Source organism: Macaca nemestrina, chromosome 17 (assembly GCF_043159975.1).
Source record: "Macaca nemestrina isolate mMacNem1 chromosome 17, mMacNem.hap1, whole genome shotgun sequence".
Lineage (NCBI taxonomy): Eukaryota > Metazoa > Chordata > Mammalia > Primates > Cercopithecidae > Macaca > Macaca nemestrina.
The window spans coordinates 56,838,741-57,883,676 of NC_092141.1; the positions used below are offsets into that span (position 1 = coordinate 56,838,741).

General features: G+C 40.4%; 1 protein-coding gene, 4 long non-coding RNA genes and 2 pseudogenes across 7 annotated transcripts; 5 read left to right on the forward strand and 2 right to left on the reverse strand.

The window, feature by feature from the left end:
- The first annotated feature begins 52,270 nt into the window (after positions 1-52,270).
- Positions 52,271-102,655, forward strand: LOC105476747 (uncharacterized). The gene is made up of 3 exons (XR_984192.2): positions 52,271-52,381; positions 82,569-82,828; positions 102,532-102,655. It is a non-coding gene; the product is annotated as an uncharacterized lncRNA (long non-coding RNA).
- A 66,333-nt stretch (positions 102,656-168,988) lies between these two features.
- Positions 168,989-713,770, forward strand: LOC105472409 (carbonic anhydrase 10). Its single transcript, XM_071082941.1, has 9 exons — positions 168,989-169,708; positions 257,810-257,884; positions 414,263-414,405; positions 601,693-601,878; positions 692,628-692,723; positions 697,110-697,182; positions 708,125-708,279; positions 710,481-710,655; positions 712,513-713,770. Exons 1-9 carry the CDS (start codon positions 169,648-169,650, stop codon positions 712,533-712,535), a joined length of 987 nt encoding a protein of 328 aa, XP_070939042.1. The 5' UTR covers positions 168,989-169,647; the 3' UTR covers positions 712,536-713,770.
- LOC139359613 (uncharacterized) lies at positions 414,413-475,885 on the forward strand. Its single transcript, XR_011615755.1, has 2 exons — positions 414,413-418,259; positions 418,438-475,885. It is a non-coding gene; the product is annotated as an uncharacterized lncRNA (long non-coding RNA).
- LOC105472408 (uncharacterized) lies at positions 632,432-682,730 on the reverse strand. Its single transcript, XR_981563.3, has 4 exons — positions 682,606-682,730; positions 681,945-681,995; positions 672,250-672,324; positions 632,432-632,800 (listed from the first exon to the last, which is right to left on the reverse strand). It is a non-coding gene; the product is annotated as an uncharacterized lncRNA (long non-coding RNA).
- Positions 713,771-836,467: 122,697 nt separating the features above from the next.
- On the forward strand, positions 836,468-837,213 carry LOC105472406 (large ribosomal subunit protein uL30 pseudogene; annotated as a pseudogene).
- Positions 837,214-901,610: 64,397 nt separating this feature from the next.
- Positions 901,611-913,090, reverse strand: LOC105472405 (uncharacterized). Of its 3 annotated transcripts, none has more exons than XR_011615756.1 (4): positions 912,898-913,090; positions 912,621-912,804; positions 912,370-912,493; positions 901,611-901,947 (listed from the first exon to the last, which is right to left on the reverse strand). It is a non-coding gene; the product is annotated as an uncharacterized lncRNA (long non-coding RNA). The 3 variants fall into 3 exon arrangements; XR_011615757.1 differs by having other exon boundaries at positions 901,616-901,947; positions 912,738-912,804; XR_981560.2 differs by having other exon boundaries at positions 901,620-901,947; positions 912,621-913,090.
- A 99,845-nt stretch (positions 913,091-1,012,935) lies between these two features.
- LOC105472404 (peflin pseudogene) lies at positions 1,012,936-1,014,558 on the forward strand (annotated as a pseudogene).
- Positions 1,014,559-1,044,936: the final 30,378 nt, after the last annotated feature.

Consider the following 1,044,936-nt stretch of genomic DNA (forward strand, 5'->3'; position numbering starts at 1 on the left):
ATAAGTAAGGAGGAGCCAAATGGTAATCACCAAGACAATGGGGAAAATGTCTCCAGAGCATGTCAGAGACCTTTGCAGCAGCCCTTCCCATCACATGCCTGGAGGTTCGGCAAGAAGAAATGGTTTGGTGGGCTGGACCCAAGGTCTCTGGGCTTTGTGCAGCCTAGAGATTTGATGCCCTGGTCCCAGCCACTCTAGCCAGGTCTGAAAGGGGCCAACATACAGCTTGGGCCATTGCTTCAGAGGGTGCAAGCCCCAAGCCTTGGCAGCTTCCATGTGGTGTTGAGCCTGCAGGTGCACAGAAGTCAAGAACTGAAGTTTAGGTACTTCCACCTAGATTTCAGAGGATGGAAACACGTGGATGCCCAGGCAGATGTTTGCTACAGGGGTGGGGCCCGCATGGAGAATCTCTGATAGGGCAGTGCAGAAGGGAAATGTGTGGTTGGAGCCCTACTGGGGCACTGCCTAGTGGAGCTATGAGAAGAGGGCCATCATCCTCCAGAGCCCAGAATGGTAGATCCACTGACAGCTTGTACTGTGTGCCTGAATAAGCTGCAGATACTCAATGCCAGCCCATAAAAGCAGTCAGTATGGGGGCTATACCTTGCAAAGCCACAGGGGTGGAACTGCCCAAGGCTGTGAAAGCCCACCTCTTGCATCAGTGTGACCTGGGTGTGAGACCTGGAGTCAAAGGAGATCATTTTGGAGCTTTAATATTTGACTGCTCTGCTGGATTTCGGACTTGCATGGCCAATTGTTTTGGCCAATTTTTCCCATTTGGAATGGCTGTATTTACCCAATGCCTATATTCCCATTGTATATAGGAAGCAACTAACCAGCTTTTAATTTTACAGGCCAATAGGTGGAAGAGACTTGCCTTATCTCTGATGAGACTTTGGACTGTGGACTTTTGAGTTAATGATTAAATGAGTTAAGACTTTTGGGGACTGTTGGGAAGGTATGATTGGTTTTGAAATGTGAGGACATGAGATTTGGGAGGGTTCGGGGCAGAATGATACTGTTTGGCTGTATCCCCACCCAAATCTCATCTTGAATTCCCACATGCCATGAAAGGGACCCAGTGGGAAGTAATTGAATCATGGGGGCAAGTCTTTCCCATGCTGTTCTCATCATAATGAATAAGTCCACAAGATCTGATGGTTTTAAAAACAGGAGTCTCTCTGCACAATCTCTCTTCTATTGTCTGCCACTACGTGAGATGTGCCTTTCACCTTCAGCCATGATTGTGAGCCCTCCCCAGCCACATGGAACTGTGAGTCCACTAAATCTCTTTCTGTTATAAATTGACCAGTCTCAGGTATGTCTTTATCAGCAGCATGAAAACAGACTAATACAGCTCTGATCTTGGTTATTTCCTTTCTTCTGCTGGGTTTGGGTTTGGTTTGTTCTTGTTTCTCTAGTTCCTTGAGGTGTGACCTTAGATTGTCTGTTTGTGCTCTTTCAGACTTTTTGACGTAGGTGTTTAGGGCTCTGAACTTTCCTCTTAGCACTGCCTTTGCTGTGTCACAGAGGTTTTGGTAAGTTATGTCACTATTGTCATTCAGTTCAAATAATTTTTTAATTTCCATCTTGATTTTATCCTTGACCCAATGATCATTCAGGAACAGGTAATTTAATTTCCATGTATTTGCATGGTTTTGAAGGTTCCTTTTGGAGTGGATTTCCAGTTTTATTCCATTGTGGTCTGAGAGAGTGCTTGATATAATTTGGAGTTTCATAAATGTATTAAGGCTCATTTTGTGGCCTCTCATATGGTCTATCTTGGAAAAAGTTCCATGAGCTGTTGAATAGAATGTATGTTCTGCAGCTGTTGGATGGAATGTTCTGTATATATCTAAGTCCATTTGTTCTAGGATATAGTTTAAATCCATTGCTTCTTTGTTGACTTTCCGTCTTGATGACCTGTCTAGTGCTGTCAGTGCAGTACTGAAGTCCCCCACTATTATCGTGTTGCTGTCTATGTCATTTCTTTGGTGTATTAGTAATTGTTTTATAAATTTGAAAGTTCCAGTGTTAGGTGCATATTTGTTTAGAATTGTGATATTTTCCTTTTGGACAAGGCCTTTTATCATTATATAATGCCTCTCTTTGTCTTTTTTAATTGCTGTTGCTTTAAAGTTTGTTTGCTCTGATATAAGAATAGCTACTCCTGGTCTCATTTGGTGTCCATTTGCATGAGGATGAAAAGGCATACTACTGACACAATGGACTTTGCAAACTCAGGGGGAAAGGGTAGCAAGGGGGTGAGGGAGAAAATACTACGAATAGGGTGAAGTGTATACTGCCCAGGTGATGGGTGCACCAAAATCTCACAAATAACCACTAAAGAACTTATTGATGTAACCAAACAGCACCTGTTCCCCAATAACATGTGGAAATAAAAACAAAAATCGAACGCAGAGATTTAAGAGAAGAAAATCTAGCTATGGAAAATAGACAATTTCTTAAGGTCAAACAAAATTTCAAACTCTTGAAATCTAACATCATGAAACATTTCAAACACAGGATTTCAGGAATTTTTAAATCTACAGAAAAATCAGGTATTTATTTTGATTAATAAATGCTGAAAACTAGATAATACAGCCACACTTCACAGTAACTATACAACAATGAATTTCAAATGGCAACACATTTGCCATAGAGCTCTGGTATGCACTTAATGTTTACTGAAAGAGCTCGTTGTAATTAATGTCACTGCACTGAATGTCAAAGGAATTAATAATGATTAGCCTCTGATTATAAAAAGCTGCCTATCATGGTTATTATGTTAACATTCAAAAACAACTTGCTTTATTAAAGCATTTGTTTTTGAATTGTCAACAGCAATCTGTAAATTAATGAGTTGCATTTTTCATGATCAAGGATCTCATATAGGTCGTTGGTTTTCTCACTGGAGCTGTGTTCCGTAACTATGCTTTTAGGCAGATGATCAATCTGAAAGGGGAAGAAAACTGAAACTCCCTAAATTAGATCTTGATATTACCCATTACCCTGTATGGGATTGTGTCTATAGTTATCTAAATAACTAAAATATTTTTACTATTTGAAATGTATAGTGTTATAAGTTACAGTCTAATCTGGAACTAAGAACATAAAATTTTTTTTTTAAAAACTGGCAAATTGGCCTGCATTAAATACTATAAGATTTGTCCAAATCTACAAAACAGATATTTGTGAAAATTAAAGTTGCTGAAGTGCTGAGTGTCATCTTTCTCTTCATCAACGTATAACTTTTAAGACGGTTGAAATTCATAAGCAAAATGCCTTACAAAATAATTGAATTTTTGAAGGATTAAAATTATTATTTATATATAAATCTGGACACCTGAATGACAATATGAAAGCTGGTTTCCAGAGGGCAATGGCATATTTAAGTCAAAAGTACCATCGATAAGAGTGAATGATGATCAAACCCCAGAGAACAAAAATGTGGGGGGTTTCAGAAAGATAATTGCACTTAGACAACGTGTGAAAAGGAGAAAAACATTGTTTTCCAATATTTATGCTGTCAGCTGCCCACCGAAGATAGTTTACTTCTTTCTTTCAATGCAAGATGATGTATTTAAAATGCACATCAGATTGTGCCTATACAACAGACTGAACCCTTCAGTCTTCAAGAAGTTCTTAAGAGAGAAATAATGGAGAGGAGCTTTGAGGCTTCAGTGCCATATGATTTGAGATCAGGAAAGCAGGCAAAAGTTCTCAAGGCTCATTTGAACTGGCCATGAGAACTTTTAATATAATAAATAATAATACTATGTACTTACCATGAAAACCAATACTCTTTATTATTTCTTCCTTTCTCCTCTTGCCTAAAAATAAATTCTTCTTTCTATCCCAGGAGACTCTTGCTGCTTTGACTTCTACTCACATATCACCCAGGAAACTGCTGTTTTAACATCAGTAGGAATCTTTTAAAAATGATAGGAAAGCTAGCCATCAAGATCTATATTTGGTAGGAAAATAAATCATAACAAATTTCCAGCCATTATTCAGCATGCCTTGCTCTTCCAGGCTGCCATTCCTTTGCTGTGATAATTTGCTGATTCCTAGAATGTGTGAAATTCCGGAATAAAAACCTAATTTCTGGTTTCCCCATTCTTCTCTTCCTTAAGACTCAATTTCAAATGTTTCCTGCCCTGATAAATATTTCTAATCTCTACCTCAGGGATTCCTCAGCATACAAATGTATTCAAGACTTACTATATTATATTAGAACTGTTCATTTATGCTTCTGTATGCCTTCACTTGACACAGGGTTGGAGGCTCTGATCAATTTTCATCTCAATATCCCAGACACATATGGCTTTAGCCCCTTTTCACTGCATGAAATAATTTCTCAAATTTAGAATAGTTTAGTAATAATTCAGCTAATCTAAGGAAGAGCCTGCCCTCAAATGCCTGATTATAGATTTTTAAATTTGCTTTAATTATCATTGTCGAGTATATAATAAACAAAGTAGTGGCTCTTAAACTTATTTGTGTCAAAAGCACTTTACATTCTTAAAACTATTTGAAGTCCCCAGAAGTTTTTGTTTATGTGGTTTGTGTCTATTGCCATGTAACATATTAGAAATTAAAACTGAGAAGTTGTTAAAACTCAATAAAAACAATACACATTTCATCGTACATTAGAATGATGGTGCCATCACACACCATGTAGCCTCTGGAAAACTCTACTGTATACTCCTGAGACAATTAAAGTGAAGAGAACAAATATCATCTTTAAATTATTATGGAAATAATTTGGCTTCATCTACCTTTATAAAGAATTTGGGGGTCTCACAGGGTCCCCAGACCACACCTTTGAAAGCCACTAGAGTAGGCTAATAACGCTGATAAATAATAAATTTTCTATCACTTTATAGTTTCAAAGTGATTTTACACGTATTATCTTGTGTGATGCTTTTAACGACTCAGAAAAGAAGGATAGCAAACTGGGAAATCAAGGCTTGGGTTAAGCCACTTGCTAAAGACATACAATAAGTATCAGAACCAAATTTTAAATAAAGGTTTCTAAGTTAAAATCCTCTATCTTTTATATAACATTAAAAGTTGCCTTTCACTGGAGTCTTGGAGAGGTGCTTAGGGGATTAATAACTAGCTTTTGTTATTTTTTAAATTTATTTTCAGTTTCACTTATTTTTTTATTTGGGTTGTAACTCAATATTGCCATTATTCTGTTACTCAAACTGTTTCAGCTTTGGACATTAGGAGATCGTTTAGAATAGTTTTATGTTTTTTTATATGCATCTATATATCTATTTTACATATATATATACACACACATATTATATATATATATAAAACCTAGTAAATTATATTTCACATCTATGTGTATATATTTAGTATATCATTTTTAACTTTTGAGCAATACATGATGCTCCAGGCTCATTCTGTATTTTCCATGCCTTAGCACTAGTATCAGCCATTTCTTTAAGAAGCTCTAGTTTCTTTGATGGAAAAATTGTGTTTGGAAACTAAGATCCCGGTACTAGGTATGCATGTTTCTATTTAAGTGTCACTGCTTCTAGGCCCTCGCAGCAGACAGATCTACAAAATATATGTATATATGCTAATCTATGTTTACACATATATCTATCTATAATTATTTATCTACAAACACAAGTTCATATGAACATATCTGACTATAATCCAGTAACGAAGGGATTATTCTAGCCTTCTCCTCTTTCTTATTTGTAAATCCTTTGACAGTGAAAGTCAAGGTGTTTTTAATCATTATATCCTTCCAATTTATAAATGTCTTCTAAACATTAACTTTAGAATTTGGGATGCATTTTCTCATAGAAAGAAACAATTGTATGCATACTGCCCTATTTATACATGGGAGTTAGGTTCCCAGTCTAGCCTACAGAAACCTGCTAAGCCCTGGTGCAAGATTTAGAATTCAATTCCAAATTCCACAGTCGAATTTACAGTACTCTCAAATCTCAGTGGGTTCTATTACCATTATTGCTAAAATTACTACCACATCTCACATTTTAATAAAACTGCTAAATTTACAAAGTGCTTGCACATAAATTATCTCACTCCATCCTCATAAAAACCACAAGAGATGGTGGTGATTATTTATAATTTCCGTCACTTTAGAAATTAGAAACTTGAGAATCATCTTCAAAAATTAATCGATTACAGAAAACATTTTATTTATGTTTAATGCATATCTAATTAAGTTAGCCAAAATTTGCTGGGTATCATTTGTGTGCAAAATTAAGACAAATAATGCAGTAATACTTTGGAGTAGTACTACTCAAAATATACTTAGCAGCAGCATCACCTGAACGCTTATGCAAAAATTATATGGCACTCCTGGCATATTGAATCAGAATGGTTGAGATTGGCAGTCAAAAGTTTGTGTTTTAACAAATCTTTCAGGAGATTTTTAAGTTCACTGAAGCTTGAGACATAGATAAACCCACTTAGAAACATAAATCAGGCTTCATAATGATGGGACTTGAGCGGGACTTTATCAGGGTCAGGAAAAGGATTTTCCTATATTCTAGTAGATACTCAGGTCATTCTTGCCATGTTTTTCATTTTATTTTCAAGACAAGTCACAAGTAAGCTAATTGTTCTCTTTCTAGGCAGGGTCTGGTAGGAAGATTGTTGGAAACATTCTTGGTGGGCTGGTAAATGTGTGACTTGTATTTGCAAGACTGGTCAATAGTGTGCTTAACATTTCTCAGAAAAAAAGTATTTGGTTCTTATTGTTATGCATATTCACCCTGAGGAATGAACAGTAGGTGTGAAAAAGAATATTTTTGGATGTGGAGTTCAGGACAAGGAAGGTTTTGGTGGCCATTGAAGCTCATCCTATGAAACATCTAAATCCCCTCATTAGTATTCACTGTACCTGGTAAGCAGTACTTCTGAGCACAGACTTTAAATCAAAAGCTTTGCTCAAAATTCTCATCTCTTTGCAAATCACAATGAATATCAATGATGAAAAAAAATTACAGCATAGAAGATTGCAAATGGGCCTCAGAAATCATCTGGTCCAGCTCTGTCACTTTGCAAATGAGAAACCTGCGGTGTAGAGAGATTCATTGGCTTGCCCATGGTCACACAAGGAGTCAGTGGCAGAGCTGGGACTGGATTCTTCGTTTCCTGCCTCTTTAGATACTTGTGGATATTTAAATCAGACCCCAAAAACAGGGTTTTCCTCAAGTGCCTTTTCCACTTAATCACTCACAGGATAGCAATATTCTTACAGGAAAGGGGCTCTCTTACATGTCCCCACGTCATTCTGGGGTTTCATGGATACATGCAGGAGAATGCCAACAACAGAAAAGTGAGAGACTCCACTGAATTAACAGGTGTGGAACAAACTGAAAGAGCAAAGAAAGGTGGTGTTTGTAAATATCTTGAATAATTTTGCTGTGAGTCAACTCATTTTAGGTGAGCATACATATAGGCAGGGGTGATTTAAGTTTTTATAGTCAAGCATCTATTTGAGAGTGAAATGACAATTACAGAATTTTTTAAAGGAATGTACCAAAAAGGAAGCTGGCACCAAAGGGAAGAGGACCTCATGGAGAAAGTGATGGACACAGAAAGTAATTCCCCAGAAAGGATTTAAAGGAAGAGAGAAATATGGTAACTCTCTGCAAAGTAGGCTTGATCCTTGACACTCCTTTCAGGAAATCAAGAACTCATTGATGGGGGCTACAAGTTGAAGAAAAGACATGTAAGCAGCCTTTTCTCATGATATGAGTCACCAAATCCTGAAAGCCCGTAATCAAACATGATCAAAGCACAAACACCCAAAAGAACAGCTGAGTATGTCCAGAGGAGACCTAAATCTTCAGGAAAACATTAATGCACAAACTTCAAATTCTGCATGTAGGTTTTGAGAAGGAAGTTGCCCAGATACCTTTTTTCTTTTGTTCTTTGTCTATTTATGTGTGTACATATACATACACATACACATATATACTGTTTCTCTCTATATATACATATATACACACACACATACATACACACATATATATTCCATATACTTCATATTCAATGAATGTTGTAGGTAGTATTTTGTATTAATTAAAGATATCAATATAGGTTTATGTCAAGAGTACTTATACTATATTGAAGCTTTTTTGGAGTTCTATAAAAACTTTATATGCTACTCACAATAGACCAAGAAAATAACAACCTGGTAGAATTTATGAAAATATCTATGGAAAGAATGTGCTACAAAAATAAACAATTATTCTTGGTGTATTATCACTGCATTTTTCTTAACCTTGCAGCATTTTCATTTTCTTTAGAATTGACTGTATGCCTATTACTCTCTTAGGTGCTGTATTAAGGGAAAAATAGGCCACAAAGGAGCACACAGAGTTGAGTTCTGCAGTCATGAGAAAGCTTTGAGTCCTTAATTGTTATATGCTAGCTTAGGAGAAAAATCTAACATGAAATAAGGGGGAAAAAAAAACACAATAAAGTGCTGAACTAAGAACAGTGAACAAAGGGATTAGCATTATTAGAAATAGACAAAGCTTCACAGAAGAAGTGGAATTGAAGTTGTGTCTTAAAGAATAAATAGAATTTGGATCAATGAATAAAAGAGTTTGTGTATTTTAGGCTAGGAAAAGATCCCTGATCACTAAGGCAAGAAATAGCTTGACCTATATGTATGGAAGGTAGTGGGGGATGGTGAGGAGATTATGAGAGGAATGCCCTGGGGAACACTGCAAAACAATGGGGGAACACATTGGAGCGCAACTGAGGATCAAACCTTCTGGGTGGTTTTGGTACCAGAATATGCCAGGCCATGAGATTTTTGAGTGTTTGCACTTGATGCTGAGAAAAATAGGAAGTCACTTAAGCAGGGAAGAGCCATAAAGGAGACATTGTTTAAAAAAAATAATTTCAGAATAATGATAAAGGAAAACTGAGAAGGAAGGTAATATAATGAGAGCTGTTTGAAGTAATGCAGGCTGTAGTTTATAAATGTCTAGTCTAAGGTATTAATATAGTCATGCATCACTTATCAATGGGGTACGTTCTGAGAACTATATTATTAGGTGATTTTGGCATTGTGCGAACGTAGTAGAGCGTACTTACACAAATCTAGCTGGTAGAGCCCTACTACACACCTAAGCTACGTGACATAGCCCATTGCTCCTTAGCTACAAACTTGTACAACATATTTTTTTTTTTTTGTATTTAACCTAATAGGCAATTGTAACACAATGGTAAGAAGTTGTGTATCTAAAGATATCTAAACATAGAAAAGGCACGGTTAAAACACTTTATTATAATCTTATGGGACCACCGTCGTCTATGTGGTCTGTCATTCACTAAAATGTTACATGGCATATGGCTATACTGAAAATGTGTAAGTGATATTTTAAAAGAAGAATAGGTTGTAACTGTCAAATTTATATAATGATGTGTAAATGTTTGTCTAAAATATTTCTTTTAAGCTTGAGATATTCAAGAAAAAATAATGAATGACTATTGGATATTGTTAAAGTTAGCTAACTACAGTTTGGGGAGGAAGACAATGATGTAGATTTAAGACTTAATAAGCAGCTTGAGTGGGAATATGTAGAGAAAATAGTATTTATCAAATTCTATTTTATTTGTTCCCTCTAGTGTTCATGCGAAGGCTATGAAGGCTACATTTATGAGTCTCCCTCAAAGTTAAGTTGGGATCATGCAGCTAAGTTCTGGCCATCAGAATGTGGTTGGAAAGCATATATGCCATTTCCACATTTAGGTCACATCTGGATCCCTGAGCCAGTTTGGAAGAGAACAAGTTGCCACACGTTGGGTATAGCATGAGTAGAAATACAACTTTTTTTACCACTAATTTTTCAGGCTTATTTTTTGTGAAGTAGAACTTGTCCTGTCCTGACTCATATAGATGCACCATCTTGGCAGACATAGACAGTGTTGGAATGTAGATAACCAGATTTATACTTTGAAATTGAGAATTGGAATTTGTCTACCTGGTTGGAATAGTTTAAAAAGCAGCAGTGGGTAAGCTTTCAGAGGGAGTGAATGAACAGAAATAAAAGCATAAAACATGGGGCATGGACGGAAATTCACAGTTACTATGAAAAAGAAGCAGTCAAAGAAGATGACAAAACAAAAAATTTCAGAGAGGAAGTGGTTTAAAGAAGCAATGGCTAATCAACAGCATCTAGTGCTTTAAAACTATTGAGGATAGTGAAGATTACGAAAGGACATTGGGTTTTTCAAAGAATGTGTTCTCAGTGATATTAAAGACCGTAGTTTCAGTTGGGGGGGTGGGTCTCAAGTCACACTCATGGGAATTGGTAAGGGAAAGAAAAAAGAAGTTTGTTTAAACAAGGTAGGGAAACCTGAAAGTTTTGTGTATAGAAAAGAGAAGGGGAAGGACGTTTTTATGATGGGCACAGCATGCACTGTGTTTATATCTGCATCTCACCCTCTAAGCAAGACTGACCTACTCATGTAGGATGCTCCTTTTGCCTCATATGTATGAGATGGTTTCTGAGGTAATCCCCCTATCATTGCTTCATTTTCTTTTGCTTGATTCCATCTCCCCTGGCATTTCAGATCTGGCTTATTAACCTTGATTTTTATTTCATCTGATTTTCAAAGATTTATTCAACCCAGTATTTGAACTTCTGCTTAAACGATGTGAAACACTCAGGAAACAGCCTGAATCATAGTACACACAGATCAAATATTAGCAGTAATAATAATTACTGTTATTATTCTTTTAAACTCAGTCTTAACTTGTCTTTTTAGTTCTCGTAAACCATCATTATCTTGGGAGGAATTTCTTTTCTGCCCTAGGAATAAGCATGATTATGCAACAGAAGTCTGAGAGACTGAGAAGCTATTATTCCAACATAAAGTAGAGGGTGTATCCTGAGAGCTAAGTGTGAACATGCATTGGGTCTCTGTTGTATCCACAATAACTAGCTTGTGAAATGTTATTAAAAATGACTTGAAAAAAATGAATGCAGGCATAAGTGAAAAAAATGAATGAATTAAGTCAAGTTGGCATTATGGTGTCATTGCTGAGAAGTTTGGTTCAAGAGTCAGGCACACCTAAGGTTAATCTCAGTTCTCATTTATTTTAAGTAAATGTTAATATTACCTTAATGCATATCTCCTACAAAAAGTTTATATTATGAGGTTGATTAGTGTACATAAAATGTTTGATTTGATATACAGTACAACATAAGCACTCAATAAATGTTAGCTATCATCATTACCATTAAATAGTAGGATGACATCCAATTCTGGAAGTTTATTAAATTCTAGCTCAGTGTTCACTGAACTACAAAAAATCAATATGTCTACCCTAATCCCTCAAAAAATATCTAACTGCCCAGTTGGAATGATATGTATTTGTTACAATGGCTATATAGAAAGCAGCTTACATTTTAAAGAATTCTGTGAGACAAACATAAGCCAAGATGCTCTTTTAAAAATTATATGCATTTAAGGTATAAGGTATGATATTTTGTTATACATATACGTAGTGAAATGATTACTTCAGGCAAGCAGATTAACATATTCATCAACTCACAAAGTTAACTATTATGAGTGTGTATGTGTGTGTTGTGGGGGTGAGGGGGTAAGGGCACCTAAAATCTACCCTCTTGGCAAATTTTCAATTTACAATAAAATATTATTAACTATAGCCTTCATGTTGTACCTTAGATCACTAGACAAATTCATTCTACATAACTGCTGGTTTGTACCACTTGACCTGGCTATATCCATTTCCTCATGTTCTTTTGTAACTACCTTTCTACTCTCTGTTCTATATATTTTACTTTTTCAGACTCCATGCAGTATTTTTCTATGTCTGGCTCATTTCACTTGGCATAATGTCCTCTAGGTTCATCCATGTTGTCACAAATGACACAATTCACCTCCTTTTTAAGGCCGAATAATATTCTATCACTAACACACCCACACACATGCCCCACAATTTCCTTATGTTTTCATCTATTGATCATTTAAGTTGTTTTTATATCTTAGTTATTGTGAATATGCAGCAATGAACATGGGAGAACAGATACCTCTACAAGATTTTAATTTTATTTCCCTTGAGTATATACTCAGCAGACAGAGCTCTGGGTCATATAGTACTTCCATTTTTAGTTTGTTTGGCTTTTTTTTTTTTTTTTTTTTGAGAAACCTCCACACTGTTTTCCATAGTGGTTCTACTGATTTATATTATCACCAACAGAGTACAGAAGTTCCCTTTATTCCACCCCTTACCAATACTTGTGATCTCTTGTTTCTTGATAATAGCCACCCTAACAGGTGTGAGGTGATATCTGATTGCAATTTTAATTTGCATTTTCCTGATGATTAGTGATGTTGAACACCTCTTCATATAACTGTTGGCAATTTACCTGCCTTCTTTGGGAAAATGTGTATTCAGGTCCTTTACCTATATTTAGTCAGATTATTATTTTTCTTACTGAGTTGTGTGAGTTCCTTATGCATTATGGGTATTAACCCCCTATCAGATATATGGTTTGCAAATATTTTCTCCAAATCTGTTGGCTGCCTTTTCATGTTGTTGCTGCTGCTTTACTCACCTTGATTCTTCCCAATTTAGATTGACCGACATGGTACCTTCTAACTTCCGCTGTCTTCCTGTTATATTTATTTAGCACACACTACATGAAAATGACTTTGTTGCCTTTTAGTCATTATGTTCTCTCATCTACCCAGGAACAGGTTGGCAGCTTTGTTTTTCATCTTCCAATTTTATCAGTGTGGGAAGATATCTTATGCTTGATGCAGCTAAACAAATCCATTCATTTTAATCCCAGATTTTGCCGCATCTAAGATGTCTTTGAGGGACTTGCTATAATCGTGTCTTTGTTCTTATCATTCTTGTGAAAATCACATTTCCAGGACTCTGGCCAGCTCTTCAACCTTGTCATAGTCCCTACACTGAATTCTGTCTCTCCTCTCTGCTTTGTTTTAGATAAGATTCCTATTCCACATATCTGAGGAGAGACTGAAAGCCTAGCTTGTAGGTGGGGGTTTCCAATAGAACAGAAACCTGGATACTCATTTGGTATTTTACTGAATTTTATTGTTCAAGTTCAGGTGAATGTTAATGACTCCCTTGCACATGTATTAAGGATTGCCTCTTATAAATCATTGACATTAAATTTTGTTTGCATAATTTTAATGACTTATAAAATTATATTCATCTTGGACTTAATACAATTCTCACTCTTACTCTATACATTTATTTCTAAATAGTCCTGATATGATTTAATAAACACTGATATATATATATACACATTAAAATAGTATTTCCATATTTTACGTAATTTAATTTTTATATTACTCTTTAAATGTTAATTTTATTTAAATTTTACTTAAGAATAAATCCCCCCGGTAAAATTTTTATACAATGCTTTTGTTTAGTTTGTTTTGGGAGAATTTTGCTCTTGTCACCCATGCTGGAGTGCAGTGGCACCATCTTGGCTCACTGCAACCTCCACCTCCCACCTCAGCCTACAAAGTAGCTGGGATTACAGGTGTTCAAGCTATTCTCCCACCTCAGCCTGCAAAGTAGCTGGGATTACAGGCATCAGTCACCACACGTGGCTAATTTTTGTATTTTTAGTAGAGATGGGGTTTTCACTATGTTGGCCAGGCTGGTCTCAAACTCTTGACCTCAGATGATCCACCCACCTCGGCCTCCCAAAGTGTTGGGATTACAGGCATGAGCCACTGTGCCCCACCTGCAATGCTTTTAATAGAACAATAGAAGCAAAGTAGTTAAATTGTCAAATCTCAAACTGTTGCAGTCAAAACAAGATATTTACTGATGTTATGGGTAAATAATATGACTATCATGCTTATACTCAATGGAAAATGTTCAATTTCAGTTTAGATTCAAATTGGAAAGCAACTTTTCCCACCAAAATTACTCTGTACCACAGCAGTACAAATAGCACCAGTTTGGGACACCATATGCATTCCATTTGGAAAACAGAGATAGCAAACTGTCCATACAGAGAAAGAAGCCTTTCCAGGTTAACACACAACTGGCAGTAGCATTCAGTTCCTTACAAATAACTTCATAAGGGCTGTGCTTAAAATTAACTTTATGTAAATTCAGAAGTAAAAACTGAGGACAAAATCTCAATTATTTTATGAATAAACATTGATTGAACATTTATTAAGCACCAGGAACTGTGTTCAGAGCTTTGTATTTATTATTCCATTTAATATTCACAACAGCCCTAAGGGGTAGTAATCTGAAGATGCAGGTAAAATATGAAGAAATTGATGCATAATTGTTTTAAAATTGGAAAAAGTCACACAACCAGTCATGTCAGAGCTGGGATTTCAGCCCAGGTCTGCCCGATTTAGAGCCACTGACTGACTCTTCACCAATATGGACTTCCTGTGTTACACAGAACAGTCTTAGATAGCATAAAAATAGAATGGGATACAGAAAAGAAAATGTAGTAGAACAGGAAAGAAGACTTCACATAACAGCAAAAAAGAAGCTACATATGATGGATTAAGGTCAGCCCCAAATTCTTTGCTTCTCCTCCCTTAAGAGGTAGAGTCATTTTTTCCTTCTCTTCAGTCAGGGATGACATATAACTTGCTCTGACTGCAAGAATGTGGCAAAAGTAACAATCTGGGATTTCTGGGCCCCAGTCTTGAGCAGATTAGGAGCTTCCTCTTGCACTCTCTGGAAAGCCACATGCTATGCTTTAAAAGTTAAGGGTTATACCAGTGGTTCCAGTTGGTGGTAAATTTCCCCCAGGGAACATTTGGAAATATCTGAAGATATTTTTGATTGTCACAACTTGGGAATGAGACAACCACATATCTAGTAGGTATAGCCAAGGATGCTGCTAAACATCCTACAATGCACAAGATAGCCCTCTGTTGTCCTATCCTGTAAAGAATTAATCTAGTCTAAAATGTCAATAGTTCAGAAGTTGAGAAACCCTAAATGATGAGAAATGAAATATGGAGAGATGAAGGTCATATAAAGGACCATTAAGAAACCAGACATGTACATTGAAGACTTATTAGACCTTCTGGCCTACATCAGTTGTCAGCTTAATGAAACTGAATGAGTGAACGACCTCAACTGGCACAACTTGGAGCAGGAAAATCACCCAACATAACCCTATCCAAATTCCTATGCTATGACATTGTGAAAAGTAACAAATTTAAGCAATTAAGTTAGGAGCTAGTTTGTTGCACTGCAATATATACTTGAAACACTATACTTTTAGCCATATTTGGAAGAACTAATTCATTCATCAAAAAGGATTTACATTGAAATTCAATTGTACAGTATCTCCAAATTGTAGCTTATTAATATGCCTAAATTACTAGCATCATTAGAGTACATAGTACTCCCCTGGATTTGGGCTCATTTCTTCCCATCAAAATGTTTGTTTTCTTATAAGGTCCCAAACAAACCATGATATGCTTTGGCTGTGTCCCCACCCAAATCTCAACTGGAATTGTATCTCCCAGAATTCTCACAGGTTATGGGATGGACCTGGGGGAGGCAATTGAATCATGGGGACCAGTCTTTCCTGTGCTATTCTCATGATAGTGAACAAGTCTCACGAGATCTGATAGGTTTATCAAGGGTTTCTGCTGTTGCTTCTTCATTTTCCCTGGCTGAAAATGAACATGCCACCATGTAAGACATGCCTTTTGCCTCCCGCCATGATTCTGAGGCCTCTCCAGTCATATGGAACTGTAAATCAAATTAAACCTCTTTTTCTTCCCAGTCTCAGGTATGTCTTTATCAGCAGCATGAAAAAATGGACTAATACAGTAAATTGGTACCAGTAGAGTGGTACATTGATGAAAAGATACCCAAAAATGTGGAGTGACTTTGGAACCAGGTAACAGGTCAGAGGTTGGAAGAGTTTAGAGGGCTCAGAAGAAGACAGGAAAATGTGGGAAAGCTTGGAACTTTCTAGAGATTTGTTGAATGGCTTTGACAAAAATGCTGATAGTAATATGATCAATAAGATCTCAGTTGAGGTGGTCTCAGATGGAGATGAGGAACTTGAGAACTGGAACAAAGGTGACTATTGTTATGTTTAAGCAAAAAGAATGGTCGCATTTTGCCCCTGCCCTAGAGATTTGTGGAACTTTGAACATGAGAGAGAAGATTTAGGGTATCTGGCAGAAGAAATTTCTAAGAAACAAAGCATTCAAAAGGTGACTTGGGTGCTGTTAAAGGCATACGATTTTAAAAGGAAAACAGAGCATAAAAACTCAGAAAGTATGCAGCCTAATGATGTAGGAGAAAAGAAAGACCCATTTTTTTGAGAAGAAACTCAAGCCAGCTGCAGAAATTTGCATAAACAGCAAGGAGCCTAATGTTAATACCCAAGACTATGAGGAAAATGTCTCCAGACCATGGCAGAGACCTTCATGTCAGCCCCCTCCCATCACAGGCCTGGAGGCCCAGGAGGAAAAAGTGGTTTTGTGGGCCTGGCCCAGGGTCCTCGTGCTGTGTGCAACCTAGGGACTTGGTGCCCTGTATCCCAGCCACTCCAGCTGTGGATGAAAGGGGCCAATGTAGAGCTTGGACTGTGGCTTCAGAGGGTGGGAGCCCCAAGCATTGGCAGCTTCCACATGGCATTGAGACTGTGGGTGCACAGAAGTCAAGAATTGAGGTTTGGGAACCTCCACCTGGATTTCAGAAGATGTATGGAAAAGCCTGGATGCCCAGAAAATGTTTGCTGTAGGGGTGGGGCCCTCATGGAGAACCTCTGCTAGGACAGTGCATGTCTGGTTTCTCAATGGTCCTTTATAACCTTTTTCTCTCCACATTTAATTATCTCATTCAAGCCAGGCTTTCTCAACTTCTGAACTATTGACATTTTAAGCTAGATTAATTATTTACAGGACAGGACAACAGAAGGGCTATCTTGTGCATTGTAGGATGTTTAGCAGCATCCTTGGCCTGTATCCACTAGATATGTGGTTGTCTCATCCCGAAATTGTGACAATCAAAAATATCTTTAGATATTGCCAGATGTTCCCTGAGGGAAATTTACCACCAACTGGGGACCACTCTTGAAGAGATCAGAATTATAGACAACAGCCAATATCATGGTCTTAGAAATGCTTGTTCCTGTGTTGATATTTTGGGATATGCCACATGGCCAGCACAAATGTAGTGGAAAATTAAGATGAACTGTGAATTTTTCAGGCACAGGTACAGCAATTTGTAGAGTGGGGAAGCTTTCGAAAGTTGTCCTCTTGTAAATTGATCTAAAATAAACAAATTAGCACAAAAACCTTAATGTGAGCATATTAGGATGATGTTGCATTGGTAAAACAGCAGGTTTCTGGCATGCTTTAACTAATTATGATTATTTTGGTAATAATGAAACAATTCTATTTAAGGCTGAATCACATATTCTCAATCAACTTATGTAAATTCAATTGTGCTAGCTTGATCTATAATAAAAAAGGAGGAATAAACAAAGACAACACATGATCTGACCTGATAATCCATTCACTAGTTTGCAGCCAAAAGCAACCTTGACGTGGGAGAGGCAGAGCCATTCTCTTAAGCCCAGGTTCCTTATGTTTCTGATAGCATAGCCTTCTCTTCTCCCAGCGTGTGCTTATGATAGTATATTTTTAGAACAACTTCACCCATAAATGCAAGAAACTATTTTTTATACTTTTATACTACTTTTTAACTGAAAAAAGAAATTATCCCAAGGCAGGTGGGAAGTGCTATATTAAACCTCTTTGAAACTAACTTCCCACAACATGAAGTTTTGCAACAGGATATTCAAGGGCAATTTTAGCTACCTTTCATTATTTTCACTTTAAAATCACTTTATATTTTGACTCTTAAGGTTGCAACCCCACCATGTAGTATATTTGCCACTACTATTGGGGTTATCTTTTTTAACTTTTAAGTTCAGGGGCGCATGCGCAGGTTTGTTATGTAGGTAAACTTGTATCATGGGGGTTTGTTGTGCACAGATTATTTCATAACCCAGGTATTAAACCTAGTACCCATTAGTTATTTTTCCTGATACTCTCCCTCCTCCCACCCTCTACCCTCTGGAAGGCTCCAGTGTGTGTTGTTCCCCTCTATATGTCCAGTGTTCTCATCATTTGGCTCCCACTTATAAGTGAGAACATGTGGTATTTGGGTTTTCTTCCTACTTTAGTTTGCTAATGATAATGGCCTTGATAGTAATTTGTTGATTTAAGCAGTGAACCAGCATTTTTAAATATCTCCTATATGATCATTCAGGGGAATACAGACTTGAAGAAATCTTTTATGTGAAATACCACATTGAATGTCAGTGTAATTGATTTGGAGCTTAAGAAGGAGGATTCAAACCCATGCCCTGGGAAGACTAATAAGTAAAGGCTGAAAAGCATTGTTGCTACACATTTTTATGCCACATTAGGCTAAAACTTCCCAAGACATGGACCACACTGCTATTCTTGTTTGACCATCAGTCATCTCCATTTCTTTCTTCTCTTTGTCTTTCTTTCCTTAAATATCCATAAAGTTCTCAATTATAAATGGGAAATATTTCAAATACATATGTAAGAATGGGAGTAATGTAAAAGACACACATATATTCACCACATAATCTAATATTTTATCATCGTATTACACTTACTTCAATAATATATTTAAAAGGTAACAATGGAAATAATTGGAAGCTCTCTCCTTTAATCTCACCCCCAACCCTTTTCCTGCAGAGTTAAATATCATCTCAAAATTGGTGAGGACTATTGACGCACATAATTTTAAATTAGCACTACATATGTATAAATCCCTAAACTGTATTTTGTGAGCTGTTTTTTACTGAAAAAAAAAATGCAAACATGGTATGACACTGTTCAATACTCTTATTTCATTTTTTGACCATTCAACGTTGTTTTGATGTTTATCCCTCATATATGTTTATCAATTCATTTTAACATTTACATGGAATTTCACTGAATACAAACAGTGTAATTTATATAGTATCCTTCTATTACAATTTCTGGGTTTTGTTAAATATTACATATTACAGTCAACTCTGGTGAACATCTTTGTACATGCTTTGAGTATATGGGAAAAGATTTATCCGGAGTTCACACTTGTGTCATAGGTATCCACAGCTTTCACTTGATGTAATGTGTATCTTCCCATATGGTTGCAACCAATTTACCATTCCTCCAACAGTAAGTGACAGTTTATCTTTTATCACATCCTCCCCTTCAGTTGATCTTAATATATTTTTAATGTGGGCCTATCTGATGAGTGTGAAGCATTGCCTCGTTGTTTAATTTGCATTCTCCTGATTGCTAGTGCTATTGAGCATCTTTTCACAAACTAGTTGGCAATTCAGTTCAGGTTCTCTCCTCTGAATTGCCTGTTCATTTTTTAAGTTCTTTTATCGTATTGATTTGGTGAGGATTCTTTATATAGCCTGAGTAAAAATTGTATTAGTCATTGTTCTTGCAAGCAGTGGAATATACTGTAGCCAGTTTAAGCAGAAATGTTGTCTATTAAAAGCATACTGGACAGATAATATAATAGAATCTCCAGAAGGGGTAAAGAGTCAGAATCAAGGCCCTGTGGTTCTCCCAAATCACACTGCAGGATTGTCCCGGCAAAACCTCACTGATGCACAGCTGGAGCCAAACACTTCATGTACCACTAACAAACCTGGAGCCTGAAGTGGACACACCTCTTGCAGTCCCCCAAAACCAAGGGCTTTGTTCCAGTTCAGAGTCTTTTCTGCATGCATCAATCACTGAAACCTAGGCCTCTGCCCATGCCCTACCTGGTTTCTGCCTTGAAGAAGCAGAAATCACACAATGGGGAATTCCCTAAATATCAGGAAAAGTGTGCAAAACATGACGGGCATGGTTAATGTCTACCTCACTGTATTAGTCAGAGTGCTCTAGAGGGACAGGACTAATAGAATATATGTATATATACAAAAAGAAGTTTACTAAGGAGAATCGACTCACACAATCACAAGGTGAAGTCCTACAATAGGCCATCTTCGAGCCAAGGAATGAGGAAGCCAGTCTGAGTCCCAAAACCTCAAAAGTAGAGAAGCCAACAGTGCAGCGTTCAGTCTGTGACTGAAGGCCCAGGAGGCCCTGGAAAAACCACTGGCGTAAGTCTAAGAGTCCAAAAGCTGAAGAACTTGGAGTCTGATGTTCAAGAGCAGGAAGCATCCAGCACAGGAGAAAGAAGGCGGCCGGAAGACTCAGCAAGTCGGCTCCTTCCAACTTCTTCTGCCTGCTTTATCCTATCCATGCTGGTGGCTAATTAGATGGTGCCCACTCAGATTGAGTGTGGGTCTGCCTCTCCCGGTCCACTGACTCAAATGTTCATTTCCTTTGGCAACACCCTCCCAGACACACCTGGAAATAATACTTCGCATCCTTCAATCTGATCAAGTTGACATTCAGTATTAACCATCACATTCACTAATCATGTGTTGCCTATAAGTGATGTAAATATGTATTTCTTGGCAGTGATTCATCTTTTAATTCATGATGTCTTTTGGTATATAAAATTTCTGCATTCTGATTCTGTTGGATTTTTAAATCTTTTCCTTTGTGTCTTACTTTTTGTGTGAGTTATGAAATCTTTCTCCATTCTCAAGACATAATAAAATTCTCCTATAATTTTTTCAAAAAGTTAGAAGTTTTGCTGTTTCTATTTGTGTTTTTACTCTATCTGAAGTTGACTTTCATGTCTTATGAGAGAAAGACATTGAGCCTATTTTCCCACATATTTACCCAATTATCCAGCACCATTTATCAGGCAGTCCCTGATATTCTCATTCATTTATGCTGCTATATGTCTCATATACCAACATCTCCTATCTATGTAGGCCTCTGCTTAGACTTTCTATTCTGTCCCATTAGTCTGCTTGTCTATTTTTGTACAAGTACCATGTGGTTTTAATTACTAGAGCTTTATAATATCTCACAGAGTACCACTGTCTCGTTATTTTTCTTGTTTTGGCTCTTCTCATTTCATCCACATGAATGTTTTTAGTTTGACAACCCATAATGTAATTTTGATTGCAATTGTACTGAATGCATTAATTTATAACATTTTATTTCATAAATACCTTACTGTTATTAAATTTTCTAATTGATTTTTCCTTGTGCATCAGAACATCTTTGATTTTGGCATGTTAATTTTGTGTCAGGTAAATTTGCTGTATCCTTTTTATTAATTCTGTTTGTCATTAGATCCTTTCAGATATTTCTATATATACAATTATATCTCTTCAAATAAAGTCCGTTTTATGTTTTATTTTCACTCTTATACTATTTGTTTATATTGTCTTACTGGGTTGGATATTATTATCTTACTGGGTTGACCACGACCTTAAGGGTGGCACAGAATAGAAGCTGCAAAAGTGGGTATCCTTTTCTTGTCCTTTCAAGCCAATACTTCTAACATTTCATAATGAAGCACAATGCTTAGTGGAGGTTATTCATAGTAACTCTTTATCAGATTATGTAAACTCCTTTCCGTTGTCAAGAATGAGTATTTAAATTTATCCAAAGCTGTTTTTTCCTCCATTTTTAGTATGATCATATATTTCTATATCTTTTTTCTGTTATTGTGGCAAATTATATTAATAGATTCTTGCATTCCTTGTGTAAATACTAATTGGTCATGGTATGTTTATATTTGTGTATATACTTCTGTGCATATGTAAATGTAACGAGGTAACCCACATTCTATAGAATCGGAAAGGTAAAATTTGGGATCCTTCTTTAAGAAAAGATTCCAAAATTCCAAATCCAAATATGGTAATATGACTTAGAAGGAATCCTGAGACTCTGTCCTTCTAACTGAAGGACCCTGAGGCTTAAATGCCACTATTTTCATGGTAAATTCGCCTCTGCAGGTGTATGAACAACAAAATTCTGATTGTTAAATATTTAAGACATTATTTATTTTATAACATGAAATTGCAAATTTATTTTACTCACATTTTCCTCTGGTTTTAGTATCAAGGTTATACTACCATGGTAAAATAAGTCGGACAGTTTTTAATTATTTTTGTTTGTTTCTAGAGCTACTTGAGTAAAATAGAAGTTACCTATGCCATGAAATTTTCAGTTTGGAGCTGGTGCTTTCATTAATTCAATTTTCACAATAGGCCTAGACTTCAACAAGGTGCAGAGGAGGAACAGGAGAAGGAGGTGAGAGTATTAGGAAGCCCATCTTGTTCTCCACTCTGCTTTAAGAAGTAATAAAAACAAAGTATTTTCCTTTTCTTTGGTAATCTTTTGTCTATTTTAAATTGATTCAGGCCTCAGAGAGAACAGGCATAGCATTTATCATCATCTTCACTCCTTAAAACCCTCATACTTAAGTTTCTATTAGCATGATCCACACTTCGCATTCTGAACTATGGGAGCCACTCAAACAACCCACACTGAATACAGGAGTTTCCAAACTTCCATGAGTGGCCAGCCACCCAAAAATTTACTCAGCACCTACAGAGTGTACAGAAGCACTCACGGCAGCTATTGATTCATAGACACTGCCCTGGCCTTGGGAAACAAAGTCAAACCTGAGACTTGCCTCTGCCCCTGGTTTTAGAATATCATCATGATACTTATGACTCAACACCACCCTACAGTCATTGAGTAATAAATTATTCCCCATAGAACAACCAGATAAACATATAATTCCAAAATCAACACCAAAATTATTCCATAAAATACTTTGATAGGATTATGTCTAGATTGTTTTCTTTACTGCTCTGTTTTCTTATTCAAAGCAATATCTGGAGCATGAATCTTTGTTTCTGGACTGTTTGCACACTGCAGTTCTTTGCACATTGCAATTCTTTACAAAGACTTTCTTTACCTAGGTCCTAATCAGCCAACCTTCTGAATAGACAGCAACGGATGACAGTATCTGCCTCTTAAGAGTTTGAAGTCGGCCGGGCGCGGTGGCTCAAGCCTGTAATCCCAGTACTTTGGGAGGCCGAGGCGGGTGGATCACGAAGTCAGGAGATCGAGACCATCCTGGCTAACATGGTGAAACCCCGTCTCTACTAAAAATACAAAAAACTAGCCGGGCGTGGTGGCGGGCGCCTGTAGTCCCAGCTACTCGGAGGCTGAGGCAGGAGAATGGCGTAAACCCGGGAGGCGGAGCTTGCAGTGAGCCGAGATCGCGCCACTGCACTACAGCCTGGGTGACACAGCGAGACTCCGTCTCAAAAAAAAAAAAAAAAAAAAAAGAGTTTGAAGTCAACCAGGAAAACGGTGATTGAGTGGACAATGCAAGGCACTGGAGTTGCAAGGTCACACAGACTTAGGGACAGAGTCAGGCTCATGACAAGCCATTGCCTATGCAAGTCACAATTATGAGAGGAAGTAATTAAAATTTCATTGAAGGGCAGAGGTTGCAGTGAGCCGACATGGTGCCACTGCACTCCAGCCTGGGCAACAGAGTGAGACTCCGTCTCAAAACAAAACAAAAAAACAAAACAAAACCAAAAAAGGCTCACTGAGGAAACAGTTCTGAAACAAAGTCATGACATGCTCAGGAAGAGGCAAATACATATTTTTAATTCCAAAAAAGAACAAGAAAGTAAGATTGCCAGAAGACTTTTCAGTCCTATGAAATAAAAGTCTTTATTCTGCATTTGTTTCTATGGAATTTTCCTGTCTTCTTAAAATATAATGTTTATATTTGGCATTGAGTGAATTTCTTATTTTTACTACCAAATCATCCCTAAATAAGGATTAGTAATATTCATCTGAAATATAAGTAGTGAGCATTATGCTGATATAAATTAATTTGATCAGTTTATTATAAAATTAAAATTTTCATCTGTTGCCTTTCTTATAATAACTTTGGTACCCACCACGCCCAAAGATGTACAGTAGTTTTACCAGGTTGATTCCAGAATTGAACAAACAAGGAATAGAATGAAAAATATTCACTCATACCGTGACATTTATTGAGTGCTCATTATGTTCTGGGCATGGGAAATATAGCTAAAATATGCATGATCCCTGACATCATGGTTTGTATCATATTGAAAGAGGTAAGATGTATTTTAAACAACTATATGGAAATTATAGAGCAAGTGCTATGAAGGTAAGTTATATGGTGATATGAGAGAGGAGAAGAGGGATAGTGGATCCATATTTGGGGAGGATAAGGATTCTTTCAGAAAGTAGCACATTAGCTGAGACTGAGGTTAGAGGTTAGAGGTTGGCCAGATAAGATATCACAGGTGAGCGACACACTCCAGGGACAGGAAATATACTGTGCAAAAACCTTCATTTGGAAGAGAGGAAGCCAGTCTGTGTGAGAGGAGAGAGACTATAGGCACAATGGAGAAAGAAGAAAAAGTCAGATAATTTAGAATCTTTCAGATCTCATTAAAGGAATCAAAGCGTACTCTGTTAAAGGAAACGGTAAGTCACAAATCCAGTGGCCCACATCTTTAGGCTGGATTTTTTTTATGAGGTTTGATCTCTCGCAAGTTTTTAATGAACAATTTTAAATATCCATAAAGCAGGAAAATGTTGATCCTTTGTCTATGTTCTTCTCACTCCCCACACTCAGGAAGTAAAATAAACGTCATCTGTAAATAAAAATTATCTAAGATACATTATCAGCCTCTAAAGCATATCTACTCCATGCAAGCCTGCCCCTGTGTGTAAAACATCTAATTCTTCCAAGCATTTATTTCTCCACTATATGCCAGATTACCTTACCACCATTGCAGCTAGAGCATGTGATACAAACAACATTGTTAAAAGTGTATGGCACTGAACAAAATGTTAAATTAAAAATCATTAGATAATACATTAACATAACAAACATTAATCTTATAATCATCCAAATAAATATATAATGGAAACAGTAATGGTATTGAGCATTTCTAACTGGTGTGGGTGACTTTATGTGGACTGCTTTGCTTGTAATGTTCCAAAGTGTTCAAGAATAAACTGTGCTGAGTTGCAGGCTACAGAGGCTGGTGGTAGGAATAAGAACATTTAATTCAGCCTAGGAAAGACAGTTTGATGGATTTCAAAACAAAAGCTAAGGCTGCAGAAGGAAGAAATGAAGCTGACATTCAGTGACCAAGTACAGACCAAAGCAAATTTGGTGAAATATCTTTCTTCTCTGATTGACACACTTCAGTGCTGCCATTGCCACATGGGACAGGACCAGGGACAAAAGACAGTGTTCTCTAATGAACCAGTGTCCGAGCAACAGAGTCAAGTACTTGAATAGAACTGACTTGAGAAAGTGTAGGGCTGAATAAACCTAAGAGACATCCTCTATAACAAAACTTCTTCTCAGCTTTTGGCATGTGAGAAATGTAAGGTGGGAGAAGATTGATATAATTTTCAACTATAAAAAGTAGAAGAACTGGAAGAGATGACCAAAATATGTGCTCAAGTATCTCATTTTATAGGTAGGGAAGTTTGCTCTCTAGTTTATTATCTCTCCACCTTTATCCCAAATCCCAATGCCTATTCCCACCTTTCTAATATCATTCATGACACATATCACTTTCCTTTATAAATGTATTTACAGAATAGAAATATTTATATATCTCTTATGCAAATTTCGTTGTACACAGAGCTAGTTTGGGGTAAAATTATGAAGTCATTTTGGGTGGAGGGGGGGGCCTTTAGGAAAACACTCACAATAAGTAGGAGATGATATTCTCATGTGAGAGTTTCTACTAATTGATCTCGCATGACATCATAGATATTGGAACAATATGTCCCAACTCTATGTTACGTATTGAATGTGCCTTTACCTATCTCCCAGGCAGAATGGTTTCTGGCGAGTCCTTACTTTTAACTGGCTCAAGTTTACTCAAATATGAAATAAGAGGTTGAGAATAGATCACTGGTTTGCAGGTATTTGTCATGTTGATATTGGATGTGTTAGTACAGTCATCCATTTCTTTTAAACAAAGAAGAGGTTAGAGAACTCTGCCCTAGTTTACCCCCTTAATTCCTCATGCAGTATGGGGAACAATTCAGAAATCCTAGGGGTCCATGTAATATAACCTTAAATCCTGGAGGAGATGATTCCCATGGGCCTGTTCAGCTGTCACACTTTATGGTTTGTGATTAATGGTCAGTCTGTAAGGGAAAACCAATACTGAGATCCAAGTTGGAAAGAAAGTGAACATTGTGGGGCACCCACTGTGTGTTCAGATACTATGTTAGTGCTTATATGGATTATCAAATGTAATACTCAGAACCACCCTGTGGAGGAGGTACTGTGCTCCCATTTTACCTACAAAATAATTGCAACTCAGAGGGGTCAGTCATCAGGAATTACGTGACTCTTAGTGCCATGGGATTTAGAAGCAGCTGAACTAGGATTTGAACCTAGTTCTTGTTAGCTCCAAAAGCTTCTGCTCTTTCTACTATTACGAGTTTCAGTCATGAGTTAAGAGTTTAGGCTTGGTATGAGACATGTCTTGTTTGTTTTAGCTACCCAGAGGTGTTAGCTGCTGTTCCGGTGGGGCAGTAAGATTGAGTAGGCCCTCTGATTTCTCTCAATTTGAAATAAGTCTGAAGTGCTGTACTGAGCTCCTGAGTGATCTTAGCTCCTTATGCATATTTGATTCCACTAAATCCCCATTTCCGAATCAGCGGTTTTTCCTATGCTCACAAAGGACACAGAGATATAACACACGTGCTGCCACAATGTTCTTTTTTTGAAGAAGAAATTAAGGCATATTTCTTGAGCACCAACCTCATGTCAGATCTTGGGCTTACATGTATGTTCCTGCATTTTACCTTTAACAATGCTTCAATGTAGAAATTAATATGTAGTTTATGGACAAAATAAATAGGAATTTAGCTAAGACGACACAGCTAAGAACAGGTGAAGCTAGGATTTTAAATCTAGGCCTCCTGGCTCTAAGCCTAATCCTTTTTTCATTTTTCCATACCGCCTCCCTAATGGTTCCCTGTCTGAACTAAATCACAATTCAGCTGCTCTTTCATCCTGCCCTTTTAAAGGTTTGTATGCTTAACCGGATTTCAAAATAGTTGCAATAGTTGTCTGGGTTTTCAAAGAAATGTGTATTTCATTCTGACATCTTTACTCCCTCATTACTTTTAAATGCTGTTAAATTAACTGCCAGTTTACTTTGAAATTCTCATATCATGAGATAATGATCACTGGCACAGGGTTCAAACCCAATGACAAAGCAGAAAGATTAATGCATGAATGTTAATTATCCAGCATGGAGGGTTCCGAGTCCTCTGTCATGTCACTGGAAAAGATGGCTTTATTTTAATAGACAAACCTCTTTCAGGTGAGCTCCATATTACTCACTGGCAAATCATTACTGGGTGATATACAGATGACACAAACCTTGGCAACTGGGATGATTGCCCAGGCCGACTCCCCAGATTCCTGATAATTGGGACAGACTGTGGCTAAAATTGAATATGGCTGAGAAAGTCTTTCTAAATAAGAACCAAGAGCATGAAGCTTTCTGATCTCACATGTGTTCCTCATTCACTCACCACTCATTTATAGTTTCCATCTTTAACCAAATATTTGTGTGCTATCTCCTAAGCATTGTGCTAAACACTGGAGATGCAAAGATGCACAAGCTCTCTGCTCTCAGGAAGCACACCCTCTAGATGAGAGAACAAACATATATCTGACCATAATTCCGTGTAACATGAATATCCTTAGTAAATTCAAAGGCATTAAAGGTCTCCTGATGATGCAATAGTTCAGGCAACTTGAGAAATAGAAGGGGTGGATAAGACTCCAGAGGTGAAACTGAACTGAAGTGTGAAGGAAGAGAATTATTTAGCCTTGCAGAAAAGAAGGTAAAGGATTGTAAAGCAGAGGAAACAGCCTATGCAGGAAAGAGCTCAGAAAAACATAACATGATCTGGAAATCATAATGATAATAACGTCAGATAACTAGCACATTGGTTTTGAGACAAAAATAATAGAAAACAAATCTGAGGTAAGTTGATACTAGATCATGAGGGTGCTTGAGTGCCCTGCTAAGGCCGTACATTTATTATACGGATGTTAGGAAGCTAGCTTTCTTACTGATCAGCTGTCCTTGTTATCACCAGTGGGAGGTAGGCAAAGGTCGTAAGGACTCTGGACAGCTGTTTTCAGCTCACACCAATCACACTGTGCGTGAGCCAGCATCATACATTAGAAAAAAAGACACGATGTTCTCTCCATTTCAATTTTCATTTGCACTAAAATGGATGGCCTTTTTGCACACTATCAATAATGCCTGTGCTGGAAGAGCTTTTAATAGGACAAGCATTCATCATTTTAAGGTTACTCTTTCCCCAAAAGCATGAGAGCAATCTGTTGGTAAAATAGAAAAACCTTGTACACGAGGCTGCCCTGCTGCCTTATTTTTCCAGGTGGTGTCCACTGATAGGAAAACTGGCAGCAACTGGGAACAAAAGTAATAAGAATTTGCTGAGGATCCCTCCCTTTGATCCACAAAACAAAAAGAGCTGGGACAAGAGCAGATGACCCGGGCTCTAACTCTAGCTTTCTTACTAAATAATTGTGTCACTTCAGGCAAATGATTTTCACTCTCCAACCTTAAATCTCCTGATCTTTAAAGGAGGATTAGACTATAGATTATCAATTTTCTCCCATAATAGCAAAATCCTATGCTATCTTGATATTAGATTAGATAATATAAGAACAAAAATAGGTTTTTAAAAAAGCATGAGTTGTTCAAAATTTCTAGTATGTTATCCATAACATCACACAGTTCTCATAATTGATTCCAACATACTAGCTGTATTAGTCTGTTTTCATACTGCTATAAAGAACTGCCTGAGACTGGGTAATGTATAAAGATAAGAGATTTAATTGACTCACAGTTCAGTATGGCTGGGGAGGCCTCAGGAAACTTACACCCACGGCGGAAAGGGAAGCAAGGCATCTTCTTTCAAGGTGGCAGGAAGGAGAAGAGCCCCTTATAAAACCATCAGATCTTGTGAGAACTCACTCACTATCACGAGAAAAGCCTGGGGGAAACAACCCTCATGATTCAATTACCTCCACCTGGTCTCTCCCTTGACATATGGCCATTACAATTCACGATGAAATCTGGGTGAGGACACAACACCTAACTATATCACCAGCTGTGTTCTGATAGTCTTATCACTCATATAGAAAACACCCTTTCGACTCTAACATACCCACCACTGGTACCATAATCAATTAGAAATCACTCATTTTAATTTAGTAGAAGAATTGCAGATGAGCTGTGAGTCCAAACCAAAAGACCATATATATCTGATGCTCACTTATTCTTTATTAATAAAGTTTTAAACTCCTATTGCCAGTTAGTACACTGGGTGGTGACTGTGGCGTAGAAAGGTTGCTCTCAGCAGGATCACATAATAGTACCCTCGTGCAATAATGGCATTTGGATTTAAATGCAATCAATTTTCACTGCATCTGCATTTAGAGATGTCCTGTTCTATGCTAGACCCTGTGGGAAGTCTTGACAGCCACTGGAAATTAACAGAAGACAAGATCTCTCACTCTAGAGGGGCTAGAGTCTAGTTCTAGAGGACAAACACACAAGAGAAAGAGAAAAAATCCAAAGCATTCTATAAGGGTGCCCAATAGTTCAAAATAATAAAAATCATCAAGTGACAAAGTTGTCCAGGAGCACTTCAACTGAAAGTTATCTCCTTTTTTGAAACATTCCATAGCAACAATTGCTCCTTTTCAATAGCATATCTCATTTCTACCACTGCATCACAGTGATTGGTATCTTCTCCTTATTTTAAGCACTCTGAAAACAGGAATTGGACATCCACAACCACGGTGAACTGACTTGAGTACTGAAGGATACTGAAGTAAGAATCACAGAATACTGGTAGTGAATGGTGAGGGGCACAGAAACGAGGAACTCATTTGGGGGCATGTTGAGAGACAAGTGTATGTAGGAAAGGAAAGGCTTTCAGGTAATCGGCCAAGCTTGAGGAGTTTCCTTTCGATCCAGCAGAGCTAGTAAAAGTTATTGAGGAAAGGAGAGATATGTGATAAAAATCTGTGCTTTAGGAAGATTCATCTGACAATCTTGTACATGATGACTGAACAAAGAGAGCAGACGCAGGAAAATCAACCAGGAGGCTATTACCACAGCCCAGAGTTAGAAATATTGGCTTTGATATGTACCTTTTAATCTTTAATTTATTAAGACGGAGTATGGGCAGAACCTTATTTTATCTTGTCCTGGCTACTTCTCTAGCCTCATCTTCTATTATTCTTTTTGCTTTCTCCACTCCAGCCTTGCTATATCTTTAACAGATCAAGCACAACTCTCAAAACAAGACCTTTGCTCATCACTTCTGCCTAGAAGTGGAAAGCTATAGAGGAAAGCTGTTCTCCTCTAAGGAATTCTCTTCTCCCAGATCACTAACTGGCTACCCCCAATTCACACAGGCATCCTATCAAATACCACTTTTTGAGAGAGTCTCCCTGACCACTTTACCTCTCCATGGCATTCTCTATCTCTCTAAATTGTTTTGTTGTGGTGGGTTTTTTATATATATAGTCTTTGTTGTCTACCCAGGTAGAATGAAAGCTGTATGATAAAAGACATCAGAGACCTTTTTCTTCTTAGCTGCACTCCTGGGAATAGTGTCTGGCATATAGCTGGTGCTAAAAAATACTTGCTGAATGGATGAACAAATGAATGGGCAAATCTAAGAAGTGACATGAGCTAAAAAGCACAGTTTCTCTTTTTCCAGGTTAAAATAGACACTTCCACCTACTTACTTCTATTGAAATGAAACCACCTTTTTAAAATTTTATTCTTATGATCACATTAATGCTAAACTGTCATCTTGCCATGCAGTGTAGAAGTCAAACACTGGACTTCAAGTCACATGTCTTGGTTGTAGATGTGGCTCTCTGCATGTTACATGTTGTGGCTCTCAGCTATTACTTTCCCCATCATCTCCTTCCTTAACTACTGAGCTATCATCATAATTATTGTCTCTGCATTCCCCTTGCCTCCACCAAACCAGTCTCCAAAACAGCCGCCAAACTAGTGTTTTAAAAGTCAGTCCCTGGGTCAGGTGTGATAGCTCATGCATATAATCCCAGCACTTTGGGAGGCTGAGGTGGATCTCTTGAGGCCAGGAGTTTGAGACCAGCCTGAGCAACATAGTGAGACCCTGTCTCTAAAAAATAATTAAATTAAAAATTAGCCAGGTGTGGTGGCACAGACCTGAGGTCCCAGCTACTTGGGAGACTGAGGCTGACAAATATCTTGAGCTCAGAGATCAACGTTCATAGTAAGCTATAATGGCACCACTGTAGTTCAGAATGAGTGACAGAATGAGACCCTATCTCTAAAATACTAGATAAATAGTAAGATTAAAAATAAATAAAAGTCAGTTTCCCCTCCACCTAAAACCTGTTGACCTAAGGGTTGAGTTCACAATGCTTCATATATCCACAAGTCTCTGTATGCTTTGGTTACTGATTATTTCTTCAACTTAATTGCATGTCACTCATGTCTTAGCTGCTAAGCCACAAAGGTTTTCTTCAGTACCTTGATGCTATAGGGCTTTTTTCCTATGAAGTTTCTTATATTTGTTGGTCCTACTGCCTGGAATGCTTCCCCCATTTCTATCGCCCTTCCTTGTTTTCTCAATTTGGATTTATAAATTTCTGCTCGCTGGCTTAGTCTCATCTTGAATATTTCCTTAGGAAAACTGCCCCAGGTCCTTTAGCTCAACTACACACCACATGCTTTTCTTAAGAACATCATACTTTTTTTCTTAACATCAATTATTTTAAATTAATTTTATCCTATAAAAATAATAAGAGCAGATGGTTATTTCTAAATAATAGTCTTACGTTTCTCTATTATCTATTAGCTTTCTAGTATGAGAAATGAAGAATTCACTCTTTTCCATTGCCATTTCCTCTGCAACTCTTTCATCATCTTGATACAGTTATATTATACTTTTCTGTTACAGAATATGCAGCGTTTATATTCCTATGGCTAGAGTAAAACATTTCAAGCTGAGCATTGTTGGGTACCATGACTAGATTTTCCTTCTTTTTTATTTTTAAAATAATGGTCCCTTGTGGTTTTTACACTTTAAGATTCTTTGTACTTCTTGTAAATTTTTCCATCACTTTCAATAACCTTTCACTATAATTTTGATGAACTCAATCCAGACAGAGGCACTATCAGCTGAGTTTTATTTTTCTTGGAGACATCCCTCAGGTAGACGTTCATTCTTCCATCTGGGCTGGTTGCTCTCCAGGACTGCTGCAGAGCTGTTATCCTAGGTTTTCCTTCTGTTGCTATTCTTGAGTTTATTTTGTCTACCTCCTAGGTTTCATTCCCTGCCTCCTGGATTGATTTTTTTGTTGTTGATCTTTTAGGATTTATTTTATTCATGGAGCACTTTTTCCAGTACATTCCTCAAGTTTAAAAAACAATGACAGAGAAGACAGTGATGAGAGCCCTCAGCTCTTGAGTCAAGTTCTCTAGACTGGAGTGATCACCCTCTATGCCTGGTTCACAGTTTTCATCTTGAATTCTCTCTGCACTGTCATCCTGAGATGCCTGTTGCAACTCTCCTATATCCAATATCTTTTTTGTTATTGTTTACATCCTATGTGGAAGTCACACTCCAGTAGTTTCCAGGGAAAAGAGTATTGCAAGATTATTTACTAAAATGTTGGAATATGTCATTATTCTACCTATAAATTTAGCTGCTATTTTTATTATTATTTTGGCTAAGTAAAATTTTAAGTGTGAAATCATCATTTTGTTTTGTTATGTAACAATTCTTGTACCTCCACATTCTGAAAGCTTGTAGAACTTTTTCTCTGTGCTCACTATTCTAAAATTTTACAGTGCTTTCCCTTCGTGTCGGTACATTTTCCTACATTGTTCTGGGCACTCACTGATCCCTTTCATTCTGGAAATTCCATACTGGAGACTTATTAGAGTTACTATAGTGATCAACTCCATCCCATTTTCTCAGTTATTTCTTCTGAAATGCCTATTATTCAGATAACCTGGAATTTATTTTATATATATCTTTTTGTCCTTCAAATTTCCTCCCATTTTGTTTTTATTTTGCTCTACTTTCTGAGAGACATCTCCAACTTTATCTTCCAACTCTTTCAATTAGATTTTTAATATTTTAAAGCTTCTTTATTGCTCTTGAATCTTTCTATCCATCTATCTATACATGTATATGTGTCATGTTATTCTTTTTTTACACAGTTTATTTCTCTGAAGATATTATGTATTATTTAAGTTTAATATGTATTTTAAGTTTCTTATTCTCTGAATAGTTTCTAGTTTCTCTAATTTATGCCTACCCCAACCCCCCACCCTCCACCATCTCTCTTTTCTTAATTAGGTCTCTTCTGTGTTAGAGGCTTTCCTCAGTTGTTTCAGATATCAGTAGATTGTGATTTGTCTAAATATAATTCAGAGTGGGCAAATAAAAACTTGATTGGCATCTCTGAGGATGTGGCTGGGGCTTTTCCAGTTTGAGTTTCCTTAAGGATAATGTGATAGGCTTTTGGCGGTGAGCCCTCGATGTCGGCGAGCAGGGTGGAGTGTTGCATTGGTGACCTCCAATGCCTTATGCCTCTCAGCATTCATGAATGTTTACACTGACTGTGGGCTGGGCTTCTGCTTCATTTAATCAATGAAATATGGTGGCAGTAATACTGTGCCAGTCCTGGTCCTCCCTTTTGAACTCCTGCCTCTTGAAACATCACTTGGAAGTTAGTCTCCATGATGTAAGGCAGCCCAGGCAGTCATGTAGAGAGAGCCAAAGGGAGAAGAACTGAGGCCTTTAACTAACAGCCCCAGCTGCAGCTTCACATGATTCCATCCATCCAGTACCCGAGTCCATGCCAAGAGGGGCTAAAGAACTCTTCTGTCCACATACAGAATTATGATAAATAATAAGTTGTTACGTTAAGCCCCTGAGTTTTTCAGTGGTTTATTAGACAGCACTAGATCCTTGAGTCAATATCATTTAGGCTGTTTTTTTTTTTTTTTTCTTTAGACTTGTCAGGTTTCTCAGAGAGAAGCATTTCAAACCCCTACCTGGAACTCAAAGTATGGCAGTCTGCATTCTGAGAACTAACTGGAAAAAAGTTTTGGAGGACCTCAGCTTTCAGTATGTGTATAGTCATGTAACTTCCCTGCTTTTCAGATGAGATACATGGTCTCAAATGTGCCAGTCAATCCTGGTGAGGATAAATCTTGCCAGAAAATAAATATCCATTTTTCTGCCAGAGAGGAAGATGTATAGTCACTCAGCATCATGAAATGGGGGAGAAGATCTAGATTTCTAACTAGTGCTCAAAAATATATCACCCAATAAAACATAGTTTGGCTTTCTTCCTTACCTTTTCCCCCTACTTCTAGTAATTCCTGGTATTTCCAGAACCCAAGTCTTTTAGGGGCTTTGCAATATTAATTGGGTTGTTTCCCAGCTGTACTGCTGGCTCAGAATTTGGCTTCTTTGGTATATTTGGCCCATTTTAACTTGTTTGTCTGCTTTCCAGGTTCAAAAATGCCATCAGTGTGTTGTGTCTTCTCTCTTGTTTTTGCTGTACTTTTAAAAAGTCTCAAGGGTGGATAAAAATCTTTCCAGTAGTGACTGCGTGCGGTGGCTCCCACTTGTAATCCCAGCACTTTGGGAGGCCGAGGCAGGTGGATCACCTGAGGTCAAGGGTTCAAGACCAGCCTGGCCAATGTGGTGAAACCCCATCTCTATTAAAAATGCAAAAACTAGTGGGGTGTGGTGGCAGGCACCTGTAATCCCAGCTACTCGGGAGGCTGAGGTAGGAGAATTTTTTGAACCAGGAGACAGAGGTTGCAGTGAGCCAAGATTACGCCACTGCACTCCTGCCTGGGTGACAAGAACAAGACTCTGTCTCAAAAATAAAAAAAAAAAAAATCTTTCCAGTAGTTTTAATGGTGGCTTTTGGAAGATTAGAAATGAGAAATTAGATGTATTTGTTCAATTTGCTATTCTAACAAGAAATTCTTACCTTTAATGGTAACACCTTGCATAGCTAGTACAATATCCTGTGCTAAAGAATATTAGGAGTTTGACATGGTACAATCCACAGAATTTATATAGCCCCAGAATTGCATGTTATCATTTGTATGTATGTATGCGTACGTGCATGTGTGTGTGTAGTTCTGTGTAATTTTATTATGTATGTAGATTCATGTAACTCTTACCACAATCAACACAAAAAATTGTTCCATCATCACAAGAATTCCTCCCTGTGCTACTCCTTTATAGCTATGCCTACCAACCCTTTACCTGTAATCCTTGGCAATAACTAATCTGTTCCCCAATTTTATATTTCCTTACTTTAAAAATGATATATACTTTGGAGGTCAAGGTGGGAGGATTTCTTGAGCCCAGGAGTTCAAGATTAACTTGGGCAACATAATGAGACCCTGTCTCTACAAAAAATAAATTTAAATTAGCCAGGAATGGTGGTGCATGCCTGTAGTCCCAGCCACTTGGGGGTCTGAGGTGGGCGGATCACTTGAAGCTAGGAGATAGACTGAGACCGCAGTGAGCTATGGTTGTGCTACTGCACTCCAGCCTGGGCAACAGAGCGAGACCCTGTCTCCAAAAAGAGAAAGAGAGAGAGAGATACAGAGAGAGACATTGGCTTTTCCTTTTATTTCTTATACTTACTCTTTAACTTTTTGTTTAATCTTTTATTATACTTTAAGTTCTGGAATACATGCGCAGAACGTGCAGGTTTGTTACAAAGGTATACACGTGCCATGGTGGTTTGCTGCACCCATCAACCTGTCATCTACATTAGGTATTTCTCCTAATGCTATCCCTCCCCTAGCCCCGCCCCCAACAGGCCCTGGTGTGTGATATCCCCCTCCCTGTGTTCATGTGTTCTCATTGTTCAACTCCCACTTATAAGTGAGAACATGTGGTGTTTGGTTTTCTATTCTTGTGTTAGTTGCTGAGAATGACGGTTTCCAGCTTCATCCATATCCCTGCAAAGGATATGAACTCATCCTTTTTTATGTCTGCATAGTATTCCGTGGTGTATGTGGGCCACATTTTCTTTATCCAGTCTATCATTGATGGGCACTTGAGTTGGTTCCAAGTCTTTGCTATTGTGAATAGTGCTGCAATAAACATATATGTGCGTGTGTTTTTATAGTAGAATTATTTATAATCCTTTGGGTATATACCCAGTAATGAGATTGCTGGGTCAAATGGTATTTCTGGTTCTAGATCCTTAAGGAATCACCACACTGTCTTCCACAATGGTTGAACTAATTTACACTCCCAACAACATTGTAAAAGTATTCCTATTTCTCCACATCTTCTCCAGCATCTGTTGTTTCCTGACTTTTTAATGATCACCATTCCAACTGGTATGAGGTGGGTCTCATCGTGGTTTTGATTTACATTTCTCTGATGACCACTTATATATATTCATGGGACACAAGTGCAATTTTGTCATACTGATATATTGCATTGTGGTGAAGTCAGGTCCTTCATAGAATCTATCAACTGATTATTTTTTTTAAGTCTTGAATCCTCACTAAGCCATAGGCTTTGTGAGGGAGAGACCATATCCATCTTGTGTCCCTGGCGCTATTATATTCCTAGCACCAAACATACCAGCTGACGCACAGAAGGAAATAAAAATGGTTGGCTAAGTGACTGAATAAAGCTCTGGTCCATGATTCTCTTCATTGATTGGGATTATTTTGGCTCCAAGTATCAGGAAAAAAAAATAAAACTTAAAAACATTTAAACAACACAGGAATGTTTTATCTTTCACATCAGGGAGTCTGGAGGACAGCGGTTCTAGCAGCATGCCAACATTATTATCAAGTACAGAGACTCTGGACTACTCCCCTTCATGGTCCCAGGACAGGCGCCAGAATTCTAAGCACTATGTGCAGAGGCTGCAATATCCAACAATAGATACTTCTTCCTATTTATTTCTAAGGAGTATGTCAACCTTTTCCATAAGCTCTTCAGCACACTTCATCTTGCAAGTTGTTGACCAGAATTAAGTTTCCTGCTCATATCTAAACCAGTCACTAGCTGGGGGAACAGGACCATTGTTATCAGCTTACACAAATATAGTTCAGTTGTTTCTGAGACACTGGCTAACCTGCTCTGGAAAACAAGAAAGATAGTTACCTAAACAAATTGGGTTCCTACTAGTAAAGAAAAAGAAATAAATTACTATCAGGAGAGTATCAACTATAAAATGGAGGCAATCTTGCAATAGGATAGGAAAAAAAATCATTTCCACTTCTGACTTTTGTGATTATTAACTAAAAGTTTTTGTAGAAGCTGGGCGCTGTGGCTCACACCTGTAATCCTAGCACTTTGGGAGGCCAAGGTAGGTGGATCACGAGGTCAAAAGATGGAGACCAGCCTGGCCAGCATGGTGAAACACCATCTCTACTAAAAATACAAAAATTAGCTGGGCGTGGTGGCTGTATCCCCAGCTACTCAGGAAGCTGAGGCAGGAGAATCGCTTGAACCCAGGAGGCGGAGGTTGCAGTCAGCCGAGACAGTGCCACTGCACTATAGCCTGGGCGACAGAGCGAGACTCCGTCTCAAAAAAAAAGAGAAAGTTTTGGTAGAGTTAACTCCTACAAACCTGGGATCTGCATTTGTTCTGAAAATTAAATCAGTCTTTATAAAAACTGCTTACATTTATAATACAGAAAAATAAAGTGAGTACTTTCTTTCCTTTTTTTTTTTTCTTTTTGAGATAGACTTTCCCTCTGTTGCCCAGGTTGGAGTGCAGTGGATCTTGGCTCACTGCAACCTCTACATTCTGGGTTCAAGCAGTTCTCCTGCCTCAGCCTCCCTGAGTAGCTGGGACTACAGGCGCCAGCCACCAGGCCAGGCTAATGTTTTTTGTTTTTTGTTTTTGTTTTTTTTGTATTTTTACAAAATACAAAAGAGATGAGGTTTCACCACATTGGCCAGGCTAGTCTCGAACTCTTGACCTCATGTCATCCCGCCTACCTCAGCCTCCCAAAGTGCTGGGACTATAGGCCTGAGTCACCACGCCTGGCCAAAAGTGAATACTTTCAATTTCATTAAGGATATATTTTCCTTCCACTTTTCCCTTAACCTTTCAATACAAGTTCTCATTGCCCTTTCATTGATCATCATTTACTCTTCTCCTAAAACGGTGTTACTATAGTCAAAAGAACTAACGAGATATTCATGAAATGAGGGATAGTGAATGGATGAAATACTGCTAATAGAAGCTCAACAGAGACATACGAACCAGCGCCAGCAATCCCAGAGGCTTCTGAGACTGCAGATAGTTTTGCATTTCTACTTCTTAGAACTAATTTTCCCAATTTTGAAAAGAACAATCATTAGAGGAGTCTGTTCTTCCCAGAATGTTCTTTCAGGACCCTTCATTTCAGTCCGGTCGCATTAATGTGGTGCTTAAATTTATTGCTCTGGAGTCTAATGTGCATTACTCCTGTCAGCATTAAATTTAATTTACTACGATGGGGCAAAGGGGTTGCTGAAACCAGATTTTAATTCCCAAGCCATTAAAAAGTGTTGTCCTTGACAAGCAAGATCTTTATTTTATACCGGTACAATGTGTGTGCCCATATAGAGCTATAGCTCTGTAGAATGTGCCTCTTTGGATGGGCTTTTTCTTTTTCTTTTTTAAAATGAGGCTTAGTCTCTTTATTCTGCATATATGAATGTTCCAGAAAGGCTAGGCTATTGAAGCATTTTGTTCTATGATTTTTTTCAGATGATGAAATAGGAAATCTAACCCCAGCAAGACTACAGAAATCTGCTGTATTCCTGCTGAGGTCTTCTCACCAGTGGATTATAGCCAAAGACACAATGTTGACATTTTTTGTAAGGGCAGATACTGAAGACAGCAGGGATTTCTTTGTTGCCAAAATGAAAATAGATTTTTTTTAATCTTTAAAAATTTTTAAGATCATTTTGTTGTTAAAGTAATACATGCTTGTAAAGAATTCAATCGGTATGAAATGTTACATATTTTCAGCATTTTGTCATCTCTCCTTTGAAATCTTTCCTATCTTTCCTCTTGTCTCTTACCTCCCCTCTGTATGTTTATGTGTGTACATGTCAGTTACATGTTTGCATATGTACATTGTACGTATATACTAACATTTGCTGCATATTTACTAACCTAACCCATTTCCATGCATAGCACATAGTGAGTATTCAGTAAATGTCTGGAGAATGATGGAATTGCCTAATGTATATATGTTATTCTTTCTCGTTTACTAATTCTACCAATCAGATGGACAATGCTATATGTAAAAACGAACAAATGAAAACAACCACTAATGGAAAAGAAGCTGTGTTAGCTCACCTGAGAGGCAGTTTGTAGGTAGGATGGACTTCAGGGTTGATTTATTGGGAACTCCGTGATGTTTTCAAGGCCCTAGGTTTGTCACGTATCTCCTCCATTCTGTGATGTCTAGCAGAGGCTTTTTGTTTGTTTGTTTTTGTTTTGAGATGGACTCTCGGAGTCTCGCTCTGTCGCCCAGGCTGGAGTGCAGTGGCGCCATCTCGGCTCACTGCAAGCTCTGCCTCCCGGGTTCAGGCCATTCTCCTGCCTCAGCCTCCTGAGTTAGCTGGAGTTACAGGCGCCCGCTACCACGCCCAGCTAAGTTTGTATTTTTTCAGTAGAGACGGGGTTTCACCGTGTTAGCCAGCACAATCTCGATCTCCTGACCCCGTGATCCGCCCGTCTCGGCCTCCCGAAGTGCTGGGATTACAGGCGTGAGCCACTGCGCCTGGCCTAGCAGAGGCGCTATTCTAAGGGGATTCCCCTACATCAGTAGCAATTAGAGCTCCATGTTTCCTCATTTACAACGAGTATTCTTTGGCTCGCTCAAGACGGCAGAAGAACTTGCTCAGAAATCTGCATTATGCCTCCTCCTGCCATCTTGTTAGCCCAAATTAGTTTACATAACTATTCCTCAATCAGTCACTGGCAAGAAGGTGAGAGTTTCATTGGATCCATCAGGTCAATCTTTAGCTTATTCTGAGAAACAGAACTGTGGGTCTGAGGGGTAAATACTTGAGAAAAAGTTAGTTTCTAATAAGAAGGGAGAATCCTGGGTCTATCACTGACAAAATCCATTACGGTAGTATAAGTACTTAAGGTCCTGATTTCACTCATTGACCTCAAGATGTATTGAGCAAAATACTTTTCCATTTAATTTTCAGTTACTTACTGTTTCTTTCTCTTTTTATGTGTCTTTGGTTTTAAATGTTTGTTTTATGATCTGTGTTTCTTTTTTGCTGTATTCTGCTTTTCCCCCCTTTTGGTAATTCCAACATTGTAAATTAAAATTAAAGACTTTCCAGTGGCCCACCTTTTAATACCTTATAACTTCAAAATAACAAACCTAAATTTGATTTATGAATTTAATGACTTCAACATCTACTGATATTTTGCCCTAAAAATAAAAACATTATTATACTTCCAATGTCGTCTTCTTATAGTCTCTGTCTTTGATATTGATTAGTTGTAGTAATATGACATTGTCAAATTTTGTATCATTTGCATTATATTCTATAAACCATTTAATATAGATTTGAATTCTAATTTATGTATTTACATGCATTCAGCGATCTCAACTACTTCTTTTATAGTTTAGTTTCGAAATTTCTGAGTTTTCATTTTGTTTCTTCTTTGACTCTCCTGCTCCTCCTCTTCTATCTCTTCCACATCTTTCTCTTTCTCCCACTTCTAATTGGCTAGATATCAATAAAATATTTATCCAATCCATTTAAGTGCACTTTTTCTCTAAGTTCTGAAGTTACAGACATTACTTTTCTATACATCTTTTAAGAACAGTAACTTAGCTGGGTAGGAAACTTATGTATTCGCTTTCTTCTCATAATTCTGAAAATATGGTTCTAATGTACTCTGCTGTTGCAGTATTGTTGAGGAGAATTGGGAAATCAATGTTTTTTTTCTCTTTTCATGTATTTCTGTTCTGCCTAGATAACAATATTGTTAATTTTTATATGATGAAATTATAGTAATTTCATCAGGGTGATGTTACATGATACTTCTTTTTTTAAAAAAAAATTATACTTTAAGTTCTAGGATGCATGTGCAGAACACGCAGGTTTGTTACATAGGTATACACGTGCCATGGTGGTTTCCTGCACCCATCAACTCGTCATCTACATTAGGTATTTCTCCTAACGCTATCCCTCCCTTAGCCCCACCACCCCCTGGCAGGCCCTGGTGTGTGATGTTCCCCTCCCTGTGTCCATGTGTTCTCATTGTTCAGCTCCCACTTATGAGTGAGAACATGTGGTGGTTGGTTTTCTGTTCCTGTGTTAGTTTGCTGAGAATGATGGTTTCCCTGCCAAGGACATGATACTTCTTTAGCAATGGTAGATACATTCTTTAGCTGTTTTTCCCTTGTACTCATGCAGTGTTCTTTCAATCTAGGTATTTATGGCTTTTTTCATTTTAGGAAAATTTCCTTGTATTATATTTCTATTTTTTCTGTTCCACATGAAATGTATGTGTTGTGTTGTTTCCTCTATTTAATAAGAGGATGCCAATTATGCATATATGTATTCTTTGTAGCCTCCAAATACTTCTGCTTCTCTCTAATTGCTGTTATCCTTACCCTGTGATTTGAATAATTTTAACAATCCAGTTCACCATGCCCCTGTGTTCTATTAATATCTACTCAAGTTCCTTCTGCATTATTGTGTGGTTGTCATATATGTACATTTCTGTCTTTTCTGACATTTGTCATCTCACTTTTATTCTCTTTCCGTAGCTATATTAACTTTTCTGTGATTGCTTATAATTTTTGAAATGCTTATATTCCTTTAATTGTTTGAAAGCATAAGAGAGTGGTTATCTAAAATATTCTTTTGTAGCCAGGCATAGTGGCTCACCCCTACAATCCTAGCACTTTGGGAGGCCAAGGCAGGAGACTGGTTGAAGCCAAGAGTTCAAGCCCAGCCTGGTCAACATCTTCTCTACAAAATTAATAAATAAATAAGTACAATTAGCTGGGTGTGGTAGCATGCACCTCTAGTCTTAGCTACCTGGGAGACAGGCAGGAGCATTGCTTGAGCCTATAAATTTGAAGTTGCAGTGAGCTATGATAATACCACCACACTTAAGCCTGGGCTGAGTGAGGCCCCATCTCTTAAAATAATAAAATAAAATATCATTTTATTAATTAAATAATTATTTTTAAATGTACTTTTTTCATTTCTCTTTTACGTTTTAGTTCTCATCTTTATGACATTATTTAGCTTTTGTTTGTGTGTTTGTTTTCTCCCATCCAAGAACAATCCCAAGCTGGGATTTTCTGTTTTCTGAATGAGAGTAGTTTATTCATGACCTGCCAGTGTTTCTCAAGAGTAGGGGACACTAAGGTGTATCAGGACAGGTAGCCCCTCATTTCTGATTTCTTGTCTTAAAATACTACCCTACCCAAACAAATGCTATCTGTGGCGTGAGCACACTCCCTCTCAGTGTTCAGAGTTCCTTCTTTTGGGGTTATAGTGTCAATCAGGAAAAGGATATTTTAATCATCGTATTAGTCAGGGAGGAGATGAATCAGTGAATTTCTGTAGCTCATGAGAATTGGGGGTTTTTTTTCCCTTGAGATGGAGTCTCACTTTGTCGCCCTCGTTGGTGTTCTGTGGCGCCATCTCGGCTCACTGCAAGCTCCGCCTCCTGGGTTCACGCCATTCTGCCTCAGCCTCCCCAGTAGCAGGGACTACAGGCATCTGCCACCACACCTGGTTAATTTTTATTTTTATTTTTGTATTTTTAGTAGAGACGGGGTTTCACCACGTTAGCCAGGATGGTCTCAATCTCCTGACCTCGTGATCCGTCTGCCTCGGCCTCCCAAAGTGCTGGGATTACAGGCGTGAGCCACCACGCCTGGCCGCTCATGAGAATTCTTAATGGTACAATGCCTATTTACTTCTGCTCAGTTACCACCATTCAGGAGCTGCCAATAGTATAGCCATCTCTCATCTTTTGTACAACAAATCCACCTCTGATAAAACAAAGGTGCCATCCTACAAAACCCCTCCTAAAACCCTGCCTCTCCAGCAGTCTGAAATGTAGTTTTGGCCTCCCAAAAGGTATTCCCCACTTATGATGATGATCTGAGGTTCATATTACGACTATGAGGAACCAGGCTGCCTCAGTAGATTGTGGTTTCACATATGTCCCGTGGACAAGTTGTCTCACTCTGCTGTGCCTCACAGACGTTATGTCACCTGTAAAATGTGTTCACTAGTAGTATAAGCCTTACTGGGCTGGACAAGGATTAAATACACTAATATGCATAAAACACTTAGAACAGTGTCTGGCACACTCTTGAAAATTCATGGGCTGCTCGCACCCTACATTATTTCAAGAAGATACTTACCCATTTGACCTCCCAGGAAAGTTTTACTTTCAGAGCTGTATGCATCTTGTTTGAAATCTGGAGAGGTCTGAATACACTTTTGCCATCCTCCTTACTGAAGAGAAAAGTCACTGTATTGCAGGCAGTTTTCATAGCTTAGGACCTCTGGTTTTAGCTGCTTCCTGTTATCACTGCTAATAAACTTTTATTCCTTAATATATTTTCTATCATGTATTTAGTATGCTTTCATGAAGACCAGTAGATAAATGTCTTTTCTATCCTTGAAGAAAATTCTATTTTATTCTTATTCTAGAAATATGTGTATTTCTTTTTAAAAAGGAAGTCAAAATGTACTGCAGTAAATCAAAACAGATTACTAGAAATACCACCAATCAGAATTAGCTCCCATCAATAGTTTAGTGAACATCTGTTCAAGCATTTATGTGTACATACATGTGCGTGCACACACACACACGCACACACACCTACTGATCTGAAGACCCTTCTGTGTCTCCTTTCTTCCTTCCATAATATGTTACAAAGTTCTATGTAAAGAAATGCACAATTTTAAGTTGATTCATATTATTCCATTAGATAAAAATAATATCTTGATAGACATTCATTTGCTTCCAGACTTTATGAGACTTTTTTTCTATAACGAATAATGTTTTAATGAGCATACTTATCCAGTGATCTTTTTCATGGTACAGTTCAAATTGTGGAATGAGACAGCAGGTCTATGCCTCTCTCCATTTAGCCTGTTCTTTGAAATCACACCTTTTGTCCAAGACACTGATAATTCTCGCTGTCTCTCTCCCTAAGAGAGAAGTCATATGCTTTAAAAAAAAAAAAATGCTATCCAGTCAAGGCAAAGATGGACTGTGACTTAAACCTGGAAGGAAATATGTTTTCTCCTTTTCCCCCCTTTTTTTTCAGAGGAATTCTGAAATATTAAACGGATGGATGTAGGGTGCTAAGAGAACAATTATACTCTCTGTTCCCTAAACTGGTATCACCACCAGAGGAAGTTCTAAATATGAAATCGACTTGTTTGGCTAAAGCCTTACTTTGTTCTGTAAAATCCAAGCTTGAGGACTGTCAAGAATAGTGAGTCTGATCACTTGTCAAAAGCCCAGAGAAAAGACAGGACTATTGAAATCAGCTAGAAGAGAGAGAAAGGAAACTCTCAGAGGTCTGTCTGGTACAGAAATCAAAACTAAAAAAAAAAAAAGTTTAAATGTCTATGCTTTCTTTTGTATTTATATAATATTCTATTTCTAGACAGTTTGGAAAATTAATGTGCTAGCCTGCAGTGTCTGTATTAATGACTCTTAACTACATAGCAGTGAATCATCTTACATGCTCTATCACATAAATTCTTCACAAAACTCCATCTATACATTGCATATTCTTTTAGGCACAAATTCAGTAATATTTTTCCTCTTTTCTTTCATTTTTCTCATGCAGAAATATTCACTTTTCCTGGTAGATATTTATCAAACAGACTGTACCATGTTGCAGAGAAAGATTACTCTGCTACCATTTCTCTGCATGTTCAACTGATAGCCCTGAAAGAGTAACTGTGAGTATAAAATGCTTAGAGACATCCTGTATCTACCAAAAAAAAAAATTAATTACCCATATGTGATGGTCTGCACCCATAGTCCCAGCCACTCAGGTTAGGAAGGCTGAAGTGACAGGATTGTATGAGCCTAGGAGTTCAAGGCTGCGGAGAGCTGTGATTGCACCACTGCACTCCAACGTGAGCAATAGATCGAGACTCTGTGTCTAAAATATAATAATGATAATAATAATGTTCAGGAAAAGTGCTAAGACAAATATGGTAGTGGACATATCAACTAATATCATGATTCTTTCCTGTTGATGGACATTATTGTACTCTTTGAAGTATTTTGGCTGATTCCAGTGACACTCTAAGATTCTCTTTTTTTCCAAATCTTTATCAAGAAAAATAGATGTTAAATTATCAAACTAAAGTAAGGCAGATTCATTCAGATTCAACTTGTAATCAGATTTGCTATAACACTTGTTGTGAAAACATGAATTTGTTCCAATGCAATTGATGTATTAGGAAATAATTTAAGCAAACTGAAAATGTTATATTTGCTTATGCATGATTTTATACGGGACAAATATTAAGTGAAGGCAGAAAACTCCACTCAGTTGAACCTAGCCAAGGAAAAATACACAAAACACATACACACAGATCTCAAATATCTACACCTGCTTCAGTTCATCTTGTGTTATGAGCCATATCCGTCCACATCTGGTCTTACAACTTTCTGTCTTATTTCAGATAATACTTCTTCCACCACTTCACAATAACTCACGAGCTGCAGCTCTTCTAATGTCCATTTCTATGGGCAAACTTCAGATCTTCTTTAAGGAAAGTACCCTAATTATTGTAGCATTTATGTGTTTCTTAACAATTTTACATATGAACAATGATGCTACGACTTTTATTAGTTTCCTAGCTTTTGTTTTCTTGTATCACCTGTGAAGTTTTTGGCTGTTGTGCCTCGATTCCATTTTTTCCGCAAGGCCTATGGTGTTTACTATGTTATTTTGTGTATCGTGGTCATTTAAGAAATGCCTGTGTCTTATGACAGCAGAACTAACTATATGTAGTCTCACTATGACTATCATTGGTGATATTGCTTACGGTGGTGTCTGCAAGATTTCTTCACTGTAAAATTACTAATTTTCCCTTTCCATACTCTAGTCATAAGAAGAGAGTTGCCATCCTGGCTAACACGGTGAAACCCCATCTCTACCAAAAATACAAAAAGTTAGCCAGGCGTGGTGGCGGGTGCCTGTAGTCCCAGCTACTTGGGAGGCTGAGGCAGGAGAATGGCGTGAACCTGGGAGACGGAGCTTGCAGTGAGCCAAGATCACCCCACTGCACTCCAGCCAGGGCGACAGAGTGAGACTCCATCTCAAAAAAAAAAAAAAAAAAAAAAGAAGAAGAAGAAGAGAGTCACCAGTCTAGCCCACCTTTAAAGGTAGGAAAATTACCATTCCCTATATAAAAAAAAAAAAGACTATAAATTATCTGTCAGAATATATTAAAACCATCACAGGTATTAATATTTTGGGGCGTGTATTGGGCTGTTCCTTGCATTGCTAAAAACACCTTAGACTGGGTAATTTACAAGAGGTTTAATTGGCTCATAGTTCCACAGTTTGTACAGGAGGCATAGCACCAGCATCTGCTTCTGGGGAGGCCTTAGGAAGTTTTTGCTTAAGAAGGCAAAGCAGGAGTTTGCATGTCACATGGCAAATGCAGGAGCAAGACAGAGAGTGGGAGGGAGTGCCACACTTTACAACAACCAGATCTTGTGAGAACTCACTATCTAAGTGAAAATTCACTATCTAAACTCAGTAAGGACAGCACCAATCCATGAGGGATCCTCCCACATGACCCAAACTCCTCCCTCCAACATTAGGGATTACAGTGCAACATCAGATTTTGTGGGGACATAAACTCAAACTATATCAGGGAGATATTTTGAGGCTATGCAAATATCTCTTTTTTCCTTAAAGCTTTGCACACTCATTTTAGCATGCATCAATAGATCTAACATGCAGCAATTCTTACTGTAGTTCTAATGGTGATTTCTATTGCTCTCATTCCTTATACATTTATTAATTGGAATTATTCTGTACAGAAGATTTGTCACTTCTTTCCCAGTAGTTTATTCATTGAATCATTTATTTATAAAAGTAAGGACTCATGGATATATATTTACAATGTAACAGGAAAGACACATCGCCTCCGTGATTTTCTTCCCCCAAATCCAAAATCATGAGATAACATGAAAGAAACTCAAACTGAGGGACATTCAGTAAAATATCTGACCATTACTCCACAAGTGCCAAGATCATGAAAGGCAAGGAGAGGCCAAGAGACAACACAAATGTAAGACTAAACAGACATGAAAACAAAATGCAATGTGGTATCCTCAGTTGAATCCTGAGACAGAAAAGAACATAAGCATAACAACTAGGAAGATCCAAATAAAGTTTGTACTTTAATTAACAGCATTGTATCAATGTTAATTTCTTAGTTGTCATAAATGCATCATTATTATCTAAGATAGTAACATGAGGGAAACTGGGTAAATGGTATGTGAGAATTCTATGTACTATCTTTTCCACTTTTCTGTAAATGTAAAATTATTTTGAAGTAAAAGGATTTGAAGAAACATAGGAATGGGCCGGGTACGGTGGCTCACGCCTGTAATCTCAACACTTTGAGAGGCCATCGTGGGCAGATCACGAGGTCAGGAAATGGAGACCATCCTGGCAAACATGGTGAAACCCCGTTTCTACTAAAAATACAAAAATTAGCTGGGCGTGGTGGATCATGCCTGCAATACCAGCTACTCACGAGGCTGAGGCACGAGAATCGCTTGAACCAAGGAGTCGGAGGTTGCAGTGCGCTGAGATCACGCCACTGTACTCCAGCCTGGCAACAGAGTGAGACTCTGCCTCAAAAAAAAAGAAAAAGAAAAAGAAATATAGGAATTTAAAATGGGAATGACAATTTTCCCTTCACAGAGTTTTTTGAAAGGCAAATAAGTTAACATGTAAAGCTCTTAGAAAATTGCCTTTGCCATGGTAAGCACTATGTAATGATTTATTATTATTATTTTGTTGCATACCTAATACAGGTAAAGAGCTTTATATACATCATTTTCTTTATTCTTTGAAGTAATCCTTGAGGTTTTTCTTTTCTCCTATTCTAGAACTAGAAGCTTAGAGAACTGAAGACACTGAAGGTTCCGAAGGTTGATGGCTAGTAAGAGGAGAAGCTAGGTTTTAAATGTGATCCTCTCTGAATCTAAAGAAAGCCTTCTTTCTCCACACACATGCTGTCTTCCTGGAGAATGTGTGAGGCTGTTATGTATTATGGATCAGTTTGTAAAACTTTTCACACTGCTCTAAATAGTTTTGGGAGTCTGATGGAGAAGGAATTTTTAAGCAGTGAGTAAAATTCATATAGTATTGCTTTATGTGTAGGGGATAACGGCAGATTGAGTGATTGCATATATTTGTACTTCCATAACATTCTTAGATGTGATCTCCTTAGTTGTCTTTGTATTTAATGGTAAAATAAATGCAAAAGCATTTTATATAAGACACTCAACTGAACAGAACTTGGGAACCAGTTTTTTTGTGCGTTTGTTTTTGTTTTTGTTTGAGACAGGGTCTTGCTCTGTCACCCAGGAAAGAGTGCAGTGGCGTGATCTTGGCTCACTGCAACCTCTGACTCCTGAGTTCAAGCAATTCTTGTGCCTCAGCCTCCCAAGTAGCTGGAATTACAGGCGTGCACCAACACACCTGGCTAATTTTTGTATTTTTAGTAGAGAAGGGGTTTTTCCATGTTGGTCTGACTGGTCTCGAACTCCTGAGCTCAAGTGTTCCATCTGCCTCAGCCTCCTAAAGTGCCGGGGTTACAGGTATGAGCCACTACATCTGACTGGGAACCAGTTCTTAACAAAAGCATAGCTAAATGACCTCTAGTAATGTCTCAGATCTACAGTGAATTCATTTGATCATCATTATCCTTATCCCCAATGACCTTGTAAAGCATTAAGGAAAAACCAGGAGATTTTTATTACAGTAATCACTGCATTCTAGAATTCACACTTTAATGTTTCTGAAATCATGATGCTTGTTACAGTCAATATGCATATTTCAGAGTTTCCTTTTTCCCTAAGATTATCTGTTATTTTTCAAAATAACGGCAAGAATGAATATCAATGACACCACCAAGTTTGAGGAAAAGATAGTTTGTATTATCATAATTCTTCTTTCTATCATCATCCTTCATTTCTATCAAAGCTGAATATAAACGATAACTTCACCATCCTATCCTTCTCACATTTTGAAACTCCTAAAGTCCCCATAGCAATCTTCTTTTTCTCCTTCATCCACCAAGTGGTCAGGGTAAAAGCTTCGTCTGTAACTAAAATAGGTGATAGACTTTGATGTCACAGTTTCAGTGTCAGGAGAATGGCTCTCCATCCCAAGACCTAACTCTCCCACCTACAGGCTGCTACCTGGAGTTGCATATTTAGAGATTTGAAGTAGCCTGCTGTGGTTCAAGAGCACAAGCCTGAGTAGGGGGAACTGAGCTTTAAATGCCCGTTGCTCCTCTTACCAGCCATATAGCATCAAGCAAGTTATTTAACTACTTGGAATCTCAATATCCTCATCCACGAAATGAAGATATTTATAAACATCTCTTATAGTTGTTACTAGGACTAAATAAGATAACAAATATGGAATGATTGGTGCAGTGCCTGATATATTGTGAGCACTATGCAATTGTTAATGCCATTTAATTTAGTTGGATGCCATTGAAATGAGCATGTGTATACATACAAAAACATATTTTAAATATGTTGGAAGTTAGCTTTGGAAACAAATTTTGTAACAAAGCTCAAAATTATTTGAACTCTACAACTAAAGTGGAACAAACCAAAACAGTTCAAATTATGAATATTGATCCTTGGTGACTTTTAGTATACCTGAATCAATATGTGTCTTTATTATTCAATTGCATGAATTATTCAGAATATATTGACAGAACAAACTTGAAATACAGATGTCCAATGAACAATTTCTTGAGGATTTCAAAAAAACTGCTTTAATTGGAGGAAAATCCTTTCTCTTAGAATTAAAATCCCAACACAGAGAGGACTACTGACAAGGAGGGAACTTTATTATTTGAAATAAACAATAATGGTATTTACTGTTGCTGTTGGATTTAATAGTAAAAATAGTATAGTTACATTTATTCAGAGCCAGGCACTGTTCTAAGTTATTTGGAATAGTAATTCATTTAATTAATCATATTAACTCTAAGTGACAGATATTACCCCCATTTTAAAGTTGAAAAAAATGAGGAATAGACAGGTCAATAACTTGCCTAAGTTAGAAAGTAGGGTAGAAACAGTCAAAACCTGGCAGTCCAATTCCAGGGTCCACATCTCAACTATTAGGCTATAAGGAGAAATTGTTAGGTCCTAAATATGTGTAAGAAATGTCCCTTGATAGTTCTGTCCATGATATAGTATATTATATTGTAATATTAAAACAGTAGAACTAAAAGATCATGTCTCAGCAACATGTGTTTCTGAGTGCAAAATTGGAAAAGATTAAGAGACTGAAATTTTCTCCTTAAGACCACAAGAAGAGAGATCAAGAAGGATTTAATGTCACTAACAGAGAATTAAATTTTATGATGGGGTGGGTAATATGTAAAAGAGATCTATTGACTCAGTGGTCACTATAGTCATAAATGAATGTCTGAATCCCCACTGATTCACTTTTCCTAGCGGCTGATAGAAATGCACAAACACATACACACACATCCTGGTTAGAGATGGCTAGTCTCTTCTCTTGGTCAATTTTGCAGATTCCTGAATTGCCATTAATTGTGGCTTAATCAGTGGTTGCCTTCTCTACTGATAGCTGACAAGTGGTGAAACCAAATTTTGAACCCATTTGTGTCTGTCTTCAAAGATATTTTTAGGAGCCATTATGTTTTGTGAGTTAATTGATTCCCAATCCTAGATCCTCTGAGTAACCGACCCTTTCTAGAAGCTTTAAGTAGACAAAGAAGCAGCTTATGCATTTTATTAAATAAGATAATAAATGCAATAGATATCTTTAATAAGATTAATAAGGATGTTTTTTAATAAGATAAATAAAATGCAATAGAAGTCATGTATTTTATCTCTTTCCTCTGACTTTTAGTTCCTTTTCTGTAAATTGGAATAATAATATCTATTTCTCAAGTTTATTATCAGGATTAAATATGAAAATCTTTATAAAGCACTTAGTATCTGACACGTTGTAGACAGTATATTAAAATATGTAGTATTAGTACTGTTTTGTTCCCACTACCATTAGACAGTATTGACATGTATTTGTTTGAAACATGACTTCTTTTCAACTAGCTGGTCACTGCTTTATTTCATAAATAATAGTAACCTGGAACTACCAAATTAAACATTTCTTAAACTTAATCCCCAGGAATTACTCTTGACTTCTCAAAAGAAGCCTTATCTTGACTATTGTATTTACACTGATTTAAAAAAAAAAAAAAAAAAAAAAAGAGCTCTAAACATCCACTGAGACTGTGGCAGAATGCATACTGTCTTGAACATCATTGGAGTTTGTTTGATAGTATTTGGAAGTCATGGTGTAGTTGTGGTACAAATATGAAAGGTGGGAAAACTATAATGTATCCTACAGGAGTGAATTAGAAATGGCGACATTAGGCCTGGCGCGGTGGTGGCTCATGCCTGTAATTTCAGCACTTTGGGAGGCCAAAGTGGGCAGATCACCTGAGGTCAGGAGTTCAAGACCAGCCTGGCCAACATGGTGAAACCCTGTCTCTACTAAAAATAATTTTTAAAAAAATATTAGCCAGGTGTGGTGGCACACACCTATAAGCTACTCAAAAAATGAGGCACGAGAATTGCTTGAACCCAGGAGGCAGAGGTTGCAGTGAGACAACATTGCACTATTGCACTATATCCTGGGCAACAGAGTGAGACTCTGTGTTAAAAAATAAAAAAGAAAGAAAGAAAAGAAAAGAAAAGAAAAGAAATGGCAATGTTGGTGTTTGCCCATGATTTTAAATATACAGAGATAGAGAAATACGTGTGTGTAAGTTGCTTATTTATGTATTCTTTACCTCTATCCACTGACAGGGCCTGGAAAAAATGATAATTCAACAGCAGTGAGTACTCTTAATTCAAGATTGTGGTGTCTTCTCTAAATGGAACAAGAACACCTTGAACAATAGATGATTCCAGCACTGGCGTAGAGTAAGTACATGATAAACACAGAATATTGTGTTGTACCAGAAACTCAGGGAAGTGTTTAAGAAGTAATGGGAACATGTCAAAAGGACATGAAGGTCAGATAGAAGGTTCTCCAGCTGGCCTAAGAGAGGATGATGTGAGAATGAATAATGATAGTAATGGATTATATCCAGTTTAATAAAATATGAAATTATAAGTCCATAAATAGTTAATAAGTTGAAAGTCTGATGAAGAACAAGATATGTACATAATTTCAAAGTGTTTCCCTTAAACTACTTAGTAATTATAAATTGGAAAAGAGTAAGTTTACATTGGAGCAGCCCAGAAGGTACTACCTTAACTAACTGATCTAATTTAACATTAACAGTAATAGGACAAACAAAACTTGAACACTACTTTAAAGGGTGCAATGAAAGGAACAAGCCTGCCAAAAATGTGTGAAGTAAATCTAACCATTTGAAACACTGGACAAACCCAAATTAAGGGATATTCTACAAAATAATCTACCTGTAATCTTCAAAAGTGTCGGGATTACAATAATTAAGGAAAGAGTAAGAAAAACTGTTCCAGACTGGAGACTAAAGAGACATGACAATTGAATGCAGTGCCTCATTCTGAACAGGATTCCTCTACCATATAGAGCATAGTGGAGATACTTGCCAAATGTGAATGAGGTCTGAGGGTTGGATATAATATAATAATACAATAATGTAATTTTCTGATTCTGATGGTTGGGTTGAGACCCTGTAGGAGAATGACCTTGTTTGCACAAAATGCCTCCCAAAGTATTTAAGAAAAATGGGACATCAAGTTGGCAGCCTATTCTATATTCATTCAGAGGGAATAAAATTCTTTGTACTGTACTTCCAGGTTTTCTGTATATTTATAATTATTACAATACTTAAAAAAACAAAAAGAGAGTTTTTAAGTCAATAACATGCTTTTTCAAATAAATAAATTAAAGGAATGGCTGTCTGTGATTGTTAATTTCAGGTATCAACCCGATTAGGTCATGATACTCATATATTCAGTCAAACATTATCCTAGATATGTCTGTGAAGGCATGTTTTAGATAAGATTGGCATTAAGTCAGTAAAGTTTAAGTTAGGCAGATTACCCTATACTGTGGTTGGGCTTTGTCCAATCTGTTAAGGGCTTTAATAGAGAAAAGACTGACCTACCCAGATGAGGCGGGGAGAATTCTGCCAGTAGACCGCCATCAAACTCAAACTGCAACTCTCTCTCTCTCCCTCCTCCATTCTCTCTTTCTCTCTCTCTCTCTATACTCTCTGTACATATATATATATTATATATACACATATGTAATATATATAGAGAGAATATATATGAAAATATATTATTCATATATATAAAAATTACATATGTTATATATAAATTATGTGTATATGTGTGTGTATATCTGTATACACACTACCTTCACAAAGTGATCTAATTTATCACTAATAGTAATAGAACAAACAAATCAACATATTTTGTTGATTCTGTTTCCCTAATGAACCTCAGTAATACATCTGACTTATATACTGCAGTTCTTTTCTGAAATCATATTATTACACGAGAATTCACACTTCATATTGAATGAACTTTAAAATATGCAAGACAAGATAGAAAGTTGAAATTTTAATATGAATTAGCTCATTGATTAAATATTGACTCCAGTTTTTGTAAAATGTTCTAAGATCCAAACCACACTCATTGATGTTTTTAAGATCCAGTTTTTAGGATGCCAGTTTGTCTCCTCTGCTCTGTGGCTATCATACTGAAAGCTTTCCAAGCCTTGGGTGCACCATAGCTGGAGAGTTGGGGAAAAAAGCCTTTGGCCAGGGTTCAGGCATGACACAACTGCTTCACTCTGAGCAGTTCTGTTTTATATGTGTTCCGTATTCGTTTTCTACATAAGATTTCCTTTGACAGAAGAGGTTCAATGCTGAATTTTTAAGAGGTTAGAAAATTACAGCTCTAAAGAACCAGAATTAAACTATTTTAAAATGGCAAAACATCATCACAGAGATGCTCTAAATCATTCTCTCGCTCAGCATCCACCCTCGCAAGTACCACTTTTCATTCTGTGACCATGAAACGTGAGAGTCCCACAGCAGGGCCATCTCCTATCACATAAAGAGAACTTTGTCAAAGCTTTCAGAACCTCTTCTCCTGGGAAGGCTAGAGTCTTGTTGTTTGTATGTGCTGAGATCAAATGAAAATCCAAAATCGTGAATAGTGACTGGGAATCTCAATTGTGCAATGGTGTCTAGGTGATCTCTCTTTTTCTCTTGATTCCTTCTCCATAATTCCAGTCATGTACCTCACCAGTTACTACTTAGATCCTTTCCATATTCTTAACTTGTTGGAGGGGCAGTAAACACGATTTTAAACTATCAGGGTCTAAGAAGTCTTCTCAGTTATAGAGGAGGCTTCGGGACATGGATCTAGGGAACGTGAGTACGGCAGTATGGCGGTCTCAGGGTCCTAAAGGAGGTCAGTACTGAGACATTACATCAAGAGGACAGTCCAAAGATCAAGGCAGCCTCACAAATTTGGGAGTCAAGTATCCTGATTAGTGTGTCTTATGAGTGATTTGCCACTTGTGTCAGGATACTGGAAAACATGCTAAGAACATGGAATGCAGAATATAGCAGTCAGATGGGAGTTAAGGTGGGCATTAGAATGCCAATCAAGTATTTGGAGGTTTTGTTGGGAACCGCGACTCTGGAAAACTGGAAATCAACTCTAGAAAATATGACAGTCTATGGACATGGAGAGGTAAAGATCCAGTCTACAGGACTAACCTGACCCAGGAGGTGGGGAACATGACTGGGTGGGAGCCATGTGTGTATTCATGACTTATTCAACTATGCGGTCTGGTCAGGTTGTCAGTAATAGATTCTGGTAAATCATGAGGGAATGGAAAAGCATATGGAATTCAACAGGTAATGATTTTGCCATCAAATCTCTAGAAAGATCAAGGAGTTGAAAATGTGACTCTATTCAAGTCCTTACCAAACAGCTCAGTCTGAGCCATCAAGGCTGACAATCTTAATTGACCTTCCAACTCAGTGGAGAAAAAGGGTAGAAAACGAAACAGGAGCTAAGTGAGTAGCCTCTGACAACTACTTTTTCCTATAGCATTAGATGTGCAACTAGCTATTAATACTTTTTAGAGCAAGTCTCATTTCTCCAGAGGGATGGGAAACTCTTCAGCAGGGATAGACCATTGTCTTTTTCATTATTAGTGCCTATCACTGCAACCCACAACTAGGAGCCTTCCACTTAATCTTTACTCCCTTCCAAGCAGCAGCATGATCCTGTTATTGTTCTAGTTAAAGATATTTAATGGCTCTCAATCAGTGCACATCTCAGCTTCTCATCCTGGCCTCAGCTCTCCCCTCCCCTTGCATCCTACACTTGAGCCATGCAGACTACTTATAGTTTCCCACGTTCAACAGGCCAGCAATAATTTTTACTTCACAAGCTCAGATACACAAGAAATATCCTTCTTCTTTGCACTCTTTACATTAAAATAAATCTAACTTTGCACCCATGTTGCCAGCTTGAAGGCAAATTCACTCAGTCATTGTGGGCTCTCGTTCCACCCAACTCCTCCTCCTACAGTTCTTTAAAATGTTATGTTAAGCAGAGCATTCAGAGAGACTCCTCTGATGTCCTCCATACTGGTCACTGCTAGTCTCTGTTGATGTGCCCATTGTCCAAGCCAAGGAGTTTGCAGACCTCCAACTTCCCTGTAGGTTGATTGATTGCTTGATTTATTAGAATTAGAAAAAATTGTTGTGGGGGGTGGGGTACAAAAAATAAATAAGACATACATGAATTCTTCAATAAGTTATGCTTCTTTACTCTCAGTATTCTATTAGGGCAATACTCTCCTTTCTTTCTGGTAATTTTTTTCTCTCCTTCAGAGACCAGCTCAAATATCTCCTTTTCAGTGAAACCGTCCTCGTTTTTTCTCCCTACTTGAATGCATAGCTCCCTCTTCTGGTCCCTCAGCACTTGATACCAACCTTTACTGTAGCACTTACCCAGCTGTCCTGTGTTTTTATTGATCACATCTCTATTTTGCCCTACACACTGTTCATTTCCCAAAGGTAGAAATTATGTATTGTTTTTATATCCTAGGTCTCTACTAGAATCCATGGAAAGTGATGAATGTCCAGTAATGAATAAATGGAGTTAAAATAAATTTCTCTATACTTATTGATTTTATTTATTTATTTATTTATTTATTTTTTGAGATGGAGTCTTGCTCTGTTGCCCAGGCTGGAGTGCAGTGGCACGATCTCTGCTCACTGCAACCTCTGCCTCCTGGGTTCAAGCGATTCTCCTGCCTCAGCCTCCTGAGTAGCTGAGACTACAGGCATGCACCACCACACCCAGCTAATTTTTGTATTTTTAGTAGAGATGGGATTTCACCATGTTAGTCAGGATGGTCTCAATCTCCTGACTTCGTGATCCACCTGCCTCAGCCTCCCACAGTGCTGGGATTATGGTGTGAGCCACCACACCCGGCCTGATTTTATTTCATTTGATCATAAGTGTGTGTGTGTGTGTGTGTGTGTGTGTGTGTGTGTCTGTGTGTTTGGGGCAACCACATACAATATACAATCTAAAGAAATAGTTTTGATTTGTTTTATTTCCAATCTAGGTTAGAGTAGAACCACTATGTAAGAGATAGCCATGAAATACCCTGAAGGACCAGCTCCAACCCAGAGGCAAGCAGCTTCTTCCAAAAGGGCAGAGCAACTTTCATATAGAAGACACAATTCCTTTCTCATGAAGAACATTTTAATTAATGCTTCCTACCAGGCAACCATCTTCAGTCGGATTGCTCAAAAGGAGACCCTGAGATAAGGATTTGTATGCAAGCAATTTATTAAATAAGTTTGAGGAAAAACTAGTAAGTGAGTAAGGAAAGCAAAAAAGCAAAAGGAAGCAAGAGTGCAATTTCAGGCAAAGCTTCCAGAGCTAAAACTCCACCTGATCTAACAGAGAGACCCTGGAAGTACAGAAGTATAAATTATACCTCAGCACTATCGCAACCTAAGCAAAGAGCTGGGCTTTTAAACCTCCTCACCCATAGATATTTAGCTAAGGATCATCCCTACAAATGAGTGGGGTGAGGTATAAATACCCAGGCACTGCCCACTTTTTATACTTGAGGGGCAAAGTGGTTCCAGTAGCCTGAGGGTGGCCTCCGAGGTGGAGCCACTGCTATAGATCATTGACGGCAGAAGCCACTGAAGCCAAGAGAGGCGCCTGAAACAGTAGGAAAGATCTGTTTGGGGATAAACATTGAGTGTTCAATCAAGGAGTCCCACTGCCTTTGAGCCACAGTGCTGGACCTCTTTACACAGGCTCTGAGAGAGAGTTTACAGAGCCATTTATCCCATATCAGCAATCATCCTCTGCCCACAACAGATTTGTGTCAGTGTCATACAAACATAATCATCAAATATCTTAAAGTGGTTATTATTCTTAGACATCAGGTTTTGTATAAAGTCAGGATACATGGCACATTGCTTAAGACATATTTGATAGTGGAGAGACAGAGATAAAAATCCAAGAGAAAAAAAAAATCCTCAACATTGTGTTTCTATTTTGCTCATACTTTAAATGAGGAATAATAACATCGTTTTGAACTATCATAAGGATTAAAGATATGTAATAATGACCTAGGAAAAATATTTGGTAAAACATATGTACTTATTACATGATGGCCCACTGATGGTCTGGTTTTGTTTTGTTTGGTTTGGTTTGGTTTCTGCTTCATTTGCTACAGAAGCAGCATTTAGTGCAGTGATTGTCAGTCTTTTATTAAACAAATGAGTAAATGAACAAATGAATTAAATGATTAACACTACAGACATTCGCCTATCTTCCAAATACTTAATAAGCACAGATCAATGTACTAGAGAGGATTCAGAATTACATTAAACAGCCCACACTTTGAGGGGCTTATAGTCTAATAAGATGAAATGTTTGGTATTTAGTACAATCGCATGATCAAGGAAGAAGTGTCAAATGTGTTAAGAAATTATTATAGAACCAATGAAAGACATGAGAAGACCAGGATAGAGGCTGGAGATGAGAGATGGCGCAATGGAAAATAAAGGACATTTTAACTGGACATGAGGAAGAAGTTGCATAGCCTTCAATATTCAACAATATTTGAGCTGTTGTTCTGTGACAGCAGTACAAAAATAGACATAACTCCTGTTCTTATGGAGCTTTCATCTCAAACAGAGGGCTAGTGACAAAGACGGGATGAACAGATAAGCTATTAACAAATACATACTAATCAAGTGGCGATAACTGCTATGGAGAAAAATAAAACAGAGAAAGGAATGGAAGAGAAGGCAGCATTTCTGATACACGAACAGGCCAAGGAGAGAGCAAGTCTTGAGGATATCTAGGAGAAAAGCATTTAAACAAGAGGGAGCAATAACACTGAAGACCTGGGAAGAGGAGCAGGTTGTTAGATTTGAGGATTAACAAAGAGGCTAGGGTGGCTGGAATTGAATGGTAGAAGATGTGGTCAGAAGGATGTTGGGGAGATCATGAGGTTGAAGAAATGGAGAAAATGCATTTTTGGTAAAAAAAAAAAAAAAAAAAAAAAAAAAAAAGGTCACAAAGCACCAAAGCACCGCCGCCTGCATTAAATCTAGGACATGAGCAGGAATATCAAGCCAATCTGTCATGTTATACTGCCACCAGCAAGGGCAGTAGGCCCACTTCACGCCATTTAAAATCTCTTGTAGGAGTAAGGGGTTGTATAGGAGAGTCTGACTTCTCTTCACTAACTTCACTCACTGACAGGCTGTTCTTTCCTAAATCTTTCCTGTCATCTGCATCTTCATGAAGACTAGCATATCTGGGCTTGTGACCCAAGTAGGTGGGTATCTTAGATAAGATGGTGACATTTCATTGGCAGTACTGCCTTTATCTTCACCACTTAATGCTGTGTAAGATCTGCATTTTCAGAGAAAAAGAGTTGGTAGGGAACATATTGGCCCATGTTATTTTTGGTGGTTCCATTATTCATCATCCCTTAGCTTGCTTCTGCTGACGTGTGTGGCAGCTAAATGGTAGTTTTGAGGGGGTCTTTGTGATGCTTAGGAATGACTTAAAAGCAATGAGGGGACTATGAACTCGGCTATTAGGCTAGACTTATTGCCAGCATATGGTATCCAAAGGTACCCAAGTCCCTTTATGGTAGCTGGAAGAATTTTGTGTCAGGACACACTGGATTTTATTGGCACAAATGAATTATGCTAACTGTTTCTGAGTTATGGAGATGGACTGGCTGGCCCCACAATTACTTCCTATATATCTCACTTTGGGAGATGTGAATACTTGTACCCAATAATCACTTTCAAGGGAATATGTTCTCCTGTTCATGAAAAGGACCATCTGATAGGATGATAAAGACCTTATAATCTCCCCTGTCATGCCCAACTTGATTTCTCAGGTCTAACTTTGTTTTCAAATCAGAGAGCAAGACATCAAATAAGAAAGTTAGAGTAAGAAAAAGGCTCTAGATACCTAGCCCTAGAAATCAGTAAAAGGAAAACAGCCATTAGCACTAACATGTTACATTAGTATAGGGCTTTGTCATTTACAATGTGTGTGTGTGTGTGTGTGTGTGTGTGTGTGTGTGTGTGTCTGTGTCTTTAACATTAGCTTTATTCCTCTGATTATCACAGTCACTCATCGGGATACATGTTGGCCAGAAAGCACTACCATTTTAAAGATAAAAAGCAAACAAATATATAAACCATCAAACGAAAAGAAAATCTGAGGTCTAGTGGTTCCATGAGTATTTCACCAAAGGTGAAAACTGGCAAAACCAAGTTCTGTCACTTTAATACTGACCATGAAATGTGCTAGAGAGATTGTCTAGTAATGGCCTGCTCTGCTTGTCTGTAAACATATTGAGACACAGAGATGCACCATCTAGTTCCCTTCAGGGAAAAATTTGTTTGCCTGCTGTGGGGGGTCCAATCAACAGACAGCTTCCTCCTGTGAGCACCTCAATGCTCGGCCTTACCTGCAGAAAGCCATCCTGCCAAGATGATATTCTTGCTGGGTCAACCCAGCATATCATGACTGAGTGAAGCAAAAGCATAAATGTCAACTCTAGAACTCCCCATTAGGTTTGTTTTTGTCAAGCCTGCATTACAATTTGACTTTTCCCTCTACCAAACCCCACCTTTTCTTTCACAGGTGTTAATCCATAATAATAAGCATTTGCACCCAAAATTCTAGTGGCTGTTTCCTTTGAACCCAACCTATAGTGGTCATTACGATGAGTAACCCCCTAAAATGGTGGTAAGATGGGATTTTGGAGGCAAATTGCTCACACCTGGCAGATAATGAGCCCCCGACCCTCCCCATTGCTGGTAGCAGGTAAAGCACAGACAACCTCCAGCGCAAAGTGATGGTCCAATTTTTAAGATTTTCACCAGCGCTAAATTGAAATGGTGCCTTGGTGGAAGAATATAATTAGCTGTCATTTAAAAGACATTAAGAAATTAGGAGCTCTAAAAATAACAGTATTGAATACTATTGTGAAACTATTGTGAAGCATGATTGATGTGCTCCAGAAATATAATGAACTGATTATGGCCAATAACAAGCAATTGAAAGTCAGGGGCAAATGCCAGTGGGTCTCTTTGTTTTCATGCAATTAAGCTCTAATCTTCAGTGGGAGTATTGATAAATCTAAGTTAAGACTTGATAAAGCCAGTGTCTGAATTTCAAAGAAAGTTAAACACAATTAAATCAGATCTGTTAAGCCAAGGTCAGGACCTAGATCAGAAAAACCTAAATGAAAATATCTGGGTGGAGGCCTCCAAAAATTGTAACTGCCTAGACTCTTCTGAGCCTTCTGTGTTTGCAGAAGTGCTTCAGCTTTCCCCAATAAGAGTGGGTACTACATCCCTCCAAGTGGGAAGAAAATGCCAGGCATCTCTCTCACAAGAGAACAGATGCATTCCTCAGGACTTTTCCTCTACCTGTAGGCCTGTACCTAAAGGTTAAATCATAGCATAACCAAACTGGAAACATGCTGGGTCTAATATGGCAAGAAACAGACTATATGCCTAAGGAGCTGCACAACCTGGCTTGCAAGTGCTTATGGAACAAGATCCTCAGGATACTTAAACAAAGGTGCTAAGAACATGCAATTTGATAAGAGAGACTTCATTCATTTTGAAGCATTCTCCTGATATAAAGAATCTGACAGTGGGCAAGGATCCCAAGAAATAGTGCAACATGCAGAAACATTTTAAAAATTCTTGGACACAGGATATGTGTGGACATTGAGACTCTGAGACCTAAAACATCATCATGGCCACAAAATTAAAGTGAAGACAGATAGGACTCAAGTAATAAATGGAGTCCTAGACAATATCAAGGTTATAGTGGTCATTTCACCAGTTCATGTATGTAAAACTGAAATTAGTATCATTGAAAATTAGCATACTCCCCACAGTGGAATCATGGTCTGTGGGAAAAAAACTATCATGTGGAGGTCTAGTGGAAACCTTGAAACATGCCCATCCCAAGGCAAAATAGTGAACTCAAAGCAATATAGCATCCGGGCAAGCAGAGAATGGCAAAGATTGGTGCCACCATTAAAGATCTGAACAAGGCAGAGGCAGAGGTAGTTGTCTCCATCATGTCTCCATTTGATTCTCTAGTGTGGACGCTGCAGAAACCAGATGCAATCTCAATGATGATTACAGACTACTGCAAGCGCAATCGAATAGTATCTCCAATAACCATGACAATGCCAGCTGTGGTATCTTTATTACAGAAAACAGAGTTTTCTTGTTTGTTGGTTGCTGGACACATGAGCTCAAAATATCCAGGTAGTAGGTATAGGTTATAATTAAATGGGACTCTTTTTAACAAGCATGTTCACATATCCTATGAAAGAGGCAGAGAAGATTTTATGATTTCACCCATTTGTAAACTAAGACAAGATGTTAAAATTAAGTCTTCTAATTACACATTCAAACTTTTCCCCTCAGTTCCTGAAGCACACAAATTAAACACAATAGGTAGTATACCTGCCTACAAAGACACACAAACACAAAAAAAACCAATAAATATTCTTAATATCATGCTAAATACCCACATTTTTATGCAAATCATAGCAGTATTTTAGATGAAATTTTATTTTTTGACAATATTTAATAATTTTGCTTAAAATAATATGGTTAGACTAATATTTGGTAATGAGATGCATTTTGAAGTTTTTCATTTTGAAGATGTTGAAGTTTTTCATTTAATTAGTCCTTCAGGCTATAGTAATAAGTTATTTGCAAACTTGCAAGTAAATCATTTCTGCCATCAATTAATGGAGAATAAATAAATACAATCCTTTTTTCTGTATTTACACTTTATATTTTTTCATTAAACATGAAAGTATCAGTTGCTTAGATTTTTTATGCTAAAAAATGTTAACATTAGATTCTACAGTTTATACTACTTTGAATTTAAAATTTCTCCTATTAAAGAGGTAGAGAGAATATAGTCTAAAAATAGACCCAAGACAAAAGGGGCATTTAGTATACCCCATCTTTTATTAACAATGACATTTCAAATTACTGGAGGAAAAGATAGATTATTTGGCATATGGTGTCAAGGCAAATACCCACTTAGAAAAACATAAAGCTGGATAATGCTCCTTAGAGAATAACAAGATAAACCAAAAATTTAAATGTGAAATGTGTCTATTTTTATAATCGAAAGTTTTACTTTACGTGTTTAGAAAATATTAACTTCATTCTGTGACAAATATTGTCCTAAGTGCTGATACTGACATAATGAACAAAAGAAATTTGAGTTTACCAATTTAACATCTAGTAGGAAAGGGAGCAATTAAAAATAACTACACAGGTATTTACCAACTGCAGAAAAAAGACACAAGAAAATAAATAGCAAACATTGTATCAGAACTAAATGAAATAGAAACCAAAATAAAAATAAAAATAATCAACAAAACAAGAAGTTGGTTGTTTGAAAAGATAAACAAAATTGAAAAACACTAGCTAAAATAACAAGACCCAAGTTAACAAAATCAAAAATAAAAATGGAGACATTGTAACTTACACCACAGAAATACAAAATATCATCAGAGACTCTCATGAATAACTACACACTAACAAACGAGAAACCTAGAGGAGGCCAGGTGCGGTGGCTCAAGCCTGTAATCCCAGCACTTTGGGAGGCCGAGACGGGTGGATCACGAGGTCAGGAGATCGAGACCATCCTGGTTAACATGGTGAAACCCCGTCTCTACTAAAAAATACAAAAAACTAGCCAGGTGAGGTGGCGGGCACCTGTAGTCCCAGCTACAGGGGAGGCTGAGGCAGGAGAATGGCATGAACCCGGGAGGCAGAGCTTGCTGTGAGCTGAGTCCGGCCACTGCACTCCAGCCTGGGCGACAGAGCGAGACTCCGTCTCAAAAAAAAAAAAAAATAAAAAAATAAAAAAGAGAAACCTAGAGGAAACAGATAAGTTCCTGGAGACATGCAGCCTCTCATGATTGAAGCAGGAAGAAATGGAAAACCTGAACAGAACAATAATGAGTAGCAAGACTGAATCAGTAATAAAAAATCTCACAACACACACACACGCACACAAACACACACACACAAAAGCCCATGACCAGATGGATTCACAGCTAAATTCTACAAAACATACAAAAAAGAATTGGCACCAATCCTCCTTAAACACTTTCAGAAAATGGAGGAGATAATCCTTCCTAACTTTTCTTTAAAGCCAGTATCAGCCTAACACCAAATTATCACCCTAATACCAGGCAAGGACAAAACAAGAAAAGAAAACTACAGACAAATATCCCTGATGAACAGATATACAAAAATCCTCAAAAAAATTAGCAAACCAAATCCAACGTACATAAAAAGATAATATAACAAAATTAAGTGGGTTTTATCCCAAGGATGCAAGGATGGTTCAACCTATATAAATCAATAAATGTGATTCACCATTTAAACAGAATTAAAAATAAAAACCATATGATCATCTCAACAGAGGCAGAAACCACATGATGATCTCAATAGATACAGAAAAAGTATTTGATAAAATTCAGCATCCTTTCATGAAACCCTCAACAAAGTATGTATAGAAGCAACACACCTCAAAACAATAAAAGTCATATACGATAAACCCCCAGCCAATATCATACTGAACAGGGGAAACCTGAAAGCATTCCCTCCAAGATCTGGAACAACAGAAAGATGTCTACTCTCCCCACTCATTCAACATAGTCCTGGAAGTCCTAGTAACAGCAATCAGGCAAGAGAAAAAAAAAAAAATGTTATCCAAACTGGAAGACAAGTCAAATCATCCCTCATTGCTGATTATATGATCTAATACCTAGAACACCCTAAAGAATTATCCAAAAATCTCCTGGATTTGATAAATAAATTCAGTAAAGTTTCAGGATACAATATTAATGTACAAAAGTTAGTAGCATTGTTATACACCAATAACCATCAAGCTGAGAACTAAATCAAGAAGTCAATCCCATTTACGATAGCTACAAAAAATACCTAGGAATAAACTTAACCAAAGAGGTGAACAATCTCTACATGAAAAAACAAACAAACAAACAAACAAAACCACTGGTGAAAGAAATTATAGGAAACACAAACAAATGGAAAAACAACCTATGCTCGTGGATTGGAATAATTAATGTTATTAAAATGACCATACCTCCCAAAGGAATCTACAGATTCAGTGCAATTTCCATCAAAATGCCTATGACCTTTTTTCACAGAATTAGAAATTACTATGCAAATATTCATATGGAACCAATAAAAGAGCCTAAATAGCTAAAGCAATCCTATGAAAAAGAGTAAATCTGAAGGCATCGCATTACCTGAATTCTAATTATACTTCAAAGCTACAGTAACCAAAATATCGTGGTACTGGTATAAAAATAGACACACAGATGCATGGAACAGAATAGAGAACCCAGAAATAAAGGCACATATTTATTGACTACATGGATCTGATCTTTGATAAAGTCAACAAAAACATACACTGAGGAAAGACCTATTCCATAAATGGTGCCAGGAAAATTGGATTGTCATATGCAGAAAAATGAAACTGAATTCCTATCTCTCACCTTACACAAAAGTAACTCAAGATAGATTAAAGATTTAAATGTAAAACCTGAAATTATAAAAACATTAGAAGAAAACCTATACAAACTGGTATGATTAGGCTTTGTAACCACACCCAAATCTCATCTTAGATTGAAATCCCCATAATCCCATAATCCCTACATGTGTCAAGGGAGAGACCGGGTAGAGGTAATTGAATCATGGGGGTGGTTTCCCCCATGATGTTCTCATGATAGTGAGTGAGTTCTCAGGATATGTGATGGTTTTATAAGGGATTTTTCTTCCTTTGCTCAGCACTTCTTCCTACCACCCTGTGAAGAGGTGCCTTGCTTCCCTTTCACCTTCTGCCATAATTGTAAATTTCCTGAGGCCTCCTCACCCATGCTGAACTGTGAATCAATTAAACCTCTTCCCTTTATAAATTACTCAATGTCAGGCAGTTCTTTGTAGCAGTATGCAAACAGAGTAATACACAAAGTATTATAGATATTGACCTAGGCAAATGATTCATGACTAAGACTTCAAAAGCAAATGTAATAAAAAATAGACAAATGGGACTTAATTAAACTAAAAAGATTGTGCACAGCAAAAGAAATAATCAACAGAGTGAATAGACAAAGTACAGAATGAGAGAAAATATTTGCAAACTATGCATCCTTCAAAGGACTAATATCCAGAACCTGCAAGAAACTCAAGCAACTCAACAACAACAACAATAAAGAAACAACCCTATTTAAAAGTAGCCAAAGGGCAGAAACAGATATTTCTTAAAACAATACATACAAATGGCCAACAAGCATATAAAAAATGCTCAACGTCACTAATTCAGAGAAATGAAAATTAAAATGGCAATGTGCTATCACCATTTTAATTACACCAGTTAGAGTGTCTATTTTAAAAAGTCAAAAAATAAGAGTTGTTGGTGAAGATATGGAGAAAAGGGAATGCTCTTAGGCTGTGGATGGGAATTTAAATTGGTACAACATCTATGACAAACAGAATGGAGGTTTCTCAAAGAACTAAACATGGAATTAACATTCAACCCAGCAATCTCACTACTGGGTATCTACACAAAGGAAAAGAAATAATTAAGAAATCATTATATCAAAAAGATAGTTGCATTTGTGTGTTTATCACAGCACTATTCACAATAGCAAAACTATGGAATCTTACTCCATTAATGGATGACTGGATACATGTCACAAAACGTGAATGAATAGATATACCAGGGTATGTATACCTAACATATACTTAAAAAACACTTCTAGATATTGACTTAGGCAAAGAATTAGAAGAAAACCTAAAAAAGCTCTTTTAGATACTGACTTTTTTTTTTTTACAATGGTGTGTATATACCTACAAAATGTCATTATCTAGAAGAGTTCTTTTAGGTATGTATGTATACACATACATCATATATTATTTATATTTATATATTATGAAAATGTATATTATGACATATATGCATATATTATATATCATATGCATCATATATAATATGTATTATTATATATAATTATATATAAATATATTATTGTATATACACATCTATATCTTATATGGGTATATAATATATAACATACACATAAATATATACATATTTATATATTACATATACATATTATATATACATTGTTTAGTATATATTGTATATACATTATAATTATATATACACATATATACACATATAAAACCTACACATGTAATATTTATGTGCATATATAATGTATATTTAACGTATACACATAAATATATATCTTTATGTCTATATATTTTATATATATTTTATGTACTTGCTTACTATATAAAATACATATTATAGGTATATATGTATTTTATGTTATGTAATATTCCATGGTATATATATTTTTTAGACATATATATCATATGATATGATATAGAGCACATCTTCTTACCATCCTGTGAAGAGGCTGCCCTGCTTCCCTTTCACCTTCTGACATAATTGTAAGTTTCCTGAGGCCTCCCCACCCATGCTGAACTGTGAATCAATTGAACCTCATATATCATATGATATTGTATATCATATCATATGATATATATGTCTAAAATGTATATACACCATGGAATACTATTCATCCATAGAAAAAAATAAAATCATGTATTTTGCAGCAACATAGATGGAACTGGAGGCCATTATCTTAAGTGAAACTATTCAGAAACAGTCAAATACCACTGGTTTTCACTTATAACTGGGAGTTAAATAATGTGTACACATGGAGATAGACAGTGGAATAACAGACATTGGAGACTTGGAAGGGTAAGAGAGTGTGGGGTGGTGAGGAATGAGAAATTACTTAATGGGTACAATGTACACTATTCAGGTGTTGGTTACATTAAAAGCTCAGACTTCACCGCTACACAATATAGCCATGCAACAAAACTGCACTTATAGCCACTAAATTTTTACAAATAAAATAAATTAATTAATAAAACAATAATTAAAATTAGCAACTTTGGCTGGGCAAAAGACACAGTTCAGAGAATGAGAAGACAAGCCACAGAATAAAAGAAAATATTTGTAAATCCTATTTCTTACAAATAACTTGTATTCTAAATAAAGGACTCTCAAAACTGAAATATAAAAAATAAAAAAGCCCAAGTTTAAAAACAGGCAAATTTTCTCAATAGAAACTTTACCCAAATATATATACAGGTAGCAAACAATATATGAAAAGATTCTCAAATAATATAGGACAAAATGCTCAATATTGTTAGTCATTAGAGAAAATTAAGTTAAAACACCAATGACATACCACTGACACCACTTACAATGACTAAAAGAGAAAATAGCAATACCTAGGCAAGCGTACTGGAACTCTCATGCATTACTGGTAGAAATGTAAATTGGTACAGCCTTCTGAAAAAAACATTTGGCAGTTTCTTATAAAGTTAAATACACTCACTAGGTGATCCAGCTAATAAACATGTGAGTATTTGTCCAAAAGAAATGAAAACTTATATTCACACAAAACGTGCACACAAAGGTTTATATTATAGCAGCTCTATTACCAATAGCAAAGCTTGGAAACAATATCCATGTCCTTCCACTGGTAAATGCATGACCAAATTATGATACAAAGGAGTAGTACTTATTCACTGAAAAATCAAATTTTGTTGATTTATAAAACAACATGAGTGAATCTCAAATGCATTTTGATAAGTAAAAGAAGCTAAACCAAAAATGCTACATATTGTATGATTCCATTTATGTGTCAAATCAGTAAGAAAAAGATAAACATAACATTTATTTTATTTTTTTTTTTTCCTTAGAAAGAAACGTTTACTGGGGACTTAGGAATAGAAGCCATGTCTGTGTCCTGGGCAGCAGCAAGACAAGATGGTGGATCTTCACACCATCACCCCCCCAGACCAGAGATATAGACTGTATGGGAGGGACACAGGTGCTTCAGAGGGAATGGGTATGAATTTGCTCTAAGGGCACGATTTATGTTAAGTATGTGCTCTTACACAAGGAATAATAGATAATCTGGAAATCTTAGAGGTATTCCCAGAGCTGGGGTTCATCCAAAGCCAATCTGTTGGATTAGCATCCAAGATGGAGTCCCTTTGGCTTCCACACTCCACCTCCACCCACACTCCAATTTGGTTCTTTCAATCTCACATGCCCTCCTCTTCTGTGATGGTCCCTGAGCCTTTAAGAGGGGTGCCTGATATGGTAGAGGTTAAGCAGCAGTGCACTGGCAATGGAAAACCTATCAGGCCAGTGAAGTTCCAAATGCAGTAGATTTACAGGCTGTTGAATCATCTCTAGTCTTCAAAATATCACGACTTTGGTTTTCACAGAAGTAAGACAATGAGAGTCACATAACATGAACAATTTGAATAGCAGAAAAATAATATACACAACGATTACAATCAAAAGAAAATTTGTATGCCAGAACAACAACAAAGAACCCATTCCATTAAGGAACCAACTGAAATTATCATGAAGAAAATTAAAACCTGGTTCTTTTTTAAAGACTACCTGTAGCCAAGAAATAACTCAGGGTTAGCCCAAATTGTGGGCAAATAATCAAAACTCAAAACAATGGGCAGAGCTAGATTCTAAATTTTTCTCCCTTCAGGTTCCCCATTTCTACCAAGAATAGATCACAGTAGGACCAATTTATTTGCAAATTAAATTTTAGTCTCATTATAATTTGCCTGATTTTTGCATCAAGTATAGCAAGAATAGTAGTCAGCCATATAGGCTCCTTTTAAGGGGGCTTTATTAGAACTTTTAGAAGGAATTCGAGATTTGACTTTTTAAATGTCTTGAGGCCAGAAGCCAAGCCAAGTATCCACCATTAGACTGTACTTATAACACCCGTACAAATTCCTCTCTTCTCAACGTCCCCAAATATCTTGAAGATCCAGGGCCTGTTAGAAAGTGATAATCTTTACTTACCACACATGTTAGGAATCTTGAAGGGAACCATTGAGACGATGTACAAGGCCAGTCTTTCCAAGGGGCTTTTTATCAGCTCTGTAAAGTCAACCTCAAGTTCTCCACACAATCTGGCCATATCTGAAAATGTGTCATTTCAGTCAAAGCCTTGGTAAAAAAACCAATGTCTCCAATTGCACCCTGTAACAAAGGAAAACATATTCTGACTGAGCTTGTGCGAATAACTATATTGATATAAAATAAGAAGACTCACAAATAGTTTCCAAATTTTGGAACTTAGGTAAAGAGAAAGGTAAATTTTCCTCACAAAAATATACTTAACTTAATTTTTGTAAGATATAAATAGCTCAAAATAAAAAGTTTTTTCTTGACTCATCTTCAATCAGAATAGCAATCAGCCAGACAGAATGTAGTTTGTTCACCTTGGAACTGCCATTTACAAGCCACTCAACTCTTTGTCAGTCAGGTGAGAGCTATTTATTGGGCACTACAGAATCCGACAGCTCTTCACAGTTCCAGAATCAGTCTTAGGGAAAAAAGAGGCTTCCTGCCCATAAGTATCACCTCCTTGCATTCCCCAGGTAGCCAAATCCATTATAAACTATTTCCATTTTATCGTGGGACTCTTTTGGGCACCCCATTCCATTAGGGTAGCTTCAGTTAACATCACATAGCAAGGCAGTAAATACCTCTGAAGTAGAAATTCTCTTGTCCAAAGTCTCAGTATTTGTCACTGTGAGGTGCTCACAGGCTTTTGCCATAAACCCCTGTAAATGCTCCATAAAGGTCTACCAAGTGGAGAATTCGTCCTTACCAGCACTCCATCTCCCACTCTACACTATGTGGGCCAGGCAATCTTACTAGTTCCCATTTAGCATGGCCACTAAACATTGTAATATTGCTCAAAGGGTGGATTTACATGTCTTCTGTTTTATAGTACTGTTATAGGAGTTATTAATAAATTATTTTAGGCAGATAGGAAAAGGGGTTTTTGTAATTTTTTTCTTCCTTTAAAGCAGTTCTAGAAACATTTCTCATCTAGCAGAAAAGCCCTGACTCTTAGAGCCCCGCCAGCACGCTTTAATATGCAAATGCTGGCCATTAGAATCTGGGTCCACCCAAACATGGCGATTCCCCTCATCTTCTTCTTGTCCCCACATGTGCCTGGCAACATGGCCACCACCATGTATCCCTACATGTGTAGAGCATCATGGCGTCCTGCACTTGCATATTCAAAGGTTAGGGTTGTAGCAGGACAAGCCACAGACAAAACCCCTCAGACACTGAGTTAAAGAAGGAAGGGCTTTATTCGGCTGGGAGCTTCCGCAAGACTCACATCTCCAACAACCGAGCTCCCCAAGTGAGCAATTCCTGTCTCTTTTAAGGGGTTACAACTCTAAGAGGGTCCACATGAGGGTCATGATCAATTGAGCAAGGAGGGGTAAACCACTGGGAGCTGCATGCACAGGTAATCAGAACAGAACAGAACAGGGCAGGGATTTTCACAATGCTTTTCCACACAGTGTCTGGAATCTATAGATAACATAACAGGTTAGGTCAGGGGTTGATCTTTAACCAGGCCCAGGGCACAGCACTGGGCTGTCTGCCTGTGGATTTCATTTCTGCCTTTTAGTTTTGACTTCTTTCTTTGGAGGCAGAAATTGGGCATAAGACAATATGAGGGATGGTCTCCTCCCTTAGGGTGGGAGGGCCAGTTTTTCTGTGGGCTACTTGAATGACATACCTGGTCAAACCAATCCCCTGGGCCCTATGCAAATCAGACACCACCTCCTCCAGTCTTCTCATATAACTGGCTGTTTTCCACCACACTGGGGGTTCCCTCTTTCGGCTTGGAGTCCCCCTCCCTCCTCCTCGGTACAGGGGGAGTCTCTTCCTTCTTTCTTGCCTGTTAAATTTGCCACTCCTTAAAACCACTCCACATGTGTCTTGTGTCATTTTATTCACACCAACACGAGACCAAGGACTCTGGTGTTCCTCCAGTCATCAGAGCCAAATCAGTAGTAGGTAGGAGAAATACCCCCAGGTGAGATACAATATTCGTTTTCATAAAACATTTAGGTAAAGACGTACAAACTATGTTACATAAAGCGTCATAACAATTGTTAAAAAGAAAACTAGGTAAAGGGCATACATGTATGAGGGAATGTCAGTGCCCATAAATATATGAAAAATTGGTCAACCATATTAACTATCAGAAAATACAAACCAAAACAGAAAAAGGTTGTAATTTGTGTTTATCAGATTGGAAAGGTATTTTAAAAGACTTAAAATATCCAATGTTGATTACAAAACAGTGTGGAGAAATGGACAGTCTGTGCTGCTAATGAGAGTGTACCACTTTTCTGGTGGGCAGCGTAGCAATATGCAGCAACATCTTAAACTGCAAACCTATAGACCTAAAAATGACACTGCCCCAGGGAAAAAAAAAAAAAGTATATTAAGGAGATGATCACATAGGTTTGCAAAAATATAAACACATAGGTAATCAATGCAGTATTATCCATAATGGTGAAAATTCAACAGAAAACATAAATATGCACCAACTGGACACTGTTTAAAGATTTTATTGTATTAAATACATAGCAACAATGGACTATCAGTCATTTGCAGCACTAATATTTCCTAGTTCTGAATTCCAGTAACCTGATTTACATTTGACATTCAATTTTGAAAGCATTTCAGGACCGATGAGGTACCCATCACTGCACTAAGTGCTCAGGTTACCAAGATGAATAAGGCACAAACCAAAACTTCCAAGATCTCATGATTTAATAGAGCCAGACTTGTAAATTAACAACTTAAAAAGCCATAAGTGCGTATGATAAAGCAATTTATAAGTTTCTAAGGGAATACAAAGGAGGAACACTTAATTCAGACTCTAATTAAAAGTCATACTTGCCAGAGAGTTGATACATTTCCTATTTTCCACTAATAATTTGCTCAACATAACACAGTAGCAAGTTTATGTGCCAGCATTTGAGCATGTGTCTGCCTGAGGGTAGATCCTTCAGAGTTTTCTGTTACTTCTCCTATGGTTGAGATCAGGGCTATCCACAGAGAAGCTTAAATTCTTGGGGCTATAATAAAGAGTGAGGTCTTTGACCAGCACAATGTACTGGCACAGAGCCTTTGAAGCGTACATTGAATATAGATTCTCAATGGATGCTTGTTGGTTTGGTGAATTTCTAAAATCTTTCAAAAGAGGTTTGCTGTAAGATATGCCAAAGCGAAATGTCAAGCCTTTCTCCAGTATTGGCAAAAATAAACTTCCCTTGATGGGTATATATCAGATATAGCTATAGAACAATAAAAATTGAAGGTGAAAAGTTTTAAGCCTAATTACCTCTTTGTTATTATAAATATTGGGCCACACAGGTAACTAGTTTGCTCTCTGGAAAATCGGAACCCCCAAAGACTGTCCGGAGAAAGTTTTGGTATGAATCATACTAATTTATCACTGGCTGCCATACCTAATAAGAACTTTAAATTTGTATCTCACTCTCTCTAGAAAAAAATAAAAAATAAAAAAATGAAAGTAAAAAATTAATAATGAAACTACTTATAGTAGTAAGTTTAAGGATAAATCACTAACTAGACTTTTAGGAAGGAGAGAAGGGAAGAAGCAATTAATGTATTTTTTCTTCTGTAGAACAATGCATAGGTAATAGCCTATTGTGTGCATGAATTGCAGCCTAGCTGCAAAAATGCTGTATAATTTTAACATTCAACTGGCTTTTCTTAATCAATCTCATTGATGGTCTTTCCAAGGATAAAGAATGGAAGCTTGACTTCTTTAACTTAAAGAAAATATAAGGTCTCATTCTGAGTTTCTCCGTTTCTTTGTTATGATGCTCTAATGCCACCAGTATAATTGATTCTCTCTTTCTCCTCAAGTCGAAGGCTCATTTTGATTCTAGCATGATAGCATCTGCTTCTCTGAAGCTGTGATAAATGAGGTATATGTACTTCTCTAACTCTTCACTTTTATGTCCAAAAGATGTGCTGCAAGAAGAGAATTGCTGGTTGTCAGAATTAGAGGCGCATCTTTCTACACTGGTGAAATATTTCCTGACCATTTCTGGCACAAATAGAGAACAAGCAAAACAGTCATCATAAAACCCTGAGGGAGTAGGCAAAAATCCCTTGCAGGCTTGCCTAGAAAAATCTATATCAGAATCTAAGAAATGCATCAATTGCAATGGTATAGAGATAAGCATTTTTAAGCAATTTTGTTCAAGTGCCTGTTAGCCACCCCAACTTTCAAAGAATCTTTGAAACTTTGAATTCTCACTATAGCTAAAAAATGTATTAGGCACATTGCATATATTATTATTAATTGTTACAATATCCTAGAAAATCACTCCATTAATTTCCTTTCCAAATGAGAACAATGGACTCCCACAGTTTAATTAGCAGTTAGTTCCAAGATCACCAAGCTTGTAGGTATTTAAACTGAGATTTGAACCGAGGTACATCTGTCTTCAAAGTCCAAGCTCAACCAAACTATCTAATGGACAAAAATGTGGGTGAACCCAAAATATATTCTTTAACACTTGGCTGGGTCTTGAAAACAAAACTATTGTGAACCTCTCTATTCCACTGCCTCTCACACCAATGAAAAAATGCTGTTTTCCTCCTCTCATCAAGAAAAAAGGCTGGGCATCCAGTTGCTCATGCCTGTAATCCCACCTCTTTGGGAGGCAAAGGCAGGTGGACTGCTTGAGCTCAGGAGTTCAAGACAAGCCTGGGCAACATGGCGAAACACTATCTCTACAAAAAATAAAAAATTAGTGGCACTTGCCTATAGCCCCAGCTACTTGGGGGGCTGAAGTGGGAGGATGGCTTGAGCTCAGGAGGCAGAGATTGCAGTGAGTCGAGATTGCGCCATTGCACTCCAGCCTGGGTGACTGAAGCGAAACCCTGCCTCAAAAAAAAAAAAAAAAGAAAAGAAAAAAGAAAGAAAGACCATAAATAATTATTTTTAGTATTTTTGCTGAACTCTAATGGGATATAAATCATGTAAATACTGTGACACTTAATTTGACCTGGTTTTAAAAGATTTTTTAATAGACTTGGCATGTTGTTAAGGTTATTTTTACCTATTTGCTAATATAATTTAGATTCATTGCTAGCAAGAAAATGATAAGATGACCAGTGGTAAAAATGCATGCTTCCTTATTATTCAAGATAGTGGCTTTCACATCTAACTCTCCGCTAAGACAATACTTTATACCTCTAATACTTTGCGTAGATGTTGCATGTTATCAAAAATTAGTTTTCTTTATCTTTCTGTCTCTCCTTGAGTTTGTCAATTTTTTTTAACTTTATCTCATTATGGGCCTACTAAGTACCAAGAAACTTTCATATTTTCTCATTTCGTCTCCAATAAGAAAGAACTGTTATGTCTATTTCTACTGCACGTTTAAGATCACATAGACAATATGAGAAGAGCCTAAGATTTAACTCCAAATGTTTCTGACTTAAAAGCCAATGAATTTTCAATAGTACGATGATGAATCTCTATTATCCTTTCTTGGTCTCATTCCCTTTATTTCTCTGTATAACCCCGTTTAATTGAATATTATTATATTGTTCCTCTGGTCAAAGAAATAACTGTACCTGTATTTCTTCCATTTCTATTTCTTTTCACCTCTGTATTCTATATATTCTACCTGCACTAAACAATCCTCAGGACCAACTCTCCATGTCTAGAGGTATAGTATTCATTCATTCATTTATTCATCAATTCAATCGATCGATCATTATTCCCTTCATTAACAATTCAACAAATATTTGTGAACCATCTATTATGCACCAGGCCCCTTGATGAAAATCACAAATATAAAGAATAAGGTAACATATCCCTTCTATAAAATACCTCATGGTCAACCAAGCTAAACATGCTGTGATGAAAAATGTAACCAGCTCTAAATATACAAAGCTAAGGAAACATAAAGGCAGGGAATTCCATCTTATAGATAAAGGGAAGTTTATCTATATTTTTTCCAAAAGTGAAAACCATAATTGTATATATTATTTGAATTCTGAAGTTTTAAAAATCTAACTTATGCATATTTTCTTATGAGAGTACATATTACTTAAAATATTATTTTAATACCTATGTAATAATTAATGTGTAAGCTTATGGTTTATTTTTAAAATTCTATTATTGTTGATTGTATTGTTTCCTTTTTTATTAAACTAATAATGTTGCAATAATTTATCCACACTTTTTATTATACTTGTAAGATAGATACCTAGAAGTGGTATTGAAAAAATTCAGGTACCTTCAATACATTTTGCTAAAGTGCTTTTCAGAAGCATTTCAAGCACACATGCCCAATAGAAGTCTACAGAGTGGCCACCTCACAGCACTCACCCTAGTATTAATACAAAAATTTTAAAAATTCTATTTAATACATTAAAAAGAATACTTTATTGTTACATGTACTTGCATTAATTTAATTATTAGCAAAGTTAAAAACATTCCCATATAGCTATTGGTTATTTAAATTTCTTTAGCTTACTTTTTGTTCAATGAATCATTAATGTTTCTCACACTGATTTATCCAAAATATCTTAATGAAATGTTAATTTTTATTAGGATTATTGTATTATTTGGCATTGTATATTACATATTATAGAGTATTTTTCATTAAATCAAATATTCGCACAATACTGGTTAAAAGACTACTGGCTCCAGGTGATAGACTGAGCACACAATGTTTTTCTCCCTCTCTTGTGACTTCCCATTAAAATGATGATACAGAAGTAAGAGGGAAAATAAAATCAGAACAAAAAGAACACAAAGGGAGCATTAGCATAGCAGAGACTTCAGCAGATTTTTGGATATCGAAAAGAGATGGAGGCATATTGATAATTGAAACAAAATGGAGGAAACCAAAGCCGAGAAAAGCAAGAGAGAAGTTAAGCAGAAGACGAATCTCATCTTTCTAGGAGACCTTCAGGAAGGATCCTGAGGAAGAGGTGAATGATGGAAGTGAAGGGGAAGGCTAAGTCTGTTCATGGAAGACCCCTGATAGCCGCCCCTAGTCCCTGCTCCATGCCTGTCTACAGTAAAAGACAGTCTGATGCTGATGTACAGGCAAACAAACAAAAACCGAAATAAACTACTTAAAGAAATTCAGTGCGTTAATGGACAGACCTAGAGATGCCTAGCTCTGGGTGGAGGAGTGAGCCTCGAGAAGGGGTCTTATAAGCCAGAGTAAAGTGCACATCACTGGTTGGGGATGTAGGGTCAACACCAAAACAGCCAGACCCCACCTACTTGCCCTAAAGTCAGCCCCAATAGACTGAGCAAGCACAGGGTGGGGGTTTTTTTTTTTTTTTTGACTTTCAAAAGTTTTTATTTTTATGTAGTGCAACCTATTAATAATCTTTGTGTTGGAGTTGCTTCCATTGGCTTTTATTGTTAAAAAATTCATCCTATCCATGTACTCAATTTAAATATTGCTTATCTTTTCAAAGATATTTTCAGTTTTAAACATTTTAAACCCTTTAATTCCTTGAAAACATATTTTCTAAAATGTCCTACAATCTAACCTAATATTTCAAACAACAACCTTCTGAACATTATTTTTGGTGTTTTAAATGCTTATGTAAGTTTTTATATAAACTATTGATTTTTTCAGTTATTTATTATTTTCCATTGAGTTGTCTCTTGGTTAATGTGTCAATTTCACTCTGGTTGAACTTTAAAATAACTCAATATTTGAAAAGGCAGATTCCCCCATATTTTACTTTTTTCAAAATTATCCTATATATTCCATAGATTAATATCATTTCACTAAAGTCTCCAAACTTCTAACATTTTAATTGATACAGTCAAAACTATCAGTAAATTTAAAAATAGATATTTAGTCTTTCTACTCAGGAAGATGATATATTTCTTCATTAATTTGTATATTTTTATTCTTCTCATAAAATGTTGCCATTTTCTTCACATGACAACAACATATTCTTCATGGTTATCTCTAGGTTTTTTTTTTTGTTTGTTTGTTTTGTTTTTTTTTTTTTTTTGAGATGGAGTCTCGCTTTGTCGCCCAGGCTGGAGTGCAGTGGCCGGATCTCAGCTCACTGCAAGCTCCGTCTCCCAGGTTTACGTCATTCTCCTGCCTCAGCCTCCCGAGTAGCTGGGACTACAGGCGCCCGCCACCTCGCCCGGCTAGTTTTTTTGTATTTTTTAGTAGAGACAGGTTTAGCCAGGATGGTCTCGATCTCCTGACCTCGTGATCCGCCCGTCTCGGCCTCCCAAAGTGCTGGGATTACAGGCTTGAGCCACCACGCCCGGCCATCTCTAGGTATTTTTGTTTCTGTTGTTACTATCAAGTGTTATTTCTCTTCAATAATTATTTGTCTCTGTTATTAAATTTGCATTTTTATCAAAATTTAATACACATATAGACAACAAATCATCAAATAGCTCTACAAGGCTTTTACAACAACCAAGAGAAGTCCGTTACCATCACCAACCCGTCTACAGTCCCTGATTTCCAGGAGCAAAACCACCTTCAATACTTTGAGCTGATCCTTTCGGTATTTACTCCCACATTTCTAAATAATCTGCTTATATTACTATTCATTGACTTCCATTTTTAAGGATTATCTATTGATTTTTCTCCTGTAGAAAGTACAAACTAAGCTTTACTTTGCAGTCTCCCCACTCATCCTTCCAATATCTTATTTTTTATTTAATCAATATTTACATTATTTTTATGTAAATATTATTGACAGCAGAGGAGAAGTTTAACTTTCCTGATCAACTTTTTATTTTCCCTGACATTGTAATTATCTTGTTTTTATGTATTTGTTTGGGTGGAATTTTGGGAGGGGAAGGAGGCAGGGCATAGCTTTCTATGTACTACTCTCTAATTCATCTTCATATTCTTTCCCAGTGGTGCAAAATCCTCTCAAGACATTAAAAAATACTAAGTGTTCTATCACATTCATCTTGTAGGAGGAGTTTTCCATGGAGATGTGTACACTTTAGGCCTACTTTAAGTGGGGTCTCCCTCAATTCAGTTATTCCCTTGAGCTTTCTCTAACGTTGGCAATCTTTCTCTTGTGTTGGATCCATGTTTTACAAGATTCCATTTCTTCCTCTTTCATGCTTCGCTACTGTATTTTGGCAGAGCATGTCTTTCAGTAGCTCCCTTAAAAACAGTGCATCTCTCGGAGTATGTACATTTAAGCAGAGGGAGGCAATTTTTTGTGTGTGTATACCTTGCATGTCTACAAATGTCTTTATTCTGCTCTCACATTTCGTTGATAATGTAACTGAGTATAGAATTTTCAGATGAAAATTATTTTCACTCAAAAGTGTAAAGGCACCTCCACAATAGCTTCCAGTTTCCAGTGTCTTTGTTGAGAAACACTTTGCCATTCAGACTCTTGGTCCTTTACATGTACCTGCTTTATTCCCTCTGGAAGGTTTTAGGATGTCCTTTTTCTCTAATGTGATCTGAAATTTCTCAGCATGGGTGATGTGGGTTGACTTTCATCCATTTTGCTGGGCACTCAGTGGGCCCTCCAAATCAAGAAACCTGAGTCCCTCATGAACCTTTTCATTCTGGAATTACTTCATATTATGTCCCTTTATACATTTTCTCTTTCGGCTTTTTCTGAAACTCTTCTCTGCCATTGTACTTCTTAGACAATTCCTTCAACATTCTCTTTTTTCTCTTCTATTTTTCATCTCTCTGACATTTGTCAATACTTCTGTTAAATTCTGCTTTACTGAAATTGTAGTTTTCATTTCCTAAACCTCTATTTTGTCCTTTAAATATCTTATTTTTTCTCCTGTTTTGACTTTTTAAAAAAATATCTCTTGGAATTGTCTGTTTTCTCAAGGTTTCATTAATGTCTATTGTGTTGGCCTTGATCTTTCATGTTTTCTCATAATTCAGAAAGAACCAAAAAATTGATTAGAAACACTGTGTAAAGTAGCAGAACCTGTTGTACAGTAGAATGATCTCACTGAACCATATACTTTGGATGCCTCCCACCTCATCCCCTCCCCGCGCCCCATGCCCCCACCCTCCCCCGCCACACGCACACAAATACAGTGTTATAGTATTTAGTCATTTTTCCTGGACTGGTCACATTCACCAGAAAAGGTGTTTAAGATCTCCTGGCTAAAGGGCACAAATGGATTCTAAGCCTTCCAAGAGCCACCAAAAAAAGAAGGCTGAGGATCTCAATAGTCAGTGAATAAACATATATTTATTTCCTTCTTTTAGTACTAGCACTCTTAACTGAACCTGGAGGCTCCTACTGTTACCTTCCCCCTAGTATCCTCCAATTTTCTGCTACCACCATAGGAAAAGGCAGTCATTCACGTGGGTGAAGTTGGGGACAGAATCTAGGAGTCTACATAGGCTTTTTTTTTTTGAGATGGAGTCTCACTGTGTCGCTCAGGCTGGAGTGCAGTGGCACAATCTCGGCTTACTGCAACCTCCACCTCCTAGGTTCAAGTGATTCTCCTGCCTCAGCCTCCCGAGTAGCTAGGATTACAGGCATGCGCCACCACGTCCAGCTAATTTTTGTATTTTTTAGTAGAGATGGGGCTTCACCATGTTGACCAGGCTGGTCTCGAACTCCTGACCTCAAGTGAGGGTGGCCGCCTCGGCCTCCCAAAGTGCTGGGATTACAGGTGTGAGCCACCATGCCCTGCCAGGCTATCAATCACTCACTCTCTTTTAAGCTCCATAATCACCCACTACTTGACCATCCTCATGTACCTACTGCCACTCGTTCCTGAGCCTTCAATAAGCCCACAGTATATATTAGCTTGCTTATGTTTTCCCCACTGGCAGCTTAGGATCACATTTCTCAGGTTTGGTAATAAGTGAGGTACCAGTCTCTCATCTGCTTATCTATTTCCAAAATATTTCCCATGGTCTTTTACCTTGTGAGCATGTATTAGGCCATTCTTTTACTCCTATAAAGAAATACCTGAGAGTGTGTAATTGATAAAGAAAAAGGGTTTAATTGGCTCACAGTTCCTCGGGCTGTACAGGAAACATGATGCTGGCATCAGCTCACCTTCTGGGGAGGCCTTGGGAAACTGACAATCATGGCGAAGACAAAGGGGGAGCAGATACCTCACATGGCTGGAGAGAGAGAGAGTGCTGGGGGTGGTAACAGGCACTTTTAAAAAACAGATCTGATGAGAACTCCCTCACTATCATGAGACCAGCACTAAGAGGATTGTACTAAACCATTCATGAGCAACACTTCCGTGACCCAATCACCTCCCACCAGGTCCTACTGTTGACATTGGGGATTACAAGTCAACATGAGATTTGGGTGGGGACACAGATCCAAACCATATCAGGGCATATGCCATTAGCTGGTATTCTCATTACATTTTTTAAACTCCAGTTTCATGAGAGGCCATTACTAAAATGTATAGTTATTTGTCCTCTGTAATAAAAAATGTTTATTGATTCTACACATTAATTTGTTAAATTAATGTATAGAATCTACAGACTTATTCTCATTTTCTATATATGTAGTACCTGAACTCTTTCACTAATGATGAGTTTATCAACTAGTTTTTTTCATATTTCTAGACTTAGAATTGTCAAAAAAAATTGACATGTATTTACTTCATATGTTTATATTTATATATACAATGTATATGTGTAAATATACAAGAAATATATAAATATCATTTATAAAATACATATTTATGTATTATATATAGAATACTTCATGTATTATTGCATTTACAAGAAATTCCAGCAAAAGGTTGTATAACAATGATTTTAGTTGTTATCATTTTTTCATTGCAGTTTCTAATGTTTTACATTAAGCACTTGCTTTTCCATTAATTGTGGTAACACTGTATTTTTTTATTACCTTAATATAATTCATTGCATCTTAGGAAAGTATCAATGCTATATATTTATAGAAGAGATAAGCAACTTTCATATGTTACATTAAATACATATGCATTTTTAAATGATTTACAACTTATATATATATATTTGTTCAGGACATTATTTTCAGAGCTAACCCACTAAAATAAAAAATCTTCCATCTAAGATTTATAAGAAATATTTATTGAATTTCATTTTACTAAATGCACAACAATTCATTAACCATTCATTTCCCAACACTATTGCAATCCTACTATATGGCAGGCAGTTTGTTAAGCACCGGACAAGACAAACAAAGTTCTTGTACCCATGACATCAATATCCCAATCACCTTGAAATAAAGGTGTTCAGATATCCAAATTTGGTAGTCAGGAAAGATCTCTCAGAGTATGTACATTTAAGCAGAGGTTTAGGGCTTAAGTAATATGGTGAATGGTGGTGCCATTTAATACAATGGGGAATACTGGAAAGGTAAAGTTTTGGGGGCTGTGAGGGAAGAATTCCAGTGTTTTATTTGGGTATATTAAGTATGAGATATCTATTAGGCAACCTGGTGGAAATGGCAAGTAGTCAGTCTGATATAGGAACCAGGAGCTCCGAGGAGATGCCAGAACTATGGATACAATTTTATAATTTTTCAGGATCAATTATATTTAAAAGTATGAGCCTGGATGGTATCATCAAGAGAGTCAGTGTCATGAGACTGGAGGAGAGGAATTAGGACAGCACCCTGAGAAGCTTCAAGAAGCTAAAGGGTAGGAAAGCAACCTGCCAAAGAGTCGGAAAAGAAGCATCCCGTGAAACAGGAGGAAAAACAAGAGTGAAAAATAATGAACGCAACACAAGCAGCATTTTCAGAGGAAGGAGTGATCAGCTCGGTCAGAGGCTTCTGAGATAACTGGTAAGAAGGGCCAGAAAATTGAGCATCAGTTTGGCAAGGATATTATTGACCTTGAAAAGTACGATTTCAAAAGGGTGGCAGGCACACAATCAACCCCTGGTATGTATGTGTATGTGTTTGTCTAGCAAACATTAAGTTGCTGCTTAGGTTCTCACACAGACTAAGTGGAAAGTTGGATATCACCAGGTTTGGAATTTTCCCAGACAATTCCCGTGCAACAAAAGAGAAAAAGATATAGAGAGAAAGAGAGGCGACTGTAGGAGTATGTAATGATGCACTGTGAAATATATCATGAGTAAGGAAAGAAGAAAATGGTTGATATTGAGAAAATAACAGGGTCCATGGAAGAAACAGCTTCATGATATTTAAGAATGATCCTATTAGTAGTAATGAAATATATAGCTGAAAGGATACAATTTGTGATGAGAGAATTAGATGCCTGAGGTCAAGAGCTCAGAGGCGGTTCAGAAATAGTGATGAAAATTCAAGTATGTAGTCATTGATGAAGACAGATGAGATGGGGTGAAGGAAAATATTGAGAGACAGACTGTAAAAGACCTGAGAGGACAAGGTTGATGCATCATCCTGATGGTTGATGAAATACTAATATTTTACTGTTAATCATTTGTTTCCCCACTAGTTGTTGGTAACATACTTTTAAAAATTATCTTGTTCTATACTGTGATGAAGGAAGGTCACAGAGGCAGGAATTTTAAAAAGCAAAAAGTAAAAACAGTGAGTCAGATGCCCATTAACAACACATGAAGGCAAGTAATTGGCAACCCCTTTACAGCAACCAGAAAAGATAGCAGACTGTAGAAACTGACATTAATACACACTTGGGTGAGTTACGAAGTCGACAAAATATACATTTTAGAAGCAGCAATGGACATCAAAGAAGACATCTACTCCCAAGTTACAGGGTACTCCTTGAGTGTGTGAAGTAAAGGTTAGAAAGAAGAGAGAAAGAAAATCAGTTTGATATTGCTCACATGTGGAGTTTGTGGTGAAAATTGATGAGAGGAAATGGGAAAGGTATCCGAGATAATAGACAACATTTTATACCAGGGTAATTAACTTAAAATATGTCCTATGAGTAATGAAGAGTCATGGAAGATATCCAAGTTTGTATAATTATTTTCCTTACAGCTATAAAGCCGTTTTAACGGAAGAGTCAAACACAAAAAGACCACGCAAAGCAGCATCCTGAGTTGTCAAATGAGACAATTCAGACACTGACTTATGAGATGGTTGCTTAACATTCATTCATTCTTCACAAACCTCTTGAATGCTTGCTTCATGAAAAAAATGGTGTTGGGTACTGACACATATGAACAAATCACAAATGGGCTTGTCACAGGATTTTAACATCAAGTACAATAAAATTGAGGTGAAACATGTTTTAATTGGTTGGCATCTAACAAGAATAATTGAAAATGTGTATATATTTTATTGTATGTGAACTCAACATGATATATATGCTAGATATATATGACCCCTATATATTCAGTATGATTTAACAGTCATCTATTCCACCTATCTCAATTTAAGGACAAGGAACTGAGACCCAGAGAAGTTAACATGAATTCTCAGAAATCACCCAGGTGTTCTTACGCCCATAACTGTGAGGCCCATCACGTTTCCATTCAGGTTTGCACAGCTGTAAAGGAAATCACTTCACAGAAACTTTCCTCAAACTTGGGTGAATACCCTGGGCAACAGAAGCCTAGGGAATCAGGCAGATGGAGAACATATTAAGAATGTATTGACTTGTTAGAGCACAGAAGTTCACAGGTGAATTGTCAAGTAGTAATTGTCTGGAATCTGGAGCACTGAACGTAGGTCCATGGTCCCTTGGAGAGAACTCAGCAGCCTTTCCACTCATTAGACAATGATTCTACATTCTGTGGGGGTTTTCTCTTAGCTATTTGCGATGTAGAAAAATTATTCAACACAGAGATGCCTTCAAAGACAGACTGTTGGGAAGCACTTGCGATGTGGAAAAACTGAAAACCATTCTTAATTTCTTGTTCGCTGAAGGTGTTCTGCATGCCATGTTAATCAGCAAAAGCACTCATTTGCCTTCTTCCATCTAAATCACTATTTCTTCTACGTCTATTAGAATTTTGAAGGCGTGCTTAAAGACAGAAAAAATACAAAATCTCAAAATTTAAAAAGAATTTATTGTCAACAGTCCCTTTTTTTTATATTACAAAACTAAAGAGGGTACATGGTATAACAGAAAGAAAGGACTTTGGCATCAGCCATACCAATATTTAAATTTAGGTCTCTTACCAAAAGTTCGGAACAAGTAGTTGAACTTTTAAAGTAAATAGAAAGTTTTACTTTCCTCTTACGTAAAATAGGGAAGAATACCTCTGTCTTGGGCTTATTCTATCAACTAAAAATAATATTAATATATATTCAATGAGATGGTAGAAGCAATAATAATTAGAGAACATTGAACTTCCGTACTCTACCTGAGTGAAAAAGAAACCACAGTGTATAAGTAGAAATATCACAGGAAGTGTGCAGTGACTTTTACATGGAAAATAATCAGCATTAACAGTAACAGTCATATTGACATCTTGCACCTCCTAAAAGGGCACACTAAGAAGGACACAATACCACTTTTGTGATATTCTTACCAAAAATCTACATCCTGAATATAATCGTAACGAAATACTAGACAAACTTCAAACGAGGACAGTCTACCAAATAACTGGCCAAATCCTCTTTACAAGTGTCAAGGATAAGAAAGATAAAGAAAGGCTACAGACAAAATATAAAGAAAGGCTAGCGACCCATCTCAGACTAACGGAGACATAAGGAGACATGACAACTAAATACAGCATATGATCCTGTATTGATCCCGGCCAGAGAAAGGACCTTAGTGGCACAATTGCTAAAAGAGTAATAAGATATGTAGATGAGAATAGTAGTACTGCATCAATGTTAATTTCCTGATTCTCATAATTGTACTGTGGTTATGTAAAATGTTAGCCTTTGGGAAGTCTTGGTGTGGTTATGTAAAATGTTAGCCTTTGGGATGTCTTGGTGAGGAGTACAAGGGAATGTCTTGCTTGGACTATTTTTGGGATGTATAATGGAAATCAAAAATTGTTTCAAAATAAAAAGTTAAAATATAAAAGCACTTTAAAACTTGAGTGTTAAAAAAAGTAAAACACTGGGAAAAAATAAAATCATATTTCTTAAGAGTATTCTAAAATTCAGGCAAGCCTTTCAAATCAGTGCTGTTTTGCCCCTGGGCTCCAATTAAAAATCATTGTGGAGAATTTTAACAAGTTTTAAATTAAATAATTAGATGGTTAGAAAATAAGTAGTCCAGGGCTTTCCAACTCAAAATAATATTTACTGAGTATCTACTGCATGCAAATAATAGAGCTACATAATATGGGTGATACAAAATGAAGAAGATACAGTTTCTTTTTTCAGTCAGCTTTCAGTCCAGTGAACCAGGAGGACTTAAAATGACATGATAAAATATGCAACTATAAATTAAATTGTGAGCAAATAATCACAGACAAACAAGAAAAAAGAAATGTCATTATTCGGTGACACTGACAAATGCATCATTCTGATTTACTGGATTGGTTCAAAAGAAGGGGAAATTCCCTGTGGCAGATTGTAGCTCCATCTACCTGGCAACTTCGGCCCACAGCCTTGGGTCACGGGAGTGTTGTGAAAAGCAGCACAGTATAGCACCACAAGAGTTGGAAGAGCAGAAACAATTGAAGTGTAGATTCAGATGCCTAAGTTCAGATCATGACTCTGTCATTTATCAGCTGTGTGCCTTTGGACATGTTACTTGACCTCTCCTTGCCCCAATTCTTCATTTCAAAAATGAAGATCGTTAACATATAGAATGGTTAAATCAACCCAATGAATTCCTATATGCAAAAGACTGGCATATAATAAATGCTGTGTAAATATTATTATTCTGCATTCCTTTCTCTTACCCAGCCCCCCCGAACCCACACACATAATCTTTCCAGAAGTTCTTTTGCTATTCCTCAATAAACATTCCCTTAATCAGTCTCCTTTCCTCTATTTCCACTGCTAACTTTTTCAAGTCGGTGCCATCTCTTGCTTGCAGGGCTATAATTGTGTCCCTAACCGGTCTCTCTGCCTCCACTTTTGCCACCTTCCAATCCATCCTCCACACAACAACAAGAGCATCTTCCTAACATAAAACAGATGCCACACCTCCACTTAAACAACCAGCACCTTCCTATCGCACTTAGAATAAATTCTAATTTTCTTATCATGGCCTGAAGGTCCTCTGTGGTCTGGAGAGTGCCTCCTCTCTGAACTGATAATGCCTTCTTCCTCGTTCACTATACTCCAGCACAGAGGCCCCTCCCTGTTATCTGCACACTCATTCCACATCACATCCACCCTCAGCCTGTGCTCTGCTTCCACGTCTTCAGATACCTGTCTCCTTATTACCATTTGTTACACATACTATTGGTTATTTCAGCATCAATATACTCCATTTCCTTCTTCTGTTAGAATTCAATTTTGTTCAGGTTTGTATCCCTCCTTCACATGATCCATAGGATGACTCTAGTACAATCTTAATTTATGCCTATTACTTAAGTATAAATAACAGCATTCCCTTTCACTTTCAAAAGTGTCCTGATTGGTACCAAAAAATATGGTCCCTCTCTCCATGGGCAAGTCCTAATTAGCAAGCGGAAGATCAGCAAACCATGGCCTGAGAGTCGAACTGAATGTGTGTTTTTATAAATACAATTTTATTGGACACAGACACACTCATTCATGAGCATATCGTCTATGGCTACTTTTGCATTACAACAACAAAATTAAGCGATTACAACAGAAGCCTTATGGGCCACAACCCTGAAAACATTTACTCTCTTGCTCTTTACAGAAAAAGTGTGCTGCTCCCTGTTCTAAGCCAATCAAGGTTATTCATTCCCCTGTCCCGCCAGTGATTGGTGCAGGAAGGGGTAGAAAACCCAATCCTGGCCAAGAAAATGTGAAAGGACATCCCCCGGGGAAGAACGTGTGAAAAAGTTCTTAGCCAGTGAAAGAGACACAGGAGGAGAGCTGGTATTTTTTTTCATCCAGATGATCTGGATATATGGATTTACTGTCTGGAATGCTACAGTCATCTTCAGCCAACCTGAGGATGAAACCAACAAGCAGATATCAGAGCCAAGAGATTTTCAGGAAAGTGGAACTGGATCCCTGAAGTATTAAGCCTGGAAGCTATCATATCTATGTTTATCTTCTCATAGGAGAAGAAAATCTGATTATTGTTTAAGCTACTTGAATGTTAGCGGTTAAAGCTAAAATCATTTCACCTGATGAAAGGTCATCAACCCATGCTGGGATTTTAGTAGTGGGCTAGTCAACAAGGGAAGCAAAGTAGAAATGGGCTTAATTGGGGTAGGAAATTGATCAAGCTGTAGGACAGAGTCTTGAAGGCATTGACCAAAAATCTAATGAGAGTGCGGAGAGAGTTTTATGTATTTGGACAATATCAACATCCAAGAGAGTCTTATGTAGTGTTTAAAGAAGGGTTAACGGGGACTTAGACAGCTATCTACTGACCCAGGTGGTTACAGTTTCTCATTATTTAATGCAGTCTGTCTTTCTAGAGTGGGACAGACTATGACAGCAGTTGGGAGTCCAGAGGATAGAAACCTCTCTCCTGGCCCAGGAGGAGAGGATCTAAAAGAGCTCAGCAAGTAGCCAGTGCTCCAGTTAAACAGGCTGAGGTTTTGAACAGTGGTCCAGAACAAATATATGGACTAAATATGAATTATAATGGCTGCTCAGGGGTGATAAGCTCATGTATTCTTCATTGCCAAGAATGAAGGCAAGGGCCTTGCTAGATCTCAGCTGTAAATCTGCATATTTTTTTTCTGAGGACCCCAAGTTTTAAATGTTGGCAATTCATTTGGATGTTCAAACAGTATTATGCTAATTAACCATGTGAGAGGCAAGAAAAATCTTTTTGGGTCTGAACAAAATAAACACGGTAGTGGTTAGGCTACAGCTGAATGAAATGTGGAAGCCCAACTAACTCTGCAGTTAGCCAAACTCTGAACCTGGGGAAGCAAGACAACACCTGGACTCTACTCACCTGTAAACAGAGATGAGGCTCCAGACACTCTCTTTATCCTGGTCAGGACTCATTCAGGAATGGGTCAGCCCTGAACCTGTAGCTCAAGTCTCAGTAAATCCACCTGCTGCAGGCAAAGGAAACTGAGTCTGGTTCAAAGAGAGGGTTTGTGTATTGGGAGAATAAGAGAGAAAGCTAAAGACTAAAGACAATGTAGATCCAATTGGTTGCAGAGGACCATTATTCAAGGAATGAGGCTCATAAGGAGAAAGAGATCTCTTTGCCATATTTGGAAGTTCGATGAATGTGCCAGGACCTGGTTTACCTCATAGAAATGTTTGCACACAAATGAGTAAATACACCTGTCTTATTAGCAGGCAGCCTGAGACCAAAATGAGCTGGAAAAAAAATTTACATTGCAAATGTTATAACAGTTCAAATTTTCATTTTTTAACGTAGCTGCGTTGAGCTAGCCCTAGAGCTATGAGGATCAACATTAGGAATGTTTAGAAACTGCGTCTGCAAAAATGAGAGTTGCAAGTTGATACTCATCTTCCTAAATACCTACATTTATTCTCAAAGCTGTCAAGGAATTATTCAGGAACCACTGTCTCTCCCTACTTGCCCTCCATCTGCCTCACATCAGCTTGTTTCTCTAAGAAGAAACAGTGACAATGTTTGAACAGAAAACTGTCTTTGAAACTTGGCCACCTATCTACTAAAGCATAAGAAGAGGAAATGTGTATTCAACCTGTTGTATGTACAGACAAGAGCCCGAAAATGCACAGCATCGGCACAATCGCCTAGCAGAGCCAGTCTCCACTCGGCCTTGGGAGGTAACATAATCTGCTAATGAGAGACCATGGAAAACACTCTGACTAACACTCTGACTACAAACCACTTAGGCCTTTGCTGATTGATTTCAAACCCACAGAAAAAGACCTAGAGCACTGATTCATTTGTAAGAATAATTATGCTATGAAAGCCGAACCTGCCGTACAAGAAATTAAAGGTCTAGCACCAGGTACATTCATATCTCAGGATTTTAAACTACAGCTGGATGCTTTAACTTAGTTGTACAAGTTCTCTCAGTCTAATTTGTTTCCAGAAAATAGTAATTTTTATTTATCAACATCATCATCAGCTACCAAATCATAATAGCAGTTAATAAATATGCAGCATTCACAACATGCTAGACATTTTGCTAAATATTTTATATAATGTATCTCAATGAATACAACAACCTTATAGGGGAGATACTATTTTTATTCCCCACTTAACAGATGGGAAGAAAAATAAGGCTCAGAATTACTAAGCACTTGAACAAGTTCCCATGGCTAATCATTGATAATGCCGGGATTTAAACCTTTTTTTTCTCTGAGGCCAGAAACTGCACTCTTAGCCAATATACTGTAAATAACGTGCCTCTTCCACTTGAAGACTATGATGCAATTTCCTAAGAGGCATATTTAGATAATAGTGTTACTTAGGCCTGCAATGATGGCTCACGCCTGTAATCCCAGCACTTTGGGAGGCTGAAACAGGTGGATCACTTGAGCCCAGGAGTTCACAACCAGCCTGGGCAACATAATGAGACCTCCATCTCTACAAAAAAATACCAAAAAATTAGCCAGGTGTAATGGAGAGCGCCTATAGTCCCAGCTACTTGGGAGGCTGAGCTGCAAGGATTGCTTGAGCCCAGGAAGTCAAGGCTGCAGTGAGCCGAGATCACGGCACTGCCCTCCACTCTTGGTGACCTTGTCTAAAAAAAAAAAAAAAAGATAGTAGATAATAGGGTTATTCCAATGTTTAATTTATTATTTGTAACATTCTATCTATCCTGTTATTTAAATTAATTGAGTTATGCAAAAATATAGGCAGTTTATGAGAATTGCATGTCAGGATCCTGCCTTTGTCACCTGTTTATATATTGAGACAACCTCTACCTCATCTAGCCCATCAATTACTCTGTTCTCTTTCCTGTCTCTGCATCCCAATTTCTGTTGTTGTTGTTTTTTAAATCACCATTGGCTTTTGACACAGTTTTAGACTTCCCTCTCCAACTCAGTGCTAAAGTTTACATTTTGACATGCCTAAAGGTTTTGTCCCTTTTTGTCAAATGACACTTGTACCCTCCTTCTCCCAATTGTAGCCCCCAAATGACTCAAACTACCTGGACCTACCCTACCCAGCCTTCCCCCTAGGAAACAGGAAACTGACTATGACCAGTTATGGAATTTCAACTGATTTTACTATAATTTCATACCTTTTTTTCCTGCTTCAGTGACTGGCAATAATATATGGAGATCCCACACAGCAAATGTCAAAACCTAGAAGACTCTGCCAGCATTTCAGGTCATTTTCAGTCTACAGTTAGGGCAGGCAAAACAGGGAGCCAATTACAATAAGCCAATTATAGGCCCCTGACCAAGGACTGAGTCTGACTCAGGTTTATGACAGTGTGAAGTAAGAGGTTTAATGAGAAGTAAGAAAAACAGTTTGCTTTCTATTTTCTGGCTTTCCCTGACTGGAGACCTATTGCCTGATTCCACGTGCTCAGCCATTGTAAGGCAGGGCCTGTAATGGGCTGGTTGCCATTCCCCAGGGAAGCACAATTGAGCTGGGTCTGGCATCTGTTTGCAGCTAATAAGGTCAGATTGTGAATGCCCAATCCCAAATAGAATAACAATATATGGTCACTCAGAGTGACAGAATTAAATTCCCGTAAGTCACACCAATAAATACTACTAATAAAGCATCAGCACCCTCTGGTCTAATAATATATCTGATTCCTTAAAGATAGCGAAAAGTAATACACAGCAATGAATGTTTTGGTTCATATTCCTAGTTATTTACCATACCCAGGGCCCTTGGAGGCTCTGTCCAAAGCTGTATACAGAAATTGGAGCCCCTGCCTGATAAAGTTAATATGTCTATTTGCTTCATTAAAGTAATCTAATTTTGCTTTTTAAAAAAATCCTGATTAACAACATTTCTAATTGATCTTCCCTGCTGTGTTAGTCCCTACTGGCATTTTTTCTTTATATAAATATATGCACAAAGCAGTCTGTGTTCACAATACTGTAGCTCTTGGTTCAATTAAGCATTCTCTTGTATGTTTCTGTTCTTGACATATGCTGATACCTCTTCCTGAGACTCCTCCTTCTTTTCTGGCCCTATCAGACTCTTACTCCTACTTCAGTAACCAGTGTGAATGTCACTCATTTGGGAATTCTTCCCCAGATCCTCATGTAAACCTTATCATTTCATGTAGTGAAGACTTCTAGGCATAACCACAGTGATACTGAAAATGACTATTCTGTTTTTTACTTTATGGACAAATCTATCCAAAGTCACATGAGACTATAGTTTTCTTTGACTTTCATCAGTCTTTGATTTCATACATAGAAACCAAAGAACTTAGTATGTGCTGTTTATTACCGACTAGTAATGTTTATTACTGTTTCTTCAAAATCTGTACTCTAATAACTGCCAAAACTAGAAGTGATCCATCAATAGAAGATGGCATTTTTAATACTCTACAAAGACACAGTTTAAACTCTCTTCCCTATTTCAAAGTTTATATTTGTGTTAAAGTGAATTGAGCCCTGTATCTTCTCACCATACTGAACTAAAAGATTAAATATTCTTCTATGTATTGAGCTAATATCCACAGGACAAATATTTCTGGTGTAATACCCATTGCTATTGATATACGGGCACACCATTTTACTTTAAAAAGTAAAGCATTGCCTTTGCAGAATCTCTCTAATATTTAATGAGTCTGTATTGATTAGTAGAATCCTATGCTTGGTATCACCAAGGAGAATGCTGATACTAGACAGGGAGGTCCTCTTAGGCAAGTTTCAATGTGAAGGGAAACTTCACATTCACATCACAGCCTGTCTGAGATGATCAGACAACTTCACATTAGGTTGAAAGATAGAAATTCAAAGTCCAAATGTATGTTGACAATAAGATCTTAACTTCTTGGTACATGAAATGCTCACATTGCCAGTCTGGCCAGAAGTCAGAATTTGGGGGGTGCCTCACTTAAGCTCTGGGAAAGCCCAAGTAACTGGACTGTTTTGATATTCCAGATTTCATTTTTGGACAAGGTTATATTCATATCAATAATATTAATATCTCTTAACTAAATTTTTTTAAGATTATGACCTCTGTCTCACTATCTATTGCTGCATAACAAACTCTACTAAGACTTCAAGACACAGCGTTCCCTATGTAAATCAGCCAAAACCCAACTCAGTGTAAACAGAAAAACAAAACTTAAGCTTAACCAATCAGAAACTGCCAACCAGTCTCTAACTAGGGACTTTGCCCTGGAATGATCCAAATAAAGCTACTGCTCCACTTTAACCATGCAAATATTTTCTTTGCCTTGTTTCTGAGTTCACCCTATAAAAGCTTCCCTTTATGCTCTTTGGCAGAGCCCCCAAATTCTCTTTAGTCTGCCTAATTCATAATATGTTACCTACTCAAATATACTCCTTAAAAGTTTAATGTATCTCAGTTTATCTTTTAACAGCACCATGACTTCTATTGCATTTTATCAGCCAAAGGAAATGAAAAGTTTAGTTTATATTCAAGGACTCCTACATTGAAGAGGAGTTGTAAAGTTATACTGCAAAAGTCATGGATGCATGGATGCTTCAACAATAGTATTTTTGAAGTTGATCACAACCTCTACCTCTTTTTTGACACTTATTTTTCTTTTGATATAATATCATTGTTTAAGCTATGGTCGAGTTTCTGCCAGCCTGTTGTATTAAGAGGCATTCTGGCCCTTATTATTATTACATACTTTGAGGATACCTTGTATGTACAGTCATTCATTGCTCAGGCATATATTTTTATGGCTGACTCATTGTCATGAATTCTTTGCTCCACTCAGGATTTTTGTGGTCACAGTTAATGAATGGTACAGAGTGCAGCAGAGCAAGGGAACTTTTTCCAAAAAGTTGGAAAGAGAATTGAATAAAAGTGAATTAATAGCTCATATTCAATACCTTAGCATTGTATATATGTAACTACTGAAATGACAGGTCATAGGGGTGACTGCCGTTTCCTGCTAAATTCCTTGCTAAAACTATTCTAGCCTTGGTCTATTATTTGTTTCTTTGGAATATTTTGTAGGGGATTTTGAATGACAACATGCAGTGACTTCAACCACAGTTTCAAGACAGATGCAAAACAGAATCCATGAAACTATAGTTCAGCCAAGTGCTGAAGCATATCTGAAAATTATTTCTCATGAAAATCCTGGTTTGATGGTAGGTCCCTCTGTGCACTGACTCATGGCTTCTCATTCAGGGAAGTACATATTTTACTTTTCGTGCCTCTTTCTATTTTTCTGTTTTTCAAGTTAGTGAGTCTTTCATTAGTCAGCAGTTTAGGATATGTTTCACCTAGAATCTCAATAAACCATTATAAATTTGAAAAATCTGTAATCTAGTGCTTGTCAACAATCTGGGACATTTAAAATTCAGGTTACAAGAATCCACACTACAATACCACTGGTGTGTAGTTTGGGAATAAACACTTCTTGTTGCATTAGCCTACACTGAATATCAGTACAAAGTACTGAAGAGAGAAAACTCCATGGAAAACACTTCAGAATCAAAGTACAACAATGTAGGATTTTTGGTAACTGGGCAATAGTAGGAATCAAGCCACATGTCCAAAGCTTTTTTGTGAATAGGTAATTGGGAGTCAGTATATATAAGCACAAAATCTTTGGTTCAAATAGATCAAGGTTAAGCTGACCTTGTTGGGAGGATTATAAGAATAATACACAAGTGGAAGAAAGGAGGTACAGCTCATCAAATGTTTTATCTGATTAGCTGGTTCTAATAATAGTGCAACAGAGAGCACCAGGCTGGAGGAAGTGAAGAGAGGGAATCTAAAGGCATTTCTTTTGAAAACTACAGTTTTTCTTCAGGAAAGAAAAGCACTATATATTATATCCCTATGGTGGATATATATAAATATATTGAGTACTAGGCTGTAGATTCAAGGGAGCTGCTGATGAATTTACCCTAGCCAGATGGTTCAAGCGAAAAGAGATGCTGTGCTAGCTTCAAAGATACTGGAAAACTCCAAGACCCAAGTCATGGACAGACTGTAGGGTCACTGAAGAAGTAGAGTCAGGTGTTTTGGCCATAAATGATTCAACTCAGAAGAAATGAAGGCAGTGCCCTCCATCTACATTCACACTCTGCATCACCATATTTGCATAGCACTTTAAATGACATTTTCTGCAGCGTTTTCACAACTTGCAGTTTATTTTATCCACACACCTTCCCTTGGAGACAGTTCAGAGCAAGTTTCATAAAATTCACAGTATTTTTAAAGAGAAGACATGAAAACAATAAGAGGTAAAATGATTTGCCCAATGTCACCTAAATAATCAGGGACAAATTCAGAAATAGGACAACCATAGGTCTCTGCTTCTCAAAGTCACTATTCCTTTAGGATACCAGTACATATGACAAGCAGATTTAGTAACAGCCCCCAAGGTGAATTCCAAAGTCTTCTTACATGCAGCTGCTCCTAAATTATCACTGTCCATCCTCTCCTTCTCTGCATTTGATCTGTGGTGAGCCTCCAGCCACTTCCCTTCTCCCCATCCCTCCCTGAGAACAGTTAGTTAACTGACTTGGGGAGATGGGAGACGAACTTTCCTTTAGCATCTGCTTATTCTGTTTTATTAACTCAGTCTAATTCTAAAATTAGATTAGATGGATAATTGAAAAGCAAAGAGGAACAATCAATATTAGATGTGGTCATTTGCTATAATTCCTGGTTATGCAGAGCCTGCATTCATCAGTGGGTGTTGGTCACAGGCAAAGACAGCCCGGTGGGGTAAACACAAGCCTTGGAATCAGCTGGGCCCCATTTCAATCTGGAAAACACTCACTTGTTTATTCCCTGATCATAGACAATTTAACCTCTCTGATCCTCAATTTTTTCAACTACAAAATAGATATAATAAGTCTCATTTCACAAGACTTGAGGGAATATTAAATAATATATAATACCTCCAAAAAATCTGTTAATCTTTTCTTTCTTCATAAAAAAGTCACTTGCCAAACAATATACAGGATTATACACACAGCTTAGTCATTTCAGGCTGTTAAAACAAAGTACCATAAACTTTGTGGCTTATAAGCAACATAAATTTATTTCTCACAGTTAGGGAGTCTGGAAGTCTGAGATCAGGGTGCCATCATGGTCAGGTGCTGGTGAGGGCCCTTTCCAAGGTTGTATACTACCATTTTCTTATTGTACCCTCACATGGCAGAAAAGATAGAGCGAGCTCTCTGGGATACCTTTTATAAGAGCATTAATTCCATTTATGACAGTTCCACCTCATGACCTAAATACCTCTCAAAAGGCCCAGCTTTTAAATACTATCACATTAGAGGTTAGAAATTCAAAATATGGATTTTGAAAAGACACAAATATTTGGTCCATAAGACAGAGTTGTATCATTTTTATTTATTTAAATATATTCATAAACGTAATGGCTAAATGTTTCCCAACTAGAATCTAGAATATGGATAATTTGTTTTGTTAAACAAAATACTGTGTAATTTGAACATTGCATGTCAATATTAATGAAGTTATGATAGGATTAAGTGGAACAGACATTTCTTTTTCAGTTTATATACTAATTTAATTTCTATGATGGTTTGATGTGTCAGCTTAGCTAGACTATAGTCCTTGGTTATTTAATAAAATGCTAATCTCATGAAGGTATTTTGTAGATGTGATAAAAGTCCACAATCAGTTCACTTTAAGTAAAGGAAAGGATTATCTTAGTTAACCTAGGTGTACTTGATTCAATCAGTTGTAAGACCTTAAAAGCAGATCTAAGACTAACCAAAGAAAGAAGAAATTCTGCCTCTGGACTGCAACTTTAGCTTGTGCCTGAGAATTCCAGCCTGTGCTTCTTGATGGCCTGTCATATGGAGTTTGGATTTTCTTAGGCAGATATACATATGTTTATATGTATATCTGGGTAGATATATGTGTATGTATAGTAGAATATGTATCTTACTAGTCACACGTCTTTGGTTGAGCCTGATATACCTCCTTTTTTCCATAACAAAGTATATGCTTTTATTAATTTTGTGTAAAAACTGTGTGTGTGTGTGTGTGTATATATATGCATACATGCATATGTCTGTGTGTATATATATGTGACTGTGTGTGTGTCGTTCAACTATATGACTCTGCTCTTCTGTAGGTCTAAAAAGATCCTCATGAAAAATATACCAGATTTTCCTGTACTTCTATGTGCTAGAGGGTCTCAGCCTGCTTTATCTAACAAATACTGTGAAATGGAAACACTTAATGAGTCTAGTGATTAACCAGGTCCTGGACCGCAGTCCCCTCACAGCATAACAAACTGGGAATCTGTAAGAATTGTATGTCTTTCTAACAATACTAGAAACTCCCACCAGCTTTGTGGAAGTGTGCAGCTTGTCTTTGTTCAATTCTCCCCACCTTGCATATTGTCAGATCTGTTTCATCCCCATTCATACCAAGCCTTCAACAGGGCTTAGAGGCAGCATTTAGGAGAAATTAAGAATTGAAGAATCCAAATAACCATTCCTTTGTCAACGCAAAGATTCAGAAAAACAAACTCCCAACTAATACGTTGTGATTCAATTCATTCTCAGACAGACATAATCAATACCACCAGATTTGAGGATATCATCTTTCTTGCATCCCCCCCATCTTACAGACTCCCCGCCCCACCCCCCGCCCCGGAATTATCTCCAGCCTAATACTGCAATGAAGCTGCAAGTCTGCTTTGAATTGAACCAAAATATTCCTCCTGCTCAGACAAAGCCAGGAAACTTTGCTTTGTACACTTTTCAGCTGATGTGCAGCTTCCTATTGTGTGAGTAAGCCGGCCACCATCCATCTTCCTTTGGAAGGTTGTGACGCTGCTCCACAGCTCCTAATGAACTGGCAAGGTCAATTAAGCACTGCATAGAATATCCGTAGCCAACTAACCCACTGAAGTACAGATAGAACACATTAATACTGTGTCTTTTATAAATGGAGATTACCAGGAAAAGGGGCTTTTGTGTTAATTTCTAGCCCGGAGGGAAGTGGTTACCCAAATTCACCAGACCAACGTCTTTTTTTCCCTTAGGGACTTCTTGGCCAACTAGATCCAGCTAACATTTACAGAATGTCTAATATACGCCGGGTGCTAAACTAGGCAGTTTCATATGTGTAATGTCATTCAGTTATCACAGTAATGACTGGACATAAGGATCACTGTGATGAAAATATTGGCACTCATAAACTTGACAAATCATGCAGCTAAAACAATGGCAAGGCTGGAAGCCACATACAGATTTCTTAACACCAAGTCTGATGTTCTTTTCACAGTTATAGCTTTCATAGAGAGAGCACTTGCATTTATGAGATGGCTAACTTCATGGGATAGATACTTTTTAAGGTAGCTTCCCTAAAATGTCTTCTGTGGAAGCCATTCCTCTTCTTTCTTCTGAGTGCTTACTTTCTCCCACCTCCACTTGAAATCTTTCCATGAATTCTAGAAACAGAGGAGGGGGAAAGTAAGCCTCACCATAGTTGGCTGAAATTGAGACAAAGTAACTTTGGAGGCTGTTAATGGCTAGGTCCTACCACAATTGTTCAATCTCCCAGAAGAAAGATGAGACAAAAGCGGGAAAAAGCATAGTAGCAGCAAGAGAAATGATCATGTTTGATTCTTCTAGGAGCTCTGACCCCTCTCTTCAGTCTGTTGCTGGTGTCAGCCAACTTTTGAATACTTCCCCCAAATACCACTGAATCATCGTCTTTTATTTAAAGTAGACAGGCAGTTTTTGTTCCTTGGAATCAAAAGAGCTCTGATACAATAGAGAAGTCACACAACACAAGTTTGTCATTGGAAGCTAACAGGGAATTGTGCTTGGGTTTATATCAACATCCTTCTTGAAGCACTACTTTGGGGTGATAAGGTGAACTGTACTTATAAGGCAAAGGGAGTATGGGTGGAATTGAGATCAATTTAGGTATTAGCTAAAGCCACTGGTGAAACTGTCAAGGGCTAGGTAGAGAAGAATTGAAGAATTTATACCTTCAGGGAATGCCACATTTATAATATAAGAGGAACAAGATGTGCAAAGAAAAAGAAAGAAGAGTCAGGGTTAAAGAATTAGAAAAAGAGACAGGATAGTGCTGAGTCACAGAAATTAATGAGAACATTTCCAGAGGGAAACGAATGTTCAATAGCACCTAACGCAGACAACATGGTGAAGTGCCTCAGTTGACAGGAGGGGACTTAGTTATGACCCATGAGCAAACTTTTTCATAAAAGACCTACGAAGACAAGTCAGATTGCAGTGAGTTACAAAATAAGTACATGTGTGATAGGGAAGTTTGTGTACTAAGAGTACATTACTGCTTTTTAGAACTTTAGTCATAAATGAAATGAAAAGGGGGCAGTAGCTTGAGGGTGTAGCAAACTGAAACTATTTATTTAGCACATGGGAAATGTGAATGTCCTATTAGTCAAGGAGAAAGCACACTTATTTCCCTACAATATCAGTCTACAAACCCATGGCAGAAACTGATAACTGTCCCACAATACCCATTCTCTCCTTCTTCCTTTAAATAATAAGTTCCTTCCACAGCTGGATATTACATATCCCAGCCACCCTTACACAGCATCCCGTATACTAATTCTCATCAATGGAGTAGAAATCACGTGGGCTGCTTTCACACTCCTCTTACATAAAAATCCCCTGCCCTTTCCCCATAAGCTGGAAATCATATTTGCTGGTGAACCAACTCAACCAGAATTCTAAGGAGTGGTAGAGAAACAAGAGAGAAGGAATTTGGGCTTCTCACGGAGTGAAGCTAACCACTCATTCCCCTTCTAACATCCCTTAGACCTCTGGGTTGTTATAAAAGAGACAGAGAAAAAAAATAGTAATAAAACCCCATTGTGCTTGAGTAAACTATATGCCGGGGTCTATATTTCAGAAGTTTAGCCCATGACTCAACATATACTATAGCAATGATAAAAGGTAATTATCCTAGAGAATTTTAATGAGATGCAATTATCCTAGGTTATTTTAATAAGAGTCTGTCTTAGTGACCACTGAAAATGACTGCCTACATGGAAACAGTTAGGAAGATGTGTTTAGCAGGTTTAGATCAAGCACTAAAAAAAAAAAAAGTGGCTACTTCTAGATATGAAATAAATCAGATTTGGGACATCCTCCTTCAGATAAAGACAGCTATTAACTTCAGACAAAGAAATGGAAGATTAATAAAAAAAACTACAGAAGTGCTTTATAAATGCGCAATTGGAAGAATCTTTGCTAAGAATGGCAACAGATTCCGTTTTGATGCTGTTTACTGACAGTTTGGTCTTGCAAATGACAGAACTAAACTCCAGGAAGTTCAGGTAAAAGGAGATGTTTTTGGTTCATACACACATAGAAAAGTCAAGGATAAGAAGGCAGCCAAGAAAAAGGGAAGGAGAATCGCTTGAACCCAGGAGGCAGAGGTTACAGTGAGCCAAGATCTTGCCACTGCACTCCAGCCTGGGCAACAGAGAGAGAGTCCGTCTCAAAAAAAAAAAAAAAAGGAGGGGAGCTGAATCACCTCTCTCTCTCTCTCTCTCTCTCTGTGTGTCACTCACTCACTCATTTTCATTGTAGGCCAGTTTCTGTATTTTACAGCAGACTTCTCCACAAGTTGGAGAACTTGAACATGGACAAATTCTTAACCTCTCATAGCTCAACTTCACCTCCCAAGAGTGGCTGGGACTTGCTCTATGCTCCCAAATTCAAAAAGAGCCCACAGATTAGCCTAGCTTGGCTGAGGTCCCCAACTTTGGGTCCACTAATTTATGGCAGAGAACAGGATATCTAAGAAAGTGGTTACCCACATTTAATTATTTATTCAACAAGTTACATTTGAAACAGAGAACATCACTTGTTCCAGAAGACTGACTAGAGCATTTTGGAAAGTTTGATGTTTAGTCTGCTTCTTGGAACTCATATTATCAAGAAACATTCTTTTTATCTTCTCATAGATAAAGTTTAGGCTCCTTAAAGGAAGCATGCTTGGCTGGGGATGACTAATAGGACAATTCTATGCCCTCCTCATCTTTTCTTTGTTTTCTTGAACAAGGACATAAAATAAATTTGTGAAAATCAGGCCTTATTTAATTCAAGTGTTTGATCATAGGTTATGAGTGTGAACTTTCTATTAGGAAATAATCAAATCCCAGCCTAATGAATACAGGACATAGATGAGTTGAAATCTCTGGAAACAATGGCCAAAGGAATCACGAGGTGGCAGAGAGAAAGGCAATTGCAGGTGATTCTGAGAGGTAAAAGCCTCACCAAACACGAGACTTAGTAGGGTCCTGAAAACAGAAGGATATTATCAACCACAAAGCTCACGACTAGAGCTTTGTGCAAGATTGTGCACCAGAGCCTGAATCAGGTTATTTTATGCCATGATAAGGAGAGGATTCCCCTTCATAACCCCAGGATGAGATCAGGGTCTGGGGCCATCTGTCTCCTTCTTATTTGGTACAGTAGAAGAATTCAAATGGATCTCCCATTGCCATAAAACAACCTAGGTCTGAAGCTAAATCAAGACTTCAGATCCCAGTTTCCCCCATCTCCTCTACCCCAGAGGGAGTGGATATTCTGCCAAACACTTGCCTGCAGAGTTAAATAAGATAAGAAGCTGGAATCTTTTTGAATGCAGACCGTAAAACATAATTGGAGAATCTCCACAGACAGTATAAAATATTGTATCCTGTCTCACACAGATGGGATTATTTAGCCTTCACACAACCTTCAAATAATGCGTTGTGCTCCTTTTAATCAATCCATAATTCAAAGAGGACATCTTGTAGCCTCCAGAGGTTTTTCACTATGACAATAGATGTGGGCAGGCTATGGCGAGATATGTTTTATTATGAAAGTCGAAGTCGGCTTGGGCTATAATTTTATAAATCTCATTAGTGATTATAGTTTCTTATTTCCAGGTATGATAAAATACCAGTTTTACTTTGTAAATGTATCTCAGCCAGAAGGAGGGATCCCAGGGCCTCTCTACCAGGCACCAGGAACAAAGGGTGTGGGAGACTGTGCCAGTGCTGATAATGCTGTCCTTTGCTTACAAGCAGCGCACAATGAAAGGTCAGAGAGCAGAGGAGTCTCTCTCTGAGTCCCCCAGGAAGAGAAAGGCAACGAGTTTTGTGAATGCCAAAATAAATGACCTTCCTCTGCTTCTCATGCTATGAGGCCTGTGTAAGGCCCAGTGACATATAAATTAGGAATACAAATTTCTTGCAGTCACCAACTGCACATGTGCTTGCAGAGGCTGAACTGCAGACTCTTAGAGAGCTTAAGCTGCAGCTGGAGAAACCCCTAGTGGAAGATGGTAAATCTTCCACCATCAATCAGTCAACTAAGCATTTGTGCCATGTGGCCATGGATCTTAGTGTGATAAGAGGTAAGAGGCAATTAATACTCATTTGGAAACAATTTTCAAGCATCTATTTCAGGCAAGGCTACAGGCTAGATGTTGAGGAGACAGCGGTGAAAAGATACCTTTTGCGTGCTCAGATGAGAGGAAAAGTCAGCTGTGATGGGGTGGATAAGAAAAGTCTGCATAGAAGGTAAGATCTTTGATTTTGTTCTCAAGTATGAGATAAGATTCCCCAGATGGACAAGGACAGAAAAATCAGTGGGAATAGCCAATATGCCGGTATAATAAAAGAACAGGAAATATGAAGTTGAATTGGTAGAAAGGGAGATTGAAGACTTACACAGGGATCAAATCCTAGAAAGCTATGCTAAGGACTTTAGAGTTTTCTGTTTTGTTTTGTTTTGTTTCTCCTGTAGGCAACGAAGAGACATGGAGGCATTTTAAGCAAGAAAATGATAAGAACATGTCAGAGGCATTTAAACCAGAGCAACTCCATCTTGAATAGGAGCTCGGTAAAATAAGGCTGAGACCTGCTGGGCTGCATTTCCAGGAGGTTTGACATTCTTAGTCACAGGATGAGAGAGGCGATCAATACAAGATACAAGTCACAAAGACCTTGCTGATAAAAGAGGATGTAATAAATAAACCGACCAAAACCCACCAAAAGCAAGATGGTGCTGAAAGTGACCTCTGGTCGTCCTCGCTGCTCATTATACACTAATTATAATGCATGAGCATGCTAAAAGACACTCCCACCAGTGCCATGACAGTTTACAAATACCATGGCAACATCAGGAAGTTACCCTATATGGTCTAAAAAGGGGAGGAAACCTCAGTTCCAGGAATTGCCCACCCTTTTCCAGGAAAACTCATGAACAATCCACCCCTTGTTTAGCATATAATCAAGAAATAACGATACATATACTCAGTGGAGCAGCGAATGCCACTGCTCTTCCTATGGAGTAGCCATTCTCTTATTCCTTCACTTTCTTAAAAAACTTGCTTTCACTTTATGGGTTTGCTTCAAGTTCCTTCTTGTATGAGATCCAAGAACCCTCTCTTGGGGTCTAGATTGGGACCCCTTTCTGGTAACAAAACATATTTGTGCTTTTGCAGTATCATCCAGTGACAGCACAGTGGAGGATAATAAGTCTGAACAAATGGGAGAGTACTTCTGGCACACAGTAGACTCAGTAAATATTTGCTAAATGAGTGAATGACACAGACCAGACACGATCAAACATGTACATTTTTTTAAAAGATGGCTCTCCTTTATCTTGCCTTTTCCATGTAAAAGGCATGTAACTGATTACTAACGTCAGACTATGCATAAATGAGCCAGAATTCACAAAGTTTTAGCAAAGAACTTTTGCTACATCAGTCTATGGCAAGCAAGAAAACAATATTGAGAGTGTGAGTGAAGCAGTCGATCACGGTGGTAATGAGTTTCATCAATGACTGGAGATGGAATTTTATTAAGTTGCATGTCAATAGCAGGAACAATTTAACTTAGAATGCCAATGGTTTCACTACCTTTTTAAAATGATGTGCTGAAATAATTTAAGTACATTTCAGCAGTAATACTACAGGTTAAGAGTCAGGAGAAAGCAAAAGTGCTGCATATTTATCCTCCTCCATATTTTATTGTGAAAACTACGGCATGAGAGATCTTGAAAGAAGATTCCATCTTCATCCCTTGTCGTTCTAATTTTTGTGTTTGTTTAGAATTTTGGTTGCATTGTTTAATTGCTATAACCATAAGAGATATAGTCTTATCCCTTAAGCATCACCATTCTGACCTATTTGTCTGTATGAGATAAAATACCAGCTGCTTATATACTTTTCATGGATGTAAGTAAGAAAGCAAGATTACATTCTTTTTGAACTTGGAAAACAACTGTCCCAAGGTTTTGAGCAGGCCGATTAACCCACACAGTTGTTTTGCTGTTTATGGCTACATCTTTTATTCTGATAATCAGGCAAAATTTCATAATCCAGCATTTTCCTCTAACCTGCTGCTTTAGAGGGCTGCACGGGCTATCATGCCACCAAATTAAGAAGAGGCATAGGAAAAATATATCAGCTCTTCAACTCCAGAATCCCAACCCTATGATAATACAGAGTCTGGATTCAGTAAACATTCTCCTTACCAGGACAAATATTAAACCCTGAAATTAAACATGTCTCTCTGGGCCTCTGTTGCCTTGTTTACAGAGACCACTCAGTTAATCTCCAAGGGTCTTTTTACTTGTAACATTTTCAGGTTTATAAGAGAAGATACAACTTCAAATGCAACACAGATAATTAAGGGTCAAAACCTTAAATGGTTAATGGAAATAAAAAAGACTCAAAACCCAGTGCTATTAGCTTTTAAATACCAAGTATCTCACATTCTCTTAAATCACTGGTAAGATCACAAGACTTCAGCATAAAACTCTTTAAAATATCCTAGATCATAACCGATCCACCCCACACAAACACTTGAAATACACTGCCTTTTAAAATGTGAGTTGTTAAATCTTCTTCGGCATTTTGTTTATTTTTAGTACAGTAAATTTACCATGGCTACATGTTCTCTATAAGACCTGCTAGGGCTTTCTCCTCTCAAGCACATTGTACAGTATATCTTTTGTTCCGGACACTACCCATTGTGCATGTCATAGTATCTTTTCAATAAAATATGTGAACTTGTGCAGAGGGAGTCGTGGGGGGCAAGAAATTGGAAACTCAAGTCACACACTGTGTAAGCCACAGGGAATCAGGCCTTATGTGTTTTAAATGAAATCCTTTCATCTTTGGAGACGCCTCTGCGGCTCTCTACTTAACTGAACAGGTCTGTTTCCAGGACGTTTTACTCATCATCAGACCTCCTCATACTGCAGGGTGACAATGTCGTAAGCACAGAGCCAGAAACTTCTCATTGTTTCTAATATAATTGGTTGCTTTCACTCATTTCCTCATTCTTCTTTATTTTATTTTATTTTTCTTAATTTCACAGACACCCAGCAGAACTAATGTAAGTGCCCTCACTGCAATCTCTTTTCCAAAAAGAGAAAGGGGGTAGCAGGTGGGGGTCATACATTTGTTCTGCTTGAGTGTTCCTGTTTTTCTCAGCAGAACAATTAGACTTTTTTTTTTTTTTTTCCTGGTGTCTCTCACCAGACCATTTTAGCTTTCCTAAAATAAAAGTGAGGATTTTAAACCCCACTCATCTCTCAGCTCCTGTCTCACTCTCACTCATATGCTAAGGTTTGTAAGGGTCACACGTCTGGATTCCTCAGCACTTTCTTTCCTTTCTTTCTTCTCTAGCTCCTTGTTTCTCATTTGATTCACCAACAGGACGTTACCTCTAGTCTCAACTGTTTCTCTAGACCCCACCTAATGGAAACCTAATCGCATTGTCTTTCTTCTCTCCATACTTCCTCAGATTCCTGGTTCTGAGGGCTGGAGGATCTGGAAGTGGGTTTCTGTGTACCTGTTCTGTTCTGGCGACATGGACAAAATATATCTTCTGCTTCGTACTCACCTTCCATGTAGTTTGTTCAGAAGAAAGTAGAGACAGCTGGGAAGTGATCCACATGCCAGATGATATCTAAAAAAAAACTAGTAGGATTTTGAGAAACAATTCCAAAAGAAGAGCTTTTAGCTCAGATCCTCAATACATGAAAACCTGAATACCTAGATATCTGAATACCTGAATACTTGATACCCAGTTATCTGAATATCCAGATTCTGAAGAGTGGCAAAATACGCCACCCCCAAATATGCCACTTTGGCATAAAGATTATTTTGAGCTGAAAGTAACTGAGAAGAAGTGGACACAAGAAAAGCTCTCTGCCCTCCCCTTATTTGCCCAAAAGCAGGACCTAAATTTACAAAGGAACCCCACTCCTCTCTACTTGTGAAGGACAAACTTTTAGGACCTTTTCAGCACCAGCAGAGCAAGCTGTACTGACTAGCCTTTATCACCATTTATTTGCTTTCCCACAATTTGCTGTCCCTAGGAACTCTAAGACCTTTTTCTTTGTCTTGTCAGCTCTCTAAAAATTTGCTCTTGTTTGTGGAAGAAGCTATATTAGCTGAAGTTATAAGCTACCTCTTTTGAGATTTACTCATTTCCTAGGTATCTCTCTTGTATATAGGAGATATAAATGTTAACGAACTCCTGTTTGTTTTCTCTTTTCTCAATTTGTCTTTTTTTTTTTTTGAAACAGAGTCTTACTTAGTGGCCCAGGCAAGAGTGCAGTGGTGCAATTATAGAACCCTCCACCTCCTGGGTTTAAGCGATTCTCCTGCCTCAGTCTCCTGAGTAGTTGGAACTACAGGCACATGCCACCATGCCCGGCTAATTTTTATATTTTTAGTAGAGACAGGGTTTCCTCATGTTGGCCAGGCTAGTCTCGAACTCCTGACCTCAGGCGATTTGCCCGCCTCGGCTTCCCAAAGTGCTGGGCTTACAGCTGTGAGCCACCACGCCCGGCCTTCAATCCGTCTTTTATTACAGGGATCCCAGGTAAAAACTCAGAAGGGTAGAGGGAAATTTTTTCTCCCCTACAACTCTTCCAAGAATATCTGATAAAGTTCCCTGCTACTAGGTTTACGCCTTTCCAAACCTTCACCACGATCTGCCAGAGTCATCTCTCTGAATGTGAAATCTGATGCATCACAGGGCTATTCATATCTTCCATAAGCCCCTAAGCCTCCAGGATAAGGTCTTGGTCTTTAGCAGGGCACACAAAGCCCTCCAAGACCTCGCCCTTCTGACTCCTACAGCCCTATCACTTTCCTCTCAGCTCCTTCTCCCACCTCAACATGAATCCTATGTTCTATTCACATTCAGTAAACTGCAGATCACTGGACTGCATCCTGCTCAAACATCTCCCTCTGCTCAAACTGTCATTCTTGTCTTCATCCACACACAGAATACCTCTTGAGTTTTTAAAACTAAGCTCATACTATAAATCCTGTTCCTCACAATTATCTTCAGGGAAAATTGAAAACCGTATATCTAGAGTCACAAATTTATTTTACACACACATTTCTCAGTACATGAGCAACACTTCTGAGATATTTTTTTTTAAAGTTGTCTTTTCCCAGCAAGACTGTAAGTCCTTTAAGGGCAAGGGCAGGCCTGTCTTATTCATTACTGACTCCCCAAGGTCTAGCACAGTGCCTGGTACATAATAGATGCTCAGTAGCTCAGTAAATGTTAAATGGATGAATGGTGGTAGTACATTGTTGCTCAGGCTGGAGTGGTGCAGTGGTGCAATCTCGGCTCACTGCAACCTTCACCTCCTGGGTTCAAGTGACTCTCATGCCTCAGTCTCCCAAGTAGCTGGAATTATAGGCATGTGCCACCACATTCAGCTAAACACACACACACACACACACACACACACAGACAAACACACATATATGTACTTGTAGTAGTGATGGGGTTTCACCATGTTGGTCAGGCTGGTCTCGAACTCCTGGCCTCAAGTGATGAGCCCGCCTCAGCCTCTCAAAGTGCTGGGATTACAGGCATGAGCCAATTCACATGACCATTTTCTTAAAATTAGTATGGGTTACAATGGTTATTCATTCTCTTTAGAAATCTACCTCTGAGCACCTGAACTAAAACTTAAACTGGAATCAGTTTATACATTTTCCTCCACTGATTCTGACCTGTACTTTTCACCCAAATCAGGAAAGGAATCTTCTGCTAATTTTGATCATTTTATCCTAAGGACCACAGGACCCCAGGGGGAACACTAGGTCAACTGTGACATTTAGTATGGTATTTTTTTAATTATGCAAATATCCATCTGTTCAGATACCATTTGGGGGCTCGTTTAATGTGTATAATTTAGGATAAAGGGGATAAAACTAGAAAAAGTGCATCTCGCTTTGGCTCCATAGAAATCTGAGTGCTACCTGATTCATTTGAAGCTATGAAGGGGCTGTGTTTTAATAGCGCATCTTTTCTCTTTGGTCAGAATTCTAAATCTTTTTAATTGCAGTTTAAACACCTGTAGCCAAATTTTAAATGTCTTTCTCATTTAAATTCCAAACATTAAAATTCCAAACATCTTGATTATGTAAATGGTAAAAGGAAAGGACAGAGTTTTCTTTAAGATTTTTTTCCCCCACTCCCTCCCACTGCTCCCAATTGTGGTTCTTCTTTAAGCCCCCAGCAAGGTGGCTAGGTTTCCTGGATTACCCCGAAGTTCATTTTTGGAATAGAACAGGAAGGCTAAATCCCAGCAATGTGTTTTTAAGACACAAAAAACAGTAAAAAATAGCCACCATTTGTTCAGCACCTATTATTTGCCAGCCACCACAAGGGCCCTTGAAGCAAATCTGTTATATATATTCAATCTTCATAACAGCCTACAATTTAGTATTATCAAACCCATTTCTCAAGTTAGGAAACTGAGGCTAAGGTACAGAAGCAACCTGTCCCAGGTTAGATATCAAGTGACAAGGCTAGGGTTTAGAATAGAAGAGCCTGAGTCTGCGTGATCTCTTTACCACACCACTTCCTTCCAAATGCCTGTTTCTGCCAGGACACATGGGTAGAAAATTTTTAAATAATTAAAATTGACAAAGGAGGTTGATAAAATGGACAGAGACACAGAGGAGTATGCTTTAAAAAGTAGACAATATACAAAATGAATAGCCATTGTAATCCATACTAATTTTAAGGAAATGGTCATGTGAATTGGCTCATGCCTATAATCCCAGCACTTTGAGAGGCTGAGGTGGGCTGGTCACTTGAGGCCAGGAGTTCGAGACCAGCCTGACCAACATGGTGAAACCCCATCACTACACAAGTACGTGTGTGTGTGTGTGTGTGTAGCTGGATGTGGTGGCACATGCCTATAATCCCAGCTACTTGGGAGACTGAGGCATGAGAGTCACTTGAACCCAGGAGGTGAAGGTTGCAGTGAGCCAAGATTGCACCACCGCACCACTCCAGCTTGAGCAACAAGAATGAGATGAGACAAAAAAAACAAAAGGCCTGGCATACATGCCAGGTTGAGGTGAGGAGGGGACACTATCACAAAGATTCATCTACTGAAGGTCTTAAGGAGCTTGCCTTTCAGTTTGAGACCCACTTCTGTATTTCCACCTTACTCTGGCTTCCTGTGAGACCTACTTCAGCTCTGCTCCACCTGATTCCTACATGGAATGGTCTTCATCGTAGTTTCATAACATGATTCTGCTCTTGGATATTTCTGATCTTTTTTCTAGTACCTCATTTATGTACCCTAGATTCAAATGTTTGAATCTATTCCTCCATTCCTTGCCAATCTGCCTCTAAGAACTGGCAATGTCTATACCTGAGTATTCTTTATTCTCATCTGTAGCCTTTATTTTTTTAACCTCGTTATTACATTTGTGCATCAATGGTCCAAATACTTTGCCTTGCCAGCTTGAAGTATCATGGTGTGCAGGAAAGAATCTGCAACAGACCAATTTTAGGAGTCATGTCAGGATATGTAAGCTCTTTGGGTGTCATTTTTTTCATCTATGAATTGTGAAGAGTAAAAAGCTACCGTCCAGATGTACTTAAGATTAATGGAAATAATCCATGTGAGAATGCCGTGACACAAAGCAAGCACTCTGTGAATCTTATTCGCTCAGCACATATTGATGCTCTGTCTTTCTGAATGCTTGGAATATACTGATGAACATAACAAAGTTGAGTCAGATAGCAAACAACAGACAAATTAACAAAGTTTACACTATGTGATAAGTGATTTGTGCCATGTTTAAAAAAAGCAGAAAAAAGTATAAACAGGAGAATCAAGAGTGCAAGAGGGGGTGATGGGAGAGGTGTAGGTCAGAGTATTAAAGAGGAGGATGAGTGAGAGGGTTAGAAAGTTAGCCAACTGATATCTGGAAAAAGAGAGTTATGGGCAGAAGAAATAGCCATTGCCAGTGGGAAATTCAGGGAACAATAAAGAGGACTGTGATCTTGGAGTGAGTGATGGAGGAAGAGACTGGTTGGAGATGAGATCAGGGAGGTTAGAGGGATGGGATATGTAGACCTGAGGACATTGTAAGGGCTCAGATCTTTACTTTGAGTGAGATGTTAGTTGACTTATCTTTCCTTTGGAGCCTGGTATGACAGTTGACTTTTCAGAACTTTTCTTTGTTTTCATGCATACTCTGCGTCTTGATTTTAGCACTAACTACTCAAGGGAAGAAGCATGTCCTCTTCATCTTTATAGTGCTAATGCCTAACATGGTGCCTAGAACATAGGCCATACTCAATGAACATCTCTTAAACTGATAATATTGTTTTAGATGCTTATCCTGGGAATTTTTTAAAGAGAACATAATGCTTTTACCTGGTTAAAATGTACATGACACTTGAAGGCCACTAGAAAATAAAATCTTATAATAGGCCTTTTCTAGTTTCTCTCAAGTCCCAGCCAGAGATGGATGTGTGCCCTAGCAGCATATTACTTACCCTATATCAGACCATTTAATAAAAAGATACAAGCTTGGAACTCAGATGACCTAGGTTTGACAACCAGAAATACCACTTACTAGTTATATGATCTTAAATAAATTATGTAATTCTTCAAAACCTTTTATGTCAGACTAAATGCCATCCAAATCATGGGATCCAATGAGAATCTAAAAATATAATGTGGAGGAAAACATTTTGGTAAACTGCATTGCAATATATGAATGTTAAATGTTCTTATTATAATTTAAGCATTAGCTAATATTTGACATGAAAATATAAAATTGTCCCTAAAAATTACAAACATACTATTTGGCAGAACCAGAAATTATGTTGTGTTGCTCTGGATGCTCAGTGAGGAAGGACCTCTTTCACCAAAGGAATAAATACTTCTGTTGCTCTAATAATTTGCCATACTGTTAAATTTTTTCTCACTCTCCTATGACAACTTTGCTTATGTTAGGATGTTCTTAAAATAGAATTTTCCCAATTAAGAATCCATTAAAGTCTGTTAAAGATACAGAAGGTATTGTGCCTGATCATAACTTCAAACCATTCAAAAACTTGGCTATGAGGTGCTAAATAAACTCAGCTCTCCATCTGTATGCTCTTCATTGATTGCACACCTCTCTGGGCACCTACCAGATCCAGGGGTGGAGGCTCCATGATTCCAAAAGGGTTTGCTGAGTTCATCCCAACTAGCCTGTTGGGAACAAGTTGGGAGCTTCCCAGTGCCATTAGCAAGGCAGTCACCCAACTGATCCAGAGGAGTCCCACCTCCCAACTTCAGCCAAATTCTTTTCAAAACTGACTCTGTTTGTAGATATACAGGCTTTAAGCACTTCCCACAGAAGATTATATAAAACTACAAAGAAAATAGAGAACTGCATTCATTTCCCACGACTGGGTGGGATAACATATTCAGTTTTAATTGACTCTGGAGAATCCAAGTCAATTAGATGAAGGGTATAATAGGAACAAGAAGCTGTATTATTTCACTAGCTTGATTATTTTATAAAAATAGAAAGAAATAAATGTAAAATTTGAATAGTCCCACAGCATTGAGATGTGCCATCTATACCAGGCTGTTTTGAGCCACTTGGGGTACATCTCTTTATTTTAAAACTAGCTGAAAAGTGGATTTGAATATTCAATAGTCTGAGTCGTGCACTCTTCTCTAAAACATTAGTTCCGCTCTGGCCAAATGAGCAAGCCACTTCTGGTGGGTGGGTTAAGTACATACGTAAGAGTAGAGCCAGATATCAACATATTTTTTGAAATGGTGAATTTAAAACTAGGAATTCTGAGAGAAAAAAATAATTAAGGATTATTTGACATTAATTACCTACTATGTTCTACACACTGAGCTATGTTCTTTGCATGGAGGGATACATGCATTTCCTGAAGTGATTCTCAATCAAACAGTAGAAATATACAGAAAATCAGGGCAAAACAATTTACTTGCTATGGATTTTTTTTTCTGAGGGGGAACTGAAGAGGAAGTGGTTGATTTTGCACACAAAGAAAGGTGAATTTATGGAAGTTTTCACTAAGTCAGTGAGGTAGGTCTTGCAAGATTAAAAGGATCTCAACAAAGAGAGGTGAAAGAGACAGCTATTCTAGGCAAGAACACCACCATGTAGCTCTGAAAGTACATGGAACATATGGGCTTGAGAATAGCTCTGTGTCTAGATCATAAAGAACATATTGGGAGAGAAAGGTAAGAGAAAGTAAAGACTGGGGAAATGGAAAGAAATAAGGCTGGACATGTTGAGTAAGTTTAGATTGTAAAGAGAATTGTTCTGCTATCGATTTTGAACTTTGTATTATAGGACTTCAAGAGCTACTAAAGATTTAAAAGAAAAGATATGACATATCTAGGTTGGAAACACACACACAAAAAAATGTATTAGGTTAAATATCATTAAAGAAAGAAACAGATCTCTGGAAGTACTAAGTTGTTTAAATTCTGTGTCAAACTGGTAATATTTTACCCAGACCTTGCATTAATCACAGATTTTTTTTATAATCATCCTTTTAGTCAACAAATATTAAGAAAAATTCCTGTACCATGCTAGATTTCTGGGACATAATGTTGACTATGACAAATGTAGTTCTCGTCCTCATGGAGTTTACAATCTACTGGGGAGATAAACATTAAATATATAAAAGAGATAATGCAGGTAATTACTGATCTTTCTACAATAACATGCTGAATAGCCTCAGGAACTCACTGGTACTGAGTTACAAAGATTTCAGATTTAGTTCATCATTATCCTTCTCACCAAATATGTGTGGGAGTTATTTTTTGTTAAGTAACAGACTACATTTTTTTTAACTATGGTATTTGCCAGTGAATTTGAGGTTTAGCGGCCTCAACACAACCCACTGTAGTATCTGCATGATTTTTTGCTATTGCAAACATTTATAAATTACTGGGAATCATTATATTTTGCAAGAGAAAGAAATAGTCAAGCTTTTCTCAGTTGGAATCTTTGAAATGTATGGGTTCACTGGTAAAAAGGACAGATGGCTGAGCTAATGTTAGTAATTGCCAAGAAAAAAGTCCACTGTTGACCTAAAAATGCAATGAAATCTATTCCTTTATAACTTTCCACTGACTGTTTAGCTTAAGTCCTAATTATTACAAAATTGAGAAAGGATTTCTTAACATTAGAAGATTTCCCTAAGAACATAAGAATATTAGGCCACATCTCTATATGTGCCTGTTAACCCATTTACTTCACAGCTTATTTAACCAATTTTCTTTGGTTTGTGATGCATCCAAGAATTTAATTAATCACATGTCATACTACAGGAATGAAGGTGAAAGTTAGTAGTGAAAGTTAGCGAAAAAGTAACCCAACAATTTAATATAAAAATATTTTTATGAGAGTATCTTTTTATCTAAAAACTTAAATTCTCATTAAGTTGTTTTAAAATGTATAACCAATACCCTTTTGCTTTTTGATCATAACAGTGCACTACTTTCCTAAGGCTGATATAGCAAAGTATCACAAAGTGGGTGTTTTAAAAAACAATGTGTAGCCTTACAGTTCTAGTTGCTAGAAATCTGAGATCAAGGTGTCTAGAAGGTTGGTTCCTTCTAAGGACTGTGAAAAAGACTCTGTTCCATGCCTCTCATTTACTATATAGTGGTTTGTTGACAATCTGGAGTGTTCCTGGCTTATAAATGCATCACTAGATCTCTGCCTTCATCTTCCCATAGCATTCCTCTGTATGCTATGTCTGTTGTCTATCTCCAAATTTCCCCTTCTAATAAGGACACCAGTCATATTGTGTCAGGGCCAATCCAAATTACTTATTTTAAATTGGTTACCTCTGTACAGAACCTGCCTCCAAATAAGGTAATAAGGTCGTATCCTGAGGTACAGGAGGTTAAGACTTCAGCATATAAATTTTGGAGAGACCCAATCGAACCCGCAACCAGTATTTTCTGAGCTGAAAAATAAACTTTCTTTTCAGAAAAAAAAAAAGAAAACCTTCAGCATCTTTGCTATAAGCATCAAATTGCTTTATTTCCTTTTTCATACTCAAGGGGTGTGTGTGTGTGTGTGTGTGTGTGTGTGTGTGTGTGTGTGTGTGTAGCTCATTTTTATTTTTCATGCAGCCTGTACTTGGGAATTTTTTAATTGTGAAAATTAATGTTGGAATACGAGGTGTATAGCAGACAATTTTGGTGGTGGCTGCCTAGCTCAAAACAAATACTCCTTCTCTGAGATGGACTCATAGCTGACAGGATTATGCTCTGGAAGCTTTGCCTTTTCTGTGTGACCCTACCCCACTGACCATCTAATCCAAGGATAGATGCCGGACCTGGAAAGACCCCACGGGATTTTGAAATTTGGAGTAACAACATTTGGAAACTGGGAACAATTAAAGCTGATGTGTTGTTACTCGCCCCGCCAAAAGGTCCAAAACTTCTCCTGAGGAGGTGTCTATGCTGTCCTTATTCCTTTCCCTAGTGAGGTTCAGTTACTCATTTCTTCCCTCATTTCTGTAAGATACCACATTGTGACTACAATAAAATATTTTTTAGTGTGCTTATGCTTCTCAGGGTTATTTTTGTTGCATGTGACCAAGAGAATCTTAACAAATACAAGTGGCTCTGCAGTAATCTATGTCCCATTTGTGCACTTCTGGTTCTTTAACCCATATAATTTTTTCTGGTTCATGATTGCAGATGATACTCCTGGCTCCTGTCAATCCATGTCATTAGTCATAATGGGAACTCAGGGCAATAGTAAGAGTTTTTGGGCAGAAATCCATCCCTACTCCTAGAAAAGCAATAAAAAGCGTGCATTTTATCCATGTTGGGTCTATAATATAATCTTTGTATATACCTAATTGTAAAAACATGTTGAACTACCAAGTTTATTTTTTGATTTCAAAATAATAGAGAATAATCTGAAATAAGTCAAAGTCAGGAGCCCTTGTTGAGGAAAAATTGCAATTATAGATCCGTGGAAGTTAATATTTACAGTCCATGATTGTCATTCAGCAACTTCCATCAGAGTTTCTGCTTTTACCTTCCACAGAGGCAAGAGCAATTGCTGTTGCCTCTAAAAGAGAATGTATTAAATATGGGCACTGGCACACAGCAACCTAAGCCCTTCTGTCCCACTCATTCTTACACAAGAGCCCCTTGATGACCAAACATTGCACCCAAGACCTCTTTAGGGTTTTGTTATCATTTGCATAAATAAAGGCCAAAATTATAACTTTTTTTTTTTTTTTTTTTTGAGACAAGGTCTTGCTCTGTTGCCCAGGCTGGAGTGTAGTGACACAATCTCTGTTCACTGCAACCTCCATCTCCTGGGTTCAAGTGATCCTCCCACCTCAGCCTCCCTAGTAGCTGGGACTACAGGTGCACACCACTATGCCCAGCTAATTTTTGTGTTTTTAGTAGAGATGGGGTTTCACCATGTTGGCCAGGATGGTCTCAAACTCCTGTCCTCAGGTGATCCGCCTGCCTCAGCCTCCCAAAGTGCTGGGATTGCAGGCGTGAGGCACCACTCCCAGCCTTTTTTTTTTTTTTTTTTTATGTTAAGTTTCCTTAAAGGAGCTTCTAATTAGTTTATCTACTGCCACTTAAGACATTTGCAAGCCTATCTGTAAAACTCTTTGTATAGTGGAATGAGTAACAGCAGAGAAAGTTAAGGGTTCCTCAACTTTGTACAAGAAATATGCATCAACATCAGACAGAAGGGCAGATTTCCATCAATGACTTTGCATTATTTGATGACTCCCTGCTCCATCAAATCTCCTAGGAAGGAAAGAGTTGTAGCACTGAAACTCCACAATAAGTCTCTGAGAACTTAGCTGTGGCTTTACACAGAGAGTTGCAAAGCGTTGTAGCTCAAAAGAAATGCAGGTTATATGGCAATACTAATGCTCTGCACAGATTTGCTTCAACCATGATATCTACATTAATCTTTTCTTTTACCTGCAGATCTCTAGAGAATTCTTAGCTCAAGACAATTTGGTATAGGCAACTATGGAAGCTCATCAGTGAGTGAAGGAAAACAGGTTGGGTTGGAATAAAATCTAGGTGGATGAATTAACTAAATAGAAGACAAGCACTTGATGGCACTAACCCACAGTACAATCACGATATTCAGAAGGATGCGGTAAGGTTGAGTTTATTCTAATCCTGTGCTCTCCTGCTACAGGAAATAGCAAATCCAGGCAGTGGAAGCATTCTGGTTACAAATGAAACATCCACATGGAACAGGAGCGCAGTCAGCATCAAAGGCTGTAAGTAACAGTGTCTATCTCTAAAACAGATGGGTGTTAAGGACTTAGTGAGATGTCAGTGTCTCAGCAAAGTGTCCTGGGCTTCACTAGAGGAACCAGCATCTGAATCAAGACACCAATGTAGTAGTTCAGAACCAAAGCTCCACAAACCAATGATTTTTCCTTTGTTTTGTTTTAGTCTTTGTTTCTTAAAGTGGTGATATGGTTTTGTTGTGTCCCCACCCAAATCTCACCTTGAATTATAATAATCCCCATATGTCGTGGGAGGGGCCCAGTGGGAGGTAATTGAATAATGAGGACCAGGTCTTTCCCATGCTGTTCTCGTGATAGTGAATAAGTCTCATGAGATCTGATGGTCTTATAAAGAGGCATTCCCCTGCACACACTCTTTTGCCTGTCACCATGTAAGACATCCCTTTACTCTTCCTTTGTCTTCTGCCATGATTATGAGGCTTCCCCATCCATGTGGAACTGTGATTCCATTAAACCTCTTTCCTTTATAATTTACCCGGTCTCGGGCATGACTGTATTAGCAGCATGAGAACAAACTAATGCAAGTGGCAAAACCATACAGGTGGAGTTCCCAAGCAAGTTGGCTAGTATACTGCACTACACAAAGAAGAGTTCCAGGCCCCATCAGCTGGAGTGACTGGTTCTGGTACTCTGCCCCCTACCTTGCTCAGGTCTGACTAAGAACCTAGGCAAGGTATATATACCTTTAGTTGAAATGCCTTCAACATCTGAGCTGACTCATGTCAAGGGAGGCAGGAACTAACATTGTGAGCATCTAATATTTACCTACCTAGACTCATTTTTATCAGCCTATTTTCTTTACACTGACACCAGCACAGTACACATTTTTCCAAGTATTTCTGAGTTTATGTAATCCTCACCATCACTTATATAAAAGTTGGGTTTTATGTTACTTGATAAAAGCTACTATTGTTTCAGTACCTACTGTATTCCAGGTACTGCACTAGGTATTTCAAATACAGTACTAATTTTCAAAACAGTGCAAAATAGGTATCCTTATCCTCAGAAGAGGTAGATAATTTTCTCAAGGTTATAACACAGGGCTGAGATATAAACCCAGATACATCTGACTCCCAAGCGTGTGTATCTTGCATGTATCTTGCACTACATTTCCCTGAGAAATGTTTAAATTCATTTTGATGTAAGTTTTCTGTGTGAAGTTTTTAATATAACCAGTTAAACATAAGCTCTTTCCTTCAACTTAAGTTTGATTTCAATGTATGTTCCATCCTTTAAAAATACTTTTCATATTGAAAAGCAGTTTTACCAGAATAAACACTGATCAGAAATGAGATGTGAGATCTCATGCCAGTGAGTCATGTGACCTTGGGAAGTCTTTCACTTATCTAGGAAAATGTTCTTACTTAAAAAAAAAAAAATGTGGGGGAGTAAAGACTAGTAGTGGGGGAAGGATTAAACTTGAAAAATTAAACTCTGAGAGTCTCTTCTAGCTCTCCCAACTTAAGGGTCTCTCCAATCCTTTAAAATCCATTCTCTTTATATATTTTAAACACTGCCTTTTGCAAGGGAGTCATAAGCAAAAAGACAATTTTAAATTTACTTTAAAGAAAAAATTATCAACTGTCTGCATATCTTCACTTTTGTGCAACTTATGAGCATGGCAATTATGATATTTGAAGTTGACAACTCAAAGCTATTTGAAGCCTTGTTGACCAATGAAAATGTATAAATATAGATAGCAAATAAATCAAGTTCTTGTCTTCAACTAAAAATGCATTTTCAACATAATTCAATTTAAGGAACCAGTATTTTAGTTCAACCATGAAAATATCATTAGATGGTGTATGTGGAAAGAAAAAAAAAAAAGGAGACTAGATATAATCATGTCCTTCACAAAAGAGTTGGCAATTGCAATGTTAGTACTGTAAATAAAAGTGTTTTCAGACCTTAAAATAAAAGTCTGTGGAATGCTTCAGGTACACAGCTGTAACAAAATCACCTATCTGACTGCCTTTGTGGCCTAAGCTAAGGACTATATGAAAGAGAGAAAGGAAGGAAGGAAGGAAGGAAGGAAGGAAGGAAGGAAGGAAGGAAGGAAGGAAGGAAGGAAGGAAGACCTAGAAGGAAGCACATAATAGACTGCTTTGACTAGGTAATTTTTCACTTAATATTAAGTGCAGATGGTTAGAATAGTTCGTCGTGATTTTGCAGTGTGGTCTCAGGTTTATTGCTACAATTAATTTCTACATTTCTGTGAAGGACATTATACATTCCATTCCCATCATTTTAAATAATAAATTAACTTTAGTGCATTTTTGCACTCGCTTGAATGGAAAAGATGAAGACCAATTGATAGGCTCTGAGTTTTTAGAACGCCTTTCAACAAGATTAAAAGCATAAGGCATCCCAAGTCGGCTCTTCTAAAAACAGAAAGTAGCCATCTGCTAGGGCTGCAGAGCTATTCTACCCTAGAGTGCTGAGTAGTCCAGCAGAACAGACAAAGCACAAGGTATACTCCTTGACCAGACTGATCCTTAGACAGATTTGTGGCTTTGTGTGCTTTCAATCAACATATTGTTTGAGGTGCCCTCTATTTCTGTGTGACATAACTAATGAAAAGAAAAAAGCTACTTGTAATCATACCAGAACTAGAAAATGAAAATAACCCCAGTGAACTTGCTAGCAATCCTAAAGAATTCCTGGGTTTCCCTACGGTTATTCGAGCTAGCAGGGGGGACTAGGGAGGGAAATTGCGTTGCTCTTTATAAATGAAATGCTATGTTGGGACTTGGGTAGAAAGGGGAATGAAATTATTTTAATTTTGTTTGTTCATTTCATTTTTTGCTTTCTTCCAGTACTTCTTTCCTGTTTGTAAATCTTCACTCATCTTTAATCCTTTCTTGCTTGCCTCTCTACAATGTATGATACTGAAAATTGTGCTGGAAAGCCAATTCTCAAGGAAGTCTCTTCTCTTAATTTACTCTCCAATTTCTAATGGGTGCGTTTTTCTGAGGTCAAAGCATAAAGCTTGGGTGAATTTTTATTCCGTTAAAGACAGAACTCCATCATCTTTATTTAAAAATGTGTTGATATCTGATGGAAAGACCAGACACCTGAAGAGACATGCTGACTCTTAATTAGTTTTAATGATTAACCCATGTCCACTGAAAGCAGCTTTGAGAACACAATACTACACTTTATTGTTCATCAATGGATTGAAAACAGATATTTCAAGAAGATATCTGTGGCAAACACTGTTAGCTGGCAAAGCCAACAGCCATCCTCCAGCCAGCCCCTTGTTCCTTGCCTACCTTCATCTATAGGCAGAGAAGGCTAAACACTTGTCCAGTCTCCCATACAGCTCACAATGGCCATGTGAATTTCAGGCAATGAGAGGGGAGCAGAAGTCTGATGGGGGCTTCTGGAAACGCATGTGCTTTCCTAATAAAAAGAACAAGTAAATTGGCATTTCTTCCTTTATCTCCTTTCTTTCTACTTTGGATGCAGATGTAATGTCTGTAACTGTTGCAGCCACCTTTGAGGCAACAAGTATAAAGACAAAAGCCGAGAAGCAAAAGATAATGGAGTAAAACTAGAAGCAGATCCCGAGACCCTGATAGCACAATGAGCCAGCTGAACCAACAACTTACCTCCATATTTCTAGTCAATGAAAAAACAAACAAACAAACAAACAAAAAAAAAAAACCACCTCTATTTGTTTAAGCCACTGTTTTTCTGGTTTTGTTTCTTGCCATTGAAATCCTTCCAAATGATAGGGCAGTTGTGTTTTCAACATCTAATAAGCTACTTTTTTGTGGTGATCATAAAATCTGGCATTTGTTTAGCATTTCCCAACTTATAAAGTTGGGTTTTGCCATATATTATCTCATTTAATCTGTACAATAGGATGGTAAAGCAGGAATTACAAACATAGCTTTAAAGATGAGCCCATTTAAGCACAGAGGGTTTAAAGTAACTTGCTCAAACTGACAGAAAGAGAATATGGCACAATTTAGGACTTGAACCCTTAGCCTCTGACTCCAGTTCCCAGCTGATCATAATTTTCTCATATTGGAAACCAAACCAAACTCTCGTCTTTGCATATTTATTATGTTCTTCATAATCCCTGAAGTACTTCTGTGAATCAGTCTTTAAAAGATAACAGACAGGAATTAGATAGAAATTATTGAACTCATAGCCTGGAATGAACAAAAGCGCTTTGATAAAGCCTGAAGTTTTAAAGAGGAATAGTAGGAAATATTCAATTCTAAGGATTTCACAGGCTACTAAAAAAGACAAACATATAAACAAGTTATTCTAAATATGATATAGAGTGGGGGTAACGGAAGGATGTTTATTGCAGTACAGGAATCCTAATGCTTCCTTTAGGGGAGCGGAGATGAGGAATGCGTGAAGGTGGAAGCCATGGAAACAAAAACAGGTCATGCCATTAAACAGTTGTGTATGGCTGTGATATATTTGGAGTGGGGTGATTTATAGGGCTTCAAAGCCGAACATGTCTAGATCATCAAAATTCTTATAGGTAGTAGGGTTTTTCTGTTTACGTGGGTGATTAAGATCAATAAAAATATTTCAAACATGGTCATATTATATATAGAATTATATTTTTGAATATATCTTTGGCATCAGGCAATAAACTGGAAGTAGACAAGACTGGAGACAGGGGGCGAGTAGGATGCTGGGGCAAGCTTCCCAGCAAGATATAATGAGACCACAAACTCCAGTAATGTCTGTGGGTTGCATAGAAGGAAACAGATTGGAGACATATTCAGATATTATAATCTATGGGCTATAGTAGACAACTGGACACAGTTGGAGGGGTGGTTGGTATGTGAGAGGGAAAATATAGGATTTTACGCAGGTTTCTGGCTTGGGCTACTAAGGAGGTGGTGGTGCCATTTATAATAGAAAATACTGGAGAAGTATAGAGAGGTAGAGAGGCATAAAAAGGAAAATAAATTCCACATTGCATATGTTGAGTCCGGTAGCCTTTTAGAACCTCCAGATAGGGATGTTCACCAAATAATCGGAAATGAAAGATGTAATTCAACAAATATTTCTGGACTGGAGAAATCAATTTCTGAAGTTATGGAAGTAAATAAAATCTCACTGGGAGCATGTGTAGTCAGAGAAGAAGAAAATAGAGCTTTGTAGGAACACAGACATTTAGTGAGGAAAAGCATGGGATCCAGTAAAGGGAATGAAGTAAGAGAAACCAGAAAGGGAGGAGAAAAGCAAGCAAACAGAGAGAAGTTCTTTCCAGAAAGCTTCCAAATAGGTCTCAAGAAGTTAGTGAGTGGACAATAATAATCTTAGTAATAATATATGACATTATTGAGCACTTACATGCAATATTGCTTTTAATCTCTGTACTGTCAATTATCATGAAGAGGTTAAGTAATATAGGGGCTGAAAATTTACAATTGGATTGTGCCACAAGTGGATCTGAAGAGGTTACATAATTATGACGATGTTAAGTAATATAGGGGCTGAAAATTTACAACTGGATTTTGCCACAAACCAATCTGACCCTCAAAAAAAAAATGGCATTTCCATCAAATGGGGAGTGTAGAAGTCACATTGCAACAGGCAGAGAAGTGAGTGGGAGGTGAGGAAGTAGAAGGCAGTAAGAGGAGTCTATCCTTTTTAAAAAGCTTTACTGAAAATAGAAAAAGAACAATAAAAATTTCAGCTATGGGTAAAGGGTGAAAAGAGGTAACTACAAGAACAAAAGAGAGGGTAGAAGTGATGGAGCAGGGCCCCTGAGAAGGTGAAACAGGATGAAATCATAGGCTGGGCAGAGGAAGAATTAGCCATAATAGAAAGAAGCACACTTCTTCCTCTGAGAACAGTGGGAAAGTAATATGTGCGACTGCAGTATTTGATGACAAATACAAACATATAAATATCAAACTGGAACTGGCATACATCCAGCAGTTAACTTACAACTGCTCCAGTCATTTTTGACCAATGGCCTGTCTTGATTAGACGCTCATCTTCTGTGCCCAGTCTGTGGGAAGTCAGCTTGTGCGGATTAGTTGCTTTCATATTTCAAGCTGATTTGATAACTGAAGAGAACTCTAACATTCTCTATTGGCCCGTGAGCAAAGCTCAGACTTTAAGAAGAAACATCTTAAATTAGTTGCCCCTGGAAGCAAGACCAGAGATTCAAATTTTAGTGCAAGTAGTTTATTTGGGAGAGGAGCAAGTATGGCAGGGAAGTAAGGAACTGAGACAGAGAACAGAAGAAAGTTAATGCAGGGACCACCATAAGCAGATTCCTGTTGTGGGCAATTGAGGTCCCATTTCCTTGAAGAACTCCAAGAGATCGTGCCAAACGCACCTCAGAATTGACCCTCTTCCAGTGGAGGGACAGGAATCTGGAATATTTATCTGCCAATAACTGTTAGTCATTAATGAGAGCTGCCGTGGGCTTGTAAACTCTCTGACACTTCCAGCCTGCCCTGCGTGTGCACTAAAGCATGTTCCCATAGCCAAAGAAAGCTCTAGGCGGAGAGGCAATGATGTTAACAGTGAGAAAGCTTAGGAAACAGGGACCAGACACCAACAGTGTCTACTCAAGCTCCTCCTCATGAATGGCACTTCTTTGGATAGCAGTGGAGTTTGAGGGAAGGACAGATACAGTCCCCTCCAGTGTTTAGCCATAAGGGAATACATTCTGAGGAGAGTACTACCAGAAAAAGTTCCTATTCTTTAGTTATGGAATTTTGATTAGAAATTAAAAATAAGCAGCTTTGAAATCATAATAGACACATAAAAATGTACCAGACTTGTAGTTACAAAAATGTAGGTTCACGTTCCTGGTGCCTGCCACTTACTGTGTAAACTTGGGACAGTTGCTTGGTCTCTGGAACCTTCAGTTTCCTCATCCATAAACAAGGATTATACTTCCTCTGCTATGTAGAAAATCAAGTTATTGTGAAAATCCAATGACATCATGCACATAGGACTTCTCCAGCCATGAGATTAAGGGGAAGAAGCATTCCAATTAGACTTATGGAAACTACGAAACAGCAAGACTGTGTGTAGAAGTAGAGGACAACCGTGAATTCCAGTAAAAGTAGTTTGGACTTGTTTCTATAGGCAACATGGAGCCATAGAAGTTTCAAGTGGGAGAGCAGGTCTGTAGGCATATATTTTTGAAAGATCACTTTGACAACAATGTGGAGAAGAGTATATATTGCTTTTCAGCAAGAGAGACAGAAACTGGAGAGAGGAAGACCAGTTAAGATGTTATATTAAAAATCCCGTCTCTGAAATTTATCTAGCAGTCTCCTTTTGGGTGAGAAGGTGAGGGTTGAGGAACAGGCAGAAAAACTGAGGAAGGAAGTGATATCCAAGAAATAGCCCAAAGGTTGATTAAGTTATTATTTGATTACTTCCCCAACTCAGTGATCAGGGCTCAATCTACACACAGTAATGAGGACTGAAAATTCAGTTTACAGCTTGAGAAGACATATGTGCAGGGGGACAAAATTACAAGCAGCCTTTGGGGTAAAATGAAGCCTGCACATACGCTTATAAATACACAAGACATCCAAATGGTCTTCCTGATTCAGCTCAAATTAAATACAGTTACTTTTGAAAGGTTAGTGAGCTTGGCTTTTGCTGAAGTGTTCCTTCTCCACACTTTGTTTTAATATTGCACTGACAAATTGCCTTCACTTTGAGGATTTATTTCCCTTCAGATACAGCTCACCAAATAGAAGCTGTACAGTCATAACACTTCAAGGGGGTGATTAGTGGTAACGGGTAAAGGGCGGGGGATGGGAGGGTGGGAAGAGGACTATGTGCAGTGCTATTTCGGGAAGAGGAAGCTCCCCCAGAGCCAGCTGAAAACATCTGGCACCCAGGTTTTCAAGGTGTCATTAGCCCTAGGGCTAGTCAGCACTCTGGTATGCCACAGAGTGAAATTCTGCACTTGTGACAAAGACCAGGTAATCACACAGCCCAGCGGTCCTCTCTCAGAGCTTGCCCAAGAGCAACAATTCAGTCAGAGCCTAGAAAGGGGAAGCTGCCTTCTAATTCAGATCTGGGCTTCCAAGGATCTTGTCTTGACAGCCGCCAGGCTCTTGTCACTGAGAAATGAACAAAGCTGTTTCAGTGCAGAGCAGGCAGCCCTCTGGGTAGCCAGACTCCTAGGAAAAAATAGTCTGCCCTGTTTTGGTCCCTGCTCATGAACTCCCCTGGCAGCAATGCCTCCAAGGTATTTCTGTACTCGCAGCTGCCACTGGTTTTTCCAATTCATTGAGGAGGAAGCCTGTAAGAAATCAGATGTAAAAGCACAGAGAAAGGGCTGGTTTAGCAAGCCCTTAGCAAGGTGGTGGCATGTCCAAGCCTTTAATAAATCTAAGGTTTTCTTTTTTTTCTTTTCCAAAGTTGTTTTTCTAATCTCATCAACTTGATGAAATGCTGACATTACAATTTGGCTTACTATTCTGCCAGACATCTAACCATGTTTAACGGCCTCACTGGGTTTTCATGGATATACAAATAACTTAATCTATTTATTGTATAAAGTTTTATGACTTTGGAAATATGCAAACACCTATGGTACCATCGCCACAATCAAAGCAAAAGACATACTCAAGGCCTTCCAAAGTGTCCCATTGTTTTTATTTTGCTGTTCTTGTTTTATTTTTTATTTTTTTACTTTTTGTGCTAAGTACATTTAACATGAGATCTACCCTCTTAACAAATCTTAATATATGTAATACCGTATTAACTGTAAGCACTAAATTGTATAATTAGATCTCTAGAACTTATTCATTTAGCATAACTGAAGCTGTATACCCATTAAACAACAACTTTCCATTTCCCCCACCCCCATCCCCTGGAAACACTCTTATATTCTCTGCTTCTATGAGCTGTGACTATTATATTCAATCCACAAGTTCCATACCCATGGATTCAACCGACAATAAATCAAAAGTATTTGGAAAAAAATACACATAGATGTTTGGAAAAAAACAGAAAAACAATACAATATTAATAATATAAATTTAAAAGTACACTATAACAACTACATTGTATTAGGTATTATAAATAATCTGGAGGTGATTTAAAGTATACAGAGGATATATGCAAGTTATGTGTAAATACTATGCTATTTCATATAAAGAAGTTGAGCATCCACAGATTTTGATACACTGTGGGGTCCTGGAACCAATCCCCTAAGCAACAATTGTATAGATAACTCAAATAAGTGGAATCATGCAGTGTCTCTCCTTCTGTAACTGGCCTATTTACTTAATATAATGTGCTCCAGGTTCACCCATGTTGTAGCAAATGGCAGGATTTCCTTCTTATTTAAGGTTGAATAATATTCCATCGTATGCATATACCACATTTTCTTTATCCATTCATCTGCCCGTGTTCATTTGCATTATTTCCATACATTAGCTATCGTGAATAATTGATGCTGCAATGAGCATAGGAGTGCAGTTATCTCTTTGAGATCCCAGTTTTAATTCTTTTGGATATATACCCAGAAATGGGATTGCTGGATCATATGGTAGTTTTATGTTTAATTATTTTAGAAACTTCTATACTGTTTACCATAGTGGCTACACCATTTTGCATTTCCACTAATATTGTACAAGGGTTCCAATTTTTCTATATCTTTACCACCACTTGTTACCTTTTGTTTTTGTTTCCCTAGTCAACAATAGCTGTCCTTACACATGTGGGTGATATCTCCTTGTAGTTTAGATTTGCATTTCACTAATGATTAGTGATATTGAGTGCCTTTTCATACCCGTTGGCTATTTGCATGACCTCTTTGGAGAAATGTTTGTTCAAGTCCTCTGCCGATTTTTTAACTGGGTTATTATTGTTATTATTTGCTATCAAGTTGTAGGAGTTCCTTATATATTTTGGACATTAACCCCTTATCAGATACATGGTTTTTAAATATTGTCTCCCATTCTGTAAGCTGCCTTTTCATTCCATTGATTTGCAGATTTTTTTTTTTTTTTTGTCATATGTAGTACCACTTGTCTATTTTTGCTTTTGTTGCTTGTGCTTTGGATGTCATCATATCATCAAAACATCATTTCTGAGATCAATATCAAAAAGTGTTTTCTCTATGTATTCTAGCACATTTATAGTTTCAGGTCTTACATTTAAGTTTTTAAACCATTTTGAGTTGATTTTTTGTAAAGCATGTAGATATTTAGTTTTCCCAGTACCATTTATTAAAGACACTCTCCTTTCTCCATAGTGTATTTTTGACACCTTGTCAAAGATCAGTTGAACATATATGTATAGATTTATTTCTAGGTTCTCTATTCTGTTTCATTGGTTTATATGTCTGTCTTCGTTTTAACGGTAGTATTGTAATATATTTTGAAATCAGGAAGCATGATGCCTCTAACTTTGTTATTCTTTCTCGAAATCATCTGACTATTTGGGGACTTTGTGATACCATATAAATTTTAGGATTTTTTTTTTCCTATTTCTGTAGAAAAATGCCATAGGATTTTGAAAAGCATGGCACTGAATCGGTATATAGCTTTGGGCAGTGTGGACATTTTAACAATGTTAAGTCTTATATCTCCTTTAATTTTTTAATTTTTTTATTTGTTTGTTTTCAGTGCACAAGTCTTTTACCTCCTTGGCTAAATATATTTCAAAGTATTTTATTCTTTTTTATGCTATTGTAAATGGGATTGTTTTCTTAATTTCCTTTTTGGATGGTTCATTGTTGGTATATGGAAATATACTATGTGTTGATGTTGTATCCTAACAGTTTACTGAGTTTATTTATTAGTTCTAGTTATTTTTCTGTAAAATATTTCAGGTTTTTTTTTTTTTCCTATAGGATCACATCATCTGCAAACTAAGATCATTTTACTTCTTCCTTTCTATTCTGGATGCAAAAATTCTCAACAAAACACTAGCAAACTCATTTCAACAGGACACTGAAAAGATCATACGCCATGATCAAGTGGAATTTATCCCTGGGGTACAAGAATAGTTTACCATATGCAAATCAATAAATGTGATAATTTAGGAATAATCTCTAATGCTGATACGGAAGTTAAGAAGAAATTATTTAGGCAGATAATGAGGGTAAGGAAGTCCTTGGTAAGGTTTTCCTTTTAATGAAAAGCAGCCCCCATATCATTTTGTTTTCTATCAAAGTGCAGTCTGTAAAATCAAGCTGCAGACCTACACAAGCAAGCAGGAAGCTTGCACAGGTGAATGCCAACGGCTGTGACAATGGGAAAGGGGTTCCCTGGGGACTAGGCATGCTCAAAATGGCGGCACCATCTTCCCCTTTCCTTGTCAACCAGTGCACAGTAAGGAGCAAGCAACATGGCTGTCAGCCAAGTAGAGACCCCACCTGCATAATAAGATTAGGGTGGAGCGGCCAGCTTCCTCACCAGCTATGTAAATACTACACCTGCTCCAAACAATCTTTGGGCCTTACGTAAATCAGACACTGCCTCATCAAACCTGTCTATAAAACCCTGTGCTCTCGGCATGGGCCAGAAGTCCCACTCAGGGACCCCTCTCTCTCTCTCTCAAGAGAGATATTCTCCTTTCTGTTTCTTTTGCCTATTAAACCTCTGTTCTTAAAGTCACTCCTTGTGTGTGCCTGTGTCCTTGATTTCCTTGGCATGAGGCAACGAACCTCGAGTACTACCCCAGACAACTATTCTGCCTCAATACACTATATTAACATAATTAAGGATGAAAATCACATAATCAGTTCAATGGATGTCAATAAAGCTAGACAAAATTCAACACTTTCAAGATAAATATGCTTAATAAACTACAGAAGAAATGTACCTCAATATAATAAATAAGCCCACAGTTAATACCATACTTAGTTGAAAAATTAAAATATTTTCCTCTGAAATCAGGAACAAGAAGACAAGGATGTCCATTCTTGTCATTTCTATTTTAACACAGTACTAGAAGTTCAAGACAGAATAATCAGCCAAGGAAAATGTTAGTTTTTGTGAGGGTGGTGGTGACTCCTTCTTAGTCAGTAGAAGGTAGGGTAAATTCAATCCATTACCATAAATACAAAAACCACTAATAGGCAATCATGAGCTCCCAGAGGCCAGAGGTGGAACAAAGATTTCTTCACATTTCTCATCAAATAATCTATCAGTTCACAGAACAAGATTTCTTGTCTCTTTCTTCCTCCTTTCTATCCCTTCCTCTTTTTCTACTCCTCTACTCTCCTGCAATGGTTAGAGCTCCATCTTGGAGAAAGAGAAACAGATCTTCTTTCAAACTTAACACTCTGGATGGTGACGGTCAGTCCTTTTAAAGAGGTAATCTTATTCAACACAAACAAACTCTTCTCTACACTCTGTTGACTTATTTTCATAGCATCACTTCAATGTATTGTTATACAAACAGTGTCTCTACTTCACCATTTTTTTTTCTTACTGAACACCTCTAGTCATAAAAGGAATAAAAGTAGGCAGAAGAGTATAAATGGAAAAAACAATGTACTACTACAATCTTGTTTCTGCTGCTGATAGTTGTCATTACTGATGTTAATACTTTATCATTATTATATATTAGATAGGAGCTCTCTGCACAGACCCAAAAATCCAGTAATTGAAAATTTTCAGTGTTCTTATGTAATAAATGTTCAAGTATCCAAAGATTTTCTAGTGAGTAACTCAAAAACTCTTTTGTTATTGCAAAAGAAAGGGCAAGGTATAAAAAGTATATCTTAGTTCAAAAGCCACCATCTGAAAAAGAGTGGCAACAACAACAAGATAAGGAGAATTGGTTTACAACGCATTAAATCCAGGTATTAGAGGAGATGAAAAAGCAAATTAGGAGCCAAATCATTGGGAAGCTGATTCCAAAGTTGGGTTAGAACTGGAAGCAATACACACTCAAAGCTGAGCCAAAAAGCAAATGATATGGAGCTCCTTCTAGCACCCCTGCCTGGAGTCAGGATTGGTTCTGGAGCCCAGACATCCTGGGCTGCAGGCTGGGATTAAAGAGAGATAGCTGGCCCAGTCAGAGGCTGCAGGAAGTGAGAGCTGATGTTCCTATCATCTGTTAGTTAGAATTTGTTATTCACATTTGATTTCAAGAAGATGGGAGCATCTTTATCTTTCAAAAACAAGAATAAACTCTTTTAAATTCTGAATATTGCAATGGTAGTGGTGGTTTTTTAACATGTTTGGATGTACATTATTGTTACTTTACTCTGAATTAAACTTTTAAACCTGCTTGTCAAGCCCCAGCTGGATCCCAGAGAGACAAAAATATGTATTATCAAACTAGAAAAGAAGTACTTGTGCAAATATATATTCTCTGTTTTCAAATAATAACATCTGTATACAATTAAATCTAACATAATAGCAGAGAGTTTTCAATTATATTGTCTGGACCTGCTATATTTTTCTTGTTTATCAGAGAACAGTAAATCATTATTGAATTATTTATCTCTGCTCAGTTTACAGTAAAGTTTCAGCCATAAGGCTAGTGAACGTTTCTTCTCTCTCCTTCCTGCCTCACGTACAAGTTTAGAGAAAACAAAGCTGGTGGGTGTATTAGTTCATTCTCACACTGCTATGAAGAAATAGCCAATACTCAAGACTGGGTAATTTATAAGGGAAAGAGGTTTAATTGCCTCACACTTCCACATTGCTGAGGAGGCCTCAGGAAACTTACAATCATAGCAGAAGGCAAAGGAGAAGCAGGCACCTTCTTCACAAGGCAGCAGAATGGAGTGAGTGTAAGCAGGGCAATGCCAGACACTTATAAAACTATCAGATCTCACGAGAGCTCACTCACTATCATGACAACAGCAGTGGGGAAACCACCCCCATGATCCACTTGCCTCCACCTGGTCCCACCCTTGACATATGGGGAATATGGGGATTATAATTCGAGGTGAGATTTGGGTAGGGACACAGAACTAAACCATATAAGTGGCATGTTTGCACTATTGCTTCTCTCCGTTGTTCCCTTATATACTCTTCTCCACAGAGCCAGAGTTATCCTTAAAAACAATTGTTCTCAACTGTGGGTGATTTTGCCTTTAAAAAGACATTCGGCAATGCCAGGGAACATTTTGGATTGTCATAATGGGGGATTGTGGTGGTGCTGGCATCTGAGACGTAGAAGCCATGGATGCTGCTGAACATCCTACAATGCACAGAAATCCCTTCACAACAAAGAATTATATGATCCAAAATGTCAATAGTACTGAAGTTGAGAAACCCTGCTTTAAAACTTTAGTTAGATCGTGCCACTCTTCTGCTAAAATCACTTCAATGGCTTTCCATAAGACTCAGGATGAAATTCAATTCCTTTTTGAAAGTACATGATTATAAATACATAAGTAAAAACATACATAAACAAATTACAAGATGTTTGCCATCTTCCATTATCTTGTTAAAAAAATTAAGCTCAACCAAAAGGGTCTCTGGGATAAGTGTCATATGATTTAGACAGAGCATAAAGGTCACTGGGTGTAATAGACATGTTTGAGATGGAGGAAGGACATTTCATGTAGCAACTAATATAATCAAAGGAGCAAAAGTGAAAAAATTGAAGATTCATGAAAAAGTGCACAGGCTAGCCAAAATAGAGGTATCAGGTATAGGAAGGAGTCATAAGGGAAAGGAACCAAAATTCAAATGCTGCATTTATTGTAGAGAGTCTTGAATGTCAGAATTTGTGTTTTAGTGATATGAAGCCATTAAAGATTTTCAGGTTGGGTAACAACAAATTGAAATCTGTGTTTTAGGTAGACTTTTAGGGTATTACAGTACAATACGAATTACAGAAGAGTGAATGAAAACAGGAGATAAGAAACTATAAGAACCGTTTGAGTGTGATGTAATTTGTACCTAAACAAAGGTTGTGCAGGTAGTGAGAGCAAACAGGACAACAGCAAAATATTTATAATGTGTCAGGGTTTTAAAATGCATCCAGCAACAATTGGTAAATGCCATGGCCAGAAAAATATTTTGGCACTGAAAATATAAAGAATAATATTAAATTTTCCACCCCAAAAGCTACTCATATAGGACACATCATTCATGTATTTATTATTAAATACTCAGTGACTGTCTATATGTATCAGACAATGCTCTAGAGGCTTGTAATTTATCAAACAACAAAAAAGACAAATGTTTCCCTCATAAAATGTATGTTCTTGTGGAAAAGATAGACAATAAACACATATGTAATGAAATAATAAGAGAACACAAATGTTTAATTTTATCATTTTAGCAAGTACTTAGTGAGACCCTAGCCTAACTCAGTATTTTTGGAGGTGAAAACAAAAGCATATTTAAAACTTAAGCTCAAAGTCTCACAGTCTTGCTGGCAAGACAAGACTAATGCACACGTCACAGAAAACTACATTAGACAGCATAAGATAGCACCATACAGTTTACAAAGCTTATGTCCCTTAACATATTTGACCATCACAACAATTATTTCAGGCAAAAATTATGATGTCTCTATTATAAAAGAGGAAACAGAACCTTAGTGATTTATTTACTAATCAAAGGTTCCAGAACTAAAAACTGTCATAAGCAGTACTTGCAGTCAACTTTTACCATCTAGCCTTTGCCTTTTTCATATAACAAGAGAGACTTATAGTTGTTGCCAGTTGTGAATTCCCAAGGCCAGGTGCATGCGCTGATGAGTATTTCTTTGCTAATACAGTTATTATTTTAACTAGTAATTCAAGTGTGGTCTAATGATGCAGGTACATACTACATGCAGTATATAATTTATGGAGTCCGGTTCCCACAGTGTCAGATTATAAAGAGATGATCAATTACTGAGGCTTCTTGGGTAACTTGAGTTGAGTGGGAGGCAGGAGAGTAACCAGCACATGGAGGAGTTGAGACTTACTCATTGCCTCATTTATCATCCCACCATCAGCATCCGTTGGAGGAGCTACCAATTAGGACAAGCTTCCAGAAAGTTATTTTAAAATCACAACTTCCGTTTCAGAAGTGTCATGAATTGGCAGCAAAGTTAAAGTTGTGTGGAATTGCATATGTTGTATAATAAACAGCCTAAAATTTGGAATCAGAGGATCTTTATTCAAGCCAGATTAAATACTTTAGAGAGTGTAACTTCAGGAATCAAGTAACATTTGGTTATTGGCCTCAGAATCTTTGTAAAGTGAGGATTATGACCATTAAATACCATTAATACCATGTAAACAGCACTCAATAAAGGTGCAAAATGTACTGTTAACTTGGGTTACTTTTGAGAGGTTTTTTTTTTTTTTTCCTTACACTCTCTGTTTTATATGGGAAAAATGTAAATAGATTTTAAAGTGACTTTTCCAGGTTCTTTTGAGCATAAAATAAGACAAATTTTATAAATTTTAAAGATGTGTATGTGTGAATTGTCATCATCATTGTTATTCTTTGAGAACCATCTCCAAAACATTTTGCCCCATGAAACAATGATAAGACCTGTGAGAATCTGTCTTTCCAAATTTAATGCACTTGTCCAGCACCCAAGAAAGATATCACATGGGGCCTAAGAGTGCAGACTTTAAAGAGAACAGAAATTTTAATTCTGGTTCTGCCCCTTTCCAAGGATTTAAACTAGGGTCAGTTTCTTGAAATGTTATTAAAATTATTTTGAGGTGTTTTTATAATTACCTTTATAAGTATCAAATTCTCATCCTTCGTCTCTCTATCGTCTGATTTACTCATCAATCTTCCTCTTTCAATACACTAATTCTCTCTTCAGCTGTGTTTAGTCTATTCTTTGGTCTGTTTCCTGAGGTGTTTGTGTATATGTTTGTTTATAAATTTTATTATTCATTATTTTTATTTAGTTCTTTTTAAAAATATACCTGTTTTCATAGTTTTCTATTATTTCTCAAAAATTCTATACCTTATTTTATCTGTCTGAACATTTACATGTAGTTAATTTAACACCCATATCAGAGTGTTCTATTTTCTGAAACTCATTGTGCATGATTTCTGTAATTTGCTCAGTTGCCTATTTGTCATGTCATTGTATTTCCTTGTGTGCTTTGTAATTTTTGCCTGTAGAATGATTTTTATTGGTCCTAAGAAAATAATTCTGAGGAAGTTGCAACTGTTTCTATGTTGTGGAGGGTCTCCTAGGGGTACTTTTATGATCAGCCTTGTAAGGGCCTAATAGGACTCAGTTTCAGACCAATTTTTACACTAGTGTCTGGCTAAGGGCTTTTGCATATAAAGATAGTGTATGAATTTAAGCTTCATAGGCATATGCGGCTCAATATTTTTTATTCCATTTCCCACATTGACTCTCTGAATTCATGCCTTTGGGGAGATGACTGACTTCTCTGAAGCACACTGGAGGTGATAAATTTATCTAAAAAGACTTCCCTTCCTATCTCCCAGAGTTAACAAGGGACCATAGTTCCTATTTCAACGAGAGGTCTAAGGCTTTGAAGCCAGGCTCTGTGAAGGTGTTTATTCCCTAACCCTAAGGCATATATCCCATGTAATTGCCCCATCAACCATGCCATTTCATAAACCTCAGGGATTACTTTTTCCATTCTAGTGCAATAGTTGTAAAATACCTTTTAAAACATTTACTTTGGTGCTATATTTATATTATGGTAATGATTATTGTAATCTCACCACTTTCACCAAGCATTTATATGTGTTTGAAATATGCAGCAGGAGACCTATATAATTCATTTGTACATCTTGACTGGAAGATCCCCCTTTACTGTTTTGGAGGTGGTATTTTTATTTTCTTCATTATTATTCTAGATTCAATATAATTCTCATTCTTAAGACATCATAAAAATTTGTAAACATAGGATTATCTAAAATGCTACAATTTGAAAGGATAAAGTTCTAGTGCTATAATGAAAAGACAAAAATAAAACTGTTGAAGCTGTGAGGGGCGGCAATCTCAACGGACTTCTCCTTGTGATGCTACAAACCAGAACTGCCACCCTTGTTGAAAAGGGAGAGAAAGAATGTAAATGAGAACAGATGCTCTCCTGGGAGACACTGGATTCCTAAATACTGGTAGTGTTCAAAGAGAACAAGAACTTCAGCCTTCATAGTAACAGAAAACACAGCTGTATTAACTTTTATTCGCTTTTCTTAAGGGACCAAACAAATCATTCAGCAATTATTTTCAAACAGTTTATCATATAGTTTTAAGATATATATTGAGAAAAGAACAAAAATCAGGGTTTATGTAAGACATTGTCATTTTATAGCCTATATTCTATAGTAGGTTTTTCAGCTTGAGTTATTTGCCCTTAAGGATGGAAAACCAATAAACTTTCTTTTCATGTGAGAACAACTGGAATACATTTGGAGACAGCTAGCCAGATCCGACACTATTCCTGCAGCCAAAATTCAGCCCTCAACACACATGTTTCTGACTTCTACTTCTGCCAAAATAATAGACTGCATAACCAGGAAATGTCCCCACTAAAACACTTAGGAAGTCTACAATAATATGTTGAACAGATTTGAAACTCATAGCTAAAATTCTGAGATGGGAAATTCTTGGGGACAAGACATAAAAAGAACACTGAAAACTACAAATGTAAATAGGTGAGCAGAAGTTGCAACTTCCCTAGGAGATACTGTCAGCCTGTATGATCTGTATTCGTATTGTTATATTCATTATCACAGGAGTTGAAACCTCAGGCCAGTGGGAAATACGGATATGGAACTGAAACCTGCATCAAGCTGAGCAACCTTGACAGTGGGATTAGTCAAGTATTTCAAAGATACTTTGTCTGCTTTTGCTTGTTCTTTGCATAGGAAGACAAGCCTGCCTTAAAAATTCATAATTATCAATTATGTTACATATGGATTTGGTGTCAAATTTATATCATCTGCATAGAGAATGAACTTCTAAACAGAGAAGAGAATATTAAAATTGATCCCAATTTGTAATACCTGAAAATTCTAGGCAGGAGAAAATTCCAAACCACCTTAGAGAAACATGCTTTTAAGCCAACCAGGATTTTCACAGGGAAAGCCAGTCTAAGGAAACTATCACATCCAAAATCATAAAAGAAGTGAAAAATAGCCAACCATGAGTAAGAGATCGCATGCAGGCATGCGTGTGTGCACACACACACACAAACACACACACACACTGAATTAGGCTACCAAGAAAATCAGATTGTAGAATAATCTGAAATTATGAAAAATTGTATTTAAAATGAGTACGAATAAGAAGTAAGAATTAGAGTAAGCAAGCAATCTGTGAAAAAAGAACATGTATTTGAGAAAGAAACACATAACACTTCTGTAATTTTAAATTTTTTTATCGTTTAAATTTAAGGATAACTAATGGGTTAAAGGGCAGATTGCACACAATGTAAGACAGCTGAAAAATACATAGAAGAAAATTATCCATTATGAAACAAAGGAATTAAAGTAAAAAAAAAATATGAAAGGGAGGTTAACAGGGGAAAGGGAAGGTTCACAATATACCTCAATATATCTGGTAGGATTTCTAGAAAAAGAAAACAGAGTATAGAGAAAATATAATGTTTGAAAAAATAATAGCTGAGAATTTAGTACAACTGATAAAAGACAACAATCCTCAGATTTTCTAAACTCGGAGTCTTACGAATAATTTGAAAAGTTAATGACTAGACATGCAGTAAAATGCAGCACACCAAAGATGATTAGAAGGTCTAGAAGGCCACTAGTGGAAGGAAGATTACAACAAGAGTAGCCAGAAGACAGTGTTATTTCTACATGTTAGCAATGGAAAATCCAAAAAAGAAATTAATGAAGCAATTCCATTTACAATAGCATTAAAAAGAATAAAATACTCAAGAATAACTTTCTTTAAGCGTAAAACTTGCACATTGAAAACTATAAAACATCCTTGAAATAAAGAGCAAAATAAATGAAAACACATCTGTGTTTATGGATTGTTAAGATTGCAACACTCTCCCAATTGATCTATAGATTCAGTGCAATCTCTACCAAAATCTCAGCTCACTCTTCTGCTGAAATTGACAAGCTGATCCTAAAATTCATATATAATTGCGGCATTATTCATTGGGGAAATGCACATCAATACCACAGTGAGATATTACTTCTTATCTTCTAGGATAGTTATAATTTAAAAATGGAAGATAACCAGTATTAGTGAGGATTTGAAGAAATTATAACCCTCGCATATTACTGGAGGGAATGTAAAACGGGGTAGCCACTTTGGAAAACTGTTTAGAAGTTGTTCAAAGCTTTAGGCATAGATTTACCATATCATATAGCAATTCTTCTGCTAGGTACATACCCCAAAGAATTGAAGACATGTGTCCACACAAATATGTGTACACAAATGCTTATTCATTATTCATTCCAGCCAAAAAGTGGAATTAAAATATTCATCCACTATGAATGGATAAACAAAATGTGATATATCCATACAATGAAACATTATTTATCCTTATGAACGAATGAAGTACTGGTTCATGCTGCAACATGGACAAAACCTGAAATCATTCTGCTAAGTAAAAGAAGCCAGAAAAAAAGGTCACACATATTCTATGATATCATTTATATGAAATGTCCACAATAAAGAAATCCATAAAGATGGAAAATGAGTTAGTGTTTTCCAGGTGCTGGTGGAAGGGAGGACTGAGGAGTGACTGCTAGTGAACATGGGGTTTATTTTAGAGATGATGAAAATGTTCTGAAATTAGACAGCAATGAATTTAATGTGTAATGATTGCACAAGTTGGTGAATACACTAAAAACCACTGAGTTGCACACTTTGAAAGGGTAAATTTTATGGCAGATAAATTATATCTCAACATCTCAATTTTAAAAAAAAGAAAAAGAAAAAGAAAGGTAGGAGCCCATGAAGGCAAGCCACACTGTGCAAACACATCAAGTCTCTGCTCACACAACCTTTATGAATATCCCATTGTCCAAAGCAAGTCCACATGGTCTAGACCAGAATGAACTGACAAGAAAGAACATTTCACCAATGAAAATGTTGAGGAGTGAACATGTACTGAGCAATCATCCAATGGAACATAACTCATAATAATTTATAACTTTGACTGTATAAAATCATGAAGGAATTAAAATACTAGACAAAATCAACATATAAAGTAAATGACTTAAAGCATTTTAATATTATTGTATTGATTAAATGGACTATACAAATATTACAACCCAAATGTCCATCAGTGACAGACTGGATTAAGAAAATGTGGCACATATACACCATGGAATACTATGCAGCCATAAAAAAGGATGAGTTCGTGTACTTTGTAGGGACATGGATGCAGCTGGAAACCATCATTCTCAGCAAACTATTGCAAGAACAGAAAACCAAACACCGCATGTTCTCACTCATAGGTGGGAACTGAACAATGAGATCGCTTGGACACAGGAATGGGAACATCACACACCGGGGCCTATTGTGGGAAGTGGGGAAGGGGGAGGGATAGCGTTAAGAGATATACCCAATGTAAATGATGAGTTAATGGGTGCAGCACATCAACATGGCACATGTATACATATGTAACAAACCTGCACGTTGTGAACATGTACCCTAGAACTTAAAGTATAATTAAAAACAAAAAAAACTTTTAGACTTAAGAAGCATATTTTATATTTGAGTAACACAAAAATCAAACATTTTATACACATATGTATACACGTATGTATTATATATACACATATTCATATTTTCTAAAACAATTGAAAAATAAAAAGGGAATAAAAACTACTTAATTAATTCAAGAAGGTAGAAAAGGAAGGAGAAAAAGAGGTAAAGAGAAGCCTGGTGAATAGAAAGCACAAACTAAGATGGTAGCAATAATCCCAAATACATAATTAGTCATAATGAATGTAAAGTGCTCCAAAACCGTCAGGTAGAAGACAAATTTTGAGATTACAATTTTAAAACAATAAATGCATTTATATGTCATACACAAATGAGAAGACAGAAGGTTTTTTTTTTTTTCATTTTTTTGCAAATACAAATACTCCCTTTCCCCTCTTAAAGTCTTAAAGGCTCTAATGAAAACATATTTAATTAGTATTTCAAAATCATATGAGCACTTCACTTCAAATTAAGGACATTTAAACTCTGTACAGGATTTTTCTACATTCACCGTCATATCTGCCCCCATTGTTGGTGGCAAAGAGTAAAGGTCAACTTCTCCAAGTGGAAAAACAGGCAGACCGACAAATTTGCAAGTGATCTCCTGAATGCACATTGGGGGAGGCTGGAACATGAAGCATATTGAATCTCCATGTGATGAAGGAACTGAGATATAGTCTGTGACAAGGAGCATATCAGGGGACTCTTTCTCCCCGACTCACTATTTTGAATTGTACAGAAGCTTAGTCAAATATGGAAGCTATTAAGGTGAGGGCTAGAAAAGCAGCAAGAAAACTGTCTGAGGTCAGTTGCTGCAAACCACAATTCCTATATTAGGTTCTGGACACAAAGACTACAGTTCAGCAACCTATTTGATTTGAAAGAAGCAAATAGACAAATAACCTACTGACCTTTAAGATAATTGTATTAAGAAATAAGGAAACAAAACATAAGCTTATCTAACTGCTATATGATTGATTAACCCAGGGGTCCCCAAACCCCAGGCCACTGACCAGCACCATGGTACCATGGCCTGTTAGGAGCTGTGCCACACAGCAGGAGGTGAGTAGCCTAAGCGAGCATTATCACCTGGGCTCTGCCTTCTGTCAGATCACTACTGAAGTATTAGATTCCCATAGGAGTACAACCCTATTGTGAATACGCATGCAAGGGATCGAGATTGCACGCTCCTTATAAGAACCTAACTAATGCCTGATGATCTGAGGTGGAACAGTTTCATCCTGAAATCATCCCTGTCCCCATCTATGGAAAAATTGTTTCATGAAACTGGTCCCTGGTGCCAACAAGGTTGGGGGCCACTAGATTCACCCTTAAGAAAATTCCCATGTCCCTGAGCTCACACTGTGTTACATAGACTGCTAAAGAGGTACAACCACCTATACGCAGAAAATGGCCTTCTTAAATCTAGCCACAGAGAGCAGTGTAAAAAGAACAATCCGTTAGAGAACACCTGGGCCACCAGATTGACTAATCAAGACTTTCTGCCTTTATCAGAGATGAAAATTCCTACTTTCTGACCTGCAGGATATGACAACTGCCATGGATATATAACCACTGTATACTATTCACCAATATCTACCTCTTCAAAGAGGAGTCTTATACCATCTGTACACCACAGTGTATTGGTTAAGTTAGATGTAGATAAATTTATAATTTAGGCATATATTAAAAAATGAGGAGGAGCAACATCCCAAAATGACCAAGAAAGCTATACATCAGTTAAGGAGGAATCCCGGACTTGAACTTTTTCCCTTTGAGTGAGTTTTATCTATGAAAATGTAGGTATGTAGGTATATTTTGAATAGCAAGGAATATACTTTCTTGAACATCTGTTGTTTTCAGCTCAACATCCATTTACCCTCCTTCTGGGGACAAGACCATGAATTTCCTTTGAGAAACTCACTCACTTTCTTTCTCAGCCTGGTGGATTTGGTTGGATTAACCCCATACCTGCTCAATGGGCCCTAACTAGCTAAAACCAATAAATGAATCCTAACTCCCTCGGAACAATGAGATGAACTCCATTATGAGAGAGGGGGAGAATAATGAACTCTTTTTTTTGGTTTGGTTTTTAATTCTTTGTCGGCAACAGAGTATGTACCTATCTCTATGAAATTACTTGGTAGTGATCATTTTGTTTATTTGGTAGCTCTATGATTTAAATAGATTATTTTGATCAATTTCCTTCTTTTTTCTTTTTGACACAGAATTTCACTCTTGTTGCCCAAGCTGGAGTGCAATGGTGCGATCTTGGCTGCAACCTCTGCCTCCCGGGTTCAAGTAATTCTCCTGCCTCAGCCTCCCCAGTAGCTGGGAGGGGATTACAGGCATGTAACACCACGCCCAGCTAAATTTTGTATTTTTTAGTAAAAACGGGGTTTTACCATGTTAGCCAGGCTGGTCTCGAACTCTTGCTCTCAGGTGATCTGCCTGTCTCAGCCTCCCAAAATGCTGGGATTACAGTCATGAGCCACCGCACCCAGCCTGACCAATTTCTATACAAACACTGACATTAAGCTCAATGTATGACACTATCTGCAACATTGAAATCACCAGTGGATAATCAAAGGAAGCCTATTTGTAAAATATATGTTGGGTAGAGGAACAAAATCAGGACATTGGTTAAAAAGAAAACAAAATAAAACCTTGGTTAAGAGGGCAGACTGGTCTGAATAAGTTCTCTTCTGGTTCTGAAAACTACTGAGGGTGTTGAATTAATGTCTTTCAAATAAGGATTTGTATTAGCTTTCTATTCTGCCATAACAAATAACCATAAATGTAATGGCTTAAGACAACACAAATTTATCTTTCAGTTGTGTAGGTCAATCTGACTTTTGGTCTCAGCAGGTTAAAAGCAAGGTGTTGGAAGTGTTGTGTTTCTTCTGGAAGCTCTAGGAAAGATTCCAAGTCCTTATTCATTCAAGTGGTTGGCAAAGTTCATTTCCTTGTGCTTATAAAACTGAGGTCTCCATTTCTTTACTGACTCTCAACTGAGAGTCATTCCCAGCTTTTAGAGACTGCCTGCATTCCTTGGTCATGGCCCCCTTCCTCCATTATTAAAGTCAACAATGACAAGTAGAGTCCCTCTCATACTTGGAGTGTCTCCTCTTTCTTCTTCATCTTCTCTCTCTGACTAACCCTTCTGCTTTTCTCTTCCACTTTTTTTTTTTTTGGAAATGGAAGATTGGGCCCACCTTGATCATTAGGATAATCTCATTTCAAAGTCTTTCCCCTTAATCACAACTGTAAAGTCCCTTTTACCATGTAAGGTAACTTATTCACAGATTCCAGAGACAAGGGTGTGGACATCTTTGGCAGGCCATTATTCTACCTCCCACCACATTGTTACTATAATTTTAGCAGGATTTCAAGGAAATGTGTTTCAGAAATGGAAAACACAGTGGTGAATGTTTATAAGAAGCAATTCAGTCCAGCTATCTTAAAATCAACTAAGCATGTTGTTTGTAACATTTGCACAAAGTGAAAATGGCCCTCACTACCCAGATTGACTGACAAGTAAAACACACTACTTATCTTTCAATGACAGCTATGGTCCACAGTGTGACACACACAGAAGAGACATCCTAGGTCCTTCCTTCCCTATAAATCAAGGGTAATAGTTTGGGAATAATGAATTACTTTCACATTGGGCCACTGAAGTACATGATCATAGATTATTCTCCTCTGCCTAACATATTATCATTTCTCCATCTCCAAATTCTGTTTAGCTAGACATGGCAGGTCCAATGTAGCCTGTTAAGATAAATGTAGAAACTATCATCCTCACATTAAGGTTTGTCTTAATTTTATTGTGTCTGTATCAAAGCAAGATGCATTATTCCTTGATTTATTAAAATTCAAATCCATCTACACAGAGAATAAGAAAAGAGAAAAGCAATAGGGACCAGAGGTGGAGGACTCTAGTCTCTACTCAGTTACAGTAGTGTCCTTGGCCATGCCGCTTCCCTCTATAGATTTTCTCAGTTGCAAAATGTACACATATATTCTTAGGCCATTTGAGTTCTGGAAGTCTACATGATTAACCATGTCAGAAACTGAATCCAAAAAGTTCTTTGAAATCTCATTTTCACTGAGAATCCCAATTTATTTAGGACCCTATGGGATAACGCTATTTTAATATTTAAAAACATATTAGGCACAAGTATACATATGTAACAAACCTGCACATTATGCACATGTACCCTAGAACTTAAAGTATAATAATAATAAATACATAAATAAATAAATTGTAAAATTTCAAAAAAAACCATATATTAATTTATGCTGTTAGCTATTAGCAATTGCACATTACTTTTTTCAACTCATCTTTGGAAAGGTTATTTTTCTCATGTCTTGAAGAATAGAAAATGCATATTGGCAGTAAAGTGTGGTTGTCAAATATACAGGATCTATCTACCTCAGACTATCTGGGCTCAATACCCTGACTCCTACTTAGTAGCTATATGATTGTCAAAAGATAACTTAATCTCCTTGTGTATCTGTTTCCTCATCTGTAACATAAGAATAATAATAGTTATTATGAAAGTATATGAGAGGAGTTAATGAGTTAATACTAAATTCTTATTGCTCAGCCTGACAGACAGCAAACATCTAATAAATGTGAGCTATTATTACAAAACTCAAAGGTTCTTTTTTAAAAATAATAATAATAATAACTGAAGGGCCTCCCTTAAAATAGTCACAAGGCCCATTCTCAAATTTGAATCAATTGTCAAATGCCTGGAATCCTCCAGCCTATGGCAATATTCAGCTGAAATTAAAGCAGAAAAGAATCCAGGAATGCACATACAATGAGGCTCTCCTTGTACCAGTGGTGATAAAACTTAATTGAGCCAAAGTTGTTTTTTTCTGTATGCTTTTAAAGCATGTATATAATTTTAAGCAACGCTTGGATCCATCAGAACAAAATATCTCATCCAAAATTAAGGCCTGTGATTCTACACTTAAAAAAAAAAAAAAAAAGAGGGGCTGGGGGAGATGGGTGTGAGAGTCACAGTTAAGCAGGCTCTGAAATGTGCCAGGAATCCTTTGACATTAGTGCTAGTGATATTCAGGCTAGAGCCAATGCTTGCAATGTAAACTCTGGAGCATAACTGCAGCTTCTGCGAAGGTATCATTTTTCCTTCTCTCCAAACGTTAGAACTTAATCCTCATTTGTAAGTCTATAACACCAGCAAACTGACAGTGTGCCTCCTGTCACCCTTTTCTTCAAAGGTGAGTCTCAGGGGCTAGGTCTTCTTTGCAGAAACAGGATAGGAACAGATGTGACAATCAGTTCTATTTGTCGTTTCTTCTGGGTCTTCCCAAAGTAAAGAAAGGTCTCTAAGAAGAAAAACTTGGCAGAGATGATGATGATATTGGTAAGAAGAAGAAACACCTTTGAGTTAAGTGTCAGCACTTTATCTAACTAGTACCTCAACAAATAACAAATTCATGAGATGGGAGTATTTGGGTCATATTCTGTGGAAGAGAACCAAGGCACATCCAGGATTAGTAACTGGCGCAAGGTCACTACATTATTTAAACCTCTGTTTGAATTCAGAGACCCTCACATTGACCACTGTACTTTATTGTCCCCATAAAAACTGCAAGGAGGGTCCCCCTCCACCCCTTCTCACCTCACCCTGGCACAGTGTCTTTCCCTTGTCTCATTTTTCCTTGGCATCCAGGCTCACATTCAGTATATTTGTTTACTTACGAAGGGCTTTGCTCCAGTGATTAAGGACCTAACGCGGATAATTACTCTGTGATTTGCAAGCAGTGCAGTGGCTGGTATTTCAGGAAGTAGCATTGCCGTATAAATATTACCTGTGTGCTGTGTCAGCTTATTGCCCACCTTGAGAGCAATCTCCCTGTTAGTTTTATGGCACATTAAGTCCCCTTTTGGAATGAATTGGTTTTGTGTGAGCCGGAATGGTTACATCAGAATAAAAGAGTAAACAGCGGGGATGACTGGAAAGCTATAAAAGAGACGCATTAGAGGAAGGGAAAGATGGTGGGAGGGGGGAGGCATTTAAAGGAGACGTTTAAAATGATAAACTAATAGAAATGGAGTGAGAGTCCAAGATGGTTATACTTACTGCAGACAGTCTGACTGTTATAGCAAAGGGGCGAGTCAGAGGATGAAAAACAGGCCGGGCGCAGTGGCTCACGCCTGTAATCCCAGCACTCTGGGAGGCCGAGGCAGGTGGATCACGAGGTCAGGAGATCGAGACCATCCTGGCTAACACGGTGAAACCCCCGTCTCTACTAAAAATACAAAAAAATTAGCCGGTAGCGGGAGCCTGTAGTCCCAGCTACTCGGCAGGCTTGAGGCGGGAGAAGGGAGTGAACCTGGGAGGCGGAGCTTGCAGTGAGCCGAGATCGCTCGAGATTCAGTCTTAAAAAAAAAAACAAAAAAACCGCTCTACAGGAAGGAAATTACCTGGGAGGGAGTGGGGAGAAGACAAATACTAATAGGTATTATATGTCTACCTCTGTCTCTTCTTGGACATTTAAGTCAGCTGCGGACATGCACTTACTTTTAGGGACCAAGGTGACACCACGCGCAGTCTTCCATCTTGCCTCCGCCTCCAGGCCCTTTGCCGTTGCCAGGAGAAAGGGACAAAGAGGGACTTCAGCACCATATGCCAAGCACTTGTTACACGAACCAAGGTGCTGATAGGTGTTTCCTCTGCTAACATTATAACCATTGAAGCCAGAGAGAATTTTGCATATTGTGGTATGCCTGATACTGGCAGGAAGCGCTCAATAAACATTTGTTTGTTCAAAATAAATAAACGAATAAATAAGACGATGTACTGAGCAGCAAAGTCCATCTCTAGAAGTGCCAATGAAACTGGATTTCTTGGTATGAATTTCAGTACAAACCTGGAGCCTCTCAAATGCTGTTTTATTTACTAATTACAGAAGATTAGGGGCCTGGAATTTGGTCAAAGTCCCTAACTTTAAAAAATTTATTAATTTTGACATTGCTTTGTGTAGGAATTTATAATAGTACAAAAAATACAATAGTTCCTCTATGTACTCCTATGGCGGGGGAGCAGTCTCTATGATGTATAATTAAACAAAACCAAATCAAGGTGAAGAAAAATATTTGGAAAAAGGAATGCAAGGAAATATGTGTTTGCTTTGCTTATTTCAAAGAGTCATAGAAAAATTTTAAAAATTAAAATGGTAACCTGTGGGAGGAAGAAAGAAAGAGGATACAGAGGACTGAGATTACAAGTTAGAAATGTCTAAATATATCTTGTTTTATACCTTTGATCTTGGGATAAAATATATATTTAACATAATTAGAAAATAAAAATATAAAAGCAGTTTCTAAAACTAGAAATCGTAATGAGGCCGGGCGCGGTGGCTCAAGCCTGTAATCCCAGCACTTTGGGAGGCCGAGACGGGCGGATCACGAGGTCAGGAGATCGAGACCATCCTGGCTAACCCGGTGAAACCCCGTCTCTACTAAAAAAAACACAAAAAACTAGCCAGGCGAGGTGGCGGGCGCCTGTAGTCCCAGCTACTCGGGAGGCTGAGGCAGGAGAATGGCGTGAACCCGGGAGGCGGAGCTTGCAGTGAGCTGAGATCCGGCCACTGCACTCCAGCCTGGGTGACAGAGCGAGACTTCATCTCAAAAAAAAAAAAAGAAATCATAATGAAATCAAGGAACCTGTGTATTGAGTTGGTGGCATCGCTATACATAGGATAATTATTTCACGTGCTTTCAAAACATGTTTATTATACTGAATATCTCTAGTAAAATACATGCTAAGAACAGCAGACTATTACATATTTGGAAAACAGATATATCTTTACATTTGTGGCAGTCTTGATAGTTATTGTGAGACTGTCATGAATTTTAGAATTTCAAAAATTAATGCTTATGTTGCTGACATTGGGAACAAAGATTTTTGATGAAAGAATGAAGTATAGCTCTAAGCTTAAACTAATTTAAAAGTTAGTAGCCCAAGCAACTTATTTTGAAGTACCATAAACTTATGTGTTTTATCTTCAAACATAAACATGCACTTATGTGTGTTTACAGACACACATGTACATACATACACACACATGCATACATGTATGCATATATTTCCCCTTCTGATTCTGTGTACTGTAAAGACCTAGAAATTATGGCCAACCTAGGAGCATTGAACACCCCATCATACAGAATATGGTCTCAAATATCAGGACTGTTTGAGAGTTATTGACAGGAATTGTACCAGGTGACCTTGTAGCATTTCATCAGACCAGAAAGCAAGGAAGTTATCAAAACCATGTTGCTTTTTTACTTACTAACCTATTCTGGAGCAAGTAAAAATGATTTTTATTAGTCATTGTTTTTTATTTATACTAGTTTCTTCTTCCATTTGGTGTAGTGCACACATACGCACATTTCATGAATTTATGGTGGATAAATATAAACATGACTACATTTGAAGGAAGGGAAAAGGAAAACCACCAAAAACCCATTTAGACAATTAGAACCTACTCTTTACATCTGTCATATAAGCTGCTGAGAACTACTCTCTTTAAATCATTGTTATATGCTATTAATTAACTTGAAGTCTTGACTATTCTTTGGCTTTTCCTTTTAGCTTTTGTTTCAAATACATATTTCAATTTGCTATTGTTTTGCTCACATTCTATGCTTTGCTTTTCAATACAAGTTAAGCACAAGTATTTTTATGTTTTTACTAAAATCAATAAAAGGTTTATGTTGCCTTTAATAGAATAAATACAGAAGAAAATGGATGAAATTGGCTGCTAGAGTATTTCAATTATGCAATTTATAAGGTGTATTAAAATCTCCCACAATTTTAATTTTTTCTATTTTCAAAAGTTATATTTTAAAAATATATGTGACATTTTATTAATTGGTGCACAAATGTTTACAATTGTTATCTTTTATTGCAGACTATGCTGTTAGTAGCATAAAATAAGCAGCTTTTGGCCAGGCGTGATGGCTCACACCTATAATCCTAGCATTCTGGGAGGCCGAGGCGGGTGGATCACGAGGTGAGGAGATCCAGACATCCTGGCTAACACAGTGAAACGCTGTCTACTGAAAATACAAAAAAAAAAATTAAATTACCAGGCATGGAGGTGGGCGCCTGTAGTCCCAGGGAGGCTGAGGTAGGAGAATGGCATGAACCTGGGAGGGAGAGCTTGCAGTGAGCCGAGATCGTGCCACTGCACTCCAGCCTGAGCAACAGAGTGAGACTCCGTCTCAAGAAAGAAAGAAAAAAAAAAAAAAGCAGCTTTTTTTTCCACTTAATGTTTCTTGCCTTGAATTATAATTTCACCTATGCCTTCATTGTCCTGGTACATTTGTCAGATTGTACATTGCATTCAGTCCAGTCAGCAAATTTGATGATGTAATTTCAGAGATAGTTTTCCTCTGTCTATAGAATCTCTGTGGGGATAAATGTCTCTAAACTATAAAAAGTATCCTTTTCAGCTTAGGTACAATAAAAGGGAAGACCCAGGCTACATACTCTATTGCCTCTTAAAAAGCAGATAATTAAGTGTGGTCTGTAGACTACCTGCATCAGAATCACCTGGGATGTTTGTTAAAAAGATAAGCTGCAAGACCCCACCTAAGACACGTGGAGTCCGAGTCTTTGGGGAATAAAGTCCTGGCGTCTGAAGTTTCAGCAAGCTCCTCAGGTGGTTCCTATGATCATTGCAGCTTGAGAACAACTGAAACTGAAAAAAAATAATGACAAAGCATCACTAAAATAAATTCACTTTTTATGTATTTGGATGATTTTACATGGAAAGCTTCCAAATTAACTTTTTCTCTGTGCAGGTAGAGTTAAGTATTTATTAAGATAAATGGACAATATTTATGGAAAGATTATTTCCTATTCCCTCTCTCTTACTAACTCATAATAGCAGAAGAAAAAGAGGTAGCATAGTATTCAATTTGCCCTCTTTCCTGCCCTAGATTTTTCTCTCATTTTGCCCAAATGTTTTCCATTTTCTACCTTTACCCTATCTTTCGCTATTACTGCCTTCCTATTTATATTTCATGATCCTCACCTATAGGATCTTTTGTATAAACAAACCAAGGCTTTTTTTAAAATTTTTTTATTTTTTGCAAAAGGAAACAAAATAACCCCACACATTTGAAATGATAACAATGTGTTAACATGCTCTGATTACATAATCAAGGTTTCCTGTTTTCGTTTTATTCCTATGCAACAGAATTTCAATTTACCAGACCAAATATCTCAGTACTTTTGCTGTCAATCAATGAAGCTGTAATATGTAATTCAATCATTGTTATGCCCAGACCGTTTATTCCCCGAAGAAGACCATCAGAGTCCAGAGTCAAAGCTAAGCAGCAAGGATCTTTATTACAGGTTCGAACCTGGAACTCTCCCTCGCTCGTGAAACGAGACGGGCAGGAGAGCTCCCCCACTCAGCTCCGAATAATGTTATATAGTCTAAGAAAAGTGGGCATAGAGTTATTATACAAATCAGATATATGATTGGCTAGTGTTTGAACAAGGCGATTTGGCTAACTATGATTGGTTCCTGCCATTTCTGATATTTTGGTTCAAACTTTGAGGCGGGAGAGCAGGTTTATGGCAGCAAGAGTTTATCTTACTTAAACACGTCTTGTGACCTTGCCTCAGAACTTACAAAATCTCTGGTATGTGCAAAACAAAATCTCTGGTACGTGCAGAAAACCAGGTACTCACAGAACTTACGAAATCTCTGGTATGTGCAAAGATTAGAGAGCAGAACAAGGGTGTAGCGGGTGGGGGGCGGGTACACATCTATCTTTGTGTCCTTTCATCATCATGCATTTCTTTCCCCACTGAACAAACATTTACTGACTTTTTAGATTAATCTTTTGGCTGAAGTAACTGGAAACATTGTCAAGCACATAGCAGTGTATAATAACTAGATTAAGTCCCTTCCCTTTGCCCAGGCATTAGTGAGACAAATTTTTGTTTATTCACTTTGTTTTATTAGGTCAGGTCATCAAAATGGGACTCTTTGTAAGCTTTAAATGACATTTCAATTTGTTGAGTACATTCCTAATTGAATTCTATACACTTTCCCCTTGGGAAATATTTGCCTTACAGGCCCCTATGAAGCAAAGCCTGCTGCAATGTCACTAATGAGTTCAAAATATCTATTAGCAAACAAAGGTTTTGTTTGATCCTTAGAGACACAGTACAAATGAAATAAATGGACCTTTAGAGAAAATCTAATTTAATTCTTTCATTTTTACATATAAGGAAACTGGAGTACCTAGAGATGGAAAATTTCTTACTCAAGGCAAAATTATAAGTGACAAAGCTCAGAAAACTATCTGAGTTCTAGTCCAGTGCCACAGTGGCTATGCCTGGCTATCAGTGGGATATGCCAGGATATTATTTTTCACATTACAATAAAACTTTTCCTTGAAACTACTGATTCTCTGCCAGTTTGCAAAACCATTATGTCTTTGTTCCACAATAAAATCTTTAGCTCCTCTTTTTCCTCCATCCCCGTGTGTTGATAGTTCAACACATCCTGTAGACACTACCCTGGAAATAAATTCCAAATCCAACCACTTTCTCTCATCTATGACCCCAACATCTCTTCCCTAGTCTGCAGCTGTAGCTTTTCTCAGATGATCTCTCTGCTTCCACTTTCCATGTCCTCCTCTTTGTTGTTACCTGTGTCAATTCTCTACACTGGAGATAAAGCCAGCAATTTTCTCAAAACAATAAAGCCTTTGAACCAAACACTTAAATGACTTCTACAGTCCGGTAGGAATAGAATCCAACATGTTACCATAGCCTACAAGGTTTGACAGCGTTTGATTCCAGCCTACCTCTCTGACCTCGCCTCCAACTACCCTTCCTCTTGTTCACAAATCTCTTATGGTTTTTCATACCAAGTTCATTATCTTCTGGGTCTTTGTGCTTGCTATTAGCTCTGTCAGAAATGCTCTTTGGACTCTGCTACTTTGTCCCTTGCTTTGATCAGGTCCCAACTTGAGTGTTACCTCCTTAGCAAAATCTGTTCTTATCACTTGATCTCAAAGAGCTACCTGCTCTCCACCACCCCACCACTTTCTATTACCTTATTCTACTTTAATCTTCTCATTTAGCTATCTGATATATAATTATATAATGATAAGTTTACTATTCCTCAACTACAATATAAGTTTTACAAGAACAAAAAAAGTGTCTATTGTGTTCATCTCCAATGTTTTACTATCTGTAGCAGTGTCTGTCACGTAGTAAAGACCTTAATTAATATTTATTGAATAAATAAGCATCACTTTCTAGAAAAAGCAAAAGCATGTATATACACACTCACCCATACACCCATATACAAACACACCCCATCTGTTCTGGTTAGACCACATGAGAAATACTGCATTTAATTCTACATCCTCTTTAATAGGTTGAATAAATGAGGCTCTTTATCTTTCAAAAATGAATAAAAAATTATTTGAAAACCAAAAAAATCACCACCCGAAAAAGCAGTAAATGGAGCATGGGTAGAGCCTGAATAGATGAACATTTTGGAGTAAAAGTTGCAGGCCGAGCACGGTGGCTCACGCATGCAATGCCAGCACTTTGGGAGACCGAGGCGGGCAGATCACCTGATGTCAGGAGTTCAAGACCAGCCAGGCCAACATGGTGAAACCCTGTGTCTACTAAAAATACAAAAATTAGCCAGGCATGGTGGCAGGCACCTGTAATCCCAGCTACTCAAGAGGCTGAGGCAGGAGAATTGCCTGAACCTGGGAGGCGGAGGTTGCAGTGAGCCGAGATCATGCCATTCAACTCCAGCCTGGGGGACAAGCGCGAGACTTCGTCTCAAAAAAAAAAAAAAAAGAAAAGAAAAGAAAAGAAACGGCTTTAATAGCCATAAATAACTAAAAATAGAATGGACATCAATATGAAATCAAGAGTCTGCAATTATTGAAGATGTCCAAGGTATAACCCGGACAACCATTAATGAGCACAGCTGTAGAAAGTAGTTTAACACAAAAATAGACAGCTGCAGGAGGTGGTCTTATTTGTCTGTTCCAATCCCAAGGTGCTCTGATACAAAGATTTTACTCGCATTAACATTATTTAGAGCATTTATGAAATAGTTTCTTAGAAACTGCTTTCAAAGTCTGTGGTTCATTCTTTAGAATATACTTATTACTGACAAATTCAAGATTGCTGAAGAAAGTGAGTGATAAGGCTTGTTGAAAATACCTTTTTATACTTAAAAAAATCGCTGTGACTGTTACATGGCTACCTCATTTTGCCATGACTTTTAAAATTCATTTTTCAAATAGGAATTCCCATATTATTTTGAGAAATGATAAAATTGGAAACATCCTTTTCTGAGGTTCCTCCTTTGAAGAACGAAATTGTTTCAACTTGCAAATTTTGATTTGCGTGAATAAAAAAGAAACATGCTGAAATCATCAAATTAAATTACAATCTCATCTCTTGCATAACATTCATAAGTTTCCTAATATATGCAAAGCGATTAAATGAAATATCTCATTTTAACGCTTTCATAACAGTAAACATCATTAGTGTCTCTATTTTGGTGATATGTAATTGAAGATAAGACACATTGAATTACTTGGCTCATAGCTAATTGAGTGCAGACCAGGTCTCAAAATTTGATTCTAGGTTAGTGGTCATATTATTCACCTCACCTTGATCACTTTGGTCTAGAATGAAGACCTTAACCAATGCTGCAAAATTCCAGACCCCACCAAAGGTACATGGAAAAAATAATTCTGGGAAGTCTACTTTTTATTTTTTCTCAAACTATGCTGTATAGGAAGTTTTCTATTCAACCTCCTCGTTGGAATGTTCTGGCTGTAAAGCACAATAAAAATGTCAAAAATTATTCTTTCCTGTAATGTGGGCCTTTTCTTGCCAGCGTGTAGAAAGCAATGATGGGTTTTCAATACACTTGATAAATTGTCACACTCTTGTTATTTTGTTTTCCAAAATCTATTTACATTCCATGGCTTTATATTAAGCTTGGGTTACTAACTCGCACATTTATTCTAAACTTAATTGAATTTTTATTACTCATGATAAAATTGGTGTTTTGCATTTTGCACAATATTTCTCTGCTGTGGACTTTCATAAGGTACAATTATGCAGGAATCAGAGCCTGGAGCAATTAATTATTAATGAATGGAATAAAGATATTAATGTTTATTTGTAACAAATGAGAGGCTACATTTGCTTCCCTCAATTGTCACAGCAGACCCTGGATTTTGATAGCCCTTTCCTTGCCTTAATTAGTCAATTCCAGTCCCAGGATTATAATAGCTAGATTGTCTAATATTAAGATACTATCTGAAATAGGTCTTTTATATGTATATGTGTGTATATAGATAGACATGCATATGAACATATATACACATATAAATATGAATTCACACACATATGTACAAACATACACATATACACTCATATACACATAGGCACACACATATAAAGTGTTTCCCACTGATATTTCTCGTCAGATCAACCACTGAGTAACTCTGTAAGGTAAGGAGACTCAGTATTACTCTCTTTGTTCCAAAGATGAGGAAAACAAGACTTGGAGATTTTAAGTGACTTACCCAGTATCACACAGCCAATAAGTGGTGAAGCCAAGACTCAAGTTCTTATCTCACTGATTCCAAAGTCCATAAACACTAAATGCTCAGGAGCTGACAATAATGACCCCCATTAGGGTTTGGGGAGTTTATTCTGTACTAGGCACTTTGCATGTAATATCTCATTCATTCTGCTAAACAGCCATAGGTTAGATACTAATTCACCTGTTACAAAGTCAAAAAACAAAACAACAACAACAAAGACTGGGGCTGGAAAAAGTTAAGTAACTTTCCCAGATAACTTCTAAATTGCAGAGCCATGACATCAACCCATGTCTTTTGATCCCTTTTACAGTTCTTGGAAACTCATCTTTCCGGTGTTTTTCCTCTCTGATAAGAACAAGAAGAAAGACTTGTTAAGTGAATGCCGAATAAATATTTGCTTAACACAGAAATGTCTGCTTGAATAATAATCTATTAGATTATGTCTAATCTAATAATCTATGAATCTAATAATCTATTAGACATAATAATGTAATAATATAATTATGCCATACTGGTGAGTGGGGAAGGGATATAGAATATGAGAACCATAACTTGGTATACATTAAACATCTGGTAAATAATGTCTTTTTAAATTCCTGGTTGGTATGTTTCATAAACCACATATTACATTTTCCAATTACAATTTCATATAGAATTAGATGAATTAATTATTATCTATGATGTGTTACATGCTTTTTATTTATATTCCATTTCATTGTTTCAATCTATATAAAACATGTTTTTTTCTGCTTTTGCAAAAGAAATTGTGACTTAAGCACTTCAGTGTCTTTTAAAATCTCATAGGTGGAGAATGGCAGACTTCAGATTCAAATGTCAGCCTTCTGATTCAGGGTGCAGTGCCTCTTTATCCACTGTATTCTCCACAGTGCCTGAGGCTGGCACATCTTTAAGTTCAAGGCAACCCATTTCTTTCATCAAAATTTTCCCAAATGTATGGTTGATATTGGGCATTCCTCTTCTGGATTCCTATAATGGTTTCTGAAACTGCAGGTTGGCAGCATTGCTTCTCTCATTCAGATGACCTCAGGGTCACGTTTCTGAGCCAGAAAACATTTTATTATTATTATTATTATTTTATCATTAACATTATCTTCTGGTAGGTTCTAGGGACATGGAAATGAGGCAACAACCTTGGTGTGATCAGCTATTTGGAGGCTAGTCCCCACTGTGATTGTAAGGAGGGCTCAGCCATTGACTGTGATGGCAGCAAGCCAAAGCTGTGGGATGACAAATTTGAAGGTAGAAAACAGACTGTGGGGTAGGCTGCTTAGTTTCATAGGGTACCAAGAGCTTAGCTCAAAAGCAGATTTTTTGGAAAGCCAAATACATACGAAATTGTGGGTTAGATATCAGAACTGCTATTGAATGAGGGAGAAGTGCACTGGTTCAACATCAAGCACAGTGAAAAGCTTCTGAGGAGCAGCACTTCATCCTGAAAACCCTGCAGTATAACAACCCATGTAGCTCTACAACATTAGAGGCTAATTTTTCTTTCACTCAAGTCCTGTCATTGCTGGAATTAATGGGTGTGACCGTTATTAGCCTATAATCTTTTTTTTTTTTTTTTTTTTTTTTGAGATGGAGTTTCGTTCTTGTTGCCCAGGCTGGAGTGCAGTGGCACGATCTCAGGTCACTGCAACCCCCGCCTCGCAGGTTCAAGCGATTCTCCTGCCTCAGGCCCCAGAAATAGCTGGGATTACAGTTGCACACCACCACGCCCAGCTATCTATTTTTTTTTTTTTTTTGTATTTTTAGTAGAGATGGGGTTTCACCATGTTGGCCAGGGTGATCTCGAACCCAGGTGATCTGCCCGCCTCGGTCTCCCAAAGTGCTGGGGTTACCTGTGTGAGCCACCACACTCAGCCTAACCTATAATCTTTTCACTCCCAATCCCTCCATATTCTGTGATGCTATTGCTGAGTCTCAACCAAACACATTTCTTTTGTCGACTTGCTCTCTATTAGGTTTTTGCCAACAGGGAGTGCTAGAGGGAGCCTAGAAAACAAACGGTGCAAAGAAAGGACTTGATTCATTCAGTTTTGCATACCGGTTTTGCAATTGTCTCCCCAGCAATAGCTCTTCACTTCAGCAAGCAGCAGTTGCTTCCACTTTCCAGTTTCTTCCAGCAGTCTCTGAACCAGCCTCCACTGGGTTTCATTGTCAGCTGAGATGGAGGCTGTACTCAGAGGTCTAAGTTACAGCTCCTCCTCTGAGTTCTAAGGTGCCAGTCCAATGGAATGCACCATCTCTTGGGAGGTACAGTTCCTGGATTGTCAGGGACCCCTCCTCTAGGCTTCTAGGTTCTGATCATTCTAACCTCTTTATGTTGTCTGCCTGGTCATAATGGTGATAGCTGTTTCCTAGAGTTATTCTCTGTGTGTTAACTTGGTGTTTCTTGGTGGCTTTTTAGTCCTCCAATGCCTGTTCAACCAATTCTCTACTTTAAATTCTCTCTGAAAAATAACTTGCTGTTTCTGTTCCTGGAAGGACTCTGCTTGGTTTTTTGGATCTGCATTATCTAGTTTGGGTTTCCACCAGAGTAGACCAAAATGTCTTCCCCTCAGTGTCAATGGTTAGACTGAGGTTCTTAAGTTCCCTTACCCCTAGGTATCTTTATTTTAAATTTGGCCATTGCTTCCCTACATGGATAAAGCATCTCCAGCCTGACTCAAGGTTGCACCCTGCTGGTTGAAAATAGATAGCTGGTAGACAGGAGGTGAAAAGAGGCTATCCTGATACAGCTCAGCTGCCAAACTGGATAAAATCAGTCCCTGAACCAATAGAGAGTCTACTCTTTATACCAATGACCCTTATTCAAACTTTTTATCATTTGATTTTGTGACACTTTCATGCCTTATACCTCATTTGTAAATTTATTTTTTATTTGTATTTTACTTTTTTAGAGACAGAGTCTTGCTCTGTCACCCAGGCTGGAGTGCAGTGACACAATTAGCTCGCTGCAATCTCGAACTCCTGGGCTCAAGCAGTCCCCCCACCTCAGCTTCCTGAGTAGCTGGGAATACAGGTACATGGCACTTGGCTAATTTTTTTTATTTTTGTGGAAATGGGGTCTCACTATGTTGCCCAGGCTGGTCTTGAACACCTGGTCTCAAGTGATCCTCCTCCCTCAGCCTCTTGAAACTCTGGGATTACAGGCATCAGCCACTATGCCCAGCCCCTCTACACTTCCTTAAGAGCCATTGTAATTAAAGTATATTAAAATCAATTTTTCTTTGAAAATATTATGAAACTTCTAATGGTAAATGAGAATTTTAGAGTAGCACCCACTTTCTACTTGATAGGAAGCCCTATTATTTATCTTTGGTTATTGAGAACTATCCAACAAGCTAACTCAAGTAGTTATTGATTGAGCTGAATCCAATAACTCAAACATTATTATGGCAACATCTCCAAAATTACTACCATCTTCATCTGAAATGTACTTATACAAGAGGAGAAAAATAGAGCTTATTCTGCTCATTTTATTTCCAACAAAAATTGACTGAAGCGAAAAGGGCAACTTGCCAGTCTGTATCCCATTTCATGGGAAGGAAAATGAGAAACAGCCACCAGAAATTGCTATTTTATCATAAGAAAGGTTGGGTGAACACAGATGAAAAGAATATAAGTTTTTACTTTAATAGTTGATCATTTAAACTATATTTAAGATTTCATTCACATTCATTTAAAAATCTATTTTCCTAAAGAAATAATAATTTATGAAACATGAAAATGGAATATCATCTTATATGTGATATTTATGTTCTTCCACATCCCAAGAGGAAATTCTCAGTATAAGGTATTATTAACTCATACAAGTCTTAAAAGATTCATTAAGAGAAAGCATTTGAACTAATGAGATAAGAACCATTACTTAGTCATATGTTTATGTGACATTTACAGCAACCTTGACATTTTTCAATACCTGACAATGGCATGTTTATATTTTTGTAGGAAAAACTCTACTTTTGCAAGCTTCTTTGATCTCAATTGTTGTTAACTCCGTCATAAAATTATGGCTACTCATAATATCTCCTGTCCTGCTGGGCAGCAGGCTTTTTTTGCTTTCATTAGTTTTCTTCTCTGTCTAGTAGCAATCAGAGAACACATTCAGAAATTTGAGGGTTTTCTGCTGCGGTAACTCAACTCTGACTTTATTACATTCACACAATAGAATCAATGAGAAAAAAAAATCTGTTGTTTTGAAGCAGGATACAATTCAGGAAATCTCATTTGCAGGAGAAGAAAATTAACTAGATCTCTATAGCAGGGTCTCATCTTCTGTACTGATTTGGAAATGGAATTCCTTTCAGAGCCCTCCAGTTGCAGTATTCCTCCCTTGCTGAACTTCCTCAATGCTCTGAATAAGTGGCATGTTATTTCACACAAGGATTTGATGTCTAATACTGTTAAGGTGTGTGTTCATGGTGGTTGGGTGGGACCAGGAGGATCTCTTTCCCCAAAAGTAGACTGCAGTGCTGGCGAGTGCATACCCGGGACTGAACCTGTGGTCAAAGAATGGCCCTTTTTTTTTTTTTTGAGACGGAGTCTCGCTCTGTCGCCCAGGCTGGAGTGCAGTGGCGCGATCTCGGCTCACTGCAAGCTCCGCCTCCTGGGTTTACGCCATTCTCCTGCCTCAGCCTCCTGAGTAGCTGGGACTACAGGCGCCCACAACCGCGCCCGGCTAATTTTTTGTATTTTTAGTAGAGACGGGGTTTCACCGTGGTCTCGATCTCCTGACCTTGTGATCCGCCCGCCTCGGCCTCCCAAAGTGCTGGGATTACAGGCGTGAGCCACCGCGCCCGGCAAGAATGGCCCTTTAAGGAGATGTGTGTAAAAGTATGGTCTTAAGGCACTTGATCTTGAGACATCTCAAACAAACATGAAAGATGCTACATGTGTCCCCTGACCATGAAGACAGTGGCCAGGAGTGGAAAGAGAAGGGGCAAGGGACATGGGCTTCAGGGAAGGAAGACTCTTGTCGGAGACCTCTGACTTTTCATAGTGGATCTGTCTGCCACACCCATTATTTGTTAATTTTCCTAATAAATAAATGAGACCCATAACTCTATAATCTAGCATGTAGACATTGCTGAGTAGAGAACTACAAAGAGTCTTCCAAGTGCAAAATGAAGCTTAATACTTGTAATTTTAATGCTAATCATTGGAAAGGCAATGTAAAAAATAATCTCAGCAAATAGTTTTGAAATCTAACGTGTTAGTTGCTAACTCTAAAATTATGCAAGCTGCGGTGAAAGCAGACTGTTGTGTGAATTAAAGCCTTTCTTTACACCTAAGAACCATTATGAAACTAAAATATTCTATACTGATCTATAACTGCTACCTGATAGTAGGGCAGTTGACTCACAGAGAAGAGCGAAGGGTTCCCATTGGTATAAAACTTCACTGGAAAGTGCTGAATGTAAAATAAACACACACCACCCAATCACACCCACACACATACACACACACACAAATGGTCAGGTAGAGTTGAAAGTGCATTGGACAGAAAGAACCAATCCAAGAAAAACATCTCCCACTAAAATGCATGGTTTTGACTAATACATTTGCCATCTATGTTTCAGCTGTTGCACTGTGTTACTTGGTCACAAAAGAAATAATGATGGGAATGGAAGGTTTATAAAAACTAATAATTAACTAGGAAGGCTGAAATTCTGACTCTGCCCCTGCTTTTGCCTCTGTTTGAACTCGGACACATCACTTGACCTAATCTTAAGCCTCCATCTTTCCACATAAAAAAATAAGGGAGTTGGACTACATTAGGACTGAAAGTATATTAATGTGCACCTACAATGTATTAGGAAACATTTATCATCAAATTCATTACAAAAAATGGAAGAAAAAGTAGATTTATTTGAATAAACAAATAAACAAACCTATTCAATTCTTCAGCAATCTTTTACAGAATGCCTGCTATGTACTCATTGCAAATTAGTCTTCCATTTTTAAGATCTTGAGTTAAGAAGGCTGGATATTTGAGAGAAATTAACTTAAATAAAAGAAGAAAAGTGTAGCATGGGTTTTACTACCTTTCAAAATGATGCCTAAAGCCTTAGCCCACGTGCCACAATCTTAATGTGAACTATTTCATCAAACTCATTATCCATTTGCCAAAATTCAAATAGCAAATAATGTATAGCATTTTAATTCTTTGATGTTGGACACAAATTACAGTATGGGTGAGAAGAAAGTCTATTTTTAAAATATAATGAGCACTGGTGGTAATTAAACTATTATCTATTCTGATGTCAAAGAGAGGTAAATAATCTATTTTCCTAATGGTGTATGTCATTTCGGCATCCTCACATTCTTTGTACAGAGAAATGAACTGCATCCACTCAAATACCTTAACATCTCCTCTTGATAGACTCATTTATAGAGAACAAGGTCTCATACCAATTCCTCAAATAACTCACATGAACTCACTATTGAAAAATGTAAGGTACATTACCGTATAGATTGAAAAGCGGCAGCTTTTTTTTTTCAATTACTTTATGAGAAGCTCCACTGATCTACACTTGGCATTCTTCATGTGACCCATATCAATCTGCTTGCGATAGGTAGAATAATGACCTCCTCAAGATGTTAACATCCTAATCCCTGGAGCATGGGAATGTGTTACTTTACATGGCAAAAAACATTTGACAGATGTTATTAAATTAAGGATCTTGAGATAGGGAGACTATCTTGAAATATCCAGTTGGGTCCAATGTAGTAATATAATCCTTATAAGGAAAAGAGAGACTCTGGGGAGAAGATGTGAGGATGAAAGCAGAAAGTATAGGAATATCATTTCTGGAAGACAGCCGTGAGCCAAGGAATATAAACAGTATCTAGAAGACAGAAAAGGCAGGGAAAAGATTCTCCCCTAAAGCCACCACAAAGAATCTGCCCTGCAGATTTGTTTCAGATTTTGACCTTCAGAAGTCAAAGATACATTTTTGTTGTATCTTCTGGTTGGCGAATGCATCCGTGTGCTAAGAGGGTGGCACATCCTAACTCCATGGGAGAAACTCCTGGGCTCAGGGCCCTTCCGGACCTTGTCCTATCTACCTCTTCATTGGTATCTTTTATGATAAACCAGTAAATTTCAGTATAAATAAATAGTATAATAAATAAATATATTTTTGTTATTTTAAGTTACTAAGTATGTACTAATTTATTACAGCAGAAATAAGAAGTTAATACACAGCTCGACAGCCCCAGTCTTCACACTGGATAGCAGATTACTAGTCCCCCTTTTGAAGTTCTTTCCTCCCTATTAACTTTTTTATTTAAATATAATGGTCATACACTTTCTTCAGTGTTTTTATTTCCACCTGACCTTAGTCTACACTGAATATCTTTTAATTTTTTTTTTATTTTTAGTGCTTATGGATATGTAATGGGTCTATATATTGAAAGAGTATATGAGGTATTTTGACAAAGGCATGCAATGTGTAAAACTCACATCAGAGTAAATGGGGCATAGGGTATCCATTACCTCAAGCATTTATCATTTACAAACATTCCAATTATAATTTTTAAGTTATTTTTAAAAGTACGATAAATTATTGTTGACTGTAATCGCTCTGCTATGCTATCAAATATTAGATCTTATTTATTCTAATTATATTTTTGTGCCCATTAACCATCCCCACTTCCCTCACACCTCCACTACCCTTCCCAGCCTCTAGCAAATATCATTGTACTCTCTATCTTCATAAGTTCAATTGTCTTCAATTTTAGCTCCCACAAATTAGTGAGAATATGTAATATTTGTCTTTCTGTGCCTGGCTTATTTCATTTAAAAAAAAACCTATGGTTTTATCTATGTTATGTCAAATGACAAGATATCATATGTTTTATGGCTGAATAGTACTTACTGTATATATGTACCACACCTTCTTTATCCATTCTTATCTTAACGACCCCTTAGGTTGCTTCCAAATCTTCAGTATGGTAAATAGTGTTGCTATAAATATGGGAGTGCAGATACCTCTTCTATATACTGATTTCCTTTCTTTTGGGTATATTACCTTAAGAGTAGGATTGCTGGATCATAGTTAGTTCACTGCAAAAGTAATTGCAGTTTTGCCATTACTTTCAATGGCAATTACTTGCATAACTAAAAAAAATTGTTAATTTTTTGAGGAACCTCCAAACTGTTCTCCATAGTTATTACACCAATTTACATTCCAAACAACAGGATATGAAGTTCTCTTTTCTTCATATCCCCTCCAGTACTCATTATTGCCTGTCTTTTGGATAAAAGCCATTTAACTGGGATGAGATGACATCTCACTGTATTTTTGATTTGCATTTCTCTGATGAGCAATAATATGGAACATCTTTTCATATAGCCATTTGCCATTGGTATGTCTTCTTTAAAGAAATACCTATTCAGATCTTATGCCCATTTTAAAATCAGATTATTAAATTTTTTTCCATTGAGTTGTTTGAACTCCTTATATATTTTGGTTATTAATTCCTTGTCAGATAGATAGTTTGGAACCCCTACTAACTCTTGGGGAGTCCCTTCGTGGTTGACTCATCTGGTCATAATCCCTGTTATCACCAGTGTCTTTACCATCCCCCACCTCCGTTCTGCCACAGGTCTGCCCTTTGTGTCGCTGTCCCTTCTACTCCGTGATTTGAGGTACCACCAAGGTTGGTTTCTTCTTCTCCTACCATCTCCACATTGGTTTCAGAACTGTGGCAATTCCCCTCATCATTTTAGTCCATGTGTTTGCAGGAAATTTTTCCAAAATAAATTACAATGTTTGTAAATAGTTACCTGAAGAGCTGGTAGAAAGGAATAACATTGAGGCTAACTTGTCACTGGTCACCAGATGTGATTACTCTCAGATCAGAGTTACACTGCCAATTTTATTAGGTCACTTCAGTGTACCTTTCTGTCTTATAAAGCCTTCCTCCCTGCCTAGCTCACAGCCCACAACCCAATGACAGTAGTCAGCTTTCCCAGCACCATTTCACATCCGCGAGTGTACATAGACACTTCAACCTATCATCCTTGCTTAATGAACAAAGCATTTGTTGCTCAGCCACAGTTTAAGGCTCATCTTTCGAGTCTTTATTTCTATCCCAAGAGCTGCTTCTCTCCAAGTCTGGCAAACCTGGGTATTTTCCACTGCCTCCAAAGGAAATCTGCCCAGTTAATAACAAGGAATTTTACCCTGTGGTACCAACAGGACAATTACTTTATAATATAATAATCCAATACCTATAAAGCAGATAAAGATATAGCTACAACAGCAGAGCTATTGGTTTTACACCAGAGCTTACAAATCGCAGAGAAATACAACTCTTTTAATATTTCTCAAAGTTTAAGTAATTAAACATTTTGTATGGAAAACAACAGTTCAGTCATGTTGAGTTTCTCTAAGCCTAGTCCAGCCACACTTTTTAAAATATCTATTTATCATTACAGTTTCTGCCTTACATTTTCAAAAAACTAATTCATTCATTTAGCTGGATTATTATCAGGTATAACTGACCTAAAACAAACTGCATGTGTTTAAAATGTATACTTTGATAATTTCTGACATATGTGTACACCCATAAGCCATCAACATAATTAAGATAATTAATATAGCCATTAACCCAAAAAGTTTCTTATGCTGTTTGCAGTCTCTCCCTCCCATTCCTCCCCATTTTCTGGCCTGCCTCCCCAGGCAACCACTATTCTGCTTTCTGTCAGTAAAGATTAGCCTACATTTTCTAAAATCTCGTATAAATGGAATCATACTATATGCACTCTATTTTATCTAAATTGTTTCTCAGTGTAGTAATTGTGAGATTAACCCATATTGTTCCATGTTACAATAGTTCATTACTTTTGTATTGCTGCATAATTATTTCACAATTCAATTGTCTATTGATTTGTTGATGGGCATATGGGTTGTTTTTAGTTATATCTATTACAAGTGAAGAACTACGAACATTTGAGTAAAAGTATTGTATAAACATTAGCTTTTCTTTCTCTAGGATAAATATCTATGAGCAAAATGGCGAGGTCATATGCTTTATATATATTAATATTTAATTTTTAAGAAACTGCCAGGCCAGGTGCAGTGGCTCATGCCTGTAATCCCAGCACTTTGGGAGGCCAAGGCAGGAGGCTCACAAGGTCAGGAGATCGAGACCATCCTGACTAACATAGTGAAACCCCGTCTCTACTGAAAATACAAAAAAAAATTAGCCGGGCACAGTAGCAGGCACCTGTCGTCCCAGCTACTTGGGAGGCTGAGGCAAGAGAATGGCGTGAACCCGGGAGGTGGAGCTCGCAATGAGCCAAGATGCGCTACTGCACTCCAGCCTGGGTGACAGAGTGAGACTCTGTCAAAAAAAAAAAGAGAAACTCCCAAACATTTCTCTAAAGTCGTTGCATAATTTTACCTTTTCACCAGCAATGTACGAGAGTTCCAGTTGCTCCATGTTCTCACCAACACTTGGTATTGTTTTTTATTTTGTTTCGTTTTGTTTTTAGTTTTAGCCAAACTAATAAATGTATACTGCTATCTCATTGGAGTTTTAATTTTTATTTTCCTAATGACTAATAATGTTGAGCATTTTTCTATATTCTTAATTTCCATTACTATATCTTTATAGTAAAGTATTCAAATCATTTGCCCATTTTGAAATTTTTGTTTTAATAAATTGAGTTTTCAGAATTATTTACCTATTTTGCTTACAAGTCATTTGTGCCATATATAATTTTCCAATATTTTTTCTCAGACTGTGACTTTTAAAAATTATTTAAAATTGTCTTTTGAAGAAGATTAGTTCTTAATTCCAACAAAGTTTAATTAGTCATGATGTTGGTGTCATATATAGAAAATCTTCGTCTAACCCAAACTTACAAAGATTTTCTTTCTTTCTTTTTTTTTTTTTTTTAGCAGTTTTAAAGGCTTAGGTTTTACATTTAGGTTTATTTTGAGTTAATCTTTTTTTTATATAGTGTAAGGTATGGACTGTAGTTCATCTTTATTTTTTCTCAAAAATAGACACCCAAATATTGAAAATGCAATTTGTTAAAAAGACTATTCTTCCTCCAAGGAAATGAGTGTGCACCTTTGTTGAAAATCAACTTAATCAATATATGTCAGTCTATTTTTAGACTCTCTCTGTTGTATTGATTTGTTTATATTGATGCCAGTACTACATTGTCTTGATTACTATAGCTTTACAAGCCTTGAAGTCACATAATTTAAATATTCCAGCTTTGTTTTTCTTTTTCCAAAGTGTTTGGCTATTTTAGTTCCTTAGTATTTTTATATGGATTTTAGAAACAGCTTGACAATTTCTATTTTAAAATTTGCTGGGATTTTTATTGGGATTATGTTGACTCTATAGACCAGTTTGGGGAAAATTGGTATTTTAACAATATTGAGCTTTCTCATTCGTGAACATGGTATATCTTTCCATTTATTTTGGTAATTTTATCTTTTTGGTAGAAGTTAGGGGTAGCTTCATCACTAACTTCTCTTTCCCTCTGGCATCTAAGCAATTAAAAATAGAAACATTTTCTAAATGGGTATGCAACTGTCCTTAAATAGAGCTTGATGTGTTTCAAAATGGCATTTTCCAACTATTCACCCCAAATTCAAAACTAGAAAATCACTTGTAAGGATGGTTGGGTCTACAAAGAAGGCTCTAAATATGCTTTCCTAGCTGCATACATGATTGTGACTGGCCCCAGAAAGCTAAGTACTGCAAAAAAGCAGAGATCTTACTGGCTCTGCTCTTTAAAAGTGGCACAGAAAATAAATATGCATAGGTACACACACTAAAATTGTGAGCTCAGTGTGCCTGAGGGCAGCTTTACCAAGAGAACAGAGAAGTGGGAAAAGTGATAGTTTTCCTTTGTCTTCTAGTACAGTGTGCTTGGCCTCTGATAAATGCACCCTAATGAAAGTCAAACACTTACAAAGTTTACCATCAGATGAGTCATCCCTTCTTCTATGGTGTTGGTACAGGAAGAACCCAAAGGAATTTAATATTATCCTCTCTTGGAAAATGGAAATATAATTCCTTGCTTTCTACAGGACAATTGATATCTCTCACACTTGGGTGGGCTTGGCCAAGACTCTCTTAAATGTGTAAGATACTTGCACTTAATTTGTAGTGCAGAAATGTAGAGGAGTAAGCAAGGAACAAAAGATAAAGGCGGATATAATGTGGAGAGATTCTTTGTAGTTATTTAGATAAACATATAAGCACATTAAAATACGAAAAGGGCTAAGAATATTTTCTAGCTTCATGGACATTTTTTTCCACATGTCTTTGGTTTGTTTTGTGGACTAAAAAAACAACAAAAAGGGGAGGCAGAATTTACTTAAATTTAAAGGCTTCTACTTAATGCATTTTTTTACTGAGTTATTTTCTGTATTAAGATGGTGAATTTCTCAGAAAAACATATAGCAACCTACTCTAGAAATGTGGTAGCCTAGAAATGACTCAAGAATGTATGGCTCTTTCTTCTAGCAATTGCTAGTATGGAATCAATATGTTGGGGACTATTGTGTTCATTGCTGTATTCCAAGTGCCAAAACCAGAACTGACATCTAGCAGGGGCCAAAATTCTGTCATTAGAAATGCTTTTGATTACTTCTGATTCCCAGTTATCTTTTCCTTCTCCCAACTAATGTAGTCGGGTTCTAAATTGCATTGTCTACTATTAAATTTTCATACCACCTTTGATTACCGTCTAGCTGTCATGTGTGTACTTCTGCTCTCTTTAAGTGCAAAATGACCTCCCCAAGATGATATTTTTCATTTTACAGAGCATATAAATATGTGTGACATGATTTCTGGTTTAGACTTTCCAGCTATGGTCTCTACACTACTGATTAGTAGTTGTGGAACCTTGGGTAAAGAACTACCCAGGTATTGTTTTATTGTCAGTAAAATGGAAGTAATAATGACATTTATGTCACGGTCACATTATGATGATTAAATGAGATAATTTATGTAAGGGATTAATAATGCTTCACACATAATCTTCACACATAACAATCAATACACATAATACTTCATACATAACAATCAATACATTCAAATTTGTTTTTTAACTAACAAATATTCTCATATGAGTTGTCTTTTTAAAAACTGAAAGCACTTAGTGGCTTCAAAATGGAATTTTCTTTGGGAATGCTGTAGGTGAGTATGCAGACTGAAAGGGTGGAAATAAAGTATTGTTTTACTAGCATTGGCTCTTAAAGCAGAATATAGAGGGATATATGGTCTGCAGATTTTTTGAAAGCGAGCATAATGTATTTTCAATTACAAAGCCCAAGCATCTTGCCACAGTGTTTGACACATATAAGACACTTAATAGTTGCAGAATTCATTAGTAAATGAGTGGGTGGTGACGTAAAAATTCAGGCACCCTGCTTCTGCTTCCAGAGAGAGCTCTTCTGCCAGCGTTGTTTCCCCACCCAAGCACAGACGGTAGGTCGCTGTCCACGGTTCTGAACTCTCTCCAGGATGGAATCTGCTCACTTTTGTCAGACTACTTTTTTTTCTCCCGCTCTCCAAAAAAAAAAAAAAAAAAGAAAAAAAAAGAAAGAAAGAAAGAAACAAACAAAGAAAGAAAAAATAATAATAATAATTAATAATAGTTCTTCATTCTTCATGCAGTCTACTTTCAAGGCACGGAGACAAACGCCCCCATATGTTTCCCAAATGGGCTAATTCTCACTGTCCGGAATTCTTTTAATGTTCTGAAGTTTCATTCTTTTCCCTGCTGAGCCTGGAAGCTCTCTACATACGAATGCTGGATTTGTTTCATCTGGGCCTAGATTTTTAATGTGTTGACCACCTAGAGTCCTTGGCCTTTGTTTCACAGAACAGATCTCACGGCCATATCTCCTTTAAGAGTAGGCAAGTCGGCCGGCGGTTCCTTTTTCGAATCCCTAGAGTCGGTGGGACTGCGTAGCTCTGGCTCCTGCAGCCGCCCAGCCCAGACAGCTCAGAAAGCTGCTGATCTGCTGTGTGCTCTCTCTTGTTCCTCCGTCTTCTCCCCGCCACTCAGCAAAAAGACCCATCAGACTCCTGGGCAGTTGGAATCCCTTCAAGAATCCCGGGAGCACTGTAATGTAACTCCTTTAGCTCCCACTCCGCACCCTCGGATGCCGCACAGCCTGGGGGCTGGGATCAACACGGGAAGATTCACTAGATTGACTCTGTGCGGATGAACGGCACCCTTTCCTTCCCCTCCTCCATCTCCACTTATCTACCCTTTGTGCAGTTCTTCGACGGAGGTTTATACTGAAATAGCTTCTAAACATCAAAAATTAAAAGTGGATAAAAAATCCCCGCGGGGTATGTGTGTGTTTATGTTTGTTATGTGTGTGTTCATCCGCGTTTGTGCAAAATCTCCTAACGTCACAGTTCCCAATCGGGACAAGCGCGCCGAGAAATCCTGGATCTTCCCAGGGATTCCCTCTACGCTCCCTCCTCTTCGTCAGTCAGTAACCCCAAAGAGGTAGGTTTGAGCTTTCGCAAACCACCACTGCAGCGATGGAAGCAAACAAATCTGTTGAGATTTTGTCTTTCCCCTTTCGTTCCCAGCCCTCTTAGGCAAACAGTCCTGAGCACAGGGTTTTCTTCAATTCTCCTGCATCCACACTGAAACCGGGTGCAAGTCTTTCCTAGGCTATAGACAGCCCGCCTCCCCACGATACCTTCTGCGGACCGGCTGCCCCTGGCCTCGGCCTGGGTGGGCGGGTGGTGCTCGCGCCGCCCCTACCTTCCCCTGGGGCCCTGGAGCGCCGCGCGCTGGGTGTGTGTGTGTGCGCGCGCGCGGGTTTGGTGGGGAAATCTCCTTCAGTGGAAGCTGCTGAGTGTCGTTGGCGGAAAGTATCCTGGAGCCCAGCAAAAGCCTCCAAAGCACTAGAGCTTCCCTAAAGAAAAGCAGAATAAAAGAAAGACAAGAAGGGAACCCCGTTCCTCTAAAGCTCGGGTTTCCAATAGTCCCGAATCCTCCTGGAGTTGGGCGAAGGCGCAGTTGGCAGCAGCTGCTGCTGACACCCGGACTTGGAAAGGCGGTGTTCCCCCCTTTCGCGAGGAGGGAGGCAGGGACTTGCAGGCAAGAGTTGCACCTGGTCTAGGAACCTGCAGAGAAAAGAACTCTGGGGTAAGTAGTGTTCTGGCACTGGACCGGAAAGGGGGAAGGGGTGGGGGGCATGAGAGGGACGAAATGGAGAGGGCAGGCAATAAATTATGCAAAAAAAAAAAAAATCTCCAATATTTCGCAGCGGAGGGAGAGCACAGCACAGCACTCCCAGGATGAGTCCTGCCTGGGTCTCCCGCGCCGAACCCGCAGCACGAAGTTCTTTTTAAGAAGCGAAACTCGAAAATCCTGGAGGGTAACAGAGGCAGCCAGGGCGGTGCGGAGTGCGGAGGCGGCTGCCAGGGACTGGGGCCGAGGCGGCGGCCAAGGTGGCCTGAAGCTGTAACACCCAGCCTCTTCCTCCTCCTCATGGCCGAGCTCAGCCGCACCTCCCCGCCCGGGCCTCCTGCATCCGCCCCCGGATGCCGGGCTGCGGAGGTGACGCTGGGACTCCCGGCGGCGGCGGGGACGCTCACCTGGCCGAGCCTCCTTCTCCTCCTCCTCCTCCCGCCCCCACCTGCCCTCCTCCTCTCTGAGTCGGGAAGCATCGGGATCCGTAGGCGAGGAAATAACGACCCCTGCAGTTGCATTGCGGAAAATCTCGGCAGCGGCGCTAGTTGCGGGCGATGGAAGCCAGGCAACTGGGGGTTCTGGGGAGTCTAGGAAAATAGCAAAGAAGCAGGAAGCGCGCGCGCGACCTGGAGAGTCCGTGGGCCCCCACCTCGCCCCAGTCCCCGGGGCCCAGCCCTTCCCCTTGGCGCCCTGGACGCACGGCCGGAACCCGGCTGAGAGGCGGCAGGCTGCGCGCGGACTTGGGGAGCAGGGAGGGTCGGCGGAAGCTGCCGGCGGCTGGCGGTTTCGGGCAATAATCCCTGCCTCTCTTTCTCTGTGTGTCTGCTGTGTCTGCTCCTTCCCCGCCCCCCGGAAGCAGGAGAAGAACGGCCCCGGAGCGCAGCAGCCACCCTCCGACCATGCCCCGGTGAGGGGGGCGGACTTCGAGGGCAACTTGCCGCGGACTGCCTGGGCTTAGCCAGCGAGCTACGCGCTCCCGGGAGCCCGGAATTGCACGGCGCGGCCCGGCGGGGGGCTATCGTCTATGTCTTCTTGGGGCGCCAGGCGAATCGGGGTCTTGTTTTTGCTGGAAGAGCCCAGTGTTGGTGGCTTCAGGTGGCTGCCGCCGCCGCCGCCGCCGCTAGTGCGGTTTCCGCTGCTGGTGCGAAGAGAAGAGACACGCGAGCGGGGAGACCTCCGAGGCAGCGAGGCATCGGACATGTGTCAGCACATCTGGGGCGCACATCCGTCGAGCCCGAGGGGAGATTTGCCGGAACAATTCAAACTGCGATATTGATCTTGGGGGTGACTGTCCCTGGCCGGCTGTCGGGTGGGAGTGCGAGTGTGCACTCGCTCGGAAGTGTGTGCGCGTGTGTATGTGTGTGTGCCGTGTCGGGCTCCCCCCTGCCCCCCCTGTTTTCCCGTCGAGTGATGCACTTGGAATGAGAATCAGAGGATGGAAATAGTCTGGGAGGTGCTTTTTCTTCTTCAAGCCAATTTCATCGTCTGCATATCAGGTACGGGACGCGCCGAAGTCACTGGCTGATTTGGGTTATGTTGTGATGTTTGGGGTGTATGGGGTTTTATTGTATGTAGCCGCGGGGCGGAGAGGGGGGTGGCGAGACCCTTTCAGTTCTGCGGGTTTGCCGCCTTCAGAATCAAAATCCTTCTCAGTCCAAGGGTGTCTGAATGTGTGTGTGTGGGGGGGGGGGGGGGGGGGCGGGACGGGGAGGGTGGTTAGGATCTGTGTGCAGTCCTGGAAGGGTGAAGGAAAAAGTGGTGGGGGATGAGAAAGAAGAGCCAGATGGGTGTTGATTTTCAACTGCTTTCCTGGCTGAGAACTCTGGCGCCGAAATCCGAGCCTTGGCAACCACCACCCCCATCCCCTGGCTTTCAAAGTTCCCAAACTCGGTGGTTCCTGGCTGGCAAAATGGACGCGGGGCCCTGCCCGGGTATCTAAACACTTTCAAGAGACTGCGGGAGGATGCAGGACTGGAGAGTACCAGCAGGGATCAGATATGTCCTCCATGCCTTCCCCAAACACATCAGGACTGATTGCGATGTTTTGAAACCTGCTGGCACACCCTCCTCTACCCCTCAATTTTCTTTTTAAAGCACTACAGTGTCACAAATACCACTTTACATCATGGTGTTTCTTAATTCCCAGTAGCAAGGATGTGCTGGCTCAGACCTCTCAGTCTACTTGGGCCTGTCTGTGCTTTTAAGAGCAAACGGGATTTCAGGGTGTTGAGGTGAAGGAGGTAGGGCTTGTGGACACCTGTGCCTGAGTGTGTTAGTACGGGTTCTGGTTTTTGAGCAGTGTCTTTGTTGGTGCAGGGAATTGGGGATGGGAGGAAGCTGGGAGGGAAAGGGGAAAGCCCCTGGACCAGCAGTATTCCCCAGTTCCGTGGCTCCTCCCATTGAAGGCACCCACCCCATTTCCCTTCACACCTGCCACTTGAGCACCCAAGGAAAAGCCCATTTGTAGTGCTGCCTTCTGCCTGCATTCCTTCTGCAGAACTGGGGACTCGGCCAACTTCCCATGAAGTCATCAGAAGAGGAGAGCAGGATATTGCCCCTTTGAGCAGCCACATTTAAGCAGCATTGGGGTGGAGAGACATGTTTCCTGCCTCTTCCTTCAACCCTGTCAATCCCCTCCCCTTAAACCAGACCTGATTCTTGATAGGAGAAAACAACCCTAGTTCTGCCCTCACCCTGGACTCTGTTCCAAATCCCAGTCTCGCTTCCAATTTTCTCCTCATAGGGAAGGAATGGGACTCTGTTATCCGAAACCATTCTATGTGGGACTTGGTTATCCTATTAAGAAATTTGTCTCTGTGATACATCAGTGAGATGTGTTGTGTACCTGGCAGACAAGAAAATGTGCCCTGGGGTCACCCCAACTCCTCTAGTGGGACTTCTATTATTCCATTCTGCATCTAGGAGTAAAAATTCTCAAGTGACTTGTAAAGGTTTGTATCAGTCATATGTCCAGATATGAACTGGGTGGCATCTCACAAGGCCATATTTTACATCTTTCTCTTCTACATGTCTATTTCAAACTCTCTCTCGTTCCGGAATATTTGACTAGTTATAAAATAGCCTTTCCTTACTTTTCCCCAGTATCATTAATAATTTTCAAATCAGACAAGCCATCTGAGTACCTTTAAGATTTATAAAGGGTTAACATTGATTAAGGCTCTGGATTTCCTCCAGCATCCTCTTTGTCCCCAGCCCTTACCCTGAGTTTGGCCAGGCAATCACCGAGGGGAACAGGCTGAGAAAGGGTCTGATCTTAGCCTCCAAAAAAAGCATTAGTGGGATACCTGTCACAGCTATATTTGATTTGGTGTATCAGCAACTAAATTATTCAAATGGAAGCATTAGGAGGGGGGTTATTTCCAACCCAGGAGGAGTGCTATGGAGTACATGGCCTTTCACATGTATTTACTAAATAATCATTATTGCTATGTAATGAGAGGATAAAAGTGTAAGCAAAATTGCTAGCTATTAGCTAAACACAGAAAACTAGGTTAGCGTTCCAAATGCCTAGTTAGGATCTGCATTAATTTGCACTTTATGAAGACATTTAGGCAGGGATGCAACATCATATACTCTTTATTTTACACATCCATAAACAACTTTAAAAGGCCATTTCTTCTCCATGGTCAGGATGGCCTCATCCTCCTGTAAGCAGAGCCACTCATTTAATAATGCCCATGTATGTGAGAATTATTATTAGTAATATGATTATGACTCACAATTGCTACAGTTTGGGAGACTCAGACTCCATTCTTTTTCCACCTGGCAGCCTTAGAATGTATAGGAAATGCAATGCACTAAGGTTGAATAATTGTGGCTTTGAGAGAGTTTAGTGGATCTTTCTTTTCTGTCTCCATGATTTGCAGCTTTAATTTACTCATGACTGAGCTCTACTGAAAGGAACATAACCCTGTGATCATAGAATCTGCTAAATCTTAAATTAAAAAAATTTAAAACAAAGCACCTCTTTAGCATCTTGGAATGAATTTTCCTGACCACTAAATGGGTGCTAATCCTTACAGAGTTACCAGACATTGATACTTAAAGCACTGATAGAGTTGGCTCCATTACTGAGAAACACCAGGCTGGAAAAGGCTAGTAGAAGTCTGCAGTCTAAACACTTTACAGAAGGAAAATGTTGGTAGTAGATTTGTCGTATGGAATATATATTGACTGAATTTCATTTGGTGGCATTTGCTTTCAGGAACACACTGGTGCTTTGTAGCTTAGTGTTTTGTTAACAAAAGGTTTCAATACTTCCTCTAACCCACCCTCAAATTTCTCCATGGGCCTATTTGGATATATTGTTTAAAGTACAGACACCTGGGCTTGGCATGTTTGATGGTTCTGCACTAATAATTTGGTTTTGATGAAACTATTGGAAAATGGGACTGTTTGGCCAGGCTTAGCTAGATGCTGGGTCAGTAGCACATATGTCTTTTATTTGCGAGATCACATCAGCTTTGGCTACTTAATGCAACACAGCTAGGCTAAAGGGCATGATTTGGGAGTTCTTCTGGCTTTCCATTAAACTCAGATCTCACTTTGCTGAAAATGTAAGGCATCCAGGGTCTATGAAGAGATCAGAGAGTTAAAGAGAGAGAACCAGAATGATTTTTCTGTGTACTGCAAGAGCACCATTCCCCTCCTACCAAAGCAGCTCAGATCAGCAAGAATGTATGCTTAGCAGCATGAGGAGAGAATTTCCTGGTCAGACAAGAGCTGCCTAATTTAGTTTATACAACGCATCCTACTTCCTCCTTATGTAACTTTACTTCTTTGTCAGTTTATTCATAATAATAACATCAACAACCATTTGAATTATGTGGCATTTTCACACATTTTACATATATTGCACATATTTAATTCATCTATTCTTAGAATTTGTGGGACAATCTTATAGATATAGCAACCAAAGCCCACAGAGCTTCAGCCTAGAGGTTTCACATCCAGGTCTACCTGAGTCAAAATTCAGTATATCATTTACGTTTTGGTTCAAGATTCCTTTCAAATATTTTTATTTAATTTTTTTTATATTGATGTCTCTGAAAGAATAAATTGGGTTAAATGAATGTAAGTCTTAGAGAATTTGGTAGTAAAAGTTTAAGATGATTACAGTTTAGAGCTAGAATTAAGGTAGCATTTGAGTTGTACATTACCCTGTCAATCAAACAGATGAGGCTATTACCCAAATGCCTCTAGCATCTTAGGATCAGCAATCTCTACAAGAAAGGAATATTTCCTACATTGTTTTCCTAATCTTAACATTAAAATGGCATAACTTCAGTTTTCTTATGTGTAGAAAAGAGATAATAGTACACATACCACATGTTTGTTCTATCAACTAAATGAGATATTGTGTCCAATGATTTTCACACAGCACAGTTTCTATCACATAGTAAGCAGGCAATAATGTCATTATTTCCTACAAATCTGATATTGTATAGGCTTAGTTCATGGTGGAGTAGAGCTTTTACCTTTTTCCATATCAACTTGTTTAAAAGCAAAAAGAAAACCATCATCAGCAAGCACATCTATAACATTGAGCACAAATCTTATTTTCCAGGAAGCTTTGGCTAAACAATTATGAAAAGTCTCTTAATTTTCCTTCCCATACAAATGAGACTGGTGGCATTAAGCTTTGGTGCATAGTCATGAGCGTAACCCACTTTATCCCTGTAAGTCCGATATGGAGTTGAGGCTTGGAAAGTTTACTAAACTACCTGGAAACCACGTAGTACTTATTACCCAGGGGATTCACAGAATTTTTCTTTCCATTGCATATTATAATGCAGTATAGACCCAACTTTAAAGTGCCTCAAAAATGGCAAACTACATATGCTTTCAATATGGCTCGAAATAGAATGTCCCCCAATAAAAAGTCCCACCCTTACAATGACTACTTATCTGATGATCTCCTTAGCAATGTGGCTTCTTTAAATCCAGTTTCCCATGTGATGTCATATAGCCCAGTTACTGACAGATAACCACCATCATAGATAAAACTCTCCAGATAGTGAGTCAAGAAAGTCTTTTGGAGTTGTATAAAATCTCAAGGGCAAAAATAAATGTCAATGTGGACTGCCAGTCCCTTGGCTGGGGAGAGGGGTTTGAGTACCAGTCCAAGTCAGTAACTAACATCTCAATTTATCACCGTAATTAAGCATTATATACTTGGGCCTAAGGGTTAGGTCAAAAAGAGATCCAAGTATCATAAATGTGTATGATAGCAAGTCATTATAGAAAGAATATGGAAATCAGAAGACTTTTCCTTCAATACAACTCCACCTTCATTACCTTTATAACTTTGGGCAGTTTTCTTGACCTCTCAGAATCTCAGTCCTCATCCATAAAATCAAAATTATATTTGCTTTGCCTATTTCAAAGCATTGCTGAGGGAAACTTCAGAGAGTTATTCTTGAATAAACATGTTTTGCATTATGCAAGTGTAAAGCATCTGTTTTACACTATATATGCTTTACACTATATATGATCCATACTTAAGATACAGTTATAGAAGCAAAGTTGAGATACATACACACAGTTTATAATGATATAATGTAATATGAGTAATGTTTATTTGTTAAGATATTATTATAAATGCAATGTTGTAATGCTAAAATGCATTGTGATATAAACGAATAATGTCTAATTGTTTAATAATTGGCATAAATTATATAGAAGGGAGAAGTCTAGACATGAAAGAAAAGGAGATTGATTTTGGAGATTTTGATGAAAGAGACAGAGGGGACCTCATCATCAAAAAGGAGGAATAGAAACGAGGATGTACGCTAAAGAATGTCCCAGCTGAAATGAAAGATTCACTTTGGGAGATACTGGAAAGTTGGGATGAGCCCACTTAGGGAGCTATTGAATTGAGAGAATATGAAGTATCCTAGTATGGTTATTCACTTTGTGACTTTTGTTTTTTTATTACGGATCTTTGCATCAATTCAATGGATTCTTGGTTAAAATTCATTTGAAATTCTGACATTTCTTTGGATTTTAAATTTCTGTTGCATGTCTACAACTAACACTGTACTTTACAGAGTTTGTAGCCTGTTTAAGATTGTAGACAGTTGAGTTGGAGTTCTTCTGTAGGGGGTGAACTGGAGGGGACTGGAGGTAGGGTCTCAGCTTGCTCATCTGTAAAACAGATACTTACCTCTCAAGGTTGTTGTTCCTACAAGGTAATTATAAGGATAATAAAACACCATTTGTGAAATGGCTAATGTGGTATCTGGAATACAGTAGCCATTAGCCAATACATATCATATGAGAGCAAGCCTGGGTTTTAGAGCAGATAGGCAGACATGTGAATTCTAACTTTGGGATTCACTCTCTGTGTGGTCTTGGATAAGTAATTTAAGTTCTGTGTGCCTTAAGTCCTCATCTGTAAAATGTGAGATATAGAAAATGTACAAAAGAATCTGCCATACTGCCTGATGTGTTATTAATCATTCAGTAAATTGAAGTTGCTCCCATAAAATTATCATCATCATCATCATTGACATCAATAATAATACTTGTTGACACTTTGGATCAGTTTTTCTAAATGCCAATTAATTATTTAATCATTTATTCTATGTTCAACAAAAATGTATCGACAGCAAACTGTATGCCAGGCACTGGAATCACAGAAATGAACAATACTTGGTCCTTAGTATTTAACAAGAGAGTACATGCTGTAAAATAGAAGTGTGTATAAAGTATAATAGAAATATAAAGGAAGAGCAATTAACTCTGTTGTGGGTAGATACAAGTGGGGAAGGGAAAAGATTTATAGAAAACATATGAGCTAGACCTAGAAGAATACATGAGATTTCAACAGAACATGGAGAAAGAAGACATATCATGTGGCAAGAATAGTATGTTCATAGACAAGAAGGCATTTAAAAAACAAAATATCAAAGTATGGTGGATTGGGCATATGGAGTGGATGGGTTGGAATAAATGACTGGATATAGGGGTTACAAAAATAACCTTAGGCCAGTGCGAAGGAGATTGTAAGCCACGATAAGAAGCTTAGACCTTACCTTTTACTTATGAGGAGCTAGCTAATGGGGAGCTAAGGAAAATGACATAATTGGGTTTGTGTGCAACTTAATATTTTTACTTTGATTGTAATAAGATATTACTTAGAAACTCAACTCCTTGTCTTCTTTTCCTGTCAACATTTATTCTTGATCACAAAACCCATTAAAAAAATCCTGGCCTGATAGATCAATTAGGCCATTATGGGACATTCTAAGTGATAGACTTTTTTAAAAATTCATTTTTATAAATCTCTTGTGGCTCTCATTTATCCTGATCTTTGAGATTTGGTATTTTCAGGTTAAGCAAATACAAATGTCTTCAATTTTGTACTTGAAGAATAATAACAATGTCTTTAGCATTAGATGAAGGCTAAGATAAATGAATCATCTGTACATGCATTGGTGTCATGAAGATTAATTGTGGGCTAAGCAATAGATACACTATTTGACATAAAACAGATGCTTGAAGCACTACAAAGCATTGTGTAGCAGTTTTATCTTATTACATTCTGTTCAACTCTTACTTCCAATAGAGTACATATTCACTTAACAGAATATACCCCTGGTTAACTAAATGATATATCCAATTTACCCACTCTATGGTTCAGTTAGTATAGAATGAGTGTAGAGACCTAAATTGAAATGGTTTTCTTTGTCCCCTTAATCATTCAACATTTATTGAGGGCACACTGTACATCAGGTACTCAGAATCCAACCAGAATAAGTAAGACAGTGACCTTTTCCTCCAAAAATTCTTCATCTAGTAAGAGACTGGTTTTTTAAATATTGGTAGTCACAGCAGAATGTGATAGGCATTGTAATAAAAAGAGGTATAGAAAGTGTTTGAGGAGAAGAGAGCAGGGACATCTGACTCATCCTGAAAGTAGGAGGGGTAGAGAAGGAGAGTAAGTAGTGTTAGTAGAGGATGCTTAGGGTGAGTCTCCAAGGATGTTAAAGAGTTGTTGTGGAAGATTTTGGCTAATTAACCAAGAGGGATGTGATGAGAGATGGATGAACATATGAAACAGCATTTGCAAAGGAAGGGAGATTAGATAGGACATAGGACACGATTAATTCAGGGGACGGTCAAAAAGTCAACATGGCCACAACTAACGAGTGTAGTGTGATGGAAGAGGTTGAGACGGAAGAGTATATAAGGTATGTAATTTCAATAACAGTAATCCCTTGCATATAATATTGTCAGTAAGAATCACCTAGTGCCCCTCTATGCAAGGAAGGCATCTTTTAAAGGCCCAAGGAAGTATGCAGTTTGCATCCTTCATTAGGAAGAGACCAGTCAGTATTAAAGCTTTGGCTCTTGTCCCGCTATGCTCCACTTGGCCCAGATCATTTTCAGTGTTGTCCATGGTTCCAGATGGCTTCCCAGAAGCTTTGGAGTAATCCAGATATAGATTACAGAGTTTATATCATCTCTTTACTTAGTTTATTGCCATATATTTACACCCTGGGAAAAAAAAGCCAGGACCCTACTGACTGATTGTGAATTTTACAGTATGTCTATTATCATCTTACTCATTGATTAGTGAAGGTTTTCTGTAACTTTTTTGCAGTTTTTATTTCATGTAACCTTAAACAGAACTTTAAAGGATTTCCAGCAGTGAGGGGTTGGGGTGGGAAGGTTTGGGTGATGAGAAATGATCTAGGATCACTTTTATAACAAAGCCACAATTGCTGTTTATTAGCAAGATTGGGCTGGTAACGGGATAGCCAGTGTGGGGTTTGATTACATTTGCATTAGGGGGCCATCAGCATGGCAGTGGAGAGATTATCAATGGTTATGAAGGAGACAGCATACAAATGCCTTTGCCTGCTGATCTGGGAGAGGTGGTACTTTCGTCACAGTAAATGAAGAATTAATCTTTAACTTTGTCCAATACTTCATGCCTGGTGGCTGAAGGGGCTGTCAGTAGGAAATGAGGCCTGTGACTTTCAGGTGAGTTTTCCAGAGCCAAGTCTTGCTGGCTTTGCAACACATTTGGCAGCAATGCCAGAGTTGGAATAAACACATTTACTGAAGGATGTGAGTCAACATATTCTCTTTCTGCTCCCCTCTCTCTCACTACACACACAGCTACCTTTTACCCTCAAGGAAAACAATTCTGATAGCTGCAATTATTGAGGGAGCATAGGCCTGTCCTCCAACACAAGGTTAGAATAATAATAAATACCTCAGAGGATTCTTGAAATAAACAGTAAAGTAATATATATGGAAGATTTTTTTCCCCGTGTTTAATATATTTGTTAATTTATTCCACAAATGCTAACGAATGCCTCCTATGAGGTGGGCACTGGGCCAGGCATAAGATACAATGTAGCAAACAAAACAGCAATGGTCTTTGCCCTATAGAATGTGTATATAGTGAGACACAAATGTGTGTGTGTGTGTTTCCCATTACCCAACCCAGTGCCTGGCATTTAGAAAATGCTCAATAATGAATGACTGAATTAATACATAAATGAATAACAAGGAGCGATTGAGAGTGGCTTTTCCACATTCAGGAGAGACTGGGGGACAAGATCTGAGGCCATGAGGGAGGGGAGATGAAGATGACACCTCTTTCAGCTGTTGTCTTGCTTCTACTGCATGTAGGTTTTTGAGTGTGCAGAGTCACAGAGAATGGGAACCTTCCCAATGAGCAATATGTTTGATAGTTTTCTAGTCCCTGCTCTGACTCATATTTCCATTTGACAAATCATCCTTATTTGGGGCACCTTATAGTTGTTTAAAATGTATTTTGGCTCTTTCTGTATTTATGACACCATACCAAAGGTTTAAACTAGGACAATTAAAGATCGGTGAATACACTGTCATTCTTTTCTCCATGTCATCTCTGTTCCTTCTTGAGGAGATTGCTTAGAACATGTATGGTATTTCTTACCAAGTTCCTACTTGGGAGGAAACAACACTTTAGAAAGCTCACTGTTCCCTAGTTAGTGTTGAACTAGAGTGCTTGAGGGAGAAGAGCCTACCCCACTTTTTAGTCTTGATGCAGAGCAATACAGGAAATTACTGTGGTCTCTATGGTGTTTTCAGTCTTGTGTCAGAAAACATTACTTCCCCTCTGGCCTTCTGTAACAGAATTGTGGTGTAGTTGACTAGTTCTTACCAGAGAAGAGCTGACAGCCAAGGAATTGAAAGAACGGAGTGGATTTGCTGTCCTTGGCCGTGAATTCACCCTGTAATCACCTGGTTAATCTTTACAACTGTGAGATTGGTCAATTGGATAATGTTGTTGTTTGCTTGTAATCTTAATTACAGAAAAAAATAAAAAGGGGTTATAGAAAAAAAAGGGGCCCTATTGTTAATTTCTCAGTGGATGTTTGGGGATTTTAAAGTGAGACATTGGTGAGTATCAGGTTTCTATTGTATGACCTGGGTGTGAATAGAAATATGTACTTGATGTCTAAGTCTTATAATGCACCATAATGATACTGGCTCTAAGTTACAGTGATTCAAAACCCTGTAGAGTGGAATACAAAGTAGTGAAGTCATTATGTTTTATTTCTGTAACAAGTTTCATTCCTGTTTTTCCACTATGGTGTAGATCTTTGTGGCCTTTTAGTTTTAGTTTTGTTTTAGCACCAAGTTTTATTGGCTGAATGAAAGCCATGTGCTATTTTAACTGTATAAGTTAGTGAAGGCTTTTTTTTTTTTTTTTTTTTTTTAAATCTGCTTTCAGAACTGCTGAAATTAGAGCTTGACTAAGCCAGGTAAAGGCATATAATGTGCCACATCCAAAGTAAGACAAGTTGAACAACTTAATGAATGAGAGTTGTGTTTATGCCTTGGTTGTTTAGGCCAATCATGTATTGTTTTTTTTTTTTTTTTTTGAGACGGAGTCTCGCTCTGTCGCCCAGGCTGGAGTGCAGTGGCCGGATCTCAGCTCACTGCAAGCTCCGCCTCCCGGGTTCACGCCGTTCTCCTGCCTCAGCCTCCCGAGTAGCTGGGACTACAGGCGCCCAGCACGTTGCCTGGCTAGTTTTTTGTATTTTTTTTTAGTAGAGACGGGGTTTCAACCTGTTAGCCAGGATGGTCTCGATCTCCTGACCTCGTGATCCACCCATCTCGGCCTCACAAAATGCTGGGACTACAGGCTTGAGCCACCGCGCCCAATCATGTATTCAATTGAGATGTTCTTTCTTGACCAGTGCTCCTCGCAAGACAGGGACTGTATATGCAAAGTGTTTTAGTGTCACAGACATGAGTGAAGCCAGGAATCAATGAGTGTATTTTATGCCAAATATGATACAATATTAGAAAAAAAAATTTAGGAAAAAAATTATTCCCCATAGACCAAATTTTTGTTTACTAAATTTTGAAACAGTAACTTTTCCAATTTGTACTTTAAAAAGAAACTTTGTATCTTAAATATTTTCCCATTTTGCTTCCTAGTTGTGTCAGTTCAGGATATCCTGAACCCTGACACATATACTCTGCAATCTCAGTGACATAACACAATGGAGGCTTACTTCTTATTTGCATTAATTGTCCAATAGATGTCAATGTATGTGTGTGGGCATGTAGGTACTTGGTGAGAGGAAAGAGATACAAGAAAAAAAATTATGTCATTAGTAGTGACTTGGAGTCTCAAGGTTGATGGGGGCTCTGCTACCTCCTGTGGTTTCCAAAGTTTTCCTGGGCATCGATATCACCAGATGGGGAAAAAAATGTGTAGAGGAAGACCACGGGAGGGGTTTTTGTGGGCCAAGAAGGAAAGCTGTGGGCATCCTTTCTGGTCAGTCACATTACCACATCTTATTTTTATTTTTGTTTTTTTACCATGGGGTTTCACCATGTTGGTCAGACTGGTCTCAAACTCCCAACCTCAAGTGATCCTCCTGCCTCCGCCTCCCAAAGTGCTGGGATTACAGGCATGAGCCAAAGTGCCCAACCAGCCACATCTTATTTATTTATTTTATTATACTTTAATTTCTAAGGTACATGTGCACAACATGCAGGTTTGTTACATTTGTATACATGTACCATGTTGATGTGCTGCACCCATTAACATCTTATTTTAAAGCACTTGGAGAGTTGTAGGCTAGCCTTGTAGCCAGGAGCAAAGGGAAAATGGTTTGTGAACAATTAGCTAGTATCTGCTACTTTAATATGCATTTTTTTCTTATATTTCCAGAGTAGTTTATTCATCTAAAATCGCATTATGTATATTTAACTTTTCCCTTGTTTTTAAGCATATATGTTGTTTCTAGTTTATGACATTTTTTGGCATTTGTTTTTATCCAAGTAGATATTTATTGAATTATTTTTTAAAAATAATCTCAATATTGTGATTATTGGGTCAAAGAGTATGAAGTTCCTTATCATTTTACTGTATTATATCCAAAAGTAAAGTATAACCTGTTTATGAGGCTCTAGTAATGTGCTTGAATTCCTTGAGAGAGTAAGCAAGTATATAGAATAGTGACTAATCTTTCAAAGATCCTTTCAGCAATGGTTTACCTCAAAATCTATTAAACAAACCTAAATAGCTATGGGATTCAAGATGTTATTTTGCATAACAAGTTAGATCAGAGACAGGAAACCGTGGTTAAGAATAAACAAATACCTTTTCTAGGTCTAGAATTTTAAACCTTCTTAAGTATTGTTCCTGGAGGACATTTTTATACATTATAGGAAAGCTAGAATTAGGTGATTTGCTAAAGAGATGACTAGGATGGAAGTTAGGACATGTTGTGTTTAGCATTAGTTTTGCCACTGCTACTTCTGTAGCATAGAGGAATTAATTCTACTATTCTGAGGCCAGTTTTCTCCTTTTAAACAAGTTAAGCATATTGGAGTAAGTAGTTTCTAGGTCCCTTTCCAACTTGGGAACTTTAGTATGTTAACAGACTTTTACAGAAAGTTGTTCAAATTTGCTATTCATGCTAAACTTACCCAGTCTTTGAAATGTTGAGGCAACAAGATGAAAATATGGGAAAATCTTTCACGACTTGAGTGAACAGAAAAGTGGCAAATGACTTTCTAGATGGGCAATCATAAGATAAGACATTATGAGAAAAATAACCCAAATAATATTTGTTGAAGATTACCTTGTCACCCTCTAGTGCAACACTGGGAAAGGGTCTAGGGGTCATCATTGACTGCTACAGATTTATTGAAGAGCATTCATTGAAAACATTATACATTGTTTTACTATGTAACCTCAACTCTGCTGTTTCTTATTGTGTGACTTTAGGAAGTTATTTAACATCTCTAACTAAGTGTCAGTATCCTCATTTGTAAACTGGACGTAATAACACCTATCTTTGGAGTTAAGCGGGCTTGAAATAAAAAAATGCGGAGCCTGGTGTTTGGCATGTAGAATGCACTTGATAAATGGTGGCTTTTGCTTTCGTTATGGCTGAAGCTAAAATAATAAAAGACACATGGAGCAAAATTAGGAAGGAATTTGGCAATATCATGTAAAACATGGCGATTAAATGAGCCAATGCATGTGAAAATGTTTAGCACAATGTCTGCACATAGCACATAATCAGTTAAGGCTGGTTGCATCTGATTCACTAGGGGAAACTAGAATGTTTGGGGAATATTTTAAAGGTAATAAAAAGGGAGATAATGATGTCTTTTCATAGCATCATCTTCAGAGACAGTTTACTGGGTCTGGCCCATATGTTCCTTTAATAATTTTTTAAAAATTAAGAAATTAATGCTACCTATTTTTAGTTTACAACTGCACTTTAAATTTATCAAAACCTCTCATGTAGACATGTGGTCTCATGTAATCCAATAAATATTCGGCCTTGACAGTAGTGGCATAAATAGAATCCTGGCTCAGGAATTTGCTGCTTATTTTTTCCCACTTAATACATTAGTAAATTCTAGGTCATTTGCCAGAGCAGTAAAGAAGTGAGGTATTATTATGGTCTAATCCATTTATGATAAAAGAGATACTATTTACCCTGCAATTTTTGAAACTGTCACTCATTTTTACTGAAATTTGGCTTCTCTATTTCCTTTTCATTGCTCAGTTTTACCTGCTTCCCCAAGCACTAATTTGTGTTTATGATAACCTTACCCATGTTTTTTTCAACCTATTTGCAACATGAAAACATAGCTTTGATTTGTGTTTCATATTCACTTGACAGAAGGATTTTTTTAAATGATAATTAAATGCTGAGCTATTCCTGGGATTGCGGTATGGTTCCTTTTCAAATATATCTGATCTGAGCATTTCAGCAAAAGGCATGAAAGGAAAACCAACAAGAAATAGGACAGATGATAAATACTGTATTGATGTTAAGTAAAGACAAGCAAACTGTGACCTGAGTATGTCTGTCTCTAGGGAGCCTGCTTTAGAGCTTTTCCCAGTGTTTGTTTTTTTTGTGGGATTTTTTTCCTCCAATCTCGTTGGTAGAGGCTGGATTACAACTGAGAATGCAGAGATTAATGGCCTGCTGTGACTAATCCACTAAACCTCTACTCCTGTTTCTCTTAAATTGATTGTACTTAGAGAAGCTGAGTATAGACCCACCCCAGCTAGCCTGATTTTAGGTCCCAGGGATTTAATGAGATCCAGTTGCTTTAGGTACATGGAACCTTCATGGAACATCATCACTTTTTGCATTTGGGCATTATTTCATTAGTTGCTGATTAGTTCCCAATGTATTATTTTTATAACCTCTCTTTTTTTATTTTTTTATTTTATTTTTTATTTTTTTTAACCTCTCTTTTTTTAAAAAGAACATTTTTCACATGATTATATTTTAAAATTTTAACACTAATATAATCCAATTTAAAATAATTTGGAAAAAAGAGAAAAAAACAGATCACTTATAATCACATAACCATAATACAACTATTATTAATATTCTGGTTTGTTTCTTTCTAAGCTTTTATGTATATAAGCATTTTTTACTTATTTAAACTTTTAATTATAATTATTATTTTTTAATTATTATACTTTAAGTTCTAGGGTACATGTGCACAATGTGCAGGTTTGTTACATATGTATACATGTGCCATGTTGGTGTGCTGCACCCATTAACTCGTCATTTACATTAGGTATATGTCCTAATGCTATCCTTCCCTGCTTCCCCCACCCCACAATAGGCCCCGGTGTGTGATATTCCCCTTCTTGTGTCCAAGTGATCTCATTGTTCAATTCCCATCTATGAGTGAGAACATGTGGTGTTTGCTTTTCTGTTCTTGCGATAGTTTGCTGAGAATGATGGTTTCCAGCTGCATCCATGTCCCTACAAAGGACATGAACTCATCCTAACTTATTTAAAATTTTATCACACTATTGTGTTTGGCCAAAAATTCATGTTAGATAAATATATGGTTTGTGTTCATCAAAGCAATATCCTCCTAAAATGTAACCCAAATAATGTGAAAATAATTATATACATAGATGGATAGATTTGCCATTGATGGAAATTAAGATTTAATGCTAAATCAGTGCACTGGGTTTGTATGAAACTTGAACAAAATTTAAATTTACAAATATTTTATTATTAATCTGGTGATCTTAAAAAGTAATTCATAGGAAGATAAAAAGATGACAAATGTAATTATAGTATTGGGGATTTTTGAGGAGAGGGAACACTGGAGAAACAATTTAGAAATGATGTTAAAAGTGTTTTATTTAACTGTTAAAATGCAGAAATATGTTTAAATCCACTGAGATGCCATATAGCTTGAGTTGAGAATGATTAAGAGGTGCATTTAAACCCACACTCTGCCTCTTACAAGCTGGTTGGCTTTGGGTAAGTTAACTTCTTATGTATCTCAGTTTTCTAATCTGCAAAATGGAGATAAAAGTAACCCCATCAGTGATTTCTTATAAGCATTATTAAATGACATATGAAAGTAAAACATTTAGTACAGTATTATCAGGCAGATAATAATGGCTTAATAAATGTGATTTGGTATTAGCATCAAATTCATAACATGTGAGATGCAGCCAACCATAGTCTCTTTGTAAAGGAGGAAGACTATTTGAGTTGGCTGCTTTGTAGGGGATATGAGCTCAGAAACCTTCAGTACCTGTCACTGACTCTTAAAAATAAAAAGTTCACACTGTTGAAAGTGATGTTTTAAAGTCTTCCATGATGTGCCATAGACTGACCTTTCCAACTTTGCTCCAACTTGCCAACTCAGGATTCTATGCAGCACCTTGCAGATACTTCCCTGTGCTTTTGCTCATGCTGTGGTTTTTACCTTGTTTTGACCCACCTGAATCCTACGTGGATTACTCATAGGTTCTCACATGTTCAACCAGAGGCTCCTTTGTGAATACTGTTATGAGCAGTCCAGCCAGCAGCAGTATCTCCCCACAATGCCCCATCGGCTCTTCCTGTCCCCGGTGCTGCCCATCCACTGGCTGCCTTTCTATTTTCATCAGGAAAATTCACCATGGCCAGGATTCATCTAGGGTATCCCCGCCCTACTCCTAATGCAACATCCTCATTGGTTGGGTTTTACTCTCCAATCCGTAATAATAGGTTTTTCCACATTCTCACCAGTAGTCTCTGCTGGTTTAGGTTTTTTTTTCTCTTCCCTAACCGACCTAGTCCCTTCTAGATATAACACAACTCAGACCAGAGCTCAGCAAACAACAGCCTGTGGACTAAATCCAGCCCACAACCTGTTTGTTTACAACTTAGAAAACTAAGTTGTATTGGGACACAGTCATGCTCATTCATCGATGTATTGTCTGGGACTTGTTTTACATCACAACAGCAGTGTTGAGTAATTGCAACAGAGACCATACTGCCTGCAAAGCCTAAAACATTTATTATCTGGCTTTAAAAAAAAAAAAAAATAGTGAGAAACGATTGAATCAAATTCTTCCAACAGTTAGGAGGATAAACTGGGTGCCTGGATAATAATTTTTTCTTCATGCTTCCAACAGGTAGGAGGATAAACTGGGTGCCTGGATAATAATTTTTTCTTCATGCTTCCAACAGGTAGGAGGATAAACTGGGTGCCTGGATAATAATTTTTTCTTCAATAAAGGATTGATTGAATTTTACATGTAATAGTCAATTTTTAAAAGCTTTGAAGCTTCAGGAACCTCTGAACTATCTTGACTTTTGTGGATACCTTGGCCATTTTACTACCCTAAAAATGCTTCAAGCACCTTCTACTCTCAGAAACCAAAAACAAGAAACCTCAGTTTGTGCTGGTTTGCATTTATAAAGCTCCCTTTGCTCTCAGAGGAGCTTAGAGTAGCTCTGGACCCACCCAGGCAAACATTATGGGGAAAAGCCACCCTCCCCTAAGGCATGGTTTGCGCTGGGATGCCAGTTTGGCAGGGAAGGAGCAAGCTTTCTGAGTACTTTGCTTCTGCCAGCTCTTTGAAAAAATAACCCTTCTCTTTGGGGAACGAAGGTCAGACCATATTCAGAAATAAGAACATCACCTGGAGATCAAGCAATTTTAGGAATGACAACCTGAGAAATCAAACCTTTCCCCCTGATGATTGAGACAGGCCAGACTCATAACCCAGGCCATGATCAGCTTTTGCACTTGGATAGAGCATTTTCTCTCAAATAACAAACTCAATGAGCTTTACCGGGCTCTGAAAGATGACTGTTGTCCTCTCTGCACAGATGGCAAAATTGAAGTCAAGAAGCAGCGGCTTAGGCTGGCCACAGAGGGAGTGGGTTCTGGCAAAGACCCGGCAGGGCTCACAGGAGCTGGACTCCCAGCCCTCTTAGACATGGTATTTGTACTAAGTCCCTAAAGCAGATTTCATAACGCTGCCTAACAAAGCCTCTTTGGAACTCTAGAGCAGGGGCTGACAAACAGTGGCCCACTGATCAAATCCAGCCTACTGCCTGTCTTTGTAAGGCCCAGGGTCTAAGAATGGTTGTTAGATTTTCAGATAGTTGGGGGAAAAAATCAAAAGAGGAAATAATATATTTCATGACACATGAAAATTATATGAAAACAAATTTTGGTTCATGAATTGTGTTTGACTGAAACACAACCACACCCATTCATTTATGAACTGTCTAGTATCTATTTTCAATGGCTACCTTTACACCACAGTGGCAGAGTTGAGTAGCTGCAACAGAGCCTAAGGTCGGCAAAGCTCAAATTACTTTCTATCTGGCCCTTCCCAGAAAAATGTTCGCTAACCCTTGCTCTAGAATACACATAATACATTAATTAAAATAAACTTTTATTGAAGTGCAATAAGCATAAAATGCACTCACTTTAAGTATATGGTTTGATGAGTTTAGGGTAAAAAATGTAGTCCTATAAGCACCACCGCAACTAAGATGTGGAACATTTCCATCACTCCCCAAATTTCTGTATGTTTCTTTGTAGTCAGTCCCTCTCCAATTCTTGTGCGGGCAAACACAGATCTGATCTCTGTTAGTGGTAACAACCTTTAAACAATTATTTAGAAAGGGTTTCAGATCACTAGAGACCGTGTTGAGGGAAGGTGGTAGTGGTGGGGGATATTTGAAAACATGAAGTTGATTTTATTATTTCATTTGATAATTCCTTAATTCACTCCAAACACCCACTCCAAACAGCCACTTAACTGTTCATAATATTAGAACCTAACAGGCACTGTGCAAAGTGCTCTCCATTTATTATCTCATTTTATCTCTAACCCTATGAGGGAGTTCTTCTCTATCTCTGATTCTATTGAGAGGAGACAGGCACCCAGGTAACACTGGGGAGCACACAGCTGTTAAGATGTAAGCTAAGATTTGAATGTGGACCTGTCTGAATCCAGAGTCTGAGCTCAGCCACCATACCACATACTTATTCAGTCTTCACTATGAGTCTGTTTGGGAGCATAATATCAACATTTTTAGAAGAAGGAAGCTCAGAGAGGTTAAGCAACTAGCTCAAGTCACCCAGCTACTAATTGCTACAGTTAGGATTTGAACCGAGTTCTCCAAACTGCAAGCAGAAGACACTGAAGAGAGAGGAATGGAAATGCATTATTTTGAGGGGAAAAAAAAATCACCTTCTCTTACGGTTGGATAAAGTAAGAGCCATATGTGAGCAAGTTCTAGATAATGCAGAGGCGAGTGAGGCAGTAGGCAAAAAGCAGTTTTAAGCCAGATATAACTTTGCTTTCTAAACTAATGGCTATCCAAGACTATTTAATTTAATATAAACAATTAATGACTGTAAAGTGCTTTGAAAATCACTGAGGGGTGCATCCATGCTGACCAGAATCAGTAATCAAAATGTCTCTTGTTATTCCTTCACAAACAGAATTCTATCTGAATTGGTCTGTTATATTGAGAAGAGATGAAAATCAAAGTCTCAGAACAGACCTCCATAGGATATTCTCTTTCTCCCCTCCCCCTACACCAGGTGTTATAAAGAACAGCGCAGTTTACCAACTCCTAGTTTGAATGATTGCATTCCATTTCTTCAGGGTCTTTTTACGAAGTACTTGGCACCTAAATGATGCCCCAAATGATTGTCTGCTGTTCCAATGTTCTAGGAGCACTCCGTCAGCCGTCCTGAAGGCCCTTCTTACAATCTAGCACAGGAGGCGATGTCCATTGGGTTCCTTAGTTATAAATAATAAAACTTTCAGGATTACTATAAGCAGAAAAAAATTTTATTAAAGCACTTGAGGTGCTCACAAGGTCTGAGGGTAGGCCAAAAAATAGGAAGTGGAAACTGTACTTACAAGGATATATTATGGCATTGCTCTGAAAAGGGTTCCTGCCCTTTTCAGAAATAGCCAGATCTCATCGCTGGTGTGGACTGAGCTCTATACACCATTGGTATCCAGAAGCTGGACACTGCTGCTACTAACCTCACCAGAAGATGGATTTGTTATCAAATCTGCTTCCTCATGCTGTTCACTTTAGAACCATAATCTCAGGCATCTGAATGACTAAGTTCAGTCACACGCCTCCTGTTCAAGGTAAAGTATAGGATTCTACCTGGGTGGGACTGGATACAAAAGACAGGAAATAACTGCAAACATAGTGAGTTGGCTGAAGAATAGCCTCCCAGAGATGTTCGTGTCCTAATTCTAATGCCAGGAACCTGTGAATATGGTTATTTTACATGGTAAAAGGGATTTAGCATTCATGATTAAGGATCTTGAGATTGGGAGATTATCCTAGATTATCTGGGTGGGCCAAATGTGATCACAAAGGTCATTATAAAAGAGGGGCAGAATGATCAGAGTCAAAAAAAGAAGATGTGAGAACAGAAGCTGAGGTTGGATTGATGCACTTGGAAGATGAAGGAAGGGAGTTACCAGAAATGCAAAAGGCCCCCAGTAGCTGGAAAAGACAAGGAAATTAATTCTTCCCTGGAGCCTCAAGAAAGAACACATGCCTGCTGACACCTTGATTTTAGCCCCTTAAGATTCATTTCAGATTTCTGAGCTCCAGAACTGTAAGATAATACATTTGTGTTGTTCTAAGCTACTAAATATGTAGTAATTTGTTACAGCAGCAATAGGAAACTGATGCACATAGGATAGGCATTGAGAGTGTGATGACAGTCCAGGGAGCATGACAAATGTCCACCACAGCTGCTGTGAAGGAAAGCTAGAAAAATTATTAATATTTCTCACATCCAGTGCTCTCCACTTTTTGAGAGCATTCTAATAGAGTCCTAAAGCTAAGTTGGGTGAATAAGCTAAGTAAAATTGCTTGTGACCGTTCAGATTGTTCGCCCACTTTATTCACCCCATGATTTATTCAATAAATGTTCCATTTATTAAATAAATATTTACTGGAGTTGAGTGCCAAGCACTGTGAAAGATATTATGGCTTCAAAAGAGAATAAGAGAGTAAGACTCAAAGCTAACAGTCAAGAAATTCACAGATACCAGACTTATATTGAGCTGATTTTCAGTTGTCTCTTCATATCAAATCCTACCCCAAATTTATATTGTTTGTTTTGAACAATAGGAGTTAGGATGTTGAGATGATTCACAATTTATGCATAAAAGCATTATACTGAAATGAATATTTTCACTTGAATATCTAACAGTAGTCAATATTTATCTAACAGTAGTCAATATTTATTGAGTGCTTCCTGTGTGTTACAGGTAACAGTAATATTTTATATTATTTATTTCATTTAATTGTTACATCAACCCTGGGAGAAATGGATAGTTGTTCTCCCCATTTTGCAGATGAGGAAGCTGAGGTTAGGAAATATGACCAAATTCATATTGCTAGGTAAGAGAGCTGGGATTTGAACTTCCAGTTATTTGACTTTTGGGTCCATACAGTTTTGCCACCCTTCCTCCCTGTGTGCCAAGCTCTGGCCCAGGGACTCACATGTGTGTGTGAAAAAAAAAAAATCCCCACATAAGTAAACCTCAAAATTTAATAGGTATTATAAAATGAGCTATACAAATACAGAAGAAGAATTTATATAGATTTCCAAGTTGACTAATTTTTATAGGGAAAAATTCCTCATTTGAATATTAATTACCAGGTCATTTGGTAAAAGTTCACATTATTTTACAACTGAGGTATTTTCCAAAACAACTCTATGTTGCCTTCACTAATCTAGGTGCAAAATTTATTCTGTTAGATTATTTCCATTTCAAAATCACATCTCACAAGGAATATACATGAAATCTACTCTCCCTATCACCTCCTTCCCTCCATCCATAACAGTGTGAATACTTCGGCCAATGATTTTGTTTATGTTAATACCTTTTGTAGCCTCTTGCGGGAAATTATTAGGCTCAGAAAGGGACAGATGGAACTCTCCAGGACCCTATTTCTAGCTGGATGTCTCCCTTCTGCAAAGCTCATCAAGCATCCACACAAAAAAGCTGAAGCTGGCTGGACTGTGAGCAAGACACACAGATAGCACCCTTCACTCCTAGTCTGAGTAGTTAGGGTGCATAGGATTCCATGACCGTGAAGCTAGGGGCCATGTCTTACACAAATAGCACCCAAGTGTTTTGCTCCTTAAATTCTGGGAACTGCTGTTGGCTGAATTACCTCTCAGCAGTCCTGTTGACAGATGGTGTAACTTGCTCATTAAATCAGGATCCTCCCCATTCTGAGGGCCCCAGGCATGTTAGGAGACAGACCTGGTGGTGTTTTCTAATGTTAATGGTCTGCAGCTCCAGAGCGAAGATAAATATTCTACTTTATTGTGCAACCACTAACTTAAGCCTTACTGGGTCTGCTCCCTTCATTTTGACAGGGCACATTTAGAAAAGTGAAATGAAGTGCTTTTAGGCATCCAGTTACTCCATCCGTCACTTTCTCTTATATTCTGCCAGCCTCGTCTTTTTCTCTGAGACTTGCCTCCACACAGTGCTTTACATCAGTGACATACAATATCCTGAACTAAAAAGAGACCTTACTAGTCCAGAGTTCAGGACTTAACTTTGGTTTTAAGGCAGTATTGTGCAAGGCTTATTTATTTGGAGAGCTTGTTGGAAGAAACAACAACAGCCTATGGAAAGAGGGGGCCTGATATAAAGTCAGTATGGCTCCAGCACAGATAATAAGCATGATTATTAAACAGCCATGTTTAACAAGTTGCATGTGTATGCTAAGAGCAATGGGAAGCCAGGAGAGGGCCTTAGGGTGGGGGTTTCACATGATCATAGTTATGCTTTAAGAAGATCTCTCCAGCTACAGAGTGGAGAATTGAGCAGGAATGAGAAGCAGAGAGGGGAGACAAGTATCAGCTGAAGAATGACAAGATTCATAAATTTGGGAAAACGGCTTTATTTCTCATAAAGCATTGCAGCCTGCAGGGTGCCCATTTCCACAGGCTAGGAAGCATAGCCTCTTGCCAGAAGCTAGAAACAGACACTTCAAGGGAGAGGCAAAGGGAATAGGAGCATGTGCTGAACAGGGTGGCCGAATATACATATTTAATAAGCTATAGGAGCAGTCATGAATATTCATGAAAGGAGAAACGTGGTCCTGTGCAATTGAGCTTTATGCTTATTCATGGGTCCCATGTAACAAAAAAATGGTAGCATTAGCATGATCCAAGGGTGGAGTTTTAAGCTCTCTGATGTCAAAAGGTGAAGCAGAGGACACAAAAGCCTTTACTGCACATTCTCTGTAGGCTGGCCAGAACCACTGCATGGTCAGTGGTCTTGTCTCAGGCAAAAAAAGGAGAAGCAGCATCAGGTGGTTGGTTAGTATCAAAAGTGGAGTCTTTCCAAAGAGCTAGTTATGCTCATCCCTTATGGAGGAAAGCCTAACACGGTTAGCAAGGGAGGGGTATACTGAGGCACATCTGACCTCTCATCCTGTCATTGCTGAGAACTCAATTTTCAAGGTTACTCTGGGGTCCCCTTGGCAAATAGAGGGTCCGTTCGGTTGGGGGTGCTTAGGATTCCATTTTTATTTCTCACAGGCGACCTCACGAGGGCAGTCAGGAGGCTCTGGTGGCAGTCTGGGTTGGAGATGCAGGTAACCCGTTGAAGGTGATGGCACACGTGGAGAGCAATGGCCAGCATCAGGAGCTGTTCAGGATGTGGATTAACAGAGCCTGATGAACTGTGTATGGTGGGGGTGAGGGAGAATGGTGAGTCAGAAAGAAACCAGGGTTCTGGCTCATGCATGGTGTGGATAGCAGTGACATCCACAGTGCGAGGGCACAGTGGAAGAGGCAGCTGTCATGCGTAACCTGCACCCTGCTTTGAGTCACACAGAGAATTGCAAAATACTGTGAAGGGAAAAGGCAGATATGCAGTTGTAGGAGGGGAGAGAAAAAGAAATAATAACCCAAGAAAGAGAAGACAATTCTTTCTCCCATAGAGTATACCAAGGCATAAGAACAAACAAACTTACTACTGTTATTATTGTTAACTAATATTGGCAGTGCCGCTATCACTAGCTGCTGGTATTGATTGTTTAGTTCATGTTTAAACTTTACAATAGCCTTCAATTCTTACAAAAATCATGTGGATAGGCATTATTTATCATGCCTACAGAGGTGAACAGATATTAAATAATATAATATCTGTGATATTAAATAATATAAAGACAGGCTGGGCGCGGTGGCTCACGCCTGTAATCCCAGCACTTTGGGAGGCCGAGACGGGTGGATCACGAGGTCAGGAGATCGAGACCATCCTGGCTAGCACAGTGAAACCCCGTCTCTACTAAAAAATACAAAAAAATTAGCCGGGCGAGGTGGCGGGCGCCTGTAGTCCCAGCTACTCGGGAGGCTGAGGCAGGAGAATGGTGTGAACCTGGGAGGCGGAGCTTGCAGTGAGCTGAGATCTGGCCACTGTACTCCAGCCTGGGCGACAGAGCGAGACTCCGTCTCAAAAAAAAAAAAAAAAAAAATATAAAGACAGAAAGCTGTGGGTAGATGAGCTAAGATTTGAACCCAAGTTTGACACTAGAAAGTACACTCATAACTCTTAAAGAAAACCATCACTTCCCAAGGGACAAATAAATAGGTACAAGGTTACAATAGGTTAAGAATAAAGTACTGAGGAACAAAGATGGGAGGTTATTTTAGGATTATTTCTTGGAGAAGTTGAGGTTTAGGATTATTTTCTGGAGAACTTGAAACATTTTGTTTTGAATGGGTCTATATATGTCAAACCTTTGGATGTGAGCACATTAGTTCGAAGTAGGGAAGAAATGAGATTAATAACGTATGGAGTGAAGATGGCACTGGGGAAACAGCTCTTTGAAACATTCTGCTTTACAACCTTTTATTATGCTACCTTGCCAGTGGTTGAAAGCTGAAACGCTTAGCTTGGCGCACATCACCAGCATGATATGCTAAGACACCTTTATAAATCTCACTTCCTGCCTCCCCTTGCATGCACCCTGTACAGTCATAAAGCATCTTCCCTCCTTCGTTCTTTCTTCATTCTTTAATCTGCTATTCATTTAGTGATCATTAATTGAGCATTAGCTAATATGTGCCAGGAACTTTACTAAGGCCTGGGGATATAAGGATAAATATCCTCAAGAAAATGATGAGTGGCTATAATATCCAGAGTCGTAATTCATTGCATAATATTTTAAAATATGCTATTACAAACATTGTATCTATTAAAACAGAGGCCAGAAGAGGGTACGGCTTTGTCTAAGGGAGGTAAACTTTGAGCTAGAGTTAAGAACAAGTAAAAATTTGTCAAATTCATAGAGCAGTCGGAAAAATGGAAAATAGTGTTCTCTGTAAATGTCGATTTGAGACTTGAGCAGTTTCTGATATGCAACTGTTTTTTTTTTTCTTGTTACCACTTTTTGCTTCGCTTTCCCCAAATCCTGAAGCCTCTTCTTCCAGTCTCCCATTTTCTGTTTCCTTCCACCTCTTCCCTGACTTTCCAGATTAACCTCAGAATTGCGGATCTCTGACAGTTTCTCTCCTGCTTTGCTAAATGTCTATTTAAAAAATAGACATTTAAAAGCCTTCTGTGTGTCTCCTGCTATGTTGTGGCTCTCCTGCTGTGTGAATTGAAGCTCCCTGCCCAGAGGATGGATGCCCCACTGCTGGGTGCACTGGAGGCTCCAAGGCTTACCTTAGAGGTTTGCACCGTGGGCTGTGATAAATGACAGCTTGGCTTTTGCTCCCCAGGGTCAGTCACCTGTTCCATGCCTGCTTTCACCAAAGGGCATGGTACCAGACTGCTTGCTCACCAAGAAGGTGAGGCCCGGGCAAGGCAGTGAAGCAGCTCCATGCAACATGGATTAGGTCCAGCCCGACTCCCAGCTTTTCCTTACCTTCGGAGTCATAAAATCCTTATCTGCATTCTCAGCCTGCCCATGGTCCTCTGGGCTGCTCCTGAGAAGAGGTAGCACTGATTTAAGCCCTATAATTCCACCCCATATATTAGGCTCTGCTCCAAGGTACTCTTGCTGCTGTCTCACTGTGGTCCTGTGCATCAGCTGAGCCACGAAGTGTCACCTGTGTCTGGACCAAATCCCCAGTTTGTACCCCAGTCCTGATGAGGGCCCTCTCTTCCGTACCTGGTACATGCATTTCTGTTGTGTTAACCTATACAAGGACCTTGGAATCTCTAGGCTTAGGGCCCCAAATCCTCCCTAAATTTGATTCTAGAACTGCCTAGAGGCTAACTTCACTAAAACCAAGTGTGCTCAGATGACCAGAGCCTGAGGAAAGATGCCGAATTCTGCATGTTCACTGTGCCTTCATTCCCTGTTGCTGTGCTCCACATATAAGTCAGAAACCCAGAAGTCAGATATTGGTCTTCATTCTAATTATTCAGAATAATATAGCAGTTAACAGGTACAACACACCTGCTTTCTCCTTTACTGTGCTTAGCACTTTAGAAGAATTGACTCACATAGCTCACAACAGTTCCAGGAGTGGCACTCTGTGGCACGGGGATTCCAGTTTAGGCAGTCCTCTTTCAGAGTCCATTTTCTTAGCCCCCCATGTGCTTTACTGTCTGCCTCATCTGGACCATATCCTGCTGTTGTCATGCTCAGTGCCTCTCCAGTCAAACCATCTCTCTTGCAGCGTCTTCCTCTGAGTCCGCCTCTCCATAGCTTCCACAGCTCTTGGGGGCAAGTTGTTGTAATTTTTTTTAATTTAAAAATAAAAATAGTATATATTTATCATATGTAATATTATGTTTTGATTTATGTATACATTGTGGGATAGGTCAATCAAGCTAATTATGCATATGTATTACCTCACATTCTTATTTTTAAAAACACTTAGAATCTACTCTTTCAGCAATTTTCAAGTATACAATACATTGTTATTCACTATAGTCACCATGGTGTACAATAGATCTCTTGAACTTATTCCTGCTGTTTAATTGAAATTTATATCCTTTGGTGGTGTGCGCCTGTTGTCACAGCTACTCAGAAGGCTGAGGTGGAAGGATCACTTGAGCCCAAGAGTCTGAGGCTTTAGTGAAGTATGGTAGTACCACTGAACTCCAGACCGGGCAACAGAGCAGGACTCCATCTCAAAAAAAAAGAAAAAAAAGAAAGAAAGAAAGAAGGAAAAAAGAAATGTATATCCTTTGACCACCATCTCCCCAATCCCCACCATCCAGTCTCTAGTAACCACCATTCTACTCTCTGCTTCTATGAGGTCAACTTGATTGTGTTCCACATATAAGTGAGATAATGTGATATTTGTCTTTTCTGACTTATTTCAATTAATGTAATGTCCTCTAGGTTTATACATGGTGTTGCAAATGACAGAGTTTCCTTCTATTTTAAGGCTGGATGGTATTCTATTTGTGTGTATACTACATTTCTTTATTCATTCATCCATTGATGAACATTTAGATGGATTCCATATTTTAGCTACTGTGAACAGTGCTGCAGTAAACATGAGAATGCAGATATCTCTTCAACCTCTGATTCCATATACTCTGGATATATACCCAGAAGTGGGATTTCTGGGTCATATGGTAGTACTATTTTTAATTTTTTGAGGAACCACCATACTTTTTTCTTAATGGCTTTTCTAATTTGCATTCTCACCAACAGTGCACAAGGGATCCCTTTTCTCCATACCCTCACCAACACTTGTTATCTTTCATCTTTTTGATAAGAGCCATTCTAACAGGGATAAGGTGATATCTCATTGTGGTTTAAATTTTTATTTCATTTCACTGATGATTAGTGATGTTGAGCATTTTTTCATATACCTGTTGGCTCTTTATATGCTTTCTTTTGAAAAATATCTATTCAGGTCCTTTGGCTATTTTTAAAGCGAGTTGTTTTATTGCTATTGAGTTTCTTGTATATTTTGGATATTAACCCCTTATCAAATGTATGGTTTGCATATATTTTCTCCCATTCCATTGGTGTTCTCTTTATTCTGTTGATTGTTTCCTTTTCTGTGCAGAATTGTCAACAAATCTTGTTCCAGTCTGGCCCATTCCCTGTGTCCAGGCTGATGTTAAGTAATTGAAACATATGCAGTTGAGTCTTGAGATGATGTTAGAGAGGACTCAAGGACACCGAAAAGACCATGTACAGCAAACTGTAAATTAGGCATTTAATGAGTACTTACTTTGTACTCATTTATTACTATTTGGTACCATTTATGTTCTCAGCTGTCTTTGGTACTATAAAAGGATCACATGAAAGAAAGTCTCATTGGTTAAACTCTTAGACTCTAGAACCAGGCTGCCAAGATTCAAATACCTGATTCAACACATAGTATATCCGTGTGATCTTAAGCAAGTTGTTTATCCTCTCTGTGCTCAGTTTTCTCATCTGCATTATGAGGATAGCAATGGCATCTACCTCATAATGTTCTTGTGAAGATTAAATGGATTAATTCATGTAAAGCATTCTTCATTCAATAAGTTAAAAAAAATTTGCAGTGGTGAAGAAGACAATTATGAGAAAGGAGAGTATGGCAATATGTTCCCTGCTACAAGAAACTTTTTGCCTAATAAGGGAGATGATGGATCACATAAAACAATATAAGACCATATATAATTAAATGCTAGTTTGGTTGATGAATATCAGAAGTTAATAAGGTTTCTAATAACTGTTGGGGACAGTTGAGGAAGGCAACATGGACTATGGCTTTCAGGATGAGTAGCCTACAAAGAGGTAGAGGAGAAAGTGGTGGCTTAGTCTTCCTGACATGAAGGCCACTTCTTTCAATAAAACACTGTTAGTCCTTGTTACAGTGTTTGTTATACATTATTTCAGTTACCATTCAAATAAACAAGAACTCAAGAGACTGGGTCTAACTGAAATAGTGAGGATTTGCTGTAGTCATGGGTAGGGTATGATTCATCCTTGGGAGGTAGAGCATGAATTGGAAGGTGATTCAAGAGATAGTATCCAGATATTTAGCTGTCATGGAAGCCAGGCAGTCAAATCAGGATTTCCCTCAGCAGCTGAGTTGGAAGGCAGAATGAAGGCATGCCCAAAAGACTAAAATCTGTAGTTAAATGCTAGAAGAAGAAGTCTGGGAAGGAAAGTTAGAAAACAGGGTTTAGAAGTGAAGGGCTGCAAGATATGACAGTCTCCATTTGATCAATTAAGGCAAATTAATTCTACTTAACATATCAGATAAATTAACTCACATGAAGGCATCAGATCTTGCATCAGTGGTGTCATATGAGAACAGGCCATAAAGCAAATGGTTCTCAGTGGTAGAGATAGGATTAGAAACCATTCCTATCTGGAGGTTCTGATGTGAGAATTACCTCCTGAAAAGATGCCACAGTGGGCAACCATGAAGGCCATTGTCAGATTCAGCAGGGGGAAAATCAGTGATCTGGGATTATAAGGGAGAACTTTTGTGAAGCTGAGTGGTAAGTATATCTTTCTTTCAAGATATATTTATCAAGTTCCTACTGTGTTTGAGGTACTGTTTTTTTTGAAATGGTCTTGGAGACAGAGGTGACTCATCCATGCATTTTTCAGTTGAGAAGCTAACAGGCTAAAAGATAAGATACATCCTATTGACGAATAACTAATGAAAGGTAGAAAGCAATGCCTGATGCAAGGGACGCAGAGATAAACAGCCTTAGGAGAGCAGAGAAGGGAATGATTGCCTGCAGCAGAGCCCAGTGGCTCATAGCCCCAGAACTGGTGTTGAAACCACCCAGCCCAGATCCAGATTTCTGCTCTATGACTTAATAGCCATTATGTCCCTGGGTAGACTTACATACCTCTTTGACTGTGTACTCATTTGAAAAATGTAGATCAAAGCAATACCTATCTTACAAAGTTATTTTAAGGATGTATTTTGAGGATGTATTGAGATAGTATGTTCAAAGTATATGTCAGTTCATCAATGGTAGTTGTTATTAATTCCAAAGAACAATTTTAATGGTCAGCTGAAACACAGGTTCACAGGATATCTGTTGTCAAGGATCTAGCCTTTTAAGTACTGTCTGAATTATTGTGAGCATGTGTTCACATCTTACTTCAGCTGAAAACTGAAATAAGAAAGGACAAAGAAGCATTAAAAAGGAGTTCACTCCAGTGAAATGAAAAGGGGGGAACCATTGCCAGCTGAGCTCCTTTCACCTTGTGGGATTTACCTACTGAATGTATGTTCATAACCCTCAGAGAGCTAGAGGACACCAGCCTCTTCTGCCCAACTGATACCTCCCTAAAATAACACAGAGATGCTTAACTGGAGTGGATTCTGTTGGTGAAAGTGTACATTGTTACTTTATTGGAGGGCAAGTCTGCAGTGTCTATTTAAATTTAAATGGAGGAAAGGAAGTGAATACTTCTGAAGCCACAATCATACCTCTTAGTGTATACCCTGGAGAAATATGCATGCATGTGTGCTAGGAAGCATATACAGCATAATACATCAGAAACAGCCCAGAAGCCCACCCGTCAGAAATGGGGTAGGTGAAGTGTAGTAGTGGATCCATGTAATACGATACTATGCCACAGTGAAAAAGAATATGCTAGAACTCGATGTCCCCACATGGTAAGGTCTCCAAGACATATGTCAAAAACAAACTTGCTGGACAATATATAGAGCATGGTATTTATGTAAAATCCATATATATGTTTGTGATTACATACTAAAAACTCTAGAAGGATACATACCAAATTGATAACAGTAATCAGTTCATGACTGGGGTAAGGTTATGATAAGGGAGGAGAATAGGTAAGAGGAACCTGAGTCTTTTAAGTACTGTCTGAATTATTGTGAGCATGTGTTCACATCTTATTATATAATTGCAAATAAATATACAAATATATAAGTAAAGTAAAGAGGCCAGTGCCCTCCTCCATTTGCTACATTCTCTCCTCACTCCTAGTCAGCTTTCAAAAAGGTTGACATCAAAACATTCTTTAGCAACATGTAATATAGAAAAGGCATTGCTTAGTTTATTTTTATGTATTAATCCTTTATAAAGCTACCTAAAGTATGCTGCCATTTTTTGAAATTTTGCAAACAGTTGCAAAATTAAATTTGATTCCTAAGTTTCATGGGTAATGATTTAATGTTCTCCCATGCATTGCTGGAATTCACATATGCCCCAAATAAAAATGAGCCACATAGAAATATAAATAACATTTATGTGAGATGGACAGTCCTGCTTAGCTTGTTTTTCAAAGTGGGCATGAAAATGCCCATTTAAAATTTATGTTTAGACAGGAAAATTACCATTATCTCAATAGTATAAGAAAAAAATAATAATCCTGGAGATTGATGCTTTCAAGGGCACAACAGTAAATGCATGACTTTTCCAACCATGCAGATAGGTTAACCAAACATTCAGATGAAGACCGAAGCTGTCAGCCAGACATTTGCTTATTTTCAAACATCTAAATGACTGATGGATTTTTTTTTTAAAATTCATGTGTTGGCTCTTGGAAAGGGCAAATAGACACTGCATTACATCAAAATTAAAATAATAGCAATAAAGGCATATGCTTGATCTGTTTTCAAAAATGCATTCCTATTCTTTCATATGTGAGCCTCACAGCCACCCTTGCTAGTTATTTAAAGCAGAAATTATTAGCACCATTTTATAATGTTAATTTATAACATTGAGTTTCAGAGAGCCTTTAGCAGGTTTGTCCAGGACAGGATGAGCAATATCATAGCCATGTTTTCCACATAACACTTACCACTAGTATGTATTACATTGTATATGTGATTATCTTTTTTTAATCTGGTCTAACTCCCTTACTGGAAAACCTTAGGAGGGCAGAGGCTTTGCTTATTCCCTTTATCACCTAGAATAATACCTAGCACTTAGGTAGAAAGTGTTCCATAAATAGCTGTTGAAAGAATGAATGAATGAGTGAATGGATAGGACTTGAGCCTGAGCTAGCACCCAATCCAGCATTCTTTCCACCACATCAGTCACTCTCAAACAATAACATCAGTCACCTTCAATCAGTCACCCCCAAACATCAGTCACCCCCAAACAATGGAAGCACTCTATGAAGAATGGAAACTGAAAAGATGGAAACGAATCTACAATAAGGAAAATCAAGGAGAAACTGATCACAGACTCTTCTGGGAAAGGCAGGAAATACATTAAAGAAGAAAAAAAATATTTAAGGATAACTGTTATGGGAAAAACACCTTCATCCCCAAACTGGGAAGGTGTCAAGAGACCGAAGAACGATTTGGACAAGTGCAGCTTGGCAAGCAGATGAGTTAAATTTACATATAGGGCACTCCTGGATGGTAGGCAGCAAGGCACTTCCAGAGATCCGCCCCACTTCCCATCTCTAAGCTGCTTTTAAGCTAATTCTCTGGCTCTTAGGTCTATTGCGCATGTGTGATGGGACTGTTTTTCTTGATAGGTTCTTAGATACTCTAGGATGTTTGGGTTCTCAGGGATACCTGCTCTTTGGCTGGTCACCGTGACCTCAGCTCACCCACCAGCTGGCTGTCAAGATGCAGGCAGTGGGTATACACCCTTAAGTAACCTGATGGGGGATCCTTCACACTACAGTAACATTGGAAGAGTCAGTCACTAAGTGCTTATCATTGAGACACTGGCAAGGAGGTACCATGATGGCGGAAGCACTCAGACAGCAGGGGAGACTGACACCAACACTGACTCGGGGCTTCCAGAAGAATGTGACACCTCAGCTAAGACCTCACAAACACCGAGTTGAAATTTTCCTAGCAAAAGCGATGAGGGAGGCAGAGGGAGCTGTGTGTGCAAAAGCTGTGAGGAGAGACAGACAGTGATGTGTATGTGGAAACCATAAGTAATTCATTATAGCGTCAGAGGGCATGGTAGGTACAGGAGAAGATAAGACCAAAGATGTAAGCAGATCCAGATCATGAAGGGCCTTGACTGCCACGTAGAAAGATATAGACCTTATCCTGAGAGCTGTGGAAACTGCTGAAGTAACAGTGTTGTGGGCACAGAGGAGAGCAAGCCTCACTCAGTGAGAAAGGTTCCTAAGTCATACTTAACAAGTTCTAGAAGGATGAGTTGGAATTTGCTAGGTGAACAGGGTGGGAGAGGCATTGAGGATGAAACAGCATAGGCAAAGGCTTAGAGGCATGAAGGTGGAGGACAAGGGGCCTGCCAGGTTGGCATAGTTTGGGTACTATGGGAATAATGAGGAGTCATGAAAAAAAAAGCAGGAAATTCGGACAAGCCAAATTATGAATATCTTATATATCATGCTACAGAATTATATTTTTATTCCATAGGCACAGGAAGATATGGCTCTCTAGTATCATCCAAACCTTCTTACATGACTTATGTCACCTCTTATGTCAGGCTTTAAGCAACTGCATGCTGTATACCATGTTGAGGTCCTTGGTAATATAACAGAATCCTGGGGAAAGGAGACCTGGTTCTGAATCCCAGATCCATCACTTACTGAAATCTGAGGTCATCACTCTTAAATTCTCTGACCTTCAGTTTCTCTGTCCATAGAATGGAACCAAAAATAACTTTTGCATTGCCTGCTTCATAGAATTGTGAGGAACCACTCAAAAAGTGTGCAAGAAATTATCCATGCTGGACCCAATTGTGTAGATGGGAAATGGGATGAAGGAGAGAGGATAAATGCAGGACTAGAGAGGGTAAACTAGTGTGTTGGAGTGGCAGGAAGTACAGGATGGAGCACCATAGTGAAAATAAAGAATAAATGAGTGTGGTTAAGGTTGTGTACTATCTTGAACAAGTTACTAGAGAGTTCAAGTGGGACAAATCCAAAAGGAAGCATCTGTGGAACATATCATTGATTTGTTAGCCAACAGGTGTGAATGAATGAGGTGCTTTATAATGTCTCTTAATGATTGTTCTTGACCAAATGCTTTTTAAAAACAGGGTCCCAAGGCTCTGCTCCTGTTGGATGCCCATATCTATCTTAATATGGGTTTCTAATCCTGATGCCTTTTAAAGTTTATTCAGATGTTAAAACAATGGTGATAAAAGAAGGAGCTCCTCATTCATTTATTTATTCAATAAATATGCACTGAGTCTGTCTGGAGAAAACACTGCAGGATATTAGGCCACACAGGTGGTTCCTGCAACTCAGAGAGCTTACATTCTAGTAGATAATCTTGAAAAACTTCTGGAAATATTATTTTCTTAATGAGTTATATCAAGCTTCGGTCAATGGCTTTGGGTCCCTTGGACTGCTTTCCTTCCATGTATTTATAAGCCTTGTATTCATTCACACTTGCTTAGAAACTCATATCTCTACCAGATCTCTTTCAGTCATTTGCCATAGCTGATTTGTTTCAACAAAACAATGATTCCTACCTAGGAGGTCCTTAGGTCCCCAAAGAACTAGAAAGCTGGTAATGGAGATCTGGATTATTTTTCAACTTTTAAATGAAAACAAGACACACACACACACACACACACACACACCCCGCATACATATATATACACACATATATATATACATGCACATATATATACACATATATATACACATATATATATGTAATCCTGTTATTACTATACCAAACTTTTTTACTTATTGCAGTTTTATAAAGCTAGATGAAACATGGTATAACTACCATTTCTTTCATGTCACTCTTTTAAGTTAATATTTCATTATAATTATTTTTGAGAACTCAGTATTTCAAAATACCTAATGAAATTGCAGCATTCTTGATGAAGCTGGGCAGGCTGAATTGTGGGTCAAGTATCTCCGCCTTTGATCACAACTGTGTTGGTTCCCTCTGGCAGTCACAGGTGATCTCCCACTGATCAGAGGATATGACTGGCAAATTTAGATATCTTGGTGTATTAAATGGTGGACAGAATTTATGCATAAATTCATTCATAAATGATGTATTTCAAAACACAAGCCCTAGTTGCAGGTGGGGAGAAAAAGAGTCTTTGATGGTATAAAGCCTGGTAATTATTGATCTGAAAGGACCCTGTTTGCGAAACAAAACCCAACATACAGCAGAAATGGAAAAAGTTGATGTTAAATTTGGGACTTTCCAATTACAGTTTATCTTGAATAAAAGCCATAGCATTTGAACCCAAGAGGCATATTTAAGCTGTTTAAGAATGCTTACGTAGGATCTGCCCTCCATTCCACTTGTACTAATTCCGGGGCCTCTGATTTTTTAAAATAAGATGGGTAGCAATATTATGGAAGGCTGTATCAGAAGACAATACCCTTGTTCTTTCTAGTGATACAAGAATTATCAGTAAGTTGGAGCAGGGCAGGGATAAGCATGAGATAAGCAAAGAGCTTGCCTTGGGTGCAAATTTAAGAGGGTGCCACCAAGAAACTCCTAAATCAACATATGTAATATTTTAATAAAATATTTTTAAAAAATCAAACTTCATGCAAAAAAAATCCATGATGAATGAAATATCCAAATTTTTAATGAAAACATAATCAGCATTACTGATTTTCTCTTTTGTCTTAGGCTTTAAAATGGCTCATGATGGTACTGCTGAATTTTATTATTTAAAATTTTGATATTTCGTTCACAATGAATTTATCTGCATTAACTTCTATTTTTAAAAATGTATTGCATTAGAATATAATTTATCTATCTCAATCACCACTGAGCTTTTTAATGCACCTTAAATTTTGCCTTACCTTCCTAACTTCCATCAACTAGCCCCCAGCATCTGTGGGTTCTTAATACAAATTTGACTTTGCAGTTCATTTGTCTGGCTTTAGAACTTTTTCTTACTCTTCTCCCTCTCCAAGCTGTGTTAATGGCTGTTTGGGTAATTCCGATTGAGGTGTGCATAAAAGGCTATTTGCTATACAATGAAAGGCAGTAAGAAGTGTATTCGTGGATGAGATGTTAGTTTGCTGCTGTTGGTGCTAGGATAATAAATACTACATTCTGAGAGACGCGCCAGAGGTTAGGGACGAGTGAGTAGGTCAAGGCTCCTAATGATCAGCTTCTTGCCTACAGGTTTCTGGAGGCCATTGGATGAGAAGGCAGCACAGGTGTGCAGCAGGGGCAGGATTGTTGTCTGGGAGATGAGCTTGCTTTTGTAACACAGTTTTCACTGTGTTCTGAGCTGTGATTGACCCAGTGCCTTCTAGCAGTGATTAGAAGTTAATATTTTGCCCTGGTGTGTGTGTGTGTGTGTGTGTGTGTGTGTGTGTGTGTGTGTGTGTGTGTTTAGAGATAGCTAGAGATTCCCTCATTGTTTTCCAGTTTATGTGATTTCCAGAGGATGTCCACTGAGGGGCTGCAATTCTTTTTTTTGAAATGAAGATCTCTTTCTAATGAAAATTATGGAATGGGTTCACAGCTTCACATACCTAAGCATTGTAGAATGATTTATGGAAGAACTATTCAGCACCTCTGTTCTGCAGTACATACTAAGCATTAGGCTTTAGTTTGCATGCTAAGCAGAAGTCTCTTTTTTTTCTTTTTGAAGCAATATCCCTTCCACCCTAGGCCTTCTCCCTATTTTAATGCTAATGAGACAGTTTTGCCAATAATAGGAGAATCAAGGAGTTCGGAATGTTACCCTCGTCTTCTCATTTTGTCAAATCAACTAACCAGAGATGAGGCAGAGAAGGTGAATCCTTTAAGAATGCTTGGAAGGAACTCTTAGTGTATTTGCCATAACATTGGCAAGAGAGGAGGTGATTCAACCTTTTGAGGCTATCTGCTATATGGAAAACTCTGACAGCATTTGAGTAGATTAGACACCAAACCACAAATGGCAAAGACATAGAAACCAGTCAGATTATTGGAGGCAGAGGAAGTGATGGGTGAAGATTTCAACAGAACAGTGGAAGGTATCCAGGTTAATATGTAGTCATCATTTGAGCCGTCCTACCATAGACAAGTTCTCAGAAGGTAATGATACAGGATTTTTCCTCCTTAGTTCAGCTAAAATCCAGGTTCTTGTCTCACAACAAGGAAAACTTAGACATGCAGACACATTGCAGGGTGAGGAAGGTGGATTTATCAGGTGAAAAGAAAGCTCTCAGCAAAGAAAGAGTGGGTCCTGCCAACAGGATCCCACCTCACAGATTGAATACCAGGCTACCACAGATGAGCTCAAGAGGCCAGCCTCCTCCCCTTGCATGAGGCATGAGTTCCTGGTGGCTCCGCCCCATTGCCCCAGTGCACATGGGCCACCAGTCCCTTGCAGGCATGCCCAAGCAAGACCCTGTGCAGGTTCCCCTATCTGCACAAAGACATATGGCATAAACACTTGTGGGGCAGGTCAGAGATTCTCCAGGGACCCTTCCTTATCTGCCTCCTGCATCTATCATTCCCCCCACCAAAGAAGTACATCTAACTGCTCTAAGGATAAGGATAAGGATAAGGATAAGGATAAGGATAAGGATAAGGATAAGGATAAGGATAAAGACCAATATTAACTGCTTCCTGCTGACAGGGGGCGCTGTTTTGGGGAATCGGCAATCAGATCTCCCTCACAGGCCTATCTAAGGGTCCCTGGTAAAAGGGTTGATCGTTGAAGGCTCCGGTGGCAGGACTATTTGGAGTATTTGGAGTTTGATGGCCTGAAGGTCAGAAGAGACAAACTGGGTTATTGGAAAACATGTATCAAAATGAAACAAAAAGAAATGGGTAAGGGCTGCTCAAAAATCCCAAGGCTGCTGGCACATACAGGTAACTGGTGACTATAGTTATGCTTGCTAAGATTTGGGTGCATGGGGCTTGACTTTGGTTAGCTCCCTTGGTCTTATTTTCTCAAAAACGATACCTCTGGGTGATGGGCACCCTATTCACTCCTATTACCTGCCAGGATTTGCAAGGTAACTGCCCAGAACTAGAATATTGATCCAGATTTTTACATTACCCATCTCTTTTGTTTCTTCTGAGCTGCAGCTGGAGATCACTGGTTGGTTCACAGGAATAAGCAGAGTTAGTTTATAATATGGGGAAAAAATCTTAAAACAACTAATGAGTCTAGAATTTAATGACAAATGTCTAAGTTTTGGAACATAATTTCTGTCTCTCCAGTCCTCATTCTTGTTAAAAACAAATCATGATTGGACTGAGTTGTTTGAAAAATAGACTTTAGTCTTATACTTGGCCTGATTATTTGCATAAAGTACAGCACAAATAATTATTTTTATATAGGCCTTTCAGATTGGCTTTGATGGAACTCTGTTCCACAAGGAATCTGAGATAGGACTTTTTTTTCTTTTTTCTTTTTTTTTTTTTTTTTTTTGAAGATCAGCCTGGCCATAGTTTTGTACCCTCAAATACCTGAGTTGTATGAACTCCTCTCTTCTTGAGGTCCCAAGAACATGGGGTTCCTGGACCTGTTAGAAAGTGACATTCTTTATTTACCACAAGTCAGGAATCCTGTACAGGCTCCTGACCATACAAGGTATGAGGCCAGTCTTCCCAAGGGACTTTTACTGGCTGTGCAAGTTGAGCTTGATTCCTTAATGGGACGCATATCCTTCCAGTCAAAGCTTTGATAAAATAACCAGTTTCTCCACTTGCATTCTGTTGCAAAAGAAAATGGATTCTTATTGCATTGACACAAATAACTATATTGCCATAAGTCACAGATACTCAGGACTAGTTCCCAAATTCTGGAGAAACCAGGCAAAGAGAAACAATTTTGCTTCAAATTTTGTTCACAAAATTATACTTTAATCAATTATTAAAGGCCATAAATAGCTCAAAATAAGTTTCCTTGACTCTGAAAAACAAAACAAGGATCAGCATTGTTCTAAGCAAAAATTTAAGAAGGCTACTTCAGTTTTCTATTAGTTCAGTTCATTCTGTTAACTCTTGTTCTGTTTGATATTCATTAACATTTCAGCTCTTCATGAACCCTGTGCATTTTTGTTTATTCCAATGTCACAATCTCCAAAATTACCAGAAACCTGCATTTGAGAGCACCTGTCAAGTTCTATAGCTGATTATAAACCATCTTTTGAACAGGATCAAAACAAGACAACAATTGTCTGTGAATAAAAAAAAAAAATTCCAGGTAGTTACAGTCAAAAACACCATTAACAAATAAATTTGGTTATCTCTGTGGTTTACAATAACTTAACATAATATCAACCTTAATCAAGATTGATAGCATTTACCTAGACATTAGAATTTTAGAAATCTCACACAATTTTGGGACATATATTAATATTATTCCCAAAATTATAACCTGAAGAAGATTAAACATCATTTTAGCAATCCCATGTACCTTAACATGTCAAATAATCCTGTTTAACTCTCTTTTGGATGCTCCAGGGGCCATCTGTAGCATCCAAAATCTGGGGTCAGAAAAGACAACCTGAAGCTGAAATTTGATTCAGGGAAGCCTGTTAAATATGTTAAAAGTTTAAAACACTTGATGTTATGAAATAGAATTTCAGATTACCATAAGTTATTTATTTTGCCAAAATGATGACTTAGGAATTTTAAAACAAGGCAAAAAATCGTTACTCATTAAAAGGGAAGACTTAGTTTTCCAAAAAATTTTCCTCTTGTTTTTTCTTTCTTTTCCTTGGCAGTCTATCCACAAGGTAAATGAAAATCGCTCATTATCCTTTACTAGTACATGAAAATCTTGTACAAGGGAGAGAAAGCCAAATTTCACCCTTATGTTAATAGTAATTTTACTCTTACTATTAATGTCAATCCCAATTTTCTAATGAAATCTTATAGACAATTCTATCTAATCTTAACCAGTTTGACCACCAGGTGAGATCCTTATAATCCTTCCATAACCCTCTACAAATTTTGCTAAAGAGCAGATTAGTGCCTTAAGAAAACCTTGTTGTGCTTTTACTTCAAAGTTCCATATACAGAAAAACCATATAATATCCTTTTGAATAAAAACCATATAATATCCTTTTGAATTTAGTCGATGTTCAAACACAGAATTTCTTTTGCAAGATTCTTAGAAACCTTCCACAATATGTTTAAGCCTTTAGCTTTATCTTATCTAATTCAAAACAATTATTTAGCCCTAGGCAAAAATTTACATTTCCATGCCTTCTTATAATCTTTTACTAAAAACACATTTTACTGTTCTTACACACCTTGCATGTAAATCCATTTTCAGTGGTCTCAATTACATGTTATAGTGGTAACTCTTAGCAATTTTTAACTGTAATGTAAAATCTGGTAAGTTGTTTTAATTATGTACTAGGTACCGATACACACTTTGACTCCTTCCAGCATAGTTAAGGGAGTGGCTAATTCCATATGTCCCCAGGCCTGACCATTTGTGAAGCAGAGAAGTTGAACAGTTCTCAACAGCTAAAGAAGCAGTTTATAACCTTAAAATATTTAGCAAACCTAGTATTTGACCCATATAATTTAGACCACCTATTTACATTTTAACAACATTTGCATTTTACCAATAATCTTTAGAACTCTTTTTATTTCTCAAAGACTAAAGTCATATTAACTAAAAGGCATTATGGCTTTTATCTTTCCTTCAAAAATATTTGATCTAAGTGCTTATTTTTCTTTAAGCCAATTAATTAGAGCTCTTTTTTATAGACGTCACACACAACACATATATAACTACACAGACAGAAGAAGATCCAGTAGCTATAAAATTTTTCATTTGCCAATCTCAATTCTCAGGGTGGAGAAAAAAGAAAAAAAAAAATCCCAATCTCAACAATCCCAATTGGATTATTCGCCTCAGAATGGAGCCCTTTAAGAGCATGCTGTTTCCAGGGCCCAATAAACAGGTATATCTGAAAGACAAAAACAGATTTTGAGAGGGATTTATCTGCTTCTAATTCCTGGGCTTCCATGAGGAAAACAGAGGCTCCTCCCAAAATGGAATCCGTGGTGCCTTTTCTGTCTTTCCCAGGGAGTCCCAGGCCATCAGAAATTATCTTGCGGCCTCCCATGCATGCGTTAAGAGTGGCAAGGCAAAATGGAGAAAAATAATTCAGTCAACTGAGGAAAAACCTTTTTTCAGCAAAACAAGATTCAAGAAGAGAAAAACATAAGGGCCTTTTAAATACACCTATAACTTGGTTATACACTTCTAATTAAGCTGAGCTCTCTTTAAGAAAATCCTTTTAAATCCCTTATTAGCTCACTTTAGCCATGCCAAGCAGCCGATATATCTAGCTTTTGAACTTTATCAAAAGTAACCTCACCAGTGAAACCAACAAGCCTCAATTAAGACACACAAAGCATACCAGATTGGCTATAGCTTAAGACCAACCTCATAAATCCTTTTTCATTAATCAGAACTTTACAGATAATAGAAACAGTTATTCTTAGCATTCCTTTTACTGGTTTGCACAGGGAGAGGGAAGCCAAAAGTCCGACTGGTAATAAAAAACTTTTACCCTTTTGCCAGCATGTCAGGCTTCTGGGTTCCTTTCCCCTGAGCTCAACCCCAAGCCAACTAGACTGAAGGTGAATGGCTACTCATCTAGAAAGGGTAACAGGCACCCCTAGTTCCTTTCTCTTTTTAGCGAATACCCAGGGCATATGAGTGAGAGAAGGAAAAAGCACCCTTTTTCCTTCTTCCATCTTTTTATTTCTGAATCCCAGTGGCCATGACAGGGTGCTGCCCATGGGTGTCAATGTGGCTTTCACCCATGTTAATAGGGAGGCCTGGGGGAGGGATTATCTGCTTTTACCCATGAACACCATGTCCTGCCTGCTGTCAGTAGCCTTCAAGTTCCAAAGCCTGGAATGGAGTTTGGGACAAAAATGTGTCTCATGGGGTTGCATGGATTCCTTATAAGCTGAATGTTAAGGCAAAGCTATGGAACTGAGTCCCCCTCCGAAAAGGGAGAGAAAAGAGTGTCTTGTGAATTGGGGTCCTGGCCTAGTTAAAAACACCTTCTAAAAGGAAAAATCTCTCACAAAAGTTAATTCCTGATAGGGTGAAAAAAGAAGAAAATAATAATAGCTTAAGTGCGGGGCTGGAAAGATGCCTGGGGGAATAACCTCTTATTCTTATGTAAATGGGTTTCTCCAACAGGGAGAGAAACTGTTTTGTTTGTTTGTTTGTTTGGTTGGTTTTGAGATAGAGTCTCGCTCTGTTGCCAGGCTGGGGTGCAGTGGCGCAATCTCAGCTCACTGCAACCTCCCCCTCCCGGGTTCAAGTGATTCTCCTGCCTCAGCCTCCCAAGCAGCTGGGAGTACAGGTGTGCACCATGACACCCAGCTAATTTTTGTATTTTTAGTAGAGACGGGGTTTCACCATTTTGGCCAGGATGGTCTTGATCTCTTGACCTTGTGATCCACCTGCCTTAGCCTCCCAAAGTGCTGGGATTACAGGCGTGAGCCACTGTGCCTGGCTGAGAGAAACTTTTAATTGATGTTGGACTGAGCTGGATCCCTTGGCCAGGAGAGGGGAAGACTCCTGGTGCATGGCAGGGAATGCTGGCCAACTGACCATGCAGGGCCCTTGGGCCATGTGCCCAGCCCCAACCGAGAGGAGCGGGGGGCAGAGAGCTGCTGCTCACCCATCTGTCCTGTGCATTCACCTGTGGCCATTGGGGTGGGGGTGGAACACCCCCAATACTGTAAAAGAAAAGATAGCTGCCATTACACTCCTGACAAAAAGAAGGAAATTGACATAGAAAAAACTGGGCTGGACTGAGGCCAACATTCCTGACCCCCAAGAGTGATAAGGTGAGTCTCAGCTTTCTCTACCTTTAGAAGAAGTCAGAGGACAAGAAGGCTACAAAACAAAAGGGAAAGAGATGTTCAGGTCCTCATTTTACTCACCCTTCCTCAGGTCCCCGTATGGGTCATCAATATGATGCAGGATTTTTTGCTCCTTAGCTTGGTTAAGATCTAGGTTCTTGTCTCAAGACCAGGAAAAATTAGGCACACAGACACATTGAAGGATGAAGAAAGTGGATGTATTAGGTGAAAAGAAATCTCTCAGCAAAGAATGAAGGGGTCCTGCCAACAAGCTACCACCTCACAGACTGAATACCAGGCCACCACACAGGAGCTGAAGAGTTCAGGCTCCTTCCCTGCATAAGGGGTGAATTCCTGGTGGCTCCTTCCTATTCCTTCAGTGCATGTGGGCATGCCCAGGAAAGACCCTCCGTAGGTTCCCTTATCTGCACAAAAACATCTGGTGTAAACACTTGTGGGGTGGGTCAGAAATTCTCTAGGGACCCTTCCTTATCTGCCTCCTGCATATATCAGTGGCAGAGCATAGCATTAGGGGACCCCAGTGGATGAAGAATGGCTGGGATGCAATGACTTAGTTTTTAGAATCACTGACATCAGTCAACACTAGTAACTCTTTCCAGAGAAACACAGGTAGTCTGAAGCCAGGACCTGATAGGTAGAAGGAGAATTTTAGAATTAATTACAATATTATAATTAGGTCCTATTAGTGGAAGGAGTGGGGTAAGATACCCACAAGGCCAGAGAGAAGACTACCAGATTGATAAACTCCAACTTGTTATATCTCCATTTGTAGGACCAGTGTTGGTCCCAGAGAAGGAGGCAGGTTGCCTCTATAGCTGACATGTTAAGTAATTAAAAGAATTACTAATTCTACCCTCTTACTTAGCAGTGACAGGGTATGCCAGCTTATATTTATAAGGTATTTACTATGGATAGTTCAAAAAACTTCACATGTATTAGCACATTTGGCCCTAATGACAACTCTATGAGTTTAATACTAGTATCCTTCCCATTTACAACTGGGCAAACTGAGGCTCAGTGGATGGATAAGCAATTAGCTCCAGATCACAGCAGTGGGATTGGGATTGGAACCCAGGTAGTTTAGTCCAGGAGTCACATTCTTTACCGCTATGCTTATGGAGTTTATCCAAGCAGATCATCAAGCTCCAAAATAAGAACTCTAGTGGTCCAAAAGGAACAGAAATCTGAGGGTGTAGTTAAATTTGAATTTGGTGCCATATCTGGAAATAAGCCTCTTCCCCAAACATCTAGGAAACAAGGGTGGCTGCAGTGAATTGGTGAATATGATAAAGAAGCTTCATTCAGGAGACTCACTTGTAAGTGTTTTAGCTTAATCTTTCCAGAAAGTTTTAGAATTCAGGCATGCCTGTTCATTCGTGCTGACTCTGGGGAAATTGAATTCAAGTTGAATGTTCTGTCAACTTGTGGGCCTTTTGATGCTGTTCAGGACCCCATCCCATCCTCCTGTTTTTGCTACAGGAGCATGCCTTCTTCTCAAGACTTCACCATTCCCGGTGTCCTGATTTCCATCTGAGTCTTTGGGTCTAACCTACACATTATAACTGAAGTTGTTAGAAAACAAGGTTCAGTGACTGATTAACAAACATTGTTAGCCTGGGATGCTAGTTAATTAATTTTTATTTTAAATGAAAACACCTTAAATTACTCACTTGAAATGTAAATACATATTTAACTTTAGCGTTTTTTATCTTCCTTCAGTAGGAGGAAGTAGTATGGCCATTTTCTTGTGTTTTGGTTAACAAATTTACGTCATGTGGATTTTATTTTCCCCTGAATTTTCTATAATATTAACTATCTGAATTTAGCAACTAATTACTTAACTGCATGGCAGTATCTTTTCCATTGTTGTCTTGTACTGTCATTGAACTCATTAATTGCTATTTAACTTTTCATAGGCTTGTCTTGTTTTCCCAAGCAGATGATTAACTCCCTAGGATGGGAATTTTACCACATTGATTTTCTCCATGGTGCCCAGGGCAATGCCTTATGCATATGGGCATCAGTATACATGTTTTTAGAACTCAGAACACTGACCTTTTTATTATGAACCTGGCCATAAGGAAAAAGTGGAAAGGAAGTGAAAGAGAGAGAGAAAGAAGTATAATCTGTTTATTGATCTGTATTTCTCAAAAAGGTGGGTTTTCCAAACTTCTACTAATTTTACCCCCACTTTACATTCCTACCTTACAGAGGCTGTGGCCCTCTGTTCATCTTGAGCATCTAATCTGGACAAACTTGTAAACTCTCTTAGGAATTCAAGGTTTATATTCTAAGCCAATCTCTGATCCTACAATCTCTTTACAACCTCTAATTGATTCTAACCATGAGAAAACACTGCGAGTTCTGAAAACAAACCAGTTGTTCTACCAGAGTTGTTAGTCTGGCCATTAAATATTTTAGGCAGAGGAAGGAGGTTTGAAATCTGTGCTTGAGCTTTTTACTGAAGCCATCTTCCAAGAATAAAGTGAGGAAAAGAAATGGCTTCTTCCCTTCTGCACAGCTGTTACAGAATAGCTAGAACACCTAGAAAGTATCCGTCTGCATTCAGAATGTTGGAGAGACATTCCAAACTTATCCATGAGAAAAGGCAGAAGGGCCTCTGGGTGGTTCTGTTGGCATGAGAGCCAACCATATATATGGGGAGAAGTTTATTTGTTCTTACTGTTTATAATAATAATGGCTCATAGTTATTAGATCCTGAATACATGCTAGATGCTGGTCTAGGCACTTTGGATATTTAAACTTACTCAATCTTCACATCAATCCTAAGTGGTAGATAGTGTTCGTTTCCTCTTGATGATGATATTGAGAAACTTTCTGAAAGTACGAAAGCTAAGAAGTGATAGAGCCAGTATTTAATATCATGGAGTTTGGCTATAGAGCAAGAGTCAGCAAACATTTTCTGTAAAGGGCCAAACAGTAACTAATTTTTGGCATTGTGGCCAACATGGTCTTTTTCTCACCTATTCAACTCTACTGTCTAAAAGAAGCATAGGCAATATGTAAATGAATGGGCATGGCTGTGTTGTAATGAAACTTTACTAACAGAAACAGGCAGAAGAGAGATTTGGTCCTTAGTTTATGGGCTTCTAATCTAGGGCTCAGCTATATTCCTTTCCAAAATTAAAGTCTGTTTTTGCCATTACAGTGGATGTATTAATACATGTGAGAGCTAACTTTTTGTATTGCCCATACCAAATTGTGAGTTTTGTTTTTTTTACTTTTTCTTCTTTTCTCAAATACCTCATGATCCTAATAGAACTAAAATGAAAACTGGTGAATTAGGGTAGTAAATCCACTTGTTTTACACACATGAATCTCCTGAAATTCAACAACTAGTCTTTAGATATTCATTTCCTTGACTTCACGAGGGTGATGATGATGCAGAAAATCCCCATTTCCTTTTTATATGTTATCTGTTGGCCGCTCCCAATTAAGACTCTTGAACCACTTGCCAGGTTTGTTTTCTGAATTCAATTTAGTCTCTACCAGTAGAGAGAGTATTAGATAAAAGTACAAGAAAAGAGCTGGTTCCTCAACCTGTTTAGGCACCTTTTTATTTGTCCCCAGTCACCTGAACAGATGTGAAATCTCTGGAAGGGGCTGATTAATGCAGAAGGAGATGGAGGTAGAGCCAGGAGCACTGAACATAAAGTTGATGGTAGAATAATTACTACTAATAATTGACCTTTATAAATCACCTTGTGATTTACAAAAAGCTTTCCTCCATTCCTACTGATGACCAACCCAGCTCTTTCTTTCTATCCCTGAGTGTCTGGGATTTGTCCTAATGGTGTTTCAGAGTGTAAGGCTGTTGATACAATCTAATCTGAGCAGGTACTGGGACCTGTGTACATTACTTATTCATGCATTTGCTGATGGAGATGGAAACCCAAGCATGACATCAGTAGATTCACAAGGCAATCCTTCACATCTTCTATCTCTTTAAATCTGGGTTCTTGCTTGTCAAGGAGAAGAAAAAGTACATTATTTAAAAGTGCACCTGTCACTTACGTGCTTGGAAACATGTCACAGTGAATGGTGAAACATTATTAATTCCTTTTGCCTTCGAAGAATAATTCATGCACTTACAAGTGTAATCTGCATCACAATGAAATATTTGGACGTAAGTGTAGGTGTAATTAGCACCAGAAAATCTCTGAAACAAGAGAAGCAAGAAAATTTACAGTTAAGTGAGCTTCATACATTATCAGTGTGCCAAGGAATTTAGGGGCGTGCTACAACCTTGTGTAGTCTTAGCAATTCTGAGGGCCGGTGAAGGGGAGGAATGTGACAACTGTCTCCAAAGATTCTGGACATGTGGATGAGAAAAAAGCTATTCATGCTGGCTGTGCGTAGTCTATGCAATTTAGATTCTTTAATTTAGTTCAACTATTTGTTGAGTCCCTGTCATGTCAAAAGCTTGTATTTGGACATAGAATGATACAAATATAATAATAGTGTAGTGGGTGCTTCTGGTGCCTTGCCCAGATCTCCCTTACATGGTTGCTGTGAGTATAGGTTGCTGTCAGCTCACAACTGCCCTATTCTTCATGGAATTGTCCTTGGCCATGGGAGCTGCTTAGACATGGAGGATATGTCCTTCTCTGCCCACACAGGAAGGCAGCCTCTATCCAGTAACCAACGGACATGGAGGGTTTGAATCGGGGGAGGATAGAAATGGCTGGACCCATCCCAAGAGGGAACCAACCTTGTGGTGCTATTTATGCTTCAGACCTCCCTGTGGGATCAGGCTGAAGCTAGAGTTCAGCTTAACTCCTCCCCCGACTCTATCTTACTTCCCTAACTCCTTTCTTTCTGAGACCTCTCCTTCAGGTAAATCGCAGACACCCAAATCTCCATCTCAAATATTACCTCTAGAGAGCCCAACCTAAGATACAGTGCTATTATTCATCACATCAATTGCTAGGGGCAAGCATTGGCTAAGAAATTTACATAAATGTCATTGGATACTTACAATAACTATTTTCCTATTGGAATTGAGGCTCAGAGAGGTTAAGTGCCCAAAACCCTACAGTTAGTAAAGTTGGCCTTCCAGGATAGGTCTGTCAGACTCCAGAGGACTCATTTTATCCTGCTGTCTGAGTTAAGTGAGGCACATGATCATACCTGCTCCCTACCCACAGGAGCTTACAGTTTAACAGGCAGAGAAAGCAAATGAAAAGCTATTATCAGAGAATGCAAGAAAGGTTATGGGGATCCAGGGGAGGGAGAGCTAGCACTCAGTTGAAAAACATGACTGTAGAGATTTTATCACATGCTTATACAGAGACCATGCTGATCTCTCAATTTTTTCAGTTGGACTCATGCCGGTGTCTAGTCTGGGGTATTTTATGCTTTGTGTTTGCAGAATAGTCATGTGGATGAGATTAGGAGGGTATGAGCATTCACAGTTATATTATATAAGCTCCTCATACACCTGTTGCAGATAAAACTTCTGTGATCATGATACCAGAGGAGGCATGGGATGTGATGCCTCTAGGTTCCAGAGACAATAGGAAGAGGGTCTCAAATTCTTTAATTTAAGTCAGAAAGGAAAATGATTCTTCTTTGATATTGCCTGCTCTGAGATTAACTGCCCGAAAGTCATGAAACACACTGTCAATGCTCCTGTTCCTATCTTTTGGACCACTGATCTAGGATAGTAATAGTGAAGATGGAGAGAATAATGGAATGTGAGACATATTTTTGAACTAGACCTGATAGAGTTTAAAGACTTGCTCAAGGGATTGAATGTGACTTGCATTAAACTCCCTCTCTATTATTTTCCAGTCCCTAGAAACTAATAGCCACTATTTTGTCTATAGTCCTCAGACAGAACACAATGTAATCTGCATTAATCTGCAATAGTTTATTCCCCAACCAGGAAATGAGCTGCGAAAAGATTACAACCTTCTACGATGTTGCACACACAGTGTCTTGTTCTGGAAGATACTCACACTGAATAGAACTCTTGCTTTGGAAAAGTTAGTGCAGAATCACACTCAAACATTTCTTCTCTCTGCACTGTTGCTTTGGTTTTCCCCTGGAAATATGTGGTTTATTTTGTTTTTTTCTCTCTTTGGAAAAGAAGATACACATATATAAATCCATATAGCCCTAGCATCCTTAGAAGGACTTGAATGTTTTCTCAGAAAATCTCTTAGAGCAAAATTTTAGATATCAGAAAATAGTACTTATCTGTGGGATTTGGTCTTTGTAGGGAAGGTATATAATCTTCTTAATTATCATTTACAACATGAGTGTAATGCCCCTATGATTCCCTTCCTAGTATTGGTTTTGTTGGTGGTGTTGTAATAAACTTACAGATTAATTTGGGGAGAATTGACAGCTTTATTATGTTGAGTCCTCCAATCTGTGAACATAGTAGGAATGTCTCCATTTATTGAGGTCTCCTTTGATTTCTTTCATCAGCAATTTGTAATTGAATATATAGATCCTGTGTTTTTCACATTTTTAAAAAAAGTTTGTACTTAAGTATTTTATTTTTCCATAACTTGTTGGGGTACAGGTGGTATTTGGTTACATGAGTAAGTTCTTTAGTGGTGATTTGTGAGATGATTTTGGTGAACCCATCACCGAACAGTATACACTGCACCATATTTGTTATCTTTTCTCCCTTCCTCCCCTCCCACTCTTCCCCTCAAGTCCCTAAAACTCATCACATCAATTTTTTTTTTTTTTTTGAGATGGAGTCTCCCTCTGTCGCCCAGGCTGGAGTGCAGTGGCTCAATCTTTGCTTACTGCAACCTCTGCCTCCCAGGTTCAAGTGATTCTCCTGCCTCAGCATCCTGAGTAACTGGGATTACAGGCACATGCCAACATGCCTGGCTAATTTTTTTGGTATTTTTTAGTAGAGACGGGGTTTCAGCATGTTGGTCAGGCTGGTCTCGAACACCTGACCTCGTGATTCACTTGCCCCGGCCTTCCAAAGTGCTGGGGTTACAGGTGTGAGCCACCATGCCTGGCCCATTGCATCGTTCTTATTTCTTTGCATCCTCACAGCTTATCTCCTACATATCAGTGAGGACATACAATGTTTGGTTTTCAATTCCTGAGTTACTTTGCTTAGAGTAATAGTCTCCAATCTCATCCAGGTCATTGCAAATGCTATTAATTCATTCCTTTTATGGTTGAGTAGTATTCCATCATACACACACATATATATAGATATAGTATATATATACACACACACACATATGTGTGTGTTCTTTACATGCATACACATATATGTGTGTGTATATATATACCTAATATTGATTTTTAAGAAGCAAATACAATTATTCATTTGAAAGTGCCTGATAGAATTAGTGCCTGGCTTATTCTTTTAATAGAATAAATGTCTGGCTAATTAAATGCAAGGATGTTTTATTTTTAAAAACAAATTCTGTTCTTGAAACTTGGTAAATTTTCACTAGGCCAGATTATTGCTAAGTCAATCAATTTTACGTTGTTGTATGTGGCATTTTCTGCTTTTTCTCATGGTAGAAAAGAAGTTCTTCCAGCATTGCCTTGCTCTTTCTTAAATGCTCTTAATGTTTGTTGCAAGGATGGAGGATTATACTGTGCTCACCTTGCCTGAGCAAATGTCTTCTTTGAACTGTGACTAGGGACTGGGTAATCCACCAAAACGATGGAAGCAAAAGTTTGCTGATCACATTGCAGATTTGCTTTGAGAAGGGAAGTAGTACGGCTTTTAAATAATGTTTCTCCTTAGGGACTCAGAGCCAACTGTTCTCCCTTGGACTTGAAGGGCCTCATCATTTCATTTTTCCCCCCAAATTATAAGAATCTGCAATAAGTCTCTAGAATCTGGTGTTGGACTTTTTTCTCTCCTATGTTCTAGATAATAAAAATGTTACAGGTTTTTCAAACTGTTCATGTTGAGACAATAGTTGTAGCTACAAGTATGAGGAGCGTTGTAAGGAATAGATTCTATGTTTTCTAGAAAATTGTCATGGGAAAAAAGAAAAAAATAACCTTTTAAAAGAGCTTTAAGAGGACTTATCTTTCTGAAAATTCCTCCCTGTCATTTATATGTGCTCGAGGTTAGTATGACTTGAGTCCTAATATATTGGAATTCAAAGGAACCCTGGAGATTGCATACCCTCCTCATTCACTTTATGGCAAGAGTAAAAGGGAATCAGAACTAAATCTCAAATTAGGACTAGATCGCAGGGCACCTGGCTTCTAACATGGGGTGCAGTCCCTACCACACCAGCTTGAGAGATTAAAAAGGAGCCTTGTGCCTGTCTAGCCCCAACCTTCTCCTTTCACAGATGAGAGGGTAGGCCCATGTGAACTCGGATCTTCTGGCTCCTGGTCATGGTTCTTCTTAAATTACCAAATATATGGAATCGAAAGATCTTTCAGGAAGCAGAATATTCAAAAACAGAGCAGATAATATGGGGTTTTATACACAGAAGTCTCTCCACCGTACTCATAATTGACCTTGAAAAAGTGTGTTCGAGTTGAAAAGGCCAATAGTTTCTAAAAATAGCTGTACTTTTTGTAGGACATGGTCAAAAACAGGCATGTACTCCAGCATGTGGCCAGTAGAGGGCAATCCAGTTAATACAATCTGAACTGTGGGCTTTCAATTAATGCATGGAAGTGAATAAATAAAACAAAGAACCAAGTTAGTCTAAATGTTTTAAAACAAACCCGTTAATCAATATCTGCTAAATGCAGGAAACCAATTTTTCTTTATCTACTGTAGTCATTCACCAAGGAGTATTACAGAGTTATAGCATAGCCTGTTACAGTTCCTTAATTAAGCCCTAGAAATCCAGGCAGCTTGCTCTTCCATCATTGTCAGGGCTCTTGATGGCCGTCAGGTAGAAGATAGGCATGGCACTTGGCATGTGTTTTTGTAGCACTTATAGCAGTATCTTCATATTAACAACAACGAAAAGCTATACTCTTCCAGAGTGAAAGGACCTCTTATCAAATGTGATGGGGAGTAGCTCTTAACTCATTCCTCACACCTCCCCTTTCCTCCCTATTCAATTTTCAAGGACTCAGCAATAAACACATCGATGGTGGAGGATTCCACCTCCCTGGCTCACTCCACCTGCAGCATAAATCAGTTCTGCTCTTGATTAGAGCTATGGGCGGGTTGCAGCATTTGGAAACAGAATGAATGGTCAGGAAGACTCTCACAATCTTGAGACACAGGCAAAATTAGTGTGGCACGTGAAGGCAAGGGGAAATTCCCTAGTAATCCATTCATTTGTGCATTTAGAAAACATTCCTTAAACCCTTGATGCGGGCCAGCCCCTGTAGCAAAAGCTAAGAAATAAATACAAGGAAGATCTTTGGCTTTACTTAGGAGTCAATCTGGGTATTTTCTTGGGCAGGAAATGTATTAAGAATACTCCAGAATTTTCGACTTTTATTGAAAATCGACCATTACGTGCAGTTATAACAGCTGGCATTTACTGAACATTTACTATGTACTAGGCCTCTGCTAAAAACTTTTCATGCAATATTTCATTGAATCCTCATAACATACTTCTTTTACGCTGTTTATAATCTCCTGATACACAAAGGTGTTAGGTAGCCCAAGGTCACAGACCTGGAGATTAGTCACTATGTCTTATATACACACACACATAAAATGCTCATCCACAGTAAGGGAGGGCTCAATAAATGCTTTAACATGCTAATAATAATAAGGTATCATTTCGTGAGACTTGCTTTGTGTCACACATTATGCTAAGTAATTTCCATCTTACTTAATCGCCATGAACACTTCTGTGGCAGGTACTGTTGTTATTGTCATTTTGTAAGTGAAGTAGGTAAGAACTTTGCTCAAAGTAATATGGTAGTGAGTGCAAGAATAAGGATTTGAGGCCAGGTGCGGTGACTCACGCCTGTAATCCCAGCACTTTGGGAGGCCGAGGCAGGCAGATCATGAGGTCAGGAGATTGATTCCATCCTGGCTAACATGGTGAAACCCCATCTCTACTAAAAATACAAAAAATTAGCCAGGCGTGGTGGCGAGCGCCTGTAGTCCCATCTACTCGGGAGGCTGAGGCAGGAGAATGGCGTGAACCCGGGAGGCGGAGCTTGCAGTGAGCCGAGATTGTGCCACTGCACTCCAGCCTGGGCGACAGAGCCAAGATTCCATTTCACCAAAAAAAAAAAAAAAAAAAAAAAAGAATAAGGATTTGAACCTGGGTCTGATTTCAGAGCTGGAGAGTTTAATAGGAAGCCAGTGGGTTTTTAACCTTTAATGCGTGTAGAAATCATCTGGGAGCTTGAATACAGGTTCCTTGAGCCCGGGCCAGTGATTTGACCCTAATCATCTTACAAATCACCTGAGAAGCTTTTTAAACTACCCATGTGGCCCCACCCCAGCCTAACTGAACCAGAATCCCTGGAAGTTGGGGGTCTAGACTTCAGGTGAGTCTAACGTGCAGCTAGGTTAGTGATCTTTCAACAGTCTGGGTGGCTCTCAGGAACCCCTTATTTTTTTTTATAAGTACTCCAGCAAGAAAAGTTGCCTAAGCGCCACTGTTAATTAATCTAAGCTTTATCTAACCTACTGGGAGAAGAGAAAAATGTTGTCATCTGTGCAGCAAATGATGAATCGACGGAAAGCCGTAGCAGGGCCAAGACCAGCGAGAGGCACCCAGGGCCCACAATGCAAGGAGTCAATGCTTAGGACTTGGGAGAGAGTGAGCACCTCCTTAAGTCAGTACCCTCAATGCTTCACTTGCTGTGCCACAGAGTCCAGCACCTGGGAAACATGCCGGTAAGGCACAAAGAGAGGAGGAGAAGGAGGTAAGGTTGGAGATTTCAAAGAGGGTTGGATCTAGGGGTGGGAGAATGGATATTTTGACAAAGTTCTCCCAGTAGTTACTGTTGTTTGTGCCCTTGTTTGAGAAAGAAAGATAAGAACAAGGCAGGGAGGGCCAGACACAGTGGCTCAAACCTATAATGTCAGCATTTTGGGAAGCTGAGGCAGGCGGGTTGCTTGAGCTCAGGAATTCAAGACCAGCCTGGGCAACATGACAAAACCCAGTCTCTAAAAAAAAAAAAATTGCAAGAATTAGCCGGGCCTGGTGACGCACGCCTGTAGTCCCAGCTAGCTACTCGGGAGGCTGAGGTAGGAGGGTTGGCTTGAACCCGGGAGGCCGAGGTTGTGGTGAGCAGAGATTGTGCCACTGCACCCCAGCCTAGGTGACGGAGCCGGAACCAGACACTGTCTTAGAGAAAAAAAAAGAAAAGGCAGGAGGTGTGATGAGGGACCCCACCCTCCTTTGTAAAGGGAGCCAAAGCAGGAATGAGCAGGTGCTGATTGCCTAACGGATGTTCTAATATCATCTTAAGTCCATTAGACTTGTGAAGCAGGTGTTCTTTTATTATTATCCTCATTTTATGGATCGCAAATGGAATCTTGGTTAAGCATGGTCATTGGCCTAAGGCCACAGAACTTTAGGTTCTGCAGAGCTAGGGTTTGAACCTAGATCAGTCTGGCTCCAAAGCCCAAGCTTGCTTCACTACATCAGGCTGCCCATGTGGAAACATCTAAGGTGTGAGGCAGCACCCACGCAAGTGTGAAATCATGTCATCCAACTAACCACCCCAAGTGCTGGGGGGACTGCCTTGTACAGTAAGGAGAAACTTGGGTTATGAACTTGAAACAAACGAGAGCCTTGGAAGAAGAAATGCAATGAACTGCATCCTTCATTTTGTGTATATGAATCACCAACAGTAGTTCCCAGCTTTGTGACTAAAGACAAACGTCAATGCCGAAATCACCCTAGTTCATCCTAGCTGCAACATCAAATAGTCATGGCCACCTAATCCAGTAGGGAAGCCAGCAAAGGTTGAGTTTCCCTAATTTAAGGGTCAGCAATCTCGGGCACAGGCAGAGACTACTGAGTTGCTCTGATTAGGCGGGAGCTTACCCAGACTCACTCTTGAGCAAGATTGACCAGCTCCCCGTGGGGGAGCAAGAATGAGATTCAGGTGACAACCAGTGGTATAAAAACTGAATGTGTGAACAAGCGCAAACCTGCCTCTCTGGCCTTAGAAGTCACTGTGGATTGTGCCGTGGATGACTGGAAGCGTGATTGGCAGGGATTTGATGCTGGGGCAAATGATAGAGCTCATGGTCATTGAAAAGCCTTAATTATCTAACCATAGGAGGTGGTGTGCTGGTGCCCAAAGAAGGAAAACAATAACGCTATCCTCCTGTGCTAAATAGTGGGGAAGTCTTACAGCTGTATACAAAAATTACCAGGGAAGATGGTTTTACAAAACACAGGTGCTGGGTATAACCCTCAGACTCTGATTCAAAAGATCTAGTGACGTTCTCAGCAGTTTCAAAATCTCTAGGTTATTCTGATGATTACCTTAGGCTGAGACAGTTCTAAAAGTGTAAACCCAAAAACAACAAAAAGGAGAAGTGCATGCACGTAGCAGGTTAAAAAAAATCTAATAAATGAAAGCCCTTGAGGATGTCTATTCATGTCAAGAGTAAGTGACTTCCATAGAGGATGAAGGATAAATAAGAATATACCTGGGATGACATGAATTTTGGACCTTGTGCAAGGTTTACTCATTAAGAATGATGTCTCTTTCTTAGATCTGTAATGAAGTTGAGGACAATTTTATTTACAAACATTCTTGAGAAGAATACTGGTAAAAGATAAACGGAGGCACAATAAAATTGTATAGAGTTTATCTGAGCAAACAGTGACTCGTGAATCAGTCAGCAAGTGGTTCAGGTTTCCACTGAAGAAGTCCGAGGGGAAGGCTTTTATGGTGAACACAGAAGCAAGGCAAGGAAGATATCTGATTGGTTTTGGTTATATAGTTGCCTCATTTTGTCTATACTACTGGAAAGTTTCTAGTTGCATAACTCTGTTGGCAGCTTTTGATTGGTTCAGTTTAAGTTTCATTTTTCTTAATGTTGGCATTTATAAGAAATAGCTCCAGCTAAGTTCCACTTATGATTGCAAATCAAACAAGTTTAAGGTCACTTTCAAGACCTAACTATCTCTGTCTGCTCTAGAATTTTTCATGCCTGGTCTCCATTTTATTTTGTTTTAACAACACTGCATTTGCTTGAGATAATCGCTCAGCAAAATTGTTTACTAAGGAGGTGAGAAAAGATAGAGACCTCAAGGACATGTTTAAGTAAACAAAGATGTTCCACAGACAGCCTTCTAAGGAGGCCGGCCGGAATTCTCTGGAGGAATCTCTGTTTTCCTGAGAATCTTGGTGTTTAGGTTGGCAAGTTACGAGCTGAGAGAGTGTTATATTGGGAGTTAGAATACACGGGAAAGTAATTTGAAATTCCACAAGAGGAGGGGACAGGATTCAGGAAAGGTGTCAGGGTAGCTAAGGAGGGATTTTGGAGAGCAAAATTGTCTGTGGATTTTAAATTTTAGGGGAAAAAATATGCCCTCCAAAATATCCTTTATAATGACTCAATCGCTCTTCAGTATGGATGACCAAGGAAAAAGTGAACAGAAGAGAAAGAGAAATGGAAGAAAGGAAAGAAAAAAGGGAGGGAGAAAGAAATGTATTAATTTAGGTGTTCATTATTTACCTTTGAATATTTCTATTTAAACCCTATGCTATATATAAGTTGATTTCATCCATACCCTAGGAACAGCTAACATTTGAAGTGCCCTTGAGAAGAATACACACCCCAGAGGGTAGCACTGAAGAGACACTAATTAGTAGTGAACAGTTCAAAAGCAGCCCAACAAGTGATCAACTCTCCATACCTAAATATCTACCTAGAGAATTTGTTGGTTAACATAAGAATATTATAATTTTTTATTGGTGAAATGGATGGTCTTCAAGACATGTGGATTGGTCAAAAGCATCATACAGGAACCACTGCCCTTGAATAAGCCCAATACAGCAACCCCAAAAGCTGTATGCTCCTTTCTAGTGGTAGCCCTCACTTAGGGATCTGTCTTATGTCCTGCCACTTAATAGATAATTTGCTTGGTTGATTTTAACTGGAATACTGGCTGAATTCTGCTGCTGACATGATGTCACATTTGCCTCAAGTACTCTTTTTATACGAGGGTCCTTTTGAAGGTGTCTTAAAGAACAGAGATTGTGCTTCACCATCTCACATGAGGAAAAAAAATTGCGTACATGCTCATGAATAAAAGGGTGTATGTGTTGCAGAAATCAGTCAGATACATGTTTTCATTGCAACAGCTCACCTAGTGGCTGGGTTGGGAGGAGGGGACTTAGCTCTCACTTGTGTCTCATTACTGGAGGCCATCAACACGTACCAAAAAATCCTGCCAGCTGGGAATGGTGGCATCAGCTTACATTATTCTCAGGGTCGTCGAGACTAGAATTCTTGGGGGAATATGTTAAAGTCTGAATTTTGCAACTACATTGACTTAGAACCAGAAGAGAGTAAGCCTCATTTGGGCAAAGGATTAGCTAATATCTGGACTGTAAGTCAGAGTAGCAAAAAATATTTAGAAGGCATCATAGACAATGAAGATATCATTATTTCCTCCAAAGTGCCTATCAAAGCTATAATACAGTACAAGAAAGACCTTGCTAAGCATGTAATAAAACTGAGAGAGATCAAAGTAGGGCAAGATCAATGGTGGGTGACATTGATGGATATCAGGAAAGGCTTGATGAGGGTGATATATTTGAGATGTTCCTTGGAGGAGGAGTGGGAGTCTCAGCATACCAGCATAAGAGACAGGGTATGGGGAGAAGGCTGCCAATGGCACCATTTTAAGTGTCAGAAATAGTGTGGGAGAATTGAGACAGGATGAGATGTAGTTCCATAATTTTAAAGCATTTTTATGCTGTTGAGGATATCATATTTCCTCTCCCCATTTCTGTTCAGAACTTGTTTACCTCTTTCTTGCCCTCTTTCATGTAGAGTTTTGCTTTTGTTTTTGTTTTCACTTGTAGTTTGTGGGGTCCCACTAAGTGTCGGCTTGTCTGTTTTTCTTGAGAGTCCTGTTGCCCTTGAGAATGGGTTATGTTTTTTTCTCAAACATAGAAGAAAATTGAGGCAGACAGAAACCCCTATACCTTTTCACTGCCCAACTAAACGATCTGTATCTCTATCCTGTCTCTTTCAGTCCTGTTTCTATGAAGATGATAGATCTGTGCCTATCAGAAATCAATCCTAATGCTTTGGTCTGGATCCCGGTCATTTTCACTTTCTCAAGGTCTTTGCTTCTGCAATGATATCTTCCTTTATTCCTGAATCATCATGTTATCCCCCTCAACTAGTCCATTTCCATTATTATACAAATACACTCTTGGACCTCCTATTAAAAAATTGATCTCTTGTTTCCTTCCAACTCCCACTGTCTTCACTCTCTTCACACAAAATCTTGAGCTTATTATCTACAGTCATTATTTTTACGTCCTTTCTGACATTCTCAACCCATCTGATCAGACTTTCCTCCCCACCACTCCACTAGGGCCACTATTATCAAGGTCACCAGTAATCTGTGTATTGCCAAATCTGGTGGGTTCTTCCTTGTTCTTATCTACCATGACCTTACAGTAACATCACATATAGTCAGGCCTTGCCTCCTTGAAACACTTCTTTGAGCTCATAAGACTCCATATCTTCAGTCTTCCTCTTTTCATTCTTCCTCTGCCTGAACTGGCCACTTCTCAAATTCCTTTGCTGGTCTTTCCTCCTCTGATCAATCTGTTAGTATGACATTCCCTATGGATATGCCTTAAGAGCCATCTGCTGAATGTGCCAGGTCTTTTGCTCTTGCCCAACAGCTCATTGATTCTTCAGGACTCTTATTTCCAACAGTCAGCTTGGCACCAACACATGGATGACTGGCAGCCATCTGAAACTTACCATGATCAAATGAAATTCTGGTGTTCTCTTCTCAAACATCACCCATACGACAACTTTCCCCAACCAAGTAAGTGACCCCAACAGCCAACTGATTGCTGAAGCCAAAAACAAACAGAAAAAGTAGCTACCCAGTAATTCTATCTGAAGCCTTATAGAGTCTATCTCTAAATCCCAAAATCTCAATGATCACTAAGGCTGCATATCACACTTAGAATAAAATCTATACTCCTGACCCTAACATGTAGGTCAGCAGGATCTAACCCCTTTCTACCTTTTCAATGTCAGTGTGTTCTATCCCAACCCCCATTCATTATGCTCCAGGCAGTTTACTGGCCTTCCCGGTCTGTGAGCATATTAAGCTCTTCCCTGCTTCAAATCTAGTACAATCTATTTTCCTGCCTGTGATGCTTTTTTTCTTATTATCTATACACGACTTCTTCCTGCTAGTAATTCAGGTCTGAGCTTAAATGACATCATCCTGACCACCCAATCCATAGGAGCCACCCTGCCACCCTCACCTCTTGCTGTTATTTTCAGCATAGCACCACCATATGAAATTCTTCTTGTTTATTCATGTATTTTTAGAGCATATCCGACCCCAGCAGAATACAAATTCCGTGAGAGGAAGCACTTTGTCTCAGTACCTAAAGCAATGACCACCAGGTGTGAATGCTCACACACTATTTGTTGAAGGAATGAATGAAACCTTGTAAAGATGTGTCTTAGAGCCTTAGCTCCCTGGAGGATTTCTTTAATATAGCAGTGGGCCTTTGTACAGCTAAAGAAGCTCGGGTGCATTGTTGGATGCATGCTAGGTATACCTTCTCTATGAGCTGGCCCGGTAGAGGAACAGGTGGGTATTACAAGCCCCTCCCAACATCACTAGCCTCCAAACTAGTGTAGCTGCAAAGATATGTGTATACAAAAACATATCTCCATGAATGGACGATGAAGTAGTATTGACTTTAACTTTTGCCCTTCCTAAAAAGACTTAGAGGACTTAGGTCAGTACGTGTCTATAGTGTGACACTGTTGTCAAAGAACTGATTTGACATTGGGCTGGGTCGCTAGTGTTGGGTCAGAATTATGGTGGTGTTGGTTCGTCTACATTTTAAGCTGCAAAGACCCTTGCTACTCAAAATATGGTCCTCAGACTAGCAGCATTGGCATCACCAGGCAAGTTGTCAGAAATACAGAATCTCGGGCCCCAGCCCAGGCCGTCTGCGTCATATCTGCAATTTTTTAAAAATGTAGATGTTTCATGCACACACTGAGGTTTGATAAACACTGTGCTTAGACTATTTTCCCATAAACCTACATATTGTTCTGAGCACTATAATGTATGAAGGATAAAGATCTGAAAGAGAGTGATTGGGATGATGAGAATACCTGTAACCAGGACACAAGTGAAAGTAGCTCCTTCCAAATACGACGGTCAAATATGTAACAGCAGTTCTGGGCACCAGCCCATCAGAACAGGCCAGCTTCAGCACAGGCGTAAGGTCCTGGTGTACCTCCTACACCCTGCCACCCCCTTAGTTGATATAGAAATATTGGGGGGCCTTCCCTGGAAGAGTGGCCAGGTGATGGAGGAAAGATACACAAGAGGCCTATGGCAGTGGATACTTATTGCAGGCAAGTTTTATAAAAATGTCTATTTTAATAAATGGTATGGTGACAGGGTGAATATCTGTTAAACTCATCCTCATTCTGTCCTACCTTTGTTTCTTGTGCATACCACTATTACTGGGCTTACCATGTTGTATCGTTAGTTAATTTGATGTCTGTCTCCTCTCTTAAACTGTATCTCCTTGATGACTTGATCCAGGTTTTATTCCTGACTTTGATGAGTGCTTAATTTGTGTTTGCTGAAATGAATAAATGAGTAAGTATGTGAATGAATGAATAAATGAACAAATGGATATGTAAGGCAGTGATATGAAAGAAAGGTCAGACTTATTCTGTGTCATCCCAGAGTGCAAAACCAGTGTATTGGATAGAAATATCAACAATGCAGATTTGGGTTCAATTTTAAAAAAGAAACTTCTGAAAATTAGAAGTGTGAGAGAAATTGGTTGAGCTTTGCTGGGAGAAGTAAAATTGAACCAGAATTATTCAAACAGTCTAATAAACCATTTGATGTACAAAATATATAAACAAGACTGTTTATAGATAAATTCCAACAGCCATAAATGTATGAAAAATTTGTTCAGCCTCACTGGGATTCAGGGGAAATTAAAATTGCAGTAGCATGCCATTACAAACCCATCTATTGACACACATTTAAAAATGTGATTATACAAACTGTGGCCAAAAGATGTGGTGTTTTAAATTGTTATAACCACTTCAGAAAGATCTAATTTATTCCAAGATAGGCATACTCTACAATTGAGTAATTCTGCTTCTCAGCATCCATTCTAGATTTTTTTTAATGGGATATCCTAGTTCATAAACAATGAGACCTACACAAAGATATTCATTGCAGCATAATTTAAAATAGCGAAAAATGGCAGAAGTGAGGTGGATCCAGCTATTTATTTGTAAGAGAATGGACAAATCCATGACCATTTATACATTGCAGTTAAAATGAATGGATTGTATCTGCATTATGATAAATGAAAAAAGCAAGTTACAAAGGATAACAGGGCTAGATGCATTTTCTATAACTTTAATGATACCCCATACTATATTATATGAAGACTGTGAATAGAAAACAAAAAGCATATATACAAATGGCTTTCACTAACCTCAGAAATGAGGTGCCTCAAGGGAGAGGAGAGAAAGAGAAAGCATACAGAGTAGAACTTCAACCCTATCTGTATTTTTTTTTTCAAGAAAGAAATCTTAGCACATGTAGCAAAATATCAATGGCTCTTCCAGAAGGATCTTGGAGACATTGGTATCTATTCTGTTATTGCCTGAGCTTCTTGGAATCTGATATGTAGTAATTCTTAAAAACTGAGGGATACCAATTGTCATGGTTGTTGATAGGAATGGGGGATAAAAGATTGTTCACTCTGTCCTCAGAGCCAGTTCTCATCTCTCTCTTCTGTAATCAGATGTACCAGAGTGTCCAGGACATTTTTCTCTAAAGATGGGGAAAAGAAGGTAGACCAGTGGTTCAAGTTCGTTGGTCATTATCCAGCCAAGCCTTTTAAGACACTCTTACAGGCTTCTTGTTGAGATTCCTTCTTCCTGACAGTAGACGGTGTGTTTTCATTAGTGAGAACACCCACTAAGTTCCAGAAAGGAAATGTGGGTCAGAGAAAAAGTGACAGATGGAGAGCAATGAGATGCTCAAGCTGTAGTGGACACTCAGGTCTGCTGCATTTTTGATGTCAGCCCATTTACCCCTACATTGGCAGCCGGGTGAACCCTGCTACCCATGCTTTCTAGCTCACAGTGCTTTCCCCAGTGCATTATCCCAAGAGATATTCACAATATCTGGGAGGTAAATAGGGCTAGCCTGGTTTTTAGAGGTGAGTGGGCAAAGGTTCAACAAATTTAAACCAAGATTTCACAGGTAATAAAAGGACATCTAGACTCAAGCTAAAGTTTTCTGACACTGAATATTGCTCTCCTTTTATACCACCTTTCAATTTCTGTGCTAAGCACCTTGTTCATTTACTACGTCATGTTATATCCTTACCTGCATCCAACACGGTTTTGAGGTATTGAACAGCATACATAAAACATTTTCATGAGAATGGAAGTGGGGCTGGAGTTTGGGGAGTGAGGAGCAGAGAGAATGAAAGTAAATATACCAAAACCTAGGCTAAAATGATTAATTTAGTATTGAATTCGTGTGTGCTTCCTGACACAGGTGAGACATGACAGGATATATGGTTTTATTATCTGATAAAGGGAATATTGCCAGAGTGTCAGGAGAGACAAATGTTTTCCTTGGACCTTAATTATGAATATAAAATGGATAGATCATATAAATTCTTATTTGGGAAACTGGTATAATTACAAGTATATTTCCATTTTCCATGCTCTTCTCACTGACAGAGTGCTGTTTGGTTGATTATTTGCTTTTTAAATTGAGATTAACATACAAATGCACAAATCTTAATTGTACAGATTAATTTTACACATGTATATGCCACATAACTATCACACCAGTCAAAATATGGAACATTTTTATCACTCCAGAGGTTCACCCCCACCCCTTCCCAGTCAATTACCAACACCCTTTACCCCCACCCAACAGAGGAAAAAAATATTCTGACCTTTATAACTATGAACTTGTTTTACATGTTTTTAAACTTCATATAAATAACATCATGCAGAATGTACTCTTTGGGTCTGACTTCTTTCACTCTACAATCTGAGACTCACCTATGTTGTTCAAGGTAGGAATTGTTCATTCTTTCAATGTGTAGTATGTATGCCATTGTATGAATGTACAAAAATGTATTTCTCCATTCTTGTGTCAGTAGACATGTAGGTTGTTCAGTCTTTGGCTACGATAAATAAAGCTGATGTAAACATTCTTGTACATGTGTTTTAAGTAGACGTGCACTAATTTTTTTGCATATATACCTACGAGTGAAATTGTTGTCATAGAGTAGACGAAATTTGTAGTTTTTATTAACTTTAGAAGGTAAGGACAAACACATTTCCAAAGTGGCTGTGCTAATTTATATTATCACCAGCAGTATATGAGAATGCCAGTTTCACCACATTCCTGCCAATACTTGCTATTATCCATTGTGTTAATTTTAGCCATTCTGGTGGTGGTAGTGTTATTTCATTGGGGTTTAAATTTGAGTAATGTTGAGCAAGTTTTTATATGCTTACTGGCCATTTGGATATTCTCCTTTATCAAGGGTCTATCAAGTCGCTTGTCCATAAATGAACAAAAGACTTCGTCTTTTCCCTATTAATTTTTAAAGTATTTCTGGATACTGTATGAGTATATTTTGGATACAATATATTCTAAATTCAATAATTTTGCCTGGATGTATGTATCTTCTCCCAACTCATGAGTTACATTTTCACTCTTTTAATGATACCTTTAGGTGAACAGAAGTTCTTAATTTTAAAGAAGTCCAATTAATTGTTTCCCCTAGTGTCCTGCTAGTGAAGCCTTTGCTTACCCCAGTTTCCTGACGATACATTCCTATGTATTCTTCTGGAAACTTTATTGTTCACTGTGACATAATTTTAAGGACATAATTTTTTTTTGCTTTATACATTTAAGTTTTTAAAATTATACTTTAAGTTCTGGGTTACATGTGTAGAACATGCAGTTTTGTTACATAGGTATACATGTGCCATGGTGGTTTGCTGCACGCATCAACTCGTCCCCTACATTAGGTATTTCTCCTAATGTTATCCCTCCCCTAGTTCCCCACCCCCTACGGGCTCCAGTGTATGATGTTCCCCTCCCTGTGTCCATGTGTTGTCATTGTTCAGCTCCCACTTATGAGTAAAAACATGCAGTGTTTGGTTTTCTGATCTTGTGATAGTTTGCTGAGAATGATGTTTCCAGCTTCATCCATGTCCCTGCAAAGGACATGAATTTATCTTAAGGACATAATCTTTAGAGTTGAATCTTTCAGGCCCCAACTTTCCAACTTACCAGATGAATGACGCTGATCAAGTAACTTTGAACTTCAGTGTCCTCGTGTAAATAAGGTAAAACCTACCTAATAAATTTCTAGTGAGAATGAAACAAGATATACGTGTAAAACATCTAGCACAGAGGAGACTCTCAGAAAATTTAATTATTACCCTCTTTTCCATTCTACCGCATGAAAGCTAGCAATGCTTAGGAACACTTGCACTCAAAATATTAATAAATTAAACATTTATTTATACTAGCACAATGAAAACACAAAAGTAAGGTTCTCTTAGTTGAAGAGACAATGACAAGAGAGGAGTGAAATGACAACACAAAAGTTAAGTAATGATTAAAAACCCCACAGGGAAGTAAAGGATAAATTGCTAAATAGGTGAACATTGTCATAAACATTTAGAGAGGAAGAGTTGTTTCAATTCACAGCAACACAGGAGATATTCCATGGGTTGGTGATGGTTTTGGTCAGGATGTAAATAGCATTTGTACAGAGAGGGAACAACCTCAGATGAGGTCTGTGGATGTGAGCACTGCATTTATAGGGGACACTTTTCTAGTTGGCTGGAGCGAAAGATTTGCTTAGATGAAGATGGGGAGATAATTCTATTAGTTAGTTAATTCATTAAGTCAACAAGTTAATATATTAAGCAGCTAGTATGTGCCCATCTCTATGTTGCTTGGTTTTTCCAACTATGTGCCCTCATTTACTTCCTTGATACATGTATGTGTACGTATGTATCTACATATACGTATATGAACAGTAAGTCCTCACTTAACATTACCGGTAGATTCTTGGAAACTGACTTTAAGTGAAAAAACAAAACCATTTTTTTATCAACATTATAAAAATGACATTGAATGAAATGACATTATTGAAAGGCCTACTATACATTGTTTTACTTAAAGCTCCAGTTTCCAAGAACCTATTAACAACATTAAGTGAGGACTTACATAGACAAATTATTTTACCTTTTATTTTTTACAGAGAATAAATAGAAATCAAAGGCCATATTATCTTACCGAAGCTAAGGAAAAAGCAGCTTAAGAAGATGAGCTCCATGGTGCTCAATGCTCAGAGAGCAAGTACAGTAAGGACTGGGTGAAGGACATTGGGTCTACAACATTAGAAAACCCTATCAAGGATACATTTATTTTGTCTTAGGAATGAAGATCAGGTTGCAGGAAGTTAAAAAGAGAGCTGGTAGGAAAGGAATGGAGGTGGGAAGGATGGAGGACTGGTTGCTCTGCTGCCTTTATACCTGTGGGTTAGGTCAGTTTACATCTTAGGCCATGGATTTCCCAGCCTATAGGTTAGGAAGAATAGCCTTTGTCACAGAGAAGGTACACTCTGCAAGCATGTCCGCATACCAAGAAGGGTGTTACTCCAGGGTCCAAGGGGACTCATTACCAAACAGCCATCTTCCATTTTCTGTGAATAGGTGGCCTTTGGACAAAATTCTTCTGTGAGCCTCAGTTTCCTGATTTGTAAGAAAAGTTTTTGGTTTTATCTTAAAAAGTTTTTTCCTCCTCTTAGGATTGATGAATGGCTTGAATTAAATAGTGTATATAAAGTAGCAAATACTAGTGCCAGAAAAAGTAAATGCTATAATAGTCCCCTTCCCTTCTAAGAAAAAAATTCCGTGGACAAGAAGGAAGGAATGTGGTACAGGGAATAAGACAGAGATAGACCCTGAGAAAAATACAAGCAGAGACACTCATAGAAATGCACACAAAGAGCGAGAAACAGACAAAGAAGAGAGTCAGAAGGAGACAGGGACAGATACAGAGACAGATAGGCAGAGAAAGAGAGACAGAGAAAGACAAGGTGTTTTAACTTGTCCCTCCCACAGAAACATGTATCAATATGTAAAAGTCTGCGTAGTGATTTGGAAGCCCAGGTGTGTGAAGAGCATAGGCAGCATATACCTTTCAAAGGTAACATTTATCCCATTTTACACATGACTTATAAAACCTCACTGGCTATGCAGAAAGCAGGTCTTTCCAGGGCACATTTATTTCATTGTGCAGTCCTCTTATGAAGTCCTCTTAGGAAAACCTGCATCGTGGAGCTGGTTCCCTAAAGTGTTTGCAATTTCTTGCTAAATTGAATTCTGGCGCATACAGCAAGGTTCCCCCCCACAGCAGTGTTCATTGTCTTGTACAACTGCAAATCAAAGTTGAGTCCAAAGTGTCACCAAGTTCCCTGAGCTTAGAGCTTGAAGTAACACTCCAGGCTGTCCTCATCATTAATCACCCTTAGGGTGGTTTCTCTGATTTAACATGTATCTTTTATGCATGAGCAAAATGAATAACTGAGAATGGGGGGACATTATTTAGCCAGCAGCACAGTGGCCAGTGTGCGGGAGTGAGAAATTATGCTCAGAAACGGTCAATGTCCTGTGGGTTTTCTTGCTCCCATCTATAGCACTGAAAATGAAATATTAATGTTGGGAAAACTAATTATTGTTACCACTGAGAAGATTTTGTTAGGGTCCTCAGTGAAATCGGGGTCACTGGTTCTGGGAAGCTCGGCACACACTGGGAGGTTTTACCTTTTTAAAAAATTTTATACCATTTTTATCCTAATCATAAAAAATACACATTACAACAAGAAGTTGGAAAATATTGGTGAGAAAATTAACTTCACTTCATCATCATAAGACTTGAAAATAACCTCACTTAACATTTGGTTGTATTTTCTTCCAGATATCTTTTTCCTTCTCAAAATTATGATCATATTTTATATACTTTTTTGTATCCTGATTTTTTTTCAGATAGTATTTTTTGGTGAGGATTTTTCTGTCTTTACATAATTTTCAAAAAACATTATTTAATATTTCTTAGTGTGAGTGTTCCATGATATATTTAGCTAATGCTGTATTGTTCAAAATCCTGTTATTTGTAAGTTTATTAATAAGAGTGTGTAGTCAGCAGTTATTTACATAAATCTTTATCTTCCTTGGCTCATGGCAACTCCGCTGGGGGATCCACTTATCTTTCCTTTAAAGAAGCCCAGATCATCAGATAATCTACATAGATCTGTAACCCAGTTTTACACCATGTTCCAGTTCATCTCACACAGGGGTGTGGGCAGAATTTATTTTAATTTCTCTGAATGTTCTGTGAGAGTTAGGCTGCTGGTCTACCTAGAATGCACAAAAAACCCTTAGGTTTAGGACAAAGAGGAATCTGCATTAACTTAAAGATGCTTTATTTACAGAAAAAAAATAGTTATATTCTATTCACCTATTTTAAAATTTTCATTTTACATTTAACTTTTAAATCTATCCAGGATGTATGTTGTGACAAATAAAACAATTTTTGTTACAGTTAGCCACTTTTCTTAGTAATTGTTAAACAGCCCACTTCTTTGCCGTAGATTTTGATATTTACACTGTTATATCTTATATAAAAATATGCTAGGGAATATTTCAGCATCATCAATGATATTTCATTGACCTGTCAATTACTTATCAATACCTCATCATATTAGTTATTACAACCTTATAAAGTTTTGAAATCTCCACAAGTAAGTCCCTAGAATTTTCTTTTTTAAAAATCTTGTTTGTTCTTCCATGTAATTTTGGAAACGGTTTAAGTTACTGAAGAATCCCTTAATGTTACTGAATTAGGGTTTCATTAAAACTACACCTATCTAAGAATTGATGCCTATTTGGCCTATCACTTTTGAACTATAAGGATTCTCACTGATCTCTATCTTACTGATTTATCTATCTTACTCTTCCCTTCTGAGGTGGTTTTTTTCTAGCTAATTTTTAAAAACACATGTTTAAGGTTATCTAATAACTTGTTTGTTTACAACTATACCTGTTTTTCCTCACCTATTTTAAATCATGGCTTCTTTTAAGCATACTGGAAAAACTACTGAGAATATGTGAAATACTAATAACCCATCATTCTAAAATAATAAATATTAACATTTTGCCGTATTTGCTTCTGATATTTTAAAATAAATAAAATTTGTAGTAATCTGTGTAACCTTTCCCAATTCTATTCCCCATTCTTTCCCTTCCTCTCAAGGTAGAGAACCAATTTTTCAAAGTTAGTATGTATCCATGGTTTTAACTTTACCACATGTGCATGCATGCATGAAATTTATAGTTTTATTTTGAGAGTTTTAAAATATGCATATTATAAATGTCATATAAAATATATATACATTTCATATTATCAGTGTTCAAGTAAACCTTATTTAATTGTTCTATTGCTTACTATCTACTGCTATTAATCTCTTACAGTGCCTAATTTGTAAATCATACTTTATCATAAGTATGTATGTATAGAGGGGGAAAAACCAGTGTAAATAGTCACAAACTATCTGAGACTTCAGGCATCCACTGAAGTTCTTGGAACACAATCCCCTGCAGAGAAGGCAAGAATACTGTAACACTAAAGACAGTTGTTGTGAATTTAATGAGTCAATACATATATAAAATGTTTAGAACAGTGCCTTCCCATAAAAACTATTTAAATGTTAGCTATTATCATTTCTTCTCTTGGCTAACTTTTGGCTGCTAAGAACACCTTGGAATCCAACTGAAGTCCAAGACCTAATGCCAGCCCACCCTTGGTCTCTGTGGTGACACTTTCACACATTGTACACTCACCAAGACCGGCATCTTTTCATTGAACACCATAGTACGTGGACATATAGTGACACAAAAACTCAGTTAAGGTCAATACTGGTGTATTTCTTGCACAGTTCTGTAATCTTCCTATCCTATATTTTTGACCTTGAAAATTAGAGCACAACATTTGCATCGGCAGCATGCGGAACATTTTCTGTGTCTGGTTTTGCCTGCCTTTTGAAATTCATGATTACATGATCCTGCGTGTTCCAAAGGAAGTGAAATTGTAGCACTGTAGAGCATTAGCCTAATGATGGAATTGCTTACTTTCTAAACAAAACATAATCCGAGAAACCTGGCTACCATGATAAAAGTATTTTATTGACAGATTTATATATGATCTATAGTGTATTTTTCACTTTTGTGCTTGGTGATTTTTTTCTTTTCTGAAAGTTAAGGATGCTGTGGCTCTTACTAATGGCATCTGCCTCACCCGTGATTTTAAAAAGCTTAAGGGTTTTCTTCTTTTCATTTCTTGCTTTTGTAACTATATGCTGGCATGCAATATTTATAACAAAAATACGGTGTTCTTGGCATTCCCAGAAATTTGAGAAGACTATTGTTTGAGAGGAAAAAATGTCTATTTTGAAGTACATTTGCCTTTGTTCATTGAAAGATTAACTTTTAGAGTGGGATCTCAGGGAAAGCAGGTTCCTATTGGTTCTCTCTTTTCATTCGTAATAATCTTTTTGATGTATAAAGTGAGTAGACCTTGAGGGTGCATGGTAGAGTGCTGGAGGTGGATAATGGAAGAACAAAAGGTGCTTACTGTAACTTGTGACCCAGGAACGTGCCAAACTGTTCTTCCACTCAATTTTCCTAGACAGGGTGCCCATCCTCCTCTAGGGTCACTTTTCTATATGCCAACAAGACAGAATCTCATTGTTACACGTTTCTTTGGTAGAATGACTGCATGTGATATTAAAAAACTTTGGAGTTTACTGACTACTTAACTAATTATCCTAAATAACCGAATTCAGATGTTCTGTTTAGCTGACAACTAATTCTTCCTTTTACAACTTTTTTAATTCAAGGGTACATGGGCGGGTTTGTTACATAGGTAAACTTGTGTCATGGGGGCTTGTAGTACAGATTATTTCATCACCCAGGTGTTACGCCTAGAGCCCGTTTGTTGTTTTTCCTGATCCTTTCCCTTTCCCCCACCCTCCATCCTCCAATAGACCCCAGTGTGTGTTGTTCCCCTCTATGTGTTCCTGTGCTCTCATCATTTAGCTCCCCCTTGTGAAAACATGGTATTTGGTGTTCTGGTCCTGTGTTAGTTTACTAAGGATAATGGCCTTCAGCTCCTTTTAAAATCCTTTTGTATGTAGTTGATAGAGCAGCAATTTGGTCACCAGAAGCCCTCATAGTGTTGGCTCCTACCATTAACTCTTCTGAGTTTTTATTCCTCTAGGACTCTGTTTCCCCATCTGATAAATAAGGGGGGCATAAAACACTGTCTTAAATCTCCCTTTCACATGTATAATTCTATGTTGTATTTTCATTTTTCTACTCATACTGGCTCATAATTAGGAGAAAATAAATAATTTCTGTATAAGATAATTATAACTTATTATATTCAATATTTTGTAATATAACTCATTCCAGCAGCTATTCTCACTGTATAGAACAGAGTTGAAGACAGCATAGGGAATCATGTTGAATATTTGCTGTTGAAGAAAAGTTATTCAGGGAAGAGGGAACCATTCTCCATACCTTCTACCACTCAGCCTTTAATTCCTCTAATAAGCTTATTTTCTTGACATTTACCTCTTTTTATCTAGCATTTAAATACAAGGAAAGGGGCCAGGTGCGGTGGCTCACATCTGTTATCCCAGCACTTTGGGAGGCCAAGGCCAGGAGGATCACCTGAGGTGAGGAGTTTGAGACCAGTCTGGCCAACATGGCAAAACTCTGTCTCTACTAAAAATATGAAAAATTAGCCGGGTGTGGTGGCATATGCCTGTAATCCCAGCTACTCAGAAGTCTGAGGCATGAGAATCACTTGAATCCAGGAGGCAGAAGTTGCAGTGAGATGAGATCACGCCACTGCCCTCAAGCCTGGGCAACAAAGCGAGACTTTGTCTCAAAAATAAATAATTAATTAATTAAATACAAGGAAAGGTATCTGGGTCATTCAGGTTTCTAGTAATTGTGTCTTCTGTAGCCAGTTGAGTTGTTTGTATTGACTTATTGGCTGGCAAATGGTGAGTAAGAAAGCAAGTGAAAGAGATAGGTTGCAGGAGGACTGAGAGAAGGTGCACATTCTTGATTTCATTTAGACAGCAAACATACAAGACAAAATATGTGTCAATATGTGGGTGATCTGGTAGAAACCTAAGTTCCCTACAGGCAGAGTCTTCAAAATGGCTAAAGCTGTATGTGGCAAAGACTGCTAAGTGTAGAGATGTTACATAATTTATCATCTAAACTGGGACATCTTTGAGACCCCACTTTATAATAATATTGGGACAACAAATGCAAATAGAATATTCTAGGCAAATTAGAAGTTATAACCACTCTGGCTGCATGTTCTCCAAAACATATTTACTCCTCTTCTTGGTCCATCTTAAGAGGGTGGAAAACTTTCAAATTCTCTTCAGTATCATTGTGGTGTGTGAGGGATTCTACAAGACTTCCCTCAGTTCTATCCAATCCGACACCACTGTGTAGTCCACAGCTGTACTACATTTCCCTAGCCTCCTTTTACATTTAGTTGTATTGAAGAGGCTAAGTTCTAGTCAATGAAATGTGGGCATAAGTAGTGAATATTATTTCTAGGTTTAAGCCAGGAAAACAACTTTTGAGAAATCCTCCCTGCTTTTTTCCATTCTGGCTTGACCTATACAGCATAGTGGCCTTTGAAGTCTCGTATTGCAGATAGCAGAGCCACAGGATAGAAGAAACCTGGGTCCTGACTTGGAGAGCAAATCAGGAAAACCAGTTTGGAAATTTATATATATGAGAAATAAACTTGTACTACGTCATTGAAATTCTAGAGTTTGCCTATTATTTCAGGTAAACTAGCATTGTCAACACTATCATTATCTTCATTTGTATATTACATACAGTTTAACCTAGAATATATTAAAGACATCCGTTTATTTCTCATTGCACTGTAAACCACTCCAAAATAAAGACCTAGAATGAATATTCAAACATAATGAGTATGTTCTAAATACTAATATTTTCTGGATTTGATTGAATTGAATCATATTGAATTGGACTGAAATGAAATGAATTGTATACAATATGGTAAGAAACTTCAGAGATAATAAAGCTTTCTTTTATCTGGAGAAGCCATGGAAGGTTTCTAGAAGGTAGTGTTTGAGCAGACACTTGAAATGTTGGTTTGCTTTGGATATACAGTAAAGAATATGATACTCCAGGCCGGGCGCGGTGGCTCACGCCTGTAATCCCAGCACTTTGGAAGGCCGAGGCGGGCGGATCACAATGTCAGGAGATCGAGACCACGGTGAAACCCCGTCTCTACTAAAAATACAAAAAATTAGCCGGGCGCGGTTGTGGGCGCCTGTAGTCCCAGCTACTCGGGAGGCTGAGTAGGAGAATGGCGTGAACCCGGGAGGCGGAGCTTGCAGTGAGCCGAGATCGCGCCTCTGCACTCCAGCCTGGGCGACAGAGCGAGACTCCGTCTCAAAAAAAAAAAAAAAATATGATACTCCAGTAAAAGTAAATAGTGTGAGCACATGGCAAACATCACCAAGAGCAGATAGTTCAGTCTGACTAGGATGTAGGGTCAGTCAGTGAGAAACAAATGTCTAAATTTACTTCAGCCCAAATACATTTACAGGGCACCTATTCTGATAGGAGGACAATCTCATGAAGAGGTGATTTAAGAAAAATATATATGTGATAAATAAATGTATAAAATAAATGCCATGAAAGCACAGAGAAAAGATGCCCAAAGGAGATAGGATGAGTTTTGGAAAACAGGTAAGTTAACCACACCATACAGTTTGTTGAAAGTTTCATTGGAACACTTGCACATTATTGTGTAACCAATAGGGATTCATTGAAGGGCTTTGTGGAGTGCCTCGAAAGATGATCAATGAGTTTGGACACGGCTTTGTAAATAGTTGGTAAATGAGCTTCGTAGGAAGACTCTGTGCATGTCTTTCACTGCCCCTCAAAAGTGAAAGATGACATGGACACGGTGTTGCTGTAAACAGGAAACGTAATCATGCAGGAGGTGTGAAGACCACAACGGGGAGTATGGATGGACACAGGAGTCCAGTTACTAGGGCCTTTGTCTAGGATCTGTGTCTAGGTGGTAGAAATGTGAAGGAAAGAATGGATTAGAGTTATAGCAGAAGTAGAGTCAATGTTTTCACTCCATGGGTATTGAAGGCAAGTGTGTATCAGCTAGGATTAGTTTCAGCTATGAGTGATGGATAAGTCTAAATAAGATGGGGAGATTTATTTACATCTTATAAATGTAGATCATGCAGGGATCCCAGCTCTTTCTATCTTGATGTTGAAAATAAGGCATTTGCATGATGGTTCATGATGGCTATTTGAAGTCTAGTTATCATGTCCACATCCTAGCTTGCTGAAATAGGTGAGGAGAGGCATAGCATTTTCTTTTAGCCCTTTCTGGAACTCATACATTTCCTAACATCTCATTGACCAGAACTTAGTCACATGTCCACACCTAGCTACAAAGGAGATAGGGCTACATAGTCTTTATTCTGTGATGTCTTACCAGACATCATGCAGGAAACATGTGGTCTTTGCTGGGACAAAGCCCAGGGAATGCCCGATGCCCGGTAGGAAAGAAGGCAAAATGACCTATTAAGTCAATTTGCCATGGTGGGACATAAAGCCACATGCAAACCATAGAAAAAGGCCAGAGCAGATATATGTATATCATAGCTCTATGTATTTTTGTCCTCCATTCTGATTCTGATCCGCACAGCATTTGCTGAGCATGCACAATATGACAGGTACTGTCACATACTTATAAGTGGTAGAGCCAGAGAATTATGACCTTATCTGGGCTTTCCACACAAGAAAACTTTGGCTTTCCAAACCAGAGTTTTCCTTTTTAAGGAAGAAGGAGAAATAAATATTGGGGGATTTAGTAGCACTATCTTTGCCACAGGCGCAGAAGACAGTTGTGATCATGAGGTCCTGGAAAATAGCAATATTCTAATTAGTAGGCTGCTGAAAAGCTTGCATGGAACTGGAATAAAAAATCCAGGTGGGGAATATAAATTTGAGAATCATCCTCATTGAAGTAGTAGCTGAGATAGGGATGGTCCTCAAATATCCTCAGATACAACTCTCCAGACAATTGAAGTTCCAAATTTTAGTTTGGTCTTGGTTATTTATATAATGAAAATCTAGTTTGGCTTGTGTGGAAAGCCCAGATATGGTCATAATTCACTGGCTCTACCACTTATAAGTATGTGACAGCACCTGTCGTATAGTGCATGCTCAGCAAATGCTGTGTGGATCAGAATCGAAATGAAGGACAAAAATATGTTGAGCTATGATATATCTAAAAAATCTGCCCTGGCCTTTTTCTATGGTTTGCATGTGGCTTTATGTCCCACCATGGCAAACTGACTTAATAGGTCATTTCACCTACTTTTCTACTGGACATTGGGCTGTCTCTGGGCTTTGTCCCAGCAAAGACCAATGTTTCCTGCATGAGTTCCCTGAATCAGTTGTTTTCCTGCTGCAAGTCTTATGTTCTGTTCCCCAAGTTTCTTCAGTGACTGTACTTTTACTCACAAATGGCGTGAATGTCCTCAGAGGCTCCTGAAGTCTTTTTTCCGTCAGGCAGGGCTATCTTTTTTCTTCCACAAGTTGGCTCATACTTTACAGGAGTTTTCCTGGTAACTAAAATTAGACTACCATTCAATCTAGCAATCACAGTATTGGGTATCTACTCTAAAAAAGAAATCATTACATCAAAAAGATAACTGCATTCATATGTTTATAGCAGTACTGTTCACGATAGCAAAGACATGGAATCAACCTAAGTCTCTATCAATGGGTAAGTGGATAAAGAAAATGGGGTATATCCATACCATGGAATACTATTCAGCCATAAAAAAGAATGAAATCATGTCTTTTGCGGCAACATGGATGGAACTCAAAACCATTAGCTTAAGTGAAATCCGAAACAGAAAGTCAAATATCACATATAAGTGAGAGCTATAAGCTATAATATGTGTACACATGGAGATAGTGGAATAATGGACCTTGGAGACTTAGAAGGGTGGGAGAGTGAGGGGGATGAGGGATGGGAAATTCCTTAAGGAGTACAGTGTACCCTTTATGGTGAGGGTTACACTAAAAGCCTGGACTCCACCACTAAGCGATATATCTGTATTTAAACAACAACAAAAAAACTGCATTTGTACTTTTTAAATTTATACAAATATTTTTTAAAAAGAGAAATAATTTGCCCAAAGTGACACAATTAGTAGTAAATTGGTGATTTAACTACAGGGTGCCATGTATTTTCCATCATTTCACACTGCCTTCCAAAACAACCATTCTGCTTGATTCCTTTCTTTTCATTGCATTTAGCCTTGCTGAATTAAAGCTTAAGAGAGATACAAGGAGATTTTAGTCTCATTCAGAGATTTTAGCTGTGATAGAAAATTTTATGTGACATGAGATTAATCCCATAATTGACTAACCCATTGATTTTAGGAATTACCAATAGTTTCTTTCCAACTGTAGTTTAAAAATGGATTTATTACATCAGTATGCTCCTAGCATTCTGAATACAGCACATACACATTTTCCTTATGGCTGTGATTTATGGGAGGCTGCATGAACCTGGGCATGGACTTGGACTCTTTTGATCTGAAGTTTCATCCATCTGTTTAAAAACATAAATACACTCTACTACCAAAAGGAGCTACAATATTTACAGAGAATAAGTCTGTACCTGATTCCAAACAGATAAATAATAGTAAAAATATGGAACAGATTTCTATGAAATGTCCATCTCATGAGCTCATGACAGAACAGATTCATCCATTAGATAGAGTAGTGATGCTGCTTAAGTTGCCTATTTGTCAGAAGTCAAAATTATATTTAAATGGTTAATGTTATTTTATTATGTATTTGTCCTGAAAGCACCCCCAGAATTTTCCTTTCAGAAATAATAATCTATACTTTTGTGGCAATGCAGATTGTTATAACATTTTTTACAAAGTAACTTGACATATATACTTCTGTCCCTTGACTCTGATTTTGGCTCACTGTGCTAAAGAAAGGTCTAAAAGAGGATAAGCAAGGGAAGCTTTGTACCTGAAAAGGTTAAGTGCTGTATTCAAACAAGTAGATAACCAATAGGGAAGGAATAATTGGTAAATTATGGCGTATCTACTAAAAGAACTATTATCTGCACATTAAAAATAAGAATGAAAAAACAAGATGTAATGTTTGGTGAAAGAAGCAAAAAAAATTATAGCTATCCTCTTAAAATTACAGAGATTAGAGGTAATCTTTTTGTCCCTTTTCTTTTGTGTTCCACTATTATTGTTTGAGTTATACTCTTCTTTGAATTCTAAGGACCTTTTATCATTAAACTTATTCCAAGGAAATAATAGAGGGTAGTCATCAGAGTGAATATTTCTGTAAAACTTGTCAATAACATTTATAAATGGAGGTTCACATGTCATTCTCCCTTTCCTAGATTTATTAAGCAAATATTTGTTAAACACTGTGCGAGCATACCCCTATGATATGTGTTGCATTATGGAAGACAAAGCACAACATTTTTACCCTTGAGACAGTTTTAATTTAGTCAGGGAGAGAGGAGTAATAGCAAAATATACAATAAAAATATACAAAGAAAGTGTTGCAGCCATGAGGAGACTAAAGAGACATGGCAAGTAAATGTAACATGGGATACTGCACGAGGTCCTAGGGCAAAAGGACATCAGGTGAAAAATGTAAGAAATCTGAATAAAGCGTGGACTTTAGTTAATAATAATGTGTCAGTATTAGTTCACTAATTGTGACAAACATACCATATTCAGCATAGAATGTTAACAATCAGGGAACCTGGGTATGAAGTATATAATGAGAACTCTGTATTATCTTTGTAATTGTTCTATAGATACAAATTTCTATAAAATAAAGAGTGTGTGTATATATATATATAGAGAGAGAGAGAGAGAGAGGAGAGAGAAAGACAAAAAGATAGAGTGGGAGAGACAGAAACGGCACTGGGCTATTTTCTCTTCTTCTTAACTTTAGTGGCCTCTTCCTCTTAGTCTCATTTTGCACTTGTATCCTCTATTCAGCCTTAAAATATTGAATATCCTGGAGTCCATTCAGTGTCCCTTCTGGTTCCTTTCTTCACAGTTCTCACAGTCTTGGTGACCTCTCTTAGATTCACGGATTTAAATATTATGTATATGTCGAAGAGCTGTAAACATAATCTCATCTTGACTTCTCAGAACTCATTTTATATCCAATGGCCTATTTGATGTCTGTCTCCCCATAAATGCTTACTAGCTATCTCTAACAGAACTGTTTACTTTATGCTCCCAAACTACTCCTCCCTTAGTCTCCCTGGTCATCTCAGTAACTGTCAAGTCACTCAGACTAAAAAAGGGAGTTTTCCTTGGTGTATGGTCTTCAACTTCCCTCATCCAGTTCATTACCAAGTCCTATCCATGCTTCACCTAAATCTTATGATGTTCTATTTTCACCAGCACTGCCCTCATTGAAGCCACCACCATCTTTCTCCTGGGCTGCTATCTACATTGTCTGGTTTCATTTTTAGCCTCTCTCTCCCCCGTATCTACTATTGTCACACCTGTTGGCCACTTTTAGTTTTCTTAAAGAAGCCAAACTTATTTCTGCCAACTTTCAGTCTCTGAATCTACCTGAAATACTACCACTGTTGATCTTCACGAAGCCAGATTGTTTTCGTTATTTAAATCTCTGATTAAGTGTCATAATTTCAGAGACCATCACTGTCACACAATCTAATATGTTCTTCCAGTCACTTTACTACCTCACCCTCTATATTACAGAGTACTTTTCTCTGATTTTTCTTATATATTTGAATTCAGTTCTTTTCTCTGTCTCCCTCCCGGGGAATGTATTAGATTTATGCAAAAGTAATTGTGGTTTTGCCATTACTTAACAGCAAAAACCACAATTACTTTTGCACCCACCTAATAACTTCATGGAAAACAGGAACTTTGTACCCTCAATGCTTAGAACACTTACTGACAATCATAGGTACTCACTAAATGTTTCTTGAATTAATAAGATTGATAAGTGAGGAATAGACACTAAAGTCCTGAAATTCAGGGAAGTGAGGGATTACAGTAGAGTTGGAATGATCAGTACACCTTTCTTGAAAGGAGTGGGAATTGGAGAGGCTTTGAAAATTAAGTAAGACCAGGTCAAGAAAAAGTAGACAAAGAGGGAATTTCAGGGGGGAAAAGTGCAGAGTGAAGGTGTGAAGAGAGTAATAAACATGGTATACTTGGGGACAGCAGGAAGAATGACTCTTGTAAATATTATGAGAAATGATATTAAATGTGTGGTAAACCCATATTGCAGAAATTCTAGAATACTAGGCTCAGAATTAGCCATAATAGGGACCTTCCTCTTATTGATTTTAAACTGTATTTACTTTTGAGCTTCTCTCTCTCTCTCTCTCTCTCTCTCTTTTTTGAGGGGGGGTAGGGGTGTGGAAATGGAGTCTCGCTCTGTTGCCCAGGCTGGAGCGCAGTGGTGTGATCTCGGCTCACTGCAAGCTCTGCCTCCTGGGTTCAAGCCATTCTCCTGCCTCAGCCTCCCGAGTAGCTGGGACTACAGGCGCCCGCCACCACACACCTGGCTAATGTTTTTGTATTTTTAGTAGAGATGGAGTTTCATCGTGTTAGCCAGGATGGTCTCAATCACCTGACCTCATGATCCGCCTGCCTAGGCCTCCCAAAATGCTGGGATTAGAGGTGTGAGCCACCGCACCCAGCCTTGAGTTTCTTAACAATAGTATCATGCTAAGCTTTTTAGGTGAAAGTAATACAGGCTACCCACCATCAATATTTTTTCTTATCTCCCAACACAAGTGTAATTTTGTCAGCTTGCTTAGGTCTGGTCCAACCTGCAAGGTGATTCTAGGTCATACCCATCTTCTCTGCTTGGAAGTAGTTACTTTGTCACCCATTAGCCAGTTCAATTCTTGATGATCTGAGTGTCCTAAAGTTTTTATGGTAAGTGGGGGTGTCACATAGGGTGGAGAGATAGAAATGAGTTTCATCCTGTCTGGAGAATTCAGGAAAAGCAAAGAATGACAGAGATGTAAATAGTTCCAGGTATGACACATTTTCCCCTTTGCTTTTAAATGAAACACATTGTGCTAAATAAAAGTGGGTTTGCTGAGAGGCTTTGATTTCCCTAGGCAGGGTGTCAGCTCCTGGTGCTCTTCCATCTGTCAAGCACGTGTGGGCCTGTCAACCAAGTTGAAACCACTTTTGTCCACATTCCCACTGACCACAAATACAGGCGTCACACCCACAAGTCTTTGGATATAGACTAAAACCTCCCAAGGATTGTGTGAGCTGGACTGCAGGTTGGTATAATATACAACTTCACTACCACATTTATCAGGCATTCACCCAATATTTTTCTGGCACTTTTATGTACTAAGCTTTTGCATAAATAATGGATTTTTTTTTTTTTTTTTTTTTTTGACAGAGTCTTGCTCTGTCACCCAGGCTGGAGTGCAGTGGCGCGAACTCTGCTCACTGCAACCTCCATCTCGCGGGTTGAAGCAATTCTCCTGCCTCAGCCTGCCATGTAACTGGGATTACAGGCATGGGCTACCACACCCTGCTAATTTTTGTTTTTGTTTTTGTTTTTGTTTTTGAGATGGAGTCTCGCTCTGTCGCCCAAGCTGGAGTGCAGTGGCATAATCTCAGCTCACTGCAAGCCCTGCCTCCCGCATTCACGCCATTCTCCTGCCTCAGCCTTCTGCGTAGCTGGGAATACAGGTGCCTGCCACCACGCCTGGCTAATTTTTTATATCTTTAGTAGAGACGGGGTTTCACCGTGTTAGTCAGGATGGTCTCGATCCCCTGACCTCGTGATCCGCCTGCCTCAGCTTCCCAAAGTGCTGGAATTACAGGCGTGAGCCACCGCGCCTTGCCAAATAATGGAATTTTAAAATAAAATATATTCTCTGACCTCAGGAAGGTTACGGGTAGGTGGAAAAGAATGATATGGAAACCGATAGTGTGGGGCACTATCTAAATGTTAGAATGTAGGACCACACATAATACAGAGAGTGCACAGAAGAAAAATACCTTCCCGGTGTTGTAAAAGTCAAGCACTTGAGGAAGGGCATTATCCCCGTTGGTCCAGTAAGTGCCATGCAGCTCAATGGGGCTGACATTTTTGGTTCTTCTGATGATCCACACACTTCTCAATGTTCCTGCTTCCCACTTAAAACACAGAGTTGGCCATTCAAGGAAAGACAGTGATGTCATGGATATGCATCCAATGTTAGAAGTACTTTTTTACCTTCCAACTTATGGTGTTTCCTGGTCAATAGACTTGGTACCTTCCTCCTTGAATTTTCCAGTGGAGAAATGCAGTTTCTGAGGGAAACAACTGTTCAGGGCTTCTACAATTACATTCAAATGAGGTAACTACAGCAGTGTATATACTCTGCCTCTCCTCTATATCTGGCTCCATCTTTGCTAGTTGTAGACCACTTGGCACAGGTATAGCTTGGAAGCTCATTTTTTGCAATGTGTGTGCTTATGGTTTGGTATGTTTTGACTGATGGTGAAGTTTTATTAAGCAATTTCCCTTCCCTGACTGCATCCCTTTGTGAGGGCTCCTCTGTTCCCTGTTGCACCGTTTCCTTCCCCACCTCAACTGTGCTGTCTCAGATGTTGCTTTTAAGTCTTGTTTCCCACCAGGTCAAGAGACCACTGTAATTTCCAAATGGAGGTATTTCACAGTTATGTTATCTCTGAACCTAAGTTAGTTAAATTAGTTGACTTGGAGCAGTAAGCTCTGTTAATGATAGGGATTTACTTACAGTCCAGATCGCGTCATCTTTGGAAAGTTTTAGTCTGGATCGAAAGACTTGTTGGTGTGATGCCTGTATTTGTGGTCAGTGGGAATAGGAACATAATTTTTTCAGTTGGTTGGCAGGCCCATACTTACTTGAGAGAGTTTATGGACTTGTGGGAAGAATAAAAGGGGATTAAGATATTGTTCAGGTCTTTATTGACTGGTTTCAAAAACCCAACATGGGATCGGGCACGGTGGCTCATGCCTGTAATCCCAGCACTTTGGGAGGCCGAGGTAGGCGGATCACAAGGTCAGGAGATCAAGACCATCCTGGCTAACACAGTGAAACTCTGTCTCTACTAAAAATACAAAAAATTAGCTGGGCATGGTGGCGGGCACCTGTAGTCCCAGCTACTTGGGAGGCTGAGGCAGGAGAATGGCATGAACCAGGAGGCTGAGCTTGCAGTGAGCCGAGATTGCACCACTGCACTCCAGCCTGGGCGACAGAGCAAGACTCTGTCTCAAAAAAAAAAAAAAAAAAAACCCAACATGGGTTGTGGGTCTTGTTTATATAAGGCTCCACCAACTTTGGTGGTTTAGCCCAATGGAAATCAGGTGGAGAGAGGGAAATACTCAATTTTATGTAGATGCTGGTGACCAGTTTCAGATCTGGAAAAGATTTAGTATGACACATAGCTTCTACAGTACATATTGATTAGATACCAGGTACATGTAATCAGAAACCCATATATTTCAACATTCTGACTTTTTTGTAAAGTAGCTCACTTCTTAACATTTAAGTAAGAGAGAACTGGATAACAAAAATCTTTTAGATCCAAGACAGGACTGAGCAAACTATGGCCTACAGATCAAATCCAGCTCTCTGTTTTTGTAAATAAAATTGTACTGGCACACAGCTACACCCCTGCATATTGTATACGGCTGCTTTTGTGCTACAATGGCAAATTGAGTAGTTGGCACAGAAGTTGGCTCTGTGCAAGAAGGGATCACCAGAAGCCTCTGTTCCATCCAGAAACTTGCAAAACACTTTGCTGTTTCTTCATCCCCAGTGATGGCTTCTTCAGCTATCCCATTCATTCTGAAGTAGAATTATGTAAGATAATTCTGCTTATTTGTATAAGAAGCCATTGGAGCAATGAACGTTGTCTCTCAAAATCCTGAGATTCAGAGTTTCCTTTTGAAACTCATCAGTTCTCAAACTGCCACAGTGAAAAATAAACCAAGAACAAAATTGAAATAGATTTTTCCTTGCTATGTATATCTTTCCTCTGGCAGTGATGACAATTTTTATTTTCAACACAATTTTTTTAATTAGACACCTGGATTTTTCCCAGGGGCTGGTTGCACATTAAAAATTCTGATCCATACCTAGGCAAAGAGGAGGAGAGAATGCTGTAAAAGCTCAGGCGGCTCTCTGTTCACCTGTTTGCTCTGAGGAATTCTCAATTAGCTCTTCACTCACTTCAAATCACATGTAAACAACAACAAGATGACTACCAAGGATCTGGTGGGAGGCGTTAAAATAGGAATCCTATATTTCTCTAGGAGCTCCGTCTATAATAAACTCCTTGTAGTACTGTGGCAGAACTTTAAATGAGTTACCTTTTTAAATGTGCCATCCTGCCTTTCTAAATTGCCCAACAGTATGAGGCTAGACTGAGCGTCCAAGGGCATTTGAAAACATGACATAAAACACCTTTATTTTCTTCAACTCTAATCTGCAGCCATTATATTTTGTAATTGACAGACATCAAATGGGCTCTTCTGGCTGATTGATTTTTGGAGGGTGAATTTGGTTCTTCACGAGGCACATCACAGACAGCTAACAGGAGCTCTGCAGTTCTACTGTTATAATAGGCTTTATTCAGATGGTCTGATTGTCTTATTACCTGCTAAAATCTTACATAGTTCTACTTCTGAACGGATGGGTTAGCTGAAGAAGCAATGACTGGAGATGAAGAAAGAGCAAAGTGTTTTGCAACTTTCTGGATGGAACAGAAGCTTTGGGTGATAATCTTGTCAGTTCCAATACTTTTACTTACACAGGGGCTTCTTTCTTCTTCCTTCTAGATAGATGTTTCTTAAATTGATATTTCAGTTTGACTGATAGGTTGTCCTTATAGGGGAGTGTAGAAGATGTGCACATGTAAGAAAGAGATAAAAAGAGGGACTAGGAATGCATCTAAATATCTGAGAACCTAGTCATCTTACTCAGGTTTTATTAGAGTTAGCTTTCCCTTTTTTGCCATCTTGACAACGCGCATCTATGCTTTCTCTTTTTTCCTTACTGCTTTATCCCTTGTAGAAATGAAAGTTTCTTAATGATATGGTCAAATGGCAGGAAAGAGTAGAAAAAATATTTGAACATATTATGCGGTGGCAAATGTATTCGGTAAGACACTGCAATTCAGATATATGGGGAAAGATGTATCTTTTGTCTACTTAGACAAAGCACTATCCTCTGATTAGTGTTCAACATGTTTCATTTTATCCTCTTTTAGCACACGTAAGTAGTATAAATAGCACCTTTACGTCAGTGACTGTCAATAGGAATGTCACTGTTTCTGGGGGAATATTTTGGAAATAGGTGAGGGCACTTAAGATTGTTATAATGAAAGAGTGGCAATTAGCACCAACTAAAGGGGGACAGAGATGTGATGCTCTGCAACATATTAGATAGATAGAAACAGTAATAAATTATCCCATGTCCCAACAGACATTCAAGTGAGTGGAAAAACTTTTATTTATTTGACCCTCCAGTGAAACTCCATTTTGCTTATGCACACAAAGCATGTCTTACAAAGTTTTATTATACCTGGTTCTTTAGCAATGCAAAGATGTAAATCAAGAGAAGGTGGTACTTAATTGTGTTCTCATCTTTGCCAAGAGTTCACTATTTTGGAAAATCATGTACCATTGAGAGTAATGCCACTTGTGGATTCTGGAATCTCTAATAGAATACAAAGTTATTTGTGTCTGTGTCAATCAAACATCCAACTTCTTCATTTTCTCTTCTAGTGCACCATGCCTGAGTATTTACATATTGAAATATGTAATATTTTGTTTTACATTATGTTCCTTGTATTCCCCCTTGTATTATAGTCAAAGCACTCTATTGATTATATTGATTATTTTTCTTTTTGAAATTATGTATGTAAATTAGCACTCAACAAATTTTTTTAGTAAAGAGCCATGGAGGAAACATTTTAGGCTTTGTGGGCCAAATGGTCTCTGTCATAACTATTCCACTCTGCCATTGTAGTGAGAAAGCAACTCTAGAGAATATGTAAATAAATATGTGTGGCTATTTGGCAATAAAACATTATGGACACTGAAATTTGAATGTAATATAATTTTAACTTTTCAAAATTTTTTTTCAACTCATTTTTTTTCTTTATTTTTTATTATACTTTAAGTTCTAGGGTACATGTGCATAACGTGCAGGCTTGTTACATATGTATACTTGTGCCATGTTGGTGTGCTGCACCCATCAACTCGTCAGCACCCATCAACTCGTCATTTACATCAGGTATAACTCCCAATGCAATCCTTCCCCACTCCCCGCTCCCCGTGATAGGCCCCGGTGTGTGATGTTCCCCTTCCTGAGTCCAAGTGATCTCATTGTTCAGTTCCCACCTATGAGTGAGAACATGCAGTGTTTGGTTTTCTGTTCTTGCGATAGTTTGCTGAGAATGATGGTTTCCAGCTGCATCCATGTCCCTACAAAGGACACAAACTCATCCTTTTTGATGGCTGCATAGTATTCCATGGTGTATATGTGCCACATTTTCTTAATCCAGTCTGTCACTAATGGACATTTGGGTTGATTCCAAGTCTTTGCTATTGTGAATAGTGCCGCAATAAACATACGTGTGCATGTGTCTTTATAGCAGCATGATTTATAATCCTTTGGGTATATACCCAGTAATGGGATAGCTGGGTCATATGGTACTTCTAGTTCTAGATCCTTGAGGAATCGCCATATTGTTTTCCATAATGGTTGAACTAGTTTACAATCCCACCAACAGTGTAAAAGTGTTCCTATTTCTCCACATCCTCTCCAGCACCTGTTGTTTCCTGACTTTTGAATGATCGCCATTCTAACTGGTGTGAGATGGTATCTCATTGTGGTTTTGATTTGCATTTCTCTGATGGCCAGTGATGATGAGATTTTTTCATGTGTCTGTTGGCTGTATGAATGTCTTCTTTTGAGAAATGTCTGTTCATATCCTTTGCCCACTTTTTGATGGGGTTGTTTGCTTTTTTCTTGTAAATTTGTTTGAGTTCTTTGTAGGTTCTGGATATTAGCCCTTTGTCTGATGAGTAGATTGCAAAAATTTTCTCCCATTCTGTAGGTTGCCTGTTCACTCTGATGGTAGTTTCTTTTGCTGTGCAGAAGCTCTTTAGTTTAATGAGATCCCATTTGTCAATTTTGGCTTTTGTTGCCGTTGCTTTTGGTGTTTTAGACATGAATTTCTTGCCCATGCCTATGTCCTGAATGGTACTACTTAGGTTTTCTTCTAGGGTTTTTATGGTATTAGATCTAACATTTAAGTCTCTAATCCATCTTGAATTAATTTTCGTTTAAGGAGTGAGGAAAGGATCCAGTTTCAGCTTTCTACTTATGGCTAGCCAATTTTCCCAGCACCATTTATTAAATAAGGAATCCTTTCCCCATTTCTTGTTTCTCTCAGGTTTGTCAAAGATCAGATGGCTGTAGATGTGTGGTATTATTTCTGAGGACTCTGTTCTGTTCCATTGGTCTATATCTCTGTTTTGGTACCAGTACCATGCTGCTTTGGTTACTGTAGCCTTGTAGTATAGTTTGAAGTCAGGTAGCGTGATGCCTCCAGCTTTGTTCTTTTGACTTAGGATTGTCTTGGAGATGCGGGCTCTTTTTTGGTTCCATATGAACTTTAAAGCAGTTTTTTCCAATTCTGTGAAGAAACTCATTGGTAGCTTGATGGGGATGGCATTGAATCTATAAATAACCTTGGGTAGTATGGCCATTTTCATGATATTGATCCTTCCTATCCATGAGCATGGTATGTTCTTCCATTTGTTTATGTCCTCTTTTATTTCACTGAGCAGTGATTTGTAGTTCTCCTTGAAGAGGTCCTTTACATCCCTTGTAAGTTGGATTCCTAGGTATTTTATTCTCTTTGAAGCAATTGTGAATGGAAGTTCATTCCTGATTTGGCTCTCTTGTTTGTCTGTTACTGGTGTATAAGAATGCTTGTGATTTTTGCACATTAATTTTGTATCCTGAGACTTTGCCGAAGTTGCTTATCAGCTTAAGGAGATTTTGGGCTGAGATGATGGGGTTTTCTAAATATACAATCATGTCATCTGCAAAGAGGGACAATTTGACTTCTTCTTTTCCTAACTGAATACACTTTATTTCTTTCTCTTGCTCAACTTATTTTTTTTCAACCATTTAAAAATGTAAATTCATTTTTAGTTCTTGGGCAGTACAGAAATCAGGCAGTGGGTCATATTTGGCTAGTAGGCACTAGTTTTCCAATCTCTGTTCTAGTGAACCATACTCAAGCATTTTCACATTGAAATACATATTATTATAAATTTCTTGTATTTTTATTTATAGTATAGTTAAAACACTACATTAAATTTTTAAAGTGATGTGTAAATACTGTAAAATTTTTTTTTTGTAAAACAATTAGATAAAAAGCTTAATGTAAAACAAAAATTGAGGGCTAAGTGGATATTTATTTGGGGTAATGAAACACATGCAAGAGAATGCAGCTTCCCCAATGACTGTCTCGTAGAATAAAGAGAGAAGCCTGGATTTATGGTTTAAGTTGTTTGATGACAGTCAGCAATCCTGATTGGATAAAACTTGGTGTGAGTTTTTATAGAACTCTGAAGTTTTTGCCTGTGATAAGGAAAACCAGTCCTGGCTTATCTCTGATGCAAAGCTGTTATGTGATGTTTATCGTTCAAACTTTCAAGATCTTAGAAATGTGCATTTTTCCCAGGCTTGAGACATTTTACATGTCTAGCAGAGCTAGGCTGAAGTTTAGTGAATTATCAGGGTTGGGGTTTGGTTTTGTTGTTGTTGTTTTTTAGTAGGTTGTACTTTCTGTGAATTTTATTTAATTATACTCAAGGTAAGAATTACAAAGTGGTTGTTTCATAAGAGGGCCATTAGATATCTGATCTCACAGGTTTCTAAGCCTTTTGGATTCTCCCCTGGCTCCTATGATGACTGTCTAATGAACGGGGAGAAGGAGCGTGAGTCAGGCAATACCAAGACCCAGAGGAAGAATCAGAGCCCTTTCTGAACTCTAGAGAAATGTTCTTTGTCTACCCACTTGGGGAATTTTGCAGCCATAACCAAACCTTGATTTGGCTTCTTGACTTGGTCAGGTCTAAAGACCTCCTGGCTGACTTCAAATCTCCTTGTCTTTCCCTGGTGCTACAAATTCCCAGAGTCTCAATTGAATCTTCTGCCTGACTCCCTGGTTGGACAGAACATTTCTGGCTTCTGCTTTGAGGTCACTTCCTCCTTTGCCTGCTGTCCCAGAGCAGATGCACTGGCTTCCAACTCAGTTGACCTCGGGATCTTCCTCAAGGGTTATGGAAATGTCTGAACTCTATCCACACCACAGGGGCAATAAGAATACCAGGAAATCCAGTGTTCTTTGGTGTGTCCATGCCCGAGATTTGTGCTGGGCAAATTTAAAGGCATTATTTTTTCCAGAATCTTAAATAAGCTCTTTGTCTCTCTTCTATTTGTTTTTAAAGTCCCCTAAGCCCACTGTCAGTTCCAGAAGGAGTGGGCTTCAGTTTCACTTATCCTATGTCAGAAAATCTTCAACCACAAAGATACAAGCCTCAGGGCTCTTAATATCCTAGAAAGAAAAAGTATCTTCCCTGTACTATGAGAAGAGACTTGAAGCTAAACAGTACAAACTTATCTGGAAGCTAGAGAAATCTAGTAAATCTTCTCTCTATACAAAGCTTTGCATTCAAACCCATTGTCTTAGACCCATTCTTTCTAACTCAGAATGATGAGTCTTTCCCCTAGAACTTTGAAGAGGAAGGTAGGGGGGAAAAAAACCCCCACCAGAATTAAAGAAGGAAAGAAAAAAGTGAAGGTTTAACATTAACTCTATAGTAGCCAAATTACAAATATGATTGATTCACTTATTTTCTTCCAATGTGGCTAGGAATTGAAATATGAATGTAGTTTAATAAAGGGATAAGCAAATTTATGTAGCATGTATACTTTGGGGTTTGCATGCATGTGTAATGGCATTGTCCCAATTCACTTGTCAACTGTCATGAATTCAAGGGTTTCCCTGAGGTCATGTCAGCATGACCTTACAGATCTCAACAATATTTTCTAATATCTTGAGCCCTCTGCACTTAAGCCCTGTGATGTCAAAAACCTTCACCACAGTTATTTATATTCTTGTTTTCATTTTCCTGGGACCTAAGGAAAGCTGGCTGGGTATACCTTTCAGCCTTCTACACTGGCTCCTTCAGCAAACTTCAATCTCTCCCAAAACAAGGGTTCCAAGGACATACATGGATGGGATATGCCTCCTCTCCTCAATTTCAGCAGGGTGTGTGTGTGTGTGTGTGTGTGTGTGTGTGTGTGTGTGTGTGGAAGATGATGAGGACAGGTAGCAGGGGACTTAAATACATAATTACTATCTCTTTAACATCAATTAAAATATTTGAGTACTTTAAATAAAAATTTGGTTTTATTTACCCATCAATGATCTATTTGGGAAAAAAAAAAGGAAGGGAGAAGGAAGGTTCTGTTGTAGTATGACTTTGGGGTAGAAGAGGATTATTTTATGGTATCCACCCTTGTTGCTTGGACAGCTGGGACACAGTGCTTCTCTACTATCATCTTAGTCTCTCTTCTTTGCTTTTCCTTTAGCTCAACAGAATTCACCAAAAATCCATGAAGGCTGGTGGGCATACAAGGAGGTGGTCCAGGGAAGCTTTGTTCCAGGTAAGTACACATTAATTCTTATTTTTTTTAATTGAAAACAATTAGAATGAAAGCTAGCATTATTTCCAGGATTTTACATTGCAAAAGGTGAGGCAGTCTAATTTATGTGTGCAATGAATACTCCATCAAGACAAAGTTTGTTAAGTAACAGGCAATTAGAGTACTTTTTTTTTCCATCTGAGCCTGCAGTCTCAATGTCCTTCAATCGATAGGATACCCTCAGGGGCAGGGGGATAGATGATTAAGGGCCGAAGCTCTGTCTGCTGACATTTGGTTAAGTGAGGAAGAGCCACTTCTTAACATTAATGAAACAGGAACTATGAAAAGACTGACCATGGCAATGGAGCTTGCTGGAACACATGCTGTCACTTTAGCAGCATCCATGGCCAGGACTTAGCACATCGGGCCAAGTATCAGCTAAAAATACCAGGCAAAGTGGATCCTGTCAGCATGGGGGCAGAGGACAGAAAACTGAAGACAGATTAAAGCAAGGATTATATTATGACTTTAGTTCAGAAGCAAGGTGGAGGGTCCCTGTGTCTCCTCCCACTACTCTTACCCTCATTATGGTCCTCTTGCTTTTGCTGCTTTAGTAAAGAGAAAAAGCAAGCAAAAGGCAAAGATAGAAGGGAAGGCAGGTGAAATATTTCAAAGTATTTTTAACTGCTCAGATGTAAGAATAAGAAATAAAGCACTCAACAGGAGCCAATGTGCAATCCCTACTCAGGCACTGAAAACAGAGGGCTGGAGATGTCAGTTGAGGTCTCTGTAGTTGGTGGCAAATAGAAAGACCAGTGTCCCAGGTCACTTCATTCATTCTTGGCTCCTATGTCTTCTTTTCCTGTCCTTCTGTAGAGTCTATTACACCAGCTGTGCAGAGCTAAGCAAGTCACAAAACCCCTCTGGGCATCATTTTTCTCATTTATATGATGGGGCAATTATTCGTACTTGTGAGGCTTTGCAGTAGGAGGAAAGCAGGCATGGTAAGGGAGAGTGGGTGACCCAGGAAAAAGCCAAATGGCTGCCAAATAGCTTCAGAAATGAACATTATTAACTTGATAAATTTACTATGGCACATCTATTCTATGGCCCAGTGAACATAGAAACTGAACTTGATTAACTCATCTAGAAGTGACCAGGTTTCTTATGATAATGTTAGAACAATTTCATTGGCACAAGCTATGTTCATGTGAAATAATATCGACAAATGGCATTCAATTCTTACAACTGAGGACACTCCTTTTAAAGAAATAGAATGTTTATGTACTTTTTGCCTAGGAAGTCTGTCATATTCAAGATATCTCAGAAGTTACATTTATAATTATATTCTTGTACCTTGTGAGTATGGAATTAGAGAAATAAAGGGTATTCTCTCCAGGTAATAAGAAGTCTTGCTAAATTAGTACTATGCCTGAAGAGAACATCCTCTGTAGTGATTGACATGTCCATGGGTAGAACTGGGTGGTCACCGCAAAATGTTGTGTGTCTGCCTCTTATTTTTTGATGTTTTCTTCTCTGTTGTCACATTCTTTCTTTAATGTGTTCATGGCCCTATTTTGAGTTGGTTGTTGCTTCTAAGACAACCACAGGAAATAATTTTTATTGTCCCCTTATGTGTTGATATAAAGGAACTTAACTTTTCCTTACTCTCAAATTTAATTGAGATACTATGTGTAAACCTTACTACATGGGAAGCAGTGAGGTGTGCAAGTGTGATTATGGCCTCTGAAGTCAGACTGGACGGGACTTGAGTCTGCGTTCTGTGGTTTCTTGTTGGTAGAACTGTCAGCAAGTTACCTACCCATTCTCAGCCCCCTGGGTTCTTCATCTGTAAAATAGAGATAAGAAATCGGTTTTGTGAAGTTTGCTGAGGATTAAATTACAAAACAGAGGTAAAGTGCATATGGTAATGTCTGGTGCATGTTGAGTCAGTGTATGTCCATTGTTGGTATCTGCTTGAGAAGAGGGAGACAATTACAAACTGGAAAGTATAATAATGTGTGTAAGGGTTTCTCAAGATGCCTGAAACATGGGGGATGCTTGAATTTATAAGGTAAAGGGTTTCTACACAGTGGACAACTAAAAGATGACTTCCTCATCCTCTGAACGTAACAGTTCTAAAGCCTTTTGTCTTTCTGGTAGAGGAGATTGGTATCTGATGATTCCATGTTCTAAACTTTTGGGAACTCCAACTCTGTTGAAAAGGATAAGAGTCATGAGAATTTGTGAATTAAGTAACTGAACCTGGGCTCTAACATCTGACTCCAGATGACCTACTTTATCTGAGTGGGTGGTTGTGGCAAACAATGGACCCCTTACCTCTTATTACTTGACTATGAAGTTAAGAGTGTTCTTCAATTTGTTACTGAGATTTTTTTCAGGTTATGGATGTGTGAAATAGGAGAGAACTTGATATGACTGAGCTAGTTTTATCATCCCATAAGTTCCTCACTAAAGTGTCTAGAAAGAATAGTCAGTTGGTATAACAGTTGTGAATCTGTGACTTCAACAAAGCTGTGGTAGATAAAAATATATGAGCTCTATAACAATGGTGGGTACAAGGTTAATTCAGCACACAAATGCCCTACTTTGGTCAGTTCAATAGCATTTATGGAGTACCTATCTTGTGCTGAGCACCAAGTTTGGGCGGTTAATAAACAGGTAACTGACACATGATTCTTACTCAAAGGTGAGCCTACAGTCTAAAGGGGAAGATAAGCCATAAATCCATGACTCAGGATAACAAGGGCTCCAGTAGGGTTTGTAAATGTAAAGGAGGCAACACAATATTGGGATTCTGCCTGCCTAAGTGTTTAACAGATGTTGTTTACCTGCTCAAACCTACGCCTTCCTCTGACCTCACCCACAACTAGAATCTGTCTTGCAGGCAGAGCCCTGACTATGCTTGCACATTCACCCTCCATACCATCATACTCTCAGGGAAGGAGCCCCTTATCAGCTGCAGAGGGTTACTCTTGGCTGAGATTTACACCAGCAATGGTAATTCTGGTCTTTTCTTATTGGTTTAGACATTGTGATGGCTAATTTGATGTGTCCATTTGGCTAGGTATGGTACCCAGATATTTGACCAAACATGCCTGGATGTTGTTGGGAAGATGCTTTTTAAGACCAGATTAACATTTGCATCAGTAGACTTTGAGTAAAGCAAATTATCTGTATAATATGTGTGGGCCTCATCCAATGAGTTGAAGGCCTTAAGAGAAAAAGACCAAGGTCCCTGAAGAAAAAGGGAAATCTACCTCCAGAAGCCTTAGGCCAGGAGCAGCAATATCAACATTTCCCTAGGCCTCCTGCCTATTGGCTTGCCCTGTACGCATCATCCTTGCCAGCCATCATGTGAGTCAATTCCTTAAAGTAAATATATCTCTCACTGTCACCCCATTCTGTTGATTCTCTTTCTCAGGAGAACCCAGAGTAATACACTAATATAGACATGCACATGTGATACACAGTTCTATTCACGCCATGTAAGGAGAAGCCTTCTGAATAAACTTGGGTACAAAAGACACACTAAGATGGCAAAATGAAGAGTTGAGAAAATTCCATATCTTCTATGGCTCACTTAAGGGTTGAATTCACCATGGAACTGCCTCACCACTTATTGTGTTAAGTGATGTAACAAACTTCTTACTGCTCGAGCCACTTTGAGTCAGACTTTCTGTTACTTACAGCCTAAAGCAGTCTTCTAGGGCCAGGCATCTCACTACAAGGCTAAAGGAAGAAAAGAAGTTAGAAGTCCTGACAAGGTTCAGGAATACTCAAATTGGAGAAGGGTGGGAATGTGAGGAATATTTGACAGTACAGGCAAAGAGGGATTGTATTAGTTCATTTTCATACTGCTTTAAAGAACTGCCTGAGATGGGGTAACTTATAAAGGAAAGAGGTTTAATTGACTCACAGTTAAGCATGACTGGGATGCCTCAGGAAACTTACAATTATGGCAGAAGGCAAAGGGGAAGCAGGATACCTTCTTTACAAGGCTGCAGGATGGAAAAGTGTTGAGCAAAGGCGGAAGAGCACCTTACAAAACCATCAGACCTTGTGAGAACTCACTATCATGAGAACAGCATGGGGGAAACCACCCCAAGATCCAATTACCTTCACCTGGTCTCTCCTTTGAAATGTGGGGATTATGGGAATTATAATTCAAAATGAGATTTGGGTGGGGACACAAAGCCTAACTATACCATACCACTTTGGGTCCCTCCCAATCCTCATGTCTCTGACATTTCAAAACCAATCTTGCCTTCCCAACTGTCCTGCAAAGTCTTAACTCATTTCAGCATTAACTCAAAAGTCCATAGTCCAAAGTCTCACCTGAGACAAAGCCAGCCTCTTCTGCCTTTGAGCCTGTAAAATCAGAAGCAAGTTAGTTACTTCCTGGATACAATTGGCATTGTATGGTACAGGCATTGGGTAAATATAGCGATTCCAAATGGGAGAAATTGGCCAAAACAAATGGGCTATACAGACCTCATGCAAGTCCAAAATCCAGTAGGGCAGTCAAATCTTAAAGGTCCATAATGATCTCCTTTGACTCTGTGTATCACATCCAAGTCATGCTGATGCAAGAGGTGGGTAGCTCTGCCCCTGTGGCTTTGCAAGGTACAGTCTGCCTGCCAGCTGCTTTCACAGGCTGGTATTGAGGGTCCACAGCTTTTCCAGGTGCATGGTGCAAGCTGTTGGTGGATCTACCATTCTGGGGTCAGGAGGATCTTGGTCCTCTTCTCACAGCTCCACTAGGCAGTGCCCCAGTGGGGACTCTGTGTTGGAGTTTGCACCCTGCATTTCCCTTCCACACTGCCCTAGCAGAGGTTCTCCATGAGGGCTCCCCACTGCAGCAAACTTCTGCCCAGACATTCAAGTATTTTCCTACATCGTCCAAAATCTGGGCAGAGGTTCCCAAACTTCAATTCTTGGCTTCTGTGCACCCACAGGCCCAACACAACATGTAAGCCACCTAAGCCACCAAGGCCTGGGGCTTGCACCCTTTGAAGCAACAGCATGAGCTATATGTTGGCCCCTTTTGGTCACAGCTGGAATGCAGGGCACCAAGTCCAGAGACTGCACAAAGCAGCAAGGCCTTGGGCCCAGCTGAGGAAACTTTTTTTTCTCCTAGACCTCTGGGCATGTGATGGGAGGGCTGCTGTAAAGACCTTTGACATGCCCTGGAGACATTTTCCCCGTTGTCTTGGCTATTAAAATTTGGCTCCTTATGCAAATTTCTGCAGCCAGCTTGAATTTCTCCTCAGAAAATAGGTTTTTCTTTTCTATCACATCATCAGGCTGCAAACTTTCCAAACTTTTATACTCTGCTTCCCTTTTAAACATAAGTTCCAATTCAAAACCATCTCTTTGTGAATGCATAAAATTGATTGCTTTTAAGAGTAGCCAAGTCACATCTTGAATGGTTTGCTGCTTAGAAATTTCTTCTGCCAGATACCCTTAATCATCTCTCTTAAGTTCAAACTTCCAAAGATCTCTGGGGTGGAGCAAAATGCCACCAGTCTCTTTGCGAAAGCATAGCAAGAGTCACCTTTATACGGGTTTCCAACAAGTTTTTTTTTTATCTTCTGTGTTCATCTGTTCTCATGCTGCTAATAAGGACATACCCAAGACTGGGTAATTTATACAGGAAAGAGGTTTAATTGACTCACAGTTCCAAGTGGCTGGGGAGGTCTCACAATCATGCTGGAAGGTGAAGGAGAAGCAAAGTCTTGTCTTACATGGCAGCAGGCAAAAGAGCTTGTACAGGGGAACTCCCATTTATAAAACCATCAGATCTCATGAGATTCATTCACTACCACAAGAACAGCATGGGGGAACCACATCCATGATTCAATTATCTCCACTGGCCCTGCCCTTGGCATGTGGAGATTATTACATTTCAAGGTGAGATTTGGGTGGGGACCCAGTCAAACTATATCACCATCTGAGATCTGAGCCAAATCATATCACCATCACTGAAATCTGAGCCTAACTGTATCACCACCTTAGCCTGCTGTATTTTATTGTCCATATCACTATCAGCATTTTGATCAAAGCCATTCAACAAGCCTCTAGGAAGTTCCCACATCTTCCTGTCTTCTTCAAAGCCCTCCAAACCATTCCAACCTCTGCCTGTTACCCAGTTCCAAAGTCAATTCCACATTTTTGGGTATCTTTATAGCAGCACCCCACTCTCTGTGATACCAATTTACTGTATTAGTCTGTTTTCATACTGCTATAAAGAACTGCCTGAGACTGGTTAATTTATAAAGATTAGAGGTTTAATTGACTCACAGTTCAGCATGGCTGGGGAGGCCTCATGAAACTTACAATCATGTTGGAAGAGGAAGCAAGGCACCTTCTTCACAAGGTGGCAGGAAGGAGAAGAGCTGAGCAAAGGAACCACCACATATGGTGAAACCTCATTCAGTGTCAAGAGAACAGCATGGGAGTAACTGCCCACACAATTCAATTATGTCCCACCAGGTCCCTCCTACAACATATGGGGATTATGGGAACTACAATTCAAGATGAGATTTGGGTGGGGGCACAGCCAAACCATATCAATGGGCAAAGGCCTGAAAGCTTGGAAGAGAATGTTCACTAGTGCAGGAAGAGCTCTGGTAATTAAGAGCAGCAGGGGCCTAATTATGGAGGGCCATACCAATTGGGAGTTTGGATTTTACCCGAAAGGAACTAGAAGTTTGGATTTTACCCTAAAGAATCAAAGGAGAGGTTGAACTCTTACAGAATTCAAAGTCAGAGAAGAGGGCCATATGAGCTAAGATAGGAGCAGGGGAGGGGTCTGGGGAGGGTGCAGCTTCTAGGGTTAGGGACCTTGTCTCTTTCCACACCCTATCCCTCCAGGATATACCTCAGGGCTTCCATGCACCAGGGACTCAATGTTTGCCAAACAAACTTGGGTCAGAACAGACAGCAATCTTTGTTCCTTAAAGAAAAAGACAAAGGCTTGACTCTGGAGACAGTCAAGGGCTGTTCCTCAACCCTTAAATTGAGTTATAAAATAATAATAACAAATACATCAGTACAATCTGCAGTACATGCTATAAAGGGAAAATACTCAAGGTTTTGAAAAGCCTAGTAGAAATAGTCTGGAAATCAAGGAGAGCCTCCTTGTGTAATCTAGGAGAAGCTTAGCTAAGGAAGGGCATTGCTAGTGCAGAGTGGTCTTAGACCAGCTGTTTAAGGCAGAAGCATGAGCCTCAAGCATGGGCATGACATATATGAGAAATGGAACAAAGCTCACTGTGGCCAGAGTGCAAAGTGGTTGGAGATTGGGGTGGTCAGGAGCCAGCTCATAGAGGGTCTTGTGGGCCACATAAAGTATTTGAATGGAGATCCTGGAAATAAAGGACAATACATAGTTATAAGCAATTTATTCTTCCTCTGAGATCTGGGAAGCAGGGATTTCTGAGGAATTAGATCATAACTTATTCGGCAGCTTAAAATCGTAATACAGAATTCCTCTGAATGATTAATAGAGAAACTCATTGCTGCCATTTCTGATCAGCATTGGACCCAGCAGGCTACTTTGGCTCAAGACAGCATCATCTGTTGCATTCTATAAATTGGGTACAAATGATTTACCCAGGTCAATAACCCTCCCAACATGCTATTTCCCATCTCTTTTTGGGTAGTTTTAAAATGTAAAGATTATTGGACAATGAAGGTAATTATACCCAACCATCTACAGGTTACCACTGATGTCTGTTTATCAAAATGTCCATTTTCTTTTTTGTTTGTTTGTTTTGTTTAAAAAAGTCTCATGCTTAACAGAGGTAAGGAGTATAAGCTCTTCTTTCTCCACAATACTCCCAGGAAAGAAATCTGGCTGGATGGTGAGGGTTACTTGCTGATCCAGGATGGCCAGCCTGGGGCTGTGTATGCTCTTCATTCCTTAATTCATGGAGTAAGTGGTACCTGCACTGATTTTTTGGTTGCTACATAAGAATTAGCACTTATTCAGTAGCTTATAATTACATACATTTATTGTCTCAGTTTCCTTGGGTCAGAAATCTGGACATGGCTTAAATGGATCCTCTACTGAGTCCCATAATGCTGAAAAAGGTGTCATTCTGGCTGCATTCTCATCTGAAGTCAAGCTCATGGAGGTCCTTGGCAGAATTCAGTTCCATGCAGTTGTAGGGCTGAGACCCTTGTCTCCTACAGCCTGCCACTGCTGCATAAGCAGTTCACAACACAGTTGTTTGCATCTTCAAGGTTGGCAGAAAAGTGACTCATTTACTTTGAATCTCCGCATCCTGAGAAGGCCTGGACTCTCTTTTAAAGGTCAAGCCTACTCAGTACAACATGCCTTTTTATTAACTCAAAGTCAACTGATTAAGAACGTTATTCACATCTGCAAAATCCCTTTATCTATGCCAGAAACGACAATCTAATCAAGGAAGTGAAATCCCATTATACTCACAAATCCCACTCATACTAGAGGGTGTGTACACTAGGAGGTAGGAATCTTGGAGGCTGTCTTATTCCATTTGTGTTGCCATAAACAAATACCTGAGGCTGGCTAATTCATAAATAATTTTGAGATAAAGAGATTCATTTGGTTCACAATTTTACAGGTTGGCGTACAAGAAGCATGGCACCAGCATCTGCATCTGATGAGGGCCTCAGGCTGTTTCTACTCATAGTGCAAGTGGAAGGGGGGCAGCATCTGCAAAGAGCACATGGTGAGAGAGGAAGCAAGAGATACAGAGAAACTGCCAGGTTCTTTTTAACAACAAGCTCTTACAGGAACCAATAGAGCAAGAACTTACTGATTACTGTAAAGATGGTACCAAGCCATTCATGAGGGATCTGCCTCTATGACCCAAACACCTTTCATTAGACCCCACCTGCAACATTGCGAATCAAATTTCAACATGAGGTTTGAAGGGTCAAATATTCAAACCGTAGCATTCCACCCTTGGCTCTCCATGCCTCACATCCTTCCCACATTGCAAAATACAATCATTCTACCCCAATAGTCCCCAAAGTCTTAACTTGTTCTAGCATCTACTCAGAAGTCCCAAATCCGAAATCTCATCTGAGACTCAAGGCAAGTTCCTTCCACCTATGAGCCTGTGAAATCAAAAGCAATGCCTCTACTTCCAATATGTAATGGTCGTACAGGCATTAGGTAAGCATTCCCATTCACAAAGACAAAAATTGGCCAAAAGAAAGGGGTAGCAGTCTTCATGAAAGTCTAAAACCCAGCAGGGCAGACATTAAATCTTAAAGCTCCAAAATAATCTTCTTTGACTCCATGTCCTGCATCCTGGGCACACTGATATGAGAAGTGGGCTCCCAAGCCTTTGGAAAGCCCTGCCCCCACAGTTTTATTGGGTGCAGCCCACATGGCTGCTCTTACAGTCTGGAATCTAGTACCTGCAACATTTCCATGCTAGTGTGGCTCATTGCCAGTGGCTACATAATTCTGGGGTCTGAAGGGTGGTGCCCCTTTTCCCACAGCTCCCCTGGGTACTGCCCTAGTAGAGGCTCTCTATAGGAGTTCCTCCCCTGCAGAAGGCTTCTACCTGGGCACCCAGGCTTTCCAATACATCCTCTGAAATCTAGAGGCTTGGCAGCTTCCACCACTCTTGCATTCTAGGAGCCTACAGACTTAGCACCAAGTGGATGCTGCTGAGGTTTATGGCTTGCACCTTCTGGAGCAGCAGCTGGAATAGTATGTGGGGCTATTTGTGTCTCACCTGGAGCTGAAGCAACCTGAATGTTGAGAAAGCATACCAAAGTGGCTTCGGGGTAACTTGGGCCTGTTCCCTGAAACCATTTTGTCTCCTAGGCCTGCAGGCCTATGATGGGAGGGGGCTACAAAGATTTCTGAAAAACCTTTATTCAATTTTCTTGATTCTTCACACCTGACTCCCTTTTAGCCATGCTAATCTCTTTAACAAGTGGTTACCCCTCAGCACCATTGGATTTTTCTCCTGAAAACACTCTTTCCTTTCCTGTTACATTGCTAGACTGTAAATTTTTCATGTTTTTATATTCTGCTTTCCTTTTAATTATAAATTCCACCTTTAGGTAATTCCTTTGCTGCCATATCTTACTGTAAGCTGTTAAAAGTAGCCACATATTAGCCAGGGATGGTGGCAGGTGCCTGTAATCCTAGCTACTTGGGAGGCTGGGGCATAAGAATCACTTGAACCTGGGAGGTGAATGTTGCTGTGAGCCAAGGTTGTGCCACTGCACTCCAGCCTGAGCAACAAAAAAGAGTCCATCTCAAAAAAACAAAACAAAAAAAGCTATACCATTTCTTGAAAGCTTTGCTTTGCAGCATATAGTGAATTTCTCCCTCCGAGGGAGAAAGCCTCAGAAATTCACTATGTGACCACCCCTTCCAAGAGACCCACATTCAGTCTCCCTTTGATAAGCCAGTAAGCTTATCCTTCAATACATCCGCATTAAATGATAGTTAAAGTCATTGCATTAGTTTCCTATAGCTCCTTGTACTAGTTTTCACACTGCTATAATGATACTACTGCTATAATGATACAAGACTGGGCAATTTATAAACAAAGGTGGTTTAATGGACTCAGTTCCACATGCCTGGGGGAGCCTCAAGAAACTCACAATCATGGCAGAAGGTGAAAGGGAAGCAAAGACCCAAGGCAGGAGAGAGAAGAAGCCAGCAAGGGAGGAACCATCGAACACTTATAAAACCATCAGATCTCATGAGAACTCACTATCATGAGAACAACATGTGGGGAAACTGCCCCCATGATCCAATCACCTCCCTCTACGTCTCTCAACACCTGGGAATTACAATTTAAGATGAGATTTGGGTGGAGACACAAAGGCTAACCATATCGCTCTTATAACAATTTACCCTAAAGTTAGTAGCTAGAAACAACAGAATTATTATCTTACCATTTTAAAGTTGGACACACTAAAATCAAGGTGTCAGTAGGGCAGCCTGCCTTATGGAGGCTCTGAGGAGAAATCAATCCCTTGCCTTTTCCACCTTCTAGAAGCCACCTGCATTACTTAGTTCAGGGTCCCTTCCTTGCATGGCTCCAGCCCATGCTTCTGTTATCACACATCTTTCTCTATCTCTGACCCTTCTGCCTCCCACTTTTCAGAATGTGATTGCATTTGGCCCACCTGGATAATCTAGGATGCTCTCCCCATCACACGATCCTTGACATAATCATATCTGCAAAGTATATTTTGCCATATAAAGTAACACATTCACAGGTTTGGAGGACTAGAATATGGACATTTAGGGAAGACTCTTATTCTTTTTTTCATACTCACATTGTCTCCAAAGCTAATGGAAGCACAATAACCTATCACATGAACATTCGATTTTGTAGTTGTCAATGCTTCCTCACTCATGTTACTTCATTCAGCCCTTACAAAATTTGCACTCATACTCCCCTTTTTCCAGATGAGAAAACAAGTTGAGTAAAGTTATTGTCTAAATTTCCAATGCAGATCAACATGGAAGCAGGTTTGTAAATAAGCACATTTCGAATCCAGTGCTCTTTCCACTACAAATATGTATAAATATGAGTAACAAATGATACCTCTTCTTGGATAGACAATAGTACTGTTCTGCTTATATTCTAGAAAAAAATGAACTAGAGGCAAAAATAAAATAAAAGGCTATATATCAGATTAATCCACTGAAAACTCAACACAAATCTATCTTCTCTCTAGACATGATTTAGCATTTGGATATTATTTATTACATTTTAGAAAGCCTTTCCAGGTGTCATCTTTCAAAATAAATTTTTTATTTTGGAATGACTTTAGATTTACAGAAAAGTTATACAGGGAGCTTCCATATACTCTTTATCCAAGGTCCCTAATTTAAATGTCTTACATTAGCATATACATTTGTCAAAACTAAGAAACCAACCTGGATACATTACTGTTAAACTAAACTACAGATTTTTTAAAATATCCAAGTTTTTCCACTAAGGTCCTGTTGCTGTTGCATAATCCAATTTAGGATACCACATTACATTTAGCCTTCATGTCTCTTTAGTCTCCTCTGGGCTGTGAACGTTTCTTAATCTTTTGATTTTTTATGGCTGGCAGTTTTGAGAAATACTGGTGAGCTACTTTGTATAAAATTCCTGAATTTCCGTGTGTTTGATGCTTTGATTAATCTGGGATTGTGAGTTTTGGGGAAAAGTTTCCTGGAGATAGAGTTCCATTTGCATTACATCCTATCAGAGGGTACGTGATATCAACATGTGTTTGTCTCATTTGTGACAACTTATAAAAAAAAAAAAAAAGACACGTATTTCTGTCACCAATCAGTAAATGTGGAAGATTCAACAAGGCTAGAGATTGATCTTTAGTTGTAGAACAAATGAATGATGGAGTTGGACCTAGAACCAGATCACCTGTATTAACAGGTAGTACTTCTCAAATTGGACTGTACTCCAAAGCCCCTCCTGATGTTTTACTTTAGGACATCAATTGTTTTGCTACAAAAGTGTATATAAACCTTTGTGTTTGAGAGTAGAATTTTGTTTCAAGTTATCTTAAGAATAAAACTTGCATTTTAACAAGCCCTGTGGCATACTGAATAACTCTTTCCATTGAAGGTAGTCATATTTCAGCCATTGAATTTTCTTGGGCAGGAAGTGTGTGGGTGAGCACACCAGTATTTTGTCCCCCAGACTTCGTTTTTGTTGTCAACTGTCTTCCTCCTTTGGATAATAGATGCAGCAACGGGTTTTGGAAAATGCTCAGTGGATTGTGTCTTCCACTGACCGAACATGAGATCTTAGGTGAGTCACTTAGTATATCAGGACCTTGTTTTCCTCATATAGAATCGGGGTATTGAGCTGTGTGGTTTTCAAATAACCATTCCAGCTCTGATATTTTTTGTGAGCTTGCTAAGATTGATTTGGAAGTTATAGTTAGCAGCCTTAAGGAATAGAATATTGATTTCATTCACAGGATAATTTTATTATGTTCTCAATATCAGTGTTTGTAAGTGGAGGCAGTGATGCACATCTCTCTCTAGATTTCTGATTTTTCATCTTCAGGAGGAAGCAAGCAGAATTTAATGGATATATTCTCTCAGTATGAGAGGGTGATGTTACACTGACTCACCCTCAATTAGAAATACTTTTTTTCCCCAGAAATTGGGATGCATAGTGTGTAAAATTTACTCAGAGCCTGATGTGCCAGACACTCTACCAGACACTAGGGATACAAATAAGAATAAATGATAACTCCTGATCTTAGGAGCTCACAGTTGAGTTTAGAGACAGACATGCAAATTAAGAGTTACAGTTTAGCCTAATAAAGCATGTGAGACATGAGTGGTGGGATCCACACATGTGGATTGGCTGCAGAAAACAGAAAACAACTAACCCCACCTGTGGGGTCAGAAAAGGCTTTGCAGATGAAGGCTTCTCTTGACATAGGACTTAAAAGATGAATAGTCATCTGCCAGGTATGCAAGATAGAAAAGATCATTGCTGGTGGCTTAAACATAGTGAAATCTGAACTACTACGAAATAACAGATTGAAAACTTTATGTAAGCAGTAAGCAGTCCTATTTATCATTTCATCTGTGAAAGTCCCTATTATTACCACACATCAGAGCTGCATGGTGGAAAGCCCACTGGACCCAGAAGGTCATGCTTTGGATCCCACTCCATTGTGTTCCAACCATTTGATAAACAGTAATGTTTGAAAATCACCTAATGTCTCAGAGCCTCAGTTTACCCATTTGTAAAATACAGTAAGACCTGTGTCTCAAACATTTTTGTAAAAATAAAATTTTATATTAGAGCTAGTCCTGCATCATAGACTATGAAAGTATACAAAGACATTACTATTTTTATTATTATAATTTTGCTTTAGGCTATTTAAAGTTGCATAAAAGCAACCTGATCAGTTGTGCCACTACTGAGTTCCTAACACATCCTTCTGATCCAGGGAGGCACGTGTAAGGCTTTTCAGTATGTGCCAATGACAGTGTATTGTACTTACAGACACCACCTCGTGTAAGTATATATAAACCTGCATATATATTTCAGCACTGAGAGGGTTTGGGTCATGTTGCAACCATCCAATATGAAGTACTCCTGTTGGGTAGGCTTTTGTACCAATCCTTCTCAGAGGTTCATGGCTTTCCTGGTCACACCAGGAAATTTCTGGCCAATCAACACAAGTGGTTCCAGCTAATCAACCTCTTGAGAAGCACTTTGGAAATTCAGGACCTACACAGTCAGAAGTGCACGAAGGAAGGAACATAGGGAGTCTTCCATGCTGGGTGCAGGCAGTAACAGCATGCACTGTCTGGAGAGACATTTAATAATAATAATGAAACCCACCGAAAGTTTGACCTGCTTTTTATTATCCCCAGGTGCTGGAAATTGTAAAAATGCCAATGATAAAACACTGTACTTCGAAAAACCTTTTGTTGGTCTAAGTTTTAAACAATTGCTGTAGTTACTGATTTTTTTTTTTTTTTGAGACGGGGTCTTGCTCTGTCACCCAGGCTGGAGCACAGTGGCACGATCTCGGCTCACCGCAAGCTCTGCCTTCTGGGTTCACGCCATTCTCTTGCCTCAGCTTCCCAAGTAGCTGGGGCTACAGGCGCCCACCACTATGCCCGGCTAATTTTTTGTATTTTTAATAGAGACGGAGTTTCACCGTGTTAACCAGGATGGTCTCGATCTCCTAACCTCGTGATCTGCCCGCCTCGGCCTCCCAAAGTGCTGGGATTACAGGCATGAGCCACCGTGCCCGGCCAGTTACTGTTGAATTTTAGCAATACAATTTACCCTTGAGCAATGTGGGGATTAGGGATGCTGACTCCCATGCCGCCAAAAATCCATGTATAACTTTGATTCCCCCAAAACTCAACTACTAAGAGCCTATGGTTGACCAGAAGCCTTACTGATAACAAATAGTTCATCAACACATATTTTATACATTATATGTATTATATACTATAGTCTTACAATAAAGAAAGCTAGAGAAAATAAAATGTTATTAAGAAAGTCATAAGGAAAAGAAAATACATTTACTATTCGTTATGTGGAAGTGGATCATCATAAAGATCTTCATCCTTGTCTTCATGTTGAGTAGGCTGAGGGGGAGGGAAAAGAGGAAGGGTTGGTTATGCTGTTTCAGTGGTGGCAGAGGTGGAGGAGGTAGATAGATGGGGAAGCAGGAGAGGCAGGCACCCTCGGTGTAACTTATTGAAAATAATCTGTGTATTATTGTAATCTATGTATTTCACACCCCGTGTTGTTCAAGGGTCAATTGAACGTTTTTGTTACCGTTTCTTTACTAAGCGCTGTATTTTACATAGAATTTGATTGGGGAAACTCATTATTCAGTTAGCCTCCAACACAGAGGCATTCAGCTACATGACTTTTGTTCCAAGAGAACATTCCAAAGGGTTCCAGATTGGTGGAGCCACTGTAGGACAAGTCGTGTCTCCAATCCCTGTTGTACTACATACTCCTGAATTTCAGCAGTTCATATAAAATGAACAATAGCCCTGTGATTGTAAACACAAAGAACAGAACTGGAATTACATCAACTATGTCATTTTGTGTGACTATTTGGAGCTTTTATTTCTACTTAAAATCAGGTACAGCTTTATTGAAGAGCAGCTTGGTTATCTGTTGATACTTTGTAAGGGTAAGTAGTACTCATTGTGTTGTTGTATGATAATGGGATTGTTTACAGAATACACAGCAGGATACTTTCACCTCAGGTTATTCCTTTTTGTCAGGTAGAAGAAAATCAAAGACAGCAAGACTATAACCCCCAACCAGGAATTCTACTTCTTATAACTGCAAAAGCATGACAGTGATATGCCTGTGGATACTTACAAAATGTAGTTTCTATAACAGTCTTAAAAAAGACAAACTATATAGCAAAAGCTTTTATGCAGCAAGTATCCAACATGGGATGCTCTTACTTTGAAAATTTCACAACACAAGCAAGCCAGCTCCTCTTTCCCAGCCCAGTTTCAGTTGAAGGACCCGTTTTGATGATCATGGCTGAGGTTAGGGGGCTTCTTTCTCCCCACCAACCCACTTCATGACTTCTTATGAATAGACTCCATGGTGACTGATGATTTTTGCATTCCAACTCCAAATTGCCCTGCAAGCTGCCTTCTTCCCTCACTGAACGGAATTGGGTCGTCAGTTCCTGCCAAGTGCCCTTGCCTCCTTTCCAATCACCAACCACCAATCACTCTCATTTTGGACACCTCCTATTCCTTTCTGGAGGAGTGCACATTTCTAGGTTTGAGGGCTCCTTTGCAGCCGGCTGTGCCTGCTCTTCCTCATGTCACCTCCTAAAAGGTAGATTTCCAGAGCCTCTTCATCTGCCATCTCCTCTTCTCACAGCTTCCATCAGTGGTCACCTGCTTTATGTGAACTACTACAAAATCTCCCACCCTAGTTCCAGTCACTTCCCAGTTACCTCCTCATATTCCAAGAATTTGGTCAGCTTTACCTCCCCATGTGAGCACCTGAACTTCACAGGGTGTAGCTAATATCAATTATAAATGCTATTATGCTTTATTTGAGGCTATCTGCCTTATTCTTGGAGATATGGTGGCTTCCCCCTGAAGGATCTTTCTGACACTATATCAGTTGCCCAGAATTATGTCTCATTTTAAAGAGTTTTATATTCAGACCATGCCATTCTTGCATTTATTTTTACTAGGAAAATATTACCTTTTTATGGGTAATCAGGAGATAACAACCTTTCATCTCATCAGTCTGAAACTGTATCAGTAATATATTATTATAAAACTTTTTATAATATATCACACAATAATATATCAGTTTCACAATGCATTTACACTCTTGATTTTTAATCATGCATTTGGTGTTATGACAACTACTTTTTCTTGAAGACATTATTGGAGCCTCCAACATGTTGTTCTAATGATAGCTTTCTAACCTTGTTTCTCAGATATCACACTAAATTTGTTTTACTGCCTAGATTATTTCTATTCTTTTTCATATATTGTGATATACATTTAAATTCACTTTATAGTTTTGGAAACTCTATATTTCAGTTTTGCTTTGCTTTGATTTTCACAGGAAGGGTATATGAGTGATGAATTTTCTGGGTCCTCAGGTGTCCAATAAAAGGTTTTTCTTCACCCTCACACTTTATTGACAGTTCATCTGGTAATAAAATTCTAGTGTCAAAATTACCTTCCTTCCTTAAGATATTCCTAGGTGTTACTCTATTGCCAGCTTGAAGAGTCCCAGATAAGCCTGATGCTTTTGTAGATAAATGTTCCCTACCAGACCAGGCCTTACTGGCTTTTATGATATCATCTTTATTCTTGAAGTTCAAAAATGTCACTGCGATATATCTAAGTGTGTATGTTTGTTAATTATTTGTGCAAGGCAGAGATTTTTTTTCCTGTTTTGTTTCCTGATCTATAAATGCTAAGAACAATGCCTGGCAAAAAGTAAGAGCTCACTAAATCTTACCGACTAAATGAATATTCAAGTCACTTCTTAGAAAAATTTTCTTCTATTATTTCTTTGATTATCTTCTCCCATCTGTTACCCTTACTCTCTCATTCTGGGTAGGTTTTGTGACACATGGGTTTTTATGCCTTTTTTTTCTTTCCATTTATAATTTCCATATCATTTCTTTGCACTCAATTTCTATCTGCCTTTTAATATTAATTTTTAGATTTCCTTTCTTTATCTTCCATATTTCTTCTTTGGCTTTCAACAATGTCCATTCTTTTGTACAGGACTTCTATTACCATCTTCAATTTTGACAATTATATCTTAATTTCCAAAAACTTTTTATTTTTCTATTTGTTTATGAGTATTTTCTTATTTTATAGACATATTAGTTTGCTAAATTCTTGCAAGTATATTGATTGAACTTTTTAAAAGTTTTCTTTCATTTTTTATGTTACCTCTCTTTGTTAATCTTGGTGGTTCTTTCTCATGCTGTTGATTTCCGTCAGATGTCTGGTTATGTTTATCTGTTTGTTCCTGCTTTAAACAAAGAGCTCAGTTGGTATTGGAAGCTGGTATGATTTCCTCTGCAGTTATACCTGTGCCTATGATAGACCCCTACTTTTAATGAGAAAAAAGGAGACAATGCTGGTTGCACTATCTTCCTTCAAGATACAGGAGCAGAGGATAAAGAGACAAGTTGTGAAATCTATTTCTAAAGTAAGGAAAACATTAGGAAGTGATATGTATGGTTGCATTTTAGTCCTCTAAAGAATTGTCCTTATTTTTTCATTTCTGTGTCAGCTGTATGATTCTGAAGTTACCTTGGTTTGGTCTGCTTCTCTCTGGCCCCAGGCACACAGTAGGAAGCCACCACACACACACATCACTCATACTCACTCTCTCTCTCTGTCTCTCACACACACACATACTCACACACGCTGTATTGCTTTACTGGAAGGCCCTTTACATGGTTTCAATATGGGAGCAAATGCCATATCCAGTCTTAGCATTAATATGCAAACGAGGAGAAAGAAAAGCAGCCAAGGCTTTCATAGGTTGTACTCTAGTTATTGCCCTATGTAAGCTGCTTCTGCTCCCAGTACTTTTGTCAGCAGGTTTAACCTTTATCTAAGGAGCCAGTGAGAAGTTAGGAAGAAAAGCTATTATACTGCAAGGAGTTTATTCTCAGTCCTAGTTATTTATTTATTTATTATTTTATTAAATCTGATCCTATCCACTTGATATCTTCTGAAAACTCCTCAAAATTCCTGGTCCTACAAGTACCACTTGTTCATGTTTATTGAAGTTGTTATGTATTCATTTCTTTTCTAATATCTTTTCTGTAATTACATGTGGGGAGCATGCATGGAGGAGAGAGTAAATATGTGTGCCTTGAATGATAATGAGCCAAAACTTAGTGAGTCCTCTTTTCATACCAAACTGGTTTATCCTTCTTAACTCCATTGTTTCAATGCCTTGCCAGATCTGAGAAGCAAGTCAATGGCTACTAGTCAGGGTTGGTGAATGCCTGTCTTTAAAAAAAAAAAAAAAAAGAAAAGAAAAAGCCTTTAAGTTCAGGGGTACAAATGCAGGTTTGTTTGTTACACAGGTAAACTTGTGTCATGGGGGGTTGTTGTTCAGATTATTTCATCATCCATGTATTAAGCCTAGTACCCATTAGTTATTTTTTCTGATCCTCTCCCTTCTCCCACCCTCCACTCTCTGAAAGGCCCTGGTATGTATCGTTACCCTCTATGTGTCCCTGTGTTTTCATCATTTAGCTCCCACTTATAAGTGAGAATATGAAGTATGTGATTTTCTGATCCTGTGTTAGTTTGCTAAGGATAATGGCCAGTAGCTCCCTTTATGTCCTTGCAAAGTACATGATCTTGTTCTTTTTTATGGCTGCATAATATTCCATGGTGTATATGTACCACATTTTCTTCATCCAGTCTATCACTGATGGGCATTTAGGTTGATTCCATGTCTTTGCTATCATGAATAGTTCTACAGTGAACATATGTATGCATGTGTCTTTATAGTAGAATGATTTATATCCTTTTGGATATATGCTCAGTAATGGGGCTACTGAGTTAAATGGTATTTCTCTCTTTAGATCTTTGTGGAATTGCCACACTGTCTTCCATAATGGTAGAACTAATTTACACTCCCACCAACAGTGTATAGGCGCTCCACAACCTCATCAGCATCTGTTATATTTTGACTTTTTCATAATAGCCATTTTGATTGGTGTGAGATGGTATCACTGTGGTTTTGATTTGCATTTCTTTAATGATCAATGATGTTGAGCTATTTTTTATAGGCTTGTTGGCCATAGGTATGTCTTCTGTCGAAAATGTGTGTTCATGTCCTTTGCCCACTTCTTGATGGAGTTGTTTTTTTCTTGTGAATTTGTTTAAGTTATCTATAGATGCTGGATATTAGACCTTTGTCAGATGTATAGTTTGCAAAATTTTTCTCCCATTCTGTAGGTTGTCTGGTTACTCTGTTGATAGTTTATTTTGCTCTGCAGAAGTTTTGAATCTCCGCATCCTGAGAAGGCCTGGACTCTCTTTTAAAGGTCAAGCCTACTCAGTACAACATGCCTTTTTATTAACTCAAAGTCAACTGATTAAGAACGTTATTCACATCTGCAAAATCCCTTCATCTTTGCCAGAAACGACAATCTAATCAAGGAAGTGAAATCCCATTATACTCACAAATCCCACTCATACTAGAGGGTGTGTACACTAGGAGGTAGGAATCTTGGAGGCTGTCTTATTCCATTTGTGTTGCCATAAACAAATACCTGAGGCTGGCTAATTCATAAATAATTTTGAGATAAAGAGATCATTTGGTTCACAATTTTACAGGTTGGCGTACAAGAAGAATGGCACCAGCATCTGCATCTGATGAGGGCCTCAGGCTGTTTCTACTCATAGTGCAAGTGGAAGGGGGGCAGCATCTGCAAAGAGCAGAAGTTCTTTAATTAGAACCCATTTGTCAATTTTTGCTTTTGATACAATTGCTTTTGGTGTCTTCATCATGAAATCTTTGCCCATGTCGGTCCTGAATGGTATTGCCTAGGTTGTCTTCCAGGGTTTGTGTGCCTTGTTTCTTTCCTTCTTTTCTTCTCTCTCTTCATCCTTCCCTCATTTCTTCCTTTCCTTTCCCTCTCTGCCTCCCTCCCTCCCTCCCTCCCTCCCTCCCTCCCTTCCTTCCTTCCCTTTTTTTTTCTTTTCTTTCTTGTCAAAACATACATTTCAACCCAGGTACTATACAGGGTTTGGGTGTATAGCAGTGAACAAAACAAATATGGTCTTGTCCTCTCAGCTTATAATTTAGGAGATGAGGCAAATATCAACCAAACAAGCCTATAATAAATACATATTTTCAAAGTATGCACATTCTATGAAGGAAATAAGAGTTGGGGGGCCTTGCTGGGAAGATGCCATTTGAAGGGAGCCCTGAAGGTTAAGTAGAATTTGTTCGGTGAACCAGCAAGGTTAGTAAGTTGCAACAAGGTGGAGCACAAACCTCAGAAGTCCTTGAAGTGATAGAGAGCTTGGCATGTTGGTAGATGATAGAGAAAGCCAAGGAAGGAAATGAAGGACATGAAAAGATAATGAGAAGCTAGGAAGAAGAGGCCTTGTAGGCCATGTGAGAATATTGAAGCTTAAGTCTTTATTCAGTAGTGAGCGATTAAAGAGTGTTAACCAGTGTAGTGGCATGCATGATATACATTATTGACCAATCTGTTTAGCCGTTGTGAGGAGAATCGACTAGAAGAGGGCAAGCGTGGAGCTGGAGAAACTGATTAGATGTCAATTACAGAAGTGCTGTGGAAATGTTTTGGAGATAATGTCTCCAGAACATACTGATGTATTGAATGCCGGGGGGGTGGGGGAAGCAATGAAGGATGAATCTTAAGTTTGGATTTTCAACACCTCCATGAATGATGGTGCTGTTGTCTGAATTCAGGTTTGGGGTGGGGAGAGTCAAATAGTCACGTGTCACTTACCACTGGGGATATGTTCTGAGAAATATGCTAGACTATTTCATTGTCATGTGAACACACCATAGAGTGTACTTACACAAACCTATGCAACATTGCCTACTGTACACCTAGGCTATGTGGTATAGCCTGTTGCTCCTAAGTTACAAACCTACACATTAAATCGCTGTCCTGAATACTGTATGCAATTGTGGCATAATGGTGAGTATTTGTGTATCTAAACATGTAAACATAGAAAAGGTCCAGTAAAAAATATGGTATTCCAGTATAATCTTATAGGATTATGGTTGTATATGCAGTCCACCATCGACTGAAACGTCCATATGTAGTACATAACTGTATTCTGTTTTAGTCATGTTAATTTTGATGCACTTGTGAAACTTTCAAAAGAAGGCATCTTGTTGGCAAGAGAAGTCTGAGGGGACATACACATTTGTCTCCTGCCAACATACAAAAGATATTTATATCCACTGAGTGAATGAAATTGACTAAAGAGAAAATATAGCTTTCAAACAAAAGATTAAGAATGAAGAAAATACAACACTTTAGGAGATGGGCAGAGATGCCAAAAGTTTCACCCACTATGGCAACTCACATTAATATAGGACTGTGTGAACATAGCGAGGTTTTGTTTGTTTTAACAAACACTTGTAAAACACTTACTTTGTGCCAGGCATGATTCCAAGCACTTTGCAAATTTTAACTTATTTCTCATAACTTTCACATAAAGGAATTATTATGTTTGTTGGCCGTATTTTACGAGAGGAGGCATGTGCAGGTTTAGTAACTTACTCAAGGTCACATAGCTAGTAAGTAGCAGAATCAGGACTCAAACCCAGGCAGTCCAGCTGCAGAATTCACATTGAGTACTCTGCCACGATACTATTCTGAGCATCCCGTGGTCACACCTGGATTCAGTGAGATTCTCGCAATCATAGGTGAATATGTGAGATGGGAATGAAAGTACATCTGCTCCTGTTAGCCTTCTGGATCTTGATTCTTCCTAACTCCCGCCACTTAAAGTCAATATTGCTCAAACTCATAGCTTTTAACTACAAAATAATTCGTATATATGTCATTTTATTGTATGCCTTCTGCTACCATTGTGGTTTCAGGCTTTCAGAATATTGTGATAAACTCCTACCTTGTTTTTATTTTCTCCAATTATTTTTTAGGCATTACAACAAAATTAATCGAAGCACAACAGCATCCTATTATATCCTTGATCAAAACCTTCAGTGACCTCCCATTTCTTGTAGGGTAATGTCTACACTTCTCTCCTGGTAGCCAAAGCCATCTGCAATTTGGCCTCAACTTCTAAGCTCATCAGTCACAATTCCCCCAGCATGTAGCTACTGCTGTCAACCTGGACTAATTAACTCTTCCCTGGGTATGTCCTCAGCATTCTCAGCTCAGCAGCTTTGTCATGCCTCTCAGCATATTCAGATTATTTTCCTACTCTACCCCACCCTGAGGGCTCCTATACCTGCCTGTTGGAATCTGACTCGTTCCACACAAGCCAGCTTTAGAGTCCCTCGTTTCATGACTCCTTGGTTTTTCAGCTGGAAGTGATCAAATTCTATTCTGAATTCTTAAACTTTCTTTGTACTCTTTACAATAGACATCACATTATAGGAATTTGTGTACAGATTGTCAAGTCCTAGAGGGCGAGTAATTTGTATCTTTCCACCCGCTATACTGCCTGCACGGTGCCTGGCTAACAGTAGGTGCTTAAAGTATTTATGTACTTGATAAACAGATGCAAGAAATCGCTCTCAGCTGCTTCTTTCTATCTGATTAGTACCTGCAGAGCACTGCCCCCTTTGTCTTGCTTTCCAGTGGAATGCTTCTGCTTCCCAGAGGCATTTGTATCTTGGAGTGATTTATTACGTCTTTTCCTGAAATATATACTAAAACCAAGAATGTTAAGTGACTGACTCCAAAGTTAAGCCTTTTGCAGACAGGGTGAACTCTAAACAAGACTTTTTTTTCCCCTAGTTGGGCTCTCAGCAAACTGCCTTTCTGATGCTTCAGCAAAATAAATAAAACCAAAAACAAAGGTTTGGTTTTTGTGTGCGTGTGTGTGTGTGTGTGTGTGGGTGTGTGTGTGGGTGTGTGTGTGGGTGTGGGAGATTGGAGGGAGCCATTGGTGTATAGATTAGAAGCAAGTCTTGAAAATTCATTTGTTTTCATCTAAATAAGACCAAATGAAACTTTTTCAGGCTTTTATTTTACTAATATTTTTTCACCATAAAACATATTTTCTAACTGGAATTTTTTAAGTTGGAAAGAGTTATTTTGCAATACTTATGGCTAGATATTCTGGGTTTTCATATCAGGAAAATAAACATATATTAAGTTTTAATTTTGTAGTTTTAGTAATAAAAGCAAGATATTAAATCACATATATAGTATGATTAAATTTTTTATATTCTCTCATAACTGTATAAGAAAAACTCTGGAAGGAAAGCTGCAAAAAATAAGTATTTATCTCTGGATGATAGTTACTGTCTTTTTTGTACATTTCTACATTTTCTATCTTTAAAAATAATTTGCATGAATTTTATGTGAAAATTTTGTTAAAATTTTATGTTAAAATTTTGTTAAAGTCTTTCATTTAAAAAGACTTATGAAAAAGGGAGATGTTGAGAGTTTATAGTCTAAAATTTAAGACTTGCAAAAACCTTGTAGTCTTTTAAAAATCTATTTTATTGAGATATGATTTACTTACAGTAAAATTCTTTAATTTCAAATTTACAATTTTATGAGTTTTCAGAAGTGTATACAGTACTGTAAAAGCAGGATATGTAATATTTTTATAATCCCAAAATGTTCCCTTGTGCCCCACTGTAGTAGATGAACTCCTCTGACCCCTTCATCCCTGGAAACCAATATAATTTTACATTTCCTAGAGGTTCATATTAACAGAAACATATGCATATAATCTTTTGCAGCATTTCTTTCCCTTAGCATGGTGCTTTTAAGGTTCATCCATGTTATATTGTTGACTGTATTCGCGGTTCATTCCTTTATATTGCTGAATAGTGATTTATTCTATACATACATCACAATCACATATTGATGAACAATTTGAGCTGTTTCTAGATTTTGTCTATCTGGAATAAAACTGGTATCAGCATTCATCTGAAAAGTCCATGTATGAACATATGTTTTCATTTCTCTTGATTAAATACCTAGGAGAGGAATTGCTGCATCTATGGAAATGGCTGTGTGGTCTTTTATTTTTAGTTTGTTAAAGTGGTGAATTAATGATTTGTTTGTGAATGTTGAGCCAACCTTGTATTTCTGGGATAAACTGCACTTGACTATGATATATTATTCTTTCATATATTGTTGTATTCCATTTGCTAATACTTTGTTAAGGATTTTTGCACTTGTGTTCAAGAGGTAAATTGGTCTAAAAGTTTTTTTTCTATATAATGTGTTTGTCTGGTTTTAGTATCAAGGGGATTCTGTGTCTGGTCTCATGAAATGAACTGTGAAGTGTTCCATCATCTTCTATTTTCCAGAAGATTAAATATTTGGTAGAAGGCATCAGTGAAACCATCTAGGCCTAGATAATTTCTATAAAGATTTATAACTACTACTTCAATTTCTTGAATTGTTATATGACTATCCAGATTATTTCTTCTACAATAAGCTGTAGTAGAAAGTATTTTCAAGGAATTTGTCCTTTTCATATAAGTCGTTAAATTTATTAGCATAACATTACTCATTATATCCCTTTAGTATACTTTTAGTGTCTGTAGAATCTTAGTGATAAATTCCTTCCTTCCCTTTGTACTATTGATAATTTGTACCTTTTATATATTATTTTCTTATTTAAAAAATTTTTTTAACTAGAAGCTTACCAATTTTATTAATTTCTCAAAAGAACAGTTCTTGGTTGGTGTCACCGATTTTCTTTTTTCTTTGTTTTCCATTTCATTGATTTCTCCTCCAAGCTTTATTATATCTTTTTCTTTATTTTGGGTTCAGTTTTCTCTGTTCTAGTTTTTAAGCTGAAAGCTAAAAACCTTGCATGCATTATTTTTTCATATAAGAATTTAGTGCTACAAATTTCCCTGTAGGTACTACATTAGCAACATCCCACAAATCTTAGTATGTATGATTTAATTTTTATTCAATTCAAACTATTTTCTTCTTTCTCTGTAATTTTTGACTCATGCGTTATTTAAAATACACTAGTTAAGTTCCAAATATCTTAAAATTTTCCTAGGTATATTCCTATTACTGATACCTAGTTCATTTCTGTTGTGATTGTCACACGTCTTAACTTTTTAAGGCTTGTTTTATGTCTCAGAGTATGATCGAATTGGAAAACATGCCATGTGCACTTGAAATGAATACATATAGTGCTGTTATTTGGTGGAGTTTTAAAATAAATGTCATTTAGGTTCCATTGGTTGAAAGTGTTTTTCAAGTCTTCCATACATTAACTGATTTTTTCATTGTTAGGTAAATTATTTAATAAGGTGTGCTGAAATCTCCAACTATCCTTGTGGATTTCCGTATTTCTTCTTTCAGTTCTAGCAATTTCTTTTTATGTATTTTGAAGCTCTCTTATTAGTATATGGAAACCTTACAACAGTACACTTCCATTGCCCTCCTCTTGGCTTTGTGGTATGAATGTCATATATTTTATTCCTACTCGTGTTATAAACTGTATTACAATTGTTATTTTCACTTTAAATCAAAAGTTATCTTTTGAAGAAATTAAAAATGAGAAAAATCTTATTTATCCAAATATTTAACTTTTATTATGTTTATTCCCTTGTGTAGATCCAAATTTCCATCTATAAAACTATCATTTTCTATATGATTTTAGTACCTCCTTAAATAGTTGTTTGAAATATTGCAGAGCTCTCACCAATGAATTTTTTAATATTTTTTTTCCTGAAATGGGCTTTATTTAACCTTTATTTATAACATGTGTTTTTACTAGATAACAAAATCTAAGTAGGTTGGTTGGTTAGTTGGTTTTCTGTATTTGATATTGCATCAGTTAGTTTTGTTTTGCATAGTTTTAAGTAAGTTTGCTAGCATTCTTTGTATCTCTGTATATAATATACTTTTTAGTTTGCCCACTTCTAAGATTTTTTCTTTGTTCTGGTTTTCATTTATTTAGTTATGATGCATCTTATTATGGTTTTATTTATGTTCAATTGTTTATGGTTCATTGAGCTTCTTGAATTTGTAGGTCTTCATAAAATTTGGAAAGATTTGGCCATGATTTCTTCACAGTTGTCACCGTCACCCACTTTCCAACCTCGATTCCTTCTGGGATTCTAGTTATACATATCTTAGATTGCTTGATAATGTTTCACAGGTTGAGATTCTGTTCAATTTTCTTCTTTATTTATCTTTGCACTTAAAGTTTAATAGTTTCTATTGCTGTTTCTTCTAGTTCAAAATCTTTTCTTCTGTAGCATGTAATCTGCTACTAATCTCATGAAGTGTATTTTTTTCATTTCATATATTTAAATTTTTTATGTCTAGAAGCTCCCTTTGTATATTTTGTAAAGCTTCCATTTCTCTAAAGAAATTCCCAGGCTGGGGGCAGTGACTCACATCTGTAATTGCAGCACTTTGGGAGGCTGAGGGAGGTGGAAGGCTTGAGCTCAGGAGTTCGAGACCAGCTTGGGAAACATGACAAAACCCCATCTCTCCAAAAAATGCAAAAATTAGTCAGGTATGGTGACATGCACCCATAGTCCCAGGTATTTGAGAAGCTGAGGTGGGAAGATTGCTTGAAGCCTAGGAGGTTGAAGCTACTGCAGTGAGCAATGAGCATGCCACTGTACCCCAGCATGGGCAACAGAGGTAGGCTCTGTCTTAAATAAAAATAAAAAATAAATTCCCAGAAACATACAACCTATCAAGACTAACCATGAAGAAACAGAAAATCTGAACAGACCAATAGTGAGAAAAGAGATGAAACCAGTAATCAAAAACCTCTTATCAAAGACAAACCCAGGAGCAGATGGATCATGGGGGAATTCTACCAAACATTTAAAGACGAATTAATACCGGTCCTTGTCAAACACTTTGATAAAGTTGAAGAGGACAGAATTCTTCCAAACCAATTTTACAAGGAGAACATGACTTTCATATCAAAGCCAGATAAGAGCACTAGGAGAACAGAACATTACAGGCCAATATCCCTGCTGAACATAGATGCAAAAATCCTCAACAAAATACTAGCAAATTGAATTCAACAGCACATTAATAGAATCATACACCCTGATCAAGTAGGGTTTATCACTGGAAAGCAAGGATGGTTGAACATACAGAAGTCAGTAAACATGATGTACCACATAACAAAATGGATTATGAAAAACATATGATTATCTCAACAGATGGGGGAAAAGCATTCGACAAAATCAACATCTTTTCATAGTAGAAATTCTCTACAAATTAGGTATAAAAGAAATGTACCTCAACACAATAAAGGCCACATATGACAAGCCCACTGCTAACATTATACACAACAGTGAAAAGCTGAAAGCTCTTTCTCTAAGATCAGAAACAAGATAGGAGTGCCCACTGTCACAACTTTTATTCAACATAGTACTGGAAGTTCTAGCCAGAGCAATTAGGAAAAAGAAATAAAAGAGTCAGATCAGAAAGGAAGAAGTTAAATGGTCTCTCTCTGCAGATGACATGATCTTATTTATAGAAATGTTAAAACTCCACCAAAAAAACCTGTTAGAACCAATAAATTTAGTAAAGTTGCAGTATATAAAATCAACATGCAAAAAATTTTGTTTCTGTACATTAGCAACAAAATATGCAAAAAAGAGATTAAGAAAACAAACAAATTTACAATAGCACCAAAAAGCATAAAATACTTAGGAATAAATTTAAGGAGATAAATGATCTATACAGTGCAAACTATGAGATACTGATAAAAGAAGACATAAATAAATAGAATGATATTCTTTGTTAATGAATTGGAAGGATTAACATTGTTAAAATGTTTATGCTATGAAAAGTTATCTACAGATTCAACACAATTCCAGTGGATTTTTTTTCACAGAAACAGAAAAAACATCCTAGATTTCACATGCAACCACAAACAGCTCTGAATATCCAATGCAATCTTGAGTTACAATAACAAAACTGGAAGCATCACACTTTCTGATTTCAAACTATATTGCAAAGCTCTGGTAATCAAAACAGTATAGTACTAGAATAAAAACAGACAAACAGACCAATAGAACAGACTAAGAGGTCAGAAATAAACCTGTTTGCATCACTCAACTCATCTTTGATAAGGATGTCAAGAATACACAACAGGAAAAAGATAGTTTCTTTAATAAATGGTGTTGGGAAAAATAGATATTCACATGCAAAATAATGAAATTAGACCCTGTTTTACATCATACACATACAAAAACCTTGAAATGGATTAAGACTTAAATGTAACATTTGAAACTAATACTCCTAGAAGTAAACGTAGAGGGAAAGCTCCTTGATATTGGTCTTGCCAATGACTTTTTTGATATGACACCAAAAGCACAGGCAACACAAACAAAAATAAAGAAGTTGGACTACATAAAACTAAAAAGTGGCTAGGCGCAGTGGCTCACGCCTATAATCCCAGCACTTTGGGAGGCCGAGGTGGGCAGATCATGAGGTCAGGAGATCGAGACCGTCCTGGCTAACGTGGTGAAAACCCGTCTCTACTAAAAATACAAAAAATTATCCGGGCATGGTGGCAGGCGCCTGTAGTCCCAGCTACTTGGGAGGCTGAGGCAGGAGAACAGTGTGAACCCGGGAGGCGGAGCTTGCAATGAGCCAAGATTGTGCCACTGCACTCCAGCCTGGGCAACAGAGCGAGACTCCATCTCAAAAAAAGAAAAAAAAAAAAAAAAAAAAGCTTCTGAACAACAAAGAAAAACATCAAGATGAAAAGGCAAACTATAGAATGGGAGAAAATATTTGCAAATTATACATCTGATAAACAGTTAATATCTAAAATATATAAGAAACTTATACAATTCAATAGCAACCAAACCAAACAAACAAACAAACCCTAATTTAAAACTGTGCAAATTATCTAGATAATTTTTTTTTTAAAGACATACAGTTGACTAACAGGTACATGAAAAGGCATTTAACATCATTAATCATAAAATAAATGCAAATTAAAACCACAACAAGACATCACTTCATACCTTTTAGGATGGCTATTATGAAAAAGACAAGAGATAACAAATGTTGGTGAAGATGAAAGAAAAGTGAACCCTTATACACTGTTGATAGAAATGTAAATTGGTACAGCCAGTATGGAAACAGTATGGAGATTCCTCAAAAAACTTTAACATTGAACTACTACATGATCCTGCTGTCTCATTTCTGGGTATATACCCAAAGGAAATGACATCAGTATCTCTAAGATGCCTGCAGTGTCATGTTCATTGGAGCACTATTCATTATAGCCAAGAGATGGAAACAAGCTAAGTGTCCATCGATGGATGAATGGATAAAGAAAATGTGATTTTCTCATACACACACACACACAGGAATATTATTCAGATGTAAAAAAGAAAATCCTGTCACTTGCCATGACATGAATGAACCTGGAGGACATTACATAAGATGAAATGAGCCAGGCATAGAAAGACAAGTACTATATGATCTCACTTATATGTGAAATAAAAAAAAAATTGGAACTCATAGAAGCAGAGGGTAATATGGTGATTGTCAGAGCCTGGAGAAGGGGAAAGAGCAGAATACAGCGAAAATGGGGAGATGTTCTTCAAAGAGTACAGACTTTCATTATAAGATGAGTAAGTACTGAGTATCTAATCTACAGCGTGGTGACTGTATTTAATATCATATTATATACTTTAATTCACAAAAGGAGTAGATCTTAAGTGTTCTCACCACACATTCACACAAAGGGTAATTACATGAGATAATGCATGTAATTTGATTGTGGTAATTATTTCACAATGTACACATGTATCAAATCATCATGCTGTGTGCCTTAAATGTATACAATTTTTATTTGTCAATTATACCTTAATAAAGCTGGGGAGTAAAAAGCTTCCATTTATCTTCTCATCATGCTCATACTTTTGTCTACTTCCTGAACATGTGGAAAATCATGATAATAGCCATCTCAATGTTTCTCTTTGCTAATTGCATCATTTGTGTTATTTCTGCTTTTGTTTCCATTGACTGATTTTTCTCCTGGGCATAGGTTATCTTTTCTTGCTTCTTTGTATGACTTGCCATTTTGAATTGATGGTAGATATTGCGAATTTTACTTTTTGGGTTGCTGGATTTTGTCATATTCCTTTTCTAGTGTTGGATTTTCTTCCAGTATGCAGTTAAGTTACTTGGAATCTCTTGTAGCCTTGGAAGCTTTGCTTCATTAGGGTAGTTCCAGAAATCATTCTAAGGCTAATTTAGCCCCTCTACCAAGACCATGCCCTTTAATGGGTTCTACCTGATGCTATGTGTATTATTTACCTGTGTATTTCCTCTTTACCTGTTGGGAATACAAACTCTTCCCAGCCCTTTATTACCTTCAGAAATTGTTGTGATTACATCTTTTCAGTTTTCTCCCCAGGCTTTGGGTAGTCTTCTCTCAAGCATGCTAACATTCATCCTCAGCCAAAGACTCAAAAAGACCCATCTGCCCCATCTGCACATTTCTGGCAGTCCATCTTGGTATAGTTCCTTCCTCTTCAGTAACATGCACCATGATTTCTAGCTGCCTTGGTCTCTCCAAACTCTGAACTCTGTTCCCTCCACTCGGTGAGGCTACTGGATTTGGTTTGGGTTCTCCCTCTCTGTGCTTTGACCTGGAAACATATTTTTCAGATGATGCTCTGGGCCATTTATAAGGACCATCTTGTTTGTTTCTCTTCTTTCAGGGATCATTGTCCTGCAGAGCCAGCTGTCTAATGTCTGAAAACCACTTTTTATGTATCTATACTAATTATCTAATTGTTTAAGGCATGAGGGTAATCTCATTCCTGTCATTCCATGGTGGTCTGAAATGAAAGTTTCTTTAATCATTCTCTATTTGAAGACCTACATTCAACATCTCTAGAATGCAGAGAAACCTTTCAAGGAAAAACAGGAAGCAAATTACTATCATAGAAAAGGATATGAGGGCCCCCAGTACCTGTAATAAAAATGATACCACTAGTGGAAAACAAACATGAGCACTCATAAGTAGAACAGATACCTGATATCAGAGTTCCATGTTTACCGATGAAGATGAAAGCTCATGTCTTTCTTCCAGGGGAGATGGTGGTTTTTCTGTTATTGATTTTGAAGGTGACTTGAGAATGACTCCAAAAACAAAAGAGGAAGAAAAAAAGGGATCTTAATTCTATAAAGAATCTTTGTTACTTCCTAGCTATATCATCTCCAACTAATAGCCATTTGACCTCTCCTTACACACATTGTGTGTCTAGTCAGTGTCAGCTTCTGAGAGGACCTGTTCTAACGCAGGATTGCTTGATCCTTTGGAATCTTCTCTGTACCATTTAATCAAATATCTCTTCCTCCTGTTTATCTGCCATGTCCTCCTGAATAACATAGAATGTATTGTGTTCAACATGAATAATTGACGACCATTATGAGGTCTCTCTTAAATCGTCTTTTATCTGAATTACAATCCTCTGTCATCTTATAGAGAACATGACTTTCAGACCCTCTTACTGTGCTACCCATTATTCTTTGGACAAACTCTGATGTGTTACTTTTACACTTAGCAGATGATTACAAGAAATGAATACTCTAACTTAAATATAGAGTGAATGAGTCAATTACTTCCCATGACAAGGAAATTAGATTTCTATTAATGCAGCTTAAGGTGGTATTAACTTTTTTCAAATGTGTAGAGATTTAATTTCTAGGTCTGTCTGGAACTGAATGTAATTTAAAACATATTTATTTTCTACCCAATTGATATATGGGTAGTAGAGATGATCACAGGGAGCCCATTGGTTCATCCATCTGTCTGGGCTTTGGATAGAGATTCGTGCTGGTTTCAGATCACTTTAAAAAAAATCAATGTAACTTTCATTCCCTGAATTAAAGCCAGGGCCTACTGTTTAAGATGATCACTTCTCCCCTGAAATTTTCTGTCAGCTTCCAGCTGACAAAAGGTGCTGTGTGGAATGGAAGTATGTTTTTAATCGCTGTCAACAGTGAGAATAGGAACTTAATCCAATATTTAGAGGAAAAAGTTACTCATCCTGGATTTCAGTGCTATAATAATAATACTCATAGAGAAATTTGTCTAGTATGTATTTACTTTCTTGGAATCATATCAAGAATAAGAAAATAAAGACACTCTCAGATTCCTAAGAACCAAATTGTCAGGATGGGGGAGAATTAATCTACATTTCCCTTATCACAGGAATTTCAGAAGAGTAAATAATTATAAAATACATGAGTTGGGAAAATTTTAGAAATGATTTAATTCCATTCTCTCACTTTACAGGTAAAGAAAGAGGCGAAGACAAATAAAATTATTTCCACGTGGCCACATAGTTGGTTTGTGACGGAAAAGGCCTTCTGACCCCCAGTCAAAATTTCTATGACACTATTGAAATATTTCTTGAAATATACCATGTTATTAAATTAATTCAAAACAGGACTCAGAGAAACACCAAGTCTTACTTGCAATCATATTTTGATGCTAAGGCAAAAAGGAAAGGATAAGCAAAAAATTGGCAAGAGAAATGTTTGAAGAGTGTAGAGCAGGGAGGAAGTCAAGAGTCCTACAATTTATTGTCTCTTAGATACATAGAGTTGTTCCAGTTTTGCACAATGCCTGCAAAATATATTGTCTTACTTGCTTCTCATCACAATTGTATGAGGCAAGCAGATGGGACAGATCTGATTTCTCTCCTTTATAAATCCGTTTTTTATACGTGTATCTCTTCTTGCCTCAGCAGTACAGATGCCATTTACTAGATCAGTTAATGGATGCCAAGTCTCTATTTGCATCTTGTTTTAATGTTTAATTCAGTTCAATCTTGTGTATTCTAATTCCTAAAAGCAACATGGTATCAGAATACTGAAGTATTATAAGAATCATATTCAATTGTGTACTGACACAAGCTGCTCAATTTGGGCAACAAATCGGTACCCTCTCCAAGCTTCTGTGCACTCATTCTTGAAATGGGAATAATAACACTATTTTAAAGTTTATGTGATGATGAAATTACTTGTGATAAGTGTGCCTAGTAGGTACCTGGTTACTTTCCTCTTCTTTGTAAGCCATCCCCACTCCCACATCCTCTCTCTAAACTTCAGTTCTCTGTATCCCACTCAGTTGTTAGTTTATGTGAATAACTTCTTGATTACTTTTCTTTTGCTTGTCCTGAATTATTTAGAAATGCATTTTAAGCATGGCACCTATTTCCTCCATCCTTTCAATACTGCTTATTGAGTGCCTTCTGTATATCAGGCACTTGGATACAATAGAACAATTAGATAGAATACAGACCAACAGAGAGGGAGTCGTTTTTCACCTTGAGGCACTGAGGAGGTAAATAAAAGAAGCATGGGTTGTGGAAAAAAAATGCTATAAAGAGTGTTGGGCCAGAGGATAGTAGTAGGTGGGCAAGATAACGAGGGTCTGGTATGGAGCAAGAATCAAGCTTTAAGGTATGAGAGAATTATTTCCTCATTTTAGGAAAAGTTAAGGGAATTCTTCACTGAAGGAGCAGGATGACCAAAGGCACAGAGGAGTCATGGTGTGTATTGGAAAAATACAGACTCTGCATGGTTAAGACAATCTTCATAAAAATGTCTAAGGAGGTAGGTGAGGCTGGGCTAGTGTTGTCTGGCGATCACAGAGAGCTTGGAATGTCCTTGGGGAGAGGGTGAGAGTAAAGCTTTCAGATTTTTATTCTTCTTGAGGTTTTTAGGAGGAGGGTACTTTGTTCATTATGGGGAGAAAAATTGCGCTTTGACTTAATTTCTGCTTATCCCCTTTTACCTTCTTACATGCAAGTGTTTATTTCTTTATGAAATGTACACAATGCATTCCACCCAGTATAAAGCAGAGGTCTAAATTGCCTCTGCTGGTTCTAAATCTAGGTGTTACTCACTGATCTTTATCTTGCTTGATCACTGGAGTATTCTATATTGTTGACGGCAACTCCTTCTTAAAATTATTCTCTCTTAGCTACTTGGATGATGTCTCATGATTCTTCTTTTCTACTTCTCAATGCTGACTTTTTAAGCATTGGTGTGAACTCTCTTCTCCCTACATAGTATTGCAGGGTGATATTTCACTTCCATCTATTCAACTGCCAACCCGGGGATTTCGAATTTGGGTAGCCAAGATCTTTCTTTTGAGTTCCAGACATTTCCATTTCGATATCCCACTGATTTCCAAAATTGACATCATCATCTTTTCTTCAAAATCTTTTCCCAATTCTTGGGTTACCACATCACTTGTCTTAATCATTCTCTGCTCCTTCACTTATAATGTAGACTTTAGCATGCCACTCTTCTGCCACTCTCTGCTCATTGCCCTCCCTGAGTCAGGCAGGGACTAGAGTCCTTCATTTTCTGGCCTTGCCCGCCTCAGTAGCTCCACCTGCACCTCATACTCTAGTTCATTAATGACTGAATGTATCATGCTCTGATACATCACTGGCTATGATAACAACACTAATAACAATTGCCCATATTTATTAAGGACTAATTGTGTTTCAGGCACTAGGCCAAAACACTATACATTCATTATCTTATGTAATTCACACATCAACCCTAGGTGGTCAGTTCTTTTATTATCCCTACATTTGGAAGAAGATACTGAGGTTTACAGGTTAAATAACTGACCCAGGCTTGCAGCTAGTAAGTGGCAGAGCCAGAATTCCTACTGTGAAACATAATGCCATGTTGCTTCTCTTATGCCTTACACAATCTGTTCCCCCTACCTGGAATTTCCTCCCCTTACCTGCCTATTTTTCCTGTTCGATGACTATTTATTCTTCAAGATACTCCAGGTGGCCCCTCCTTCAAGAAACCAGGTAATTATCTGGGGTCCCAATGTTTCCTATGCTCCCAGGAGTCTTACATACTGTATCATCTATTATCTCATTTCTTCCACTAGACAGCAAGCCTCTAGAAGGTAAGGGCCATGTCACATTTATCTTTATATACCCAGAGTCTAGCACAGCACCCAGGATACCATTGTCACTTTATATGTTATTTTAAAATAAACAAGATTTTGAGTGAAACCCAAATTCTTTTACTTGCTGTCTGACCTCACTTTCAAAATTGGATCAGTTCTATTCATTGATCCAATTTGGCCTCATTCTATTCATGTATAAAATGAGAAAGTTACATTAAAACAGTGGACACCCCCACATGTGGTCCTTGGCCCAGCAGCATCGACATCCTCTGGGAACTTGTTGGAAATGCAAATTCTCAGGCTCTACCCCTACAGAATCAGAAAATCTGGGAGTGGGGCCCACCAATCTGTGTTTAGCTCTCCAGGTGATTCTGATGCGTGGAATATTTGAGAACCACTAGACAAGGCGTTGGCCAACTACAGCCTGAGAGTCCATGAACCAAATCCTACCCAAGGCCTGTTTTTCTATGGAAAAGTTTTGCCAACTTCTGCATTAAATGCTAGTGAAGCAGGATATTTCCCTGACCCCTTCGTGGGACTCACAACACGGGTGCCTCATTTACTTAGCCCGCTGCCCTCAACTCCTCGCAGGAGAGAGTTCATGAGCGAACAAGGCAGGAACTGGAGTGTATCAGTGTTGGAACTGACAGGCTGCATCTGCACCAGCAGGGGTGAACTCCATGTGGGCCCCGCGGCAGCATCCAGGCGGGGGTGCCTGCGACCCCTGAAGCCCCAGAGGATGTGTTACAGTGCCCTTTTAGCACTGCCCTCTGTGGATGGCTTAAATGTTAACAGCTCAGTGAATCTTTTGTCTTTTTGTGTGAGGCAGCTGCCCTCCGCCAGCGAGGGCAAAGGGCCAGTGCGACAGCTTTTTGTATCCACACTCATGGTTCTCGAGCTCTTGTACAGCATCCAAGAAAGTGAAGTCACACAAACAAATTGAAGAATGGTAAATGCAGGAGATTTGATTGCCGATGAAAGTGGCTCTCATTGGGAAGGGGAGCTGAAAAGGGGACGGATGAGAGGGTAGGTAATCTTCCCTTGAAGTCTAGCCATCTCTGGCCAGATTATTCTCTGAAGTTACTCTATCAAGCCATCCCTCTGAAGTCAAGCCGCTTCTCTCTGACATGCAGCTGCTCCTCCTCTCTGCTGGCTGAATCTGGGGTCTTTATAGGCACAGGATGAGGCGTGGTGGGGCCATGGGTACTTTATGAAAAGGAAATATTCAAGTGGAAAAGCAGGGATAGAATTTCTTACTTTGGGCTGCTGTTTCAGGCTTTTCAGCTTGAAGGTAGAGCTTCACCAGAGACCCACCCTTTTCTGGCTAGAGTTTCTCTGCCTCCTGTCCCTATGGGTAGTATCACCAAGGAGCCTTCCAGGTATATAGTTCTTTTGTTATGAGCCCAGTGTGATATCTCTGTTTCTACCTTGTAATAAAAGTTAATTCTACTCCCCTAACCTTAGTTTTCTTGTCATGAAAAATGAGATTGAAATAAGGTTATCATCACCCATCCCAGCTCTCCTGTCCTCTACCTAATTGAGCTGTGCACTGCATTGTTTATTTTTATTTCACCATCACTTATATTTATTCCTGTAGTCTCTCAGAGCTTTCAAACACTAACTCATTTAGCCATTGTAGCACTGTTATTAGCCATATTTTATAGGTAAGGAGTTGAGACTTGGAGAGGTAAAATCATTCTCCCAAGGGGTCATGCACTGGTGAAATGGTTGAGCTGGACTGGATTGGACTCAGACAGCTTGGCTGCAGATCCCCACTAATCTCCCCATAAAATAGAGGGGACTGGTATGTAACCATCCCCCAGCTCTATCAGATCTAAAAAGCCTGCCAATTTGTGTTACATTTCCCTCTTCTAAGAAATAAAGATGCGACCGGGCGCGATAGCTCACGCTTGTAATCCCAGCACTTTGGAAGGCCGAGGCGGGCGGATCATGAGGTCAGGAGATCAAGACCATCCTGGCGAACATGGTGAAACCCCGTCTCTACTAAAAATACAAAAAAAAAAAAAAAAATTAGCCTGGTGTGGTGGCGGGCGCCTGTAGTCCCAGCTACTCGGGAAGCTGAGGCAGGAGAATGGCGTGAACCCGGGAGGCGGAGGTTGCAGTGAGCCGAGATCACGCCACTGCACTCCAGCCTGAGCGACAGAGTGAGACTCCGTCTCAAAAAAAAAAAAAAAAAAAAAAAAAGATGCAGTCACAGTTAAAGGCAACTATGTACATCTTAACTGATTCTCTTCTTTGCTTTTCTACCTAGATCAAACCACTGTCCAAGACTCTATATTTGCATTCTCATGCAAGCTTTAAAAAACTTTCTGTACATATTTAATATATACAACTTCATGAGTTTAGAGATAAACACACACTCATGAAACCATCACCACAATCTATGCCATAAACCTATCACCTCCATAAGTTTCTTTCTGCTCTCTTTATCGTTATTTCTAGTATTTTGTGTGTGATAAGAACATTTTACATAAGAGCTACACTCTTGACAAATATTTAAGTATACAATACAATACTGTTAACTATAGGCACTATCCTGTACAGTAGATCTCTAGGACTTGTGTATTCCAAGTGTGGATAAAGTGAAATTTGTGCCTTTTGACTAATACCTCCTCACTTATCCCTTCCCGAATTATTATCAACCACCATTTCACTCTGCTTCTATGAGTTTGACTAGTTTAGATTTCACATATACCTGATATCACACAGTATTTGCATTTTTGTATCTGGCTTATTTCACTTAGCGTAATGTCCTCTAGCATCATTCATGTTGTGGCAAATGGCAGGATTTTCTTCTTTTTAAAAGCTGAATAATCTCATAGGAGTGCAAACCCTATTGTATATAATTGATCAAGAAGAGATAGTTTCACTCTCATGTTCATTGCAGCATTATTTACAATAGCCATGCAAGCCTTTTAATGTATATATTAAACAGTTTGTGGTACCATTTCCATGCTGTTAATCTTTATTGGTATGGTATCTTACAGTACATATCTTTCTGTAGCTTGTTGTTTTCTTTTTCCACTTAATATGTTTGTTGAGACTCATTTATTTTGATAGATCCATTGAGTTTTAGTTCATTTAACTGCTGCATAGTACCCTATTAAATGGATTTACTACAATTTATTTTTCCATTCTGCAGTTCATGAAAACTTAAGTTATTTCTAATTTTTCATTATGGTAAACAATATTCAATGAACATTCTTTTGTATTCTTGGATACACACGTGGGTTTATATCAGGAATTTGATTTCTGGATTATAGGTATGTGCATCTTCAATTTTATTAGACACTTCTGCAGTGTTCTCCAAATTAGTTCTATCTATACATGGAGTATTAATCTACATCTTTATCGGTACTTGGCATTGTCAGTCTTTTGTATTTTTTCGGTGTGAAGGGGAAAAATGAAATCTTCTAATTGTTTTCTCTGGGTTCAAATTGGTATGAGCCACAGCATCCAATTGTACTACTCCATATCTTTGTCCTTGCTGTTTCATTTTGTATGAAACATTCTTCTGATTCTCCACTTAACAACATCTATTTTTCCTTCGTGATCCAATGCAAAAATTTTTCTGAAACCTGTAGTGGCCCACCTTCCTCCAAATCCATGGTTGGAGTTGGAGTCATTGCCAACCACTTAATAAGCCAAATATCTTAGTTCTCTTCACTAATGCTTCGATGTATACCTCAGTTAGGGTTCTCCTTTGTGTTTCAAGACATTTAGATCCTAATTAGGATAATGTTTATGTCAGTTGTCCTTGCAGAATTATTGATACTGCCCCCTTTCATTCTCAAATGTCACCCTGTTTGGATAATGAATCAATATTGACCCTTATGCTAACTCTATTATGGGCTTTATTGGAGTACATTGACATCCCATGTTGGCCCATTTTTCTCTCTGGCAAATCTGAGATCTCTTAGACTACTGATATTTTCAAAGTGCCTGACTTCCAATATTTGCTCAATAAATGTTTGCTTCTAGCCAGCCACTCCTTTGTCATCCAGAAGGAAGGGTTCCAGTCATACTTTATTATCTTTTCATGGGGCCTGACTTGGCCCAAACCCAACTTTTCCTTGCCAGAGAGAAGTGTAAAGAACCCTTTCTGTGCAGAGGCATAGCCCATTTTCTTATGAGCAACCAGCCAAAAGGAAGGTACCATGAAGACAGTAACTAAAGGAAAAGAAAAAGGCTGCTTTGTAATTTTACTTCAAGCTTTATTTAAGAGTTGAGTTTCATGAGATAGATTAAGTCAGCGTGTTTCTGGCATGCAAAAAGAGGTACAAAGCCTTATGGATTACAATTATTCAGAAAGCTATCAAGCAGACCAATGCATAAAAGGAATTGCTCTTCAAGGAAGGTTCTTTGCAAAATGAAAATAATAATAATAATAAAGTGATATTGATATCCTTTGATTGCCTTGGAAATACTAGTTAATCGGCTCCTATAAGGTACTGTGGTTCATCCCACTATATTAGGTTTAATAGAAAATCACATAACCAGCTATATTTTTAACCATGTCTAGGATTTAAACCATTCACTGGGCTGTAGCAATAGTGGGTAAGCACAGAATTATACATTTTAGTTTGTGCATTGATATGACCTCTCTGTTGGGTTGAGAGGGCAGAAAAGCCAGTGCTTTTAACTTACTTGATGTTTATTTGTGTGTATTAGAGATGTTTACTGTGTTCGTGGCAGCTCTTGTATTTTTTCAGAGTGCTTTCAATTTCAAATTTCTGTCCCTCTGTCAAAATTCTGTATTGCCCTAAATATGTGGTCATGGTAACTATATCTCAAAAATTTCAGGGAAGCCAGACATTCTCAATTTCTAATTTTTATCAACTATATGTTTTCTCCATCATTTGATTTAAAGATTGAGTAAGTTATTGCAAAAGGGAAATTCGGGGGAATGGGAGAAGATATTAACATTAATTAAACACATGGCATCAGCAAAGAACTGTGTAAAAAACTCTTTACTTATTATTGTCTTTAATCCTTGAGATGTTAGAAACCCTTGATATTTAAAAAAAATATTTTGAGAAACTCTACTAGAAAATGATAGAGCTTTATATGAATCCTTTACATGAACAGTCACAGAATCCCATGTTATTCCTATTACACAGTGGTGAATTGGTGAACACTACCTATATTCTAAAAGTGTCAAAATTTACAAGATTGGGTACAGTTAAGTAAATGTGTTTGTGCTTTACCTGTCGGAGAGTTGGAGTCACAGCCAGGCACAGTAGCTCACACCTGTAATCCCAGCACTTTGGGAGTCCGAGGTGGGTGGATCCCTTGAGGTCAGGAGTTTAAGACCAGCCTGGCTAACAAGGCAAAATCCCATCTCTACTAAAAATACAAAAATTCACCAGGCATGGTGGTGCGTGCCTGTAGTCCCAGCAACTTGGGAGGCTGAGGCATGAGAATCACTTGAACCCCGGAGGCGGAGGTTGCAGTGAGCTGAGATCATGCCACTGCTCTCCAGCCTGGGCGAGAGTGAGACTCCATCTAAAAAAAAACAAAAACAAAAACAAAAAAAAAGTTGAAGTCATTGCCAACCACTTAATAAGCCAAATATCTTATTTCTCTTGACTTATGCCTTGATATATACCTCTATTAGGGTTCTCCAGAGAGACAGAATCAATAAAATATGTATGGATAAATGAGAAGAAATTTATTAAAAGCATTGGCTCATGTGATTATCAAAGCTTAGAAGTCCCATGACATCCTCAAGCTGGAGACCCTGGGATGCCAGTAGTGTGGCTCAGTCCAAGTCCAAAGGCCTCAGAACTAAGGAAGCTTGTGACAATTCCCATTCCATGACCAAAGACCTGAGAGCCTCAGGTGGGGAAAGGGGTTGCTGGTATAAATTCTGGAGCTCAAAGGCTGGGAGCCTGAAGGTTTTGTCCAAGAACAAGAGAGGAAGAGTGTATCCCGGTTTGAGCAAATAGATTGACACATTCACCTTTTCTGGACTCGGAAGGATGAATGGTGCCTTCTCATATCGAAGGCAGATCTTCCCCACCTATTCTACTCAGACCCACATGCTAATCTCCTCGGAAAACCCCCTCACAGACACCTAAAAATAATACTTTACCAAGTTTCTAGGTATTCCTTATTCCAGTCAAGTTGAAACCTAAAATTAACCATCACAGTACCCAAAGCCTGCATATTTAGAGCAGAGATGGAAATGGAATCCCATTTGTACCTCCTGTGCTTCCATTTACGTGGGATTCTTCAATTCCCACAGGACTAAAGCAAGTTTCCTTTGCCAGCCTGAACATCCCTGTCCCACCTCCTCCTCTCCATGGGTGCTGCTTCTGGGTACACACTCTTTCTTCCTTTCATCCATTGATGTTATCCCACTGTTTTGCAACTCATCGTTAAGCGAGAAAGGTCAACAGGCCCTACGGCATGATCTTTAAAAGGCTGATAATGTCAAGATAAATGCATTCTCTTAAATCTGTTTTTAAAGGCCAGAACCATTCATGCATTTCTAGGAGAGGATAATGACATCAAAATTATTACCAGGAGCCAGTCCCTGTGATCATCAGGGGCAGCCAGGATTTACTGCTCAGCTGGACAGAAGCCTTTGCTACTACAAGCCTGTGTTTCATCCCTGGTGGACTCAATTTTAGGGTATGAAGAGCAAAGTCATTCTCTCTGCACTCTGCAGCAAAGCAGTATGTGCTCTACACAAATGAACAGATGCCCTCACTTGACGTAAAAAGTCTTATAAAAGTCTTTCTCTCTTAAAGTATAAATACATAGTGTGTGAGATGTATACATATGTATTATAATACAATAAATTATAGAGTAGATCCACTTTTTAGTTCAGTTACATAGCTTTTTTCATACTTGGATTTGAAATGAAACATATGGCTAAGGAGTTATAAGTTTCTTAGAATATTTGTGATCAAGGTTCTTAATTTCTTAATTTCTTTACTTTTCTTGAGAGAGTCAAGCTCAAGGTGACTGTGAAAGTCACTGAATGACTGAATCAGGTACCACTATTGGCCAAACATCCTGGCAGGCACTTTATGTCTTGCTGATCTCCCACAACAGTGATGGGGATGGCAATCTTTGGTATTTTACAGATGAGAAACAGCAGAAGCCTTGAGAGGTTGAGCAACCTTCCTAAGCCTGTTGTAGGGTGGTGGGGGGCCGGGGGCGGGTGTGTTTTAACTCCAAGACCTGTGCTGTATTAATACACCCCTGTTTCAATCTCAACAGGATTATTCAAGGTTCAGAAACATGGTGCTCTATCTAAATCAGTGTGTTTGCTCTAGAATCAGGAAGAGCACTCAGAAGTTGTGGGAATAAGATTGGGCTTGTTGACCAAAGCATGTTTTGATACCATCTCTTGAAAACTTAAACGTGAGATGATAACTGCTCGTCTCCTATGATGGTCTACCTAAATTAGGCAAGAGGGGGTCCAGGAGATCTAGGTGGGTTCCTTCTTGGGTTTAGAGAAGTTATGAGAAGGCAAGATCTAAGAGGAACTTCAGCAATGAATAAACATAAATGGGCTCAAGTAAGTTATAGAATTAACTTATAATTTAAAACTGAAGATGTTCAATGTTTACTAGTGAAAAACCTTAGACATTGACATATTTGGGCTATGATAGCACCCTCAAAGGAATTATCTAGTCATTTTAAATAATATTACTGAACAGGGTTGAGGGACAGGAATAATGTTGGAAACGAAATGTAATGCCAGAAAAACACGTTCTCCAGGCCACAAGCTGGGAAGAGTTTTAGTGTAAGCTATGTGGGAAAAGGGAAAAATTGAAATGTAAGAGTTAGTGTTAGCTTCTTCATGGCTCTAAAAGTCCTATCATCACAGCAGAAGCTTTGTGGGCACTCTAAGAGTCAATAATTTTGTGGGTTTGCATTAGAGAAGTGGACAGTACGTCTAAATCAAGGTGATGACCCCACTGCTCTTGACCAACACTGGCCCTTTGCAATACCCTGGCTCATAGCTAAGTGTGGCTCCCTACTTATTTTGTCCACACCCAGGTATTATTTTTAGTTGCTTTTCCAGAGCAACGGCCTCCAATATTTGCATGTGATGCAACTGGCTGGTAGAATCTTCTCTTGGGAGGGCTCCACTGCCAAAATCTCAAATGGTTGTCTAGGAACTTCAGTCATACCTCACTTCATGCCAGCCAGATCTGTACCTTTAAAAAGTTTTCAGGAAATCATTATTTTACAATTCCAATTTCACTGAAATGCCACAAAGCATGAAATATTTTGAAGTTTTTTAATAAGGAAAACTAGAATAGTTTTGTGAAAGACAGCTATACGTATAGATCCTTGATGCTTTTTCTGTTGATTGTATTTGCATAGAATAGGTTTGTTTAAAAATGAGAACCCACTTGTAGTCAGTTTCACTATTGGGAAATACTGATTTCATATCTATATCTCCTTGCTAAAAAATTGAGAAGTGTAAGAATTTGGCCAAATGTAACTCTGCAGCCTCTGCATTTTGTTAATAACATCATAGTACCTCATGGGGTTTTTAACACCATCATTAAGAGGAGCTCATTTGGTTCTCACCTTTATTATCTCATTTATCTTACTATCCCTGGGAGGTATGGACTCAGATATTGCTGCTTGTATTTACAGAGAGGAAACTCTGAGAGGTCAGCCAATATAAAGTGATGGTCAGCAAGATGGCTTTAGAGAGAACTCACCTCAGCCAAAAGCAGTCCAGCCTCCCAGTGTTGAAAGTAGGATCCCAGAAGCTCCTGACACAAGGGTTCGAGGGAAGAGAGATTCTGTCAAATGACTGTCTCTGTCTCCTACTTGTTTCTCTCTACCACTTATTAGATACACTGTGTCACTGTGGACAAATTACTCAACTCTGACTCACAGTTTTCTTATCTGAAAAATGCAAAGCGTTGTATCTACCTCACTTCTGGAAAGAGATTCTTTCCTAAGAAAAATTAGCTCTGATTCTGAGTAGGGGTGAGGGGAAAAAAGTGAATGAGGGTCTGCAAAAGGGAATGAAGTCTCCTGAACATAGCTTCTGTAAGAAGAGTGGCATAGTCACTGCTTCAGCCTCAGGGCTCCCTTCCTTCCTACACTACATAGATTTTTAAAATATAACTTCTCCTATGTGCATGTCGTCTTTCCCCAATTTTAGATCCTAGACTCTCAGAGTACCCAGCTGGGGCAGACTTCAGATAATTATAGTTCAAACCCCTCTTATTATAGATGAGAAAACCGAGAACCAATGAGGGGATTCCAAGAAGAAAGCCAGTCTGTTGCATTTCCTTTCCTCTAGAAGAGGGGTCTCCAACACCCCCACCCTCTACCCCCATACCAGTCCGAGGCCTGTTAGGAACTGGGCCACACAGCAGGAGGGTGAGCAGCAACAGATGAGGGAAGCTTCATCTGCATTTACAGCCACTCCCCCATGACTCACATTTCCACCTCAGCTCCGGCTCCAGTTGATCAGCAGCTGCATTCGATTCTCATAGGAGGGCAAACCCACATGTGAGGGATCTAGGTTGTGTGCTTCTTATGAGAATCTAATGCCTGATGATCTGTCACTGTCTCCCATCGCCCCTGGATGGGACCACCTAGTTCCAGGAAAACAAACTCAGGACTCCCATTGATTCTACATTATGGTGAGGTTGTATAATTATTTAAATATTTCAATGTAATAACAGAAATCAAACACACAATAAATGTGATGTGCTTGAATCATCCTGAAACCTTTGCCCCAACCTCCAACCCAGGTCCATGGAAAGAATGTCTTCCACAAAACTGGTTCCTCATTCCAGAAAGGTTGATGATATGGTTTGGCTGTGTCCCCACCCACATCTCATATTGAATTGTAGTTCCCATAATCCCCATATGTTGTGGGAAGGAGCCCATGAGAGGTAATTGAATCATGGAGGTGGTTACTCCCATGCTGCTGTTCTCGTAATAGTGAGCTCTCTCAAGATCTGAGGGTTTTATAAAAGGCTTTTCCTCCTCTTGTTTGACGCTTCTCCTTGTTGCCACCATGTGAAGAAGGATCTGTTTGCTTCCCCTTCCACCATGATTGTTAGTTTTCTGAGGCCTCCCCAGCCATGCTGAACTATGACTCAATGAAACCTCTTTCCTTTATAAATTACCTAGTCCTGGGTATGTCTTTATTAGCAGCAGGTGAACAGACCAATGTAGTCGGGGACTGCTGCTCTAGGAGGTTTTCTCTCATCACCTGCCTCTGTTTTTGAAAACTCTAGGTCTCTGGGAGGATTAAGCTAGAAAAAAGGACATAGTAGGTGCTGTTGAGTAGAGAACTATGGGACTAGTATGAGAGAGGAAAGTGAGATTCCTCAAATCTAGAAAGACAGTGGTGGTTCAGAGGAGACTTTGAGGCTTATGTAATTTTACTCTAGTGCACATTTATTCCACAACTCACTTTGATGAAGAATCTTCAGCTGCATGGGGCCCCTAACCCAAGTCACTCTGTTCCACCTCAGTGGAAGACCCTTTAGCTTTCTTAGACAATTTCCTCTGTCTTCACTGGGACAAGTTAACTTATGAATGGGAGCCCATATTTGCTAGAATCTTAACCTCAGCCAGATTAGAGGAAAACTGTTATTCTTCCCTCAATTTAAAAGGTATTTTCCTTCTGTGTGTACATGCATGTGTACACACACACACACACACGTATGTAATATACACATTATATATACATATATACTATGTGTGTGTATATATATATATATATTTCTATGTGTGTATATTTCTTTGTACATAAAAAAGCGTAAAAGTACATCCTGGCCAAGTTTATTTCCTCAGCCTTTCCCGTATGGGTTCCATCTCTTCCCTGTCACCATCAATTCTGTCTTTATCTACAGCTTGAAAAGCAAACATCAAGTCCATTTGTATCAACAAAGTTGCCTATCACATGCTGAAAAGGCTGGTGTTTTATGCATGTTTTACTTCTCTACAATCAAAAATATCTTAAGTTAAATGAAGACAGGGAAGGCATTCATGAATAGAAATGGCAGTGTCCTGATTTTATCATTTTCTATCTAGGTGCCTTACCCATTTGGTTTAAGTGGCAGTTAGATTTTTTTTTTAAATTATCCTCTTCTAAAAATGCCGTGAATTTGAAGCAAAAAAATCCATCTAGTCCTATGTAAATGAGCCTTGGGAAAATTGCTTTCTATTATCGATATTTTCCAGCAAGAGCCACAGTGAGGAATGTGTCTCTTCTGAAGTATGTGCTGTTTCTCCTTGGAACCTTGCTTAGTAATCATCCTGAAACTCTGAGCTATATAAACTGGTATGAAGTCCTTCTTCAAACTCTACGACAATGAGGAAGCTTTATTCTCTCCTTGACATTACTGGTATGAGGGAAAATGGAGTAGAACCCAGGTGGACCCAGGTGGAGGCATGTCCTATGTCACAGAGACCCTGTTTAGGGCACTGGCGCCCTGATTAGAACTCAGCAAGTTCAGTCAGATAGAGGCTCAGAAGCATGACCACTTTACAGTAGAAAACATGTTTTAAAAGCAGCAAATATTGGACTCCCCTTTTTACCTTGACCTTAATATACAGTATGTGTGTATATTTAAGACATTTTTTTCCATGGACCGGGGTTGGGAGGGAAGGTTTTGGGATGATTTAAGCATACATACTTACTGTATATTAAGGTGAAGGTAAAAGGGGAAGTCTAGCATTCTGTCATAGCTGACTTTTTGGGAGACTGTATATATACATATACTGTATATAGGATATCCTCTTTCTTCCTGGTAATGATGATCATTCTTACTTTATGACCGTCATCACAGTCGTCAATATCTTAAACACAATAATCATTCTCACTATCACCATTATCATAGCTCTGACTTATTAAGCAGTTACCATGAATGAGACACTATTCTAAGCACTTTGCATCTTTGTTATTTACAGTCACTACCAGCTGTAGTATATAATTATTTATGATTATCATTTTAAGAAATCTGAAGCTTAGAGACAAAAAGTTATCTGCTTATAGAGGGAGGCCTGGGCATCATCTGTGAATGAGGAAGTAGCCTGTGAGGGCCCCAAAGTGCTTCTGGATATCTTCCAAGACACAGTATACCACGCTGTTACTTCCTTTACCTGGCTCCCTTCCTCTGCTTCCCTTTGGCTTGGGATTTCTGGCAGTAGCTTTACCCCCTCCCACCCCCCACTGACTCCAGCTTGTGATTTGGCAGCCTCTCAAGCATGCATGGGTTTATAGTGAGGTCACATTGCCCTAGTACTCTCACTTAGGGCAACTGGTGACTAGGACTGCAGATCTTAATGTTACTTAATAGGCTCAACATTATTATCTTCTTACATAACTTAAATTTGGCTCACATTTCACATATGTGACTACGTCTAAGTAAAAATAAGTATATTATGTGTTCAGTCTATGGCTAGGATTATGACAGTATAAGAAGTATCACCTCAAAAGGGGATGTTCTCCTTCTGGCTATGGAGGATTAGCTTAGATCAGATTGATCCTTTCACAGAGAACTAGATAATGTGCATAAAATGATTTAAAAATATCCCAGAAGGGATTTTAGAGTAACTGAGGTTACCAAGCCCTAAGCAGCCAAGAGCCCAGATAGAAGGGAAGTGCAGAATAAGGTAGGAGCCATGTTTGCTGAGATAATGGTTGAGAATTTTCTAAAACTGATAAACACACTAACCCACAGAGACAATAAACTTGACAAACCCCAACAAGAATAAAATAAAATAAAACTACATATAGGTAAAACATAGTAAAACTGTTTAAAAAAAAGTAAAAATTTTAAATAGAGACAGAAGAAAAAAGAGACATAACTTTTAAAGAAAAAGAAATAAAATGCAGACTTCATTCAACACAAATTATATCGTTGCCCACTTTTTAATGGGGTCGTTTTTTGCTTGTTCAATTGTTTAAGTTCCGTTTACATTCGGGTTAGTATAGTAAGCCTTTGTTGCATGCATACTTTGCAAATTTTTTTTTTTTGCCATTCTGTAAGCTGTCTGTTTACTTTGTTGATAGTTTCTTTTGCTGTGCAGAAACTCATTAGTTGAATCACATCCCATCTGTAAATGTTGGAGGTTTTTATGTTGCAATTGTTCTTGAGGACTTAGTCAAAATTCTTTGCTAAGGCCATGTCCATTAGGGTATTTCCTAGGTTTTTTTCTAGGATTTTTATAGTGTTAGGTCTCACATTTAAGTCTTTAATCCATCTTGAGTTAATTTTTGTTTACAGTAAAGATACAGGTTTAGTTTCATTCTGCATATGCACAGCCAGTTATCCCGGCACCATTTATTGAATAGAAAGTCCTTTCCCCATTGCTTATTTTTGTTGACTTTGTCAAAGATCAGTTGGTTGGTTGTGGGGAAATGGCTTTATTTCTGGGCTCTCTATTTTGTTCCATTGGTGTGTGAGCCTGTTTTTGTACTAGTGCCATTGCTGTTTTGGTTACTGTAGCCTTGTTATATAGTTTGAAGTTGGGTAATGTGATGAAGTCTAACTTTTATTTTTTGCTTAGGATTGTTTAGCCATTTTAGCCATTTGGGCTCTTTTCAAGTTCCATATGAATTTTAGGATTGATATTTCCAATTCTGTGAAAAAAGACATTGGCAGTTTGCTAGGAATAATATCAAATCTGTAGATTGCTTTGGGCAGTATACTCATTTTAATGATATTGATTCTTCCAGTTTGTGAGCATGGAATGTTTCTCCATTTGTTTGTGTCATCTGTGATTTCTTTCAGCAGTGTTTGGTAGTTCTCCTTGCAGAAAATTTTCACCCCCTTGGCTAGATGTATTCCAAGCTATTTTTTTTTTGTTACTATTAATAGGATTGTGTTCTTGCTTTGGCTCTCAGCTTCAATATTATTGCTGTTTAGAAATGGTACTGATTTTTGTACACTTATTTTGTATCTTGAAACTTTATTGAAGTTGTTTATCAGTTTTAGGAGACTTTTAGTGGAGTCTTTAGGGTTGTCTAGATATAAAATCATGTCATAAGCAAAGAAAGATAATTTGACTTTTTTTCCTATTTGGATGCATTTTATTTCTTTCTCTTGCCTGATTAGTCTGGCTAGGAGTTCCAGTACTCAGTTGAATAGGAGTGGTTAGAATGACATCCTTGTCTTGTTCTAGTTATTAAGGGGAATTGTTCTAGCTTTCACCCATTCGATATGATGTTGGCTATGGGTTTGTCACAGATGGTGCCAATAATTTTGAGATATGTTCCTTCAATGCCTATTTTGTTGAGGGTTTTTATCATGAAGGGATTTTACTGAAATCTTTCTGTGTCTATCAAGATGATCATGTGATTTATATTTTGATTCTGTTCATGTCATGAATCACATTTACTGATTTGTGGATGTTGAACCAACCTTGCGTCCCAGGAATAACACCTGCTTGATTGTGGTGAATTAACACTTTGATGTGATGCTGGATTCAGCTTGCTAGTATTTTGTTGAGGATTTTCATATCTATGTTTGTCAGCGAGAGTAGTTTTCTTTTTTTCATCGTCTTTGCTGGGCTTTAATGTTGAGCTGATGCTCACTTCATCTAATGAATTAGGGAGGAGTCTCTCCTCCTTGATTTTCACTTGATCTTAGCCAAAAGGCCGAGAAGCAGTCTCCTCCTTGATTTTCTAGAATAGTTTCAGTAAGAATTGGTACCAACTCTTCTTCGTATGTCTGGTAGAATTTGGCTGTGAATCCATTTGGTTCTGGGCCTTTTTTGGTTGGTAGTCTTTTAATGACTGATTCAATTGTGGCACATGTTATTGTTCTGTTCAGGGTTTCAGTTTCTTCCTGATTCAATCTTTGAAGGTTGTGCATTCCTGGGAATTTATCCATTTTCTCTAGATTTTCTGTTTGTGTGCATAGAGGTGTTCATATTAATCTCTGAGTAACTTTTGTGTTTCTATGGGATTGGTTGTAATGTCACCTTTGTTGTTTCTGATAGTGCTTATTTGGATCTTCTCCCTTTTTTCCTTTGTTAATCTAGCTAGTGGTCTATTGATTTTTTTTATCCTAACAAAAAAAAAACTTTGGTTTTCTTAATCATTTGTATAGATTTTTATTTTATTCAGTTCTGAAAAGAAGACATACAACATTACTAATTATCAGAGAAATGCAAATCAAAGTTACAATGAGATATCATCTCAAGTCAGTCAGAATGGCTATTAAAAATAGAAAAATAACAGATATTGGTAAGGCTGCAGAGATAAGGGAATGCTTATACACTGTTGGTGGGAATATAAATTAGTTCAGCTACTGTGGAAAGCAGTTTGAAGATTTCTCAAAGGACTAAAGATAGAACTACTATTCAACCCAGCAATTCCATTGCTGGGTATATCTCCAAATCATTCTCCAAAATAAATCATTCTCCCAAAAAGAAACATGTACTCATATGTTCATTGGAGTGGTATTCACAATGACAAAGACATGGAATCAACCTCAATCCCCATGACTGGTGTAGAATTTCAAAATTTCTGTGATTTGCTTTAATTCTTAAAAAAATGTCATTCCATTTATTCTGCCTTCCATAACTTTTATTCAACTTTTATTTTAGATTCAGGGGGTACATGAGTAGGTTTGTTACATGGAATCAACCTTGATACCCATCAATGGTAGATTGGATAAATAAAATGTGGTACATACAAACCATGTAAAACTACATGGCAATAAAAAAAAGAACAAAATCATGTCTTCTGCAGCAACAGTGAGTGATGCTGCAAGCCATTATACTAAGCAAACTAACACAAAAGCAGAAACCCAAATACTACATGTATGCATACATGGTGGCTAAACATTAGGTACACATGGACATAAAGATGGCAACAATAGAACTAGGGACTACTAGAGGGGGTAAAGAAGGATGAGGCAAGGGTTGAGAAACTATTTATTGGGTACTATGTTTACTACCTGGGTGATGGAATCAATCATGCCCCAAACTTCAGCATCATGCGATGTACCCATGTAACAAACATACTCATGTACCCCCTGAATCTAAAATAGAAGTTGAATAAAAGTTATGGAAGGAAAAAAAAAATGGAATGACATTTTTTAAGAATTAAAGCAAATCACAGAAATTTTGAAATTCTATACCAAGTAAAATTATCCTTTCAGTGTAAAGACAAAATAAAGACACTTTTAGACAAAAGCTGACAAATTTGTAGAAAACAAAATACAAGTGAATTCTTTAGGCAGAAGAAAAATGATCTTAGATTGAAGCAAGGAAATTCAGAAGGTAATGAGGAAAAAGTAGACATATAAATTAATATTGACCGTATAAGGTGATATTAAAATATAATGCTACTAATATTGTTTTGAGTTTAAAATTTATACAGAATTAAAATACCAACCCCCCAAAACAATGACATAAAATATGGAAAGGGCATCATTGGATTTGAAGCTTCTAAGAAACTTGCATTGTTCAGGAAGTGCCAAAAATATCTGAAAATATGTCATCCAAATTGTTTAATATGAGGTAATGTAGATTTAAGGCAAAAAATATTACTAGCGGTAAACAGGACATTTTATAATGATAAAAGGGTCAATCCACTAAAAAGATGTAGCAGTTCAAAATTTGTACTCACCTTAAATCAGACTTAATTTCAATAAAGCAAAAATTGACAAAACTAAGTGAAGAATAGAGAAATCTATAATTATAGTAGGAGACTGTAACAATTCTCAACAACTGATATAACAAACTTTTTAAAAAAAATCCAGAAAACACAAAGCAGATTGTGTGTGTGTATATATATATATATATATATGTATGTATATTCTCTTCACAGTGATATTACACTGTAAGTAAATAACAGGAATATAACTAGAAAATTCCCAAATGTTATTCCCAAATGCTGGAAAATTAGGCAACGTATTTCTAAATAACCCATGGATCAAAGAAGCAATTACATTGGAAATTACAAAATATTTCTTGCATATGCCTACTTTGATCTGGGGCTTCTGGGATGCTGGTAATGCTCTATTTTTTAGTGTAGGACCTAGATTTTCGGTGGCAAACACATAGATGTATTCACTTTGTAGAAATGAATCGGATTATATGCTCATCTGTGCACTTTTCTGCATGTGTTGTATACATCAATTTAAACATAGTAAAAAAATTATAAAGGGTATGCTTGGATTGTTTCATGTAAGAAAATATCCAAATACCTTCTATCTGCTGAAAACTGCTTGTGGGATTGACAAATTAAAACCAAACCAAAATAACCCTTCTCTCCCAGTATTCAGAGAGGGTGAATCAGTCAAAAATAACGTTTTTGCTATAAGAGACAATGCAGAGAAATATTAACATATTTACAATGTACAAATTAACATAAGTGGCTACCCTAAATTTCATTAAAATATATAATTTCACAACTAACATTTTGTTCATTAAAGAGAATAATGGCAATAAGAATCTTGACCCTAATTTTGAACCACTGAAATGTCTGAATCTTGGTGTTTGTGAAAAGAACCTAGACTTCTGTGTGTCTGTTTTGTGCTGCTATAAAGGAACACCTGGAATTTTGTAATTTATAAAGAAAAGAAGTTTATTTGTCTCGTAGTTCTGCTGGGTGTACAGGAAACACGGCATCAGAAACTTCTTGTGGTGACAGCCTCCGGAAGCTTCCAATCATGGTGGAAGGAAAGTGGGAGCAAACATGTCACATGGTAAGAGAGGGAGCAAGAGATAGAGGAAGGAGTGTCAGTCTCTTTTAAACAACCAGATATGTGAACTCACAGAGTGAGAACTCACTCATTATCATGGGGACAGCACCAAGCCATTCATGAGGGATCTACCTCCATGACCGAAACACCTTACACTAGGTCCACCTCCAACACTGGAGGTCACATTTGAACATGAGATTTGGAGATGGCAAAACATCCATATTATTTCTTCCCTGGTCCAAATTTCATGTTCATCTCACATTCCAAAATACAGTCATCCCTTCCCAATAGTCCTCCAAAATCTTAACTCATTCCAGCATCACTCAAAAGTCTAAAGTATCTTCTGAGGCTAAAGGCAAGTTTCTTTTGACTATGAGATTGTCAAATCAAAAAAAGTTATTTATTTCCTGTACAACAATGGTGGTACAGGCATTGAGTAAACATTTCTATTTTCAAAGGGAGAAATTGGCCAAAAGAGAGGAGTAACAAGCCCCACGCAAGTCTGAAACACAGCAGAGCAGACATTAAATCTTAAATCTCCACCATAATTTCCTTTGACTCTGTTTCTTGCATCCTGGGAACATGGGTACGAGGGTTGGCCTCCTAAGGCATTGGATTGGCCTGTCCCTATGGCTTTGCAGGGTACAGCCCACATGGCTGCTCTCACAGGTTGGAGTCTGTTACCTGTGGCTTTTTCAGACTGAGGATATAAGCTGTCAGTGACTCTACCATTATTTGATCTGGAGGGCAGCATGACCCTTCCTATAGCTCCACTAGTCAGTGTGCTGGTGGGGACTTTGTATGGGGTCTCCAATCCCACACTTCCCCTCTGTACTGCCCTAGCAGAGGCTCTCTCTGAGGGCTCATCCTCTGAAGCAGGCTTCTGTCTGCTTTCCCATACGTCCTCTGAAATCTGAGTGGAAGCTGCCAAGCCTCCTTCACTCTTGGGCTCTGAGGGCCTGAAGACTTTGCACTGTGTGGAAGCTGAAAAGGCTTACAGCTTGTGCTATTTGAAGCAGGGGACTGGAGTTGTACCTGGGATTCTTTGAGCTGCAGCCAGGAAGTGGGGAGCAATGTCCTGAGGCTGTATAGGGAAGCAACGCCCCAGGTCTGACTCATGAAACCATTCTTCCTTTCCGGGCCTCTGGGCCTGTGGTGGGAGGCCTGCCTCAGAAACTTGTGAAATGCCTTTGAGGACTTTATCCTGTTGTCTTGGCTATGAGTGCTTGGCTACCATTCAGTCATGTGAATCTCTCTAGCAAGTGGTTTCTCCACAGCCTGCTTGGACTATTCTGAAAATGATCTTTCCTTCTCTACTATGTGGCCAGGCTGTAAATTTTCCAGAGTTTTGCACTCTGCATTCCTTTTCATTATAAATTCAAACTTTAAGTCATTCCTTTGCATGCGCATCTAATTAACTGTAGGCTGTTAGAAGCAGCCATGCCACATCTTGAATACTACTGTTAGACATTTTCTTCCACCACATACCCTAAGTCATCCCTCTTAAGTTCAAACTTCCACGGATCCCTAGGACATGGACACAGTACAGCTAAGTTCTTTGCTAGCTTGTAACATGGGTAAAGTTTACTCCAGATCCCAATAACTTCCTCATTTTCATTATGAGATTTCATTAGCCTGGACTTTGCTGCCAATGTTTCTATCAGCATTTTGGTCACAACTACTTAACAAGTCTCTAAGAATTTCCAAACTTTCCTTCATCTTCCCACCTTCCTCTGAGACCTCCAAACTCTTCCAACATTTGTCAGTTACCAAGTTCCAAATCTGCTTTCACATTTTCAAGTATCTTTATAGCAGTGTTCCATGCTACAGTACCAATCTTCTGTGGTAGCCTGGTTTGCATAGCTATAAAGGAATATTTGAAATTGGGTAATTTATAAAGAAAAGAGGTTTATTTTGCTCACAGTTCTGCAGAATGTACAGAAAGCATCTCACCAGCATCTGCTTCTAGTCAGAGCCTCAAGAATCTCCCAAGCATGTTGGAAGACAAAGGGGAAGCAGGTCAAATGGTGAGAAAGGGAGCAACAGAGCAAGAAAGAAAGTGCCAGGCTATTTTATTTTAATTAATTAAATTATTTATTTATTTTGAGATGGAGCCTCATTCTGTTACCTAGGCTGGAGGACACTGGCATAGTGTCGGCTCACTGCAACCTCAACCTGCTGGTTTCAAGCAATTCTCTCACCTCAGCCTCTTGAGTAGCTGGGATTGCAGGCATGTGCCACCATGCCTGAATAATTTTTGTATTTTTAGTGGAGACAGTGTTTCACTATGTTGGTCAGGCTAGTCTTGAACCTCTAAGCTAAAGTGATCTATCCACCTCAGTCTCCCAAAGTTCTGAGATTACAAGTTTGAGCCACCACATCTGGCCCCAGGCTCTTTTAAACAGTCAGGTGTCTCACAGAACTCAGAGTGAGAATTCACTTGTTGCCTTGAGGACAGCACCAAGACATTTATGAGGATCCACCCCCATGACCCAAACACCTTCCTCTAGACCCCAACATTGGAGGCCACATTTCAACATGAGATTTGGAGTAGGTGAAACATCCAAAGCAAAGCAAATTAGCTTTTTGCAATCAATGCAATGAATACATTTACTGAGTGGTCATTGAAATTCCCAGCAATCAGGAATGCACTGGAAATAGAGTTAATGAAATGGTGGGAATGGTCCTTCCTTAAAAAGATATCTCTCTCCTGTAGTTGTAAGGCTTTTCTTTGTTTCTTCTAATTTCTTAGGACAAATTGTGCAATTAAGAACAGAAAGATTGCCTGTATTATGGGAAAGGCTGGCTACAAAGCACTCTGGATGCTTTGCATAGAGATGCTCTGAGCTGCTTTGAATCCTGATGTCTGAAAGCCCCAGCCTGTTAAAGCTCTCAGTTCAAGCTATGAACTGAGATACTCCAATGCCTCTCCCGAAGGATTCTCTTTCTCCATCCATCCCAACCCTTCTCCAGTGTCTACTCCAAGGTGAGCAGAAGTAGACAAGGTGAACGGAATGTCTACCTCCACTCACCTGGAACTCTGATGTCTACTTCCACTCAACTGGAAACTACCTTCTCTGAGGAGTTTCCATTCTAAAAATGATCCTCCCCACATCCAACGTGGTTGACCTGAAAGAATATCTGATTTGTTTAAATAAAAAGCAGCATTCACAATTAGATCCTATGCCAACAACTTGTAGCCTAGGACTGGTCCACAGAAATTATTAACAGTGGATGTTCTTAGGTAAGGTTTCAGATCTTAGGCTTCAGAAATTATATGCAAATTTTTCATATATGTGCTCGTTTCTTGAAGAAACGGTGAAATGGAGACTTTAAGCTTCCTTCAGACTCTCAAGGAAGTCTCTGACACGAAGAATTTTATGTACCACAGGCTTAGAAGAAATAACTTGAGACCTGTGGCTTATAAATCCTTACTTCTCATCAGTCACTTGCACCTCTGGCAATTACCTTCCTCCTTAAGCCTTAGTTTTCAATTTGGATAACTTTCTCTCCAGTTCATTCAAGATCTAGCTATTAAGTTTATTAGGATTTGTTCATTTCTTCAGTGTTCTCCGCATCATGCTCCTTGTTGACAACTCACAGTTTATGAACTGTATCAGTCATTGAAAATATACTATTTGGGACAAATTCCCTGTTTGCCTTTAAGGAGCTAAAAGGCAAATGAAGAGGAAACTAACAACATCCGTGCAACTTACATCAAGTCATCAGCTTCATGACCCAACCTGAGCAGGATGTCAGTTCCAAGGACAAATGGCAGCAACAAAAAATAATCAAGTATTGTCTCAGAGGTTTTGTTCTTAGAAAAAGTGTCGTTATACATTTATATACTTCTTCATTCCAGTTTGTTGTTTGTTTTTTGTGTTCTGTGTTTTCTTGGTCACTAGAAGGGATCACTACACTGAAATTAGTACATCACCTTTTATTCTTGGTACATATATGTGTTGTGTTCATAATTATTGCACATACTATATGTGTCCTTTGCAACCTACCTTTTAAATTATATTTTGAAATATATTCATGTTCATATATGTAGGTATAGTTTATTTATTTGATCTTGAGGATTACATTGTATAAATGTACCACAATTATTCATCCATTTTCTTCTCTGACATGTTTGCCCAATTAATTGCAAGATTTTGCTGATGTGAATAAATATCTTTGTTTTTCAAATATGCATTTCTATGAATTACAAGTGAAAATGAGCATCTAGTTACTTGCTTGGGTATCTTCTGTGAGTTTTTAGTTTATATTATTTGCCTATTTTTTATCAATGTGTCAGAGTTCTGGATACTAACATTATATCACTTACGTGCCCAGCAAATATCTTCTGTCAGTCTCAGGCATTTAACTTTGTTTATACAATTTAAATGACAATTTAAAATGTTAATATGACACATTTATCTACTTAACTAACTTTTCCTTGATAGTTGATAGGTTTTGTACCTTATTTCATTAATCCTTCCCTATGCTAAGATTATAGAAATGTTATATTTCTCTCTAAATTTTATAATTTTTCTTTTCACATTTTGGTATTTTATCTGTATGAAATTCTTGAATTGTATTAATATGAAGTAGGGATCCAATTATTTCCCACAGCCAGTTGAATCACTAAAATTTGTTAAATAGTCTATCCTTAAGTCTGTATTGATTTTAATGCCACATTCTTCATATTCCAACTTCCCACATAATGCATGTGATTCTGGGCTTTCCCTTCTGCCATCGGTCTAGTTGTCTACAACTTTTACTTGTATAGGTCCTAATATCATCTGGCATAATTAGTCATCATTCCTTATATTTCTAGACTTGTGTTGGTGCTTTCCTTTTTCATATGAATTTATAATTTTTCATTCATAAATTAATATGAATTTATAATGTTTCATTATAAGGTTGAGTTATTTTTAAATGGTACCTGATATTATCTTTTAATATGGAAGTTTAATTCCAATTTTCATCCTGATTACTGGTATATTTGGTCAAACTTCTGCCACTTTCTATCATATTTTTGTCATGATTTATCTTTGCTTCCTCTAGTTTCCTAGAGTTCTATTTATATTCACTTAATAAATAGTTAAACTTGTACTATGCTTACATAAATGAACAGAATTGAAATTTGATCAGTGTAGCACAGTAAGCGCCACATGAATGTGGAAACTGTGGCTATGAAGGGTCAACTATACTATGTTATTTTATGCAAAGGACTTGAGCAACTACAGATTTTGGTATCAGAGTAGGGTTCTGAAACCAGTCCCCTGTGGATACTGTGGGATGACTGTAATCTAATTCTGAATATGTAAGTAACTCAGACATCACAAAAACAAAACAAGAAGTCAGTTAAATACTATCATCGAAGACATAAGGGAAGACTAACAAGGCACAAGTATATACTTAAACAAGTTATTTCTTGGAAGTTAATCTAATTCTTTCCATGTTCCATATCTCTTCATCTGTCTTTTAAATCTTTCTATACATTTCTCTCTATATGCTGAATTCTATGTGGCTTCTTCACTTCTGTTTTTCAATTCTCTAATGCCCTCTTTAGCTAATCATAGCGGTTGTTTAATACACCCACTGCATTTTAATTTTATTCTTATAATTTTCATTTTTATCTGTCTATTCTGGTTTCTTTTTAAATCTGATTTTTCTTTTTCCCATAGGGGGTCTTGTTCTTTCATTATGATTGTGATTTCTATCTCTTCTGTTACATTTTTATTATAGATATGTTGTCTTTTTCAAGAGTATATATTATTTTTGATTCTTACAGCATACATTATCAGTTTAATTTTAGCTTCTGACTATTCCTGTGTTGATTTGTTTACTCCTGTTGTTTCTAATTTTGGTTAGGAATCTTTTATTCAATGGATATCCCTTTTTCTGTGGAAGTTCCTAGTGAGGATGGTTGTAAAAGTGTTTCTATAGAACAATTTTGTTCTTGCTTTTCCAGGTTCCCAGAGAATGATTGTTTTGTCAATTTAAGAGTTTCTTATACTCATTGTAGGATTTAAGTTAAAATTTCTTATATGACATTGATGTCTATATATACACCTTGGCCAGCAAGTAAGCTACATTGGTATTTTCTTTTTTTTTTTTTTTTTTTTTTTTGAGACGGAGTCTCGCTCTGTTACCCAGGCTGGACTGCAGTGGCCGGATCTCAGCTCACTGCAACCTCTGCCTCCCGGGTTCACGCCATTCTCCTGCCTCAGCCTCCTGAGTAGCTGGGACTACAGGCGCTCGCCACCTCGCCCGGCTAGATTTTTGTATTTTTTAGTAGAGACGGGGTTTCACCGTGTTAGCCAGGATGGTCTCGATCTCCTGACCTCGTGATCCACCCGTCTCGACCTCCCAAAGTGCTGGGATTACAGGCTTGAGCCACCGCGCCCGGCCGGTATTTTCATTTTTAGATAAATAGGAATAGTTTTCCTAACTCCCTATCTACAGCAGAGGAAGCCCTCTCAGGGTCAAGCCTGAGCCAAAACAAACAAACAAACAAACAAACCAAAACAAAACAAAACAAAAAAACACAATGCTAACAGCCACCTAACTTTAAAATAGGACTTTTTTTATAATTAACACATTTCCATTTCGTTTTTTATGTTCAAACTTACCATTCTCCAGTTTTCTACTCTTACAAAGAGAATTATTTGATATTGAAAAATTGTAGACAATTAATTAGAAAATGTTAAATTTGGTATCACAAAATTACACATGTAGGTGGGACACAATCATTTTCTGTGTGTATGATTCCATTCTTTACATTAAAAATTGTTGATCATACTGAACATAGTTTAACTTTGAACCATTTACATTTCCTGGAGTACTTCCTCATGTATAAAGTAAGCATATTGGAATAAAAGATATCTAAAGGTCCTTTCACCTCTAAAATTCTATAAACTTTGATCTTTGCATATAATAGATATTTCATAACCAGGTGACTTAGACTCGGCTTCTGTCAGTTTGGATAGTAGGAGATAGTGTGTTATCCCAAGTCCTGATATATGCATGTATGTGATTCTCTGTTTTCTCACAGATCCATACTCAAATTTTGATTTTTCTACCTATCTTCTGTGTGGCCATTGTTAAGTGACTCAGTGTCTCCAAATTTTAGTTTCTTACCTGAAAATAAGGTTAATAATGCTGAATTAAGGTTGTTGTAAGAATTAGGGATTTCGAAAGAATCGGCAAAGGTTAACATCTTTTTTCCCTCAGTTTCTTCGTCTGTAATATCAAGATAATAACCATCACAAAATCATTATAAAGATTATGAGATATTGTAATAAATTGCTTAGTATTAATATTAAATCTAATAAATGGCAAGCTACCATAACCAACTCAGTTCATGGCATATTGGGGCTCCCAGGTGGAAGGTCTCCTTGGCCAATCCCTCCCTCATTCATCCCGGATCTGTGAACCCTGTTTGGCTTCACAGACTATTCTGCCACTTTTTCTGTGGATTGCATTAAAACACAACTGTGTTCACCACCATACCCTTGAGACTAGTTACCTGGGAAAAACAATTCTCATTTCTGAGTTTCTACTTATTTCTTCTATGATGCTGAAGTCATTTCTCCATTAGCATGTATTCTGGTCTCTGTCTTCTTTATGACTCTCTCTTCCCCGCCAGTTGATAGACCCTTGTTTGTATCACGATCTCCTGTAGTTCTTCCTGGTCACTTAACATACGTGCAGTCCTTGTGTTGCATGTGTATTTCATATACATTTTTATTATAAATTGGGAAATAGCTCTCCCGTGTTACAGAGCACTGATATATAGTAAAGAAAAAAATCCAAATGTTCTTTTGGCAAAGTGGATTTTTTTTCTCATTTGCTTTAATAAAGCATCTCATGTTTTATATATTGGTTAATAGAACAAAATTATTTGGCTATAACTTCTTCTTATGATGGACTATTCCACTTTATTATGATTATTTATAAAAGATTAATACCCAAACCATTGAGAGTGTAATTTTAAAAATTGCCCTAATTATTTGCACCAGAGCATACTGTCATGATCATGACCCTGAGGACAAACTTCATTTACCTCATCGAAGCAGAAACTCAAGTTCTTGTTTACAAGTCTGATCATAGGTCTGTGAAGCCCATGATTGCTAACTTTGTGGAAAATGTTCATCATCATCTTCATAATCATAAATGATTATGATAAATGATCATTAATTGTAACATAAATGATAGGCTCCATATATGGTATTAGGAGCATATGTACATACATTTTAGTATTCTTAACAAACATTCTCCAGAGCCACAATTACAATTCCCAGTTTTTAGGCATAGAAAGTAAGGCTCAGAAGGGCTAAGTAACTTCCCCATGTTGGTCATTAGCTGACTCAGGACAGGATCCCGTCTCTGTGCCCCCTCTCCCCCTGCCAACTGCTTGTGTGTTTGTAGCATTCCACTTTGCACGCTTCTTCTCACCATTTTCTACAGTTAATTTGCTGAAACTTGACTTCATTCCCTGATCATTGAATTTAAACCTTAATGATATATCTACTGATAGAATGGGTTTAAGTTTTTGATTTGATTACGTCAGCTTTTCTGAGTCTAATTGAAATAGCACTGACATTTAGAAAATGCATTTAGAATGCATTAAATGCATTCTAAAAATGCATTTAGAAAAATGCATTTTTCTAAAATAAAAATATATTAATAAGTCCACATTGAATAAAACATAAAAATATCCCAGGCATTCTTTAAGTTATTTAGTGGTGATTTCTGGGATTTTTGTGCACCCATCACACAAGTAGTGTAACTGTACCCAATGTGCAGTCTTTTATCCCTCACCATCCCCCAGCTTTTCCCCCAGCGCCCAAAGTCCAATGTATCTTCTATGCCTTTGTGTCCTCATAGTTAAGCTCCCACATATGAGTGAGAACATATGACGTTTGGTTTTCCTTTCCTAGGTTACTTCACTTAGATTGATAATCTCCACTTCCATCCAGGTTGCTTTGAATGCCATTATTTAATTCTTGTTTTATGGTTGAATAGTATTCCATGGTATATGTGTATATACATACACATACACACACAGAGCACATTTTCTTTATCCACTCATTGATTGATGGGCATTTGGGTTAGTTCCATATTTTCGCAATTGCAAATTGTGCTGCTATAAACATGCGTGCGCAAATATCTTTTTTGTGTAATAACTTCTTTTCCTCTAGGTAGATACCGAGAAGTGGGATTGCTGGATTAAATGGTAGATCTACTTTTAGTTCTTTAAGGAATCGCCACACTGTTTTCCATAGTGGTTGTACAAGTTTACATTCCCACCAACGGTGTAAAAATATTTCCTTTTCATGGCATCCATGCCTACATCTATTATTTTTTAATTTTTTTATTATGGCCATTCTTGCAGGAGTGGGGAGGTATTGCATTGTGGTTTTGATTTGTATTTCCCTCATAATTAGTGATGTGGAGCATTTTTCTATATGCTTGTTGCCCATTTGTGTATCTTATTTTGAGAATAGTCTATTCATGTCCTTAGCCCACTTTTTGATAGGATTGCTTTTTTTTTTTTTTTTTTTTTCCTTGCTGATTTGAGTTCTTTGTGGATTTTGGATACTAGCCCTTTGTTGGATATATAGATTGTGAAGATTTTCTCCCACTCTGTGGGTTGTCTGTTAACTCGGCTGATTTATTTCTTTTGCTGTGCTCTCACTTTTTAGTTTAATTAAGTCCCATCTATTTATCTTTATTTTTGTTGAATTTGCTCATTCTGATTTAAAATGTGAGTTTTGAATCATAATTTTTTATCACTCTAAAATTAAACATCTCAGAATTATAAATTTAAAAGAGAAATTATCCAACAAATTATAATTGACCTTTGCTTTAGAGGTACTCTGAAAGCCTGGTAATTTTATGTAGCCTTGCTACAAAGCCAGTGTTGAGGGATTGATTCTTGTTAAAAGGAAGGAAGGCTTTTTAATGATTGCCATTCTAACTGGTGTGAGATGGTATCTCATTGTGGTTTTGATTTGCATTTCTCTGATGGCCAGTGATGATGAGCATTTTTTCATGTGTCTGTTGGCTGTATGAATGTCTTCTTTTGAGAACTGTCTGTTCATATCCTTTACCCAGTTTTCGATGGGGTTGTTTTTTTCTTGTAAATTTGTTTGAGTTCTTTGTAGGTTCTGGATATTAGCCCTTTGTCAGGTGAGTAGATTGCAAAAATTTTCTCCCATTCTGTAGGTTGCCTGTTCACTCTGATGGTAGTTTCTTTTGCTGTGCAGAAGCTCTTTAGTTTAATGAGATCCCATTTGTCAATTTTGGCTTTTGCTGCCATTGCTTTTGGTGTTTTAGACATGAAGTCCTTGCCCATGCCTATGTCCTGAATGGTATTACCTAGGTTTTCTTCTAGGGTTTTTTATGGTATTAGGTCTAACATTTAAGTCTCTAATTCATCTTGAATTAATTTTCGTATAAGGAGTAAGGAAAGGATCCAGTTTCAGCTTTCTACTTATGGCTAGCCAATTTTCCCAGCACCATTTTCGTGCCCTTAGGACATCTGCTCTCCAGGTGACATATCAGCACCATAGTTCAGCAATCTTCATACTGGCCTGGTGAACAAAATGATTAATTAAAAGGCAAACAAGTGAAAAATCCAAACATGATCATTTCCTTTATGTTATAATCTATTCATCAAATATTTATAAATTGTTTTGCTTTGTATAGAACAAAAATTAGACAAATCCTGGTCTTAGAGAGTTTACAGTCCTATAGAAAAGAAAGTCTATGTCCATAGATCACTGTCTTATGGCATAGAAAACAACAAGTGGCATAAAAGAGACATGTTAAAAAAATTCAAAATTAAAAGAAATTATTTCCAGTTGTCACTATAAAGAAAAGCCTTACAATAGAGGGAGACTGACTCTTGAAGGAGTGAGATTTAGACTTGTAGTGTCTTTAAGGGCTATGTTCATATTTGTAGAGATGAGATAGACTAAGATAAATGGCAAAAAGACTCACTTGTAACTATTAGAGAAATATCTGTTGAGTACTCTGTGCCAGGCACTGTAGTAGGCACCAAAGTCAAAACGATAAGAAGCACTTCCTATTCTCTAAGAGTTCATGGTCTAGTGTTTAGGTGAGGAACTGAGGGAAAGGTGAGATGTTAAACAAAGGAAGGCAGAAAAATGCCAAGCCTTCAAGAGCAGCATCTGCTCATCTGTTCGCTAAGAGGGAAAGGTATTCAAAAGCAGGATCAAAAAAGAAGCTCAGATAGGAAGCCCAATACATTCTTGTTTCAATTCCATTTTTGTTTTTTACTTGAGCAAGTTAAAGAACTTTATGTATTTAAGCTCTACATGACACTTGAGACAGGTTATCTTTCAAAATTTCCTTAAGTAAAAGAAAGATACTGGAGGATCTGTAACTTACAATATGTAAGTTGTCAAGATGATGTTGCCCTTCTTCTGATTCAAACACATAGCAGTAATAGAAAAAAATAAAAAATTGAAATGAGAAAGCCTCTAGAGTACTCCATTAAATTATTAACACACTTAACCAATGTGTAAATTATTTAGTTTCTCTATGCTGGTCCCTCCAAAAGGCAATCATACATTAAATACCTTATGCACCCTGTTCCCTAGCAATTGTTCTCTAATACCTTATCTTCTCAATAAAAATAGTTCTTATGTTTTTATCTAGTCATGTATTCTGAACCATCTCATATAAAATTTACTTTGTTCCCTCTATGATTTTTATTCCATTTGGAATATAGTCAATTCTTAATCATTGATTTTATCAACTTTCTTTGTAATAGTTTTCCTCAAATGGTTTAGAAATTTGTTTGCAAAAGAATCCCCTGGAAAGAAGCAATAATGAATAGAAAACAAACAAGAGATGATCAATACAAGTAAAACTGGCCCTTTGAAAATTAAAACTGATTGTATTAAAGAATAAATAAGCAAGACTGATTAAGAAAAAAGAGAGACTGAATAAGTAATGAAAAAAATAATGCAACTGTAGATGCAGTGGAATGATAAACCTATGGTACTATTTTGATCAGTTATTTTATTACAGCAAATATTTAAAATGTTAAGAGATGGACAATTTTCTTAACAAATTATTAAACTTGCTTGAAAAATTAGTTTGAAACCAAAATGAACCAGTAGCTATTATAAAATGTCTTCCTTAGAAAACTATAGATATAAATGGATATATGAGTAAATGATAGTATATATATAGTCCAAACTGTTTCAAAGAATAGAAAAATAAAGAATGCTACCAATTCATTTTATAAGGCCAATATAGTCTTAACATCAAGAGGAGATAAAAACAGAAGAGGAAAAAAAAAGTATAAGCTCGTGTGTGATCATATATACAAAATTGTAAATAAAACACCAGCAAATTAAATCCAACAGAGTATTAAAAATACATTGAACTATTTTAAAAAAGCCTTTTTCTTCCAGGAATATGACAGTCAGCCACTATCATAAAAATTCACAAAAATCTCTCAGTGTAATTCTGTACATTGATTAAAGAAAATAATCACACAATGACTTCAATAGAAGTAGGAAAAAATATTTCTGAATGTTAGCATTATTCATAATAAAAATTCTTATCGACCTAAGGTTCAAATACACTTAATCTATTGAAGAGTATCCACCAACATTCTCTAGCAAACACCTTACTTATGGATGAAATGTAATAAATCTTTCCATTAAAGACAGGTATTTAGTAAGATATAAGATATTCAGGGCTACTGCTAGCACTTAGATTTGTTACTGGAAAGAAAAGAGAAGAAAATAAACTATAGGTTGATTGGAAAAAAAGAAAAAAAATTGTCACTATTTGAATATGATATGATTATATAGATATTTGAAAATGAATTTCCAGCAAAACTGTTAGAAGAGTGTTTAAAAGGTTTATTGCACATCGGATTAATATAAAAACTTGAGAGTGTTTTTATACATCAGCCATAACAAAATAGAGAATATAATAGGAAAAGAATTGCCATTGATAATAATGACTACAAGCAACCTGTAACTATGTACATAATATGTGTGAAAAGCCTTTAACAGCAATCAAAAAACTGTAACATGCAATTGAAGGATCTAAAAGATTGGATGAAAGAGAAAGAATCACATGTGCATGACTGGCAAAAGTTAATATAATGAAGACATTAATCTCAGATTAACCAATTTAGTAATATTCTAATTAAAATTCCAAGAGGGTCCAAGAATCACAATGATACTTTTTAGAGGATGTATTTATAAAGAAATATATTCTTGAACTTGAATGAGCTAGATTTTTCCATTTCAGCAATGAAAAATCTCAACCAATCTTGTGTGAAAAAGCAAATTGCAGTATAAATACTATATGATTACATTTATGTAAAACTTTTAAAAACTCAAATGCTATGTGTTATGCGGAGATGCAGATAGGTGATAAAAATATACGAATAACAATCAGAAAGGATATAAAACAGCTTTGGGACCTTGATTACCTCTAGGGAAAGAGGGAAAAAAATGCTTAAAAGTGACGAAAATTTATCTTCCACTACATTTGCATTTTTCTCACAAAGAGAGATTTGTTGAAAGAATGGTAAGTGTTAACATTTGCTAAATCTGAGTAGAAGCACATGGCATTAGCATTTTAATATTATATTCCAAATTTTATGAAATTTTTATTGTGATATTTTATAATTTTAGCCCCAAATTTAGCCCCAATTTTATTGTGATATTTTATAATTTTCTGCCCCATTTTCTTTTTCAGTATAGCTAGTTGGGAACAAAGGGACAGAATAGAGTAATTTGCCCATCATGAGTTCATCCTTTCTTCTGTAGGAACTGCTAGTGTAATGCTGGAGCAGTCAATAGAAATAATATCAGGTGCTACTTCCTTGTACAGACACAGAGACCAAAATCTCTGATCTCTGTTGATCAGCGATTTTATAGTATGTGCCTTCAGCATCATCTTCTCTTTGGCCATCTCATTGCCTTACCGATTACATGGGATAAAAGTTGCAACAGGGCATCACCCCTAAAACCAAACGAAGCTCTGTGTGGGATGGAAATTTTTATACATAAAGGCAGTCTTTTTTCATCTTCTTTTTGCTTTGAACCTTTAAATCAGCTCACCCTCACCTTTCTTACCTCTTCAAGTATCACTCTTCTCCTTCCATGTCCAGATGTTGAAAGTAAATCTGATTTATGGCCCACCATTCTCCAGACCCTGGTTGTTTATCATATGACCAATTAGTATGAGTCAGTAGAGCCAAGAGATCAATACATTTTAGAGAAAGTTCTCTGAAACAGAATTTGTGAGGATATAAAAGGATTCTTTTGAAAAGTTTATCGTTACATCAACATAGCAGACAAAACCCCAATGGCTCCCCACTACTGCTACCCTGGACCATGGAAGTCTGGTAAAGAATTGTCAGTCCATGAAATGGTTTTGATAGCTATTCTCCAAACCAGTTAAAGGGAGCTCTTCCAGGCAGCATGCAACACTCATGGTGTCTCCTATTGACAAAGTACCCTAAAGAGTCATAATGTGTGATGAGTATAATACCACTGAGGCATAGACTGGAAACACACAGTGTGATCTGGCCAATCTCTTTGGCCAGGGAGTAGCCCAGGTGGACTGCCCACCTTCTTCATCTCAATAAGCTTTGGAAGTTGTCTATTATTCATTGTTTAGAGATCAATAATTAATGGACATTAAATGTTTCTTTTAAGATTCCAGTAACTTCACAATAATGTCACAACAGTAATGTGGAAGCATAATGAGGTGTTGTGTTTATTTCGGAAGCAGAATTTATTTTTATGGATTACTAAACGATTTTATTAATGTATTTGTAGAATAATTAAGGTCCTAAAGGGTTCACTGAATTATTATTTTGTACTTTACTACGTTTTATGGGATAAATGATGTGCTATAGAGGTATTCACAACTTGAGATTTATGGAGATCCATGATCTTGGTTATATACTTCAGAATAACTTGCTGATATACCATTGAAGTTCAAAAGCACTTTAGTACTTGAGGGTCTTATTTCTTAAGTCTTCGTTTTACTTTATTTTAGACAAGTTTATGACTTGAGGGGAAAAAAGAGTCTCATTCTTGACCTAGCTTTGGATGTCTGAGAACAATTAGCGAATTTCTTCAGAGGCTAAAAATAATTGGGGATTTTAATAATTTTATACTAAAAATAGAGAGTTTTGCATTAGAGGATGTGATTGGTCTGTCATCTTATAAAACAAGACCTAGTCTTGTTTTATCATTTAGCGTTTATCACTATCTCATTCGTATTTTTGAGGCATTCTCTGAACTTCTCCATGCCTTACTTTCTCTAAAAGATTGAAAAAGTACATATTAATTATTAAAACACTTCGAGCATTTTGTAGAAATGATGTGAAAATAAGGTAAGATAGTGTCATGTGTACTAATCATGCAAAAGACATAAATTCCAGATCTCCAATGTTACATCATTTTATTCTCTGGTTAATGTCTAAGGCATAGAATGGCTGTACTAAGAATCTCTACTGTGAACTTCTAAGAAAACACATACATGTGTCTTTTCTACAGTGTTGGTTATAAATTACAGTTTTGGTGGAATGAGCAAGATGTTACACTTATTTTAGAAATATGCAGCTGACTTTCTTATTGACTGGGTAATTTTGTTGTTCTGATTCCTAAACAGGTTGGGTACTTCTCTCTATGTCTTTTGGTTTGGGTTCCAGTTAAGAAATTATGAAGTGAGAAATTTGTTTCATTAACTCTTCATATGCATGTGTGTATATAAAATGCATTGATTGCAAGTGACTGCTAAAGGGTAACATAGGGAAATCGTTACTTATCATGGGGATTTATTCTGGTGCTGAAAAACAAGATATTAAATTATACTATAAGAAGCAGCATAATTCAATGAATTTTTATGATCTGTAAAGCTGGGCAAATTGCATTGCAAATGATAGATGGATTTTCAGCATCAACATCTACAAATAAATCATCATAAGTAGATATTTTGATGTATTAATGTAACTAGGAAGCAGCCCTTTGGGATGTGCATGTTATTTTTGGTGGTCGTCCTCATAGAGACAGATACTTATTAGGTGTTGTGTTAAGTTTTTGTTGTTGTTGTTGTTTTTAGATTTTTACTGTAAGTATCTATTCTGGATATTTTTAGGAAATGTTTTAATCCCTTAGAAATAAGCTTTTTTGCACATGGAAGTGGGAATAGATACTAATATGATTAGCTCAGTATCAAAACATAGTAAAAGCTGATGAAAGTCAACAGGACAGTTGGGAAGTCTCTTTCTCTGTCTTTTCCTTAAAGAAAGCCATTGCAGCTAAATGTATCCATTTCCCTTTTGTGTGAACTTTTGTTTTCTACCTGAGTTGCAAGCTCCTTTCAAATCTCTCTATCTGAAGCTTCTTCTACTCCAATATCATTGGATAAATAACAAAATAATGAACATTCCTGTTTGTCTTTCCTTGATCTATTCAAAATTGTAGCCTAAAAATTATTAAAAAGGAAAACAAAGGTTTCATCTACTCATTCTTTTAACGAATACTAACTGACCACCTACAGTAATCAGGGACCATGCTGGAGCCCGGGGAAACAGTAAGCACAGCCCCTGCCTTCAAAGAATTTATAGTAAAATAAAAGAAATACATATGCAATCTAGCTCTTACAATGTACTGTGGTATTTGCTTGATAGGGAGATGGTAAGGTATTATGGGAACCCACAGGACAGGCATCTTTATAAACTGGAGGGCATCCTTGGGGAGCAATGATGGTGTCACAGCGAAAAAGGGGTGAGGGAAGACTTCCAGGAGGAGCTGATGGTCAAGTTTGACTTGAAAAATATAAATAACAGTCAGGTTATCTGTGGCAATGGGGAGCAGCATGTATAGTGGTCCACAGGTTAATGGGACTATATTCAGGGATCAATAAGGAGATCGCTCTGTTGACAGGTCCGTCGTATAACCTGAGGAACAAAGTGGAAGCAGCTTGATATCTAGAAAGAACAAGAGACTTGGAGACAGCAAACCTCATTCCTGTACAAACCTTTCTCTCCTTATTTCTGAGGGTAGGATAATCCTACATAGAGAAGGAAGGGTTGTATAATGGAAAGAGGTCAAGGTTATAGCCAGTCATAGAGCTCAAATTCCAACTTTAGAACTTGCTACTTGTGTGGGATCTTGACTAAACTTCTCAGTCACAAATTTTTCATATGTTAAAAGACAACAATAACATCTAAATACACGGTAATAAGCACACTGACTTCTTGCGATGCTTGCATGAGGTAATGTGGAAATGTCTATGGAGTGCCTGAATGTTCATCAGAGGGGTTTAATGGATATGTTTCCTTTACCTTTTTGAAACTTTTCTAATTACTGAAATGCAGAACTTGATTCTTTCTCCCTACATGAATTTTAAGAATAAAATAAAATTATGCATTGAAAATAATCCATAAATAAGTGTAGATATAGTGCGTGCTCATTATTTATTTTAGTGTGGGCATACATTTAAAGAACCCCCTGAAGTCTCACCATTTGTTTAGATACTGGGCTCTCTTTGACTCCATAACTGTCCATCTTCCCTCCTCTACATTCTTTGTTCAAATGACCCCAATGTAGTCCCAGAGGCACCTGGACTTTTTATGGCCCTGTATGAATTTGTAGGCTTGGCTTACATGCCTCTGGCCTCCCCTCTCTCATTGATAGAGATCACTGCTTATCTTTCTCACACACCTTACCTCTGCAGTGGGCCAACCAAGAAGCATTTCCAGGAGATTAATGTGTTTTTTTTTTCATTTATAACTTTTCTTTTTTTATTATTATACTTTAAGTTCTAGGGTACATGTGCACAATGTGCAGGTTTGTTACATATGTATATATGTGCCATTAATTGAAGTTTCATGGGAGTCTTGGAAGCACTTGTTTGCTTTAATATCTGTGGGTTCTTTACTCTCTTCCTAACATATTTTTGGTAAAACCAGGATAAATCTCAGAGTGGCTATCAGGTTATCTGTCTTACGTGCTTCTTGCCCCTCCTTATTTTTGACCTAGAAAGGAGGCTAGTAGCCTTGAACCTCAGGGTAACTGTTGCCTTCAGGGTCAGCCAAATGAAAGCTGCCCCGAGCTCTCCAGCACAGTGACTTGGCTGTAACACTATTGTGTGTATTTTTCATGAAGATAAATGCTGTCTCCCAAACACATTTTATCATAGAAAGATGTGAATGGTAGTAACTTAAAATCTGCTTCAGGCAGGATAGTTTTGAGAAGATACATATATAACCCTAATAAAGTTGGGCTGCCTTATGGTCTATTTCTATACAGTGTAGTACCCTAAAGAAAACACAAATCCACTTTCAAAAAGTTATAATAATCTTTACTAGGATGTCTTCTAAAAATGGTAAGAGATTACACGGCATGACAGGGAGCAATATCCCCTATAAAAAACAAACACATACTTCCCTATAGTTACTTATCCTTTAATTGCTTACAGAAAGGTGTGACAGCAAAGGCAGAGAATATCTACTATCTCATTTATTCTTATTCACTTCACTGAAAAACACCAAACACAGTTTTCTTCTACTTCTTTCATTCACTCCTCTATCTTCCAAGATCTGTTCGCTGTCTAGGTTGAGCTCTGCCTTTTTAGACTAAATCAGTATAGGCTTTCTGGCTCTTTTAGTTCTGCATCACAAGGTTGAAAAAACAGCATGGATAGTCTATGGTTTGGCAAACTTTTTCTATAAAAGGCCAGGTAGTGAAGATTTTTGGGTTTGCAAGCCACACAGGCCTCTGTTGCATATTCTTCTTTGCTTTTTACAATCCTTTGAAAATGTAAAAACATTCTTACCTCATAGGCCACACAGAAACAGGCCTCAGGCTGGATTTGACCCATGGACCTTAGTGAACTAATCCCTGGTATATGCAATAAAGGCACCAGGTCTTCTTAGACTAAGCCCTCAGGAGTGAGACAAGTAACAATAAACAGAGTGCTCAGTACATGTCAGGCATGGTATCAGCAGCTTACTTATCGTAGCTTGGTTAGTTCTCAGAAAAACAGTTTGAGATAAGTACTGTACTGTTTCATTATTAATAAGCTGAGGCTTAGAACATCATACCCACCCCCACCCCCCAGCCAGTTGATCATCTGTAGTTGAGATTTTAATCCTCATTACCATTTAACTTGATACAACATGAAGAGATAACTTAACCTCTCTTAATATTTGAACCTCAGTTCCCTAATCTATAAAAAAGGGATACTATTATTATCCTCATAGGCTTATTTTTGAGAATTAAATAAACTGATATGCATAGGCAATGTCTGACACATGCTTATACGTCCCATACTTATCAGCTCTATCATCATTATTTCAGTGAATTAGATTATTGGTCCTTGTTCTACCACTTGCCAGCCATATGACCTTCAAGCAAGCCATTTTTATACTCTGTGCTTATTTCCTCTTAAGGAAAGTGGGTGTTAACAGCATTTCAAGATTACTCTGAAGATCCATTGAAGAGAGCTAGCAAAAGTCACAGAAACATACAAAAGTAAAATATAATAATTACCATTAATTCACGACTATGTGCCTAGCTTCATCTTGAGGTCTCCAGATCCATTATCAATGTGCTTCTCACAGCAACCTTATAAGGCAAACGTTTTGACAGGTGTGGCCACTAGCTGTGAAAGCACTTGAAATAAACAAGGTGTTAAACTCATGTGTGGAGTTATTGCTTTCACTACACCTGCATGAAACCAGGACATTCAGCAACCATAGGTCTTGCTCTCAACCTTCATCTTCATCACAGACTTCTTCACATCACTGGCCCAGGGCTTGAGGACTTCCTTGAAATGTTGCTCACATCATGAAGTCCAAGATATAATTCCCAATGGTGATTCTTACCTTCACAACAGCATCACCTGTTAATTTAGCTTATGATTATTTAAAATGCAAATTGCCTATTTTGTGAACTATCTGTGAACAGAAAGAAAAAGCCCTTAGCACAATTCTATGTCATGCTTCACTTTCACCATAGAGCCAGAGGAACTAATTATTGATTAAGAAACAGTTTCAGAGTTTGATCAGAGAAGCAGACCTGATAGGAGCCATAAATAGTAAAGAATTATAACAAGGATTGGATGTTATGCAATTGTGGGTGCTGGATAAACAGTCTACATGAAGCTACTGCTTCTGTGTCTTAGTGCTAGAGCCTGAAGCCCACATGTAAAGCAGTAGAGAAGAAAAATGGGATGTGAAGTCGAGGAAACAGGGACAAAATGGACAGGCTGGGACCTATGAGGACAGATGAAACATACATTAGTCTCTCCCCATACCCAGCTTTCAACTTCGATGATGGAATGATCTGCAAGAAGAGCTGGCACCCTTCTTCAGAGATATGAACACACAGAGGATATCCAGCAGGAACCGAAGGTGCTGCAGACCCAGTCACTGCCTCACACTAACAACTCAGGCTGGCAGAAAAGTGACAAGGCTTGTGCACTTCAGCAGTGCCTCATACTCAGCACCAACCTTGCCCACATAAAAAGAACATGGCTGACACCTTACTTCTGCCTTCCAGTCCCACACAAAATATCTCTTGTGGCCCACACTAACTCAGAACTGCAGCAAAAGAACTTTTCAAAAACAAAATTCCAACTTAGCTACATTGCCACAACACATATCCTCCATTTTCAATACATGTGTGATGCTCTAGAACTGTTTTCCCTAACTCTTAGCCCAGAGATTTTCCCACAATCCTCTGCTTCTCTGAACTTCCTACTCCATAAACTAGAAGAATGCCTTCCTCATGGAGTGATTGCACAAGACAATGTTTATAAAGTACTCCAAACAGTACTGGCTTGGCATTCTAAAAAGTACTATCTTCTTTTTCTTGATGTCTACTTAGAGATCAAGAAAACATCTTTAATAAGAAATGTAAATCTTTTGGAGGGAAAAAGTATGTATTGTGTTACTCAAGACAAGTATCATTAATTCAGAGCCACCCATGATTTTAGATTATTCACTCCATTAATTCCCATTACAAGTCAGTAACAGAGAGTCAGTTCCAATTTCACCAGACCAATTTGGAACTTGCTCTAGCTCCAGTTTATGTGAAGTGGAAGAAATGCACTATTCTATATGGAAGAGAGAGAGAAGAGGTGGAGAGACTCATTTGATTACTCTCAGCTGATGGCCTACCTGACACCCCTGGATTATTACTGAGAATTATTCTGTGATCAAAATAAGGTGATTAAAACCAGAGTCCTAGCATTAAAGTGAAATTAAACTACACAGTGTGATTTTGATATTAGACTCTTTCCCTGTGGTGTGTTGCATAATAGAAACCAATTGAAAATAATAGGTATTAGGACAAATAAATATCAATAAGCTGATATACTGCCAAAAATTGGCCGGGGAGCCCACAGTGAAAGGGGGTACTGCCAGAGTTTAGAGCATTATCTTTTAATTAATAAAAGGAAAATGAGAAGAGAAATCCACTCAAGGAAGAAAGGATGGTGCTCTAATTTTATAAGGTTGGTGTTTTATGGGATAAGAAATTCCCAGGGACAGGCATTAAAAGAAAGTAAAGTTAAATTTATTCTTGGCTGACTACACTCAATGAAGAACTACAGGAGAGCAAATACTTCTATCCCATTTTTTCTGGATGGCCATTCTCTTGTCTCTAGTTATCTATAGCACCTGCAGTCTGAATGTGTAATTGAGCACAAAATTATTATACTGCTTTCATTGTTCCTTCATTTTCTCCCATGAGGAGTCATTTTTATTGTTGCCCAGTATGTAGCAGTCTAGGGTGGATGAACAAAGGACGTGGCTCTGTAAAGAACATAGGCTTTGACCTGGGTCCCCACCTAGTGGAACAACTTAGCATCCCAATACTTCCTCTGTCTGTCTGCACTGGGCTGGGTCCAGGGAGACCTATCTTTTACCTTGGCGGATGCTACAGTTAATATGCTGCTCTCCAGTTTGCCACTTGGTAGCCATAATATCCACCTGTTTCTGTCTCTGTGGTTCCCACTAGGAAAGTGACCTGAGGGTTGTCACGGGAGGCTGACATTGTTACAACAGCTTATGCTGAGTTTCTTCCATTACTCTGAGTGCTTCTTTCCCTGGGACTCTGGTGTGGTGTGTACGCAGTGGTGGCAGTTTTCTTTGATGATCCCTGAAAGTATTGCCCTGTTCTTTTAATTTTTTAGACCAAGTTATTTTAAATATGATTTCTCCCAGTTTGAGTCAGATAATATTTGTCTCAACATTGTGTTACATCTAAAATTCTTTCCCCCTCACACACACACAAAAATCAACATGTTTCATGAAAGAATCATGGACAGTTTAACTCTCTTCTACCACCAGATGAGTTTTCCATCCCCTGGAGAGTGTGAGAAGAACTTTGCTGAGCATGATTGCAAATTTCAAAGTACTTTTTTCCCTCTTTGTCTCAAGGTATCCATAGGTTCCTCATACAGTCAAAACTCTTGGAAACCATTTAGCTACCCTGATAGAAGTAGATTTTCATAAATAATTGATTTATCCATGGACCAAACTAAGAACATGCCATCTACTAATTTTTTATACTTTTATGTCACCTGGCATGATGCAAAATGGAATTATATTTATTCCACACATACTTGTTGAGGACTTACTCTGTGCCAGGCTAGGGCTAGGTATGCGTGGATAAACAAAACAGTGCTAGGTGTGGATGGATGAACAAATCATTACAAAGCTTATGAACAAGTGCAGAAAAATACAGCAAACAAATAATCTACAATGGTAAATTAGGGTAAGTACTATTAAGGAAAAGAACCAGATTCTATGAGAAAGATGATAGCAGGGATCAATCTGGGTTGAATATCTAGAAAGATCTCTTGAGGAGGTTGAACATAAGCCAAAACTTAAAGGGTCAGCAGGGACCAACCAGACAGAGGGATTGAAAGTCATGAAGCTTAAGGTACAATCTAGTCTCTGTCACCTGGAATCTCTGAACCCCTAGCCTACACCTGTTGGCTGTGAGAAAGTTAGATATTTTCAGAAATTCATAAACATCTTTGGATCAAGGGGAAATAGTTGTGCATATTACAGAAGTTCTCTTGGTGACATTTTTACCACCTGTGATTGTTTTGTGTTTGGCTGGCCTGGGGTCCTCAGCTGTGATTTACAAGGTAAGTTTTTGTTCTCATTTGGAGTAACCTGCTATGGTTGGGTGTAGCCGTCTGTTAGCCCTTTACAAGGTGGGTGTCAAAAAGGCCAAGTGGGCGTGATTTTTGGTCTACTGAATAAGCATTTTTATGAAGAAGATGGAGTCATGAAGAAATTCTTACCAAGTAGAGAAAAGTACATGCTGTAAGCTACAGACAATTTGAAGAAGAGGGCATTTTTAGGAAATTAAGAAAAGTTTTATGTATCCTGGAATATGAGATAGGAAATTAGGCTGGAGAAATATAAGAGGACCACACTGGGAAGAGTTAAACCATGGGCCATGTCAAGGAGATTGAACTGTTTTTGTGAATAAGTCAGACCTGATGTAAATTTTTGAACCAGTGCTGCTTAAAAATAATAATAATTTAAGGAAGGAAGATACTAGTGGCAAAGAGGTTATTGTAATTGTCCAGGCAAGCGATATGGAGGATCTAGTTCACTGATGGCGAGAAGAGATATGAGCTATTTCTGAAGGAGAAAACACCATTTAATATGAAAAGGTGAAAGAGGAGAGGGATATGATTGTGAAGTGTGGAGGACAGGGTGGATGATGACACCATGAATAGGGAATGTGGGAGAGTCAGTATTTGAATGAGCTGCTTCCTCATTGGTACTCTTCCTCTGACATGAATAACTACTTACATATTTGCTTCTCTTGGTTTACTGGGAGCCCCTCAAGGACAAAAATGTTTTATTTATTACTGAACCCACAGTACAGGTGACAAGGCACATCTGAGGAGTTCAGTAAGTAGTAACTACTATTATCATTAAACTTTCAATAGTTGTGTTTGAGTGAATGCATGGATAGCATGCTTTTGACAGTATAATAGTGAGTTCTGAAGACTCCAGAGAGGATGATGGGAAGTTGATTGAGAGAAATTCTCTTTAGATGAATTTATTTCAAGGAGGAGAAAAGTGACAGCTCCCCAGGGAAGAAGAAATGTAATATGTGAGGGGACACAAAAGCTGACCCAGTTTGGTTCCACTGCTAAAAGTCAGCCACTGGAAAGGTTTGAAAGCAAGAATAACACAGGAAATTAGTTCTGAAAATCCAACCATCTCAGTTGAGTCATCCTTAGGCCCGGATAGTCAGAGAACCTTTGCACAAAGAACACATAACTTTCTCAGATATTACATAAATTTTGGAATTAACCTTGGCTATACTTTTCTAAGTTTGCATCCTCTTTTTGTTAGACCCAATTCCCCTTATTTAGGGAATGTCACCAAATGTAAGGATTTAATATAACTTTCATGAAAATGTTAAAGTGGCCTGATGAGGTTTTTAAAATTTTCTCAATGGTTGAATGATATCTCCCTTAATGACCGAATTTCAATTATTTAGTTAAATCATTATTTGCATATCTTTTTTTATAAAAACAATGCTAACGCACATAAACAAAATTCTTAGTTGAAAATTCAGCATTTGTGTTTCAAGCATCTTATTCCTTATTTTTTAAACTTATTTGTAGTAAGTGAAGCACAACATAAAAGCAATTAACAATTTTAATTAAAGAATGACGTTTTTCTAATAATCCAAATGCTGGGTGTTGGGTTTAATTTCTCTTGGTTGTTTTATTTGTACCAAATATTTTATAACTTGAGATGTGAGCAATAAATCATATTACATGGTTTTACTCCTCTATGATAACTTTGTTTATCAACCATAATCTTGATATTTTATCAGTTTTATTCTCTTTCTTCTTATATGGCTATGCCTATTTGTTGATTTCTGGGTACCATCACATTCAATTCCATTCAAGCATCTTTTGTAGTAAACTATAGGAAAGAAAAAAAGACCTATAGAAAAGGAAAATTTGTAAGTGGTAAAAGTCTAGAAGAAAACAAAGTCTGAGAGGTGATTCTTTAACACTGTTTTTAGAAAAGTGTTTCTGGTCCATCTTATTAAAACCATTCCCCTTGACAGACAAAACTCTACCATGAATATGGATATAATGAGGTAGGTGCTTTTAGGATCTAATATCATAAAATATTTAAGTCATTCAATTCTTTTTGCTGGAAGTCCATACTTAAGTAGCTTTTGATTAAAATGTATATTTCCCTATAATTTTTAATAAATTTTAGGGCAAGCTGACAAGAATATTTACTATAAATCAATAAATTGATCTATATTTATATAGCTTATTCTAAATTTAGTCTGTATAGATCAGATACTCAAGTCCAGATCTCTGTAGCATTGATGAGAAGTTTCTGGACTTCCAAAATTAGAAACCAGATACTGAACTACAGTAAATTCACCAAGGTAGCCTTCCAACTTAGCTCTCCTAAAGACAAACCAATTTCATTTCCTACTGTCTCTCAGGACTTCTGCAAACCTTCAGTCAGATGTGTCCTGCCCAAAGCTCCTTATATTAGAGTTGAAAAAAATTAAAGCCTAGAAAAGAAATGTGACTTGACTAAGGTCACATGCAAATTTGGTCTCTTGCCCGATCTATGTTCCTTCCATTGTACCATATAGGGTCTTAATACATCATTATCCTTGGAAGTCTAAGGAAACAATATTATCCAAGTCATAGCGGGAAACAAAACTCTTGGATTATGTATCAACCTAATCCTTACTCTTGTACCTCAGTGGGCAATGGGGCTACATGCAATTGAATACACTGTGTGCTTTTTTCTTTCTGATGGAGTCGGAACCTAGACAATGTCTATTCACTCTTTAAGATTCACCATTTGTTGCCTCCAGTTTCAAAGTTTTTCTCATTTCACCAAGTAGGGTTAGTCGTTCTCTCTTCATCCATGTGCATCTCTGTTACATGCCATATAATATATGCCACATGATATTAAATATGTACCTATTTTATTGCCTATTAAGATGTGAACTACTCTAAAAGAGTAACTACTGGTTCCTTATCTCTGCATGCCAGCCCCCGTCACAGCATCTGACACTTAGTAATTTCTCGATAAAAGAAGAGAGGGAACAAAGGAAGGAGGGAGGTATAAGAGAGAGAAGAAACTTGAATGCATCTTCCCCTGGGAGAGACGAGAAGAGGAGGTGTATAAATTTAGGCAAAACCACATATACGGCTCAAAATAATACTTATTTTTAAGGCTGATTTGGAAGACCTTGAGTTATTTTCTCTTCCTATCACCTTAAGGATAATACAATGATAAATTATTAGAATTTTTCTTCACATTCCATGTGAATTTAAATAACAGTGCCCTTAGAACACCTGAGGCACTGGGGAGAATTTCTGTTCATGATTACACAGATGCTAATAAATAACTGTATCAGTTCTCCAAAGTGACCTCATGTCAGACCTGAAGGATAGTTGGTTCCAGTGGCAACTGAGATGCTGCATCAGTTGAAAAGATGGGAAAGAATCAAAGTGTATGCTTGAGAAGAGATCCTTACAACATTCAGTGTCAGAGACAACAGTAGATGTTAATCCAGCAGAGCTAATTCTGTAGTGGGGAGTGAAATATTATTTAATCAGCAGTGCTTCATACATAATTCAATTAACTGCCTTCACTCATCAGTATTAACGAGAACAGGAGCTTGGATTAATGTGCAAGAGCCTCATAAAAAAGCTCCCAGCCTACCTAAGTGCTGCCAAAACTTAATAAAATCCTGCCAATCAAATCCTGGTATCTGGACCCAATGCATCAGTGCACCGATGTTACAAATTATCCCAAGCACTTCTTATTGTTTCCTAATTCTTTAATTATGCTGATACCTGCACTAAAATGTTTAATTAGTGTATGGGGGAAAACGAGTAAGATTGCCTGCCACTTCCTTGACTATCAGTATTTAGCATCAAGTAAACAAAATCGAATTTTATTGCAAATAATGTTTAAAGGCAAGTTCAGCTTTTTTATTCTGTAAATCTTGATAATTGAAAAGGAAACAGCAAGTTGGGTTATAACAATCTAAAAGGCTGAGAAGATATTGAGGATGCCAGAAGATTGAGTGCTCATCTATCCATTATCTTTCAGTGCAGGCTCTGGACTTTGGGAACCTTAGTTTTGTCCTGGTTGTTTTTGTTTGTCTGGTGTCAGGTATTGGAGATGCGTATGTGATACTAACAATCAGGCGATCAGGGCCCCTTGAAAGAATAAAGAGATCTTCATTACTCTGGATTTTTGAGGATGAATGGATATTAGCCTGCATATTCTGGTCAAGTTACTATTTTGGAGAACTGGTAAGTAACTATGCCTAATGTGCTTTAAGACTATGCCTGAAATCAGAGAATGGAAGGCAATCAGTCCAGTCTTTACAGCCTTTATTTACTTTGCAAGTTTTGTGTACTTCCTGTGTATCAGGAACTGGGCTAAGCTATAGGCATATAGAGAAAATATATAGTTCTAGATCTCAGAAAAGCAAAGACTTACTGGAGGAGACATACGAATGTGCAGAGAAACATAATAAGGTCAAGAGTGATGATAACAATGATGGTGATGATGAGGATGACAGAGACAACTATTGTTTTAACTCTTTGTCAGTCACAGTATAAATTTTATTTTACTTAAGCCTCATAACCCTTTAAGAGGGGTATTGTAACTCCTTTTTTTATAGTAAAGCAAAAATGAAACTTACAGACACAACAGGACAGTGGTTGCCTCCAAGGAGGGAGGAAGAGAATAGAATTGGAAGGTTCACAGCTATATCAGAAACATTTAAAGATCTTTAAAAACCAGAACCAAACTAATATAACAAATGTCAACATTCATGAAAAATTGAGTGGTAGAGTAAATCACGGATGTTTTGCTTCTCTGTATGTTTGAAATGTTTTATAATTAAAAAAAAACAAAGGAACAGTGCCCAATTTGCAGTTAAGTGAATAAGGTCTGTGATGGAGGGCCCCAGAGTAAGATGACAGGGCAGAGCTGGAGTGGGCAGAGGAGGGGGTGGTTATGGAAAGTTTTCCAAAGACTTTAGGCATGCCTAGCATCAACAAAAGGCATTTATTTATTTATTTTGAAATGGAGTTTCGCTCTTGTTGCCCAGGCTGGAATGCAATGGCGTGATCTCGGCTCACTGCAACCTCAGCCTTCCAGGTTCAAGCGATTCTCCTGCCTCAGCCTCCCAGGTAGCTGGGATTACTGGCATGTGCCACCATGCCTGGCTAATTTTGTATTTTTAGTAGAGACAGGGATTTTCCTTGTTGGTCAGGCTGGTCTCAAACTTCCGACCTCAGGTGATCAGTCCACCCCAGCCTCCCAAAGTGCTGGGATTGCAGGTGTGAGCCACTACGCCTGGCTTAACAAAAGGCATTTACTAAGCACCCGTTTATTCCTGGCATTGTAGTAAATGCCCAAGAAGGGAAATCGAGCTAACCTAGACCCTGTCCTAGGATGTTGATGATGCAGTTGTAAGTAAATACAGGGGTCGTTGCTTACAAAGATTATTCAGCAACAAATACATCTGAAATACATCTAAAGGACAAATACATTTTGGAGGGAGTTGACATGGACATGTTTGCAGTTGGCCATTAGAAAAGTTTTAATAGAGGGATAATATCAAGTTGAGGCCTCAAAATTCCTGTGATTCAGTAGGAAATGTATTGAAGGAAAATGCTAATGGATTATCATTTGTCAGATGCTGGACTCTGCACTGTATTTTCCATCATTTTTCTCATTACTGTCGGAAACCCTAGGTGATAAGTTAAAATGCCAAATTACAGATGGAACCTGCGATTCATAGTGGTTATCTAGTTCACGTTGACGCAGTTAAAAACATAAGGTTCAGAGAGCCTGAGTAACTTGCCAGAGGGCATACAGCTCTTAAGTGGTGAAGGTATATGCACACCATGGTCGTCTTTATACCTCTCCAAAAAGGGCAGATTCTTCTCCCTGTTTCTGGCATCTGCTTTATTTGAGGCAAAGACTGGGGCCATCTATGATACAAGTGTTTTTTCTGACCTGGCAACACCTCCTAGGAAAAAACAACTAGATGTTGGCAGCCAAAGTGTGCATCCACCTAAGGGCACAAAGAGCTTCCCTACCCATACCTCTCAAGAACATCCCAGCCACTTTATTGCAGTGAAGTGAGAAATAGAGTGCGGAAAGTTCCAACAGAAGAAGAATTGGACCCTTTCTAAAAAGCAGGCATGTTAACTGAGAAAATGTAAATGAAATTAGATTGATTAGAATAAAAAGCAAGAGAATCTGAAAAGAGGATCACTAATTGATGTGCAATAAAACTTATCACCTAGATATCAAGAAAGTGGTTGTTTGGATTTAGAATTATCTCAGCTTTGTACTTTCTCCCCTCCTACTTCCTTTATGGGCATTTCACTGGTTAGCACAACTTCTACTTGTAAAACTCAGATCTGTTAGGTTATCAGTTAGATTAATTTTTTTTAAATTAGGAAAACATTTTAGCAAAAATTCTGTTTGGATATTATACAATTTCATAAATATTTTCTTAATATTAATGTGAAATGATAGACACAGAGCTAGCACCTGGCAGGTGTTTTGACCATGACTGTCACACAATAATATGTCCACTAGCACCTATAAAACAGAGATCTTGAGTACTGGAAATTCTGGGGCAATTGGACCTGGAAGGGCAGTCATAGCAGGAAAACACAAATGAAGCCGTCCCTCCCTCCCTTCTTTACAAACACATTTACTGTATTAAATAGTTGTTGTAGAGAAAAGATGTATAAGATATATATCTTTGAAGAGCTAGATGTATCTTAAGTAGAAGAGACAGATATATAAACAAACAATGGTTGGTTAAGACACTGGATTCTGGAAGCAGGCTACTTGGTTTCAAATCCCAACTCCACTAATTACTAGCTGGGTGATATTGAGCAAGTTACATAATCAATTAGTGCCTGTTTTCTCTTCTGTAAAACGTGGATGATAGATCTTGTAAAGCATTAGCACGTAGTAACCAGCACGTAATAATTGCTTTTTGGAGGAATGATGGATATGAGGAGAGAATTGCAGCAGAAAACAGGTTAAGGAACTGGTAAAGAGCTTCTAGAAAGTGATTGAGCTGGATATAGGTAGTCTTGCTACTCAAAGTGTGGTCTGTGAACCCAGCAGCAACAGTATCATTTGAGTGCTTGTTAGAAACAGATTCTGTTCCTGTGTTAGTTTGCTAGGGATAATGGCCTCCAGCTCCATCCATGTCCCTGCAAAGGACATGATCTCATTCTTTTTTACAGCTGCATAGTATTCCATCGTGTATATGTACCACATTTTTCTTTATCCAGTCTTTCACTGATGGACATTTAGGTTGATTTCATGTCTTTGCTATCGTGAATAGTGCTGCAGTGAACATACTCATGCATGTGTCTTTATGATAGAATGATCTCTATTCCTTTGAGGCCATTATCTTTGGCAAACTAACACAAGAACAGAAAACCGAATACCGCATATTCTCTTATAAGTGGAAGCTAAATGGTGAGAACACATGGACACTTAGAGAGGAACAACACATACCGGGGCCTTTCAGGGGGTGGACCATGGGAGAAGGGAGAGGACCAGGAAAAATAACTAACGGATACTAGGCTTAATACATGGGTGATGAAATAATCTGTACAACAAACCCCCATGACGCAAGTTTACCTATGTAACAAACCTGTACTTGTACCCCTGAACTTAAAAGTTAAAAAAAACAAAAAAACAAACAAAAAAAAAAAACAGAGATTCTGATATAGTAGCTCCAGGATAAGGACTAAGATTCTGCATTTATTACATTTTCTGGGTGAAGCCAATGCAGCTGATCTGTGAACCATATTTTGAAGAGCAAGGATCTAGAACACACTGTCCAATATGATAGGTACTAGCCACTTGTAATTGTCAAGCACTTGAAACAACTATGAATTGAGATGTGCTATAAGTGTGAAGTACACACAGGATTTCAAAGAAAGATATCCAAAAAAAGGTGAAATAGCTCATTAGTATTTTTATATTGGTTATATTGTTGAAACTATAATACATTGGATACAGTAAGTTAATAAAATATTAAATTAATTTCACATTTTTTCATTGTACATACTAGAAAATTTAAAGTTATATATGCATCTCCTATTGTATCTCTATTGAACAGTGCTGCCCTAGGACATTTTTACCAACAGATTTCCCTATAATATTGCATCTCTAAGTATTGTACTTAGAAGCTGACACTAGTAGAAAGGTAAAAATAAAGAATGTTTATTCTTGGGTAAGAGTAAAGAACCCGATACTTTAAAAATGATTTTTATTTTATTTCTTATTACAACAATGTTGCATATTTACTGTATGATAGTTTTTAAAGGTAGAAACAGAACGGAAAATAATTAAATTATCCACAAAAACCACCACACTGAAACAACTACTGTTTAAATTCTGTTTTATAGGTACTCAACATCTAATAATATACTTTTAAATGTACTTTTTAACCTCCTTTTATGAGAATCTTTCTTCATAGGCATTCTGGAAACCATCCTCTCTTGGTTTTTCTCCTGTCTTACTGACTGCTATGTTTCATTTTCTTACCTTATTTCTCTTCATCTTCCCCACCAACTATACTTGCATATTTAATAAGTTTCTCAAAGTTTGTGTCTAAAACCCAGCTCGATTTCTGTCTCTTAACCAGACTTTTTCTTTTCTTTTTTAACTTAGTGGTTGCACTGGGGTTTGCAAAATACATTTACAACGAATCCAAGTTCACTTTCAAATACAACCATACAACTTCACAGGTAGTGCAAGTTTCTTAAAGTATTCCCAATTCTTCCCTCATTTCCCTTATGACATTACTATTATTCATTTCACCCATCCATAAATTATTGTCACAAGATACATTATTATTTTGAACAAACTTATCTATTAGAGTACTGAAGAATAAGAAGCAGAAAAGATTTTACTTTACTTTTGTTTATTCTTTCTATAACATTCTTCTTTTCTTATATAGAACTTAGTTTCTGACCTATATTATTTACCTTCTTCTGATGAATTATTTTAACATTTCTTACATGGCAGGTCTGCTGATGACAAATTCCCTCAAATTTTGTTTTTCTTTTGAATTTCAATTTTCATGTATTTGTACTGTACCCCTCTCTTAATTGCCTTTGGTGAATAGTTGATCTATTTTGAGTTGTTATTTATTGTTGTTACTTTTTTCCATAGAACAAAATATCAGATTTAGTAGTCAGATCTGCAGTTTTTCTGTCTTTCGTTTATTTTCTGCTTTTATCTGGCACACAGAATATTCTGAATAAATATTTGTTGAATGGATTATTAAGTAAATATTTCCTCATCCTTTTCTTATCTTTTCTACATTTTTTTTTATTTCCATAAGTTATTGGGGAACAGCTGGTGTTTGCTGATATCAGTAAGTTCTTTAGTGGTGATTTGTGAGATTTTGGTGCACCCATCACCCGAGCAGTATACAGTGCACCCTATTTGTAGTCTTTTATCCCTTGTCCCTCTCCTACCCTTTCCCCCAAGTCCTCGAAGTCCACTGTGTCATTCTTATGCCTTTGCATCCTCATAGCTTAGCTCCCACTGATGAGTGAGAATATATGATGTCTGGTTTTCCATTCCTGAGTTACTTCACTTAGAATAATAGTCTCCAGTCTCATCCAGGTTGCTATGAATACCATTAATTCATTCCTTTTCATGGCTAAGTAGTATTCCATCATATACATATGTGTATCACAGTTTCTTTGTCTACTTGTTGATTGATGGGCATTTGGGTTGGTTCCACATTTCTCCAATTGCTAATTGTGCTGCTATAAACATGCATGTGCAAGTATCTTTTTCGTATAATGACTTCTTTTCCTCTGGGTAGATATCCCATAGTGAAATTGCTGGAGCAAATGGTAGTTGTATTTTTAGTTCTTTAAGGAATCTCCACAGTTTTCCATAGTGGTTGTAGTAGTTGACATTCCCACCAGCAGTATAGAAGTGTTCCCTGTTTAGCATATCCATGCTGACATCTTCTGGTTTTTGATTTTTTGATTACAGCCATTCTTGCAGGAGTAAGGTGGTATTGCATTGTGGTTCTGATTTGCATTTCCCTGATCATTAGTCATGTTAAGCATTTTTTCGTATGTTCATTGGTCATTTGTCTATCTTCTTTTGAGAATTGTCTGTTCATGTCCTTAGCGTACTTTGTGATGGGATTGTTTGTTTATTTCTTGCTAATTTGTTGAAGTTCGTTGTAGATTCTGGAGATTGTTCCTTTGTCAAATGTATAGATTGTGAAAAATTTCTCCCACTCTGTAGGTTGTCTGTTTGCTCTGCTAACTGTTCCCTTTGCCATTCAAAAGCTCTTTAGTTTACTTAAGTCTCAGCTATTTATCATTGTTTTTTTCTTTTCTTGCATTTGCTTTTGGGTTCTTGGACATGAAAGACCTAAGCCAACATCTACAAGGGGTTTTCTGATGTTATCTTCTAGAATTTTCACAGTTTCAGGTCTCAGATTTAAGTCCTTCATCCATCCTGAGTTGATTTTTGTATAAGGTGAGAGATGAGGATCCAGTTTCATTCTCTTACATGGGGCTTGCCAAATATCTCAGCACCATTTGTTGAATAGGGTGTCCTTTCTCCACTTTATTTTTGTTTGCTTTGCCAAAGATCAGTTGGCTTTAAGTATTTGGGTTTATTTCTGCATTCTCTATTCTGTTCCATTGGTCTATGTGCTTATTTTTATATCAGTACCACATTGTTCTGGTGACTATGGCCTTATAGTATAGTTTGAAATCAGGTAATGTGATGCCTGCCTCCATATTTGTTCTTTTTGCCTAGTCTTGCTTTGGCTATGTGGGCTCTTTTTTGCTTCCGTATGAGTTTGGGAATTGTTTTTTCTAGTTCTGTAAAGAATGATGGTGGTACTTTGATGTTAATTGCGTTGAATTTGTGGATTGCTTTTGGCAGTATGGTCATTTTCACAATATTCTACCCATCCATGAGCATGGGATATATTTTCATTTGTTTGAATCGTCTGTGATTTCTTTCAGCAGTGTTTTTGTAGTTTTCCTTGTAGAGGTCATTCACCTCCTTGGTTAGGTATATTCCTAAGTATTTTTGGTTTTATATAGCTATTGTAAAAGGGGTTGAGTTCTTGATTTGATTCTCAGCTTGATAGCTATTGGTGTATAGGACAGCTACTGATTTGTGTACATTAATTTTGTATCTGGAAATGTGCTGAATTCGTCAGGTCTAGGAGCTTTTTGGAGGAGTCTTTAGGGTTTTCTAGGTATACAATCATATCATCAGTAAACAGTGACAGTTTGACTTCCTCTTTACCAATTTGGATACCCTTTATTTTTTTCTCTTGTCTGATTGCTGTGGCTAGGACTTTCAGTGCTATGTTGAAGAGGAGTGGTGAGAGTGGGCATCCTTGTCCTGTTCCAGTTCTCCGAGGGAATCCTTTCAACTTTTCGCCATTCAGTATTATGTTGGCTGTGGGTTTGTCATAGATTACTTTTATTACATTAAGGTATGTCCTCTGTATGCCGATTTTGCTGAGAGTTTTAATCATAATGTAATACTGGATTTTGTCAAATGCTTTCTCTGCATCTATTAAGATAATCATGTGATCTTTGTTTTTAATTATATACATGTGGTGTATCACATTTATTGGCTTGCATTTGTTAAACCATCCCTGCATCCCTGGTATGAAACCCACTTGATCATGGTGGATTATCTTTTTGATATGTTGTTGGATTCAGTTATCTAGTATTTTGTTAAGGGTTTTCGCATATATGTTCATCAAGGATATCAGTCCATAGTTTTCTTTTTGGGTTATGTCCTTTCCTGGTTTGGGTATTAGGGTGATGCTGGCTTCATAGCAAGAATTAGGGGGAGTTCCTTCTTTCTCTATCTTATACAATAACATCCAAAGGATTGGTACCAATTCTCCTTTGAATGTCTTAGAATTCTTAGAATTCTGCTGTGTATCTGTGTAGTCCTGGACTTTTTGTTGGTAATTTTTAAATTACCACTTCAATCTCACTGCTTGTTATTGGTCTGTTCAGGGTATCTAATTCTTCCTGATTTAAGCAGGAAGGGTTATATTTTTCCAGGAACTTATTCATCTCATCTAGGTTTTCTAGTTTATGTGCATAAAGGTGTTTGTAGTAGCCTTGAATTATCTTTTGTATTTTAGTCATGTCAGTTGTAATATCTACTGTTTTGTTTCTTAGTGAGGTTATTTGGATTTTCTCTCTCCTTTTCTTGGCTAATCTTGCTAATGGTCTGTCAATTTTATTTATTTTTTCAAAGAACCAGCTTTTTGTTTCATTTATCTTTTGAATTTTTTTCTGTCTGTTTCTATGTTATTTAGTTCTGCTGTGATCTTGGTTATTTCCTTTTTTCTGCTGGGTTTGGGTTTGATTTGTTCTTGTTTCTCTAGTTTTTTGAGATGTGACCTTAGAATGTCAGTTTGAGCTCTCACAGTCTTTTCAATGTAGGCGTTTAGGGCTATGGACTTTCCTCTTAGCACCGCCTTTGCTGTATCACAGAAGTTTCGGTAGGTTGTGTCATTATTGTTGTTCAGTTCAAAGAATGTTTTAATTTCCATCTTGCTTTAGTTTTTGACCCAAAAGGAGCGGGTTACTTAATTTCTGTGTATTTGCATGGTTTCTTCTTATTTACATTTGTTTTGTATCTCTTTTTCTATCATACTATTCTGTGAGATTGTATAGAGAATTATAGATGGGTAGATGTATATTTCTTGGTGAAAGGGTAGAGCGCTTTCATTACTTTAGTAGTCTAATAGAATCAGAATTCATTAAAAGTTGAAAAATACCAGATTAAGAATAATTTGGGGAGAATAATCAAAATACAATAGCCATGATAGTTATACTATTCAAAGTCAACTCTTGCATAGAGACTTCATGTTGGAAATATTTGCCAAAAAGAACAGAAATCAAGGTGCTCTTACCAAAATAGTTGAAAAGGTCTTCCACCTTTTAATTTGGCAAACTTCACCTGCCACCCAAGCAGTGACACTACTGTCCTTGATTTGTTGGCATAGGATTTTAAAAATTTTATCTCCAATCATGAAAGTGTGAGGGACTAACAAAGTCATTGACTTTCATTATTGTTGTCCAGGAACTAGACCACCTTGTTGCTGGTTGTTTGCTGAAACTTTATTTAATTACAGTGTTCTTTTTATGCTTGATATACAGCCAGAGACAGTGTCTTATTTTGTTTTGCTTTCGTATCTGACTTTAAATCAATAAGAAGTATACAAATGAAAGGTGAAATGCATATGCAGTCATCTGGAAAAAAAAACACTTTTTTTTTTTTTTTGTAAACTGGGGTTCACAAAACTAAGGCCTGCCATACATTCTCAGAGTTATTTAAGTAGAGTATATTATTGCATTCAAGAGACAGAGAAGAGGTACTCTAGCTACAGATAATTTATTGAGATTTCCATGGTACTTTTGATATTGCATATCATACTGGAATAAATCAGCCAGACAAATCAGAAAGCCTTATGTGAGAGAGATTGTGTACAATAATCCCCAATTTGTTTTTAGGAAAGAAAGAAAAGTTATTCATGATGACAGAAAGCACTCTCTGTTATGAATGCCCTAGATAGGAATATAGCTTGAAAAGTGTTCAGGTTTGCTGATGCGCACAAAGCTGACAGGGAACATTAAATGGTGAGTAATCTGGACAGAGTTAGTTTCATGATGGATAAATGGCACACTCTATTAAGGGTGACCAAATATAAAACACAAAAGAGTTCGAAATGAAGGAAATAGAAAAAAATACATCATTTCCTATAACAAAATTGAAAGCAGACTCAAAGATGTGAAAATAGATTAGGCTTGAGATAAAAAGCAATATTAGTGTAGAGGAAAACTCAAGAAAAATAATCTAAAATGTAACTGAATATCTTAAGCTGAAATCATCTTTATAAAGTTGGCACCTAATCTAATTTTAGGAGTGATGGTATTTCAAAATTTCTCTTCCTATAGGTCATTGGTCCCTCATCAAACAGTTATTTGACACTTACTATGAACCAGACCCCAGGGGCAAAGATTAATATTACAAAGTACCTGCCCTCAATGAGCTCCTAGTCTTGTAGAAAAGAGACATGAGCAAATATATTTAAAATATCTAAAGTTGATGGTGTAATTTATTGGGAAAAGGTTGCGGTATTTGTCAGTCTTGAGTGAAGAGTAGGGCAGAGTAGGGCTTTAACCATCAGGGAAAAGGAGGGAGAACATTTCAAATAGAGAAAGAGACATAAAGGAGTCTGGACCACCAGATGTAGTTTGGAATGGCCTTTGCTGTTGCAAATTACTTCAACCAAAGTTTGAACTTGTGAAACTGGGATGTTCTTGACTTAATGCTATGTTTTTGAAGGCTGGAATGAGTCAGGGCATTGCATTTCCGTCCCTGGACACCTTTAACTTGTGAACACGAAAGGCTCCATCGTGTATGACAGAATATAGCTGCATGTCTGGATAGACCCTGATTGCACAATTTAAGTCAACCAAAAAGCTGAACACAATGTGGTTGTTGACAGTAGTGATGAGAATCTTCCTAACTTCACTGCCTTTGTTGCCACCACAGCTAAATCCCCAGGGGGAAGTTTGCACACAGCAGACACGCTGGCAAATGTTAAATACCAGGAAAAACACTCTTTGAAAGCACAGTGCCTGTATTATTTATGCATAATTTCTCCTTGATGTTTACCTAGTCCCTATAGTTCTACATGTTTGAAGAGGGAGGAAAGGTTCCAAATAATTTGTATAGTCTGACAGTATATTATAAGTTAAAATTTCATGATTAAGAATGTAGTTCCACATCTGGTATTTGTTCAATCTATAAGCCTGAATGGCAATTTTCCAAGTGTGCCTTAAGTTCTTGATACCCTCATGTATTATGTTGGGCTTACCTGTAGAAAATGTTAGGGGAAAAAAGATAATAAATAAATTCAGCTGGTTCTTATCATTTAAGTGAGTTATTTTGTCTTATGCAGTATCTTCCCAGTGTTCAGACCAATTTCAGTACTGTCAAAATCTGCTATTTTGATTATCATTTGTTGTACATCCCAGTAACGGGGGAGAAAAGAAATTAAATGGCTGTCCTAGAGCGGGCAGAAGCAAGTATCAAGTTTTATTACTAATCACATAGGTAGTCTTGTAGAAATGAAAATATAATGTATTTACAGTGAAATGCATATGCTGTAATTGTAAAATTCAGGGAATTTTGACAAGTGTAAACATTTGTTTAATACACCTCCACCAAGATATAACACTTTCATGACCCCAAGGAATTTCCTCGGGTCCTTTCTCAATCAACCACCCTCTCAAGTGAGAATCAATGCTCTGATTCCTTTCACCATAGGTCAGTTTTGCCTATCCGAGAACTTAGTATAATATAGTCCTTTAATATGTATTATTTTTCTGTTTGACATTTCTGCTTAACATAATGTTTTTGAGATTCACCCATGTTGCATGTGTCAATCGATCTTTGCTTTTTACTTCCAGACAGCATTTCACTGTATAACTCTATTACAGTTTATCTATTTTCCTTTTGATTTTTGAGGACCATTTGGGGTGTTTCAGTTTGGGGTTATGATCAATAAAGATGCTACGAATATTTGTGTGCAAGTCTTTATGTCAACATAGATTTTAATATTTATTGGGTAAATATTTAATAGTGAAAAGGCTGAATCCTATGGTAAGTATATTTGTAACCTTTTAAAAAACTATTAGAACTTCCAAAATGGCTGTACCATTTTATTCTTGCAACAGCAGTGCATGAGTATTGGAGTTGTTTCACCTTCTCATGAGCATTTGGTGTCACCAGTGTTTTCATTTTATCTGTTCCATTGGGTGTGTAGTGATAATCAATTGTGTTTTTAATGTGCATTTTCCCTGATGGCTAATGATGTTGAATAATTTTTCATGTGCATGTTGTCCAGTTGTAAATAACAGTTTGTGAAGTAACTGGTCAATGGAACAGAAAAGAAAGTCCAGAAATGAGGCTGCACACCTACAACCATCTGATCTTCAACAAAGCTGACAAAAACAAGCAATGGGGAAAGGACTCCCTATTCAATAAACGGTGCTGGGAAAACTGGCTAGCCGTGTGCAGAAGATTGAAGTTGGGCCCCTTCCTTATACCATATACAAAAATCAACTCAAGGTAGATTAAAGACTTAAATTTAAAATCTAAAACTATGAAAACCCTGGAAGACAACCTAGGCAATACCATCCTAGACATAGGAAAAGGCAAAGATTTTGTGACAAAGACACCGAAATCAATTGCAACAAAAGCAAAATTGACAAATGGGATCTAATTAAACTTAAGAGCTTCTGCACAGCAAAAGAAACTCTCAGTAAATGGACAACCTACAGAATGGAGGAAAATATTTGCAAACTATGCATCTGGCAAAGGTTTAATACCCAATATATATAAGGAACTTAAATGTATAAAAGAAAAGCAACCCCATTAAAAAGTGGGCAAAAGACATGAAGGGACACTTTTCAAAAGAAGACACACATACAATCAACAATTATATGAATAAAAGATCAACATTACTGATCACTAGAGAAATGCAAATGAAAACCACAGTGAAATACCATCTCACACCAGTCAGAATGGCTATTATTAAAAAGTCAAAAAATAACAGATGCTGGCCAGGGTAGAGAAAAGGAAACACTTACACACTGTTGGTGGGGATGTAAATTAATTCAACCATTGTGGAAAGCAGTATGATGATTCCTCAAAGAGCTAAAAGCAGAATTAGAATTCAACTCAGCAATCCCATTACTGGGTATATACCCAGAAAAATATAGATCATTCTAACATAAAGACATGTGCATGTGAACTTTCATTGCAGCACTATTCACAATAGCAAAGAAGCAAAGACTTGGAATCAATTTAAATGCCCATCAATGCTAGAGTAATTAATGCAGAGAAGGTCCTAAACGAAATGAAAGAGATGAAAACCATGACACGAGAAATACGTGACAAATGCACAAGCTTCAGTAACCGACTCGATCAACTGGAAGAAAGAGTATCAGCGATTGAGGATCAAATGAATGAAATGAAGCGAGAAGAGAAACCAAAAGAAAAAAGAAGAAAAAGAAATGAACAAAGCCTGCAAGAAGTATGGGATTATGTAAAAAGACCAAATCTACGTCTGATTGGGGTGCCTGAAAGTGAGGGGGAAAATGGAACCAAGTTGGAAAACACTCTTCAGGATATCATCCAGGAGAACTTCCCCAACCTAGTAGGGCAGGCCAACATTCAAATCCAGGAAATACAGAGAACACCACAAAGATACTCCTCGAGAAGAGCAACTCCAAGACACATAATTGCCAGATTCACCAAAGTTGAAATGAAGGAAAAAATCTTAAGGGCAGCCAGAGAGAAAGGTCGGGTTACCCACAAAGGGAAGCCCATCAGACTAACAGCAGATCTCTCGGCAGAAACTCTACAAGCCAGAAGAGAGTGGGGGCCAATATTCAACATTCTTAAAGAAAAGAATTTTAAACCCAGAATTTCATATCCAGCCAAACTAAGTTTCATAAGTGAAGGAGAAATAAAATCCTTTACAGATAAGCAAAGGCTTAGAGATTTTGTCACCACTAGGCCTGCCTTACAAGAGATCCTGAAGGAAGCACTAAACATGGAAAGGAACAACCGGTACCAGCCATTGCAAAAACATGCCAAAATGTAAAGACCATCGAGGCTAGGAAGAAACTGCATCAACTAACGAGCAAAATAACCAGTTAATATCATAATGGCAGGATCAAGTTCACACATAACAATCTTAACCTTAAATGTAAATGGACTAAATGCTCCAATTAAAAGACACAGACTGGCAAACTGGATAAAGAGTCAAGACCCATCAGTCTGCTGTATTCAGGAGACCCATCTCACACGCAGAGACATACATAGGCTCAAAATAAAGGGATGGAGGAAGATTTACCAAGCAAATGTAGAACAAAAAAAAGCGGGGGTTGCAATACTAGTCTCTGATAAAACAGACTTTAAACCATCAAAGATCAAAAGAGACAAAGAAGGCCATTACATAATGGTAAAGGGATCAATTCAACAGGAAGAGCTAACTATCCTAAATATATATGCACCCAATACAGGAGCACCCAGATTCATAAAGCAAGTCCTTAGAGACTTACAAAGAGACTTAGACTCCCATACAATAATAATGGGAGACTTCAACACTCCACTGTCAACATTAGACAGATCAACGAGACAGAAAGTTAACAAGGATATCCAGGAATTGAACTCATCTCTGCAGCAAACAGACCTAATAGACATCTACAGAACTCTCCACCCCAAATCAACAGAATATACATTCTTCTCAGCACCACATCATACTTACTCCAAAATTGACCACGTAATTGGAAGTAAAGCACTCCTCAGCAAATGTACAAGAACAGAAATTATAACAAACTGTCTCTCAGACCACAGTGCAATCAAACTAGAACTCAGGACTAAGAAACTCAATCAAAACTGCTCAACTACATGGAAACTGAACAACTTGCTCCTGAATGACTACTGGGTACATAACGAAATGAAGGCAGAAATAAAGATGTTCTTTGAAACCAATGAGAACAAAGATACAACATACCAGAATCTCTGGGACACATTTAAAGCAGTGTGTAGAGGGAAATTTATAGCACTAAATGCCCACAAGAGAAAGCAGGAAAGATCTAAAATTGACACTCTAACATCACAATTAAAAGAGTTAGAGAAGCAAGAGCAAACACATTCGAAAGCTAGCAGAAGGCAAGAAATAACTAAGATCAGAGCAGAACTGAAGGAGATAGAGACACAAAAAACTCTCCAAAAAATCAATGAATCTAGGAGTTGGTTTTTTGAAAAGATCAACAAAATTGACAGACCACTAGCCAGACTAATAAAGAAGAAAAGAGAGAAGAATCAAATCTACGCAATTAAAAATGATAAAGGGGATATCACCACCGACCCCACAGAAATACAAACTACCATCAGAGAATACTATAAACACCTCTACGCAAATAAACTGGAAAATCTAGAAGAAATGGATAATTTCCTGGACACTTACACTCTTCCAAGACTAAACCAGGAAGAAGTTGAATCCCTGAATAGACCAATAGTAGGCTCTGAAATTGAGGCAATAATTAATAGCCTACCAACCAAAAAAAGTCCAGGACCAGATGGATTCACAGCTGAATTCTACCAGAGGTACAAGGAGGAGTTGGTACCATTCCTTCTGAAACTATTCCAATCAATAGAAAAAGAGGGAATCCTCCCTAACTCATTTTATGAGGCCAACATCATTCTGATACCAAAGCCTGGCAGAGACACAACAAAAAAAGAGAATTTTAGACCAATATCCCTGATGAACATCGATGCAAAAATCCTCAATAAAATACTGGCAAACCGGGTTCAGCAACACATCAAAAAGCTTATCCACCATGATCAAGTGGGCTTCATCCCTGGGATGCAAGGCTGGTTCAACATTCGCAAATCAATAAACATAATCCAGCATATAAACAGAACCAAAGACAAGAACCACATGATTATCTCAATAGATGCAGAAAAGGCTTTTGACAAAATTCAACAGCCCTTCATGCTAAAAACGCTCAATAAATTCGGTATTGATGGAACGTACCTCAAAATAATAAGAGCTATTTATGACAAACCCACAGCCAATATCATACTGAATGGGCAAAAACTGGAAGCATTCCCTTTGAAAACTGGCACAAGACAGGGATGCCCTCTCTCACCACTCCTATTCAACATAGTGTTGGAAGTTCTGGCTAGGGCAATTAGGCAAGAGAAAGAAATCAAGGGTATTCAGTTAGGAAAAGAAGAAGTCAAATTGTCCCTGTTTGCAGATGACATGATTGTATATTTAGAAAACCCCATTGTCTCAGCCCAAAATCTCCTTAAGCTGATAAGCAATTTCAGCAAAGTCTCAGGATACAAAATTAATGTGCAAAAATCACAAGCATTCTTATACACCAGTAACAGACAAACAGAGAGCCAAATCAGGAATGAACTTCCATTCACAATTGCTTCAAAGAGAATCAAATACCTAGGAATCCAACTTACAAGGGATGTAAAGGACCTCTTCAAGGAGAACTACAAACCACTGCTCAGTGAAATCAAAGAGGACACAAACAAATGGAAGAACATACCATGCTCATGGATAGGAAGAATCAATATCGTGAAAATGGCCATACTGCCCAAGGTTATTTATAGATTCAATGCCATCCCCATCAAGCTACCAACGAGTTTCTTCACAGAATTGGAAAAAACTGCTTTAAAGTTCATATGGAACCAAAAAAGAGCCCGCATCTCCAAGACAATCCTAAGTCAAAAGAACAAAGCTGGAGGCATCACGCTACCTGACTTCAAACTATACTACAAAGCTACAGTAACCAAAACAGCATGGTACTGGTACCAAAACAGAGATATAGACCAATGGAACAGAACAGAGTCCTCAGAAATAATACCACACATCTACAGCCATCTGATCTTTGACAAACCTGAGAGAAACAAGAAATGGGGAAAGGATTCCCTATTTAATAAATGGTGCTGGGAAAATTGGCTAGCTGTAAGTAGAAAGCTGAAACTGGATCCTTTCCTTACTCCTTATACAAAAATTAATTCAAGATGGATTAGAGACTTAAATGTTAGACCTAATACCATAAAAATCCTAGAGGAAAACCTAGGTAGTACCATTCAGGACATAGGCATGGGCAAAGACTTCATGTCTAAAACACCAAAAGTAACAGCAGCAAAAGCCAAAATTGACAAATGGGATCTCATTAAACTAAAGAGCTTCTGCACAGCAAAAGAAACTACCATCAGAGTGAACAGGCAACCTACAGAATGGGAGAAAATTTTTGCAATCTACTCATCTGACAAAGGGCTAATATCCAGAACCTACAAAGAACTCAAACAAATTTACAAGAAAAAAACAAACAACCCCATCAAAAAGTGGGCAAAGGATATGAACAGACATTTCTCAAAAGAAGACATTCATACAGCCAACAGACACATGAAAAAATGCTCATCATCACTGGCCATCAGAGAAATGCAAATCAAAACCACAATGAGATACCATCTCACACCAGTTAGAATGGCGATCATTAAAAAGTCAGGAAACAACAGGTGCTGGAGAGGATGTGGAGAAATAGGAACACTTTTACACTGTTGGTGGGATTGTAAACTAGTTCAACCATTATGGAAAACAGTATGGCGATTCCTCAAGGATCTAGAACTAGATGTACCATATGACCCAGCCATCCCATTACTGGGTATATACCCAAAGGATTATAAATCATGCTGCTATAAAGACACATGCACACGTATGTTTATTGCGGCACTATTCACAATAGCAAAGACTTGGAATCAACCCAAATGTCCATCAGTGACAGATTGGATTAAGAAAATGTGGCACATATACACCATGGAATACTATGCAGCCATCAGAAAGGATGAGTTTGTGTCCTTTGTAGGGACATGGATGCAGCTGGAAACCATCATTCTTAGCAAACTATCACAAGAACAGAAAACCAAACACCGCATGTTCTCACTCATAGGTGGGAACTGAACAATGAGATCACTCGGACTCAGGAAGGGGAACATCACACACCGGGGCCTATCATGGGGAGGGGGGAGGGGGGAGGGGGGAGGGGGGAGGGGGGAGGGGGGAGGGGGAGGGATTCCATTGGGAGTTATACCTGATGTAAATGACGAGTTGATGGGTGCAGCACACCAACAAGGCACAAGTATACATATGTAACAAACCTGCACATTATGCACATGTACCCTACAACTTAAAGTATAATAATAATAATTAAAAAAAAAATAAATAAAAAAAAAATAAATAAATGCCCATCAATGACAGATTGGATAAAGAAAATGTGGCACACATATACCATGGGATACTATGCAGCCATAAAAAACAGGACCATGTCTTTTGCAGGATCACAGATGGAGCTGGGTACTTATCTCTGGGTACTAATCCCTAACAAACAATAGCAGTAACAGAAAATGTAGCTCCTGCATTTCATGGAATCCATGAAAACAAATAAGGCCTGCCGTCCATTCTCAGTTATTTAAGTAGAATATATTATTGCATTCAGGAGACAGAGAAGGCGTATTTTACATATAGATGATTTATTGAGATGTCCATGAGATTTCTGTTTTCATTCCTATGAAATGCAGGAATAGAAAACCAAATACCACATGTTCTAACTTATAAATGGGAGCTAAATGATGAGAAGTCATGAACACAAAACAACAGGCACTGGGGTCTACTTGATGCAGGGAGAGAACCTAGAGGAGCAGAAAAGGTAACTATTGGGTACTGGGTTTAATACCTGGGTGATGAAATAATCTGTACAACAAACCCCAATGACACAAATTTACCTATGTAATAAACATTCACATGTACCCCCAAATCTAAAACAAAAGTTTAAAAAAAAATAAGATGTTTATTTTGTATTACTAAGATATTTGTTCTGGGTACAGGTTATTTGTCAGATATATGTTTTGCAAATATTTTTTTCAATCTGTTATAGGCCTATTTCTCAATAAGGCTGTGTCATAAGTGGGGGAGCAAATACCCCTTGTGGGGTCTTTAAGGTTCATTCCAGTATGGTCATGGAAATTATACCTGGAGAGGCATAAGAAATTAAAAGATTTATTATACCCATAGGTCCTAGAGAAGGAGACACCACATGCTCAGAGAGCCATGCAAAGTCACCCAAAAGCTAAACGCTTATGGCAGGCAGGGACGAAACAGAATAAGGACCTCTAGGCAAGTGGCTTTACTGAGGGTCATGGGTGAAGTAGCTGTGGCATGCAGGAAGCCTTCTTGTGGGTAATCTGAATGTAACTGAGTTACTATGGAGGGGAAAGAAGGAGTAAAATGATGAAGTCATCATGAGACTTACTGCTTGAAAATACACATGTTAGGGATGAGTACCCAGAGACGGGCCATGACTAGGTAAAATTTCAAAACAAGTGGGGTGGGTGCTGGCATTCAGGCAGCCATGGAGACAACAAATAGCTTTACATTGCAAAGGCCTTTTAATGAGGAGAAGATTTTTCATTTTGATGAAATATAATTTATTCATTTTTCAATTAATGGTTAATGCCTATTGTGTTCTGCCTCAGATATTATTGCCTACTTTAAGACCAAAAGGCTCTTTTTGTACATTTTTGTGTAATTTTTATAGTTTTAGTTATCCTGGTTCATTGAAAACGATATGATATGAAGTAGAGGTTAAAGTTTGCTTATTTTTTCCTATATGAATATCTAGTTGCAGCAGCACCATTTGTTGAAAAGAGTTTATTTGCTCCGTCGTATTGCTTTGGTACTTTTGCGAGCACACGCGCGCACACACACACACACAGACACACACACAGAGACGCAAATCAATTGAGTATGTAAGCATGGATCTATTTCTGGGCTCTTAATTATGTTCCATTGATCTATTTGCTTATATTAGTGTCAATACCTCACTATTTTGATTATTGAAGCTTTACAGTAAGTTTTTAAGTTATCCAACTTTCTTCTTTAGATTGTTCTGGCTATTTTAGATTATTTGAACTATTATATAAACTTTAGAGTCCATTTGTTTCTGTTAAAAATACAAGGCTGCTGAGACTTTTATAAGAATTGCATTGAATTTTTAGATCTATTTAAAGATAAAAGACTTTTTATTAATACTGAGCCTTCCAAACCCTAAGCATGGTATATCATTCCATTTATTTAGACTTTCTTCAATTTCTGTCAGCAATATTTTAATTGTATCAGCATTCTTACACAGCACCCATTAAATTTAACCCTAAATGTTTTATGATTTGAATGATATTTTGAATGATTTTTTGTTTTTATTTTTCAAATGTTTATTGCTGGTATATAGAATACCAATGTTTTTCTAGATTGGATTGTATTCTGCAATATTAGTGAATTCACTTTAGTTTCACAGGAATTTTTCTTCTGTAGATTTCTTAGAACTGTACATGTTCACAATCACGGTGTCTACAAACAATGATGGCTTTACCTCTTTACAATCTCTATGCCATTTATTTTTATTACTTTATTGATCTGTCTGGGGCCTCTAGTAAAATTTTAAATGAAATGCTGTTAATATACATCTGTGTCTTTTTCTAGATCTTAGAAGTGTTGAATATTTTATAATGTATGACATTAGCTATAAGTTTTTAGCAGATACATTTTATTAGTTTGAAGACTTCCCCCCATTTCTAGTTTGCTAAGAATTTTTCCATGATTGGCTGTTTAATTTTTTAAAAATAGATTTTTTGAGCCAATCTAAATGATTATATGCTTTTTCTCTTTAATATTTTAATGGAGTAAATTCTATTAATTTTGTATATTTCGCCAACCTTGAATTCCTGTACTAAATTCATTTAGTCATTATATAGAACCTTTTTAAAAAAATGTGTTACTGGGTTTTGTTTACTAATATTTTATTAATAATTTTTGTGTCTGGGTTCATGAGAGGTATTGGTGAGGATTTTGAGGGATTTTTTCCCTTTTGTCTGGATTTGGTATAAAAGATATGCTATTTTCATAAAATAAAATGTAAAGTTTTCCATCTCCTCTATTGTCTGAAAAAGTGTATGTGAAATGGATATTGTACAGTTCTTAAATATTTGATAGTATCACCAGTGAAGCCATTTGTGCCTAAGAAATATTTAATAAAAATTAAGTTTCTAAAATGTATACAGGGTTGGTCACACTTTCCATTTCTTGTTCTATTAGTTTTGCTAAGTTTTGTTTCATGGAATCTGCCCATTTAATCTATATTGTAAAACTAATTAGCATAAATTATATATAATCTTTATTGTCTTTAGAATGTCTGTAGAAAAGTCCCTTCTTTTGCTTCTGATACTGCTGATTCTTGTTTTTCCTTTTTATCTTGATCAGTTTTATTAATTTTAAACCTTTTCTTCAAATTTTGATCTTGTTGATTTCCTTTATTCTTTTTTTCCACTCTCATTTTTAACATTCCCTTTCATTTACTTTCAGTTTAATTTGTTCTTTATTTTATCTTCTTAAGATGAAATCTTAAACCATTGCTTTTATAGCTTTTATTTTCCTTTCTAATGTAGACATGTAACACTATAAATTTCCCCCAGAAGAACTGCTTTAACTGCATTCTACAAATTTTAATATATAGTGTTTGTATTTTCCTTATGTTCAATAATTTTTTTAAATTTCCACTGGGTTTCCTTGTCTGACACATAAGTATTTTAAAACTGTGTTGTTTAATTTCTAAATATGTGTTTATTTTCTTAAAATAATGATTAACTTTTAATGTGTGACAGTGTGGCCAGAGAACACAATCTGTATGATTATTGATAGTCTGAAATAAACTGGTAGACTATCTATCTTGAAAAGAATATGTATCCTGCAGTTCTTATGTGTAATGTTTTAATTAGGTCAAGATGATTTATAGTGTTATTCAAAACTTCTATATCTTACAGACTTTTGTTCATTTCTTCCAACAATTACTGAAAGACTGGTGTTATTGTTTTTAACTACGATTGTGAATGCATCTAATTCTCCCGTTAGTTCCAAAACTTTGAGAGTTTGAGAGATTTTCTATGAAATGAATGCATTTAAGATTTATGTCTTCTTGATGAGTTGTCACTTTCAACATTATAAAATATGTGTCATTATCCATGATAATACATTACTTGGTGAAGTCTAATTTGTAAGATATTTATATAACTATATTGGCTTCTACATGATTAACATCTCCATAATGTTCCATAATGTTTTCTCCATCCCTTTTCTTTTGACCTGTGTCTTTGTGTTTAAAGAATATTCCTTATAAACTGCATATAGTTGACTCTAGCTTTTTTTTTTTTTTTTTTTTTTTTTTTTTTTTTTTTTTTTTTTTTGGAGACAGAGTCTTGCTCTGTCACCCAGGCTGGAGTGCAGTGGCACAATCTCAGCTCACTGCAAGTTCCGCCTCCTGGGTTCTAACGATCTAGCGATTTTACTGCCTCAGCCTCCTCAGTAGCTGGGACTATGGGCATGGCCCACCAAACCCAGCTAATTTTTGTATTTTTATATTTATTTATTCATTTGTTTTTGAGACAGTCTCGCAATGTCGCCCAGGCTAGAGTGCAGTGAGGTGATCTCGCCTCATTGCAACCTCTGCCTCTGGGTTCAGACAATTCTCCTGCCTCAGTCTCTCAATTAGCTGGAATTACAGGCATGTGCCACCATGCCTAGCTAAGATTTTGAGAGACGGGGTTTTGCCATGTTGGCCAGGCTGGTCTTGAACTCCTGGCCTCAGGTGATCCACCTGCCTTTGTCTCCCAGAGTGCTGAGATTATAGGCGTGAGTCATTTAGCCCAGCCAGACTCTTGTTTTTAAGCATAATCTGACAAGTCTTTGCCTTTTAAGTGGGCCATTTAGTCTGTTGACACTTAATATAATTATTTACAGTTAGATTAAGCACACTATGATTATATTTTCTACTTTTCTATATTTTCTCTTTGTTATTTCATTTTTGCTTTCTATTTGTGCTGTTTGCTCTGTTACTTCAGCTTCTCCTTTTCTACCTCCTTTTAGGTGAACTGAATAATCCTTAGTGTTCTATTTCCTCTCCTATATTGACATTTTTGCCATGCCTTTTTGGGTTACTATTTATTACTCTAGAGATTATAATGTGCATGTTTAACTTATTGCAGTCTATCTTCAAAATATTAACTCTCCAAGAAACACAAGTTCTATTTACCTACACATTTTACCATTTCTTGTGCAATTTATTCTTTCAACTAGATATGTGTTCCATTATCCTTTAACATAAAAATCTTATGATATGACATTTCTTGCCTTTCAAATTCTCCTCACTTTAGTTTTTTACTGAAATGTCTTTATTTTACCTTTATATTTGAAAGCTATTTTGTTGGGTATAGAAGTCTGGACTGTGAACAGGAGTTTTTTTCAGCCCTATAATGTGTCCCCTTTTCTTCTTACTTGCCTTGTTTCTGATAAGAGGTCAGCAACAATTCTTATCATTTTTCTCTTGTATGTAATGTGCCTTTTCTGACAGCTTTTAAAATTTTATTTTCAGTAAAATAGTAAAATAAGTTTTCAGCAGCTGGACCATTAATTCTTCAAATAATATTTTTGCCAAATTTCTCTCTCTCTTCTCCTTCTAGCACTTCAATTACACATTAGACTATTTGGACTATTTGACATTGTCTCACAGGTCGTTGAAGCTCTTTTCTTTCTTTTTTTCTTCCTTTCTTTTTTTTTTTTTTTTTTTTACAGTTTTTTTTGTTTTGTTTTAGTTTGCATGACTCCTTTTATCCTTGTCTGCGAGTTTACTAGTACTAATTTGGCATTGTCCATCTACTGATAAAGCTATATAATTTCTTTTCTTTTTTTTTTTTTAATGAGATGAAGTCTCACTCTGTTACCAGGCTGGAGTGCAGTGATATGATCTCCGCTCACTGCAACCTCCACCTCACGGGTTCAAGTGTTTCTCCTGCCTCAGCCTCCCAAGTAGCTGGGATTACAGGCTCCCACTACCATGCCCAGTTAATTTTTGTATTTTTAGTAGAGACGGGGTTTCACTGTATTGGCTAGGATGGTCTCAATCTCCTGACCTCATGATCCACTTGCCTCCACCTCCCAAAGTGCTGGGATTACAGGTGTGAACCACCGCACCCAGCCTACAATTTCTTTAAAAATTTCTGTTGTAGTTTTCAGTTGTAGAATTTCTATTCTTTTTTGGAGCTTTTCTTTAATGAGATTCTCTATATAATCTCATCAAGGTAATAAGTATATGCTTACTTTCTCTTTTTGAAGAAAAAAATGGAACATATTTATGATAGCTAATTTTGCAATCTTTATCTGTAATTATCTGCTAATTACAGCATGAGTCTTACCCACATCTATTGACATTATACTTCCCAATTATGTGTCATATTTTCCTGCTTCACGTTCTAGTAATTATTTTATTTTCTGATGTACATTATGGTCACTTCATATTTAGAGCCTAAATATTACTGTCTTTCTTTAAAAAGCAATGTCTCTTTTTAACAGAGGATAGTTAATTTTCTGGAGAATCAGATTTATGCTGTGGAGACTTGGATTTGGCTTTGTTAGAATGGGTCTAAAGACGACTTTAAGGCTCGTGTATCCTTATTTATTTGCAGTTTTTATGAAATTTCAGCTGAATGCTTGAGGCATTAGGAAAGTCTCTCCACTCTGAATGTCAGAAGTATGGTATTTCCCCATATTATGCAGGCTTCAGAAACTCTGTTCAGCTCACAGTTCCCCAGAAGTTATTCTCTGCTAGACCTCAACAAAGTCTAGCCTTGCTTATGTACTCTGTAATAGTCACTACAGTCTAGGAGACTCGTAAGCAGATTTCTGGAGCTCCTTATCTGCAGAGCATCCTCCTGTCCTCTTCCCTGCTGGAAGGTTCCTGCCCCTCACAATCCCTGTAGTCCAATGTGTTTCCTTCATCCAGTTGAGAACGCTCCTCTTTGCATGGGCTCCACTCCATATGTCAAGATTTGAAATGTGCCTCCTGGCAACAATTCAGGATCAAAAAAAAAAAAAATGTGGATCTCACTCGGTGTGTTTTTCTTTCACAGATCACAGCCTTGTCTTCTCTCTTATCCATGTCTGAAAATAGTAACTTCTAGTCATATAGTTGTTTACGGCAGGACATTTGGTCTGGTATTCATTACTCTGTTATATCAGGAACTGAAAATGGTGATGCTAATTAGCATTTAATACTAAATTAGATTGAGACCCTATAGAATGCTGCCTCATCAATTGGCTAGTACTCTGCAGACCCATTTTCCAACATTTTGTAATCAATTTGACCACATCAGCCTGAAGTGATATGAGTAAAATTCTGTCCTTGTGACTCTCAATAGCCTTGCTTGCATTTTTCCTCATTTTTATTTAGGTAGCATTTGGATGGTCTCTTGATAAGCTGGCCTTCATGTTTTGACATGTTCTTTTAGTACTGTTTACTAAGGTTTTGGTTTTTTTCTTTATCATTTCTCGCCTTTACTTACTAATTTAATCTTTTCCATTGTCTTCAGAGGTGGAAAGATTAGCACACTATGCTAGATATTTCACTTTTTGTTTTAAGATATGGTTTTCAGAAATGTGTGATATTTTCAAACAGCCTCTTTTCGATCACCCAGTACATTGTGCTATTACAGTATATTAGATTTATATGTTCCTGAATCCACTTCCTTTAATGGATGAACCTCTTCTAAGACCAGGAGTCTTACAAATCTCTATATCAATGGTTTTATCCACCTCTATATCAATTCTTATTAATCTCTGTATCTATAACATTAATGAAGTTCACAACTGTTGTTTTCAAATAACTTAGATGTTCAGAAAAGTGCATTATACAAAACTTAGTTTAGAATACCATCGATAATCTTGAGTATTAACTTCAGATATGGAATCGAAAAGACTGAGGACTTTATTCGTTCTCAATATTAGTGAAGATACAAATATTAGAATTATTTCTAATATTGGAAATATTAGAATTAGAATATTAGTGAAGATATGAAGTAAAATGGCAAATTATGACCATCGCATGGTTTTTCAGCTGGTCTCCAAAAAATTTTCAGTGTTCAGTCTGAACCTTTCCATGACCAGAAAAAAGAAAGGAGAACTGAGTAATCTCACATTTCTTCTGTAATCTTGTTCTTTTTTTGATTCCCCAAATGGCATGCTTCCCTTATATAACTCACATATCACATTTTCTATAATTTCTGGTTCTATTTTGTTATGTAATTACATATGCCCATATCTTTTTCTTCCTCCAAGGCTGCAAGATATTTGAAATTAAAAAATTGTGCTTATTTTTTAATCCCCCTCTAGTGTGATCAAATGACTACTCTGACAAATCAGTAGAAACTAAATAAATGTTGGTTGGTAGAATACAGGTATAATTATTATAAATTGAAAGGAAATCTTAATGAAATTTTCAATTTTAATTTTTATAATTTCTAAGAAAAATATTTAAAATTATTTTAACTATGTTATACTAGCTTAGGCTAATAAAATAGATGTCTAGTATCTTTAGTCTATGTGTAAACAAGTAAGAATAGCTTTTCATTAACACAGGACACTATGAAACAAGAGTTCTTTTTAAAATGGTAGAAATGTAAAGCTCAAAAATGCATTAGTATTTTTAAATATTTCCAATATCTTGTTAAAATTCTGGTTGGCCTACTAATAAAAATCAGTAAATAAGATTAACTTTCACTCCTACATTAATGTTATCTGAAATAGCACAAGTCCTGATTAAGCAAGTAATAATTTTCTATAGTGGTTGCTCTCTAGCTAGATCATCCCCCAAAAATGTTAACTAAGCTTTATCCTTCAACAAGAAAAGCCTAGACTTTCTGAAGATTTCCTTTATAATACAGGATCCATATCTCATACACAGATGTATTTTTGATTTATCATGCCCGAGGACAGGCTTAAACAAAATCTCACTAAGTATTTTCTGCTTCTTAGGAGAGAAATTGTTGGGTAGAAGTTTCATATGATTTTTCTGCTCTTAATCCTATGAAAATAGTAAGCATAATGTTGCCTTTTACAGATAAGAAACTGTAAGCTCTGAGTTGCCTGTAAAAATGAATGTGTTGTATTCTAGGTTCATTTCTAGGCAGTCCTCATGGAAATGTAGAGTGGTTTGAGAAAGTCTCAAACCCCTCTGGTTTGAGACTTTCCAAAAATGTTGGTCTGAGATTAATGAACATTTTAGGTCTTTAGTTTATGGAAATATTCCAATCAAGTCAAAAGTCCGATCTGGAATTTATTTTATGGTATATTTTGAAATCCGTATTTAGATCATACCCACTAATGAATGAACACCAGTTACATATAGTACCTACCCAAATATGGAATGATCACGGCAATATTTCCCATGCAAGTCCATTTTGTAATCAAGTAAATTTTCATCACTGTTTGCCCACTTTCTCTACTGCTTCTCTTTCTAGTCTCAAAACCACTTATTATTGCTGATTCTTCTTGGTTTCCTCTGTGTAGGTATTTTACCTTACAATATAAATGTTACTTTATTTTTAAAAGGAAATAGTAAGAAAGCAAACGAAACTTCTCTGTGATTTGTGATAAACAGAATAAACAAAATGCTGAATATTTTCAGGATAAAAGAATAAAGAATCTTTGAAGAATATGCTTTAGTAACTTAGAAAGACTGATGGATTAGATCACAAAAGGATTAATGTATATCATGCTTATCTCATGCGAGCTAATGGTTCAAATAATTCTGAATGAGCCAGATAGGCATTTCAGCATTGGATTAGCAACACATCTATGCTCTGCTATAAAAAAGTATGCAGGGTGATAACAGAATCGCTTTTCCTCTCTGAAAGCTGTATAGGATAAAATTTAAAATAAGCTGCAGTAGTAGCTTTTAATTCCGATTTTTAGACTTTCTGTTCTCTTTTTATTTCTCATGTGTAAGAAGAACAAAAAATAATAAAACTAAAATATTCCTTTTACTTCGTGGAGGACATTTTTTTTTCTTTCCTGAAGGAAATGCCTTTTTGGATAATTCCTTCTGTTTTTCATATATATTTTTAATCCACAGTCTCATACAATTCAATTGAAGAATAAGACTTTCTAGATGTCATAAAAGGATATTTGAGAAGATTGTGCTTTAATAGGATTTAAATGAAGTAAAGACTTAGCTTGGGTAGCTCAGAATTGGACAAGCTTTTGCCCAGCCTTGCATTGTATCTTTTTAATTAAAGAGCCTATGAAAATTCTATTTGGAGTAAAAATTTACATTGGCCTGAGTTGTGTGTTCCATCTCTCCCCTTTCCACTCCTTGAGCTAGCTGTTCTGTGAGCTTATATTACTCTACAAACAGCCCACTCAGTAGCTCCATATGCCTTGGTGGTTTCACTGCAGTTAGAGCATCCAATTCCCACTGTCAGACAGCTGTGAAAAGAAGCAAAGAGCATTTAAGGGGCAGAGAGGGTGGTTTCTCAGAGCAGAATTTTTATTTTTATTTTTCCATTTCTTTGTTAATACTGTTTCCCTCTGCCTGGAGTGGACTTTTCTGCTTATTTCCTACTCATAAGATCCCCACAAAAATTTCTTATGGTTTATTTCTTTTATAAAATTTTTGATCTAAACTCCATTGCTTAACACAGTCCCTTGCACACAGAGGGTACTCAATAAATATCCACCTGCGTGGAAATATGAATATGTAGCTGAGTTGAAATAAGAACTGGGCTGTTTCTTATGGTTCTAATCTATTCTTTTATTCAACATAGCAGATTAGGGAAGACGTTCTAGAAGGGACAGTGTTCTCCTCTAAGACTGTCAGTTGGTTTGCTAGAAATAAAGTGAAAAAAGGCATCACATTTGAAGAACTATTAAGGGAAAATAGCAAAGCTATGAGTGTGGTGTAGTAGTGATAGAAAGGATATAGTCATCTAGACTCAGACGCACTGTGAAATTACAGCTCTGTCCACTTACCAAGTATGTGAACCTGGGCAAGTGTTTAACCTAGATGAGTGTGTTTTCTCATCTGTAAAAGAGGAGCCATTATTTTACCTGGACTGTGGTGGCATATGTAAAGCATCTAGCAAAGTGTCTGTCACAGAGAAGATGGTAAATAATTTGTAATAACCATATCATTGTTGTTAATTAGTTCATTGTGGTGGGAGTGTTGAGTGGAGAACTAGGCAGGAGGTGAAGCTCAAAAAGCATGCTTGTTTAGGTTTTGAAGACATTTTACATGATATTTGGAACAGATTGCTGCCCTTTATCCAAATATATGTGGGCTTTTGTTTTCTTTCTTATCAAAGCTGGGCGGAGAGAAAAAAAAAATCCATGCTTCGATGATTCTTTAAGACCTGAGCAATGCCTATTAGATGAAGGCAGCTTAGAAAAAAGATATTCAATGTAGTTCAAGTTAAAAACAAAAGAAAACTAATATTTAATAGGGTTAAAAATGAGATTGTATTCACCTTATAGGTTTGTTTTCAAGGTAAATATTTAAACTGAGTAAATCATTTTTTCCTAAAACTACTTGGTGAGTATTATCATGCCCTTCATTGCCACACAAATACAAATTTGAATTTAAAATCTTAGATTACAATGTAGAAGCTAATCGAAGCAGTTCACCATTTTTATTTTTTATTTATGTACAGTAAAATTCACTCTTTTGTGGTGTATAGTTCTGAGTCACGTAACCACTACCAGAATCAGGATACAGAACAGTTCACTCACCCTTCCCTCAAGATCCCCTAGTATTACCCTTCTGTGGTCAATATTAATCCCCATTTCCTAACTTTTGGCCACTACCTGTCTGTCTCTATAGTGTCTGTTTCTTTAGAAAGTCATATAAATGGAAATGTAAAATAGGCAACCTTTGAATCGGTTTTTGGTTTTGAATCTGTTTTGTTTTTGCTCAGTGCAATGTATTTGAGATTCATTCATGGTGTTACATGTATCAGCGGTTCATTCCTTTTTATTACTGAGTAGTCTTTCATCTATAACACGGAATACTTCTCAGCAACCAAACCACAGTTTTTTTATCCACTCACCAGTTGAAGGACATTTAGGGTATTTCTAGTTTGGGGTGATAATGAAGAATGCTGCTATAAATATCTGCTGCTATAAATATCTGCATACAGGTTTTGATTGAATATAGTGTTCATTTCTCTAGGGTACTGCTGTGCTGTGGCCTAGGTGGGTTATAAAAGATGTATGTTTAACTTTATAACAAATTATCAAACTGTTTACTAGAGTTGCTGTACTATCTTATGTTTCCTCCAGCAATGTTAGAGTTTCTCTTGCTCCATATCCTCACCACACTTGGAATGTCTCTGACTTTCCTCTCTGTTCTCAGCTGGAGACAACGCTATGCTTGTAAATGGATCATGTGGTTAGATTACTTATACCTCAATAATCTCCCTTTTCAATATAGGGTAACACACAGGAATGATAGCATTAAGCTGGAAAATATTGGGAAGTCATTTTTCGTATTCTACCTCCCTATTTTTTTTTTTATAATTTCAACTTTTATTTTAGATTCAGGGGTACATGTACAGGTTCATTATATGGGTATACTTTGTGATGCTGAGGTTCAGAATATAAATGATTCTGTCACCAAGGTAGGACCTGACAGTTTTTCAACTCTTTGTCCCCTTTTCTCACTTTCCCCTGTTGTAGTCCCCCATGTCTATTGTTCCCATCTTTATGTCCGTAAATACCCAAGGTTTAGACCCCACTTATAAGTGAGAATATGCAGTATTTCGATTGCTGTTTCTGAATTAATTTGCTTACGATAATAGCCTCCAGCTGCATCTATGTTACTGCAGAGGACATGATTTCACTCATTTTTAAAGCTGCATAGTATTCCATAGTGTAGATGTACCACATTTTCTTTATCCAGTCCACCATTGAGGAACGCTTAGGTTGATTTCATGTCTTTGCTATTGTGAATAGTGCTAAGATGAACATACAAGTACATGTGTCTTTTTGGTAGAATTATTTATATTCATATATATATGTGTGTGTCTGTGTGTGTGTGTGTGTGTGTGTGTGTGTGTATATATATATATATATATATATATCCATATCCAGTAATGGAATTCTTGACTGAATTGTAGTTCTAAGATTCTTCAAGAAATTTCCAAACTGCTTTCCACAGTGGCTAAACTAATTTACATTTCTACCAACAGTATATAAGTATTCTCTTTTCTCTGCAGCCTCACCAGTATCTGTTGTTTTTTGACTTTTTCATAATAGCCATTCTGACATATCAGATGGTATCTCTGTGGTTTTCGTTTGAATTTCTCTAATGATTAGTGATGCTGAGAATTTTTTCATATGTCTGTTGTCTTCTTTGAGAAGTGGCTGTTCATGTCTTTTGCCTGCTTTTTAATAGGGTTGGTTTTTGACTTGTTAAGTTGTTTAAGTTTCTTTTTTTTCTTTTTTTTTTAATTTATTTATTATTATTATACTTTAAGTTGTAGGGTACATGTGCATAACATGCAGGTTTGTTACATATGTATACTTGTGCCATGTTGGTGTGCTGCACCCATCAACTCGTCATTTACATCAGGTATAACTCCCAATGCAATCCCTCCCCCCTCCCCCCTCCCCATGATAGGCCCCGGTGTGTGATGTTCCCCTTCCTGAGTCCAAGTGATCTCATTGTTCAGTTCCCACCTATGAGTGAGAACATGCAGTGTTTGGTTTTCTGTTCTTGTGATAGTTTGCTAAGAATGATGGTTTCCAGCTGCATCCATGTCCCTACAAAGGACACAAACTCATCCTTTTTGATGGCTGCATAGTATTCCATGGTGTATATGTGCCACATTTTCTTAATCCAGTCTGTCACTGATGGACATTTGGGTTGATTCCAAGTCTTTGCTATTGTGAATAGTGCTGCAATAAACATACGTGTGCATGTGTCTTTATAGCAGCATAATTTATAATCCTTTGGGTATATACCCAGTAATGGGATGGCTGGGTCATATGGTACATCTAGTTCTAGATCCTTGAGGAATCGCCATACTGTTTTCCATAATGGTTGAACTAGTTTACAATCCCACCAACAGTGTAAAAGTGTTCCTATTTCTCCACATCCTCTCCAGCACCTGTTGTTTCCTGACTTTTTAATGATCGCCATTCTAACTGGTGTGAGATGGTATCTCATTGTGGTTTTGATTTGCGTTTCTCTGATGGCCAGTGATGATGAGCATTTTTTCATGTGTCTGTTGGCTGTATGAATGTCTTCTTTTGAGAAATGTCTGTTCATATCCTTTGCCCACTTTTTGATGGGGTTGTTTGTTTTTTTCTTGTAAATTTGTTTGAGTTCTTTGTAGGTTCTGGATATTAGCCCTTTGTCAGATGAGTAGATTGCAAAAATTTTCTCCCATTCTGTAGGTTGCCTGTTCACTCTGATGGTAGTTTCTTTTGCTGTGCAGAAGCTCTTTAGTTTAATGAGATCCCATTTGTCAATTTTGGCTTTTGCTGCCGTTGCTTTTGGTGTTTTAGACATGAAGTCTTTGCCCATGCCTATGTCCTGAATGGTACTACCTAGGTTTTCCTCTAGGATTTTTATGGTATTAGGTCTAACATTTAAGTCTCTAATCCATCTTGAATTAATTTTCGTATAAGGAGTAAGGAAAGGATCCAGTTTCAGCTTTCTACTTATGGCTAGCCAATTTTCCCAGCACCATTTATTAAATAGGGAATCCTTTCCCCATTTCTTGTTTCTCTCAGGTTTGTCAAAGATCAGATGGCTGTAGATGTGTGGTATTATTTCTGAGGACTCTGTTCTGTTCCATTGGTCTATATCTCTGTTTTGGTACCAGTACCATGCTGTTTTAGTTACTGTAGCCTTGTAGTACAGTTTGAAGTCAGGTAGCGTGATGCCTCCAGCTTTGTTCTTTTGACTTAGGATTGTCTTGGAGATGCGGGCTCTTTTTTGGTTCCATATGAACTTTAAAGCAGTTTTTTCCAATTCTGTGAAGAAACTCATTGGTAGCTTGATGGGGATGGCATTGAATCTATAAATTACCTTGGGCAGTATGGCCATTTTCACGATATTGATTCTTCCTATCCATGAGCATGGTATGTTCTTCCATTTGTTTGTGTCCTCTTTGATTTCACTGAGCAGTGGTTTGTAGTTCTCCTTGAAGAGGTCCTTTACATCCCTTGTAAGTTGGATTCCTAGGTATTTGATTCTCTTTGAAGCAATTGTGAATGGAAGTTCATTCCTGATTTGGCTCTCTGTTTGTCTGTTACTGGTGTATAAGAATGCTTGTGATTTTTGCACATTAATTTTGTATCCTGAGACTTTGCTGAAGTTGCTTATCAGCTTAAGGAGATTTTGGGCTGAGACAATGGGGTTTTCTAAATATACAATCATGTCATCTGCAAACAGGGACAATTTGACTTCTTCTTTTCCTAACTGAATACCCTTGATTTCTTTCTCTTGCCTAATTGCCCTAGCCAGAACTTCCAACACTATGTTGAATAGGAGTGGTGAGAGAGGGCATCCCTGTCTTGTGCCAGTTTTCAAAGGGAATGCTTCCAGTTTTTGCCCATTCAGTATGATATTGGCTGTGGGTTTGTCATAAATAGCTCTTATTATTTTGAGGTACATTCCATCAATACCGAATTTATTAAGAGTTTTTAGCATGAAGGGCTGTTGAATTTTGTCAAAAGCCTTTTCTGCATCTATTGAGATAATCATGTGGTTCTTGTCTTTGGTTCTGTTTATATGCTGGATTATGTTTATTGATTTGCGAATGTTGAACCAGCCTTGCATCCCAGGGATGAAGCCCACTTGATCATGGTGGATAAGCTTTTTGATGTGTTGCTGAATCCGGTTTGCCAGTATTTTATTGAGGATTTTTGCATCGATGTTCATCAGGGATATTGGTCTAAAATTCTCTTTTTTTGTTGTGTCTCTGCCAGGCTTTGGTATGAGGATGATGTTGGCCTCATAAAATGAGTTAGGGAGGATTCCCTCTTTTTCTATTGATTGGAATAGTTTCAGAAGGAATGGTACCAACTCCTCCTTGTACCTCTGGTAGAATTCAGCTGTGAATCCATCTGGTCCTGGACTTTTTTTGGTTGGTAGGCTATTAATTATTGCCTCAATTTCAGAGCCTGCTATTGGTCTATTCAGGGATTCAACTTCTTCCTGGTTTAGTCTTGGAAGAGTGTAAGTGTCCAGGAAATTATCCATTTCTTCTAGATTTTCCAGTTTATTTGCGTAGAGGTGTTTATAGTATTCTCTGATGGTAGTTTGTATTTCTGTGGGGTCGGTGGTGATATCCCCTTTATCATTTTTAATTGCGTCGATTTGATTCTTCTCTCTTTTCTTCTTTATTAGTCTTGCTAGTGGTCTGTCAATTTTGTTGATCTTTTCAAAAAACCAACTCCTGGATTCATTGATTTTTTGGAGGGTTTTTTGTGTCTCTATCTCCTTCAGTTCTGCTCTGATCTTAGTTATTTCTTGCCTTCTGCTAGCTTTCGAATGTGTTTGCTCTTGCTTCTCTAGTTCTTTTAATTGCGATGTTAGAGTGTCAATTTTAGATCTTTCCTGCTTTCTCTTGTGGGCATTTAGTGCTATAAATTTCCCTCTACACACTGCTTTAAATGTGTCCCAGAGATTCTGGTATGTTGTATTTTTGTTCTCATTGGTTTCAAAGAACATCTTTATTTCTGCCTTCATTTCGTTATGTACCCAGTAGTCATTCAGGAGCAGGTTGTTCAGTTTCCATGTAGTTGAGCGGTTTTGATTGAGTTTCTTAGTCCTGAGTTCTAGTTTGATTGCACTGTGGTCTGAGAGACAGTTTGTTATAATTTCTGTTCTTGTACATTTGCTGAGGAGTGCTTTACTTCCAATTACGTGGTCAATTTTGGAGTAAGTACAATGTGGTGCTGAGAAGAATGTATATTCTGTTGATTTGGGGTGGAGAGTTCTATAGATGTCTATTAGGTCTGCTTGTTGCAGAGATGAGTTCAATTCCTGGATATCCTTGTTAACTTTCTGTCTCGTCGATCTGTCTAATGTTGACAGTGGAGTGTTGAAGTCTCCCATTATTATTGTATGGGAGTCTAAGTCTCTTTGTAAGTCTCTAAGGACTTGCTTTATGAATCTGGGTGCTCCTGTATTGGGTGCATATATATTTAGGATAGTTAGCTCTTCCTGTTGAATTGATCCCTTTACCATTATGTAATGGCCTTCTTTGTCTCTTTTGATCTTTGATGGTTTAAGTCTGTTTTATCAGAGACTAGTATTGCAACCCCCGCTTTTTTTTGTTCTACATTTGCTTGGTAAATCTTCCTCCATCCCTTTATTTTGAGCCTATGTATGTCTCTGCGTGTGAGATGGGTCTCCTGAATACAGCAGACTGATGGGTCTTGACTCTTTATCCAGTTTGCCAGTCTGTGTCTTTTAATTGGAGCATTTAGTCCATTTACATTTAAGGTTAAGATTGTTATGTGTGAACTTGATCCTGCCATTATGATATTAACTGGTTATTTTGCTCGTTAGTTGATGCAGTTTCTTCCTAGCCTAAATGGTCTTTACATTTTGGCATGTTTTTGCAATGGCTGGTACCGGTTGTTCCTTTCCATGTTTAGTGCTTCCTTCAGGGTCTCTTGTAAGGCAGGCCTAGTGATGACAAAATCTCTAAGCATTTGCTTATCTGTAAAGAATTTTATTTCTCCTTCACTTATGAAACTTAGTTTGGCTGGATATGAAATTCTGGGTTGAAAATTCTTTTCTTTAAGAACGTTGAATATTGGCCCCCACTCTCTTCTGGCTTGTAGAGTTTCTGCCGAGAGATCTGCTGTTAGTCTGATGGGCTTCCCTTTGTGGGTAACCCGACCTTTCTCTCTGGCTGCCCTTAAGATTTTTTCCTTCATTTCAACTTTGGTGAATCTGGCAATTATGTGTCTTGGAGTTGCTCTTCTCGAGGAGTATCTTTGTGGTGTTCTCTGTATTTCCTGGATTTGAATGTTGGCCTGCCCTACTAGGTTGGGGAAGTTCTCCTGCATGATATCCTGAAGAGTGTTTTCCAACTTGGTTCCATTTTCCCCGTCACTTTCAGGCACCCCAATCAGACGTAGATTTGGTCTTTTTACATAATCCCATACTTCTTGCTGGCTTTGTTCATTTCTTTTTCTTCTTTTTTCTTTTGGTTTCTCTTCTCGCTTCATTTCATTCATTTGATCCTCAGTCGCTGATACTCTTTCTTCCAGTTGATCGATTCGGTTACTGAAGCTTGTGCATTTGTCACGTATTTCCCGTGTCATGGTTTTCATCTCTTTCATTTCGTTTAGGACCTTCTCTGCATTAATTACTCTAGCCATCAATTCTTCCACTTTTTTTTCAAGATTTTTAGTTTCTTTGCGCTGGGTACGTAATTCCTCCTTTAGCTCTGAGAAATTTGATGGACTGAAGCCTTCTTCTCTCATCTCGTCAAAGTCATTCTCCGTCCAGCTTTGATCCGTTGCTGGCGATGAGCTGCGCTCCTTTGCCGGGGGAGATGCGCTCTTATTTTTTGAATTTCCAGCTTTTCTGCCCTGCTTTTTCCCCATCTTTGTGGTTTTATCTGCCTCTGGTCTTCGATGATGGTGATGTACTGATGGGGTTTTGGTGTAGGTGTCCTTCCTGTTTGATAGTTTTCCTTCTAACAGTCAGGACCCTCAGCTGTAGGTCTGTGTCTCTATCCAGAGATTGCTTGAGGTCCACTCCAGACCCTGTTTGCCTGGGTATCAGCAGCAGAGGCTGCAGAAGATAGAATATTTCTGAACAGCGAGTGTACCTGTCTGATTCTTGCTTTGGAAGCTTCCTCTCAGGGGTGTACTCCACCCTGTGAGGTGTGGGGTGTCAGACTGCTCCTAGTGGGGGATGTCTCCCAGTTAGGCTACTCAGGGGTCAGGGACCCACTTGAGCAGGGAGTCTGTCCCTTCTCAGATCTCAGCCTCCGTGTTGGGAGATCCACTGCTCTCTTCAAAGCTGTCAGACAGAGTCGTTTGGGTCTGCAGAGATTTCTGCTGCGTTTGTTATTGTTTACTGTGCCCTGTCCCCAGAGGTGGAGTCTACAGAGACAGGCAGGTTTCCTTGAGCTGCTGTGAGCTCCACCCAGTTCGAGCTTCCCAGCGGCTTTGTTTACCTACTTAAGCCTCAGCAATGGCGGGCGCCCCTCCCCCAGCCTCGCTGCTGCCTTGCCGGTAGATCACAGACTGCTGTGCTAGCAATGAGGGAGGCTCCGTGGGTGTGGGACCCTCCCGGCCAGGTGTGGGATATGATCTCCTGGTGTGCCTGTTTGCTTAAAGCGCAGTATTGGGGTGGGAGTTATCCGATTTTCCAGGTGTTGTGTGTCTCAGTTCCCCTGGCTAGGAAAAGGGATTCCCTTCCCCCTTGCGCTTCCCAGGTGAGGCAATGCCTCGCCCTGCTTCAGCTCTGGCTGGTCGGGCTGCAGCAGCCGACCAGCACGGATCGTCCGGCACTCCCCAGTGAGATGAACCCAGTACCTCAGTTGAAAATGCAGAAATCACCGGTCTTCTGTGTCGCTCGCGCTGGGAGTTGGAGACTGGAGCTGCTCCTATTCGGCCATCTTGCTCCGCCCCCCCTTAAGTTTCTTATAGGTTCTAGATATTATACTTTGTCAGATATGTAATTTCTGAATGTTTTCTCCCATTCTGAAGGTTTAGTCTGTTGATAGTTTATTTTGCTGTGTAGAAGCTCTTTAATTTAATTAGGTCCTGCTTGCCAATTTTTGTTTTTGTTGCAGTTGCTTTTGAGGACTTATTCATAAATTCTGTCCCAAGGCCAATGTCCAGAATGGTATTTCCTAGGTTTTCTTCTGGGATTCTTACAGTTGGAGGTCTTACCTTTAAATCTTTAATTCATTCTGAATTAATGTTTGTATGTGGTGAAATGTAGGGGTCTGGCTTCATTCTTCTGCATACAGCTAACCAGCTATCCCAACACTATTTATTGAATAGGGAGTCCTTTCCCATTGCTTATTTTTCTTGACTCTGTTGAAGATGAGATAATCATAGGTGTGTGGCTTATATCTGGGTTCTCTATTGTTCTATTCATCAATATGTCAGTTTTTATACCAGTACCATGCATTTTGGTTACTGTAGACTTGTAGTATAGTTTGAAGTCAGGTAATGTGATACCTCTGGCTGCTTCTTTTTGCATAGAATTGCTTTGGCTAGTCAGGCTCTTTTTGAGTTTCATATAAATTTTAGAATTGTTTTTCCAGTTCTATGAAAAATGACATTGGTAGTATAATCGGAATAAAATTGAATCCATAGATTGCACTGGGCAGTATGGCCATTTTAACAATATTGATCCTTCCAATTCATGAATATGGAATGTTCTTTCATCTGTGTCATCTATGATTTCATTGAGCAGTGTTTTGAAGTTCTCCTTGTAAAGATCTCTCACCTTCTTGGTTAGATAAATTTTGGGGTATTTTTTCTATGGCTATTGCGAATTAGATTACATTCTTGATTTGGCTCTCAGCTTGAATGTTATTGGTCTATAGAAATGGTACTGATTTTTGTATGTTGACTTTATATCATGAAACTTTACTGAAGTTTTTTGTCAGTTCCAGGAAGCTTTTGACAGAGTCTTCAGGGTTTTGTAGGTATAGAATCATATCAGCAGTGAAGACAAAGAATTTTACTTCCTCTCTTCCTATTTGGATGCTTTTTTTTCTTTCTCTTGCCTGATTGTTCTGGCTAGGACTTCTAGTACTATGTTGAATAGGAGTGGTGATAGTGGGCGTCCTTGTTTTATCCAAGTTCTAAGGAACAGTTGCAAATGCTTTCAGCTTTTGCCTGTTTGCTATTATGTTGGCTGTGGGTTTGTAATAGATGGCTCTAATTATTTTGGAGTATGTTCCTTTGATGCTTAGTCTCTTGAGGGTTTTTATTATGAAGAGATGTTGGATTTTATAAAAGGCTTTTTCTGCATCTGTTGAGATAATTGTATGATTTTTTTGTTTTAATTATGTTTATGTGGTGAATTACATGTATTGATTTGTGTATGTTGAACCAACCTTGCATCCCAGAAATGAAGCCTACTTGATCATGGTGAATTAACTTTTTGGTGTGCTGCTGGATTCGATTTGCTAGTATTTTGTGAAGGATTTTTGTGTCTATGGCCTGCAGTTTTTTAAAAATTGTCTTTACCAAGTTTTAGTATCAGGCTGATGCTGGTTTCATAGAATGAGTCAGGAAAGAGTCCTTCCTCCTTGATTTGTTGAAATAGTTTCAGTAAAATTGATAGTAGCTTTTCTTTGGTAGAATTTAGCTGTGAATCTATCTGGTTTATGGCTTTTTTATGTGACTGATTCAATTTCCGAACTCACTGTTGGTTTGTTCAGGGTTTCAATTTCTTCCTGATTCAATCTTGGGAAGTCGTACATTTCCAGGAATTTATCCATTTCCTCTAGGTTTTCTAGCTGGCATGCAAAGAGGTGTTCATTATACTGTCTGAGGATCTTTTTTATTTCTATGGGATTGGTTATAATGTCACTTTTGTTGTTTCTGATTGTGCTTATTTGGACCTCTGTTTATTTTTTAATCTAAACAGTGGTCTATTGATATTGTTTATCCTTTCAAACAATGAACCTTTTGTTGATCTTTTGTATGGATTTGGGGGTCTTGATATCTTTCAGTTCTGGTCTGATTTTAGTTATTTCTTTTCTGTTGCTAGCTTTGGGATCAGTTTGTTCTTGTTTTTCAGGTTCCTCTAGGTACAATGATGGATCACTAATTTGAGATCTAAATTTTTGAGGTAGGGATTTAGTGCTTTAAACTTTCCTTTTAGCACTATTTTTGCTGCATCCCAGAGACTTTGATATATGGAATCTCTATTTTCATTTATTTCAAAGATTTTTTTTTAATTTCTGCATTAAATTTGTTTTTTACCCAAAAGACATTCAGGAGCAAGTTGTTACATTTCCATGTGATTGTGCTGTTTGGGGCAGGGGATTTTCTTGGTGTGGATTTCTAGTTTTATTCCATTGTGATCTGAGAGTACGGTTGGTGTAATTTCAAATTTTTTTTGAAATTATTGAGACTTGCTTTATGGCCAAGCATGTGGTCAGTCTTGGTGTAGGTTCCATGTGCAGTTGAGAAGAATGTATATTCTGTCATTTCTGTGTGGAGTGTTTTATACATGTCTATTAGGTCTAACTGGTCAAAATGTCTAATTTAAGGTCAGAATTTCTTTTAGTTTTCTGCCTTGATGATCCATCTAATGCTGTCATTGGGGTACTGAAGTCCCCCATAATTACTGTGTGGCTGTGTAAGTTTTTTCTATAGTTCTAGAAGTTGTTTTATTTATCTGTGTGCTCCAATGTTAGATGCATTTATATTTAGGATAGTAAAGGCTTCTTGTTGAATTAAACCCTTTTTCATTATTTGATGCCCCTCTTTGTCCTTTCTTTAATGTTGGTGGTTTAAAGTCTATTTTACCTGATTTAAGAATACTGACCACTGCTCTTTTTTGTTTTCTATTTGTGTTAAAGAACCTTCTCCAGCCCTTTACTTTGAACCTATGAGTGTGATTATGTTTGAGATGGGTCTCTTGAAGACAGCAGATGGATGGGTCTTGTTTTTTATCCAACTAGCAACTCTATGCCTTTAAAGTGGGGCATTTAGACCATTTACATTGAAGGTTAGTATTGATATGCAAGATTTTTATCCTATTGTGAAGTTGTTAGCTGGTTGCTTTATCGTGTCTATTTTTTGGTTGCTTTGTAGGGCCTATGGGATATGCACTTAGGTGTATTTTTATGGTAGCAGGTATCATTAATTTGTCTCCATGTTTATAATTCCCTTAAGGGTCTCTTGTAAGGGCTGTTCTAATAGTAACAAATTCCTTCAGCACTTGATTATCTTTAAAATATTTTATCTCCTTCACTTAGAAAGCTTAATTTCACAGGCTGTGAATTCTTGGTTGGAATTTCTTTTCTTTAAAAATGCTAAAAATAGGCCCCAGCCACTCCTGACTTGTCAGGTTTGTGCTGAGAAGTCCTCTGTTAGCCTTAGGTGGTTCTCTTTGTACATGATCTGATCTTTTTCTCTAGCTTCCTCTAAGATTTTTTCTTAGTGCTGATCTTGGACAGTCTGGTGGGTAATTAATTGCTTTGGTGATGTTCATTTTGCATAGGATACTGCAGGTGTTCTCCGGATTTCTTATATCTAGATGTCTACTTCTCTAGCAAGATTAGGGAAGTTTTCTTGAATTGGCCCCTCAAAGATGTTTCCCACATTGCTTATGTTTTCTCCTTCTCTCTCAGGAATGCCAATAATTTGTTGGTTTGTTCACTTTACATTATCTCATATTTCTCAAAGACTTTTTTCATTTTTCTAATTTTTTTTCTTAATTTTTGTCTGACTGGGTTAGTTCAAAAGACTAGTCTTCAAGCTTTGAAATTATTTCTTCTTTCTAGTCCAGTCTATTGTTGAAGCTTTCAATTATATTTTGAAATTCCTTAAGTGAGTTTTTCAATTCTAGAAGCTCTGATTGATTTTTAAGGTGTTTGTCTCTTTCTTCATTCCATTGATTTATATAGAAGTTTATTTGTGTTGACTTTTAACCTTGTCTTAGATCTTATTGAGCTTCCTCTCAATACATGCTTTGGATTCTTTGTCATTTCTGAATTTCCGTTCTGGCTGGAGACCATTGCTGGAGAACTGCTGTGACCCTTTGGTGGCATCACTACATTCAGATTTTTCATGATGCCAGAATTTTTGCACCATTTTATTCTCATCCAGAGATGATAGGACTTCTAATTTTTATAATTATTTAACTATGCATAGGATTTTTCCTTTTTTTCTTTATTTCCCTATAATATCATTAGTGGGTTTTTTCTTTCCCTTTCTCTTTCCCCTCCCTCCCTATGGGGTGTAACCATAGAGAATGTTGAGTATGGCTTCTGTTTTGCTTCTATAGCCATATGCACTTCCTTTTGGTAAATTTTTATATTGAGTTGTGTGGTTTGACTTACAAGCCAGTAGATGGTACTTATGGGTAAGAGCTGACTGTGGCCAACATGCCTGGGTATATATTTTATTCTTGCTTACCAATAGAAGCTCTCTGTTACCTCTAGCAATGGGCTCATCTATGGAGCCCACAGTGGTCTGAGCTGTCTGCTCAGTCCTGAGGAGTTTGGGAGCCAGATGGGTGAGGTCACACTGGACAGGCCCATGTACAGGTCCCCCAGTGTCAGCCACATGCATCAGCACCAAGGGAGAAACCAGTGAAGGGCCACCAAGCCCCCAAAGGTGTGACTAGGCAAGGGCCTGGGAAACTTTTTTGCTCCAAGTTCTCTGCACAAGCGGCGAGGTCAGCCTAAACTCCTGATCCAGGAAAGTGTTCCAGATGCCTGGTCATCTGCCTGGTCATAGAGTGTGGAGGGCTCCACTGCACCACAATTTCTGCATAGAGGGCAGTTTAGGCTTATAATCCAGGCAAATGTGTGTTCTGACTGCCTGGAGATTTGCCTTGGCATGGGGCAGAGAGGCCCTGCTTCACCACAGTCTCTGCACAGGAGGAGTTGGGTGGTTCAGTCTGCTGATCCAGGTGACTTGGTGCTTTGACTGCCTGGAGATCTGCTTGGGCATGAAGTGGAGAGGGCATGGATGCACCATGATTTCTGTGCAGGAAGGGTGAGGCAGCTTAGGCTGTCAATCTGGGTGAGCTGGTGCTTTGAATGCCTGGAGATCTGCTTGAGTGCGAAGCAGAGAGGGCATCCCTGCACCAGAATCTATGCACAGGAAGGGATGATTGCCTCAGACTGCTGATCCAGGTGACCACTACCTCCCCATTTCTTGTGAGTTTTGGTAGTTTTTAATCTTTCAATAAATTGATTCATTTAATCTGAGTTGTCAAATGTTGGGGAATAGAGTTGTCTATAATTTTTTCTTAATATCATTTTAATGTCTGTGTGGTCTGTAGTGTTATATTTTCTTTCATTTCTAATAGTAATTTTCTACTTCTCTCTTTGGTCAGTTTTAGAGGTTTATCAAATTTTATTGACCTTTTCAACAAACCACCTTTTGATTTCATTGGCTCTATCTGTTATTTTCTATTTTAAATTTCATTTTTTTTTCTTTTGTCTTTAACATTTCTCTTTCTCTGCTTGGTTTTGGCTTAATTTGTTTTTTATTTCCTAATTTTTAATATGGAAGCCTAGGTTATTGATTTGAATTTTTCACTTATAATTCAGTATTTAGGGCTGTAACTTTTCAGTAATGTATGACTTTTTTCTCTAAAGCTTTAAATGCATTACAGAAATTTTAATGAGAAGTATATCAGTCAGTTTCCACAAAAGAAGCTGTGTGTGTGTGTGCGTGTGTGTATGTGTATGTGTGTGTGTGTGTAGGTAGGTAGAGAGAGAGTAGGGGCAAGAAATTGGCTTATGCAATTATGGGTTCTGGCTAGGCAAGTTCAAAATTCATAGGGCAAGCCATTAGAAGCTGGAACTCCTGGTAAGTTGGAGCTGAAGTTGCAATCTATAGTTAGAATGTCTACTTTTGCTCCAGGGAAGCCTCAGTTCTGCTCTTAAGGCCTTTCAACTAATAATCTTGCTTAAAGCAAAATAATTATACAGTAATCATGTCTACAAAATACCTCATAGCAATACCTAGACTCATGTTTGATTAAATAAGGACTACCACTTAGCCAAGTTGAAAATACAGAACTGACCATCACTTGTGGTATTTTCATTTTCACTTAGTTCAGAATATATTCTAATGTTTCTTTTGACTTCCTCTTTCATATTTGGATTATTTGAAAGTGAGTTATGTTCCAATATTTAGAGGTTTTTAAATATCTGTTTTTGATTTCTAGTTTAACTTCACTATGATCAGAAGGTCTTTATTTCACTTTTTCTGAAGGATATTTTTGGCTAATATAGAATTTAGAATTAATGGTTTACTGTCAACACTTTAAATAGATTATAATACTGCCTTCTGGCTTCTGTGATTTTCAATAAAATACGTTGTCATTTGAGTTACTTTTTTCTATATGTAAAGTGTTCATTTTACTTGTTGCTTTCAATATTTTTTCTTTATCTTTGGATTTTAGTGGTTTAGGTATGAGAGTGCATGACATTTTTTTTTTTTTGAGGGGGGAGTGGTTTCTCAGCCTCCTAAATCTGTAAATATATGGCTTTCCACAGATTTAAGAAGTTTCTAGCTATATTTTTTTCTGCACCAATCTCTTACCTGTCTCCCTCTGGGATTCTAGTAACACAAATGTAAGACATGTCCCACAGGTCCCTGAGGCTCTGCTCATATTTTTTTATTTGTGTTTTCTCTCTTATTTATAAAGGATTATTTCTGTTGATCTACTTTTCAAATTCAGTGACTCTTTTTTTTTCTGGCATCTCCATTCTGCTATTGCATTCATCCAGTATATTTTTTAGTTATTTTTATTTTTAAAATATTTACTTCTTGTTTATATTTTCTATTTTTTTTACAACATTTCTTTCCATCAATTTAAAAAGAATATTTTTCTTTTCATGGAGGATGGTTACAATAACTACTTTAAAATCTTTGTCCAATAATTTCAACATATGGGTCACCTTGGGGATTGATGTGAGTTGACTGACTTTTGAGATGCTCTTTTCTATTTTTAGCAATTTGGGATTGTCTTATGGTCTTTTGAGTATTATATATTAGACTCTGGTCCTGTTAAAATCCTCTAGAGAAGATTTTTCTTTTCTTTTCTTTTCTTCTTTTTTTTTTTTTTTTTTTGTCTTAGCAGGTAATCAATCTCCCATGGTTCTTGTCATAAGTCTAACCTCAACCTACTTTATGTAGACTTTGGTTTCTATGTTAGTTTAGTTTTCAGATCCTTTGTAGAGCTAGTTTGTCTGCTCCCACACACATATCAACCACCCAGGGGTCAACCTGAGCTTCGTTCTATATCATGGTTTAATTATTAAAGCGGTTGTTATGCTGCCTTGGTTAATTTCAACACATGTGCCAATTAGTGGTGAGCCTGAGACTTCACACACAAAATTAGGTGTACTTTTTCTCTACCACTTTCTCCTCCATGGTTTCTCTTCACTCGCTAGTCCCCAGGGGCTTATTTCTCTGGTCTTCTGTCATAAAAGGCAGGGTTTTAGGTTCCCTGTGCTATTTCACACTTCCCATGATGACTTGCTTTCCTTGAGGGCAAAACAACCAGAGACTGGAAAGAGAAAATTAATGAGGATTCATACACATACACACACACACACACACACACACAGAGAGAGAATTACAAGAACCCAGTTTTCCAGTTTCTCTGCTCATAAAAAAAAAGAATGTCTTTCAGAGTTTGAGGTGTATGCATAGCTGCTGCTTTCACTATGCTAAGGCTTTGTGACTGGGGCCTTTCTAGGATAGAGACGGGTGCATATGTTTCCCTTGAAGCATTTCCTGTCTGTGCTTGATGTGCAGTTCTGGGACTTGGGCTGTCCTGGGGTCCAAGCTGGAGGATTAAGAAGAAAACTGAAAATACCTTTAAACTTACTACCATATTGATACTACTTTCCATTTTCATTTTGTTCTGCAATTCACCTGTTATTATTTACTTTTCTGAATTTTCAGATAGACTCCTTACATTTATTTATTTGTAATCAATGGGAAATGGAGGGTGATATACGCTTATTCACAGCCAGAACTGGAACCAAACCAAATTATTATTTTTTCTTCTATTGGTATTCTCATGTTTTCTTCTTGTTTTGTTTTTGCTTATCTGTTTGTTTTGTTTGCATTGTGTTTACATCATGAATATATTAGCCTAATATGTTTGAGTTTTAAAATAATTTTTCTTAGCCTGCCTTGCTAAGGTATATTTCTCTTTTCCTGTAAATTATCTAGAGAAAAGAGCCCAGATATTACTTGGGGAAAAGCCATTCACAACTGTTTCAAAAATATAATGAACTATAATATTGAGGGAAAAATAATACACTTTTATATTCCCTGTCTAGTGTTTTTCTTCTTGCCTTTAAGTTTTCCTCCCTGGGCACAATTTTGAGCTATTTATTTACTTTAATAAAAGCAAACATTTCACCATGTGCTATCTAGGAAAGGTAATGAATCCAGCAGCAAATGGCCTGCTTTGAACATAATTTCTAAATGAGATTCATGTGAAATACCCTCACTTACCCACTCAAACATACACAATTTGGTTGCTTGCCCAGGGAATTGAACCTAAGATCTCTTGGTAGAGCCAAAGAAATGAATGCCAATTACCAAAAAAAAAAAATAAAACTCTCAGTTATTTTCAGTAGAATCATACTTACATGGAATTTGACGCAATTATACTACCACTATCTGTTGACTACTCTAATTCCTAATACTACACATATTTTTCTTTTCAGCTACACACGTCATTTAATGAACTTCACATTGAACACTTACTATATGGTAGTACTGTGCCACAGATTGAAGGCACGACAAAGATGAATTAGATGAGTCCCTGCCTTCTGAGAGTAAAGGACACAGAGGCATGCACAATTTACGAGACTATTTGTCAGACTGTGTGGAGTGCTGTATTTTACAGAGGCAGAAACAGCCTTCTCTGGGAATGCACACAAGGGAGGGATGATTCACCCCTCTCGGAGGGAGTGAGGAAGGTTTCCTAGAAAGACAATGCTTAAAATTAGCTTTAAGGTTGCATTACACAGTGGATAAGTACAGAATACAGGGAATGTCATTCAAAGCAGGAGTATCAGCAAAGGCTTGGAGGCTTGCAAATGCATCGCACTCTAGGAGAGCAGAAAAATAGTTCAATATAGCTGGTGTTTGGCACACTCCATTTTGTTTTTATTCTCTTGAACTAAGTTGTATTATTTTTCTTACTTCGTGGTTTGGGCAGTGATGGAATTGAGCAAACTATGAAAACCAGGACTTGGACTCTAAGTACATGTGCTATTGCAAGTGCTCCTTGGAGGCAGTAACAGATTGTTATAACTTGGCCTTCACTTGCATGCACCCTCTATGTGGAATGTGCTTCCTATGTGACTCTCCAAAACTCCTCAATCTCCTGCCTTCATCAGTGAACCATATCATCACTCTCTCTTTACAAAAAAAAGTTTTCGTATATTCAGGGAGTAGCAAGTAACTTATTAAGAGTCGACATCATCTTATTCATCCCAGTGTTCTACCACCATGTCTATGAAATTAGATGGTCTCATAATAAACAGAAGGAAAAAAGTGATAAATGTAAATGTTTCAGTAGAACCAGTGGGAACAAGGTCTGCCTTGAACACCTTGGAATAACATTTCTTGCTTTACTTTCAATTTGTATAAAATCGTTAAGAAATAAATCCAAGTTCTACTTAAATGAACTCACAAAATACTTGAGCTCATCTATTACCCTCTATTCTGTAGAATACAGGCATATTTTAAAACTGAGGAAAAACAATCATATTTTTTGTAAAAGTGCTTACTATTTCAAGAGAAAATAAAAGCAATCTGGGCCAGTGCTGAGTACAGAAAACTGGGATTTAAAGAGGTAAGACTACAGGTGACATTTGGACTTAATTCTACCATTCTGTACAATAGCATGAACAACATCTCCTACCTCTATTCTTGAGACTTGGAAGAGCTTGGCAGAGGCTAAAGGGCCCCCGTAGCATGTGTAGCTCCCTTAAAAATGCTGACTGATTTCCGTCTGCTTTGGGTGTGGGTTAAAAAAAAAGCCTCTGCTTTTTTGTAGGTCTAAAGAATAAAAAGTTGTTTGCTGAACCAGAAGGAACAGGAAACCTCTCACCACTGCCAAATGTATCGTTTTGATTTCCCCATGATTTCTTTTCTACCCTAAAGGCTTCAATGGTGTTTAAGGATGGGTAAGATTCATAGTTAATGGATCAATCCAGATCCACTTCCTGTTTTTGCTAATACAAGCAGTGCTGCAACGTGCACTGTTGTATGTTTCTCTTACTCTACATTAAAAATCAAATGAGAAGCTAAAATGTCTATCCATTGAAGAGAATTATTTGTATGTATTCACACAATAAAATACTACACAGAACATTCAATAAGTGAACTACATCTACAAAAATCACAAATGTATTGCTGAGTGAAAATCAATATATGTACAGCTGATCTATATATAGAATGATGTCATATGTGTCCAACAACATATGAGACAATCAAATATGACTGCTGGGATACATACATGTGCAGTGAATATTTAAACTCATGCCAATTAACCATAAATGCTTAATCAGGAGAGTGATTAATTCTGAGTAGGAAGAATTAGAATAAAGTCTCCTTAGAATCAAGGAGATTTTTATAGAGAACCAAGTATTGTTTTATATCTTTAAAAATAATCTGAATCAAATGGCAAAATATTGAGATTTGATAAAGATGGAAAATGAGTATACAGGTGTTTTTAATATCATTATACTTTTCTATAAAATGTTTCTTCTAAAAATTATTAGGTGGGAACTGTCTATACTATATCTGCAACATTTTTGGAAATCTGAAATTAGTCCAAATAAATTTGTTATTTTAAGTTCTGGGATACGTGTGCAGAATTTGCAGGTTTGTTACATAGGTATACATGTGTCATGGTGGTTTGCTGCACCTGTCAACCCGTCATCTAGGTTTTAAGCCCTGCATGCATTAGGTATTTGTCCTAATGCTCTCCCTCCCCTTTGCCCCCACCCCCTGATAGGCCCCAGTGTGTGATGTTCCCCTCCCTGTGTCCATGTGTTCTCATTGTTCAACTCCCACTTATAAGTGAGAACAAAAGTTGTCAGAGCTGTCATCGGTTTACAAATGACTTTGTCTTTAGGTCTAATCAAAAGAACCAGAACTTAGAGCAGAAGACTTTGAGACCAGAGAAAAAGCTTGGGTGGAGGAGTGATTCATTTTGGCTGGAAGGTTTCTCACAAACAGGAGCCTCTGATCTGAGCCTTGATTCTTAGGGAGAATATTGATTGATGAAGGAAAGAGGGGGAAAAAAGCATACCCAAGAGAGTGGACAGCCAGTGGCATGTTTGAGGAGTGGCAAGTTGTCACTGTGGCCAAAATCTGAGTTACCTGGAGAAGTGGAGCAGAAAATGAGGTTGGACTGGAAGCTGAATTTCCAAAAAGCACGTGGCTTGCTATGCTGAGGAATGCGGACTTTGCAATGTGGAAATAACAAAGGTTTCTATGAGTGGTGACAAAATGCAACCTGTTTAGCAGTGTGAAGGATGGTAGAGATGAGTTGAGGCCATCAGGAAAGCCACTCAGAGGTAATGAGGCTCTGAGATCAAAGAGGTGACCACTTTGAGATCCAGAAGGATGAAGGAGCAGTAGGAAACCAGTTTCTCTCTTCTTTTTTGCCTCTTGCTTTCCTCTTTCTCTTTTTCACTCTTTATTCCTTTCAGTACTTCTTCCAAAGTTTTCAGTTCCTTTATGAAGGCCATCAAATACTCCACCCAAGAGCTGGGCTATTTTTAAAAATGAGGTGCAGTGTATTCTGTGGGAAGGTCACCAGTAATAGAGCCTCAAACTTCCTATCTCTTTTGTGAATCTTGACAGCCTGAAAAGAAGCATACATTATCTGTTACACAGACTCCCTGGAAGGAACTGATGTTCTTTCCTCTGGAGCTGTAATGGGGTCTCTACAGAAAGAAGCCTCATCCCTCGACATGCAACCTCTTTTCATTTCCTTACAGAGGAGCTGCTTTGTGCCTGCAAAGGGCACCAGGGCTTCCAATTTAATAATTCTGAATATCACCATTGCACAGTATTGTACTCATTTGCAGTCTCTCCTGTGCATCTTTGATGACCTTTCTTGGCTTCAGAGAAAGCGGAATAAAAGCAATCTGATCAGGACTTTATTCCAGCTGGTCACTCTCTGATTAAATCAGTGAAATCAGTGCCAGATTTTACAAGCATCAGAACGCTGGGTTGGGAGTGAGGATATCTGGGTTTTTTACTTGCTCTAGGACCTAATGCCTTAGCTTTTTTATTTATAAACCAGAGAGCATTATTTAGAAATCCTCTAAGCCCATTCAAATCCTAAGCTTACGTGACTCTGTGACTCCCTAGAGTCTACAGATGAACTGTCATCATTTGTTCATATTTTATGACCATCTGCTGAGTGCAAAGAAGTGGATGCCTCAAGTGCTTGGAAATGCTTAGAGAGAGCTGGTTGGCTTGTGCTAAATTTACATTTCAAGGGAGGCATAAAAATGGAAGTAAATGAACTTTTTTAATGTTTAGTTTAATTTTGCTCAAAACAATAAAAATTTAGGAAAGGGAGCATTGGAATTTGAAACTGAAATTGTAATAGCATACAAGCTGTGTCAAACTGGCTTGTAACACTTTAGTTTAAAAAGTCACTTATCTTTGAACCTCAGTTTTCCTTTCTGTCAAATGAGAATAATGTTTGTTTCTCAGACTTTGCAGAAAACAAATGATAATGGATTTGAAAATATTTTATGGTGGAAGCTCTAATCACAACCGAGTAATATTTATCACTATTAAAATTGGTTTTATTTATTGGTTTAACTTTGTTGGAGCACCGAGCAATTGCCAGGTACAGTGTCTGGCACTGAAGTTTTATTATTCAGTATTGAAGCCTTGCTCTTCCTTTTTATTTTTGATATTTGTACTTTTATATGTCTAAGAGCAACAAGTTAAAAAGTTGTAATGTAAGAAAAGATGCCATCACAATAACCAAAATGATAAAATATTTAGGAATAAAATTAATATGCAAGATATATATGAATTAAAATGCTACTGGTATATTATATCAAATATATTGTACAATATAAATATATACAGTGTTCCTTTTGTGAATTAAAAAATGTTCGGCCGGGCGTGGTGGCTCAAGCCTGTAATCCCAGCACTTTGGGAGGCCGAGACAGGTGGATCACGAGGTCAGAAGATCGAGACCATCCTGGCTAACACGGTGAAACCCCATCTCTGATAAAATAATACAAAAAATTAGCCAGGCGTAGTGGCAGGCGCCTCTGGTCCCACCTACTCTAGAGGCTGAGGCAGGAGAATGGTGTAAACCCAGGAGGCGGAGCTTGTAGTGAGCTGAGATCCGGCCACTGCACTCCAGCCTGGGCGAAAGAGCGAGACTCCGTCTCAAAAAAAAAAAAAAAAAAAAAATGTTCAATGCTATTGAGAAACACCAAAAGAGACTCGAATAAAAAGTGGCTAGTTCTTGAGAAGACTCAGATGTCAATTATCCCTGATCTATAAATGTAATGCAATTCCCAATAACACTTCCAACAGGAAAACCAGACATTCTGATAACAAAGTTCAAATAAAAAACACAACAACAATATCTGGGGACTATTCATATCAGATATTAAACAGGTATTCAAACAATGTGGTAGTGGAGATGGAAAAGACAGAGTGTAATGGAATACAATTTAAAATCCGGAAATAAACCCAAATGCATGTGGGAATTGAATATATAATAAAGATGGTATTTAAAATGAGTTAGGAAAAAAGTTTTTCAATAAATGTTTGGATCAACCAGATAGCCATCTGTGAAAAATAAAGTTAGATCCCTACTCACAGCTTATACCAAGATAAATTCCTGATGGAGCAAATATTTAAATGTGAAAACAAACTGGTACTAGAACAGACTGTATCAGTCTGAGTCCAATCAGGAGGCAAACCACACAGTGATTTAAACAAGGAAAGTTTGTATAAGACTTTGAATCTAGGCTGCATGCAGTGACTCACACCTATAATTCTAATACTTTAGGAGACTGAGACAGGAGTATCTCTTGAGGCCAGGAGTTCAAGACCAGCCTAGTCATTTTTTAATTCTCCTATTTTGAATGACCTCCACAAAGCAAGTTACTGTAGATATGTCGCATAAATCTTTGAATGGGTTTTTCACATTGGATGAGTCACTGCTGCTACTTCCCCTCCACAAATGCGTGTGAGTCTCAGCTTTGGGAAGAAGGAAATAAAGGCAGTGTGTGCTTTGGAAAGCACCAGAGCAGAGCCATGTGCCTTGTGCTCTGAGTCTCTCATATGTCACTATTGCTGACAGGTAACTCTGGATAAGTCACTTTCCCTTTCTATTTATCATTAAAAAACAAAAGAGCTGGACCAGGTGTCTCTTAGTATCTTCTTAAGACCTAACTTTTTAAAAAAATTTTTACCATTTGTTACGGTTAAATTGTATTCCCCCAAATTTATTGATCTTCTTTTAGTTTTAATTTTTTTTTTTTTTTTTTTTTTTTGAGACAGGGTCCCTCTCTGTCACCCAGGCTGGAATGCAGTGGCATGATCCTGGCTTATTGCACCCTTGAACTCTTGAACTCCTGGGCTCAAGTGATTTTCCCACCTTAGCCTCTCAAATAGCTGAGCATGAGCTAGTGTGCAGTTACATCCCCTTCCCCAAATGTACAAGTTGAAGTCCTAACCCCCGGTACCTCAGAATGTAACCTTACTTGGAAAAAGGGTTGTTGCAAATATAATTATTCAAGTTAAATTAGAACTCTCTCCAGAACTGTGAGACAGTAAAGTTCTGTTGTTTCACCACCCAGTATGTGATACTTGTTACAGCAGCTTTGGCAAACTAATACAACATCGGAGAGTCACATCACTGGTGGCAGAGGGAAATACAAATGCCATTCAAGTGAAAGAAAATTACATCTTATTTTGCACTTACCTGTTCATGCAAGCTGTTCTGTTCTGGTTCTAATAGAAAGTAGAGTTCCATTTTAATAATTTTGGCAGTTAATTTTCTCTTCTTCCCAAAGACTGTTTGAACATCACAGTGTTTTGATTTATAGCTCAAGAAACTCAAAACCACATGAGAAAACTCTTACTCATGCCACTATATATAGCCAGAGATGAGCACAGCATTAAAAAATGTAGCCACATGCACATAGAAGTTATTGTGTGTACAGAATGTTTCCTCCTGGATGCAGGATTCAGCAGTTTCTCCCCACTTAGGTTCTCCCTCCCAAGGCAACCTCAGCAGGTTCCACGAGGTTGTCTTGAAGATCAGATTTTGTTCAGTATGGTAGCAACTCTTAGAGTACAGCTGCAGTTATTGATTAGTGCAAAGGAAGGAAACTCAGGCATGTGAAAAATAATCTGGTGTATCCAATAGTAAAGTAATGGGCATGTTTAATAGTCATAGAGCAACTCATAAAGAACCCATCACCCAAATTTTCACATGGAAGACAAAAAGGTATTTGTATATGTTTCTCATTTTTTAAAAAAATCATTTTCTTTTGAGTTAGCTCTTTGCTGTAAGGGATGTTGTTACCAAAGACAATTAAGTCTGATTTGGGCAACTAAGCCCTAGGAGTTATAAGTTAATTAAGTAATGGAGCATCATATGCAAATTAAGTAACTAAGCTGGGGAGCAGGATTTTGATTGATTTTTCCTGTTGCAAGTAGGGACAAAGTGAGTGAGCCAAGGCTTTGCTTCCTTGGGCAGTTTTTATGGTCCTTATTGAAAGAAAAGAAGAAATGTCCTTAAAACAGAAACCAAGAGGGAGAAAGAAAATCTGTTAAAGACAACTTGTAAAGGTGAACTAATAAGGTCCTTCTCATGATTGGCTCAATATCTGTTGGAGTTTTCATTATAAGAATCTTGGAGGAGGAAAGTGAGAACTTTCAGGAGAGTTTGCTGCTACATTACATTTCATGTGCTTTGAAAATAATCAGGGATATGTATCATGTAGGAATTAAGCTAAGTTAGTCTGACACTTAGAAAAGCCGGCAAAGAATGATACATATTTGTCCCTTAAGTTGTTGATCTCCAAAATGGAATGTGCAAGACAATCCATTGGGACCTAGGAGGAAAGTATTATTCATCTATGTATTTGGCAGGTACCTCAATGCCTACTAAGTGCTGTGCACTATCCTAGGAGCTAAGCACATAGCAGAAAACAACAGGTGAAAACTCTCTGCGCTCAGCTATTTTACATTCAAATGAGAGGAATCAGACTAGCAATATAAATATATGCTATGTTTATTGGTGATAAGTGCTGTATCATTCAGGGTCTTGGGAAGAAAAAGGTGGCATGCTCAAAGTAAATGAGGAGAGTGCATGAAAAGCTATTTATAGAAAGCTAGGCAGAGTTTAAGAGAAACTAACAAGGAATGGTGAAGTCATCTAGGGGCTTCTAATAATAGAGAACTATCTCCTCCAGGGGAAGGAGTGGTGGCACAAATGAAGAGGAAGCAGTGATTAGTGTTAGGAGAAGGACACCCAATAGGAGGTGTGACCTTGGAAGAGGAAAACAGCCATTTCCCATCCATAGCCCTGCAAGGGTGGTTGCTGATGGAATAAATGTCCAGGCATCTCTCCTCTCACCCTCCAGCTCCCTGCGAGTGCTTCCTATTGGCCAAACCCAAAGAGAAGCCATAATTCAGGGGAGCCCAGTTGAATGTAATCCATGCAAATCAGCCTCCTAGGGCACAGAAAAAGGACAAAGAAGGGGAAAGCAGTGTCTGCAAGGTAAACAGAGAAACCCAGCACAAGTGTTCTAGAGTAACAGGAGAAGGAGGGTCAGAGGTAACACAGGAGGTCAGAGAAGGCCTTCTGAGATTGACTTTTGAGCAGTCCTGAAGTAGTTGAGAATATGAACCAAGTGACTAGTGGACAGAGAGGCATCCAGTGCAGGGATGGTGAGACAGGGCATGTTTGGCAAGGCTAATGATCAGTAAGAAAGTCAGTGTGACTACAACTTAATGAGAAGTCGCTGGCTGATATTCAGTGTCTTGGAGGGTACCCAATACTAATTGTTCCTAATTGTACTAATAGTGTAACAGCATCCGTATGTAATTTATGAATAAATATTCATATGGTGGCATTGCACGCTACATTTTTTTCCCTGATAGGGATATACTATCCAACATTTTTTGCAACTACTGCCTTAGACTGAGTTGCTTTAAAACATTGCAGTTAAGTGATCTTGTATAATGGCAGGCTGCACAGGGGCCACAAAGCTCTATAGTCCAACATCCATCTTCACAGATGAAGATTAGCCCAGGGTTCCTCTATGGAACATCACCCTCAAGTCTAACCTTCTGTAGTTCCTGCTCAATGTTTGCTTCCATACATCATACTCCCCTCCTACTTTATAAGACGCTGAGGGCCAACTGTCTTAATAAGGAGTTCTATGTTGGCTTACATGCTAAATGAACATTCTTTGGCTGTGGAATCTTGGCCACAGTAAGAGACTTACCTCCTTGCCTGTGCCTTAGAACCTCACCCACACAGCTCTAAGTGGAAATTTTGACAAAGGAATCAAAGTGTAGAAATTTCCAGCATATGTGCAGATATTCAAACACTGTCATTTTCTGACAGGTACTTATGGCTTGATTGAAGGCAGAGGCACAGAGTTAAAATTAATTCATGAATGAGTTTGAAAATAGAAGTGTAAATGAGACCATAATTAAAGTTTTTACTAATTCTTCTTCCCAGCTGTAGACTTTTCTGTGAGTTAGTTTTAGTTATATTTAGTTAAAAAGTTAAATTTTAGATGCAGTAGCATGTGTGCCTTTGAATTACACATATTATATAAATGTTTTGGGTTTCAAACTGTGACAAAGACATAAATTGCATCTTAATTGTTTGATAGTTATTGCAATCCCAACTAAATATTGGGCAGAAGAAAAATCCTGCTTCCCCAATTACGTATGTTAAAGATATTCTAAGTTATTTAAATAGGGATAACAAAATATTCTCATAGAGATCATAGTATCCTGTTTTTTTTTTTACTTCTTAACAATTTCATTTATTTTTCTTTAATTATGAAACAAATGCTTACTATTAAAAAATCACTGCTGTTATCACTCAGTATATTATGGACATCTTTCAGGACAGTAATATTGATCTATCATGTTCTTTTTAATAGACACAGATTAATCACACATTGTTAGCATGTAAATATACCTTCCAAAATATATGATATCAGCAATTTAGCAAAAATCTGTGTAACTCTGTTACAAGTAATAAGTTAATGTCAATTAGGGCCCAGTGAAGAAAATAGAAACCATGCAATTATCTCAACTGTGAAAATTTAATATAAAATAATTGTTTAATTGGATATTAGAGGGCTGGAAAGGCACACACAGAAAAGACCCTGGTGCACCACAAAAATCATAATAAAAGGAACCAACTACCACTTCAGGGAGGGCAGAATAAGGAGAAGGAACTGGGATAAGAATTTAGAAGCGGAGCATTGGAGACCACAGAACTGGAGACCCAGAGCAAGGCTTTCCCCACCTCCTGTTGAGGACTCTGGAGCTTGGAGGAGGCCCTTGCAGAACTGGAACCCAGTCCTCTGGGAGCGTTGCGGCTGATCGGTGTTGGTGTCTCCAAGGAGTTATGATGAGTCTGGCTCTAGGAATATGGGAGGGTAAATCTGAAGAGTGGAACCAAGTGCCAGGGCAATGACCCATCACTGGAATGATGCCAACAGGAACAGGAGGCAAACAGGAAGAGCTCCAGCCTTCCGGTGTCCCTCTAGATTTCCTATGGGCAGAGCCTGCAGGAATGAGCTGACAAAGCAGAAATATGGCTTATTGAGCCCCAGCCCCAGCAACACAGGTGGAGTGTAGAAAAGTGGATTGAAAATGGAGAGAACCTGACAGGGCTCGTAGTCTTGTTGCTAAGTCCCAGCAGTAAAATAAATTCCACTGTGTCTAAACTTGAGCTCAGTTTCCTTGGCCTCCCTTAATTGAAGTCCTAAAGGATAATTAACCTTGACAACAACTAGCAGGTTGAAGATGGATCTCTTTGCTGTATGCCAAAGTCCCCAAGAATGAATCTAGATAAAAAGTAGTTGGGGTTAGTAGTTGGGGTTAGTTCTTTTTCCTTGAATTTCTTGAGCCTTGCTAACATCTCTAGGATAGACATGTTTCATATTCTCCTAAGAGGGGAACGTCACAACTGGATATAAGTTGCTGCATGTTATTCTATGGGGATTTGCAGGCAGAAGTGTTTGAAAATGCTCAGAGAGGCTGATAAATAACCTCACAGCCAGCTCCTGCATCATCTCAGGATTGTCAAGGTGTGCTAAGTGCACCGTGGCCCCTGCGCATGATGCTACAAGAGGGGCTTGAAAGAAGGAGCAGAAAGTTTTAGTCAGAAAGAGGTAATGACTTAATCGATGCTACAAAGTGCTGCATTGTTAAAACTTTGCATGTGTAGTTTTACCCTAGCTCCAACAAGACCCCTGTCTCACATTAAGAATTCAGATTATAGTGTTATATTAAAGTGAAGTTAAACATCTGTCTGTTTGCTGGGAGAATAATTTCGCTGAGTATAATGTGCCTTTACAATTGAGTAGAAATATTTGCACAGCACTAATATAGTCTGCAAAGAGACCGGCAAGGTCACGTCTACACTGACAAGAACATATGCTCTGTTTACAAACCCCAGGTATGTGAACCTTTGTCAGATTTTATGAGGCTCTCCCATTCACTGTAGCCATTTGGGCTGCTCCTACCAGTCTTTTACAGCACACAAATAAAGGTGACTCAGAAAGTCTAAACAAGGTCTTTGGCCTTTTTTTTTTTTTTTTTTTTGCACATGAAGATGCATTCTAAAATCAAGATGTCGCATTGTAAAACGTGCCCGAGGGCCTCTAAAGAACAAGGTGGATTCTACATACAGAAATACTTGAATAATTACATTATAAAGACCAAGTAAAAAAATTCTGTCATTTCTGAGACAATAGAAGCATTCATCATATTTTTGGTTTTACTGTTTTTCTCTCTGCTTATCAATATTTTATTTTTCAATTTAGATACTCAAATTGTGCTCACTGACAGAAATGTGCAAATATATGAGAGCCAGAGCAAGTAAACAAGCATAAGAGAAAGGTCCATCTGTGTGGTGTAGTAGCATTCACTCAGAATTTGTATTCAGGGTACCTCAAAAATTCACTTCTCATTCATTCATCAAACAATGTTTATTTCATTATCATACTATAAGCTACAAGGAATATTAAGATGCAAAAACATGGTTTCTGCTATTGTTATAAGACATATTACAAATGGTGTAAGAGAGACATTGGATACAACAGAATTTTAGAGGAAGAAGAAAGTACCACTTAATGTAAGGAGCATTGAGGAAAATCCTCAAAGGAAGCAATACTTGAGTCCAGCCTTGGAAAATGAGTAGGATTTGAATGAGTAGGCATGCCAGGTGAGGGACATGGTGTGATGGAGAAAAGAAAGCACTAAGACACACTGGAAATGTCAGACTCTCATCCACTCAGAGGCCAAGATGAGGAGCCACAGAAGACAAGCCCCATGGGGTGGATTGCTGCCAGACAGCACAGGGCACTGAAAGCCAGACTAAAGGAGGCTCAATGCACCAGGGGCAATGAGGAGCCATTGACTGTTCTTAATCCCCAGGGATACTACAAGCATCTGATCAGTAGGTTGAAGTAGTTAAACTAAATCAAGTTCATTAACATATGTCTTACCTCACACATTTAGTTTTTTGTGGTGAAAACACTTAAAATCTGTTCTTAGCAATTTCCAAGTAGATAATACATTGTTTTTTAACTATAATTACCGTGTTAATACAATAGATTTCTGGAACTTATTCCATCTAACTGAAATTTTATATCCTTTTTTTTTTTTTTTTTTTTTTTTTTTTTTTTGAGACGCAGTCTCGCTTTGTCGCCCAGGCTGGAGTGCAGTGGCCGGATCTCAGCTCACTGCAAGCTCCGCCTCCCGGGTTTACGCCATTCTCCTGCCTCAGCCTCCCGAGTAGCTGGGACTACAGGCGCCCGCCGCCTCGCCCGGCTAGTTTTTTGTATTTTTAGTAGAGATGGGGTTTCACCATATTAGCCAGGATGGTCTCGATCTCCTGACCTCGTGATCCGCCCGTCTCGGCCTCCCAAAGTGCTGGGATTACAGGCTTGAGCCACCGCGCCCGGCCGAAATTTTATATCCTTTAACCAACATCTCCCCAGTTGCTCCTCTTGTCCTAGCACCTAGTAACTACCATTCTGTTCTCTGATTCTGTGAGTTCAACTATTTTAGAATCCACATGTGAGTGAGATAATGCAGTATTTGTTTTCTGTGCCTGGCTTGCTTTAGTTAATATGCCTCACCCCCTCGGTTCATCCATGTTGTGACAAATGACAAGATTTCCTGTGATCTTTTTAGGATGGTTTGGTCATAGCCCTCATCTGGCCTGAATTTCTTATCTAGCACAAATTTCAATCATCATCCCCACCTTTCCTAAGTGTGTTTTTTCTTATATCTGAACGTAAGTACCAATCAGCAGTTCAGGCTGTGTGACTGTGAGAGGTGTAATCTTGTATGGGGAGAAGGAGAGAGAGACTGAAAGGGAGTGAGAAATGGAAATAGACTACCTGATAAGGGAATCAAGGGGGAGGAGGCTTAAAAGGCAGGTGAAAATATATGGAAGACCAATTTAGCCCACCTCAACATTTTGCAGAAGGCTAGCTCTACTAAGTGGTTTTATTCTGATACTTTGATGACAGTCCCAAGAAATGAGGTTGCTAATCCCCCTGTTAAGTGGTAGAACTGACTGATGTGGGAAAAGAAAGAGCAAACTCAGCTGACATGGGCTTACCTGGCACCTTCAGAAGGCCCACATAATGCAAGAGCCTCAGCCCCACCGAGTCTTCTGTCCCTACCCCAGAATGAGTCTGTATTGATTTAATCTGAATTTAGCATTAGATGACAAAATTGAATGTGTGCCATCGTTTTCAGTTTTTCTTCAATGAGGCAGGAAAGCCTGTGGTGTCCCAGCAGGGATATTTACCCCACCTTTGATGGAGCCCCCAGTCTCCAGGAAAGCTAATACTCTGAGCTCCAGCACCTCAGACCCCCTGACACATAAAATGCAGTCTCTAAAACATCAATCGGTAGCTGAGCCCTCCTGTTATTTGTTTCCTCCTCTGCAATTTTTCTTGAGATTGGAATGGATTCATCAGCCAATTAGGAAGAAAACCAGCCAATTAACTAAATTCCTGTTAGCGTCTCCTGTCCAAGGGCAGGGATGAAAAGGAGGAATTCTTGCTCGGTATAGAGAGGTCTCCCAGGTCTACTTTTTGACAATTGCTAAGTGTGACTGCCCTTTCTCTCCTTTCCTACAAGGGGAGGGCATACCACCTGCATTTTATTCCCGGGTCTACCCGGATCATCCCAGTTGACCCAGAAATTCAGAAAGAGGGTTCAGGGAAGTGGAGTCTCTTTATCATTTCCTTGCTAATGAAAACAGATGTGATAAGAAAGTTAATTGGTTTAACAGAATATAGTTCTCCGTAGTGTTAAAATTTGACCCAAATAAGCAGTCTTATTTTTCAAATGTTTTAATTGTGAAAGTACTACCTGCTCATTGTAAATAGCTTGGAATATACATATATGTTAATATTTTCCTGTAATTTCACTATCCAGAGATAACGTCTATCCGCATTTTGGTTATCTTTTTGTCCCTCCAGTGCACATTGTTTTATATATTTGAGACTATATATAAAAATTTGCTGTATTGTTAAAATTTATGTTAATGATGGCACCAATATTCTTTATGTAAGTATACCTAATTTGCTAAACCGTTCCCCTATTACTGTTGCACGTTTAGATTGTTTTCAGGGTTTCATTGTGCTAAATTATGTTCTGGTTAATGTGTTTGTGCATAAATCATTTTTGGTTTTTAAATGCAGCTTGTTGTTTCTAACGTGATGATGAGTTGCAGACTCCCTTCCCGTAAGGCGGGGGTAGCCTGCAGAGGTAGGCCATTGAGAAGCAGGGTCAGGTTGCTGGCAGTGCCTGTTGGGGGCCACATACTGGTTAAAACTTCATGGCCCCATATCTGATAAACAGATTCTTAATTCCAGAAACAGGACAGTCCTGGTATATTCACTGATTAGGACCTTAGGGCTGACTGGTGATCATTAAAATAGCACAGGATGATGAATAAACCATTATGACAGTTCATTTTATAATGTGGGAATTGGGAAATCCCCTTTCTATAACAGAACTATTCATGTCGGCCATCTAAGACATTCTTTTTCTTTCTTGGGATTAGAACACTCGGTAACCTTTATCCAAAGGTTGTTTGGTGGACAAAGAATTAGAACAAAAGGTGGACAAAATTGAGAGCAATGGTAGGTCCCAGTGAAATTTTACTAACCCCACCAAGAGATACTGTTCTGTACCTCTCTCAAGGGGCAGGGCAGGAGGCAAAATTTGAATGTTTGTTTCTCTGTTCCATATTTCGTTATCGACCCTTTAGTCGATATATTTTTCCTTTTAGGCCTGTCATTGTTAAGGTCATGTTGCTGACCTTGTAAAGCCAAGAAAAACCTGCTTTCTTCCAATAAATGTTAATTTCATCTGCTGGTTTCTCCTATTATCATGACCTATGGACAACTGCATGGGAAGCACCTGGGCTGCTTGTTAAATAATGCAAATCTCCGGATCCCACCATAGACTTATTTAATCAGTCTCTGGTTTGAGTCCCAGATTGCGCTTGCAACAAGCACTCCATTCAATTGTTGTGTATCCTAAAAATCACAAATTAAAACAATATAGGATCACATAGTAGTTAAGGTGTATAGGCTCTGGAGCCGGACTGCCTTGCTTTAAATACTTTCTAGCTGTAATATTTTGGAAATTTGCTTCAAATCTCCTTGTGTCTCCGTTTTCTCAACTCTAAAATGAGGGTGGTAACTATACCTACATTCCAGGAGTGTTGTTAGGATTAAAAGAGTTAATACATATGTCAAACACTTAGAATGGGGCCTAGAATGGGTTTAGTATTTAATAAACATTAACCATTTAACCACAGCACTAGACCAACTCTCTGTTTATGGCATCCTGCAAAGACCTTTGACCCTTTAACCATTATTCCTTGTTTCCCTTTCTTTGTCAACATTAGTCTATTCCCTTATTTCCTCACCGAACTAGTATTAGCCAATGCCTCTTATGCTCATAGTCTTGCTAAGCCCTGAAATTAGTGCTTTATCACTACACTAAGCCTTCATTAGTATATATTTACAGTTATCAGTAATGCATCACCTCTGATTGCTTCTAGATTTGGATTTTGCTTCCTGCTCTTTAGAACAAAAAGAAATTTTAAAAGTTGCCTCCTTCTGAGAAAAGAAGGTGTACAATCTCATTTGGTGACTTGGACTTTATACAAGGGGCTTTTGTTGAACTGCCAAATGAAATCATGCACTACTGTATAAGGTAGTAGTGAAACCTTTATGTTTTGAGAACGTGCTTTATAAACCATAAAGTAATACAAAAATTAGAGCTCCCCTGATTCAGCCAGATTTCTCAATGCAAAAATAAATAATAAATAAATAAACAAATAGAAAAGGGCAGTAAGGGTAGTCTTATGATGAATCTGGAGCTAACGCTTAGGCTGCTTACAGAGGAAGCTTCTTAGAATGTGTTCACTGCTGATCTAATTTCTGAGCAGTCCTTGTGACTGTCTTAGGCATCATGGCCTTTAAAACTCAAATGTTCTTTTCATGTCTTGTCACCATGAACTGGTGTTTCCTCAGGGCAGTTTGAGTTCTCAGTGAAAACCAGGGCAGCACTTCCAGCTATACTGAGAAAACTTCGTACTTTCACTGTTTCACACTTAACACACAAAAATGTTGAACTTTAATGTCTGGAGCCATTGATTTGAGAGAGTTTTCTATGCTTGATTAGTTTCTTAAAAAAAGCTTAGCTTAGATCAGCAGGAATTTCTTTTGCTGGATTATTGGGGATCTCCTAGGGAGGCTTCAGGTTGGAGTAGGGTTTGTTAAGCACCTTGGGAAGCAACAGTAAAGGAAAAAGCCAATATTTATGCCATATATTTAAGTAAGTATGACAACATAAATACGTTCCTTGTGTTTTAGTACATTAACTTGAGCTGTGGTCCTGTCTAGGCAGCAAAATTGTACTGAAATACAGAGACCCAACTGACCAAGAGAGTGCTGCTCATTTGTATGCATATTGCAATGTAAATATGAATAATTAGAAACCAAAAATGTATAACAACTGACAAAGCACATCTACATTCATTCCTCATTGAATCTTTGTACAGTAGTCTATGGAAATGAGAAGCATCTTTAAAAATGAAACCTAAGGACAGGTGTACATTCTTTTATGTTCTAAAGTCATATTGACCAGTGTCAAGGTCTCTTGAGGTGGTACCATTTTACTACTTCTTCTTCCAACTTGATTATTGGACACAGTCTTAAACCTGTTTTTCATGATTGGTACAAGGATGGATCAAATGTTTGCCATAGGGCTATACTTCTGAAAGCTCGGAGCATACCATGCTCATGAACATAGAAATGAGTAAAATGCTTCTCTGTTTATAGTCTAACTCATAAACTTCTTCTATTCCCTTTCCCACTGACCACTGCAAATCTCCTTACTAATCTGCTTTCTTCCTTTAGTTTTGTATCTTGAATCACTCTTTCTTTTCCTGTTCAATTTGGTATCCCAACTTTGGACTTCTGCCTTACCAAGAATGTGGTCAAATCCCCACTGTATCTGGTATTCATACTTTACAACATGGATAAACAACACCGTGTTTCTGGAATCAAGCCTTATCTATCACTTCATCTGGGGAGGGTTACAGGATAATAAATAGTCATCCTGAGTAAATGCCTAGCACTGGGCCTATCACAAGTACATGCCCAGTAAAATGACTGCCCTCCCCATTCCCATCATTTGCCTCATCTTCCACTAGTATATATCAGGTTTTTACTAACTTTTATCTCTCTTTTTGTTCTTATTTAAACACCATTGCCTGTGGATCTACCAATACTGGACACTTGTCTTTGGAATGATGAGAGATGGAAGTCTCTGTTTTCAAGAAATGTTTATCCTAGTTGAGGAGGCAGGCATGTACAAACTTATAACATAGTGAGTATTAGAGAAATGCCCAAAGATCACAAGGGCATATGACTCCACTGGAAAGAGTCTAGAACAGAGGGAATGGAAGATGGGAAAACCTGCTTAGAGGAGTCATTGACCTGCACCTTGAAGAATGAGAATATACTCTATGCATAGGAAAGTAAGGAAGGATGCTCCAGGCAATGCAGCCACTGCAGGCAACGGCTTGTTAGTGGAACTGCCAGGAGCCCTGAAAGGCTGGGCATGCGTTTGGGTACAGGGTGGTGAGGAGTGCCAGAAAGTCACTGAATCTGTTTTTCTGCTAGTGTTATTTTGAATACAAGAGATTTTCTTTAAAAACCCTTTAGAGATATTTACTTTTGGTCAGTCACCTTTTATAGGCCCAGGCCCTGTAATTAGGTCTTGTGCCATATCAGAATTCCTGATCTTGAAGAACTTGCATATACTTAGGAAATGCATTTTTAAAACAGTGAACAACATAACCATGCATAATTAAGTAGGAATCCTCTAGCACCTAACCAGCTTCTCTAGAAATCCAGAGTGATGATTTCAATAGTAAAGGATGATGTAATGCAGGGATTGGGATTTAAATTAGGGATGCTAAGAGGTATAGAATTTGACTAGGGGCTGTAGAAAGTAGAAAGAATAATTAAAGCAAATGCACAAAAGTAAGCATGAGCATATTGTGTTGTTGCGGGTATTGAAGTAGAATAATTCTCCACTCATTCTACAAATTGTATTGTAAGATCATAGTATGACAAGGACGGGAGGGAAAAATGGTATGCAAAGCAGACACTTGGTCCTGCCCTCTCTCATGCATCTATCCATTCATCCATCCACCCATTCAATAAGTAGTTGTTGCATATCTACATTGTGTCAAGTATTGAAATGGAAACTGGCAACATCACAGTGGCATCAAATCAGAACTCCAGGGCTCTAAGGGAACACAAGTCTAGAGTAATCTCATCCTTATATTGCTGTGCACTAAATTCTGTTGTGGACCATGGACCTAGCCCAGTTGTTAGTCTTGGTTCTTCCTTGTCTGCCAAGCTCTCACGTCATTTGCAAAAGGCCTGCAAGATTTCCTTCCTGGCTAATAGGAAGCGTGATTATACAAAAGTCTAACAGGAAAGTTAAGAGGACAAGTGAAATGTGTTGGTCAAGACACTATATCATAGAAGCAAAATCTAGCCCCTCAATAAAAAATACGTCACACATTTATTGGACAATGAATCCCAGTGCAAAATCATTAAAACACCAACAGATCATATATGTGGTTTCGTGCCATCTTTGGTGACCAATTGTGTTGTGTTTGGGCTCCAAGACTTGGTGGCAGCATGAAGGTTATTTCTCCTGATGTCTCATGAAGATAAATAAGCCCTGTTATTTGTGTAAATAATAAAGAAAATACCCTACATCCACATAAACCTCAAGACAGACGAACAGTTGGAGGTTTCTGTAGAATTAAACAAATGTGAAGACAATAAGAAATTGCAAAAACTGAGGTATCCACTGTTGCAATGGGCTCTAAGGCTAAGTTCAACTGACCTCCATATACAGTTATTAATAGGTGATAGTGTTTGCAATTCTACTGTACCCTTCATTATTCACCTACTTTTGACATATGTGTAAGGGTATAATTTTGCATGTACATACAGAGTGAGTGAGTGTTAAAGGGATAGAGGGACAGTGAGATGTTTATATACTAAAATAGATAAAGGATAGTGTATTCCAAGATATCCAGATGTTTTGCAGGATTTTAGAAGTGCTTCACCAGATGTTTGAATTTGTAGGAAAACATCACCTGATACTGTTTTGGTGAACTTTCAGAATGTACAAAGGCTGAAGAAGATCACCTATTTTCAGTGGTCGTATTATTTTATCTGGCATTTAATTCTCATGTCCCTGCTGGTTTCGACATTACTGGTATTTGCTTCTGAAAGTCAAGAAGATTCAGCTTTTGTAGAAACATCAAGGAGGTCATGTGATTATCCAGAGGCATCAGCCTGGTCGTTTTCTTCAGAGTTGAGTAGGTGGAAATAATTAATGGGCTGGTTTATTGTCATACATTGAGACATTCCTCTCTTTGTGGTTTTAATTCCCAGCTTCAATCAACTAATTTCAGGTTTTATCTGAAGCACCCATAATTACCGGGGGCAAGAAAAATTGCCAGCCAAATGTAACCTGATAATGCTTAATACAACTGTTAGACTAAATCTTAAACCTGATACAGGCACACAAGAGCTTAATGCCTACATAAACCAGACTGTCTTTTATGCCTTCCCCTGGGTTCTCACAAGAACAAGTCACCTGATTCAGGAGCCTTAATTCTCAGAAAGCAAAATATTGAGGAGGAAACAATGATGGCAGCTTAATTCATCTTAATTCTGTGCTGGGTCTGAGGAATGAATGAGAACAGAATGAGAATAGGAATTTTAGACCTGGATTCAAATCACCAGCTCAGCTGTGCACTGGCTGAATATCCTTGGATAAATTACTCAACTTGTTGAGCCTCAGTTTCCTATCTATAAAATGGGAAAACTAGTACCCATCTTTGGGGACTGCAATTATGTAGAATTTGATGTAAATCTACCTTCTTTCTGGTTTCCCACCAACGGCATACTCCATGACTTGGTGAGTAAATAGAATTGGCTATGATGGCCATTGCTAATTTTGTTGTTTTGAGTTTTCACTATCACTTTGGTGGACAAAGATATTCAGCAAAGTGTGTCCTCTTATGACCCTGATTTTACAAAGGAGGAGACTGAGGCTCAAGAGAAAACATGTTTGGCTTAAGTCAGGGCACCAGGTTAGGAAGGAAGTATAGCACAGGAGTTATAAGAACAAGGAATCTAGAGCCAGAATAACCTGAGTTTTGAATTTTGACTTCACCACTTACCAGGGTGTTTTTTGTTTATCTTGAACAATTAGTTTGACATCTCTATGTCTCAGATTCCTATAAGACTGGTGAGAATCAGGGCAATAGTAAGGTCTACCTCCAAGGTGATTAAAAGAGTAAATTTTCCCTTGAGGGCTTTTTGAGGAAAGGGGCAGGCACTGTCCTCTATCAAGTATGACTGAAGTACATAACTACCTGAAGACATGAGGAGGAGCCAGATAACCTCTGACAGTCTTGTTCCCCCAAGAATGCTCCAACAGCATAAGGGTTCCTAGGATCACTAGTCCTAACTCCAGATTTCCCTGGAGCTTGGGTGTTTATGGTCCCATAGTGGTGGCAGGGGAAGAGCAGCGTCTTTTTGATCAGGAAGTTTTGTCGTATAAATTACCATAAATGTTACTACACTCAAAACAGCATGCACTTACACAAGAATACACAAATAGATGAAACAATCTAGAAAGACCAGAAGCAAATCCAGTACGTATGGAAACAATCTGTGATCAAAGGGGCATTCAGTTTGATGGTGAAAGATGGTTTGTTTAATAAATAATGCTGGCACTATTTACTTTTTACCTGGGAAAAATGTTAGACTTCTGTCTCATAGCATATACAGATATTAATCACTGGTATATATTTTAATCAAATTGTAAAAAGTGTAACAATAAAAATATTTTATAAAAATTTAAGGAAAACATATATATAACCTGTAGTTGTAAAGGCCATCTTAAATGAGAGCAAAAACTCAGAAACCTTATAAAGAAAATTATGAACAAATCCAAGCATACAAAATGATAAAATCCTTATATAGCAAAATACCAAAAAAACAAGGTTTAAAAGCTAGATAAGAGGCTAGGAGAAAATATTTATACCATATCACAAAAGGTCAGTATCTCCATAATTCACATGACAGCTAAAGTTGAAATGAAAAACATAACCCGGAGAAAAATATGTGAAGAATATGATCAGAAGATAAATGCAAATAATCAATGAGCATATAAGATATGCTAGAAATATTTCTAGTAACTAGAAAATGCAAATTCAATCAGTGAGATACCATTTTTTCCTATAGATTGCTAAAAATTAATAATAAATAACGTCCAATACTATGGAGATTGAGGGGAAATGGACACATCACACATTGCTGATAGGAGAGTAAATATTCATCACCTTCACTACCAGTATCTCTGAGACTAATTTGACAGCATCTATTAAAATAAAGCATGTGCATACCTTGACTGAACAATACTACCTTTAGGAATCTTTCCTACTGAAATGGAAGCACTAGTATGAAAAAGAATATCTCTGAGGCCATTTATTGTGGCATTGATTTTCATGGTAAGGTAAGATGGAAATAACTTTAATGTCTTTCATCTAGGGAATGATTGAGAAAAGTGAAGTGCATTCAAACTATAGAAGTTCTGTAGCTTTACACAAGAAAGAGTAGCTCTATTAGTATGGACATGGAGGGACATCCATGGCATAATGTTACTTTTTATAAAAATATTTCTTTTTTAGAAAAGAACCTCTCAAAAAAAATATATATATATATATATTTGTATGTGTGTTTGTAGGAGCATACTAAAAGATATTGAATGATGCCTAATACACTTTCATACTGGTTTCCTCAGGGCCTCACTGGAAGGAGGAAGAGATGATTACCTCTTGCTTTATATACCTGTATATCATTTGACATGTTACCATGTGTGCATTACTTTGTTTTTTTTGTTTGTTTGTTTTTGTTTTTTGTTTGTTTTAAAGAAATAAACTGATCTCAAATTCTAGTTCCCTAACCTACTTGGCCAGGTGACCTTAGAAAGCCATCTGACGTCTTTGAGTATTATTTTCCTCACCTGTAAAATAACAATATTGAGGAGGATTGAGCAAGATAAGATGTGTCAAGTTCCTAGCACAGAGCTTGTTAAACGGGGTGATCAGCAAAAGAGAAACCCTCCTCTTCCTTTCTCTTTACCTTCAGTGATGTGTTTTCTGGGATCAAGCCAGTGACCACTTGGAACCAAGCACAAACAGGAAGAAGGATGAAGCTGCTGCTGCACAAATAAATAATCTGACAACTTCCAAAAGCTACATTAAAATCATTTTTATTTGGAGTTAAAAACCCTCTTGGATGATCCACATCGCTGCTCACTGCCTCCATTTATCCAGACACTGAGATCTATGGATCTAAGAAATAAATGCACATGGCTGATTGAAAGTATGGAATTAAGCAACTAATCCTCTGACCTAGACTCCCATCAGAGCGCCCTGTTCTGAAACCAGGCTGGGTTGGGTGGGCATCTGAAAGTTGCCTCCCTGTACCCTTCTGCCTGGATCCTTCACCCTCATCTGTCTCTGCCCTGAGAATGCCACAGTGTTGGAATCACGGTGTGGTTCATGCTGTTCCCCCTCCTCACTCAACCCCTTCTCCAATGTTTTAAATCCTTATTATAGAGCCAACATTATGCTAGACCATTTATAAATACATTCTCACAATCTTCCCAACAACTCTGTGAAGTAGCTGTCATCCCCGTTTTTACAGATAGAGAATGAAGCCACCTAATAATTTAGCCACCTTCTTTTGGTTCTGTGGTAAGGACATGGTACTACTGATCTTTCCCCCATAGAATAATAGCTGTATGGGAGAAATATTGGAGAAGTCAGAAGATGCAGTGGCTTAAATTTTCCCTGTATAATAGTTTGTATTCTGGTGATAATCCATCTTAGTTGTTAGGACTAGTATATCTCTGTTTGAGGAAATGCTTCAATGTTTTAACTAGCTACAAGATTAAAAACACAACCAAAGCAATAGGATTAAAACAATGCACTCTCTACTAGTAAGGCTTGCCTTAGCACTTGAGAAAACAGCCAGATCAGCTTGCTTCTTGCTCTGAATTAATTTAAGCCTTAATATACACATACCTTTATTATAACGCTTATCATATTTTGTTAGAACTATTTGTTAGCTCGCCTATCTTCCCACCATACTGAGTGTCCTGAAGAGTGGGAACATTTTGATTTATCTTTCTATCCCTGGTTTATTAGATACAGTCCATTAATTTTTTAGATGAATGCACAAATTAATGATTATGGGTTAAATAGAATATATGCAATTCCTTAGAGGTTCCCAAGTGACAGCCCTAGTTCTCAATGGGAGAAATTACCTTTAACAATGGGCAGCCCTAGTTAAGGACCCTCCATGTGCTATGAGTCGGAGGCCCTGCAATGGAGGAAGAATTCATCAGCAAAGGGGTTAACTTTAAGGCCAATTCCATCTATGAAATAAATCTGAAATCAGAAAGGGACCAAAAGCCTGCAGCAGTGGATATTTTAAACTTGCTCATTAATAATGGCTCAAAGTGGAGATTTATTACTGTTGAGAAGAGAGGAAGAGACAGTAAATCAGGATTGGTGAGGAAAAGAGCAAGGGAAAGATATGAGTTCTTATTTAAAATGTATTCATATGCTTTATAACCCCAAAGTAGAGATTGCTATATCGAAGTGGAAGGCTTTATTTGTAGGACTGAATTCACTATAGATATGTTTTATGCCAGTGTTCATTTTCCCAACTTTCATTTGCTTTTCCTTGACTGAAAAGTAGGGGACTTAGTTTATAGCTTGAAAACGAGAAAAGATTGCTTTAGCTGAGTGTCTTCATGAAAATATTCCTTGCTTCAAAGAATGGTTTGTAAAGCACTAGTTGGATCCTAGGAAAACACTATTTTATTGGCACATATTTTGAAGAGAATAATTTTTAAAACATTCAATTAGTTCTGCCTTTGAGATACAATTTAAACACACCCAAAGCAATAGGATTAAATTCATGTAAAAACCTATGTCCCCAGCTGTTGCTTGGGAACAAATTCTTTTCCCATTCAAACTACTCCAAGGATAGTCAAGCTTGCTGTTGGCTGTGTTCCACCTGAGGCAGATACCTGCCTTTAATTCAAAAATCAGACCATGGTACTTCCCTGCTAAACTCTCAGTGGCTTTCTATTAATTTGGAGTAAAATGCAAACCCCTTAGTGTGGCCTGCAGAGCCCTGAACCATCTGTTCCTGGTCTACCCAGCCAGCACCATCTCATTTCGCTCTTCTCCTCATCTGGTTCATCAGGCTTAAGTCAACTGACTTCCTCTCAGTTCCTGAACACATCCAGCTCTTCTCTGCCAAGACTGCTCTCTTTTGCTCTGCCTTGGACATCCTTTCTCCTGCCTCTGTATAAAAGCAACTTTTCCAGTCCTTCCAGAGTCTACCAGCTGACCTTTCTAGAGAGACCTCCCTTGACCATGCTACCTAGGTTTTCTCTCCCATACATGCTTTAAGCTATGATCCATTACCATCTTGTCTCCCACAACATGCTTACCAAAAACTTTACACAGATAGACATATAGAAACTTGTTTGTCTCCCATATTTCCCACTAGCCTGCAAGATTCATGAGAATAGGAACCATATCTCTCATTCATAATTGACTTCCCAGAACTGATGGCAGTGCCTGACACATAGTAGGTCCTCAGTAAAGATTTGTTGGAACAACTTTCAGTGCCAATCCTAATGCCTGGCACATCAGAGGCTGTCAGTAAATGCTTTTGAATTGAATTTATCTTGTTGCCATAGGACTTAGCAAATTCACATAAGCTGTATAAATTAATTCCAAGTGCCTAACATCCTGCCCACAACAGCAAATTCTGCTGGCTCAGGACAAATGAATAAGGAAGATGCTTAAAAGCTCAATCTAACTTTGTAACACCTTCTCTAGGACAAAGATGTCATCAAGGCCAATTTTAACTCCCTTATCGGACTTGATTCCTCTGGTTCCTTGCTCTTCTGACCTATTTGTTTTTGGTGAAAACTTTGTTGTTTTAATCTGGACATTGCCAAGGTGTGTTATTAAACAGCTGGAGCTTTTTTATTTCATGGGTCTGAACAAGCAGCTGAGAAGTTTTGCTTTGGGTTTGCCAAGACGCATGATTTAAGCAGTTGAAATCACAGAGTCACTGAGCATCTTTCATAACTCACTGGACCCAGAGCCAAGAGAACGTTTGGGATTTGTAATTTATGATAAGAATGGCAGTAGTGCCATTGGGAAATATTTTGGCAAGATAACACATCGCTGTGATGCAGCAGTTAAGTTCCATGGTTTAGGCTGTGTGAAAATTAATTTGCAAAAATATTCAGGTCTGTTTTGTGTTCTAGTTTATATGTAAATTAGAAGATTGTACAACAAGGATGCCAGGGATGATGGAATTCAAACATCATCAGACTGGTTGTCCATTAATTAGAGTGATTCTTTATTTTGCTTTATTTACATTTTCTGTCAACAATAAGTTGTATTGATCAAGTAAACAAAAGACACAGCATTAGCTAATAAGCCATGATAATGGACACTTTAAAAATAAAAGTTTAAAAATCTGATTTGGGAGGATAGCCATGGAAACTAAGAGAAAGAATTCAACAATATTTCTCTTAGCTTGGAAATAGAAGCAGTGCCTGCCACAGCATTATATAAGCCACTTTTACTCCTAAAGGTCACTTTTATTCCTAAAGGTGACAACATTATATAAGCCACTTTTACTCCTGAAGGATAACACTATGAAGGGTAGTTAAGTATCAGAACCTTGGGTATAAGTGAGAGTTCTGTGCACACCCACAGGGCGAGTTTCTCACTCTAAATACTGAAGCCTTCATTCATACACCCATTCTTGCTCTGCATGTAAAGTGAGCCATCTGACTCCTATGCCCCAATAGGCACGGGCACTTCATGCCCTCCTGTTTTCACAGCCTTCATTCTAAACCATTTCCCGAGAATCTAGATTACGCCACATTTGCAGACCTAGTCTGGTCCATTTGGCGCTTGAGTTCCCTGGACTAGCTTCAATACCTTAATTACTGTCCCAACACTTAACACTGCTTCTAACAGCAAAGACTTCTCATTTTTATCTGCACTAAAACCTTACTCGGTGCAGCTGACCCCAGAAACTATCCCTGGAGCAGCTCTTTGTGTGCAATCATCCCCATCAGGTCTCCTCAGAGGCCTGCAGATGGGACCCAAACACATGCCTGAATTGAAGTATTTTCACACCCAGGCCATTCTGTGTATATTACCCCATGGTTGTATGGCTACTTTAAAATCCTAAGTGTATTCAGAATAGTTGACTTTCAAAGCAGTTTGACTCCAACCTTTGCACTTGAAATTTATTTTAACTGGAAAATTGGCACTAACGTTACTCTTGATTTACCAAAAGAGAAATGATGGCAAAAGTCTTACAGGGGTCTTGGCAACAATTAACTGAAATTTCCTGCAATGATCTGCTCATGTATAGAGCCTGCTGGAAAATAAGGGGTTTAGAGCAGCAGAGGCTCAGTAGCACTGGAAATCTTGAGTTCTGTTCTTTACTCTCTCCTTCCTCGCCTTTACCTGGCTGTGTGACCTAGAGTGGAGGACTTTACTCCTTACCTGTATGGCCTTAAATCCATGTAATGAATTTAAGTCAGACAAACTCTAAGGTGGCTTCTGTTTCTGAAAAGCTATTAATTCATAGCTGATTTAAAATCAGCAATCCAGGGGTAAATAAACTTAGATACCCGTTCAGGACTGGATCCAATGAGAGACACAGCTGGGCAGGGGAGAGTGTTTCTCCGTTGTTCCTCGATTGGCTGAGCAGGTGATTAGCATCAGAGACACAGGCTTTGATCGTGAAGTGGGGATATAAAACCCTGAAACTGTTTGTCATAAAGAATTCCATGCCCAATAAAAGGGAAGGCAGATGTTCGTATAAAGTTTTTGCTGTTTGTGTTTTTGTGGGGGTACTTTTTGGGCATGACGTTTATTAGTGAAGTACAGCAGCAGCTGCCCACCCATGTTGCCACATAATAGCAGTCTTACAATCCATTTATGGGCTTGGAATTATTTTTGTTAATGCTTTTCATGGGAGTAGATGAAATGGAATGTGCACCAGCTGTAACTACTTTAATTATGCAGCTGCCTTCTAGGGAGAGCCCCGCAAGCATCATAGATGTCTTCATTGTCAAAGAGGTTATTGTCTCACAGAGTTTTAAAGGTAAAGAGGTGCTGTATTACTTTTCTATTAGTGCTATAACAAATTATCACAACTGCACAGCATAAAACAGCAGACATTTATCTTCTGTTTCTGGAGGTCAAAAGTATATGTATATGTATGTATATATAGGCATATATATATTCTCAAGGGGTTAAACATCATGGTATCAGCAGGCCTGTATTCTTTACAGCAGGAGGCTCTAGGTGGAGAATCCATTGTCTTGCCTTTTTCAGCTTCTAGAGGCCACCTGCATTCCTTGGTTCATGTCCCCTTCCTGTATCTTCAAAGTCAGCAGAGTATTATCTTCTCTCCTGGCAGGTCTCTGTTTCCATCCATATATCTTTACTCTATATCTCTGACCCTCCTACCTTTCTCTTATAAGGACTTTTGTGATTACATTGGGCCCACCCAGATAATCATAGATAATCTCTCCATCCCAAGACCCTTAATTACATCTGCAAAATACCCTTTACCATCTAAGCTAGTATATTCACAGGTTCTGAGTATTAAGATGTAAACATCATTGGTGGGGAGCTGTTATTCGGCCTACCACAGGAAACATGAAGAATGAGTCAGGTCCAAGGGACACATGACTTACCAAGGGCCACTCAGTTCACTTGTGGACGTGCCATGACTGTATCCCTGGCATGCTCACATTTGCCACTTGTGTGTGGGTTACTGAGAAAGACTGCTAGGAAGATGCCCTAATGAAGGTTTTATTTTCATAATTTGAGATGATTGAGGGATAAATAAACACAAGATCAAGTCAGTGTTTTTTTTAAAAGAGTAGTTTAGAAAAGACAAGTTTATATTTATAATATAAGTGCATTCATAATGCAAGAACTTTCTTAAATATTGTAGTCTTTCTAGTATATGGTACCTTCTAAAGGTGGAATAACTTGTAATGATAACATATTTTAAGCAATGATAAGAAATGACAGTGCTGAGGAAGCACATGCACATGTGTCAATATTTCTCCTCTTCCTCCTCCTTCTCTTTCTCCCTCTGTAACTCAGGCCATTGCTACCATTTTGAAAGTCATTAATGACTGAAAAGCCAATTCAAACTCCTTAAACTAAAGGAAATGGTCTACCAGAGGCTTGTGGGCATGGATGAAACCAAATTAGATATTTGTCATATTTTAAAATGAGACCCATCTTATTTTGATGTTGAAGTGTTTGTCTAGGCCAAGGAACTTATTTTTAGTTCTCCTCCCATGTCTGTTACAGTTGCCTATAACAAATAAGAGAGTCACAGAATCTGAGTATCTTTGGCAAGTGTCTGCCAAACTCCTCTTTTGCCTTAGTTTTCTCCATCTATGCTATAGGCAAGAATGATGGCTACTGTAAGTTAAAGGCTTTATTCAATTTGAGTTTAATTAAACTTGAGTTTCTGAGAGGACAGATTCATTTAAGAAAGCTAATGTGATTGTTAGGCTCATCTTCTCCAGCAGTCACTCCCTGCCTCCCCTCTACCATGGCAGGGTTGGCTTCCCCTCATCCAGAGTCTCGTAACATACTCAACCTTACACTAGTGAACCTCCCCAGTGTGTTCGTTATTCTTGTGCTTACCTGCCTTCCTCGAGATTCAGCCTAACCCAGGGTGTGATGCAAAATAGGAATTCACTGCGTGTACTATGGGTGAATGAATGAATGGTCATATAATCTCAGGGGAATTTGAAGGACACATGGATCCAGAGACTCAATGGAAGTACTGAGAGGGGCAGGGAAAGGCTGAAAGTATAGTTTTGATCTTCACTGATATAAAATTAGTAGGCTGGCTTCCCACCCTTGCCCTGAAAACTTTCTTAAATAGAAATAGAACTGGAAACTGCTACAGAAATTTATTCTAATAGATGTTTTAATGTGACACTGAAAATGAGTGGATGGTTTCCTTTGGGTATTTGTGCTTAGCTCTCGATGTCATTTTTCTAGCTATCAAATGAACACCAATTTTTTATCTACGGGTACATTAGGTTGATGACACAGTGTTGAACTAAACAAAGATGAAGTCAAGTTGCTAAGCTCTTGTCTGACACTGATTAGAGAGCTCATATAAGAAGTCACTCCCTCAGTTTAGTCTTGACAGTCCAAAGAAAAACTGTGTATACTGAATGACGCTTTCCTTGAAAAACTTCTAAATAGGATAAGGTTGATTTTCACATCATTCTTGCCAGATAGGAAAAGCAGAGCATCAACTCAAGGGAATTGCTGAATATTTGTACTACCTCAGGCATATCGCAAAGATGATATGACCTGAACAACGATGTTAGCATTAAAGTGGTAATGATGGCTGCACTCAACACAGAAACTACAGGATGAGTAGGCCTCAAACAAGAAAATCTGATGACAAGAGATCATGAAGGTAGGACTTAGAGAAGTGGACCAAGATTCAGGCCAGGAAAATACCGTAGCAACCCCCAAGTATCTCCATGGGTGGGAAGATTTGGTGGTTCTTTTCCATTTTACCACTTTTGTACATAGCTCTGTTTGTTTATGTTGTTTCCCCAACCTGCTACTCAGCCTAATTCTACAATTTCTTTTTGTTTCTAGTTCCTTCTTTCTGGGGATTGGTGAACTCAGCTTGGAATCTTTGCTCTGTGGGGAAACGGCAGTCGCCAGTCAACATAGAGACCAGTCACATGATCTTCGACCCCTTTCTGACACCCCTTCGCATCAACACGGGGGGCAGGAAGGTAAGCCACCATATTGCTTCCCATGGTTAACCTGAAGATGGGGCCATCTTGATTCTGAAGGCTGAGCCTCAAGGCTTCAGTCTCTGTGATGAGTTTGTCCTCCCACCTAGGAATACCACAGACTTCAGACCTGCCGCCATTAGAAAAATGTCTACATTGTGCTTTTTCACCCTAGTCACACTTTTGTGCTTCTAATTACCCTGTACCTCCTGGAGGTTGCCTGAAGTCTTATCAGACAACCTTGGTACCCCCATAAAGGACAGAAAGATAGTGGCCACCCCTGCCTATCATGCTGGGAAAATCTTTCCTCTAAGAAACTGCTTTACTAGGCCTTCTTTTAACCTCAGTGAAGTGGGAAAACCAATTAACAAAAATAAAATCAGACGTTTATCATCTTGGGAGGAAAAAAACAAAAATCACCTTAGATGATTTATATAAAAATCAATAATCTTCCTAGGGGCATCTTGCTTGCTAAGAATCCTAGCTCCTGCACAGAAATGCTGAGCTGGGCTTTGTGATTCTCACACCTGAATCCCTCCCTCGCTCTCCTCCCCCCATAACGAGCTCCTCCTTAATTTGTGGAAGAGCACAGTTAGTTGCCCATTGGGTCTTCTCATCACTGGAATCTTAGCATTTCTCTTGCTGGTTCATGTCTACTTGGCTCTCTTTTACTGTTGAGTACGTGTTAAGGGTAGAAAAGAAATGCAGATGCAGAAAGTTGTGTTCAAAGGTAATTTAGCTGTTAAGAGAAATGGAAAATAATTTGTGTGCAAAAAATTGAGGTTAAAATTATTGACAGCTTTTGTTAATACCAGCAGCTGATACTTTAGGGTTTGGACTCATTGGGCTCTGTTCTGTCTTCCTTTGCACAGTCTGTTCAGTATAAATTCCATGAAGTTTGTACGTTAATTTTTCCCCTTCTGATATATTGAAATATATTTTCTTGTACCATGTAACTGTCACAGACACACACACCCCTAATGACTCATCCAAAAGCTGTAAGTGACTTTGACTCAGGTCACAAGTCAGGTTTTAAAAGACATTGCATGTGGCCCACACCATTTAGTTATGCAGTATTTGTGTACTGTTTTAAATATGAATTGAGAAGCACTTTTGTGGAAAGGTCATATATAGGTCATTTGGTTTATTGCTCCTATTCCATATAAAACTATGTTATCCTAATTATTGTTCCATTTACAGTTTTATTTTTATAAATCCTGCAAGGAACTTGTCATGGCTTCTAAGTATATTTCTCTTTTAAAAGGTGAATTATTTATTTAAAGTCATGAACACGTGTGAGTTCACTGGTCAGTATTTAAGAAGGGAACATTGCAGTTATGAATAAATATTCAGTCATCCTTCCTTTCTTGGAGAGGGTGATGTAGGAGATAATTGCATTCTAGGCAATAGAAAAAGCAGGGAGGAAAAAGCCTGAGACTCAGAATGGGGTTTGGTGCCTGAGTTCCAGAATTCACCTGAAAGGTAGCCAGCAAGGCTGAACACAGATAGCGAAGAGGGGCTTGCAAGATGGTAGGCTGGAGAGGACAGTAGAAGGCAGGTCCCGAGGCAGTGTTCAGGAGCTGAATCCTTTGCCTGAGAGTTATGGCAAGCATTTGAAGGGTTTTTAGATAAAGTATAGATTGGAATTGAGATGGAAAATGTGTCAAACTAACACAAACAATGGATATATAATTTTTACTTTCCATCAGAATGTCTTAAAGGAAAAATGTTGATGTGAAAGAAACAAAAAAAAAAAAGTCAACACAGCTTCTCCCTAAAATGTATTGGGAAAGAAGAGATTGGGAGATAGTCTAGTGGTAAAAATCACTCACATGTTATGATTTGGGGTTTTTTTTAAACAGATGATTTTGTATCTTTCCAATTCAGTAAAGTATACCTGATCCAAACCAATTTTCAAATGCATTGGAGTTTGGAATCTTAGCAACATTTACTTTTCACGATGTAAATATTTATATCTGGCACAATTTTTGTTGTCAGTGGTTTGAAGAGCTGAGAACTGTCTGACGGTTCCTTTTGCATTTGTGAAAGGTAGAAAATAAAATATAGTTGGTCGTGATAAACTAATTGGTAATGAAATGCCTTAATTTGATAGAAAATAAGTAAATCATGTTTGCATCACGTTTTTGAAGGTGATGTTTAATGAGTTGGAAACTTGTTTTGAAAGTGAGAATTCAAATCGCTGTTCTGAATTTTGTTTTCCCTTAAAGAAATACCCAACTTAATCGATCTGAAAATCACCCTGTAAGACTGGGAAGTTTTGTAGAATTTGGGCAAGATGTCACATTTCAAAGTCTGAGCCCAGCTGGGTGTCAGTAGGTGAAATGCAGCCCAGTAACTATGTGTTTTGTGTTGCATTTTTATCCACAAGCATTATTCTTTCTGGTGTTCAAGTGTATCTTATGCACAAAACTGTGATGCAGCTCTCTGGAAGCCCCTGACTTGTGTTACTATGTTTATTTTAATGTATTTGACCTGACATTGGGCTCAAATGAAGGAAAAAGGGCTTTTCTTACCATAGTTTAAGGCTAAAATTCAACCTCAGTACAAGAATAACAAGGAATAATACTTATTCCTTATTCTGCAGTAACTTTCTCATTCTATACACTGTGTCTTGAATGTAATAGAAAATATTCATTTTTACTTAAAAATGAGACTTATTTCACCTTTTAGCCTCATGTGACAGGTTGCAGTCAAAATGTAGTTCAAACTGTGTTTCATGCAAAAAGTTATTTAAAATATTGTATATAATTACCTTCAGTCTATGTACATAAGACTAATGTATATGAAGCATACATGAATTTTTTTGTTTCGACTTGGGTTCCATCCCCAATAAATCTCATTATATATATATGAAAATAGCCAAAATTAATAAAATTTGAAACACTTATGATCCCAAACACTTTGCATAATGGATATTAAATTTGTAATTGTATTTTTACAAATGGCACGCCCTTAAGGCTGGGTTGTATGTAAATATAAGACACCTACCTTGGAACCAATCCCCAGCCTTTAACGCCATTAAATTTAATGCCCAATTGCTACATTGTTTGGAGCTAATTAATCCATTGTAGTTAAAGCTACTAAATTAACTCAAGAATCAAAAAGGAGGATGGGGAGGTAATTCTTTGTAGTTTCAGGTTGTTTAAAGTCTCCGTATATGAAGAAGTTTGATTATGATATAAATGATGTTTTACACTGTGTTAAGCCTCACTGACTGTTTTAAAGATCGAGACCCTTGTTAGCCACTGAACTTGTAAAATTTCACAAAAGTTTCACCTTTCATGTCTTTTTGCTCAGACCAAAGTGAGTGTAAGCAGTGTGTTTGTGTTTTAATTTTAGTGTACTAGTCACATAAGTGAGAATCTTGGTAATTTGAAAATGAAATACAGGATGGGAAGGTTACCACAGAGTAAAATACGGATAACTTCAGTGAATTATTTTGGAATATAGATATTTGCTTTGAGCATTTGATATAGGTGGGAATTGAAAGGTTGTGAGTTTAGCTTTCAGGAAGGAAATATGGCACATAGAAACCTATCTGCTGATCTAAAATACCTAAAAGGAGAAAAAACATATTAAAACTGAGACTAAAATCCACTTGCCGATTCTACCATTTTAACCAAAAATTAGTCCTGCCAACTTTTCTCATCTGTTAACTCATTTAATAGAATAGACACCTCAGTAGTTAATGACATGACAGTTCCTTAAATATAAAAGGTAGGATCTATCATATGTTAAGTATAAAAGGTAAGATCTAAACATACTTATCATATGTTAAATATAAAAGGTAGGATCATATGTTAAGTATAAAAGGTAGGATCTGAGTATAAAAGGTAGTTAATGACGGGCAAGGTGGCGGGCGCCTGTAGTCCCAGCTACTCGGGAGGCTGAGGCCGGAGAATGGCGTGAACCCGGGAGGCGGAGCTTGCAGTGAGCTGAGATCCGGCCACTGCACTCCAGCCTGGGCTACAGAGCGAGACTCCGTCTCAAAAAAAAAAAAAAAAAAAAAAGGTAGTTAATGACATGACAATTCCTTATATGTTAAGTATAGAAGGTAGGATCTAAAAAGGAGACTGGGATGAAGGATAGTACTGTTTTATTTTTTCTTTTCTAAAGTTTCTAGATTTGCTTAAACAGACTTGCATTAATTTGGTAATCTGAAAAATACTTATGTTCTAACCTCTCTTTCCATTTCATTTCAAAATATATTTGGAGTTGTTAAATGTGGTAGATAGAATAATGTCTCCTCCCAAAAATGTCCACATCTTAATCCACAGGACTTCTAAGTGTGTCACTTTACATAGCAGAAGGTATCCTGAAGATATGATTAAATAGAGGATTTTAAAACTGGAAGGTTACCCTGGACTATCCAGGTAAACCCCTTGTAATCACAGAGTCCTTAAAAGGAAAAGACAGAGGCAAGAGAGTCCGAATCAGAGAACAGAGACGTGAGGATGGAAGCAAAGGTCGGAGTGACGCAGGGCCACAAGCCAAGGAGGCCTCTAGAAACTGCAAAGCGCAAAGAAACAGATTCTACCTTAGAACTTCCAGAAGGAATACAGCCCTACTGACACCTTAATTTTAGCCCAGCAAAACTGATTTCAGATTTCTAACTCCCCAAATATAAGATAATAAATTTGAGTTAACTTGAGACACTAATTATGGGGTAATTTTTTGCAGTGCCAAAAAAAAAAAAAACTAAAATAATAGATGTGAACATAAAAATTGTACTGGTTTACTAACCACAAATCAACAAATTATTTTTAAAACTTTTTGGCGTTTTTGTAAAATTATAGTCAGAAACAGCCTTTTTCCTATACAACGGGGAAACGATTAAAATGAATCTAATCACAGATTCACAGCAGCTTAGATTTGTGACAGCACCTTTGGAAGCCAACTCCTGACACTTCCAGTCCAGTGCTGGAGTCTAAGTTCCTCTCCACCCTCAGTATCATCTAGTTGTTTCTAGAAGTTCTAAACTACCGGTAGTTCTTCATTTGGGTCCTGTGTTTGGTCTCTGCTGCAGAATATTTGACAGCCATTTTTTTCTTTTACTGTTTTAAAGTGGATGGTTCAGTGACATTGAGTACATTCAGGCTATTGTGCAGTCATCACAACTATGCATTTTTGTCACTTTTTTGTCATCCCAACTTGAAACTCTGTATCCAGTAAACAAGAACTCCCCATTTTCCATCCCCCTAGCCCCTGGTAACCTCTGTCCTATGTTCTGTTTCTATGAATTTGCCAGCTCTAAGTACCTCATAGACGTAGAATTACATAATATTTATCTTTTTAATGTCTGGCTTATTTCACTGGGCATAATGTTTTCAAGGTCCATCCATGTTGGTGCAGGTATCGAATTTAATTCAATTTTAAGGCTCAATAATACTCCATTGTATGTATATACCACACTGTGTTTGTCTGTTCTTTCTGTCGATAGACATTTGGGTTGCATCCAGCTTTTGATTTTTGTGAATAATGCTGCAATGAAAATTGGTATACAATGAACTGTTTGAGTCCCCTGCTTCCAGTTTTTCTGGGTGTATAGCAAGGAGTGGACTTACTGGGGCATATCTATGTTTAACTTTTTGAGGATTGTCACACTTTTTTCCACAGTAGCTATACGATTTTACATTCCCATCAGCAATACACAAGTATTCCAATCTTTCCATATCCTCACAGAAACTTGGTGGGGTTTTTTTTGTTGTTGTTATTTATTTTGAAATAGCCATCCTAATGGTTGTGAAGCGATCTCTCATTGTGATTTTGATTTACATTTCCCTAATGAATTGACAGACTTTCACGGACATCCAGTACAAGTTTTTGGAATACAACCTGTTCCTGATACAGAGTATAGAAGATCTTGAAACCTCTAGGGAGGAGATAGGTGGTAGAAATAATGTGACCTTAGCCTAATGACACAGTCAGGAATATAAGAAGTCAAAAGAAGCAGGGTGCAGTGGCTTGCACCTGCAATCCCAGCTACTCAGGAGGCTAAAGCGAGAGGATTACTTGAAGCCAGGAGTTCAAGACCAGGCTGAGCAACATAATAAGACCCCGTCTTTAAAAAGAGAGAGAAAGAGAGAGAAGCAAAAAAGAGAAGAAACTGACCATCAGCAGACTGTGGACCTACATAGGTTATCTCAAAGAAGCAACCTTTCTCCCATATGTTCAGGTTTCTTGTTTGAAATTTTGCCCAGTAGAGGCTAAAACTACTGTTGTCACCAACTTCCTTTTGATTTCTAGATACCTGGGGCTTATATCAGGGAGAGTCTCAGCAGGAGACATGGAACATGGTGAGTCATAAGGATCCCTCATAGAGGGATCATTTGTAACCACCCCAGGTCTGGAAGGGGTGAGGAGAGGGAGTGAGGACCAGAACCTGGAGACCAAATGAACCAACCATGGAGAGGAACACCTGACCTTCAGTGAGGGAAGCAACCAGCTCAGGGCAACCCCTAAGAATGGAGCTGGGGAACAAGGCCCTGACTGTACTCCTTTCCTCCCCTCTTATGGAAAGAAGGCAGAAGCCAAAGGAGCTTACTGAATCAGTCCATGCAAGCCAGCCTCCAAGCCCCTAAGCAAGGTAAAGATGGATCCAAATGGACAATCGGAAGACATCCAACTCAAAGCTATAGGTGTATCTACATTGAAGTTTCCATATTTCCCATGAAATAAATATAAGCTAATAAAACTCATACTTGCTTATAAATCAGGTATAAATGCTTCAGCCTGGCATTCACAGCCCTTGTAATACAGCACCAATTCTCCTTTCCAGAGACATTTACATTATACTTTGTACACACCTTTTATTCCCAGCGAGAGTGTAAACTTTAAAAAACAAACAACCTGAATGCATCTCACCTTTTCCTGGGATCTGTGCTTTGGCCACAATATACCCTTCACCCCACTTGCCTAAGAAGCCTCAACCCCTGCTTTTAACCTCTGTGGCTCCAATACTATCTCTTTCATTAAATTCCTCTTGATCTCTTTAGCTAACTGTGAAATCTCTCTTTATTTGGCTTCTTAAGCACCTTACTTATATTTATTTTAGGATCTGAACCTTGCCTGTAATATTAATATTGCTTTCCTTGTAAGGAATAGTAAGACAAATATACTATAGATATTAGCCCTTAGATTAAGAGCTCCTTATGATAAATATGCTTTTGTATTTTCATTTTGTATCCTTGGGGTCATCCATGACAGTGCTGGCTGATTTGAATTGAACGAAGAGTACCCTTGCTTACCAAAAAATGTGTTTAGGTGGAATTCACCAAAAGTTGCTATGATACAAGTTGGAGGAATGTGAGAAGGCCCATGATGAAAAATAACTTTGCTATCCAAAGAATCTGTTACTAAAACTAATTTTCAGTTATGTTTTTATGACCATTAAAATAAGTTGAAATAATAAGAAATGTGAATTGGCTCGGTATTTAAAATCTTATCACTTCTCTATTTTAAAATTTTCCTGTGAACGTGATTGCAAAATTTAGTTGACTTTATTTAATCATTGCTATTCACAGCATGTCCACATTGCTATGTTCTGAAACCTTTTATGTTTGAGGCTTCAATGTTCCTTCAAAAAATTCATGATATATTTGGGAGAAAATATAGATACCCAGAAGTTAAATGGCAGTAACTGATTTAAATAACTATTTGAGATAATAATGGAATCAATGTTAAGAAATGATTAATTAGCAAATCAATCATCTTGGCATTAATGTTTTAATGAGAGTAAGAAGTTGGGTTGGTCACACAAGACTTTATGGAAGTGGTAGGATATGAGCTAGCATGAAAAGGGAGGTAGAAGGAAATGTAACTTACAGGAGGATCTTAAATGTCAGATGATCTTACTCCATATGCAGAAGGTGGAAAGAAAGGAAAAAGGTAGATTGATTTTGTCATCTAAATGTGTTGCCATGGTGCTGATTTTTATTGGATAACTGATGTTAAATTTTCCTGGATAAGTACCTTACCCATTTAGAACTCACTAGCTGTCTTTAAGCACCAAAGGTCTTTTTACACTGAAACTCTGATATGAAAATGGTATATATAATTGTATGTATATTTGTGGGATAGAGCAGATCTTTAAGAGCTGCTGAAGAAGTGGATGCAATTCTTACTCATCTGTATTTTGTGGTTAGACAAATTCCTTTATTGGCATATCAATTATATCCTTTCCAGGAGAAAGTGATGGGGGTCTGTTTATTTAAATTTAATTCTAACCAAAGGCTTAGCGATGTGGAAAGGACAGTAACTCTAGGAAAAAAGTAGGTATCTTATCTTAGAAACAATGGTAGCAGGGTAAAAAAAAAAAAAAAAAAAAAAAAAAAAAAAAATCTAGGCTAGGCTTTGTCCGACACGGATATGAAAACTTCAAAAGGCAGATTTTTAAAATATCATGATTAAAATTGATGTGATCTCATTGCCTCATGGACGATGGCTCTAGTGGATTGGGAAGCTCTTAAAAATAAGATCATGGTAATATAATTACAAATGATAGTACCAAAAAAGGAACTGGTAGGGGCTAAAGATATCGATGTGGCTGCACGGGGAATTTTATGAGAAATAATATTGTTAAATGGCATGTAAGAGATGTAGGAGAAAGGGCTTACAGCCAAGGAAGACCAGAAGATAAATCATTTGTAAATGGTTTCACAGAGAATAAAGCCCAGGACAAGTTGAAGTTTCCAGAAAATGAGGAGAACTTTAAAAAGTTGTGGTTAGGGGAAAGTAGGATAAGTAAGACAATGTATACCTCCATTTGGGAGAGAATACATGGCCATGGATGACCAGATGTGAGAACTGAGTTTGAATTTTAGATTGCCACTGTCTAGTCAGCACTATCATAGATAAATGTGAGAAGGTACTGGCTGGTTCAAAATGAACCAAGCTTATCTCTGATTACTAAACAAAGGGTTTATTTGGCTTACTTCTCTAAGCTTCAGTTTCCTCATTTGTAAAAGGAACATTCATCATTCTACCTCCCTCTCAGGGTGGTGGTGGAGAGAATTTTATGAAAAAATGCACTTATTAGGCAGGTTATAATGCAAGTTATCAAGCCAGTGACTGGCAGAGAAGAACATGTTGTTAGCTACCATCACAGGTATTTTTGTTGTCAGCAAGAAAACATAACTCCCAGTTGAATTTGTCAAACTAATGTTTGCATTAGAATTCATAGCATATGTAGCAAGAAGTGAAGTGATTTCAACTCTTTGGAAGACAGAAGAATTCAGAGCCACCTCGCTAGTACCCCAAACCCAAAAGGCATAAAGATAAAACTTTCCTCCCAAATATATATTTACATAAAATGTCACAGATTCAGGCTGGGCAACATATTCTATAAGAACATTACATATGAAAAAGTAAAGGAAGTTAATGGATAATCTGCTCAGTTGAGCAAATAGCACAGGGACAATACCAAGAGATGAATTCAGCCTAATTACACAGTACAGGAGGTTCTACATCCATGAAAACTGAGACCATTGTCATGCAATACCCTTCACCGAGAAGACAGTATCTGGAATGTTAGCATCAGTTCCCCTAGTGCCGACAGTAAGATTAACTAATAGAAAAGACATTGACACAGTAAAGTACAGAAGAAGAGGAAGAAAGTAATGAAAAATGAAAACATTTTATATTTAGTTTTCTCTTTCTATGCAACTATTGGAAAAGAAAATATTTTAAGAAGTCATTACAGCTGACTTTTAAATGTACCTTTTCTGTGCAGGCTCAGACATAGAACTAGTTCTGCTGTTTGGAAGTAGCTTTGGCCAGACTTCAATTCAGAATAGGAATTCAAGCTATGTGAAAATTGAATGACCTTCTGTTTCATTGAGACCCGTGGCACAAAAAGAGTTCTGATGGGCACTGAGGGGTACTTGAAATTGTAGAACACAATGAAGCATCAGATAAGAGCTTTTGACTTGACCTGTGAGTCCCCTTCCAACTTTGATGTACTTTGATTCTGTATGAGCAGTGGTTCGATGGGATGTGTGGAATATATTTGCTTGCAGCCACCCTGGAATGAGGATTTAACTAGGATGTAAATCCTCCTAAAGGAAAGCACCCTATAAAGCACTAGCATTGGAAGAAACTTGCATTGCTTCTCAACCACTATCAAAATTATTCCTGAAAGTTTTGGATACAGGCTCTCTCCTTTGGTATATTGTACTCTGAGTAGCTGGAATGAAGGATTCAGAGCAAAATGAATGTTATAAAAGAGGACTTTGATTACAGATTTTAAAAATGAGACCAAGGTAATTGTGTTTGTACTCAGAGCAGAGCTTTTTGCAGAGAGTGAAAGATTTCAGTGCGTAGCAGTGAAAAGTGATGAAAGATAAGCAAAATGTGAAAGACTAAGATGCTGTATTTTAAGTTGGGAAATGGATTCAGTGCAGAGTCATTCTGTTGTGGATATCAGGTTCTCATGCACCATTGCTGAGCTTAGATCTTGGCTGAGGATTGCCGCTCACTGTCTTGGCGGTTCCTTGTAATGTTTACCTCTTGACATCATCCAGAAAATCAATGCAGAGTCATTAAGCAAATCTCCCAAGGAAACACCTGCTTGTTGGCTTTAGTATTTCATAAGTCTCTCTAATTCTCTCTCATTCTTTACTCCTCTGGTGAGTATTAGAAAGGACTTTGCTCTTCTTTCCTGCATCATGTTCCTTTATTTCTCTATACTTCTTCTCAAATTTTTTTCCATTTTTCATCTCTTTTACTCTCTTAGCCTTTTCTTTTCTCTCCAGTCTTTATCTCCAACCTCCTCTCTCCCTTTCATCATTTCCCTGTCTCTTTCCCTGTCCTTTCATTTCCTCCCTCTTTTCTCCTGGTTCTGTGTACATATGACAAAGGAACCTGTGCCTTCTCTTTTCTGTATGAGTGAAATTGGTTCTCCATTTTCATAGAACACTTTAAACACAGAGAGATTGACAGTTGTACAGTTTTAGTGACAGTACTTAAATGAGAGAAAATTCAAGTTATCCCAGAACTGAGTATAATTTTTATTAAAAATTATGGAAGGACCAACTTCAGATGTTTAATTAATTTATAGGCAGATGAACTCCTAAAAGAGAGAATGTTCTTCAGGAATCTCATGAGTTCAATATCCATCACTTCATACCACTTTAGTTTTCTGGTTACAAAATCCCACAGATAAAACTAACAGGCATTTGGCTGGGAGCGGTGGCTCACGCCTGTAATCCCAGCACTTTAGGAGGCCAAGGCAGGCAGATCATGAGGTCAGGAGTTCACGACCAGCCTGGCCAATATGGTGAAACCCCGTCTCTACTAAAAAAAAAAAAAAATTAGCCAGGGATGGTGGTGCACACCTGTAGTCCCAGCTACTTAGGAAGCTGAGGCAGGAGAATCGCTTGAACCAGGGAGGCGGAGGTTGCAGTGAGCAGAGATCATGCCACTGCATTCCAGCCTGGGTGACAAAGTGAGACTCCATCTCAAAAACAAACAAACAAACAAAACAACTAACAGGCATTTTACAAAACAACCAGCCTCTTAAACATAGGCAACAAAATGTGTTATTCACATAATACTGCTTAGAGCCCAGCTCTCTTACCATCCATCTAAACATGGAAGAGAAAAGAAAAAAAATGACCTAATTTTTACAGACTTCTTTCCAGCTAACTTCACCTGTGTAGCAGCCTGAGACAAATGGTTTTTCGTTAGTTAAAAAGATGAGACTTGTAGATCTCCTGGACAGTGGCAGAAACAGCCACACACACCCAAGATAAGCTTTTGATGTTGATCTTAAAAAGCTGGTATCAGTTGTATGTTCTCTCCAAGAAGGCTCTAAAATTGGTTGATCTACTCCTTGTAAGCCTGACCATTTGAATAAACTCACAAAGTTGTTCTATGTAAACCTCAGACACTTTGAATCCTATTAAAGGAATATTATTGCCTATAAACTGGGTATCTTTGGTTGCAAAATAAAAATAAATAATAATGTATCCACTACCTCAGAAAAGAAATATAGTAGATTCTGTTTGAAAGGCTTAAGAAAATGCTCATTTTCTTCTAAGCTTTGTTTCTGAAACAACTAAATTAAAACTGAAAAACTGGAATAAATAATGCAATTTGAGTGGTCTATGCAGCGTAAACAGTTGAACATCTGAGCAGCTCTCAGACTTAATTTTTCTGATGAAGATTTAATATCATATGGATACGACTTTATTAATGTTGCATGAAAGATTAAGAATAGCTAAAATGATCAATCTCTTTCCAGTATCTCATATTTTTAATGTTTTAAAAAGTTAGATGTTTTAGTTCCTTACTCTGTAGTATGCTAGGGCAAAGATCCAAACTGCAAATAATGTTAAAATAAGCCATTCAGCCTAATATCTGTTTTTCTCATAGAGCAAACCCAGTGTCTATTCATTAAGGCAAGAGTTTTATTTTGTTAATGTTTTCTTTGCCAACCTAATGTTCTGAACAGATTAGTGTTCTGTTTCTAGTCAGATCTTCATCAGATGTGACACTTGATATGATGTTAGTCCATCCTGGCCCTTAGCTCTGAAACATGCATGCTCTAACCCACATGAAACATTTACATACAATATAAGATGAAGGTACATGATTTCATTTTTACCAATAGGTGAAAATGTATATACCCACACAGTTTGGTATGTTACATCTAATAGAAACCTATCAAACTAGCAGCATCTCACCTGCCTAAAAATATTTTCTGCCACCTTCATATCAAGAATATTTTTCACATCTCATCTAAGGAGCAGAGATTTTTCTCAATTTGCATTTTCCTCTGAAATATTCAGAAACTTTTTTTTTTTAAGTTAAGGAAAAGCCACTCTTGCTTCCCTTTAAGCCAAGTAGCTATTTTCACTATTCTCAATATAAGCAAAATGCATTACTTGCACTATGATGAAGAAAATGAATACACATTATGCTTAGTACATTGCTGTTTAATGCATCGTTGCTAGGTAGGTTTGAATACAGAAATCAATTCAGAGTTTGTTGACTCTCACGTCATTTATTCTGAGCTTGTCAAATTCAAATAGAATAAGATTTTCACAAAATTATCTGTTCAAAATAAGGGTTGTGTCACCCTTCCAGAGTCTGATGCTCTCTAAGCATAGGTTTAGAGCTTGAGATGGGGATTCTTAAGCAAATAATTTTCTGAAGAAGATTCTCAGGTGAAAGCTGCAAGGGAATGGGGGAAGTAGGCCTGGGGAGAAGTTCAGCAAAGATAATAGTTTAACTGGAATCCAACCATAGCCTGATCCCATGGTAATATAGTTTGGACATTGTACCCTCCAAATCTCATGATGAATTGTTATCCCCAATATTGAAAGTAGGGCCTGGCAGGAGGTAATTGGACCATGGGGGTGGATTTCTCATGAATAGTTGAGCACTATCCTCTTGGTGCTGTCCTTGTGAGTGAGTTCATATTAGATCTGGTTGTTTAAAAATGTGTGGCATCTTCCTTGCTGGCTCTTGTTTCTGCTTTTGCCATGTAACTTGCCTGCTGACACTTTTTCTGCCATGAGTAAAAACTCCCTGAGGCTTCCCAGAAGCTAAGCAGATGCCAGTGCCATGCTTGTACAGCCTACAGAACTCTAAGCCACTTATACCTCTTTTCATTATAAATTACCCAGCCTTGGCTATTTCTGTGTAACAATGCAAGAACAGCTTAACATACACGGGGACCTCCTAAGCATGAATAACACCAAAGTGCTGTGATCCTGCCATGCACTCCTAGGGCCTAGGGAGGCAGCCTTCGGTACCTTCTAAAAGGCACATCTCTTCCCTGGTACTCCCAGGCAAGGTGTCTCCTGTACAGTGGTGTCCTTAAGGAGTTGGCTTATCCTGCCTTTCAGAGCCCATCGTGTGTATCTATTCCCACCTCCACATTGGGTGCTATCAATGTGGTGACTTGAAATCTACCATGGTAGGGGTGTTAACACCACAGAAATCTGCAAATGCTACATAGAAGCCCCCCCTTTTTTTTTCTGGAGAGCTGGATGATAGAGATTTATCAGCACATCACTGTTCTTCTAGGTCAGGGGCAATTCCCAGAAGAAAGGTGAATTGATTGCAGCCAAAATTAATAGAAGCTGGGGGACATGTCCAGTGGCCTCAAAAAGTGAACCCAGGTAGATCACCAACTATTGCAGCCAGTGTTGGAAAGAAAGCCTCAGATTCATTACAAATACTCATATTCGAAAGGACTCCAGTGGCCATGGTTTGGCCTCCTGAAGAATGATTCCAACAGAACTGCCTGTGCCCTGTATTTCAGGTCCCCCAGGCCCAGTTGCCACTATCTCCTTCACAAAGGTGAGGGGCAGGGGAAGAGCACAGGCCTGATTACATGGAGCTATGACTTTTCTTAGTTTCATCTTAATTCCTCTTTTAATACATCTTTGTGTTAGTCTGTTTTCACACTGCTGATAAAGACATACCCAAGGCTGGGTAATTTGGTAATTTATAAGGGAAAAGAGGTTCAATGGACTCACAGTTCCACATGGCTGGGGAGGCCTCACAATCATGGTGGAAGGTCAAAGGCGTGTCTCTCATGGCAGCAGACAAGAGAATTTGTGCAGGAAAACTCCCCTTTATATCAGATCTTATGAAACTTACTCTCACAAGAATACCAAGGGAAGACCCACCCCTGTGATTCAATTACCTTCCACCAGGTCCATCCCACAACACATGGGAATTGTGGGAGCTACAATTGCAGGTGAGATTTGGGTGGGGACACAGCCAAACCATATCAATATTCTTTCTTTGCTTGCGTCCTCCAAGACCATAGTTCTTCTAGTGGCAGCTTTGCAATGATAAGGTTGGCATTTAGGTATGGCTTTTGCCCAGTGCCTTGGCAGTCACAATGTTCTCATCTTCTTTACCAGTTTAAGCTTCTACCCATCCAGAGCCTGGGAAGTCCTGGGCTATTTCACAACCCAGGTGCCAATCAGCTTCTGGCCAATGACACTGTGTTTCCAGCACCATAGCATTACAACACTGTAAATGCATGCTGGAAATATGTTCAAAATCTAAACAGAGGAAATAGAGGGGAGCTTTTAGGCTTCTTCAAGCATGTGATCTTTATTCTACACATTGCCTTTTAATGATTCACAGTTTCTGAATATAAAAGTTAAGGTTGTTTTTTGTTTTTTTTTTTTTTTTTTAACCAAAATCTTAATAGCAGTGAGGAAATAGGCCTATGCCAAGCAGTTTTGAGTTCATGCTGTTCAATCAATTCAACGTATTACTAGCATTTTCCTCAAGAGTGTAATATATGACAACTGCCAAGCTTTCCTTTTGCGATTACAAAAAGGACAGATACTGGAGTGAGCCATATTTCTGCACTGCAGGGATATAAAAAATGAACTGCTAAAAACGGCCCGGGAGGAATGAATAGCAATAAGACATCAATGTCATCTGTATACTGATTTGTGATGAATTTTCAAAAGGCTTAATGGTATGATGCTATGATATATAGGGGCCTCCTGAAAGTTAATAACTGTAAGTTATCCACTTGGAGGAATGTAATGGGGGAAAGCGAGTGGTCACAGATAATATATAAATAAGTAACTTTATTAATATAGTCAAACTGTTCTGTGTTGTTGGCCTCTGTGATTAGAAATATAAAATTAAAAGAATCATGGAGACATGGGAAAGCTGAATGTTACACAGACTCCCAGGATTACACACTTGGTGAGAACTTTAATTTGACTTTTAATACATTGGAATCAATCTGTTAAAGGGAAGAATGTAAGAGTTTGTCAATCACCTTTCAGAGGTGAAGTAGTAACAGAGACTTTGAAGGGAGGCATTCAAGTGGGAGCAACAAAATCTGTTTTGATGAACAAATTGTCCTTGCCAATTACCATGAGATCTGGTATTTCCTACATGGATGGTGTAACACGGTGTAATATCCATATAGGATGGTTGAAATGTCAACAGATATGAGGCATAAGATCTGCATAAAGATGACCCCTTTCAATCTATAGTCTGGGTTCCTTTTGGCCCACTAATTTTTATGGCTGTGTCAGATAGCATCTGGTTAGCAAGGTATGTAATATACAGAAAGCAGTCAATAAATGTTTATTGAATGAAATAATAAATAGATGAATTCTAAAATGCCTCAGATCCTGGAATTACCAAATAGATGAAAAAGGGGAAAGGAACTAAGTATATTGAATACTTACTACTGCCATTTATACATACATATTTTATCTCATTTAATTCCCCAAATGACCTGAGATGGCCAGTTTTACAAACCAGAAAACTGAAATGTGCAGTTGTTAAATAATTTACCCAGAGTTACAGAGATGACAAGAAACAGAGCTGAGTTTTAATCTTAGATTGTCTGACTCCAAAACTGGTTTCCTTTCCAGAACGTTGCACTGAAACTGAAGACAGGGGAGAAATAGATTCCATCCATATCAGGGGCTTAGGAAGAAGGCAGCATGGGTCAGAAGAGTCCTGACCTTCAGCCAATTTCCTTCTCTTTGCCATGTTTTGAGAGCATAAGGGAAGGTGGGTGCTCTGATATCACCATATTTCAGCCTATTAATTGCATCTCTGCAGCCTGTTTGTTTTGGCTCTAGCACTATACATATTTTATCCTTAGGAGTGGTGTTACATGTCTGCTTTGTTTTCTGATCATTGCTCTCTTCCCTGGCAAGGTGGCGAATCACATACTGAATGTCGTTTCTGAATGGGTAATTTTTTTACACCCTTCATCAAAAAAATGGCACATAAAATACCCAAGATAGTTATCATCACTGCAGCAGTTCTGGCAGCTAGAGAGTCAGGGGAAAACACACAGTTTTAATTTCTAGGTCACGATATGTATGTTTTCTCTCTGTAAAAAATGGCAGTGGTGCTCTCTCTGTCTCCTCTGCAGTCTGTCTTCTTGGCTCTGTCTCTTACTTTGAAATGAGGACAGACCTTAGTATTTTTGCAGCTGGGATGTTCACCCCGAAAGCATGATTGTACTTTGGAAACCATAATAGGCACATTTCCAAGTTCTTCAGGGCTCAGAGTGGATCAGGAATAACTTGTAAAGTCGTGAGCCTCAAAGGACTAGCCAGTGTAAATGGCCTGTCTCTGTTTCTCCTAGGCAGTCATCCTTTAAGTCATTTCATATGATGTGCATAATTTAACAGGGGCAAAGCTGACACATCCCTGCCATTCATTTCTCAGGCTGCCCTCAGTTCTCTGTGGATAATAATAATGATAATAGATGGAAATTTAAGATTTGTGCGTCTCCTAGTTCAGGGTTAAGATGGAAAGGAATTCAAGGGTGACCCTCAGTTCCCAAGTCACACCAGGAAGAGGACAATCAAAGGTTTTGATTGCCATAGTATTTGGCTCAGCATCCCCACCAAACACTATTACTGCCAGCTTACCCCAGCCTCCCAGGGTCATCCCTTCTGCACAGTCCTGGGAGACATATGTTTCTTTGGAGGCTGGTGCTTAGGGATGTGTGGTCATTCGGACTTCTCTAACCCAACAGCATTCTACTCCACTCTTGCAAGCACTGTTGAAACATGACACAGCTACTCCCATCATGAGAGTGGTATTTCTCCAAAGAAATAAAGAAATTGTTCCCAAGCCTGAAAGGTCTGACCTTGAAGGGACTTTAGTCTTTCGAGTTTCCCAGAAGATGGCATGGCTTTCCCAAATTTCACAAAAATCTCAAACAGTTTAAAACAGGATCCCTGAAGACTTGCTAGGATGCCATTTGAGTGAACTACACCAGGTGAGACTCAGAGACTGAGTCACCAACACAAGGATGTCTCTGCTAGGCATATATGTCTTTAGACTCACCCTGCCTTCAATCCTTCAACTGCCAAAAATTGGTGCATTTCCTCCCCCCTGCTTTTCTAGAGATTCTCACTACCAGTTCCAAAGTTTCCTTTGCTATTTCCTGAGAGTGTCCTGAAAGCTTTATGTAAATGTGTCTTAGAGGCTAGAATCAATACCATTGTGATTCTAGAGAGATATGCAAATTCAGCTCCTACTTAACTCCCTGTGCACAGGAAAGAAATTCCTCCCACTATCCTGCCATTCAGGAGGAAGCCTTAGTTAATGGATGCCCTCCACTCTGCCCCTTAGCTTCCACCTCTTCCCCAGCTATAAAGAGCAGGTAAAGCCATTGGGTTGAGCTTTTCCTCCTGTAACTGAAGGATAGATTCTTAGCACAGACAAGTGAACTGCCTAAAGAAGGCTATGAGGTTTTTTGAATGCTATTAATGTGAATGCAGCATTATTAGACTGTACTTTGAGTTTTAGATGGATATTTTATCCTTTTGTTACCAAGGCTTTTCAAAAGATAAAATATACATTATACTGCATGGAGTATATGAAAGTTCAGTAAAATATGATAATGTTGCTTCACACGCTGTTCTCTTGGGTATGATATCAGGAAAATGTTTTCCTCTGACAGCCTCTTATAATGGATGAAAATATTCCCTTTCATTGCACACACAGTGCAAGGTTTGAGGCATATTATTGGAGTCAGGTAATCTGCCTCTGAAATACTGGTATTTGAAAAGCAAATTTAAGGCTTAGGACGTTTCAGCTTTATGATCATTGACACTGATGTTAGTAAACTCTTTCACTGGCTACGAAGAAGAGAAATGGCAGGCAAGTTTTTTCTTTTTTTTCTTTTTCATTGCCATTTGCTTTGTAGTGACTGCACCATATGGAGCACAGTAAATAAACTATGAAGGTGGCAGGATGCATGAAAACAAGGAGTACACCTGGACTCCAGGGGTCCCTAGCAAGTTACTTTACTTGTAGTAAAGTACGAGTACTTTACTGACTTGTAGACTGTAGCTAATATTTAAACACGGTGGTGAGGACTACAGTTTACTGGAATGCCCCCATTATTGTACCTAGCACACAGTGTTTCCACAATTTAATTTTAATTTTACAGTGAAATAGCTGACCCTGGAAATCATGTCAATAGAGGCTACTCATGTAATATCCTTGTGATTTGAAGTCGATGTTATTTATTCCGTCAAGTTTACTATACTACTTAGTCCACAAAAGAGGTAATGATGCTACATATAACATGGTGAAATAGATGCTAGATTTGTGGGCTTTATAGAATGTGGTATCTGTACTTGTTAGTCTTCATGAAGTGCAGTAATTTACATAAATTACTCATGTAATCACTCATGTAATTATAATTTGTCATATATTTAACCATGTCTAATGGTCTGTTTGCTTATCTCTGAGGCTACAAATTATTTGGCACATAGTAGGTGCCCAATTAATATGCACCAAAATTGTTGGTCAGTGCTTGATAAATGCTTATTATGTTTATTTGGACTAAGATGACCAAACTAGGTTAAGAATATCCAGAAATTTGAATGATTTCATTATCACTTCTATGATGTTCCTCAGAAAATGACAAGTAGATATTTCAGAATTCTACAGATTCCGAAGAGGTGTCTCCATCATGTCAGATGATTAGTGCCTAACTATAGACCAACCAGACTTCCATTTTGGTTTTCAAACTCCTTTTGTAGCTCATTACTATTCTGTCTCATTCTTTTACACTTCTCAATTGTCCTTTTTGTATCATTCCAACCAGAAGTCTCAACTCAGCCTTTCTTTCCTGCTTGGCAGATCAAATATACGCAGGGCCCATTGCAATACAGAACCATCCATATAACATGTCAACTAATGGATCTGGTAATGCTATGTAGAACGAACCATTTTCTCTAACTCTTCATTTGCTCATTCAATTTGGATATGCAAATAATATCCAAGATCATTCTCTCACTTAGTCTGCACAACCTCATGAAGTCGTCAAGGCAGGGTGTTAGTTATTGCTGCAATAATGCTCTCTAACCACCATAAAAATCTCAGTGGTATAAAATGTCAGCATGTATTTCTTGCTCATGAGTCTTCAGGTCTGCTGGGGAAGGTCTGATTCAAGCTTCAAGTCAAGATCAGATGTATACTATGGCCCAGGGTGAAGAGGCAGCTACCTACAGCTTGCCCTCTTGACTGAGATTAAAAGCTCCTGGAGGGGCAAGTGGAACCACACAATGCCACATAATGCCTTAGGTTCAGACTTGGTCCACAGCCATCTCCACTTTTATTCGACTGGCCAAGGTGCATGATCACCTGTGTATCCCACCCACATTCTTTTCACTGCAGAGACTGGCTTTTACTTGAAAATGTAACATAGAACAGTTCAGAGTTGACAAAAGTGATAAATTGAATGTGTCCCAAATGTGTCCCCTCCCTGCAATGACAACCACCTTTAAGATTCATTTTGCTTTACAAAACTTAATTTTATGAGCAGTTTGGGGGAATTGCTATTGGTATTTTGTAAAGGACATTGTGTCATTGGGTCTTCCAGAAGGAAGCCCCAGATGAGAAATTTCTTTAACCCTAAGTGCTAGAAAAACCTCGCTTCCTTTGAACAATCGATGTGTGTGTGTGTTTTGTTTTGTTTTCCTCTCTATAAGAACGGTGTAACGATGCTGTCCATTTCCCTTTGAGTGTCGAGGCCTTCAGAGCCAAATTTTCACTTGTAATAAAGTTAGAGGAACTTTATAAGCTGGTGAATTACTCTGGATCCTGCCATTCTATCTGCATTTGTCTTTAATCTGCTTTGATTTTTGTGTTGTTTTTGTTGTTACATGTAATGTTAGACACAGTATGTTTTTCTTATCCTGTAAGCCATAACAAGTCTTTTGTGAAATGAGGCAGGGTAGAAGGAAGAACAAAACAATTAAATGAAGCTGTGCACCATCAGGAACGGCTGATTCAAAAGAGGGATATCAGCTGGTGTGTTTCCCTGCTCTTTCGTTGTTATCAATTACCGTTGGTAGAAGGATATTTTGTTTATAATCAAAATTAAACTAAATCTTTGGAGATTAAGTTTTCTGAAAGAGCTTAAGGGCAGGATCAAGGGGGATTGAGCACATTGTCTCTAATGCTGCCCTCTCACCATGCCCCTCTCTAAGCCTCTCCTCCCCCCACCTTCCAGGATGAACCCACAAAAGGACATGAGCCTCCCCTTCTGTTATTAATTCCTATCACCCTGCTTCTCATGGTGCATCTGGTTTAAACAGCTTCAGTCACCAGGATATGAAAAGAAAAGATGATGATAAGAAGAGGAGCAGATAGATTAAGCAAGCAGTGCAGGGCAACATTTTATTACATGTCCATAATTTTTAAATTGAAGCGAAAAATATTTCCAATTACAGAGTGGAAGAACTTGCAGTAGTTTAAAAGAGCCAGTGCAGGAAAAATGGTGAAGGGGCTATGGGATGGCGGGCAGGCTGTTGAATAAAGGGGTCTTTCTCGACATTCTTGTTACTTTCTGCAGTTAACATCGATGAGATGCGAACATTGAACAAGAGTGAATACTGCAAATCTCAGAGGTACTAAATGATCTAAGAGAATAGGATGCTTTTTCTGGGAAAGTAAATTATAAAAAGCTGAGCCTCCAGTTGACTATTAAATAAAAAGCTATCAAAAGAACATCTGCAGAAGATTCCCTGAAATGGGGTCTTTGTCCTCTGAGTAGATGATTGGAAATTGACAGGTTCCATTTCATCTCAACACTGTAATTTTGCTCTTATGAAGGGTTGCTTTTTATTTCTAATACTTGCCATGTTTCTTTAGTGTCTTCCCATGTCTCAAAATAGCTCAATAAAAAGAGCAGAGGACGCTGAGCTTCCCCCTTTCAAATTTACAGCGTTTGCCTCTGAATTTCACCTGACTTGCGTGGCTTTCAATTCCTTGAAATCATGGTAGCAAGCTGGATTCTTGGTCTTCAGATAAATAGTGACTAATTCTGCAAGCCTGACCTCCAGTTCCAAAGAACTCTGAGCTCCCCTTCAGTGTAATTCTACAGAACCAGGGATGACATCCAGTCTTCTTTGGTATTGCTTTAGCTGGAAAAAAAATGAGTTTTTATCTTTAACAGAGGCCAGGAAAGAGATATCTCAGTACACCTTTCACCTTCTGTCTCACCTGTGACGAGGAAGTGCCTGCGCATTTATAGTGACTATGGGAAAGACAGCACGGCTGCTTTGAAATATCATGTGCGCTGGAGCATGCGTTCACTGGAGGTACAGTCGTCCCTGAAATGTAAGCAGCTGTATCCCTGGCTTTTGCAGAAAACCAGATGAAGTAAAAAAAATCAGTTATGAAAGGCAAGGACATTTTATTCAGTGAGAGTGGCCTATTTTACTAATGTCTTTGTGTCGATATCAGATTAGCATAATCAGAGTTTGATTCTCTCTGCGTTTGGACAGATGTTACAGTCCATGGCTTTCCTAGTGATTTGGTAAAGTAGGGTACTAAATACATCACTGGAATATAAGTGGTGACGCTGTGGGTTTTAATCCAGTGAATGCGACAGGAGTCATTTGGAAGATATAGCATCATTCCTTATCTGAACTGGCTTTTTATTTAGTAACTGGATTTGTGTTTCCCCAGTAGTCAGGAATGAATGTGGTCAGTATACTTAGCTATTCCTATTGGCTGCCTCCCATTTTATTTTGGTGTAGAGCTAGCTAATAGCAAAAGTGTCTCAAGTGGAAGTCCAGAACAAGAAGATATGGAGTTGAATGCTGTCAGAGGAAAACCCGGCTTCTTAACAAAATCAAATCCAGCAGGCAGCAACTGCCAACATGATAAATATTCTAGTCTTTAATATCAGTGTACATACTGGGCAGAAGAAAAGGAGAAATTATTCACACACTCAAAATTTGTTAAAATTATGTCATTTGACTTCAAGGGAGAGAGGCCTAAGGAAATACAAAGTTCAGACGGAAAACTCGGGCTGAGCCTGACTCTGGGCTCTCCAGGGACCTTCTGATGTGTCAACGTGACCAAAGTAATGACACCGCCATGCATGAGCTCTCCCAGGTTCACCATTTGTGGGAATGAGTTCTTTCAATTAATCTGTGTGCCTTAGCAACTGCAAGTTTCATCTGGTACCAGGTGCATGCAGAAGCAAGGGCAGAATTTCAAATGGAACTGAATTTCTAATTGTAAGTTGGAATTGCCTGGATGGTAGTGTTTGTGGGGCAGAGAACACAGTGCCTTTGAGATCATACAGTACTGAATCTGATCCCAGCCCTTCTACTTTATTCATTAATTTACTCACTATTTATTGAACACCTGCTATGTGCCAGGCACTGTTTTAGGCTCTGGGAAGATAACTGAAAATCAGACAGATGAGGTTTAAGCACTGGTAAAACTTACATTTTCATGAAGGTTTTACACGTCAGGTTCCCCAGGAAACAGCCTCTGACGTGGACATTCTGCACAGGAAGTTCATTGAAAAGGGCTCTCAGGTTTAAGTCCTGCGGGAAAAAGGAAGTAAGAAGGACTGGACCATGAGACAGGCTCAATAAAGGCTGCAGCTGACCCCGTGGAAAGCTCTAAAGCTGGGATGACCCTTCAAAATGGTCCCCCATTGTGCCGAGGGAACCCTCATCTTTAGACAGGTGTATAGGTCAGTCATTGACTGTGGACTTACCGGGAATGAGGTGCAATCTTGGACAGGGGCTCTTATCAGCTAAAGACAATCCTGGGAAAGAGATGGCCACTGAGGACTCCCAGCAGTTGGGGGAATAAGTCCTTCAGCCTTGAAGAGGGATCTGGTCAGGAACAGATATTAAACCAATAAAGTACATAAATATATATACACACACATATACGTATATATGTAAAATATTTTTAATGTGGTAAGTTAATAAAATAAATAAAACAGAATGAAAAAAGGCCGGGGTTGCTATTTTAGATGGGGCAGCCAGGAAGGCCCCACTGAAGGAAGAGGTGACATTTGAGCCAACCTAAGTGGAGTAAGCAAGTGAACACCAGGAAGTTGATTATTGAGCCAAAGAGAACAGCTGCTCAAAGACCATCAGGTGGTACGGATTTGGCACATTCAATAAACAGGAAGAAGGTTACTATGAACAGAGGACAGTGAGCAGAAGGTGAATTCAGGTTACAGAAAAACGGCCAAAAATCTGATTGTCAAGAGCCACATAGGCTATGGAAAGGAGTTTGGTTCTAATGCTGATGTTATAGGAAACCACTGGAAAGCTTTCAATAGAGATTGGAAAGACTTGGTGTAGGTTATTAAAAGATTGCTCCAAGTGCTGTGTGTGAAGTTGACTGTACAAGGTAAGGATGGAAACAAAACACTAGGAAGCCACTGTGTCATCTGGAAGAGACGTAAGACATAGTAGATGCAAGGTGCAGATAAGTGATATAGTGCAATATCTGTCTCAAAGGTAGGGCAAGCAGGACATGCAGATGGATTGGACATTGGTTGTGAGAGAAAGAGAGCAGTCATTGAGTGAATGGCCCTTTGATATATTGAGATAGAGAAGACGGAGGGAGGAGTGGGTTTTGTCAGGGATGAGAGATCAGGAATTCTAATCTAGAGTTACTGAGTTTGAGGTGCCTTTTAAACATGCAAATAGAAATGTCAAATAGGCAAAACACATGTCTGGAAACTATGAGAGAGAGTGGAGCTGAAGATATAAATTTGTTGGTCCATGGCATATAACAAATATTTAAAGCCAGGGGCCTAGGTTAGACTCTCTAGGAGTGAGTGTAGTTAGAAAACAGGGCTAAGAATTGAGTCCTATGGTATCCCGACGTTTAGAGATTGGCAGGCAAGGGAGGCACCAGCAATGGAGACTGAGACGGCACATCCAGTGAGAAAGGGAAATCCAGAGAGTGTGGTGCCATAAAAGCCAAATGAACAAAGTTTTTCCTGTAGAGAGCAATTAGCTGATCATTTGATTTAGCAAGACAGAAGTCATTGATGGGAGCAGTTTCAGTGGAATAGTTGGGGGGAAAAGCTGCTTGGAAAGTTGATAAATGAATATAGAATGAGATAGTGAAGGCAGTATAAAAACCATTAAAAATTTTTTGACATAAAAGGGTGCACAAAATGGGGGTAGGCTAGCTAGAGAGAAATAGGGATCAAAATAAGTATAGATATTCATCCAGGAAATATTAGGATATACTTGTGCTGATGGGAATAATCCAATTCACTGATGATGCTAAGGAAAGACAGATTCTCTGTAGGTGTCAAGTCCTCCTCCACGCAAGAGAATGTGGGATCCTATCCAAGAAAAGAGGTGCAGGCCATCAGTATGTGAAGGGACAGCTCACCCCCATAACTGGAGGGACAGAGGAGGGTTTCTGTGTGAGTGCAGCTGGGGAAGTAGGTTTGGTTGTGGGAAGATAAAGTAGCTCTGCTTTATGTTCTCAAGTGAGAATCAAGGTCATCAACTGAGAGTGAGGAGCGGTAATTGGAAATTTGGGTAATGGGGAAGGCAGATAATAAAATAGCTAGCCCTGAATGTGGGAGTGTGAGTTGATTAGGGCAATGTGGGAGAATGGTGAAACACACTTGAGATTTATGGTTACAGATGAAATGATAACTGTATGTCTTTATCTAGATTCATTAAATAGCTTGGGGATAAGAACAGAGAAGACAGAGAGCTAGGTCCAACCAGCTATAAGGAATGACATGTGAGTTTGATGAAAGAGAGCAGCAAAGGGTTGTTAAAAAAAAAAAAAAAAAAAAAAAAAAAAAAAAAAAAGGACTGATAGGGATGATGGGCCATGAACTCTAAGCAGGTAAGGAGGAGAGCCAGAAAATGATAGAAATACCACTTACTAGCATGTGGCACTTCTATGCCTTGTGCCAAGAGGAGAAAAGAAGTGTGCCCAACTTAACCAACAGTCAAGAGCTTACTCTGTGTCATACACTTTTAGATCACTTCTCAACTTATCTTTACAACAGGCCCAGAAGGTCAGGGGGAATTAACTCCACCTGAGACTCAGCGCAAACCATTTACCCAAAGCCTCCTGTCTCCAAGCCTAAGCCCCATTTTCCACCTCAACGGCTGTCTTAGTACCACAGGGAAGCGTCAACTGCAATTTATGGAGCACTGATGGATAAACTTTTTGATTTCCAATCTTAGGGCAAATATTCAACCGCTTATTTTGTCATCATGAAGAGAATATAGAGAATTTACTTACATCTTTGATGGTTGAAATTCTTGTATGCCTTACAATTATCTATCATGCTGAACATGAGAGCAAACCAAGCAGCCACCTTAGGAGGTTGGGAACATGTAAATAGTATTTTTTAATGTTTCTAGATCTCTGTGAAAATGTAACAAGTGAACCGAGATTTAGAGGATTAAATAATTCATCTAAGCATACTGAACTAAAAAGTGGCAGAGCAACTGACCTTAAACCAGCTCTGAACAAGCTGGAGAGGTCCAAATTCCACAGGGTTTGTATTACATGCACTGCCTCCGATGGGCATGAGAAGCAGAAGCAGCCTAGGATAGAGGCTCCTTCACCGAGCCTGCAAATAATACAGGTAAAGGGGGCTTAGGGATAGATTAGAGGAAGCATTGGCCCTCTTGGGTATGAACTTAATACATAAGCAAACTGAGCTAGAACTTGCTCCTTGGGCATATAAAATTTCCAAATGCACATTTTTATTGTGAGGTGTTTTTTTTTTTTTTGTCCTTTTTATGACTTAAAAGCTTGTCATGTGACTTTTTTTCTGTACTCTGGTGAAAAATGCCTAGAAAATATAAAAGGAGCTCTGGGCCTTCTTCATGGATAAAGGGTGGGTGAAGTTGGGGGACTTTATCTCGCTGCAGTGGCTAATTGAGTATTCAGCACCAAAGCTGTGAGCATGGCCATTAAAAGGCAAGGAGCTGGGCCAGAGGAAAAGAAAAATGGTGGGAGAAGGCTAAGGGGTTTGGATGGATGAGCCAGTTTAGAAATTAGAAAGATCTCTGATATTCCTATAAGCAGGTAGCCTCATTCCTCCACATTGGTCAAAGGAGAGAACAAAGGCGACAGCACTGTACTGGTCAACATGACCTTGTAAGCATATAAAAAGAGGGTTTTTTTGTTTTGTTTTTAAAGAGCCATATACTATATACATCAAGGGTTATCTCAGATTGTCTGGGACTTTCTCAGTTTTAACACTGAGATTCTTGCATCCCAGAAAGCCCCTCCATCCTAAGCAAACAGGGTCGGTTGGTCGCCCTGTGACGCATACCAGATAAACAGAGACTACTTATTTCAAATATGCTTGCTTCTAGTCCCACACACATACACACCAGACCACACATTTTCCACATACATGTCAGGTCATAGATTTTTCCATTTTTGTATAGAAGATATGGCAACCCTGCTACATCCGGGGAACCCAGAAAATTTTATCCCATTTCTAATTATCCAAGAAAGAATTAAGACCTTGATAACAGAAAATAGCTTACTACCTTATTCTCTTTCCTTTGTGTTCTAAGAATTCTCTGCCTGCCAGAATATTTTGGAGCTCTCTTCTCTTGTTCTTGAAAGTGTAGTTTTTGACATAATGTAGATGGGGTACAAGTGTTGGCTAATTAAGTTTTGACACATCACCATATTCTGTGAGGTGGCTACAGCATCCTTCATGTAGGAGGGGAAAAAATTAGAAAGAGTATAATCAGGTTTGCATTACTTCTAACATAGGCACCCTGATGCCATCTGTTACCCTCAGCAGAGGATGCTTCAGGTTGGGAGTTAATGCTTTACTATGAACACTGTGGATATGATTGCAGTTTTCTGTCCATTAGTGTGTGCCTGGCTCATTGGGCAAAGAGGAACAGTCCAACATTACACTCCATATATAAACTGAGAACAGGAAGATTAGCATCTACTATATGCAGGGCTGTAAAGGAGGAAAAGGAAGCAGCAGTGTCATAAGAAATAGCCTATCAGATTATTACAATAAAGGATATAAGCAATATTAAGTAAGCCACTTCCAATCAGCACCTGCAAACTCTCCTTTGAATAGCCAAGCCTTGGAGGAAATACAAAACTTCTCATGTTCTAGTAGAGGGCTGCAAAGACTCACCCTTGAATCAAAAGGATAGATCACATGCTTCTTACACCACTAACTATCCTTTGCCATATTTATCACTTCTGATTTAATGTAGGTCTATATAATCATTTGGTCAATCTTAAATTTCCCACTAGATGATAATCCTCAAGGATAAATATGTTGTGTCTATATTAACTGTGCATCCTCAGAATTCAACGCAAAGCATGGCAACAAGAAGGCAGTTTTTATTTGTTGAATAAATGAGTTAATGAATGATGAGCGACGTGTCCCTTTTCTGAGAGCCCACGACACTTCATTATGTCTCCTTCACATTACTGATTCTATTGTGTTGTACTTCTAGATTTAATTAACTGCTTCCCCCACTATAAGCTACCTGAAGACAAGCATCACTGAATGCCCAGCACTTTCATAGTTCTCTGCATGCGATCAATGAGTGTTGCATGAATGGCAGAGTAAAAGGTGGGATACAACTGATATTCCTTTGATTTTGCTGAGAGTTGTAGTAAACTGAATTTACAGCAGACATTACACAGAACCTTCACCCATAAATATCTTAGATAGCTGATACATTGATAGGCTTGTCTTTCCTGCCAAGAGGAATCAGGGCTCACAGATAAGCTATTGTCATGGAAGAAAGCACTGAGTTAAGAGTTAAGATTGTGTTCTGTGTTCAGGTTTTTACTAGCTCATTGTGTGGCCTTGGCAGGTAACTATGCTCACTGTCCCTCATTTTCTGTAACATGGGCATTGACAATGCCTAGTGTCCTAGTCTCCCAGGGCTCTTGTAAGGCACAAATGGGAAAAAAAAAAAAGAAGATAAAAATAAATTTACTGAGAAAAGCATACATCATCATGACACCTGAGGTGACATTTCTTTACGTTTCATCAAAGACACCTTTCCCTTTCTGAGCAATCTGTAACCATGTTTCTCTTTTAGTGAATTCTGTAGTGGTGCCTCCAAGAGAGAATGGTAGGAAATACATTTTTACCTGATGAATAGCAAAATCTAACCTAGGTTTCCTCGAGGCCCCAAAAGATCCTTTGAGAAAAAACATTGCCTAGTCATCTCCAGAAAAGAAATTGCACATCGTCTGTTTATTTTAAATACATTTTCTTGTATTTTCCCATTGTAACAAGGGTTTATAAGAGAAAAATATGGGGGAAAAAAAGAAGGGAAAAACTACACATAGTTTTACCTTTGAGAACCAACAACTATTAATATTATACTGTATTTCTGTCCAGGTTTTTCGGTAAGTTGTTTTTCCCTTATAAAAGATAACATTTTATGTCTTGCTTTTTCCATTTCTCCACTTTATTTTAAACTCTTGGTAACATTATCTTGTACTAACTTTATAACTTAGCTTTGTAAGATTGTTCTGAGGACAAAATGAGAGGGTGAATCTGTTCCTAATGATACCTAATGAGGAATCAATAAATGTTAGCTGCTGCTATCATCAATAACAACATTGTCATCATTATTAAAATTACCATGGTGTACCTAACGTTTTCTTTTGAGACAGAGTCTCACTCTGTCACCCAGACTAGAGTGCAGTGGCACAATCTCAGCTCACTGCAACCTCCGCCTCCTGGGTTCAAGCAACTCTCATGCCTCAGCCTCCTGAGTAGGTAGGACTACAGACATGCACCACCATGCCCAGCTAACTTTTGTATTTTTAGTAGAAACAGGGTTTCAGCATGTTGGCCAGGCTGGTCTCGAACTCCTGATTTCAGATGATCTGTCCACCTCAGCCTCCCAAAGTGCTGGGACCTGATGTTTTCTTGTGTTAGACATGTAGTGTTTCTGAAGTTCAGATATTAGAAATAAAACCTGCTACACTGCTAACTCCTTTTTAAATGAAATGTTTAAGGAATTATTTCACTGTTGCTTTGCCATAATCAAACCCTCTCAAAATGCAAGGAACATAAAAAATTGTAAAATTACATAACATTAATAATGTTTCCGCCTTTAGCCTTCCTACACTGGACTCATAAGTAATGTACATGAGTGATATAGCTAGGATATTAGGAACGCCCGTGAGAACTTATCAAGTTCCTGGCGCTCATATTCATAGCTCTGTTTGCCAGCATGTGTAGCTTAGAGCATTTAACCTTTCAGTAGACTGTTGCCTTCTTGTCATCATCACTAAATAGAAGCAATACTCCATAGAAGCTGACTCTAACCTGGACACTTTTGCACATACAGAACTATATCTAGATGATTTCTGCCTCCTGGGTCCTGTCCTACAGGACTAGAATGGGCCCATAGGAGAGGATTTGAAGGCCTGGACTAAAGAAGAAAGGGTATTTATAGAGGCAGCACACCAGTGATTAAGCACTGGGGCTCTGAGTTCAAATCCCATTCTGTTATTTTTTAGCTGTGTGATCTTGAGTAAGTCACTTACCCTTTCAGAGATTCATTTGTTGACATATGTAATGGGGATAAAAATAATAGTACTTCCCTCACTGGGAAGGATTGTGGAGACTTGTAGCTATATGTGAAGTGCTCAGTGCAGTGCCCGCTGAAGAGATGCACCCAAGAAGTGTTAGTGCCTATTGTTGTCATCGTCAGTATCGTTTATTTTCCTCCTCCTTCCCTGTCTCTTCCACATCCTCCTTCTCAAAGTGACCTGAAGTAGGGTTTTCTGAGACAGAACATCAATTATAATCAAGAGGAAGAGCTAAAATTATAGCCTGGAAAGTGGTACCAAGTGAAATTTTAAGGGTAAAATAAGATGAATAAATAAGAACAGGAGTAAAAAAATATCTGCCATAGAAGATAAAGAGGAGGTTAGATTAGGGAAAGAAGTTTAGACCAAGTTTATGAAAAGTGTGGAAAGTTTACATCAAAGATGGTTTCATCTGGCTCTTCTTTGGCCTCTGCCCAAATGATCCACTATTCACTGGGGACTGTTCATTTTTGACTTAAAAATAGATGAGAGAGAGAGAGCTCAGTCTTAGAATTGGCAAAATGCAAAGTATTACACCTAACATAAGTAGACAGTGATATCATTGCATGATTCATATAAGTGAGGGATAATTTTATCTTACATTTATATTCTTTTTTACTTTCATGCATGATCCAGCCAGGTGTATCATATGCAGAATATCACAGTATAATATAGAATATATATGAGCTATCAAGTGGAGACATCTGACATGATGGGCTGAGACAGCAATATGAAACGCTAAAGGAAAACTCACCAATAGTGTCTCCTTTTTTTTTTTTTAATTTTTAGATAAGGAACATAAACTGTAGTTTGGGTTTCTCTCTGTACGTTAGACCCATAAAGCCCATATCTTTTTCAACCATATAGCAAGCCAATTTGATTTTAACTAGAGTTACTTAGAAAAAAAAACATTAAAAAAATCCCTTCATTCCATTAAGTACAGACTTTTAAAATATTTATTAAGGCAGGGCACAATGGCTCACACCTGTAATCCCAGCACTTTGGGAAGGCGAGGTGGGCGGATCACTTGAGGTCAGGGATTCAAGACCAGTCCAGTAAACATGGCGAAACTCTGTCTGTATTAAGCAAACATTAGCTGGGCATGGTGGCCTGCACTTGTGGTCCCAGTTGCTCAGGAGGCTGAGGCAGGAGAATCACTTGAACCTGGGAGACAGAGGTTGCAGTGAGCCAAGATTTCGCACCACTGCACTCCAACTTGAGTGATAGAGTGAGACCTTGTTCAAACAAACAAACAAAGAAGCAGAAGAACCCTTATTAAGCAGGTTCAAAATCAGTTAAGATTCAAATAGATGGATAAAGTCCCCATCATAGTGAGAAGAAGGAAATCACGTTTTGCTAAGAACACAGTCTAGGCTTGATTTCATGAGAATGATTTGCCATGTGAGAATGTCAATACTTCCTCCTATATACCTCCAGGAATCCATCCACTTCTCTGTGTACTCCCAACTCCATCCTAATCCAGATCATCCTCCCTTTCCAGGGCAACTTAATAATCTTCTCATTGATATGGTCCCCCTTTATGTTCCAATTCATATTCCATTCTCTTTATCCAGAGGTTTTGAAATTAGAATCTCATCACCTCCTACATTAGCACTGTTTAAAGCCTTTCAGAAGTTTTTCAAGTGTTCATCTGATCTCAGAAGCTAAGCAAGGTCAGCCCTGGTTAGTACTTGGATGGGAGAACTTTTCCAAGTGTTTACGATAAAGACAAAATTCCTCATCATAACCTCAGAATAAACTCATTGAACCTTTTACTATTCCTTTGTAGTAGTTATGACCATTATAATTTTACTTTCACTTGTGTAATGATTTAAATTCTACCTGCCTTCTCCACTGTACCACAAGCTCCACTGGGGCAGAAACCACATAATTTTACCCAGCACACTACTTAGCAAATAGCAACTGTGAAAATGAAAATGTATTCAATAAATGAATGCTATTTTGCCCTCACTTGCCATTGAATCTGGGCAAGGGACACCAGAAGTAAATGCTTAGGAAGCTGGGTTCCGAATTTTTGAACTCTGAATTTTTCCTCTATTGCCAAACTACATGGCCACGCATTTGATGCTTTCTGTGACTTTTTCTGCTAGTGTGGAAGAATGGAGAGGACATGGCCTTGATTTAAATCTCAACTTTGTACTTAATAACTCAGACTTAAAGAAATTTCTGAACCTCTCACTCTTAGTCCATTTGGGGTCCTGGACCCAGGGACTTGGGAACAACAGCCACTGATTTCTCACAGTGCTAGAGGCTGGAAGTCTGAGATGAGGGTACCAGCATGGTCAGGTTCAGGTGAGGGCCCCCTTTTGGGTTGCAGACTCCCAATTCCTTGTATCCTTATGTGGCAGAAAGAGGGCAAGAGAGCTCTCTGGGATCTCTTTTATAGGGGCATTAATCCCATTTATAAAGGGATTTATCCTCATGGCCTAATTGCTCCCAAAGGCTCCACCACCTAATACTGCCACATCGAGGGCTAGAATTTCAACATGTGAATTCCGGGGTAACACAAACATTCGGTCCATTGTACACACTAAGCCACAATTTTGTCACCTGTATGAAGCAAGGAGGCTATGAAGATTAAATAAAATAATGCTAGTGAAGCACTTAACAAAATGCCTAGCAAATAATAAGCACCCACGAAAGGTGAAAGGGTAGCAATTATTTTTGTTATACTATTATAATAATTACTATCACTAATACTTCTGTTATTTTTAATATTACTCTGTCCAGAACTTTGTGATCTGGTTACAAAAGGTCTTATGACTACTAAAAGTATAAGCTCTTAGAGGATGACTTAAAGTATTTTTCACCATAATAAAGGTGACAGTGCTATAAATGGTTCCAATCGTTTCAAGGATGTGGTAAATGTCTGGGGGGTGGGCACGGGTTGGGATTCCAAATTTGTGAAATGTTTCTACTTACTTAGATTTGGAAATACTCATGACATCAGTTTTATCCCCTCTTATGGTATAAACAAACAAGGCTATTCTTAGTAACTAAAGGTGATGGGGGCAGGGGCAGGGGGTGATCGTATTTCCTTATTAGGGTGATAATTGCTCACAATTTATTCAACATTATTATTAAATTAGTATTGAAAAGCTAATTTCGTGCTTCATGAAGTGGCAAATTCAATTCATATGCTAGGAAGGCAAAAGAACCAATATGACATTGACCTGGATAATTATGTCCCACCCTAAAACAAGGCAAGGTAAACCTTTCACATGACTTTGGAATGAATGACCTTTTCCTTACCATCTTCCTACTAAGTAAGGACAGGACATCATAATGGAAGTCCCTTTGTTAGAATTTATTGGCCTGATCTTTTTCTAAGTAACAAATTGTTGCATTTTGTTTGTCCTGCTCAGGAACAGATTTGTCACTTGCTAACATGAAATGAATGAATTCCCCATATTATGTATGAATGAGGTCGAAACAGTCTCTGCATCCCCAAAGTGTCATCATACTCTTTATCCAGTCTTGGCTTTGGTTTACAAAGAGCTTCAATCTTTGAGGGAGGAGTCTGTGAAAGCAAGCCTTGCTTCATCTCAACCTCCCTCACCAAGCAATCATTTCTTCAATCTTCACTTTGTACAAGTGGGTAGCAATGTTTTTTTTAAGGAGGCTGCTATGTTTTCTGTCTGAAGAACTAAACTCAGACTCACTGATGTTTTCTCGAAAAAAGGAGTTTTTCTTCCTTGGGACTAATCTGATAAGGGAGTGGTTAGTTTAAGAAGTAGCCTTACAAATTTATCATGGTGTTTATTGTGGATAGAGTTGTTGAGGTTACTTGCCTCAGTGTTTTATATGAAGCCTAAGGAAAAATTTTAGTTAGACCAGAGTACCTAGAAAAATGGTATCACTGGAGACTATGGCCACTGTTTTGCGAGGTTATTATGGTTTCTGGGATCGTTATACTGGATATGTTTTCCTTCTTGCTTTGAACACTGGAATGCTCAGTACTGGATTTATGACTCAACCCTATTAAATCCCTGAATTTCTGTGAACTCATGTACCCCCAGTGTCCTCTTATTATCCTAACCTTATCTTGCTTTTACCATCATCAATTTGTCTATTTTTGTTAATTGTAAAAGTAATGTTACAAGTTCAAGATGAAATACCATAGTATCAAGTTAAGTCCCAAGGATCGCTATCTAGGGAAGTTCATTGTTGACAATTCAGCATTGTATATCCTTTTAGACATTTCCCTAAACATAGTCAAATACCTAACATATGTACATATATACATACCTACATGTGTATGCGTAAACAGGTGCGTGTGTGTGCACATGCTTTTCTTAGCAATATATGGACATTCTTCCACGGCAGTACATAAAGTTCTACTACATTTTTTTTTAAATTGCTTAGTATTCCATGGTATGGCAGGTCTTTATTTTGTCTAGCCATTCTGTTGTCAAAATTGAAATCAACTTTTCTCTCTAAAAATAATCATACACTGAGTATCTTGCAGTATACATTCCTAGAAGTAGTCTATATAGAAGCATCTATATTTTAAAATTTCTAAGGGGTACTCCTAAATATCTATATTTTAAAATTTCTAAGGGGTACTCCTAAATTACCTTACATGAGACTGAACCAATGTAAACACTAACCAATAAGCTCTAAGAATGCTTGTCACTTGAGGTCAGGAGTTTGAGAACAGCCTGGGCAACATGGCAAAACCCCATCCCCACTAAAAATACAAAAATTTGCTAGGTGTGGTGGTACTCACCTGTAATCCCAGCTACTTGGGAGACTGAGGCACAAGAATTGCCTGAACCCAGGAGGCAGAGGTTGCAGTGAGCTGAGATCATGCCACTGCACACCAGCCTGGGCGACAGAGTGAGAATTTGTGTCAAAAAAAAAAAAAAAAAAGGAATGTTTCTTTCTATACACTCTACTAAAATTTTAAAAATGTTTTCCAATCTTTTTGACAAAAAATGCATCTTGTTTTAATTTCCATTTCTCTCATCACCAACGTGAACATTTGTTGCTATGTTTGTTAAACATTTCTATTTCTTCCTGGATCAGTTTCTAGTTTACATCATTTACCCATTTCTCTACTGACCTGTTAATTTTTTCTCCTTAATTTGTAGATTCTCTTTGTATGTTATTGGTGCTAAGCATTTATTAAATAGACTGTAACAGTTTTTTCTCTTTCATATTTTATTCAGTTTGTGACTATTGCTACAAAAAATGTTTAATTTTTTGCTTTCCAAACTGCTGTTCTTTATGACATTTATGTCTCAACTTTATATCCTATTCTTAATTCTTCTCATCTCTAAGGAGTCTGGATGGTCACTTTTGACATTCTCTTTACCTAAAATGTTATGTACGTGAGTGCTTAAAAATGTCCAAGAATTTTGATTTTCCTATTTTTTTTTTTACTTTTCTATTATAACTTTGCTTTTATATCCAACTTTATTGCAGAGAATGTGACTTGTAGGATATGAATCTTTGCATATTTACTGAGATTATCTTTGTGGTCAACTGTAGGATCAATTTTTGTAAGTATTTTATAGGCATATAAAAGGAATGTACAATCTCAGTATGTCTGGAACAAAATTCAATGTTTCCTATTCCTTAATTCCTTTCTTTCTTCCTTCCTTCTTCCCTCCCTTCATTTCCCCTTTTTCTCTCTCATTCTTTCTGGATTGTTAATTATGTTATTGAAATTCTCCATATCCTTAATTTGGTATCTACAAAACTTTTCACTCTCGCCATATATATTTTATTAAAATTATTCTTTTATTCTTTTTTCTTTTATGTATTCTCAGTATTATTCATGACTATTATAACATTGTAAGAACATATACTTTTATCAATGTGAATTACGCTCTGTTTTGTGTATAATGTTTTCTGTCTTGAGTTCTACTCTGATTATAACTCTTAGGTCGTTGTTGTACTGTCACTGGCTTAATAAATCTTTGTCCTTTTTTTTTAATTTTCAACTTCCTTGTGTGGTTTTGTCATAGGTATTCCTCCTTAAGCAAATATAGTGGTGGTGTTTTGTGTGTTCATTTGTTTGTTGTTTTTCTCACCCTAGACTGAGAGTTCTTTAAATTAAAAAATTCAGACTAGTGCCCCAGCCCTGCCACACCACTGCCACTGCCAGTGCAAGCACATGCAGGAACACTGACACCCCACTCCCACTGGTACCTCTCTTTAGCCAGCACGTGTGCCCCATGATGCTGCTGTAGTTGCTAGCATGTGTGAGTGAGCACAGGTCCCATGGCCAGTGCCCCAACAAAACACTTTGGCTGGCAACCCCCCCCCCTCATTGAGTATTGTGGCTAGGGAACACCTCAACCCCTCTTGTACAGCAGATTTCTAACCTCAAGGGACTAGAGAACAGAGCTGGGGGCTGGGTACCAGGCCCCCAGAGTTAGAGCATACAGCCCAGGAGTACTGAGCTGAGCCTTTGCCCCCTAAATATTCCAGAAATGAAGCCAGTTGACTGAATCCACTTTATATCACAATCAAACACCCACAGGCCTCAAAGGGGGGGAAAAAAGCAATAAAACCCATCCAAAGGGCAGTAACATCAAATATAAAAAGGAACATCATCCCATACACATAAGAAAAAACCAGCATAGGAACTCTGGCAACTCAAAAAGCCAAGATGTCTTCTTATCTCCAAACAACTGCACTGGTTCTCCAGCAACAATTTTTAACCAGGCTGAAATGGCTGAAATGACAGACATAAAATTCAGAATATGGATAGGAATAAAGATCATTGAGATACAGGAGAAAGTTGAGACCCAATCCAAGGAATCTAAGGAATATAATAAAATGATACAGGAGCTGAAAGACAAAATGAACATTTTAGGAAATAATCAAATTGATCTGATAGAGCTGAAAAACGACTTCAAGAATTTTATAATACAATTGCAAGTATTAACAGCAGAATTGACCAAGCTGAGGAAAGAATTGCAGAGCTTGAACACTGCTTTTCCAGAATAACTTAGACAAAAATAAAGAAAAAAACAAAACCACCAAGAAATATAGGATTATGTAAAGAAATAAAATCTACTACTCACTGGGATCCCTGAAAGAGAGAGAAAGCAAGGAATTTGGAAAATATACTTGAAGATATGGTTCATGAAAATTTCTGCTACCTTGTTAGGCCAACATTCAAATTTGAGAAATACAGAGAACCTCTGTGAGATACTATATAAGATGACCATCCCCCAAGACAAATAGTCATCTGATTCTCCAAGGTTGAAATGAAAGAAACAAATGTTAAAGTCAGCTAGAGAGAAGGGGCAGGTCACCTACAAAGAGAACCCCATCAGGCTAACAGTGGACCTGTCAGCAAAAACCCTAGCCCTGAAGAGATTGGGGGCCTGTATTCAGCATTCTTAAAGATAAGAAATTCTAACCAAGAATTTAATGTCCTGCCAAACTAAGCTTCATAAACAAAGGAAACATTAGAATCTTTTTGGACAAGTAAATGCTAAGGGAATTTATTACTTCCAGACGTGCCTTATAAGAGGTCCTTAAGGGAGTGCTAAATATGGAAAGGAAAGACTATTATGGGCCACCACAGAAACACACAAATGTATAGACCATTGACACTATAAAACAACTATACCGTCAAGTCTGCATAACAACTAGCTGCATAACAACTAGTGACACAAAGCCAGGATCAAATCTACACATATCAAAATTGAATGTAAATAGGCTAAATGTCCCAATTAGCCGAGTGGCAAGTTGGATAAAGAAGTAAAACCCAACTATATACTATCTTCAAGAGACCCATCTCACATGCAGTGACACCCATAGGCTCAAAATAAAGGGATGTAGAAAAATCTACCAAGTAAATGGAAAACAAAGCAGGAGTTGCTATTAATTTCAGACAAAGTAGACGTAAACCAACAACAATCAAAAAAAGACAAACAAGGGCATTATATCATGGCTAAGGTTATTCAATTCAACAAGAAGACTTCACCTGAATACATATGCACCCAACACAGAAGCACCCAGATTCGTAAAACAAGTTCTTAGAGAGCCACAAAGAGACTTAGATAACCATACAATAATAGTAGGAGACTTCAACACTCCACTGATAGTATTAGACAGAACACTGAGGCAGAAAACTAACAAATACGTTTGGGAACTGAGCTAGACACTTGACCTAATGGGCATAATAGAGACCTACAGAACACTCCACCCAAACACAACAGCATAGACATTCTTCTTATCTACACATGACACTCTAAAATCAACCACACAATTGACCATAAAAATTCTCATCAAATTAAAAAAATATATATTACCAACCACACTCTCATACTCCAGTGCAGTCAAATAAGAATTAATGCTAAGAAGATTACATAAAACCATACAATTTCATGGAAATTAAACAACCTGCCCCTGAATGAATGACTTTTGTTAAACAACAAAATCAAGGTAAAAAAAATTCTTTGAAAATTTTCTTTGAACTAATGAGAGCAAAGATACACCATACCAAAATCTCTGGAACACAGCTAAAGCAGTTCCAACTTAAGAAAAAAGTTCATAGTGCTAAATGCCCACATCAAAACATTAGAAAGGTCTCAAATTAACAACCTAACGTCTTAACTAGAGGAAGAAGAAAAATAAGAGCCAGCCAACCCTAAAGCTAAAGACAAGGAATAACCAAAATCAGAGCTAAACTAAATGAAATTAAGATGAGAAAACCATACAAAAGATAAATCCAGGAGGTTTTTTTAAAAGAACAAATAAGATTGACTGCTAGCTAGACTAATAAAGAAAAAAAAAAAAGAAAGAAGATCTAAATAAACACAACCAGAAATGGCAAAAGGGATGTTACTACCACTGACCCCACAGAAATATTAAAAAAAAAAAAACCTCAGAGACTGCTATGAATATCTCTATGCACACATACTAGAAAACCTAGAAGAAATTGATATGTTTCTGGAAATGTACAACCTCCTAAGATTGAACCAGAAAGAAACTGAATACCTAAACAGACCAAGAATGACTTCTGAAATTGAATCAATAATAAAAAGCCTACCAACCAGACAAAGCCCAGGACCAGATGAATTCACAGCCAAATTCTACCAGATGTGTTAAAGAGCTGGCACCATTCCTATTGAAACTTTTCCAAAAAGTTGAGGAGAAGGGACTCGTCTCTAACTCATTCTACGAGGCAAGCATCATTCTGACCAAAAAAACAGGCAGAGACACAACAAAAAAGGAAAACCTCAGGTCACTCTCCTTGAAGAAAATAGATGCAAAAATCCTCAACAAAATACTGGCAAACCAAACCCAGCAACACATCAAAAAACTAATTCATCATGATAAAGTAGGATTTATGCCTGGGATGCAAGTTTGGTTCAACATAGGCAAATTAATAAATGTTATTTATCACATAAGCAGAACTAAAAAACTACATGATCATCTCAATAGATTCAGAAAAGGCTTTCAACAAAATTCAACATCATTTAAAAAAAAAAAACAACAAACTAAGCATTGAGAAAACATATCTTTAAACAATAGGAGCCATCTATGACAAACCCACAGCCAACATCATACTGAAAATGCAAAAGCTGGAAGAGTTACCCTTGAGAAGCAGAACAAGACAAGGATGTCCAATCTCACCACTCCTATTCACCATAGTACTGGAAGTCCCAGCTAGAGCAATCAGGCATGAGGAAGAAATAAAAGACACCCAAATAGGAAGAGTGTAAGTCAAACTATCTCTGTTTGCAGACAATATGATTCTATACCTAGAAAACCCCATAGACTTTGCCCAAAAGTTCCTAGGTCTGATAAACAACTTCAGCAAAGTTTCATGATACAAGATCAATGTACAAAAATCAATAGCATTTCTATACATCAAAAACATCCAAGCTGAGAGTCAAATCTAGAACATGATCTTATTCACAATAGCTGCAAAAAAGAACAAAATACCTAGGAATACAGCTAACCAGGGAGGTAAAAGATCTATACAGTGAGAATTACAAAACACTTCTCAAGGAAATCAGAGATGACAAAAACAAATGGAAACACATTATATGCTCATGTATAGATGAATCCATCTTGTTAAAATGGCCATACTGCCCAGAGCAATTTATAGATTCAATGCTACTTCTATCAAATTACCAACGACATTCTTCCCAGAATTAGAAAAACTATTTTAAAATTAATATGTAACCAATAAAGAGCCTGAATATCCAAAGAAATCATAACCAAAAAGAACAAAGCTGGAGGCATTGCATTACCTGACTTCAAATTATACTACAAGGCTACAGTAACCAAAACAGCATGGTGCTAGTTCAAAAACAGGCACACAGAACAATGGAACAGAATAGACAGCTCAAAATAAAGCTGCATACCTACAACCATCTGATCTCCTACAAAGTTGAGAAAAACAATGAAGAAAAGGACTCCCTATTCAATGAATGGTATTGGAATAACTGGCTAGCCATATGCAGAAGATTGAAACTGGGCCCCTCGCTTATACCATATACAAAAATCAAATCAACTCAAGATGGATTAAAGTATTAAATGTAAAACCTAAAACCACAAAATTCCTAGAAGATAACCTAGGAAATACGATTCTGACATAGGCTCTGGCAAAGATTTCATGATGAAAGCACTAAAAGTAATGGCAACAGCAACAAAATTGACAAGTCAGACATAATTAAACTAAAGGGCTTCTAAAGAGCGAAAGAAACTATCAACAGGGTAAACAGAGAACCTACAGAATAGGAGAAAATATTTGCAAACTATGCGTCTGACAAAGGTCTAATTCCCAGCATCTACAAGCAACTTAACCAAGTTTACAAAAAAAAATATTAAAAACTGGGCAAAGGACATGGACAGACACTTTTCAAATGAAGACATACACATGGCCAACAAGCATATGAAAAAATGCTCAACATCACTAATCATTAGAGAAATGCAAATCAAAATGAGATACCATATCATATCAGTCAGAATGGCTATTATTAAAAAGTCAAAAAGTAACATGCTGGGGAGGTTACAGAGAAAAGGGAATGCTTATACATTGCTGGTGGGAGTGTAAATTAGTTTAGCCACTGTGGAAACAGTTTGACAGTTTCTCAAAGAACTTAAAACGGAACTACCATTTGACCCAGCAATCCCATTATTGGGTATATACTCAAAGATATATAAACCGTGCTACCATAAAGACACATGCATGCATATTTTCATTACAGCACTGTTCACAATAGCAAAGACATGGAATCAACCTAAATGTCCATCAACATTAGACTGGAGAAAGAAAATGTGGTACTTATACACCTTAGTTCGCAGCCATAAAAGGAATGAGATCGTGTCCTTTGCGGTAACATGGATAGAGCTGGAACTCATTATCCTCAGTAAACTAATGCAGGCATAGAAAACGAAATACCACATGTTTTCACTGATGAGTGACAGCTAAACATTGAGTACATGTGGACACAAAGAAGGGAACAACAGACACTGGGGCCTCCTTGAGGGTAGAGGTTAGAGGGAGGCAGGAAGGTGAGGACTGGAAAACTACCTACCAGGTACTGTGTTTATTACCTAGGTGATTACACAATTTGTACAGCAAACCCCCATGACATTTACCTATATACCAAACCTGCACATGTACCCCTGAACCCAATATAAAAGTTTAGAATAAGTTAATAAAAATATGTGCATATTACTGTATGCAAATAATACCTTGATGAAGCTGATTTTAAAAAAAAAAAAAGAGCATGGAACATTGCATATTTCTAGAATAGTTTAGAAAAATTCAACTGATAGTCATTCACTATATTGTCTCATATATTCTTATTTTATGTTTTTTATTCTTTATTTTCTTGTTTTTTATTTACAGTTTACCTCATAGTAGCTTAAAATTTTCACCTTACATTTTTGTTCTGCTGGTGAACATCCTTAAACTTGTCACAATGAGAAATTGTTTTCATGTCCAAATAAAAATACAGCAGTGTCTACAACAACTTCACTTAAACGAAATACAGGTTGTATCATTGATATTTTAGAACTTCCCTTTATTTCTTCCTTACTACCTCTTTGATATTATTAAAAATTATCTTGAATTTTGGTTCCAGATTGTTAATTTTTTACTTTGTGCCTCTTCTGTTTTATGACTAACTACTTAACAATTCCATTAAATTTCACTGCCATATTTTCAACCATTACTTAGTATTAGCTATAAGTTTTACTGATATCCTTGCACATTTTATTGGTATGTTATGTATTTCTGTTTTTCAACTTTATCTTGCTGAAGTACAACCTGAAGTTTTTTGTTGTTGCTTTGTTTTCAGAAAAGGTTATGTGGGTGGTAAGCTTTCTATGTTCTTAAATGTCTAAAAATGCCATTCCTCTCTACCCCATACTTTAATGATAGGACTTGAGCTTGAAAACGTACTTCTTTAGCTTTTTACAGGCACTGGTCCATTGTTTTCCTGTTTTCTGTATTGTAAATGAGAAGTTTGATGCTAGCAATTAATGTAGTGGTCTTCAGAAACCCATGTTTCTGAACTTGACTTTTAATTCCATTTCTACCACTTACTAACTGTAGAACTGCATAACCTCAGGGATCCTCTTTCTCCATATCCACATACAAATAGATAAGAGTGTGGTATAGGGTGCTAGTGTGGTGAAGATTAAAGTAAAATACTTAGCTCAAATAAATAATGGGCTCAGTGATGAGAATAATAATTCATTTATACCAACCTTACATTTTTTTATGGGAGCTTGTAAGATTTTTCTTTATCCTTAGGGATTCCAATTTTTTACAGTTTTGCCATAAGGGACTCAGTTGGCCTTTCCTTCTCTGAAAACTCAAGTCCCTTTCCAGCTTCGAGTCAGTCTTTCTATTATTTATTTGATTGCATCATACCCTCCATCTATATCTCTTTCTTTCCTTGTGATTTCTCACTACAGAGTTATTGGGTCTATTGAGTCTGTTCTCCATGTGTATTAGTTTCCTATTGCTGCTGTAACAAAGTACCACAAACCTGGTGACTAAAAACAACACAAATTCATTATTTTAATTTTTTAAAGGTCAGAATCTGAAATGGATTTCATTGGGCTAAAATCAAGATATCAACAGGGTGACATTCCTTTGGAGGAATAAAATTTCTTATTTGCATTTATGAATCAGGATCTAAGAAAATAGAATTGGTTCCTGAAACATAATCCTCCTTATATGAAAAAATTATTGTGTCTCCAACAATGGGTGTAAATTCTTAAGACAGAAGCCCTGGCTCCTCTCAGGGGTTGGGGCATTGGGGAAGTCTTTTCTTTAGTAGGTATGAGAATTTATCCTTTAGTAGCCCATTATGGTAATCAAAGTTCCTTGGGAGTTCAGTGCTCAATTTTTTTCGATGCTAGTGCCCACACTGGGACCCTCTCACAGATGATTCACCAGTTTATTCAGGGAGCTATTCTTTCAGCTTTGCTTGGGGGACAAACGCGGTGTCAGCCTTTTGAATGGGCCAGCTCTTTCAGGTCTCTCTATTCAGTCACCCCTCACCTTTCTCTGCCTCCTGATCTTGGAATCCCCCAGAATTTTGCTGGGAAAATCCCTTCTTTCTTCCATTTTGTGTTATGAAGTATTTAGCTTTTTGATATTCTCAGACAATATGTTACTATCTGCCTTACACGTTTCAGAAATTCCTCAATATTCTCATCTGCCAAATGCAACCTCCCTATACTTTTCTAATGATGTTAAAATTTTGTCCTCTTTGTGAATATCTTGTGTCATCTAATGGAACATGAGGTTGGAAACATGCATAGTCAAATATCTTGAATTCTAAATTCTTTTTTCTATTGCTTATTCTATTGCCATATATGTGTTTCTGTACATTATAACAAATATTTCTCAAAAATGTATACTTGAATATAAATTATATAGACAGTAGATAAGTAGATAAAAAATTTTGATCTATTGACCTCACAAACACAGGATCTCTGATTTTGTCTGAATAACAGTGTTATTTACTGGGTCGATTGCTTGTTTGGCAAGCATATCTATGCCTGGGCTATGTTACTCACTGGAGTTACTTTTTTAAAATAAGCCTTTTAATTCTTCATGGTGTCTATTGTTTGTATGATTCAATTTTGTACTTTAGTTTCATTCTGAACATTTAGCGTACATTATAGATTATCAATTTATCTCATTCAGTAGTTGGTTAGAGAAGTCTGAAGATCAGAGAATTCATTTCCATGGACCTTAGCTTTTCCTATTTCTAAATTCTTTACCAGAAACTGGACTCTCTTTGGTAGTTTGACTACTTTCTATCCCTACAAACACTGAACACTGTATTTAAGTCAAAGACACAAAATCCCTCTTCTATAGTCCAAATGCTGATTTTACAGTCATCACTCAAAATACCCCAGTAGAAATGCTTCCCTCCCCACATCCCCTGCCATGGTTGCTGTGTTTCTGCATCTGGACAGAGAGCCCTTTACTATAACCCTGGCTTCGGGCTTAGAGCGTGGATTTTCCCAACATCTGTACAGACAATTTCCACCCATGTAGAACCAACGTGGTTTTATGTTACTCTCAATCATTCGTGGTGACTTTATTTTCATTTTTTCATGAGGATATCACATATTTGTTTATGTATTTTGATTATAGTCTTTTTATCTGTAAGTTAGTCTATAACTTGATGTTATGCAACTTACAAAAACAATAACAATAGTGATGATGACAAGAATAATAATAAACATCATTTACTGAGTATGAAGTAGGTACCAAGTGCTTTTATAAACTATCAATTTTAAGTGTTTTTAACTGGAAGTAATGAAAAATAAAGCCATAGTGTCTAATACAAGTAGTTTATTTTTGTCACATAATGAGAAGTTTGAGGATTTGCAGCTGCTAGTGTTGGTCCAGTTGTTCAATGTTATTCATATGAAGCCTCTAGTACTCACATGGTCTTTTCCCCATTGTGCTAAAATGACTGCATCAACTCCAGCCATCATGTCCACAAGCAGGAAGAAAGAAGTATAAAAGGGAGGAACCTGTATCAGAAAAGTAAAAGTATCATTGAGACTGTAGCTGATCCCATCTATGTCTGATTGGCCAGAATAGTAACGCACCAACTGCCTTAGCTGGAACTGGCTAGGGAAAATAAATGTGGAATGGAGGTTGGGCCAACTAACCCATATTGGCAATATATTTGCCATAACAAGATTATCTCATTTTATATATTTCTGCCATTGTTATTCCTCTAAGGATATCGAAAGCCAGAGAATTTCTGTGATTCATGCAAAATCACACCATTGGCAAGAGAAATGGCTGGATTTGAACCTATCTCTACCTTTCTCTGAATTCTCTTTATTTCCTTTTATTACACTGTCTCCCAGGATTGTTTACAACACAACAGTATATATAATTAAAGCAGAATTGAAGGAATAAATGAATTAATGGCTTCCTAGCATTGTTGTTTATGCAGATGGCTCTATATAAGAGATCATTGTGTTAAAGGCCTTACTGAGTCAGCTTTGAGAGACAGGTGGAAAAAGGCCGGGAACAACTAGCCTGGATTCAAATCCCAGTTCCACCACTGACTCATATAGGACCATGAATCCAGCACTCATGTCTCTGCATCTTGAGTTCTCATCTTTCTCTTTGTAACTGTTCTCTTCAAGTCCAGTTATGTATTACAACCAAATTAATCATCAAGCAGTGTTTTATTCCCCTGCTCAAAAACCATAGTAGTTCTATGGTGAATGCCATGAACTAGCTACTCAAAAGGGACTCATAGTTACCTTTTCCCTGAGCTTTCTTTGCCAAAGACTTGGAAAATAGAAAATACTCAATTTATCAGCCTCCCATATGGGTCTGGATGACATGATACATTCCTAGCCAGTGAGATGTAGGTGACAGTCTTGGGAGGGGATTGGCCAGTATGTCCCTTGACTCTTAAACCGTCTTCCTGCTTATAGTGCAGACATGGGGCTGGAAGGGGAGCAGTCATATTCCCATCATGAGAGTGAAAGCCACCTGTGCAGAATGACAGGGCAGGGCAAAAGGAAAGAGCCTGAGTCTTCCATGGCCTCCTGAGCCACCATACCAACCCTCACCTGCTTGCCTCCTAACTTCTTGTTCCATGGAATAAACCAACTGCTTTTCATGTAAACCACTGTCTGTTATATTTTTCCATCAATTGCAACTGACTGCATTCTTACCTGACAACACTTTCCAAGTAAAATGAAGCCCTTTACACCAATCTTGAAGATGCTCTAGAGTCTGGCCTCAACCTTCTTCCCAGACTTTTCTTCCACTTCTTCCATTCACAAACTCTATTACTCATCCAAACCAAATCGCTAACTGTTACCACCTCTGTTTCAAGGCCAGGCTGAAGTCTGACCTCCGCATTCAACAGGTCTTCCTCATGTTGCCTGACTGGTGCTATTTCTCATTCCTTAGAACTTTAGTCTTCTTTAATACTTAGTACTTTCTCTCTTGAATTACATTTATTTGGCTATCTATCTCATCTCTGCCTTTGTGCATTACTAAAAGTCTTATTTTCACTACCAACAACCCCTCCCCAATCACACACACCACTTCCATCCCCACATGGCACCTTGCCCCGGTGAATCCATAGTGTCTCCATGGTAATAAATGGGTAGTAGTAGATGTGATTGTTTTGGGCTATTTCCTCTTGTTTTAAATACCACTGATAATCATTGGAACCTCTTATTTGTCTCTACTGCCTTTTGCATCTTTTTCAATCAAAATTATTTTCTTAGATCTGGAATTCCATCTTTCCTGAGCTATTGTTGACCTACTTACAAAAACCTGTAGAGGAGGAGAAATGGCCTTGTTTGCAGTGTTTGGTTCATAAGACTCTTTCCGGGCTGTCTGCTGTGCACTGAGCAGAAACAAGTTTTTAATTCTCTCCTTGACAGGCAGGCAGACTGGTCTGTTCTCCTGGCATAACTGTCAACTAGCTCCAAATTCAGTAACCTCTGGATAAGTAGAATAAAAGCAGCTTTGCATACAGGGACCAAATTTGAATTCAGTCCTCTACAGAGCCTAGCACAGTACACTATATGTACTAGTGACCCAATAAATGTTTTTATGGGTTTGAAACTATGGTTTGAGTCCAAATTTTCAAACAGGCTTACTTTGCTTTAATATTCTGTTCACTCATTTTTTATTTATGTGTATTATTCATACCCTGACTACTTCTCAAAGAGATGTGTGGTAACTAAAAGCTACAGGTACACCATAACTATTAAATCATTCAAGCGAGGTTAAAAAGGCCAAAAGCAAACAACAAAATAGCCTAGTAGTAGGGAGACCTAGGGTAGGGTCTTAAAGTTCAGCTCCTTTGTTCCTTCCAACAAAATTATGGATTTGGTATTTTTTACAAATGAGGAAGCCAAGGATCAGAAATACTGAGCAATGGCAACAGGTCTTATACTCGTGAATTTAAGAACCTACAACTCAAATCCAATATCTGCAGATGCTATGGTCTGAAGTCTTCACTCAGTTTCATGTTGTGATTGAATAAGATTCTAAATACCCAACCTACTCTATCCCCATGAATGAACCAAAACACAGACAAGAGAGAGATTATTAAGTAAAAATGCATTACAACAACCAGAAGTTAACTGGAGTGTTCTATTCTGTGAAGTTCCCTGCAAAACACTAAGCCACTGGCGCATTAGTGGAATATCAGGAGAGAAGTGCCCCTAAAATTCATCCAGTGTTGCTACCCCCTTTTCTTCAAATGAAGAAAACTAAGTGAATTGAGCTGCCTAAGATAATCAATGTAAAGGGTTCATAGGTGCCAACCTACTTCCCCGGGACCGCTTGGAAACTGGGAGATACCAACTCTCTTTCTGTCTAGAGATTGAGGTCAGAAAGTCTCAAAGCATGATGTCTCCAGTGGGTGTTCAGCTAATGAAAAAGTTTTCACAAAGCTTTCTTTGGCAAAATCATATTTGGTCATATGTTTTGTTACCTTTGATAGAAACCTTCTTTTCATACAAGCAGGTGAAACTTCCATTTGAAATTTGTAGTTAAATGGTAAGTGATCCCACTATTGATCTGGCAAAGATAGAAATGCTCCTATGGGTGGGGAAGTTCAATTATAATGTAGGCAACCCAGCAGCTAGTGTCTAAAGATGGCTCCCAATTACCCACACTTCCCAGTAGTCATGTCCTCGTGTACTCAAGTATTTGTGCACTGGATTCTTTTTTATTTTATTTTATTTTATTTTATTTTATTTTATTTTGAGACAGGGCCTCACTGTCATCTAGGCTGGAGCACAGTGGCGCAATCATGGTTCACTTCAGCTTCAAACTCCCAGGTTTAGATGATCCTCCCACCTCAGCCTCCTGGGTAGCTGGGACTACGGGTGTGCACCACAACACCTAGCTAATTTTTTTGTATTTTTTGTAGAGACAGGATTTCACCACATTGCCCAGGCTAGTGTTGGGCTCCTAGCCTCAAGCAATCTGCCTTCTCCAGCCACCATACCTGCCCACCTGCTTGATTCTTGACTACCCCTGTATAATCAATAGAATGTGGTAGAGGTGACACTGCATGACTTCCACATCCAGGTCATAAAAAGCCTTGCAATCTCCTCCTGGGTCTCTTGAAATGCCCACTTGTGGGACTCTACCTCACAGAATTCAGCCACCATGCCCAAGAAGCCAAAGTCTAGGGAGGCCATGTGTTGTTATTCTGATTGGCACTCCCAGCTGAGCTCCTGGCCAACTTCTAAGAGCAACTGTCAGCCTTCCAAGTGAGCCATCTTAGACAGCCATGCCAGAGAACCTTCAAATAATGTATCTCCAGACTACAATCATATTAAAGACCCCCAAGTGAGAGACACCCAGCTGATCCCAGTCAATCCATGGAACCATGAGTTATAATAATAAATAACTATTTTAAGGCACTGAATTTTGAAGATGATTTGTTATGTAGCAATAGGTAATGGCAACAGAAGAACACACTAAAAAGGTTATTTTTCTCTCCAGTTTCCACAAAACTCAGTGGCAAAACATTATCAATATCTACCAAGATCTAGAAGATGGTCAACCTGGAATTTATTTAAACTCCTCTCCCATCCTACCAGAGATTATGTCATTTCCAACTAAGTTATTTGTTTCATTCCTAAGCAAGAGACACAAGGGATAGAAGGATCTTGAAAGAGGAATGCAATTTAAAAATATCTATTGAGATAGGTATTATGACATTTGAAGGAAGAAAAGACAATTTAGGATGCTTTAAGAGCTTTCCAATGTTTACCTTCAAATTATTTCATGCTCAGCTATAGAAAGTAATCCTTATTCTACTATTTAGTTACGATTTAGTTTGGAGCAGTCTACAATGGCATGGTGTACCGTTTAAAGATTTTAATGTAAATGTTCAGTAAAAGATGGTATTTGCAGGTAGCTTATTTTATCTGCCAAACTCTGAACCAAGCTAATTTTCTTCTATTTATGTATCTTTTCTTTTTTCTATTTCCTTTTCCTTCCTTCGTTACTTCCTCTCTCCTTTCCTTTCCTTTCTTCTCCCTTTTTTTTTTTTTTCAAATCAATACCACCTTCTGATTATCTCTTATTGGAGACAAAGAAATCTAGAAGATGTCATATTTCAGGGACTTCCCAAGTTTCAACTATCATGTGAAGTGATCACACACAGTTTTGTTTCTGTTTTTGTTTTTTCTTGAGACGGAGTCTCGCTCTGTCTCCAAGACTGGAGTGCAGTGGCGCGATCTCGGCTCACTGCAGCCTCTGCCTCCTGGGTTCAAGCAATTCTTTGCCTCAGCCTTCTGAGTAGCTGGGATTACAGGTGCCTGCCACCATGCCCAGCTAATTTTTTTTCTTTTCTTTTCTCTTTTTTTTTTTTTTTTTTTTTTTGCATTTTTAGTAGAGAAGGGGTTTCACCATCTCGGTCAGGCTGGTCTTGAACTGCTGACCTCGTGATCCACCTGCCTTAGCCTCCCAAAGTGCTGGGATTACAAGCATGAGCCACCACGCCCAGCCAACACACACTTTTATTTTATTTAATCTTCACAATAGGCCAGCCAACGGGTGATGTTGTTCCCATTGTGCAGATGCGGAAACTGAGGCTGAGATGAATAACTTACCAAGATTCACTGAACCAAAAGTAATTGACAGAGCAAGGATCCCAAATATGTTATTTGTTAGTCCAAAGACTTTGCTGTTCCCATCATATAACTCTGTACCTGAAGTCTACATTTAGTTCTGGGTTGCTGAAAAGTATACAGAATGGCTGCCCAGAGTTTCTAGTCATCGCAGAGTCCCCGCCTGCCTTCAGGTTTGATTGCTAACAAGCTCTCAAGAACTGCTGCTCTCCTCCATTCTGTGTTTCTGCCTTGTAGGCCTGCCTGCCTCAGCCTACAGGCTGCTTTCTGGGTGTCTATTCTCTAAGGGCAGTTCTATTGGAGGAGGTGAGTATTTAAGAAGACCCTAACTTGAAGACAAATAAACCTATACAAAGACTTGTGTGTGGTTTTTTTTCATGTTTTTTTCTTTCCAGCTTTTCAAGAATAGGATTGTATTAGTCAGAGTTCTCTACTGAAACAGACTTATGGGATATACATATGAGGAGGTTTATTATAGGAATTGGTTTACATGATTAGGGACGCCAGGAATTTTCATGATCTGCTATCTACAAGCTGGAGAACCTGGAAAGCCAGTGGTGTGATTTGATCCCAAGTCCAAAGGCATGAGAATGGAGCAGGGTGCACACAGGGAGCTAATGGCATAAGTCCAGGTTCTAGTTTGAAGGCCCAAGAACAAAAAGTCCCAGGGCAGGAAAAGATGAATATCCAAGCTCGAACAGACAGCAAATTCATTCTTCCTTTGCCTTTTTGTTCTATTTGAGCTTTCAACAGATTGGATAATTCTGGCCCATTCCGTGAGGACTATTTTCTTTATAGTTCTACTGATTCAAATGCTAATCTCTTCCAGAAACACCTACACAGACACACCCAAAAATAATGTTTTACCCGTTATCTGGGCATCTGTTAGTGCAGTCATGTTGACACATAAAATTAACCATCACAATGGTGACCACAATAAACCATATACATGGATTTAGGGATGGGTTTCCTTAATGTAGGTATTCTCATTTAGTATTCTCATATTCTCCTGGGAGCTTATTGCCAGTGCACATTCTAGTACACTACTGCAAAGATCTGATTCCAGGGCATCTTAGATGAAACCCAGGAATTAGGTTTTTTAAAAGCAGTCAAGTTATTCTAACAGAATGACTCTAAGATTTTGTAGAACACTGTTTAAAGATAAGATCAATTGCACTTTTCAGTTACATTGTGAGAGGGAATTGTTACTCCAGGAAGTTTTTATAGTTGGAAGGTACAGTTTTTATAGCCACTCTGTCTCATCTATATCTAAGACCACACTGCCACATTCACCCACAATGCTCAAAATACCTCTAAAAACAGCTCTAAGGGATGGTCTTTAGAAAACAATGCAAGTGGCTATGGGCGGATTCTCCCCTTCACTTACTGGATGGGCATTAGCTGTTAGACAACTTAAGCCCATTTTTTGTCCTCCTGAATAGTCTGTTTTGTGTGCTCCTATGCTAATCTCTCTGTACTCTCTGACCATGACTAAGGCCTTTCCTCTAAGGCACTTGTTTATAGTAACTTCCAAATGCCTTAGTTAGAAACCTCATCTTTCCCACCTACTTATTGGCTAACTCTGTAGTACATACATCCTGGGGCCCAGTGGCCTAAATTATATTTGCTGTTACTTCAAATCTTAAGAAGGCAAATCTACCCTAATTCTTTCATTTGGTCAAAGGTGTTTAGCATGCAACTGTTACAGTGCAAGCACTGGATAGATGCTGGGGGTTGGACTAAAGGAAAAATGAAGAGATAAGGAAGGCATTGGCCCCTCTCTGAAAGATCTCCCAGTTGAATGGAGAAGATCTGGGTTGTCATGATTCTCCACCAATACATTCATGTGCTAAGATGATAAAATTTCTAATGAGAAAAGGGATAACTGAAAGGGACCCAGAAAAAAAGGTTGTTAACTGTTCATATGGAAGGTTTCAGAGTGAGAACTGAGCTGCTCTTAGGAGAATGGGTAAGATTTTCACAGAGAAATATGTGTCATAAAGGAAAAGAGGAGTAGATGGGGCTGAAGGGGAGAGAAAGAGCAAATAATGGGAGTTGTGAACATGTTTGTTTGAGGAAGATCCAGGAGTTCCTCTTAGTAGAAAGGGGAGATACTGAGGGAAGTGATGAAAGCTAAGAGTGAAAACTTCACTGAGGACCAGTTTGTCTAAGAACATGAATGCTGTATCCAGTGTTTGAACCTTTGTCCTCTTAGTCATGAGGAGCTAGCAGGGGGATTTAGTCATTCAACAAGTCTTTATGGGTTGCATCCCACCCAGGTATAGCAGTGAAAAAAAATCGACAAAACTCTGTGCTTTCTTAGAGCTTGCATTCTTGTATAAAGAGAAAGACAAAAAACTTAAGTAAAAATATTTGTATGTCCTATGGTGCTAGGGGTTGAATTGTCTCCCCCAATAATATATGTTGAACCCCTAATCCCTGATACTTGTGAATGTGATTTCATTTGGAAATAGTCTGCAGATGTAGTGAAACTAAGATGAGATCATACTGGATTAGGGTGGGCATTAAATTCGGTGATTGGTATCCTCATAGAGAAAGGTCATGTGAAGATACAGGAACACAGACAAATAAGGAAGAAAGCCGTGTGATAATGGAGAAAGTGATTGGAATGATGTGTCTACAAACAAAGGAACTCCTAGGATTGCTGGTGACTACCATCAGGTAGGACAGAGGCACGGCACAGATTCTCCCTCAGAACCTCCAGAAAGAAACAGCTGTGCCAGCACCTTCATTTCAGAGTTTGTGGAGCAATACTTTTCTGTTGTGCTAAGCCTCCCGGTTTGTGCTAATTTGTTACAGCAACACTAGGGCACTAATCATTTTGTACTAAGTGCTATGAAGAAGAAAATGCTGAAAAGGTTAGGAAATACAGAGAAGGTAGGAGAAGCTGTGTGCTATTTTAAATACCATAGTCATTGGAAAGCCTCAATGAGAATAGAACATAGAGACCTGGACGAGTTAAATTTGCAAGCCATTGGATGTTTGCAGGGGAGAGTGGCCCAAGAAGGGAGAACGGCAGATGCAAAGATCCCAAGACACCTGTTCTAGAGAAAGCTTGGAGGCTGGAGAGGGAGAGTGGAGTAGAGGGCAATGAGGTGAGAGGGAGCGCAAGGATTTTGCTTTCAATTTGAGCACACAGAGGAACTTACGTAGGGCTGCGAGCAAAGTGGCCATATGTTTTAGAGTTTTACAGCATCACTCTGTGTTGAAAATTACTGAAGTTTCTCAAAGACTGAGTCCAGGTGTCCAGTGAAAAGACCATTGCAACAATCCAGGGAAAGGGTGGCTGTGTCTTGACCCAAGGAGGCAACAGAAGAGCTAGTGAGAAGTATTCGGAATCCAAATATAATTTGAAGGTAGAGTCAACAAATTTTGCTGATAGGTTAAATGTAGAATGCGAAGAAAAAAGAAGGGTCAAGGATGACTACAAGGTTTTCTCTTGAGCAATTGAAGGGATTGAAGTTATCCTTTATCATTTTGTAGAAGAATATAAGAAAAGCAGATTTGGGAGAGAATATCATGAGATGAGCCAGTTTTGAGTACGCCTAGTTTGACATATTTGTCAAACATCCAAGTGGAGACCTTAAATAGGAGGTAGAGTGTGTAAACCTAGATTCCTGGACAGGGTTAGGCTAAAAGAAAAATTTTGAGGTGTATTTGACATAGACGATATTTAAAGCCATGGCTAATGAAATCATGCTAGACAAAAGGCTTAAGGACTGAGCCCTGGAGCACCTAACATTAAGATGGGGAGGAGTTGAGGTGGAATCAGAAAGGGAAACGAAGATGGAGCTGCCAGGGAGGGAGCCAGAAAACTAGAAGAGTGTAGTATCCTGGAAGACAAAAGAAGAAAGGGTTCTAAGGCAGAAGGAGCTGTTCATGGGTCAAGTATGGTAAAGACTGAAAATGACCACGGAGTCAACAATATGGAGGCCATTCATGAGTGGCCTTAAAGAGCAGTAGAAGTGAGTGGGAAGGGGGATCATTAGCATATATTCATGAGAAAATGGGAGGAAAGGATTTACAAATGAATATGGATAACTCTTAAGGACTTTTAATGTAAAAAGCTCAGAGAAATGGAGTAATAATAGCACAAGTGGGAAGAGTGATCAGGAGGGGATGTTTTTTTAAGTTGGGAAGAATAGCAGAGCATTGAGTATACACTGAGAAGAATGATCCAACAGAAAAGGAAAAATTAGAGGAGAGAAAGAATTATTATTGTATTATTTTTAAGTTGATGTGCATGTGTTTGTGTATGTGTGTGTATGTCCAAGTTTGTTAACCCTCTCAAAATGAAATCAAACCAAAGTTTACTCCAAAGTGCTAAGGAGTAAATGTGACTGACAGTAGTTGTTTAGTTTCACTCCCATTACTGCCCCCCTTCCCAAAAGGAGATGACTCACCACTAATAGTTTAGTGTGAATTCTTCTAGACCTGCACTGTGCACATAAAATCGATCCTACGAACAAAATTTTCCACCAGTACCTTACCCAAGATGTACCCAGCCAGGATTATATCTGTTGGGAGCACAACTTTTTTCAAGAGAGAAGTGTCAAACTATTACTCTATTCTGAGAAAGGAGAACAAACAGCAACTTCTGAGATTTTAAAAAGAAAACCTTCCTTGACCTCTTTGTAGGCTCCCTAGAGAGGGAAGGAGGATGGCAAGGTTAGGTCTCTAAGCTGACAAATTCCAGTCTTGACTCAGGCTCTGGCTGGCAGGGACCATTGAAATTGTTTGTGTAGGAACAAGAGAGCTGACCACAGAGAGCCACACTCGCAGCTGAACTCAGCCCAAAAACCATAGGGAGCATCACTGTACGAGTACCAAGTACTTGACATCCCAAATCAGGAGGCATCACCACAGTCAAGTGTTACCATCATAGACTTGACTATGCCAAGTCGATGTAGTCAGGTGACACCTGGAGAAAGCCAGCCCCATTTAGTTCCATCTTTTGAGTCTGGAAGATGGATTGCCATCCTCCCCCAACACCCATACACACACACACAATTTACAATTGGCATTCATGAGGTGCTGAGGTTTTGGGGCAATTCTGGGGATAGGCAATCTCAAGTGGGAGATCCTGGATTTTCTTGTACTAAGGCTTATGGGAATTCAAATGATCAGCTGGGAAAAATGAAAAAGAATATGATGATATAGCACGATAATATGAAACAGTTTTTCATCAGTTACTTATATTTTGTATATATAAATAGATAGCTATCATATAAAATATTTTTATAAACACATATATACGTAGTGAATACTGTACATGTTATATCATTTTGCAAGTTTTCTTTCTTTTTAGCCAACAATGTAACATATGCATCTATTTTAAAGTCAGGCTGTGTAACTCTGTTCTTTTTTTTTTCTTGGTTTTTTTTTTTTTTTTTTTTTTTTTGCCACTGCAAAGTTTTCCACAGTATTCAATCATGTCTATTGATGAACCATTAGCAATCTTTCACTTTTTTACTATTACAAATAGTATTGCATCTAACATTTTGCACATGTGTCTTTATGCATGTGAGCCAGCATGCCAATAGGATATGTATCTAGAAGTGAAATTGCCAAACCAAAAACTCACAAACTTGTAGTTTGGATGAGTTCTGCCCACTTGTCTTCTCCAAAGCTGTCTTCCTCACATTAACAGTGAAAGATGCTCCGTTCCTACCCACCTCCCACACAGCTTTGCCAAACCTGGATATTACCAGTCTTTGTAATTTTTGACAATTTAATATGGAAAAATGCCATCTCATTATTGATTGAATTTGCATCTCTTTGTTAGTGAGGTTCATCACCTTTTCATATGTTTGCCCTTTGTATGTAAATTGCCTATTCATATCCCTGTTCTTTTTTTCTATCAGATAGGCTGTGTTTTTCATATTGATCTTTGGTTTTTATACATTATGAATATTAACCATTCTTATGTTTTAGGTGTTGCAAATTTTTTTCTTTTTTATCATTTGTCTTTTTGAGTGTGTTTATAGTGACTTTTGCTGGTGTACAAAAGCTTCCATTTTTAAAATATACGCCAATCCTTGTGAATTCTGGGTTTCATCCTTTTCTTGGTAAAGCCTCCTTTAGTGTAAGATTATAAAAATATTATGCTATTAATAATTATGGTTTTTTATATTTGTGTCTATAATCCATCTCAAAATTTTTAGTTCATTGTATGATAAAAAGATAAAGCTTTTTCTAATTACCCAACATATTAAATAGTCTAATCACCACTAATTTGAAATACAACTAAATTTCTACATGTGTATATAGAAATATGTTCTGTGCTCCCTCTTTCAGTTTCTTTCTTCATCTATCCATGCACCATGAACATTATCTGTTTTTCATGCTTCCACATAGGTCTTTCATTACTTATTTTTTATTACTGAAACTTACTGGATATGCCAATAAACAAGGTTTCCTATAGGAGATTGGCAGGGAGTCAACAGTTAAGTTGGGAACACCAGATGCACCACAGTAAGGAAGGCTTGCATTCTAAAATATGGTGTATGTATTAAAAATGTGAGGTGCGGTTAGCCCAACAGATCAGGAAATAATTGCCACTGAAAAGACATTTTGTGGCAGGCCACAATGTCTCACACCTATACTCCCAGCACTTTGGAAGGCTGAGGCAGGAGGATCACTTGAGCCCAGGAGTTCGAGACAAGCCTGGGCAACGTGGCGAGACGCCATCTCTACAAAAATTACAAAAATCAGCTGGGTGCATTGGCACATGCCATCCCAGATGCTTGTTAGGCTGAGGAGAAAGGGTCGCTTGAGCCCTGGAAATGGAGGTTGCAGTGAGGCAAGATCATGCCACTGCACTCCACCTGGGTGACAGAGCAAGACCCTGCCTCAAAAAAAAAAAGAAAAAAAAATTTTTGTTGCTGACAGTTTCTAAGAGGAAGGGTCATGCCAGTCTACTCAGTACCACGCAGGGACATACCAGGGTTGGTCAGGAGGAATAAAGGGAGGAGGGAACTATGGAGAAGAGCCTTTCTTATGGTTTCTGCTGGAAGAAGCAAGGCAAGGAAAGCAGGGTTGGGATTGGCTAATTTGGTAATTTCAGCAGGTTCTGGGGTGACTAGAGCAGGTGGTTAGTGGCCTGGAGTATGAGAGCCCTATAAAGGAGATAGTTGAGGTGTGGATTCTGGATTGGCCAGTTTGCATATGAAAGGCATGCTTAGAGGCAAATTGTTCATTATGTCTAGGAATTGGCTAACACCAGGAGGGGCACTTCCTCCTGAGTCACCAAGGCCCCAGATATCAAAGCATACAGAAAATAGAAGACATGATTAATACACCTTTACTCAAGGAGTGCCATTGGTCAGTGAAATTTACTCATGGACACATGTCACTTCCTTTTCTTTTTAAAAGAATTCTCCTCTCTTATATGGATAAGAATAATTTAATAGGGGACTTGTTTGCATTTCATTCCTGCTCCTCATGCTCACAGTTTCTCCAGGATTCTGTTGGGAGCAATAACTTCTCTGCAGTGAGCTTTTCATTGGTCAACTTTGGGACGCTCTGTTCTCTGGTCTTCACTTCCAGCCAAGCCTATCTTACTTGTTCTTTATCATTCAGAAGTTTCTCAAAGTTTCTATTTATTCCTGTTTTCTAGAGTTTTCATTGATTTAGTTCTTTATTTTAGACCTTTTTGTTCATCTTAATACTATTGAGAAGTTTGGAGTTGTTAGATAAGTGTGCTCAGCTCCACCATCTTGAGTGGCGATCCCATGGTAGACTTAATGAAGTAGAATAGAGAGAGGGTAGAATCACTGGGTTAGATAGATAATCTTGGGAGTAGTAAGGAAGATGAGTAGAAGAAGAAAATAATTAAAATAGGACATTTTAAAGGCTTATGCAGCTATTTGTAGTATTTTTCTCCTCAGTAATTCCAATTCTGGTGGTTTATCTTAAAGAAATAGAACTACACATAAAAAAATTCACTGTAACACCATGTTCAGTGGAAAATAATTAGAAGCCGTCTGAAATATCTGAGAGTAGATAAATGGCTACATAAGTGTGATAACCAACTGATAAGATACTAGTCAGTGGTTTAAGTTCCATTTTGAATAAACTGAATCATGGGGAAATTCTCATGTTATAATGGAAAATAAAAAGGAAAGTTACAAAGCAATATAGTATATGTTTTTATTTAAAAATGAAACCAATAATCTAAAATACCAAAAGTGGTTATTTTGAGATTTGGGAATTATAGAATTTTATTGTTATATTCATTATCTATCTATCTATCTATCTCTCTCTCTCTCTCTCTCTCTTTATACACACACACACACACACACACATATATATACACACACACATATATATAAAAATGTGAAAAAGTTGAACTGATGAGTTCCTTGGAAGAGCACCCTGTTTGTCAGTGAATGAATAGTTATAAGTTTGAAAAACATTTCTTTGGCTCATATTATGTATTAAAATCCTGGAAAATGTAGAAAATTCCTCAACACATGCAATCATCTAATTGAGTAATTAGAATGAATACCTGGATCACAGAAGATAATGGATCAAAGATTCTTATAGGTGGAAGTCCAACTCACACATTTTGCAGGTATGAACCCTGGTGCCTACAGAGTTGAGTTCTGATCTGCCAGTTAGATCAGAGCCAGGGATACATTTCAATCTTGAACAATAATGTGAAAAATATCCTATGACAGATTGTGATTCTGCCAGGTAGGTAGTATAAACTGTTCACATCCCTAAATAGCTGGGATAACTGCAGGAGTTTTCCTGAGTCTTGTCAAGTTTTGCAGGGTCGTACTTCTTACCCTTCTACAACTAATGCAGGGGCTTCTGAACTTGTCTACTCATCAGAATTATATGGAGAACTTTTAAAAATATGTTAAGTCTTAGGCCTCAGTGTGGTTAAATCTTAGAAACAGAATTCCCAACTTTCAGGAAGTAATTCAGATGCACTGTCAGCTTTGAGAATCATTGTGTTTTTCTTTTTTTTTTTTTTTTTTTTTGAGACGGAGTCATGCTCTGTCACCCAGGTTGGAGTGCAGTGGTGTAATCTTAGCTCACTGCAACCTCTCCTTTCCGGTTCAAGCAATTCTCCTGCCTCAGTCTCCCAAGTAGCTGGGACTACAGGCGCATGCCACCAAGCACGGCTAATTTTTTGTATTTTTAGTAGAATTGGGGTTTCACCATGTTAGCCAGGATGGTCTCAATGCCCTGACCTTGTGATCCGCCCGCCTCAGCCTCCCAGAGTGCTGGGATTACAGGTGTGAGTCACTGCGCCTGTCCGAGAATCATTGTGTTTCTATATCTCTTTACCTCTCTTTACATTCTTAGGAAATGGACAAGCAGACAAAAAATGTGGAAAAGTTGCTGGTTAATGAAAGACCTTCTATACACTGACCTATAGAAGACAGGTTTTAAAATGTCTTAGTAATACTGATTGTCATTTAGAAGAGGATGTTTGCACCAACACAGTGATGCTACCTCCTTGAACCTTAGATGGTGTGCCAGCACACCTGTTGGTCAGGTGGTCAATTAAATGGGTACTTACTTTACTTCGTATCTTTGAATTTGATTTATTGCCAAGGTACATTGAAGAAGCTAAAGTAGTTCTGCTAATTCTTTACAGAGAGTAAAAGTTGTGAGTTTATCAAAGGGAGAATCATCATGATGCAGGATGATCAGAGAAGGGTAAATAGTTATAATAGTAACAATCATTCACTCCGAACTTCTTTTGAACCAAGAATTGTGTTAAATGCATTACCCACATTTGTCACATAAATGCTCACAATAAGTCTATCACACAGGAATTTGATTTAGTCAAAATAAGCTAGCAAGCAATCTGAAAATACCAGTGGATTTAAACAAAGGTTTATTTCTCACGTGTACCTCATGTCCATTTGAGGTTTGGCAGGGGACTCTCTTCCATGTCATTTCTACTCAGCAACATTGGCTGATGACATCTCCACCATCTGGACTGTAGGTGGTTGCTAAAGCTTGGGGGAGGGAAAATGGAGCAGTGTGCAACAGCTCCTACACATGTCCACCGTGAAGTGACCCACCCCACTTTCACTCTGGCCAAGCCAATTCACATAGTCACATGCAACCTAAAAGGAGCAAGAAATGAAACTTTCTCAAGTGAGGAGAATTGCAGAACTAGAAATATTAGTGAGCTGCATGCACTAATATCTGCCATAGTGTCATTATCCCTGATTTTAAAATCAAGAAACTACCTAATTATAGAATGGCAAAAAAATTTAAGACACCTCCTGATATCAAGTACTGACAAAGATACAGAACAACTGGAGCTCTCAGGTGTAGCTGGGGGGGATACAAAATGGTACAGATGCCCTGAAAAATAGCTTGGCAGCTTCATTTAAAGTGAAACATATACTTACCATATGGACCAGGATCTTATTTATGAGTTTTTACCTTAGAGCACTGAGTCCTCACTGAAGTCAATTTTGCCCCCCAACATTTGGTAATGTGAGGAGACATTTTGGTTTTCACAACTGGCTCAGAGGTTCTTATGGGTACCTAATGGGTAGATCCAAGGATGCTGCCAAACATCCTGCAATGCACAGGACATTCCCCACAACAAAGGGTTATTCCACTTTAAATTCAAGGTGGAGACATTTTGCACTGAAGAAATAAAAACTGCCAGGTACCCTGACTCATGCCTGTAATCCCAGTACTCTGAGAGGCCAAGGCAGGAGGATCACTTGAGCTTAAGAGTTTGAGACCAGCCTGGGCAACACAGAGAGACCTCATCTCTACAAAAAAAAAAAAAAAAAGATGAAAAAAGTAGCTGGGTGCGGTGGCATGCACCTGTAGTCCCAGCTACTCAAGAGGCTGAGGTGGGAGGATTGCTTGAGCCTGAGAGGTCCAGGCTGCAGTGAGCTGAGATCATGCCACTGTACTCCAGCCTGGGCGACAGGGTGAGACCTTGTTCCAAAAAAAAAAAAAAAAAAGAGAAGAAATAAAATTTTATCTTCACATAAAACCTATACATGAATGTTTATAGCTGCATTATCCATATCACTGAAAGCTGGAAACAACTCTCATGTCTTTCCATAGTTAAATAGATAAACCATGGTCCCCCATACAATAGAATACTACTCAGCAATAAAAAGAAATGAACTATTGATAAATGCAATATGAATCTCAAAGACATTGTGCTAAGTCAAGGAAACTGACTCCAAAAAGTTTCATGTTATTCCATTTATAGAACATTCTGGAAAAAAGAAATAGGAATAGATAACAATCAGTGGTTTCTGGGAGTAAGAAGTGTCAGAGAGTGGTGAAGGGGAGTTGAGTTAAAAGGAACTGCTTGAGGGAAAGGTTGGGGATGTTGGAATTGTTCTGTATTCTGATTTTGGCAGTGGCTACACGAATCCACATGTACTAAAACTCATTGAACTATATACCCCACCCCCCAAAAAAAATAAACTTTAGTAATATAAATAAATTTTTGAGTTGAAAAAATTAAAAATAAGTAAAAACACAAAAGAACAGGGCTGAGAGACTTGTCTGTGTCCCAGAGATTGGGGTGCAGAATAAAGAATAGAACCCAGATTAGAATGACTGCAGAGACAGCCTTCTTCCCCATTGCATAAAGCTGCCTCCACACGAAGAAGGACTGTGAGCTGTAAACAGAGCTTAAATGACTTTTAAGTTCAAAAGTATTTGTTGTTCCATTGTGTTGACTCTTGAAAGTGTTAAGTGTATTATGGTGACTTGGTAACCTTGTAATAATACCATGGTTCTCCATCAGTCTAAGAACACAGATCTAGATCCAGGTCAAAACTACATTTCTAGGCTGGGCACAGTGGCTCATACCCTTAATCCTAGCACTTTGGAAGGCCAGGATGGGAGGACTGCTGGAGCCCAGGAGTTCAAGACTAACTTGGGCAATATAAGGAGTAGAAGCAGCTCTCCTGGTTCCTGGCAAATAAAGGGAGACCCTATCTCTAAAAAACATTTAGAAGTTAGCTGGAAGTGGTGGCTTACAACTGTAGTCCCAGCTACTTGGGAGGCTGAGGTGGGAGTATGGCTTGAGCCCAGGAGGTCAAGCCTGCAGGGAACCATGATCACACCACTCCAACCTGGGCAACAAAGAAAGACCCTAAGAAAAAAAGAAAAGAAAAGAAAAGAAAAACAGAAGAAAACAACTACCTTCCTTACTCACTACCCCTCACCCTACCCTATACAGGATGCCCAAGTGTAAGCATGGAGACATATCAACTGGAGGAAAGACCCAGTTTAAGTTGCAATAGCCTTGGGTAAAACCAACACTCTATAGGAGCAATAGAAGCAGATACTGAATTTGGTGTTAGAGTTATTTCAACTCAAATCTACACTTCATTTTTCCAGACCTTCATTTTGTAATAATCTTGCAATGGTTAATTCCAATAGTGAGCCATTGCTTGAGGTATCAGAAACAAAACCAGGAAGAGCTGAGTATCAATGTTTTCAGTACATTTTACATGTGGAACAAGGTTAATGTAATAGACCACGTTAATAATGAGGTCACCTGGTGCTCTCTCATATGGCTTTCCCGGTGCATGTGGTCAGAGGCTTTTCTAATCAGCTCTGCCCACCTCCTGACATTTTAATCACTCAAACAATTACTATTGCCTGGGAAACAAATTTGAAAATGAATAAAAGAGCAGATAAAGGGGAGCTGAGTTTTCAATTTTTGTGTTTTTTTTTTAATAGTTACTCCAAGAGTAGATGCTCAGATGAGAACTTGTTTAATGGAATTAATAAGATGGTGTTAGGGGTTAGACACAACCTCCACTAAGAATGGACATAAATGAACCCAAACCTGATTCTTAAATCTCAAGGAAAATACACCACATAGTCCTGGCCATGAAAGCCACAGTCTTGTAATATTGTTTGGTATCCTTCAAGTATTTCTATGTACAAAAATGGACTTAGAGCATTGGTCTAGATTCTTCAGGAAACAAATATAAACATTTCCCCTACACTCTACACAGAAAGTTCATAAAACAAACCATGCTGATTACAAGCCATAGTTAACTGGGTCTTTTTCTTTCATCGAGAAAGGAGGGTTGGCAAGTCTGGGAAGAAAAGGAACTCAAATTTATTAAGAACACACAACAGTAGCCAGGCACAATAATAAGTGTTGCAAGTGCAGTGCACTATCCTATGTGCCTGTGTAATCCTCCCAAACACTGCTTATCAATCAGGGTTTAGTTGCAGAACACAAACACGTTTTTGGTCGTTTTAGGCAGTGAACTGTGTATTTACATCATTGAGAGAGCTGAAGAAAAACACTAGGCTGGACACTCAGCAGTGACTCCCAGAACAGCACTGTGGAAACCAGGAGAGTTGCTTCTACTGTCACAGTCAAAAGGAGTGGAACCAAAGGCCCACCCCATCCAGCACAATTGACTCTCGGCACCCCCACGGCCATCATGGACACTAGAATTGTGCTGCAGTGAAGCCCAGCATCTCCACAGCCATGCTTGCCAATAAAGCCAAAAAGCAAAAAAAATGGCCTCTCTCTTGTATCTGCATTTCAAACAAGTACATCGCATTGGTGGAACCTAATTCTCTTATGAATGCTAACTCCAAGGGAGTGTGGGAAATGTAGTTTTTAGCCTCCCAGGTTCTGTAATACTGAGATCAGGATGATAGAACGATTGCTGAGTGCCAACTACCTAATACACTGCACCCTGTGAAGGAGTTTATGTTTTTCCAATTCTTTATAAGAAAAATATTGAGGCTCAGAGAAGTGAAATAAGTTTAACAAGATGGTACAAACTGAAAAGTAGCAGTGCCAGCATTTGAACCTAGTTGTCTATCCTCATTGTCATCATCTATTGGGTACTTACTCTGTTCTGTACATTGCTCTAAGTACCTTCAAATATTATTTTATTTAATCTTTACTGTAACTCTGTTACATAAGTATTATGGTCCCCACTTTGCAGGTGAGGAAAAAAAAAAAAAACAACGCAGAGACTTAAATAACTTTCTTCAAATCCCAGTTAGTAAAGATTAGAGCCAGCACACTTAGAAACTAAACTCCAGCACTTCTTTTCCTACAGCACATTGAACTCTTGACAGTGGGTGTTTGATCAGCACCATTGTTGATATATATCTCTGAACACTCTTTGAGACACCAACATTCCATGCACATGGAGTAAGATGGTAATCCTCTGAAAATCACTTAGGTGCTTTTGGCTAACTGGTGTGGAAAGTTTGAGGGCTCTTTAGAGCTAAATACTTGGTGCAGTGCTGGCAAGAATCTAACAATAAGCTCCCTGAAAATAAGAGTCCTAATTTGTAGCCTTTACCAGTCTCTGCGATATAAATACTCCAACCATGGCCAATTTCAAGCTACCAGTATGGTATCAACCAGTTTGCAAAATTCCTGAAAATTTAACAATTGGCTCTTGCAAGCTAGTATGAGCCAGCTCCAGACGGCTCTGTAAATGGTTTCTATTTGCTCAGGGTCTAGGATACCCTTACAAGGAAACTTCAATCCTTTCTACATTTGGAGTTTTGACATGTATTAAGATGTCTAAACACCAGAAATCTCTTGACAGAAGGCAGACAGCAGAGAGAGACAAAGAGGTCTCTGAAGGGGGAAGAACACCGTAGGTTTGTCATAAATCTGGTGGGGTGGGCTTGATAATTTCTGAAGAAACAATGGTTTGGGGTGCTACTCTTGAACTTGCTTGGTCTCTGACCCCTGTGTTAACTATGAGCCCTAGAAAGGAGAGACAAACTTTTAGTGATTCAAGACACTTTGCTGGGGGAAGCCTTTATCACAGGTAGGTGAGTAATAAAGCTGAAAAAACACCATGACTAAGGTTCCAAGTCATTCTGTGGAATAACTCCTATTCTTTGTGCTATCAAAAGAAGGGAAAGGTATTTCCATTCTAACCAGAGACTTACAGGAGCACCAGCACTGCAGAAATTCTCCATAGAAAAGACCAAGTGTAGCTACTGCCTTTCTGCTGTCTTTAATGTGCTGTTTCTTACCTGGATATGCTTTTCCCATTTCTTTACCAATAAAAAAATCCTATTCCTCAGTCAAAATTTAAATGCCATCTTGTATAGGACACTGGGACCCTTTCCCAAAATCTCTACAGTTGGGGTTAGTAATTCTTTCCTTTGTTTATATTATCTTTTAAGGTACATATTTCATTCTTGTTGGTATTAGCATTAATTGCCTACACATGAGTCTCTGAGGGTACATGATGAACTCTCAAGGTAATGGTGGTAGCTCATTTGTGTCTGTGGTTCTGTTCTCTGGTACATAGAAAAGGGCTGTCACATACGCATGCTGAGTAAGTAATGCTGACGTTGCTTATATAGCAGGCAGAGAAGCAACTGGTATTAGAGTGCACTCAAAAAAAAAAAAAGGTTAAAGAAGAAGGAAGGGCTGGCATGGTGGCTCACGCCTGTAATCCCAGCACTTTGGGAGACTGAGGCAAGTGGATCACCTGAGGTCAGGAGTTCAAGGCCAGCCTGACAAACATAACAAAACCCCATCTCAACTAAAAATACAAAAATTAGCCAGGTGTGTCTGGGCACGATGGCTCATGCCTGTAACCCCAACATTTTGGGAGGCTGAGGCAGGTGGATCACCTGAGGTCAGGAGATCATGACCAGTTTGGCCAACATGGTGAAACCCCATCTCTACTAAAACAAAACAAAACAAAAATTAGCCAGGTGTGGTGGTGGGCACCTGTAATCCCAGCTATTCTGGAGGCTGAGGCAGGAGAATCGCTTGAACCCGGGAGGCGCAGGTTGCAGTGAGCTGAGATCATGCCATTGCACTCCAGCCTGGGCAACAAGAGCAAAACTCCAACTCAAATAAATAAATAAGCCGGGCATGGTTGGGCACACCAGTAGTCCCAGCTGCTCAGGAGGCTGAGACAGGAGAATTTCTTGAAGCCAGGAGGCGGAGGTTGCAGTGAGCCAAGATTGTGCCACTCCACTCCACCCTGGGTGACAAAGCAAGACTCTGTCTCAAAAAAAAAAAAAAAAAAAAAAAGAGGTAAGGAAGAAAGTAAAGAAGGAAGGAGGGGTGGAAAAAGAAAAGAAATCTCTACCATTCAATGTTTTGTCTAAAGGGTGAGGGTACATTTTTCCCCATTATCTGATATTAAAAACATGTTTTTAGAGAAAAGCAAAGAATCTCTTTAGAATATCTTGGAGCTAGCTGCCTGAGTCATGGCATAAGAATAATCCCCCCACCCCCTCTATTTCTTATTTGTGATTCATCCTTTCTAGGGATACACATGTTCCCCACAAGAAGTGTTTACCAGTGAAGTTATCCTTGGCAAAGCCATTGATCAGAGGGCAATTCAGTCCATGTGCCAATGCTTCCTTGATGGCGGTTGCTTCCACGAAGAAAGCACCTTATTCACTTTGTTTTCTCTAGCATGTCAATAAGTGCTCATATATAATAAATGTGTGCTCACAACATATATAATATATATGGATGTATGTGGTGTTTTGTATTCCACGCCTGAAAGAACAGCTGATTTATTTCATAGCTTTTATGAACTGTTTTATTATTCTCAACAACATCACATCCATTCTCTTTGCATGCATATTTTATAGCACCTTGATGGACTTACTTGATTTGATCCAGTGTTTTGATGACAGCACAGCCATAGGAGGTTCACATTACCTTACACAAATCATTTGCTCAAGTCACTTTAGAGTGTGATCCTGCCCTCAGGTGATTTGTGGACTGCCAGCTCTTTCATGATGGGCAAAATAGCATAGCATGCCCTATAAAGCTATAGCTCAAGAAAAGCTCTTGGTGATTCTTGGATCAGCAGGGCAATCTCCTAGGAGGGTCTGTTAACTGTATAAGTACAGTCAGTCATTGACAGAATTCTGTCACTGGCTTTGACTCAATGTGATTCTTCTGGCTGCCAACGTCCTTATAGGGAGAGGCTAAGACAGAGCATCATAACTGTATGTCAGATTCTTGAATCCTAAAAGATCATGCAGTGATAGATTGGTCTTGGTAAATACTAATTAAAGAGTGGTTTAGGCAGGAAGGTCTGAGGATTGGCTGCAATGACTTGGACAAGCACTAAAACTTGAGAAGCCCTGCTTTAAGAAGCTCATGATCTTGCCAGGGATGTTAACAAGGGCTCTAATAGACATCTTTATACAGTGCTTTAGGAGCACAAAGAATGTAGTAAGAAACTCCATTTTGGGTAGTTGAGGCCAGTCTTCCCAAAAATTGACATTCAGACGTTTTCTCATCCTTAGATTTTTTTTCCTACTCTGGCAGACAAACTGCTTTTTTATATCATTATTTTTTGTAGAGACAGGGGGTTTGCTCTATTGCCCAGGCTAGTCTCAAGCTCCTGACCTCAAGTGATCCTCTCCCCTCAGCCTCCCAAAGTTCTGGGATCACAAGCATGAGCCAATATACCCAGTCTAATCGGCTTTCACTCCGAGTCTCATGATGAGTCAAAATGGCTCTGTCCAGGGTTCTGAAACTTGCCTCATAAATGTCCTTCATGTAAAATCAGTTCAAGGATCTGACAGGGAGTCTCCTGTTAAGTTTACTGCTGTGTTTTATATTGTTTCCTGGTGATCCCATATTAAACATACCTGGGAGGCCACAGGAGTAAACTTTCACGTCAGAAAACTGAGTCTAGAAGAGGCCTAGCAACTCAGCCCCCAGCACAAAGCGAGTTGATGTCAGGACCAAGAAGACCAGCTCTTAGGCTTTCTGACCTTAAAGAAGCTACTCTTTCCATGACATTGGGGTCTTTTCCTGGTCCATTTGAAATGGTTTGTGATTGGATCTGTGGCCATAAGTTAGTGTTCAAGGCTGAAATTTTCATAACATCAACAGAGATGAACTTCTTAATCTTATTAATATTTTCTTCTTGTCTGTGTAGCCTTAATTTGTGGCAGTAGTCCTTTTTCTATTGGAGTTTGACTTTTCCCCTTGATAATTTATATATAAAAACTATTATGAGCGTCAAAATCTTTATATACCAGTATATTTTGAATGGCATTAGAGGTGTATAAATCTTTTTTAAAGTAATATGTTTCCATCAAAAGTAATTAGCATAACTTAAATTAGACATTATCTTGACTTTCCATTTTTTAATACTTGTGTGTGCATGTAACCTTTTATAACATCCTTTGTAAAAAACAAAAAAAAAACTTTTGGCTTCAGGGCTAACTTGGAATTTCTTTCTTAAAAGATTTGAGAATGATCGTGAGTGTTCTATATCAACACTCTTGGGCAAGAATCGAGGAGAGCTGGTGACCGTAAACACTGAGTGGTGTCCAACTGAGCTGCCCAAAAGTGTTATTTGTAAAGGAAGGTCATAAGGCCAAGCAGGAGATGTCAGAATATCAGGTGGTTAGTCTGAGCAGTGCTGGACTAGGAAGAGAAAAAACAGGAATCAAATCTTTCAGCTAGAGATGCAGCTAAATCAAGGCCACAACTCTGTGGAATTTATTAAAAGGGAGGCCAGAAGATCAGGAGACATATCAACAAAAGTCAGGCAGAGATTGGGCAGGGTTCATAGTGTAAAATAAGGTCAGTTCAGGGATAAATCTTGTAATTTTAACCACTGAGTGCCTTTTACTAGGAACTTGACACCCTCATACTGGGTAAGGCAGGAGACAGCATGCTTAAAGCAGTAAGCACCTTCTGAGCAATAGGTCAGTTTCTCTCAGAAGCCATACCACAAGCATGCATTTATAACCCATGGCAGTAAAAATAATTTGAGCATTATGAGAAGGAGTGGAATAGATTCTGGTGCTTTGTGTAAAAACCTTTAAATTCCCATTTCATTAAAAATTCTTCTCTGCAGCTAGTAGCAGAGATTACCATGGTTCACCATCTGTGCGGATTAATGTTTGCTTAAAAAGAGAGAGGGAGAGTGAGCAGCAGATAAGATGAATGATTTCCAGATACAAGAGAAAGCCAAAGTAGAATATCTTTGTGTGTCTCTGTGTGTGTGTGTGTGTGTGTGTGTGTGTATGTGTCTTACACCTGCTTTATTTGAATTCTGTGATAGAATTGTTTAAAGAAAACCCAGGTTTATTTATTTTTAAAGACTGAATAATGTAGAAACAGTCGATCATCATCAAACTGTTTAGATTTACATTTTATACAGAATTCGTTTTGAGAGGATTTTAGAATCTGTTAGAAATAATTTGGCATGTTTGGAAATTTCTTTTTACATTTCCCATTCTGGGAAGATTTTTCTTGATACTTACAGATTGAGTTCATGAGGCAGAACCCCAGATTCTATCCTGAGGGGACCAGATTACCAATTCCCTCTAGGTCTGAATCTAATCAATTACAGACATGCATCTCATCCGTAGACTGAATTAGCTTCAGTAGATCACTGAAGTTGCCTTCCAGGAACTGGAATTGCTAGTGAACTATGAAAACAATAGAGGTAGTTTTTTGCTTGGGGTCGGTTGGTTGGTTTGTCTGTTTGTTTTAGCACTGGCTGTGTGACAAGTGCAGTCTGTGCTTTACCTGCAACGTCTCTTTAATTCTCACAACCACCTAGAGAATAAACACGGTGAGTATCTCTTCTCATTATAGAGGAGACTGAGACTTAGAGAATTTAAAGAACTTGCTGCACTTCAAAGCTAATACATGTTAAAACAGATATTTGAATTCAGATCTGTCTTCCTCGAAAGACCATGCTCTTAACCATTACACTCTACAGTCTCATTCAGTAGTTAGGTTATTTCCAATTCTATTTAGGCAGTTTTAGACCCCATCTTAATATTGAGAATCTCGTTTCCTTGAAAATAATGCTTTTTCCTTTCAATATGCCACGAGTCACCATTACCAGAGCAGAAAGCATCTTACTTACTGCAATTACACTTGCTAATCAATTCTGCATCACTGCCCAGTGTTATAAATGTGTAGTTACCTATATTCTATTGACATGTGGCCTCATTTCTTACTGAAAAGGGCAGTAGTCTTAATTTAGAGACACTTTTTTAAAATAGCACAGGGGAGCCAAGGAAATATGTCAATCTCATTGCCAATCAAACAGAAATAAACCATTGTGGTCATTCCTCATACCTGGGATCCATCAGCTCAGTGTGATCCAGGTACTTCTGAGTCTTAACTTCTGAATTAAGGGGACTATTCTGAGAAACTGTTCTTTTTTACCATTATTTTCAAATTTCCCTTTAAATTTTATATTGATAATTATCTAACTTGCATTAAAATATTCAGTATTATTTTATAGGGTTTAAAAACCACTATATGGAGCTACATTTCTGCTAAGCTTTACAAAATGAAACATCATAAACCATGTGACTATGTTAGAAGAAATCAGGATTGATTCAGTGGTTGACTAGCCAACCACCCTAAAAGCGGTATAATGGAAGGTGAGGAAGCCCTGTCACTTCCAAAGATGAAGCCAGGAATTATAAAGTCGAGCAGGTATCTTGAGTGTTAGTTCAATGAAGGTCAGCAATGATGTCCAGGGTGCAGAAGGAGCAAGGGCAATTAAGAGGCAGAGGTCTTAGCATCAGCTAGTTGCTTATGCTCTAGATACAGAGAAAGCTGTCATGGCTGAGGAGTCACTGGAAGCATGGTCCGCTTTTGGGGAAACACTGATAAGAGTGAGATGAGAAGAACACAGGAAAGAAAGGAGTAAAACCTAGCTGCCAAGAAAAATAGCCATGAAGTGGCAATGAGGTTTAGGGGGAGTGCAGAGGGCATGGTTACTTAAAGAAGCTGTTATGTGAACTCCAGTCCACCTTTAAGCAAGACATGGAGACAATATACTATTTTTAGAGTCTTCTTCCTACTCGAGGGATGGAATAGTTCCTAATCTAGCGCCTCCCTGGGGCATTGTTGGCTCAGACATAGGGAGTGGTAGTCCTTAACCAGAATAAGTCAGATTAAGATTAATGACAGTTGAAATGGTCTTAGTGACACAGTCAGGAACTAGCAGGACATGACAGAGACTTTTAACATTGCCTTTGTTTATTTGGCAATAGCCATTTATTTCCTCATTTGATGTCTCTTCAGAGTAAGTCACCAGGGCACAGTTAACAGGGAGATAAGGGAAGCCAATAGCTCATTCACTGCATCATTTTTATATCTGCCCCGTTCAGCCTTCTTTGAATGGTACAAAGGGGTGCATGGTCTCATCTTATAGAATCAACGTAGTTTCCTCTGTGAATATTTGTCTAGCTTAGTGCTTCTAGTGAGCAAATGCATCTTGCTTATTTTTCACATTCACCAGGATATGATATAGATGCAGACTAACATCATAGATGAGGAAAGCATGAACCATGGCATCTCTCAGGCATGGATTTAAAGCTTAGCTCTAGCACTGATGAGCTGTGGGGCTATAGGCAAGCTATTTCAGCACCCATGTCCTCATTTCTGAAATTAGAATAACTTGTATCTCACAGGGGTACAGCAAGGGTTGAATGAGACAACACATATTATATTATCTGGTTTTGATGGCATATTGGCTCCCTCCCCTCCTCCCTGAGGCCTTGGACACTGCCCTGTGGCCTGGCAGCCTAAGGAACATGTCCAGCCCACTCTGGAGGATCATTGCACTATAAACGTCTTTTCAAATTTTTCACTAGCCAAGAGGAGTCTTAGACATTTGGTCAGCAGGAGGAACCCCCTATTTAGTAGATTCATTCATTAATTCAACAGATTTTTATTGAATACCTACCATGATCCAAACACAGATTTAAAAACTAGACATACAGCTGTGAATGACTAGATAAAAAACACTTGCCTTCATGGAGCTTACATTCTAGCTGGGGAAGAGACAAGCAAATAAACCAATAGGCGAATTATATAGTGTGTCAGAGGTTGGTGAGTGCCATAGAGAAAAATAAAGCAGGAAAGAGAGATGAGGAGTGTCAGGGTGCAGCAGACACAACGCAATGTGATATGTACCAGCCACACTTCAGAAGGTAATGAAGAGACCCTGAAGAATTATTTTGAATTAAAGGACCTCAGAGGGAAGGTCCATTCTGCCTGTTCCCATCCCCACTGTCCCTAAGACACTAGGTTCCTCAGGAAGATGCTGCCCCTTCTTAGTCCTGGTATTCTTGGCACCCAAGCACAACATCTGACACATACAAGGCACTCAATAATTGTTTGTTGAACCAAACTGCACTCCTCAAACTTTGTTCAGGAGCCAATGTGCCCTTTGACACCTGAAATATCAGTTTGCATTAACAGCTCCACCTGCATGCCTCAGTTTGACAGGCAGTGAGCTGTGGGCCTGCATGTTGTTTATTGATTTGACTAATAATAAGTAATGGAGTGACCACTCAAGTGACATTAATGTGGAAGGAAATGAACACCATAATTGAAATGCTGTCCTGCATCGAGGCACCTCTGTTACTGAGAGAAGAATTTGATTTTCTTACACAGTGTTTTCTGTTTCACTTCCTCAGCTCTCAGAACTGTAAAATCCCATTGAAAAGGTGTGAAAGGCAAAAGCAGGGTTTTAAGTAGAAATTCAAAGTCTGTTTCACAGTAGTAAGAAATGGTGATAGTGGGATGAACTCAATGAAAATAGGACAAAGCAGAGAAGGAAATAGAACAAGAGATGTGAGGGCTTCAAATGCCAGAAGTAAATCTATCCAGAAAAATAAAGATAATTGGCCAACTCTCCTTCCACAAAGTTAAAACAATGGCCTTGTCTTGACTTTTATTATTCACTCTGTTATTCATTTAGCAAATATTTATGGACCACTTACCATGTTTTGGGTTACTCTACTAAGCAACTTATGGTGCATAATCGTTATCCCTATGTAATAAAAGAATTGGCTTTCCTTTTTCCCTGGTTCCTGGGAGGTAACCACTAAACTTTTGGAATTTCCCAAGTGATAGAAATGTCTCTGTTATCCATGGTGGACCCCTTGGAACATACACCTGATAGTTTTTGCTAATGAGGTGACTCATGGTGGGCTCCCACATAGATTATGCTAATAAGGTGAGTCAAGGTGGGAGCTGGCTGCATTAGAAAGACCAACTGTGTGATTAGAAGGCTGGGGTTTTGAGCTGCCTGATATTAACCCAACCCTGGAGAAAGGAAAGGGACTGGTTATTGATGGCCAATGAATCATGGCCAATGATTCAGTCAATCAGTGGACATAATGAAGCCTCAATAAAAGCTCTGGACACCAAAGCTTGAGTGAGCTTTCCTGGTTGGCAGTCCTATAAGTATTGTCATATATTGATGTGCCAAGAGGGTAAGACATCCTTGAGGATGGTGGGAGCTTCACATTTAGAATCCTCCCAGACTTCTTTCTATACCTCTCTTCTTTTGGTTAGTCCCTGTTTGTATTCTCATCACAAGTATAGCATGTTCCTGAGTTCCGGGAGGTGTTCTATTGAATTACCAAACCTGAGGGTGTCCATGGGGATCAGTGAATTTGTATCCAGTTCATCAAAAGTGACGGTGGCCCAAAAGACCTCCAAACTTGTGACTGGCATCTTAAGTGAGAGGAGTGTGTAGAAAACTATGCCCTTAACTGTGAAGCTTGAACTAACTCCAGCTAGTTCTTCAAGTATCTCAGAGTCTAGCTAGCAAAATCAAAGAAAAAAAATCACATTCACCAAGCAACGGGAAGGCTATTTGCACACAAATACATCCTAGTATGTCATGAAAGGGCAAGGTCCGTGCCATCTAACTCACGGGGATAATCAAAGGTGGCCTTCTAGACAAAGTAAAACTTGAGCTGGATTTAAGCATAACTAGTAATTAGCAAAGCAAGGCAGGGATTAGGTAATGGAGACAGAAAGAGCAGCATATGGAATAACTTCCAGATTCATCCTTGTGCCATCTGAATCGATGATGATAACAACAACCGTAGTAGTGGCTACATTTCCTTGGAATATTTTTATGTGAAATGTGCTTACTGTTTGTTGACTTATACAATACCCCAAAACCTCATCAAGAAGTTATTGTTGTTCGTATTTTCCAGTGAAGTATATGAGATTTAGAGGGTGTATACAATTTACCCAAAGTCATCCAACTAGTGAGTTGCCACACCTTTGCTTCACGCTTCAGTTTATGTTATGGAGTGAATATTTGTGCCTCCCCTCCACATTCATGTATTGGAACCTTAATGTCTAGAGTATTGATATTTGGATATGGGGCTTTTGGTGGGTAATTAGGGTTAGATGAGGTTGTGAGAGTAGGACCCTCATGATGGGATTAGTGCCCTTTTAAGAAGACACATCAGATAGCTTGCTCTCTCCTCTCCCTAACTCCCCCCTCCCCCCCCACAAACACACAGAGAAAAAGGCCATATGAACAGATGAAAAGGGCCCTCACCAGAACCCAACCACAATGGCACCCTAATCTTGAACTTCCAGACTCCATAACTGTACAGAAATAAATTTCTGTTGTTTAAACCACTCAGTCTGTGGTATTTTGTTATGGCAATCCAAGCAAAGATAGTTGCTGAACCCAGAACTCTTATATATGATTATTGCACTGTATTTCATTTGGGAAAAGCAACTTAGCCTCTGGAAAATATGATTACTGTAAGGCACCCTATCTCCTCTAGAGTATAATGCACACCTTGAGGTGGGAGAAGGTGCTAAGTTTGAAGCCCCAAAAAAGACTCCAGTTAAAGGCTGGTTCTGTCTCAAATCCTCTCTTATCTAAATGAATAGAGCTGTAAATTTCTGTGGTAACATATTCTTGTTACTGGCTGCTAAAGAATCCTAAGAATCTCAGTGCAGAAGGGACTCCCCCATCTGATTCTAAGTTCAAGCAGTCCTCCAACTTAAGCTTCACTAATACTAGTTGGAGCAAATTAACTACCTTCCTAGGTAGCTGATGCCTTCATCATACAGATGAGATCATTAGAAAATTTCTTCAAGGGGTCGAAATTTACCACTGTGTGTTTTCCACTAATTGGTCCTGACGTTATCTGTGAGAGAATTAAGGCAAAAATTAATGGCATTAGCAAGAGGGTGGGTGTTGTATCTGGTTCTATCTGTAAGAGAATTAAGGCAGAAATTAATGGCAGTAGCAAGCGGGTGGCTGTTGTATATGGTGGACCATACGAGAAGTCTTACAGTTCTGTTTTGAACCCTTTCTAGCCTTACAGAATCCATTATAGTTCATTTTAAGAAAATCATGGGTCTGGAGTGCTTTTCAGATATAGCCTTTGGTGATTCATCTTTCACTATAAGCCTTTGAAGTGTCTAGTCATATACATAAGTAATCTTTTATTCAACTCTTATTTTCTGTGTATGCATTCATTGTTCACATTAGACTTATTTTATGTAAATCAAGTCCCTCCATATGAGGGAAACAAAGCAAAGCCAGATTAATTGGCTAATTTTCAAAGACTCATTGAAGCTTTTTTTCCCATGAAATTTTTATTATGCTCTCTCTTTGCTATGCTGAGTCTCCTTTGAAACAACAAAATGTAAAGTTGGTATACAGAAAGTCGACCCAAATCATCTCATTTAAACACACACACACACACACACACACACATACACACACACACACACACACACCTGCAATTGTGACCTAGTTCTCATTTTATCAAACTCAGCAGGTTTAAAATATAATAGGGGGGAAAGAGTTTTTCACAGGTAAAGCTTTTCCTAATGCCTTTCTAATCCTATACTTTGTGTATGTACACCTTTTTTTTTTATCTCTCTCTCATCTTTATTTTTCCACTTTTGCCATTTTAACTCATGCATTTAGAAAATTTCCGCAACGAGGCTGGTTCTGCAATGTTGGAGAAACTGCAAACTGAATTAGATTTCTGTTAGAGGGAGGAACTGCTGCTGCCAGAATAAAAAAGCGAGGCCAGCAACACTTTGCTAGGAGCAAACACTAAGCAGACACTACTAAGGGTATCAGATCTCTCCCGTGTCCTCTGGCTTCGCAGTCTCCTTTAGCACCCCCTACTGGCAGAACCTAACAAGGATCAGCTGGCAAAGCAGAAATGCAGTTTCCTAGTCCTTAGTCCCAGCACCTCAAAGCAAAGTACGGAAAGTTAGATGTGAAGCTGAGGGACAGTGGCTTCATAAATGGCATGGAAGGTATTTTATGTTAAGATTTCAGAGGGTACACTTTCTGCCCTTGGCTTAATAGGAGGTCAGCACAATACAGCCCACAAGTTGTGGGGAGTAGGATTAAGTCAAATACTTAGTGTAATATATTTGTCCCATTCTCACTCTATTTTTGTTTGCTTCCCCAAATCTTAGTCTATCATTATGGCTGCTGGAGGGGCGTCTATTCTGAATACCCCTAAAGGTATTTTAGTGGGAGAGAGAAATCAATAACTGCTATGTTGTGCTTATATATACATATAGCAAAGCAACTATTGATACATGGCCATATCATCTCTCTATATATAAAAATATGATATATATTACTGGCATATATAAATAGATCATTAAAAGTCTATAGCCTGTTTCTGTTATATAGGTAAAAGCCTAGGAGGAGGAGAAAACCTAACTTAGGGAAAAAGCATCCATCCTCCAAGACTCTCTAGGAAAAGTGAATGTGGACAGGGTCCAACCATGCCCCACCAGTGGGTTCTTTCCTTCAGTTATTCTTGCATATCTGCAGCATGGAATGTCAGGCCTGCCTCCTCCATATTCAGAAACATCACATATTTGGCCACTATCCTAACCATTGTTTGCAGTCAGACTTCCAGCCATTCAGTTTCCTGGGTTTCTTGGAGAAAGAAAACAAGAGAATGCTGAAAATAAAGCCTTAAGACTGCTGAGGCAAAGAGAATTGCAAATCTGGTTGTGCTTGAGTCTCTACATAATTGGGTGGTTCTAAATAGGAAGGGCTAATTTCATGGGGTCAGCACTGGATCCTGTAAAAGCATATGCCATTGAAAAATTAATGCTTGCAGTCTGTCTTTGAACAAAACATCTTTATACATTATGTATATATTATATGCAGTATATGACTATATATAATTATTGTAGGTTTATGGGAGATAAAATCTTGTCATTTCTTTTTTATTTACTCTCATCTTCATCCAAACTACTTCTGCCCACAGTGTACTTCATGAAAACTATCAGAGTAGTCTCCTAAAATCTTCATGCCATCTCTAATCCATTCTCCATGCTGCTGCCAGAAGGTGACCCTGATTGCGTCACTCCCCCACTGAAGATACAATGATCAGTGGTACTGTAATATTATAGTGGAGCTGAAAAATTCCTGTTGCCTAATGACATTGTAGCCGTGGTAACGTTCTAACACAAAGCATTACTCATGTGTTTGTGATGATGCTGGTGTAAACAACCTACTGCACTGCCAGTTGTGTGAAAGTATAGCATATACAATTATGTACAGTACATAATATGTGATAATAAAAACATGTTAATGATTTATTTACTAAACTAAAAAAATAAAAATAAAAAAATAAAAATTAATGCTTGATGAGTGCTAAGTCCAAAGTGTCTCAAGAGACTAGGGGAGAAAGGGTTTCCGGGAATGAAATTTGGAAAGAACATAAGGATGAAATGGGATATGTCTGTAAGGAAGGAAGAAACACGTGAAGAAATTCAGTTCTAATAAATTAGGAGTAAGTAAATCTTGCTCTGTCTTTGCACACTTCCTTTTCTGCATCCCTGTAGCCTGACACAGCCCTGTCCAAACAGCCCCTCACCTCTCACCATTGTACCCTATCCTTATCCAATCTCACCACTCTGACCTTTAAATAAGAAATATAACGTTTATTCTTATGTGTATCATGGCAATCTTCAGCCACACAAACCCTCAGAATTCTTAATATAAGCAACTGATCCAACAATGATGATCCTGTTTACCAAAAGTTATGTTAACATCTATGTAGCTCTTTATACTTTACAGTGCCCTTTTGCATCACATCTTTTAGTCTTCACAAAAAACCTGTGAAACAAATAATATTATCCTCATTCTTCATTTTTCATATGAGAAAACAGAGGCTCGGAGTTCATGTAACGTGCCCAAAATCACATCATCAATAGCAGGTAGATCCAGGACCTGGACTCAGCTCTCCTGATGTCAATATTGACAGTCCTTCAGTGGCCTGTGTGAAACATGGCACAAAGAACCATGTACCACATAGCCTTACTGTGTGACTGGGTATCCCAAGGTGATTTCAAAACCCAGTCACAAGTATATTCTTGGCAGCTCTCCTGAACCAAGTAATTCCAGTGTGAGGGAAGAGGGTAACAAACGTGGCCAGTGCAGAGACATTAACATACTAGTTTGGGACGCTGACAATTGTTTACCTGCTGTCACTCACTCACAGACATGGCCAGGCAGCAGTGTCAATCTTGCTGTGGGCTGGAACCCCTTGGTGAAGGAGGCGCAATCTCGGCTCACTGCAAGCTCTGCCTCCCGGGTTCGCGCCATTCTTCTGCCTCAGCCTCCCGAGTAACTGGGACTACAGGCTTTGAGTACTCTTAAGAAAGTGATTACAACACTTTCTTGTATGAATTTGGTCATGAAATTTCACTCTGCCACAGGTTGAAGAACTCTGCCCTGACATAGAAGAGAAAAAGATATCAATCCAATAATTAACTAGCATTTAATGTTAATTATTAACATGTTAATTATTAATAATTTATTATATAATTAACATTGGGCACTTACTAGATGCTTTGTATATCTCATTTAATTCCCACCACATCCTATATATGGAGGTACCCTTGTTGTTCCCATTTTGCAGATGGGAACACCGAGACTTTGATAGGCTAAGTGACCTGCTCCCATAGGGATTAAGAGGCAGCTCTAGGATTCAAGCTTAGTCCCTCTGACTCTAGCACCTTTCCTCTTAATCACTGCGTCATATGACCTAGACGTTAACGTTGTCCTTAACTACCCTTCACTAGCCACTGAAATTATTTCCGTATGATGTTTCTCTCAGTAGGTTTGCACAAATGTGCTAGCCATAACAATTTACAATGTTCCAGCAGAGGCAAGGACCAAGACACATAGGAGCCAAGTGTTTTAATAACTTCCTGTGCTAGCAGTTACAAAAATGTAATTGTTTCTGCAGGTTCAAAGAGTTAAAATGTGGCAAGGTAGAAGGAGCTATTAAAGCCAGCTTTCAGAACTACGGCTTTGCCCTTGTAAACAACTTTTATATACCCCTTTTGGAGTGTGTATAATGAAATGACTAACATTTTCAGCTGTAACTGGAGCTATTACCCAGCAGCTGACTGTTTTGTTGCTTGAAATCTGTTCAGGAAAACACTGAAAATTGGTGGAAAGGGTACACTATGGGGACTCCTTGTCTCTGCACGGGAACATTTTCCTCGTCGTCCCAGTGAAAATGGCCTGCAGGTGAATTGCACCCATGCCTTCTCAGTATAAAATGAGGCTCTCATCTGCCTGTTTTGCTTCTGCTTTTAATACCGATGTCCCTTCACTCTTGCTCACTAAAGTGGAACATATGGTTTTCTTTATTTTTAAACTTCTCCAAAGAAAACTACAAGTGGAAGATTCCAGGTGCCCACCTAGAATTCTGAAACTTACATGATTTACATTTTTGGTGGAAGTTCCAAGAGAGATATATAATGAGTCACTTCTCTCCTCTTCTGTTTCTCAATTTGCATAATAATATAGTTACATGTCACAGTTATAAATATTAAGAAAAAGTTAATAGGAAGTTAACTGAGCCTGTTTTCCTCTGAATTTCAGAGTGGGCCTCTGAAGACCGAACAACTGAGGCTAAGGAGAAACCCCTGAACTTCTCATCCAATTTCAACCCTGACTGTGCTAAAAATGAGTGTTTTCTAAGGACAGATGCTATCACAGAATCAGAGAGGTTGTTGTTTTACTTGCTCCTGCAGACTAGACAGGAATCATAAAATTATGAAAGCAGAATATTGTGCTTGTGTCATCCACTGTCTCTTATGTCATTCAGATCATAAAGATAGACTCTGTTCTATTTTCAACACTTTCCTATGAGAATGGCTGTGGGAATAGAACATTAGGACTGTTGCTCTTCCCCCAAATCCAATAATAGTTTTTTGCTAACAGTTTGTTGCAATAGTAATTTGATGCATGAAGCCATGCGTGTCTCGGTCATATCGTGACAGATAAATTGGGCCAGCTTCATTATCTGAACCAGATTATTGTATAGTGCTGCATGGTGTGGTTATTAGGATTCCTAAGAGTGACCTTGAGGAGCTATGCTAATGACAGTTCTTTTCATCTCTGGCTTTTCCTGGTAAAATACAGAGTCATGCTCTTTGCTGCCAAAATCAGTAGCATGTGGTGGAAGGCGTACACTGCAGGTGGGAGTAAAGCAGCATTTGAATCTGATAGCCTTTTCTTTAGTCTTCGCTCTGCCATGATATGCAGATTATGTCATTTCTCAGAACCTCGGTGTCCTCATCTGTAAAATGGAATAATAATACATATTTAGGAGGGTTTTGGCAAAGACATCACAATTGTAAAATGCCTGGAGATGTTAGACACTTCGTAAATGACATGTAATATTATGGAGTACATGGTTTGGTAAATAAAAAACAATAGTTTCCATTTGTTTGGAGGATAATAATGTTTTGAATCCTTGATTTATGTAATTGTGGTATCACTTTCCTCCTCAAAACAAATGAATTGCTCTGCACTGCATGTAAGATCAACCTCCCTGTCTCTGTCTCCTGTAACATATGTACACACAAACACCTGCAAAATCCATAATTCAGCCACCATTCACTCTGGACTATTATCCTGAGCCATGGACTTTATGTTCTGTCAGTCATTTAGAATGCCAATTACTTCTTTCTCTGCATGTAGAACCATTTCGTCAGCCTGTTGAGCCCCATCTGACCTCCCCCTCTTTGGAGCCTTTCATAAGTCCCCTGATTCAACTTGGGGCTCCTCAGACCTCCAGGTAACCTTTCATCATACCTCCATCCTAGGACTCTGCACAAGCAGCTTGTAGTAAAGGGATCTTGAAGCTGTCTTTCTGCCCCATGAGAATGTGAGAATCGACTGGGAATGGGAATTGTGGCATATTCAGCTTTGTATTCCTCTTAGTTGTGGACCAAATAAATCAGTAAAGGCTGGTTTGTGCAGACGTTTGGTGTTTATGCTACTCCTATCACTGCTGTGAATTTTCTACTTGTTTATCTATGATTTGCGTGCCTTGTCATTATTTTTATGCTCCTTGGCGGCCACTTGCTTTACAACTATCTGCCCTTTTATATTAAGTGTTTCTAGACTCCTTGTGGTCTCATGTAAAGCATTTGGGGACCAGGAGAGCTGTTGTTGTTGATGTTGTTTTACTGAAATGTCTCCCTCACCAGTTTACATGTGGTTGACCCCTTAAATAACCAGAATTAACCTCGGGAAACAAACTATGAGTTTGCAATGCAGAGTTTCTGCCAGAGCTATTGCACGGAAGGAAAGAAAGATCTAATACATTAGGTTTGGATATGCTTTAGACATTTTAATCAAGCATGTCAGGCCTTCTGCAAATAGAAAGCACTGGCAGCAAAGAGCCAGGATCGTCCAGGGAACAGGTCGGGAATGCTAGAAACAAACATTAGAAAGTTCACTATCCTAGTACCCTCTTCAGCTTAACCCTTGCACATTTGCCCTGGGCACAGGTGCAGGCCTGCTCAGAGCTGAACGAACCTTACTGTTTGCTCCTTCAGCCCCCCGTTGATAGATAAGATAATTGAGTCCAAAGGTGAATCAGCCAGTCCAGGTCCTGTTGGCAATTAGGGAGGAAAGCAAAGACCATGACAAAAGTCTTCAGGCTCCAAGTCCCCCGCTCTTTCCTCCTCTATACCTTGCGGCTACTTTCTGTACACTGATTACTCGTGTAGTTCAAATTTTGACATTTTAAGGATTCATTTAAGGAATTAATTGCTACTTTCATCATTACCGCTTTTTACTTTGAGGCAGCACCAGATTTCAACATTATTAAACTCTGCAGCTCCATGAATGTTGAAGAAACCAGCCAGTACCTAATTGCCTTCATGCATTACCTACCAGCAGAAAGCTGGCCTGGATGAACATCTGTGTGTAGCTTTTCATTTTCTTTATGGTCCAGGCACTGTGCTCCTCAAGAAACTGGTTCTGTCTTTGTTTCTTTGCATTTCTTTCCTTTCTTGCTGGAGTTGGGGTGGAAGGGGATCTCAAATGCTTTTTGAGTTGTTTGCACCTAGGTCAACTATACTATATTTTGCATTTAGCATCATTGAAGTTGAGATGGGTCTTATAGTCAATGGTGTGTGATAGTTTAATTTTCAACTTTATTTCTTAAAAGGATGGTGCATATTACAATCTTGCTATTGTGAATTTTAAAGGTCTATTATAGTTCACATTTTACAAAGTGCTTTTCTGTATAGTCATAAGAACTAACATATATCAAATGCTTATTGTGGACCAGGCACTGTGGGCTTGGTGGGAGACAGTAACTATTTTACCTCTTCCTCATAATTCTTCAAGCTGGCGTTATCCTCCATTTTATAGGTAAGAAAACCAAAGTAAAGTAATTTTGCCAGTGTAACAAAGCAATAAGACACAGAGTTATAGCCACACCCAGGGTGATTTTAATCCAAAACTGGTGCTCTTTCCACCTCTCTTCCTATCAGGTTTTGCACTCAGCCTCCCCCAGAACCAAATGGGTGGTAAGAGGGACATCAGAACACTGACTCTGGAGTTACCTGGAGCCAGTTACTCAATCTCCCTGTGCCTCCATTTTCTCCTCTGTGAAATGGGGGTAAAAAGAGCATAAGGTACTTGTGAGGTTTAAGTGAGTTGAGCTGGATAAAGCACTGGCACCCTAACTCAACACACACCAAATGCTAAGGAAAGATGAGTGATCACATTATTCCCTGGTTTGCTTCATACCCTGTGGGCACCACAGTAAGCTTTGAATATGCTCCAGTTCCTTCTGTTAGGTCATAAGCCATGTGGCCAGAAGCCTTTAGAGTGCCTTGTACCATACACCCTCTTCTAGGAGAGAGAAAGGGGAACCACAGACTTGATGCCTCTGCCTTCCAGGGACCCTCCACAGTCCTGGGATGATGACTTGAGCAGAACTCACCTTCCTTAGATGCTGCTGTCATTAGGAAGTGACTCCTCAGCCATCTCATCTCTTCATGCATGTTTCCCAGGCTAAAGGGGAGCTGCCCACAAAACTAGTCCCTGAAAACTACTCATGCCACTAGTAATAAAGCCAAGAGGTTGAGTGCATCCTGTTCATTTACAAATTGCACGGACATGCATTTCACTCTCCTCTGGAGAAGCATTTCCCGGCGACAACTCTACCTTTGCTTCCCAATGCCTGGTCCTAATCCTAGGTCTCCTGCATGACCAGAGACTGTCTGACCTCACTGAACATTAACAATGTCCAGCAGGGCTGAAGCTGTTGCCACCCCTGACCTGTGAACCCATTTACTTGGCCCCAGTTTCTCACCAGGGACCACTCGTTGGTCAGAGTAACCTCCTGAGGAGGGTGGAGAAAGAAAACTGCTGAGCAAGCCAACTGGCTGAACATTCACTGAGAATCTTGGCAAGGAGAAGGTGCCTCTCATCCATGGCCAAGTGTAGGACCAGAAGGTAAACATCTGAAGTGTATCTGAGAGCAGGTGCAGAGACTGAGTCATAAAGTATGCCTGTATAAGAGATCACCAAGGCCAGATGTATTCATTTGTTTTCACACTGCTATAAAGAACTTCCCTGAGACTGGATAATTTATAAAGGAAAGAGGTTTAATTGACTCACAGTTCCACATGGCTGGGGAGGCCTCAGGAAACTTACAATCATGGCAGAAGGGGAAGCAGACGCCTTCTTCACAAGGCAGCAGGAGAGCAAGCATTCTCTTGAATGAAGGAGGAACTGTCAAACACTTATAAAACCATCAGATCTCATGAGAACTCACTCACTATCACAAAAACAGCATGGGGGAAACCGCCCCATGATCCATTCACCTGCCTCCCTCGACACGTGGAAATTATAATTTGAGATGAGATTTGGGTGGGGACACAGAGCCAAACCATATCACCAGGGCATCCTACAGTGGACAAAAATAGCTAATGAGTCTGGAGAACTGAGGAACCAAGAATAGAAAGAAGCACAGATTGGAGTAAATGCACCAAGAGGTGACTTGGGCTAAATCCAACATCATGGGCAAGTGCCTCTGTTGGGGTTTGGGGCACTTCCTATATGGGCAGGCCATATATACTTAAAGGAATCACTGGGACAGACATTCTAAGTACCCAGAACTCCCTGCCCATGGAGCAAGACCCCTGACCAGTGCAGGGACAGCAAACAAGCTCCAGGCCGTGCCCCACAGACTAGCCCTTGTCCAGCCTTATGCAGAACAGCCTGAGGAGCAGGGACACCAGGTGGCAACGCTAAGGCTTTCAGCATTAGATCGCTGTAGTATTTCGTCACCCCACTCCCAATTAGCAGTTTCCGTGGGGTTTATTATGCAGTTAAATATCATCATTGGGACTTTAAAAATATTCTCTCTTTTATTAAACAACAAATATATTAGCATTCAGTTTAATGTCTCTCAGTAGACTCAAGCTCTATTTAGCTATCCACTTGTCCCCTTTCAATTTTTCCAAGGACATAGGATAAAGCCCCCCTATTTCTAAATAAAGTGCATCTTCATTTAAATGAAACAGCTTAGACAAATTAGGGTTTCTAAATTAAACATTTGTAAAGCCATTGTTCTCTTAAGAGTTAAGAGAATGGGACAGATCTGAATTATGTAAGTAGCATGATGGAGGAGTAGTAAATTTAAAAAGTAGTGTTAATCTGAACTTGATTAATTGTTTATTTTGTGGCAAGCATTGTGCTGAGACACTCAGGTGCCAAATCTCACTTAACCTTGACAACAACACTATAAGATGAGTGGAGTTCTTTTTCTCATTTCACCATGTGGTAGAAATGATATTGGTTAAGTTTAATAGGTTCCCCCAAACAATACAGGTCTTAAGAGGCAGATTTAGAGTTTACATCTAGATCCTTCTGATTCCACAGCCCAAGTGTTTAACTCAGCATAGGGCATTTAGATTCAGACCTGGGTTTAAATTTCAGCTGTGTGACTTTGGGAAAATTACTTTACCTCTCTGAGTCTGTAATCTGAAGATTCATCATCCCTACCTTAACTGCCATGATGACTGAACTTAACATATAAGCAAGTGCCTAGTAGTACTATAATAGCACTATATGTGACACATATTTACTACTTAAGAATTATTACCCAAATTCCTAAGTATTTCAGAAAATTAATGGAGGCTTTTTTTTTTGCCTGCAGTTTCTCACCTCCACTTACCATTATAGTGTGGAGAACACAGACAAACCTGATCTCCTCTCCTCTGACTTGGTGCAGCTGAAATCTGTTTGAATGGAGCTGGGCTGCGATCATGGTTGAGTGTCCATCCACCCTGATACTGTCTTGCAAACATGGACAAATGAATGTTGCAAGTGACAAACCCAGTGCTGCCCTGATTCTAACACTGGCCCTGAAAGGTTTAAAGGCCGCATGATGCTGGCTGGGTCCTGGGTAGAAAGTGTTGCCTTTATATTTCTTCTACTTAATTGTATGACCCAAAGGAGAAGAGCAGCAGATTTTGTAAAGCCATTTCAAATAGAAGTCTTTATTATGTGTGGACTTCTGGCTAACAGCCAGATAAAGAGCTTTTCCTTAATTTCTTTCAAAATACGAGGATTTAAGATGGAACTGAAAGTGGGGAAAGAAAGTTTAGCAAAATCTGAACTTTGGTGAAATCTAAACCTCTTAATTAAAAGAAGTTAAGTGTTTGGCTCAAATTTCCCAATGTTTGAAACAGGAAAAAGTAATTCATGAGGAAACATGGCTAAAGGGACTAGGGATTTTATTTGACAAAAGCTGGTTCGGATTAGTTCAACAAATATTTACCAAGAACCCAGTATTTGCCCATCACTAGACAAAGGGTGATATGTGGATAAGTGGATACACCCCTTGACTTCCAGAAGCTTCCAGTCTGTTCAGGAAAAGACCCTAAAATAAGTTGCTTCAATATAGAATTTTTAAAAATAGTAAAATTATATCATAAATTTAAAACAACCATAAAATATTTCTCATTCATTTGCCACATGCCTTCCAAATGCTTTACATGTATTAATTAATTTTATCCTCAAAACAACCCATGAGGTACATATTTCTTTTATTCCCACTTACAGGTGAGGAAACTGAGGCAAGATGGCACAGCTTGAGAATGGCAGAGCTGAGGTTTGAATGCAGGCTTGGCTGGCTCTGTTTGTGCCTTCTTTCTGCTGTGTACCCATGTCCTCATCCAGGAGCAGGACCACAGTGTTGAACAACTTCAGGGGCCACTGTTTGCATCATAGGTTACAGGCTGTAGAGTTGGGCACTATCTAGCCTATGAAGCTTGTCCAGCCTAGAAGACAGTAAGACGGGCATTAATGTACTCATTTCATAGGGTTAGGTGATACCTCCAAAGTCACACAGCTAATAAGTGACAGTGCTGAGGCTTGGAACTGGATCTGCTGCCCCCATGCATCTTGGTCTTTCTAGACTCCATGCTGCCTCCCCTTTGCTCCTCAGAAGCTACTATGTGAGCATAGGGAGAATTTAGTATGGCAGCGTGGTCTGCAGGAATGGTCGGGGCAGGCACTGGGAAGAAGGGGCAGCTTGCCCTTTAAACTGTGACTTCCCAAAGGGTCTCCATAACCTGCCCTCTCAGAGGCTGCAGCTCTCCCTGCACTCACATGAATCCGCACAAAGAAGCTGCTTCATTCCTGTCATCACTGCAAAGATTCTATCGGAAGAAACCAGACAAAAAGTCAGCTGAATTCAAGTTTGCCAACTTCACTCACTTGCTCAACACATGCACCGAGAACTTACTAAGTGCTGGGCGCTGTTCTAAGAGCTGAGGATACAGTGGGGTGCAAGGCCCTTGCTTTCATGAGGCTTCTATTTCACTGCAATATCTGCTGCCTATGTGTCCTTCCAAATGTAACTCAACCTCTTGCCCATCGGTTCTCCCATCCATGAAATGGAGACAGTAGTACCTGCCTCATAAAGTTGTGGGGAGGCTGAAGTGAGAGAATGAATGTAATGTGCTTAGCAGAGACCTCACCTATTACGGAGACCTCACCTATTGCAAGTGGTCAAGAAATCTCAGTCTGTTCTCCACCCACTTGCCACCCTACCAAATGCATGCAGACAGACCTGCCTTTGCTGCTGGCATTCCTCTAGGTGGTGAGTGTGCTTGTTTGATGCTGCATAAGTTCTGTGGATTATTCCAAGACCATTTGACTAGCATGGGTTAAAGCAATAAACTGGATCTCTGTGTTCCTCTACTTTATATACATTATGATTCTGTATATGAAACCATAAAACTCAGGACAGATTTATACATATGCCATGCTGCATATTTTCATAGAAATGCTTTTCCAGGCACCTGTAATACACTGATATATGTGAGCAGTTTCCTAAAGTTTATTTTTCATAGATCTCTCTTAAACTGCATGTAAAGTGACGTTTTATGGTTTAACTTTTGTCTTCGTGACACAGCCCCAATTTGCATCTCTGCCATAGCATTCAGGACTTCCCTGCTTACAGCATGTGTATTTCCCTGTCCTTGAAGCATTTCTTCGGGAAGCTGTTTCTAAAGACCCCAGTTTGGCATCTTTCCTGAAGAAGCCAATCCTTCTGTGACTGTCTTGTGGAAATGGACTTGAATTATTCACATCCCATATCCAACTTGCTTATGGGATATTAATGCAAAGAAACAGAGTGGTCTCATCCTTGGTGTGGTCAGAGCCCTTGGCATGACAGCAGCTACGAAATCTCATTGCCTGTTTCCCAAGTGGTTTTATTTGCCTGGGGTTGACTCAGCCTTTCTGACCTGTACTTTCTTCCATCAAGTTCTGAAACAAAATAGAAAAGAAAGAAATGCACATCCACCAAGTTCCTTCTATGAGGCAGACTCTTTATGGAGCACTTTGCAGATCTGTAATCTCACTAAAGACCTGCACATTTGGTAGTATTGACCTTATTAAAAGAAATAGTTGCAGAAAGATTAAATACATTGACCAAGGTCATATGGCTAATGAATGGTGAAGCCAGGTTTCAAGTTCAGATCTACTGACCACAGATCTTTCTGTTGCATCAAGCCCTCCAGCATCCAGGACACTCAAAGGGGTTCTAGGTGGGCAGAGTGTAACCTCGTCATCTCCGTTTTAATTACAAGAAGCCATTTATTTGAACAGTCATTCAACAAACATTTTATTAAGTGTATCGTATGTGCTAGACACTGTGGTAGGTGATGCATGTGAGCTAGCCACAACTGCATATATTTAAAGGGACTCCAAAAAACTTAGTTTTATATGTGTGTGGATAGATAGATAGATAGATAGATAGATAGATAGATAGATATTGAGAAAGACAGTCAGTCAGTCTCATTCTGTCACCCAGGTTGGAATGCAGTGGTAGAAACACAGTTCACTGCAGCCTCAGCCTCCTGGGCTCAAGAAATCCCCCTGCCTCAGTCCCCTGAGTAGCTGAGACTACAGGCATGCACCACCATATCTAGCTATTTTTATTATTATTTTAGAAACAGGTTCTCACCATTTTGCCCCAGCTGGTCAAGAACTCCTAGACTCAAGTGATTCTCCTGCCTTGACCTCCCAAAGTACTAGGATTGCAGGCATGAGCCACCATGCCCTGCCCACAGCAATTTTTTTAGTTCCAAAAGGATTTCTCACGACTGCCTCCTGCCACTATAAATGTTTTGTAAGGAAATACTGACTCACATAGTGACTATTTTCTTCCTGTGACTCCAGTTGTCCCAGGCTCATATTGGGCACACTCAGAGGAGGTGCTTCCTGAACATTTTGGAATGAATCAATGAATAGATGCATTCACGACAGCCCTAAAGAATATATGGCACATGTTTGTTTGCTTATGGACATTCTCCACAGGTCAGTGCTGTGTCCACTGCCTGCCACAGCACCTGGAACAGATTGGAGGCTTGCTGAATCAGTATGAGTCAACAGATAGTTAATATCAGACCAATTTAGGCACAATTAGAAACAATCATCAGATGCATCAGAAATGTCACCAGAGTCAAGATGAGTGTGAGGGGAGTGAGGCACAAGCCTCAGGTGCAGAATTTAAGGGGACACCAAAAAACTTAGTCATCAAGATAAATAGTATTTTAATGCAATATTTTAAATATTCAGGACAGGATCTGAAAGGACTGAGACCAGGATAAGTCAACAGAGGCATCAACAGATGCATCAAGAGATGCATCAACAGAATGAAGAGCTGGATCCTGCCTCTGTTTAAAATTTTTATTTTTTCTTCCTTTCTTGCATTAACTTTGGTTTTTTAAAAACATTGCATGAAAATATTATTTATCTCAATCACTGAGATTTTGGCACCTCTTAAATTTTGTGCCCAAGGTGAATGCCTCAATTGCCTTAACCTAGCCCTGGCTCTGTAAAGCCAATTAGAAGTAACTGAAATTCCATGATGTCAGATTCTATGAAAGGTACTTTGTGTACATAAAGTTGCAGAAGGTCCCCAAAAGGTCTTGTCTGAAAAGTGCTGTTCTGATCTCTGTTTTACAGATAGGGTGGCTCACACTCAAGGAGACAAGTCTCAGGACACATACCTGAGGTGTCACAGATGAATCACAGATGCACTTGAGAGATTGAGCTTCTCAGTCCCCAAGGAGTGCTGGCTAGTAGCTTTGGTTACAGAGACCCCTGGATGGCTGCCTCCAACCAGATGAAGCCTAGTGCATTTACCCCCGCATGCTGCATACATAATATATCCCACTGATTCCAGCCATTGTAAGAAGTAGGATGATTTTAAGTACCATGTTCCTGCTGCCAAGATGACAGCAATTGTAAGGTGCTCACATTTGTAAGATATATCCCAACTTAAGAGATTTTATCATGCAAAAAAGTGCATTTTGGAATTAGGTGAAATGCGTTATCATCATATCCCAAGTGACCATGATATTGAAAAAAGTTGGGGAGACTGTACTCAAGGGTACACTGCAATAACAGACATAAAAGGACTTTGGCATTCTCTAAATATCCAGAAGTCCATTCACCACCCCCAGGCTGTCAAAAGCTGATGTGATTCCTGCAATGAGACAAACTTTAACAGAAAAGCAGAGGATGCTTAAAAAGGAGACTATTTCATTTGCCTTCTGGAGCAATTTCCCTGAGAGAGGAAAGATTGCAGTATTAGTTGTCTGATTATATTATTCTTGGGTGGGTTCAGAATTTTAGCTACTTACAAAATTATTTGGAGCCACAGATTAAGGAGAGAGGGCTGATGCAGTGCAGCTGATGTGAGACTCAGACTCTCTTTTAGTTACCAGCCTCTATTTAAAGTAAATCTATGTTGAGCTCCAGAGATTCCCTAGCTGTCATCCAGGGCGTCATAGGATGGTTTTGGGTTTATTATATAACACTAAACTATCCATATTATTCCACGTTGTACTGATCTGCCTACCCCACCAGGCAATTATATCAGCACACCTAATTAATTTCATTCCAAAATATTACATTAAAATTTATTTAGACTTATTCACAGTGCTACTTTGATCCATGTCAGCCACTGGCTTCCTGACCATTTTAGGGCATGATCACAAAACAGCTGAGTCTGCCTCCCATTGTGTACTTTTCTAAAACATATCTACCCAGCACAGACCCAAATCAGCCCACAGTGGTAGAGCAAGCTCGACAGCATTAGACTTGCATGATTTGCTTAAAAGCCTTGAAATTCTGCCTCGTGTCATTTTTATCAAAATTCCAAATCAGATGTAGTAAAGAGTAAAACATCCTTTTTGCTGGTGTTCAAAAGACTATGGAGAGATTAATATGGAGGGGCATGGCCTGAGGCCAGACTGCCCAGTTTTAAACTCACCTGTGCCTCTTACTATGCCTCAGTGTCTTTATTTGTGAAATGAGGATAATAACAGTACCTACCTGTTAAGGTTGTTATGAGGATTTCCAGGGCTAATATCTGTAAAGCTCTTAGATCATTGTGCAACAATGGGCACATAAGATTGGCTGGCATTTCTGACCATAGGCAGCCCCAGCTCAGGGTTTCCACACTCAGTCATCAGAGCTTGTCTATTCATCCAAGGGGTGTGAGCCTACAGTTCTGAGGCTGCTGTATAAGTGGATTTGCTTCTCCTCTCCTGCTCTGACCTTTCCTTCTTCAACATTGGATGGATGCAGTTATCACCTGAAAAGTGGTTCCTGATTCATAATGATGGGTCTTTAACATATTGTGCCCAGTGCATGGCAGGCACTTGATAAATTTGGGTGAAATCGGGCAAAAGACCAATGCCGCCTCTGTAGACCTGTGGTATGTCCGTAAGTGGTTCCATTTTCTCTGCTCCATGCTGAGGTATCCTCTCCCTTCCTCACTGGAAAAACTGTCGAAGCAGCAAACTGCCCTCACTGGGCTCTTGAGGGATCAGGGAGACCAGAGACCAGCTATTCACGTAGATACATGAATTCCCTTGAATGTCCTCTAAAGCTTACTGGATAGAATGCCAGTGTTGGCATTCATGCCCATGAGCATTTTTCAAGGGATATGAGAAACTTCAGATCATTTTTGAAACATCTAAGGTAATAAAACGAATAAATCACATTCACAGAAGGCAGTCGCCCTTTATTTAGAATCTTCACATATCAGAGATGATGGGCCTATATGACAGAGCGTTCTGTGCAAGAAAGAAACCCACTTTTTATCCTGTCAGGAAAAGAGGTGGACAAGGAGTAGAAATAAAGTTATGAAAAGTTATCAGAGCCTTGGGAGATGAAGGATCTGTTCAATGCTGAGTGCATTTTGAGTATACTTTTGAGTTGGGGAAATTGGATCTGAGGGAACAAAGGGGACTGTATTAGTTGTTTATTACTGCATAAAAATTATGCCAGTGCTCCGTGGTTTAAAACAATATTTAGTATAACACAGTTTCTGTTCATCAGGAATTTAGAATTTGCTTCACTGGGGTGCTAGCTCAGGGTTCCTCAAAAGTAAGGTCTACTTTCAAGACGGCTCACTCACATGGCCATGGCAGGAGGCTCAGTTCCTCACCACGGGGTCTCTCTGCAGGCTGCTTGAGTAACTTCAAGATTTGACAGCCAACTTCCACTGGAGTGAGAGATCCGAGAGAGAGTGAGGACGGAGGAAGCCTCAGTGCCTTTGTATCACAGTCTTTGAAGTTATCTCCTGTGCTGATGTTCTAGGGCAGCCATAGCAAAGCACCACAAACTGGTGGCTTAAAACAATAAAAAAAATTATTCCCTCTCACATCTGGAGGTGAAACATTCAAAATCAAGATGTCAGCAGAGCTGTGCTCCCCCTGAAGGTTCTACGGGAGGAATCCTTCCTTGCATCCTCCTCCTTCCTGGTGGCCACTATCAACCCTTGGCATTCCTTGGCTTGTAGATGCATCATTCCAATATCTGCCTCTGTCTTCACATGGCTGTCTTCTGTCAGTGTTTCTATTTGCCTAAGAGCACCAGTCATTGAATTAGGGCCAGTCATAATGACCTCATCTTAACTAATTATATCTGCAAAGACCCTATTTCCTAATAAGGTCATATTCCGAGGTTCTGGATGGACATCAAACTTGTGGGGTGGGTGGGGGTGTTTCTATACAGTCCACTCTACCTACCATCATTTCTGTTTTGTTTTATTAATTACCACTGAGTTATACGTCCAGGCCACACTCAAGAAGAGGGGAATTAAGCTCTGCCTCTTGAAGAGAGAAGTATCAAAAATTTTGTGGACATATTTTGGAACTACCTCAAGCACAGTGTCACACTTCCATTCCAGATACCTGTTATGCTGGGACTTTCTGGTCTCCTGAGGTTGTGTGGCTCCGTGAAAAGAGAGAAGAATATTTGCAGACATTCCATGTTATTTAATGACAATGGATACCTAGAAAAGGCTATTTTAAGTGAGTTATCTTAAAATGAAAACCAAAATTCATTATAAAGATGAGTGAAAATATTTTGACTTGGACTTTACATTGAGAATGTATTTAAAAATTAGTATCTTTTACTTAAATTTGAAAAATATTTCAGGTAATGTAACTATTCACTAATTCTTGAAGGATAAATTGTCATGTTTTGTTTCAACTTTTGGTGCAATTTTTCTGATAAAAATTACATGATTTCACAACATATTCTTTACTTAAAGTTTGACTTTCTCAACATTATAAAAAGGGTTATTTTGCAAATTTCAGGTATTTTAGCAATATTCCCCAGTTCTATTGGGATTCATGGCATTCTTTTCTAAAAGGTTAAACTATCATTATCCTTAAAAATTCCTCTTCTTCAAATAAGCTCTAGTAATGTTTCTGTCACATCATCGTATCAATAATTCTGCATGTGATTCCAGCAGCTCTTCAATATCACTTTTTTAAACTTCATGAATCTCCCATTTCTGGCAGAAATTTAAAAATTTACCTTATGATCAATTTACAGAGCATTTTTATAAGACTATTTTATAAGAGTTGGTGAGAGATCGGTTATGATGTTGACTAAGATTCCAGTGTTAAGTCGAGACTGATTTTGAATGGGGACTGACTTTATAAGTGGTCAATTCAGTGACGACTATTTTCATACTATTGTGAATTTACTTTTCTGTAGAAGTTTGCAACAGTGGAGACTCCTATCATGAAAACCAGGCGATAAGAACTCCCTGAATTTTTCTCTTCTTTCTACAGCTACGCTTCTATCCTCCTAAAGATATCATTAAAATCTTTCTATCTTCTTTAATGCAATACCATAAAAAGTAATAATATTAGAATTACTTTGAAGGGAAGTATATTGCTGTAGGGGAAGGTTGGCATACATAATTAGACACTATTACTAGTATCTAATTGTATCATGAACTTCTTTACGAAAGATGAGCACACATCATTTCAGATAACCAAGAGAAGATCTGGTACCCTGATTTCAAGGGAGACTTCACGTGGGGGAAAAAAATCGACCCCAACTGGATTATTCCATTTCATTTTAACCTGACCTGTAGCAGAGGTCTACAATTTGTTCTTCAAAAGTCCCATGAAGTCTTAAACCAGTGTGCAAGGCAAAAACCAGTGTAACAAAAATAAATGACAGGATGTCTTTTCTTACAAATGTCATGGTTTATTCAAAGGCTGTGTAGTTACGGAGTCGTCAATTTAGTAAGTTTTTTGAGCCAAACATTAGAGGCCCAGTCATGAGAAGCTGTCTGCCTTTCTTTAGAGAATGGCCCCTTCCCACAGCAACCCACTCCAGTCCCACTTTACCCACTTGGAATGTGCTAGATGCCTGAAGTTCCTTGCTGTCTTCAAGAACAGATTGCCTCCACTGATGGAGATGTTTCCACGGTTTGTTTCTTCTGCAGCTGTTTTTCTTTAACCTTCACTTTAGCTTGTTTCTGGGTGAATTTTGGCCATTACCTCAGTATCTCTATCAATCCCAGCTTCAACACATTCACAATGGATTTTTAGCAATGGAGATGGTCAGTGTACTTATCATTTGCAAGTAATTTAATAAGCCTGCATATATGCATTCTGCTTGTTCAACTTTCGGAAATAACCCATTCGTAGCTCCCATTCTGCACATTTTTCTGCAACAGAAATGAATTTTTGGTTGTCTCTCAGAAGTTCATTTATAAAAACTTAAAGCCAGCTGAAGATATGGGGTCAGGTTGTGTGGTTCCATACCATATACTGTTAACTTTCTCAGACTAAATGTTTGTATTTTCATTGATATGACTCTTACTAAAAGCAAAAAAAAAAAAAAAAAGGTTTAATATGAATGAAAAATAAATGATCAGTTATACATATTTCTCTGTGTAAGTGTATATGTGAAAGAGTTTCATGCCAACGATGCCTTATTTTTTACAAGGATATGTTTCCAACAAGTAAACCTAGTGACCGTGACTTTTTAAAACTGCACATGATGTAACATATAATGACTGCTCACTCTAAAACTGCACACATTCTGATAGTGAACACAGAGTTATCTGACATGGCGCAGTGCTCAATCTCAGTAGTGTTTAATGGATAAACAGGAGATGTTTTCACATTTATGCAGCTGTTGCTCACAGGCAACCAGTTCTTTAGATGTTCAGATTTTCTCTATAATTGTCACGCGGTCCATAAGCAGACTTCCTTGTCCCAGAATCAGTGTATCTTCTTGAGCCTGGTCCTATTCTAATAGCATCCTTTGTGATTGTTTTTGTTTTTTCTGGTTTTTTTTTTTTTAAAGTATTATATGTAGAGAGTAACTGTAGCAGATGCTGTTGGCTATACACTTAAAATCTGACCTTCTCTTCTTCATTGATGGAGTAGTGATTTTGTTCAGGTAGGCCCTCTCAGAAAACATGACTGTATCCCCCCTTGGGGGACAAATTCCAAATAGTCTAAGACTATCACAGGAATCCCATACTGCTTATAAGTGACTAGGTTTAGAGCTATGCACACAGACCTTGTTCAGACCAGTGAAATGAGAAAGTGTCAGTGCATTTATGGGAAATATTTATTTGGTCTTAAAAAGAGGCAGAAGGAGAAGACAGCCCCTTCTCTTCCTCTTGTCATTGGCATGCCTGGATATGATGCCTGGAACTGCTGATGAAGCAAAACTTGGAAAGGAAGACAGGGTCACAGTGAAGTGGGGTCAGTGTCCTAACATACCCTCCCTGGAGCTTTCCTGACCTGTGGGCACCTTGCTCTGGGAAATAATAAATCTTAAATTTAAGCTGGTTAAGTCCAGGTTTTCTGCTCCTTTTGCCAAAGCGATTTGAAAAAGTAGCCAAAATAATAAATCAACCCATACTGTAGGCTTTGCTTGGAGGGAGCTTCTGCCCATGTTTACTTGGTGATTTTGAAGACTAGCCAAGGTTTCTCTGAAGTGCAATGAACTGTAGTCCAGTTTCTCATGAAACCTTGTGCTTACATCCTGCTATTTATCCTATTCATTGGAGTTTATTTGTAGGTTTGTCTTCCCACACTCACACTGGGAATTCCCCTTTGGAAGAGCCAGATGTGCACCAGAAACACTACCATAAGCACCAGTCAGTAAAATGTCACTAGCAAAGAAGATGCACTCTTTTTGCACACTGGTTTACTGGGGAAGACGCTGCCAGAGTTAGAGACAATACTAGTGTCATAGCTGTGTGTGGAGGCCATGAAACCAGGAAAGGGGACTATGAAAATTAACTATCAGTATGTGTCTACACACAGTCACATAAGATGGCAACTATGAATGACATGCAGACTGAAGATGGCAACTATGAATGACATGTGGACTGAAGGCTTAAGGTTGGTGTGGGAAGGTGAAGTCTGGATATGCTGCTATAGGAAAGGGAATGGAAGGAACCAAAAGAACTAGTCTGTCTTATGGGCAAACAAAAGGGACTTGGCATATCAGAAACTGGTTCTCTCCAGGAAAGCAGGATCCTGACTACCTGGTTGAAAAAACTGAAGGTCATTACCATCTCTCTCTACTCCTATCACTTAGCCTTTGAGAATATTACTTCAGCTCTACTTCTGAGCAACCACATGGGTCTCATGAAAGGGACTCAGCTCTGGTTTGCTTTCTGTTTCTTAAATGATAAACTATGAGTTTATTCTCCCTGAGGTCTGCCTCTGTTGCTGCTTTGGTTTCAGTGCTGGTCTGTAGTCATAGCCACAGCCACACTTCTTTTTGGCTGTGGTTTTGATATTGTATTTTCATACTCAAAACTTCTTGGCCTTCTATCTCATAGTCAGTTTCCTATAAATGATAGCTTCTCCGTTTGTACTTTCCTCTGTACTTATATGATCCGTGGTAATCTCAGACCCAATATATTCAAAACTGCAATCATCATCCTTCCCATCCTCAAGCTAAGACCTACTCTCCAAAGTCAAAAACACAGGAAAGAGTCTTAATTTTTCCCTCCCTTTATCTGTTACCTACCAACTCTGTGTTATTATAGATATAAGAAACTATATTACGTGTGTGTGTGTGTCTGTGTATTAAAGGTTGGGATTGGGTTCAGAGTTCAAGTACGTCACAAAAAATCTATTGTCAGGACAGAAATGCCCTAATAATGCAATCAGAAGAACTGCATTCTGCCTTTTTGTCCACATCAGACATCTAATGAATGTGTGTCAATTATCCAGTTTGCCCAGAAAGGCAACAAACTCAGTAAAAACAGCATGAGCTCTGTGATAAAGCCTGAGTGTGAAACCCTATCTTGATCCTTGCTAGTGGTGTGCTCTCAAACTAAAGAAATAGTCAGCACTTAGTGGGGTCTGTATTAAATATTCTACCTGCCTCACCAGTGAGGTGGACACTATCATTAGCCACTTTCCCAGGTGAAAATCCTGAGGCTTGACATGATTTGTCCAAGGTTACACAGTTCAGTTGTGGACCCAATATTCAAATCTAGTTCTGCCTGACTCCAAAACGGGTATACTTAACCACTATACTCTATTTACTTTATGTACTTGATCCTGTGTTTTATCTGTAAAGGGAGTCGGGTATTTACTTTCTAGAGTAAGCATAAGGAATAAATGATACAATAGAAGGAAGAAACCTGCAACAGTGTCTGACACCGAGTAACACTTTATCTAAATGTTAGAGACCCATTGCTCATTGACTAGCTATGCCTTGCTGATTCCTGGAATTGATTTTCCTGTGGATTCCTTTGCCAGAGCTATATTTGCCTCTCTTCCAAAGTTTTCTAATTTTATATTTCAGTCTTCTTCCCATGTAGGACTTTGGTTTATTTTAGTTAGTTGATTATAGGCCAATCTCTTTCTACCAAGCTACAAGCCCCTCCAGGGTCCCCTGTCATTACTTTGTATGTCTAGTTATCAGCTCACACCTGGAGCAGAATGAGTACTTACCTAATATCTGAGGAATAAGTCAATGAATTTTTCACATCATTTCTGTTTTTAACTGCCTCTTTTACAAGGTGGTGCCTTTTTCTTTTTTTTTTTTTTTTTTTGTCTGAGACAGAGTCTTGCTCTGTCACCCAGACTGGAGTGCAGTGGCACGTTCTCGGCTCACTGCAAGCTCCGCCTCCCAGGTTCATGCCATTCTCCTGACTCAGCCTACCCAGCAGCTGGGACTACAGGTGCCCGCCACCACACCTGGCTAATTTTTTTGTATTTTTAGTAGAAACGGGGTTTCACCGTATTAGCCAGGATGATCTCGATCTCCTGACCTTGTGATCCACCCGCCTGGGCCTCCGAAAGTACTGGGATTACAGGCGTGAGCCTCCGCGCCCGGCCAAGGTGGTGCCTTTTTAATCACAACATTCTGCACATGGTAGGGAAGCACTGGATATGTTCAAAGCCTGTTGCTTCTTTTGCTTAACAATGAACATGTAATTAACTAAGGATGAAAACCATGATTTTAGGCATTTGTGTCTCTTCCAACAAACATTTTGTAGTGCCTGCCTTGTGCTAGGTACTGTGTTAGACATCAAGACTACAAATGAAAATAAAACAAATCAATCTCTGACTTTGGTGGTAAGCACACGATTTTGTAGGAAAGAAAATAAAAAATGAAAACAAAATAGCTTTATTATTCATAGAGGTCTATAAAGGGCACAATGATGGTAGATGAGTAGGAGTGATTCAATCTTTGATGGGAGAAGTGGAGATGAGAAGGGCAGGAGCAGGGTCATGGAAGGTGCTGGAGAACTAATCTGCAGGCTCCCTTGAGCATAACTGTGTGTTTTCCAACCATCTTCTTTGTGTTTGAGAAGTACAGGGTATGTATGTAGAGATATTTGCTATGTAAAGGGGAAGGGCTCTTGCTTTACTATGCAATGTCTCACTGAATTTCTATGGAAGTTTTGATAATGCATGAAGTAGTTCCACAAAATAATTGTCAGTCTTCAAAGAAACCAAGAAACAAGGCTCTTTTCCTCTGAGTGTTGACTGCAATTGGCGCCTCATGGCAATTAAGCAGTCCCATCCCCTATAATTGAGTTAGTGCACAAGCCACTTCATACATTTATTTCTCAGGATTGCTGAAGCTACAGCAGTCCTAAGAGCCACATTTTCATGGAAGTGGGGGGTTGGAGGCAAATAGGTGTTGATTTAGATGCTACTGGTTCCATCAGGATCTTTTCTACAATATAAATATTTAATATGCCAGGACATTAAGATATCAAGGGTATATATACAAAAGGCATAGGTTAATACTGAGACTCGGGCAAGATGGTTTAGTAGAAATGCCCTAAGTTCAGAACGCAGAGCCAGGAATCTTGATTTCAGTCTGTCATTTGCTTCTTCTGTTGACTTAGAGGTAAATCAACTGTCTCCCTGGGGCTTAGATTTTTAAAATCTGTTAATGTATATTTGTAAAATGAATGAATTAGTGGAAGAATGTAAGATGAGGATCATAATACCTGCACCACCTACTTCGTAAGAGTTTTAAACAAGGTAATTAATTATATGTTGGAAAGATAAAATGCTTCAAGACACGTGCCCTCCAATTTTTAAATCAGTGGTAATAAATATCACTGTCAGGATTTCAGAGTCTGAGAATGTACAAATGCTTTCATCATCCAAATTTGCCCTTGACCAGGAGAAAAGAAATGTTAACTTGAAGAGCAGATGTTATATTGCATTTTTATTAGATAATTAACTGATTTGAAACTCTAAATATCTAGCCTCCCATGGACCTGACTCAAAAATAAAATTTAAAAGTTAAAAATAATGGAAAGTTTTCAATAGCACTGAAATAATGACAAATAACTATAATAATCCCTCATATAGGTGTACCTAACATATATAAAATATTTTACATTTTCACATTTGATCATGCACAAACAGAAGGCACTCTGATGAAGCAGTGGTTCCAGCTAATGCTTTCAGGGAAACATTGCATAGTGGGAAAGACAAATGCTTTGGAATAAAGGAGGCCTGGGTTCCAATCTTGACTTGTACCACCAATGTCACTTCAGATAATTATTTCATAACTCTAAGCCACAATTTCCAGACATCAGTGAAATTGATCTAGCCTTTCATACCCAACATTGTAATGTGGTCATGAGAATCAAATGAAATTTTATATACTTATATCAATCTATCCATTTAATCTGTCAAAGGGTAGACCCTCAGAAACGTCAGCCCTCATGTCATCGCCACTGTAATTGGTAGAAGAAGGTCCTACTTTTCTAACAGGTGCCAGGATAATGCTAAAAGATGAGGTTCATATTTTCTGGACACTGGACTTGCAAAGGAAAGCTGTGCAAAGGCCTGCTAACTCTGTTTTGCCTTCCGGACCTCTTCCTTGGAGAATCTTCCTGAAGGCTTGGAGCTTACATAGGACTAACCTCAGTCTTTTTCACTGACCTTCCCAAGTTGTGTGTGTGTGTGTGTGTGTGGTCTGAACTCAAACCAATGTATATGTACTGCTTCTTATGGCATTATAAATGCTCATACAATATTTCATTCCCAAGTCCTTCCTTCTCCCCAGCCTCACACCCCCTTTCCCTCCTTCATTACTCCTTTATGCCCAGCCAAGTAAAACCTTCCAGTGGAAGGAACTAAGTATATACACTAAGAATGAAAATGCATAGCAAGCTCCTTTCATTCTCTTATACTCAAGTATGTTCATCTTTGGGGAGTATTTGCTGTACCCACACCCTCCCTGTCAAACCCCACTCCATCAATTGCCTCCCTCCTTTGTGCCATCACAGTTGTCTAACATTCAGCATGTTATATACAATTATTTTTTTACAAGTCTCTTTTCCTCATACACTGAGAGATCCTTAACAAATGTGTCCAAAGCACTTGGCCTGGGCACTTCACAAATATTAAGTATTGGCAAATGAATGAACCTGTGTCTTTTTCTTCTCTCAGAGCCTTTACTACCTGGTGGGGAAGGGTGGGGGCTCCCCACAGGCGAGTGGGGGGAAGACCTGGGTTACCCAAGTGCACCGTGCATGTGCTGTGGTACCTCTGCCCTTAGACAGCTTGGACATGGCTGCCTCCATCCTGTGAGCTCTGACTGCAAAGGAGGAACCTGACTTCTTTACCAGACTGATTTTGCCTATATGTTGGGTCCTGCTACCTTTTTCAAAGTGCTTTTACATAGAGCATCTCACCAAATTTACAAAGGATTCATGGGGTTTGGGGAAGAAAGATCACAAAGGGAGTAATGACAGTTTTCCTTAGCAGTGTGTTTACCTAAAATGGCAGTGAGAAATGGAGAACCAACCTTTAGCTCATAGACAGGATGCCTTGCTTTTTGGCCAAGTCAACAAAGGCTGTTGCAGTCCTATCTGTGTTTGCTTCTCACAGTCCCTTCCCAGTGCATGAATGAAAAGTGTGTATGGAAGCATAAACCTGCGCTGAGAGGTATACTGATGATGGCTGAGAGTATAAATCTGTTACATGCTATTTCATTTTTTTTTCTGCTCCTCCTTCTCTTTTCTCTCCTTGCCCTTGGGTCTTAATCACCATCATCATCAACACCATCATCATGCCTTTATTCACGTTCTTCCTTCCATTCCTCTTCTATGTGGCTAAGTCTTAACATTCTAACTCAAATGTCACCTTCTCTGACCTTCCTTGCAACCCTTCTCTGCTGCAGTACCATTCTGTCTATTACACTCTTATGGCACTGAGCACTAGCCCTGCCTATTAGGTTGTTTAAGTAGCTGACTTCCCACTTAAATCAGAGGCAGGTGTTATATGTTATTTTTTTATAAAACACATAAAGTACTTAGAGCATTGCCTGGAGGCAGTAAAACTCAATAACTATTAGGAATTACTGTTGTTGGTATTAACCCCCCCTCCCATTGCTCCATTTCTTGGCACCAAGGAGGTATAATGTGAATGTTTATTTTGTTGAATCCAAAGATAACAACACCTTTCTTAGAAACCTAATTTCATTTTGCCTTCTGCTAGTTTGCTTTCAGTGCCTATACTGAACTCACCATGTAGCAGAGGAGGAAAGCCTGATTGCTGAATGGGAGTGGCAAGCCATAGATAGCTAGGATATTTAAGAAGTACAGCTGTGTTGTCAGCAGGCCACAGTTCCACCTCTGAAGTGCCACAAAGTAAATCTTGACTCATAAAATATATGGGTCAAGGGAAAGTGGTCTCTCTTCTCAACCGTATACTCCAAGGCATAGCCTCCACTAAAATGCCAACCTTGCTGCCTGCTGCTGAAAGCATCTGCCCCATCTTGTGTACCCAGCATGTATCACTCTCTGTGGTTAACTCTTAACTCTTCCAGTGGGAGGGGCTTAGACTACCTGCAAATGGGGGCTGACCTCAGTCTAGGAATAAATACCTTCCTGAGAAGCTGATGTTCAGCTGCAAGATGTTTACCTACAACAACCTTGAGCAGCCAGGGCACAAGGTCGGATTGCTTTTGCTGCTTTTTTGAGAATTATCTTATATTCTTCCTATATAAAGTGAGAGTAGCAGGGATGGGTTGGTCCCATTCCCAGAGCACAACCTCACACTATGTCTGGCCAACTCAGCTCCTGGGAACCGCTCTCTGTCAGAGACCGAATAGAATTGTCGTACTGATCCTCTGCCCATAAATTTGCCCAATAAAGTCTGCTTTTGCATGACACTGGGATGGTTGCCATTACTTCTAGTCCCCACTAATGAGTATCTTTAATTCCCTTGACAACCATATGAAGTAAGTTTAATTGGCACCTTTTAGCAGTTGAGGAATCTGGAGCTCAACTAATTTCAGCAACGTGCTCAAGGACTCGCAGTAAGTGGGGAAGTATGGGTTCAAAGTCACGTTTGTGTGACACCAAAGCCTTATTACTTTGTCACCTGCCTCATGTGGAAGCTTCTGCTCCTCATGGAGAAGGGGGACCCTGTGCTACATGATCCTCAGAGCTCCTTGCCAGCCCAGATGCATGGAGTCAGCTGGCGTCTCTGAACCTGCAGTTAAAGAGAAAGTGCAATGTTAGTGCCTCGATTTTATTATGATCATTTGGACAGCAAGCAACTTCCCTTTCTTCTAAGTAATTGCCATTGTACAGATGATGTCTTTCAGGCGCAGGAACAGAGAATCTGAGGAAGGAGGTAGGTCCATGAAAAGTATTCATTCTCTTCCTGTTTTCCCAGGAAATCCCAGGAAGTGCTACATGCAGTTACTTTATGAATTGAAGTCTGGGAAAAATCTCTAAACCCTTCTCATGCATGCATCATATGTTGCTTTTCAAAGGGAAAGAATATGCATTAAAAAGATATGTTCAGTCTTAAACCTGCCTTTGAGCATCCAAGATCAATTTGAAGGCTGATTAAGTTGTGCTCTATAGATTTCTATAGACAAGTTCATCAAGGCATCCATTCCTCTTCCCCTAATGATGCTGAACCCCAAGTTCTTCTCTGAAGTGCTTTAATTTTCACTTGGCCATTGCAAAAAGACAGTGACTTAATGAACTGCAAATAGGAAAAGAAAGTTACATAAATCATCTTCGCATCCTTTTCCGTGGTCGTACCATGACTATTCTTTCCTCATTACAGTGCCTCCAGTGGCTTCTCCGTACTTGGCAGTGGAAATTAAATTATAAACCACATTTTCAGCAATGTGATACACCAATAAAAACATAAAATCATCAGGATAAATAACAAAGATGAATTTATGTCAACATAGTACAATATTATTTTACCCTGTGTTACCATAATTTTCTCCCAGTTGATTCGTTAGATCTTTTAGAAGATGGTTGCCTGCTATTTTATATATATATATATATATATATATATATATATTTCAGAACTACTGTCTATCAATGAAAATTTTACAAAACTGACTTCCAGGAAAAGACTACTACACAGTACCCTTTTCTTATTCTCTGACAGACAGTCCTGCCTTTCAAAATGATAAGATAATGAGTTTGTGGTTTGAACACAGCTCTGTGTTTTAAACGTAGCATTGAAAATTAAAGTGAAGTATTAATTAAAGATTAATCAAAAGTGCTAGACCCCTAGTAAGTTCAGTGCTTTTTGCTTAATTCTGAATGGCCCACTTTGAAAGAGTATTTCAGCTGAGCTAGAATTTTAATCAGCTGGCTAGAAGTTGGGAGAATAAGAGAAAGAAAGAGAAATAATCCTGAGGGTAAATGTTTAAAAATGCATCAAAGGCTGTTGGAAAATAAGCTCTTAATCTGTGTCGTGTTGGAGGGAAAGAATGTTGACAAGAGGACAGGATGCATTGGTTTCTTCTGGCCTCCAGGGTGGTGGCCTTCCTGAGATCCATCAGTGAGAATGGCCAGCCGGCTTCCCTTTCAGAACAAGCTACCCTTACTAATGCTCAAGGGAGAAGCCTGGATACCTGGAGGACTTCATAGTCATTCTCCCAGCAGAGGCACTAAGGGAAGAGCAGAGGAGTCTACGCCTGTGTTTGGCTCCAGACGGTCTCTTTAAATTCAGCACCCCTCTCAGCTGGAAGGGCCTCTCCATCCATTCCAGAAACTCCTGTGTGGCTGGTGTTGCCCTGCCCCTAGCTCTCACAGAATTTTGGATCTCAGAACTGAAAAGGTCCTCAGAAGCATCCACCCTTACTTCCCTGCCTCCATCTGAAGCATGAATCACCTCTATAGGTGATGTGCTGCTTGATTACCCCTAGTGACAGGAAACCCACCTCTCCCCAGGGTCACTCATTTCACTGTTGCCTAGCTTATACCCCATGTCCTTTCTTCTGTTGTTCAAAATTTCTCTCCAGTAATATGATCCTTATCTTCAATCTCTGGAGACTAAACATATATGTGAAATTGCTGCTTCACAAGCCAGTGCTGCTGACACTTAAAGAAAATCACCTTAAAGCTCCTGGTTTTTCTCCAGGAAAATCCTCAATGGTCATCAGGCAACCTGCTACTGACATTCCTGTTCAGTTTCCAGGTACTGAGGTTGAATGCAAAGAGCCCAGGTAGACTGGATGAGTGATTCTGCTCAACGCTTACCAGATTCTTCCTTCAGATCCATCATGAGCATCTTTAAGCCTTTGAGTCATCACCTGTATAAAGGTGTTGTATGAGATTAAATAAGCTGATGCACATAACATTGTTCTGCAACACACCTGTAAGCGCATATCTGTGGAAACCCTCACCTTACACGTGGAAGCAACTACCTCTTTTCAAAAATTACTGGGTTATATACATGTGTTGTCAATCACCCTCCCTAGAAGGACTATGTGTCAGAACACTCCACACTACTCCTCCTCCTCCTCCTAAAATAGTTATTGCTTATCATGTTCAGGAATTGAGTGTTACTATAGCATTCAGTCTTCACAACAACCCATGAGGCAGTGCTATTGCTATCCCCACATTACAGATGAAGAAAGAGAAGTGAGGAAACCCTTGCCCAGGTTGCACTGGGGGTGTGGGAGAGCCAGATTCAAACCCTGGTGTCTGACCATGGGTCCAACTGAAGGCCCTGAAGCACCTAGAAGTTGGCCTGGGGAAAAAAGGAATGGGAATCTTCTAGGAAAGCTCTGTCTTCTAGGAGCAGAGTCCCATTGCCAGATCTTGTCAAAGAGGGAGCAAGCTTGGAGTGGGACTTTGGTAGGAATCAGTTGCCTACCCAGCAACCCCTCCCCTCCCTTCTTTCTTAATAGTAGAATCTGAATGTCTTAGCCCCTGTCTAAGCTTACCATGGCTATCACATTCTTCCTTGTCAGATCCTTTTGCAACTAGTGGTGACCTTATAACCCTGTCCAGTCCGTGAAAAATAAGGTGGAAGGAAGGTCTTTTTCTGCTGCTGCTGCTGCTTTTCCTTTTCTCCTTGGAACAATACATTTTGATGATATCTTCCTCTTTTTTGTTTTCCTTTCCCTCTTGGAAAAATAAATGGAGAAGATGTGCTACTTGGAGCCATTGACAGTCTTCTTGGTCATTGACAGTGACCATTAGACAACCAACCTTAAGATAAAAAGTAAACTCACAAAACATGGGAAGATAGAGGCTGAATCCTTACTGATACTTTGAGCCACCACAGCAACCCTGAAATAACCTATTCCTGCCCCATACTTCTTGTCACTTGACAAGAATCTGAATTGCAAACAACAGCATCCACCGTGGTCAGGAATCTGAATTGCAAACAGCATCCACTGTGACTAGTTCAAATTTTAAAAACAGTAATTTTAAAAAGATGTTAGGGGACTTGCAGACTCTCCAGGAGGGCCAGAGAGAGCCAGGCTTTGAAACTACAGAGACAAGAACAATGTCCAACCACGCCTTGGGAACTGTTTTAATGAAAGCATCACCATCATAGCTATTGCTCTCAGCTCCAGTTCTGCACATGCTGGAATGCTAGAAGTTCTGCTTGGCTTCTTGGAAGAAGTAGCAGCCTCTACCATGATGAATCTCGGCATAGTGAGTGCCCACATGTGGCCACCCCCTCACATTGCTCACTCATGAATTCAAGTCTTACATGGGTATATTCGATTGGTATAGGTTGGTGAAAAGTAACTGCAGTTTTTGTCATTACTTTCAATGGCGAAAATACAACACAAGTTCAAGCCTGTAGTCTAGATGCGAAGAGGTCTGGAAATACCAGTTTTCTAGTCTCCTATTTTTGAGCAGGGAGGACTTGTAATGTTAGATTTTAACTAAAATATGGGCAAGATGTGGAACAGCCACAAATGGCAAATATCTACTAGAGTGACACAAACACATCATCATTCCTTAAGCCAGTGTCAGTCAAGTATTCTGTTTCATGGCTCTCTCCCCTCTGTCAGGTGTGAAGTAAGCAGAGAGGCTGCATGATGGCCTCTTTGCTGAAGCAGAAATGTCAGCTTTGTATCCCTGGAACACTTGGGCCCTGACCCTGTAAGCTCAGGGTTGTGACAGAGCCATTTAATGAGTTGAATTCCTAAAGTCATTCAAGAGTTGCAACTTTTTGGCATCAACTGATCATAAACCCTTCATGAATAAAAACAACAGAAACTACAAAACACGGAAACAGAATTGTAAGGCTGGAATGGATCTCAGAATTTTTTTCTTTTAAGAACAATACTTTTCCTAAATCAGGTACATCTGAGAGAGAGAGAGAGAGAAGAAAAAGACATCCCTGGTCTACTGTGCAAGAATCTCATCCATTCCTACATTCAGAGAGTTTTCTGGGATCCCAGCACACTCTTCATGTTCAGTCACCTATGTGTAAATACTTTCAATACTTTTTTCTTTTCCTTTTTTTTTTTTTTTTTTTTTTTTTTTTTGGAGACTGAGGCTTGCTCTGTTGCTCTGTTGCTAAGCTGGAGTGCAGTGGCGCAATCTCAGCTCACTGCAACCTCCGCCTCCCGGGTTCAAGCGATTCACCTGCATTAACCTCCCCAGTAGCTAGGATCACAGGCATGTGCCAACACAGCTGGCTAATTTTTGCATTTTTAGTAGAGATGGGGTTTCACCATATTGGCCAGAATGGTCTCGATGTCTTGACCTCGTGATCTGCCTGCCTCAGCCTCCCAAAATGCTAGGATTACAGGTGTAAGCCACTGCACCTCTTGAGCTCTTTATGTCTATATTGACTCCTTTCTTTCTGTGGGTTGGGCCACTTCTAAATGTCATAGCAAAGTTTCAAATACCTTATGTTCTAGGAAAGAACAAGGTCTTATAAATCAACCTAACCTGGACTCCAATCCTGTCTGAATGAGTCCTTGATTGAGCAGGCCACTTGCCTCTCTGAACTAGAGTTTCCTTGTTTGAAAAATTGGGATGATAATTATAAGCACCTCACTGGACTGGTATGAGAGTTAAAATGCTGCTATGCTAAAGAAGGCATCTAGCACGATGCCTGGCATATACTAGGTACCTAAATAAATGCTACTTTCCCTTCTCTTTCCCTTTGTGGTCTTTCCGCTTAGGGGGGTGCATTGATTGTCAATTGTATTCTTCCCTTACCACTCTTTTTCCTAAGTATTAGCATGAAGCTTTTCAATGTAGCTCCTCATGGCTGCCTTCATTTGCATAGCACTGTCTTTGCAAGATGTCACAGGGGTAATCTTTTGAACCCCCATGGAACATAGCCTCAGCACCTCACTGCTCTGTTTCTGTAACAGCTTGGACAATCCAGACGTATAATGAGTCTTTATAGCCACCAAAGCTACAGACTTGGTAAAGATTTCAAACACTTTAAAAATTAAAGGAGGAAACTGCAGGGAAGCTGCAATGGGCTGCTTAGAGGATTCCAAACACATTCATGGGGGCAGTCTTTGAGCTGTTACCCTTAGGCAAGGATTGGCAAACCTTTTTCTCTAAACAACCAAGCAGTACTTATTTTAGGCATGCTCTTTTTTTCTTTTTTTTTTTTTTTTTTTTTTTTGCTTTTCTTTGTTTTTTTGTTTTATCCCTTAAAAATATGACAACCATTCACAGCGTGCAGGGCCATACAAACACAGGCTCTGAGCTGGAACTGACCTTGGGGGGTGGTTTACTGACTTAAGTAACAACCAGACATCTTAATAAAATCAAGGAATGAAACCCTTCACCTATGAAATAATGAAAATAGCTAACATTTAGTGGGCACTTGCTATGAGCCATGCACTACTTTAACATAACTCTTCATAGCAACTAGGTATTTTCATTATTCACATATTACAAATAAGAAAAGAGAGACAAAAAGATTAAGCAACTCAACATAAATGTTAACCAGTAAATCTTTGAAAGATTTATTCTGTGAACAAAATGCGTTTAGCTATGACACCACCCTATTGGAAAGTTTGAGCATGAAAATTGTTTTGTTTTCCATGTTTGTTGTTCTTGAAGCTTTGATTCCTCCTGGAGTGTCTTGAGTTAGTTTTCATATTTGTTTCGATGGTGGAATTTACTGGGAGGTAGTCTAAATATGTGGGGAAGTAAAAGTTTGGGATGCCTTATTTTGGCTATAACAAGTCCTAGGAATTCATTCATTCAGTAAATTTTTTTTAGTATCCACCCAATGCCAAGCCCCACATAAAACCTTAAGAGGAGGGACAATAATACATTAAGGTCTCTGACCCCATGAAACTCACGGTCAGAGGAGGAAGATCAACATGTATGCAGAGAAATGAAATGCAATGTAACGAATGCTTGCAAAAGCATTTGTTACATGCGCAGGAGCAGGTACAATGGGCAAGGGAATAGCCAGACGAGCTGGGACATGTGGGAGACTTCAGAGAGAAGAAGGCTGGATGCAGAGGGATGTTCTGAGTTGGAAGAGGCCAAGGCTGTCTATATCTCCAGGAAAACCACTGTCTGCAGTGCCCAGCCATAGGCCACCCCCTTAGACCTCCTAACTCCCTAGTCACAAGAGGCTGCGTTAGTTTGTACAACACCAGACACAGTCACAGATGAATTCTACAATCTCAGTGAGTTTGTACAGTAGAAATTTATTTCTTACTTGCTCTAAGTCCAAACAGTGGCGATGGGAAGAGGGGTGTAGAGGAAGTTCATGTCTTCAGAGATGGAGGCTGAAGAAGTGGCTGCCATCTTCCATGCGAGGTTTCCAAGTTTGTCCTGGGTATTGACATCCTGCCAGCATATGAGAGAAGAGAACAAAAAGGGGAGAGTTTTATGGGTCAGGCTTGAAGGTGGTCCACATTATTTCTGACTACATTCTGTTAGCCAGAACTCACATGGCCACACCTAAGCTTAAGGAAAGCTGGGAAATGCAGTTCATTTTGTGCACAGGAGGAAACAGAACCAGGCTCGGTAAAGAGCTAGCCAGCCTGTGCCACAGAGCCTACTCAACCACCAAGTACTCACAGAGCCCATAGGATGTGTTAACTCTATGTCTAAAGATGGGACTAGTAACGATTTCCTGTCAGCAAGAGATTAATTACCTGTAGCTGTTTTATTTAGTGCAATCATGAAAGAAATATATAGATATTATGTATGCTGTTAGCTGGTAAAAGGTATAAGAGTTTGCCAAAATATGTCCCTAAAGCTCTATTTCTCTGAGATTTTCTTTCCGCAAAGGGTTCCTCAAGTAAGAAAACTTGTAATGTCTATATATTATATTCCATCAATTCTAAGACCAACATTTTTCACATTTTAACGTCTTTAGTGATACATTTTATGATAGACTTCTTACACTTTAATTTGTGTGTGTGTGTATGTGTGTGTGTGTCTTAGTGGTGCATAGTATGCACGAAAGCAAATGAAATGCTCTGAGAAGTCCTGCAGATTGAAAATAAAAGGGGGTGGTAGTGAGATAGTCTTTTAACTTTGTGTCTTCCAAAGGTATTAGAAAGTAATTTTTATGTCACTAGTATCTATTAGATTGAATGTTCCATGGTATGCACTTTGCCAAAACTGGGAAAAACGGTGAGAGCTTTGAGTTCAGTGCCAGGTGGAGTAGCTGTCTGCTAGGTCCAGGCTTGCTAGGAAGGCCTCATAAAGAAAGTAAAACCTTGAGCAGATGAATCATGAGGGTCCCAGTAGGAAATAATAGCACTTATTAGGAGAACTTGAGGAGAGTTTGGTAGAGGGAATGTTTGCAAAGCTGTGTGCAGAGTATAGAGAAACCACAGGAAGAATGCAGTGCCCAGCACTGGCTGTCACTGCCTTTAGCTATTTGAATGAGAGGGCCAGGTAGAGAGGGCTGCCTTGAGGGCAGCAGTGACCTCCGTTGAGGGACATAGCCACACAGATGAGATCCTGAGTAGGGAGAGGACAATAGAATAAATACCCTGGCTTCTTGTTCCTTCCTCACTCCAGTCTCCTGCCAGGGCCCCTCATTGGCCAAACCCAACCAGAAGCCAGAGAATAAAGGAGCCGCTGCTGACCCTAAATCAGGGGCCTCCCTAAAGGCCGGCCTCCCAGAGCAGAAACAGGTAGGAAAGAGTGGAGGCAGGAGCTAGGGGTAACTCTGAATATCCACACAAGCAGGGCTCTGAAGGATGCATGGAAAATAGACTAAGCATGATTAAATTCGCCCAGGGAAAAATGTGATCACCTTCCAACTGCCTCATTGCTTCATAGCTTATGAAGTCCTTTCATATCATCTTTCATTTGCTGTCACAACAGCCCGTGAGGTACACTGAGCAGGAGTAATTATCCATATTTTACACATGAAGAAGTTGCCTTCCTCACGTTGGAGCTGGAAAGGTCACGTTGGAACCTGAAGGCAGAATTTCCCGGAACCAACCTGGTGCAATTTCCACCATGTCAATGATGCACTTTGCTGACAGTGTCCCAGAAGGGTCATCTCCATGAAAGGACATTATCATTAGTCACCTGCTGCTTTACTTTCCAGTAGATAGTACACTTCAGTTCTTCCATGTGTATATAGCACTTTATACTTTCCATCCACAGTATAAAAAGGTCATGGAAAATCCACAAAAACCTGAGGCCTTGCAGCAGCTGAGAGGCCATTCCTACTGGGCAGGCCCCATTCCCCTGTACCCCCTTCAGCAAGTACTTATTACCATGCTATTTTGCACAATGCAAAGATGAAATTACACACAATGGATTAAGAGAGATTATAAGTGCCTAGAGTAAAAGAACAATAAAGTATGTTGAGAAATTGAGAAATTAAGTGCTATGGGCATTCTAGGAATGATAGAGAAGTCCTATCTTGGAGTATCAGGGAAGGTAACTGGTTCAGTCTGTCAGAGCCACGGTCTATACTGCCTGTTGTGCAACGTTCAAATCATTTTGTTACATTTCCTTTATCATGGAAGAGGTAGCTTTTATCTGAGCCTTAGAAAAGGCAAGAGTTAGGATGAGCAAAAATGGGAGAGGGGCATAGGCTGTTTGTATGTAATGAGTATGCAATTGAAAACAAAAATAAACATGCAAAAGTGAAATATGTGAAGTCCAGTTGATGTACATGTTGTGTAACAGGTTTGGTGTCCTGGTTCAAAAGATGGAATTCTGAAGTCAGACTAACTGGGTTAAGTCCATGCTCTGATGCTCACTAGCTGTGTGACCTTGGGCAAGTTACTTAACCTCTCTGTGCCTGCTTTTTCATCTATAATAGGCAGCACATATAAAACAGACAAGGTTTACACCCCATAGGGTTCTTAGAAGGATTACATAAGTTAATTCATGCGCAGTGCTGAGAAGACGGCCTGGTACAGAGTATATTCTACATTAATAATTTTAATAATGTTACAAAGATGGTCCCAGAAGAGTTAAAAGAGGAGGAAAAAAGCATCAAAGCTTAATTTAACTTCAGCTTTTGACACAATCTTCGATAACATACCTTCAGCAGTTTTATGCATTCCTTAATCCTGTTCTTTTCTTACACGTGTGGACACAGTCAACAGGCAAATGCAGCGAGGCTCTGATTGAACTGAGAAAGCATTGCTTTTGACATGCCTAATGATTTCCATTTTTGTTCCTATTAGATTAGATTAGCAGACGTATGCTTCCTCTTGCTAGATTCAGCTCTTTCGTTTTTCTGTTTTCCACTCATGATCACAAAATAATAAAGAAAATGCAACAAAATGATCCGAAAGTTAAACAGCAGGCAGTACAGACAGTGGTACTGACAGACCAAACCAGCGGCTAGCCAGCACCGCTGCCAAGGCCATGCCTGCAAATGGCCATTGGTTAGTAAAGTGAGGAAGTCAGAATGTGTGAAGCAACAGTGAGAGATATCACACAGTGGTATATGATCAGTCCACCATAGTTTAAGAATATAGATAAAACACACAAACATGCACATATTTCAAGAGACCGATATCCCCAAAGTCTAGGAGCAGTTGCCCAAAGGTCTGGAGGGAAGAAATGCCCAAAGAATAAAAGATTCAACATATAAGTATGATTAGAGTGCAGGGCAGGAGTCAGGGTGTTATTAAGGATGGGATCAGTGCTGGTCTGAGCCATATTGAAGTCTGAGGCAAAAGGAAGAATAGTAAGACTGATCTTGCCTTTATTTAAAATGTTAAAGTTTTATTCATCCTAGTGTTTTTAGCATTAAAATTTCTGAGTTTTTAAAGTACACTACAAGTTATTTTAAGCACATTGCAAGTTATTTATTTTAAGTATATTACAATGTTATTTATTTTGATTATTGAATGTTGGTGCCTTCTTAAATTGTGCAGGGAGACGGGTGCCTCTCTTCCCCGCACCAACCAATCCCTGGCCCTGCTAGAGTGTACCTGAAGGGATGTATTAAATGAGATGTCTTCAAACTCATCTGGCACAAGCTTAAATCCTGGCTCAGATCTGATCCCAGCCACATCCTGAATATGTTACCATGGGTAATTTATCACCTCTTTAAACGTTTGGTCTATTTCTCAGTGAAAGAGCCATAAAACCTAACTCATATGTTCATTCATCTACCAATATTTATTGAGCACCCATTATGTTATTGAGGCATAGGGACTCTAAGTTAACAAAACAAAACATCCCTATTCTTAGGATGTTTTCATTTCAGTTTGAGAGAGCAATAATCAGTAAAAATAATATGAAATGTCATGTAGCCTAGTTATGGTAAATGCTTAGAAGAAAAATAAACCAGGGTGGAGTGACAGTGAAGGCAGCAGAGAGGGGTAAGAAAGAAGGACAAGCTTAGAGAAAGGTTATAAAAAGGAATAGTGGGACAGTTATGTCTAACATGTGTGTCACAATGCCTAACACAGCTTAATGACTTAATAAATGATTTATGTTGCCCTAGCTAGAAAAAAGGTAAATTTGGGATGACAAGTGGGGACCCACAGACATGGCTATGCTGCCACCTATGAAGTTGAAACTCCAGAACTCTGGGCAGTTCTAACAATTCTACCACTAAGAGCATTAAGTGCACAGACACAGTGTTCAAGTCTTAAGAGTTGTCCTCATCCACTGGTTCAGCTCTGGGAGCATGAAGGTCTCTGGCTCTGAGACCTGGAAAATGGAGTAATCAGAAAAGTTCCACCCTGTTCTCCCTCCATAGTGAGCACACCTAGGCTTCATCCAATTACAGAGAGAACAGAGGAGAACCCAGATATGCAGAAGAGAGTAAAAATGACGGGCAGAACTGGAAAGCAGCCCCTTGCCAATTGGTATCCAAAGTGAACATGATTCCTTTCCAAAGCAGCATCCAACCATGAGTAGAGAACACCGGCAAGGCCGTCGCCCTTGGCTGGAACCAGAGGGGCTGCTCCTTACTCTGAACTGCAGCGACTTGAGTGCGTACACCCACCATGGCTTCCTGGAGTCGGCTGATCTGTCCTGGCCCAGTCATGTGGCCCTTTGCCAAGGTTCTGATGTGAATGCCTGGGCATTTCACTAACTCCTTTCTTGGCTGTTGGCTTCCAGCACAGCAACATGTAAAGAAAGGAAAGATCCCTCTTCTTCATCTGGACTTTCAATGTCTGTTAAAAATCAAAGAAAACACAAAAAGGGAAAACAAAAGTAAAAAAAAATAAATAAATAAAGTGCTGCCCAGGTTAGAAAAGGCAGGGCTTGTGGAAATGTTTAAACTCTCTCTGTTGATAAAACCTCTAGTGGATTATTAAGCAGCAAAAGTGGGTGGGGGGAGGGCAGTTGAATAAGGCTATGTCTCCTCCTTAGGCCATTGTAGAAGAATTCTGGCTGTCATTCCATCTAGAAACACCAAAAATTTCACAAATGACTCATGGTCTTTCATTCCTTTAAGTTTTCTCACATGGTATTTGGACCCCCCATCAAATACCTTCTTCCCTCCTTTTCTGCCTGCCTAACACCTTCCAATTCTTCAAAACTTAGAACAGATTTCCAAGAAGGACTCATGACCAAGTCCAGTTAGATGCCCCCTTTTTTGTGTATCTAGTGCACCACGCTACGCATTATTTCTACTTACATTTATTGAGTACCTACTATGTGACACTGTTAACAGTTTCTAGAAATACTTCACTGAACCAAACCAGCTTTCATTCTAATGGAGTGCAGGACAGTAAACACCTAAATAATTTATATATGTCCAGAAAAGTTAAGCAGGAGAGTAGTAATAATGGGAGAATGCAGGTAGTAATAATGAGCGAGTGTGGTCAAAGATGGTTTTTCTGTTTTTGTTTTTTCGTTTGTTTGTTTGAGACAAAGTCTTGCTGTGTCACCCAGGCTGGAGTGCAGTGGTGGATCCCGGCTCACTGCAGCCCCTCCCTCTCAGTTCAAGCTATTCTCGTGTCTCAGCTTCCTGAGTAGCTGGGATTACAGGTGCATGCCACCATGCCCGGCTCATTTTTGTATTCTTAGTAGAGACAGAGTTTTCCGTGTTGACCAGGCTGGTTGTGGTGACTTCAGGTGTTCCACCTGCCTTAGCCTCCCAAACTGCTGGGATTACAGGCATGAGCCACCACACCTGGCCAAGGATGGGGTTTTTAATATGAGATATGAGCAGAGGCCTAAAGAAAATGAGTGATGATCTACGTGTATATCTGCAGAAAGGAGAGTCTAGGCCAGGATTGGTGTCAAAGTCTCTGTAAAAACTCTCAGGTGAGCATGTGCTGGAAGTCATCAGGGCCAAGCAGGGAGGCTGATGTGTGTGAGCTGGGCTGGAAAGGGGTGACCACAGATGAGAGCAGAGAGTGTCCAGAACCAGATTATCCAGAACCTTGTGAGGAGTTCAGATTTTACACTGAGTGAAATGAGAAGCCACTGAGGAGCTCTGAGCAGAGGAGTGACATGTTCTGACTTAGGTTTTTACAAGTTCTTCCTGACCCCTGGATATAGATTAGACTGGATGGGAGGGAAGGTAAAAGCAGGAAAATCAATTAGGATGCCATTCAAATTAGTTTGTGGAGAGATGGTAATCATTTGGACCAAGGGAGCAGCTGTAGGGAGACAGCAATGATCAGATTCATGATGTATTTGAGAGTAAAGCTGGCATGATTTGCAGATAGATGGACTGCAAGATACAAGGGAAACTGAGGAGTCAGTGACGATTCCAAGGTTTAGTGGATGTTCTTTCAATATTGACTTTCTCTCTTTCCACCTGTCCATGGCACTTGACCTACTTCAAAGTGGTTAGGGATTCACCTGTCTCTATTTCCTTTTTAACTGTGGGCTCCCATGAAGGGAAGGAGGTTTTTCATTTGGTTTCGTCTACCCAGCATCTAGCACCTGAATATCCAGCACTTAGCACCTAGTATCTGGCATGCATTATGTGCACAATAAATATTGGGAAGAAGGGAGGGAAGGAAGGGAGGAAGGAAGGGAGGGAGGGAGGAATTAAGGAAGAGAGGAATTAAGGAAGGGAGGGAGGGAGGGAGGATGGATCTTTGAAGAAATCAATCAGCTACAGCTCTTCTACTAAGGAGTTCTACCTGGGGTAACAATCCTCGAGATTTCTACTGGATTTGCTATCCAAACTAAATCACTGCTCAGTTATTCTACCGAAAAGAAACACTTCTGCACCCAGTTTGTGGTCAGTAAGAATAATAACTGATGTACAAGTTAGATGCAATGTATTATCTGACATAACCCTCACACTAATTCTGGGAAGTGGTCTCAATGAGTAGGTGCTAGTATGCCCATTTTACAAATGAGAAAATTGAAGCTCCAGAATCTTGAGCCAATTGCCAAAGGTCACAGCCAATAGGTAAGAGAACCGGGAGTCAAATTTAGGTCTTCTGACTCTAAGCTCCTTGCTTTTCTGCCCTATTACAGTAGATTGGTGTTAAGTAGTCTTCAGGTATAGGTGGAAATTTTCAAATATGATTCAGACTACAGGAAATGAGTTTATGTGTCAGAGATTTCATCTAGACATGAGAAAGAACTTTCTCAATAAAAAGACTGTCTGATATTCAGAAAGAATGTAACAGGTTCAAACTATGAGCTCAACTTTGCACAAGAAAATCAGAGCGGGGGAGGGGAGTCCCCAGGTTTATAAAACAAAATCATTGCCTTCAAAAGATTATAACCCATGAGTCATCCAACAAACACTGACTGAATGCCCACCGTGTGTCAGCTGGGGAGGTTCACATACATGCACAAGATAAGAACACTTTGGAGTGGGAAACTGTGTAGGTGCAAACAACATTCTAATAACTCACAGTTGAATGGAGTATTACCGGGGGCGGGGAGGGTCTCAGGTTCATGTTCTGGAGTCAGACTTCTTGGGTTCAACTTGCAAGCTGTGGAACTTGGGACAAGTCATTTAACCTCTCTGTGCCTCATCTACATTACAGGAACAATGGCAGTAACAGCCTCATCAGGTTCTTATAATGATCAAGTGAGAAAATGTATACGGGAACTCAGCACAGAGTAAATCCTCAAACACGGACAGACAGAGAGGGGGATAAACAAAGAGCAACAGGCAGACAGAGACAGAGAAACCAAGAAACAGAGGGAGAGAAAGACAGAGATGGGGAGCATACATTTCCCAGTAGGGAGCAGGATTTGAGTAGAGCTCTGGAGGCTGAGTCTGGAGGCAACAGGAAGAGAGGGGAGGGTTATTCACTGGACCGGAAGGCCTTCCACGTTCCAGGCTCTGGCCCAGCTGGGAAGAGAACCCCACCTGCACTACTTCATATTAGAAGAAATATGAGCGCAGGCTTTGGGGCCTTGGGAAACTGCTGGAAAGTTACTTTATTTTTAGGCTGCAAATCTGCTAAGTGACTTCAGAAGGTGACCACATTTCAGTTCCATTAGCTCATCAGCAGTTTCTTAATGAGATTAATTAGCCCCAAACAGCTCCCATCCCTGCAGGGTTCTGCAGAGAGCTTGGTTGTGTGTGAGCCAGCAAGCCTGTGACCTCTGTCAGTGGCGAAGAGGCCTGTTTCCTGGGCATCAACTTCACCCAAACTTAATGCTTCAGACATCTCATAGTAAGGGTTTGTGGTGCCATGGATCTCCGGAGCCACCAAGGTGAGGATCAGCTCTATGGCTATGAAGGAGGCTGCCCCAGGTGCAGATTAAATCAAGTGGCCAATACCAACTCTTGACCAGAAAGAAGGCATCCACAGGAGATCTAACTCAGGAAGTTTAAAGTGTATATGGTGGTTTCCTGAGTACCCACACTTGCTGACACCAGAACACAAAATAAATACATATTTAAATTCACATTTAGTGATTCCAAGCAAGAGACCTAAACTAACAGTGATTTTCTAAGATGCTGTTTTTCTCAGTTATAAAACTGGGCAGATAGCCATGGCTGCTTATAACTTGTTTTTTTAGCATCCTTTTTATGGACCTCAGGATGACACATCATAGCCTCTTTCCTGCCCCATGAGTAAATTGTACAAAGGAGGCTTTTGATGTAGGAGCCTTGTGTTGGGCAGCTAAAACAGTAACTATGATAACAGCTGCCTTTATAGTCTTACTACATGCCAGGGACTTTACTACATGCTTTATCCACATCATCTTATTTAACCTCTCGACACCCTGTGAGGTAAGGGCTATTCTTATTCTTGTTTTACACATGGAGAAGCCAAGAATCTGCAGGAGGGAAATGAAAGAGCCCAAGATCCCATGGTTTGTCAGTGGCAGAGACACCACTGAAACCCAGGTCCTTCTGAAGCCAAAGCTGGTGAATTTAATGTTGCACATCTACCCTGAAAGAAAAGGGACACATTAGGTGCGACTTCTGCACTCAGAGAACCATCATCTCAAAAGTGATCCCTCCTTCAGGAGTCAGTGAAGTAGTGTGGAGAACACAGGGCTCTAGGAACCAAGGACCAGAGTTCTAGTTTCAGGTCATACTTCCTGGGAGACACAAAGCAAATCCCGTTGCCTCCCTGGATGCTTGTTTCTTCAACAACTAAAAGAAGGGTTGGTTTAGAAAAATGTGCTAAATGCCCTTGCAACGCTGGCATTACATCATTCTACAATGTACTGCGGTAATAGAAGCAAATAAGATATAATCAAATAAAAAGAGATGCTACTTTTGGCAGCTGTCAGTTTTGTATTTCTAAGAAAATTAACTCTTTTTTAGTGCAGAGACTTCAAAAAGAAAGATTCACCCAGCTAACTTATTTCCTTTCTTATTTAAATGAGTTTGCAATTACTCAGTGAGGTAGGATAAAGATTAGGATTCTGTTCTGACAGTTGAATGAAGTGAGGCTCAGAGAGGTTAAGTGGCTTACTTAGGATCACACAGCAATTCAACATCAGAGACAAACAAGAATTGACTTGTATCACTTGAAAGACCATTCTGGCAGTAGCCTTGTCACAGTTACACTTGGCAAACACATACATTGCACAAAGGCAGTCAGATGATGATACTAATGTCAGTAAAAATGATGGAGAAAGCAATGTTGGGCTGTATAGACTGCTGGACATGGAATCAAGCTAGGTTACAATCCCCGCTCTGCCACTTACTAATTACACCATGGTGGGCAAATTCTTTGACTAAACTTGTCTTTATATGGCAGTTTCCTTCTCATATTTTCTTAACCCCTCTGTGACTCAGTTTCCTCATCTGTAGACTGGGCGTGAGCATATCTTCTGCACTGCTACATACCGGTATGAAGGGATGTACCACTAGAAAGATATGGGACAAACCAGCTTTGGTCTTCTGCCCCATGCATGCCTTCCAGATCTGAGGATGTTGGTCTACCTCATCAAAGGAAACCCATCAATACAGTTAACTAATTCAAGCAAGTGACAAACGGGGCTACAGGTTCTGGCTTTAAATTCAGTTGGCCCAACATCCATAGGTGGCAGGCATGCTGTGTGTTCCCTTGTGCCCAGCTTCAGGCATCCCATTGAGCCTGAGGAGGGTAGCATCCTCCCAGGCTTTTTATCTGCATAAAGAGCCTGCAGTGCATCCCTCCCCACCATCGCTTACAGGAGAAAAGTAAGGCCTAGGGCAGAGGTTGCAAACTTTTTCTTAAAGAGACAGACAATAAATGCTTTAGACTTGCAGATCATTGGATCTCTGTCTCAACTACTCAACTCTGCTATGAAAGCAGGCACAGACAATATGTAAACCAATGGGTGTGGCTGCATTCCAGTGAAACTTTATTTACAAAAACATGTGGATTGTAGTTTGTTGACCTCTGGCTTAGGGAAAAGCAGCCCCACTTGGTGATCCATAAAAAACCCTCCCTTCATCTGTTGTGCATTTCCATACCAGTTCTCCCATTTATTCCTCCCAGCCATCCTGTGTGGATAAGATTCTTTCTAAGAGCAAGTTTGGAAGCCAAGCTCAGAATAATTAAAGGGTTTGGCAAGGTTAATTAGAGCCAGTCAGGATAGGCTAACGGCTTTAACAAACATCTCCAATATCTCAGTAGATCAACACAAGAAAGGCTTATTCCTTGCTTACACCATAGCCCAATGAGGGAAGACAGGACTTTGGTGGAAGGGAGGACTCTGCTCCATGCAGTCATTCAGGGACCAAGCTCCTTCCACCAAAGCAGCAACTCAATATTTTTGTGCCATGGTCCTCTTTGACAGTCTGGTATGTCTATGGACCTTTCTCTGAATAATGTTTGTAATTCAATAAAATCTACAACAAATTTGTAATGTGGTAATATGTGTGCTTCTGTATCGATGTATTATGAAACAAGATCTTGCAGCTACTCTGATAACTACTATAATTACAAAGTAGTGATGAGTAAAAATATTATTTTGAGATAGTTGATGTAATAAGTATAAGTGATACGAAAATATCTCTGATTTCTATTAGAAAATTAGTCATGCATACCAATAACACTACAATAGTTGGTGCTTACATTCATAATGAAAAAACTGCTTTCAGTTAGAGGTTAGTGACAATAAAGAGGCCATTTTTCATGGAAAGCAGTTTGGAGGTTCTTCAAAAACTAAAACTAGAGCTACCATATGATCCAGCAATACCCAAAAGAAAGGAAGTCAGTATATTGAAGAGCTATCTGGACTCACATATTTATTGCAGCACTGTTCACAATAGCTAAGATTTGCAGCAACCTAAGTGTCCATCAACAGAAGACTGGATAAAGAAAATGTGGTACACACACATAGCGGAGTACTATTCAGCCATGAAAAATAATGCGATCCTGTCAGTTGCACCAACATGGATGGGATGGAAGATCATTATGTGAAGTGAAATATGCGAGGCACAGACAAACATTGCATGTCCTCTCTTATTTGTGTGATCTAAAAGTCAAAACAATTAAACTCAGAGAGAGAGTAAAAGGATGACTACCAGAAGCTGGAAAGGGTAGAGAGTAAAAGGATGACTACCAGAGGCTGGGGCGAGGTAGAGATGGTTAATGGGTACAAAAAAATTAGAAAGAATGAACAAGACCTACTATTTGATAGCACAACAGGGTAACTTTAGTCAATAACAATTTAATTGTATACATTAAAATAACTAAAAGAGTGTAGTTGGGTTGTTTGTAACACGAAGCATACATGTTTGAGGAGATGGATATGCCATTCTCCATGATGTGTTTATTTCACACTGCGTGCCTTGTATCAAAACATTTCATGTGCCCCAAAAATATATATACCTACCGTGTACCTGCAAAACTTAAACAAGTTTTTCAAGAGGCCATTGTCCCCCCCTCTCAAATTCCAGCATCCACTGACTTCTTGGGGATCTAGGGACTGTTATGCCCAGACCGTTTATTCCCCGAAGAAGACCACCAGAGTCCAGAGTCAAAGCTAAGCAGCAAGGATCTTTATTACAGGTTCGAACCTGGAACTCTCACTCGCTCGCGAAACGAGACGGGCAGGAGAGCTCCCCCACTGAGCTCCGAGCAGTGTTATATAGTCTAAGAAAAGTGGGCATAGAGTTATTATACAAATCAGATATATGATTGGCTAGTGTTTGAACAAGGCGATTTGGCTAACTATGATTGGTTCCCGCCATTTCTGATATTTCGGTTCAACCTTTGAGGCGGGAGAGCAGGTTTATGGCAGCAAGAGTCTATCTTACTTAAACACGTCTTGTGACCTTGCCTCAGAACTTACAAAATCTCTGGTACGTGCAGAAAAACAGATACTCACAGAACTTACAAAATCTCTGGTATGTGCAAAACAAAATCTCTGGTACGTGCAGAAAAACAGGTACTCACAGAACTTATGAAATCTCTGGTATGTGCAAAGATTAGAGAGCAGAACAAAGGGTGTAGCGGGGAGGGGGCGGGTACACATCTATCTTTGTGTCCTTTCAGGACCTAAGTTTAAGAACTCCTGATTCATTACCTCAGTCAGATTTCAGAATCCTCCCCTGGATTCTCTGCCACTGGCAGATGGTAAAAAGGAGCACAGATGGAAGGTCTCATGGATGGCTTAGGGGCCTGATCATTTCACCAGCAGCTCACTGCCAGGCACTAAGTGACAGGACTCTACCAACCTATGGTAAGAGGCAGGGAGGAGCTCACTGTGTGAATTTTATCTGTACCAGGAAGTAGAGGAGAACTATATGGCAGTGAGCCCCAGAAGCCTTTCTCACACTGGTGCAAGCAGGACTTGAACACTGACTTTCAGGCAACCGAGCAATGCCGTCTTCAGTAATCCAAGCTGCCTCAATAATTGGACACGCAACCCAAACCATCTCACTTCCTTTAGTCCAGGGTTTCTCCACATCAGCACTTTTGATATTTGTGCAGGATAATTCTTTGTTGTGGAAGGCTTTCCTTTGTATCATAGAGTATTCAGCATCATCCCTGGCCTCTGCTCACTAGATGCCAGTAGCGCCCACCTGGGGTGACAGCCAAAAATGTCCCCAGATACTTTCAAATGTCCCCAGGCAGGAGGCGTGGGGCGGAGTTGCTTCTAGTGGAGCACTGCTGTTTCAGTCTCTTTACCTAATTGTTGGTGTTTAGTACTGTCTCTGGAATGTTCAACACAACTCAGAAAGAAAAGCCAATAAGACACCAGAAGTTTCACTACACCTTTCCCTGAACTCCCACCCCTGAACCTTTGGCCGGATGTTTTAGAGAGACAAGAGAATCTGGGCCAGCTACACAGTGATGTGAAATTTGCTCAGTACAGGTAACTTAGCATTTCATTGGCAACAAGTGGAATTTAACAGGGGTTGGAGTGGTTGCCCAGCTCTGTTTAGCCAAAACAGCTAGGAAACCGAACAAAAAAGGTTGTTAAATTTGTTATGGACAGAGGGCTGTAAGATGTTTCTGCTATTACTGCAAGTCAGCTGCATATTGACTCAGAAACAGAAGAACTGGTTTTGCCAGACACACGACCTTGATCAAATTACTTAGTCTTGATTATGCTAAAGGTTCCACAGAACAGGAGCACAGCGAAACCCAGTTTTACAAAATACTAATAGAAGGCAGTTTCTCTTTCAGGTTATATGTTTTAGCAAACATATTTAAACAAAATTAAGCAGGTTTCCTTACTGCGGGACTTATCAGAGCCTTTAATTTGCCTTGCCCTTTTTTCTAAGTAGGGGACATAGTATTTCCCACTCATACATTTCTTCATAGAGTATCTTGAGGGACTAATATTTTCCCAAAACACATTTTATATAAAATGCCTCTGGAGTCTCTAGGCCTCAATTTCTTCACACTCACACTGGTGTAGTAACATCTGTCTTAGCAACCTTCCAGAGCTATTGGGAGAAGAGATAAGAAGACAATCGAGAAAGTGCTTTGTAAACTCTGAAGAGTTATAAAAGTTTAAGAGGTCATTATTAATGCATATTTATTAATAATTTACTACTAATAAAATTTTGCCTGCCATTTCTTCAATGTTGAGTTAATGAATGTGACAGTTGAAGTAACTGAGGCCCCGAGAGGTTAAGGTCTTGCCCAAGGTCATGTAGCTAGAAATGAAGTCACAGACCAGATTAATTAAAATGACAAATACCGAAGCACTCTGAGCTCTGGAAAAGCACTTTCTGCAATGTCAGTGGCTTCTGTCATTGGTGTGGTTATGATTTTGACTGTAGTAGGAAACGAGGCAGTAGAAAATCAAACAGTGGCATAAGCTACCCGAGAGCTTGGAAACACTGAGGAAAGAGTGCTAGATTTAGGGTCAGAGCTAGGTTTCAGCCCTCTGCATTTGACTTGACTTTTTGAACCTTTATTCCCCTATCTACAAAGTAGGAATTTTTTTTTTATAATACCTGCTTCCCAAGAGTGGTTGGAAAAGCTGGCATATTCTATGGGACATCGGGATTCTAGTGTGGGAGTGGAGCCATTCGGAGGCGAAAGCTTTCACTCTCACTGTACAATTGCACACAGCTTTATGGAGAACCCACTAAAGCTGCAACTCTCTTTGATGGGCAGGTCCCTTCACAGAAAGCAAGAGAAGCAGGTGGAATGATCCTAGACCTTCAGGTGAAACATGCAAACAACCATGCAAAATAACATTGAACTTAGGGTCACCCGAGAGTGAGTTACTGGAGTTCTGAACGGGGCCTGATCATCTGAAAGCGCTCCATGGGGGAGGAGGGGCATGTGCTGACCACCTCTTATTTCACATGTAAGCACAGGCGTGGCCCCTTACAGCACCCTGGGAGAATGGGGCAGGCCAGTGCCTGATGGAAGCCAATGGATTTATGCCAAGACTGCAGCAATTTGAAAACCTGCACTGTAGGTGTGCAGTACTGAAGCTCCACGTTCTGATATAATGGCACAATTATGTCTCAGCATTGATGCAGTGCTTTATGCTTTTGAAGTGTTTTACAACCATTAATTACCTGGACTATTAATGTGCCAGATACCATCACTGGAGGAAGCTGCTTCCTTCAGAGCACAGTGCTCTTGTTCCTCTCCCGGTGGCATAATTTTTAATCTGTTATCTATGACCCTCTTTTCTATTCACCCTGAGCTTTTTCTATTCACTCTGTGCTTTTTCTATTATCCAATTTAGTCCAAGTGAAATTTTAATGCCAATTGAAATTTTTAAAGTAAATAAATTACCTGGGCATGTTTATTTCTAAACAGACCCTGACATAAAAGGAAGGCTTGCCTATTGTGACTGTTCCCTTAGTTGAAAATAGGGAGCTCTTTGGGAGATGGTTAAGCAGGTCCCCTCATCCTGATGGCTCTCATCAGTACTCCAAGAGTGCTGTCAGAAATCCTCCCCTGAGCTATTCCTTGCTTTTTCTTGTACTCAAGCCATAGACAAGCAATCGGCCTGAGAGCAGGTGGGACTCAGGACAGCATTACAAAAGGATATCTTAGTGCCCAAAGATAGGACTCCTTAGACAAAGAAAATCTGATGCTTATACTTTTTATACCAGAGGTCAGGAAAAGAGTTTAGATAATTAATTTCCTTCTCCATCATTTATCTTATCACCTAAACAGTTCTTGAATCCATCCACAGATTTCCAGCTTTGCTCTCAATGCCTCGTGCAAGGCCTCAGCATCCGTGGATTAGTGTAGCCAGTGGGGCGCTAGTAAATGTTTAGCAATCAATTGGAGAAAGCAGAGCAGAAGCCTTGGTTTGCAGTGTTTTCCAATTTCACTGGTGTAAATATTTTCACTATGGCAAATTTCGTGGCAACATGATGACACTAAACTTGGGATTGGAAAGAGATGCACAGTAGGACACCATTTTATGCTATCTCTACCATATAGATACAACCAATGCTAATGTACTCCAGAAAAAACATAAAAGTATGAAAAGAATTAGGAAGTGATGAGTTTTGAGAATGTATTACCGTTGTTTTTAATATCTTTAAATGTATTCAGTTATAAGTTTATATAACTTAATTTGTAGTAGTGCTATGTTTAATACTTGGCTTGCAAAATTCCTAAAAATTTGGCAATCAGCTGACATGAGCTGGTACAGGTGGGCTCCCACATATTAGTGACTACAGCAACCTTTTCGCAGTGCCATTGCCTTCCAGACAAAGACAGGAACACATCTGCAGTTGAACAGGTTGAGTGTATTGCTGTGCGTAATGTGAGATATCATGAGGCATATCAGCAAGAGGTACTGGGAGGGACTTACAGGATTCAGATTTAGATACTTTGGAGGACAGTTCAAGGAAGCAGGGCTTCACTCTGGACTGTGTACTGTCAGGAAATAGGGCTAGTTATAAGATTGTGTATCCTAGTAAATCTTATCTACACAGAGGAGGAATGCAGCAGGGCTAAAACTGTAATTAGTAAACCATTACTAATAAATCATAATAAATAATGCTACTATAAAGACACATGCACAAATATGTTTATTGCGGCACTATGCACAATAGCAAAGACTTGGAACCAACCCAAATGTCCATCAATGATAGACTGGATTAAGAAAATGTGGCACATATACACCAGTAATACTATGCAGCCATAAAAAAGGATGAGTTCATGTCCTTTGCAGGGACATGGATGAAGCTGGAAACCATCATTCTCAGCAAACTATCGCAAGGAAAGAAAACTAAACACCACATGTTCTCACTCATAGGTGGGAATTGAACAATGAGATCACTTGGACACAGGGTGGGGAACATCACACACTGGGAACTGTCGGGAGGTGGGGGCTGGGGAAGGGATAGCATTAGGAGAAATACCTAATGTAGATGATGAGTTGATGGGTACAGCAAACCAACATGGCACATGTATACCTATGTATCAAATCTGCATGTTGTGCACATGTACCCTAGAACTTAAAATGTAATAAAAATCAGCCACTCATATTAGCCAAGAAAGGGGAATATTTGGTCATTTTTATAGTTGGACGATGTTCATGCTTTTTGTTTGCATTCAGTTTTTTTTTTTTTTTTTTTTGAGAGATGGAGTCTCTCTCTGTCATACAGGCTGGAGTGCGGTGGAATAACTTTGGCTCACTGCAAGCTCCGCCTCCTGGGTTCAAGCAATTCTCCCACCTCAGCTTCCCAAGCAGCTGGGATTACAGGCATCCGCCACCATGTCTAGCTAATTTTTGTATTTTTAGTAGAGACGGGGTTTCGCCACGTTGGCCAGGCTGGTCTCAAACTCCTGACCTCAGGTAATCCACCCGCCTTGGCCTCCCAAAGTGCCCAAAGTGCTGGGATTACAGGCGTAAGCCACTGTGACCAACCTGTGTTTTTTGACTTGACCCATTGGAATTGCAGTGGCCTTGTCTGGTGTGGTTGGAGAAAATGTTTATGTTGATCAAGCAAGCATCAAGTCCTGGCTGATAGTCCCAGCCCAGCTCCTGGAGGGTCAGGGGCCACTTTTTCTCAACAGGGATACTCACCCCCAATCTTGTGTCACCCAAATGTGGCTTTCCATACTGCTGAATTTTTTTAAATGCTGATTTGATCACGTCATATCTCCAATTACAAACTCTCCAATTGATCTCCTTTATCCTTCAAAGCTTCTGGGGCTGCTTCTTGAGCTTCATGTAAGCAAGTCCTGCCTGACACTTCCCAGCTCCTCTGCATACCACGTTTCACCACCATTGTCTGCCTGTGCCGTTCTCATGCCTTGCAATGCCCTTCCTCCCTTCCCTCAGCCCTCTCGCTCTTGCCCTGATTCCGTGGAGAACCAGTTCATCATTTAAGGCCTATCTCACTGCCACCTCCTGCAGGAAGCCTTCCCTGACATCCACCCCGCCCCATTCCTGTCCAGGCTAGAAACCCTTCTTAGTGCTCCAAAAAAATAATTAACTCAATAAATATTGAGCGAATGTTTTCTTTTTCAAGCTTGGTTTGAGCATTTAAGAATTCAGGTAGAAATAAGACAGACATGGTTCCTGCTCTCTTGGATTTTATATTCTAATGAAAAGAGATAAACAATCATATTTGTTTAAAAATGACAAACTGAGAAATGTAACCAATGTTGATCAATATTTTGTATAGATTTAAGATTGGGGTCTATGGGAAATGACTGGATGACTACTATAGACCAGGCCTTTCTGCAGAGGTGACAATTTGAGGCTGGAAGCTAAATGATAGCATTCTGTCCCATGTTTTGGTCTCATGATCTGATTATGGGCCCATTTCCCTTCCAAGACTCAGGGAGGCTGGACGATGGCTTATATATCACTTCATTCCTAGCCCCCAAACAAATATAGATGTTTAATGAATATCTGAGGAATCAAAGGCCGCTCTTTGTCATTCCTTATTGCGGTCGCTGCATTATATTTGACATAATTTACTTGACTCAATTGTGATTCACTGAAGGAAAATCACCCCCAGCCTCAACCCAGCACATCCTCCCCTTCTGCACCCCAACACCATGATCATGGGGTCATTCTCACCTGCCTGCCTTTCTGAGCTGCTGTTAATATCTTCCCCAGTATGTCCACATATCCAAATCTTACCCACTATACAGCCCGGTGAGGTCCTCCATTGTTCAGGAAAGCTTTGCCAGCTACTGAGGAGTTTGTCAGTCCTGCAGCATCTGTCATCTGTATCACATGATGGTCCTTGATACCAGGATGTTGCAGAGAAGCCACTGGATGTGCTACAAAGAGCATGTTAGTAAAGCCCAAGAGATATTAATTTAAATCCTGGCTCTAGCACTGTCTTTCTGTGGGACATTAGACAAGTCATTTAACCTTTCTGAACCTGCTTTTTGCATCTCTTCAGTGGACAAGCTTCCTTGAGATAAAGAGCTATACTTTTCTTAGGTATAATAATTTTGGTATAATTTACATACAGCCATAATGTTGGTATCTTACTTATCTTTGTAATTCCAGTATTGAACACACTGCCTGACACATAACAGGTGTTTAGAAATGTTTGTGGAATAAATGAATGGGAATGATCATACCTACCTTCATCAGGGAGGTGTTTATGAGAAAACTGATTTCAAGGGTCTAATAAGCAATAGGTCAAAATAAACTGTTTACATTCTTACATTAGCCTCTATTTTTTCCCTATCACTTTTGTTCCTTTTATTTGCATCGTTGTATTTTGTTTTTGTTTTTGTTTTGTTTTTTTTAGCCCGCATAGTGCTATGAGAAGTTCTAGATGCCAACTCAGGGCTTAATAAACTTCAATTTACTGATTTAAAACTATAATGTTATTAGTAATATGAGAAACTCAATAGCTTTGAAAAACAGAATACATTCAGAAAGGAAGCCTTAAAGATATTGAAAATGAATTTTGTTTGTCTTCAAAGATGTCATTTTTGAAATTATAAATATAGTGCATATTCTTTAAGGAAAATTTGGGAAATATAGAAAACCAGAAAAAGAACAATATACTATAGTTTTCCTACCTAAACATAATCACTGTTGACATTTAGTATATTTTATTTTTATACATGTGTAATTTTGCTTAGTCGAGACATGCTATATGGACAATTTTGCTTGCTTTTTCTACTTACCATATTATAAGCACTTTCCAAGCTATTGTTGGATTTTAATAGCTGCATTATATTCCCTCTAGCAGATGCATTATGGTTCACTTAAGCCTTTCCTGTCATTGGTCATTTATTTGCTTTCTATTAGTTTCTATTGTAAATAATAGCAGTAAGCTGTTCTATGGAACAAGAGTCTTCCACTAAAACAAAACAACATCAAAAGTTCAAGAAACAGAGATGCAGATGTACATCTAAAATTGTCTGTAGAACTTTTGGATGGGTAAAAAAGAAAAAGGAAAAAAGGCTATACGTACTGCTAAAAGAAAAATAAAATTCCTTAGATCTAATCTCCATTGGTATAGGTTGAAAAGTCAGAGAAAGAGGATTTCAGAAGTTAATTAAGAAATAACAAGCAAGTTGAGTAAATTGCCTAATCTAAACCCATTAGATAAACATTTATTGCAATACAAAATCTTGATGACTATAATTAACACATTTACAAACTCTCTAAGAAAATTAAAAACCTTTCTTCAATTGACTGAAAACCAGCAGCTTTTTCAAGCAGAGCTTATGGCTGGGCTGACGTGTTCCCTGGGCTGTGAGACTGGTCAGCAAATTCCCTAAGCCTAACATTCTTAAACCTGGTCTTACCTCTCAGAACTGTAGTGAGAACTATGGGATATGACAGTGGAAACTTTATTTTTCATTCATTACATCTATTGACATATAAGTTGCATTCAGAAATGCACACAGATCTTAAGAGAATATCCTGGCAAATTTTTATCCACGTCGATACCCCTATGTTACCTCTACCAGATCCAGACACAGAACATTCCCAGCACCCTGCAAGGTTCCACTAGTGTTCCCCATCAGCCATAGCCACTGGCACTATTAAGACTTCAATCACTATTTTGCCTGTTCTTGGATTTCATGTAAATGAAATCATGCAGTCAGGACTCTTTTTTTGTCTGAAATCTTTTGCACATCATTGTGTCTGTTAAGATTTACCCATGTTTGTTTTGTGAAGTGGTAGTTCATTCTTTTTCACTGCTATATAATGTTCCATGTTGTCACCATACCACAATGTATACACCCATTCTACCACTGAGGAATGTTTTTGTTATTTCTATTTTGGGCTATTATTTAAAAAGGTGGCATGAGCAGTTTTATGTCTTTTGGTGGACAACAGATATAAGCATTTAAGTGTTCTACGAATTAATGGTGAGAAAACAGATCCAAGAGCTAGAGGACCTGAGTTCTTGTTGGAGTTCTGCCATTTCCTTGTTGTGTGATTTTAGACAAATCATTTCATGTCACTGGTTCTAAATTTCCTTAACAATAAAATGAATAAGGGCTTTTCACTCTGAGAATGCATGGCCTTCTGACTAAATACCTGTGTAACCTGAAAGAAAGTCCTTTCATTTCTGTGGGCCTCAGTTTCATTATCTATAAAATAAAGCAACTGAAGTAAATGCTCTCCAGGGTCTCCTCCAGCTGCAAATTCCATGTTTCAAAAGAGTTCACCATGGTGTGCCTCCTAGAGACAATCATTGCTTTCTACAGGGAAACACCCAAGTGTCCCAGATGTGGCATTTCTTTCCAAGAGCCACTAGCCAGCAAAAGAGCTTGGAAGCAGAAGGCATAGGTTTGCATCTCAACTAATACCTTAGACATGCACTTTAATCTGCCTTGGTTTTCTCATCTGTAAAATGGAGATAATGAAATTTGACTTTCCTCCCCTCAAGCCTGTTACATGATCCCCTGCTCCTTAGCTTCCTTCAACAAGACCACAGTCCCTCTCAAGGGGACTTTTACTATCTTGTTAAACCAGGTACTAGCCAGCACCACATAACATAATGCCTGTTATCTTATAGGTGCTCAGCAACAATTTCCCCAGTGAAGGAAAGTGCTTTGAATACTATACATTATTATCATACGTTATATTCCTTGTGCTGATGGAATTCAATCTCAAGGTAGATTCATGTACTCACATGAAATTATGCATTGCCTATTTTGTACATTAAATTATGCTTCTTGTTGTGGAGATTCAAAACATGAAGCATGGTCTTGATCCTTGAAGAGATGCATCATTCAATTCAACAAACATTTATTTCCTGAACACCTGTTACTGTACCAGGCATAGTGCCAAGTGCTAGAAATAGAAGGAAAAACAACATATAATTCTTTTTTCTTTCTCATTTTTATTTGCTTATTGAATTTACCATTAATTTACTTGTTCAGTGAGATGTTTTCCCCCATGCAATCCACCAAATGAGTTGATAGCCTGATAGACATGTAAACAGATTATTAACGATTGCATATAATTGTTTGTTTAATGAAAGTGTAAATTGAACTCCATGGAAGCAAAAGCAGAAACACTGAGAAAGTCTCGCAAAATGGGTCACATTTAATTAGGCCTTAAAGAATGAGTTGAATTCAGCCACATAGAACTAGCCTTCTAACTGACCTTCCTGCTTCCCTCTTTTGCCTTCCTCTAAAATAGTCCCTACAAAACTGTTCAGAATTTTTTAAACGAGGATTGAAGTATGTCACACTGCTATGTGAAACCCCTTAGTGATCTCCCAATGCTCCCGGAAGAAAACTCAAGCTCCTCACCATACCACAAAGCTCTGAATGTTCTGGACCCTGACTCTCGCTCTGCTCTCACCCTTGCTCATTAAGTGCAGCGGCCTCCTTTCTGCTCCTGGGCTAAGCTCTTTCCTTCCTCCGAGCCTTAGCCTTTGCTATGCCCTCTGCCAGAGGGCGCTTCTACACATTGCTTGTACAGCTGGTTTGTTCTCATCCTTCAGATTTAACTTCACCACTCTCTTCCTCATTTGCTCAGTCATAAAGGTCCTCAATCCAGACTCCATCGAAAACTCCCTGGGGAATGAATTGTCTAGAAAAGGCAAATCTATAGAAAGCAGATCAGTGGTTGCCCAGGGATGGGTGTGGGGAGTTACTGTAAATGGGGAGGAGGAAGCTTTTTGGGTGATGGAAATGTTCTAAAACTGAACTATGGAGATGGTTGCACAATTCTGTAATTTACTAAAAACTATCAAATTGTACCCTTACAGTGGGTGAATTTTATGGTATGTAAATTATTCTTCAATAAGGCTGTTTTTAAATTTTTCTTGGGGAGCTTTAAAGAATACTAGAACTTGGACCTCATTCCCAGAAATTCTGATTTAATTGATCTGAGAATGGGGCCCAGGTACCCATAGTTTGGAAGTTCTCCAAAGGATTCTGATGTATAGCCACAACTGAGAACCACTGCCTTATCTTATCACCCTGGTTATTGCCTTCACAGCACTGTAATTGTCTTAGTTACTCAATGGTTTACTCAGTATTTGTCCTTCTCAGGAATTATAATGAAATATCCCTTAAGGGAGAGACTTTTACTCAATCACCTTTGAATCCCCAGTTGCTAGCACATAGTAGCTGCATAATATGTTTATGAAGTAAATGAATAGAATAGTGGAAGATGGAGGGAAAGCACTCACTAAGGCACAGAAACGTGAAAGAACGTGGCATGTTAACATGGCGTGCTTGCCAAACAACTGCCCAGAGTGGCAAACGTAGCTGGAACTAAGATGTTTCTGTGAAAATCATGCAGACAGTGCTGAAACGGACCACTGAGACCAGGAGTCCCAGCAAGGCAGTCACGTAACCCTGCAAAGCAATGTGGAAAGACTTCAGACACAGCAAATGCAGGTCCTCCGCAGAGGAGCCCAGCAATATGGAATGGAAAGTTCAGGAAAAGTACTGTCTCTCCCTTCCCTAGTTCTCCACCCTCAAAGGGGGAAAATTAGCAATTGAGGAACTTAAGACCTTCTGGCAAAAAGAGGGTTAAAGAAAGTGCTATAAACCTATGCAACCCCTTATGGTTGATTTTGCGTTCACTAAGATAATAAAACAAAGACAAGTTACTAAACAATAAAATATAAATAGCATCACGTACATATTTAATTAGTAAAAATGAGCTAGAAAGTTTTCAGGCCCCCTCCCCCGTTCTCAGTGAGATGTGTGTAACTTTATTTCTCCTGGAAAAGTACATTCATTTGTTCTCTTTGGTGCTCTATTCAAGCTGCAAGAGTGAAAATGGAAACTAAGGCAGAGTCTTGGTGAAGACTGGGATTCTATATTAATAGAGACATTTCAATAAGGGGAAACCAAAATGTCTGACCTGAAGTCAAAAGCTGACCATGAATGCGATACAGGGAGCAGTTTCAAAAGAGAAGACCCAATAAATAAAAGGAGAGTCTAGGCTGGGAGGATCTTGTGGGGAGAGCAAGGTAAGCAAGATGGGGTGGACCTTGCTCAGAGTTCAGTAAGCGAGCAGCTTTCTGTGAAGAGGATGAATGAATGATTGGCTAATTTTGTGTGGCAGATGTTATCAATGACTTTCCATTCTTGTTCTCTTTTTCTCCAGATTCATTTATAGAAATTTGTATTTTTTAATAGGCTTGACACTGGAGGAGATAAGTTTAGAAAGCACAAAGATTGTTTAAAAATCATCATAGATAGGACTAATTTAACATTTAAATATGTGCCAGGCACCATTCTAAAAATTGCATAATAACTAATTTAGTATTCACAATGACTCTATGAGCTGGACACTAATTAATATGAAGAAACTGGGGGATAGAGAGGTTTAGTAACTTAGTCAAGATCACACAGCCAGTCAGTATCCAAGTCATACCATGAACCAAACAGCTCAGCTCCTGAGTTTATGCACTTAACTACAACACAATTCATACAAAATACAATGTGGAAGAAAGTCTCTTTGATTATCATTGCTTTGTCTGCTTTTTCTTCTCTGACAAAAGGAAAGATGCTCGATTCCTTGCAGTTCAGTAACTTACAGGTTCACTGCAGTGAAAGTGAAAAACATTGAAAAGTAAATTTAATTAGTTCGCTGGTAATTATTGTCTGACTAAATTATACTTTAAAATTTAATATTCCAGTCACCACTTAATTAGCAAACTGAGTTGTAGAGGATAGCCTTATGCTCCTAAACTGACTAAAGCTGCAACTTAAAAATCAGCATTGTACACATTTCTCCTTTTCCTAAAATGTAGTATTTCTTTGCTTATTCCTTCACACCACCCAAAAAAGGTAGAAATAAACCAACAGTTTTCCATGATTTCAAAAGAGGCAGAAAGTTTTTTGGTTACTATATTAGATTGTAAGGCCAGGAGAGAGACTGAGAAACCGGGATTTGGAGAGAAGAGGCAGTAAGGAGAAAATGTAGTCTCCAGCTGAGGCCTGGAATGTAGGAACACAGGAGCGGGAGATGCTGTGGGAGAGCTGTCCGGTTCCTGCTGCCATGTGGGACAGCGAAGACTGGGAAAAGGAGGCCCCATTGCAGGAGGATAAAAGGCAGGGCCACTTCTACAGTAATCGCTAGGCAGAAAGCCCCATCCTTATCAGCTTCTCAGGGCACAAACCCCAAACCTATCTTCCTGAACAGCCTTCCTGCAAGATTATCCTAGTTGCCCACAAATCAGAGAGTTGAAAATATCCATTTTCTGGGAGGTGTCAAGTGATGTCAGGGAAAATAAGGAAAAAACTAGTTTGCACTGTGTTAGCATAATCCCCCCATTTAAACCAGGAGTAGCATGTTAATTCTGTAGCCAGAAGGGTGTCTTGTCATCACTGGCAGAGTCCTGAGATTTTGGAATATGAGTCTTGCTGTCTGCTACTCTGCACTTAATGTCAACAAGATGGCTGTTTTATCACTATTGGGAAAGGAATGGGGCACTTAAATACAGGGCAGATTCAGCAGAGCCTGGAAGCAGATAGAGCTTGACTCTTTGGAAGTAGGTACAGGTTGCAGAGCTGTTGGCTGTTAGATATCATGTCTTAATGAGCATGGCATGGACATGGCAAGGCCCTTCTTCACCACAGCTGTCAGTGTCATCTGCACACGAACTGCAGGTGGGGACACTCTGGGGATACCCCTAGCCATCTGCCCCTCAGGCTGAATCCAGACTCAGCAACCACCCTCTCACTTCAGGATGAATTCCCAGATGTCCTTTTTCTCAAATGTAGGGAGTGCTTCTGGGTTGTTTGTTGTTTTTTGTTTGTTTGTTTTTGTTTTCTGTTTGTTTTTTTCAGACTTCAGGCACACATGATCCAAGCAGAGCCTGCAGATTACATTAGACTTGGTCTGAAGGCACTAGCCTGAGGGGAAAGCGTTTTCTCAAGTGAAAAGTGTCTTACTTCTACAGATTCCAGGTACTGATTCTGCTAGGCATTTGTGAAGATCACATGAGTCAAATAGATAAAGCCCGTTTGGACAGTGCATGGCAAAGTGAGCTCTATGTTAGAGATCACTTGTGATCATTCTTCTGACTCGGCAAATGAGAAAATGGAAGTTCAGGGAGATTCAATAAATTGCCCCACTATCATGTGATAAAAAACAGAACAGGATGGAAACCAGGTATGCCTGAATCCAAATCATTCCCTGCTAGGATACTGTCTCCCTGAGAGGAAATTAATGAGACGTAGTGTAACAGGCAGAACTCAACTCTTCCACAAGCCCTAGCTAAATCCATAGATAGGCATGATCAGTAATAGTTGGCTTTTCACCTGACATTCTAAAGCAGCCTCAGAATCCTTCACAAGGTATGCCAAGCAGTCACTTTCCACCATTTGGAATCCAGATGAAGAATGATGCTATTTGCCATCTCTGAGTCGTAATACCCAACTGTAAGCATCTAGACCACACCCTGCACCTCCTTCCCAGGAAGCTTCATCAGTTGTGGTCTATCGGTAATTGTTCTCTGAGCAGCGTCTTCAGTAAGGCTGATATTGAAACTTCAAAAAGAAAATCTCACATGTGTTTAATACAAGAACCGCTATGGGATTGACACACCATGATCAAAGACTTCCTGGTGTCACTGGGTTAGATCCCTATCATAAAACGTGGGTTGTCTGGCACTAGAATTCCTTCTTCTTACTGCACTATAATTTTCATGAAGTTCTGCTCTAAACCTGGAATCATTCAGAGCAAAATGCCAGCCGAAGAGAACTGTAGTGATGTAGACGCAGCATCTACCACACTGCTTACTCTTCTCTTTCTAGATTTTGTTTCGAGAAAGGTATCTGATCACACTTTTTTTTTCATTGTCTGTCCCCACAGAACAGTTCTGCAGCTCATATAAAGTTCACATATATGGAAGACAGAACTGAAGAGCCTATTTTTTTTAATTTTTTCCTCTAGTGTGAAAATTAGAAAGCACACACTCATGCTGTTAAGAAAGTACATGACAGCCTGCCAACAATGAAGCTATTATCTTATCTTTCCTAGATGAGACTTGTAAATTACAAGAGGGAGAAACTAATTCTCCCTAGTCCCCAAGGGAGACTGGAGATTTACTGATGACCACAAGGTGGATGAGTGAACCTTTCATGCATCCTATTGTCTATTAGTCAACAGCTCTGACTACTCTTCACCCAAACAACAGCAAACATGTGTGTGGTTTTACACTCTCTTCTCCATGGAAGCTGCTACGGGGACCAGATGTCTCTTGCCATGACAAAGCACTCTCCTTGTTTATCCTAGTCACATCCCATTATAGGAGAGAGAGAAGATTCTTGAAGGGTGTGGGAGGCAGAAGTGACCTCCAGTCCCTAAGGGAAAGGCAGGTCCATTCCACACTCAGAGATCCACGCCTACAAAAACACAAGAGATTCTCAGGCAGACCAGACACTCCTACAATAGAACTGTAAAGGGAATGACAGAGTGGCAGGTAGGACCAGAGAGGGCAAGTACTTCTTCTGGGCATACCTGCTGAATTTGATGAAGGCTGGGAGTCAAAGATGGGTACTCCCAAAATCCATTAATCTAGGAAAGATATCTGAGCCTAGAAATGGAATCCGAAGACAGAAAGATCTACTTAGTTGAATAGATTTAACTTCAGATGCTGTTTCTTCAACACGTGCCGTAATTCATTGATTCTAATATGCATTTTCCGTATTTTAACATCTTCAAAATTAAGATATGTCTTATAATTGATGATCTGTCATAGTTCACGTGGTAATGTTTTTTCTTGGTGTATATTAAATAATGATGTCTCTTACAATCTATAGCATCATAGATTTTACAAAGTATGGTTGACTTAGCCAAGCTTATAAGGTACTGTGCTGAGTAACTTTAAAGGAGTTGTCTCATTTGGTTCTTTTTTTGTAGAAGGTTTATTGAGACACCATAAAATTCTTCCATTTCAGGTGTATAATTTAATGGTTCTTTTGTACATCCACAGAGTTGTGCAACTACCACCATGATCAATTTTCAAACATTTTTATCACTCTGTTAAGAAATGCAGTATAAGGCCGGGCGCGGTGGCTCACGCCTGTAATCCCAGCACTTTGGGAGGCCGAGGCGGGCGGATCACAAGGTCAGGAGATCGAGACCACGGTGAAACCCCGTCTCTACTAAAAATACAAAAAATTAGCCGGGCGCGGCTGTGGGCGCCTGTGGTCCCAGCTACTCGGGAGGCTGAGGCAGGAGAATGGCGTGAACCCGGGAGGCGGAGCTTGCAGTGAGCCGAGATCGCGCCACTGCACTCCAGCCTGGGCTGGGCGACAGAGCGAGACTCCGTCTCAAAAAAAAAATAAATAAAAAAATAAAAAAAAAAAAGAAATGCAGTATAAGTCACCCTCATTTCCCTCTGACCCATCCAGACTTAGACAACCACTAATCTACTTTCTAGCTCTATAGATTGCCTATTCTAGACATTTTCTATAAATGGAATCATAGCATATATAGCCCTTTGTGTCTGTTTTCCTTCATTTAACATAATGTTTTAAAGGTTCATTCATGTTGTAGCATATACCGGTACTTCATTCCTTTTTGTGTCTGAATAATATTTCATTATATGGGTCTACTACATTCTATTCATCTACTAGTCAGTTGATGAACATCCAGGTTGTTTTCCCCTTTGGCTGTTATGACTAATGATGTTATGAACATTTCTGTGGACATATATTTTTATTTCTCTTGGGCATATACCTAGGAGTGGAAGTGTTGTATCAAAAGGTAACTCTGTTTAACTTTTTGAAGAACTTCCAAACTGTTTTCTAAAGTGGCTGCACCAACATACATTCCTCCAAGCAGTCTATGAGACTTCCAGTTTCGCCGCATCCTCATCGACACTTGTAACTATCTGACTTTTTTATTTTAACCACCCTAGTGGGAATGAAATGGCATCTCACTGTGGGTTTAACTTGCTTTACCCTGATCATTATTGGTGTGACCATTCTTTTTATGTGCCTTTGAGACATTTGTATATCTTCTTTGGATAGTGTACTTAGTTTTTGCAACAAACTTTTATTGAGCCTTTACCCTATTCTAGTCATGTAAGAGACTTATTGCTGACTAATTATTTACTGTCTTCTATTTTCATACTCTTTGCCACATAATTTGGTAGCACTTTCTCCTTTTGACTCTGAACTTAGCCACATGACTTGCTGTGGCCAATGAAATGTTAGGATATTGTACCCAAGGGAGTCTGTTGGGGGATGAGATTCATGGTGGAGAGCCAAGCTGCCCCATCATCCCAACTAAGACCATACTAGATCAGCCAATAGCCAGCAAATCCCCAGATAGATGAGCAAACAAAGCAAGTTTAGCAGAGCTGCCTAGATGACTTGCAGATAACCACAGAAACATGAGCAAATCCAGCTAAAATCATCAAAACCTCAAAGACTTATAAACTAAATAAATTGTTATCTGCCACTGAGGGTTTATGGTTATTTATTTTTCAGCATTGTTAAGGAACTAAATAACTGATATAAGACAGTGTCTTAAATACTGAGGATAAAAAGATGAAAGAAGTGATTCATGCCTTCCAAGAACCATATTGAATTGGGGAAAGCAGAAAAGTACCAGCAAGTGGTACTTTACTGTGCTGCAAAAGACATTTGGACACTCCTTTGACCAAGTAGCTATGACTGCCCATTTTTCAGAAGAAAGCTTTCAGAGTTTGTGGAACAAAGCTTCCTAGCTACTCCCCACTATTTCCCCACCTTGTGCATTTGACTGGCTCCCTTGATGTTCACTGCAATGTATCCTGTACCCACATCATGTTCTTCCTGGAGCCATTAAAAATGTTTGGTGATGCGCAGAGTTGGCATAAAATTTTAATTATGGATCTTGGTTGCCCAAATTAGTGTACTAGCATAACTTTAATTAAAAGTTACTGCTTTATATTCCTCTCAAGTCCTGCCCTGATAAAATGTTTTATTATCCTTCCAAGTCTGTGTCTTAAGCCTTCTCTGGCTTCTCTTGCCTTTTCCTTGAGGCATTTTGGGTTGGCCATACTTGTGCTTCTCACTAGTGACAATGCAACTTTAAGCCAATTAAAAAAAATTCTCAAGCTGCATTAGCTTTTATGATCATGTTTTCTATGTTGACATTTTATCAATCATTTTCACTATGCCTGGCACAGCTAGATGTGCCAAAAAGTAGTAACTTAAGCTGTGTATCTCAAGTGAAATTATTTTTGTATTTTTTTTAAGTTCTAAACCATCGCCTCCAAAACAATAGCCTCTCATTAGGGATATTGTAAACCAGAAGTTTTAGCCATTTTAAGGATATAGATAAATGCCATTGGGCATGTATGAAAGCTACGAAATTTCTTGCCTAAAACAGACACAGATGCACCTACACAACAGTATTCATACATTTTTCAGGGTCTTCCTAAAGCCTTGAGGTGCCCACCTAAACAATGTAGAAGGAACCTGAGCTTCCATAAGAAAGGAGGATTAATATTTTTGATCAATAAATGTGCTTACCCAGCCAAATGTCCATGTGTTGTATTATGAATATAGAAAAATAGGAAGGAAGCTGTGGCCATGATTAAGGGACAGGGCATGTGCATTGTGAGAAGGAGCAAAATAAAAGAGGTGAGTGCATTTATTTCTAGTCTTATAGTCCCATTTCTGTCAGGGCTTTGCTTAAGGCAAGTCACTTCCTCTCCTAGGGCCATTGTGTCCTCTTCAATAAAAATTGCAGGGAGGGGTGGATATTTGAACTGTGATCAGTAGCCCCTACATGCTAGTCTGTGGATGTGTGGCAGATTAGCTACATCCAAATGATTTGGAAATCTTGCCAAATATAGATTTCTTTCTCTCTCTCTCTCTCTCTCTCTTTTTTTTTTTTTTTTTTTTTTTTTTTTTTTTTTTTTTTGAGATGGAGTCTTGCTCTGTCGCCCAGGCAGGAGTGCAGTGGCGCAATCTCCACTCACTGCAACCTCCACTTCCTAGGTTGAGGCAATTCTCCTGCCTCAGCCTGAGTAGCTGGGATTATAGGTATATGCCACCATGCCCGGCTAATTTTTGTATTTTTGGTAGAGATGGGGTTTCACCATGTTGGTCAGGCTGGTCTCAAACTCCTGACCTCATGATCTGCACACCTCAGGTTCCCAAAGTGCTGGGATTACAGGTGTGAGCCACTGTGCCTGGCCTCTTTCTTTCTTTTTAAGGGAGTGGAGGGGTTTACCTGTTAATAATTCTGATTCAGTATGCCAGGGGTGGTGGGGCCTGGGAGTCTGTGATTTCTAAATACCCCCCAGATGGTCAGTAGGCATAGTCAAGTTTAAGAATGACTGGATTAAATGATCTTCAGGTCAGGTCACCTCATGAGTCAGTGAGGTTGTGTGTGTGGGTGTGGGTGTGGGTGTGGGTGAGTGCGCACACACGTGCATGCTATGATTTAGAACAGGATAGGGTTTGAAGCCTGACCATGGGAAGTCCACAGAAACAGCAGCACACTGCACTGTGTGGACAACTGGATATCCTTTTTCATGCTGCTTTAACTAAGCCCTCAGTGCCTATTCCATGTCCAAGTTGGCTGTGTCATCCACCAACAGCTGGGGCTACCCATGACAAGGCTGCCTGCCTGTCTGATGCTGGAGATGCACTCTGGAGCTGTGCAGAGACTCTCTTGGTCCATCTTCCTTCTGATGGGCAGCTGTTCTGGCAGAAACAGCTGGCAGATGGTCTGTGGCTAGAAACCTAAATGTGTATGAGATACTTCTGGGAGTAAAAAGGAGGCCTTTAAAGATGAGAATAATGCCTGAATAATTGTTAGGGAGGTCACTATCCCTCATCTTTAAAGACACCTATTGTATAGTTTATAGAAGAAAGTGCCAAGGTCTCTAATAGTTGTGGGAGCTGGCTTTGCTGTGACCTCTCCAGGCCTTGTGGATGGCTTGTGTGAAAGTAGAGGGCTCCTTGCACGGATGCAAGCAGGCTTAGCAATGGACAAGACTTCAGGGAGTTGGAGAGGAAGAGGATGAAATGACAGATGTTACATTAAAGTTAGGAGAATGGCTGCCCTCATTTGAAGAGTTCCAGGCACCCTAACTGTAGATAGAGAAAAAGCCCAGAGCAATACAATTTTATGACTATTGTTGTGAACTTACATTAACCCAAAGCTAGAGTGCTCCAGGATTCATGAACTTTACTCAAATTACCTAAAAAATACTAAGACTAAGGAGTAATAGGTCTACTAATCTGTTTTGTTGATTCAATCTCCTCCCTATCTCCCCCACCCCACAGAATATAGATTTCTCTGCACAGTGCCCTATAATAGCCTCAGGACAGTGCAGATGGGACACTTGAACTTGCAATCCCTGGGGGTGAGGGGAGCACACTGGCCCTCTTTGAAGTCTTTGCACACTGCAGTAGAAATGGCACTGGGTCTGTGATAGGGCAGGCGATCTCGGTCAGGCTTTCTCATTAACTTCCATGAGATCCCAGACAAGGCACTTTCCCTTTTCTGGGCCTCAGTGGTCGCCTCTAAAAAAAGAACAGGATTGGAACACAGACTCTGTACGATGCTTTCCATCGATAACATCTAACTCCATGTTAGGGGTCCTTGGGTGGCCTTAGGAAAGAAGGTCAAGGGCCAGGTCATCAGAGAGATGTCAGCAAAAACACTGGATGAAAAATCAGCACCCCAGGTTCCAGTCTCCCTGCTGCTATTTACTAGAAACCTCTGTCTCATTCCAGTCTGCAAGTCCCATTCTATAAAATAAAGCTCCTGATCAATAGCTCTGCTTTCTGTGACTTTTTTATGCCATGATTTTCTTGTGCTTTGAATTCTCTCTCACTTCAATTTACCCACAAAATCTATTTTTGGAAAGCAGGGAGATCTGACACATTTGGAAGCATTCATATGTGGACACTCACACCTATTCCTTCCTACAACTGCCCAGGACACTGATGCCCTGTGAGGATGAGGGCCATGCAGAAGTCACCTTGTGCCTCCCTGGGGTCAGCCCTGAGCTCTGTCAGCACTGGACAGATCTGAGAAAGACTATTTTTAGTAAGGGCACTTGGGTCCTTTACCTCCTGGAGGGAGTGATGCCAAGAAACACAGACCTGCACCAAAGGCACCTTTGTTATGTTAATATAAAACAAAACCTCAGTCACCCACAATTCTTGTAGCCACTGTATTCTGAGTCATTAAATCTTCTGGTTGACCATGTGGCAAATACTTTTTCCTTTTCTCTGGCTAAAAAGCCCTTCCAGAAATGTGTTTCCTTTTCTCTGGCTAAAAAGTCCTTCCAAAATGTGTAACGCCATTGCTCTTCTTTGGTAATTGGAACACATTGGTGAGAACAGAATTGTGTTTAGATGGCTACTGCATTCCTGGGGCCTCGCTGCCATCATTTCGAATGTTCATCCTCACTGTTTTATCTTATGGTGTAGATGGCACCAGAGACAGCTTTGTGTATGGATCAAGCCCAGGAAAGTCCTCAGGAAGTGCATTTTTAGAAATGAGAAAGAAAATATGCATTTACTAAGCAGGGGCTGTATGTCAGACTCTGGGCCGGGTACTCTACGTGCATTTTATCCTCCCACCCACACAACAAAGCCTCACATTGGCCTTTTTCAGTAAATGAAACTGAGCCATAGAGAAGTTAAGACTTATGGAAAATCTGGAACTGAACCTAGACTCTTTCCTGATGCCATCCTGCATGCTTTGTGGTCTCTCTCCCAAAGCAGAACTAGCAAAAACAGTTCTGATTAACTGAGAGTCCCAGATAATTCCCTCTAATCAACTAAGATTTTACAATAAACCCTATTTAAAGTGAGAATTTCGCATGTTTTGAAAAACCTCAAGTATCTTGCCTTATAGACATCGGAATGCCTTTGGTTAAGCTGCAATTGCTACATTTCCTGGGTTGTACTCTCTACTTTTTAATTTCTCAACTTTTTCACTCCACTGTAGATTTATTGTATTTACCTTTGAAACTCTGACAATCTCTATTCCAGTGCTCTGCACAGAGGCCCCAAATAAATGTTTGTTGAAAGAATAAGGAAATGATGATGTTGCATGTTATATGTAGTGTATATATAGATATATAACACATGATACTTATATGGTTTTATATCTTTGGTGTCATTTAGTAAATATCATATGATTCAATTTTAAATAAAAATAGAACCCTAGTTGACTAGGAGGGGAAGTCTTACAGCCCAATATGGAGAAATTAAAATTAATACAATATAGTGGGATGACACCTGCCATCCCAGGAGTAAAAGGACATAGTCTCCACATCCACCTCAACCACAGTTAGCTATATGACCTTGAACCAAGCATGTAGCCTGTCTGACCTCAGTTTTCTACTGGTAGAATGAAGAAGGGGCACTTCCAGCAGCTTTCTTTCCAGTTCTTACACCCCTGTCTATACATGGGGGAGTGCAGGCAGCATAACGCCCTGTTGACAGGCTCATTTTTGTTGTTAACAATGGAACCAGAAACAAACTAAAAACACACCTTTCCCTCTTGTGATATTCAAGAAATTCAAGGTGACTGGTGTAATTAACTTCTCTCCATGGGCCTTTCGAGACCCAACAAAAACCCTGGCAGGAAAGCAGTTGTTTTAATTTGCAAATATCTGTCCTGCCTAGTTCAATTCAGCTTTTTCCCAAACAACTACCTGGCATCTGTTGACTTTGCAAAGGTGGGTCCCACAGTCACCATTTGCTGTTTGACGTGTTGTGTACAAAGAGAAAAGGACTCTGAAAAGCAAATCCCCATCAGACTGCATGGGATGTCCAGAATCTGCGCATGCTCAGGCATTGGAAGGCAGATGGAGGCACAGCAGGTAGATAAATGATAACCCCACACTGAATGCACAATTGACAAAGAAAGGTCAGAAATGAGATGGTAAGGAAAGAAAGCACAAGGAACACCAAACATCTGTCTGAAAGACACAAGGGAAAAGAAATTGTCTCTCCTCTACAGATACCATGTGGGTCTGTGTACTAATTTACCAATCAACAGCTGTTCAGCGATTCCACTGTCCATTGTGCTGGAGACAAGTTTATTACCAAGCTACAGCAAATATCTCTACACTCAACCTCTAACCAAATAAACCTTTTGTTTTAACCTTCCATCTGAGCCAACAGTTTCCACACAGGACAAAACCTGGTTTCTGTGGGGTATCCAGCCTCTCGGGTGATAATGTAATAAGTTTTTAGCAAATTAAAGATTGTCAGGGATTATCATTCCAGTCTTGATTCAGTTTGCTGCAGTCTGTGTTCTTTCTTCCTTTTCAACCATGTGGCTAACTGATAGGGGCAAGCAAATAACCCTAATCCCACTCCCATCACATGAAACCGCAACCACATGGTTTCCATAACATCTTACTTTTTGTTTCCTTGATTTTTTCCCCCAAATGGCCATTGATACAAAGGAAGTTGTCAGGACATTCAGGCAATGCAAGAAGTTCATACCCCAGCATTCTCCCAATTCCCCTCCACCCCAAGTTTATGTTAAACCGTAAAGCAAAATTTTCCATTTCTTGAGTTCACATGCAAGGTATGCTGGGTCCTCTGCATTGGCCATAGAGAGAGAAGAAAGATGGAACAGCACAGACAGGGATAATGTGACTGGAGTAATCAACTTTTCTCCATGGACCTCACCACAACCATCAAAATTATTGGAAGAAAAGCAGTTCCTTAAGGGTCTGCAATTTCTTCTTTGCTCTTCCATTAACTATGGCCATCCTTGGGCAAGTAGCTTACACCCTTGAACCTCTGCTTCCTCTCCAGTGAAATGGAGGCAATAATATATACCATATAGTCTTTTTGAGAATACAGATTTATGCAGATTTGAGATAATGTTAAGATGACAAAGAGATGTATAAACAAACAATTTTGCTCTATTGCTATATAGTTGTCATAAGAGTTAAACAAGACATTGATCATCTCTAAAGTTTACTCACACATGATTTATGACTCCTCACTGTGTAATGCAGACCAGCCTCTCCACTGGTTGTGTTGATCATGGTGCTTATTTTCCTTCCTTTTCTTTTTCAGATGTATGAAAGCATAATTAATAGCTACCAGTTCATTTATTTTTAAAAAAAATTAACAGCATGCTAGGATGATTGTTTTGCACAAATCTAGCAACTAAGGCTAGGCTTCTACATGAAGCTTAACTCATTAATTCTGTCTTTGCCTTCTATCTAAGTGAATTGCCTTTTCATAATGTAGTTATTCAGACAAACATATGCTGCCACCAATCTTCTATTGCTCAAGTACTTTGAAGCTGTTAAATGATTTGATTACACTTAGCTATGATCACATACCTCCTATTTGCAAGTGAGTTTATTAGGTCTTGTTTCAACACTTGCTAAACCTCTGTCTTGTGCAAAACATTGAGCTGGAGATGGAAAAGCAAAAGGGATTTTGAAACTAAACAGAATTGGTCTCTATATCTAGCTCCACCATTTGCTGTCTTCATTGCTTGGAGGAAGTTGCTTCACCTCTGTATGTCTGTTTTCTCTTTGGTAAAACTGAGAAAGTAATATCCTTCTCTTCCATGAGAATTACCTGTGATAGCTCTAAAGCATCTGGCATAATACCTGAACTCAGATTAGATACAGTATAGCATCTCTTTATTTATTTCTCTCTCACTTGTTCTTCTCTTTCCTTCCCAGCCCCATCCATCATGCATGTTTCTCTGTGCAAAGATTATATAAGTGTCTATTGTCAAGAGCTTAACATTTAATAGAACAGAAATACACATAAAGAATTTTAAGGCCGGGCGCGGTGGCTCAAGCCTGTAATCCCAGCACTTTGGGAGGCCGAGGCGGGCGGATCACAAGGTCAGGAGATCGAGACCACAGTGAAACCCCGTCTCTACTAAAAATACAAAAAATTAGCCGGGCGCGGTGGCGGGCGCCTGTAGTCCCAGCTACTCAGGAGGCTGAGGCAGGAGAATGGCGGGAACCCGGGAGGCGGAGCTTGCAGTGAGCCGAGATCGCGCCACTGCACTCCAGCCTGGGCAACAGCGTGAGACTCCGTCTCAAAAAAAAAAAAAAAAAAAAAAAAAAAAAAAAAAAAAGAATTTTAATACAAATCAGAATTACATAGGTTCTAAAATAAAGGTTCAAGCAAAGTTCCATGGAATCACAGTGGAAGTGGATTAATCCCAAAAATTTGAATAGATTTACAGGGTCTTCAAAAGCTATTAAAAGAAAGAATTCTGTTAATAGTAAGTGGGAAAGATAGAACATTCACTTAGATAGTTAACTCAAAACAGCTGATTCTACCACAGCACCATGAGAAATTCATTTGGGTCTGGTCATCCGAGTTGGTGGCACCACAGTGAACATGATTCCTCAGACGTGGGGATTCATCTCCTTATGGACCACAATGAGTTTCCTTAGGGTCTTCATCATTGACAGTTTCCCTAAAGTGGACCAGAAAGAATGGGATTGATTCAGGCAACCCAAAAAAAAAATACGTTCATATTATCCTGTTATAATCAGTTACCAAGTCTAGCACTTGCAAGGGGAGGAGAATTCACAGGGCATTTTATTTAACAAACAGTTGAACACCCACTGTGCACCAGGCACTCTGCATTCCAATCAAAATGAATATACAGATGGAATATTAATTTTAACTTTGTAAATGAAGATAGAAATATGAGAATTTCTTGTAATATTATCATTTGATTGCATGAATGGGTTTTGAATAGAAATTTAAAATGAGGAACTCTTCTATTAGGCAATAGTAAACTGGTACAATAGACAAGTCGTGAAATTTGGAATGCCTAGACCTTAGTCTAGCTCTTCTATTTACTAGGAGGTATGTGATAAGAATACCATTACCATTACCATGCACAGAGAACAAACTATATCATGGGTACTTACATAAACTCACTTATCTTTCCAAAAGTGCTTTGAGGTATGTATCTTGGTTCCCATTTTACAAATGCAGAAACTAAGGCTAAACGAAGTCAAGTAACTTGTCCAAAGTCACATGGCATGTAGTTGGTGAAGCCTGGAATTAAACCTCAGTCTGTCTCACTTCAAAGTGCATCCTCTTAAGCATCATACTGTGCTGCTTCCATGCCAGTTGGCTCCTGAATAAGTTTCCACGCCCCCAAAGCAGAGATAATATATATGAAAGTGGTGATGTACTGCAAAACACTATACAGATGTTGGTCATTACTTTAAAGTGGCATTTAGTGCATTGTTAACAAATGTTAATATGAATGAGATGCACAGATGGTAGAACCTTTAAAATTGATCCACCTACTCATCTTACCTTGTCATAGTAACAGAAGGAATTTGTGACTAAGTTTATCTGGACACACATTTAAGGCAACCAATATTTTTTTTATTCCATTGTTTTTCCCAATATAAAGATGAGTAGACAGAATCTCTGCCCTCAAGGTACTCACAGCTGCTTGCATTTGCAGGCAAATAAATTGCAGTTTGTTTTTGGTGAATTCATGAAAAGAAGTGTGTTCAAGGTAGACAAATAGCAGAGAGGAAAGAATGCTCACTAGAACTGGGAAGGTGACAGGTCAAGAGGGTGAATCATTATGGATTTGCCAAATACAAGAGGTATAATCCCAACCACATATCCATTAAGCCAGAGATTTATTAACTGCAACTCAGAGGACAGTTGCTACAACAGGCATGTCATCCTGTTTCACACAGGAGCCAGGTTCTAGCAGCAGGCACATTAGATCTGCTGAGTTCCCTTCTCTTCACATCATTGAGGCAAGTTACCATGGGCCCAGCTGAACAAGGGAAATCAGAGGCTGGGGCTCCAGCAAAGCAGCACGTTAAACAAGGGCTCCTGGCTCTGGAAACTCTAGTTTTTGCAGATTTAGAAAGCTGCTACTCAGAGTGAGTCCTGGCTCTCCACTTGGTTAGTCTAAGCATCTGATGCATGATGGCTCCTCCCATTTCCAGCAACCAAGGAGGCCACTAAGTTAGATGCTGACCCAGCTTCACCCAGCAGGGCAAGGCTGGAGCTGGCTGCTGCTGGCACAACGTGTGGACTCCCAGGAGGGCCCTTAGGGTAATGGAGATGTAAGATAATATGACTCATACAGAGAAGAGGTCTAGGGGCATCACTGATCTTCATCCCTTAGTCATCTCCACAATATCTCCTAAGGCTAAGAACCAGAGTCATTTCCTGGGTTTCACAAGCCCCTTACGAGGGTAAAAGGTGAGGTGGACCTACTATCCTAGGCATGGAAAATGGAAAATGGGTCTCTAAGTGTGAGTGTCCTGAGCACCTGTGTATGAGAACTTGGCATGTGAAACAGGCTTAGGGAGCCATTACAAGATGAGGTCAGAGAAGGCTTCCCCAAGGAAGGAAGAATATGTTAGTCAGGTGGAGTGGAGGCAAGAGTGGGCAGAGAAACACGTTTCAAAACTGAGGGAGTACCATGAGCACACACTCAGAGGCAGCAGGTGGTGAGCTCAGGAAGCTGTAAACTATGCAGCATGTGCTGGAGTATTGCAGCAAAGGAGGTGGCCTTGGAGAAGAAGGTACTTGCCAGGATTTGTTGATGGAACATAGAAGAAACTCATGATGAAATACTAAACTTGCTTCTATATGTTGCAGGCTGTAATCTGTTAGTATACAATAAATTACAAATAAATATAGCATCAAAGCATTACCATCATGTAAATGTCTCTTATTAGAAAACTGTAATTGGACTGGGCCCGGTGGCTCACACCTGTAATCCCAGCAGTTTGGGAGGCCAAGGTGGGTGGATCTCGTGAGGTCAGGAGTTCGAGACCAGACTGATCAACATGGTGAAACCCCCTCTCTACTAAAAATACAAAAATTAGCCGGGTGTGGTGGTACACACCTGTAGTTCCAGCTACTCAGAAGGCTGAGGCAGGAGAATTGCTTGAACCCAGGAGGCAGAGGTTGCAGTGAGACATGCCAAGATCATGCCACTGCACTCCAGCCTGGGTGACTGAGCAAGACTCTATCTCAAAACAAAGAAAGAAAGAAAACTGTAATTGAAAATTAAATTGTATGACAAACACTATACATGCCATTGAATGTTAGAGGAAAGGAAGAAAGAGTGGATTTATTTAGTTATTCTGTAGTTGTACATTCTATCTAGAGGTATTGAGGTAGGTTTTTTAATCCCAGTCTTTCGGGGAGGAAACTGAGGCTCTTGGGGGGCAGAAGTATAAATTACTTTGCCTAGAATCACAGACAATTAGCAATAGAACCAGGACTTTAATCTGTGTCGATTCACTTCCAAAGCTGCTGCTCTTGCCTTCTAAGAACCATTGAAGCGTTCAAGAAAATCATCCTAAAGGAGGAGATATGGGGCTCTATGGAAATGCTGTATAGCAGGTTGCTTTGTTTGTTTTTTAAAAATTATTTTTACTGATACATAATAATTGTACATATTTATGGGGTATGTGTGATATTTTGATACATGCATCCAATGTGTAATGATCAAATTAGGGTAATTAGGCTATCCATCCCCTCAAACATTTAGTTGGAGGTCATCAGGTTAAGCAAAATAAGCTAGGCACACAAAGACAAATATGGTAGATATTTACAGAACATTTCACCCAATGGCTGCAGAATACACATTTGTTTCTTCAGTACTTGGACCATCGTCAATGGTAGACCATATGTTAGGACACAAAACAAGTCTGAAAACATTCAAAAAACTTGAAATACTATTGAGCATTTTCTCTGATCATAATAGAATAAAACTAGAGATCAATAACAAGAGGAATTTCAGAAACTAAACAAATACATGGAAATTAAACAATCTGCTTCTGAATGACCAGAGGATCAATAAAGAAATTCAGAAGGAAATTGAAAAAAATATTGGAACAAATGATCATGGAAACACAACATACCAAAAAGCAACAAAAGCAGTACTAACAGGGAAGTTTATGGCTCCAAGTACCTGCATCAAAAAAGAAGAAAAATTTCAAATAAGCAACCCAACCATGTATCTTAAAGAACTAGAAAAGCAAAAGCAAACCAACCCTAAAATTAGTGGAAAAAGTCTTTTCTTCTCTCCTTTTCTTTTCTCTCTTTCTGTTCAGTTCTTTTTTTTTTTCTTCTCCTTCATTCTTCTCCTTGCCTGCCTCAGTATAGGGAATAGAAAAAGGCTGGATTGGAGTTAGGTGGTCCTTACTGAGAATTCCAACTCCAACATTAATCAGCAAAAATGGGAAAGCAACTTGACCTTGCTGGGGTTTGGTTTCTTTATGTGTATAATGTAGACAGTGGTAGCTAGTTTGTGTGTTTGTTGTGAAGACTAAATGTGAATATCTGAGTTTTTATCTAGCCATTAATACTATTTAATTAATCCATTAATCAGAGTACCCAGTGTATGTGAAACACTGTTCTACATTTTGAGAATAGAGCAATGAGCAAAAGCAACATGAGCTTTCATACTTCTCTAATGGGCCATTCAATAAGTATTCATTTTCAATGTAGTTCCTGCTTTGGGGGCATTGTCCTGCTTATCATTGTCTCTGAAATATGGGAAGGAAGGAAAGAAAAAAAAATCATTTCTCTTCAGCCAGTAAAACAACTCCAGGGAAAAGAGATGATTATTTAGACAACACTTGGGTGATTGTTGATAAAAAGTCTACATTCCATATTATGTCACTCAGGATTCATGGTTGCAAGCAACAGAAATTAACTCTGGCTGTCTTATGCAAAATGGAGATTTTTCTGGAAGGAGATTGGTGGGAAATTAGAAGAGCCGACTTGGAGCAAGGGAGGCCAAGCACCAGAGACAACCACATGCTGGTCAGGAGGCTGTCAGTGACACTGCCACGTCACTGCTGCCGTCACTACTCTACCACTGCTGGGTCAAGCTGATGTCCGCCAAGCCATCGTTTGCTATCACATACTCAAGATGCAACATCCTGCCTCCCTGCTGAACCAGAAATATTGGAAGGATCTAAGCCCCAAGTTTCCAGAGTAGAGGACAGGCATTGAGAACTGCTTTCCTGCCAAGACCATACACACTGGAGGAGAGACAGAGTCCCTCTTGGTCAAGGGAGTTGGATGCTGTACAATCAGAAAATGGACACACATCTATCATATTTTTCTTTCTGTTTTCCTGGCTCCATGGAGAATGAAGAGATGAAAGAAGCAAGCTTGGCCTTTTCTTATCAGAAAGGAATGAAGCAGTGCTGGATATCATCTGCCATTGTTAAAAGGAAGATTCTAGTCCAGTTGGCCTTGATTTCATTTTGATGGAGAAAATGTTTTCTCCATGAAGATCCCTAGTATCAAACCTGTTCTGCAAAGAGACTGCACTGATGAGCTGGTTTGTCATCTGTGATTACAGCATCCAGGTGCTTGTGTGATGGATGGGAAGCCTAGATTTTCAGGCAGCTGTTATAATGCTGCTTAGCATATAAACAGAGAAAAATATTTTCATTTTTCCCATATGTCAAAAGAGTGGTGATTCCCAAAGATGAGAACAAGTTAGTAGTACATTCTTTGGAGTAATCAGATAACCATGGGGCAAAGGTCTTTTCAAATTAAGTCTCTGAGTATTTAATAAATGTCTGCTTTTCCACATTAGGTTGGGTACTGAGAGAAAGAAAATATTCAGCAAACAGTCTGGTTGGGGAAAGAGACTAACGTACATGGAATGAATTAGAACATCGGAAGACAGTGCACAAACTCAGGCTTAAGAGTCAGATAAGTCAAATCCCAGTCCTGCCACTTACTGGCTGTTAAGATTTGGAGCAAATCTTCTGAGCCCTGTTTCCTCATCTACAAAATAGGAATAATAACAATACCTCTCTCATTGTTATCTAATACCTACCTCATTATATAAGATATAAAATGGTATACATACATTGTTAAGGATTATGCCTAGCACATAGTAAGAATTCAAAAACTGTTACATGTCATGATCTAAGAGCAAAGTCTATATGGCATAGGGATAAAGGTGTGACTTAAAGGGGAAAAGAAAAGGAAGGTGTCACATGCAGACAGAGAAATAGACACAAAGACATCCTTATTAGCCATTCATTGAGTCCTATTGTGTTTCTGGTTCTATGGATGACAAATGAATTGGTCCACTTTCAAGGAATTCAAAGTCCAGTGGATGAAATGAACAAGTAGATTTTCATTATTAATGCAAGTGAGTTCAGATAATAAGAGGCCATTTGATCTAGAGCCTTCATTGAAGACTTCCCCTCTGGACTCATGGCCAAATAGCATCTCTCCTTATTTAACCTGCTGGAAAAAACAAAGCACCTTGCTTCTAGGGCCTGTGTCCAAACTCATGACAATCCCACATCTCCATCTTCAAATGCCTCCCATTTATGGAGAAAGTGCCATGAATAGCAGCCAACATTTTACAACACCCACTAAATGTCAAGAACTGTGCTGGATTTATCTCAGATATTATAAGAATATTCACAATAGTCCTCTCAGGAATTACTTTTATTCCCATTTTACAGATGAGAAAGATAAGGCTCAGAGATGATAAATCACTCGTCAAAGCATGTCTTTACCATTTGAGTCCCTTCTTGATCTCATCTTTACCAAGCTGATCAGATTCATCTTTTGTCACACCTTCCCTCCCAGTTCTTCCTCCCCAAGCTGTACACTCCAACCATCCTGAACTACTCATGATAGACACACATTTAGATGAGTGTCAACAAACTGTGGCCCACTGGCCAAATCCGGCTCTCTGCCTGATTTTGTAAACAGTTTTATTAGCCCACTGCCATGCCCATTTACTTACATGTTGTCATGCTACCACAGCAGAGTTGAAGCCATATGATCCACAAATCCTAAGATCTTTGCTTCTTTGCTCCTCACAGAAAACGTTTGCTGACACTTGCTTTAGAATTCGAAACCGCCAGGCTCTTGCTCACACTGGTCTTTCTGCCAGGTGTGCCATTTCTTTCATCAGGACATAACAAGATTTGACTTTTGACTCAATACCCTCTGAGAAGATGTCCCTAATTTTTCGAGGAGTTAGTCACTTTCTCTCTTGAGTTGCCACTGCTCTGTGTGTACTTCTACTCTTGCATTTGTCATATTTTATTGCAGTTGTTCATTTAGGTGTCCATGTGACCTTGTATCCTTATACCTCATCATGCCACTCAATTCCTTGAATATATTGGGTTCTCACTTAATATGTATGAAAAGAAAATGAAGTCCTTGCTGATTTCCCTGCTTCTTAGCATATTGTAGTCAAATAATGAGGGGATCTCAGAAACGGTGTGGTGGCCAGAAAGAGCCACTGGGAGCTGGAAGCCAAGACTCAGAAAATGTGGCATCTCATCTTTAGTTCTCTCATCTTATCTCCCAAGTAGCACTGAGCAAGTCCCTCCACCTTGCTGAGCCTGCATGCCTTCATCTGCACTATGAAAGGATTAAACTAGATTATCTCAAATGTCCCTCCCTGCCCGAAAAATTCTACAAGACTCTGATATCTATGACTGAAGTTTAGCACTCTAAAATACAGTCAGGAAGACATCTAAGTCACAAACTCTCTTTTGTTGTCAAAGGAGGTTTCGCTACAAAGAAGCCCAAGAATGTTCTAGAAGTCCAGGTTGAGTGTCTATGATTACACTCTAGAATCTATTTAAAGTTTTTTTTCTATAAAAAAGTATTAATTGCCAAATTATGATGTTCCTTCCTGTTTTCATGTGTGTTGGATTAGAACACTTCTCACTCAGCATCCACAGGGAGAGATACAGCCTCTGGATACTACATATGGCAAAGCCAAGCCAGAAAGGGGTGGCTGATGTCACTGTGGTGCCCACCATCATCCAACCACAGGCAGCACTTCCCAGCCCCAGTCGGTTCCAGCCTTCTCCTGAGGCACACTCCCTAACTTGTCTATGACAAGAGGCACACAAATTACTTTCCAAGGTACAGATTTTCAGGTTCCTCACCCAAATCCATGAATCTGAATTACCTAGGTGGGGCCAAGGAAGCTGTGTGTTTCACGAACAGCCTCAGTGGTTCAACAGGCAAGCTTGGGAATCCCGACATAGAAGTCCGACTCCAAACGTGAAGTTCTACTGGATCCTAAGCCACAGAGGTTCAGCGTCACTGTTTGGTTGAAATGGCAATCCATTTGTCACCCAAACAAAGGGTAATTCCGGGAAAGCATTTGCTGGAGGGGATGCATTTTTCAAGACCTGCTGCAGCACCTTCAGATTAGGCTCATTTGCACACCTGCATATTTTCCCCCAATTTTCCAGCATAACCCTCTGTGAATCATTGCAGTTTTGCTAATTGAATCTGAGAGCACCTGTTTCTTAATATTAATGCATCACATGGACACAGAATTTGTAATGAATCATTCTAGGGGGAAGAATGATGAAATTCAAAACAGAAAAGTAAAGTGTTCACTGTTCATCTGCAACCTGATAACTTGTGGCCAGAATTCCATCTGGGAAGATGTAGGGCAGAGCAGGGCTAGCAGACAGGGAGCCTCGAGACACCAAGCCCCTCCACAGGGCTCTCACTCAGGGCACTTACCTTTCTCCCATTTTTGGAAAGGGAAAACAGTACCTATAACCTGCCAACTCCCAAACACCTGTTCCGTTGCACCCTGGAAGTCCCCCTCCCTGGCTCTGAGGTCTTCAGTATTATTATAGCTTTCTGTTTCTTCTCAGTCCCCAGGCTCTGCACTTCCTGCCACAAACTCTCTCTTGATCTTGCTGTAGATAAAATGGTGCTAATCCAGCTGGCTGATGGAGGTCAGGGCCTTCCAGGAGGTGGAAGCCTGAGATCCTGGGTCCAACTTTGACCCAAGAACATGAGGCTCCAGTGTTTCCATTTCCTCAGCAGTTTCCGCTAAGCAATTTATTTCTCCAGGAAACACTTACCCCTCTCCTCCTCCCTGAGCAGCCTGAGCTACAGGCCCCATTTCTGGGATCCCCTCCATTTGTTGTACCTTCTAGCATGCTCTCCTCTGATTGTCCCGGGAACAGAAACTGCCCTCCTCGCCTCTGAGTCCCATGCCTCGCACAAGGCCTGGGAAAATGTAGGCACTTTACCACTTTGAGTTGAACAAATGATTGACACTGAATTGTTTCCTCTGTGTAAAGGTGTTAGATGTGATTTTACAGCCATCAGGACTATTACCATGTGGTCAAGGTGTGTTTTCTGCAATCCCGACTAAGTTGATGGAACAAAACCTACTAGCAAAGTGTGAAATCCCGTAAGACCTCATCATCTGGATCACCTGTTCGGTAGCCTTATACTTAGAAAGCTATCTGAAGGGTACTCATACAGCGATCCATGCCCCTGAACAAACTTACAGGCAAGGCCAGCTGGCCAAGCTTGACTTCCACAGAGCACTGAGTCTGAAGGGCTGTGAGCCGTGCCTCTGTGCTCCTCCAGTCCATCAGTTGAGTCTGGGGAGAGCTTTTTATGTGCCCAATAGTGGCTTTGTCCCATGAAACAGGACCTTCAGAGTTAGTGGGTCCCAAAAAGACTAACCCAAGGTAAACAAACACCCAGAAGAAGGCAGCATAAACTGAAGGCCCTATTATTTAGAATGAGCATGCACTTTCTGAAGACTATGTCCTTTACCCAAGACAGCTCTCTTTACTATCATTTGTCAACAAAAGGTGCTTGGACTCAGAGAGCAAAAGGGAATAAACATTCCTGAAGGATCTTTTCTATCTCAACTGAGGGGAGCACTGTGAGCCAATCCTGCCTCATAACAGATGAGGCTCCATCAATAACCACATTATATATACATAATATATTATATATAATATATAAGTATATATAAGTATATTATCTATAAAGTATATATAAATATATAATATAATGTATATATTATATACATTATATAATATATGATATATAATTATATATAATACATTATATGTAATATATAATATATAATACATTATATAATATTATATATAATTATATATAATGTATATTACATATAATGTATTATATAATATATATATGGACAGTGACAGACAGTGTCTTGCTCTGTTGCCCAGGCTAGAGTGCAGTGGCACAATTATAACTCACTACAGCTTCAACTTCCCAGGCTCAAGCAATCCTCCCACCTCCTCCTCCAGAGTAGCAGGGACCACAGTTGCATACCACCACGCCTGGCTACATATTTTTGTTTTTTCTAAAGACAAGATCTTGCCATGTTGCCCAAGCTGGTCTTGAGCTCCCAGGCTCAAGCAGTCCACCCAAAGTGCCGGGATTATAGGCATGAGCCCCCATGCCTGGCCTATAAATATTAATATCTGCAATTTGGCCATTGTTTCATCTTGTGCCCAGACTGGGAGCTATTCTATAATATTTAAGATGAGTTTGCACATATCTGATCATTCCCTTTGTAGTTGTCCCTCAGTATACACAGGGTATTGGTTCCAGGACTTCTAAGTCTACCCAAATCCTCTCATACTCAAGCCCTGTAGTGGGCTCAGCAGAACTCTTGTACAAAAAAATCGGCCCTGCATATACGTGGGTTTTATATCCCTCAAATACTGTATTTTTGATCCACATTTGGTTAAAGAAAATCTGTATATAAGTGAAATATGTTATTTTTATTAGTCAAGCTCTAAACTGTCCTGAAATCTTTCCTGATCTCTTAGCTGGTCCATCTCAAAGCCGACTCAACATCACCACTTGGATCTTTCACAGGAACTCCAAACTCAAATGTCCAGAATCAAACCAATGGTCTTATTCCCAAACCAAGGCCTCCTTCCATCTTTCCTATCCAGTAAATGCTACTACTGTTCACACAATTGTAAGCCAGAAACCTACAAATCATATTTGATTTCTCTCTCTTTTTGCCTCTCGTGTTGTTCAGTCTATAAACTGTTTCCTACATTAATTCTCTGGCAGTGGATTCAGCCCTGCCCCATTCCCCTGGGGTTTTATTTTCATCAGGGTTCATGGCCACCTAACTACCAACTGCCTCTGGCTTCCTCTGGCTGTGAGAGTCTGCTCTGCCCAATCACAGGCAGGCCTAGAGAGCCAGGAACAGTTCTTGGCCACTGACTGCAGTTGGTGTATGAAAAACCTGACTCCCATGCCCCACTATACAGATGAGATTCTCCAGGACTGAACTGTCCAATACATGTAGGCACTAGCCACATGGACTACTGAGGTCTTGAAATGGGGCTAGTGCTAACAACTGACATTTTAACTTTACTTAATGTGGACTAATTTAAATTGAAAAATTAATAGTTCAGTTACTGGAAAGCTTTCAAATGTGTTAATATGATCTAAGTTAATGAATATTTTTTTCAACTACAAGTTTTATGAAATTTAAACATAGATCAAGTACTTATAAGAAAATCTGGTACTCAAGTTGAGATGTGCTGGATTTTGAAGACTTCATATTAAAAATGCACGTAAAATATTAATAATTTTTATTTTGACTACCTGTTGAAATGATCATCTTTGGGATAGATTGAGCTTAAAATCTATATTCTTAAAACTGATTTTACCTGTTTTCTTTTTCTTTTGCTAATGTGGCTGCTATAAAATTGTATTTTTTATATTTATTATTATTATTTTTTAGATGGCGTCTTGCTTTGTTGTTGACGCTGGGGTGCAGTGGTGCATTCTCGACCCACTGCAACCTCCACCTCCCAGGTTCAAGTGATTCTCCTGCCTCAGCCTCCCATACTATAAAATTTTAAACGATGTATATGACCCCACATTGTTTCCACTGGTCAGAGCTGCTCTAAGGCCTGTGTCCCAGTGAGATCAAGCTCCAGTTGCCCTCACTACAGTAACTTGATTATTCATGCTTTATTGACCTCCTCCTTTTCCCTTTCTCACTATCACCTTCTGCTATTGCTGTTTCCTGAAATCACTTCCCAGATAAATTATGATATTTGGGTCTCAACCCAGACTAAGACACCTAAACCATCTCCATTGCAGCAAGGTGAGTTTCTGTCTCTATGTCACATTTGGATTATGGTAATGGCTTCCTAGGTAGGTTCCTAGCTTCTGCTCTTGCCCTAATTCATTCTTTTTTTTTTTTTTTTTTTTTTTTTGAGACCAAATCTTACCCTGTCACCCAGGCTGGAGTGCAATGGTGCAATCTTGGCTCACTGCAACCTTCACCTCCCAGGTTCAAGCGATTCTCCTGCCTCAGCCTCCCGAGTAGCTGGGACTACACGTGCACACCACCATGCCCAACTAATTTTTGTATTTTTAGTAGAGATGGGCTTTTGCCATGTTGTTCAGGCTGGTATCAAACTTCTGACCTCAGGTGATCTGCCTGCCTTGGCACTAATCCATTCTTTATACGACAGCTAGGGTGACCTTTGCGAAAGCCAAATCTCAGCATATCTCACCCTTGCTTTAAGGCCTTCAATGGCTTCCCATTTCTAAGATCTTCTCTAGATCTTAGAAAACACCTAGAGTATCCTAAATCTGACCCACAAGATCCTGCACAATTGGCCTACCTTACCAGCTGCATCTTGCTGTATGTCCCATTCCCCTTCTGTTTCTGTTTCAGCCACACCTGCCTCCCTTCAGGTTCCCAAGTACCATGTGGGGAGATCATCCCTCATTCTTTCCCACATACATACTGTGCTTGCCCTCTTCCTGCTAATCCCTCAGAGTCCTGTTTAAATGTCACTTGCTCAGAGAAAACAACCTTCAACTTCCAGACAAGACTGTGTCATGCTCCCTGTTAGACATTCTCCCAGCATCCTGCGCTTCTTTGCTTTGTCTTTATTGCCATGTAATTGTGCATTTAATTGTTAAATGCCTTTCTCCACCACTAAAATACATACTTGATGAGGACTCTTTATTTAAAACCTGTGCCCTGACACATAGTAGATACCCAATAAATATGTGTGGAATAAATAAAAGAACAGCTTTGCTATTTACAATAGATTCTTATTTGTGTTGGAGATGGCTAGTAAATAACATTCCCTACCCACCGCCTTGTACCCTGCATGGTTTAATTAAGTAAGAGAAAGACCCAGGAGTCAGGTGAAGGCCAAAATGTTAGCTTTATGGATGATGAAAACTATGTTGGGGATCCAGCTAACTGATGCTGCAAAGTGAATTTGAGAGCATTGCCTACACCATCACCCCAAATTAAACTTACCCTAAACCGTCAGGCTGACCTCAGAGAGGACAAGTCTTTACCATTGAAGTCCCAGCACAGCCAAGAGAGTAAACCAGACTGTGCCCGCTCTGTGAGCAGGCCTTTCAGAGCAGAGAGCGTGGCACTGAGCTTCACAGGCCCAGTCCTTTCACTCAAGTCACCAGTCAGAGAGGCGAACCCCTCCCCCTTTAGAGGAGTGAGAGGGGGGCAGAGAGTCCAGAAGTGTCTCCCTGGGAAGAGTCCCTTCTCATGAGTCAGGAGGCATGAGGAACAATGGTCCCCCAAGGCCTGGGAACCTGCTTACTCATCTGTAAGAGGAGGGGAATAAACAGCACTGTTAGGAGGGTCGGGTGAATTGGGGCACATGTAAGTGCCCCCACATGGTACATAACTATAGGGTGTATGTATTAAAAACCTCTGCATGCACCTTGGCTGGCTGGCATCCTGCTTTCTTTCCTCATCTTTCTTTTAATAAAAATAAAAATTACTTATGGTCTGAAAAAACTGGTTTCTGGCCCATGGCCTTGAGCCTAGATGATGACCTTGAATGGGCCGGGCGCGGTAGCTCATGCCTGTAATCCCAGTATTTTGGGAGGCCAAGGCAGGCGGACTCCCTGATCTCAGGAGTTTGAGACCAGCCTAGGCAACATGGTGAAACCCCGTCTCTACTAAAAATACAAAAAAAAAAAAAAAAAATTAGCTGGTGATGTGCGCCTGTAGTCCCAGCTACTTGGGAGGCTGAGGCAGGAGAATTGCTTGAACCTGGGAGGTGGGGGTTGCAGTGAGCTGAGATTACGCCACTGCATTCCAGCCTGAGCAACAGAGCAAGACTCCATCTCAAAAAAAAAAAAAAAAAAAAAAAGATGACCTTAAATGAAGCAAGGTTTCCACTCACCCCTCCCACCAATCTAGCATTATATTGCCACCCCACTCACAGAATATAATAGCCAAACAGATTGTTTTGCAGGCTTGCGGGCAGGGGGAGAAGCTAATTAAAAATGTGCTAAAGTCCTTTGAAAATTCATAAGTAAGAGCTAAGGTTCTAGTTTGGTGCTTACATTCTGACAGCCTGACAGCTTCATGGGTTGAACTCTTTTGAAAAAGTAACTTTAAAACTTGCATAAATTGCACCTTTTGTATTTTAAGTCACACAGGCATGACAACATGATTATTCATGACTTTGGAGAATGTTCTTGACAACAAGAGGACATTAATATCCCCAGCCCTATACCAAATTAATAAGAAGCCCTGAGAATCAAAGAGAACAAAGAAGCAGAGGCCCTTCTCCATAGGAAGAGAGAAGAGTCTGTGCTTTGAAATGTGCTGGGACCTGGGGTGCCACTTATAAAAAGACAGGTGTGTGTTTCTGGCTAGTAGCTGATAAATATGCTCAGGCAGATACTGCTGAAGAGACAGGTCTGTCTACCAGCAACCAAGCCAACTTTGACTTGCTTTGTGTTGTAAGTAGCAATTGGACTTCTGAGGGTTCTGAAAGCAGGAAGGAAAAAGTATCCAAGATGCCAGAAACATTCAGGTGGAAAGCACAAAACAATCAAATGGAGGCACAACCTTAAAATGATAGCTTCGATGAAGATGACAGTTCATCGAAGTTGTATTATGCATCCAGCACTGTGCTGAAGCACATGACATGGGACCCTGAGGAAGGCATTATCATCTTTATTTCACAGAGGGGCAAACTGAGGCCTGGGCTGGTTAAACAGTTTTCCCATGGTCACACTGACTATAAGGAGCAGAACCAAGATTTGGACCTGAGCAATCTGGTTCCAAAGGCCCAGTGAGATCCTTTCCATGATGATAATCCTGCAGAAATCTAGCAACTTCTCCACCAGGCTCTGAGGGTGTCTTCCTACTGAATGTCTACTTCATCCTTCTCTCTGCTTCTCAGACAGGAGATGACCAGCCCGCAACGCCTCAGTTTACATCGCCTGTCTCTAAGAGACCACCCCAGATGTCATCTCCCTAGTCCTAGTCCCAAATTAGAAAGACAATTATCTGAGCAGCTCAGCTTCAGTAAAGGATCCATACTTGAGTCAATCTTCTATGACCAGGGATGGGAATGTACCACCCCAACCTGACTTCCAGAATGTTCTCCACACTGAGCAACCTTTGATTATGAAAGTTTTTGCATTCTCCTCTGTCCTTTATATCATAGAATCTCTCCTCTCTACTAGGTTACTCAACAGATACTTACCATGTAGAATACAATATGTTAGTCAGGTAGGAAATAGGAAAGTGACTAAGATGCTGACTCTGTCTTCAAGGAGCTTATGGCCTGGTGGTAGGGATCACTTGCTGTGTGCACATAAAGCAATGCATGCCGTGTGTGAGTGTTGTGTGCATGAATTACAGAGATGCTAAGTGCTCTAAGAGTTCAGAGAAGGGGGACGTCAAAAGGTCTCTCCTGGGGTGCTCCCCAGAGGCTTCTGTTGGTGGTAGAGAGGTAGAGAAAGCACGGGTTTTACAGTAAATGTCTGTTAAAATTCCGTTTCATTTTGTGACTTCAACAAGGTACTTGAACTTGAGTCTCAATTTCCACATTTGTAAATTAAGTCTAATACCATGTATCTCACATGACAGTTATGACAATTAAGTTACATAACTGTGTTAACCGGCCTAGTTTAAAAAAAAAAAAAAATGCTTCTCTCTTTTCCCTCTCCTTGTCTTCTCTGTTCCCATGGCAATTGTAGGCCTTACCTCATTTTGACCTGGTGGCCTGTCTCTGTATCTGTCTTTCCATCTTTGCCATTTGGAAAATCCTCCAGGATTTAGTCAATATTTTAGTTCTCTTCGTGGCCTTAATTACTGAAACATGAAATGTTAGAGAGAGATATATATCAAAAACAGCCAAGTTTAGGAAATCTTATTTTATATCACTTTTTTTGCTCCGTATCATTCAACAGTTTCATTCATTGTAAAATAATAAGCAAGTACTTATACTGATTTGCATTTATTTGCATATATCTTTATAATTGTTACCTGTGTGGGCATCATAGTATTAGCAGTAATGATAATACTAGTAATTATTAATAGTGACTAACTACGAGTACCTAATGTTTGTTAAGTAATTATTATGTGTTATGTACTTTTTAAACTATCTTTACATGTATTACCTTATTTAATCTTCACAACAAAACAGTAGCCACTGTTGTTCTCCCCATGTACAAATGAGGAAAGTGAGGCACAAAGAGGTTCACTTGTGTATGAGAATGAAATAGAGGAAAGTAAGTAGGAAGAGACAAAGGACTCAGCAGCAACGCAGAGCACTCCACCAGGCATCACAGGGATGGTAATTGAACGCTGATTCTGCACAGCATGTGGCCACAGATGAGGCACATACACTCTGTGAGAGGCTTCGTCCTCACTTGTGAGATGGGATGCCTGCTCCTACTTCAGAGATTCCTATCTGGGAACCATAGGAGAATGGATGTGTGAACACTCTCTGTAAATGGTAAAGAGCCATATTGACGTTAGCCAGCTTGGCATTGGTCAAGCCTCACCTCGCTGGTCTCCTCCCCTCCTGCCCTACTCCATCACTCAGAACCTAGGAAACCGTTGGTCCAAGTACAAGTTCAATCAGTGCTTGCTAAGTCAACAGGAAAGAGTCAGGGCTGGCTAACATTCACTTTCTCAAATTTAGGATGAAGTGGCAAGGCTGAGACATAGTGGGACTGCCACCCATGCCAAAAGGGGGAAAGGCAGAACTTGAGATTTCCAAGTGTATGACTACTGAGTTTCATGGAAAATTGGAGTCTCCAGATCCACCGCAGCCATTACAGAGAGTAGGCAATGCTGGGCGTGGCGTGGGAAAACTCCATTTTCTTACTTCTGGGAGGTGATATAATAGGGAGAAGTCCTTGCGGTGGGCAAGCCTGGCTTGGTGACCTAATTTTGTCACCTCCTAGCTCTGTGATTTTGGACAGGTCAATCATGCTTTCTGAGCCTCACTTTTCACCTCTATAAAACAAGTGTAATATTAGTGATATAGTTTGGATATTTGTCCCAGTCCAAATCTCATGCTGAAATATATCCCCAGTATTGGAGATGGAGCCTAGTGGGAGGTGTTTGGCTCATGGGGGTGGATCCCTCATGAATGGCCTGGTGATGAGTGAGCTCTTACTCTCCGTTCATAGGAGATCTGATCTTTTTTCTTTTTGTTAAGACGGGGTCTCACTCTGTCACCAGGCTGGAGAGCAGTGGTATGATCTCGGCTCACTGCAACCTCTGCCTCCTGGATTCAAGCAATTCTCCTGCCTCAGCCTTCTGAGTAACTGGGACTACAGGCATGTGCCACCATGCCTGGCTAATTTTTGTATTTTTAGTAGAGACGGGGTTTCACCATGTTGGCCGGGATGGTCTCAATCTCTTGCCTTGTGATCTGCCTGCCTCAGCCTCCCAAAGTGCTGTGAACACAGGTGTGAGCCGCTGTGCCTGGCTGAGATCTGGTCTTTTTAAAAGTGCGTGGCTCCTCCCCCACCACCCGCTCTGTCTTGCTCCCACTTGGCCATATGAGATGCCTGCTCCCTCTTTGCCCTCCGCCATGAGTAAAGGATCCCTGAGGCCTCCCTAAAAGCCAAGTTGATGACGGTGCCATACTTCCTCTGCAGGCTGCAGAACCATGGGCCAACTCCACCTCTTTTTTTTTTTTATTAATTACCCAGCCTCAGGTATTTGTGTATAGCAACGCAAGAACAGCCTAATACAATCAGTACCAGAGCTCGTAGGGTTACTGTGATGATTCAGTGAGATACTGTGCTCAGCACAGGGTCTTGCACATAGGAAACAGTTGAGCAAATTTGCACAGTACAGTGTAGCAAATATGAGTACTAATGGTGGTATTTTGTGCCCCTCCAAGCCTAGGGTTTGCGGGGAGGGTTTATGTCTCCTTAGTTTTCATTGTTTAGGGGTTCTTTGTTTCTCCATAGCATATGGAGAAAACACAGGATATTATAGCCATACTTGGTAACTTGCTGCTCACCACAGATAACTATGATTTAGAGCATAAAGTAGAAGTCATGCCTGGAAAGCTTTTTACTTCTGCGGGGAGTGGGGAGTGTGTCAGGAATGCGTTTTACAATGTGGAGCTACTGTGCATTCTTATGAATTAAAAACAGACAGGCACTCCCAAACAGCTCTAGGAAAAAAAAAAAAAATACTACAGAGGCTATTTTTAAAATGTTTAACCTCAGTCCTATAAAAGAGCAACAGAGATATAGAATCTTAGATTCAGGAGGAAGCCTCCTAGATCTCCTGTCTAGCCTTTCTACAGATCCTCCAGCAACTGGCCTAAAAAAGACTCATAGTAGCAACTTTATGGCCTCAGAGTAACAGAGGATACACCCATTTCTTAAGCACAAATGGACCCCCATATTTACATACTGCCCCACATTGCTATTTGATCATTGCCTGTGGCTGAATTGCGGCTGTCCTCCCATCATCAACCACGTTGGCTTCTCTTATATCCCCTCTTTACCTGGTCTGGGGCTGAACAATCAATTCATGTTGATCAACTGTTTTAGGATGCACTGGTGAGTGCCCAGGAAGTAGTGTTTAACTCACTAGCTATATTGAATATGCTTTTTCTCTGGTTCAGTTCAAACAGAAGGATGACCGAATATATACCTTTGATGTACTGCGCTGGTCTCATAGGATTTATGTGAGCCTGAATCCACCCCTTTTTACATATGGCTGATGTCTACCCATTCTGCTAGACTGATGTCAGGTTTTATTTCCTTCCCAGAAATGTTTCTGAGTACCCTTTAACCCACTCCCCATCACCCCCAAATACACACACACAGTGTGAGTCATTAACTTCCTCTACATATTTCACTAGCACCCTTTGCAAACCTCTGTCTTAGCACTTGCCATTTTGTATAGAATTGTGTATTTACTACTCAGTCCCCACCAGAGAGATGACTCTCTTTTTTATCTTTCTATTATATTTCTAGTTCTAGCACACTGCCTGGCACCTTGTGATTGCTTAAGAAATGCTGGATGAGTGACCCAATGTGCCCAGTGGTAGCAAAAACTGCACCTTCAGCTCTCCCACCCACTAGCTTGCCATGGATCCTGGGGTGTCATCTCAAGGGAATCTGTCCATCCATTTTAAAAACTATGAGCAGGCTAAATATTAGTCATCCAAACGCTGTTTTCTCATTGAGTTGCCTTAACAAATGGCAAGAACAGATGGCATTCAAGACATGTTGTCATTATAAAAGTATAAAAATGTTATTTGTTTTTAAATTAAAAAAAAAATACCTGCACATCACTGCAGACAATTTCAAGAGCAGCCCTGGAAAAACCGGTGTAGTGAAGAAATACTGTGCTTTTTTCTTCTCAGTCTTGCTGTGTCATCAGTTTTCATCATTGACCCTTTCCTTTCTGAAAATGAGATGAACTCTCAAAATTGAGTTCTGAGACAAGTTTGATTTTCCTTTGTCCTAACTGGAAAGAGAGCTTTAACAGAGATCACATACCCACTATGTGCCGAGTACTAGCTTACATGACTTGCAGCATAGACTCACAGGCTTTGCGCCACATTGTTTAATAAGCATTAGCAAAATTTTACCATAAAGTTAAAGCAGCAACGATGGAGAGAAGGTAACTATCATCACTGTGGACTTGATGTAGTGCCAGGAACTGAAATTTAAAGTCAGGGACCCTGGCCTCATAAATGTCTCTCCCCATGTAAGCAGATGACATCCTCATTGCAGGAAAAGTACCAGCCAGCAACTCTTGCTGGCTTGCCTTATTGAAAGTTGAGCACTAAGATCAATAGAGCAATATTTTATGAAATTCAATTTATCAGAAGATTTGACGTCTTAAAGATGATGGAATGTCTTATTTATTGGCAATCGTGGAAACTTCAGGAATGTTTGGCATACTGAATGCTAAAGCCCAAAGTTGATTTGAAATTTCCTGTCCTTGAAAGAAGACAGTGATGGAGAGTCACTTTTGAAAGCTGAATCTCAATCCCAAACCTTTGCAGCTATTGTACAAGTAGGCCAAGATCCCAAGCCGAAATGAAAGTGGTATGTGCCATGAGTTTTAAGAACTGCTGCTACCAGAAGTAAAAAATAAACAAGAAAAAAAAACCCAAAACAGAACATCTTTACGTGGATCCAGGCTACAAAAAATGTTAGCCTTTATCCCTACCCTGACTTTTTCCCAAATGAAGTTGTGGCAAATAATCAGATTACAACTAAGAGTCACTAAATGCAATGTAGTATCCCAGCTTGGATTCTAGAACAGAAACCAGACACAAGTGAAAAAACTGGTAAAATCTAAATAAAGTCTGTAGCTTAGTTCAGGGGTCCCCAACCCCCAGGCCATGGACCGCTCCCCATTGCTCACATTACTGCCTGAGCTCCACCTCCTGCCAGATCAGTGGCAGCATTAGATTCTCTTAAGAGTGTGAACCCTATTATGAACTGTGCATGTCAGTTAAGTTGTGTCCACCTTATGACAATCTAATGACTGATGATCTGTCACTGTCTCCCACAACCCCTGGATGAGACCATCTACTTGCAAAAAACAAGCTCGGGGCTCCCAGTGATTTTACATTATGGTGAGTTGTGTAATTATTTCATTATATGTTACAATGTAATAATAATAGAAATAAAGTGCACAATAAATGTAATGTGCTTGGATCAGCCCTAAGCCGTCCCCCAACCCCTAGGTCCCCGGAAAAATAGTCTTCCACGAAACCAGACCCTGATGCCAGAAAGGTTGGGGACCACTGGTTTAGTTGATAGTGGTGAAACAATGTTCATTTATTAGTTGTAACAAATGTGCAATGATTACATAAGATGTCAACATTAGGGGAAGCTGGGTGAGGGATATATGGAAATCTGTGTACTATCTTTGCAACTTTTCTGCAGACCTACTGAAATTATTGCAAAATAATACAAGTTTAAGAGGTTCAAATCCAGAGGAGGATGAAGGAGGATCCTTCACTGAGGATGAAGTACTAAAAAGAATGTGAGATATGGAATTCACCCAAGGATGAATGAATTATGAGTATGAAACTCCCCTCTTCTTCTGTTAGTAGCTAACTATATGATTAAGCTAAACTCCCTGAGCCTCAGTTTTCTCACCTCTAAATACAGGCATAATTAAACCCTCCTCATGCAATTATTATAAAGATCAAATTAGACAACATTTAAAATGAACTTGCAGTTAGTAAATGTTCAGTGCACAGTAGTTGGATTTAGTCAAAGGCCAAGACAAGGTAGAAAAGTCAAAAGTTAGAGATTTTTTTTTAAATCACAACTAATCTCTGCCAAGGCACCTCCCAAAACTTCTGGACAATGAGTTTTATTTCAAGGATGGAGCAAGCTAATGGGCTTTGCCAGTCATTGCCTATCAAGGACCTCTGGCAGAATGTTGAACTTAGCACAGTGCACTTCTCACCTTAAGTAAACACTTCCTAATTAACACATTATAATTTTGAGCCCCCTGAATCATGGAAAATTTTTCTTTTCACAAGTTATTTTCACGAGTTACTTGAGTTAACAGCAACCTTACTTTCCTGGCTAAAGTCCATTTTAGATAAGAATTGCTTCAAGGGAAAGAATACTGATTCTGTTTATAACTTATTTGTTCTTATCTTTGGTGTTGGAGAAATAAAAATAAGCAAAAATAAGCAAACTGACATATTCATTTATCTCCCCCACTTCCCTGCAAATAGATAGATCGCCCAGCAAATTAAATGTCAGTTAAGGAAACCACAGCTCAGAGAAGTTAAGCAACCTGCCCAACACCATGAAGCTAAGAGCAAAGGAGCCAGAACTTGAACCTGACCCCAAGAGCTATCCTTTCTCCTGCTATGTTGCCTGTCCACTCCACTGGAACCAAGTTGAAAAATGCTAGTGAAACCAGTATTTCCCACCTGGTTCTCCCGGCCAGATCAGAGCCTCCGGGCGTGCTTAGATAGCATGCTGGAGATTCATCAGCTCCCACATGGAGACTTGTGGAATTCGTTTTCATCCACTTCCAACTTTAAAACCAAATAAGTACCTTATTGTGGGGTGCAGATTATAGCATCAAGCAATTCCAGCAAGCCTGAACATGGAGTTCTTGCTCTTAGAAGGTCTATCTTGGGCTGGAGCCTTTTAAAGAGACACCATTGGCTAGGGCTGCACTTGGCTTCACCACCATCAAGTGCCTGGTTTTTCCTCATACCTCATAGGCAACCTGAATTAGGATGAGTTTCCAGCACCATTGCTTACTTTCGAGCGTTCCTGAACCCTTTTGCTGCCCAGCATTCCTGTTTTTGAATTGCATCTGTTTGTTTCACCTTCAGGACCACCTACTTTCTCAGGCTAGATTTCACACTTGGCACTGCTTACCTCGTAGTGATCTCAGCTTCTCTTTTCAGCTGTAATTTACTCTTGGCTCTCAGACTACTTACCCCTGACTTTTCCAGATATTCGTCTGTCTGGCTGGCTGGAGCCATCTCAGCCTGATACCCTTCTAGTTCTGGACTCTCCCCTGGTACCCTTCTAGTTCTTGACATTTCTGCTGGATTGTCTACAACCAACACCCCCTACACACATGCACGCGTGTGCGCGTGCACTCTCACACACACACACACACACACACACACACGGAGCTGCCTGCCTTGCAAGTTCTCATTAGCATTAAATGCCAAGTTTCAGGAATAACCAGCCTTCTTGGTTACAAGTAAAACGGAGATCGCTGCATTAATGCAGTAATGGAAATATAATGGAGGAATTTATTGTCCCTGAAAGACAATATCTGCCACACAAACCCCATGGGATATCTCCAGACAGTAAGTAAAGCTCCACGGCTCTAATTCCTCTGGCCCATAATTATCTTGGGAAGACCGTGACCCTGCAGTTCTCTCTATTAAGAGTATATTTCCTTACAAAATGAACTGTGCTGTATTGAATCGCATCATTTTGATCACTAGAAATTGACATATTGGGCTCATTAGCCAGGAAGTTGGATAGTTAATTTATGAGGTTTCTCAGAGCCTGTCCCAGACCACTCATTGAGGGAGCTCAACAGCCCACGATGAGATAGAAGAAAGTTACTCCAGCAGAGTGGATTTATTTTTCTCTCATTACAGAGATAATGAACAGAAAACTTCCCTGGTACAGATATCGCTTTCCATCCCTTCTCCCCCCAACCCCAGAATGACTTTGCCTTATTGCAACCAGATACCATTTGATGGGCGAACAGTCTTATTCTGCTCATTAGCACCATTTTTCATTTAAAATCTTCAACTGCTGAGATAAAAAGATGATCTAAGTCTTTGCCTTTATCTTTAATATTTAAAACTGTTCACACAACCTTTTAAAAATCAAATATTGATGCTGCTACCTGTTGTTCTTCAAAGTGGAGCAATTATATTGCAGGCCCTTCACAGTAAGTCTGCCTTTATTAGAAATGAGAATGGGGATGTTAAGGAGACATTTATTTCCCTGTCTGTGGCCTCTGCCCCCATCCCCATAGGGTGGAGAGCTAGGAAGAGCATTTGGCTCTTAATCAAGAAATGTGCTGAGGCAGCCACTTGAAAGCACCTAGTGGGCAGGCTGGCAACAAATACAGAGATGCTAGGAGCATCCTCAGGGTCGATTCTGCAGAATGGTACTGGACCCTTGGAGTCATGTACCCTCCTAGGCTCTCAGCCATTTTGCCACAGGAGGCCAGTTTGCTACAACCTCTGCAGCCTGGATTCTTGGGGAACCGCAGTTCTGGGCAATGGGATGGTTCCACACTGCCCTCTAGTGACTAGGCTCAGAAGCTACATGTATCACACAGTCCTTTGCATTCAGCAATTCACGGAGGACCTGCCCTGCCCTGTGTCGAGGACTGGGGATGTGGAGGTGAAGGAGACACACAGCCTGTTCTCCAAGCATTTCTCATAGTGGAACATGGGAGCAGATAATTACAAAGCAACGTTTATGTGTTATTACACTTAAGGATGTCATAGGAACTCAGGGAAGCATCATCACCAAGCCTGTGGGGTTTCAAAGGACTTTGAGGAGGTGGTCTTGACAAATGAGAAGGGGCTTTGCAAGCCTAGGAGAAGGAGATGCAGCTCAGGGCCTGATTGTGAAGGGCCTGTTGTGCCACTACAAGATTGTGGGCATGAGCGGTCAGGAGACAAAAGAATTTCATAGAGATACTGTGTATTGTCCATTTAAGATGCACATTTTTTTTTCATGTTTCAGCATCTCTTTAGGAGGCCTCCCACAAACAACTGCATATTTTATTTGTAGATTTTTTTTTTTTACTTTCATGGTGGTTCATAAAATCAGGATATATTTCACAACCTATGGCATATTTCAGGAAATATGGTAAAATAAGGGCTAAAATTGGGCCATGTCTAGGGGACAGAGAGGAGGGGTCAGAATAAGAAGAGGGAGCGAATAAGATACATTAGCAGAGACAGAGAGAATGGGCAGATTACAGAGGGTTTTTGGGACGTGAAATTTATTTAAATTGTTGAATGAGTGTATGTCAGATGAAGAAGGAGAAGAAGAAAAGGCTCGTCTGCTAAGTGTGTGTACGTGTGTATATAAACAACTGGAAGGAACTCATGAAAATAGGTTTTACCATGAGCATTCAAGTTCATTGACAGCAAAAGAGGTAGGGGGATTGCATAGCAGAAATGCACCATGAAATCACCTCATTGAGTGGAAATCTGAGAGGCTTTTCAGTGGACTAGAATGGTGAAAGTGGGACAGAAAGGGTGTTAAAATGGATCAGATTATTTCATTTGGACCCTCTGGGTTTATGATTGTCTTCTGTTTATAGAAAACAGGAGCACAGAATTGCATTTAATTGTCTCTAATTCATCTGGTGAACATGCTTTCCTGATATTAGCTGGATCAATTGTACAAATAACTTCAGAACCACTCAATACTTTTGTCATGGATGAGACTGAAGGGTTCCATTTGCTTTCCCGTGCTGGATAACCAGAGAGCCGATTTTAGGGTCATTAGATGGCAATAAAGACTCCCCACCCCCACAGCACATACTCCACTGACTTCCCTCAGTAGGCATTTCACTATATTAAAGACACAAATTGGCTGATATAACTGTTGCTTTGAAGCCATGAAATGGAATATCAGTTGCATAAACTGAGCCACATATTTCTGAGATATTGATTATTGCAGTATAAATCTTCTCACCCCTAGGGTAAAATCCTAGCTGGTGCTGTCAGCTACTTGATAATCATGCCATTGGGCTTTTCTGGGTTGTTGATTTTTATATTTTATTCCTATTAGGCAAAGACCAGGCAAGAGGGAGAAGACCATTGAAAGAGGTGTGGTAGGAGTGGAGGTGGGGGTGCACATCACAGAGGAGGCACCGAGAGTGGGGGCTTGCCTCGATATAGAAATGTAGCAAATCTGGAGAATTGGTGTAGGAGGGCAGAGCATAAAAATGGGACATTATTTCCTAGGAAAAGTATCTTTTTTAAACATGATTTATTTCAATTTGTAGTGGGAAAGGGTTGGACAGATGTGCATTCAAATTCTTCCTCCTTTTCTTGCTAGCATATGGCCTAGGCAAGTTATTTAACCCCTCAGAGCCTGGTGTTCCTTCTTTGTGACTCAGATATAGTAATAGTTCCTACCACACAGATTTTGGTGGAAAGTAAATAATAGAACTATGTGAAGCCCTAGCAAAGAATCTGTCACACAGTGGCTGTTTGGCACCTACTGTCGCAGATCCTCTGTGCAGACCCTTCCCAGCAGCTGCTCCTGTTCCAATCACTCCGGGAACACTGGACTCGTCACTATTGCCATTCCCTTTGCATGCCTTATATTTGCCCATTCCCAAGCCTTCACTGATTTTATTCCCTATTCTAGGTATCTCCAGATGACTACATCCTATCCGTGCTCTAAGACCCATTTCAAATGCCCAGTCCTCTGGGAAATGCCTGTTGTACCCATGGACACAAATCATCTCTCCTCCTTAGAGCCAATAACACATGCTCTAAGACCCATTTCAAATGCCCAGTCCTCCGGGAAATGCCTGTTGTACCCATGGACAAAAATCATCTCTCCTCCTTACAGCTAATACAGCAGCTCAGCAGGCAATCAGCATGGGCTCTTTCACATGTATTATCTCTTACACTTATAGATCTGCAGCCTATTTACCCTCACTGAGCCTCAGTTTCTTCATCAAATGGTGATAATAAAAATATTCACTTCATGGGGTGGTGGCAAGTATCAAGTTGCTAATGCATGCACAGTTGCAGCCATATAGAGCTCCATAGACGGTAGTGATATTGATGGATGATTATTAGTAGTATATCTAGATTTGACCTCTAGTTAGAAAATGTAATCTCCTTGGTTGCCTGCTTCTAGAAAGGATGCGTGCAGATTCTAGAAATTTCCGTGGGCACACCTCACTTGTTAAGGGCTTCAGTAGTAGATAGCAACAGTGGTGAATCCAGTAATACGTGCATGAAGGGTAGAGACCTGTTTGGATTTTGGTTGTGGATGATGTTTATTTATCAGTTTAGGACCCAACGCCTTGCTTCCACGGCACAGAAAATGTTCATTACACTTGCAGAGCCACTGAGAAATGCAAATACGTGAAAACTGGACAGCAATGTGAAATATCAAATTCACAGTCATTAACTGACAAGACCAGGAGCTTTGATGAATAGAATAAATGATTGACCTTCAAGATGGGAGCAGAGATTATACAATCTTGGGAGGAGGAAGAAGCAGTGAAATGAAAGCCCCTGGGAATTCTTCCATCATCCCCCACCAAATATACCTGTGAACAAAAGGTTTCCCACTTTTATGTCATTTATCTTTTCAGGTTTTTTTAAATGATGTTCAGATTCAACCAAATTCTTAGGAGAGATATTAAGAGGCTTATAATTTAGATAATGGGACACATTATGTATTCCTAGTAAATAGCACTAAGCTATGCATTACTGAGTTTCAACATCAATAGATTCTAACTGCCAACCCAGGCGACTGTCACTTGGCTGCTCCCAGGGTGGTTGGCCCATAAAACTTGCAATATGAATCACACACACAAAAAGAAAGAAACCTCAACAGATAGAGGGCTATCTGTCTATTTTGGGGATAGGAAACAAATATAAGTTACTGGCATTAGATGCCTAATTTATTCATGGAGTGTTCAAGCCTCCTCAGAGCCTGGTATCCTCAGCAGCTGCCCAGCTGGCCACTCCTTAATATAGCTGTGTTTGCATGAGGGAGGGCGGCCTGTGAAGGAAGACTGACCAGGCTGCACTTCCAGTATGGCAGCCACTAGCCACATGCCGTGATTGAGTCCCTGAAATGTGGTGAGTTCGAATTGTAATGTGTTTTGAGTATAAAATACATATTACATTTCCAAGATTTATGAAAAATGAATGTAAAACACCTCATTCATAATTATTATATCGATTACATGTTGAAATAATATTTTGAATATATTGGGTTACATGAAATATACTCCTAATGTTAATCTCACTGTTTTGTTTCATTAATGTGGCTACTAGAAAATTTAAAGATTGCAGATGTAGCTTGCCTTCTGTTTCAGTTGGATAGCTGCTGTATTGTACAGGACTCTTGTAACAGCCCAGGTTATACCATCAGATGTGGTTGTCTACAGAGTATTTCATTTCATTTTAAAAATCATTCTGTTTATTTTCAAAATTCAAACAAGATGAAAGAGCACAAAATGAAAAATGAGTCTTACATCCCATCCCCTCCTTTTCCTGCATTTCTTTCTGTCCCTCCTCCAGAGGCCAGCTCCCAGTGTCCTGAATACTGCCCCAAAGACATGTAGGAGACGAGAGATGATGCTCCTCCATACTGCCACCATCTCCACCACTCCGTGCTGTCACACACCTGGCCTGTCTCACTGATTTACACTGCCTGCTGACCACTGTGGCTGTCTGAGTGCGTCCTAGAGCACAGCACTCACAGTGAGCGAGAGCCTAGACACCATGGGAAATAAATATTACATCTTGAACTTGCATACAATGAAATGAGGAATGAGCAAAGAGACTTACTATCTAATTATCCCCCAAGCATTTGCTATTTCTACTTTCTTTGAAAAACTGGCATCGAGGATGTTAACATCTGACCAGTGACGACCACACGGGGAATGTTAAGAAAATGATCTATGGACCCTGCCAGTGTCCTGTGCACCATTGTGTCCCACAGGCACCCCTTAAAAGGCATTTTCCTCTTTGGAGATAAAATAACTGGAGATCGGGAGTTATTTGCCTAAAGCCCTGTGAATCAGGGATTGAATTAAATGACATTAAACTAGAAATAAGCTTTCTAAGGCAAGTTTTAGTATGTTAATTAAAGCAGCCTAACCTTGAATTTTCGTAGTTTAGGGAAAAATGGTGGCCTGAAGATGAATCAAAGTATAACCCACTACATATATTTAGAAAGAGCTTTAGTGCTATATCTTTATAATTATCAAAGCAATTCCTTAAGGCATGAAGGGAGGATGGAGAAAGGATAAAAAAACTCACTCTATATTACTGTGCCCCTTCCCCCTGCACTGAAGAACTGTCAGACTCAGTTCAAACGAACATCAAAGGAAGCCCGGAAGAGGAAGACATCAGATTCCCAAGTCCTACCTCAGACCTACTGAGGCAGAATGGGGGCTGGAGCTTGGACCAGGTACCCAGATGATGCTCAAAGCAAAACCTTATCCATTTTCATTCAACAAATGGAAACCAAACATTTTTCAGGAATCAAGAAAGGTAAATAGACATCCAGTCATGCCTATATTATCCTTACAAAAAGTTAAATATATTAAATATAGATTATTACATATAATAAAAAATATATTAAATAGTTTATATATTACATATTTACATATAATATATTAAATATATTTGATATATTAAAGTATATTTTAAGCACATGGAGCAAAGAAGTGTACTCAACCCAATCTCAATTTGGGCTGGCACTGACAGCTAAGGTGGGTCCCCAACTCATGAAAGGAGCAGCAGCACAGGCGATTCCATTGGGGACATACTGCTAATCAATCAGCTGGTACCATCTTGGTTCCAGTAACTTTATCCAGTTGGCATAAGACTCCAGCCACTCACTAAGTAAGAAGTTAAAAAAAAAAAAATTGGATCCAGACAACCAACAATGATGGGCTTGACAAGAACTCTCCAGGCTCTCCACATGCTAGTGGGCTAAGGTTTAAAGCAGAGTTTTAACCCAGGTAAAGGAACTGGAGAACTAAACCAAAAACCCAGACTGAACTGGGGTCATTCGGACTCGGCCTGCTTGTTGACGGTTAAGAGAAGCACGGTGAAGCATAAGGAGATTGGCTTTAGATCGAACAGTCTTGCATTCACAGTCTGGCTCTTGAACCCGCAGGCCGTATGAGCTGAGCACGTGGCACCACCCTCCTACTGGAAAATGGGAAGCTCATGCTGACCTCACAGGTTTTGTGTCAGGATTTTAAATGTTCATAAGGCATCTGAGCAGACACAGAAGACAAATTATCAAATTTAAATTTTACTTATAATACGAAATTATTAAAATAACAATATTAAACTAATAAAACCATTGGTTAGCAGTGGTGGTTCAGTAAGAAAGAAATACATGGGACTCACCCCTGGAAACCCATGTACCAGGGTTGTGAGGGAAAAACTCATTCCAGGTACCACTCTCTGAAGTGTGCCTTCCTGGTCAGAGGCTGGGCAGCCTGAAGTAGGTGAAGGGCTTCAGTGCCAATGACTACGTGTGTCAAGAACATGTTCGGCCTAACGCCAGTCATGAGCCCATGGTATCCTTGGATTGGATGGAGGAAAGGGAGCATTCTCTTGACTTAGCCCATGCCTTAGTGAACCAGGCAACATCATTCACACCTGTTCTCTGTGTCTTCTGTCATTACCACCATCAGTCAAATTGAAGAGATGCTTCACTGCAATGGTGCCACCTAGCATCCCTGCAGAGTGTGCAAATAAATCATCTATTATTTGAAGAGTCAATATTATCAAAAACAGATTCAATGTTTTTAATAATAATAGGATTAATACAATAAGCAGCACATGTGATCATTTCATCTAGTTTTTCAGTGTAGATGCCAAAATCCTATTCTTTTCACAGAGGAAACACAGGCTGACTCAGATGGATGGGTAAGAGAAAGATCAGAGTAAACTTAGCATTACTAAGGGAAAAAAACACTATTTTCCCTGCAGGGTTAAGAGTAGTGGGTGAAATCTTAGAAGTACGTCAACTCCTGTACCCAATCCCACCAATGGTAACTCAAAGCAGATCACTCCATTCTGGTTTCATTTTCTTATGTACCTACGTCTAAGCCACTTTCTTCCTAACAGCCCCAGCCTATGAGCTCCAAATATTTTCCTTCTGCTTTCTTTCAAAGATGCATTGCAAAAAAAAAAAAAAAGAAAAAATGCATGCCTACTCCTAAAGCTCCACACCCTCTGCCACCGTGCTCTCATCTAGCCTCTAATCTTTTCCATTTGTAATCAATACTATGAAATCTACATAGCATAAAACATCTGGACAAACACTGAGAAGAGCCCAGTATCTAGATACACAGTGTCATGTAAATGGCAGGTCCAGATGTCAACTTGAATTGTTTCTATTTTTCTGTAGGCTGTAGTAGTTGTATATACACACACTTATTATAGTACTCTAGCATTTCTAACTTTGAGTCAGTATTCTTAGGTACCCTCAGCATAAGATAATTTAAAGGAAAAGCAAGAGAATAAGAGGAGGGGGAAGTGTGTCACACAAAGCAAGAAACAGTCAGTGGGTTGATTTCTAATCTTGGGTTTGCTGCTTGTTTGCATAATCCTGGACAGCTCACTCAACCACTCTGTGTCTCAGTTTCCTGGTTTATTGAATAAGAAGTTGGGCTTGATGATCTCTGAAGTCCTTTAGCTTTAGAATCCACACACCCCTAAGTTTGCTAATCTGTATGTCTGCTATGCTGCACTGAAGCCAATGATTTGACTCCAGTTTTTGGCACTAATTTTTTTTCTTGCATTGATGCTTCCAGAGTTCCCATGTAAGTAAGCAGCACACTGGCTTTTTGTATTCACTCTTTACAAATCAACCCTTTGATCTCTTGAGCTACTTTGCAGAAAACTAGACTAAGTGGTGTTCTTAAATCTCAGACTCACTAATTACATTGCAAAGAAGGCCTATTACACACCTCAGCAGAGTGGCCAGAGACATATAACAGGAAACTTCGGTTGCAAAGAAAGGTCACCTAATTCATGACATGGCTGTTGGACCTTCTTCACTGAGTGGCCTTCCAACATTATGGGCTCAGCCACCCAGTTGCTCAGCACTAGGAGAGGCAGGTATGACCCATCTCTCAACTCCCAGCAAGCGAGGATTGAAACTGCCCTGCCACCCTAGGTCTAGACCAGGTCTGGACAAATTAAACCCAATCTGGCATAACCATGCAGGCATCGTATTTTAATTAAGAATTGATTCCTAACCCCAGAAGAATTTTAAAAACTTACCTCATCTCCCCAACACTCTTCCTACCAACTCTGACTTCTCTTTCAAAGAGCTATAGAATGTGCAGTCAAATAGGCCTGGGCTAGAATTCTGGGACTGCCAATTTCTAACTGTGGTGCTTGAGGTAAAATCCTTTAACCCCTTTGAGCTTCTGTCTCCTCATACGTAGAATATGGATAATACCTTCCTCACCTGGGCAGCATAAGGATGAAATGAGATGATGTATAGAAAGGGCCTGAATACACGGCCCAGAGTACACCACAGTCAAGCCACTGTTGTCGATGTTGTGATCCATCACCACCCAGTGTGTTTACAGTTACGTGTTTTATAGTTATAGTAAAAGAAAATCTGTTGATTCAAGCTCATTCTTGTTGGTTAAAAAAAAAAAAAATCTGCTGAATAAGACTGTATCCCAAATCCCAAAGACAAGAATGCCAGCTCTCCTATGTTATCAGTGAACAGGGCCGAGGTGCCAATTCCATATAGAATAGTAAATAAATAAAAAGGACATTATTACATTTCTGAAATGTACATGGTCACTGAGAAATGGGAGTGCACCCTCTCTACAGTGACTTAGAAGCTGCTCTTTGAGACCCTGGGAAGAGCATGAGCTTTGGGTCATGAAGATTTGAATTCTAGTCCCCTCACTTTTTCCTTTTGTATTTTTGAGTAGAACTCTTAGCCTACCTGTACCTGGTTTTCTAATCTAAAAAGTGGTACCACACCTGACACATAGTAAATCCTCCAGATTAGTAGGTGTCCTCCACCCTTCCTTTCCTAACTAACTGGGTTAAGAATGCAAGTAGCTCCTGTACATGTCAGATGGGCCATCTCTTCCTTCTACACGACTGAAATTCTGTTTCCTCTCAGCTACTCCATGTGTGGTGTTATATTTCCATTTGAGCTGTAGATAATTATTTTTACTATATTAGAGGAGATCTGAGTCAGACTGCCTTGAGAGAGAACATATCGGAAACCTCACATAATCTTTGTGTCACATCAAGCAAGTAGCTACTTATTGAATCTTTTGGAATTTCTGAAGGTAAGATTTCCTCTAGCTTAGTTTTCTGCAATAAACATCCACCCTACAAGCACTATCTCCATTAAACCAAAAGACCTTTGACGTGTATTTTGTGAATTGGTCTTTGTAAAAAGATATACCTCCTCTTCTTTTTTATTTCAAAATATGAGTTTATACAACATCTAAGACCAAAAACAATAAGGGATTTACATCAAAATAATCTCCACGGTCCCATCTATACTCAAGGATAAACCTGCCTTGTTCTTTAACAAGAAAATTTAAATTATTTCTTTATAATTGTTCTATCATTCAGATGTGCATTTTTTCAAACTGGTTCTCCTTCCATGTGACTGACATTTGGAAAACAGTCTTTGTTTAGCTGACTTTTAAAATTATGTGATGTAGGAAATATATAGATAAAATGCATATGTGTTTGTATTATATATAATATATGTATACGTATATATAATATATACAGATATAGATAAGGTAGCTATATAATATATGCATGTATATATACACACATTCATATTTGTATAATATATATAACCCTTTATGTGTGGTATCAGAACAACTACTTGGTTAAGAGCTATTTGAACAGATGTAATAAAGAAGGCAAACAGAATTTGAAAATAAGTGTAGTGGTTAATTGATGTGTTAACTTGGCTGGGACATGGCACTCAATATTTGGTCAAACATTAATTGGGATATTTCTGTGAGAGTGTCTATGGATGAGATAAACATTTAAATCAGTGGAATTTGAGTAAAGCAGATTGCCCTGCATAAGGTTGATGGGCCTCATCCAATCAGTGGAAGGCCTCAAGAGATCAAAAAGACTGACCTCCCTGAATAAGAAGGAATTCTGCAGCAGGGGACCTTCAGAGGTAAAATGCAGCATCAGCTCTTGTCTCCAGCCTGCAGGCCCACCCTGCCAATGTCCATTATTAGATGAGACAATTTCTTAAAATCTCTTTATTTTACCTGTGTGTGTGTGTGTGTGCATGTGTTGTCTCTTTATTTTACCTATATATATGTATACACACACACTATTTTACCTATATATATATATGTATACACACACACACACTATTCTGTTTCTCTAGAGAACCCTGAGTAAACAGTAAGTAATCCTAAACATCCTGAACTCCAAAATACTGTGAGGCTCCTACACACTCAACCCACCTCTTGAAGAAAATGCCAAAATATTATGTTGTTAAATAACCATCTCTGGCTGGGTGTGGTGGTTCACGCCTGTAATCCCAGCACTTTGGGAGGCCGAGGCAGATGGATCACCTGAGGTCAGGAGTTCGAGACCAGCCTGGCCAACATGGTGAAACCCCATCTCTACTAAAAATACAAAATTTAGCCAGGCATGATGGCAGGTGCCTGTAATCCCAGCTATTCAGGAGGCTGTGGTGGGAGAGTCACTTGAACCCAGGAGGCAGAGGTTGCAGTGAGCCAAGATCACGCCACTACACTCCAGCCTGGGTGACAGAGCGAGACTCCGACTCAAAAAAAAAAAAAAAAAAGCTGCACAACTTAATAATTTCCAGTGCTTAAAAGCATAGGCTTTAGAGCCAAAGATAGCTGAGGTCAAGTTCTGGCCCCAGACTGATGGCGGTTTGCTTCTATGGAAAGTGCCATAGAAGCCAGGTAAGACAGGTATGCCCTGTGGGAGGCCTTTCCTCCACATGTGGGTTTAACCTAATATCTTCCCGCTGAGAATAAGCAAATGGTAGGGTGTCAAGTACCACATCATGTTTGGTGCTGGGTTTGGTGAGGGAGAAATTGTGATGATTAACAGAGAAAGTTCAGGTTCAGAATTTACCACCACCCCCTGTGACACCCAGTAAAGGTTCTAACCAAGATGCCATCTGTTATGAACAGGATTGTAGATGACTTTCAAAGAAGGAAAATTTTTCTTACCTTAAAAATACATTGACCGGCTGGGCGCGGTGGCTCACGCCTGTAATCCCAGCACTTTGGGAGGCCCAGGCAGGCGGATCACAAGGTCAGGAGATCGAGACCATCCTGGCTAACACAGTGAAACCCCATCTCTACTAAAAATACAAAAAATTGGCCGGGTGTGGTGGTGGGCGCCTGTAGTCCCAGCTACTCAGGAGGCTGAGGCAGGAGAATGGTGTGAACCCAGGAGGCAGAGCTTGCAGTGAGCTGAGATCGCGCCACTGCACTCCAGCTTGGGTGACAGAGTGAGACTCCATCTCAAAAAAAAAAAAAAAAAAAAGCGTTGACCAAATTTATTTCCCTCTAACATAATGGTGTCACCAGAATGAAAAAAGATGACCCTATTTATTAGAGGGTCTGCTACAGACTGCTTCAAAGCACTGTGTTTGCTATGCAAGGATATCTAATTTTGCAAAATAAATATACCAGGCTAAAATTTTTGCTTTGCAAAAGAACATATTACTTCTAGATGGTTTCAAGTCATCCAGATAATATTGATTGACATAAAACCTGGACAGGCATATCTGTGGAGGACCTATTACCTGCTTCCCTCAATATATGTAGCTCCAGTCTTAAACCAGTATGAATTCTGCAGGTGAGGAAACTGAGGGATTTCCTTAACCTTCGGGTTTCTCGAAGCCTCCTCCTGGGATGAACTTCAGCAGCCTAGTGTCCAATTATAGTCCTATCTTTTCCTGAAAAAGATCCCACTTTTTCTGGAACTGCCTAAGATCTGCAAATACAGACTGGAGAAGAAATGAAAATCCCCAACATATTTTTTATTTACTTATTTTTAATTTTAATTTTAATTTTTTTATTTATTTTTGAGATGGAGTCTCACTCTGTCACCCAGGCTGTAGTGGTGCAATCTCAGCTACTGCAACGTCCACCTCCTGGGTTCAAGCAATTCTCCTGCCTCAGCCTTCCAAGTAGCTGGGATTACAGGCACACACCACCACACCCAGCTAATTGTATTTTTAGTAGAGACGGAGTTTCACCATGTTGGCCAGGCTGGTCTCAAGCCCCTGACCTCAGGTGATCCACCTGCCTCGACCTCCCAAAATGCTAGGATTACAGGCATGAGCCAACGTGCCTGGCCCCCCAACGTATTTTTTTTTTTATCTGAAATGAGCAAGGATACTTGCGTTTGCTTACATCGAGATCATTAGTCTTGGAATCAGAAGACCTGGGTTTGCCACCTGCCACTGTGTGATTCTGGATAAGTCACTGAACCTTCACCAACCCCCACTTACTTTCTTTGCTGTTAAAATGGATATCACACACATCTCACACCTTATTTTGCAGTGAATTAAGATAAAGCAAAAAGAGCTGTGAGGCAGCCAGAGGCAACCTGGACATCCCTTGCAGCTCCAACTTCTCCATTCTGTTTTGTTTCCTGGTCTGTATAATACAACTTTTTTCAACATGCTGTGCACCAAAGTAGTTCATTGAAAACACAGTAATTAGCATTCGAGATAAAATGACACTGCTGCAATGTTAATTACTAGAGTGCAGATGTACCCTTAGATATCATACATAACGTTGTCAAGCCTTTATTTTTAAATTAAAGTGCAACAAACCATACCCTGGCTACACAGCTTTTTTTTGATTAATACAAATTAATGTTATTTCGGTGTCTAGGGAAAGAGTGGGGATAAGGGGGTGTTGCATCTCATTGTAAGAACACATAGGAAAATGATAGCAGTTATGGATTGCCCATAACTTTGTGCCCCCATTCAGGTCTCTCCATAATGGAGTGTGAGCTCCATGATGGCAGGAAGAGGGACTGGCTTTGCTCACAGTCATACTGTCCCCAGCTCCTAGCACACAGTTAGGTGCATTGAATGTTTTGTTCTGAGTAAATGGCCAACTGAATGAATGAATGAAGACAGAGCCATGTATGCAGAAGGGGTCTGGAAGTGGGATCGAAGAACTAGAAGGCACTCTGGTGTATCCCTGCTCTGGTTTGGGGTTTGCTTCATGGCCTTTAAGATGATTGTGCATTCTCCTCATGTCTAGCACCTTAAAACCCAAAATGAGAGGCCAGTGAATCCTCACAAGGCAGAAGTTAGCTCCAGTTCTTCAGGATGACATTTAACAAGCAACATTATATTCCACCAGGCTCTGGGAATTTGGGAAGACATGGGGAAGAACAACAAGAAACCTTCAGTATCACCTAGGCACCCATGCCATAATAGCCAAGAGTAAGGGAAGGAAAAGAATGAACATTTGTGACCATTGCATATATTAGTTAATTATCACAACCTCGTGAGGGCAATTTTTACCAACTTTTTATTGTTTTAAAATACATATGACATAAAATTTACCATCTTAACCATTTTTAGCGTACAATTCAGTGGTGTTAAGTACATTCATATTGTTGTACAACCATTACCACCATCTGTTTCCAGAACTCTTTTTATTTTGTGAAACTGAAACTTTATACTCATTAAATACTAACTCTCTCTTCCTCCTTCAGTCTCTGGCAATCATGATTCTACTTTCTGTTTCTATGATTTTGGCTACTTTAGATACAGCATACAAGTGGAATCCATTTACATTTAAAGTAATTACTGATAAGAAGGGACTTTGTCATTTTGCTATTTGTTTTCAATATGCCTTACAGCTTTTTTGTCTGTCATTTTCATGGAGGAAATTCTGTTATCTCTGTGGTTAAGAAAACTGAAGCTTCAAGAAATTAAGTAAACTACCCTAGGTCGCATGGCTAATAAGAGGCATACTGAGAATCTTTTGACTCCAGGGCCCCTGATTTTTCCACCCGCTGGTGCCAATGTGTTTCCCAAGTACTGGGAAAATTCAGGCAAGCATAAAATGTAGTCAGTGCCTTGATTCAATGGGCAAGAATTTTCTTGGGAACATTAGACAGACATAGATGAAAGGATTTCTAGAAGTGTTAGGAAGCCCAAGATACTTGACTAATTACACAAAGCATGCATGTCATAGGAACTTGGAGCAATGTTTTTTGTTGCCTTTTATACCACAGAATGTCACTGGATTGAATCCCATGGTTCTGTGCTTAATGTCATTTGAAGGGAATTACAGAGATCCAGCCCTGCTGTGTGGGATCTACTCCCCATAGCAGATGGATGCAGCAATACATAGTAAATGCTGTAATAATGTGCACACTGTTTGACCTGGAATTTGCATAATGAAATATCTCTGGATTAGTGAAAAGATTGATCCATAAGGATGTTTATTACAGATTTTTTTTTTTACAATAATGAAAAAGTGAAAGGACTGTAAAGATTCAACAATCAGCTATATATTTTTACAAGGAAACATGATGTAGACATTTCAAAGTGATATTGCTAAAGAATAGTTAATGACATGGAAATATCTATATGTTAGTGAGAATAACATATAAAGTCATATATACATACAAGTGAAAAGTCTTTATTATATATTCATAATGCACATATATAAAATGATCTCATTAAAATATGGGTCTATAGGTATGAGTGTGAAAATTATATGCCAAAATATTAGTGGTGATTACTATTTAATTGTGAAATTGTGGTCTATTTGCTATCCCATATCTTTCAAACCATATAATAATGCCTATGTATTATCTTAATAATTAGGAAAAATAGGTTATATTTAGAGATGGAAGTCATGTCAAACACAAATCTGTCTTGAGCTATTGCACTGCAAAGGAAGTTATGGGAAATAAAAAGAAGACAACTTCTGATTATCTCACACTAACTAAATAGACATTTATTTGAGCCTGGAGAACAGGAGTGAAGTCATTGGCATGGATCATTTGGTTGCAAGGAATAGATAACTTGAGGTTAAAAAATGTGTTGGTAAGGCATAGAATATTACAAAGTACAGTTCGGGCCTCTAGAAGGAACTAGATCAAAGAGACACAAAGACATCTGAAGCTAAGTAGTTATTCTCCCCATTCCCTCCCCTCTTCCCCAGTGTGTGGTCTCCTCTGTCAATGTTGGGACATCTGCCTCAGTCCCCTCTCTCTGATCTGACTTTCTGTGCTTAACAGTATGGTTGGGACCAGGCGACCTTGCAGTTCAGGAACTCAGTAGTCTCTGTTGATAGTTCCAGATTTCATAGGAGAAAGAAGATGACTGACTTAGTGTATATCAGCTCCCTTTTGCTGCATAACAAACCACCCCAAACTTTAGAGACTTAAATAATTTTTTTAGCTCCAAGCCTGTGGTCAGTGGGCATTTCTGATCTGGGCCAGGCTAAGCTGATCTCAGCTGGGCCAGTCAGCTAGTGGATCAGCCACAGAATAGCCAGTCTAGACAGCCTCTCCTGGAATGGTTCTCCTCACTGTGGTCCCAGCCTCCAGCGGGCTAGCCCAGGCTCATTTGCATGGTAGTTCACGGCTCCAGGAAGAAATGAAGAAACATGCGTGCCCTCAAGGTCTACTCTCAGGACTATCATATTGTGTGTAGCACATGCTGTTGGCCAAAGTAAGTGACAAGGCCAGCCCAGACTCGACGTAGAGAAATAGCATCTTATCTAGATGACAGCAGTTACAAAGTCACATTGTTGGGAGCGTAGTTATAGGGAGGGGAAGAATTCCTGTCATTTTTGTAAACTGCACGTAATCTCTAGAGGCCAAGCCTGACATGAGCTCCATGCAGTAGCTGCACCATATTGCCATTTCCATATAATGTCATTGGTCGATGTACCAGGGAAGGTGAGTCTAGGGAATCCACTATTTCAACCTGGAAGTGACACTTGTCATGACCCCTCCCAGCCCATGGCCCCCACCAGTCACATGGGCTCCATTCTACAGTAAGGTAGCAGGAAACAAAATGAGTCACTGGAGTATTTGGTGAGCATTATGGTCTCTGCCACGGTGAACAACCCAAGAGCTACTCATTCACAACACCAGTGTCAGAAAGGTGGAAGGGGGGCAGGAAAATGATAGTGCTATAGAGCATATATATGAAAACCACATCTAATGAAGGTATCAGAAGTTAAGGAAGCCCTTCAGGAATCACTAGGGCTGAAAGCTTGGCCAAAGAAGTCAGAGTAAGTAGGAAGAAAATCCAAGTAGTTCAGCCTCCTGTAACCCAGAAACACGCCTTCCAGACTCATTCAATGTCTCCCCTAAGCTCTAGATCCTACTCCCAAAGCTAAGCCAACCCAAGAGAGTAGGAAAGTAGAGTTTCAGATGGGAAAGAGTGTTCTAGAATCAATTGTTGTTGAGAAGTGCTAAGGTCACAGTCAGGAAGATGAACCTGAACATCAAGGCCCAAAAAGGAAAGAAAGAAGGAAAACGAATGCCCAGCAGTCATGTTAGCAGTTTGGAGGGGCTGGAGCAAGATGGAATCAGGAATAAGGAGTAAGTCTAGGAATCTGTGAAACTGGAAACTTGAGTGAATCCCTTTAGTTTAACACTTGAGGCCCACAAGCTATGAGGATTCTGTGCAATGTCTGGTTGCAGGGCAGGAAAAGGAACTAACCAAGACACACCATATAGGACGCTTGAGAATTCAGACCTAGGCTTTCCATCTCCCACGAGCGTCTGCTTCTGTTCACTCATTTTCTCTTCCCTGTCTCATTTGGCCTTCTAGGATCTCATCCCTTACTAACTGCCTTCTCCAATTTCTCAGCTGAGATTTAGAACTCTTGCAGTATCTTTCCATTCCAAACACTTACAGTAAGAAGGACAAGTTCATGTTTTATAAGATGCAACGCACAAAATATTAGTCACAATTGGTGAAGTCTCCTGTGAGTTCTTACCTCAAATTCCTAAGCTATCATGTGGTTTATGCCTCACAGAAATTACCATAGATCCCACATATACCCTCTGGGGCAGCTGCCACTCCCTACTCCACATGTGGATTTAGCCCATCTTCCCATCAAGAGGAAGCAAAAGGCATTGATCCAAGCACCATGCTGGGTTTGGGGAGGCATAGAAGAAGGAGGGCCTTGCTTGACCTGTTGCTAATTGCCTTGCAGGTCAGTGGGACCATGTACAACACTGGAAGACATGTATCCCTTCGCCTGGACAAGGAGCACTTGGTCAACATATCTGGAGGGCCCATGACATACAGCCACCGGCTGGAGGAGATCCGACTACACTTTGGGAGTGAGGACAGCCAAGGGTCGGAGCACCTCCTCAATGGACAGGCCTTCTCTGGGGAGGTATGTTAGTCTGTCAAAGTACTAAGTTTAAATGTCAACGTACAAGATTGGGTGCCTGTTTATATCCAAGATGGGATAACATAACAAAGAGATTTTCCCTAATCTATGAAATGAGAAGACCCATGCCTTCTTTCTCCATCTGTCTTTTGCAAATTGGCATCAAAGTCAATAACAAGCTTCTAGTATTTTCCAGGGAAGGCTACAATGAAACTAACTCTTTCTTTCTGAGACACTGGTGTGGCTCTCTTGAGACTCATACCCAATGATATTTCTAGAGCATTATTTCAACCCCAAACCCTCACCTTATATATATAATACGTCTTTACTTACACCTATCTGGGTGATCAGCCTCTCATGTGTCACATATGATAGCACAGATTCCATAACTTTTCTTTTGAATATAATGAGTCATATTTGCATAAAACTATAACATACCATAAAATAAGTGTCAGGCAACTCAATAGGTTTCCTGAGTTTCTGCAAAATGGAAATGTCACTGTGTGCCACCATCAACCCAGACAGAACTCAAGCCACAGCAGAGAGCCCAACCACAGTTTCATTTATAGGACAAAAGCTATGGTTTAAACAGTTGTCATCTGTGGTGTGACACTTCACAAGCAGGGTGTAGGTAATTTGATCTCTTTTACATTATAGTGGAGGGCGTTTATGAATTAGAGATCAGGGGTCCTTAGACCCTAAATGCCCTGTAACTAGGTTTCTGTTTAAGAGTCCTCAATAACTGATGTCAGGAAGGCTTTGAAATTACAAAAATATGTATCGCATGTGGTCTTTTCATTTTTTTAAAGATCATGTATAAATCTGGCCTTGTTTTTAGGATGTTAAGGCCAAGCACTAGGAAACAGACCCACAATCTTAATGAGTCCAGCAGCCAGATTTTAATGTGCATTCAAAATGCATCAATAAGAGCCTGCCTAGGCACTCATCTAGTTACCAGGGATACAGAGATTAAAAAAAAGAAAGGCTCCTACCACAGAGGAACTCAAAGAGTGCTATATTCAAGTCATTAAAGTATAATGTCATGCTGTAATGGGGATGTACAAAGGCCCTGGCAAACTCAAAGGAAGAAGTGACAAATTTTGCTTGAAGGGGTCAGGAGAAGCTTCACAGAGAAGGTGCCCTTTGAACTGGGCTGTAAAGAGAGGCAATGAAGAACAATTTTAAGACCATCAGCTTTGGAGTCCAGTGACCTGAGTTTTGTAGTCTCGCTTTGATACGCACTGTGTGATCTTGGGATGTTACTTGAGCCTTCTAAGGCACAGTTTAGATACCTCTAGAGGTTATTTTAAAAATTAAGTGGGATTCCAGGTGTAAGAACACTGAAAGTATTCAATGATTGATAAACAACAATGATAAAGCAGGAAATGAGGGCTAGTGTGAGCAAAAGCCCCGAGGCATGTCAGGGCAGTGTGTGCTGGAGAAGCTGCATGAAGATTTCATCTAGCATTTTATCTGTGATCTATTAATAATGACTGTATAGACAATAGGGTTGAGCTGTAGGATGGATCTCCCTCCTGGATCTGTAGGGAAAAAAATGCTAGGATTCATTAGGGATGTCTGCCAAGGGCATTGTAATGCCAGGCTCCCAAGTTGCAGATTCTGAACTAGAGTACAACAAGAAATACAGTGAAAGCAGGACAGAAACTCAGAATTTGAGCATAACTGGGTACTTCCAGTCTGAATTAGAGAATATTCAAAATTAGATGAATTCTTGCTCTTAAGTTATTTTAAGGTTTGTAATTATTTTATCCATTGGCTTACTTGCTCATTTTTTTCTTTTCCGTTATTTCTTTTTCTCCCCCATATCCTGTCATATTCCAGCACCTATCACAGCACTGCCTCAGAGTAGAAATAATTTTTAAATGAATAATTGATAAAATGTAGACGTTCAGTAGGCTAAAATCTTTACATTGTATTATTCTTTACTGACACTTGTTTCTCCAATATATGGTAAGGGTGCTTTGTAACTTATACATGAACCACAATTTTAGAGTAAATGAGTGCTTCCAAAATCCCTAAGGGAAACATATAGTAATTTGATCTCTTAGTGTATGAATTTTCCTAGACCTACCCCAGACCACAGGTATCAGGTACACCAAAGAATTTGCATTTAAAAAGTTCCCAGGAGAGTCTGATGATTAGGTTTGTGAAGCATTTCCACAATGGTACATTATTATGTGTTCCCAGTGAAGAAAGCAATGAGTGAAGAAAGCATGTAAGCAGGGTTGCAAATCACAATGAACTGGGAAGCCTTGTCAAAATACTTTCCTCTCAGTCCTTCCCAAAACCAACTGAATCAGAGTCTCAGGATATAGGGTCCAGGTTTGTACATTTGTAAAACTTTCCCCAAGAAATTTTGTTTAGCAATCACTATGCCAATTTTAGGTGAAACTCCGCCTGAATTATCCCAGTTTTCTAAACCAAGGGGACTTAATCAACAAAATCACACTGCATAAAAGGGGGGGAAGGAGCACACTTTGGTAATTGTCCCCTGGAAATGGCAAGGCTGGGTGCTGTCTAGACTGATGAGACTTGGAAAACAGCTTCCCAAGTAGGGTGGTCACACACACACATCCACTACTTCAATGTAGGCTTGAGCACTGGCCTCAGCATAGGTATAATTATACCTTGCCCTGGGTAGATGCATTCATCGAATCACATTTCTTTCCAAACCTCTCAATGTCAGGGGTCTATGGACGAACTGGTATGGGTTTAGGTGCAAGATACCAGAATTTCAGAGTCCCCAAAACAATGTTATATGCAAAGGAGTGCGATAAGCAATTGACCTTTGAGATCCCATTTAAGGATTTCAGCCAGCAACAAGAGTTTGGCATCTTCTATGTAGCCTAAGGGAAGATACCTATAGATGGAATTCAGCTACATATGTGTTCTAATGATGAAAATAATACACTGATGAAATGAGTTTCCCTCTGAAAATTGTGACTTCCTATTACTGGAATTATTTTATTTATGTATTTATTTATTATTTATTTATTTATTTTGAGAGAAAGAGTCTTACTCTGTTACACAGGCTGAAGTACAGTGGTAGCACCATCACAGTTCACTGTAACTTCTAACTCCTGGGCTAAAGCAATTCTTTTGTCTTGGCCTCCCAAAGTGCTAGGATTATAGGTGTGATCCATTGCACCCAGCCCCATTACTGGAGTTATTAAGCACTGAACAGAATTTGGTTACTCCATAAAAGTGACTCACACTCAAATGAGCAGGGGAAACTGTCAGTTTTAATGTATCTTCTGATGCTGAAATTTTATACAATTCGTAATTTTTTTTTCTTTTTTTTTTTTTTTTTGAGATGGAGTCTTGCTCTGCCACCAGGCTAAAGTGCAGTGCCATGATCTTGGTTCAGTGTAACCTCTGCCTCCTGGGTTCAAGCAATTCTCCTGCCTCAGCCTCTCTAGTAGCTGAGATTACAGGTGTGCACCACCATGCCTGGAGAATTTTTTTTTAATTATTTTTTAAGTAGAGATGGGGTTTCACTATTGGCCAGGCTGGTCTTGAACTCCTGACCTCAAGTGATCCGCCCACCTCAGCCTCCCGAAGTGCTGAGATTACAGGCGTGAGCCACCACGCCAATCCGTGATTTTCTTATAGAAATTTCCTTCAATTGTATTCTACTGAGGATTAGCCTCGGTAAAAGTCAATATATCTCACCCTGAAGGTTAACTTTTTTAAAAACGAATTTCAACTTTTATTATAGATTAAAGTGTACACGTGCAGGTTTGTTATGTGGGTAGATTGCGCGAATCTGGTTAACTTAATTTTTATTTTGTGCTACCTTCAAAGCCACCTTTGGCCTCTATTTTTGGCTATCCTTTGAGAGGACCCAAGTAGACACTTCTAGCAAGAAAGCATGTGTTTATTTTGTTGACAGTGAATAATCACATTGCCATCTGCCCTATCTATCATTGCTGATCGTGATAAGTCAATTAATGCCAGGCATTTTCCTTGGCACAGTGCAACAGTCGTTATCTGAAGAGCTGTAGATTAATTGCAGTCTTGTCTAGTGAGGTTATTGTAATTGATGGTAATCATTTGCTTTGTTTTATAAAGCTGCGTGGATGTATGACACAGTCAGCAACTGCATTTTTATGAAAATTACTCATGTCCTACACAGAGAACTCCTGGATTCCTTGTTGGGGGCTGGTGATAAATGAGCATATTCAGGGATTCAAATGTCTCAATTTCTTTAAGAAGGAAAAATTAACTTTTTAATAAGTAAGACCCTTAGCTTGCTAATCATGTCTAAATGGTTAATGTCCAGTATAAAGTAGGGTATTTATGAAAAGAAGAAAATACATTAGCCAGGCAAAAAATAATGTTTGAAAAGAATCATGGCTTGGATTCCATTGCAGTAGTGGGGCTAGACAAGAAGAATCTTCCTGATTTGGGATACATAGGACAAGGTCATTTAAAAATCCTTCCTTTAGTTCTTTTCAAGCGGGCAGAGGGGTACACTGAGAATTGTACCAGCCACTTCATGCAAGATCTACAGCCAATTCCTCCTGTTAATTTCATCCACTCTTCACACGCTCTTGTGCTTCCGCCATGTGGTAGACTCCGAGCTAGGCATGGGCCAGAGTGTAGCTTCTGCCCACAGATGTGTAAAGTCTATTGAGGGATATGTATATTGATAATACCACATAATATGGATTATATCTGAAGCTTATTCCAGAAGGGGATTATGAAATAGCTCTCTCTGGATAGCATAAGGGAAGAAGGGGTGAACAGCTGTGCAAACTGACCCACTTGCTGCTCCCTCTGAAAGCAAGGTAGAAACACCTTGACCTTGCTAGATCTCAGCCTCTGGAATCTCTGATCCTGCTCAAAACACATGTGAGAGAGGGAAGAGTCCACAGCTGTTGCTATGGTGATATAGATAGGATGTGTTTAATTAAAAGGGGAGAATTGAGGTCATATGTAAAATATGGGGCTTTCTCTTGCTTTCTCTCTCTCTCTCTCTCTCTCTCTCTCTCTCTCTCTCTCTCTCAGTGGCTCTGAATCAGAAAAGAGAAAACAATTATCTCAGAACCAACAACTGAAACTAAACAACAGAAAATGCAGGCCTTGTCCTCTTCCAGGAATCAATTATTTGCATCCTTGAGAGGCTGGTTTCACTAAAGCAACACAAATTTGTAGGAATAAGCAACTAACATCAAATTGTCCTGAAGTGTGCTAGGGTATGAAAAGTGCTGAGGAGAACATCCTTGAGCGCCAGGGCCCCATTAGGTATTGAATGGCTTGTGAGGAGTGCTCAGGCAATGTAATTAGCACTTTCCTGCTCTACCACGACCTCCTGGTAGAGATGGTCCGTTGACACAATTGGAGATTGAGAGGGAATGAGGATTGGGATGTTTAAGGACAAGTACATGGACAATACATATGGAAGCGCTACTTATATGCCACGGTAAAGCTGCTCCCTCTACTCTGAATGCCAGCCCCATCTCCCTTCCCCCATCCACCAGTCCCCCATCATAGCTTCCCAAGCCCCTTACTCTCCTCCCAGACAGGAAGGTGCTGCCTCCCATTGACTTCCAGAGGATCCTGTGTATTCATCTATTATAGGGGTTTACAAACCATACCCTGTGGGCCAAGTCCAGCCCAGGAGCTAAGAATGGTTTACATTTTTAAAGGATGCTATTAAAAAGAGAGAAACTGACTGACCATATGCAGCTTGCAGAAGCCAAAATATTTACTACCTGGCCTTTTTAGCTGACCCCAATCTATTATATTGCCCGTCACTGTGGGTCTTGTAACTGTTTAATCTCACTTCTATTGGAACCATAGTCATTCGTTGATGGGAATTTTATACTGATTATTGCTGTGTTCCCAGCATGTCATGCATTGTCTGAACGTGAGGATAGTCAATAAATATTTGCTGAATGAGGGAATAAATACCTTGGTAAACCTCTTAAGGACAAGATCTATTCATCTTTGCATGCCAGGCACCTAGCACAGGGCCTGACATACAGTCAGTGCTTAAGTGGTGTTTGTGCAGTCAACAATTCAGTCAATCATTTGTGTCCCAGGAACAAAAATCTGATAGGTTTTTGTCCCCTGAAATTCTGATGTTGCATCCATTGACTATACAGGAAATATACAGCCCCATTTAACTTGAAGATGGAGCATTTAAATGAAGGCTACCCAAAGCATTAAATTCCATTAGAAACAGTAAAAGAGGAAGAGTGGTTCAGTCTGCAGTTACTACTAAGACGTGTTCTGGAATTTCTCTGCTAAAGAAATCTGCTTTGAGAAATTCAAAATGTATTTAGAAGGCACCCACCTAGCCCTATCCTAAATGTGGTAAAGGACACAAAAGGATTGAACAATTTAAGTGCTACCCTGGAGCGATTTAAGAGCCATTGGAAGTACAGGGCATAGACTTGAATTAATTACTGTGTAGCACAATCTAGAACTCACCCAGTCGTGCCCATAGGTGGCTGCAGAATCTCACTGCCAACACTTGGCCACTGTTCATGCTTTGTGGTTTACCTTCATTCATTCATCCAGTTAACAAATATTGATTGAGTGTCTATTATGTGCTACAGTGAATAAAACAAATAAAAATGTCTACCTGTAAGGTGCTTATAGTCTAGCGGGGGGAGACAGATAATAAATAATAACATAATAAATGAGTAAATGTACATGTCAATTTAGAATATTATAAATGCTACAGAGACAGAACTAAAGCAAAACAAGAGAGATCAGAGAATGAGGAGTGGAAGGAGTGAGCTACAGGTTTAAATAGCGTGGCCAGTATAGGCCTCAATGAGAAGATGACATTTGTGAGGTTTCTAGGGAGATGTCTGGGGAAGGAAATTCCAGGCAGAGGCAATAGCAAGTACCATGGTTTTGAAGTGGGAGGGAGCTGTGAGCATGCAAGGAAGAGGAGAAGCAGCATGGGCACACGTGTGAGTGATGGGGAAGGAGGTCAGAGAGGTCAGAGCATGGCCAGAGGCTGCTGCAGACCACGCAGGTCCTCTCTACAGGCACTTTGTATGGACTTTAGTTTTTACTCTGAATAAATTCCAAAGCACAGGGACAGAAATTCTCCCATTTGATCATAAACCTCAAGGAGGTTGCTCTCAATGTTACTACCTTCTTGGGGAAACAAAGGCCCAAGACCATGCAGGCAATAAATAACCAAGATTGGACTTAACTCAGGTCTTCTGATTTGTAACACTACCTAATGTAGCCCACAGTTTATCCATAAGCCCAATACGAATGATTACTCATCTGCTCTGGGCCCTAGCTTGGTAGGGAAATTCAAAGACTGATAGGCCATAGTGCCTGCCTGTAAGGAGCCTACAGTATAGTAGAGGATCCTGTCTTTCCAATCAGACTGTTAACTCCCTACAGTCGCAGAGTATGTTGTACTTTTTAAATATCTCCCCATACACATAATGGGCACCGGGTACATATTGCTGAGTAGAGATTAAATGAGTAAATGAAGATAATTTAAGAATGTAGCTTTCAAAGTATCCAAATTATGCCCAATATATCATGAATTAAATTGTGTAGTCATAATGGCAAACCTAATAAAGTTGTCAATATTAACAGAGGTTCTAGAATTTTTTATGTTAAATTATTCACAAATACAAGGAAAGTAAATTCGGAGTACCTGGGAGAAATAATGGAACAATTGAGAGTCTGTGTACCAGAAAAATTCATTTAGATTCCTCATTTCAGCCCTGGAATTATGCCTAGGATCAGACTAAGGAGCTTTGCCAATGCTAGACGTCAAATTTCTAGATTCCAAGAGCCAGTCCCACCAGAGTGAGCAAACTGGCCTTGGAGAAGCAAAGCAAACAGAGGCAGAAGCTCAGATGGTGGTATGGCACATTACAGCGATATCAGCAAGCAGATGATGACTCTGATCTAAGGAGAGGAAGTTCTCCCTCTGGACATTTTTATAATTACTTCTGGGAAAGCACAGCCCAATCAAGTCAGCAGTTCCTGAATTGCCAGTATTAGACCACTAGTGCAGCCTGAGAGAGAGGGCATTGCATTAGAAGACAGCCTCCTGCAGTCAACTCATTATCCCATTGACTCCAGCCTAATCTGCATCATAACTCTGGCCTGGACCCCCAGGATGGCATATGACAGCCACCATCCTCCTCCACTTGACTCTGATCTCTCTGCTGATGTTTCATCGGAAGCAAGGAGGGAGGTGTTACATTACAAAAGACAATATTAAAGACACGCATTAACTGGAATTTGATCAGGGTTCTGCCTCAGACCTGTCACCATGGAGACCATGGCTATCATTTTACAAGTGTTGAATGAGACCTTCATTTATTTAGTAACCAATGACACTGCCGTTACAGGCATGAGTACCGTTCACCACACTTCCATGAACTGGCTGTGTTTTTTAACTCATTTCCAACGCCACAGGAATAAAATCAATTGGAAAAGGAGGGGTTAAATAAGAATGACCTATATTCATTGGGACTCTGATACTCTCAATGGCCGATGAAAATTTGTAGAGGTTCTGTGAAAGGTCACATCTCTCATTTCCAGACATAGACCTGGACTTGGAAAGGACAAGTCTACTCCAAGTGTCCACCTAAAGAGACAGTGTCAGAGGGAGGAACTTTTGAGGCCATCTCTTCCAGTGCACCCCCTGTAGGTACAAGGGAAAAATCAAATGTCAGAAAGGGCAAGAGACCTGCCCAAGGTCACGGAGATTTAGCGGTAGAATTAGGACCAGAACCCAAGTTTCCTGACTCTTAATTGGAGATTTTTAATTTTTTAAATAAAATTTAGAATTCTGTCAAATCCCAAGATTCAAAAAGCCTTTTTAGGTCACCTGGTTTAGTCACCTCATAGAGCAAATAGAGCCTGAGAATCAGATTTCCTGCATTTGTGAGCACAGCCCCATCACAAGGGCATTTATAGAGTCAGCCTCAAAATGGCAAAGACATTGGCAGATTATTTTACAAAACATAAGCCATGATGAGCATCCATGAGGAAATGGATCTAGAAATCACCAAATCACCCCTGAGAAAAGACCACCAATGTGAGAGCAAGCCATAATGGTGCCTGATTGAGATAAACGTGAGAATTAAAGATTGGAAAACTAAAATACACTATCTTAAAGATTCTTCCTTGGTCTCAATATGAAAAGGCAATCATACTACTGCATTAAGAACCTAAGAACAGAAGCAATGCTTTTGTGCAGTTTAAATCTCCCCTACCCATGTTCCCCAATAACCCTCCAGAACAGTTCAGTGATATTAAATATAAGTAATCTAGATAATAATATTGCTAAATTAAATCATTCGATGTCTAGCTGCTCCATGGATGTGCTGCTCTACAATTCAAAATAAAGCCATTTAAAACCCCCGGATTCATTTGCACTGACATATCGATAAACTTTTGCTGAAACAAAGCTAATCATTTCAATAGTGCCAACTTAATTGCTCGCCCAGTTGACAGATAATAAACAGACCTGAGGATTAAAATATGAACTAATTACCGTACTCACTTCCATTTACTTGATTTCATGTTCCATTAATTTTTTCGCATCATTTCTGGTGGAAGCCTTAGATTTATGGTTGCCCCAAATGAATTATGCCACTTTGTTGCCTGTGCCATGCCTGTGTTCAGAATTGGTTGGAAAGGGCAGAATTCTGGGCAGTAAATATTTAGCCAAAGCAGCCTAGGATATAGTAAGTGAAGGTAATTATCCATTCCTAAATACCAGCCAGAGTCAGTTCTATAAATCTATCCCCATCTCCGCAGTAAAAAGGGCAACAGTAGGGTTACTCTCATGATTATTCATTGGATCTGCTGGTGAGAGGCAGACTCCAAGAGCAATGGTTGGCTTGGCCTGGAAGGGGGGCTGTAGGGAAGCAGGGACAAACACACTAAGGGGAAAAACACTGGCCTGAGAGTTGGACACTTGGGCCACCGGACAGAGGGCAACATTTTGACTTAGAAGATCTGACTTCAACACTCCTCTCTACCACTTACTAGCTGCGTGATCTTGGAAAAGGCAGAATTCAGTAAACCACTTTGCCTTTTTGAGTCTTTTAAACTGGGAAATGGGGCTAATCATGCTGGTTCTATATATATATATAACTGTATAATAGATAAATATATATTACCGTAATATATATATATATCAATTGGAAAAGGACGTGTTAAATAAGAATGACCTATATTCATTGGGACTCTGATACTCTCAATGGCCGATGAAAATTTGTAGAGGTTCTGTGAAAGGTCACATCTCTCATTTCCAGACATAGACTTGGACTTGGAAAAGACAAGTCTACTCCAAGTGTCCACCTAAAGTGACAGTGTCAGAGGGAGGAACTTTTGAGGCCATCTCTTCCAGCGCACTCCCTGTATGTACAAAGGAAAAATCAAATGCCAGAAAGGGCAAGAGACCTGCCCAAGGTCACGGAGATTTAGCGGTAGAATTAGGACCAGAACCCAGGTTTCCTGACTCTTAATTGGGGATTTTTAATTTTTTAAATAAAATTTAGAATTCTGTCAAATCCCAAGATTCAAAAAGTGAGCCATATATGTATTTTATATATATATAAAATATATATAGCCATATATATAATATATACTATATAAAATAAATACATAATATATATAAAATAGGGTAATTGTGCAATGCAAAGCAAACTCTTCTGTGATAGGGCTTTTTAAGCCATAAAGTGCTGTACAAGTCAGTTATTGGCTAGCCAATGACTAAGTTCTAAGGTTCACCTTAGAACTCATCTAGTCCAAACCAAAGATAAGATACATTAGCATAATCACAGTGAACTAAAACGACTTCTACTATCAGCTGTAACTTATTGAGCATGTACTTTGTCTCAGGCATTGTGCTTAGCGCCTTATCACACCCGGTCCTCACAGTAAGCTTGTGAGCTAGCACTCATTAGTACCATTTTATATTCAAGGAATGGAAACCTCAAGAGGTTAAAGAACCTGCTTTCAGTCTCATGGTTGGTCCAGGGAAGAGAACCGGGTCTCTGACTCCAGCTATGCACTGAGTGACCTTAGACAGTCACCTTACCTCTCTGGCTCTGCCACTAAGTAGCTACTTGATCCTGGGTAAGTCCATTCTTCTAATCATAAGTGCCTGATTCTGTTACCTGAGATGATCTTCCAGTTCCTCTCAGTTCTACATCAGCCTTAAGAACTGGTGTTTCTAGCTGTAAAGTGAGACAGGAGCCTATTTCTCCAAGTAGTACAGCAGCAGTGTGAAATATGACACAGCATCATTCTGTGTTCCTGCGGAGGACCGTGGCTTCATTCACCTTCCCCTCCCAGACGGACAGCTACTGGGAAGTTACCCACAGATGTACAGTTATATTTTTTCTGTCTTCTTTATAACAAGCAAGGCATTGTATATCTGTAAATTTGTGTATAAACACATCTATTTGCCTCTGCAGAGCACAAGAAACCGTATTCCTTAATCTCAGAGGTAGCTTGGGTGAATCCATTATCTCGCTTTGGATCTATTTGCTGAGCTAGAAATTTCTGGACTCAGCCTTGAAAATGAATCCTGCAGGAGCTATTTGGCAAAATGAGCTTAGCCAGGAGGTTTTAAATCACACTCTCAGCCAGGAAAAAGGGGAAGGCCCAGGGGCCACTAGATAATCTGCATCAGAACTTAGCATCCCGGCACCGGTTTTTCAAATCAAATAATTGTGTCTGCTTTGGGAAAGACTAATTGTGTGTGGACTCAAATGGCCACCCCAGAACAGCTGCTATTTCTGTAAGGTCCTCTGTGAGGGTCAAGCATTTCCTGCCTGTTGCAGCTGCCTCTTTAGGGCTAATGTGTTCCCATGACCCAGGCTAAGGGCCATGACCTACTTGCATGAGCAGCTGTTAATTGTGAAAGTGAAAATTGGTGGAGTTATTCATTCCTGTGTTTGAATCCTGGCTCTATCAGCTGTGACCCTAGGCAATTTATTCAACCTCCTTGTGCCTCAATTTCCTTATTAATGAGACAAATATGAGTGATGTCCATTCTACAGGGCGGGTTTCCCCAGCTTTGTCGAGGTATAGTTTGCAAAAAGAAAAATTCAAGAATTTAAACTGTACACTATGATGCTTTTTCACAAATACATAATTGTGTAACCATGACCACAATGGTCTAGAACATTTCTATCCACCCAAAAAGTTTCTGTGTTCTTCTGCAGTCCTTCCCTCCTACCCTAGCCCCTGACAATCACTGATCTGCAATCACTAGAGTTTTGCCTTTCCTGAATTTCAATCCGTGGACTTATACAGTATATAGTCTTTTTTTCTTTGTTTTTTTTTTTTAAGTTATACAGTAGAATTAACTTTTTTATTTTGGCATAAAATTCTCTGAAGTTTAACAGGTATGTAGATTTGCATGGCCATCAGCACAATCAGGAGACAGAACAGTTTCACTTCATAGAGTAGTTGTATGGATTCAGGGGATCAATGTATAAAAAGTGTTCAGAATAGTTCCTTGCACAGAATGAGTGCTCAAAAATTGTTGTTTTTATTAGCAATGACATGCTTCTTCAAGATGCATCACCTGTGGTTCACATTTTTTTTAATAATTTCAACTTTTATTTTAGATTTGAGGTGGGGGTACATGGTCAGGTTTGTTGCTTGGGTATATCTTGTGATGCTGAGGTTTGGGATACGAATGATCCCATCACCCGGGTACTGAGCATAGTACCCACCAGTCAGTTCTTCAACTCTTGTTTCCCTCTCTCCCTACCCCTCCAGTAGTCCTCAGTGTCTGTTGGTGCCATCGAGTATCCAACGTTTAGCTCCCACTTATGAGTGAGAACATGCAGTATTTGATTTTCTGTTCCTACATTAATTCACTTAGGGTAATGACCTCCAGCTGCATCCATGTTACTGCAAAAGACATGATTCTGTTCCTTCTTATGGCTGTGTAATATTCCATGCTGTATATATACAGGGTCAGCATTTCTATCCTCCATCCACATCTAACAAGAATCCAGAGTAGCACCCATGCAGAAAGTAAAATTCTGAAAAATTACATGAGCAGTTGTGAGTTAGTTCCTGACACCCTTATTCTAAGAAGATGAGTCAGGGGCCCTTCTGAGTGCTGTTTTCTTATCAGTGTCAAGGCTCCCTGCTGTAGGGCTACCAGGAGAAAAAGGCTCCTCCTTCTTTCCCTTCTGCCTTCTGCCATTGGATGACACAGCATTCCTCCCCTCTGGAGGATGCAGCCTCCACCAGAGAACTGAGCCTGCTGGTGTGTTGATCTTGGACTCCCCAGCCTCCAGAACGGTGAAAAATAAATTTCTGCTCTTTTTCACTTACCCCATCTCAGATATTCTGATAAATGGACTAAAACACTCACTCAGGCCTGCAGAAGACAGTCAAGCCCCTGCTAACCGCACTGAATTGTGGAGAAAACCCATCAGCTTGAGGTCCTGCAAGAAGCGCCCTCCCATTCCTGGCCTCCAGGTGGTGCCCTTCCCCGCCCCCAGCTGGCAGTTTATTCTTGCAAAGACTCGCAAATAGAATATTCCTCATTCCTTGTGAGTTTGAAGCAAAGCCCTGAGCTGTCTAGACAGGATGATCACCTGCCCTGCCTTGCCTGAACAGTCCAGTTTGACACCAGTTAAGTCCTGGTATCACTGTAATACTACAGTACCTCCTTTCACCTTCAAAAGTGCTCCAGTTTGCACAATGAATCATATATGCTCACCCTAGGACTAGGTGACCTTTGGCAAGCCACTTAATCTCTCTAGATCTCTTTCCTTTCATCCAGAAATGAAAGGACTAGAGCAGCTCTTCCAGCACCAAGAGGCCTATGGAAGTAAAATATCCTTGCATAGGTTTGTCATCACGTATAAACCATTCATTAAGGAGTCATGGTGCTATCTTGAGAGTCAGAAACACTGATGTGTAATAAATTCTTTGTGTAACATTGGAGCCCCCCCACCACCACCACTGCCAAAGATTGAGTAGACACTTTGTAACCACCCTCATACCTCCTTTAAGGTAAAATCTTGGGAAATTAAGTCATTTGATGTAACATCAAAAATTAAAAATTAACATCAAAAATTCTGCTCACTTGGATGTGTGACCTTTTCTTGTTATGATGCTGGAAATATTGAACCTCCTGCTCCTGCCACTACCATACTAGTAGCTTGCACACACTCACACACACACACAGAGACACGCCGTCATACCTCAGTCATTTTGCACCTCCCAGGTAAAACTCCCCTGTGGTTAATAAGGTATTTTACTAGAAACTCTAGGTTCCCCTTGAACCATTTTGCTTTGTATAATTAATTACAAGTTAAATGATTTCTCTGCATTGAGCACCCCTAGGAAGCAACCCCAGGAATTATCAGCATCATCTACTTAGGTTTTGTTTCAATTCTGGTCTTTAGAGAGCCGAAACAGCACGACGATTCTGTCACCTCCAACTCCTCCATGAATCCTACTGGTGTCGGCATTTAGCCTCCTTTGCCATCAGACAAAAGGGAGAGAGTTTCTGCTCCAAAAAGCAGTTGCAGGCTTTGCTTTTAAAACCTCAGGGGCATCCAAACACTCAATCTTACAAAGCTCTAGTGCTGCTTCTGGAGTATTCATTTAGCTTGATTTACATTATTTTAATTTTCTTAGGGGTGCCTTTACTAGCTGGAGGGTGATATTTCCCCCTTAATTAAAGAACAAGTTGATTCCAAAGCACTCAAAACAAAACAAGCCCCATTCAAACCCTGTCTCGCTTGTCACTTTCTCCTGCTGTTCCCTGTCTGCTGAGTGCTTTTCAGCTTCCCAGCCTCCCTGCCTTCTCAAACTGGAAACAAGGTGGAACAACAGCGAGAGGCAAAGCGCAGCTTTCAATGGAACCAGCCAGCCCTTCGTTTCAATTCATTTAATTTCCTGGAGCAGATGGCAATTTGGGGAGGACCAGGTAGTGCTATCTCTATCTCATAGATAGAAAAACTATATCAAGTTAGTAAAATTCAACAAAAATTCATATAACTAAGCCAGGAACTGTGCTAGCTCAGGACTGCCCCCGAGAACAAATCCTGCCACTGTCCTGTGGGGGCTCTAGTTCCTGACAGCATCTTAGGTAAAGTGCTTTGGGGTGTGAGTAACAGAAACGCACTCAAATGGGATTAAGTTAAAAGGGAGATTTCCTAGAAGACTTTTGGGATATGTCGTAAAACTCAAGGGTAACTGGGCAAATGAAGGAACTGGAAGCCAAAACTGAAACAAGGTCATGAGCCGGGAACTCACTCCTCCTCCATTGCTTATCTCTGCATGATGGCCTTTATTCTCAGTTCTCCCCAGGAGCTGTCTTTTTTTATTATTATTATTCTCTGTATATAGAGGGTAGAAATGGTTCCACTTCAGCTCCCAAGTTTATGCTCCTTTGGCACAAGACCTTCTTGTACTGACTAGCTGGCTTACTCTTTATCCCAATTCCAAATTCTTCAAAGAAGAAATTCGATTTTCCCAGAGAGTATCTGATGTCCTCTCCGACCCAATCAGCTATCCATCTGGGATGAGGTCATGCAGATAAATAGGTCTTGGTTACCTGCCTATATGGTGGGGAGAACAGTTATCTGGAGAAGGCAGACACTGTCAGTTGTGCAGACACCCTAAAAGATGTCTGCCATAGTGGGGAAGATAGACATTTCTATTCAGATCAGCCTGACAAAATTCACAAGCTCAAGTGCTGTTGACACATCCGACTCAAATCAGGGGGATGGAGAAGGCTTTCTGACATAAGCAGGATCTTGAAAGAGAAGCATGAGCATAGCTGCAATGGGATAAAAGCATCCCAGACAAACAGGAGTATCACCCATTAATAGAAAGAATAACTGTAAGCAATCCATAATGTACACTCAAATAATTTAGCATCTTGTAATTGAGTGTCACAACAATCTCACTCATCACAGGGACATCAGTGGCACATCACAGCCATGTGACTCATCTTCTTGGCTGCTAACATTGTTCTCCCTCTCCTTCCTTTCTGCCAGTCAATGCAAAAATCACAGGGTGGGCTCAGATGAGTTGCTCAGGCGTTACCATTAGCTTCAAGCAAACACATTTGAATGACAGCTCTGCCACCTACTATGTGCCTTCTGATAAATTGTCTAGGCTCTTCCCAAGTGAGAAGAATGGTAATAATAATAATAAATAATAATAATAACAATAATGTTAACCTCAAAGGGCTGCTGTTGGGATAAAATGAGTTAGTATGAGATAAAGAACCTAAGCAGATCTGGTACAGAGTACTAGCACTTTGGGAGGCTGAGGCAGGTAAATCACTTGAGGCCAGGAGTTCAAGACCAGCCTCGTCAACATGGTGAAACCCTGTCTCTACTGAAAACCCAGCCCGGTATGGTGGTGGGTGTCTGTAATCACAGCTACTCAGGAGGCTGAGGCACAAGAATCGCTTGAAACCGGGCGGCAGAGGTTGTAATGAGCCAAGATCTTGCCACCACACTCCAGCCTGGGCAACAGAGTGAGACCCTGTCTCAAAAAAAAAAAAACAAATTTTTTTTTTTCCAGCCCCTTCCCTCTCTGTCTTTTCCAGTAGTAGGCTGATGAGACGTCATAGACTTTAAAAATGCAGACTTTAGGTATGTGGTCTAACATAGGGACAGAATACTTAAAACAAGGACTACCCCCACCACCAAAGAAGGAAGTTTTCTAACATAATGGTCCTTCAGATATGTCCTCATCTCTTGTCTCCCTGTCAGTTTCTAGAACTCAGAGCAAAAAGAATCATTTATATTGTTCCAGATTACTCATTGACCAGGATCCATTTCCCTTTTTTTCTTGAGACAGAGTCTTGCCCTGTCACCAGGCTGGAGTGCAGTGGCGCAATCTCTGCTCACTACAGTCTCTGCCTCTCGGGTTCAAGTGATTCCCCTGCCTCAGCCTCCGGAGTAGCTGAGACTAGGCATGCGCCACCACGCCCAGCTAATTTTTGTATTTTTAGTAGAGATGGGGTTTCACCATGTTGGCCACGATGGTCTCCATCTCTTGACCTCATGATCTACCCATCTTGGATTCCCAAAGTGCTGGGATTACAGGCATGAGCCACTGTGCCCAACCCCATTTCCCTTTGTTGATGTGGAGCCTGTTAGGTGTGCACCATCCTGTGCAGCCAATCTTCCTAGCTCCCTGTTGTCCACGCCCAGTCAGGGACCATCTTATCCGGGCAGAGGAGATTGGTCTATAACAGCTGTATTTAGTATTGGTCCCTTCCAAGGTAGTAAAACAACCCAAGCACTTTTTTTTTTTTTTTAATCCCTGTGTTGATTTATCTTTTTAAGAGTCCCAGATGTAGGACACTTTCCAAAAACCTTTTAAATATTTAAGTCCAAGATATCCCCACTGGGATAGTTTTTCCATTATTAATGTTTTGAAAAATGTCAACAGGTTAGAAACACACAGCTTTCTTGGGCAGAGGTTAAGCTTGATCAACATTGCAGGTTATATTGTTTAATTTTTGTGCTTGTTGTAATTAAAAGTTTAGTTACAGTGGACCTTTAATATGGAAGATGCTTTTTATTTTCATACTGGCATGCATTTGATTTCTTTTCTAAAGGAAAAAGAATGTTTGCTTGAGTTCAGAGCTGGGTCAGGGTTGAATTTACAAAACCACTACTTTCTTAGCTGCAGTATGACTCGCTTTATTGCAAATACACGTTAATTCCTTTAACCTCCCTTAAGTCCCTGTTGATTTTCTGACCAGATTTACAAAACATTTCTGTGAGGAAATAATACCCAAAAGATGTAGAAAAGGAATCCAACTCAGGAAAATAGATTCCTACATTACAGTCTGAGCAGTGTCTCTGCCTTCCTCATCAAGGAAACAGAAGAATGACTAATCCAAAATAATGAATAATCCAAAACTCTGTATGATGAATAATATTTATTCCTCACAGATACCTGAGTTCCTACTGTGTGAATTATTTTGCCAATCTCTAGGTTCAGTTAGGAGTAATTCATAATTCTTCCCCTCAGGGAACTTCCATTCTAGTAAGGAGATATTTATAGTCTCTCTTTGCTCATGTTGTGCTAGGAGAAGGCACTGTCTGCAATAGGAGTCCTCCACACTAAGCCACTGCCAGGGGATTATGGCACATCCAGATTGCTTGGACTTGATTCTTGGCTCTGCTCCTGGTACTATCCTTAGGAAAGTTATTTACCACTCCCTGCCTCAGTTTACTCATCTGTAAAATGAGAATTATAGTGGTACTAACTTACGCCTCGCTGATTTATTTTCTGTGCTGATTCATTGGCCATTTAGGAGAGATTCCTATTCAAGACTTATTTCCCTTTATCTGACCATGTGGATTGACTTGCCTTTTATTTTCTCTGAAAAGAAATGCGACCTCAATATCCACATCCACATCATTAGCGAACACAGAGATTTATGAGGTTTAGTAGAAACTATATGATAACATACAACTCATGCCAGCTGGTGTGAGGCATGATGCATGTGCCTCTTTAGTCACCAGCAAATGAAGAGGGAGCAGCAGAATTTGCTAATACCTGAAATTTAGGCAGTGTCTAAAGCACGGAGCAAAGCAATTGATTGTTTGTCAACCTGGCAGTGATAACTGTCAGAAAAAAAAAAAACAACCTTAAGGAGATGGATGCTAAAGAGTCACAGTTGCCTGTTGGCTTTTCAAGCAGGGCCAGTAAGCTTAAGAAAGTTTCCAAGCCCGTATGAAAAGTCCACATGCAATGGGCTTCCCTCTAACCCATGTGCCAATACTTCTAGGGGCTGGAGCACCTACTCACTCACTATGTGTCTGTTTGTGTGTGTGCGTGTTTGTGTGTATGTGTGTGTGGTGATACAGGAAAAAAAAAAAAAGATTAAGCATCTGAAAAGATGACATTGAATAAAACCTTAGAGAAATGAGGGAGATGACCATGAGGGTAAATAGGAGAATAGTTTCTCCATAAGGAGCTGCCGGCACCAAGGCCTAAGTATGGAGTGTGCTTGGTATGTTTGAGGAATAGCAAGGTGGTCAGTGGGGCCAGAGGTGGAAGGGGGGACAGACTGTGCAGATTGTGTGGGCCAGTGTTGGGACTGTGGCTTTCCCTCTGGTGGAATGGGATTCATTGGAGGGTTTTGAACAGGGGAGAGGCATAGCCTGATCATGCCAAGTTTGCTCCTACACTGGAAGCTGTTCCTTCTCTCTAGCATGCTCCTCCCCCTGGTCTTTTCATGGCCGACTTCTTATTATTTGGGACAACTGAAACTGTCCCTAACCACCCAGTCACTCACAATCACATTACTTCGTTTTGATTCTCTGCTCAAAACTGATCATTCATTGATAATTTTTTGTGCTTACTTACTTCATTATTCTCTATCTCCTTTCACTAAAGAGCAAGCTCTGCTAATTCTCCTCCTCTTTAGTGTGGTGGGCAGGACTTCGTAACTTGCTTCCAAAGAAAAGCAAATGGAAAGGGAAAATAATATCTTCACAGAGAAGGAACCTGGCAGACACCACCTGGGCCAAGTGATCAAAGCTAACTGCACCAGGGGCATCATGTGGATATTGGGTACCTCTGATGTGATGAGAAGGGCACTTTCCCTCTGTGATATGTATCCAAAAATCCATAAGCCCAGAATAATTGTAAGAGAGCATCAGACAAACATGAACTGAGAGACATTCTACAAAATATCTGATAAGTACCCATCAACAGTGTGAAGATCATGAAAAGCAAGGAAAGACTGAGGATCTATCGCAGATTGGAGGAGACTGAATAGAGATGACAACTAATTGTATGTGAGATCCTGGATTGGATCCTGCAACAGAAAAGGGACAATAGCAGAAAAAGTAGTAGAATCTGAATATAGTCTCTAATTCAGAGTGTTGTGCCAACGTTAACTTCTTAGTTTCAATAATAAAAAAATTAAGGGAAGATGGATGAAAGTTATATGCAAACTTACTGTACTATCTTAACTCTTCTTACAAATCAAAATTATTTCAAAATAAAAAGTATTTAAAGGCCCGGCACTGTGGCCCACACCTATTATCCCAGAAATTGTGAAGGCTAAGGCAGGGATCACTTGACCCCAGGAGTTCAAGACCAGCCTGGGTAACATACCAAGATCTTGTCTCTACCAAACAACAACAACAAAAAATTAACTGGGTGTGGTGACATGCACCTGTAGTCTCAGCTACTCAAGGTACTGAGGTGGGAAGATTGCTTGAGCCCAAGTGTTCAAGGCTGCAGTGAACTATGATCATGCCACTGTACTCCAGCCTAGGAGAGAGTGAGACCCTGTCATTAAAAAAAAAAAAATTTAAGTCTTTTTTTTAAAAAAAAAAAGTCCTACAAAAGTCTTTTATTTTAAAAAAAGAAAGTTCTGCAATAACAGGGGCATTGTCTTTCTTTTCTCACTGCTGTGTTCCTAATGTTTAGAATGGTAATAGGCACTCAATAAATATTTGATAAATAAATAGGATGGACATGAAGTAAAATCAGAGATGGCATCTTTAAAAAAATAAATGAAGCATTTAAAGTGGTTTATCAAGCTCAAAGTACTTTGCAAGTCACTATTTATAAATAAAAGGACATATCATTATTATCCTATTTTGATTTTTAGAATAGGAGGACTGCCTACTTCCTGAGGCATAGTTGTAAAAAGTGACAGCTTAGCCCAGGACCCATGTGAACCACTGTATGTGATCAAGGCATTTCTGAGCATCATTGACATGCAGCCATCTCTGTTCATAAAGATCTTCTGAATCAAAGGCTCTGAAACAAAAGAAACTTCATTTTAAAGTAAAAAAAAGAAATCATCTTGGTGACATCTCATTAATCTGGGTTCATTAAAAATGTGTGGGATTCCCCTCCTACCCCACAGGTGATTATTACTCTGAAAACACTCATCAGAGATGGGGGGAAGACCCTCCTGAAGAATTAAAAATGAAAGCAGGAAATTACATCCTCTCCACACCCTTCCTCCCCATCCCCCACAAATGCCAACTGCTCTGTGAAAGGTGTCCTCAGAAGGCTCTGGTAGGAGATAGTCCATTGTTGAGGTGTCTCCACTTTTGGAAATACAAACTCGCCTCCCCCAAGATGGTGTGGAGGCAACAGGGAGAGAGATGAAAGAGGTTTAGCAGATAGCTGAAGAGTGGGTGGCATTGAGACAAGGCTGCAATTGACATGCATCACACACCCATGATATCCATCTATCCACCTGCCCACAACAAACAGGGAAGCAGCTGATGAAACCGGCAGGCCACTACCTGAGAATTAGAAGACCTGAGTTCTGATCCTACCTGTGCCACCAAATGATTTCATTAAAGTTCATTTCCCCTTTCTGAGCCTCTTATTTGTCAAATGAGAGCAGTTCTCTGAAAAATCTCTGAAGTCTTTTTCTGGCTCATTCTAGATACATGTTAAATATTTTTAAGTACTCCGTTCTATGCTTGTCATAGTAGGGGAACAGAATATATATAGAATATGCTCTGTGCTTTCCAAGGGCTACTGGTATAGTTAGGGGGAAAAAATAGATATCCATTGGAGAGTTAAGTAACAACACAAGGCCTAGTTGATTAAGTATAGACAGATAATGCTACCAATTTTTTTTATACATTAAAAAAAATTTCAACTGGCAAATTTAAAATGTATTTATTTTTGGTGTATAACATGTTTTGAAATATGTGTATTTTGTGGATGGGTTAAATCAGGCTAATTAACACATACATAATCTTGCATACTTATCGTTTTCTTGTGGTGAGAATACTTAGAAATCTGATCTCTCAGCAATTTTGAAGTATACAATGCAGTATGTTGTTAACTACAGTCACTGTGTTGTACAATAGATCTCTTGAACTTATTCCTCCTGAATTTCAAAGGATTCAAAATTATATCCCATTTGTGAAATGGGATATAATTCCTTTTTTGCTGGCTCATTATGAGGAATGCATATGGTGACTATTGAGGACCATAAAACTGCTCCCACCAGAGCTGGCTCCTGGTAGGCACTCAACAGTGAAAACTGTTATCGCTAGATTAACTATTACTGTGCTCTTTATCTTCAAGTATTTACTGAGCAGCCAGTAGACTCACACCAATGTGCTGCGCCCTGGGTAAGCACAAGGATATTTAAGAGGGGAATTTCATGGAAGGAATGGAATTTTCCCTGGGTCTTCAGGGATAGGCATGGTTTAGTTTCATTCTCAAGTCAGGAAGGGAAATATTCTCTTTTACATTATATTTTCAATTGCAAACCTTCATCTCTTTAAAGAGCAGGTAATTGTTTTTCCACATTGCACAGATATCATAATGATATTCTGAGAAAACAAAATTTAAAAAAAGGAAAAAATTTACCCACAGTTCTCCACCCCAGTAAATCAAAACTGCTTTTGATTTCCAAAGTTCAGAGTAAGGGCAGTTTTATTAGGCAAAGACAGAGTGAGGAATGACGTTTCATTCAGAAGTGGTTGGGCCTCTTTTACCTCATCCAAAGCATGGAAATTCTAGCCCATCTTATACTTTTGTTGGCAACTGCCGGTGTTTATAGTGAGCCCATTCTGAACATTCAGGTTATTTAAAAGTCCATATCCCAACTAGACCCTCCGAATTACATATATGGAAAAGTTTCCTTAAGTAGAAAATAAGCAGGCAGAACCAAATAGCCTCAATACATCTCCCAACCAAGGAATGTCACTTATTTTGGCAATATTCTTTCATATTCCATCCATTACAGAATTCATGAGAATGGGTGTGTCTGTCACTCTACAAGGACAGTAATATAAACTGCACTTGCTGGAAGTTCTTTCTTTCGTTTAAAATAACTGTTTACAGAATCTCACACTTTCTAATTCTATCCAAAACCTCATTCCTCTCCAGCCCCCTCAAAATTCCAAACTCCCAGCACCCCTCATCCTCCTGATTACTATTTGTCAGGCCTGTTCATCTGCCCTGCAGCACTGTTGGGAGCCAGGACTCAGGGCAAGGGATGTCAGAGCCCTTGGTTTCTCTCGCAGGTACCCAGGGCAATGCCAGGCACCCCATGGGCACCCAGTAAACATGGGCTGACTGGCTGCAGTGGTGCCCCAGCTAATGAGTGCCAGGCTTTTAATCTGTACTCAGAAATGTGAGGACAGATAGAAAAGAGGGCAGAGGGGAAAAACAGTTTCACACTGAAGCCCAGATAGCATTGTACCAGCACATGTGTCAGACATGAAGGATTCTGATTTCGGCAAAGATAAAAGGGTCAGCAAGCACCCTCTCTGAATGACAAGTAGGCTAAAAAAGATTTCAGTCTAATTCTGCTTTTTCCACATCAAAGGAAAGGTGAACTGAGTTTCAAAAAGCTTCCCCAGAGACCATATGTATGTAATTCCTTGATATTATAGGATGTTATTTCCCTAAAGCGTGTGTCTTTCCCATAGATGATATCTGCAGGAGCACTCAGTAGATGCCCTGTCTTGTCCTGCGTGGTACCCATCACCACATCCCAGGCACCAATCCTGGGCACAAGTAGCACTTACCGGGTGTTCACATCTTAGGTTCTGAACCACGTTCCTCATACTGAATCCATCCTTTTCTTGAACCTTTTGGCTTCAACTTCATGATTCATCTTCCAATTTCATCCCTAGCCTCACCTTTTGAACTTGACATTCAGCACTAATTTTTAGCTGCAACCTTGATCCTCCCTGTCACAGTTCAAGTTCTCCCACCAACTACATGTGCTAGGCTAGCTTGAGTAAGTACATGCCCAGGTTTGACTCATCCCTCACATTCTCCTTCCCTTGGGGTCTTATTGGGCAACTGTCCCATTTGGTCCAGTCCCACATGTGGGAACCAGGCAGCATCTTGAAGGGCTCATTAATAAAGCTGAGTGTTATTAGTCTAATTACACTTTTCCAATCTTTGTCTCAACAGGAGGGAAACTAACTTGAGGAGGAGTCTAAGTTTTACAGGCAGTGGTATTGGCAGGGAGGGGGAAGGTAAACCCTAGATTTACTATAAAGAAAATCTGCACTGGGGGTCTAAATGATATAACCAAAGGAGAAAGTACCAAACTAAGAAGACAAATGGGTTTTGAACCCAGCTCTACCAGTGACCTTGTGGCTTTGGGCAAATCACTTCCTGATCCAGGCTTCATTTTCCATTCACAAAATGAAGGGATTTTGCCACATGATCTCCAAGATGCCCTCTGGGTTTCATATACTTTGATTCTTTTATTGTAAGTCTGAGATTCCATGCTCTCATTTGGAAAATAGTGATAATATGTCTAGTTGAAACGTCCTCCCAAGGCTAGTATGAGTATCAAGTAAGAAATTGTATGAAAGTCCATGGTGCACTGTTAATTTTGGTAAAGGAGCAGGGGATCGGGGACCCTGAGGCCATTGCACAACCTACTGTTTAGCGGAGTTACTTACATGAGCTATGACTGCAAAAATGCATCCCTCTTTCTCATTTCTTCAATTAAAGAAAACTTAGAAAACACACAAAATGGAACCGGATTACAGGATACCCAAATCAGTCCTGTTGAAAAGATGCTTCTTAGGGGTAAAATGTCACACACACCAACAAATTTGCAATGGACCTTAATGTTGGAGCAAGGAGTTGGGCCACTGGAATTAGGCCAGATCATTGAAGTGGCTGGGGAGGCATGAGGGAGAATAAGCATTCACACAGTGCTATTGCCTTCTAGTCAATCTGGGTGCATTAGGCAATTCAGCTGTCTCTGAAATAATGCTGTAAAAGTATAATTCATTATTATTATATGTTTTTTAACACCAACAAATTCTCCAGTTCTCCAAACACCAGCTGACTGTTCTACAATTTAATTCAATTCTGAGACTTATCTACCTAAAGTTAACATCAGATCCCAAGAGTTAAAGTGTTTCGTTTCATCAGACTCCTCCTACTTCAGAGGCCAATCATAAGTCTAGGCCTCAAACTGACTAAGCAACTACAAATCCTACAACCCCCCTTCATGTTTGATAATTTGCTAGAATGACTCACAGAACTCAAGGAAACATAATAACTCTGGTTTAGTGTAAAGGATACAACTCAGGAATAGCCACATGGGACAGGTACACAGCGTAAGGTTGCCGCAGGACTAGGGCAGGGATGAGGAATATGCAGACTATGCAGGAAGCTTCTAGGCCTTTTTTGGGTGCACCACCGTCCCAGCACCTCAATATGTTCACCAACTGGGAAGCTTATCAAATCTTGTGAAGACTTTTTTTTTTTTTTAATTATGACCCTCACCTGATGGACAGAATTTTTTTTTTTTAATTCATACATCTTAAAGTTTATTTTTAACTGGCCAGGTGCGGTGGCTCATGCCTGTAATCCCAATACTTTGGGAGGCCAAAGTGGGCAGATCACTTGAGCTCAGGAGTTTGATACCAGCCTGGCCAGCAAGTGAAACCCATCTCTATTAAAAATAGAAAAATTAGCTGGGTGTGGTGGCAGGCGCCTGTGTAATCCCAGTTACTTGGGAGGCTGAGGTAGGAGAATCACCTGAACCTAGGAAGTAGAGGTTGCAGTGACCCGAGATCACGTCACTGCACTCTAGCCTGAGTGACAGAATAAGACTCTGTCTCAAAAAAAAGTTTTTTTTTTTGTTTTTTTTTTGTTTTGGAGATGAAGTCTCACTCTGACCCCTAGGCTGCAGTGCAATGGCATGATCTCGGTTCACTGCAACCTCCGCTTCCCAGGTTCCAGTGATTCTCTGGCCTCAGCCTCCCCAGTAGCTGGGATCACAGGCTCATGGCACCATGCCCAGATAACTTTTTTGTATTTTTAGTAGAGACAGGGTTTCGCCATGTTGACCAGGCTGGTCTCAAACTCCTGATCTCAGGTGATCTGTCCACCTTGGCCTCCCAAAGTGCTGGGATTACTGGCGTGAGCCACCACGCCTGGCCTAATAAAGTTTATTTTTAACTGACAAATAATAATTTTGTATATATGAGATACAATGTGATGTTTTGATCTAGGTATACATTGTAGAAAGAGCAAATCAAGCTAATTAACATATACATCACCTCACATCATTTTTTTGTGGTGAGAATGTTAATCTATTAGCAATTTTGAAATATACATTATTGTTAACTTCGATCACCATAGAGCAGAGCATAATAGATCACTAAAACTTATTCCTCCAGTCTACCTGAAATTTTCTACCCTTTCTCCTTCCCTCTCTCCACCAACCTCTGGAAACTACCTTTCTACTCTGTTTCTGTGACATTGACTTTTTTAGATTGTACATATAGGTGAGATCGGTTGGTATTCATCATTCTGTGCCTGGCTTATTTCAGTTAGCATAATGTCCTCCAGTTCCATCCATGTTGTTGCAAGTCATACAATTTCCTTCCTTTTTAAGGCTGTATAGTATTTCATTGTGTATATATACCATATTCTCTTTATCCATTGATGGACACTTGTTGTTCAAGACTTTTTATAGAGCTTGTATCTCCAGCTTTCAGACTGATGGATGGGACTGAAGTTTCAGCCCTCTAATGAGTTGGTTCTGCTGACCAGCCTCTTCCTGAGGCTATCTAGGGTCCCCACCTTAAGTCACCTCATTAGCGTACACTCAGATATGATTAAAAGGGCTCATTATGAATAACAAAAGATACTCTTATCATTCAGGCATGTCCACTGCTTCCAGTATATAATACTGTGCTATAAAAGGAAGTGCAGAAGACTTCCTCGCTGTAGTAGGTTTCCAAAGGTGGCAGGAACCTATTGAATAGATTACTCAAGTAATAGAATAATTCATTGTAGATGTCCCGTCCTACTTAAGATTCCTGCTGTCTACATATTCCAAGCCAGAAATTCCAAGTGTTTTGGAAATTCTGTGGCAGGAACCGCAGACAAAAACCAAATAATATTTCTTATTATACCACAATTATTATTACTCTTATTATTATTATCATCCTTTCAGTGCTGGAAAACCAGGGTCCAGAGTTTTTATGCCTATTATGTTCTAGAGTTGAGAACCAAACTCCAGCCTATCTGGATCAAAGCCCACTTCACTGCCTTCTTAAAAGGCTGCAAAAGTTTTTTTTTTGTTTGTTTGTTTTTGTTTTTGTTTTTGTCTTTGTTTTTTTTTTTGGTGGCAGGGCCTGGCTCTGCCATCCAAGCTGCAGTGGTGGGATTACAGCTCACTTCAGCCATGAACTCCTGGGCTTGTGATACCCCCCGACCCCAACTTCCTGAGTAGCTGGGATTACAGGCTCATGCCACCATGCCTGGCTAATTTTTTTTTCTTTTTTGAAGACAGGATCTCACTATGCTGCCCAGGCTTGTCTTGAACTCCTGGCCTCAAGTAATCCTCCCACCTCAGCCTGTCAAAGTGCTGGGATTTCAAGCATAAGCCACCACACCCGGCCAATACTTAACCTTTTAAATCACCCCAACGTAGGACCGGGATATCATGAATGAAAGACATCCGATGGGTCTTAACTTCTCTTGAACAGAGGCAGCTCTTCTTCCTATTTGTAAACATGCCAAAAACATTTTCTGAGACCTGCTGTGTCCCAAACTCATATTAGATGCTGGGCAACAGGGGTAAATACACCATGGATCTTTCCTTTAATTCCCCAGTGATTCAACTTTCTTGTCTATTTTTCAGCAACAGGTGAATTCCAGGTGTTACCTAGGTTCAGTGGTGAGAGGTGTAGCTATTGCACAAGTTTTGTGAGGACAAGTTGAAAAGAACAAGGAGGTGCCATCTGAGAGTTTAAAATTTCATGCCTTCATGCCTCAATTTGCAGGCGATGTCATGCATCATTTATGTGGGGGTTCTGGTGGCATTTATTTTATTCAAAGCCCATTTATCCTGGACTTTTTCTAGTGCTGTGTGAGATTTTATGATTCATCAAATCCCTCTTCTCCATAATGTAGTTTTGCACGCATGCTGATGTGTGCTATGCTCAGATGAGCTCTCAGATGGGAATAAAGAACTGGAGTGAGGTCAGAGGAAAGTGTGACCATATTTGGACCTGGCCATGCTTCCCATGTGTGATGCTGTGCTGTGAATAGAGGTATAGAAGACATCCTCAGGGCAATAGTATGAGATATGGAGAAAAGAAAAAACAAAGTGTCTTTTTTCTATCCTCTCATTCAACAATCAACACTTCTGTGACCTCTGGTTGCCAAAACATATGAGGATTTCTTCCCACGGTCAACCAAGCAATCAATTCTGTAGCAGACACCAGCTGGGTGTTCTCTTATTCAATTCAATTCTGATGCTATCTACTTGAAGATAGCAACAGATCCCACAGATGGAGGGCTTAGTTCCCCCTCCCCGCCCCCAGAGGCCAATAATAAGCACAGGTTGTGATGCGTGTTCCCATGACCACCTTTTTGGATCAATTAATTTCCTAGAGTGGCTCACAGAGATCAGAGAAACACTTACCAGTTTACTACAAAGGGTATCACAAAAGATACAAATGAACAGCTGGGGGAAAAACTGTATAGGACAAGGTATGGGGAAGGGTTGAGGAGCTTCTGTGCCCTCTCCAGGCCTACTGCCTTCCAGGAACCTCTAGAACTCAGTGCTTTTGAGTGTTTATGGAGGCTTCCTTACCTAGGAACAATTGATTAAGTCATTGGTCATTGGTGATTAGCTCAACCTTTGGCCTCTCTCTTCTTCCTGGAGACTGAGGTGGAGCTGAAAGTTCCAATACTTTATTTTTATTTATTTATCTATCTATTTTTACTGTAAGCTGCTTTGGCTTTTATTTTTAATCTTTTTTTCATAAGTTATTGGGACACAGGTGGTATTTGGTTACATGAGTAAGTTCCTTCGTGGTGATTTGTGAGATTTTGGTGCACCCATCACCCGAGCAGTATACACTGTACCATATTTGTATGTCTTTTGTCCCTCGCCCCCCTCCTACTCTTCCCCTCAAGTCCCCAAAGTCTATTGTATCATTATTATGCCTTTACATCTTCAAAGCTTAGCTCCCACATATCCGTGAGAACACACAATGTTTGATTTTCCATTCCTGAGTTACTTCACTTAAAATAATAGTCTCCAATCTCATCCAAGTCGGCAAATCGTGTTAATTCATTCCTTTTTATGGCTGAGTAGTATTCTATCCTATATATATATATACCAGTTTCTTTATCCACTTGTTGATTGATGGGCATTTGGGTTGATTCCACGATTTTGCAATTGTGAACGGTGCTGCTATAAACATGTGTGCACAAGTATCTTTTTCGAATAATGACTTCTTTTCCTCTGGATTGCTGGATCAAATAGTAGTACTACTTTTAATCACATGGTTCATTTTCCTGGCAACCAGGCCCATGTTGGGCTAGCCAGGTGCCCACCAAGAGTCATCTCATTAGAACAAAAGAGGCTCCTATCACCCAGGAAATTCCAAGGGATTTAGGAGCTCTGTGTCAGAAAATGGGGGTCAAGGACCAAATGTTAAAAAATTCCAGCACCCCTGTCTACAAGGGCATTAGGAGCTCTGTCTCAGGAACTTAAGCAGAAGCCAAGCATTAGAACAAAAAAAAAAATTCTCCTAGCACTCCTACCACTCAGGAAATTACAAGGGTTTTAGGAGCTCTGTGCCGGGGACTGGGGACAGAGACCAATATGTATATTTCTTATTATTTCTCAAGTGACGGTTCCAAAGATGGCAGTAACCTATTGCACAGATTACTCAAGTAGCACTATAATTCATTTCTCTGTGTCTCATCCTGGTTAAGATCTCCCTGCCAACATATTCAAAGCTCAGAAGACTATAAACTTGATGAAGAAATGCTGGACCTACCATGACCTTGGCCAACCTTTGGCTTTCTGTTGAATGAAAAACCAATTTCCTATCATTGTTCAGTAATAGGTCTTCAGATTGAAGGGTGCATAAAGGAAAGGATTTTATACCTAATTCAACATTTATTGAGGCCAGTGATTCAGTAGGGTACACAGCACATGCTTAAACAATTCCTCTACAAAATGCTATGGAGGGAACTGTAGCTTAATGAACCCCAAGTGCATACATTGGTAAGTGGTGAGACAGTATTTGAACCATGTCACTGACATCACCTTAGGGGCAGCCCTGCTACCCACTCCAACGAGAGCCCAACCCTGGGGGGCTGGCGAGAACCAGGAGGGGACAGAGAAGTAGCCAATGGATGGACTTACTGCCATTTTTTTCTCTCTCTTTTTTTTTTTTTTCCTCTGAATAAATATCACTTTTCAAGGCCAAAAAAAAGTGGGGGGAACCATGAACATTTTAGACATCCTTTTATTTGGGGGTGTGCTTCTCCCAAAAATACTGATCCAGTTCCCTCAGATTAGTCACATCCAGGCCCAGGGCTCTTCCATCCCAACCCAATTCCCTTGAAAATGATTAAAGACTCTATAATATATCACTCAATCTCATTTGCTGGATCAAATCTAGAGAGAGAATTGCTGAGTAAGGTGACCCAGGGGACCGTCTCCAGGTGGGGAGCAAAAGAAAGAAAGTAGTAGCCATTTTCACAGTGTATTGTGTAGTATTTATTGATTTAGGAAAACAAACACAAAATTCTGAATCAAATTACTTGGAGGATGATTACCAGAGTCTGGGAAGGGTAGTAGGGGCTGGAGGGGAGGTGGGAATTTTTAATGGATTCAAAAAATGATAATTAGAAAGAATGAGGACCAGGCGCGGTGGCTCATGCCTGTAATCCCAATACTTTGGGAGGCCGAGGTGGGTGGATCACCTGAGGTCAGGAGTTCAAGACCAGCCTCGCCAACATGGTGAAACCCCGTCTCTACTAAAAATACAAAAGTTATCCAGGCGTGGTGGTACGGGCCTGTAATCCCAGCTACTTGGAGGCTGTGGCAGGAGAATCGCTTGAGCCTAGGAGGCAGATGTTGCAGTGAGCTGAGATTGAATCAGTGCACTCCAGCCTGAGTAATAGAGCGAGACTCTGTCTGAAAAAAAAAAAAAAAGGAATGAGTGAACAAGACTACCATCTGATCACACAACAGGATGACAATAGTCAATAATAAATTGTACATTTTAAAATAACTTAATTGTACATTTTAAAATAACCAAAATAGTGTAATTGGATTGTAACACAAACGGTAAATACTTGAGGGGATGGATACCTCATTCCCCATTTTGTGATTTCACATTGCATGCCTGTATCAATACATCTCATGTACCCCAAAAATATATACAAGCATTATTTACCCACAAAAATTTTTAAAAAGGAAATTTTTTTTAATTACTTGGAAACTTCTCCCCAAAAATGTTTTAATCCTCCCTTATTTTGTTCTTTTCACCACAATAAACTTAGAACGTGAGAACATGAAGCTATAAGAACTATGATTATTGAAAAGCTAGAACTCTTATAAAGTACTGATAATTTGAGAAAAGGGCTCTTGTGTTACCAGGCTCTGCTATTTCTTTCATTCTCTGAATAATGAGCACCTATTTAGCCAGAATCACAAATGTGAAGGAAGAGCCGTGATTTTTAATTCCTCCCTGCCCACTATCTCCTTAGGAAACAAACTGAAATCATCACACATAGGTGTAGATTTAAAAATTGAAGTTCTGCAGATTTCTTGTATCTGTGATTCCTTCTTCTCTCTCCATCTGAGCACATCCTTGCTTACATCTCAACTAAGCTTCTCCCATCACCATCGAAGTCCATTGTCTTAGCAAGAGCAATCATCGCCTTCTCAGTCACATCTCCCATGTTTGAAACCACAGTGTGTCTCTACCCACCCACCTGAATGTGGCCTCATCAGGTATCTGGAGAAGGTCCAACCCTGTAAAATAACCATAGTGATGAGGACCCCAGCCCACCTCCCAAAGAGCTCCAGAGGGAGGAAGGAAATTATTTTTCTAGTGCAAGTCACAATACTTGGCCCTTTTTATACATTGCCTTAAATCTCTCAAACCCCTGTGAAAAGATAGGTATTAGTGTACCCATTTTACAGGTGACAAAGGTGAAAGGATACAGAATTTGCCCAAGATTACACAAATTGAAAATGTTGGAACTGGCAGTCAAACTCAATTTTTTATGGATTGCAAAATCTATGCTTGTTCCCCTATGAGACTGTACCTCTTTAAGAAAGAGATGGATGGTCACATATAATATCACACCCTGCCTCTCAAATTGAAAAGGGGCCTGAAGTACCTTTTGTAGAGGCCTCAGGAACTGGTGTCAGTGCTTATACCAGCACAAATGCACACATATACAGACAGAGCAAGAGAAAGAGAGACTGGCCTTTCTCTCCTTAGGGGCATCATGGCCCCTTACACTGAACACTCAGTGTTCTTTGACTATAAGAAGAAGAAAGCCACTCTAGTTAATTTAAGGATTAGTTTATTTGAGAGAATACTAGGTAACTCGTAGAATCAAGGACCACAAAAGGCCAGGAACATCAGGTCAGTACCAGGGATCTCCAATTCATTCTTTCTGAGCACTGCCATCAAACTGACTTGTCTTCATTCACCTTCCATTCATATTTCACTCCACTTATAATTCAGATTCCTGGGAGACTGAGTCTGGCCAACCTGTAAAGTCATGGACACACCCAGGAGCAGGGTACTGGGATTGATATCCCCCAGGGCCATATGGAAATGCAGGAGGCACAGTTCTCCAAATGAAAGGAAGGGTGCTGTTACCAAGGGAAGAGGGATAAATAGATGCTGGGCAAGATAACAACAGATGCTTGTACCCGCATTCTACTCTTTGCTCTAATAAGTAAGCCTAGTGATTAGAGAAGCTCTTGTTTGGTCCTAGGCTTAAGTGATAACTAGGGAGTGATATTTTTCAAAAGATATAGAGCCAAAATTTGTATTTTTTTCAGGCCCTATTTTTCTCAAATGACTTACCATCACTATTGTCCTTAGGTCCTCCCATTGTCCCCACTAGACATCATTGATGGGTTCAGAAATGCATATTTCTAATAGTAACCTCACACTGCCTGTTAAACATCTATGCCCTTGCTGTGGTCATGACCCAGCCAAGAAATGGCCAATCATAGGCTCCTTTCTCCTTCTGACCATGCCTGAAGTCCAGCCATTGATCCAGTCCCTTAATCAATGGTAAGAATGATGCTCAAACCATTCAGCGTGTAAGATCATCTTGAGTAGCAGCTCCCAATCCTTCCGGATCTCTAAAGTAGGAAAACACTTTCTTGGGAAGTTACCCGATTGAACAAATGAAGTCTTCATGGTCCTGGTGAAAACCTCACCTCCAATTTACTGTTTGGCTGAGTTTTTGTGATGATCTTCTGCTCTAGACCCACAGATAGCTGAGGACACGACAGATCATCAGACAGTGGGAACACCAAGTCACAGAGTTCCTGCAGCTCTGTGTCCTGTGCAGACAAAGCCACTCACCCTCCTCCTGCCTTTATGGAAGGAAGGTGGTAGGCAATGTTACTTTGTTTTTGGCAAACCCCCACAAAGAGAAATCATTCCACATAGTCTGAGAGGGAGTATAGTAAGTGTTGTGCATAGAGACCTCATTAATGGCCAACACCTGTTTTATTTGCAACTCACCATCTTTCTAGTTAAGAAGCGTTCAGAGCCTGACCTGCAGACTATATTGGGAGATAAAACAATGAGATGCTCACTCTCAATGTGCCTGGCTTTATGGAGTAGCTTCATTCCTACAAGTGTATTCTGTAGATCAATATCAATCCCCGGTGCCTATTGACTTTACCGCACAGTTCCAGTATTGCTTTATCTTTACAGAGTAAATTTTTATTATTAGAGGCTTCTAATCCTTTAGCTTTAAATGTCTCTATTCCTGCACTTCAGCCTTTCTGCCAAAGAAAAACATTTCATGAGAAAAAGCTAAATTACTAAGTATATTCATGTGCCATTTCTCCTAATCCTAACAAAAGCCCTGTCATGTTGTGATATTTCCCTATTTTAAAGATTGGACAACTGAGGTACAAGACCTCATTCCTAATGAAAAAATACACAAGGGCTCAACCCATGTCTTCTGATGGGACTGAACCTCAAGTCGCAGTTATTGCTTCATCTTCAGTGGGTATTTGTGAAATGTGTAGAAAGGGCATGGAAGCTGCATCATGTTCAGTGGACACTGCAAGTGATCTGTCTGCCATTCATTTAACACACATTTGTTGATGACTCATTATATTCAGAAGTGAACAAGATAGTGTCTGGAGCCTGGGGCAGCTCTCACTTTAGAATAGGCTTGTTTATCAAAGACAACTTTCATCTTGCCTAAGATCACTCAACAATCTCTATGAGGCAGAAGTTCCTTGGTCCAGTCATGTAGACTTCCTGCCCAGATCCCATCCGGTAGCCACTGTCCCTCTCCCCCAGCAGCTGTGACTTTGTCTGATCACACCTCACAGCCACCACTTTTCCTGGGGGATTGCCCTCTGCTAATTGCTCAACAGGCTACACTCCCACATTCCCAAGTCACCCCCAGCAGAAGCCCACAGCCCATGACTAATAGATACATGCCAAGGGGCATCAGAGGCTGATCTTCTTGCCTCAGGTGGAACTAATTTTGTTGTGAGATTCATACTCCAGCGCCTTCCTATGGGCTCAGACTGAAGCAATCTGCAGGCAAGTCAAAAGCTTTGCTTTGATATTTGTTTCAACTCTGTCCCACTTTCCTCCTTCCCCTTTTCCGGGGACCATATCATCAGGAAAGTACTTGAATTAGACTCTCCATCACAGGCTGTGTCTAAAGGAACCCAACATAAGACATCTAGATTGACTTCATTTTGCAGCAGAAGAGTTACAAATTTTTAGTGTCTGAAAAAAATCTGTATTTCATGTTTTCATTCATTCAGATTGGGCCTTCTCCTAAAATTAAATAAAACCAGCAAGATCTGTCTTTGCAGGATTTTGTTTGTACTGAGGGTAAGGAAACAGTCATCTCTTAAAATATTCAGGACTACTAAAATACAACAGGTGCATTGCCAGTTTCCTAATAGTATATCTCGAAACCAATTTTTTTGTGAGAACGTCACACCCACTGATAGGAGTCATGAGTTTTTGCTTTTGAGTAGTGATATGAACCTAAGTGTGAGTTGCATTGAAAATTAATGTACTGCCTGCCTGATCATTTTCACAGAGCCTTTGGTGAGGTTGATGTTGAGCTTGTTGGATAATTATCTGTTTTTTAAAAATCTAAGCATCCTTTTGTACATCGTGTTTTCTGTTTGCAAGTTTCGCTTCAAGTTTACTGAACCGTTTAATTAACTTAAGTGTTTAAACTTCTAGAGGTGTTGATTGATTCTAATCAGTATTTTCTGCTATTCTAATTGAAGGCTTCCTCTCTTGGACTATTGTCAGTGAAGCAAAAAAAAAAAAAAAAAGCAAAATGTTGTTCAGTCTTTGGCATAATCTAACACAAATTTAGTTGGCCCCATGATTGCATGAACTTCAGGAGGCCAAAAGAGAGCCAATTTCTCTATGCTCTTGAAATCGCAGAGCCAGCCCCAGGAAGAGACTGTGCTGCAGGTACAGGGAGGACGTGCAACCTCTGGCTGGGACTTAGACTCCGAGCCAAACCACTTTCAGCTTTGGCAGTTTTCACTCTTCCTGGAAACTCAGTCGGGGGATGTTTTGCAGGGACCCTTACCACCCAGAGGAAATGATTTTCTCCTTTAACCACTCTTCTTTTCTCAGAAAAACAAAAAATTACCCCCAAACTCCCACCTTCTGTCGTAACACCCCAGGCAAAGGCAAATTTAGTCCCTAGAATAAGAGCTGCCCAATATCGAGTAGGTCTTTCAGCTGGTGGTGAGAAGTCAGGCTTCTAAACTCTAGGTATTCAGACAACCTGGGTGTTGTGTTTATCTGGCCTTTAGAATTGCTCTGGAGAGAGCCAGAGGGGAGTCCCTGCCAAAACAGCTCAGGGAGCTCCTCCAGCCAGCGGGCACCTGAGACATGGCCCCTCGACCGCTCCCCAACTTCAGCTTTTGAAGACCAAGTTTTCTGCTGCCTTCAAAAATATTTTCTGGCAAGCTGACTTTGGTCCCTCTTGAGACAATTCTGTTCTAGTTGACTTCTGTTCAGCACAAAATAATGTATTATGGATATTGCATTTTTCTGCTAAGAAAACGTCGGCTGCTAAACTAGATCAAACCACCCTCCAGTTCTTCAGTGCTGACTCATTTTAATTATTGAATTTTCTCCCTGGAAAGTACACTCCGTGCTGTTTGTCGAGAAACTGGCAGTTTTAACACAATTTGGAAACTTTTCATAGATTGATCACCCCGGAAAACAGGCGGCTGCTCACCAGAGAAATTCTGCAGTTCAGATTAGTTTGCTGGGTGATGACACTGAAGAAGTGAAATGTGTGGGGTTTCTCCCTACCACCCATTCCAACTCCCTGGCTCCTCACAAGACAGTGCCACTGCATGCAGCAAGGAGCTCTTGTTTTCTGTGTACTTCTGTGGGGTCCAGCTCTAGATCTGTGACATGCTCACCAGCTCACCTAAGTGAATACAATCCCTGACTCTCTCCAGATTTGTTTCTTACCTCCATCTAATTCAGTCATTCCCATCCAGCCATACCTACCTTCTCTCTCCCTTGGGAACACTCCAAGCCATTCCCTACCTTAGGACACTTGCATGTGCTATTCTGTCTAGTAAGTTCCGCTTCTAGTCTAGGTGGGTTTGCAACCCTGGCTGCATGTTAGAATAATTTTAAGCCTTATCTTGAGGTCAATTAAATTTCAACCTCTGGAGGTGGGGTCCACTATCTATTTTTAAAAACTCCCAGGTGATATGAATGCACTTCAAAGGTTGTGAGTCATCACTTTTAATCTTCATGTGGCTGGGTCCTCCCATTGTTCAGGTCTCAGCACCAAGATTTCTTCCCAGAGAAGCCTTCCTAATCATCCTATCTGAAGGAGCCTGAACTCTAACCCCTGGAGCTCTACATCACTCACTGATTTCATTATCTCTACAGTACTCATCACTCTCTAAAGTTATCTTTTCTATTTTTTATTTATCGTTTGTCTTCCCCACTGTAATTCAAGCTTCAAGAGAGGGATTTGTTCATCTTGTTGACTTCTGTATCAGGACATCTGCCCAATACGTAGCAAGTGCTCAAAATATATTTGCTAGATGAGCAAGTAAATGAATAGATGGATATATGAATGAATAGATGAATGAATGAGTTTCTGCCCTTAGAGTCTGTATTAGTCAGGGTTCTCTAAAGGGACAGAACTAATAGGATAGGTGTATATATGAAGGAGAATTTATTAAGGAGTATTGACTCACACAATCACAAGGTGAAGTCCCACAATAGGCTGTCTGCAAGCTGAGGAGCAAGGAAGCCAGTCCCAGTCCCAAAACCTCAAAAGCTGGTAAGCTTACAGAGTGCAGCTTTCAGTCTGTGGCTGAAGGCTGAAGGGCCCTGGCAAACCACTGGTATAAGTCCAAGAGTCCAAAAGCTGAAGAACTGAAGGTCCAATGTTCAAGGGCAGGAAGCATCTAGCCCGGGAGAAGGATGAGGGCCAGAAGACGCAGCAAGTCTAGTCCTTCCATGTTCTTCTGCCTGCTTTATTCTACCCATGCTGGAAGCTGATTGGTTGGTGTCCACTCAGATTGAGGGTGGGTCTGCCTCTCCTAGTCCCCTGGCTCAAATGTTAATCTCCTTTGGCAACACCCTCACAGCCATGCCCAGGAGAAGTACTTTGCATCCTTCAATGCAATCAAGTTGACACTCAACCATCACAGAGTCCAAGTTAGTATTTTTGATAGTATACTTCACTTGATAAGAGCTGCCCCTCAGCACACCTGGGGAAAAGTATACTTGCTCTACAGACGTTATTTTCTACTTTGAGTTCCTCAACATGAGGATTCAAAAAGTTTTAATAAACAACAACAAATTAATTTAACTACAACCTATCACAAGTTGCATATTGATATTGAAAATTCTGTGAAAGTCTAAGTGTTCAATGCCTCCCCTTCCATGTGTCCCTTCAGCATGGCCATCAGAGCAGCAAGTCAATGCTTAGCCATCCAGCACTTGTGCCTTCCCCACCCAGTGCCAAGGCACGGTGGAGGCATGAGAGCTCTTTTCTTTCCCTCTCTATTTGGTCTCCCACCTTTCGAAGCTCCTGAGAGAAGTATTTAAATAATATGCTGGTCTTCAATAGAATCGCTTGGAAGGACTGCTGGAGACCACTTGTAATCACTGAAGCAGCAAGGAGAGATCACGTCTTTCATGATTTTCTTCCACTTTTAGTGCCATCTTCCACTCGCTTCTACTTCCAGATCCTTCCTGGGTTGGTGTCCTACCTTAAATGTCTCCATGAGTGTCTTATCCACTCAAGTGTCTTCATCATGAATTGCCGGCAGCTCATCCTTTGACCAACACATGTCCCAACTTGGAGAAGCCTGACGAGTTCTGGGAATCACCACCACCGTGTTTCTCTTACTCAGAGCTGCCTCCAGTTTTTCTGTAAAAACCAAACCACTATTCTCTAAAACAGAAAAAAAAGGTACAACTTCAAATTTGGCCATAAGGTATTCAAGAAGGGATTCCATTTTCCTGATTAAGGACAGGAACATGAGAGAAACACACACACACACACACACACATATTCATCCCCTTTCCTTCCTGCACACCTGCTCAGCAGGCACAATGCCTGTGTTAATTCATACTTATATAATAAATTTATCCTCTTTCCTTCCCTGGAAAGTGGATGAATAATGGCAGACTCTGCCATTTCCTATCATTTTGGCTATTAATGCACGTCAGCAAGTGTGTTTTGGCTTCAGAGGACACAGAGATATTTCTGGTAACCTGTGAGAGCTAATTCACCTTCAGGAGGTGAGTAGCCAAATATTTATATCTTATCAGAGTCTGACTCATTCTCCACCATTGCAAATATGTGTCACAGTGCCTAAAGCTTAAGCTGGGTATCAGGGACATCTAAGGTCCCAGACTGACTCTGTAGTCCAGAGGATTCAGAAATTTGATTTTAGCAGAATCTCTATAAAGAGAATGCTTGGGGAGCCTGGCCCACACTAACCTTATAAGCCAGGACAGTTTCTGAGCATACAAATAAGGCTTCACCCCAAGAAGTGTACTGACCATTCATTCACATAATAAATATTTATTAAGTACCTAGCATGTTGCTTCTGTGAGAATCTAGGCACCGAGGAACAACAGGGAACGAAAAAAGAACAAAAACTCTTTTGTAATGGAACTTAGTGGGAGAGACAGACAACAGACAAATATGTAAAATATACAAGGATCAAACAGTGACAAGTGCTGTGGGTAAAATAAAGTAGGAGATGAGTTAAGGGAAAAGGCGTCCAGTGTAGGGTGGGGATTGCAGTGTTAAATGAGGCAGTCAGGGAAGGCCTCAGCTAGAATGTGACATGTGAACAAAGACCTAAAGGAGATGGAAAGGCCAGCTTGCAAGTTTCTAGGTAGAGAGGTTTCCGGCCCTCAGGCAGGAGTGTGCCTGGTGTGTGGCAGGACCACTGTAGCTTGAACCTATGTGTTAGGAGAGAGTGCATAGGATCAAAAAAGTTGGCTGATGTGGAATCCTGAAGGTTTCGGGGGACTGGATCTGGATATGGGTTTTCTTCTAAGTGTGATAGGGGCCATCAGAGGTCTTCAAGTAGGGGAGTGGCATGATCTGATTTAGCTTTTAGCAGGTCTTTTCTGGCTGTTAGCCAAGAGGAGACCATAGAGGGTAAAGGCCCCAGCAGGCAGGCCTATTAGGAGGCCACTACAGTCATCTGGGAAAGAGATACTGACAGCTTGAACCAGGGCAGTAGCAGCAAAAGGAGAGAGAAGCAACTGGGTTCTGCATGCATTTTGAAAGGAGAGCCAATGCAAGTTGCTGCTATACTTGGTATGCTGTGGAGAAAAAGAGAGGAGTCAAGGTTTAGAGCCACCTAAAGGAACAGGTTCCATGAGAGCCCATTTCTGGCAAATGGGTTTACTCAGGAATCAAATGCAGACCAGATAGACAGTTAGGTGAGCACAGAATTATAACAAAGTAATTCATCTCAGTGGCAACAGCTTTCACTTAAGAGCCCTGAGTGTAGGCCAGGCCCTGTGTTAAGCATGAGCTTACATACTCCATTTCCTCTTCCAACAGCCCAATGGTAAACATACCATTATCCCCATAAATGAGGAAATTGAGGCTCAGAGCACAGTGACTTGCACAGCACTGCACAGCTACTCAGTGCTGGAACTATGACTTCAACCAGGCCCGTCTGACACGCCCTCAACCACTGTGCTACACAGATTCCTACTCAAAATGCTTTTTAACCACATTCAAGAACAACTATGGATTGTTCTTTTTCCTCTAGGGCTTTTTCAACTATTTAGCCAACATTCTAGACTGAAAAACTACCCCTACCTTGCACAGTGGCAGAGACCCTTGGTCAAATTCTGTCTCTCTGGCCTTTTGTTTTCTCCATCTCTCCCTGTCACCTATACCCTCCGTCAACAGCTCAGCAGTGGCTTCACAGCTATTGTTACATCCATTTTGGTTCAAAAGTGTCCTCCCTCTTAGGTTTGAGAGACACCCCGGGCTACCTGATGGGGTTTAGAGAGCACCTTGCTCTTATGTGCAGTGAATTTGCAACATATAGGTGGCTTTCTTTTGAGGCGTTTTTTTCAAGTGAATTACCCCAATAAGGATGCTATTTCCTGTCCTCATCTCCAGGTGTGAGGAATTCATATTTGTCAGCCTAGGGCACTTACCATATTCTCCATATTTGTTCAGAAAAATGCTTGCTGAGGGCCCTCTATGTGCCAAGCACTGTTTTAGGGAGTGCAGTAGTGAGCAAACTAGACCCAGTTCCTTCTCCCATGAGACTGGTAGGCTGGTGGGGCAGCAAGATGTTAACTAAGGACCTCTCTGCTAGGGTTAAGGGTTAAGGTTTGTGCTCTGAAAGGAAGAAATATTGATCTATGTGTATATATAGGAGCCAGGCCTCACCTGGGAGGTGAGAGAAAGTGTCCCTGAAGAAATGGTGAGTAGGCTCCTATCTGAAGGATGAGCAGTTCTCCCAGGATAGAAGATGGGGAAAGGTACAAGTGGTCCACACGGAAGCCTTGTAATAAAAGGAAACATAGCAAGTTTAAGAAGCAAAGAAAGCAAGTCAAGGCTTAATACAAAATGAGCTGGAGAATTGGGAAGAGCTGCAAAGACCTTCCTTAAGAATGTTGATCTTTAGCCAAAGAGGAATAGAATCCACCACTACACCACTACAGGGATGAATGAAAAAGAAAGATGTGACAGATTTTCTTTTTTTTTTTTTTTTTTTTTTTTTGAGACGGAGTCACTCTGTTGCCCAGGCTGGAGTGGAAGGGTGTGATCCTGGCTCACTGCAACCTCCACCTTCACCTCCACCTCCCAGGTTCAAGCAATTCTCCTGCCTCAGCCTCCCTGATAGCTGGGATTACAGGTGCATGCCATCACATCAGGCTAATTTTTGTATTTTTAGCAGAGAATGGGGTTTTTCCATGTTGGCCAGGCTGGTCTTGATCTCTTGACCTCAGGTGATCCACCACCATAGCCTCCCCAAAGTGCTGGGATTACAGGTGTAAGCCACCACACCCGGCTGTGATAGATTTTCTTTTGAAAAGGTGATTCTGCCTGCCCTGTAGAAGATAGAAGATAGAGTAGATGGGCAAGGTGGACAGAGTAAGATAGAAGATAGAGTGGATGGGCAAGGTGGACACAGGAGACCACTGACTACATTATTGCACTGTCTGCACTCACATGATGATCTCATCTTACACTGAATTTGCCTGCACAGAGAATCTTAGCATATCTGACCATGAAGAGATCATAGAGAACATTCCTTGAGTTCAGCTACATTATTTTATGGATGAAAAATATGGCCTAGAAGCCCAAGACCACAGGGCTGCTTAAATTACAAAGTCAACTCTCAAACCAAGGTCTTTTGACTTCACGCCTTGTGCTTGTAACCATTGTTTCAGTTATGTGCATTTACATGAAGCCTGGGCTCTTTCAAAGTATTGATTGTGTCATATTTAGTATAGAATCTCCAGTGTTTGGTGGGAGTAGCAACTCAGTATGTGTTGGATGGATGAATACAGAGATGGGTGAATAAATGGCTGGAAGAATAGGCAAATAGATGGATGGATGATGACTGGATGATGGATGAATGAATGAATGATAGATGCATGCATGCATTGATGGATGGATGAATGGATGGATGGATCGATGGCTAGGTACATGGATGGGTGGATTTGAAAGGATACTTTTTTATAATCCACAAGCTTCCATAGAAACAATCGAAATAGATCATTTTTCCTTTAGTGAAAACCATACTTCATAACCTTTCTCGAGTCATGGCAACCACTCTTGGGCCACAGCATCAGTGTGACCCCACAGGACATCCTTCCTTATCCAAGTCTGTGCCTGGGAACCTCAGTCCCTGAAAGAAGGTGATAAACTTACTGCAGTTGTTTGGAATGGCAAGCAGCCCAGGACTGGTTAGGTCATGCACTGACTCCTTATTTTTCCTGGAAAGGAGCCTAGCTTGCTAACTGTCCAAATTGAATTTTAAAAACTTTAATTAGGTCACCACAAAGGTTTGTCTCCTTTAATGGCAGAAAGCCCAGTTTCCTAAGTGTTTCCTCAGGAGCCCATCCTTTGCCACCCCACGACTCTTGTACATCACACACCTCATTAAGGGAGGACCCTGAATGGAATGCTGATGAAATATTATCTTGAGTGTCAACAGTATGGAGGTGCTCAGAAAACGGCTCAGAGACTATTGCCAAAATACACCCTTGACACACATCCTCTCATTTTATTCTCAAAACAATATGGGATGGGGTGGGGTGGGGTGGGGAGAGAATGAGGCCTTATCTCAATTTTGTAAACAAAGAGAATGAGACCATAGAGTCTAAGGGGCTGGCCCACCCCAGGGCCAATACACAGACTCAGATCTGCTAGGGACACTCCCAGTCTGGAATATCATTATCTTTCCATGGAAAGATATTATCATGGAAAGATAATGATATTCCAAATGTGCTGACTTCCTTGTTGGAGTTATTTAGAATGTAATCACTATACTAATGAACAAATAAAACATGTTTGTCATCAGCCAACATTTATTGATTACCTATTATGTACAGTACATTTTACCAGAGGCTTATCTCAGGCCAACTGGACATTCCTCTTTTCCCTCAGAGCATGAAACTAGGGACCTCATTCAAGTTCCCAGTCAGCCGCTTTCTCCACAATACAACCTAGAGAAAGACACTTAGCCTCCCTGAGCTTCAGTCTCCTTCTCTGCTGAATGGGCACAGTGATTTGTATACAACCTCCCAGCAGGATACACACAGAACATGCCAAATTGAATTATTTGAGAAGAATATATTACAAAAAGACCATTCCCAAAGGCCTGGGTAAGGGAGCCACCAGAGATAATGTACTAACCCGGAGATAGAAAGAGCCTGGCTGTTACTACTCCAAGGTCTAAAGAGACAAAAGGAAGGAGAAGGTTATAGGAACTGGAAAGGGAGAGATTCTTGTAGAGTTGGCATCCCTGAGAGAACCAGGAACCTTTGGGACACAGCCAGCCTGAGACAATTTCACAGAGCAGGAACCAGGGTAGAAGGGCCCTGATCTCCCTGTCTACCTCCCTCTGGTTTCCTTCCAGGGTGGCCATGGCAGGAACCTTTGATAGCCAGAGGTATGGGAGCCAGTGAGTGCCATGCACACGCTAGGACTCCAGGCAGAGTAGAGAAAGGAGAAGAGGGAGTCTGGGGTGCAGGTGGAAGCCACCGTCACACAGCACCTGCTCTGCCTTCATGAAAGTGATCTTATAAAGGTAAAGATATTCTGTAAAAGAGAAAATGTCAACTAGTATGCAAAATTTTCTACAAGCCTGAGAGTAAGAATGACCTGTCATCAGCCGTCTATTGGCTATCTAGTGTGCCACCAAGGATGATAGTGATTGAAAAGCAGAGGCCCAGTAGTTCAAGGCAAGGTCATGTAAAGGGCTCCAGATCCAGGCAATGCTGGATCTGAATCTGGATCTACTGCCTGCTAGCTGAGTAGTCACAGCAAGTCTCTCAACCGCTCTTGGCCTCTGTGCTCTCATCTGGAATGCAGAGACCATAATATCTATCTTGCACAGTGCTGTGAGGTTCCAAGGGAACAGAATAGGAAACTCACAATGCCGGGCACATAATAGGTGCTCAAGAAATATATTGTAAAGTGAATAAAGGAATGATTTTTAGGACCCCTTCTGACTCTCACATGGTAGGGGTCAGATTCTCCAGTCTGGTTGGCTGATTCTGAGAAGCATTTGTGAAATCTGGGTAAGGTGCCAAGCTGAGGGCAAGACCCAGGGCAGGATGGGGTGGCCAGAGGTACGCATGGTGACTACAAGGTCCACAGAAGGAGGTTCTGAGTGGAGACAATGTGTCTCAGAACTCTGTCTCTAGTCATAAAACCTTTTGTAGAACAGTGGCAGCCTCTAGGTAAACGGAATGTGAATGCAAGCTAGAAACTTTGATAGAATGTCTAATTTGTCAAAATAGGATTTTTCTGGCAATACAGTACAAATGACTGTGAAATTGCTTTCTTGGCCAGTTACCAAACATGGGTGAGTAATTGAGAATTAACTATTATGAGACTTTCATTTGGGGATATAAATAATATTTAAAGGGGATTAAGAACTTGAGGGAAGGAAGCTGCCATTTGTGAGTATCATGGGATCCTACCAGCTCATATATTGAAGGTCCTAATCTTTGCAGTTTACTGAGCAGAGGTCAACAAACAAGAAACATAATAAAAATAAATAAGAGTGTTACGGGTTGAATCGAGTCCTCCAAAAAGATATATTGCAGTCCTAACCCCCAGAACCTCTGAACGTGACCTTATTTGGAATGAGGTCCAGGGTCTTTGCGGATGTACTCAATCAAGTTAAGATGAAGTCATACTGAATTAAGGTAGGCCCTGATCCAATAAATGATGTCCTATGAGAAGAGGGAAATTTGGAGACAGACAGAAGACAACCATGTGAGAACAGAGGCAGAGGCTGGAGTGATGGTGTCGCCAGCCGAGGAATGCCAAGGACTGCCAGCAACCACCAGAAGCTAGGAGACAGCATAGAACAGATCCCCCTCCCAGCCTTGAGAAGGAACCAACCCATCCAGCACCTTGATGTCAGACTTTTGAAAAAAAAAAAAATTATTCTGTTTTTTTTTAAGTTCTGGGATACGTGTGCAAGGCATAGAAGATTGTTTCATAGGTATACGTGTGCCAAGATGGTTTGCTGCACCTATCCATCCATCCATCCATCACCTAGGTATTAAGCCCTGCATGTCTTAGCTTAATCCTGATGCTCTCCCACCCTGCTCCCTCCACTCCCGCCCCCATAGGCTCCGGGGTGTGTGGTGTCCCTCCCTGTGCCCATGTGTTCTCATTGTTCAGCTCCCACTTATGACTGAGAACATGCAGTGTTTGCTTTTCTGTTCCTGTGTTAGTTTGCTAAGGATAATGGCTTCCAGCTCCATCCATGTCCCTCAGTTTGTGGTGTTCTGGTAGCCCCAGGAACTTAACGACCGCTTATGGGATGTTAGGCGATGGTAAGTGCTGTCATGAAAAGCAATCCAGAGAACAGATGAGAAGGATTAGGAGGAGAGGCTAGGCAGGCAAGGGAAGAATAGAGTAGTTAGGACGGGCTTCATGGAGAAGGTGAGCAGATGGGAGGCCGTGAGGGCGTGAGCCAAGCACAGGTGGAGAAGAATGTGGCAGCAGAGGAAGCAGGTGCCATTGAGGCCCATGGAACTGTGCCATGTTCAAGGAGCACCAAGGAGGCCAATGTGGCCAGAGTGTGAGCAAACGGAGGTGGGAGAAGGGGCCAGAGAAGACGTCAGACAAAACCCAGGGGTCTTGTCATCCATTGCCAGGATTCTGCTCTTACTCTGAGTGGGGCGGGGAGCTTTGTGAGGGTCTGTGAACAGTGCAGTGATATGATCTGAAGTATGACTTAAAACACTCCCTCTAGCTGCTGCACTGAAGACAGATGGAAGCAAGACAAGGACAGCAGGGAGACCTGTTAGGTGGCCACTGCAGCAACCCAGCTAAGACTACTTCACTGACTGGGACATTCACCAGTTTTCCAAGGACACTCTCCTGTTTCAAAGGCAGAGCTGGGATTCCAAGTCTGGTTCTCTCTGCAGCATCATGCGGCCTACCATCCAATGGCCAGGCCTCTAGCCACAGCCATGATGCAAACTTATTCTAACATCTTGAAAAGAAGGAAGGAAAGTACTTTGCATGCCTTCCCCCATCCTTTACCCTCATTTCTGATGTCTACCCCTTGGGGATGTTGCAAGAATCAAATAAAGGAACAGCTGTGGAAACATTTTTGAAAAAGCATGAAGCACTAAATGCAAGAGATTATAATTAATACTAATAGCAGTCACCTCTCTCTCTTTATCCTACAACTGTCTGCTTATAAATACCACCAAAATAATGTCTCATAAAGAGATTGATACCCACGTGGGGATGAAGCTGGTATACACATCTGCTGGGGGGAATTTTTCATTTAATAGATTTCATTGTAACAAGATCAGCAATGCCCCGTTACCATGGGCCACCTGTCGGGACATGCAAGTAGACTTGTCATGCAGAACTGGACCGTCAAAGGGTACAGCAGTCTACCAACATGCAATCAAGCAATAGATTTTTTTCTGTATTTTTAAAAATGATGACTGTTTTTTGTTATGCTCTGGAGAAATGTCTTGGCTGAAGCTAAGCAAAAAGTGGGCATGAGAGACCAGCAGACACCTGCTGGCAAACAAGCCTTTGCAGGAATTAGTAGGCCTGGGGGCTGTGTGTGTCTCTGGTTGCAAGAAAGGGAGGAGGTTAGTTCAAAGAAAACTAGAAAGCACTATGGAGGCTCCTCAAAAAATTAAAAATAAAACTACCTTACTATCTAGCAACCCCACTTCTGGGTGTGTACCCAAAGGAAATAATTTTTTTTAATTAATTTTTTTTTTGAGACGGAATTTCACTCTTGTCACCCACACTGGAGTGCAATGGCGTGATCTTGGCTCACTGCAAGCTCCACCTCCCGGTTTCAAGCGATTCTCCTGCCTCAGACTCCTGAGTAGCTGGGAGTACAAGCGCCCACCACCACACCTAGCTAATTTTTTTGTATTTTTAGTAGAGACAGGGTTTTACCATGTTGCCCAGACTGGTCTCGAACACCTGACCTCAGGTGATCCACCCACTTTGGCCTCCCAAAGTGCTGGGATTACAGGCGTGAGTCACCACGCTCAGCCCAGGAAATAAACTATTTGTATCCTGAACAGATATTTGCATTCCCGTGTTCACTGCAGCCTTATTCATAATAGCCAAAATATGGAAACAACATAATGTTCATGAACAGATGAATGGGTAGTGAAAACGGAATATTATCCAGCCTTAAAAACGAAGGAAATCCTGCCATTTGCAACATGGATGAACCTGGAAGACATTAGGCTAAGTGATATAAGCCAGGCACAGAAAAGCAAATACTATGTGATGTCTTATATATGGAATCTAAAATAGTCAAGCTCACCGAAGCAGAGAGTAAGTGGTGGTTACCAGGGGTTGGAAGGAGGGGCAAATTAGGAGATTTGGGCAAAGGGTACAGTATCAGTATGCAAAATTAATAAATTCTGGAGATTTAATGCACTGTAATGTGACAACAGTTAGTTAACAATACTGTATTGTGTATTTGAAATTTGTATGAGGGTAGATCTTAAGTGTTCCTACCAAAGAAAAAAGAGAAAAGGTAACTATGTGAGGTGATGGATATGTTAATTAACTTGACTATTTCACAGTGTCTACAAATATTAAAAAGTCATTCTGTATACCTTAAATATACACAAATGCCTTTTATCAATTATGCCTCAGTAAAACAGGAAGAAAAGCAGAAGGGAGACAAGAAAATTAAGGGCACGATGGTGTCTCTTTGTCAGATACCGGTCCTAAGTGAAAACTGAAGAAGACTTGCTTTGACCAGTGACCTTGAAAGGCTTGGAGCACACGCTGCTTCACTTCAGGGTCCAGCTGAGCCAGCCAGATGGAGGGTGAGGGAGCGGAGCATTTTCTGAGTTTCTAGGGAGAACCTAGCGACAGCAGCCAGAAAGGATGGGAAGCAGCAACAGTAGCAGCAGCAGCATCTGCTGTGTCTGGCAAGGTGATGAGGAAGCAGCAGGACCCAGCAGGGAGGCAGGAAAGCAGTATCCCACAGAGGGCAGCAGCTGCTGGGCAGAGAGGGGCCACCCCCACAGGACTTCAATTACCTAATGCCACCACAAGTCCAGAGCTAAAGAACAAAATCAGATGGCCACCTGGCCCCAATTATAAATGACCAGAGGAGACATCACGGTGGTGGTCGAAAAGGAGGGTGACATCCTGTAGGTGTGCAGGTTTGGCAAGTAGTGAAATGGGGCATTAAAATTATTCACAACTCCAGGATGAAGTAGCCTGGGGGAATCCAGGTAGCAATAATAATAGCTACATTCCTTAGATATATACAATATGCCAGGCACTGTACCGAGTGATTTCATTCATGAAATCATTTGTTTATTCATTCAGTGAATATTTATGGGGTGCCTTCTATGTGCCAGACTGTGTTCTAGTTGCTGGGGATACATCAGTGTAAAACACAAAGACCCTGACCCTCATGTGGCTTACATTCTAGCAGCTGGAGATAGCTACCAATTAATAAATAAATACAATGTCTCATCTACAAGGAGATGTTAACTGCTATGGAAAGAAGAGAAAGTAAAGCAAAGGGTCTTGAGAGTGGCAGGAGGAGGATACAGAACTAATCAGAGGAGTCAGGACAAGCCTCATGGAGGGGGGGACATGACAGCCAAGACTTGATGTGGTGAGCCATTTGGGGATCTGAGAAGAAAATGAGCAAAGGGAAGAGCTGGTACAAAGGCCCTGAGGCAGGCCCTTGTCCAGTGAATTTGAGGAATGACTAAGAAACTAAGGCAACTGGAGAGAAATGTGCTTTGGGGAGATAAGCTCAGAGATGAATGGGAAACCCAAATCAGGTAGAGCTTTATGTATGTTTAATCCTCACCATGAAACTAAAATACATGTTACTCTTCCCATTTTACTGATAGGAAGGCAAAGGTACAGAGAGTTTAATTTGCCCACATGGAGATAACACATAGGTGATGGTACTGGTACAGTCCAGCTCTAACATGATGCTTTTTTTTTTTTTCATTACATTGCATTATTATCTCTTAAGAGGCCCCTGGGATATACCTACCCATGTGCATAAATTAAAACCAAAGTCCTGTGGTTTACTGATTTCCCAAAGCCAAAACACATAGACACAGATATATGTACATATCAATCTACAGGATGTCTCTTCCCTCTATTGTTTTCTTTGCTATGCAGAAGAATATAGTTGCATCAAACTAAAATAAGTTTGATGCAACTATATGTTTGTTTTTTGCTGCCTATGCTTTCGTGGTTCTATCCAAGAAGTCCAACAGTTCATTGAAATAAATGAAAACAGAGACACAACATGCCAAAGACTAGAAAACCCTAAAGACTCTGTCAAAAAGCTGCTGGCACTGATAAAATTACTTCAGTAAAGTTTCAGGATACAAAATCAATGTACAAAAATCTAGCATTTCTATACACCAATAACATTCAAGCTGAGAGTCAAATCAAGAACACAATCCCACTTACAATAGCCCCCCATACACACACACATATCTCAATACATCTAAACAAGGAGGAGAAAGATCTCTACAAAGAGAATTACAAAAACAAACAAACAAAAAACTGTGAAAGAAATCATAGAGGACACAAACAAATGGAAAAATATTCCATGCTCATGGATTGGAAGAATCAATATTGTTAAAATGGCCATACCGCCCAAAGCAATCTACAGATTCAATGCTATTCTAGCAAGCTACCATCATTTTTCACAAAAATAGAAAAAACTATTCTAAAATTCATATGGAACCAAAAAAGAACATGATTAGCCAAAGCAATCCTAAGCAAAAAGAACAAACCTGGAGGAATCATATTACCTAACTTCAAACTATACTATAAGGCCACAGTAACCAAAACAGTATGATACTGGTACAAAAACAGACACATAGAACAATGGGACAGAATACAAAACTTAGAAATAAGCTATACACCCACAGCTATCTGATATACAACAAAGTGGGAATAAATAAGCAATGGGAAAAGGACTTCCTATTCAATAAATGGTGCTGTAATAGCCAGCTAGCCATATGCAGAAGAATGAAACTGGACCCCTACCTTTCACCTATACAAAAGTCAACTCAAGATATATTAATGATGTAAATGTAAGACCTCAAACTACAAGAATCCTAGAAGAAAACCTAGGAAACACCGTTCTGGATGTTGGCCTTGGGAAATAGTTTATGAATAAGTCCTCAAAAACAATCGCAACAAAAACAAAAATTGACAAGTGGGACCTAATTAAACTAAAGATCTTCTACACAGCAAAAGAAACTGTCAACAGAGTAAACAGACAACTCACAGAATTAGAGAAAATATTCACAAACTATGCATCCAACAAAGCTCTGATATCCAGAACCTACAAGAAATTTAAACAACCGAAGAAGCAAAATAATAAAAATCATCATCCCATTAAAAAGGGGGCAAAAGACAGGAACAGCCACTTCTCAAAAGAAAACATACAAGTGAACAACAACAAAATGTTCCATGTCACTAATCATCAGAGAAATGCAAATCAAAACCACAAAGAGAAACCATCTCATACGAGTCAGAATGGCTATTATTAAAAAGTCAAAAAATAACAGATACTGGCAAGGCTGTGGAGAAAAAGGAAACACTTATGCATTATTGGTGGGAATGTAAATTAGTTCTGCCACTTGGAAAGCAATTTGGAGCCTTTTTTATTTTTATTTTTATTTATTTATTTTTTTGAGATGGAGTTTCGCACTTGTTGCGCTGGCTGGAGTGCAATGACGCGATCTTGGCTCACCGCAACCTCTGCCTCCCAGGTTCAAGTGATTCTCCTGCCTCAGCCTCCCAAGTACCTGGTATTACAGGCATGCACCACTATGCCCAGCTAATTTTGTATTTTCAGTAGAGACAGGGTTTCTCCATGTTGGTCAGGCTGGTCTCAAACTCCCAACCTCAGGTTATCCACCCACCTCAGTCTCCCAAAGTCCTGGAATTACAGGTGTGAGCCACCGTGCCCGGCCGGGGGTGGATTTCTTAAAGAACTTAGAACAGAGCTACCATTCAACCTCACAATCCCATTATGTGGTATATATCCAAAAGAAAATAAATTGTTCTACCAAAAAGACACATGCACTCCTCTGCTCATCACAGTAGTATTTACAATAGCAAAGACAGGGATCAACTTTGGTGCCCCCCATTAACAGTCAACTGAATAAAGAAAATGTGGTACATATACACCATGACATGCTATACAGACATAAAAAAAGAATGAAATCATGATTTTTGCAGTAACATGGATGCAGCTGGAGGCCATTATCCTAAGCAAATTAATGTAGAAACAGAAAACCAAATACTGCATGTTCTCACTTATAAATAGGAGGTAAACATTGGGTACTTATGGACATAAAGATGACAAACACAAACACTGGGGAATACTAGATGGTTAGGGGGTGGATAGGGGGTCAAAAGCTGAAAAACTATTGGGTGCTATGCTCAGTACACCTTGGTGATAGGGGCAGTCATATCCCAAACTTAGCATCATGCAATATACCCAGGTAACCTGCACATATAATGCCAAGTCAAAAATGTTGAAATTATTTTTTTTAAAGAAAAATATATAATTGCCTAGAGGAGTCTAAACTGTTCTAAACCAGTCAAAACCAGCTAAAACTGGCTGCCACTGCTTTAAAACAGTTGAAGCCAGCTAAAACTAGTCAAAACAGTGGTTGAAGCCAGCTAAAACTGGTCAAAGCTGGATGAAACCAGCCAACATTGGCTGAAGCTGGCTAAAACCAGTCAAAAACCAACAGAAACTGGTCAAAACCAGCTGGAACCAGTTGGGCCCTACTGAAACTAGTCAAAACTGGCTAAAACTAGTAAAACTCTGTTATAACCAGTGGAAATTAGCAGAAGCTAGTTGAAACAAGTCAAAAGCAAATGAAACCAGCTGGGCTAGCTGAAACTGGCTGAAACCAACTAAGACCTGTTGAAACTGGCCAACACCAGCCAAGACCATTCAAAACTGGTGGAAGGAGGGGGGAGGGATTGCATTGGGAGTTATACCTGATGTAAATGACGAGTTGATGGGTGCAGCACAGCAACATGGCACAAGCATACATATGTAACAAACCTGCATGTTATGCACATGTACCCTAGAACTTAAAGTATAATAATAATAATAATTAAAAAAAATAAAAAAATAAAAAAAAACTGGTGGAAACCAGTTGAAACTGGTCATAGACATCCAAAACCAGTGATGGCTGCTCAAAACCAGTCAAAGCCAGTCGCAGCCAGTTGAAACTGGTCAATTCATAGTAACACTCCTTGGTGTTCATTTAAATTAATAAACTTATTTCCACATGAAAACCTGCACACAAATATTTATAGGAGCTTTATTCATAATTGTGAAAACTTAGAAACACCAACATGTCCTTCAATAGGCCAATAATTAATGGATTAACCATGGTGCATCTACACAATGAAATACTTTACCATGATAAACAGAAATGAGAGCTGAAACAAGACAAGGATGTTCATTTTCACTGCATTTATGCAACATAGTACTGGAGGGGTCATGAGCAATTAAGCAAGAGAAAGAAATAATGGGTATCCAAGTTGGAAAGGAATAAATCAAATTATCCTTGTTTGCAAATGAGATAATCTTAGGTTTTTTTTTAAAAAAAAAAAAACTATCATTCCCACGGTTAATGGTAAAAAATATAGCTAGCTAGCTAGCTAGATAGATAGATAGGTAGGTAGGTAGATAGAAAACAAACTGTAGCATTACTATATGTTGTTAACAGTGATCAATCTGAAAAAGGAATCAAGAAATCAATCCCATTTACAATAGCTAACAAAAAAACCCTAAGAATAAATTAACCAAAGAAGTAAAAACTGTCTTCAAGGAAGCCTATAAAACACTAAGAAAAGAAATTGAAGAGGACACAAAAAAATGTACTTGGATATCCCATGCTCATGACCTGGAAGAATTAATATTGTTAAAACATCTGTACTACCCAGGATGGTCTAGAGATTCAAGCAATCCCTATCAAAATACCAATGACATTGTTCATAGAAATAGAAAAAAATCCCAAAATTCATATGGAATCACAACACATGTCAATTAGCTAAAGCACTTTTAAATCAAGTTTTAGGAGCCATGTTTTATTTTTAAGTATCCCGTGGGTTGGGATGTTTTTTCTCAGCAACATCTGAAATTGACTCAGGCCAATATAACAAGGGTAACAAAGGTATCAAGAACACACAGTGGGGAAAGGACAGTCTCTTCAATAAATGGTGGTGGGAAAACTGAATAGTCACATGTAGAAGAATGAAATTCGACCCTTAACTCACACCATGCACCACAAAAACCAACTAAAAATGGATTAAAGACTTAAATGCAAGACCTGAAACTATGAAACTACTAGAAGAAAACATAAGGGAACATTGGTCTATCACATTAGTCTAGGCAATGATTTTTTTTATATGAACACAAAAGCACAGGCAACAAAAGCCAAAATAGACAAAGGGGACTACATCAAACTGAAAACCTTTTATGCAGCCAAGGAAATAATCAACAGAGCGTAGAGACAACCTACAGAAGGAGAGAAAGTATTAATATTTGTAAACCATATACCTGATAAGAAGTTGACATCCAAGATATATAAGGAGTTCAAGCAACTCAATAGTAGTAAAACCAACCTGATTTTAAAATGGGCAAAGGATCGGAACAGACAGTTCTCAAAATGACATGCCAATGACAAATAGGTATGTGAAAAAATGTTCAACATCACTAATGATCAAACAAATGCAAATGAAAATCACAGTGAGATATCACCTCACAACTTAGAATATCTATTACCAAAAAGATGAAACATAACAAGTGTTAGAGAATATGTGCAAAGGATGTGAAGAAAAGGGAACCCTGGAACACTGTTGATGGGAATGCAAATTAGCATAGCCGTTACAGAAACAGTATGAAGATTCCTCAAAAAAGTAAAACTACCATATGATCCAGAAATCCCAGTCCTGCTATATGCCAAAAGGATATGGAATCAGTATATTGAAATGATATCTGCATACCATGTTTGTTGCAGCATTATTTGCAATAGCTAAGATATGAAATCAACCTAAGTGTAATGGTAAAGAAAATGTGGTGGATATACACAATGGAATACTACTCAGCCTTAAAAAAAAAAAAAAAAAAAAAAAAAGGAATTCTGTCATTTGAGACAACCTAGATGAATCTGGAAGACATTATGCTAAGTGAAATAAGCCAGGCACAAATACCACAAGATCTAACTTACATGTTGTATTAGTCCATTTTCACACTGCTATGAAGAAGTACCAAAGACTGGGTAATTTATAAAGAAAAAGAGGTTTAATGGACTCACAGTTCCACATGACTGGGAAGGCCTCACAATCATGGTGGAAAGTGAAAGAGAAGCAAAGGCATGTCTTACATGGCAGCAGGCAAGAGAGCATGTGCAGGGGAACTGCCCTTTATAAAACCATCAGATCTCATGAGACTTATTCACTATCACAAGAACAGCACGGAAATACCCATCCCCACGATTCAGTTACCTCCCACCGGGTCTCTCCCACAACACATGGGGATTAGAGGAGCGATAATTTAGATGAGATTTGGGTGGGGACATAGCCAAACCATATCACACATGGAATCTTAAAAAGTTAAACTCATAGAAGAGAAAAATGTTGGTTACCTGAGGCTGGAGGAAGGTTGGGAGATTAGAGAGATGTCAGTCAAAGTATACAAAATTGTAGTTAGAATAAGTTCAATAGCCCTACTGTACAACATGATGACTATAGTTAATAGCAATCCCTATCAAAATATTGTGGTATTAAAAATTGCTAAGAGAGCAGCTGGGTGTGGTGGCTCACAGCTGTAATCCCAGCACTTTAGGAGGCCAAAGCAGGCGAATCACCTGAGGTCACAAGTTCAAGATCAGCCTGGCCAACATGGTGAAACCTCTGTCTACTAGAAATACAAAAATTAGTTGGATGTGTTGGCATGCGCCTGTAATCCCAGCTACTTGGGAGACTGAGGCAGGAGAATCACTTGAACCTGGGAGGTGGAGCTTGCAGTGAGCCATGATCACGCCACTGCATTCCAGCCTGGGTGAAAGAGTGAGACTCCATCTCAAAAAAAAAAAAAAAAAATTGCTAAGAGTAGATTGTAAGTGTTCTCTCCACAAACAAGTATACGAAGTAATGCATATGTTAATTAGCTATATTTAGTCAATCCACAATATATACGTATTTCAAAACAACACATTGCACACAATAAATATATTTAATTTTCGTTTGTCAGTTAAAAATATAAATAAATTTTTAAATGCTAAAGGAAGGAAGAAAGGGAGGGAAAAAAGAGAAAGAAAAGGCATGTTGTCTGCACCACAGGGCACATGGAGGCTGGGGACAGCTCAAATTGTAAAGGATGTCAGTCTCCATACTGGAAGTTGTCACTGGCAATCAGCAGGTCACATAAAATAGAATGTTATCCAGCACAAAGTCAATATTCTTCTTACTGTGGCATCATTTCCTTATATCTCAATAACCCCATTATTATTTCAAATTATATTTATCTCAAAGTAGAAATAAGTACATGTGGATCATTCACTTTCTCCTTTGCCAATTTATGACAAATGATATTCTATTACATATTCATGTAATCATTCATTCATTCATTCGAAATGATTGGGAGTGTTTGATGCCATGAAAAAAGAATGGCCCTTGGAATCAAATGGCCCTGGGCTGGAATCCTGACTGCTGTGCCACTCTTAGGAGCCTTACTTACCCTAAGTTATTCAGCCTTGCTAAGCCTTAGGGTTCTCATTTGTAAATGGTGATTTTTTTAAAATCCCTGCTTTGTAAAGTGCTCAGCATAGTATTTTATATAGCAGATAATAATTGCTGTTATTTTTATTACAAGCTTCCCATATTCCAAAAACTCTCCTGGGTACTAAGGATGCCAACATAAGTGAGCCAGGGTCTCTGTCCATAGGGTGCTCCCTTTCTCTGAGGGATGATATGGTTGAGAGCACCACATTGGGAGCTGAAATGCCCAGGTTTTAATCCTGGCTCTACTGCATGCTTAAATCTCTCTGTGCCTCTGTTTCCCCTTATATAAAATAGAGATAAAAATAGGACTTGCCTCATAGGGTTATTGTAAAAATTACATGAGTCAATATATACAAGTGTTAGGACAACACCTGGACTGTTGTAACAGTCAAATAAGTGCTTGGTAGGATTGTATGTGGTAGGAGAGATGGACATGTCAGTAACTAATTGTAATACACAGTGATAAGTGCTATAATAGAGAAAAGAATACAGGGACAAAGGAGGAAAGGATCAGTTCTTTTGAGGTCAAGAAGGGCCTCCTAGAGGATAGATACTTGTACTAAGTCTGGAATAAAGAGTAATTCTGCAGGCAGATGGGGAAAGGGATGCAATTCAGGCATAAAAGATGGTACTGCAAAGTCATTTAGGCATGAAATAGTCCATAATAATATAAAACAAGAATAATGATAACATTTAATAATATTAGTTCCAAACACAGACATCATCTCATTTAATCCTCACAGCAACCTAAGAAGTAGGGATGAATACTATTTCTATGTTATAGACAAGAAAGCTAAAGCTTAGGGATGTTTAGTAGTTAAACTAGCCCGTCGTGCAAACCATGATTCAGAAAAGATTACAGCAATGCCGAGGTCTCCAGATTCTTGGAATTTTATTAATCAGTGTATTAGTTATCCATTTCTGCAAAATTCATTATCCCAAAATTTAATGACTTAAAAGAAAAAATATTACTTCACACAGTTTCAGGAATCTGGGAGTGGCTTAGCTGGGGAGTTCTGGTTAGGGGTCTTCGAGAAGTTGCAGTCTGATGTCACCCAAAGATGCAGTCATCTGAAGGCTTGACTGGGGTAGAAGATTCTCTTCCAAGGTGGCTTACTCATATGGGTGGTGAATCAGTGCTGGCTGATGGCTGGAGGCCTCAGTTCCTCACCACACACATTTCTCATAGGGCTGCTTGAGTGTTCACATGACATTGCAGCCATCTCCCACCAAAGCAGGTGATCCAAGGGAGCATAAGAAGGAAGTTGTGTTTTATGATGTGGCCTTGGAAGTCGCACACTGTCATTTACTCAATATCCTGTTGGTTTCACAGTTCAACTCTATGCAACATGAGAGGGAACCACACAGGAGCATGAATATCGGGGGGCAAGAATCATTAAGGAGTATTCTTGGAGGCTTGATACCACAATCATAACTTTTTTTAGAAAACTAGAAACTTTATTGGGTTATCACAGTTTTTATTTTGTTGAGGAAGTTAAAATAAACTCCCAAATAACTTGTTATATATTATCAATAGCATTTTATAAGAGCAAGGACATTTTAATACCAAAAAAGCAAGAAGTAAATAATCTCAAAATATAAGCAAGTTGTTTCCATTTGATAGAAACACAGTGTATTTGTTCTCATTTCACTTTGGATTGACAAAAAATTGACCTGGAAACCACTGGTATAAACTATAGAGCATGGCCACTACAAGCCATAAAATCAAGCTAGTTTCTCTGGGCCTTGCTTTCTTTCACTGATAGAATTCATTCATTCATTCATTCATTCATTCAACATGTATTTATTGAGCACCTATTATGTGCCAGGCTCTATATATTAGGCATTGAGAATTTAGCAGTGAACAAAATAGACTAGGTCCCTGCTTCATGGAATTTACATTCTAGTGAGGGCTTGTAGGTGAGAAGAAAATACTACATGGTGATAAATGACTAATTGATATTGAATGACTAAGACTGATCTAAGAAGGAGACATCTTTATGGTGTCATCTAAATGACAAGACCCAATGAGCCCTGTGAAGATCAAAGGAAGTACATTTTACACAAATGAAATGGTACAAAATTTCAAACATGGGAATGAGCCTGATGGATGAAGGATGAATGATACAAAATGAGATCAGAAAGGTAAGATGCAGAAAGTCATTGAGGGCTTCAAAAGTCAGGACAATGAGCTTGGATTTTACACTGCATGGGATAGAAGTCATTGGAGGTTTTTAAGCAGGGGTGTGACATGACCTGGTTTTAATTCTACGATTACTTTGGATACAAGAAGGATAAGTGAGTAGAGAAGAGCCAAATGTAAGCAAAGACTAATTAAAATTTGCAGTGTTACAGGTAGGACTTCACGGTAGAATGATGTTGGATGTTTTCAAGTTGGAACTGAAGAATTTGCTGGTGGAGTAGCTGTAGGTAGTGAGAAAAAAACAACTAGAATCAAGCTAACGTTTGGGGCTTGAGAGATCCGTGGATGGGGAAGTGGGGGGAAGCTTCCCCATCCACTGACCAAGTGTGAGATGATCAAGTGTGAAATAAGGATAATAATGAAGTTTGTTTGGTCATATTACATTTGAGACACTATTTCTACATCCAAGTGGAGAGATTAAGTGGGCAACTGGGTATAGAAGTCTAGAGCAGTGGTTCTCAAACTTGACTGCACATTGGAATTACCTGTAGTTAAAACTAATGCCTGGATCCCACTCTTTAAAAAAATCTTAGACATTAAGATTGTAATACATAGAAAACTTTGAGACCCCCTGACTCAGATATCCTCAAGGTGATTGTAATACATAGAAAACTTTGAGACCCCCTGACTCAGAGATCTAAGCTAGGCAGTGGTCAATTGAAGGTATAACTTTGAGTATCTTCAGGGTATAGATGATTCTTAAAAGACACAGGACTGGTTGAGATTCTTTGGTGAGATAGATAGGGAAGATGAAGAAGAGAAAGCTGAGGCTCAAGTCCTAGGGCACCTGTATTAATCTGTTCTTATGCTGCTAACAAAGATGTACCTATATCTGGGTAATTTATAAAGGAAAGATGTTTAATTGACTCACAGGTTCACATAGCTGGGAAGGCCTCACAATCATGGCAGAAGGTGAATGAGGAGCAAAGTCACATCTTACATGGCAACAAGCAAGAGAGCTTGTGCAGGGGTACTCCTATTTATAAAATCATCAGATCTCATGAGACTTACTACCACAAGAACGGTATGGGGGAAACAGGCCCCCCCCCCACCATGATTCAATTATCTCCACCTGGCCCTGCCCTTGATCCATGGGGATTATTACAATTCAAGGTGAGATTTGGGTAGGGACACAGCCAAACTGTGTTAGCAACCAAACCCTGGGGCACCCCAGGTTTGGAGGTTGAGCAGAGGAGCTGGCAAGGAGCTTAAGAAGCAAAAAGCTAGCATTGAACTCAGAATGGGTGTCAGGCCATTTGTATTCCTCTTTGTGGAGTATCAGGTGCCTATAAGGCAGGAGTTAACTTGATCTTTCTCCTCCAACTTTTCTGGGGTTATTTTTCTACAACAGGGACCGGCCTCTTCAGCCTTCATCTCTGTCGATTGTTTGGCTGCCTCTCAGGCCCATTTCTATTCCCTGGTCAGTGTAATGCAAACCAATTCATTTAGCAGCTGTTCCTCCTTCTGATTGTTTGTTCCAAGACATATTATTTTACATTTGTCCGCATTAAACTGCATTTTATCATTCATTATCCCAAGTCTTTCAGTGATCTGGGCTCCTCTGCATTTGATTGCAAGGCTCAGAGATTTGTGGTGCCTGCAAAAGCCATCATTTGCAGATTTGAAATCCTTCTTTCAGGGCCATTACGTGGGTCATTAGCATCAATAACACAGAGCAGTTGTACCTGGCAGCTTTGCAGAGGTAGGAGGAGACACAAGGGGCTGGAGATGGGTTTGTTTTCTTTACCAGAAGACACAACAACACTCTAGCCCTCCCATTTCCCACTCCCAGCATCTGGGACTTCCCTTCTAGTCCTGATGATGACACTGAGAGTCTCAAGTGATTTACAGACTCCAAATCTGAGTCTTCATGTCATCTTCCCCATCATCCGTAGCCTCCAGAAATCTCAATAATAAACTGTTCACAGCAACATGCCTCTGGCTATCTCTAAGCTGGGTGTATTTTTCAGCCATCCCTAGCCTAATTGTAAGGGATATTTCTGGAGATCAAACATATATTTGTATTTTTAGCATGAGAGCCTCAGATGGCTATATCGGGTAAACCATATGTCCCTCCTAATATCCTATGATTTGCCTTTGACCCACATGTGAGACCTAAGAAGGTGTTCAAGTGGGTAATGCCTGTCTAATTTTTGCAGTCAGGAATTCAAGGCCAAAGGTGGAGCTAAGAAACAAACCCCCACCAGGCATCTAAGTATCTCTTTCTCTGCTCCTTTTAATGACATTTGATTTCATTATTTTCAGCTTACACTTTTTAATATTTTAAGGCATCATAAATTCTTTTTGGATGAGTGAGAAATAGAGAATCCATTTATTTTCTTCACAATCACTTTGAGAGCACGAACTCTGGGCCAGGTGGTAGATCCAGAAGTACAGAGGTCATGTAGGCATAATGAAGTTTCCAATCTCATAGTGAGCAAATTAATATTAAAGAGAACCATTAAGCTTTAAATGTATTTTTTAAATTCTGCTTTTCTGAAGCGCATTCCCACCGGTTTAGTCCCCAGATATGTCAGTGATGTAAGCTGTGCCTTTCAACCAGGGCATGGCACATTTTGGGTAGTTGAAATGATTTGGGAGGCTGGCATTTAGTACTTACCAGATGCTAGGTGCCCTGCTATGCTAGGAACCAGCCTCCACTCACATGACAACAGCACCCCACTGATAAACACTGGGAAAGGTGGGGGTGCACTGGTTTCCTATGGCTACCCTAACACTACCACAAACGTAGTGGCTCAAAACCACACACATTTATTATCTTATAGTTCTGGAGGTCAGAAGCACAAAGCGGGTTTCGCTGAGCTAAGATCAAGGTGTTGGTAGGGCTTCATTCCTTCTGCAGGCTGTAGGGCAGAATCTATCTTCAAAGCCAGCAATGGCCAGTTGAGACCTTCTCACGCTCATCACACTCCAACCTCTGGTCCCACATCACATCTCCTCTGCTCTCCTCCCTCCCCTGTTCATTTGGAAGGATCCTTGTGATTATGTTGAGCTCACTTGAATAATTCAGCATAATCTCCCCCATTTTCTCAAGACCCTTAACTTAATCACATCTGCAAGGTTATTTTCTCCATGTAAGACAACGTTTTCACAGGCTCTGGGGATTAGAACATGAACATCTTTAAGGACCTATTTATTCAGCCTGCCGCAGGGTGGCACCAGGCTTAGGAGTCTGAAGGTTCTCTGACAGTCTCAGCCACTAGAGAGTGATCTAGGTAACCCCCAATTATCCTTCCTAAAGTGGCTGTCCTATTAATATTCATTTATTCACATTAATCCAGTGGCGCACTGGCTGTCACATATCAGGAGTTTCAGAGAACACATGTGCACATGCCTTCAGAGGGTGGCTTGTCCCGGGGTTTCTTGCATTGAGTAGCAGCCTTTGCCAGAGAGCACTTTTCATACTTTATTTCATCTGTTAATAAATGCAAATTCCTTGTTTTCACATCATCCACGCTATGTGAAGTCACCCAAAAGTGAGAGAAGTCCAAAGCTTTACGTATTGCACAAAAAAGAAACTGGTTACACAGATAATCAACTCCATCAGGACTGGATAATATTAAGACCTCACAGGCAGCTTTACCATTTGCAAAACGTTTTCCCGTGCATTATCTCACTTGGTCCACACAATGGATCTGGAGGCAGTCAGAGCAAGTGTGATTTTTTTAAATCACCATTTTACAGATGAAAAAACTGTGACCAGGAGAGCTTTAGTAACTTGCCCAAGGTCACAGAGCTAATAAACTGCACAGCTGTAACTCAGTCCTTGGACTCCAGTTACCACGGTCATGTCCCCTCCACCACACTGACTCTCAAAGCTCTAAGGAACTGATATGCAAAGCAGATACAAATTTTAAGCCCATCTTGTCTGAGTCTTAATTGGACCTGTCATTGCTAAGGAGGCAGCATGAAGCCATGAAAAGGGTTTAGAATTAAGGGTCAGGCAAAACTACTTTCCACAGCTATATAACTTGGGGATGATGAATTACAGTCTAATGAAGTGTTTTCCAATCTAGTCTGATCATTAGAACCCCCTGACGTGATGGTTAGAAATACAGATTTTCGTGTTTCCCCAGAGAGTAGGATTCAGTAGGTCCAAGGGAGGGACAAAGACCTCTGGATTTATAATAACCATGCCTGATCGTTCTTACAAGCAGGCAAATTTGGGAAAGAATCACCCACAGGATTTTTTGTGTGAATTAAATGGAATGATGTATGTATCAAGCACCCAGCACTGTGCCTGCCACAGAGGAGCCCTTCATCAGCGTCAGGTTTCCCTTCTTTGCCCCATCTTTATCAGGGCGTGTTCCGTCTTTCCATTTCCTTACATTTGGTTATTAATGGTAAGGGGACAAGCTTCTGTTTCCAATTTATATACAAAATTCCAGAATGTTCTCATAGAATATATGGCCATGGGTAGGTGGGGTAAATGGGACGAAGCCTTGGGTGGTGGCAGTAAATGGTTGCTTAAGAAAGAATCCACTGGGTTTACTGAATTCTCTTCATTTTCTGTGTTAACTGTAATTCACCATCCCCTTTCACCTTTATCCAGGAAGCAGGAGTATCTAGCCCAACGCATTTATTTTACTTACCTGCGGATTTATAAAACCCACCTTCTGCCTTGAGCCCTGAGTATATTATACTCATATAAACAATAAACCCCATATAATCAGTCTTGTCAACCAAACCACATCCCCTGAGATAAATTCAACCTCCTCACGGTGGCAAGGGGAACTTTCATTTTGCCAGTGGGTTCAGCTTGTACCTTGGCCCAACTCTCAGAATAAACACCCACATAAATCCACCTGGCCTCCCATCTTATCAGTGTGACTGCCCAACCACGATTTTAGAAACCCGATGGCAGACTCGACCCGGAAAACGAATGGCCTCTTGATGGCCAGAGTTTCAAGAGTCTTCTTCCCCAGGCGGGGCTCTGCAAAAAAAAAAAAAGGTTGTCCCTACCTAGAGAACAGGAGCCATGTCTTCTTTCTATCCATCCCCAGGATTGAATGCAATGCCTGGCATTAGAGGAAAACATGGTATGTTGAATTTACAGACCATAGAGCTTGGAGATTTATGTTCAGATTTTTTGCTAAGACAAAAATCAAAGCAATCCTGCATTTCTCCCTTCATCCCAAACAGCCACAAATCAGAAAATTAAATACCCCATGTTCCCACGTCTAAGTGAAGCTTAATAATACATACCAGTGGACCTAGAGTATGGCCTTATAGACACTGGAGACACAGAAGGGTGGTGGTGGGTGGGGGACAGGATGAGAAATTACCTGATGGCTGCAATGTATGTTATTTGGGTGATGGTTACACTAAAAGCCCACACATCACTACTACACAATATATCCATGTGACAAAACTGCTATTGTACCCCTTACATTTATACAAAAGACTATAGTCTTTTTCCCAACCATTTAAAAATGTATAACCATACTTGGTTCATGGGCCATACAAAAATAGGATGTGGCCTGCAGGCTGTTTGCTGAATCTGCTATATGGCATCCATGTGACCATCCCACTGCAAATCCTTTAGCATTCTTGACTCCTGGGGAGTAAATATCAGGAGACGTCCCCTAATTATTATGACAACCCAAAACAGATGTTTCCAAACACTCCCTGGGGAACGGGGTGTGGGAATGTCACTCCCCAACTTTGAGAACCACTAAGTTCCAAATGCTCACCCAGAAATCCAGTTATACCTGGCCTTCATTATTGCTCACAGATACACATGTAGTCCACCATACATTTGCCCAGTTGGTTTAATCTTCCAGAGCTGGGAACCAGAGTGTCTATGTTTATCTTTCCCATTCAGAGGGAAGCTGGCAGTCTGGACAGCAACCTGGCTTAAGGCTTTCGACACTGAGCTCTGCAGTCATACCACCTGCTTTCCTTATTTCCAAGCCTACACATTTACTAGATTTCCTTCCTCCTCAAAGGCTGCCACTCAGATCCTACTCACTGGCCAAGCCACTCATATGCTCTTCCTTCATGAAGTCTCCCCTGATGAAAATAGCTGGAAATGATCTTTCCCTCCCTCTTGAAATCCCCTATTACTTTATACCAGGGATAGACAATTTTATTTTCCTGTGAAGGGCCAGATAGTAAACATGTTATGCTTTGTGGGCCATATGGTCTCAGTTGCAACTACTCAACTCTGCCTTTGTAGTGGGAAAGCAGTCATAGACAATATGCAAACAAATAGCGGTGACTGTTCCAATGAAACACTGCTTACAGATGCTGAAATTTGAATTTTATATAATTGTCAGTTGTCATGAAACAGCCTTCTTCAATTGTTTTGGTCTGAGTTTTTTCCCAACCATTTAAAAATGTATAACCATCCTTAGTTCATGGGCCATACAAAAATAGGAAGTGGCCTGCAGGCTGTTTGCTGAATCTGCTGTATGGCATCACCTTTTATTGTGGTTTTCACACTCTAGCCCCTCAGACCAGGAACACAGGCTTTACCTCCGTGCTCTTAGAAATACAGAGTCTCCATTCAGGAGGCTGACGCAGGAGAATTGCTTCAACCTAGGAGGTGGAGGTTACAGTGAGCCGAGATCACGCCACTGCACTCCAACCTGGTGACAAAGCAAGACTCTGTCTTTAAAAAAAAGAAAAAGAAAAAGAAATGCAGAGTCTCAGACCCTGCCCCAGACATAATGAATCAGAATCTACATTTTAACAAGATTGCCGAAGGATTCATATGCACAGTACAGTCTGACATATGATGCTCTGATTTACTGTACACTTGTTTGTGTCCATGTCCTCCACCCCCACCAATAAATGGTAAACTCTTTGAGGGTGGAGAATGACTGTAGCATACAAATAAGAAATGCAATTGCTTTGGAACATGAAGGAATGAATGAATGGAGAAAGCTTAAGTCGACAGGCAATCCTTGTCCTTGTTTCCCTTCATTCTATTATTAGTCTCTCCCAAAAACTTGGTTTCCTATTTGCTGGCTAATCCATTAGGGAAGGATAGGGCTTACTGTACCTAAGACTTCCTTTGCTAATTAAGATAAAGAGAGAGACAGAAACTTGGAGACTTCAGATCATCCCAAATTGTTTAATGGAGAAAACCTGCCAATTTTATGCTCCTGGATCTGTCTCTCAGAACTTGCCTGCATCTTTCTCCTTCACATTTTTCTCTTGACTGCATTAAACCATTCCTACGGCCCTGTCTTAGATGTTCACCTGTCTTAGAAGCAACTGAGTTATTAATAACTTTCATAGTTCCTGATTTTTACCTGAAATCCCTGGACCAGCAAGGCCAAGTTAACAACCACATACACATGCTGGTGGGCTGCATATTGGCCACCTGAGTTCCCCACACCGACAGGGATTTTTAGTTATAGCCAGAAGCAACAGAAGTAAAGTATTTTTTAAATGGCTTTGCTTTTCAGGAGTAACTAAATCAGTTATTCAGGCTCAGCCTTTCATCCTTTATTGTTCCATAAACATATATACATATATATTTTTAATTAGTTTAATAGTATAAAAGTAACCATTTTAAAGTGAACAATTTAATGGCACTTAGCACAGTCATAATGTTATGCAACCACATTTATCTAGTTCCAAAACACTTTCATCATTCCAAAAGGAAACCTCATTATCTATTAAAGTCACTCCTATTTCTCACTTCCCCCAGCTTCTAGCAACCTGTCGCTATGGATTTACCTGTTCTAGATTTTACATATTATTATACGGTATGGGAGTTTTTTTGTCTGCTTTCTTTCACATAGCATGTTTCCAAGGTTCATCCACATTGTATTTTTAAGTTTTAAGAACATCGTATTGTAATTGTAATTTCTTCCTTTTCATGGCAGGATAATATTCCATTTTGTGGGTATAATTGGAATTTCACAGCAGGATAATATTCCATTTTATGGGTATACCACAATTTGCGCATTCATTCATTGATGGACATTTGGGTTGTTTCTACCTTTTGGCTATTGTGAATAGTGCTGCTATGAACATGGGTGTAGTTTTCAGTTTGGGTACCTATTTTCAATTGGCAGCGGGTAGGGGGAGTATATCCCCAGGAGTGGATTGCTGGGTTATATGGTAATTGTATGTTTAACTTTTTGAGGCACCAAATTGTTTTGAGCACTTACTCTGTTCCAAGCACTGAGTTGAAGAGTTCACAAAATAGTTCACTTGGATGACAAACATCTAGAGCCAAGAGGCAGCAGAGGGCCAAAGTAGTTCAAAAAGTCTTTAGGAATTTGTGACAGTTCTCTCTCACTCCCTCTACTCCACCCTGTCTCCCTCTTTTAATGTACATACTTTTTCTTTAATTATCAGCAATGATTAATAACAGCAATAACCACTTCTATTCGTTCATTCTCGCATTGCTATAAAGAAATGCCTGAGACTGGGCACATTATAAGAAAAGAGGTTTCATTGGCTCATGGTTCTGCAGGCTGTACAGGAAGCATGGCAGCATCTGCTTCTGGGGGGACCTCAGGGAACTTACAATCATGGCAGCCCGCCACTGCACTGTCTTCATATGGCTGGAGCAGGAGGAAGAGCACAAGAAGTACTACACACTTTTAAACAACCACATCTCATGATACTCACTATCAACAAGAACAGCCCCCAGCAGATGGTGCTAAACCATTCATGAGAACTCCACCCACATGATCCATCGACCTCCCACCAGGCCTCACCTCCAGCGTTGAGTATTACAGTTGAACATGAGATTTGGGTGGGGACACAGACCCAAACCATATCACCACCATTTATTGAACAAATATTATTCCATGTAGTAGATATTATTAACTCATTTTGCAGGCTCAAGTAGCAGAATCAGAATTTGAACCCCAGTCTGTTTGACCACAAAATGTATGCTCTTTCAACACACTACATTACCACTTCTTGACAGCAGAAACAGGAAAGGCTTAAAACAAACACCAGATACCAAATCAAGGCTGCTCTTGGCTGTCAGGAAGCCACAGAGGGCTACTCTGTGGCCAAGGATTCTGTGGTAGACCCATCATTACATTTGCAGGCTGGCCTGAGTGGTAAAGAAGAGCACAGTCTCAGGATTACTAAGACAACCCTGGATTACTTCTGCCATGACAAGTTAAGAGCCCCTGCCATGACATGGAACCGAGGTGACTCTGCCTGGAATGGTAGGGTTTTGCAGCTGTAAGTGAAGTGGGTGCAGATAACTTGCTAAAAGTGGGGAATATTGCATATGATTCACTGTATTTAAGTTAGAGAAGACTCAAAGCTATCTCTAAAGCAGTATCTGTCACTCATTTTGCAGCCAATAGGGTTTCTGATGTAAGAACAAGGATAATGCTGCACCTACATCTATCTCAGAGTTTCTCAATCTTGAGTAATCATCAGCAACCCCTAGAGGGCTTCTTAAAAACAGATTCCTGGGCCTCACCCCCAGAAATGCTGTTGCAATAGGTCTGGGTGGGGCCTCAGATTCTACAGGTCTAATATGCTCTCAGGTGATGCCCGTACTGATGGTGCCACTCACAACAGACAATCGGTAGAGGAGTAAGAGCAAGTGAGCAAGAGGAACAATTGTGACAGATTCCCAAAGATGACTTGAACTACTTTGGCCCTCTGGTCTCCTCCTGGCTTTAGATGTTCACCCTCCAAGTACACTATCTTGTGAACTCTTCAACTCAGGGCCTGGAACACATAAGTGCTCAACTTTAAAATATAGGAAAACGATTTGGGGGTTCCTCAAAAAGTTGAACATAAAATTATATAACCCAGCAATGCCGGTCATGGGTATATACCCAAAAGAACTGAAAACAGGTACTCAAACTAAAACTTGTACACACATGTTCACAGACTCCACTTTAAGTAGCACTAGCCAATCTTATTTGTGCCAAGACCCCCAATAACCAGCCATTGCTGACTTACCATTAATACTTACGACATTACAAGCATCATGGTGCTTCATGTCCCTACCAGATATGTGTAGATCCTTCTCAAAAGCAGAGTGTTCCCATGGGAGTATCTCTCACATGTGAACATCTTGCATGTGTACAAGAGAAAATGTTAGTCTGGTACAAAAGTAATTGCGGTTCTTGTTCTGAAAACTTAAACCACAAGTACTTTTGCACCAACCTAATAGAACCACTGATTCAGAGAATTGGGAGTTGTTGTTTTGTTTTGTTTTTTGAGACACAGTTTCGCTCTTCCGCCCAGGCTGGAGTACAAGTGATAAAATCTCAGCTCACTGCAACCTCCGCCCCCAGCGTTCAAGCAATTCTCCTGCCTCAGTATCCTGAGTAGCTGGGATTATAGGTGCCCACCACCACACCTGGCTAATTTTTGTTTTTGTTGTTGTTTTCATTTTTTGTTGTGTTTTTCTTTTGAGATGGAGTTTTACTCTGTCACCTAGGCTGGAGCGCAGTGACGCGATCTCAGCTCACTGAAACCTCCCCCTTCTGGTGAGAGATGACAATGTGCTAGCAGCCCTCACTCTCTGGGGTGCCTCCTCTGTAATGTCTGTCCCTGCTTCCAGTGTAGGACGCTAGCCAAGCCCAGAGGAGTCCGGCCTCTAGGGAGCCCACCACAGCCTCCCCAGGCCAGCGGCCCCCACTCAGCCCACCTGGGCCTCCTCTCTCACTAGGAAGCCCTGCTGCTTCTTGCAGGCCTTTGACCTGACGGTGCGCCTACCATGCTGTGCCAGTGTGAGGGCTTCAGCCCGCCACTGCACTGTGGGAGCCCCTCTCTGGGCTGGCCGAGGCTGGTGGGGCTCCCTCTGCTTGCGGGGAGGTGTGGAGGGAGAGGCGCGGGCAGGCGGGAACCGGGGCTGCGCTCGTTGCTCACAGGCCAGCGTGACTTCAGGCGGGCGCAGGCTCCGCAGGCAGTGCACTCGGAGCACAGCCTGCGGGCACCACCGGCCCAGGGCAGTGAGGAGCTTAGCACCCGGGCCAGCAGCTGCGGAGGTTGCGCTGGGTACCCCAGCACTGCCGGCCTACATGAACCCCGCTCGAATTCTCACCGGGCCTCAGCCCCCTCTCCACCGGGCAGGGACCTGCAGCCCGCCATGTCTGAGCACCCCCTCGGTGGTGGGCTCCCAGGCGGCCGGAGCCTACCCGATGGGCGCTGCCCCCTGCTCCGTGGCACCAGGTCCCATCCACTGCCCAAGGGCTGAGGAGTGCAGGTGCAGCGTGGGACTGGTGGGCAGTTCTGCTGCAGGATCCACTAGGTGAAGCCAGCTGGGCTCCTGAGTCTAGTGGGGACTTGGAGAACTTTTCTGTCTAGCACTCTGTGTCTAGCTCAGGGATTGTAAACGAACCAATCAGCACCCTGTCAAAATGGTCCAATCAGCTCTCTGTAAAATGTACCAGTCAGCAGGGTGTGGGTGGGGCCAGATAAGGAAATAAAAGCAGGTTGCCGGAACCAGCAGTGGCAACCTGCTCGGGTCCCCTTCCACACTGTGGAAGCTTTATTCTTTCGCTCTTTACAATAAATCTTGCTACTGCTCACTCTTTGGGTCCATGCTGCCTTTAAGAGCTGTAACACTGAAGGCGAAGGTCTGCAGCTTCACTCCTGTCAGCGAGACCACGATCCCACCAGAAGGAAGAAACTGCAGACACATCTGAACGTCTGAAGGAACAAACTCTGGACACACCATCTTTGAGAACTGTAACACTCACCACGAGGCTTCATTCTTGAAGTCAGCGAGACCAAGAACCCACCAATTCTGGACACACTGGGTTCAAGCAATTCTCCTGCCTCAGCCTCCTGAGTAGCTGGGACTATAGGTGCCCACCACCGTGCCCAGCTAATTTTTTTATTTTTAGTAGAGACGGGGTTTTGCCATATTGGCCAGGCTGGTCTCAAACTCCTGACCTCAGGTGATCCACCGGCCTTGGCCTCCCAAAGTGCTAGGATTATAGGCATGAGCCACCATGCCTGACTGAGAATTGGGAATTTTAAAGGGCACGGATCCCATTCACATTGCTCAGGCAACACAGAATAATGACAATTATGCTAATTACTCCTCCAAACCTCATGGCAGTTTGGAGGACTATGCTTTTCCCTCCTCCAGCCGCCTCCATGGGCAGCGTCCTCTGCAAACCTATGCTTTCTTACCTCCTTGCCTCTTCAGAACTTACCTCTTACAAAGGAGTGCACAGCCTCCTGGAGATGGTTCTGTTTGTTTAAGGCAACTGGGGGCAACAGCCTATGTGCTGAAGATGAAACAGGAGCCGTGTTAATTTTGCGTTAATGACAGCAGAGCAATTTTCTTACAGGAAATAACTAGTTACCTTAATCATTTTAAGTAGTTATTAGCAGCAGCTAAAAAGGATGGCTATGCTTATCACAATACACGCACAAAGGAAATGAAGACCTGAATAACAGGACCTTAAACAGACTTCTGGCATCTTCCTTCTGGGTGGTATTAAATGGTATTAATCTTTTTAACTGACTTCAATCCTGAGTCCACAGCCATGTGATAAAATGTTAAGTGAACTGCTGGAAATAGAGGTGGTCCCCCCAGATTTATTGTGCCAATTTACCAGCAGTGGAAGAGCACACCACTGCTGTGAGAAAAGCCATAGAAAAGAAAGAATGACAGGTAGATGTATGGATTAATTAGTATAATGCAGATAATAACATCTTTTCCAATATTAATACTTCTTCAGAGGCTGTTCTATATATGTCTCTGGGAAAGAAAAAAGCTAGAATATATTGTTTGCTATTTCATCCCATCCCCCTCACAAGATAATGATGAGAGTTAAGAAATGAATAAAACTCAGACAACTTTATCCAGACCACAGCCACACAATAAAAAAGTAACCACACAAGAAGGACAAAGTGCTTGTTCAAGGGTTTTACGATTAAGACATGTCAAGTAATTTTTTTCCTAAATAAGAGGACTATTTTTCTTCCCTGCAGTGGTTGTGCTTGTGAAAGGAATCAACTGGATCAGTTCAGAAAAATCATCTATCTCAACAAAGTATATTTAGTGCTTATGATGTGTCAGGAGCTGTGCTAGGTCCTGGGGAAATAATTTCTATGAAACACTGTCCGGCCCTCAAGCAGCTCTCATTTTACTTGGGAGATATCCTACACACAAATCATTGCAATATAGAGCAGTAGAGGCCTTAATAGAGTTATGTTGTGGGCATGATGGTGGCAGAGAGGCATGCATGAGCATCTCTACCTGGAGGATGAAGCCTGGGCAGGTTTTTGAAGGATGACTAAGTTTTCCAGATGAACCTGGGGAGGGAAGGACATTCTAGGAGGAGGGGAAGGTGTGTTTACAGATACAGATGTGCAAACAGCCAGGTCCATGCATTATGTGGACTGGGCAGGGAGGTGAATGGTGAGGCTGGAGGTCATGGAGAGCCTTTCGGGCCGGATAAAAGAGACTGGACATTTCCCAGAGGAAACCAAGGTACCGCTGAAGGATTTCCTCTGCAGGGAAGTGAAACGTTTAGACCTAGAGCCATCACAATGGCTATGGAGAGACTGGCTTCAAGAGATGTAAGGTTGGAAGCAGCAAGGCCAGTTAGGAACTGATGCAATAATAAGGTAAGATTACTTGAGGCCCTGATCTGAAGCAGTAGCACTGGGCATAAAGAGGACAGGAATAGTTGCAAGAACCATGAAGCGTATTACAAAAATTCACAAAACTTCGTGACTAATGAGCTCTCATGAATAAGGAAGACAAAAGAGTCTCCGTAGGCGCCCACGTCTATAAATGTAGCACTGGGAGGATGATTGCCATGTTAGAGGGGACGAAGGAAGAGGAGATTTGGAGTGGAGTTCAGGGTGGCAGGATAATGAGCTTGACTTGGAATAGGCTATTTGAAGTACAGAATTCCCACTGAGTGCTCATAAGTCTTTCTTGCATAGACGCAATGATTCACTACAACCAGCTGAGGTAGCTGCATGGACTGCTTGGGGCCATCCCTTGTCTCTACCATCTGGGACATCAAGGTTCCTGCTTACCAAATGCCAAAGGAGAGTGAGCCTGAGAGAGAATCCAGGGCTGGCTGGGGCTGGAGGGCTCATTTTCTCATCACTGCTCAACCCAGCTCTGAATTCATGGACCAAGAAAGCAAAGAGTGGCCCTTTCCTGAAACCATCCAGTGTGACAGGCATTAAGGCCACAAGACTGTTCAACTCAGAAAGACCAACAAGAGAGGTGTGTGTTTTGTCTCAGCCAAGACAGAGTCAAGAGTATCCATTTCTTGAGCATGCCTTAGAATAAGCTAAGTTGATGGAGTTCTTCCAAATCTCCCCTCTTGCAAAGCCGCTGGAACTCCCTCCCCACTAGAAAGCAGCCAGAGCTCAGGGAACTCATTTTAACTATTCCAGGAGAAGATTGGGACTGGCAGGGTGGGGGAATCTGGGCTGGTAGAATTCATTTATGTTCAATTCAGCTCCCCTGGGCAAATAGCCCTGGCTTGGGAATCAAGAAATGAGCTTTTCCTGAATTTCTGAAGTCCTTTCTGAGACACTGCAGAGGACTCTGAAAATAGTGCAGGCTATCTGGAGTTCACTTTCATTCTGGCTTCTGGTTAAGAGCCAGGATCTGATATTAGGCTCCTGGGGTTCGAATTCTAGCTCTTCAACTTATTAGAAAAGTGAGATATTGGGTAAACTACTTAACCTCTAAGTTTTGGTTCCCCGGCCCCCACCACTCTGCAAAAGAGGGGTGATGAAAATGTTATTACCTAACCCCATAGGGGATTCATTGGGAGGCTAAGATAATGCTTGTAAAACACCAAGTACAATGCCTCGGTGTTGTACCCAATAAATGTTAACTGCATTACTGTACTTAGGGCAACTGATCCCAACCCAGGTGCTAGTTACTCGATTGCAAAACAGTGACTAAAACCAGGGACTGTTAGTGAACATTATAGCGCTGGCATGCTGTGATCCTGTATCCACTGGGCATTGAGCCATCTTTGTGGTGGTGGTAGCAGCAGTAGTATTGTTTGTGTGTGAGAGTTTGTGTGTATTTTGGGGAAGAGGTAATAAGAAATGTGGGAATATGGGTAACTTAAGATTCTTGAGTGCCTATTGCATGTCTGGTGGATACTAGGTGTTTTATATGCATTAACTTACGTAATTCTTACAACAACTGAGGAAATAAACAGTATTATCTCTACCCTAAAGATGAAGTTCAGACAGGTTAACTCAATGCCCTAAGTCAGTTATGAAGTGGCAAGGCTGGGGTTAGATTTCTAACTCTTCTTACTACATACAGGCTATGGAGGAACCGCTACAAGCAAAGAAGCTATCATTGAAAGCACAGTCAAGTCCACATTTTAATGTTACAAGATTTCAAAAGGAGGAAGAGAACAAATTCATACAGGAAAATCCAGAAGGCCAGCATGGAGTAGATAGCAATTTAGGAGGGGCATTCCACTAACAGAAATTATAGCCAAAACAATGGCCATTCCTGGTAGAGACAAACCACATGGATAAAGATCCAAATGTGGCCGGGTGCAGTGGCTCACACCTGTAATCCCAGCACTTTGGGAGGCCAAGGGGGGAGATCACGAGGTCAGGAGATCGAGACCATCCTGGCTAACAGGGTGAAACCCCATATCTACTAAAAAATACAAAAAAATTAGCTGGGCGTGGTGGCGGGCGCCTGTAGTCCCAGCTACTCGGGAGGCTGGGGCAGGAGAATGGCATGAACCCAGGAGGCGGAGCTTGCAGTGAGCTGAGATCGCACCACTGCACTCCAGCCTGGGTGACAAAGCGAGACTCCGTCTCAAAAAAAAAGCGACCCAAATGTGTGAAACTGTGAGGCATGTTCAGGAGGCATCAAAGAGCCCCTTCAACAGTAGGTGTATGTTGTAAAAGAGGAGGTGAGAGGAGGCTGGAAAAGTCAGGATTGGGCTGTGGAGAACCCTGAGGGACAGCTCAGGGCAGGGAGCCTTGAATTCAGGTGGGAAAGAGATAGCATTAGCAGCTGGGAAGAGCCAAAGGCCGGCCCCCAATCAGAACCTGCAGGAAAGGATTAGTGCTATGCCTGGGGTAGCTCCTACCTAGAAGACAGAACCTGAGACTTACAGCTGGCAGATACACCAAGTCAGCTGTGCCCATTTCTCCACAGCTGACATGAAGTAAAACACTCACTACAGGAGTGCAAGGGGACTTCATTCCACAGGGGATCATTTATTTAGCCACCCTCTACGTCCCAGAGCACTTCCATCTATTGGAGGCAAGATAACTTGGTACTTAACATTTTTGTCTTTGGCATCAGACACAAGCTCTTGTTCTATTAAAAACTGTGTGACCTGGATACATTACTTAGCATCTCTAAGCCTCAGTTTCCTTAACTCTAAATTGGAGGTGATAAGGTTCTCATACATGGAATTTTTGCGAGGATGAAATGAGGTAATGCATGAGAACAGGCTATCACAGCCCTGGCTCACATTATAGCCCAATAATGTTCACTAGAGTTCACTAGTGGTGGTGTTACTCATTGTGGATATAAGAGATAAGCACCTGGAAACTTGGGGAAGTATGGATGCTACAGATAAATCCGGAGAAAGAGCTGGAATGGAGCTCAGGGATCACTGAACCCCTCAGCCAGGGCCCAACAAGAGAAGATTAATTCCCCAGGTTCACGCATGAGTTGGTGTCCCAGAGATTCCAGGAAAAAAATTTAAAAAGGAATGCAGACCCAAACAATCAGGGAAGCTCTCCACAATCCTTGGTGAGAAGGGGCTGCTTCTGCAGCCCACAAACCAGGTCTAACATGTGGCTCTGCCTTTTACTGACTGAGTGACTTCAAGCAAGTTATTTTACCTCCCCCACTTCAGTTTCCCCATCTGCTAAATGGGGACAGTAATCCCTGCCTGTACACCTGCTGTGAGAACTGAATGAGATGACCTCTGTAGGGCATTGAGGACCCTGCTGGCACATGGGAAACAACTCTCCTTAAATGGTAGCTACTATAATTCTTTTAAATTGAAGGTCAGGCAAGATAGGATGGGCAGATAAGAGTAGGGAGGTGTATCAGTCCATTTTCATGCTGCTGTAATTTATAAAGGAAAGAGGTTTAATTGACTCAGTTCCACGTGACTAGGGGGGGGTCTCACAATCACAGCGGAAGATGAAAGAAGAGCAAAGGGACGTCTTACATGGCAGCTGGCAAAGAGAATGAGAACCAAGTGAAAGGGGTTTCCCCTGATAAAACCATCAGAACTCATGAGACTTACTATCATGAGAACAGTATGGGGGAAACCACCCCCATGATTCAATTATCTCCCACCGGATTCCTCCCACATGTGGGAATTATGGGAGCTAAAACTCAAGATGAGATTTGGGTGGGGACACAGCCAAACCATATCAGGAGGGTACACCAGACAAAGGCAGCAGCTTGACCAAGTCTACAGATCGAAAATAGACTGTGTTTGGGAATCAGAGACCTGGATTTAAGTCTAGATCTGTTGATAAACAACTAAGTGACTTTGGGTCGTCAGCTCCTCCTGTCTGAAAGACAGTTTCGAAGCATCCTGGCCTCATTCACAGAAGGGCTATTGTTTGGGTTCAAGAAAGGAAGTGGGCAGGAAGATACATTGTAAATTATAAAGCTCTGCCTGCAAGAGCTGGTTTTCTCTCTCCCTGGACTGAAAAATGCTTGAGGCCAAGACTGAGTCTCTTCTTGAAATTGCCCCTCCCTGGTACAGTAGCTGGCATAGCATGCATGCCACCACTCTGTGGATGGGAACCACACTGTCCCCACTCACCCTTAGGAATGCCTCAGACTCTGGCTACCCAAGGGATGAAGACCTTCCCCTCTAGCTGACCCAGTTCTACTGGAAACAACCTTTGCCCTGACAAGAGGCCCCAGAGCGAGCCACGGTATTTGGGGGTGGACCCTCTGCGGAATGGTTGGGCCTGGGTTACAAGTATAGGGAGGAAAAAATTACAAATGGAATCTGCCCCAGAGAGATCGGGACCAGTGGTTTCCAAGTAAAGCCACAGCGCTCTCACATACACACAGATACACTTGGAATGGATATTGAAGTCTTAATATAGACTGCCCACACGCCTGTTCCCAAGTGCTGTCAGCAAAATGCTGTCTCTGTTTCCCTCCCAGAGCATATTTTGGAAGCTTAGGACAAGGGCACCATCTGGACTTCCCTGCAGTACAGTGAGAGTAATTTGGCTTTCCCTCCTTCTGTCTCCTTTCCCCACTGTCACCCCCAACTCACCTTTCAGTCACAGGATGAAAGATCCTTCCATAAAACAAAATCCACAAGGAGAGGAAAGAACCAGCTGCATCCTGCACGGAAGTGACATTGAATGACCACACAGGGTGCATGCAGCAGGAAGGATGTTCCAACCCAGTCATTTTTTTTTTGCTTGCTCAGCAGAAATGTGTAGCACAAGAAACTATCATTCTTCCAATTTACAGATAAGGAAACTGACTTTCCTAGCCACAGCCCTCCATCTGGGCAGTACGCACACATATATACCACAAGGGCTGTTTTAAAATGGGTAGGAGGTATTTGGGATTGACATCATGATGGAAGTACTGCAAGCAATTAGTGGGAGTAGTGCAAAGTTTCTAAAGGCCCTGCAAGCATGGGACAGTCACACACAATGAAGACTTGTTCAGACCCCACTGTCCACCGATCTCTAGTAACACTGTCTGGGGAGCAGGGGGAGAGCTGGATTCTGAGATTTAACTTGGCCCAAAAGCCCTTCCATCAGAATTCATAATTCCTTCTTCAATGTGATGCGTTCCTGTGACTCCCTCCCTCCTATGTGGCATGTAAGAGCCCGTAAAACAGATCTCATTGTCCTCTGGCATTTCGCTTCATTTCAAATTGCAGCAACAGGCTAGAATCAATATGACTATCCCTGGATTGTTCAAATTAGTTCCTGAATCATTGCTTTTGTACTTTTCCACATAAATGTGGGTACTTTCTTGGTATTTGGTTTTTCTTGCCATTTATTTTCCAATAATTGGATGAAATATGTCTTGTTTCTTGGAATAAGCTAATACTTTTCTGTGCTCGCCAAAAGTTGTTTTGTGCTCATTACTCATCTTTTATAATCTTCTTGGATGCTTTTCCCAATTTTTCAGAAGCCTGCGTTGGGATCTCCTATTCCCTGCAATCTGAATTGATACATCATTTTCTTATTTGCTTTTTTATTTAAAAAAAAATAAATCACTAAATAATTTGTGGTGCCTTGTATAGTTAAAATATTAGTAATCAGACAGATATTCAAATTACTTTTAACATGTCAAGTACTGGCACATGAGATTATTAAATTTGGGTGATTTGATTCCAGGCTCACCTGGCTCACCAAGAACCTAGGCAGGCTCTGGAAGGGCAGGAATAGGGGAAAGTTGGCAGGCAGTTGGCAATGTGATTTCTGGCAGAATCAGACACCACCATTGAGAAAATGTGCTATAGTAAAGGGTCACTTCCCTCTAGAGTTTTCAACCGAGTGTCAGAAACAAACCTGCTGTCATCAACATTCCCTACCCCTGCACGTACAACCCCCTTCTCCATCTTCAAACTTTGGATGACTTTCCACTGTTCTTAGGATAAAGGCAATATTCTTACCAGGGTGTCCAAGACTGAATGTAGTCTAAACTTACCTTTTTCTCCTGAGTCAGCCTACCTCATTCCCCTTCCCTTCTGGGCTCCAGACTCTTCCTCTTACACATGATGCTACAGGACACTTGCACATGTGCCTCCTACTACCTCTAAGGTCTTCCCTCTTTTCATCTCCTCATGCCCAGCACAATGCCTGGCACATGGGAAACATATACGGGTTTGTTGGAAGAATCAATGAGTGAAGGTTTGAGATATTTTATTTGGATTTGGTTTGATTAGACCTAAGCACGATCAAATGGAGAAACCAGAAGTCACAAAGTGTCTGCCAGGAGGCCCTGGGACTAAGCTGTACATTCATATTTTTTGCCCATGTCCTTGCCTAGCCTTCTTCTCTGTTGAGACAACCAGCCTGGTCCCATAGTTGTCCATTTGCAACCCCAGGCATAAACATGCTGCCTACTGAAACTTTGGTTTAAATATTTGGTTTCAATTCTACATACAATCACATACCACATAACATTTCCTTCAATGACAGGCTGCCTGTGTGACAGTGGTCCCCTAATTTACAATACCGTACATTGCTTGAGCCTTTTCAACGTTTGGATACAAAAATACTCACCACCGTGTACAATACAATTGTGTATGATAACATGCTGTGCAGGTTTGTAGCCTAGGAGCAATAGGCTATGCCATATACCATCTAGGTTTATATGAGTACGCTCTATGATGTTCACACAATGACAAAATCACCTAATAATGCATTTCTCAGAGTGCATCTTGGTTGTTAAGCAACGTATGACTGTAAGTTGACTTTGATGAAAACTCAGGAGGCAACATCCTATATTTCCCATCAGTGTTTTAGAAGAATGACAAAACACTGTCCTTAAAATCTCCATGTTTTCCAGATAAAGACCCTGAGGTCTAAAAGGGGGCAGTGGCTCACCGAGCACACCTACCGAGTGGCAGAGCTGTCATTCAAACTCAGCCCCTTTGACTCCCAGTCCTGTGCTCTTTCTAGTATCCATCCCCCACAGTCAATCCACTGTGGGTTTAATGGCTTTGGAATAAACTAGTGTGTGTTTCTGCTTATTAAGTATCATACTTTATGCAATTAATGTGTGCAAAACCAAGCCTAGTTCTGTTAACATTTTATCCAAATTGCTGTGCAACTTCATTTACGAGAGGAGAGAAAACCCTCCTCTCTTATCTAATAGATGTTATGTGTCTATTTTCCATGAATATGTCAGTTAGGACAGTAGACACCTAAAGTGACTCTTCTGAATTAACCCTGAGTGAATAAGAGGACTTTGGCAAGCAGTGCGTGAGGATTCAGTCTTTCCTTCCCCCAGGATGGGGACTAAGTGTGAAGTGAGCTAGAAAAGTCTTTTCTCAGTCAACCCTTTGGTGTGCATCTATTGCAGGTACTGAGAGTCAGTGCCCCTGGATATTTGACAAATCACATTCCTCTTCAATTTAGTTATATCTATACCAGTGAAGCTATAAACCTTTATGAATAACTATAAGAGGATAAAACTTTGCATTGTGGTCTCCTGAAATGTCATTCAATCACATTGCCCTCTGGACGCCACATTGCTGAAGCTTTCAGAGCCTTTCTCAGCATCACAGAGACATGCTTTGGCCTAAATTGTCTCATGATCGTGTAGAAGCTGTCTTCCTTGTTCACTCCAGAGCTCAGACCTCAGGCAAAAGACATCCCAGGCATCCGGCTGAAGCATCGGATTCTTTTTTTCTTTTTTTGTACAGTTTATCCATTTAAGTGAGAAGTAATTCCACTAAAATGGATGTTAATTTGGTTAGCTATATCTAAATATAAGTAGTCCCTATTGAGATGTTCATGGCCCTTTTTTTCTACTTCATTCAATCGATGTGCTAGATCACATTGCAAGATTTCTCCAGCATTGATTTACCCTTAACTCCTGATATGAGCCCTACTTGATTGTAATAAATTATTTTTAATGCTTTTTCCACTAGCTAGTATTAATTTTGGCTTTTTGCATATGTGATTGTAAGAGACATTGGCCTATTTTCTCCTCAAATATCTGCTGAAATATACTTGTAAACCCATCTAGACCAACACTTTTTGTGGGTAGGAGATGATCAAAAATAATTCTTGCCTTTATTCAAATGAACTACATAACATTAAATCTCTACAATTAAAACAAAGCGAGCCTTTACTAACACTATTTATGTGGGCTCTGGAATGACTTAATAAATATTTAACAAAAATGCCCTATACATACCAGTACAGTGGTTCTCATGGGACAAACTCTTCCACAGAAATGGCAATGATCCTAAAAGAGAAAAGGTATATCGTTTGAGACGTGTTCAGTATATCTATTTTCATAATACAAGAATACGAGCTACAGAAAGACAAGACTGGCAAAATCTTCTTGGTAGTCATCAGACAATAAGATAAAGTAAGATACAAACGTGAATAATATATGGACTCTCAGGAAATACAGTCCCAAAAATGTGTGAATGGCCTGACTTTGTTATCTATGGAACTTAACACATCACTTCATTCTAGGGCCTCTCCCTTTATCGGAGCCCCAGCAGCCAGACATTTCTAGTAATAAGCATTGCAACTCCCATTTAATGAGGGTTTAGTTTGAGCCAGGCACAGAATTTGAAGCCTCCTTTATCTCATGTACACCTGAGCTCATTTACATGTTTTAGGCTTATTTAATCAGCATGATTCTTTGAGTAGTTATGTTGTCATCACAGTTTTGCCTATGAAGAAACTGGAGTTCAGAGAGACCAAAAGACCCAGGAGTTGGAGCCAGAGCCAAACTCTCCTCATCCAGGCCCTGTGTTGCGATGAGTTTGAAGTCATAGGAGCATGGGGAGGAAATAGGTTTAATTAAAATCAGCAAAGGTTTCAAAAGGTCCTGCAGACTTCACCGTTAATTCATGGATGGTGGCAGCCACTGCCTAGAAGTCACTTCTGGGAGGATCTGGACGTCGTTGCAGGAGGCTCATCCCACTCTGGCTTTCAGCAGCTTCTTTAATAAGAAGTGGAAGAGATACAGATGCTCTGGGGAAAGGATCATAGAAGAAAAGTTGGCTTCTAGAAGCAGCTATTTCAGAATGTTTCAGGGGAAAACAAAAAGCATCACGGGACTTCCCTGATTCTTTGTGTGTTATCTCATCTGTTTCTCTTATTTGCTTATACTCTGCCAAGTTCCTGAAAGACTGTGTCATTGATTATCTTGTTTCACTCTAATGACAATTCTTAGATGCATCCCTATATTATGGATTAAAAAAAAATAATCAGAGGGGCTAAGTAGCCCCAACTTACGTGGACAGAAGAGGTATCTGACTAGGCTTAAGGTCTTGCATTTTCCAGCATGATCCTGCACCCAAATATATCACTGTACATTTGTGCAAACTCCTATACAACTTGATGAAAAATGTGCTTTAAAATCCAAGTTTTCTTATCTTTGGGGGGAAAATAATTGCATTTCACTCTGGTTTTCTAGGTTGGTATGATAGCCAGACCACATTTGGGGATCTTCAGTCAATGAAACTATGGAAAATTCTTTTTATTTTTAGCCATAATTGCATTCCATATCCTACAATGCAGAAAATCTCATCACCAGGCAGACCCATGATAATTGCCAAACCTTAGGGTGAGAATGTGGTGGTTGGTAAACATCAAACTGTGGTCTTCTCTGCAGACTGTGTGTGCTCTTATGCATAAAGACAAACTTGTTAATGACTTTCTATAAATAAGTTCTAGCTTATAATTGTTGCAGCAACAGCTGCTGAAATGTGATCTCCCCTCAAATACAGAACACCTTTCCTTTTCTCTTTACTTTCTTGTAGAAAGAAACTATTTGCATGCTCTAAAGTGAAATAGTCACTGTCACTTTTTGTCTGTGTGACCTCAGAAGAGGTGTTTAACTTCTCTGTACCTTAATGTCTTCGCTTCACCTATTTTAGGAACAAATGTGGTAATATGGGTGAGCTCTTTTAGGCTATAGAATATACAGCATTCATCTCTGAACTTCTGGGATCTGGCATAGGGTGGGCATTTTGGACCTATACACGTTGACTAGAATTCAGCTTATTTGAGTTGAATATGCCTTAAAAAGTTTAAAGGACCGTAGAAAGGTGACAATAGTAATCATCATCATTTAAAGGAAAGGGAGAGCTTAATGTTTAGGTTCTCTCAACATGTATTTTCCTTCTATCTGTGTAGAACACTTACTGGAAAATATATGTCCTGGAAGTTCTTTATTCATCTCCCAAATTAAAACTAGCAGGGGTCAGCAAACTACAGTCACAGACCAAATCTAGCCTATGCTGTGTTTCTGTACCTTTACTGGAACCCAGCCACGCCCATTCTTTTATATTTTTCCATAACTGCTTTCATACTATAAAAGCAGAATTGAATAGTTGTGACAGGTACTATATAGTCAGCATAGATAAAAATATTTACTATCTGAATTTTTACAGGAAAAATTCTGCTAACCTTTGAATTACAGTATGAGCCATTCGGAATGCATTTCTCTTTAAAAGTTCTCACCTCATTCAGTGTCTGGAACACAGTGAGTGCTCCCCAATAGGTGACATCTTCCTCAAGTTCCCTTGGGAGAACAGACTCAATGTCAGATCCACAAAGGAGACCTGCACATACCTAACCCCTATTTCTGCAGAAGCTGAAGGCTGTATTATCTATTGCTTGTATAATAAATATTGCATAACAACAACAATAATAGCTAATTATAGAATGCTTACTGCATGCCAGGCCCTGGGCTAAGTGCTTTTTTATATTCCGTTTTATAGAATCATCACATTATTATTACTATCCCTGTTACAGATGAGAGACTTGCTCACCTAATGGTACCCAGGGGTGAAAACAGGCTTTGTGACCCATACAGCCCAATGTGATACTCAGTGTCTTGTTTCCCATTAGAGACACCCTTTGGAATTCCAGACTGTTCTTCAACCAGTTCAGTCAAGCGCTTTGTTCTCTCTGTCCCTTGGGACATCACACTTCTTTGTACAATAGACAGCCTGCATTGCTTCATTCATTCATTTAACAATTATTTCTGCCTTGATACAGTTAATATGTACCAGGTATAGGGGATGTCACAGGGGCCAATAAGATAGAGCCCTTGCCTGGATGAAGTCTAAAGTCTAGTGAAAGAGGTGAGCATCATCAGTCACACGACAAATGTCAACATAAAACTGTGATATGTATTTTGAAAAGTACAGAGTGCCATGAGAGTGGGTCATGGGGATCTCCCTCAACAGGTGACCCTTGAGCTGAGATACAAAGGAGTTCATAAGTAGGAGTCAAACAGCGAAGGGAGGGAAGGGTATTCCCTCCCTTCTCTGTTTGAGGGAAGAGAAGCATAAGAAACAGAATAATCACATGTTCTAGGAAAGGAAGAAGCCCAGTATATAAGGGAGGCTGAAAGAAAGACACTGAGCAGAGCACAGAAAACAAGGAGACATGGTTAGAAAAGTCAGGGGTCCCAGATGTGCATTTTTATGTTACAGGCAAGGGGAAGCCACTGGCGTGTTTAAGCAGGGGTAAGGTCATAGCATTGTCACTCTGAATGCCATGTGTGGTCTTCTAGTTCCAAGGCTGCTCTTTTGCATTCAAAGGGCTTCTGCTAATGGAGCATCATGCTGAGAAAGGCGATCTAAGGTCTGAGAATATAGCCTGTTGCCCTCCTGAGGCATGAGGGGTGAGTGAGCAACCCCCGGCATGCACTGGTGCATCACCTTGCTACCACAAAATGAAAATTCGGAGACCTGTGCAACTGAAGCTGCTCCCAGCTTAACCTATGACAAGTGTGGCTTGTGTCAACTTGGAAGCCTGCTTGCAGCAGGTCTGCTTATTTAACACAGAGGAGTACTTGTCTATTAGCTTGAAAGCTGAATTACTGGTCACCAAAGGCTAATGGTTTTCAGGCTTCCACTTCAATTAGGTGCACAGGAGAAGCTTTGCCTCTGGTCCTAAGAAAATTCTAGGACATAAGTGAAATTCTTCACTACCCTTAGGATGGAATCAAGACCCCCTACCTTGGCCTGCCAGCTCTTCATGGTCTTCTCCTGCCTTCCAATACAATTTCTCCTCATACCACCCTCCGTTACTTAGGAGTTGCCCAATAAGCACATGTCGAATGATTGGATCTATGAATGACTGTATAATCATGGGCAAGACATAGCTCCTCTTTGATCCTCATTTTCTTCATTTTTAAAAGTAATGGGCTGAGAACTAAGGCCTTGGTTTTCTCTAAGATGCCTTCTAAGACTATGAGATGCAGAATTGGTATTCATTCAGCAAATGCTTGCCAACATCTCCTCTGAGCCAAATCCCATCACCAGGAATGTGATGATGGATATCCATGCCCTTGAGATGTTTACCCAAAAGTAGACACAGACACAAAGAGAATAGTTTCAAAATAGCATATGCTTGAGTATGAACTCAAATAGTCACAGGAACTGGGCACAATCCCAGCTCTGCCACTATCTCTCAGAGGCTTGGTGTCTCCATGACTCAAATGGAAATAATGGCACTAACTCATGGAAGTTTTCAAGAATTAAATGAGATGTTTCTGCTGCCATCATCTCTGGCACAAAGAGGTGCTCAACAAATGTTGGTGATGATCATCAACAAGTGGTGATGATGACTTTTTTTTTTTTTTTTTTTTTTTTTTTTTTTTTTTTTTTGAGACGGAGTCTCGCTCTGTCACCCAGGCTGGAATTTTCAGTGGTGTGATCTCAGCTCACCGCAAGCTCTGCCTCCCAGATTCACACCATTCTCTTGCCTCAGCCTCCCAAGTAGCTGGGACTACAGGCACCCGCCACCACACCTGACTAATTTTTCGTATTTTTAGTAGAGACGGGGTTTCACTGTGTTAGCCAAGATGGTCTTGACCTCCACGCCTGACTAATTTTTGTATTTTTAGTAGAGATGGGGTTTCACTGTGTTAGCCAGGATGGTCTTGATCTCCTGACCTCGTGATCCACCCGACTCAGCCTCCCAAAGTGCTGGGATTACAGGCATGAGCCACCGCGCCCAGCCGATGATGACTAACTTTGACAATGATGTTCAGCACCCATGTGACTGTATCAGGTGTCCATGGTTTACATCTGTTCTGATCACCCAGTACCCATGCCATTTTGGTTGCAAAATATTTTGAATTTTGATTAGAGTTCTCCAAATAGAATCAATAGGCTATATACACAGATATATGAGAGATTTATTGTGGAAATTTGCTCACAATTATGGAAGCCAAGAAGTCCCACAATATGCAGTCTGCAAGCTGGAGAACTAGGGGGTGCTGAGTGTGTAATTCCCAACCCCAAACCATAGGGAGAGAGGTGATCGCTAGTATAAATCCCAGAGTCTAAAATCTGGAGACCCAAGAACCAGGAGCTCTGATGTCCAGGGGCAAAAAAAGAGGGATGTCCCAGCTCAAGGAAAGAGAGATAATCCTCCACCTTTTTATTCTATTCATACCTGCAATAGATTGGATGTTGCCCACGCCCACTGATAAGGCCAGATCTTCTTTACTCAGCCTACTGATTCAAATGCTAATATCTTCTAGAAGCACCTTCACAGGCACACCCAGAAATAATGTTTTTCCTGCTCTCTGGGCATCCCTTTGCCCAGTCAAGTTGCCCATATAAAATTATCACAAACTTGCCTCCTGGATGAGAGCACCTATGAGAGCAGAGAGGAGCTACACTTGGTGCTCAGAGATAGTATTTCATGGAAGGTGTCCTGGAGAAGATGAGACAAAGAAAATAGTTGCAAAATAGCATGTGCTTGGGTGTGAACTCAAATAGTCATAGGAACTGGGCACAAACCCAGCTGAACTATGAGGTAAGGAAGGGTAAGCAACGCTTCCTCAGACCCCATTTTGCCCTCCTCTATACCAGAGAGATCTTTCAAAAATGCACATCAGATCAATTGGTTTCTTCTTTAACACCTGTTACTTCCTATTGTATTCAGAATGAAATCAAAGCTCCTCACCATGATCTACAAAGCCTTGCATGAACTGATCCCATCTTGAGCCACCTTCATCCTTTCCCAGCCATTCCTAGCTGCTTGTCCCTATCTCAGGCTCTTTGCATTGGCCATGCTCTCTACAAGTGATATGCCTCCCTCTGATCTTCCCATACCTGAGTCCTCGTCATCAGAATTTGGCTCAAATGTTAGCGTACCCAAAGGTTTTCACCAACCATACTACAGAATGTTGCTCCCACTTCTGCATCCCTGCCCCCATTCTTTCCAATATTGCCTTTCACTTTGTAAGTCAAAATCTTGTTTTGTTTCCTTCAAAGCTATCTTTGCCACCATCTGAAACTATCTCTAGGAGGACAAAGACCTTCTCAGTCTTATTCCAATTGACCTTAGCACATAGCTGGCCCTTAAAGATGTTTTGAACAAATGAATTCCAGGTCCACGTAAAGGATTGAGGTGAGGTGGCCTTTCTGAGATGAGAAGACAAGGACAAGTCACATCAGATCATGAAGGACTTAGATATAGAGAATGCACTGGATCATGGCACCTGCCATGTGGGAGCATCATGACAAGACTGGTAATATTCTCCCTGGAAGACTGCCTGTCATTTCTCAGTCTTGCATTTCCAGGAAGCTTCTCTAGGAGGATACTCGCCTAAAACGAATTTAAAAAATCAAGATTATAAAATAATTTCCAGGAATCCAGGTTTAGCCCTTTCCCATGGTAATTCCAACTAAACTAGCAGAAGTCCTCAAGGCATCTCTTTAATGAATGTCTTAGATTCTTGAATTTGGTGTTTAATTAGCATGTCATCATCAGCCCCCAAAGAGTTTGCTCTCATTGTCCCTGCAATCTTAGTCAAATCATGCACTTGCTCAGACAGTTGAACAATCACTTATTGATCATCTGTTTCACATCAGACACTCTGATTACTGTGCATAAGCCTTAAAATTGGGGCTCAGTTAAGGTATAGCTTAGGGCCCATCTAAGTTATTCAAAAATTCAGACTTTAAATGGTTGAGATTTAAAAGTGTTACCTATAAACGGCAAAAAGAAATCCACAGGCATCACTTTCAGAACTCATCTGCCAATCTGATACTCTGTCCCTAGCAGGATGTGATTTGCATATTGCTGCTCCCCAAGCCCAAATTCATGGTAGGAAAGCAGTGAACCCCACTTTTCTCCAGACCCACCTGGACCCATGTATGCTGTGAGTGGTTACTGGGTATTGGGTTGGCATTCTTGTGCCTGACTAGGGAAGAGCAAAGGCAACAGCTGCAGGAACTGTGATCACCACCAACAAAGACCTGGAAGGCAGTAGAAAGGAAGCAGCACTTTTTCATGGTTAAGCCCTGCTGTTGGTACATGACCTGGTACAGGTCCCGGGTTATCCTTGATGCCCAAACTGTGTTCTTACAGCTGAGAACAAAAAGCCTGGTGACTGTCAAGCTGTCTCCTGAGCTCTTCTGTTGCTCCTAGATGTTCTGTTGCCTGGGGAATCTCCTGGTGCCTCTTCAGCACACAAACATACACATTCTATAAACTGCAAAGGCCTATAGAGCACATGTCTGCCTTAATAGCCATCACCTGAAGTTAAACACCCCCCAAACTCCCACCTCTATTTTCTCCTGGTTCCAATCTGCTCTCTTACCGTCCATGCTGATTATCTCATTCCCCTGCTCAAAGCCTATCTATTGCTGACATTCCAGGGGTCCTATGATCCGGACTCAGCCTGTTTTCCGACATAGGTGATGCATGTGCTCCTTAACCCACCCAAACTGAAGTAAAGAAGGGGTAAACAGCCAGACAAAACAGGACTCTGCTCACCAGCCAACAGTATCGGCTATAGCAGCACTTCCGAAACTTTAGCGTGCGTCCAAATCACTAGGAATTTGAGAAAATGCAGATCTTGATTCAGAAGACCTGGGATGGAGCTCCCGATTGTGCATTTCTAACAAGCTCCTAGATGCTGCGGCTGCTGCTCATCCCTAGAGCACACACTGAATAGCCAAGCTCTGTCATCTTATTAACATCTGACTGGGGGTCAGAAAGAAAATGCTCAAAACTCATATTCAAAATAGCTTTATTTCTAGAAGGTATTAACTATAAATTCACCAGTTTTGTAAAGCAAAAGATCAATTTCATACGGTTCAACCTAACACAATAGACAGTCCAGCCATCAACAACTGCTAATAGAAACCAAAGCTCCTGATATCAGAATCCTAGCCAACTCACCTTGGAACAGACAGGAGGCACGACTTCAGATCAAAGTTTTAAATGTGTTAACTTAAGCTTAAAGCACAGCACAGCCTCAGCCCTGTACTTGCCAGCTCCTTTCTTACAGTGTCTGGCTCCCGAAAGAATCCCACCCTATGGGGCAACCCATGGCCCAGGAGACTTCTTCCTGCCTTTTTCCTTGCAAGCTGGACAGAAGGATCACTCCACTGGATTGCCTTTCACATCCCTGCTCTGGTGTTCAGAACATGCTGTAACATCAAGGCATGTCTGGAAGCACTGGCACATTCCCTGGCGGTTTTGTCGGTCACCTGTATCAGTGGGAAGAACTTAGCAGATGGCAGGGTGTGTTTTGTTCTCATTAGAAGCTTACTCAGCACTGGAAGGGAGGTGTGCTGAGTGTGTGAGAACCCCCCAGTCCCTGGTTCTTCCACCTGGCAACATTTCTCCCCCTGCAGAAAGTCCTGGTTGTGTGGGGGTACAAGGGAGGGGGTATTAAAAGTCCTGCAGAGGCAGAGCAACCCCTGCCTGCGGTTGCCTTTCTGATGGCAGAGTAGCTACTGTAGAATCATCCATCTCCATTGGCAAAACTCATAGGTGAAAAAGCAAAAAGCAAACAGGATATTTCAAGAGCAACAGTAATACGTGCTCTCTTCATGAGAAGTTCCACTACTGCTTAGGAAGCTCAGGATATTCTCAGATTCAAGGTACTGTCCATCTGATTAGGCACCGATGGGATATTAATGCTCATTATGTTCCACTTGTTCTTAAGTCCAACCTCCCTCTAGCTGGTAAGCTTTTGATGAATACAAGTATCACCCTACATCAATTAAATCAGAATGTGAGAAGGCATAGACAGGCACAGGTGGGCTTTAAAAGCACCCAGGCGATCTGGATGCACAGTGAAGGTCACAAACCACTGGGTTAGATATGGTTTATTTTTCTCAAAGTTCAAGAAAAAGCATCTTTTTTGATCATCACATTTCTCAACTTCCAAAACTTCACCTTTTTTAATGCAATACAAGAGATTGGCAATAATGAGTACTCTCCTACACTTTCAGAGTCACAAATCACTTCTATGCGCACCACCTTATTGGATTTTCAAATCAGCCTGTGGAAAATGCTAACACCATTACAGAAAGATATATGATGTGCTTGCTGTGCCATTGTTTATAAGAGACAAAAAAAAAATGGAAACAACCCGAAAGCCAGTGAGAAGATGTCTAAATATGTTATGGGCGTTTGTGCAACTGAGAATTGTATAGTTATTAGGAAGACTTGGGGAGATCTATATGCATTGACTTAGAGAGATAGCTACAAACTACTTTTAAATTTTAAAAAATCAAGTTCAGAATCATAATTATGAATCGTCCCTTTCTATTTTTTAACACTTACTGTGGACTAGGGAATTTATTGTTTTTTATACCCTATGTGTGTTTGTGTGATTTATAAGCACAAAACAAGTAACCACAAGGATGTACACTAAACTGTTAATAGTTGTATGTATGGTGTGGACTAGAATTAGAAAGAGGTGGTAGGGGGGCATCACTTTTTTTACTTCTATATTTTAATTTGTTAAAAAATTATGCTTCCGGCTGGGCGCAGTGGCTCACACCTGTAATCCCAGCACTTTGGGAGGCCAAAGCAGATGGATCACGAGGTCAGGAGATCAAGACCATCCTCGCTAACACGGTGAAACCCCGTCTCTACTAAAAATACAAAAAATTAGCCTGACGTGGTGACATGCACCTGTAGTCCCAGCTACACTGGAGGCTGAGGCAGGAGAATCACTTGAACCTGGGAGGCAGAGGTTGAAGTGAGCCGAGATCATGCCACTGCACTCCAGCCTGGGTGACAGAGCGAGACTCCAACTCAAAAAAAAAAAAAATATGCTTCCATACTGTTAAGAAAAAACTATTTTAAAATCACAGCCCTGAGATGAATTTTAAGGAGAGATCATCTTACGCATTTTTCAGAGGAAACAATTGATCCCAGTGATGTGGGGTAACATTATCATGTGGCTTAAAATTGCTGAAACATCTGTTTGAACATGTATGTATGCTTGTGCACAATTTTTAAAAATGAATTTAAAAAAAAAATAAGTAACAGGAAAAAGGCTCAACAGGTGGACTGATCCTTGTTGAATGAGGAGGAAATAGAGTCCTGCACAACCAGATGACCGGAGCAGGCTGATGCATCAGAAGCCTGATCCATCAGCTACTACAGCATCTTACAGGCTAGCCAGTTTCATCCCAGGTCATGACTGACTCAGGACCTAACAGTTCCCTGTTTGCCCCCAGGCTGTGAGGAAGATTTACTGGCTGCCAGTGGCAGCTGTTGGTGCAGCAGGGACACAACGTCCACCCCTACAGGGCAGTTCCGTTCCTAACAAGGAAAATTCACTTTACACGTGCTTTAGGGGAAATGTCCTGGAATGGAGCCAGAGCCAGATGGGCTCTGAGCTTATTAAAAGCATGCTTGTTACCAGAAAACATTTGCAAATATGTGTGGGTATTTTTGTGTGTGTGCATGCATTTTACACACACGCGAACACATATCCCTCTGAAATCCCTTCAATTAAGATTGTCTTCCAAATTGTTCAATATACTTTGCAGTTTACCCTTATGTACGGGCAAGTGCTATGCCTCCTACCTTTTAATGTTGGATTATTGTTCTGATTCTTGTTTTTCCCTCCTGCCAGGTGCAGCTCATCCACTATAACCATGAGCTATATACAAATGTCACAGAAGCTGCGAAGAGTCCAAATGGATTGGTGGTAGTTTCTATATTTATAAAAGTAAGTCTCTTGCATTCCTTCATTCTTCTCACCATCCCCAGCTCAATCAGAATACCAATTTATGGTCTCTGTTGGAGTTAGAAATATTAAAAGGGGTGCTATCCATGCCTAAGAAAACTACGGGGTGATGCCTTTTATATACATGAGATTTATGAAAAATGAGGTCCCCTGCAGTGAGATGCAAAAATGATGAGCTCCATTCCAGAGCATCTGGGCCTGAGGATTCAAGCAGCTTCTGTCCTAGAAAGAAAAAGGCAGCTGGATCCAGGAACAGGCTTTGGGACCCAACTAATGTAGTCAAATCAGAAGGATGTAATACTAGAAGGGCAGGTGGCTCACTAATGCCCCACAGGACTAAAGTCCTGTTCACCATTCAGCTGCCCCTTATAAACACAGGAGGCAGCGAGATGTCTCTCCCCTCCAGGCACTGCACTGAATAGCTCCTTCCGGCTTCCTCACAATTGCTGTGATCATCGTCTTTCTGTCTTACTCTCCCACTTCTTCATAAGCATCCCTGGTAATAAGATTACCCACACTGACTTTACAACATTCTAAGGAAATTCCACATCTCCCTAACAGTCAACAATGACAACATAAAATCTCCAACCAAGCACATTCTAATTTGTTAAAAAAAAAAAAAAATACCAAATACCTTTAACATTTTAGCAGATGTAGAGAGAAGCAGGTATGCAAATTTTTTAATAAAAAAAGAAATTGCTTTCCTAATTAGAAAAAGTTTTTAAAAAGCAATGTGTGGCAGTTCCAACCATTAGCAGTCACCATGCTAGCCCCTGGGGACGTTTTGGCCAGATCATTCGAGAAAGTGCCCCAATCAGAACTGGGAATCTGATGAAGATGATGAATAGAAACCCAGTATTTGCCACCAGGGAATTTTAACAGGGCTGTCATGATGACATCATTATTACTCCAAAGAATGGGTACCTGGGGCACTACTCCCTCTCCCCACCCTGACAAAAGCATTACCCCATGCAATAGGCACTTCACCCTCCCTGGTCATTCATGCCATGCCCCCTCCTAACTTCCTCACCCTCCCCTCAGTCAGATCGTGGCAGACCTATGCACTGGGCAGGGGCTCGACGGAGCATCTATGGCATGTTGCTATCCATGGCTACTAAGGTCAACCTCCTCTGGCTTGTCATTAGCAAAGAGAGGAAGGGACATTTGGCCAGGGAAGCATATTTTTAGGCTTTCATGCCTTTAGGATACTCGACACAACATCTCAAAGGAAACTGGTCCCAGCACAGATCCTAATGGTATCTCCTGGCATCATCACAAACCCTGGAATGATAAACAGTAGATTTCTGAATGCCAGACACTATGATATGTATTTTACATCTATTTTATTGTTTAGTAATAAATTCAGAGTTGGGCATTTGTGTTGTGTCTTACAGATGAGTAAAATCGTTCAGAAAACCTTTGGCATTTCACCCAAGTTCATGTCGCTTATCACAGCCCAGCCAGGAGAGGATCCAAGTCTTCCCTGACTTTAATACTCATGAAAGAATGGCTTACTCATTCTATCCCTTTCCAATAGAGCTGGGAGAAAGCAAGTGAGGGCAAGAAGGGAAACCATGACATTTTAAAACCTTTTTCCCATGCTCCTCACAACCCTATGCTACTCATAAGCACAGGGCAAATTCCTGTATCTCTTAATGAAGCCCTGATTATGGCATTGATAACCAATTTGTACATTCAACCTGGGCCGCACTCACTGTGAAGCCTGTAGATATGTCACAATGTTGTCATGTGTGTCCAGGAGCTCACCTCCCCCTATGGCTTTCCCAGCACAAATCCTGCCTGCCCCAGCAATTCCTGTCCTTTGGGGAGTGTCTCGACCTTGGTCCTGACTTTGCCTCACGTGACTGAAAGCTTGAATCAGTGACTGTCATTCCGGAAGCACAGGCACATGACTGCTGACAGAGTGATGGATACACTGGGAAGCCAACAGCAAACTACTGGTGTGTTTCACAAGCTCCTACAGAAACGTTCATTCCTACCGAGCTCATGACTAGCAGTTGGGGTTAGCAGGTCCTGGTTGCTTGCCCACAGGTTGTTGAAAGGAACTTAGCCTGTAGACCCTAAGGTCAGTGAAGGGATAATGACTAGCTCCTGTATCTTCTCAGGTCAGTTTCACTCCTAGGGATGAAGCCCTTCTTTCCCTGAGCAGACCTAAAGCTTTCTTGCTAGATCTCAAAATAAGCCACAACATTTCTGTCTTCCCTCCATATAATCAACTCCCAGAAAATCAACTCCCAGACAATCAACTCCACCATGAGTTATTTATGCTGTGGCTGACCATTCACTCATCTCAAAACTCTGATGGAGCGTGGGGTACTACAGGCCAGCCCTCTGCTAGGCACTGGTACCCAGAAGTAAGACGAACAAAGCTCTTGGTCCCTAAGGGTTCACAGCTTCTTGTAGTTGTCCTCCCCTCCTTCTGAACTCTCTGCCCCTCCCTTTCCAGCAGGGTGGGCAGGAATGGGATATGACAAGCCCCACATCCTGGTAGTTTAGCCCTAGAGTTATCACCCTGGCTAAAAGCTGAGCCATAAAAAAGTTGGAGTTACTGTCTAAAAGGAGATACTTGCTTATCTGTTTTATTTATCTGTGTCCTCCACAAATCTCCCACCCTTGCTGTGACCACAGGGAACTGAGATTTGGCTGTAATTGCTGCTCAATCACACACCATTAACTTCCCACTTAAGCTCACTTATACCAAGTACATATTTTATCCTCTCACCCACGCAGCCAACACACTAGAGCCCACAAATCATCTGTGTGCACTTTGGAAATTTTTCAATTATTTTTAATCAGCTCAAAACAGTCTGGTCCCAACATAAGAGCTGCCCAGACTCACCAGGTGCCAGGAGCTCAAGGCACCCAGGGAGTAAGGTACATAACAGATCCCTTACCTGCCACGACAATATATTCCTAGCCATCTTTCTTTCATGGGGTGCATCAGCACCAGGAGCAGGCTTCAAGCTATCTTTTAAATGACTGAAGAGGATGTCAAAGTAGATGTTGAATATAGCACTGAGGGGAGCAACAGTATTTAATTTGGGACTTTTTCTATTTAGGGGTGGACTTTTACCTCCATTGGGTGTTGTCACTCACCAAGCTCCCTTTGGTGTGTGTCTCACCACAACACAGCCAGGAAACTGCAAAAAGAGAGACAGATGGTGGGAAAATAAACAGTCTGTGCTTTCTCTAAGCTAAAATTACCTGTTGCTTATCTAATAATAATAATCATCTGCTGCAATTTTTCCAACCCTCAGATAAATCAGATTTAAAATGTTGATGTGTCACAACATCCGATTAGCCGCTGAGGCATAAATTACAGAGCAGAGCTAAGCAAGGTAGGAGAGAAATGACTAGGATGAACAATGGTACCCCAGAAAAGGCTGAGTAAACAAATGTTGTTAAGAAAACCCTTTTCTCATGTAGGGCCACATCACAGTCTCATCAATGATAGTTCCCTACTGAAGCCCCTGAAAACCTGGTTTCTTCTCCCAAAGGAGGAATTTGAAGCTATAAGGGCATAGGCATAAAATGGGAATGGATCCCTGAACATCTGGTACAATGTTTGACCCATGATAGACCCTCTGCAAATATTTGTTGGATGGATGGATGGATGGATGGATGGATGGATGGATTGAATTACATGGCTTATGACGTACTCAATTCATGCAATAATGAGCAGTGATATACCAAGATCCTATACTACTTTTCAGTTTTTTTTCCCATTTCCTTATACCTCTATTCTGGGTATTCTTTATGTCTCGTTCTCTACCTAGATGAATTTCCCCTTCCTAACATGCCAGTCCCTACCTTGCTTAAAAGCCTGACATCATCTGGCCCCTGCCAATCTTTCTAGGATCACCTCCTCTTCTTCCCCACACTCTCAGCTCCAAGTACACTGAAGTCCTTGCATGAGCATGCCTAGTTCTCACTTCCCCGTGTCCGTGTATGTACAGATTTCTCCGTATGAAATGCTTTTCCTTGCCTTTCATCCCTTTTCACACTCTATCAGCAGAACACTTTGTTAACTCCTACCCACCCTCCCAGACGCATGACTTAAATTCTCAGGTGGTGGCTGGTCTTCCTCCAACATCATTACACCAATGACTCAATCATGGCACTCTCCACACTATATGAGAGTGGTTTGTTCACTTACCTGTCTTCCTCTCTAGACTGGGCTGTCCTTGAGAGTAGGGACTCTGGCTTTGCTCTCTGAATTTCCAGCTGTCATTGTGTTTGGCTCATGGTAGGTACTCGGTAACTATGAATGAATAAGTGAATGCCACGGGGAGATGTTTGTCCTGCAAGAGTGATGGCCAGTCATTAATATTTTCTTTTCTCCTCCAGGTTTCTGATTCATCAAATCCATTTCTTAATCGAATGCTCAACAGAGATACTATCACAAGAATAACATATAAAAGTAAGTTTGGTTCAATTTCCTCTACAGCAACTATTCTATAAAGGTTAGACCTGCCTGAAGGCAGGAAGCCAGAACTGATGATCTCCATGGGCCCTTTTCAGTTTCATGATCCTGCAATTCTGTTGAAAGTCACTCTGGAGAGTAGGGTTTGGCTAAGAAGCAGCTCATTTCAAGCAGAAGTCCCTAGTCATCCATGCCTAAGGCGATAATGATTATGATTATGGTGGTCATCTTTATCCCACAGATTGGTAATGAGCCAGGGGACTGTGCTGGCTGATACGCTCCACCATGTCAGCTGGCCACAGTTGGGGCTTTGCCAATGATGGGATTGAGAAAGCACTCATCAGGTACTATGGATCCGATCGCAACACTTACAGAAGTCCTCAGCTAGACCAGTTCTGTGTGTGTGGCTGGGTCTCCTTTCCAGGCAGAGATAGGATGGCATCTCTCTTTATCCACATGTGTGGCCCATGGATGTAGAGGACTTTGTCCAGTTTCCTTGGGTTTCCAGAGTGTTTTATCCCCAGACTCCTTACACAGAAGAGAGAACAGTGCAAAGTTGAAGGAGGAAAGAAAAAGATGCTGCTGTCATCCCCAGCAATTCCAGAAGGTGCAGGATTTGGGAAAAGTTGGGTGAGATGGCACACACCAATAGATGAAAGAAATAATATGAGGATAAAAACATTGTCTCTACCTAGTTAGGAGTGAGCAGGATACTGGGATTCAAGTCTTGGCTTTGTCCTTTATCAAGGAGTTTCCTCACTTTGACTGTCATTCATCTTGTAAAGTAAAAAAGCTGAACTTCAAGTTTCTAAAGTCCTTCTAGGTCTGGGATTCTGAATCAAGCAATAGGTAAATAATGATTCTCACAAAAGTGAAAAACAGTTGGCAAACATCCCAGCACCCCACATCCCCTTGGTGTGCCCTTCACCAAGCCAGGAGCTCAGCTGTGTCTGCTGCTTCTATCTCCAATGGCAATGTGGGAAAAAAAAAAAAAAAAAAAAAAGAATGTGTACAGATCTCATCTTGGACTGCCAAGGGAGAGTATGGAGAATCCTTCACTCAGCCGTTTACTCACTTATCCGACACGCATTTCCTGCATGCCTTCCACATGACAGACACCAAGTGAGGCTCCAGGGATGGAAAGATGGCCCAGACAGCAGCCCTACAACTACCAGGTGCTCACCGCCAAGTCCCTCCCATCTGCAGAGGCTGGTAGGGCTGAGGAATGAACCTGGAGAATCCCACTCCACCTAGACAGACATTTCCCAGAAGAATGAATTAAGTTGTCTCCAAGCATATTCTGCCTTTTCTCATTAGTATTCTTGTGGAGTCCTCTCTAAGCACACACTTAGATTGCTCAGCTAAGGGAGATATTTCTGTCTTGTGTGTAAATAGCACATTTATAACTGCCCATAAAAGATTATTATTCTTTTAACTTTTTTGATTAAAAAAGCATGAAAATTAAATAAAATGTTTTCAAATAATCTTGGATTTGCAATTTAGAGACCGTGAAAATGCATGAAATCACACATTAAGCCCCAACACACAGTCTAACAGATTGCCAGTTGCAGAGTAAATCATTAGAGGGACTTTCCTCCCCACCCCACCATCCCGCCCCCAGCACTGGTCTGATTAATATTAAATGATGTGGCTTGGGCCACCAAGGGAGGAGCAAGAGCGGGGAGGGAGTGGAAGGGGAGGCAGGGAAGAAGGGAAAGACGGATGGAAGGAAGGAAAGGAAGAAAGGGAGGGAGGGAAGGAAAAGCATTCCAAGTGTGGAGAGCTACATGCACAAAACCTGGAGAGTACTGAAGGCCAGTGAAGAGTTCAGAGGGAGGAACTCTGTCTTCATCAGCTCTTCGTCTCAGTGCCTAAGACGAGGCACACCCAATAAGCACTGGTGATGGCCTGGGTGAATAGAAGGGTGAATGGCCTCTTTCAGGAGCTGTGACGGGGCAGAGGGAGTGGCAAGAAAGACGTTCTGGAGCCAGATCTTGAGCCATGTTAAGGTGTTTATGCAGAAGGCAGGCAGACATTTAAACACCCTTACCACCTCTGAAGACACATTCCTAGAAATACAAATAGAAGACAGCAGGAGCACCCCCGCTTGTGATCCCCATACTCTATACCTCTCAGGGCCCAGGGAAAAGAAAGGGGAGCCAAAGCAAGATAAAGAGATCCTGGCCTGCATGGGGAAAGGTAGTTGATTTAGGCCCCCTAATAACCCTAATAACAGGAATTTTGAGCTCCTATAATCCAGCAGGGAGTAATGGAGGTGTCCTCTGTAGTGACCTTTGTCACATACCTGAAGGGAGCAGCACTGCAGGGATAATGATGGCCAATTCATGGGAATGACCTCAACACTGCTTTGCCCAGGACACTGTGGCAGAAAGGGATTGATTTGCACAGCAGAAAACCACAGCTCTCTTTTGTCCCTACGGCAGCCAGAAAGTTGGCCCAGTGGCAGGCAGGGGAGTCTGGAACAGGAGTCATTCACTAGAACACAGCCAGTGGGTGGGAAACACAAGACTGGAAGTCTCTCCCAAGGCTCTCCAACAGGCAGCAGGTTAGGCCAGCATTGGCCCATAAATTCAGGTTACGATGAAGACAACTCAGGCGGCCCCATCAGGGTATCCTGCTTCTGTCCTTCTAAGTGTTCGAGAGACAGAAATCAACCCCCCACCCCACCATTTCTACCATGCTACTGAAGGACACCTAACCTCCACCCCTGCCCTTTCTACTGCTGCTACCCAGAACTTCACACCAGCATAGCTTCAATTTGCTCTGCTCATTTAGATGTAGTATCCACTCTGCAAGGTGCTGAGCCACAGGATTATGGAGATGATGCTTACTGAGCACTTTCCACACACCAAGGTCTATGCTTTACATGCAGGCCCCTTACCTAGTGCTAATGAAGTCCTTCAGAGTGGTATGATTGCCATCCCCAGTTTACAGATGGGAAAAATCAAGGCTTCAAGAGGTGAAGTCATTTGACCAATGACACACATTTAATGGCTGTATCAGTCAGCAACTTCTGCGTAATAAACAAGCATTCAATGATAAGCATTGATTTCTTATTGCTGCCTCTGTGGGTTGGTAGGGGTGGCTCTGCTTCCAGTTACAGGTCTGCGAGTGAGCTGAAGCAGCTCAGCTCCACATGGCTCTCATTTTTCTAGGATCGAGATGATATCCAGGGCAAGTAGTTCTCATGGTAGAGGGAAGAAATAAGTGATGTGACTTAAGGCCTAGTCATGAAACTCACACATTCACTCTGTCCACTTCCACAAGCCAAAGCAAGCCATATGGCCAAGCTCAACATGAAAATCCTCCCAAGGAGATGAAGATGAGGAAGAAGTGAACATTTCCTGAAAAATACTCTATTCTTCCATGGTGGAAGAGCAAGGATCCAAATACGGGTCTTCCTGGGTACTGTTTCCTCTGCTTTTCCTTCCTATCATGCTTTCTCCCTGAGGAGGAAGGAAAGCTTAGGTCCAGGGTCTTAAAACTAATTGCAATGAAGATACTTTCACATTCCATGAAACTTATTAGTACGTTTCTCTTAATTCCAACTTTGGTTCAGTTTGAAGAAGCATCTTTTTGCTGTTTGCATATGCCTCCACTTGAAAGGGACATATACTAACCACAGAACTGATGGGAACTTTGGCAGTTCAAGTCCATCCTGACCTAAGCTCTCTCCAACTCCTGCCTGGCATGGTACCTCCAGTGGAAATCAGTCATTCAGAGGGACACAGTGACATTGCCATTATTGCCATAGTTACCAGAGAAGGCACAGAGATTAATTCTAGAAGGGATCGGTCTTCTGCAAATCTGCCCTTTGAAGGTCATTGTAACAAAAAGCCAATCTAGGAATTTAAGCAGAGTGACATAATCTGCTGACAAAAGGATTGCCTCAATGCTTGGTTGAGAATAGACTACAAGGGGTAGAGTCAACAATAGAAGAGGATTGCAGCAACCCAAATGATGAGACGATGGCACTCACCATGACCAGGCTGATGGGGATTGGCAGGGAGATGGTGAGAAATAATTGGGTATATTTTAAAGAAAAACCCAAGAGACCAGGCACAGTGGCTCACACCTGTAATCCGAGCATTTTGGGAGGCCAAGGCAGGTGGATCACGAGGTCAGGAGTTCGAGACCAGCCTGACCCCATCAGGTCAGGTCAGTAGAGATGGTGAGACCCCACCTCTACTAAAAATACAAAAAGTAGCTGGGCATAGTGGCACGCACCTATAATTCCAGCTACTCGGGAGGCTGAGGCAGGAGAATCACTTGAACCTGGGAGGCGAAGGTTGCAGTGAGCTGAGATCACACCATTGCACTCCAGCCTGGGCAACAAAGCAAGACTCTGTCTCAAAAAAAAAAAAAAAAAAAAAAAAAAAAAGCCAAGAAGTGTACTGATATATCTGATAATACGTCTGATGTTTTATGTGAGAGAAAGGGGAGTGAGGGATGACTGTAAGGCTTTTAGCCTGAGCAACTGCAAGGAAGACATTTTCATCCACTGAGATGGGGAGACTGTGGATGAAGCATATTCGTGGGTGGGGAGGAAATCAGAAGTTTTGAACATGTTCAGCTTGAGATGTTTATAAGGTACCCACGAAGAGGTGTGGAGTAGGCAGTTGGATATATGAGTCTAGATTTCAGGAGGGAGAACTGGAGATATAAATGTGGAAGACGTTGGCATCCAGATGGTGTTTAAATGTTGGTGAAATCCTGGGAGTAAGAATAAATAGAGAAGAGAGGCGGGACATGTCCTCACTTTTGAAAGAGCAACTCAAATCTCCATGACTTAGGATTGAAAATCACTTCTAAAGATATCTTTAAAATCCCACCCTGGAAGAGGCTCCCGCGTGGCTGCCTCATCGGCTCGCTGAGGTGGTGCAGGGAGCTGCTGCAGGCATGGAGGCACTGGGGTGAAATCACAACATGGCAGCTGGAAGAGACACAGTCCATTTGCCCAGTTTGTAGGATTGGGCACAGAATGAATGACCAGGAAAAAAAAAGGGGAACTGTGCAAAATCATTCTTTTGAGTCAGTTAAAAAAAAAAAAATCAATGCCAGGAAATTCATACAAGGAGTAAAGAGGGAGAATCTCGCCAAGAGGATTGGGAATTTTGGAAGCTACATATTATGCTGGTAAAGGCACCACACCCATGGGAGGCAGTGTGTTCTAGTGAAGAGAGATCTGGGCTCCTATCCTGGCTCTACCACTTCCTTTTGTTGACTGACTTCAAGCAACCTTCTAAACACCTCCCCCATCTGTAAGAGGAGGATATCAATGCTGATGCTGAGATGCTTGGCATGAGAATCAAACAAGGTAATGAGTCAAATGCCTGAACAATGAGCGGTATAAACTAGGTGTACAATGAACGTGTATTTCTAAGTTGTCCTAAGGTACATGACTGTCAAATCTAGCTTCCTTCAGGGCAGGAGGCAGGTTGCTATGATGCCAAATAAAAATTATGTTGAAGGTAAATGCAATACAGGACACGGAGTCAACAGAATTTGCTTACTTTAAATGAAACACCACTCCTGTGCTTGAATCCATGCAGTGGATGGTAATGATTTAATGAGATTCTACTACTTTCCTTGCAAGCTTAGATTTCATATGTCTGAGTGAAACTTATAAAACACTCTAACTAGGACTGACAATGAAAAACACCAGCCTGAACTAAATTTGGGCTGAATTTAGAAAGTCTTCTAAAGAAAATCCATTTTATTAAAGTCAAATTCCCCTTCAACAGATTGGAGGTGAAGACTGAAATCATGACATTGAAAAATAGATTTTCTGAATGGGTTTTCTGGAGGAGATACTGGTAATTTACTTGAAGTATTTTAATTTTTTAATGTAGTGTATACGAATAATACTAATATCTCTCATTTTTCTTGTGTTAATTAATTGGCATTAATTAACAGAATCCCAATTAAATAAAAGGTAGTATTCTTATTTTATCTACCCGATTTCATTAAGCTAGCATTATTTTTTAAAGAGATTTTATGCTATTTTCAAGTGGCTAAACTAGTGACCGATGGAGTGTAAAGAGGCTTCTTAAGTGGGTAAGAGAGAATAGTTATTAGAACACTGCATATAAAACACTTTCTTCCAACATCCTAGGACAGTATTATTTTAGTAGCTTCATTCTCCTTCAATGTCACATGCCCCATTCATTTCATGGGTAATAAATACAGTGGTGAGCTTTAGTCCAATAAGAATCCAAAAGATCACAAATTTCAAATTTAAAAAGGTATGGTGGCCGGGCGTGGTGACTCACGTTCATAATCCCAGCATTTTGGGAGGCAGAGATGGGCAGATCACCTGAAGTCAGGAGTTCGAGACCAGCGTGGCCACCATGGTGAAACCCTGTCTCTACCAAAAATACAAATATTAGCTGGGCATGGTGGCAGGCACCTATAATCCCAGCTACTTGGGAGGCTGAGGCAGGACAATCAGTGGAACCTGGGAGGTGGAGGTTACAGTGAGCCAAGATCACGCCACTGCACTCCAGCCTGGGCAACAGAGTGAGACGCCATCTCAAATAAAAAATAAGAAAAAAAAAGAGATACGGCTATTGTCTTAAAGTATTTCCTCTAAGGAAATAAAACCACACCACTGAAGGCATCTGGAGGAGAGCTTTCAAATACAGCGTTTTGACACGTGGCACAAGCCCCTTAAAGCATTTTTTTCAGTCTTACCCGTTTATAACTTTGCTTTACCCGCTATAACTTTATAACCTCCCCCAACCCCCAGATATTCTATTCAGCTAAAAGATGAATGTGTAGGCCAGGACAGACTAACTTGGAACTGCCTTAAACTTCTCAGTTCTTTGGGAAGTGTTTTATGCGCCGCTCCTCAGAGGGACGCAGTGTTAAATGTGATGAAATATGACCAAGGAGTTTAAGCATATTGCTCCTGGTGCCTTTCTCTATGCTTAATTGAACTTGTACTCTCATTTCAAAGGAATGGCTTTGGAAATGTTTTCACAGAATGCGAAATGCAGCACACCACTTTCCATGTTGCAATCTAAGTAGTTACTCATGTCAGCAAGGAACAGAACAGGAGCAGCTGACCTCCATGAATCCAATTCTCAGAGGCCCCTTTTTTCATTTATTGTTTGTGTAAAACAAAATATCATATTACTTCATTCTTTAGTAATTGCCTTTTTTCATTTCAGTTGAATTTGCCTCAGATTACAAGAGGAAATGTCATTCTATATGAGAAAATTGCCAAATAGTTCCATATTGATCAGGAACTAGTCCAGTATTGATCTCTGAAACTGCCGTGCCTTGTTCTCATTGGAATAGTTCTCTTTGAATGGGAACTTCATAAGCAGGAAGCCGGGCAATATTAAATCTCATCAGTGGTCCACATGAGTAAGCACGATGCATTTCACAGAGGCTGCCTGTTAAATGCAGACTGAAAAAAAAAAAGCTCAGACGAGGGAAAGTTTTCCCCCACCCACCCCATGTGGTCCTAGGCGTTTTATCACAGTGTACATCTCCTACAAAAAGAAAAAGTCAGCTTGGGAGTTGTAACCATGACTAAGAACTCAGTATAAGATAAAGCACAGGTTCATCAAGAACATGTCAAAAAACCAAAGGTTCAGCTGTCAACTTCTGCAGTCATTTGAAATAATAAAATTGGGTGATAAACTACACACATATATTCTACACTTATTGATTATCCAAGATCCAAGGGGTCTTCCTTTACTGTAAAGATATAGCCAACGCATACAAAATTACAACACCGTCATCCAAAAATTTGACCTGCCTAAGATAAATTTGGCTAACAAGCTTATTTATGTTGAAAGATGTTTTTGGATCCTAATACTTGAAGATGCAATTTTCCAGGACTGTCTGGTACCCTCAAATAAGAGGTTACACTCTTTTCCATGAAGGAAGAATGAGTTGCTGGCAAAGCTACCATTAGAACTCAGACTTGAATTAGGACTCTTGACTTGACATCTAGGATTTGCCCTTTATAAGCTATTTTCTCATATGACAGGTAAATAGCTGATAGAGATATGAGAGAGAGATGAAAGAGAGAGAGAGAGACAGAAAAAGGGGATAGGTAGAGAAACCTCTCTGTAAAACTATTCATGAAACTGGATTTGAATATCTGTCCTCACTTCCACCAATAAACATCCTTAAAGCAAGCAGAGGCATGCAGGATCACTCCCACCGGCCTCTGAGCTTCACCCCAGATTTGCATCTTTGTTCACAAACAACTCTGACCCCCTCTAGATCTTTGCCATCCTTACTCATGAATAGAGCCATGGAAGTTTAGAGAGAAGAATGGCCCTTCTGGTATATTGGTTCTCAGTCTCCTTTCTGTCTATAATGCCCAGACGATAATGCTGACAAGAACCAAACAATGGTTTTCTGCTAGCTGCTGCATGGACAAGATAGTATGTGACTAAAAACTAGTTCCCGGCCTAGTTAGCCCTGGAAAACACCCCAGCATACCTTGACATTAGGGCTGAAAACTTCTGTTTTACTCATGTTCTTTTCTTGGGTCCTTCTGCTTCTGTCCTATCAAACATACCAAGCAAGCTTCAATAGAGAGAAAAGAAGATGTAAAAACTTTAGCCAGTGTCTTTCAAATCCCAATACCTAAAAGACAGACACTGATTCAATGGCAGCCTCTGAGGCAGCGTGATGAGTCATGAAAACAAACATGACACATTAAATGCACACCGACTCAGCAATGTTAATATGAAGGTACAGGAGTCTTTGGTATGGAAACATGGTAATACCATAGGGAGATGGAAACAGGGCAGGCAATCTCACCCTAATGTCTTAGGGTGTGACACATGGGGGCGGGGATGGTATGCAGCATGTATTTAAGCTGAGGACGCTGACTGGAACCTCAGAGATGCTTCCCCTCATCCGACAGATGATGTCATCTCTTTCTCCCTTGCTTTTGCCCAGCACTGCCGGCAAGCAGAGCCACTGAGCAGAAACCATTTCATTCGTTCATTCAAGCAGTGTTTACTATACACCCATTATGTGGTGGACTCATGCTGGCATTTGGGGGCTCAGAGATAAAAGATGCAAACCCTTCCCCTGAAGGCGCACAGTTTAGTAGGGACAGTCAAACAGGTAAATAATGATTGGCAAGCTAATTCAGTAAATACAGTGAAAGAGGTGGGCACTGGCCCAGCTGGGGAAACCAGGGAGTCCTTGAGGAGAGGAACAGTAGGTATCCCAGGGAAGCAGGGGAAGGACCCTCCAGGGCAGGGCAGGAGGATGTGACAAACCTGGACCGCACCTTGTGCTAGGTGCTTGAGAAGCATGATCCCGTTTATTCCTCAAACAAGCCCATGAGCCAAGTACTCCAAACATCTGCATATTACAAATGTGGAAACTGAGGCTCAGATGGTTACCTATGGGTCCAAGGACACACGGGACAGTGAGCAGCAAAGTCCGCTCCAACTGAGATGTGAGTCTAAAGCTCACTCTCTCCACTCTGGGTCTTTCCAAGTTCTGCTGTGTGAGGATACGGAAAGGGCAAAAGGTAGAGTATATGTATTAACAAGATTTGCAGAAAGAACACAGTGGGGAATGAAAATGTCAGGACAGCAGAAGCCGCCTATGTCCTCTGATGACTGTTGCATCTTGGAGAGGGAGTGGACAACGAGGGATCTCCTGGCAGGACCTCAGTGGATGTAGTCTGGGGTATCAGCACTATGGTGTTTTGGAAACTTGCTGTGTGTAAGAAATCCCTGAGCATAACCTTTGCCTCTTGCTCCTAGCCTATACCACACCTCGGCCCCCAATATTTTCCACAAATATAGGTGCAGCACAAAGGCTGGTTATAGTTTCAAAGAAACAAAACATGTTCCTTTTATTTACTCCAGTCATGCCTGGAATGCCTCTCTTTCTACTTCTTCACTTCTCCCCACCACCCCAAATAAAATAAAATGCAATAATAACAGCATGCTAGAGTACGCAATGTGTTCCCCGTGCAAGCTTGGTTAAGCAAATCACATTGACCTTTAACAAAAATGTGCCGAACGCTTCCTTATCTTATTCAATATGTTAATCTTCAGGCCAAACCACCATTAGAGCAAGCCTCATTAAGTGCAGATCTGATCATGCAACTCCCTGGCTTCAAACCCTTCAGTGGTTCCGCATTGCCTCCGGATGAAGCCCAAACTCCCAGTAGCGCTGCAAAGACCTTCTGGTGTGGCCTGTGCTGACCCCACCAGCCACATTTCTCACAGCAGCCCTCCCTCCCCTTGCATCTCCATGTCCCCCTGCAGCTCACACTCCATTCGTCCCCAAGTACACACCACTCTTTCCTTGAGTCTTTTTCTAGCATTGCTCTGTCTACAGTGGCCTTGACACCCTACCCCACTGCCAGCTACACACTGATCACCTTCTGCTGTTAAAGATGCAGTTGAAGTCAACTCCTCAATTCATTCCTTCCTCAGTCCCCCGCACCCCCACCCCAGACAAAACTCACAGCCTCTCTTGGGCCCAGTGCAGATTTAGGTCAGTGTCTCTATGATGCCTTCTGCATTCACTTAATTATTTCCTACTCACCTATACCTGGCTTAGTGCCTGACACGTATTAGGGATTTAAGAGGCAGTCAGAGACAAATGCTGATATCCAATGTTAACTTATTATGTTGGCCCCGATATATATATGTGTGTGTGTGTGTGTGTGTGTGTGTATATATATGTGTATATATATGTGTATGTGTATATGTGTGTATATATGTATACATGTATATATGTGTATATATGTATCTATGTACGTGTATATATGTATACATGTATATGTGTGTATATATGTATATGTGTATATATGTATACATGTATATATGTGTGTATATATGTATATGTATGTATATATGTCAGCAATACCATCCCTTTCTCAAGAAACCTAATTTTTAAATCTTCTTTCCTTCTCTAGATGATGCATATTTACTACAGGGGCTTAATATAGAGGAACTATATCCAGAGACCTCTAGTTTCATCACTTATGATGGGTCGATGACTATCCCACCCTGCTATGAGACAGCAAGTTGGATCATAATGAACAAACCTGTCTATATAACCAGGATGCAGGTGAGTTTCTCTCTGGTCCTTTAGCTAAAGGAAAAGAATGATGTAAAAAAAAAAAATCACTGAATTGTGGAATGCCTATTCTAATAGTTTACTAGGACCATTATAACAAAGTCCCACAAACTGTGTAGTTTAAACCAATACAAACTTATCACCTCACAGTTCTGGAGACGAGAGGTTCAAGACCAAGGTGTTGGCAGCATTGCTTCCTTCAGTGGGATGTGAGGAACAATCTGTTGCATGCCTCTCCCCTAGCTTCTAGTGGTTTGCTGACAATCTTTGGTGTGCTTTGGTATTTAAAAGCAGCACCCCAAGCTCTACCTACATTTTTTTTTCTTTCTTTTTTGAAATGGAGTGTCACTCTTGTTACCCAGGCTGGAGTGCAGTGGCGCGATCTCGGCTCACTGCAATATCCACCTCCTGGGTTCAAGCGATTCTCACGCCTCAGCCTCCTGAGTAGCTGGGATTACAGGCACATGTCACCACGCCCGGCTAATTTTTGTACTTTTAGTAGAGATAGGGTTTCACCATGTTGACCAGGCTGGTCTTGAACTCCTGACCTCAGGTAATCCATCTGCCTCGGCCTCCCAAAGTGCTGGCATTACAGGCGTGAGCCACCATACCCAGCCTCTACCTCCATCTTTATAAGGTGTTTTCTCTGTGTCTGAGGCTCTGTGTCCAAATTTCCCATTTTTATAAAAACACCTTCTGTATTGCATTAAAGCCTACCCCCAATAAGCTTGTCTTAGCTAATTCCATCTGCAATGACTATTTTCCAAATAAGGTCACATTCTGAGCTACTGGGGGTTACCAGTACCTTCAGCTTATGAATTTCAGGGGTATACGATTCAACCCATATGCCTGGGTTTAAAGAGCCAGCATCCAAAAGGCTTAGCCTGAGCTAATTATAGAAGCATCTCACCTGTCTCAGTGGGAAAAGACAGCCATTAGTTCCCAGAGTGCATTCTACAACTACAGTGTTCAGAAAGCAAGCCAGCAAAATGGAAGATGTCATCATGCATTTGAAAAAGTTGGGTTTTAAAAAGTTAAATAGATTCCATTCTTGAAGGACTTCTGGGGTCCTTAAGTGCTAATACATGTGTCAGTCTTCAAGAGGAAGTGGTATGATATGTAGCGTTTCGCACACATATTTGAATGTGGGGTTTTTTTGGATCATCTCGCAGAGTTAGTACTCCTCAGAACTCGACGGAAGGCAGATGGGTCCTCCTGTGTGAGCTCAGCTACACAGCTTATTGTGCTCTTCAGGCCTGTCACCCACCTCTATGAAATGAACACTCCTCTTCTTTATTGAGAGGGGGATAAATTACATGAGTTCGCTCCAGCTCTGACATTCTACGACTGTGGGAGTCTATAACAAATTAAAGGAGAGATGAGCAAAGGAAGCAGAAGCCAATCTCCTTGATGGGATATGTGTTCCCACCTGACAACCATCTGAACAATTTGAAATTCCTTATCCCATCTGTATTGATGAGGACTCACTAGGTGACAGGCAACAGTAACTCCCCGCTTAAGCTTAGAAAAAGCATTTATTCGAGAGCCACAGGGGCATCTTAGAGAATTTAACATCAGAAATTGACATCAGAAATTCACTGAAATGGGAACCCCAGAAGTGCTTTCTCTCTGCTGTCCTCTTGTCACCACACATTCACTTCATTCTTCTCTCCTGCTAGAGACCGTCTTCTTTGGCCTCACAGTCCTGTGGCAGAACACGGCTGCAAACAGTCCAGCCACGTGGCCCTCATAGTCTCACAGAAAAGAAACCAAACTGGTCCAGCTTAGTTTAGCTCTGACCCACGGACCAGTCACTATGATCCAGGTAATACTATGTGGGAGTCATGGAGTTATTGAACCAAAGAGTATCAAAGAACGAACGAACCCTGGAGAAACCTAACCAGATTTCCTCCTTATATGGATGCTGCATTTGAGGGTGACAGAGCGCAAGTGACTTGTTCAGAGGCATACATAGGCTAGTAAGCTAGAAGCAGGGCTGGCTTCATGCACGGAGGCATAGTGGGCCTTCAGCTCAACTGAACCCATGGAAAAAAGGGATTCTGTGGGGCTTATACAGCCCTTTCCTCATACAGCTGATACCACCTAGCTTGGCCACAGTCTCTGTGGTCTTATTTCTTCCCTAGTGCATTTAAGAGGATGGTTGGATCTCACAGCTACTTCTCTCTCCTCAGATGCATTCCTTGCGCCTGCTCAGCCAGAACCAGCCATCTCAGATCTTTCTGAGCATGAGTGACAACTTCAGGCCTGTCCAGCCACTCAACAACCGCTGCATCCGCACCAATATCAACTTCAGTTTACAGGGGAAGGACTGTCCAAACAACCGAGCCCAGAAGCTTCAGTATAGAGGTGGGTGTGGTGGCTCAGAGCGTGGAGGATCTAGGCCAGAGCTCAGTCTCTCTGCTTAGACCTGTTCTTAAAGGCCTGGCATTATCTTCCGTCATAGGAATGATGATTATAAATGACAATAACCATCACGCTCCATTTGCATGGTGGTGAAGGTCTTAAGTTTTGATATATGTGATATAGACATCTGTATGAACGCATCTAGGTAGCTAGGTAGGTAGGTAAGTGGGTGGGTGGATGGATGGATGGTAGGTAGATGGCAAGGTGTAGAGGTTTGATATATGTGAGATATATATATATATATATATATATATATATATATATATATATAACCTTTAAATACACATATGAAACCTTTAAAACCCCTGTAGATCAAGCAAGACAGCTTCTTTTTATTGCCATTTTATAGAAGAGCCCAGAAAGGCTGATGCTCCCAAGGTTATCTGTTAGAACAGGACAGCAAAAAGCATTAGAGCTTTTAAGTATATGCAAGAAAGACCCCCTTTTCCCTAGAAGGTTAACAAATACTCTAAAGGGCAGGCCATTAGGATCCAATGGGATAATTTGTGAGTGTATCTTTGCCCAGTGCTATGTCCCTAGAAATGGTTATTATTCCTACTAAAGGGGACATTTAAGGTGACATCTGCCTCCTGTAACTCTGTGATCCACACCCAGCCCTCTCTCTCTTCCCTTCTGCATACTACTAAACATCTGTTAATCATTGTGGTAAACATTCACTGTAGAAAGAGGCACGATGGGGTCTTGGAGGGCCCTGGACTGGAAATCAAGACATCTAAGTCCTGGGCCGGGTTCTAACAAGCTGTACAAACCCAGCCACATTGTTTACCCCCTAGACCTGGCTTCTTCATGACAGTTCCTATGACATCTACTTCACAGTTTGTTAAAGGAAGCAAACAAGAGCCTGGATGGGGAGGCCCTTTGTAGCAATAACATGCTCCCCAAATAGGAGGGCTGTGGTTATTACCAGACAGCTTTTAGAAGCAGCCTCCACCACTACTCCTTGATCCTCCCCTTCATTCTTCCTACTTCCCCCATGTTCCCTTCTTTTTTGTCTCTCAGATACACTTGCGTGCCCAAACTACATATTTTCCACTCCCTTCCAGCCAGAACTACCAGAAAAGTAAATACCTAACTCATTCATTGCTTCTTCTCATTAGTCAATACCCCTGTATTGTGTTCCTAGTATGTGTCAGTTAGTTGGGTGATGGGTGACAGATAGGACCCCTAGCCACACAGAGCATATGGTCTACAACAGGAGTCTACACACTTTTTCTATAAAGGACAGAGTAAATATGTTAAGTTTTGAAGCCATAAAATCTCTGTGGCACTCTGACATTATTGTATGAAATCAGCCATTGATAATATGTAAATGAATGGGTATGGCTGTGTTCCAATAAAACTTTATTTATAAAAACAGGTATTGTGCTGGATTAGATGTGTGGACTGTTGTTTTTCCATCCCTGGCCTAGAGCAGTGTCATCCACTAGAACTTTCTGTGGTAATGGGAATGTTTTCATGATAGGTTGATTACTATCCTGCATTGTCCAATACAGCAGCTACTAGCCATATGTGGCTATTGAACATTGGATGGGTGACTAGTACAATGATGCAACTAATTTTTTAATTTTAATTAATTTAAATGTATAGTATGTTGGTCAGTATAGGCCTAGAAGGTCATGGAGAATTGGAAGGGGGTAGTTGAAATGCACATAAGTAAGCAGGCATTTACAAAACAGTCCCGTCCCCTCTGGAGGAATTCCGTAAAACTGTGCAAATTAATTGAATATGCCTCATTTTATGTTGTATGTGTGATTTTTTTTTCTTTCTCTCTCTCTGCAGTAAATGAATGGCTCCTCAAGTAGGGAACAAAGCCAAGAAGAATCCCACCTCAGTGAAATGCTACAACTGTGAATTGACGTAACCTAGAATGTCCCCCTTCTTGCTTCTCTCTCCTTCTTTCCCCCAAGCCTCATTCATTCTTGGGATTGGCCCTTTCTTCATGAAAAGTGTCTGCAAAACCATGGCAGAGGAATACATCTCTCACACACTCACAAACACACACACAAGCACTTGCACATACATACACACACTCTCTTACAACCTCCATCATGGGAAGTCAAGTTTCAGAAACAAAAGTCTCATTCATAAGGTCTTAGAAGAAAATAACCAGTTAACCTGATTACAATTTTGATACCGTTTTCCTGAACTAATAAATCTACCCAATGAGACTTTTCAGCCTTTGTACATACAAAATTCTTCCAAAAGAGAGAGAAAATACAGCTCTGATGGCATCAAACGGACTTTGCATCAAGTAATTTCAGATAGTGTCCTAGGATCCTTTGAGGGTGCTGGTAGCAGGTGAGCAGGACAAAGTTGACCAAGGACACTTATTTCTAGATTATGATGATTCTTCTGTTTACTCAACAATTTAAAAAGAAAAATAAAGGACAGACATTGAAGAGCTACACATTGTATATATATCACCACAGACTATAAAGAAATGGAATTATTTCCTTCTTTGTCACATATCTGTAGTAGGATTTGCCAAGATCAGAAATGACCCATTTGCTGTTTCTTGTTTTCCAAAGGTCATACATTGTGTTTGGTTATTGTTACCAGCTCAATAAATGTGTTTAACGAGTTAATTTCATTTTTTTGGCTTTGGTCTATTCTCCTTCCTTACAGGCTAAGCCCTGGCTCCATGCAACTGCATTCTTTGATTTCACTTGTTCCTTCATCTACATGTTTTGTTCATTTGCAGCCAGTTTTTACTGAGTTTGTGGCAATCAGGAATGCATTTGCTAAGCAAGTATAACTTTAATTCCACTCCATGGCTCGATCATTCACATGAGGTGAGCTTCAGCCTGAGATAGCAGGCGACAGATTTCTTGCGTTTCAAAACTGCCATGCCCCCCTGTGATGCTCCCGTGAAGGAATGCACTTTGCCTTGTAAGTTCCTGGGAAAGGGGTATCTTTTCTCTCCAGGTGCAGCCAGATCTCACAAAGTACAAACGAATGCCTTTCTTTTCTTGTTTATAATGGTCACTCACTGTGTTTGGTTACTGTCAAGAAATCAATAAATGTGTTTAACAAGTTACCCAGTACCTATGTCTGACTTTATTGAGAGAGAGGATGCTCCCTGCTGAAGTCTCTGAGTCCTGCTGGGTGCAGGAGCAATTGCATATGAGACTGGCAGGGCAGCCAGAACAGCCTGTCTGGCCATTCCCAGAGCCAGGTAATTAATACCCTGTTGAGAAAACATATAGGCTTAGCTGCTGGAAGAGAATACTTGGATGTTTGTTCAGTGGCCAAATTAAAAATAACTTTCATCTCTCCTTTCTGTCACACTCTCCTGCAAGGGGGAAAGCTCAGGCAAGGAGAGTCTGTGCAAATGAGAACATTGCCAAGCATGTGAAAAACTTTAGCCCAGTGACTACATGGATTGACAAGGAAAATTTCAAAACACTCAGTTATTTCATATTCAAAATAATATACTTAACTGGATTTTATCTTTTACTTTTTGCGTCAGTGTCAGACACACGGCAGCCTTAGCTATGATGGCATCTAGGCCTATTTCTGAGCAACCTTATTTTTCCAGAGAACCAAATATTCACAAAGGTTTAGGGTGAGCAGGTGGCAATCTTTATTTATGTGGCTTGCTGCTGCTTCTGAGGTAGAATCTTCCTTATCCTGCAATGGCAGGCAGCGATATAGTATAACAGCTGAAGAATATGGATGGTAAATCAACTTTACTCTGCCTCTTGCCTGCTGTGTGACCCTAGGCAAGTTGCTTTACTTCTCTATCGGTACACTGGGGAGGTTAATAATTGCCTCTCTGAGTTATGAGGCTTAAACACTATGTAGCTACTTAAAGCAGCTTGCACAATACCTGCAATGACTGTTCTATAAATGGTACCAATAGTAGAGCATTTGTATGACCTGCCTATTAAAAGTTTATCTGAATCATATAATGCCTTCCTTTACAGGGTGGTGGTAGCATCAATCACAACAAGGACACCAGAGTGACAGCAAAAAAAAAAAAAAAACAATAGATACCCAGCAGACTGCACATAGATAAATGCCTGCGATGTGTTGAGGAAGACAAGGAAAAGCACAAGTGAGGAAGGAAAGCAGGCATCTGGGTTTCTAGGCCCCACCCCATCACAGCATCCTCTCTGACATTGGGCAAGTCAACTCCCCTCCCTGGGACTGAGTCCTTATTGACAAATGGTTTGGACAAGACGACCTCCCCTGACCTTTGCACTCTTCATTCCCCCAGCTGTGCCTCTCATTCAGTTCTTTAGTCCAGTGAGAACAAAGAAAAACTCAGTCTCTCACCCCTAGGGTCCCTGGGCAGAGGCAGACTTTCACCTTGGCCAAACACGACTCAAAATGGGGCAAACTGGCTCCTGCCTCTGACTTTCTGGGCCAGTCCTAAATGCCCCTTTCTCCATACTCACTAGATTTCCCAAACTATAAAAAGAAAATATAGTCACTTTGCCCTCACAATATGCAGGAGTAATAAAAAGACTAGCTAGATTAGTACGTCTCAAAAAAAAAAAAAAAAAAAAAAAAGCGGTGGTAGTTTTTAAAGTACCAAAGAGCCCCTGGACTTCCTGAGCACCCATGGGCTGCAAAATCTATTGACGTATTTTTGTTCTTAGATGTCTTCATCTAGGACTTGGTCTGATCTGGGTCTTGATCTCTTCAACATCACTAATCATCAGGGAAATGCAAATCAAAACTACAATGAGATACTACCTCATACCTGTTGAAGACATCAAGGAACAAAAATACATTAATAGATTTTGCAGTCCATGGGTGCTCAGGAAGTCCCAGGGGAGCGGTGCCTCCTCTGTGCTCCACAGTGTGTGCCAATAGGCCAGCTTTGCCTGTTGGAGCCCTGGCTGACATGAGCACCCCTTCCTTTTTGGAGAAGAAGTCTACAATCTGCAAGGAAACACATGCTAAGCCTCAGTTCTCTCCTCTGCAAAATTGGGGAGGGAGGTAAATATACACCCGAGAATGCTCTGGACAAATTGAATGAAAAAAAGAACACACCGAGGTGGGTGGATCACCTGAGATCAGGAGTTTGAGAATAGCCTGGCCAATATGGTGAAACCGTGTCTCCACTAAAAATATAAAAATTAGCCGGGCATGGTGGCATGTGCCTGTAATCCCAACTACCTGGGAGGCTGAGGCAGGAGAATCACTTGAACCCAGAAGGTGGAGGATGCCGTGAGCCAAGATCCATCACTCCACTGCACTCCAGCCTGAGTGACAGAGTGAGACTCTGTCTCAAAAAAAAAAAAAAAAATCATGTGGAAATCCACAGCACTAGCCCCTTCTTGGGGATACATTTTGTGGTTTTCAAGACCATTAGGGCCTTGTTCCAGTCTCCCTCTGTAGCAGTTAAGTTTCCATGGTGACATCAGGACAACCACAACTCGCTGCACTAAATGTGTCTGGAACGTGGTACAAGACAGTGAGATAATCACATGGAATCTGGACAGGAAAGCAGTCCTTGACCACAGCCCATAACACACACATCAGGTCAAAGAAGATGATTGACAATGGTCAATTAGCATATGCCCACACCCACAGGGTGGACCCTTCCTGCTGGAACCCAGAACACCTGCAGCTCATAAGAGTATCTCAGTTTTCCTGTTCCAGAAATCCTAAAAGTAGGACCTCTAGGAGCAGAAACTCACTGTAACATTATTCACCAACTGGCACAACTAAACATAAGGAAAGATCTGCCAAGACTCCAGTTGAAAAACACATACTATTATTGATAAGGTCTGCCATAGGTTGCACATTTTGTGGTCCAGGCCCTGTGCCAAGCAGCTTACAAATATCATCTCATTTTACCCACACAATGACCCATAAAGTAATCACTACTGCTGTCCCTGGGTTATAAATACAGAAATGGACTTCTTATAGACCAGGTGATAGCCTCAGGATCACATAGCTCATAGGTGACAATGCCAGACTCAACTCTTCTAAGCCAGTGGTTCTCAAAGCATGGCCCCAGCCATCAGCATCACTTAGGAGCTGGTTAGAAATGCTCATTTTTATATTGCACTGCAGACCTATTGACACTCAGAGGGTGAGGCCCAGCCATCTGTGTTTTAACAAGCCCACTAGATGATTCTGATGCACACTCAAGTGTGAGAATCACCATAAATCAAATATTCATCCCTACTACTTCCTACTCTAGAGTTTCCCAAACTTTACTACATATTAGAACCTCCTCAGCATAATGTCCTGCAAGTTCATCCACGTTGTGGCAAATGGCAAGATTTCCTTCTTTTTAAGGCATTCCATTGTATGTCTATGCCACATTTTCTTTACCTGTTCATCTATCAGTGAGCATTTTAGCTTTTATCCATGTCTTTGCTATTATAAGTAATGTTGCAATGAACGTGGGAGTACAGATATCTCTTTGCAATCCTGATTTCAATTCTTTTGGGTATATACCCAGAAATGGGATTGTTGGATCATACACTAGGTCTATTTAATTTTTTGTGGAATCTCCATACTGTTTTCCATAGTCTGTACCAATCTACATTCCCATCAACAGTGTACAAAGGTTCCCTTTGTCAATATTTGTTATCTTTGGTTTGCTTGATAATAGCCATTCTAATAAGTATGAGGTGGTATCTCATTGTAGTTCTGATTTGCATTTCCCTGATGATTAGCGATGTTGAACACCTTTTTGTATACCTGTTGGCCACTTGTATGTCTTCTTTGGAGAAATGACTATTCGGGTCTTTTATCCATTTTTTAATCAGATGATTTGGGCTTTTTGCTATTGAGTTGTGGGAGTACTAAATGAAATAAGCCAGACACAGACAGAAGAACAAATACTACATGACCCCATTTATATTAGGAATCTAAAATAGTCAAACTCATAGAAGCAGAGAGTAGAATGGTGGTTACCAGGACCTTGGGGGAGGGAAAATCAGGGAGGTGTTGGCCAAAAGTCAAATCGTTTTAGTTATCCAGGATGAGTAAGTCCTAAAGATCTACTGCAGAGCATAATACCTATAGCTAACAATGCTATCCTTTACATTTAATAAATGTATACATAAAAATAATAGGGTAGATCTTATGCTAAGTGTTATGACAAGACGAGGAAACTTTTAAAGATAATGGTTGCATTTATGCATTGTTTATGGTGATGGCTTCAAGGGTGTATACTTATCTTCAGACTCATCAAGATGTATATACATTAAATATATACAACATTTTTATGTCAGTCATAAAAACATAATTCAATTATATAGAGGTCATTCATTTTATATGTCAATCATAAAAATATATCTCAATAAAAGTACATACTAATAATTTTTAAAAAGAATCTCCTAGAAAGTTTTAAAAATCCCAATGCCCAGGTTGTACCACATATCACTTAAATCAGGATGTCTGGGAGCAGTAGCCAGGCTTCAGTGTATTGTAAAGATCTGCAGATGATTCCAACATGCAGCAAACTTTGGGGATCACACCTCTACCTAAAGGACCTTTTCTCAGTGGAGGGTTCACCTCTGAGGGGCATCCATGGAAGCCCAGAAGTCAGAGTTATCTAATGGCCATTCCCTTTTCAGAATCAGATCCAGATTCCTATGCATGTTAACTATTTTGGATGGTCTCAGAATGTTCCCTATCCAATTTTCTCCTTCAATTAACAGGTCCAGAGTTTGAATAACAAATCTCTCTCAGAAACATTACTATTTGAAATACTGGTTTGGCACCAGCCTTCTAAAATTCACTCCAAGTCATCACTTCTAATAACTCAGACTGCAAAGCTTCCAAGTCCTCAGACTATTACAAACAAATGAAAACAAGCTGTGAGTCAGGACACCAGAAGTTCAGAAACATACGCTGTGTCCATCACTAAAAGTTATAAGCCAGCTATGGCCCATCAGTTCTAACTCCATCGTGTCTCTTCCATGCCACATTCCCTCCCCACAACCCTTCAGTCCTGTGACAATGCCTAGTCTGAGCCCTCATCTTCTTTGGCCTGGACTACAACAATATCTACCCAGAAGGTCCTTCTGCCTTCAGTCTCCAGATAAGTGAGAGACCCTGGGTCAAGAGTGTAAAAATACCCAAACACGGTTCTCATATAAAGGGAACCTGAGTTCACCCTGAATAAATGTTGAAGGAAATTTAGGCTGGGCTGAGGAGTAGGTAGAAAACAATCTCAGGCACTTTCCAGAGAGGAGACCAAAACACAAAGCTACACAGAAAATCCAGCAGGGCAGCATTCCAAATTGATTTGGTAGAGAAACAGATTTCAGGCGCAATGCAAGAGGGCAGTACCTGGACGCCAGACCTGGAATGGACATAAGAATCAGGACTCAGGAGAATTGCCTGAGCAGCTCTTCACAGGGCATCTGAGGTCTTAGCCACGGCCCAGGTGGGGAGGAAGGGTTAGAGAGTCACATTCTGACCCAGACATTGCCAGCCCACTCCCATCTCATCACTAGGACTAACGAACGAAAACCTCCAACCAGAACACATCTCCCAATACTCAAACTTTCAATGGTCCCCAGTTGTTTCAAGGTTAAAGGATCAAATTCTTTCACAAAGCCTTTCTTAATGGCTTCTCAGCAGAGGTCCAAAGACTCGTGTCTCAACCCTCCTGATGAATGTTACGGGGCCAGCTACCCCAGAACCTTCACTGACATGCAGACGCCCACTCATACTTTCCAGCCTCCTAACCATAGTCCATGTCATCTCTCAGCTTAAAATGCTCTTTTTGATTCTTCCTCACCCATGGAAACATGATATACCTTTAAAGAGCCCTAGCTCAAATGCCACTTCACAGGATTCCTTCATATCCTTAGGGGAAATGATTTCTTCCATCCTCTGAGCTCACACAGCATATTGATTATATCTCTAATTAACATTTACTTCACTCAGTTCTATGTTAGAAATGTGTGTATGTAATATATGAAGAACTTCATGTGGTTCTGTATTTTCCTGTCTGCACGTGCCAATTTGAAGTTCCCTAAAGACAGAGATGATCTCTTCATTCATCTTTGTCTCTCTCCCTTCTATGCATAGAAAGAAATAGAAATCATATCATAATACTTTGCAAAATAGGAGATACTAAAAAATATTGCTACATAGAATTTTCCTATGGGATGGAGGATAGCATTTGATTCTTTTCAATTCAGAGTTGTTGACCTATGTAGCAAGTATGTATCAGGCAGAGTGCTGGGTTATTTTACAAATATTTTACATACATTATTTTATTTGGCGCTCCTAGCAGTTCTGCCAAGTAGTTCTTGACCTTATTTTATAGATAAGGAAGTTATCAAAGAGATAACCATACACATGCAGGATCATATAGCTGGTGTCGTACTGGAAACAGAAAGTTACAGCAAAGGTTGATGCTAGAGAAGCCTCAGGTGAACATGTCTTAGCTGATGCCAGAATGGAACAGTGCTTTCCTTTGGGACTGTAGTCATCTAGTCCTATTCTTTATACTGGATCTGTTATGGTCTGAATTTTTTTTGGTTTTGTTTCCAAGACAGGTTCTCAGTCTGTCTCCCGGGCCAGAGTATAGTAGCACAATCATAGCTCACTGTAGCCTCAATCTCCTGGGCTCAGGCCATCCTCCCACCCCAGCCTCCCACATAGCTGGACCACAGGTGTGCGTCACCACACCTGGCTAATTTTTATTTTTAGTAGAAAAAAGGTCTCATTATATTACATAGGCTGGTCTCGAACTCCTGGGCTCAAGTGATCCTCCTGCCTCAGCATCCCAAAGTGCTGAAATTACAGGTGTGAGCCACCATGCCTGGCCTAATCTGAATGTCTGTCTCCCTAAAATTCATATGTTGAAATTTTAACTCCCAAGGCAAATGTATTAGGAGGTAGGACTTTTGGGAGGTGATTAGGTCATGAGGGTGGAGTCCTCATGAACGGGATTAGTGTCTTTATAAAAGAGGCACGAGAGCGATGCCTCACCCCCTTCTACTATGTGAGGACACAGCAGGAAGGCACCATCTATAAGACAGAAAGTGGACCCGCACCAGACACTAAATAAATCTGTTTTAATCTTGGACTTCCCAGCCTTCAGAACTGTAAGAAATACATTTCTGTTTTTATCATGCAGTCAGTTTATGGTATTTTGTTTAAATAGCCAAAATGGACTAAGATAGGACCTAAGGTATAGGAACTCTGCCAATGGCTCCCAACCCCAGACCAATTAAATCAGTCTCTGACTCTTGAGTCCATGCCATCAATAGATTTTTTAATTATTTTTTAAGTCACAGGTGATTCTATTCTTCTATCTGCAAATATATCAAGACATTTGCTTTCCTCTAGAAAACAGCTTCCAAGGGAAAAAAAGATATTTGCCTAACAGTTCCAAATACATATAGGTTACCTGGCCCTGGAACAGATGCTCACATAGAGTGGTAGGATGGAGACTGGATGAAAGAAAATAACAATTCCTTTAGGGGCCCAGGATGCTAGGTTCTGACACATGAATTCAGTGAGATGTGCTACGGGTTGATTATCCCTTATCTGAAATGCCGAAGTGTTTCCGATTTTTTCAGGTTTTGAAATATTTGCAGAATAAATACCATTTTTGAGCATCCCAAATCTGAAAATCCAAAATTCAAAATGCTCCAATGAGCCTTTCCTTTGAGCACCATGTCAACACTCAAAAAAAGTTTTGGATTTTAGAGCATCTTGGATTTCAGATTTTTGGATCTGGGATGCTCAACCTGTAGTAGGATTTCTAGAGCTGATGAGGATACTCACCCCTCCCACCCAAGTTGGCCTCTTTACCTCTGGGGTCAGATTCTGAGAATTCTAAGGATATTGAATGGTTAACTTCAGACAAGAGTTAAGAGGAGGAAACAAGAGCCAAACTGTCACTGTGCCCGAGTGAGTGGCAGCCTCACCCCTGTCACCAGACAATGAGATAAGATGCTTCTGCCTCCTGGAGTTAAGGTGCCTCATGGGAGAAATGGATATAATTTCTTTTCTCATAACCTAATAGGTTGTGAAAACAAAACCAGAGAAGAGATGAGAAAAAGCTTGCGGAAAGTGTTAAACACATGTCAAATAGTGCTAACGGAAGGGATGCAAATACTTTTGCTGCAGTGAATGAAGATGCATTGCTGGAAAATGTGCATAGCTAGGGAACCTGGTGGACATACATTCAATAGCCATTGAGTGAAGGCCTACTATGTGCCAGGCACACGCCTTGTCCACAAAGGAACTTAGTGTAGAAGGGGAGATGTGGCCCTAGTGGATTTTGGGGATTTACCTCCCTGATAGAGATTTTAAAGGTAAAAATTTGAGCTGCATCTTAATAAATACTTTTGGGAGTTGAGAATTGTGGGTTAGAAGAGAAAGACCACTTTGGAAATTGTAGGAGGAAGAAATAGATTCTAACAGAGGCTTCTGAGAAAGAAGACTTCCCTGATGAATGCCATTTCAGCTGATAAAGCTCAAAATGAAGGAACACTAGTTTGTGGGTGTGCCCCCAAAATAGTGAAGCAGCCAGTGTGGCTAAGATCATCTGTAGGTGTCAGTCAGCTCTTTCCTGCAAGAGTTTTGCTGGGTCCCTTCAGAGCCGAGGCTGACACACCTCCTCTAAGTCACTTCATTTGCTGGACACTGGAGACTTAGCACCTGGCTTTGGACCAGGCACAGTGGAGAAAACTGAAGGATAAGTACTGGTCATTGCCCTCAAGAAGTTTAAAATCTAATTGGGAAGACACAATAAATGAGCGTGGAACTCTTGCAATCTATGTGACAGGAATATTTAACACTCAGCAGTTATTTTGAAACTGTCAGATAGGCAAGTTGGCTAAGTATGGTTGTATAGTCAGCACACTGCCCAAATGTGCCCAGCTGAGAAGAAGACTAAGGACCTCCTTTTACAATTCATCAGCCTAGAGTAAATGAATGGTTCTTGTAATTCACACAAAGACACTGCTTGTGCTAGCTGAGGGCCAAAGAGCAGCAACTTGAAAAATGATAGGAAATTCAGAAATGAGGAACAAGGTCTTGATTGAAAAGCTCAGTAGGAAGCTTTAGTGAAGAAAGAGGGATTTGAATTATGCCTGCCAGGTGGCAGGATTGGAACTGGTGGGAGGCAGGATGGTATTCCAGACAAACAGAACAGCTGGGGCTAAGATCTGAAGCTAGAATGAGCCTGGCAGGTGCTCTGGGCATGATGAGAATTCACTGGCTTAGTATAGATCAGTTGAAAGTAGACTAAGGAAAAATCAACTAGGTTTGATACAATGGGTCAGAGAGGGAAGGCAGTGTGCAAACTAGAAGTAGCAGGTACTCCTGGGTCTGCTTGTGTCTTCTAGTCTGGGCTCTGCAATTCACATGCTGATGACACTTGACAATTATGTTATGCCTCTGAGTCGAAGATTCCTCATCCACAGAAAGCAGAGGAATCTCCCTTACCCCCTTTGCAAGCAAATACACAAAAATGAAATGGAGAGAGAGCTACCTACTTCATGAGGTTTCAGAGAGGTTTTCTTAATATAACAAACAATGGGAAGCCATTGTAAGTCGTGAGCAAGAATATGGCATAGTCTGGGCATGTATCTGAGACACAGATCCAGAGAACCCATGGAGGGGAGGAAGAAGGCAGCTTTAGATCCCTACTGGTCAGGTGGGAATAAGCGCAAAGCCCCAATCCTCTAAACTTGGTGGGTGTCTTCTTCCTGTTCCTGAGAAGCTGACTTCCCAGGTTCCTAGGACTCCTTGTGTTAAAGGGACAGCCCAGTGGCTCAACCACCTTGCCCAGGAAGAAATTTCAGTCACCAGCTGATGAAAGAGCTGCTCTGGATATTTGAAAGATGAAAGATCCTAATACAAACAGGGGTCCAAAGGGAGACTGCAGGAAGTAAGTACTGAAAAGAGAGGATAGCAGTGATTGCTAATATTCATTACACACAGACTATGTGCTTTACAGGTATCAATTCATCTGATTATCACAATCCTCCTATAGGGGCTGTCATTATGAACTCCATTTTACAGAGGCGAACACAGAGGTATGAAGAGGCCAAGCCCCTTGACCAATATGGTTCAACAAGTAGCGAAGAAGAGAGCCAGGTATCAGAGTCCTCACGCCTCATCACTCTGTCATAGTGCCTCTCAGAAAATGTGGTGGCAAAAAACACAGCAGAGATTAATTAAAATAAGTAGCCAGAATATACCCCAAGGAACTGAAAACAGGTATGCAAACAAGTACACATCAAGCATGTTTACAGCACCACAAGTCACAATAGCCAAGAGGTGGAATCAGCCCAAAAACCCATGAATGGATGAATGGATAAGCAAAATATCCTGGCCTCACCTCAATATTTTTTTAAAAAAAATAAGTAACCAAAGCCCAGGATAGGCAATGCTAGGGAGGAAAGCACCTGCTCAACAGGGGAGGAAATTACAGGGAGGCATAGAATCTACAAACAGCCTCTGGCTCATGTTCCCCACACAGCCTTGCTTAAACTGAACTTTGTTGTATCACTTGGTTGGTGGGAAAATACAGTAAACAGCAATGCCTGCTAGTCACTGAATACCTTCCATGTGCCAGACATTATGTTAAGCACTTTACCAGCATTATTTTATCCAATCCTTTAACAGTATTCTGTAATTTAAAAAAATACTTGTTGTCCCTAAGCACAGTAAGCCCAACAAAGGTTCAGAGTGTTGAAGGAACTTGCTCAATAGCCTAGTCTTAGTAAAGTGGCAGAGCCAGGATTCAAGCTCTGATCTCTCAGATTGTTCAACACTACACCTTGCTATACTATTCCTCTGTCCCTGAAACTTCACAATCCCTCCTCATATCTGGGTTACTCTGAGACTGGTGAGATCGCTACTGTAGACATCCAGCAACACTTTCACCTCAGCTATTTACAATCCTTTGGGCAAAAAGAAGTGAGCTCACCCTTCCACTAGCAGCTTGCAGTGGAGTTACCTGCCTGCCTGAGTTTAAACTAATAGCATGCAGCTTGGCCATGCGGCTTCCAATTTTTTTCCCTCATTCAGAGGTAGACAAGTAGTCATTGCGGCTTAGAGCAATTGTTTTGTTTTCAGTGAATTAAAACAACTGTCAAACCACTGAGGCCATCTTCTAGACTCTTGTTACAGAATTATTCAGAAGGGAAGTTTGCATGATAAAGATGCAAACCAATTATAGAGAGAAGCCCAGCATCAGAGAGAACCCAGACTCCTTCCTGCAGTCTGCAAATAACTACGGATCTGTCAAACACCCAAGGGAAGCAGAGAATGAAAAATGGATAATAAATATTTTCAAGAGGAGACTGGACACTGACAAGAGGAAGTGATACAAGTGGCCCAATTCCAGGAATTCAGACAGCTTAACCTTCACTCAAGTGGCATACAACCCGGGCTTCCCAGAAAAGCCAGAGTTGGGAAGAATTGATGACACCAAGGAAAGCTTCGTAGGAGAGCATAATTTAATAAAGAGAGAGGAGAAATTTGGTTACCCTTGGTGCCAGAAACCTCAGGAAATAACTACTCTACCAACCTCAAGGAGCACGGACACTTCAGCCCACATTTGAGATCAAAGACAGAGCTAGTTGGGCTCTCCTTGAGCACATTCTATAAAATTGCTGACTTACAATTAAAGTCATAGGTTGATACTGATAGTTTTTAGACTTATAACAAAAAGTACATCTATATTAGCAGAAGCAAAGCAAAGGTAAGACTTTGATTTGGGTGAAGAAATTTGCCAAAGCTGGGATCTTTTTGTGTGCCAGCTGCTCCCGCCCACCAGAGGTACTGGCCCATCACCCAACCTTGGTTCCCCTGGTGTTGAAATGTGGCTACATGGTAAGTTACTTTTTAAATTGAGCAGAAACAGTTCTAGAAGCTCTGAATAGAGACTGGCCACTTTCTAGGGGAAGTCTGATTATCAACAGAAGAAAAAAAAAGGTGGGCTTTGAATATGGGTTCCAGTCCCAGGGTTTCACCTTACTAGCCAGGCGACATGGATGAGGCACTTTCCCTCTACGGCCCTCAGTTTTCTCACATAAATGGGTAGGGTGTTACTTTCTATTCTCTTTCTTTTTTCACTGAAAACACATGTACATGTTTTACACAATACTTGGTGAAGCTTTCTGAATTCTGACAGCTCATTTACTCTGGTCCTTCCTGCATTACAGATGTCTTGTTCTTCATATGCCTTTTTGAAAGGCTTTCTTGTATTGTTTCATCTGAAGGTCCCTTCTTCCTTCCAGATTATTAGTAACTTGATGGCTCCCCCGCTGTGCAATGATTGAAAGTTATTTAATTTTTTTTGAGCCACAGTTTCTTCTTATGCAAAGCAGAGATAATGAATAATAAATAATCTCTCATGATTGTTGAGAAGATTAACTGAGTTAACATGTGTGAACATGACTAGCATATTTTTTAAAAGCCTAGCATAGCATTGGCCACAGAGTCATGATCAGATAAGTGTTATTTTTATCTAAGAATAAAATGACAAAATAGAGGTGGTATCTCCTCCACATACTAGAAACGTTTCCCCTGAATATTTCTATTTAAAGGTTCAGCACATCAAGCACACATTTGTCCAGCTAAAGACTAGGAAGAGTATATTAATTAGTGAAGTTAATTCAAGCTAGCTGCTATAAAAACCTCAAAAGTTTAAGATAATAAAGATTTCTATTTCTCTTACATTACAGTTCAATATCAGCATCAACTCTCTTCAGTAGCTGTCCTCCAAGCAGGGGGTGACTCAGGGATCCAAGTTCTTTTTCCCACTTAGGATACTGCTGTATTAAACACAGCCACTGAGTTAGTCAGGATTCTCTAGAGGGACAGAACCAATAGGATAAAAAGGGTGGTGGGGAGGGAAAGAGAGAGAGGGAGAGGGAAAGAGAGAGAGGGAGAGGGAAAGAGAGAGAGGGAAAGGTGAGGGGTGGGAGAGAGATGGTGGGGGGGAGAGAGAGGGGGGAGAGAGATGGGGAGAGAGAGGGCGAGGGGGCGAGGGGGAGGAGGGGGGGAGGGGGGAAGAGGGGAGGGAGGGGGAAGGAAGAGAGGGATGGGGGAGGGGGGAGAAGGGGGGAGAAGGGGGGAGAAGGGGGGAGAAGGGGCGATAGGGGGAGAGAGACAGAGAGAGATGGACTGAGTGGGGAAGATTAGCCCTCAATGTGAGCAAGTACCACCCAATTGGCTGTGGGCCTATCCACATTGAGGGCTAATCTTCCCCACTCAGTCCATCAATTCACACAACATTCTTCTCTCAAAATACCCACACAGACACACCCAGAAGTAATGCTTTACCAGTTCTCTATGCATATCTTAATTCAGTCAAGTGGACCCTAAAATTAACCATCACAGACACCAGCATCAGTTTTGAAGAAGAGAGTCCTTTGCTTCTAGCGGCACAAAAGGAAAAACCAGTGAGTTTGTGGACAATGACTCATGAGGTCTAATGGCCAGATTGGGAAGTGTCATCTGTTATTTACGGCCACATCTTATTGGCCAGGATCCAATCACAAGGCCCACTCTAAATCCAAAAGAAACTGGAAATGTAGTCTTCCTGTGTGACTAGAATGGAGACAAAATCGTTTCATGAGAATGTGGCACTGCCCCCAACACGGTCTGGCCTCAGCCCTGGATTTTACATGACTGTGGCATTGAATGAATGCATGATTTGATTTCTCAGCAGCTCTTACCATTCATGTAGTTGTTTCATTCATTCTTTAATTTATTCATTTACGTATGTATTCATTCCACATTAATTGGGCATCTACTATGTGCCAGGCATTATGCTTCCTCCTCAGATTACAAATAAGACATAACGCTTGCCTCCAGGGAGTTGCTCATCTAGCAAGTAATAGATAAGCAAACAATTAGAATATAGTATAAAAGTGTCTGCAATACAGACAATTCTTTTTCTCAATACAGACCTGTACAGGCAGTACAGGAGACTTGACTCACCTCACAAGGGGAGGGCCACCTGTGAAAGTGAATGTCGCTGCAGGAACACAAATGCTTAGACACCTGAGTCCTGGGCCCTCTTCATCCACAAGTCCCAGGACAGAGCTTCCTCACTTCCCCCAGGAACTTCCGTTCCCCTTCCAGACCCATTTTCTTTATCCTGCTCTGCACCCCAGGAGACTGACCTTGGCACCCATTAGCAAGCTCCCTGGCTCTCATTCCCATTTGGGACCAGTAGTAGTCCTGTGACAAGCAAGAGACTAGAGGATTGGGAGAGAGTGAGATGGAGGTATTTATTCCCACAGTTCTCTCTCCCAGGCAGCAGGCTGAGTGTCTGGATTCTCTGTGAAAGGCCAGAGCTCCAGGGACCAGCCCTTCCTGCAGCTACAGGCCTCAGAGAGCAGCTGCTTCCTCCCTCTGCCCCGTGGGTTTCATTTACCCATGATGCAAGTCTCCACCATGTTCCCTTGGCTAAAGCATTTATGCTGTATGTGTCTGGGTACCTGGTAACCTTCCCAACAGAACAGCTACGTCCCATGTCAAAGCTTCGGAGGATCTAGATCTCATCAAGACTCACAGATCCAGGGCAATGTGGACCCTCACTGCAGCCTCCAGGCCCAGGAAGATGTGGGATGTGCTAGAAAGAGACTTGAGTCTAGGCCCGGATGGGGCAATAATTTGTTTCACAAATATGGGCAGGTTCTTTGGTCTCTCTGAGGCTCATTTTTCTTATCTGTGAAAATAGGGTGAAACTATCCCTTTCTTGAAGACAAAATGAACAATATAGGTGCAGTGCTAGCCAGAGGGGAGCCTTCAATAAAAGAAGAAAAAATATCAGAAAAAAGAAACTTTTTTCTTTCCTTCCTTCCTTTCTTCATTCTTTTCTTCTATCCTTCCACTTCCTTCTTTGTTCCCTTCCTCCCTCCCTCCCTCTTAAATTCCTCACCCATACAGTAAAGGAGGGAATTTTAAAATCAGATTTAAAACAACACATCTTAATTAAGCATCCTACCGTGGGCAAGCAACTCTACAGCATGCTGTGGAGGACACAAGACGATGTACGCCCTATGCCTTCTTCCAGAGAGGTTAGGACTCTGACAAGGGAAACGGATTATCAGTCCCTGCATCTGAAACAGGTGGAGGTCAGCCAAAACTTGAACAAAACACAAGGGGAGCACAGTGCAGGGAGCAATTACCCAGAACTGGGAGATGGGAAACGCATCCTGAAGGAGTTCAGGTCTGAGGTTCTGAGTTTTCTATAGAACAGTTGGGACAATTACCTATTCACGCTAAGCACCTCATCTCCTACAGCAACCTGTCACCGTTCAGCAGGTTGGGCCTGACATCCAATTCTTCCCTAGGCAAAACCCTCTTCAGAGTGTAAATGACATTTTCTTATGGTTTTGTCCAAAAATAATAATAATAATAATGCAAAAGGAAAAACCAACATTGCTGTACACTGTGGGCTCCTGACTGCAGTGTTAACAGAGATGATTTGTTGAGAAAGTCTCCAGAAGGCTCCCCTGCAGCCCCCTGGGCTCATCTGACCTCTCACTTCCTGCTTGTATCTGTCAAGTGCCGCCACTGCCCTTGGAATAAAGATGAAATTCAATCCACTTAGTACTGTCCATAAGGCCTTTTATTATCTGACCCCCACCTTTCCCCACTGCTCTCAGACCCCAGACTCTCTGTCCTATACCCTGTGTTCTCATCACACAAATTACCGGCAAGGCCTTGAACAAATCACAGTACTTCAAGCCTTGGTATACGCTTTTTCTCTCTGCTTGAAACATCCTTCCCCAAACCCCTCTCGTCACCTGCGTAGTAAAAGCATTGTAAGTACCACTTCCTGCCAGAACCTCCCCTGAATTTGCCATCTGCCCTTCCTCTATGTACGTGTCTGTATTGCAGACACTTTTGCCCTGTACTGTAATTGTTTGCTTATCTATTACCTGTTAGATGAGCAACTCCCTGGAGGCAAGCACCATGTCTTATTTGTAATCTGAGCAGGAATCATAATGCCTGGCACATAGTAGATGCCCAGTTAATGTGGAATGAATAGACATGTAAATGAATAACTTAAAGAATGAATAAAAGAAATAACTAAATGAAGGCTAAGAAGAGCTACCGAGAAATCAAACCATGCATTCACACAATGCCACAGTCATGTAAACTCCAGAGCTGAAGTCAGCACTCGGGGTCCTGTGCAAGCCGATGTGTATGCACTCTGGAGAGAGGGAACAGAGCAGCCCCTCAGCAGCTGGACAACAAACTGCTACTTAGATGGAAGAAAGAGCCATAGTTAACTCTTCCTGCACTCTTATGTCATAGGTATAATTACAGTCTTCATTTTACACATTAGGTAACCAACACATGCCCAGGGTCCCACAGGTAATGGGTGGTGAGCCAGGATCCACACCTGGGAAATTTGACATCAGAGCCACCTGCTCAACCCCTACACAATAGCCTCCCAACTTGGGGATACTGTCATCAGTTCCTCATCACTCCCCAGGTCTCACAAGACCTGGCTCCATTTCTTATACTTGCCTTGAATTACACAATGCTACCTGAACCCTGACAGTCAATGCCCTGCACCCGACCTGCAGGTCTGTGTTTCCTATGACCCAGGAGGCCAGATTCAAGGTCCTCTGATGAAGGCTTTGGGAAGGAATGGGAGCAAAGGCCAGGATAACACATGAAGGAGACCTAAGTGGGCCTCCCTGAAGTTCAGGGCAGGAGGGCACAGGCTGCCTGGATAAAATATGCCAGAGGGTGGGTCCCAGGCTGGCATTTTTTTTTCTGGTAGAGACAGGGTCTTGCCATGTTGCCCAGGTTGGTCTTAAACTTCTGGCCTCAAGTGGTCCTCCCGCTTTGACCTCCCCAAGTGCTAGGATTATAGGTGTGAACCACTGTGCCCAACCCAGGCTGGCATTTTAAAAAGTAAAGTTCTAACAGCCCACCTAGAATGCTATTCCTAAAGCTTCTCCTTATCAATTCGCAAGGCACAAGCCTGGATAAGGAATCTGCTCAAATTGTTTATTGTTTCTCAAAGGAAATGTCACCTAGGAGCTGTCAGCCTATGTCTCAGAGAAGCCTAAACTAAAAATATCAGCAGGATTCTGAGACTCAGAGACTCCTTGAGTAGTAGAGCTGGAATAATGAACATAATAATGAAAGCAGCAATGACTACATGTGCCAGGCCTCAGGATACATACTCGATATATGTTCATCCAATTCTCAAAACCCTCCCTGCAAAGTTAGTATTATCATCATGGTTTTTATGGCCAAACCATCTCAGGATCAGAAAGATTAATTAACTTGCCTAAAGTCAAATCGTTAGTGTCCAAGGTAGGAATCAAGCCCCCACGGGTCTAATCTCATTTCTCAAACCCTTCCCACTATAGCAGCATTAACCTACTGCCTGTTTGTGTAAATAAAGTTTTATTGGAACACAGCCGTGTTCTGTGCCTGCTCTTGTGGTACAACAGTAGGGTTGAATAGTCCCACAGAGACCATATGGCCTGAAAAGCCTAAAATATTTGCTCTCTGAACCTTTATAGGAACAGTTTGTTGATCCCTTTTTTTATACCTTGCTACTTTGGAGAGTTTTTATTCCTACCTTTAAGATTATCCAAGTGATGTACAGATAAGTGACTTACCCAAGGCCACACTAGCTCTCCTCACTGGTTTTCACTCAATAAATATTTACTTCTTCACTGTGCTATTTACTCTGAGGAACAGGAATTGGCTCCTGTCCACAAGGAATGTAACCTACTGTTGCAAAGACAGATGTACCAAAAACAGTTTCTGAACACAAGTCAGTACATACTGCATATTGCCACACGTCTCACTTCAGGCTCACCTCCCGCAACCCTACCCATCCTTTGTTACACTCTGGCCTTCCTTCTGTTTCCCAGCAGGTTATTAAAGACCAACCACAAGGCAGAAAATAAGTCTTGCAGGGAGAAGCCAGGAAATCAAAACAACTGGATGTAGGCAAGAAAGCAAAGTGTGTGCAGGTCTGGCTGAGTGGATGGGAATGGAGGCTGTGAACACTTTGTGGGTAGACTGGGAACTCAGAAGCACCAGACAGAAACAGACATCCCATGTCAGGGAGCTGACAGATGTGCAGGCCTCTTTATGAAGCTGATGCTTCAGCTCCACTTTTTATAGGAAACTTGGGCTGCTTTTTCAGTTGCACAGAAAGCGAGAACTCAGTCAACAACATCTTCTTAGTTGCAAACTCCCAAGTGCCTGATCTGATGTGAAAGGTCTACCTGAATTTCTCCCTTAGAGAGCTAAGGAATTTGTATGAGAATCAGTTGAATGACTGCATTAGCTACTCCTGTTACCTAGACTAGGCCAAAAACTACCTCCTGGAAATCAAAACTCATTTTGGCTGGTGAACAACAAAGACATCAGAGACAAAGGAGAATCTTGGCCCTCACAGGGTCATAATCCAGTAGAGAAGAAAGGACATGTACAAAGAAGCAACATGATAGAACATGCTGGGCTTTTGAAGATATGGGTTGTAGATCTGGCCCTTCGGATTGACCCTTTACAGGCTATCAGGCCCCAAGTAATTGAATTAACCTCTCAGACCCTCAGCATCTTCACTTCGAGCCTGGTGATGATCTTGCCTATGACATAGGGCCACTGTGAGGATTAATGAGATTATTGTCGATATTAACAAGTAGTTATTAACTAGCATTTCTCTCATACTTTACAATTAACAAATCACTTTCCATTTAGTGTTTTCATAAATGGTAAGAGTGTTGTGAGAATTAAATATTTGTGGAAACACTTAGATCATGCTCTTTTCCTTGTAACTACGGAGGACTTTGCCTGAGCTGCCTCATTTGATCCTAAGGGTCTGTTGCCCAGGAGTTGTCACATTGGACCTTGGGGGAGGCCCATTCTTCTTGAGGGAATTTACAACCAGATAGATTGACATATAGAGTCTTGAGCAAGTTATTTCTTTCTGAACTTCAGCTTTCTCCTCCATAAAATGGGATTATTACCACTTAGGTTATTGTGCTCTCAAGAAAGAGTTCCCAACACAGTAGAGGAGAGAGATAGGAGAGAAGTAGGTAAATAATACCTCTTCACCAAAGGCAAGCCATTCCCTAAGTTAGAACAGAACACAAGATTTTGTTTTGTTTTCAACTGCAATGAAGTTTCAGGTCAAGAAGCAATGATATACTGTGGCAACTCATGCCAGCTCACAGAAAGCTGACTGTAAAACATTCAAGAATTTTGCAGGCTAGTTGTTAAACCGTTGGTGGTTTGAAATCAGCCACGGTGGAAGCATTTACACCATGGAAATTGGCAAACACTACAAACTAGGCTTTTTTCATCTTCCTGGAGAGCTGCTTCACCAGCACACCAATGGCAAAGTTAACAACTTGGTAGCGATCAGAGTGTCAGGGTCAGTGATTAGAAATTCACCCGGGAATAGAATGAATGGAAAGCTGTTTTAAACAACATACTCAATTCTATAGTACTTCAGACATAAGGGGGGGCCACAATCCTTTCCTCAAAACAGGGGCTCTTAAAATTTTCTCCCAGTCAAATACACGTCACAGGAAAGACACATAAGTCTGATTTCCTCCAGCACCCTGCCTGGTGCTCCCCCATCCCTTCCCATCCACTGAAGAAAACATATCAGAATGCCACACGTGGGGGATAATACTTCTATAAACATAATCTCGAGGCTGCTCCCACTTTTCCTAAGTACACTGTTTGCAAACACTGTTACTTCATTACTACCAACAAATTGGTTATGACAAACTTCACCAGAGTCAAGACCCAGCTATTGAGAATAATCATACTAAGCAGATGATGATGGCTCACAACTTGTACTCAATCCAATGCCCTCATTTTTCAAGCTGACTTAAGAGCTGCTAATGCATTTTCTGAACTGATTTGGAAAAAGAGAGAAAAATCATCTCAGAGGTGACACTTGTGATTTTACACTTACGTTTCCCCATAAGCAATCAGTCATTCACTCATCTATCTGTTCAATAAACACGTGGTGACCCTGTTGCGTCCCCCATTCTCTAGCTGCTGCCAGGGGTGGCCAACAGAAATGTAGCCTTGATCCCTTTCTTCTCTTTTTAGACCCTTCACTAGCTCCCCGACTGTCTGCAGGGTGGGTTCAAACTTGACCCTGAGATACAGGGCTCATATCATCTGACCCCAGCATATGTCCCCAACTGCACTTTTCTGGAATGACACATGCTCCCACATCTTGACTTGTTCTTATAAAATAATTGGGAACACATTCTCAGGATTAAAATTTTAAACAATAAAAAAAAATACATGAAGTAAAAAAAAAGTTCCTCTTTGTCTTCCACCTCTCACCCCCAATGTCATCCTCTGCCCCAGAGGAAACCACATAACATTTTAGGTTCTATCTATGTAGACTTTTTAAAAACGCATTTTCACATTTACAGTGTATGTACGAATGTATTGTTTGGATTTTTAAAATAAATAAGATCATATATATTTATATGTATTATATGCTATATATAATATGCAAAATAATTTTTTTACTTTATATCTCAGAGATCTTCCTGTGTCTTGGCATGTGTGTATCTCTCTCATTATTCTAAACTGTTGTCAATTTCCATAGTGTGTATGTGTGTGTATATATAATTATTTAATCAACTTCCACTTGATGGACATTTAGGTTAAGTTTTTCACAATTGCAAACAATTCTGTAATGAGTATCCTTGTACATATCAGTGCACATGAATAATATTTCTGTAAAACAAAAATCTGGAACTGGAATTTCTGGGTGAAAGTACGTTCATTTAGAATTTCAACAGGTACAGCCAAAACGCCCTCCATAAAGATTCTACTGATTGGTACACCCATCTACAGTGTATGACTGTTCCTATTTTCTCACAATCCCATCCAATCCTGATCTTTCTTACTTTTTCATTTTTTGCTGATCTGATGGGTTTAAAGAATAGTATCTCATTCACTGTCACTTAAATGTTTATTTTCTTGGTTACTGGAGTATGCAATTTTTCAAATACTTATTGGCACTCTTTTCTACTGTAAATTATCTGTAACTCTTGACCATTTTTCTGTTGGGTTGATAAGGTTGTCTTATCTTACTGATTTGTATGAGTTCTTTATATACTAATAGGAATAATCCGTTGTCTATTAAATATGTTAATTCATCACTCCCTTTGCTTTTTAAGAGGGCTTGAATGAGAAAAAGTCTGATACAAGATTTTTTATAATATATAATCCCTACAAACACTTCTCTACTTATATTACTCATCCTTAAATAGGTGCAACTGTATCCGGAATTGGTGGGTTCTTGGTCTCACTGACTTCAACAAGAATGAAGCCCCGGACCCTTGTGGTGAGTGTTACAGTTCTTCAGGATGGTGTGTCTGGAGTTTCTTCCTTCTGGTGGGTTCGTGGTCTCGCTGACTTCAGGAGTGAGGCTGCAGACCTTCGCCTTTAGTGTTACAGTTCTTAACGCCATGGGTCTGGAGTTGTTCATTCCTTCCAGTAGGTTCGTGGTCTCACTGGCCTCAGGAATGAAGCTGCAGACCTTCACGTGGTGAGTGTTAAGGCTCATAAAGACTGCATGGACCCAAATAGTGAGCAGCAGCAAGATTTATTGCAAAGAGCTACAGAATAAACTTCCACAGCATGGAAGCGGACCCTACCGGATTGCCCCTGGCTAGCTCAGGCAGCCTGCGTTTATTCCCTTATCTGGCCCCACCCACATCCTGCTGATTGGTCCACTTTACAGAGAGCTGATTGATCCATTTTGACAGAGTGCTAGCTCAGTATTTACAAACCCTGAGTTAGACACAGAGTACTGATTGGTGTATTTACAAACCCTGAGCTAGACACAGAGTGCTAGACAGAAAAGTTCTCCAAGTCCCACTAGGTTAGCTAGATACAGAGTGCTGACTGGTGTATTTACAAACCTTGAGCTAGACACAAAGTACTGATTGGTGCGTCCACAATCCCTTAGCCAGACACAAAGGTTCTCCAAGTTCCCACTAGACCCAGCAGCCCAGCTGACTTCACACAGTGGATCCTGCACCAGGGCCGCAGGCGGAGCTGCCTGCCAGCCCTGTGCCTCGCGCCCGCACTCCTCAGCCCTTGGGCGGTCAATGGGAACGGGCGCCACGGTGCGGGGGCGGGGCTCGTTGGGGAGGCTCGAAGCCCCGCAGGAGCCCACAGTGGTCCGGGGAAGGCTCAGGCATGGCGGGCTGCAGAGATCCTGAGCCCTGCCCCACCGGAGGCAGCTGAGGCCCAGCGAGAATTCGAGCACAGCGCCGGCAGGGGACCCTGCACACCCTCTGCAGCTGCTGGCCCGGGTGCTAAGCCCCTCACTGCCCTGGGCTGGCCGGCCGCCAGCCGCTCCACGTGCGGGGACCTGCCCGCCCACCGAGCCCACACCCACCCGGAACTCGCACTGGCCCGCGAGCGATGTGCGCAGCCCTGGTCCCCGCCTGTGCCTCTCCCTCCACATCTCCCTGCAAGCAGAGGGAGCCGGCTCCGGCCTTGGCCAGCCCAGAGAGGGGCTCCCACAGTGAGCTGAAGGGCTCCTCAAGCACTGCCAGAGTGGGCACTGAGGCCGAGGAGGCGCCGAGAGCAAGCGAGGGCTGCCAGCACGCTGTCACCTCTCACAACCATGGCCCCTTTCTGTGCCTGTGGTACTCACTGAGCAATCATGACATTCTATCCCACTGAGCCTGAACATAGCCCTTGAATCTGTGCCAATGCAGTGCTCCAGCTAGCTAACTTGAATAAACCAAAATTGGCCCAGTAGAGTAAATCTTTCTGCCACAGCAGCTATAAAACATACATGGTGAATGTTTAAGAATGGTCCTGTCCAAAGAAGCATCATCCCTCAGTCCTTAGTTTCTAGATTAATATTCCAGGGGTTTGCAAAACTTCTCTGTCCTTGGCCAGGTCGCAGTGCTCTTATAAATGTTTAAAATAACATTGTTACTTGTGTGCACACCCTCCTTATCTCCTTGGGAGTTGTTTTTGGGAAGGGTGTGTTATTATCCTTATTTTTAAAGTTAAACTGTAAACTAAGTTCCTCCCACAGCTGGCTTGGCTTACATGCAGGAATGAGCAAAGGCAGTTAGCCTGTGAGGTCAGAAGCAAGATGGAGTCAGTTATGTTCGATTTCTCACTGTTACACTCACTACTGGGAAGCCAGACTGGATGATGACTGCAAGATTTTGTTCTTTCTTGTCAACTGTTACTTTCATCCTCCAGCTGAAAGTCCCATCAAAAATAATGTTTATGCTACGTATTTTCCTCCAAATGTGAATTCATTAATTCAGCCATATGATCAGGTTATCCTTAAATCAATGAAGAGTAAATATTAAAATACTTTGTTGAAGAGCACGCTAGCAGCAGTGAAGAGAGGCATGGGTGTGACAGGTTTTCAAAAGGAGTTTAGCATGAAGGATGCCATACATGCTGTTGCCAACACTTGGAACACAGTGACTAAAGACACAGTTGGGCACGTCTGGCACAAGCTCTGGCCTGCGACTACATTCAGTAATGATGATGAACAAGATGGTGACTTTGAAGGATTCTGTATGTCAAAGTGAGGAAAAAATGATGTCTAACCTCCTTACATATGCAAAAAATATACCTTCAGAGTCCATCAGTAACCAGAAACGGATATCAAATAAATTTTTAACGTTAATAATAAGGTTACAGTTGGTTCATTCATTGACCGACCGTGAAATAGCAAAAGTGATTGTAAATCAAGGTGATTGAGATAACAGTGACAAAGATGACATTGTTAACACTGCAGAAAAAGTGCCCATAGACAACATGGAGAAAATGTATACTGGGCTTATTTAAGGACTAGAGCAGCATGTGTTCATAACAGAACAAGAAATCGTGTCAGTTTAAGCCAAAGAGAGTCTTCTAAGATAAAAACCATTGTTCATGAAGCAAGTGATTCTGGAGGAAACAGCTTTTAAATCCCATCCAGCAGAATGCCTGCCTCCTCATCCCAAGTGACCCATGTCCTCATCCCTCAACTGCTTCTGATGTTTCTTCTCAGCAAACAAAACTGAAATACAATGCAGAGTAACTTAAGTCAAAACACAACATCGAAGGTGGAGACTGAAAGCCTGCTCTTGTCAGCCACTGCTGATGTCTAACAGCAGATGCAGATATTATGGCAATGCTGTTGTGCTGCTTAGTTATCCTGAGCACATTTTTTTTTCACTCTATTAATAGCATGTCATGTTTTCTAATGTTAAGTACCTATGGGTGAATAAATGTAAGAAAATGATTGCTTATGGTAGCATATAAATTCAGTCAGGAATGACGGTGATGTCAAATAACCACAGATCATCCACATAGGTGATGCGATAGAGTCCTTTGCCTTTTTTTTTTTTTTTTTGAGACAGAGTCTCACTCTGTAGCCCAGGCTGGAGTGCAGTGGCCGGATCTCAGCTCACTGCAAGCTCCGCCTCCCGGGTTCACGCCATTCTCCAGCCTCAGCCTCCCAAGTAGCTGGGACTACAGGTGCCCGCCACCTCGCCCGGCTAGTTTTTTGTATTTCTTAGTAGAGACGGGGTTTCACCGTGTTAGCCAGGATGGTCTCGATCTCCTGACCTCGTGATCCACCCATCTTGGCCTCCCAAAGTGCTGGGATTACAGGCTTGAGCCACCGCGCCCGGCCCAGTCCTTTGCTTTCTTATGGTTCAATGTACACAAACTGTTTCATGCACAAAATTATTTAAAATATTATATAGAATTACCTTTCATATATATAAATACGTATGAAACATAACTGAATTATATGTTTAGACTTAGGTCCAATCCCCATGATATCTCAGTATGTATATGCAAATATTCCAAAATCTGAAATCTGAAACACTTCTGATTTCACGCATTTTGGATAAGGGATACTCAACCTGAAGTTTCTATCTGATGAGTACTGTTGTGTCCGGTCATTCATGGCCCATTGTGCAAACCTGGGCTGGCCCTGGTTTCATAAGGCTGAATCTGTCTCTTGGCCTTGAACAATATGTCTCCAGCAGATAAAAATTAGGGATAGAGGAGGTATACTCCAAGTCACAGAGCATGCACACAGGAGACATGCTTGTGAAGCTGACACAGGCATCCTTACCAGTGGTGCTAGAAGAAATTGATTTCCTCTTCTGTAAAATGTTTTTCCTCCATTCACACAACACTTCAGACACCAAATGCATACCAAGAAGTTCTCCACCTCTCTGGACACCTACTGGGTGTCCAATAATTTAATTAATTTTGACACTACCTTAAGTTAGCATCAGATCCTGCAAGCTAAAGGCTCACTCCACAAGATTGCCCCAACTTCAGATGCCAGTTGTAAGTCCTGACCTCTTATACTTCTGATCAACTGACTATAAACTGGGGCTTCGTACCATCCCCTCCTTGGGTTCAATTATTTGCTAGAATGGTTCATAAAACCCAAGGAAACATTTTATACTCATTTTTACAGGTTTGTTATAAAGGATACAGCTCAGGAACGGCCAGATGGGAGAGGCATGGGGCAAAGTATGGAGGTGGAGGGGTGCATGGTGCTTCCTTCAATGCCTTCTTTGGGCACATCATCCACCCTCCCATCACCACCCGAAATCACTCATTAGCATAAACTGAAGTATCATCAAAAAGTGCTGGTTATGAATAACAAAAGACACTCTTATCATTCAGAAAACTGCAGAATTAGAAACTCGGTTCCCAGAACCAGGAACAAAGACCAAATGTGTTTTTTGTTATACTACACTTCTGCTGCATGAGGAAAAGAGGAAGAAAAGACAAGCCTGAGAGTGCATGATACTTGTGTCCCTGATATGACACGCCACCTAGGAAGCCTATGCACCATCTCCTTCCCCACTCCCTGTGCATTCCTCAACATTGCTGCTCTTATCTCCTTGTTCTATAACTGTGTTTTTACTTATCTGGAGCTGCTTCAAGGTAGGGATGAGGCCATATTCTAATTTTTCAGCCTAAGAATTTGTCATAGTGACTGAAACTCTATAGCTATTCAGTAAATGTTATCGCACTAATAAATGAATGGTCATTGTACTTAACAGTGAAGGCAGAACTATTCTGTGTTGAGCCCTATGCTAAGAACATTACATACTTTATAATTTAATTCTCACAACACTATGAAGTTGGAGTTATTATGTGTATTATATTGCTGGTGAAACTGGGGGTAAGTTAAGTAAATTCTCTAAAATCATATGGCTTATATGAAAGTTGTCAGAATAAAAATGGATTCATTTGTGTCAAATAGCCCTGACAAATCGAAATGTGGAAGGCCGTGAAAAGAGAATTCTCATGCATAAATGGCTGATAACAAAAACTGTCAAAGACTGCAAAAAAACACAACCTTGCACAAAGGCCATCATAACTTTATACAAAAAAATACTTCTGCAAGGACATCTGCCCAGTAACAGACTGTCCAACCTCAGACTGGTGTCACTCGTGTTATTAATCCTTGTAGCCAAGGATAATTATGTCAAAACAGTTATGCAATTCTCCTCATTTTTTCTTTAAAACCCCTTGTCTTCTTTTACTTCCCTGAATACTAGGGCATGTATATTCCCATTGCAATGTCCTACTCCCAAATAAATATCATTTACTTTTAGAGAACCTCTTTTTATTTAGGTTGATGTATAGGCCATTCTTAACATCCCTATAAAGAAATACCTGTGACTGGGTAATTTGTAAGGAAAGGAGGTTTAATTGGCTCATGGTTCTGCAAACTTTCCAGGAAGCATGGTGCTGGGCATCTGCTTAGCTTCTGGGGAGGCCCAGGAAGCTTTTGATTATAGCAGAAGGCAAAGGATGAAAGCAGGAGCAAGAGAGAAGGGGACAGGGTGGGTACCACACACTTTTAAATGACCAGATTTCCAAGAACTCACTATCATGAGGACAGCACCAAGCCATGATGTATCTGCCCCCATGATCAAAACACCTCTCACCAGGCCCCATCACCAGCATGGGGGATTACAATTCAACATGAGATTTGGGTGGGGACAAATATCCAAATTATATCATTCTGCCCCTAGCCCCTCCCAAATCTCATGTCCTCTCACTGTTGATGAAGAGGCAAACTCTGTAAAATATTTAAAGAGACTTATTCTGAGCAAAACATGAGTGACTAATGGCCCATGACATAGCCCTCAGGGGATCCTCAAAACATGTGCCCAAGGTGGTTGGGCCACAATTTGGTTTTATACATTTTAGGGAGACATAAAGCATTAATCAATACATGTATGATGTACATTGGTTTGGTCTGGAAAGGCGGGACAAAATAAAGTGGGGGCTTCCAAGTCATAGACATATTCAAAGATTTTTTTGATTGGCAATTGGTTAAAAGAGTTATTATCAATAGAAAGTAATCCTTCAGTTACAATAAGAGTCGTGGAGACCATGGTTTTATCATTCAGATGAAGCCTCCAGGTAGCAAGCTTCAGAGAGAATAGATTATAAATGTTTCTTATCAGGCTTAAAGAGTCTGTTCTATCAGTAATTCCAAAAGGAAAGTGGGTACAATGATGCATATCTGTCTCCCCCTTCTCATCATGACCTGAAATATATTTATTCTTCAGTTTAAATTTGGATGCCCTTGACCAAGAGCAGGGATCCACTCAGATGGTTGGTGGGGCTTACAATTTTACATCACATTGCAAAATACAATTATGCCAGGAGTTCCTCCCAAATCTTATATCTTTCTCACATTGCTAAATACAATCATGCCTTCCCAACAGTCCTCCAAAGTCTTAACAAACTTCAGCATTAATTCAAAAGTCCAGTCTCCTCTGAGACAAGACAAATCCCTTCCACCTATGAGCCTGTAAAATCAAAAACAAGCTGGTTACTTCTTCCAAGAAACAATGGAGGTATAGGCATTGGGTAAACTTCTCCATTCCGAAAAGGAGAAGTTGGCCAAAAGAAAGGGACTACAGGCCCCATGCAAGTTGAAAACCCAGCAGGACAATCATTAAATCTTAAAGCTCCAAAATAATCCCTTTCAGTTCTATGTCCTACATCCAGAGCACACTGGTGAAAGGGGGTAACTCCCATAGCCTTGAGTAGCTCTACTTTCGTGACTTTGCAGGGTTCAGCCTCCAAGGCTGCTCTCACAGGTTGTTCAGTGCCTGTGACTTTTCCAGGAACAGGGCAAACTGCCAGTGGATCTACCATTCTGGAGTCTGGAGAATGGTGGCCCCTTCTTATAACTCCAGTAGGCAATGTCCCATTGGGGACTCTTTGTGGGGCCCCCAACTCCGTATTTCCCTTTGACTCTGCCCCTGCAGCAGGTTTCTACCTGAGCACTTAGGTTTTCTCATACATTCTGTGAGAGCTAGGCAGAGGCTGCCAAGCATTCTTCACTCTTGCATTCTGCACACCTGTAGGCTTAATATCACGTGGAAGCCACCAAGACTTACAGCTTACATTCTCCAAAGTAGCAACCTGAGCTGTACCCGGGCCCTTTTGAGCCATGACTTAAGCCAGAGCAGCTGATTGTGAGAAGCAATGTCCCAAGGCTGTGCATGGCAGTGGGGCCTTGGGCCTCGCCCACAAAACCATTCTTCCCTCCTAGGCCTCTAGCCCTGTAATGGCAGGGGCTGCCACAGAAGTCTCTGAAATGTCTTTGAGGTATTTTTCCAATTACCTTGGTTATTAACACTTGGCTCCTTTTTAATTATGCAAATTTCTCTAGCAAGTGGTTTCTTTCAGCCCGCTTGAATTCCTCTCCCTAAAAAGTATTTTCTTTTTCTGCCAAGTGGTCAAGCTGCAAATTTTCCAAACTCAATTTGCTTCCCTTTTAACTGTAAGTTCCAACTTTAGGTCATTTCCTTGCTCCCACATTTTAGCACAGGTTGTTGGAAGCAGCCAGGCCATATCTTGAACACTTTGCTGCTTAGAAATTTCTTCCACCAGATACCCTACAATTATCACTCTTTAGTTCAAACTTCCACAGATCCTGAGGGCATGAACCGAATACAGAAAAGTTCTTTGCTAAGGTATAACATGTGTGACCTTTGTTCCAGTTTCCAATAAGTTCCTCACTGCTATCTGAGATCTCATCAGCCTGGACTTTACCATCCATATCACTATTAACGTTTTGTTACTATTTACCCCATCTCTAAGAAGTTGCAAACTTTTCCTCATCTTCCTGTCTTCTTCTGAGCCCTCTAAACTCTTCCAACCTCTGTCTGTTACCCAGTTCCAAAGTTGCTTCCACATTTTCAGATATTTTTATAGGAATGCCTCACTCTTGAATACCAATTTTCTGTGTTCAGCAATGCTTGCATTGCTATAAAGAAATAGCTGAGACTGGGTAATTTATAAGGAAAAGAGGTACGGCCAGGCACGGTGGCTCAAGCTTGTAATCCCAGCACTTTGGGAGGCCGAGATGGGCGGATCACAAGGTCAGGAGATCGAGACCATCCTGGCTAACATGGTGAAACCCCATCTCTACTAAAAAAATACAAAAAAAACTAGCCGGGCGAGGTGGCGGGCATCTGTAGTCTCAGCTACTCGGGAGGCTGAGGCAGGAGAATGGTGTGATCCCAGGAGGCGGAGCTTGCAGTGAGCCGAGATTGCACCACCGCACTCCAGCCCAGGCGACAGAGCGAGACAAAGTCTCAAAAAACAAAACAAACAAAAAAAAAAAAAAAAAAAGAAAAGAGGTTTAATTGGCTCATGGTTCTGCGGGCTTTACAGGTGCTGATATCTGCTCAGCTTCTGGGAAAGCATTAGGAAGCTCATAATTATGGCAGAAAGTAAAAGAGTAGCAGGCACATCACATGGCAAAAGCAGGAGCAAGTGAGGGAGAGAGAGAGCAGGGGTGGAGGTGCCACACACTTTTAAATGACCAGATCTCACAAGAACTCACTATCACGAAGACAGAACCAAGCCATGAGGGATTCACCTCATGATCCAAACACCTCCCATGATGCCCCACCTCTAGCACTGGAGATTACAATTCAACATGATATTTGGGTGGGGACAAATATCCAAACTGTATAAATTGAGAAATAAAAAGAAAGGCAATCCCTGAGAAGCCTTGAAAGCTGAATCCCCAGCCACAACAGGATGAGAGATCAGACGTGCCTTGTTATCCCTCCTCCCTCACTAACCACCATTAGGCTTTCTTCCCTAAGGGTTAAACAAAAACCAGTTCTTTTAAAAGACTCCATGACTGATATCAACCAACCACCTAATGCTACCCAACCATTCTGGGGTTTCCACACAACCAACCAGCATTCCTTCCTAATAAGGGACCACTGACCATGGAGTGATTCTTGCCAGTCTACAGATGATACGCAGCAAGGGTTTTTGTGTCCTCTGCTTCACCCTTTGATGTCAGAGGGATGAAAACTCAGATCATGCTAACACTGCCCTTTTTTGCACATAGGATCCAGAGAGCGACATGAAACTCAGTGTGCGTGCACGTGTTTCTCATTCCATAAACATCCATAACTCCTCCTGGAGCTTATTAAATATGTATATTTGGCCACTTCATTCAGCATAAATTCACGTTCCCTTTGCCCCTCCCTCAAAGTGCCTGGTTACTGGCTCCTAGCCCAAGGCTATGCTTCCCAGCCTGTTAGAATGGCCACCCTGCAAGCTACGACCCTTTATGAGAAGTCAAGCTCTCCTTTCCAAATTAATGAACTTCATCATTCTCCATTTGATGAGGTTAACACTTATAAGTGGTAAATCCAGAAATAATGCCAAGATCTATCTGAATTCAAAGCCCACTACTCTGAATTATTATTCTATACAGCCTCTAACTGAAGTCAGGTTCACAGGTAGGCAGGATAATGTCATTGTCTTTATGGAGCAAAAAGAATGAATACGCATGCAGGATATAAAATATTCTATATATAAAAATAGGATATTATAGCTATTAGAAATAAGATGAATATTCATTGATAACAAATTTATAATATATTAAGTAAAAAACAGCCATTTTCAAAACAATAGGCCCCATTATATATAATATATAATTACAGAAAAATATAGAAGAAAATATACACTGTGATATTACAATAATTATCATGGGTCTTGTGCATTTTTTATCTTCAAATTTATCTGTATTTTCTAACGTCTAATATTTTGATTAAATTCATACACATTATCCTTGAGATATTAGAAGACAACAATGCTCTCAAGACATGAGTCCTTGTGCCAGCTAGCAACTGATAATCAGAGATGTGAAATAAAACAGTATAGAATATTACATTTAACAATTAATAATAATGACCCCATTTTACAGATAAGATCAGTAAAATCCAAAAACATGGAGTGATTTACTCAAGTTTACTAAGCTCCTAAGCAAGATATTCAGGATCACAGCCAAATAAAAATACCGCATGTTCTCACTCATAAGTGGGAGTTGAACAATGAGAACACATGGACACAGGGAGGGGAACATCACACACTGGGGCCTATCATGGGGTGGGGGACTAGGGGAGGGAGAGCATTAGGAGAAATACCTAATGTAGGTGACGGGTTGATGGGTGCAGCAAACCACCATGGCATGTGTATACTTATGTAACAAAACTGCAAGTTCTGCACATATACCCCAGAACTTAAATATAATTATTTTTTTAAAAATGTCCTCTCCCAACTCAGGTTATCTCCAGCTTACAACACATCTGACTTCTTCCAGCGGGTCTGAATGAGGGACCTCCTGTCAGTGTCAAAAACAGCACCTGATATCTCCTTGCACTAAACTCCCTTTTCCCTGCTGCTCTCTCCCTCCCACGGTGACCTCTGAAAGTATCCCAGGATGGAATTCTAACTCATTGCTGAGGAAGCACTTTTAAATACAGCAAAGGCAAAGGCACAAATAGACAAGAATTAGTAAAAGCTATAAAATAAAAATGAAAACAGAGGTCAACCAAAGTCCCTCAACCAAATCTGGCCTTCTGCCTGTTTGTGTGAATAGTGGTATTGAAACACAGTCATGCCCGTTCCTTTACATGTTGTTTTAGACTGCTTTTGTGCTACAGCAACAGAAACTGTATAGCCTGAGAAGCTGAAAATCTTCCCCATCAGGCCCTTTACAGAAAGGGTTTGCTGATCCCTAATGTAAACAAGTAAATGTTGTTAAATGAAGTTTAGCATAAAGTTGCCCCATTTTTTTTTTAAGACAGGGTCCCCGCCTGACCAACATGATGAAACCCCGTCTCCACTAAAACAAACAAACAAAAAATACAAAGATCAGCCAGGCATCGTGGCACGTGCCTGTAATCCCAGCTACTCAGGAGGCTGAGGCAGGAGAATCTCTTGAACCCGGGAGGCAGAGGTTGCAGTGAGCTGAGATTGCACCACTGCACTCCAGCCTGGGTGACAGAGCGAGACTCCATCTCAAAAAAAAAAAAAAAGACAGGACCTCACTCTAGTGACAGAGTGACTCCACTGAGGTGGAGTATAGTGGTGCAATCACAGATCACTGCAGCCTCAACCTCCTAGGCTCAAGCGATCCTCCCACTTCAGCCTCCCAAGTAACTGGGACTACAGGCATGCACCACCATGCCCAGCTAATTTTTATATTTTTTGTAGTGAGGGGGTTTTGCCATGTTTCCCAGGCAGGTCTCAAACTCCTGGGCTCAAGCAATCCACCTGCCTGAGCCTTCCTTATGTATTTTACGTATTTTAAGTTCAGCCTAAAGATTTCTCTGTACATAGTGAACTATAACCTAAATGGAGGTGTAAACAGACTGTAACCCACTCTGGTGCCAATCGCCAGGTTTTGGCCATTCAAACTGTGTTCAAATAAGGCAAAAGCTGAGCTGTAACCCATAAAGCTGTTTCCATACCTTCCTTCCATTTTCTACACATCACTTTGCTCTTCCTTCTGTAAATCTTCCACCACAAGGCTGTGCTGCAGTCTGTCTGAGCCTACTCTGGCTTAGGAGGCTGCCTGATTCATGAATCATCCTTTGCTCAATTAAACTATTAAATTTCATTTGGCTAAGGATTTTTTTAACCATCTACTTCCCCTTTTGGTGACACTCATCAACAAGGACCATCAAACAATCCCCCACAAGCTTCAGAGGTGGCCACTGAAGGGCGTAAGTTCACACAGTCCCTCCTATTAACTTCAGCAGGCACACAGCCCAGAAGCAGATAACACAGACACCCAGATGGGCCCTCAAATGGGAACACTCAGATCACGGCTACACATTTAATGTTTGCCATTTTCCTTTTTTTAAATTTTTAATAAGAGAAAAACACAAACCCCTACTAAAGGTCAATAAGACAGTTAACAAAGAGTGACGACAGGGCAAGATATGAGAGAAACACTGTCAACGCAATCTGCAAGATTCCACCAGTCAAACAGCATCGATAAGGAATAAATGGGCCATCCAAAGAGCTGGAAAAGGTCAGGGAAGACTACACAGATGATATTAAAAAGGAAATAAGGAAAATTGGAAAAGGCAGAGTATTCATAAGTGGGGGCAGGAGAGACAGACGGACTGTCACAGAGGGTAAATTGCTCCGAGAGAGAATGAGAAATATGCCAAGAGCTGAGAGAAAATCAGATCCTGGGCCCACGACGCAAGGTGGGGAAAGGAATAATAAAGACAAGTCTGCAAGCACAGTGATGTACAAATAGTGTTTTTTCCAGAAATAGACTAATAAAATGCAGATGAAAACCATCAAATTGAAAAATGCTTTTCATCTCCTGAAATGCAGCAGCACTATGTCCTGAAAAGTGTATGGCCGTGGAAGCCGGTTAGAAAGGGGTTGGAATTCAGGCTCCATCACTTAATAGTTCACCCACATCAAAATAAATTTTACTGAGAAGGAATTCTCTAAGTGACCCTGCTTACCTAGCTTGGCTCACTATAGGTACCAGAATCTTGACTGATCCCAGTATTTACATCATGGGTAACATTCAGAATCTCTAACAGTAGTTATGCCATCAGCCCTGGCCAGAGTAGATGCCTATTGGTAAGGCACAGAGGTGTGTGCTAAGCCAGCATGAGCCCTGATATGAGACACAGCAATGCCTAGGGTGGATTTGTGAAGAATGGTTAGAGCCTTAGTCTGGAATGAGAACTACTTACAATGTGAATGTGTATGAGGTGGACTAGAAAAAGATGTGAATCTTGACCCTAGTCTATGCTTACTCTTCAGGAAGGGGCAATGATAACTCTCAGCGCTGGCCTAGGATGGATCCTCCTTCCTTCCAGTGTTGAGGATCACCTGTTTTTCCCACGTTGGCTTCTTGCTATAGGCCTTCATAACTAATTCCACATGCTCAAAGAGAAATTCTTAAGGATTTAGTCATTTTTCATTGATTTCTGCAGAAGGCAACATTTTCCTCTAATGTAACCCAGTAAGCACAAAATATTGGCTGTGTGTATTCCTCTCAGGAGAAATACTCATGTTTTTCTCTTTTTTTTCTTTTAACCAGAGAGCTCAGGAAGGTGGCAGAGCCTTCCACTGTGACGGAGGAGGGCTTTCATCACCTCTAATGAGCAGAGACACTTTCTGATTGAGATCTGAGCTGGAAATGGATGGAAGATATGTCACCTTCAGCTTTCTGAGCCTCAGCTTCCTCATCTATAGAATGGTTGTAGCAGAATTCATAAATTATTTTAGTAGCTGATACATGACGAAGCCTGAACTTCCTGGATGAAAAATACCCTGCCACCCACCCACCAGAAAACAGCTGTGTCTCTCACCTTATCAGTGAGGAAAAAAAAAAAAAAAAAGCAAGAATTTGGTTTTAGGCTAATGTATTTTAGTGGAAAGAACAGAGTCTGAGACCAGGCCTAGAGGCCCGGGTTCAAAATTCCATCCTGTCATTACCTGGTTATGAGCTCTTGCACTGACTGTATTCCCAGCTGTCGAATAAAAGTTCAGATCTAGAACAACAGTTTCTCTGGAGCTCCAATAAGATGCTTCAGGGACCACAGAGAATGAGGCTGAACACTGGGGACCTTCTCCCCTCCCCATTATCAATCCATTTTTACCTGAACCATTTCCCATCATCTGTTATATATATTATGTAGTCACATCACATTTCGGTTGATAAAGTGGACCATTACTTAAGAAGATAAAAAGTTTAAAAACCTCCCTTAGCATTCCATGCTTCTATAACATGATCCTTTTTTTCAATCATTTAAAAATATTTTTGTAAGATAAAAATGTAGTGCTTATGTTAAAATGCTAAAGCAGAAAGAGAAAGAAAGGGAAAGAGAAAGAGAGAGAGAAAGGAAAGAAAGGAAAGAAAAGAAAGAAAAGACAAGACAGAGAGAGAGAAAGAGGGAAAGAAAAAAGGAGAGAGAAAGAAAAGTAGCAGGCAAAATATGGAGGATTAAGTCAAGTATTTAGCAGAGAATAATAAAAAGTAATAAAGGGATTTTTCTCTCCACTTCAGAATGGAACTGGGGTGAACACTGGATTGGTACTATTTGTCCTAAATTGCCTATGTATCGGGTCTTTTTGGAAATATTCTGAAATCCATATTATCTTGTCTTCTTGTCTTTATGTCTGAACTGATCCACCAGAAGGCACAAGGTCTGCCCAAAAGAGCCGAGTGTTGGTTTCCTATCGCCACTCTAACACAAATTTAGTGGTTTGAAACAACAGAAATGTATTACCTTACAGTGCTAGAGGTCTAAACAGGGTCTCACTCTGCAAAAATCCAAGTGTTGGCAGAATAATTTTTTCCAGGAGGCTCAAGAAGACTCTGTCCTCTTGCCCTTCCCAGCTTCTAGAGGTTGGTTCCCCACATTCCTGGGCCACAGCCCCTTTTATCTTCAATACCAGCAATGGCCATTCAAGTCTCTCACATACATTACTCTGACCCTGACTCCCCTGATCCCTCCTTTCCCTAGTACGGACGCTTGTGATTTCACTGGACTCAGCCAGATAATCCAGGATAAACTCTCCATTCAAGGTCAGCTGATTGGCAGCCTAAATTCCATTTGCAACCTTAATTCCCCTTTATCATATAACATAAGATACTCAGCTTCTGAAAATGAGAGCATAAACATCTTTGTGGGGAGGAAGGGAGGACGTTATTATGTCAATCACAGGCAGTTTCCAAGGAAGGAGGTTTCAGGACCTGCCAGAGGCAGGAGGTAGTTGGGAAATGATGGAAGGAGAAAGGGTTATTACCAGTCATCTACAAGCACTAATGTCAAGGTAGAAAGATAAACTGAAAATGGAAGTATCAGGAGTCCAAGATAAATGTTGAGAGCTCTGGTCGAGCAAGTCAGTGTCAGAACTGGATGTATGTATTAGAAGTGGGGATGGACTCGATGGGAAACTAAAACTTACAGAGATGATTGACCCAATGACACTCAAGTTTTGTTTGTTTGTTTGTTTGTTTGTTTGTTTGTTTTAGGGGTTTTGGTTCTTTCTGGGTTTTTGTTGTTGTTGTTGTTTTCCAGACTTGGTCTTACTTTGTTGCCCAGGCTGGAGTGAAGTGACGCTATCATACCTCACTGCAGCCTCAAACTCCTAGGCTCAAGCGATCCATACACCTAAGCCTCCCAAGTAGCTAAGACTACAGGCAGGTACCACCAAGACCTGCTAAATCTTTTTCAATTTTTTGTAGAGATGAGGTCTCGCTATGTTACCCAGGCTGGTCTCAAACTCCTGGGCTCAAGCAATCCTCCTGCCTCAGCCTCCCAAGTCACTGAGATTACAGGCATAAGCCACCACACCCAGCTGACACTCAAGTTTCAGGTGAATTCTAAATCATGTCTGATTCCAAAGCCCATAAACCACTGGGCTATCATCCTCCCTATCACATACAGCTTTTACAACAGAATTGGCATGTTTTGTCAGACTGGGGGAAGAGTCTTAAAAAAAATTATCATTCAGTAACTTCACATTTTTAATCTAAAATGAGTTTGTAAAATGAAAAATACACTTAAAATATTTTTTTTTAATTCTCAACTTGTAACTTTTTATTTTAAGAATTTTTTAACCGTACTTTCTAGTATCCGATAATCAACAAGCACTGTGCAAGGCACCTTAAGCTATGTATTTGGAAAATGTTTTCGCAATTGACAAGCAGTTAACAAATGTTGGTTACACTTCCATTTTAAAAGCATTGCCTGGGGAGTGTTGAGCTTGGTGTTAGAATCCTGTCTGGGTATTAAGGAACTACAGACAAAAACTCTGCCTCAAGGTCTCCATCCCTTTTCTCTATTCACTTCTCTTTCACTCCAGAAACTGTCCACTGTTTCCTCCAGGTGTCTGAACATGAGGCAAAGTATTCAGATCCTTTTAGCTACGAAGGGAAAAAGAACCATAATTGAATTCTGTTTTCCAGAGTTTATTGTTTGAATTCAAATTGGCATTGATTCACTTCTAGCAGAAAATTCACTCACCAAATACCTTGACATTTGAAACAAAGATACCCTCCTTTTTTGTAATCTTAAGAGCAATAGAAAAATGCCTTTCAAGACTGAGTTTCGGGGCCTTCCATCTGCAGATTCCCATTCAGGCTCTGATATTGCTGTCCTTGATGTATCACCTTCCATAGACAGGCTCTGGGTAACACGGTGAGAATCCTGGCCCACAAGAAAATGAGGTATTCTCCAAAGGTAGTACTCATAACTGGCCAACAATAGCTAGTCAGGTCCCAAGAGATAGAGGCAATACTCGAGGAAAGCCAGCTTTCTAAAGCGAAGCCAGATCACATCAGTCCTCTTCAATTATTCAACGATCCTCCACCACTTACGGGACCCATGCCAAGATACTTAGTGAAGTACAAAAGGCTCTTCATAACCTGGCCTCTGCTGATCTTTCCAGGCTCACTTCCAAGCCTTTCTCAAACATGCAGCCAGTCAGAGCCCTGCACTCTGGTTCTACCAAACTTGTCATCGTTTCCAAGTGCACCTCATCTTAAGGGATTGACACACGCTCTTTGTTCTGCCTGGAAAGCAAATTCTTTACCTCAACCTCCACTCTGTTGACTGAGCTAGCCCTTTGGAAGCCTTTAATACCCACAGTCAAATGTGATCCCATCTAACCATCCATCTGCCTATTGTTGCCATAACAGTTGTATCATATACGTATCTTCACAAATATGTATAACCCAGAAGCAGAAAAGGCAAAGAAAAGGCATTGTTTCTATCCACAGCTGTTTTGCTTCCCTTAGTCATCCCAAACCCAATGCTAAGATTGAATTTCTCTCCTTCTGTGATTTACACCCAGAGGAGTATATACATCTGCGTATATACATCTGCAGAGGCCAGCCTCAGAGTATCTGATTTATGGACCGGATAAAGTCAAGTTCAAATCATGGTCCTGCCCCTTATTATTATTTTATATTACACAAGTTACTTAACTCTTCTGATCTTTAGTTGTTCTATTCTGCAGAATGGGGGGTACTAATATCTACATAATAAGAATTTTGTATAAATTAAATGATATAACTTAAATAAGAAAACTAGTAGTGCCTGGCAAATACTAGGTACTCAACAAATGGTGTTATAAAAGCTTCACATATAACAACTTAAAAGTTCACACTTTAATTTAAAAAACAAAAAGAAAATATATATACACATTACATTTCAAACTTAGTATCCCAAGAAGTATAACTGAAAGTAGTAAAGACATAACCAAAAAGGAGAAAAAGTGGGTGAGTTACGCAGCCTCCCTAGGTGATTGGTCATTAACTCCCTTTCTTTTGTGAAGGGAGGTTCAAAATGTCACAACTCTAAAAGATCCCAGAGATTATCCAAATCTACCCACCCAACATTGTACTTTTCAAGAAGAAATCAAAGACCCAGTGGCACTGCTAAGAAACCTTACAGGGCCTAGAAGCTTCAAAGGACAAGGTCAAAAGTAAGAATTTAGCTGCCTCAAATTCGTTTTTGAAGCAGGTGGGACATAAATAATACATAAAATAAATAAATAAGATTAATCATTTTCTTCCTAACAGCAGCAGAGACTGTCTGCCTCTGATAAACCAGAAGCCAAGTGCAAAGACCCTGTAGATGAGAGGCAAATACTAGCCTACATGCAATCACAAAAGGGGAAGACCCAGATAAGCAGCAGATCATGGTAAAAACAGTCTTCAAAGGAAGAATATGAGTGACAAAACATACCTTATTTATAATCAGCAACTAGGAATTAATGTCTTCTTTCTTAACCAAGAAAGGCTTTTGTGGGAAAGTATGAGCAAGTGTGAAGTCAATTTATTATAAGTTATTGCAAACAGGAAGTTCCCCAAAGCACTCACATTATTTCTAAGAGCGTCTAATCACCTAAGGCTAGCATTTCTTCCCTTAAGTGATACTGACGAAGCATTTACAGATGGTCCCCAGCTTGCAATGGTTCAACTTTGATTCTCTGACATTACAGTGAGGTGAATGCAATATGCATTCAGTAGAAATCGTACTTAGAGTACCCATACAACCACTCTACTTTTCACTTTCAGTATTCAGCAGATTACATAAGATATTCAATACTTTATTATAAAATAAGCTTGTATTTGATTATTTTGTTCTACTATAGGCTAATGTAAGTATTCTGGGTACATTTAAGGTAGGCTAGGTTAAGCTATGATGATCAGTAGGTTAGGTGTATTAATTGCATTTTTTACTTAAGATATTTTAACTTTCAATAGGCTTATTAGGTTGTAACCCCATTGGAAGTCAAGGGGTAACTGTATTTATTCAGCTAATATTTATTGCACACCTATTAAGTATCACACACTGTTTATCTAGGCACTAGGAATACTAGTAAATAAAACAAAATAAGGTTCTGCCTGAGACGGGAGACAGAATCAACAATTTTAAAAGCCAGATAATTTTTATGGAATGACAAGTGCTCCTTGGAAAAATAAAGCAAGATGGTACAAGGGAGAGAGCTACCTTCGTGATACAAATCTACCTTCGTGATACAAATCTCTCTGGCAAGGTGATGTTTGCACTGAATGACAAAGGATTAAGCAAATGAAAATCTGGGAATAGTGTTCTAAACAGAAGGAAACATAAGTTTAAAGGCAATACAGAATAAGCCTGGTTGGTGTTCAAAGAGCAAGAGGAAACCAAGTGTGGTTAAAGGAGAAGGAGCAAAAGGAAGACTACAAGGAAAAGAGGTCAGAAAAGTGATCGGAAGAGGACAGATAGGGTCAAGTCTATTAGGCCGGAGAAAGGAGTTTGAATTTTATTCCATAACTGGAAATTATTTGAGACTTTAAACATGAAAGTGAAATAATCTGACTTAAATTTTCATTATCAAGTTTTAAAATCTTCAATATAATGGAAGTCAGTATCTAAAATAGGTGTCCCTAGAGGAAGAACCCAATGCCAGTAAGCAGCAGAGCTTCCCCTAGAGTGAGTGTAAAACAGTAGCTTAGATAATATGTGAATATGTGCATGTAACCCAGATAAGTCCTAGGGCCCACACGACTCAGTGTCAGTATCATTCATGCATTCATTCATTTATTCATTCAACAAATATTTATTGAAAACTAAGTGCTGGACATAGAGCATTAAATAAAATAAAATATATCTCCTGATGGATTTTATATTTTGAGAGGGAAATAACCAATAACACACACACAAATATTTAAAGATTAGTACTATGAAGAAATATAAAATAATGCAAGATGCTAAAGAACACCTGGAAATAATATTTTTGATTTTCCTCTTTTTAGAGGGAAAGTCCCTTTAATAAATGGAGATTTAAGCATAGAGCTAAATAAGCCATGCAGCTATCCAGGGACAGAACATTCCAAGCAAGGAATAAACAATCACAGAAGCTCTGAGGCAGGGGCATGTTTGCTGTGTCCAACAAACAGCAAAGGCCAGGGAGGCTCCGCCATTGCAACAAAAGCAAAAAATGACAAATGGCATCTAATTAAACTAAAGAGCTTCTGCACAGCAAAACTATACAGTGTAAACAAAATACAGAATGGGAAAAACATTTTTACAAACTATGAATCTGACAAAGGTCTAATATCTAGCATCCATAAGAAACTTAAATTTACAAGAAAAAACTAACCACCCTGTCAAAAATTGGGCAAAGGACATGAACAGACACTTCTCAAAAGAAGACATACATGTGGCCAACAAGCATATAAATAAAAGCTCAACATCACTCCTTATTAGAGAAAGGCAAATCAAAATCACAATGAGATGCCATCTCACACCAGTTAGAATGGCTATTATTAAAAAGTCAAAAAATAACGGATGCTGGTTGTAGAGAAAAAGGAATACTTAGACACTGTTTGTGGGAGTGTAAATTAGTTCAACCATTGTGAAAAACAGTATGGCAATTCCTCAAAGACCTAAAGACAGAAATATTCAATCCAGCAATCCTACTACTGGGTATATGCCCAAAGGAATAAGTCATTCTATTATAAAGACACATGCATGTATATGTTCATTGCAGCACTATTCACACTGGCAAAGTCATGGAATCAACCTAAATGCCCATCAATGAGACTGGTAAAGAAAATGTGGTACATATACACCATGGAAAACTATGCAGCCATAAAAAAGAATGAGATCATGTCCTTTGCAGGGACGTGGATGAAGCTAGAGACCATTATCCTTGACAAACTTACACAGGAACAGAAAACCAAGTATCACATGTTCTTACTTATAAGTAGGAAATAAATGAGAGCACATGGACACAGAATGGAACGACACACAGTGGGGCCTATCAGATGGTGGAGGGTGAAGGGGTGAGAGGATCAGGAAAAATAACTAATGCCTAGGTGATGAAACAGTCTGTACAACAAACCCCCATGATATACATTTACATGTGTAACAAACCTGCACATCCTGCTCAAGTACCCCTGAACTTAAAAGTTTTTTAAAAAGAATTATTAACTAGTAAAAGGTAGTTTGGTGCTAAAAGAATTTAAAGAACACTTTAAGGAAGACAGAAATAGCAAAAGTAGGGAGTAGCTACTAGTCATGGTGCTATAGTCCAAGGCTGGCAAGCTGGAAGGTACCCAGTGGGGTGCTAGCAAAACAAGCTGGAAGGTGGGCACTACAGAGTCTTCTACAAGCTGCTAACAGCCACATGATCCGAGGAAGAAAAGCATCCTAGAACCTAAAGAAACACCCCCTTCCTCCTTCTGCTATGCCTTGCAGTGTCCCTCCAGTGCCCTCTCCTGACAAAGCCTAATATTCTGCCACCTGGCATTGAAATGTTTCCAGGGTCCAGCTCTACTACCACAAAGCAGAGCAAAGAAGGGTGCATTTGGAGCTAAAAGTCAATAAATTGGTAACTAGTGTAATAACACTGTAAATTATTTGACTCTAGAATGAGTTTTGAAATCCTTTAAAATAAGTCTTGAACAAATCCTCTACCTTCTTCTTATTCAAAAGCACCTTGGTTATTTCTGGCCTTTTGCATTTCCAAATGATCATTGGAACCAGCTTGTCCATTTAAAAAGAACAAAGTTTTAACTTGCATTGAGATTGCATTGCATATATAATCAACTTCGGGAATGTTGACTTTTCAAATCTTGAGTTTTTCCTTGCATGAACGTATTAAATCTATTTGTTTTTACATTGTTCTTAATTTTTTTCATCTTCTAGGTACAAGTTTTGTCAAAGTTTTTTAGATGTATTTCCAGGTGTTTGGTATTTTTGTTTTGTGGTCATGAATTTCAGGTCAAACAGTCATTACAGTTACAATTTTTCTTCAGTTACATTCAGCTTCCATGGGTGGAGATACAGTGTAGGAGGAGAGAGTTAACCTGAGATAGTGTTTGTCTTATTGAGTGAGACAGGGGAAAATAGGAGCAAGAGAGTTGCTCCATAACAAAAGATTTATGCAAAGGGCTACAAACATGGGCCTTGAAATTTAAGTTGGGTAACAGGGAAAGTGGGGTCATGAGAAAGATAATGGACAATGGAAAGTGTTGAGATTAGTGGATTGAAGGTCTGTGTGGAGTCAAAGAGTTACTAGAATGAGGCATGTGAGGTAGTCAACTGCAATAATGTGAGATGGTAGTCTGTAAGTACAATGCTTGAAACTGTAATGACAAGGTCTTAGTGAGCACTGTTCTATGGAGCTTTCTGCAGTGATGGAAATATTCTACATCTATGCTCTTCAATATGGTAGCCACTAACCACACAGGGCAATTGGGCACTTATAATGTGTCTGGTGCTACTGAAGGACTAATCTTTATTATATTTTATTAATTTCAAATTTAAACAGCTGTATGTGGGTAGTTACTGTTGTATTGAACAGCACAGGTCTAGTGTATGACCATGACAATGTCTGGCTGAGTGCGGGGAAGGACACAATCATTGGAGGTGAGGTAGCCAAGGAACCGAAAAGCCAGGACACTGGATGGGTCATCCATGTGGATTTTGAAAATACCAAGAATGATAGCAGGACTGGGGATGGAAAGAAAGAAGCAAAAACAGTTTTTTTTGTTTTGTTTTGTTTTTTTTGAGATGGAGTCTTGCTCTGTCACCCAGGCTGGAGTGCAGCGGCACTATCTCGGCTCACTGCACCCTGCGCCTCCCGGGTTCACGCCATTCTCCTGCCTCAGCCTCCTGAGTAACTGGGACTACAGATGCCCTCCGCCATGCCCCGCTAATTTTTTGTATTTTTAGTAGAGACGGGGTTTCACCATGTTAGCCAGGATAGTCTCGATCTCCTGACCTTGTGATCCACCCGCCTCGGCCTCCCAAAGTGCTGGGATTACAGGCGTGAACCACCGGGCCCGGCCAGTTGCTCAAATTTTCAATGGATGAGTTTAACCATCAGAACTGCAGAAGACTGCAACAATGAAGGGCAGTGGATGATATGGTCTGAAGGAGCTGGGTTCTTTTTTTTTTTTTTTTTTTTTTTTTTTTTTTTTTTTTTTTTGAGATGGAGTCTCACGCTGTTGCCCAGGCTGGAGTGCAGTGGCGCGATCTCGGCTCACTGCAAGCTCCGCCTCCTCGGTTCACGCCATTCTCCTGCCTCAGCCTCCTGAGTAGCTAGGACTACAGGCGCCCGCCACCGCGCCCGGCTAATTTTTTGTATTTTTAGTAGAGACGGGGTTTCACTGTGGTCTCGATCTCCTGACCTTGTGATCCGCCCGCCTCGGCCTCCCAAAGTGCTGGGATTACAGGCTTGAGCCACCGCGCCCGGCCTTGGAGCTGGGTTCTTTAAGGATGCAGAAGAAACAATGGTCTGGAAGTGAGCATGAGGAACAGACAGTACCTTCAGGACCAGTAGTTGGCAGGAAGTGGGGGAAGGAAAAGCCACAACATGAGAGGATATAGGGGAATCAGTGGCTTCAGGGGAGAGTCAGTTTTCATATAGAGCAAGGAAAAGAAGTAATGTTATAAATAGAGTTTGAGAGTGCTGGGTTTTGCTATTAACAGACCAATGAGTTCCAAAGGGCAGAGTGGAAAGATCTGAGGAGTTAAAGGGGTGATATATTGGGTCAAACTGGGGATATACAGACCCATAACTAGATGAGAGTCTGGGTGAAAATGGGTCAAATAAGAAGCTTGAAAGTCTTGGTAAGTGGGGTAAACACACATAAGGGTATGATGCAACTGGTCCTTGTGGTTACTTAGGGCACTGGCTTTCAATCACTGCTGACTGAAATTCGCCAAAAGAAATGCCTCATAGCAACACTAATATACAGACATCATGTAAAACAACCTGGAGGTTCCTCAAAAAGATTAAAAGAGTCCAGGTGCAGTGGCTCACACCTGTAATCCCAGCACTTTGGGAGGCCAAGGCAGGCGGATCACAAGGTCAGGAGTTTGAGACCAGCCTGGCCAATATGGCAAAACCCCATCTCTACTAAAAATACAAAAATTAGCCAGGCGTGGTGGCGGGTGCCTGTAGTCCCAGCTACTCAGGAGGCTGAGGCAGGAGAATCACTTGAACCCAGGAGACAGAGGTTGCAGTGAGCCAAGATCGCACCATTGCATTCCAGCCTGGGCAACAGAGTGAGTCTCTGTCTCAAAAAGAAAAAAAAAAAAATCAAAATAGAACTGCCGTATGATCCAGCAATTCCTCTTCTGGGTATGTATGCAAAAAAAAATAAAATCTGTATGCCACAGAAATAACTGAACTCCCACGTTCAATGCAGTGTTATTCACAATAACCAATCATGAAATCAACCTAAGTGCCCATCAATGGATTTTTTTTAAATGTGGCACATATACACAATGGAATACTGTTCAGCCTTAAAAAAAAAAATAAGGAAATCTTCTTAGTTTCAACAACATGGATAAACTTGGAGGACATTATGCTAAGTAAAATAAGCCAAGCATAGAAAGACAATTACTGCATGATATCACTTATATGTGGACTCTGAAAAAGTCCAATTCAAAATCAGAAAGTAAAATGGTGGTTACCAGAGACTGAGAGCGAGGGGTTTGGGGAGATGTTGGTGAAAATATACCAAATTTCAGTTACACGGAAGGAATAAGTTCAAGAGATCTATTGCACAACCTACTGACTATAGTTAATAACAATATATTGTATACTTGAAAATTGCTTGGGGAGTAGATTCTAAATGTTCTCACTACAAAGGAAATGTTAAGTATGTAAGGTAATAGATATATTAATTAGCTTAATTTAGCTATTTCATAGCTAAATTATACATTATACACGATATGTATACCCCCACCCACCCACCCACCCACCTACACACATATAGGTTTGGGGTTTCAGGGAGTACCTTCGCCCGTCTGCCAAGTGAAGACTCAGCAACACGGCACTATCTATGAAGCAGAGAGCTTTCACCAGACACTGAATCTGCCAGTCCCCTGATCTTGAACTTACACACACACACACACACACACACACACACACACACACACACTTATAATGTATAATTTAGCTATGAAATAGCTATATCAAGATAATTAATATATCCATTACCTTGCATACTTAACATTTCTTTTGTGGTGAGAACATTTAGATTCTACTCTCCTAGCAATTTTCAAGTATACAATATATTGTTATATTGTGTATACACACACACCGTGTTGTACACCATGTACATACAATCATTGTACACCATGTTGTATACTGTCTTAGTCTATCTGGGCTGCCAGAACAAAGTATCTTAGATCATGTAATTTGCAAACAACAGTTCTGGAGACTGGGAAGTTCAAGATCAGGGCAACAACAGATTCAGTGTCTGGTGAAAGCTCTCTGCTTCATAGATGATGCCCTGTTGTTGAGTCCTTACATGGCAGGTAGGCAAAAGAATTCCCTCAAACCTCTTTTACAAGGGCACTAATCCCATTCATGTGGGCTCTGCCATTGTGACCTAGTTACCTCCCAAAAGCACCACCTTACCAACACATTGAGTATTAGATTTCAACATATGAATGTTGGAGAAACAAAAATATTCAAACCATAGCAAATATAAATATATATAACTTTTGTCAATTTAAATTTTAAAAATACTAACATAAAAATAAAAGAAATGCTGCATTAATATACATATGGTGAAACAAAGGTTTTAACAACTGATACCTGCCTTTACTATCTGTCACACAGCTTGTTTTTTAAATCTGTTTATTTCCTTGTCTATTTTGTTTTCATTAGAAAGGCAACATACAGGTCACAAGACATGGAACTTATTCCACTACTCTGTAAGTTGGGAAACACTGGCTTACAAGGAGGGGGATAATCAGATCTGGTTATGTCCTTCTTGGAAATGGTCTCTTGGACGGTTTAGTCAGGGGACGCAGGGAGTTTGTATATAGGGTGTTGAAAGGTGAGAACCACAAGGTCTTCACAGGTTCATGGAGAGCTCTATGGATCCCCTCATTTTAAATCCTATAAAGAGGACTGGTGAATCCAGACAAGAAAAAGTCTTGCCATAATATGATGTTGTCATCAAAGACTACAGATTAGTTAGCAACCAAAGCAACTTTAATTCTATATGCATCTATCAGGAAAAAAATATTAAAGATCCAATTTATAATCTACAGCACTACTTTTTTTTCAGAGCAGGAGTGAAAGTATATTAAAAACCTTTAGAACATTAAAAAAAAAAAAAAAAAAAAAAGGAAAGTACAACTTGGAAGAGGACCAAGCGAGCAACCTGAAAAACCAAGTGCGCCCACAGCACTACTAGTTAACACTTCCTCAAATCCTCTTCCTAATCATCGTGGTTTCCAATTTTCCCACAAGCTAAAGCTACACTGGAACCTCCTCCTTTCCAAGCCCTCGTCAATCAAATCTCAACCTCAATGGCCCTAAATACTGGATGCTCAGTTGAATCACCTAGGCAGTTTTATTAAAATGCCAGTCCCTAGACCAGTTAAATCAGAGGCCCATGCATTGGTATTTATTTTTGTTATTATACTTTAAGTTATAGGATACATGTGCAGAATGTGCAGGTTTCTTACATAGGTATACATGTGCCGTGGTGGCTTACTGCACCCATCAACCCATTATCTACATTATGTATTCCTTCTAATGCTATCCCTCCCCTTGCTTCCCATCCCACCGACAGGCCTGGTGTGTGATGTTCCCCTCCCTGTGCCCATATGTTCTCATTGTTCAACTCCCATTTATGAGTGAGAACATGCAATGTTTGGTTTTCTGTTCCTGTGTTACTTTGCTGAGAATGATGGTTTCCAGTTTCATCCATGTCCCTGCAAAAGATATGAACTCATTTTTTATGGCTGCATAGTATTCCATGGTGTCAGTCTATCATTGATGGGCATTTGGGTTGGTTCCAAGTCTTTGCCATTGTGAATAGTGCTGCAATAAACATACATGTGCATGTGTCTTTATAGGACAATGATTTATAATTCTTTGGGTATATACGCAGTAATGGGATTGCTGGGTCAAATGGTATTTCTAGTTCTAGATCCTTGAGGAATGGCCACACTGTCTTCCACAATGGTTGAACTAGTTTACACTCTCACCAACAGTGTAAAAGCATTCCTATTTCTCCACATCCTTTCCAGCATCTGTTGTTTCCTGATTTTTGAATGACCACCATTCTAACCGTATGAGATAATATCTCATTGTGGTTTTGATCTGCATTTCTCTAATGAGCAGTAATGATGAGCTTTTTTTCATGTTTGTTGGCCACATAAATGTCTTCTTTTGAAAAGTGTCTTTTCACATCCTTCACCCACTTTTTGGTGGGGGTTTTTTCTTGAAAATTTGTTAAAGTTCCTTGTAGATTCTGGATATTAACCCTTTGTTAAATGGGTAGATTGCAAAAATTTTCTCTAATTTTGTAGGTTGCCTATTCACTCTGATAGTTTCTTTTGCTTGCAGAAGCTCTTTAGTTTAAATTAGATCCTGTTTGTCAATTTTTGCTTTTGTTGCCATTGCTTTTGGTGTTTTAGTAATGAAGTCTTTGTCCATGCCTATGTCCTGAATGGTATTACCTAGGTTTTCTTCTAGGATTTTTATGGTTTTAGGTCTTACATTTAAATGTTTAATCCATCTTGAGGTAATTTTCATATAAGGTGTAAGGAAGGGGTCCAGTTTCAGTTTTATGCATATGGCTATCCAGTTTTCCCAACACCAGTTATTAGATAGGGACTTTTTTCTCCATTGCTTATGTGTGTCAGGTTTGTCAAAGATCAGGTGGTTGCAGATGTGTGGTCTCTATTCTGTTCCATTTCTGAAGTCTCTATTCTGTTCCATTGGTCTATCTCTCTGTTTTGGTGCCAGTACCACGCTGTTTTGGTTACCATAGCCTTGTAGTATAGTTTGAAGTCAGGTAGTTTGATGCCTCCAGCTTTGCTCTTTTTCCTTGGGATTGTCTCGGCTATACAGGCTCTTTTTTGGTTGCATATGAAATTTAAAGTAGTTTTTTCTAATTCTGTGAACAAATTCAATGGTAGCTTGATGGAAATAGCATTGAATCTATAAATTACTTTGAGCAGTATGGCCATTTTCATAATATTGATTCTTCCTATCCATGAGCATGGAATATTTTTCCATTTGTTTGTGTCCTCTTATTTCCTTAAGCAGCAGTTTGCAGTTCTCCTTGAAGAGCTCCTTCACATCCCTTGTAAGTTGTATTCCTGGGTATTTTATTCTTTGTAGCAATTGTGAATGGAAATTCGCTCACGATTTGGCTATTATTGGTATATAGGAATGCTTGTGATTTTTGCACATTGATTTTGTATCCTGAGACTTTGCTGAAGTTGCTTATCAGCTTAAGGAGATTTTGGGCAGAGACGATGGGGTTTTCTAAACATACAATCATGTCATCTGCAAACAGAGATAATTTGACTTCCTCTCTTCCTATTTGAATATGCTTTATTTCTCTTGCCTGACTGCCCTGGCCAGAACTTCCAATACTATGTTGAATAGGAGTGGGGAGAGAGGGCATTCTTGTATTGTGCCAGTTTTCAAAGGGAATACTTCCAGCCTTTGCCCATTCAGTATGATATTGGCTGTGGGTTTGTCATAAATAGCTATTATTTTGAGATAAGTTCCATCAATACCTAGTTTATTGAGAGTTTTTAACATGAAGGGGTGAATTTTATAGAAGGCCTTTTCTGCATCTATTGAGATAATCATGTGGTTTTTGTCATTGGTTCTGTTTATGTGATGGATTATGTTTATTGATTTGCATATGTTGAACCAGCCTTGCATCCCAGGGATGAAGCTGACTTGATTGTAATGGATAAGCTTTTTAATGTGCTGCTGGATTCGATTTGCCAGTGTTTTATTGAGAATTTTCACATTGATGTTCATCAGGGATATTGGCCTGAAATTTTCTTTTGTGTCTTTGCCAGGTTTTGGTATCAGGAGGATGCTGGCCTCATAAAATGAGTTAGGGAGGAGTCTCCCATTTTCTATTGTTTGGAATAGTCTCAGAAGAAATGGTACCAGCTCCCCTCTGTTCCACTGGTAGAATTCAGCTGTGATTCCATCTGGTCCTGGATGTTTTTGGCTGGTAGGCTATTAATTCCTGCCTCAATTTCAGAACCTGTTATTGGTCAATTCAGGGATCTGGCTTCCTGGTTTTGACTTGAGAGGGTATATGTGTCCAGGCATTTATCCATTTCTTCTACATTTTCTAGTTTATTTGCGTAGACATGTTTATAGTATTCTCTGATGGTAGTGTGTTTCTGTGGGATCAGTGGTGATATCCCCTTTATCATTTTTTATTGTGTCTATTTGATTCTTTTCTTCTTTATTAGTCTGGCTAGTGGTCTATTTTGTTAATCTTTTCAAAAAACCAGCTCCTGTATTCATTGATTTCTTGAAGGGCTTCTCGTGTTTCTATCTCCCTCAGTTCTGCTATGATCTTAGTTATTTCTTGTCTTCTCCTAACTTTTGAATTTGTTTGCTCTTGTTTCTCTAGTTCTTTTCATATGTTAGGGTGTCAATTTTAGATCTTCCCCGCTTTTTCACGTGGGCATTTAGTGCTATAAATTTCCCTCTAAGCACTGCTTTAGGTGTGTCCTAGAGATTCTGGTATGTTGTATCTTTGTTCTCATTGGTTTCAATGAACTTATTTCTGCCTTAATTTAGTTATTTACCCCGTAGTCATTCAGGAGCAGGTTGTTCAGTTTCTATGTAGTTGTGCGGTTTTGAGTGAGTTTCTTAATCCTGAGTTCTAATTTGATTGCGCTGTGGTCTGAGAGAATGTTATGATTTCCATTCTTTTGCATTTACTGAGGAGTGTTTTCCAATTATGTGGTCAGTTTTAGAATAAGTGCTATGTGGTGCTGAGAAGAATGTATGTTCTGTTGATTTGGGGTGGAGAGTATATAGATGTCTATTAGGTCCACTTGATGCAGAGCTGAGTTCAAGTCCTGAATATCCTTGTTAATTTTCTGTCTCATTGATCTAATGTTGGCAGTGGGATATTAAAGTCTCCTACTATTATTGTTGGGAGTCTAAGCCTCTTTGTAGGTCTCCAAGAACTTGCTTTATGAATCTGGGTGCTTCTGTATTGGGTGTACACATATTTAGGATAGTTCACTCTTCTTGTTGCATTGATCCTTTTACCATTATGTAATGCCCTTCTTTGTCTTTTTTGATCTTTGTTGGTTTAAAGTCTGCTTTATCAGACTAGGATTGCAACCTCTGGTTTTGTGTGTGTGTGTGTTTTTCCTTTCCACTTGCTTGGTAAATCTTCCTCTATCCCTTTATTTTGAGCCTGTGTGTGTCTTTCCACGTGAGACAGGTCTCCTGAATACAGAACACTGATCTTGACTCTATCCAATTTACCAGTCTGTATCTTTTAATTGGGGCATTTGGCCCATTTACATTTAAGGTTAATACTGTTATACGTGAATTTGATCCTGTCATTATGATGCTAGCCGGTCATTTTGCCCATTAGTTGATGCAGTTTCTTCATAGTGTTGATGGTCTTTACATTTTGGTATATTTTTCCAATGGCTGGTACCAGTTTTTCCTTTCCATATTTAGTGCTTTCTTCAGGAGCTCTTGTAAGGCAGGCCTGGTGGTGACAAAAATCCCTCAGCATTCGCTTGTCTGTAAAGGATTTTATTTATCCTTCACTTATGAAGCTTAGTTTGGCTGGATGTGAAACTCTAGATTGAAAATTCTTTTAAGAATATTGAATATTGGCCCCCACTGTCTTCTGGCTTGTAGGGTTTCTGCTGAGAGATCTGCTGTTAGTCTGATGGGCTTCCCTTTGTGGGTAACCCAACCTTTCTCTCTGGCTGCCCTTAACATTTTTCCTTCATTTCAACCTTGGTGAATCTGATGATTACATGTCTTGGGGTTGCTCTTCTCGAGGAGTATCTTTGTGGTGTTCTCTGTATTTCCTGAATTTGAATGTTGGCCTGTCTTGCGAGGTTTGGGAAGTTCTGGATAATATCCTGAAGTGTGTTTTCCAACTTGGTTCCATTCTCCCCATCACTTTCAGGTACACCAATCAAACATAGGTTTGGTCTTTTCACACAGTCCCATATTTCTTGGAGGTTTGTTCATTCCTTTTCATTTTTTCTCTAATCTTGTCTTCTGGCTTTATTTCATTAAGTTGATCTTCAATCTCCGATATCCTTTCTTCTACTTGATTGATTCGGCTATTGATACTTGTGTGTATGCTTCACAAAGTACTCATGCTGTGTTTTTCAGCACCATCAGGTCATTTATGTTCTTGTCTAAACTGGTTATTCTAGTTAGCAGTTCCTGTAACCTTTTATCAAGGTTCTTAGCTTCCTTGCATTGGTTAGAACATGTTCCTTTAGCTCAGAGGAGTTTATTATTACCCACCTTCTGAAGCCTACTTCTGTCAATTCGTCAAACTCATTCTCCATCCAGTTTTGTTCCCTTGCTGGCAAAGAGTTGTGATCCTTTGGAGAAGAGGCATTCTGGTTTTTGGAATTCTCAGCATTTTTGCACTGGTTTTTTCTCATTTTTGTGAATTTATCTACCTTCGGATGGGGTTTTTGCACAGTTGTCCTTTTTGATGTTGATGCTATTGCTGTTAGTTTTCCTTCTAGCAGGCCTCTCTTCTGCAGGTCTGTTAGAGTTTTCCCAGGTATCACCAATGAAGACTGCAGAACAGCAAAGATTGCTGCCTGCTTCTTCCTCTGGAAGCTTTGTCCTAGAGGGGCACCCGCCAGATGCCAGCTGGAACCCTCCTATATGAGGTGTCTCCATATCAGGAAGCACAGTGGTCAGGGACCCACTTGACTTTTCCAGTGGCTAGTACCAAACAGAGGCAGTCTGTCCCTTAGCAGAGCTCCTGTGCTGTGCTGGGAGATTCACTGCTCTCTTCTGAGCCAGCAGGCAGGAATGTTTAAGTCTGCTGAGGCTATGCTCACAGCTGCCCCTTCCCTCAGGTGCTCTGTCCCAGGGAGAAGGTAGTTTTATCTATAAGCCCTTGACTAGGGCTGCTGCCTTTCCTTCAGAGATGCCCGGCCCAGAGAGGAGGAATTTAGAGAGGAAGTCTGGCTACAGCAGGTTTGCGGTGCTGTGGTGAGCTCCACCCAGGCTGAACTTCCCTGTGGCTTTGTTTACACTGTGAAGGGAAAACTGTCTACTCAAGCCTCAGTGATGACAGAGCCCCTCCCCCCACCAAGCTTGAGCATCCCAGGTCAACTCCAGACTGCTGTGCTGGCAGCAAAAATTTCAAGCCAATGGATCTTAGCTTGTTGAACTCCATTGGAGTGGGATCTGCTGAGCCAGACCACTTGGCTCCCTAGCTTCAGCCCCCTTTCCAGTGGAGTGAACAGTTCTCTCTCACTGGTGTTCCAGGCACCACTGTGGTATGAAAAAACATTCCTGCAGCTAGCTTGGTGTCTGCCCAAATGGCTACCCAGTTTTGCGCTTGAAACCCAGGGCCCTGGTGGTATAGACACCCAAGGGAATCTGCTGGTTGCAAAGACTATGGGAAAAGCGTAGTATCTGAGCCAGATAGCACCGTCCCCTTCACGGCACAGTCCCTCACTGCTTCCCTTGGCTAAGTGAGGGAGTTTCCAGACCCTTTGCACTTTCCAGGTGAGGCAATGCCCCACCCTGCTTCTGCTGGCCTTCTGTGGGCTGCACTCACTGTCTAACCAGTCCCAATGAGATGAACTGGGTACTGTCAGTTGGAAATGCAGAAATCACCCACCTTCTGCATTGATCTTGCTGGGAGTTGCAGACTAGAGCTGTTCCTATTCAGCCATCTTGCCCGGGAGTCCTCACATTGGCATTTTAAAAACACTCCCAAGGAGGTTCTAACAAGCAGCCTTGCCTGTCTCAACACCCCTTGCACTCTTCCTTTCCCTTCCTCCTTCTCACCATCTGCCATTGTTATTTTTTGTCTCAAGTAATCTTATCTGGATAGAGGGAAGAATGCAGATGAAAGGATGGTAAAAAGTCAAACAGAAAACCCAGAAGTTTACCTAGTAGAGGTTTGGAGTGGAAAAGATTCTACGACGATACTAATAGAGTCGTAATTTTTCTTGGCTGCCCCATGTATAACTACAGAAAGAAGAAACAGATTTTGGGTGCATGAATAAGCAAAAACTGCCTAGTTAACCATTATGTCGGTTCATTATCAAGTATAGGAAGGCTAAAGTGTGCTTTTCTATCTGAACTATAATTCCTGTGATCTTATGTGTACATTATAGTCCCTGGGTATAGTCCCTGCCCTTTTAACTATAGGGCTGCCTGGGATCAATGGGCCAGAAGGACTGTACCAAACAGAAGAGTATTCAAGTGTATACACACTTTGCAGAAGAACTTTTAGCAATGCAGAATTTCCTCTAATTTAAATGTAATAATAGGAGATGACCTTGTTTTTTTTTGATAAGTAATATTTGTACATATTTTGGGGGTAGCATATTTTGCTACATGCATAGAATGTGTAATCATCGAATCAGGGCATTTAGGGTATCCATCACTTTGAGTATTTATCATTTCTATGTGTTGAGAATATTTCAAGTACTCTCGAATATTTTGAAATGTGTAATACATTGTGGTTAACTATAATTGCTCTACTCTGCTGAATATTAGAACTTATCCTTTTTACATAACTGTATATTTATACCCATTAATCTGTCTTCATCCTCCACTCCCACTGCACACCCTCCCCAGCCTCTAGTACATATAATTCTATTCTCTACCTCCATGAGATCAACTTTTTAGCTCCTACCTATGAGAGAACATGCAACATTTGTCTTTCTGTGCCTGCCTGATTTAACATAATAATCTCCATGAACTTGTATTTTTGAGGTCTGGAAAACTTTTTAGAAGAACTATATAATATGCATAAATTGATCAGTAGCTTAATCATTTCAAAGATAGCTTGGAAAATCAATAATTGCATTATTTTCATCAGAAATCAACATTTTTCTCTAGCATTTTCTACCCTCAAAGGGGACAAGTGGAAAGAAAAAGTGAGAAGAACAGGAAACCTGAAATTACACATGTACGAAGTATTTTAATCCCTCTCCACAAAAAGGGGATAAATGTTCAGAAAGTAAGGACAGTTGTCCCAAAACGTGCTCTTCTACCTGAAGCTCCAATATAAACATCTCATGATGGACATAGAGGATGGAGAAAAATATGTCAAAACCACCGTTCTTTAAGTGTCCCCAAAACAAAACTATTTCAAGTTAAATTATCACTGCTACTTGGAGACTGCTGCATTTTTTGCCTGTTTCTGATGAACACCTCCTTCTGTTTCACTCGTTTGTATTTTTTTCTCAGTTAAGAAAGTATTTTCCATGACTTTTAATATGAAAAGCAAAGGACAAAAGTACAACAGGGTCATGACTCACTTATTATACTCTGAGTTTTACAAGGAAATACCAAGATTCATGGATCCATGAAAAATCCTGAGTCCTGCTCAGGGTTTTCCTTTATCAACGTCAGTTTGCTTTACATAACCTCTTTTAGCTCAGTGGTTGGTTCAACCCCAGGGAAAAACGAACAGGCCCAATGGTCCTTCATTGTAACTAGTCCAAAGGACCATCAGCTCCTGCGTCATGGGTATATGAAGCAAGAAAAGACTGTTTGGACCTGAGAAAGTAATCTTGGCAGTGGCCAAGGCAGAGTCTTCAGCCTTCATGTTGGAGCCATCTTTGTTTCCCTGGCTTGGTGTCAAGAGGCCATGGAGATAAAAACTCAGCAAACCTAAGAACTATGTGTAGACATTATATTTTTACCCCCTAGCAATTCTTTGGGTTGTCAATTTGATAGGGCTCAGCTGGGATGGCTCATCTCTGTTCTACGTGGTAACAGCTGGGCTGACTCATCCATTTATGGTCGGTTTTCAGGTCAGCTGGTGGCTGGCTGACCCAAATGAACTCAGTCACATGTTTGTCAGTTACCTGGGGCTTTCAACCAGTATGCCATGCCTCTCCTTTGAAAGACTTCTCTTCCCCAGTAATTAGACCAGGCTTTTTCCATGATGACAGGGGCATTCCATGAAGATGACAGTAGCAGTTGCAAAGTGGAGATGGAGTCTTGCTGTGTTGCCCAGGCTGGAGTGCAGCGGTGCGATCTCAGCTCACTGCAAGCTCTGCCTCCCAGGTTCATGCCATTCTCCTGCCTCAGCTTCCCGAGTAACTGGGACTACAGGTAGCCACCACCACAACCAGCTAATTTTTTATTTTTATTTTTTATTTTTTTAGTAGAGACGGGGTTTCACCATGCTAGCCAGGATGGTCTCGATCTCCTGACCTCATGATCCACCCACCTTGGCCTCCCAAAGTGCTGGGATTACAGGCCTTTTAAGGCTGAGCCTCGGAAGTCTCAGATGTCACTTCTGTAGCATTCTATTAGTGAAAGTCACAAGGGCAGCACAGATTCAGGAAGTAGGGAAACAGACTCCATGTGTGGATGAAGGGAAAAACAGTCACATTGCAAAGGGAGAAGACAAGGAGGCATCATTTATTGGGGGCCAGTATTCCAACAAACTACCACTGTCCTCCCTCTGGCCCCAGTGATTCATGTGAAATACATGAAATATATTCACCTTCTCCCAAGATTCCCAAGTTCTCTTTTAATCACAGTATCAGGCTCAGTCATGATTTCATGATCTGTAGCAGGTTCTAATACAGTCAAGGTTGTTTGGGTACAGCTCCTCTTGATTCAAAGACACTGTGGGCTGGTAATTTGGGCAGGGCTCAGCTGGGATGGCTCCTCTTTACCCCACGTGGTGTCAGCTGAGTTCATTTGTGTTTTTGTGATCAAGTGGTAGTTTGCTGGGCCGGATAGTTTCCAGTGACCACTGTCTGACATTTGGCAGTTGATTGCAACTACTGACTGGGAGGGCAACATTCTTTTCCATATGACTTCTCATCCTCCAATAGGTTAGACCAGGATTTACCACAACGACAAAAGCATTCAAAGCTAGACTTTGTCATTTCATGGGTGTCTTAAATTAACATTGTGTTGTATAGGGTGTCCTTTAAAAATTGTCACCATATACAGTCTTACCTGAGGCCACATTCCCCCAGAAACAGACCCTGAGACAAGGATTTGAGTACAGGTAGTTTGTTTGGAATGTGATCCCAAGAAACATGGTTAGGGAAGTGAAAAAGTGAGATGGAGATGGGAAGAATGTCAGTCAAGAGTTTGTTGTCAACAAGGTTTCGACTTGTGGAATCCTAAGCTCAATCCACCTGGGAAACATTGAGAGGCAAGGCAGTACCCACCACAGAGTTGTTCCTCTCAAGCAGTGAGGAAGCCAGGTTATTTATCCTCCAGTTCCCATATTTCATTGACCAATAGCTATTCCCAGGGTCATTAAACTCCCAATACTTCGTCGCCCCACCTGCAGGTTTAGAAAATCCTGAAGTGTAGGATTTTAAGAGCTTGCAGTAGGGTTAATCAGAATATGCTCAAACAACAAGTACCAAAAAAAATGCAGGTGAGACATGAGTAGTATTTGCTTCAAAACTTTATACTAGCAAACCTCAACTCAGAAATGTGTTGTATTCTAAAAGTTTATATGAACATTATATGAACAATTTTAAACTCAATATTTTGTAAAAAAAAAAAAAGTTATTTTTATATATGTATATATATATTATATACACACATCTTTTTCTTTAAAAAATTTGTAGATGTATATATACATGCATATATATATATTCAGAAGTTCTTAACTTTAGGTCCATCAAAGGAATCCCAAATGGTCTTGATCCCCCTGAAGCTTTAGATAAAATGCTGACAGTAAAATTTTCTGGAAAGAGCATCCACAGCTTACATAATATACTGTAAGGATTCCTGACCTCGGATAAGAAGCACTGCAGAAGAACACAGGACTAAGAGCCCTACGTTTAAGCCTTAGCTTGGCCATTTGAGCAAATTTCTTAACTTCTTTGTGTCTCTTATGTTCTCATTTTTAAAGAGGAAAACAATAGTACCTATTTCATAGGATTGTGAGAACTAAGCTCAGGAATATAGCACGAGCTGGTGCCAAAATAATATAACTATAGCTGATCGTAACCTGAGCTGCTAAAAGTATCTGGAACAATCAAAATTCCCAGCTCTGACTGGGAAAATCCTGTAGATTTTTATTTATAAGTTGTTACCCCAATATCTCCAACTGTCTCCTCCCCAACTATGTGTGGAGAAAACCTAGACAACGTTTCTCCCTAGCATTTGCTTTCCCGATTTTCCGACTTTCCAAGATTCTAGGTGAATTTTTTTTTTTTTTTAAGACAGAGTCTTGCTCTGTCACCCAGGCTGGAGTACAGTGACACAATCATAGCTCACTATAGCCTTGAACTTCTGGGCTCAAGCAATCCTCCCACCCTCAGCCTCCTGATTAACTGGGACTATAGGCATGCATCACCACACCCATCTAATTTTTTTTTTCCATTTTAGTAGAAATAAGGTCTCCCTATGTTGCCCAGGCTGGTCTTGAACTCCTGGCCTCAAGTGATCCTCCCACCACTGCCTCCCAAAGTTCTGGGATTATAGGCATGAGCCACCATACCAGGCCTAAAGTGAGAAATCTTAAAATTAGCGAGACATTTAAAATAGTCACCTTGCTTGAAAAGCTCACCACTGAGATTGACTTTACATTGTCCCTTTGATGTAGAGCTTCTCTGCTCAAATTTGCTAGACAACTGCCAAAACGTCAGTGTAGCACCACATAGGTTGTCTATTACATGCTCGTCCCTTTAAATGAACCCAGCCTGATCTTCCCAACATGTCTGACTTTCTAAAACTGAAATTTAACCTAAGATCCCCACCTCCAGAATTAGCCCAAGCAACAATCCTGCTCACTAATTCTACCCTGCTTCTACCTGTTTTTATCTTCCTTCATGTTCTGACCCCCATTTGATTCCAAATCTTGGTCCTAAGATTGGTGTCCCCTCATTAACTACCCCACTTAAGATCTGTTGGATCTCCATACTTTGGGGGCACAAATTTGCTTCTCTGCAACCTGATTCCATGCAGGGACTAAGTAGTGGGTCTCCTTCCTGCCTTCTTCCACACTGGGAGAGAAGAACTGCACATGGTCAACTGTGTCAGGAGTTAGGGTCTAATGTAGTTCTCCCAGCATTGTCGGCTCATGCCCTTCTTCATCTGGTGCCCATGGGTCCAGACTGAGCTGCCCATAAGCTGCCCATAGGCTTAGGTTATTTTATACACAAGTAAATACACAAGTATCAAATAACCTAAGCCTATGCCAAACAAGGGGCTTATTCCCAGTGATCAGTTCACATGGAAACTGCATACCATGAGGAAGCAATCTCAAAAAGACACCAGGAATCAAAGCCAAGGGTGGCCACAGGGCACTGTAGGTGAAGGTATTAGGTAGAAGAGAAATTTGACAATAGAAAAGGCAGATAGCAGGAAGGCCACAAGTTGTAGAAAAGTGGAGCCGTTCTACATCTCAGTCTATGAGGCTGAGCACCTGCAAGAATGTTCTAGGTCCATGCCAGCCCTTGAAGTAACATTAGGTGAACATTGTTTTTGCTTGAAATCAAAATTGTCTTTACTAACAATGGACTCTGCCTTCCTCTTATTGAAAGCTACGCTGATTATCAGTGTCAATGATACAAGTGACATGAACTCATAACTAGCATAAATTTAATTTTTCCTATGTTTTACCACTAAAATGTTAGCCCAGTTTCTTCTCATTTTTCCAGGGATCTTCCAAATTCTCATCAAGAGGCAGCAAATGGAAATCAGCTCTTAGAATGGTTAGCTCCGTGAAACCCAATCATTTCCTCTAGTGGAGGAGACAGAACTACTAGGGTAGGGTTGCTTTATTCTGGGCTATTTGTTACTTTTTTTTTTAATCTTTTTTTTTTATTTTTCAACTTCTCTGCTCAAGTACAAAGCAATCTTCAGAGGCTGGTTTAGTTCCAGAAATAAAGCATAAAATATAAATACAACTTTCTCTTGTAGTGCAAATAGAAACGAAAACATGTCACACTTTTTGCCTGCTCATGGTTGCAAAGAAAGTACAGGTCAAATCAGGTGAGATGCTAATATCTGTATTTAGAATTTGTTAAGAATGTATGAAAAAAATACTTAAAACATAACAGAAAAAAAAGAATGCATATGAGGGAAAACAGTAACTCAACAGTGCATAATCAGACAAACTCCTTGACTGGATGGTCAAAATTAACATCAGTGAGGGACAGATGGAGATGGGCACCTTCAGATGTGATACCTTGAGAAGGACATAGAATTGCTTATACAGCATTCAAGCAAGGATGCATAACCTGAATCCAACCACAAGGAAACATCAGATAAATCCCAAAACAAGGAACTTTCTGTTAAACATAAAAACAGGATTGTAGCTTCAAAAATATCAATGTCAAATGATAAAGGCTGCAAAAAGTTCCAAATTAAAGGAGACTAAAGAGATGTGACAACTAAATGAAATACTTGAGCCTACATTTATTTCTGTACTGGTAGGGAAAAAAAGAAATGCTACAAAGGGCATTATTGAGTTAATTGACAAAATTGGAATACGCATAGTAGATTAAAGCATCATATTAGTGTTAAATTACTGAAGTTGACATATAAGAATATTCCTATTAGGATATACATATTTAAAGTATTTAGGGATAAAGGGGCATGACGTATACAAACTTATATCAAAAGGTTCAGAAAATGTGTGTCTGTGTGTAAAAAATCATCAAAGCAAATGGGCTAAAAATGTTAACAATAGCTCATCTGGATAAAGAGTGTATTGGTGGTCTTTGAACTATATACTATTTCTTGTAGCATTTCTGAAAGTCTATTTTCTAATAAAACGGGGATATTTTGGCTTTTGTTTTTTATTTGTATTCATCAGTACTTTTAGAGTTATGTTGCTTCATTTACCCTGAATGTCACATACAAGAACCTTGAATACATTCTTCTTTTAAGATGAATTAAAGAAACAATAGCCCAGCATTAGGGAAAACTAATGTAAAAACCAATGAAAACAGCAAGCCTTGCGCTCTCTTCTACCTCCATGTCAACCAAATGTCTTTATTAACCTAAATATTCTAGTACACATATCCAACAAGATGTCATCCTGTTCTCAGGTATTTTTAATTGTCTCATTTCTCTATTTGTGCCTGGTGAGAGGGTCCAGTGGCTTCCAAAGATATCTGGAAATTCTGACTTTTCCCATCCTAGCATCACACTTAGAGGGGGTGACCAACTCTTCCCATTTGCCTGGGACTAAGGAGTTTCCTGGGATATACAGTTTCAGTGCCAAAACTAGGAGAGTCATTAAGAGTTACCCTGCCTTATAGTTCTGAGTCCTAGCTACTCTGGTTTCACTCCCAACACCTACAGCATCTTTTTTTTTTTCTCTGGCCCTCACCAATCTGGAACTCAGCCCCTTTTCTGTGGTGACACTTCCCATCTGCCCCAAAGTGGACACTACTCTCTCTCAAGTCATCTGAGGAAGTAGGTGTCTCAAGATCTGAGCAGTGAGGAGTTTTACAGCACCACAGTGCTCAGTCACCTGTCCCTTGGTTTCGTGGCTCTCTTCACTCTGGCTTCCTTCTGAAACTCAACTCTTCTCAAGTATACCCCTGGAACCTGCACGCCTGAGTCTTCCTTTGGATAATCTGAAACTTTTTTATTATTATTATTGTTATACTTTAAGTTCTAGGGTACATGCATACAATGTGCAGGTTGTACGTGTCTTTATAGCAGCATGATTTATAATCCTTTGGGTATATACCCAGTAATGGGATGGCTGGGTCAAATGGTATTTCTAGTTCTAGATCCTTGAGGAATCGCCACACTGTTTTCCATAATGGCTGAACTAGTTTACAGTCCCACCAACAGTGTAAAAGTGTTCCTATTTCTCCACATCCTCTCCAGCACCTGTTGTTTCCTGACTTTTTAATGATCATCATTCTAACTGGTGTGAGATGGTATCTCATTGTGGTTTTGATTTGCATTTCTCTGATGGCAAGTGATGATGAGCATTTTTTCATGTGTCTGTTGGCTGTATGAATGTCTTCTTTTGAGAAGTGTCTGTTCATATCCTTTGCCCACTTTTTGTTGGGGTTTCTTCTTGTAAATTTGTTTGAGTTCTTTGTAGGTTCTGGATATTAGCCCTTTGTCAGATGAGTAGATTACAAAAATTTTCTCCCATTCTGTACACCAAAAGCAACGGCAACAAAAGCCAAAATTGACAAATGGGATCTAATTAAACTAAAGAGCTTCTGCACAGCAAAAGAAACTACCATCAGAGTGAATCTGAAACATCTTAATATGTTTCACTAAATAAAGAATCAACTTCATGTTTTTCACTTTAGAGGCCAGAACCCTGGACAGTGACTTTGAAATTTCTGCATTTTTTTCTCTGCCGTCTCCTCTCTGATACTGAAAAATATTTGGTATCATGTAAGAGAATAAAATATATTCTGCATAATTTGAACTTTACATGTCTTTTTATTCTAATTCTTTGAAAATAGCAATTCATGGTTAGCATGTAATAATATCTTCAATAAGTATATTTCAATATAGAATGTTCAAAACACTCCTACATACATCACTTCATTTGATTCCTGCATTATCACTGACAAACAGACAGGACAGATATACGATACCCAGTTAGAAGAGTCAAAGCCTGAAGCTTGGATAATTGATGTAATTCACTAGAAAGCAACAGAGCTATGCCTTTGATCTAAGCCCAGGACTCTTGCCACCATTCCACAGCCTCATGTTAATTCTGCATTAACTAAAGTGTCCAATTAACCAAAAAATTGATTTCTGAGCCATGCAGTATATCAGAAAATTTCCCTAAGATGATGATAGAGCAGACCTGGGTGGGTGAGAAGAAATTCCTTTCATCCTATTAAGAACTACTGGTCTTGTAGGTGCAGCCAGGTGCTACCTGACAGGAGTTTACAGCTAAATCAGACTAATCAGGCCCTGAACTGCCAGTGATTATTCTCTTACCCTAGCAGAGTATGAGAGGCTCTCTGGGGCAGACATTGTGTCCATTTCAAAGCCCTCTAGCTTTAGGGTACAGGTAGCTCCATCCATTACCATGACTCTCCCAGTCTCCTTGGCTCTCCCTTCTGCCCTGCCTTCCACTTTCTGTGCAATGTTGTATCTTGAGCAATGTCAGTTTAATTTAGCCTCCTATAAATCCACCCTACATGATTTCTTTGCATGCTACTTTCCATCAATTGCCCTTTCTTGTTCAGCTTTAGCAGCCATTCACCTACTTCCAATTCCTTCATGTCATGGGCCTCTTAGTTTTACCTGACACAGACAAGATCCCATTTCACCTCTACCACTCACAAAAAGCTATCCTACACTTTATCCTAATAGCTTCTGTCTTACCTTCTTTCTCCCAGAGCTTGCTAGGAAAACAAGACAGTGTTGCTGTGGTTTCCTATCTGAGTCTCTTTTTCAAGGCTTGAGGTCAGGCCTAGTGGAGATAATGACAAAACAGAGTCCTGGGGACAGATTCAATAGGATTCCTTAAAGCCAACAGTTATGAACAGAGGTGGAGCAGAAGCTAAGAGATAGCCAAGGATTTAAACCCAAATGATGCAATTGATTTATGGGTCTAAAACAGAGCTTCTAAGTCCAGCACTAGTAAATATCCTGGGTTGCATAATTACTGTTGTAGGGTAGGGATCCAATAGTTGTAGGTACCAGTCCATGGCCTGTTAGGAACTTGGCCACACAGGAGGTGAGCAGCCAGCAAGCCAAGGAAGCTTCATCTCTGTTTACAACCACTCTCCGTCACTCACGTTGTTGCCTGAGCTCTGCCACCTGTCAGATCAGCAGGAGCATTAGACTCTCAAAGGAGCACAAACCCTACTGTGAACTATGCATGCAAGGGATCTAGGTCATGTGCTCTATGAGAATCTAATGCCTGATTATCTGTCACTGTCTCCCATCACCCCAGATGGGAGCATCTAGTCGTAGGAAAACAAGCTCAGGGCTCCTACTGATTCTACGCTATAGTGAATTGCATAATTTTTTCATTATATATTACCATGTAATAAAAAGAAAGTACACAATAAATGTAATGTGCTTGAGTCATCCCAAAACCATCTCCCCCACCCCCACCCCCACACCGGTCCATGGAAAAATTGTCTTTTATAAAACCGGTCCCTGGTACCTAAAAGGTTGGGGACTACTGTTGTAGGGGACTGTCCTGTGGACTGGAAGATGTTTAATTCCAACTCTGTCCTCTACTCACTAGAAACCAGGAGCATCCCCTCCAAGTTGTGACAAACAAAAATGTCTCCAGACATTGTCAAATGTTCCCTGGGTGGGGAGAAGAAATGTCACCTTCCCCCACCAAGAACTACTGACCCAAGATATAAACACAGGGTCTTTTTCAGAGAGACAGTTACACTTTTCGGGCCAGGTAAATGAGAAAGAGAGAAGACAGCAAATTGCTAAATTGGGTCAAAAACTGATAGCTTTTACCACCATTAAGAGTGATATGCCCCAAACTCATGCTAACTGAGAGCTGCACAAGTCTACATGACTTAAGAGAATAGAGGTTAATGTGACCTCATAATTGTCTCAGATTGTCTTCCTTATTAGTCTAAGATAATCTGCAGCATGTTAGGCAGCTGCTCAGCTCTGCAGCCCACATCTTTATGATGATCATGAACTCTCCCCTAAAGTTCTAGGCAAAGAAGCCTAATTTCCCCCTTTGTAGTTTATGTCAGGGCAGCCGCACAGATCTGTGTCTACTCTAGGTCAGTTCATTATGTTGCCTTTGTTATTAGCCAGGTCTCCATCAATTGGGAATGATTTTGGCTGAAAAATAATTTTTAAAAAGGAATATTCACTTCTGTTTAAACTAATTTGAGCAAATTAAGGATTTTTATTTAGTTTAAACAAATAAGATTTTCCCCCATAAGAAGTCTGAGAGTAAACAACTGATAGTAGCTCAATGATTGCATGGCCAATTTCTTAGTAATCTTCTTAGCCTTTCCCATGCAGTTCTAAGTTGGATGTTTCAGCTCCAGGTATTTGATCCATGTGTTCTCAGGAGGAAAAAAAGTAGAGATGATGTCAGCTGTGTTCATCTCTTTATGGGGAGAACCATTCCTGGGAGAAAGGAAGGCTGAGAAATGAGCATTTAGCTTTTCTAGCCTCTACAGAGCAGGTGAGCAAAATAGGAGTGGGTACTGGATTAGCCAAACAGTAAAGCCTTACATAGCCTCCACATTCAAAATTTCCCAAATTATCACCCTATTACTCCCTTATCTAAAAGGGGAAAAGGCTACCAAAATGAAGCGTCTTAGCAGAATGATAAAACTACTCATCTACTAAGCCTGAGGTGATTACGAAGTTCTCCCAGAAAATTCAGGGAAAGCAGGAAATATCTCCAACAGTCAGTCCCCAGAGTGTATCTGTGAATAAAATTACTTACCCTAACAAGGAAAGGAAGGAACAAGGAAGCCAAAAGGTCAAGAAAAACATATTGCTGGAAGGTCAGTCCCATTAGTAAGAAGGTAGGGCACACAGTCAGAATGCCTCTTACCCTCAGCCCTGTGGGGCAGGATGACCAACATCAAGATCATTTCCTAGAAAGGTGTCAAGGACAAAGCCAAGAGAGTGGCTCAAACCAGGAGGCAAGCAAAGTGTGGAAAGGGAACCGGGAATTAGAATCAAAGTGAAGACTGAGCCACGAGAAAGCCATGAGCAAGAAGCGGTGGAATGGGAGATTGGGAGGGGGTCTACAGGAGGTTTGAAAATAGAATCTACAAATGCCAGAGCAGGTTTTCCAAGCATTGATAAGGGAACCATGCTTATTAAATGGGACAGAAAGGAGAAGATACCTGCATTCCAGAAGTCACCACATGGTTTACCTACTCAGCACACACTCTTGACTTTAAGCTGCTTGGAAAGAACATGGCTGGAATCAAGGTCAAAATGTGCTAGCAGCCAGCAATACCAGCTGTTGTTGAGATGACATCAGTGAGGTAAGGTGCCTACCAGGCTATAGAAACTGGTTCTTCTTCAGAGAGGACCCCATCAATTCAAGATATCATGTCCAAAGGGTGTAGTAAGCTCAAGCCTGGTCTGGGTGAGTATCAATGCTGACAAGTCCAATCTGACAGAAGAGCACAATAGCAAAACTCAAGAGTGGAGATTTCATGAAGTCAAGGGAAGGGTATGCATTATTCGAGTGATCTACTTATTCATTATAGGACCCTTGCTAGTGGCTGGGGGAATGAGGAGCATGATTCAATCCCCCATCAAGGTCGTAGCTACTGGAATACCACTCCTAACCACCTCACTGGGGAACCCAACGAGGGAGGATATCAGCCAAGGAAACTGTCAGAGATTGGTTTCCAAAGGGCCATGCATAGTGAGGGCAGTTCAGGTTGAGACAGGTTACAAGCCAAAGTCCATTAGAGAGAACCATGAATCCAATGCCAAAGAGACCAACACAAATATAAAAGCCAAAGGCCCAGAGGAATAATGTGGGGGCAGTGCTAAGGGTTCAGAGTTGGGCAGGGATAGCACTGAAGCAGAAACAAGCAGGGAGAGTGCAAGCCAATTGCAATAAACAGCCCTGAAGAAACCATGGCTCACCTTCATCAACTGGTAGATAATTGGTGCATACATGTGAGACTGTCCTAAAGGTCAGAACAGGCCAACACCAGACAAGTTTAAGTGTTCTCCTGGAGAGCCAGGCAGTCAATAAGCCAGAGTCTAGTCTGGGGCTAACAAAGTAGGCAATGCTGTGTGACTCAGAAGCATCCCTGATGTATCTCTGAATTTCAACGTAGAAAACTTAAAATTCCGAGAACTACCAAGTGATGGTGCTGTGGTCATTAATACATTCCCAGCCTTTGCCCTAATTGACGGGAAAGAGGGTGAACTTGGGCTCCAGGATTGGTCCTTCGCCCCAGCGATGAACTGAGTTCACAAATTTAAGAAATAACTCGAAGCAGGTTTTGCCTCAATTTTAAAGGCTTCAAAGCATATCCTGGTGACTGTGGCTGATACAACATTTTTTAAGTAAACTTGGTTTTGAAGTACAACACATATACAGAAAAGTGCACTAATCAAAAGTGTACAGCCAGATGAAATTTTGCAACATGAACATACTGTGTAATCAGCACAAAGATCAAGAAACAGAATATCTGCTCCCCAGAAGCTCCCATCATGTGCCCTTCCAGTTTGACATTTTTAAACTTTTTATTTTGAAAAAATTTTAGATTTCATGGAGGAGTTGCAAATACAGTAGAGAGAGATCACATATCACCCTATTTCCCCTAATGTTAAGCTCGACTTTATTCTATATTCACATTTCTTGTCCCTCTACTAAGCCCCTGGTCCCTGTCCTGACCTTCAGCCCTGATTTTCTAGACCTGTGCCTACAGTTGGAGATAAGAAATGGGCGGGCTTGCATTCAGAGCTTCAGATCCCAAGAAACTCACTGAGAAATGACGGCTCCTGAGCAAGAATTCTGCAAAGAATCTGATTTGCCACTTTGAAAAAGTCTGTTTCCTAACACATCAGAGCCAACATTTTATAGCACACACACACAGGGCCAGAGCGATAGGGAGAGGCCATCTTGATGTCCCCCACTATTCAAAAGAACAATTAGTCACTGCAAAAAAAAAAAAAAAAAAAAACACAGGTCATCTTTTTAAATATGCCCGAGATTTTGCAAGATCTTCTAAACATTAATTTAAAATTTTTTTCCACCTAAATCTCCCAGTCATTTTTTTCTCATTCTGTTCTCATGATTCACAGTAATGTAATGAGGTTGGATTCTAAATTTTATCATTAATTAAACATGTAAGAATAACCAAGGCTTAGTAGTAGATTTGTCAGGTCACCTGTAATTACCAGAGTCCTGCTAACAAACTAAACCGCACACTCACGACTCTTCAGTGTACAAGGCTGTAGTGTGGCTAGTTCCAAACTCTCCTGGGTATCCTGCTAGCACAGGATATACATTATCATTGACAATTTGACAACAGAAATATGGTAACAAAGACAATTAAAAAAAACAAATTTGAACATACTAAAAGTTGTGACCTCAATAAAATGCCAGCAATCACTCCCTCCAATTCCAGGTAGTTCAAAGTCTATCACCTGATCACCCCAAAGCCAATATGAAACCAGTCATCCAATTGGACTCCCAAACCAATGCAAGAAAAAGAGGAACATACACAATTAGTTTAATTAACATACCCGATAAAACTACATATTGTTAGTATTGCCGCCAGCTGCATTTAACAGAAACCTGACATTAACGTTTCAGTCCAAGAGTGTATTGTTTTTGAGTAACGAGCAGTCCACAGGGAACTGACTAGGGTTGGTACAGCTTCTAGAGAAATCTAGTAAGGACGCAAGCCCATTCCAGCTTATGCCTCCACTGAACTTGTTTCTTTCCTTATGCTCACAACTTAGCTGCACTTATTGCATATATTTTTTTAATTAAAAACATATAATTTATTCTTACAGTGTAAATAAGAAATTTAAAAAAAAACAAAGCTTAAAAATGATTCCAAACCCAATCAACCAGAAGTAACTAATGTTATTTGTTGACTATCATTTATGATAATTCCCATTTCCCATACAGGTAAAAGTATGGATGGATAGGCAGAGAGAAAGACGGCTAAGCAGATAAAAGGTAAATAGATAAGAACAAGGCTATGCTTTATATACTACCTTTAGTTAAAATGATTAAACCTTTTTAAAAGGTATATAGAGAGTGCTGTATCTGAGTTTTCACAGGCTTTGAAATATGTGTCTATGGCCTTTATATCTGAAAAACATCGTGGCTGAGTATAAATTCCTGGATCAACTCTTTTCCAGAGACTCCATAGATACTTCTCCACTGTCTTCTAGCATTACATGTGGCTGTAGAGAAGTCTAAACCTCGGGGCTCCAATCAAATCATGATTCCATCAAATGATAATTAGAGGCTCATTGTTTGCTCCTCATCCACCAAACTTTTCTCGTACCATGTCTAATCCATCAGTGGACACTTCTTACTCTCTTCCAAAACATACCCCAAGACTTCACATTCCCCTCCATCTCTACTACTTTATCCCTCTGTTCCAAGTACTATCATACTTGTTTAGGCAACTGCAATAGTTGAACTGCTCTTCCTGCTTCCACCGCTGCATCTCTTCATTCCACCCTCCACACCCTCAAGATTAGCCACCATAATCTTCCTGACAGTCAGATCATGTCAGTTTATTTTTCACTACTTAAAACCTTCCAGGGCTGTTATTTATAATAACCAAAATCTAGAAACAACCCTTGTGGCCATCAATGGGTGGGTGAATAAGCAAAAGGGGCTATCTATACCATGAACTGCTACTCAGCATTAAAAACGGAAGAAACAAAGTATGGGCCACAACATGGATGAGTCTCGAAACCTTAAAGAGATCAGTGAAATCAGTGAAAGGAGTCAAATGCAAAACATTACATATTATATGATTCTTTTATAGGAAATAATTGAAGACAGAGTAGACGAACAGTTGCCAAAAGCTGGGCGTGGGAATAAGGAATGACTGCGAAGGAGCAGGAGAAATTTGGCGGGGCAGGTGGGGGCGGGGGATGATGAAAATGATATAAAACTGAACTGTAGTGATGTTTACAAACCTCTGCAAATTTACTAAAAATCATTTAATTGTATACTTGAATAGGTGAGTTTTACGATACGTAAACTGTAAACTATACCTCTTTTTGAGATGGAGTCTCGCTCTGTCACCCAGTCTGGAGTGCAGTGGTGCAATCTCAGCTCACTGCAACCTCCGCCTCCTGGGTTCAAGGGATTCTCCTGCCTCAGCCTCCCACCTAGCTGGGATTATAGGTGCTCACCACCACACCCGGCTAATATTTTCTATTTTTAGTAGAGACGGGGTTTTGCCATGTTGGCCAGGTTGTTCTCAAACTCCTGACCTTTGATGATCTACCTGCCTTAGCCTCCCAAAGTGCTGGGATTATACCTCACTTTTTAAACGGGGGGCCTCCAAGAGTATCCATAATACGTCAGATAGTCTTCTTCCCGACTTACAAAGCCCTACATGACATGCCCCTTACTCACATGTCTGTCATTAGTATCTTCCACTTCTCCATCCAACATAAGCATCCTCTGTGCACACTATGCTTGATCCCATCTTAGGGCCTTTGTACTTCCCAACTTCCAAATAGCTGACTCCTCCTTGACATTCAGATATTGGCTTAAATGCCAGCTTCCTAGAGTAGCCTTCCCTGAAAGACATAAGCTAAAATAGCCACCTATTAGCTACACCATTCTGTTTTGATTCTCTGTATTGCCTTATTTCCACCTTATGTTTTTCTTGTGGTTTATTACATGTCATCATTCACCAGAATGTCCAAGTGAATTGGCACCTTTTTGACAGGGTATCACTAGTCCCATCATATCTTCCTACTCATAATATCAGAGGATCTTCACTGAATGAATGACTGAATGAACAATTGAAATTATCAGAAAGTCATACAGAAAAAAAAAAAAAAAATGCTTTTCCAAGAAAGAAAACAGGAGTTTCCTGTGCTTGCTTCGAGTTTAAAAGATACCAAAAACATTAGATGGCTTCTTTGACCGGGACAATAGTAGCAACGAGACCATTTGCTCCTCATACCAAAAGAAATGGACTCCCATGAAACCTCCTAAAAACACAGAGGAACCTCTGAAATTAGTTATTTGAAAGAATGTTGGTTGTTCTGCTCAAGGCACGTTGAGTGTCAAGGAACAAACCCATTTTAAATAGCTCCAGTGAAGGAGTTTTTTCTAAATATATGAACAACAGTCAAATAAAAATCTAAGAATTCATTGAGACAGGAGCCATGACTATTTTCTACCTATCAGAAGCTATTTGGGTCCATTGTAACTTTTCTTGGCTATCAGCAATTTAGTTCTTGATAGTTTTTTAGTTTCCTTCACCAAGACCTTGACCCTGAACAAATGTGACGTGGGAGAGGTAAGTTGATTTGCATAAGAGTTAAAGGAACTGGTCCGAGTACCGGTGGAGTGCTTAAGTGGAGTGCCCTGAAGGAAGGAGAACATGGGGCTATGAACAATTAGAGTGGAAAGAATGTAGAAAGGGAGAAAGGAGGAATCTAGGGAAGGTACAGCAAAGCTGACGTGGGCAATTCTAGGCTATTGGTTGGGGAAAAGCAGGTCTAGAGGGTGAAAGACTTATTTTACTTCCGTACAACCAACATAGAGTACTATTATTTCAATATGTAGTCTACATATTAAGTAGCTATTTCATATTTTTCATACTGAATCTTTGAAATCATTGTATATTTTGTATGTATATCTCATATTTCAAGTGCTCAATAACTTCATATATCTAGTGGCTACCACATAGATCTATATGGGTGCTTCGATACAGACAGGCACTGCATTAGGCAACAGGGTACTAAGTTGCAAACTGCAATTTCTGACCTCAAATTGCACACAGCCAAGATTGTCAGAATCTTGAACCTAAATTGTGCCTACCACTGTGATTCGGATAAGATCAGGCAAGTTAAGTGAACTGGCCGGAAAAACCCACCTGAAGGCTTTTTAAATTAGAATCCAAAAAATCTCCTGAGGAAGAATTCTTCCTACAGAAATAGAGCCAGAAAGAAAAGCCAGTACTGGTAATGGATCCTTAAATTATTGCAAAAGAGAGACAATTATGAGAATCAGTATGATCTGTTTGCAAATCCAACTCAAGTTCCAAGACACTCCCTGCCCAAATCACGTCATTTTTTTTTAAACAGTGAATATTTCTTTCTTTTATGGTATAAATAATAATCATAAATTTTTCTCAAAGAGGGATTAGCTAGGCGTGGGGGCGCATGCCTGTAGTCCCAGCAACTTGGGAGGGTGAGGCAGGAGAATCGCTTGAACCTGGGAGGCAGAGGTTGCAGTGAGCCGAGATTATGACATTGCACTCCTGGTGACACAGCAAGACTCTGTCTTAAAAAAAAAAAAAAAAAAAAAAAAAAAAAGAGTTTGTGGTGATGGTGGTTGTGGGCTATAAGAGTGAGAGGGGGACTTCTTGTAAAGTTTGTCTTGGCACCCAGAGCCTCTCATCGGCTGTCACTGTCTTGTGCTCTTTGGAGACATCATATCCAGGTTTGGAAACAGATGTTTTCATTCCACTCCATGAGTTCCACTCCCTGAGTGATATATCCTGCACGCTGATAACAGCAGATGGCCATTCCCATCGTGGTGGCAGCATTGCCGTCTGTCTGTCTCCTGTAGCAATTTGTGAGCCTCAGAAGCTGGTGTTTTTAGTGCATTTGTGCTTGGTTTGTGGCAAATGCCAACCCACACAAAGCAAAACACCAAGATGCAACATCAAGGACACAAGCCCAGGCAGAATGGTTCACTCAGTAATCACATATACGTCACCTCCACGGGAGCCTCATGTGGCAGCGACAAGTGATGGAGAGGAAATGGCACCCTTTCCATAGGGAGTTATATGAGGAGGCAGGTTATGGGTTCAGAACGAGGAAGCAGTGTTATAGGCTCCTGGGTGAGTCTAGAAATCCAGAATAAAGTGTAGAAGAGAGACACTAATTCGGAAAAGGAGATAGTGATCCAGGGGTGAGTGGTCAGGACAGAGAAAAGGGTCCAAAATCAGGAGAATGTTTACAGCAGAAGTCAACAAACCTTCTGTAAAAGGCCAAATAGTCACTATTTTAGGCTTTGTGGGCTGTAAGGTCTTTGTTGTGACTGCACAATTCTGCTGCTGTGACATGAAAGCAGTCACACGCAAGTCAAGTGAATGAGCATGCTGTGTCCCAGTAAAGCTCTATTTAGAGACACTGAAATTCAAATCTCATGCAACTCTCATGAACGATTCTTCTTTTGATATTTTCTTCAACTATTTAAAAATGTAGGTCAGGCATGGTGCCTCACTCCCCTAATTTCAGCACTTCGGGAGGCCAAGGCAAGAGGATCTCTTGAGGCCAGGAGTTTGAGACCAGCCTGGGCAACATAGCGAGACTTCATACCTACCAAAAAAAAACAACTAGCCAGGCATAATGGTGCATGCCTGTAGGCTGAGGTGGGAGGCTGAGGTGGGAGGATAGCTTAAGCCTAGGGGTTTGAGGCTGGAATGAGCTGAGATTGCACCACTGTACTCCAGCCTGGGCAACACAATGAGACTCTGTTCTGAAAATTGAAAAAAAAAAAAAAAAAATGTAAAAACCCATTCTTTTTTTTTTTTTATACTTTAAGTTCTAGGGTACCCATTCTTAGCTTGTGGCCATGCAAAAACAGGCAGAGGGCCAGATTTGGCACAGGAGTAAATTTGCCTACTTCTGGTCCAGAACAGCACCATCCAATAGAAATATGGTGTGAGTCACATATGTAACTTAAAATTTTCTAATAGCCACTTTAAAAAGTATAAAAAAGAGGTCATTGAGGAATTATCCTAAACTCTCTAAGATTAGGCTAATAACTCTAAAACGAAGGCTAATAGAAGTAACTCACAGCATTGCTGTGATGATTAAATGACCCAGATCACGTGAAGTATCTAGAACAGCGCTGAGCACACAGTAAGTCCTTGATAAACAGCTTCATCGTTACCCTCTCAAAAAAGCATTAAAGTAAAATTTTATTTAATTACATATAACCAAAATAGAATACTATTATGTTAATATGTAGTAGGTAAATTCATTAGTTTTACATTTTTCATACTGAATCTTTGAACTCCATTGTATCTAGTGGCTGCCACGTAGACCTAGAGCACAGGTCTCAGGCAAAGATGAATCCCCTATCAAAGGTCAGAGTCAAGCAAATAGAGCAGATCCTGGAAGAAGTAGACAATATCACACAGAAGAGGTAAAGTCCAAGGTCAAAGAGGTGGGTAAGTTACTGGCACCTGGGCAAGCACCAAAGCAGACCATGGCCCAGGATTCAGATGAACATCTGGGAAGCAGAGACCTTCTGGGCCAAGCACAACAGGAAGCACTTCACATTGATTCTCTCATTTAATCTTCATACGACCTTATGGTATTTTCTCTTTTTTTTTTTTTTTGAGATGGAGTCTCACTCAGTCGCCCAGAGCTGGAGTGCAGTGGCATGATCTTGGCTCACTGCAAGCTCCGCTTCCTGGGTTCACGCCATTCACGCCATTCTCCTGCCTCAGCCTCCCAAGTGCCTGCCACCATGCCCGGCTAATTTTTTCGTATTTTTTTTTTAATAGAGACAGTTTCACCATGTTAGCCAGGATGGTCTCAATCTCCTGACCTCGTGATCCGCCCGCCTTGGCCTCCTAAAGTGCTGGGATTACAGGCGTGAGCCACCACGCCCGGCCGACCTTGTGATATTCTTACCTTCATGTTAGGAGTGAGATGCTAAAGAAAATGATTTGTTCAAAATCATAGGTGGTAGGTAAGTAGTGGAGTAGGATTTGAACCCGTGTCTGTCTGGTTCCAACTCCCACTCAGCTTCTTAATTACACTGCTTCATGCATAGCCAAGGCAATGAGGGTGCATAAAAGCTCAGAACCCAGGGGAAGACACTGAGCAATGATGTCTCATGCCTCCATCTACTCCTCTCCATCCTGACTGCCCAGGCTCCAGTTCATTCTGTCTTCACCTCTTACCTGAGCTAGTACAGCAGCATCAACCCCGGTCTCAAGTATCTCCAGCTTCAATTCTTCCACCATTCATCTGACAAAATAATTTTCATCAAGCCCAATTCTGGGCATATCCCTTTCTGGCTCAAGACCTTCCACTGGCTTCTCTTGGTTGCGGGATACAAACCTGAGTTCAGAAAAAATAGATCCTAGGCTCCACTGTCTTACTTTAATTAGCTCTGACTTCTAGGCATGGCATTCTAGACTCTCTGTGCCTCAACCTATCACTGCCTTCACACTCCTTGACTTCTATATTTCAAGAAAGTGTGCTAGAGTCTAGTCAACCAGCCATTGACCCCCCGACACCAGCTTTTTCCCAAACACAGCCTATGATGTTTACATCTGTGCCTGGGGGTCACATTGTTCCTTCAACTTTAAAAGACCCTTCCCTCTTGTCCTCCCTGTTCTGCTTGTATAGACCCTACTTGTTTCAATCACATTGCTTCATGAACCTTTGGATCCCTGATCCCTCTTCTGGACTCTCCCGATACCATGTCTGTGCCACTTGTATAGCTCTTACTACTTCCTACCTTATTTCTCAGATATATGGTGTGTCTCTGCCTTTCTACAATGTGAGCTACTCATGGAAAGGTTTGGTATCTGTCTCCCATAGCATATGCAATAGTGTTTCACATTAATGGATCAGGTACTTGGTATGCTTGTTTAATTAAAAAACAAAACAAAAAAACAAAAAGTGTTGGTTGAGTTGAATTGATCATGATGCTTAAAGTATTTTTTATCCAATTTCTTCCTTAAGCACACTCAAGAAATTTTAGGTTGGGTGTGGTGGCTCATGCCTGTAGTCTTAGCACTTTGGGAGACCAACACGGGCAGATCACTTGTGGTCAGGAGTTCAAGACCAGCCTGACCAACATGGGGAAACCCCATTTCTACTAAAATACAAAAATTAGCCAGGCGTGGTGGTGGGCGCCTGCAGTCCCAACTACTCAGGAGGCTGAGGCTTGAACCTGGGAAGCAGAGGTTGCAGTGAGCCAAGATCAGGCCACTGCACTCTGGCCTGGGCAACAGAGTGAGACTCCATCTCAAAAGAAAAAAAAAAATTTTTTTAACTGAAACAGTATACTACATTAACCTAAAAATATAAAATTCAGTAACATTCAGCAGGATTTTAGTATGCCACCATTCACTAGAAAAGGGAGCTACGCGGCTAATGTTTCTGTTTGCTTTGGCTGTTAGGAAACTCAGTTGAAAATCTAGTGCTCAAGGACAAGAACATCCTTAACCTGGGCTTTTATTGTCCCTCTAACCCCCTTCTCCCTTTAGTGATTCAGTGTTTGTTTAAGCCAACTTTAAGTATTGTTTATTAAAAGCTGCCTGGAATACTTTTGAAAGGATGTGTGAGAGGGAGTGGATATAAGTCCTAAACCAATACTATTGGTAGGATGAAGCTCCTGAGCTTAATCATGAGACATAAGCAGGAGGAATTCTGGGCCCTTAGTCCCCTGGGGGCAGAAATAAGGGGAAGAGCCAGGATCAAAGGGATGGAAACTAAGAGAAACGACTCAGCATCAGAGCTAGTCCCTAAATGGGAAACCATCAGTCCAAAACCCAACATCCAGCAGGATGTGGTGGTCTCAGGTTTGATTGGGCTGGAGCTGCAATGCAAAGGACCCCAACTTAGAGTATGGGACATGGTTGCAGGGGGAACCAGGCAGCAGCCATATGCAGAGCCAAGAAATAAGTCTCATCTGATGGCTAGAAATGATTGAAAATCCAACTTCCAGAAGGAAGGTTGGCAAGACCTGGAAGGGAATCAGGGTCTCCATTAAAGAACAGGGATTCACAACCAGACTCCAGCCCCAGTGTGTGACAACAGAAATGGACAGGGAATCCAAGCAGAAACAGCTATGAAGAATGAGCAGTAACGTTGAGACTAGGGGAATTGAGATTCAGTGCCATGAATCCCTAAGTCCCTCGGGAAATCCTAATAGTGGGCTCAGAGCCATACACAAGGCAATAGTCTTAAATGGATGTCACTAATCTGTTAGCCTAAAGATTGAAATCCTTGCCCCCTACAGGAAAATGTAATAGGAAGACACATAAGATGACAGTTTTCTGTTTTGAGCAAGGGCCTGAGAGAATGCACAGCATGGCGGGTTAGCTTTGATAGGTTTAATGGACAGGAAAACTCCAGACAAGAGGCCAAGGGCCAGAGAAGGTATACAGGCAGAAAACGACAGAGTAGAGAACACCTGTCAACAAGGAAGCAGAAGCCTCCCAAGAGGGCAGCCTCACCATTTGGTCAAGAGTCAATTCTGTTAATATGGAAACCGCATAAGATGGAAAAAGGAACAGCACTTCCTCCCTGCCATGATAGATACACTTTCTAACTTCACAGCAGACATTGTTGTCCCATTTTACAACAGAGGAAATGGAATGAGTGCTTATGTGCCCAAGTCATCTAGCTATGACAAGTCAAAATTCAAATCCAAGCCACTGACTCTCGAGCTGGTGCTCTTACCACACACTGGTCTGTCATCCAATAAGAGTTGACCCGGCAATCCCATTACAGGGTATGTACCCAGAGAAATATAAATAATTCTACTATAAAGACACATGAACACAAATGTCCATTGCAGCACTAGTCACAATAGCAAAGACATGGACTCAACCTAAATGACCATCAATGCCAGATTGGATAAAGAAAATGTGGTACAGTTACATCACGGAATACTACACAGTCATAAGAATGAAATCAAGTCTTTTGCAGGAACATGAATGGAACTGGAGGCTATTATCCTTAGCAAACTAAGGATCAGAAAACCAAACAGTGCATGCTCTCACTTATAAGTGGGAGCTAAATAAGAACTTATGAACACAAAGAAAAAAACAGACACTGGGGTCTACTTGAGGGTTAATGGTAGAAGGAGGGAGAGGAACAAGATAACTATTGGACACTGGGCTTAATATCTGGGTGATGAAATAATCTACATCAAACCCTTGTGATACATGTTTACCTATGTAACAAACCTTCACATGTACCTCTGAACCTAAAAGTTTTTTTTTTTTTTTTTGGCTGGGCGTGATGGCTCATGACTGCAATCGCAGCACTTTTGGAGGCCCAGGCAGGTGGATCACTAGGTCAGGAGTTCGAGACCAGCCTGACCAATGTGGTGAAACTCCATCTCTACTAAAAATACAAAAATTAGCCGGGCGTGGTGGTGTGCACCTATAATCCCAGCTACTTGGGAGGCTGAGGCAGGAGAATCGCTTGAACCTGGGAGGTAGAGGTTGCAGTGAACCAAGATCGTGCCACTGCACTCCAACCTGGGTGATAGAGCAAAACTGTCAAAAAAAAAAAAAAAAAAAAAAGTAAAAGAGAACAAAAAAAAGAAACAAACTAAATGAAACTTCTGGAGCTCACCAAATACTCCCTTGGCACTGGGCTGGGGTACAAAGTCTCCCCAGTGAGGTCAGTGCTCTCCTGCCCTGGGGCTGCAGGTACAGGTGGCTTCAGGAGGGAAAACACACATCCCCAAGGTGAGCTGTACTCACACCATGGAGAGAGAAATTCCAGTCCCCAAAGGTGCCTGCTGCTGCTTCAGTTCATGGAACTGATTATGTCTGCCAGCTCCTTGGGCAAAGGGCTCTGCTGCAAAGCTGAAAGGTCAAGTGCACTGTTCCTCACCACCTGACGGTTGGGCCAGGCTGGCAGCGAGGGCTCCGATCTGGACAGTTACACCTGCTAAGAGCACAGAATGCCTCAGGCTTGCCCTACCCGCCTTGACATTTCCTCTTTAATTGCCAATCCTTGCTTTTTACCTCTTTGAGAAGCTGATTCATCCATTCAAGCCATAGAGCTGGTGTGCAGTGGTCCTCTGAATTCTAATATGCCAAGAGTTTTCTCAAGCCGTATTTAATGGGAGAAAGCGCATGCCTAAATCCATCTTGTTTAACAAGCATTTTTTATGCTTTCTGTGCACAAGCAACTTTGCAGGCACTGTGGTAGACCCATGGTTTCCCAATCAAGGGGAAGGCAGAAACATATCACTAACTTAAGTTAGTGATGCCAAACCTATATAAGAAATCTACAGAAGCCATGATTAAGGGCTGGGAAGGAGGGGGGAAGAGCCATTCAGTGGGGCCTTAAGTCCTCACCTTGTACAGTCTCTAGGATGCTTTCATCTAGTAGATTCCAGGAAAATAACATCCCCTCCTGGCCACTGACATTTTCTGCCTTGTGCCATGGGTATCCCCTCTCTGTTCTGCTGAACGGTATTTTAATCAACTGCTGTTGATACTTACACCAGTAAATCCCTCGACTCCCCAGGTTGTTGACCCTGGATGCCTGTGTTCCCTTGGACATGGGGGAGGGAGGATTAAGGATTAAAACTATGTTACTATATTCCCAAGAAGGGGGGCTTTGTAGTGAAAGAGTGCCTGTTCTTCATTAAGAATTGCAAGACAAGTTCCCCTTCTCTGAAACTGGTTAGAGAACATTTGAGTGTCACCATCTATGACAAAACCAAAGTCTCTTTCCTTGTTAATAATCAATTTGTGTCTCAAAACAGAAGGAAACTCAACATCAAGGGAAAATTCTAACCTATGCCAAGAACTTCACCGCAGAGGTGGGTAATAGGGTTTATCCTCTTTTCTTCGCTGGAGAGACTTTTTTTAGAGAGAGAGTCTCGCTCTGTCACCCAGGCTAGAGTGCAGTGGTGCCATCTTGGCTCACTGCAACTTCTGCCTCCCAGACTGAGGCGATTCTCCTGCCTCAGCCTTCTGAATAGTTGGGATTACAGGTGCCTGCCACCACACCTGGCTAATTTTTATATTTTTAGTAGAGACAGGGTTTTGCCATGTTGGCCAGGATAGTGTTGAACTCCTGACCTCAAGTGATCTGCTCGCCTTGGCCACTCAAAGTGCTGGGATTACAGGCATGAGCCACTGTACCCAGCCGAGAGACTTAATTTTGGTTTCCCAAAATTTAACCATCAGTTTCAAAATACTCTCTTCTAATATCCCAAGAGTTCCATGAAATTCCCAGGTAAATAGTACTCCTGGCAACACGTACCACTGAACCAAATTTCCCACTCCAGCAAATGGATTCAGCTTGTCTCTCAAAACCACACAGCACTCATACAGTATACACACATATGTATTTGTAGTTAATAATTATGTAAAGAAAAACCTAGAAGCATTAAGTCACAAAAGTAGCAAGAAGCAATTTCTGAGCCCAACCTAGGAATGTGACAATATTCAAGTCAGAAGCCAGGACTGACGGCAAGTTATATGATGTATTGTAACAAGTGGTTCAGAACTAAGACTGTGAATGGTGAGACAGTGCTGGAAGTTCACTTTTATATGCTCTATGTAACCTGGGACAAACCCAACCACCTAAAGGGCCAGTCAAGGGTCAGATAGGGTGGCCAGGGTCTGCTGGTCCACAAGTGGGCTTGAACATGATGGTTAAGGGTTCCTAGTTCCACACTGAACTCAGTCGAGAGCAATTCCTTCTCTTGCCTGTGCCTATGCAGAAGTTTGTTTCAAAGCTGCCCTGAAAGAGGGAAAACTTGGGAGGGAGTTGGGATTAGGGGCACTTGGGATGAATTGGCTGCCCCTGGAGTTCGCCTTGACTGATGCTAATTGAATTCTAATTGAAACCATCCATCCAGGCCCCAAGTGCCCCTGAAGGAAACTTCAATATCCGGAAGCCACACCCCAGGGAGTTTGCAAGCCCCTCTCTCCTCTTGCGCAATTCCGCCAAGTACATCATTTGTCCATTAAACCTTAATACACCTTTGGAGACTCCGCAGATTGCCCTGCTAAAGACAAAAAGCACAGCCTCTATTTTGGGCTGCCCTACAAAGCTAGGTTTTGACCTGGCAAGACTATTACAGTTCATTTAGCATCATTGCTGTACACCATACTAATTAGAACTTGGGGACTCTTAAAATCACTGGATTATGCAGTGTTTCCTCCCAAGTCTTTCTGTGTTGTGGTCCAAATCCTTATGAAATTTGTATTCAATGAATAGAAACCGGGGAGGAAAGACATGGGGAGTGAAGGGGAGTAGCTAGAGGTGAATCAGAATGTTATATTGCTTCACTGGGTAAACAAGCTCTTCAAACAGCCTTTTGTTCATTCATTCCACAAACAATTACCAATCCCCTACTATGTGCAAAGTATTAATTATTCCAGAGCCTAGAGATACAGTGTCTCAAAAGTATGTATTTTAGTGAAAGAGGCCAAACAGGTGGAAATGAATACATGAAATACTTACAGGTGCAAAGTGCAATCAAGAAAAAATGGGGCAATCAGATTAAGAGTAGATGGAGAAACAGGGGTTAAGTATTAGTCCCTTCCTACACTGCTATGAAGAACTACCTGAGACTGGGTAATTTATAAAGAAGACATTTAATTGACTCATAGTTCTGTAGGTTGTACAGGAAGCATGGTTGAAGAGGCCTCAGGAAACTTACCAATCATGGCAGAAGGCAAAGGGGAGCAGGCACGTCTTACATAGCCAGAGATAAAGGAGGAGAGATCAAGCAGGGAGGTGCTACACACTTTTAAACAACCAGATCTCATGAGAACTCACCTATCACAAGAACAACAAGGGGCAGTCAGCCCCCATGATCCAATCACCTCCCACCCAGGCCCCTCCTCCAACACTGGGGATGACAATTCGACTTGAGATTTGAGCAAAGACACAAATCCAAACCATATCAGCCAGGGTTGATGGGAAAGCCGTCTCTATGGAGATGACATTTGAATTAAGAGCTGAACAATGAGAAACAGGTTTGTGAGAAGCTCTGAGGAAAGAGTACTCCAGAGGAGGCATAGCCAGTATAAACAAAGGCAGGGAAGAACTTGGCATGTGTGAGGGTCAGAAAGAAAGCCAGAGACAGTTAAGACTAGAGAGGTAACCAGGTACTCATAGGACCTTGTAGGTGATGGAACAAGATTTGCGGGGGCTGGGGGGCGTTTTCTTAAATGAAATGGAAACCACTCCTTAAGCAGTAAAGTGTCCTGATCCGATTTCTACTTTAGGAAGATCATTCTGGCTACTCTATGGAAGATGGACTGGGAGAGGGGGCAGTGGATGCAGAAACAGAGCCAGAAAGATCAGTTAGGAAGCTATTGCAAGAGTCAAGCAAGAAATAATGCCTTGTACTGGATAGGAGCAGTGATGGAAAAATATGGAAACAAAGTCCATAGAATGTATTAACAGATTGCATTTGGGAGTGTGTAGAAAGAGGAAATAAAGCTCAGGCTTTGGGCCTGAGGGATGAGGTGGATGGGGGTACTCTTTGCCAAGATGGAGAGACTGGAGTGAGAGATGGAGCTGGAAGAAAATCCAATGCTGCATTTGGCCACATTTTGTTTGACATGACAATGGAACATCCAAGTGGAGATGGGAGGAGATGGCTCTTGGATACCGAAGGCTGGTGCCTGGGGAGAGGTGTGTGACGAGGCCTCAGCATGAGAAGGATGAGGTGGGGTCAGGTCACCAGAGACCAAGTGTAAATGAAGAGGAAAGCCACTGAGGTCAGAGTCCCAGGCCTGGAGAGCCTGGCTGGGGCAGGGGAGCCAGCTGAGGGATCTGGGAGGGAAAAAGAAGGGAGAGGGAAACCAGGAGAGGGGTCTCCCGGAGGCCTAGAGAGAGGTTAGCCCTGTCAAATGCTGCTGAGAGCATCGGTCAAGCAGTTTCTGGGACTAACCACTGGTTTTGGCCGAATGTGGTCACAGATGACCCTTATTAAGGGGAGTTTCCTTGAACAGGTGGCAGTGACCACCCAATTGAGGAGTCATTAGAGGAAAATGGGAGGTGAGGAACTGGGGAGAGTGAGTGTAGACAATCTTATTTTCTTACTAAGAGAAGCAGAGGAATTAGGTAATAGCTGGAGGGAGATGCAGGGGTCAAGACAGGACATGGATCTTGTTTTGTTTTAAAGATGAATGTCAATGGTCTGTCTGTGTGCAGTGGATGTAAGCCCACAGAGAAAAATCGGTTATTCGAGAAAAGGAGATAGTCACTGGAGCAGAGTCCCTGAGGAAGCAAGAGAGGGATAGGATACAGAAACCAAGAAGATGTATCAGTCTAAGTCAAGAACACTGCCCCAGCCAAATGACAAGGTCATTCCTAAGGCTTAATATGCAGAGAAGGGTTACAGACAATAAACAAAGAGGCAAATATAGAACTAGGAAAATTTCTAGTAGTAGCATTATGAAGAAATAAAACAGTGACATGACAAGGAGTGACAGAACAGGAAACAGGCTACTTCCAGCCATAAAGGCCTCAGTCACCACAGCCCAGTGGCCCTGGCCCTGTTCACAGTGCTCAGTGACAAGCTGGAGCCAAGGTGGAAAATAGTTTGCAAAACCAATATTCCTCAAGCCTGTTTTATTGGCTAGATGCTTTATAAGTATTCTCTTATTAAATTCTAGTTTAATCCTCACAAGAACCCCATGCAGTAAATATTAGCCTCATTTTCCTGATAACAATACCAAGACTTAAAAAGCCTAAGTGGGCTGGGTGTGGTGGCTCACGCCTGTAATCCCAGCACTTTGGGAGGCTAAGGCGGGTGGATCACCTGAAATCAGGAGTTCAAGACCAGTCTGGCCAACATGGTGAAACCCCATCTCTACCAAAAATACAAAAAATTAACTGGGCATGGTGGTGGGTGCCTGTAATTCCAGATACCTGGGAGGCTGGGCAGAAGAATTGCTTGAACCCAGGAGGCAGAGCTTGCAGTGAGCCAAGATCATGCCATTGCACTCAGCCTAGGCGATGGAGTGGGACTGTCTCAAAAACAAAACAAAACAAAAAAAGCCTAAATGCTTCCTCCAGGGTCAAGCAGCCAGTGAGCATCAGAGCTAGGATCTAACCTCACATCTGCCTGATTCCAGGTATCAGCAATCAGGTATTTTTTTCCAACATCTCACGTTGCATTTCTTTTATAAACGCTACTGACCTTTATTTATTATGCTTGGCATAAATGGATATGCTCAATAAAAAAATATATAAAACATTCAATTTTTTTTCAGCAAACCACCATGGCACATGTATACCTATGTAACAAACCTGCACGTTCCACACACGTATCCCAGAACTTAAAGTATTAAAAAAAAGATGCCAAGACCATCATATTGATGACAAAAACCTATTATGTGGTTGTAGGGACATTTCTAAGGGGAGGTAGTGTATGGCGTGACGTGGGAGAAGGTGAATGGAACCTTCCTGAAATTCTTCCCCGTACTGGAGCAAGCCTCTCACTCCCTTTCTAATCCTACATTTAAAATTTATCCTCTGGGAAATCTTCCCTGAATTCCCTTTCCGATCCTGTTTCTCAGTATACATCTTCTGCATCATCTAATGAAAAGAGATACTATTTACCTGGAAGGTAATGAAATATGAAAGTGGCAGGCACTTAGTGTGTGTTACTATATTATTGCTATTACTGCTTTGCCCTTTATTGTTACTGTTAATATGGCATCAATTGCTAAAAGCTTTCTCAGACATGGTTTCATTTGTCCTGCCTCTCTTCATCCTAAGATACACAGACCACAACACAAAAGAAAAACAATGTAGATAATGTTCATTTGTACCCAAGTAACCAAATCCTGGCTGTAGCCTGCAATCTTGTAAAGCTCATTCATAATGCAAAGGTACAACGAATTCCATCCACATCACAGCTTTCCATTTTCCCTAGCTCATTGCTTGAAGTCACACATTATAAATTGCCTTTTATGTTATCTCTCTATTCCAGCAAACCCTTCCCCTAATCCTTTTGCCCTGCCCAGAGCCCATGCTCTGGGGCTGCCTGCAGCAAGCCACCAGCAACTGCTCTTTGTAAAGCTATCGATTTCTATAAACTACTTTATTAGTGGTCATTATTATTCTGTTTCTAATCACCACTTTAATTAAAGTTTTATCATCCACATTAAAGAGGGTATATGACTTTTCATAGGCTGGATGGTTCTCTCCCAGCCATGAAGCATTCCTGTGAAATTGGCCCAATGGACTCTTGGTTTCAAGGACTTTCTGAAGCCTGACTCTGTCCGGGACACAGGTGTGTGTGTTTATGAGTGAGAATGGGGTGTAATGCATGGAGTTCCCTCCTCAGCAGCCCCTTTGTCTCCCTGGCTCAGGAACCCCCTCTCCCCTCCGATGGCAAGTGCTCAGTGGTCACATAAGAATGATCTAGTCTCAGACCTGAAAGTACCACCTAACTTGAATAGTCTGTAAATTCAAAAGGGGATATTGATCAAGACTTCAAAATCTCCATCAAGTCCACATTTCTTACCATACCACCTTTCGCAAAATCTTCCCCGCTTGCACTAAGATCTGAATAATAAAGAGAAGCAATTGCTTCTCTGACCAAACCTACATCCAGATAGAATAATTTGCTGATATATCTGCCCCCACAGGCTCCCTGAACCCTCTCTTCCCATGCTAAACTGAGCTATTTGAGGGGAAGGGCACATCTGAGTTGATTTTGGATCTGCAATATCAAACCCAGTGCCACGAAAACAATGGGTCTTCAGAGGGTCTAGAGTGACGTCAGTGACTATCCAGGAGGCCGAGCCCACAGTGGAGGGTAAAATAGAATCGAAATGGGTACTGCCCTTCAGGGCCCTCTCCTTTGTATTTCTCCTAGAGTAAGAAGCAGGAGAATGTGTTCTTTGCAGCATTACTCACAATAGCCAAAGGATGGACACAACCCAGTGTTCGTTGATGGACAAATGGATAAACAAAATGTAGTTATATATGTAGAATGGAACATTCAAAAGGAAGGAAACCCTGGCCAGGTGTAGTGGCTCATGCCTGCACGCCCAACACTTTGGGAGGCCGAGGCAGGAGGATCACTTGAGGTCAGGAGTTTGAGACCAGCCTGGCCAGCATAGTGAAACCCCATCTCTACCAAAAATGCAAAAATTAGCCAGGTGTGGTGGCGTATGCCTATAATCCCAGCTACTCAGGAGGCTGAGGCAAAATAATCGCTTGAACCCTGCAGGTAGAAGTTGTGGTGCACCGAGATGGTGCCGCTGTACTCCAGCCTGGGTGACAGAGCGAGACTACAGCTCAAAAAAAAAAAAAAAAAAAGGAAATTCCGTCATATGCTACAACATGGATGAACCTAAAAGATATTATGCTAAGTAATGTGAGCTCATTACAAAAAACTTTATATTATTTCACTTATATGAGGTATCTAGAGTAATCAGATTGACAGACAGGAAATCGAATAGTGCTTTACCAAGGGCTGGGAGGAGTGGAAATAAGAAGTCATTAAGGAGCTTCTGTTCATGGAGATGAAAGATTTCTGGAGATGAATGGTGGTGATAGTTACACAACAATGTGAATGTACTTAATGCCACTGAATGTTTAAAAATGGTTAAAATGGTTAATGTTATGTGTATTTTAATCACAATTTTTCAAGTGGGGAGGTATTCTTTGTTATCTAGGGGCCAGGAAATACAATGTTTTTGCAGTTAGATCTTTTTGTCTCCTCCTGGGGTTCCAGGAAGTCTAACCACAATGTGGCACAAGTCACCAATTGCATTCATGCTTTCATCAGTGGACACTGAGTGCTACTGTGTGTTAAGAACTAGAACTACAAAAACAAAGTGTGCACACCGTGCAAGGGACATGCTTGCAGTCGGCGGCACCCCACAGCCATCAAACCCTCTGAGGCCGCATGATGTTGTGTTCCCTTCCATTCCTACCGCGCGGAGCCACCCTGGGTTCTTTCAGAGACAGGGAGAATGCCCCTTACCCAAGGCTCTGTCTTAGGTTGTCGGTGGGCCTGATGCCACTCTGCTGCCCAAATCCCATGAGATCCTAGTGCAAACAGTTCTTTTCCCTCAAACTGACAGCTCTCATTCCAGGCTCAGAGCGGGTCCACGGGGCCACCCTAGAGACAACACCATCTCTCTTCCTCACAGGGCTGGGACTTGCCTTGGGCGCAACTTGAAAGGGGTGCCAAAAAACCTCACAATCAAGATAAAGAATATGTTAATGCAACATTTTTTAAAAATCAAAATGAATGCAAAGAATCCCAAGATGAGCAAAACATCAAAACTTGAAATAAAAACAGGATTAGTATTACTGATTTGTCCTTTTGCCTCAGGCTTCAACATGGTTTGGCTTGACACTGTTCTTGACCCTTTGTTCATTTGAAACATTGATGTTTTGTTCGTTGTGATATGTTGTATTCATATTTTGTGTTTCAACTGTTTTTCCATTGCATTACAATATAATTACTGAGTTCTTGGGCACCCCTTTAAGTTTGGGCCTGAGACAAGTGCCTTGCTTCACCTCACCCCAGTCCAGGCTCTACTTCTCCATTTCATTCCCTCTCCCACCAGCAGCCAGGACCCTCAGCAGCCTGCAGCAACTCGGACCTGCAGCAATGCCTCCCAAAAGATAATTAAGAACCCACCTGGTCAAAGAGAAAGCAGTATCAATCATCCCAGGCTCATACCTTTAGGACCAGGGAAGTGGGGGCGTCTGTGGGGGAACTGAATGTGTGTGTTCCTAACCACAAGTTCGCAGGTGGGAATTCTAGCTTTCAATGTAAAAGTACTAGGAGGTGAAAACTTGGAAGGTGTATTATTCTGTTCTCACACTGCTAAGAAAGACATACCTGAGACTGGGTAATTTGTAAAGGAAAGAGGTTTAATGGACTCATAGTTCCACATAGCTGGGGAGGCCTCACAATCATGGCGGAAGGCAAAGGAGGCACAAAGTGACATCTTACATGGTGGCAGGCCAGAGAACATGTGCAGGGGAACTCCCCTGTATAAAACCAGCAGATCTCATCAGACTTATTTACTGCCACAAGAACAGCATGGGAAAGACCCAGCCCCACCATTATCTTCCACCAGGTCCGTCCCATGGCACGTGGGGATTATGGGAGCTACAATTCAAGATGAGATTTGGGTGGGGACACAGCCAAACTATATCAGGAGGTGATTAGGTCGTGAGAGTGGAGCCCTCATGAATAGGATTAGTGCCCTTATAAGAGCTTGATTTCTCTCTGCCCGACCCTCTCACCCTCTCTCATGCCCACCCCACCCCATGTGAAAACACAAGGAGAAGGCGGCCATGTGCAATCCAGAAGAGGAAGCTTGTGCGAATTACACCAAGCCGGCACCCTGATCTTGGACTTCCAGCCTCCAGAGCTGTAAGAAGTAAATTTATGTTTTTTATAAGCCACCCAGTCTATGGTGCTTTGCTGCAGCAGCCTCAACTGGCAGAAACAGTCTCTCTCCATATGCTCCCGCCCATCTCTCCCACCAGCCTGCAAGCACTTACAGAAAGGCTCTGTGCTGCTTCCTTGGTGTCTGCATCCCGGGCCCCTAGCGTAGCACTTACAATAAGACATGGTCTCAAGCAGTGTTGCCAAACTCACTTTAATCCCTCTAAGGGTCCCTGCAAGAAATATAAACAAGTATATTTACTTCTACACCTTCTCATTTGCCTCACGTGAAGTTTCATAACACATGAGGTTTCATAGTTTTATAGTTTTCTTCTTCCTTTTCTTCAATCCAGGCTTCTTGGAGAGGTTAAGCTGCTTTTTAATCAAATACATTTCCCTTGCAACCTGTTCCTCACATCTCTATCGAGCAGGTCACAGACTCTTGCCTGTAATTACCCCCTATTTTCAGCTTTGCCGCCTAAGCCTTCACTGTGGAGTTCATCCCCTGCGAGTAATTTTCAGCTGTTTTGTGAGCTCAAACCAATCCCCACCCCAGCCCCCGACAACTCTCATAGACACTTCACCGTTCACTATTTTATTTCCTTAATTGGATTTTAATTTGTCTCACTAAACCCAGATTTACTTGAAAATTCCTCATCCCATGTTTAAAACTGCAAATTGAAATGACACATACCTTGCAGAAGAAGGAACAGGATGTAGGTCAGGAAAATTACAAAGGGCAGAAAGAGCCAAAAGAAAGGTCAGGCCGGGCGCAGTGGCTCACTCCTGTAATCCCAACACTTTGGGAGGCCGGGGGTGGCGGGGATGGATCACGAAGTCAGAAGTTCGAGACCAGCCTGGCCAACATGGTGAAACCCTATCTCTACTAAAAATACAAAGATTAGCCAAGCATGGTGGTACACACCTGTAATCCCAGCTACTCAGGAGGCTGAGACAGGAGAATTGCTTGAACCTGGGAGGCAGAGGTTGCAGTGAGCTGAGATCACGTCACTGCACTCCAGCCTGAGCAACAGAGTGAGACTCCATCTCAAAAAAAAGGCCAAATGGACCAGTTTTGGTTCACAAAACCATCTAACTTGTGAGTATAACAGGACCACCTCATGGCCATTTTACAATGTTACATTCCCAGAAACTTCCAAACTGAGATTCAAAAGATGCACACACTGAAAAATAATAAGTCTTTATTTTGCTCATCATTGTCTCTCACTACTCCCCTCTCTTGGTAAATCAGTAACCACTCTTTAGCTTCCCTTTGATCCTCCCCATTCTTTATCCTAAGCAACACAGCAAGGCCCAGGAGCTATGCAAGTGATCTGGGGATCCCTCCAGAAAACAATGGAGAGGTCAACGCTGTGAGCACTTAGACACTTTATTACTTGTGCCTCTGTCACACACCCATTGCCTCTGAATCTGTTTCAAGGCAAATCTGCGGCAGGTACCTTAGTTCAAGTGGACAGAATAACAGCATCTCCCTTTCGGCCTGAGGGACACAGAGTGGAGGTTGGGATGGAACTGGTATACAGGATAAGGGCAGCTGTTCAGTAGGACTGACCCATTGTATGCAGGGGCTCCTCAACCCTGGCTTTTGAGAAGGTGCTGCTAGGTGCCAACTCATACCTGCATCCTGACTCAACTTCAGCACATCTTTAGGAATAGGTTTCCTAAGCTGATAACCTGGTATATTAGTCTATTCTCACATTGCTATAAAGAACTACCTAAGACCAGATAACTTATAAAGAAAAAGGGTTTAATTGGCTCACGGTTCTGCAGGCTGTACGGGAAGCCTGGCCGGGAACTCCTCAGGAAACTCACAATCATGGCGGAAGGCAAAGGGGAATCAGGCACATCCTATAGCAGGAGGAAGACAGCAAAGGGCTAGATGCTACACACTTTTAAACAACCAGATCTCATTAGAACTCACTCACTATCACGAGAACAGCAAGGGGGAGGTCCGCCCCCATGATCCAATCACCTCCTACCAGGCCCCTCCTCCAACACTGGGGATGACAATTAGACATGAGATTTAGGTGGGGGGACACAAATGCAAATCATATCACCTGGCTTCTATGCCTTCCCTGCCCCTGGGTTAGTGTTTCCAAACTCCCCTGATGATAAGCATCACCTGGGTACTTGTTATAACTGAATTCCAGCCCCATTCCAGACCCACTAATTGAGAATCACCTGTGGAAGGACCCGGGGAGCTGTATAATCAGCCCCAGGGGATTCTTTTTTTGGTTGGTTGGTTTGGGGGAATTTTTTGTTGTTATTTTGTTTGTTTGTTTTTTGTTTTGACAGACAGGGTCTCTGTTGTCCAGGCTGGACTGCAGTGGCTCAGTCATCACTCGCTATAGTCTTGAACTCCTGGTCTCAAGTGATCCTCCTGCCTCAGCCTCCTGAGTAGCTGGGACTACAAGCTCATGCCACCATACTCAGCCAATTTTTAAAAATTATTTTTTGTAGAGACAACTTCTCACTATGTCACCCAGGCTGGTCTCAAGCCATCCTGCAGCCTTGGCCTCCCAAAGAGCTGGGATTACAGGTGTGAGCCACCACACTCGACCCCTAGGGGATTCTTAACAGCAATGAAAACTGGGAAATTGATGATTCCCAGTCCCTGCCCTCATAAATTCTGGCCAGGGTTTTTCAACCTTGATATTATTGACATTTTGAGCCGAACAATGTTTTGAGGGGCTGTCCTGTACACTGAAGGAAGCTTAGCATCCCTGACCTCGACCCACTAGATGCCAGTAGCACCTACAACCCGGTTATAACAACCAAAACTATCTCCAAACATTGGCAAATACTAGGAAGTGTGGGGCAAAATCCATATGGTTGAAACCCACTAGTCTAGGGTGTGGCCTGAGCACTATAGTTTTTGTAAAGCCCTCTGGATGATTCAATGTGCAGCCAAAGTGCTTTAGCACTTCTAAAACCATAATGTGCATGAAAATCACCTGTGGATTTTGTTAAAATGCAGTTTCTGATTCTGTAGGTCTGCGTAGGGCCTGAGAGTCTGCATTCCTAACAGGCCCCCAGAAAACACTGATGTTGCTCGTTGGCACTTTGAGAAGCAAAGCTAAAGATCATCCTTTAATGGGGCCAGTCACGAGGGTTATTTTATGCAACTGTTATAGCAAACTAGTTTTCCCCTGAGTCAACAAAGATGAAATCACCATAATGCAAGAGTGGAACTTACAAGCAAGGTCCATGGAGTGGGGAGGATACTGACAGGTTGCCCACCATTCAATCTCCTGGAGAAATGATTTGCAGAAAGCTACCTGCACAGGTTCTCCTGCATACTGCACCACTAACCCTGAGGACCACAAATTAGCCATTGGTCTGGAGGCTCTCCATGGATGACAAGAATCACCTGACTCCCTCCAGGGGCGATAGAAGGGCAGGGGTGGGTGGAGCCCAGCCACAGATGACTCTGATCTTCCTGTGTCAGTTGATGTAAGAGCAGTCCTTTGCCCAGATAATTCTTATTTGTTTGTTTGAGATGGAGTCTCGCTCTGATGCCCAGGCTGGAGTGCAGTGGCAAGATTTCGGCTCACTGCAACCTCCACCTCCTGGGTTCAAGCAATTCTCCTGCCTCAGCTTTCTGAGTAGCTGGGATTACAGGCGCCCGCCACCACACCTGGCTAACATTTGTATTTTTTTAAAATAGAGACGAGGTTTCACCATGTTGGCCAGGCTGGTCTTGAATTCCTGACCTCAACTAATCCGCCCACCTCAGCCTCCCAAAATGCTGGGATTACAGGCGTGAGCCACCATGCCCAGCCTTGCCCAGATAATTCTCTTTCTCCCTTAGCAATAGCTTTCTGGGGACAGAAAATGGAATGTAACAGAGTTCTTTGGGGGAGACTGCAAAGGAGGGACAGAAAAAAACTTGGGAGTAGTAAGTTCAAGGCTAAATGTCAGAATCTTCCTGTCTAACCCTTTGGACAGGGGCTCTGGCCTGGCCACGTGCTAGGATTCTGAAAGCCTAGAATTCTTCATTTGAAGCTTTAGGAAATCCAAGAATGTGCAGTTCCTAAAACCTTACAATAAAACTAACTTCCAAAAAACCAGAACGAGTTGAAAATTTTTAGTAAATTAGCATAAGAAAAGGTGCTTCCTTACCATAATAAACCAAGAGCAGCCAGCATCATTTTTATCAATGAAATACTAAAGACATTCTGAGAAATGAAACAGGGATGTCCACCATCACCACCATTACTTATCTTTATTATTTATTGTTATTATTCAGGTAACTCTAGCCAGTGACTGAGGAAATAAGAGAGAAAAAACAGTATAAATATTGGAGGAAAGGAAAAATGTGATTACCTGGAAACCCCAAAAGGATTAACTGAAGACTTTTGGTCTAATAACAGTTTGGTAAGCTGGCTAATTACAAAATGCAAACACAGAAATCAATAGCATTTTTATGCATGCCAAGTCTAAAAAAAAGTCTAATAATTTACACTCTCCCCACGCACTATAAAAAATAATCCATGAGGATTTTAAAGATATGTTCACAATTCTTTAATATGTCTCTCAAGAAGTGAGGCTTCATTTCACTCCCCCAGTCTTCTGACTTGGGTTCAGTCTCTCTCTCTCTCTCTCTCATCACTTTCTCTCTGTATGTTCTGGGGAAAGCTAGCTAACATATCATGAAGACACTCAGCCTATGTAGATCCCCACATGGCAAGTGTTTCAGTTCATTTTGTGCTGCTGTAACAGAATACCACAGATTGGGTCATGCATAGAGAACAGACATTTATTTCTCACAGTTCCGGAGGCTGGAAAGTGCAAGATCAAGGTGCTGGCAAATTAGGGCCCAGTCTCTCTGCTTCCAAGATGGTGCCTTGAATGCTATATCCTCTGGAGGAGAGAAACATGCGTCCTTATATAACAGAAGAGAAGGAGAGCAAACTCACTCCTGCAAGCTTTTTTTGTTTTGTTTTGTTTTGTTTTTCCGAGATGGAGTTTTGCTCTTGTTGCCCAGGCTGGAGTACAATGGCACGATCTTGGCCCACCGCAACCTCCGCCTCCCAGGTTCAAGCAATTCTTCTGCCTCAGCCTCTTGAGTAGCTAGGATTACAGGCATGCGCCGCCACGCCCCGCTAATTTTGTATTTTTAGTAGAGACAGGGTTTCTCCATGTTGGTCAGGCTGGTCTCGAACTCCTGACCTCAGGTGATCCGCCCACCTCAGCCTCCTAATGTGCTGAGATTACAGGCGTGTGCCAACTCGCCCAGCCCCTTGCAAGCCTTCTTTACAGTGGCATTAATGTATTCCTGAGGGCAGAGCCCTGATAACCCAAACAACTCCCACTATGCCCCACCTCCCAGTGCTGTTGCATTGAGGATTAAGCCTCCAACACATGAATGTGGAGGGGAAAAAAACGTTCAAACCACAGCCGCAGGAAACGAAGGCTTACCAGCAACTTGGAAGCAGCTTCTCCCACTAAATGAATCTTGAAATGACCGCAGCCTCATGAGAGAGCTTGCACAAGAACCATGCAGCTAAGCTGCTCCCAGATTTCTGACTCAGAAACTGTGAGATCATAAATGTTGTTTTAAGATGCTAAGGTTGCAGTCATTTGTCAAGTAGCAATAGATAACTAATATAGGAGATTTTGTTGCTCAAGTGACCAAGGATCTCAGCTTGGGTGGTGCTTGATCAGAGTAATGGATAGACAGGCAGAGTTGGAACAATCCTAGAAATACCAATTTAGGTGACATTTAAAAGGGCTTGGTGCTACCCAAGGAAGAGCAGGATAGATCTGGAAGAGGTGAATGGAGAGAGAGAGAGTGACACACAGTTGGCAGGATGGGTGACCAATGATGAGGCATCTAGCCTGCTTTGCTGCGCACCATGCAAGGTAATGCTCCCCTTGCACCCTTTAGTGAGCCTTCGGGAAAGATTTGAATTGTTTTTAAATTCTTTTAAATATCAGCCTTGTGTTCTGCCAAATGCGACACTGCTGAAATCTGTGTCAGTTGTGAAACCACAGCTGAAATGTGGCAGTTCAGCTTTATTTGCATATCAACCATATCAATAATAACCAGTTGGAAATGTAATGGGATAATGGAGGGAAATATTCCTTTGTAATAATAACCAAAAATTGCATAATGTCTAGCAATACAGCAATCATGCAGGCTTTATAGGATATAAGCAATAAATTGTTACTATGGGACGTACAAGCAGATTTAAATAAGAGATAATCAGTCATTCATTTAGTCAAAAAACCCTTGGTTGAAAGATCAAGGCCTTAGAGAAAATAAAAGGGAAGCAACTTAAAGTGTATATATGGTTTAAATATTAATACGTATTGTAAAACAGGATGAGCAAACCCTGTAGGAGCTATCGCCTTCCAAAACAAGCCACAGACGTTGGCATTAGAAATCTTCTTTAGGAGAAAACCCTTTTCTTGAAAACCTTTTTTGAGCAAGCAATTCTGAAGCATCAGGGTGTTCTGGGGAAGATTATCCTCAGAATCTTATATTTTGAACACAATAGTTAACAGTTATGTCTTTTATAAATTTAAATGTAATGGCTTTTCTTACAATCTCTCATTTCACAAAATCATCAAAAAATGACCTTCTAGAAATTGTGACAATACTAAAGGTAAATTTTCAAGACCTCTTATTATATCTTGTATGTTGAGAATTAGAGTATAAACTGACTTCCTCTCTCTGAACTACCCCATTGACCAGTTCGTGTGACCTACCAAGGCAACGATTGTTAGCCTGTCACACACATTTTTTAAAACTGTTCATTTTAAATTTTATGTTATACAAATGTGAAATTAAGTAACTCATACTGAGGTAGACAAAATTGTTGTAATCATTGCATGTATGCCCACATAGCTCTGCTATGTCAGTGAGTGATATTACTATTCCCAGTTTATAAACAAGGAAACCAAGGCCAAGGGCACCATTGAATACATTGCTAATAAGTGGCAGAGCTGAGATTCAAACCCCAGCAGGCTGGCTCCTACCTTCTTAGCCACTATGTAATCTCAATGTTCAGTAAAGAGAATTAGTTGCAGCCATTAAAAATATTATATAAGAGAGGCTTAAAAACTGGCTCTCAGAAGCCACAAAAAGGCTAAGTGATCTAGCATGACCCACTCTACTCAACCTCTATTTAGAGAAGCCCTGCTTTCCATTTTGTTTATTGGGATTCCACAAAAGATTTCATTTGTAAGACTGATTAGAATGAGTGTATTGAGGAAGGAGAGGTTATAATCAAAGTTATAGAAGAATCTCTAATGACATGAGGAAATGTGAAAGGAAAGAACAATTTTCCAAGCAGTATATATAGTAGGACCCCTATTTGTAAACAAAACACACACGCACACACACACACACATATATGACTAAAAAAAAAATTTCAAATAGTAACAATGGTGGAAATACAAGGGATTTTTATATTTTTATTTGACTTTTCTGAATATTTTTAATTTTGTACAATGGATATCTTTAATTTTAAAAAAATTAAGGCACATAAAAATGCCCAACATCATTAGTCATTAGGGAAATGCAAATTAAAGCCACAATGAGATACCATTTCATACCGACTAATGGCTATAATAAAAAAGACATGCAATAATAGATGTTGGTGAGGATGTGGAAAACCAGAAACTCTCATTTATTGCTGGTAGGAATGTAGAAAGGCACAGCTATGTTGGAAAACAGTTTGGCAATTTCTTAAAAATGAAACATGAGTTTTCCTTATGATCCAGCAATTTTAGTCTTAGGTACCTACTCAAGAAAAATGAAAACATACGTGCACACAGACTTGCACGTGGACGTTCTCAGCAGTGTTCTTCATAATATCAAAAAATTGGAAACAACTCAAATGTCCATCAACTGGTAAATGAATGACTAGACAAAATATGGCACAGACACATATAATGTAAACTAGTCAGCACGACCAATACATGCTATGACATGGATGGACCTCAAAAACATGATGGGCCAAGAGACCACATATTGTATGATTCCATGTACATGAAGTATCCAGAAATGACAAAGCTATAGAGACAGAAGGTAGATTACTGGTTACTTGGAGAAAGAACAGAGAAGAGGGAAAGATGTATATTAGCAATAAATATGCTTGAGAGATCTTACTAAGATTATAAGAATATTGGTTTTTTTATTTCAATATTTTTGGGGGAACAGGTGGTGTTTAGTTGCACGCAAAAGTTCTTTAGTGGTGATTTCTGAGATTCTGGTGCACCCATCACCCGAGCAGTGTACACTGTACCCAATGTGTGGTCTTTTAACCCTCACCTCCTTCTCATTCTTCCCCCTGAGTCTCCAAAGTCCATTATATCACTCTTATGCCTTTGTGTCTTCATAGCTTAACTCCTGCTCATAAATGAGAACATACGATGTTTGGTTCTCCATTCCTGAGTTACTTCACTTAGAATAATGGTCTCCAGCTCCATCCAGGTTGCTGCAAATACCATTATTTCATTCCTTTTGATGGGTGAGTAGTATTCCATGGTGTATATATACCACATTATCTTTATCCACTCATTGGTTAATGAGCATTTAGGCTGGTTCCATATTTTTGCACCTGCAAATTTCACTGCTATAAACATGCATGTGCAAGTGTCTTTTTCATATAATGACTCCTTTTCCTCTGGGTAAATACCCAGGAGTGGGATTGCTGGATCGAGTGGTAGTTCTACTTTTAGTTCTTTAAGGAATCTCCATACTGTTAGTGGTTGTACTCATTTACATTCCCACCAGCAGGGTAAAAGTGCTCCCTTTTCACCACATCCACACCAATGTCTATTATTTATTGAGTTTTTGATAATGGTCATTCTCGCAGGAGTAAGGCGATATCTCACTGTGGTTTTGATTTGCATTTCGCTGATCATTAGTGATGCTGAGCATTTTTTCATATGTTTGTTGGCCATTTGTATATCTTCTTTTCAGAATTGTCTATTCATGTCCTCAGCCCACTTTTTGATGAGATTATTTGCCTTTTCCTTGCTGATTTGTTTGAGTTCCTTGTAGATTATGGATATTAGTCCTTTGGTGGATGCATAGTTTGTGAATATTTTTCCCACTCTATGGATTGTCTGTTTACTCTGCTGATTTTTTTGCTGTGCAAAAGGTGAAATGATAAGAATACTCTAATCTGATTTGTGGTGATAGATGTGCCACTTGGTAACTGTAATAAAAAATCATTGAATTGTGTATTTCAAAAGGGTAAATTATATGATATGCCAAATTTACATCAATAAAATAATTTTTAAACAATGAAAACAACATGAGGAGAACATCTGGAGAGACTCCAAACCATAGGAGCCAAAAACAGGAAGTAAATCCAAAAATTAAGAGGGACAGACATCAAAGTGAGTGACAGGAAAAACAAAAGGAGAGAGATTATTCTAAATAGTACTTCTCAAACTTATCTCAGAAAGAATCCTACTGGTGGTAATGTGAATCCGTATATCCCCTCTGGAAGGTCATCTGTCAATATGTGTCATGTTTCAAATGTTTACAGCTACTTTAACTCTTCAATTCCACTTCTAGTAATGTATGCTATGGAGTATGTTGGACAACTGTTCAAAGATGCATGAACAAGGATGTTCACCACAGCATTGTTTATAAGAGCAAAATCCTGGCAATACCCAAGAAATCGAGATTGGTTTTAAAAATTATGGTGCATTCACACCAACAAGGCACAAGTATACATATGTAACAAACCTGCACGTTATGCACATGTACCCTACAACTTAAAGTATAATAATAATAAATAAATAAATAAATAAATAAATAAATAAAAATTATGGTGCATTCAGGCCGGGCGCGGTGGCTCAAGCCTGTAATCCCAGCACTTTGGGAGGCCGAGACGGGCGGATCACGAGGTCAGGAGATCGAGACCATCCTGGCTAACACGGTGAAACCCCGTCTCTACTAAAAAATACAAAAAACTAGCCGGGCGAAGTGGCGGGCGCCTGTAGTCCCAGCTACTCGGGAGGCTGAGGCAGGAGAATGGCGTGAACCCGGGAGGCGGAGCTTGCAGTGAGCTGAGATCCGGCCACTGCACTCCAGCCTGGGCAACAGAGCATGACTCCGTCTCAAAAAAAAAAAAAAAAAATTATGGTGCATTCATATAACTAAACAGTATGCAGTCATTTATTTAAAAATTCATTCTTTGGAATGATATTTATTGCTATGGAAAGATGTCCATAGGACATTATTGAAAAAACTTGCAAAAAAATGTAAACTAGCCTAGAAAATATCTAGAAGGTTATATGCCAAAATGTTAACAACAGTTTTCTTTGGTGGATGGGATTATGAATGCTTTTATTGCTTTCTTCTTTATAGCAGCCTGTATTTCTACCTATGGAAAGGCATTAAGGTATTTCGATAAGGATAGGGCCTTTAAAGCAAAGCCTCCATTCCATCCCCTATGATACTAGCTTATGTCTTGAGCAAATTATGTAACTTTTCTCAGCCACACTTTGCTCATCCGTAAAATGGGCATAGCAATAGTTCCTTCCTTCGCGTGTTGCTCGTGCATGTAAAGTGCTTAGCCCAGTTCCTGGCACAGATTATGAGCTCAATCAGTATCAATTCTGATAATTTTTCAATAGCAATACTTAGAGTCCATAATTTTTAGAACACATAATAAAGTTATTTTGTCTAATTTTTTTTAAAAATAACAATGACTGAACAGAGAAGAGCAAAGGCGCAGTAAGTGTTGGCAGGGAACAAACACCGGATACACACGTCTTTACCTTTTCTCTTCTCCAAAGCGTGGCATGGTCTGCTCTTCTGCTCACACTGCCAAGGCTCCCTCCCTTCCCTCTGGGAGGCCACGGGGGCCAGAGATGCTGGACACTGCACCTGCTCCCCCGGGGAGGAAGGTGCCACATTGTATATAGCTTGATTTGTTTCACTAGCCTTAACAGTTTCTGTAACAGACGCCTCATCTGCACAGAGCTTGTGTTTGCAGGATAGACCAGAGGAAAAACGTGTTCCTGTCTGCTCCCTCACTGACTCCCTTCAGCCAGGCTGCAAGGAGAGGTGGGGGGATGGCCAGGATTTTAGATTGGGAAACAAAGCAGAGAGATGCCAGGACTCATAAGAGGTCCTACTCCAACGAGTACCCAAGCCAGGACCTATGGCCCACAGTGCTATATGACCTTTTCATTTACAAAGTGCCTGAATGTCCATCGTGTCCACTGATCCTCACAGCAACTGCCCTTTCCTGAGTCTTTCGTGCAGGCCCACCGTGCAGCCAGCAGCCAATAAAACCAGACCTTGGTGTTTTCACAAGGTTCAAGACCCCCACGGTCAACTGCACCTGAACCACCCCATTCGCCACTGTTCCTAACACCCCTGATTTCTGAATTAGTGACTCATTTCCCATCAGTGACCCTATCTTATTCCTCAGAAACAGCTCTTGCTGTAGGGGCATCAGACCACAGGCCTTTTGTGTGTGCTGTGGGGAGAGGAGAGGAGGGGAAATAGGAATGGGGGAATAATCATTCCATGAGATTCTTTGGGAAACTTTCTTTGCCATTCTCAGTGGGGTTTTATACCTCCTTGGCCCTCCTGGGAATGCTGCAACACTGCCTGTATGTCTACTTAACCACAAGGTTCAAGAACAAGAAAAAAAAAAATCCCAGCCTATTCCTGAGAGCTTACTGTCAACTTCCAAGGTGTGGCTATCTTCTAACAGGTCCAGGCTCTAGGACTACCTGAAGTCTGTTGTAGGACCAGTTTACATTCCAGCTAGTATAGGAATACTTTAATCCTCAGCCTGCAAGAGTTACACACATTTAGTAAAAACACATGATTCCTGCTCATGAGCTGGAATGTATTAGAAGGAGCTCCTCCCATAAATAAGATGCTGAAATAGGAGGAGGATTCTAGCGCCAGGTTGCAGTAGGAGGGGTTTGCCCAGAGTAATGTATGCAGTCAGAGGGGTCACAGTCATAGCTAAAGGAGCAATGCCAAGTATCAAACATGAGAGGTCAGGGGATGACAAAAACGAATGGATGAATGAAAATAAGACCCTTTGAACTCGCTGACATAGGCTCTGCGTAGAACAAAGTCCTCCTGACACTCCCATACTGTATCATTTCAGGTCCTCTGAGCAGCAGCCCTCAAGACAGAATCAAATGTGCAAAATATTTATTAGGGAAATGGCCATGAAAGACAAATGGTGAAGGAGTAGGATAGGCAAGAGGAGTGTGTGCAAGTCTGACACCTGGGAAAGGAGAGAAGGAAGGAAGAATTGGGTAGGAAGAGCCTCAGACTGCAATGCAGTTCTGAAAAACATTTGACCTGGTCAATACAGAGTCTCTAAGCAAAAGTTGCCCATTAGGGAAATCCAGCACTGTACAGAAATAGGGCTGTGCTAGTAAGCCAGCTGCACCCACCATTGGTTGGAAGCAACCTGGAGAGTGTGGCCTTGGCCTCCATGGAACAACAGCTGGAAACTGTCACTCAACTATTCTCCCTGCTGCAGGTCCTCTCAAAAGAGGCCTGAATGGCATACTTCTGCTACTGCCATACCTTCCAAGGGCCATTCTGTAGACATGTAGTTCTGTCTTTATGGGAGCCTTTTCCCAATCTGGGCATTTGCCAACACACCCCAAACCATGAAATGATGTCCACCCAGACGGGATTCTTTCCATCTCCGCCTACAAGCCACACAGCAGCTCTCACCACTTTTTCAAGACCAAGCAATATATAGTTTGTGAACCCTCAGCCATTTCTGAGATCAGATATCCTGCTATTTTTTGCCAAAATTAAGTATTTTGAGGCAAGTCACTTGCTACCAGAGTTCTCATCCTTAGTCACCCAAAGAAAGGCAAGGACTTTTCTCCATCTCATCATTCTTGTATTCTAGCTGACTGCTGCTTTGTACTTCTTCAGTCTTGAGTCTAGAATAGAGCCTTCCTACTAAAAAAAAAAAAAAAAAAATCAAAGAAACAGAAATAAATCTTGTAGCTCCATCCACTGAAAAACTCATTCCATTGTTAATGTTAAAAAGTCTGTATCTTTGGCCTCTTTGTCGAACTTTATGTCACTCCTAGGTTTAATGGGAATCTGATCCTCACCTGAGGATAACTTCTACCCCACTTTATACCAAATTTGATTTGGACCTTTACTGGATCCCCACTACCACTTTCTAGACCTTATCCTTTTCATCTTCCCCTGGGGGTCACACCACTGGGCTTGATCACCCTTAACTTCTATGCATCTGACCATCCAGCAACCTCTTAGCACTTCCTCTCATTCCCTGAAGATGTTGGAACCTACTCATGGTTTTCTGCTTTACCCCAGCGGGAGATTTCAGTCTCCATATAAATAATGAATTCAGTAACCTAGTCTTGGGCTTGGGCTTGGAGAAGGAGTGGGTTACAGGACTCAGGAACAGCAGAGTGTTGGAGAAAGAATCCATGAAGTGGAGCCTGGGAAGACCAGGCAACTGGAAGAAAGTAGCATATGTGGAGAAGAAGGCTGACAGAGGGATGTCCACAGGCTTGGGAAGCTGGTGACCTGAGGGAGTATGTCTATTTAAAAGAATAACTACTGCACACCTATTTAAATAGCTAAAACCTAAAAAATAGATGATGCCAGTTGCTGAATGTGGAGGAACAGGAGCTCTCATTATTGCTGGTGGGAACTAAAAATAGTGCATTACTTTGGAAGATAGTTTGGCAGTTTCTCACAAAGTTAAACATAGCCTTACCATACAATCCAGCAATCATGCTCTTTGGTATTTGTTCAAATGATTTGAAAACTTAAGTCCATACAAAAACGGACCAAGAATGGCCCTAACATTCTCCTCACCTTGTCTACACTTTAGACAGGTTTCTCCCTGACCCTAGGTCCCTAAACCTCCCTTTTCTTAGATCATTTACTTTAGAAAAATTGCAATAGTAAATTCTTTCTCTGCCCCTTTATGATGGAAATCTTCTTCCAGCCCCTTGCCAGTTTTGCCACGCAGGAATGTTTCAAGGACCTGGGAGCTGTCCCTTTGAAATGTAAACATCAATAAATATAGTGCCCCTATCTCCCAGACTCTGTGGAAGGAGTCTAACTTCAAAAATGCTGATTAATAATCACAAATGCCCTGATCACATTAGCCAACCTTCACCTTAATATCCTCCAGTACTCTCCAGTACTTTTTCACTAGCTCACCCCAGCACTTAAAAAAACTTTCTTTTTTTTTTTTTTTTTTTTGGCCGGCCAAGTTAATTTCAATCTCTCTCCCCTGTTTTAATAGTCTGGAGTAAAATCCCCCTTGCCTATTTAACTTGCCCAGTGCAATTACCTTTGACAAAACTTACACACAAGTGTTTATAGGAGCTTTGTTTATAATCATCAATAACTAGAAGCAACCAGGATTGTTGTCCTGCAACAGGTAATAAATAAACAAACTGCAGTATATCCATCCAGTGGAATACTATTCAGTAATAAAAAGGAATGGCCTATCAAGCCATTCAAAGTCATGGACGAATCTTTCATGAATGTTGCTAAGTGAAAGAAGTCAGTCTGAAAAAACTTGACTCATATGACATTCTGGAAAAAGCAGAACTAGAAAGTCAGTAAACAGATCAGGGGTTGGAAGAGAGGAGGGTTTTTTTAGGGTGGTAAAACTATTCTATATGATAATATAATGGTGGATACACAGCATTTTGCATCTGTCAAAATCTATAGAGCTTTACAACACAAAGTAAACCTTAATATCTGCACATTTTAAAAATTCATTTGAGTGGTCAGGAGATTTCACAGTGGAATGCAGACTGTGATGAAATAATCTGCCTGTATTACAAATGTATGAAATAACCTTTCTGAAGGAGGTGGAGAGAACTATTCTGACCTATATTACTTTGTTGCTATGGTTTGGACATCCCCTCCACTCATGTTGGCCTAACAATATTTATAGACATGTATATATAACCCTCCACTCTTTGAGTGTGGGTAGCACAGGGTGACTTCCTCCCAAAAAATACAACATGGAAATGGGGAGGGGAGGGGAGTAACTTTGCAGCGGGGAAACCTGATACACACTACTTCAAGCCAGTTGATCAAGGTCAACATCAACAGTAATAAGTCATGTTGACAGTAGGTCCCCATGATATGATGTGATGAGAATGGCATTTGACCTTTGGGGTTTCCTCTCAACATCTCATAACGCCAGTTTAATAAGAGAAAAATGTCAGACAAATCCCCAGAGGGACATTCTACAAAATGCATGACCAGGACTCCTCAAAACTGTTAAGGTCATCCAAACTTAGTAAAGCCTGAGAAATTGTCACAGCCAAGAGGAGCCTAAGGAGATGTGACAGTTAAATGTAATGTGGGATCCTGGATGGGAACCTGGAAGAGAAAAAGGGAACTAGATTAAAAACTAAGAAAATCTGAATCAAGTATGGACTTTAGTTAATTATAAAAGTGCACACCTGCTATATGCTTTTTGCTCTACACACTTTTCTCCCATGGCCCTCTTTGACTTGAAGTTGCCTCCTCATTTCCCTGCTCTCCTTCCCTGGCCATTACTTGTTTTTGTCACTCATTAGATTACAAGTTCCCTGGAAGCAAGAACTGTGTCTGCCGTGTTCGTTATTGCATCAGTACTTAGCACAAGGATGCCTGGGACATAGCAGGGAGTCAATAAATTTTTAATGAATAAAAATGAATTCTAAAAATCCTTCATTTATCCTGTGCCCCTCTGGCTGATATCCAGTTTCTCCTCACTTGCTCATCCGAATTTCTCAAAATGGTAATTTACAGTTGCTTTCCACACTTTTTCTCTTTCCATTTTTTTTTCCAATCCACTAACATCTGGCTTTTGCCTCCTGCAACCACTCCATTGAATTTTCTCCTCCTGGGTCACCAATGACCTTCAGACTGCCAAAAGCAACGGGCTTTTGAAAGATGCCCTTTCTCTATGTTCCTGGGCCCTGTGCTAGATCTCTCAATAATACAATTAACCTTTTATGTGTCTATTTCTTCCACTACACTGAGATCACCTTGAGGACAGGAATTGTGTCAAGATTATTCACCTTTGTATCCTCAGCACGTGGCACATTTCTCAGAACTTAGTAGGTGCTCCACAAATTCTTGTTTTTGGTTGAAGTTGTAAGGGTTGACAGCAAAATGGAATTATGCATGAGGAGCAGCTATAAGAATGTGTTTCTAAAACAAGACTGCAAAAGGCACTTTGTGTCGAAGCTTCTTTTCTACAGACTGCTTTCTTCATATGTGACAGTTTAAAGAAACTTTGCCCAGTCAAGAAGAAAAGGGAGAGGAAGAGAATTCCCTTGGACTCCTCACTCATGATGCTTCAGCAGTTCTGAAACACCACGACAAACTCACGAGCCCACTGTGGGCAGATAAACCTTGTATTAAACAAGAGTTCTCTGACTTGAAGCAGTGCGGATGGACAGGTGCGCACTTACAGGCACACATACACCTGCCTCCCCACATCCTTAAGAGGGGGCTACGCAACCATCAGCAGTGTAGGCAGCAGCCTCAGGGACAGTGGTAGTGTCTTCCTGCCTGAATAACATTTCCTTTACCTACTGGCTAATGATGAATGCCTGGCCTTCACTTACCCAGCTTAAGGGGTTTAGTCTTTCTTTTTTTTCTTTTTGGTCTTTTCAAAAAAAAAACATATTCAGCAGAAAGCAGCAAGTTACCCAGCTGTTACCCAGCCATTGTCCCAGTGAAGATGAGATCCAGCTCCTTCCCTGAAGGAAGTTGTTGATGGAGGGGGACAGCAGAGTGTCTGCATGAAGGAGTGGAAGGAGCCCACCAGGTGCGACAAGGCTGGAGAAAACTGAAGGTGCCACCAGAAATGTCCACTTAACAGGTTTGCCTGGAGTCAGCCTTGCAAGGAACTCTGCTTGTGATGGCTCATTTACTTCTCAAATTGCTGCAGAAAAAAATAGGGAAGAAAGAGGCTAAGAGATGAAAGAGAATTTTCAAGTAGACCTCCTGCATGAAAAATACTAGTTCCGGTTCCACCTGGGGTTCACAGAGCAAACAGGTTTAAAACCCACATCGAACATTGGCCCCTGAACTATAGATATGACCATGCATAGGTTTTTCTCACGGCTATAAAGTTTCTTCAGGACAGAATTCAGACTCATTAGCATGGCACTCCAGACTCCAATATACATTTCAGGTCCCATGTGACATTCCCCAAGCATTCTCTGTGTCTTTCAATCACAAGACTTACTGCTGAATTCAGGACACTAGGATTTTTATATCTCCACACTTTCTCTCTGTGACATTATAACTTAAAATCAGAGATACATACTTGGTCTTCATCCCTGCTTCCTGGCACAGAGCTCCTAAAACCCCTGTAGATAGGGGTGCTAGGAGAGTCTTTTGTTCTAATATTTGGTCTTTGAGCCCAGTTCCTGACACAGAGATCCTACAACCCTTGTAATTTCCTGGGTGATAGGAGTGTATGACACAGAGCTCCTAAATCCCTTGGGATTTCCTAGGCGCTAGGAGCCTCTTTTGTCCTAATGAGGTGACTCTTGGGGGACTCCTGGGTAGCCCAAGATGGGAGCTGGGAACCAACCACGTGATTAGAGGTTTGGAACATTCAGCCAACACCGAGCCTCCAAGGAGGAAAGAGGGATTGAAGGTTGAGTTGATCACCAATGGCCAATGATCTGATCAGTTTTGCCTATGTAATGAATCCTCCATAAAAACCTAAAAAGGTTGAACAATGAGAACACATGGACACAGGGCGGGGAACATCAGACACCAGGGCCTGTTGGCGGGTGGGGGACTGGGGTAGGGATAGCATTAGGAGAAATACCTAATGTAAATGTCGAGTTGGCGGGTGCAGTAAACCAATGTGGCACATGTATACCTATGTAACAAACCTGCACATTGTGCACATGTACCCTAGAACTTAAAGTATTAAAAAAAAAAAAAAAAGTAAAAGGACTAGGTTAGGTCAAGGAAGCTGCTGGATGGCTGAACATATTGAGGTTCTAGGAGGGTGGAGAGGCCGTGGAAGTTCCTTAGCCCTTTCCACATGACTTGCCCCATCTGGCTACTCATCTGTAACCTTTGTCATATCCTTTATAATAAATGACTAAGCATAAGTAAAGTGTTTCCCTGAGTTCTGTGAGCTGCCCTGGCAACTTAATCAAGCCTAAGGCGGGGGTCATAGAAACCACAATTTATCGCTCATGGGTCAGAAGCACAGGTCACAACCTGAGCTTGCAATTAGCATCTGACGTTGGGGTGGGAGGCAGGAGTCTTGCAGGACTGAACCCTCAACTTGTGGGATCTGACGCTGTCTCCAGGTAGTGTCAGAATTGAATTGAAATAGAGGATACCCAGCTGGTGTCCACTGAAAAATTGCTTGCTTGGTGTGTGAGGAAACCTCCCCCATGAATCTGGTGTTAGAAATGTTGTGTTGAGTAGTACGTGAGAGGGAATAGAAAAATAAACACTTCAGTCTTTGGTTTTTCTTATGTCTATTACTCTTTATCTGAAATATCCTCCCTCCTTTACCTTCTGGACCTAGTAGACTTATATGCTCCATCCGAAGCCCAGCTTGCCAATCCTTCACTTGCTTCCCCTTGCAGAGCTTTGTACTACTTTTTCTATTTTCTCAATGATACAGTAGTCACACTTTATTATGGTGTTGGAGATAGAAACTGTCAATTAACTCCTGCTCTTGTCCTCTGGGCTCTAACTGGTAGAGAATGGAATCAAAAAAGGCTCAGAGTAAAATCAGCCTCATTAATGATAAAACTAGATTGGAGAACATGATTTGAATGAAGTCCTAAATGTGCTTTCTGCTCTCTGCCTTACTAACTGAAGAGAATTAGCCCCTAAGAAACAGCTGGCCTGCTCTCCCTCCCGCATTCACAGGCCAAGAAGCTGGAACAGAAAGAGCCAAGACCTGGGCTGGGCACGGTGGCTCACGCCTGTAATCCCAGCACTTTGAGAGGCCGAGGTGGGCGGATCACCTGAGGTTGGGAGTTCGAGACCAGCCTGACCAACATGGAAAAACCCCCACCTCTACTAAAAACACAAAATTAGTCAGGCATGGTGGCGCATGCCTGTAATCCCAGCTACTCGGGGGGCTGAGGCAGGAGAATCGCTTGAACCCAGGAGGCAGAAGTTGCAGTGAGCCGAGATTGTGCCATTGCACTCCAGCATGAGCAAAGAGCGAAACTCCATCTCGAAAAATAAAAATAAATAAATAAATAGGAAGAGCCAAGACCTGACTGGTTAAGCAGGAGGCAGGTCCTACCTGGTATGTGCACCCTTCAAAGACTGGCCATGCAAAGGGCCTGCTTCCATCAATCCAGGGTTTCTCAGCCATGATGACACACTAAAATCACCTGGGAGCTTTAAAAAACACAGCTGCCCAGGGCTTACCTAAGACCAGTGAAGTCTGGAGGTAGGGCCTAGGCGTCAATATTTTTTTTAAGTTCTCCAGTTGATTCTAATGTGAAGCCAGGGCTAGGAATCTCCAATTGAGTCTAAGCGGCCAGAAGGAAACACAAACCAACCAGTAGACAAACTAGGCTAATAATGTCAATGGCTTCCCTGCTTCACCAGTCAGGCTAGCTCTGCCCCTTCATTAGAAAAAGGCGAAGAATGGAAGGAGAACTAGAGGGTCTCTTTTCACTTCTTCCTTGCTGGCTGGGCAAAAGCGTCATTTGTTCTCTTATGGGCTGAGGAGGAATATGAGAACAAATGTTTTCATATAATACTTCACTTGAACTTCACACTTTCTGTGTGATATTCAGGTAGGCAGAATTCTATGTCACAGGGGAGGAAAGTATTTATACGCTGTCATCCTTTTCTTTTTTTTTTTTTTTTTTTTTTTTTTTTTTTTTTTTTGAGACAGAGTCTCGCTCTCTCCCCCAGGCTGGAGTGCAGTGGTGCCATCTCAGCTCACTGTAACCTCTGCTTCCAGGTTCAAGCAATTCTCCTGCTTCAGCCTCCCGAGTAGCCAGGACTACAGGTGTACACAACCACGCCTGGCTAATTTTTGTATTTTTAGTAGAGATAGGGTTTCATTTTGTTGGCCAGGCTGGTCTTGAACTCCTGACCTCAAGTGATCCACCCGCCTCGGCCTCCCAAAATGCTGGGATTATGGGCATGAGTCACCGTGCCTGGCTCTTGTCTATTTGACCTTCACTTCATATTTTATATTTTTCTGATTATAAAACTAATGCAGGTTCACTATGGAAATGTATGAACAGAAGTATAAAGCATTAAATAAAAATAAAGAATTCTACTACCAACCACACAGCTATTGTTTTGTTGTATTTCCTTCCAATTTTGTCTTTTTCCATTCTCATTTAAAAATATATACCTTTATGTATTTTTTAATGATTACATTATATTCCGTTATGTGGTTGTATGACTTATTTAGCCATTCTCCTCACTTTAAATGTTTAGGATATTTCCAAATTTATATCATAGTAAATAAAGTTATAGGAACTCTCTTAACCATATGGCTTTCTACATTTTAAATTATTTCTTTAAGGTAAATTATTATAAATGGAGCTACTGTGTCAAAGAGTATGAATATATTTTTAAGAATCTTGATACATTTTTCAAAACTTCTTTTTGGAAAAGTTTTTGCCAAGAGAAGCCATAGTTATTTATGAAAGCAGAAAAAACACTGAGTTTTCTCTATTAGTGACAACTCAGTGTGTTTTCTGACACGTTTTAGAAGTAAAAGGGATTTCTGCTTTTCATTCTTCAGGAGACATCTTTTATTTTTTCTTCTGTAAGAGATGACAGAGGTACTTCTAAAGTTCGTCATCTTTATAACAATCATCATTTGCTTTTCACTATTCCTGGTTCGACAACCAAATGATTCCAGTAGATCCTGGGTAAAAGATAAATGAGGCAAGAAAAGCCAATCAGTTTACCCATCATGCTTTCCAAGTAATAAAGACCTTTTGTGTACTCTCTCTGTGTCTACAAAGCCAGTAAAGCAGTTGTGACAAGTTTCACAAGTATCCTGTTGCTGCTGGAAGAAAGTGGGGCTCACAGAGACCATTGTCCAATGTCACAGGTTGGCAAGGATCCAAACACAGATTTTTGTTTGGTTGGTTTTTGGTCTTGGGTTTTTGTTTTGTTTTGTTTTGTTTTTCTGGTTTTTGGTTGCTTTTGGTTTGTTTTTGTTTTTGTTTGTTGTCTTGTTTGTTTGCTGTCACCTATCTGTCCCAGAAGTAGCCAAGTCTTCTGTCTCTAAATCTTGGTGCTTTGCCCCTATGCCTCAGCTGCCTCTGTCTCATGCTGTGTATAAGGTGGGATACAGACATCATTTTTTTAAATTTAGATGGTAGTGTGTTGTTGTGAGGGTTTTTGTATTTTTTTTTCTCCTTCAACTTTTATTTTAAGTTCAGGGATACATGTGCATGATATGCAGGTTTGTTACACGGGTAAACGTGTGCCATGGTGGTTTGCTGCACAGATCATCCCATCACCTAGGTATTAAGCCCAGCATTTATTAGCTATTCCTCCTGATGCTCTCCCTCCCTCCCCTCCAGAGGAGAGGAGGTCCCTCTCCTCTCCACCCATGCCAACCCCAACAGGCCCCAGAGTGTGTTGTTCCCTCCCATACATCCATATGTTCTCATCATTCAGCTCCCACTTATAGTGAGAACATGTGGTGTTCAGTTTTCTGTTCCTTTGTGTTAGTTTGCTGAGGATAACAGCTTCCAGATCCATCCATGTCCCTCCAAAGGACATGATCTCATTCTTTTTATGGTTGCACAGTATTCCACGGTGTATATGTACCACATTTTCTTTATCCAGTCTATCACTGATAGGCATTTAAGTTGGTTCCACAGACATCATTTCTTACCAAAGATATTCCACATGTCAGCTGAGATCTCCCTGCCTCTTGAGATGTAGATGAGATCACCTAATCCCTTGCACTAATTTTCTAGGGCTGCCTAGAAACAAAACAAAATACCACAGACTTGTTGGCTTAACCAACAGAAATTTATTTCTCACAGTTCTGGAGACTGGAAGTCCAAGACCAAGGTACCAGCAGGGTTGGTTTCTCCTGAGGCCTCTCCCCTAGACTTGCAGATATCTGTCTTCTCGCTGTGTCCTCACGTGGACTTTTCTCTGTGCACGTGCATCCGGGTGTCTCTTTTTCTTCTTACAAGGACACCAGGGTTACTGGAGTATAGCCCCACCACCATGACCCTGTTTAACCTTAAATACCTTTCTAATGGTTTTGTCTAAGGTAGTGGGAGTTAGAGCTTCAACATACAAATTTTGAAAGGACAGAATTCATCGCATAATACCCTTTATCCCACCTCCCACAGAGCATAAAGCTCTCCCAACTTGAGGTGGGTTCTTGGTGGAGAAGTGGTGGGAGCAAGGAGAGAAGTGCCCCTCTCTGGCTCCAAACTCCATCTTTCGTAAAATTAAGTCATTGTATTCATCTTGTCTCCATCCAACATAGATTCTCTCTCTCCCCCACTTCCTGTTGACACAGAAGTGAGAAAGAGATCTTGTGTTTTCCAGGGTGAAATCATTCTCAGGGGCCATTTGGGTGTATATTTGATATTATTAAGAAGTCCAGGGACCAGAAGGGATAGAAAAGGTCTCTATGGACAGTTTCAAATTGAACACCAGACAGCCTTGTTCTTAGGAGAACAAGCTTATCACATTTGAATCCAAGTATCTAGTCTCAATCGGTTAGAGCCCAAGGGAAGGAAAGCTGGTTAACTTATAGTTCACATCATTAACCTCATAATAATGTGTGAATACCGTATCACAGGGAAGTAGAGAAGATCCACCTATGGGAATGTTTCACTGGCTACCTAGTCATGTGGTTCTAAGCCTAGTGCCATCCTGTAGGCTCTTCTCTCATGCTTTGCCTTCCTTTATTCCTCCTGACTCTTGCCCTCTTGAATTGCTCCCTAGAAATTCTAAATTCATCTCCCTCAGTTAGGTAGAGTCTTTCCGCTCTCCCCAGCTCCCAAAGACAACCTCTGCTCCAGACTGCCTTTGAATAGCCAGACCGAACCCCTGGAAGGCTCAACAGAATGGAAGGCCTTCGATTTAACCAGCTCTACTTTCCTCAGACTCCAGTTGCAATTTAAATAGCATTGTGTCTTCATTACTCAAACAAATCCTAATAATGTTGATATTAGTGAAGATGAATGTTTAACAGCTTGGGACTGAAATAATGAAGTTGCTAAATAAAGAATGAGGTCAAAGTTGCTAAACTGCTTGAAAAATGTCAGCTGGGATGGATAAAAGGGCATGCTGTCCATGAGTGGCTTAAGAATATAAAGTAGAAGAGTCTGGGAGAGAAAGTTAAGTGAATCAAGCTATAGTCCTAGGTGTGCATTTAGTCACAGTCAATGATACACTTCAGTCCTGAAGCCATTGCTTATCACCTGGGGTGGGTGGGGCAGAGGTGGAATCTGACCTTGGGGAGAGACAGAGAGTGAGAAACTGACAAAGAAAAGATGTTAGCAGGTAGCTGCCTCTCTGCCTTAGCCACTGAGGCCCAAAGGAAATGAATTTTGACTCATTCCATTCAGCGACTTACAAGCAGGAAAATAATTGCAGTAGAAAACCAAACCGTGGGGTTTAAAAAGAAAGAAGACATAGAAGAACCCCATAGAGTGTGCTGTAATGTGGGCTTTCATTCCTAGCCTCCATAATAGCAGCTCCCATTTACTGATCACCCCCAACTGTGCCAGGTATTGTTTAAACTGGAAACAACCCGAAGTTTGTTTAGCAGGAAGATGGATAAGCACACTGTGGTACATCTGTACATTGGACTATTATTCAGCAATAAAGCGAACCAACTATTGATACACACAGCTTAGATGGATCTTAAAGGCATTGTGCTGAATAAAAGAAGCAAGTCCCAAAAGGCTGAATGATTCCTTCTAGTGGATATTCTCAGAAAGACAAATTATAGTGATGGAGAAAAGAGAAGTAGTTGTCAGAGGTTAAGAGTTGGGGAGGGTGTAATGATAAAGGGGTAACTGAGGAATCTGTTCTGTATTTCCATGGTTGTGGTGGTAACACAAATCTATGCAAATGTTAAAACTCATAGAACTGTGCACTCTCAAAAAGCCAATTTTACTCTATATTATTTTTTAATAATTTTAATAAAAATTAAAAAGCAATAATGGAGAGAATGTGGAGAAATAGGAACACTTTTACACTGTTGATGAGAGTGTAAATTAATTCAACCATTGTAGAAGGCAGTGCGGTGACTCCTCAAGGGTCTAGAACTAGAGATACCATTTGACCCAGCAATCCCATTGCTGGGTATATACCCAAAGTGTTATAAATCATGCTGCTATAAAGATACATGCACATGTATGTTTACTGCAGCACTATTCACAATAGCAAAGACTTGGAACCAACCCAAATGCCCATGAATGATAGACTGGATAAAGAAAATGTGGCACATTTACACCATGGAATACTATGCAGCCATAAAAAAGGATGAGTTCATATCCTTTGCAGGGACATGGATGAAACTGGAAACCATCATTCTCAGCAAACTAACACAACAACAGAAAACCAACCACCACATGTTCTTATTTATAAGTGGGAGCTGAACAATGAGAACACATGGACACAGGGCAGGGAGCATTACACACCAGGGCCTGTCAGAGGGTGGGGGGCTTGGGGAGGGATAACATTAGGAGAAATACCTAATGTACATAATGGGTTGATGGGTGCAGCAAACCACCATGGCATATGTCTACCTATGTAACAAACCTGCACGTTCTGCACATGTATCCCAGAACTTAAGGTATACTTTTTTTTAATCATTATTATAAAATAAAATTATTCATTTAAAATAATCCATCAACCTAAAAATTCAAAAATACACCTGCACTAAATGTGTATATGACGTGATTCTTCCTTATGTTTCTCCAATTCCCAGGTTTCCTCAGAGATGCCCCAAGGGCTAGGGTAGCAGTGTAGAGGAGGCCCAGCAGACAGGGCTTTCCACTGCCCTTCAACCAGAAAGCTCCACTCTAACCTGTTTTCTATATTTAGGTCTAGGAAACATTTCATCTGAACAAATTAAGGCTTGAACCATCAATATAACAAAACCTAGTAATAATTAGCATACATCGAGAGCTTACTATTGCCAAGCACTGAACAAAGTTTTCTCAGATGCATTATCTCATTCATTCCTTCACTGAATTTCACGATTAAGAGATGAATTATCTTAAAGATGAGGAAAATGAGACTAAGAGAAATTAGTTAACTTGCCGCAATCACCTGGATAGTGAATGGCAATGTTACTGTAGAGGGTCTCGACTGCAAGTTTCCTGGCATTTTGAACACAGAATTGGACAAAACACACCACAGAGCAAGGAAAGACTGAAACAAGGAAAGCAGAGATTTATTGGCAATGAAAGTGCATTCCACAGGGTGGAAGCGGGCCGAGTGGCAGCTCAAGGGCCCCAGCTACACAATCTTCTAGGGTCCAAATACCCACTAGAGGTTTCCCACTGGCAACTTGGTGTACACCCCATGCAAATGAAGTGGTGGCCTGCAATCAGTCTGACTGGTTGCAGAAAGGTTGCTTTCTGCAACCAACCAGAGTCTGAAGTGAAGCTACAAAAGTTAGGCTCCTATGCAAATATCTAATTGGTTACGGGAAGCAACCAATCAGAGGCTGAAGTGAAGTTACAAAGTTGCACTCCTCTGCAAAGGAAGACTTGGCCTCCAAGCAGTCTGGCTGTGGAAAGCAACCGATCAGAGGTACTTTCAATTTTCCATCTGCCGCGCCGAAAAGGGGGTGGTTTGCAAAGGGAGTAGCCTCATCCTTTTGTTACTGAGGCATGGAAGGTTGGGGTTTTCCTTTCAATTTAGTTCTAGGAAATCAGCATGAATTGGTCTTCTGTTTCTGACTCCAAACCCTATTCTCCTGCCTCAGCAAAACAGAGATTGGCACCGTGGCAGTGCCTCTCAGGTCCTCCATGCTGGAAGGGTAACAGGCCCACAGCCCTGATGCACTCTGAAATCCACTGCTGCTTTCACATAAAGCCACATGTCCCAGGGGCTGCCCTGGGCCAATGACTGAGCACAGCAGGGGTGCTATTCTGGGGAGATGCGAGGCTTTTCTCACATATGAATTTGGCTCTAGATTCTCCATCAGCGTGGCTCCTTAAAGCTATTCTGCAGTTCTTCCCTTCCTTCCTTCCTTCCTTCTTTCTTTCCTTCCTTCCTTCTTCCTTCCTTTCCTTCTTTCCTTCCTTCCTTCCTTCTTCCTTCCTTTCCTTCCTTCCTTCCTTCCTTCCTTCCTTCCTTCCTTCCTGCTATCCTGTCTGCATGGCTTCCTTCCATCTCTCTCTCAGGGGCCAAACTTGCAGCAGTCTGATGCCTCTCCTGGACTTCTCTGTCTCCCTTCCCATTTTCCCTCATCAGGAAATTCATCTTTCCCGATGAATCCTTGCATGCCTAATTCATCTTGATGTTTGCCTCTTGAAGGACCCAGACTAGCACATCTTACTCCAGAAGTCAAGTTCTCATAAGCTTTGCAACAAGGAAACAATCCAAGTCTTAGAGATAATAATATTTAACATGGGGTTGTTGTAAAAATTAAGCTTCCTAAAGGCATAAGAATGATCAATGGACTTTGGAGACTTGGAGGGGAAGAGTGGGAGGGAGGTGAGGGATGAAAGACAACAAATATGGTGCAGTTTATACTGCTCAGGTGACGGGTGCACCAGGTTCTCACAAATCTCCACTAAAGAACTTATTCATGTAACCAAATACCACCTGTATCCCAATAACTTATGGAAAAATAAAATTTAAAAAAAAATTAAGCTTCCCGACACAGATGAATCCCCACTGTATGCCCTTCACCTGGCTTGTAGTATATACTCAACAGTTATTGGATGAATGAAATGAAATGAAGTTTGTATGACCATTAGCTAGGAGGGATTTCATGAAGGCTTGTTGTCTTCTGGCATTTGAAAAGAACAGAGGAGGGAACAGCAAGTGGAGTCCCTCCAGGCATCTGGCAGTCCCTACCTGAGTGTCCATAGGACCACAGCACTACCAGCCTCTTCCTCCCTCCAAACCCAGCCAGACGCGGACAGACCTGGCTGCCTCTTCTCACCCCCATCAGCTTTTTATACAAAGAAGAGTTTTCATGCTGTCATCCCAGCTGGCCCCAGAGCTCATGAAAGTCACTTCATGGGCTGAAAAAGAAAAAAAAAAGTCTCTGTCTGAAAGAATCACTCTTATAAAGTGCCGTGAATTGGATGCTGACCTGGAGTTGACCAGAGGAACTTTTCAATACCCACTTTTATATATAAAATTTGTAACCTTTCTCTTTTCATTGAAACTAGGTAGTATTGACAGAGTAGAAATTTCAGGAAAGTATGTTTGGGACTTAATAGGAGTCAGCCCGTGGTAATCGCGGCTACCTGCAGTTCCATCAAGACTCCTAACCAAAAGGTGAAAATAAAATCAGAATCAATACTTCCACGGGCATGCAGTTTAAGAACTTTGCAGTGATTTGAGCAGAGCCTCCTTCTGGCACAGCCAGCTCTCATTCCTGCCACAGGCCTGTTTCTCCATCATTTGTCAGTTGGGAGACAAAGAAGGAAGAATTGAAGAAGGAATAAATGGAAGGGGATTCCAGCAGAGAGACAAGAAATCCATCAGCAGGGAAAGGAGACCAGAACTAAGAACCAACCAGAGAGGAAAACAGATGCTTTTATGTAACAACAGAGCACCAACTCTTGCCTGTCAATAGTAGGCAAGGGTCCTTGTCTTCAGAACTTGCAGAAAAATCAGAAAATGTCAGATCTTGAAGGGTACAGGAGAATCTTGTTTTGAAAATAAAACTAAGGCTTAGACAGGCCCAGCAACTTGCTCAAGATCTTGAAGAAACAGGTGAAGAAGGGGCTAAAATGTAGCCCCCGTCATTCAGAATCATTACACATAGGCCTATTCCTTCTCACGATAAAGGATCTCACTACTTGTAAGTTTCCCTCTTTCCTCCTTCTTTAGTTATCTAGAGGACTCGACTTTCAACTTTCTTTAAGTCTTCCAGGACCCAAGCACCTAAGAGTTTATCAAGTTTCACTTCCACTGGGAGGTGGGGTTCATGGGTTGGTGTATAAACATCACAGGGCTCAGAGACTTTCATCGGCAATGCCTGACAGGAAGACCTGGACTCATGGTGCACAGCAGGAGATGGAGGCAGGACAAGGTGTTAAGGGACCCTCCCCTATAGGACAAAGAAATTGGGCCCAGGTCCAATCAGAGCTTTCACATCATACCCTGAGTCACCCTCTCCACTGCTCCCATTGTTCGTTCTTTCTTCCTCTCTCTCTCTCTCTCTCTCTTTCTTTCTTTCTCTCAACAGGGTCTTGCTATGTTGCCCAGGTTGCAGTGCAATGGCACAATCATAACTCCTTATAACCCCAAACTCCTGGGCTCAAGCAATCCTCCCACCTCAGCTTCCCGAGTAGCTGGGTCCCCCATGCCCAGCTAATTATTTTTCTCTTTTGTAAAGAGAGGATCTCATTGTGATGCTCTGGTCTCAAACTCCTGGGCTCAGGTGATCCTCCTGCCTCAGCCTCCCAAAGTGCTGGGATTACAGAAATGAGATGCCGGCCCGGCCCCGCATGGTACCCTCTTCCAATTAAGCATGACTGAAAATCCTAAAGAACTGAGATCTGATTATTCACAGTCTTTGTGTAGAGGCGGGGGGCTTGATGAGTTGATCTTTTGCCAATCAAAAGAACCCAGCTTTTCAGAGTGGCATAATTTTCTCCTACTCATGAGATCCTACTCCACAATTCTATCTCTGGAGTGTTTGGGGTATCTTGCAACCAGCACACCACTGGCAATTTGGAATCAATGGAAAACGGGGGAATAAGTGAACAGTGAACACAAAGGAAAACACTGTTCCATTTGGCTGCACATGTCCAGCAAATGAAAGCGTGCAATAGATTACCCATGAATTTCCAGTAATACAACGTTTTAAAAGGCTTCTTTGAAACCCAGATGTCTCTCAAATAGCTGAGCTGAAGCCTTGTATCTATACCACAGACTTTTAAATTTCCTTCCCCAGTTAATGGGCTATTCATACTTTCCACTTCTTCCTGAATCAATTATGATCATTTATATTCTGTCAGAAAATCATCCATTCTTTTGATATTTTCAAATTTGTTATCATGTAGTAGAATTTTATCCTTCCCTTAAATATCTATTGTTATATCTTCTTTCTAATTCCTCATGTTGTGTGCTTACGTTTTCTCTCAATTCTTGATTTGAATTGCTAGCACCTGGTCTATTATATTACTTTCTTTTATTTTTTAAAGTTGTCATAATCTTTATTTGCTTTACATTAAGCATATTTGTTTTTTTAATTACTGAATTAAATTTTTGTATGCAGTTTATATGCCTTGTTTAAAAATAAAGGTATTTAAGGTCATGCATTTTCCCTGAGTCCAATTTTGGTCATATCCTATAACGCTGGATATCTAGCGTCCTCAATGCCATTATTGTCTAACTAGACTCCAAGTGTACTTTTTTTTTCCTAAGACAGAGTCTTGCTCTGTCATCCAGGCTGAAGTGTAGTGGCACAATCTTGGCTCACTAAAACCTCCACCTTTCGGGTTCAAGCAATTCTCATGCCTCAGCCTTCCAAGTAGCTGGGATTACAGGTGTGCACCACCACACCCCACTAATTTTTGTATTTTTAGTAGAGACAGGGTTTCACCATGTTGGCCAGGCTGGTCTTGAACTCCTGACCTCAAGCAATCCACCTGCCTCAGCCTCCCAAAGTGCAAGTGTACTTCTTAATTATTCCTTGACCTAAGAATTGTTTAGGTGAATGTTCTGCATTTGTTTTGTTTTTCATTTTCAAGCGGTAGCAGTTTTATTTCCACTTTTATTTATTAATAGCATTATAGTTAAAGAATGTGACCTGTGTAATTTTGATGAAGGGAAAAGAGAACAGTTTAAATTAACTGCAGAATTGCAGAGATCCAGCAGCCCGAGGGAGGAAGCTGAAGCTATAGGACACTACTGCAGAGGTTTAATCTCTGTGTTTACAAATTTATTTGCCATGCTAGAGTGGTAGCCAAGAGTCAGCCAGGGAGTGCCCCCATGCGTTGTCTGGCAGAAACATCTGTGCCAAGTGCAGTCTGTAAGTAGGCACCACACTGGCATAGAACACTTAATGGGCTTCTTGCATGATCCAGACATTTCTCTCTGACTGGCTGCTGCCCACTCTTGCCTCCAGTTGGCATCCCTCAGAATGCAAAGATGTCTGAATTCTGGCAAAATATCTCCTGCTCACCTCCCAGACACACTGGTTTTAAGTATAAAAGAAGTCATGAATCCAATCAGTCCTTCTTTAGATCCATATTTAGCAGACAGGCTATGGTTTCTGGCATATGTGTCTATAAACATTTCTCACGTCCTATGCAGATTTCTCCTTCCTTTATACCCATGGCCATTTCCATGAGATTCTCCAAGGATAGGAACTAGATCCCAATGCTGAAGTCACTAACTTCCTTAGAAATTCACACTGCCCCTTTTTCTTTCCTTTTCTTTTTTCCCTGCCACTCAGAACAATAGTCTATTGGCAAAGTACTCATTAGTGGGTAGGTTAATAGTTCCTCTTCAGACGTGGACCTAAGGATAGAAAACTAAATGCATTGAAAGCAGCACCATTACAGAATGTGCTCTGCCTAAGACTGGTTTTAGCTGAGCTTCAGGGCCACACTCTACTCCTACCAGAACAGCAGATGTCCCTGAGTCACCAGAGCTCACCGTCAATCATATCTTATGTCTGAAAATAAATCCAGCATTAGGCAGCTGACCACATATGTGCCTCTGAAACTATGGCAACAGAAAGTCCTTTTACCTCTGTGTCCCAATTAAAAGTGTTCTGTTGGCTGTAATTGGGGTGTTTGGTCTCCAAAACTAATAGATCAAAGCAATCACATAAGCCTCAAATGTCACCATCATACAAATTGATATTTCCCATGCAAGCAGCTAATGAGTGGTCACACCAAAGAGCATATGAAATTGAGGTTACAGAGAATAACTGGATAAATCCATTTTTGGATCCTTTTCTCCATGTTCCCAACGCACCCAAGATTTGAAAACTGATTGAATGTTGCAGAGGGGGGAGAAAGGACAATGGCAATTTCAAGTTGGATGTCCAGGAGGATACAGGAGCTTTTAACAGAAATGGGGAGAAAATTCTTGGAGTAGGTTTCGTAGAAAGAATGACACATGTTGAGAAATAAATGTATTCAAGTCTACTGTACTAGGGTAGCCAGGTGTCTGGCATTGAACCAGGGCACATAACATTTGAGTTTTCTGCCTGGTTTCTAAAAAAAGATTAACTAGTAATATGAATGTCTTCTTTTGATCATTATACTTTCAGATTTGTTTTATTGTTGTTTCTGATTGATTCTTAATGAGCAATAGCATGGAACAACTCTGCTTTTAGTTTTTTCTCTGATAGTATGAAATGATCAATAAACAAGCACTTAAAAAAATGCAACTAAAAGATCTTTCGTGTGATCCCTGTAATCTTTTGGTAATAGGAAAAATCCTCTGGTAACATAAACAAGCTCACTCTCTAATAATCAGTTTACTAACACAAGTAATACTACTTAATAATGTAAAAGGCTATGGGGGGGAACAAAGGTATATGTACACATTTTTTTTGCTCTATCAGAGGAATATGTTTGACAAACAATAGGAAGCTCAATTTATAGTAGCTTAATCAACTCAGAAAGTAGGCGGTTGCTGATATTAGTTCAGCAGCTCTGAGTACAATTTTGTCTTCCAGTCACCATTAGACCAAGAGAATTGCATGAGATTTGGCTCAAGCTCAAGCCAAACCCTTGCAATTCTCTTGACCTAATGGTGACTGGAAGATTATTCTGCCTCTAATATGCCATCCAAATTCTAGGCAAAAAGAAGAGGGTTAAAGAGAAATGGCATATTCACTGCATCTTCCCTGCTGTAAGGGAACCTTCTCAGCAATTCCACCCAGTGATGTCACCTACATCTCATTACCCAGAATTGTGTCACATGGTCATCCCATCTGGAAAAAAAAAAAAAACCTGGTAAATGTAGTTTCTTAGTGGATGCATCATCATCTTTTAGCTGGAATTTTGCTAATAATAAAGAAAGGAAAATAGATACCGGATAAGTGGTTAGTTACCATCTCCCCTCTCTATTGAACTCACCCAGAAGGACTGGCATTTTTCTGGCAGCCATCATGCAGCATTGAATCTAGGGTTTCAAGAGGTAAGCCATACATGATCTATCATTAAAACGAAGGAGTTCCCATCAAAAGACCTAGGATCAGGTTCTGGCTCTGCCACTAGCTCCGTGACCTTGAACAACTAAGTCATTTACTTTCATTTCTAATCTGTAAAATGAGAGAACTTAAAGCAGTCATTGTAAAAATCCTGAAATCCTATGCTTCCATTGTAGAGCCTTACCTGGTAGATATCAAAGTTTTCTTATGCTCCTCTCCTGGACCCTGTGCCCTACCTTTTGTTCCTGGTAGACAAGGAAACATTGCTATAGCAGTCTATTCAGAACCTAAGAGCAGTATCGCTTCAGGAACCATGTTGCTTTGAATAAATAAAAATAGTTTCTTCTATCCCCTATAAAGAGAATGTTGAAGGGCAATGGTGGTTCTAAGATAATGCACATGATCCACTTCAGCAAGGCTCCTGGGCTGTGTGTGACTGGCACACCTGTGTCCAAGACAAGAGGTCATCTGTGGAAGTCAAAGATAAGAAATCCATCATCTTATGGATCTTCCAGCAGACGTCTCCAGACAGTAGCAACACTGTCCACCACCATTGCACACAGACCGCCAGGAAAACAGCTGGAAGTGGGATGGGAAAAGGGGAGGAAGTAGGGAGGACAGGGAAGTAAGAAAAGCTTAGGGTAACACAGGTAACCTTGCTCAGATCTACAACACTGTGAGGTCTATAGTGTTTTCTTTGGCAAATTTACACCACACCACCAAAAAGGAAAAATTCACTTTCTTCCTACTCCCTCCATCCAGGAAACCTCATCCTTTCTTAGCTAAACCCACTTTCCCAGCTAGAAAAGGAGGGCTGCTCTATTGGTTACATGCAAGAGGTACCAATTATGCTTTGCATCAGGGAACCTGTCTTACTAGTTACACCACTGTAGGTGAGCCCTGTTCAAGCCAAAGAAATTTTACAGTCTTCCTCTCTCTTTCAGCTCCACCTACCACCTTCTCACTGCATCAAACTTACTGGTGGATGGAGACTTCCATTAGCTGCCTCTGGTTAGCTGATAAATTGGGCTTGGGAATGCTTCTATGACTTTATATCACCCATTAAGCTCTTTCGATATTTAATAATAGAAAACCCTGACCTCTGTTGGAAATAATCCACAAAGGAGTACAGCAAATAGAAGAATAGAAAGTGCCTCTTTCCCATGTAAATTGCACAGGCTAGAACAAGATTACCGAAGAGTCTGAGGGACCTTTGACGGGTAGATAGTGCAGTAAACCACCATGGCACATGTATACTTACGTAACAAACCTGCAACTTCTGCACGCATATCCTGGAACTTAGAGTAAAATTTAAAAAAAGAAAGAAATGAGCTATCAAGCTATGGCAGACATGGAGGAAGCTTAAATATTTCTAAGTGAAAGAAGCCAATCAGAAAATTTGTGATTCCAAAAATATGACATTTGAAAATGGCAAACTATGAAGACAATAAAAAGATCAATGGTTGCCAGGAGTTAAGGGAGGAGAAGGATGAATAAACAGAACCCAGAAGATTTTTAGGGCAATAAGACTATTCTGTAGGATACCCTAATGGATACACGTCATTATGTATTTGTCAAAACCCACATAATGTACAACATCAAGAGTGAATCCTAATGTCAACTGTAGATTTTAAGTGATAATGATGTGTCAGTGTAGGTTCATCAATTGTAACAAATGTACCAATCTGGGGCCACAAATCCATAGTAGCAGAGGTTGTACATGTGTAGGGATGGAGGTATATGGCAACTCTCTGTGTATTTCCCTCAATTTTCCTGTGAACTTAAAACTGCTCTAAAAAATAAAGTCTATTAATTTTTCAAAAATTTATTTGCTGACCTAAAAATGAACATAGATGGTTCTAAACCCTCTTCACCTCCCAAGAAACTAACACCTCAATGCTTCCCAAAGAGAGATTGCTAGAAATTTAGGAGCATCTACTGATTGCAAGCATTTCTGTTCAGTCCTGTTCTCAACACTGTGGCCAATTGACTCTTTACTCTGCCCACTGAGCTTTAATTTCAATGACCGCATTTTTCACTTCAAGGTCCCTTTGGTTCTCCTGCTTCATTTTTCCCGATATTCTCACTTTCTTCTATTATAACCTTGATGATTTTCTTGGTATACTCATTTCATGGTCTCCACTAATAGCTCTGTTACTGGAAGCTCTTGGGGCTCCAATCCTGCTGTCTCTTTTGCCTAGTGGCTCTTAGATATGGCAGATGGTTTCCTTGTGTGTTTTGTAACTTTGGTTTTTGAGTTCAATTCTAGTAGAGCTCTATCTGTGCAAATACCAAGCAGCCTGAGTTAAGGGTCTATTCAGCTCTCCAGGGTAGTTTTGTATTTGCTTCTGTGGTCATTCCAAGGATATTACTTGCCTAGAACCAGTGCCATGTTCATTTTTCAGTTTAATGGCTCCCAAGATCATGCAAGTAGAATACATTAGAATCTCAAACTTGTGCAAAAAAGTGTGTTGTCAATGAATATTGTTATGCATTCTCAAGGGGAAATTTATCCCCCACTCGGAACTCAAGAGAAGACAAATAAATCTCACTATAGTATATCTGCCAGTGAGTGAGCTTTTTTCTATCTATCAATTTCTCCAAAGGTGTAGCTTTTCAATGCCCCAGATTTTTTCAGTGATCTCCATTCCAATTTCCTGCCACACAAGGGCTCAAGATCTCATCTCCCATATCCATTTGAGCTTTAAAATCCAGAAGCCTTATACATTGTCGGTGGGAAAGTAAATTAGTACAACCTCTATGAAAAACTGTATGGAGATTTCTTGAAGAACTGAAAGTAAAATTACCATTTGACCCAGCAATCTCAATACTGGGCATCTACCCAAAGGAAAAGAAATTGTTATATTAAAAAGATACCGCTCTTTTTCAGGCTAGAACCATGGAGGGTGTAGAAGAGAAGAAGAAGAACGTTTCTGCTGTGCCAGAAGCCCTTAAGAAAAAGAGAAAGAATTTCACAGAGCTGAAGATCAAGCACCTGAGAAAGAAGTTTACCCAAAAGATGCTTCAAAAGGCAAGGAGGAAGCTTATCTATAAAAAAGCAAAGCACTATTACAAGGAATACAGGCAGTTGCACAGAACTGAAATTCAAATAGCAAGGATGGCAAGAAAAGCTGGCAACTTCTGTGTACCTGCAGAACCCAAATTGACGTTTGTCATCAGGATCAGAGGTACCAATGGTGTGAGCCCAAAGGTCCGAAAGGCATTACAGCTTCTTCGCCTTCGTCAAATCTTCAATGAAACCTTTGTGAAGCTCAACAAGGCTTCAGTTAACATGCTGAGGATTGTAGAGCCACATATTGCATGGGCGTACCCAAATCTGAAGTAGGTAAATGAACTAATTTACAAGCGTAGTTATGGCAAAATCAATAAGAAGTGAGTTGCTTTGACAGATGACACTTTGATTGCTCGATCTCTTGGTAAATATAGCATCATCTGCATGGAGGAGCTGATTCATGAGATCTATACTGTTGGAAAATGCTTCAAAGAAGCAAATAACTTCCTGTGGCCCTTCAAATTATCTTGTCCATGAGGCGGAATGAAGAAAAAGACCACCCATTTTGTAGTAGTGGAGATGCTGGCAACAGGGAGGACCAGATCAACAGTCTTACTAGAAGACTGAACTAAGGTGTCTACCATTATTATTTTTCTAAGCTTGTTGGTTAATAAACAGTACCTGCTCCCAAATTGAAAAAAAAAAAAAGATAACTGCACTCGTGTTTGTCACAGCACTGTTCACAATAGCAATGTCATGGAATCAACCTAAGTGTCCATCAGCAGATGATCGGATAAAGAAAATATGGGATATACACACCATAGAATACTATGCAGTCATAAAAAAACTGAAATCATGTTCTTTGCAGCATCATAGATAGAGTTAGAGGCCATTATCCTAAATGAAATAACTCAGAAACAGAAAATCAAATACTGCATGTTTTGACTTATAAGTAACAGCTAAACTCACAGACATAAAAATGGAAATAATAGACACTGAGGACTCCAAAAGGAGGAGGGCTGGGAGGAGGGTAAGGATTTTAAAAATTACCTGTTGGGCTGGGTGCAGAGGCTCACATCTATAATCCTAGCACTTTGGGAGGCTAAGGCAGGAAGATTGAGCCTTCTTGAGCTCAACTCCTGCTTGAGCCCAAGAGTTTGAGACCAGCCTGGGAAACATGGTGAAACCACAACTCTGTAAAAAAAAAAAAAAAACAACAACAAAAATTAGCTGGGAATGGTGGTGCATGCCTGTAGTCCCAGCTACACAGGAGGCTGAGGTAGGAGGATCACTTGAGCCCAGGAAGTCAAGGTTGCAGTGAGCCATGATCATACCACTGCACTCCAGCCTGGGCAACAGAGTGAGACCCTGTCTCAAAAAAATACAGACAAAAATGTTAAAATGGCCTACTGGGTACAATGTTCACTATTTGGGTAATGTTACACCAGAGCCCAAACCTCACAATTATGCAAAATATCCATGTAACAAACATGCACATATACCCCTTGAATCTAAAATTATTTTTAAAATAAAATAAAACAATGGCCTAGCAAAAAAAAAAAAAAAAATCCAAGCCCATTATTTACCAGCAACAATAAACTCTGGATCCTCTGAGACTGCATGACTATCAGCCCTAGTTTTCAGCTCCCTCTGGTTCTAGGCATTTGAAAAGATGTTTGTTCAGGTTAAATTTTGTTATCGCTTATGACAATTTCTAATGTTTATGAATAAACACTGGGAAACTAATCCTTTCTGAAAACTACTAGTAAGCCTACATTGGTATAAAACAACTAAATATCTTATGTCATAGTTGCTCAATGTGTTATAATGTACATTTGAATTTACGTATAATGTGTGACTATGGAACAGTCTTTTTTCCATATCATTATGAATGAGAATAGATGTAAAAATCAAGAATAAAATCTAATGGTGAAAAAATAAAAGGATGTCCATTACATTCTATTGAACATTTCTAGGTATTTTCTAGTAGGAAGGTTTTCAGACTACTTAGACTCCTATCTTACTGGAAATGGAACCAGCAGTTACATTAGATGCATTACTCCATTTAATCCTCATCCCAACCCTGCAAGATAGATAATCATACTCCCCTTTCACAAATGAGGAAATTGAGACTCATAGAAGTTACCTAATTTTATCAAGGTCACACAACTAATGCTGTCTGATCTCAAAGACCACATAATTCTCCTTATCTCATGTTACTTCTTTGGAGAGCCAGCCTATTTCCTCTACTGTGCCTGAAAGAAGGGAGTCCAGAGTTTGTGAACAGTTTAAGCCAAAGAGTCCTTTGAATGTTCTCCTTGAAAAAGTCTTGAGAAAAAAAGTTTCTGGCAAGGTTCCATTATTAATTATAAGGGTGAGTGGTAAGCCAAAGAATTATGAAGCCTGGATGTGACTTGACATCACCTTTGGGGAAACCATCAAGAATCCCTGAATAGGCTCGTGTCTGAGCACACAGAGAGAGAGAGGCAGACCTTCCCTCCCCAGGTAGCCAGCCCCATTTTATTGAAGGGTGGGTCAGCAGAAGGTTTGGAGGATTAGCTCTGCCTGAAATCTGTAGGAGAAAGTGGATACAGGAGAGGTTAATGTCCATGCTGAGGAATCATGAAGCTGATAAAAATCTGGATCATTGGGTTAGAAGCTGGCCCAAGGCCAGACACAAAATATAGCCATAATGGGAGCCTTCCCAAGTAGAAAAAGGTTATTAGTGGAATCACATTAATCACAATGATTAATGCTGAAACTCAAGCCTTTTATTATGTAAAAGGCTCAAAAGAGTATATTGGCAGAGAGGGAAAGGGTTCCAATTTTGCAGAAAATAGTGAACCAAAGAGGTACAGTAAATATTCAGGATGTGATTTGAAAATCAGAAACCTGGACGGGTCACACAAATCACGCTTAAAAGCTGCTTATGCAAAGAAATTTGCCAGAAAGCAAATATGCCTACAGATGGCCCATCAGGAGGCAGTTGGGTACTCCCAGCTTGCTGCAAGGGCAGCCAGGCCAAGGGAGAGGACAAGGCCAGGAGGGGCCCAGGGTGTGGGGTGGAATGAGAACACAAGCCAAGAACAAAGATCTCACTGTCCACAATCCTCCCAGAGTACTCGACCTGCCAAGGGCAATGCCCAGGAGAGGTCATCTTGGAGCTCCAGGGCCTTTAAAATCTCCTACCCTGGACCAGTTGGGGCAGAGGAACAGTGCTAACCAGGTATGACTTGTGAGTCGAAAGAGAAATTACAAAAAGAAAAAATCCCAAAATTTAAAACCAGTGCTGAATCAAAATAAAAGTACACAAACCAAAGCCTCACCCATGAATCCAAACCAAGCTGGATGAAAGGTTGATCACTGATAAGGGAGACTGAGAAGAATGAGGCCATTTAAAAATGAAGAAGAAAGTTTACACTGGAGAAAGTCTTTAAACCAGAATTAGGTACTCAGGAGGCTTCTGTGGTCTGACCATTACCAATGGCAGGGACCCAGCTCACAGGCAGGAAAGGACCACAAGTGTCCTTCCATATTCCTGGGCTTCTCAAACTGAGAGCAGACCATTAAATAATTATTCCCTGCCTTACATCTTATAGAAAAAAAATTCTGGAAGAAGAGAGGCAAAGTATGTGTCTTTTAAAATTAATTTTTAACATGCTTGTTTCTAAAAGGATCTAGGGTATGTCCCACTATTAAAGCATATGCACATGGCAGTTAAATAAAGATGCTTGGCAAAGACTGGCTTACTCTTCACCAAACCCATTTTCTCTTCCAGCCAATAACATATGAACAGAAATATTAGTGCCACTTTCAGGGCTGGCCCATAGACACCTACTAGGCATGACCACCCATAGTCTTTCTTCATTTCCTGGCTAAATGCAGGAGGCTCTGAGTGGAACGACTCTCTGGGTCCCTGAATCTTTGCCTGTGGGACAACTGCCTGATGATCAGGAAAACACATTTGCACTTCACATGGGAAAACAATTCCGACTGCGAGAAGCCACTATGACTTGGAGGATTATTGTTACAACAGCTGACATTCTATTTAATACAGAAGTTGGTAACTTGAACAGGAATACTGACATAATAAAAACTAAACACAGTATTGGCTTAGCACTTGGGTGGCAGGCAGAGGGGAAACTATTCTCAGAGTGGAAAGATGGAGACCTACAATATTCCATGGCACAACATTACACTTGTCACCTGGCATAACTTGGAAGCCAGAGCATGTGCCAACTGAGCCTATAGCTCTGGAAAAGAAGTTGAAGAACAGCTCAAATTTTTTTTCTGCTTTTAATAAGAAGGAAGAGGGAGGGAGAGAGAGAGAAACAGAGATTGAGTCAGGGGCCTCTAAGGATTGTAAAATCCTACGATTTTAAGGCTGCAAACAGTAATAGATTAGACTGAAGGAAGCATTAAATAAAAAAGACTCCCAGAGAAGAGTGTATTCCCAGCCAAAGCCTCTCATTATGATGCCCTACCCTCTATGGCCTTTCTGTTCCAACATGAGGCTCCCTCAGCTCCTTGCCTGTCTAGCAAGTGCACAGCCCTCACTGAGGCTCTAGGGAGCCTCTCATTCCCTGGACATTGTCCATGGACCCTGAGGAACTGGAGAACTCTCTCGGGCCCAGCTACATGGAAACTTCCCTCAGCCATGTCTAATCTACATCCGGCCTCAACCACTGTGATAACAGACACCATAGTGCAACTGGAGCATCTCCAAAGGCCTTGCAATTTTCTTAGTCTATGGCTTAAGAAATGTGACGTTCCCTGCCACGGGGTGTTCCCCTACCAACCTCTCCGGGTGCTTCCACCATCCCTTGATTCTCCTCTCTACTCCCAGTTCTTTCTCCCCATACCAGAAGGGATTCCTACCTCCTATTCCTATATGAAAGAAAATCACCTCTAAAGAAGATCTTTCAAAAATATTGACCCTCTTATGCCTAGGCACATCTAGGCTATAAGATCCTTAATAGCAAGGATGCCTTGCCTTCAGGACTCATCCAGTGTCTGACGTGAAGTAGGCACCAATGTATTTTTGGTGAAATAAACTGAACTGTAGTAAATTAAGGGACAGAGGAAAAGGGCTTGCAAGCAAAAAGTGGAAGAGAAGCTCCAAGGTCTCAAGATTAAGACCTAGGGAAGCAGGGAGCAGCGGGAAGGGTGGTGGAGTTGCAGCATGTATCTCTTGCCTGTTATAAACTTCCCAAGAGGACTTCTGAATTCAACTTGTTGCAATCCCTGTTTTCCTGCAAACCCCAAGAAAGGAGTACAGGCATGACTGCATTCACTCACAGAGGTCCAGACTTAAAGCCTAAGCTGTATTCATTATAATTCAAACACATCTGGGCATGAGTAGAAGGTTGGTGGGGCAGGTCTTCCAAGGATCAGTTTGCATGAGGCACTAAGGAGTCCCCTGGGAAATAATCCCTCTCAGGGGAAGAAAGAGTTGAAGGGGAAAGTTTGAACCAAACAGAATAGTGGGTCAGGAAGGGAGGGGCAACTTTGAGTACAGCATAATGTCTATCTTTCAGCTCATTGTCTAGTCTAGTCCCTGTGGATCTGTGCCAGAATCCAAGATAAAGGACACTGCATTAAAAATAATTTTTAAAAGAGAGAGTTTTATCTTTTTTGAAAAAAATATATATATTATTCAGTTGGTACTACACAAATTGAAAGAAAGTTTGAGATCTATGCAGAGCAATCATATGTCCCAGTTCTCCCAAGACAGTCCCAGTTTGCACCTGTTGTCTCAGCAGGTAACCCTGTTCCCTGTTCCAGCTTACTTCTGAAGTGTCCTAGAAGTTGTATGGTTACCCTGGTTCTGAGGGACATTTTGGGGATAAATCTAGGTAAGTCACACACTCTTTTTCTAACATATAATGTTCTTGTGTTCATAAAAGGAGCCTCCTACTTACAAAACAAAGAGAACAGGAAAAAGAAACAAATTGCATTTTCATATGAGACTAGGTGACATCTGTAACCCAGAAGAACATGAGATGAATCCAGAAAGCAAATAGAAGAATAGTAAATGGCTCAGCAGGGCAGACTGAACTAACACAGAAGTGTCTTTAGAGGGACTTAACAGTGAGAAGAGGGCTAACATACCCTGAAGAATCGAAGAAAAACTAAGGAACTGGAGATACCAGCTACCTAGAAGGCAAGAGTAGAACCATCACTGTGTGCTATAAAGAAATTATCCCCTCAATATCCCATCAGGAGATGGGATATAGATTCTCTACATGAGTTGAACCAGACCTGCCTCATCTCAGGGACACCAGGCCCAGAGGAGGGCATGTGAATCAAACTCAAACCAGGGAGAATTAACTGAATACTGTATCCTGAATCTGAGACTCTAATTATTTTCCCAGTTCCAGCTTCAGAACATTATCATTTAGCCTTCCATTCTCCAAGAAGATTTTAAAAAATAAAACACCCTGGGGGTGGAGGATTGAAGGGAAAACCTATAAATAATGACATTTGGGGCAATTTGCCAGGCCAGCGAATTTTCCTACTTGAAACTCTGTAAGTCAACAAGACCAGCCCAAGTCTAATCAGGTTTTTAGTGCCTCATTCTTAAATATGAATGGGCACCAGGCTTTGGGGCAGCTGTCGACGTGAAAGACAGAGGCTAAAACAAACAGGATAAAAAGAACAGTGGGGATAAACAGAGACAACATAAGAAGCAAGAGAAAAATGTTAAGAAAATTATAATTAATGATAACCAATGACTTTAGAGGGTGAAGAAAGATAGGCTACTATCTTCCTAAAGAAAACAGTCAGAGAATATAAGTAAGCTCTTAGAAATTTAAATATTATCTCCAGATTTTTTAAATTATTGAACAAAAAGATAGAGGTGGACATTAGGAGAGGAAAACTGAGGGAAACGGAGGATCAATCCAAGTGGACAATACCTGCCTCATAGGAATTCCAAAAACAGAGAAAAAAATGGGGCTCAACAGAGTGGGTGGCACATGGCTGCAATCCCAGCACTTTGGGAGGGTCATGTGGGAGGATAGCTAGAGCCCAAAAGTTTGAGACCAGCTTGGGCAACACAGTAAGATCCCATTCTACAATAAATAAATAAATAAATAAATAAATAAATAAATAAATAAATAAAAATTTAAATTAGCTGGGGGTGGTGGCATATCCCTGTAGTCCTAGCTATTCAGGAAGCTGAGGCAGGAAGCTTATTTGAGCCCAAGAGTGCAAAGTTACAGTGAGCTATAATTGTACCACCACACTCCAGCCTGGGCAACGGAGTGAGAGCCTGTCTCTTAAAAGAAGAAAAGAAAAGAAAATTATCAAAGAAATACTACAAGAAATTTTTCCATTTGGACAATCATTCAAATTGAAAGAACACACCAAGAATGTAACATACTGAATGAATAAAAGCACATCATTTGTGAAATTTCAGAACATTATGGATAAAAAGAAGATTTCAAAAGATCTTAAAAGTTTCCAGGAAAAAAAAAACAAGTCATGAAAAAAATGAAGAAAGAGAATAGCATCAGATTTTTAAAAAGCAATATTGGAAGCTAGAAGAAGATAGAGTAACACATTACACACTCTGAGAAAAATAGTTTCCAACATAAAATTCTATACCCATTTAAACTATCAATCAATTTTTAAAGTAGAACAAAAAGGATAGAATCTTATAAAATATATCTGCCATATTTCCCTTTCTCAGAAAACTAAAGGAAATGGGCTCCACAAAAATGATGGAGTTAAACAAGAGAAAAAAAAAAAGAGTATATCGCATCCAGGAAATAGGAGATTCAAGATAGGAGAAAGGCAGAAGGAACAGCCAGGATGACATTCAGGGAACAACTCTTTATGACTAAAGCAAGGGAAGAAAGGATCTAGGAGAAGTTAGCCTCTAAGAAAGGTTAAAATGCTAATTGATTTTAACATTGTCTGGCAGGTACATGAGAAATTATCCCCATAAATTTTATAAAATTCATCAGGGAAGGGTGAGAAGAGACACTAAAATAAACCAGGTTTGCAGCACATTCAGCATTAATCATTAGGTCAACTTGCTCTTTGATCTGCTTTCTCACAGTCTTTTTGGTGCCTATTGCTTCAGAATCACTGTCACAGCTTCAGAACCTGTTACAGGATTATAGTTCCAATGACAGAAAACCAAACACCACATGTTCTCGCTCATAAGTGGGAGTTGAACAATGAGAACACATGGACACAGGAAGGGGAACATCACACACCAGGGCCTGTCAGGGCCCTGGGAGGGGTTAAGGGAGGGTTAGCATTAGGAGAAATACCTAATGTAGATGACAGGTTGATAGATGCAGCAAACCACCATGGCACATGTATACCTATGTAACAAACCTGCATGTTCTGCACATGTATCCCAGAACTTAAAGTATAATAATTTAAAAAAAGATTATAGTTCCCATGAACTACTCTACAGATAACAACTTAAACATTATAAAATGTTCACTTTTCCACTTAAGATATTCTTTCATGTCCTGTGTACCAGTGGAATTACTGACATCAGCTGGTCTGAAGGACCCCATGAGAAGCTGACTCACCCAAAAAAAAGTGTAGTTTCCTCATCCTGATGATTTCATTCCCTTTACCTCAACCAATCAGTGACACTGATTTTCCAACCCCTCACCTTCCATAATCCCCTTAAAAACCCCAGCCCAGAACTCCTTGGACAAATGGATTTGAGGGTCTCCTCCCATCTCCTCACTTGACACCCTGAAATCACTAAACTCTTTCTCTGCTTCAAACCCTGCTGTCTCAGCATATTGGTATGCTACTGCACAGCACACATATAAAGGTGTTGGTCCTGTAACACATGTAGAAAAATTGAATTGAGTGGAATTTTATAGAACTATGGCAAGATGTGGAAAGATTTAGCCCAAGATTCCTGAAAATAAAATAAGTAAAAATAAATGAGATACTTACCAATTTTTGGAAAAATAAGTTGTTCAAGAAGGAAGTAAAATAATATCCTCTTAACTCATCCAGAATGAGTAAGATCAAACAATATGCTAAGAACAGTAAATATGGACTTTACTATGGTAATGTAGTCTTATAATTATATTGGGAGGGTGGGAGATAGCAGGTGGTAATAGAGATTTAAAAGTCTCATCTCCCATAGTAAACACTGTCTAGAAGTGGTTAATCAAGAGAGAGCAGCATGTCTATATTATTTAGAAATATCAAGGTAAATATCAGAAGAAAAAAGATTAAAAGCTAAAAGCGACTACTCCTGGAAAGATGGAGGAAGGTTATTAAGAGGGGAAAACTGGGTATTTTTTAAATAAGTATTTTAGCATTACTTGACTTTTTAAAATTACGGGCATGTACTTCTTCAACAAAAATAAAAATACTCTTCTAAAGAATAGGACTTCTTTGTAGGCTCTTTTTCCTCCATCTAGTAATTTTTTAAATTACAATAATAAATCTATGTAAGAAGATGGGAGCCTAAGGCTTTAATGAGCGGTGAAAGGCATTATCTCCATTTCAAAGCCATTGCTGAAGCACAGAACAGACCCAATAGCCTGAACAGTGAGTACCAAGGAGGTTTTTCATAATTTCTGGTATCCAGAACTGTGTGAATTGCCTTCCTGAGTTTAGGAAAGTTTCCACTAGAGTACTACTGCCTCCCCAAGTCAGATTCTTGTTTCCCCAGTCTTCTTTGCAGCCAGGGCATGGAGCACAGGCTTCAGTGTGAAGCAAAGTGACGTGAAGAAGGAGGCACAATATGGGAGCCCTTCTGGCAGAATGGGAAAGCATGGCAGGGTTACAGCTGGCCCTCAAAGGCAGCAATGGCAAAGGTCTTAGCAGTCAGCATGCCAGGCCCAGCATTGGCACCATGAGCCACATTGCCCCTACACAGCAGGAAAAGTGAGCAGTCAGCCCATGTAGTTGGGCTTTGTTTCTAGCTGTGTTGCTCAAAGCCTGATTCTCTGATCTCTTCTATGATTCTTTAAACAACCTGGAATCATTTAACAAATTCGTTTTCTGCTTAAATTAATTAGGGTAGATTTCATTACTTTCGACTACGAACCATAACTGGTACAGTGAGCCAGACCAGCATAACCTGGAATGGAGATTTATGAGAGGACAAGAGAACACTGAAATGTCAAGAATCAGAGGAAACTCCCTTGTAGCAACCAGAGCAGGAGGAAACGAAAACAGCAGAAGAACATGGTAGCTCGGAGGGCTGGGTTAGTAAACACTTGAAGATGTCATAGTCTCCCTGAACTCACTGCAATAAATTTTAGGATGGGCTGGAATTCTGACAAAGCACATAAGGACAGAACCAGAGAGGTATAGTTTCATTATTGTTAAATGATGAGCTTAGTTCTGTCCCCCGAACTGATGTGTCTAGGAAGCAAAGTCCAGAGGAGTCAAAGACTTGAACAGAAACCTATGTGTCACATTGAGCTTCTCGTGGGTATTACAGTCCTCTGCTCAAACCCTCCAATGGCTTCCCCATCTTATTCAATGAGTCCCTCCCCAACATTAAGTTTCTGACCTTACTTCCTACCCCCTTCACTCCTTATGCCCCAGCTACTGTTTTTGCTATTCCCCAAATCCAGACGTGCTCCAACCTCAGGGCCTTTGCACTGGCAGGGCCCTCTCTCCATAACACCTTTCCCCAGATTAAGCCATATGGCTCACCATTCCCTTTTTCCAAAGACTTAAATGTGGCCTGCTCTGACCACGCTATTTTGTATCTCACCCTTCCCAAGCACTCCCCAAACCTCTGCTTATTTTTTTATCATAACACTCAGTGCCATCTAGCTCACTATACAATTTACTCAGTTATTCAATTATTAACTGTCTCCCTCAACTAGATTGAGGGTGTTGGATCTCAAGTGAAGCTAGAGAAGCTATTTGTTCATTTTTAGTTTCTGTATCAACTGATCTTCAAAGGAAGCAAAGTACTTTTAGCAGCTCCATGTTTCCAAACATGGCTGAATTAAAAGCAGTCGAATTCTACTGGCCTGAGGATGGCATGGCTTGCCTTTCACCTGAAATGAAGTCTAAAGGGTAATCAGCATGGCAGGCCGACTCAGTCTCTAATTGACGATCTTCCACAGCCCGTTAGCAAACAACTCAGAAAACACCAATCTCTGCTCTCAGGAGCCTTCCAAAGCTGCCTACCAGCCAAGAAGATCAGATTCCATTATTGTCTTCAAATCCGAAATCACTGATGTGAAAATGAAAACTCCAGAATACATACACAGGCACGCACACACACATACACACGCACACACACACACAAACATACACACACTCTATACAATAAGTAGTACATTCTCTTACTCCCAATTTGAGGAGCTGACATTGTACCAAGACTTACTACTAATATCAAGTATGTGAATGAAATGAGAATGGTTGCCCCTCCCTGGTGCAGAATTCCACTCATCCTAGTGTCTCCAGCAGTGTCCACATTTGGAAATAAGAGTGAGGTGTGTGCTGCCAGGGGTCTGGCCAGCACTCCTGAGAATTCAGGCGAGCAGCCGCTGCATTGCCTCCGTCAACCGCGTGCTCCTGCATGGTCCTGGCCCCACCCAAGGGAGTGTCAATGTAACTGAAAACCACAAGCATCTGGAGGGCCACTTAGGGTCTCTAAACTCCCTCCCAGATGAGTGGGGCTCCACCCAGGCTGGATTTCTGGAGCATGTCAAGTGGGCGTGATGGTAAGGCACATCCGCAGAGTGAAATGGAGAGCAAAAGGAAATGGAAAACTGTGCCATCTTAGTACATTCGGGCGGCTATAACAAAATACCACAGACCATGTGGCTTATAAACAACAGAAATGTATTCCTCACAGTTCTGGAGGCTGAGAGGTCCGAGGTCAAGGTAAATTCAGTGTCTGGTGAGGGCCTGCTTACTAGTTTATGGACAGCTGTCTTCCTGTTGTGTCCTCACATGGAAGAAGGGGCAAGGGACTTCTTTGGGCCCTCTTTTTTTTCTTTCCTTTTTGTTTTTTGTTTTTGTTTGTTTGTTTGTTTTTATTTTTTTGAGACAGAGTCTCACTCTGTTGCCCAGGCTGGAGTGCAATGGTGCAATCTCAGCTCACTGCAACCTCCAACTCTTCCTCTTGGATTCAAGCGATTCTCCTTCCTCAGCGTCCCAAGTAGCTGGGATTACAGGTGTGCACCGCCACGCCCAGCTACTTTTTGTATTTTTGGTAGAGACGGGGTTTCACTTGTTGGCCAGGCTGGTCTCAAACTCCTAACCTCAGGTGATCCGCCCTGCCTCAGTCTCCCAAAGTCCTGGGATTATAGGCAGGAGCCACCACACCCAGCCATCTGGGCCCTCTTTTAGAAGGGCACTAACCCCATTCATGAGGACTCCCCCGTCATGACGTAATTCCATCCTCATGTCCTAATTCACCTCCTAATTCCATCACACCGGGGACTAGTAACTTATGAATTTGGTGGGAGACACAAACATTCAGAGCCTAGCATGTGCAAAGACAAAGAGCATTCAGAAGCAAGGAACCTTCTGAATCATCAGGTCTAAGGAAGCAGGCAGAGAAGACAGAACAAAATTGAGTCTAGAGGCTCTACCCAAATGCAGGACAGATGCAGCAGACAGGTGCAGAAAGCAGTGCCCAGAGTGGTTCCCTTGGTACCAGGGCACGGAGGAGAAAAATGTTTACAGAGCATGTGAGGTCTCATTCTCGAAGAGCGAGGTGGCAATTGAGGATCCTGAGCCATACCAGACTGTGGGGGAAACAGTCACTGAGAAGGTGGCTGGCATCACTGCCATCAGGGTTGATGGAGGGCCTAAGTCCATGTGGAACACAATGAGGAGGACGGAGAGCAGCAGCCTAGGATTCCAGGCAAGAGAAGGGCATTGAGTAAACATGTGCTAGCCCCTAAAAGCAACACTGGCCACTGCAAAGATGTTCAAACATTGATTTTTCATAAGCCAAAACTTTTTTTTAGAGACAGAGTCTCGCTCTGTCATCCAGGCTGAAGTGCAGTGACACCATCATAGCTTACTCTAACCTCAGCCTCCTGGGCTCAGGTGATCCTCTGACTGCAATCTCCCCAGTAGCTGGGACCACAGGCATGCGCCACCATGCCCAGCTAATTTTTTTAAAAATGTTTGTAGAGATGGAGATCTCACCATGTTTCCCAGGCTGGTCTCAAACTCCTCAGCTCAAGCAATCCTCCTACTCTTGTCTCCCAAAGCGCTGGGGATACAGGCGTGAACCACCGCACCTGGCCCCAAACTTATTTAAGTACACTGAGCGATGATTTTTAAAAGAACCTGTTGTGATATAAATAATCTCTGAGCCGCAGTGTAACTTTAGATCCCCAGATATTTTAATTTCTTGAAGCAAGTCAAACAAGTACGCAAATAGGACTTATTCTCAGCGTTTCTACCCTCCCTGCCGCTAGGAGGGTGTATGTAATAGGTAGTCCTCCCAGGCAGGAAAGGAAAAACAAAACCTCCCTGAAGCCAAATTCTGCAAAAAAGAGGAGGACCCTCTTACTTGATCCTGATGGGGATCAGAATATTGGCCATAAAAAATTATTTCAGATTCATCCAGTTTTGTTATCTGCATAAAATACCTAAAGAGAATCTTTTTTAAATATGTCATTTTTAATTGACAAATAATAATTGTATATATCTATGGGGTACAATGCAACGTTTTGATATATATATACACATTGTAGAAAGATTAAATCAAGCTAATTAACATATCTACCACTTCACATTTTTTTGGTCTAGTGCAAACATTTAAAATCTACTTTTTAAGCAATTTTAAAATATCATTTTTTATTTTACTTTAGGTTCTGAAAATACATTATTACTAACTATAGTCCCCATTCTGTGCGATAGAACTTATTCCTCCTAAATGAAACTTTGTATCTTTGACCAACATTCCATAACTTGAAACTTTATGAAGGCAACAAAATAATTCCTTAAGAATGTCAATTATATATACCCAGAGGATTATAAATCATGCTGCTATAAAGATACATACACACGTATGTTCATTGCGGCACTATTCACAATAGCAAAGACTTGGAATCAACCCAAATGTCCATCAGTGACAGACTGGATTAAGAAAATGTGGCACATATACACTATGGAATACTATGCAGCCATAATAAAGGATGAGTTTGTGTCCTTTGTAGGGACATGGATGCAGCTGGAAACCACCATTCTCAGCAAACTATTGCAAGAACAGAAAACCAAACACCGCATGTTCTCACTCATAGGTGGGAACTGAACAATGAGATCATTTGGACTCGGGAAGGGGAACATCACACACCAGAGCCTATTATGGGGAGCGGGGGGGTGGGAGGGATTGCATTCTGAGTTTTACCTGATGTAAATGACGAGTTAATGGGTTCTGATGAGTTGATGGGTGCAGCACACCAACATGGCACAAGTATACATATGTAACAAACCTGCACATTATGCACATGTACCCTAGAACTTAAATAATAAAAAAAAAAAAGAAAGAAACTTTAAAAAAAAAAAAAAAAAAGAATGTCAATGACCTTCCTTCTCCTTGGTAAGGACACCATCTGGATTACTCTGCTTGTCAATACACAGCAAACAACAGAGAATATGTGGGGAATTCTCATTCTGAGTCCCCCATTTCCTACACAGTACAAACCACCAGCAGACTCACAAGTGTTCTTATCTGTCCTAAATCCTTTTGTTTATAGTTAGGTTGCTTTTGGCAAATGCTACTTTTGACTTATCCTCTGCCTTTGCAGCCGTTTAATATACAATTTTTAAGTTCTAGAAGACTTGTCAAACTGCAAGCCCTTTTGGATTTAACACTCACAGTTTTGACCATGCTTGAATGGCACTGAAGGCCTAGGGCATCTACTATTTTGCAGTTTTATTGAGGCACAAATTTCAATCCTATATTCTACAGGATCAGTGGTCTGAGCCAAGTTATCAACTTAGCTAGTGAATAAACCTACTTGGATCCCCAAATCTGCATTTCAACATGAATCGGTCATTCTCTCCTTGTTGTCATATACACCATAAGTTTTATGAAGTAACTGAAGTTTTGTTTCTGTGTGCAAAGTTGCTCCCAAAAGAAAATCAGCTGCTGGTGCTGATGATAAAAATGAAGAAAAAGTGAAGATGTCTCAGTAAGTAGCGGTTCTTATCAGAGAATTGAACATTCAGGGTAGAATGTCACATTTGGCATCTATAATCTAATAGACTCCACTGTGCATTCTATATAATAACAATAAAGGCAATTTGTAAAATGGCTTCAGGACATTTTATAGCCAGCGTAAAACAAAAATTGCTCATTGGGTGAGCAGTAAGTCATTTTTGTAAGAGTCACTTACATTTTTCAGTTACACTCACAAGGAAAAAGCACATGCTGGAATGGTGGGGATTCCTGTTGCTCTTGAGACATACGTTGACTAGCAAAGACACATCTCAACCATCAATTGTATTAGGTTTTTATTCACCGGCAGTTGCAAAAGGTTTTGCTCTCCGCAGCCCCCTGTGCCACACGGCGGCCGTGTCTGTGATGTTGCCACCCTCTGTCTCTCTAACGTGAGGACTCCGCGATGACAATGACTCTTACCTGTGATTGCCTTTCATGTACTCAGGTGACAGATAGGGTGGGGCCTTCATGGGTGGACCCTCCTCCTGCCTGGACTTAACTCTGAAAATAGCTCCCTCTTGAGACAGAGAGATTCATATGGTGACACTCCCTGGCTTACAACACTGAAGAGCCCCCAGAAATCACAGTGACTGTTCAATCATTTTATTTGTTCACTTACTCATTTTTCCTTTTTATGTTATGCCCTTAAAAAATAAACAGCACAACTCTTCATCATCTTGAAGACCACACCTCTTTGTGATATTGGCCATCAACCATTTGAGTACACATACACACATTATTACCTGGGGAAGATAAAATTTTCTAATGTGATGGACCTAACCTTAACTCCCAGAGACACGCCGAACTGCAGAGGTTCTCATCTCTCTTCGGAAAAATAGCCCTCCTTTTCACCATTTTCTCACAAGTTGGGCAGAAATTCCATGGCCACTGAGAGGGGGCATGCTTAGCATATTTGACACCTGGGGCAAATTATTTTATAATACCCCCCTCCTCTATAACACAGAATTATTTTCAGCAATAATCATAAAATAAAATAACAATCATTTCTTGGGAAATTCAGAGAGTAATAAGTTTCTTCTATTGAATCTTCTATGTATAAAATAATGTCAGTAAAGTTAAAATATTATGGTACCTTAGATGACCAATCCCCAACATTATGCAGTATACCCACGTAACAAACATACCCATGTACCCCTTAAATCTAAATAAAATAAAATAATAATAAGGCTGGGCGCGGTGGCTCAAGCCTGTAATCCCAGCACTTTGGGAGGCCGAGATGGGTGGATTACGAGGTCAGGAGATTGAGACCATCCTGACTAACACGGTGAAACCCCGTCTCTACTAAAAAAAATACAAAAAACTAGCCGGGCGAGGTGGCCTACAGTCCCAGCTACTCGGGAGGCTGAGGCAGGAGAATGGCGTAAACCTGGGAAGTGGAGCTTGCAGTGAGCTGAGATCCGGCCACTGCACTCCAGCCTGGGCGACAGAGCGAGACTCTGTCTCAAAAATAAATAAATAAATAAATAAAATAATAATAACAAATAAATATTACAGCACAAACAGGAAAAAAATGAATAATTTAAAGCTTTGTCATCACCTATACTCCCCTCCCCAGTCAGCATGCGCCCAGGACTGAGAACATCTGCAAAGGGGCAATGAGGTCAGCAGCTGCCTTGTTAAGATCATAACACACTCTACTCTGGCTGTATCATTCTCGATTCCAATTACTAAAATTCAAAACTATTTTAGTAAACAGACGCTCAAGATTTCTCCCAGCATAACACGGTGTCCTCGATATTGCCTGCGTTTTGGCCAAATTAGTGCAGATTCATGTCTGGTTCTCTAGTCACTATAGATAACTTCCTAGAAACATATAATGGCTTAGATAATGTCTCCATAATGTACCAGTCATTATCTTGGCAGTTTTATCTTTTTTGAAATATGTCTGTGCATAGAATGAGGTCCTCAAGTCAGAAAATCCATGCACAATAATCTCCATGCACAATAATTCTTGTGGGATGCATAGGCCTCTTGGTCCATTCCTTTAGCTGCTCTCTCAGTCTGGGCCTTTCCCTTTATGTGTTTTACAAAACTGTTGGTACCTGTATTTCATATGCATTGCTATTCCTAGAAAGTAAAATTAGCCTCTTCCCAATTCACTTAATAAATATTTACTGAGTCCCTGTTCTGTGCCAAGCACACAGAATATAAGAGGGAACTAAACAGTCCCTGCCTTCAAGGAATTTAAGTCTAGTTAGAATCCAGACAACACCCAGTTAATCACAATATAGGAGCTTTTGATGAAGCCTTGGCTCTCTGACAGATGACAGTACTTCTTCCCTTTGTGGACTTGGTAAAGACACTCTGTAAGACCAAAGACCTGTTCATTTACACCAATTACAAAAGGGAAGTCAATGGATGCCTGTGAGTTCTATAGTCTTTCTATTGTGAACTTGCTTATTTGTAAAGTATCTGTTAGAGACTTTAGAAATACCAACTCTCAGTACCCAAAAGGAGAACAGAAAGGCTGTAATAGGATGACATCATTGCTAATCACCCAGGTCTAAAACAAGTAGGTTACATAAAGAAACAGCAGCAATGGCAGAGCCTGATGCTGGACTTGCCCTCTTCTGTGTGCACCTCATAAAAGGAACTGGAGCTAGGCTGCTCTCCAGGTCTGTGTGGGTCTTGGAAATAGTTCAAGGAGAGAGATCTCGCCCCTAGAGTGCTGAGAAGGCACTGCTGTCAAATTCTGATTCTTAATGTTACCGTAAATAGAAAATGAAGAAAGTCTTTCAAACCACTTATGAGGAGTATCTGCTTATTAGAGTTCTGTGATATTCACTTTATTGCTGCGGTCTGGAACCAAACTTGCAATATCTATGAGGTATGTCAGTATTTATATTCCAAAGATCTGCTACAGGGAGGGACTTGATTACTATCAAGATATTTAAAACCAGGGGTGCTTTAGCAAATTAAGCAACAAATAAGCCCCAAAACAGCTCAACTTCTAGGTAGATAAAAGAAACCAATCCTTGCCCTAGCTGCCTGACAGTGGAAAGAACAATCTCTTTTAGGGGAAAATATTATCTATTTCAGACTTTACTATTCTATTATATATAATGTGACTCGTAACCAGAAGAAAAAGTAGTTAACACAAGTAAGTAGTCTCACAGATGATCAAGATGTTGGAATACACAGAAAATATCTCTAAAGTAATTATTATTCATATAATAAATAAACTAGAGCACACTATCAATAAATCGGGTGAAAAGATGGGAAATTTCCATAGATAAACGGAAACCAAGAAAAAACAAACTGAAAAATAAAATATCCAAATTGAAGAAATCACTGGATAGCCTTAACAACAGACTGGACATATCAGAAGAAATGATTGTCCAGGTGTGGTGGCTCACGCCTATAATCCCAGCACTTTGGGAGGCCAAGGCGGGAGGATCACTTGAGGTCAGGAGTTCAAAAGCAGCCTGGCCAACATGGTGAAACCAGTCTCTACTAAAAATACAAAAATTAATTGGGCGTGGTGGCATGTGCCTGTAATCCTGGCTACTCTACTCGGAAGCCTGAGGCATGAGAATCACTTAAACCTGGGAGGTGGAGGTTGCAGTGAGCCAAGATCGCACCGCTGCACTCTAGCCTGGATGACGGAGCAAGACTCTGTCTCAAAAAAGAGAAAAGAAAAAGAAGAAATGATTAATAAACTTGAAGACAGGTTAGTAGAAATTATCCAAACTGAAGCATAGAGAGAAAAAAAATATATAGGGGAAACAAAGAACAAAGCATCAGAGACCTCTGGGACAACATCCAATGTATAATTGGAGTCCCAATTTCGTGTTTGAAATGCTCGAATAATAGCCAAAAATTTTCCAAAATTGATTAAAATTATCAACCTCCAGATTCAGGAGGCTCTACAAACTCTATGCAGAATAAGGGAAAAGAAACCTACACCTAGTATATCACAGTCAAAATGTTGAAAAGCAAAGATAAAGAGAAAATCTTAAAAGCAGCCAGAAGAAAAAAGGGCATATTGCATTCAGGGGAATAATAAGAACAATGAGTGACTTCTCTTTAGAAACAGTGGAAGCCAGAGAACAATAGAATTACATATTTTAAAAGCTTGAAAGCAAAAAATAACTGTCAACATTAAATTCTATACACAGCAAAAGTATGTTTCAAAAATAAAGGAAAAATAAAACTCCCACCTCCAGCATTTTTCTAGTTTTTCTAAGTACAACTAAAAGCACTGAACATTATATATAAGTGAAATATAAAAAGAATCAGAAAGATGAATAAAAGGCAGACTGCCTAAGGACCCCAGGATCCAAGGAGTGACTTAGTGGTGAGTTCCGTGGGTTTTCTTTTTGCCTCCTATATCTGACTTGGACACACACAAAAAAGCTAGCAACCCAGAAATGCCAACAGGCACAAAAAACAAAAGCCCTGGCAAAATCCTGACTGCTCCAGCCAAAAAAGCAGGAAAGGGGCATCCTAGCAGACAGAAAACTTAAAGACAAAAATGACTTTGCTTCAACCAAACACTACAAAAAAAAAAAAAACTGTGAGCACACTCCACCCACATCAGTAAAGGCCAAATGAAAAGCCTGGGCTTCCACTCTCACTGCAACAAAACACTCCAGTGGCCCTGCCAGGGTAGGTAGTGTCAGAGAAGGACAAGCAAGAAGCCAGGACTTTCATCCCTGACAACTTGCAATGGGCATCCTCTGACCACAGGATCAGTGGAGACCACACAGGGAGCCTGCACTTGCACTCCTGCTCAGAGGTAACAAGAAACCACCCACACACACTGGCAGTCCACAGAGGTTAAGTGGGGAAACTGGAATTATACCTTCAGCTGTCAGGATGAGGTGGTGTTTCCCCTTCCCCAGCCGGAGCAATGTTAGAGAAAGCCAACTAAAACAGAAGGTTTAAAAAGGATCTAAAATTTTAAGATATATTATGAAAATCAGGTCTCAATAGAAAATCACTCTCCATGCTAAGAACCAAGAATATCTCAAACTAAATGTGAAAAAAAGGCAGTAGATTCCAATGCCAAAATGACAGAGATGTTACAATAATCTAACAAAGATCTTAATGCAACCATGATTTTTTTAAAAGTACTTCCACAGCCTGGGTATGATGGCTCATAACTGTAATCCCAATATTTGGGAGGTGGGAGGAGTTTGAGACCAGCCTTAACAAAGAAATAGAAAGTCTCAGCAAAGAAATAGAAGATATAAAAAAGACCCAAAGGGACATTTTAAAACTGAAGAATACAATAACAGAAATAAAAAGCTCAGTCGATGGGCTCAACGGCAGAGTGGAGAAAACAGAGAAAAGAATCAGTGAACAGGAAGGTTCACTGGTTACATACTGTTGAGGTTACATAACCTCAACAAAGAAAAACTAGGCTGAAAAAAGAAATGAACAGAACCTCAGGGCTGCAAACAAAACAAAACAAAACAGGACTCAGGACTGTAACAAAAGACCCCATTTTCATGTCATGGGAGTCCTGAAGAGAGCGGATAAAGAAGGCAGGGCTGGAAAAGCACTTTGAAAATGTAATGGCTGAAAACTTCCCAGGTTTTGCAAGAAACGTAAACTACAGATTCAGAAACCCTAGCATATCTCCAACAGGGTAAAACCCAAAGAAATCTGCTCTGAGATGCATCATAATTAAACTTGTGAAAACTAAAGAGAAAGAAAAAACCTTGAAACAACCAGAGAAAACAACATCTTGTCTATGAAAACCAAGACAAATGACAGTGAATTTCTTATCAGAGGAGTGGTTAACGCTGGCCAGGTTATCAACAAGGCAACTATTTCTATAACTAAATCTTCATATGGGTGGTGGCAACATGATAAAAATTCATCCTAGCTGTACACTCAAGATGTGTGCATTTTGGTATGTAAATTTTTCCTCAATAAAGTACTGTAAAAATACAGTACCAGCATTAAATGTTGGTTTGGAATAAGAAAGAGAGACCTGGGAATAAATTAGCTATATCATAGTGGACTCCTGTATAGAGTGGCCTAAGATGGCTTTGCCACACATAAACTCTTCTCCCACCACTCAGTCTACTGGTGGGAGAACAAATAAAACTGTCTTTTCTAGTGAGTTTGGCTGTTTCAAATGACTCCCTTAGCACATCAGGGTGGTCGGACTGTAGGGTCAGACTGTAGGGGGTCAGACTGTAGCCCCCCTTTTTATAATGTGGGTATATATATATATATACAGGGTCTCGCTATGGTGCCCAGGCTGGCCTCAAGCAATCCTCCTGCTCTGCCTCCCAAAGTGTTAGGATTACAGGTGTCAGCCACTGTGTCTAGCCAATGTCTCCTTTTAAAACCTTCTTTTTGTTGTCTAATTAACTCCAGCCATTTTATGAACTAAGAACTGTTTTCAGAGCCTAGTTACTATCCCAGAGATTCTCACTAAGGCTTTCAACCCTCATACGAATTACACTAATCTGGGACACTTAAAAAAAAAAAAAACAAACAACAAAAAAAACGAACAAACAAAAGAAAAAAAAAAAACACCCAGGCCCACAGACCAATTCAATCAAAATCGTTGTGGTGGGTCCAGGCGTAGGACTGCCATTTGAAGCTCCTCTGGTGATTTTAACATGCAGCCAGGACTGAGACTGCCTGCACTAAGCAAATGAGCACAGCAGAACCGCAACCTGATCCGATCCAGATCTGACTACAAACAGACCCAAAGCAGGCAGCACATAATTGGGTACAAAAAGAAAAAAAAAGGAAAAAGAGTCCTATTCCCAATCCAGGCCAAGGGGCGGGAGTGGGAGGTGGGGGCAGATTTTCCTCTGTGTTAAGTGGCAATGATTATGAAAGAGCATGTCAGGCTACTTAGGTTTTCTGGACAGCTCCATCTCCAGCAGGAGGCCTTTAATTAAGCTCGGTCCCCACAGCACATCAAGAGACAACTGGGAAAAGAAACCCGCCAGCAAAACTTCTCACTGGACTCAATCTCCAGATCCAATTCAATCAAAAACATTTCCCCACAAGCTTTATAAGAGTTTTGTGTCCTCAGCCTCCAGCAGCTCTGAAATAGCCTGTGGAAGACACCTGCGCCCTGAACTCCAGACACTTTTTTATTAAGTCTGACTCTGAGAGAGTTGGCATCAGTGCAGGACCTCTTTGCAAGTCAGGCAGATCCTTGGCTATTTATGCACAAAGTCCCAGCACAAGAGTGCTGTGAAATCTAAACACTTGCCAATATCGGTAATGACCCCGGCTTTCCGCAGACTCTCCTTTTGAGGTCTAATGGCAGGTGTAAATAACATCTCTGCCCTGGAACTGGTATTGAGTGTGCTGGGGGTAAACCCTGAATAAAGCAGCTTTTCCTTGCAAGCTCCCCATCTCAACTCTAGCCCTCACTAAAGCATACCCTCTTGGCTGGGACTTGGACACCTGCCTTGTATATGCAAGCCCCCATCTCTCTCTGGAAGCTGAACACTGCCGTTTGTACCCCTGTAAACAAGTTATGAACTTGCTACATGTAGATATGAAAATGGACACCTCACCCTCTTGAAGCTCTATCATCTTCTGCTTACATGCCCACTTTCCTGCCCAAAACTGGGCTCCCTGAATTCCAACACCTGCTAACACAAGCTTAAATAAGCATTTCAACATTGAATATTGGATCTCTAAGACACCCTTATCAACTCTATTTGATTTCCACATTGGCTATTGGATCTCCAAGCCACTCTTATCAGATCTATTCACTGCAGCTGGGTGAGTGTCCTCAGCCTCTGTCTGAGCCCAGACTTCCTGCACCTCCCAAGGAGCCAAGTTCCTGAGCTTCCAGCACATCTCATGAAGACCCCATCAAAGTTCCGACCTTTGAAAATCCAGAGTTCTTCAGGTAGAAATAAATAAGTATTCTTCTATTAATTTGCCTTTTTCCCCAAGAAAGAACATTGATTATACATATACACAACAATAGAATTTTGGACAAAAGAGAATTGCTTTGCCCTAGAGTGGCAAGTAGTTTTCATCTCTAGTAACCCTAATCAATCAGCAGGAGCAGCTAGAGAGCCACTTAGAGAAGAATTCTGAGGCTGTCTCTCGACTCCACTTGAAATCTTATCTTGATTGATTAGCAATGTCTGCCATAGACAAAGATGGGAGTATCAGGATTATGTCAAATATCATCAGACACTGATTCTACTCCATATTAGCAGCAGAGTCAGGTCTAAAACCCAGGTTTCCTGACACCCAGTTGTTCCCATATGCCATTACACAACATCTAATAGACATGCATCCAATATTATAAAATAGAAACTAGGTATGATCCATTGCATTCCAGAACTCTTTTTGCCTTGAAATGTCTTTACATGAAAAATGTCAAGTCTTTAGTAAGTTAAAGGGTTGGTTTGTGGATCATTAGCAACTTGACTGTAAAACCTGAAAGCAGATCATTGGGAGCTGTCACTAAATGACCGTCAGAGAGAAATTAACCTGAAATTAAGCTCAGAGATGATCATATAAACTAGTGGTGAAATAAGACATAGTTTATAAGAACTCCATTTCCCTTGAGTTTTTCAGAATCATGTCTCCTAAGGAGATAAATACATTCTCAAATTGCAAAGAAAAATAAAAGGAGACATAATATTTTCTCTTTGGTGCTCTTCATAAGGTGTGAAAATGATTCTCTTTGGGATACATGATTTATGAAGTTAAACACTTATTTGAAAAGAAAAAGAGAAGTTTTACAGTTTTACAGCAATTTTCTTGAGTTAATGGATTAGCCAGAAATCCCATGAAGAGACATAATACATTTCTCCCAGGAGAAGAAACCCCTAAGCAACTCTTCTCATTGTAACGGAGGTGTAATGAGACATGATGGAATAACCAGTAAATTGAAAGGATATCCAAGGACTTGGACCTGATAGACATGAGTTTCCCAGGAAAGAATTAGCAGAAAGAGGGAAGGAGGGAACTCTGGTTCTGAGAGCTCAATAGTGTAGACTGCCCAGTGGTCACTGAGCTCTGCATGGCTGGCACTGACTGTGGACCTCTGGCTAATGCGGTGAGGGTTCACATTAGATGGGAATAAAGTGAAAGGAGCTTCTCCATGGATGAAGAAGGATAGCCAGCTGCCTGTAGACTTGCCGAATTACTGTTTTTCTGGTTGATTTGCTGTCATGCTAGCAATTCGCAGCATTATGCTACTTGACTCAAGTTTACAGACCATTGTTTAGGTAACAGGGCCCCTGTACTTGCCCCTAGTAAGGACTCAGAACCAGCTGCCTGCCCTTGGTCAAATCTGTGTCTCACCGTCACCTTTTGAATCTGCAACACAATCTATAATAGCAGCATCCTGGAAGAATAATGATCCTCGACAATAAATGGACAGAGGGTTCACCTTCCATTACAGCAAGAGTGACTTGCTGCCTGCCAAAGCTAAATAAGTTTTTTGTTTTTCTTTTTTGTTTTTTTGTTTTTTGTTTTTAAGAGACTGAGTCTCGTTCTGTTGCCCAGGCTGGAGTGCAGTGGCACAATCTCGGTTCACTGCAACCTCCGCCTCTTGGGTTCAAGCAATTCTGCTGTGGCCTCCAGGGTAGCTGGGATTACAAGTGCGCATCACCATGCCCAGCTAATTTTTGTATTTTCAGTAGAGAAGGGGTTTCACTTGTTGGCCAGGCTGGTCTCGAACTCCTGACCTCAGGTGATCCGCCTGCTTCGGCCTCCCAAAGTGCTGGGATTACAGACGTGAGCCACTGTGCCCATCCCCAAATTAAGTTTTTTAAAAGATCCAAGATAAAACCTGTGTCACACCCATAAACTTCACACACTGAAGCTACGTTGGAATTTCTGTGCACACAGATAAAGATGCTCACTGATTTTTTTAATCTACTTTTTTTAATAAAAGAAGGCAAAACAAAATTATATCAATAATTCTTGTGGACTGGATCTATATATCTATGTCAAGCAACTGCCTTTGGCAATTTTTTCATTTTTTAACTGCATAATTATAAAACTGCAAGAGGTGTGGTGTATAATGAAGTCACTGATGTAACCTTAACTGGCTCCCTACTAATAGGTGTCTCTCTCATTTTGCAAATTATAAGCTGCAAATGATGGCTTGCCTGGAAAGCAGTGATGGGAACTCATGAAGCTTAGCACCAACAGTTAGAAAATGCCCATGAGAAGCCATTACAGGCAGATTTATTATGACATTACACAATACATGTATGGCATTAATTATACCCTCCAAGTTTTTGCTAGATTGCAGCCCCAGATAGTGTGTCAGGCAGTAACACCCCATCCACAGTGTCTCTTAGCCACTTAGCAGTGACATCTTTGTCACGAACAGCCTGCTGCACTAGAAGCCCCCAGGCCCAGGCTCAGAGGACAGGGTCCAAATGTTCCAGCCTGTCTCAGTCTGGAAGGCAGCCTGGTGAACTTGAGCTAATGATAAGAAAGCAGTACCCTCCTCAAAAAAAAAAAAAAAAAAATCTCAAGATTGAAGAGAAAATGAGAGATTGGCTGAGAGGCAACAGGACTACAGAATCGGGGAGAAAGAACTTGGAATTATTGAGCAAAAGCAAAATAGTGCTAGAGATGGAAGTAGGAGAAGAGGCAGAGAAGATGTCTTTATATCTTCAGATTATTGATTCTCATGCCCAGAAGGGATCTAAAACTCCCAGCCAACACTTTGGTCTTTAAACCCACCAAAAAGGCAGACAAACCCCCCTGCACAGCCCAATCACAAAAACTTTTCACTTCCAAGATTGTTCATTTTGTCTTAGCCAGCTCTGACGATCAGCAAGTTTATCTTTCTGTTGAACCAAATTCTGTCTCCCTGTAACTGACAGCTGCTAGAAGAAACCCAGAATGACTGCTTCCTCCTTCAAGTGATAATAGCAGCTTCAAGTATGATGAGAGCTATTGTATCCCACAGATGACCCTTCCTCAATATAGCATCGATGCATCTGTTTCTGACCCATGGGAACACTATTATCAAAAACAGAAAAAGAGAATTTTTTAAAATAAATAAGTGTATAAAATAAACACATGGAAGAACTCTGTGATAATAAAGAACTGTTAAAAGATAATTTTCCCCAAAAAAAGTAAAATCATGACATTCATATAGATATAAACTAAACTTGTGTTCAAGATTTTATTTCATTCATGACTGAATGAGGGAACCACTAAGATGTTAACAACCAATTCAAAGGACAAACCAAAGAGCAGACACATTTATAGATGAAGAATATCGAAATGAACATGCAAATAAAAGCAAAACTGGTTTCTTTCACAGTAGGAGAAAGAAGCCAGTTAAGCCTCTATGTGGACAGGACAAAATTTGCATGTCTATAGATAATAATTATTTTGCATTGCTAATAGTTACCTACAATTTTGAGGTTAAAATAGCTCAAAGGCAATGTATTCCTTTCCTAGGGCTGCCTTAACAAAGTGTCACAAATGGGGTGGCTTGAAAAGCAGAAATTTATTGTCTCACAGTTCTGAAGTTTGAGCATCCACTATCAAGGTGTCAATAGGTCTGTGAGAAAAAATCCATTCCATACCTCCCATCTAAGTTCTGTTGGTTTGCTGGCAATCTGCTATATTCCTTGGGCTATAGAGGCATTGCCCAGATCTGTGCCTTCATCTTCACATGACAGCACTCTCCTTGTGTGTGTTCATGTCCAAATTTCCCCTTTTCATAGCAACACCAGTTATTGAATTAGGGGAACACCCTATTCCAGTATAGTCTCATCTTACATCTGCAGTGACCCTAATTCCAAACAAGGTAATAATCTGAGATACAGGGAGTTAAGTCTTCAACCTATTAATTCTGGGGGGACGGAATTCCATTTATAACAGGTGCAAAGCTCCCATATAATCAGAATAAAATAATCTGAAAGAGTATGCTCTAAACAATGCATAAATTTCCACTGAAGCACAAACTTCTTCCCTACCTAACCACGTAGAGAACTTCCATTAAAATTTTCAGGAAATATTGAAAGAGTGATACCTGGAGACCTGGATATTTAGAACTAATTCTCAGGGATTTTTTTGTGTGTGTAATTTGTCAAAACATTGTAAATTCTGTTCTGCAGATCATTCTCCAGTGACCTGATGGAAAAAAACATCCACAATTCAAAAGGCTAAGGAAATTGCCTACTGCTGCAAATGTGTCCACTTGCTTAAAAATTTTGTCTATGCAAATTTTAGCAGATGCTGATTGAGCTGGGTTAAAAAAAAAACTCTGTTATGATAGCAATAATTTATTTCTATAGTGCTTTCTAACGTAATTTTCATGACCTTTGGAGGTAAAGAGTTTGGTTCTGTTAAAAATAATTAAATGGGAAACTACTGGACTGGGTACTCTGACACCCTGGCTTCCTACATAAGCAAACCAAAATCAAACTCAGAATTTAAAAGAAAGCAAAACAGGCTAGCAAACTTACAAACAACCAACTGGGATTAGTTATATCGTCTTGAACTTCCCACCAGGATAATCCAAATAGAGAAACTGCTCAAACTCTAACCAAGTAAATAATTTCCTCGCCATGTTTCTGCAGTTACCCTACAAAAGCCTTCCCCTCATGCCCCTTACAGAGAGCCCTTACCCACTTCTAGTTTGCCTGTTTCATGAATCACTGTCTGCTCAAAAAACCGTTTAAAATTCCAATGTGCCAAAGTTTATCATCATTTTTTTATGTACAGAAAAATTGGAACGTAAAAGTTTATATTTTAACAGTCCCCATCTAACCCAATATGATGGCCTATGCCTGTAGTCCCAGCTACTTGGGAGGCTGAGGCAGGAGAATCACTTGAGCCCAGGAGGTCGAGGCTGCAGCAAGCCCTGATTATACCACTGCACTCTAGCCTGGGTGACAGAGCAAGACCCTGTGTCTAAAAAGAAATAAAATAAAAATTAACAGCTCTCATGTTATAAATGGAGAAGTGAAGCTCAGAGTATTTAAATCTCACATAGTAGGTGCTCCTCTGAGAAGAAACTAGACTTAAATCTCCAGAATCAGAAAGCTTAATAGAGACTGTGTGGCAAACACAGCTTCACTTTATTGTTGTTCTACCTTCTCTTCGCCTTTGCCCAAATGTCCTTATCAATTCTTTAAATGGTTGAGTAGTGTTTGTTTCTCAACCCACATCCACATGCTTTGTTGAAATAGAGCAAGGAATAAAGAAGTTAAAAAGCCACACAACCAGGATCCGAATATGGTAGCAATGCTTCTGCCTATGTCAGCACAGCTACTAGGTAATGGGTCCTGCCCCACCACCTCCTCTGTGGGTCTGGTGAGCAGGACTGGTGAGCAAAACTGATGCTCAGAGTCCTGGAAAAACCTGTCAAGTGCCCCAGATTCTACGTCTCATATGCATAGTCAGGGTTTAGGAAAAAAGAACATTTCGGGAGAATTACACCCTCCTGTAGCACCTTCATGTGAACAAGATCAACAAAAACAAGACATGTGGGATCTCAGAACTGCAGAGGAGCAGCGTATGTTATGTGACAGGGACTGGCACCTAGCTAGCAAGTGTTCAATAAATATTAATTTAGTGAATGTTCTCCTTTCCATCCCTTGAGTAAAGCCAGATCCACACAGCATGCAGACATAACTCGTCCCTTTCAGACATGTTTATCTTGCTTTTTTCCAGTATTCAAAAGTTAAAGAGAAATATAGAGTTTGGTTTACAAGATGAAAACGTTCTGGAGCTCTATTGCACGAAAACATGAATAATGAGTGCTACTGAACTGTGCACTTCATCATGGTTGGAATGGCAAGCTTTTTGTTACTTTTTTTTTTTTAAGAGATGGGGTCTCACTGTGTTGCCCAGGCTGGAGTGCAGTGGCACCACGATGGCTCACTGCAGCTTTGACCTCCGGGGTTCAAGCAATCCTCCCACCTCAGCTTCCCGAGTAGCTGGGACTACAGGCAGGTGCCACCATGGCAGGCTAATTTTGTTTATTTTTTTGGTAGAGATGGGGTCCCCCTTTGTAGCCCAGGATGATCTCAAACTCCTAGGCTCAAGCAATCCTCCCCTCTCAGCCACAAAGTACTGGAATTACAGGCATGAGCCACCACACCCTGCCTATGTTACATGATTTTTTACCACAGTTTTTTTTTAAGGAGACCCAGAAGCTTTCTAATCAGTTATGGTTATTCCTCAGTCATTATTGATTCAGACAACTTTTTTCCTATAGGAGACTGAGGTTTTCCTCTATACAATTGGCAGGTAGTTAGGTGAGGAGATACTCCTTTACTCTTCGCCCAAATTTCCTTATCTATTTTTTAAACTGTTGGCTAGTATTTGTTTTGGATTAATACTTGCTGACCTTTGTTTTGTCAAATGCCAGGTGTTGGTTATACCCATACATTCACACTTTATTAGTATGCACATGTTAACTACAAAAGCGAAGGGAGGGAGGACCAGAAAAATCAAGAAAGCCATTTTAAATGAAACTGCTTGCTCTAGATATCTTTGGGGAAGAGGCTGCTTTTCAAAAAGGATTCTTATAATGTCCACCCCCTTTCTCAGATTGAGGGTAATTTGGATCCAAGAAAATCTGTGTATGAATTCTGCCCCCGACTCTCTACACCCACCCCAAACATAACTATTTCCTCAAACGCTCCCTCTGTGGGTGTAAAGCAGCAGCAAGCAGTGAAGTCCATTACTCAAATATAAATTGCGTGGTGACAGCAGGGGGAACAGCTACTTTCTCTCCCCAAACTGAAGAAGGAGAGTCCTCAAAGTACCTCCAAATAGATTGTTTAGTTATCAGGTATTTACTGAGCACCAGCTATGTGCCTGACACCACGCTAGTTTCTGCAGACAGTAATTCGAGATGTGGCACACATTTCTGTGCAGTTACTTGCTGTGGATGGGCAATTCTGATTCCTGCAGGCAAATCATTAGCTGTTCCCTTGCACGTACAGAGGCACGAACCAATGTTGCAGTAGAGTGCAAATCCCTCTCACAGACTTAGCAGTGTTTTTATATTTCTCACAGCTCCAAACTACATGTTTTTTCTTGCAAAGGATCCATGTGAATCAAAGGACTTACCTTGCTTCATAGGCCTGTCACAAATAAAATTAATCTAGCAGGAAAGAGGCACCCCTCCCCTGGGTATTATCCACAGTAAGGATGAGTGCTGGGCCAAATTCCTTCATGCAGGACTCCTCTTGTATCTGAGAAGCACTGAGAAAAGGGGCTGGAGAGAATCTCAGGAACTTTCTAGCCCCAACTCTTCTTATTCTAACGGGAGAATCTGAGGCCCAGAGATATTAAGCAACTTGCCCAAAGTCACACAGCTGGAGCCAGAACCCAGATCTCCCAGAGCCAGGCCAGGGACTTTTCCAACACATCCTAAAGAGCTTGGTTTGATTTTAAAACATCCCCTCCTCCTCCTAGTGATCCGTAATACCTGACACTTTATTAGATGTTTGCTTGCCATAGGTTTTGCATTGTTGGGGCCTTTTTTTTTTTTTTTTTTTTTTTTTTTTAAGAGACAGGGTCTTACTCTGTCACCCAAGCTGGAGTGCAGGGGCTGTCATAGCTCACTGCCCGCTCAAACTCTGGGCTCAAGAGCTCCTCCTACCTCACCCTCCCCAGTAGAGGAAATTCTTTGAGTACTTCTTTTGAAATTTCACAAGAGCTATTAATATTACTAGAGACTTTCAGACAGTAATTTTTAACCACATGTAACTTGAAAAAAAAAATGCATGAACTCCATACCAAACCTGCTGACTCTGAATCTTAAGGATGACTTTTAAGCCTCACGGGAATTTCTGAAGGCCAGAAACCACGGCTCCAGGTTATTCCAGAATCAGTCTGGGAATGGTCCCTTCACAGGGCATAATTTTTTTCAGGGTCTTAGTATTTTATTGATTTTAAATGTACATATCATTTCCAACTATACCTACTATGCTTGGGCATGCTTAGTCAAGGATTACACAGAATCTGCCTGGAACATGAGACTACATTGCACAGGCTAATGGTTTATTGCCATTTCAAGTAGCTCTTGGGTTTTTTTTTTTTTTTTTTTTTTTTTGGAGGGGTGTTGTTTTGTTTTGTGTTTTGAGACAAGATCTGACTTTGACATCCAGGCTGAAGTACCATGGCATGATCACAGCTCACTGCAGCCTCGACTTCCCAGGCTCAGGTGATTCTCCCACCTCAGCCTCCCAAGTAGTAGGTATGTGCCACCATACCAGGCTAATTTCATATATATTTTTTGTAGAGAGTTTCACCATGTTGCCCAGGCTATGGTCTCGAACTCCTGGGCTCAAGCGATGCACCCACCTCGGCCTCCCAAAGTGCCAGAATGATAGGCATGAGCCACCACACCTGACCTCAAGTAGATATTCGTTAAATGTTTGTTTAATATCTATTTAGTGGGGACAGGATCAGGCCTAACTTTAATTTTTTAATATAGAATTGGAACTTTTCTTTTAGATTCAGGGGGTCCATGTGCAGGTTTGTTAAAGTGGTATACAGCATGATGCTGAGGTTTCGGTGTGACTGGTCCCATCACCCAGATAGTGCACGTGGTACACAATAGGTGTCTTTCAGCCCTTGACCCCCCTCCCTCTTTAGCTGTCCTCATGTTTATTGTTCCCAACTTTATGTCCACATGTACCCAATGTTTAGCTTCCATTTATAAGTGAGAATATGGGGTATTTGGTTTTCTGTTCCTGCATTAATTTGCTTAGGATAACAGATTCCAACTGAATCCATGTTGCTGCATAGGACATTATTCTATTCTTTTTTATGGCTTCATAGTATTCCATAGTGTATATTTGCCATATTTTCTTTATCCAATCCTCCACTGATGGGCACCTAAGTGGATTCCCTGTCTTTACTATTGTGAACAGTGCTGCAATGAACATACAAGCACATGTGTCTTTTTGGTAGAACAATTTGTTTTATTTTGGGTATATAACCGGTTATGGGATTACTGAGTTAAATGGTAGTTCTGTTTTAAGTTCTTTGAGAAATCTCCAAACTGTTTTCCACAGTGGCAGAACGAATTTACATTCCCAGTGACAGTGTATGAGTGTTCCCTTTTCTCCACAGCTTCACCAGCACCCATTGTCTTTTGACTTTTTAATAGTAGCCATTCTGACGGGTGTGAGATGTTATCTCATTGTGTTTTGATTTTCATCTCTCTAATGATTAGTGATGTTGAGCATGTTTCCATATGTGTGTTGGCTGCTGTATGTTTTCCTTTGAGAAATGTCTCATAGGGCACATTTATTAAGCAAAATCATTTCACAGAGAAAGAAACAAATGCTTCTAAGAGTTAAGAAAGTCAGTAAGGGCCGGGCTCACGCCTATAATCCCAGCGCTTTGGGAGGCTGAGGCGAGTGGATCACGAGGTCAGGAAATCGAGACCATCCTGGCCAACATGGTGAAACCCCATCTCTACTAAATATACAAAAATTGGCTGGGCTTGGTGGAGCACACCTGTAGTCCCAGCTACTCGGGAGGCTGAAGCAGGAGAATCACTTGAACTCAGGAGGTGGAGGCTGCAGTGAGCCGAGATCGCGCCACTGCATTCCAGACTGGGGAGAGAGCGAGACTCCATCTCAAAGAGAAAAAAAAAAAAAAAAGAAAGAAAGAAAAGAAAAGAAAAGAAAATCAGGAATGTGCACATACAAAATCTCCACTTTCATTATAAAAACAGACATGCTGGACATGCTTACGAGGCAGGTTCAACCCCTTGAAAGCTGCACTTTTGCTATTTGCGTGAGTCCAGTTAGAAGACGGAACACTCACACATGCAACTGACATGAAGCTTATTATTTACAGACTGCAGGCGACAACGGAAGACTAGGATTCATGACAAGCTGGTTCCCTCAAGGCTCAGGAAAGCTGCTCGGGCAGATGGAGGCTCATCTCATCTTCTCATGCCCCACTTTCACCACAGCTGGGGCACCCTAGAAAGCAGCCCACCCTGGGTTCTATACCCCAGAAGTCACAGGATCGCTGCGCTGAAGTGCTAAAAAACATCCTGTTTCTAGCAGGGACTGGAGGAGCCCAGGCTGTTCTGGCCAGTCTCTCCTTATCTCAGGATGTTGAATTCCCAGTACCTTCTACAGTTATTCTTGAGAACTACAAGTGAAAAACTGAAACTGGGTTGGAAAGTGGGTCGGTCCTAGACTACCCAGAAGAGTGTCCTACAATGATATTTTGTAATATATAAAAATACATAGTACGGGATAAACGAATTGTCCTATATTCATACAATGAAACAATATCCATCAATAAAAGGGTATAAATCAGTGAGACAAGTATCAATATGGATGAATCTCAAAATGATGATGTTGAACCAAAGAAACCACACAAAAGAGTGCATATTGTGAGATTGCATTTACACAATGTTCAAGAACAGGCATAACTATCTATTGTAATAAAAATTAGGCTAACTCGTAGGAGAGATCATACTACCAATAAAGGGACCAAGGAAAAATTCTGGAGTGAGAGAAATCGTTTTTGTTTTTTTTTATTTTTTTGAGAAATAATAAAATTTTTATCTTACTCTGTTGCCCAGGATGGAATACAGTAGAGCAATCACAGCTCACTGCAGCCTTGACTTCCCAGGCTCAAGCGATCCTCTCACCTCAGTCTCCAGAGTAGCTGGGACTACAGGTGCACACCACTACACCAGGTTAATTTTTGTAATATTTTGTAGAGACAGGGTTTCTTCATGTTGCCCAGGCTGGTCTCAAACTTCTGGGCTCAAAGATTTGCCTACCTCAGCCTCCCAAAGTACTGGGATTACAGGCATGAGCCACCACACCCAGCTGAGATAGGTTCTGTCTTAATGTCACATGTATGTTAAGTACACTTAAGATTTTGTCTTTTACTGTATATAAATTATACCTTAATAAAACATCATTAATATGAAAATTCAAAAATACAAAATACAAAGCTGTATTCAAAAACAGGAGGAAAAAAGGAGCAGAAGGATATAAAATTGAGGGTAGTAACTGCCTGTAGGGAGAGAAGGCCTGGGTCAGTGCACGGCACTGAAAATGAGGCTTACCTTTACTTTTAAGAGTTTCTATCTCCTATGAAAAGCAAATAGGACAAAACCATTTTTAATTCTGGACTGTTAGATTACGAGTGTTTGTTAAATCACCCACTGTACTTTCCAGGTTTTGTTTTTGTTTTTGTTTTAAGAAAGAAGAGAAATCAATGTGAGAGAAGGCTCAAGAATCATAAGCAGAGGCCACATCTTCTTTCACCGGGTCCAGCAATCTTTCCACTCTCCAGAGAGGGCTATTAAAGGAGTTCTTCCTCAAATGTGTGCATTCTTCAAGAAGCTTGTCAATGAAAGGACATGTGTGCTAATTGGTGTTTTGCCTTATAATGTTTGCACTTCATATTCAGTTTGGGGTGTTAATGGGCTCCGTTTATTCACTCAGATGAAAAGATGAGCCATAAACTCCCCTCTGAGAATGTTTTATATCTTAGTTTTCTCATCTATAAAATGAATTGATTGGACCAACTGATCTGCAACTTCCCCTCATTCATTCATTCATTCATTCAGCTGCTCAGATTTTTTTTTTTTTTTTTTTTTTGGCTTTCACTATTTGCCAAGCCCTGATGCTACATCTCGTTCAGATCTGACACACGTACAAATTCATTCAATCATGTATTCATTACATATTTATTAAGCATCCCTTGAATGCCAAGCTCAGTGGCAGGCAGTGGCCAACAAGCTGAGAGAGGAGCTGTGGATACTACTGACCCACAGGCCAGGGGATGCTTGAACCAGACAGGAACTCATCCAGCCCAGCTTTGTAACAGGTGAAGGAAAAGAGATCCTGAGAGAGACTGTGACTGACCCAAAGTCAGCTACCTGGTTAGGGGAAGAGCCAAGGCAAAAGCTTGGTCTACCTGCTTCCAGATCTCACTGAAGCTGGTGGTCTTCCTAGAGGACAATAGAATAAATATCAGGGGTGTGCATATATAAATGCCAAGTTGCTTTCACAATGAAGAATGGCCATAGGAACCCAGAAGAGGAAAAGCATAGCTTCTGACTAGGGTCGTAGGAGAAGCTTGAAGGACGGCTAGCATTAGAAGCAGGTGAGAATCCAAGAGAACATAACAATCAGCAAAAGAGAAGATGCCAGAGGCACGAAAACTTGCTCAGTGTTCAGGAACGGTGAGAAAACCAGTTTGGCTTTGGCAGAGAATTCAGGAAGACAGTAGGTATTATACTGGGAAATCATTGCTATTTATAGATTCTTCCAGTAGATTTGGATGTTTGTGGACTTGGTATTGTGGCATGAACACTGGAAAGAATTAGAAAACTCAATCCTTTATTCAAAAAACCTGATTCTGCAGTTCCTGCTAAGTTCCAGGCTCTGTTCTAGCCCACTGGCAGTCAGCCTTTTCTACATGTTAGAATTACGTGGGAAGTACATATATGTCAGACACACATGATAACAATAGCTTAACTTCAGAAGAAGAACACGTGTTCAGAGTTCTGCACTAAAGAATCCAGCACTGGCCAACCTGGAGATTCATTCCTTATCTGTGAGGAACATCTGAAGGCCTGGCCCAACCCATGGAACCCAGGTCATACAGGGTATTGAGGCCCTTTATTTGGGTTTAAATGAAGGTTGCCAGGTGGAGGTTGTTAAGGGGAGGGTGCTAAGTGAAAATGCTATATAAACCGCATACTTTTGTAAGCAGTTGTGGTTCTCCTGTCCAGCCCACCAATGCTGGACCACCCTGTATGTAAGTCCCCTCAATAAACCCTATGTTTCATTCACTGGCTCTGGGTCTCTTCTTTAGCCTCTTGAACATGGTGCCACTGCTGTTGAAGTTAATAGGAGTCTGGCATGACAGTGTATTACTCAGTTCAGGTACATAACAAAGTACCACAGACTAGGTGGCTTAAACAACAGAAATGTATTTTCTCACAGTTTTGGAGACTAGAAGTCTGAGATCAAGGTGTTGGCAGGGTTGGTGTCTTCTGAGGCCTTTCTCCTTGCCATGAAGATGGGCATCTTCTTCCAGTGTATTCACATGGTCTTCCTCTGTATCCATCCATGTCTTCATTATCTTTTTTTTTTTTTTTTTTTTTGAGATAGAGTCTCACTCTGTTGTCCAGAATGGAGTGCAGTGGCGCAATCTCAGCTCACTGCAGCCTCCGTCTCCCAGAGTCAAGCGATTCTCATGCCTCAGAGTCCTGAGTAGCTGGGATTACAGGCATGCGCCACCACAACTGGCTAAGTTTTGTATTTTTAGTAGAGACGGGGTTTCACCATGTTGGCTAGTCTGGTCTCAAACTCCTGGCCTCAGGTGATCCACCCGCCTCGGCCTCCCAAAGTGCTGGGATTATAGGTGTGAGCCCACTGTACATGGCCATCATCACCTCTTCTTATAAGGACACCAGTTATATTGGATTAGGGACCACCCTAATAATCTCAGTTTACCTTAGTTACATCTTTAAAAGCACTGTCTCCAAAACAGTCACATTCTAAAGTACTGGGGATTCTAACTTCAACATATAGATGGAGGTGCAGGGACACAATGCAGCCCAATACAGCTTTGAAAACATAGCAGTTCTGGAGTCCCAGAATTGGTCTGGATGGGGCCTGGCACTGGCATTGTTTTATAAGTTCCCAAGAGATTCTAATGTGCATCCAGCATTAAGAACTACTAGCTGCAGATTCTAGTGCCAATGCAAGCCAAAAAAAAAAAGTAGGGGGGCAACATACTTTTCCCAGTTATAAAATGAGCCAGCTGGACAAAACAATTTTAAAATTCATCTTAGTAGTGAAATTTCATGGTACAGAGGGAAGCAAATAGTCTCAAGCCTAATTCTTCTTTTCATCCTAGACACTGTTACCTTTCATGGCATCCTGAGAAGAAGTGGCACATTTGGGGTTCACGAGTAAATGTAAAGAACTCAGAAAAGTTACAGGAGGATCAACTTCTAGCCAATCAGGTGTTCCCCAGTAATACAGTTGGGCAGGACGCTCATGGCATTCTGCCTAAGTGCTATTGCAGCTGAAAGCTATCGGGAAAGCATCAAGGGGCCCTGCCATTAGCGTCTCTGAGCAGCTTCAATGGGACTCCTCTGAAAGCAAATTTGCACAAAGACTATGGTATGCTAATTAAAATGGAATTCTGTGTGGATATTTCACTTGTGGATTAGTTAAATGCAATTAGCATCTGGGGCAGAAAGGGGACTTCAGGAAAGAGGCTGAGCTGGGGACATTTTTGGGTGGAACGGAAGAGTTAGGCTTTAGTTACGGTGCTTAAGGGAGCTGACTCTGCAGTCTCCTTGGGAGCTCTGTTATAGTGAGACAAAAATCCACAAAGCAGGCTGGGGGAACCCAGGCCATATGATAGATTCCGTGGGTTCTTGAGCTTACACCATCTTTCTTTCTACTTCTCGTCTTGCTTGCCACCATTAGGAATGTAATATAATAAAAGCAGATTGATAAACGGCATGTTCACTTTTAGCCAGCTAGTAATATGAGACATCAAATTGCATGTTTCTGGAAATTTCCTACAATGAAGCTTTTAAAAGGCAGCAGGGTGGGGAAAGAAGGTGAATTCCAAACTGCCAGGTACAGTGGACTATAGGCCAGGAGAGACAAATCACTGGAGGGCATGTGTGAATTCAGAGAGCTTATTTTTCTTCCCTCTGCCCTAAGGCAAGACAAAAAAAGGCCTGGAAATAGGGGACAAGAGATGGTGGAAGATAAACCAATGTAGGGGGGGCATAGTAGCTCAAGGTCCTTCAATTAACGAGGAAAAAACAGGGAATGTGAAAGAAAAATATGAGAGAATCCTCTGGAAGTTTAGGTGTATCTGCAAATGTGTGGACTAACATGCTATTTATTTTTTTTAGAGTCAGGCCAGCCCAGACTGGAATGCAGTGGTGCATGACAGCTCACTGCAGCCTTGAACTCCGGGGCTCAATCAGTCCTCCCCATCAGTTTCCCAAGTAGCCAGAACTACATGCATGAGCCACCGCACCAAGCTCCCTACGGTGCTCTTTCTTGACTAATATTAGAAATTGAGAGTCCCACCAATGCCGTGCATAGTACAAGACATGGAAAGGACAATAAAGAGACGGTAGCAAGCATTTCCAGACAGGAAACGGCAGAAGCGCCCCCTAGCAGCTTGCACCTAACATGGATAAGACCCAGAAGGTATCCATGCCCCGGGGAGAGGAGATACACGGAAGGCGACAGTCTTGGTGGGCATGCTTGACCAGCCATTTCTATGGCAAGCAGCAAAGTGACCCTGGAGTGGAAGACTTGAAGGCCAGCCTGCCCTAGCCCAGGGGGATCCCAACTGCAGCCAGAATCAAGTCCGAAGTTCCCCTAAAGAGATGGCTAGTGTATCCGGTGGGGTCCAGTCAGGAGACAGAAACCACGCCAGTTATTTCAACAAGAAAGAATGTAAAGAACAGCCAACTAGGTAACTGCAAATGCCAAAAGAGAATTCTAGGGTATCATGGAAGTAGAGACTGAGGGAAGAGCCCCTAATCCCCTAAGGCTGGGGGAATAAAGGAGAGAGATTGTAATTATTGACAGTTGAAGCTTGAATCAGAAGATGTTCCATGGAGGTGAAACTCAGATCCATGAGGGCAGGGTGCCAGCCAGTTGGTGCCGATGTCTCTAGGGATACAGGAGATAGCTGGTTCTGTGGTGTTGAAAAAACTGCAGAGTAGATTCAGCGACTGCTACACGGAGGCACTGCTGCCGCCAGGGTGCATCGCTAGAGCGATGCTCAGAGACAGACAGGAAGCCCAACGGAAGGCGGCCATCCCCTCTCCCTGCTCCAGCCTGGCAGTCTGTCTCTCTCTCTCTCTCTCTCTCTAGCACCACCTACTGGCAGAGCCTAACAAGGTCAGCCGGCAAACTGTTCACAGTCCCAGCCCCCAAGATCCCAAGTATAGAGAGTATGGATGTGGGGGTTTCGATCCAAGAAACAACAGCTTGGCAGTAGCAATAACTGGCACAAATGGTCAGTCCCTATGAGGGACCAGACTGTATATACAAACAACAGTGAACAACCACCAATCTTCCTCTGGTATTTTAGAATTAAAGGGGATTCTCTTCTTTCTGTGCCCTGTTCCTCCCTGATAACATGGTTTCTAACCATGAGATCCAAGGATTCCTCAACTTACTTTGCTATTGGTCACCATCTAGAACTCTGGAACTCTTTAGGTGCAATGTTGCTGCCACTACTACAAGACTGACCTCAAGAAGAAAGTGGTGTAAGCAAGACCTAACATCACTTTAAGTCTGTCCACACCTTCATGTCAAAACTTTATGGCACCACCAATACAACTTTATTGAAGGTTTAGGCATTACCAAGGAAAATTATCATGCAGAACAGGAAACAGCTCAAAATTGAATATTAGATATTACTGTTGCTAAAGTTTATCAGACATTCTGTCTTCAAAGACTCTCTGTCCTTAAGGCTTGATCTGCTATCATATTCCTATGCTCTATTTTCCTATTCTCTTACTTCTTTGAGTTCCAGGCCCCAAATCCACAAGGGCGAGCTGAAAAGTCCTGCTGATTTGTTGTCTACAGCAAATTCAAGTCCATTGTCTCAACTTCTCAAATCCAGAATTAGCCTTGAGTCTCTCTTTTCATAAGCAAACGTCCATTATCAGGCTTTCCTAAATAAAACAATATTTTTCCCCTAAGGAAAATTATACTACTTCCCTAAAATACATGAACAACGGATGTTAATATTTTTATGATTCTTCTTTCTTTCTTCTCAATAGTTGTCCTGGAGTAGACCCTTCTGACACATCATGTCTCAGAGTCACTTGAATCTTCTGAACTAAACATATTGGACAGATCATAAGCTAGTCATATCTGCCTGTGGAGCTTCGATTTCCTCCTCAGCAAAATAAGAGGGTTGGATCAGATCTAATCCAAGATCTCTTCCAACAATATGATTCCATGAATATTCATATAAATTATGAAATTGATTGGTTCTTCTTTAGCTTTGGCTTTCTAACAGCTACCACAATACTTGATCCATAATAGATGCTCAATAAACATGCATCAAATGAATAAATGAATCAAAGAATCATAGTCATAATTTTGTAGTTTTTTTAACATCTACAAGGGAAGGAGAAATCCAGTTGTGAGTCCCATGTGTGGCGAGCTGCAATTGGTCAATGAGCAAAAAGACACATTAATGATTCAAAAAAGGGAAAGTATATAATTATATCAACAGGTATGTCAAAAAGTAAAATATTTTATAAGCTCAAATTAATCAATTCATTTGCTCTTTCAGTAAATAATTTACTCATGGCCTACAGGCACTAATCTAGCCACTGGGGACAAAAGAGATAAAAACCCATGTCCTCACAGAATTCATTACATTCAAAATTAAAACTTTTTTACAATCTAGGAACAGAAAAAAACTTTCTTAACCTGATAAAGGATTTTTTTTAACCAAAAACCTACAACAAACATTATAGCTACTACAAAAACCTTAGAAGTACGCATATTGAAGTCAAGAATTAGTTGCGCACTGTCTCCTTTTTTATTCAACATTGTAAAGCAGGCCCTAATCAATGAATTTACATAAGAAAACTAAATAAAATGCATAAGAATTAGAAATAAAGACTTGCAGATTGCTGACACAGAAAATTCAAGATATCTAAAAATTATAAGAATAAGAGAATTCATCAGGATTGCCATTGCAAAAACAAAATTTTAAAATCAGTGGAGTTCCTTTATACCGATAATAATTAGTAAGAAATTATAATAGAAAAAAAAGTACCCCTTGTTGCAGCATTCTACATACCTCTGAATAAATAAGATGTGTAAGAACTTAATAGTGAAATTACAGAACATTATTGGAAATTCTCAAGAACACCTAAAGACAGAGCTATGCCATGTTCATAAATAGGAACAATTCCATATAGATTTTTTCCAAAGCAATCCGTAAGTTTATGACAGTGACTGCCTCTCTGAAAAAGAATTGAAAGGACAGAGAGAGAAAAGGATATAAAAGTGAGTTTAGGAACAAAGGTGACTCAAGTTTATCTGTAAGTGTCTATTTACTTTATAGTTTTTAAAATGAAGGAAAAATGGGAGAGGAAGATTTGCTGGACCTAACTCCCCATTTGACTAAGCCTCCCTGACCCATAGCCTTCTCCCCTCCATGGAAGCAATCATCTATCTGTTCTTTGGAAGGGAACGGAAAGGTAGCCACTGGCTGGATCAAAAGTGGACCGCACAACCAGTTCAAGGACTGGCCAGTAGTCTATGATGCGGCCTGAAAGAAAACAATGGGCTAAGCCAATCAGATTTTTTTTCCCCCAAGACATGAACTGGAGGCACTGAAAAAAAAGATACCAGCTGCCATGGTCGGAGCTGGCAAAAGAGTTACTGAATCTTTTTTTTTTTTTTTTTTTGAGATGGAGTCTCACTCTGTCACCCAGGCTGGAGTGCAGTGGCGCGATCTCAGCTCACTGCAACCTCCACCTCCCGGGTTCAAGCGATTCTCTGCCTCAGCCTCCCAAGTAGCTGGGATTACAGGTGCCTGCCACCATGCCCAGCTAATTTTTTTAAGTATTTTTAGTAGAGACAGGGTTTCACCATCTTGGCAAGGCTGGTCTTGAACTCCTGACCTTGTGATCCACCCACCTCAGCCTCCCAAAGTGCTGGGATTACAGGCGTGAGCCACTGCGCCCAGCCAAGAGTTACTGAATCTTGTAAATGGGTGTTCTGGAGTGAAAATCTGCAGCCCAGCAATGCTAGGGCCATGGTTTTCCCAAGTCTGGCCATTCAACTTTTCCTGGGTTTCCATGCATGCAGCAAACTGTCAATAAACTCCAGTACTTGAAGCAACTTGGGTGGGTTGCAACCAACAACATCCTGCTAACAAACCTCTTCACCTATGAACTGAATGGCATCCCCTTCCAACTGCTGATTATTGTCATCCTCCTCTGGACCTAAAATCAATCAATCAATATCTTTCTCTCATTCTCATTCTCATTCTCTCTCTCCCGCCCCCCACCCACGCCTTGCCTCCTTCATGTCTACACATTTAAATACATTCAAGTCTTCAAGTCTCTTTAATCCTTCCCTCTGTCTTAATCAGTTTGAGTTGCTGTAACAAAATACCATAGACTGGGTGGTGTAAACAACAGAAATTTATTTCTCACAGTTTTGGAAGCTGAGAAATCCAAGATCAAGGTGCTGGTAGATCCAGTGTCTGGTGATGGCTGATTCCTGGTTTACAGATGGCCATCTTCTCATTGTACTCTTATATGGCAAAGAGCAGAGGGGGAAAGGAAGCATGCCCTCACATGTCTGTTTTTGTTGTTGTTTTGTTTTGAGACTGAGCCTCGCTCTGTCGCCCAGGCTGATGTGCAGTGGCGGTGGCGTTATCTTGGCTCACTGCAACCTCTGCCTCCCAGGTTCAAGTGATACTCCTGCCTCAGCCTCCGGAGAAACTGGGATTACAGGTGCCTACCACCATGCCTGGCTAATTTGTGTATTTTTAGTACAGACGGGATTTCGCCATGTTGGCCAGGCTGGTCTTGAACTTCTGACCTCAGGTGATCTGCCCGCCTCGGCCTCCCAAAGTGCTGGTACTACAGTCACGAGCCACCGTACCCGACCTTCATGTCTTTTTATAAGGGAGCTCTTTGGCGCCTTCCATCTTGTGAGGACACTGGAAGAAGGCACTATCTATAAGGAATGGGCCCTCACCAGACACCAAATCTGCTGGCAACTTGATCTTGGACTTCCTAGCCTCCAGAACTGTGAGAACTAAGTGTTGTTTATAAACCACCAAAAGTCTAAAGTATTTTGTTAAAGCAGCCTGAACCAACAAAGACATAAATATTAACATTCCTTACCATTTTTAACCATCCTAATGTTGAATGTCTTAGCCCTGAATAATTTCACTAATAGTAAACTTAATTTTTAAAAGTCTACAAATTGGTCAGGGCCACCTGTATAGAACTATATATTTGGTCATTAATTGCATCTTAAATTGATACAGCTATTACATTCAAATAAAAGAGTTCTCAACTCCCTGACTTTTACGGAACCTCAATTAAACCTGTTTATAAGCTGGTTCCCTTGAGCAGCCTCAGGGATGGAACAAAGAGTGAAGTTGTGTGGTTCATGCAAAGGTGTCTCTCTCAATCAAAAACAGACACTAAGGACCCTGTTTTAAAAGGTACAAAGCAAACCTGGTTCCCTCTGAGACCACAGAGACTTGTTGGCCATGTCAGAGAAAGAGTTAAGCTTCTTGTTTCCCCTTTGAACTTCATGCAAATATAAATGGTAAGTGCAGAAAATGTAGCAGCTTTGGATTTGCGTCGTAAATCACAAGCATGAGCAGCAGCCTTTCTTCTGGCAATTTTAGAGTTTATTATGTTCTGACTCATGCAGTCAAGGATGATATCAGCACAAACTCAGTTAAGATATATAAGGTGATGACAACCCTGACTGATGCCCACTTTTAGCTTCCCATTTCTGAAAGTTGAAATGTGCCCTTTCTCCCTCCAAATGCAGTAAATTCACATTGACTTAGAAGACACCTTTCCAAATAAGATACCAAACTTCACGTAAGGGCATTTCTCTTGAAGGCAGTGGATACTATTGCTGGCCCAGTTGGCTGCTCCACTTCTGAAGAATTCTTGAGTGTGACTAAGGCCAGGAGCCCCATCCCAGTCGTTGTGGATCTTGCTATAGGGTAGTTTAAAACTAGACAGATGACGGGCACAGTGGCTGACACCTGTAATCCCAGCACTTTAGGAGGCTAAAAGAATCACTGGAAGCCAGGAGTTTAAGAATGGCCTGGGCAACGTGGCAAAACCCTGTGTCTACAAAAAACTTTAAAACTTAGCCAGGTGTGGTGGTGTGCACCTGTAGTCCCAGCTGCTTGGGAGGCCGAAGTGGAGGATCACCTGAGCCCAGGAGGTTCAGGCAGCAGTGAGCTATGATTGTGTCACTGCACTCCAGCCTGGGCAACAGAGCGAGACCCTGTCTCTAAAATTAAAATAAAGGAAAATAAATAAATGAAAGTAGACAGAAACCAATCTCGCTGCTATTCACTTGAGAGATTTTGTCATCTTCATAAACCCAAAGGGCCTGATAGGAAAGTTAACAGCTACCAGGGCTCTCTCGGGGTGCCCAGGATCAAGATTGTAGTCGCTTACCTTCAAGATGGCCACCATCAATTCTTTTCTCCCTACAGACATGTGTTCCCCTCCTATCAAGAGGTGGAGCCTATTTCTGAGTGCAGGAATAAATAGAAAATATTTCCCGAGGTATTAGTGCATAGGCAAAGCTTTCCTTGAGTCCTCCAGGCTATTATGAGCTTTCTCCTCCAGGATATTGTACCTTCCTCCACCGCAGCACTTACCTCATTATGTGTAACTCTTCTATACCCACAAGACTGCAGGCCCCTTGGCAGTTCCAAGCCGAAAGTCTGGCAGGTGATGGGCAGCGCAGCACAGTGATTAACTCCAAGGGTTTGGAAGATACCCTATACCACATTCGAATCCTGACTCTCCCACTAAGTTTTAGAAGTATGACGTTAGACAAGTTATTTGACTTCTCTGATTCTTAAGTTTCTCCATCTGCAAAAGGGGGTAAGAATATCTCATAGTGTTGTGTGGTGCAAGCATTAGATGAGATAATGTGTGCAAATGACTCAGCACAGGGCCTGGCACAGCAAAGCCTTCACTAGGTGGTGGCTAATATTATTAGGTACTCAACACATGTTATAGAGCAAATGAAAACACTTCTAAGCTCTCTCTGGCCCTATGAGATGGCTTCTTGTATTTCTCATCTATCATCCCCTTTAATTGATTGCTCTTCACTTCGGCTACACAGTATTATTACCTGGGAAGCCTTAAAAAGTCAGATACCAAAAATAAATAATAATTTTTAAAGCATACACACACACACACACACACACACCATTCTGATACCCTGGTTGCCTTTCAGGCCAATGAAATCAGAATATCTGGAGGTGAGACCCAGGCATCAGGAGCTTTTATAGCCTCTAAGTGATCCCAACATGCAGCCCAGGTTGAGCACCACTCCCTTAAATGGAGGCATTTCTCAAGGACCAGTCTTTGGACCTCTGCTCTTCCTCATCTGCGTGGCCTCCCTGTGGGATCACATCCCTCTCACAGCCTCACTGTCTTCCCCTAGGCTGGTGACTCTCAGGACTCTCCTCTGGACCTATCTCCTTTCCCAAGCACCAAATATGGATTTCCCTCTGCTGTCTGGCCCTTTCATCTGGATAACTCACAACACTTGGAATCAACAAATCCAAAACAGAAGTCTCTGTCTTCCAACCCCACCCTCAACCTACCTCCCTTGTGGGTTTCCCATTTCAGATAAGGGAAAGGGCAGATTCCTAAGTGCTCAAGCTGAAAATCACAAAATCATGTCTTTCTCTCCTAGCCCTGAAAGGATGGGCTTGGCCAATTGAAAGCCCACCTCCCTATTCACTTTCATCATTGAAAGGAGGTTTCCAAGTCACTGAATCTACTATCTCAGTGCTGAGAGCGTCATTCCCTGTTGTGCCAAGAGGAGCCACAGCACAGATTTAAGAACAAATTCCGGAGCCAGAATATTTCTTAGATTTTACTCCTAGCTCTGCCACTTGTCATCTGTGTGAACTTGAGCAAGTTGCTTAACTCCTTTGCTTAGCTCCTCCATTTGTAAAGTGGAAATAATAATAGTACCAACTTATAAAGTTGTCATGAGGATTAAATGACTTAATATTTTAAGCTCCTTAGAATAGTATCTGGCACATGGTACTAAGCATTGTGTAAGAGCTTGTTAAATAAATAGGGAATCTGAGTATGTGTTAACAAGCCACCTAACAAGCATGTAAACCCCCTCAGGGCAAAAATAATGTCTTATTGGTCTAGAACACATTAAGTGTTCAAAAAATATGTGAGTGCTGATAGCTGGTGATAGAAGGGGAAACTGATACGTTTCTGGAGGACTGTTAGATAATATGTATCAAAATCTTTAACACGACTATTATTTGATCCAGTAATTCCAACTCTTAGAATGTTTTCTATGGACACAACTAAAAAAATGTGAAAAGATGCATCTATAAGAATACTCATTGCAATGCTGTTTATAGTAGCAAAAAAAAAAAAAATAGAAAGAGCCTAATGTCCGTTAACAGAGAATCGGTTACATAAACCGTGAGACACATACACAATGGAATATCATGCAGCTATTAAAAGATGATGGGGCCAGGTATGGTGGCTCACATCTGTAATCCTAGCACTTTGGGAGGCCAAGGTGGGAGGATCACTTGAGGCCAGAAGTTCAAAACCAGCCTGGGCAACATAGTGAGATCCCCCCACCATCTCTTAAAAAAAAGTTTTAAAAATTAGCCAGTCATGGTGGCATGCACCTGTAGCCACAGTTACTTGGGAGGCTGAGGTGGGAGGATCGTTTGAGTCCAAGAGTTCAAGGCTTGCAGTCGCCCTCCAGCCTGGGTGACAGAGCAAGACTTGTCTCAAAAAGAAAAAAAATGCTACATATCTGTATTCTGAGAAAATGAAAAGATGTCTAAGATATATCATTAAGCTTTAAAAGCAGGCTACACCACAATATACTTTGATTTTTTTTGCACATACACGTATATGTATTTACATATGGATAAAAAGCATCAAAAAGATGTCAATTTAAAAATAAATTTAAAATTAGAGAAAAAATCAGAAAGAATGCATATTAAATGTTAAACGTTATTACATCTGGACAGTGAGATTATGGGCATTTGCATCTTTTTTGTCTTTAAATTATAAAATGATCTATTTATTAACGTGCTTTTGATTGAAATAATACCAAAGCGTATGTACTAAAAAAAGAAAACAGTCCCTTCAACCTCCTGATCACTCACACCAAGTAGTATTCTCCACATGCAGCTACACAGTTTGAGGTGTGAACTTCCTAAACTTGTGTGTGCGTGTGTGTGTGTGTGTGTGCATTCAAACATACTTGAATGTTGTATATGGTTTTTGTTTTTGTTTTTTTTTTTGAAATGCCCAAAAGCAAGTACAAGAAAGAGAGAGGAGAAAGAAAGAGAGAGACTGACTTTAAAAAAAAAAAGAAAGAAAAAAAGGCCTCAAAGGTTTAGACTCTGCCTGGCCTTTAGCTGCTTACGGTAATTTCAGTGAAAATTTAGACTTTAGATTTGCCCTCTTCATGAGTCTAGCTTTGCAGAGGTTGAACTCCTACTGCATGCCAGGCCCTGACAGTTGGCAGTGTCTGGTCTGGTATGCAGTAGGTGATCAATACATATTTGTCTGCTGGTAATTGCTAATACAACTTTTGAGGTTTTCTTTGGTCTTGAGGAACTGGTACCTTGCAGCATGTGGTTTGCTTTCTTTTTTTTTTTTTTTTTTTTAATTATACTTAAGTTCTGGAATACATGTGCAGAATGTGCAGATTTGTTATATATGTATATATGTGCCATGGTGGTTTGCTGCACCCATCAACCACATTAGGTATTTCTCCTAATGCTATCCCTCCCCTTTACCCCCACCCCGTGACAAGCCCCAGTGTGTGATGCTCCCCTCCCTGTGTCCATATGTTCTCATTGTCCAACTACCACTTATGAATGAGAACATGTGGTGTTTGGTTTTCTGTATCTGGGATAGTTGTTGTGTTAGTTTGCTGAGAATGATGATTTCCAGCTTCATCTATGTCCCTGCAAAGGACATGAACTCATCCCTTTTTATGGCTGCATAGTATTCTATGGTGTATATGTGCCACATTTTCTTTACCCAGTCTATCATTGATGGGCATTTGGGTTGGTTCCAAGTCTTTGCTATTGTGACTAGTGCTGCAGTAAACATACATGTGCATGTATCTTTATAGTAGAATGATTTATAATCCTTTGGGTATATACCCAGTAATGGGATCACTGGGTCAAATGGTATTTCTAGTTCTAGATCCTTGAGGAATTGCCTCACTGTCTTTCACAATGGTTGAACTAATTTACACTCCCACCAAAAGTGTAAAAGCATTGCTGTCTCTCCACATCCTCTCCAGCATCTGTTGTTTCCTGACTTTTGAATGATTGCCATTCTAACTGGTGTGAGATGGTATCTCATTGTGGTTTTGATTTGCATTTCTCTAATGACCAGTGATGATGAGCTTTTTTTCATATGTTTTTGGCCCGATAAATGTCTTCTTTTGAAAAGTGTCTGTTCATATCCTTCACCCATTTTTTGATGGGGTTGTTTTTTCTTGTAAATTTGTTAAAGTTCCTTGTAGATTCTGGATATTAGCCCTTTGTCAGACGGGTAGATTGCAAAAATTTTCTCCAATTCTGTAGGTTTCCTGTTCACTCTGATGATAGTTTCTTTTGCTGTGAAGAAGCTCTTTAGTTTAATTAGATCCCATTTGTCAATTTTGGCATTCGTTGCAATTGCTTTTGGTGTTTTAGTCATGAAATCTTTGCCCATGCCTATGTCCTGAATAGTACTGCCTAGGTTTTCTTCTAGGGTTTCTATGGGTTTAGGTCTTACCTTTAAATCTTTAATATATCTTAATTGTTGTATAAGGTGTAAGGAAGGGGGTGCAGTTTCAGTTTTCTGCATATGGCTAGTCAGTTTTCCCAATACCATTTACTAGATAGGGACTCCTTTCCTCATTGCTTGTTTTTGTCAGGTTTGTCAAAGGTCAGATGGTCGTAGATGTGTGGTGTTATTTTTGAGTCCTCTGTTCTGTTCCGTTGGTCTATATATCTGTTTTGGTACCAGTACCATGCTGTTTTGGTTACTGTAGCCTTGTGGTATAGTTTGAAGTCAGGTAGCATGATGCCTCCATCTTTACTCTTTTTGCTTAGGATTGTCTTGGCTATACCAGCTCTTTTTTGGTTCCATATGAAATTTAAAGTAGTTTTTCTAATTCTGTGAAGAAATTCAATGGTAGCTTGATGGGAATCGCATTGAATCTATAAATTACTTTGGGCAGTATGGGCATTTTCATGATATTGATTCTTCCTATCCATGAGCATGGAATGTTTTCCAATTTGTTTGTGTCCTCTCTTATTTCATTGAGCAGTGGTTGGTAGTTCTCATTGAAGAGGTCATTCACATCCTTTGTAAGTTGTATTCCAAGGTATTTTATTCTCTTTGTAGCAATTGTTAATGGAAGTTCACTCATGATTTGACTCTGTCTGTTCTTGGTTTATAAGATGCTTGTGATTTTGCACATCGATTTTGTATCCTGAGACCTTGTTGAAGTTGCTTATCAGCTTAAGGAGATTTTGGGCAGAGATGATGGGGTTTTCTAAATATACAATCATGTCATCTGCAAACAGAGATAATTTGACTTCCTCTCTTCCTATTTGAATATGCTTTATTTCTTTCTCTTGCCTGATTGCCCTGGCCAGAACTTCCAATACTATGTTGAATAGGAGTGGTGAGAGAGGGCATCCCTGTCTTGTGCCAGTTTTCAAAGGGAATGCTTCCAGCTTTTGCCCATTCAGTATGATATTGGCTGTGGGTTTATCATAAATAGCTCTTATTATTTTGAAAAACATTCCATCAATACCTAGTTTATTGAGAGTTTTTAGCATGAAGGGCTGTTGAATTTTATCAAAGGCCTTTTCTGCATCTATTGAGATAATCATGTGGTTTTTGTCATTAGTTCTGTTTATGTGATGGATAATGTTCATTGATTTGTGTATGTTGAGCCAGCCTTGCATCACAGGGATGAAACCAACTTGATTATGGTGAATAAGCTTTTTGATGTGCTGCTGGATTCAGTTTGCCAGTATTTTATTAAGGATTTTCACATCAATGTTCGTCAGGAATATTGGCCTGAAATTTTCTTTTTTTGTTGTTGTGTCTCTGCCAGGCTTTGGTATCAGGATGATGCTGGCCTCATAAAATTAGTTAGGGAGGAGTACCTCTTTTTCTATTGATTGAAATAGTTTCAGAAGGAATAGTACCAGCTTCTCGTTGTACCTCTTGTACAGTTCGGCTGTGAATCCTTCCTGTCCTGGGCTTTTTTTGGTTCATAGGCTATTAATTACTGCCTCAATTTCAGAATTTGTTACTGGTCTATTAAGGGATTCACCTTCTTCCTGGTTTAGTCTTGAGAGGGTGTATGTGTCCAGGAATTTATCCATTTCTTCTAGATTTTCTAGTTTATTTGCATAGAAGTGTTTATAGTATTCTCTGATGGTAGTTTGTATTTCTGTGGGATCAGTGGTGATATCCCCTTTATCACCTTTTATTGTGTCTATTTGATTATTCTCTCTTTTCTTGTTTATTAGTCTGGCTAGTGGTCTATTTAGTTAATATTTTCAAAAAACCAGAACCTGGATTGATTTTTTGAAGGGATTTCATGTCTCTATCTCCTTCAGTTCTGCTCTGATCTTAGTTACTTCTTGTCTTCTGCTAGCATTTGAATTTGTTTGCTCTTGCTTCTCTAGTTCTTTCTATTGTGATGTTAGGGTGTTGATTTTAGATCTTTCCACCTTTCACCTGTGGGCATTTAGTGCTATACATATCCCTTTAAACACTGCTTTAGTTGTGTCCCAGAGATTCTGGTACATTGTGTCTTTGTTCTCACTGGTTTCAAAGAACTTATTTCTGCCTTCATTTTGTTATTTACCCAGCAGTCATTCAGTAGCAGGTTGTTCAGTTTCCACGTAATTGTGCAGTCTTGAGTGAGTTTCTTAATCCTGAGTTCTACTTTGATTGCACTGCGTCTGAGAGACTGTTATGATTTCCATTCTTTTGCATTTGCTGAGGAGTGTTTTACTTCCAATTATGTGGTCAATTTTAGAATAAGTGCTATGTGGTACAGAGAAGAACATATAGTCTGTTGATTTGGTGTGGAGAGTTCTGTAGATATCTGTTAGGTCTGCTTGATCCAAAGCTGAGTTCAAGTCCTGAATATCCTTGTTAACTTTGTCTCGTTGATGTAATATTGACAGTGGGGTGTTAAAGTCTCCCACTATTACAGTGTGGGAGTCTAAGTTTCTTTGTAGGTCTCTAAGAACTTGCTTTATGAATCTGGGTGCTCCTGTATTGGGTACATATATATTTAGGGTAGTTAGCTTTTCAGGTTACATTGATCCCTTTACCATATGTAATGCCCTTCATCTTTTTTTATCTTTGCTGGTTTAAAGTCTGTTTTATCAGAGACTAGGATTGCAGCCCCCGCTTTTTTTTTTTTTTTTTTTTTTTTTTTTGCTTTCCACTTGCTTGGTAAATCTTCCTCCATCCTTTTATTTTGAGCCTATGTATGTCTTTCCACATGAGATGAGTCTCCTTAATACAGCACACTGATGGCTCTTGACTCTTTATCCAATTTGCCTGTCTGTGTCTTTTAACTGGGGCATTTTGTCCATTTATATTCAAGGTTAATATTGTTATGTTTGAATTTGATCCTGTCATTATGATGCTAGCTGGTTATTTTGCCCATTTGTTGATTTAGTTTCTTCATAATGTCGATGCTCTTTACATTTTGGTATGTTTTTGCGGTGACTTGTACTGGTTTTTTCTTTCCATATTTAGTGTTTCCTTCAGGAGCTCTTATAAGGCAGGCCTGGTGGTGACAAATTCCCACACATTTGTTTGTCTGTAAAGGATTTTATTTCTCCTTTACTTATGAAGCTTAGTTTGGCTGGATGTGAAACTCTGGATTGAAAATTCTTTTCTTTAAGAATGTTGAATATTGGCCCCTACTATCTTCTGGCTTGTAAGGTTTCTGCAGAAAGATCTGCTGTTAGTCTGATTGGCTTCCCTATGTGGGTAACCCAACCTTTCTCTCTGACTGCCCTTAACATTTTTTCCTTCATTTCAACCTTGGTGAATTTGATGATTACGTGTCTTGGGGTTGCTCTGCTCAAGGAGTATCTTTGTGGTAGTCTCTGTATTTCCTGAATTTGAATGTTCGCCTGTCTTGCTAGGTTGGGGAAGTGCTCCTGGATAATATCCTGAAGTGTGCTTTCCAGTTTGTTTCCATTCTCTCCATCACTTTCAGGTACACCAATCAAATGTTGGTTTGGTCTCTTCACATAGTCCCATATTTCTTGGAGGCTTTGTTTGTTCCTTTTCATTCTTTTTTCTGTTTTCTTCACACTTTATTTCATTAAGTTGATCTTCAATCTCTGATATCCTTTCCTCTGCTTGATCAATTCGACTGTTGATACTTGTCTATGCTTGACGAAGTTCTTGTGCTGTGTTTTTCAGCTCCATCAGGTCATTTACATTCTTCTCTAAACTGGTTATTCTAGTTGCAGTTCCTGTAACCTTTTATCAAAGTTCTTAGCTTCCTTGTGTTGGGTTAGAACATGCTCCTTTAGCTTGGAGGAGTTTGCTATTACCCACCTTCTGAAGCCTACTTCTGCCAATTCATCAAACTCATTCTCCATCCAGTTTTGTTCCCTTGCTGGCAAGGAGTTGTGATCCTATGGAGGAGAAGAGGCATTCTAGTTTTTGGAATTCTCAGCATTTCTGCACTCGTTTTTCCTCATCTTTGTGGATTTGTCTACCTTTGGTCTTCGATGTTGGTGACCTTTGGATGGAGTTTTTGAGTGGTCATCCATTTTGTTGATGTTGATGCTATTGCTTCCTGTTTGTTAGTTTTCCTTCTAACAGTCAGGTTCCCCTGCTGCAGGTCTGCTGGCATTTGCTGGAGGTCCACTCCAGACCCTGTTTGCCTGGGTATCACCAGCAGAGGCCACAGAACAGCAAAGATTGTTGCCTGATCCTTCCTCTGGAAGCTTAATCCCGAAGAGGCACCTGCCAGATGCCAACTGGAGCTCTCCTGTATGAGGTGTCTGTCAACCCCTGTTGGGAGGTGTCTCGCCATCAGGAGGCATGGGGTCAGGGACCCACTTGAGGAGGCAGTTTGTCCCTTAGCAGAGCTTAAGCGCTGTGCCAGGAGGTCTGCTGCTCTCTTCAGAGCTGGCAGGCAGGAACATTTAAGTCTGCTGAAGCTGTGCCCATAGCCACCCCTTTCCCTGGTGCTCCCTGCCCCAGGGAGATGGGAGTTTTATCTATAAGCCCCTGACTGGGGCTGCTGCCTTTCTTTCAGAGATGCCCTGCCCAGAGAGGAGACATCTAGAGAGGCAGTCTAGCTACAGCGGCTTTGTAGTGCTGCGGTGGGTTCTGCCCAGTTCGAACTTTCCAGTGGCTTTGTTTACACTGTGAGGGGAAAACTGCCTACTCAAGCCTCAGTAATGGTGGACACCCCACCCCCACCCCTCACCAAGCTTGAGCATCCTAGGTCGACTCCAGACTGCTGACTGCTGTGCTGGCAGAGAGAATTTAAACCAGTGGATCTTAGCTTGTTGGGCTCCGTCAGGGTGGGATCTGCTGAGCAAGAGCACTTGGCTTCCTGGCTTCAGCCCCCTTTCCAGGGGAGTGAATGGTTCTGTCTCACTGGCATTCCAGGTGCCACTGGGATACTAAAAAAAAACTCCTTGGCTAGCTTGGTGTCTGCCCACCCAGCCACCCAGCTTTGCGCTTGAAACACAGGGCCCTGGTGGCATAGGCACTGGAGGTAATCTCCTGGTCTGCAGGTTGCGAAGACCATGGGAAAAGCATAGTATCTGGGCTAGAAAGCACGGTCCCTCATGGCAAAATCCCTCATGGATTCCCTTGACTAGGGGAGGGAGTTCCCTGACCCCTTGCACTTCCCAGGTAAGGCAACGTCCCACCCTGCTTTGGCTCACCCTCCATGGGCTGCACCCACTGTCTAACCAGTCCCAGTGAGATGAACTGGGTGCCTCAGTTGGAAATGCAGAAATCACCCACCTTCTATGTGGGAGTTGCAGACTGGAGCTGTTGCTATTCGGCCATCTTGCCCAGGAATCTCCCTGTATAAGGTTTTTCCAAGCTTTCCGATTCAAATAAAACTGGCAACGTTGCTTCCACAACCTCCTAGAAGACAAAGGCTCTTCCTAAGATTTCTATGAATCCCCAAAGACATACATTTTTGTGACCTCCACCGACTTTGAATCCCTAATCTTACCAAATTCTGTCTTGTTTCTGAATTCCCTTCCCCATCTGTTCTTTCTTCTGCATTCACTGATCCTAATGTGTGTAGGGTAAACACACCTGATAGCATCATTGAAGCACACCCTTAGAACAACCCTATATGGCAGATGCACCTGAATGTGTGTTCTGAGCTAGAGAATCCAGGAGTGGCCAACCTGGAGATTCATTCCTTATCTACAATAAACATCTGAATCCCTGGCCCATCTGGTGAAACATTGACTGAGGCCCTGAGTTTTGGGTTAAATGAAGATTGCCAGGTGAAGGTTGTTGGAGGGAGGGGAGTAAGTGGAAATGCTACATAAACTGCATGATGACCTTTGCAGGCAGTTGCAGTTTTCCTCTCCAGCCTGCAGCTACTGGGCCCTGTGATTGTCTTGTCCAGCCTGCTGTCGCTGCACTGTCTCCCTTGTATGGAAGCCCCTAATAGGACCCCATGTCTTGTTTATTGGCTCTGAGTGTCTTCTTTGGCCTCTTGAGCCTGGTGTCTTCACTATTGAGGTTAATGGAGGTTCCGCACAATGATGTGTGACAGAGTTTTTATGGGTTTCTTCTGATTTTGCCCAAATCACTCCCATATTGCTAGAAGGATTTACCGAGTATTTGATGCAATGGCTGGGGACTTATTTTACAGAAAAAGAACTTGTAACCTAAAAATTCCCGTTCTTTTATTTTCATTTCAGGTTCAGGAGTACATGTGCAGATTTGTTACCTAGGTTAACTGGTATCACGGGGGTCTGTTGTACAGATTATTTTGTCACCCAGGTACTAAACCTGGTACCCAACAGTAAGGTACCGAATTTTGACAGGTTCAAAATTTCAGTGAAGGAAGTAACTGTGGATGTGGTAGAAACAGCAAGAGAACTTGAATTAGAAGTGAACCTGAAGATGTGACTAGATTGCTGCAATCTTGTGATCAAATTTGAATAAATGAGGAGTTGCTGCTTGTGGATGAGCAAAGAAAGTGGTTTCTTGAGATGAGATTTACTCCTGGTGAAGATGCCATGAGCATTGTTGGAATGACAACAAAGGATTTAAACTATTACAGAAACTTAGTTGATAAAGCAGTGGTAGGGTACCCAATAGTATCGGGTTTAGCACCTGAGTGACAAAATAATCTGTACAACAAAATTAATATGTTTTTCTGCTCCTCTCTCTCCTCCTACCCTCCACCCTCAAAGAGGTCCCAGTGTCTGTTGTTCCCGTTTATATCCATGAGGTCTCCTCATTTAACTCCCTCTTATAAGTAAGAATATGCACTAGTTTTCTGTTTCTGCATTAGTTTGCTAAAGATAATGGCCTCCAGCTCCATCGTGTTCCTGCAAAAGACAGAAACATGATCTTGTTCTTTTTTATGGCTGCATAGTATTCCATGGTACCTATGTACCACATTTTCTTATCCAATCTGTCATTGATGGGCATTTAGGTTGATTTCATGTCTTTGCTATTTTGAATAGTGCTGCAATGAACATTTGTGTGCCTGTGTTTTTATGGTAAAATGGTTTCTATTCCTCTAGGTATATACCCAGTAATGGGTTTGCTGCAGCAAGTGGTATTCCTGTTTTTAGCTCTTTGAGGAATCACCACACTGCTTTCCACAATGGTTGAACTAACTTAAACTCCTACTAACAATGTATAAGTATTCCCTTTTCTCCGCAACTTTACCAGCATCTGTTATTTTTTGACTTTTTAATAATAGCCATTCTGACTGGTGTGAGATGATATATCTCATTGTGGTTTTGATTTGCATTTCTGTAATGATCATGATATTGAGCTTTTTTTCATTTGCTTGTTGGCCACATGTATGTCTTCTTTAGCAAAGTGTCTGCTCATGTCCTTTACCCACTTTTTGATGGAATTGTTAGTTATTTCTTATAAATTTGTTTAAGTTCCTTATAGATGCTGGATATGAGACCTTTGTTGGATGCTTAGTTTGCAAATATTTTCTCCTATTCTGTAGGTTGTTTACTCTGTTTACTCTGTTGATAATTTCTTTTGCCGTGCAGAAGCTCCTAGGTTTAATCATATCACATTTGTCAATGTTTGCTTTTGCTGCAATTGCTTTTAGTGTCTTCATCATGAAATCTTTTCCCGTTCCTGTATCCAGGGTGGCATTGCCTAGGTTATCTTCCAGAGTTTTTATAGTTCTGGGTTTTACATGTAAGTCTTTAATCCATCTTGAGTTGATTTCTGTATATGGTGTGAGGAAGGAGTCCAGTTTCAATCTTCTGCATATGGCTAATCAGTCAACCCAACACCATTTATTAAACAGAGTCCTTTACTCATTGCTTGCTTTGTAGAAGATCAGATGGCCATTGGTGTGTGGCCTTATTTCTAGGCTCTCTATCCCCATTCTCAAAAATCCTCCTGCACCACCACTCCCATCCCCTGCAATGGGAATTTCTCCTCACCACTTTTCTCAATGGTCTAGAGACTCCAGCTAGGTTTCTTGAGCTTTCTATATTTCCCAAGACCATCCTCACATTTCGAGCTTACAAACTGTTCAACAAAAGGTCATGTTCTCTAGGCCTCATCCTTAAGGTGACATATTAAAGACCCCAAAACACATTGTTCAGCCGAAGCATCCAGATATTTCCCCAGATGGTGCCCCAAGGCGGAAGTGGTGGCTCAGATGATTCCACAGAGCACTGCATGGGTAACATCTTCCTCTCTCACTCCAGAGGAACTATAAATATTTCTTGATAAAAGGTGAATTTCTTTCAACCCAAGAAAACTGATTTTTAAAAATAAAAGGAAGAAAATAACAAATAAAGCATGAATTTCTAACTCTTCCTGTTGAGACATCCCTCCTGTTTCACTGCCTTTAGAGGGGGTTTCTTCCTAACACTGTCATTAAATAATGTTATTTCAGTGCCCAGAAGCCTCAGCTCAGTCAACCAATTCCAGGAGCCCCATATTTAGCTTATATCATGGGGGAATTGGGAGGGATGTCCCTATGGGATGTCCCTATCTTCAACGGTACCATGTGTCCCTCTCCCATGCTCAGACTCGCTATTTACCCACCTCCCTTTTCTCCTAACAGTTTGAAAAATCCCCTTAGGAAAATCTCCCGAGAGTCAGAAGGAAGTTCTAAAACTCCTTTGAGATGAACCTCACCATGAGGGTGGTGGGTGCAGGTACACTGTCAGAGAGCCAAGTACACATGGTCTGAGGGCCAAAAAGTTCCCTCAGGTGAAAGCAGGCAAAGGAGGCCTCTGAAAATTGCTTGGAAGAATCAGCAGCTACAGACACAGGATTTCTTTAAAGTTGAAGTCTTTGTTGAAAGACATGCTTGGACTGATGGAAAATCCCTACCCAGCCCACCTGCCAAGGCAGAAGCCCAAGGAGACTGGCTGACACAGCACAGAAAGAAATTAGGGGTACAATGGACTCCCTGGTAGAAGCTGCGTGCTATCAAGCTCTGGGCAGATTCTAAGGAAATGCAATGCAGGGCCTGGAGAGGATAATTGTAACGTGTGGTTAGACACGTTCTGGAGATGTTATTACAATACTGGCAGGGCCCTGAAGCAGAGGAGCGGGAACTGACAGTCAGTCTCCCAGTTTCTGCTTCAGAAGCCAGCAACTGCCTCGGAGCTTCAAATGCCTCAGTCCCTGTGGCTGGCTGCTTAACAACATTCAAACAGGTAGCTAGAAATGCAGAGGGAAGCGGGGACTCAGACACTAAATGTTGACTGTGTTCCAACAGATAGGAGAAATGTTGTCCTCATATGTGTGTCAAAGAACAGTTGCTGGAGACAGCGTGGGAACTGTGAGCCGGCTCCCAGAGAGAGGCCCACCCCAGACTGTCCCAAGGTGGCATGACCAGGCCTTTGGGATTCTGCCCCTGACACTCAAGATTCAGGGGAGTGGGACAGGCCCCACCTCTGTCAGAGGGTTTCCAGCAGAGACCTACTTGGAGTCAGCTATCCTACTGATAGAGACAGCTACAAATTGCCTCTTGGTGCTTAGCAAAGAGAACGTGACAGATCCACGAAAGAGCCAAGAATTGCCAAGAACCTTCTAAGGGCAGAAGAGACAAAAGCGAAAAGAAATGCCCTCTGCTCTGAAGAAGCCTGAGGTCTCCTGGAGACAGAGTTACACAATGCAAATCATAAAGCAGTAAAGTGAGGTCAGTGGTTTACGCAGGTTCAGATGCTCTCCCAGGCCTGGATGGGGTGTGTCTATGGCACCCTGTGTTTACTCTTCAATCACTGTCTTTTCTGTCTGCTTCTCCTACTATACTGAACATGCAGAGAGGAGGTACTATGCCTCAGTCAACACCATATCCCTGCCATGGCATCATGCCTCACAGTGGCAGGTTCATTTATCTAAGCGAAAATTAAACACAGAACACATATGTTAGTTGGAAAGTAAAAACTGAGACGTTCACACCCCTGAGAAACAGGGTACATGGCAGGAATACAGAGAAGTGATCTGAAAGAGGCAACACCTAGCACAGTCCTCAAACCAAAAGAGCTCTCCCTCTCATTTGGAAGAGTAGATGAAAGAATCCCAGACGTGGGTCGGAAGGCAGGGCTGCTGGTTCACCTGGGCCTCTGGCGCAATGTGTGGTCAGGTGGTTAACCTCCTGAGCCTCACTTCCATGGTCTCTAAAATGGGAATAGCCACACCCCCACTGCCCACCTAACCAACCTCATCAAGTTGTAGAGAAGCTCACACAGTCAATGAAGAGACAAAATATAAAACAGTGCTATCAAGTGCTACTCAGGAGTCAGGAGCTATTGTTCCTGTGCTTCCCATTGGATAGGCATGAAGGCCACAGCAGGCCCAGCAGCAGAAGTAGAAGCTCAGGGTTAGGAGAGAAGAATTGGCTGACACCTCCTGCCTGCCTCTCTCATTAGCTCCAAGGAGTCCCACAGCGCCCCTTCCTCCTCTGGGCCCTGGGCCCCATGCACACATCAGCAGACCAGAACCACCTCTTCCTCAAGGAGAGAGGCCTGGCCCTTCCCCAGCCTGGGCAACTTGAGCTGAGCTGCCCTGGACCACGCCCATCTATCAGAAAACCCATTCCTGCATTGCTTGACTGAGGCCACTCTGCATGGTGTAAATATCACTCAGCTGGTGCGATGGGTTGAATCTTTGTCCCCTCCAAAACATATGTTGCAACTTAATCCCCAGGGTGGCAGTATTGAGAGATAGGGCTTTTAAGAGATGATTGGGTCCGAGAGCTCTGCTCTCATGAATGGATGAGTGAATTCCTGGAGTCACGGTTATCATGGGAGTGGGACTGGTGGCTTTATAAGAAGAGGAAGAGACAGCTGAGTTAGCACGCTCAGCCCCCTCACCATATAATGCCTTGTGCTACCTCAGGACTCCACAGAGAGTCACCACCAGCAAGAAGGCCCTCACCGGATGTAGCCCTTGACCTTACACTTCTCAGCCTCCATAACTGTAATAAATAAATTCCTTTTGTTTATAAGTTACTCAGCTTCAGGTATTCTGCAACAGAATACAGACTAAGACACCTCAGGGGGAGGAAACCTCCACTCTGGTCTCATCTCTGCCTCACTTGAGCTGTGTGACTTAGGGGTGGGCATCCAACTCTTAGGAACCCTGTTTCCACATCTGCAAAGGGGGGGTTTCCAAGATCAGACTTTCTCAATCTCAGCACCATTGACATTTCAGGTCAGATGATTCCATATTGTGGGAAGCTACCCTGTGCATGTTTAGAGTCTGGCCTTGACCCACCAGAGGCTAGTAGCACACACCCACCCCCATCATGACAACCAAAAATGCTTCCAGACATCACCAAATCCCCCACAGTTGAGAACAAATAACCTAGCTGATTCCTTAGGGCCTCCAACCTGCTTGGACTTCTCCAGCCCAGGCACTCTGCCTTCAGTACAGGCTTCCTTTGCTTGAGACAAATGCCGCCTCATATCAACCACCACCTCCTCTTTAACAACCACACCCAAAACAAAGGCATTCTCCTCTCTCCATGGGTTTCTTCAGTTACCTGCATTCTTGTATTCCATTTAAATGGTGGTCAGGCATGAAAATCTGAGCAGAAAGGATCCAGCTGTCATGTCACAGGGTCCAAAGGAAAAGGGAGATTTCTGGAATGGCCTTGGAGTCAAGCAGATCTGAACGTGAATCCTGGCTTGGCTATATGTCCTTCACCAATTCACAGAATCGCTCCAAGCTTCAACTTCCTGTCTATAAAGTATGAAAATAAAATAATTGCATGGGGCAAACATGAGGATTAACTATGTTGAAAGGGCCTGATGCTCTGTCTCCTCCACAGTGGGCTCTGGATGTGAGGTCACTTCTGCCCTGCTCTGTAGTTGTGTTGATGGCAAGGAACTCAGTGATGGGGAGTCCCTCCCCTCCAGCTCTTTGAACTGACACCTTTCTCAAACCTAAGTTGACACTGCATGGCTTTGCTCCATCTCTCTTGGCTGTGGCAGCGTGTGGCCAGAGGCCCTGGCCCATTTTCATCTGGCCTCAGCAATAGATGCCTGGTCCACGGGCCAGCTCTCCAGTAGGAAAGTCAGTCCTCATCTTCAGAGCTCTGCCACCAACACGAAGCAATTAAGCTCATCTTCACATCGTATGGATGTATCTGGACTAAGTGGGAAAAGCTTCTGGGGAATTCATTACTTGCTGAAAACAGAATCCTCTTAACCCTGCTTCATCTCCCTTCCTGCCCATCCTCCCCAATCCTCACATTTCAGTAATTTAATAGGAAGGAACCAGAACCAACAGGAAACAGAGCTGCCTGTCTGTTTGCAATAAACACAATAGAATCTCACTTCAGAACAAATCCAGGAGCACAGGCCCGCCTATGAGTCACGCCTACTGATGAAGCATCCCCTTCCCCACTGCAACAAGGAGGCCCTCCCCAAGACCGAGAAAGGCATGCAGAGAAAGCACATGAATTCTGCAGTGTGTGTGTGTGATGTTGGCCTGTCTGCTCAGCCTTTCCTCTGTCAGATAGAAAACATCAGAGCAGACCAAGAACTTCTGGAGGCCTTGAGCAAGTTAACCACTCTATGCCTCATTTGTTAAGTAGAGGTAGTAAGAGTACATTACCATATAAGGAGGTTGTGAGGATTGAGTGGGTTAATATATAAAGCACTTAGGACAGTACCCAGGATATACTTAGTACTATATAAGTGTGCCATGTTTTTGTTATCATCATTATTACTATCCTCAGTCTCTATTCCTAGTTATTTGGGGACCCCAGAGACAGATGAGATCCAACACAGCACTATTATCCAAGCTTACATGATTGTAATCACAATCAAAGCCAATGTTGATTGAGAACTGACTGTGCGTATGTTTCTTCATTCTTTATGGCCATTCTATGTGGCTGGCATCATTATTATCTCCATTTCATAGAAAAGAAAACAGGCTTAGGGAGTTTGGGAGACCTATCCAAGGACACCAATAAGCAAAGGAGCCACTAGATGTCACATCCAATTTGGCTTAGGTCTCTTCACTCCAGAGCCTGAATGTCACTAGGTGGCATGGCCTGCACTTCCCAGCACTTCCAGAAATTTCTGAAACACAGAGCACATTACTTGCCACAATGGGGTCGCAAACAACAGAAAGTGATTTTGCCTAACTTAAGCACAAAGGGATACCAGGGAAGGAGATCAGAGGCTCTGGGAATCCACTGGAAGGCTGGGACCCAAGCCTGGATGCTGCTAGGGGGCACAGACAGTTCCTGGAGGCAGAAAGAACAGAAATGGTCCCAACACAGGAGCAGCCAGGTCCAGGCATCACCAATGGATGACGTTTGCAACCTTTTCCCATTTGCTTGAGATTCAAATTCTAGGGAAAAAAGCGTCTCTTCGGCAGGGTTTGGGTCACATGTCCCCCTCATGTTTATTGGAAGTCAGGGTCCTGCCAGACTAAAGCCACTGAACAAAAAGCAATTGTCCCAAAGGATACCAAGGCACTGTTAGGAATGAGACATGGATGCCAGAGGGCCCCAGGCATGCTTGCCAGCACCAAGAGGCTTCCAAGAGTTTTCACTTCATGGCACATGAGGAAAAGAGTGAGTACTCTGATGGGGGATGAGTCAAGTTATCTTGGGTGTGACAGAGCTAAATAAGAATCCTAATGTGCTAGAGTTTGAAGGAATCTTGGAATTATCTCACCCAGCCTCCCCCTTCCCCTTTTTTTTTTTTTTTTTTTTTTTTTTTTTTTACAGACAAGGAAAGAAAAAATGGTGGGTTACCAGAACCACACCACATGTTGCTAGTAGAGCCAGGACAAAGGACTCTGCAGCCCATCGGTGCCTCTTCCACTAAAATACTAATGATCTCCCACTATCCAGAAGCATTGCCACCCATTCCAAACACCAAGTCAGGCCCCTGTGCAGTCCCAGAGATCTTTCTGGGGTCTGGAAAATCAGGTCAGTCATCTACTCTAGGGCCTCCCTTTCCTGAGCAGCCAGCCAGAGATGCCTTTAGGGAGGCAGAAAACCATAGAGAAAGGGGTAGCTCAGCCAGCCCTGAGACACCTGTCCACACACATTGGATCTGAATGGGAAGAAGATTTGTTGCTCATGCCTTTCCCCTTCTCCATCCCCCTCCCAGTGTGGTCCTTTGCTGTATCCTCGCATCCCTGAAGGGGTCCTCAATATTCACTGTAACCAGACTTCCCAGTGTTCTGATGTGGGGGAGTCTGGGGGTTCCCTCGGCTGAGACACACCCAGGTGTCACACTCAGATAAAGATGGTTCTGTCTGTTCTTGGTCTTTTGAGTCGTGACATCTGGACTGCCATTGCTAGTGCTCTAATTTAGACTTTGCATCGCTGCAGTGGCAGAAATAAGAAACGGGACGAGCAAGAGTGCAGGGATGGGACGGAATATGTGCTCCCAGGTGCTAGAGGGATGGCCCCTGTCAAAAAAAATTAACAAATGCTAGTTTTTGTAAATTCTAGCTCAGCTATGTGCCAATAAGGAATGTGGGCACAACCATATATGACATTACCTAGGGGCATCATTAACCTGTCGACTCCATCCACTTCTTGTTTATATACTAAGTCAGGGTCATGCAGATAAAAGTCTACAAATATGGTACAGTGTACACTGCCCAGGTGATGGGTGCACCAAAATCTCACAAATCACCCCTAAAGAACTTACTCATGTAACCAAACACCACCTGTTCCCCGATAACCTATGGAAATTAAAAAAAAAAAAGAAGTTACCTATCACCTAGTCAAACTTCTGGATGGGGAAGAAAATTCATCGCCCCAACTGCTTTATAAAAAGCTTCTGAGGCCAGGCACGGTGGCTCATCCCTGTAATCCCAGTACTTTGGGAGGCCAAGGCAGGTGGATCAACTGAGGTCAGGAGTTCAAGACCAGCCAGGCCAACATGGCAAAACCCCACCTCTGCTAAAAATACAAAAAAAAAAAAAATTAGCCAGGAGTAGTGGTGCACGCCTGTAGTCCCAGCTACTCAGGAGGCTGAGGCAAGAGAATCGCTTGAACCCGGGAGGTGGAGGTTGCAGTGAGCTAAAATCATGCCACTGCACACCAGCCTGGGTAACAAGCAAAACTCTGTCCACCCCCCCCCCCCCGCCAAAAAAAAGGCTTCTGAGAGTATTGATGCTGCTACCAGAAAAATGGCTTAGACAAGAGCAGACTTCCACTGAGAAGGCAGAAAGTCATTAATACATTGCTCTTCCTCCTTTCCAAATGCAGTAAAGCTTGTGTTCCCATATTCTAAAATGGGGCACTCTTTGAAACTTTCAAGATCATGACAAGCAATAAAACACTGAGACACTGTCACGGATGGGAGGAAGCTAAGGACCTCTATCAACTACACACAATGTGGGATCCCAGGTTGGATACTGGAACAGAAAAAAAGACATTCGTGGAAAAGCCGGTGAATTCTAAAGTCTGTAATTAATAGCATTGTACCAAAAAAGGTTAAGAGCAAGGCAAGCTGGATGAAGGGTATTTGGGAATTCTGTACTATCTTTGCAACTTTCCTGAAAATTCAAACTAAAAAGTTAGTTACAGTGGGGAAGGGATCTCAGATAGGGCAATGGATGGACCGCCCCTTGGTACTAAGCCCAGCATGGGTGTGAAGGGAAGCCTTGGATGAGGCACATTTAAGAGCAAATCTAGCTCAACCTCACTCAGGCCTTGAACATTCAGAACCACTTTGGCAGAAATGCCAGAGAAAGAAGCAAAGAAAAGGCCGAGAGTTCGTCGAGTTAACAAGCAACACCAGCAAAAAAGCCAGGAGAGATCATGGGGACTTATCTCATCCTTGTGAAAATACAAAGCAAAAAAACATCAAGCTGGGCCAGATTGGGTGGTAAGCTCCCAGATTTTAAAAAAAGAAGAAAACATGAAAAAAAAATTCTGTGATATTTAATAAAGGAAAACCTTAAAATTTTAAAGTAGCATTAAAAAGGGAGCCAAGGGGTCAGGCAGACAAAGGGTGGAGAGGGGACAAAGATAAACACCGGTGTCCTCTGGTCACAGGGGAGCAGAAATCAATCTGACTGCGCAAGCAAACTCCCCAGAAGCCAAGCATGCCCTTGCCAAGTCCAACTCACCCTTCTGAGGCTCCCTACCGGGTCGACTGCTGGTAAATATGACTGCACAGCACCCCACGTGGTGAGCAGGCTGAGTCTTGCATAGGGGCTCCCCTGGCTGTACATCTAGAGCTTAGAAAATAGCAAAACCCCACACATTCCCCAGCATCTCCACCTACTATCTGCAGCCACTTTCTGGCTGAGCTCAACCAAAATACTTTCAGCTGAAAAGCAAAGGTAGCAAAAACTCCAGGAAGTGGTCTTCGCATCCAGGACGCAACTCAGAGTCTGTAAACTTTGACTCACTGTTTTTCTTCTTTTTCCACCAATTTATTTGTTCATCCAGCAGCTGCCTAACTGCCCAATGTGTTCACCTTGCCCGCTGCCTAGACACAGCTGATACATCAAGACAGGGGAATTGCAATAGAGAAAGTAATTCACTGCAGAGCCTGCTGTGCGGGAGACCGGAGTTTTATTATTACTGGAAGGATCACAGTTTTTCAGGACAGCTTGGTGGGTGGGGAAAAGCCAGTGAGCCAGGAGTGCTGATTGGTTAGGTAGGAGATGAAATTATAGGAAGCTGAAGCTGTCCTCTTGTGCTGAGTCAGTTCCTGGGTGGCGGCCAGAAGATCAGATGAGCCAGTTTATCAATCTGGGTGGTGTCAGCTGATCCATCAAGTGCAGGGTCTGCAAAATATCTCAAGCAGTGATCTTAGGAGCAGTTTAGGGAGGCTCAGAATCTTGTAGCCTCCAGCCACATGATTCCTAAACCATAATTTATAATCTTGTGGCTAATTTATTAGTCCTACAAAGGCAGTCTAGTGCCCAGGCAGGAAGGAGGTTTGTTTTGGGAAAGCGCTGCCATCGTCTTTGTTTTAAACTGGAAACTAAGTTCCTCTCTAAGTTAGTTCAGCCTACACCCAAGAAGGAATAGCGCAGCTTAAGGGTTAGAAGCAAGATGGAGTCGGTTAAGTTAGGTCTCTTTTACTGTCTCAGTCATTATTTTGCAAAGGCGGTTTCAGCTGCACAAGCTGATGCTCAGAATTCTTACAGATTTGATCCTCTTAACTTCATTAACTAGCCTGCCAAGTTATGCTGTTAGTTATGAGTTCTAAATTTCTTTTCAAAGAATCAACATTGTCAGTATGTTCAATTCTTTGCCTTCTACTTTTAAACTTCCTCCTAAAGCAACCTTTTTCGATTACTGCTCGACCCTGACTCATTTCAATCACCTGCTCCACCCTGACATTCCAATTACCTGCTACCTGCTCGGCCCTGACTCATTCTCCACCCACCCTGCATAACCATTTTTTCCCGCTAAACCACTCACCCCGTCACTCTCTTTAAATTAGCCAATTGGAATTAGTTCAGCCTGTGTGGTCTCTCCCTAGCCAATAGGGGAATGGCACAGCAGCAGGGGCCGCGGGCCTCAGGGATAAGAACCCTTTCCCCTCCCTTGTGCGCTCACCATTGCTCCATCTGTAAGGGTGCACCCCTCTATAGAAGTACATTGTCTGACTGAGAATTTTTTAAAAAAAAATTTATATTCGAGTGCTATTTCTTTTGCGGCACCAAAACTTTATAACACCCATCTCAGAGTTAAGGAAGCCAATGGTCAGTAATGTTAGTTAAGCTCAGGTGACTAAGAAGGTGCAAAGCTGGGGCAAAAATAGGTCAAACTTGAGGGCCAATGTTGTGTCCCCAACATCATAGTAGTGAATTGCTTACCATGTGTAAGGCTGTGGGAAAATATAGAAAACTTTTTTTTTTAATGGTCCCTGTCCTTAAACAGATGAACAAAGAAACCAAAAATGCCCACATGTAATTCAATTGAATAAATATTTCTTAATAATTAAATCTAAATGATAGAAGTGGGACTTGAAATTGCAATGGAAGTTTAAATGGATTCTTAAACTATAAGAGGCATGCTCTAAGAAAAAAGTTAACATAAAATTAAAATTCCAAATTATTTTGGCAAAACTGGAGGGACGTGATCACTATTTCATTTGTGTAATTGTTGGAGACATATATTTAACTACGTATATTAAATGTAAACACAAGTAGAATATGAATTCATATTAGAACTCTAATTCACTGGAGATGAAGAAAAAGGAATCAACTGTATCAACAAAATAAGTAAAGCAGAAATGAGGGAACCAATAGAAAGTATAATAAAAAGAAAGCATAAAATTAAATGGCAGGAGTGAGACCAAACCTCCTGGATGCCAAATTCATGTGAGAGGGTTAAATTCCACTTTGAAATGATATAGGTCCTTGGGGATGGGTTGGAAAAACAAAAATCCAATTATATGCAATTTATAATAGGTGGACCTAAAACAAAATGACACAGGAAAGGTGAAAACAATTGGATGAGCAAACATATATCAGATAAAAGCAAACAAAAAGAAACATGGGTAGAGATATTAAGGGCTAAGAATAGAATGTTAGGCCAAAAATTTAAACAGTTTAAAGGCAGGATATTCTTAATGATAAAAGGGCACTCCGTGAAGAAGTAGCTATAGTCATGAAAATGTATGCAGTGAACAATCTACAAGGTAAAGTCTCTAGAAATGCAAAGCAAATTCAATTAAAAAAAAAAAAGCACAGTGAGAATCCAAAACACCGCTCTTCAAATTTTGTAGATTAAACAGACAAAAGAAGGAACGAGTATAGACATCATTTTGGCAGCATAATTATCAATCCTGGTTTAATAGATATGTAGAAAGAGAACCATGTACACTAAAAAGGAAAATATATTCTTTATTCCCATAGAAGATTTAAAAATAGGGATCATGTACTTGGCCACATATGTTTTTTTCTAAAAAGTTAGTATTTTACAGGTCATGCTAATTGACTATAATTAAACAAATTCAGAAGCTAATAATTAACAGATAAGCAAACAAAAAATTGTAATCATTGGGAAAACCTGAAAATTATCCTTTAAATAACTTGGGAATTTTTTTTAATTATTAGAAATAAAATGACAAAATTGCCAGGCTGAAGCCTGTAATCCCAGCTACTTGGGAGGATAAGGTGGGAGGATCGCTTGGACTCAGGAGTTTTAGGTCAGCCTGGGCAACAAAGTAAGATCCCATCTCTAAAAAAATAGAAATTAAAAAATTAGCCAGATGTGGTGGTGCATGCCTGTAGTCCCAGGTGCTCAGTAGATTGAGATGTAAATATAGCTTGAGCCCAGAAGTTCAAGGCTGCAGTGAGCTATAATCACACTACGGCACTCCAGCCTAGGTGAAAGAGCAAGACCTTGGTCTCTAAAAAGAAAAAAACAAAAAAGATAAATTATTTAGGGCTAACAAAAATTAGATCACTTCTTTTCAAACTCTTTGGGATATGGCTAAACCCATACTTAGAGGAAAATTCATAGTCTTAAATTATTTATTAATAACTATTAGAAAGATTTAAAAATGAATTACACAAGTAATGAGCACATGAGAAAATATTCAACATCATCAATCTTCCGAGAAATTTAAACCATGATAAACTACCACTACATACCTGCTTAAATTGATAAAATGAAAAAGATAGACATCGTGTAATAGAAAAGATAGACACCATTGAAGAGGATGTTGAGTAACCAGAACTCTCGTACTTATTGGTAAGAATGTAAAACGGTGTAACCAACTTTGGAGAACTGTTTGGCAGTTTCTTAATAAGTTAAATGTACATCTACCCTATAAGGCTGAAGTTTTACTTCTAAGTTTTTGTGATTTAATTAATTATTTAAAAGTGTTTAGAACAGGGCCTGGTACACAGTATAGGGTCAATAACTAATAGCCGTTATTATTTCAAAAGAAAGAAGTGTGTGGCTAATAGTCTAGGTGATTTGGTAAAGTCAAGCTCGTGTTCCCTATTAGAAGGTCTTATAGTTTAATGACAAGATCACTTACCAGTAGTGTGAGCACCCCACCCTCACTAGGAGAATTTACTTCTGTCTTTTTCTAAGAACAGTAACAGAAAACATCTTAACAGGGATAATACCCACTAGGCCATCTGAGCCAGAAAACAGGTGTAAAACCTAAATGTCCTATTGCCATTTCCTCCAATCTCCTTTCCCAAAATGCAGGAACCATGCTGAGGGGGCAGAAGATCAATGCTGAGGGGGCAGAAGATCAATGCTGAGGGGCACTGGCAAGTCTCTTGTTCATCTGCAAGCTGAAAACATTTCGCCCATGCCCTTATCTGTGAATATCCATCCATGGAGGGCATCACGATGTAGAGAAAGCAGCCGGTACTTGGGTAGAGTCCACCCGGGTCTGAATTCCAGCACGGTGGCCTGGGCCAGTCCCTGCATACCAGACCACCAACTTCCCCATTGGGAAAACCAAGAGGATGACAGGCACCTGAGATATTTCACCTAAAGCAGCCTCTAGGACATGGCATGTGATACATTTTAATTCTCTTGCTTAGTCAAATCTTTCCAGGTTGCAAGTATCTCCTTTGAAATTTTAATTGCCTGTATTGTTTGAATTTTGCTTACAATGAGCATGTATCACTATATAATCAGAAGAAACAACAAAAACCCCCCACTACATGGGGAAAAAAAAAAAAAACGCAATTACTCTGGACAAATAACCTTCTAAGCATTGATCAGCTAATCCCTTAATGAGGCAGACTGGATAAGAGTGTATGGGATGGGCGGTCAATGAAAACTGTCAACAATAATAACAACAACACCTTACAGCTGCATAACACTTGTCCATTTACAAGGCACTTTCAAGCATGTAATTTTGATTTGTTCTAACAACAAAGCAGCACAAGCTCTTCTTCCTTCCAGGTATCTGCCCTCCCCTCCCTTACGGCAGGGTTCTGTGGCCCCATCAGAGAAGCTGTCAGAGGCTGTTTCAATAGACACAACTTTGTCTCCATTACACCATCCTCATCCTGCTCTGTATTCCTCCAGAGCACTGATCACTACCTGAACCTAAATACATAGAGATCTATATTTATATCTTTATTTATTTATCTAGATAAATCTAGCACCCGGTATGTGTTAAGAATTAAAGAAAGAGGAAAGAAACATGAAAGGTGGCTCAACAGTCAAGGACAGGTTTATTTTAGAGAAACCAAACCTGAGAGTGGCTTCTGGCCGAGTTAGGTCAGAGCCCACTCTCTTACAAACTAAGGGTTTTTAAGGATTCAGGGTGGGAGAGTTTCTCAGAGGTTTGGACTGCTTCTGTGTCTCTTTGTTGTGCTTCTCTGGGAAGGAGAGTTTTGTGTCTGTTCTCATACATCTTTCTGCAGCTGCAGACATACCCCTGAGTCTACTTTTAGCTTCCCTATCTTAGTGCACCTGAAGGGAAAGGAATGTGCTTATTAAGGCCCACTTTCACTGGGGCCCACCGTATGAGGGTGAAGTTTGGCAGTTACCCAAGAGACTCTCCCCCTACCTCCCTCTGTGCCCAAGCTGTCTTATCTGTGTTTTACTGTCTGCTCTTTCTGGTTGCTTGTTGTTAGTAGTTATTTCCTTGAAATGCATGAGGCTAGAAAGGGAGCTGGAACTTAAAGTAGCAGTGTTTATCTGAGATGACGGTGCTCCTGCTCTGTCAGTATGTATGTAGCCTATCTCCCCTACCAGAATACAAGCTCTGGGAGATATAGAACTGTGTCTGTCTTACTTGCTGTTGTGTCACCGGGGGTACATAGCAGGCACTCAGTAAATTTGCACTGTGTGAATGCATGGCTGTGATAGGTGACCTCTAGGATGGCTCCCAGTGATCTCTCCTCATGGAACCCATCCCCTTATGGTATTTCCCCTCCTTGAGTCCAAGCTGGACTGAGCAACTCTGTTCTTACAAATAGAATACAGCATAAGTGATGGAAGTCAACATGATAAAGGTCCTTTTCAAGATTGGGTTATACAAGGACATTTGGGAGTACTTTCAGATTCTCCCATGCATCACCAGCATCTCTGTCACGAGAACACTCAGCAGTTCATGGAGAGGCCTGTGTGGTGAAAAACTACTATGGCCCAAGTTGTGTTCCCCCAAAATTCATACGTTGGAGCCCTAGGCCCCAATGTGACTACATTTGGAGATAGGGCCTTCAAAGAGGTAATTAAGGTTAAATGAGGACATGAGGGTGGGGTCTAATCCAGTAGAACTGGTGTCCCTATAAGAACGGGAAGAGATCCCAGGGATGCACAGGCACAGAGAAAAGGCCACATGAGGACACAGCAAGAAGGCAGCCATCTGCAAGCCAAGGATAGAGGCCTCAGGATTCACCAACTCTGCCAGCCCCTTAATCTTGGACTTCCAGGCTCCAGAACTGTGAGAAAATAAATTCCTGTGGTGTAAGCCACCCAGTCTGTGGTATTTTGTTATGGCAGCCCCAGCAGACAGGAACTAAGGGTATGCGAGTGAACTTGAAGTTGAGCCTTAAGATGACTGCAGTCTTGGCCCACAGCTTGATTACAATCTCATGAGAGACCCAAAGCCAGAAGTACCCAGCTAGGCTGTGCCCAGATTCCTGACCAACAGATACCGAGAGATAATAAAATGTTTGTTGTTTTAAGCCACTACATTTTGGTGTAATAACGCAGCCATAGGCCACTAATATAGTGAATGAACACTTTCCTGAGTTAGATCAAGACTGGTTTTATCATTGGCCCCTGTTCATGGGCAAGAAAGCTAAGCCTCCAAAAGGTAGAATGACTTGCCTAAGGTCAAACAGCCTGGCAGAACCTGTCAAGGGAGAGCAGAGGAAACCAAAGATGAAGTTCGGCCTCCGTGCAAGTTTTGCTATGGGCAACACTGCCAGGCCTATTCAGCTGGGGACACCAAGATACAGAGAACATTCCTGAAATACCCCAGAGTGTCACTTTAATGGTCTCCTTGGAGTCTTTGCTGCCAGACAGAGTTGAACAAGAATTGGAGTTTTAACAAGGTTCACCTTGTTAACCTGGCCACATGCAGTAACAAGCTCCCTTGGACACAGTCTAAGAGAACCACCTTCGTCACACCAAACAGTGTGCTACTGAGGCTCATGTCAGAAAAAAATCCTAATGTTTGTGGTCTTATCAGAAATTATAACAGCAAAGACTTACAGAACATGTACTGTGTTCTAGGCAGTGTTCTAAGCACTTTATTATATTCATTTAATTCTCTGAGGTAATTCCACAATCATCCCCATTTTATAGGTGAGGAAACTGAGGCGCCTAAAGGGGCTGAGCAGTTTGCCCAGAGTCATATAGTTAGCAAGTGATAGAACCAAGATTTAAGGCCAGGTAGTTTAACTCCAGAGTTAATACTCTGACAAATTTTTCTCTAAGTCTTTGCATTATTTAATATCCCCAATATAATAGTAAGTAATTTGCTGGCAAGGCTCTATATCCCAAAGCCTCTCTAGCTTTAAAATACCAAAGTGAAAAATAATCACAGCACAAGAAGGCATCTTGCCATGCCCCAAGGAGAACCTTTTAGGGGCTCCCCACTGCCCTCAGAGTGGCTGATGAGGCCCCCCAGGTTCTGACTCCCAGCCTGTGTTCACTACTCCCTCCCCCACTCAAACAGCCTGATTTCCTCTTTGCTGTAACCCAGGCACCCCACATCCTGTGCCTTCCTGCCTTTGCAGAGGCTCTGCCTGGGAAATCACCTTCACTCATCTCCCTTCCTGCTAAGCATTGTTTATTCTTTGCTTCTGGGGAGTTTCACCTTCACACTAGTCAGGAGCCTTAGTCCTGCCCCCACCACCCTGGAAACCCTGGCCCGGTGCTAGTGTGTTATCCCTTCTCACTCCCTCTCCCACTGGACTCTGATTTCTGCAAGGGCAAAAGCAGGTTATTTGTCTTTATATTCCCAGCAATTAGCACAGCACCTGGTTCCTATTAAGTACCAGTTTGTTGAATGAACACAAGCCCTCCAAAGAACCTAGCAACACTGTTTCATTTCTCACTCCAACTGTCTCCACTGTAAGGTCCTGGAGCATAGACCATACAAGGGCCATACTGGAAGGGGCCCAACAGAGATGCCAGTTTAATCCAATCCCTTCAATGAACAGGTGGAAAAACATTGCCTCAACTAGTCAAGGGCATCATAGGAGCACAGTGGGGTCAAGTTTCCAGACGTCTAAGCCCCAAGCAAACACTCAAAGTCATCTGTATTCGTTTCCTGTTGCTGCTGTGAGAGATTGTCACTATTTTTGGAGGGTTTTTTGTTTAGGTTTGGTTTTGGTTTTGGGGGTTTTTTTCTTTTTTCTTTTTTCTTTTTTCTTTTTTTTTGAGCCTTGCTCTGTTACTCAGGCTGGAGTGCAGTGACACTATCTCAGCTCACCGCAACCTCTGCCTCCCAGGTTCAAGTGATTCTCCTGCCTCAGCCTCCTGAGCAGCTGGGATGACAGGCACATGCCACTTCAACCAGCTGATTTTTGTAGTTTTAGTAGAGACAGGTTTCACCATGTTGGGCAAGCCAGTCTCAAACTCCTGGACTGTCACAAATTTAGTAGCTTAAAAACAACACGCACTTATTATGTTACAGTTCTAGAGATCAGAAGTCCAAAATGGATTTCACTGGGCTAACACATCAAGGCGCTGGCCGGGCTGTGTTCACTCTGGAGGCTCTAAGAGTGATTGGCTCCCTTGCCATCCCAGCTTCCAGAGGCCACCTGTGTTCCTTAACTTGTGACCCTTTCTTCTTCAGAACCCACAGCGTAACATCTTCAAATCTCCCTTTTCTTGGATCTCTGCTTCTGTCACCTCCTCCTGCCTCTCCTGCCCCCTTCTTTTCCCTATAAGGGCCCTATAATAAGGACTCAGGATAATCTCATCTCATGACCCTTAATTTAATCAAGGCTGCAAAATCTCCCTGCCATGTAAAGCAACATGTTCACAGGTTCTGTAGATTGGGACGTGAACATCTTTGAGGAGCCACTGTTCAGTCTACCGCAGCATCCTTATGTTTCTGATGTTAAAACACTCATGATCTGACAGCATCTTCCATGGGCAGGATGAAAACAAAACAAAACAAAACAAAACTTCACCAATGTCCAAACATATTTCATTCCCTTTTTCCATTGTCTAAATGTCTAGTTTTGAAGAACGGGTAAAAGTGGTTTATATATACTTATATAAAATATGATATTATATACTAATGACCACAGTCTATACCTCTGTAACATTTATGTTTTAGGCATGCATTTCTAATATATTAATTCTTCTGATTGATTCCATACAGAGTCTGTAATACTTAATATGCAAAGAGAGTGGATAGAAGGAAGTAATGTTTAGTGAGTATTGCTATATGTCAGGCACTCTGGGTCTTACCTAATGTAAGCCTCACAGTAGCCTTCTGACCTTGGCTCTGTTATCTCCTATTTCATAGATGAACAAACTGACTCTTAGATGAGGTAACTGATCTAACTGATAGAGCCAATAAGTGACAGAATGGGTTTGAAATCCAGATTTATTTGACTCCAGAACTCATGGTCTTTCCACCAGACCTAGTGGTGTCCCCAAAAAGTTCAACTTTCTTTTAGCTGCCTGGTTTATTGATTGATCCAGAGGAAAAGGGAAAAGAGGGGAAGAGGAGAAAAAGAGAGAGAGAAAGAAAGAGAGAGCAGGATGGATAAATTTGGGTGGAAATTTCCATGTGCAAAGCAACTTTGGGGAAGCCCTTCTCGAGGGAGTATGGATACTGTCCACCAAAATCTGCAGTAAGGTCCAAGAGACTGCTGGTTGCTAGGCAACTTCTCTCCGACCACACTCCACATCAATCTAATTAGCAGATTTCACCTGAGTTCCAACAGTTGCTAGGTAACTCTCTGACTGGGGCCTTTTCCTCTCCCCTTCAAGCCACTTCTGATCCCAAAAGAAAAGAAGGGTGTGTTCGTAAAAAAAAAAAAAAATCCACTGATGGTGTATCTATCTACAAAATTCCCCTGTGCTTTCACTATATCCACCAAGAGTAAGCAAACCCAGGAAATGGAATTCAGTGGTTCTGATGTTGCAAAAAAAAGGGGATCCATGAGCCAGAGAACTGATACTTTAGGGACAAAAGACTTATGGGACAGGGAAAGGCCAGAGACCAGGCTGAACTATGTTTGTGAACCACTTCAGACAAGAATTCCTATTGGAGACTCTAAAAGGACTGAGCTTGGAGCACCCTGAGAGGGAGGAAGGGGGGCTAATATTTATGGGCACCTGTTATGTACCTGGCAACAGGTTCGATGGTTTCACAAACACCTCATTTAATCTCCATAAAATTTCGGTCAGTTGGGTAGCTGTTACCATCTACATTTTACCGATGAGAAATTGCAGTTCAGAAATAGTAAGTAATTTGATCACAATCACTTGCCCAGAGGAACTTTAAGTTAAAGGCAGGACTGTCTGACTAAATTTCATGCATGATCTTTCCACTACTCGCTGCACATTCTCCTGTCTCCATCGGGCTATCTCCACAGGATGACAAGTACTATCATGCATTCAATACAACTTCAGTATTAAAACAGACTACTGCAAACGAAGATACAAGCAGAAAAAAGGTAAATCCCCTTCCCCCGCTCATTGCCAGGGACTTAACATTACCCTAAGGCAGTGAGTGATTCTCAAACTGTTTAATCCCAGGATGCCTTCACAGTCTTAAAAATGAGTAAGGACCCCAAAGAGCTCTTGATTATATAGGTAACATCTATCAATACTTGCCATATCAGAAATTTAAACTGAGAAATCTCTACAAATGTACACATTAATTCATCATTAAAGTAACTAATAAACTCATTGCATGTTAACATAAATATCTATTTTTACGTAAAGTAACTTTTTTTATTTTTTTTGAGACGGAGTCTCACTCTGTCGTACAGGCTGGAGGGCAGTGGCACAATCTTGGCTCACTGCAAGCTCCACCTCCCGGGTTCATGCCATTCTCCTGCCTCAGCCTCCCGAGTAGCTGGGACTACAGGTGCCCACCACCACACCTGGGTAATTTTTTTGTATTTTTATCAGAGACGGGGTTTCACCGTGTTAGCCAGGATGGTCTCGATCTCCTGACCTTGTGATCTGCTGACCTCGGCCTCCCAAAGTGCTAGGATTACAGGCGTGAGCCACTGCACCTGGCCTAAGTAACTATTTTCAAAAAAAAATAGAAGAGTGGCACTGTTTACCATCCTTGTGGACTTCTTTGATGGCTGGTTTCCTGGAAGAGTTAGGTTCCTGTGTCTGCTTCTGCATTCAGTCTGTAGCATCATCACATGCCAGGCATCCCCTGGAACATTTCACTCTCCTCCACTGAACACCGGTGAGTCAATGACAGTAACATAAACAAATAACGTCTTATATCATTATGAAAATAGTTTTGACCTTGAAGACCCTCTGAAAGAAATCTCAGAATCTCCCAGGGCTCCCCAGAACACACATTGAGAACCACTGCCTTAAGGCACAATAGCTGGAAAGCCCAGAATACATTCCAAGTTTGACTGTCTTCCTTCTGTTTTTTCAGCCAATTGTTTAAGAAAACCCACATCTTTCTTGCCTGTAGCATTTTATGGCCCCTGAGAACCCTCAGCTATCCCTCTGGTATGCTGTCTTTGCAATGCCATCTGTGAAAAACAAGATTCAGATACTGGCTCCAGCCTGACAGGAATGGTTAGAAATATCAAAAGTTTCTGTGTTCCCAGCAACCTTTCCCCCACCTCTTCTAGTAACTGGTACAGAAAGAAGCAAGAGACCCGCTGGCCTGTGATTGGTAGAAGGGGATAGGCATTGGACTCGGCCAGGCCAATTAGAACCCTTTCCTGAATTTTTTCACCCTGTCTTGCAATTTATCTTTCCCCCGAGGTATTAGCATGTTATACTGGATCACTAGCTTTATGTCGGTGCTTTACAGTCATCCCTCCTGCCCTCCCACCTCAACCCCACACTATGATGTCACATATTGGAAATTCTATCAGATGACTTCTAACAGAGCTTTTAACACTGAGGTTCTGCCCTAGGTTTGTTTGCTAAACAAATGTCTCATTGTCCCTGAAAAATCTCATCTTGGCTGGCCATCAAAGTCCACAGCCTGGAACACTGACAGGCATCTCTCTGCTTCCTCCCACCCTCCCATGCACTTACTCAAATTCCTTTTCCAGGGACTCAAGCCTTCTCTGCTTTCACAGCAGTGGCGAAGCAGCTCAGGATGAATATATGCAGCTTCCCACCTTGCAGCTAAGTGCCATGGTATAACATGCCTTTTGTCTTTGTGTGAGCCATTCCTTCTGCCTGGAAGTCAGCTCAACACACTTTAGCAAATATTTATTGAGCACTTACTATGTACAGAAACATAAAAGACAGTCCTGATCCTCAGAGAGCTCACATACAGGAGGGAAGCTGAGACATAACCAATAACTACAGTAAGAGCTAGTTGATAAGATTTATATATCACCTAGGACTCTTAGGACTCTTACAGTACAAATGATAGAAGAGGCATCCAAAACTGGCTTAGGCAAAAAGAAGGATTATTGGTTTTCCCAACGGACAAATCTAACAGATGTTAGCTTTGTGCTGTTTTTTTTTCACTTACCTCCCCCACCCCAGATCCATTCTCTGCCCTTCTCTGCTGTGTTCTGTGTCTGGAAGGCTGACCTTAATCTCTGGCTTTGATTGTTGTGTGCAGTCGATGCAGGTGCCAGCAGAAGATGAGAAGGCTCCAGGAGGGTAGGGTCAGAGCATTTGCCTCCCCCAGCCCATTCCACTTCCTGCCTGCCTCATCACAGTCTGCCAACAGCTGCATTTCTCTACCACCACCACCCCCCCCCTTCCATGGCTCAGCTCCTGTCAGGCTCTGGTACCACTGTTCCCTCCCCTCACCCCTTCAGGACTACGGGTACTAATAGCTTCCCTCTGTTGCTAGTCCCTGAGTAATTCACTGTGCTTTCTCATTCCCCTAATCCTCCTTCCACACCTCTGCAAATACTCCTGGCATTAGCCTTTCTTCAGTTATGTCCTTTTGTGTATTCCGTCTGTTTCCTGCTGAGAATCTGACATAAGTTTGATGCAGAGGCCCAAATGATGACATCGAGAACTGGTTTCTTCTCTAGTTTCTGCTATACCTGTTGGTTCAATTCTCAGGCAAGTTCTCCCCTCCCGGCAACAGGGTGGCTATTGCTGAATAGAGCCTCCTATCCTCGAGCTGTCAAGATCCCAGGCAGTGGAAAGAGGGTTTCTCTCTTTCCTGTAGCATCCACTAAATTCTAGTCACCTGCCCACCCCTCAACCAATCACTGTGGCTAGAGGAATTCAGTGGTCCGACATGCCAGGCGTGGCCATGGGATCCACCCCCAAAGCCAGCAATGGAGCCATCTTCATCTAACACCTGTGCCCTTAAGCATGAGGAAGGAGTAGCCCACAGGAAATTCTAGGTGCTGTCACCAAAAGAAGGAGGAATGAGCCGGGGTGGCCCCAAAACAAGGAATTTCACTTCAGTGCGTCACAAAAGAAAGAACCAAGTGGAGATAGAGAGATGAGAGGAGCCACCAGTAATAAAGATTGTCCCTCTGTTGATTATGCCAGAACGTTCATGTCCCCCTTTTACTTCAAAGGCTATTCTCAGCCTAACATGCTCACTATTACTCACCAAGAGGGTGAGACACCTCTGCATATTCCTCCATGATTCTCTGGACCATAGACTTCTCCCAGAATACTCACAGGAATATGTCTGCTGCCACTTCATTTCAAATTAATAAACTAATCCAAAAGCTGAAGTTGAGGCATATGCCAAGCCTCATCAGACTTGGTGACTTCTTTCAAAATTTTCATAATATGCATGGATACATGTGAACTTCAATAAGTTGTAACAGACATGCCCTTTTATTCCGTTTAATGCAGCAAATATATTGCATGCTGAAGTGGAAGCATTTTGTAAATTGAAAAGCACCATACAAATAGCAGACATAATTAATGCCATGTTTAAGCAATATGCTGGGCCCTGTCCCACCTGCTCAGCCCTGTAAGACTGCAATCCCAGCCTCCGTGCCTGGCAGCCAGTACTACCAAAGTAGGTGCTTCACATCCACTATCCAACTTCCAAACAGCCTATTCCACTACCCTACGTCCCAGCCTGCTGCAAATCACAAAGCCTTGTGACATCATTACTCTGGGTGTCCTCCCTCTTCAGACTTGAGCCTTCCCAGGTAGGACCTTGTCTCCACTCCTGCCCAGTTAAGTCTCGCCCTGGCTGCATGTCTCAGACCATATGATAGAGGGCCTGCCTCTGATCCAGGATGGGCAAATACTCCCTTTCAAGATGCAATTGGTTCTGGTGTCCTCCTGACCCTTCAGAAACAGAGTGCACAACTCTGAAGAATCCTGAGCCACGGTCCCTGAGAACAACACGTCGATTATCTTCCAGGATGCTCACGATATCAAATGCAGGGAGAGAGTGAGATATGGCAAGCCCCTAGAAAGAACTCTTTGATGGTGAGACTATGGCACACGTATCCATCAGTGCCTTAGAGTCTAAAACAATGGCTGATAATCTTGTAATCAATTAAATCTGATTCCTCTCTTGCCAATTTGTTGCCCTTCTGCACTTTCTCCTCCCTCAATTTGGATATCGATATCTGTGGCCATAAAACTTAGATGTGAAAAGCAAAAATTGTAGGATCACATGACCTGTTTTCAAATGTAGGCACTGTCCCTTATCAGCCATGTGACCTCAGGCAATTCACTTAACCTCTCTGAACCTCACTGGTAAAATAAGGATAACCATTCTGCTCTACCCACCTCACCAATGCCTGCAGATTGAGACTGTGAGTAAAACACAGTAGACGCTCAAAAAAGAGATGTGTGAACTATTACTATTTTATCATTATCTTTACTGTATTGGTCTGTTCTCACGCTGCTAATAAAGACATACCAAGACTGGGTAATTTATAAAGGAAAGAGTTTTAATTGACTCACAGTTCCACATGGTTGGGAGGCCTCACAATCATGGTAGAAGGCAAATGAGGAGCAAAGTCACATCTTACGTCGTGGCAGGCAAGAGCGTGGCCAGGGGAACTCCCCTTTATAAAATCATTGGATCTCATGAGACTTATTCACTCTCATGAGAATAGTACAGGAAAGACCCTCCCCCATGATTCAATTACCTCCAACCGGGCCCCTCCCACAACACATGGGAATTATGGGAGCTACAATTCAGGATGAGATTGGGGAGGGGACACAGCCAAACCATATCAATGACTATTAATAAAACTTGAGAGGACATAAGTCCCATTTTTCCCCTTCCAATAATCATACAGCACCCCCCAAATCACCCCTCAAATATAATCACCTACTTCAACCAAGCTCACGTCCCTCCCTGACCACCAGGGCACTGTTTGCCTCATATATTTCTCTTTAAAAGTATCATTACTTGGAACTGAACTCTCCATAGAAACCCAGAGAATAAATAGAAGCGGCAGGTTTTCAGTAGTTTCCACTCTGACTGCTTCAATTAAATAAACTCCACACAACTCTTCCATTAGCATGTGGGTGGAGAAGCCAGCAATGTCTCAGCGACCCTCTCTCCATGGTTCACTCAGACCATCCAATTATTTTCAGCCAATAACATCTCCTTAGCTGGTCTCTTTACAAGTAACCTGTGCCAATGTCTGCATGAAGAGATGTGGTTGGGACAAGTCTGCTGTAACCTTCACATCTCTTACAAGTGCTGAAATTATAAATGTGTTTCGAATCATGAAATTCTTTATCAAGTACTTTTTTTTTCTTCCAGCGTTTCTCCAGCATCTTCTATTAGCAGACTCTTGAACTTATAAAAAGGTGAACGATAAATAAATGGAAATAGGAATCCTCAGCTTGGTTGAGAACAAATGAAATATAATCTATATAAGGAAAGTCCTATGCCTGGTGGGGCACTCCACGAGTCAATGTGCACCAGGCAGAGTTCCTACATATTTCCCCATGAAGGCTTTCTTCAGGGCCACAGGTAGCCTGCTCTCTTGTTCCCACCAGATACAGCCAGGTAGCCTCTCAAAGATGTGGCTTGGCTGTCTGCCAGAGGAAGAGATTTCACTGCAGTGAGATGAAGTTGCTGAGAAACAAGAAGAGAAACCCTGGCTTTGGTGTCAGTGAGAGATGTGGGGAGTGAAGGATGAGGGTGCCCGGAGTCCACACCTGCTGCAAGGGAAGCAGTTCTGCATTTGGATTTAGAAAGCTTGAGGGTGATATAGAAAAGTGCCACCTCTCTACCAAGGAAAGCAATGAAGTAGTCTGAAAGAATGATTCCAGTTTGCAAAAACTAACATGTAAGACTCTCCAAAGCAGATTGTTAAAAGAAAAAAGCCAGTTGCGACTTATCTACAGTATTCCACGCGTGGAAAAGAATACATAAGCACATGCAAAATAAAACTATGTATTTCTATTGGTAGATAGATAGATAGATAGATAGATAGATAGATAGATATGCATATATCTATATATAGAGAGAGAGATATGTGTGTGTATATATATATATATATAGAGAGAGAGAGAGAGAGTACATGTGTAGAAAAACATCTGGCATGTTAAACACCTAACTATTAATAGCAGAGTCCTGAGAGAAGACTGGGTTCGGGGTCGGGGGGAGAAAACTCAGATCCCACCATTTCCAATTTTTGTATTAAGCTCATTCTGATTTTCCCCATTCTGCATGTGGGCAATTTGAGATCTTAAAAAAATTGCCCAGAGACCCAGAGAAGTCTCTGGCCTTTTGCATGAACATTGAACATCTTTGTTTTTATACCTGAAGATAATGGCCTTTGCTCCCTTGGTGCACCTGTGCATATAGTAGGTATCGTGTGCACACGCTTCCTCTAGCTAGTGACTCTCAGACGCTGCCATCGCAGTGCTTTCTCGGGTACTCTTGCTTCTGTGGCCACATCAGCATCTCTGCATCCTGACTATCCCTACTGTAATCGGATCGTACTAAACTCTCTCCAGGATTATTTCAAGAGACTCCTAAGTGGTCTCCCTGCCTTTCTCTAATCTGCCCTACACTTAACTCCAGGGAGAGTTATCTAAACCACAGATTCAGCAACATCACCACTTAAAACTCTTCAATGACTCTTGTCTATTTCCACCACGGTTCTCAACTTCAGGGTACACCAGAATCATCTGGGAGCTTCTCTAAACGCAGATTTCTGGGTCCCTCCTTCAAAGGCTCTGATTCTGCAAACCATGATTTTTTTTTAACAAGCATTTCAGATGATGCTAATGCAAAGACTATGGGGATCAAATTTTGCAAAACACTAATCTTAGGCTAAAGAAGCCCTAGTTCCCTAGCATGGCCTTCAGATTCTTTATAACCTGGTGCTTACTTACTTCTCCAGGCTTACCTTGCACCTCTCCACACCTCATACGTTTCCTTCCAGCAACACAGAACAGCTTCTTGACCCCCACTTGCTGTTTTGCCCCCAATGCTGTTGTCCTCAGCTGTCCCAAAAGGCTCTCTTTGCTCATCCACCACCACTCTTCATCTGGCTGATGCCTACACAACCTTTAAAACTCAGCTCAGGCATCACCTCCCTCAAGAAACCTTCCCCAACAATCCCAGGTTATGTTACCTGCCCCCACCTCATCCATCTAATAGGTAAGGTACATGTCAGGCAAAGCTCTTACTCTGTTCCCTGGATTTCGTAGAATTCCTGGATTCTGAGGTCCTTGTAACAAGTCTGTGTCTTACTTGTCACTTGACTTCCACAAGAGCTAGCACAGAGCTTGGCACACCGTGGGCAGTTATCGGGGCATGCTGTGGGCAGTTACAGTGGTACACTGTTGGCTGATGGTCGGATGAGGCCACAGCAGGGAAAAACTTTTCAGATGACATTTCCTTGAATCCACAAGAGCAAGTTGGCCAAGAGATGATAAACTTGCCCCCAACCCCTCCTCAATCAGTGTTTCTACTCAACCTAAACTTTAGTATTTTTCCAGCCTCACACACACATACAAAACGCATCTAGCAGAAGTTTGGCTCCAAAAAATTCAATAACCACTGCTACTGAGAAACAGGATTTTGCTCAACCCCCTTAGTAAACCAGACAGCCTTATGCTGGGTGAGGTTCTTACTCATCTCACAGTTTGCCACCATTCTATCTTCTGACCCTATCCTCACTACCAAATTATTTTTAATTTCTGGAAAATACTCACAAGGGCCTTACCTCCAGAGAGTAATGGCTATGCTTAGGGGCAAAAGTAAAGAATGAACTTTCCCTCTCTCCTTGCCCACAACGTGGGTTTGGAGGTCCCTCATGAGTGACTCCATGAATGTTCACCTCATTCCTGAAGGATTTGTGCTAATCAATCATAGCCCTGTTTGATCCAGGTTACCAGTTTTGACTTGCTGCTGTACACTGGACATCACTAAAAAGAGATAGGGAATGCATTCCCAAACTTACTTGACAAACTGTCTCAAAGGACTAGTGTCCCCTGAAATATATTTTGGTAAATGCTGCTTAAGAAACTACTCAATCTTCAGATTTGCTCAACAAATGCCCCAGATATTCCAACACATTGTCTTAGGATCTGATGCTTCATTCCATTTCCAGGGCAAGCTATGGGGTTGGGGTAGAGGAAAGAATGGACCTTATTTAATCGGGATAACTTCATTTCCCTGAGACTTCTGAGGGAACCCAGTCCATCAGAAAAGGTGAACAGTAGGAAGTACTGTAGAGATTATATCCAATGCTCTTGTTTCCCAGCAAAGAATTGTAAGTGCCAGATAGCTGGGGGGGGGAAAAAAAAAAGGTGTCTAACTTCACAGCCACACAGTCATGGAGCTAGGATCCAGAACAAAGTTCTAACTCAAATTCAGAAGTCTTTCCACTACACCATGCTGCCTTCAAATCATTTATTATATCTGCAAGATATATAATACTTTCACCTCCCCTGCAGAAAAACAACATGTAGTAATGCCATTGGGTGGTTAAAGCATCCTAAGTAAGTAATGTACTTCTGCAAGATCTCCCTAGATCTATCCTCTCTGTTTCAAAGACCCTTTCACAGCCAGGCACAATGGCTCACACCTATAATCCCAGCACTTCGGGAGGCTGAGGTGGGCAGATCACTTGAGGTTAGAAGTTCAAGACAAGCCTGGCCAACATGGTGAAACCCCCTCTCTACTAAAAATACAAAAATTAGCTGAGTGTGGTGGTGTGCACCTGTAACCCCAGCTACTCAAGAGTCTGAGGCACAAGAATCGCTTGAGCCCAGGAGGCAGAGGTTGCAGTGAGCTGAGATCATGCCACTGCACTCCAGCCTGGGTGACAGAGTGAGACTCTTATCTCAGAAAAAAGAAAAAAAAAAGCAAAGACCCTTTTACAACCATCCCTTTTTTCCATCTCAATCTCACTACTATCAAGTGATTTTTAAATTCTAGAAATTATACACTAAGCACTGGAAGGCAGTGCTTACCCTCTGGGGCAGTCAAATAAAGCCTTCCCCTCACTCTTTATGCATCACATGACTTTGGAAGTACTTGATATTCAAATATTGCTAATTCTAATAATGTCTCCCTCAAAGCTCTTTCTGACCCATGGAACTATTCTGTCTTGATTGTCCCATCCACAGCCAAATTTCCTAAAAAATGATGTACTATCTGTCACATCCTTACATACCATTCACTCTTTTTCATCCAATGTGGCAAAGTATCAATAGTTGATGAGTTTAATATATTCACATTTATTGTTGTTGACATATGTGGACTGGGTTTCTGCCATCTTACTTTCTGCTTTCTATTTATTTTAATTTACTTTTTCTTTGCTTCCTCCTTTTCTTTTACTACACTGTCAGGAGCTGAGGGAGATTGTGTTTTTGTTATTAGAAAAAGAGGGAATGAATACTAAGTAGGAAAAGCGAGAATTTTACTACATGCTGTTCAAATAATTTAAAACTAACTTTTTCAGGAGCACCAATTACTCACGAACATTACATTAATTGCAAATCTTTCTTGTCTATTCATTATAGCAAAGCTGGCAGACCTCTAATTTTCTAACATTTCACAATATGTTTCATTTCTCCTCTATTTGTTTAAAATTTAGGCCAGGTGCAGTGGTTCACATCTATAACCCCAGCACTTTGGGAGGCCAAGACAGGCTCTTGAGGTCAAGAGTTCGAGACCAGCATGATCAAATGATGAAACCCTGTCTCTACTAAAAATATAAAAAATTTGCCAGGTGTGGTGGCGCACACCTGTAATCCTAGCTACTTGGGAGGCTGAGGTGGGAGGATCACTTGAGCCAAGAGTTAGAGGTTGCAGTGAGCCGAGATTGCGCCACTGCACTCCAGCCTGGGTGACAGATGAGACTCTATCTCAAAAAAAAAAAAAATTATTTTAGTGGCTACCCTTAAAATTTTACCAGAAATACTTAGCATAACAAAGTCTAAATTATTCAGTATCTTAAATCCATCCACACTTCAATAAGACAAGGGCCTTAGACTACTTCATTTTCAATCACTGCCTCCCAATATATGTGTTCTTATCATCTAGCATTTTAGCTCTGTCCTTTTTGTTTTCTCACAGATTTTACCTTATCATCATCATCTTCATCACCGTTCATCATTATAAACAGACAATGCTTATTTACATGTACTGACATGGTTTCTGATTTATTCACTCACCATTCCTTCTTACATCTCAGATATCTTTCCTGGATCATTTTCCTTCTGAAGTCCAATCCTTCAGAAGTTTCCTTAGTGAACGTCTGCTGGTGATAAATTCTTGGCTTTTGTTAATCTGAAATTTTATTTTGTAGTCTCATTATTACTGTATAGATGATTCTAAATTGTTGGTAATTTTCCTTTGGCACTTTGAAGATATTATTCCATTGTCTTCTATCTTTTGTTGTTGTTAGAAAGTCCACCATCAGTCTAATAGCTGCTTCTTTGTTCATGATCTGTCCTTATTCTCTAGTTGCTTTCAAGATTTATCTTCATTTAGGGGCTCTGCAATTTCACTATAATAGGTCTAGAATAGATTTATTTTTATTTAGCCTGAATGAGATTTGTTTTTCTTCCTGATTAAGAATAACTTTTATCAGTTACAGAAATTATTTCTTCAAATATTTCCTCTCCCCCATTTTCTCTGTTATCTCCTTCTGTGATCCTGATAAGACATATGTGACACATTCTCATGTGATTCTCAATGTCTCTTGTCTCTCTTTACTATTTCTCAATTATTTATCTCTTCATGCTTCATTATTTATAATTTTTTAGACCTATATTCCAGTTCACTAATTCTCTCTTCATCTTCCTCTTATCTTTAACACATTCACTGAGGTTTTAATTTCAACAATTACATTTTTATTTCTAAAATGTCTATTTTCCACCTTTTAAAATCTGCCTGACATTTTTATGACTTCTTGTTTCTTGCTCACAGTTCATCTTTTGTATCTTTAGACATTTCATATTTAATTGCCTTATATTTTATATCCAATATTTACAATATTTGAAGTCTCTGGAGATCTAAATCTCTTATTTCTATTCTACTAATTCCCATTTATAGTGGTTTGTTTCCTTGTATGTTTGGTAATATTTTTACTGTAGGCTTATATTTTATAGAATATAATCTTAGGAATTCTGAGGGCCTAAACTGCCTATTCCTCTAGGCAGGACATGTTTACTCCTGTCCGATTCAAGGGACCCTACTGACTCGGTCTTGACCCTTTCAGCTCCTCTCCTTTGCCAAGGTTTCAAGATCTAATCTCCCATTTGCAGAGTTGATATTATATTTGCCTATCAAGAAGTCCCCCTGTTTGAGTTTGCTTATTGCTCACAGTTCCCTTCTTCCTGATCTGTGTTTAACTCCCTGATTTATGAAAAATTTTTATTTGGCTTTGTTCTTCCTCTTGGTGATTTCTCTTATTTTCAAAAGTAAGATATTAATTAATTATTAAAAATTAAGGCCAGGCATGGTGGCTCACTCCTCTAATCCCAGCACTTTGGGAGGCTGAAGTGGGTGGATCACTTGAGCTCAGGAGTTTGAGACAAGCCCAGGCAACATGGCAAACCTGTACCAAAAGCACAAAAAATTAGCCAGGCATGATGGCATGCATCTGTGGTCCCAGCTACTCAGGAAGCTAAGGTGGGAGGATTGCTTGAGCCTAGGAGGCTGAGGTTGCAATGAGGCGTGATCCTGCCACTCTGTCATCCAGCCTGGGTGACAGAGTAAGACCCTGTCTCAAAAAAAAATTATTAAAAATTATAGTTGATTTTATTTAGCATGAAGGCCTTTCATAGCATTTTGATGCTTCAGGCCAATGTAGCCTGGGTCTGACCGCCTCACTCCATTATAACTATTCTCACAAAAGTCACTGGCAACCACATATCACGTCCAGTGGCTTCCTCATTCCAGCATTCATTCAAATTGACATCTTTGTAGCATTTGTTAATATTAGCCACTAATGCCTTGTTAAAATTCTGTGCTCCCTTGGTTTTTGCGACAGCTCTCTCTACCTCCTCCACCTCTGGTTATTCTATTTCTCTGATTATTTCTCCTCTATCTTTTCACTGACTCCAATTCCTCTATCAAAGCCTTAAATAAATGCATTCCCCCAGAGTCCACTTCTTTACTTTCGGTCATGTTCTCTTCCTGGCCTCTCAGAATCACTTCTTGGTATCAATTAATGCCCATTCAAACTTATCCATTCAAATATTCATGATGCCTAAACCCATATCAGCAGCCCAGGCTCTCACACAAATGCCATTCACAGACCTGCCTGAGTCCCACTAGCACCCCAAGCTGACTACATCTAAAATGAAACTTATTCCACCTACCCACAATTGTTAAAAACTTGCTCTTTGTCCTTTGTCCTCTATCTGTGGTGATAGCATGTCCATTCCCAACGTCGTTCAAGCTAGAAGTCACACTACCCTTGACTTCGACTTTCCCTCCCCCCATGAGGTGTCTTTGTCAATTCTTCCTATCTGTCACAACTGCTATTCCCTTGATTCAGATCTTCATTTTATCTTGTCTGGATTCTATCAATAGCTCCCTAACTCATCTTCCCCACCCTCCTCACTCCATCTTCATGGTGATGTTACCACAATCTGATCACATTATCTTCCTTCCTTGACTAAAAAATTACATTTATGATGACTATAAATACTACTTAAAGTTTCCAAAATTCTATGATATAAAAAGTAAAAGGCATAGAAGATATATAGACACACTAAAAATATGCAAAAGAATAGATATGTGTAAAAGATAGATATTAAAAAACACCAACTAGTAGTTGGATTGAGGTGATAAAATTCACCACAGATTTTTCTCTTTTGTCTATTTTTCATAATGAGGTTATACTACCTTTTCAACTGAAAAAAATAAACTTATTTTTTTAAATTAAAACTCTGACGTGTTCCCATCACCTATAGCAGAATTTTCTAAAGTGCTTTGAGCTGTTAACCTGTCTTAGGTGAAGAAAAACAAAAGGAAACTTGATGATCAAATAACTTTGGGAAATAATACTTGATAGACAAAGTTAAACAGGTCTCTTTGCTACATGATTTCTTGGGGTTTTTGAATTATTAATGTTCATTATGAATCTTCAAATGGGGACAAGAGTATTCAGTGATACCCAAGGTGATTTCATCTTTAAACTCTATTTCTGCAGAATATATCAAAGGACAGAACACTTTTTTGGAATCTCTGCCCTGTAGGAAAAAAGAATGTAACCTACGAAGCTTTTCTTAGCCTGGTTCTGCCCACTTCAGACTCCTCCGCCACATCCTCTCTTTCCAGTCGGTATTAGGTTTCTATTGCTGCTGCAAAAATGACCACAATCTTGGTGGCTTCAACAACACAAATGTATTCTCTTATAGTTCTGGAGGTTGGAAGTCCAACATAAGTCTCACTGAACTAAAATCAAGGTGTCGGCAGGATTGTGCTCCTGTCTGAAGGTTCTGTGGGAGAATCCCTTGCCTTGCCTCTAGTGTTTCTGGAGGTCACCCACACTCCTTGGCTTATGGCTCCTTTCTCCATCTTCAAAGCCAGTTAAATTCAGAGTGAGTTGAGCTTTTCTCACCTTGCATTACTCTGACTCCTTCCTCTGCATCCTTGTTCTATTTTCAAGGACATTTGCGACTACATTGAGGCCTGCTGGATAATCCAGGATAATCTCCCTACTTTAAGATCAGTTTATTGGCAACCTTAATCCCATCTACAACGTTAATTCCTCTTTGCATGTAAGGTAACATCTTCACAGGTACCAGGGATTAGGATGTGGACATTTGGAGGGCGGGAAGCATATTCTGCCAAGCATATTCTGCCTACCACACCACCTTTTACATTTCCTTACCTTTCTTCCATAGTACCCTCTACACTTTTCACCAAAGCCACCTATTATTCTCAGAGATAAAATTTTTCATACCTCTACTTTCCTCTACCTCTAATACCCATTCCTAGCCTCACCATTGTCTTATCTATCCAGAGCATTCCTACTTATCCATTGAAGTCTTGTTCAAATCTCACTTCCTCTATGAATATGTCCCTGAATCCTCCAAGTACAATGGGACACTCTGGGCTCCTATATTATTTTGTTCATGTCACCCAGATAACACTCATCATACTGTATTGCGTTCATAATAACATAACAGCTAACACTAATTCAGCACTTACTAATGTGTCCATCACTGTGCTATGTGCTTCACCCACATTATCTCATTTTCTCTTCACAGCAATCTTATCAGGTAGGCATTATTGACCCTTCGTCTCCTCCACCAGCCCTAGATGATGAGCATTTACAATGCGTGAACCCTCCATGCCTCCTTCAATTCCACACCATCAACACCTCATTCAAGCTCAGTTCATTTGGATCTGTTTAACTGCACTGCTAGTTCCCTGAGCCAAAAATGGCCACCCTACTAAATGCTGGAATAAAAGCTTTCCTGTAGGTCACACTGAAGGCCTATGACATCTGATCTATCTCAAGTCTTGGGATCAGGAGCAAATATGTCTGAACTTGGTACATGACAGATCACAATGCAGCCCAGCTGTTTGAAGAGCATCACACAAAGCCCTCGATGAGCAAGAAAGAACAGCTTGTAAGGCAAGTGCTGCATCAGAAGCATATTTCTGCTGTAGCACCTGCAGACACCACTGTGGTGTCCATTTGGTCATGTACCCCTTCTAAAAGAATGAGCCATCCAGGCCTGACACAGTGGCTTACACCTGTAATCCCAGCACTTTAGGAGGTCAAGGCAGGCGAATCACTTGAGCTCAGGAGCTTGAGACCATCCTGGGCAACATAACAAAACCTCGTCTCTACAAAAAATACAAAAATTAGCCAGGCATGATGGTTCATGGCTGTGGGTCCCAGCTACCTGGGGGGCTGAGATGGGAGGACTGCTGGGACCCAAAAGACAGAGGTTGCAGTGAGTTGAGATCACGCCACTGCAATTCAACCTGGGTAATAGAGCAAGACCCTGCCTCAAAAAAAAAGAAAAAAAACTGAGCCATCCATCACTGGCTGATGATTCAGCCCTTAAATCCACCATGGAATAAATATTTGTTGAGTATAGCCCATTACATATTAGTATAAAATAAACTCACTGATTAATAAGCACATCAGTATATTGAATGGCAACATTTCTTCATATAATAATAGTTCCTGAAGACATGTCACACTGGGGGCATAGACAATGAATAAAACCAGGCTCCTGCCTGTGAGGATGTCATGGTTCCATAGGAATAACAGACCAGAAAACAAATTTGTACAATTGGGCTGTGATGTGATAATAAAACCCCTGGACAGTTGCTTTATTGCATAAGCCTCAGGTTCCTCATCTTTGCATTGGGGATAATTATAGTATCTACCTCTATAGGGTTTGTGTGAGGATCATAAGAGTTATGCATTTAGGGAGCTCAGATGGACAGGAAGACACAGGGGGTGTTTTGTTTTGGTTTGGTTGTTTTTTTGTTTGTTTGTTTGTTTGTTTGAGACGGAGTCTTGCTCTGTTGCCCAGGCTGGAGTACAGTGGTGCAACTTCTGCCTCCCGGGTTCAAGCAATTCTCGTGCCTCAGCCTCCCAAGTAGCTGGGATTACAGGCACCCGCCACCACACCCGGCTAATTTTTTGTATTTTTAGTAGAGACAGGGTTTCACCGTGTTAGCCAGGATGGTCTCGATCTCCTGACCTCGTGATCCGCCCACCTCTGCTTCCCAAAGTGCTGAGATTACAGGCGTGAGCCACCGCACCTCTCCACAGGGGGAGTTTTCTATAGAAATAGTCTCATCCCAGGGGTGCCCATAAGGGAAAGGATGGTCCTTGCTGCTCTACCCTAGGGTTTCTCTTTGACGCCAAGTTATGCCGCACATGATGTTAGCCTAAAGAACTTGGGCTGAACTGTTTACAGCCAGTAATTTTACAATCCTTAACAAAGAAAGTATAATCAATGGTTACATTTGTGCAGGGTATTTGTGGGGGCTTTGGAGGATGGAGGAGCTTACTGCTTGTATTTATTGTGACTCTAAATCTTTAATAATAAAACAAATGTAAAAAAAAGTTTGCCATCAGACTAGAAGTTCCAATAAACGAAATGGCAGAAATCAGTGGCTATACATTTTATCATGAGGAATGTTTAGACTCTGAAGGGTAATAAATAAATGGACAATGAAAAAAATTAAAATAAAGAGCTCAGAACAGGGTCTGGCACCTAGAAAACCCTGATTAATGTTGACAATGCACAAAGATCTGTGGAAGCAAAGAGGGGGATGGGTGCTCATGCAGAGCTGGGAGACACTTCCTGGTGATGTTTAGGCTGGGCCTGGAAAGATAAGGAAATGTTTACCCACCCAGAGAAACAGGGGAAGAAGAATTTAGGCTTAAATTTTTAGTTTCGTTTAGGGAAGAAGAGTTTAGAGAAAATAGCAAGGACAAACGCATTAAGATTTGAGCTAGGCCAGGCTCAGTGGCTCACCCCTGTAATCCCAGCACTTTGAGAGGCTGAGGCGGGCGGATCACCTGAGGTCGGGAGTTTGAGACCAGCCTGATCAGCATGGTGAAATCCCATCTCTACTAAAAATACAAAATTAGCCGGCCGTGGTGGCGCATGCCTGTGGTACCAGCTACTCAGGAGGCTGAGGCATGAGAATCGCTTGAGCCCCAGAGATGGAGGTTGCAATGAGCCGAGATCATGCCACTGGACTTCAGTTTGGGCTACAGAGTGAGACTCTGTCTCAAAAAAGAAAAAAAAAAAAAAAGATTTGAGCTACAGAAATAATGCTATTTGTCCATCAAACCCATTTCTTTGTCCTCTTGGGCACACAACTCAACTACATTTCCCAGCCTCCTATGCAGTTATCAGGGTCACACAATTGAGTTCCAGCCAATAAAATCAGAACAGAGTGATATAAGATCTGGCTTCTAAAACTTCCTAAGAATCCACCCATACCCTTTTTTTTTTTTTTCTTTTTTTTCTTTTTTTTTTTGAGACAGTCTCCCTCTGCCATCCAGGATGGAGTACAGTGGTGTAAGCTCAGCTCACTGCAACCTCTGCCTCCCAGGTTGAAGTGATTCTTGTGCTTCAGCCACCTGAGTACCCAGGATTTCAGGTGTGTGCCAGCATGCCCAGCTAATTTTTATAGTTTTAGTAAAGACAGAGTTTTACCATGTTGCCCAGGCTGATCTCAAACTCCTGACCTCAAATGATCTGCCCACCTCAGCCTCCCAAAGTGCTGGGATTACAGGCATGAGTCACTGTGCCTGGCCTCATCCATACACTTTATCCTCTCATCTCCTGGCTGGATGACTCCAGGGTGAACTTAAAATCACTTGTAGAGATGGAAGGAGCCTGGATCCCTGAGTTATTGCTTGGAGGAGAGCTGCCCAGGAAAGCTGCCAAACCAGGAACATCACATTAGACTGAGGAAAAGCAGTATATAAAGTTTTATTGTGTTAAGGCACTGATATTTCACAGTGTATTTGTTACCTCAGCAGAGCCTAGCATTACTTACCTTAATACAATATAAAACCTTATCTTGAGTTTAAACAATAACTAGGAGTTGTTCACTAAAATTTAGATTTGTGTGAGAAAAGGCTGGAAAGATATTCAGGAATCAATTTGCAAAGGAGCATAAATGCCTCACTAAGGACTTTGGGCCTTGTCCTATAATCAATGGGAAGTTATTAAAGATTTTGACTACGGCAATAGCAAAATCAAAGGTGTGCTTTTGAAAGATCACCCTGCAACAGGGAGGAAGGAGAACCTGGGTGGAAGTGGGGCTGAAAGTGGAAATTCAGTTATTAAAGACCATTAGTTAGTGAGGCCTTGAAGGCAAAGAGTGTATCATGCCCAGCATTGCTCCGGGGCTTAGCCCAGTGCAGGTCCTCAGTGCAGCTGGGTGGATGGAGAGATGGACGGGTGGACAGGCAGATGTTATTACAGAAATCCTAGTGAGAGATGATGAGGCATGAACTAGAATGGTGGCAGTGGGGATAGAGAGTAAGAGACAGACTGGAGATGTATTTAAGGAGTCTGAGTGAACAAGGCTTGGGGACCCGTTGGCTGTAGAGATGATGAATTTCCAAGAAACATCAAGTTCTGGGTCTTGAAGTCAGAGCCTAGAGGCAGGGAAGATAAACAGTAGAGGAGAGCCCTGTCATGAGCCAGGCTTTCAGAAGGACCATCTCGAGACCTGGTCTTTTTCCAGACTTTCAACACCTATTTTCCTACAATCTCTGCAAAAGGTTTTGCATCCCCCACAGAGATAGAGGAATTAAAAGAAGAAGATGTATCCATTTCCTAATATTTCCTGGCTGCTATTGCCAGGTCTCTGGAAGGTCTGTATTCTCCCTTCATTTCCCCTCACTCCTTTCCGTGGAAAGTAGTGTTTTCTCATAAATTCTCTGCCTTAATCTCTTGGGGGTTCCTCAGTTTTCTGATTCTGTGATTCCTCATTTTGAAATTCCTCCCACCTTAGAAGTCAATGATGATCTATGACAGGAATCAATAAACTTTTTCTGTAAAGGTCCAGAAATAAGATATTTTAGGCTTTGTGGGCCGTGCAGACTGCCACAACACCTCAACTCTGTTGTTAAGCCATAGATAATACGTAAATGAATGAGCATGGCTGTTTCCCAAAAAAACTTTACTTCCAAAAACAGGCAGTGGGCCAGATTCAGCCTGTGGGCCACCGTTGGCCAACCCTGCCCTAGACAGACCCAAAGCCATATTGGAGTGGAAACCACAGCCAGAAAGGAGAAGACCCGATCCCTGGTCTTCTTTTGCTGTGTCACCATGAGCAAAGACCATAGAATCTCCCTGGACCCGAGTTCAGGAATAATAGGGATATTGTTATCAGTTATTCCTGCCATCCCTGTATTGCAAACAAAACAACTGACTACTGTTACATCCCAACCATGTGCCAGGGACTTTCTACTCCATATTTCATCGAATCCCCAGAGGAACCCCATGATGTATTATCACATCCACTTTTCAGATGAGAAAGGCAGGTTTCAGAGAGGTTTACTTAACAAGGTCTATATTAGTCTGTTCTCACGCTGCTAATAAAGACATACCCAAGACTGGGTAATTTATAAAGGTAAAAGGTTTAACCCTTCACATGGCTGGGGAGGTGTCACAATCATGATGGAAGACAAAGGAAGAGCAGAGGCATGTCTTAGATAGCGGCAGGCAAGAGCATGTCCAGAGGATCCCACCTTTATAAAACCATCAGATCTCATGAGACCTGTTCGCTATCACCAGAACAGCAGGAGAGAAACCTGCCCCCATGATTCAATTACCTCCCACCAGGTCCCTCCCACAACACATAGGGATTGTTACAATTCAAGGTGAGATTTGGGTGGATGGGAACACAGAGCCAAACCATATCAATGTCACATTGCTTAAAAAAAAAAAAGGCAGAGCTAGGATTTGACTGTGGATTCACCTGGTTTCAAATTCAACCCCCTACCAGTATATCACACTGTTCCCCAAGGAGAGCTACTGCCAGGGAAAAGCTAGCCGACCAGCTCTGGCCAGAGAGGCCCTCAACCTCACCACCACTTCCCCAGGTCTGGTCCTCAGCTTGCAAGGTGAAGAGTTAATTGACCTGTCTCTCTTGGACAAACCCCCATTAACCAAGCTCATAAAAGACTTCTTATAATTCAGAATGCCAAAGTGTCTGTTTCTCATGGGGGATCCCATTCCTCATTTTTTGTAACTAGAATGTTCTAGCCCCTAAATCAGTGCACACCCCTTCCCAATATCAGGGCACACAAAGGTCAAATTAAAATCCCAGTGGTTGTGGAATCAGCCAGGGGAAATGGGAAGCCAAGGTGAGGCCCAACTCATGATCCATCTCTGGACATAACAGGGCCTGGAATCCTCATGGCCCCAAATTCAGGTCTCAATGACCAGGACATTGCTGTCCACTGCACCTTTCTGTTCTCTCTCTGCCTCCCCATTTTCCTGGGAAGGAAAACTGGTCACTGGTGGTGGAGGTATCTGAAGATGGACAGACATACAGTCTCTGCTTTTCAGACCTGTTGCTGTTCTTCTCCACAGAGATCTGAACTAATAGAGACAGGCCCAGAGTGCAGCACGAGAGGTGCAAGTCAGACCTAGGGCATAACTTGATGGCTCAATACCTCCCTTTTAATGACTCATTCTTTCTTTCTTTCTTTAATAAGTGTTTATCTTACTCCAAATACAAGTTCATTTTAGGAAACTTCAAAACTACACTAAAGAAAATAATTATAAATCAGCCATAATCCACCATCTTAACATAATTGACTGAAGACTTGGTCAATATTTTGGAATACAGACATTCAACCTTTTTTCTATACATGGTAGTATATATACACATAAGAATGTACATATATGCATATGTACATACACATACACATATATGCTTTTGTAAGACTGGCACTGTCTTGTATATGCTTCCTGGTCACTTTTTTTCTTCACTAAATAATATATGGCAAACAATTTCTTTCCTTTTTTCCTTTTTTTTCTTTTTTTTTCTTTTTTTTTTTTTTTTTTTTTTTGAGAGAGAGTCTTACTCTGTTGCCCAGGCTGGACTGCAGTGGCATGATCTCGGCTCACTGCAACCTGCACCTCCCAGGTTCAAGCAATTCTCCTGCCTTAGCCTCCTGAGTAGCTGGGATTATAGACGTGCACCTCCACACCCAGCTAATTTTTGTATTTATAGTAAAGACGGGGTTTCACCGTGTTGGCCAGGCTGGTCTCGAACTCCTGACCTCAAGTAATCCACCCGCCTCAGCCTACCAAAGTGCTAGGATTACAGGCGTGAACCACCGCACCCAGCTGGCAAACAACTTCTCATGCTGCCATCTTATCTTCCTGATCATTAATTTAATGGTTGCATGATAGCCCATTACAAGTATGTGCCATAATTCATTTTCCCAGTTCCCCTTCTGTTGAACTCCTTCTTCCTTTAGCTGCATTAATATCCACCAATTTGACAATAGCTTGTCCTGGGAACCTTCAAGTCTCTTAATCCCTTGCCTTATTTTTATTAGTCATGCTCTCTGCCTCTCCTATCTGAACCATTCTTCCTCACAGCACGCTCTGGGGTCTCAATAAGGTGTGCGCATTAAAGCCTTCTGTGTGCTGTAGAGCATGGTCCCCAGGGAAGTGCTGATTGAGCCTGCGTATGAGAAACCGACAGGAGGCTGGGATTAGCACCAGGGAAGAATGTACCGTGGAGTGGGGTTGGGGAATGACCTTGGGTTTTCTATCCCCGGCCTCTCCCTCCAAGGAACTGCAGAAACCCACACTAGAGAACAAGGGAGTGGGACTGGGCAGGCAAAGGCCAAGGTGCATCAGTGCCCAGCATCGTCAACTGGGACAGCCCACGGTGCTCCTGTACTGACTGCAATCACTCATGCAAACACATACGCACACGCACACACACACACACACACACAGACACAGACACCAGAGTCTGCCAAGAATATGAAGCTCCTCGATGTCAATGTCAGAACGAAAAAGTCCCCTTCTTCCTGTGGCTGCTGAGAGAGCAATGAGCATCTGGGCTCTGGATTCAGACTCTCTGGGTTTGAATTCCCAGCTCAAATCCTACCAACTACAGGGCCTTGGGAACACTGCTTAACTTCAACACAGCTGTACACTGCACCTTTGTAAACTGGTGACAAAATAATGTCTACCTTACAAGACTATTTGAGAAGCATGAAATAATGTACATTAAGTGTTAACATATATGCCCAGCACCTAGTAAAGGCTTAGCAGGCATGAGCTATTTTTATTATTATTATTATTATTATTATTGTTATTACTGCTGTTGTTAACAAAGGTTAAGTGACATCTCAGAGCCTGCTACACAGAGAAGAACCTGAGCCTTGATAAATTCCAGCTCACTAGGGCCCATAACAACTCCATTATCACAGCCATAAACCACTGGGGGCACCTTCAGCACGCTGGCTGATATAATGCTGTACGCTGGATGACAGAGGCCAACCCATAAATAAATCAGACCAAGCTTCAAAACCAGAGCGTGCAGCCTCCTAAAACTTACCAGTGTGCTTGTCATTTCAGCTTCCACCCTTTTTCCATCAGCAGGGTCCCAGGGCCTAAGTTTCCACAACCTGTCACCACCTGCAGGTCTAATTAAGAAGGGAGGCTGGGTGTGGCAGTGTGCACTTCTAACCCTAGCTACTCAGGAGGCTGAGGCAGGAGGATCAGTGGAGCCCGGGAGTTCCAGGCTGCTGTGAGCTGTGATTGCACCATTGTACTCCAGCCTGGGCAACAGAGCAAGACCCCATCTCTTTAAAAAAAAAAAACGGGAAAAAAGAAGAAGAAGGGAAATGGGAAGTATCGTGGTGGAAGCAAACAAAGGCACAAGTAGGAGGCGTGTGGGGATGATGTAATTGGCAGGGGAGCTGTCTGAGGATGCACAGACCATACAGTCTTTACTTTTCAGAGCCTGTTGCTGTTCCTCTCCACAATGATCTGAACTAACAGAAACAAGCCCAGAGTATAGCATGAGGGATGCAAGTCAGACCTACGACACAACCTTATGGCTACAACAACAGTTAAAACAGTGGCTGAGAAGTCAAAGTTGTTTTAGCGTATCTTTCCTCCAGGGTGTCATTAAAAAGAAAAACAGATTGGATCTCCCTGGTTCAGGCCAGACTTCACCCGCAGAGGGGAAGAAGAGGATGGTGAAACGGGGAAGAGGAGGCAGTGAACAAAATAGGAGGGAGACACATGCTGTACCTGTTGGTCACATGCTCACTTTACTCAGAGATCAACTGCATAACAAGTTCATATGCTCTAAAGTCAATCATGACATTAATTCCAAAAGGGGATTTATTTCCTCGCCTGAGTTGAAAGTCCTGTATTGACACATGTCTGCTACTTGGCACTCTTCTTGTAAATTAGTGCCTCTTTCCATCAGGGTCTGCATGCTGATGAGAGCAGGTGGTTTTTAGTAGCAGAATCAGGCTTCGGCTGCCTGGTTTGAAATTATACCCCAGGGTACAGCTAGATCCCAAGCAATTCACTCCTTCTAGGCTGACAACATTACCACCACCCCACCCCACCCATCATGGGAGAAGGTGATCTTCCTGAGCTCTATGAGATGGGATGGGGTTCCTTCCCTGCTCCCTCATTCTCTTCTTCCCACACTCACTTCTTCCTGAGTCAAGGTCTTTGGTAAGGCTGTAAAAGATGCACTTTGTTAGGATAATGACACCCCCGGGTTCTCCTTTAAGAGGCTGTAGATAATGACAAACCAAGGGTTCTTGGTCATACGGAGGTTTTACTTGGAAGACTTGGCAAGACATGCAGTGCCCAGGGTTGGGCCTATGATGAAGCCCTTCAGGGTGGAGCTGGGACTCTGTGGGGAGAAGCAAGAGCCTGAAAAGACCAAGAGGGTCCCAAGGTGGGAAGGGGACAAGAAGGAAGGGGATCAGAGAGAAAAGAGCCTCCCAGGCATCTAGTAATAGGAGTTCGATACGGTAGAAAGGTGGTCAAATGAAGCAGGAAGGAAATGCTTATATCCTCTGGAATTTGTGTGTTTTTCTTGGTCGAGTGAGGGTAAGACTTTCATTCTGACAATAGTTCACATAACCACACCCCACCAGATGTCATGGGCATTACCAAGGGCTTTGTCCTACACCGAGACTCTGTCTGTCTTTTTCTGGTGGCACACTGAGAGCCCAAGAAGGACCACATGAAAAGAGTAACAGCAAATAAGGATTTGTAGTTTACTGCCTTTCAGGTGCTGGTCCAAGCACTGTATGCATATTAATTCATCTAGTTTTCTCCACAGCCCTCTTACAAGCATAGCTCATATCCCCATTTTATAGACGAGGAAACTGAGGAGCAGAGAGGTTAAGGAATTGCACAAGGCTACACAGCTAGGCAGTGGATGAAGCTGGGATTCAAATCCAGGCAGTCTGGTTTCAAGGAAAGGCCGTGGGCCAGGATCAGAGCTGAGGAGTAGAGCTTGAGGCCATGTCAAGAAGTCTGGAACAAGGAGATAAACAAGCTAAATGGGAGAGGAGGTCAGGGGCAAACATGAGTCATAAGGGAAGAATCCATGAGTGCCTAGAACATCTTCTAGCATTCATGACTTATTTGGGGGTGCAAAGAAGTATGGGGCATGGTGTGTGGATGGTCCCGCCTGGCTTGATGGGCCAGGAGTAGTAGATGTACCAGACAAGCAGCACGTTAGAGAGTGAGATACTGACAGTTTCTGCATCTCCACCGACGACTCCTGCATGAGACCTTTTTGCCCTCTCTGATCCTTTCACTATATCACATAGGAAGAGCCCACTAATGAATCAACACATATTAATTGAGAAGCTCCCATGAGCTAGGAACTGTGCTAGGTGCCAGGGGCATAGGAGAGTGAACAAGACACAGTCCTGCCCTTAGGTGCTTGCATTCAAATGGGCCCGGAGGAATAAATTTTGAGCAGGAAAAGGAGAGAGAGAGTGGACCCATCTGAAGGGATGCTTTGAAAATAAAATTCCAGATACAATCTGGAAACAAAGCAATGTTTTCACAGCCCTTCTGTGTCAATCTGCAGGGAATGTCAGCATTAAGCAAACCAATTTGATCACTTTAGGGAATTCTCTTGCACGTGGTACAGTAAGTTTTTAAGGTTTAGCTAAACACCAATAAATTGTTCCAATAATCTCATAATAATCAGTCATTCGGATCATTTTCATGAATTCCGTATTTTTTAAAGTGATATTTGAATGCACTTTGCAAATTATGGTGCCTCCCCCAAATGGTATCTAAAGCTCATGATAATTTTCAGTGACAGTATTTGTGTGAATATGGACACCATTCATTCTTTTATATATTCCACAAGCGATTATTCGGTGCCTGCTCTACGCTGGGCACAGCATGCTATGTTTGCCCTCAAGGATCTACGGCATAGCAGGGACACACTATTGTGTGCCAATTACAATATGGCCACGAGGCACTGAGTGGGGTGAGTACCCAGTACTAAGGAAGGCCTAGACTTGTGGAATAAGAGGCCACATGAAGCTAGGAATTCACATCCTAGCTAAGCCCCGCAGGATGTATAGAATGGCCAATAAAATACCCAAATAAGAATCCTGCTGTCAGCTGGGCGCGGTGGCTCATGCCTTTAATCCCAACACTTTGGGAGGCCGAGGCAGGCGGATCTCTTGGGGTCAGGAGTTCAAGTCCAGCCTGGCCAACATGGTGAAATCCCGTCTCTACTAAAAATACAAAAATTAGCTGGGCGTAGTGGCATACGCCTGTATTCGCAGCCACTCAGGAGGCTGAGGCAAAAGAATCACTTGAACTGGGAGATAGAGGTTGCAGTGAGCTGACATCACACCACTGCACTCCAGCCTGGACTGCAGAGCGAGACTCCGTCTCAAAAAAAAAAAAAAAAAAAAAAGGAATCCTGCTATCACTTCTGGAGAGAATAAAAGCTCCAGATTCAGAAAAGCCTAGGTGTAAATCATAGCTTACCAGTTGGGTGTTACTGGGCAAATTCCTTCATTTCTGTGAGCCTCTGTTTCCTAATTTCGAAGATAAGCACACCAACATTCACTTTCCAGGCTCAGTTTAAGGATCACTTGTAAATTGCCCAGCACAGCGCCTGGCACACAGCACATACTTAATAAACGGGAGCCATTGTTTGTGTGATTGTGGGAAGTCAATAAACAGTTGTTCCGTTCAACAGACCAGGAGTAACCCTGAGCTGACAGACACAGGCAGCTAGGCAAAATAAAGGAAAAACGTTACCATATTTCCTCATTAACACCTGACTTCGCTTTGGAAATAAGAAGATTTTTCCTCCCTCTTCTCTCATACATTGTGATTAACTAACCTACTCCAAAGTGGTAGAAATGCCACTTCCCCCTCCAATAAGTAATAAGGTGAAATTTTTCTACATGCTCTGGGCCACCTCTGGTCTCATCTTTGTGAGCCAGCAGGAAGACTCTCCTGAGTGCTGAGGGTGTCTGGAATTGAATCATTTGGCATGAAATTGGGGAATGCACCATAATAAATCAGACCCACTCCTGCATCCTGAAAGAAGCAGGCACCTAAGAGACTCAGATGCCAGATCTAGCTGGGAGGCCCCAGCTGCTGGGGCCATAGAAGGTTGCACGCATTTCTGCACAGTTGTTGAAAGCAAGGCTATTGACAGGTCGTGCCACCTATCCTTCTGACTCCAGAACACCGTGCGCTCACCCAGTGGACATAGACAGAGCCTTTGATGTGTGCAGACGTGCTCAGAAAAGCAGATTGCTCAGGCAGCAAAAACAGATAGTGGGAAAAGCAGAGGCTCCGAGTCTGACAGTCTAGTTCAGGACCAAACCTTTATTCCATCTCTTGCTAGCTGTGTGTCTTTGGGCAAGTTGCTCAACCTGACTGAGCTTCCTCATTTGTAAAAATGAGGATTATAAAAATACAACCACATTAGTTTCCTATTGCTGCTATAATAAACACTGCAAATTTAGTGGCTTAATACAACACAAATTTATTCTCTTACAGTTCTAGAGCTCAGAAGTCTGAATTCAGATTCACTGGACTAAAGTCAAGACGTCAGCAGGGCTGGTTTCTTCCAGAGCATCTGAGAGGAGAATTCATTTCCCTGCTTTTTCAGCTTCTAACAGCCACTTGTACTTCTTGGTTCATGGCCCTTTCCTCCATCTTTAAAGTACATCACTCCAACTGCTGCTTTATCACACTGCCTTCTCCTCTGACTCTGACCCTTCCGGCTCCCTCTTATAAGGAAGGGCCCTTGTGATTACACCAGGCCCATGTGGATAATCCAGGATAAGCCCAATCTTAAGATCATTAACTTCTGTCTGCAAAGTCCCTTTTGCCGTGTAAGGTATCATTCACAGATTCTGGGGATTAGGATGTGGACATATTTGTAGGGGTCATTATTCAACCCAACGACACTACAAAAGAACAAAAAAGACATGTATGTAAAGCACCTAACACAATGCCTGGGACTCAACAGGCCCTTGGTAACCTTCCCTCCTTTCCTCTTCCCCCTGGACCCCCACGGGACACTTGTGCCTGGAGGGATCATTGCATAGGCGCGCCTTGCCTTTCATGCCATAGACACCATACCGTGTCTTCACAGCTGACTCATCCAGCTCCACTTGGAAGCTGCATATCTTACCACTGAGACTCTGACTGTTCCTGACTCTCTGATGAGGCACCTCTCGTCATCTGTGACATTCTTCTGGTCAGGGGTTGTTTGCTTTCAAGGAAAAGAAACCTTCTTGGGCTAGATTGAGTCATTGTAGGGCTACAACAAGCAATCAAGCATCCAGAGACAGGAAACTGGGTCGCAAGGGACTTGGAAACTCCACAACTCTCCGTCTGGACCTTGGCACATCTCTGCTTCTCTCTGCTTAATCCTCTCAAAAGACCAGCTTTGGGGCAAGGCTTTAGAGTCTCCCCGAATACCTTCAGCTTGCCCGTGGGCCTGGCTGGCCCTGGCTCCAACTCTGGCCCCAACATTGCATGAATGTCCCTTGCCCAACACCATCCCATCCAGCCAGTCTCCATATCCTTTCATTCTGTTGATCAACAGAGATTGGTTGGCTCAATGCATTGGTGATACCCCTGAGTTAGGTGTCCGCCCCAGCTCAATCAGCCCTATGGTTAAGGGGCTGAGATGGCAGAGGACAGACCTAGACCCTTAGATCTCTCTCCACACCTGGGAGAGAGAGAGTATTCTCCAAAAAAGGCGATCTGGGCCAACACTCACTCCAAAACACAGATATTTGACAACCATCTTTTTTTTTTCTTTTTTTTTTTCTTTTGAGACAGAGTCTGACTCTGTCGCCCAGGCTGGAGTACAGTGGCACAATCTCAGCTCGATGCAACCTCTGCCTCCTGGGTTCAAGTGATTCTCCTGCCTCAGCCTCCTGAGTAGCTGGGACTATAGGAGCACACCACCATGCCCGGCTAATTTTTTTTTTTTTTTCTTAGTAGAAACAGGGTTTTGCCATGTTGGACAGGCTAGTCTTGAACTGCTGACCTCAGGTGATCCACCCGCCTTGGCCTCCCAAAGTGCTGGGATTATAGGCATGAGCCACCATGCACGGCTGACAAACCACCCAATCTCTAAAAGGGATCCAGAACTCTGCTCATATTCAAAAGTGACCATTAGTTTTATTAGTGCTTGGAATACCCAAGAATCATTAATAACAAACTGCCTAATGATTAAGAATGAGAACTCCATGAATTGCTAATCGCAAATTCCCACTTCCTTGCCTTGGAAGCTGGCAGCCTAGTGAAGTAAAAGGCACCAAATGGGCCCAAAGTCTAATGCTGCCAGCTGCTCTGCCCCTAGAAGCAAAGATGTCCATTTCCTCCAAGGCTTCAGAAAGCCCGAAACATACATAACAGTGCCTAATTTGGGAACTTTAGAAATGTCTTTCTCTATTGTTAGACCTAAGACAATTTTTCAGCAAGACAAGACAGCCCTGCTGTCTGAGCTTTCAATGACTAATGCAAAAATCACCCATTTAAGGAAATACAGAGTTGAGTCTTGATTTCAAAAAGCCAAGAATTAGAAGGCAGGCAGAGAAAGAGATAGAATCTGATCTGTTGATCAGACCACAACTTGCCCACACCCCAGAATAATGGGAGATGGAGTCACCATGCCCTGGAGGTATCATTGGTGTCATTTGTAACTAAGATCTTATGGGCCTCATTGGCTGTTCTCCCAAAAACGATGTGAGGACATCCCTGTGTAGGTGAGCCTCCTCTCATCCCCCTAGTCCACAGAAAGGTAGCCAAATCAACATGAGCTGGCACCCATCTAGAGCCCTCTAGACCTCGTCTGTTTCAAACACACTGGAGAAATGGAGGTAGTTTAGAAGACTCTTCATTGAAACAGTGGTACTCCTGCCCATGGGGGGAGGCGGGAATCCTTCTAGGCCAGAGTTGGCAGGGTTCTGCCTTGCTGCCGAGCCCGGCGTAACGGAACACAGAGGGAATGGGAGTGAGATTCGTGCTGCGTATGTTTATCAGCCCGTTTCCAATTTTGTGTCTGAAATCAAACAGCCAAGGATCTGCATGCCTTGAATTTTAATCTGTCCCTTTAGGGCAGTCACAGGTTATGAATACAGAGTTCCCGGCAATGGTGAGCCAGATATGTACATATATTTATCCTGTGCGTGCCTTACCAAGGCCTCAGCATAGAGGTCCTGCTGGTCTTATTTTAGCCGAAATTCTTGTGCCAAAAAAAAAAAAAAGAGGCATTTTTATTTCCATCCAATAAACACCATCTGACCATGCTCTGGAGGCAGCCAGGTAGCTGATGAAATCTCATTTCCTCTCTTGAACAGTGATCTACTCTGACACCTCAGTCCCCAGGTGACCATGTTCGGAAAGAACTTCGTTTATCAGGGATGTTTGGCCTCCACGAAAACAGATTCTTCATTTTCAAAACATCTTCTCCATGGTGGCAAAAAGAAACCAAATACTCATTCTATGGGGCCTCAAAATTGAAATTGAAGTTAAAATGAATATCAAAAAATAAAACATTAGAATTTTATGAGTAGCCATTGATTTTTAGATATTTTGAATGTATGGATTTCTTTTATGTGGTCTTAATGTTATGCATTCCAATATCTTTGGCCTTGCTCAGGATTTTTAAAAGTTATATGTTGTCTATAGATGTGAAGGTTGAGTTCTAAATTATGAAAAAAACAAAGCGATGCCTTTTTTTTTTTTTTTTTTTTTTTTTTTTTTGAGACAGGGTCTGGCTCTGTCACCCAGGCTGGAGTACAGTGGCATGATCTCGGCAAACTGCAACCTCCGCCTCCCAGGCTCAAGGGACCCTTCCACCTCAGCCCTACAGGCATGCACCAAGATGCTTAGCTAATTTTTTGTATTTTTTGTAGAGACAAGGTTGCACCATGTTGCCCAGGCTGGTTCTGAATTCCTGAGCTCAAGCGTTCGGCCTGTCTCAGCCTCCCAAAGTGCTGGGATTACAGGTGTGAGCCACCACGCCTGGCCAAGATACATTTTTCGAGTAGGAAAAGATAACACCACAAGCAACTCCAGAAGTTTCCTGTAAATCAAAGTACCTGACATTCAACTTGGACTCTTAACCAAGTCTAAGTCTACATATTTAGCAAGTGTATACTGAATGGCTGATTGGGATTTAATCCTATTTAACTTGCAAATATGAAGAAAGAAAAAAATTGAGACAAGTTTTTTTTAAGGCAAATTGGTTTTATTTTTGCAGAATCAAAGGGCAGTGCAGCTTTCTTTCCCCATTTCAAGCTGTCTTCAAGATGTCTGTTTAAACCTAATCAAAGGCTTCTTCCCTTGCATACCATATCAGTGTTTCTGAAATTATGGGTGATCAACCACCATAAAGCTGGAAAAGTATGAAACCACATTTTGTTTTGTTTTTAATTTAAGGTCTAGTTTGGCAAATGGATTGAATTATGTAGTGAGCCTACAAACTACATGTCAATTAAACTTCTTCTGGGCTTGGTAAAGAAAAAAAAATTCAACCTTCTACGAGGGGAAAACCTTGGCCATGAGCCACTTTTGCAAACATAATTGTAGAAAAGAACCCCAATTTGCACAAAGACATTTATCTTTGTACCTTTCCTACTTTAAATCAGTCTCAATGCTAAATGGGCCCCTTGCAGTTCATTGATTTCTTTCTCCATTGCCTTCAAGGACAAGATTTCCTAGAAACAGAGTTACTAGGAGAATTAACTCTAGAAGGTAGATTGAAAACGCGGAGAATAGTAGATTCTCCCATGGGATGGGCAACAAGGCACTGTTCTGGAGCCAGGAGGGTAATCTCACTGGAAACTGAGGGAGACTAAAAGCTGTGCCCAGAAGCCTAAAATGAGAAGGCAGATCACAAGGTCAGGAGTTCGAAACCAGCCTGGTCAACATAGTGAAACACTGTCTCTACTAAAAATACAAAAATTAGCCAGGCATGGTGGCGCATGCCTGTAGTCCCAGCTACTCAGGAGGCTGAGGCAGGATAATTGCTTGAACCTAGGAGGCCGAGGTTGTGGTGAGCCGAGATCACACCACTGCACTCTAGCCTGGGCAACAAAGCGAGACTCCATGTCAAAAAAAAAAAATGAGAAAGATATATTGGATCTACCCTTTGCTCTGCCTCTAATACCCTTCTTAACCTCTCCCCTCATTTTTTCAGCTGGAAGAACTTCCCATCCTTTGAGCCCAGACAAATTGACACCTTCTCACTAAAGCCCATTGGTTTTATTGGCCAAATGAGGATAATCTCAGAGGAGAAAGGGTTTTTCATAAGGATGGATGAGTAATGGTCTGAAAAGGACCACGGAAGCAGGAGGGAAGCTAATACTTAATCTACACCCCATTGACCAAAACCTAGGCTTTTCCACACCTGACCCTGTGTACCTTTTATCATGCTGTAACTTAATATATTGTCTTCCCAGCTGATTCTACCTCCTCCCCACACTCAAAACCTGTGACCATGAGCCCCAGAAGGTTCAGGACTGTATCCCAGGATCTCACACAGAATACAGCCTGGGACATAATCATCTCATAAGGTTCATAATCATCATAAGGTTTCAGCTTATATTTACTCTCCCTGACTTGAAATCCATCATCCCTTCCTGATTGCCTGCCCGTAGAACTTCAAGCTTCAGCATAAGACAAAAGCCTAATAGAGACTGTTTAACCAACTTGCACAATTGAGAACAGCGTAAACTTGTAACTATGTGTATATCTCCCAGGGTTCCGTTTCTCTGATTAAACCTAGTATTGTCTTTTTTTTCTTTTTCTGCGTGCTATGATGAATGGTGGAGGCCCTCTACCCTCAGACACAAAGAAAGACAGCCATCGTTGTTCTCTAAATCCAGAACTATTGAGTATAACAGGGTCCAGGAAAATCCTGAAGGCAGGAATTCCTTCAGAATTCCTAAAGAAGAAAGTACTGATGCACTCCCCAGCTCAGCCACAAATATTCAATCATGAGCCACCATTTGGCACCTAAAATGTTTCCACCTGATACCCAGAAATCTGTAGTCTTCTTTATTTCCCCTCTTACTGGCTCACTCTTCCCCTTAAACTCAAGACTGTGTGCCCAAACTGACTACGGCCAAATACACGAACCACAAAACAACCATTGCTGTTGACTGAAGTGTGTTTGAAAATGTTGACTCTTGACTGGCCTTACCCTGACAAAGAGCTGTACACTGGTGAGTGTCCACGTGTCATCTTCCTTTCCCCAAACAGTGCACCTCAACATCTTTGAGTGTCTCCAGCCTTGGCCCAGTGTTCTGGACCTCCAGCCCACAGTCCCTTGGGAGAATTTGAACTTCTAAAGTTAAAAAAAAAAAAAACCTGGAAAGTAAAGAATGCTGCTTTCCACTGGCTCTTCACTCCACAGAACCAATGGCAAGGGCAGCTCACAGTCGCCAGCAGGGAGGGTGAACAGAGGGAACAAGAGTCTCCCACAGATCAGCCTCAGAACAAACGCCCTCCACCCTGTGATGGTGGTTGCCAGCTCTTCTGCCTGCACTGCCTACCCATTCTCTCCACAGCCACTGCCCTGCTCCAGATAGACACACACTCACAATACACACACACACACACACACACACGGTTCATTCTTAGCACCTCCTACCATCCAGTGCTCCAGCTGAACAAGTGCGGTGGCTCTTTGATCTGTCAATTTATCTAGGCCGAACATGATTTCCCAAAATTTCCTTCCCCGTGGCTTCCCATTAGGTTTGACCACAGGTTGGGGCAGAATCATTGCTGTTTTTGTAGCTCAGAGGTTGTCACTTACCTGATGACTCACCTTATTGGCACTGGGGCAGCGTCAGGTCTGCAGCTGTCCCACCTTCCCCTGGAGCCTCCGTAGCCCTCTCCGACGCGGAGCCAGGTGTGCATTTAGCTCTGTGATGAAGGGTTCCTGCCTCCCCCACAGTATGATCACACCATCCAGGCTGGAGGCAGTGAGGATGCTGCAGGTTCTAGTCTGTCGTCGTGGGTTCTCACTCATGCTCATGGGTTCCAGCCTGTCTTTACTCTCCCCTACTTGAAATCCATCCTCCCTTCCTGACTGCCTGTGGGAGAACTTCAAGCTTCAGCATAAGATAAAACCTAATACTGTTTAACCAACTTACACAACTGAAAACACAGTAAACTTGTAACTATGTGTATATCTCCCAGGATTCCATTTCTCTGATCGAACCTTGTATTCTCTTTTTTTTTTCCCCCCGTATGTTATGATGTTTTGATGTGTGTGTGTGTGTGTGTGTGTGTGTGTGTGTGTGTGTGTGTGTGTGTATGTGTGTCAGAGCCTTGCTCTGTCACCCAGCCCAGGCTGGAGTACAGTGGCACGATCTCAGCTCACTGCAACCTCCACCTCCTTGGTTCAAGAGATTCTGCAGCCTCAGCCTTCCAAGTAGCTGGGATTACAGGCACCTGTTACCACCACTAGCTAATTTTTATGTTTTTAGTAGAGAAAGGGGTTTCGTCATGTTGGCCAGACTGGTCTCGACTCCTGACCTCAAGTGATCTGTCCGCCTTGGCCACCCAAAGTGCTGGGATTACAGGTGTGAGCCACCGTGTCCGGCTATGTTTAGATACCTTAATAACATTTCTAGGTGGGGAGAGACTGCCCCTCCCTGAGCTAGCCAATTCTTACAGAGAGCAAAGGGATCAGCCAGGATACGCCTTAGATACACAAACCAATCAATATAGAGCCGCACCTCTTCTCTCTGGCTCGTGATCCCCAGGAGGCAATACTCCTCTACCTTCATCATCCCAGGGCTTGTACCAGGCAACTGAGGACCGTTGGTGCACACACACAAAGTTCATTCTTAGCAACTCCACCCTTAAGCTTGGAGTCCGCTAAAATTATTTAAACTAGCCCACAGGCTGTGCCTCCCCTTTCTAGGACCTGAGAGTACAATCAACTTTGTTTTCCTGAGCCTCCCCTGTGTCTCCTCTCGTGGCCACACCTAACTGACAATTACATTAAAAACACGGGACAATCTTGGCTGATACAACATAAATGCTAGAAGACCCTTCTCTTCTCCATCAGCTCTGCATCCCCTGGGATTGGACCGCTGTGTCCCTCCTTTGATCTCACTGCAATGAAAAGGCATTTTCTATCATCTCTGCGGTGGGTGTTATCTTTATTTGCCCCATGCTCTTTCATTCCCATTCCTGGATTATACCCAACCAGGGGCCAATAAAAGAACCAAATATCCCTCAACAAACGTGACCCAAGCTGAGGCCATTACAGTCTTTTTACACTGGAGCTGACGGAATATTTTCTTGCTTTGGGGGTCATGGAGAAAGCTCCCCTGAAGGAAAAGGGAATGAAACTTAATGAAATCCAGCAGAAAGAAGTAGAGATGAGCGAGAAACTGACAAACAGAGACTCAGTTCTATCACACGCTCCTGATTTCCGTCATGACATCACTCACACCAGTCCATGGACATCACTGCAGGTCCATTGCCCTTCACAGCTGTGGCCTACTTATTTTGCTTCCCTGGAGAACCTTTCTACAAAGACTATTTACTAAAATACAAATTCCTCAACACGGCAAAGGATTCCACCATCCACTAAGATGAGGAAACCCTGTTACGGGCTCAATTGTGCCTCTCCTAAATTCATTCGTTGACGTCCTAACTCCCAGTATCTCAGAGTGTGACTGTATTTGTAAATAAGGCCTTTAAGAGGTGATTCAGTTAACAATGAGTCCTTTAGGAATCTGAGCGGGAGATACCAGGAAGTTGTACATGTGGAGAAAAGATCATGTGAGGACGCAGGGAGAAGGGGGCCATCTGCAAGCTAAGGAGCAATTACCTTGGGAGAAACCAAACCCGCCAATGCCTTGATCTCAGACTTTCAGCCTCCAGCACTGTGAGAAAATAAATTCCTGTTTCTCAAGTCACTCAATGTGTGGTACCACGTTATGCAGCTGATCCGACCAGGACACTGACCATAACGTCTCCATGAAGAGTCACAGTGTGTACTAACCAGGTAAAGGCTCTGTGAAGTCCTGCAGTGAAGATGACTTCTTGCCTTCAAACTGTGTTTCCTGAAGTTCTTTCTCTATTCTCTGCACAGAGCTGCCATGATCAAGAAGGATGGCAGAGAGAAGGTCATCTGGATATCAGTAAAAATTATGTTCTTGCTCTTCAGAAATAAAGAGGTGAAGAAATAATTGTCAAAACATTTACCAAATTATGAAAAAGGAGGGATGTTATAAAAATGTAGACAGCTTCATGGTGTAAAGATAAAAACACCAAACTTAAAACCAAAGTTCAGATTCCATCTCTGCTATTAACTGACTGGGTGACTTTGGTCAAGTCCCTTCTCCTCTCTGACCTCAGTTTCCCCATTTGTAAAGTGAGTGGTCTGGCTGGTGATCTCTTTAACTAGGTTTTCTCAGAAATTTGCTGGCATGCTAAGATTTCTTAGAGATTCCCTAGTTAATCTACCAAGGTCTCTTCCTTGTTTCCAAATTCAGGTTGAAGTTTCTTATTGTTGCTGTTTTAAATTTGAAAGCATATCTCATAACTTGGTTCCCAACTCCTCTCTGATGTTTTCAGTTTTCCTGATCTTTAATTTTTTTTCTCACTCTGTCACCCAGGCTGCAATGCAGTGATGCGATCACGGCTCACTACAGCCTCAACCTCCCAGGCTCAGACAATCCTCCTACCTCCGCCTCCAAGTAGCTGGGTCTACAGACATGTACCACTGTACCCAGCTAATTTTTTTTTTTTATTTTTTGTAGAGATAGGGTCTCCTTGTGTTGCCCAGGCTGGTCTCAAACTCCCAGGCCCAAGCAATCCGACCGCCTCAGTCTGCCAAAGTGCTGGGATTACAGGCATGAGCAATCGGCACTCAGCTTTAATTTTTTTAACCTTTAACTGTTGTCATAAAATAACATTTTGATAAATTACCAGGATTTCCCACTTCCACGCATTTCCTTTATCCTTTGCTCTTCTTTATCCATGGATATGAGCATTCATTCTATAGTTACCATTTCAAGGAAAAAAATCACATAGCAAAATACAGAGAGAACAAGTGAGTCATTCTTGGCTTTTTGACTGAAAATCCTAAAATCTGAGTGGGTTTGGGGCATAGAAGAAACATGAAAAAGAGCAAAGCTGGACTAGCTGGAGATTTCCTGGAAAGACTTCTGGTTCCAAAATGGTAACACAAAACTCTTTCCACCGCCTTTCCTTCGGAAAAATTATCTCAAAATAACAAGCGGAAAAAGATACCAGAAATCCACATTAATGAGGCTACAAGATATCTGTAAAATCAAACCGTGACATATAGAAATAGAGAATGATGGAGGAATGGAAAAGGGCATGGCAGAGAAAGGTCAAAACTGAGCGTCCAGAGGAAGAGATCATCAGTGAGAAGAAAACCAGTTCACCCCTGAGACCCTCAGAGAGGCAGAAAGGACTGGAGGCAACAGATACCTTGAAGGGCGGGGCACTAAAAACAGGGGGCTTCTTGAGAGTCTGCATAAAGAAACAATAGAGCCTGTGATAGCCAAGCTTTAAGATTTCCCACAAAGATCCCCATCTTCTGGTATTCACACATTTGCATTATTTCCTGCACATTGCATCAGGATCAGTTTATGTGACCAGGAGAAGACAGCAGAAACGACAGTAAGTCATTTCCAAGATTAGGTTATAAAAGACACTGCAGTTTCCACCTGGGTCTCTCTCTTTCTCTCTCTCCTCTTATGGTCACTAGTGTCATCTTGATTGGACTGAAGGATGTAAAGTATGGTTCCTGGGTGTGTCTGGGAGGGTGTTGCCAAAGGAGATTAACATTTGAGTCAGTGGACTGAGAGAGGCAGACCCACCCTCAATCTGGGTGGCTACAATCAAATCAGCTGCCAGCACCCCTAGAATAAAGCAGGCAGAAGAAGGTGGAATGAGCAGATTTGCTGAGTCTTCATCTTTCTCTTGTGCTAGTTGCTTCCTGACCTCATACAGTAGATTCCAAGTTCTTCATCTTTGGAGTCCTGAACTTAGACCAGTGGCTTGCCAGGGGCTATCAGGCCTTTGGCCACAGAGTGAAGGCTGCACTGTCGGCTTCCCTGCTTTTGAGGTTTTGGGACTTGGACTGATCCACCAGTGGCTTCCTTGTTCTTCAACTTGCAGACAGTCTGTCGTGGGACTTTACCTTGTGATCGTGTGAGTCAATTCTCCTTAATAAACTCCCTTTCATATATACATTTATCCTATTAGTTCTGTCCCTCTAGAGAACCCTGACTCATACACTCCACTCCACCTTACTCCTTCTCTCTCTTTCTTTCTCTGCCTCTCTCTCCTTATCTCATCACTAGCTCTATGGACTAGTACAGGACTTCTCAACTGCAACACTGAAAGCTAGAAGAAAAGGAACCAACACCTTAAAATTCTGACTGAAAGTTATTTTCAGCCTAAAATTCTTGCCATCGCCAAACTATCAGTCAAGTGTGATGTAAGAAAAGATACTTTCAGATGCTCATGGACTCAAAACAAAACACCTCCGTTCACCCTTGTCTCGGGAAACTGCCAGCAGCTGTGCTCCACCCACGTGAAGGACTAAATCATAATAAACAGAGCTATGGGATTGAGGAAGCAGAATTTCCAACACAGGAGAGAAGTAAGGGGCACCCCAGGGTGACGGTTATGCAGCAGGTGGAGGCACCCAGGACAGGCTGGGGCAGCAGGACAGAGGGTTCCAAGAAAGATGACTCCAGGGTAGGGAAAAAGGTTTGACTATGTGGACATTTGTATCAAAGACTATTTCATAGACTTATTGGAAGATGTGAGGAGGCTTAGCCAGAAATGCAAAGAAAACAAGAAAGCAAATAAAATGTCACAGTTATTAATGTTTTAAAAGAGTTGTGCAAGAAACGACATAGGATCAAAGCACATTCCATAGTGAGCAGTAATAGTATAGTTATAATAATGAAACACTTGATATGCACAAAAACCTGCAATACAACTAGATTAGAGGGATGAGAGCATTGAAGAGGGTGAACAAAGGCAAAATATTCTCATCTACCATAGTAGGAATTAAGTAGAGAATGTCTAAAGTGGACAAATCAAGAGAAAGCCATATACACGTATTATTTACAAAGCTGGGGAAATAGCTTTTTTTAAATGGAAAGAGTTGCCTCTGGGGAATGAGAAGGAGTGGAAGTGGAAGATAGGCAGGTCAGTGTTGCTCGTTTTTATTAAAAGACTTTTAGCACAATTTGTCCTTCATGGACTGATGCTGGGATGAGGGGAGGATGCCTTGGGAATGACAGCAGAGACACCACCAAGACCTTGGCATTCATTATGTAAGACTCCCAGAATCCACCCCGCCACAGGAAATGGGAGAAGGACCCCAAAAAGACCATTCATTAAGTGTCCTTCATCCAGCCTGAAAAGGGCTTGAAATAAATATTAAATTCAGTCATAGAACTTGAAGCTACATTTCTTAACTACATAAGTAAACAGACTGATATTCGCACCCATTAGCAACACGGCCCAGAAGAACTTTCTGGAATGGTGGAAATGTTCTCCACTGTCCAGTGTAGTAGCCACCAGACACATGTGGCCATTGAGCCCTTAAAATGTGGATAGTGTGACTGAGGTCCTGAATTTTTAACTTTATTTAATTTTAGTGAATTTAAATGTCAATAGCCACCTGAGGCTAGCGGCTGCCATAATGGACAGCTGCAATAGAGTATCTCCCATTACATCAGTCTGTCCTTCAACAAACGTGGGGGCCTACTGGGGTGAGGCCCTGTTCAAGGAGATCGAACAAGTCATGCTAGTCCCTTTCCTTACAGAGTATCGGGCTAAGTGGGTGAGGCAGACACTCATGGTTCCCATGTGTGGTGCCATGAAGGACAGACAGGCTGGTAAGGGAGAGTATCACTGTGGCTCCTCATTCAGATGGAGAAGTCCTTTCAGGAAAAGGGGGCAGGAACAGAGCCAGAAAACAACGGTCGGACCGGAGGCTAAGGTATCTGTAGGCCCAGGCTTGAGGGAAGACAAGGACCAGGAGATGAGGCTGTGCAGGTGGGCAAAACCACATTGTCAGGGCCTCTTGGCCAGCCTGGAAGTTTATATTCTACTCTCAGTGGCACGAGCAGATTTCCATTTTAAAACAGGAATTAGGCTGGGCACGGGGGCTCACACCTGTATTCCTAGCACTTTGGGAGACCAAGGCGGGCGGATCACCTGAGGTCAGGAGTTAGAGACCAACACCAGCCTGACCAACATGGGGAAACCCCGTCTCTACTAAGAATACAAAAATTAGCCGGGCGTGGTGGCAGGCGCCTGTAGTCACAGCTACTCGAGAGGCTGAGGCAGGAGAATCGCTTGAACCCCGGAGGTGGAGGTTGCAGTGAGGTGAGATCGCACCACTGCACTCCAGCCTGGACGGCAAGAGTGAAACTCAGTCTCGAGGAAAAAAAAAAAAAAAAAATGGTGAATTGAACTCCAGTTGTGTGGAGAATGACGTGAAGAAGGCAGAGTGAACGGGTGAAGACTTGCAAGGGACTGCCCTGGGTCTAAGGGCGAGTGACGGTGACTCGGGCCACGCTGGAGGCGGCTGAGGCGTGACCAGGTCGCGGCTGTTTATGGGAAGAGTCGCTGTGGTTGTGGGAGGGGACGAAAGGCATGGGGGAGCGGGCCTAGAGGAGCCCACGTGAGGGGAAGGATAGCGGATGAATCTCGCCAGTGGTCTGGATCGGCGCTGCAGCTTCTTGGATCTGGATCGGCGCTGCAGCTTCTTGGATCTGGGGCTCTGTTCTCCACCCAATCTTGGAAGGCACGAGGGATGCAGGGGTGGACCCTTCAGCTCCCAGCGGCTGCTCCATAGCCTGTCCAGCTCACTACACAGCAGCAGCACCCTCTGGTGGCCCAGGCCCCTTTCCCCACCCCACATACCCATCTCACTCCAATCTGGGTTTTCACTGCAGGTCCTTACTTTCACCTGGAGTTCTTGTCATCAATGAATCTCTCTCCAGGCCCCATCTCCTCGACACCCCACTCCCCAGAAGCCTGTCCTGTGTTTTCAGAGCAAAGACCCCCATGCTCAGGACAGGGCTGGGGCCTCACGGTTAAGGGGCTGGGCATGGGAGTGGGCTGAATTCACAGCGAGGGCTGCGTTTCCAGGATGAGAATGTAACTAGAAGTCCAGGGAAGAGCCAACATCCCAGAGTCTGTAATGGAGGGAGGGGAGCAAGAACAGACCCCAAGCAGGATGGAAGGCTGAGGAGGCCACGGGCAGAGAGCCCTTTCAAGACGGTTCTCGGGAAGACTCCCCCGGCCAGTGGCACACGGGCAGGGGCCTTTTATGGCCTGTCTGTGAAGGAGTTCTGGGCTGAAACAGAGCCCCTAAAACCGCCTCAAGGAAAACATTTAACTCTGGTGAAATGTAAACTCTAAAAGGCTGGGCTGTTTTCCTTTGCACAGAAAAGGCGCCGCACCCCAAACTCCGCAAAAGCCTCCCTACCGGGGACCACGTGGTTGGGGTCCACACTCTGAAGGAGCTGGTGCTCTGGGGAAGCACGGTCATGGCCATGTGTCTCAGATCCAGCCCGTCCATGGGCACAGCCATGACCCCTAATACTGCCCGAGGCTCCACTCGGCGCCTCCCTAGACCCCAATGAGCTTGTATTGGCCTTTTCTCCTTCCCATAACCTGACCGGTCTGAGTTCTCAGGTGTGCACCCTTTTTTCCAGCTGGTGTAGGGGGTCCCCATCTGAGTGGCTCAACTAAGAGGATGCCTGTTTAGGCATATCTGGGAAATCTGAGGAATCAATGAGACGCCCTCCACCAGTGATCTGTGTGCAAAAACGAAACAGGGGCCTCCCGGGATGTAGGGACCTCAGCTTAAGAGAAGAGGAAATGTGATATATAAACTTTTGGAAGGAGAACTTTTTTGGAAAGGTTAGTGAAGGTAGGATGATTCTGACCACAGTCCCAGAAAGAGGAGTTGGCTGCAATAAGAGCCCCGTGACAACCTCTGCAAGGTGGTGTGAGAGGAAGCAAGACCTGCTTTGTAGCCTATGTTCCATGCTCCAGTGTGACACACACAGCATAAATGCCACCTCCTCCAGAGGACCTCCCAGTAACCGACACTAGGTAAATTCTCCTTGCCATATGTTCCCACAGGATCCTGTGCTTCCCTCTCAGCATTTATCAACTTTCTCTAGCACTTGCCTGTCGGCTTACCCACCTCTCTGCTGGACGGAACCATTATGAGCCCACAGGCCACATCCATCTTGTTTGCTGTTGTTTGCCCAGCACCTGCAGCAGTGCCTGGCACAGGACTTGGAAAGTCATGATGCAAGTGTAGACACTTTCCCCATTTCAGTGAGGAACCAGGTTCCTTCCGAGGCAAGACACCTGTGCTACCCACTGACATCAGGTGCCAAAGACCTCCTCAAGGGGCTGGCAGGAACTCAGAAGAAGTTTCAGCAGCCACAGTTCTGCAAGCAGGAATAAAAGCATAGGAAAGCTGCATGCATGTGCCTGCAACCCTGAAACTGGCCTGGCTAGGAAACAACTATGACACACACTAGGACATCCTAAGCAAAGGCTACCAAGGTCAGGGCCACATCTCTCCCATCATAGGTTAAAAGTGCAAGGACGGCCGGGCGCGGTGGCTCAAGCCTGTAATCCCAGCACTTTGGGAGGCCGAGACGGGCGGATCACGAGGTCAGGAGATCGAGACCATCCTGGCTAACACAATGAAACCCCGTCTCTACTAAAAACTACAAAAAACTAGCCGGGCGAGGTGGCGGGCGCCTGTAGTCCCAGCTACTCGGGAGGCTGAGGCAGGAGAATGGTCTAAACCCGGGAGGCGGAGCTTGCAGTGAGCTGAGATCCGGCCACTGCACTCCAGCCTGGGCGACAGAGCGAGACTCCGTCTCAAAAAAAAAAAAAAAAAAAAGTGCAAGGACTAAGTTGTTGCAGATGGATATATAGAAAAGTAAAGCTTCTAGGCCCAGCATGGTGGCTCATGCCTGTAATCACTTTGGGAGGCCGAGGCAAGTGGATCACCTGAGGTCAGGAGTTCGACAGCAGCCTGAGTAACATGGCAAAACCCTGTCTCTACTAAAAATACAAAAATTAGCTGGGCGTGGTGGTGGGTGCCTGTAAACCCAGCTACTAGGGAGGCTGAGGCATGAGAATCACTTGAACCCAGGAGGTGGAGGTTGCAGTGAGGTGAGATCGTGCCACTGTACTCCAGCCTGGGTGACAGAGCAAGACTCCATCTCAAAAAAAAAAAAAAAAAAAAAAAGTAAAGGTTCTAATAGAAGCAACAACATTTCTTCAGCTTTACAGACACTGTCAGATACCACGACAATATTCATTGTCTTTTCTCCTGACTTAAATCATTTTTCCTCAGCCACAGGACCATCAGTTTAGAATCTGATGTACAGCTATCAGAGAGAATAAAACAGACACTTGCTGCTCCAAACTTGACTCCTAAAATAAGATAATAATTCTTTTGACACCTCAGAGAATATTCCATCAGTTGGTCAAAAACGGATGAAGCCATCTAAATCTATTTCCAGAACTCAGGAAGGGTTGATTTAAGCACATTTTTTTCAAAGAATTGGAGAAGGGGGTAAAGAAGAGACTGCTGATTCTTAAGCCCAGAAAAGTCATGAATTTACTACTTGACCACAGGCTAAAACCATATTAATTTCATTTCAAATGTATGTATCCAAGCTAAGAGAGGTTGTCGTGAAAGCTTTAAATCTTAAATCAAATGTTCTTTCCAATAAGGTCATTAGTGACAGGCTGAAATGTTGCAAGGGATGTATTACATGATGGATGTTTGTCATTTATTCACAGAAAAATGCTACAGTGAGCCTAAAGGGTCATTTCTCCAGCCACAAAGTATTCTCAAGGGGCAAAGCTGCCAAGCAATGAAATCCAAATTGCTCTCCTCCTCTTCTCACCATGTTAATTACTCCTGAACTTTGCAAGGACAAGCATTCTGCTCTCGATCAGCCGTCTCCCGCATTGCCAACGGAAGTTATAGCCAGTATGTTTGAACGTGTGCTCTTCAGGAGATCACCAAACCCCAGAAAAGGGAAAAGGAAGAAGAACTTTACATCATCAGAAAGGTCTGGTGGCTTTCCCTGAGCATGAGATTCATGGACATTTTTACATGTTCGTATTTGGGAAGAACCAAAGTAACCAAGGATATCGCTGGACCAGAGGTGGATGTGGGTTCAAATTCTACCAGTTGGTACATGACCTGTCATGGGGCCATTAAGTATCAATACCACTGCTGTGTCCCCCAGCATCTACAACAGTGATAATCAGACAGTTGCAGAATCTCCCTGAAGTCCCTATGAACAATCTAGGGTTGCACACAACAGAGTTAAAAAATAACTAGGAAATTTGAGATTGCGTAGGCGTAGGCAAGGTTAAGACCTGACCCCACCACTTCCTAGCTGGGTGACCATGGATAAAATGTGTAGCTAAGTAAACAGCCTTTCCCTAGTGTCCCACAATTCCTCCCAGAATCCCCTTCTTTGCCCCAAAGCCTGCTGGTATCCTCACTGTCACGGAACTATAATAATCAGCTAGCAACCATGGTTGCAATAAGCAGAATACCACTCATATATATACAGTTTACAAAGCATTTTCAGCATACATTATCTCGCATCTTTCTCCTGACAGTCTCTTGATGGAGGGAGCACAGGGCTACTTCCCTGTGTTATAGGCCAAGAAGAGCTCAGAGAGATGAAATAATGGGCCCAAAACCACCCAGCAAAGAGATGCGCCGGGACTAATACTGGGAGCTCCAATGTTCTCTTTCTGCACTGTGCTGCCTCCTCACTCAGCACCCAGCAGTACCCACCAGTCACCTGGCATACACAGGGGTATATAACCATGCCACAGTCTACTCCAGGAGGCCTGTAGGAAGCCTGTGGTCCCAGGGGAAATGACTGCCCTGGACTGGGCTTTATGAAGGATGTCATCTACAATAAAATGAAGCCAGGGCTGTCCTTGGAGCAAATAAATTGGCTCCTGCATCACACTCAAACCTTTTCTTGAATATTACAAATAAGAGTTCATGGATGTCCATAGAAATGGCCATATCATGGTGATACTGCTGCTCTGGGCTCCTCTGGTAAACTATCTTCCACAATATTGGATTTTCTGTTCTGAATCTGCATGGAAAAGTCATTATAGAAATTATAATTCTCTACCCTCATTGTAAGTTGACAAGATGAACAAGTCACCTTTGATATCACATTCAAGTGGCATTTGGTATGGAAAAAACTTTGTAATTTACAAGTCTTGGACTGGCAGCATTGAGCTACATTAGCCAAGCACAAAATCTGGAAAGTCTAATGGCAAGGCAGCCTCTTCTCTTCACATACATTGAAAAAACAGCTCTTCAGGACCACTCCCTCCCTGCTTATTTATGTCTTTCCAGACTGCTAGAGTCGGAGCCAGGCACCCTCAGTGTCTAGTAGTCTTATAAGTGGTCAGCCTTGGCTAGGCTTTGGGAGGCTCTTGCTCCTGTCCTGGAGGAGTCCATGTACCTGATCTTTTCTGCCAGGAGAGACCTCAGGGATGGTTTTATCTTATAGCCTCATTTTACAGACGAGAAAACTGAGGCCAAAAGAGTTGAAGGCCCTTGTCCACAGACAATCAGCAATTTAAGATATGAGCTCCGATGCTGTTAAAGAGACACACTAAATGAACCAAAGCAGCCATGTTTTTCCTAGTTCCCCATGCAGTAATATATTCAATCGCTTTTCTTTCTTTAGGGTAAGCATAACTCTTTTGTGCCACCAAGCTAAGCTCTGGGCCTTATATGATCCTTACATCAATGAAACAAAAGACACACCTGATTTGTCTCATTTTATAGATGAGGAAGCTGAGATGGAGTTGTCCAAGGCCACAAAATGAAGAAGCAACAGAACCAGCATCCAAATATAGTTTGGCTTAGCTCCCAAGTATGCTCGCTCTCCTTCCTCAACCTGTGGAGTGTACAGAGACCTCAGCTGGGTTGTTCTGGAGACTGGCACTCACCTGGAATTTGGAAGTTTGGTTCTAGGTAGGCTGCTGAGCACCTGGTCCTTGCTGTCCCAGAAAAGAACCCTTTCCGCTTAGCTGTCAGGGGAGCCTGCAGCAGTCAGATGCTTACGGGCCACCTGAAGATGTGGAAGCCATTCTCCTGAATGCCCAGAAGGTGCCCTTTGTGAACAGAGTAGCTGGGAGTCTCTACCTTTAACCTGCCACCACCATGACTTAGCTCCTTTCCTCTGGCATTGGGAAGCCAGCCAACCGCAAAGACTTCTGTCAGGAGAGTAGAAAACCTCCTAAGCCAAGAAATGGAGCAAAGGTCTAAGAGACATGAGACTCAGACCCACGTGACTCAGACTGCCACCTGAAACCTGCCTCGCACTGGCACAAATGCCCTCCACACCAGGCAGCCCGCCTCCCCTGGGCCCTGGGCTCCATGCTTCAGGAGTCTGCTCGCTCAGAGGAACGGCAGACTGCCTCTGTATGCTAGTGCAAAAAGGAAAGCAATTGATTTTGTTTGGGAGAATTTTGTGTTAGTCCTTTTTATTATCTCAAGAAGGGTCATGGAATCTACTGAAGCAAAATCAATTACAACCATGCTGAGGGAGGCCAGAGCAGCCCTTTGGCTTTGAGCAAGAGGCAGGTCTCCAGATGAGAAATCCTAGCCTTTGAGTGGTTGCTGGTCTTCTCCCTGCTGGCTTGGAGTCATGTCACCCTCTGCTCTCTATAAAGCTCCTTTGTCACCTGACTGGATAGCCCTGCCCTAAGACCCACAGTATGGGACAAGGGGGGACGCTGGTCCACACTGGACCAATTGATTCCCTCTCCTAGAAATTGAGAATTGGGATCCAGAGCCAGATAGCCTCTGAATGTGGCTGGAACAGAAAGGACATTAAAATGGTAACTGGGGAAAGGGCATCTTCTACCACATGTTCTAAAAAGCAGGGGAAACCTGTCTGAACAGAAAAAGAAAAAACTGATAGATAAAAAGAAACAGAAACAAAAGGTAGTGTGGAACTCTGGCAAGTCTTCAGACCCTGGCCGCAGACCCCCTGACTAGGCATGGCTTCCAGAAGGAACTCTCTCAGTTAGGCCGGCTCAAGCTGGTATGTGCTGTTTGCAACCAAATATCAGAAATATTTTTCTTCAGTTTCATAAATGTAAGAAAGATACCCCACAAATTTGTTCAGATGTTTTCTTTTTGTCCTTTTTTTGAGATGGAGTCTCGCTCTGTTGCCCAGGCTGCAGTACAATGACACCATTCTCCACTCACTGCAACCTCCACCTCCCAGGTTCAAGGGTTCTCCCACCTCAGCCTCCCAAGTAGCTGGGACTATAGGTGTTTCACCATGTTGGCCAGGCTGATCTTGAACTCCTGACCTCAGGTGATCCACCCACCTCAGCCTCCTAAAGTGCTGGGATTACAGGCATGAGCCACTGTGCCTGGCCTCAGCTGTTTTCATTAAGAAACAGGGCCAGGTGCAGTGGCTCACGTCTATAATCCCAGCATTTTGGGAGGCTGAGGTGGGCGAATCATGAGGTCAGGAGATGAACCCTGTCTCTACTAAAAATACAAAAAATTGGCGGGTGTGGTGGCAAGCGCCTGTGGTCCCAGAGGTGACAGAACAAGACTCTGTCTCAAAAAAAGAAAAAAAGAAGAAGAAAAAGAAAAAAAGAGGTAAGTCCACAGAGATAGAAACAAATTGTCAGTTGCCAGGGAGAAGTAGGGAGTGACTGTTTAATAGGCATGGGGTTTTCTTTCCGGGTGATGAAAATGTTTTGGAACTTGGTATAACTGCTGGTTGTACAAAATTGTGAATGCACTAAACACCACTGAGTTGCATACTCTTAGATGGTTACTTTTATGTTTGGTAAATTTCACCTCAATTTAAAAAAAAAAAAAAAAAACCAGCTTGTTATGCCTATGAATATCAGGAAGGTCCAATAAAACGCACATTTTGCCAACTAACTTGCTGAAGTATCTAATTCATTTGTCCATTTATTCATTAATGAGAACACATATACATAGTATTGACCACGTGCCAAGCACTGTGCTGAGAATACTGTGGTGGCCAAGATAGACATGAATCCTTGCCTTGGAGAGCAAGATGGACAATTAGCAAGCTGTAACATTAAAGTACTTGTTTTTGTCCTCCAGCACCCATGCCTCCTTTCTTCCAGCAACAGAACTCTCCAACAAATAACGTATTCTCTCTGTGTGATACAGAAAGGAGGCTGGTTCTACCCACCCCTTCCAAGAGATCAGTCAGAATACTCCCATCCTCCTGGCCACAACGACTGGTTTGGAAATGGACACTTGACCAAAGGTGAACCAATGAGAATCTCCCTGGAAATTTTCTACCATTGGTATTCTGAAAGACTGTCTTTTCACTGATGTTGCTAAGCATGGGATGCTGGGGCCATCTTGCCCATCATGTGGAGATAACTGGTCCAAGAAGTAGAGGGAAAGAGAGAGGGACCGAGAGCCCTACAATTAGCTGTCCAGTGTTATTTCACATTTCCAGTGATGAAGCCAAGAAATTATCTTGCTTTTGCGTTAAGCTAGTTTGAGTTGTGTTTAATCACTTGTATTGAAGATTTTTTCATTGCGAGGAGGACAAGGGATGTACTTGATACAGTGGAAGCTCACAGCAGGCATTTCTATTAGAGCACAGGTTATATGAAGTGTTTTTTCCTATAATTTACATGTACATATAGGATTTCAACATTGATTGACTGGTGAACATTTATTCTCAAACTGCTGTTGCTATACATCACTACACTATGATTTCCAAAACGTTTTATGAGACCAAGCACAGTGGCTGATGCCCGTAATCCCAACACTTTGGGAGGCCAAGGCAGAAGGATCGCTTGAGGTCAGGAGTTCAAGACCAGCCTGGGCAACACAGTGAGACCCCATCTCTACTAAAAAATTTTTTTTAATTAGCCAGGCATGGTGGTGCATGCCTGCAGTCCTAACTAGTCAGGAAGCTAAGGTGGGAGGATCCCTTGAGCCTAGGAGTTTGAATCTGCAGTGGGCTATGATCATGCCACTGTACTCCAGCCTGGATGACAGAATGAGACCCTATTTCAAAAAATTAATTATTAATTAATTAAACGTTTTATGGCCACTGCTGTTTGAGAAAGATTACACCACAACATACCATCTCTGAGCCCTTGGAGAACAGTCTGTAAGGGAGCCATTCCTAGGGCCTCTGTGTTTCCAGATCCCTGAGGAAATAGCTGGCCAAAGCCACACAATGGCAGTGGCAGGGCAGGGGTAACCCTCAGTCTCTGGAAGCTCAGAAGAGCCTGAATTGATCATGTACGTTTAGCATTCTTCATCACATCCTTCATTCCAGCAGGACTGAGGCTGGTTTCCTAGCAACCCTGCTCCATTCCTGTCCACCCACCCAGAATTACAGTCCATTCTTCTTCCCTAGGTTACTAGAATCACTCCCTGATGGTCAGATTCTCAAAGTCTACTACCTCCCTTCTCCCTTAACTGCCCCCCGAGGAAGTTCTCACTATTCATCACACATGACATTTACATACAGCTTTACCACTTATAACATGCTTCCACTCACCTTTCTTCCTCAGACACTCACCGCCACCCTACGAGGTAGGAATTACTCCCTTCAATGTACTGATGAGGAAACCGAGGCTCAATAAAGGAACCAGGATGGGACAATTAAAAAGAAATCACCCATCTCAACAGACTGCTGTCCACATGATTACTCATAGGCTGAACACTCTCCCACCCTGGTTTCTGGCCTTTGCCAGTTGATTCTGTCATCGGTCTCATTGAAACTCTGTGACTCTTGCTATCTTAACTGGCAAGGGATCTGATCCTGCTTTACCTTCCAGGATGCAGTTTCCACATCCTGCCCACATTCTTGGGGACATCTAGTCTCTTACTAGATGGGTGTTTTGCTTTTCACCCATCACAGACATCTCAGGAGGTCACAGGGTCACAGGCATAGGACAATGGTTGGAAAACACCAAATCCAGGAGGTCTTTTGACAACCTGAAGGTTTAGGTGCCTGTCAGTTGTAGCTAATACATAGGTTAACAATAGGGATACACAACATAATTCAGGATATGGCTGATGTTTCCAAAACTAATTTGACATTTATGGCAAAGAGAACTTAACCCTAACAGGACTCTGCCCTGGCTCCCTGGGGTGGGCCAGGGAGCTCAGTTCACCAAGGTGGGGGCGGTTTCCGGAGAAACCAGAAGCAAAGCAGTTTCTCCAGAAGAAGGTGCTGATTAAGCAGAGGAGATTGTGCAAACTGTTCAATTCCATTTAAAATTATGAGAAAAAACTCCAGGAGACCTTGTGTCACAATGTCAGCCACAGCAGTTGTCTGTGACAAGGCTGGCCATTCAGAGCCTGGTTACCAAGCCCTGGCAGCAAGAGTTTATCTTACACAACTGTGTGTGTTTATGTGCATGTGTGCATCTGTGTGAGTGTGTGTAGTTTTATGATTGTGGCATATAAAATTACTGTTTTGTTTTGTTTCTGGGGGTTTTTTTGTTTTGTTTTGTTTTGTTTTGTTTTGAGATGGAGTCTCGCTCTATCACCCAGGCTGAAGTGCAGTGGCACAGTCTAATAACCTCCCTGGGGAGTCTAATAACCGCCCCATCCCCTAGGGTTCAAGCAACTCTCGTGCCACCCGAGTAACTGGGATTACAGGAGCTCACCACCATGCCTGGCTAATTTTGGATGATTAGAGATGCAGTTTCGTCATGTTGACCAGGCTGGTCTCGGACTCCTGACCTCAAGTGATCCTCCCACCTCGGCCACCCAAAGTGCTGGGATTACAGGTGTGAGCCACCGTGCCTGACCTAAATTTGCTGTTTTTCTAAGACCAAAGCAGCTAGGTCTCAGAAATGTTATTTGGTTCAAACTAATGTTTTGAAAAATGGAAAATTCCATACTCATGGATGATGTATTCACAACCCTCCTCGGAAAGTTTACTTTTCAAAACCCACAAGCAACACAAAGGACTGATTTGGCTTTCAGTTGATGAGTATTAGAAGTAAGGGCCCGAGGGAGACTGGGCCGTGCTCTCAATCATGCCCAGTCCCTGGCAGCTCCGGCAGGAGGCCTCACAGCTGCCTATCAAAGGCATCATCTGCTGTGACCAAGTCAGACCCTGCTTATTCTACTCCGAACTCCTATGTGCCTCATTTGCTGGCAAGATGATCTTGTTCTCTGCTTCCGTTTCCCCTTCATGGACTCCAGCACTTCCTCTGCTTCCCAGCAAGTGTGAAGGCTTCCAGCACTCCAAGCTCAACTTGCAGTTCCACTCCTGGTTTCTCCGACTACGAGTGTCTTTTCCTTACCATACACCCGCTCCCGAACCCTCTTTCCCCGCTACGCCTCATTCAATGCCAGCACGCCACAGGATGGCTTTCGTGAATGTTTTTAAATGTCTCAGAAATGTATTACAATGGAAATGTTTGTCATTTTTATCCAGGTCTATTCCCCTAAAAATGTGGGCTGTCTTGAGAAAACTTCAGTAAGGGAGGATGCTGCTTTCAGAGAAAAGAGACTCCGGGAGAAGCTGGAAACCTTGCAACCTTATTGAGGACCTGGGGAAACAGAGGCCTGGGAAATGGCAACCCAATAAGGGGCACAGTTGGCCAGAAAAAAAATGAGCTGTCCAGGAAGGGATGAGCCCTCAAAAGCTACCCATAGGAGTTTTCAGGGTCTGATTCACGCTAGGTGGGCTTCTCCAGGAAAACATCCCAAACTCACATACCCTGAGACAGGCAGTGCAGCCTTCGGTTCAGATGCTGCTGCTGGCAGTCCTGTGGGAGGAAGGTAGAGACTGAGAAGAAGGAAGGGAAGTGTGCAGAGGAAGTCAAGAAGCTAACATTACTGGTATGGGGGACCCACCAACAAGGCTTGTACAACTTCTCCACTATTTACAAAGCAGGCATTTCACCAAAACAAGGCTCTTTAGTTTGGTGATGTTATACAAAGAGTGCAATATTTGGGACATATTTATACTAAAATATTGTTCATTGTTTATCTGAAATTCAAATTCAACCTTTGTCCTGTATTTTACCGGCAATCATAGGAGGGTGGGGAGGCTTCCAGAAGTGACACAAAACTACCTACCCAACCTGTGATGACAGCCTACCCACACCTCTCCCCCAAGGTGAAACCTACACTACCATCAGCACGAATGAAGGACAGGCTCACATTTCAAAGGGAGAGTCAAGAGGGGTCAGGATGAGGATGCGACAAAGAAGTGCTCCCAGCTCCCTGCAACCAGCCTGGGCTCTGGCCCAGTTCCCAGACCAAGGGTCTAAGCATACATGGTGTAAGTAGCTCCCACACCTACCTATCCGTCACCTCCAGGAAGTATTATATCCCTCACCCTGTGACACCTTCCCCGAAGTACATCTGTGGTCCCTACAGCAGCCTTTTCAAATTTTAATCTTGACTATGTAAATGACAGCTGTAAATGATTATGCGAATGGTTCACTGTAAAAGAAATGGAAAATAGAAGAAACCCTAAGTGAAAGAACAACAGGCAATCCTATTGTGCTGAAATGTTCTCTTGCAGTCTTTTCAAATGCATATATGAACTTTTTACGTAGCTGGCATCATACCATACATTCATTGTTTTCCCTTGTTTTTACTCCAGCTGTTTTTTCATTTGACATCATCCCATTCAACTCAACTTTAGTCAATAAATATTTACCAAATGTCTGCTATAGGCGCCTCACTGTGTGCAGAGCAGTAAACAAGCCTGACACAGTCTCTGCTCTGTGCTGGTTCAGAGTGGGAGTCAGACACTGAACAAGAGAGATAAAAAGTGAATTAAGTAGTCTCCTACAAAGTCTGCAATATAATTCAATTGTACATTTTGCTTTCGAGGAAATATGTTCTTAGAAATACCGAGAGAATGTTTTAAAGGGTTATATTTAAAGTAAATATTTTGTGCATGACTCTAAATGGTAGAACATTTAAATGAAAATAGGTATTGCCTATTTGAATTTATTTGTGCACCACATGAACCCCGAGGCTTCCTGGGATTGCTACTTAACAAAGCACTGTGATGTCTGAAGGGCCAACATGTTCTTCTACCGCATGATTTTGGGGGCTGCCTCCAACACTTTTGTGTGACACTTTTGCGTGACTAGACTGTAAGTTCTTTAACATGTTATAGATAAACATTTACATTAATTCTAAACATTTACTTTTATAATAACAGAGCAATGAACATCTTTGTGCATGAATATCTGTGTGTACAAATCTGATTATTTATTTGGGATAAGCTCTATCATCCATATAAAGAATGAGTCTGGGGCAGAGATTGGCTGGTTATATGCAAAACCTATTTCCTCATTCTCCCAGGCACAGGCTAGACTACATTTCTCAGCCTCCTTTATAGTTAGGGATGGCCTCATGACTCATTTCTGGCCAATGGAATGAAGGCAGAAGTGATGTTTCCATCCCCATTGGGGCTGGCTGGAATATCTCCCATGTGTGCTCCTCCATGTTCTTTCTACTTCTTCTAAGAGTCTGTAGAAGCCACATGTTGAAAATGGAAGAGTCCCAAGTTGGAAGGAGGTTGGGTGCTAGGATCACCATTTGAGGAAGAATTACCCACTAGCTGGTCAGGGATCAGCCATTCTGAACATTACACAAGCAGGAAATGAACTTCTGTTGTGGTAAGCCACTGAGATTTTAAGTCTTATCTGTTAGAGCTGCTAGTGTTAACTAATACAGGAGTCCTGCCTTCACTTCCCCTGCCTGAGTTCAATCCAGGTATGCCCAGCTGGACATCTCAGGTGGTAGAAATGCTGTGGTCCCCACTCAAAGTTTCCTGTCCATTCGCCTGTGCACCTCCCCAGTTTCACCACAGGAACCAAGCCCCAGTCTTGTTCTTGATAGTCTTCCTCCCTAGGAATTGTCCCAAAAGCTGAGCCTCAGTGGAAGCTGCCCTATCCAGATATCCACCTGGGAAGATCCCAGAGAAAGCCACCGGCTGCCTACCCTGGGATTTGCTTTGCAGCCTCTGCATCTAGAAGGCCAGCACCGATTTCTACCCATGAAACAAAAAGAATCTATATACATCACAGGATAAATCACCCCACAGATTACAAATAACCCATTCTCCAGGCTCACTGGCACTCATTCTATGCCCGGAAACCTCTGTGTCATTTTGTCTCTATGTCTCTTTCATCAGAAAGCAAATGGACAATGTAGCTCTGTTCTGGGAAGAGCTATGGGTTACTGCAAATGGAAGTGTCTGACTATGACTGCTGGACTGCCTGGAGTTTGGGTCAGCAGGGGATGTCAGCTTTTCAATCCCTCTCTAAAAGCCCCTTCCCCCAACTATGCATTAGGGAGCCTTCTCTGTAGCTGGAAGACAGACACTCAGTGTTCCTTCCTGGAGGCTGCAAGTCCATCCATCCTTGTGCTGTGACTGCCATCTTGTGGCAGAGAGACAGCAAGGCAGTGGGCGAGGATCCAACCAATGACGAGCCTCCCAAGAGCACCATGAGATGATGGTTAAAATCAGAGTTCCTTCCAAAGCCCTTTCGTTTGTCTGCCCCACCACAAAAAAAAAAAAAAAAAAAAAAAAAAAAAAAAAAAAAGTCCTGCTCTCTGTTTACCATTCCCCAAACCATATGCTTTGGGGATTCTCTGCAACTAGTTTTTTTATTTAGCTATTATAAAAATAATACATGCCCATCATTTACAAATTTATTCCAGGTGCAGTGGTTCACTCCTGTAATCCCAGCACTTTGGGAGGCTGAGGTGGACAGATCACAAGGTCAGGAGATCGAGACCATCCTGGCCAAAATGGTGAAACCCCATCTGTACTAAAATACAAAAATTAGCCAGGCATTGTGGCACGCATCTGTAGTCCCAGCTACTCGGGAGGCTGAGGCAGGAGAATTGCTTGAACCTGGGAGGCGGAGGTTGCAGTGAGCTGAGATTGTGCCACTGCACTCCAGCCTGGCAACAGAGCCAGACTCAAAAAAAAAAAAAAAAGAAACACTACTGAAGAATTTAAAGACTAAAGTCACAAGTCACCCCAAATGCAGCCACTCTGAACTAGCCAGCATTAGTACGTGGGGCAAGTCCCTGCAGACATCTCTCCATGCCACCACAAGCAGAGAAGCAGATGGCCCAGTAGGGGTTCAGAGCTTGGGCTCTGGTGCCCGGCTGCTGGAGTTCCTGGTTGGCTTTGCCACTTCCTCATTTGTGACCTTGGGCAAATTCCTTAACCTCTGTGTATCTTATGTTCTCACCTTAGAAACAGGGACAACAGTGGCATCTCTCACAGAGTTGCTATAAGGACTTCCTCTGCAAACATCAGAGCACAGTGCCTGGCACTTGGTAAACATTCACATGTCAGCCACTGTTATGATGGATGGATGAACAGGCAGATAGTAAAATACACTTTTAGGAGAAGGATGTTTAATGTCGCATGTTACTTTTTTTTTTTTTTTAGTTTTAGTTTTCCCCTTCTTTTCACGGGCAGTGATGCATGTTACTTTTTACTTTAAAGCAAAAAGTACGAACTGTGAAAAGAACAGGATAGGGAATCCATAATTGGAGAGACTAGGAACTGAGTAGCTGAATCCTCCTGAGGCCACAGGTGATTAGCCACATGTCTCCTGACTGGCTCTTCATCCCCATCGGGTCTCCCCTGCCAGCAGCATGCCACCAGGGATGCTGCCCCTAGCTGTAGCAGTTCCCACTTAAGTAGTTCTCAATCAGGAGGAACAAGGTGTGCTGATAACCAACCAGTGAGAAACGGAATTAGGAGAGAAAACCCATCCCGCTGCTGGCACAAATCTATGAACTGGTACAAACCCGTACATTGCTCTGTCCAGGGGCTTCAAGGCCACGGAGGAGGGCGAAAGAAACCAGCGGCCATTTCTGTAGTTGTGAAAGGCAGCGGGCATGCCACACCTCCTCACTGCCTTCAGGCACTGCCCCTAACTGTGTATGATGCAGGCCTTCTCCCAGCCCCCAGCAGAACACGGACCTGCCCTGGCTCTGACTCCCCAGAACCCGCACTCAGGTGATTGGACCTATTTCCACTCCAAACTGTGGGTGAGAGGGCCTAGTGATGCAGAGCTGGCCATCGCCAGGGCCAGCCGGCTTTCCAGCCCCCTGGTTTCCCCATCCAGGATTTGAAGAGTAAACCCAGAGTTTCCCAAAGCAGTCAAAGGAGCCCTGAGAAGAGTCACTGGGATGGAAGGAAAGCTCCTGCCACATAAGAATGGGGCATAAAAGGCTATGTGCAATTCCCCTTAGGAGTCCCATACACCTGTAGGGGAAAAAAAGAGGCTGGCAGGCTGGGAATGTGCTCACAGAAACAGCCAGCCTTTGGGAGAATGCCAAGTAACAAGGGTATGGACACTCCCTCTTGCCCAGGACAGAGGCACACACCCTGGGGCCGCAATTCTCCTTTCATCTTCCCCTCCCCTCCTGCAGTGAGTGGAGGCCTGGACAGGTAAGAACGTCCCACAGAAAGGCATGTCCATGACGAGGCACTGGGAAAGAGAGAACAGCATTCCCAGAAATGTGTCCCAGGATTCTGCCAGACCACAGATTTGTCACATTTGAGTAGCCCTGAGAAGGCCCCTAGATCTGTTCGTGTACTAGTTGGCTTTGTAAGTGGACATCAGATTTGGATTCTGGAAACTTGGGCTTAAGTCCCAATCCAGGCACTAGCCATGTGACCTTATGTAAGGCATTCCCCATCTCTGGGCCTCAGTTTGCTCAGCAGCATGACAGGGTGAATTAAGAGATGCCTCCATGGCCTCCTCCAACTCTGACTCTACAGTCCTCAGTAGTGGCCGTAGCATGGAGAAAGGAGAGGAGGAGTGATAGGTGAGGCTCCTGCTCAAGTTAAGTCCATCCCCAGATGCAGCAGAGGAATGACTGACTGGTTATGTTTCCACCTTTCTATCTGCCCAAAACATGCCTGCCCTTGTTTAAGGAAGGCAACTCCTGATCTCCACCTTGATTTCACATCAGAAAAACATCAGAGAGACTCAGAGTGCAGCTGGACAATCCTCACATTTTACATCCAAAGAAGATAAAGCCCCGAGAGTGAGAGGCAATGTTGACAGTGAAACCCAGTGAGACCCAGTAGGACTCTGGGTCTACCTCTGCAGAGTGACTGCAGGCTTTCTGAAGCACACCATCCTTCTGATTGAGACTGCCCAGAACCACAGGGGCTGAAATGGCACTAGGGGCACTAGAGTGGTGTGCACAGAGTATGAACATAGGAATTATTAATTCTAGGAATCCAGCTGCATTACAGCCCAATTATTTGCATAATCTCAACAATGGAAGTTTCACACATTTGGAGTTCATTAAATAATTTTTCTATCTTGTAAGAAAGTTGAAATAATGCAGTGGTTCATTCTGTGGATCTAAAGAAAGCAATGGACCCTGATCTTGACCCTGATTTCCCAAAAACATAAATGCCTGATTTTGAAACAATTTCAAAGGGTTCCCAAACCCAATGAAACTCACAAATAATCTACTAGGTGTCCTGGGACCCCAGATTAAGAGTCCCTGGAGAAGAAAGACCTCAGGCTTTTAAAAATTGACAAGTGGGATCTAATTAAACTAAAGAGCTTCTGCACAGCAAAAGAAACTATCATCAGAGTGAACAGGCAACCTGCAGAATGGGGGAAAATTTTTGCAATCTATCCATCTGACAAAGGGCTAATATGCAGAACCTACAAAGAACTACAAGTGAAAGAACAACCCCATCAAAAAGTGGGCGAAGGATATGAACACACACTTCTTGAAAGAAGACATTTATGCAGCCAACAAACATGAAAAAAAGCTCATCATCACTGGTCATTAGAGAAATGCAAATCAAAATCACAATGAGATACTATCTCACACCAGTTAAAATGGCAATCATTCAAAAGTCAGGAAACAACAGATGCTGGAGAGGATGTAGAGAAATAAGAATGCTTTTACACTGTTGGTGGGAGTGTAAATTAGTTCAACCGTTGTGGAAGACAGTGTGGCAATTCCTCAAGGATCTAGAACCAGAAATACCATTTGACCCAGCGATCCCATTACTGGGTATATACCCAAATATTATAAATCATTCTACTATAAAGACACATGCACACGTATGTTTGTTGCAATGCTATTCACAATAGCAAAGACTCGGAACCAACCCAAATGCCCATCTATGATAGACTGGATAAAGAAAATGTGGCACATATACACCATGGAATATTATGCAGCCATAAAAAAGGATGAGTTTATGTCCTTTTCAGGGACATGGATGAAGCTGGAAGCCATCATTCTCAGCAAACTAACACAAGAACAGAAAACCAAACACCGCATGTTCTCACTCATAAGTGGGAGTTGAACAATGAGAACACATGGACGCAGGGAGGGGAACATCACACACCAGGGCCTGTCAGGGGGTGGGGGGTTAGGGGAGGGATAGCATTAGGAGAAATACCTAATGTAGATGACGGGTTGATGGGTGCAGCAAACCACCATGGCACATGTATACCTATGTTACAAATTTGTATGTTCTGCACATGTATCCCAGAACTTAAAATATAATTAAAAAAAAAAAAAGAAAGAAAGACCTCAGGCTTCTCAGCTAAAATTCTGAGGTTCAAATCTCAGCTCCACTACTTTCTAGTTATGTAATCTCAACCTATTTCCCAACCTCTGAGCCTCCATTTCCTCATCTGTGAAGCTAAGGTTAATACCTCCTCCCTCGTAGGATAGTCATGGGATTGAAGGAGATGTGAAATCCTATAATACAGGGATGCTGCCAGGCTTGCAGTCAGTAATAATAGGTGATATAAACTGAGTGCTTTCTAAGCACCAGGCTCTGCCCAATGCAGTGTATCTGCACTATCTCAACACCACTAGGAGGCAGGTACTGTTGTGATCCCTGTTTTATAGATAAGGAAGCTGAGACAGAGAGGTTAATATTTGCCCAAGATGGCACAGCTTCTAAATGGCACAGCCAGTCAGTGGATTCCACAGTCCATGTTTCTAACCACTGCATCATATTATCTCATTAAACAAATTGAATTTACTCCAGAAGTGTGGCTTTAAAAAAATTAAACTCAGAGAAGGAAGAAGAATGGAAAGAAAAAGATAGATCTTGGTGAGGAATGAGTTGACCTAAAGGCCCCTTTGCCAACCTGTCCATTTTGTCCCTTTCTAGGGACAGAGGCAGAAAAGCAGTGTCCTGAGCTCTGGGCAGCAGATGGCCCTGAAGCTCCATCTCACCCAGGCTGGGCCGGCCGGTGCCTTGAGGACACATTTCATGTGCAGGCACTGCTCAAAAATGCTTTGCAAAAATCATCCCATTCAATTCATCCCACACACTCACAGTGCTATGAGACAGATGCTACCACTGGCTCCATTTTACAGGTAAGAGAACTAAAACACAGGTGTAAAATGTCCCCCACAACCACTGCTGCCCTAAACTACTTCCCACCACAGGGTCTCATAAACAGTTTTGGTAAAATGCTGAGAGGGGATAGTACTCTTGACCCCCTTTGTGGGCAGGAACTGGAGTGGCTCGTTTCACTCAGCTCACCACTGGCCACTCCTCTCAGGAGGGAGAGTGTGAGTGAGCGAATACAGGAACCAGAGCGAACGAACACTGGAACTGGAACCAGCTGGTCACTCTTCTCTGGCTGGAGCAGGCTCTGTGTGGGCCCCACGGCAGCGTCCAAGCGTGTTACAACCAGTGCTCTTTCAGCTCTGCCATCCGGATCAGCCAAGCACCAGCCAGCTCAGTGGAGGGTCAGAGTGACAGCCTCTGGCCTCTCAGCACCCAGGTTCTTGTCCAGCGTCCAGGAAGAATCAGGTCACATGGCCTGTCTGAAAGGCGATGAATGCGGAAGACTTTATTGAGTGGCGGGTGGCTCTCAGTGGAAAGGAAGGCTGGAAAGGGGATGGGAAGGTGATCTTTCCCTGAAGTTCAGCCATCTCCGGCCGGGCCCCTCTCCGAAGCCACACTGTCTGAAGTCAGCCACATCTATCCATAGTCTCTGATGCTCAGTTGCTTCTCTGCTCATTGTTCAGCCGCTTGTATCCTCGACACTCAGCCTCCTGTGTTGTTCTGCCAGCTAAAGTTTTTTATGGGCACAGGATATGGGTGACGCAGGCCAAGAAGGCAACATTTAGACAGAAAAATGGGGTCAGCTGTTTTCACTTAGGGTGCAGCTCCAGGCTTAAGGGTGAGGTTTAGCTGGGAGCCCAGCCCTTCTGTTTCAGTACGATGGTTAAAATCAGAAACTTTGGGGCCAAATCCAGTAAAACGTGTGGGGGTGGGGAGAGGGGCTGTTAGGGAAGAGGATTAAATAAGCACAGTCCACATACCACACATTGGAGCTATTTCTACCCCATGTGAACTGCATGGGTGTAAGGAACATGGCTGTTCTTTGGTCAAGGATAGGCCACGGTAAGATGTTTACATCCCTGTGTGTCTCCGCGAGTTCAGAGCGCAGGTGTATAACTCCACTTGTTATCACAGCCATGTAGCCATCACTACCTGGGAAGGCCATCACTTCGCTCTACACCACTATTGTCTATAAAAGGCATAATTGCCCTGTTGACACTGTGCTGGCGCCCAGAGAAAGAGAGAGAGAGCCAAAGCTGTCCATCTGCAAGACGGACAGAGTGGAACCACGGCACTGCTCGCCCTCGTGCCCAGAGAGAGAAAGAGTTAAATTGCTGACCCTGAAGGTAAGAGAGAGCAGGCCACGCAGCTGTGTGTGGGGGCCGCCAGACCAAGCAGCTGAGACAGGGTGGACAGTGTGAGAAAGCTGTTGATAAGAGCTGCTGCTGAATAAAATAATTCACCTGCCTATGGCCCCCCAAGTGTTCTTTGTGTTCATCCACTCACTCCCTCCAGATCTCAGCATGACCTTTGGCGTAGTCATGAACCTGACAATGGGTGTGTCAGGACTCATCAGAGTAGCCATCCCAAGGCTGGAGAAGATAAGTAGAGGAAGTGAGCTGGCAGATTTGAGTCAGAAAGTTGTTGGGTGAGGCAGGCAGTGTTTTAAAGGAGGAAATTGGAGGCCTGAACCCCAGCTAGAAAACAACAACCCACTCTGATTTTCAGAGCCCCTGGGAAAACTCAGCACCCAGGGCTCTGACATAAATGACAGTGGGACACAGGAACAGCCCTTGCCCCATCCCCTCCAGCCAAGTGAACCAGACCTCATTCTTTGGCTCTGAATTCAGCCTCCAGATAAGTAGCAGCAAGTCAGTAGGGACAGGATGGAGACTTTCAAAGGAAGAAGTGCAGGACCACGGAAAAGCTGACACCCTGTCTGCATACGCATCCTCACACCCCTCACCTTGCTTAAAAATAGTTGTTCCTAATCTTGGCCACACAGTGGAATTACTCAAGGAGCTTTTTAAAAATACCAGTCTCCTCTAGGGATGGGACTTGGAGATTCAAGTGTCAAAAACCCACCAGGTGGTCTTCATGTGCAGGCAGAATTGAGGATTCATCCTCAATTTGTCACCCATCATGTCCTATCAAGGACACCTGCACTCTAAGTGTGGTCCACAAAGCCTCTGCCTCAACATCGCCTGGGGACTCATTAGCAATCCAGAATCACAGCTCCCTCCCCAGTCCTCTAGACTCGGAATCTGCATTTTAACAAGACCCCCAGATGATTCATGTGCACAGTAAAGTTGGAGAGATGCCAGTTTAGACTCTTACGACCCACCCACCACCCCGTTCCGTCTAAACAATCAGCAGCTGTTCCACTCCCCACCTCCCTTAGCCTGAGACAGGAATCAAGATGTAATGCAAGGGTTCCCAAGTTTTAGCATGACTTAGAAGCATCTGAGCAGCTTATTTAAAATACAGATACCCAGGCTCAGGTGTGTTTAACACACACTCCCCACCCCAGGTGCTTCTGCCCCAGGTGCTCCAGAAGCTGTGAATGGAAAAGCTGTTATCGTGAAAGCACAGAGGTATTGGAATCAGGCGAATCACACCCTAAATTCTGACTCTGCCACTTGCTATCTATGTGAACTACAGGAGTCACAGACGTCTCGGAGCCTGTTTTCTCACCTACAAAAATCAGGATAATGACATCTCACTTACAGTGATGTTATGGCTCGTATTGTGTCCCCCAAAAAGATAGGACAAACTCCTAACCCCCAGAAAATGTTACCTTATTAGGAAATAAGATCATTGCAGATGTAATTAGTTAAAATAAGGTCATCCTGGAATAGGGTGGGCTCTTGATACAATATAACTGGTCTCATTAAAAAACACACATATACACAAGGGGAGAATGCTTTGGAACAACAGAGGCAGTGATTGAAATGCTATAGGTGCAAGCCAAGGGACACCAAGAATTGCCACCACCACCAGAAGCAAAGAAGAAGCAAGGAAGGCCTCTCCTCGCTCCAGGTTTCAGAGGGAGTGTGGCCCTGCTGACACCTTGATTTCAGACGTCTGACCTCCAGAACTGACAGTTTCTGTTGTTTTAAGCCACCTGGTTTGTGGTGCTTTGCTATGGCAATGCTGGGAAGCAAATACCAGTGAGGGTCAACGATTAGAGGGTTAATATTTGGGAGATACTACAAATACAAGGTATCAACAGAAATGGTTCCCATCTCCTGTACCATACCCCATTTTCTGGTTTTCCAGTCCTTTGTCGGCATTCAACACGACAGCACTACAGCACTACAGCTGCCCACTCCTTCAAGGAGCTTTGGGTCCAGAGTAAAGCAGCAGGGAAAATTCTTTGCAGGGTAACACACGAAGATACTCAGTCCTGGCTCCATAAGCAGCCAGACAACAGCTCTCAGAGCAGAGCAGTGTGATCAAAACCTAACTCTGCCTGTGCCAAGTCCACAGCAGCAATGACCCCCCCGCGTGGCCCCAGCAGCTGTCAGCAACCCAGAGGGAAGCCTTCTCCCTGAGTGACCCACTGCTCCCCCTACCCACACCCCAAAGAAAAAATTCAAAGGATGGATCAAATAACTACTCAGACTTGGAAAATTATTTCAGAAAAGTCATAAAATCTTAAAAGGAACTTTGAGTGATGCCAACTGGATTGAGTAAAAGAGAAAAGAGATGCAAGGACAAGGTTATTTGAATATGAAAAGCAAAGAATGGCTCTTAGAATGAATGAAGAATTATAAGACATTCCTGCAAAACGGGACTTAGAAAGCATCTCCCATCCCCGCTGTGGCAGAGAGGGCGATGAGCTCACCCTGAATCATTTTACAGATAGGGAACTGAGGCACAAAGACAGGAAGGGTTATCCAAGGTTACACAGGTGAAACAGAGCTAGGACCTGAGACTTCTGACTCCCAGCCTGGTGCTCTTTCCAACACTAGAATTCCTGGGAGGATGCCTCATTCGTTTGTCTGTAGAGGGTTATTGAGTCCAAGCTGGTCTGATTGTGAAAGGTTCTCTCAAGCCACAGAGCTATGAGCATGTGAAAGAAACCCGAGAGTGTGGCAGCAGGGATCCTTCCACTGAAGTCAATACAAAGAGAAAAGTTTTGTTTTGTCATAAAAAATCAGACCCAGAAACCCTGCCAGGCAGCAACTCTGGACAGTGCTCCTCTAAGCCCACGTGTAGACTTTGCCCTGGCGTCTTTGCTGCACAGACAGAGAATCTGCTGGGCTCCCCTCACCTTAGATTGTATCCTGACCCTTTGTTATGGACGGAATGTTGGTGCCCCCACCAAAATTCATACGTTAAATCCCTAACGCCTAATGTGATGGTATTAGGAGGTGGGGCCTTTGGGAGGTCATTAGGTTTAGATAAGGTCATGCGGGTGGAGCCCCTACGATGGAATTTGTGTCCTAACAAGGGGAGACCAGAGCCCTCTCTCTGCCATGTGAGGATACAGTGAGAAGGAGGCTACTGTGAGATGGAGGCCATCCGAAAGCCAGGAGGAGGGTCCTGACCAGAACTCAACCATGTTGACACCTTGATCTTGGAATTCCAGCCTCCAGAGCTGTGAGAAATAAATGTCTGCTGTTGAAGCCACCCAGTCTATGGTAATGTTACAGGGAGCTGAACAGGCATGAGTGGTACTTAGACACTTAGACACCCACTAAGAATGCTGGGTGATGGTTCAGCAATTATGACATTGCCTCTCTAAAAGTGATAAATTAAGGCTGGGCACAGTGGCTCACACCTATAATCCCAGCACTGTGGGAGGCCAAGGCGGGCGCATCACCTGAGGTAGGGAGTTTGAGACCATCCTGACCAAAATGTAAATGTTTAGTAAAACTCTGTTTCTACTAAAAATTAGCTGGGGCTGTGGTGGCGTGTGCCTGTAATCGTGGCTACTCAGGAGGCTGAGGCAGGAGAATCCCTTGAACCTGGGAGGCTGAAGTTGCAGTGAGCCGAGATCGCGTCACTGGACTCCAGCCTGGGCAACAAAGGGAGACCCTGTCTCAAAAAAATATAAAATAAAATGAAAGTAATAAACCAGCAGCTGGTGCTAGGGAGAAGCCATTTCCTTAAGGTCCACAGCTGTTGCACTGAAGTGTTAATTGCGGCCGGGTGCAGTGGCTCACGCCTGTAATCCCAGCACTTTGGGAGGCCAAAGTGGGTGGATCACCTGAGGTCGGGAGTTCGAGACCAGCCTGACCAATATGGAGAAACCCCATCTCTACTAAAAATACAAAATTAGCTGGGCGTGGTGGCGCATGCCTGTAATCTCAGCTACTCAGGAGGCTGAGGCAGGAGAATAGTTTGAACCCGGAAGGCGGAGGTTGCTGTGAGCCGAGATCGCGTCATTGCACTCCAGTCTGGGCAAAAAGAGCGAAAGTCCATCTCAAAAAATAAAGTGTTAATTGAATGCAGATGCCAGGAAGAAGCAACTTCCCAGGCATCTGCATTAAGACACAAAATGGCGGAGTATGACTTTCCAGGGGCACTCCACCAGAAAAGGGAAGAACCTCAGATGGGCATGCGTACAACTTCCTAAGCACACTGCATGTTCTCACTTCCCAAGCCTAAGAAGGGCACTGCACACGTGGGCAGCCCATCCTAAGGGAAGAATCATGGGGAAGAGTCAGCCTATAAAGCCCTAGGATCACACTTAAGCTCCGCACTTGACGTTCAGGTGCCCACTTGGGTTTCTTCCAAGTGTACTTTTCTTTCTTTCTTGTTCTAAAGCCAATTTAAGTAAACTTCCACTTCTGCTCTGAAACTTGCCTCTGTCTCTTTTTCTGCCTTATGCCCCTCAGTAAAATTCTTTCTTCTGAGGAGGCAAGAATTGAGGTTGCTGTAGACCCCTATGGATTCACTGCCGGTAACGGGGATATCTTCCACCAGTAATGGTATTTTGTTATAGCGGCTTGGACAGAGTAAGACATCCTTAAAATCCTAGAATGGCTCATCCAGAGGGGGCCTAAGGAGCATTCTGGTCAAACCACCTCATTTAACACCAAAAGCCAGGCCCAGAAAGGAAGGACACATTTGGAATGGAATAATGAGAATAGCAATGGATGGTGACAATAACAGATGCTTGTTAAACAGTGATCATGCTAACCATGTGTCAGGCACCGCTGCATAGTACTTTCATGACCTCCTTGAATTCTCATGACAACCCTGGGAGGTACTTGTATCAGTTGGGGTTTAGTACAAGAAACTAGGTGTGCTGGCTTGCGCCTGTAATCCCAGCACTTTGGGAGGTCAAGGTGGGGGGATCACGAGGTCAGGAATTCGAGACCAGCCTGGCTAATATGGTGAAACCCCATCACTACTAAAAGTGCAAAAATTAGCTGAGCATGGTGGCATGCACCTGTAATCCCAGCTACTTAGGAGGCTGAGATGGGAGAATCACCTGAACCTGGGAGGTGTAGGTTGCAGTGAGCTGAGATTACATTATTGCACTCCAGCCTGAGTGACAGAGCAAGACTCCATCAGAAAAAAAAAGAGAGAGAGAGAGAAACTGGAACAACTCTGGGTATTTTAAGCAGAAAAGAGATTTAATAAAAGAAATTAGGCACTACAAAATCATTAAAAGAGCTAGAGAAGTAGGCTCTGGCCTAGGTGCCAGGACTGATGTCCAGAACAATAAGAACTAGTCAATTTTGGGAGATGCTATGTCTAAGGCTGACGCTAGACTACTAAGTCCATGACACAGCCCCAGTGCTGTGAGCCAGAGGCCAGAAACCAGAACAAGGAATTTTCTGCCCCCGAATACTGTCTCCGTAACCACTGCTCATTCCAGGAGGCTGGAAGCAGGATACTAGAACACTGCAATAAAACCTTTTACTCTCACTCCCTTGCTTGCCAGCAGAAGGGTCAGGAAGAAGGCCTGTGCGTGGCCTCACTTGGCCTTCCAAATACTGGGCAAGTGTCTTTAATTATAATTAGACTCTACATTCTATTCTAAGCCCTAGCCGCAAAGCATCTGAAAAATGTAGATTGTTGCTTTCCAGGTTCCATAGTATGGGAAGGCAGCCTAGAAGGAGAGTGGAATGGAGATTGAGCAAGCCAGTCCACAACACTGCTAGCCAATCCATAGTCATTACTAGTGTCATTTCTGCATCTTACAGATAAAAAATGAGGCATAGAAAGGTTCAGTAATTTGCCTAAGGTAACACAGAAAATCAGTGGTGGAGCCAGGATTTGAACCCAAGGGATCTGATGTCAGGATCCTCACTCTTAAAATGATCCCTTTCAAGAAAGGACAGTTTGCAACTTTAGACAGCATATTTACAAAAGAGATATACTTTTTCCTCAGAAAATGACCAGATAAAGCTCCATTTTTTGACATTACACTATCACAAAATTGTCAATATGGGACTCTAAATTCAGCAGAACTGCTTGAAATAGAGTTCAGATATCTAAGAAGTTTTTTAAATAGCCGTTGTATAAAATCTGGTCTCACATGTTGATGGAAATGGAAGGATGAAGTAACACTATGCTATTCAACTCAGAATATCCTAGGAGAACACAGAGAAGCAGAGACCCTATAGCCTTGGAGCACCAGCAGCTTGTCCTGGCTTCTTCATGAATGGCCATGAAGAAAGGTGGATAGGAAACTGTAAAACTACTAGAAGAAAACAGGAAAAGCTCTACCTCACTGGTCTGGGAAAGTATTTCGTAAATATCATTCACTTCACAAACACTGGCAACAAAAGCAAAAATAGACTAATGGGATTGCATCAAACTAAAACACTTCTGCACAGCAAAGGAAACAACAAAGTGGAGAGACGACCTACAGATTAGGAGAAAATATTTGCAAATCATGCATCCAATAAGGCACTAATACCCAAAATACATAAGGAACTCAAACTACTCAATAATAGGAAAACAAATAACTCTTTCTTTCTTTGTTTGTTTTGTTTTTGAGGCAAACTCTCACTCTGTTGCCCAGGCTGGAGGGCAGTGACATGATCTTGGCTCGCTGCAACATCCACCTCCCAGGCTCAAGCGATCCTCCCACCTCAGCCTCCTGAGTAGCTGAGACTACCTAATCTTAAGCAGGGACAGGTGCATGCCACCATATTCAGCTAAATTTTTTTGTTTCTTTTTGTTTTTGGTAAAGATAGGACTTCATCAGGTTGCCCAGGCTGGTCTCAAACTCCTGGGCTCAAGCAATCCAGCCGCCTTGGCCTCCCAAAGTGCAGGGATAACAGGCATGAGCCACCGCACCTGGCCCACTCTATTTTAAAATGGGTAAAAGACCTGAATAGCCATTTCTCAAGAGGCTGTATAAATGGCCAACAGATATATGAAAAAATGCCCAATGTCACTAATCATTAGGGAAATGCAAATCAAGGCCACAGTAAGATATCACTTCATCCTAGTTAGAATGGCTATTATCAAAAAATAACAAATGCTGCCAAAGATTTGAAGGGAGGGGAATTCCTATACATCGTTGGTGGGAATGGAAACGAGCATGGCCATTGTGGAAAACAATACGGTGGTTCCTCACGAAATTGAAAACAGAACTACCATATGATCCACCAACCCCACTTCCGGGCGTATATTCAAAGGAATTGAGATCAGTATATCGAGGAGATGTCTGCATCCCATGTTCATTGTCACGTCATTCACAATAGCCAAGATCTGGAAACAACCTACGTGCCCGTCAATGAATAAATCGATTTTTAAAATGTGGTGTCTATATATACTATAGAATACTATTCAGCCTTGACAAAGAAGAAAATTCTGTCACTTGCAGCAACATGGATGAATCTAGAGGACACTATGCTCAGTGATATAAGCCAGGCACAGAAAGACAAATACTACACATGATCTCACATATATATGGAATCTTTTTTTTGAGATAGAGTCTCACTCTGTCACCCAGGCTAGAGTGCAGTGGCGTGATCTCGGCTCATTGCAACCTCCAGCTCCTGGGTTCAAGCAGTTCTCCTGTCTCAGCCTCCCAAGTAGATGGGACTACAGGCACCTGCCACCACACCGGGCTAATTTTTGTATTTTTAGTAGAGATGGGGTTTCACCATATTGGTCAGGCTGGTCTCGAACTCCTGACCTCAAGTGATCCACCCGCCTCTGCCTCCCAACGTGCTGGGATTACATGCATAACCCACCGCACCCAGCCATATATGGAATCTTCAAAACCTGAACCCATAGAAGCAGAGTAGATTTTCAATGTCCTCACCACAAAAAAATGGTAAGTATTGAGGTGACGGATATGTTCATTAGCCTGGTTTGATCAATTCTACAATGTCTACATGCATGGAAACATCACATTGTACCCATAAATATATGTGATTATTATTCATCAATTAAAAGTTTAAAAATTAGCCAGGCATGGTGGCTCATACCTGTAATCCCAGCACTAAGGGAGACCTAGGCAGTAGGATCACTTAAAGTCAGGAGTTCAAGACCAGCCTGGCCAACATAGTGAAACCCTGTCTCTACTAAAAATACAAAAATTAGCTGGGCATGGTGGTGTGCACCTGTAGTCCAAGCTACTCGGGAGGCTGAGGCAGGAGAATGGCTTGAACCCAGGAGGCAGAGGTTGCAGTGAGCCAAGATCGTGCCACTGCACTCCAACCTGGGCGACAGAGTGAAACTCCACCTTAAAAAAAAAAAAAAAAAAAAAAAAAAAAAAAAAAAAAAGTTTAAAAATTAAAGTGGATTAATTCTGAAAAAATAAAAAAAGCAGATAGGCATCTGGAAAAGGTACCAGAACCTCCCCATTCCAAGGTTACTTATCACAGAGTTGTGAATGGATGTCTGGGGGTGATGCTATAGAACAAAGTCATCAACGACAAGCGACAAGCAGTGATTCCCAAACCCTCACCTGGGATCTAGGGTGCAAGACCCACAGATCTGCCCTGTGGGCAGTGAGGAGAGATCAATGAGCAGCTGTCCTCACCCTTGGGTGCCCACCTCCTTTCTTCAACCTTACAAATCTGACCTGTGGACATGAGGTCTAAAACCCCCATCGACATAAGTCTGATTTTCTTTCTGCTCTGTCTCCAACACAGACAAGAAGAGAACCTTTTAGGTCCCAAAAGAAAAATGATAAATTCCAACAAGGTTTGAGATTAATTGCATTTTTCATTTTTTATTTAACTCGCTTTGCTTTCTATGGCTCCAGGAAAGCATGAGTGGTCTGTAAGGGCTGTCCCTTAGCCGAGTATCATAATCTTTGCTAATTCAGGACCATGACATGCATGGAGGAACAAATGGATAGTTACATAGATAAATTGACTCTTGGTGGGTAGATGAACTGGTAGATAAATAATGCTATAAAGAGAGAGAAACAGAGACAGAGAGAGTAAATCTTAAACAGTCAATCAGCAAGGCCAGGGCTGGAACAAACACCATCTCCCTAGAATTTCCCAGAAGAATGTGGCTTCTGGAAGGCTTCTAGGAGTGTACATCAAAGAATATTCAAACTGCCCAAAGAAATAGCAACAACAACCACAACAACAAAAATCAGTTATCCAACTACAAAAGAGTGAACAGAATAATTATGAACCTCAGCAATTAGAAATAGAAAAGGAAAGAAAATGGAAAGAGAGACTTAGGAAAACCTTAACACTCCTATCTACTGCCAGGTTCAAAGTAATGTCCAAACCAATCAGCAAAACTCCTAAGAGAAGCCTGAGGCTGCAAGAAATCCTTCTGAGGTCACTGAGTCCCTACCCTGCCGGAGGGAGGCAGAGCTATTCCTAAGTCGCCCTCCCCTGGAACAGAAGCTCGGATCCCAAGGGCTGATTCCTGAGCCTTGGAGAAATACTCTTTAAAATTAAAGAATTACTTGGCAGGTTTTTTCTTCTCTTGCCTAGTCGTGCATTACCAAAAGGAAGAGTACGCTGCAACTGTCACGTCCAGTGACTCCACCCTCAGTCTAGGAAGGAGCTCACGTGTGCACTGTCATCAGACAGATTTGTCCCTAGAGCCAAGATGTTCTCTGCAGTCTCAGTTATAACGCCCAGAAAATTAGATCCAAGGCTGCTGCTGTTTCTGCAGACTGGCATTGGTCAGTTACAGGCAGGGCAGGGAAGGAGTGGATGGAGAAAGTAATTACCTGTTTTGAATAGGGATGGCAGGGAGGCAGTATGGGGGCGGGAGCAACATGCACAGATCTTTGGGTTTTCATTTCTGCTCTGCCAGATGGCCACTGTGTGCCTGTAAGCAAGTGACCTCACCTCTCTGCCTCTCTGAACTTCCACTTTCCCATCTGCAAAAAGAGATAGTAGTGCCTATCCTCTGAGGTTATTTCAGGATTAAAGATTATGCATAAAAGGGCCCATCCCACAATCCATGAAAGCTGTCATCATGGTCATCAGCCCCTGTCTGGCTCTCAGGACCACCCTGCTGCTCCAGCCCTCCCCACAGCTGAGGCTTCTGACTCCACGTGCAGGTTCTTCCCCTCACTTCCCTCCAAAAGGCAGCTCCAGACGGAATGTGTCAGCTCTGCCTCAGTCTTCCTTGCTACTGTGCCAACTTAATAGGGTGGCCCCAGCATTAGAGGTGGCCTTTGACCTGGTGTCTGCCTCTAGTTTCTTGGTCTCATCAACTATGCAGTGGTCTTACAGAGTACCTGCTAACTCAGGTCCCTTCTGAAACAGACATCCCGCCTGGCTCCTGCCTTACTCTCTCTGTCTCTCTCCCAGAGACTGGACCTCCGCTCTGAGCCCCAGTCTGGTGACAAATGCTTTGCTATTCAAAGAGAGACCTCTGTACTAACAGAATCCTAAGCATCTCCCACACCAGGATCCCTGTTGCTGGACTCTGCCCACGTCAACCCCCACCACTTGGTTCAGTCCCACCCTTGTTGCAGGCTGCCTGCCAGAGATCACCAGATACCTCCCTCCTTCCTGCCAAATCTTTCTCCCTCTGCAGAATGTGGTTTGGTGGAATAGACACAAATTATAGAATCAGACTACCCTGCACATCTGTGTGTGACCTTGGGCAATTTCTTCACCTCTCAGAACCGCATGTATAAAATGAGAATAACAACAGCCTCATTGGGCCATGGAGGAAATTCAGGGAAGGGCATGCATTGCAAGCCTGGCACCGTGCCTGGCATGGAGGCAGTGCTCCCTAAAGGCCCACTCCCCTTTGCCTCCTGCCATCGCCAATGGCCTGTAACTGGTCATGCCCACCTGAATCCAGAGGTAGAAAGTGGTCATTAAAACAAATTGTCACTTGATTCTATAAGCCAGGTGGCACATGACAGCCATTAATTTTTCACATGAAAAATGGCTCTGCTAATTGAAAAACATCAAAAAGATTGAGGTTTACACAAATGTTCAGCTCTGTTTATTTTTTCTAATTTACTTTTCAGCAGTCAGTAAGAACTTAATGAGCTCTCATTTATGGCTTCCTCCCTATTTATAGATATTGGCGCCTGCGGTGTTCTAGATGTATATACTGAGAGCATTCAGCCTGGGCTACATGGCCAGTGGGGAACAGTTACAATACCCAGGTAAATTCCAGACAGGAATTACTGCTCCTCAAAAACTTAGCTAATACACTGTTCATTAGGAAAACGCCACAGCTGGTACTTTACATGGGCTAGATACTGTTTTCCTCTTCTTGGGACAAATTTTTCTAGCTTTAAGTTTCAGTTGATATGACATGAAAATAGGTAACATTTATGGAGCAATTGCTCTGTTTCAGACGCCACATTGTGCATGGTATGTGGATTCTTTCATTTCATGCTTGTCATAACACTGAGGAAAATACCCTTATTAACCCTGTTTCCAGAATAGGGAATTAAGATGTAGGGGAAAATTAAAAATGTTGAAACCCAATTTTCTCTGGGTCCAGATTCCATATTTTTATCATGGCGTCTACACAGGCATACCCTCTTTTCAACAAGCAGAGAGCCAACTGGTGAGTTCTGTCCATTTGAGGAGGAGAGACAGATATGGGAGAAGAGCTAAGAGTCAGGAGACATGAATTCAAGTCCCACATCTTCCAAGAGTCCTCAGGACCTTGAGCAGGTCCCTCACCATCTCTGCTTTGAAGTTTAGAGGTCTGGGGTAGGGCTCGAGCCAGAACGTGGGCACCAACCCTTCTTCCCCTCCCACTGACCAGCTAACAAAGACTAGGGGAATTAGAGTTTCAGATTTGTTAATGGCCAGTTTTATACCCCCAAACCACCCAAAGTAGAGCCCTCTGACAAAGCTGGAATGGCAAACACAGATTAGACAGAGGGCAAAATGGAGGCCTCTGACTCCTGCCCCAGATCTAGACCTTGGAACCCACCAGACCGTGAGGATGTCCCACCTGGTCAGGCTTGGAGTGAGAACAGAGGTCTTTGAGTCAGGGGGCAAACAGGTCAGAAAGATAGAGTGGAGCCTCTTTACCACTGCTGAGGCACCAGAAACCCTGCCCAGCAGCAAAACATGACTCAACCAGTCCTCTAATGAAGAGAAACAGAAGGGCAGAGAGAGGAACAGAGCTTCCCTGAGCAGGGAGACATGAGAGCAGAAGTTCTCACCTCCATGGGCCAAGGTAGGGGGTCTGTGGAGAGGAGGAGAAAGATCCCCCTAAAATTCTTGACCTGTAAACTGAAAGGCCGGACCCCTGAAGCAAGAGGCAACACAGATGAATGAGAGGAATGGCTGCCACTATGCAAAGTGAATGGATTCAAGAAGTTTGGTTGTACCTGACTGCAGACTAAAGACACAGCAGTGGGAAGGTTGGTACCTCTGGTTTGGAGAAACTGAAGATGATCCCTTTGAGTTAAGGACACTGTCTTACTCATTCTGTATCCCCCACACCCTGCACTGATGGAGCCTGGCTCAGGTCAGGCACAATCACTATCTGTTAAACTAATGAGAGAATGCATAGAAGGGCTGTGGTTTGGCATCTCCTGAGACAAGAAGCCCACAGAGCTGCTCTGAGACATGATTCATAAGCCTTCGGGTGCTGCAGGGACGGTCACCCATGTTGTACCTGTTCATTTTGACTCCCAGTCACATATTAACAACCAAGATGGCAGCAGTTCTCACAATAGCATTTGTGGGGAGATGACACAAACATAAATAAATTACTTCTAGAGATCAGCGTGTTACAGCCCAATCACTTGTGTAACCACATACCTCACACCTTGGGAGTATAATAGAAATTCAGCCTGAAACCCTGGGCTCCCGACTCGCATTCTGGTGCTCCTTTCCTACACCACAGAGCGCAGCGGATGCTGCCGTACAGGCAGAGCTACACACAGCACAGGACTCGGTGAAGACCCCATCTACACTCAGGCCAATAACTCTTTTTTCTTTTCTTTTCTTTTCTTTTCTTTTCTTTTTTTTTTTTTTTTTTTTTTTTTGAGGCAACATCTCATTCTATCACCTAGGCTGGAGTGCAGTGGCGTGATCTTGGCTCACTGTAGCCTCACCTTCCTGGGCTGAAGCAATCCTCCCACCTCGGCCTCCCAAGTAGCTGGGGCTACAGGTGTGCACCACTATGCCTGGCTAATTTTTTTATTTTCAGTAGAGATGAGGTCTAGCTACGTTGGCCAGGCTGGTCTCAAACTCCTGGGCTTAAGCAATCCTCCCACCTTGGCTTCCCAAAGTGCTGGGATTACAGGCTTGAGCCACCACACGCAGGAAAGAGTTCTTCTTACAAACTGCTTCTGTCAACACTCCTAACCTTGCCATCATCCTACAAGTAACGAATAGTTACAATACGCTTCTTGGACTTCAAATACAAGTGCCAGGAATACACAGAAATATATGCGTGAGTTCTCTTGCAATCTTATGTTGACAACTGAACCAGTGAGTTCAGGCAGCTAGTAAGCAGCTGATCTGGGCTGTGGTCCCAGATATTCCCTGAGCCAAGGCCCAGGAAGAGCTTGTTCAAGAATGTGATGTTTAAGCTGAGCCCAGGAAAATGAATAAGGAGGAGTTAGCTTGGGGAAGGGGATGAGATGGAAGCTCCTACAGGGAGAGGGAGGACCACTTTCAAAGTCCTTCAGGTGGGAGTGCCTATGATTTTTCCATCAGACCATGCTGCCTCACAAAACCTCATTTTATGAATGAAAACAGGACTTGCCCCACAACAACAAGCTTGTATCATATCACAGGAAAGGAAGGAAGGGGCAGGGAAAGCGAGGAGGGGACAGAAGATCAAATTATTCCCCTTTCCAATATGACAACATCCTTTTCAGCAGATCACTCACCTTGGGAGATGCTCCATAAAAACAGAGTTCTGAGACCAAATAAATTTGGGAAATAACCACATAGCTATGTCCTCCTCTTGACAAGTCACACAGCTCATTAACCATTTAAAGACCTTGAGAAGTCCTGCAGCAAAGAACATGAGTTTCTCCAACCCATTTGACTACTTCTTCAATCAATACCTATTTAACATTCTACAGGATATACGTCAGGGAAAGCCTTCCCTAAATTAACTTCAACAGCCACGTGGAAAGTGCTAACTCTGACCTCGGCCCCAAGGACCAAAAGCTCTTTAATACCACAGTCTATTGTGCCAAGTTTCCTATGCAGTCCCGTGAGCAGCATCGCAAGTGCCCTGGTCAAGCCCCAGGCTTAAAGCACCCATCCCCAAGACAAGGGGCGTGTGGAATGAAGCACACGCTCACTATTTGATCCCTGGGAAAAGGGAGGAGGAGGCATGACTCGAGCTGGCTTAACAGAGATTTACTTCACCAGTATCCTTTGGAATGGATATCCTGCATGATTGAGCCGGGCTTTGTTCAATTCTCAAAGCAATTTGCCAGGAGCGAGAAAGGAGCGCTTAGAAAAGCAAGTTGGTCAGTCCTGGATGATTACTTCTTATTCCAAAACAATTACTGTAAAGGTAAAATGGGTTATGTTGCTGTAAAAAATATGACTCTCTCCAAACAGTAACACATGGATTCCCACCCGGAGCCATCAAGGCCACAGCCAAAAGCAGACCGGGCATAGGAACTCGGGGGGAGACGCTTCTGCCCGTCAACAGTACTGATTTAAAACAGAATTAACACAGATGAAGGAGGGCTAGATAAGTAGGGGTTGTGGGGGGCAGTGATGGGGTCCCCTGAAGACAAGTACCTCCTTAGCAGTCTGAGCCCATCCCTACCGAGTACCCTGAGATGTAAAAAAGACAAACACCCAGTTTCCTTCTTCTTCTGCCTCAACCTCCAGACCTACTGGGCCTTCTAAAAGAAGAGGGCTAAGTAGGATTTCTCAACCTCAGCACTGCTGACATTTTGGTTTGGTAATTCTTTGTTGTGGGGGGCAGTCCTGTGCATTTTGGAATGTATAGCTGCAGCCCTGGCCTCTACCTCAAATACCAATAACAATCCCTCCTCCTCACCCAGTTGTGACCATCCAAACTGTCTCCAGACATTGCCAAATGTCCCCAGGAGGTAGGAAGTATGGGCAAAATCACACCTGATTGGGAACCACAGGATAAAAGCAACATGGACATGGGAGAAGGATCCAACCAAGTCTTTGGATCCAGCCCATCGCCAAGAGAAAATTGTGCTCAAGACTGGCCTCTCCAAGAGAGCAAAGAGGAATGCATCCAGAAGTTGTTGCTGTTGGCCCCTTTTTTGGGCACCGATGGAACAAGAGGGGTCTGAGTGCCCAGTCACTGGCATCACAGCCACGTGCCCAGCCTGCTCCATAGAGGACACCAAAGAGCCTTCCTGATAAGCCAAGTCATTCTAGGCAGCCACTCCCCTTACCTAGCCTGGCTTCCAATCATTCCTTTGCTGGTTGAAAGAAGACAAGTTAAAATATGAGAGTATCTTGTAAGACTCAGGGAGGCTAAGTAGGAAGAGTTTGATAACTGTTTCTCAAAACTAAAGATGTTCATTGTTCCCCAACTGACAGCCAACAGATAATGTTGCTATATAATGGCCTGGGTTTGTTTCTCACAATTTATTAATAAGCTGCCATTAATATGAACTGCCTATGAATGATAGAGTGGGAAGAATGCCTTGGCTTGGTGTTAGATGCTGAAGTACGGCTCCTAATGCTGACATCTGTTCAAGATCACTTCACTTTAGCATCCCCAAGCTTTCTCTCCACCATAAAATGAAGAAAACAGCAATACTCCAAAACCCACCTCCCTGGATTGTTGCAAGTCTCAAATGCAATGTGTGTGAAAGTGAGTTGCAAATGCAGAGCACCAGGCTGATGTCAGTTGTTTTTAATAACTCATCAGGTCAGTTTTGACTCACTTAAAAGTAGACATGAGGCAACAATTTGCAGAGGAGAACACTGGGAAGAAATATCTGCTTTGAATATAGTGATTAAGGGAAGCTAAGATGGAAGAAAAATGTGGAACAGTGTTTTTAAGATTCTAAGAGTGATTATTAAAGCATCTCAGAACTCTTAGGTAGAGAAAAAATAACATTGCTCTTCAAAGTGGTCCTTTCTGTGTCTTTTTTTCCACTTTCTTAGCCCTTTATTCTCTTTTCCCCCATTCACCTCATTTCTATCTCCGCCCAGACCCCTGAAGTACCCTTAATTGTCATTGCCAGCCTCATCCAGAGCCACTATGAAGCGTTTAACTGCTGATGGCACCAACAAGGCACTGTACCGAGAAAATTACTATTGGTGTAGGAGGGAAGGAGGAAGACAGGGAAAGAGAGAGGCAGGGAGAGAAGGAGGAGGTGAACAGAGAGAGAAACTGGGACCTGATCTCTCTTAAGCTTTGAATCTCAGCCGTGCATCCAAACCTGGAAGTCGGAGGGGAAACTAACATTGACTGGGGACTTAGCATGTGCCTGGGACTATGCTAGGAGATTCACGTAGCTGCTCACATCTAATCCTTGCAGCATTCTTAAGTAGGGCAGCCTTCCCAGAGCATGTTCCATGTAACTGCAATGGAACTACAATCGCATTGATTCAACCAAAGTTTACTGTGCTTTCTCTATGTGCCAGACACCGCTAGGTAACTATAAAAGCAAATATTTATATAGGGCCTATTATTTGCCAAACACTGTTTTATGTATGTTCATTTAATCACAACAACTTTATAAAGATGTTATTATTACCATACCAATGTTACAAATGAGAAGAGTTCAGTTATTGCCCAAAGTCACACAACTAGTGGGACAGGCAGACTCTCAGATGGTCTCCGAAGACCCCACCTTAGGGTATTCACACCATTGCATAGTCTCTCTCCCTGAGTGTGGACTGGCCTAGTGACTGCTTCTAACCAACAGAATATAGCAAAGGAGACAGGCTATCACTTCCATAATTAGGCTACATGAGATTGTGCCTTCCATCTTGCTAGCAGACTCTCTTCTTCACTGGCTTTAATGAAGCAAAATGTTATGCTGGAAAGGTCCATCTCCAGCCAACAGCCCACATGGAACTGAGTCCTGCCAACAGTCCCATGAGTTTAGAAGCGGATCCTTCCCCAGCAGAGACTTCAGATGAGAACCCAACCCTGGCCAGCACCTTGACTGAAGCCTCATGAGAGACACTGAAACAATGACTCGGCTCAGCTCTCCTGGATTCCAGACCCATGGCAACTGTAATATAATGAAAGTGCATTGTTTTCAGCCACTATGCTTGTGGTCAATGGTCACATGGCAGTAAACAGCTGATACAACTAGTAAGGAACAAAGGTGGGGCTTGTGCTCAGGCCATCTGGCTCCCAAGCCTGTGTCCTTCACCACTACATTATATCACCTTTCATGTCTAAGGGGATATTCTGTTTGTTTAAAAAAAAAAAAAAAAAAGTGGTAACATAAGTCTGGAAATGTTGAATATTATACTGCCTTCTTGAAGATTCACATTGCAAGAAGTCCTATAGTGAAGAAGTGTCTTTATCTTCACCTGACCCAGCATTGCTCATACTTTTCAAATCACAGATTTCTTTGTTTATGTGACACCTGTGGCATCCCACAAAACCAGAACTCCATAGAAGGGATTTTAGAAATGTTGAGACAGGTATAATCTCCTTATTTTACAGATGAAAGAAACTAAGACTTGGAGAGGTTCAATATTGTCAGAAGTCACACATGACGGTGGTGAGCCCGGATTTGTGGTCTGACTCAAAGACCCATCCTTCTCCCACCAATCTACCCTGAAAAGGGAAGGGCAGACAAAATGATGTGGTGAGTAGGGTGGGGAGGAGTTGGGGAGTGGAGAAGAAATCACCTGAAGCAAGCATTATTTGACTGATCAGCGGCTACTGCTTAAACCACAGCCAATCAAACAGTCACCAGCCTCACACCCGGAAGCCCTCGGTGCCCAGGTGATAGCACCTGAACACTGGGAAAGGAAGTCTCATCTGCTGGGGCCACAGCTGCAAAATGACTGCGGTGAGAAAGGACAGGTGGGAAGGTGCAGTCCAGTAAGCAGGGGAGAGAGCCCCCGGGACCTGTGTCTACAGCATGTGCAACCCCAACTTTCTTTTATGCCCTGCTTTGCCTGGACAAGCAGGTCCCGAGGCCCTGGAAGTGCTGCCTACAAGCAACCTAGAGGCCTGCTGTCCTCTTCGGCCAGGTGGCCACCTACACTCATGCCCTGTTTGAGGGAGCTTGGCATCATCACCCCTAATTAGCTCATCCTTTGAACTGACCTCTGAAAAAATGTCAAGAAGGAGAGAGGAACACTGCCAAGTGGCTATATTGTTGCATGCTAGATGCTGAACAAACGCTATAGCATTGAATCCTAACAAGCTTCCGAACTGGTGACTCTCCTGCCTCTCCCATTTTGTAAGTGAGAAAACTGAGGTTCAAAAAGATTAAGGCATCTGCTCAAGGTAAGTAAATGGTAAGTAAACACAGGTGGATCTCACTCCAAAGCCCAAAATTCATTTAAATACAGTTTGGAGCAGGCAGAAGTTTCGTAGAAACCCTTTTCCCGCTCTCCACATTTCACATAAAGCTGATGAAACATAGATGCATTGCGAGCTTTCAGAGAACGAGCAGTGTCAGAGCAAAGCACCCATCTCTTCACAAACACTCGGCTCTTGCTAGCTTTCCAAAAAACCTTGGTGCTAAGAACAACTCTAGGAGGAACGTTTCTGCCCCATCTGCGGACAAATGTAGAAAAACAGCCTCAGGGGTTAGCTTAGGATGTGAGGTTTTGGTTCTCTTTTAATGGCCATTTTTATAAGTGAAATGAAAGGAACTACACTTCCCGAAATAACAGAGGGGGAGTTTTGTCATCCAGGATGTCTTGGAAGCTGCATGGGCCAGACAGAGCAGAGTCCGTCAGAGGTAGAGGCTCTGTCTTGTACGAAGCTGTGGTTCTGGTGCACCACCAGCATACCAACGCGAGCAGGATCCACAACAGCCCTTTGTGTACACAGGCTGTGAAAGCAGATGTCTTCGTTAATATTCTGCAGGGCTACTCCTAGGCTCACATCTCCTTCCGCGTATGTGTTTGTTTGTTTGTGTGTGTGTTTTGTAGATTCAATCACCCCTAGATGGGCAAATAACTATGAATCACTCCATCAATCCACAGAAGAACACGAAAAGGAAATGTACATGTAATGAATTAACTGCCAGACCCTGCATCAAGCACTGAGCACACATTTTGTTGTGTAATGCTCAACTTGCAAGGCAGACCCTCCCCCATCTACTATCCCCAGTTTATAGATGAAGAAAGAAAGGCTCTGAGAGGTTAAGCCACTTGTGCAACACCACACAGCTAGTCCACGGTCAAGCCAGGATCTCACCCAGGTCAGCCTGGCTGCAAAATGCACATCCATCTTCTGTACCGTGCTACTTCCGAAGGGAGAGACATAAAAAGAAAAATGAGCAAACACTAAGGGGTCCCAACTGCATGCATAGTGTCTGTGCTGGCTGCCTTCCACATTCAATCCTTACGGCGATCCTGCAAGGTACATCCTACCATGCTCATTTCACAGATGAGAATGCAAAGGCTCAGAAAGGTTTAATAAATTGCTACCAGATGAGCTATGATCTGAACCTAGGAATACCTGACTCCAAAGCCTGGGAGCTTTCCACCACACCATCAGTACTCATTGACACAACTCTGCCCTCTTCCCCAGCCCTCCACTTCTACTGCCCCACCCCTCCCTAACCCACTCCAGGAGCACTGACCCAGGGAGGTAAAAGAGACAGACTGGGAGCTAGACTGGCTGTTTAGGCACCAGCATAGAGTGGGTTTGGGGGAATCACTGTTTGTCTCAGCCTGCTACAGTGAGTAAGGATGGATTCTGGTGACAGTAGGAATCATTTTCATTTATGGAGCTGTGTGTGTGCACTGGATGAAGGAAGGGCTTGGGCGAAGGAGAAAGCATATTTGTTGCCTCTGGCCCAGTTATTGTGTTCATGCAGCTTCAGTGGTCACATCTGTAAAGTGGGGTCAACCCAACAGTCCTGACGCACCTCACCCTGCAGGTGCACAAGTGGGGGAGAGTTGGTTTCCGGAGAGAGCAGCGCCCTGAGGCAAATGCCTTTGGCCCAGAGCTAAAATCATTCAAGCACCAAGTAGCCAAAAGAAGTCACATGAGACTCTACAGGCCCATCCTATGTATTCACCTTTCCTATTCCACTCTCCCTTCCTCTTAGTTCTAAAAGATTCACTTATGTTACGTTATAACCTCTAGTTTGTTTATTTTTGCCTAGATAAACAGATTTGCTTTTTAGGGGGTCAGATTACATTATATAATTCCAGTTTTAGTTTGCTACAGCTACATCCATTTAGGGAAGCCTCTTAGAATAATAAAACATGGGTTTACTTCTTTGTTTTGAGACAGAGTCTCACCCTGTTGCCCAGGCTGGAGTGCAATGGCGTGATCTCGGCTCACTGCAACCTCCTCCGCCTCCCAGGTTCAAGCGATTCTCCTGCCTCAACCTCCCGAGCAGCTGGGGTTACAGGCATGCACCATCATGCCCAGCTAATTTTTGTATTTTTAGTAGAGATGGGGTTTCGCCCTGTTGGCCATGCTTGTCTCGCACTCCTAATGTCAAGTGATCCACCTGCCTCGGCCTCCCAAAGTACTGGGATTGCAGGCGTGAGCCACCGTGTCTGGCCAATAAAACATGTTTTAAGGAAATGTTTCAAAAATGAGTCTCCATGCTCTTCCAGGAGGCAAGAGGTCGCAGCCTAGTGCCCTGTCTCGCCCTGTGTTCCCTTTGATCCCTGCACAGCAGACTGCCATGCGTCGTTACTCTCATCATCCATCCATTTATGCATTCCTTCCTTCATTCACTGAAATGTACTTATTTATCTATTTATTCAACGCCTACCAAGTATCGGTTGCTTGGGAAACATGGTCATGGATGAGCAAAAATAAGCACGGTCCTTCTCATAGAATTTAGTGTCTAGTGGAGGGGAAATGAATTAATATGTCACATGCAAAAAAAAAAAAAACCAGTATCTCTAAAAAACACGATAAGGGCATGGAAGGAACAGTACATGATACTTTGAGAGCAAATAACAGAAAGACCTGACCTGGTTGAAGAAAATAATGCTTCTGGCTGGGTGCAGTGACTCACGCCTGTAATCCCAGCACTTTGGGAGGCCGAGGTGAGCAGATCACCTGAGGCCAGGAGTTCAAGACCAGCCTGGCCAACGTGGTGAAACCTCCGTCTTTACTAAAAATACAAAAATTAGCTGGTGTGGTAGTGGGCGCCTGTAATCCCAGCTACTTGGGAGGCTGAAACAGGAGAATCTCTTGAACCCTGGAGGCAGATGTTGCAGTGAGCCGAGATCGTGCCACTGCACTCCAGCCTGGGTGACAGAGCAAGACTCTGTCTAAAAGAAAAAAAAAAAAGAAAAGAGAAGAAAACTTGAGGTGTGGTCTAAGGCACAATAGAGCTAGGCATGGTGGTGCATGCCTGTAATCCCAGCTGCTCGGGACGCTGAGGCAGAAGGGTGGATTGAGCCCAGTAGGTCAAAGCTGCAGTGAGCTATGATCACACCACTTCACTCCAGCCCGGGAGAGAGTGAGACCCCATCTCAAAAAAAAAAAAAAAAAAAAAGGAATGGGGTGGAAGGGGAGTTCCAGATATGATCAGATTTGCATTTTTACAGTGGGGAGAGGCAGGGGGGTAATTTTCCTACAGGGTATAGTGTTCACTATTTGGGTAATAGGTACACTAGAAGCCCAATCCCTACCAGTATGCAATATGCACATGTAATAAACAAGCATATGTACCTCCCTGAATCTAAAATCAATCAATCAATAATAAAAGATCCCTGGATGCAGGCTGGGAATGGAGACAGTGCAGGCTCCAGGGCATGTGAGGAGAACAGATGGGAGAATGTTACAGAACTCCAGGAGAAAAGTGATGCTGGCTTGGACTAGGGTGGTAGTTACAAGTTAAAGAATAATGGATAGAGTTCAGAGCTATCACAGCAGTATCACTGACAGATTCAGTGACCGGAGGGTGAAAGGAGGAGGCACCAGGATTGACTCTTGGTTTTGAGGCTGCCTAATGGGATGGCTGGGGATGCCATTCATTGAATTTATCACCCACGGTGTGCCCAGAACAGTGCCCAACGCCATGAGCCACACAAAGGGAGCACTGGTCTTGGACCCTTCCCCTGTGTCCATAACTTACTAAGGCCCAGGCTTCATAATCTCTCATACAAACCCACCCAAACCATTAAATGGTTCCATGCGAAGGCTGTCATGGTTCCCCTGGCTGTGCTCTAAACCCTGGTCACAGTGAATTCCGCATCCTCTCCATCCCAGAAGACGCCAGGCCCCATTCCAAATTCAGTGCTTTAAACAAACAAACAAAAAAAATCAGCAAACTATCACAAGAACAGAAAACCAAATACCACATGTTCTCACTCATAGGTGGGAATTGAACAATGAGAACACTTGGACACAGGAAGGGGATCATCACACATCGGGTCCTATTGTGGGGAGGGGGGAGGGGGGAGGGATAGCATTAGGAGATATACCTAATGTAAATGACGAGCTAATGGGTGCATCATACCAACATGGTACATGTATACATATGTAACAAACCTGCACATTGTGCACATGTACCCTAGAACTTAAATTTAAAAAAAAAACAAAAAACAGGCGTGGTTCCTGCACTGGTGTAGAAGTGAACTTGAACTTACCCTCCCAAGAGTCCACCCTGATCCACAGTCCCTCTTGCAGCCATTGTCACAGACCCTTTGGCTGGCCTGTGACCTGGCTCTTGGTATCCATTCTGTTCTAATTTTCAACAGCTTCACATACATTTCCCACAGCCCTCATCTCAGTCGTGCATCTGGTGCACGATGACTGAATTTGGCCCTCCTGCTTTAAATCCTGCATGCTCTAAGGTCACAACCCTGTCCCCCATCTAGCTCCTTCCACCACCCTGAAGGTCAGTCTTCTAGGACTAAAACACTAGGAAGACAGCAATGAACAGCCCTGGGACAGAAACCAGTGCATCAGTTTAGGGTTTTCTTTCGTTTTGAGGGAGAACAGTTAATGCATAAGAACATGATGATGACCTAGATGGTTGAAGATTACCAGAAAGCAGGAATAAAAGGGGTTAGAATTTTTCCGTGAAGTTGCCATCATAAAGAGAGGTAGATTTCCTCCTGAAGGAAAGCTCACTGGGTTCTAGAAAAAAGACCAAGCTTGAGTCACCACTTAACTGTTTAAGTAAGTGATGTTAGACAGATCACATCATGAGTTTGGTCTCTCTCCCCTGTAAAGCAGAAAATAACACCCACCCAACAGGGGCATGATGAGATCTAAATGCAGTCATGGGAACCCACATGGTGCTGTACACAAGTAATTCTCGTCACTGCCAGCAGGTCTGCAAGGCTCATTCTAAAGCCTGAATCTTCACATTCACTTTCTCTAAACCTGTTTCCTCTGCCCTCCATTCAAAGGGGTCTTTTGGTCTGCAGAAGGCTGCCCCAGTGGCCTGATGGGTACTGTCCCTCTTCTTTCTCATCCACAGGCGAAGAGAGTGATGCATTCAGGCCCCAGAATTTCAGCCCAGTGGGCACCCTCCTTGCCAGTGCCCCCAACCCTATTCATTATTCAATCAATAAACATTTAGTGTAGAACGACTTGGTATTGGGCACTGTTTGGGGTGCTGAAGGTATAGAAGTAAAAAAAATAACACAGCGGCCAGGCAAGGTGGCTCACGCCTGTAATCCCAGCACTTTGGGAGGCCGAGCTGGGTGGATCACCTGAGGTCAGGAGTTCAAGACCAGCCTGGCCAACACAGTGAAACCCTGTCTCTACTAAAAATACAAAAAAAAAAAAATAGCTGGGCATGGTGGTGGGCACCTGTAATCCCAGCTACTCGGGAGGCTGGGGCAGGAGAATCACTTGAACCTGGGAGGCAGAGGTTGCAGTGAGCCAAGATCGCGCCATTGCACTCCAACCTGGGCAACAAGACTGTGACTCTGTCTCAAAACAAAAAAATAAATAAATAAATAAATAAATAACACAGCACCTCTTAAAAAGTCCATAGTCATGGGAAAATAGCTAGGTAAACAGGCAAGTGTTCTATGATAAGTCATGTACCTTTAGATAAGGCAGGTGCTTGCATAAGATAAAAAGGCAACATTGAGGAGGAAGATTTAGCCAGAAGGAGCCCACCCAGGAGGCTCCCAGAAGAGGTGAAGCTTGAAGAAGGCATAGGACAAATGCAGTCAAAGTGAGATCTTCTGGGGCCATGAGCAGGACAGAGATGTGGAGGAGAGGAAGCCTTTCTTGAATCAAAGAAAGCCATATTAGAAAAGAGAAAGAATTTTCCCCTTCTGCCCTTCTTGGGGTGTTTTCCTGCCAGGTCACAGAATTTTTCATCACAGTGGAATCAAACATTCTTGGATTGGAAAGTGAGACAGCTCACTCATGCATGTTCTTTTAAAAGCATGTGACAATAAAACCAGTGACCTGGTTAACAGCCTACATGGTTGTCTTCTTTTCTTCTTTCTTCCTTTGCTTCCCTTTTACCTGAAAGGGGCAAACATGATGTATACCACCACCACTGATAAATTAGACACAAACCCTGAGCTGAGCAACTTTGGGGAAAGTATAAACCTTTTTTTTTTTTTTTTTTTTTTTTTGGTAGTAATCACATGCACACGATAATCAAGGGACAAAGAAATTAGCAGACTCTTCCAGTTACATTCAAAACTCCAACCCTGGCGTTTACTTGAAAATATTAAGTACCTTCAAGGCAAATCATTGAAGTAGCTGAGAAGTCTCTACTGCAGTGTTTGATGATGCTTATAAATCCTAAAACCCTCATGGGACCATTCCTGGCTGGTGATGGAACAGTGTTTGATGTTACTGAAATTGTGAATGTTTAATTATGTCTAACAAAGTTGGTTATCAATAAAATGTGCATCCATGTCTGAACTCAATCCATCTCTTCCTGTCATTTAGGATGACTGGGAATCAGTTTGAATGGGGTTAGTGAGCTTTTTCTGTAAAAGTCCAGTCAGTACATATTTTTAAGCATTGCTGTCCACAATGTCTCTGTCAAAACTATTCAACTCTGTCGTGGTAGGGCAAAGGCAGCCAGAGATAATCCATAAGTAAATGAGCAGATCTGTGTTCCAATAAAACTTTATTTATTACTTTATATAATAAAGTTTATTAAAAACTTTACTAAAACCACAATTTGAATATCAGTTTTCATGTGTCATGAAATATTATTATTCTTTTGATTTTTTTAACCATTAAAAATGTTAAAATGTCGGGTATGGTGGCTCATGCCTGTGCCCTCATTTAATCTTCACCAAGGGCCTCTGATTATTCATTTTATTTTATTTTATTTTTATTTTTTTGAGACAGGGTCTGGCTTTGTTGCCCAGGCTGGAGTGCAGTGGTGCAATCTCAGCTCACTGCAGCCAACAAGGCCAAGGCTGGAGGACCACTTGAGCCTAGGAGTTCAAGACCAACGTGGACAATATAGTGAGACATTGTCTCTACAAAAAAAAAAAAAAATTTAACTAGCTGGGCATGGTGGTGTGCACTTGTAGTCCCAGCTACTTCGGTGCCTGAGGTGGGAGGATCACTTGAGTCCAGGAAGTGAAGGCTGCAGTGAGCAGAGGTCTGGAGGCTGAGGTGGGAGCATTGTCTGAGCCCAGAAGGCAGAGGCTGCAGTGAGCCAAGATTACGCCACTGCACTCCAGCCTAGATGGCAGAACCAGACCCTGTCTCAAAACAAATAAAAATAAAAATAGTAAAATGGGCTGGGTGCAGTGGCTCACCCCTATAATCCCAACACTTTGGGAGGCCAAGATGGACAGATCACCTGAGGTCACGAGTTAGAGACCAGCTTGGCCAACATGGTAAAACCCTGTCTCTGCTAAAAAAAAAAAAAAAAAAAAAAAGAAAGAAAAAAAAAAATTAGCCAGCACGGTGACACATGCCTGTAGTTCCAGCTACTCAGGAGGCTGAGACAGGAGAAGCAGAGGTTGCAGTGAGCCAAGATCACACCACTGCACTCCAGCCTAAGTGACAGCAAGACCCTGTCTCAAATAAATAAATACATAAATACATAAAATGAATAATCGGAGGCCCTTGGTGAAAATTAAATGAGGTGACATGTATAGCAGACAAACATTCAGGAAGAATCCAGAACGTTCGAGCTCAGGGGGGATCTGAGTGCTCTGTAAATGCCAGCTCTGTTTTTCCCCTACTTTCTAAGTGTCTTACAACCAGTGTTTTCTGTTTATTTCTCTATCTTTGTATCTAATCTTCCCTTGTAGCAACTGATTAAGTAATGAAGCATGAGAACAGATTTGCTCCTAACAGGCGGAAAACCAGCCCCGGCCCTTGTTGACTTGAGCCCTCCCAGGCTGACACTTTTCCTCTTGGTGTGGGTGGCCTAAGCCTGGTCCTGGAGGGCTGGGTTTTAACTACCATTAAATATCAGGGAGAAACTAATGAAGCCACAATTGATTCATCGAGCTGGATCCCATCTCCCTGTGAAAGCATCCCATTAGAGATTCAGGGTCTCTTTGAGGGGATTTACAGCGGCTGCAAATATCAGTGGCAATTATATGCGTCTCTTCTTTCTTATCAAGCTGCCACCCTCTCCTCCCCCTCCCTCAAGTGCCCCAAGGTTTACCAGTCACAAGCACCACAGGTCAGAGCATCCTCCACCAGACTCACTGTGTCCCATGGGCTGGGTAGCAGTGGGGGAGCATCTCTCCCCCACATGAAAGGAAATCCTAGAAGAAATAAGGAAGCCTGAGCTTCCTGAGAGCCGGAGAGTGGAATCCAGGTGGGATCTTCAAGATCACCTGAAGCTGATTCTTTCTAACTGTGAAACTCTCGAGAAGTTATTTTAAAGAGGCATGGGCCGGGTGCGGTGGCTGACGCCTGTAATCCCAGCACTTTGGGAGGCCGAGGCGGGCGGATCACGAGGTCAGGAGATCGAGACCATCCTGGCTAACACAATGAAACCCCGTCTCTAAGAAAAATACAAAAAAATTGGCCGGGTGTTGTGGCGGGTGCCTATAGTCCCAGCTACTCGGGAGGCTGAGGCAGGAGAATGGCGTGAACCCGGGAGGTGGAGCTTGCAGTGAGCCGAGATTGCACCATTGCACTCCAGTCTGGGCAACAGAGCGAGACTCTGTCTCAAAAAAAAAAAAAAAGAGGCATGCTCTGACCTACTGCTTCTTGAGGAACAGGATCAGAAATCCTCTCATTTCAAATGCTCCGTATCTGTACTAGTCAAGGTTCCCCAGGCAGACAGAACCAGTAGGATATATGAAAAGAAATGCATTAGGGGGCACTGGCCCATGTGATTACAGAGGCAGAGAAGTCCCATAATAGGCCATCCACAAGCTGGAGAATCAGAGAAGCCGGTAGCATGCCTCAGCCCAAGTCCAGAAGCCTCAGAATCAGGGAGGGCCAACAACACAGACCCCTGCTGGAGACTGAAGGCCTGAGGGCCCCGGGAGGCCGTTGGTACAAGTCCTAGAATCCAAAAGCCAAAGACCCTGTAGTCTCATGCCCAAGGAGAAAAGGCATCCTGCTCCAGAAAGCGGGGAGAGAGAATCCTCCTTCTTCTGCCTGTTTGTCCCAGCCTGGCCTTGAGCTGATTGGATGGTGCCCACTCACACTGAGAACGGGTCTCCCTCTCAGCCCGCTGACTCACATGTGAATCTCCTCTGGAAACACTCTCACAGACACACCCAGGAATGATGGACTCCACCAGCCATTGAGGCATTCCTCAACTCAGTCAAGCTGATACCCTAAGATTAACCATCACAGTCTCAGATCTTAAGAATGCCCAAGGACATCTATTCTGGCCGGTCAGTATGCTAAAGCTGATTGGTGCCATCGGGAAGAGCTGATGAGATTCACTAGAGATGATGCAGCTTTAGCGTTAGGAATCAGTGTCCAGATTTCTGCCTCTTCCTGCCTTTCGATGCTGAACTTGCCTCTCTGATCCTCAGTATCTGAACCTCTAATGCCATGGGAAGATGGAAATCATAGCTCCTAATGTGAACCAAAGAGACAGCATCTGTTGAGCTTTTGGGTTTTCCTACGAGTACTTCTTCCAGGAAGGTCCATCAAACCTTCCTCTACAAAGGTTTGTTCCTCCAGTGAGCTCTGCAAGGGCAGAGAGTGCCTCGTGCCCCTCACTATCCCTAGCAGCCAGCTGGGTGCAGGACCCAGCAAGTGCCCAGTAAACATCTGCAAAGCAATGACAGCATGCCTGGAATCTACTTAGAGAAGAAATCAAATGGCCATTGTTTACAGTTGGCCAGGTCTGCCATAACAAAGTACCACAGGCTGGGTGGCTTAAACAACAGAATTTATTTTCTCACAGATTGGGAGGCTAGAACTCTGAGAGCTGGTTTCTTTGGTGGCCTCTCTCTTTGCCTTGCTGTGTGTCCATATGATCATCTCTCCGCCTGTGTGTTTTCCGTGTCCTAATCTCCTCTTGTAAACACACCAGTCATGTTGGTTAGGACCCACTATATGACCTCATTTTATCTTAATGACCTTTTTAGAGGCCCTATCTCCAAATACATTCACATTCCAAGGTACCAGGGGTTAAGACATCAATATGAATTTTGGGGGGACACAGTCACTGCCTATATCCCCACCCTTCTGCTTTGCCCTTGTAGCTTCGCTTCCTGGGGTCTCCATGCAAGGCCAAGGGTGGAGACGCCATACCTGGCTACAGCCACCTCAGAACCCACCATTCAGACAGGCCTCTGTAAGTGACTTGGGTCCCTGACAATTACTCCCTTGTGCCTCTGACCATGTGCTCTTGTTCCTAGAAGCAAGCATGGGGTAGCTGATAGGACCTCTTGTAGATTCCGCTATGTCCTCTTCTCCATGGGCAAACTCTTTACCCTCTTGCGGGCCTGTGCTCTAACCCTTCACCCCCTCAGCCCCACCTTGATCCAGACCCTCCTGGATCCAACACCGGCCTGAGGTCCACAGACCCCAGCAGAGACACACCCCTTTGGTGTCAGGCTCCCACCACCCTGACTTTGTCCCTGGCCCCTGAGATTCATCTGCTGTTTTTATCTCCTGTCCATACGCCTGCACTTCTCTGCACTGGGATAAATTTTGAAGAGTTAACTAATATGTTTTCCCCACCATCCATTTTTTCCTAGCCAGCCCTCCCTACCTACAGCTTCTCTTATGTCCATCCCCCTTGCCTGCCGCATCTTCATCTGCACCAGCAGAAGGGGGGGAGGAAAATCTGCTTTCTGCTGATCACACCTTCTTCCCAAATCTTCCTACTTTATACCTGCTCCTGTGGCTCTGGAGCTTAATGGGTAATAATTTGCCACCTCTCTTCTCTGTTCTGCCCAATGCTGGTCTCCTCGCTGGTCTCCTCTCTCTTGGGGAGAATCAAAGGGCCTGGATAAACAGGGTGTGGGTGGAAACTGCATCGATGAGTTCCTTACCCACCACCCTCCCTACAACACACACATCTGAGGACCTTGGTTTCTGATCCCACCTCACTCCCTTGGCCCCTGTCATGGAATAAATGTTTGTGTTTCCTAAAAATTCATACATTGAAATCCTAACCCCCAAGGGGATAATGGAGGTGGGGCCTTTGGAAGTAATTAGGTCATGAGGGTGGAGCTGTCATGAATGGGATTAGTGCCTTATAAAAGAGACCCTGGAGAGCTCTCTAGCTCTGCCGCCTGAGGATAAGAAGTCAGCAGTCTGCAACCCAGAAGAGGGCCCTAACCACAAGATTGTTGTGGCCCTGATCTGACCTCCAGCCTCCAGAACTGTAAGAAGTCAATGTCTGTTGTTTACAAGCCAAGCTGTCTTGATTGTTACAGGAGCCCAAACTAACTAAGACAACCGCATCTGAGGCTGGGCACAGTAGCTCACGTCTGTAATCCCAGCACTTTGGAGGCTGAGGCAGGTGGATCACAAGGTCAGGAGTTTGAGACCAGCCTGGCCAATATGGTGAAACCCCATTTCTACTAAAAATACAAAAATTAGCCAGGCACGGTGGTGCACGCCTGTAATCCCAGCTACTCAGGAGGCTGAGTCAGGAGAATTGCTTGAACCCGGGAAGCAGAGGTTGCAGTGAGCCAAGATTGTGCCACTGTGCTCCAGCCTGGGCAATAGAGCAAGACTCTGTCTCAAAAAAAAAAAAAAAAAAAAAAAAGACAACCCCATCTGGAGAAAATTAAAAAGGCTCAATCTTTCCCCTGGGCGCTGAATGCCCTTCTTCCCCCTGCCCTAGGAAAGCCCAGTCACCTCTGAGGAGGCAACAACATCCTGGCCCCTCCCACTTGCTTTCAGTGCATCCCCACGTCCATTCTCTCATGGAACGCTGTGCATACCTCTACCTGAGCACCTGTAAGACTGTGTTCCACCAGCTTATGTGTTCATCATCTTTGTGTTGACTGTAAACTTCACTTGGTACCCTGTCCCCCAGAATCCAGCACCTAATCTGGCACGCTGAATGAACGAACGAATGAATCAATGAATGAGTGGGCAAGTAAGTGAATAAACTAACAAGCTTCCCTGGAGTGATGGCATAGGATTGTTTCTTAACTATTTTGTATGTTTCTCCTCTTTCCAGCTTCTATATCACAACTCAGGATGATTCTAAAGGGTCGTACCAGCTTCAGAGTTCCCTGGGGGCTGGCTGAGGCTTTTACTGGGACTTCACCAGTGCTCAGCTTCTTCATCTGCCCCATGCTGCTTCCACCTCATTCTTTCCACAGGTGTTGATCCCAAGCACATTCCCTCCTGCATACAAAGAGCTTGCTTCTGGGAACCCTCATGCTACAAGTCATTAGGAACATGGATTTTGGACACTTCTAACAAGCCTGAATTTGGTCCTGGCTTTTCTACTTACGTGTACTGTGACACTGAGAAAAATTGCCTAACTTCTCAGAGGCTTCATCTGCAATAGAAATGAATTCACTGAGTAGTGGGAGTTCAATGAAATGTTGTTTGAAGCACATTTAGCACAGCACCTGGCACACTGATAAGTGCTCACTAAAGGATTATTTGTATCATCAATATTGCATGGTCCAAGGAACATGGTAAGGCTATGGAACACACAGAAGCCAACTTGACTGGCTACAAGGCCGGCCTCAAGAGAGGTAGGTCCACTCTGGCTTTCAAGAGGTGGTGGTTGGGCCTGTATTCATATGGTAGTGGTACCTGGATTGTGCATGATTCATGGGCTGTATGATGGGTTCTTTGGGAGTTGGTGGGATTTCAGAATGAAGTCTGTAGTCTAGGGACTCCACCAGTCCTCAAGCAAGTTCCATGCATCATGGGGAACTAGAATTTAATCAGCTGCTAGAGAAAGCAAGAATGCATTTTTCCAATGGTGCAAGTGATATTGTCCTAGGGGGATGTAAGTCTGAAATCTGTATCAGACTATGGAGGGAGGTACTGCTGTTCTGACTGGGATGCTGGAGACAGACCTGAATACATGCACAGATATGTTGTGCTTTGAGTAAATTTGGCTTTGTTTAATCTCTTCTCTTAGTCTTAGAAGCCACGTCTGAGTAAGCACTTTTGTCTCTTAAAACATCAGGAAACACAAAAAGGATGGTCCCTTGTTAAAGGTCTTGGATGCTCTGTTCTCACTTAGTCTTATTAATGAATACTAGGCAAGAGAGTTTCAAAAACAAATAGGACCATATCCCTACTCTCGAGACACTGATATTCTTATAGGAAGAAACAGATATATATATATAAATACAAATTGTAAACCTTATCATATAAAGTAGTCATTTGTCCACTAACTGGCTATTTAGTGCTAGGCGCTGTGTTTAACGTGGTAGACACAAAGATGAACTAGATCTTGCTCCAGACCACAAGAGACAAAGTTTAGTGGGTACAAAGTGCAGTGGGAGCAGTAAGGAAGCAAAGAAGGAAAGCCTGGAAACAAGAAACGAATTCTGAGCCAGAGCCTGGCTGCAGTCATGAAAACCAGCCCAGTCCTGATGTTCCAAAGACTCTCAGACACCCCAAGTCTTTATTTTGTCACTACCTGGAAATATTGAGGTAATAATAAGGCAAACCCAATGCACAATCAAATGCAGTAAACCTATTTCATTGCATTCATTTCAGTGGCTAGCAAAATGTAAATCAGATTTCTGCTTAATGCAACTTCCCAGCACCTACTCCACTAAAGAGAACCCAACTAAACAAGTATAGTCTCTTTCTGGTTAGTATGTCCACAAAGACATACATTAAATATATTTTTATACATGCCAGAGACAATTAGAAAATCCTTGCCCAGTCCTCCAGCAAATAACCTGTGATATAAATTTATTAAACTGGAATATCAGAAGTTTCTAGCTTCTGATGGTAGACTGAACAAATATATTTATCCCCTCTCATTTTAGATTTCACTAAATTTATAGTAAAGGAATGAAACACAATATATGCCCACAAAAAAGAAAATGGGGGTAAAGGCCTCATTGTGAATAGAGATTTCTGCAAAATTGTAGATATCAGGCAGCCAGTGGCAGAGCGATCGCTGGTGGAGCAGAGCAAGCAAGCCCTAGCAGTGTGCTCTGAGGGGGGCTACAGACAACAGGAAAGCCAATTTGCCCTCACAGAATGCACAGAAGTTCAGAGACTCCACACTCAGAGAAGCACAGGAGTGAAATGCAGGGTTAAAAACAGAGAGATTAATTAGAGATTTTTAGGAAGAGGACACCCCTCACCTGTCCCTTTGCCATCACTAAACCCCATCCCCCATCTTCGCATAACACTGATGAGTAGGCAGGCATTTCCCCACACCCACTATGGCAAAGACTGGAAGTTTCTCTTCTGAAAAAAATATCAGGATGGTCGCAGTAGCTCACGCCTCTAAACCCAGCATTTTGGGAGGCCGAGGCAGGTGGATCTCTTGAGTCCAGGAGTTTGAAACCAGCCTGGCCAACATAGTGAAACCCCGTCTCTACTAAAAATACAAAAATTATCCAGGTATGGTGGCTCGTGCCTGTAACCCCTGCTACTTGGGAGGCTGAGGCAGGAGAATCTCTTGAACCTGGGAGGTGGAGGTTGCAATGAGCTGAGATCACACCACTGCACTCCAGCCTGGGTAACAGAGTGAGACTCTGCCTCAACAACAACAAAAAAAAAATCAGGCTATCCCAGGGAAAAAGACCATCTCATTCTGGCCTTCTCCTCCAGCATAGCAACAGTATCTTCCCCATTCACCCAAAGCAAAGCCTGCCAATCATGCAGTACTTCCTTCCTACTCAGAGTTCCAATCGGCTTCACTATGCCCCACTCCTGTAATCAAAAGGACCAGCCAGGAATCACCAGGTTACTTGAGAAACACAGGGGAAAAAAACTCCAACATAAAAAAAGATAAATAAGAAAAAGTAACATTCTAACCAGAACATCTATCATTATTTTCTTGAAAGAGCGTAAAGATATTGCACCCGTAAAATAAGAAGACTTTTTGAAGAATAAAGTTAAAAAACAAGAGTTCAAGAAATTTAAAAGTATCTGCTAAACTATGAAAATTTAACAAAAAATCAGAAGATAAAGTCAGAAAGCAGAACAAAACACAGAGGCAGAAGATATGAGAGGAAAAAATGAGAGATATTTTAATTCAAGAGGTCCAAAATCTATTGACTTAGGAGTTCTGTTATAGAGAGATAAACAGAGAAACTAAGGAAGGTAGAATTACTGCTGAAACAGTTCAAGTTAATTCCCAGAGCTGATGTTTACAGATAGCAAGTTCCACTGAGAACCCAGAACAAGGGATGCAAAAAGACACAAACCAAGAGACATTACATAAAATCCTGCAGTACCCAGAATAAAGAAAGGATTCTAAAAGCTACCAAAGAAAAAGGCAAAAAATTTAAAAATTGCTTTGAAAGTAAATAGAATCAGAATAGTATCAGATTTTGTAACAGTAATACTGTCTACCAGAAGAAAAATGCTTCAGAATTCTAAGGGATCTGATTTTCAGATTCAAGTAGTTATTTTCAAGTTCTAAGAAAATTTGCCTCCAATACATCCTATTTTAGAAAGTTATTTGAGAAAGTGCTAGGAAAAACCAAGGGACTTAACCAAGAAAATGGAGAATGTGGGAGCCAGGAGACAGAAGCCAACCACCAAGAGAACAGTCAAGGAGAATCCCAGAGTCCAAATGGGAGCAGAAGGAAGATTCAGGAAAACAGATCAGTGCCTGGTCTAATGGCACAGCTGGAGGAAAACACAAAAACAAACTGAAGATATGATAAAGGAAGGCAACATAATAAATTAATTGTAATCAAAATATACCATTTCCATTTCTAGTTAATAATACTCAGTCATAATAACAGAAAAAACTAAACATAATAAAATTACTATATTGGAAGGACTGAATAGGGGAAGGGAGACTGGTGCAATAGAGATAAATTCTCATTTAAATGTTACAGAAGGAAGTAAACATAAAATGTCTAAAGATGATACACCATGAAAAAGTAGTATTAACATATTATCTGGAGATATGGAAGCCGCTATCAGGAGAAAGGGAGAAAGGGATTCCAAATGTCTGCCTCTAAGGAGTAGGACTGAGGACTTCCTTCTAGGACTGGGGCCCATGTTTAGGAGAAACTGCACACCATAAAGACACATCCAAAAAACAGAATAAAACCATTATTGTTTCAAATCAAGCTCAAACACATTTTTTAAACTACAAGACATAAAAGAACATTATAAATCAGAATTAGAAAAACTCAGAAGTGAAGTGACAGAACTCAGGAAAGAATTGAAAGAAAAAGTATTTCAGAAATGAAGACTAAACTAGAAAGAACAGAAGATCAAATAAACATGTTTATTTATTTTATTTTATTATACTTTAAGTTCTAGGGTACATGTGCACAACGTGCAGGTTTGTTACATAGGTATACATGTGCCACGTTGGTTTGCTGCACCCATTAACTCGTCATTTACATTAGGTATTTCTCCTAATGCTATCCCTCCCTCTACCCCCAACCCCACAGCTAGCCCCCATATGCGATGTTCCCCGCCCTGTGTCCAAGTGTTCTCATTGTTCAACTCCCACCTATGAGTGAGAACATGTGGTGTTTGGTTTTCTGTTCTTGTGATAGTTTGCTCAGAATGATGGTTTCCAGCTTCATCCACGTCCCTGCAAAGGACATGAACTCATCCTTTTTTATGGCTGCATAGTATTCCATGGTGTATATGTGCCACATTTTCTTTTTTTTTTTTTTTTTTTTTGAGACAGAGTCTTGCTCTGTCACCAGGCTGGAGTGCAGTGGTGCAATGTCTTCTCGCTGCAAACTCCACCTCCCGGGTTCACACCATTCTCCTGCCTCACTTCCCGAGTAGCTGGGACTATAGGTGCCTGCCACTGTGCCCAGCTAATTTTTTGTATTTTTAAGTAGAGACGGGGTTTCCCTGTGTTAGCCAGGATGGTCTCCATCTCCTGACCTCGTGATCCGCTCGCCTTGGCCTCCCAAAGTGCTGGGATTACAGGCGTGAGCCACCACCCGTGGCCATGACACATTTTCTTAACCCAGTCTGTCATTGATGGACATTTGGGTTGGTTCCAAGTTTTTGCTATTGTGAATACTGCCGCAATAAACATACGTGTGCATGAGTCTTTATAGTAGCATGATTTATAATCCTTGGGGTATATGCCCCATAATGGGATCTCTGGGTCAAATGGTATTTCTAGTTCTAGATCCTTGAGGAATTGCCACACTGTCTTCCACAATGGTTGAACTAGTTTACACTCCCAGCAACGGTGTAAAAGTGTTCCTAGTTCTCCACATCCCCTCCGGCATCTGTTGTTTCCTGACTTTTTAATGATTGCCATTCTAACTGGTGTATCTCATTGTGGTTTTGATTTGCATTTCTCTCATGACCAGTGATGATGAGCATTTTTTAATGAGTCTGTTGGCTGCATAAATGTCTTCTTTTGATAAGTGTCTATTCATATCCTTTGCCCACTTTTTGATGGGGTTCTTTGGTTTTTTTTTCTAGTAAATTTGTTTAAGTTATTTGTAGATTCTGGATATTAGCCCATTGTCAGATGGGTAGATTGCAAAAATTTTCTCCCATTCTGTAGATTGCCTGTTCACTCTAATAGTAGTTTCTTTTGCTGTGCAGAAGCTCTTTAATTAGATCCCATTTGTCTATTTTGGCTTTTGTTGCCATTGCTTTTGGTGTTTTAGTCATAAGTCCTTGCCCATGCCTATGTCCTGAATGGTATTGCCTAGGTTTTCTTCTAAGGTTTTTATGGTTTTAGGTCTAACATTTAAGTCTTTAATCCATCTTGAATTAATTTTTGTATAAGGTGTAAGGAAGGGATCCAGTTTCAGCTTTCTACATATGTCTAGCCAGTTTTCCCAGCACCGTTTATTAAATAGGGAATCTTTTCACCATTTCTTGTTTTTGTCAGGTTTGTCAAAGATCAGATGGTTGTACATGTGTGGTGTTATTTCTGTTCTGTTCCATTGGTGTCTCTCTCTCTCTGTTTTGGTACCAGTACCATGCTGTTTTGGTTACTGTAGCTTTGTAGTATAGTTTGAAGTCAGGTAGCATGATGCCTCCAGCTTTGTTCTTTTTGCCTAGGATAGCCTTGGCTATGCAGGCTCTGTTTTGGTTCCATATTAACTTTAAAGTACTTTTTTCCAGTTCTGAGAAGAAAATCACTGGTAGCTTGATGGGGATGGCACTGAATCTATAAATTACCTTGGGCAGTATGGCCATTTTCACAATACTAATTCTTCCTATCCATGAGCATTGATTGTTGTTCCATTTGTTTGCATCCTCTTTTATTTCGTTGAGCAGTGGTTTGCAGTTCTCCTTGAAGAGGTCCTTTACATCCCTAGTAATCTGGATTCCTAGGTATTTTATTCTCTTTGAAGCAATTGTGAATGGAAATTCATTCATGATTTAGTTCTCTGTTTGTCTGTTATTGGTGTATAGGAATGCATGATTTTTGCACATTGATTGTGTATCCTGAGACTTTGCCAAAGTTGCTTATCAGCTTAAGGAGATTTTGGGCTGAGACGATGGGGTTTTCTAAATATACAATCATGTCATCTGCAAACAGGGACAATTTGACTTCCTCTTTTCCTATTTGAACATCCTTTATTTATTTCTCTTGCTTGATTGCCCTGGCCAGAACTGGCAACACTATGTTGAATAGGAGGGGTGAGAGAGGGCATCCCTGTCTTGTACCAGTTTTCAAAAGGAATGCTTCCAGTTTTTGCCCATTCAGTATGATATTGGCTGTGGGTTTGTCATAAATAGCTCTTATTATTTTGAGATATGTTCCATCAATACCTAGTTTATTGAGAGTTTTTAGCATGAAGGGCTATTGAATTTTGATGAAGGCCTTTTCTGCATCTATTGAGATAATCATGTAATGTTTGTCATTGGTTCTGTTTATGTGATGGATTACATTTATTGATTTGCATATATTGAACCAGTCTTGCATCCCAGGGATGAAGCCAACTTGGTCATGGTGGATAAGCTTTTTGATGTGCTGCTGGATTCTGTTTGCCAGTATTTTATTGAGGATTTTCGTATCAATGTTCATCAGGGATACTGATCTAAAATTCTCTTTTTTTGCTGTGTCTCTGCCAGGTTTTGGTATCAGGATGATACTGGCCTCATAAAATGAGTTAGCGAGGATTCCTTCTTTTTCTATTAATTGGAATAGTTTCAGAAGGAATGGTACCAGCTCCTCTTTGTGTGTCTGGTAGAATTTGGCTGTGAATCCATCTGGCCCTGGACTTTTTTTAATTGGTAGGCTATTAATTATTGCCTCAATTTCGGAGCCTATTACTGGTCTATTCAGAGATTGAACTTCTTCCTGATTTAGTCTTGGGAGGGTGGGTCCAGGAATTTATCCATTTCTTCTAGATTTTCTAGTTTATTTGCATAGAGGTGATTATAGTATTCTCTGATGGTAGTTTGTATTTCTGTGGGATCAGTGGTGATATCCACTTTATCATTTTTTATTGCATCTATTTGATTCTTCTTTTCTTCTTTATTAATCTTGCTAGTGGCCTATCAATTTTGTTGATCTTTTAAAAAAAAAACAGCTCCTAGATTCATTGATTTTTTGAAGGGATTTTTATGTCTCTATCTCCCTCAGTTCTGCTCTGATCTTAGTTATTTCTTGCCTTCTGCTAGCTTTTGAATTTGTTTGCTCTTGCTTCTCTAGTTCTTTTAATTGTGATGTTAGGGTGTCAATATTAGATCTTTCCTAATCTTGTGGGCAGTTAGTGCTACAAATTTCCCTCTACACACTGCTTTAAATGTGTCCCAGAGATTCTGGTACATTGTGTCTTTGTTCTCATTGGTTTCAAATAATATCTTTATTTCTGCCTTCATTTCGTTATTTACCCAGTAGTCATTCAGGAGTAGGCTGTTCAGTTTCCATGTAATTGTGCAGTTTTGAGTGGGTTTCTTACTCTTGAATTCTAATTTGATTGCACTGTGGTCTGAGAGACAGTGTGTGATTTCTGTTCTTTTACATTTGCTGAGGAGTGCTTTACTTCCAACTATGTGGTCAATTTTGGAATAAGTGAGATGTGGTGCTGAGAAGAATGTATATTCTGTTGATTTGGGGTGGAGAGCTCTGTAGATATCTATTAGGTCTGCTTAGTGCAGAGCTGAGTTCAAGTCCTGGATATCTTTGTTAACCTTCTGTCTCATTGATCTGTCTAATATTGACAGTGGGGTGTTAAAGTCTCCACTATTATTGTGTGGGAGTCTAAGTCTCTTTGTAGGTCTCTAAGGACTTGCTTTATGAATCTGGGTGCTCCTGTATTGGGTGGATATATATTTAGGATAGTTAGCTCTTCTTGTTGAATTGATCCGTTTACCATTATGAAATGCCCTTCTTTGTCTCTTTTGATCTTTGTTGGTTTAAAGTCTGTTTTATCAGAGACTAGGATTGCAACCCCTGGCTTTTTTTGCTTTCCATTTGTTTGGTAGATCTTCCTCCATCACTTTATTTTGAGCCTATGTGTGTCTCTGCACATGAGGTGGGTCTCCTGAACACAGCACACTGATGGGTCTTGATTCTTTATCCAATTTGCCTGTCTGTGTCTTTTAATTGGGGCATTTAGCCCGTTTACATTTAAGGTTAATATTGTTATGTGTGAATCTGCTCCTGTCATTATGATGTTAGCTAGTTATTTTGCCCATCAGTTGATGCGGTTTCTTCCTAGTATCGATGGTCTTTACAATTTGGCATGTTTTTGCAGTAGCTGGTACCAGTTTTCCTTTCCATGTTTAGTGCTTCCTTCAGGAGCTCTTGTAACGCAGGCCTAGTGGTGACAAAATCTCTCAGCATTTGCTTGTCTATAAAGGATTTTACTTCTCTTTCACTTATGAAGTTTAGTTTGACTGGATATGAAATTCTGGGTTGAAAATCCTTTTCTTTAAGAATGTTGAATGTTGGGCCCCACTCTCTTCTGGCTTATAGAATTTCTGCCAAGAGATCCACTGTTAGTCTGATGGGCTTCCCTTTGTGGGTAACTGGACCTTTCTCTCTGGCTGCCCTTAACATTTTTTTCTTCATTTCAACCTTGGTGAATCTGACAATGTGTCTTGGGGTTGTTCTTCTCAAGAAGTATCTTTGTGGTGTTCTTTGTGTTTCCTGAATTTGAATGTTGGCCTTCATTGCTAGTTTGGGGAAGTTCTCCTGGATAATATCCTGAAGAGTGTTTTCCAACTTGGTTCTATTCTCCCCATCACTTTCAGGTACACCATTCAAACATAGATTTGGTCTTTTCACATAGTCCCATATTTTGTGGAGGCTTTGTTTGTTTCTTTTTACTTTTTTTCTCTAAACTTCTCCTCTCGCTTTATTTCATTAGTTTGATCTTCAATCACTGATACCCTTTCTTCCACTTGATTGAATCGGCTATTGAAGTTTGTGCGTGTGTCATGTCGTTCTTGTGCCATGGTTTGCAGCTCCATCAGGTCATTTAAGATCTTCTCTACACTGTTTATTCTAGTTAGCCATTTGTCTAATCTTTTTTCAAGGTTTTAAGCTTCCTTGTGATGGGTTCAAACATCCTCCTTTAGCTCAGAGAACTTTGTTATTATCAACCTTCTGAAGCCTACTTCTGTCAGCTCATCAAAGTCATTCTCCATCCTGCTTTGTTCCATTGCTGGTGAAGAGCTGCAATCCTTTGTAGGAGAAGAGGCGCTCTGGGTTTTAGAATTTTCACCTTTTCTGCTCTGGTTTCTCCCCATCTTTGTGGTTTTATCAACCTTTGGTCTTTGATGCTGGTGACCTACAGATGGGGTTTTGCTGTGAATGTCCTTTTTGTTGATGCTGGTGACCTACAGATGGAGTTTTGGTGTGGATGTCCTTTTTGTTGATGTTGATGCTATTCCTTCCTGTTTGTCAGTTTTTCTTCTAAGAGTCAGGTCCCTCAGCTGCAGGTCTGTTGGAGTTTGCTGGAGGTCCACTCCAGACCCTGTTTTCCTGGGTATCACCAGCAGAGGCTGCAGAACAGCAAATATTGCAGAACAGCAAATATTTCTGCCTGATCCTTCCTCTGGAAGCTTCATCCCAGAGGGGCACCCACCTGTATGAGGTGTCAGTCAGCCCCTCCTGAGAGGTATCTCCTAGTTAGGCTACACGGGGGTTAGGGACCCACTTGAGGAGGCAGTCTGTCCATTCTGAGAGCTCAAACACCATGCTGGGACTACCACTGCTCTCTTCAAAGCTGTCAGACAGGGTCGATAGACACATGTATCTTAAGAGAAACAGATGAGGCTCAGCATGGTGCTTCATGCCTGTAACCCCAGCACTTTAAGAGGCTGAGGTAGGAGGATCACTTGAACCCAGAAGTTCAAGACCAGCCTGGGAAACATAAGGAGACCCTATCTCTATTCAGGAAAAAAGAGAGAGAGAGAGAGAGAGAGAGAGAGAGAGAGAGAGAGAGAGAGAAAAGTGAAAAACAGGGAAAAAAACTTAAAAAAAAAAGAAGAGATAAAAAGAACTCAAGAGAAACTGACAAATATTGAAGGAAAGCAAAGAAGATCGTACATACAGATAATAAAGTCCCTAAAAACACCACAAGAAGGGAACAGAACAGACACTAAAAACTATAATTCAAGAAAACTTTCCTGAAATAAAAAAAGATTCCAGACTTCATATTAAAGCAGTAGACCTCATCCCTGAGGATATTTACCCAGAATGACCAGTACCAAGACATTCCAGTAAAATTATTGTACTTTAAATAAAAAAGTCTTTAACTATAAAGAAAATTAGAGTACAATATTTAAGAAGGGAAAGAAATTCAGCTTATTATCAGACTCTTCAACATCAATATTTTATGGTAAAGGAAATGGAATTCACATATTTAAGATGCCCAAGGAAAGAAAAAGTCGAGGATTTTATAGCCAGTAAAACTGATCTTCAATTGTAAAAGGCACAGATAAGGTCAGAATCGCCATGGCCAGCTATCCGTACCGGCAGGGCTGCCCAGGAGCTGCAGGACAAGCACCAGGAGCCCCTCCGGGTAGCTACTACCCTGGACCCCCCAATAGTGGAGGGCAGTATGGCAGTGGGCTACCCCCTGGTGGTTATGGGGGTCCTGCCCCTGGAGGGCCTTATGGACCACCAGCTGGTGGAGGGCCTTATGGACACCCCAGTCCTGGCATGTTCCCCTCTGGAACTCCAGGAGGACCATATGGCGGTGCAGCTCCAGGGGCCCCCTATGGTCAGCCACCTCCAAGTTCCTATGGTGCCCAGCAGCCTGGGCCTTATGGACAGGGTGGCGCCCCTCCCAATGTGGATCCTGAGGCCTACTCCTGGTTCCAGTCGGTGGACTCCGATCACAGTGGCTATATCTCCATGAAGGAGCTAAAGCAGGCCCTGGTCAACTGCAATTGGTCCTCATTCAATGATGAGACCTGCCTCATGATGATAAACATGTTTGACAAGACCAAGTCAGGCCGCATCAATGTCTACGGCTTCTCAGCCCTGTGGAAATTCATCCAGCAGTGGAAGAACCTCTTCCAGCAGTATGACCGGGACCGCTCGGGCTCCATTAGCTACACAGAGCTGCAGCAAGCTCTGTCCCAAATGGGCTACAACCTGAGCCCCCAGTTCACCCAGCTTCTGGTGTCCCGCTACTGCCCACGCTCTGCCAATCCTGCCATGCAGCTGGACCGCTTCATCCAGGTGTGCACCCAGCTGCAGGTGCTGACAGAGGCCTTCCGGGAGGACACAGCTGTACAAGGCAACATTCGGTGCTGCTTCGAGGACTTCGTCACCATGACAGCTTCTCAGATGCTATGACCCAACCCATCTGTGGAGAGTGGAGTGCACCAGGGACCTTTCCTGGCTTCTTAGAGTGAGGGAAGTATGTGGACATCTCTTCTTTTCCTGTCTCTGTAGAAGAACATTCTCCCTTGCTTGATGCAACACTGTTCCAAAAGAGGGTTGAGAGTCCTGCATCATAGCCACCAAATAGTGAGGACCGGGGCTAAGGCCACACAGATAGGGGCCTGATGGAGGAGAGGATGGAAGTTGAATGTCCTGATGGCCATGAGCAGTTGAGTGGCACAGCCTGGCACCAGGAGCAGGTTCTTGTAATGGAGTTAGTGTCCAGTCAGCTGAGCTCCACCCAGATGCCAGTGGTGAGTGTTCATTGGCCCATTATCGTTACTACCTGTGTTCCCTCACCAGGCCATCCTGTCACACGAGCCCATTTTCTCCAAAGTGGAATCTGACCAAGCATGAGAGAGATCTGCCCATGGGACCAGTGGCTTGGATTCCACCACACCCATAAATCCTTGTGTGTTAACTTCTAACTGCCTGGGGCTGGCCCTGCTCAGACAAATCTGCTCCCTGGGCCCCTCTGGCCAGGCTCTGCCTCCGCGGCTGGGACCCCTCACTTGCCTGCCATGCCCTGCTCGGCTTCAGTCTCCAGGGGACAGTGGGCACCTCTCTCTGCCAATACTTTTTTTAATTTGCATTTTTTTTCATTTGGGGCCAAAAGTCCAGTGAAATTGTAAGCTTCAATAAAAGGATGAAACTCTGGGGAAAAAAAAAAAAAAAGGCACAGATAAATGTTATCAACACACAATAAATCCCTTGCCTCACATCCCCCAGTTCTAAATTTTTATTGAAAAGGTCTAAAAATAAGGCCCAACCTCAGTAGTAATGATCATCACTAGCAGATTGTGGTCTTGACACACAATTTTGTATTAGGGTTCTCTAGAGGGACAGAACTAATGGGATAGATGTATATATAAGGGGGAGTTTATTAAGGAGTACTGACTCACACAATCACAAAATGAAGTCCTACAACAGGCCACCTGCAAGCTGAGGAGCAAGGAAGTCAGCCGAGTCCCAAAACCTCGAAAGTAGAGAAGCTGGCTGGGCGTGGTGGCTCACGTCTGTAATCCCAGTACTTTGGGAGGCCAAGGCAGGTGGATTACCTGCAGTCAGGAGTTCGAGACTAGCCTGGCCAACATGGTGAAACCTTGTCTCTACTAAAAATACAAAAATTAACCTGGCATGGTGGCACACGCCTGTAATCCCAGCTACTCAGGAGGCTGAGGCAGGAGAATTGCTTGTGCCCGGGAGGCAGAGGTTGCAGTGAACTGAGATTGTGCCATTGCACTCCAGCCTGGCTGACAGAACAAGACTCTGTCAAAAAAGAAAGAGAGAGAGAGACAGAAAGAAAGAAAGAAAGAAAGAAAGAAAGAAAGAAAGAAAGAAAGAAAGAAAGAAAGAAAGAAAGAAAGAAAGAAAGAAAGAAAGAAAGAAAGAAAGAAAAGAAAGAAAGAAAGAAAGAAAGAAAGAAAGAAAGAAAGAAAGAAAGAAAGAAAGAGAAAAGAAAAGAAAAGAAAAGAAAAGAAAAGAAAAGAAAAGAAAAGAAAAGAAAAGAGAAAAGAAAAGAAAAGAAAAGGGGGGTGAGGGAGGGAGGGAGGGAGGAAAGGAGGGAGGAAGGAAGAAAGAAAGAAAGAGAAGCCAAAAGTGCAATCTTCAGTCTGTGGCTAAAGGCCCAAAAACCCTGGCAAACCAGTAACGTAAGTCCAAGAGTCCAAAAGCTAAAGAACTCAGAGTCTGATGTTCGAGGGCAGGAAGCATCTGGCATGGGAGAAAGATGAAGGCCAGAAGATTCAGCAAGTCTGCTCTTTCCATCTTCTGCCTGCTTTATTCTAGCCACGCTGGTAGCTGATTAGAATGAGCTCAGATTGTGCCCATTCAGATTGAGGGTGGGTCTGCCTCTCCCACTCCACTGGCTCAAATGTTAACCTGCTTTAGCAGCACCCTCACAGACACACCCAGGAACAATACTTTGCATTCTTCAATCCAATCAAGTTGACACTCAATATTAATCATCACAAATTTCTTATCCAAAGTAACCAGTGATTCTCAGAGAAATGGCTCATTTTATGTCTGGAGCAGGAAATATATGAGATGAGCCTGGAACACTTCTTCATGCCAAATGATAAGGAAACTAAAAAACCACTACGGTCATGTCCAAAGGACTTAGGATCAAACCTGAAGAAGCTTCCACTGACCAAAGATGGGGGACACCTTGAGCTTCACTGATGATAATAATTGCAATAGACCAGGGGTGTCCAATCTTTTGGCTTCCCTGGGCCACACTGGAAGAAGAGTTGTCTTAGGCCACACATAAAATACACTAACACTAACAGCTGATGAGCTTAAAAAAAAATTGCAAAAAAAATCTCCTATTTTAAGAAAGTTTACAAATTTGTGTTAGGCCACATTCAAAGCTGTCTGGGCCGCATGCAGACTGTGGGCCGCAAGCTGGACAAGCTTGCAATAGACTAAAACCATCAACTATATTTAAACCTATGGATTCATAATGATATTTTTAAAAATGATTGGTCACCCTCAGAGGATGATAGGGAGCTAATTCATTGTCTTGAAAACTGGTAGGTAAAGGGGGAAAACTCCAGCACTAATCCAGCCTTTCCCACAGGAACTGCACCACTGGGTAAACAAATAACAAACAAGGGTAAGTTTCCCTTTACAAAAGCATCCCAACTAATAAATGGAAAAAAAAAATGATAGAATATCACCATTCTGCAGCCCTCAATAAAGTACGTATGAATGGTTACAAACATAAAAAGAGAGACCATTAGATATTATGCATTTCCTATAGTCATGCATAACACCACCAATAATCTTGCCAAAGAAACTGAACCTGGCTTCTAATCCAGTCTCTGAACTACCTGTCAATTTGTGGAAAACACAGAGGTCTGAGGATTATGCTTAACTGCACCACGAGTATGTAATCAACAAAACTCAGACTATGGGAAACTCTACAAGCCGAATGGCCTGAACTCTTCTACAGGTAAATTGTAAAGAAAAAAAAGAGGGATGGAGGAAGAATTTACTGAATAATCATGGCTTCACAAAATTATCACATTTTTTTAAATGAGCAAGACTAGAGTATCTTAAGATGTACATTTGGACTTTAAAAATAAACTTTAAAAAGCAAGTAAATGATTACTACAAAAGTCAAGAGAGTGGCTACTTATAAAGAGATAGGGGTAGGCAATTGGGATGGGGGAAAAGGGCACAGGTTCTGGGGTGGGTGGCAAAGTTCTACTTCTTAACTCGGGTGGCGTTCACAATAATTCATTAAGCTGTGCATTTGTTAGGTGTGGGTTTTTGTATCTGTGTTTTATTTTTCAATAAAAAAAGTTGAAGTATGCTTAAGTAAATTGAGAACTTTGACTCACAGAGTTGATGGTAGTATAAACTGATAAAGGTTTTCATAAGGCAATTTAGCCATATCCTTCTCTATTTCAAATTCATATTGGTCCCATGTGCCTCATGGGTTTGGAGCAAATGAAGTCATGAATGTCACTGTGGATGGATAAATGTGAAGGACAAAGATAAACACCTAAGATAAACTCGGGCTGACCAAGCCCCTACTAAGTGCCAGGGACAGTGCTATGCAAGGCTCTTTACGTCAACTCACTGAACCCTTTACACAGGTCTGTGAGATAGTAATAGTCATTTCAGATGTGGCACCCGAGGCTCAGAGAGAGGTTCAGCAACTTACCCAGCATCACCCAGTCCACAAGTGAAACACCCCTTCATTTCAGAAGTGAATACTCCAGAGGTAAGAAAATAAGCAAGCAACAGCCCTACCCTGCTAACCTATCAAACAACAAAGGATGAAATCAATGCTTTTACTGAACAAAATGGAACGTTCTTGGTAATGTGTAAAAGCAAGAAGCCCAGAGGCCTTGCGTAAGAAGTTATCCTTTGTATAAAATGCAAGTAAAAACTCATTCGTATCTTTCCAGTAATATCAAATATATATTATAATACTTGATATAAAATTAAATCATTCTGCAATTTTCAAATGCACACATATATGTTAGGTTTTATTTCAAGTTGAAGGGAGTCAAAGTAATTCCACCCAATAGACAACTAAGTTAACTCCCAGCTGAAGGCTCAATGTACTCACTGCATGAGCAGGAACCCTCCAGCCTTCCAGCAACTGAATAGCCCTCCTAAATCCTCCGGAGAGGCCTGCATCCTGGCCTCACAGAAACAGGTAGCGTTTTGACTGGTGGCTTTCTGGAAACTAACACCAGGCAGAATTCTGACAAGAGGAGGACAAGCTGGAAGGAAAGAGAATTCACAAACATGAAAGTCGGTCAGGCAGGTCCCCAAGGGAAATGCCATTCATTTCAGAGGTCACTCAGAGGAAAAAGGAGCACTGAACTGAGAGTCAGACCACCTGGGGTCTGGACTGCCATTCACTGGCTCTGTGACCTCAGATCAAGTCATTTAACATTTCTGAAACTCAGCCTTCCCAGGGGTATAGAAGGGTTAATAACACCTGCCCTGCCTATCTCCCAAGGCTGCTGTAGGGATCAGATGAGAAAATAATAACAGCTGGCATTTATTTAATGCTTGCTATGTGCCAGGCAATGGGCCATGTGCTTTATATGTCGTAGCACCTCTTATTTCTCCATCAGCCCTCTGAAGTAGCTTTGATTGTTGTCCCTCTTTTACAGGTGAAGAAACTGAGACTTGGAGAGTTTAAATAATTTGCCCAAGTTAAGGCTGACATTAAACCAAAGTAGACTGACTCCAGGTTCTGTGTTCTTAACTCTGATGCCACACTGCCTCCTAGAGCACATCTCTAGAAGGACCTTGTGTACTTAACACTCTACAACAGAAGATGGCAGTATGGTATGAACTGTCACCTATAACACAATTCCTCCAAAAGTGAAGCAGAGGGATGCTTCAAGGACACTTGTAAGCAAAGATTGAGGAATGTAGGGAGATTCCAGGATATAAGTCCTCCAGATGCTCAGTCAGACGAGACAGACTCTGGTAAGTAGCAGGAGGGGGCATTATATCCTCCCCCCAACTCCAACCCCATCCCTGAGAGCTAGGCTCTCTAGAGAGAATTTCCAGTTTCTGGGATTGCATGAGATAGTCCACTTTTTGCAGAGGAGACAAAAAAAGACCTTTGAGCACAGAGTCAAGGCCTTTGTCACTTTCTAGTGATAAAAGACAGGGACCCCACAAAGACACTGGAAGAGCATTGGGCACTGTCATAGAAAGAGCATTAAAGCACAAATCAGGATGCCTATGCTCAAGTGTGAAGACCTGGATCCCAAGCCCAGCTCTAACATTAATTAACAAGTCATTTAACCTTGGACAAAACCTTCCCACTGTCAGGAATAGATGAACTTCTAAGGTACTCAATAAACATTTGATTCCTACAACCCTATCTTCTCTACCTTAACTGGCCCATGGGCACCGGGATGAAGGGAGATAAGTCAGCAGTTATGAAGTGCCTGATATGTACAATGTACAGTCCGAGTCTTTTAAAAATAATAGTAGGAGTAATACATATGAAGAGCTTACCCTGTGTGGGACCCAGTGCTAAATGCCTTATCAATGTAGCAATGCTATGGTAAGAAAAGTTAAAAGACAAAATGATTACCCCATGGAAATAAGACGAAATGATTACCGTATCCTTTGAAAGTCATAATAGAGCACTGTGTAAGAAGGAAGAGTCACAGTAGCATTTTTTTCTTTTTTTTTGAAACAGGGTCTCACTCTGTCACCCAAGCTGAAATGCAGTGACAGGACCACAGCTCATTGCAGCCTTGACCTCCTGGGCTTAGCCTCCAGATTAACTGGTACTACAGGCGTGGGCCACCCACACCTGGCTAATTTTCTGAGAGACAGGTTTCATCATGTTGCCCAGGTTGGTCTTGAACTCCTGGGCTCAAGAGATCGGCCCACCTTGGCCTCCCAAACTGCTGGGATTGCAGGCATGAGCCACCACACCTAGCCCACAGGAACATTCTGTTGCCAAACTGAAATGGGGAGGTGGGCAGAGCCATCAAAGAGGAGAGACCCACTGGAGACCCAGGAGCTTCAGGAAGAACCCAGGGCTCCAAAAAGAGAAGCAGCCAATAAATGCACAGGGAGCTTTCACAGTAAGACAAGGAATTCCAGAGGACAAGGGAGAGCAGGCTTGAAGAGAAATGGGGTGAGGGGAAGGCGCTGGCATGAAATACTCCTGGTCAACTTCTACTCACTCTTCTGAACTCAACTTAAATATGGCTTCCTTGGGAAGACTTCCAGGACCCTTCAGACCAGGTCCTGTTTCCTTGCCCTATGTTCCCAAAGCACTATGCCTTTCTCTTTTGGTCATGTTTGCCCAACTTGTAATTAACTAATCCATGACTTTGCCTCTGTGAGTGCTGGGAATCCAGCGTGAACCACATAGTGCCTGACATCCACAGGAACTCCATTGATTCTCATTGGGTGAATGGGAGGAGGGATGGGTGGGTGGATGGATGATCTGAAAATCCAGATGAGGGCAACAGAAGGAAGATGTTGCATTTGAAGAAGCAAGGGTTTGGGAGAGAACAGGAGGTATATAAAAATAACAGCATATAACCTTACTGGAACTTTTGGGAATTTGATTTTATTTTACAGAAAGCATATAGGCAAGCCCATATATGTTTTCTGAAGAAGAGGTAGGATCTACAATGAGGGAATTTTATCACTGCTTAGCTGTCAATGAGAAAATGCATTTACTGGCTGCTGGCTAATTCAGCTTCATGGTTTATTTTCAACTCATCATTTTAAAAACTGACTTGAATTTTGCCTGCAGCTACCTATAGTTCATCTGTCCTTACACCGCAATATTCCCTCTCAAGCTCTTCTTTACAATTTAAACTCCAAATAGTCCCAATTCCAAATATTCTGACTTGCTGTCTACAAAACATCAAAATACCTCAGAATTTTCATCATTTCTACATTCATACCATGCCTCCAAGACAGCGTCTCACGTCTCAAAACGGCACAAAAATCCCTAGTTAGCCCATGTATCTTGATTTGGGACTCAGCAAATGTGCTTTTAGCTCTCACCCCATATTTACTCTGTAAACCAAACATAAAATTCTAAACCCCTCAACTGACTGAATGGACTACCACCTCTCCGCCAAGGGCATTTCCAAAGTAAACCTGAAAAACTAGTTCAGGCCATGATAGGAAGGGAAGTCCAACATCCCTCATTATACCCTCCTCCCTTTGGAATTCAGGAACAACTGATCAGCATTATCATTACAACAGAGATATTAAGACTGACAAAACAGACTCTTTGTAGCAGTAAGATACCAAATTCCAACCTGACTCTAGCATCACATGACAGATAGCAGGCCCTGAAAGAATTCAAAGTATTTTACCCAAAAATGTATTTCTTTGACATTTTTTGAAATGGCCCTGCAAAACTCTCTCTTGTAGGGAAAATCCATATTATGTAGAGAATCCCCTTCCCTTTCCAGGTCTTTTCGTGATCCAGGAGATAGTTAATTAAGAGTCTGGCACATTTTTAGGTCTGATAAGAGAAAATTGCCATCTATTCTCTCTGAAGCCAGCTACCCGGAGGCTTCATCTTCAATAATAAAAACCTTGGTTTCCACAACCTCTTATCTTAACCCAAATCTTCCTTTTTATTGATTCCAGGTACTATAATCCCCCCACTTCAGCCTCCCAAAGTGCTGGGATTATAGGCATAAGCCACTATGCCCAAGCTAGAAAATCTTTGAATCCACCTACAAGTTGGAAACCCTCCAGCCCTTCAAGTTGTCCAGCCACTCCAGACCCAACCAATGTATACCTCACATACATACACGCTGATGTCTGCCTGTATCTGAGACAGGTCTCAGTTAATTTAGAATATAACCTTAGATAATAACTTAACTCTTTCAACCAATTGCCAATCAGAAAATATTTGGGCCTTTTTTTTGGGGGGTGGGAGGATGGTGCATGTAGGATATAATAAATTCTTCTTCAAAGGTGTTAGCCTGTAAATTGCTAAGTACAATGAGTTCTGATATCCTCTCCAAAGAACCAATGTATCAGTATGTTCAGCTCCCCTGTTCTTTGTTCTTCATTTTAAAGTTTAACTTCCTTGTTCTTTACATCTCCTTGTCCCTAGTTTCAGTAAACAAACCCTTCCTAGCCTCTATCACCTGCTTTGACCTTAGTCACCTTTGGTCACCTGCTCTGACCTTAGTCATCCTTAGTCACCTGCTCTGTTCTTAGTCATCCTGAGCCACCGGTTCTGTAACTGCCCTTCCTGCCAAACTACCCACCCTGCCACTCCGGTTCATACCCCTGCTCTCTTTAAAATAGCCAATCAGAATTAGCTTAGACTGTGTGGTCCAACCCTAGCCAAGAGGGGAACAACACAGCAGTAGGGGCTACCTGTGTCAGGGATAAGAACCCCTTCCACTCCCTTGTTTGGGTGTGCTCTCACCATTGCTCCATCTGCAAGATGCACCCTTCTATAGAAGTAAAATTGCCTTGCTGAGAAAATTCATGTTCGAGTGCTATTTCTTTTGCGGCACCATAAATTTATTTCTAACAGTGCAGGAGGAAAGACAAGAGCTCACTCTGTCATCCAGGCTGGAGTGCAGTGGCTCACTGCAGCCTCAAATTCCTGCGATCGAGCTATCCTCCCACCTCCCACATAGCTGAGACTACAGACACGCACCACCGTACATGACTAATTTTTAAAATTTTTTGTAGAGACAAGGTCTCACTATGTTGCCTAGGCTGGTCTTGAACTACTGTGCTCAAGCAGTCCTCCCACTTCAGCCTCCCAAAGTGCTGGGATTACAGGCATAAGCCACTGTGCCCAAGCTAGAAAATCTTTGAATCCACCTACAATCTGGAAACCCTCCAGCCCTTCAAGTTGTCCAGCCACTCCAGACACAACCAACTTATACCTTACATATATGCACACTGATGTCTGCCTGTATCTGAGACAGGTCTCAGTTAATTTAGAAAGTTTATTTTGCCAAAGTTGAGGATGCACACCTGTGACACAGCCTCAGGAGGTCCTGATGACATGTGCCCAAAGTTATTGGGGCACAGCTTGGTTTTATACATTTTAGAGAGACATGAGACATCAATCAGTATATGTAAGAGGTACATTGGTTCCATCCAGAAAGACAACTTGAAGCACTCACAGGTAAGTGAGAGACAAATGGTTGCATTCTTTTGAGTTTCTGATTAGCCTTTCCAAAGGAGGCAATCAGATGTGCATTTATCTCAGGGAGCAGAGAGATGACTTTGAACAGAATGGGAGGCAGGTGTGCCCTAAGTGGTTCCCAGCTTGACTTTTCCCTTTAGCTTAGTGATTTGGGGACCCCAAGATTTATTTTCCTTTCACATTTCCCCCCTTTTCTTTTGAAAAGCTTTTGGAGAAAACATAGTAGAAGGAAATGAGTCTCTGGTCTCAGGTTTCATCTGATCTCTTATGGCTAGGACAGTTTATTCCTAGATAGGTAGGTCCCAAGTTATCAGGACAGTTCACCTTTAGCAGGCTATGAACTCTCATGTCCTATGAAGAGAAAATAGGGAGAGGAATGGTGAGAAACAACAACAAACAAAAGAACAATCCTGGAAAACTGATATAGGCCACGTTACTCTGGAGTCCATACATGAGTAAGCAGGTAAGAAAGTGGCTTATGTATGTAAATTGTTGCTGCTATTTTCTTCTGAAGTTTAAGTTGTCTAGCTTTAGTTTGCAGAGTTTTAAGAAAGCACAGCTTAGTTTTCAGTTATTTCAAATTAGGAAAATGGTGGGTGGGGGAAGGAAAAGAAAAAAGAAAAAAATTGAAAACATTATTTTGGAGACTTATAGCCAGGAAAAATTAAAATTCAGTCCAAACTGTAGAAAATAATAAAAACTGAAAAACATTAGGCAAGACTAGAATCTAACAACAGATGTATTATAGTTTTTGAAATATAATTTTTCTCTCTCCAGTTACCCATTTTTACAAAAGACAAATTGTGGTAGGACCAATTTCCTTTATTATACTTGGCCAGACTATTTGTATAAAGTGAAGCAAGAATGATTATTTTTTCACATAGGCTTTTAAAATTGGCTTTGATGGAACTTTGTTCCATAGAAGGAATCTCAGATAAGAATTTTTAAAGCCAAGCCCCGTCATGGATTTGTACCATCAAATACCTATATGTTGAGTAAATTCCTCTCTTCTTGAGGTCCCAAGATAACTTGGGGCTCCTGGACCTATCAGAAAGTGACATTCTTTACTTACCACAGGTTAGGAACCCTACTCAGGAACTGTGTAGACATGGTATGCAGCCAGTTTTCCTAAGGGACTTTTATTGGCTCTATAAGTCAAGTTTGATTCCTTAAAGAAAAGTACACCATTCCAGTCAACCCTTTGGTAAAACAACCAGTTTCTCCAATTGTGTCCTGTTACAAATGAAAACAGGTTCTTACTGCACTCATGCAAATAACTATATTGCCATAAGTTAAGAATACTCTCAAATAGTTTCCAAATTCTGGAGAAATCAGGTAGCAAGAAGCAAATATGCTCCAAGTTTTGTTCATAGGAGTGTACTTTACTTCATTGTTAAACACTAGCCCAAAAGAAGTTTCCTTTACTCTGAAAAACAAAATAAAGGATCAGCAACATTTTAAGCAAAAACTAAAAAAGATTACTCCAGTCTTCTATTAGTTCAGTCCATGCAGTTAATTCCTATTTTGCTTAATACTCGTGAATATTTCAGCTCTCCATGAGTCCTGCCATTTTTCCTCTATTCTGATGTCACAATCTCCAACATAATCAGAATCCTGCATTCAAGAGCACCTGTTAGAGTTTTATAGCTAATCAGCTATAAAACCACCTTCTAAAGAGGACCAAAACAAGACAACAATTGTCTGTGGATGACAAAAAGTTTTAGGACAGCCACAGTCAAAGACACAATTGATGAGGAGTTACCTCTGTGGCACATCATAATTTAACATAACAATTATAATTATTCCTGATAACATACACTAAGTCATATCAGAATTATAGGAGTTTCCCATAATTTTGGAACACATACCAATAATATACAAATAGAGTCCAAAGAAAGCCAAAAACCATTTCATGTTTGACAATGCTTCCTGTATATTTTTTATACTAAATAAGCCAAATTATGTCATTTTTTGACTTTCGGGAAACTAATATCTTAAAGGAATATTTATGTCAGAAAAAGTAATAATTTATAATTTGATTTTGGAAAGTTTGTCAAATATCAGAGGTTTAAAACATTTGATATCACAAAATCACAGATCATTGTGAAATAAGTCATTCATTTAACCAAAGTGATAACTCAAGGACTCCAAAAAAGGCAAAAACGTGCATTCTTCAAGAAACGTAATTTTCCAAATAATAAACCCTAATAAAAAGAGCATGAAGACAATTAATCTTTCAAAATTTTATAAATTGTATACTTTTAATACTGATCATAAAATATAAGTCCCATAAGCCTTTTACAACCATTATAAGCTTTATGAAGAGGTTGGTTAATACTTCAAGAAAACATAGTTAATATGACAAAGGGGCCCATATGCCAGTTTTGCATCAGTGTACCTTTCACATTAATGGTTAATTTATAGAGAAACTGAACTTATTTTCTCTCTCAAAATCTGCCCTTATAATCTCACTCACCTACCTTTTCCACGATAGCCCCTGGGCCCTGAGGAGTTAAATAACTTTCATTTCTGGCCATTTGTCTCAGGAACATAGCTTATTTTGATTGGCATCTTCTGCCAGGCCAGAAGACAAGGCTTTAATTACTGCCAGTGTTTAAGATTTAAGAAGACATAGTGTACTTTTTATTTTTTATTTCATTTTATTTTTTTTTTTGAGACAGAGTTTCACTCTTCTTGCTCAGGCTAGAGTGCAATGGCATGATCTTGGCTCACTACAACCTCCACCTCCCAGATTCAAGCAATTCTCCTGCCTCAGTCTCCAGAATAGCTGGGATTACAGATGCACATTACCACACCCAGCTAGTTTCTGTATTTTTAGTAAAGATGGGGCCTTACCATGTTGATCAGGCTGGTCTTAAACTCCTGACCTCAGGTGATCTACCTATCTAGGCCTCCGAAAATATTGAGATTACAGGTGTGAGCCACCATGCCTGGCCTGGTGTCCTTTTTAGACCCAAGAGTCAAAGCCCTGTAACTCAACGTCACAAAGACTTTAAAAGCACATATAGAAAGATACACAGATGTAATCATCTTAATTTTAACAAAACCTTTTCACGCCTGTAATCCCAGCAATTTGGGAGGCTGAGGTAGGCGGTTCATAAGGTCAGGACATCAAGATCTCCTGGCCAACATGGTGAAATCCCTTGTCTACTAAAAATACAAAAGTTAGCTGGATGTAGTGGTGCATGCCTGTAATCCCAGCTACTCGGGAGGCTGAGGCAAAGGAATCACCTGAACCAGGGAGTCGGAGGTTGCAGTGAGCCAAGATCACGCCACTGCACTCCAGCTTGGCAACAGAGTGAGACTCAAAAACTTTTTTAATCTCAGTTTTTTCCTAATCAAACTAACACTTAATAATAATGGCATGGGAATTATTTCAATAAAGCATAAAATCTGTTAAGACAGTTACCAAAATGCAAAAGAAAAGACCTTCTGCACTGCACAGAATATTATGTTGGAAGAAAACATTTGCTTTAGACCTTTAATGAAACATTGTTAGCATAAGGCCACAACAAACAGAACCTGAGTGGGGGAGAAAAAAAACTTAAGCTGAAAATGGTTTGAAGAAGAGCATTACTATTTCATGCCTTTTGAAAGGGAAGAGAAAATCAAAAATAGCAAGATGCAATAAAAATTAGCTTTGGGTTTAAAAAAATTAAAATATCTTAAGAACAAATCAATCCCTTAAGAAAATTTCATTGTTCTGGCCAGGCACAGTGGCTCATGCTTGAAATCCCAGCACTTTGGGAGACCAAGGTGGGTGGATCACATGAGGTCAGGAGTTCAACACCAGCCTGGCCAAAATGGTGAAACCCTGTCTCTACTAAAAATACAAAAATTAGCCAGGTGTGGTGGTGGATGCCTGTAATCCCAGCTACACGGGAGGCTGAGGCAGGGGACTCACTTGAACCTGAGAGGCGGAGGTTACAGAGAGTTGAGATCGCACCACTGCACTCCCAGCCTGGGCAACAAAGTGACACTCTGTCTCCGAAAAAAAAAAAAGACAATTTCATTGTTCTAAACAATTCTTTAGTGTATAAGTGTTTTTTTTTTTTTTTACATCAAACCCAATCTCTCGAAAGACCATTATATTTTTCCTTTAATTACAGACAACTTGATTATATAAATGTTTTTGGTATTTTTTTTTAAATACTCTTATTGTGGCTTATAGATACCATCCATGACATGCTGGGACTTTCTGGGTTGTCCTGAACATCTCTCTTTTTTTTTTTTTTTTTTGAGATGGAGTTTTGCTCTTGTTGCCCAGGCTGGAGTGCAGTGGTACGATCTCAGCTCACTGCAACCTCCGCTTCCTGGGTTCGAGGAATTCCCCTGCCTCAGCCTCACGAGTAGCTGGGATTACAGGCACCTGCCACCATACTCAGCCAATTTTTTCTGTTTTTAGTAGAGACAGGGTTTTACCATGTTGGCCAGGCTGGCCGGTCTGGTCTTGAACTCCTGAACTCACATGATCCACCCACCTCAGCCTACCAAAGTGCTGGTATTAGAGGCATGAGCCACTGCGCCTGGCTTGAACATCTCTCTTTCTTAAACTACCAGTCATTTTATTCTAGGACTAAATTAACCATGCAAGATTCTTTCTCATATGAAATCATTTCTCTTGGCTGGGGACGGTGACTCACACCTATAATCCCAGCACTTTGAGAGGCTGAGGCAGGTAGATTGTTTGAGGTCGGGAGTTTGAGATGAGCCTGGCTGACATGGTGAAACCCCATCTCTACTAAAAATACAAAAATTAGCTGGGTATGGTGGCGTGCACCTGTAATCCTAGCTACTTGGGAGGCTGAGGCAGAAGAACTGCTTGAACCCGGGAGACAGAGGTTGCAGTGAGCCAAATTTTGTCACTGCACTCTAGCTGGGCAACAGAGGGAGACTAGCTGGGTGACAGAGGGAGACTGTCTGAAAAGAAAAAAAAAATCATTTCTCTTTAAGCTTTCTTACCAAAAAATACCTCTTTATTTCTATAACTTTCTTTTTCTGTTTGTTTTTTGAGACAGGGTCTCACTCTGTCACCCAGGCTGGAGTGCAGTGGCACGATCTCAGCTCATCACAACCTCTGCCACTAGAATTCAAGCAATTATCCTGCCTCAGCCTCCCGAGTAGCTGGGATAACAGGCGCACACCACCACACCTGGCTAATGTTTGTATTTTTAGTAAATATGAAGTTACACCATATTACCCAGGCTGGCTTCGAACTCCTGGCCTCAAGTGATTCACCCGTGTCAGCCTCCCGAAGTGCTGGGATTACAGGTGTGAGCCACCATGCCTGGCCTTTATTTCTTTTTCTTTTTTTTTTTTTTTTTTTTTTTTGAAACGGAGTCTCGCTCTGTCACCCAGGCTGGAGTGCAGTGGCCAGATCTCAGCTCACTGCAAGCTCCGCCTCCCGGGTTCACGCCATTCTCCTGCCTCAGCCTCCCGAGTAGCTGGGACTACAGGCGCCTGCCACCTCGCCCGGCTAAGTTTTTGTATTTTTAGTAGAGACGGGGTTTCACTGTGTTAGCCAGGATGGTCTCGATCTCCTGACCTCGTGATCTGCCCGTCTCGGCCTCCCAAAGTGCTGGGATTACAGGCTTGAGCCACCGCGCCCGGCCTGGCCTTTATTTCTATAATTTTCTTTACATCTCTCTTATTTCCTGGTTCCTTTTACCTTAATTATACATAACCTTTAAGCATTGAATTAGACAAAAATTATTCACCTTTTTCAAAAAGACGCTTTTTTCAAGAAGGAATGTTTTCCTACAAGATATTTTTATTGGAAAAATACCCAAATAATGAAATATCTATTATTTAATTTAACATAAGTTTAGATTCTAAATTATGACAAGTTTGTCTACAAGTATTTCTCCCATTACATTTACCTAATTATTTTATTTTGTTTACCTAGTTTATGAAAACTGCAATAGTCATCATTTAAAGCTATGAAACCGCCATTGCAAAATTATAACTGAAACAGTGAAAAAGATATGACTTAATCCATCTTGCTTCTAACCGTCAAGCTGTCCTTGTTCATTCCTGGGCATAGGCAAAACTAACTTTGGGAGGATCTGAGTTTATAGTTTAGCTTTTGTGATAGTTAATACTGAGTGTTAACTTGATTGGATTGAAGGATACAAAGTATTGATCCTGGGTGTGTCTGTGAAGGTGGTGCCAAAGGAGATTAACGTTTGAGTCAGCAGGCTGGGAAAGGCAGACCCACCCTTAATCTGCGTGGGCACAATCTAATCAACTGCCAGCTTGGCTAGAATAGAAGCAGGCAGAAAAATGTGAAAAGAGAGACTGGCCTAGCCTCCCAGCCTACATCTTTCTCCTATGCTGGATGCTTCCCGCCCTGGAACATTGGACTCCCAGTTCTTCAGTTTTGGAAGTCAAACTGACTCTCCTTGCTCCTCAGCCTGCAGATGGCCTATTGCGGGACCTTGTGATTGTGTGAGTTAACACTTAATATTAAATCCATATATATATATATATATATATATGTATGTATGTATGTGTGTGTGTATTATATATATATATTCCATTTGTTCTATCCCTCTAATGGAATATATATATAATTAGTTCTATCTCTCTAAAGAACCCCAACTAATACAGCCTTGAAACAAAGACAATAACAATCCTTTCCCAAAACAGACCTCCTTCCTGCCTGTAGACTAGACTGCCTAAAGCCACAAGATTAGAGGTTATAGTATTTTTGTAAATAATTCAAGCTGTAGCTATCTTCATTAAACCAATATCAAAGTCTTCTTTATTAAAAATTACACAAGCAAAGATCATTGTGTTTGGGGCTGGATTTATAGTTTTGTAAACCCTATGCCAAAATTTTGACACCTTATAGTATTTGGCAGGGATAAGTGTGAAATTGCTTGAACAATAAATACAAACAAAAATGTATGCTGGCAATTCTTATGACATTTCTAATATTACTTTACCAATAATTTTAAAGCTAGCTTATTTATTAAAGATTTTACTTAAGTCACATAAACTTGAAAAAGCATTTGACTAGTCTTTCCTTTTGTTCTGATAAAGTATTTAAGTGCTTTCATTTTTCTTCAAGCCAATTAATTAGAGCTTTTTTATTATTATACTTGAAGTTCTAGGGTACATGTGCACAATGTGCAGGTTTGTTACACAGGTATACAAGTGCCATGTTGGTTTGTTGCACCCATCAACTCGTCATTTACATTAGGTATTTCTCCTAATGCTATCCCTTCCCAATCCCTCAACAGGCCCCAGTGTGTGATGTTCCCTCCCCTGTATCCAAGTGTTCTCATTGTTCAAATTCCCACCTATGAGTGAGAACATGTGGTGTTTGGTTTTCTGTACTTGTTGAGAGTTTGCTCAGAATAATGGTTTCCACCTTCATCCATGTCCCTGCAAGGACATGAATTCATCCATTTTTATGGCTGCATAGTATTCCATGGTGTATATGTGCCACATTTTCTTAATCCAGTCTATTATTGATGGACATTTGGGTTGGTTCCAAGTCTTTGCTATTGTGAATAGTGCCACAATAAACATACATGTGCATGTGTCTTTATAGCAGCATAATTTATAATCATTTGGGTATATACCCAATAATGGGATCAGTGGGTCAAACGGTATTTCTAGTTCTAGATCCTTGAGGAATTGCCACACTGACTTCTACAATGGTTGAACTAATTTACATTCCCAGCAACAGTGTAAAAGCGTTCCTATTTCTCCACATCCTCTCCGGCATCTGTTGTTTCCTGACATTTTAATGATCGCCATGCTAACTGGTGTGAGATGGTATCTCATTGTGGTTTTGATTTGCATTTCTCTGATGGCCAGTGATGCTGAGCATTTTTTAATGTTGCTTGCATAAATATTTTCTTTTGAGAAGTGTTTGTTCTTATGTTTTGCCCACTTTTTGATGGGGTTGTTTTTTTCTTGTATATTTGTTTAAGTTCTTTGTAGATTCTGGATATTAGCCCTTTGTCAGATGGGTAGCTGGAAGAATTTTCTCCCATTCTGTAGGTTGCCTGTTCACTCTGATGGTAGTTTCTTTTGCTGTGCAGAAGCTCTTTAGTTTAAGCAGATCACATTTGTTTATTTTGGCTTTTGTTGCCATTGCTTTCGGTGTTTTACTCATAATGTCATTGCCCATGCCTATGTCCTGAATGGTATTGCCTAGGTTTTCTTCTAGGGTTTGTATGGTTTTAGGTCTAACATTTAAGTCTTTAATCCATCTTGATTAAATACCTTATACTATTTTGTATAAGGTGTAAGGAAGGGATCCAGTTTCAGCTTTCTACATATGGCTAGCCAGTTTTCCCAGTACCATTTACTAAATAGGGAATCCTCTCCCTATTTCTTGTTTTTGTCAGGTTTGTCAAAGATCAGATGGTTGTACATGTGTGGTGTTACTTCTGAGGCCTCTGTTCCTTTCCATTGGTCTATCTCTTTGTTTTGGTACCAGTACCATGCTGTTTTGGTTACTGTAGACTTATAGTATAGTTTGAAGTTAGGTAGCATGATGCCTGCAGCTTTGTTCTTTTTACTTAGGATTGTCTTGGCTATGCGGGCTCTGTTTTGGTTCCATATGAACTTTAAAGTACTTTTTTCCAATTCTGTGAAGAAAATCATCAGTAGCTCGATGGGGATGGCATTGAATCTATAAATTACCTTGGGCAGTATGGCCATTTTCACAAAATTGATTCTTCCTATCCATGAGCATGGAATGTTCTCCCATTTGTTTGTGTCCTCTTTTATTTCGTTGAGCAGTGGTTTGTAGTTCTCCTTGAAGAGGTTCTCACATCCCTTGTAAGTTGGATTCCTAGGTATTTCATTCTCTTTGTAGCATTTGTGAATGGGAGTTCACTCATGATTTGACTGTTTGTCTGTTGTTCGTGTACAGGAATGCTTGTGATTTTTGCACATTGATTGTGTATCCTGAGATTTTGCCAGAGTTGCTTATCAGCTTAAGGAGATTTTGGGCTGAGACGATGGGGTTTTCTAAATATACAATCATGTCATCTGCAAACAGGGACAATTTGACTTCCTCTTTTCCTATTTGAACATCCTTTATTTATTTCTCTTGCTTGACTGTCCTGGCCAGAACTGCCAACACTATGTTGAATAGGAGGGGTGAGAGAGGGCATCCCTGTCTTGTGCCAGTTTTTAAAGGGAATGCTTCCAGTTTTTGCCCATTCAGTATGATATTGGCTGTGGGTTTGTCATAAATAGCTCTTATTATTTTGAGATATGTTCCATCAATACCTAGTTTATTGAGAGTTTTTAGCATGAAGGGCTGTTGAATTTTGTCAAAGGCCTTTTCTGCATCTATTGAGATAATCATGTAATGTTTGTCATTGGTTCTGTTTATGTGATGGATTACATTTATTGATTTGCAGATGTTGAACCAGCCTTTCATCCCAGGGATGAAGCCAACTTCATCATGGTGGTTAAGCTTTTTGATGAGCTGCTGGATTTGGTTTGCCAGTATTTTACTGAGGATTTTTGCATCGACATTCATCAGGGATATTGGTCTAAAATTCTCAGGAGGATTCTTTTTCTATTAATTGGAATAGTTTCAGAAGGAATGGTACCAGCTCCTCTTTGGACCTCTGGTAGAATTTGGCTGTGAATCTGTCTGGTCCTGGACTTTTTTTGGTGGGTAGGCTGTTAATTATTGCCTCAATTTCAGAACCTGTTATTGGTCTATTCAGAGATTCAACTTCTTTCTGGTTTAGGCTTGGGAGGGTGTATGTGTCCAGGAATTCATCCATTTCTTCTAGATTTTCTAGTTTATTTGCATAGAGGTGTTTATAGTATTCTCCAATGGTAGTTTGTATTTCTGTGGGATCTGTGGTGATATACCTTTTATCATTTTTTATTGCTTCTATTTGATTCTTCTCTCTTTTCTTCTTTATTAGTCTTGCTAGCAGTCTAACAATTTTGTTGATCTTTTCAAAAAACCAGCTCCTGGATTCACTGATTTTTTTGAAGGGTTTTTTGTGTCTCTATCTCCCTCAGTTCTGCTCTGATCTTAGTTATTTCTTGCCTTCTGCTAGCTTTTGAATTTGTTTGCTCTTGCTTCTCTAGTTCTTTTAATTATGATGTTAGGGTGTCGATATCAGATCTTTCCTGCTTTCTCTTGTGGAGAGTTAGTGCTATAAATTTCCCTCTACATACTGCTTTAAATGTATCCCAGAGATTCTGGTACGTTTGTTTTTGTTCTCATTGGTTTCAAAGAACATCTTTATTTCTTCCTTCATTTCATTATTTACCCAGTAGTCATTCAGGAGCAGGTTGTTCAGTTTCCACGTAGTTGTGCAGTTTTGAGTGAGTTTCTTAAACCTGAGTTCTAATTTGATTGCACTGAGGTCTGAGAGACAGTTTGTTGTGATTTCTGTTCTTTTACGTTTGCTGAGGAGTGCTTTACTTCCAACTATGTGGTCAATTTTGGAATAAGTGAGATGTGGTGCTGAGAAGAATGTACATTCTGTTGATTTGGGGTGGAGAGCTCTGTAGATGTCTATTAGGTCTGCTTAGTGCAGAGCTGAGTTCAAGTCCTGGATATCTTTGTTAACCTTCTGTCTCATCGATCTGTCTAATATTGACAGTGGAGTGTTAAAGTCTCCATTATTATTGTGTGGGAGTCTAAGTCTCTTTGTAGGTCTCTAAGGACTTGCTTTATGAATCTGGGTGCTCCTGTATTGGGTGGATATATATTTAGGATAGTTAACTCTTCTTGTTGAATTGATCCATTTACCATTATGTAATGCCCTTGTCTCTTTTGATCTTTGTTGGTTTAAAGTCTGTTTTATCAGAGACTAGGATTGCAACCCCTGCTATTTTTTCCTTTCCATTTGTTTGGTAGATCTTCCTCCATCACTTTATTTTGAGCCTATGTGTGTCTCTGCACGTGAGATGGGTCTCCTGAATACAGCACACTGATGGGTCTTGACTCTTTATCCAATTTGCCTGTCTGTGTCTTTTAATTGGGGCATTTAGCCCACTTACATTTAAGGTTAATATTGTTATGTGTGAATCTGATCCTGTCATTATGATGTTAGCTGATTATTTTGCCCGTTAGTTGATGTGGTTTCTTCCTAGCATTGATGGTCTTTACAATTTGACATGTTTTTACAGTGGCTGGTACCAGTTGTTCCTTTCCATGTTTAGTGCTTCCTTTAGGAGTTCTTGTAAGGCAGGCCTGGTGGTGACAAAATCTCTCAGCATTTGCTTGTTTGTAAAGGATTTTATTTCTCTTTCACTTATGAAGCTTAATTTGACTGGATATGAAATTCTGGGTTGAAAATCCTTTTCTTTAAGAATGTTGAATATTGGGCCCCACTCTCTTCTGGCTTATAGGGTTTCTGCTGAGAGATCCGCTGTTAGTCTGATGGGCTTCCCTTTGTGGGTAACTGGACCTTTCTCTCTGGTTGCCCTTAACATGTTTTCCTTCATTTCAACCTTGGTGAATCTGGCAATTATGTGTCTTGGGGTTGCTCTTCTCAAGGAGTATCTTTGTGCTGTTCTCTGTATTTTGTGAATTTGAATGTTGGCCTGCCTTGCTAGCTTGGGGAAGTTCTCCTGGATATTATCCTAAAGAGTATTTTCCAACTTGGCTCCATTCTCCCCATCACTTTCAGGTACACAAATCAATGTAGATTTGGTCTTTTCACATAGTCCCATATTTTTTGGAGGCCTTGTTCATTTCTTCTTACTCTAATCTTGTCTTCTTGCTTTATTTCATTAATCTGATCTTCAATCACTGATATCCTTTCTTTCACTTGATCGAATTGGCTATTGAAGCTTGTGCATGCATCACAAAGTTCTTGTGCAATGGTTTTCAGCTCTGTCAGATCATTTAAGTTCTTCTCTACACTGTTTATTCTGGTGAGCCATTCGTCTAATCTTTTTTCAAGGTTTTTAGCTTCCTTGTGATGGTGTAGCACATGCTCCTTTAGCTCAGAGAGGTTCGTTATTACCGACCTTCTGAAGCCTACTTGTGTCAGCTTGTCGAAGTCATTCTCCATCCAGCTTTGTTCCACTGCTGGTGAGAAGCTGCGATCCTTTGGAGGAGAAGAGGCACTCTGGTTTTTAGAGTTTTCAGCTTTTCTACTCTGGTTTCTCCCCATCTTTGTGGTTTTATCTACCTTTGGTCTTTGATGCTGGTGACCTACAGATGGGGTTTTGGTGTAGATGACCTTTTTGTTGATGCTGGTGACCTACAGATGGTGTTTTGGTATGGATGTCCTTTTTGTTGATATTGATGCTATTCAGGTCCTTCAGCTGCAGGTCTGTTGGTGTTTGCTGGAGGTCCACTCCAGACCCTGTTTGCCTGGGTATCACCAGCAGAGGCTGCAGAACAGCAAATATTGCAGAACAGCAAATATTTCTGCCTGATCCTTCCTCTGGAAGATTTGTCCCAGAGGGGCACCTGTCTGTATGAGGTGTCTGTCAGCCCCTACTGGGAGGTGTCTCCCTGTTAGGCTACATGGGGTTCAGGGACCCACTTGAGGAGGCAATCTGTCTGTTCTCAGAGCTCAGATGCCATGCTGGGAGAACCACCATTCTCTTCAGTGGTGTCAGACAGGGATGTTTAAGATTGAAGAAGTTTCTGCTGCCTTTTTTTTTTTTTTTTTTTTTGAGATGGAGTCTCGCTCTATCACCCAGGCTGGAGTGCAGTGGTGTGATCTCGGCTCACAGCTCTGCCTCCTGGGTTCATACCATTCTCCTGCCTCAGCTTCTCTGAGCAGCAGGGACTACAGGCACCCGCCACCATGCCTGGCTAATTTTTTGTATATTTAGTAGAGAAGGGGTTTCACCATGGTCTCAATCTCCTGACCTCGTGATCCACCCACCTCGGCCTCCCAAAGTGCTGGGATTACAAGCATGAGCCACCGCGCCTAGCCTCTGCTGCCTTTTATTCAGTTATGCCCTGCCCACAGAGGTAGAGTCTATAGAGGCAGTAGGCCTTGCTGAGCTGTGGTGGGCTCCACCCAGTTTGAGTTTCCCCCCCACTTTGTTTATCTACTCAAACCTCAGCAATGGCAGATGCCCCTCTCCCCACCAGGCTGCAGCCTCACAGGTCCATCTCAGACTGCTGCGCAAGCCTTGAGCAATGCTCCGTGGGCGTGGGACCCACCAAGTCAGGCATGAGAGAGAATCTCCTTGTCTGTTGGTTGCTAAAACCTTGTGAAAAGTGCAGTATTTGGGTGGGAGTGTCCCATTTTTCCAGGTACAGTCTGTCATGGCTTCCCTTGGCTAGGAAGGGGAAATCCTCAGACCCCTTGCGTTTCCTGGGTGAGGCGATGTCCTGCCCTGCTTCAGCTCACCCTCTGTGGGCTGCACCCACTGTTCAACCAGTACCAGTGAGAGGAACCAGGTATCTCAATTGGAAATGCAGAAATCACGCATGTTCTGCATCAATCACACTGGGAGCTACAGACCAGAGTTGTTCCTATTCAGCCATCTTGGAACGAAAATTAGAGCTTTTATATATTTTTAGTAGTGAAACATTGTGTACACAACACATAATTACACAGACATATTAGGCATACCAATACAAGTACATCTGATAGATTCATAAGACCTACTTTTCTTTTCCTGTCTTAGACTTGCGAACTCCTGATAACCTGTTTCATTACCCCGGCAGTTGTCAGCTAAATAGCCTTAAATCTGCATATTGAAGGAAACAACTCTTAGATGAAAAATCAGGTAACGAAATTTACATCTCAAGGTACGGAGAGAAAAAGTCTGGTGGTGCTAGAGGGAGATTAAAGAGCCAAATCAAACATAAAATTATAGAAATGTATCATAGGATTGTATAAGGAAATCAATTTTATTTAGATAGGGACTATCTCCCTTTTAAGTGGATCTCTGATCTCTGGGCAGAGCCACCTGAATCCTGGATCTCCAAAAAGGAAGAATTACTATGAGGCTAGACCTCATGATACTTTTCCAGTGCACGCAAAAAAAAATTTTTTTAAACAAAGACATTTCTAAGTGTCTAAACTACATTCTTCCTTAACAACCCAAGAGTTGCCTCTGTAGCAGTAACTATTTTAGTTAAAAAAAATCAGGTAACACAATACAAAAGCAGTTTGAGAACTGAGACAAACTTGTCTGTTTACACTCTTTGGATTCCATAAGGAAAAACAAACATTTCCCAAAAGGGAGTCTGGCACCTTCTGTTTTCTTTTTTTTTTTTTTTTTTTTTTTTTTGAGACAATGTCTCGCTCTGTTGCCCAGGCTGCAGTGCAGTGGCCGTGATCTCGGCTCACTGCAAGCTCCGACTCCCAGGTTCACACCATTCTCCTGCCTCAGCCTCCTGAGTATCTGGGACTATAGGTGCCCGCCACCACTCCTGGCTAATTTTTTGTATTTTTCTTTAGTAGAGACGGGGTTTCACCATGTTGGCCAGACTGGTCTTGATCTCCTAACCTCATGATCCGCCCACCTCGGCCTCCCAAAGTGCTGGGATTACACCTTCTCTGTTTTCTTTAAGGAACTTCAGACTATTATAAACTATTTTAGGTCCTTCATGCAGCAGAGGGTGCAAGAGAAAGGAGGGACAGCAGAAGCAAATAAAGAAAACGGAATTCAGTCAACAGAGAAGAAAAAAGCTTTTGTTCAAAAAAAAAGACAAGGTCCTAAGAGGAAAAAAAAAAATAAAGTCCTTTAAAATACAAACACACACACGCATGCATCTTCGATGTTAGCTTTTAATTGAGCTGACTTTTAACCATTGAGTTCCTTTAAAAAAAGTCTTTTTAAATTTCATTACTGTATTTCAAATAGGAAAAATTGCTGCTATTTCAGAAGTATCAGGTATGAAACCAGAAAGGGCTTCATTTAGGGACAAAACCCAGGCTATCGTGGTGATAAAAAGAAGGCAGAACATTAGCTATGGAACTCCACTGTGGGGTGACAGCCATTGCTCTTACAGTTTGGCCTGGCTACCCAAAAGGTGGCCTTGTTATGTAAATAAATCCCCTTAAGTAATCAAAATCAAAATCAAATAGCTTTCCTTTTTTTTTTTTTTTTTTCCTTTTTGCTGGCCGTTATCACCTTTGTGTTAACGAAGCCATTGTCACCTTCCCTTCGTGGGAAGGGGGGTATGGGGGGAGTATGGGGGAATTGAAAAACAGCCAGCAAGAAGGAAAAAAAAGGAAAGATTTTTGATTTTGACTACTTGAAGGCTTTGTTTACATAACAAGGCCACCTTTTTGTGTATGTGTGGGAATTTAGTCAATTCAGAAGGCTTGTTCCCCATAATTTGAAACTTTCTTTGGATTTGATCAAGTCAGATACAGTTGGTCAAACCCAATGGGAAAAAGGTTGAAACAACAAAAACAAACAACAACAAAAACGTTAAGCAAAACAAACAATCGCACAACTTATATGATTACTGAGCACTCTAATGGTAAGGAGAAATTAAGACTAGCTGGTTGTTAACCTTAACTTTAGCCAAGACAAACCCCAATGCAGTTACTTACCTGGGGACAGGTCTCAGGCTGAAGACTGCTCTCTATTATCCTAGAAGCAGGAAAAAAACCTTCAAATTCGCCTTCCCTGGTTGGGAGCAAGTTCAAAATCCTCAAGAAGTAACCTGCCTTCCATTATCATGGAAGCAGGAAAACTTGCCTTCCTTGTGCTGGAGGAAGCAAATAAAACTCAAAAAAAAAAAAAAAAAAAGTTGTACAGCAAAATCAGATCTTGACCAAATTGTGAGAGATCAGGGATTCTCTGGAGGGCATTCTTCCAGGCCTCAGCAAATTGTCCTATTGGTTTGAGCCATAAAGATAGCTCAAGATGGTACCAAGCACTGATAGGAGATTTGTCAAAGTTCGGGGGGGGGGGCACCTCCACTCAAGAGTTCCTTCCTGGTTACCAAAATGTGAACCCTGAATATCTGAGACAGGTCTCAGTTCATTTAGAAAGTTTATTTTGCCAAAGTTGAGGACTTGCACCTGTGACACAGCCTCAGGAAGTCCTGACAACATGCGCCCAAGGCAGTCGGGACACAGCTTGGTTTTATACATTTTAGGGAGACATGAGACATCAATCAATATATGTAAGAGGTACATTGGTTCTGTCCAGAAAGGTAGGGCAACTTGAAGCAGTGAGGGGGCTTCCAGGTAACAGGTAGGTGAGAGACAAACGGTAGCATTCTTCTGAGTTTCTGATTAGCCTTTCCAAAGGAGGCAATCAGATGTGCATTTATCTCAGCACAGGGATGACTTTGAATAGAATGGGAGGCAGGTTTGCCCTCACCAGTTCCTGGCTTGACTTTTCCCTTTAGCTTAGTGATTTGGGGGCCCCAAAATTTATTTTCCTTTCACACCTCTGTCCCCCTAAAATATCTAAAATCAAGCTATAACCCAACCACCTTGGGCACATGTTCTCAGGATCTCTTGAGAGTCTGCATCAGGCCTTGGTCACTCATATTTGGCTCAGAATAATTTCCTCAAATATTTTATGGAGCTTGACTCTTTGTTGCCAACTTTTTGTTCTATCTGTAATCAAGTCAGTTTTTTTATAAAATAAAAAAAGTTTATAAAAGTTTATAAAATTGTATGTCTAACATATGGAGCAAGCATTGAACTAAATGCTGGAGACACAAAGGTGAATAAAATCTAGCAGGAAAGAAATAAGTTGACAAATACATGTCAAGAATGTGGAGGCGGGAAAGTATTGCTTTCCCTGATGAACTAGTATAAACTCCTCTAACATTATGAATCCCCTAACTTGTGTTACCCATTGTTCAGTGGCAGAAATCAAAATCACAGCTTGAGCAAACTAAAATAATAACAGGAATCATGTTTCACTCATGAGATTATGAACAACATCTAGTGGTGAACAAATACAATAAAGGGTACAGGTACCATAGTAAAAGTCCATCCAGTTTACCATTTAGGACCAAAAAATGTAGACAAGGAATTCCAACTGAGTCTTGCTAGGTAAGCGATGTTTGAAAGGAAGCAAAGGAAAAAGCAAGGGAGACACATCAGCAAAACAAAGTCATGGAGGAGAGCAACAGCTTGGCTTATTCAGGGAAATTACAAGTAGCTCAAGATACGGGCAGCCTCCTAGGAGTGAGAAAGCTGGAGAGATATGAAAAGGCCAAACTAACAGGCCTTTCTAACAAGCTAAGGAGCTTGAACATCATCTTGCAGCTGACCATGGTCAAAATGATTATGATGACTGTAACTAACATTCACTGAGAATGTGTTCCGGGCCAGGTGCTGTTGTAACTAATCCTACAAGGCAGGTCTGTTTTTATGCCCGTTCTGTGTATGGAGAAATTAAAGAGTGTTTGGGAGAGATGAGCTGTTGAAGAATGTTAAGCAAGTATAGCATGTTAAAATGTGCATTCTTAAAACACATCTCTGTATATACTACAGATGAAATAATACACCTTGCCTTTGCTTCAAAATAAACCAGAGTTTGTGGGTGAGGATATAAAGATTTCCAGTTGTTGAATCTAGGTGATGCATACTATTATACTAATCTCTCATCTTTTTTTCTTTTTTTTTTTTTGAGACGGAGTCTTTGATCACCCAGGCTGGAGTATAATAGTGCAATGTCGACTCACTGCAACCTCTGCCTCCCAGGTTTAAGTGATTCACCTGCCTCAGCCTCCCAAGTAGCTGGGATTACAGGTGCACACCACCATGCCCAGCTAATTTTTGTATTTTTTAGTAGAGATGGGGTCTCGCTATGTTGGCCAGGCTGGTCTCGAACTCCTGACCTCAGGTGATCCACCCGGCTCGGCCTCCCAAAGTGCTGGGATTACACGTGTGAGCTAACATGCATGGACTCATCTTTTATATGTTTGAAGTCTTGCATAATAAATGTTTAAAATAATCGCTGGCTATAATGTGGGCATCCAATTGAAAAGTAGGCAGTGGGAAGTAATAAAACCAGTTAGAGGATTGTTTGATAAGCGAAAGCTGATGAGGGCTGGGGAAGTGGCGGTATGCTAGAGAGAAAAATCTTTTTTAGTAAATTTTTAATTTTTGTGGGTACATAGTAGGTGTATATATTTATGGGGTACATGAGATATTTTGATACAGGCATGCAATGTGTAAGAATTACATCATAGGGCTGGGCGCGGTGGTTCACGCCTGTAATCCCAGCACTTTGGGAGGCCGAGGTGGGCGGATCACCTGAGGTCAGGAGTTCGAGACCAGCCTGACCCGTATAGTAAAACTCCATCTCTACTAAAAACACAAAAATTAGCCGTGTGTGGTGGGGTGCACCTGTAATCCCAGCTACTCGGGAGTCTAAGGCAGGAGGATCACTTGAATCTGGGAGGCGGAGGTTGCAGTGAGCCGAGATAGTGCCACTGCACTCCAGCCTGGGCGACAGAGCAAGACTGTCTCAAAAAAAAAAAAAAAAAAAAAAAAAAAAAAAAAAAAACTACATCATGAAAAATGGAGTATCAATCCTCATTTTATCCTTTGTTTTTATCCTTTGTTACAAACAATCCAATTACACTGTTATTTTAGAATGTACAATTATTACTGACTATAGTCACTTTGTTGTGCTATTAAATACTAGGTCTTATTCATTACAGAGAAAAATTGGAAAAATATTGCTTTGAACTTAGTCTTTGTGGTTGGGGGTGGGGTAGAGAAAAATCTCAAGTTTAAAGTCAGTCTAAAGTACCTAGCTTATGTGACAGTTAATGGAGAAGCTTTAACATTACAGGGAACATAAAAAGAGAATTTGGGAACAGTGGAGGACAGGGTATGGAAATGTGTCAAGTTTGGCATGCCAGTGAGGCACCTAGGCCAGTGGTCCTTTAATAAGAAATGTACATTGAGGTGAGACCGGTGGCTCACGTCTATTATAATCCCAGCACTTTGGGAAGTTGAGGCAGGCAAACTGCTTGAGCCCAGGAGTTCCAAGACCAGCCTGGGCAATATGGAGAAACACTCTCTCTACTAAAAATACAAAAATCAGATGGGCGTGGTGGTGTGCCTCTGTAGTACTAGCTGCTCGGGAAGCTGAGGTGGAAGAATCACTTGAACCTGGGAGATCGAGGCTGCAGTGAGCCACGATCATGCCACTGTACTCCAGCCTGGGTGACAGAGCAAGACCCTCTCTCAAAAGAAATGTACATTGAATGTACCCCCAATGTAAACATATCTGTTTATGGCCAGGTGCAGTGGCTCATGCCTGTAATCCCAGCACTTTGGGAGACCAAGGCAGGTGGATCACCTGAGGTCAGGAGTTCGAGACCAGCCTGGCCAACATGGTGAAACCCTGTCTCTACTAAAAATACAAAAATTAGTCAGCCGTGGTGATGGATGCCTGTAATCCCAGCTACTCTGGAGGCTGAGGCAGGAGAATCGCTTGAACCTGGGAGGTGGAGGTTGCAATGAGCCGAGATCACGACATTGCACTCCAGCCTGGGCAACAAGAGCAAAACTCCATCTCAAATACAAAAACAAAACAAAAAACTGTATCTGTTTGTAAGTTATCTCTATGATCTACAGCATGAATACATTATGTAACAAAAATACTTTTTTTAGACAGAGTGTCACTGTGTTGCGAGGATGGAGTGCAGTGGCACAAACTTGGCTCACTGTAACCTTCGCCTCCCAGGTTCAAGTGATTCTCCTGCCTCAGTCTCCCAAGTAACTGGGAGAAAACTACTTTTTACACAGCATAGAAGTTCTAGTATTTCTTTCCCACAATCTAAAGGGCTGTATCTCATACCCTTAGAGTATGCAAACCCTGCTTTGTGGACCACTGATCTATGTCAAAATGATGGCTTTGGGACCAAGATGTTCAATCTGTTGAAACCTCAGTTTACTTCCCTGTAAAATGACAAATGTTATTTTCCTCACAGAGGAATGAGAATTGTATGAGATTCTATGTATATATTACTGAGGTCAGCACAATTACAGCACCAGGGGGTCGGAAGTGCTATCCACATTCCCACAGCCTACCTTCTCCCCAAGGCTCTTGCTCCAGCCTCCATTTCCTTCAGTTTAAAAGAAAAGAATGGAAAATGCTTTGTTTCTTGTGTAATGACTTTGCAGATGCATTTAAGTATCTTCCCAAGTAGCTTAAGAACTCTTCGAAGCTGAGTAAGCACCTGACTTCATGGGCATTTGCTTGCCTCCATCCCATCCTCAAACTGGAGGTGCAGATATGCCTACAAACCCTTTAGCTGGTCGGCTTAGAACAGGTTACATATCCTCACCAGAAACACACACATACCCACACACACTTAACGTCCATCTGTAAGGCAAGTAACTTTTCACCGTACTTTGTTTAAACAGAGGAAACGTCTTCGTAAGACTAATCATTATTCGGTCCACTAAATATTAGTGAGGACGAGGGGAGAGATGAATGGGATACATCAAAGATTTCAACTTGTCGATTTATCACTCAAAGTATACCCAAGTACATCCTGTGTGGCTCTGGATGGCAAAATATCACCTCACAGCTCAAGATGGTTTCCCCCAAAAACAGGGACACGAGCCACTTTCATGCTGTCACAGCAACTGCCAAAAGAGCATCTGTAAAGAAGTTCATGGCTATGAGCTCAAGATGGTTTCCCCCAAAAACAGGGACACGAGCCACTTTCATGCTGTCACAGCAACTGCCAAAAGAGCATCTGTAAAGAAGTTCATGGCTATGGATCTCATTTCCTTGAAGAATTAACTTTTCTCTGGTTACAAGGAGACGCAATGAAAGCCTGACTCAAATCTCTAACTTCCACTGAGGGGGGAAAAATTAAACGTTAAAATAAAAGACACAGGATTAGTAGCATCTCTGTCTGCAGAACAAATAGCACATCTGTCTACCTTGGAGATTAGAACCGGATTCTTTATTCTGCTCCTAGTAGTGTATAAAAATGATCTAGAGAGTTTAAAAAAGAACAGTTAAAATTTAGACTCTGCTTCCATCATTTTCTGCAGAATAAGTTCCTATAATTGTCACACTTCTGGGAACTGAAACACACACGCAAAATAAGCACATGTAAGGCTTGGTGTCCATTTCTGAAATGATTTAGCTGAAGCTAAGGACAAGGTGACAGTAAAAAGCTCCAAAAGCCTTGCCTTCAACTATTCATGTGATCCAATGCTGCCCTCTAGCAATGGGAGAGAGAAATAGCACTAACAAGCCCACTGGTTTCAGGAATTTGAGGTTTTAGCATTAATACTATTTACTATGGAAAAAGTTGCTGAGAAAGGAAATAGGGGAAGTGTCTCCACAATTAGATTGCAATAGTCCATCTCAAGATGAAATGTTCTTTTAGAAAGATGCTGGGATAAGTTAACACAACCCACACCTATTGGACTGCTCTACATCCTACGTCCTCTCCAGCTGACCCAGGAGAGCCTTGAAGACACAAAGGGACCTATTACTTCACTGGGCAGAGCTACTTTCTGTTGCTGAAAAAACTCCCTCCTCCGCCCTGACTTCTCTCTTCCATGTTTTAGTAGAGGGTGGGGCTGAAAGCTATTAGACCTAACTTGATACTTCTCGTAACACCCGCCCAACCCCTTTAATGCTTCTTAAATGCACAACATAGTGTCAGTTCTTCCTAAGAAATGTAAGGACTGGTCTCAAGCAAGGTTATATTATAACTATGGAGCCAGCTGTCAACCTTGAAATACAAATTAAACATTTAAGTTGGCATAATGAACACTTATCTCCAGGAAGGGCAGTGGCTGATAATCTGTAGGACAAGACTACCAGGTTTACTATGCCCCCTCTTCAAATAACAATGACAATGATTTGAAGTAATAAGCCCAGAAAAGCCTTTTCATTTCCAAAATCACCTTTCCCAGAAGACTTGGAAGTTCAAACTTCACTACGTGAGATTTCACTGCTCTATATCAAGCCGACT

What these genes read in the sequence shown, in the direction of transcription:
- LOC105472409 (XM_071082941.1), top strand. Translation starts at nt 169,648, where the DNA reads ATGGAAATAGTCTGGGAGGTGCTTTTTCTTCTTCAAGCCAATTTCATC. An exon ending in CCAGGGAAGCTTTGTTCCAG is followed by an intron (nt 257,885 to 414,262) that starts GTAAGTACACAT and finishes TTTTGTTTCTAG; the next exon opens with TTCCTTCTTTCTGGGGATTG. An exon ending in TAGTTTCTATATTTATAAAA is followed by an intron (nt 692,724 to 697,109) that starts GTAAGTCTCTTG and finishes TTTCTCCTCCAG; the next exon opens with GTTTCTGATTCATCAAATCC.